A 1,153,433-nucleotide genomic window follows, 5' to 3' on the forward strand; every position below is an offset into this window, starting at 1 on the left:
GAATTGTAGGAATAGTCAATGATAACTTTGATGACATTAACAGATCCTAAACCTCCTACTGTTTGGCTAGTTAAAAAAAACCAGCAGTGCACAAATGGAGCAAGATTAATAACAATTCAGATGGCCGGTCCACACTTGCATAAACATATATAAGTAAATAAATCTAGTAATTACTCAAATGGCATATTAGCCAGCTAACAATTAACTATTTACATGAGCTAGAAATAAAAAAGAAACAAATAAAAGAAGAGCTGCAATAGGGGCGCACTGATTATGACTCAAATAAATAAGTCGACATTCTATACAACCCTGTTTTGGCAGGGCGCAGTGGGGTCGGAAAGATGAAGTAGTGCAGGAATACCTGCACCTGACTGGCCGTTCGGTTGAGTGCGGATTTGGTTCCTCTTTCGGACGCTGCGCCTGCTCTATTAACGAGTAAGATGTCAAGGGAGTCGTACCGAAAGAAACACAAATGGTAGCCTAACTGACAGAGGAATACAGAATTCACTACAGGAATTTGCCCAGGCGTCTTCCCCGGACAGAAAGCCGCCGCAGCACAGTCAAAATTACTGCAACAAGAAAGACAAATAACTAATTTTTCAATGTGTTTCTGGAGTCAAACCAATGAAAATTATAAGGAGGTAAAAATTTGATCACATTTACAGATACTACGTAGAGGATCGACTGCCAGCCGCAAATTGTACCAAACTCGTCCGAATTTGGTGACGGCTAAACAACTAACTGCCACGCGCAGCGGAACACTAAACCCCAAGCTAACGTGTTCCGTTAGTTAACAGTTGGTCTGGTACTTATGGGTCCTCAACAGCACCCTTATCAGCGAGTTGGCTAACGAACTCATGACTAACAGCTCACAGAACGTAACCTTTTGAATAAGATTACAGCCACGTATAACAGAGTAGCAACAAACGCAATATGAAGCCCTCACTGAGACTTAATAATTAAGAAAAAGAGGCCCAACACTAGCAGACAATAAAAAAAACGAATCAAGCTTGTTAGTATAAACACCGAAAAGACAATAAGTGAAATGAGGAGCTCCAGTAATAATAACTACAGGGCGCTGCACATGAAATGACGCCGCCACAAATCCGACACCTTACAGCAGCCAACAAGGAAGTAGCCATCGAACTTCACAAATAACACTCAAATTGGAGCATTAAATAAAGGAAAACATTCAGTAGTTTTATAGGAAGGTACATGCAACTTATCTGCCTAGGACATAAGCGGAATCAGTAACCAGAAGTCTGATAGGAAACCGGACATGAACCCTGAACTAAAGAGTCAAATTACTAGTACAGGAAATGGCAATTATAGCTATGGTTACTGCCGATGCTCTGCTCACTCGCATTCGATAAAAACCAAATTTGAAGCTCACCAGACATATTCATGCAACGATCCAGGAAGGACAGCGTGGAGCCGCCATACACACTATGTGACCAAAAGTATCCAGACACCTGGCTGAAAATGAATTACAAGTTCGTGGCACCCACCATCGGTAATGCTGGAATTCAAAATGGTGTTCGCCTACCCGTAGCGGTGATGACAGCTTCCACTGTCGCAGGCATACGTTCAAGTAGATGATGGAGGGTTTCTTGGGTAATGGGAGCCCATTCTTCACGGAGTGCTGCGTTGAGGAGAGGTATCGCTGTCGATCGGTGAGGCCTGGCACGAAGTCGGCGTTCCAAAACACCCCAAAGGTGTTCTGTAGGATTCAGGTCAGGACTCTGTGCACGCCAGTCCATTACAGGGATGTTATTGTCGTGTAACCACGCCGCCAAAGGCCATGCATTATGAAGAGGTGCTCGGTCCCGTTGAAAGATGCAATCGCCATCTCCGAATTGCTCTTCAACAGTGGAAAGCAAGAAATGCTTAAAACATAAATGTAAGCCTGTGCTGTGATAGTGCCACGCAAAACAAGAGGAGATGCAGACCCCCTCCATAGAAAACAGCACCACAACAAAACACCACAACCTCTGAATTTTACTGTGGGCACTGCACACACTGGCAGATGACGTTCACCGGGCATTGCCATACCCACACCTTGCCTTCGGATAGCCTCATTGTGCACCGCAATTCGCCACTCCACACAACGTTTTCCCGCTGTTCAATCGTCCAATGTTTACGCTCCTTACACCAAGCGAGGCGTCGTTTGACATTTACCGGCTTATGAGCAGCCGCTCGACCATAAAGTCCTATTTTTCTCACCTCCCGCCTAACTGTCATAGTACTTGCAGTGAATCCTGATGCAATTTGGAATTCCTGTCTGGACATATGTCTGCGTATTACACTTTACGACCCTCTTCAACTGTTGGCGGTCTCTGTCAGTCAACAGGCGAGGTCGGCCTGTACGATTTTGTGCTGCACGTTTATGTTCACAATTCCACTTCACTGTCTCATCGGAGACAGTTGGACCAGGGATGCTTAGGAGTGTGGAGATCTCGCGGACAGACGTATGAAACAAGTGACACCCAATCACCCGACAACGTTCAAAGTCCTTGAGTCCCGCGGAGCGCCACATTCTGCTCTCTCACGATGTGTAAATGTTTACTGAGTTCGCTAATATGGAGTACCTGGCAGTTGCTGGCAGAACAATGCACCTAACATGAGAAACGTGTGTTTTTGTGGGTGTCCCGATACTTTTGATCACATAGTGTAGCGACCGCTACGGTCGCAGGTTCGAATCCTGCCTCGGGCATGGATGTTTGTGATGTCCTTAGGTTAGTTAGGTTTAACTAGTTCTAAGTTCTAGGGGACTAATGACCTCAGCAGTTGAGTCCCATAGTGCTCAGAGCCATTTGAACCATTTTGAACATAGTGTAGCTTCGACACAGAGGGGATCCGCTGCCCGCCTTCACGTCTGGTCGATCGCTAACGCACTCCTTCACTCGGTAGGGGCCCACACGTCCAAAGGTGTGCAGCGGGACGTAGCCGAGGTAATAAGGGTTCCCAATCCTGGAGCACGACTGACTGTCTCTTCCTGGTATCGCCGATCAGAGCCGGTGATTCTGAAGGTGTCGAACGTGACCAACCATCAACTGCCGGCACACTACCCGCCTTGCTGCCATGTTTCAACTAGGCCGCCTCACCCCGAGCAAACAGTTTCATCTTTGTAGTCTCACTGTCACCACCTTCGCGGCTCCGATCTCCTCGCGAACCACATCCTACTAAGGCAACGATGTTCTGGTAGAAACCATGGCGCTACATATCGATCGCGCTGCGATTCACACGTGTATCAACCACCGGCAGTTAAATTTTTATTGATATCAATAGCTGGCCATCTCTATGTTGTGACATCATGCGGATATCGCCAGAGTGCAGAAAGATGATGCCAAATGGGCCACTTGATCCGATGTGGGGGCGTTGTTTCAGATCAGGCTGTAATAAACATGTCACGAGAAAGAACATTACGACGTCCTACTCCAGTATCTCGCTTGACGCGACAACATATTGCAGCTTACTTTCAGTTCTGTCATTCCCATCTCTATCTGAAATTCCGTCACTGTCCTAACGAGCTAATCACAGACGAAACCAGACATCCCCTAACTCAAAGTGATAATCGTGTTCGTGTGCGGAGACCAGCGGTGAGCAGTCCACGAAATCGACTGATTTCCAAGGTTCTGTTATGTTGCGTGGAGGGTCAGTGTCGGCAGACATCAGACCTTGTCGCTGTCCACAGTCGCCTTACCACCACGCATTACCTAACATCCTGTTTTTTATTTCAGTCTTTGATCACAATATCAATTCTTTAGACGATGACCGATTTCAGTCCGTAATGACCATCCTCACATCTTTTTACACCATCTGAGGACGGTCATTACGGACGGAAACGGGTCATCGTCTAAAGAATTGATATTGTGATCAAAGACTGGAATAAAATACATTTGACAATATTGGATCACGGTTTGTATACGCTACCATGTAGCAGTTTGTGAAACCTAACATCCTGTTGGACCATGAGGTGGCTGTTGCATCGGACGGTGTCCTTGAATTCCCTCTAATGCCAGTGCCCATGTGGCGCGTGTCAGCAGGGATGTTTGCGAAGCTTGGACATTGAAGTAAAGGGTCGATCTTTGGGGAGCCCGACCAAAACCCAAAAGTGTTTATGTGGGACATGCTCGACAGACGTATTCGTGGTTGTCCTGTTCTGCCAGAGACTTTCCAAGAACTCTGAACTTCACAATAGGAACTAATACCACAGGGTGTAGACTTACAGGGAGCATGCTGCGTAGGTGGTAGGCAGTGATTAACACTCACTGGGGCATACAGTTCACTGACGGTCTCGAAGTCCAGTGAAAAGCACCCAAGCTGACGAGATGTACGATTGATCCCACTTTGTTTTCGAGACCTGTCAGACCTTTCTTTTTATGTAAGCGACTGAGGATGTAATGTTGTATTGCTGTCTACGTAATTTTTGAAAGACTGCTCAGTGGCCAAACTTATGTTTCCCCTAGTAAATTTCAGCGAAGTATTATACATCACGTTATACTGTCGAGTGCTTTCTCCAACTCAACAAAAGTGTCTTGATTTTTCTTTCATTTGCTTCTGTTATCAAGCACATTACCAGAATGGTCCCAGTGTCATCTTTGACTTTCTTAGAACAATAGTGTTCGTCGATTACAGTAGCATATCTGGCAGACTTTCCTAGACAAATAGGCAATGGATATTCTATCGATACAGAAAATTCAGCGTTCTGTAGTTGGAACAGTATTACAAGGGATACCTGCTGCTGAAGATGAGTAGCGCCTTGGATACGTTGTAATAGTTCGGACGCAAACGGACGCAGACTGGGCGGCTCCGAGCCTACAGAAGCACGGTAGTGTTATCAGGAGGAGCCGGTCAGGCAGTTTGCGCGGCGGGGTCGATAAGCGAGCAGAGCAGCTCTCCCTGTATTACGGCCGCTCGCTGTGGGGCAATAATCGCGAGACGGCAGCAAGTGCTCGTGTAGAGCGGCTGGGTGCGGCTGAATATTGTATCGCACCTGCCCCAGGGGCCAACGAAGGGTTGTGGGTGGGGGTGGGAGGGAGGGGGTAGCGGCGGCTGTGGGAGTGTCTGCAGATTACTGCCCGTAATCCGGGCGCGCCCCAAAACTGCTGACTCCCCAGCCTGCACTTCCGACCCTCCGCAGTTCTCGCTATTATCAGACGGCAAGTGATCAGCTGAGCGTGCGGCATTTGCATGTAACAAGCTTCCCTCGGTACTGTCTTGCCAAGGTACTCGACAATCTGTTCTTCTGAGATCTCTGGTAATACTCTCATAGGAGGTTTGCACGAGATCAAGGCATCAGAAGAGAATGGGAAGGAAATCAGATTACGATTTCCTTCAGAGAACAAGCCTGGGGTAATGTAAGAGAAAGCATGAAAATTCTGAATATAAATGTGTTACCCGTGGGGTAAACTCTAACAGGTATAAGTTGTATCTTGCAGATATCAGATTGTAGAAATACGTCATGAAAACAGAAATTGCTTTTCAGAGTACTGGAAAGTGACTTACCTCAAGGCTCTGTGTAAGGTCCTATGTTATTATCGAGATTTTGTTAAGCGTCACAGTGAAAACGATGTACATCATAAATGTCTGTGACAATATGAGAATCAAAAAAAAAAGAGAAGGAAAGGTATGGATGAATTTTATAAAAATTCGAACCAAGTCCAAATCCAATATAATTCCACAATTACGGGGCAGAGGCACAGAAAAAATATTTTCGTTCGACAGCTCCAAATCTGCGGTGGATTCCATTCTCAATAGACAATTTATGAAAATAAATTTTTAGGATCCACATTCATTTGCCAGAGCAGTTAACAAACAGAAAATTCTTTCGTCAGGTGAAAGTTTCTTCTGATAAACTACAGGATGAAGTTGCTGTAAGAACACTGAATGTTTGGTAACTGACGGAAAGCTAGCTATGGCCCAGAACGGAGAAGACATGATGATTCAACGGTTGTATAGCATCAGGTGAGTCCTCTGTATGAAATCCTTTACAGCAGAGTGGGAGAACCTCAAGTCTCCTTTGCCTTTCTTGTTCAAATTCGCATGAAACAAACCACAACAGAAAACCATTTTCAAAGACCAACAGAGTACAGCAAAGAACTCAGTATTTATTTTAAAAGGAAAAAGTGTTAAATAACATTCAGTGAGAAGGTGACTGAAATAGTACACACAGTTCCCTTCCCCTAACTACTCTAAGGACTCCTTACCCAAAACTCTTTCCTTTCATCAGAATGATTATAGGATGGTAACAAAATCGGTAAATTGTGAAACAGCCCATGATCGATATATGAGAAAAAAGTAACATAGTTCAATGCATTTTTGTCATATGATAACATGGTTGGAGACCGTGGCTGTTATGTTGATGGTGTTGAGACAGCAACCAGCCAGAAATTTATTTTAAGTTCCCTTTTTCAAAAGGTGCCATTACCGGTTTCGGATCATTACAATTCATCATCAGACGGTTTCCATGCCTTCATTAAAACATGTGGTGCGTTTTTTATTCATTAATTGTTCGAAAATATAACTAATACATAATTATGAGCACGCCACACACATGGTTGCGTTACAGTTACCAAAATACTTCTCTGAGAAGTGCTTGTAAGACAACAGGAAGCACCATTTTGAATATGTATCCAACTGTTTAACCTGATCTGACTAAGTCTTCAGACCATTTCTTACAACGGAGCTGGTTTTTACGCATACAGTACTTTTCTTTACATCTTTAGATAAGAAACATAAATAATTTTAATATGACTATGAGTAATAAAATGGTATTAGTGTACTTACACATGATCTGACTGTATGTAGAAACAATATAAATAGTGCTGACTAAGAACTAATAAAATTAATACCAGCAGTTTTACTCGTACTGCATCTCCTGGTGCCGCTGTGACAATAATAATAATAATAATGACAGTGATAGTGGCAAATACGAAAAGTAGTTATGGCTGTACATGAGTTATTTCTGGCAGAGCGAGATCCGAGGGGAAAAAAAATCAGCAAGACTGGACCAGCTAATAGCACTGGAAATTTAGGACTATATGGTTGGAAAGAAAGGTGTGGAGGGGTAACGAGTGCGGACGTAGGGGATGGTGGCCATTATTGCTGCTTCAATATATATGTCTTCAGCTGTACTTTGAGGACGGTATTCAGTTCTCTAACATAATGAGGGAGTTAACCTCAGACCGCGGGATTAGCCGAGCGATCTAAGGGCCTGCAGTCATGGACTGTGCGGCTGATCCCGGCGGAGGTTCGAGTCCTCCCTCGGGCACGGGTGTGAGTGTTTGTCCTTAGGATAGTTTAGATTAAGTAGTGTGTCAGCTTAGGGACTGATGACCTTAGCAGTTAAGTCCCATAAGATTTCACACACATTTGAACGTTTTTTTAATCTCAGACTCTGGTCCTACTACGGAAAAGTTCGAGAAAAAGGTTTAATGGTGGAGTGGTACAGAAAGGATTGCCCTTTTGTGGTTAAGAGAAGAGCGTTTAGTTCGATGATAGATATCAGGGACCGGTTACGTTGATAAGGCAGGATGTATGGGAAACTCTGTGCTTGTCTGCACGTAGCCAATAGCTGTGTGTGAGATGCCGAAATATGATCAATGAATCGAAAGGCACAGATATATCTAACGCAAGCGTTCATCATTAGTTCCAGGCGCCGTCAGCTTTCCTGAGAAAGAGTTTGGAGGGTAACATAGTTGTAATCTACAACTGTAAGTAAAAGAATTTCTTCTGGATTCTTTTTCAGGTGGAATGGGGAGAGCTTTTTATTATTTTGGTGAGCGTGGGCATGGAGAGACTCCGATGCTTTCTAGCACATTGCTGCTGTATGCTCAGCCCAGTTCAGCTTTTTATCTATTAGTACACCTAGATCCTCTGTTGCGGGAGACAATTTGATATTAGTACCACTTAAGATTAAGACTGGTGTGGTTTATCGATATGAGATAATGAGCCTAGTATGGTCTACGATGACCCGCTTGGGTTTTGGTTGGATTCCTTAGCGCTATTTTCCGTGCCAGTTTCAATATTTCACATAGATCACTGTTGAAACTCTCGACACCTGTCTTCAGAATTATTGCTTTTGCACTTCCGAAAAACTAGAGGTCAGCAGCATACCTGTGATATTTTCAGTGGTTCAAAACCGATGACACATCATAGTGATACACAGACCAGACCGCTCGGGGACGTCTGGTGCTATGATGACGCAGATGGATAATTGCAGGCGACACTTCAGAACTCCGCACTACTGCACTGCACCTGGAGAGAAATTTAGGCTAGTAGGCACGCTTCCTTTCTTCTTCTGGGCCGGCCAAGGTTGCCGAGAGGTTCTAGGCGCTACAGTCTGGAACCGTGCGACCGCTACGGTCGCAGGTTTGAATCCTGCCTCCGGCATTGATGTGTGTGATGCCCTTAGGTTAGTTAGGTTTAAGTAGTTCTAAGTTCTAGGGGACTGATGACGTCACAAGTGAGTCCCATAGTGCTCAGAGCCATTTGAACCATCTTCGTCTGGTTAGATACGGCGCACCAGAAATTTCTCTTATGTGTCAACCTTTCATTTCTGAGTAGCACTTGCAACATACTCGTATGTCCTCAATACTTTTCTGGGTGTATACCAGTCACTAAAGTGTAAGCCCACCATTTTCAATTTGTGAATGTTTGCTTAAAGGTTTAATTCTCCCTTAAATATTGTTTTCTTTTATTGCGTTACCAGCTGACCTACTTCTTCAACATGAGCTTTGTCTACCTCTTGTTCCACAAATAAGGGTAGTTATAATCCATCGCGCTCAGGTCTTCGATGTACTCCTGGCAAGAGTTTGATCTTTTTTTAGCATTTAATAAATGTTTTCCATTTTCACCTTGTAGTCTAACACTTTTCCATTGCACTAATACGAAATCACACTAACTCTTGCTGTACGTCTTGTCAACTTATCCAATAACCACCCTCTTGTTCTTCCCATAAAAAGGCATTATTGTTTTGACTGTTTGCTCTTTCTAAGCAATCTAAACTGTTTATATCTCGTACCTAACATTCAGACGTTTTCCAGTTTTATCCATTAGCTCTAGAATTTCGTGCATCCTCCATGCCTGTGTCACCTCCACTATTTGTGTATATTTGTTGCCCTGTCTTGACTTGATTATTTCCTTCTTTATTATATTCCACAAACCATCTACTGAAATACTGTCCACACTATTACTTAGCTCACTGCTCACTGCCTTATTGAATTTTCATTCGTCTCTTTTTTTCCTAAGTTTTCTATATAAAATCTCAACGTAAATCCGTTTTCCTTATTGTATACAGTTTCAGCCCGTTATTCATCGCTACTACGTTGAGGTAGGAATCTACAGTACTTGTATCAGAATAGAAGTCCAGGATTTGACTTCTGAATCCACACAAGAAGGGCCAAAGAAACTGGTATAGACATGCGAATTCAAATACACAGATATGTAATCAGGCAGAATACGGTGCTGCGGTCGGCAACGCCCATATAAGACAACAAGGGTCAGGCGCACTTGTTACATCTGTTACTGTTGCTACAATTGCAGGTTATCAAGATTTAAGTGTGTATGTGGTGTTATAGTTCATGCACGAGTGATGAGACGCAGCATCTCCGAGGCAACGAAGAAGTGGGTGTTATCGCCTGGAGAATAAACTTGGTACAAATGGAACTGCACAAATTGTCATATTGAATGGACTGATTTTTTTCCGTAGATGTCGAGTTAATTTCAGTCTTGACGTTGCCACAGTGAGTAGTGGAAGTGGATGGTTTACTCTTGCTATCGTCCGACGTGAATATGCCTCTCTACCTGGATTGGAATCATTTGCTGACTGAGATGTCATGACTTACAAGACCTGGCATTGTGGAATAGATGCTAAGACCCAATCTAGACCTAGTTATGTATATAGTAATATGCCTTTTGTATTGTATACCCGATCCTGTCATAAAGTTAGTAATGATGAAAAATACATCTATGGATGAAAGGACTTGGCGTACTTACTGAGAATGTACCTGTAACTTGTGATGTAACCCTATACTATAATTATTAATAGATTCTGATCTGTAGCGTCAGCCGCCAATCGCTAGACGCACATCTGGTGAACCGTGTACCGTGAATATCAGAAATCCGGTAAAACATGAAATCTCCGACATCGCTGCGGTCTGGAAAAGATCCTGTAAGAACGTGACCAACGACGACTGAAGAGAATCCTTCAGCGTGATACAAGTACAACCCTTCCGAAAATTGCTACATATTTCAATGCTGGGCCATCAACAAGTATCAGCGAGCGAACAGTTCAACGAAACATTATCGATATTGGCTTTCGGAGCCGACGTGCCACTCTTATACCCTTGATCACTGCACGATACAAAGCTTTACCCCTCGCCTGGGTCCGTCGACAACGACAGTGAACTGTTGATGACTGGAAACATGCTGCCTTGTCGGACGAGTCTCGTTTCAAATTGTATCGAGCGGAGGGACGTGTACGGGTACGGAGGCAACCTCATGAATCCATGGACCCCTGCATCTCAGCAGGCGACTGTACAAGCTGGTTGAGGCTCTGTACTGATGTGCGGCGTGTGCAGATGGGGTGATAGGGGACCCTTGGTACGTCTAGATACGACCCTGCCAGGTGACATGTACGTAAGCTTCCTGTCTGATCACCTGCATCCATTCACGTCCATTTTGCATTCCGACGCAGTTGGGCAATTCCAGCAGGACAGTGTGACACCCCACACATCCGGAATTGCTACAGTGTGGCTCAAGAAACACTCTTCTGAGTTTAAACACCCCCTGGCCACCAAACTCCGCAGATATGAACATTATTGAACATCCAGAATGAGATTTTCACTCTGCAGTGGAGTGTGCGCTGATATGAAACTTCCTGGCAGATTAAAACTGTGTGCCGGACAGAGACTCGAACTCGGGACCTTTGCCTTTCGCACTTGCCCGCGGAAGGCAAAGGTCCCGAGTTCGAGTCTCGGTCCGGCACATAGTTTTAATTTGCCAGGAAGTTTCATTATTGAACATATCTGGGATGCCTTGCAACGTGCTCTTCAGAAGAGATCTCCACCCCCTCGTACACTTACGGATTTATGTCCCTAATCCCTGCAGGGTTCATGGCGAAAATTCCATCCAGCATTACTTCAGACATTATCAGAGTCCATACCAAGTCGTATTGCGGCACTTTTTTCGTGCTGGTGGGACCCTACACGATATTAGGCAAGTGTACTAGTTTCTTTGGCTCTTCAATGTATTTGATACTATGATGTTGTGGAGTTGATGTCTCCCATTCTCTACTAGTCTTTTCCTGGGATACCCTTACTCTTTGCATGAGTATTTTCAGCGGTAACAGGATTGTCAGTGCTCACAACCTAGACGATAAAGAGATGAACACGCAAAAAACAGTGATGAGTGTAATATCGGCGGAACTGTCATCTACGCAATGAGAACAGCCTACCCTGATTTATCTGGCAGGCCGCTTGATTTTGCACGCGTAACGATCTGATTGGCTAATTTCAATTCTATTACCTCTTAAATTACGCAACGGATCGCATTATTATCTTAACGATTACTTCTCAGTACAATCTACCCTGCAACACCCACACATGCTCTTCAGATTCTCTCTGAAAACCCTGTATAGTTCACTACGAGCTAACCCACTATTTATCTACAAGAAATCTTCTAGACAATTACCAGTCAGGTATCCAAAACATCACAGCACAACATGCGCTATTATAACAGAAGTAGTAGACGACTTGAAGCTTGTCGTGAGTAGACAAGAGGCAGCTAGCATGTGCTTTTCATACTTTACGAAAGCCACTGTCAACTTCGACATTTCACCTGCTAAACATGCTGAGAATATAGAGGAAGACAGAGTGAAATACATCCAGAAAATAATTGAGGACGTAGACTGCGAATGTTACTCTGAGATGAAATGGTTACCACAGAAGAGAAATGTGTGGTGTGCCACATCAAATCCGTCAGAAAGTTGACAAAAAACCTCCTTCCCATCCTAATTTTCTCTATAACTGTAGTGTAATAGCGCTGATACCTGAAATGTCACCTGCAACGCTCCATGCCGACACCATAAATCCACTTTAGGAAGGTGGTATCAGGTATCCCCTAGGGCTCGGTGTTAGGTCCTATACTCTCTTCGTTGTATGCCAATGATGTGTCATCAGTTCTGTACTCGTGTAAATCCAAACTTATGGTGATGGCCTACAGTGGTTCGGAAGTTGAAAACGGATACATATGAAGACGACTAACGAGAGTTTCAGTATTGAGGAACAAAATAAATAGGGAATGTAGTGAATTTAAGACGTAATGGCTGCATGAAAAATGTGGAGACATCGAAAGGACTAACTCATCATATAGAAAAGTGAAAACAACCTTTGTTGAATTTGAAAGCAAGGGACGCCGAAAGAGTACATTGAAGGCCTCTATGAGAGGGAGGATTGATGTGACAGAAGCAGAATCAGGAATTGATATAGGAGATACAGAGGGCCCTGTTTTACAATCAGAATTTAAAAGAGTTTTCTAGGACCTAAGATCAAATAACGCAGAAGAGATAAACAACATCCCACCGTAATCTCTATAGTCATTGCGGGAAGTGGCAACAAAACGGCTTTTCACTCTCGTGTGCAGAATGTATGAGTCTGGCGATATACCATCTGACTTTCGAAAGAATGTCATCCACACAATTTCGAAGACTGCAAGATCTGACAGTAGCGACAATTGTTGCACAGTCGCATAACAGCTCACGCATTCAATTTGCTGACAACAATAACATACAGAAGAATGAAAAACTGTAGTAGGTGACGATCAGTTTGGCTTTACGAAAGGTAAAGGCACCAGAGAGGCAGTTCTGACGCTGCGGCTGATAATGGAAGCAAGACTAAAGAAAAATCAATAGACTTTCGTAGGATTTGCCTACCTGGAAAAAGCGTTCGACAATGTCAAATGGTGCGATATGTTAGAAATTCTGAGGAAAATAGGGGTACGCTACCAGGAGAGATGTGTAATATACAACCTGCACATGAGCCAAGAGGGAATAATACGAGTGGAAGACCGAAGTGCTCGGATTAAGAAGGTTGTGAGACACGGATGTAGTCTTCCGCCCCTACTGCTCAATCTTTACATCGAAGAAGCAATGATGGAAATGCAAGACAGGTTCAAGAGCTGAATTAGAATTCCAAGTGATAGGATATCCATTAAGGATAAGATTCGCTTAGGACATTGCTATCCTTAGTGAACGTGAAGAAGAATTGCAGGATCTGCTGAATGTAATGAACGGCCTAACGAGTACAGAATATGGAATGAGAGTGATTCGAAAAAAGATGGAAGTAATGAGAAATAGCAGAAGTGATAACAGCGAGAAACTTAAAATCAGGATTGAAAGTCATGCTGTAGATGATGTCAAGGAATTCTGCTTTGTAGGCAACAAAATAACCAGTGACGGTCGGAGCAAGAGGGACATAAAAAGGAGTCTATCCCTGGCACAAAGCGCATTTCTGGCCAAGAGAAGTCTGCTAATACCAAACATGGGCCTTAATTTGAGGAAGAAATTTCTGAGAATGTTCCTTTGGAGCACAGAATTGTATGACAGTGAAAGACGACTGTGAGAAGACCGGTACAGAGGAGAATCGAAGCATCTGAAATGTGGTACTCCAGATGAATGCCGAAAATTAGCTAGACTTATAAGATAAGGAATGAACAGTTCTCCGCAGAATCGGAGAGGAAAACACAAACAAGAGGAAGGAGCAGCATGATAGGACACGTGTTCAGACATCAGGAATCACTTTTATGGTACTATAGGGAGCTGTAGAGGGTAAAAACTGTAGAGGAAGACAGAGATTGGAATAAATCAAAAAAATTGACGTAGATTGCAATATTTGGGCAGGAGAGGAATTCGTGATGGGCAGTATCAAACTAGTCAGAAGACTGACGACTTGAAAAAATTTATTCAAATTGAAAAAAAAAATTCACAATAGTAAAGTCAAAAGTGAGCCACCTGAAACGATGAGCTCTTTAGCTTTCAGACCGCGCTCAGTTCAGGGGCAGAAGTTCCAAAATTACAACTACCCACAATTTATTAACAAACACTAAGTTCCGTAGAAAGTGCCATGCGGGAATGGACGGAGAACGCGGCCACAACCAAGCCAAATCAGAAAACCGTTACGCCGACATGCTATAGGAGAACCCACTGTATTGCTGGCTGGGCAACTTTAAGAGCAACAACGAACGCTGAGAACCGGAGAATAACTTCCAAACCACAAAGCGTTTCACGAACAAGGACAGTAGCCAGCAGCGCAGCTGACATGGACTCAGTACTGGAAGCAGTTCCGTGACACGGTCCACGGTGCCCAGGCGGAAACCAACTTCTGCCATCCGACGCATTGCTCCTGTGAAGCGTTCCGGCAGCAAGTAGCAGCTCCAAAGTCACCACCCCCGCCAGTCCGCGCTCCTTGACCGCCACGTCATGCCAAGGCACACAGCTGATTCTCATACGCGACCGTTCCGCTGGAAACCGGCATTGCCCTACATGTCGCTTGCTAACACCCGTCGTTCGCCATCTCCCTGTCCCGACTATCCCAACAATTCTGCTAAGTCCCCATAACACCCCACTACACAGACAGCCCCCTGACAGGTATACGACAGAGAGGTAGATCATGTGGTCAGTCATACGAGAACTTCGTGCTCGGAATGCACTTATCGGACACCTGGGACAAACACGCACCCTCGGCTGAAGTCACTTCTTACCATTACGGCCGGATCTACATTTGGTATTTTGAAAGTGAAATACCAGGATTGGTTCTACCTTGATTCTAAGCATCAGGAAACTATCAACTGGCATTCAAACTCCTGTAAAGCTACCTACAGACAACTAAGTAAAGCAAAGGCAATTGTTCACTACACATTCCATAATTGCATTGCCACATACTAGGAGAAACTTTGTACATTATACATTAGTGTGTCGACGCCTGAAACATCGGCGAAGTATATTCGGATATCAAAATTGTCACTGGGATGACTCCTAAAAAAATCACCTAACTTAAGGAGATCGATGGAACAGTCATTACAAATTGTCTTTACGATTGCAACAATGTGTGGAACGCTACTCCAAACTCTACTCACATCCGGTCAACATCATTCCAAAAGAAATAGGGCAAATATCTTAGTTGCCAACTTACCACGAATGGGAGGCGATGCCTACTGAGGTGGAGCTTCGGAGAGCTGTTCTGCAGCTTAAATGTAGGAAATGCATTGGTAAAGACAACATTCACACAGGACATATGGGAATGACTCAGCTTCTCCCAGTGGTTCTGAACGTTTGATTCAAATGTTGGGCTAAGGGTACTGTGCCATAGAATATGAGCAAAGCCATCGTTACTCGGTGCATTATATATATATATATATATATATATATATATATATATATATATATATATATATATATATATATATATATACTGAGGGACCGTAGGCAAATCGTTTACTCGTGTGTTACAGGGCAGACTGGAAGAACCTGACTATGTGTATCGCGAGTCTTAAAGTGAGTTTCCAGCTCAGCGACCTTCAGTTGATGTGATCCTCACACTCTGACCAGGAGTGAGCAGATAACCCCATTGTTCATTGCTTTTGTCTACCTAAATAAGGCTTTTGATACTGTCACTAGGGCAGTCGTACATAATTCTTGAAGTGAACAGGACTTTCCACGAAAATATGGAGGGTGTGGTGATGTTTGGAGGAAGCACACCAGATCCTTTTCTTGTTTGGTATATACTTCTCGTCACTCCTCATTGTTGCTTTCGCTGGCACAGACCTTAGCATCCATCTACACACCAGGGAGGACGGAAACTTTACATCACGTTATCGTGATCCAAACGCTGTCTTCAGGAATTATTGATAAATAACATTTTATTCCCTGACGACGCAACACCCGAGACGACTCCAGAAAGACTTATGGACAAATTTGCTATGGAATGCAAGCTCTTCTTCATGTCTGTTGACGTGAACAAGACTGCACTTTCGGCACAAGGATACACAGTTAGATCTGACTTAATATTAGATGGCTCCTTGTTGAATGTAATCGACAAATCCTGCTATCTTGGTTGGCTGGAGTCAGAACCTCTTTCTCTAGACGCTGAAACAAACTTGAGAATCGTCACAGCAGCGAACACTTCCGGGTAGCTTCACACCAGAATACGGGACAGAAAACACTTTACAGTGACCACAAAAATGCTCGTGTACGAAGCGTGCGTGCTGAGCATCCGCTTGTATGCAGATGAGACCTGGACATCACGTGCCAAACATGAACAGCTTTCATGGGCGGTGCTTACGAAACATTCTAGGCGTAACTTGACGAGCCCATGTTACAAATGAGAAGTTTCTGAATGCTGCGAATCTACCGAGTAACGTCGCCTGCAGAGGCTGAAACACTTACATCGTATGGACCTCTCCCGTGTACACCAATACGCGCTACTTAGTAAGATGACACATGCCAAGAGACCTCCCTGGAAGACCTGAATTGCAATTCAGAGATTGCATCAGGAGCGCAATATTACCGCGTTTAATATCGCCTGTGACAAAGGGAGCGAACTCGCAGAAGACAAAAGCTGATGCAGGGAACTTGTCAAGTAGGGCAGAAAGCTCAGCGTCGGCGTCTTGCGCAGTAACTTAACTGCTGAACGAGCGTGTAGACAAGCGCCTCCGACGAACCACTCTTTATGTTGTGGTATATCCTTGCCCCAACTATGGAACCAAGAGCCTTCTCACATTGGAATCCTCAGCACAAAAAAAAAAGAAAAAAAATAATAATAATAAATAAATAAATAAAAAATATATGAATTGCCTGCGTGATGTTACTTGAATCTTTCTCTAGGAAGTATAGCCCATTGATTGATGCTCGTAACATTGCTTGTATCCCTGTAACAGGGAAACTTAGACAATGTGAAATCCAGACCAATTTTTTTATCGTTGTGAGGCCGCCTAGGCTTGTCAAACTTGCGATGGCGACGATCCACAACTGTTGGAATAACTGATAATTCCTTGGCATCAACTGTGTTAGGTATAGATATACATATCAGTGGCATACAGAAACATAGAGTGATACATAAGGATGTGGACAGTGTGGTACATCGACCCTCTGGAATGACAGGACTCCAACTGACAAAATAGAACAGATATAGCTATTCTTCTTTACTGTTTGTGTTGTGCTCATAATAAATAATAACGGATGGAAATAATGATTGGGTAGCTGAATTATAAGAAGATTTCGGCAGATCATTCAATCCGGAAAATGCGTTTGCTGAAAGTACTTCTTGTTGCTCGACTGAAACACAAAGATGAGCGCTTGAACCAGCAGTCTGTTCCTGTGCTTTTCTGTGACCTGCAGAATTGAACTCATCCCCAAGAGCGGAAGTTAATACATTTGTTTTTAGAAGAGAAAATTAAATTTATGTAGTATAACAGCTCATTATTCAGTCAGTATAACTGTGTATTGTGCTTTGCGGGCAGAAGCATTGCCTGACAAATCCGGGAAGACTCACTCTAGACAAGGTAAAGGTGAACATGGTTTTACCGTGTTGTTAACATGGAGCGATTACTCTCAATCGCATTCTTTTATTTCGCTATTTTAAATTTCCCCAATGAAAATCCTCATGTGAATAAAATTAATGTGTTTTAGTTAGTGCTTCGACATTAATGCACTCAGGAGGTTGATAATGCAGACAGTACCATTGAAAAAGCTACGGTAAAAAAAAAATTCTTCTGCCCTGTTAGATTCTTAAGATTATTGAGAAGTGCTTACCCATAAAGTCCTCTTCAACCGATGTAACTCTGTAATTCAAATTTTTATGACTTACGATAGATACAGAAGGATTTTAATTTTCAGTTTATCCCATTTTCCCAAGTGACATAATTGAAATTTTACTCAAAACAAGGCACATATTTCATACCAAACATCATTCACTCAAAACGCTGCAGGAAGCCACAAAATGAAATCTAGGCCAGGAGCGACACGTTCAAAGGGCAGAACTTTCACTTGTGAAGATAATGAATGTGCAGAAATGAATGAACAGTTAATTCACCAAAAAATTTAATAACATTAAACCATTATTACAGAAGGTAAGAAGAAAGATTTCAGTGACATATTCTGAAGATAATGAATGTAGTGAATTTAATCGACAGTTAATTAAACCAAAACGGCGAATAGTGTTAAATCATTACCAACAGAAGATAAGGAGAGAGATGTCAATGACATGCTTGTCCTGTTCCATTAAACTGAGCGACATTCATTAAACTCATCAGAGGATAAGGACAAAGGTCCATGACTGGAGAAAAATCTCTTAGTGGTACTTCAAGATAGTATTCCTAGATAATGCGAGCATTCGCGTTTGTTTTGCTGTAAGTGTTATTTTACACAGTACACTTGTTTTCCCTACCTTACTTCCACCATTAAAGAAAGGTCACTAACGTCTGAAGAGTTTCCTCTATGTACTATGGATTAATACCCATTCTCAAATCTGCCAAAGTAGTGTTTGAATATTTAAGCAATTTATATTCGTCTGTGTACTGCGACTTGTATTTCCCGCTTTACTCAGCCTGTAATTGCTACAAAGTAATTTCGTTTTCGACTAGCATGTTTATTTTCTTCTGATCAGCAGTGGCTTTGAGCAAACGCAGCGTCATAATCGATTTAGAGATGATGGATTGCTAACTAATATTATTTGCAGTAGGTGGCGTAATAAGCAATAGAAAATTCACGGTTCAGTGACAACGTAACTCAGTTAATATGCGAAACTGTGTGACAGAGGAAACACATTTACTGTGTTCGTTACTGATAATTACTACTCGCAGGAAATTGTTGGGAAATATACAGTACATAGTGAATTAGAAGTACATAATTGACATATTCCTCTCAACTGTATCTGCTTGGCAGTGAATGATGTTTGTATATTTTCTTTTTCCTCCATCGCGTTGAACACGGTGTTTCAACGAAATCGCAACTTTGGTGACTAATAGGAAACAAATCACATCACCAGTAGAAATTTCATTTCCTAATACCATGAGTGATTTCCTTCACCAAGGCCGTTTTCAAGTGTATATAAACGTAGCGTAGTTGGAGTGCACAGATACGCCTGATAAATCCAGAAATTAACTTTACGAGAGAGGGCCAATGTCGAAAATAGCTATGAAGTATTATAAATGTGCACGTACTAAAGGAGACTTATATTTGCTCCGATGAAATTCAAAAATGAAGAAAGTAACAGCAGCTTACATCAGTACTACTTGAACAGTAATGTCGGCCGAAGTGGCCGTGCGGTTAAAGGCGCTGCAGTCTGGAACCGCAAGACCGCTACGGTCGCAGGTTCGAATCCTGCCTCGGGCATGGATGTTTGTGATGTCCTTAGGTTAGTTAGGTTTAACTAGTTCTAAGTTCTAGGGGACTAATGACCTCAGCAGTTGAGTCCCATAGTGCTCAGAGCCATTTGAACCATTTGAACAGTAATTCGGACGTATTCTGTAAAAGAAAGCACTTTAACCGATAACAAAAAAAATATTTTTCCGTAACGTACATAAACTACCGTTGTCAGTGTTTGTTTGTTGTCAATTCTGATGAAAACAGTCCTACGACTGAACTGTTTACAGTAGATCACTCCCTGTCAAACTTTAGTACTGATGACGAATCCGACTCCGGTTATTACATTTGCTACTGCTGCTGATATTATCCTATATTCGACTTGCCAGAAATCCTTATTTTCTTTTCATTTCACTTCACTGACCCCCCAATATGTGTATAGTGACCCTATCTTTCCTGCCACGTTCAAACTTATGAGACTCCATATGCCGGCTCATAATATATCCTTTAGTCGGTTGTGTAATTCTCATTATCACCTCCCATTGGCAGTACCCGCCTGAAGATCCGAATGTGGGATTAATCGGGAATCTTTTGCCAACAGGGAGATAAAAATTAGGTATTTGTGCTCTACTTAATTAATGAAATGTGAATCTTTTTACAAAGAGGCATCGTAAAACTCTATTTCTATGCCACATGTATTATTTTATCTGGAACATGCTCCCTTCTTCTTGTCAGTGATTTCCAAATTTTCCTGTCCTTGTGGTTTCTTTAGCGAGCATCATCATATCCGCATAGGTTTTGTCATCCCTCTATGGTGCTACGTCTGAAATGTTTCCATTCTTTTCTCTTTCGGATTTCCCTCAACTCATGATTAATATCCATACAAGCCCGTGTTCCTAATGTACGTTCTCGGAACTTCCTCCCTCAAATTATGGAATGATTTGAGATCAGTAGTGTTTTTTCATTTATACAGGAATGCATTCTTAACCTTTTGTCAGCTGATTCTTATGTCCTCCTTGCTTCCTCTGTCATGTGTTATCTTACTGCCAGTGTTGCGAAATTCAGTGACTTCTCTACTACGTAGTCCCCTATTTTCATTCTACGTTTAACGCTAATATCATATTGGCTACCCCTTAGTACATCTGTCTTCCGTTGTTTAACTCTCATTCCATGTCTTGAGTTCAAGAGACTATTCGTTCCATTCAGCACTTCTGCAATTAGTCTTCATTTTCACACAGGCTATGAGTCATCGACGGATTGCATTAGACGTACCTCTCCTAATTCTAATTCCACTTCCGAACCATTCTTTTATTATCAGTTATAATAATGCATCTACTCCCTTTCTTTATCCAATTACCTTTACATGAATAGTTATACAGTGAAGCGAACAACTCATACAGTTATAGTTTCTATTGCTTTCACATAGAGCACAACTTAGGTCACATCTGATGGTCACTAATAAAACAAACAAAATACATAACCTTAACCTTCATGTATGTGCTCACTTTTGGCTTAAGTTAGGGTATTACTGATGTGGTACGATATAAGTTTTATGAAAGCATTTATTTCCAATGTAATTTGGATGTGAAAAGTGCTGCCAAGTATCAAATATGAAAATCACTCCAGAGGAATTATCAGGATACTAGCCCACTGCCAGAGGGGATCGTTTCAACATTTTCTGGAGCATTCCACCAGTCTACACATCACATAATGGATGAGATGTTGGAGCTCATCCGGTACATGAAAGAGTTCTCGACGAAACTTAAACCAGAGTTCTGGTAAGTTCTACAATGCAAAGGTAATGAGAATCTTCAAGAAATGCATCTTAGACTTAAAGTTTATTGAAGAAATTAGAAATAATTCATGGTGACTCTCAAGCCACCCGATTTAGTAAGAATATGGAGAAATGAGAATATCTTACCGTAACGAACATTTTTCCGCTACTGTACGTATACTCATCTTATAATTAGATCCATTGATCTCACAATACTCTCCCAAGAGCGTAAAAAATCTCCCCAGTGACTATGGAGGTTGCAAATGTAAAGGTATTTTTTTTCCTTTGTTAAGTATTTCATTTTTTTGGGGGGGGGAGGCAGTGGCGTCATTGTTGTACTACTGTAGAATCATGTGGCAGCTTGGGTTGTGAATGGTCTAGATCTATTATTAAATTAAAACTGCATTCGATCGAATCCTTTATCAAACTGGTGAGGTTATAAGGAACCATTAAAAGGAACGGCGCACAGCGATAGCAGTTACTTAATTTTAAGTTGAATTGAGTTTCCATCATATTTCTAGCAAAGTACTGGGATGTAATAATTAGCTAGAAACAAATAGCGGAAGTCCTGTTTAATTGTTTACTCAATAGAAATGAAAAGACGTGTACAGTTAAAATGTACTGAGCGGATAAGTTTATGAAAGTTTTGAACTAGGCTTCCGTTTTGTTGATAAATAGAAAATACAGAACTAAGTAAAATAAAATTACGTTCTCGATATATTAGCGACGAATTTGAAACAGCTGACCATTCTCACACACATTATACCTCTGACCAAGTTGGTAGATCTTTATTGTCTCACAAGGGGAAGGCCTCAGAGACGGCCAACCGATTCGGCTCAGATTTGGCAGGTCGCTTATGTACAACCTAAAACGAAGGAATCTAAGATATTTTGGGTCAACACCCCCACGTTTTTGAGAAAATCGCCCCTAAAAGTTATGACGAGCGATCGACTCAAAGATGGCGGGATCGATAGATAATTGTAAACAGAGTATTTTTCATCGTTAGGTATGGGGTCCGAAAACGCATACTTTTCCAGAAATCGATGTAAGAAACTTCTACAACTGCCGCGTCTGTATCCACATGGTTAACGCCTGACGCCGACAGCGCCGATAGCGCCGGCACGGTAACTCAGCGTGTTCCGTCAGAGGGTTAGCTGCCCTCTGTAATAAAAAAAATGATTTAATGGGTCAACGACGAACTGAAACTGGCGTATTGCACCGTCCGCACCGAGCAGATGAAACAAACAAAAAAAAAAAAAAGCGCACTGGCCATGGTAACTGGATGGTAATCGGAAAACCCGTGTTCGAATGTTGAAGAAACCTAGCGGATGTTATTATTTTCGTTTGTATTTTTCCACATCTCAATTGATAGGGATAGGAGGGTTAATAAGGTAAGTAAATCGATAAGGATTGATAATAATAAGGTGGGCAAACTAATTTCCTAAACGCCGTGAGTTAGTAAAGTATTAAACTTTTAAGCCTTGTCACATGAAAACAACTCCGAGTAAAAGTGCTGCGACTTCCACACGAGGGATCACAGATAGCCAACCGTGCGACGCTTGTTTACAGCGACGCACGGGATAGGATGCACGCGGGGAGAGTTATGTTGTCCCGGTTGCCTCTTCGTCATATCATAGGGAAGGAACAGTGTACCTTCCGAAAGATTGCATTCATTAGATGCTCTTGCTGTCGTGAGCATATTTGTTTCGAATGTTTATATGACAAGAAACATCCCTCTAGTTGTTCGAAGAAAAGTGAAGACACGTAGCAGTGACTGGAAGAGCCATTGTAAAGTGACCTTGAGTGACATTTTAGTTGTTTACTATCCCAAGAGGTTTGAGAAATTTATTTGCCTACCTTATTATCATTCCTTGTTGATTTACGTACCTTATTAACCCTCCTATCCCTATGAATTGAGATATGGAAAAATACTAACCAAAAGAATAAAATCCAACACGTTTCTTCGAATTTCGCAGCCAGTTACCTTGGCCGTTGCGCTATCGGTGCTGTCGGCGCAAAGCGTTGACCACGTGGTTACAGAAGCGGCAGTTGTAAAAGTTTCTTACCTCGATTTCTGGAAAAGTATGCGTTTTCGGACCCCATACGTGGTGATCAAAAATGCTCTATTTACAGTTATCTATCGATCCCGCCAACTTTGAGTCGATCGCTCGTCATAACCTGTAGGGGTGATTTTCTCAAAAACGCAGAGGTGTTGACCCAAAATACCTTAGATTCCATCGTTTTAGGTTGTACACAAGCGACCTGCCAAATCTGAGCCGAATCGGTTGGCCGTGTCTGAGGCCTTCCCCTTGTCAGTGAATGTGGTAAAATAAAAATGGCAGTCACAGATTTTGAACTGTCAGACATAGATATAAGGAAGATGACTTCGAAGAAAGCTTGGGTAACAGAGCAAGGACTTCAGCTGATCTACGAAAGGAGGATGTGCAAAAATTTTCAGTGGAAGAAGGGAACACTGTTATAGAATCACTTATGAATTAAATAATTAGGATGTGCAGGTTTAAATGGCTGCAGAAAAAATACGAAAGGATCAAAAAAGCTATGATGGTCGGGAGGACTAAGTCAGCGTACAGAAAAGTGAAAATTTAAAGCAAAGGTGGTAACATTAAGAAAGCAACCGAAATTACACTGTTAAGAGCCGAAGAAATACCAGATGGATGGGAAGAGAACACAGGAAGCCTCCATTACGGGAACGACTTGTGTGTTGACTTTATATTTGAGGCATCTGGATAGGAGATCCTGAGTTAGAGTTGGAATTTAAAAGGGCTCATGAAGACTTGGGATCAAATGAGGCAGAGGGGATGGATAACATTTCATCGGAATCTCTAACACTACTGTTCAACTTTGTGTGTAGAATTTGTGAGAGTGGCTACGTAGCACCAGATTTTCGGAATGATATTATCCTCACACTTCCGAAAATAGCAAGGATATACAAGTGCGAGATATACGGCACAGTCAGCTTAATATCTTAGATTCCAAGAACTTAGAAGAATACTGGGCCTTGGAAACCATTTATACTGTTATTTAAAGCCTTACAGCGCATATGTAATTGGTGTATCTTTAAGAGTAATACGTACCAAGAAATAACAGGCGTCAACTTTTATTTTCTTATTTATTTCAGTTCTCAGACAGCTCACATTTTAAAATAATGATGAAATGAAGAATAATTTTCCTTCCAAAAATTACTGGATGAGTTTTTCAGCCATTTCTTCCTCCTGAGTTTCCAAAATTTCTTACTCACTCAACAAACATGGCATATTTGCAGTAGAATTACAGCATACAATGAAATCTAACGGGTACGCGCACTAAATTACGTCAGTGTGATAATATTGGCTTAGCAATTCGTGGCAGCAGCTGTTACGTTTGCTACTGTTTCTTTTGAAATAATTCTAAAAGTTCATAACAGAAGGTACCACGGGGCGAGACGTCTGTGCACTGTTCTCATACGAAATGAGCCTAGTCTTCGAGCGACAAGTGGCACGCGCGTCGAGAAAAACGCGGTCCAGCCTACAGTCGTCCACGGTCTTTTTAACACAGAGTCCGCCCCCGGTTGCTGAGTGGTCAGTGCGACAGAATGTCTGTCGTACGGTCCCGGGTTCGATTCCAGGCTGTGCCGGAGATTTTATCCGCTCAGGGACTGTGTGTATTGTTGTACTAATCATCATCATTTCATTCCCATCGACGCGCGAGTCGCCGAAGTGGCGTCAAATCGAAAGACTTGCACCCGGCGAACGGTCTACCCGACGGAGGGAGGCCCTAGTCACACGACATTTACATTTTTTTAAAGACAAAGTTGTATCCCGGTCTATGCACGGCACTGGCCTCAAACGTATTAACATCTCATGTATCCTAGCTATTGACAAGTATGATTTCCAGAAGAACGGAACAAGAAATTGAAGATCTGTCAGAAGAGGATCAGTTTTGCATTAGGTACAGTGTAGGTAACAGAAAGGTAGTTCAGACTTAGCGCTCCTGAGTGGAAGCGTGGCTGAACAAAATTAAGATACGATCACAGGATACGTCGATCTAGACTAAGCGTTCGACAATGGCGCAAAAGTACAATGTTTTACACATTGACAATGCTGTCACAGGCACAAAAGAATTTTATTGATTGTGAGAATGGTCACGATGCCTTCGCATACCAGGTGCAAGCTCTTTGAAATTCTCAGGAAAATAGGAATGCGCTACAGGAAGAGACGGTATGGAAGAGAATCGTACAGTTAGAGTACAGAACAATGTTTAAATCAAGTGAACTGATAAAATAAGGAATAAGGAGGATTTCCGCAGAATCGGTGAAATAAGGAAAATGTGGAAAGGGACAAGATTAAGGGATAGGTTGGTAGGACATATGTTAAGGCATCAGGGAATAACTTCCGTGGTTTAAAGGTAATTGTAGAGGGTGATACTGTAGAGGAAAACAGCGGTTGGAATGCATAAAGCAAAAGAGGTTGGCGTTGGTGAGGAATTCGTGATGGGCCGCATCAAACTGCCTGAAGGCAGCAGAATCAAAACGAAACAGAAGGTAGATTGCTTATATCACATATACGAAAACTGTGTACAGTTAAGACCAAAAACCTTAAAAAAATGGTTCAAATGGCTCTGAGCACTATGGGACTCAACATCTTAGGTCATAAGTCCCCTAGAACTTAGAACTAATTAAACCTAACTAACCTAAGGACATCACACACACCCATGCCCGAGGCAGGATTCGAACCTGCGACCGTAGCAGTCTCGCGGTTCCGGACTGCAGCGCCAGAACCGCTAGACCACCGCGGCCGGCTCCAAAAACCTTACTAAATTGTGCCGGCACATCCAACGGACCAGTAGAGAAGAGCGGAAGTGGGGTCGTTTATGATCTTTTAATGCTACAACGGCAGCGACGACTAACACTTATTTTTATCATCTGCCACTTGGAATGCCAAATGTGAAATCTGATGTTTATTGTGGAGTCCAAGGTAACGTAGTCATGTAGCATTCATTTCAGTTAACTAAGATGGGCAGTAGTTGGCAGTCAAATGTATCTCACTTCGATTTTGAAAGGTAGTTACTTGTAATATATTTAACATAAATAATGTAGTTATTTTTACACATCACATGATTTATTCCTATTAAAATATTCGTGTTCTTCATAAAATTATATTCCTGATATAGAATTCGAAAATATTTTTCTAAAACTCAGTAGATGTAAGGAAGTCCGACGAACAGAAAATGAAAAATTACGAGGTACCATGTCATCTAAAGTCACTTGCGTAGATGCTGCTTTCTTATGTACAAAAATATATCGACAGTGATTTTGAGGTCTGCTTTCAAATCAAGAAAATTTCTATTCAGTGCAACAAATGTAAGGGCCATAGTGAAATGTAGCAGCGATGAAATACGAAACACTTTAAGATTGAATTTAGCTACGTACATTAGGATTTCCAAACGTAGCACATGAGTTGGGAGCCACGTATAAGAATACCTTTGACTGAGGGATGTATGTCCTGGGTTATTATATCTGAAGTGCAGCTACTCAGGGTCGTCCAATGTGGGCAATAATTATCCTATGGATGCAAAACTTGGTAAATATGCTAATACGTTATTGCGGAAGCGATTTACACCGAAAAAAATATAGTTTCAATTTTGCCCACCAAGAGCAAATATGGCGTTGCAAGGCATCTCGTCCTCGTCTTCGGTTTTCATACTGAAAAAAAAAACTGATAGAACCTGTTAATCATAATATCAATATTATGTCTTCTTCATTTGTCTGACCTATTCTGCCCACGTCCTGTTCCTAATCCATTACATATGGAAAAATTTCTAAACGTCTTCTTCAATTGAGAGGTTCCGATATGCACCCGGTAGCCAATATTGGAAATAATTTTCTTACGGTGCAAATTGATTCTGTATTAGCACACTATAATAGCATCCAAGTTTCGCTGTCATACGATGATAACAATCCACACTGGAGCTCCGTGAGTAGTGCACATTAGTTACAACCACGCAGTACATACATGTATTTATCAGCCAAAGGTGATCATGTACATGGCTCCCAACACAAGGGTATACATAACACTGATCGTACAGTAAAATCTCTTTGTCCCAGGTTCAGCCTAGCGTCACTGGAAACTGTCACTAAATATTCCGTCTATAACAAAAGTTGTACCTCATTTTGTGATCTGTAGCCCTAGACATTTGTAGCTAAAATTTTCTACCGTCACACCATTCTACATATACAGGGTGCTCCATTGATAGTGACCGGGCCAAATATCTCACGAAATAAGCGTGAAACGATAAAACTATAAAGAACAAAACTCGTCTTGCTTGAAGGGGAAAACCAGTTGGCGCTATGGTTGGCCCGCTAGATGGCGCTTCCATAAGTCAAACGGATATCAACTGCGTTTTTTTTTTAAAATAGGAGCCCCCATCTTTTTATTACATATTCGTCATGAATATGAATATGAATGTTTTAGTTGGACCACTTTTTTCGCTTTGTGATAGATGGCGCTGTAATAGTCACAAACGTAAAAGTACGTGGTATCAAGTAACGTTCCGCCAGTGCGGACGGTATTTGCATCGTGATACATTACCCGTGTTAAAATGGACAGTTTAGTAATTGCGGAAAAGGTCGATATCGTGTTGAGCTTTTGCTATTGTGATCAGTATGTCCAACGCGCGTGTGCTATGTATGCTGATCGGTATCCCGGACGACATCATCCAAGTGTCCGGACCGTTCGCCGGATAGTTACGTTATTTAAGGAAGCAGGAAGTGTTCAGCCACATGTGAAACGTCAACCACGACCTGCAACAAATGATGCTGCCCAAGTTGGTGCTTTAGCTGCTATGGAGGATAATCCGCACATCAGTAGCAGACAAATTGCGCGAGAATCGGGAATCTCAAAAACGTCGGTTTTGAGAAAGCTATATCAACATCGATCGCACCCGTACCATATTTCTATGCACCAGGAATTGCATGGCCACTGAGAACAAGAGAAATTACAGGACGATGACAGATTTTTTTTCACGCGTTCTATTTAGCGACCAAGCGTCATTCACCAACAGCGGTAACGTAAACCGGCATAATATGCGCTACTGAGCAACGGAAAATCCACGATGGCTGCGATAAGTGGTACATCAGCGACCTTGGCGGGTTAATGTATGGTGCGGAAATATGGGAGGAAGGATAATTAGCCCCCATTTTGTCGAAGGCAATCCAAATGGCGCAATGAATGCTGATTTTCTAAGTAATGTCCTACCGATGTTACTACAAGATGTTTCACTGCATGACAGAATGGCGATGTACTTCCAACATGATGGATGTCCGGCATGTAGCACGCGTTCGGTTGAAGCGGTATTGAATAGCATATTTTATGACAGGTGGATTGGTAGGATATTTGCTATCGTGATCCACCGACAACGCCTGACAACATGCGTCAGCGCATTGTCAATGCATGTGCCAACATTAGGGAATGCGAACTCCTCGCTGTTGAGAGGAATGTCGTTACACGTATTGCGAAATGTATTGAGGTTGACGGACATCATTTTGAGCATTTATTGCATTAATGTGTTATTTACAGGTAATCACGCTGTAACAGCATGCATTCTCAAAAATGATAAGTTCACAAAGGTACATGTATCACATTGGAACAACCGAAATAAAATGTTCAAACGTACTAAGTTGTATATTTTAATTTAAAAAACCTTCCTGTTACCAACTGTTCGTCTAAAATTGTGAGCCATAAGTTTGTGACTATTACGCCGCCATCTATCACAAAGCGAAAAAAGTGGTCCAATTAAAACATTCATATTTCTTTACGTAATACACGAATGTGTAATAAAAATGGGGGTTCCCATTTAAAAAAAAACGCAGTTACTATCCGTTTGACCTATGGCAGCGCCATCTAGCGGGCCAACCATAGCGCCATCTGGTTTCCCCCTTCAAGCTAGACTAGTTTCGTTATTTGTAGTTTTTTCGTTTGACGCTTATTTCGCGAGATATTTGGCCCGGTCACGATCAATGGAACACCCTGTGTATGATGTTTCATAGTTTTTGTAACAAATGTGTGTAGATGTTGGACGACATTTACACGTGGAGCCTAAGAAACTGTCACACCTGCCTAATATCGTGTAGGGACCTCCGAGCTCGCAGAAGTGCCGCACCACGACTCGGCATGGGCTAAACTAATGTCCGAAGTAGTGCTTGAGGTAACTGACACCATGAATCCTGCAGGGCTGTCCGTAAATCCTTAAGAGTGCGAGGGTTGATGATGTCATTGTACCCCTGAGAGGTAGCAAGGCTGAGGCACTCTGCCCAATTCATATGCAATGGGTGTCATCCTCCATCCAGTCTAGTGAATGAATGTTGATGGATATGGAAATGTGAAATTCCTGATTTACTTTTAAAGCAGCATTTTCCGTTTGTAGACACTCAGTCTTATGTTTTACTTGGTGAAAAACAACCTATCGATCTACAAAGGTAGGTAGACAGGTAGGCAGACTGCCACACACCTGTTTAGCAGACGTTGCTTGTTCAGTAAAATCTTGTCCTGTCAGGTCCAGGATGTCTAGTGTCACTGTAATACGTCACCGAGAAGTCTTTCTTGCAAAAAATCATTAATAATCTGTTTTTTGTTGTTGTTGTTGTGAAACTGAAATTTATTCGAATTGGTCATGAACAATTCCCATATTTCATGTAAAATAATGAATTCTTGTCTTAAACCAGAAAAATTTATTAAATGAATATTAAGAGCCAATGGAATAGTGAATTATATGCAAACTAGCATGGGGCTTTATTCAAAGAGTTTCTAATGAAAGGCCCTTTTGTTTCATAACTATTATATAAACACAATGCACTTATTGTTAACGTCTTCCGCGTCTGCTAATCCCTAGCGTTTGTGAGTCTTTAGCATCTTCGAGTCTTTCTGTTGGAGATTATTGTGTCCGAGCTTTTAGCGTTGTAGTTCTGAATGTTCTCGATCCTTAAGTCGATGCGCGACTGCGTGCAATAGTTAATCTTACTAGAAGCCGGCATAATTAAAAGTAAATTTCTTTGACTTTCAATTGTGAACACTTATTATCAGGCTCAAGGATGAATACCCTTCATAGCAAATCATGTGAAATAAACTGTATTAAATGACTCCTATGACTTTCGAAGGAATTAATTCGGTGTACATGTGCTGCGCAAGATCAAAGATATCATCTCATTTTGAAACACGAATCGACCGACTAGTAACTGTTGATAATGAATACCCTTCGTAGCAGATAATATGAAATAGACTGTTTTAATTGAATCCTGTGACGTTTGGAGGAATTAATTGGGTTTACATATGCTGCGCAAGATCAAAGATATCAATTAATTTTGAAACACGAATCGGACGCCTAGTAACTGTTAATAAGATTCATTGGTGGCAACCGCTAAGCAACGACGCTAGCTGATGCTAATAATTTGGGTCAACTTAAGAACGGGATACAATACGTCGGCTTTAATCAATGACGTCATAGTTTATTCGTAGATATTAATGCCTTTATTTTAGAGGCGTAGACCATAAATCTGTTGTCTACTGTCTCGAGGCGTCAGCGTTGTAAATTGAAATGAATTAATGTGTTTTAAAGGACAGTGCTTGACAATAAAGTGTAGAAATTTTCATTACGTCTGTATTTTCGCCTTCGATGGTACTACTATCAAGTGAAAATCCCTTGTATTAATTTAAATCATTTCTTCATTCCAATTCGTTCGTTATTTATTTTAATTCTTAGTGAGGCTGAGAAATTTTGGAGCATGTGTTTTTCGTTTTGGACAATTTTTATTTTTTTATTTTCGTTTGTAGGTATGGATTTATCTATTTCTATGAACATGTAAGACTTGTAGCCAGATTCGTCAACAATACGGAATACAAACTGTTCAGTTGCAGCTTTTTTCTCCTGCACCAGCGGTAGTATTGCTATGATATGTTTCACTCGATACTAGAACCATCTAAGGCGAAAAGACCGACGCATGAAAATTTTGCATCACGTACTTCAGTTCACCTATATAGGTCAACTGAAATACCGGATACTAGTACTAGCTAGGACGAAAAAAGCGACATACTGTACGTAACATTGGCATCCTGTACCTCAGTTGAAATACGAAGGTAGTATCGTGTTCTTCAGTAGACCTAAATTGGTGAACTGAAGCACGGGATACAGATCATGTGTATGTTGCTACTATTCACCTGCGCTATTGGTAGTATCCTATTCTTCAGTTGACCAATACAGTTCAATTGAAGTACAGGATAAAAAATGATACGCATGTCGAGTTTCTCGCCTTCGTTAACACTAGTATCCTATTCTTCAGCTGACCTACATAGGTCAACCCAAGTTTGGGATACAGATTTTACTGTTGTAGTTTCTTCGCTATCGCTAGTGGTTACTACGATAACTTTCAGTCGATACTACTAGTATCTAAGACGAAAAAAATTGTATCCCATCTTCATTACATTAGTATGCTATTCTTCTTTTGACCTAAATAGGTCATCTAAAGAACGGGATACAAAATGAAATTTTCGCTCTGCACCGGAGAATGCGCTGTTACGAATCTTCCTGGCAGATTAAAACGGTGTTCCGGACCGAGAGTCGAGCTCAGGACCTTTGCAGTTCGCTGGCAAGTGCTCTACCAACTGAGCTTTCTGCAGCTTTCCCATATTCAGCAGAAGAGATACGACTCACGCCCCGTTTTTATGGGATACAAATTTTACGTATACCGTTCTTTTCGCCTTCGCTAGTACTAGTATCAGTTGAAGAATAGGATACTAGCACAAGCGGAAGCGAGAAAAGAAACACCTGTAAAATTTGTATCGTGTACTTCAGTTGGCTTACATTGGTCAACTGAAGAGTAAGATACTAGTGCTGGCGAAGGCGAAAATGTCGACATACGCTCAATTTGTATCGCTTTCACAGTTAACCTATGATCAACTGAAGTTCCGGTTAGAACTCATACATATCAAGTGAGGTATTCAGTTCTAACTCCAATCCCTTTTTTTTTTCCTTCTTTGCACTAGTATCCCATTCTCCACTTGAGCTATACAGGTCAACTGAAGAATAGCATGTTGTTGTTGTTGTGGTCTTCAGTCCTGAGACTGGTTTGATGCAGCTCTCCATGCTACTCTATCCTGTGCAAGCTTCTTCATCTCCCAGTACCTACTGCAGCCTACAACCTTCTGAATCTGTTAAGTGTATTCATCTCTTGGTCTCCCTCTACGATTTTTACCCTCCACGCTGCCCTCCAATACTAAACTGGTGATCCCTCGATGCCTCAGAACATGTCCTACCAACCGATCCCTTCTTATAGTCAAGTTGTGCCACAAGCTCCTCTTCTCCCCAATTCTATTCAATACCTCCTCATTAGTTATGTGATCTACCCATCCAGTCTTCAGCATTCTTCTGTAGCACCACATTTCGAAAGCTTCTGTTCTCTTCCTGTCTAAACTATTTATCATCCACGTTTCACTTCCATACATGGCTACACTCCATACAAATAACTTAAGAAACGACTTCCGGACATTTAAATCTATACTCGATTTTTCTTCTTCAGAAACGCTTTCCTTGCCATTGCCAGTCCACATTTTATATACTCTCTACTTCGACCATCATCAGTTATTTTGCTCCCCAAATAACAAAACTCCTTTACTACTTTAAGTGTCTCATTTCTTAATCTAATTCCCTCAGCATCACCCAACTTAATTCGACTACATTCCATTATCCTCGTTTTGCTTTTGTTGATCTTCATCTTATACCCTCCTTTCAAGACACTGTCCATTCCGTTCAACTGCTCTTCCAAGTCCTTTGCTGTCTCTGGCAGAATTACAATGTCATCGGCGAACATCAAAGTTTTTATTTCTTCTCCATGGATTTTAATACCTACTCAGAACTTTTCTTTTGTTTCCTTTATTGATTGCTCAATATACAGATTGAATAATATCGGGGACAGGCTACAACCCTGTCTCACTCCCTTCCCAACCACTGCTTCCCTTTCATACGCCTCGACTTTTATAACTGCCATCTGGTTTCTGTACAAATTTTAAATAGTATTTTACCCTGAGACATTCAGAATTTGAAAGAGAGTATTCCAATCAACATTGTCTAAAGCTTTCTCTAAGTCTACAAATGCTAGAAACGTAGGTTTGCCTTTCCTTAATCTTTCTTCTAAGATAAGTCGTAGGGTCAGTATTGCGTGTTCCAACATTTCTACGGAATCCAAACTGATCTTCCCCGAGGTCAGCTTTTCCATTCGTCTGTAAAGAATTTGCGTCAGTATTTTGAGGCTGTGACTTATTAAACTGGTAGTTCGGTAATTTTCACATCTGTCAACACCAGCTTTCATTGGGATTGGAATTATTATATTCTTCTGGAAGTCTGAGGGTATTTCGCATGTCTCATACATCTTGCTCACGAGACGGTAGAGTTTTGTCAGGACCGGCTCTCCCACGGCTGTCAGTAGTCCTAATGGAATGTTGTCTACTCCGGGGGCCTTGTTTCGACTCAGGTCTTTCAGTCCTCTGTCAAACTCTTCACGCAGTATCGTATCTCCCATTTCATCTTCATCACATCCTCTTCCATTTCCATAATATTGTCCTCAAGTACATCGCCCTTGTATAAACCCTCTATATACTCCTTCCACCTTTCTGCTTTCCCTTCTTTGCTTAGAACTGGGTTTCCATCTGAGCCCTTAATATTCATACAAGTGGTTCTCTTTACTCAAAAGGTCTCTTAAGTTTTCCTGTAGGCAGTATTATCTTACCCCTAGTGAGATAAGCCTCTACATCCTTACATTTGTCCTCTAGCCATCCCTGCTTAGCCATTTTGAACTTCCTGTCTATCTCATTTTTGAGACGTTTGTATTCCTTTTTGTTTGCTTCATATACTGCATTTTTATATTTTCTCCTTTCGTCAGTTCAATATTTCTTCTGTAACCCAAGGGTTTCTACTAGCCCTTCTCTTTTGTTGAGTGGTACTTAAGTAAATAAATTAGTGAAATTAAAGTGAACTAGAAATTAGAATATAAATGAAAAACTTGGTTTAGTTTAGAGAGTTACATACTCGCAAGCAGCGAGCCGTACAGCAGAACAGAAGAGACAATGACCCTGAAGTCAGCAAATTCCACATAAGCGGGCGCTGTCGATTCAGCCGTCAGGGCATCGCCCGAACGGCTCACGTGTTTCTCAGTTGTCGTATGTGAGCAAAGGCCCTCGCCTACATCCCAAGAGCCAATGACCGACGTTAAGAAGATTCTTCGAGAAGCTATTCAACGTGACAGAAGAGGTAATGACCGGCTCACGTGTTTCTCAGTCGTCACATGTGATCAAAGGCCCTCACCTACATTCCAAGAGCCAGCGACCGACGTTAAGAAGATTCTTCGAGAAGCTTTTCAACGTGACAGACGAGGCAATGACCGTGAAGTCGTTCACCTCCAGTAAACTGAAGTGAATAAATACGCGAGACGCAGTGGGCCAGACAGATGCGGATGAAGTCAGATGGAGACGGAGACGAAGACGAGAGACGAAGGAAGAAAAGAAGAGTAGCAGTAGTTTTCAGTCAGTTTCGGTGCTGAAGACCGTCATGTAAGAAGAGGAATAGCAAACAGCAGCCGCAGCGCCAGAAGACAGAAGTTAAAAGGTATTTGAAGTCTGATTTTTACGTACCCGGGTGACTCGTGAGGACGGGAAGGAGACGGCCTCACGTCAGTAGTCACCTGTGATCTGGGATGAAGATCTGACAGCCGAAGACTGGCAAGCAGGAGTCCGTGGTTCGAGTCCGCCACACTGGCCTTCCCCCGCCGCGCCGCTCCGCTGGCCGACGCAGAACACACGCGGCCGCTTAGAGAAGAGAAACACTGGGACGCGACACCCAAGGTATCATCCGATGCACGATTTCGCTCGCAATAATTAAACGGGCCACCTCGCGCTGCGCTTCTCCAGTCAACTGAGCGAGACAGCGACACGAGATACACACCGCTACGCGTAATCAGACGCCGCCGCCGCCGCCGCCGCCGCCGCCGCCGCCGCTACCGCAGCAGAAGACTTCACAAACGACACAGCTGCCGCTCTCCGAACCAGAACATCCCGTAAGATACAGTTGTACAAATCGTCAATAAAAGTTATCTTATGTAAAAATGATGTTTCATTCGACCTCATACCCGAGCCAAGGAAGAACCCACCCTGCCCACATGTTGTTAAGAGAGAAAAGTTAATTTATTTAATATTTTCACCCTGACAGAATGCTTTAGAATGCTCATCCTGACAATTGACAGCATCCAAAGAGAAAACCCAGTTACATTTAGTAGCAGAAGTGTCACATTTAGTAACACAATTGTTACATTTGATGTCAGAAGCCGTTAAAGTTGTTACATTTGGTGTCAGAGAAAAAACCCTTGGCTCAATATGAGGTGTGAATGACAGTCACTAAAGGTCCACAGTTAGTATCATTTAATGTGTGAAAGAATAGGGGTTTGCATAGCAGTCGTAATATTTTCTTTATTTAGAAGTGTATTTTCTCTCGTGATTTTAAGAGTTTTGTCGAAAATATTTAAACATCTTTTGAATTCAGTGTGGTAATATTGTGTAACTAATAGTTTGCAAAATGATGGCACGAAATCGTACAAAGTCAGAGTCAGCACCACAAGCGGTTTCTACTGAGGAAGCTATTCAGAGCTTAGTTAATCAGATAGAGCAGCTTAAAAGTGATAATAATGCATTATTTAAACAGTTGAGTGAGGTTAGGCAAACCAGTTCAATCCCTCCCACCCTAGATTCCTCAGCAGCAGCCTTAGTAACTCCTTTTTCAGGTAAACCTGGCGAGGACATAACAGCCTTTTTTGATGATTTAGTAGCAGCTGCAAGGTTAGGATCATGGTCAGATGAACAGCTCTTACAAATGACAAAGTTAAGATTGACAGGAGAGGCTAAAGCACACGTCTTATACCATGAAGAATTACGGAATGCTCCAACATTTGAGGAATTGAAGAAAGGATTGCTTAAACGTTTTCAAAAACAGAACAGCTGTAGATTTTATAGGGAACAGTTAAACACTATCACTCAGAGGCAAAACGAGTCGTTAGAAAGTTTTGTAGATAGGATTAGAAAAGTTAATATTAACACATATCAGTTGACAACTAGTGATGAAGCAAATAAAGTTATTTTACAAGAGGCAGAAAATAGAGCTCTGGATACATTTTTACGTGGGTTACCTCTTGAAACGTCCCGTCGTGTCAGGGCAGAGTTCCCTAAAAATTTAGCAGAAGCTGTATCTGTGGCGACAGCTTTCGAAGAAATAGACATTGCCACCAGATACAAGGAGAAGCGAAATGTATTTTCAGCAGGAGTACGATGTTTTAGGTGCGATCGACAGGGACATATAGCAAAAAACTGCAGACAACCTCAATGCACTAATTGTCAAAGAATAGGTCACACATTCAAGGAATGCAGGTCTAAGAAAGTTTTTGGAAATAGAAATCAGTTAAACTCAAACGGGAATGCCGGAGCCGCCGCCAGGCGTTCCCAATAAAATTTCATGCCATTAAGGCGAATGTGAAGGCGGAATGCTGGTTATCTGCTACCATACAGGATAAAGAGGCAAGGATACTAGTGGATACAGGTGCAAACGTATCAATAGTAAGTAATAAATGTATTGGAGAAAAGAAATATGACCCTCCAAGGTATAGATTGAGTGGAGTAGGAGGAGGTACAGTGAAGTCATTAGGATGTACATCATTGATTTTCTATATTCACGGTGTACAATTTCAAGAAGATGTAGAAGTGGTAACAAAGGTAACTGACGGGTACGACGCGATCCTAGGACTGGATTTCCTGAATAAACATCACGCTAAAATTGACCTCAGACAGCAAACTGTGGAACTTAGCGGAATAGTGTTTCAGCTAGGTGACACCGCTGCAAAGGGCCCTCTGCCGCAAGATTTCCCTAACCGGAAGGCGAAATCAACTATACTGCGTGCAACGTCCTTGAAGGTTGATTCGCGGGATCAGATACCATCTGGCTCAGGAAAACTTTTCTGGATGACCGTTGACCCCGAAGTACCTACAGATACAGTGTGTCTAATAGAGCCTTTAGAGGAAAATGAGGAATTAGATGTATCACATTGTTTTGTACGTAGAAGTGTTGTACGGGTTCAAGACGTTGAGGGAGAAAGAAAAGTACCGGTACATATTGACAATTTCGGAGTGGAGGACAAAGAGTTGCATAAGGGAATATTAGTAGCTACAGTGAGTACTTTTGAAGAAGAAGATTTCATTTGGTCAGATATTAATGATGGTCAGAAACCAGACGCCTATAAAACCGCATTACGCCAGAAGATTGAGCATTTGCAAGGAAAGGATAGAGACACGATAGAAGCAGTTTTAGTTGAGTTTCAAGATTTATTTAATGCAGAAGGTCCACTGCCAGCAACAGATATCACACAGCATAGGATCCCAACAGGAAATAGCCCCCCAGTTTATAGGAAGCCTTATAGAGTTCCGCATCACTTACAGCCAGTACTGGATGAATTTATAGAACAGCATCTAAAAGATGGAATTATAGAATATTCTGATTCGCCTTATAATTCAAATATCGTAATTATTCCAAAGAAGTCTCCCGACGGTACGAAACGATATAGATTTTGTTGTGACTACAGACACCTTAACAAACAAACTATCTCAGATGTTTATCCTCTTCCAAACATTACAGATATCATTGACAGTTTGGGTAACAGTAAATACTTTTCAACAATCGATCTACGTAGCGGATATCATCAACTGGAAGTTGCTCCTGAAGATAGGCATAAAACAGCATTTTCTACCCCTGGAGGCCACTGGCAATTTAAAAGAATGCCTTTCGGTTTGAAAAATGCACCAGCAACTTTTCAAAGACTACTCGATGGAGTATTGCGAGGACTCAAAACTCAGCAATGTTGTGTATATCTAGACGATATTATTGTATTCTCCAAAGACATTAATGAACATGCTGTGCGTCTGCGTAATGTTTTTCAGAGACTTAGAAAAGCTAACTTAACATTAAATATGGAAAAATGTACTTTTGCATTGACAGAGGTTACATACCTAGGGCATGTCATTAGTGAAAAAGGAATTAAAACAGATCCTCGATTAATTTCGGCAGTTAAGGACTTCCCAACACCACAACGCGTTAAGGAAGTACAAAGTTTCATTGGTCTTGCATCGTATTACCGAAAATATGTTCAAAATTTCGCTGAAATTGCCCGACCCTTAACCCAATTATTGAAAAAGGGTGCAAAATTTCATTGGTCTGAAGATTGTGAATCAGCGTTTCAAACCCTTAAAGATAAGTTAACACACAGTCCAGTATTAGCCTACCCAGATTATAATAAAGAATTTATTTTATCCTGTGACGCAAGTGGTCATTCAGTAGGAGTTGTTTTGAGTCAGAATATTAATGGCACGGAACACCCCATAGCCTACGCTTCGAGACAACTAACAACAGCAGAAAGAAATTATTCCACAACGGAGAAAGAATTGTTAAGTGTTATTTATGGTATCAAATACTTTAAATGCTACTTGTACGGTAGGAAATTCAAGGTCATTACAGACCACGCAGCTTTAAAATGGTTGCTTGGGTTAAAGGATCCATCTAGTCGTCTCACCCGTTGGGCCCTATGTCTTTCCGAAATGGATTTCGAAGTTATCCATAAACCAGGCAAAAAACACACGAATGCAGATTGCCTAAGTCGGAAAATAGCACTTTTGGAAGCAACAGGCCGAGATACTGAGGACTGGAGAAAGGCACAAGATGAGGATACAGAATGCAAAAAATACGCAACTCAAAAACAATTTTGCTTTGAAGATGGTGTATTATGCCGTAAAACAAAACTTGGACCGCGAATTGTTGTTCCCCTACACCTTAGACAAGAAATAATGGCAGAGGCCCACGATCATATCCTTGCAGGACACGGTGGACAGCGGACAACCGAAAGACGTGTAGCAGAGCGATTTTGGTGGCAAACCAGAAAGCAGGATGTTGCGCAGTACGTTCGTAATTGCATTGCGTGCGCACAACGAGCTGAACTTTCTCGTTCAAAAATACCCTTACAGAGGCTCCCTGAGGCTTCATGTCCATATCAAATCTGTGGAATCGATCTCTACGGGCCATTTCATAAAACACCGGCTGGTAATAAGTATGTTCTTACAATTATAGATCACTTTTCACGCTATCTAGCTATGGTGAGTCTCCCAGATCAGCAAGCAAATACAGTTGCCCAAGCTTTAGTTAACAACTGGATACTTAAATTTGGCGTACCTGAAGCTATTATCACAGATCAGGGATCTAATTTTATGTCTGAACTAATGAAACAGCTATGCCACTTACTAAAAATACGTAAATTACGCACAACTCCGTTACACCCTCAGTGCAACGGCCGCACAGAAAGAGTTCATCGGACAATTGGCAAGATGCTTAGTTATTATATTAACGAACAACATTCTAATTGGGATACGTATTTACCAATAATCGTGTCGGTATACAACGCTAAAACGCATGAAGCAACTGGCATGTCACCTTATGAAGTGGTCTATGGGAGAAAAATGCCGTCCCCTTTCGATGTAATCAGGCAGAAAAACGGAAAAGTCGGAGAAACAGTAAGAGATTTCAGTCGAATGATGAAGGATGTATGGAAAAAGGTTCAAAAATCTAATACAAAGGCTTTGGAACGACAGGAAAGATTAGGTAATACCCAAGCTAAATATCCAAATTACAAAATCGGTCAGTGGGTTATGCTTTTAACTCCTTACATTGCTAAAGGAAAAACGAAGAAATTTGTAACAAACTACAGAGGTCCTTACCAAATTATTGAGATCACGTCACCAGTCAACGTTAAATTGCAACTGCCCACCCGAACTACCATTGTGCATGCAAGTCGTTTAAAACCTTTCAAGGGCGCTCCAGATGTAATTCCTTCAACAATAGTGTCTGCTTTTCCGAAGGGTGGAGGAAGTTCCCGTAAAGGAAAAAGAGTGGCCACGCCAGCACAACATACAGACATGGCACCATACAATCTTCGACCAAGAGTACGAATGTCCTAGTGGAATCTTAGTAGACTGTGGTATACAAATGTAAATAATTAATAAATTATAATGGTTCATTTTTTAAGAAAGAAAAGTTGAACGTAGAAACATGTAGATCTTGTAGTTAACAATGTATTCCTTCTTTCCTTGTTTTGTTTTTACTAGGTTGGTAGATCCATAACCATGTTTTTTGCTTTTCAGAAAACGCCATGCAAGCATTTCCTACACAAAACCTGTCCTACCTCAATGACTCCCTTGACAGTTCCCTTCTGAAGTCATTAGATATGTTCATAAACTCACAGCAAGGCAAAATTGATGGCAATGTTATGATGCTACATGTTTTAATGTTAAAAAGTGAAAACAAAAGTAAAAATATAAATTTAGGAACGGGTATATCTGGAACCTTTGTGTTGGTGTTTCTACTTTGTACAGTTTTCTTTTATCTAAGACGAAAAAAGAGGCCAAATAATAATATACCACTTCATCAAATCCCTGTTAATTGGATACCACACTCTTAACTGGCGTACTTCAGTAGTTACTTTTGAGCATTAGTGTATTAATTTTGTTTATTGTACTTCATTCTTCACTAAACAGTCTTATGTTAAAGTAAAAAATACTGTAGAATAAATATTCTTGCATTCATATAGGGTTAATTAAACAGGTGTTGCTATGTAAATTTCTAAGTGAATAATCTATTTTTTGTTTATTCATTGTCATCAAGATTTGTTACACTTATTATACCCATTTATGTGTGAACTATGTGATTTATGAGCGTACAGTGCTTTAGTGAAGTGATAAAGTATTTTCAACATACTTAATGTGAAGCGTGTGTAATCTTCTAAGTCGAGAGTTTTCATTGCTTATGTTAGTGCTTTTGCCGTGTGAAGAGTGGAGGAATGTTGAGTGGTAAATTCGAGGGCGAATTTCTCCGAAGGGTGGAGGAATGTTGAGTGGTACTTAAGTAAATAAATTAGTGAAATTAAAGTGAACTAGAAATTAGAATATAAATGAAAAACTTGGTTTAGTTTAGAGAGTTACATACTCGCAAGCAGCGAGCCGTACAGCAGAACAGAAGAGACAATGACCCTGAAGTCAGCAAATTCCACATAAGCGGGCGCTGTCGATTCAGCCGTCAGGGCATCGCCCGAACGGCTCACGTGTTTCTCAGTTGTCGTATGTGAGCAAAGGCCCTCGCCTACATCCCAAGAGCCAATGACCGACGTTAAGAAGATTCTTCGAGAAGCTATTCAACGTGACAGAAGAGGTAATGACCGGCTCACGTGTTTCTCAGTCGTCACATGTGATCAAAGGCCCTCACCTACATTCCAAGAGCCAGCGACCGACGTTAAGAAGATTCTTCGAGAAGCTTTTCAACGTGACAGACGAGGCAATGACCGTGAAGTCGTTCACCTCCAGTAAACTGAAGTGAATAAATACGCGAGACGCAGTGGGCCAGACAGATGCGGATGAAGTCAGATGGAGACGGAGACGAAGACGAGAGACGAAGGAAGAAAAGAAGAGTAGCAGTAGTTTTCAGTCAGTTTCGGTGCTGAAGACCGTCATGTAAGAAGAGGAATAGCAAACAGCAGCCGCAGCGCCAGAAGACAGAAGTTAAAAGGTATTTGAAGTCTGATTTTTACGTACCCGGGTGACTCGTGAGGACGGGAAGGAGACGGCCTCACGTCAGTAGTCACCTGTGAGCTGGGATGAAGATCTGACAGCCGAAGACTGGCAAGCAGGAGTCCGTGGTTCGAGTCCGCCACACTGGCCTTCCCCCGCCGCGCCGCTCCGCTGGCCGACGCAGAACACACGCGGCCGCTTAGAGAAGAGAAACACTGGGACGCGACACCCAAGGTATCATCCGATGCACGATTTCGCTCGCAATAATTAAACGGGCCACCTCGCGCTGCGCTTCTCCAGTCAACTGAGCGAGACAGCGACACGAGATACACACCGCTACGCGTAATCAGACGCCGCCGCCGCCGCCGCCGCCGCCGCCGCCGCCGCTACCGCAGCAGAAGACTTCACAAACGACACAGCTGCCGCTCTCCGAACCAGAACATCCCGTAAGATACAGTTGTACAAATCGTCAATAAAAGTTATCTTATGTAAAAATGATGTTTCATTCGACCTCATACCCGAGCCAAGGAAGAACCCACCCTGCCCACATGTTGTTAAGAGAGAAAAGTTAATTTATTTAATATTTTCACCCTGACAGAATGCTTTAGAATGCTCATCCTGACAATTGACAGCATCCAAAGAGAAAACCCAGTTACATTTAGTAGCAGAAGTGTCACATTTAGTAACACAATTGTTACATTTGATGTCAGAAGCCGTTAAAGTTGTTACACTTTTTACCTATTTTATCCTCTGCTGCCTTCACTGTTTCATCCCTCAAAGCTACCCATTCTTCCTCTACTGGATTTCTTTCCCCTAATCGTGTAAATTGTTCCCGTATGGTGTCCCTGAAAGTCTGTACAACCTCTGGTTCTTTCAGTTTATCCTGGTTCCATCTCCTTAAATTCACACCTTTTTGCACTTTCTTCAATTTTAATCTACAGTTCATAACCAATAGATTGTGGTCAGAGTCCACATCTGCACCTGGAAATGACTCACAATTTAAAACCTGGTTTATAAATCTCTGTCTTGCCATTATATAATCTATCTGATACCTTTTAGTTTCTCCAGGGTTCTTCCATGTATACAACCTTCTTTCATGATTCTTGAACCAAGTGTTAGCTATGTTTAAGTTATGCTCAGCACAATATTCTACCTGACAGCTTCCTCTTTCATTTCTAAACCACAATCCATATTCACCTACTATGTTTCCTTCTCTCCCTATTCCTACTCTCGAATTCCAGTCACCAATGACTATTAAATTTTCGTCCCTCTTCACTACCTGAATAATTTCTTTTATCTCATCACACATTTCAACAATTTCTTCAGCATCTGCAGAGCTAGTTGCCATATAAACTTGTACTACTGTAGTAGGCGTGGGCTTCGTGTCTATCTTGGCTACAATAATGCGTTCACTATGCTGTTTGTAGTAGCTTACCCGCACTCCTATTATTTTATTCATTATTAAACCCACTCCTGCACTACCCCTATTTGATTTTGTATTTATAACCCTGTATTCACCTGACCAAAAGTCTTGTTCCTCCTGCCACCGAACTCCACTAATTCCCACTATATCTAACTTTAACCTATACATTTCCCTTTTTAAATTTTCTAACCTACCTGTCCGATTAAGGGATCTGACATTCCACGCTCCGATCCGTAGAACGCTAGTTTTCTTTCTCCTGATAACGACGTCCTCTTGAGTAGTCCCCGCCCGGAGATCCGAATGGGGGACTATTTTACCTCCGGAATATTTTACCCAAGAGGACGCCATCATCATTTAATCATACAGTAAAGCTGCATGCCCTCGGGAAAAATTACGGCTTTAGTTTCCCCCTGCTTTCAGCCGTTCGCAGTACCAGAACAGCAAGGCCATTTATGTTAGTGTTACAAGGCCAGATCAGTCAATCATCCAGACTGTTGCACCTGCAACTACTGAAAAGGCTGCTGCTCCTCTTCTGGAACCACATGTTTGTCTGGCCTCTCAACAGATACCACTCCGTTTTGTTTGCACCTACGGTACAGCTATCTGTATCGTTGAGGTGCGCAAGCCTCCCCACCAACGGCATGGTTCATGACTTAAAGAAGCGATGTGCTTAACACTATATTCCAAATATAAATTTACGTGATGTACGTCTGCTGTCTGTTTTTCTATCCTGCATTACTTTGATTGCTGTTAAATATGTACAGTACATCGTCTCTGGTAACTTCTGTTCCCCTTCTTCAGTAATTCCAGTAGTTGAATTTAAATTTGTTGGTCAACAAACATTAACTGCAATGACAGATAGTGTTGTGTCGCCTCGCTTTCACGTTTCTCGAAGAGCCGTAGAATACTGGCTAGGCATATAAAAAGGACATAACATCTCCGCTGATCGTGGAAGCGGCAGTAGGCATCAATAGGAGATGTCACAGCCAGTAACAAAAGTCATTCCTCACGGTATGATCTGTCACCTCTAGAGACATCTGTATTCAAACACACAAAGACACACATCCACCCACGCTCACACACACACACGAAACAGAGTATGAACCCCGAATTCGGTTGCCGAGCTGGCCGTTGTGGCCGAGCGGTTCTAGGCGCTTAAGTCCGGAACCGCGCTGCTGCTGCGGTCGCAGGTTAGAATCCTGCCTCGGGCAAGGATGTGTGTGATGTCCTTAGGTTTAAGTAATTCTAAGTCTAGGGGACTGATGACCTCAGATGTTAAGTCCCATAGTGCTTAGAGCCATTTGAACATCTTTTTTCGGTTTACGTAATTACACTTCTGTTGTTTGAAATTGATAAACAATATTCTATTCAAAATGATCTCCATTGCTATTTATACATTCCTTCCACCTCTCCGGCAGGCTATGAATGCCACGCCAAAAAATCGGTTATTATTTTCAAGCGAATTAGTCAGCGAGCCATTTTCGTACGAATTGAAGCGTTGTTCGGCGAGAACGTTTCCCAGTGATGCAAAGAGATGACAATCAGATGGAGCCAAGTCTGGAGAATAAGCCGCATGCCCTAGTATTCCCCAACTGAACACCTCTAGCATTTCCTTGACCCGTTTTGCTGTGTGTGATGGGGCGTTATCATGAAGCAATATGACTTTGTGCTGTCTTTTTCCATATTCCAGTCGTTTTTCAAGTAATGCTTGATTTAAATCGATCATTTGCTGTTGGTAGCACTTAGTTTTAACGGTTTCACCAGGTTTCAGCAGCTCATAACAGATAATACCTTTCTGATCCTACCAGAGACATCGCATAGTCTTCTTTCCAAAGCAAATTGGTCTTGCAGAGGATGTCGATGGTTTGCTTGGATTCACCCATGACTCACGACGCTTAGGATCCATTTTCCATTAGATGGAGAAAAGATTTTCTTTTTTATATGGCGGGCACCATTTCACAAGTGGTCTTTCGATTTGCTTGCTGTCTCTCATTTGATTCATACGAAACCCATTTTCCCGCTTTCTGTAGCTTTCCCATAGCTTTCAACCTAAGAGATGTCCGGCCGCGGTAGCTGAGTGGTCAGCGTGACGGAATGTCAATCCTAAGGCCCCGGGTTCGATTCCCGGCCGGGTCGGAGATTTTCTCCGCCCAGGGACTGGATGTTGTGTTGTCCTAATCATCATGATTTCATCCCCATCGACGCGCAGGTCGCCGAAGTGTCATCAACTTGAAAGACCTGCACCAGGCGAACGGTCTACCCGTAAAGCTTTCTGCGTCAAATTCAGTTGTTCCGCGAGTGCCTGTTGAGTGTGAGTATCATCTTCATGCAATAATGCATTCAATTCGTTGTCTTCAAACTTATCGGTGGTTTCCCGCACTCGTCATTTCTCACGTCAGAATTACCACTTTTGAATTTTTTGAACCACTCGAAACACAGTGTTTTCCAAATAACATGCTCGCCGGAAGCTTCGACAAGCATTTGGTACACTTCGGCAGCAGTTTTCTTCAAATGACAGCAGAAAAACCACGCCGTCCGCAAATCGTAGTTCGTAGGCATAACACTCAATATGCTTACGGGTTTGAAACAGATACCGACGTATGGTACTACAGGGAAATTCCGGGTGCGCGCGCGCGCGCGCGCTCCTGTGTGTGTGTGTGTGTGTGTGTGTGTGTGTGTGTGTGTGTGTTGCGTTTCAAAGCCGTATTTCGAATGGCTCAAACTTTTATTAGAGACACAATCTACAATGTCAGTTTGCAGTGGCACTAAGCATCCTTTAGTATTTGCTGGACGTTGAGCGACAAGAGTTTATTGAAATAGCAGGGCCTATTGAACAAGTATATGGCATACTACGTACCCCAGTAAATTGATAGAGCTATTTTCAACAAGAGAAACATAAAAATGACTGTACGAAAATGGTGAAAACTATTTCAGAAGTAAAGCAAGAATTTCACTTTGCCAAGTCTACCAAAATTCATGCAGTAGAGATGAGATGATTGTAGGCAACAAACGTTGACTATGAATGTTGTAGAGTGCCTGTGCCCTGCTACCTCACGGGCATTATCAGTTTTAAATTATCTCCCGTATGTGTAGCAGTCATGTCTTAACATTTTGTTTGTAATATACATATGTATAAAGCAAACTAAAACCGGGAGCGGCTCCGAGGCTCGAATCCGGGACCCTTGCCTTCCACGAACAAGTGCTCTATCAACTGAGCTACCAGAGCACGACTCAGGTCCCGCCCTCACAGCTTCATCTCTACCAGTACCTCGTCTTTTACCTTCCAAACTGAAGTTCTTCTGTGAAATTTGGAAGGTAGGAGACGGGGTACTGGTAGAGATGAAGCTGTGAGGTCAGGTGGTGAGACGTGCGTGGGTAGCTCAGTTCCGTTTCAGCCGCGCTAGCGAGTGGACGTTTTTACTGCTGCGCTGCACTTCCATGTTTACATCACTATACTTGTGCTTCGCCGAGTGCTGTCCATCCGTTAATCTCCATGTTCGTTCATATTCCTTTTGATCTGATCACTCCTTCTGGTCGTGCTGCGGTTCATTGGAATTTCGGTTTTTTAACGGAAATTTCGTCGCTGGAATAAACCATGGCTACAAACTTCAGGAAGAATACTCTGGTATTTGCTTTTGACAAGGAATCCCGTCCTGTTCAGCCGACATCCTTGGAAATAGATGACTGGATTACACAGGTAACTGGTCTCAATTGTGAAACCGTCCATACCTGGTAACTGGATCAGGAAAAATACTGTGTTTTTGTCAAGTTATTGAGTGCTGCGACTGTTGATAAAGTGATACAAAAGTGATACAAAAGTGATACGAAAGTGGGACTATGAAGTCGATTTTGTGCATAGAAATGGTTATAAAAGTAAGGTTTCCATCTATAGATACTGATTACAAAAACGTTCGTGTCTTGAATTTTAACAGTGAAATTGAAAGTGATAAGATTAAGGAAGCTCTTTCAAACTATGTGGACGTTAAATCAATTGCAAATGAAACTTCTGTTACCAAAGTATAGTCCGGAAAACTGGTTGAGGATGTTACAGCAGCGGGCTAAGCTGATGTCCCTCTTCACGATAACAGTCAATTTACCCCTTTAATAAGAAATGGAACCCCTGTTACCTCTACTCGTGAAACTGAAATGTAACCGAAAGAACGACCTCTTGAGACAACTGATGGTTGTTGAGAGGAAGAGGTGTCCTTTACAACTCCTTCAGTTCGCAAGCATTAACAGTGCGATGAGGAGGCAGAGGAACCGGAAGTCAGAATGCGAATGTAAACTGATGAACAGAAAGGTAATAACCATACCGTACCAGAAAATGAAGGGGTTGTGGTCAGTACTAATTTGCAAGGAACGACAGTTGAAGTAGCTGATTGAAATGATCAGCAACTATCTGTTAGGTAGCAAATTCAAGGAGATGGTGCAAAACTGCCATCTCCATTTGTTCCCTCGATCAGGAAGTGAAATGCACAGCTTAAGCAACAGGACAGGACAGATAGAATAAATTGTGGAAAGGGGCCAAAACAAGGGGCTGTCAGTTACACTCTAACATACAACTTTATTATCTGATCAAACATTACAAGAGCCCAAGAACTTTTTCAAACACACAGTTTTAAGGTCTGGGACTTAATTACCGGCTGAAAGCCACTTTAATTTACAAACGGATGAAGGCCAATAACTTACATGCAAGCATAATCAGAAATTTCACAGGCAAGCCTTATCTTAAAACAGTTCTTTAGTTAGGCTGGAGCAAACAAGTTAAATTCAAGTCAGCTGAAGGCCGAACACTTAAAACTCCAAAACATTTTTTTTTTTTTAATACTGAATTCAGTGCGTGAAACAGTTCTTTAATTTAGGCTGAAGGCCTTAAGAACAAACAACTGAAACTCAAACCGGCTGAAGACCGAAGACTTAAAAATTAAATAGGTTGAAGTAAATAAGTTAAATTCAAATCGGCTGAAGGCTGGAGACTTAAAAATTTCAAAATTCTTTAAAATGCCAATGTGTTCCGTGAAACTGTACTTAAAACAAGGCTGAAGGCCTTAAGAATAAAACTAATGTAATTTAAAACATAAAACAGGCTAGAAGCCATACATATACCAACAACAAAAACAAATTAAAAAAGTACACACATTGGTGCCCAGATGTTCGAGAGTCAGCCTGTAAATCAAACACTAACGCTCGCTTAGATGAGACAGGCAGTCAGGCCAACCATTCACGATTCGACAACAACCCAACCGACCGACAGTCAGCTGACCCATCGACAAGACAACTTCCAGTTCACCGGACCAGGGCACAACAGGGAGTTCAACGCAATAGCGTAGAAGATATTGGCGCCATCAACCAATCATACACGGAGCTGTCAAACTACACACGGTGCTGGACAGCAAAAACACGATGAGGAAACTGCACTGCCTGAAATTTACGTCAACGGCCAGGGCAGGTAACCGGAACGTTAACGGACACAAGGCAGAAGATAACGCATGGTGCATTCAATTCAAATAACCAAATACAGTGAAACTCCACCGGAGGGTGGGTAGAGTGTTCCAACTTGAAAACCACGTTGTTGCGCGCGGGAATCTGCTAACAGCCGACAATGAACTCCAAACGACACAAAGTGAGCAGTCTTGACTTGCTCGTAGGTTAAATCAAAACTCAACTTTCGTGCCCAGGGACGGTGAGCCACGGACCTCGTAGCAATGGGAACAGCGCCACACTCTCTGACATCGCGTAGAGACCGCCAGCGAGCCCCGGCCAAACTACGCCCCGCCGAGAATTCCTCACTGCTCCACGCCAACCGCCCGACTCCTCAGAGCCAGTACGCAGACAACATTTAAAATAACTTGTCAATCAAAATAACACAAACTACACCAGTTTCACGAACACTTGCACGAAGAACCAGACAATGCTAACGGTATTGACTGTACAGTAACAGGGACGAATCACGAGTCGGCACACACAGCCGACCCTTAAGTCATCGCCGGCCAGATACATGTCGTCCGGCAAGACGATCGACCGACGACGAACCAAAATCGTCCCGACTCCAATCATGTGTGTCGGGTGAGTCATGGCTGTCCGGACCTCACTGCTGCCGCGCCCCGACTGAACTTGGGCTGCATGCCAACTGAAACACCGGCAGGTCCGAACTAACTGCTGGCACGTTCCAACTGACTCCTCGACACACTACGACCGGGAAGTAATAGCAGTCCAGCAAAGATAATACGGCAGGGTCTATAGCGATAAGCGCTGCTGCTGCCGCTCACGGGGAGGAAAAGCAGCAACTCAGTGACACAAGTAATTGAATCTAACATAGCTAGATGACAGTACAGCAGAAATAGGATGTTACATAAGAGATGACACGATGACGAGCCACGCATGGATCAGGAAGTAAGTGATATTATTAAAGAACAAGGAAGTGGTGACCATAATGAAATTGCGCTCAACACCGCAAGACAGGCGCCAGCAACAGAAATTGCGAAAGCGTCTCGTGCTCTTCCAGATAAGCCACAAAGCAAACTAAAAACGCAACCAAATGTGAATGTAGCCCGTAAACAATGGAAGGGAAAGTCCGGAACGGGCGACCCGCCCCAATATATATATATATATATATATATATATATATATATATATATATATATATATATATATATATATTTTCAGCTTTAACATTAGGTATTTTATCTTACTACCGATACGCTGATGACATTTAGATTATTTTCAAAGGCCCTGAGTCTGGTATTGAACATCTGTTAAAATCTTTACTGAACTGCAAGAAAAAATAGCATTCACATATGAGCGCGGAAATGAACATCGTCAGGCTACTTTAATTTAACATTAACGATATCTTACGATAGAATAGCCTTCAACATTTTTCGCAAAGAAACATACACTGACCAGATTATACAAGCCTCTTCAACGCATCCTGAATCCGATAAAAAAAGCGTTTTTCCACTCAGCCCTCCATAGAGCTGTTTTCACGCCACTGTCACCGAAAATCTTGCATCTGAGATAAACCTGTTAAAAACCATTGCAGTTAATAACGAATATAAACCGACTGTAGCAGATAAAATGTTCAGAAATAAGGCCAAAGCCGGAAGTACAACTCTCAGCACTTCTCTTAACAATGACGTTGACGAGAAGAAAACATATTTTTCCATTCCTTATGTAGGGCCAGTATCTTATAGGATTCAGCGATTACTCAGGAACAAATATAACTCCAATGTAGACTTTTCTACTAACAACAGCTTACATAGTAACCTTATGTGTAATTTAAAATCAGAACGGTCTCCCCTCCCAAATTCAGGAATTCATAAAATCACTTTTGACACATGTAAAGCCTATTACATAGGCCAAACAGGTCGCGCTTTCTCTACCAGATACTAGGAGAATTTTTTAAGGGAAAAATGGTTCTAACATCCATAACTCAACCTTTGCCAACCACCTGTTGACCTCAGGCCACAAACGTATGGAAATTCATGACATCGTAATTTTGCACTGCGAATGAAAAGGTCTTAGACTAAATATTTTGGACGAGTTACAGATCTTCAAACATTTTTCTCTGAAGGATGGCCTCATATTAAATGAACAAATGCAGTCACGTAATACAATTTTTTTCAATTGCTTAAAGCAGCTACTAAAAGATGTTTGTCACCTAAAGTTGATTATCCGTTTCCCTGTAAGCCTTTAAATACTGTTTTTCTCTCCCTTGCCGGTAAATTCACATCTTATTAATCTGTTAATCACTATTATATTAATTTGGTGTTAAGATTTTATAATTTCTGCTATCAGATGGCGCGATCTGTATCGTGTTCACGTCGTTATTTGGCTCGGACTGCTGGCACAGTTGCTGTTACTTACTCTTGACCTACACCACTGTAATGCCCTTAGAGGCATGTTTACATATTGTTTTAAAATTTTGACTATATATGTTTTTAATCCAGAAGGAAAATGTTTTATTTGTGGTTTTAACGTCTTGACTAGAGGGTTTGTCGCTCATAATTTCCTTTTAACCACATGTGAGTATTTTTATGCAATTTAACTTGTAAAATTAAGTATTTGTTCTATGCCAGCTGTTATTAATATGCTTTCCTGTGATATTGTTAGGTTAGGTAATAGTTTCTTGTGAAGAACGTGCCCCTCCTTGGCATTGAAAACGAGTTAAAGAATTTTAAATTCTATTTGCAACCAGTTGGCTGGAAGTTTATAACATTGTAATTAATTACGGTTGCTGAGCACAGCCATGTTCAAAACATTAATCTTTATCGATTGGTTAAAACGATAAGATTTTATCTGATATAACTTAGTATTTCATGGCTGGGAAATTTCCCTGTTCATTTTTGTTCTGTGATGTGTAAGCCAGCTTTCCAGTGAAAGATCTGTTATATAGGTCTGATCACTTGAGATAATTAACATTCCAATAATGTCCAGAAAGTGTAGTTGGAAGACTAGTCAACAGACGTAATTCAAAGTGTGTTTTTTATTTAATCATGTTTGAAGAAGTTTTAATATTTTTTTAAAAACCTATCTTCATGTTCACATTAATTACTTCTTGTTTTTAGTCAGTAACATAAGCTTCTGTTGTATTTCTTTAACATCAGCATAACTGCAATGATCAAACAGTTTTTGCTTAAATAATTTCTTTTATAACATGTGTGCATGGTTAGTACACGTACTTAGTATGTATTTAGAATGTGTAACATTGTTCCTTTTAATATTTTTTTTAAAAAAATGTTGGTAGAGCACTTGCCTATGAAAGGCGAAGGTCCCGAGTTCGAGTATCGGTCCGGGACACAGTTTCAATCTGCCAGGAAGTTTCATATCAGCGCACACTCCGCAGCAGAGTGAAAATTTCTTTATGTATAAAGCAGTTTGCCTGTAGTAAAGCACAGCATCTCCTCCAAAAACAATGGATCGTTTTCAGGCAGATTTCGGATACATCAAAGCATTCTTCACTAGTATTGCGTTGTGCTGGCTAGAACCTCCTAGCTTTCATAAGAGCCGATATACAGGCACAAACTTGTTTCTTCTGTACATGACTTCCAGGCTGCAGCGTGTGATTGGTGTTTGGGAATAGTATTTGCCTGCCTTATTTAAACGCTTATCGGGGCTGCCTACATGTCAGAGACACAAAACTGTTTACTGGACATGACATGTAAGCAACCATGCACGACTGGAGTGTTATTTACTACTAATATTGACATGCTTTAGTGACAGCCTACTTCTTAGGAGCAAGCAATAGTTTTCATGTGTAAGCCTCTCTGTAAGAATGTGCTTAGTGAAAGAAGGCCTCCTTCATCATCCATTTTTGCAAGGGCTGCAATTGTGTATAGACATGGCTGGGAGGAGTTTCTGATGTGTTAATGAGGAAGGGGCAGAGACAGTTAGGTAGGATGTAATTTAGGGTAGGAGGGGACTGGCAGTGAGATGAGTGTGGAGTGGATGAAGGGGAGGTGTGGAAGGAGGAGATGAATGAAAATGGTCGCAGGAAGAAATGGATTGCGAGATGTGGCAGGTGCAGATGGACAAAGATCCTGGGAAGGAGGCAATAGAAAGAGGTCAGGGGAAGGAAGAGATGGGTAGGGAGAAAGAGGAGTTCCAGAAAGTGTTGGGGGAACAGGAGATGAAGACAGAAGATGTTCAGAGGTAAGGAGGAGTAGGGGAAAGTGCGGGAGGCACGTGGAAAATGGAGAGGGATAGTAGGCAGGTTAAGAAGGGACATGATGAGGAAATGCAGGAGGAAGAGATCGAGGGGCTGGCTGCTGTGGCCGAGCGGTTCTAGGCACTTCAGCCCGGAACCGCGCTGCTGCTAAGGTCGCAGGTTCGAATCTTGCCTCGGGCATGGATGTCTGTGATGTCCTTAGTTTAGTTAGGTTTAAGTAGATCTAAGTCTAGGGGACTGATGTTCTCCGATGTTACGTCCCATAGTGCTCAGAGATTTGAAGAGATCGAAGGTTGTGGTGGAAGACAAAGGGTGCTTGGACACAAGGATGGGAGCAGAAGGAGATGAACAGAGGTTGAGGGGAGGATGAGACTGAGAGAGAGACGATTGAGAGGAGGAGATGTGCAGAGAGGCTATGGGCTGGGATGGGGGAGGAAGTGTTGGGCAGAGAGGCAAGTGAGGATGAAAAGGACAATGAGCTAGGGATGGTGCTGTTTGTATTTGAGGTAACTCTTCCATAAATTCTGTACAGAATATGACAGGAATTACATCGGGCCCTAGAACACTGTTTAATTTTATCAATTTTAGCTGCTTGTTAACGTTATTGGCATTAAAGTCTATATCATAAAATACAGATATATCTCTGTTCCCTCCTTAGCAATGTAAGATTTGAAAACGGAATACAGAGTTTATATTTTACTTCCTTTGTCATACATGAGTTTCTGGACACTAAAAATTTCATTAATTTGAATTTCTTTGATTCCTGTGAGAGAGAATTCGCTAATATTTGCGTACGGCAGTCACTGAAAGCTTCATGCATTGCCATTGCCCTACAGACAGCCAAATGCGTTTCATTCAGAATTTCTCTGTCAGCAGCCCTACGAGTTATTTACGACTACTATGCTCGATGCTGTTCAGTTAGCAACATACCTATCCAGTGTGTGGCCAACTATTCTTTTAAACTTCGCCTACAATACTCCTACGGACTTGTGAAGGGATGAAAATGTATTCAGTTCCTCTTTGAGATGTAATTCGACTGCCTCATTGATTAAATCTGTAGTTATTCTTTGTGCTTTAGTAACCACAGTTGCTACAACTGCCTTATTGCTAATGAAACCAATTTCAAAACTGACGGTCTTAGACAGTTCAGACTGCAGAGTTTAAATTACTGGCGTTCACTGCCTCGAACTCTTCTCTGCATTTAAGAGAAAATTCCGTCAACTCCAGTAGATTACTTCTAAGGAAATCGTTTGATACGGCAATATTTAGGCACTATGGTTGCAACTCTTTTCTTCCTCAGTTTCTACAATCAGTCACATTTGTGTCTGCAGTAAGCTGTGCAGCTTCACAAACTGTGTTACTCTTCTTTCACATCACTAGACGGGGAGAGATACTGTACATGGAACAATCCCACACTGTGTGCCTCTACACAATCAGAGGTTGCTCCCCTGACGTACTTTTAGCGTATTACTGAAAATTCTCGTGGTATTCCAGATATCTAACTGTCTGTGTGTAGATGGCCGGATGACGTTACATGGTAGTTCCCAAATTACTGATACGTCTACCAGTTTTAAACATGGCTGCCAGCGGCAACGGCAAATAAATTTTCAATACATAAAGTCAATCGGTTGCATACGTTTAATGAAAAAACTTTCACCAGGTTTTGATACGCTAAAGGTATCTTCTTCAGAATGAAATTGCCTACAACGATAGAGACCTGTGAAAATTACCTCATTATTATAATGATCTTCTTTTAGAAGTCAGACTTCTAAGCATAACAGATCAGGAAACCACTTTGAAGGATGTATTCAGTGAGCGTAGATGTAAAACAAGAAATTAGTAACATTAGGCGGCAAATTGCAACCCCTTTCTGCATTTTGTGTTTGTTGGTTATTTATGCAGCAGTAGTAATTTATGTTCCGTTAATCACCCGCATTCAGTTATCAAGTGCATGGCAACTCATTACGTACTGTGAGATAGCTCGTACAGCGCAAATTGTTTCAAATAACATATTGTAACCCATTAGACACGGTCAGTGTTTCCCAGAGTGTATCTGCAGACTGAAGAGCAACTGTGAAAACATAACGCTGGAAGGTAATCAAGAGAATGTGGATAACTTAGTGTAAAATGTAGAACAAACTGAATAATGTTCACAAAACTATTTTTGTACGCGATATGGGCCTCCTAGAAACGTCGTAAATAATGAATTCTGATGGAACTTACCGTTTTACCAATGATTTTTCATTCTGTCATAGTGCTGTTGTTTCCTAACTTCGTATTATTTTTCTCCAGATTTCATCTTTGATTTTCCCTGCGTGTGTGGACCTAAAACTTTCTCTCGAAATGTATCTCTGTTCAGAATTTTTATGTTCTTCAATCTCTTTCGTGTCATTTCTCATTTCTAGGAGATACTTACACCGAATAGATTTCTTCTGGCTGACACGAGCAGTAATTCTGTTCCGGTTTTTGTTTTGATTCATCCGAACCAGATGGCCGTAAAATAACATTCTGTTTCCTCGTGGCTACATTTTGTTTTTCAGTTTTCAAGTACAGATCTCCATTGCTCCTATTTCTTTATTTACCGTTGTGTTATATTAGTTCCAATATTTTTTTATTATTTTAATCTCTTTCTTTACAATTTTCTCTTTCTCCCGTCTCAGACAAGTAGAGGAATTGGGCTGCATATAAACATTCTGGTCCTTGCCCTAAGTTTATTGGCATCCCCTTCATGGTCACCTACTACACAGTTCCTTTCCTTTCGATCTCAGCTCCTCCTTTTCAACGACAGCATTGGACAAAGTGGGAGATAGATCATGCCCTTGTCTAAGACCTCTCCGCATCTAGAAGGCTTAGGATACCTCTCCTTAAAATTTAACTTTAGGTGTTGTGTTCACCAATATGCGCCCAACTATGTTTTTTTGTTTTATCATTCACACTAATCTCTTCAAATATCGGAAACAGAGAAGTTTTAACAGCGGATTACTATGCCTTTTTGAAGTCCACTTACGCCTTGATAGTGCAAGATCTTGTCTGTTGGCCTTTCTGGCGTAAGGAGTACTGTTTGTGGAAGTATTTTGTGTATAATTGTAAGATGATATTCTTCGATAATTGTTAGCATTCTTTTTAGATCCTTTCTGGGTAAGGAATGAATTAATAGGGGGTGCAATCTCACGTCATTCCTTGACCATATGTCGCGTATTATTCGTTTTAACGCTTACATTTGATTTTCATCAGTCAATTTCCAGAATTCTCTGACGATTTCATCTTCAACTGTTCCTTCGTTGTTTTCATGTCTTCAATGACTTCAAGGGCTGTTTCTGATCCAATGTTAGTGTTTTTGTGCTTATTCCTATTGTATGGAAGATATAACACTTTAAACACAACTTTTCCTGCTCGCACAGTCACAACTTTACACACTGGTAGTTTTACAACACACACACACACACACACACACACACACATATATATATATATATATATATATATATATATATATATATATATATATATATATCCTATGTTTTCCAATGGAAAAATACTCACTAAATTACAACAACATTTCCCACCAAAACTCTCGACACGTTCCAAAAATGTAGGTGTACATACCAATAAATTACGGTACATCACAAAATTTGACATAAGCTAATAAACAATAAACATGCTAATAATCACAGTGAATCCCTAAAACAATAAGTACATACCAGAATAAATAAATTGGGTCAGTATTATGTAACATCATTTATAGTGAAGAGGAAACATATGGAAAAGCATCAGGTTAAGCATAGCATCTTTCTTAACACAATAATGGAATCATTAGTAAATCTTCAAGTATGGAAAATAGCACAACATAGCAAAACATAGAGGTCATTTACTAACATGAAATAGGTATATGGTGTACATATCTGTGTACATTACTGCTGTTTTTTGTCTCTCTCACTAATCCACCCGCTTTTTTACGTTGTCTTAACTAATATGTCCATGTAAAGCAAAGATTTTTCCCTAAGCTACCTCAACGCGTGGTCGTTCACTAACATGGAATAAAGATAAGGTCTAATATCTGTGTACATCACTGTTGTTTTTTATCTCTCTCACTAATTTGCCCGTTTTTTACATTGTCTTAACTAATGTGTCCATGTACAGCAAAGACTTTTCTCTAAGCTACCAACCGTGTGCAGAAGAAACGACTGGGTTCATGTTCAGTTCCCTGACACAGCGAGACTAAGTAAATAAAATGTAATTTACATTTCCAGTCGCTGATTCGGATTGCCCATAAAATAATGAATCGATTGACACAGGGCACTGGTTGATCCGATTACAATTTCGAAAGTCGGTTGAATTTATTTTTAAGTAAATGCTATCAAGGTAGTTTTTCGTGGCAGTTACACATCATCGCAGGCTTGTCTAACTAGGAAACTGTCGTATCGTGGGGTCGAAGTAATTGTGCGTATAGCGGATTTATTATTCTTGATATTTTTCAAGATGACGAAGATTCGCAAAGGCTAGACGAACTATTAGTTAGAAATTCATAGCACGGCTACTTCGTGGCAAACAGACATAATAACCAGCCCATCGGAGAACTGTCACCATCCCAAAACCTGTGAGCTACGAGGTATGACACCGCTGGCCGAAGTAAATCTTAATGGCGCACCTGCGTTGGTTCGCCGCGGGGACCCCTTGCAGCTGGTGGATGCTTACTGTACTGCGGCGTCCAACTTAACAAAAATTTCGAGATAGGTTCAAATGGTTCAAATGGCTCTGAGCACTATGGGACTTAACATCTGAGGTCATCAGTCCCCTAGAACTTAGAACTACTTAAACCTAACTAACCTAAGGACATCACACACATCCATGCTCGAGGCAGGATTCGAACCTGCGACAGTAGCGGTCGCGTGGTTCCAGACTGAAGTGCCTAGAACCGCTCGTCCACAGCAGCCGGCTCGAGATAGGTAACTGCAGCTGAATAGCAGATCTTTGGGAGCAGTTTGGTACCTTATTAACGTGAGTGTTGCCGCATTTTTCGATCTTGTATTGTAACAGTGTACCAACGTTTTCGTTGTATTTGTGGAACAACATATTTAATTTTTAACAGATTTATCTGTCTTCTGTTATCTAGAATTCTGTAGCTGTTTCCGTAGATGTTCATTTTAGGCATCAGCCACGGTCAAAATAACAGCATATTAAGGTACGACACCATATGTTCCAGCTGTCATGGGCAGGCAGCTTCAATGGTTCTCCATTGTTTTTGCCATGCTCAGCTAACAAACCAGCAGTATCTCTGTTGTGCGACGACACTTTCATCACATTCCATAACTGTACACAATCCATACAATCGTACTGTCTCAGTTTACAGCCAATCACTCTCTTAAATGAAACGCCAAATAAAAATTGCAATATTTTTACGGACATAATTTCCATTTTAGCTTAATCTGACAGGTCGAAATTGAGAATTCTCTCATCTGAATCTAACATTTTAACACCCAGCGACATTTACTACCTTACAACTATGTCCTTTACAGGTAATTTGAAACAGTTTTGAACTATTTTTTGATCCCAGTGTTGAAACCCAATTTGTGTTTAACAACTCAGATGTAACTGTTTCACTTACCTCTGAGAAACAGTGATATTTACAAATAGTAAAGTTTATTATCTGTCCTACAGCATCATCTGGTCCACTCAGAACACTACCGTATTCTACAAATTAATTGAATCACCTATATCGTCATCAATCCAACTACATTAGCTACACCAAGACCTTTAAAATTATCTGTATTTACTTTCGATTTTTGTAACACTTTGATTTACGGCTTTTGGATTTGGTTCATCAATGATTATATATTATTCACAAAATTTATTGTGACAGTTAGTCCATACACACTTCACGCATTGTCAAAATTTGACTGCTCAGTTCGAATTTGATAAGTTTCTTTCCGCACTAACTTCCCGTATATTTTATCTATTTTTCTCTCCAGTTAACACATAAGTTCGTTTTCTGATTCTCCAAGCTTGAAATTTGTTTTTTTCCGCCTTTTCATTTGTTTCAGATGACAACGGAGTTCAAATTACATCTTTATGTGAGTAGATGTTTATACATATTTGGGTCATGAATTTTTTTTCTTATGTTCTTTTGTTTGACAAATCAGTTCACATTTTAGTCTTTTGACAGGTCTAAGTTCTTTACCTTCCACAGCAGAGTTTCAAGAAAATAATTCCTACCCAACAATGAATTTCTTTCACATTGATCTATGCCTGATTCATCACCCATGACTGTTTCCTAGTCAAGTTTTTATTTCTCTATTCCGTCTTACGTATTTTCAGTGTCAAGGATAAAACAACTAGGCAATAATTCCTCAAAATCAAAAATTTACTCAGAACAAAGCAAAAAATATGTAGTACTTATTAAAACTTATATTTTCAGCTTCATGTGTACTGGCATACGGTGCAGTCTTCTACACCGAGCTCAATCAGTAGTAAGTCGTGAATGATGTAGTCTAAAATATTTACGTGAATACATTATTTATTCATTTAAGTGAATGCTTAAAAATTGGACCCAATTACAGGAAATGTATATGAGGTTCCAGTACAGCTACCCTAACTGTAACACTCCTGTCATTATCGTCGAAAACTGACTTCGTTAAGGTGGAGCTGTAGTTACAGTTTACTGGTAAATTACGAGGTAATTGCAATCTGTTAGAAATTATTCACGAGCAGGAAGTGAAAATTAACTAACCTTATATTTCTGTTCTGATGTTATCGATGGTCATTGACTGTATTTATTCCATTACCTTCATAAAAGTCCTAAGGTCCTAGATTATAAGTATTTTGAATACATCGTGTGGAACAGGTGTTGTTAGAACTACGTTGAACACGTGGTGTTAGTTGTTAGTGATTGCTGGGTTTTCCATTGTAAATACAATATTTCAAACACAAATTTCATTTCTGCATGCACAGTCACAACATTAAACACTTCTTGTCTTAACATATATGTCAGTGAACAGATACTTATATTGCTTGTCATGCTTGAACTGAGTTATGTACAACATTATATCAAGGTAAAACCTTCTACACATTCCAAATACATAGGTAAATAATATTTATGTAAGTTTAAAGACAGTAATTATGTTAATTATAATAAATAAAGTTATAAATATTTATCCTGTAATTTGGTTAGGAAAGGTCGATAAAAATTTAATAATATCAGGTTTCGTTGATGAGACAGGATCACATGCACTATTTATATTTGGTCCAAAAGTAAATCTCTAGTGATTTTGTCTACATTTTTGATATGAATACGATAAACTGAAGCTCACCAGTACCAAGAACCGGTAGAGAATGAACAGATCGATGACTATGTAAACAAATTTCCATCCCTTACACATATTACAAAGCCTAATTTTCATTACGCTCCTGCATTATATTATTATTTTCAATTATTTTAATTTTCATTGAATCATCTCGCACCGTCTGTAAGAAATCTCCTGGATTGGTAGTGACTGATCCTAAATAATCACACCAAAAGAGACATTAGTCACCCTACAATTGCAACCTGGTCGACTGGGAGCACTGAAGGGTCTTGTGACCCTACTCCACTCACATAATTGATGTCATTTAGTGGTGTGCAACTGCCAGTCGGTTGTATGGAATCACAACTTTAAGATCAGTCAACGTAGGCGCATGGCAATGGTAGCAAGGTTGTAACGTGTTTGCACATGCACATGAAAGAACCAAGAACGGAGTTCCCCAATCAATTTGAACCATCAATCGTGCCTGCCTGTAATAGCGTTCCATTCGAAGTCATATAAAACGCCTTAGGAAACATGGCCGCCTTAAGATCGTAATTAACAGAGTAATCAGTCATGATTTGTCACTAACAGTCCGTTTGGAGCGTGATAGGAATTTCTTATGTCTGCGAATAGAAGTCTACCGCAAACAATTTCTGTGGGATCTTAGCGAAGAAAGCTGCATGAAATGGATAGTTGCGGTCGGGTATCAACCTAGACGCCATAGCTCACAGCAGCATATAAATCTGCACGTCAGTGGACCAAACCATTCGGACTTATGTAAGTGGAGGAAAATAACTTGTGGAAAGTCCAATTGTGGAGCTGCTAGCAAACCGTTAAACATTTTCTTGAAGATTGGCAGCTTACACTGATAAATCACTCTCAGTTCCTGCACACTACCGAAAAAGCGATAGAGTATATCGACAATTTTGTATATTTGGTGGTGTATATATCTTTTATTTTCTGTATCATTTATTTTCTATATCTGTTATTTTCTTTTCGTATGACCTTTATGTTTTATATGCTTATTGAATATTCGTGTCGTAGACTTTTCGTATTTTATTAATTCTTTTACTGTATAATGGAGACGAAAAAGTCTCCATGTGAGGGCGTTGATGCAGCATTTATGCAGTGTAGGATGACTACGTTGCGGGTGTATAAGCACTGACATGTTATCTAGGGATAAGTTTGGCGTCCGTGTCTTTCCGACATGCATACGGTAAATGAGGAAACGTGAATTAAATTGATGCTTACACCACATGCTTCTGAACAGAACCAAAGTACTGTTATTCTTTCCTTGGCTGCTGAACAGGTAGACATGCATCGGAGAATGAATGAGGTTTATGGGGCAGAAAGTCTATCGAAAATCAACCTTGTGGAATGGTGCGCCAAGTTTTGTGCTATTACCGAATTCATTACAGACGAATGGAAAAACTGATAGAAGCCGACCTCGGGGATGATCAGTTTGGATTCCGTAGAAATGTTGGAACACGCAGTACTGACCCTACGACTTATCTTAGAAGAAATATTAAGGAAAGGCAAACCTACGTTGCTAGCATTTGTAGACTTAGAGAAAGCTTTTGACAATGTTAATTCGAATACTCTCTTTCAAATTCTGAAGGTGGCAGGGGTAAAATACAGGGAGCGAAAGGCTATTTACAATTTGTACAGAAACCAGATGGCAGTTATTAGAGTCGAGGGGTATGAAAGGGAAGCAGTGGTTGGGAAGGGAGTGAGACGGGGTTGTAGCCTGTCCCCATTGTTATTCAATCTGTATATTGAGCAAGCAATAAAGGAAACAAAAGAAAAGTTCGGAGTAGGTATTAAAATCCATGGAGAAGAAATAAAAACTTTGAGGTTCGCCGATGACATTGTAATTCTGCCAGAGACAGCAAAGGACTTGGAAGAGCAGTTGAACGGAATGGACAGTTTCTTGAAAGGAGGGTATAAGATGAAGATCAACAAAAGCAAAACGAGGATAATGGAATGTAGTCGAATTAAGTTGGGTGATGCTGAGGGAATTAGATTAGGAAATGAGACACGTAAAGTAGTAAAGGAGTTTTGTTATTTGGGGAGCAAAATAACTGATGATGGTCGAAGTAGAGAGGATATAAAATGTAGACTGGCAATGGCAAGGGAGGCGTTTCTGAAGAAGAGAAATTTGTTAACATCTAGTATAGATTTAAGTGTCAGGAAGTCGTTTCTGAAAGTATTTGTATGGAGTGTAGCCATGTATGGTAGTGAAACGTGGACGATAAATAGTTTAGACAAAAAGAGAATTGAAGCTTTTGAAATGTGGTGCTACAGAAGAATGCTGAAGATTAGCTGGGTAGATCACATAACTAATGAGGAGGTATTGAATAGAATTGGGGAGGAGCTTGTGGCACAAATTGACTAGAAGAAGGGATCGGTTGGTAGGACATGTTCTGAGGCATCAAGGGATCACCAATTTAGTATTGGAGGGCAGCGTGGAGGGTAAAAATTGTAGAGGGAGACCAAGAGATGAATACACTAAGCACATTTAGAAGGATGTAGGCTGCAGTAGGTACTGGGAGATGAAGAAATTTGCACAGAATAGAGTAGCATGGAGAGCTGCATCAAACCACTCTCAGGACTGAAGACCACAACAACAACAACAACCGATTCGATTCAAGACGCCGGTAGATTACGGAGACCAGCGTCGTCCATAAGGAAAACAAGAAGTGGGCGTTTAATGATACGATTAGGGCCCAGGGGCACACATCGATTCGCGTGCTATCAAAGGGCCAAGACTTAAATCTTCGGTATCGTTCTACATATTTTCGTCAGGACATAGGCTACCGTAAGATCTGCAGTATGTGGTTATACCGGGTGTTGAATGCCGAACGAAGAGCAAAACGGATGGATGTTTGAAGTACCTGATGGATTTCAATGATGAAGGCTACACGTTGCTTGAGCGAATTGTTGCAGGCGAAGAAGGCTGGTACCACCATTACGAACTGGAATCAAAATCACCGACGATACAGTAGCGTCATCCATCGCCCCCTAGTCTCAAGAAGTTTAAAAACCAGGCATCTGCTAAAGGGTGATGCTAGCTCTGTTCTTTGATTACTGAGGGCAGCTGCATATTGATTTCAAAGGAGCTGGCGTATCTGTCGGTGGGGTGCGGTACTGTGCATCGCTGGAAATTGCTGTGAAAAATTAAGGTGAAACATGGGATATATATTAAAATAGTACTTTGAAAAAGTTTTAATAATGGCCTGTTTTTCGGGAAACTTTTTAAAATCAAATTGGTCGTAAGTACCTCTGTAATATAACTAACAACGTAGAACAGTTTACTTCATGCACGTGCACTATGAAAACTGAGTGTTAGAATTACATGGCTCTGGGACAATTGGCTTAAGAAAAATTATACATTAGGTTAGAAAAAGAAACAAAATTTTAGCGAAATTGAGATTGAAGTTTTGTGGCATATACAGTGTCTTCATCACTTCCTGCTCTGCTCTCATAATTTAAATTCGCATCTTCCTACACTGCTTGTGTCATAAATTACTCTGTACTGGTTTTCAAGTACAATTCAGTAAAACAAATACGTTTCTCAACTTTTGTAGGAGACCTTGGTGCGTTCGTAAGGACAGATGAGGTTTTTCCCGCTATTAAACCATTTCCAATAGTACGCATGCTGTGAACCAACCTAATATTGTTTTCATTACGTTCGCAATTTAATTTCTTCCTGGTCCTACAGAATTTAGCTTGACTAGTTTGGAGACCAGTCTGGGCACTTCTTTGCGTTTACGTTATTACTGCAGGAAAAAGCTGACTGCAAGGCAGCAGACTGTTTAGCCAATAGCTGAAAACTCAAATCAACAGAAAAAATGAATTCAAAGAAGAGAAGTCCAGAGCGACAAGTGGGCATGTCTAACACTGGAATCTGCCATTTAAACTGACATTTCGAACATTTAAATAAGGATTTGGTCCAAAATACTTTTACATTAGGATAAAGCTTGCTGCAAACCATCATAATTACAAATAAAAAGAAATTTAATATTTTCTTCCTTTTCAGGGTACCTTCTGATTGATATAATTTAAACAGGGCGGATACTTAGGTGCAACTGATTATCGTTGGTATCTGCGCTCGTGTCACTGCGACTGATTACTTAAGCGCACACTGAAACCAACTAAAATAACCGTGAGTATTTAGGCAGTGTGAGAGAACATTCTTACTTCGTAAGAGCCGCATAAATTGTAGCCTTAGTGTTCAATTCCTGGTAAGACAAAAGACTACGTGCTGAACGCCACCATGTAGAATATAAACATTCGAATATACTAAGTATTTCCTGTTTTACAAATTGCTGAACAGTTACAAAATTCTCGACAAAGAAGCTACCACAGAAAGAGCATCTGAATTCGCACTAAGGAATATGGCAATAAAAACCATGTCTTGATAAAATAATTTCCGAAAGGCTATATGCACAAAACCTATAATAAAACAGCGCAAACCAATGCATTTACGTAACGAATGCACAATGTAGTATTGAAACTGAGTAGCTGGGTGAGGATCACATTGGCTTTGTAGAAGACCCCTCAGGACAAAATTTTATTTATCAGTTTCATGAACGACTTCCGAAATATAACTGAAATAATTAAACATGGAGGACAATAGTAAACCATAGTACTCGAGTAAAGATGGCGGAAAGGTTTATCGCACGCTGAGTCTCCGACAGATCTATTTCTACGACTGTGTCTCTTCTTGACTGTAAGTGCCAGCGGACCTTCGTTCACGCTTTTCGACGATGCCGTTAATCTGAAAAGCTAATGACTCAGTCCAGCAGGCATTTAATTTACTGAATCGCAGTTACGGTGATACCTTTGATCAACACGAAAGCCATAACAGGCGCGAGAACTTCACAGAGAGCTTGGTACTGCTCGCAGGTGCCTCATTCATATGCGACTTGTATTAAAATAGATGCGAACTTTAAATTACCACACATAAATGTAAATAGACATTATAACTGAGTCAGCCTCACGTAACAGGAATGTTGTTGATGTTACTGGAGTCTATAGCTTCAGCATTCTTAATGATTTTTCTTTCATGGACTTTAGGCCATGGTCCAAGGCATATTTCTCAGCTTAACGTTTCGTACTGGACACATCGTCGAAGATTATAAAGACATAGACAGAAGTTGTTGTTGTTGTGGTCTTCAGTCCTGAGACTGGTTTGATGCAGCTCTCCATGCTACTCTATCCTGTGCAAGCTTCTTCATCTCCCAGTACCTACTGCAACCTACATCCTTCTGAATCTGCTTAGTGTATTCATCTCTTGGTCTCCCCCTACGATTTTTACCCTCCACGCTGCCCTCCAATACTAAATTGGTGATCCCTTGATGCCTCAGAACATGTCCTACCAACCGATTCCTTCTTCTGGTCAAGTTGTGCCACAAACTTCTCTTCTCCCCAATCCTATTCAGTACCTCCTCATTAGTTATGTGATCTACCCATCTAATCTTCAGCATTCTTCTATAGCACCACATTTCGAAAGCTTCTATTCTCTTCTTGTCCAAACTATTTACCGTCCATGTTTCACTTCCATACATGGCTACACTCCATACAAATACTTTCAGAAATGACTTCCTGACACTTAAATCTACACTCGATGTTAACAAATTTCTCTTCTTCAGAAACGTTTTCCTTGCCATTGCCAGTCTACATTTTATATCCTCTCTGCTTCCACCATCATCAGTTATTTTGCTCCCCAAATAGCAAAACTCCTTTACTACTTTAAGTGTCTCATTTCCTAATCTAATATCCTCAACATCACCCGACTTAATTCGACTACATTCCATTATCCTCGTTTTGCTTTTGATGTTCATCTTATATCCTCCCTTCAAGACACTGTCCATTCCGTTCAACTGCTCTTCCAAATCCTTTGCTGTCTCTGACAGAATTACAATGTCATCGGCGAACCTCAAAGTTTTTATTTCTTTTCCATGGATTTTAATACCTACTCCGAACATTTCTTTTGTTTCCTTTACTGCTTGCTCAATATACAGATTGAATAACATCGGGGAGAGGCTACAACCCTGTCTTACTCCCTTCCCAACCACTGCTTCCCTTTCATGTCCCTCGACTCTTATAACTGCCATCTGGTTTCTGTACAAATTGTAAATAGCCTGTCGCTCCCTGTATTTTACCCCTGTCACCTTTATAATTTGAAAGAGAGTATTCCAGTCAACATTAGCAAAATCTTTCTCTAAGTCTACAAATGCTAGAAACGTAGATTTGCCTTTCCTTAATCTTTCTTCTAAGATAAGCCGTAAGGTCAGTATTGCCTCACGTGTTCCAGTATTTCTACGGAATCCAAACTGATCTTCCCCGAGGTCGGCTTCTACTAGTTTTTCCATTCGTCTGTAAAGAATTCGTGTTAGTATTTTGCAGCTGTGGCTTATTAAACTGATTGTTCGGTAATTCTCACATCTGTCAACACCTGCTTTCTTTGGGATTGAAATTATTATATTCTTCTTGAAGTCTGAGGGTATTTCGCCTGTTTCGTACATCTTGCTCACCAGATGGTACAGTTTTGTCAGGTCTGGCTCTCCCAAGGCCGTCAGTAGTTCCAATGGATTGTTGTCTACTCCGGGGGCCTTGTTTCGACTCAGGTCTTTCAGTGCTCTGTCAAACTCTTCACGCAGTATCGTATCTCCCATTTCATCTTCATCTACATCCTCTTCCATTTCCATAATATTGTCCTCAAGTACATCGCCCTTGTATAGACCCTCTATATACTCCTTCCACCTTTCTCTTTCTGCCTTCCCTTCTTTGCTTAGAACTGGGTTGCCATCTGAGCTCTCGATATTCATACAAGTGGTTCTCTTCTCTCCAAAGGTCTATTTAATTTTCCTGTAGGCAGTATCTATCTTACCCCTAGTGAGACAAGCCTCTACATCCTTACATTTGTCCTCTAGCCATCCCTGCTTAGCCATTTTGCACTTCCTGTCGATCTCATTTTTGAGACGTTTGTATTCCTTTTTGCCTGCACCATTTACTGCATTTTTATATTTTCTCCTTTCATCAATTAAATTCAATATTTCTTTTGTTACCCAAGGATTACTACTAGCCCTCGTCTTTTTACCTACTTGATCCTCTGCTGCCTTCAGTACTTCATCCCTCAACGCTACCCATTCTTCTTCTACTGTATTTCTTTCCCCCATTCCTGTCAATTGTTCCCTTATGCTCTCCCTGAAACTCTGTACAACCATTGGTTCTTTCAGTTTATCCAGGTCCCATCCCCTTAAATTCCCACCTTTTTGCAGTTTCTTCAGTTTTAATCTACAGGTCATAACCAATAGATTGTGGTCAGAGTCCTCATCTGCCCCTGGAAATGTCTTACAATTTAAAACCTGGTTCCTAAATCTCTGTCTAACCATTATATAATCTATCTGATACCTTTTAGTATCTCTAGGGTTCTTCCATGTATACAACCTTCTATAATGATTCTTAAACCAAGTGTTAGCTATGATTAAGTTGTGCTCTGTGCAAAATTCTACCAGGCGGCTTCCTCTTTCATTTCTTAGCCCCAATCCATATTCACCTACTACGTTTCCGTCTCTCCCTTTTCCTACACTCGAATTCCAGTCACCCATGACTATTAAATTTTCGTCTCCCTTCACTATCTGAATAATTTCTTTTATTTCATCATACATTTCTTCAATTTCTTCGTCATCTGCAGAGCTAGTTGGCATATAAACTTGTACTACTGTAGTAGGTGTGGGCTTCGTATCTATCTTGGCCACAATAATGCGTTCACTATGCTGTTTGTAGTAGCTTACCCGCGTTCCTATTTTCCTATTCATTATTAAACCTACTCCTGCATTACCCCTATTTGACTTTGTGTTTATAACCCTGTGGTCACCTGACCAGAAGTCTTGTTCCTCCTGCCACCGAACTTCACTAATTCCCACTATATCTAACTTTAACCTATCCATTTCCCTTTTCAAATTTTCTAACCTACCTGCCTGATTAGGGGATCTGACATTCCACCCTCCGATCCGTAGAACGCCAGTTTTCTTTCTCCTGATAACGACATCCTCAGGAGTAGTCCCCGCCCGGAGATCCGAATGGGGGACTATTTTACCTCCGGAATATTTTACCCAAGAGGACGCCATCATCATTTAATCATACAGTAAAGCTGCATGCCCTCGGGAAAAATTACGGCCGTAGTTTCCCCTTGCTTTCAGCCGTTCGCAGTACCAAAACAGCCAGGCCATTTTGGCTAGTGTTACAAGGCCAGATCAGTCAATCATCCAGACTGTGGCCGCTGCAACTACAGAAAAGGCTGCTGCCCCTCTTCAGGAACCACACGTTTGTCTGGCCTCTCAACAGATACCCCTCCGTTGTGGTTGTACCTACGGTACGGCTATCTGTATCGCTGAGGCACGCAAGCCTCCCCACCAACGACAAGGTCCATGGGTCATGGGGGGGGGGGGGGGAAGTAGAAACTTAAATAAGCTCTGCAAATCTACCTGATCAGGTACCCACGCAGCAGTGGTTTGTGACCTCACCAGACAATTCTCCAAAATCTCAGAGTCACTCTAACATGTGTTACGGAGCTTGCAGTGGATAACAGTTACCACTGTTTGCTTCATTTAGCACTAGGGCCACCACTTGTCTAATTACAGTCGTCGTTCTTTCCTGTTGAAGATGTTTTTGTGCTTTTGATTTTCTGTGGCTTCCCTCCATATCCTAGTACAGTAGTGATTTCATATTGATAAAACTATAGCACCTGAGAAAATAATTTTGTAATTCCCAATAAATGTTCTGCTATTGCCGAGTTATTCGTGTATTTAGGAATGGGAGGGAATCTTTACCATTAATTGTTTTTTACAGCAGAAATTCCAGATCTTCTGGTGTGTAGTCTCTGATTCATTTCTCTGGCAGTGTAGCCGTTTCAGCTGAAAAAAGTTCTTAAATGATCGACTCTTTATTAAAATTTATTGCATTCCACTGTAGCGCCGTAGTGCAGAAGCCTTATATTGTGATTAACAATAAAAAACAGTCCTAGGTTGCATAATCTTCTTCATTGGTTCAAATACGACGCGTTTTACCCTGGTAGGGCATCATCATTTTGTCTCGTACAATGCAGCCATCAGTCACAGCTGCGTAGAATAACACCACGCTGATAAATTGTAAAGGTGACGCCATCGCTCTGTGGTCATGTTTACGCTTTATCAGTGCCGTCTTATTCTACTCCAAAATAACTGATGACACACATTGCAGGAGATAATATGAAGATGCCCTACCCGTGCGAAACGTGACGTTTTCGAATCGATAAAGAACATTATACAATCTAGAACTGTTTTTAATATTAATCTCATCCTAAAAGTGTTATTGTTCACGAATTCTATAATTTTTTTTTCGAGCAGTGTCTTGATGACTCCTCTTTTGTGCTTGGAGTCTGCCTCCTTAGCTGAATGGTCAGCTGCCAAGCAGTGGGATTGGGTTCAATTACTGTCTGGTCATGGATATTCTGCACTTTTGGACTGGGTGTAATGTTGTGCTCATCATCGTTTCATCATCATCGATACGCAAGTCACTCACTGTAACGTTAACTGAGAAGGCTTGTGACTTTCTTTCTTTTTTTTTTTTTTTTTTGTATCTACTCTGTGCGGACTTCGCAAGACACCCGTTTCAGTTCGTCGTTGATCCATTAACTCAGTTTTTTTTTTATTACAGAGGGCAGCTAACCCTCCGACCGAACACGCTCAGTTACCGTGCCGGCTGCGACTCGGAGGTCGAACTTCTTCAGGTGGGTACACCCAGCCATCAATTCAATACGATTATTTCGTTCTGCTTGGGGTGGTGATTATAAATACTGTGGAGGTAAGTACCTGTCTGTGAATGGGCCTAATACGGACGTTGTGTCCTAAATTTCTGCTGTGTTTTTCAAATACCCGTACGTTGAAAACAGAAATTTAATATTCTTTTTCTTTCCCTTTTACCATAGTAAACCTCATCTGAGAATCATTCAGAAAATTTAAAATTCGGGGAGTTTTCTTTTCTATGTGGCAATATAACAAAAGTATCAATAACATACCGAACCGTACATAAGGGTTTTTTCTTCATCATCTGCATTTGCAGTTTGCTCCATACACAACTTTGTTCCATGGAATTTTTTGCTGAACTGAACGTACGTCAATGTCAGACAATTTTTCAAGATGGTTCGAATATCGGTCGCAAAATTGCTATGGAACTGTAACATCGCCTCACGAGAAACCAAAGTAACGTACAATAAAACATCAAACCTGACAAAAATATTTCTGTGAAACACCTTGAAGTAATTTAATGTTTCGATAAAATGACAAGACTCCATAGGAGAGCGTTTAAGGTTAGACATTGGATAGCGCTGACAGAAGGTTTGGGATCTCCCTCGCTACATCTTCGCAAGTCTGCGTTGTTGGATGGTACTGTTTCAAGATATACAGGGTGTTACAAAAAGGTGCGGCCAAACTTTCAGGAAACATTCCTCACACACAAACAAAGAAAAGACGTTATGTCGACATGTGTCCGGAAACGCTTAATTTCCATGTTAGAGCTCATTTTAGTTTCGTCAGTATGTACTGTACTTCCTCGATTCACCGCCAGATGGCCCAATTGAAGGAAGGTAATGTTGACTTCAGTGCTTGTGTTGACATGCGACTTATTGCTCTACAGTACTAGCATCAAGCACATCAGTACGTAGCATCAACAAGTTAGTGTTCATCACGAACGTGGTTTTGCAGTCAGTGCAATGTTTACAAACGCGGAGTAGGTAGATGCCCATTTGATTTATGGATTAGCACTGGGCAATATCCGTGGCGCGTTACATTTGTATCGAGACAGATTTCCAGCACGAAGGTGTGCCGACAGGAAGACGTTCGAAGCAATTGATCGGCCTCTTAGGGAGCACGGAACATTCCAGCCTATGACTCGCGACTGGGGAACACCTAGAACGACGAGGACACCTGCAATGGACGAGGCAATTGTTGGTGCAGTTGACGATAACCCTAATGTCAGCGTCAGAGAAGTTGCTGCTGTACAAGGTAACGTTGACCACGTCACTGTATGGAGAGTGCCACGGGAGAACCAGTTGTTTCCGTACCATGTACAGCGTGTGCAGGCACTATCAGAAGCTGATTGGCCTCCACGGGTACACTTCTGCGAATGGTTGATCCAACAATGTGTCAATCCTCATTTCAGTGCAAATGTTCTCTTTAAGGATGAGGCTTCATTCCAACGTGATCAAATTGTAAATTTTCACAATCAGCATGTATGGGCTGACAAGAATCCGCACGCAATTGTGCAATCACGTCATCAACACAGATTTTCTGTGAACGTTTGGACAGGCATTGTTGGTGATGTCTCGATTGGGCCCCATGTTCTTCCACCTACGCTCAATGGAGCACGTTATCATGATTTTAGACGGGATACACAACCTGTGCTGCTAGAACATGTGCCTTTAGAAGTACGACACAACATGTGGTTCATGCACGATGGAGCATCTGCACATTTCAGTCGAAGTGTTCATACGCTTCTCAACAACAGATTCGGTGACCGATGGATTGGTAGAGGCGGACCAATTCCATGGCCTCCACGCTCTCCTAACATCAACCCTCTCGACTTTCATTTATGGGGGCATTTGAAAGCTCTTGTCTAGGCAACCCCGGTAGTAAATGTAGAGAATCTTCGTGCTCGTATTGTGGACGGCTGTGATACAATACGCCATTCTCCTGGGCTGCATCAGCGCATCAGGGATTCCATGCGACGGAGGGTGGATGCATGTATTCTCGCTAACGGACGACATTTTGAACATTTCCTGTAACAAAGTGTTTGAAGCCACGCTGGTACGTTCTGTTGCTGTGTGTTTCCATTCCATGATTAATATGATTTGAAGAGAAGTAATAAAATGAGCTCTAACATGGAAGGTAAGTGTTTCCGGACACACGTCCACATAACATTTTTTTTTTCTTTGTGTGTGAGGAATGTTTCCTGAAAGTTTGGCCGTACCTTTTTGTAACACCCTGTAGACATGCTCGTAATGGTTCAATTAAGGAATGGATTGTAGGTGTTAGACACGTATTTCGCTAACTTGTATGTATTTAGCTCAGTGCCTATCGGAACTGCAGTGCCTCCAGCCTGCTTTCAGCCCTGGCGGCCACGACGGTTGTGCCGGCACGCTCCGCCCTGCGCTATGCTCTGCCGAGGGCAGCCGACCGGAGACGGCCGTCTAACGAGATTAGGCCGCTGCCGCTGCTGCCGGACGCTTTGAGGCCCCATCCAGGCCGCCCAGGCGCGCTTTACATATAAAGAGACTGCTTAGCGGGAGCCCTGCCCTGGCCCGCCTTGCCCGCGTGAAAGCAAAGTGTTTTCTAAGTAGCATTCCTCCTCCTTTGCAGCGGCAGCTATTTGCGATAATTCTTGGCCTCGTCGCTGCCCCGCTATATCCGCTGCACGGTGATAATGTTCCGTAATGAAAAGTCAGGGACATTTCAACTCGTCTAACAGGCCAGTTAAATTTTGTTAACCCCTTAGAACAGCCAATTTTATGGCTGTGGCACTACCGAATGCAAACAGCGCAGAATACTCTGGCGACGAGGGTAAAACCAACACCGACTCAAAGGAAGGCCTCGGCGCTTGTTCGTGACGTCACGTCAGGTAGGCACGGCGAACGCCAGGTCTGTTGCAGGCATACTCATAATAGTGGTGTCTCCCTCCCTGACACAGGAAAATGTGAAACTATTGGCGGTAGTTGACCAACACACATTGTTCTGAGAGATTTCTGCAATCAATTAATTGTACAATTCATTACACTTCTTAACAAATAGTGTACTCCTGAACTTAAATATCTACCTGTTTTTAGAATTGACATACAAAAACAACTTAATGGTCCAGCAGCAACAGAATCCGTGCTTCTTTACCTTATTTGTAAATCTGAGGAATTTACGTTTGTACTGGGTTGCTTCTACAAGAAACTGTGAACATATTGGTGCTCTTCTTTAGGTATCTTGGTTGACTATGGGGTGAGGAGCACTGAATGTTAATGAAATTTCTTGCGATTGTACACGTTGACGGACGGGGTGGGGGACAGAAGAAGAGGCAAAAGAGAGATACTTGTTTTATAAAATATTTTTTTTATCTTATAAAGTCTCTCCTTTCAGTTGTAAGAGGGGAATATTTATCTTTTCCAATGTGCATGTTTAAAAAAGTTTAAGCTCAGCAGTATTTTCGATGTATGAAGCTATGTTGTTTCCTGGTTAGAATTCCTTTCGTTGAAAACGACTGTAATCTAATGACTGGCAACGGTTGGACATTTATACATGTAAATTCATTCACATTTCCAGTGACGATGTCAAACGAAAATAAATAAATAAATAAAAGAAACTAGTTATTTGTAAGGGGGTTGGGGTAACAAAATGGATCAAGTAAATATAGTTACTCGAATGTAAAATTTCCGAAGCTTGCAATGGGGCAAAGCATCTTCTCATATTGATCTACGTTTGTTTCGACAGGATTCAGTAATACAGAACTATGATCTTCATTTGTAGGCTTACGATAGTAAGAAAATCTTTCATCTAAATGAAACTGTAGAATCCAAAACAATACCAAACATTCTGTCCAAAAATAAGAGATTTATAGTGAGAAGCACGACCAGTCGTTTCTGCCTGCAACAGACCTGTCGTTCGCCGTGCCTAGCTGACGTGACGTCACGAACAAGCGCCGAGGCCTTCCTTTGAGTCGGTGTTGGTAAAACGCGGCTCCTGTTTTCATTTGGTGCGCCGGACCTTACCGCCTTGCGCAACGTAAATGAAAATGAGAGATCACTGCATCTTGCAGATGGATGTGGGAAAGGTTAAAGATGTAAAACAGATGTGGCACAACAGTTAAAGCATCAAACAATAACTGTAGAGGAGTAATGATATTTCGGGTACACATGTGTCAAGCCTGATATTTAAGTGATAAAAATTGCAAGACCACGGTTTAATGAAAGCGCGAGACAAGCCACTGTAACTGTGAAATCCTCGTACATTAATAACCAGTGTAACCGACGGAAACTTGAAGCAAGCATGCGAACCTGCAAGCACTGTGCCGTACAGGTGCCCGATGTCAGTTTGTGCGATATTTCCATGACTGTTGCACTTGGTCGGTCGCTTCAGGGACGGTTAATGTTGTTCGTGGACGACGCTGGAATTGTCTTCCGATGATGTCTGATATGTGCTCGACGGTAGACAGATCTGCCGATTAAGCAGGAAAGGCAGGATGTCGACACACTGTAGAGCATGCTTGATTACAGTAGCGGTCTGTGGACGAATGTCAGCATTGTGGAAGAGAAGCCGTTGAATACTGTTCATGAATGACCGAGGGTCATTACAGTTTTCTGGCTCCTCCATTCGGGCTACGGACAGGAAAGCTGGGAAAACTGCGCCGGAGCCATGGTCATCTCGCGGGCCGGGGTGGCCGAGCGTTTCTAGGCGCTGCATTCTCGAACCGCGCGATCGCTACGGTCGCAGGTTCAAACCCTGCCTCGGGCATGGATGTGTGTGAAGTCCTTAGGTTAGTTAGGTTTAAGTAGTTCTAAGTTCTAGGGGACTGATGACCTCAGATGTTAAGTCCCATAGTGCTCAGAGCCATTTGAACAATTTGAACCATGGTCATCTCGCGTGGTTTGCAGTAAAACGCAGTCTGATTGTTCATCAAGTAAGATTGGCATTTATCAAATGATCATAGATAAAGTGTCAAAAAAATTTTTCAAATGGCTCTGAGCACTTCTGAGGTCATCAGTCGCCCAGAACTTAGAACTATTTAAACCTAACTAACCTAAGGACATTATACACATCCATACCTGAGGCAGGATTCGAACCTGCGACCGTAGCGGTCGCCCGGTTCCAGACTGTAGCGCCTAGAACCGCTCGGCCACCGCGGCTGGCATAAAGGGTCACACACGAAATTTATTTATGACAAAATGTAAAAATTTTAGTCTCCATGATGAAAATGTACCTTCTACACTCTTCCACATCTGAAGTAATGATTGAGTTTATGTTCAGTGTAACATAGAAAGTCAATCATTAAATAGTTTTACAGTCGTATAATGACTTGTCTCTACAATTATTCAATACAAATGTCCTACCATGGTATGGCATTCATGTCCGTTTGCTTCACTAATGTGAGGAAAACATAAAACATATATCATCTAACAAATTAAAATTTTGTGTTTATACACAGTAAACTGAAGAAAAAATGTTCGTCACGTAATTCCGTCTCCCATAAATCATTTTCATGTTGGTATATTAATAGAGTAGTTAGTTATGTTCGGCAGAATGTCGACAATGTTGTACGGTGTGAGCGGCGCGAAGCAATTGTTGCGTTGCGTCGTCTGGAACGCGGCGTGTCAACGACCGCTGCGCTCGACATCCTGTCCACCGTAACAGCGACGGCGTGTAGGGGTGGCGCCCACGCAGTCGCGAACTGCGCCGAACCATTCACCAAAGTCGGCGTGTTCAAATGGTTCAAATGGCTCTGAGCACTATGGGACTCAACTGCTGCGGTTATCAGTCCCCTAGAACTTAGAACTAATTAAACCTAACTAAGCAAAGGACATCACACACATCCATGCCCGAGGCAGGATTCAAACCTGCTACCGTAGCAGTCCCACGGTTCCGGACTGCGCGCCTAGAACCGCGAGACCACCACGGCCGGCTAAAGTCGGCGTGTTGCAGTTGTTTCCCGCGACCGGCTGGCTGGCGGCACGGCACCCATCTCAGCTTCTCCGCATGGCTCCCCGTCAAAATGCATGAAACAAATATTCCACAACGGTGTACTGTCTTTAAGGGTACAGGTTATTTGCTGTGGAAGAAAATGCAACTTGGTTAAAGGCATTTATTGTTCAGTAAGCCGTCGTTTCGCTTTGGCGTGATAACGGGTTTCTTGTGGTTTCACAATTGAATCGCACTGTGACACTGCTATTTAGGGTTCGTCACACGCACGTTGTACTACACACTTTCATTTGTTCTCACGGTCGATGCGCTCCCAGAGCGTCTCCCAACACGCGAAAACGTTTCGAATCACACACACTAAATTTTTTCCGTCGAGCGATGTTTGTTTTAATCGACTCCTAGCGGATCATTATCCACCGTTTTTATACACAGTTGAACACTGCACCCTGACAGTCACTCAACACTTGACTTTTCCCGACGTATATATTGGTGTAGATGCAACAGTCATTTTCTGTCCCTACTACAGAGATAGACTCATCCCATTCATTTGCCACTGTGGAATATCCTCATTGAGTATTTGATGGGTTGCACGTCGTTCTGTACTTGCCTATTTTCTGCAGTACTGAACGATTCAGAATCTCTATCTGACATGGCTGCTTGTACCTTAGAATCAATATTTTTATCGATCTCGCTCTCCTTCGCTTCTAGCCATGAGTTGAATTCGGCTTCTATTTTAGTTGCTTGTTCGTTCAACTTCTGCTCTGCAAGCTGTGCGGAATCTATTTCTAGCATTTCTAATCGGTTAGCAAAAACACATACCTCGTCTACAGTGTTAGTGTTTGCTACTTGCAGGTTGTTGAACTGTACAGTCAACTACTGCACGGCCTTAGGTATCCTGATAATTCTGTTTCCTAGAGGCAATTTCTAGTTTCATAATTTCTAAAGATTGCAGAAGTTGCGGGTCGGGCTTAGCTTGCTGGCGATCTCGCTCAGCTTGCTGTGCGAAAAAGCTCTCAATTTTTTCGTCGTTTTCAGCTTGTTGTTGCGCAGATTTTGACTGGTAATCCAGCACGCGCTCTAATACTGCGTGAAGGGAACACCCACCAGGGAGATTACCACTCTCTGGTTCCTGCTTTTCTGGGGGTGGTACAATTTCTGTATCTACATCTCCTTGAGCAGTGGTGGGCGGTGGCACCACTTCCTCTGCCCCCGCCCCACATTTTCGCATGGTATATCCTCAAAGAGAGTAATTGTACTGCTTAATGCACCCATTGCTACATTTCCTGCAGTAACTAATGGCTGTCCCTCTGTATCACAACGGATGCCAGGCGAATGGGAAACTGCAAACGCTTTGAATTGAAGAGCGTTTTTAAATCGCTAGGTGACAACGTAATGACAGTAATGAAGGCGTCTTCACATGTTGATGATCGTGGTCACAATTACGTTAGGCAACTGGTTCTTCGCCGCCATCCTTGTTCAACTGCATAACTAACAACCCGTAAATAAGAGTTTCCAGTCACGTTTCTGTTAATTTGTAACGCTTTCGCTCGTCCCATGTTCTAGTGACTCTGATGGTATTATCTCCAAGACGGGTCCTGCCGCCACGATTCATTCGCGCAATAGGAATTACAGTTAGTTTTTTAAGATATCTTTCATCTGTTAGGAATTTAATTTGTCATTAATCTTCTTCATTGTTTCATCTGAATATATAATTTAAATCTGCCAAAATTTGGGGATATTTGGTAACAAACTTGTCTGTGTCCACCCAAATTTTGAGATGGCGATCGTGAGGAAATTTGAAGTTAATCGGGCAAGAACTCTTAGAGATGTTTGGTAACAATTCCCTTTATATGTTACATACACATGTGTTTCAAGTCAGATTAAGAAATCATATGTATCTTGTGTTGAAGGTGAAGTTTGGAAATTTTCATCAAGTCCGGAATAAAACTGTAGATTTGTGTGAATCACGAACAAAAAAAGGAGGATATTGGTGTTTAACGTCTCGTCGACAACGAGGTCATTAGAGACGGAGAGCAAGCTCGGGTTACGGAAGGGTGGGGAAGGAATGCGGCCGTGCCCCTTCAAAGGAACCATCCCGGCATTTGCCTGGAGTGACCTAGGAAAATCACCGAAAACCTAAATCAGGATAGCCGGACGCGGTATTGAACCGTCGTCCTCCCGAATGAGCCGGCCGAAGTGGCCGTGCGGTTAAAGGCGCTGCAGTCTGGAACCGCAAGACCGCTACGGTCGCAGGTTCGAATCCTGCCTCGGGCATGGATGTTTGTGATGTCCTTAGGTTAGTTAGGTTTAACTAGTTCTAAGTTCTAGGGGACTAATGACCTCAGCAGTTGAGTCCCATAGTGCTCAGAGCCATTTTTTTCCTCCCGAATGCGAGTCCAGTGTGCTAACCACTGCGCCACCTCGCTCGGTGAATCACGAATACTCTACAAGCTGTACCAGTTGAGTGTCTGTAATGTGAGAAAGCGCTTACTTATAGTATGCCTAAATGTGTATACACGAGCAGAACACATTCCGTTAACCGCCAAGTAACGTAATCAACATAATATCATCGAAATATACACTTGAAAATGTATACGCGCAGACTGAAGTACTTTAAAAACACTGGCAACCGGAATAAAATAATAACTGGATCCTTTTACCGGCATTTCAATTCGGATGATACAGTTGCTGAAAGGTTAAAAAAAATTGAGTCTGATTTCAAACACATACCCGACTCATGCGATTATAGTTGCTGGCGACTTTAATTTACCCTCGATATGTTGGCGATAATACATGTTTAATTCCGGAGGTGCGCATAAAATATTATCCGAAGTTGTGTTAAACGCATTCTCTGAAAATTATTTCGAGCACGCGAATAGTAAACGGTTGTCAAAACACACTTGACCTCTTGGCAACAAATAATGCTGACAAGGGAACCTCCCCATCGCACCCCCCTCAGATTTAGTTATAAGTTGGCACAGTGGTCAGGCCTTGAAAAACTGAACACAGATCAATCGAGAAAACAGGAAGAAGTTGTCTGGAACTATGAAAAATATAAGCAAAATATACAAACCCATGCGCAAGATACGCAACATCAAGGATAGTAAGAGCTCATGAGCGCCGTGGTCCCGTGCTTAGCATGAGCAGCTGCTGAACGATAGGTTCTTGGTTCTAGTCTTCCTTCGAGTGAAAAGTTTGCGTTCTTTATTTTCGCAAAGTTATGATCTGTCCGTTCGTTCATTGACGTCTCTGTTCACTGTAACAAGTTTCGTGTGTGTGTTTTTCGACAGCACCGCAAAACCATGCGATTAGTAGACGAAAGGACATGCGTCTCCAATGGGAACCGAAAACATTTGATCGCAGGGTCATAGGTCAACCGATTCTTCCACAGGAAAACACGTCTGATGTATTCTATACGACACTGGTGACCAGCATGTGCGTCACATGACAGGAATATGTTGTCGACCCACATAACTTCTACTCTTGGCGAATGGGTAAAGATACTCTTCTACCTGGCCCGATTTAGGTTTTCTTGTGGATGTGATAATCACTCCCAAAAAAGAGATGAAAACATAAGAGTTTGTCACATAAACTGCAACAAATGCATGCAGAAGTTTCACAGTCGCACAGTTTTCCCTGTGCTCTGTCAAAACATATGTTTTTAACGTTTTCAAATTTTTCGGCGTGTATACCGTCAAATCCTGCATATGTCCAAGCAAATCTGAACCTGTCCTGGAATTTTGGAGAGCGAAGTTGATTGTGTGTAAGTGCCTGAACTTTGATAATTTTCTGAAAATAAAAAATTAAAATTCTCACTCGAGGGAAGATTTGAACCACCAAACTCTCGTTACACAGCTGCTCACGCTAACCACGGGACCACGGCGCTCATGAGCTCATACTATCCTTGATGTTGCCTATCTTGCACATGGACTACTCAGTTTCTATATTTTGCTTATTTTTTTCATAGTTCCCCACAACTTCTTCCTGTTTTCTCGATTGATCTGCGTTCAGTTTTTCAAGGTCTATCCACTGTGCCAACTTGTAACTATATCTGAGGGGGGTGCGATGGAGAGGTTCACTTGTGAGTTAACGAACATCATTACGGATACAGGGATTAGTGAACACAGCGAGAGCGAATATTGTAATTCATAAATCCTACAAAAATAAACAAAAATATACCTATTCAAAAAAGCAGATAAAAATTCACCTGACGCCTTCCTGAGACACAATCTCCACTCCTTCCAAAATTAATGATATAAGTGTAGACCAGATGTGGCTTGAATTTAGAGAAATAGTACCGACATCAATTGAGAGATTTATACCAAATTAATTAACAAACGACGGAGCTGATCCTCCTTTGTACACAAAACGGGTCAGAACATTGTTGCAGAAACAACGAAACAAACATGCAATATTTAAACAGACGCAAAATCCCCAACATATGACGATATTTTCCAGAAGTTCGAAATTTAGCGCTGACTTCAAATGCGAGATGCTTGTAACAGTTTCTACAACGAAACTTTGTCTCGGAGCTTGGCACAAAATCCAAAGAGATTCTGGTCTTATGTGAAGTATGATAGCGGCAAGAAATAATCAATACCTTCTCTGCGCCATACCAATGGAGATACTATCGAAGACAGTGCTGCCAAAGCAGAGTTACTAAACACAGCCTTCCGAAATGCTTTCACAAAAGAAGACGAAGTAAATATTCCAGAATTCGAATCGATAACAGCTGTAAGCATGAGTAACGTAGAAGAAAATATCCTCGGAGTAGTGAAACAACTTAAATCACATAATATAAACAAGTCTTATGGTCCAGACCGTATACCAATTAAGTTCCTTTCAGAATGTTCTGATGCGTTAACTCTATACTTCACAATCATATACAATCGTTCACTAGATGAAAGATCCGTACCCAAATACTGGAAAGTTGCACAGGTCACACCAATATTCAAGAAATGTAGTAGGAGTAATCCACTAAATTACAGGCCCATATCATTAACGTCGATATTCAGAAGGATTTTGGAACATATATTGTGTCCAAACATTATAAACTACCTCGAAAAAAACGGTCTATTGACAGACGACAAATGGTTCAAATGGCTCTGAGCACTCAGGTCATCAGTCCCCTAGAACTTTGAACTACTTAAACCTAACTAACCTAAAAACATCACACACATCCATACCCAAGGCAGGATTCGAACCTGCGACCGAAGCGGTAGTGCGGTACCAGACTGAAGCGCCTAGAACCACTCGGCGACACCGGCCGGCATCGTTATAGGCCCTTAGCCGTTCCTTATCTATATAAACGATTTGGGAGACAATCTGAGCAGCCGTCTTACGTTGTTTGCAGATGACCCTGTCGTCTGTCGACTAATGAAGTCATCAGAAGATCAAAACAAATTGCAAAACTGTTTAGATAATATATCTGAATAGTGCGAAAATTGGCAGTAGACCCTAAATGACGATAAGTTTGAGGTCAACGACACGAGTGCTAAAAGGAATCCGTTAAACTTCGCTTACTCGATAAATCACTCAAGTACAAAGGCCGTAAATTCAACTAAATACCTAGGATTTACAATTACGAACAACTCAAATTTGAAGGAACACATAGAAAAATGTTGTGGGGAAGTCTAACCAAAGACTGCGTTTTATTGGCAGGATACTTAGAAAATTCAACAGATGTACTAAGGAGACTGCCAACCCTACGCATGTCCGTCCTCTTCTGGAATAATGCTGCGCGGTGTGGTTCCTTACCCGATAGGACTGACGGAGGACATCGAAAAAATTCAGAGAAGGTCTGCACGTCTTGTATTATCGCGAAATATGGGAGAGAGTGTCACTGAAATGATACATCATTTGGGCTGGACATAATTAGAAGAAAGGGGTTTTTCGTTGGGACGGAATCTTCTCACGAAATTCCAATCACCAACTTTCTTCTCCGAATGCGAAAATATTTTGTTGACACCAGTCTACATGGGAAGAAACGATCACCACCATAAAATGGGGGAAATCAGAACTTTAACGGCAAGATTTAGGTGTTCGTTCTTTCCGCACTATACGGGATTGGAATGTGAATGTGGTTCGATGAACCCTCTGCCAGGCACTTAAATGTGATTTGCAGTGTATACATGTAGATGTAGATCTGGATAACGTCACAGAAGGGGACATTGTCAGTACAACGATATCTGGATACTAGGAAAACTTGTGTAAGTAGGCTGTTTAGGTTTTTATGTTGGTAACGCCACCTAGTGCTCTGTATGAAAATCACTGACTGCTGTGTCCTGTCTGCGGCTGGTTGGACTCATTATTGGAATATTCGCTTGTGTAGTGTTGGGCAGTTGGAAGTGAACAGCGCGTAGCGTTGTGCAGTTGGAGGTGAGCCGCCAGTTGTGGTGAATGTGGAGAGAGAGATGCCAGAGTTTTGAGGGGCTGTATAGGTTTGACAGGTACCGATTCTTGTACAACATGTCTTCAAAATATTTTACAAGACTGGGGAATTCAGATTGTTCAAAGTGTTTCATCATTATGATGCTATGTTTTAAGCGATCTTGAGTAGCTTGAGACCAATATGCTGAGAGGAAGGCATGATGAAATTCTCCTTCACTGTGACAATCGTAAAAGACCGAACGCATATTTACAGCAGGTTCATTCTCTAAGTAGCCACACATAATTTCTAATCTGTGCTCTAATGACCAGTTGGGAGGAAAAAAAATGAGAGAACTGATGAAGCCACGCTTGTGAATGAATGCCGTTGCCAGAATTCTTAAATGTTTTGTATTTACGTTTAGTAATAAACAGCTTATAGTCAAAATCATCATGTCTGTTAGTCGCATATCGGTCATTGTTACGTCGTGTCGGCGGTTCCATCTAAAAATTCGGCGCACCTTGCCGATGTCTTTCATAATTTCCGAAATGCGCTGTTTTGGTACTATGTGGCTTTTCCGTATTTCTGAGTCCCTCTTCCCGTATTGGAGGGCGAGTGTCCTCTGAAATATGTAATTCTTGTATTACTAGTGCCAATCGATCGTGTACTTCCCAGATTTCTCTTTTGTGTTTCGTATTAATTTTATTCTGATTTAATTTGAATTTCCTAATTTTTTCGTACTCCTCTGTGTGAGTTAAGAGATTAAGATTCTCATTTAGATTCTCTTCTACCTTCGTAGATAAATTATTTAGCTGATCCGAAAGTTCGACTACTTTCTCTGATAATGAACTGATTTCCTAAATGCCGGCCGCGGTGGTCTCGCGGTTCTAGGCGCGCAGTCCGGAACCGTGCGACTGCTACGGTCGCAGGTTCGAATCCTGCCTCGGGCATGGATGTGTGTGATGTCCTTAGGTTAGTTAGGTTTAAGTAGTTCTAAGTTCTAGGGGACTGATGACCACAGCAGTTGAGTCCCATAGTGCTCAGAGCCATTTGAACCATTTGATTTCCTAAATGAGTCTTTCTTAACCAAGTTTCAGAGTATCTACTGCGTCCTCTAAGTCTTCCTGAGTTTTTTCAAGTTTCGTAACCGAATCGGTAGATGCAACTGAGTCAATTTTACCTTGCAAGGTGTCGTGATTTTCATGAAGAATTGTTTGCAGTTCTTTTATGGCTGTTTCGTGATTCTGTACTGCATTTTCACACCGCGAAAAAATAGGTTGAAAATGCTCACAAATTTGTGTTTTTACGTCATTACAGACTTTTTGACATTTCTATTTGATTTTAAGTAACTACTGCCCAAAACATTTTGTACATTTTTTGGGGGGAGAATGGGGGCTATGTAAGTAGGCTGTTTAGGTTCCTACGTTGGTAACGCCACGTAGCGATCTGTATGAAAATCACTGACTGTGCTGTGTGCAGTCTGTGCCTGGTTGGACTCACTGTTGGAATATTCACTTGTGTAGTGTTGAGCAGTTGGATCTGAACAACGCGTAGCGTTGTGCAGTTGGAGGTGAGCCGCCAGCACTGGTGGACGTGGAGAGAGAGAGATGCCACAGTTTTGAGAGGACGATCTGGACGTGTGTCCGTAAGAAAAAGGAAATTTGTTTAATTGGATGTCACAGAATTATATATACCTTTTTGTAACACCATATATATATATATATATGGTGTTACAAAAAGGTACGGCCAAACTTTCAGGAAACATTCCTCACACACAAAGAAAGAAAATATGTTATGTGGACATGTGTCCGGAAAAGCTTACTTTCCATGTTAGAGCTCATTTTATTAATTCTCTTCAAATCATATTAATCATGGAATGGAAACACACAGCAACAGAACGTACCAGCGTGGCTTCAAACACTTTGTTACAGGAAATGTTCAAAATGTCGTCCGTTAGCGAGGATACATGCATCCACCCTCCGTCGCATGGAATCGCTGATGCGCTGATGCAGCCCAGGAGAATGGCGAATTGTATCACAGCCGTCCACAATACGAGCACGAAGAGTCTCTACATTTACTACCGGGGTTGCGTAGACAAGAGGTTTCAAATGCCCCCATAAATGAAAGTCAAGAGGGTTGAGGTCAGGAGAGCGTGGAGGCCATGGAATTGGTCCGCCTCTACCAATCCATTGGGCACCGAATCTGTTGTTGAGAAGCGTACGAACACTTCGACTGAAATGTGCAGGTGCTCCATCGTGCATGAACCACATGTTGTGTCGTACTGGTGAAGGCACATGTCCTAGCAGCACAAGTAGAGTATCCCGTATGAAATCATGGCGGTGAATCGAGGACGTACAGTACATACTGACGAAACTAAAATGAGCTCTAACATGGAAATTAAGCGTTTCCGGACACATGTCCACATAACATCTTTTCTTTATTTGTGTGTGAGGAACGTTTCCTGAAAGTTTGGCCGTACCTCTTTGTAACACCATATATATATATATATATATATATATATATATATATATATATATATATATATATATATAACTATTGAACGCTATTAGGGTGAATACATTGTTTGTTCTCTATCAAAATGTTTCATTTGCTAACTATGGCTATCAGTAGTTAGTGCCTTCAGCAGTTAGAATCTTTTGTTTAGCTGGCTGCTGGCGGTATTGGCGCTCCCTGTATTGCAGTAGTTCAAGTAACGAAGATTTTTGAGATGTAAGTGATTCATGAAAGGTACAGGTTATTGTTAGTCAGGGCCACTCTTTTGTAGGGATTACTGAAAGTCAAATTGCGCTACTCTAAAAAAAAAATATATTGTGTGTCAGTTTAGTTATGATCAGAATAAGTAAAGAGAGAACTGTCTGAGTACGTCAGTTTTACTCAGCTGTCTTTGTATCAAATGACGTAGAAGCTTACCAGCACAGTAAGTTTAAATTTTTCTAAGTGAACGTTTCACTTGGTAGGATGCGTGCTACGTCTGATTTGGTAATAGAGAGGGGAGTGAAGTATTAGTGTTTTTGAAAGAGATTAAGGATTGAATACATCAATGAAGTAAAAATGGATTTCGGCTGCAGTACTAATTCACAAACATAGTGACTTGTACATTATCGACGTGTGTGATCACATGAATAAAAACTGTATTCCGACCAAGACTAAAATTTCTTAACCATTAAATGTGAACTTCCACGTATCCTTGAGCATTAACTCCCTCTGACTCGAGTCTTTGCTTCCACATATGCAATAAACAACTAGAAGTCATTTACATTAAGTAAAAATAAGTGCGAAAAAGTAAATATCAATGATCTCAGCCTTCAAAGAATAAGTAAATTTGCTCATGAAAGGGATTCATGCGAAGAAACGCAAAAAAGGTCTAATTGGAACTTCCATTAACCTTCCCAGTCCACTTACCGTCGCCAAGAGCCCACAGACTAATTCATTTTTGTCACACATTCATATCTTCCTTGGCCACCTATTGTCACCCATACGTTGTAACTGGCGGCACCGTGGTAACATCTTCCTGCCAATAATTTCCTTGATGTTCCCTTCCCCTAAGATGTACCCAAGAAGTTAAGATACAGTTTTCCAAAATATGTAATTGATCTAGGATATTACACAAATAGAGTTTAGAGCACAAATAAAGGTTTATTATATGTGCGTGACGGTAACTTTTATTTCTTAATTTTTTCGATAACAACGCAGGTTCATATATGTTAAAAATATAAGGAATTTACCCGTAGCCTCATCCCATTAAACATTCCCTCTCATTTCTGTGCAAAATTATTAGAGTATTCCTAATGCAGCAAGTTAAAAGATTCTTCTCACAATGACGGCCACTCGCAGAAGACTTACTGCTTTCGTTGCCGTTAAGGTGTTCCCTCAATATTATGCTGAAGTCTCACCCCGTATGTCATGTAGCGTTACAGTCAATTTTGTAATCCCCGGCTTGTGTTAACAGTTGGATATTGTCTGTAGTATGTCGTTCCTTCTGTCCTACAATCTTTCAGCCACGGATGGGAAGCGACTATTACGAAACTTTTTGCATTGTGACGAAAAGTTTTGGGAAGCCGCAGTGAACCGACGAAACGAAAGGAAACACCCCTAAAGAGTGACTTCCCGTTATGTTTATACTTTTGGATATAGTCACATGAGCATTTCATGGTGTCATTACCAGTATCGACCAGCCAATGCAAATTTTCAGACAGGCGATAGATGAAAAGAAGATACAAAGAATCATTGTGTAATACACTGAAGCGCCAAAGAAAGTGACACAGGCATGCGGATTGAATTACAGAAAATACGGCGCTGCGGTCGGCAACGCCTATATAAGACAAAAAGTGTCTGGCGCAGTTGTTACATCGGTTACTGCTGCTACAGTGGAAGATTATCAATATTTAAGTGAGTGTGAACGTGGTGTTACAGGCGGCCCACGAGCGGTGGGACACAGCATCTCCGAGGTAGCGATGATGTGATTTTCCCGTGCGACCATTTCATGAGTGTACCAGAATATCAGGAATCCGATAAAACATCAAATCTCCGACATCGCTGCGGTCGGAAATGCAAGAGCAAGACCAACGACGACTGAAGAAAATTGTTCAACGTTACAGAAGTGTAACATTTCCACAAATTACTGCAGATTTCAATGCTGGACCATCAAAAAGTGTCAGCGTTCGAACCATTCAACGAAACATCATCGATATGAGCTTTCGGAGCCGAAGGCCCACTCGTCATTTCTTGATGCCTGTACAACATTTACGCCTCGCCCGGACCCTTAAATACCGACCCTGGACTGTTAATGACTGGAAACTTGTTGTCTAGTTGGACGAGTCTCATTTTAAATTATATCGAGCGAGGTATATTAAAGCTGGTGGAGGTTCTGTAATTAAGTGGGGCGTGTGCAGTTGGAGCGATGTGGGACCCCTGATACGTCTAGATGCGACTCTTTACAGGTTACACGTAGTTAAGCATACTATCTGACCACATGCATACAATCATGTCCACTGTGCATTCCGACAGACACGGGGAATTCCAGCAGGACAGTGCGACACCCCATAAATCTAGAATTGCTGCAGAGTTGCTCCAAGGACACTCTCCTGTGTTTAAACACTTCCGTTCGTCACCAAACTCCCCAGACATAAACATTATTGAGATGCCATGTAAAATGCTCTTCAGAAGAGATCTCTACCCCTATGTACTCTTACGGGTTTATGGACAGCCCTGCAGGAGTCATGGTGTCTATTCACTCCATAACTACTTCTGACATCAATCGAGTCCATGGAACGTCTTGTTGCGGCACTTCTGCGTGCTCGCGGGGCCCTGTACGGTATTAGGCAGGAGTATCGGTTTCTTTGGCCCTTCAGTGAATATATAGAGTCAAGAGTATATACAGAGTCAAGCAGTGATGTGTTTAATGATGATACGGAATAAAATAATTCCGTTCCTATATGCAAACGCTGAAAGCCGCTTCTGTAGCATGATGTTAGGAAGAGCTGGTAAAACTGTTGTTTATTAAAACATAGCAGGTTTCGTGGCTTAAAGCTGCATCATAAGGTGCAATCTAGACGCAGTCAAATTTTAAAGAATGGAGTATCTCCTCTTTACCTTTCGCTCGAAGTAGTATTGACGATAGTCTCTGAACAGTAAATTTTGACAAGGAGCGCAGGATATACCTATGATCTTTTAACATTGTGAGCGTATTTTAGATATTCCTTTATTAATTATTAATCAACAAAATGTAGAATTTATTAATCTACAAAATTTGATGACAATGTATCGCTTTTTATCGTTTAGGCTGTACATGAAGATGCGGCTTTAAGTTGCGAATCAGGCTATTATTTAATAAACAACAATTTTACCAGCTCTAAGCGGAGTTCTTCCTAACGCCATGCCTTTTAACAGCCGCCATTGCCCGGAATATAAAATAGTTTGTTTCTATTGCCTAGTCAACAACACTGAAGGCCTATAGGTAAAGTTCGAGGTTTTATAGGCGGAGCAAAATCTTCCATTTGTCTCCATTCGGAGAAGAAATATCTAATGGCGTCGTTACATTCATTATCCCAGCATCGTACGATTCCTTAAAAACTTTTAAAGACAAAAAAATTGAAAACATTGATTGAATTTCAACGAAGTTATGTAAATAAATAGAAAAGTAATCGGTGGTGTTTTTGTACATTATCCCTTTCAGACCTCAATTTTTTCTGAAGGATGGAATATTTTCATTTATGCTCAACTACTCAGAGGTGATTTTTTACAATGGTCTTAGACGTAAGATTTGTACACACATTTGTATATGTTTGCAAAACATACTTTATACACTTGGCTTCTTTTTTATGGGCTAAAGTAATTGATTTTGAAATATTCACTGACGTAATAAACTGGTGGTTTAATAATTACCATACAAATTAACACTAATAATATTCAGTTATACAGTGGAATATAACTAACCAAAATTTCGGTTTGTTCTGTCGACCACAAGCTTCTACGTAGGACTTCATTCACTTGTTGATATTTTTACAGTTATGCCCAACAGGCGACAGCACTTTTGTGCACGGTAAAAAGACTGAACACTCACAATTGTGTACATGAGGTTTCCATTGAGGAAAAATATTTCTGTTGCAGCTGATACACGTCAAACGGTAATGTAAACAACTGTAGCCAGAGGGTTTGACGGGATTAATAAAAATTAATCTGACGTGCACACCTACGCCTAGTTGGAGGTCCGTTAGGTCATCATTTCTTAGCAGCACCTCGGGCTGCTGAGGATGGTCCACAGCAGTCAGATATTACAACTGAGAACTAGGCACTATAGGGGGGAATTAAAAGAGAATGTCACATTTTGCTATGGCAGGTGGTATTGATAAAAACTAAATAAAAACACTCTACAATAATAAGTCCAGGAAGCAATATCTGATAAGATAGTGGCCAATCTGTCCTTTCATTCACTGCAGAAGTAGGAGCATGTGGTTACCACGGATCCTGACACAACCTTCAGCCCTTCCTCGCAGAGAGTCATGCACTCTTTCGTATATGCCTGCCACCATTCGTCCTGCGTCACAGGCATTGGCCACACGTTCCTGTAACTTCTACATGTTGTGGATAAGCTGGTATGCTCATGTGATTGTGTCCAAAAATGTTAAAATAGGGAACTCACCTCAGAGACACGTTCTTTCGCAAGGAAGGAGAGTTTCCTCTCCAGGTTCCCAGGATGAAGAGGAGGAGATGAAGGAGGAGGAGTAGGACAACCTTGACTTTATAAACATTGTTCTAGGTCGTTGCGTCATTTACACAGGTGGAGATCGATAAAGGGCGACGTTGGTAGCAGCGGGTTGTACGTGGCCGTGCGTGAGTGTGTGTGTGTGTATGTGTGCGTGTGTGTGTGTGTGTGTGTGTGTGTGTGTGTGTGTGTGTGTGTGTGTGCGGGTAGTGTGTCAGTGCATGCACGTGTATCAGTGTCTGCGCAGGCGCCAGGCGAAAGACGTGTCCACGCTGCCCGATGTCCCGGCCATCGGCGGCCGCCTGCGGTTTGTCTCAGTGGTTATCTTCGTCTACATGCGACCAACAACCATCAAGCACATGTCTCACGCAGTAGCGGAGGAGTGGAAAACCCAGCCACAAAAACTACTTACCAACCTTATAGCCAGTATGGGAGCACTTTGCAGAGCATGGATTAACGTCATTACTGATCACACATTTTACTAAAAACACTCCTTTTTTAATGTATATTCAGATAGCCCCCCCCATGAACCATGGACCTTGCCGTTGGTGGGGAGGCTTGCGTGCCTCAGCGATACAGATGGCCGTACCGTAGGTGCAACCACAATGGAGGGGTATCTGTTGAGAGGCCAGACAAACATGTGGTTCCTGAAGAGGGGCAGCAGCCTTTTCAGTAGTTGCAGGGGCAACAGTCTGGATGATTGACTGATCTGGCCTTGTAACATTAACCAAAACGGCCTTGCTGTGCTGGTACTGCGAACGGCTGAAAGCAAGGGGAAACTACAGCCGTAATTTTTCCCGAGGACATGCAGCTCTACTGTATGATTAAATGATGATGGCGTCCTCTTGGGTAAAATATTCCGGAGGTAAAATAGTCCCCCATTCGGATCTCCGGGCGGGGACTACTCAAGAGGACGTCGTTATCAGGAGAAAGAAAACTGGCGTTCTACGGATCGGAGCGTGGAATGTCAGATCACTTAATCGGGCAGGTAGGTTAGAAAATTTGAAAAGGGAAATGGATAGGTTAAAGTTAGATATAGTGGGAATTAGTGAAGTTCGGTGGCAGGAGGAACAAGACTTTTGGTCAGGTGATTACAGGGTTATAAATACAAAATCAAATAGGGGTAATGCAGGAGTAGGTTTAATAATGAATAAAAAAATAGGAGTGCGGGTTAGCTACTACAAACAGCATAGTGAACGCATTATTGTGGCCAAGATAGACACAAAGCCCATGCCTACTACAGTAGTACAAGTTTATATGCCAACTAGCTCTGCAGATGACGAAGAAATAGATGAAATGTATGACGAGATAAAAGAAATTATTCAGGTAGTGAAGGGAGACGAAAATTTAATAGTCATGGGTGACTGGAATTCGTCAGTAGGAAAAGGGAGAGAAGGAAACATAGTAGGTGAATATGGATTGGGGGGAAGGAATGAAAGAGGAAGCCGCCTTGTAGAATTTTGCACAGAGCATAACTTAATCATAGCTAACACTTGGTTCAAGAATCATGAAAGGAGGCTGTATACATGGAAGAAGCCTGGAGATACTGACAGGTTTCAGATAGATTATATAATGGTAAGACAGAGATTTAGGAACCAGGTTTTAAATTGTAAGACATTTCCTGGGGCAGATGTGGATTCTGACCACAATCTATTGGTTATGAACTGCAGATTGAAACTGAAGAAACTGCAAAAAGGTGGGAATTTAAGGAGATGGGACCTGGATAAACTGAAAGAACCAGAGGTTGTAGAGAGTTTCAGGGAGAGCATAAGGGAACAATTGACAGGAATGGGGGAAAGAAATACAGTAGAAGAAGAATGGGTAGCTCTGAGGGATGAAGTGGTGAAGGCAGCAGACGATCAAGTAGGTAAAAAGACGAGGGCTAATAAAAATCCTTGGGTAACAGAAGAAATACTGAATTTAATTGATGAAAGGAGAAAATATAAAAATGCAGTCAATGAAGCAGGCAAAAAGGAATACAAACGTCTCAAAAATGAAATCGACAGGAAGTGCAAAATGGCTAAGCAGTAATGGCTAGAGGACAAATGTAAGGATGTAGAGGCTTGTCTCACTAGGAGTAAGATAGATACTGCCTACAGGAAAATTAAAGAGACCTTTGGAGAGAAGAGAACCACTTGTATGAATATCAAGAGCTCAGATGGCAACCCAGTTCTAAGCAAAGAAGGGAAGGCAGAAAGGTGGAAGGAGTATATAGAGGGTTTATACAAGGGAGATGTACTTGAGGACAATATTATGGAAATGGAAGAGGATGTAGATGAAGACGAAATGGGAGATAAGATACTGCGTGAAGAGTTTGACAGAGCACTGAAAGACCTGAGTCGAAACAAGGCCCCGGGAGTAGACAACATTCCATTAGAACTACTGATGGCCTCGGGAGAGCCAGTCCTCACAAAACTCTACCATCTGGTGAGCACGATGTATGAGACAGGTGAAATACCCTCAGACTTCAAGAAGAATATAATAATTCCAATCCCAAAGAAAGCAGGTGTTGACAGATGTGAAAATTACCGAACTATCACTTTAATAAGTCACAGCTGCAAAATACTAACGCGAATTCTTTACAGACGAATGGAAAAACTGGTAGAAGCCAACCTCGGGGAAGATCAGTTTGGATTCCGTAGAAATGTTGGAACACGCGAGGCAATACTGACCTTACGACTTATCTTGGAAGAAAGATTAAGAAAAGGCAAACCTACATTTCTAGCATTTGTAGACTTAGAGAAAGCTTGTGACAATGTTGACTGGAATACTCTCTTTCAAATTCTGAAGGTGGCAGGGGTAAAATACAGGGAGCGAAAGGCTATTTACAATTTGTACAGAAACCAGATGCCAGTTATAAGAGTCGAGGGGCATGAAAGGGAAGCAGTGGTTGGGAAAGGAGTGAGACAGGGTTGTAGCCTCTCCCCGATGTTATTCAATCTGTATATTGAGCAAGCAGTAAAGGAAACAAAAGAAAAATTCGGATTAGGTATTAAAATTCATGGAGAAGAAGTAAAAACTTTGAGGTTCGCCGATGGCATTGTAATTCTGTCAGAGACAGCAAAGGACTTGGAAGAGCAGTTGAACGGAATGGACAGTGTCTTGAAAGGAGGATATAAGATGAACATCAACAAAAGCAAAACGAGGATAATGGAATGTAGTCAAATTAAGTCGGGTGATGCTGAGGGAATTAGATTAGGAAATGAGACACTTAAAGTAGTAAAGGAGTTTTGCTATTTAGGGAGTAAAATAACCGGTGATGGTCGAAGTAGAGAGGATATAAAATGTAGACTGGCAATGGCAAGGAAAGCGTTTCTCAAGAAGAGAAATTTGTTAACATCGAGTATAGATTTAGGTGTCAGGAAGTCGTTTCTGAAAGTATTTGTATGGGGTGTAGCCATGTATGGAAGAGAGACATGGACGATAACTAGTTTGGACAAGAAGAGAATAGAAGCTTTCGAAATGTGGTTTTACAGAAGAATGCTGAAGATAAGGTGGGTAGATCACGTAACTAATGAGGAGGTATTGAACAGGATTGGGGAGAAGAGAAGTTTGTGGCACAACTTGACTAGAAGAAGGGATCGGTTGGTAGGCCATGTTTTGAGGCATCAAGGGATCACAAATTTAGCATTGGAGGGCAGCGTGGAGGGTAAAAATCGTAGAGGGAGACCAAGAGATGAATACACTAAGCAGATTCAGAAGGATGTAGGTTGCAGTAGGTACTGGGAGATGAAGAAGCTTGCACAGGATAGAGTAGCATGGAGAGCTGCATCAAACCAGTCTCAGGACTGAAGACCACAACAACAACAACAATTCAGATAGCCATCATAGACAGTGGTGTCTTTCATGTGTGTATATTGGTTGAAGGAACGTGTCAGTTGTGTACGTCTCGTTGCGTATCTCCATCGGTTACATTCTCTACTCCACTGTAGCAGCCTCTTCTATACAGGGTGTTACAAAAAGGTACGGCCAAACTTTCAGGAAACATTCCTCACACACAAATAAAGAAAAGATGTTATGTGGACATGTGTCCGGAAACACTTAATTTCCATGTTAGAGCTCATTTTAGTTTGGTCAGTATGTTCTTCCACCTACGCTCAATGGAGCACGTTATCATGATTTCATACGGGATACTCTACCTGTGCTGCTAGAACATGTGTCTTTACAAGTACGACCCAACATATGCTTTATGCACGATGGAGCTCCTGCACATTTCAGTCGAAGTTTTCGTACGCTTCTCAACAACAGATTCGGTGACCGATGGATTGGTAGAAGCGGACCAATTCCATGGCCTCCACGCTCTCCTCACCTCAACCCTCTTGATTTTCATTTATGGGGGCATTTGAAAGCTCTTGTCTACGCAACCCCGGTACCAAATGTAGAGATTCTTCGTGCTCGTATTGTGGACGGCTGTGATACAAGACGCCATTCTCCAGGGCTGCATCAGGGCATCAGGGATTCCATGCGCCAGAGGGTGGATGCATGTATCCTCGCTAACGGAGAACATTTTGAACATTTCCTGTAACAAAGTGTTTGAAGTCACGCTGGTGCGTTCTGTTGCTGTGTGTTTCCATTCTATGATTAATGTGATTTGTAGAGAAGTAATAAAATGAGCTCTAACATGGAAAGTAAGCGTTTCCGGACACATGTCCACATAACATATTTTCTTTCTTTGTGTGTGAGGAATGTTTCCTGAATGTTTGGCCGTACCTTTTTGTAACACCCTGTATATGGTCTCTACCTGCGTCTCTAAGTTTGGAATGCCTGCGTATATCAGAATTTTTCTGTGTGCGAGGCAGTAAATTACGCTCTTGATGTACTTGGTTGGGAAGCTGAATTTAAATAACGTGTTATGGATGGTATAAAATACCTCACGTATTTTCTTTCAAACTTCCTAGTATTTTATTTTGATAAACTTCGAGTATAAGCGTGGACATTGGGTTTTGCGAAAAAAACACGTGCTTACGATAATACCGTGTGAAAAAGAGCCTTAATCAGCTGCTCAACTAAAGTGGATTCGTGTTCTGCGAACTAAATAAAGTAATTACCAAGGTATTCAAATAATAACTGACTTACAACGGTACAGACCAGATACAGCAGCATTAAACCTGTTCAGATCAAGACGCGGAGAAAAATGAATTCAAATTTCGTGAAACCATGTGGTACTCAGTCTCATTACCATGTTGTAAAAATGTCGGTCACAAAACCAATGTATATTAAATCATTGCTAACGCCACTAATGGAAGACAGTAGAGTTGTTGATACTACGGTAACATCGTAGTATGTGTCAGCAAGTATCAGTAAATAATTCTGTTTCAAAGTCACGTCGCTGGAGGTCATGTTAGCATTACAGCACAAAGCTGTTGCTCTCTCTCCTTCGCCGAACACGTATATCTCGTGCTCAGACAGCTGACGCCAATGTGTACATTTCCCGTAAATGAAGCCGCACAGAAAATGTTCTGTAAATACGCTTAGTTCACAGAATGACCTTCAATTAAATCTTGAATGAACTTGCTGCCCTGACTGTGGTACGTCTAGTTGATTGTTTGGGGAGTTAGTACGCCACAGAATTGCTCATCAGTGAAATTGAATCTTATGTGTATCACCTGTGTACATATCCATCGCTGTAAATAGCAGATCAGCGAGAAATCTGTATATGCCTTCTTTCTAGTTCTTAGCAACTCAGTTTGAAAAATACTACTCTACACATGCGATAAGACGTGGATCCCTTTTCTTTTTTTTCGGTAGCATACCCAATGCACTTGAAGCGTCTCGCTCATCTGTTTTATGTACCATTTAAATGAGTTATACCTCCAGGCATTCCTGATATAAAGGTTCTTCAAAAAAGGACGGGGAATAAATGTTGGTAAAACTCGATTTTTCACTTCTAATAGTTCATATCTAATACTAGTGGGGAGCCAATATTTCAGTGCGACAGGAATCCATTTACGAAGATTTACAGTATGACATTAAAAATATGCTAATTCGTAAATAAAGACTTACCATCTACAAAACATTACTGGAGTCTTTCTTACTCTGACAGAAAACTACATCTAACCTTAATACAAAATTACACCTTTCTTTGGAAATATAACAGGATTTTCTAATTTTGAAAACTTTGTTATTAAAATAGATTGTGCAGCTAATAGCGGATTTGAAAACTGATTGTCAATAAATCGTATTGATGGCCTTCTAACACAACCATTTTCAGTACCATCTGTACCAAATTCACTCGAGAACGAGCAATGGTATAGCATAAGCAAACCTGGTTATTAATCGATTTCCATGAAGGTTAATTTGCAGTGTGTGTGTTAAATAGGTCGTAGTAAAAGCTGATGCTATTTTCAAAGTATGGTACCGTAATTACATCTCTCTGCGTTTAACCGATCTGAGCTATACCTGAATGAGAATGACGACGTGGATGACGACTAGCTGCCACACGGCAGAGACCGTAGCATCAATTAATCTCATACAGCACTTGGCAGTGCCTGCTGTTGTGTTCATAGTCACCACATGGTTTTCCTTATTCCGCTGTCACCTACAAAAATATGTTGACAGCAACATTTATTTACATTTTTGTAGTAGCTGTGGTTCGCTTTCGTTGCGTGCTTTGTTCTTATGTTCAGAGTGTTTATTTTACGTACAGAAAATCAAGAAGTTACCACCGATGGTGTTGAGCTTGTTACGATCCTGTAATGTTAACCCACTACTTAAAGGAAAAGTGGAAACTGTCAGTGAATGGAGTACGGATTCCCAAAGCTGTATATGACACCTCTTTATGGTACGCGTTCCCAAACGCTAACCGACAGGTTTACCCCTTCCGTTAAACACTTTGCTTCAAGTTTAGTAGTTTGTAATTAATGATCATGATGCTGATTGAATTGTAATGTTGGCCACGTTTCCTTTCCAATGAAATAAGGTGTGGTGCACTGTCCGAAACACTCTGAACCATTTAACGTCTGGTTCCTGAAGTGCTACTAATATATTTTCTGTGATGCTCCTTGCATCTCTATTGTTACTATTCATGTAACTGAGCCAGTTCTAAATTTTTGATTAATGTAATTGTGTGAATGTACACCGACGGAATGATATCGCAGTACCAAAAAATAGTTGAAGTACAACAATGAAATTTCGGGTATATATTATGAATCATCCCCTTTTGAAAATTATAAATTACTGTGGTGCTAAACCTCTTACGTTATTTGATTTTCAAACAGCTTAGCAAAACTGAACGTGCTCAAACATTTCTCTCTTTCCAGAATGAGATTTTCACTCTGCAGTGGAGTGTGCGCTGATATGAAACTTCCTGGCAGATTAAAACTGTGTGCCCGACCGAGACTCGAATTCGGGACCTTTGCCTTTCGCGGGCAAGTGCTCTACCAACTGAGCTTCCGAAGCACGACTCACGCGCACACTCCGCTGCAGAGTGAAAATCTCATTCTGGAAACATCCCCCAGGCTGTGGCTAAGCCATGTCTCCGTAATATCCTTTCTTTCAGGAGTGCTAGTTCTGCAAGGTTCGCAGGAGAGCTTCTGTAAAGTTTGGAAGGTAGGAGACGAGGTACTGGCAGAAGTAAAGCTGTGAGTACCGGCCGTGAGTCGTGCTTCGGTAGCTCAGTTGGTAGAGCACTTACCCGCGAAAGGCAAAGGTCCCGAGTTCAGGTCTCGGTCGGGCACACAGTTTTAATCTGCCAGGAAGTTTCATTTCTCTCTTTACTTATTCTGATCATCAATAAAACGTCACACAATATTTTTAGCTCGACGCAATCTGACTTTTAGCAATCCCTACAAAAGAATGGCCCTCACTAACAATAACCTATATTTTTCATGAAACACTTACCTCAAAAAAATCTTCGTTACACGAACTACTCCAATACAGCGAGCGCCAATACTATCAGCTAAATAAAAGATTGTAGCTACTGATAGGCATAGTCGGCAAATGAAAGATTTTTATAGAGAACAAACAATGTATTTACCTTAATAGTGTCCAGAAGTCATTTTATATATATATAGGGTGTTACAAAAAGGTACGGCCAAACTTTCAGGAAACATTCCTCACACACAAAGAATGAAAATATGTTATGTGGACATGTGTTCGGAAACACTTACTTTCCATGTTAGAGCGCATTTTATTACTTCTCTTCAAATCACATTAATCATGGAATGGAAACACACAGCAACAGAACGTACCAGCGTGACTTTCAACACTTTGTTACAGGAAACGTCCAAAATGTCCTCCGTTAGCGAGTATACATGCATCCACCCTCCGTCGCATGGAATTCCTGATGCGCTGATGCAGCCCTGGAGAATGGCGTATTGTATCACAGCCGTCCACAATACGAGCATGAAGAGTCTCTACATTTAGTACCGAGGTTGCGTAGACAAGTGCTTTCAAATGCCCCCATAAATGAAAGTCAAGAGGTTTGAGGTCAGGAGAGCGTGGAGACCATGGAATTGGTCCGCCTCTACCAATCCATCGGTCACCGAATCTGTTGTTGAGAAGCGTACGAACACTTCGACTGAAGTGTGCAGGAGCTCCATCGTGCCTGAACAACATGTTGTGTCGTACTTGTAAAGGCATTTGTTCTAGCAGCACAAGTAGAGTATCCCGTATGAAATCATGATAACGTGCTCCATTGAGCGTAGGTGGAAGAAACTAAAATGAGCTCTAACATGGAAATTAAGCGTTTCCGGACACATGTCCACATAACATCTTTTCTTTATTTGTGTGTGAGTAATGTTTCCTGAAAGTTTGGCCGTACCTTTTTGTAACACGACATCCAGTATTACAAATTTCGTTTTTCTGACGGACAGACGTCCAGATCGCCCGCTCTCAAAATTCTGCCATCTCTCTTCCCTCATCCACCACTGCTGGCGGTTCACCTCCAACTGCACAACGGCTCAAATGGCTCTGAGCACTACGGGACTCAACCTCTCAGGTCATTAGTGCCCTAGAACTTAGAACTAGTTAAACCTAACTTACCTAAGGACATCACACACATCCATGCCCGAGGCAGGATTCAAACCTGAGACCGTAGCGGTCTCGCGGTTCCAGACTGCAGCGCCTAGAACCGCACGGCCACTTCGGCCGGCAACTGCACAACGCTCCGCGCCGTTCACATCCAGCTGCCCATTACTACAATAGCAAATATTCCAACAAGGCAAACCAGCCACAGGCTGTGCATAGCACAGTCAGTGATTTTCATACAGAGTGCTACGTGGCGTTACCAACCTAAAAATCTAAGCAGCCTACTTACAGTATTAGCCCACGAGTCATAATTAAGAGATTAAGATTGCAACATCACAGGTTAATTTAAGAGCGAGATAAGTCATTTTTACATTATTAACCCTTGAAAACTCTGTAATGTTGTCTGCAAGCACGTAAACATGCATTCATTGTGTTGTACAGGTGCCAGATATCAGTTTGTAGTATGGATTTCCATGCCTGTTGCGCTCGATCGGTCAATATACGGACGGTTAGTGCTGTTTGTAGGTGACGTTGGAGTTTTCGTCCGATGATGTCCCAAATGTGATCGATTCGAAAGAGATCTGGTGATCGAGCAAACCAAATCGGTATGTGGGCGAGCGTTATCCTGTTGGAAAACACAACCTGCACTGATGTTGGACTGTCAGTATAACAGGTCGAATTACCGCACTGACGTACAATTTGTCAGTTAGGGTGCATGAGACAACCACGGGAGTGCTCCTGCTGTTGTACGAAATCATAAACCAGACCATAACGCCAGGTGTAGGTCCAGTGCGTCCAGCAAGCAGACAGGTGCTTTTCAGGCTCATAACTGGTCCCCCTGTAGCCAATACATGGCCCTCAGTGGCTCCGAAGCAGAACCAGCTTCCATCAGAGAAAACGACATGGCCCTCAGTGGCTCCGAAGCAGAACCAGCTTCCATCAGAGAAAACGACAAACCTCCGCCCTGCTCTCCAACGAATTCTCACTTGACACCACACCACTGAAGTCACAGACTATGGAGGTTTTGAGTCAGTGAAACACTAGCTGCTCGGCGTCTGGCTCGGAGCTGCCCTTGAAGTAACAGATTTGTAACAATGTCTCTGTACTGTATGTAACAGTGTCTCTGTACTGGCAACTGGTCAAATTGCTGTTGTACATGCAGTACGATGCGGCAGAGCCGCACGACGAATACGATAATCTTCTCTGTCGGTAGTGCCACGTGGTCGTCCGGAATCCGGTCTTCTTGCGATAGTACATTCTCGTGACCACCGCTGTCAGCAAACATGTACTGTGGCCACTTTCCTGCCAAGTCTTTCCGCATATCGCAGAAGGACCATCCAGCTTCACGTAGCCGTATTACATGACATCTTAGAAACTCTGTGAGGTGTTGATAATGGTGTCTTCCTTAAGGGGGGATGTAATGGATTGTAGTCCAAAAAATTGATTTTCCCAAAATATTATTTTCTTGATCTACACAGTTTAATCTATGTTGTGTGTGAATTTTATCGTGATACCAGCTTTACAAATGCCTTTGAATTGTTAAACTGATTAAGTATACACTGGCGGCCACTCCCACCTTTACCGACATTTGGGAACCTGCTTCCTTGGGCGGAATTTTTGTCAGTGTGAAGGCTAATTTCTTTCGACATCTTTGGCTGACATCTATATCTCTGGCTGACATCTATATCTTTGCCTGAAAACTTTGTTGCGTGTGGTTTATTTACGTTTTGACAATACTAACACATATTAGTGGGTGGAAGGTTGAATTCGCAAACCTTCACGTGGATGTCAAAATTTATGCGTAATGGATGGTAGAAAAACTGTGTTTAGCAAACGAAAGTTTCCTGGTAATTGATTTACCAAGAAATAAGGGAAGCAGCTCGAAATGAAGAACATTATCTCTCAGCTTCTGCATCGAAACCTGGGACAGGAGAATTGTACAGCTGCGTGAATGATTTTGATATGGATTCTACTTGATTCAGTCTTATTGATTTAGTGCATCTCTGCCAGGCTATAAAGTTTTCATGTTAATGTGTTAGCCTTAAAAATACGGAATGCTTGGTTGTTGTTGAAGAAAGAAGAAAGGAAATAGCTGGCGATTTTAAATTAATTTGTAATCCGTGTGCCGGTGAATTTTCATTTTGATTCTCTTCAGTTATTTTATGGAAGAGCTATCACGAAAACCACGCATAATTTAAAGGGTATGAGGTGTGCTGTGTGGGAATTTTTTTCCACAAACCATCCACTGACCAAACGCCGACGCACAGTCTGTGTCCGAAAGACGTTTCGTGTAAGTTCAACAACAGAAATAAGACGTATTCACATAAACAGTTGCTAATGCACTTAAGCCTACATTCAGGTTTCTTGTAAACCCTGAATTACTGAGAAAGTGTCTTCACGGAAAGACACAAAATGAAAATGAAAGCCTCTATAATGGATTAGATGCTCCAAAAGGATATTATGTGGATTTGAAGTACTCGTACTCAAAGTAGGTGTTTATGAAGCTGTTTTATGTTACAATAACGGAAATAATGGCAGAACGGAAGTACTTAAGAGAGTTGGTAGAGATAAACGCGTGTGTACAACATAAGCATTTCACACCATCGACGAGAACAGGGTCAAGAAAGTTAACAGATCAGTGTCTTACCTGCAAATACAGGCTAGGCAGATGCGTAGGGCAAAGAAGAGAATCCTGAAGGATTAGGAGTATCAGTATGGAGGATTTTAAAATTCAGGTAATCTTATTATATGTAGAAGTTTGAGAAAAAATCTTTGAACCTCATTTTCTCTGTTTTACATTTTTTACGTTATTAGTAGCCTTTTCTCAAAAAGTGTATGCGCTAATGCTATAAAATATTCATCAACTGTTCGCAGCGTGCGTCGCCCTGGAACTAAAAGATTGGAGATCCTGCAATTACATTCGGATTTTTAGATGACTGTATGTAGAAAAAAGTTAGTTTTAAAAACTCTGGTAATGACAATTTGAGCCATAAATAGATAACTGTAGTTCAGTGATCTTACTACCTTCTCAGGACACTACAATAAAATTTTCAGATTAATTGCATGATTAGAATTGAGATATGGCTTTTTATAAAAAAAAAGACAATACAAATTTAAAAATTCAAATTTCTGGAAAAATCCTGCATATTTTATTATATTTCTTTCCGATAAAACACAGCTTTTTTGCTTTACACACGCAATATTTTGGATTTGTATATTCGCAAATAAGGCTGTGATGATTTTTTAAGTAAATGTTTACATTTTCCGTTACATCCCTCCTTAAAGGCATTTCTGGCGAACATCAACTCATCTCGTCCAATCTCAAAGGTAACTAATGCTTACAACCTTTACGGCGTATATTTGAAGCAAACTTCATTTGCGTCCTCATAGTGGTGCCACTAACGTCGCTCCTGAGCGACTGGGGTGAAATCTGAATAGGAATCATCTTTCAGACGCAGAAATGCTCCTACTAACTTTCGTTTACATCGCACAACTCCTTCATGGTGTTTCGATTTTTTTCCCGTCTATGTATTATTTATCTTCGTACACTAGGAATAGTATGTGGAATTACTCCTTGTGGATGAAGAACTTACATGAAGCTCTTTTTTCCACTTTCTCACTATTCTTTGGAGTTTGGATTAGCGTAACTAGTGCCGAATTAGCATTTGCACAAAAGGCTGTCATAAAGTTTAGTTATAATACGTAATAACTAAAGTTTTGCTCAAGCTATGCTAAACAGTTTCGACACAATTAGTTTGCGTCATGTTTAAAACGACCTAAAGTTAATATTTTAGATGATAATTGTTTAGTAGACACCAGTGTTAGTCCGAAAGTTAAATATGATAGAAATTTATCAACCTGGACTTCTGGGACTTTACCCCGGTGAGTAAAGAGGGCTACAAACAGTTCTTGTGAAAATACTTAGGAAAATGTGAAGTGACAGTATAATTGAGTACAAGGTTTCACGGAAATACAGCAGATGTCTTAAAACGCAAAATCAAAGTCATTGCATAAATTCACATTGCTTTGTGTAATGTATATGGTACCACCTACATTACGACTACAGTACAAACGTAGAGTGTACTTAATAGCACCATTTCATAGCGTTTATTAACGGCTTTATGCTGATACTCTGTCCATACTGATTGTACGTGGTTCTTCCTGTCGATAGCTGAAAACACATCTGTTTCAAATAGCGAAAAGATTAACGCTTTCACATTTCATCTGCTACCAATTCTAAAAAATGTACATATTTGTCTATTTGCTATTTAAGAATGATAATGAGTTTTATAGCTGAAAACTGTTCTCATACATACAAGTTTTATATTTTAGGTTTTCCAAGTTTTGATCACACGTTTTGTCCCATTTAGCACAAAGTTTAATTACCAAAACCTGACGACCCTGATTCTTACTTGGTCTGATTAACTTTTATAACTCAATTTCTATTTGTCTGATGTTCCACATTGGCCTCACACATTTAGATATTGCGTATTGATCCGTCTGGGGAAATGAATTCCATACAACTCCTATTTGACTTCACCTTAGATTTTGTGTGCTCCATTATTTTAGCCACACATATGGACATGAAGTAGTGCTTTTATTGACGGTTCTTCTGTATACACTCTCTAAGATACCCTTCATTAAGTTATTGAGTTGAAACACTACATCCCTTGTAACACTATATCCCTTGTACGTTATCTTACATCCATGCTGATATGGCTTCTCAGTAATATAGTGTGGGCCTTAATCTTAATTATTTCTTCCTGTGTCTATGTCTGTTGGGACATGCGATACATTGAATTATAAATTGTATTTAGAGTTTGGGTCTCTTGTTTTACTTATATTTTAACGATTTTTGCCACAGGTTAAACTACTGATACGTAACGCTTATTAAACAGACAGAGAAACGACTGGTTTTTTTAATTGATGCTTGTGATTTTTGTACATTTTTTACTGACGACCGCACTATATTTGTTGCAATTATGGTTGTCTTTTATCTTAAGATTATCTTTGTTCGTTATTATTCATATTGACTTGACATCTTCTTGGTGTCGTCTTTGAGACCACAAGTGCGTTGGGTACTCATGTTATGTTCTGTCTGCATATGCCCAGTCACCTGTTCAGTGTGCGTGAGGAAGATTGCTCATGTGTTAATATTGTATGGTTCAACAGGATTGACATGTGACTAAAAGCAGCCAATCTTCCACAAGTTAAGTTTTGGCATTTCGTATCGTTAAAAGGTTTTGTACATTGAGGTTGTCATTTCCGTTTGTATACTTTCATTCAGGTTGCCAAGATTATGGACGTTGACCGAAACCGGTAGCAAATTAATAAATTGTTCTAATGTAGCTAGATCTCATGAAATTCCTGAAATACGTATCAGCTGCTGACAGTTGCCTGAAGAAAACATTTGACTTTCAAAAGAATTTCAACATCGATTTAGTTCAGATAACATTTTAACATCACACCGCTTCGTCGTAAGTGTTACACTTGAAAGTGACACGGACAAGTGTATCATGTTTTCATTTAAGTTTTTTTTTTAGTTTTCGTTTTTGGTTGGAACAGTGCAGCAAGCAACGTACAGTAGCAGTCATTTCATATTGCCTTTTAACTTCCGTGTTTTTAATAATGTCGCACGGATTCTGTCACTTAGATCGATCCATGGCTCCGCGAAACGAAGCGCTATATTAGAGTATTACCTGTGCGAAATGAGGGGCACATTCTGTTCGACGTTTTTCATATCACGTCTCCCGTCTTTCCCTCTGCTGACTGCGTCCTCTGTGGAGCGGGATCGCCGCCCGCCCATCGCTAGGCTGATCCCCGGAGACGTCAGCGGCTGTCAGTTCGCTTCGCTGCATTACCTGCCGCGACGCTCCTGCGGTCGATGACCCGTGGACACGACTGGGGTCTCGCCGAGTCTTCGCTCTCTCCGGGCTTCAGCCACATTTATTTACTCCCCTCTAATAATGTGCAGTTCATGGAGTAATTTCATGATTTAGTAGCATTTCTCGATAACGATAACAATGATAAGACTAAAAAAATTAAATTAGGCATTTATTATTGTTTGCTCTACTTATGCAAGTAAATGAAATTCAGTTTGTCCTTTGACGCACGCTTTCCGCCTATTTTTATTTGTGAACAACCTTGAGTGGACTCTAATGCATGTTTGAGTTATACGTATGATAAATGTGTTACATAACTTTTCCGCACACGTCATTAGATCACAGTTATTTTTATTCTCTTGTTGCCATGTAAGAAACAACTTTTCAGGGCGCACGCTTTGTGAGACTAATTTATTACTTGGTTCTACTTTTGATTCTGTGGTATCTTTATTTTTTTGTGTGGTACTGGAAGTCTACTTTGCCTGCCTGTGTACACAATTTTCAGCTGGACCTTTCTCGTTCCCTTCGTTGACAGTGTGTGTAGCCAAGTGTCGCTGTGTGTTTTTCGTTCGTCTTTTGTCTGGGCTATTGTTATTAGTTAGCCACTAAAACAATAATAGAAATGTAGAACATAACCAGGCTAAATAATGATTTACTGTCCCACCACATGTACTTAAAACAATTTATTGGCGACTGCCTCCACCCAAAATTCCCCTCTCCCCCAAAGCATGTTCCACCACTTGCAACTGCGCATGCGTATAACAAACTGACAAATATAAACTACATACAGACACCACAACACAAAAATAGACAAACCAAAACTACATAGCGGCGGTTCGTGACAATACTGTACACACAGTAAACACACGCAACCAAAACACAGTGAAAGTTAATAGTCCTCGAAGATCGTGGTGTAAGCAGGCCAACTAAGTACAGAATAATAAGATCACAATCTTGCGAACCGTTACGTCCTCCGGCGCTGGGCAGAAGCTATCTTATGAAACGGTGCGGTGTCCAGAATTGCATAATCAGCAACTGCGATCGTTGGACAAGGCTGATAGCACCGGATGAATTTAGAGGGCATCACAACTGATAGAACTGCATTGATGCGCCATCCATAGACGCCAATCGAGCGCCGGATGATATCTCGCTGCGTGGAGAACAAATGAGCAAACAGCCTTTCATCACCATCTGTTCTAGCTACCACGCAGATCGAATGTACCAATCAGCGTGATAATACGCTGACGCAAAGAAAGTTAGTACAGCTGGAAAGACGAATTCACTTTACATTCGCTGACGGCGTGTGCCACATGGGGGATAGTAGATGTATAAATGTTTTCATTGTCGTCCGATAACAAATAGCGTAGTGGCATAGCTTCCATATTGCCATCTGTGTCTACTTATCAACGGAAAAGACTCAGTGTGAAGTAAATGTTTGAATGAAGGAGGTAACCGTGTCGCGGAGACTCACTCGTGCTTCACACAGTCAAGTGAGTGAGGTTGAAAATGGTCAGATAACGCCCTTTCGACTGCTGGGCTGCTCATTTGAGAGAACTGCCTCACAAGCTGGACGTGATGCATCAGTTCTGCGATGATGCGGGTATCAGTGGTCACGAGAATATTCTCAAAACCGTAGGCGAGGTTCTGAGCGTCCATCAGCAGAGACGCCTGCCAGAATCATCGTATTGTAGAAGCAGCAGTGGCCGATCGAAGATCCCAGACGTTGAAACACGGGCTGATACGAACCGGTTATTGACAGTGAGACTACGGGAACGCACACCTCTTGTCAGTCTACCGCTGACACATCAGTATCGACGAGCACGGCTCGATTGAGGATCAATGGGAAGATGGAATGGCGCCCCATGGTCTTCAGCGATGAAAGCACATTATGCCTGCACGCAAGTGATGGTCATTTGCACGTAAGACTTATATCTGGTGAGTGCTGTCTCGTAGAGTATAGTCGTTCTAGACTCATTGGCCGCATCCCAGGCCTTATAGCGTAAGGTGCCTCTATTCGTAAGTCTTTGCTCCGACCGCAGGGAAGTTCGCGGAAGTCGACTACTGGAACCGTGTACAATGCAATCGTTGTTGACCCTGTCGATGAGTCAGTAAAGCACTCCGTCTTCAGGCCACGAGTGGCTTACCGGGACCATCCGACCGCCGTGTCATCCTCAGCGGAGGATGCCGATACGAAGGGCGTGGGGTCAGCACACCGCTCTCCCGGTCGTTATGATGGTATTCTTGACCGAATAGCTCGTCAATTAGCATCACGAGACTGAGTGCACCCCGAAATTGAGTCAGTATGATAACACTTAAAGGTCATCTACAGCGGAGCTTAGCCGTATGCTCCGAAATACTGGTATCTACAACAACATTAAAATCAGGAAAGATAATCTGCCACAGACAGCCGCAGCCTGTCTTGATGTACAGAGAGCTAAATCACTTGACCTTCACTTCCTACCACGTGGTGTGGACGCCCAACATACTTCCACAAACTCATGGTCTCACTGATCTTCGAACACTATCCATAGATGCTCACGACAGAATCATGCAAACAGTCGGTCAGCTATTCTGTTTCCGTGATGCCCGTTCCCAGCTGCCAGTACATAACAATCCGCCCTTTGTCAAAATGCTCAGTGTTAGCGGATTTCCCCATTTGCAGCTTGTATCTTCACTGGAATTATTCTCCACCCGTCTGTGCTCCGGGAATGTTTATGTATCCAAAAGGTACTGGAAGCTGAAGAACTTGTGCCTTATGACCATTGGTAACGAGCGAAACTGGTCGTTAAGGTTTATAGTACTTAAGTACTCAAATTTTTCCATTTACTGCACATTTATATAGGTAGTTAATAAATCTGATAAATTCCTATGTTAGCAGACATTATGATATTTTTTTCCAATGTTTAATAATCCATCCACGTCGACCCCCCATTCAAGAAATCCTTTTGCAGAAATGCGTTCTAGGATACATCACCTGAGACTCATTGAGTCATAACAATGAAAACTATACTGCAGTCGAATGAGAACAGTTCCGTCGAGGGAGTGGCGTAGAACAGGGAAACAGTTTATCCCCTCCCTCGCTTCCGCCTTGTAGTTGCCCTGTGTCTGTCTTTTTAAGTGACAGAAAAATATTACCATACTGCCAGACGTCATTGTCAGCCTTGTTGTGTTTCGTTGCTCACGGTTTATGATCTCCCAATATCTTTCTAAACCATGTATTGTGAAGGAAAACAACACCTCAGTAGCTCATATATAATGTCAGCGACAAAGAATTTACACTGCATTGCAGCACGTAATGACGAGATGTGTCAAGTAACACAACACATTCACTAGTCTGTGGAAATGAATAAAGTTCTGGAACATTTTGGATAGAGGTGGATCATGCACAGAATGTTGGACGTCACATGATGTGAGGACAGGGTGACTACTCAGAAAAATGGGAGTGGCCCGCGTAACGAGGCAGCTGAAGGAACGGAAAAAGACAGTGTGTGTCGATCAGCGGGCAGTTACGGTGCACTGTGGTGTGTTTCTTCAGTGCAACACTGCCCGCAGACAACACTGGATGACTTCACATGGCGAAAAGTTATCGGAAAGCCGGCCGTAGTGGCCGTGCGGTCCTAGGCGCTGCAGTCTGGAACCGCGAGACCGCTACGGTGGCAGGTTCGAATCCTGCCTCGGGCATGGATGTGTGTGATGTCCTTAGGTTAGTTAGGTTTAACTATTTCTAAGTTCTAGGGGACTAATGACCTGAGAAGTTGAGTCGCATAGTGCTCAGAGCCATTTGAACCAGTTATGGGAAAACTGCAAGAAGAGCGAATTTGGGACCAGATGCGCATTTAAGACGTGATAGACTAGGCGACTGCCTAGGTGGCTGATTTTAAGAGGCGGCTTACAAACCGCTTCCACATCAGCCGACATCGCTGTGGTGCGCCTAGCAAAACCAGGAAATGAACTGCGGCTCAGCGTGGTGTGGCGCCTGAGGACGTCAAAGCGCGCCGCTTTCCGCAACATCGAACAAGGTTCAAATGGCTCTGAGCACTATGGGACTCAACTGCTGAGGTGATAAGTCCCCTAGAACTTAGAACTACTTAAACCTAACTAACCTAAGGACAACACACACATCCATGCCCGAGGCAGGATTCGAACCTGCGACCGTAGCGGTCACATCGAACAAGGTCCGCGCAGTACGGTACATCAAAAGGAAATAGCTGGTTCGTGTGCACCTCCGGACGGCGTTTCTCGTTTCCCGTTTTTATTGATGGGTGTGCGGACACAATGGAGCATTGTTGAGCATCTCCGAACACTCGGCTCCATTTTATGTAGCTCTGCACTCCTGCGCGACGTACTGCGCTGCTTTGCGCTGCGCGGAGCGGTGTGGACGCGGCTTAAGGTGTCACTGTTTTGTAAAGCATTTTGTTCACAGCTCTTCGAAAGAGAATGGTAACTTGTCTCGCGATGAAATGGATATGAATGACAGTGGTAACCATCACCCGAAATTTCATCAACGGTATGGTTTTAGTAATGACGTTAATTCGTGACAGTGTGACCACTATTCACTACATTAAGTATCGCGACATCTAACTTGATATACGATAGGAACCCAAATCTTGATACTCACAATGAAGTTTGTGATGGGAGACCCTGTAAAACTGCCATCAGAGTACCCAGTTTCAACACCCAACAATTCCCCTTAAAAAATTCAAAGGTATACCGCCAGTCATTCGAGGAGAAGGCCGCTTGTCATGTAGTTTAATTTGAAACTGTAGAGAGTGCCAATGGTTCAGATGGCTCTGAGCACTATAGGACTTAACATCTGAGGTCATCAGTCCCCTAGAACTTAGAACTACTTAAACGTAACTAACCTAAGTACATCACACACAGCCATGCCCCAGGCAGGACTCGAACCCGCGACCATGGCGGTCGCACGGTTCCAGACTGAAGCGCCCAGAACCGCTCGGTCACAGCGGCCGGCAAACGAGTGAAGTCCTTCAGTGGTTAGACTGTGATTTATAGTTCAGTATTCATTAAAATGAGGCACAGTTGAAAATAATTAAGTGGATCTCAATAACGGAAGAACAATTACACCATTTGTTGAATGGAATGAGTACAGAATATTGATTGAGAGTAAAGCGAAGAAAGACGAAAGAAATGACAAGTAGCATAAATGAGATCAGCGAGGAAATTAATATCAGAACCATAAAGTAGACAAAGTTAAGGAAATCTGCTACCTTGGCAGCATAATGACCAATTACGGACGGAGCAAGGATGATATAAAAAGCAGACTAGCACTTGCAAGAAGAACATTCCTGGCCAAGAGAAGTCTGTTAGTATCGAACATTGGTATAAATTTGAGGAAGAAATTTCCAAAAATGTACGTTTGGAGCCCAGCATTGTCTGCTGGTGAACCGTGGAGTTCATGAAAACCGAAACAGAACTGAAGCATTTGAGGTGTGGTGCTACAGGAGAATGTTGAAAATTAGGCGGACATATGGTAAGGAGTGAGGAGATTCTTCGCAGAGTCGACAAGGAAAGGAACGAATGAAAAGCAGTGACAAGAAAAAGAGACACGATGATATGACATATGTTAAGCCATCAGGGAGTAACTTCCATCGTACTAGAAAGCGCTATAGAGGTAAAAAGGTTGAGGAAGAAAGGGTTGAAATGCGTCCAGCAAATAATTGAGGCCGTAGGTTCCAATCGTTACTCTGATATGAAAAGTTACGCGCAGGAGAGCAATTCGTGGCGGACCGCATCATACCAATCAGAAGACTGATGACTAAAAAGAAAAGAAAAACACTACCGGAAACTCGCGAAATACAAGGCACTAAAGAAAGAGGAAATGGTGGGTATGAGTGAAAAAATCTATGTGCTGTTTAAAAATCAAATACAGCCAGATAGGGGCAACTCGAGCTCGAGTCTACAAACATCAAAGTGTAAAATGTGGTGAACAGTATCGAAAACAGTGCTTCGCGTGGTATATCTGAGTCCAGCGTTTCCAATATTAAGAAGAACAACAACGGCAAGAAAATAATCATTTCAGTGGACGCAAATTACGCATATAAGTTTACCGATGATAGTGATTAAATTTCTCACGATCCTCTGGACTGGATAGTAAATAATTTCCTTCACGATCATAGTGCTAAACAAGGTGAAGTGGCACAGAACATGAAATGTGATTTCAGTAGCTCGTGCGGGTAATATACTTACTATAAGATGTACTTAAATGAAAATTTGTTTTTCAGAGCGATGAGGAATGGTGAAAAACAACAAGGACTATTTTTAGTATGTTCTCAGAGTAAGTGTGACATATTTTGTGTCTCATGTTTATTGTTTAATGGAATATCAAAGTTCACAAAGCCTAATGAGCTGTTAATGACTGGATTAAATGACGATTAACTGCCCATGCATATTCGGCTGAACATAGGAAGTGTGAGTTAACTTGAAAAGTTAGAGAACAAATCACCGGGAAAATAGATACGAAACTAACGTCTCAGCTTGAGCCACAAGTAAAACGTTGGAGGGCTGATTTAAAACAGGTTGTTGCTGTGGTCGGGAGCTTTACCGCATAAGGCCTATCTTTAAGGGGTCAGAACTATGAGATTGGATCAGCACATTGCGGAAATTTCGAGATAGTACTAAGAAAGATAACAGAATTAATCGTTTACTAACTGAATACACAGAACTCTATGGAAAAGCGAGCCTCTCATACCTTTATTTTCAAACGCGTGAAGAGTTTATATAAATCCCTGCAGAAAGGACAGATGAAGTACAGGAACCTAAATATTTGTCCACCTTATTGGACTCCACTCCACACAGGTGGATCAGCTGTCTTCTGTCGTAAGGTATTTATCAAAAGATGGATTTCCTGTTGAAAGATTTATCTATTTTGCTCCAAATTCGGGGGACAAATCAGACGAATTTGCTGATCTACTAATGAATTTATTACGTATATACGATTTGGACATTCACTTAGGCAGGGGCACTCATACGACAATGAAAGCAATGTGGCTGATTCTTACTCTGGTCTCCAAGATAGAATGAAACAAATCAACTCTCTTGCTGCATGCATTCTGCGTGTACATCACCCCCTCAACTGAGTAGGACGTGTGCAGCATCGTGTTGTTCTCAAGTGGCTTCATTTTAACGTTTGAGCCGGCCGAAGTGGCCGTGCGGTTAAAGGCGCTGCAGTCTGGAACCGCAAGACTGCTACGGTCGCAGGTTCGAATCCTGCCTCGGGCATGGATGTTTGTGATGTCCTTAGGTTAGTTAGGTTTAACTAGTTCTAAGTTCTAGGGGACTAATGACCTCAGAAGTTGAGTCCCATAGTGCTCAGAGCCATTTTTTCCGTTTGTTTGCAACAAACTTACACTTTCTCCTCTGCTTCGACGGGCCATTGGTATATTTCGCAGTCAAAATTAAACAGCCCAATTTCCGCAAGACGATTTTCAGAAACACACTGTTCGGGACGTCATGATGCATGCTGCTATAGACTCAATGATAACTGGGAAGAAAGAATATCAGATTTGGAAGGTATTCAGCATGATGTAACTCGAAAGGCTTCTCTAAAACACGAGACGACTGGAATTCTGAGTAGGCTGTAGAGTCTGGAAATTCTGATAATGACACCTTTTGGTAAGTGATACTGAAGAAATTTAATGCTACATATAAACTGTTGCAAAGTGTAGACTCCAATATTGGGATTGTAAAAAATTGTACGATTCGCAACTTCAATGCATACGAGAATATCATTAGATGTATGACACACTTCAAAATAAAGATAAATATATACAAAATACCACAAAAGGAAACAGTCAAGAAAATGGGAAATGGACGAAACAGCCGACGTGATACTGTCTTTGAAGGGAAGGAAGATTTTCGGGTGGGTACATTTCTAGTTATTACAGACAGATTGATTTCTGAATCAGAGAAAAGAAAAAAATCGTTGGAAGACTTTCATGGGAATTTTGAGTTCTCAAGTAATTTTTGTGGACGAGACAACAATGAACTACTAAAATGTGCTAGAGAACTGTTACATAATTACAAAGAAGAATTGTAAGAATTTTTGAGTGATTAGATTATTCATTTGAAAGCACACGTGAAGAGTAAAGAATTTAAACCCTCCCCCTAAGTACAGGATTCAAGAATTATTATTTTCCAGTCTAGGATGAATATTTTTGCCATCTGCAACCAGTTGTTCGGCGCTCTTTTTCACTCCTCAGAAGACTCAAGAAATATTTGCTGTCATTCATATCGCAGGATCGAATCCTTGTCATCCTCTCCGTCAAGTCTCACAAGTACAGCTACTAGATTTTGAGGATGTAATTGACGAATTTACTACATAGAAACACACCGTAAAAAGTTTTGCCTGATGAGTGTTGTGTGCTATAATAATAATAATAATTGTTATTATTATTACCGCCCTCTACAACAGTCGTACTATTCCGTTGCGCACAGTTGAAAGTTGCTGCGGTACATCTTTGACGAAATGAAGGGCAGAAATATTTTTCTCTGCCCTGGGGAGCAAAACAGTTAAACTCGAGGAGTTTTGTATTGCTCACGGCGTTGTTTCACGTGCATGGCTTGCGTTGCAAACAACAGACAGTGCCGTCCGAAGGACATGAGGTAGCGTAACGCAGTCAAGTACAGCAGCTGATGCCAGGCACGTTGTGTAAATGAATAGCGTCAAGCAGCCGGTGCAATTATAGCTACATTTAATAGGACTGGCAGTGACACAATCTCACGATACACTGTGACACGACGGCAACGTGGGGATGTTTCCTATGCCCAACGACAAGTACGTTGGGTTTGCTTTGACACCTGTACAAAGGCGTGCCAAGGTGTCAAGACCAAAGGGACTGGGTCATCGAGAAGTGGAGGTCACATGCTCTTTTTGGGTGGGAACAGATCCATTGAGAGCAGTGATTCTGGATGTACCCTGATATCGCGACAGATGGGATAATGCGTTACATCCAGTAAAATTGTCGCACATGATCATTTTTGTGTCCAGCTGTTATTGTGCAGAGAGGCATAATGTTATATGGGCTTTCTGCCCTCTAAATCTTTGAGAAGGGACACTCACTAGTCAGCGTCATTGTGATAATGTACCACTTCCTCCTTTCAGGTATGTTCATTTTATGGCTGACTATCCGGGACTGCATCGAACAGTGTAGGTGGAAGAGATTTTGCAACGACAGGATATTTGCTGAACAGATTGACCTGCTCATACCCCCAACTTAAGTCCCTTCACGCACGCATGGGATTTGATGGGGGGACGCATATTAGGATGTTCACAGGTACCAACTACCGTACAGCAATTGTTAACGACGCTTGTTGAGGAATGAAACGCCCTGCTACAAGAACTCCTTACCACCCTTGCGGAATGGATAGGAAAACGTTGTACTACATGCACTGGTGTCCGCAGTGATGGCGCACAGTTAAGAACTATGTGTCTTCTTTTGTAATGTCATCGAAAGTTGCGGTAACTTAAATATAATTATTGCCTTCGAATAAGTCATTTCTATGCATCTCATTTCGTATTTCGTTCACTTACCTTCAGTACTGTACTCTACTGAAATGAACTGCAGGTGTTCTTTCTATAAATGACCCTTGTTTCATAGAACTACACTCCTGGAAATTGAAATAAGAACACCGTGAATTCATTGTCCCAGGAAGGGGAAACTTTATTGACACATTCCTGGGGTCAGATACATCACATGATCACACTGACAGAACCACAGGCACATAGACACAGGCAACAGAGCATGCACAATGTCGGCACTAGTACAGTGTATATCCACCTTTTGCAGCAATGCAGGCTGCTATTCTCCCATGGAGACGATCGTAGAGATGCTGGATGTAGTCCTGTGGAACGGCTTGCCATGCCATTTCCACCTGGCGCCTCAGTTGGACCAGCGTTCGTGCTGGACGTGCAGACCGCGCGTGAGACGACGCTTCATCCAGTCCCAAACATGCTCAATGGGGGACAGATCCGGAGATCTTGCTGGCCAGGGTAGTTGACTTACACCTTCTAGAGCACGTTGGGTGGCACGGGATACATGCGGACGTGCATTGTCCTGTTGGAACAGCAAGTTCCCTTGCCGATCTAGGAATGGTAGAACGATGGGTTCGATGACGGTTTGGATGTACCGTGCACTATTCAGTGTCCCCTCGACGATCACCAGTGGTGTACGGCCAGTGTAGGAGATCGCTCCCCACACCATGATGCCGGGTGTTGGCCCTGTGTGCCTCGGTCGTATGCAGTCCTGATTGTGGCGCTCACCTGCACGGCGCCAAACACGCATACGACCATCATTGGCACCAAGGCAGAAGCGACTCTCATCGCTGAAGACGACACGTCTCCATTCGTCCCTCCATTCACGCCTGTCGCGACACCACTGGAGGCGGGCTGCACGATGTTGGGGCGTGAGCGGAAGACGGCCTAACGGTGTGCGGGACCGTAGCCCAGCTTCATGGAGACGGTTGCGAATGGTCCTCGCCGATACCCCAGGAGCAACAGTATCCCTAATTTGCTGGGAAGTGGCGGTGCGGTCCCCTACGGCACTGCGTAGGATCCTACGGTCTTGGCGTGCATCCGTGCGTCGCTGCGGTCCGGTCCCAGGTCGACGGGCACGTGCACCTTCCGCCGACCACTGGCGACAACATCGATGTACTGTGGAGACCTCACGCCCCACGTGTTGAGCAATTCGACGGTACGTCCCCCCGGCCTCCCGCATGCCCACTATACGCCCTCGCTCAAAGTCCGTCATCTGCACATACGGTTCACGTCCACGCTGTCGCGGCATGCTACCAGTGTTAAAGACTGCGATGGAGCTCCGTATGCCACGGCAAACTGGCTGACACTGACGGCGGCGGTGCACAAATGCTGCGCAGCTAGCGCCATTCGACGGCCAACACCGCGGTTCCTGGTGTGTCCGCTGTGCCGTGCGTGTGATCATTGCTTGTACAGCCCTCTCGCAGTGTCCGGAGCAAGTATGGTGGGTCTGACACACCGGTGTCAATGTGTTCTTTTTTCCATTTCCAGGAGTGTATGTCACTTGGCAGCGGCACATGACGGAAAAGTTACTTTCGTCCTTGAGGTTTGCTCATCATTGTATTTATACAACTGTAGCTGGTTCCATGTACACACTACTGTGGCAGTGGCCCAAAAATTTAAACTCGTCCTTAAATTTTGCAGCCGCACGGGATTACCCGAGCGGTCTAGGTCGCTGCAGTCACGGACTGCGTGGCTGATACCGGTTCGAGCCCTCGCTGGGGCATGGGTGTGGTGTTTGTCCTTAGGATAATTGAGGTTAAGTAGTGTGAAAGCTTAGCAGTTAAGTCCCATAAGATTTCACACACATTTGAACTTTTTTTTTTTTAAATTTTGCACAACAATGTATTTATATAACAGTAACTGATACCATGTGCACACTTTTGTTATCTTGGAGATGTTATTAGTGATGTACAGCAAAAAGCGTAGAACCGGATTAAGACGGGCCTGAGTATAGTGGAATAATCAGGGTGTACTAGGAAGAACAGCCAATGCAACAAATAACGGGGGACACGACTGGGGCATTGCCACACGACATTCGAGCAGAGAGCGCAGATTGCAGCTGCAGCAAAATAATCACGTCATTCCGTCGTACTGACAGCAGTGCAAGGTGCCATAACAATTCATCAATCACATGCAAGAATCACTTTCAGCCCAGTAACACGGTAGAAACTTGAAGAGCTGAAAGCCATATTTGGAACACCGCAACGCAGTGTAAACTTCTGACGTGTGTCCCTCGCTATTACCACAGTTGAATAACATCATCAGCACGACCCGACTAGCATAAACACTGGTACTTCTGAAGTACACATCTATTCTTTTCTGTTCATCACGTTGGGTCTGAGCATGTTTGCTACTTTTCTGTAACTGCAGTAACTGCTAAAGGAACTGCCTTATGTTGCGTAGGAAGTTTTATTCATCCACTGATGACAATTTTCAGGTGCCCCATCCATTTTCAGATCACCCAGAAGAACAAAATACTGCAGATGCTAAAATACATACGATGAAGCAATAAAAAAATTCCGGTGCTGTACGCCGGTAGGTGACAGGCCATGTACATAAGACTTTTATTACAACTGGACGTGCTTTACAGGCCACAAAAAAATCAAAACCTGGCACTACACAACGAATCATCGTACATGTGTGTCACTGAATACCAAGAGGTAAACTTCAGATTTGTTTCCATGAGGAACAGCATGCTTCATGACTGCATTAGTGAGATTCACGATAAGAGGAAGGACAGTATCGGGTGTAAATTTTTAATCTTTTTACTGCGGATTTTTAATCTTTTTATTGCGGATCTATTTCAGCTGCTATGTCGATACCTTCAGCTCTACTTGAATACAAAAATCTAAACCTGGCACTACACAACGAATCATTGTACATGTGTATCACTGAATGGCTCAAATGGTTCAAATGGCTCTGAGCACTATGGGACTTAACATCTATGGTCATCAGTCCCCTAGAACTTAGAACTACTTAAACCTAACTAACCTAAGGACAGCACACAACACCCAGCCATCACGAGGCAGAGAAAATGCCTGACCCCGCCGGGAATCGAACCCGGGAACCCGGGCGTGGGAAGCGAGAACGCTACCGCACGACCACGAGATGCGGGCGTATCACTGAATGCCAAGAGGTAAACTTCAGATTTGTTTCCATGAGGAACAGCATGCTTTATGACTGCATTAGTGAGATTAACGATAAGAGGAAGGACAGTATCGGGTGCAAATTTTTAATCTTTTTACTGCGGATTTTTCATCTTTTTATTGCGGATCTATTTCAGCTGCTATGTCGATACCTTCAGCTCTACTTGAATACAAGAACATAATGGGAATACGGCATCAAATGCAATTGAGTACATATCAGCTTGTAAAACGTAAATATGTATGCCTTATATCCAAGTTATGATGACTCATAGTAAATGTAATAGCACATGGTAGCATTGCACATTGCAGGTAAGGAACATCTGTTATACTGGGCTTGCTGTCGACATATCTATGCAGCTAACACGCCATAAGAAGTCATAATAATTAGCGCCCTCTCTATTGCTGTTATTTGTGTTTTTATAATTTTTGAGAACGTTATTTGTAATGAAAATACATGAAATTACAATATTATTCTTAAACTGTAAATGAAATTCAGTAATACATCAGAAGAAGTACGCATAACACCTTGTAAGCACGCCTCTATATAGTGGGGTACAATGGCTCACTAAGCAAAAACGAAGTTCAAAGCTCATGAACGAAGCCATTTTTCCATTAGCCACAGACAACATATGTGTCTGTGTTGTCTGTACGTTACGTACGTTTCTATAAAAAACAGCGACAGTATTGTACAATTCATCTGGATGTTGTATTTCCTTTGTATTTATGCTTGACAAACATATAAGGTACTTTTCATAATGTAAATATGTTAAGAAGAGGTAATTATGCGCTCAGGGTGCAATATGTATTCATTAAGTGTAAGTTGTTTTTCAATATTTGTATTCGCTATATTTAAAAAAATATTATTATTTTAATTTGCACCATTTACATGTCCAATCCTCCTTTTATAACAGAACTACTGATCGTGAATGTAATATGGTATTTAAGGATACCATTCTAACTTTAAGTATTTTTATTATAATTCTGGTTTTCAATTACTCTGTAAGAATGTCACATATGTTAGTAATGAAGAGGGCGGTAGTTATTATCGACGTGAAATGCCAAGGTTACCTGCATTTAACTGTAAGCAGTATGGTCAGTTCAAGTGATGTTTGTTATTCATGATTTCCAAAATGGTTCAAATGGCTGTAAGCACGATGGGACTTAAGATCTGGGGTCATCAGTCCCGTAGACTTAGAACTTCTTAAACCTAACTAACCTAAGGACATCGCACACATCTATGCCCCGAGGCAGGATTCAAACCTGCGATCGTAGCAGCAGCGCGGTTCCGGACTGAAGCGTCTAGAACCGCTCGGCCACAGCGACCGGCCGTGATTTCCTATCATCCGCAATTATATTTAGGATGAGTCATCACGACTTGGACATAATGTTTTTTTTTAAATTTACGTTTTTCAAGCTGACATATTGGTGATACAGTTGTAATTTGTATTTTAATGCCTGAATCTCATCATTTCCTCATATTCATGTAGCACTCTAAATAGTTACACAATAGCTGAAATCCATCTGCAGTAAACAGATTAAAAATTTACAACCGATGCTGCCCTTCCTCCTACTGCAAAAGCATAAACTGATACTGCAGAGTATCTCCAGTGACCATACGAGCCAGGCCCAGAGGCCACCAGTGGCCACGTGTTTGAAAGCGTCGGGGCTATTTATTTTATGTTGCACACACTCTAGACTGATGCAACGTTATATATAAAAAAAGTGCACCAGGTGTGCTTTAAAATTATCATACCGGGGGCACAAGGAAATGCCATACAGCAGATTATCTACAATTTAAACTGATTAACAAAACATAGCTTGATATAAAGCGTCTGCAAAGTGTGGACATGGTGTCCCATGTTATAAGAAAGGGCATACTGTAGTTGTAGTTATGTATACATGCAAGCGAACCCAAAAACCATTCTAAATCAAAAGTAGACATACAAAATGATAAAACTGAAGGTTTATGGCAACACTTGTACAACTGTGTCTGTTCGTTTGTATGTTTCACAAAGACAACAAGTCACCTTGGTGGAAGTGTTGTGCTAACACTACAAAGCATAAAGATATAAAATTTCCGAACTACTGTTAAAGCAAAACTGCAAAAATTAGAGGGAGTTGCAAAGGAGTACAACCCCAGACTATGACATTTTCACATTTTATAAAACTCTGCATAATGGAATGGTATACGTTATGTTGTATAAAACTTCTGTGCGTGCACTCACATGTAGAGAGGTAACATAATGCAGAAAGGGACATAATGACGATATTCATTAACAACACATATTGTTAAGAAAAAGTGACACTCAGTCATAAAATGGAGCTGCAAATGTGTAACCATAACAATATCCGGGTTTCGAGGTATTTCAACCTTTCAGATAACAATCCATGTACATATCCATGGACTATAATTATTGACAGATACACATTATGTCAAGGAAGCAGCGGTGGAAATAGGAAGAAAGGAGAGTCTCAGTGTTACTTTTGGGAGTACAGTAGATTACTAACCATGTAACATTTATGTCTACATCATATTGGGTCTGTGTAATATTAGGTAAAGTTTAAATATTGAATACACTAGATGGGTTAGGGAAGGGGTAGAGAGGGATAGTGGTCAGGTGAGGTTCAGTTTAGGCGAAGAGTGTGACGCGAGGTGGCAGGTGAAAGGGGGAGCAGGGGCCACATGAAATACATTTATTTCTAGATTTCTAAATGCAACGAGGTGGTCTAAAGATGTGAAGAATTCCATGCCGGACACAAACTGTCTAACGTAAAAGAATGTGAGTTTTTTATACCCAGTTATGAGCACTCTAACATATTCACCAACATCATAGTGGCATAACAAGAGAGTGGATCATTTTTATCGTAGAAACAAGCTAATGTGGATCTGTTATGAAGAAAATTGCTGTGAGAGGGGAGGGAGGTGGACGGTAACGGGGAAGATAGGAAGACAATAGGTGAAGTCTTACCAGCGGAACATGAATGTAGAGGTAGCTAAGGAGATACCCTATACCTAATCCTATACGTGTTAAATAAACTGTCTTTCTACATATGCAAAATGTTAAAGTTACATATGCAGCTCCGCCGCATGTCGGATATCCTACAGTACAATGGGTTTTATGGATTAGAGTTATTGCCTGAACAAAGGAAATACCTGACTGCATCTGAAATCGAATTGTTCTTTAAGTATTTTGTCAGGCCCTTTAACTTTCATTTTAAAAATCTGTAGTTGTTCGAAGATAACAAGTAGTAGTTATTTTGATGCAACGTGTAGTATTTCCTATATTTCATTTATGTTAGCCACCAAATGCCTCTATCTATGCACATGTTGGCTGGAAGCTGTTTTATTTGCCAGGCTTATCTTTTCCTTTGATTGGATGAGAAATGACTTGTCTGTTTGTCCTGTATAATATTTGTCACATGATCTGCATCGCAATTTGTATACACATGAGGTGCCAAACATTTTTGGCTCTTACGCTGTGTCGCCATTCTCAGTCTTTGCCTAAATTAGTACTTAAAGTAGCCTTCTGTACAGAAGTTCATGCAGAATCTTTCCGGAAAGCTTGTCACTAACTTTCTTCACATGCAACCATGATATTGCGAAGTTAAGAATTTTCTGTCATTATCAGTTTGTGTGCGTCTACCCCGTCTGTGTTTTTGGTATATTTGTGAGACCAGACCGCTCTCGTAGCCACTTGCCACCGCACTCTAAGTATATCTAATTCCCTACCAGTTTCCACTTTAACTAAGGGGAGTTTACTTATATCTGTAACCTTAGGGTTCCTATGTTGTACAGGGTGACTGGAGTCTTGCTGATAATGCATGAGTATGTGTTGGTTTGTGAAAGAACGAAAACTTCAGCCTATTCAGTTACATGTCAACAGTTGGTCTACATAGCTTGATTTTCGTTCCTCCTCAAATTCGAGAGTATACTTAATGTTCGAGTGTTGTCGGTTAAACAAACTATATACGCGTACATCATTTACCTGTTCAACTTTTAATTTGACCAATTAAAGAGAATGGTATACATAGCGCTTATAAAAGACAATCGCATCCAGCAATTATGGGCTATTGCTGAAGATCATAGATTCTAAATCATTAATAAAAATGTCAACTAGTAAGCCTGATACTCCGTTTCCCATTGACAACCACTTCGACTGCTGGGTCAATTCTCTTCGAATTCATAATAGGTGTAGCTAACACTGTACCGTAACAGCTCAAGAAGATCCATAAGCTCACGTTTATTTATGTCGTTGCTGTGAATTAGGTTCTTTTTCATGATCTGGAGCACATTCTCAATATGGATTGACGATGTCCAAAGACGCGATCACCACGTTGCCAGTAAGCTGGATTTCTTGGACCTTATTCGTGAATATGACTCTCTTTGCTACACAATAATTTTTGATGTGGCTGAAGAGTCCTCCCCAGTGGACGCAACCGGTGCTGTAGGGCTGAGACAATTTCCGACTGCTGCCATGGGCGACGCTTTGATGCTCGGCACTAACCACAAGCGCGGACCAGCCAGAAACCTCCACACTGCCGCCAATGAGATGGACTTCCGCGCTGTGATAAGCGGCGGCCACAGACAGCAACGGACAGTTCGTGTTCGGCATTTGGATTGCGGCAGTTCTAGTATGGATTTCCAGGACTGCTGTTTGTAGTTACACATCGTAGTAGAGGTCAGCCTATGACATAAAGTCTACAAGTGGGGTCGCCTACGGCCTTCGAACAGGGATAAGTGTTTACTACAGTACTTGACACTGTGTTGCCATTACAGACATAGTCTTGTTGACACTCTGTTCAGTAACGCACTCCCTGACAGGCCAGTGCTTAGTTGTTTCTGTCCACAAGCAAATGCAACGAGTTGCTGTTCAAGTGAAGTTTAATATCGCAGCACAATAAAGTGTTTATTTTCGTGTCACTAATTCGTTTGCACTGTCACACTGGACTCGCATTCGGGAGGACGGTGGTTCAATCCCGCGTCCGGCCATTCTGATTTAGGTTTTCCGTGATTTCCGTAAATCGCTCCAGGCAAATGCCGGGATGGTTCCTTTAAAAGGGAACGGCCGACTTCCTTCCCCGTCCTTCCCTAATCCGATGAGACCGATGACCTCGCAGTTTGGTCTCCTTCCTCAAAACAACACAACCCAACTCACTGTCACACTTCACTCATTCACCTCGAAGCCCCTAAGACTAAGGCGATCTGTGAGAGCCATTCTACCCATATGACCTTTGCACATCAGTGGCAGTATTTTACATCTTACAATAATTATATCTCCAAACCTTGTCACGTGGTCAGTCTGAAATTAGGAAATATTCGACAGTTTCTGTATCGTTAAGATGACATATGAATGTGACTGACATCGCCAGGTACACTTTCTCCACTATTTCTTAACGTTCATTGCGTGATGGATGTTTGATTTTCATTACCAAAGACTATGAACTCTGTTTAATGAGGGACAGAAACGGGATATTGATCTGACGGAGTGTGTGCGGGCAGCCCTCTCCAATCCGGCAGCAGTGATTAGTGTGGGGATTTAGTAGCACAGCTTTAAATGGCGGTTTCCCAGTCCAACTTACAACGCTAGTCCCCAGTGGGACACGGGGGGCAGCTCAGGGTTCTTTCATGTTAGAACAGTCAGCGACCTCACAGACCGTATCGCAAAAGCGCGGACATAGTGTGTTCTCGAAGTCGGTTCGTGCCTTGCAGTCGCATCCGGAATTTTTGTTGAACAGGACAGAGGAAATTTGGAATGTCCTAAGCGACACTGTGGCGCCAGCAGCCATTCGCTCGGCAGTCACATTCGCCAGTCTGCTTTCCGCAAATTTATCAATCAGTGGTCTCCAATAGCTGGAAAGTTGTTTAGACAGCAAAGTAGTGATAAATTCTAGAAGTTTCGATGCCAAAAACGAAACTAAATTTGTTGGCTGGTCGGTGTTCAGAAGAAAGAGCAGAGAATGACCATGTGCAGGGAATTGTGAGAAACTAAGAGAAGGTCTTCCATCTCACCATCCGTCTGGAACCGATGTATTTCGTGTCATTCCTTGTTGGCTAGTGTGGGAGTTATTTTTTGTTCACAGGCAATACTTCATTTTAGCAAGCGATTAGGTCATTGTAATTGTTGTAAAATTAGACGATTCTGAAAAAAGTCTTTCTAGCTGGGAGTTCTCGTCTATTACGTAGCATATGGAGACTCTGAGAGCACTTCTTTTGTTGGACTCTGAAGTCGAGATGTTTCTGAATTTCGCAGGTCAGGCTGGAAGTTCATGGTTCAAATGACTCTCAGCACTATGGGACTTAACATCTGTGGTCATCAGTCCCCTATAACTTAGATCTACTTAAACCTAACTAACCTAAGGACATCACACACATCCATGCCCGAGGCAGGATTCGAACCTGCGACCGTAGCAGTCGCGCGGTTCCAGACTGAGCGCCTAGAACCTAGAGACCACCGCGGCCGGCTGGAAGTTCATGTCTCTCGTCTGTTGTGTGCAGAGGAGCTACAATACCGTATTCAGAGTTAGTAGTTTGTATACCGCAGCCGTTCAAAATCTTTTATTGTAGCATCCAGAATATTCTGAAGGGCTGCATCTTTCCGATGGCGTTGATTTCTTTGAGAATCGTCACTCCATTTCACCACCATGCTCTATTCACCGTGATATTGTGGCTCATATTGACATTTTGGAGCTATAAAAATATATGGCTGTGTTAAAGTATTTTAATCTCCACTGAGGTTCCACACTAATTGTTTTGAAGTAGTTCCTTCTAGATTTTTGTGCTGAGGTATGTCAGCCATTTCACGTTTTATTTCACATAATTAAATGATCGTATGGCATTTATTGGCTGAGCTACCCTCTCTGGAGTTCAGCCACCATATGGAAAGTCTTTTTAGTTGACGCCACTTTGGCGACTTCCCTGCCACTGATGAAGGACACACAACACCCAATCCCCTGTCGGGAATTGAACTCGGGGCCCCTCGCATGGTAGGCGTTAACGCTAGTGCTGCGCTGCGTAGGCGGACTTTATTTCACAAAACACGTATAAAAAAAAAAGAGAGAGCACAACTAGACAGTTGAAGACGGCGTTACGTAGTAAGGCGCATCGGCGCATAGTGGCGGAGCGGAAAGGAAAGCGTGGGGGTGATGGGGGGGGGGGGGGAATAAGAACTGTGCATGCGCGACAGCAGAGTGTGGGCAAACGAAGTCCACATTGCCTAACTGTGTTGCTGCGGTTGCCTACGGTACTTCGTATTATACGTTCGTCATAACAGAAATATGAAAGGGTTAATTTGATGACGTTGCGTCCATTGCTCCACAGATTTACTCTGCGTGACATCGGTAGGCGAGAACAGCTGACACAGCTTTGAGATGACGTGAAGCACAATTTCTCTCATAATGGTAATTGTCTAACGACAAGTTCATTGAAACTGCTTGCAATAATTACCATTTAATGCGATTTTAACTGCATTGTAAGTGAAAATTTGATACACAACAAATTCAACTTCAAGCACAAACCGAAATCATTTTGCTTCTACTCAATAGAATTTTTAAAAATGTGTAGGTGTGTGTGTGTGTGTGTGTATGTGTGTGTGTGTTTGACTATAGTTACATGTAATCACTGGGTGTAAAAAAGAGTTAGTGGTAGAAAAAACTAATCTAAAATACGATCATAAAAATGGTCAGTAAGTTGTCATGTTTTTCGCTGTTAAAAGGGTTTATGAAAGTAAACAAACGCGTTCGACATTACAGTGAGAGACGGCATTTATAATCCATTGAACAAGCAAACAATTAACAATCAGCCTCGAGTAACTGCAGAGAATATTATTACCTTGTTCCAAAGTCTACATCCTAATACCATCGTCACTTCTCTTGAAGTCTGTTTCCGAACAATCGGATTGTAAATTCACGATGATAGGTTCAAGGCTTATATCTATAATCACTTTCCTGTCAAGTTGTTCTTTCTGAAGCTTGTCAGTATGTTGTACAGACTGTGCCCACGCTACAGTTGGTATGTATGTTGCCTCATGCACATACGATTCAGTGTATGTGATGTTGAATGTTTTGTTTCTTTCTCCCACATACCCTCAAAACCATTTGCCCGAATTAATTCCATGGGGCTACACTGACAGTGACAAGTGGGTAAACGCAAAATTGTGTAACCCCATTAACGTGCAATGAAGTCACGTTTGTACGTTCTGTCACGTGACTTGTGGAAATTAACGAACTGCAAGGAAATCGGCAAGCATCTGGATCATACTGTGCTTAATATTTTTATCCATACTCTGTGGAAAAATATCCGTTTTTTGGTGTAACTCTGTAACAGTTGAATTATATCTGGCGATGACCGACTTCGAAGCAAGGTTTGACAAGAATTGTAAATCACCTCACGAAATTGACAGCGTTTATTTTCGAATGGTAGTCATTGGTGTTTTTCTGACACGTAAATACAAGTTTACTCTCAGAAACAAAACCAGAGGAAGAGTCAGCATGCAGAATAATTATCCGAGAACCTATTCCTATGAGAATTTTAAAACCCGCAGTTCCATCACTCATTTTCTAGCAGACTGCCTGGAATTATTCTAAGTGACCCATGTTCATCAAGGTAAAACACCATTGAACCATCACTTCCCATTGTATCGTTAATCTTTATGTGGGATATAGTTCGTGCTGCACCTATGCCACCTCTTTGAACTAAAAACTCTCTTCTTAACGAAGTTCTTTTAATATTCTTTACATTCTCGAAGAGTTTTCCATTGAAGCCTGCATAGCTGCAACGCGTTTTTATGATGTTGGGTATTCGTAATTCACATGGAGCAGTTTAAAACATTGTCGTTAAAACTATACATTTATGTTACAGGTTCCTTGCCATTTCGATGCTTTATAGGCGACACGAAACCAACTTTTCTGTGGTTAATGACAGCTCTGACACTTTTATTTACAGTTCCTTTGCCGACACCACATAGTTCTGGGGACCATTCTGGTGTTTTGATATATCAACAGTTGGAGACCTGCTTTCAAATTCATGTTTGGAAAGTTATAAATGCAATAAATAATCCCCCTCGCCGGCTTGTGAAGCACTTCACATTAATTGCCATCACCTGGCTTTCTTCTTACTTGCACATAAACATTTACTAATACACATTCGCAGCTATACTGCTGCAAGAAAAAAAAAAAAGAACTAATAGTTGAACGAACAATTCGGTTGTCACAGAGTATGGCAACAGTGCAGCACGTAGGAGCGAGATTTTCGCACTCTAGCTGTAACTCTCCGCTAGCCACTCGGAAAGAGAATGAATTTTTTTGGCTTCCAGTGGCTAGTGGAGGGGGACGTGCAGAACTGTTGAAAATTGTGCCGCCTTCTTACATGACGTGAACAATAGTATTAGATTAGAGTGACTTTTATTTTCTTTTGTATGTTAGTTATACGAGTATGTCATTGTTTACTCTCAATTTAAATGGGTGCTGACTTGAAATTGATTTTTGTACTGCATTTGTTCTTTCACAACAGGTTATTTGTCCTTGATCATCGATTATTTAGTTTTTTGTCGCTTTTTTTAATAACGTTCATTTGCAGTAGTTACTTTGGGTAAGCTTGAGAACGAGGATATAGAATGACTATCCTAGAAAATCACTTAACAATTCATATGATATGCTGTAACTATAGGATGTTCATTGTGATGTAACTATATGCTGTTGGTTATGTATTGATTCTGCTCACTACCTACAATAGTTATTTATAAGTGAAGCACACTGCTAATCACATTAGTTAAATCCATTGAGCAGCTTTACGCACTTCAGGTACCATTGATTTGTCTGCCCCCATATGGTACAACAACGACACAGATATTATAGAAAAATTAATTAATGACTACTAACAATTTCATGATCATAGCAAATAAATAGTTCAAGCTACTGTACAAGTTATTGAAGAATAGCTCCCAAGAACAACTGTTCTGGATACAGGAGATATTGTGAATGTCATGTCACCCAGTTTATTTAGCCATACTTGTCACAATATTACCGACGTTTACTGGACAGAACTGTAAGGTTATTGTTGCAAATCAATGTGAAGTCATGAAACGTTAAAATACAGATTCAGCTGGGAGTTGTACTAGGAAGTGGAACTATAAAATGCCAATTCCTAAATGGAAGTGGTTTGTTGTACAATGTATATCGGTACTGAATTCGAAGGGAGAAGGACATAATGATCAACTTCTCCACAAGTAAATGTTTTTTGAACATCAGTGACCAAAATACTGCAATCAACATAGTAAAGACAAGGAAAAAATGTTGGAAAGACATAAAACTGAAGTTACTTAGAACAGAATTTAACAATTCTATAATATGCCTCCTCACTGTAGTTCAGATGAGAATAACAATGATAGACTAATAAAAGGTACAGTTTCAGCCTATGAATATTGACTACTTGCAATATGCAGAATAAAAGGATTAGCTTTTAAGTACAGACATGGTTTTCAGAAACAAAAGTATTATTAGCACATACCAATATCACGTGGACTTTCAGCCCCATGATATTCACTGTCAGAATACATACTCTATTCTATGGAACAAGTGAGTGGTGGTTATTGGCGAACTATGTCAAATGTTCGAGTCTAGCACTAGATGCAAGGGCAGTAAGCAAAATTTTTTCCATGTGAATCAGACCAGATAATTTAGATGCACGGTTGCAGAAGTTTCATGGAATTAAATACCTTATCATCAACGGTTTGAGATATTCATATTGGCAGGTAAGCCTGTCAAAATAATCAAGAAAATATACTTCCATCTTTGGAGGAAGGAGTTACCAATTTCATCTATTACTGTTTCGATTAAATGTAAGTTCATGTGTATTTTATTACCGCTGTGGACACAGAGTTAGAGCCTGATTTACTTTATGATCTATTAACCCGTGTCCCACAATGGTAAGAACATTTAGATTTATTAGAAAGAATATTAAACAAATTTTCAGAAGCAAGATTTACAGCTAATCTACGGAACTCTAAAGATCAAATTGCTAGACTGTATCATTACTTTCACAAAGTTAACACCAGACCCAGAAAAAATCAATGATATAAATAAGTTTCCTTAGCCAAATGGGAATTTAGGCATTTTTAGTGTTAGTCTCATTTTTAAAATGATTTATACGTAATAAAATTTGAATAGTGCAGCCGTGTTGAACATGTTGAAGAAAAATGCACTGTCAGTATGGACACGTGACCTCTACAAATATTTTCATTGAACAATGCTTCCTCCAATTAACTCTGATCTTTTACATTATATAAATATGTCCACAGATGTTTGTGTTGTTACTGATTGGTCATTGGCTGCTTTTGGAGCATGTTTATTTCAAATAATGAAGAAGATGGTAATCTTGATGTTCGTGTTACAAGTGTCGCTATGTGTCAACTGAAGGAATGTGAGTAGGCTCACTCTGCTAATGTTTGGGACCTCTAGCTGTATTTTACGGTCAACAAGTTCTGTTCCTATGTTTTCTGCAAAAATACCAGTGATTCATCAGACATTGATCATCAGACATTGAGCTTTCTTATGCCATGCAAATTACTCCACACACACTTGGTGCACTGGCGACAATTTTTACAGAAGTATAGTTTTGAACCCAGGCATATATCTGGAAAAGATAATATAGTGGCAGATGATCTGTGTTGTCTACCACAAAGTTTACCTAAGCACACAAAAAGTATAGAACTAACCACTGATTACTATGCACAGTTAACGAAGGACCTGTAATTACAGGCAAAGTGTTCAAGGTATTTGTAAAAATATGGCATGTACGCAAAATGCCGATGAGCACTGGTGTAATGTTAAAGCTCTGCTTTCACAAAATCTTACCAAAAAAGTAAAACAATATTACAAAATATCTAATGATGGTCTAATCTGTAGAAATGATGTAGTATCTGACACATGGTGTGTTTGCATTCTAGCTGCATGTTAGGACGCCTTAATTTGGAGCACACACCATACACAGGAGAACTGTGATGCAACAAAACCTAGAAGAAAGTTTAATTCGATCTGCTATTTTCCTAATATGAGGGGACCAATACAACATCTCTTATTTGAGAAAACAAAACCTGGGAACAAAAGTTGGCATATGGAATTACATCCCACAGTACCAACTAAGCTGCTAGAAACCTTTTCAATTGATAGTTCAGGACCTTTGCAGTCGCAGGAGGCAGAGTTAAATATTTAGGTGTGGTTTATGATATTGTAAAGGCGACTTCTGCCATCGAATGTATCAGAATGACCAAATGTATCGGGAAGACACAAAATATAGTGGGTGGGTGCCAGGAGGTGCCGTATTAAAACTCAGCAATAACTTTCCAAGTGATTTGTTGTTTTTTTTTAGCTACAGTGCCCTGTTCACCTTGGTCCAGGTCACAGGGTCCCGCAATGGTGAGGCCACAGCCCCAGCGACCCAGTACAACATGCTGCTGTGTTGAGCCGGCCTTGTACAGCCCGCTGAGTTCCACAGATGTCAGGAGGGCTGCGCCAGCAGCCGACTCAGTGGCCACCGTTCTTGATGTCTCCACACTTCTCCGCCAGGACCCGTCACATGGCCAGATAACAACTGCAAGATGCCCATGCCACATGCCGATGCTGGTGTGGGCCGGGTAGCGGCGCCAACAAGTGCCCGCGTTGCAGCGTGCAAACCTGTGGCCCTTGCCTCGGGATGTCTCCAGCGTGTGTCCGGAGCCGAGAAAACTGCCCACAGTAGTGAGCTGAAAAGTGGCCCACTGCTGGCTGGCTGCAGACCCTGCGTTGGCCTCAGAGGGTCGAACCAAAGACTCGCTGTGGACTGGGACGCTGGCTCCCCATCTGTTGCTGCTTGTAGCCCGGTGGTGTCATACACTCCGCCGTCCAGCAGAGCTGCCACACTTGAATGAATCTCGCTAGAAAACCGCACTTATTTATATATGGCTGTGCACCTCTGATTTGCTAACACGCTGCTCCAAGTCACGTAATCACCACACCCCAGTTGCGCCAGTGAACCCCTTCTGCCTTTATATTGTGCTATGTGAACTGCTGCATTTATGCTTTTCAGTGGTTCGTCGGTTCTGTGGCCTCCATTCTACTTCACAACCGTTGGTATGCTTAACTCACTGCAATCTGGCCCACACCTGGCTGTAACTTGTTCTCAGAATATCGAAGAAAACTATCCTAAACGGTGGTGCTGTTACATTATTTTCTCACGTATGTAAAGTTATACACTGTGATGTTAACCACAGAAGGCCCAGTTACTAAAATAATTTAGGTTGGTTATATACTGGGTGATCAAAAAACTGAATAAATCACGGAATAATGTAGATAGAGAGGTACAAACTGACACACATGCTTGGAATAACACAGGGTCTTATTATAACCAAAAAAATACAAAAGTTCAAAACATGTCCGACAGATGGCGCTTCATCTGATCAGAATAGCAATAATTAGCATAACAAAGTAAAACAAAGCAAAGATGATGTTCTTTACAGGAAATGCTCAATATGTCCACCATTATTCCTCAACAACAGCTGTAGTCTAGGAATAATGTTGTCAACAGCACTGTAAAGCATGTCCAGAGTTATGGTGTGGCATTGGCGTCGGATGTTGACTTTTAGCATCCCTAGAGATGTCGGTCGATCACGAGACACTTGCGACTTCAGGTAACCCCAAAGCCAATAATCGCACGGACTGAGGTCTGTGAACCTGGGAGGACAAGCATGAAGAAAGTGGCGGCTGAGCACACGATCAACACCAAACGACGCGCGCAAGAGATCTTTCATGTGTCTAGCAATATGGGGTGTTTTTTTTGTTCTAATAAAACCCCATGTCATTCCAAGCATGTGTGTCAATTTTTACCTCTCAATCTACATTATTCCATGGTTTTTTAAGTTTTCAAATTAATACTGACTTTTTGATCACCCGGTACCTACAACTAACAAAAATGCTGTAGCCTTGCTCTCTGACAACGCGTCAGCCTTCTCTAGCCAAGAATAGAAAACATTTCTGCATTATCACTGAATTAAAATAAATACTAATATCACCCACAAAGTAATCTCATGGTGAGAATTTTCCATGAATTCAATGCATTCATAGATACATAAATACTAAATCAGGGAACGCAGTGGAAAGAATAACTAGATTAATTTGAACAAATCGTAAATAAATTCCCAGTACATACAACACCATACACTCTATCTGAACTAGTATGCAAGACGAGGGAGAAGCATAAATGAAAAGATGCTATTCCATGTCTCCGGACGGGGGAACGTTCCCAGTAGGAAAAGATAAGGACAACATTATTTTACCGACAGAACAGGACACTGGAGGAAGGTATATTGTGACAAGAAATTTCAGTGGTCACAAGGGTATCAGGTATAAAAACGTATTCTTTTGAAAAACCATCTAAAACCTTCACTACTGTGTTAAAGGAGTTGCAAATGACAGCTACTATGTGCGGGTCTTTTACTATAGACAGGATTCCACATGAGGAATGGTAATTGCTAGCTATCCAAAAATCAACAAAATTCGAGGAGTATATGCGTGCAGTGACCTTAAGAAATATCTTCATAGATGATGTGTTTCATGAAAACTTTCGATACATGGATTATTAATTACTGTGGCTGTGTGCTGGCTTAACAAATAAGGTCTGTAGAAAAGTTTGGCGCCCCATTTGTACACGGTATCTACATGAAATGGAGAAGGCTATTTGATAAGTACTGTTTGTACTTAGACATCTATTACAGGAAGAAAATTAGTATATAGGACAGGAAAACTTTCATACACATTGTAAAAGTTAGATGTATGGTTTACTAGTCACTGCTGTTTGCCATGCCTGCGTTATTAGCACTAGTTGATATGTATGTAAATAGCAGTTATTATAAACGCAGAATCAGAAGACTTTTTACTATTGTTATGTATACTACATGGACAGAACTCTAGCAGTACACAACATATTGCTCCACAAGATCCTTTCAGAGACTCATAAGCTGGAGAATAATGTCCTCTACTTTTGGTAGTCTGGTAAAATATTGTAATATGTTGCAGAGTGGGGCAAATAAAACACAGAAGAGGGCACGAAATGTAGCAATAACCTGACTGTATCACATGTTGAAAGTGAGCACTATTCATCTCATGGCACTTGGAGCCCCTGGTGAGCAAGTTGCTGAAGGTGGGTGGAAGCTGGACTGCTCGAATTGCTACAATCTCATCCGAAATGTTCCACTGCAGTTCTTGAAAACTATGAAAGTTGTTGCAGTACACGTTAGACTTAAGGGCTCTCCACACAGAGTAGTCGCACAATGACAGAGCAGGTGACCTAGGTGGACAGCTAGGCCCGCGACCAGATTGACCTCTGCTAACAACGTTTTCAGGGGAGAAGATTGTGTAAATAAGCTCCAAGATTTGGCCGACTGTATGGGCAGTTGCTCCTTCTGTTGAAAAAGCCTGTAGTCAGGGCCACTAATAAAAGTGGCCTGCACGAATGGATGCGATTGGACGTGAATTTGTTGCATCATTAACGCCCCAACCTGTGTAATATTTAAGGTTACTATGATTGTGTACTATGAAAAACGGGGAAGCAACTATAAAGAGGTGTAAGTACGGACTCTTCACTGTCTGAACGGTTTATTATATCGTTTGAAAACCAGGCATTCAACTATAAAAAAGATTTCTTTCAATATTTCTTCAGTATTCTTGGACCAAATAATATGAAACACTGGAACATGAAGTACATTCCCTCATTATCAACTGTTTGCAATTTCACAACATGTCGCTTTACTATATGTTAAGAATGGAACGTTGATTTAGTATTAACATAACTCAAAGCCATGTAAATATTATTACTAGCAGTATAAACCGGCTTTGAATGATTAAATTTGTTCTGGAACCTCGCAAGTTCTAAATGTATGTTCTGCTCAGATTTGAGTGTGTTTTTTGTTCATTCTGTTTGTTTTGCCCATAAATTGCGTGTGGGTTTGACTTGATCCACATACTAAAAACTTAATTCTGTCTCACCAATAGACGATGTAGCTCTGGACAACATGAATTTTAAGACGTTGAGACTCTCAAGGTTTTTGAAATCAGGCCAGGGTCAAAAAACGAAAACTGTTTTATTGACTGTCATCTTATTTCTGTAGTGGCGTATGGATGTAATTCCTGCAGAAGAATGTGTATAATTTGCTATATAAGCATTTTAACTGTGTTTTGCTTTACTAAAAATGTTGAGATCCTTGGGGGTGACACAAAAGCAGGTACTGTGAATAATATTTACTGATATACTCTGATGTAATTAACTCACTTTCTAAAACTTCATTGCGTTAGAGAGTACGCTACGAAAATATAGAACGCTTATGGACACGTATGGTGTGAAGTTAAGGTAAAGACAAGCTTCCACTGTGTTGGGATGTGTTAAACTGGACAACAAGAACTAAAACGTCGATGTAGCTCTATGATGAATTTGCCTGAGATGAAATCAGCAATCAGCTATTCGCTTCTGGCATAGTGCAAGATGATGTTTACTTTGTGCGATGTGGGCCGACATTACCGGCACTTTCACACCCGTTAAGGAACTCAGGTGCTCGAAGCACAATCAGGATAGCGAATCGTTGGCATGCCTAACTGTTCTGCATACCATGCACCTCTCGATTTGAAATGTTGTGCGTGCCATTGAATTGCATATTAAAAATAGTGATAAACTGCGCTACAGAGACACTTACAAGTGAATGTTATGGACGTTAATTACAAAATTGATTTCGACATTATAAACTCGTTCATTACACACTTTAGAGGTTTACACAACCATGTACTGGACAGTGTGCGATGCTCTATAACTGAAAAAAGTAAATCCTGCCACACAAGCACAGATTCATTTGATGTATTTAGTTTATTCTTAGATATTCCTTTTGCGTAACAATTTTACTTGTAAGTTAACAGCCGGCCGTGGTGGCCAAGCGGTTAAAGGCGCTACAGTCTGGAACCGCGTGGCCGCTACGGTCGCAGGTTCGAATCCTGCCTCCGGTATGGATGGGTGTGATGTCCTTAGATTAGTTACGTTTAAGTAGTTCTAAGTTCTAGGGGACTGATGACCTTAGAAGTTAAGTCCCATAGTGCTCAGAGCCATTTTGTAAGTTAACACAGTATTTTCCTTCAGTAGAATCTATTTAGTTAAAAGCTTAGGTAGTAGTTATTCTGTCGTAAAACTGTTTCACGTAACGTGATAACGATGGACTATCTGATGGCATCAAGAGGTACTGCCCCAGATATGACCGTATTTTACTCTTGACGTTGTCAGCCTGGGGCGATATGCGATTTGTGATAACTGAAGAAAACTTCAAAGGCCAAGCATTTTATTGGATGACCGGCCATAAGAATAATAGCCGATGATGTGGATGTGGATGTGTGTATGTGTGTTATGTCCGGGTGTATGTTAATCAACTGGAGGTTTTTTTCTGACGATTCTGAGTTGTCTGAGCAGAGGTTGTAGATTCATACTAATCGATAATGTTTCCGAACATTACATTCCGATAAAATGCTTTATCAGGAAGCTTTCTTAACTAAATTAGCATCTGTAATTCATTTAAGTTCATTCTTTCATGCAATATGATCTGTAACTTCGCGATGAGTCTACGATTGAAGGACCCGTCGCAGCTTTTTCAGATTTTCTGTTGGCTACGCCCAAATGTGGTGGTGGTGGGGGGGTAGGGGGGAGGAATATTTATTCACATTATTCATATGATGACTGGGTGTTGTGTGACGTCCTTAGGTTAGTTAGGTTTAAGTAGTTCTAAGTTCTAGGGGACTGATGACCATAGATGTTAAGTCCCATAGTGCTCAGAGCCATTTGAACCACATTATTCACATAGTTATATAGTGCTAACTTTTGAGGAATTTGTTATGATGAAACGTATTACCTGAATGTCAAGACTAGGAGATCCATCAGACGCTTGTTTATCTTAGGAACTTCATTGTTCATCAAGTATTACTGTGTAATTTCTACTACTATATCTCACTGATGAGCGTTCAGTGCATCAAGATTTAATCTCATTCCCAAAATTTGTGACCGACACTGTCTCCACCGTTCTAGGGGGCAATATAATAAACTGCTAGATTTCGTCAAAAACAGCTATAAAATTTTGTACTTCAAAGTGATCTTTAGTTGTTAGAGGGCGTATTACGCTCTTCAGTTGTAGGCAACTGCTGTCCACCAGTGTAGTAGAGCATTGTCTCTGTTTACTAATGGAGCGATTCACCTGTAGTAAGTACACTGATGCGGTTGGTGCGTACTATGTAGCGCACCACAATGGACGAACCGCATAGCGGATTGATGAACAACGAGTGCGGTTCTTCGTTAATGTGTGAGTCGGTGTTGTTGGGGACTTTTTAATTGGGCCGTATCTGCTACCTAGGCCATTAAATGGCAAGCACTATTACAATTTTCTCGCCAGATCATTTCCAGATTTGCTTTAAGACGTCCCGTTCCCTACAAGACAACGCATGTGGTTCCAACATGACGGGGCGCCAACATATTTCAGTTGTCGTGTGCGTTGATTCCTGGTCCGACGGTTCCCAAAAACGTGGATTGGCAGTCCTACCTACTCGATCCCCAGATATGTCCCCTCTGGTCTATTTTGTGTGGGGTGAGATGCTTAACCTTGTTTACACAACTCCTGTTGCATCAGAAGAGGATCTGGTAGCCAGGATAATAGCAGCAGCAGGAACAATTCAAGATAGTCCTGGAGTTTTTGCCCGTGTCAGACAGAACATGATCCGACGGTGTAAACTTTGTGTACATGTCAATGGAGGCATTTTCAAAAATCTTCTGTAATTCAAATTGGGTTGTGTTAATGTGTTGTCTCTTGGTCATAAAAAATGGAAAAGTGTTTGTTGGTTTAATTAATTCGCCGCCAGAGAAATCTTTCTTTACCGGTTTAAATATTCCTCATAGGAAAAAGTGACATCAGGGAAAAATATTTGTTTTGATGTCCCCTACCACCTCCCAGAGTTTGTCGGTTTAAATACTTTTCACCCTGTATAATCCTACAATTCTCTAAATGTTTCCTACAATTCTCTAAATATTAAAATCTCTCCTGTAATTTTTCAGAATAATAAACTATTTGGAAGAAATACACTACTGGCCATTAAAATTGCTACACCACGAAGATGACGTGCTACAGACGCGAAATTTAACCGACAGGAAGAAGATGCTGTGATAAGTAAATGATTAGCTTTTCAGAACATTCACACAAGGTTGGCGCTGGTAGCGACACCTACAACGCGCTGACATGAGGAAAGTTTCAAACCGATTTCTCATACAAAAACAGCAGTTGACGGCGTTGCCTGGTGAAACGTTGTTCAAAAATGGCTCTGAGCACTATGGAACTTAACTTCTGAGGTCATCAGTCCCCTAGAACTTAGAACTACTTAAACCTAACTAACCTAAGGACATCACACACATCCATGCCCGAAGCAGGATTCGAACCAGCGACCGTAGCGGTCACGCGGTTCCGGACTGAAGCGCCTAGAACCGCTCGACCACACCGGCCGGCAGGCGAAACGTTGTTGTGATGCCGCGTGTAAGGAGGAGAAATGCGTAGCATCACATTTCTGACTTTGATAAAGGTCGGATTGTAGCCTATTGCTATTGCGGTTCTTCGTATCGCGACATTGCTGCTCGCATTGGTAGAGATCCAGTGACTGTTAGCAGAATATGGAATCGATGGATTCGGGAGGAAATACGGAACGCCGTGCTGGGTCCCAACGGCCTCGTATCACTAGCAGTCGAGATGACTAGCATCTTATCCGCATGGCTGTAGCGGATCGTGCAGCCACGTCTCGTTCCCTGAGTCGACAGATGGGGACGTTTGCAAGACAACAACCGTCTGCAAGAACAGTTTGACGACGTTTGCAGCAGCGTGGACTATCAGCTCGGAGACACGGCTGCGGTTACCCTTGACGCTGAATCACAGAGAGGAGCGCCTGCGATTATGCACTCAACGACGGACCTGGGTGCACGAATGGCAAAAGGTCATTTTCTCGGATGAATCCAGGTTCTGTTTACAGCATCATGATGGTCGCATGCCTGTTTGGCGAATCGCGGTGAACGCACATTAGAAGCGTGTATTCGTCATCGCCATACTGGCGTATCACGCGGCGTGATGGTATGGAGTGTCATTGCTTACACATCTCGGTCACCTCATTTTCGCATTGACGGCACTTTGAACAGTGGACGTTACATTTCAGATGTGTTACGACCCATGGCTCTCCCCTTCGATCGATCCCTGTGAAACCCTTACATTGCAGCAGGATAATGCACGACCGCATGTTGCAGGTCCTGTACGGGCCTTTCTGGATACAGAAAATGTTCGACTGCTGCCCTGGCCAGCACATTCTCCAGATCTCTCACCAATTGAAAACGTCTGGCCAATGGTGGTCGAGCAACTTGCTCGTCACAATACGCCAGTCACTACTCTTGATGAACTGTGGTATCGTGTTGAAGCTGCATGGGCAGCTGTACCTGTACACGCCATCCAAGCTCTGTTTGACTCAATGCCCAGGCCAATCAACTCCGTTATTACGGCCAGAGGTGGTTGTTCTGGGTACTGATTTCTCAGGACCTATGCACCCAAATTTCGTGACAATGTAATCAAACGTCAGTTCTAGTATAATATATTTGTCCAGTGAATACCCGTTTATCATCTGCATTTCTTCTTGGTGTAGCAATTTCAATGGCCAGTAGTGTAGTTTGGCGACGCAACGTATATGCTCCATATCATACACCTCCAGCGGTCGCAGGCCCTGCTTGTACGCACTGCTTCCACAAACTGCTTCTGTTTCTTTTTCTGTTTTGTGCTCGATTCCTACACGTGTGTTCAATCCCCAGGGCTGCCAGGTCCTTCGCCATTTCGTCCATCCATCGCTGTCTTGATCATCTTATGAGGGGGTCTACTGTTTAGTACCTCTAAAGAGCTTTTTTGCCTGTCTTTCTTCTTGTATACGGTTTAAATGGCCCGCCCACTCGATTATTTTGCTCCTTAGGTTTTGTAGGACTTTTTGTTATTACATCAAGTGTTACATTCCCCCGTTCTTCCTCCAGTTCTTTTCACCTTTATCTGTCTTAGCTCTCCATATCTTCCTCATTACTCACTTTTCAAACGTTAAAAGCTCTTCCTTATTTTCTGTAGTCATCCTCCTGGTTCCTGAACCTTACATGACTCATGGGTATTACAACTTTTCATCTTAGTATTCGATGATATTGATTTTGCACTGAGCGTAACCAAAAGGGAATAGACGCATGTCATTCCCACTGCATTTCTTGGTTATCCAGCAGTAAACAAAGTTCGTAAGTATTGAACCGGTGAACTTGCATGAACCTCATGCTATATGTCTCAAGAAATTCCTCCTGCTCTTATCTTCTTCCTAACTGCATGAACTCCATTGTGTCTTGTTTCAACTTTAGCCCAAGCTTCTGCGCATGGCTAGCCATTTTCTGATAATTTTTTTCAACTTAAATCATTGGAGTCTGCAGGTTGCACATTTTAACGAAATGCGATTATTGTTGTTGTTTATATGTAATGATGACTGTACATTAATGCTAGCAATTAACGGTCAGGCGTTACGAACCTTACTATTTGCCAGCTACAACCTACGGCAAATTAAGATATCTCAACGTTCTTACGAGAAAAGGTCGGATGGCACCACAGATAAACTTCTGCCACATCAATAAATTTATTGTTCTTTTCTTGTTGGTTTCCTAAAAGTACACTTCCCTTTTTCACATCTTTTTACCAAATTTGTAGCGTTACACCTAGTACCTAAGGGGTACACACAGTGTTTAGGAGAGGCTAATTCGGTTTGGCCCATAGCTGTACCTGTGAGCAGCTACCGGAATCTTCGACCTTCTTACCGGCAGCCATGAGCATACTTAGGCAAGGATCCTGTCATCGTATGCAGAACTGTTGTCCGCTCATCTGGGAGCGAACCCTGATGTTTTCGAGAGTACTTTGGTAAGGCAGCGCGTCACGCTGCCAGCATCCCGGCTGGGCGAACAACGTGTGCAGACATCCGGTTCCGCATCCTGCACGACGCCACCGCTGCTGGAGGTGCAGATTTCGACCTCCGGCACGCAACGCAGAGCCCTCTGTGCTGAACGGGTAAGCAACTCCTGGCTGCGTGCTCCACTCCGCCACCTTCGATCAACGCCACGAAGTATAAATCCTGAAAATAAATGTATTTAGAGCCAGTACTGTATCACCGACGCCCTCTAGATATTACTGGACCGCGTTTCCGCGTTCCGAGCTCTCTGGGTCACCACAGTACACACAGAAGGTTTTATATAACCTCATTCGCAAGTATGTTTCTAGAGCGGCGCATACTGTTCTGCTCTACAGCATGTCGCAAAGCATACTCAGCTTGCTGCCGTATTCCTGCTGCAAGCCTTCTTCTCAGCTGTAACAACATTATTAGTGGTAATTAAGCATATTTCCTATGTATTTCTACATAATTATAGATTTTAAAAGGGAATTGTATCTTATTCTGTAATCGCAAATTTTCAGAAGAAAATCTGGCAAAGCTCAGTGCCTACATAATGTCAACAAGCAGCAGATACCATCTACAGTTCCCTGAGGAGGCAAACCAAGATTGTAGATCATTGCCGGCCGCGGTGGCCCAGCGGTTCTAGGCGCTTCAGTCCGGAACCGCGCAACTGCTACGGTCGCAGGTTAGAATCCTGCCTCGGGCATGGCTGTGTGTGATGTCCATAGGTTAGTTAGGTTTAAGAAGTTCTAAGTTCTAGGGGACTGATGACCTCAGATGTTAAGTCCCATAGTGCTCAGAGCCATTTGAACCATTAGTAGACCCTTGTCTCCGACAAGTCTTCAGCGTGAGAACGCTCTGCAAGGCAATTAAGAAGAAGGGACGATTTGTACACCAAAATCGATCCAGAAAATCATCAAGCAGGCAGCACGAAGCTCCTGTACTATATGGGAATGAACTGCTTATGGCAACTTAAGACATTTCTGACTGACATATGAAAGTGGGGAACTGATTCTTCAATCAATATGAAAAAGGATTCAAAGACATGCAAGGTAACGGGGGAGGAGGGGGAGAGGAGAGAGTAGGGGTAGCAGATCTGCGACAGGAGAGCACTCCTTTGCGGAATCGCACCCAGGCAGGGAAGCGTATTATGTTCAAGAGCATATTCGAGAAAGGGACTTGCTTCTCTAGCCTGGACGCAACAAAGTCTATACTAACAAACTAGCAACCCTTATTTGTAACAGAGTAGCGCGGAGGGGAATTTAAGCATGGTAACAACCCATGCATTCACTTCAGTCTCAGTTGCCTTAGTTAGTTACAGCTATTTCTTAAGCTTCCTTCCCCAGGTACTATTAAAGAAAACGTGTCGTCTTCACTCATTGTGAGTACGTTTCCTTTGCAGAACCAGTAACAATTTGCGATGCTGATGGCGCTGGCTGTACCAACTCGTGTATTTAATTCACCTTTTGCCTTTATTTAACATGTGTATAGTAATGGATTTGTGCAATTTTCAGCTGATTCAGTCCTACTATGCAGCGATTCGTTGCCAACAGAGGCCTCACAGTTCTGCAGAAGATTAATACACCGAAATATTACTGGTGTCGAACGTGTTGCATATAATTAGCGTCATATTGTTAATCACATATAATAGAGAGATTACACGCAAATACTCCTCCACAATAATAATTAATACAGCAGATTTAGAGTTCGCTCCTGCTCTCTTAGAAACGCATTGTAATTCTGGAACTACGTCCAAATAAGAAAACCACATTGCTGCCGTTTTTCTGAAAAATATTACACATATGCTACTCGTGACTCAAAGAGATAATTTATCAAGAGCCAACTTCAGTAATAAACGTAAATAAGGTTATATTTGGACATCATATAATTACGTGACGGAAACGACTAGAAAGACTTATTTTTTTGTTTAAACGGTGATCAACGTCACTGGCGATGTAGAAGAAATATTAGCTGTAGTCGTGGAGCAGCGCTGTGTACGAAATCGCTCGCAAACGGAAATGTTTACTGTATTCGCTGCTCAGAGCAATTAATAAAAATTATGTACTCTGCCCGTAAAATTGTTTACAGTGGTCGAAAGTGTAGGCACACGTTGCGACCTCGTTTGCTAAAATTTGACAAATTAGGATGGATAGACCAAATAGGCACATGAAATGATGTATCAGGTTATTGATAAATGAATGGCGCTGAGTACCGTTGGTTTTACTGCCGCATTTACTCGTAATTAAACAGGTTCAATAATTTCGTGTTAATATAAATGTGAATCACCATCAGACAAGGTATACGAAGATGTGGGATCACACATAACAGCACTGTAAGAGATACAGGAGAGAAAAACATGCTGAGCAGCTCATAGAAAAATTTGGGAGAATCTCAGCAACCCAGCAGAAAATTACTGTCAGTAATATTTAAGTGCTACAGAATCTTTTCGTTTTGCCTCAAGTGTTTTTTCCTAAAAGCTGCGTGCAGACTGTATCATAATAAAGGAAGAGAAGCTACTCGCAATTGCAATGAACTATAATCGTGACGTCTTAGTACGGGACTGTATGTCAACATCGAATCTCAAGATTCAACAAACCATCCGCGTCAGTAGCAGTGGATAAGCAAACTAGTCATGATGTGATCAGACGCTCAGTAAGTGGAAACACGAAGGAGCTCAATCTTAGGCAAGAACTAATCCAGATGTGTAGATCAAAGGTGTTTCGACTATCAAACTTATTTGGCAAGTACAAAAAAATGGTTCAAATGGTTCTGAGCACTATGCGACTTAACTTCTGAGGTCATCAGTCGCCTAGAACTTAGAACTAATTAAACCTAACTAACCTAAGTACATCACACACATCCATGCCCGAGGCAGGATTCGAACCTGCGACCGTAGCGGTCGCTCGGCTCCAGACTGTAGCGCCTAGAACCGCACGGCCACCCCGGCCGGCTGGCATGTACAAATATTGTGCAGAAATTTTTATATTTGTTAAAACTGAGCATATCCTGAAAGTTATCTCAAAACGCAAATTATACAGGATTTACGGAAATTCGCTCCAAAACCTGTTAGGACTTGTAGAGGAAAGTGAGCACATAAGTTTTTGAATGGGAACCCATCTCCCGAAACGTACCGTTGTGCTACGGTGTCAGTTCAGGTGCATAATTAATCCACTTCTACGTGAGGAACTGAATTAGACATGACGCAATACAGTTGTTAGATGACAGTTCGAAAAAACACAAAGCGAAACATCCGTTTATCACTTGAGCACATTGTTTTTTAGAAACACTTAAATGTAACGTATTTACGTTGATCAGATAAAAAAGAACCCCGGATACTGTCGGTACAGAGTAGTACGGATGCATTACAACAGCAGCGCGTTGTGGCAACCACCAACGAGATTGTACTTAACGGCTGAAGTCACTGTGAAAAAATGTTACATATGTTCTATTCACTAAGCCGAGGCCTTACTTCTGGAATGTTAATGGAGAGAAAATATAGTTCCGGAATATTGTGCTTGGAAAGGGGTCTGGATGAATGACTTGTTTTGTTAGCAGACGCCTTAGAGCCATTTTGTAATTGTCAACGTACTCTCCGAACTGTGGACGAGACTGAGTATTAATGTTACAATTAGCAGTAAGGAAAAGTGTTTTAGACCTAAGAGAATAAAACTTACATGTGTTAAAAGATAATTTCAACGTGTTATTCTTCAATATTCATGATTCTGTATTCGGCCACATCATCGGCGGTTTGTGGATAGAAAGAATCAGTGGACAGTGAACTCCTGGAACGAACCTGCACTTCGGAACTAGCATTTTTTGCAGATATTTTCAGATTAACATTAACGTAGGATACGAGAGCTACGACCTATTAGCTACTGAGATTGCTAGTCTTGCATGACATGTGGATATCCTTCCGTCCATCAATTTTTAAAGAGCCTCCTAAAGTAACATGTACTTAGCTAGAGAAGTGACTTTAACTACGAAATATTGTTACAGCGTAGAAGGAATCCACCTTTACTGATAGCGTTCAGAGAGAACACGTTAGATAACATTTATAATGCTTAGCACGCTTAGTCACATTCAAGCCTTATTAGCAAAGAGCAATAACCTCTATTAAACAGTACTCGTAACTAAATAATTTTGCGCTTTTAAGTTTAATAAAATTCCAATACTAATTCAACAGTACTCAGTTCTCTCTGATTTCTCTATTCACTGATTTTAAAACTGTAAACGTAAAATAATGAAACACTAGTCTCTGATGTGTCCACCATGGAGTTTACTAGTGTTTGCGGTTCATGACCTGGTTCAAATGGCTCTGAGCACTATAGGATTTAACATCTGATGTCATCAGTCCCCTAGAACTTAGAACTACTTAAACGTAACTAACCTAAGGACATCACACACATCCACGCCCGAGGCAGGATTCGAACCTGCGACCGCAGCGTTCGTGCGGTTCCAGACTGAAGCTCCTAGAACCGCTTGGCCACAACGGCCTACCTCACGAAATGGATGATTTAGTATTACTCGCAAAGAGGTACTGCGGGCTTGCGTTTGACGTACGGTGCTGTGGGATTTAGTGCACGGAAAGTCTAACGAATTAACATTGACAAGAAATTTATTGTGTTGGGTGTAGACTAACTAGCCATATATCTCAACAGGAAGAGTGTTCGCAAAACAGGATTTGAGGCGATGAGACAGGATCCTGTGGGAGATGGTTTATCATCAAGCACCTGTCAATTTATCCGTGAAGTGTGTAACACCAAAATACAGTGTCATTGTAATGGTGGGTAGCAATTACATCCCTATCATAGATAATTCACTGGGCACAAAACTCTGAACTCGGTGTTTTCGAAATGAATTATGTGCTAGTGCTTGCAATAAAGTTTGTAGGCAGCTGCTTGGAATGTCTACTTAGGTTAGATTGTTGCTCCAAGGAGCAAATTATTCGTGCCAGTAACTCACTTAACATTTAGTTAATACGACTGGTACTGGATCTCAAGGCAACCGTCCTACAGTGAAATTGTAAGTAGCATGAAACTATTTAATCCTTATCAGCTCCATTTTGATGGAAATGATATTACAAATAAAAATGAAACATAGCTCCAGTTTTTGCTTTACTAAGATTTCCATTCATACACGAAAATAGCAGAATTTTTTTTCCATTGTGGGTTTAATAGTTACATGTGATAAGAATGAAATAATGTAATTTAAGTCGTAGTCTTCGTTCAGATCGTAGCAATACAGAACCTTGATTAAGCATGTGAAGCAGGTGGCAATGTTTGTAACTTCTCCTTATGATTTAATCGAAAGGGATTTTTATATAACTCATAACTTGTGAAGAAAATATCCCTGAAATACATTTCCTTTATACCTATCTGAATTTTGCACCCTGTAAATTGGGGGTCAGCTTTGGAGTAACTAGGGAGAGACTTAATTAAAATATGGCAGCCGTAGAGAAGAGGTCCGCAGGGAAGTTGTCTAGCAATTTGGCTGACTACTGCTGCACTATTGGTACGGATGGTTCAGATGTAGCCTATACACGGACCAGTCACGTTAACGTGATCAGCACCTATGTCCAACATCAACGTGCAGAAGCCACTGACAGACAGCAGGTGGTAGCAGTAGCAGAAGAGGGCATATAAGGCGGTCGGAGAACAGTGCAGCCGCTGTCATAATGTGATAACGGGGCGATTTATTTGCGACCAAAAGGCCAAGATCATTGGCTGTCGGGCCAAGGGTGGAAGGATTTCCGAAACGGCAGTGTCTGTAGGCTGTTCGCAACATGGTACTATCCAAGACTGGCACTGACCAAACTATGGTGTACCACGAACCGTAGATGAAAGGGTGAGCGACGTGTGCGAATACGCGTAGGAGCGAATAGACGTGCAACTGTTGAGCAACTGACCATCCAAATGAACCAAGGGGCTACCACCAGTGTCCCCTCAACGTACGTTCAGTGAACGTTGCCTCGAATGGTCCTCCGCAGCATGTGTGTGTTTTATTCGCCCGTGGTAGCTGCTGTTAGTCGGCGACAAAGGCTTGAATTTATACGCTCCCAACTGGACGTACACCGGGGTGCGACAGATGGTATCTTTAGGTGAGTCATGTTTTTCGCTCAATCGGGCCGGTGGCAGTTTCCATGTATTGCGTGAAACTTCTGAAGGCAATCATCCTGGAAGAATCATCGGAAGTGTGCAAGCTGAAAGAGGAAGCGTTTTGGTCTGGGTTTTTCCTAGGTGATTTCGTTATTCTTAAAGCCACAATCGATCAGCACAAGTATGCATTAACCTTGGGGACCATATGCACTCTTACATGCAATTTTGTTCTTCCTTTGCACGATGATTTGTGTTGATCATGTAATCAAACTATAACATGTCTTCTCGTCCACCGATGAGGAGTAGGTTGAATTTGCTTATCGTGAAGTTCATCTGACATTCCCTTCCTACAAGCATTTAGTTTTAAGTGAAACTGATTCATTGAACCCGAGATTCTTCCAGTGCCTGCAATATTGTTTTACATTTATTTATCGAATTCCCGTGTGAACCGCGCTAATTTTGAAAAGAAAGCCCGTCCTTAGGGTTCCGTACCATAATCTGTGAAAAAAAGAAACCTATAGGATCACTTAGTTGTTCGTCTGTCTGTATAGCTGTCTGTCTGTCCGACTGTTCAAACCAGTTTCCTAAAGAACAGGTAGGCGTCTTAATGATTATGATATAATGGCCGATCAAAGAGTTCCCGTTTCAAAGCCGTTCAGTGCTAATCGGTATCCAGATCAGGCATCCTTGCTGTGAGCATTGAGGAGATCATCCCATTGACGCACCAGGTTAAAGAAAGCCATTTGGGAATACATCGTGTCTGCTGCGTGAAGTCTCCAATTGCCTGATTCTTCTCCTCGTCCGAAGGGCCTTTTTTAAGGGACCGAAGGCGTAATAATCGCTTGGGGAGATACTAGGACTACAGATTGGGTTTGGGCTATCGCCCACAAGGCGCACCATTCACAATGATGGTTATCGACAAACGTGACGCTCCATACACATTCATAATACTCTGATGGATGTCTGAAGGTATTCGTCGTTCGGCATCCAATAAAACAATAACAACGTGTTAGTCCTGTTTAGACTCATACGGTAATAACGTCCCCATAAAACTTCCTGGCAGATTAAAACTGTGTGCCCGACCGAGACTCTAACTCGGAACCTTTGCCTTTCGCGGGCCAGTGCTCTACCATCTCAGCTACCGAAGCACGACTCACGCCCGGTACTCACAGCATTACTTCTGCCAGTATCTCGTCTCCTACCTTGAGTCGTGCTTCGGTAGCTCAGATGGTAGAGCACTTGCCCGCGAAAGGGAAAGTTCCCGAGTTCGAGTCTCGGTCGGGCACACAGTTTTAATCTGCCACGAAGTTTCATATCAGCGCACACTCCGCTGCAGAGTGAAAATCTCATTCTGGAAACATCCCCCAGGCTGTGGCTAAGCCATGTCTCCGCTATATCCTTTATTTTAGGAGTGCTAGTTCTGCAAGGTTCGCAGGAGAGCTTCTGTAAAGTTTGGAAGGTAGGAAACGAGATACTGGCAGAAGTAAAGCTGTGAGTACCAGCCGTGAGTCGTGCTTCGGTAGCTCAGATGGTAGAGCACTTGCCCGCAAAAGGCGAAGATCCCGAGTTCGAGTCACGGTCGGGCACACAGTTTTAATCTGCCAGGAAGTTTCATATCAGCGCACTCTCCGCTGCAGAGTGAAAATCTCATTCTGGAAACGTCGCCATAGTTCACATTTCCGTATTTACAGCAAACTCGTAGAAAATAAACGAATTCTAGACTACTACCTTGCCTACATATCGGTGAGTATATATCCGCATCAGAGTCACGCTAAGTTGCATATCAGCATCAGCGACGCCCTAAAACGGAAACTTTTTGATCACCCCAAATCAAAAAAGTTTTGCATTTCCCCAGTTCCCAGAACTCCTGAAGATAGATGTTGACTGTGAATATTATATGACAGACACAGTCCCTTTGACTGTTCAGGGATGTTACTACACCCGCCCAGAGATGTAAACAACCGTGCATGAGAAGCGCCTATTGTTCGGAGGGGGTCCGACAGCCGATCAGTTCCACCAGGAAGGATTTACACGGCTCGTGTTATATGTAGTGCAACTATGCCTAGACGGTCAATATCGCGGTTCGATGACGTGTGCCAGGAAAGGCTCTCAACAAGGGAAGTGTCCAGGCGTCTCGGAGTGAACCCAAGCGATGTTGTTCTGACATGTGGGAGACACCGAGAGACAGGAACTGTCGACGACATGTCTCGCTCATGCCGCCCAAGGACTACTTACGCTACTCTACTTACGCTACCTATATGACTGGGAGGAACCCTGACAGCAATGGCACAATGTTGAATAATGCTTTTCTTGCAGTCACAGGACGTCGTCTTACGACTCAAACTGTGCGCAATAGGCTGCATGATGCGCAACTTCACTCCCGACCTACATGAGGGGGTCCATTTTTGCAACCACGACACCATGCAGTGCGGTACAAATGGGCCCAACAACATGCCGAATGGACCAATCAGGATTAGCCTCACGTTCTCTTCACCAATGAGTGTCGCATATGGCTTCGACTAAACAATCGTCGGAGACGTGTTTGGACTCAACCAGGTCAGGCTGAACGCCTTAGACACAGTGTCCACAAAGTGTAGCAAGGTGGAGGTTCCCTGCTGTTTTGGGGTGGCATTATGTGGGGCCGACGCTCTTTGCTCTCTATGTTTGAGGAGGAGGGAATATGGACCAAAACAAGAAAAAAATGTTCATTAGGTGTGGGACCTAAAGAGCATGTCTCAACAGCTATGAACACTTTTTCAGTACAAGAGATGTGTTTCGCCGTAGCAAAGACGAAGAAGTGCTCATTGTTCTTAAGGTATGATCTTTACAGACCATTTTTACTTAACAGTTATTCCTGTTTTTGTCGATATTACCTTCTCCCGAAATATGGGACGCAAAGAGCTTGCTTTAGAATGGGTCCACTGTCAGAGGTAGCAGAAAGTTTTAAGCTTAGAACTTTCGACTCTGTCGTTACTGGGCCAAAAGCCGTTAACTCAAATTGATAGATTTACCCTTCTCTATCATCCCTAAAAGTTTCTAACACCATTATGGAATCTTCATGTCTATTTCAGATACTGCTGGACGATTTAGTCTGCGTTTGTGGACGTCTTCAAACCGTTCCCAGGATGCAGGTGGAGGTGTCATGTCGTTTGGCCTATTGTAGGGCAGCGAAGCGATGCTGGATGTATAATAAATAGCGCCATGTGACGCTCTTTCTACCAACAATTATTCGTTTTGTCGAGAGACTAGGGCTTGACTCACCACACTACCAGCACTAAGGGATGGTGAGTAGTTCAGCTTCACACAGCAAACTATGAACATTATCATTTCCTGAAGGATTGTGCAGCAGGTATGTCTAGATTGGATACGAGTATCAGTACTGGTTGGTAATATACTGGGTACTTTCCCCACCACATACATCTCACGGCACTTTCAACGATTAATATCAAATATAATGATAATTTTGTATGTTTCTAACATCCTTCATTCCTTTTTAACTTTTTTGTAGTTAATCGTCAATGAAATTTAATGTACCATACAAGTTTGTTTCAATGTTTCATGTACCTGTAATTACATGTAATTTGTATGTAAAGAATATGCTTTGATCACGTATGCAAAGCTTTAGTTTACGTGGAAGAATGCGAGGAATATGCTTTAATCCGGTAGGGGAAGTTTTATCTGAACTAAATTTAGTTGCCGAGGAAGTGACAAGTGAAAAGAGGTATTTAGTATTGATTTGGGAATGTTATTGATTGACAGACGAGAACAGAGTGGTAGTTACGAGAAAGGGGAGGTAGCTGTTTTTGTGTTGCAAGTCAGAAGGTTGAATGAGCCAGGGGAAACAGTTTGAACACACACAAACGAGAGAAATGCTGCAGCTTCCAACAGACTATTATAGTAGTAATGATGCAGTAAATGGCGAAGTTTGGAGAACGAAAATGATTTTGATACTTTCAACGAATAAGAGGAGGCGCAAAAGGGGAATATTACCAGAAAACAAGACGAAAGAGGCAAAATTACTAGAATGTAAAATATGGTAGTACTTCAGCGCATAAGATCATAAGATTACCATGATTTCGAATGTACGAGAAGAACCAGTCGTTATAAAAAAAAATGGAAGTATACGTCGAATCCTCTGAGATTGTGTTCTGTATATTTACCGGTTTAGGTGTGGTTTAGAAGAGACTGTGAACTACAGCGTTAGCACTGACTGCGACTGCTGTCGACTATTCATTATTAGAAATAGTGGACTGTCAAAAGATTTGCTATCTACGATAATGATAGAATATGAAGAAAAGGGATTAAAATTCATTTCTTCAGCTTCTGTCACTATCGTAGATAGAGACTCGTATGTCTCAGGTAAAATTTAATTATATCAGATGTATAGGGTTGCTGTCGTTAAGATATCTGAAGTGACGCTAAAATAGTGACATATTGGGAACAAGGCAAGACGCCAACTGTATCGTTATGTGGCCAAGTACTGATGTGGGCATAAAACAATGACCATATTTCAATCCCAGCACATCCCTGGCCCACACACTTTCATACAAGAATTTAGAAGGTTTATATTATTGAACTGTACACACCGAGGCGATGCGCCACAGTCTGGAACCGCGCGACCGCTACGGTCGCAGGTTCGAATCCTGCATCGGGCATGGATGTGTGTGATTTCCTTAGGTTGGTTAGGTTTAAGTAATTCTAAGTTACAGGGGTCTGATAACCTGAGAAGTTAAGTCCCATAGTGCTCAGATCTATTTGAGCCATTTTTTGTTATATTCTAAAATATTTCATTCAATGGGACAGCCCACCACCATCTTATCCTTCTCCCGAGCACCGCAGAACGTCTTTTATACAACGATTGTAGGTATGATCAGCTACAGCAGCAGCATTCCAGGTGAGCCGAGAAAAAATTACAGTCACCCCTAGGGACAGATTTCGTTTTCAGAATTTCAATATATTTCTTGTAGAACACTTTTCAAATGTACAGTGCGATACATGTAAACCTAAATTACTTCAATGAGTCATAACATTTGAACCAGAAACAAGCCACATTTGCAATTGGGAAATTACATACATGTATACAAATTTCTCACAAACGTGCCCTCCACCACCATCGATACACAACTGTACTTAATTCACCATATTCTGCAACGTTCTGTGAAGTGTATCCTCGCCAATGTTGCTTATTTCGTATGTAATGGCCTCACGGAGTTTGTCAGTTGTCCTTCGTTTATTCTTGTCCACTCACCTTTTGAAATACTCCCACAAGAAAACATCCGGAGGCTTTTTTGAGATTATTCTGTCCCAGAGGAACTGGTTGCGAGTTACATGGAACCGTTAGACGCGTGACACGTTGCTCCCCCTTGTTGAAACTAACCTTCTGTAAATTCGAAGTGGAATTAAAATTCAGTTCGAAAGGATATAAATTATTAGATATGCTAACGATATTGCTATCCCCAGTGAAAGTGAAGAAGAGTTGCAGGATCTGTTGAGCGGAATGGGCAGTGTAATGAGGACATAATACGGATTGAGAATAAATCGAAGGAAGATGAAAAAGCGGAGACTTAGCATGAATGAGTACAGCGATCAGAATAAACATCAATACTATTTTTTACGAAATAGATAAAGTTATGGAATTCCGTTACCTCAGCAACAAAATAATCCATGAGGGACGCAGGAAGGAGGATACAAAAAGCAGACTGGCACAGGCAAAAAGAGTATTCCGGATCAAGAGATGTCTTATCTAACGTAGGCCTTAATTTGCGAAAGAAATTTCTGAAAATGTACGTTTGGAGCACAGTATTCTATGGAAGTAAAACACGAACAGTGTTAAAACCGTAACAGAAGAGAATCGAAGCCTTTGAGATGTGGTGCTACAGAAAAATGTTGAGATTAGGTGCACTGTTAAGGTACGGTGTGAGAAGAAGGGATAGGCTGCTTGAACACGTGTTGAGACGTCTGGGAATCACTTTCATGGTACTAGAGGGAGCTGTAGAGGGTGAAAACTGTAGAGAATGACAAACACCAGAATACGTCCAGTACATAATCGGGGACATAAGCTGCAAGTGCTACTATGAGATGAAGAGGTTTACACAGGAGAGGAATTCATGGCGGACCACATCAATCAAGTCAGAAGACTGATGATTAAAAAACAATTTCCCCCATAAACTGTAGGTTCTATGGTGGTGTCAGAAAATGGGGCCAACAATCCTGGAAGCCGACGCCGGGCACCAATCTCCAACCTTCTCATCATGCAGTGGTGTTTCTCGGATGAGTTATTTGTTGATGATATGGAATTTACACCAGTGTAGATGTGATGTTTTGTGTGTGTTTATGTAACCTGAGAGACGGAACCATACCCGATATGTAATCCAAGTTACGGAGAGAGTGTCTGGACGTTGAGTGAGAAACCACTGGAGCCATCCTGAGTAGATCGTTCTTTTCCCATGATCTTGTTCTTGCAACACTTCTTCGCAGCTCTGTGACATACGCCATGAGAAATGTCTTTCTCGCGGCTCAATCGATGCAACATTTTACTTGGAGAGTTCTCCAAGCGCCTTCGAACATTATCTGTGTCCTCTGCACTCAGCGATGGTTTATGTTTACCACTGTCACTGTTTACTAAACCAGTGGTCCCCACCTTCTTACAATCAGCCAAATTCTTGCCTTTATTGAAACATCGCGCACATTAAAATCTCTCCGGAATGCCCGTTGTCTTGTAACCAATGGGTCTGTCTTCCAATAAGTTTTCACAATAAAAACGCGCTGTCGATGAATGTACTGCTAGTTTCTGCCAGCTAAAGATTGCGGACGAATCACTAATTTGCTCGTTATTGTCACACAGCCCGAACTACGCAGCCACACAGACTTCACAAACCGCAACCAACGAGCCTACGCACGAACTAATACGAGCCGAGCAAGGGTGGCAGTATAACGAAAAGAAGGACCTCATGCGCAGAAATAACAATTTCTTCCAGAGCTACTGAGATCGTTAAAACAAATTTTCCATTTCTACGAGCTTTCGGAAGGAAATTATGATCTGCTGAAGTAGTACGGCTTTATAGGGATCGCTCTGTACATAAAGTAAAGTTAGATGAATGTAAAGGACTGTAAGGGTCAAAGACAGTTGTCCTAAAAATAATAGTTGGGTTAACATACGGATATCATATTTTCCACTCGAACTTACAGTCTCTCGCACGTAAAAACTGTTGTCAAGATACTTCAGTAAGTCGTGAAAGTACACCTGTTTGACTAAACTAGTGCATCTAACAGCAATATTTACTTTTTTATCAGTGGATAATGAAGGCGTTTCGAAATAGCATTGAGAATGCGCCCAGTTGAAATAGCGGAGATCCAGATATATTTCCTAAATACCAGACAGAAAAAGTCTCCTAACAGACTTGAAGTATTATCTTTCCCTTCCAGGCTGTCAGTTTTTTTCAGAAGTAGGCAGTACTTCAATAATTCATAATAATGTATCCACCGGTAACATTATTCACGGTAATCCACAAATACTGATACACAACAAGCAGTTCGACAGACAGTGCCTGTTATTTACCTCATTAAGACTGCCGCAATGGCATTCAGAGTGATCAGTAAAGGTAAATAAATCACATCGCTTTATAAACCCTAGATCCATACAGTAAAATATGAAGTAAGTATATTGACATAGAATGATTCGGTAGAAACCACAGAAGCAATATATTTATCCGTGTAATTACACTCACATATATTCCAGTGATTTCGTCTTTCTCTCTGTTTCAGTGTGAGTGTGCAAGTGCGTGTCTGACGTCGCCTCTGATTGAGAGAAGCTGGAGTGAGACTAGCGGCTTAAAGACTCAGCAGAAACACTAGTATTCAGTTATTTTACTGCAAGTGTAGTGAGCGACTCTTTCCCCTATAATGACATTCCAATACCCCACGACCGATTTTCATCAGCCTTTTGGATCTCAATTATCTGTTCGATATTCTCATATCCTTTTCTCTTTCTCTCCATCTTCCACTTGCGACATTGGGATGTATATCTCTACTATTGCTGCCGATTGTAGTGACAATAACCATATCGCTGAACACTTCAGTCTCTGACATGCCTTCCTATCATAACGGATACTACTCCCGTTTCACGATTTTCTGCTGCTGTTAATATTTCCCTGTATACGTAAGACCAGAATTCGTTGTCTTCTTTCCATTTCACTGCGCTGACTCCCACTATATCGGGATTCAGCCTTAGTATTTCCCTTTTCTGATTCGAAGCTCCCCTACTACGTTACAGCTTCCGACATTCCACGCTCCGACTCGTAGAATGCTATACTGATCTTCTTCTCATTGCCACCTCCCTGTTGGCATTCCCATCCTGGACATCCGAATGGAGGACTAGTCCGAAGACTTTTGTCCATGGAAAAATCATCATGGCACTTTTTCAATTCCAGATCACATGACCTGTAAATACACGTTATGTATCTTTAATACAGTGGTTTCCATTGCCTTCTGCATCCTCATGCCTCTGATCATTGCTAACTGTTCTACCTTTTACGGAGAGTTTGCAACACCAAGGACAAGAGAGTGCCTGGACCCCCATCCCTTCCTACAACTTTCTGTGCAAAGTTGTTGACAGAATGAGGGTCACTTCTTATGCCGGAAGTCTTTATGAGACAGAAATTAAATGATTCAGTTTGTCTCATATATTCTATCCTCAAAAGATAGGTCTATTTCATAAACAATTTCATATTGCTGTACTTTGGTGATAAATGAATTAATGAAGTTGCAGAGTGCGTAGGTATTTTTTTTTTTTTCGGAGACCTTGTACAGTATTTGTCTCGATGAACAGTGGCTACAGTATCTCCAGTGAAGAAAAATATTAAAGTGAAAAATCTTCGGTAGCTCAACCTGATCAGTCATCCTGCAGCGTCTCTTACATTTTGTATCATCGCGGAAATGTCCTCTGAAGCGGTGTAGCTACGGCAGTGAAACAAGTGTCGGGTACTTCCTCCCGTTAGTGCAAACACAATTTTGGGTTTGTGCCTGTTCTTCTGAGATACGCTTTCCGTATGCAATTATCAAACCAGAGTCACAATAATAATGCACGAAAACAAAGTGACTGCGGTCATTCACATTACTTACAGCGCAGCATGCCGAAGTGTAACGCATGCAAGGATGTTGTACACTTATTCACCATTTAATGATTATATCATCCGTCATCATATTTTCTGCTTGGTTACGGATGATGAAAATAATTTGAATTTTTCGATTATGTGAACATATGTGCTGTAGCAATGCTTCATAAAACGATGTCTTTTTTTTCGAAAATTTTTCAAAGTTAACTGTCTAATAGAACCGTGGCTTATCTTTCAATCTTTTACATATATATGACTTGCTACCCATTTACTCGTATGTACCATTCCGGAGATCTAATAGTCTGAAGAGTCTAGCCACAGTGTTTTTCGTAACAGGTCTGGTTTTTCCTGGTGGCCTTGACCAAATGGTTGTCTACTGTCACCACATGTTTTCCTGAGCTAACAGTTATTTCCTGGCTATTACACTGAGGATGATATTAGGATGGTTACAATAACACTAATGCTAACGGTATATGACATTACAATCCTTAAACAACTATACTGGAGCGGCAAAGAAACTGGTATAGGCATTCGTATTCAAATACAGAGGTATGTAAACAGGCAGAAAACGGTGCTGCAGTCGGCAACGCCTATATAAGACAAGTGTCTGGCGCAGTTGTTAGATGGTTACTGCTGCTGCAGTGGCAGGTTATCAAGTCTTAAGTGCCTTTGAAACTCCTGTTATAGTCAGCACTCGAGCGATGAGAAACAGTACATTATTTTTTCCAAGTCTACCTCATTTGGTTTTAGGGATGACAGGATTATTACTGCCACATGTTGCAGTACATGAAATTTTTTTTCATTCAGTGCCATAATCGCCAGAAAATTTCTTGGGTAATATTGTTTCGAGAAACCGCCTTTAACTATGCGCTGAACCTTTCATTTCAACTCTGTGATTAAATGGACAGAACATCTAAACATTTTGTAAATGATACACATTGCACTGCTCAAAGGTATTCTGCCATACAATGTGACGTCCATGAACTGAATCAGGGGTATTTAAATACGGGATTTAGCAGAAGAACATTTTGTGTGGGTGACGTGCCAATTTGCATGATTTAACACCAAGCGATAGTTTTGCGTTTAGTCCTACACATGGTTATAAAAGAATCGTAGTTATGGCTTTTCAGCGAATCCATTTATCTTCTGCTAAACGTACGTATCCACTATTTTCAACTTTTATTGTACTGCATGGTGCAGGCTGTAATTACTCCACATAATACTCTGTGATCGTTATTGAATGTACTGTCATTTTGATCGTACCTCTGATAGATTTGTATTAAAAGTGAGTTGCTCTGTAGCGATAGCATATTTAACATAATATGTTTGAGGATATATGGAACAGGGTAAGAAGCAAACTAGAATGCGACCAACGGCAATTTGTTTATTAAGTTGTGTACATCTTTCTCTCATTGTTATATATTATCGTGGGAGCCGTACAAGCAATGTCCAATGCCAAAAACTTTCTGATTTTTTAAGCATAGAAAATATCATATACAGGACGGAAGTGTCGTGGATAAACGGGGCATGCGGAATAATTTCATATCTTCGATTCACATAAGCAATGAAGTTTGCAAATCAGTTGCGATTTACTTCGTGACGCCCTGCTAAAAATAATAGACAAAGATTTAAAATAGTCCTACGGCAAAAGGTGGGGAAAAAGCTATGGAAGGTTTAGGTTGTTTGGGAATAAAACAGAAACTAAATGGCGGAAACACGATCCAGAAAATATTTTGGTTGTGAAGTAAGATATAATCTACGAGGCTTTAATATGTTCTCTATGACATTAACTGAAGACAAAATACCATCACGTGCATCGTCTGGATTCAAAACTGAATTTTTAAAAGCAAATAATATTAGATATAAAACTAAAGTGGATATTCCTACATATTTGCGTGAACCACCGCACAAGTTGGAGTTGTTAGATCTGAATATTAGTGGTTGTGTTCGCAAGGCGGCGACACGCTTAGGATAGCCGTCTGCTCATGAGAAACGTTCAAACACCAGACACGTTCCGACCGAGTTTGCAAGTTAGAGTCAGGGGACAATTGATTTTCCGAGCTGCGCAGTCCGCAGGAATTTTGGAATTGGTTGGAAACTTTGAGTCCGTCAGAGGTTAGCAAGAAGACTAGGACGTCTCTCATGGTGTGGGTAGACACTTGAGCAGTTTGTCAGGGCACCAGAGAAAGCCACGTACACGTCACCAGTTTCTGAAACCATCATATTTCACCTTCGGCGGTCTCCAATTGTTGTCCCCATGCGCTAATCTTCGTCGTTCACCTAAGTAGCATAGGAGTGTGTAAAGTTAAATTTGTGTTGACAGCCACGCATTTTGAAATATAGAAATCTTTTATTAGGCAAGTATTTGATATCGGCAAATACACAACATTCGTACATTTGCTAATCTATTTTATGTCAGAAAACGTCACTTAATGACACTCTAGACACAGAAGTGGCAGTTATATAGTGGTATCTTTAGAGAACAGTGACCAAAAGGAAAACTACAAGTTTTCATCAGTTCGCCACTCGACAAAAAGCTGATTCGCTTGTGAATTTCGAATAAGATGCTGTTCCGTAACTACCTTTCCATGTTATTAAGATACCTTGTAACTAAGGAGATACGTGTCTAGGTGCACAAGCAAAAGAACGACTTCATGAGCTCATATGCAGAACATTTTAGCAACGCAAAGTGTTTTATATTAATCTAATTCTTTTCCTATGAAATATATAAAATCACAGGTACTGTATAAAATGTGAAATGGACATAGCAAAAATATAAAATTACAACAAAATAACGTGGTGGAATGAAATGTTATGTGGCGAGGGCCTCCTGACGGGTAGACCAGATGGCCTGGTGCAAGTCTTTTGAGGTGACGCCACTTCGGCGACCTGCGCATCGATAAGGATGAAATGATGATCATAAAGACGATACAAACAGCCAGTCCCTGAGCGGAGAAAATATCCAGCCCAGCCAGGAATCGAACCCGGTTCCCCCGGCGTGACAAGTCGGCGCGCTGTCCACTCAGCTACGGTGGCGGTCAACAACGTGTTGAAACTGGAAATTTATGTATTTATGAAATTTAAATTATAACATGAAAATTTTAACAGTTGTGTTATGTGTTAAAATCGGCTTATCCCGAAATAGATCTCTTTTTAATAACCATTTAACAATTTTTGTATACACTACTAGCCATTAAAATTGCTACTCCAAGAAGAAATGCAGATGATAATCGGGTATTCATTGGACAAATATATTATACTAGAACTGACATGTTATTACATTTTCACGCAATTTGGGTGAATAGATCATGAGAAATCAGTACCCAGAACAACCACCTCGGGCCGTAATCACGGCCTTGATACGCATGGAGTAAAACAGAGCTTGGATGGCGTGTACAGGTCCAGCTGCCCATGCAGCTTCAACACGTTACCACAGTTCCTCAAGAGTACTAACTGGCGTATTGTGACGAGCCAGTTGTTCTGCCATCACTGACCAGTCGTTTTCAATTGGTGAGAGATCTGGAGAATGTCGAACATTATCCGTATCCAGAAACGTCCGTCAGGACCTGCAATATGCGGTCGGGCATTATCCTGCTGCAATTTAGGGTTTCGCATTGATCGAATGAAGCGTAGAGCCACGGGTCGTAACACATCTGAAATCTAACTTCCACTGTTCAAAGTGCCGTCAATGCGAACAAGAGGTGACCGAGACGTGTAACCAATAGCACCCTATACCATCACGCCGGGTGATACGCCGGTTTGGCGATGACCAATACACGCTTCCAATGTGCGTTCAGCGCAATGTCGCCAAACACAGATACGACCATCATGATGCTGTAAACAGAACTTGGATTCATCCGAAAAAATGACGTTTTGCCATTCGTACAGCCAGGTTCGTCGTTGAGTACACCATCGCAGGTGCTCCAGTCAGTGATGCAGCGTCAAGGGTAGACGCAGGCATGACCTCCGAGCTGATAGTCCATGCTGCTGCAAATGTCGTCGAACTGTTCGTACAGACGGTTGTTGTCTTGCAAACGTCCCCATCTGTTGACTCAGGGATCGAGACGTGGCTACACGATCCGTTACAGCCATGCGGATAAGATGCCTGTCATCTCGACTGCTAGTGGTACGAGGCCGTTGGGATCCAGCACGGCGTTCCGTATTACCCTGCTAAAACCACCGATTCCATATTCTGCTAACAGTCATTTGATCTCGACCAACGCGAGCAGCAATGTCGCGAAACGATAAACCGCAATCGCGATAGGCTACAATCCGACCTTTATCAAAGTCGGAAACGGGATGGTACGCATTTCTCCTCCTTACACGAGGCATCACAACAACTCCGGTCAACTCCTGTTTGTGTATGAGCAATCGGTTGGAAACTTTCCTCATGTCAGCACGTTGTTGGTGTCGCCACCAGCGCTAACCTTGTGTGAATGCTCTGAAAAGCTAATCATTTGCATATAACAGCATCTTCTTGCTGTTGGTTAAATTTCGCGTCTGTAGCACGTCATCTTCGTGGTGTAGCAATTTTAATTGCCAGTAGTGTAGTTCGAAACTTTACTTTTTGTGCTTTATTTACTGCAGAAAGTATAAAACAACATTTTGATTTGCAAATAATTTTACTTTTTACACACAAACACCTTAGTTTCTGTCATTTATGTTCGCACATAAACATTACAGATCCTTGTCTAATTCCGGTAGACACCTGAGGTTTAGCCGATCTAAGACACACTTCTTTGTCCACTGAAATATCTTCGGAGTTTCGGAGAAATTTCTTGCACACTGTGAACCGTAAACTTGTGCACAGTTGCTTTAGTATTTCCTAATTGGTATCAACTTTATAAAAACCAACATTCGTCATATCAGCCACGATAGCCAAAATGTTGCGTGAGTCCCCACGATCTTTATCAGTTTCAGGAGCAAGACCACTGAAAATAATTACTTTATCTTCCTTTCATACTTTGTCTTAAATGTAACCGGCATTCTATTCCATGCCTAGGCGAAGTATTAATTGAGACTCATTTCACATACTGTCTAAAGTTTTTTGGTATTCTACTTAATGGCTAGGCTTCTCATAAAATGCTGGTTTGCAAAGTTTGTTGGTAACATATACATATCGAAGCGAAAAGATTCTGCGATGCCAAAGAATTCGACACTGCCATAAATGAAATACGCGCTTTTGAGCTGCAGCCAACCATCTCAGCCGGCCGGTGTGGCCTTGCGGTTGTAGGCGCCTCAGTCTGGAACCGCGTGACCGCTACGGTCGCAGGTTCGAATCCTGCCTCGGGCATGGATGTGTGTGATGTCCTTAGGTTAGTTACGTTTAAGTAGTTTTAAGTTCTAGGGGACTGATGGCCACAGATGTTAAGTCCCATAGTGCTCAGAGCCATTTGAACCATTTTTGAACCAACCATCTCAAATTTTCAACAATACTACGACCTACGATTCAGGTGCAGTCAATCATCTCAAATGTTCAGCGATACCACGTTCTAGGAACATTAAAGTAAGGGACACAGCGCTACTACAGCTGTTCTTCTGAGGACAGTATAATCATGTACAACATCCCTAGGGAGGAAAACATCGGGGCAGGAAGACTTTAACTATTATGTGGGAATTTTACAGTAGCAGTTTATGGTTCGTGGGTGTTATGAACTACTGTTGCGCAGATTACCGGTACAGGTTCGATTTGTACTATCTTGTGTACGACGTTACCTACATCAGCAATCAAATTAGGTATCCAATGGTGAATATTCTGCGTGCGTTGGTTCGTTTCGTGTTGCATGTTGTTTCATAATTTAGATATGCGTAAACATACTATTCCTGAACCATTACGATGTTCGAGTACGACTTCCATGAGCCTAGGAAGGTTCGGCGATCGCTACCAGCATGAGGCAGTTCGACTATCTCAGAGCGACAGAAAACGGGTTAAGATTACCAGCGTTGAGAGAGGAGACGGGGCCTATACCCTTACAACATTCGTGTCCCGTTAATAGTCCTAATTCTCATGTGTTTACTCATGATTTTGTTGGCAGAGCAGACAATCGATGTATTTGTAGAATTTTAAGTCCAAGGGATGTAACGCACAGAAAATATAACGTGGTGCGCAGCAGACCTAACTTTTATTATTATTGCTGTTTACAATTTGAATAGATACAGAAAGAGTCACCAACATACATACGTTTAAACAAACATTAATAGTGTATATTATCTCTTTTTTTCTCTCTACATACTCACACACACTACATATATTTATCAATATAGGTCATGAAAAAGATAAACTGGGGTACTGCAGATGAGGAAGCAAAGTGTGTGCAACAACCATGTCAACAATAAGGATAAATGTGCTATCAGACATCGATTAATGCAGTGCTATAAGCGGTATAATTAACAAAACACTCTGCATGAAATTCACTGATTTGATTTCGAATTCAACTATAGCAAGAAAGCTCTCGGAGAATTCATCTGCTTATCGAATTAGGTTATAACGTGTACTAGAACGAAACAGTGATCTCTGCAAAGGGGGTGGCACAGTAGCGTGGAGAATGTACTAATGTGCAGCGCACGAGGGATTTGAGGCTTAACATGATTTGACACATATTAAGACAACACATGCGTGATGTGTATGAAAATATTTGTAACAGTCCTCGCACAGTTGGCATTCTACTTGAGTAATAAGAAAAAAGTAGTAATTTGTGTGAAGAATTAAAACCTGTAAAACCTGGGAACGATGGCCCTTGTAGTCTGGTCCATTCAACCCACACGAACCTACCAACCAATTAAAAATAGCGAATCAGCAAACGAATGAATGCTACAATAGTACACTCCTGGAAATTGAAATAAGAACACCGTGAATTCATTGTCCCAGGAAGGGGAAACTTTATTGACACATTCCTGGGGTCAGATACATCACATGATCACACTGACAGAACCACAGGCACATAGACACAGGCAACAGAGCATGCACAATGTCGGCACTAGTACAGTGTATATTCACCTTTCGCAGCAATGCAGGCTGCTATTCTCCCATGGAGACGATCGTAGAGATGCTGGATGTAGTCCTGTGGAACGGCTTGCCATGCCATTTCCACCTGGCGCCTCAGTTGGACCGGCGTTCGTGCTGGACGTGCAGACCGCGTGAGACGACGCTTCATCCAGTCCCAAACATGCTCAATGGGGGACAGATCCGGAGATCTTGCTGGCCAGGGTAGTTGACTTACACCTTCTAGAGCACGTTGGGTGGCACGGGATACATGCGGACGTGCATTGTCCTGTTGGAACAGCAAGTTCCCTTGCCGGTCTAGGAATGGTAGAACGATGGGTTCGATGACGGTTTGGATGTACCGTGCACTATTCAGTGTCCCCTCGACGATCACCAGTGGTGTACGGCCAGTGTAGGAGATCGCTCCCCACACCATGATGCCGGGTGTTGGCCCTGTGTGCCTCGGTCGTATGCAGTCCTGATTGTGGCGCTCACCTGCACGGCGCCAAACACGCATACGACCATCATTGGCACCAAGGCAGAAGCGACTCTCATCGCTGAAGACGACACGTCTCCATTCGTCCCTCCATTCACGCGTGTCGCGACACCACTGGAGGCGGGCTGCACGATGTTGGGGCGTGAGCGGAAGACGGCCTAACGGTGTGCGGGACCGTAGCCCAGCTTCATGGAGACGGTTGCGAATGGTCCTCGCCGATACCCCAGGAGCAACAGTGTCCCTAATTTGCTGGGAAGTGGCGGTGCGGTCCCCTACGGCACTGCGTAGGATCCTACGGTCTTGGCGTGCATCCGTGCGTCGCTGCGGTCCGGTCCCAGGTCGACGGGCACGTGCACCTTCCGCCGACCACTGGCGACAACATCGATGTACTGTGGAGACCTCACGCCCCACGTGTTGAGCAATTCGGTGGTACGTCCACCCGGCCTCCCGCATGCCCACTATACGCCCTCGCTCAAAGTCCGTCAACTGCACATACGGTTCACGTCCACGCTGTCGCGGCATGCTACCAGTGTTAAAGACTGCGATGGAGCTCCGTATGCCACGGCAAACTGGCTGACACTGACGGCGGCGGTGCACAAATGCTGCGCAGCTAGCGCCATTCGACGGCCAACACCGCGGTTCCTGGTGTGTCCGCTGTGCCGTGCGTGTGATCATTGCTTGTACAGCCCTCTCGCAGTGTCCGGAGCAAGTATGGTGGGTCTGACACACCGGTGTCAATGTGTTCTTTTTTCCATTTCCAGGAGTGTAGCTATTTAGAAATTTTCCTAATTCTCGGCATACCTGAAATACAGTGGAGCTGCGAACAGCGTTCACTGCATTCGTTTTTGAAACTCTAAAATTTACTCTGCCACTACTTTTCAGTTCTTACATCTTTAAATTTGAAATATCTTTTGCCTATTTAGCTTGTGGTATATGTGGATTACCTAAACATCATTAGCGCTCCCTGGTGTAGGCTGGTGCGGCTATGAGTCAGGATGGTGCGAGGGAGTGGTGGAGGGGAAGTGGGAGCCCACGTGGCTCCAGGGAAAAGCAGCTGCAAATGTTACAGTTTCTTTTACTGACACATCTGCACAGCTTGATACGCTGGGTCAGTGGCCGGCTCGTCACTGAATTCCACTCGGCTGGTTGTGGCTCACACCACCTTGCTGACATGGTACCGCTCACGCCAGCAGCCTCGTTGCGTTCGCCAGCTCTTGGAACTCGACGCTTCTGTGGCCGCTACTGCCCATGGCTTCATCCAGTGCCGCCACAGTGGGGGAAGTCCACCGTGCTCAGATGCCCATCCAGCAGTGGCGCATGGCGGCCAGAGTGCTGCTGGGGATGTACTCGTGTGGCGTGCCACACCATGCCATTAGGTTCAAGCAGGGACTTTGTGTGCAGACCCTTTGCCCTGCCATGACCTCAAATCGGTGACCAATCCTTGCACGTACGAGTACATATGGCGTCCTCGTCTGCCACAGCCTCATCACGCTGGTTGGGCTGCAAGACAAACTATTAAAAAAATGACTGGTACTTACAGTCGGCAGCAGCATGCTTGTCATGCATATACACCACTACCAACCAGGTATGTCAAAAAATGGCACGCAAGTTGCCCAATGTGGCGTCGACTGAAATAAGACTTAGACTCGACAGCCAAACTTCCTCGGAAGGAGCCTCCGGCCAACAATGCCACACGGTCATTTCATTTTTTTATCTTAAAAAACTGCTGTCTCCTACCTTGCCTCATGCTGCACTGGTCAGTTTAATACCGCCAAGTTCTCTGTTTCAGGATGTTAACCCGCCTATCGACATCATGTTGGATTTGCTGGTTACAGAGATATACACCCTGTGCGCGATTGCCATCATCGCTGCTGCAGTATACTGCTCAGGCTCTCACTGCTACGCTCATATACACTCATCAGCAGAAATATTATGACCACTGCCCACGGAGACACTGAATGACGTCTGGTGGCGTTTCAGGCACGTGACGCGGTAGCAAAAATATGTAAGCAGAGTAGGCAAGGGGATCACCATATGAAGATATTGGCTGAAATGGGGAAATACATTCAGATAAGAGAGTTTGACTAAGGGTAGATTATTCCTGCGCAGAGCCTGTGAACGAATACATCGAAAACGGCGAAGCTGGTCGCATGTTCACCTGTTACAGTTGTGAGCGTCGACGGAAAGGGGTAAGAGGACAGTGAAACTACCACTAGGCGCTAAATGGTTGGATTCTTCACAGAATGTGGGATTTAGACACTTGTCTGCTGTTTGATGTAGGATAGACGGTGATTTGTGGCATCTCTGCCGAAAGAGCAGAACGCTGATACAAGCACAGTATTTCGGAGCGCACCGTTCATGGAACATTCTTGAACATTGCCCTCCGCAGCAGACCACCCCTAATTGTTCACATGTCGACCCAGCGATACCAACAATTACGACTGCAGTGGGCATCTAACCATCTGGATTCGAACGTCGATCAATGGAAACATGTCAGCTCTTCGGGCGAACCACATTTTTGTTACACTAGTTCGCTGGTCGTCTTCACAAACTCTGACATCTAGGTTTACGGCGGTTCGAAACGTGCAGCGAACAACGGTCGCAGGTTGGTGAGAGTGATATTGTGCTACGGAAGACATTCACCAGCAGTTGCATGGGACCTATGGTAATAATGGAATACACGCTGACAGTTGCGAACCACCTGCATCCGTTCATACTTCATGTCTTTCACGACGGCGATGTTACCTTTCAGCATTTTAATTGCCCGCGTCTTGAAGCCAGAACCGTGTTGCAGTGGTTTGAGTAGTATTATAGTGAACTCGTGTTGATGTTTCAGTAACCAAATTCACCTGATGTAAATCCTGTGGAACCCATCTTAGTCGCTATCGGATGCTTCACATCGTATTTACGCGAATTACATGACCGTTGCGTAGAGACCTAATGCCACATATCTCCGCAAACCTACCATCGACCTGACGGATCCCTGATACGCGGAATCAGTCATGTATTTCGTTACAAAGCGGACAAACAAGCTGTTAAGCAGGTGGTCACTATGTTTTGGCTCATCATTGAACTATGCAGCCAATGTGTATGCGCTATAACGATTCCAAGTGTCAACTGTATAAATGAATATCTCGTATTCAAATCGTATGATGGAATACGTAACAGTTCATGCAATCGATACTCAACTGACTGATAACGTTAGATATAAAGTCTAAACAAAAATACTTTTTATTTAACCGAAATCCGATGTATAAGTGGTATTTCTTAGAAAACAGACATTTTCAGAAATGTGTCTGTAATACTACAGTGTTTATAATCGAAACAGCAACGAGCCACAAGCATGGTTTAAAACTGTTTGTTTGAATCTTACAACTCCTTTTCCAGATGGTTGTTACAGGTTTCCTTGTTTCCTTGCTGGGGCCTCGTGTTGTATTTGTTATCGATTTGCTGCATCAGAATGGGCAGAAAATCTTCTGCTTGCTATTTGATAAAATTTACTAGAGATTTAGTTCGTTTGAGTCTAATAAAATATTTATGAAATGGTAAGAAAAAAAAAACCAGTAAGGACTATCTGAACAAGGATTAGTCAGGAAGCCGAAACGGGTCATAGCTTGATTCAGCTAAACGTTTTTAAATTTTAACTGTGGCTGGTTTCTGTTTCATTTATAATCCTTAATAAGTCTAAGATTTCAAGATTTATATGCCTACTTACGCATATGCAAAAAACATAAAGTAAACTCAATAACAAAAATAAAAATTAAACACACAGTTAATCAAAAGTCGATTTGTCTCTGTTCATCTCTCATATGTAATTTCAAAACTGTCTGCCTTTAAGTCTCTTTCTTTGCAACTTAAAATAACTTTGTCAGACATCTTCTTTCGTCACATGGTTACGTTACTGGCTAATACGTGTTCTTCACTGTAATAAAACTTTCTTAAATAGGCTCAAGGAACACATGCAAGTGTTTCTGCACTGGCCGTCCCTATCTGTATCCTTAAGGCTCTAGTGGTATAAAGACAAATATTGGCTACATTCCTGTATGTCAGTGCCCTTGGGTTTGATGGGGAAAAGGGAGTCAAGTACCCAACAATTGAGGCCAGGTACTATGTTTAGCTTCGTGACAAATCGTATCTAGACGCAAAGCTTTGTCGACTTTTATCTTATCTGTGACGATTTTCGTGATAATGGACAGATTTTCCTCCGCATACTCCAAATTGTAATCGATTAGTAATTAAAACTTCCGGGCTAAGAGGCCGTGGTCCAATAGTAGAAATACTTCTCCCTGACGTTTCGTTTCCAGCTGCGGGCAACATCATCTGAGATGAGTCTACGACTGGCTGCTAGGCCGTGGAGGTCCTGTTTATATAGAGCACGTAGAGGGCGCCACGACTCGTCACGTGTTGTCAACAGTAAAACTATCTCTGGCTGGCGTCATTACTCTCGATCGAAGGTAAACGATTGTCACATGTTTGGTACAGAGTCGATCGCCATATATCTAGCTTCAAGTACAAGAAAAATTAATCTTGCAACCAACAAAAACAATAGGTCCTCCTAATAACTGTTGCTGAGCAGTATTCTTAGGAGTAAGATTGAACGTATCAACATTCTTGTAGACAGGTAATCTACTTCTTCTTGCATATCTTCTCCTCCGGAACGGCATGGCTGTCTGTTATGTGCGGCTGCCTCGAATGGAATGAGCGTGCAGCTGCCTCTGTAGCGGAAATGCCTACTGATAAGAAGGAGCGGCAGGAAGTAGCGCCCTGATAAATCGCAATGGCGGCGACGGAAGTCGAGCAATAGTGCAGATCGCGCTTGGTTAGAACTATAGCGCGATCCTCCAACTCTAGCGGCAGCTAGGCGAAGCTCGTTCAAGGTCACCCGCCTTACATAGCTGCAGCGGCTAAGTGAGACCACAATAATTTTAACAGGAAAGAAGAAGGTTTGAAGCTAGATAAGATATGGCGATCGACTCTGTACCAAAGATGTGACAATCGATTACCTTCGATCTAGAGTAATGACGCCAGTCAGAGATAGTTTTACTGTTGACAACACGTGACGAGTGGTGGCGCCCTCTACGCGCTCTATATAAACAGGACCTCCACGGCCTAGCAACCAGTCGTAGACTCACCTCAGATGATGTTGCCCGCAGCTGGCAACGAAACGTCAGGGAGAAGTATTTCTACTATTGGACCACGGCCTCTTAGCCCGGAAGTTTTAATTAATGAAGACGCCGGCCGTGAAAGCCTACACGCTATGATTAGACGCCTCTACGGGGAGGATATGTCGGTTATGGTACGACGATTGGAGAGCCTACGCAAGAAAAAGGCCCAGCAGCTTTGTTCGCTCACTTTCTTGCTACGTTGTCGTGACACCGGTACAGTTCCGAAGTTTTTGAAGGTGAGAAGATTGTCTCATTCAGCGCAAGCTAGCCGTATCTATTCACGCATGGAACTGGCAATGCTACGAGAACGGATCCATCAAACACGTCGAGGACTGGCGGTAACATGCAGTCAACTATTAAATCTCCATCTATTTATTAGCAATACACTGCAGGTTTGCGATTGAATAAGGTGGATGGGCTAACATTTAGCTCCATGGAACATAGTGCAGAAGTGTCTTCTAATAGACAGAAGAAGAAGTTTGACCATCTACATAAGAGCAGACAGGAAACACCGGTTATAGAAAATTCTCGAACGGTTATAAATTTGTCCGGAAAAGAGTTATCCAGGGAAGAAACTTCTGTTCTCTCGAAAGGAGGTAATTTTGCAATTACTCCACTGAAGATTCCAACGGAGGATATTGTAGATAATATAGAGGCGGCGATTCGGCTGTTACCATCACACACTGCTGATGAAGTTAGAATGGAAACAGCCAGGATACTGCGTAAAGCTAAGCCACGTAGCAGTAATCTGTCTCAAGGAGAAAAGAAAGCATTACTGGAGATTAATGCGGACAAGAGTATTATTGTACTTTCTGCTGACAAGGGAAATGCTACCGTGGTGATGAAGAGTGAAGACTACCACAAGAAGATCAGTGACCTTTTGGATCTTACCACTTATAAAAAGTAGAAAAAGGATCCCACAACGAAAGTGTTGACAGTTACCAATCAATTAATAAAAAAGTCTTCTATTCTTTCAGAGGATAAAAAAGATCTTTGCAAAACGGAAGCTTATCCTGCTGGATTATATAGGCTACCTAAGGTGCATAAATCTAATGTCCTACTTAGACCGATAGTAAGTGCTATTGGATCCCCTACTCAAGAGCTGGCTAGACATCTTGCCACCTTGTTACAACCGTTCATTGGAAAAACTGATCATCATATTAAAAACTCTATACACTTCATGGAAAAATTGAAGGAGATTACCGTCTGCCCCAGTGATATTCTTGTCAGCTTTGATGTGGCGTCTCTGTTCACCATGGTTCCTGTCAACGAAGCTCTTGCTTGGATATCTGACATATTTCCGACTGATATAGTAGCTTCGTTTAGACATTGCCTTTCCACGACTTATTTTCAGTATAATAATGAGTTCTATGAACAAATTAATGGAGTGGCAATGGGTAGCCCTCTAAATCCAGCCGTTGCTAATATTTTATGGAATTTTTTGAACAGCAAGCACTGCAGTCAGCCAGAAAAAGGCCCTTGAAGTGGTATCGGTATGTGGAGGACACTTTTGTCATATGGAATCACGGTGAAGAAGAACTGAACCGTTTTTTGAAGCATTTGAATAGCATCAATTCAAAAATACAATTCACTATGGAGACAGAAAGTAATGGACAGATATATTTTTTGGACGTCTCAGTAATTAAACGAGCAGATGAGACTCTGGGACTCAAAGTCTACAGAAAAGATACGCATACCGATCGTTATCTTCATAAGGATTCGAACCATCATCCCAGGCAGAAGAGAGGTATTATCAAGACATTGGTGGACAGGGCTAATAAAATCTGTGAGCCAGCTTATTTGCAAGAGGAACTAAACCACTTGCGAACCGCTTTCCAGAAAAATGGGTACGCTGGCAAGGAGATAGATAGAGCACTCCATCCCAGAAGAAAAATGTCCGAAAACGTGCAACAACAACAATCATCGGTGGGGAAAGTTTTTCTTCCATTCATCCACAATATTACGGACCGTATCGGGAAAGTGCTGGCCAAGTTCAGAGTTGAAACAATCTTCAGACCCACCAAGAAGATTAGTGAATGCTTAAGATCGGCGAAGGATGCACGATACCCTCTAGCTACTCCTGGTGTCTATAAGATTCCGTGTAGTTGTGGGAAGGTTTACATTGGAACCACAAAAAGAGGTATCAATACTCGCCTAACTGAACATAAAAGGAACTGTCGACTGGGACACACAGACAAATCGGCTGTAGCGGAACATGTTTTTGAAACGGGTGACCATGAAATAAAATTTAGTGAGACGAGCGTGCTAGCTAAGACATCGCATTATTATGCATGTATGTATAGAGAGGCTGTAGAGATTTTTAAACACCACAATAATTTTAACAGGAAAGAAGAATGGCTTGAAGCTAGATAAGATATGGCGATCGACTCTGTACCAAAGATGTGACAATCGATTACCTTCGATCGAGAGTAATGACGCCAGCCAGAGATAGTTTTACTGTTGACAACATGTGACGAGTGGTGGCGCCCTCTACGCGCTCTATATAAACAGGACCTCCACGGCCTAGCAGCCAGTCGTAGACTCACCTCAGATGATGTTGCCCGCAGCTGGCAACGAAATGTCAGGGAGAAGTATTTCTACTATTGGACCACGGCCTCTAAGCCCGGAAGTTTTAATTAATGAAGACGCCGGCCGTGAAAGCCTACACGCTATGAGTAATCGATTACTTCGATTAATGTATGTCCCCCCCATGAACCATGGACCTTACCGTTGGTAGGGAGGCTTGCGTGCCTCAACGATACAGATAGCCGTACCGTAGGTGCCACCACAACGGAGGGGTATCTGTTCAGAGGCCAGACAAACGTGTGGTTCCTGAAGAGGGGCAGCAGCTTTTTCAGTAGTTGCAGCGGCCACAGTCTGGATGATTATCTGGCCTTGTAAAATTAACCAAAATGGCCTTGCTGTTTTGGTACTGCGAACGGCTGAAAGCAAGGGGAAACTACAGCCGTAATTTTTCCCGAGGGCATACAGCTTTACTCTATGATTAAATGATGATGGCGTCCTCTTGGGTAAAATATTCCGGAAGTAAAATACTCCCCCATTCGTATCTCCGGGCGGGGACTACTCAAGAGGACGCCGTTATCAGTAGAAAGAAAACTGGCGTTCTACGGATCGGAGCGTGGAATGTCAGATCCCTTAATCGGACAGGTAGGTTAGAAAATTTAAAAAGGGAAATGGATACGTTAAAGTTAGATATAGTGGGAGTTAGTGAAGTTCGGTGACAGGAGGAACAAGACTTTCGGTCAGGTGATTACAGATTTATAAATACAAAATCAAATAGGGGTAATGCAGGAGTAGGTTTAATAATGAATAAAAATATAGGAGTACGGGTAAGCTACTACAAACAGCATAGTGAACGCATTATTGTAGCCAAGATAGACACGAAGCCCACGCCTACTGCAGTAGTAAAAGTTTATATGCCAACTAGCTCTGCAGATGACGAAGAAATTGATGAAATGTATGATGAGATAAAAGAAATTATTCAGGTAGTGAAGGGAGACGAAAATTTAATAGTCATGGGTGACTGGAATGCGAGAGTAGGAAAAGGGAGAGAAGGAAACGTAGTAGGTGAATATGGATTGGGGCTAAGAAGTGAAAGAGGAAGTCGCCTGGTAGAATTTTGCGCAGAGCATAACTTGGTTCAAGAATCATAAAAGAAGGTTGTATACATGGAAGAATCCTGGAGATACTAAAAGGTATCAGATAGATTATATAGGAACCAGGTTTTAAATTATAAGACATTTCCAGGGGCAGATGTGTACTCTGACCACAATCTATTGGTTATGAACTGTAGATTAAAATTGAAGAAACTGCAAAAAGGTGGGAATTTAAGGAGATGGGACCTGGACAAACTGAAAGAACCAGAGTTTGTACAGAGTTTCAGGGAGAGCATAAGGGAACAATTTACAGGAATGGGGGAAAGAAATACAGTAGAAGAAGAATGGGTAGCTTTGAGGGATGAAATAGTGAAGGCAGCAGAGGATCAAATCGGTAAAAAGACTAGGGCTAGTAGAAACCCTTGGGGAACAGAAGAAATATTGAATTAAATTGATGAAAGGAAAAAAAACATAAAAATGCAGTAAATGAAGCAGGCGAAATGGAATACAAACGTCTCAAAAATGAGATCGACAGGAAGTGCAAAATGGCTAAGCAGGGATGGCTAGAGGACAAATGTAAGGATGTAGAGGCTTATCTCACTAGGGGTAAGCTAAATACTGCTTACAGGAAAATTAAAGAGACCTTTGGAGAAACGAGAACCACTTGCTTGAATATCAGGAGCTTTGTTGGAAACCCAGTTCTAAGCCAAGAAGGGAAAGCAGAAAGGTGGAAGGAGTATATAGAGGATCTATGCAAGGGCGATGTACTTGAGGACAATATTATGGACATGGAAGAGGATGCAGAGGAAGATGAAATGGGAGATATGATACTGCGTGAAGAGTTTGACAGATCGCTGAAGGACCTGAGTCGAAACAAGGCCCCTGCAGTAGACAACATTCCATTAGAACTACTGACAGCCTTGGGAGAGCCGGTCCTGACTAAACTCTACCATCTGGTGAGCAAGATTTATGAGACAGGTGAAATACCCTCAGACTTCAAGAAGAATATTTTTTTTTTTTTGTCATCAGTCTGCTGACTGGTTTGATGCGGGCCGCCACGAATTCTTCTCCTGTGCTAACCTCTTCACCTCAGAGTAGCACTTGCAACCTACGTCCTCAATTATTTGCTTGACGTATTCCAATCTCTGTCTTCCTCTACAGTTTTTGCCCTCTACAGCTCCCTCTAGTACCATGGAAGTCATTCCTTCATGTCTTAGCAGATGTCCTATCATCGTGTCCCTTCTCCTTATCGCCGGCCGAAGTGGCCGTGCGGTTAAAGGCGCTGCAGTCTGTAACCGCGAGACCGCTACGGTCGCAGGTTCGAATCCTGCCTCGGGCATGGATGTTTGCCATGTCCTTAGGTTAGATAGGTTTAACTAGTTCTAAGTTCTAGGAGACTAATGATCACGGCAGTTGAGTCCCATAGTGCTCAGAGCCATTTGAACCATTTTTTGAACCTTCTCCTTATCAGTGTTTTCCACATATTCCTTTCCTCTCCGATTCTGCGTAGAACCTCCTCATTCCTTACCTTATCAGTCCACCTAATTTTCAACATTCGTCTATGGTTCGATTCTCTTCTGTTCCGGTTTTCCCACAGTCCATGTTTCACTACCATACAATGCTGTACTCCAGACATACATCCTCAGAAATTTGTTCCTCAAATTAAGGCCAGTATTTGATATTAGTAGACTTCTCTTAGCCAGAAATGCCTTTTTTGCCATAGCGAGTCTGCTTTTGATGTCCTCCTTGCTCCGTCCGTCATTGGTTATTTTACTGCCTAGGTAGCAGAATTCCTTAACTTCATTGACTTCGTGACCATCAATCCTGATGTTACGTTTCTCGCTGTTCTCATTTCCACTACTTCTCATTACCTTCGTCTTTCTCCGATTTACTCTCAAACCATACTGTGTACTCATTAGACTGTTCATTCCGTTCAGCAGATCATTTAATGCTTCTTCACTTTCACTCAGGATAGCAATGTCATCAGCGAATCGTATCATTGATATCCTTTCACCTTGTATTTTAAATTCCACTCCTGAACCTTTCTTTTATTTCCATCATTGATTCCTCGATGTACAGATTGAAGAGTGGGGGCCAAAGGCTACAGCCTTGTCTTACACCCTTCTTAATACGAGCACTTCGTTCTTGATCGTCCACTCTTATTATTCCCTATTAGTTGTTGTACATATTGTATATGACCCGTCTCTCCCTATAGCTTACCCCTAATCTGCATTTAACAGTTGAATTCCCATTGCACTCTTAATGTTACCACCGTTGCTTTTAATGTCACCAAAGGTTGTTTTGACTTTCCTGTATACTGGGTCTGTCCTTCCGACAATCATATCTTTTGCGATGTCTTCACATTTTCCCTGCAGCCATTTCGTCTTAGCTTCCCTCCACTTCCTATTTATTTCATTCCTCAGCGACTTGTATTTCTGTATTCCTGATTTTCGCGGAACATGTTTGCACTTCCTCCTTTCATCAATCAACTTAAGTATTTCTTCTGTTACCCATGGTTTCTTCGCAGCTACCTTCTTTGTACCTATGTTTTCCTTCCCAACTTCTGTGATGGCCCTTTTTAGAGATGTCCATTCCTCTTCAACTGTACTGCCTACTGCGGTTTTCCTTATTGCTGTATCTATAGCGTTAGAGAACTTCAAACGTATCTCGTCATTCCTTAGTACTTCCGTATCCCACTTCTTTGCGTATTGATTCTTCCTGACTAATGTCTTGAACTTCAGAATACTCTTCATCACTACTATATTGTGATCTGAGTCTATATCTGCTCCTGGGTACGCCTTACAGTCCAGTATCTGATTTCGGAATCTCTGTCTGACCATGATGTAATCTAATTGAAATCTTCCCGTATCTCCTGGCCTTTTCCAAGTATACCTCCTCCTCTTGTGTTTCTTGAACAGGGTATTCGCTATTACTAGCTGAAACTTGTTACAGAACTCAATTAGTCTTTCTCCTCTTTCATTCCTTGTCCCAAGCCCATATTCTCCTGTAACCTTTTCTTCTACTCCTTCCCCTACAACTGCATTCCAGTCGCCCATGGGTGTTAGATTTTCGTCCCCCTTTACATACTGCATTACCCTTTCAATATCCTCATACACTTTCTCTATCTGTTCATCTTCAGCTTGCGACGTCGGCATGTATACCTGAACTATCGTTGTCGGTGTTGGTCTGCTGTCTATTCTGATTAGAACAACCCGGTCACTGAACTGTTCACAGTAACACACCCTCTGCCCTACCTTCCTATTCATAACGAATCCTACACCTGTTATACCATTCGCGTTATAAGAATATAACAATTCCAATCTCAAAGAAAGCAGGTATTGACAGATGTGAAAAGTACCGAACTATCAGCTGCAAAATACAAACGCGAATTCTTTACAGATGAATGGAAAAACTGATAGAAGCCGACCTCGGGGAAGATCAGTTTGGATTCCGTAGAATTATTGCAACACGTGACGCAATACTGACCCTACGACTTATCTTAGAAGAAAGATTAAGGAAAGGCAAACCTACGCTTCTAGCATTTGTAGACATAGAGAAAGCTTTTGACAATGTTGATTGGAATACTCTCTTTCAAATTCTGAAGGTGGCAGGGGGCGCGACTGCTACGGTCGCAGGTTCGAATCCTGCCTCGAGCATGGATGTGTGTGATGTCCTTAGGTTTGTTAGGTTTAAGTAGTTCTAAGTTCTAGGGGACTGATGACCACAGATGTTTAGACCCATAGTGCTCAGAGCCATTTGAACCATTTGATGGCAGGGGTAAAATACAGGGAGCGAAAGGCTATTTACAATTTGTACAGAAAGCTGATGGCAGTTATTAGAGTCGAGGGGTATGAAAGGAAAGCAGTAGTTGGGAAGGGAGCGAGACAGGGTTGTACCCTATCCCGATGTTATTCAATCTGTATATTGAGCAAGCAATAAAGGAAACAAAAGAAAAGTTCGGAGTAGGTATTAAAATCCATGGCGAAGAAATAAAAACGTTGAGGTTCGCCGATGACATTGTAATTCTGTCAGAGACAGCAAAGGACTTGGAAGAGCAGTTGAACGGAATGGACAGTGTCCTGAAAGTAGGGTATAAAATGAACATCAACAAAAGCAAAACAAGGATAATGGAATGTAGTCGAATTAAGTCGGGTTATGCTGAGGGAATTAGATCAGGAAATGAGACACTTAAATTAGTAAAGGAGTTTTGGTATTTGGGGAGCAAAATAACAGATGATGGTCGAAGTAGAGAGGTTATAAAATGTAGACTGGCAATGGCAAGGGAAGCGTTTCTGAAGAAGAAAAATTTGTTAACATCGAGTATAGATTTAAATGTCAGGAAGTCGTTTCTGAAAGTATTTGTATGGACCGTAGCCATGTATGGAAGTGAAACGTGGACGATAAATAGTTTAGACAAAAAGAGAACACAAGCTATTGAAATGTGGTGCTACAGAGGAATGCTGAAGATTAGATGGGTAGATCACATAACTAATGAGAAAGTATTGAATAGAATTGGGGAAAAGAGGAGCTTGTAGCACAAATTGACTAGAAGAAGGGATCGGTTCGTAGGACATGTTCTGAGACATCGAGGGATCACCAATTTAGTATTGGAGGGCAGCGTGGAGGGTAGAAATCGTAGAGGGAGACCAAGATATGAATACACTAAGCAGATTGAGAGGGATGTAGGCTGCAGTAGGTACCGGGAGATGAAGAAGCTTGCACAGGATAGAGTAGCACGGAGAGCTGCATCAAACCAGTCTCAGGACTGAAGACCACACCAACAACAAAAACAACAACAATATATGTGTTCCATGTTCGGATTAACACTAAACACTTCGTATAAGGCCAAGGGAGCCAGTCAGATTTTGTATTTTATAGCAAGAGTTGGGTAAGTGTGGCTGATACCAGAATGAGGTTTTCACTCTGCAACAGACTGTGCGCTGATTTGAAACTTCCTGTCAGATTAAAACTCTGTGCCGGACCGAGACTCGAACTCAGGACCTTTGCCTTTGGTAGGCAAGTGCTCTACCATCTGAGCTACCCAAGCATGACTACCGATCCATTCTCACAGCTTAAGTTCTGCCAGTACCTCGTCTCCTACACTCCAAACTTGACAGAAGCTCTTCCGCGAACCTTGCAGAACTGCAATTTTCGAGGAACTGCAAGGTTCGCAGAAGAGCTTTTGTGGAGTTTGGAGTGCTGGAGACGAGGTACTGGCAGAATTGAAGCTGTGAGGACGCGACGTGAGTCGTGATTGGGTAGCTCAGATGATAGAGCAAGTGCCCACGAAAGGTAAAGTTCCTGAGGTCGAGTCTCGGTCCGGCACAGAGTTTTAATCTGCCAGGAAGTTTCAAGTTTGGGTGATGACAACTAGCCACATAGCTCTAATACATGGTCCAGTCTCATTAATGTGAACACCGCCGATGTTCGACTGTTCATCCTCAACGCGCAGTAGCCATTCACAGACGGCTGGTTAACACTAGCAATGGAGACTTTGTAAAACATGATGGGTGGTGGAGGGAGGGGGGAAGCGGATAACAGTGGACTCGTTGTCATACCGCGGAGACGGAGTGACTTATCTGAAATCAACACCCATAATAATAATAATAATAATAATAATAACCATGTCACATAACATTGTAGATACAGCTGTATTACTTGAAGTTAATTAACAATTTTTCAATTTCCAAAACGATTACTTTGAAGTTAAACTTCACTTGTCTCTCTATGCTAATCAATCTATGTTATAAAACTACTTTGCGTTATTTCTTTAATTGTGGATTTTCTGGTAAATTCCTTCTGTGTTGGTGTTAAGAACTGTAGCCATTTCAGTCAACAAACTTTTCTTCTTACCTGCATTCCTGTAGTCCAGTAACTGTACATTTCATAACGCAGTACTTTCTTCATACAAACTAATTAAATGCACAAATTCGTCCTGATTCCACTTCCTGGCACCTTCTTTTTGCCGACACATCACTAACATTCCTTCACAGAGCGTATCCAGCACGAGTGTGGTCTGTACTGTACCAAAATTACAGCTACACTTTGTAAGTAGGCTGTTACTGTGTCTGTATGTTGCCAGCGCTATGTAGCGCTCTGCGTTAATAACTCTGACAGCGCTGTGCGCATTCTGTATGAGACTCTGTGGCTGGTCGGACTAGCAGTTGGAAGTTAACAGTCAGCGGTGATGGCATTTGGAGGTGAACAGCCAGTAGTGATGGAGGTTGGAAGTGAGTAGTCAGCAGTGATGGAGGTTAGAGGTTAATAATTAGCAGTGTTGGAAATTTGCAGTATAAGCGCGAGCGGACGGTCTGAATGTGTATCGGTGATGGAGATTTATTACTGATTTTTTTTTTTTTTGAACTGGTTGTCACTTGATTAAGGTAAAATGTGCTAAATACATTGTTTGCTTTGCAACAAAATCTTTCCTTTCCTAACCGTATGCCTATTAGTAGTTAGAGCCTTCAGTAGTTAGAATCTCTTATTTAGCTGGCAGTATTGGCGCTTGTATCGCTGTAGTTCGTGTCATGAAGATTTTCTCTAAGTGACTTATGATATGTGTGGCTTATTATTGTTAGGATTTCTTCTCATTCAGGGCCATCCCTTTGAGTTAATTTTAAAGCAGTCACATCGCGTTATTGTTGAATATTGTGGGTGATTAAAGAATACGAGAAGTTTGAGTTCTGTTAGTCAGGGTAGATTCTGTGGGTCAGAATTGAAACGATAAAATAGCAAAGAGATAGTTTAGTGAATTTCACTCAGCAGCTTAAGAACATTGACTAAGGATTCAGCAGTTTAAGTAGAACTTTTATTAAGGCGTTTCAACTTGTATTGGACGGCTTGTTGCAGGGTTGATGTGACGTTGTAGGTAGCGAGGTACTCTTCATTCATATTAACATGGTATCGAGTTTCTTCAATGACAAATTTTGTTGATTTCACTTTGTTAGTTCTATATAATATGCCTATGACGATTTCACATGTTACTTGCTGCGTAGTACTATTTAAGTGCAGAACTTTCGAAATAGGCTAACCGCGTTATATGTTTATCAGGTAAAACTGGCGATATATTCACTCAGTTACACGCCAGGGCCACATTTTATAGCTAAAAAAGGGCAGATTCATGGGTACGTTGATTTATTTTGTGCATAAGTTTAGCAAAATATATTACCAAATGCGGTAGTGTACAAACTGCGAAATACGGCACATATCTACGACGCAATATGGCCGATAATCACTATCAGGGTGATAATTTATCTGTTATGAGAGCTACGGCAAGCAGCTCTCGAGAGGTGGAGGTTGTCGCCGGAGCACGACTATCGGTGATCTCGTCCCACTCTCGGATAGTGCCGGCGAATTGACTGTCGGGGCTGTTTACACCACACGAATTACTCGCGAAAGCTCTCTGACAGAGCAGAACTCTCACGTGTGTACTTATCTTAAATTTTATTTTTATTCTTTCCTTTACAGTATAAATGTTACCTTTTATTGTTTGTATTTCAACTGTGCTCCGCTTGGTAACTTTCCCAGAGAGCCACTCGAAAGTGGATACAGAACCGAAATTCGCAGTAATGGATGGAAAGTAAAGTAAGTTTTACTGCAAGCAAAGAAATCCCAGTCTTAGTGACATTTTTAATCGGTATCAGCTGAAGCTTAGCGACGTTTTGCAATTTAAACTTAAGTATCTGTACCTGGACACACAGCAGTTGTGTCAGCAAGCCTTGTACTAGCATGACAGGAGAGAGACTGGGGACGGAGAATTACGGCGACAGCTAACGGGGCATGTGGGCCTCCGCGCTCCGGTGCGTGGCATGCGTATTGCGTTCGATACGCGGTGCGAACCGCAAAGCCGACTAATGGCCCAACCCCAAGCGAGGGTCGGCCACTAGTGGCGGAGCCCACTCGCTGCTTCCAGGTACAACTGCAAACACAGCCGCACTGGATCAGGCCGCGGTCCATAGGAAACCGTGACACAAGTTCTGCCATCCGAAATCGTTGAAACGCTGGCCTCGAGTTTAGGTACGAATTACTGAGCATGACCGATTCATAAATTCCCAATTTGTTCCTACTGTTAATTAATCAACGCTTAGACACACACACACACACACACACACATACACACACACACACACACAATATAGGCGTTCGCAAGAGGAGAGGGAGAAGGGCAATGGGAGGGGGCATTTGTCCGTACTGGAATCTGCATCATAAAATCCTTAGTAATCATGTAAATTGAATTTGAGGGGGGGGGGGGGTTACAAAGGGAAGGAGAAGGAAGGGAAGGGAATATTAATGTCAGATGCATCGACATTGAGCGGAATGAATAGCGAAGGGTGAAAACGTAAGGCAGAATGGGATTCGATCTTGGGATCTCCTGTTTACTAGGCAGTTGCGTTAACTTCTCGCCTCAAGGACACAGTATTTACTAGAAATGCCGGCACTCCTCGACACGCTCTCTTCTGACAAACCTTCCTATGTATCGCCACCTACTCGCAGTCCCCCTTCCATATTCTCACAGCTCGTTAATTTTATATTGCCGCCCGAAGTGCACCCACACTGGAGCCTGTGGTTTCTTTGCTCACAGAGGCCAATCAGTTACACGAATATATGGTGTTTCTTCTTTCGCACATGTCTGAGAGAACAGACATCGCACTGAATCGCAGCTGTGATACGTACTGCGTAAAATGAAGGCGGTAGGTCAGAAAGTGTGGGGTGATGCTGTGGATAACGCAACTGACTAGTAAACGTTTGCCGCGCGGGTTTAGCCGAGCGGTCTCGGGCACTGCAGTCATGGACTGTGCGGCTGGTCTCGGTGGAGGTTCGAGTCCCCCCTCGGGCATGGGTGTGTGTGTTTGTCCTTAGCATAATTTAGGTTAATTAGTGTGTAAGCTTCGGGACTGATGACCTCAGCAGTTAAGTCCCACACATTTGAACATTTTTTAAAGTAAACGTTTGCTTTCCGCATTCGCGCGGATCGGACGTCTGTTTACGTCCCTGCTATGGAGCTTCACGCGCACGTGCTTGTTCACTGTGTGTAAGCTTTCGCTAGTGCTGGCACATAGGAACCAAAATGGCTCATTCGCACTGACAGTCTACCATCGAGATCAAGCTTAATAATGAATTTGCATGACCGAAGGCATTTGAAGTCGCACGATCAATACGCGAAGAAATTAAAATTTAACTGCAAGATGTGATCGGAATCCACTTCTGTATCTACGTCAAACTCATCAAACCCAAGAGATTTGACAAGAGGGTCGAGACCACAAAGATGGACTTAAATTTTAACAATCTAGCGGCCATGTTGGAGCGGTGGTTACGGCTGATGTCGGGCTGGGTTTAAGAACTGTCAGATTATTTGAGCTACCATTTGAAGTTCCGGTCGGGCTGAAGTTGTGGTTACCGTGCTACAACCCGCTGGTCGGGCCACATAGCAGAAAAGTGGACAAACTTTCCCACGCATCCGGTCCTTAATGGTATGCTACAAATGCACCCACATTCGGACACAGAAGCGCACACGCGTAAGCAACGCTCCCTGGAACGACATAAGGTACGATGTCTCATCACGTCGAACGACGCTTAAATGTACGCAGGGCGACGATCAATAAACTACCGAGGAAGGCCACCTTACAAAGGGTACCGAGACTTCAGACCCAAAACACCACCGTCTTGACAGCAGCATACGACAAGAGTGTTTTGAAAAGTGTGACAACGCACAGCTACCAGCAGTCCGCTGCCAATCCCAGGCAGTCGAAGAGGCGACACAGAGAGACGGGGCTGGAAAGACCGGGCACACGCAAACTTGTCCCAAGGAAACTATGCTGATGATTGTGAAGGGGAGACACTGGTGGTAGCAACAGGAAACGCGGTGGGGGTGGCGTCGTCCCTCTAAAGTTAGGCTTAAAACCAACGACGGCGTACAGGTAGGAGTAACGTAATGTGTCAGTACAACAACAGACGGCATAATCCCCCATGTCCGATGCACATGCGACGGAAGGAAGACAAGCATATCGGCTTGCCTCTGTCAGTATCAGTATTACACGGTAGCGAATTAAGATATTTTTACTCAAAGATGCAAGTAGCCTGTTTGTATGTTGGCAGCGCTACAGACTTTGTTAATATCGCTGGTTGGGCGAACTAGCAGTTGGGCAGACTGGCAGTTAGCGAGTGGATAGAGAAGTGTATGGAAATGTTTTCTTAGTAGAGACTTTGTTGGTGGGAGCCCTCTGGGGCTACTTAACCAAAGGATCCATAACAATAAAAATCACGCACAACAACATTAACTAAGATGACGATCGACAGCTCAGTGCGACGTGGGACGAAGCGACCGTGAGCTTGAAGCGGGCCAATCGAATGCGGGTCAACATACAGGGTGAAGAGTATTTAAACCGACAAACTCTTGGAGGTTGTAGGGGACATCAGAACAAATATTTTTCCCTAATGTCATTTTTCCCTATGAGGATTATTTAAACCGGTGGAGGGCGTATTACTCTCTTCAGTTGTTAGATGCAGTATTACTATCTTCAGTTGTTAGAGGACGTATTACGATCTTCAGTTGTATGCAACTGCTGTCCACCAGTGTAGTAGTGCATTGTCTCTGTTTACTAATGGAGCGATACACCTGGAGTGAGTACACTGATATGGTTGGTGCGTACTACGTAGCGCACCACAACGGACGAGCAGCACACCGGGTTTATCAACAACAATATCCTAATCACCGTATCCCGCATCATACGAACTTTGCTGCTGTGTACCAACGTCTGCGTGAGACCAGGTCATTTAGCAGATTACCCGGACAGGAACGCCGTCGCACAGTAAGAACGCTGCAATTTGAGGAAGCTGTCTTGCAGCATGTGGGGCGGGATCCTTCAATCAGCACTGGAGCAATTGCACATAACATGAGGACGAATCAGACGAATGTAAGAACAGTCCTTCGAGAGCAATTCTTATGTACATTTCACTTACAGCGTGTCCACAACCTGGAACCAGTTGAACATCCACCCAGAGAACAGTTTTGGCAGTGATACCTGGAACGGTGTGAAATGCATCCTACATTTCAATCCTCTGTGTTTTTTACCGATGAAGCAACGTTCGGGCGTGATGGAGTCTTCAACCTGCACAATTCGCATGTTTGCAGTGAGGATAACCCACATGCCACAGTTACTAGGGCTCATCAGGTGCGGTTCTTCGTTAATGTGTAGGTCGGTGTTGTTGGGGACTGCTTAACTGGACCGTATCTGCTACCTAGGCCATTAAATGGCAGGCACTATTACAATTTTCTCGCCAGAGCATTGCCAGAACTGCTGGAAGTCGTCCCACTCCCTACAAGACAACGCATGTCGTTGCAACATGACGGGGCGCCGGCACATTTGAGTCGTCGTGTGCGTCGATTCCAGACCGATGGTTCCCAGAAACGTTGATAGGCAGAGGTGGTCCTGTACCATGGCCTGCTCGATACCCAGATATGTCCCCTCTGGACATTATTGTGTGGGGAGAGATGCGCAACCTTGTTTACGCAACTCCTGTTCTATCATAAGAGGATCTGGTTGGCCGGATAGTAGCAGCAGCAGGAACAATTCAGGATACTCTTGGGGTTTTTGCCTGTGTCAGACAGAACATGATCCGACGGTGTACCTTTTGTTTAGGTGCCAATGGAGGCATTTTTTAAAATCTACTGTAACTGAAATTGGGTTGTGTTAATGTGTTGTCTCTTGGTAGTAAAAAATGGAAAAGTGTTTGTTGGTTTAATTAATTTGCCGCCAGAGAAATTTACTTCTGTTGTTGTTGTTGTGATCTTCAGTCCTGAGACTGGTTTGATGCAGCTCTCCATGCTACTCTATCCTGTGCAAGCTTCTTCATCTCCCAGTACCTACTGCAACCTACATCCTTCTGAATCTGCTTAGTGTATTGATCTCTTGGTCTCCCTCTACGATTTTTACCCTCCACTCTGCCCTCCAATGCTAAATTTGTGATCCCTTGATGCCTCAAAACATGTCCTACCAACCGATCCCTTCTTCTAGTCAAGTTGTGCTACAAACTTCTCTTCTCCCCAATCCCATTCAATACCTCCTCATTAGTTACGTGATCTACCCACCTTATCTTCAGCATTCTTCTGTAGCACCACATTTCGAAAGCTTCTATTCTCTTCTTGTCCAAACTGGTTACCGTCCATGTTTCACTTCCATACATGGCTACACTCCATACAAATACTTTCAGAAACGACTTCCTGACACTTAAATCTATACTCGATGTTAACAAATTTCTCTTCTTCAGAAACCATTTCCTTCTACCGGTTTAAATACTCCTCATGGGAAAAAATGACATTAGGAAAAAATATTTGTTTTGATGTCCCCTACAAACTCCCAGAGTTTGTCGGTTTAAATACTTTTTACTCTGTATAGCCTGCCCATACACAGCGATGCCGTGAGCACCGGTGACATCACAGCCAGCAGGTTGAGTATACAGAGTGATTCCGCGACAATGTTAGAAACGTTGAGGGATGATGGAGCAGGGTAAATCGTCAACTTGAAGTAAGGGACCCTGATCCAGAAACGAACTCAAAGGCATAAGCGAAAATCATTCCTATACCTCTAACACTGGGCTTATCCTACTGCAGGTTCATTGCTCAGCATAGTTTGAGAGTTGGTAGTATGGACGAAAACAAGCGAAAAGTATCCAATGTGAAGTACATACCGTAAGAGCTATGAACACTTGGTCATCTCTGCTAGTGTGAAACACATGTTGCTCATAGCTGCTAAGGTAAGAATTGTAGGTCGATATTTATTACATACTTTTTCCTATTTTTGTGCCATATTACCTCCTCCCAAAATTTGGAGCGCGGACACCTTTCAGCAGAAGCAGTCAGAGATATCAGAACAAATTTCGACTATAACTTTGCTCCACCGTTTACGGAACAGTGTTCGTGACCTCAAAGTGATACACTTTCCCTTCTCCATTATCGCCGCAAGTTTGCAACATCATTACTGAACCACCCCGTATAAGAGCGTGGCAGAACGCCACCGGAATACATTCCACTACCAATGGCCAAGCAGTGCGTGGTCGGAATCTCGTGCCATTTTAGCCATACGAAGCTGCTGAAAGCCCAAGAACATTTTATTCTATCAAATAAATTCTTCGCTGTATTTTATTTTGTTGGCTGTGCCTCTCAAACATATTTATCAGTAACCAAACACTACTTGATTAATATTGTTAACTGAATCTTCTGTCGCTGCCTCATGGAATAACTCCTCAGTTATAAGTGAAAGTGCAAAATTATTTTATGTTCTACTGATGACCAGTGACATTCTTGAGCATTTAATTCCTCAAATAACCTTTGTAAATTTCATTATCAGATCGATTGTTCAAAGTCTGGTGACTCGTATTTGAACCTCTGCATTGCATGTGTATTTCAGCCCCAATTTGTTCTTCTTTTTTTACTAACGCCAAAAAATTAAACTTTTAGTAGACATTCCTTAAAATCTTATTTTGTACACATCGTAAATGATATAACGATAGATGGAGTAATCTAAAGAGTTTGTATCTTCAAATGAGCGGAAACACTATGATCGTGGGCAGCAGTTCCTAAACTGTATTCCTTCACAGTCACCCTTAGCTGGACACAATCTCATATATACACCGCTTACTGGCAAACTAAGCAGCACTGAAGGGAGAATTGCATCTTGGAGACGGCTGTTTATGCAGCGTTTACGGGATTGGAAGAACACACAGAATTCTAATGTTACGCGCCGAATAGTTAGAAGTTAGTGAACCTCAATACAGCAACATTTACCAGCACAACAACAAAAACCAAGTAATTCTCAGACACATGCGGTTTGAACCTGTAAGATTTATTCCAAGCCAATAAAACAATTTATTTTACAAAAATTATCACAGTTTATGGACTGCGTGGAAACGAAATAAAGGCGACAGTAACAAGCAGTCGCGGAAATGAGATTAGCAATAAACTTAACAGAACTGGGGCCCACGAAGTAAAAGAAGTGAAGGGGTATTGTTACTTTGCAGGGCATTCATCACTAAGAGATGTCGACAACTGTCGAACACATGTCTCGTTTTGAGGAAGGCATTTACAATTATGCATGCCTCGTGAACAGGATTGCACAACAGAAATATCACAAAATAAATATATCACAAATAAAATATATCACAAAATAAAAGAAACGAAGCATTTGAGATGTGATATTTCAGCTCGATCCTAAGAATTAAGTGGACTGACAGAAAATGAGGATGCTCTTCAGAGAGTCGGTGCGAAAATGGATACATGGAAAACACTAACGAGAGGAATGTACACAATGATGGGTCACGCGATAAGGCACCAAGGTTCTTTATTGTTATTTTAAAACCTGTACAACAGGCAGACTGTCAGCAGCATTCTACGCTGCTCTTCAGCCATTGAATAGACAATGAGAAAACAACAGAAAGAATACACATAAGTTACATAACGGTGGATAATAAAAGAGTAGACACATAAATACAAACACGGAGCCGTTCACACTCCACGATAATCCACACTACAAACTGTTGACACGACGCACAAACACTGAAGATGTCGATGGGACAGGTGATCAATGGAGTGTGACGGTGAACACTGAACACTAAACACGACGGCACACACGATACACTAATGGCGATGATCTACGGCGCGCGAATGTCCACGTAGCGTGTGCGAGTCCGGGGACCTGCCAAGAGGGGCGGAAGGGTGAAGGGGGGAGGGGAGAGGGGAGAACAAAGATGCCAATGGCTGACGAGATGGGAGGAGCAGTAGAGGGACAGGGGAGGGGAAGCCGGGGGGAGGAATGGGGAGAAATGGAGGAAGGAGGGAAGGGGGAGACAAGGGAGGGTACCCATAGGAACAAACACAGGAAGAGGGAGGGAGGATCAAAATTGGTAGGAGGGGTATATGGAGGGGAGGAGGACATCATCAAGGAGGGGAAGCTGGCAGAAGCCACCTTGGGAGAGGGTAAGGAGGGTGGAGAGCAGGTGGGGCCGGCCGGAGTGGCCGTGCGGTTCTAGGCACTGCAGTCTGGAACCGAGCGACTCCTGCGGTCGCAGGTTCGAATCCCGCCTCGGGTATGGATGTGTGTGATGTCCTTAGGTCAGTTAGGTTTAATTAGTTCTAAGTTCTAGGCGACTGATGACCTCAGAAGTTAATTCACATAGTGCTCAGAGCCATTTGAACCATTTTTGAGCAGGTGGGACATGGGAATACAGGCACGGCAGCGGGCAGGGATGGGAGAGGATTTGGGAGACAAGCGGGTGAGGAGGATCGAGTTTTCGGGAGGTGTAGAGGATCCGTATTCTTTCAAGGAAAAGGAGGAGGTGGGGGAATGGAATGAGGTTGTACAGGATCCGCGTGGTGGAGGGGAGACAGATGCGATAGGCGAGGTGGAGAGCATGGCGTTCAAGGATCTGAAGGGATTTGTAAAAGGTAGGGGGGGCGGAGATCCAGGCAGGATGGGTGTAGCAGAGGATAGGGCGGATGAGGGATTTATAGGTGTGGAGGATGGTAGAGAGGTCCAGACCCCACGTACAGCCGGAAAGGAGCTTGAGAAGCCGGAGTCCGGAGCGTGCCTTGGCTTGGATTGTCCGGAGATGGGAGGTCCAGGAGAGGCGATGGTGGAGGGTGACGCCAAGTTATTTAAGGGTGAGGGTGAATGCGATAGGACGGCCATAGATGGTTAGATAGAAATCAAGAAGACGGAAGGAAGGGGTGGTTTTACATACAATGATCGTCTGGGTTTTGTTGGGATTCACCTCGAGCAACCACTGGTTGCACCAAGCAGTGAACCAGTCAAGATGGGATGGGAGATGAGAACGCTGCAGGGTGGGGGCGAGGGCAAGGAAGGCAATGTCATCAGCAAACTGGAGAAGGTGGAATGGGGGGTGACGGTGGCCTCATGTCCGCCGTATACAAAAGGTACAGAAGGGGGGAGAGGACGGAGCCTTGGGTGGAGGGGAAAAAGGTGTAGGGATTCGTGTTATGGATGGTGACGTAGGAAGGACGGTGGGAGACAAAGGAGCCGATCAGACGGATGTAGTTAATGGGAAGGGCGAAGGTTTGGAGCTTGAAGAGGAGACCAGAATGCCATACGCAGTCATAGGCACATTCGAGGTCCAGGGAGAGGAAGATTGTGGAGCGACGGGAATTAAGCTGTTCAGAAAGGAGATGGATGAGTTGGAGGAGAAGGTCATCAGAAGAGCAGGACAGCCGAAAGCCACACTGGGTAAAGGGAAGGAGGCGTTGCTGGCGGAGATGCTGGTGGATGCGTCGGGTGAGGATGGATTCCAGGACCTTGCTGAAGACCGAGGTAAGGCTGATGAGATGGTAGGAGGAGACAGCGGATGGCGGTTTACCAGGTTTAAGGAACATCAGGATACGGGAGGTTTTCCACATGTCGGGGTAGTAGCCGGTTGACAGGACTACATCATAGAGCCTGGCCAAGGTGGAGAGGAGACAGGAGCTTCACGAAGGTGGTGGTAGGTGACATGATCGTGACCATGAGCAGTGTTGTGTTTTGTGCGGAGTGTAGCAATGAGATCCTGTGTAGTGTTAGGGGCATTGAGTTCCATGTGTGCAATGTTGTCCAAGTACTGGAAACCAGGTGCAAGAGGAGGGACAGAGGTGTCAGTTCGATTGCGGACATCCGGGAAGAGGGAGTAATCGAAGTGGGTATCGTTGGGGATGGAAAAGACATCAGAAAGGTAGGAGGCAAACTGATTAGCCTTACTAATGGTGTCAGGGAAGGGGTGATCATCATGGAGAAGAGGATAGTAGGGGGAGGGTTTAGTTCTGGTAAGGCGACGGAAGGCTGACCAGACCTTGGACGAGTTTATAGGTAGGGAAGCATTTAAACAGGTGCATGTCTGTCGCCAGTCCTGGCGTTTCTTAGCCGCGAGCAAGTTTCGGATGTGTCGCTGGAGTTGCCGGTGGCGTCGTAGTGTGTACGGGTCACATATGTGGAGGAAGGCACGATAGAGACGGCGGGATTCACGGAGGAGGAGGACGGCCTGTGGGGGTAAGGTAGGACGGTGGGGGTGGATGGCGACAGTAGGGACGTGGGCCTCGTCTCAGAGGAGGTATGCTGGAGAAAGGAGGTGGCATGGGTAACATCGTCAGGGTGGTGGTAGGTGAAGGGGTGGCCTTTGACCTGGGTGGAGGAGGTATCCCAGTAGGCATTCCAGTCAGCACGGGAATATTCATGGACATACTTCGGGGGAGGGTCATTACGAGGGTCGGGGCGGGGGCAACGACCGTCTGAAACTGTGAGGAGGACAGGGAGATGGTCGCTACCAATGGGGTCCAGGACATCCACTGCTATGCAGCCAAGGAGGTTGGGGGAGGAGAGGTGACATTTGGAGTTGGATTCAGGGCAGGTGCGCTGGGGAATGGGGACGAGGCCTTGGAGGGTAGAGAGGAATCGATGCCACCACCATAACTGCGTGGCGAAAAGACTATGGATGTTGAGGCCGGCGGTGTTCATGTAGGAGGAGAAGGTACGATCAATGTGGGAGAGGAAGTCGAAAGGAATAGGGGCGTTAGGGCGGACATAGATGGTGGCGCAGGTGATGGTAAGGCCGGGGAAGAAGAGACTAAGGATCAAGTGTTCGGTGGGGTTGGGAAGGAGAGGTTGGAGCCGAACTGGGATCAGGAGGTGGTGACCAATGGCAACGCGCAATCGGGAGGGGATTATCGGAGCAGTGGAGAAGGTAGGGCGAAGTGTGGATGGTGTGGTGGGGTTGGAGGAAGGTTTCATTGAGGAGGAAGGCATCCACGTGGTGGGTTGCAAGGGTGTGCATGAAGAGGTTCTTGTTGGTGGGAAGGGAACAGATGTTGTTGAACAGGATACGGTGCTGTCGTGCAATGACAGGGATTTAGACAAGGGTGTCGAGACGGGAGAAGGTGAAATGGGCCTGGTTGTGGGAGTAGGTGGCATACATTTATGGGTGAAAGATGGAACAGACAGGGGTATACCTGTTGGAGGGTGTGAGGGCGCTGGAAATGGTGGACGTTTTGCAGGACAATGGTGAGAAACCTGATGATGTCCTCAGCGGTGGGGGAGGGGGGACGAAGCGAATAGCCAGGAGGGGTGGGGGCGTCCAGATGGCAGACAGGGATGGTGAGTTCAGGAGTGGTCGGAGGGGGTCGGGCTTTACATTTTTGGGAGTAGGTAGGATGGGGGAGATTGCAGGTATTACAGGAGGGAGGGGACTGAAGGTTAGGGCAGTGCTGGAGGAAGTGCTCTTGCCTACAATGTGGGCAGGTGGAGGCCTCGCAGCTCTCAGCTGTGGGGTGCACGTTGTAGTGCAGACATCTCTGGCAGTGAAGGGATTGAGGTGGGGAACGGGAGGGGTCATTGGTTGAAGAGGAGGGCACCCTCCTTCAGGAGACGGTCAATGGAGGGGTCATCCTCGGAGAAAACCCGCATAAGGCGGGTGGGGCCGGCTGAGTTAATAATGCGGCGGACGACCCGCACATCCAGCGAGGGATGCGCCTTGAGTTCTGCCAACACCTCCTCCTCCATGATCGGCGGACTGAGCCGAGTGATCACGGCGGTGAGGATTGGCGGGAGATGTAGGGGTTGGGGTTGGCGTGTAGGAGATGGAATGGAGCAGAGGTGAGGGAGGTATTGGGGCCAAACTGGGTGATGGGGAGGCGGGAGTGGATGTCAGTATGGAGGGTGGGGCTGGGGGTGGAGATGAAAACTCAATCCTGTCGGGGAGTGAGGAGTGAGATGGGGGCACCAGGGAAGTGTTGGCGGAGGAGGAGGGAGAGGTTCTGGGCCTCAAGAAGGGAAGGATTGGGATGGGAGAGGAGGTATTTTTATAAAGAGGGGGAGGAGGAGGAGGAGGCAGAGGGAGCAGGGCCAGGCGGGGAGACATCCACGACTTCCTGGGCGGGGCAAGGAGGATGGGGCGGGTCCTTCTTGGGAGTGGAGGTGGTGGTGGTGCCACTAGGGCGTTTAAGGGAGGCGGAAGGGTGGGTGGTGATACGAGGGACAGGAGCTATAGGGAGGTGGCAGGAAGTGGCAGGTCCCGGCGTGGATGCAGTAGTTGGCGCCGGAGATGGTGATGGTAAAGGCGACGGCGACGGCGATGGCGGTGGCGGTGATGGCGAAGGTGATGGGTAGAGCTGGGCATGGGCAGTGGCCCGTCATGCTACCACCCTAGCTGGAGCTGCAGTGACAGGCTGGGGGAGTGGGGGGAGAGGATCAGAGGTAGAGGAGCGGGAGGAAGAAGCTGGGGAGGGGGCGGCAAAGAGCGAGGGAGAAGGGAGAGTTAGAAGAGGAGGGATGGAAAGAGGGGCCGCGACTGGGCACACCATGTAATGGTGGTGGTGGTGGCGGAGGGCGAAGTATACACTATGGCTGTGGTGGTAGTAGGGACAGTGGTGGTGGGGGCTGACATGACGAGAGGGAAGAACTAAAACAGTACAGGACGAAAAAGAGAGGAAGAAACCGGGGACGGACGAACACGGACGAAGACGAGGACCAGAGTCCCACACTGATGGTGCTGGCGATGGCTGGCAGGAAGGCCGCAGCTGCTGCTGCCACGGACGGGGCCGGGGCCGCTGCTGCTGCTGGCTGGACCGCTGCTGCTGGCTGGCTGGCTGGCTGGCTGGACTGCTGCTGCTGCTGCTGCCGCTCCTGGCTGGACTGCTGTTGCTGATGCTTCTGCTGCTGCTGGCTGGACAGCTGCTGCTGGCTGGCTGGCTGGACTGCTGCTGCTGCTGCTGCTGCTGCCGCTGCTGGCTGGACCGCTGTTGCTGATTCTGCTGCTGCTGCTGGCTGGACCGCTGCTGCTGGCTGGCTGGCTGGCTGGCTGGACTGCTGCTGCTGCTGCTGCCGCTCCTGGCTGGACTGCTGTTGCTGATGCTTCTGCTGCTGCTGGCTGGACAGCTGCTGCTGGCTGGCTGGCTGGACTGCTGCTGCTGCTGCTGCTGCTGCCGCTGCCGCTGCTGGCTGGACCGCTGTTGCTGATTCTGCTGCTGCTGCTGGCTGGACCACTGCTATCCTGGACCGCTGCTGGCTGGCTGGCTGGACCGCTGCGACCGCTGCTGCTGCTGCTGCTGCTTCTGCTGCTGCTGCTCAGCTGGACCGCTGCTGCGTGCCTGGACCGCTGCTGCTCTGCTGGCTGGCTGGCTGGCTGGACGGCTGTACGGCTGGACGGCTGGACGGCTGACACCTGCAACCCTAACGCTTCGATTAGTGCTGGAATGGCACAATCGAAGGGCGGTACTCGTAACGAGGTACCGCCAGAGTTCGCTGGCACTGTATTTAGCTTGCATTTATCGCGAATCTATTACCCATTATATAGTCCCAAGCGACTGGAGAAAGGCACAGTTAACCTTCGGTACGTAAGAAGAGCAAAAGGATGAATCGGCAAAATTACAAACTAATAGCCTTAACTTATCTCTTCTGCAGAATTCCTGCGCATATTCCACGATCAAAGTAATATTTACTTCGTACAGTATTTAATGGCTCCATCCCTATAGCTCCTGCAAACTAGCAGTTTAAATGTGTATTGACGTATGGGTGGATGCAGACTATAGTACTATCTACTGCCACAAGATGGTGTTGCTGCTTCTCGTGGGAGGCGCATCGCAGAGGCACTTGTTGCGATTGTCCGGTAGGATATCGATAAGACAACATGGATGCTGACAAGTATGGGAAACGGTGGACAGCGTGGTTTCTCTGGGGAGAAGAGCGGTTGTTTCAGATATCCACAAGAGGTTAGTAAGGTATCTAAGAAAGCAGACCCAAGTCAGAGATCTGTGTTACGTTGGGTATCAGAGTTCAGAGGCAGCAGGGGCTCAACTGAAAATGCAGAAGCACTGGGCGCCCCAAACGAAACTGTACTAACGTGTCAATGACTTAATAATGGGGCAAAGGCGAACCCCGTTTGATGCAGCAAAGAAGGCAAAATGTCTATCACAGGGAACCCTCAACTCCATCGTCCATGAGGATCTGAAGAGTAATGGGCTGTGCACAGAAAGAGTGCCTTGTTCCTGCACCATTGTGCATGAACTGAAGCGTCACGAGATAAGCCCAACGCTTGATGTAAGAGTACAGTGAAGATATAGTTGAGTTCTTTGAGAGTCTTGTCAGGATGGATGACTCATGGTTCTTCCACGACATTCCATACTCCTCGAATCCGGCTCCTAACCAGTGTGTGCTACTTGACTCAATGAAAGAGGTGATAGTAGTAACAAGTTCACCATCAATGACGAGCTTCATGCAGTTGCTCACCACTGGCACTGGAAATCCCCCCAAAGAATTATTTGCTGCGCTAATATGAAAGCTGTCAGAACGTTGCCAAAGGGGATAGATAATGGCAGGAAATATCTGTAATGTAATCTGTATTGCTTAATACGAACTGAAAAAATATAGTGCTAATCATTCTCTAATGCCTCAAGTAAATTTCCCTGATTCAGAAACGCTTCTGGCACACGAATCAGCAAGAATTTAGAAAGCATCGCTCTTGCAAAACGTCGCTTCCCTTCTTCTTGCGTGGTACCCCGAGAACCATGGACAATGGGCAACAGGTAGGTTCCATATTCCCAGATTTTTGGGAAGCATTTGACACAGTGCTCCACCGCAGACTGAGGGTTAGAGTATATGGAATAGGATCTCCGATATGTGAGTGGCTCGAAGACATTCTGAGTAATAGAACCCAGTGCGTTGTCCTGTATGGTGAGTGTTCATCCCCAGAAAAGGGTATCGTCGAATGTCACCCAGCAATCTCCACACATCCAGTAGGCCTACATTACTTGAATTGTTTTCTCGTGACTGAGGAATGAGTCTGTTCCTTAGAATCAGTCGATGCATTTTGTTGACCCTTTTCTTTTCTCATGGGTCTTTCCTTTTGGTTGCAGGTGACATCCGACTGCTTTATCATGCTAATGCAGACCAGTTTGCTTTCTTGCACTGCCTATCTGTATTCTGCTGAAGTCTGAGGTATCACACAAACAAAATAGAAGAAATAAATGGACTCTGATGTTACCATACGATGGATTCGCAACAAATTCCCTCTTCCCCTATGAGCGTTACAGTCGAGGATAGGTTGGCAAAGTCGCAAAAAATCAGCACATTTCATCACGATGTTGTAGAATACTAGAAATTTTTTAATTAACTTCCCGAGTGTACGTTGAACATGCAAGAAAAAATTAGTACACACTTTGGAGGTTTCCAATTCACTCAGTACTTATTGTTGGTGCGATACATATGGAGTACACGAAATGATGACATTTACATTTCAACAGCACAAGTGGTTCTGAGGCAATAGGTATCGACCGATGCTGCAGCTTCTCGAGCGCAATGCAGACGCTGACTTTTGCATCCGGTCGATCATACGGCCGGAGAATACGGTCCTGCGATCCGTTATGTCGCGCCTGATCGAAATGCTCACGTATTTCGATAAGAGATATTGGTTGACGTGTCGTACGAGTCACTTCTCGACCCATCACATCTCACACGTTCTCAACTCTAGACCAACTAAAAGTTCGTGCTGGTCAAGGAAGTTGCTGCACGCCTTACAGAGCACAATGAGTTTCAAGGGCAGTTTGCGGTTTTTCTGTTGGAACAATAAATCATTTTCCGATTGCAATAATAGTAAGGGAACGGGTGTAACAATTTTTTTGCATGTACCGCGCTCTGGTTAGCGTCCCCTCCAGAACCATCAAAGATGTAGTTTCATAACTTATGTTGCACTTGTGTAGCAAATCTCAGAAGTACGACTATCCAGCCACTCGGACGACCATAATTTGATGCCTCTGAAACTCGCTAAGTTGTCTGTACACAGCGCGAATGTATCTCCGTAAATTGCCTGTTTGCTTCACACCTTTGCACTACACTGAATCTTCTGGCTCTGAACATTCACTATTAAAGGGCAGACATACCTGGCCATCTCGTAGCTACGCCACAACGCTATCTATTGGCGGACGAGGCTGAAACCATTTTCACTACATCTACTATGCCTCAGATGCCGTACGCCGTCATCAGGTAAAAATCGAAATGTGTACTAATTTTTTCGGCAATGTATGAAACAAATATTGCATTACAATCATCGGTACTTTCATGCTGCCACAGTATCGCGATGCTAGCATTTGAAGAGGTAGTACGAATGCGTGAGTAATGCCACTTGCCGACTAAAGTTAATGATGATCGGAGGAATCCTTGAGTTAAGAAGAACTCTATGAATACCAAGCCCCATTTCGACTGGAACGGAAGTGGGTTTCTTCCAACGCGTCGGTCAGTGAGCCTGACGATGGCATGACGTAGCGCAGAATCTCGTTGCTCAAATAGAATAAAAACAGGATATTTAGACGGCTGAATATGTTTTGATTCGACCTTTTTTCCTATAGGAGTGTTTGGTTGACAAGTCACACGAGTCACTTATCAACAGATAGACAGTTGTGTAAAGTAAAACGGAAAAGCTGATGTGTGACTTACTAAAAGAGATGCATGGTGAAGAGATGCGTGGGAATAGACTACCAGGGAGAAAGATATCAGGGGAACGTAGCATTTTAAGGATGGTGTTTGTAGACGGATGGTTGAAAAGACGGGGGAGGAGTCGAGACCTATGCGGTTCCGAATCAAGTCTTAGAGAGTGAGTGGAGTGGATTGGAGGGGTAAGGGAACACTCATGAGGGTTGGAAGGTAGGGATCTCTTACATCTGGTAGAACAGGTATATATCTGTACGGATTGCATGGTCGGGTAGGGAAGGCGATTAAAGTTTCGTTGGGAGAGAGTGCGGAGGGTATATTGGTGTAGTGTTGAGGGAATGTGGTGGTAGAGGCGCAGTGGAGTACCAGGAGGAGTGAGCAGTGTGGAGTCATCTGACTGTCAACATTCCCTACTAAAGGATGGACACAGATGGCACTGTGATATCTATACCACTACGCTATCTGTTGACCTACGACATTGAAACCATTACCAGTACTTCTATTATGTTCCAGGTTGCATTCGCCGTCATCGGATGAAAATCGACGTCGTCTTTCCAGGTGTACTAATTTTTGTCCCAACAGTCTATGAAACAAATATAACATTAGAAATTATCCATATTTTCTAGCAGCCATAGTAACACGATGCTAGCATTAGAAGAGATAATACGAATGTGTCAGTAACATCCATTACATTACTAAACTAGTTTAATGGGTGTGGTACGTCCTACATTTTCACATTTTCGACGTTAGTTTATAACGAAAACAGCATGAAACATTATGAGACCTTCCCCCACTGTTGAAATATTTGATCCACAATCACGCGCTTGCCCTTTGTAATGTAGATATTTAAAGCTGTCCGTTAATGGAGTGCACATCACCCCTTTTTGCTACCGTTTGAGCTACACAGAGGGAGAAAGCGACGCATTCAGCGATTACATTGTTCAGCTCGCGCGCGGTGAGCGCTTTGGAAGGCAAGCGCGAGAGATAACTCATCCCTCGCAGGCGCCACGACTAATATTTGAGCGCTCACGCCTGTTGTACTCAAACACGACTTATGCAAACGGACCGGCGCGGGCCGCCCACACTCTCCCGGCAGGTTAATACCTGACGTTCCCCCATTGTCGGCAGCAAACACAATTCACGCAAATGTCGTAGCGTAATGGCGAAGTGGAATACGCGCCTATTGAGCGCGAAACACAATAGGACTGGACTGCGCGGTGCATTGGTATAATGAGTGACCACTACAATTTCGGCGCGAATTTTTCCCACCGAAACAGAACTGTTTACTAACAAGCGGCTGGGCAATTTGTATTAGTAATTACATGGCATTGTATTAGTATTTACATGGCGTAACTTCGCAATTACGTACAGATTATGGACATCATACAGGTATTCTGAGGTAATTGTTTAATACTTCCCTTCGTTTGTACGTCCTCCGTCTGCCTACTGCCATCATCCTTAACTGTACCTACACACACAAACAAATGCATAAACACACATATACACACACACTCACACACACATACACACACGCACACACAAGCACACATATAAAGACATTCTAAATCTTCCACGGACAATTTTAGAGCTTAATGATTGACAGCAGATAGTAGCAGCTGAAACAGACAGTTAATGTTCTAAACAGGATTTTCACTTTCACGCGGAACAATGATAGATTCAAAGTATTATTTATAGAGGGGATTTGTTGTTTTATACTAGGACAAAACTGGATACTATACATAAAAAAATTTTAGGAAATAAGAAAGATTGATAAACCGTGGAACGGAACAGGAGTAATGGAGTGCAACAAGTTATGTAAATCGAAGTGGCAGCTGAGAGAAAGGGAAGGAAAGAGAAGGAAATATTGATGTCAGATGCATCAGGGCCTTATGCGGAATCATCGGTAACGAGAGGAAACGTGTGTTGGACTGGGGTTCGAGTACGTGACCTCCTGCTCATTTCCCAGTTGTTTCAACCACTGTGCCACCTCGACTCTCTGCCGACTGTAATTTCGCGGACTATCTCGGCACACTTCTCAGCTGTCCCACGTTCCTATCCAGTTCCACCTATCCAAAAATGGTTCAAATGGCTCTGAGCACTATGGGAATATCTAAGGTCATCAATCCCCTAGAACTTAGTACTACTTAAACCTAACTAAACTAACGACATCACACATATCCATGCCCGAGGCAGGATTCGAACCTGCGACCGCAGCGGTCGCGAGGTTCCAGACTGGAGTGCCTAGAACAGCTCGGCCACAACGGCCGGCTGCCACCTATCCATAGTCCCTGTCCGTGTCCTCCAAGTTCGCTACTTTGAATTCGTGCAGAGCGTCGAACATAATGGATCTGCATTGAAGGTGGTACTTTGAAAGCGGGAATGTCGTTTAATGTATTTTATCCAGACGTAGTGCATGTTACTCGTATGGATCATGCATTGAAACGAGTGGCAGAGACGTTTGGACATCACCTCCCAGAGTCAAAGAAGAAGATATGCTTGAAATTTCCTTACCGTATACAACGTTATAAGCAGTAGCTACCTGATGTAACTTTATCTCCAGAGCCAGTGATAACGAGGTGGACAGCATGATTTCAAGCTTTATTTTCTACACTAATCAGTTTGACGTTGTGAAGTCAATTATGGTGAACTTTTCTTGTGATCCAGCAGTGTCTGTGAGTTAATCCTTGTCAGCATTCAACTGTTCTAATGTGCTGAGTTCAGTTTCGTACAGCGCAAGTCACTTTAGGTGGATTTCCTACCGTATCAAGTAATTGGAGACTTGAAATATGCCTCTCCAAGAACTTGTGAGAGTAATGGAATATGCAGTTCGGAAGGTCAGTATTTTACTAATGAAATGGGTGGTGTAGTTTCCAGTAAAGTGCAGTCTGTGCTGAATAAGAGCCCTAGCTACTGAGATCTTGTTATTTTATAATGCCTATTTAATTGAGGAATTATAGGCACACTGAGAGTATTGTTACTAGCTCAGTTAATCTGTATAAACATGCACCGTTGACTTTTTCCGAAGATGAACGCTCCGTTTCTAAAAACATCATGTCAGACGGAAGATTGTGTGCGGAAAAAGAACATTAGGAAAAGTATACTATGATTAATTATGCATACCGTTCCGATTTGACTTAAATGCTTGAATAGGAGACAATTATACTTCAAAACTTTGTAGCAGAACTGAACTGATTAAGAATTAACATAGATGTTAGACCGGCCTACCAGTGAACTTAAATTTTCTAAGAAACAAACAAAATTTTGGATTTATGTGTAATTACTTCGTTAAATATTTATTTACGTGTTTCACTAATTTTGGTTACATATTTATTAATTAGGTATTACATAAATTGAGGGCTCACTGAAGAACCGTTATAAAACTACAATGCTAATTACTAGGTTGTTGCGTAAGTTTCTCACCGTTTTTTTTTCGCATGTTGGCATTGTGATTGCTATGGGTTTATTTGTCGACTCTCGGTTTTTATTTGTAATTCACTATTGCTGTTTTGTCGTTTGGAGACGCTAGAAAGTGGAGTGCCAAGTGGAGAAATCGGAACATTTCCGACATATTCTTTTGTTTCAGTTCAACAGAAGGGTGACAGCAGCAGAGGCAGCCAGTAACATTGCACCGCATGTAATTTCCTGGCAGATTAAAACCGTGTGCAAGTATCGAGACTCGAACTCAGAACCTTGGCCTTTCGCGGCCGATTGCTCAATCAACTTACTTACCACAGCACTACACACGACCCGTTCTCACAGGTTTACCTCCGGTAAACATGGTGCAAACTCCAGTCTTTTTGTGTTAACTCGTCTCCTCATTTGTGCCGTGTCTGGAGATAACGCCACTGGATAGAGCACGGCAAGATATTGGTTTTCTCGTTTTAAGGAGAAACATTTTGACGTTAGTGACACTCCATGTTCAGGACGACTTTCTTCGTTTGAGGAAGATCGCTTAAACACATCATCCATAATGATTCAAGTTAGTGTACTCTAGAACCTGCAAATGTCATCATTCCAGAATTGTGTGACATTTGTATGCAATGGGGAAAGTTCAGAAATTGAGTGTAGGTACAGCAAGCTCTAAGCCAAAATCCCAAAAACCAGCGGGCGGTCGTATAAGCAACTTTGCTTGCACGTCATCAAAAATGGTTCTGAACACTATGGGACTTAACATCTGAGGTCATCAGTTCCCTAGAACTTAGAACTACTTAAACCTACCTAACCTAAGGTCATCACACACATCCATGCTCTAGGCAGGATTCGAACAGTTGCGCGGTTCCGGGCTGAAGCGCCTAGAACCGCTCAGCCACCGCGGTAGGCTGCAAATCGTCAATTGGCTCTTGAACAACACTTGTCATTCCTACCATGTACCGTTACTGGTGGAGATCAATGAAGTCTTTATGCTAATATAAGGAAGTGAAAGGAATGGTACAACCCATGCAAAACAGCTGCTCCCCACACAAAGACCTGCACGCATCCAAAAAAGGTAACGTTATATATCTGGTGGAACAGCGCGGTGTCCTGTAGTACCAATGCTTCCTGGAGTTGTAACCATCACTACTGACATTTGTTGTCAACAACTGAGACATCTTGCAGACTCAATCCCAAAATAACGACCAGGAAGACTGTGTGGTACAATGTTACTCTTCTATAACGCCCGCCCGCATTCTGCTAGACCATCAAAAAACACTATTCAGGAGTTGGGAAGTCATTCCGCACCCGTCTCGTTCACCTGATTTTAGGCAGTCATATTTTCACCTTTTCCGCTCTCTATTGAACAGCCTTCAAGGAACTTCTTTACCGGATTAAAATACACTCCGAACATGGCTACAGTAGATCTTCGCCAAAAAACATCGTGATTTCTGCAGCTGCTGATTCGAAAAGTTACCCCAGCGTTGACGGAATGTTATTGATGACTGAAGTCCCTGTTATGTTTCTTTGTTGTGTTTATCAAACCTACGGAGAGAAATGTTAGAACTTATGCATCAACTCAATACATCGGAAACGACACAACGCATCGATTTTTTTTCGTATCAATTTTTTCTCGACACAGCCTCCCTGCAACACTCTTAGAAACTTTTGAGACAGTTTCTGACCATCCTTTATGTTGGTATTTATTGCTCTCTCTAACGATTTCCGTTTCACGCGCAGCAGTGTAGGTTGCCGACTCACTGTTCCATGTAGCAATAATGGGATTGCCATCACAGGGCGCAAACGACGCCCCGCTCCTTTGAGGCTAATAGAACGGGAAGGGCAGTCTGTCGGCCCTCGCGCTGAGCTGCCTGCAGTGGCAGAGCTCCGGCCGGCTGAGCGCCGCTATGAAGATCGATTGCTGATGGCATGACGCGACGTGATGTGACGTGCGGCAGAAGCAGCAGCTGAAGCCGTGACGTGGCGTGAGCCGAGCTCAGGCGATGCGATGCGGGGCAGCCTAATCTCGCGAGGTCACTCAGCCAGATTAAACGGCCCGCGAGGCCGCTTCAGGCCGCTTGCATGCGTTGTTCCCTTCCCCTGAGCCGATGTAATAACCATACCTCTGAGGCACGGGCACGCGAGTACCGAGCTGGAACGACTTCGTGGACACCATAGGAATTCGGCTTCATCCAATTCAGAATTGACTGTTATAACGAGAATTTTCGAAACTGACGTCTTCCCGCGTATTCTAAAATTGGAGATATACTGCAAAGACGCTTCTGTATCAGATAATCGATCAGTACAATATAGAAGTCGTTGACGAATTTAAAGGGATATTTCATGTGAATTACTTTGGCGAGCGACTGATCTAGACAATGCGCAATGTCAGCGACCGCGTCATTGACTCAGACATGGCCCTTTGAACGACAACGTGAGTCGGGTGTATTCTGCTCCTATAATGGTTTCCTGTCGGCGCTTTTCATCTGTAGCCTCTCTGCCATGATTGAGTAATGGACACTGCTTTGCAAAACATTTTTCTTGGGTCATCAGTATTGTGACTAGTTTGATGCGCCCCGCCACGCGTTCCTACCTTGCACCAAACTCTTCCTATCAGAGTAGCAGTTGCAAACTACGTCCTGAATTATTTGCTGGACGTTTTCCAATCTCTGTCTTTCTCTACAGGTTTTACCCTCAACAGCTCCGTCTAGTACTATAGAAGTTATTCCGTGTTCTCTTAAGAAATGTCATACCGTCCTGTCCCTTCTTCTCGTCAGTGGTTTTCCATACATTTCTTTCCCCGGAGAGTCTCCAGTGAACCTGCCCACTCCGTACGTTACCAGTCCAAATAATTTTCAGCATTATTCTATAGTACCACAAGCTGACCGCTGTGGCCGAGTGGTTCTAGGCGCTTCAGTCCGGAACCGCGCTGCTACTACAGTCGCAGGTTCGAATGCTGCCTCGGGCATGGACGTGTATGATATGCTTAGGATAAGTTAGCTTTAAGTAGTTCTAGGTCTAGGGGACTGATGACCTCAGATTTTAAGTCCCATAGTGCTTAGAGCCATTTGAACCATGACACCCACATCAGAAATGCTTCAGTTCTCTTCTGTTCCGGTTTTATTGCACTCCATGTTTCACCACCACACAATTCTGTGCTCCAAACATACACTCTCACAAACTGATTCCTCAAATTAACGCCTGTTTAATGCTAGTACAGTTCTCTTGGTCAGGAATGCTCTTTTCACCTGTGCTAGTCTGCTTTCATGTCGTCCTTGTTCCGTCCGTCAAGGGTTATTTTGCTGCCTTAATAGCATAATTCCATATCTTAATCTGCCTAGTTATCACCAGTCCTGATGCTGTGTTTAACACTTTTCGAATTTCTGCTAGCTCTCATTACTTTCATCTTTCTTCGAATTACTCTCAGTTCATATTCTGTACTCATTAAACTGTTCATTCCATTCAGCGGATCCTGTAATACTTCATTAATATCAATGAGGATAGCAATGTCATCAGCTAGTATTGTCATTGGTACAGTTTGTCTTCGTATTTTAATTCCACTCTTGAATCTTCCTTTCATCTCGAGAATTGCTTCTTTGATGTATAGATTGAACAGGAGGGGCGAAAGACTACATCCCAGCCTTACACCCTTTTTAATGAGAAAACTTCGTTCTTGGTCTACCATTCCTATTGTTACCTTTTGGCTCTTGTACATATTGCATATTACCTGTCGTGCCATATCTTTTTCTCGGAATTTCGTACATCTTACACCATTTTACGTTGTCAAACTCTTTTTCAAGGTTGACAAATCATGTGAACGTGTCTTGATTTTTCTTGAGTCTTGCTTGCACTATCATCCGCACTGTCAGAACTGCCCCTCTGGTGCAAACCTTGAGGATGAGAGAGACAAAGTAACGTAACATATAAACCAGTTGGCGGAAATGAATGAGAGTGCGAGAGTTGTAAGACTATCGCGTGGTGTCAACTTGAGTATAATGCCAAATAGGGCTTGTCTTGGAACCCTAAAAATTTGAAGCAACGGGAACAAGGCAGTGTGTGTGTGTGTGTGTGTATGTGTGTGTGTGTATGTATGTGTTTTGTGTGACGGTGAGTATGTGTGCTGCGTGTGTATGTGTGTTATTGCTGCAGGCTTTACGCTATGTGGATATACACACAAGAAATAAATTTTTATATGCTCTGCACTATATCGTGAACACGAGCAAACTACACTACAACAAAAGAGTTACACGACTGGGTTTTCCATTTCCTATCATTGAGGTCACAGCCCGTAATAACTGACGGAAAGTCGTCGAGTAAAGCTACTGATTTCTGGGGGTCCCCAGGGTAGTGTTATAGGCCCTCTGCTCTTCCTTGTCTATGTAAAAGTTTTAGGAGACAATCTGAGCAGCTGTCTTGTTTGCAGATGATGCAGTACTTTATTGTCTAGTAAAGTCAGCAGAAGATCAAAACAAAAAATGATATGTGTATGGTGCGAAATTTGGCCTTTCGCCCTAAACAATGAAAAGTGTGAGATCATCCATATGAGCGCTAAAAGGAATCCGTTAAACCTGAGTTACACGATAAATCAATCAAATATAAAGGCCATAAATTCAACTAAATACCAAGGAATTACAATTGCGAACAACGTAAATTGGGAAGAACATATAGAAAATGTTGTGTAGAAGGCGAACCAAAGACAGATTTATTGGCAGAGCACTTAGAAGATGCAACAGATCTAATAAAGAGACTCCTTACAATACGCTTGCTTGTCCGTCCTCTTTTGTGTTTTTAATGCTCCGTGATGTGGGATCCTTGCCAGATAGGATTAACAGAGTACATCGAGAAAGTTCAGAGAAGAGCAGAATGTTTAGTATTATCAAGAAATATGGCAGAGAGTATCACGGACATGATACAGGATTTGGGGTAGACATCATTACAACAGGGCTGTTTATCCTTACGGCAGGATCTTCTCACGAAATTCAGTCACCAGCTTTCTCCTCCGAACGCGTTTTGTTGACGCTTACCTACATAAGGAGAAACGATCGTCATATTAAAATAGGGTAAATCAGAGCTCGCACTGAACGATACAGGGGATAGATTTTTCCGTGTGCTGATCGAGAGTGGAATAATAGAGAATTATTGTGAAGGTGGTTGGATGAAACCCCTGTCAGGCACTTAAGTGTGATTTGCAGCGTATCAATGTAGATTTAGATGAAAACGACGCGACATTTTCGACGACCCCGCCACCATAAGTACATACAGCCAAAAAGAAAAATGAAGAGTGAAAAATTTTGTTAATCATCAAAAAAGTTTATTGAGACGTGAACAGCAGTCAGTAAATAAAGGTGTCGGTTTGAAAATTGGTAACGGTGCTATTTGTGTAAATAAACAGCATTATCAGTAGCGACTGGTTGCTGTTTTTTCTTTGAAAGAATCAACATGCAATTTCAGTACTCACTAACTCGATTTAGTACCTATTCATTAATTATCTGTTCTATCCGTGTAATCTTCAGCGCTCTTCTGTAGCACCACATATCAAAAACATTTATGCTGTTCTTGTCTGAATTTTTTAATGACCATGTTTCACTTCTGCTCAAGGCTACATTCCAGAAAAATATCTTCAAAAAAAGATTTTCCAACATTTAATTTTATATTCGCTGTAATTTCTATTGCCACGCTACGTCTTATGTTCACTGTACTTCGGGAAATTTGTTCTGATAGCAAAGTATATTTGCGAATCTAATTCCTTCCTCATCACTTGGTGTAGCGCGACTACATTCTACACTCCTGGAAATTGAAATAAGAACACCGTGAATTCATTGTCCCAGGAAGGGGAAACTTTATTGACACATTCCTGGGGTCAGATACATCACATGATCACACTGACAGAACCACAGGCACATCGACACAGGCAACAGAGCATGCACAATGTCGGCACTAGTACAGTGTATATCCACCTTTCGCAGCAATGCAGGCTGCTATTCTCCCATGGAGACGATCGTAGAGATGCTGGATGTAGTCCTGTGGAACGGCTTGCCATGCCATTTCCACCTGGCGCCTCAGTTGGACCAGCGTTCGTGCTGGACGTGCAGACCGCGTGAGACGACGCTTCATCCAGTCCCAAACATGCTCAATGGGGGACAGATCCGGAGATCTTGCTGGCCAGGGTAGTTGACTTACACCTTCTAGAGCACGTTGGGTGGCACGGGATACATGCGGACGTGCATTGTCCTGTTGGAACAGCAAGTTCCCTTGCCGGTCTAGGAATGGTAGAACGATGGGTTCGATGACGGTTTGGATGTACCGTGCACTATTCAGTGTCCCCTCGACGATCACCAGTGGTGTACGGCCAGGTACGAGATCGCTCCCCACACCATGATGCCGGGTGTTGGCCCTGTGTGCCTCGGTCGTATGCAGTCCTGATTGTGGCGCTCACCTGCACGGCGCCAAACACGCATACGACCATCATTGGCACCAAGGCAGAAGCGACTCTCATCGCTGAAGACGACACGTCTCCATTCGTCCCTCCATTCACGCCTGTCGCGACACCACTGGAGGCGGGCTGCACGATGTTGGGACGTGAGCGGAAGACGGCCTAACGGTGTGCGGGACCGTAGCCCAGCTTCATGGAGACGGTTGTGAATGGTCCTCGCCGATACCCCAGGAGCAACAGTGTCCCTAATTTGCTGGGAAGTGGCGGTGCGGTCCCCTACGGCACTGCGTAGGATCCTACGGTCTTGGCGTGCATCCGTGCGTCGCTGCGGTCCGGTCCCAGGTCGACGGGCACGTGCACCTTTCGCCGACCACTGGCGACAACATCGATGTACTGTGGAGACCTCACGCCCCACGTGTTGAGCAATTCGGCCGTACGTCCACCCGGCCTCCCGCATGCCCACTATACGCCCTCGCTCAAAGTCCGTCAACTGCACATACGGTTCACGTTCACGCTGTCGCGGCATGCTACCAGTGTTAAAGACTGCGATGGAGCTCCGTATGCCACGGCAAACTGGCTGACACTGACGGCGGCGGTGCACAAATGCTGCGCAGCTAGCGCCATTCGACGGCCAACACCGCGGTTCCTGGTGTGTCCGCTGCGCCGTGCGTGTGATCATTGCTTGTACAGCCCTCTCGCAGAGTCCAGAGCAAGTATGGTGGGTCTGACACACCGGTGTCAATGTGTTCTTTTTTCCATTTCCAGGAGTGTATTATCCGTGTTATAATTTCCTTAATATTTTCATCTAATAATTTCTTTTCTAGGCACTGACCATTCTGTGCAAAGGCACTTTCTGATCATTAGTCCTCTCGAAACAACGTTATTGGCAAACGTCAAAGTTTGTATTTTCTTCTGCTGATCATTCATCTTCTTTCCTAATATGTCCTTGGTTTCATTTATTGATTGTTCAATATACAGACTGAATAATATTGTGGCTAGGCTACAAGTTGGACTCAAACTCTTCCTTTGACGTTGCAGTTTTTTCCTGTACGAGTTTTAGGGAAGCTGTCATTCCTTGTATCTAACCCCTGACTGTGTCAGCTTCCCAAATCGCTCCAGGCAAATGCTGGAATGGTTCCTTTGAATGGGGTACGGCCTGTTTCCTTTCCCATCCCTGACAGAATCCAACAATGTACTCCGTTTCTAATGACTTCTATGTCGACGGGACGTTAAACCCATCTTCCTTCGTCCTTCATTCCGAAGTCAACATCTATAAACATGTATACGAATCTAAACTGTTAAATGTCTTCTGGAAACATACGGTTGCTTCGATTATGGGCTTCGATCTTGTAAGATGAGCCTTAGGGTCAGTATTGCTCTCAGATTGTCCGTCCTATTTCTACTTACGATACTGTTTTCCACCGGTGATGTACTCTCTTCTTGAATAAAATCTTAATAATTGGTTGGTTGGTTGTTTTGGGGAAGGAGACCACACAGCGAGGTCATCGGTCTCATCGATTTAGGGAAGGACGGGGAAGGAAGTCGGCCGTGCCTTTTGAAAGGAACCATCCCGGCATTTGCCGGGAGCGATTTAGGGAAATCACGGAAAACCTAAATCAGGATAGTCGGATGCGGGATTGAACCGTCGTCCTCCCGAATGCAAGTCCGGTGTTCTTAATAATTAAATTCCTCTCTGTCTTCAGTTTCTCGCAGATGACATGACGGCATTTTCAGGTTATAGTAAACGTTGCACTCTAATAATTTTGCGGCTTATCTGACGTCTCTCAGTGAGAAAATAGGGCAATTCTGCTCACCAATTTGGAGCACTATACCTCGCCTATTCCTAGGCTTTTCCGGAACCCACACCGATCTAATCTGCGGACAACTTTTACCCGCCTTGCTATCCCTCTACATGTAATCTGTTTTAGTATTTTTCCGCACTGGCATATTATAATACGTAATATTCTATAATATTCTCATCAGTCACCGCCTGCCTTCCATAGCACTGGAATCATTACATTCGTGAATTTTGACTGTATTTTGCCTTTCTTGTCTCGTATTTCTTGCACACTAAGCAGTATAGTTTTTTGTACTATTTCTTCTTAAAGATCTCAGTAATTCTGAAGATTTGTCGTCTACTCAAGGTGCTCTGCTTCGACCAAAGACGTGCAGTGCTCAGTTAATTTCTTCTCGTAGCTATAATTCTGCCATGTAATTTTATTTACTTGCTCTTCATCTCTTCCCATTAGACTACTTGTGGCTCTCAGTTCTAACTTTATTGTCTATTTCTGACTTGTATTTGAATTGTAGCTATTCATACAGCTTGTTGTCTATTCCCTAAATATTTCTATTATTACCTTACAGATAACATAACAATAATGTTCCCAAAGCGTCACGTTGTTATGGCGAAAATTTCTTCCAGAAGCAATCAAAGCGTCATGGATACTGTGTACGAACACGGCTGCTGCTTATGATTTTAATAAAAGATCATGAGCAAAAATATGATGGCTTTGTTGAAGAGAGCGGAGGACTTTTAGGGTATTTGTCCCTAAAACGCGGAAGAATCAACAATGATCACCAACATGAGGATCCAGAAAGCAATGCTAGCCACTATTTAAAACACACGTAATGTGTACATAGTGGACATATGGCATGTATGTTAGAAAAAGTCATGATCATCTCTTTTTTGGAAAAAGATTCCTCTTAACTCCCGTTTCGGATCTGATAAATGAAAGGTGGCCATGAAAAAATGAATTACCAAAGAACGAACTAAGAGCCAAGCTCTGAATGCCACAAATCTGAATGTGGCTGGGATGCCAGAGAATCTGAAGTCCGTAATTAGAAAAGCTCATTCTACATATAGTGGGGTTCAGTGATTTGACATGGAAAGGGCTTAACGTTTTTTGATGAGACTAACACTGGGGAATATCAACAGCAGCAGAAAATGGTGTAATGGTGGAAGGATTCGTGATGAATAGGAAGTTATGACCAACATTCTCATAAGAGTCGATTGCAAACCGACACCAGCGTGAGTAGTTCTGGTACACATGCTGACGTCACATGCAGAAGGTAAACAGACAAAGTGTACCGTTGGGCAGAACCTAGGAACAGAAGTATCTTTCGTTTCATATATCACTGCCAAGTAACACAACTCGATGAAACATGGACCATATATAGAAATAACTGATACAGAATGGTAAGGAAGGTAACTAAAAGAAGTACGCAATGAGACGAACAGAAATGACATTTTTATTCAGAGACACTGCTTAAACTGACGCAACAGGGAATCGTGACGGTTGACTGGTCGTAGGGAAAGGAGGGACACGATTTTTAATAGAGTGGGTGTGATCACCGCGGACGGAAGAGCTTGCTCTGCAACGTGCTTCCAAGCGGGCCATCATGTTGGTAAAGAGTTCCTTTGGTAGAGCGTCCCGTTGGTGCGTTCGACAACTGATGAATGGTCGTTGGTGCATGCGGAAGTGGCGTAACACATGCTTCTGTCACGTGTGTGATGGGACTCAAGTAGGAGGAAGGGGCTTGGCCAGTCCATTATTTCGCCGAATACACATCGGTTCAAGAGCTCTTCTATCTGCGCAGTTTGATGCGGTCCCAAATCACCATCCATAGAAACCAAGTGAGGAAGAACTGCGTCCCTGAAAAGACGAGCATGGCGAAGAAGTACACAATAACGTTGACCAGTGGGTGTACCATGGTCGATGATCTGGAGGTCGACACACGAATGTCACATTATGCCTTCCCAAACCTTATAAATTGCACAACTAGAACGAACACGATCTTCAGTGTTCCAGGGTACATTACGTGTTTCCACCTCTCGTCATATCACGAGAGAAGTACGCAATGAGACTCTCGAAAAAGGGCAATCACAGAAAATGGACTGGCAAAAATCGGTACAATGGAAGCAAATGTGAAGAAACATTTCGTAAGAGAAGAAGGCAACAGATCGACTAAAGATGGATGTACAAAACTATTCGGGGAGACACAACAGTTCAGTAGAATAACTAACTTTGAATGAAATAAATATGAACGGAACGGTGGCCAAGGCGAAATGGCTGCAGGTTAAATATGAAGAAATTGAAAAACAAGTGCGTGTCGTCAAGACTGATTCAGGATATGGAAAAGTCAGAAAAACGATGGAATTAGAAGCAAGGGCGTCATAATGAAGAGTGTGGTCGAAAGTCCACTATTTCGTGCAGGAGGGAGAGTGGATAGAAGTAAAGACTACACAGAAAGACTCTGAGAGGAGAGGACTTATACGATGATACAAAAAAAAAAAATTGAATTCGATGTGGAAGGCAGGTATTCTTTTCAATAAAGACGAGAATAGACAGCTAAGGGACTGCCATATAATCTAAGACAGAACACCTGTGTTTAACGAATTCAGGGGCAGTTAAAAACAACAATAACTGTAGAGTGTGCCAACGTCTCAGTTCTTCTTAAAAGTGAGGTGTCCTTGTAGACTAGTAGATTTTTGCAAGATAATATGGGGAGAGAAATTAATCAACAGAGTAGAGAGTACTCGAGGAGAGAATGGCAATCATACAACTCGATGACAAATACACAATAATGCCACAATTTTTTGGACGGATAAAAGAAAACCTAGGTTGTGCTTTCTCAGCAGGACTTTAGGGACAAGGAGGAGCAATTCACCGCCGGTAGTGAGTTAGTTAAGTGTACAGACCTCACTAAGACGAATTCTAGTAAAATTCGAGAAGCACAAAAAGAAATTAACATGTTCCCATATGAAAAAAGTAAAAGCAGCTTCTCGTTATGAATCAGAAAACGTTTAGACTTCGTCCGAAAGGTAAGCTCCGAAAGCTTGATCAGTTAGGTATCCGAATTGTGGGACGCCCGCAGCTCGTGGTCTTGCGGCAGCGTTCTCGCTTCTCGCACAAGGTGTCCGGGTTCGATTCCCGACAGGGTTAGCGATTTTATCTGCCTCTAGATGAGTGGGTGTTGTGTGTCTTTCATCATCATTTTGTCATAATTGACTCGCACGTCGCCGAAGTGGCGTCAGCTAAAAAGGACTTGCAATTTCGGCGGCCGAACACCCCGGCCAACAATGCCGTACGATCATTTCATTTCAATGCATGGGATGGTGAATGTTATAAACATGGAAAATTAGTTGCAGGCTTCTTAAATAACATTACTATTATAGATAGTCCAGAATGATAAAAAATTGCCTTTATCACATATTGTAAGAAGTAAAAGCCCTCACATGACAACCTTCGATGATTGTTACATGTACACTAATCTACCTACAGATCAAATTGTGACACTGTTCTTGAAAATCTTAGTAGGTACAGTGGTAGGCAACCTAATGAAATTAAGGAGGTTATTAAAATACAGAATTGGGTTTTGGGTTTTAATTATTTTAAATTTTAGGCTCAAGTGCTAGGAAGCGTGAAGTTTGGCTATGCTTCCCTTTATAAAGCATTTTAGCGAACGCTTTCATGTCGCATTTTGAGGACAAATTTCTTAAGAAGCATTTCGATGGGACTATAACAGTGTATGATGAAAACGTTATCCAGATGACGTTATTGTACTCTACGAGGGCAGTAAGAGTGAACGCGACAGTTTGGAAAGACCAGCTGTTCAGTTCAACAGATTAATGGGATTTGTACTTAGATTGGGTGAGCACATTAAATAGCTACGCGCTGGCGCGACAAAAGTTATAGGATACCTCCTAATACCGTGTTGGACCTCGTCCTGCCCGACGTAGTGCAGCAACTCGAAGAGGTGTGGACTCATCAAGTCGTTGGAAGTCCCCTTCAGAAATAGTGAGCCATGCGCGGTCAGGGGCGTTTTTTCACGGTCCTCGCGGCTCCCTCTGTCGGAGGTTCGAGTCCTCACGCGGCCATGGGTGTGTGTGTCGTCGTTAGCGTAAGTAAGGGTAAGTTACATTAAATATTGTGTAATCTCAGGGACCAATGACTTCTGGAGTTTGGTCCCATAAGATCTTACCACAAATTTCGCTTATTCAGAAACCGGCCGTAAAGTGTAAAATATGGTTGGTTCATTGAGTTCTGTGGTTTTCTTCATTTTGTCAAACCAAAAAGCACTGTTTATGGAAGGCATGGGGATCCAGTATTAGAGTCAGAGATTAACGCACCTTTGGAAGAATTGTGATCAAATAAAGCAGGAAGTGTAGAGGGTGTCTAACAACTCAGGTTACACATTTCTAGAGGTTCAATATGGCTCTGAGCACTATGGGACTTAACATCTATGGTCATCAGTCCCCTAGAACTTCGAACTACGTAAACCTAACTAACCTAAGGACATCACGCAACTCCCAGTCATCACGAGGCAGAGAAAATCACTAACCCCGCCGGGAATCGAACCCGGGAACCCGGGCGTGGGAAGCGAAAACGCTACCGCACGACCACGAGCTGCGGACTTTCTAGAGGTAGTTGTGCGGGAGTAGTAGATAAAATTTTACATGGAAACCCATGTAAAACTTGTCCGATGTCTGTAACATCAGCATGGAATCCCTCTGTAAATACATACATTTAGAGGCGCCGGCGCGTATAGCTTTGACGCACTATAGAGTGGTTGGATGATGTTTCCGGATATGAGTTCATACGTAGAACTTCCCTCTACAACATCTAGAAATGGGTAACATGAATTCTGAAACAAGCTTTAGTTAAGGAACTATGTAAGTGTATTGATACAGCAGTAATGAATACCACAAGAGGCAGTTCTGTTCAAAAGGGCAAAAAAAGACGTTTTGCGGACAAATACAAGGACATGGATGGTAACTATGAAGAAACGTTGCGTAACAGAATAAATCATTTCATTGGTAGACGAAAGAAGAAAGCACAAAAATACTTAGAAAAAAAGGGAGTACAGCAATATATATGACTTAGGATTGAAACATACAGGCAGAGCAGGAGAGTCAAGGTAAAATAATTGCATGAATAATATGAAGAACTAGACGAAGCCTTTCCGACTGAAACGAAACAGGAGGACCTCAGAGGATATTCACCGCAGCTGTGGACCAAATTTCAGGAACAAAAAAGTTTCATGGATCACGAACATACAACCCGCAAGATGAACCTCTAATTTATTGAGACAACCGTTCATGACAGCCTGCATACTATGTTTGCGACGTATCAGAAAATTATCGATCAAGCCGCAAGTTTACATATCCCACTGAAACAAAATTTACTAACAAGGGAACCTCCCCATCGCACCCCCCTCAGATTTAGTTATAAATTGGCACAGTGGATAGGCCTTGAACAACTGAACACACATCAATCGAGAAGCCAAGAAGAAGTTGTGTGGAACTATGAAAAAAATAAACAAAATATACAAACTGAGTAGTCCATGAGCAAGATATGCAACATCAAGGACAACATGCGCTCAGGAGTGCCGTGGTCCCGTGGTTAGCGTGAGCACCTGCGGAACGAGAGGTCGTTGGTTCAAGTCTTCCCTCGAGTGTAAATTTTACTTTCTTTATTTTCGCAAAGTTATGATCTGTCGTTCGTTCATTGACGTCTCTGTTCACTGAAATAAGTTTAGTGTCTGTGTTTTGCGACCGCACCGCAAAGCAGTGCGATTAGTAGGCGAAAGGAAGCGCCTCTCCAGTGGGAACCTAAAACATTTGATCGCAAGGTAATAGGTCAACCGATTCCTCCACAGGAAAACACGTCTGATGTATTCTATACGACACTGGTGACGGCATGTGCGTCACATGACAGGAATATTTTGTCGACCCACCTAACTTGTACACTTGGCGAATGGGTAAAAAGATTCTTCTACCTTGCCCGATTTAGGTTTTCTCGTGGATGTGATAATCACTCCCAAAAAAGTGATGAAAATATAAGAGTTTGTGACATAAACTGCAACAAATGGATGCAACAGTTTCACAGTCGCACAGTTTTCTCTGTGCTCTGTCAAAACATGTTTTTAACGTTTTCAAATTTTTCCGTGTGTAGACCGTCAAATCCTGTATATGTCCAAGAAAATCTGAACATGTCCTGGAATTTTGGAGAGCGAAGTTTACTATGTGTGAGTGCCTGAACTTTGATAATTGCCTGAAAATAAAAAAATAAACTTTTCACGCGAGGGAAGACTTGAACCAAGGACCTCTCGTTCCGCAGCTGCTCACGCTAACGACGGGGCCACGGTGCTCCTGAGCTCATACTATCTTTGATGTTGCTTATCTTACACGTGGGTTACTCACTTTGTATATTTTGCTTATTTTTTTCATAGTTCCACACAACTTCTTCCTGTTTTCTCGATTGATGTGTGTTCAGTTTTTCAAGGCCTATAAATTGTGCCAACTTATAACTAAATCTGAGGGGGGTGCGATGGGGAGGTTCCCTTGTAAGAAGAGGTGGAGATGACTGTAAATCGAAAGCTTTTTAAAATCAACAAACAGCGCGTGAGCCTGGCTTCCACTACCAAAGGCATTAAGCTCGAGAGTTCTCTATGTCTCTCTGTTTATCTTTTTTTTTTCAATTTACGGAGCTTATATTCATCTACATGGGGAGGGTTATTTTTTTCGACGTAATTAATTATATCTGAGCTCTGAGTATGTTCGTGTTGTCTTCTACAGATACAAGTGAGCCGAACAGGACGGCATTCATGTTGTTTAATTGCACTTCCGTTTCTCACACTGTTCTGTTTCCAAGTTGACAGACGTTGTCTATTTGTGTATGTAGAGAAGTACTTATTTTTATTTATAAATGTTTCGTATGTATCTAGCACATGCCACCTTCAGCCATAGTTACTTACACTCTGAGATCAGAAATCAGATGTACTCCTAAGCGAAGTAAAGACTGGTCAGCCATAACGTTATGAGCACTACCCACTGCGGCTTTCGATGTCGCTTGGTGGCGTTGCGGGAACGTGATGCGGTAAAAATAGTATGGAAGTTGAATAGACACCGACAGGGGATCACCCTAGCGAAGATATGGGCTGAAAATGAGGAAATCCATTTAGATAAGAGTTTTTGACAAGGGGCGGATTATTATTACGCACACCCTGTTAACGAGTATCTCTAAAACGGCGTAGTTTGTCGAATTTCCATGTGCCATTGTTGTGAGCATCTACCTAAAGAGGTAGAAGGACAGTGAAACTATGGCTTGGTACCAGTGGACGCCAACAACTTTTCACAGGACGTGGGATTCTAAGGCTTCCCTGCTCTGTAAAGGAGAACATATTGGAAACTGTGGCATCTCTGGTGAATCACCGCAATGTCGGTGCACCCACAAGTGTTTTGAAGCAGACCGTTCACTGAACTTTGTTGAACAAAGAGCTTCGCGTGTTTACATTTTGACACAACAACATCGTCAGTTAGGATTACAGTGGACACGGGACCAACGGGATTCGAAGGTCAATCAAAGGAAAAGTGTCGGTGAATAACATAGTTGCTACACTAGATCTGCGGTCGTCTCCACAAACGCTGTCTTCGAGGCGATCAGCTCCTCAGAACGTGCTGCACGCCACGCATGCAAGCTGGTGGGAGCATTATAATGCTATGAGAGAGATCCCCCTGCGCTTGCGTGGGAGCTGTGGTAGTAATCGGAGAGACGCAGACAGCTGCGAACCACCTGCATCGCTTCCTGTTTGATGTTTTCCGCGACGGTGGTGTCATCTTTCAGCAGGGTAATTGTCTGTGTATCGGAGCCAGAAACGTCCTACAGTGGTTTGAGGTGCATAATTGTGAACTCACGTTGATGTCTCGGCGATCAAATTCTCCTGCTGTAAATGCTATGGAACTCATATTGGTCGCTATCGGACGCCATCACCGTCTATACAAATCAGCGGTTCGTTATTTACGCGAATTACATGACCTGGCGTATACATTTAATGCAATACACCTGCACAAACTTACCAAACAAAATGTCGGATCGTTGAAACGCAGAATGAGTGATGTATTTCATTACAAAGACAGACAACACAAGCTATTAAGCAGGCAGTCATAATGATTTAGATCATCAGTGTACATGGTGACTATGCATACAGTGTACGGAGTCAAGGAAGATAGGCCACATTTGGTAAAGCTCTAATAGCAGCGCAAGCTACGGTGAACGCTGTGTCGGCGAAGGGATTCTTTTCCCGGCCACTTACGCCCTCCGCCTCATTCCTATTGCAATCAGCCTTCTCACATCAGATTTGAGAATTGGTTTGCATTTTAGCAACATTTTTTTTCTACATTTACTCCAGCTTTCTTTTTATTTCTCGTCTTTTCAGTGACCTTTAACCGTATTTCTGAACCACTACTGCCCGTGCACCGATTGGCCAACATTTCTCAGGACGCGATCTGTTCCAGCCGAATCTGAGTAAACAGTTTAAAGGATGAAACAAATAAACAGTCAATTGAATAAATAATTCTCTTCGTGTTAGAAGAGCGGGCAGATAAATATCTTACGTCTCTGTAAGAAAATTATTATCTGAAACAAATTCAGAACAGTTGGTGAGACACTTGCTCCTAAACCTTCACGGTTTTCATCATTAATTATTCAATGAGCGGCCTGAGTACATAACAATCCAGAACGTACGAATGGGGCCTGTAATGGTCTCCTCTTATATTTCTTTCAGCTTTCATGTCTTGCTATCGTATTAAAATGGCACAGAAATTCGTTTTTTTCTGATTAAGAAAGTGGGAAAACAACACATTGGATCGACTTTTATATTTCTAGTTTCCCACGTTTTTAGTTAGTGTGGTCCGCTAGGTTCAGCAACGGAAACGATCACTACCACGATAGTAAAACTGGCCTCGGTCTCCAATGGGCGACCGTTGGCCACTTTCTGCGACGCTCTTGTGTGTGTCTAACACCTAAGTGTTACTGTTCTTCGCAGCAGTGCTGTTATGAATTCATGTTGCATTGTGAAGAAAACTGTTGCCCTCTTTTAGCAAATCACTCGTTTGTCCTACTTACGTCCTCAGAAATGTTTCCTGGTTTAAACTGCGCTATTATATGGTTAAATCTCAGTGATGTGTGTCTGTTTGTAATTGCCCTTTGTTTCTGTTTGATACCTGATCATGTGCCTCCCGCCGTTCTGCTTGTTAGCTGTAGTATTTCGCCCAAATGCTAATAATTAATATAAACCGGTACTAAACTCGTTGGAAACAGTGATTCCAATCTAATTCTCGTAACATCATCATATTCCTGTGAATTGAATAACCGTCCCCGGTTCTTTGTTAATATTATAGAAAGCCGTGCTCAGTGGCGTAGTCGCATTCAGCGATTTTCTAGTAGTAATTGTGTGTACCATTCATTCATTTTGCAGCGGTTTCATAGCCATTTTCCCCCTATTTTTCAATCGGCCATTTGTGACGACTAACTACCCTCTTTATCGAAAGCATCTATTTTCTGTTGGAGCTTAATTCAACTCGAAGAGCAAATTGCTCTACTTGAACCAACCATTTTATGTGTGGAGGTCTTTTCAATAATCAGACTCTAACAGACTGAATGTGTTTTCGCCGGCCGAAGTGGCCGTGCGGTTAAAGGCGCTGCAGTCTGGAACCGCAAGACCGCTACGGTCGCATGTTCGAATCCTGCCTCGGGCATGGATGTTTGTGATGTCCTTAGGTTAGTTAGGTTTAACTAGTTCTAAGTTCTAGGGGACTAATGACCTCAGCAGTTGAGTCCCATAGTGCTCAGAGCCATTTGAACCATTTTTTTGAATGTGTTTTCGTTAGAAAGTTTTCAATTGGATCTCTATTCACTATAACTTCCCCCTTTCAAATCATACGGATTTCCTACCTCGTGTATCATCTGATAGTGTTCTTATCCTGCACATGATCCGTCCACCTTCAAAACTCACAAATACATTTAAACCAAAATATTCAAAATCTTAAGGAGATTATTTTTGTCACTCAGTTTTCCAGAAAAGGGAAGACTATTCTGATGTGTAATATAATGATTTCAATGTGTAAATTGTGCATGTTTTAGTTGTAGCGAGGCAATGGCGACACCCTTGCGCAATTGAAAAAGTAAGTTTTATAATATTCTGGGCTACATAAGAAAGAGGTTAACACTGACTTGCGCTGCATCGCATACATTGAGGAGGAATCATAAAAAAAATATGTCAATAATTTTCTCCATTTTTTTGGGGAGCAGTGTATTTATGCTCAAGAAGGTGCATAAATTCGCAGTGTATGTTGCAGGACCGTTCATAACGAATATCGTACCCATATCGCTTCGGGTGTTTTTGCAAAGTCATCAAAATTAGATTGTAATAAAGTTGCACTTGCTCGTAAATAATCTGCTATTATTCTCTCCCTCCGCGAGATCCACCTACCTTTACAACTCTCCCCCTGCTTTAAGTTCACACTGAAAGGAGAAAAGAGGTTACTTAAAACTTTTTAATAGGCATAATAACGAGACAGATTATACTCCATTTGAATAAGGAAGCTTGTACTAAAAAGCCGAAATAACTCCACACTTTTATTTATATGGAACATACAATAAAGTGTCTCGCATCTAGGGCAAGCTTTATGGTGCTTCAAGAAGGAATATGTGGAACAGCTGCTTTCTCTCACACTCAGTTCAACATCCACAGCACACTTTCATCCTGCTGCAGTCTCCCAGCAATAATACCGCATATTTATCTTGCCGGTCATTAAGCACTTTCTGGCAAGCACTATACTATTATGAATGACGTATTACAAAGGACTTTAAGTCGGTCTTCTGTATTTCATGCATGTAACTTCATTTCTATCTACGATGTCAGTTACATGCAAGTGCTCCAAAAGTACTTTATAAGCAAACTGAAAGGATTACAACTGACATTCAATTAAATGGCAACGTTCTTGAACATGAATCACACTCTCATGTGCCACATTGAAGTCAGCGAAATTTACTGTTACTTTCTTCTATTGTTTTATCATTTCATGTTTTCTCAATGAATGCAAATAATGAAATTAGGCTTGTAGCTTTCCGCATCAAGTATTTAAATGAGATTACTTTCTAGTTATCAGACGACCTAAGCAATGAAAACTCGTGTGCGGATTCCAGCAGATGGGTGATTTCTCTAGCGCATTAATATATTTTCGTGGTAGATTGCTTCGTCTTTTCTGTGTTTATTGTTATTATTTGCATTTAGATGAAGTGGGTTGTCGTCTGACATGCAACAGAAGCTGCATGCAGAGAGCGATAATTGTGGAAGTTCGCCTGCAGTTGTGGACATGTGTAAATCTTGGAATTGTTTATTATTAAGTGCATGTAAGTCACTTTTAGAGTTCATCCTAGTATGAATTCCACTATTACATGTGCGACATGTGTTGCTGCAAGTGCTACAACCTAATTTCTGTGATGTAATCATAATTTTCGAGACAATTTTTTAAGACCTGTGTAGGCCAGTACTTACATGAAACTAAAATCCAGTGAAGGATATGATGTCACGCACACTCACCGAGGAAAGTATTTTAAATTTTAGACTTTATTTAGAATAATTAAGCCAGTAGATTTTTATATGTTTTTCTTTCACACGTTTGTGGAACAGAAAAGAACCACAAATCATTTCTATCAATTCCGTCACTAAAGTTTATCACAGGGTCGGCTGGCTTCTTTTAGTCAGGTGGGCTATCTGTATCTTCTGATATTCGTTACAACACATTTTTTTGTATAGGTATAGCACGACACAAATGACCGCGTGTAGGTAACATTAGTATTCAATGTTGGTTATATCTGACAGAAGGATTTCGTTTGGCTTTTTGTTAACTACAGTTTGTAAATAGAATATTTACCAAAGACGGTTCGCTATACTATCATTTATGAGGAAAATACCTGAAAAGAAATCAGGAAAGAAATTCATTCAGTTACCACCTGGGCTTTGAACATTCCGTTAAATAAGCAAATAGGAACATGCAGATTTTCGAAAATTGTAAAAATTGTATTCACAAAATTTTGGATTAAACTTTGTTATCCAGTATTTAATTATCTATGTCTTGCTTCTAATTACATAATTTCTTTTTTAGGAAACATGTAATTAAAGTGTAATTGCAGACAAAAGATATTATGTAAAACTTATACGAAAATGAAAATTGCATGAATTAAGTTTGTCAGACCTTGTTATGATCTTTTAAACAAATGTCTTATTTTCACTGAAAAAGTGTGGTTCTAAAGTTATTGGTAAGCAGTGTTTTTATGTTGTAGAAATTTCTAGTATGAAAACGTTATCTCTTTGACAATTTATGATCACACTTCTGACATCGCTCAGTTTCCTTTTTAAGAAAATATATAAGTATATTAAATTCCAAGTTTCAATTATAAAATTGTTGTAAGTAAAATAGTTTTGTTTCAAGAACATTCATATGATAAAATATGGTTTATAAATACAAGTGATATATACCAACTGGATGTTTAGTACCGTACTTCTTCTAATTAGTCTCAGATAGTCACTTGTTAATACGTAAAAATGAGTTCATTCTTTCAAATGTTATAAACTCTCTTAAATAATTACTAATTAAAATCTTTATTCTTAAGCTGTGATTGTCAATACATCATAATGGAAGATGATAAATAACAAGGGAATGTACAAACGAGTGTTTCAATTTAAAGTGAGAAAACCAGTCCCACAAAGACGCTGATGCCAATGGTCTTCTACTACTGTTTTACCCTACCATGATGAAACGGTAAGTAACCCTATTAGAGTTTGTAAATTATGCTTCCCAGTGCCAACAATATATTACAATAATGGTTGCTTAGGAATGAAATATAAAGAGTTAATGAAGCTTATTTGGGAAGTTGTTTCGCAAAAATTTATGAATTTATGACATTGAACTATGTGATATGATCGTAGCATTATGGAGAGTAATTTGTCATTTTAATCTGAGATAAATAATATTTCTCCCTGGTATCCCGAGACGATTTTATTAAATGTGTGCAAGTGAAACCTGTATGTCAGTCATGAGCACAGGAAGCATTTAAGTGTTACAAGGCTCATGTAATCCATTCATTGCCCTTATTTTGTTATGTTTTTATTATATATATATATATATATATATATATATATATATATATATATATATATATATCCACAAATGGAAATAGGTTTTTGCTTCAACCTTGAGAATTTCTTTGTTCATCAATGCCTGTTCCCTGATGTGCTATGTATGCTATATGTGATAATTTTAACGTGTTTGTGTAGGTGAGAAAAATGTGTTTTTATTTCCATGTTCTTTACTGAGCTAATATGTGTTGAAATCAAAATATCTTACAATTTTTCGTCTCATTTCACCTTTGTGCGCAATTCAATCCTGAGTAATAAAACGAACATTCTCCTTCAAATGTAATTCATGTTTTGCCCAGAGAATTTGCGGTTTTATTGAGACTTATTTTCGAAAGGTTTATTCGGATAATATTCAGACTGATAACTAAAAAATCCTAGAACCTATGTGATAAGGTCTAAGCTAGTACATCGCAGCCTGATACACCTCATCAATTCAGGGAGAAGGAATGGAAGTAAAGGCTTCAGGCTTTACCGATGAGATGAGTAGTCTGTCAATGACGGATGAGGGCTTAGAAGATCAGTTGAGCAGGATGTATAGTGTCTTCTCGAGAAGAGGTTAAAAGTATCAACGAAAGTGAAACAAGTGTAGAGGAGTGTACCTGAAATAAATCATACGATGCTAAAGGAATTAGATTATTATTGTGAGGCAGGTGAGCTTTGCTGCTCGGGCACAAAAATAATGGAAGATTGTTAGAGCCGATCTCAAAAACAGTGCCTCAACAGAAATAAAATAGTTTCTAAAAAATTGGTAATTATGAACACTGAGCATAATTTATGAGCTAGAAAAAATGTTTGAACTTATTCGTCTTGAGTGTACCCTCGTGCACAAGAACAAAGCGCATGCTAAACAGTTCGGACAAGAAGAGAAGCTTTTAAACAGTGGTGCTCAGCAGAATGCTGTATATTAGATATGCAGAAGAACTCTAAACGAAGCCTGGACATCAGTGGCAGATGTTTTAATAGTTTCCACAATGAAAATCAGTCTCAAAATCTGGAAGAAAATCCGTAGAGCTATCTATACCACAGTGAGACACTATCAATATCTCCATCCCGTAACGTTACCACTAACAGCGCCGCTAAAGCGAATTCCCACACATGGTTTTTCGTAAGACATGCAGCAAAGAAGATGCAAAAAATACATCAGAATTTGAATTAAGAACAGCTGGAAACGTGACTAACGTAGAAGCAGATGCGCTTCGTTTAGCGAAGCAGCCAAAAGTCTCTAAATAAGGGCAATCGTTGTGGTTGGTACTGTCCGCCAATTAGGATCCATGCGGAGTATGCTGAATTAGCTCCACTTTCCGCAAAAACATACGACCACCGACGCTGCAAAACATTCGTCTCTAGAGGCTGAAGAGTTGCAGAGGTCTCACCCATACTCCAGAAAGGAATTAGAAGTAATCCGCTGAATTATATACCCATATCTTTGAAGTCGATTTGCAGTAGCATTTCGGAACATATCTAGTGTTCGAACGTTATCATATACCTCGAAAAAAGCGATCTACTGATATAAATGTCCCCCTATTAAACCGAAATAATGAGTGCTAGTGAAAGGGGATCTGACGTTGATTGCATGTTTCTAGATTTTCAGAATATCCCTCACAACATGCATCGAGTCCAATTGTGAATTGTCAGGTTTCGCTGTTTCCTGTCAGAAAGGCAACAATCGTGCTAATGGACGGAAAATCATTAATTGAAAATGGAGTAACATCTGTAATAATTAAGCTCACCGGACATAAATTTCGTAACCCATTGAGATATCATTTAAAGCATCATTTAATACCGTGTTGTTCATCCATTGGACCACATAACCGCCAGTGCTCGGTTTGGTGGCGAGTCCATGTGGTTGTGCAGGTACGTCACACAGAGGGTATGTCATTCACTCAGCTTCTGATCGCGCAGTTCCACCAAATTGAGGGGATTCTGATGTCGGCGTATTAATCACTGTTCCAACATTTCCTATAAAATTTCTTATGCGTTTCAAGTGAATTTATCTTGAAGGCCAATTGAAATGTAAAAGGATAGGAGAACGTTCAGCAAGCCTGTCACATATTCTTCCTGCCCGATGAACTTTGATGTTTTCGTCGTGAAAAAAAAGAAAAGAAAAAGAAGGGTGTGTAAGCTACCTCTTGCGAGGTGGCAAACTCCATATGCCATTGTATGCAGCTCCCGTCGCAATATTCTCTCACTAACGGGTTGGGATGGACGTTAATTCACTGCTTTAAGGAACTCCGGTTGGGTTTGGAAGCCATTTCGATTCACAAGCCACGAAATGTGTCTCTGATCCCTCTGTCAGGACTGTTTCCGTCCAAAATTCTGCCATCGTGTTTCGCTACCACTTGTGTTATACCACTGCTTGTAGGCACGAGCAACAGTCCAACGCAACACATCAACGAATCCGGCAACTTCACACACCGTTTGACCATGGGCACGGCCAAAAATGTTTGCTCCTTTTCTCATTCTGTCACGTCGTCGTTTACCCATGCTTACGTATGATGTCCGTTGGAAACATGAATGTGTCACTTATAGCTACTGCCTTACGCTCACATAGAGGCAGTGCGAGTGCGAATGAATACGTGACTCCTCCACTGCACCATCTGTAAAGGCTTAACGATTCATCTACGTGTGCGCACTGGGGTGACTAATTTAAGTTCTACAAGCTCATTTGCTATACAGTTTGAACAGCACTGTTAGAGTCTTGAATGTGGTGGTATAGTTTACAGTCTGGTAACGTCTGGTAACATCTGAGGTCATCAGTCCCCTAGAACTTAGAACTACTTAAACCCAACTAAGTGAAGGCAATCACACACATCCATGCCCGAAGCAGGATTCGAACCAGCGACCATAGCGGTCTCGCAGTTCCAGACTGAAGTGGCTAGAGCCGTTCGGGCACAGCAGGCGGCCTATCACTCTTCTCCTAGCATTATTCTGTTACTATTTTCTACTGCCACTGTGACCCTCTCTTTCTCTCACATTGCCGTTGACTTCTTCACTCCTTCTATACCACAATCACTATCCACTGTCTTCCAGTATTTCTTTTCCGTCTCCTTCCAATTGCCACTGTCCCCTTCTCCCTTAGCATAAAAAAGGACCCCTAGTTTTCGCCTGCCAACGCTTTTGGGAAAGGTTTTAAAGGTGTTGAGGATGGTAGAATGCAACAGCTGGTACCCTGCTTTTCAGTCAGAGTCTTTCAATGAACAGGCTCGTATGCCTTTTCTGTGCTCTGATAGAAGCATTCTTCCACTGATTCCTTTTACTCATATGACTCATAGGAAAACAACTTTATGGGTCAACAATGTTTAGATATTTCATTTAAGAGAAATTGAAATAACGAAAAACTAAGTGATTTTACGCCTCGTACAGGATCCTATATGCAAAAGGATTTTGCATTTGCTTCGGTACTACTACTACATGCGGTTCTCAGAACTATTCTGATGATAATCATGCTACGTCACTTTCTGAGTTCCTCACACAGAATTTACGTGCATATTTTAGGTGTACAAGTGGGGTAACTTTGAATCTTTGTATCTCGGTAGCGGATGAAGATGTCAAAAACATTTGTGGGTTGTTCAACATAACGATCTTAGGAATATATCGTTAAAATTACAGACGTTTGTTGTGAATATCCGTCTTTTTGGTACTCTGAAAACGTTTTTCTGGTTTTCTCAGGAACCGCCCTTGAACTAAACGGTGCCTCCATTAGCTCCTTAAGCCAAACCGTAGATCGCATCTAATGCAAAAAGAACCAATCGATTTTCTCTATTTGCCTAAGCAGGTGAAGTGTGTAACAGTCGTATTTTTGCCGCCGTACTGTAGGATAATTACAGTAAGCCGGTCCTTCTTCTGGCTATACAAATAGTTCGAAGCGCAACCGCTATGCACAACACTTGATCCCACCTGTCTACCGCAAATAGAACCAGAGGTATGAGTCCTGGAGAAATCGAGTTTTTATGAGGGGCGCTTCGGAACACATTAGGTGGCGCATGCTATCGCATGCGTACCAATGTTTTATCGCGAAACAGGGGAGCAGATGTAACAGATATGGATATTATACTCGGGGTAGCAGTAATTACATCAAAGGCGTTTTTAGTTGAAGAGAGATCCTTTAACGAAATTTCACTCAGCAAATTTCTTCTCCAAATGGGAAAATATTTTGCTGCTTTCTACCTACAAACTGAGAACTGACCGTCGTAATAAAATAAGTAAAATCAGAGGTCCCAATGAAAAATTGGTTATTCGAGAGAGGAATGGTCAGGAAATAGACTGAAAGCGATTCTGTAAATCCTCTAACATACACTTAAAAGTGAGCTGCAGAGTAGTCATTTATATGTGGGTGTAGATGAAGGAAGATGGAGGAGTCCTGAATCTAAATAAGGGTAAAATACTTATGAAACAACTTGATTTATAAACACAGATCACTTGATAACAAACATCCTGAGGCTTCAAGTAATCTTGGCAGTGAAAGGATACCGACGCAATGGCTTGATAACAATAAGGGTGATCGTAAGGATTAGGTTCAGCCTTGTTACGAATGGAAGTAATGTTTGTGTCGCTTCTCCTGTTTTCGTTTGGAATGTTAACTATCTGGATACATTAGGAGCATATTGTGTTTTCTAACAAGACATAGAAAAATTCGCTGATTAACAACGCCTTACTGGAGTGAGGACGATGGTTTTCCACTTCCAAAAGTGCTTTCTATGAGTGATAAATAAGTTACATGAGAGTTGGGACTCCGTAATTCTCCGAGTAACTGGCTGAGCAAATCCGTTAAACAGACGTGTGAGGTCAATGTACACCGCCATGAACTGTGCCGTACACATGACAACACTGTTGTGTTTCTAAACAACAGCGCAGTGAGGAAAGTTTTGCTTTTTCTCTCTAGAGAAGAAATCAGTGTCACCAGTATAAACGACTGGCGCATGGACCCTACCTTCATAAACAACGAAGTAACCCAATTAAAATGAACTTCACCACTTTGGAAACATTGTCCAGAATAATACCAGATTGGCAGCGGGCCTTAATCAAATCGTTAGTACAGAATTGTTATTAAAGTAATACACTGATTTCGTACGCCCGTAAGGATCTGGCTTACATCTGTTTTTACTGTTAATCCATCCACTGGAACATAGCGTGTAGTTTTAAATTGAGTACTAAATAGTAAATATGGCTTAAAGTGTTTTTTTTTTTTTTGCGTAACAATTCAAAGAACTTCATCTGTCAAACTACATATATCGTATGTGAGTAAGTGATTAGAAAAAATGTATCGAAAATAGTTTTTTTGTTTTGGGATATTACGCATAATACTGAAACGGAATGCAGCTGCAGTTCCTCTCAACATTTCCATAACGTCTTGGCCGACAGGCACCATACGATCACTTTACAGGAGTAGAGATGCTTTGCAGAAGCCTTAATAAGAATTGACGTAATGAACTACGTCGTACCTCGACATAAATATTCAGTGTATACCATTGTACATCAGTCTGAATAGGACTTGGAATGCCCAACTGTAGCGACCGGACGCCGTGTCATCTTCAGCCCACAGGCGTCATTGGATACAGATTTGGAGGGGCATATGGTCAGCACACCGCTCTCTGGCCGTATGTGGTTGACATGACCGGAACCGCTGCTTCTCAATCAAGTAGACCCTCAGTTGACCTCACAAGGGCTGAGTGCACCCCGCTTGCCAACAATGCTCGGCAGACCGCATGGTCACCCATCCAAGTGCTAGCCCAGCCCAATAGCGCTTAAAATCGGTGATCTAACAGGAACTTGTGTTACCACTGCAGCAAGGTCACTGTACATAGTAAGACAAATATTGCATCAAGCCTGTCAGAAAAATAAAATATTCCACTTCAAAGTATATTTGCTTCTTTAGTCATTTTATACGAATGCAATAATGTCTTGCCAGTGGACGTAAGAGAAACTTGAGTAGAGATGACAGCTGTGTGAGAGAGCGGTACTGGCGCCAATGTGAAAGGCCTAACTTTGCAGATCATGATACTCGGATTTTGTGAGACCTTACACTGTGCATTAACGTAACAGTCCAGTGTACGACGTGTGAGACTTGTGATACGATGCGTCCCTTAAATAAGAAAAAGCGGCAACCGCCATAGTCACTTGGAGAATGCAACACCGATGAACGGGCCATTGTGTAATCAATCATCTGATAATTCAACATCAGTCAGGAGCCATAAAATTGAGATTTACCAACTCACCATGACGTATAGAAACTGCTTTCCCATACGTGCCCCTCTCTTTACCGAGAGTCACAGGATATTGAAATTAGCATGCCAGTAGGAATACTATCTTGTGCCCTACAAGCGGTGTGGTACGCGCTGAAACACGATGGACATCGGGCACAAGGTTGTCGAAAAATCGTAATACGAATGCATCCCGCCAGGACACTGGTCGGAACGGTGGTGAAGGTAATCTTGTGTGGCGTTACCTGAAATGAACTAGGCCCTTCTCTACTATTGTGTACCGCTAACCAGTCATATGCAGCCATTTGTTGCCAAAGTGTCTCGCAGCTGAGATGTGCTTCTAGCAAGACAATGGATCATCTTGTCAGGACGGTTTGAAGAACAATTCAAAACCTGTAAAGTGATAGGTCTTGTGATGATACGATGGCTACAATATATTAAAGATCATCATATTTTTGGTAAACGGTGTTGCATACTTAATATGTTATCAAAGAATGATATCATGGAACCACTAAAAGCGTTTTAATATATATTCACAGCCTACCAGTTTCAGGAAAACGACCGTTTTCAAGTCATGAATTAACATTACATGAGGATAGATGATGATTTCTTGGTCCAAAATACATAATTATTTTTCGTGTGCTCATATGTGTGATAGGTACTGCAGCTAAAAGCAATTATTTATTTGATATCAAGGAACATGCCTTTAACTTGAAGTTGTGTTATTTTGTGACTTGAATGAAACGCGTTATCTATTTGGCAGTTCTGAGATTTGTTCATTAAATTTTGTTCATGTAATCGTGCAAGTCTAATGCAAGTGGGCTCTCTGTTGCAAGCAGTCTCTTGCTGCAGTGCGCTAGCAGGGGATTGCACTATGGTACCCTGACAGGCGATACCACCAAATCGTACAGTAGCCATTCTGTTACTGAAATGAGGGACATTACAGCACACAGCGCACATTGGCAGCAGCCACACCACAGCAAACCTCGTGTGACACATGTAAGTACTAACCTCCAGAGAGGCACTTCATGGAGTCATCAACCAGCATCTACTCTACTTTTGGCTTTCCCTTGAGGCTACCATTGTTCCACCTCCATCCTCATAGGACTATCTGCCATGAGTGTAAATCCACAGAACTGTTGCCCCGGGAGTCAAACTGGGACCTCCAAGTCACTGGGCCACAGGGCATCCACCGGACTGGGGCTCGCACAGTAGACATCCATCCTCCCGTGAATTGCCACAGCTGAGACATTTTGAGGAAATCCATCATTCTCCCGATCATGAGACAACAGGTGCTGACAACGCGTTGTAGAACATACCCAAGTGACTTAGGGAATCCACGACAGCTACTATTATATGGGCTCCACTATACATGAACCTGAAGATGGCGAAAGGTTCGCGTCGAAACTAGTCGTTTGAAATACATTTCTTTGATAATATGGTAGTGGTGGTTCGTTTTCCTTATTTACGGCTGAGAAATGTTGGCTGTATTTCCTGTACTTGGTCGGTCACGAGAGTGTGTCTCATCAGCTCCTGAGGGAGCTCAGCAGCTCATACAGGAATGCTCGTGTCATGAGAACTAACCACAGCTGTTCTGAGCTGGGCGTAACAGCTACTGACATAGTCCCGGTAGTACTTCTCCGCCATGGTACAATAGTGTAACGTCCACCACCCACTGCTCTCCAGATGTGAGCCAGCGTTATTAATACGATTGGAGAATAATTAAAAGTCTTCTACTGACAACGACCTGCTAGTGTCTCACCCAGATGACCCATCTTCCGTCTGTCACGCTTACACACCCACCATACAGGTACAATAACATTTTGACAACTATAGAGCGTTGATTGAGTCTCCTAGACATACCTCGCCTGTTATGAACAGCAATTTGTTATAGCTGACGTTAGCTCCCGAATGCAGTGTTTCGTGGAATCCTCACTACAATACAGTGCCCCAGTCATGAGAGTGAAATTATGTGAAACACGCTAATGTGTACTCATAATAATATTTCATGGTTTTACATCACATACTGTGTTGTGATTAACAGCCATACAACCACCACTCTTTTCCAGTATTCAGAATTAGAAATTCCTTTCCAGTATTCAGAGTTAGAAGTATTAAAATAGTAAGCAGATCTGTGCTTCTGCATTCTATCATGTGAGCTTAAAAGTACGTCACAGCTACAATAGTAAATGCATAGGTACTCCAGTCACTAATTCTCCACGATGCATCTGAAAGGGATTGTGGTAATACTTCCTTTAGTTGTTTTTTCTTTTCAAATATTATTTTCTCGAATAGATTCTGAACTATGACGAATTCCCTGCAGAATAACATATCAAAATATATTTATTTCACGTAAATACATATATGGAAGATTTACAGAATTTTATGGCTCTTACAGTTTCGAGCAGCTTCTTTTCACACCAAGTATACAATCCATTTTGTTAACGTTAGAATATTATTAGTAACTTCGGAAAAGTAAAAGAGAAGTGTAAACATGTTTTTCGGTATAGTATTGTAGACACACAAATTAAATCTCTTATACATAAAATTACAACGTTATTGCATTGTTAGGAAATCATGACACATACATCAGTGATAACTGCAATTTCATTCAGCTGAGCTAATTTGGGATTACACTTCTGACTAATTAGAGATCTATCTCGACAAATACAAAAATACCAAAATCATAAGACATGTGAAGTTTGGGAAAGAAGTACAAAACTTAATAAACTTTTATCTCACATCTCACAGTCACATCAGTTCCCCAATTTGTATGTAATTTCACATTGGTCTTTAGGATTAGGCATATATAAGCTAAAATGTTGCCGCACAACAGTTCTTCATAGAACGCTTAACAGTATTGAGTAGAATTTGTTATAAAATCTTTTCGCTCGTACATTCGAAGAATAGACATGTCATCGAAATGCATTTTCTTCAGCAAACAGTCTGCATAAATGTTTAACACCCAACGGTTTTTATATAGACATTTATATTCTTTGCGATCAATTTTCCTTCATAAAAATTTTCCAGGCGCATGGTAACACATGTATAAATATCAGTATTCATCAACAATTACATCACAAATAAATACTGAATTTTCAAAACGATCATAGCTTGTACATGAAGATGCACTTATCGAATTATTACATTCTGGCTGTACAACTGATCTCCAGGGTTACTTCAATCCCGTATATTTACTGTACACATATATTAGTGAAACTGAGGAAGTCTCTTAATAATGTATATTTTGAAACAGCATAAAATATACTCAAGTTATTCCATGTGTTACTAGTATGGTGTAGAAAAGATCCTTAGAAGGGAACTTGAGTATTATGTCGGAAACAACGCTATCAACGTACAAAATCGGTGACACACTCTTCTTTTTCTAAGATTTTGTTATTGTATCAAGCGAATGAGATCAACTTAGAAAATTTGGATGTAATTTCGTGGACAAAGAGGATAATTGAAAAATTTTGTAGGTTACAGTTTTACTACTCATTACATATGTAAACGAGTATAGTATCCACTTCAGTAGATAATAACATTCAATGAAACTTTTGATAAATAAGAGAGACTAAAAAGTAAAGGAAAGAACTGTCGCAGTTCCTGAGCACTTATCTTTCCTTTGAACAGGAAAATATGACAAGCTGAGAAATATTTTCTAACGATCAAAGTGTTCAAATTTTTCGGTGAATTTTAATGCAACACCAAGGAATCTCAGTCACATAACGAACCATTTGTGAAGGGCAGGAAGTGAACCATTTTTCAGTGGAGGATAGACGAGACGCACCACAAAGTCAGTAGCATAATGAGACATTTGTAAAGAGGAGAGAGAACACAAGATGCTGCTCTGGTCATTCGAATATATTTACTCATTAAGTGCCAGTGGAAAACCATCCAGCAGTTATGATTAAATATCGAATCAATCTAATACGACTATGATGAATGCCCTATGTTAGTGGTCCATACAGTTGATAATCCTGTTTCAGTGTACTATAATAATGCACCATGTCACGCTGGATTTGGGTACACGCGTAGCAGGTACACATTTTAGCGCTATAGTATCCTCCACTGGAATCTTCTGAGCAAATACGTTCCGTCTTTAACCTTCAGAAGCACAGCAGAACTTAAGCAAATCTGTTGGCGAGTGATGCGAGAGTACGTTTCCACACCATGAGAGGTATGCGTTCGAGGGCCATCAAATTTCACGTCAGTAAACAAAGTCCTGGTACGGAAGCGATACTGAGAAGTAGGAAATGTGTTCCCACAGTTAATAACCCTTCCCCAAAAGGACCTTCCACTTGTATTTGGCAGTATTGTCGCCAGATACTATATGACAAGTTGTGGCAGCTACAGTTGAGCTGATCTCGTGAGAAGCCGATAATGGAACACGAGGTCTATCAGTCTGTAGTCCGTCCCACACGCTAGACGCAGCTCTCCTGGTGGGCGGCGGCCATGAGCGGCGTCCGCACGGTTACGATCTCCCGCAGTGGGTGACCGCAGCCCGTGGGCGTGACAGGCGACGCCAGCACCGACGCGACGGAGGGCGGTGCCTGCACCTGGCGAGGTGGGAGCGCGGGGGCGGGGGCCGGCGGTGACAGCGGGGGCGTCGGCGCGGGGGCAGCGGCGGGCGTGCGCCGCGGCAGCGTGGCGGAGCCCGCCAAGGGCGGCAGTCTGCTAGGCAGCGCCGACGGCCGCTCAGGCGCAAAGGCCGCAACCGGCAACGCAGGCTCTGTGGGGCTGCCTACACTTGGCCCCTGCGACAGCGTCGTCGTTCTCTCAGAATATGATTTAGAATTTTATAGTAATTGTACAGTTGAATTATAACAATAGCGCAGTCATGAGAGTCCGAGAAGAAACATTTGCAATATAAGTAAATAAATGACACTGACAGCAATAATGTATAACACGTTAATGAATTACCAATGAGTCCTTAGAACAAACCCCCGAAATGAGGAGCTTAGAGTGCACGCGGTATATTTCACAAGAAATATCTAATCTAAGTGCATGTTTGGCTTGTGGGGCGCTCAACTGCGCGATTATCAGCGCCCGTACAAATTCCCAATTTTTTCTCAGCCCAATCTCATCACTTTTCATGAATGATGATGAAATGATGAGGACAACACAAACACACAGTCATCTCGAGGGAGGTAAGAATCCCTGAACCCTCCGGGAATCGAACCCAGTACACCGTTCTGAAAAGAGTGCTGTATCCTAATGTGTATTCTTTTAAAACTTCTTATAGCAGTGTTTAATGCATGTTTAAATAGGCATATCTACATAGTGAATGTATATATTGAGGCAAAATCAACATATTCACACAACAGAACACAAGTTCCTTGAATCTCCCCGTACATACATGCAAAGATAACGCAAAGAGTAATATGAAATATATATATGTTCCCTAAGATTAGATGTAAGAAGTGACGGAGGTCAGTCTAAAAGTTTCTGCACTGCAAATAAAGAGAGCCATGGATGGCATAGCAAAGGACAATGTTGCTATAGACACTCAAGGAAACAAAAGATACTAGAAGACTTTTAGTAAGATCACAACATCAAAGAAAATTCTCTACCATTTCAGTTAACGTATTCACTAAAACTTGATCTTAAGTTCACTGGAACTTATTTTAGGATGCACAGTATTGGTCGCCCATCAGCAATCATTCAGCAGAATTTGAATCAAGATGAGTATGAAATAAAAAAAAACCGAATGAGTTCCTCAGGCTATACATGATTTTAAGGCCACCGTCAATGCCCAGGATGTCATTGACTCTTGCCTTATTCCAGAGGTCTATGATACTCTATCCAAGTTAGCGAATGGAAAGATCTTCGCCAAGATTGATCTTTGGGTAGCATACCTTCAGCTGCCAGTCGACGTTCCCTCTAAAGACGTCCTTGTCATCAGTACTTCCTTTGGGCTCTTCCAGTACAACTGCCTGCACTTTGGGATCGCCAGCGCTCCAGGGCATTATGGTGCTAAAGGGCCAATTGGCAATTATTTGTGCGACAGTTGACCTATCTTGGTCATGTCCTGAGCTCCACTCGCATTCGCCCTACGCTGTAATACTTCGAGGCCATTCACTGGTTCCTGACACTGACAAATGTCTCCCAGCTCGAATCCATCTTGAGTCAACTAAACTGTTATCGGTGTTTCATCCCATATGCTGCGGCTCTGGCGGAGCCTCTGCATCGCCTCCTTCACAATAATGTTCCCCAGACCTGGTCGCCAAGATGTGATTGGGCTTTTGAGCATCTTACATCTGCTCTTCTCGCTCCACTGTGCCTTGTCCCAAACGACCACGACAAGACTCTTATTTTGGCCACTGATGCATCGGATAATGGGGGCAGTGTTGCCTCAAATTGTTTATGGTGATTGGCATCCAGTTGCTTTCCTCTCGAAAGCCCCATCACAAACACAGTGCAACTATAACCACATCGAGAGGGAGGCGATAGCCATTGTACTTGGATTCAAGAAGTTCCACATCTTCAACAATGGCTGCTGGTTCACGATCTACATGGACCACAAGCCCTTGGTTTCCATGTTTGAAGCTTCATCCACCATTCCTACCGGCACAGTTCGCCGCCTGCAGCACTGGGCGTTGTTCCTAGCAGGATACATCTATGACATCCATTACCAGGCCATGGCTCTCCACGACAAAGTTGATCTTTCTTGACTTCCTATGGCAGCAGATTCTGACTTCCATGCTGATTCAGTTGCTTGTTTTCATCTGGATGCCATAGTCTCCTCAGCTTTCACTGCATTGTCACTGGACATCTAGCTCATCACACAGCCTCTGGACTACTGCAACACGTTGAACTCAGGTGTTCCTCTGATTGCCATCAGGTGTCGGACCCGGAGGTTTGGGCTAACTGGCCTTTCTGCAATGACTTTTCCATTCACAACAGGGTTCTTCTGCTCTTAGTGGACGCTGATCGTCCTTCCTCCATCAGCGAGTCCTCGCGCTCCTATATGTCAGGGACTGCAGATCATCCTGACAAAGCGCCTCACCTACCAACATATCTATTGGCGGGGAATCGACGGTGACATCACCCACATGGTGGGTTCCTGCAGCTCCTGTCAGTGTCAGCAGTTGGCACTGCCACGACACCTGCTTCCTGTGCTCCCGGCTCCATCTCGTTTTTCGGGCCCATTCCTAGGGTCCTACTGTTTCGTTTTGGTTGATGCCGACAGTAGTTTTCCATATATTGCCACATGGCCTGTGACGACTGCTGCTCACACCATTCGGGCACACTCTCATATATTCGCCATGAGGGTCTACCACAGGCGATTGTGATGGACAACAGCCTGCAGTTCACATTGATATCGTTTACATCCTTCTGTGCTAGGTCGGGCATCCAGCAGCTCCATACCATGATGTTGCATTCTGCGTCTGATTGCTTTGCTGAAAGGTTTTTTTTCACATTTGAATTGCAGTTGGCCAAACTGTGTCAGCATTACTTCCAGGCAACTGGCCTCGACGTCTTCCTCTCATCGTTCTTCTGGTCCCACAGGGTACTCTAAGGTGCATGGCCGCCCTCATTGGACGCCCTGGTCACTCCCGTTTTCTGCTTCCCCTCATACAGCTGCTCCTGCCTCGGTGCAGCTGTGGTTCTCTCTGCAGGATCCAGTCTGGGCGTTGGTGTTTCCCAAGGACCATCCCTGTTGCGTTCCCGCCAAGGTCTCCACGCTTCTCAGCGGTACCATGGCAGCTGTTGTCCTTGATGATGGTTCCATCTGTCAGAAGCATTTAGACCAGCTATGGCACCATCGTGGGCCAGGCTTGCACTGCCATTGACCCTGGCGCCACGCCTTTGGTCAGGGATCCTCCAGGAGGCTGGGGGCTCATTAGACGTCCTCTCGCCGCCGTAGTCGAAGCCGCCACAGTCACAGCCGCTTCCATCGCAGAAGCCGACATTTCAGCCGCGACCGCCGCCGCGCCGCCACCGACGACCCCAGTTTTCGCAGAGACGTATCCTATGGATGTCGATGTGGCGCCCCCACCATCGGCAACAGAGCGGTTCTAGGCGCTACAGTCTGGAACCGCGTGACCGCTACGGTCGTAGGTTCGAATCCGGCCTGAGGCATGGATGTGTGTGATGTCCCATAGTGCTCAGAGCCATTTTTGAACCATCGGCCACTCCAACATCCCCATGATCCCGTTCCACCAGCGGAACCTGGGGCCAACTTGAGATGTACGTTCACTGAGCCCCTGGGTGGGGTAAGGAGGGGGGGGGGGGTGTGTGGAGGACTACTACAGCCACCACAGACGCCTATTTCAGCGTCAACACAGCAGGCAGACAAGCGATGCGGGTTGCCGAATCTGATGCAAAATCTGGCCGACGCAATAGTGTTTACAACCAAGTACCACAGTTGACAACAAACACATAGGTGCGGCCAACGTCCATCAGAAGCCATCAACCAACAGGAAGAGGGCGCGACGATCAACGAACAATTTCCTGGCGATCGCTTTGTGCAAACATACCCGGAAATATCCTTCTGCCTGGACCATCCTCGACCATACACTCTTCTCGTACGATTGTGCTACGTCGCATGCGTCGCGGTACGCTATCGACGTGGAATAGTTGTGCGGGTACAAAGGCGAAGGGCACTCTGATTGTAGGAATTAGTAGTTATAACGGGTCCTAATCTTTTTTTTTTTTTAGAGTATGTTACTGTTGGTAGTTTGTTGTAGTTTTCACAGCAAATAAGTTGGCAAAACAAGTTGGTACCTGCTCTGTAGATTTAGCACAAAGAATGTTGGACACAAAAATAAAAATCACAATTAGTTTTTACTTCATCTCTAATTAAATAATAATCGTTCATGTGACATATATTATGACGCTGTCGACCTTTAATCCAGATTTTGTGTTCAGACATAATGACCTTTCTAGACTCTGAGAAGCTCATCTACAGAATCCAGAACGGTTTTAGGAAACAGCGGCCATGCGAGACACAGTTGGCCCTCTTTGTGCATGATGTACAACAGGCTCTAGACACCGGCTCCCAGACTGATGCACGATTTCTCAACTTTCGAAAGACGTTCGACTCAGTCCACACTGTCGCTTGCTCCAAAAATTGCGCGCTTACGGTCTATCCGATTACATGGATAGAAAGTGTTCTAACAAACATAGAGCAGTATGTCGTCCTGGATGGGGTGACGTCAACAGAAACAAGCGTAACTTCAGGTGTGCCCCAGGGCAACGTAATAGGTCCACTGCTTTTTACGATTTACGTAATCTGACTGATAGTGTTGACAGCGGCATTAGACTATTTGCCGATGATGCTATAGTCTACAGGAAAGTAGTATCACACGAAAGTTGTGAACGAATGAATGAGGATTTGCAGAAAATAAATGCGTGGTGTAATGACTGACAGTTACCCCTCAATATTAGTAAGTGCAGCCTACTGCGTGTAACAAGACGAAAATCCCCATCAATGTACGAGTACAAAATACATGCCCAGTCTTTGGAAGCAGTAACAAATGTCAAGTATCTGGGTGCGACTATTCGAAATGATCTCAAATGGAATGATCAGATTACACAAGTAACAGGCAAGGCGAACTCTAGATTGCGGTTTATTGGCAGAATCCTGAAGCGATGCAGACCTTCATCAAAGGAAATTGCTTACAATACGTTAGTTCATCCAGTCTTAGAGTATTCTTGGTCTGTATGTGACCCTTACCAGATTACCAGATGGGTCTGATTCAAGAGATTGAGAAGGTCCAAAGAAGAGCGGCGAGATTCGTGACTGGTACATATAGCCAACGCGAGAGCATTACAGATCTCATAGAAAGTTTGAAGTGGGACACACTTGCAGATAGACGACGTTTTAAACGGAAGTGGCTGCTCACTAAATTCCGGAAAGAAGGGATGTAGATCAGTGAGTGTGGTTGTTGTGTCATCATTATTACGAGGATTAGTCATTAAGTTGTAATTTTCGCCTCGAAAATCTGAAGTTACATTACAAAATATTTGTTTGATTGTGGGTGTACCGGTATATCAGCAGTCTTGGAATACGTTCGACCCCACGCGCCAAAGTACCGTAGCACGCTGTCAGAGTAGGCATGACTAAATGGTGCAGCTTATCTCCACATTATAAGAGGCCTTCACTTCTCCAGTGGCGGCGTTCTACGGTACATTGAGAATGGATTGGAATTGCTGTCAAGTACCCGCAAACAAGCACAAATTCTAGCTAACTCAGGAATCGCTTACAGGAGACACAGGGACGGTTCAAATTAATTACCGACCATAATCACACGTTGCGAATTATTGAACTTATTTTAAGCTGTTTCGTTCATCAAACAGGAGAACAGGTATTCATCACTCTCGTGCCAGTCCAGTACAAAGTGAAATGTTTTATTACTGGACTTCAATTCCCCCTGCTATACAGACAACTGCTTTTTATATAAACGCGAATCTTTATCAGTCACTTCATGCAATCGTTGGTGGGTACTCTTTGTTCATTTCTTAACCGGCAGGAGAAAAAGTTAAGAACTTATTACTGTGTACGCCCTGACGATGGCACAACAATGCTGATACATGTTGTTTGCGTAACAAGCGGGTCTGAAACCCACGAAATTTTTCTGCAAACACGGAGACTGGAAGAACTTCAATACGAAACAATGAATAAATAAAATCATTTAATTTGTAATGGGTTGCCACTAGGGAAATATATCTGAGGATGCTCGCATTTTACGAGCGAAACAGGTTAAAATCAGTAATGTAACACGTGGGCTTCAACTATGTCTCGTACATTATTAGCGTAATTTTAAATGTTGGAGAACGGAAGTACAAAAATATTCAGAGAAATTCAGGAAAATATACTTTACTTAGGAATGAAATACAGGCAAGCGAATGCTAAATGGATACATGAAAAACGTGAAGAACTCCAAAAAGGGATGATTGTTGGAAGGATAGACTCAAAATACGGAGCAGATTAGTTATAACATCCTCCAATGAAGTTAAAGGCATGGGCGTTAACATAAAGAGTGCAATGCGGATTCCACTGTTAAACGCAGAGGAGACATCGTATAGGTGGAAGGACTACACTGAAGGCATCTATGACGCGATGTCTGATGACGTTACAGAAAAATAAACAGGAGTCGACCGGAGGAGTTACGGGAATCAGTATTAGAATCAGAATTTAAAAGAGCTCTAGGCGACTGAAGATCATATAAAGTTCAAGAGATAGACAACACTCCATCATAATTTCTAAAAACATTGGTGGAAGAGGCAAAAGGCGGCTATTCACGTTGGTGTGTGGAATGTATGGGTCTCGTGTTATACCATCCGACTTTCGGAAAAACATCATCCGTATAATTCGGAAGACAGCAAGAGTGACAAGTGCGGGAATAATCGTACAGTCAGATTAAGTTACAGACAAGAACAGTATATTCGCGTTCCTAGACAGCAAAATAACCCATGACGGACGTAGCAAAGAGGACACAAAGAGCGGGCTACCACAAGTAAAGAAGGCGTTCCTGCCCAAGAGAATTTCGCTAATATCAAACATACTTCTTAATTCGAGGAAGAAATCTTTGAGAACGTACTTTTGGAGCACAACAATGTATGGTAGTGAGACATGGACTACGGGAAAACCGGAAAAGAAGAGATTCGATGCTGTTGATGTGTCGGTAAAGAAGCACGTTGAAAATTAAGTGGAGTGATAAAGTAGAATCTAGAAGATAAGAATGTATGAAAACACTAAAAATAAGCAGGAAATGGATGATAGCACATAGTTAGATAGTTAAGACATCAAGAAATGACTTCCTTCCTTAGTACTACAGTAAGCTCAAGATGGTAAAAACTGTAGAGGAAGACATAGATATGTATACATCGAGAAAATAATTCAGCTTGTAGTTTGCAAATGCTGCTGTGAGATGAAATTTATGGCAAGGGAGAGGATTCGTGGAGGGCCAAATCCATCCGTTCAGAAGCCTCATGACAAAAGAGATAAAAATTTCTTTTAAAGTTGATAATTATTTGTGGACTTGGCAACAGTCTGTATATTGGTATAGGACCAACCCTAAAAAATACGAGTTATCTCATGAGTAGGCTTACCTGACAGTCCCAAACGTCCCTTCTCGTTGGAGGCGGCTGTCCGTTTGAAGTAAGTTGCATCCGCTGCTCTGCAACGAGGGCGGCGTGAGCAACGGGGCCAACAGGGGGCGGCGGTTGACCCGGCGTTGCGGGCACCAGCCCCGCCTCCTCCGTCTCGGCGTCCGCTGCCGGCGTCTGAGCGCACGAGTCCTGTGCCGTCTCTGCCACTATAACAACCGCACACGTTTATCTACCAGCCTGTAGTTCACCTCAAAGCGCCTTACATACCTAAATCACTTCAGGATCAATCTACATATGGCAGTCACGCAGTAACATTTAAAATTTGCAGTTAGTAAATAATAAACAGAAGCAGTTTCATACCCGTTTTCACAGGCGAGTCGGTAACACACATCTATATGGACATAGGCTGTTAGATTTCTAATAGTGGACGAGATACTCACTGGCGGTGTTTACATTGCAAACGTAGAAGATGTAGTGGCGTAAAATTCATTGATTGCCATATTTTGCTCCAAGGGTCTGCATTAAATTCTAAATATATTCTAAGTGTCACTTGGAGTGAATAAATCAGACACAGATGATGACCACCAAAGAAAGAAGCAAAAATGTAGGTCTCAGATGAGAGAAAAAGGTGGATGGAAGAGTGTGATAGAATGATGCAGAATGATAGTGAAGGTTCATATCACGTCGTATTGATACGGTTGGAAGTGAGAGACGATATGGCATGACGGACTATGTTCGCAAGGTGAATAAATGTGACCAATACGTAGATAATGAAGAAGAATTCAAGTTAATGAGTAATCAGTATTTTTAAGTACTTTTAAACCCGGATGGAGACCTGGATATGGAGGAAGAAACCTAGGGGAAAAATGGTTCAAATGGCTCTGAGCACTATGGGACTTAAAATCTAAGGTCATCAGGCCCCTAGAACTTAGAACTACCTAAACCTAACTAACCTAAGGACATCACATACATCCATTCCTGAGGCAGGATTCGGACCTGCGTCCGTAGCGATCACGCAGTTCTAGACTGAAGCGCCTAGAACCGATCGCCCACTGCGGCCGGCCAACCGAGAGGAAGAAGAACAACAAACAGAAAAGGAGGGAAGTGGGAGTAGCGAAAAGAGAGAAGGCACCTAAGAGCAGCAGGACAGGCAGAGGAGCAATGCCCCAATCAAGTGATGAATATGCGTGAGAGAAAAGCACCCCAGAGGAATGGAAGAAAGGAAAACTTGTCCAGATCGTGAAGAAAAGTAATAGAAAAGTGTGCAAACATTATCAGGGGAAAACATAGATCAGTCATTGGGGAAAGGTCTTTCAGAAAGTGCTTGAAACACGAATTCGGGCAAGGAAGGGAAATCAACAACATGGGTTCAGAATAGGACGGTCCAAAGTGGATCTAACTTTCGTCATATAAAGCAACTACAGTAACACCACTATAAATGTGGAATGGATCTAATGATGGCCTATTTGGACACTGGAAAAGCATACGAAGGTATGTGTAAAAATAAGGTATGGAAATCCCTGGGGAACAGAGCAGAAGAAAAGCAGACTACATGAAGGGCTAATGATATATACAATGCGAATTTGAGCTGTGAGGAACTGTAAGGAAATAGGATCACATAGGCTTGAACAGAAGCATCGGCTGAGGCAGGGAAGTGCACTTTCTCCAAATCTCTTCATTGTAGTGATGGATGACATAATGAACAGTGTGGCCAGTAGTTGGTGAAGGAAAGGTGAAAACAATGGTGCCTGCCAACGATTTGATCATTAGAGGAAACAAGGTGGAGTAATTGTTGCGACATTGGACGTATGGTACAGGGACATGGGATGAAATGTGGATCAAAAGCATGAAGACAAAGAGAGCCACACGTAGAATAAGAATTGGTGGGAATCAACTGGACAAAGGAAGCTTCATACACGAGGACTACAGAAACGACAGAGAAACAAATGAGCATGGGAGACAAGCAGAAGCATTGGGGAACGATGCTTAGAAGCTCTATGTAGATCAAAGATGTTAGTCAAAAAATACGTGCTACTGAGATGAGTTTCTTTAGAGACAGAATTCGGGTGATATAGATGAAGAGGTTAAGGAATGAAAGGGTCATAGAGTTAGTGAAGAAGGAACCAGTACGGCATGTGATAGAGGAATTAATGTTTAGGTGGTGTAGACAAGTTAAGCGAATGTTGAAGAAGTGTTGTGTCCTGCGGTCAGCAGGAAAGAATTAACGATCAAGTTTGAACACACTATTATCTAAAACGCCTTCTTGGCGTGCACTAATTTCCAAACTCAAGAACAAAAAGAAATATAATAATACTTGTGGTGGCAAAACTCAGATAACAGTTACAAGACAATGAAAAGAAATTATAGCAATCAAAATACTACGCTACACAATTCGAAAGTGGTGTTACCCAACAAAGTACAGATTTCTACAGAAGACTACGGCGAGTGTGTGCTCGGCTAGTGCTATCATAGCTAATGGTTGGAGCTGTCCTAGCTGTAGGTATACACTGCAGTCTGATTCTGCCGGCATGCATATAAAAACAGTTCTGTGGAGTACTACACTTAGCCACATTAGTTCCAATTGGTGGATCTCTGTCACACGGCTTTTCACGAAGGAGGACTACGTGGGAAACCAAGGGACAGGTGGATAAAAGCACTGAAGGCCTGCATGCAAAAGAACTACAGTTCTTTGTCAAGATGGAGGCTGAGAAGACCCAACCGGCATTTGGAAACTGTGCAAACCGATAGTGATAGCAGTGGTGGTGGTGGTGGTGGTGGTGGTGGTGATGGTGGTGGTGGGGACGGTGGCGGTAATCAAAAATGGTTCAAATGGCTCTGAGCACTATGGGACTCAACTGCTGTGGTCATCAGTCCCCTAGAACTTAGAACTACTTAAACCTAACTAACCTAAGGACATCACACACATCCATGCCCGAAGCAGGATTCGAACCTGCGACCGTAGCAGTCGCACGGTTCCGGACTGCGCGCCTAGAACCGCGAGACCACCGCGGCCGGCGTGGCGGTAATCAGTCGACTGGATGAGAATATTATAACCAATGGCCTCACTGATGTTATTCGAGAGGAGCAAGCCCTTCTGTCATTATAATACAACTTAAACATGACACCATATTATACACCCCCCTACACCTATAACAGTCACCTATACTCATTCCATTGACATCAACATGCAACTCTCACACTTCATGAAAGAAGTGTACTATTGGAAGCATAGGATGAAGATCCTTTTCGGTCAGACATCTGAAATTATCCCTCGGCGTCGCCCAAAGGAAAAGATGTCACACCAACACTTTTAAGACCCAGTAAAAAAAAAAAAAAAGGCTTTCGACGGTTTGAACTGTTATTTTAATAGAATTACAGAGAATGACTCGAGAACCAACCAAACAGTTAATGCTGCAGTTTAAGACAATATTGCAGAAACAATTGATCTGTTCACAACGTAGCTTTGTCAGCAATATCCATGACTCCACACGACTAAGTTTCAATTCAATAAGGAATTCTAAATGATGAATAAATGTATTTCAGGTTCTTTACCACCGGTGAAAGTAGTGCCATTATCTTGGCTGATTTCATTGTTTATTTATTTCTTTATTAATTACAGGTACTAAATAAACAGTCGTAGGAAGGTCACTCGATGTACTGCAAAAAATCGAAACTTTTAGGATAAATAAAAGTTCTCTGGAGACAGCTGACAAGGAGCGAAGTGATATCTATGATAACTATTATTTAAAATACACTTTCTGATTAGAGGTACCAGGACAGATTTTGTGGCCATTAATATGGGGTGCGTCCATCCTTCGCCCGTATGACAACTTGGACTCTGCTCTTGACACCCTCGATGAGGTATCTGTCAGTGGAAGAATGGCAGCCCCCGCAATTTAGCATTTGCTTAAGGGGGGTAGGACGTCAAACGGGCCGACTTGGAGCAGGAGAGGCACCACAGGACATTTTAATTTCCACTGTCTATACTTTTACAAATAAATTCACAAAACTTTGTCAGCATGACCAGGAAGGATTCAGAATTCACACTCATAGCAGTGGAAGTTCCAAAACAAAACGAAGTAATTTTTTTTACATGTGAAATTTCATCATTTTTTTCATTCACTAATGGCAGCATTTGTTGCTATAGGTACACTTTTCTTCATAAGTAAGAGAGATGGTTCCATGAATTTTGCACAGCATACAAACCGTACTTATAGGTGTATGAAACTCTAGAATTTTCCAAATGTATTAAAAACTATGGTAAAAATTGAGGAAATTAACTACAAAATTTGTGTTTTTTCTTAACACGAAGTTTAAAATACAAGAGATCATTAGTTTTTTCATAAATTAAGAAAATTCTCGAGTTTCATACACCTGTAAGTATAGTATGTATGCTGTGCAAAATTCATCGAAGATTCTCTCTAACTTATGAAGAAAAGTGTACCTATAGCAACAAATGCAGCCATTAGTAAGTGAAAAAAATGGTGAAATTTCACACGTAAAAAATTATTTTGTTATGTTTTGGAACTTCCACTGCAATAAGTGTGAATCCTGAATCTTTCTTGGTGATGCTGACAAAGTTTTATGAATTTATTTGTAAAAGTACAGACACTGGAAATTAAAATGTCCTGAGATGCCTCTCCTGCTCCAAGTCGGCAAGTCTGGCGTCCTATCCCTCTTAAGGACAATAAGCATATCACACCCCTATCACAAAAAAGGACCCCATCCAGCAGCACTACCTACTCTGTACTTCACTGTTGGCACAATAAATTATGGCAGGTAACGTTTCCCAGGCGTTCTCCTAGCGGAGACCCTTCCGCCAGGCTTCCACAGGCTATAGCTTGATTAACCGCTCCAAATCAGTATTCTTCAGTGGCCTCGCTCTTTGCACCATCTCAAGGGTAGCATGGTACTGTCTACACGCTGATATCCTCGCCTTTGGGCGCCCATAAGATCCGATCCATCCAACTCTGACCTACAGACACTGTGGCTTATGAGTAGCCGCACAACTACTGTAACTCATCCAGTTTTCCTACCTATGCACAGACATTGTGCTAGTTGGAATGCTGTGAACACTTAGGTACTCACGAGAGATTTCTTCTGCAAATTTAATGCGATTTTATACAACTACTCGGTAACTGTACATAAGCACATGAGTTCTCCAGGTCTTGGTTTACATGTGGTTGTCCCTTCCCATTTGCACTTCACATTAATGTTATCAATAATCGACTTGGGTACCTTTAAAAGGTTTGAAATGTTCCTTATCGATTGGGTACTCTGATGACATTCAATGGCCACTTTCAATGGCCACTCCATATTCGATGTCACTGTGGTCTCCTAACTGACCTTCTGCTCTATTACTGCTCCTCTATGGACAACACAGTACTCGCTGCCTCGTTTTATATTACCCGGTCAGCCTCTTTTGATACGTATTCTGCATTACTATTCATGTCTGGATACGTTTTACCAGATAGTTTACATGCTATTTCTTTTACTAAAAAGACAAATCTATGTTTGTAGTACCATTAACATGTCGATAGACTAAAAAATCAGTCTTGGAAGTGTTCTAGACGCAAGACTGATAACAATGATTCATGGTCATTTGGGCTCATATTGCGACCTCTAGAACGGGAAACTCCCCGTTGCACCCCCTTCATATTTAATAGTAAAATTGCCCAGTGGACAGCCGGTAAAAATCTGAACACAGATCAAGTACGAAAACGGGAAGAAGTTTTATTCAGTTGCATAAAAGGCGCAAAATACAAACAGTGAAAGCTCCAAGCTCTGGATGTGCAACAATGAGTGAATTGCAAGGACCACGGCGTCATGCTTGTGTGGTCACGTCGTTGAACTGCAAACTGGGAGATTCAGGTTGAAACTTCCCCAGTGCTCTTTCTTTTTCACAAAATTATGAACTTTCGGTTCGTTCATTGAGTTGCCTGTACTCCTTCTGTAGTCTTGGTAGTTGTCATACTTCAGCTGTCATTGCGTTCACTGGGCCATCTTACCAACTTACCTGAGTGGGCTGCCATGTGAAGTTTCCCTTGTGAGTACGGCTACATGTCGTGATTGACAACAATTTTAAAATTAGATTCAGGTATTGCCCTTATACGTTCCCATTTATTATAAATGTAGCTATTAGATTCCTTGGTGTTCCTTATGTTGCGGTTTCCACTTTTATACAGTTTGTACAAAATGCTAATCGACCTACCGTTATTTCGTACCTCATAAGAAAGTCCATTAAACTTACTTCACCCATCCCGGTTGTAGATAAAGTAAGATGGGTTCCCTATTGTAAGGTACATGAAATATTTCAGTTTATTTTGCTCACCCTGTACGTCGAGTCTCGTGGATTGCCTATTAGGGGAAAGTGGGGGAATTTTGCGCAGAAGGTAAAATGACCCACGTCAGTGTATCTTTAACTATGAGACTTAGTCTTATCTGATATGTGCTGTTATCTGGTATTAAGCAATACAAACAAGCACGTAGAACGCAGGAACCGTTATTTGCCAGCTGTCGGCGCAAGAAGGAAGAGTGTGTTTTGTCTTTATTTCTCCTAATGCTTGATCTCTAGATTAGGTGTTCCATCTGCAGTTATGTTAAAATACAAGTTTTTGTTGTTGTGACTGTCTCTACACATTAAAACTCAGAATTATATAAGTATTATTTGCAATAAGCAAAGCCTGATAGAGGAACTATAGTTTCATATAAGCCATACCTCTCGGGGTAACACACGGAGGACGAGTGCGTCATTTTAGCCCAGTTTAGTTTCACACTAATGAAAGTAGATAACTAAATGATATATGTTAAGGCATATTTGATGAAAATCAAAACATCATTTGGTTTCATTTTTATAAGGCTGGGCTTCTCTGTTCAGATGTGGAGGACGTACACATATAAAACAGAGAGAGTTTTCGGACGACTTGTGAATTTTAAGATACGGTGCGATAAACACATGTCGCTAACGCTACACAAATATTTGAGCGTCTACGTATTTCAGAATAAAGATTATAGTCAAAATACCTTAGGTGCGGCAAATTCTAACACTTTCGCCTACTATGCAAAGGATACCTGTGATTTGTTACAGCTGTATCTGTTACGGTGCACTCATAACAAGTTGGTGGGGTTTCATAAACAAACACGTTTCCAGAATGAGATTTTCACTCTGCAGCGGAGTGTGCGCTGATATGACGATAGTCACAAAATCCTTGAGACATACATTTGTTAATAAACACGTTCATTGTCTGAGGAGATTGCCGAAATCCAATCTCCATACCTGTGAAGATGGCAAAACTGAGGAAAGGAAAATGTTATAGGTGGGGTTTCCGTTGCGAACGGACCACACACACGAACATTTGCCACTTAGAATTTTTAAGCTAAATGGTGGCGTGTCTACAAGTAATTATTCTAAAAGGTCGAATCAGTACCTCCAAGATTTCAATAAATAAACACTTTTCCAGTATGAAATTTTCACTCTGTAGCGGAGTGTGCGCTCATATGAAACTTTCTGGCAGATTAAAAGGATTTGCATTTCGCGGGTAAGTGCTCTACCATCTGAGCTACCCAAGCACGACTCACGCCCCTTCCTCACAGCTTTACTTCTACCAGTATCTCGTCTTCTACCTTTCAAACTTCAAAGAAGATCTCCTGCGAACCTTGCAAAACAAGTACTCGTGGAAGAAAGGATATTGCGGATACGTGGCTTAGCCACAACCTAGGGGATGTTTCCAGAATGAGAGTTTCACTCTTCAGCGGAGTGTGCGCTGATATGACAATGGACACAAAAGCTTTCAGACATACATATTTTAATAAACAAGTTCATTGAGTAGATTGCCGAAATCGAATCTCTTTACCTGTGAAGATGGCAAAACAGAGAAAAGGAAAATGTTGTAGATGGGGTTTCCGTTGCGAACTGACCTCACACATGAACCTTTCTCTTAGAAGTTTTAAGCTAAAAAATGGCGTGTCCACAAGTAATTATTCTAAGAAGTCGAGTCAGTACTGGCAAGATTTCAATAAATAAACACGTTCATTCTCCGAGTACATTGCCGAAATCCAATTTCATTGCAACAACTGAGGTGGCTACTCCTAATGGAGATGGGCGCACTGCCGATCAAAGTGACGGACCAGCCCAGAAGTCAGGAAGAGAATGCGTCTCCGTGCATTGACTAAATTCTACTGTGTGAGCTGAATACACGATGCGCATTAGAGCGGCTGGCACCCGCACCGGAGTTGGAGGGTATGACGTCCGGGTTGATCTCGTCCTTGTCGTGCCGGTCGTGGCGCGCGGGCGCGAACAGCGCGGCGGCCTTCTCTTTGAAGGCGAGGTCGCCGGGCCGCGGAATGCGCCGCCTGCGGCCGTCGCCGCCCCCGCCGCCGCCGGCGCCGCCGTCGGCCGCGCCCCTGCGAGGGTGCCGCTTGAAGCGCGCTCTCAGCGTGCCCACCACCACGGCCGTCACCACCACCAGCACCAGCATCAAGCCGAGCAGCACGCCCAATAGCGGCGACATCTCCAGCTGGTCGGGCGGGCCTAAAACAGTGTGGCCGAAAGCGCTGTAGTGACGCCAGTGTCATCACAACGCCACTTTGCTTAATAAAGTGAGCCGTACATAGCTGACAGTGAATGCAGTTCCGACAAGCAACAGATTACAGATAATTCTAGGGTGTTAAGCCGCGTCATATATCGACGTTTCGACCACACAACTGATATCTTCAGGATCTCTTGATATTCATGGTGAGCCATGTGCACCAGAATATCATGTAAAATATCCTAGCAGGGGAGAGGGCATCTAATCGTCAGGAGAAATTGAACCTGATGAGGCCTAATAATCTCAAAGATTTTGCCAACAAGGACAATGGTCACAGAGGCCTTAAGACTTACATTATTAACAGTTTGTTTTGGAGAATAATATGGGAAAGACGGTTAGGACATAAACGATAATACAATAAATTACAATAATACTATTGAGCACCAGAGCATCTTCAAGAAAATCCTAGCATGGCTGGGGGGGAGGGGGGAGGGGGGGAGCGGGGAACGGGGGTGGAATCGTTCGTGTAGAAGAATTTGAACATGATGAGGCCTAACAACCTCGAACATTTTAGCTTCATTGACAACAGTTAAAAAGCCCGAGGGCTTGCATTAGGCATTAGCAATAGTTATATTTCGAAAAGTCTGCAATGCATCATACGGTAGGTCCATAAACCCTAACACTACAATGCAGAATTGATAGCTAACCTGACGCTGCGTTGTAAGAAATAACAGGCTTGGGCAGGTTGGGTAGCAGGCCTTTCCGGCAACGAGTTTTATCGGAGAAGATTTCTTTCGAATCTCTGACGCAGGTGACAGAACATATCAGCCCACGGCAGTGTGAACTACGAAGGAACAAGACTACGCGTGCGTTTTTAAATAAAATAACTGTGTTTGACGAGAGCAATCAGTTATCTATTTCTAGTGGGTTTTTCGGCGCACGAAAGTGAGGCTGTAGTGTTGTGTTTCGTTTTCTAGGAAGTAATAGTATATTTTTTATTTTATCTTCAGATGGAATTAATATTATTTCCTGTATTGTAGGATGCGACAAACTTTAGCACTCGTAATAACGATAAGATACCTAGGGATACCTAAAGTACCAAAGTGTTGCTTTTCGGTTGTCTTGGACAAAATAATTTCGTATTGTATTGGACGAAACATATGGGTATAAATACTAAAATTTTAAGGATATTTAGGCAGGACAATAATAAGAAGTCATGATAAAAATGGGATGGAAATAACATCAAGTCGTAGACTAACGTGACTTTTTGAAATTAATACCACGGAAGCAAATGATAAATACTCACTTCCAGGAAGTTCATTGGGTGATTGACAAAGCTTTGTGGGATAATAAAGATGTCATGAAACGTGTTTTAAATAACAAGTATTATCCGAATAATTCAGAGACGAACAGGAAACAATATTGTGGGACCATTTCAAAAATTTAGATGGGAAACTTACGTCCTTGAGGAAAGATAGCTTCTTAAACCCAGTATAGAAACATGCAGTGCAGCTGAAGATAAATAATTATTGTTGGTTGAATAAGACAAGAATGTCAACGGAGAAAGTATTTTCTATGAAGACGCATTAATACCTTCGACTAAGAACAGCTGAATACACGAGTTGAGTCTATTAGCGGCACCCAATCTCTTATAAATCTGTCGACAGGTTTCAGCAAAAAACATGCTGACAGATTTCTAAAGTATTGGGTACTACTCATATACTTTTTTTATACTTACCAGTTTCATGTCCAGCACAATCCTACAAAAAAATTAAAAGAATAAAACTCCATGGGGAAACAAGTAAAACAAACCTCTAAATTGTGCGTTATTATGAAATAGAGGTTACTGGAATTGTAGGCACACAAGTGAGAGGGCCTATTGATCTCCTGATGATAAGAAATACGACACTTGGCCAATCGACTTCACTTAAACAGTCTGGTGTAATAATGACTTTTATGTAAAATGCTGCTCATTTATGATCTTAGTAAGGGGCAGAAAATCCAATTATGGTCAAATGCTTTTAGCCTGATCTTAATTGCCAAATTTATGACCCAAAATGTGTGCCACCTTTCTCCACGTAATGCACTTGCGCTGTTATGTTTATGCCAGTCTACGTTATGACATGCTTTCGGATTTATTTGAATTACAATTGTGTATGACTCAAACTGCCTCTTCTTCCTCTGTCTTTACTCCTCTAGGCCAGTTGAATGATGTATAAATGTCAGATCAGACAGAATTAATGTGAATTACAATCCAAAATTCACGTCAGGCCATATGCACATTATGTGTGACTTTCAAGTGATATTTGCAACTTTGTTTTATGCAGTTTGCAGCAGACTACTGTGCCCAATGGCATTTTCTGCTATGACTCCAGTGTATGACCACCTTGCATTTCTACTTACAGGAATTTGTTCCAACTCTGATGAAATCTTGTTGCATTTCTCCCATTGTTCAAATGGGTCAAATGGCTCTAGGAACTATGGGACTTAACATCGGAGGTCATCAGTCCCCTAGAACTTCGAACTACTTAAACGTAACTAACCTAGGGACATCACACACATCCATGCCCGAGGCAGGATTCGAACCTGCGACCGTAGCGGTCGCGCGGTTCCAGAGTGAAGCACCTAGAACCGCTCGGCCACACCGGCCGGCCCCATTGTTCCAAGTATCCACCTTTAACCTCTTCTCAAGAAGACACACATAGATTAAAATAAGTACAAGAGATCCAATACGTCCAATGTGTAACAATTATTGCAGTGCATTATCGAAACAAAATTATATGTCAATATTTAATGTTTGACAATTAGGTCAGTGCAAGAAATATGCACTTGCTATATACTAGATCTAGATTTCACTGTAAGGAATTCGTCCTTGCATCCTTAATGAGGTAAAAAAGTGGTTGCACTCTATGACTTTAATATCAGGGTGCGTTGGAGAAGTGGTACAATATGACATTACTGTGAAAGAGTACAAGCATCGGAAAGTTCATGTGGAAACATTTATAGAGACATGTATCAACCCACTCAAGATATTGCTAAAGTAGACTATGATCAATTTTTTGCTCGTGTGCAACTATCAATGTATTTTCGTGGTCACGATTACGTGTTTATCTTAAAACATGTAAAATGCAGGATGTCTCCCCCAGGGTATGCACAAAGCCCTCCTTGTCACTGCTTTCAGCCTGGGTCCACCCTGTCTCGGCGCTAGAAATGTCACTGTCCACCACCACCAGCACCCCTGCACCACACTTTCACTCCCACAGCCGATTCTCATCTGAGAGACGTAGGCACTGTCTCTGAGATGAAGTGTAGTATGATTTTACTAGTGCAGTGATGGTAGGGGGACAGGCCAAGTGCTACCAACGGTACGTCTATAAGGAAGCGGCAGTGCAGACAGAGAGACCTTTGTTTTAGAACTCACGCAGGTTCCTGAAGAGGAAGAGACCAGTAGTCTTGAAAGAAGCACTCACTTAACAAATCCGTATCTAAGTAGAAAATTGTAATAGCCTCTATCTTATTAATGTTCAACGTACATTATGCATACACGAGCTGATCAAAACTATCTGACAGCTACGTACATTATTACCATTGTTGTAGCGATTAGAAATGTGGGCTCTCCCTTGTGAGAGTGGTGTGTTAACATTCCATTTCCATGACATATTTTTTTTTCTGTAACAAGTCCTGTACAGTGAACACTCATATTTTGGATGTACTATATTTAGACGAGTAAGGATGGCTATGCCAATGTCGCTGTAGTAGGCACTGCACATAGTTAGCCATCCAGGTCTGTATTCAGTCATTGTCGTGTGTAATTCATCTTTTCTCAACACACCTAGTGTGCAGTACGTATTAAACAGAAAAATATTGCAGAGAACATAAAAAACGTAATACTCACTTGCAGAGGAATTCTACAACTTTACCTTAGCGGAGCGTACTACATAGTAGTTGAATAAAATGTATATACAAACATACAGTTGCAGAATTTTGCACATGATTTATTCACAGTGGCGTCTGTAGCACTTCATGTACACGATTACATAATATAGCTACTGCTCCCAACTCGTTTTTAATGCACAGCTGCATACAGTTTTGGTTCGCCAGTAAAATAATTTTTTTACCTCACCAAATTGCTTCCCAGTACTCCTCTGGCTGCCACATAGTCCTTAGTTCTTTCTTGCTTTATTTGTTATTTTTACTGTGACATATTTGGCCACCAAACCGACTTACAGCTGACTCAGGAACCGACGTTCCAACTATTCACTTTCGTCAACATTCCAAAAAACACATTAGGTTCATCGTAAAATGGAGACTTAGGATTTTGTCAGTGGTAGCAAGTAAGAAAATATTTAGCAGTATATAATTCGCAATATGTCTGATGCTACACTAACAACAGCAGGGACCTTCAATCTTGAAATACGCAAAATTACATGCAGATAACAGCAAATTCTGATTACTTCGACGGTATAGTGCTTTTACTTCGTTTAAAGTACACTACCACGGCGATAGCATATACATACGATGGAGCATCGCAACTAAGAGTATTTCGATATTCATTTACTCGAAATGTAATAACATGTGCGTTAAAACATAAAGAACAGCCAGTACTCCAGCATTGCAAAGTCCAACACATCAATAATGTATCATGTCCGCTAAAAACAAAATGAGGTCGTATGTGCAATATAGAAGCCATCCAGTCCATGAAAAATCACTTTCCCTTATATTCATGCTATTAGAAGTGCTTCAGGGTCCCAGTTTGACACACCATTTACGCCGTCTCCTTAAAATCGTTCACGTGTGTTTGGTGAGGCAGTACGGCTGCCAGCGTGCTGTATGGAGTTTTGGGGTAACAACTACACTCCGACATGTAGAGGATGGGTTCACACTGCCAAATACTGATGTGGCAATTGCCGAAATAGAGATACTGACGTCAATGTGCAAATTGTATTTGAAAATCGGAGTGTCGAAATTCGTGCATATCTCGCAGACAACAGTTCATTGATGGCGAGAATTTAGAGGAAAACAGATTAGTGATTCCCCGGATCTATGATCAAACAAGCCTTGTTATTGCACCCTCTACTGCACATCGCTTAGTTTGCCCTCACTGGCACACATTGTTTATCACATATAGACGATACGTGAGCCTTGTCTGTACATTTTCCACAGCTTCTTGAATTTCGATACATGCCTGTTTTCATATTTCGCTGCTCTTGTGTTCTTTTACGTATGTATAACACATTAACTCGACTTTGGTGTGGAATATCTTTAAAAGGTTATCTTTTAAGTATTTTCGACACATCTCGTCTTATTCTTAAGAACGGTGTGTTAGCACCACTCGCGGGAATCAATTCTAAATCACGAAACTCTATGTTTGACGGTTTTGTATAGAATAATCTCATAGATTGAGAATAGTATGCTTTCTCCACATTTAGTACAAGACTTATGTATAATACTTATTTCGTCCTTCTTAGAGACTGTATTAACAACCTCCACTTAGTTCACAGGGAAAAACTGAACAAGAGGCAGACAAGCCTAATTTATAGTGTTCTGCATTTAATGATTGTCTTTAAGGTTTATTTCCACGCCAGTCAACTTTCGGGCATTTTTGTTGCACAGCACACAAATTTAGGCACACTATTAAATGAAAGACAGCAACTGTTTTGTAAGCTATCCGATATTTAATAGGCATGGAAGTGACTGGCAAGCATAGCGCAAGTACTGTTTGTGATAAACACACATAGACAGCTCTCTACTTGACTGGAAACGCCGTCCGTTCTGTAGGAACAAATTTTGGTTTCATATATGTTTAATGTTCTGTAGCCAAGGAAGATAATGAGATTATCATATACGCATACCACGGCACTTGATGAAATCAGTAAGGTGATTACTGATATCTCTGTTATTGGACTCGTGATCTGACTTATAAATTTATTATGCCACGTTTTCAAAATTAATATTGTGGTTTTTAGGCTTTGCTGTATTTATGCAACTGTTCTGACGCACTGTTTCCTGGGTCTTCCATTAGAATGTTCTATTAGGAAACGAAAAGTTTTTGAATTTTATAGTTTCAAAGGACTGATTCTGTTATTCCAGTGCAATGTACAGTCACTATTAATTTCCACTGTATGTAATCCTTCAAATGATAGTAATATTCGCAGATGGTACCATTGTTTTGAAGACAGCTGCTGTCTTAGCCAAGAGAAGAGTACAGGACGACCAAGAGTGACGTCCGTGTGGAGGCTTTTCGTTCGCAATTTTTACAAGCTCCAACGCGTACAGATTACGGTTTACATATCAACTTTGCAAAAGAAATGTTGCTGCATGACCTGGATCGTGTTGTTTTCAGTGATGAATCGATATTTCACCTGACCGCAGCTCGTGGTCGTGCGGTAGCGTTCTCGCTTCCCGCGCCCGGGTTCCCGTGTTCGATTCCCGGCGGGGTCAGGTATTTTCTCTGCCTCGTGATGACTGGGTGTTGTGTGATGTCCTTAGGTTAGTTAGGTTTAAGTAGTTCTGAGTTCTAGGGGACTGATGACCATAGATGTTCAGTCCGATAGTGCTCAGAGCCATTTGAACCATTTGATATTTCACCTAACTTTAATCGGTCACACACATAATGTTTGCATCTGCGGGTCACCAAATGCATACGGGATGATACAGGTGCCACGAGACTCCCCTGAATTGAAATTATTTGTGCCATGTATCGGACGAAAGATTGTAGGCCTTTTATTCGCTGATACAAATGTAATTGTTGTTCTTATCTTGATGCATTACATCTGTTGCTCTTTCTTCAACTGGAAGAAGCTGAACCACAACACTGTTCTTCGCAACTGCATGGTGCGCCGTCTCACTGGCATAGCTCAGTACACGAACCCTGGATTCGCCGCAATGTGCTAGATGGCAGATCTTCTTTCCCATGGCCTCCAACTTCACCCTGTCTTATGCTATACGATTCTTACCGCTGGGAGTTTAAAAATTATCAGTTGTATGTGTCTCCCCTACCACCTACCTGTGTGACGTACGAGATAGGATATAACTAGCTGATGCAAACTTATGAAGGATTGAGAAGATCTCCCCTTTCGACTCGGTGTGTGCCACATTGTAAGAAAAATTGTTTGGTTGCTCTTTAATTTGGTGTATTATTAATATTGTAAGTTGAATGTAGTAAACACTACAAAGGCTTAAAATCCCGATATTCATTTTGAAAGCCCCAGGATGTTTTTACTCCACAATAGAAGCTCACCCACGTTAAACAGTTAAGCCTAACCGTCTTACCGTTGTTTGCAATCAAATTACTGTTTCCCTGACAGTCTCCTTGCATACATATGTTGTGATTTGATATTAGTCACATCTCCAATTTTAAAAAACATCATATGAAAACCTGGCGTCATACACATGTTTATAATAGTCATCTACGCAAAGGAACTTCACTATCTCAAGCAGATCCACCTTTAGTATGACCACGTCAACATCAGCCAATTCCATGTTACATAGTATAATTGTGTGATGTTTATGCTTCTTTGTAAAGGTTTGTGGCGATTACTTGCCTAATAATTGCAATATATCTCTTCTTGTCACATCGTCACTCCTGTGTAGCTGAAAAAGTAGCACAACCTTGGTGCCATGTTTCAGAGAGGTGAAATAAGACACATTACTATATATTGTTAAGCTACCCCCTGGTTTCTTTCTTTGATATTACAGACAGTTCGTTTTCCAAATGTTCTGGACAGTCGGATTGATCACAGATCTTAACCGCAGTAATGTTGCCAAAAAACGGCTCTGTTGTAGGTGTGTACACATTTGAATTCTTCCAGGGAGCATACCACTTTCTGTGTAATTTACGTGGTCAGTAACAGTCACAAGAGTGACTAGTTTCTCCAGTAATAAGGCTCGTGCTCCTCCAAAATAAATGAGGGATGTTTAGCATTTAAGATGAAGCCACGTTGATACTTTATGCTGTTATAGAGGACTGGGTATCAAGCCTCCCCGAATACTGTATGGATCCAAGACAGTAAAACCTTCAGCTACGTGGTCATGTCAGCACATCCAGTCACATCTTCTAAATTTGACCGTTCTTACAGTACAATTGCGGCTGATTTCGTGATATGATTGCTGTGGCGACTAGAACTGGTACTTCTGGGAATATTTTTATTGATAAACCTCTGTGTGTTCGGATCCATCTCCTGCTTCTCTGAAGTCTGGAAGATAGGAGACGAGGCACGGGTGGAATTAAAGCTGTGTGGACGGGTCGTGAGTCGTGCCTGGGTAGCTCAGTTGGTAGAGCACTTGACCGCGGCCGGCCGAAGTGGCCGTGCGGTTAAAGGCGCTGCAGTCTGGAACCGCAAGACCGCTACGGTCGCAGGTTCGAGTCCTGCCTCGGGCATGGATGTTTGTGATGTCCTTAGGTTAGTTAGGTTTAACTAGTTCCAAGTTCTAGGGGACTAATGACCTCAGCAGTTGAGTCCCATAGTGCTCAGAGCCATTTGAACCAACTTGACCGCGAAAGGCAAATGTCCCGAGTTCGAGTCTCGGTCCAGCACACAGTTTTAATATGCCAGGAAGTTTCGAAACAGGAGTCAATTTAGAAGAGATAGGGGATCCAGTATTAGAATCCCAATTTAAAAGGGCTTTGGAGAACTTAAGATCAAATAAGACACAAGGGATAGATAATATTCCATCATAATTTCTAAAATCATTGGGGAAATGGCAACAAAACTACTATTCACGTTGGTGTTTAGAATGTATGAGTCTGGCGACATGCCATCTGAAAAGCATCATCCACACAATTCCGAAGACGGCAAGAGCTGACTAGTGCGGGAATTAACCCACAATCAGCTCAACAGCTCTTGCATCCTAGTTGCTGACAAGAATAACACAGATTCGAAAAGAAAATCGAGAATGCTGTAGATGGCGATCAGTTTGGCTTTAGGAAAGGTAAAGGCACGAGAGAGGTAATTCTGACGTTGCGGTTAATATTGCAAGCAAAACTAAAGAAAAATCAAGACACGTTCATAGGATTTGTCTACCTGGAAAAAGCGTTCGACAGTGTAAAATGGGGCAAGATGTTCGAAATACTGAAAAAGAAGGGGTAAGCTATAGGAAGAGCCGGGGCATATACAAATATGTAGAACAGCCAAGAGGGAATAATAAGAGTGGACGACCAAGAACGAAGTGGTTAGGACACTGGACTCGCATTCGGGAGGACGTCTGTTCAATCCCTCGTCCAGCCATCCTGATTTAGGTATTCCTTGATTTCCCTAAATCACTCCAGGTAAATGCCGGGATGGTTCCTTTGACAGGACACGGGCCTACTTCCTTCCCCATCCTTTCCTAATCCGATGAGACCGATGACTTCGCTGTTTAGTCTCTTCCCCCAAATCCACCCACCCCACATGGAGTCTAATTCGTCGCTGCTTTTAGGCGTCCGCAGCTATGTCGTAGTGTTAGAGTGCCCTCAGGAATCGTAAGACTGATGTCTTCTAATAAGACAATGATAAGTTCGTTACAGCGAAACGTAAACTTGGTACGTAGGAAGAGCGTATTTGTTGCACTGCGCAAATGTGTAAACATTAAACTAGTTGGATATAAATGTATTTGTTTAAATAATTCACAATGGTAATTTTTAAACATTTAAACTTTTATATTTCCGGTAATGTAAATGTTTTTTCCTGGATGTAGTTCGAAATGGGTATTTGTAATACTTGGAGAAAATCGGAAAGTTTTCCATAAAGTTGTAACAGAAGCCAAAAAACTCTAAATAGTAAAGGAAGGGGTCCATGGAATACGGACATTAAGCCACACCGACCATGAGCTGTATAGGATGGTTGGGGATATAGTGCAAAATGCCGAGAAATTCAACTTTCCGAATATTGAAGCTAAAACGAACACATATTGACAATATGTAGCATGGAGTAATCTTAGAATATGCACAGAGCAGGTTAAAATTTTTAACTTTTACAAATCTGACCACTGTTACAGGAAGAAATGGAAGAAAGGAGACAAGTTTTCAAACTACGAAGTTCGTTTAAGTCCAAAGCCCTGTCATGTAGATCACATACGCTGCTCGAAAATCAAAGCATTGCGGAATCTTTTATTGATCTCAGTACTCTTTTGTACACAAAAAATTGCTGCCAACCGACAACTATACAAAACGGGAAAAATTTAAGCGCCATTATAGTGCGTTTCAGCATACCATGCTGTGTTTTCTGTCATAAACGGGTCAACGATGCCTACGTTGTTACTTGTTGGCTAGAAGGATGGCGAAAATGTAAATTTGGCAGGTAAAGTGGTTTTGTTATTCGAACAAATAACCGCTATCGTGAGATACAGAACACAGAGGATATTATTCGTGCATCAACTAATGGTGGCACATGGTTATCTCGAAACCGTTTGCTTCCGTTTGGAAGAATCTGAGAGAGCTTTTCCAACCCAGACGCCGACTCCTCTGTACGATTGATACGCAACTCTGATCAGCCAATCAGTCAATATTTAGCGACGACGTATCACAGACCCTCACCGAATAAGCAGAAATCAGCATAATGGAATGGTATGCTTAACTACTGCCTTGAATCTGAACCGAGCTTGCTTGGGATCGTTTGAAAGTTAAAGTGTACAGTCGCAGGATGATGATGATGGTGATTGGTTTGGGGGAGCGATCAACTGCGCGGCTATCAACACCTGTACAAATTCCAACCTTCACTCAGTCCAATCTCGCCATATTTATGAATGATGATAAAATGCCGAGGACAGCAAAAATTCCAGCTCATCTCCAGGCAGCTGAAAATCCCTTACCCCGTCGTGAATCGAACCCGGGACCCCGTGCTAGGAAAACGAGAACGCGACCGCGAGACCACGAGCTTCGGACTCGTCGCAGGAACTCTTCTCACACTCTGCAGCGCAGCAATCGTAGAACGGGAAAGATATTAGAGGTGGCTTGTCTTACCGTCTCTGAAACTTCGTAGATAGCGTGGAAGTTAGAAATCAAGTGTGTTACAGTGAAAAGTATGGAAGAAGGCGATACGGAACATTATCCAACATTTTAATTACACAAATGCACAATTACGAAGAAGCTGCTTTCATTTTGGTTCCACGAAGAAAGGGATCAGAATATTCAACTTTAACTTTCCTTCGATCAGTCGATATGGAGATCACTCGGGTTGAAACACAAACTGGGGCTGTAGCAGAACAGTGATATAAACTGCCCGTGTCAGATTCAGAGAAACCATCTGGAAAACATCGAAATGTATAGGGAAATCAGAAAAACATTTGCGGCAAGACGCAACTTATGACTCGTTAAAGGTATTTGCAGTATTTAGTACATCACCAGGTCCTCATGCTCTTTTAGAAAAATGTGTTGCTTCCATTGTTGCAAATGGCCTTCATGAGGATGTTGTATATACATTGACAGAAGCATTAGTCTATAAAGCAAAATGGCAACGAGTTTACAAATCCAGAAACAGATGACTGAAGAGGAAAACAGCCGCGAAAACCTATACTGTTACACGGATTAGCGAACATGGCCTCATGAAATAAAGACCTAAACATTTTTGCAGGTCTTTAATCATCGAGAAATAGAAGTTAACTTCGCTTTTTCGGAGATCTATCATTTTTCCAGTTCGAAACATTACTTGCAAATGACAGTTCAATTTAAAACAATTGCACCTTCACATCAATAATTAATGAAGTCGCCAAAACGTGTTTGTGTCAATTTATGAGACTTTGGTGTCGCAGAAAATGGAACCATAAAGAACACGTATTAGTAATACATAATTTGTGAAGAAAATAGGAAATCAGGTAATGTTTCGTAAACCTTTCCAGTATCATACGATTCTCGTGACTGTTTACCAATGCAACTGTAAAGATTCCAAAGTGACAGCAGTTTCATTGACTTAAATACTGATTTGATTGTACAAACTGCTGAGTGAGTACACAGATCCTGTGGGACACTGTCAAAACATGGTAATTAGGACAGCAAAATTTCTGTTCCACAGAGCGATAAAGTGCAACAAGCAGCGCTCGGACCAAATTACCGCAACACTCTCTCCTGGGACGCATACTGTCTGATCATAACAGTGACTACTGTACACAGACCAGATTATTAATTACTGTCGAATTTCGTGGGTGATTAATAACATAACCGGCCCTGGGCTTTAACTAGAAAATCGTCGTGTTATGTAGTTGCCAGCAATTACGTTTGGTATTGACTGATCACAGGACTTCGTCTTACAGCGCAGAACATTAAATAATTTTAAGTACGCAACTGTTTTATTTACGGAATTATTGTGAAAAAATTCACATGGCGCTGAAGGAAAAAATGAATGCAAACACTTCGCGTCGCGAAATTGTATACCACAACTATAGTGTTATAGATGGCATAATTAATATCCTACCATTTATTTAATGTGTTATAAGCTTTTAGTGTTTCAGCTTGGTGAAAATTCGCTGTTCTGTAGTCACATCATCACTTTTTAAACTAGACGCAAGTGCGACGCTCGCTATCTTTTTAAAACCCTAATAAGCTCTGTTACGGGAAGACCATGGGAATATTGACTTACCAGGAAATGTCTACAGCACTGTTTGTATGTTGTGTGGAGCTGTAGCCAGAGAAAGATAATTTTACAATGTAGCGGACTATCCCAGAAATAAGATACAGGGTCGACGAATTATTCTAAATCATGGTCTTACTGCAGCGCTAAAAATTAATTGTTTTCGAATTCTGATATTATTTTTTGTTTATGGTTAAAGAGACGGAAGCGCCCCAGTACTTTTAAATTATAATATCTATAACGTAGGCTGATGAAATGTTTACTTGTGTGTTTTACCATGGGTTTTATAACTTGTCGAGCATTTTAAAAGTCAGTAAGGTCTTGCTTCCGCAGTGTTGTTTGAGTGGTGTAAAATCCACAGACAAATATCGGGAAATGTCGACAAAGCGTCGATATTAGCAATTTTGCTACATTGGCAACGAAAGAAGAATTTCTGGACGGAACAAGGAGGACATAAGCAGACTATCAATAGAAAATGGGGCATTCATGGCCAGGAGATGCCTACTAATATCAAAAATGGGACTTGACGAAGAAATTTCTGAGAATGTACGTCTGGAGCAAATCACTGTATGGTAGTGAAACATGCATCGTGGGGAAAACGGAACAGAATATAATCGAAGCATTTCAGACGTGGTGCTATAGACGAATGTTGAAAATTACTTTGACTGATAAAGTAAGGAATGCAAGGAATGAGTAGGTTCTCCGCAGAATCAACGAGGAAAGGAATATACGGGAAACACTGACAATAAGAACGGACAGGTTGACAGGACATATTTTAAGACATCATGGATTAACTTCCATAGTACTGGAGGGAGCTGTAGAGGTTAAAAATTATAGAGGAAGACAGAGACTGAAAAAAGAAGGGAACTGGGTATCTCAGTTGGTGCGGCCCTTGACCGCAGGAGGCAAAGGTCCGGTCCCGGTTTCGAGTCCCCACCCGGTACAAAGTTTCAATTTGCCAGAAAGTTTCATATTAGCGTGTATTCTGCTGCAGAGTGAAAATATAATTCTAGAAACCATTCCTCTAGGCCATAGCCAAGCTAAATCCCCGCAATATCCATTCTTGGCGGAGTGCTAGCCCCACAATGACAACTTCTGTGAAGTTTGGAAGGTTATGAGATGAGGTGCCGGCGGAAGTAAAGCTGTGAGGACAGGTAGTGAGTAGTGATCGGGTAGCTCAGATGGTGCAGCATTTGCCGCAATAGACCAAGGTCTTCAGTTCGAATCCCGATCCGGCAAGAAGTTTCATCTGAGAACTAGCGCTTAAAACAGTCTGCATGTAAAGTAGCAGCTATAGTTGGCAGGAAAAAGTATGAAATTATTTTTAACGTTTGTTCGAAGTTAATAAATGCACTTTTTATCGAACACTGGATGACAATAATGTGGATGATTAGAGTTCCATTTTAACAAAATGAACTATATTTCGTACAGGTTTGCAGGTACATTTATGCACACTGTCTTCAAAATGAGTTGCGAATAAAGTTAGTAATAAAGGGGCAATAAATTTTAATCTCAAGCCTTATGCTGGAGATGTTCTACATGAAAATCATCAGTGTAGTAAGCGATCAACTTTCTCCTTTATTTTATGGTTGATATCAGCGAGGAAAAGTTCCGAAAGGTGGGAAATTATGTGTTAAGTTTGTTGGAACTCACTAAGAGGTCTCATGCTTAAATACTCAATCAATATTTATTGAGAAATTTGCATGACGTTAGGCCTCAAGACATATACAAGGTTTCTTTCACTAACACTTCTTATTTTGTTAAACCATGAAGGTTATATCTCTAAATAAGTAGATTTCCAAATAACTTTAAATTTTTAAACTCGATCGATAGCTTTATGAACCTCTGATGAATATATTTTTGTTCCCTCTTGAAGCCGTTACATAATCAAATTTCAACTGAGCCCCGTTAAGTAATAGAGACTGCAGTTTTGACAACGTGTTATAGAGCTAAATTCACCGCTCGGTACAGTACTCAAACACTGACTGTGTTATAGAGCGGTGCTTTTAACACGAAAAAATGTTGCTACCAAGCCAATGGTTACCTAATGACGTTCGTGTCTGGCGACGGAAACAATTAATAGTGAATCAAATCATGCTCGAACTGTCACTCGTTTTTCTGAATATGAAGTTATCTCAGATTCCTCCAGCTTTTATTACGTGAAATTTATATTAGAGGAACTACACACATCAAAACAGTTTAGCATCACCGCGCTTCCCAGAACTCCTGTAGGTAGACGTTTACTGTGGATATTGTATCACAGACACAGTCCCTTTGACTGTTCAGTGTTGTCACTAAACCTGCCTAAGGAAGTATACAACCACGCATGAGCAGCGACAATTAGACGGAGGGGGTCCGACAGTCCATCAGTTACAGTCATTCCACCAGGAAGGAGGTACACGGCTCATGTTGTCCGTCGTTTAACCATGCCTAGACGATCAGTACCGCGGTTCGATGGCGTCCGCATAGTTACTATGTGGTAGGAAGGGGTCTCAACAAGGGAAGTTACCAGGCGTCTCGGAGTGAAAAAATGGTTCAAATGGCTCTGAGCACTATGGGACTCAATTGCTGAGGTCATTAGTCCCCTAGAACTTAGAACTAGTTAAACCTAACTAACCTAAGGACATCACAAACATCCATGCCCGAGGCAGGATTCGAACCTGCGACCGTAGCGGTCTTGCGGTTCCAGACTGCAGCGCCTTTAACCGCACGGCCACTTCGGCCGGCTCTCGGAGTGAACCAAAGCGATGTTGTTCGGACATGGAGCACATACAGACAGACAGGAACTGTCGATGATATGCCTCGTTCAGGGCACCCAAGGTCTACAAATACAATGGATGACCACTACCTACGGATTATGACTTGGAAGTACCCCGACTGCAACGCCAGCATGTTGAACAATGCTTTTCGTGCAGCCAAAGGACGTCGTGTTGCGACTCAAACATTCAATATTTAGCGACGGCGTATCACAGACCCTCTCCTGATATGCAGGAATCACCCGAATGGAATGGTGTGCTGAACTATTGCCTTGAATGTCACCTAGCCTGGGATCGTTTGAATCTTAAAGTGTATCATCGCAGGAACTCTTCTCACACTCTATAGACGAGCAATCGTAGATAGCGTGGAAATAAGAATTCAAATGTGGTCCAGTGAAAAGTGTGGAGGAAGGCGATATGGAATATTATTGATAAAGAAGCAAAACAGCTAGAAAGAAAGGAGGAAACGTAATGAAACTTAACAGCTTGTGAGGATCCCTGATGTTATCTCAGTAATTACAGATCGAGTCAATTTCCCCTGATCTTGGCAGTATGAATCAACTTACCATTAAGACGTTGCAGCTCCTCTGGCTCGGATTGCAATCACTGGAACGATTGGAAAGGGTTTCTAAAGCCGTTTTATCCTCTCCTCACGCAAACTGGCATACTACTGTTTTACACTCCTGGAAATTGAAATAAGAACACCGTGAATTCATTGTCCCAGGAAGGGGAAACTTTATTGACACATTCCTGGGGTCAGATACATCACATGATCACACTGACAGAACCACAGGCACATAGACACAGGCAACAGAGCATGCACAATGTCGGCACTAGTACAGTGTATATCCACCTTTCGCAGCAATGCAGGCTGCTATTCTCCCATGGAGACGATCGTAGAGATGCTGGATGTAGTCCTGTGGAACGGCTTGCCATGCCATTTCAACCTGGCGCCTCAGTTGGACCAGCGTTCGTGCTGGACGTGCAGACCGCGTGAGACGACGCTTCATCCAGTCCCAAACATGCTCAATGGGGGACAGATCCGGAGATCTTGCTGGCCAGGGTAGTTGACTTACACCTTCTAGAGCACGTTGGGTGGCACGGGATACATGCGGACGTGCATTGTCCTGTTGGAACAGCAAGTTCCCTTGCCGGTCTAGGAATGGTAGAACGATGGGTTCGATGACGGTTTGGATGTACCGTGCACTATTCAGTGTCCCCTCGACGATCACCAGTGGTGTACGGCCAGTGTAGGAGATCGCTCCCCACACCATGATGCCGGGTGTTGGCCCTGTGTGCCTCGGTCGTATGCAGTCCTGATTGTGGCGCTCACCTGCACGGCGCCAAACACGCATACGACCATGATTGGCACCAAGGCAGAAGCGACTCTCATCGCTGAAGACGACACGTCTCCATTCGTCCCTCCATTCACGCCTGTCGCGACACCACTGGAGGCGGGCTGCACGATGTTAGGGCGTGAGCGGAAGACGGCCTAACGGTGTGCGGGACCGTAGCCCAGCTTCATGGAGACGGTTGCGAATGGTCCTCGCCGATACCCCAGGAGCAACAGTGTCCCTAATTTGCTGGGAAGTGGCGGTGCGGTCCCCTACGGCACTGCGTAGGATCCTACGGTCTTGGCGTGCATCCGTGCGTCGCTGCGGTCCGGTCCCAGGTCGACGGGCACGTGCACCTTCCGCCGACCACTGGCGACAACATCGATGTACTGTGGAGACCTCACGCCCCACGCGTTGAACAATTCGGCGGTACGTCCACCCGGCCTCCCGCATGCCCACTATACGCCCTCGCTCAAAGTCCGTCAACTGCACATACGGTTCACGTCCACGCTGTCGCGGCATGCTACCAGTGTTAAAGACTGCGATGGAGCTCCGTATGCCACGGCAAACTGGCTGACACTGACGGCGGCGGTGCACAAATGCTGCGCAGCTAGCGCCATTCGACGGCCAACACCGCGGTTCCTGGTGTGTCCGCTGTGCCGTGCGTGTGATCATTGCTTGTACAGCCCTCTCGCAGTGTCCAGAGCAAGTATGGTGGGTCTGACACACCGGTGTCAATGTGTTCTTTTTTCCATTCCCAGGAGTGTAGATGGTCATTGATATCGTGGATATTGCGACTAGGACGTAGTTTACTTCTGAGCTGGTCCCACACATTCTGTCGGGGGCAGATATAGAAATATTCCAGGCCATGGAACTATCTCAGTACCATACAACCAATTACTAAATTAACCATATGTCGATGAGGATATTCCTGTTAGAAAATGGCACAATACCATCGTTGAGAAGTAACACACGAAAACGCAGAATGTCCATGAGGCACCATTCTTGTGGCGCTAGCGTTCCCTCAGTGAGTACTAGCCGCGACCCGAAGTCTGGACGCCAGAAGTAACAGCGCTGTGTTTCTCCATAAAATTGTTAAGAATGTGAATCTCTCCAGGTCGCTGCGATACTCAAGACTATGGTCATCCGGGAGAGTGCGGAACAGTGATTCATAGCTGAACACAATGCAATGCCATTCATCAACAGACCACGCATCCTGATCATAGCACGATTCCAGTCAAAGACTATGTGATAGTCATAAATGACGCATAATTCCCTCATCCAGCTGCTGGTAATCTCCGACCAAAGGTGCGGGATGATACAGAATGTTACAGAGAGTCCCATACTGGTTTTCGGATGACAGTTACAGATGTGAATGCGTTACGATGTGTTTGATACACAATATAGCGACCCTCTCGGGCGGTAGTCATACGTGATCGACAGGAATCTTGTCGGAGATTAGGCTTGCCCTCATTCTCTCAGGCAGGCCATCACTGGCCCACGAACACCACCGAATGATGCGCAGATCAGGAAACTGCACGATTTGACCATATAGTCAAACGGAGACACATTACGTGGCCACTTTATAACTCTGTCAGGTGCTGAGGACGCTATCTCATACGAGTATGTGGCATCCCCGTGTCCTTCAAATTAATCAGTCAGTAACTGACGCTGTTCACAACACTTATTTACTATAGTATACCTGGTAACAACACTAAATACCAAGAAATCTAACGCATTCTGTTTGCTGCGTTGGTTGTCACAGAAAACTGAAGCTCTAATCATTTACCCACAAATGGATGGTGTGGTGTTAACGCCAGACAGCACACTTGCTAGGTGGTAGCCTTTAAATCGGCCGCGGTCCGTTAGTATACGTCGGACCCGCGTATCGCCACTATCAGTGATTGCAGACCGAGCGCCGCCACACGGCAGGTCTAGTCTAGAGAGACTCCCTAGCACTCGCCCCAGTTGTACAGCCGACTTTGCTAGCGAGGGTTCACTGTCTACATACGCTCACATTTGCCGAAACGACAGTAGCATAGCCTTCAGCTACGTCATTTGCTACGACCTAGCAAGGCGCCATATTCAGTTACGATTCTGAACAGATAATATTGTGAATCATTTACCGTCAAGAGCGACGTTCATCATTGATGGATTAAAGTTAAGGATGAAACTAATTGCGTCCACTTTCTGAATTCTCATTCCTTGTCATGTTCCAGACCTCACGTCAGTATAGTTCTTCCTTCTTCACGCCAGCGTGCGTGTGCTAAACGCGTGCATTTCGGCCTCCTCAAGTAACACGGTGTTGGCTCTTCAGCCAACCCAACAGATGGTGTCTACAAACAAGGAGTTACATTGACAACAGACCTTGTCATTTGGGCGCGTAACTTTTTCGCCCGTTAGCGTATATATTTTTCGTTGTTTTTACGGCCCCCAGGACAGTAAGACAGGAATTTCACCGTTGATAAAAACATTTAATCTGATGTGACAGAACCACTTTCAGTAGTTTTACTCCTCCCTGTATACAATTACAATCATGTTCATTCAGTAAAACCTAATGCACCGTAGAGTTCGGTGTAGACTGTGTAGTATAACTACTTCTTTATTTGAAGTGAGAATTTATAGTGTAGTATAACTACTTCTTTATTTGAAGTGAGAATTTATAAATTTTAGTACATTTTGGAATTAAGAAGCTAATGATGTCCTGTGTTTTTTGACCATTATATCTCAAATATTTTAGCTGCAGTTTATTTCTGAACCGACCTCTCAGAGCACACTACCTTTCACGCTATGCTTTTGAAAAGTTCTACTATTTTCAGCTTGATAAATAGTTTGACACTGAATGCGTGCATTTCAGCCTCCTCTAGTAACACGGTGTTGGCTCTTCAGCCAACCCAAAATTGGCGGTGAGAGTTCAAAAAAAATGGTTCAAATGGCTCTGAGCACTATGGGACTCAACTGCTGAGGTCATTAGTCCCCTAGAACTTAGAACTAGTTAAACCTAACTAACCTAAGGACATCACAAACATTCATGCCCGAGGCAGGATTCGAACCTGCGACCGTAGCGGTCTTGCGGTTCCAGACTGCAGCACCTTTAACCGCACGGCCACTTCGGCCGGCAGGCGGTGAGAGTAAAAACGGTGTTCTTATCTATACTGCCCTGATTACATTGTGTCATGGGTCTGCCACAATCTACAGATGTACTGTCCGAAATTTATCGCTTACAGAATCAGCAGACGCAGGCATTACTGGATGCCCTTGGACAGCGTGTCCAGGGTCAACGTGGAATGCAAAACGATATGGCAGCAGCTGCTCCACCGCTAACGCAGCCACAACACGCAGTTGCACCGCCCTTCCGACCTTTTTATGCTGCATTGGAAAGCTGGGCAGAGTGGTCACGCCAATTTGGATTCCATCTCACCGCTTACAGAATTCAAAGTAACGAGCGGCAGCCTTTTCTTTTGTCGCCCGTCGGTGTAGAAACCTACTGTGTGATGGTCAAATTATTTTCCCGACGCGACGTAACAACTCTGTCCTACGAAGAAATTTTGTCAGTGTTAGATGCATATTTCAAACAATCAGTCAATGTAGTTGGGAAACGGTATACCTTCTTTTGTACAAAACGTATGGCAGGTCAGACTAATCGGGAGTGGGTTGCAACCTTGCAGGGCCATACTAGGGATTGTGCTTTTGAGTGTCAATGTGGACTCACATATTCAGATACTATGGTAGGTGATGCAATTGCACAGAACGTTTCTGATGTTCGTATAAGGGAACAGATTTTGAAACTAGTTAGTCCCTCCCTTCAACAAGTGATGGACATATTGGATCGGCAGGACACACTTGACTTTGCTCTAGAATCAGTTGAAACTTCGCCAGCCGTGTGTCAGGTTAACCAGTCCGCCGAGCGAGCTGCACGGAGCAGCAAACAGCCCTCGCGCCCGGTCGCGCCGCTGCCGCCAGTCTCTCATCCACGTGGGCCACGCCGGCAAGAAAATGCAGTGCTCAAATCATGCCCGCGGTGCGCTACTAAACTTTCGCGTGAGAATTGCCCGTCCCGCCAAGCTATTTGCTTTTACTGTAATAAAAAAGGACATGTTCAGAGTGTTTGCCAGAAAAAGGTCAGATTGGAAACCCAAAACCATTCCAGGCCCTTTGCTTCGCGCCGGAATCGGAATCGAACCAAGGATACTCAGGCTCGCGAAACCTCGCCCCTGGAAATTCATGTCGTTCATTCCACTCCGCCCAGTGCCACTCTCTCTAACAGTGACTGTGTTCGTCCCACAAATATTGTGCATCGAAATCGCCGGATCTCTCGTCAAGTCGCAAGTGATTTTGTATCAGTGACAGTTCACGTTATACGAGACAGTCGCTCTTGCCGTCAGCAGGACAATTAACTTTTTGTGGACTTGGACATTAACGGCAAAGTGATACCATTCCAGCTCGATACCGGAGCTGCAGTTTCACTGATCAATCAAGACACGTACAAAAAGCTGGGCACACCTCCGTTGCGTGCCGCAAATGTTAAGTTAACTAGTTATTCAGGTCAAGATATCCCTGTGTTAGGACAGTGCAGCCTTCTTGCAACATACAAAGGACAAACAAAACTTGTGTCATTTTACGTCCTTCGTTCTTCTTCTGCAGTGAACTTGTTTGGTTTAGATTTATTTCAGTTGTTTAAGTTGTCTATAGTAAATCAGGTCCTATCAGTGAACCAGACAGTGCCTTCAGACAGTGTTTCTCGTCCATGTGAAGAATTTGCAGACATTTTGGCACTGGGCCTCGATTGCGCTAAGAACTATGAAGAAAATTTGGAACTGAAAGTAAACACGCAACCGAAATTTTTCAGAGCGCGCAATGTTCCCTACGCATTGCGTGATGAGGTTGCAAAAACATTACACGATTTGTAATCGCAGGGTGTAATTGAACGTGTGCAGGCTTCTCTCTGGGCATCACCCTTAGTAATTTTGCCAAAACCTTCAAGAAAATTGAGACTATGTGTGGACTTCAAGGCAACAGTGAATCCACAACTAGTGATTGCAACTTTTCCTTTACCCCGCCCCGAAGATCATTTTGGCAAACTGTACCCGGGCAAATATTTTTCGAAGTTGGACCTAGCAGATGCGTCCTTGCAAATACCGGTGGACGAAGAATCTCTGTGCGTTTTGGTGGTTAATACGCATCTTGGTTTGTATCAGTTCAAACGAATGCCATTCAGGTGTGCATCTGCCCCTGCATTGTTTCAGCAATATCTACAAACTGTTTGTGCGTCGGTCCCTACTGCAACAAACTATCTGGACGATATTGTGATCTCCGGAAAGACGGAAGAAGAACATTTAGCCAATCTCAGAACGTTATTTCAGGTCTTGCGAGAAAATGGTCTTCGCTTACGGAAGGAAAAATGTGTGTTTTTTGCTAGTGACTTGCCATACCTGCGACATGTACTCAATGCCCAAGGCATACACCCCAGTCCCACGCACCTCCGTACCATACAAGACTTGCCTTCGCCACAGAATTTTAAGCAGCTACAGAGTGTGCTGGGAAAAATCAATTATTATCACCGATATGTACCGCATGCCTCTTGCATTTCAGCTCCGCTTTATCGCTTACGCTGTAATGGTGTTCCGTTCGTCTGGACGACGGAATGCGAACGCGCCTTTCGCCGGTTGAAATCGGCGTTGCTTTCCAATACTTGCCTTACGCCATTCGATCCCCAGAAGCCCCTTCTGTTGATGGTGGATGCATCAGATTTCGGGATCGGTGCAGTGCTCGCGCACAAAGATGGCTCGCACGATCGCCCTATTGCCTTTGCGTCCAAATTGCTCTCGTCTGCGCAAAGTAATTATTCACAGACCGAGAAAGAAGCATTGGCTCTGGTATTTGGTGTTACAAAGTTTCATGACTTCTTGTATCGTTGTCACTTTACCATCATCACTGACCACAAACCTTTGACATCTTTCTTTCATCCGAACAAGCCTGTACCTCCAAGTATAGCGCAGAAATTTATTCGCTGGTCTATATGCCTCTCTCAGTACCGCTACGATATCTTGTATCGGTCCACTGCTAAGCACGGAAAAGCCGATGCGTTGTCCCGTTTGCCTGTTGCTGAGGATAGGGCATTCGATTCCTCCAAACTTGCTTGCACGTTCATTGATTCGGAAACCGATGACGTGGTCGAATCGTTTCCGATTGATTTTCGTCGTGTAGCTACAGACACAACGGCCGACCCTGTCCTTGCTACCGTTCTGCGTTTTGTTGCTATGCAATGGCCCTTGTCAAAGTCACGGATCGGGGACCCGTTGGTTCGCCGATTTTTGGCTCACAAGGAGAGACTTTTTATTCGACGTCGTGTTTTGCTGTTGCGTTCTGATAATGATCAGTCCAGGGTCGTGGTCCCACTTTCGTTACAGTCCTCTGTCTTAAAGCTTCTTCACCAAGGACATTGAGGTATAGTGAGAACGAAACAACTTGCTCGTCAGCACTGTACTTGGTTCGGAATCGATGCCGCGATTACGACAATGTGCTCTTCTTACATGATGTGTGCCGAACAACAATTGGCAGCACCTCGGAAATTCTTTGCATGGCCAAAAGCCACTTCCCCGTGGCAACGCTTACACATCGATTTTGTTGGTACATTCTGGAATGCTTGATGGTTGGTTGTGATAGATTCATTCAGTAATTTTCTTTTTGTTGTCCGGATGTCTTCCACATCACCTGCCACCACCCAAGCGTTATCTACTATCTCTTGCATTGAAGGTTTTCCACAGACAATTTTTTCCGACAATGGCTCACAGTTCATGTCCGCAGAATTTCAGTCATTCTGCAAGGCCAATGGTATTCAACATCTGACGTCCGGGCCGTTTTCGCCACAGTCTAACGGTGCCGCTTAACGATTGGTCAGGACTTTCATTTCTCGGGAGGACGCGTTATTGCTCTTTTTGTCCTCGTATCGCTCTCAGCCCCGAGATGGTGGCTCGCCGGCTGAGTTGCTCCATGGTCATCATCATCGAACCTTGATGTCTTTCCTACATCCGCCGCATCCGGTTCCTGTGCTGCGGCAGACGCCTGCTTTTGCGCCAGGCGACGTTGTCTACTACCGCCACTACCGAGGTTCACGGCGTTGGCTCGAAGGGCGCATTCTTCGCTGCCTCGGACGCGCTATGTATCTGGTTTTGGGGGCTTCTGGTGAGGTGCGCCGCCATCTCACTCAGCCGCGCCTCTGTTGTCGCACGGGATCTGCCGCTCGCCGTCTGCTTTCAGCGACAGTGCCGTCCGGTCAGCGCCCTGAGGACCCATCTACTGGCTCGCCTCAGCCCCAGGTGTTACCGACGCTGCCTTCCATTTTGCCCCATGGCGACGCGCCGCCGCCTCCGCCTGTTCTCCCGCCGGCGACGCCCGCAGTGGACGCGTCGCTGCAGCCGCCGGGCGCCTCCCTGGGTCACGCGCCGCCGATCGGTCCCCGGGACCAGTTGTCCTCCGACATGGTACTTGTCCGCTCCGGACCATATGTCGTCTTCGTCCGTCGGGTGTCCCGGCCCGATGGAGGTCGACCCTTCGGCCCCTCCTGGCTTTCTACGGGCGCATACACCACATGTAGGCGTGCACCCTGGAGCAGGTTTTCAGGCGTTTCCTAGCTCCCCGCGGTCCGAATGGCAGGGTGCGGGTGGCACAGCCTCGCCTGTTGTTGGGATCCCTACCTCGTCGCATACGTCAACATGGGGTCCTCCCAGTGGCGGACGGAGGCCTTATACCACAACCGTACGCCGATTTGCGGGGGAGGAATGTGGTGTTAACGCCAGACATCACACTTGCTAGGTGGTAGCCTTTAAATCGGCCGCGGTCCGTTAGTATACGTCGGACCCGCGTATCGCCACTATCAGTGATTGCAGACCGAGCGCCGCCACACGGCAGGTCTAGTCTAGAGAGACTCCCTAGCACTCGCCCCAGTTGTACAGCCGACTTTGCTAGCGAGGGTTCACTGTCTACATACGCTCACATTTGCCGAAACGACAGTAGCATAGCCTTCAGCTACGTCATTTGCTACGACCTAACAAGGCGCCATATTCAGTTACGGTTCTGAACAGATAATATTGAGAATCATATATCGTCAAGTGCGGCGTTCATCATTAATGAATTAAAGTTAAGTAAGATAACTAATTACGTCCACTTTCTGAATTCTCATTCCTTGTCATGTTCCAGACCTCACGTCAGTGTAGTTCTTCCCTCTTCACGCCAGCGTGCGTGTGCTAAACGCGTGCATTTCGGCCTCCTCAAGTAACACGGTGTTGGCTCTTCAGCCAACCCAACAGATGGTGTCTACAAACAAGGAGTTACATTGACAACAGACCTTGTCATTTGGGCGCGTAACTTTTTCGCCCGTTAGCGTCTATATTTTTCGTTGTTTTTACGGCCCCCAGGACAGTAAGACAGGAATTTCACCGTTGATAAAAACATTTAATCTGATGTGACAGAACCACTTTCAGTAGTTTTACTCCTCCCTGTATACAATTACAATCATGTTCATTCAGTAAAACCTAATGCACCGTAGAGTTCGGTGTAGACTGTGTAGTATAACTACTTCTTCATTTGAAGTGAGAATTTATAAATTTTAGTACATTTTGGAATTAAGAAGCTAATGATGTCCTGTGTTTTTTGACCATTGTATCTCAAATATTTTAGCTACAGTTTATTTCTGAACCGACCTCTCAGAGCACACTATCTTTCACGCTATGCTTTTGAAAAGTTCTACTATTTTCAGCTTGATAAATAGTTTGACACATTTTTTGTCGTGCTTTACTCACGAAAAGATCACCCTTCAGTAAAACACTGCCTGATGTGTGAAATGCAAATGATAATACCAGGATCGATCATAATGATCGGAATGGGTTGAGTGACAGAGATAGCTGCTATAACAAGTTGCTCACGTGTCATTGCAGGGTTATCTAAACGACGTCCATTACGTGTGCTACTGTGGATCGCAGACGACAAGGCGCTCTATCCATGCCTCTCCGCATTCTCCCTCGTATGTGTTACACTTCGATAAATTTTTGAACTGAGTTTTAGGGAATTGCGAAATAACAGCGATGAAGCAGTCTGTGCGTCTTCCGTAATGTATCCCATGTTAAAAAGTGTTTATTAAGTCTTGTTTTGGATGTGCTGACGTGAATTATACTACGATTGTTGATCGATGTTCTCCAATTACGTAGAGCAAATTTACTGACGGCAACCACCCAGCGACTATCCCATGTTACGTTAACAGTAGCAGCAGGTTAAAAATCTCTGAAAGGCAGCAGTAAGGTAGGAAGATTTCTGTCACTGTCGACTACGCTTTTAAGTCACAGAGTGCAGACGAACTGCTCGTACATCCTTGAAATTCATTCAAGACTATAATCTTTTTGTTACAGAAAGTGTTAAAGTGTGACAACCGTTTGCACTCCCACTTTAGAATGGAAAGCAAAGGTATTTCCGTCGAAGGAGAATTGAATAACTACGGAAATCACTAGACGGGAGAATATTACCAATATCAATTCCATAGAAGAAAAGTAAATGTGTAATTACCCCTGCGCATCCTCACATACCAGTGCCGCCAAAAAAAAGTGTGACAAAATATTCAGTTGCTTTCACTCTATCTATATCGTTATTCCAACTCACTGATCAGCGGTATTCAGCAACTCCAAAGAAATTTCTTTTACTAATTTCGTTCGTCGATGAAATGCACTTTCTTGGATCCTTCCGAGGAGCCTCAGTCTTTTATCGATTATTTCTATGACTAAGTTTCTATCGTCGTTCGCCTAGAATTATTCCAGGCAAGCACCTCTGAATACGCATATGAGATAGTGATTCAACGCCGATCCTATTTCTTAATGTAAACTATTAGTTCTCCCGTCTGCCCATCTTTGTGATTATCGTTATAGTTTCCTAAGGATGTATGCTCTTTGTACAAAATTATGTGGTCTCCGGACAGACTCAAAGTGATGGAAGTGTTACGTGCAAGTTCATATACAAGTATCTTGGACTGTAATGGTTTTACATCGCAAAGGAAGGGAGGTGTGTGGCCTCAAACTCTCAGTAACGGACGAGAATGTGCTTAGAATATAAATGGCTCATCTAGAAAACAGTGATATGATTTATTCGTATGCAGAACGGAGCTGTTATCTGCTAGTGCCATTGGACGGTGGCAAAACTGTGTTAAAATCGAACTGTGCAGAAGAAAGTTTCCGGAACAAGGACATTACGCTTAAGATACTGCAAGCGTAGATGACAAAAGTCTATCAACCACGTCATGTGTACTACTTTACATACTATATGCCGTGCACAAGAAGGATCGTTGGTCTTGCAAAACTATAGTGTGAAAAATCACAAGTGGCGTTACACGATCATCATTTCATCATCAGACTCTACTGTGCTATACAAACAATTTTCTGCACCGAGGTACGAGGGGTGTGCAGCAAGAAACGCAACACACTTTCTTCTAAGAGCAGGTCTGTTTTATTCAGCAATCCAATTTTCCATATTATTCCCAACTCTTCTGGCTACAAAAACCGATTTTTCAACATTATCTCCTATCGTCACTATGGCTTCACCCGCTGACGGAGCGGCTTTGCACTGTTTCTTCGGAGGAGATGTGTTGTGGCGCCACTTCATGGACTGCCGTTTTGTTTCTGGTTCGAAGTGATGAACATACTATCGATCGCCTGTGATGATTTACGACAAAAAGCTGTCCACATCAGTCTCGTAACGCGCAATCAATTACGCATAGATGATTCTTCGTTGTTCCTTATGGTCTTTTGTTAGGAGGCGAGGAACTCGGGGGCACACAACTTTGAGTACCCCAACTGGTGGACAGAGGTGTCAGCACTACCAATAGAGTCTTCCAGTTGTGCCGCGAGATGTTTGATTGTGATTCATCGATCACCTCGAACGAGAGTGTCCGCACGTTGCAACATTGCAGGAGTCACAGTTATGTGCGGCCGGCTGGCACTTGTGAGACGGAAGAGGGGAAGACCTTGTTGCGATGATGATAGACGTCTCTCCCAACGACTCGATGTGCCTTTGTTCACTGCCAGGTCCCCATAGACTTCCTGCAAGCGCCTACGAATATCTGTAATACTTTGGTTTTCTACCAAAAGAAACGTATTGACAGCTCTCTGCTTGGAACGAGTAACCATTACAGACGTCACTTTGAACTCTGCGTATTGCACCGCCAGTTCTCAGAATTATATGAAACTAGATGGGATAAAGGGGAAACATACACGATGCTCTACAACAAATTCCGGAATTTCTCAACCTAAACTTACCGACAAAAAAGAATGTCCTCCATTGCGTACTGAATGCCCTCACACAAGCCTATGTTGCAATATGATTGGCAAAAGCAAAGCAGATTATTACGTTGACATATCAATATTAATGTTTGGAAATGCAATTAGTGTGCTTTTTGACATAGTGCTGCTTTAATGCGGAATAAATGTTGCATGCATGTGAAAAAGTGGGTTTCATTAGCTTTGCGTAATGTTCTGTTCCAATTCGCTTTGACCATTCAAAATCCATATGTACTTTGAACAGTTGTGCAATATTGTAAATTCAGCAGACAAAGTTTGTTGTTCAGGCCGTGCAATTATTTTAAGCAGAAGGTAATACACCGTCAAGTCACGACACTGAAGTATTTGTGTTTCTTGGTCCTATTACATCGATATCTTGTTCCTTCGCGTTACCAATATTCCTCACTTACACTATGCGTAGGTTATCATTCATTTGTCTCTCGTGGTAATACGGGGAGTTTTGCATGTGGAATAAATCATACCACTGTTTTTCTGGATGAGCGATTTATATTTTAAACACATGAGCGTACGGTTCGTTCAAGATTACGCCCTTCTCTTGTAATTACATCTGACATTCTCTTCTCACCGTCATGATCGTAATTTGTTATGTCTGCTAGATAAATAATACTGCCTCCATTGCCAGGAAGTGTTTCTATTTAGCAGCCGGCAGAGAGAAACTAGTAATAAAAGTTCCAGATAGCGTTCTACTGAGTACGAAGAACAAATGAGTATTGACATCTTTTTGTCAGGTCGGATTATTTCTGTACTGCAAGATGAACTGGCGATTAGTGACATTTCTTTTTCGTCGTGTTTCTAGAGCAATGATGATGAAATCTGTAAGCAAAGGCCAATGAAATAATTGTATAAATCTTCGTTATGTTTTGTTGCTATGGATTGCTCATTTTAGTTATTGATGACGCTTACACAGCATACTGTAGTCCCAAATGTGGCAACCAAGACAGTACATCGTAATCTCACACAGCAAAAGATCATAACCGGGAACAACAAGATAGAGGAATAAATGAAAAATGCTCTGCTTAGGCGAAGTAAGGAAAATATGAAAAGTAGTGACAGACCACGAACAATTTGTGCAGAGAAAGAGTTCTACTGGCATACCTTCTTATTGAATGGGGAACAGCTTATGAGAAGCGAAGGTTGAAAAATTGGGAGTACAGCGTTATACAGAAGAGAAATTTTCAAGATTCAAAAGTTGAAGAAGAAGAAACGGAAGCATTTCAAATGGTATCCTATCCAAGACCGATACAATTTAGTAGCTAGATGACATATGAAGTGTAGAACAACTAAAATGAATAGATGAAGATATAACTCAGTGAATGACTTTTGCTTAAGGATGCAAATGTTAACGGTGCATATACTACAGCATACAGGTATAATACACCTGATACTGGAAGGAGCGATGGGGAATAAAATGCTAGGGGCAGGTCAGAACTAGAGTTCGTAAAATAGATATTTGGTGTAACACTGTAGATGGAAAGACTAGCTCAAGCCAGGAAAATATGGAGGACAACATCAAGTTAGCTGAAAGATTGAGTTTTTTTGGGTTACCACTCTTCTGAAAAGTGAAAAGGGTCCTTTTTCATCTCAAAGTAGAATACAAACCCATTGTAGATATGTGTACGGTATATATTTATTTCCCCTACAGCTCTTAACCTCCACAGTTTTCCATAATATAATGGAAATTATTCCCCAATGTCTTAACACATGCCGTGTCATCCTCTCATCCATGATTAAAAATGTGATGAATTGGCTGTAGTTTATTGTAGTCTTGGAAGGGAAATTTCGTTATATTTTCAAATACTGAAAATCAGTATATCCTTCATATATATATATATATATATATATATATATATATATATATATATATATATTCCTGGAAATTGAAGTAAGAACACCGTGAATTCATTGTCCCAGGAAGGGGAAACTTTATTGACACATTCCTGGGGTCAGATACATCACATGATCACACTGACAGAACCACAGGCACATAGACACAGGCAACAGAGCATGCACAATGTCGGCACTAGTACAGTGTATATCCACCTTTCGCAGCAATGCAGGCTGCTATTCTCCCATGGAGACGATCGTAGAGATGCTGGATGTAGTCCTGTGGAACGGCTTGCCATGCCATTTCCACCTGGCGCCTCAGTTGGACCAGCGTTCGTGCTGGACGTGCAGACCGCGTGAGACGACGCTTCATCCAGTCCCAAACATGCTCAATGGGGGACAGATCTGGAGATCTTGCTGGCCAGGGTAGTTGACTTACACCTTCTAGAGCACGTTGGGTGGCACGGGATACATGCGGACGTGCATTGTCCTGTTGGAACAGCAAGTTCCCTTGCCGGTCTAGGAATGGTAGAACGATGGGTTCGATGACGGTTTGGATGTACCGTGCACTATTCAGTGTCCCCTCGACGATCACCAGTGGTGTACGGCCAGTGTAGGAGATCGCTCCCCACACCATGATGCCGGGTGTTGGCCCTGTGTGCCTCGCATACGACCATGATTGGCACCAAGGCAGAAGCGACTCTCATCGCTGAAGACGACACGTCTCCATTCGTCCCTCCATTCACGCCTGTCGCGACACCACTGGAGGCGGGCTGCACGATGTTGGGGCGTGAGCGGAAGACGGCCTAACGGTGTGCGGGACCGTAGCCCAGCTTCATGGAGACGGTTGCGAATGGTCCTCGCCGATACCCCAGGAGCAACAGTGTCCCTAATTTGCTGGGAAGTGGCGGTGCGGTCCCCTACGGCACTGCGTAGGATCCTACGGTCTTGGCGTGCATCCGTGCGTCGCTGCGGTCCGGTCCCAGGTCGACGGGCACGTGCACCTTCCGCCGACCACTGGTGACACCATCGATGTACTGTGGAGACCTCACGCCCCACGTGTTGAGCAATTCGGCGGTACGTCCACCCGGCCTCCCGCATGCCCACTATACGCCCTCGCTCAAAGTCCGTCAACTGCACATACGGTTCACGTCCACGCTGTCGCGGCATGCTACCAGTGTTAAAGACTGCGATGGAGCTCCGTATGCCACGGCAAACTGGCTGACACTGACGGCGGCGGTGCACAAATGCTGCGCAGCTAGCGCCATTCGACGGCCAACACCGCGGTTCCTGGTGTGTCCGCTGTGCCGTGCGTGTGATCATTGCTTGTACAGCCCTCTCGCAGTGTCCGGAGCAAGTATGGTGGGTCTGACACACCGGTGTCAATGTGTTATTTTTTCCATTTCCAGGAGTGTATTTTGCGTGTGTGTGTTTTAGTTGAAAAGTCGTTGATTTGAAAGTCACTGTTGGTAAGTTGTTTTCATTTAGTTTGAATTATATGTTTAGTACCAAGGGTAACTATTACTCAACGAACAGTGAATTGCATTTTTTACCAAAAATAACGTAGTTCTGCTTTCAAACATGTAATGTATGTAAATGCAAAGCAAATTGATACAGACATGCGAAATGGGTTATTGTTAAATGAAAGAATTGTGTACATCACAGGCAGTGGTTCACAGGCATTGCGTCGGATATTCGACGAGACGTCGATGAACCACTGAGGCAGTTATTAGCGTGGGAAAACCTCTAACTTCACATCAGTGACGGTCTATTAATCGGATGGTTAACATTTTTTACCAGATCTAAACTGTAAATACTAGAACTTTTATGTGATTAGAAATTTAAAATAAATTAATTTTACTAAGGATTTACGGTTCATTATTGATTACCAGTTATAACTGTTAACAAATGTGCACTTTAAGTGAAATTAAGAAACAGAAACGCAACAACTGTCATTCAGACCAGCAAGTTTCCTATTTTGAGAATTTCGCTCTATGCAGTCAGTTACTGGAAACTGGCTAACGAATTAAAAATTTATTGTAGTTAACAGCACACTTTTTTTTTAAATTTCAAAGGCGATTTATTTCATTTTCTTCTGGGGATTGCATTACAGTGATTCCGAATTCGACTGTGCTTCAAATGTCATTTGAAGAAAACCGACGGTGGTGTGAGTCTGTAAGGTCCCCTATATAGTAGCCCTTTTTAAAAATTCCTTTTTGTGTAAAATATTGTGTAATGTTTCTGGACCAAAGAGTCTATATGTTAACATCTGCATTATCTGTACTCATAAACGGAGGCGCAGCCTTCTTTTTTTTTAATTTTTCTTAGGGCCGCTAGGAGATGCGTGGCTGTTAGCTTTTGTCATTTACCATCCTGCCTTAATCATGTAAGCATCATGCTCTGTAGCTCTGTATAAATTACAATACGTTAAGTTAATTCTCAAATCAAATGTGTTCAAATACCTTCTTGTCACATCAGTCTAGATATTAACACTAACTACCATTGAATTAACCGTTTAATCTGCATCGAATCGCCATAGGCACGACAATGTTACTAATTTTCAATGTCTTTTCTTAGCTTAACGTTCAGCCTGAACCTGGAGTTATTCGGTGAAGAAGTCCGAGAATTTTATCTAATTATCCAGCATAGAGCGATTACCAGATCTTGATATGCAATTTACATTTCAGAATCCTATCAGTTTATATACAGTGTTGCGCTGCTCCCAGTGACAGTCTGGGGCCATTATATCGTCCAGCATTGGGGCATATATATAGTGAGCAGAGGTGGAAGCCAGTTCACTCCATCTTAGACTTGGCGACCGTGCCAGGAAATTATATCTCTAACAATGGATTACAGAAATGATCTTTCAGGCTCTCCGAAAAGCAAGGCAAACATCACATAACTGGTCACCGAAGCCCATTTTATGTTGTAAACCTATAAAAGGAGCAGTGTTTCAGTGCATAAACGTCTGTGGAGGTGGTGTTCAACACCATGTTTCGAGAGATCTGTCGTGTGTTGATCTCTGGACTGCGCTGGTGGGTACCTGTCTGCTTCTCGGCCGCCTTCAGCGTGGCGCCCTCGAAGTGGACGGCATCGCTGCGGCCCTTGGAGTTGGCGGCGTACACGGAGAGCCGCAGCGCCTGCCCCGGCGCCAGCCCGTCCACCGTGAAGAGCGGAGCGCGCGACGACAGGTTGGCCAGCACGAGGCCGCCCGCCGCGTCCGCCACCTCCAGCACGAACAGCTGCGGCTGCCCGCCGTCGAAGCCCTCCAGGCAGCGCACGTGCACCGTCTCGGAAGTCTGGTTCGCCACCGAGCAGTTGAATGGCGGTTCCGGGATGCCTGTGAAGACAGTCAGCTTGGTGAGTAGTACCACACACAGGGAATGGACGAAAATAAGGAAGAGCTGCGAGAAATGCACGCCTGATCAAGCCAGCAGGTTGGACTGTTTTATTTCAGCATGAACGGAACTTGTGCAATTTCCTCAAAACGTTGCAAGTGTCAGTCGCGGCCAGAAAAGTTTTCTGTGTAGTTGTGAGTGCATTTTGTCACAGAGAAGAGTATTCGAACGCGGGCAAATTGTTGGTTTTCGTAAGGTAGCATCATCCGACAAGTCACATCGTTTACGTTGAGTGGAAGTGACACATGGTCATATAAAATTATTGTGACGAAAAGTAACAGGTCGACAGCTTCAGCAGTCACCAGAGATCTAAACGTCACACCCTTGAACCGTGTTAACACCAAACCGATACCAAGGGAACTCCATAAGCAGTGAATTCAGGGCGAGCTAGAATTCCGAAAGTAATTATTATCGATGCAAATGTCTGTAACACGGAAACATGATGCATAAACCATAAAACTTGGAGTGTGGAGCAAAGAAAGTCAGTAGGAAGGTTGTGTCTCGTTTCACACTGTTTCCAAATTCTAACCGACTACACGTCCCAAGAAAGAAGCATGACCAGGATATGGGAATCCATATAGTTGTTTCATGGCCCCATTGTCACTATGAAAGCTTCCGTTACTGCCAAGGAGCATGTGGCCATTTCGGCACATCTGGTCCATCCCATGGAATAGTATTTGGTGCCTGTCTCCACGTTCACAAAGCTTGCATCGTCCAGGACTGGTTTAGTGAGCACGACGACGAATTGTCCCATCTGCGCTGGCCACCACATTCAGCAGGTCCCAGTACTGCTGAGACTTTGTGTTCCGATTTGGTGAGAGTCGGCCGCGGTGGCCGAACGGTTCTAGGGGCTTCAGTCCGGAACCGCGTGACTGCTACGGTCGCAGGTTCGAATCCTACGTCTGGCATGGATGTGTTTGATGTCCTTAGGTTTGGTTTAAGTAGTTCTAAGCTCTAGGGGACTGATGACATCAGAAGTTGAGTCCCATAGTGCTCAGAGCCATTTGAACCACTCTTTTGCACTGTTTTCCAAAACCTTTCCTACATCTCTCAGCTGTTTTTACACAGTTATTACACAATAACGAGATTTGAGAAAAACTTATGCCATCATACTCACTGAGAGCCGCTCTGCTATTGTCACCGCTCCCTTGCTCATCGTTATGGTTCTGTCCAGTGTGACACTAAATATTGATTCTATAGTGAAACATTTTGTGGTTTGTCTACTAGGGTAGAAATTATTGATATGTATGTTTAAAAGCATTGTTTATTATCTCGTTCTATGCATCACTTCCTTCCTTTTCTTTGTGATATGGGGTTGGCTGTCCTCATAACTTGATAAATTTACTTTGTTTTTGTAGCTAGTTGCTACATTCGTCAGTAAATGTAGAATCGCTTCGTGAGGGTTGCCATAGAAAGGAGTATGAATCCCTTCCACCATCAGCCTGTTAACCGTGCAAACTCTTTTTACTACCGTATTTTCACTACGTCACCTTACTGTTTTCTGGGGCGGATATTAGGCGCCAGCAATGCAACTATGCGGTTACTTAAACGGGCGTGGAAAATCGCCAACAAACTACTCTCAGCATGACCGGTGTACCAGACCAGTCGTCGTTGATTTACGAACGTATTCAGTCTGGATGTAGCGCATCTCCTTGTTTCGAATGTTAGCGCGCTGCTTATTGAGCTTTACAAATAGGGTTTTAGATGCGTCTATTCCACTACTAGAAATGTCCTCACATTTCCGTGTACACACTTTTCGAGGGAGTGCACAGTGTGGTGTATACAATGTTCTACATACCATGTGCAATGAACACACTCGTCATTGACCTTACAGCATTAGATTCGCGCTCTTTAAATAATCCGCAATATTGCTGCTAGGAAGAAGCAGGAAATCGAAGCGTATTTGAGTGACAAAGGGTAATGGAATACGAATATATTCTGTCATTCTACTGTACATGTAGTCACATGAACATTTCAGCTACACGATGGTCATCTATGAAAGAAAGAGAAGAGATACGGAAATCTGGACTAACTCGCGAAGTGTCAAACTTTACTAGATGACAATCAATAACTTTGTTTCCTACATTTATTGGAATTATAAATTTATTTCTCATATGTTCTCCTAGCTTTGCATCGTCTTCTAACACTCAGTAAAAGTCATTGTATCCTGGAGTGACAATGTCATGTCAAACACAAGGTGATTTTCATTACGTGAACATGTATTTATGTAGTATACCTCACTTGAACGAAGTCGTAACATTAGATCCATGACGCCACAAGTTGGGATGCAAGTATGACAGAAACTGCTAGCATTATGCACAACTCCCAAAAATTTGCAGCTGCTACTTGTTCTGTGGTTGCCCAGTTATTGAATACCTGAGGGGATTATCCTCTTGTCTGCGTGACAATCAACGTATTTCAATTTATTAACAGTAACTAAGTTAATCTTCACGTATTTTTATGACTGGCTAGTGTAGTGACATTAGAGACTATCGTACCCTGTCTCTGCGCCTAACCACTTCTTTTAATTTATTAATAGTAACAAAATTAATCTTCAGATGTACTCAAAATATCGTGCGAGCCCTGCACAGTTGTTGCTGTTATAACGTATTCAATTTTTTTTTTCCTTATAGAAAGACCTGGAAATAAGTACTGTGGGAGAAAAACAGTCAGTTTCGTACTTGTGATAACGCGAAGAGAAAATGGGGTAGATGAAGTGGTTGGACAGAGGGATAAGGAGATTAATATAAAGGGAAGGAGGAGATGGAAAGGGAGAGTGAGAGGGGGAAGGAGAGAGCGAGAGAGAGAGCGAGAGAGAGAGAATGAGGGAGGAGGAGGAAATGGGCAGTGAATGAGGAGGGCAAAGAGATGGACAGAGAAGTGTGAGAGAAGGAGATTGGCAGAGAAAGGAAAGATGAAGGGGCAGGAAAGGTACAGATTGGCAGAGAGAGAGTTATCAGAACATGGACAGGGCGAGGGGAAGAGGAAATGAACAAAGAGAGGGGAGGAGGAGAAAGGGAGAGAGAGGTGCAGTAGGAGATAAACATGGAGTGGGATTGTGGAGGAAGTGGAGGTAGGGGTGGGGAGAAGATGGATGGAAGGAGGTGAAGGAGACTGAAGGGAGGAGGAGGTGGAAAGAGGGGCAGGAGGAGAAGGACAGAGAGTGGGGCTGGTGGAGTTGGACTGAGAAATGTGGTGGAGGAGTGGGACGGAGGGGGGAGGGGCTGATTGACAGGGGGAGGCGCAGGAATAAATGAACAGTAAGTGGGGGATGGTGGAGGCGATTTCGAGGAGGAAGCAGGAGATGGGCTAAGAGAATACTGGAATAAATACAAATTCGGGTAACACCATGCAAACATGTTGCAAGACCATAAACTGTGAACTTCATTGTTTGGATGGGTAGAGGACATAGCCCATATTACTAAATTCCGCACAATCTCTCCTCAAAAGCAGTGAAGATTTAAGTGCTGGATCTGTGCTGGGGCAACGAAATCACGTGAGGATGTCAGATTAGTGGAGCTATTACAACTTCAGCATCTTGTTCTAACACAGCAGATAAGACTAGGCCGCTTGCACGTTCTACTATCTAAGTAGAAATGAAGACAATGCCCCCTCTGTGTTAACAAAGAGAGAGGATAGCGCACTGCTTCTATTAGGCATACATTAAATCTCTAGGAAAATGAAGTGCTGTGAAGTCGGTGTAGTGTGCAAGCGAAAGAAGGAAGAGGGAAAAGAACTAAACTCTTTATATTTACACTTCTGGCCATTAAATCTGCTACACCTAGAAGAAATGCAGATGATAAACGGGTATACATTGTACAAATATATTACACTAGAACTGCCTTGAGATTACATTTCCACGCAGTTTGGGTGCATAGATCCTGAGAAATCAGTATCCAGAACAACCTCCTCTGGCTGTAATAACGGCCTTGAAACGCAGGGGCATTGAGTCAAACTGAACTTAGATGGCGTGTACAGGTACAGCTGCCCATGCAGCTTCAATGCGATACCACATTCATCTTCGGCCACCACTGACCAGATATTTTCAATTGGTGAGATATCTGGAGAATGTGCTGGCCAGGGCAGCAGTCGAACATTTTCTGTATCCATAAAGGCCCGTACAGGACCTGCAACATGGGGTCTGGCATTATCCTGCTGAAATGTAGGGTTTCGCAGGGATCGAACGAAGGGTAGAGCCACGGGTCGTAACACATCTGAAATGTAGCGTCCACTGTTCAAAGTGCCGTCAATGCGAACAAGAGGTGACAGACGTGTAACCAATGGCACCCCATACCATCACGCCGGGTGATACGCCAGTATGGCAATGACGTATACACGCTTCCAATGTGCGTTCACCGCGACGTCGCCAAACACGGATGCGACCGTCATGATGCTGTAAACAGAACCTGGATTCATCCGAAAAAATTACCCAGGTTCGTCGTTGAGTACACCATCGCAGGCGCTCCTGTCTGTGATGCAGCGTCAAGGGTAACCGCAGCCATGGTCTCCGAGCTGATAGTCCATGGTGCAGCAAACGTAGTCGAACTGTTCGTGCAGAGGGTTGTTGTCTTGCAAACGTCCCAATTTGTTAATTCAGGGATCGAGACGTGGCTGCACGATCCGTTACAGACATGCGGAAACGTGCCTTTCATCTCGACTGCTAGTGATACGAGGCCGTTGGGATGCAGCACGGCGTTCCGTGTCACCCTCCTGAACCCATCGATTCCTGAATCTCGACCAACGTGAGCGGCAATGTCGCGATGCGATAGACTACAATGGCGATAGGCTACAATCCGACCTTTATCAAAGTCCGAAACGTGATAGTACGCATTTCTCCTCCTTACACGAGGCATTACAACAACGTTTCACCAGGCAACGCCGGTCAACTGCTGTTTGTGTATAAGAAATCGGTTGGAAACATTCCTCATGTCAGCACGTTGTAGGTATCGCCATCGGCGCCAACCTTGTGTGAATGCTCTAGAAAGCTAATCATTTGCATATCGCAGCATCTTCTTCCTGTCGGTTTAATTTCGCGTCTGTACACGCCACCTTCGTGGTGTAGCAATTATAATGGCCAGTAGTGTATCTTACTGTAAAGTTTTCAATCTCTGCAGCGAACAGCATGATGAGCTTCCCAATTTTATTTTTAATGTGCTACCCCACATACCCAGGCTCTTTCATCAAAAATGTCACAATCGCATCACAACACAGAACGACTGTTGATACAATCAGCACGGACGGAGCTATCATACACAACTAACCCATTTGTTTTCTTTTTTACATTCTTCTTCTAACAATTTTATCCTCTGTGACAGTCTCGCCATCTCAGATCAGTATCTACGTCCTAAGTTCGGAATTATTTGTTGTATATGTTCGTCGTCCCCTTAAATTAAGCCTTATACTCAATCATCTAATACAATGGAGATTATTCTCTAGTGTTTACCCATATGTCCTGACAATCAGTGCATATGGTGAGTGTTTTACACATGTTCCGCTCCACAACGATTCCTCAGGGATCGCACTCTTACCCTGTTAGATTATTCATATTCCAGTATGCTTCAGTATGATTCTGTAACACCGTATCTCAAACAGTTTGATTCTCTTCTTTTCCGGTGATAGATTCACTTCGATATCATGCTACACCTCAGAAAATTCCTTCTCTAATGAAGGCGTATGCCTGATAAAAGCGGCCTTCTTTTCGCAAACAGTGCAGTCTTTGATTTTGCTGATCTCCTCCGCATGCCCTTCTTGCTTCGTTTGTTATAACTTGCTTCCACGGCAGAAGAAATCATATTTACTACAGTCCCCGATATAACTGTTGGGATTCCCAGCCGTATCTTTCCTGTTGCTTCTCAATACTATCCTCCTTTTGAATATCTCAAGCAACCTCAGTCACTTTCGCCTACCGAACACTGTTTGTAGGCCATCAAATCCCTTGCGAGTTTAGTAGTTCGTGAGTGTTGCTGGACATAACTAAAAGGATAGTCAGAAAAGTTGGACCAGTAGATATGTTCTAGGAATGTAACTGCACAGTACCCTTGCACAAAGGAAGAAACACTTCTATTCATCATCGAAACAAAGAACTACCAATGAACACACGAAAAGACAGGCATACAACAGTAGAACTCAGCGTTAAGAGAGCACAAGAATTTCCGCCTTTTGACGTAGAGGAAAGAGCGGACAGGTGAAAAACAGTACGTGGAAGCCCTGTACGAGGGTAAGAAACCGTCTGCTGACGTGATAGAGGAATGAATGAAAGCCAATTTCGAAGACACAGGGTATCGAATTACAGAGTTTGACAGGTATTTAGGTAACTTTCGATTAGTTATGGCATTAGGTATGAAAAACATTCCTTCGGGGTGAGGTGAGGGGAGGGGGGGGGGGAGGGAATTGCCACTAAGCGACCATGCTGGTGTGTAGAATCTATGGGCCTGGAGTCATGCCCTACTAACTTGTTTTCCGAAAATTACCACGCACACAATACTGCAGGTACTAAAGGCCGATAATTGCGAGAACAATAGCACAATCTACCTACCACCACGCAGTCAAGTTACTGAAGAGCAATGCGGAAGAATGGAAAGAAAACTGAAGATCTTTTTATTTCTTGTGAGTCATCAGTCTCCTGAGTGGTCCGCTGCGGCGCGCCATGAATTCCTCTCCTGTGCCAGTCTTTTCATCTCCAAGTAGCACTTGCAATCTACTTTCACCATTATTTGCTGGATGTATTCCAATCTCTGTCCTTCCTCTACAGTTTTTACTCTCTTCATCTCCCTCTAGTACCACGGAAGTGATTACCTGATGTCTTAACAGATGTCCTACCATCCTGTTCCTTCTTCTTCCCAGTGTTTCCTATACATTCCTTCCATACTAATTCTGGGGAGAACCTCCTTATTCCTCATGTTACCAGTTCACCTTCTGTAGTATTACCTCTCATATGCTTCCATCCATTTCTTTCCCAATTTTCCCACAGTCCTTGTTTCTTAGGAATTTCTTCCTCATCTTAAGACCTATGTTTCATACTAGTTGACTTCTCTTGGCCATGAAATTTCTTTTTGCAGTAGTAGTATACTTTTGATGCCCTCCTTACTTCGTCCGTTTGGGTTATTCTGTTGCCTAGGTAACAGAATTCCTTCACTTCGTCTACTTTGTGACCGTCAAACCTGAAGTTTCTCGCTGTTCGCATTTCTGCTACTTCTCATTACGGTCCTCCTTCGACGATTTACTCTCAGTCCGTATTCTGGACTCATTAGACTGTTACTCTCAATCCTGTTACTCTCAATCCACATTCTGTGAGCATTAGATGCTTCCTTTCATTCAGCAGGTCTTATAATTCTTCTTCACTTTCACTGAGGATAGCAATGTCATCAGCAAATTTTATCATTATATTCTTTCATCTTAGATTTTAATTCCACGCTTGAGTCTTTCTTTTATTTCCGACATCGCTTCTTCAGTATATACACTCCTGGAAACTGAAATAAGAACACCGTGAATTCATTGTCCCAGGATGGGGAAACTTTATTGACACATTCCTGGGGTCAGATACATCACATGATCACACTGACAGAACCACAGGCACATAGACACAGGCAACAGAGCATGCACAATGTCGGCACTAGTACAGTGTATATCCACCTTTCGCAGCAATGCAGGCTGCTATTCTCCCATGGAGACGATCGTAGAGATGCTGGATGTAGTCCTGTGGAACGGCTTGCCATGCCATTTCCACCTGGCGCCTCAGTTGGACCAGCGTTCGTGGTGGACGTGCAGACCGCGTGAGACGACGCTTCATCCAGTCCCAAACATGCTCAATGGGGGACAGATCCGGAGATCTTGCTGGCCAGGGTAGTTGACTTACACCTTCTAGAGCACGTTGAGTGGCACGGGATACATGCGGACGTGCATTGTCCTGTTGGAACAGCAAGTTCCCTTGCCGGTCTAGGAATGGTAGAACGATGGGTTCGATGACGGTTTGGATGTACCGTGCACTATTCAGTGTCCCCTCGACGATCACCAGTGGTGTACGGCCAGTGTAGGAGATCGCTCCCCACACCATGATGCCGGGTGTTGGCCCTGTGTGCCTCGGTCGTATGCAGTCCTGATTGTGGCGTTCACCTGCACGGCGCCAAACACGCATACGACCATCATTGGCACCAAGGCAGAAGCGACTCTCATCGCTGAAAACGACACGTCTCCATTCGTCCCTCCATTCACGCCTGTCGCGACACCACTGGAGGCGGGCTGCACGATGTTGGGGCGTGAGCGGAAGACGGCCTAACGGTGTGCGGGACCGTAGCCCAGCTTCATGGAGACGGTTGCGAATGGTCCTCGCCGATACCCCAGGAGCAACAGTGTTCCTAATTTGCTGGGAAGTGGCGGTGCGGTCCCCTACGGCACTGCGTAGGATCCTACGTTCTTGGCGTGCATCCGTGCGTCGCTGCGGTCCGGTCCCAGGTCGACGGGCACGTGCACCTTCCGCCGACCACCGGCGACAACATCGATGTACTGTGGAGACCTCACGCCCCACGTGTTGAGCAATTCGGCGGTACGTCCACCCGGCCTCCCTCGCTCAAAGTCCGTCAACTGCACATACGGTTCACGTCCACGCTGTCGCGGCATGCTACCAGTGTTAAAGACTGCGATGGAGCTCCGTATGCCACGGCAAACTGGCTGACACTGACGGCGGCGGTGCACAAATGCTGCGCAGCTAGCGCCATTCGACGGCCAACACCGCGGTTCCTGGTGTGTCCGCTGTGCCGTGCGTGTGATCATTGCTTGTACAGCCCTCTCGCAGTGTCCGGAGCAAGTATGGTGGGTCTGACACACCGGTGTCAATGTGTTCTTTTTTCCATTTCCAGGAGTGTATATTGAATAGTGGGGGCAAAAACCTACATACCTGTCTTAATTACTTCTTAATCCGGACGCTTCTTCTTGGTCCTCCATTCTTATTGTGGCCTCTTGGTTCTAGTACAAATTGTATATTACTTGTCTTCCACTGTAGATTATCCCTATATATCTCATAGTTTCGAAGATCTCTTAAATGACATTTAATTTAGATTAGGGAAAGTTAAAGGGAGCAGAGACGCAGTTACGTCGTTGCACTTGATAATGGACGAAAGGCGTATAGAAAAAAAAAAAAAAAAAAAAGACAATCGTTGCCAATCCGGAACACGCGCCTTAAAACTTAAAATGATGCAAGGTGTTAGAAATTCTCAGAAAAATGTGTGTGGCCTGTAGCGAATAACTGGTATTTCACAGTAAGTGCAAAAACCAAGATTAAACAAAAATAATGAAAGGAGAAAGCAAAGTGCTTGGACTAAAAGAGTGTAAGACAAGGATGCATTGCTTTTCACTCCTTGTTCCATCCATACATCGAAAATGCAATAATGGATATAAAAAAACTCAGAGTTGGATTTAAATTCAGGTTGAAAGGATATTAGTGTTAAGATTCGTTGATAGTGCAGTGATCGGTCTAATGATTACAGAATGTGGATTGAGAGTAAAGCGAGGAAAGAGGAAAGTAAGGAGAAAAACCAGTACTGAGAATAGAAAATTAACATCAAATTTTGCGATCATGAAGTAGATGTAGTTAAGAAATTCTGCTGCCCTGAAAGATAAACAAGTAATTAAAAAAAAAAAGAGAAACGCGAATCAAGGAGGAAATTAAAAACAAATTACCACATGCAAAGGGGACAATTCTACCAAAATTTTAGGAGAAATTCCTAAGAATGTACGTCTAAGACTGTCAATAGCAGATTGTGGGAAAACCAGAAAAGAAGAGAATGAGAGTGTCTGAGATCTGCTTTAAACGTTGAAATTTGGGTGAATTTATCAGAACTGAAGAAGCTCTAGTCAGGATGAAGGGAATATGCCGAAAACACTGACAAGACGAATGGGACATGTGTTCTGACATGGCGGAATAACTTTGGTGGTACCCAACAGGCCTATAGAAATTAAAAACTGTAAGGGTAGCAGAGATTGGAATGTATGCAACAAATAATAGACGACGTTGGGTGTAAGTGGTACTCTGAGAGGTATTGCAAAGGAAAAGAAACTGTGGCGCAAAATATGTCAGAGGATCTATGACAAAAAAGGTAGTCATGTTTCCATTAGTAAGTGTTGTTTTTCTATTACGTGCCCCTTTCCATATGTTGCACTAGTGGTCACTTAAAAGCTCCTCGATTTTATTCTCCGTTCTTCAATATATCATTGTTGCCAGAAACTGCATGCATGATTTGTCAAGCTTATGGTGTGACAGTTTTGGTGTATTTGCCTAGCTCCAGCTTGCTGTGTATGGGGGACAGTAACTCATTTTTAGACTGTGATGCGAAAAGAGAAAGCCAGAATTGTAACTAAAATGGATATCATTATATTTACCGAATATAATTATTTTCCAAATATACGGAACGTTCCTAGCCTCAGGTGCTCTTGATAATGCGACCAGATGATACGGATGCGACCTCCCTGTAGGTACATTGAAGCGCTCGGTGGTGTACTTGCCAGCAGGTATGACGTGGAAGACGCAGGGGTGCGGCTGGCGGCCCGCCGTGTTGTCGGCCCAGCAGAGCACGGTGCCGTAGTCCATCTCGGCGACGGGCGTGTAGGCCAGCACGGAGGCGGTGGCGGACGAGTTGAAGCGGTGCGGCGGCACCTCGACGCTCTCCGCCGAGTTGTTGAAGGACCAGCGGAAGGCATCGGGCAGCGGGAAGGCGTCCACGCGGCACAGCACGCGCGCCACTTCGTGCCGCGCCACCGCGTACACGCGCTGCAGCCCGGGCCGGCACACCGGCTTGTCTGCAACGCGGACACACCACTCAGCAAAGGTCCTGTGTCACGACAGACAGTAACACCTACAACACATACTGTAAACCACGCAGCCTGTTAATGCGAAACACGTATGTATAAAAATCTTACGTCTAGATCGCGAATTTTCTTTACTGATTACCGGTTTCGGCTTAATGTCGTTTAGCGTGACAATCATTATAATCACCGTATTCTTAGAGCTAAGTCGCTCTAAAATGAACAACCGTAGTTAGCTGGGTATGTAAAGTGGTAATGTCAATGATAAAATCCTCTAGCGTTGCCAGAACTATTTATTCATTCATATGTCCTGTTTGAGATCATATATCCCCTCTTCAGGAGCATCTTAAAAATTTTTAAATGAATAGTAATACCTATCTACATGGTTAAGATAACCAAAGCTGAAGGGAAGTAACAGAAATTTTTTAGAAAAATAACCTATATGAACACTTGACAGCAAAAAAAGTGGGTCACTGCCGAATACAACCAACATAACGTAGCTGTGTTGCGGGTCCTCTAAACAACAAAACCCCGTGGGATAGTGTCGTTTGACTACACACAATGGGTACCGCAAGAGACTACTAAGAGACCAAAGGTCTTTACAGCAGTCAGTCTAAGCGTCAACTAATATCGTCATACAAAACATATTAGAAAACACGTTCTTAGCGATGATACACCCCATAACACTCATAAACTAACCATAATTACAACAAGTGACACTCCAAAAGTTCTGAGAAAAGGATTATTTTACATATATCGTACAGCAATCCTTAGTCAAAATTAAATACTTGAGACAATATATGGAGTTACAAAGCTCTACGGAAATTGGAAAAAATGTTTTTCGCTCTCTAAATGGTTTTCCATCCACGTGCTGAATGTCGCTCAACGGCGAGTGGCTCTGGAAACTGGATATTGGACGACACACTAGAAAAACGCGATTAACGGCAACAAGCACTCTAAGGAAATCTCAACGTTAACAGCGAATCACCAGTAATATCATTGTTCTCGTAATACATCAACAGCTACGTGTACACAAATTTGAGCTTTATATGACATGACCAACGTCGTCGTTCTGGACCTGGATTCAAACCCAGCACCTATAGCCATTGCCTATAGCCATTGCCAACTAAGCTAAGTTTTGTTTGTGCCTTATTGAGACCGGATCACTAGGCATAAATAGACGTGAAGTATAGACGTCTGCACCAGTATCAGTTATCAATTCAGATCCTGAAAATAAATGACGAAAATGTTTGCACTGAATTGGGAATCCTGTCATAACAATTACTGTCCTGGGGGCTACCCCCAAAAAAGTTTAATATGGTGTCATTCACAAGTAACAAGGTATGCTCATGTTTAAAATTGAAATGCCATCATATAAAGCTTGTGACAGGGATGCGAACCCAGCACATAATCGGATTGTTAACGAAGTACAGTCATGCTCAAAAGTATCCGAACGACCTGGATTGCATTTCGCCTGATTCCCATGCAACCCACATAACGCTGCTGTCTAGCAGTTCCTCTAATCGCTCCTTCGTACAGTCGTTTGACTTTTGAAAATGGTTCCAACAAGTCACCATTAGAAAACAATGCTCTGTATCGCCATAACTCAGGATGTAAAGTAATATTACGATACTAAAAATATCAGGTAACATCTCATCACAGATAAGACTGTCCTTAAGGCTTGTAAGCTCGCATTTATTGCAATAACTGACATACCTGAAATGTTACCACTCTTATTATTACGTCAGATAGGTAATAAACGTAGTAAGTTCGTCGAATTCATTCAAAGTAACACACCATACTTGTTATTTAACACAAAATGCCATTAAAAATTGACATTATTCACGAGCAGGTAGTTGAGAATATGTATGAACTTCAAATGACACGACGAACCGACTCGTTCTGCATATGGATTCAAACCCAGGTCATGCAAACTAAGATTTCGTGTCAGACGGAAATTAACAGTCATTCTTGACTAGGCATAAAGAGTGATATACCTCATTTTTAGACAGTATCAGTTAGCAAATATCAACTATAAATTACATAACGTAACGCTTTTAACGGACTCAAATTCCTGCCCAGCATCTATTGTCCCTGTTAACGAACTACGAGAGATGTTAAATATTGCTACTTCACAAGTAACTTACTTGTAATGCAGTGAGGTAAAGCTTTGCGTTGGTCAGGGATTCGAACCCAGAACTTAATCGGATTGTTATCGAAGCACAATCAACTTTGAGATATCGGATTTTCTCGGCAGTAGGTAGATGTATTAAATGGAATGACGATACGAAACATTAATTTTTCCTTCCCAGGACTCCAACTCGGCACATATCACTGTTATATTCTAGAGAAAAGTATCGTTAAGTATGGGTTTGTCACACCAGCAGCGACATGTGAGCATGTTTGAACTAGAAATAATATCACGAAGTGTTCAGTGCTGACTGAGATTCGAACCCCAAACATATCGTTGTTGGCTACACACAAAAAGACGACACTTACCGAATTTTTCTCCACCAGCAGCTCGGAATAACATCCTTCAACTTACAGTGATCTCGCAAATAGTTCTGTGTCTCAATGGGAGTCAAAAACGTCAGATATCGTTAGTGTTGACAACGAATGAAAATGCATTATAAATAAAAATTATTATCCACCAGCAGATAGGTGTTCTCATGCTAGAGCTTGATAATACATAGTGAAACGTTGAGTACTGGGCCAGGATTCCAACCCATTCATGCGCAATATGTGGAGATGTTGAGGAATCTGCAGTTTTAAACAAACAACAACAGTACATTCATTTACTTGGTTGACCGAATCGCCATGAACTAGCTGCCTTGGCTACCCAGTGCATGCATTCGACACTATTTTGTAATCACCGAAATAAAATAACGTAACTGCCACCTACACAGAACTGCCAACAGTGTAGGAAGCAGAATTTAAATAGGAAGTGTTCCTTTCCATTTGAGCTACTCTATTGCGCTATCTGTTTGTTGAAACCATCGGGCAGTGCAAAAGAAATGCTGTAACTGTCTGTAGTTATCAATTTAATGGAACTTTGAACATAATTCTTTTCACTTCACAACCCAAAATAGTCGCACGTGGAAAAACGGCTAACTTCTGCGTCATTTTGTTCTTTTCAGGTTTAATAGATGGCCAGGCAGCAGATGCGCTCGAAGCTTTTGTATTATGTATGGGGAGAGCGCATTGTGCCAAAATAGTCAGAAAAGTATTTTCTACATTAGCTGTCGTCTGGTAGTGGCATTTTATTCTTCTTCAAACCTTGTTTGTCATCATTAACTCAGAACAAGTTTTCTACATGCATGTAATCAATAAACTGCATGTGCATTGTCAGACGGTTATAGATAACATCAGAGAAATCGCATATATCATTGATGATTAATTTCTCTTTCATGTTTAGTATTGTTTTAACAACTATAAAAGAAACCTTACGAAAACTGTGCACTGTCTTGTAAGAAATGAAATAAAACTACCCAAGATAACCTTACGACGAAAGCAAGTCTGTTTTTACAAAACTGAGTGTCTGTACACAAGCGTGCCTCTATCTGCACGAATTAGTAAAACACTATTTACCTAGATTTCGGTTGGGTCTGTGTTTAAATAGTATTCTGTGTCATACTCAACAGGTATGCAAACGTGGCATTTCACGAATAAAGGTGCGTATTCCTAGAAACCCAAAATTTGCTTGTCAGCAGCGGAAAGAGGCGTTACCTGTTGTGTAGCAGTGTAAGTTTTTCTCTATTGCACTATGAGCTGAAAGTATTTTCTTACGATTTGATTATCGATGTTTGATCTGACTGCTTGCAGCTCTTACACAGAAGGGATGAAAACGTTACATTTAGCGAGGATGGAACCGCGAACCATAACAGTGGCGTTTCCACAGGTCAGCAAGTCAACACATAGCTAGCGGATAGATATGGTTTGCGCCTTCCTCTTACGAGGCCACTAGTGGCTAGAACTCGTAAACCGCTATTTACAGGACGAGATTAGTTGCGATTGCCACGTTCAATGGCTTTGCTGGGCTGAAAACCGTAAATTTGCACCTCAAGCGATAACAACTCAGGTTATTCAATGGAAATGACACGAGAAATCAAGTGAACTTTGAGGCTTAATTTCGTGCACACCAGGAAGTAACTCGTCGATCACAGAGTTGCCAAACATACCTTGCGTTGTTGCCAAATCTCAGTTACATTACCAGCAGGAAGAAGACGAACCGATGTGCTCCTACAGCGGGCTGGGAAGTGACCATAGCAGGCGCCTCAAAGACGCGACTGCTATGGCCTGGAATACGTAATGCGTCTGATTCGCATTTCTCTAACTAGGTTTAGGGACTGGAGCTTAGTTGCTAGTAATATTCAGAACTGACTGCTACCATGCATCATAAATCAGTAACTCTCATAGTTGTTTTTATATTTCTTTCGTAACTGTACTCAAAACTAAGAAACTCATTCACGGACGTTTTCGTGCCTCGCCGATAGTTGAGCACAACAAACAAATAAAAATAAAATGAGAATGTGTGTGTGTGTGTGTGTGTGTGTGTGTGAGAGAGAGAGAGAGAGAGAGAGAGAGAGAGAGGGTAAAAATTGTTGTAAAGAAATTGAATACTGGTATGTAAAGAAATATTTTATTGAAATCACTCGTTCCACATCATTACGAAATGTCGTGTTCATGATCTATGGAACAAGTATTAATCTAATCTAATCTAATCATATCATATTGCTGACTATCCATGAAGAGTCATGAAGTACCGAAATTTTCGCCTATATCAGTAACAAAATCTAAACTTGAAAATAAAAGACGACAGTTTTTGGTAATAAACTGGGACTCCTATCAAGACCCTTTCATCCCTGTTAACTAACCATGAAAGATGTCTGATATACTTCAATTCAGAAGTAACAAAGTGTGTATGAATTTAAAGATGAAGCGCATGATGTGAAGTTCAGCGACGGAGATACGAACCCAAGACGTAATCGGATTGTTAACTAAGTAAAATAAAATGTGACGTATCGGTTTTTCTTGCCAGCTGCTAGGTGTTTAATCTAATATAAGGACACAAATTTTTGTGCCTGAGCGACAATCGAAACGCAATCCTATCGTTCTTCTTTATTGTCCACGAATATTGCTTAAGTATCAATTGCTTACTTACCAACAGTAAGATGTGTGCGTGTTTGTCTAGAAATTATTGGCAACATGAACAGACATTAAAATGCACGTTAATTTTCACTAGCAGGCTGGTGTGCACGTGATAGGGCTTGAAATGAAATTATGAATATTTTTGTACTGGATCAGGATTCGGACCCACATATTTACCTTTGGAGGAGACCTAGAGATGACTGCAGTCTTGGGAAAAGGAATGAAATGATTGAACTATACTGTTCCGAGAGATTCAGATCTTCGAAAGAGGAGATACGAATTCGAATCAAAGTCCAGCACCAAATTTTTCAACGTCTCTAGTTCAATCAAGTACAAGTAAAATAAGAGCCCTGTTTCTTTAGACGGCTATCAGTTCATCAAATAAAATAAAATTTTGTAATGTAAGTTTACTGGTGACAGTATTTCTGTTTACCTTGACCTCCACCTATGTCATTTTCCAACGTAAACCGGCGCTGCCCAGTTTTGAATGAAGGAACGTGATGTTTAATGCGGATTCTGGATTATAGCAGCTTTCTCTTGAGGTTACCAGAGGTAAAGTAAATCTGTTTGTGCCTCTTAAAAGTAAATGCCTGAACCCACGTATTGCACTTGTGATAGTTCGTTCCACCAGACCATTGTGGCCACATTTCCCAGCCCCAGGAGTGTGCTGTAATGGATGATGTGCTTAGCTTACTAAACTACTCACGGTGGAAAAAAACGCGATTCTATTAAATGGTTAAGTAGAAGCAAGCTTCTGACGTGGAGATTATGCTGTTCTCATGCCAGCAGGATGTAAAGACTCTTCTAGGCGTCATAACCTCGATTTGAAGCCATTTTGAAATTTTCACTAATGCAGGAAATTTCTTAGATCCAGAAAATCGACTGTGAAGTGTGAAGTTACCGGATAATTCGATTATCACCGTCGTTATTACTATCATTTTCTTCCTACCGCTGCTGGAACACATGTGCTTGAAGATCATGTAAGTCCTTTTGATCATTATAGAAGTAGTTGCCCAAGAACAAGTTCTTTCCCTGTCTACGAATCCTTTTCATGTTAATATCAAACATCAGCAATTACTCGTAGATCACATTAAAACTAAAGTAATTGATGAAGACGTTACCTGATAACGAAAACGCGCTGCCTTTCTTCACTTACTTGCGCCTAGAAATGGCTGTCGAATACTGCCAAACCGAAAGCCAAGCGATCGTACTGCCTTCCAATATACGTCGCTGTCGGTTCTTCCATATGATTTGGTCGACGTGACCTGTTTCAAGTTGTGTATGACACATAATGTTTTAGAAAATCATTTGTTTTCCTTTGCAATAAATAGAAAGATTTTCATTCTAACAAGGGAACCTCCCCATCGCACCCCCCTGAGATTTAGTTATAAGTTGGCACAGTGGATAGGCCTTGAAAAACCGAACACAGATCAATCGAGAAAACAGGAAGAAGTTGTGTGGAACTGAAAAAAATAAGCCAAATATACACTGAGTAGTCCATGTGCAACATAGGGGACATCAAGGATGTTATCAACTCAGGAGCGCCGTGGTCCAAAGGTTAGCATGAGCAGTTCCGGAAGGAGAGGTCCTTGGTTCAAGTCTTCCCTCGAGTGAATAGTTTAATTTTTTATTTTCAGACAATTATTATCTGTCCGTCCGTCCGTCCGTCCGATGCAAGGTACCTACGCCGTAGTATGGGGACGTTGTATGAAAACGTAAAAATCATATGTTTTGACAGAGCACACGGAAAACTGTGCGACTGTGAAACTGTTGCATTCATTTATTGCTGTTTATATGAAAAAACTCTTATGTTTTCATCACTTTTTTGGGAGTGATTATCACATTAACAAGAAAACCTAAATCGGGCAGGGTAGAAGAATCTTTTTACCCATTCGCCAAGTGTACAAGTTAGGTGGGTCAACAACATATTCCTGCCATGTGACGCACATGCCGTCACCAGTGTCGTATAGAATATCAGACGTGTTTTCCTGTGGAGGAATCGGTTGACCTATGACCTTGCGATCAAATGTTTTCGGTTCCCATGAGGCACGTCCTTTCGTCTACTAATCGCACGGTTTTGCGGTGCGGTTGCAAAACATGGACACTAAACTTATTACAGTGAACAGAGACGTCAATGAACGAACGTACAGATCATAACGTTGCGACAATAAAGAAAGTAAAATTTTCGTCCGAGGGAAGACTTGAACCTAGAACCTCTCGTTCACAGCTGCTCACGCTAACCACGGGACCACAGCGCTCCTGAGCTCAGATTGTACTTGACGTTGCATATCTTGCACATGGACTACTCAATTTGTATATTTTGCTTATTTTTTTCATAGTTCCACACAACTTCTTCCTGTTTTCTCGACTGATCTGTGTTCAGTTTTTCAAGGCCTATCCACTGTGCCAACTTACAACTAAATCTGAGGGGGGTGCGATGGGGAGGTTCCCTTGTAAGCTATCCAAGTCAAAATTTTCGCAATATTAGTTCAAATTTAATATTCGCTTCCATAACGTAAGGAAAGTATTTCACAGTTGCAAAACCCGCATCCGACTCACTGTCCTTACACTTAGTCGCTGGCCATAAATTCTAGCTCAAAGTGACGCCAGTTTAAGTAACCTAATGGAGCGAAGACTGTTTGGCAGTGCTCTTTCTCACCGGAAAATATGCAGTTCACTCATTGGGCTCCATAAGTACACTGTAACAGTAATTTCTGTGTGTATGTAATGCATACGGATTGTGGAATTTAGTGGTGCTCTCTCTTCCACTTCTGTGTACAATATGCTGGACCTAAACGGGCCCTTTGTCATTACAGGCCCTGGGCGGTGCAACACCATATTGACATCCGTAATGTGCTTATACTGACAACCTCATTGTTCGTTTTACCCGATTTTGTAATCATTTAAGTAAAACAACATTACCTTCGAGTGGGAGACATTTCGTCCCCCTTTTCCTTCTGTGAAATTTGTCAGTAAGCTTTTTGCCTTCGAATCAGTGAAATGCGGCAGAGTACGGCTGATAAACGATTTACAAACCACGATTTAGTGCCGTTAACACGATTTCTTTAAACACTGGCGTAGCTGAAGGAATTTAGTTTCTTCTTAAATCGTCTTATGCAGCAACGTTCACAGATATCTCAAATAGGAAAAGCCCTTTATCCAGGTACGTAGGTTGTAAAACAGACTTCCCGCAGTTTGTGTCAGGTTGATCTTTTCGTCCGATAGCACTGCGTAAGTATTTTGTGTAACAAGTATTAAAACCGAGCGAGGTGGCGCAGTGGTTAGACACTGGACTCGCATTCGGGAGGACGACGGTTCAATCCCGCGTCCGGCCATCCTGATTTAGGTTTTCCGCGATTTCCCTACATCGCTCCAGGCAAATGCCGGGATGGTTCCTCTGAAAGGGCACGGCCGACTTCCTTCCCTAATCCGATGAGACCGATGATCTCGCTGTCTGGTCTCCTTCCCCAAACAACCCAACCCAACCCAAGTATTAAAGTAGTGTTCCTGTAGCTGTGGGAATCATTGGTAGAAAACGAGTTTCACACCAATGGGTACAGTACTGATAAATATTCAAAATGATTATCAACCTAAGTCTGCGTTCATCCACAAACAGAGGCGTATTTGTAATATTGAAGCTAGACTAGGTATCCTTGTCTTCCTTGAGTGGGCATTGGAAGGCGTTTACGCACACGTATACGAGGGTAATCCCAAAGGTAAGGTCTCCTAAGGGACACACAAGCGCCAACGCAGGCACAAACGAGAGGTCCTTAATTTTAATGGCAAGCAGAAACCACAGTGTTGGCTGCATGGAGGCAAGGCGATAAAGAGCAAGACTATGGATACGAAGGTCTCAGGTTCGATCAATCACCAGTCCCACGATTTTTATGTGCCGTTTTACACATATTTCCCCTGGGGCATTGTTTGTTGATGTGAAAAATGCCGAGTTGCACTGTGGTCCGAAAGCCACGTAAAACTGTAGGTTCCCCTATTAACTGGCTAGGTAAGTCAACTCAAAAGTCGGGTGAAAGCAACAGCATACCACCTCTAACAAGGCCGTGCCTATTAAAGCACTGTGGTGTTCAAACCACTCTTGCGACTGATGACTGCTTTACTTTCTATGGGTTCAAAAACTAATGATCTTCGGGTTATTAACATTTTTGTGTTTTCATGCTGTAGCTTTGATACCAGTAAACGTAAGTAACCGGCCGAGCACTGTCACCGTTAGAGTTGTCAAGGTGGTAGACGACGATGCTGTCTACCCCAGTTACAATTTTGGTCATGACTATGTTTCAGTCGAATACACCTCTATGGGCCTTTCTGCGTATTTCAATATATACTTTTATACACTTGCTACGCTTCCAAATTGATATCTGATAGAGCTGTATTTAGCAACATGAATCAGATATGTTTTCCGTGCCATATATCGGACAACACGTCAGTGCAGCGAGATTTCCTTTCTGTGATAGGTTTCACCCCACTGAATGCGAGCAAGCTCACGAATAGACTGTCAATAACTGGAATTACGCAATAACACACTTAAGTTTTATTTTTGCATTATGTATCCCGATGAAAATAACTGTAAACAGGTTATATGCCTACTTGCTTATTATCGCGCTTCTAGTTGCTTTCCTCAAAAAATTAAAATAAAAATAAAAAGTGGAGGGCAGAGAGAGAAAACAGAAATGTATTTCAAATATCAGCTCAGTGACGTCATGTTCGTCTCGTGATGAAAAGCAAGGATAGTTGATAGGTAATATCTCGTTGTACTAGCGATATGTATGGCTACAGGGTTCTTTGTTTTCTCTCTGCTAACAACTAGAAGAGAATTCAGTAACAAACTGGTAAGAACACCTACTCAGTGCACCAATTAAACACTCAGCCATTCTTGGTTATTTTGTTAATCGTCTGTAATGCAGTAAAGAGCCTTGATTATTGATTTGTAATTACTACCATTGTTATTGTTATTCGTCACCCCACAACAGCTTTCCTATCACTCATTGGCGCCGATGCACGTAACTAATGGATCAGGATGAATGGAATGTGGGATGTTTCGTCACGGAGAATATTTATCTCGGCGTCTTGTGTCAGGGTAATATAAAAATCTGAATAAGAAAAGACGACAATAACACCCAACTATTTCTGTCCACTTAACACCATGACGACAGACAAATTGGCGTCTCACTGTACTTTGATTATAATTCTTTAGCCTTTTTGCGACCTCATTTTAATACCTCGTGGGAACAGGCACAATATTTTGATTTTTGAACACAGAACAATAACACACAAATATAGTAGATCGAAGGATATAAAGAAAAAATCAGACTCATGGGTGTGGATTCAGTTCATCATAAGAAGACTAAACAAGAGGGAAACATTACGAAAGCAATGAATACGCTGGTTAGTATACATTATTTGTATAGATCTGAAGATGAAAAAGCGCAGATCTGCACAGTGCCCGCATGTGCACTTTAGTTTCTGTCTTAATGGGCATAATTTTCAGTTTCTTCTCTTCTGAATTATCAAATGAATTGATTATTACGTGCTACAGAATAATTAGGTAACTGTGTTTCTTACAGCTTCCATTCGCACCAGCGTTTTTCTACATTCTCGTGCAATTCATGAAATTCTACTTGTATGATCACAAGACTGCACATAGATACAATCGATTTCCAGGTGCAAAGTGTTTGTTATCTTACTTTTCGTGACAGGTTGGCAAAGTTGGTTTCCAAAGACTTTTTATTGTACTGAAATAATCTTTTGTCACAAAGTAACAAGGTAAGTGTTTTATTCGTATATATTTTGTGGGAAACTGTAATCGTGATGGAAGATTACACACCTGAATGTTTGACACAGCTGGTAGGAGAAAACGCTGCATATTAACCAAACCCCGCGCCTCCTCTCCGTATCCTCCTATGACACGAGCACAGGATTCTCCTCCTATAACGCTACAGAGCTGTTCCTACCACAGCTGTGAATTGGCAACATCGTCAGAAACATTTGGCAACATTGTGACAGTGCAATCAGTTCCGCGTATGGTACTGAACTGACTCGCTAAATTCACTTGATATTCCCTTTCCATTTGAATGACTCGTGGTATATAATCCTCACGTAAACTAAGACACTGAGACAGAGATTTCAATTTTTTGGCTAAAGAAATGCTATTCTTCACATAAGTGACAACTTTTAATGTCTTTCACGATGCGTTATGAGCCTGAGCGACCAATACCATGACGAGAGTGGCGTGCTGGCAGCAGTGTGTCCGTAGCCCCGTGGTACCGCCCGTGTCTCGTGTTCCAACTGTTAAAAAAATCGTCAGTTCTAACCTTGGTACGGGCAGCGCGTGCGAGCTTTTTTTGTGTATTATTTCATGGAGCTGCGAATTCTCAGAAAAAATTCTGTAACAAAATCAAAAGAAAACCTTTACACATCAAATCGTCTTGGCAGCTCGACTCAGTAAGTTGTGTTAATTGTCGTAGATCTCTGCTTTCTGACTGCCAAGCTGCTATACAATACAAGCGCCTCTGAAGAAATTCGAATCGACCGTCAACGATACGAAATTCAATAATGTTCTTCACTTAAGACTCCCATGCCAGGGTGATAAGTATGAAGGAAATAAATCGATTATCAAATCGCAAGAAAATACTTTCAGCTCAAAGTGCAATGGTGAAAAACTTACAATGCTGCACAACAGGTAACGCCTCTTTCCGCTGCTGACAAGCAAATTTTGAGTTTCTAGGAATACATAACTTTATTTATGAAATGCTACGTTTGCATGCCTGTTGAGTATGACACAGCATACCATTTAAATACAGACCCAATCGAAATCTAAGTGAGTAGTATTTTACTAATTCGTGCAGATAGAGGCACGCTTGTGTACAGATACTCAGTTTCGTTAAAACAGACTTGCTTTCGTCGTAAGGTTATCTTGGGTAGTTTTATTTCGTTTCTCACAATACAGTGCACAGTTTTCGTAAGGTTTCTTTTATAGTTGTTAAAACAATACTAAACATGAGAGAGAAATTAATCATCAACGATATATACGAATTCTCTGATGTTATCTATAACAGTCTGACAATGCACATGCAAATTATTGATTACATGCATGTAGAACACTAGTTCTGAGTTAAAGCTGTCAAACAAGGTTTGAAGAAGAATAAAATGCCACTACCAGACGACAGCTAATGTAGAAAATACTTTTCTGACTATTTTGGCACGATGCCCTCTCCCCATACATAACACAAAAGCTTCGAGACGCATCTGCTGCCTGGCCATCTATTAAACCTGAAAAGAACAAAATGACGCAGAAGTTAGCCTTTTTTCCACATGCGACTATTTTGGGTTGAGAAGTGAAGAGAATTATATTCAAAGTTCCATTGAATTGATAACTTCAGCAGACAGCATAATTGCGTTTTAAAAATGTAGTAGCGAATGTAATAGAACACGCGACGTCTTATCGACAGTGCACGACGCTTACCGTTACGCTACTAGCGGTGACGAGCTGCAGCACATCTGGAAGTGACCAACAGTTCCTCCAGAGCTTCGGCATTCCACAGTGCTGTGAGATAATGCATATGGCCGGATTTAGACTTCCGAGAGACACAGTGACAGCATTTCTTTTGCACTGCCCGATGGTTTCAACAAACAGATAGCGCAATAGAGTAGCTCAAATGGAAAGGAACACTTCTTATTCATATTTCTGCATCCTACACTGTTGGCAGTCCTGTGTAGGTAGCAGTTACGTTATTTTATTTCGGTGATTACAAAATAGTGTCGAATGTATGCACTGGGTAGTCAAGGCAGCTGGTTCATGGCGATTCGGTCAACCAAGTGAATGAATGTATTGAACATCCTGCGAACCACTACAGGGAGCCTGTGTGTCAGAATTCTCAGCTTGTGTGTCGCAACGGTGTTATGATAGAGAAATGAGTCTTAGAGAAGAGGGTTTGGTGGTCTGTTGGACTGATGATAGTTTCATATGATGATTGTCTCGGTTCGATTCCAACTTCTGCCGATGTATTTTGATAGGGAGAGGCAGATTCTATTCTCTTCTGGCTACCCCAAGTGAAGAAGGTATAATGGCATTGTGGTCTGAAAATCACATTGAACATGATATTCCTTCTCTACCAAGCAGACGTTAGATGGAACCACAGTAAAGAGTGGCGACATGTACAAACTCTATCACCAGTAACCTTTCTTATACCAGTTATTTACTTCTAGTGACGAAATAAACCCTGTGTATTGTCACAGGACACTTATTCCATCTTTTATTTGACCTTCTGTATTACGATAAAATTGATTGTGAACTGGGAATGCAACTCAGACCGCCCTTAACGCGGAATTTGATCCCTTCGTAACAATATAGCTCGACTAAAACTTGTTGTTTGTTCAAAACTGCAGATTCCTCAGCATCTCCACATATTGCGCATGAATGGGTTGGAATCCTGGCCCAGTACTAAAATTTTCACTATGTATTGTCAACCTCTAGCATGAGAACACCTATCTGCTGGTGGATAATAATTTTTATTTTTAATGCATTTTCATTCGTTGTCAACACTAACGATACCTGACGTTTTTGACTCCCAGTGAGACACAGATCTATTTGCGAGATCACTGTAAGTTGAAAAATGTTATTCCGAGCTGCTGGTGGAGAAAAATTCGGTAAGTGTCGTCTCTTTGTGTATAGTCAACAACGATATGTTTGGCGTTCGATTCTCAGTCAGCACTGAACACTTCGTGATATTATTTCTAGTTCGAACATGCTCACATGTCGCTGCTGGTGTAACAAACCCATACTTAACGTTCCTTTTCTCTAGAATATAACAGCGATATGTGCCGGGTTGGAGTCCTGGGAAGGAAAAATTACTGTTTCGCCTCGTCATTTCATTTAATACATCTAGCTACTGCCGAGAAAATCCGATATCTCAAAGTTGATTGTGCTACGATAACAATCCGATTAAGTTCTGGGTTTGAATCCCTGACCAACACAAAGCTTTACCTCACTGCATTTCAAGTAAGTTACTTGTGAAGTAGCAATATTTAACATCTCTCGTAGTTCGTTAACAGGGACAATAGATGCTGTGTAGGAATTCGAGTCCGTTAAAAGTGTTACGTTATGTAATTTAAAGTTGGTATGTGCTAACTGATACTGTCCAAAAATGAGGTATATCACTCTCATTATGCCTAGTCAGGATTGGCTGTTAATTTCCGTCAGCCACGAAATCTTAGCCTGCATGATTGGTTCATATGGCTATGGGACTCAACATCTGAGGTCATCAGTCCCCTACAACCTAGAACTACTTAAACCTAACTAACCTAAGGACATCACACACATCCATGCCCGAGGCATGATTCGAACCTGCGACCGTAGCAGTCACGTGGTTCCGGACTGAAGTGCCTAGAACCGCACGGCCACCGGGGCCTAGCCTGCATGACATGCGTTTGAATCCAAATGCAGAACGAGGCGGTTCGTCGTGTGATTTGAAGTTCATACATATTCTCAACTAACTGCTCGTGAATAATGTCAATTTTTAATGACATTTTGTGTTAAATAACAAGTATGGTATGTTACTTTGAAGAGGAAATCATGAATACGACGAACTTACTACGTGCATTAGCTATCTGACGTAATAATGAGAGTGCTAACATGTCAGGTATGTCATTTATTGCAATAAATGTGAGCTTACAAGCCTTAAGGACAGTCTTACCTGTGCTGAGGTGTTCCCTGATATTTTTTGTATCGTGGTCTTACTTTACATCCTGATTTATTGCGATACAGAGCAGTGTTTTCTAGTGGTGATTTGTTGGAACCATTTTCAATACTCGAACTACTATAGCAAGGAGCGATTAGGGGACCTGCTAGACAGCTGCGTTATGTAGGTCGCACGGGAATCAGGTGAAATGCAATTCAGGTCGTTTGGATACTTTTGAGCAAGGCTGTACATAAAATCAGAAGTTAAATATCAAATGATTTCACCAATAGCGAAATGCTGGAACCTTAATTGACGATAGAATTGTTTTTGCCTGACTGGGGTTCGAAGCCAGCATCCAGCACCGTAGTTTTCTAGCCAGGAACAGACGATAAATAGCTATTGTTGGTTCACCAGTAGGGAGATGGGTTCATGTTTAGCTAGACATCAGGCGACGAAAAGTTCTGTGCTGAATGGAATTCAAACCCCGCACACGTGGTCATGAAGAAACTTTAACTACCAAATTCTTTTTCCAATAATAGCTAGGAATGGCATGTTTGTACTTTCAATGATGTAATGGAAAACACTCTACTGGCTAGAAGTCGTTGGTGATCACAACGAACACAACGTCAAACCCAAATCCGTTTTCACTAGTAGGATGGAGAGGAATGTTTGAACTTGAAAAGATCTAAGGAAACGTTTTATCTTGTAATGTTGTGATAAAAAGCTCATCATGTGGCTGTGAGTTGAATCGAACACGTTACAGCTGACAACGCCCGAAGAGACGTTGGAGATGCAACTATTTTTCACCAGTAGGTCGGAGTGCACATGCTGGGGCTTAAAATGAAATAATGAATATTTTGTGCTGATCAGGATTCGAAACCAGACAGGTGCCTTTCGAGGACGCCTAGAAGAGTTTGCCATCTTCGGGAACACAGTCAAATCGAATTCTAATCCCAGTCCAGCACCACAATTTTCAACGTCTCAGTTTCAAATAAAGTTAGAGCCGCGTGAACTTACATGGCCCTTGGTTCATTAAATGAAATACGTTTTCTAGTTTACGACGGCTTGCTGGTGACAGAGTCTCTGCCTTACGGGGTTTCTCCATCTGTCACAGCTCAAACGAATGCCCAGTCGGCAGCGAAGGGATGTTATCTTTACTGCGGATATTGAACTACGGAGCTTACTGGCGTTCTGCACTTGGCGTTACTAGGGGTGAAGGAGAGCTACCTGTGTGTGTTAAAAATCTACGCCTGACGTGAGATGTGAACCTACACGTTTTACACATCAATACAAGATTAATCCACCAGACCACAGAACCCCCTGCCAAGCACATAATTACGAATTGCAGAGTATTCATTTAGATGTAGATGCAGATGTCAAGGGACGCGTAACAGGAAGGAGGGCGGGATCTGGGAATGGATAGAAGTGCAGAAGTGCAAAATATAAGCGTGAAATGCTTGCAAAGTATTGCTTCCTTAAATGTGTGCCACAGTTCGTTTTATCTTAGGACCGAGAGATAAGGAAGGACTGTTCTCAGAACGAAGAATGGGTTATAGGGAAGGGGAGATCAAAGAATACGGTTTCATAGGTTGTGAGAGGAATGATAGAGAGTAAAGACAGCAGCAATTAAAAGAGAAAATGTAGCGTCATTGGAAACCGCTAGATTTGTTTACAGAGATTTGGGGGAGTGTAATAGAAGGGCACTTGCGGCGTTAATGTCAGAGAGAGTGTGAGAGAGAATAGATGAGATATTAACAACGAGTAAACATAAATGTTCAAATGTGTGTGAAATCTTATGGGACTTAACTGCTTAGGTCATCAGTCCCTAATCTTACACACTAATTGACCTAAATTATCCTAAGGACAAACATACACACCCATGGCCGAGGGAGGTCTCGAACCTCCGCCGGAACCAGCCTCACAGTCCATGACCGCAGCGCCTCAGACCACTCGGCTAATCCCGCGCGGCCAGTAAACGTAATATGAAATCGTTGGCGTATTGTGTGGAGGACGGAGGGTGTATTCATGGATGGAGGGGAAGAGAGAGACGTATTTGAAATAACAAAAACTACTGTGACAGAGTCCATCTACGCTGATTAGTTTCTAAGTATGAAGACAGGGTATAAATGAAATCAAAATAGAATGCTTATCAAACTGTATATAGAAAAGAAACCCACTTGAATTAAAAGGGCAACTTAAACGAAAGCTAACCCATGTTTTATCTTTTCTGTTGCCACGCGATCTTCCATTAGCTCCCAATGAGGAAAAATGACGAAAAAGAACACATAACAAAACATTTTAAGAACTTTAATATTTTATCGAGAATCCTTCATTATTTTGTACTTCAATCACGCGTCTTGGCATATAATGTATAAGCCGTCGGACGTATAAGCAACTTCCTCCCAGGCTTCCACGACGCAGTCCCAAAGAGCGTCCGCAGTAGTTGGTTGGTTTCGTGGCCAGTTGTCTGTTAATGTTCTAGCGACCTCAGCCCACATGTTTTCCATGGAGTTCATATCAGCCGCCCGTGGCGGCCAGTCCATGACGTTAAAGCCAATCGTGGAGAGCCGCTGCTGAACAAATGCAGACTTGTGAATAGGAGAATGGTCCTCTTCCAATGTGACGTCCCCTTCTGCGTACAGCATTCACACTGACGGACGCATCACATTTTCCAATATATGGGCACACAGCGCGCTGTCCAGAGTTCCTTCTATCCTGTGAAGAATTCCTGCCCCTCTCGCAGAATTCCAACCCCAGCAGGTAACAGATAGCCGGCCACTTCTTCTCGTCGTGGTTACATATTCGCGTCGATGGCGAGTCCCTTGCAGCCTGTAAACGATTCGTGGACCGTCGTTATTTGTGGAAAACGCCTTCTCATCAGTGAAAATGAAGTTGTCCCACGACGCTCTCAGATGGAGCTCCGCAAATGCTAGCCGGTATAAAACGTGGTCTTCGCTGAGCTCTTGTTTCACGGCGGAGCGTCGTGCATGCAGTCCAGCGTCCCTCAGCCTTCGGCGAATCGTGTCACTGGAGCCGGGGAAGTTGGTCTCCCGCCGCAACTGCTTCGCGTTCAGAAAGGTATTTTCTCTGCTCCTAGACACTAGGTGCCTGTCTTCCTGCGGTGAGATCACTGTCTTTCTGCCTGAGCCAGGAGCCCTGTTGGTGGTGCCTCTTTCAAGCCAGATTCTCCACCATCTCGTTGCAGTGGTATGTGGTACGCCATACCGTCTGCCAGCTTCTCTGATGGAACATCCTTTATCCTCAATGAGCGCGACGACTCTACCTCGGTCGGCCGGAGTGGCCGAGCGGTTCTAGGCGCAAGTCTGGAACCGCGCGACCGCTACGGTTGCAGGTTCGAATCCTGCCTCGGGCATGGATGTGTGTGATGTCCTTAGGTTACTTAGGTTTAAGTAGTTCTAAGTTCTAGGGGACAAATGACCTCAGATGTTAAGTCCCATAGTGCTCACAGCCATTTGAACCATTTTTTGACTCTACCTCGAATAGACCTCTCCCAGTGAGCCATTACGGCAGACAGCCTGATGTGTATTTCTGCTTGTCGCTCTTATACTGATTCCAGGAGAGGAGGTAAACATATTTACGTCAAACGGAGCGGCAGAGGCATGCGGCGCAGCGATGCTGGCTTGTCCCGGGCTGTTGGCCCACCAACGCCACCGCCAGCTCGCTCACTTGCGTCTCGCCTCGGCCAGCCTGGCTGGCCCGCAGCTGGCGAGCCGCGGCTAGTACAGACCGGGGCCGCATGGCCACGATCACCCCTTGAAGGATCAAAAGTTACACCTAACCTACCCTAGTCTGTAGTACAAACTAACGCAGCTACAGATATTATGCTATAACATGTGCAGGCACACCTACAATTGACGATTTATTCAAATATTTGACGAACATTACTTTCAAAAATACATTGATTTTAAACATAGATAGCCGGCCGGAATGGCCGTGCGGTTCTAAGCGCTTCAGTCTGGAACCGAGCGACCGCTACGGTCGCAGGTTCGAATCCTGCCTCGGGCATGGATGTGTGTGATGTCCTTAGGTTAGTTAGGTTTAATTAGTTCTAAGTTCTAGGCGACTCATGACCTCAGAAGTTAAGTCGCATAGTGCTCAAAGCCATTTGAACCATTTAAACATAGATACCACAAAATATTTCACCTAGCTAGCAATAGCATGTCGCAGGAAACTATACTTTCTTGTAAGCGCTGTGCATTAGATGTAGCCTTAAGAAAACCTGTATTCAACCACGACAACTAAGCGGAATGTAAAAGTAAACAGGTTTGGCGACAGCTTCTCCAAATAATACTATATACTTAGTATATAATACACGTTTTGTGCACTTATAACACGTACTCAGTGTCTCTGAAACAATACGTGCTGCACGACGGAAATTATTTTCTGCTGAGGCACTTCATTTACATCTCAATGATACACGACTGCTAGAGAACATTGCTCTTTACGGCAGTCAATCCACTTGTAAATTAACATCATGATATCGCAGATATTAGGCAACACGTTACTGGGGATGAGTAAGGCCTTAAGGTTTGCAACTAAACATGCTACTCCTAGCTACTACTGAATATGTAGTTGTTTATTAACGGATATTCATAACCATTCTCGACTCTCAATGATACACGACTGCTAGAGAACATTGCTCTTTACGGCAGTCAATCCACTTGTAAATTAACATCATGATATCGCAGATATTAGGCAACACGTTACTGAGGATGAGTAAGGCCTTAAGGTTTGCAACTAAACATGCTACTCCTAGCTACTACTGAATATGTAGTTGTTTATTAACGGGTCTTCATAACCATTCTCGACTCTCAGTCAGCATAGACGTTTTCGTCACCTTATTTCTAGTTAAACGTATGCACATCTCGCTGATGGTGGACAAACATTGGACATTTCACGTCTGTTCCTGGATATACAACGACGGCGGTAGGCGCCGGGTTCGAATCCCGGTCAGGCAATACAACTTCAGTCGTCATTTAAGGTTCCAACCACACTACCGGTGACAAACTGTGATATCTACATTCTGATTTTAAGTACTTATTCAACAATCCGTTTAGGTGCTGGGTTCGCATCCTTGTCCCCAGCATTACATGATGGCATTTCAATTTTAAACATGTGCATCCTTTATTCTTTGACAACGCAACACTATACAACGTCTTTCGAGGTTAATTACCAAGAAGGTAATTGTCATGTTAGGGTTCCTGCTTTCGTACAAACATTATCGTCATTTAGGTTCAAGTTGAGAATTGATAACTGATACTGGTGCAAACGTCAATATTTGACGTCTCTTTCTGCCTAGCGATCGAGTCACGATAAGGCACAAAGCTTTGCTTGGTTAACAATGGCTTTACGTTCTGGGTTTGCATCCGGATCCAGAACGAAGACGTTGGTCATGTCATTTAAAGTACAACTTCGTGTACAAGTAACTGTTGATGAGTATTATGAACAATGATATTACTTGTGATTCGCTGTTAATGTTGGGATTTCCATAGAGTGGTTGCCGCCGTTGATCACGTTTTCTTTTAACTGCTTAGTATTACATAAAGTTGATGCGAAACCACTCCCCGTTGAATGTTGAACGACGTTCAGCATGTGTTGGGTAAACCATTTAGACAGCAAAGAACTTGTTTCCAATTGCCATACGACTTTATGAATCCATATACTGTCTCAAATATTTAATTGTGCCTAAGGATGACTGAACGATTTATGTGGCAAAACTAGTTGACCCATAACATTTGAAATGTCACTTATTCTAATTTAGTTTACAAACGTTAAGGACTGTCTGATATCTTCTGTACTATCGTGGTGTTACTTTACATCTGGACAGACTGTCATAAAGACTGGTGTTCTCTAGTAGTCTCTAGCGGTACCCATTGTGTATCTTACAACGACTGTTCTGTGGAGGGTAGCGACTATGTGCAACACAGATATGCTATGTTGGTTGCATACATTCAGGTGCAGCCTACACGTTGGAATTCAGGGGTGCCCCACTTTTTTTGCTGTCAAGTGTACATTAAAATATGAGATAACGAAGGGTGCATTACTAAGTTTAGAACAGGTTAAAATAATGTATCCCTGGCATATGACACACAAGAGAACAGCCTCTTCAACGCTAGATCTGAAAGCAAGCGTCTCGCAGAAGATCAGCTACATAAAAGGATAAAGATCCTCAATTACGATAGCGGAAATCACCGTTAAATGGAATAAAAATATAAAGAATTAATGGCTCTACAGCTCAAATGCCTCATTACAAAATTTGCAACGGTCCAGGCTTAGTCCGTTTGTAGATAGATGATCGATCTTTCGAACACTAAAAGTCAAAAAAGGGTCATATAGACTGTGCACCTGCGGTTATGTCAAGGAAATAACGTAACCCCCTGAGTAATATTTGCGTCTCACCCATGCTTCATAGATACACAACACATTAGGCGGGTGATGGAGCCCCTTAGGGGAATAGCGGAAAGGTCGGAGAAGAAGGCCAGTGTTCACCCTGTCTGCTTGCCGGGGAGTTTCATGCGAGGTGTGGAGGAGGCCCTGCCGGCGGCGATAGAGAGCACTGGGTGCACCCGACTGCAAATTGTTGCTCATGTCGGCACCAATGACTCCTGCCGTCTGAGTTCAGAGGTCATCCTCAGTTCGTACAGGCGGTTGGCGGAATTGGTGAAGGCGGAAAGCCTCGCTCGTGGGGTGGAATCAGAGCTAACTATTTGTAGTATCGTTCCCAGAACCGATCGCGGTCCTCTGGTTTGGAGCCGAGTATAAGGCTTAAACCAGAGGCTCAGACGATTCTGCGGAGATCTGGGGTGCAAATTTCTCGACCTCCGCTATCGGGTGGAGAAACGTAGGGTCCCCCTGAATAGGTCAGGCGTGCACTACACGCCGGAAGCGGCTAAAAGTGTAGCGGAGTACGTGTGGAGTGCACATGTGGGATTTTAGGTTAGAGAATTCCCTCCCTGGGCCCGAAAAGACGCGTCCTGAGACGCGGCAAGGTAGGAGTAGGCGAAATGCAACAGGGAATAACAATATTAATGTGCTAATAGTAAACTGCAGGAGCGTCTATAGAAAGGCCCCAGAACTGCTCTCATTAATAAACGGTCACAACGTCCATGTAGTACTAGGGACCGAAAGTTGGCTGAAACCAGACGCAAACAGTAATGAAATTCTAAACTTAGATTGGAATGTATACCGCAGAGACAGGCTGGACAGTGAAGGGGGAGGCGTGTTTATAGCGATAAGAAGTGTAATAGTATCGAAGGAAATTGACGGAGATCCGAAATGTGAAATAATTTGGGAGAAGGTCACGGTTACAGCAGGCTCAGACATGGTAATTGGATGTCTCTATAGGCCCCCTGGCTCAGCAGCTGTTGTGCCGGAGCACCTGAAGGATAATGTGGAAAATATTTCGAGTAGATTTCCCCACCGTGTTATAGTTCAGGGTGGAAATTTTTATTTGCCGGATATAGACTGGGAGACTCAAACGTTCATAACGGGTGGCAGGGACAAAGAATCCAGTGAAATTTTTTTGGGTGCTTTATCTGAAAACTACCTTGAGCAGTTTAACAGAGAACGGACTCGTGGCGATAACATATTAGACCTTCTGGTGACAAACACAGCCGAACTATTTGAAACAGTTGACGCAGAAAAGGGAATCAGTGATCATAAAGCGGTTACTGCATCGATGATTTCAGCCGTAAATAGAAATATTAAAAAAGGTAGGAAGGTTTTTCTGTTTAGCAAAAGTGACAAAAAGCAGATTACAGATTACCTGACGGCTCAACACGAAAGTTTTTGCTCAAGTACAGATAGTGTTGAGGATCAGTGAACAAAGTTCAAAACCATCGTACAATATGCGTTAGATGAGTATGTGCCAAGCAAGATCGTAAGAGATGGAAAAGAGCCACCTTGGTACAACAACCGAGTTAGAAAACTGCTGCGGAAGCAAAGGGAACTTCACAGCAAACATAAACATAGCTAAAGCCTTGCAGACAAGCAAAAATTACGCGAAGCGAAATGTAGTGTGAGGAGGGCTGTGCGAGAATAGTTCAATGAATTCTAAAGTGAAGTCCGATGTACTGACTTGGCAGAAAATCGTAAGAAATTTTGGTCTTATTTCAAAGCGGTAAGTGGATTAAACAAAAGGTCCAGACACTGTGGTACTGAAACAGAGGATGACAGACTAAAGGCCGAAATACTAAATGTCTTTTTCCAGAGCTGTTTCACAGAGGAAGTCGCACAGATGACAAAATGGTAGACATCCAAATAGACGACAGAGGGATAGAGAAACAATTAAAATCGCTCAAAAGAGGAAAGGCCGTTGGACCTGATCGGATAACAGTTCGATTTTGCACAGAGTACGCGAAGGAACTTGCCCCCCTTCTTGCAGCGGTGTACCGTTGGTCACTAGAAGAGCGTAGCGTTCCTAAGGATTGGAAACGGGCACAGGTCATCCCCGTTTTCTAGAAGGGACCCGAACAGGTGTGCAGAACTATAGACCTATATATCTAACGTCGATCAGTTGTAGAATTTTGGAACACATATTATGTTCGAGTGTAATTACTTTTCTGGAGAGTAGAAATCTACTCTGTAGGAATCAGCGTGGGTTTCGAAAAAGACGGTCGTGTGAAACTCAGCTCGCTCTATTCTTCCACGAGACTCAGAGGGCCATAGACACGGGTTATGAGGTAGATGCCGTATTTCTTGACTTCCGCAAGGCGTTCGATACAGTTCCCCACAGTCGTTTAATGAACAAAGTAAGAGCATATGGACTATCAGACCAATTGTGTGATTGGGTTGAAGAGTTCCTAGATAACAGAGCACAACATGTCATTCTCAGTAGAGAGAAGTCTTCCTAAGTAAGAGTGATTTCAGGTGTGCCGCAGGGGAGTGTCGTAGGACCGTTGCTATTCACAGTATACATAAATGACCTTGAGGATGACATCGGAAGTTCACTGAGGCTTTTTGTGGATGATGCTGTGGTATATCGAGAGGTTGTAATAATGGAAAATTGTACTGAAAGGCAGGAGGATCTGCAGCGAATTGACGTATGGTGCAGGGAATGGCAATTGAATCTCAATGTAGACAAGTGTAATGTGTTGCGAATACATAGAAAGATAGATCCCTTATTATTTAGCTACAAAATACAGGTCAGCAACTGAAAGCAGTTAATTCCATAAATTATCTGGGAATACGCATTGTGAGTGATTTAAAATGGAATGATCATATTAAGTTGATCGTTGGTAAAGCAGATGCCAGACTGAGATTCATTGGAAGAATCCTAAGGAAATGCAATCCGAAACAAAGGAAGTAGGTTACAGTACGCTTGTTCGCCCACTGCTTGAATACTGCTCAGCAGTGTGGGATCCGTACCAGATTGGGTTGATAGAAGAGATAGAGAAGATCCAACGGAGAACAGCGCGCTTCCTTACAGGAACATTCAGTAATCGGGAAAGCGTTACGGAGATGATAGATAAACTCCAGTGGAAGACTCTGCAGGAGAGACGCTCAGTAGCTCGGTACGGGCTTTTGTTAAAGTTTCGAGAACATACCTTCATCAAAGAGTCAAGCAGTATATTGCTGCCTCCTACGTATATCTCGCGAAGGGACCATGAGGTTAAAATCAGAGAAATTTGAGCCCACACAGAAGCATACCGACAATCCTTCTTTCCACGAACAATACGAGACTGGAATAAGAGAACCGATAGAGGTACTCCGCCACACACCGTCAGGTGGCTTGCGGAGTATGGATGTAGATGTAGATGTAGATACCCATCAGACCATTACGAAACACAACAAACATTTCAAATGCTGGCGAGAGCTCCCGTGAACCCGTGACGTTAGCGAGAGGACTGATAATGTCATCTGACCGTCCAAATTTAGATTAATGTGCCCTCAAACAACAGGCATAAGAAGCCAAAAACTGTCACCCATTGCAATGACAGGTAACTTCTCTCATGTAACAGCGAGGCAGTCATTACAGATTACCACGTTTGAATGTGAATACATTTCAAACCAACCAATAGGGTCAAACCAAATGGAATTTTCATAAGTCCTGTAATGTCACTCGAGAATTCATATAGTACACGAAGAGAGCATATCCTAAAATTGTTACTAATTTGTACATGCACTAGGTTGTGGAACATCTAATAAAAAAGCAACGAAAAGAAACGTATGTTAATTGATAACGTTAATCAATAATCACATATTGTTACAGTGTCTATAATGCAACACATGTATACAAGCGATCGACAGCAATGATGGTGGCACCGTCGGCCGTATATATGATTAGTGATTAACATTATCAATTTAAATATCCAACTACGTTTTTTTTAATTTTAGGGAGACTTAGCTCTAAGAATACGATGATGTGTGAGGATTATCATACACTGAACAAAATTTTAGATTGATCTGAAGATGGCTCGTGAGTGAGTTCAAACCGATAATCAATAAACAAAATTTGCGACCTTGATGTATGATTTTTATCCACACGTGTTTTAAATCAACAGATTGCGTATCTCGCCATTGACAATGTCAAAGAAGGACGTACTATAAAACGGGGTCAGGAACCGTTGCAAGCGATTCCAGGTATGAGACCGTCACTCGCGTTTCCAAGGAGTGGCGTGAAATACACACAGCAGCATCATCCCTTTAAATAGAAATGTATGGAACATAAAGCCAAAATTCTCTCTGAGGCATGCGTATTTATTCATTTGCAATGTGTCCAGATCACAAAAGACATTTTGTAACTACAAAATCGTTTGTTTCAGATGGCTGCAGAAACGACCCCTTTGCTAGGATGCACGCCTAATCAGTTGGGGCATACCATCAATGAAATCATCAACTCAGCCCTGTTTCAAATTGCCACACCAATCAATGGCGATTCTGCGTAACTCGCACAAAGTACTCTGTCGTTTCCGACGTCCAAAAACTGCTCGTTTCACTCGATCCAACACATGCTCGATTGGGTTCATGTCAGAGAACACGCAGGCCGCTCCATTCATGGCATGCTGAAGGGAGCTGTTCGCGAGAATAGCACGATGACCACGCAGGTCACCATCCATCATGTTGGCGATATGTTTGCAGAATCTCGTCCTTGCATTGTAAGGAAGTTGAATTTCCAAAAACAAAAGCGAGATGTAATGTGGCCCATGTAACGCCACCCCAGAACATTAGTCTACAACCACCTTCTTGGTGACGCAGTGTTGGAGGTGTTGGATGTTACTGGTTGGCCTCCAGACGTGTTGTCTCCGATTATCAGGGTATTAGGGTACATACAGACCCGAGTTTCGTCCGTGTACAAAACACGGGGCCAATCCTGGAATATCCAATCTGCGTGATTTCTTCCTATCTGTAACGCAGTCCGCAGTGTAGCGCTGTGTGATGTGGTTCTCACCGTGGTCTTCAGGGGTGGATATTCCTATCGTGCCGCCACCTTCTAGCAAATTGATGCAATACTTGACGGCCTGTAGACACGTAGAATGACGAATTCAGTTCTGGAGCACTCAAACCACGGTTCCTTTGACTTACAAGTCTCAGTTTACGACACCCGTAAGAAGAGCTCATGATTACGGCGGTTATATTTACATATAACATCAGGGGTGATTTTCCGATTAGCACAGGAACATTAACAATAGCAGGACGCCAGTATACACTCCTGGAAATGGAAAAAAGAACACATTGACACCGGTGTGTCAGACCCACCATACTTGCTCCGGACACTGCGAGAGGGCTGTACAAGCAATGATCACACGCACGGCACAGCGGACACACCAGGAACCGCGGTGTTGGCCGTCGAATGGCGCTAGCTGCGCAGCATTTGTGCACCGCCGCCGTCAGTGTCAGCCAGTTTGCCATGGCATACGGAGCTCCATCGCAGTCTTTAACGCTGGTAGCATGCCGCGACAGCGTGGACGTGAACCGTATGTGCAGTTGACGGACTTTGAGCGAGGGCGTATAGTGGGCATGCGGGAGGCCGGGTGGACGTACCGCCGAATTGCTCAACACGTGGGGCGTGAGGTCTCCACAGTACATCGATGTTGTCGCCAGTGGTCGGCGGAAGGTGCACGTGCCCGTCGACCTGGGACCGGACCGCAGCGACGCACGGATGCACGCCAAGACCGTAGGATCCTACGCAATGCCGTAGAGGACCGCACCGCCATTTCCCAGCAAATTAGGGACACTGTTGCTCCTGGGGTATCGGCGAGGACCATTCGCAACCGTCTCCATGAAGCTGGGCTACGGTCCCGCACACCGTTAGGCCGTCTTCCGCTCACGCCCCAACATCGTGCAGCCCGCCTCCAGTGGTGTCGCGACAGGCGTGAATGGAGGGACGAATGGAGACGTGTCGTCTTCAGCGATGAGAGTCGCTTCTGCCTTGGTGCCAACGATGGTCGTATGCGTGTTTGGCGCCGTGCAGGTGAGCGCCACAATCAGGACTGCATACGACCGAGGCACACAGGGCCAACACCCGGCATCATGGTGTGGGGAGCGATCTCCTACACTGGCCGTACACCACTGGTGATCGTCGAGGGGACACTGAATAGTGCACAGTACATCCAAACCGTCATCGAACCCATCGTTCTACCATTCCTAGACCGGCAAGGGAACTTGCTGTTCCAACAGGACAATGCACGTCCGCATGTATCCCGTGCCACCCAACGTGCTCTAGAAGGTGTAAGTCAACTACCCTGGCCAGCAAGATCTCCGGATCTGTCCCCCATTGAGCACGTTTGCGACTGGATGAAGCGTCGTCTCACGCGGTCTGCACGTCCAGCACGAACGCTGGTCCAACTGAGGCGCCAGGTGGAAATGGCATGGCAAGCCGTTCCACAGGACTACATCCAGCATCTCTACGATCGTCTCCATGGGAGAATAGCAGCCTGCATTGCTGCGAAAGGTGGATATACACTGTACTAATGCCGACATTGTGCATGCTCTGTTGCCTGTGTCTATGTGCCTGTGGTTCTGTCAGTGTGATCATGTGATGTATCTGACCCCAGAAATGTGTCAATAAAGTTTCCCCTTCCTGGGACAATGAATTCACGGTGTTCTTATTTCAATTTCCAGGAGTGTATTTAGGTGATGGAACACTTTCTTTTTCACTCTCTAGGTGACCATAACAGTAGACCCATACTGCTGACAAACTGTAGTTAAATGCTGAAATGTTTTTTAATGGGGCGACTGCCGGGAACATGTGACATTCCGCTGGTTGGGTGACATTTCGCTGTTGTGTTACAGAGCTACGCAACTATCCCAGTACAGGTGCCTGGCAGTGAGGGAGTGTAAACTGGGGTTGATGAAGCCAACTATCAAGTAACCCAGACCCAGCTTTAAACAGGACACTGTCACCTAGCATATATCTTCATTCTGTGGCGAGAGGAGGGTACTATGTGTTATGATGAGAGGCAGACGCAAATATAGGTACCCTCTACCCAGGCACTTGAAGAGAGGCAACCCCTAGACACCCCTTCAATTCTACGTGCCTACTAGCCGGCACGAGAGCAGTACTGTAGCCTGTAGACGCTTAGGACTTTCGTCACAGGTACTGCTCAACAACCCCACACAGGTGGCGCCAAGGGCGATGCCAAAATTGGGCATCTTTGCCATTTCATTCAGGCTTGTGTCAATGTCACACACCTATGTGATCACGCCACAGTAGGGCGTGAAGCAGGAGGGCTGAGAACGAATAAGCACCCTTTGCTGAAGTGTACTGCGTTTAGTTTTCGTCTAGAAGCTATGAGTGGTCCCTAGTGATGACACCCTGTATGCCACAGAAAACTGCGGTCATTGCACTGGACCCTAAACGGGGTGCGATAACATTCAGTGGCTGTGCTTCCTCACGATCTCCTTAGAGAAGCTATGAATTATTGGATTGGTGGGAGGGTTTTTATTGGCTCTGAGCACTATGGGAATTACCAGCTGTGGTCATCAGTCCCCTAGAACGTAGAACTACTTAAACCTAACTAACCTAAGGACATCACACACATCCATGCCCGAGGCAGGATTCGAACCTGCGACCGTAGCGGTCTCGCGGTTCCAGACTGAAGCGCCTATAACCGCACGGCCACACCGGCCGGTTTTTATTGGTATCAAAGGTTGTCAAGAATGTCGTTCTGTTGCTCGTAACATTGTGGACTGTCGTTTTGGACCACGAAACGTGTGAGATTTATCGATCCAAGGAATGTGGTGGTTTCATCGGCGCCCTTTGTGGAATCACTAAGGCCTTTTAATGTCGATTCTGGGTGGTGGTGTATCTCAAATGTTTTCCTCTGCCACCATCGGTGAAATTAAAAGCGAGAGTGGTAACAGTAAGAGTAAAATTGGAATTCCACTGCTAAATCCAGAGGTCAGAGGGGATAGATGGAAAGAGTACACTGAAGGCCTCTATGAGGCTAAAGTTTCATTTGATGTAATAGAAGAAGAAACACAAATCAATATAGGAGGGATAGAGAATGCAGTATTAGAATCAGAAATCAAAAGAGCGTTGGAATACTTAAGATGAAATAAGACAGAAGGAATGGATAACGTTTCTTCAGAATTTATAAAATCGCTGGGGGAAGTGGCAACAAAACGATTATTCATGTTGCTGTGTGGAAGTGGCAACAAAACGATTATTCATGTTGCTGTGTGTAAGTGGCAACAAAACGATTATTCATGATGGTGTGTAGTATGTTTGAATCTGACTTCTGGAAAAACGTCATTCTCACGATTTCGAGTGCAGGAGTCAGCAAGTGAGAGAACTAGCGCACAACCGGATTAATACGTCATTCAACCACCTTGCTGACAAGAATAGTACAGAGGAGAATGGAAATAAATGAGGATTTGTTCGATGACGATCAGTTTGCCATTAGGAACGCTAAAGGCACCAGAGAGGCAATTCTGGTAAGGGAAACAAGATTAAAGAAAAATCAAGACACGTTCATAGGATCTCTCGACATGGAAAAGTGTTCGGAAATATCAAATGGTGCAGGATGATCCAAATTCTGAGAAACGTAGGGGTACACAATATGCATTAGAATCGAGAGGGAAAGTGAGAGTTCGAGACGTAGAACTAATTGCTCTTATTAAAAAGGGTGTAAGACATGGATGTAGTCCCATGCCTCTACTGTACGATTTATGCTTCAAAGAAGCAATGAAGAAAATAAAAGAAAACTCAAGAGTGGAATTAAATTGAAGGTGAAAGGATATCAATGATAAGATTCGCTGATCTGACATTCCTATCCTCAGTGAAAGTGAAGAAAAACTACAGGATCTGCTGAATGCTATGAATAGTCTAGTCAGTACAATATATGGATTGACAGTAAATCAAATTAATGAGAAGTAGCAGAAACGGGAAAAGGGATAAACTTATCATACTTGGTGATCACGAAATAAATTAAGTTAAGGAGTTCTTTTAACTAGGCAGCAAAATAACCCGTAACGGCCGGAGCAAGGAGGACGCAAAAAAACTGTCTAGCACTGGCAAAAAGGGCGTTCCTGGCTAAGAGATATCTACTAGTATCAAACATAGGTCTTAACCTGAGGAGGAAATATTTGAGAATGTACGTTTGGAGTAGTGAGACATGGACAGTGGGAAAATCAGAAAAGAAGAGAATGGAATCATTTGAGACGTGGTATTACAGAAAAATGTTGACAATTAGGTGAAATGATATGATAAGAAATGAGGAGGTTCTCCGGAGAATCGGCTAGGAAAGGAATGTATGGAAAACACTGACAAGAAGAAGTGGCAGGATGATAGGACATCCGTTGAGACATCATGGAATAGCCTCCATGGTACTAGGCGAAGCTGCTCAGGGTGAAAGTTGTAGAGGAAGACAAGGATTGAAATACATCCAGAAAATAACTAAGGATGTAGGTTGTGTTACTCTGAGATGAAGAGGTTTGCACAGGAGAGAAATTGATGGAGGGCAGCATCAGAACACACAGAGAAGTGATGACTCAAAAAATAAAGAATGAAACATAAGAAATGCGTGCGATTTGGAAGCTTTGCGTCGCGGAGTAGCCAAAGAAATAGTGAAACGTAGGTAAGCGAAGGTGTGACGACCTTCTAATCATGTGTCATGTCCACGGTGACTTTGAGTGAAATTGTGGTTGAATTTGGTGTCAGTTTATCGCAGAGTGCTTTTCTCGTCCTTTGCATTCTAGCGATCATCCAGCCACTACTTAATAAAATAATATTTTAATTTTTTGCGCTGCTCTTTCTTTTTTACTGTCATTTTATGGTGTCAGTAAATACATGATTTTCGCGTTTCCTTGAGTGTGTGCATCCACACTTACCTCTCATATTCTTAGTATGGGTGCTAAGGACTTTACTGCCGTCCACCCACACCAACGTCAGCACATTATCACGTTTATTGGGAATTTTCTGGGATCGAAAAATCTTCTGCATAGGATTCAACACTCAATTTGCTCTCTTCATCACAGTGTGTTAACGTACCTCTGCAGTGACTAGACGTTTGCGGCATTTTGTGCAAGTGTAGAGGTCACTGAGAGCAATATACATTGACCTCACTGGGCAATTTAATAAGCAGCAGCTTATTGGTGGTCCCATTTGCCTTCGCGGACTTAGAATGCAGTTCACGTGTGATGTTTTAGCAGTTTGGAGGCAGTACAGTGGAGCTGACCTTTGCTGTTGTATGGGAGAACCATGCAGACTACGGTGGCCTTGAAGCATTTCCTCATACTAATATTCTGACCTAGAAGGCGTGGAGTAAGCCACAAGGACCTGCATTCCAGGGCTTAGATACACTAACAAACACCAAGTTTATTCAGCATTGGAAACAGAGCAAAAAGTCTGTCATTCCTAACGGATGGAAAGCTTCAGACGAAATATTTCTGATCCCCAACGAACTGTTGTACAGGGTGGGCAAAATATAATTTGCCAAGAAAACATTTTATGTACATCAAGATAGGTAACCAAGCTTACAACATCTACACTCAGGGCATGTGATGTAAGTGGGGTTGCTTGTTTTGAGGTGCATGAAATATTTTGACAGGCAGTTTTATTTTATCGTATCTAAATAACTACTATTATTTGGAAAATACACTCCTGGAAATTGAAATAAGAAAACCGTGAATTCATTGTCCCAGGAAGGGGAAACTTTATTGACACATTCCTGGGGTCAGATACATCACATGATCACACTGACAGAACCACAGGCACATAGACACAGGCAACAGAGGATGCACAATGTCGGCACTAGTACAGTGTATATCCACCTTTCGCAGCAATGCAGGCTGCTATTCTCCCATGGAGACGATCGTAGAGATGCTGGATGTAGTCCTGTGGAACGGCTTGCCATGCCATTTCCACCTGGCGCCTCAGTTGGACCAGCGTTCGTGCTGCACGTGCAGACCGCGTGAGACGACGCTTCATCCAGTCCCAAACATGCTCAATGGGGGACAGATCCGGAGATCTTGCTGGCCAGGGTAGTTGACTTACACCTTCTAGAGCACGTTGGGTGGCACGGGATACATGCGGACGTGCATTGTCCTGTTGGAACAGCAAGTTCCCTTGCCGGTCTAGGAATGGTAGAACGATGGGTTCGATGACGGTTTGGATGTACTGTGCACTGTTCAGTGTCCCCTCGACGATCACCAGTGGTGTACGGCCAGTGTAGGAGATCGCTCCCCACACCATGATGCCGGGTGTTGGCCCTGTGTGCCTCGGTCGTATGCAGTCCTGATTGTGGCGCTCACCTGCACGGCGCCAAACACGCATACGACCATCATTGGCACCAAGGCAGAAGCGACTCTCATCGCTGAAGACGACACGTCTCCATTCGTCCCTCCATTCATGCCTGTCGCGACACCACTGGAAGCGGGCTGCACGATGTTGGGGCGTGAGCGGAAGACGGCCTAACGGTGTGTGGGACCGTAGCCCAGCTTCATGGAGACGGTTGCGAATGGTCCTCGCCGATACCCCAGGAGCAACAGTGTCCCTAATTTGCTGGGAAGTGGCGGTGCGGTCCCCTACGGCACTGCGTAGGATCCTACGGTCTTGGCGTGCATCCGTGCGTCGCTGCGGTCCGGTCCCAGGTCGACGGGCACGTGCACCTTCCGCCGACCACTGGCGACAACATCGATGTACTGTGGAGACCTCACGCCCCACGTGTTGAGCAATTCGGCGGTACGTCCACCCGGCCTCCCGCATGCCCACTATACGCCCTCGCTCAAAGTCCGTCAACTGCACATACGGTTTACGTCTACGCTGTCGCGGCATGCTACCAGTGTTAAAGACTGCGATGGAGCTCCGTATGCCACGGCAAACTGGCTGACACTGACGGCGGCGGTGCACAAATGCTGCGCAGCTAGCGCCATTCGACGGCCAACACCGCGGTTCCTGGTGTGTCCGCTGTGCCGTGAGTGTGATCATTGTTTGTACAGCCCTCTCGCAGTGTCCGGAGCAAGTATGGTGGGTCTGACACACCGGTGTCAATGTGTTCTTTTTTCCATTTCCAGGAGTGTATATAAATGAGCCAATCAAGGTTGTAAGTTTCATAACGATGACTGTGTGCACAGAATGCCTTAAAACTACAAAACTAGCGTAATACTTGGTCTGAAGATTGGCAGTTGATCATAAGCTAAAACAAATGTAAGTTGTTGCGCTTAAATAGTTGGAAAACAGTAAATTTAGTCATCCAGAGCGTAACGTCTCTTCGTCTTTCCTGCCATGGCAGAACACCTTCCATCCTTGGACCTGCGAAACATAATGTTTTGAATAAATAAATCTCGAGTGAACAGCCTGGTATGAGTGTGCATAGAACACTGTGTTCTATGCACACTCATACCAGGCTGTTCATCCGAGATTTATTTCCTCATAAAATACGCCTGGAGAAATTGAAGAATCACACATAATATTTTATTAAGTATCCAGCAATCAATGTTCTCAAGCTTCAGCAGATCCAAATACATTACTCAGCTCAGTGAGCTATCAGCTTTACTGGAAATATTTGCCATGGTCTCACGGAGCAATAGCCAGTATACTGAATACACTATGTAGTTTATAATCTCCCACTGCACATTACAATTTGGTCATCACAAGTTTCAGATGGCAAGCAGCCATTATCATCTCTTTATTTGCGTTTGAGCTTCAACATATCCATAGAGTGACAGCTTAGTCACAGTTTGAAATTTGAATTAGATCTACCACAGATAACCATTCAAAGGAAAGTCAGGTGCCAGACTGAGATTTATTGGAAGAATGCAAATGTGGTCTTTCCACGGAAGAGAGAGCTTACAAAACCGTTGTTCGACCATTTCAAGGGTATTGCTCCTCAGTCTCGGATATTTACAGATTGGATTAATCGATCAGAAGAAATGAGTTGGAGTAGGGGAAAAAACCTCACACAGCATCTCAAACTGGCCAATTGCCACACGCTACAAGAGTGCCGTTGTCTATTCGAAAGCTTACATCCGTATAACAGTGAACCAATAGATTGCTTCGAACTATATGTAAGTCACTAATTCATCATGAATGTGGAATGGGAAAGACTGGAGCTTACACGGAAGCTTACCAACTGTCCTTTTCGCGTAGCGTCCGCATGAGTGGAACAGGGATGGGGGAAAAGACAGTGGTACATGGATTACTCTCAGGCTCGTACAGTAGGATTCCTTGCGGAATGCCAAAATACGAGGGGCGTTCAGAAAGTAAGCTCCGATCGGTCGCGAAATGGAAACGACTATGAAAATCCGATAAAGCTTTGCACAGATGTGTTGGGTAGTGTCTCTAGTATAACCCCAGTTAGCATCACGTCGCTCTTCTCATTTCTGAGCTCGCAGTGAGTGCGTAAAGATGTCTAGAAAATAGTGTCTGCCGCCAAGTACGAGGGCCTGGTGAGAAATTTCGCCTGAAGCTATGCAGCTAACATTACATAACTGTCGTGCTGTTTCTTCTTCAAGACAATTCTCAGCCGCATTCTGCAGGGGCAATGAAGATGCTCCCGCATCGTTTTCAAATGGAAATGTTAGATTACCCACAATACAGTCCGCAATTGTCTCCCACTGAGTTTCATCTCTGGTCACATGAAGCGCTGTCTTTGAAGACAACATTTTGACACAGACAACGAGGTGTAGGCCAGCGTGGAGAATTGGCGGAAAGCACTGGCGGCTGCCTTCTATGATGAGGCTATTGAAAAGTTGGTACAACGCTATGACAAAAGTCTAAGTCAGAACGGCGACTACGTAGAGAAGTAGCTGAAAGGTGTAGCTAATTGTTACAAGTAAAACATTTCTGATGTTCACTGTGGTTTCAATTTGGCAATCAATCGGAGCTTACTTTCTGAACAGGCCTCGTAGATATTCGCCGCGAGAGTTTCGTCTGTGCCTGCCTCACCTCCAGGTCTAATAAGCTACAGCTCTGTGCGTTAAGTTACATGATCACGACATTTTTATTACTTTCTATGTAACATATTAAGTGCAGTAATTTCATAGACGCCTCTGCAATATCCGTCGAGATTTTCTTCCTGCTATTCGTCGCAAATCCTTGACAAACCTGACGCAGTGAGCTCATGCATGTCGAAAATGTTGTCGATAGTACTTCCATTGTGGAGCGTCATAAGCGCAGATCATCTAGGCGCTCGTCTCATTTGGGACCATTTCTGAACCTCAGTAAACGCCTAGAGTGCCACGTCGCTATCCAAGTGTGCGAAAGCGTTTACTACCGAAAACGGATTGAAATTGTGTATATATCTACGTGGCCTAGGAATTTCAATATTCACTGGTAACCAAAACTTCCTGCCTCTTCGGTCTAACCCAGCCGCTGCTTATGTTCTAAACAAAAATCATTAGCACTGGTGAACGAAGACTTCCGCTAGAAGACGTAACCCCACCCTCTTGCCGTTGGGGTAAGAAAATGACCATAAAAGGCTGAAGAGTCTGCGATGATCAACGTCATGATGCAGAAGGTAATTAACACCACAGTTTAAAAGAAACTTAATGCGTATCCAAGGACATGTGGGCTGTAACAGGAAAGAGTGATGATCTCTTCATCGGCAAAAGATTCCGAATCTCTGCGGGGGCACTGCGAAGGGGGAGGTAACTGTGAGATGCAGATTGAATAAGTAACGAGAAGGTAACGAACTACGACAAGGGGCGTGGAATGTCAGAAGTTTGAAATTGCTAGGATGCTAAAGAAAATAAAATATGAAATTCTACAACCCAGTCCAGATATGTTGATTGTCAGTGAAGTGAAATGGAAAGAAGAAAAGAATCTCAAGACCGGCGATTATTGAGTAATACAACAGCAGGATAAAATAGTATACTGCGAGTGTGATTCCTTATGATTAGGAAGGCAGGGTAGGGAGTGTGTTAGTGTGTGCATTACAGTGATAGGCCGCTTCTCAGTGGAATAGATAAAACGACAATGTCAACATCAATAGTTCTGGTATATACGTTGACTTCACAGGCATAAAATTAATAGATTGAGAAAGTATACGAAAGCACTGGATAGTTTATTTAACACGTAACGTAAAATAATTATCTAATAATCATGCGACACTGAAACGTGCGAGTAGGGGTAGGAATAGAAGCCAGAGTTACCAGAGAATATGTACTCGGTAGTAGGAGTAACAGGAGTGAAAGGTTAACTCAGAATGGTTCAAATGGCTCTAAGCACTATGGGACTTAACATCTGAGGTCATCAGTCCCCTACACTTAGAACTAATTAAACCTAACTAACATAAAGACATCACACACATCCTTGTCCGAGGCAGGATTCGGACCAGCGACCAAAGCAGTAGTGCGGTTCCAAACTGAAGCACCTAGAACCGCTCCAAAGGTTAACTCAGTTCTGCATTATAGCCAGTAATAAACTGTCCAAAAATCTCAAGAGGAGGAGATATACGTGAGAAATGAGACATGTGAAGATTTCAGCTAGCTTACAGCATGGTCAGACAGAGATTCGGAAATCAGTATTTGGATTTGAAGGCTTATACCGGGACGCTAATAGAATCGGATTACAATTCAATGATGGTGAAGAGTAAATTGAATATCATGTGAACTGCACGGAAGAATAAACGTGGAAAGAAGTGGTGTACGGAAGTACCGAGAAATAATGGGTTGTTTTAGAAGTTTCTGAGGTTGTAGATAACTACGGCAACTAATTTACAGGAGGCAGTTGGTGAACAACATTTCACAGGAACTGTACAAATCTTATGGTATTTTAAACCACGGATAGCTCTCCACTCAGCGGTTTTGACAATGAAATAGTAAGCATTTTACACTAGTGCATGCTATATGTGTATATCTATATTATTAATATGAGAATAATATCACAATTTGTAGTCAACGATCTGAAATTACATACTTCTCATGATTAATTACAGGTTATTCCACGAGTTATTCGCAACATATATTTTTAGTCATATAGCAAGAAAGTTGGGTTGTCTCTGTAAATTACAGACCTTAAATAGAAATAAATTTAAAACTGACTAAAAATCCTGTTGCATGCTAACAAAAACTATCAAAAAACTGCAAATAGTCATTTCTCATATGCGCTTAACAGATATATGTAAAATACTCCACTACTTCCCATTCCAAATGACAATCCTAAGTCTGCAATTTCGTAGGATTGATGACAGTCTTTGCTAGAAACGTGATAGAATTTTGTAATGATGTCCACATCTACAAATTCTAGGATGGCTCACAAATGCTCCAGTCCGCAGCTCGCGGTCTAGGGGCTAGTGTGGCTGCCTCAGGAGCACGGGGTCCCGGGTTCGTTTCCCGGCAGGGTCGGGGATTTTTTTGCGCAGGGACTGTCCTCATAATTTCATCATCATCATCATCATCATCATCATCATCATCATCATCACCATTCGTGATATTGGCTCGATTGGACTTTTGTAAGATAGTACCGTGTAACAATTGGGACTTTGTACGGGCGCTGATGACCGCGCTATTGAGCGCCCCACAAACCAAACGTCATCAAACACATGCTCCAGCTGACCTCTCCTTGCGTAATGGTAATAGTCCTTCGACAGATCACTTCTGCAACAACATGAGATACTATTATTCATACTTATAACTGAACAGAAAACTCGAAAAATAGTTCTTCAGAGTTAACAAAAACTATTTTATCTGAAGGTGGCCTAATAAAGAAGTATGGTTCAGACCAAACCAATATTAGTGCAACGTAAAGCCAGTTATTTGCTGTTCAACCTTGTATATGAATTTGAAGATTTAAAGAGTATATTAAACTGTTGAATTGTTTACTCTTTGGAAAGCTACCTCAGTTTCGACCAATTAATTGTTGTTATAGTTGTTGGTAGTACAGGTGCTACTGCCGTTGCGGCAATGGTTCGTCTTCCATATTCAGCCTTTTAGAGGTATCAATATTAGCAGTCCTGCGTTAATAATCAATGACCATCAGAAGGAGGAATGACTCCAGCATCTGAAGAAAGCTAAAACACATTAAGGACAATGTCTTCGTGATATATTCATACGTTGCTCGGTGAACGCATACCAGTTATAAGACGATCAGTTTGAATATTACAATACGGTTTCATATGTTACTCGAGCCATGACAGTGTAATATAGTATAACCCCAGGCAGACCAAAAGTCGCTTCACAGCTTGGAATGAAGTATATTCTACGTAACAGGTGACTAAACGTCAACGGCTCGAAAGAGCAATGGGAAGTCCCCTCGGAGCAGGAAGGAGTCAGTGATTCAGAGGAATATCCTTCCTCCTTTCGTTGTATTTCTAAAGTCCAAAAAGGTGTCCTTGGGGATTACGCCAGCTGCTCCTACAGGATACATGCCTTGAATTGAGTGGAGAGCCCTGGGGGCCCGGAGCAGAGGAAGAACATCGTGCCCATCCCACACCTTATTCGCTCCGCTGCCACTGGAACCATTGAAACACTGAATTCGCACGAGATGTGAATGTCAGAAATAAGACAGAAGAGAAAGAACAACATAATACAACGACGAAGCAGCATAGGAAGTCTGTAGGCCTCTGGGCATTAGTTTTCATCTTTGGTACTATGATAAAAAGCTTTATATTCTCCGGTAAAACTTCATTCAGCGTTTTTTCTTATTATCAGTTTTTTTGGAACAGTTTTGTGATTCTTAGGCGAAAATATCAACTGTATAAAACATCGACACAAAGAAAATGAGGAATTTATAAAGGAAACTACTTTATTCGCCCATATCTGTAGTACAAAAATCATCGAAGGTACATTTTCTACAGAAAAATATGTTGGCTATACTAACTGGACATTTATGTTTTATTTTTACTATTAAAATTTATTTTTTTTTCAGTTTCACCTTATTAGAGCTAATAACCAATAATGTATAAACAACGAATTACGAAATAAAATTACTTCCCCTTTTATTTATGTAATAAACTGTAATATCCAAGTCTATATTTTATTCAGAATAATATTCACGACAGCATTGTGTGTGGAATGTTAATAACATTAATCATATTCTGATGAATAAAAAGGACTGCATCGTTCGTAAAATAATAGATAATTATTGTCAGTGACATAATTTAATATTTTGTAAAAAGTTATACCTCAGACAATACCCGTGGAGAAAGATGAAGAAGATGCCAATCTTTTGTTATTTATGATTCTTCTAGAAAAATCCTAGTTCTTTTTGTTCGAAGTGTTGCATCGATAGTATGTAATTGATATATCGTAACACAGAGATCTGTAAAAAAGCTGTATTATGTTACTAACTTAATATTTACAAAATAGAGTTTATGTGTCACTGAAATGAATCTTCTTTCTTTGGAATTTCATTTCATTGTAATTCACGTCCTATATAAATGTTAAGTTTTCTGCTCAGCTACAAAAGAGCGCAGTCACTAGCGCTATTGATCTACAGCACAGTTTATTGGTAAATGCTGAATAATAAGCGATTAACATTGAGAAATACTTTCAAATGTTAATTCATATAGTGATGATACAAACAAATTTAAAATGTATTATTTGTTGGTAGTAAAACAGGGCCTGAAGCAGAATCGATAAGTGACAGTCTTATCTTAGCCCCCATCTCAGTGCAATATTGCAGTGACAGATTTAAATTGATTTTATATACAGACCTAAATGTTGCTGGTCGTAACTGCGATAATAGTTGTATATTGGTGACCCAGAACCCGATCTGAGGTAATAAATTCCTGTTAGACTGTGAATACAGTGAACTTCTATCAATGCAAACAGCATCTTACGTGACATAAATTCTTAACTGCTGATGTATGAAGACTGGCTATTTCGTAACAAATTTTATGAAATATTTTGGCAGGATAAAATATATTAGTGTTCTGTGCGTGTGATATTGTGTGACAAAACTGTTCATCTTGGTTGAAGAAAAGTGTTGTCACCTCGAATAAAAGTAACGACAAATTCGATAAACGATCTGCAACTAATAAAGAAACTATTATGCAACAGCCCTGAAAATTACTAGAAAGCATTACTCTTGTTTAGTTCAGATTACTTATCGTACATTTTGCTTCTTTTCTGGTTATATATGATTACTTTTATGCATGTACTCAGTGCCATTTACACTGCTTGACAGACAACATTTGTACACTTGCCCAGGTGGAGATTTCTGTAACAAAATAATGATCACTAGCCGGGAAAATCAATTAAATAAAACTTCATGTTACAATAACAATAAGTAACTAGTTCTATTGTAGCCTTGCTGAAACTGTACAACACGCAATCAAACCATACACACCACAAAACACTGAACACTATTCGTTTATCTATATCTTTTTGATTGATGTTACACGTACTTTGGTAAAACATTGACATATCTACAGCTTCCAGTGTTCACTTTGCCAATTATGTACGCCTGTAAATATTTTATTGATTAATTTAAAGCAACTCATGTCAAAACTTTCCAAATCCAGTCGTGCCTGTCATATATAGTTGTAGTTTGTTGACCATTGATTCACGTAACTGTTATTTCGTTCTGCTACTGTACCTGTATCCAGTTCGCTCTTTGTTACTTTCTGTTTCCTTGTCTCCAGAAACAAAAGCTCAATGCACAAAAGCCTCTTCTCGTTTCCATGTTCATTCACGTGTGCCACATACTTTTAACTCTTTCACATTATTACGGCCACGTTTAATCCCCAAAACCATCAAATTCCTTCCATTGAAGTTGAGAGTGTGCTTACTGGAAAAACAATTTTCTATATTTTTTCGAACACCACGACCCCAGAACCCAGTAGCATATAGTCCAGAATACAACGTTACTGTTGCACCTGCATCTGATGGCAAGCCTGCACCGATTAGAAAGCTTGTTAATGGCACAATAAATCTAATTAAATTCTAAAGGCGCTGGTTGCATTTCATACCTACATCTGTCGCCAATTTAAATCACAGTAGCAGTTCATCATCCATAATGAATACGAGTGTACTCTTTATTTAGCCACAGCATATTACCCAGAGAGATCGTATGCACCATGTAAATTATGCTGCTGGTACTTTGGATCTGAATGAGATGAATTAAACCTCTTCTCATTTTGATACATCCGCAAGTAGGAACTACGACATTAAGAATTGAAGATTAATTTGTTTTCAGTGTCGAACCAACTACTGTCTTACTTGCAAAATTTGTATAACGGGCCTCGCCAGCCTAATGTAGCTAAGAGGGTTTGGTTACATGTTCAGAGTAAATGGGAAAATTTAGAAACTAACAACATGTGGCTATTAATTGATACAACAACTAAAAAGCAAAGAATTTTCATTAGTTACATACGGTAACAGATCTGCTATATTTTCAGCTGGACTTAGTACACAAAGGAGAATGCCACAGTCTGAACTCATTTGTAAAACAGGAGATTGAAAAAGCAAGATGGAAACTGGGGTTTAATGTCCAATCGACGATGATGTCATTCGAGAAGAAGCTCTAAATCTTAGATTGGGTGAAAGAATGGGGAAAGAGATCCTCAGTGGCAATTGTACATCCTCTGCAGGGCAGAGAATATCGCACATGTCACACAATGTTCCCCCCAAGACAAAAAAGGTTTTTCTTTCATTTTTTATCAGCTCCCTCACTAATCTAATGGGGCGCTTACCTTAAAGAATGATACTCCTGTGTTGAACTCTTCATTTGTGAGCAGCACATACGCCTACCTCATGTAATTATCAACTACATTCCAGTCCCTATCTCCCCCTATTGTCTTTACCTTCTACATCTCCCTCAATTATCATGGAACTGAACACTTCGGGTCTTTACACATTTCCTATAAAACATGTCCCTCCTTCGTGTCAATGTTTTCTACATGTCCCTCAGGTCGCCAATTCCGCAGACAACCTCCTCACTCATTATCAGCCCTGATACTATTCACATCTTTCCCTAGCACCACATTTCAACAGGTTCAATTCTCTTTCGTGCCGATTCTCCCACAGTGTCACTTCCGTACAGTGCTGTGATGTAGACGTACGTTCTCACAAATTACTGCCTTTGAACCAGGAAATCCCTCTCTACTTCTTTCTGTCCTCCTTGCTTCATGTACCATATGTCACTTTGCTGCCAAGCTAAAGGAATTCCTCTACTCAGTTACTTAGTACTCCCTAATTCTGATGTCAAGTGCATCTTTAATCTCATTTCGGTGGCTCCTCATTAATTTCGCCTTTCTGCAGTTTACTGTCATTTCGTATTCTGCAATCATTACTCTTATCATTTTATTCAATGGCTCCTGCAGCTCTTTCTCATTTTCACTGCAGATAGTAACTTCATCAACAAATGAAACTAATCATATCATAACACGCTGAATTTTAATCCCAATCTTTCAGCGTTCTTTCATTTCCGTTATTACTTTTTCTATGTATAAACTGACTAATAGGCGTGACACTGCACTCCTGTTTCACGCTCTCTTTAATTCGAGCACCTCTTCCCTTGTCTTCCATTCTATTTCTTTTTCTCTCCGTACTCGTGTATAATGTTCTATATTATCCACATTTCCCTGTAGCTTATACAAATTTTAATGAGAATTTAGAAAATCTTGGACCATTTTTCATTGTGAACTATTTTATTAGGTCGACAAATCTTATACGTGTGTCTCGATTCTTCTCAACGTCATTTCACAGTTAACCACTATTCTCCACGTTAGTGTAAGTGCCAGGTGGCTACACATTCTTTCTGTGGTCGTGTCAGATACAATGATACATAGCAACATAAAACGAAATTACAGAATGCATGTAATTTGTATTTAAAGTAAACACAAGTGATCGGAAATTTTCATCATAGATGAGAAAAGCGTGCAGCCTTGAGAGATTTTTCTCTTTTGCCAGACAATTTAAGTGGAGTCAGAAATGAAATTTTTTTCACATTTCCGGATTTATATCTCATTTCCGAATAAAATTATATAAATCGCAATAAAATTTTATATATATATATATATATATATATATATATATATATATATATATATATAATTTTATTGCGATTTATATATATATCACTTATAATCTCACATGGAAAGTACTTTATTTTATATTTTTAAATATAATCTACACCGAGAAAATGTTAAAATTTTTACGTCCGTTACTTGAAGTTCTAATAAAATCGGTAATTTTTTATACAGAGGGCTGTGGATTGCTGTGTTATGTAGGTCATGTCCAGTAGACGATGGGCACCAGGCTGAGGAAGTTGAAACAAAGTTTGAGAGACAAGAAACTTTCTGAAGGTAAAACCATAAGAGGCAGGCTGACAGACAAAATGATGATGAAGCACAGCATTATTATGGGATGGCCATTAGAGATAATACTCTGGATTTGTTGAAAACGGAACAGGCAGTATAGTCTAATTCTTTTACAGACTGTCATCTAATGAAACCTGTACACCACTTTTGCCCTCCTGGAACTGAATCATGGTGCATTTACCGCAATGCCAAGTACACAAACAGTTCATATAGCTATAAACATTTCATCCCAGCAGCAGTCATGGATATCATAAAACCTATTTATAGAGACCTTGCAAATCCTGAATTGCTGAAGAAGTGTCTGCATGGTCACACTCAAAATCCCAATGAGTCGTACAATAATCTTATATGGATTCGCTTACAAAAAAATGTTTTTGTTGGAATGAAGACACTAAAGGGTGGTCAGTGGTGCTATTATTGCTTTTAATGATGGAAACATTGGTAGGGTGAAAGTGCTACGGCATATGGTAATTAATCTTGGAGAAAACTGCATCAGAAAGCTTGAATGGATGGACAAGGTTCGGATTGATAAAGCAGAGTATGCAGCACAGTTGGTCGCTAAGAATTCCAGAAAGAAGAAGAAAAACTTGGAAAAGGATCAAGAGGATGATATACAGAATGGTGCAAGGTCCTTCTGAGTGACTAAAAATAAAAAATAAAAATTAAGCACATATAAAATCAGTTACAGTCATCTGAAATTTTAGAAGCCGTTCCTCAAAATTTACATTTTCTGTTGCATTTTTCCCAAAATCTCAGAAACCACTTCGAGTGGAGTATTCAAATTTTCCGGGAATAATAACATATATGTCCTGAGTCTACTGAACTAAAATAAGAGCATAATGTTTTGTATAGTTAAAATTATTTACGATAACGTACAAAAAGTACACCTAATTTTAACTGAGTAATTAAGAAATTGTATTTCTGAAAGCAGTGGCTGAAATACAAATTATTGTAGTTGAGTAGACTCATAACATGCAGTTTAATGTCCTGTAAAAGTGGTTCCTGAAATACAGGGAAGCCAAATCAGTAAATTTATCATTGTCGGAATAGGACGTTCCAACTCCCTGTAAAAAACATGTAAAATATGGTTCATTACTGTATTTCTACCTAAGCGAACGTTAATATTTAGGGAAACTTCGGAAAACCTGAGGCTGGATTGCCGTGCTCGCAGAATCTTTTATACTCTGTGGTAGCGGGGAAATTAGCTTGCTAACTAACAGTTCACGAGAAGAGAATATTAACATGAAATGGATTTAGAGATGCATTTAAAGAGTAAAACTGAAACGTTTACAAAAGCCACAAGAGGGAATCACATGAGGATCTGATTATAAGTACTTCCATGATAATCTGGGCGCGCTATCTGGACATTTCGAGGAGTATCCCTTATTATCATTCACACGCTGCTTCATTGCAATGTTTTAAATTCTCTCAGTGCTGGGCAACGTCTGCATATACGTACACTTTGAGTTTACCATGGATCTGAGACTATTGCCGTCAAATTAGGCGAACGTAATTGCTGAGTGATAATGATTCGTTGAGCAGCAAAGATCTGTGTGTAACCCTTCCTAGCCATAGTAGAGAAGCGAAACAGGTTTTCAACTTGCGAGGGGTAAGCTGTACGGAGAGACGGCTAATACGCAAAATGTACAAGAGCCAGGAAGGAATAATAAGAGCGCACTACCAAGAATGAAGTGCTCGGATTAATCGGTATAAGACAGGCATGTAGTGAAACTTCCTGGCAGATTAAACTGTGTTCCGGACCGAGACTCGAACTCGGGACCTTTACCTTTCGCGGGCAAGTGGTAGAGCACTTGAGATGTCGTGCAACAGAAAAATGTTGAAAATTAAATGGACTAATAAGATGAGGAATGTGGTGGTTCTTCGCAGAATCGGGGAGGAAAGAAACACGTGGAAAACACTGACAAGAAGAAGGAACAGGATGAGAGGACATCTGTTAAGATATCAGGGAATGGCTTCCATGGTACTAGAGGGAGCTGTAGAGGGCAAAAGCTGTTGAGGAATACAGAAGTCGGAATACATCCAACAAGTAATTGAGGACTTGGGTTGCAAGTGCTATTCGAAGATGAAGAGGTTGGCATAGGAGAGGAATTTGTAGGGTGCTGCATTGAACCAGTCAGAGACTGGTGACTAAAAGAAAAAGAACAGTTCATATCAACATCAGTGGCCCCCACGGCGTGCAAACTTGTCTCGTACACAATTTACTGCCTGCGTGCGATAGGAGTCTCGGCCTGCCTCGACCGAGCGAGTTGGTACACGGGACTCGCATTCGGGAGGATGACTGTTCAATCGGCGCCCGGCCATCCTGATCTAGGTTTTCCGTAATTTCCCTAAATCTCTTCAGGCAAATGTCGGGATGGTTCCTATGAAAAGGGCACGACCAACTTCCTTCCCAATCCTTCCCTAATCCGATGAGACCGATAACTTCACTGTTTGGTATCCTCCCCTAAAACAATTCAACCCTCGGCCTGCCTCGGCTTTTCTCAGCCCTTCTCGGTATAGCGCAACGACTAATTTAGCAGGGCGATGTGACACTTTCTGCCAGAATTTGGTGCGGCTTATCTTGGATCAGCACGACCTTCTGCAGGTCGCCATACTCGTGGAGCGAGCCCTGTTTAATCTCTACTATTTGTCCCTGGTATAATGTAAGTTCACAAATCCAGTAGCTGTTTGCGAAAGAAGTGTCAGTTCAGCGATTGTTCGTCACAATCGTTTAAAAACGAATGGTAATTACAGTGGAGGAGGATGAGAACTCTCTATGTTACTATGTAGCAGCATAATCGATGGTACTGCAAATTAACTATGAAACCGCATTACAACACCATGAAGGAAGATATAAAGATTTAGTTGACCATGAAAGAGCTAAAAATTATAGCGACCGACAGGCGATATGTACGGGATTCATTGTTCTGTACATCAAGAAGCACACTGTGCTAAATTAGCATGCATGGAATACTTGATGGAAATGGTGGTGCGGAATGTAAATTTTCTGTAGTCATACGAATAAGTACATCGTCAATGGTAACTTCTTTTTACAGAAGTGAACAAAGAGTATAGTGACTTCATGTTTCACTGCAAAGTACGTTAGTTACATCAAAGGACATGCCTGGAATGAGTTTTCATTTTAAGAGCATCTGTTGCTGAATTTTCGGAGGAAATAGGAAAGCAAGAACGAAAATTAGAAGTTGTGGAATGGATTGAACACGTTGCATTTTAAACAGGGTTGACTGCAGACTGCCCTCAGTAAGACATTGCAAGTAGAGCAGCAACTTATTTCTAATTTGATGGCGAAAGCGTATGCATTTAAAAAGAAAATGGCATTACGAAGGGAGCACCTCTCACAGCGAACACCGTCCAATTCTCTATGCGAATTCTGAGCAATCCACCGTGACCCTGAAAGAACTGCAGTAACAGCTCTCTAAACTTTGGAGGACACTGCCAGTCTTTAATCTATTTTTGATCTGTGATCGAGACCGTACGCAATTTTAGCTGAAAGTGCTCCTGGGTATTCGCAGATGGTCCTGGTCGATCTGCAACGTACTTCCCGTTTAAAAGGCAAATTTCCTAACTTTAAAACTCTCCAGGAATTCTACTTTGTTGTCCTCACGAACAGTTTCCAATTCTCCATAGTGAGGTTGCAAATGTAACGTGTTTCAGTCTACGTATGTGGACGAAAAGCTGTTTTAGATTATAAAACTGAATAAGTAACGAATATGTGGCAGCCCGAGTGACGAAGAAGACGCAAACCTGTCTTCATCTGGTCGTATCAGGACAGTTTGTGCCAGATACAAGTTCTATTATGTCTTCAGTGCGCGAAAAATAATTAAATAATACAAATAACTAGCTTTGTTTGTGGTCTACGTTGTTGAGACAGCGAGGTTTGGTAGAAGGGGAAGTGTACGCTAGAGTGAGAAAGATTAGCACTTGTGCACGAACACCTCATTTGTGTTGAGTTCTTGGCCATCTCTGTGCTACGTATGTAGGTGATATCGCACTATTAAACCACTCATCGAAATCTGCAGTGCACAGAAACATGCGACCCGAATTACTGTTAACTTCCTGAATATACAGGGTAGGGCAGCGTTCATAGTAGGATGATAAAAACACACCATCAGGCAGTAACTGTAATTTATTTATTGCATCTTATGCCAATTAATAGTTGGAGGTGTGCTATTTACTAATGTGTAATTCATTGCCCATTGCGTGGATTACTTTTTGAATATGAGTCCTGTGAAATGATGCCACCTCTGCACAACACAGTCATCTAGGCGGCGTTGGAAGCTTTGCCTAACTCGGCGTAACGTATTCCCTGGGACATTGCCGATGGCAGCTCTGATGCGATCCTTCAACTCAGGAACGGTGGCACAACGTGTTTCGGAACAATCCTTGCTTCAGGTAGCCTCAAAGGAAAAAGTCTGCACATGAAAGGTCAGGTGAGCGAGGCGACAGGAAATGTCACCAAAACGGGAATTTACCCTACCGCGAAATGTCCGTCGCAAGAAATCCAGGCAAATTCTGGCTGTATGCGAGGTCTTCCGTCTTGTTGAAACTGTAGTGGACTGACAAGGCAGCCAGTCCACAGAGACGGGTAGCCGAAAGGGCACACGTACACACACGCCGACTGGCGCGAAGTCTGGAACAGGATTCGTAATGAATGTGATAAAGAAAAGAAAGTAGCTACTAGAACACTTAACTTTTATATCGTCCTTTGGTATACAGCATTCTTGATGATACAAGTGAGACTATGTTGAGATACATGCAATGGTACAAATGGCGCCTTGCTAGGTCGTAGCCATTAACTTAGCTGAAGGCTATTCTAACTGTCTCTCGGCAAATGAGAGAAAGGCTTCGTCAGTGTAGTCGCTAGCAATGTCATCCGTACAACTGGGCGAGTGCTAGTCCGTCTCTCGAGACCTGCCGTGTGGTGGCGCTCGGTCTGCGATCACTGCCAGTGGCGACACGCGGGTCCGACATGTACTAATGGACCGTGGCCGATTTAAGCTACCACCTAGCAAGTGTGGTGTCTGGCGGTGACACCACAGAAACCATAATTGTTCCACATCCACATCGACCATACCTAACTGGGAAGAACTAAGTCTTGCAGCATCTTTAGGTAGCGTTCACTTGTGACAGTTACAGCCACACCGCTGTTATCCTCAAAGAAGTAAGTGCCAATAATCCCTAAGGAAGCAACTCCACACCACACTGTGACACGAGAACTGTGCAAAGGCTTGATGTGCAGTTCATGCGGGTTTACATCACTCCAATAACGCATATTCTGGTTATTCACTGAACCACATAACTAGAAATGAGCTTCATCTGACATCAGGATTGTGTGCAACATTTGTGGATTTTGGAAAAGGAGATCACGCATGGTTAAGCAGAATGTTTCGCGTGGAACCCAATCGCGAGGCCTAACTTCATAAAAATCTGCAGCATATATTTGTGAAAATGGAAATCTTCGTGCAATATTCTCTTGAATGAGCCATCGGACATGTGCACAGTTTGCGCATGACGACGGGCAGATCTTTCTGGGCTACGTAATAGTGCAGCACGAACATTTTCCACGGCTTCTTGTGTCCGCACAGTTCTTTCACTTCTTCCCGGTTTGCCATTGGAAACAGAACCTGTTGTTCGAAATGCACGTAGCCACCTCACAATGGTCCGTTCATCTTGAACTTTCCCATGACGTCCAAAGTTGAAATAGACGCTGGGCAGCAACAGCAGAGTCATTATTCTCGAAATAACTTTCAACAGCAAAGACACGATGCTGTACCGTCCACCGATCCATATCACTGTCACATTCGAAATGGCAGCTCATTAGGTTAGCACACTGGACTCGCATTCGGGAGGACGACGGTTCAATCCCGTCTCCAGCCATCCTGATTTAGGTTTTCCGTGATTTCCCTAAATCGTTTCAGGCAAATGCCGGGATGGTTCCTTTGAAAGGGCACGGCCGATTTCCTTCCCACTCCTTCCCTAACCCGAGCTTGCGCTCCGTCTCTAATGACCTCGTTGTCGACGGGACGTTAAACACTAACCACCACCACCACCACCAGCTCATTAGTACACGAATGCGGAACGAGCTGGCACGCATTCCTACAGTACGTCATTGGCCCTGTAGTATCCACTTTTCGTTGACCAGTAATGACGTGCTGAGGAACACTTATCCACTAATGAGTGATGTGATGCGTGTCAATATGAGCAGCGCCAGCATAAGGGTGAAGTGGAAGTGGACACTTCATTTGGGGTCCGGAGTATGGATTTTGTCATATCATGGGAACTGGCGCTCTTACAGATTATGCTGCTTCTATGATGATGCTGAAGATTAGATGGGTAGATCACATAACTAATGAGGAGGTATTGAATAGAATTGGGGAGAAGAGGAGTTTGTGGCACAACTTGACTAGAAGAAGGGATCGGTTGGTAGGACATGTTCTAAGGCATCAGGGGATCACAAATTTAGCATTGGAGGGCAGTGTGGAGGGTAAAAATCGTAGAGGGAGACCAACAGATGAATACACTAAGCAGATTCAGAAGAATGTAGGTTGCAGTAAGTACTGGGAGATGAAGAAGCTTGCACAGGATAGCGTAGCATGGAGAGCTGCATCAAACCAGTCTCAGGACTGAAGATCACAACAACAACAACAACATGATGATGCCAAAATACTTCACACTGTAAGGTGTTCCCAAAGGTCCGAGAATGTGGAATAGTTTACCAAATTATGACTGGCTTTAAGTTTTTCCAATGATAGAACCCAGTCCATAGACAGCGAGTGTTAATCATAGAGAAATGTAGGAGATATCGAAGAAAAATGGTTCAAATGTCTCTGAGCACTATGGGACTTAACGTCTGAGGTCATCAGTCCCCTAGAACTTAGAACTACTTAAAGTTAAGTAACTTAAGGACATCACACACATCCATGCCCGAGGCAGGATTCGAAACTGCGACCATAGCGGTAGCGCGGTTCCAGACTGTAGAGCCTAGAACCGCTCGGTACCCCGGCCGGCAGATATCGAAGAATCTTTTAGAATGCGCTTGATCTATATTTGAGGAAGAAAGCTCTCTGTAAATAGGAACGTTCGTCTGCTTTGGTTCGATTGCTGAATGTTTCACTCTTTGGTAGGAAAATGAAAGCTGTCACAAAATTTATCTATTGTTATTTCAAAATGAAACAAACTTCATTGTAAATAATGACATGAAACACTTTTATTTCCTTCTTCACATTACCTAAAATTGATTGCATATTTTTTCAGGAAAAAATCAAAACTATCACACACAATTTGTGCTAAGAGGATCGAAAATATGTCGTCAAAGTTCGAGGACATGTATGTTGATCACAATTTTCCTCAGTGACAGTTACGTTTCTTTAATTTCAATCAGTAAGATATACATTTCGTGAGAACGTTTCCCCTTTTGTAAACAGTAAAAAACTTTGCAAAAATGCTAGTCGTCTCCACGAGCACAGAAACTGACTGTATTCCAAACAAACCCTTAAAACACCTCTCAACCACCACCCCAATTAGCAACAGTTTATCTCCAGAAGCACGGTAAGTTGAGGTAATAGCGGAAACAGGATTATATCGGACAAGATCTGTTTATGAACTCTAGTGCTGGTTGAAGCGCCGAAAGCGCTATTTCAATGTGAGTTACGGAGGAACAAGGACATTCACGCGATTCTAGAACATAACTATTGTTCGTTTAGAGTGGCAGCTCGTTGCTGTTCGTAGCGTGTTTATCTTCTGAGTGTTGCGTTTTGTTTCGAAGTAAGTTACATACATCTTAAATGCATATTTGGACACAACTTGTATTGTTTTCTGGGTTGTAGACTGCGACAGTTTCAGTTCCAGTATTAATGACAGTGGGAATGTTAAACTGTCACAGTGGTACTTTCGGGCCGTAGCGGGCTAAAGTCGTTTCAGGTCAGTCCGGATATATAAGTATATATTTTTTTCCTTTATTTCCTTATCAATCGTATGTGGACAAGTAAGGACATAAATGAGATGAGAATAACATGAAGAAAGCCACAGAAAAAAATTAGGCTTCTTGAAATGACAAGCAAGGAACCGAGTGAGAAATATTCAATCCTAAGGAGTATACTAGGTGGTGGATTTAAAGCTTAATGAGATAAATTTTCATCCAAAGCCATTCAGTTCATGAACAGAAAACAATATTGTATGATAATGTTAAGATTTAGATACTGAGCTTGTTCCTCTGAGTAGAGAAGAGATCTTAAATCCACTGTAGAAAAATGCAGAGCAGCTAAATATAAAGCACTGGTTCAATGAGGCCAAATGAAAGCGCCTAAAGGATTTTACTGTGATTTTATGAAAAGACAAAGATTTATGGCTGAGAATAGTGTCTGCAGGAAGTATCAGGAAAGAAAACGATGAAAAATTCTTTGAGTGACTAGATGACTGAGGGACATTTTCATATTTACATCCATCTACCACATAATTAAAGTCTTTTTGGGACACAAATCATTTCATTAGCCATTACAATTTCTTGTGTAATACAACTTTCCAGAAATTCGAAGGACCAAAACACAGAGACTGGAAAAAAATTAAAAATTAAACGAGGATATAAACAAACATACATTCTTTGAGATCGAGTTTGGTACTTCTGCTAAGTACTTACCATAGTATTGTTTAGCGTACCAATACAATCTTTCGAAAATAATATAGCCGCGAAAGAAAGTACCCGTCCAACGCCACTTCCTTCCTCCTGTTTCTGCTACCTATTTACGTTACAAATTCATGGTTCTTGTGGACACTTTTAGACTGCAGGCCTGGTTGTACAAACAAGTCTCTCTTATTTGCTAATCTTCTACAGATTCCACCTGGTCTGACACGCTCTCATCATCATGAATTTTTTGTACATGGCAAGCATAACGTCCTTAATACTTCTCAAGAACGTATGCTGAACTTGCTTGAAGAAAGTTTGGTCTCTCCTTATGAGATCCCATTTGTCTGTTTTGTAACGTTTCAAGATGCTAGTGGTCAACATTCTTCATACAGCTTTGGCTTGAGGTTGTTGTGTCGTTGTGTCTCCGGTAAGTGGATTAAGAGCTTCAATGGTGAAACTTCGAGGCAGATCAAAATTGTATGCCAGAGCTAGACTCGAACTTGGGACCTTTTTATTTCGCGGCAAGTGTTCTACTGTTTATACTATCGAAGCACGACTCACGCCTCATGCTCACATTTGAACTTCTGCCACAGCTTCGTCTCCAACCTTCTAAACTTTACAGTAGAAGGCATACGACCTTGTTTGGAGTCCCAGTTCGGCAAAAAGGTTTAACCAACCAGTAAGTTTAGAATCACCACACACTCCACTGCGGCGTGAAAAGTCGTTATGGAAACTACACCTTGTTTATATTTACGCTCTCGTGGCTCCCATGCGTTTTTGCCCTGAGAAGGATGAGTGTAACTGTCGGCGATCTGCAGTAGGGTCTTCTCCAAAGGCATAGGATTTAAGATTTGAAGGGAGAGAAATAATGATTGAGACTGCTGCGTTTCGTGCTCACGCTTGGACTTAACCCGTCTTTCTGCCACGGTGGAATCATTTCAGCAAGCACTTTCGAAGAACATGCAAGAATTTGAAATATGATCATGGCCCTTGTGATGTGACACGTAAATGGCGGAGCTTCTATTTGGGATCACTTACTGCAACTTCGATCATAGTCAAATGAATAAAAATGTGATTCCTGTTTGGAGACTCAATTATTAAATCTCTGATTAAATTTGCATACAAATTTTCGGTTGCTGGTACGTCGTTGCCTATCGGTAGGTTTGTGGCGATCGACAGGCAGCGTGTCGTGCATCGCTCGAAGGGCGGCGGAATCAGTGACACCGGTTCTTACAAGGGCCGACATCGAGCAAGTGTAGGCTATATGTGGGGCAGGACAAAATCGAACCTGTATGTAACAAATGGAGCTACAGCCGTCGGTACTCTGTGACTGATGTTGAAACATGCGGTGATTAGTGGTTTAAGTCTTTGGAGACTTTGAGCCACTGCACTCACTGAGGAACGAGGCCCGTACAGGATGGCCATGATGGTATGTTTGTTTTCATGGAACGTGGTAGATGGGAGCAGCTTCCTGTTCTGTAGTACGGATGGGATGAGACGTGGTAGTGTTATGTGGTAGGCCTTCTGAGTAATTCCTTATCGAAGGGAATAAGATGCTCTGAACTGACATCACTCATAGCTTGTTGTCAGTGTGTGTATCTGCAAAATCATGGGCAGTATAGTTGATCTTTGCCTCGTGACGCTGTAAGGAATACAAAACGCACGTAACTGAACAGACGTTGTTATTGGTTGTTTGCTTATCAGGTTGGTGCGTATGCTGTGGTGCGAGTATACAATTCACAGTACGGTAATTTGACGTTGAGTATAGGGCATTTTGGGAACAATTCACTTTCACTCAACTGTGGAGTGCAAAAAGTGTAATCGGACAGCACTTGGACTTTTCGTTGTCATTCTGGGAAGCATAAACTGTGTCGCATAATATCTCGGTTTCAGATGAACCTCAGGCATGATAACTACCTGTTATCTGCGTGGACAGTAAACAGAACGGCCCGAACAAGTAATGGCAGCCAGATGAATGGAAATGTACCATGCTGATGACGGAACATGCAACTGCTTGAGCCACTTCGCCATTTTTTGCTAGTTCTATAAATGTTTTCGCATCTTCATGATCCTTATGTCCTATATAAATGTGCTTATAAGTTTGTTAATGAATAAACTAGGTTGTAATTGTGGATAATAGTAGCACTGTTGTAGGTTTTAGATTTTGATAACGCTATTACTGGTATTAAGTGAAAATTTTCAAATAAGAGCTCATGAGGCCCTCTGTAGAAAGTTATAACATTCAGATGTGTGAATATACATACATCAAAAAAAGTTTTGCATCACCTCGGTTCCTAGAAATCGGGAATCGGTACAGAAACTCGGAATAATGATCAACATAAACATCATTTCCGGCCTTTTTATTGCTCATGAAAGCCATCCATTGCATGTTGTACCACCATACAGCGAGAACTACGTAGGTGGTGATCCAGACTGTTGCACACTCCAGTACCTCTAATACCCAGTAGTACGTCCCCTTTCATTCATGCACGCCTCTATTCGTCGTGGCATATTATTCACAAGTTTATCAAGGCACTGTCCGTCCAGATGGTCCTACTCCTCAACCGCGGTTCGGTGTACATCCATCAGAGTGGTTAGTGGATCACGTCGCCCATAAACAGCCCTTTCTCAATCTATCCCAGTCAAGTTCAATAGCGTTCATGTCTGGAGAATATGCTGGCCACTCTAGTCGAACGATGTCGTTATCGCGAAGGGAGTCATTCACAAGATGTGGAAGATATGGCGCGAATTGTTGTCCTTGAAGACGAATGCCTCGCCAATATGCAGCCGAAATGGTTGCACTATCGGTCGGAGGATGGCATTCACGTATCGTACAGCCGTTACGGCGCCTTCCATGACCACCAGCGGCGTACATAGGCCCCACGTAATGCCACCCCAAAACAACAGGGAACCTCCACCTTGCTCCACTCGCTGGACCGTGGGTTGCCTCCAAACACGTCTCCGACGATTGTCTGGTTGAAGGCATATGCGACACTCATCGGTGAAGAGAACGTGATACAAATCCTGAGCGATCCATTGGTTATGTTGTTGGGCCCATCTGTATCGCGCTGCATGGTGTCGTGGTTCCGAAGATGAACCTCGCCATGAACGTCGTGAGTGAAGTTGTTCATTATGCTGCCTATTGCGCACACTTTTAGTCGTAACACGACGTCCTCTGGCTGCACGAGAAGCATTATTTAACATGGTGATGTTGCTGTCAGGGTTCCTCCGAGTCATAATCCGTAGGTTGCGGTCAACCACTGCATTAGTAGCCCTTGGGTGCCCTGAGCGAAGCTTGTCATAGACTGTTCCTGTCTCTATGTCCGAACAACATCGCTTTGGTTCACTCCGAGACGCCTGGACACTTCCATTGTTAAGAGCCCTTCCTGGCACAAAGTAACAATGAGGACGCGATCGAACCACGGTATTGACCTTTCAGGCGTGGTTGAACTACAGACAACACGAGCAGTGTACTTCCTTCCTGGTGGAATGACTGGAACTGATGGGCTGTCGGACCCCCTCTGTCTAACAGGCGCTGCTCATGCATGGTTGTTTACATCTTTAACAACTCCGAACAGTCAATGGGTCTGTGTCTTGATACAATATCCACTATCAACGCCTATCTTTAGGAGTTCTGGGAACTGGGATGATGCAAAACGTTTTTTGGTGTGTGTAGAACGACTAGTAGATGAAATACTCACACTAAAGTCTGTGTTAGAATAATTCTCGTTTTGGAGCCACATATGTTCTGCTAGTATTTCGAGGTTGTTATCACTTTGAATTGTGGGACAATTTGTATGTAAGGATATAAGTGTTAGGGAAGCCGGGTGGTGTTAGTTTCGAATACAAGTGGAGGTGAAGCATCATGAACTATTTCTTTCTCTAATGTGTTATTGCTCGTTCCTGTTAGCTTTTTTATAAAGATTTTGCTGTGATGTCTTTGGTAACATACTGGATAAATGAAATATGGATATTTTACACGTGTCACTTTGTACTCGCTTTCCGAGTTTCATTTGAATAGGTGAATCTCCGCTGCACACTATATATTTCCGAGGTTAGAGATGAGGAGAAAATGGAAATAAATAATATTATTCATGACATAGAAGATAATATTTATAATTTGGAAAGAGTTACATAAAATTTCACACTATCAATTAACTTCAAACGGAAGGAGATACTCGTTCGTCGTTCGGTTGACTCTCTTTGCTGCTGGTGGGCAGAACTGGAAGAAGAGAGGAAAACGTTGGTTGGTTGCTACTCAGACGTCGGTAGGGTTATTGAACGGGTCAAGAGAGAAGAAAGGGCAAAGTTGTTGTTTGTAACTTGTAACACATTGTTGTGGGGAATAAGAAGTGATATTTGATGTGTTCCATGTCATGATTTGGTTTTACGTCTGGTTATGATTTCTAAGGAAGTTAACTGGAACTGAATATCATTTTCGAACCTTAATTATTGGTACCGTATTTACAAAATTTATTTGTAAACTATTATAGTAACCATTAGGTTTTTAATTTTTTAGATTGCGTTCAAACAAAAATCGTGTTCCTATTTACATACACTCCTGGAAATGGAAAAAAGAACACATTGACACCGGTGTGTCAGACCCACCATACTTGCTCCGGACACTGCGAGAGGGCTGTACAAGCAATGATCAGGGTAGAATTGTTCGGTTATCTACATCTAGAAGTCGAAATCCGTCGTTTTCTAGGTCTTGTTCTGGTGTTATATAAGTGTCAAATTCTACACCAGTTTGCCGTGGCATACGGAGCTCCATCGCAGTCTTTAACACTGGTAGCATGCCGCGACAGCGTGGACGTGAACCGTATGTGCAGTTGACGGACTTTGAGCGAGGGCGTATAGTGGGCATGCGGGAGGCCGGGTGGACGTACCGCCGAATTGCTCAACACGTGGGGCGTGAGGTCTCCACAGTACATCGATCTTGTCGCCAGTGGTCGGCGGAAGGTGCACGTGCCCGTCGACCTGGGACCGGACCGCAGCGACGCACGGATGCACGCCAAGACCGTAGGATCCTACGCAGTGCCGCAGGGGACCGCACCGCCACTTCCCAGCAAATTAGGGACACTGTTGCTCCTGGGGTATCGGCGAGGACCATTCGCAACCGTCTCCATGAAGCTGGGCTACGGTCCCGCACACCGTTAGGCCGTCTTCCGCTCACGCCCCAACATTGTGCAGCCCGCCTCCAGTGGTGTCACGACAGGCGTGAATGGAGGGACGATGAGAGTCGCTCTGCCTTGGTGCCAATGATGGTCGTATGCGTATTTGGCTCCGTGCAGGTGAGCGCCACAATCAGGACTGCATACGACCGAGGCACACAGGGCCAACACCCGGCATCATGGTGTGGGGAGCGATCTCCTACACTGGCCGTACACCACTGGTGATCGTCGTGGGGATACTGAATAGTGCACGGTACATCCAAACCGTCATCGAACCCATCGTTCTACCATTCCTAGACCGGCAAGGGAACTTGCTGTTCCAACAGGACAATGCACGTCCGCATGTATCCCGTGCCACCCAACGTGGTCTAGAAGGTGTAAGTCAACTACCCTGGCCAGCAAGATCTCCGGATCTGTCCCCCATTGAGCATGTTTGGGACTGGATGAAGCGTCGTCTCACGCGGTCTGCACGTCCGGCACGAACGCTGGTCCAACTGAGGCGCCAGGTGGAAACGGCATGGCAAGCCGTTCCACAGGACTACATCCAGCATCTCTACGATCGTCTCCATGGGAGAATAGCAGCCTGCATTGCTGCGAAAGGTGGATATACACTGTACTAGAGCCGACATTGTGCATGCTCTGTTGCCTGTGTCTATGTGCCTGTAGTTCTGTCAGTGTGATCATGTGATGTATCTGACCCCAGGAATGTGTCAATAAAGTTTCCCCTTCCTGGGACAATGAATTCACGGTGTTCTTATTTCAATTTCCAGGAGTGTATTAGTGATTGTTACCCATAATATTTTAATTTTTTTATTATAACAAAATGGATTTCCTTTGCGTTATTATTAACAAAGAGTTAATAATTTCCGATTTAGTAAGTTCATAACGTGCAGTTTATTGTATGTTACAACCTTTTTTACATTTTCGTCAGTCTTTAAAAGCAACTAGTAATTTACTGCTGATAATACACATCAAAAAAGTTTAGCATCACCCCGGTTCTCAGAACTCCTGAAGATAGACGTTGATAGTGGAAATTGTATCACAGATACAATCCATCACTTTGACTAGTCAGAGATTTCACTAAACCTGCCCAAAGATGTAAACAAACTTGCATGAGCAGCGCCTATTAGACAGAGGGGGTCCAACAGCCCATCAGTTCCAGTCATTCCACGAGGAAGGAAGTACACGGCTCGTGTTGTCTGTAGTTCAACCATGCATGAAAGGTCAATACCGCGGTTCGACAGCGTCCTCATTGTTACTTTGTGCCAGGAAGGGATCTCAACAAGGGAAGTGTCCAGGCGTCTCGGAGTGAACCAAAGAGATGTTGTTCGGACATGAAGGAGATACAGAGAGACAGGAACAGTCGATGATATGCCTCGCTCGGGCCGCCCAAGGGTTACTGCTACAGTGGATGACCACTACCTACGGATTATGGCTCTGAAGACCCTGAAAGCAACGCCATCTTGTTGAATAATGCTTTTCGTGCAGCCACAGGACGTCAATATCACGCCGGGTGATACCCCAATATGGCGATGACGAATACACACTTCCAAAGTGCGTTCACCGCGATGTCGCCAAACACGGATGCGACCGTCATGATGCTGTAAACAGAACTTGCATTCATCCGAAAAACAGACGTTTTGCCATTAATGCACCCAGGTTCGTCGTTGTGTACACCATCGCAGGCGCTCCTCTCTGTGATGCAGTGTCAAGGATAACCGCAGCCATGGTCTCCTTGCTGATAGTCCATGCTGCTGAAAACGTCGTCGAACTGTTCGTGCAGATGGTTGTTGTCTTGCAAACGTCCCCGTCTGTTGCCTCAGGGATCGAGACGTGGCTGCACGATCCGTTACAGCCATGCGGATAAGATGCCTGTCATCTCGACTGCTAGTGATACGAGGCTGTTGGGATCCAGCACGGCGTTCCGTATTACCCTCCTGAACCCACTGATTCCATATTCTGCTAACAGCCATTGGATATCGACCAACGCGAGCAGCAATGTCGCGATACGATGAACCGCAATCGCGATAGGCTACAATCCGACCATTATGAAAGTCGGAAACGTGATGGTGTGCATTTCTCATCCGTACACGAGGCATCACAACAACGTTTCACCAAGCAACGCCGGTCAACTGCTGTTTGTGTATGAGAAATCGGTTGGAAACTTTCCTCATGTGAGCACGTTGTAGGTGTCGCCACTGGCACCAACCTTGTATGAATGCTCTGAAAAGCTAATCATTTGCATATCACAGCATCTTCTTCCTGTCGGTTAAATTTCGCGTCTGTAGCACGTCATCTTCGTGGTGTAGCAATTTTAATGGCCAGTAGTGTAATTGCGTCTATGAGGCAGAGAAAGCCACACTGTAATGAGTAGTTATGCTATGTTTCTTCCCATTGTAAAAACAATTTGTTCTAATAATTTGATAATGTTATGTACAGATCATTTTTGATTCATGCCACCGGTCTTCTTAACGATGCTCTCTAGGTTACCCGACTGTCATCAGTTTGGTCTGGCCCTAATCGTTATAGTTCTCCATATCAGGTCCAGGCATCGTCACGCACGGAAGATTAACCTGGAAAGGCCTGGACGCTATTGATATGTCCGTTGTCTGTCTAATGAACGAGACGGCTCACTAATAACACATTGGATTCGTATTTGAGAGAAATTTGAGTCAAATCCTCGTTCGACCAAGATAATTTATGTTTTCCTTAACTACACGGAATCACTTAAGAATAATACACGGACGATTCTTTTAAAATAGTACTTCCGATTTCCTGCCGGATCCCTTCCAAGCCAGAACTAACATTCCGTCTTTAATGACCTTATTAATCCTAAATCTTCCTTTTTCGGTTCTCTTTGTTACCTAATATTACTATCGCCCTTAGGAGGCATGGAAATAGCAATCCATGATCCGTGTATAGGAATATGACGATGGGTAGTACGCACAGTTAATCCCGTTGCGTTACCTATTTGGGGCCAAGGCGTTGAAGGGGCATGCCACTGATGCAGTTTAACAATCCACCAGCAAACGTCATCACACGGCGAATGCGTCGCAATTGTCTTCTGTTAACAGCATCGGACCACCGTCTAACATCATTGTCGTGCGTAACAGCGTCGCAGTACCATGCAACGTAATTGTCTTGCGTGACTGCAACCGATTACCGTGCGACCCGCCTTAGCACTAAGCGACAGCACATGGTTACTCTGGAATCAGCTTTACCATGTTTTGTCGAACTTGAGGTTCCCTGTTTCTAATTTCAGACTTGTTAATCTACGCATTTTCTCGCTATAGTACAGTCGTAGGGAGTAAGTACTTTTACTAGAACATGGAAAGTGACATGATAAATGGTGCAAACACAGTGTTAAAAGATTTTTACATTTTTATAATGACTAAGACGTAATAAAATAGTTCTATCCAAGCACGAAAATTATCAGTGCAAAATCATTTATTCTACAAGTCTGTTACTTTTAGCGGGTTAAGTAGTACTATGTATGTTTCCCACCAAGTCGTGGGGGCTCGTAAAGGTGACGACTTATTCCGAACACAGGTACCAGCGCTTTGTGTAATGTAATCACAGTCTCGCAGACTAAAAGGTCATCTGTTCGTAATCCGATAACCAATGCAACTATCGAGTATCGTTTCAGTAGCGCGACTGGATCCGTGATTTCCCGACCGGGAGTGATGAAGTGAAACAGAAGTGGTATCTAACCTTCTGCTTTCCTAATTTCTATAAATTGTTTAGCAGACCATATGAGCAGCTCTATCAGACTGGCTGCAGTTGATGCTGTCATTTACCATCTAGTAAGGTATCAGAGTATCACGACCAATTGCAAAACGATTTGGACGAGGAAACTGTACGGAGAGAAACGTAGAGTTTAGTCTAGTATATTAAAATGTGTCAGATCATCCGTTAAAATTCGGTTTCACGATACATCGCACATATCTGAATGTCGTCAGTTCGATTTAATACTTAGGGATTACAATTACGAACAACTTAGACAGGAACGATCATATATATAATGTTCGGGCTAAGGCCCATCAAAAAGTGCATCTTTTCGGTAGAACACGTAGAAGATGTAACGAATCCACTAAAGAGGCCGCCTAAACTACCTTTGATCCGTCCTCTACTAGAATATTACTATGGTGGGTGGAATACTTTCTAGATATGATTGATCAAGGATGTCAAAGAAGTTCAGAGAAGGGCAGTTTGTTTTGTATTACCAGGAAATACAGGAGAGAATGTCACGGATATGATAAGCGATCCGGAGTGCAATTGTCAAAACAAAGTCTTTTTCGTTGAGATAAAATCTTTTCACCGAAATTACAATTACCGATTTTTTCCTCAGTATGCGAAAATATTCTGTTGAGAAATGATAATCGTACTAAAATAAAGAACGCAGAGATTGTACGAAAAGATTTAAGTGTTCGCTTTCCCCCGCCCTGTTAGAGAGGGGAACGATAGAGAAATAGCGAGAAAGTGGTTCCATGAACCCTCTGCCAAGCACTTAAGTGCTAATTGCAGAGTAGCCATGTAAATTTAGATGCATATGTAAACATGCATAAGTAGATGTAGATCGATAATTATAGTGTGAAGTAATGAGCGTTAACTATGATTTATACATCCCGCCAGAAATGTTGTCTGGGACGTCCTAGAGAAGCTTCAAATCCATGAAGCTAATGATGGTGTAGGTGATGACCCTAATTATTATTATTCCGAGTAATTTGAATCTACAGACCCACAGTTCTCAGTAATCGTTTTAACGAGGGTTCCATGAGCTAATTCTTTTAAAGGTGAGTTATACACTCCTGTAAATTGAAATAAGAACACCGTGAATTCATTGTCCCAGGAAGGGGAAACTTTATTGACACATTCCTGGGGGCAGATACATCACATGATCACACTGACAGAACCACAGGCACATAGACACAAGCAACAGAGCATGCACAATGTCGGCACTAGTACAGTGTATATCCACCTTTCGCAGCAATGCAGGCTGCTATTCTCCCATGGAGACGATCGTAGAGATGCTGGATGTAGTCCTGTGGAACGGCTTGCCATGCCATTTCCACCTGGCGCCTCAGTTGGACCAGCGTTCGTGCTGGACGTGCAGACCGCGTGAGACGACGCTTCATCCAGTCCCAAACATGCTCAATGGGGGACAGATCCGGAGATTTTGCTGGCCAGGGTAGTTGACTTACACCTTCTAGAGCACATTGGGTGGCACGGGATACATGCGGACGTGCATTGTCCTGTTGGAACAGCAAGTTCCCTTGCCGGTCTAGGAATGGTAGAACGATGGGTTCGATGACGGTTTGGATGTACCGTGCACTATTCAGTGCCCCCTCGACGATCACCAGTGGTGTACGGTCAGTGTAGGAGATCGCTCCCCACACCACGATGCCGGGTGTTGGCCCTGTGTGCCTCGGTCGTATGCAGTCCTGATTGTGGCGCTCACCTGCACGGCGCCAAACACGCATACGACCATCATTGGCACCAAGGCAGAAGCGACTCTCATCGCTGAAGACGACACGTCTCCATTCGTCCCTCCATTCACGCCTGTCGCGACACCACTGGAGGCGGGCTGCACAATGTTGGGGCGTGAGCGGAAGACGGCCTAACGATGTGCGGGACCGTAGCCCAGCTTCATGGAGACTGTTGCGAATGGTCCTCGCCGATACCCCAGGAGCAACAGTGTCCCTAATTTGCTGGGAAGTGGCGGTGCGGTCCCCTACGGCACTGCGTAGGATCCTACGGTCTTGGCGTGCATCCGTGCGTCGCTGCGGTCCGGTCCCAGGTCGACGGGCACGTGCACCTTCCGCCGACCACTGGCGACAAGATCGATGTACTGTGGAGACCTCACGCCCCACGTGTTGAGCAATTCGGCGGTACGTCCACCCGGCCTCCCGCATGCCCACTATACGCCCTCGCTCAAAGTCCGTCAACTGCACATACGTTTCACGTCCACGCTGTCGCGGCATGCTACCAGTGTTAAAGACTGCGATGGAGCTCCGTATGCCACGGCAAACTGGCTGACACTGACGGCGGCGGTGTACAAATGCTGCGCAGCTAGCGCCATTCGACGGCCAACACCGCGGTTCCTGGTGTGTCCGCTGTGCCGTGCGTGTGATCATTGCTTGTACAGCCCTCTCGCAGTGTCCGGAGCAAGTATGGTGGTTCTGACACACCGGTGTCAATGTGTTCTTTTTTCCATTTCCAGGAGTGTATTTCCAAAGGATTCTTCCAATGAATCTGGTGCTTTTCCTACGACTACTATCATATAACCGTTCCAGTTTAAGTATCTTCAGGAAAACACTTGAAAGGTGGCTACACTGAGCCACAGCGCCAGAGATCGCGCCATAGAGGTTTGTTGCGCCGCCTCCACTGGCAGTGATTATTGAGAAGTAGCGGAGTGCAGTGCTTGCTGAGATGTCGTAGTGAAAAGTTCTTGTCGAGAAGTTGTGGTGGCGAGTGATTATTGAGAAGTTGCGGTGGGCAGTGCTTGTCGAGATGTCGTAGGAGTGAGTGCTTGTTCCATGTTTTATGCAGTTGTTTGATGGGCTAGACAGCAGATGTTGTTCGAATGGAGATATTGTAATGATCAGAGTGCTTTTCGTCAATATATATGAAGGTAACAAATTCCCTGTTTTTTCTTTTTATTATTTCAGTGTCTTAAGTAATGCGTCATTACAGGTTCAGTCAACAAAGCATCTGGCTTGTGTTCTTGTATTAGAATGTAATCCTGGTTTTCTTGCGCAATTATAGTATTTCTATTTTCTTTTAATTACTTCAGTATAAATGGTATTCGAAATTTCTTGTCTTATTGAAGAAGAACCGTGCCAGATGCGTACGTTGAATCACACTTCCACACACAGAACAGTTACACTTGTGCTTTGGTTTTGTACGTTTTATAGTTTCTGGGGACTTAATTAATTAATTGTGTTAACGGAAATTTCATTTCATTCTTTGTTGTTATTCTAGGCAGTCAGATTGCGTACAAATACTAGTCAGGGCCAACCGTTTACGTCACTGCGTAATCGGACATACAGCTACTAAAAAATTTAAAATTATTTGCATTCTAAGATAATTAAGCCCCCATGCACACTGTTGCTGTTTATTAATTACCATTTCGTTAAGCCAAAAATAAGTGGTTTTTCTACTCACTGTGGTGCAAAACACCTCAGTGATTTACGATGAAGCTCCACTATTAATCCCTAAATCATGCTTCGGTCGTCTGCTGACCTTCCTACATTCCCCTTTCAACTTTTCTTGTCCTCTGACTTCACTACGTACAACAGCATCGTCTAAAAGTTCTTACAAGATCATACGTTATTCCCTCTCTCATGTGCAAGATGTGCCGCCAGTCTGTGTCACCACATCATCTACACTTTTCCTGGTTATGATATGCACTAGACTGTCCCAGAAAGCGTCAATTTACATCCTGTATCTCTCAAAATGCCATACAACGCCCAGGACAGTGGCCCTGTCATTATTGATTAACTTTCAAAATGATTGAGCTCAGCAATCAGTCGTCCTTTCCTTTCAGGCTTTATTAAAGCAAATCTAGATTTCGGATAATCCCTAGCCGTTGTCAATGCACTATTTCACGGTTTCAATACATTTCCTAGTACGTCAGTCCCCTTTTATTCGGGCTTCTGTCACAGTTCTGTCAAGACTAATAGCTCATCGATAATCGCTATGCACTAGCCGAAATCTATATGTGCTTTGATAAAGCCTGAAACGGGAGGACGACTGATTGATGTGCTCCATCATTTTGAAAGTCGTATGACAGTCTTTGAGTGCATTCCATATTCTTAATGGATGGTAACTTGATGTCAATGAACTTTTCTTCACTGGCGTTACCAGGCATGAATATTTTTAGAGGACATCGTGGTCTCCTTTGGCTGCAAAATTTTTTGTTCATAAATGTCCCCATTGCAGTTTTGGCCCTTTGATATTATCAGATGGAGCATCATTTTTCTCTATTCTGCTTCATAAGTCCTGTATGACGGAAATTCAGTAGTGGATTTTATAAATAAATAATTTCACTGTCAAAGGTGATCATGACGCCCCATAACTGTTAGTAGAATGGTCACATAGTAATTTGTCTTTTTAATCGTAATATGGGATGTAGTGTTTTAACTGCTTCAGAAGAAGTCTTGTAGAGAATAACCATTTTATTGAGAAAAAGATGAATTTAATCAGAATAATAAAAATACACTATAATTAAATTTCTTTTTCTGTCGCAGATAAACCCTATTCATCGATACTAGGCGCAATTGCTGCACAACTGTATATATATATATATATATATATATATATATATATATATATATATATATATATATATATATATATATATAATTTATGAATAAAGATCCGTCAACTGTTTGTGTTTTAGGCAAAGTTTCTTCACAGTCAATCTTGCCTGGAGTTACACCACGAACAGTGGAAAACAATCTCCAAAAAAGCTGATATTTTTTAGTGCCGTTACAAGAAACTTAAACATAATAAGCGTGAAGATGAAGTTACTCACAAAAATTTACAATGACTGCAAAATCATTCAGTTTCCGTAATTTATTTCCTTCAGTAACTTCAGGATAGGTAGTCGAACATCGCTGCGGCGTCATCTCTTATATGAGATCCCTCAGATGACAAGCTACTCCATCATGGATCCATCGTACCCTACAGGGTGTCCCAGGAGGCGTGCCCAACATTCAGAGATGTGACAGGAATGATCATTCGAAGCGAAAAAGTTCAGTAAACTCGCGCTGTAAGGTGCATACCTCAAACGCTATGAGTTGTGCTCGTCTTCGCTACTGCGAAACACATCTCTTCTACTGAACAAGTGTTCATAGCTCTTCTGGTAAACATTTTAGAGCGTATGTTTATTAGACAATTTTTTTTTTGTTTCCGGCCATACTACCTCCTCCCAAAATATTGAATGCAAAGAGCTTGCAGTAGAAGAGATTTCACAGTATTGAAGATAAAAAGTTACTTGTAGCTCTTAAGGTATGCATTTTAGAATCTATGTTTTTACTGTTCTTCGAGTGACCGTCCCTGTCATACACCTGAATATTGATCATTCCTCAGGGAAACTCTGTATATAACGAACCGTACTATTTCGATGAGTATGGTTACCTGAGGGTAAAAGGGCTGTCGTAATCTCCCTACTTGCTGTAGCATTCACAGTAGATCTAATGAGCCATGTCTGTATTATACGAACTATAGTTTTATGTTTGCTGATCTGACATGGATTAAAAGCAGTAAAAATTACGTAATAAATGTTAGGTAGTGAACAGCCATATCTTTGACTGCAGAGCATGAGGGACAGTGAATATTCTGTATCCACGTACCGAGATAATGAAGTGGTTTTTCAGATTCTTAAAAGACCTTATTAAATCTTAAATCTGAATGCTAGTTTTATATAAAAATAACACAGAAGTACTGAGTTTGCTACCAGTTATTTAAATAAATCATTGTTGCTTCCTTTCCCACTTTTTCTGATATCGCCTTATGTCTTTCGTAATGTTTTATTTGCCTCACTCACATTACACAGCCGTCCACTATGTGGATTCTCACTTGCAATACTATAAAAAAAATACTTCGATGGTCCTCTGTGAATATAGTTATTTCGTATCAATAACACACAGAAGACACTGAATAATTTTTCAAATTAAATTCGAGATTTTATTTTTATTGGTTCCGTGCATTATTCCGTATATGCCCTTGCATTTAAGCATATTTCTTCTCTTATCATAATGTCAAGTGCGCCGCTGTTTCTATATCTCGCTCTTGTAATTGCTAGTATCTGAATATGATGGGCCTATTCGAAAACGGATTATTACTTTTAATGACGAACTGGAACTAACTTTTTGACTTAGTCTGCATCTTCTAAAAGAGGGAGACCAAAGAATGCACGGAGAATAATGCGACACTTTGCCCTCTGTAACGTAGTTGGTAAGGTCTATTTAGCATTTAGATTACTGATATGATTTACTTCTACGTTGGAAGCAGGAAGCCTGCACTGTCAACGGAGGGGTATCGCTGTGGGAAGTAATATCTTATTTATAACGTAACAACTTTGTTCATGAGCGAGACCGGATAGTAATTATTAAAACTACTTTGTTACATTTGTTTTGAAGAAGAGTACCTTTACAATAGTATGTGTAGTTGGAGCAGTTGCAAATGTCATTGAAATCTCTGTTTATAACATTTGAGAGGCACTTGTCATCGAATACCTTTGTTGATGTTGTAAGCTATAGGAAATTGGTTAACATATCTTAACAAGAAGTCTATTGGTAAATGTAAAATTATTCAACACAGTTATAACGGAATTTTTTGCTGTCTTACAATAATAACTGTCTAACACTTCATATTGCTACAAAACAGAAGTCCTTCTTAAATATACCAGATTACGCGGTCAGTTGCCTATCCACTCGGCAGTGCACGCTTGGAATTATTCTGCCGCTAATGTACGTCTTTTTTAGCATAAGAGAATAGCGATGGCTGTCCTAAGTATTGATGTCCTTAATTTTATTTTCATATTTATGTTAGTTGTGAGAAAGGGCCTCCCTTTATTACGATACTTTCTTTGTACGCAAGTCAGTATTAATTCCGAGAGAGAAATCATCGGATACCCACACAACATTCGACGTTGTTCAGTTAGTGTAGCTTCTCTCGCTGGTTGATAAATTCCTCACGAACGGTCGCAGTTACCGTAAGTCGAGTCGAGCTACTACTCGGGTGGTTACGTCTATAATGAAATTAATATTTCTAGAAAGCTGTAGCTATCCCTGGGCGTGCTATTACAACTGAAGTTGGTATTTCGGTGGAAAGTTTCGTAATCAACAAGTTAATGTCAGAAATTAAGTGAAACAACAAGTTTACTGTTACTAATCACTGTTTCTTTGCCTCCACGACGCGTTTCAAAGGTTTGAACATTTGAAACGCGTCGTGGAGATAAATAAACAGTGACTGGTAACAGTGAAAGTGTTGTTTCATTTAATGTCAATAACAGTCACGGTAAAGCCTAACCTAAAATGTTCGCATTTAAAGTTAATGTCAGAAAATTTTAAAGAGCAGCTCATCTCTGAGGGTAAGTCTTCGAAAGTTGACTTGTGCTTGTATTTCGTAATTACTTGAACCATTGAACAAAGTTTTTCCCTGTAGTGAAGATCTTTTATTGTGTAGCCTACTGGCATTATTCAAACTCACACGAAGAGTTGTTAATATTAATCATTTACTGAGGGCATAAAATTGCAATTTGACGTAATTAATCGTCCAGTGACGTGCAGGTTGTGCTAGTGCCACTATCAATTGTCTTTGTAATATCATTTAATTCATTGATTTTCAATGTTGTGAGTAAGATGTCAACATACAACTTGAGTTTAATCATTTAGTATACATCTTAAATAATTACGTTCAACGGAAGGAAGTGATGATATCTACTGAAATATTACTGAGGGATAATCAAGTTATTCTTCTGATAGAGCTCACCAGATAAGCGGCTATTACGAGAGCTGATAATGCTTGTGTCACACTGGTTTTGAATAACAAAACGTATTTTGCACCATTGTGCCAGCGAAAAAATCTCAAGGGAAATTAAAAATCCAAACTAAACAATACGCGGAGTGCGTCATTCGTACGTTTATGTGTGACTGTGGGACTGTTTCTCACAGTTGTAAAATATGTCCATTGTCGAAATACATTTTGATGGTAAAGAGCTCTGTTCTGATGTTAAATCCGTTAATAATGTTCCGTGGAAAATCAATGAAACGAAATAAAAGTCTAATACTACGAATTCATAAAAGCGATGTACGGCTCTCACATATTTTACTACCAACAGCTATGAATAAGCACCAACTTTATAGGGAGACTATCAAGATTTAACGCCTGCGCTGCACTGTTAGCTTCCATAACATTCTGGATTCAGCTAATAATTGCTTTCTGTAAGCCACCACCTTAACATTCGCATACTGTTCGCAGAGGCTACTGAGGTTGAACTTCTTTATTCATGAATCCCGTTCTGGAAACGTAATTTATAAGGGGATAGATTTATTACACCATACGGTTTAAGACGCTAATTTGATTTCATTATCTTTACGAAATCTTAAAAGCGTTAGTTTTTAAGAAATATGATTTCACTTGGTACACAATGACACACTGACACACTGAAACGCAGCACCAAGGAGTTGTGTAACATAGAAGAAAATTGGTAGGCGTGTTTCTATATCTGAAAGATGATGGCTGTTCAGATTTCGTTGCAGTCCCATAAAAGTGGCGATGGGAGCGTCACTATGAGTATGCGGATGAATTTTCCTTTAAATACACGCTGCAACGGTCGTGACCGTTAGTTACCTTTGACGCTGGATGTGTTTAGTCGTTTTTAGTCAAGAATGCCTTTAAGGCGACGAGGATGCCATTACCAATACCTCAGTCAGTTTTAATTGTAATCCCACGAGAAGCTGTATGTTTCTTCTGCGATGGCAGCAAGGCTAGGCAGCAGTGTACGCACTGTGCATGATTGCTGGCAGCGGTGGTCGTGAGAACGGGCTGTCACAAGAAGATCGTGCTCCGGGCAGCCACATGGCACCACAAAGAGGCAAGACCTCGTGTTTGGCGTACTGCACCTGCAGCAGCAATATGAGCAGCAGCTGGCACCATAGTAATACAATGAACTGTTACAAAACGATTACTTCACTGACGGCTCCGAGCCAGACGTACTTCATCGTGCATTCCACTGATCCCAAACCACAACCAGTTGCGACTTCAGTAGCATCGATCAAGACTTCACTGGAGCGCCGGTTGGATGTCCGTGGTGTTTAAATACATACACTCCTGGAAACTGAAATAAGAACACCGTGAATTCATTGTCCCAGGAAGGGGAAACTTTATTGACACATTCCTGGGGACAGATACATCACATGATCACACCGATAGAACCACAGGCACATAGACACAGGCAACAGAGCATGCACAATGTCGGCACTAGTACAGTGTATATCCACCTTTCGCAGCAATGCAGGCTGCTATTCTCCCATGGAGACGATCGTAGAGATGCTGGATGTAGTCCTGTGGAACGGCTTGCCATGCCATTTCCACCTGGCGCCTCAGTTGGACCAGCGTTCGTGCTGGACGTGCAGACCGCGTGAGACGACGCTTCATCCAGTCCCAAACATGCTCAATGGGGGACAGATCCGGAGATCTTGCTGGCCAGGGTACTTGACTTACACCTTCTAGAGCACGTTGGGTGGCACGGGATCCATGCGGACGTGCATTGTCCTGTTGGAACAGCAAGTTCCCTTGCCGGTCTAGGAATTGTAGAACGATGGGTTCGATGACGGTTTGGATGTACCGTGCACTATTCAGTGTCCCCTCGACGATCACCAGTGGTGTACAGCCAGTGTAGGAGATCGCTCCCCACACCATGATGCCGGCTGTTGACCCTGTGTGCCTCGGTCGTATGCAGTCCTGATTGTGGCGCTCACCTGCACGGCGCCAAACACGCATACGACCATCATTGGCACCAAGGCAGAAGCGACTCTCATCGCTGAAGACGACACGTCTCCATTCGTCCCTCCATTCACGCCTGTCGCGACACCACTGGAGGCGGGCTGCACGATGTTGGGGCGTGAGCGGAAGACGGCCTAACGGTGTGCGGGACCGTAGCCCAGCTTCATGGAGACTGTTGCGAATGGTCCTCGCCGATACCCCAGGAGCAACAGTGTCCCTAATTTGCTGGGAAGTGGCGGTGCGGTCCCCTACGGCACTGCGTAGGATCCTACGGTCTTGGCGTGCATCCGTGCGTCGCTGCGGTCCGGTCCCAGGTCGACGGGCACGTGCACCTTCCGCCGACCACTGGCGACAACATCGATGTACTGTGGAGACCTCACGCCCCACGTGTTGAGCAATTCGGCGGTACGTCCACCCGGCCTCCCGCATGCCCACTATACGCCCTCGCTCAAAGTCCGTCAACTGCACATACGGTTCACGTCCACGCTGTCGCGGCATGCTACCAGTGTTAAAGACTGCGATGGAGCTCCGAATGCCACGGCAAACTGGCTGACACTGACGGCGGCGGTGCACAAATGCTGCGCAGCTAGCGCCATTCGACGGCCAACACCGCGGTTCCTGGTGTGTCCGCTGTGCCGTGCGTGTGATCATTGCTTGTACAGCCCTCTCGCAGTGTCCGGAGCAAGTATGGTGGGTCTGACACACCGGTGTCAATGTGTTCTTTTTTCCATTTCCAGGAGTGTATATTAAACGATGGAGTACCGTACGTACCACACTGAAATCCGACAGTACCTGGACACGCCATAATTTCACCTAAGGTTCAAATGGTTCAAATGGCTCTGAGCACTATGGGACTCAACTTCTGAGGTCATTAGTCCCCTAGAACTTAGAACTACTTAAACCTAACTAACCTAAGGACATCACACACATCCATGCCCGAGGCAGGATTCGAACCTGCGACCGTAGCGGCCTCGCGGTTTTCACCTAAGGCGTGAAGACTTTGCATGTAGAGTAGACTAGCATGTCACAGGGGATCGGAAACCACTGTAATTTCGAGCAACAGAAGTGGTCAGCAGTAGCCATGATTGTTTCCGACTCTGAGCCCACTCCACCACTTCCTCGACATGTTTCAGAAGCTGGTGGATTGTGGAATATTCTTCGCTGAGTTACCCCTTACGTAATTGGCTGTCTTTTCCCGCTTGTCATGGAGGTATGTGTAGTACAACTTCTGGAAGAGATTCGATTGTGCGGGTTGGCCGATAATGCTTCTTCATGGGCAATGGCAGCCAGCTCAACGAGCTTCCATGCCCTTGGGAAGGTTGAAAGGGCTGTAAACATTCATAACACTAACTTTCATTGTCTTTCTAATATTTCATTTTATTCGTCACACAAAATACCTGCTAGAAGGAAAATACGCTATCAGCCTTCATAAGACGAAGTATCGGCTGTCGGTTTCGATCTTCTTGAGGTGCGAAACTCATCCCATAAAAAAAGAACGTGCATTACTTTGTTTTCTAAAGTTGGCCAGAGAGTTTGACAAGAACTTCCGGTTGCGAGGGAGTGCAGGTAATAATTCTTAGCTTGTGCCACAGTTCCCTGGTCACTGCGAGACAGGCTGACTGCACTGCACGCTATGGGTGACTATAGCTCGCGTCACGTAAGACGACGCTTCCACGCATAGAGGCAGAGTAGTGTAGGGATGAAAACTGCGGCAGCAGAGAGCGGGCTAACAGAGTCCACGTTGCCAAACTGCGTTGCTGCGGACAACAGTTAATCTCATTTGCCTACGGTACATCGTATTATACGTTGAAATCTGTGAGGGGAGTAGTTAATACTAAAACCAAATGTGATCAGTCGACATGCGAGAAATATTAATTCTTGACGACGCTGCGTCCGCTGCTCCACAGATTTACTCTGCGTGACGTCGGGAAGCGAGAACAGCTGACACAGTTTTTTAAAGACGTGAAGTACAATTTTACTCAAAATGACAACTGTCTAACGACGAGATCATTGAAGCTGATTCAATAATGATCATTTATTGTGATTTGAACTGTATTATAAGTAAAAATTTAATACACAACCAAATTAACATAAGTACAAACGAAATCATTTATATTTGCTTGACACCTGCTTCTACTCAATTAATTTTTAAAACTGTGTATAAGGTGCATGTGTTCATGTGTTTGACTGTAGTTAAGTGTAATCACTGTGTGTAAAAAAGAATTTGTGGTAGGAAAGACTAGTGAAAAGCCTGCCGTAAAAATGGTCAGTTAGCTTGTCATGCTTTTCGCTATTAACGCGAATTATGCGTGTAAACTAACTCATTCCATATTACAGTTAGAGACAGCATTTATAATCCATTCAAAAAGCAAACAATTAACCATCATCTGTGAATAACGCCAGGGAATGATGACCGATAACATCGAAAACCACCGATATCTCGACTAGCAACAGTTAAAGTCATTTTAGGGCCTTATCCAGTTCGTGCTTTGAAAATGACATGGGTTTACATGTGAAAATATCGGACTTACGACGAATTTACCCAGCTATATTCTCACCCGTCATTAGACCATACAATATGGTGGGGAAAGCTTAACTTCTCCTTGGGCAATATGTTGAACATTATAGTCTTCATGATTCGAATGATACAACGCCTAATCAAAAAGGCTAGAAAGTTCTCGTTATTATGTATGCAACTGATATGTTGACAAACGTCTTTTTTAAACGACGAGTCTTTGAAACTAAGAAATACTATTACTTTATTCCAAAGTCCGCATCGTATTACCATCGTCACTTCTATCTGAGTCTGTTTCCAAACAATCTGACTGTAAATTTACGATGATAGGTTCAAGGCTTATATCCATCATCACTTCCCTGTCAAATTATTCTTTCTCAAGTTTTTCAGCATGCTGCACAGACTATTCCCACGCTACGGTAGGGATGTAGTCCGTTGCCTCACGCACAAGCCATTCAGTGAATGTTACCTTGAATGCTTTTTTTTCTCTCCTATATTGTCTTATCCTTTGCCCAAATTAATTCCATAGGACTACACTGACAGTGACACATGGGTAGTTGCAATAACACGTGGGTGAATGTAAAACTGTGTTACCACATTCACGTGCGAAGAAGTCATGTTTGTACGTTCTGTCACGTGACTCGTGTAAATTAACATGCAGGATATCGGCTCGAGTCTGGTTTATAGTGTGCTTAATTTCTTTTATTTTTAAGCCAGGGAAAAATATCCGCTTCTCTGGTGTTTATACATGGTGTTCTCTCTGTAACAGTTGAATTATAACTGGCAATGACCAACTTCGAAGCAAGGTATGACAAGAATTGTGACTCACGTCACAAAACTCACAGCATTCATTTCCGAGTGGTAGTCACCTGCTGTTTTACTTAATAGTAAATACAAGTTTACTCTCAGAAACAAAACCAGAAGAAGAGTCGGCACGCAGAATAATTATCCGAGAATCTATTCCTACGAAAACTTAAAAATCACCAGTACTATCACCCATTTTCCAGCAGATCTTCCTGCAATTATTGTAATAGGCCCATGTTTCATCATGGTAGTACACCGTTGAAGTACCTCCTTCTTTTGTATCGTGATTCTTTATATGGGATGTTGTTCGTGCTGTACCTTTTTCACCTCCTTCAACTAAACAATCTCTTCTTAACATATAACGAACTAACGTCTTTTAAAATTATTTTCATTGATGAAGTGTTTACCACACTTTTTGTGATGCCAGGCACTCATCATTCACATGGAGCACTTTAATACATCGCCGTTAAGACCATCCATTTGTATTAAGTGTACCTTGCGATTTCGATGCTTTCCAGACGACACGAAATTAACTCTGACCCTCTCGCTTACAATTCTCTTTACAGTTCCCTTGCTGACACCACATGGTTCTAGAGTCCTTTCTTGTGTCTTCAACTGTCAACAGTAGGAGACTGCCTTCAAAGTCACAATTGACAAAGTTATAAATGCGGTAAATAATTCCTCTCGCCTGCTTGTGAAGGAGTGCAAATTTGTTGCCGCCCCTGGCTTTTTTTCTTTTAATCGCACTTAAACATTCACACCTAAACAGCTACAAGAAAAAAAATAAAGAAAGCAAAATAAAACTGACAGTTGAACGAATAAGTCGGTTGCCGCGAATTGCGGCTACAGTGTAGCATGTAGGAGCGAGATTCTCGCTGTCTAACTGAAACCCGCTGCTAGCCTCTCGAAAAGAGAATGAATGTTATTGGCTGCCAGGGGCTAGCGGAGGGGGATGCGCAGAACGGCTGAAAATTGGGCCGCCCTCTAACATCACGCAGACTTTAAACCTTCATTACTATTATATGTCTTTCGTGAAAGGCGTATGACAATTGGTATAACCTGCGTTATCAATCGCAGCTTGTGGTATTGCGGTAGCGTTCTCGCTTCTTGCGTACGGGGTCCTGGGTTCGATTCCCGGCGGGGTTAGGGATTTTCTCTGCCTCGTGATGACTGAGTGTTGTGTGTCCTTCATCATCATTTCATCGTCATTGGCTCGCAAGTCGCCGAAGTGGCGTGAACTAAAAAGGACTTGCAATACGGCAGCCGAACTTCCCCGCATGGGGCCTCCCGGCCAACAATGCCATACGATCATTTTATTTCATTTCAGTCAAACTTAAAACTAAACTGGTCTAGTTACAGCCGCAGAATCTCGAATAGTGGCTGGGCTGGTTATAGCCGCAGAATCTCGAACAGTGGTTTTCCACGAATCTTAACATGCGTAATCATTTAGCTATCTGTCACGTGCTCTGGTCCTCATTAACGTTCTTGCTTCCCATATTATTTCTTTGTTTTGTCTTATACCAATTCTCAGTGTGTTTTTTAATGTCTTGTTATAAGCATAATTATTTAAAAAGTTCGCGTGGCTAGAACTTTCTGTAAACTTCGTCACTTATTGTGTGAATTTACTAAAGTCCTTTGTATCCCTACACTGTTATTGGAACCCCACTGTTTCAGCTATTTTTGACTTAATACAGATTTAATCGAAATAGTTGTTACTCATTGTACCCTTCCTCTCCATAATCTTACGTATTGCTCTGTCTGTCTTTCCCACGGTCACAATTCCATCTCTGCTACGAGGAATGCACAAAGGTATACAAATTTTCCCTTTCAGCGCATCTGTTTGTCGCAGTGTTTGTCAACGAGATGTGTAACAGATGTACAGTGGGAATCCGTTGTACAAATTATTTGGTGATCGTGTTGACTTCTTCAGGACAATTATTAATAAGACGGACTATCAAAATGTCCACGGGTGTGCTGCCGGTCTATAGTGTCCAACGGGCACAATATTTCGGCGATCATACATGTCGCCATGATGGTTACATGTATGATCGCCGAAATATTGTGCCCGTTGGACACTATAGACCGGCAGCACACCCGTGGATATTTTGATTATCAAATACGCCGGGAGAAACTCAAGAATCACAAATAAGACGGACTGTTAATACGCATTAGTATTGGATCTAACCCTCTGGTGGAGGTAGTGTCCATTATAAGTCAGATGGACTGCCAATCGTTAGTACGAAACTTAGCATGGGATGGAAATGAAGTCCCATGCTTCTTAACAGAGCGTAGGGAAACGATGTGGGAGACCCTCACAGCCGTACTAGGCCAGGTCCTGGTGGAGGTGGTTTGCCGTTGCTTTCCTACGACCGTAATGGCGATGAATGATGACGATGAAGACGACACAACACCCAGTCATCTCGAGGCAGGTGAAAATCTCTGACCACTTCGGAAATCGATCTCGGGACCCCGTGCTTTGGAAGCGAGAACGCTACCGCGAGACTACGAGCTGCGGGCAAACTTAGCGTGAATAAAAAAAAAAGGTTCAAGGTTCCCTTACAAGTGGTGCTGTGGAAATGAGCTTAGAGGTGCACGATGAAAGGAGGTGACATCTGTTGCAGAAATGTATTTTTAATCAGGTCACGGTATATGGTCCCTAAAATTGTTTCTGGCCTTTTTGGTCGTTGTGAGATCGGTGACTTTCTTTCCTCGTTGTGAGACACCAGCTTACTTTGAGGTGCCCAGCTAGCTGCGTGATCGTCCAATGCCTCGGTGGAAACTGTCAGAGATAGCGTAAGTCAGGGCCCTCATATCGGTGTCCAGCTCACCATGTCACCAAGCACAATGACTAGCAGAGAGCCTCTGCATAGGTCGCAGAAACACCTTCGTCGTTTTCCTCACAACGGCTTCATCGTATTGGCGAATGCCAATGAGGCCTGCAGAAGTTTGATTTCTGTGTTCCTGTATTGTTGTGTTACTGTGTTATTCTAACGATTGTTATTCCTCACCAGATGCCTTGTGCTCACATTCCCCGCCAGCAGTTATTCATGACAAAAGCTATTATAGTCAGTTATGATGAAAGTTTTTGTACAACGTTCCAGATAATATTAATTTAATTAATATGGTGTATACCATATCACATAAGTAAAATTATATGTTTTGAGCGCTATGCCCGGAGAGAATAATAGTGTGTCGGAGAAACAGGCAGTTCTTTGACATTTGCTCAGAAAGAGAAAACTAATGCCGTTCGTTGGGCTAGTAAGCGGTACGATGCGCGAGAAACCCAAGAAGATATATAAGGGACACAAAAAATTAATTACTGGTTTGGAAACGCCTGGAAAGTGTGAGTAGACTGTCAGGGGTCAAATTCTAATGTTTGATTGTAACTGTAGGGAGTGTATTTTATGGTGTTCTACATTTATTAAAAAAAAGTTACGTACCTAAATGGTGCAGGCATAGTACGACGAATTACTTGTGGTTAATAATGAATAACGATGGCCCGCTAAAATATAGATTGTGTGATGTTATAGGAAAGTAACCGATCTCTGTGAGCATTTTATCTCCAGTCCCACCATAAGCTATTCTTAAGAAATTTGAATTCAAGACAGTATCATATTACAGCCATCCGTTGCAGTCATTTACCTGCATGAATAATTTCAAGGGTGAATCACGTAGTATTCAATGAGGAGTCGCAATACTGGATATCGCTTCATAGATAGGAGCATTATTCTCCGCCCTCATATTTCAAGAGAGAGACATAACTTGCTTACGTACATTTTTGATCACAGAAAAACGACAGTAGAAGAGAACCAAAAACGAACTGGGTACCAAGAGAATTCAACGTGTAAGAAGAATTTATATTTTGAACCAATGAACAAATAAAAAACTTCCTTTCATTTGTTGAATGTGGAATAATAATGACTGCAGTTATCTAGCAGCAAACTCGCAGCGGAAAAATAATTTCATTTGATATATTTGCTTTGCTTCTTGAACTGCAGGGAAATTTATGTACTTATTTCGTAGCTCTATCGCGTATCGTGGATAGTCGTCGAAGAATTCTCCGTTACGAATACTTTTAATTCGATTGTGAATTATAATCATTATCGTCAAGAACTAAAACTATGTTTCACGAATCGAGTTTAATAGAAATTAATGAATCAGATGTCCTAGTCGAGAATTTTATCTTCAGTGTTTACTTATATGACAAAAAAGAAGGCCTCGAATATTGGGAACTCTTTTTCTAGGAATGGTCGCAAATATATTTTTGGATCACGTTGACAGCAAATTCTTTGAAAAGTCGTACACTATCTCCGTTATGTAGATGATACACTTGTCTTGTTCGATGGCACTGTTGATGACGTTAATAAATGTTACCAACGATTTTATAATTTACAAAAGACTATCATCTTTATGACAGAACACGGAGAAAACGGGAGAGTTTATTTGTTTGGACCTGTACGTCAAAAGAGAGGCGATATCAACCCTTTCAACGTATGTCGGAAACCCACTATGCATAATTCACAACAGCTCGTACCATCCAAAGTCCCATAATAAAGAGGCGTATTTCTGACAGGATAAACAAATACCCATAAATGAGGCGAGTGTTCATACTGAATTACATACACTGAAAAGGCTATCACATAACAATGGATTCGACCTAAGAAAAGTTGTGGAGCTGTGCAAAAGAAAGAACACTGCAAAAACACGAATTCTACATAACACAGGTAAGAGCCAGACATGAAATATGTGAAGAGTATATAAAATAACGTATGGTGAATGCGAAAAATGTTGAGCAAACAGGGAAAAACTTCTAAACCTGATTTTGAAAATGTGTTAATGTTAGTTAAGACAGTCAGTCTGTATTCAGCGCCGTTTCAAGAGAATAAAAACGTTCTGCTAATGGCATCACTAAAAATATCACCATTCTCTCCAAGGGAGAAAGAGGTCGATTATCAAACATCTTAGAAATAACTGAGATACCCCCTAATATGACGAAATACTGTGACCAAATTCTAATGAATTGATCGAGTTGTAGAATATGATGTATATACAGTTCACTTCAGAATTCTCCTCATCTCCAGCAATAACACTGATTGGTTTCACATCAAATGTTTAACTGACCAACTTATTATGTGGTACACACAGACTTTGCATTATAACCATGTTACTCAATATTTGTCAGTGACAGTTAACATCAGATTGTATCTATGAGTGGCAGTCAAATGAAAACCAAGCACCCACAGTAATGGGTCCATGCAATTATGCCATCTAAAAGTAGTAACCATACGCTTTAAGACACTTTTCCCATGGGCGGACGGGACAACGAAATCCTAGTCGGCTGCTACCGGATCCATTACCGCACTCGCTATTGCACTTCCTCGTCTGATTGAAAACATCTTCCGTCCACTTCTTCATGTCTTCGAAGATGTGAAAATCACATAGTGAAAGATTATGACTCTACGGAGAATGTTGCTGTGTCTCCCAACCAAATCGCTGAAGCATAGCCAGCGTCCGATTTACATTATGGTGGCGGGCGCCTTCTTTCCCGACAGCTCGAGAACAAGGAGCAAAGTCAGTTGTGGAAACACCCATCTCCCGCACAGAAGGAATCCATAAGCGTTCACATAAGTTCCAGTAAGGTCGTTATGACCCCCGCAGTCAATGAAGAAGGTCATCTGCTCGTCGTGCTCAATCAATGCGCAGCACTGCGAACAAACTCTCCAGAAACTGTAACGCGCCACCAGGTCAAAACATCTGGGAATGCTGTCGAACGGAATCATCATGTTACACGATAACGCTCGCCCCCACGCTGCCAATCGGATGAATGTTGCGCTTCAGCGATTTGGTTGGGAAACACTGTAAGATCCACCGTACAGCCCAGATCTGTCACCATATCTTTGGTGACCTGACGAAAGACTTGCGTGGACGTTGGTTTTAGTCGGAAGACGTAGCACAAGAGTGAATGCGGTTTTGGTTCAATCAGCAGCCAACCATGATCGGCGGGATAGGAATTGATTATCTCGTCTTCCAGCGGATAAATGTCTTAAGGGATGTGGTGATTACTTTTGAATGGGACCATTCCATAGTCCCGTTGGGTAGGTGTTCGGTTTTCATTTGAATGTGCCTTATATTTTTGATGTAGTTTACACTTTTGTACTTTAAACATTCTATCCTCATGTAATAGCAGTCCAAGTACGATATTTTACGCATGTGAACGCATTTCTCAGCTGTACATAAACATGATCTCAGGAACAACTAGAGGCTTTTAATACAGACTCTTTGGCCTACCTGTCAGCTCCACGATTACACTATATTACAGTTGTCTTCATCTACACTCCTGGAAATAGAAAAAAGGACACATTGACACCGGTGTGTCAGACCCACCATACTTGCTCCGGACACTGCGAGAGGGCTGTACAAGCAATGATCACACGCACGGCACAGCGGACACACCAGGAACCGCGGTGTTGGCCGTCGAATGGCGCTAGCTGCGCAGCATTTGTGCACCGCCGCCGTCAGTGTCAGCCAGTTTGCCGTGGCATACGGAGCTCCATCGCAGTCTTTAACACTGGTAGCATGCCGCGACAGCGTGGACGTGAACCGTATGTGCAGTTGACGGACTTTGAGCGAGGGCGTATAGTGGGCATGCGGGAGGCCGGGTGGACGTACCGCCGAATTGCTCAACACGTGGGGCGTGAGGTCTCCACAGTACATCGATGTTGTCGCCAGTGGTCGGCGGAAGGTGCACGTGCCCGTCGACCTGGGACCGGACCGCAGCGACGCACGGATGCACGCCAAGACCGTAGGATCCTACGCAGTGCCGTAGGGGACCGCACCGCCACTTCCCAGCAAATTAGGGACACTGTTGCTCCTGGGGTATCGGCGAGGACCATTCGCAACCGTCTCCATGAAGCTGGGCTACGGTCCCGCACACCGTTAGGCCGTCTTCCGCTCACGCCCCAACATCGTGCAGCCCGCCTCCAGTGGTGTCGCGACAGGCGTGAATGGAGGGACGAATGGAGACGTGTCGTCTTCAGCGATGAGAGTCGCTTCTGCCTTGGTGCCAATGATGGTCGTATGCGTGTTTGGCGCCGTGCAGGTGAGCGCCACAATCAGGACTGCATACGACCGAGGCACACAGGGCCAACACCCGGCATCATGGAGTGGGGAGCGATCTCCTACACTGGCCGTACACCACTGGTGATCGTCGAGGGGACACTGAATAGTGCACGGTACATCTAAACCGTCATCGAACCCATCGTTCTACCACTCCTAGACCGGCAAGGGAACTTGCTCTTCCAACAGGACAATGCACGTCCGCATGTATCCCGTGCCACCCAACGTGCTCTAGAAGGTGTAAGTCAAGTACCCTGGCCAGCAAGATCTCCGGATCTGTCCCCCATTGAGCATGTTTGGGACTGGATGAAGCGTCGTCTCACGCGGTCTGCACGTCCGGCACGAACGCTGGTCCAACTGAGGCGCCAGGTGGAAATGGCACGGCAAGCCGTTCCACAGGACTACATCCAGCATCTCTACGATCGTCTCCATGGGGGAATAGCAGCCTGCATTGCTGCGAAAGGTGGATATACACTGTACTAGTGCCGACATTGTGCATGCTCTGTTGCCTGTGTCTATGTGCCTGTGGTTCTGTCAGTGCGATCATGTGATGTATCTGACCCCAGGAATGTGTCAATAAAGTTTCCCCTTCCTGGGACAATGAATTCACGGTGTTCTTATTTCAATTTCCAGGAGTGTACATCTACATCTACATCTACATGGTTACTCTGCAATTCACACTTAAGTGCCTGGCAGAGGGTTCGTCGAACCATTTTCGTACTACTTCTTTAGCATTCCACTCTCGAATGGCGCGTGGAAAAAAGGAACTCCTAAATCTTTTAGTTCGAGCTCCGATTTCTCTTATTTTATTATGATGATCATTTCTCCCTAAGTAGGTGGGTGTCAACAAAATATTTATGCATTTGGAAGAGAAAGTTGGTGATTGAAATTTCGTAAATAGATCCCACTGCAAGGAAAACGGCCTTTGTTTCAGTGACTGCCACCCCAACTCGCATATCATATCAGTGGCACTCTCACCCCTATTGCGCGATAACACGAAGCGAGCTGCACTTCTTTGGATTTTTCGATGTCCTCCGTCAATCCTACCTGGTACGGTTCCCATACCGCGCAGCAATATTCCAGCAGAGGATGGACAAGTGTAATGTAGGCTGTCTCTTTAGTGGGTTTGTCGCATCTTCTAAGTGTTCTGCCAACAAAGCGCAGCCTTTGTTTCGTCTTCCCCACAATATTTTCTATGTGGTCTTCCCAATTTAAGTTGCTCGTAATTTTAATTCCTAGGTATTAGCCGAATTGGCAGCCCTTAGATTTGTACGATTTATCGTATACCCAAAATTTATCGGATTTCTTTTGTACCCATGCGGATGACCTCGCACTCTCCTTTGTTTAGTGGCAGCTGCCACTCTTCGCACCATACAGAAATTCTCTCTAGATCATTTTGTAATTGGAATTGATAGTCTGATGATTTTGCTAGACGGTAAATTACAGCATCAACTGCGAACAATCTAAGGGGGCTGCTCAGATTATCACCTAGATCATTTATGTAAATCAGAAACAGCAGAAGGCCTATGACACTACCTTTCGGAACGCCGGATATCACTTCTGTTCTACTCGATGATTTGCCGTTTATCACTACGAACTGTGACCTCTCTGAGAGGAATTCACGAATCCAGTCACACAACTGAGACGATACTCCATTTGCACGCAATTTGATGAATAGTCGCTTGTGAGGAACGGTATCAAAAGCTTTCTGGAAATCTAGGAATATGGAATCGATCTGAGATCCCTTGTCGATAGCACTAATTACTTCATGGGGATAAATAGCTAGCTGTGTTGTACAAGAACGATATTTTCTAAATACGTGATGGTTATGTATCAATATGTCATTTTCTTCGAGGTGATTCATAATGTGCGAGTACAGTATATGCTCCAAAATCGTACGGCAAATTGAGGTCACTGGTCTGGGTCTGTAATTCAATGGGTTACTCCTATTTCCTTTCTTGAATATTGATGTGATCTGCGCTACTTTCCATTCCTTAAGAACAGACCTTTCGTCTAGTGAGCGGTTGTATATGATTGCTAAGAAAGGCGCTATTTTGTCTGCACACTGTGAGAGGAACCTGATTGGTATGCCATCTGGACCGGAAAACTTGCCTTTCCTAAGTGATTTGAGTTGATTGGCAACACCTAAGATATATATTTTTATGTCACGCATGTACCACAGTTTAAGATCTAACAGCAGTAACATATTCGATGACCAAAGTGCTGTGAAGAAGGGCAGATTTCATTTCCTACCACAGTGACATATACATTGGTGTAATAATATATTAACTATCGACATAGTAGTATGCCTTCCATGTGAATATCGATTTTAAGGTCGCAAAGAACATATTACTAACACGCATGTCATTGATGGAGCTGGACACAGTGTGTAAGTAAGCTTACGTTTCTACTATTATGTATACAACTATTACGCTATAGATATTTATATGTATAGTAAAGTTCGATGTTCTCTGTATGAGATGCTACTGACGAAATACCGGTTCGCCTGTTAAACATTTTAAATGCGGTTCACGGTGTTCACAAGAAGTCCGTTAACAAACACTGACGAGCTGCGGTGCACCAAACATTTTAGATTTTTTTTTTTGTTTTTTGTTTTGTTGAAAGGTGCCGGATATGAAAAGCTCGCTGTGCCCCTTCGAGTAAATACTGTAACGTTACAAAATAGATGAGAACAGTTGTTTAAAAGGTAACCATCATAATTCAGAATATACTTGTAGCCAGCTGTTTCTTGAAAGGGAAAGTACACTGCCTGAAAACAAAAGTGAAGCATTCAGAAGAAAGTACATAAATTATTATAGTTGTAATTCTCTGGGACAGGCAAAATGACCACCAGAGTGCATTAGTATAGTTCGTGTTTAGAGGTAGGCTTGGCAAGGCATATAAGAAGTCCGAAATTCGTCAAATTCTGAATGATCAACATGAAGTAGTGTGTGAAGTACAGTATGAAGGGGCCTCCATTTGGCCGGCTGGTCAAATCGTGCATTGGCCAGTTGTGGGGCATTCAGATGTCAGAGTGGTTCAGTGTCAGACGGCATGCGAAAGTGAGGATCAACATATTCGTAGTCAAGATTCCGGTTGACCGCGTCTGACCACCACAAGGGGACACTGGGGTACTGAATATCAAGCACTTCGCAGCCTCTTCACACTTACGCCTTCCATCCAGGAACAAGTAGCGGACTTTCTAAAAAATTTTTTCTTCTCGCATCACTGACCAGAGACTGGCAGCAGCCAGACTACGGACTTACGGTCTCGTGTTATGTCTCCTACAAATACCAGGTGCCCAATTTAATTCATGTCTTTTAGAAATAAATCCGTCGTGGTATTGTATTCTATCTATTATTGAAACACACAAGATCCCCTTATTAATTTTAGTTAGTAATGTGCGAATTACCAGCAAATGGTTTGGAGTAAGAATATAATTGGTCGTCTTCAGTTTCTCTACAAAAGGCCATATGTCTTGTCATTCATGTTTAGAATTCTCTGCGTATAATTTTCACCGTAGTGTCATTGAAGGGGTGGTTCTTTGTCTTGGAGATATTGAGAGTCAGAAGTACGCTAGAAGTATCCACATACGTGACCAACTGAGAGACATATTGTATTTTGTGAATGTAATTTTACCACCGAAATAAAGATACATTGTGGGAGAGCATTAACAAAGAAATAAAAGAAAATTAAATAAAAGAAACAACAGAATTATAAGATATTGTCAGTCTTTCTCCACTCCTTCACCAGCATGAAATACTAATTTAGAAAGAAAATGCACAGAAAATATCTGAAATATTAAGCAGATTATTCGTACTACGCAAAAAGGCAATTTTTTAAAGCTGTGTAGTTTGCATAAAATATTTCGTAAGTAGTCCTGTTTTAAAGATGACGAATGACACTTTTCCGTTTTATGTACACAAGGTGACAATTATTTAAACAGACCAATTCTGGAAGGTAGGATGGGGCTCCGAAAAAAATATTTTTCTCTAATGTCATGTTTTTCTGTGAGGATCCTCTAGTGCGGTACACAGTGTTTTCTCTGGCTGAGAATTACTTAAACTAACAAAGTCTGGGATGTGTAAATGACAATGAAAACACTTTTTTCTCTTATCTGTTTTCCTGTTCAAATGGTTCAAATGGATTTGAGCACTATGGGACTTAACATCTGAGGTCATTAGTTCCCCAGAACTTAGAACTACTTAAACCTAACTAACCTAAGGACAGCACACAAATCCATGCCCGAGGAAGGATTCGAACCTGCGACCGTAGCGGTCGCGCGGTTCTAGACTGAAGCGCCTAGAACCGCTGGCCACAACGGCCGGCTGTTGTCCTGTGATGACAAACAATATCTCAAACTTCTTTGTTACCAAGAGACAACAACAGTAACACAACACAGTTACTTGATTTACATTAGAGCTTCGAGAATGCCTCCAACACTTGTAAACAGAGGTTATACTGATGGGTCATGTTCTTTATAATACTGTCAAAGATAGCAGGCGTGTCCTTCGTTCCTATTGCTGCCGATACTATTCGGGCAAACAAATCCTCTTCTGATTCAACAGGGTTTTTATGTAGAAGGTTGAATACCTCTCGTCACACAAAAAGGTCCAGAGGGATCAGGATCACCACTGCCAATCCACTTTGAGGAAACCGTCGGTTCAAGAGTCGACGCACGAGACCAATGCAATGTGCCGATGCCTTGTCGCACTGGAACCACATGCGCTGTCTTGTAGTGAGTGGTACGTCATATATCAACTTTGGGATTGCTCTAGCGAGGAAACTGCAATAATGACTGTCATTTAATGCCGTAGGTAGGAGACATGGCCCAATTAAAGAGTCACCGACATCATCTGTCCACACGTAGAATAGCAACTAATTAAAGAGGGGAAATATGCATATGGATTAACCTCACTCAAAACATGTGGAATGCCCAAACGTTGCTTCATTTGCAAACAGCACTGAGGACGGATATATAGGATGCAATTGACACTGTTCCAGCTACCACTGCGGAAACTGTACGTGAGCGGATAATCATTTGGTTCCAGGTTGTGGATACGCTGAAACTCAAAATGCGAAATTTCACGATAGGCTTTACCGTGACTGTTATGAAATGTTATGTTATGTTAACTGGGGACCTAGAAACGACGGAGAGTTTCCGTCATCGCCGCAGCCTCAGTGGTCCACAACCCCACGACGACTACCACAGTCCACCCCTCCTAGCTGTTCGGCCCCGGGTGGACCCCCCCAGGGAATGTCTCGCACCACACGAGTGTAACCCCTATGTTTGCGTTGTAGAGTAATGGTGGTGTACGCGTACATGGAGAACTTTTCGGCGCAGCAATCGCCGACATAGTGTAGCTGAGGCGGAATAAGGGGAACCAGCTCGCATTTGCCGAGGTAGATGGAAAACCGCCTAAAAACCATCCACAGACTGGGCGGCTCACCAGAACTCGACACAAATCCGCCGGGCGGATTCGTGCCGGGTACCGGTGCTCCTTCCCGCCCGAAAACCCGTGCGTTAGACCGCACGGCGAACCGGGCGGGCTTAACGTAACTGTTACTGATAACGAATGAAACAACGAGTTTATTGTTACCAGTCACTGGTTATTTATCTCCACGGGGCCGTTCAATGGTTTATACCTCCATTAACAGGTAGATTTACATTTGTTACTTTGACATATTTTCTGAGAATTTGTGGCACTGTCTCCAATGGTCACAGGTTCCCTTCACTGTCATAGCACATCACATGTACAGTCGTGGACAAAACGAGCGAGACCCCTCGCCTTTTCGTTAGGCTGATCCGCACGGCTTTAAAGTCTGCTACACAGCAAACTATCTGAACTTTTATAGACTGTTTTCAATAATTTGTAAGACTATATTAATGCTGATTAGTGTGTTAAATACAACACGTAAATATAAGACAGAACTGAAAGAAGAAACGCTAATTGGTATGAAACGGACCAATAAAAATGAATTTCAACTTGTCCAGATAACATAACTGTTTCAGTAAGACAAATAACCCCAGACCGTTACGAATTAGCAAAATATTATCCTCATTCGGCCGCGAAACGGTCTGTGTCAATGTTCAGACCAGTCATACTGGATTACCGTTGCTGACCTACCATGAAAGTGTGCAAATTTAGCAATGCGTGAAGATTCATAACGAAATTCACTTAAAAATCATTCACTTCCACACTTAAGTCAATTCCATTATTGACAGAAGCGGAAAAAGGAGGCAGTAACATGTATGAAATTCTACAAGAGTGTAATATTGACCTCCACAGGGCGCCAGTACAGAATAAAGGTAGCGATAAAACGTATTGGGGGCGCGATAATTTCTTAAAATTGCTTTACTGATATTCTACCTGCCTACATAGAGATTAGAACCGAAAACAAACCAGACCTTCCTTTCACTATGCTAGCAGACAACCAAGGCAAACAGCCCTCTATTATTACCCCAGACATGAACAAGCCGGCAATTTCGCAATCAAAATCTGCAGTTTATGTTGCATAGAGCTTTCTGGACTCAAAAAACATGAATTTTCTTCCTTTATGTCACCGCTTATGTGACAATCATTCGGGATGTTTATCGAAATAACAAATTACTGTTATTACAGAGTAAATTTTGCAGGATAATTCTGCACCACCCCAGGAAATAAACGGCTACATAGCTGCCAAACATATTCTACACTGTTTCGAATTCGCCACTAGACTCGCCACAGCCAGAAAACGTTCATTAGCTGAAGTGTTTCTAAAGCTAGCTAGCAATCGGAATGTTCGCACTTCTAAAACGCGGTGGCATTAATACTGGGATGTGAATTACCACGTGTATAGGCAAATGGATGCTATTTGCATTCCTGTAAACGTGATTTGGATCGAAAGCGTAGCTACGATTAATATGCTGATGTGTCGATTGCAAGTAGAACATTTCGAATAAAGAGTAGCAGGTGTTATTTTTGCAGCCCCCATCTTCAGTAGCTGCCGTAGCTGTTTTCGTTGTTAGGATTTCGTCACCTAAACCGGAAAAAACGTAAACCTGCTAGTCTCACTCTCTTGACCATCTATCGGTCTACCCAACCCTTAAAACCCGTTTACCTCCAGAACGGGTGGACATAATAAGCGGAAATGTATCGGACTTCTTGCGGTAACCAGTCTCTTGGTGGTGTAAAAAAGTGAGCTTCTATGTCAACGCAATCTAAAGATACGACCGTTTATGTAAAGAAAATTTACGCGAATGGTCAAAAAATGGCTTCAAGAACTATGCGACCTAACAGCTTAGGTCATCAGCCCCTAGACCTAGAACTACTTAAACCTAGCTAGCCTAAGGGCATCACAGACATCTATGCCCGAGATAGGATTCCAACCTGCGACTGAAGTAGCCGTGCGGTTCTTGACTGAAGCTCCTGGACCCGCTCGGCCACCGCACCCGGTGAAACCCTATTCACCTCATGTATAAAGATATACTGTCTAGTGAGGATAAACTGTATTCGCCAGCAACTCAGATCGTTTGATCACGAAACTTTTACGAAGCTACATTCAAACTTTGTTCGAAGTCGTCTGCAATATCCATTTATAATCACCCTAGGAACTTCGTATGCGATATCCACTTCTGAAGACGCTGGCAGATACTGCAGTACTATAACAAGTAGGTTAAGAATTTATTGTTATTGGTCCATGCATGACACTTTATTTCAATATCAATTTATCGCGCCTAGGTTTTCGTATATGGCTGAAATTAATGAACAATAAGTAAATAAACAGCAAACAACTTCGATGTTCCAATCAAATGAAAGTCACATGTCGTAATTACAACATAATTTCGTTGTTACATCTACATGACTACATCAACAGGATTTCTTTGCAATCCGGACTTACGTGCCTGGCAGAAGGTTCGGATTATTTCTCTACCGTCCCACTAATTAACAGTGTGCGAGAAAAAGGACCACTTAAGTCTTATCTTGGGAGCCTTGAATAACTTACACAGGTTTCTACCTGTGTAAGTACCTTAGGAAATAATGTTTTGGCATTCAGAACAGATGGTGGTGATTGAAATTTCGTGAAAAGATCTCGTGGCAATGAAAAACGCTTATGTTTTCATGAATGTTACCCCAACCCGATTACCAAATCTGAGATCCTCTCTCCCCTATTTCGTGACATTACAAATCGTGCTACCGTTCCTTGGACGTTTTTGCGTGCGCAGTCAATCACGTCTGTCAAGGATATTGTAGCAGTGAACGGACAAACGTAGTGTAGGCAGTGTTTTCAGTTGGCCTGTTGCGTATTGTTAGTGTGCGGCCAATAAAACGTAGTCATTCGTTTGCCTTCCCCACAAAAGTATGTTTTCGATCGTTCCAGTTTAAGTTTTACTGGGTACTGAGATGAACTGACAGTGCTTCGACTTGTGTTTTGTCATGTAACCGAAAGTTAATTATTGTTACTGGACGCACTTTCGTGTTTAATGTATTCCTCATTCAACAGAGTACACTCCTCGTACACCACATATAACTGTTTCAAAGTAGTAAATTGTTACTGATGTTACCAAGTTGCAGTGGTCATCTTAACTTGCCGTTTTGAAACAAAGGAAAGTATTTTAGCGAAATGTAGCAACTAAGAAGCGGAGTAACCAAACAAACAAAGATTTCCGGTTTAAGTAGTTGCAGTAGGTCTACTACACAGTAACGTAAATTAGGAGCAAAGTCCATAAGTAGATCGTTATCAGGAAAACCAGCCCTCATAATGCAAAGTGCCACTACAAGAAAGAAAGTTTCCAAACATCTCAATGAGTAGTCGAGGAACGTGGACGCATTCTGTCTACTGAATCCCAACGCACGCCACTTACGAGGGGACACGCCAAATGTCACACCCCGATCATGCTGAAACTTCGCTCAGTGAAAGAGGGGACAAAATAAGCGAACACGTGTCTCGGCTTATCTGCTTACACTCTACCGCTTCTGAGAAAACGACGGTCAAAGTGTTCAATGCGTTGTTGCTATAGTGTAGATACCTCTTAGCGGGTAAGGATTCAACTGAAGCGGTGGCTCTGCGGCTACCATAGCGACTTCGGAACTTTGCGCTGCGAGTTCGAATTTCGGTTTTTCCTTTTTTCCCCCCCTCACTCTCTGAATTATCTACGAATTTTTATTCCAGTTTATGTTGAAACACTGTTGTCGTTATTCGTCAGTTAATTTACTGTGTAAAGAAATAAGTTAAAGCGAACACACAGTGCGTAGTGGGGCGATAACTCTGTTGTAGAAATAATTCAGAAGCCAAGATCGCTTAAATACTGTCTACTGAATAACCGGTTTCAACACACTAAAGGTGCCATTATCGGATCTGAATGTAGATAAACATTTATAAACCATTTGGATATAACGATTCATGAGGCAGACCAGATGATTTTAGATCAGCTTGTCTCATTCGTTTATTATTTTTTTAAATTCATTAATTACACATAAAGTTAATTGGCGAATAATGACAACATTATTTCACCATAAATTAGAATAAAACATTCGTAGATAATTCTGATAGAGAGGTAGGAAAAAAAATAATAAAAAAACCAATATGCTCTCGAACACGGGAATCGAAGTTAAGAAGGAGCGACGGTAGCCACTGAGCCACCGCTTCAATTGCGTTCTCGGCTGCAGAAGGTATCTACACCATAGCAACAGCGCGTTGCTAACTTTGACCGTCATTTTCTCGGAAACAGTCGAGTGTCTGCAGATAAGCCGAAACACATGTTCGCTTATTTTGTCCTCTCCTTCACTGAGCAAAGTTTCCGGGAAATCAGCCTATGACACCTGGCGAGTTCCCCTCGTTAGTCGAGTCGCTTCTTACGTCCGGCTTGAATTATGTATGCCTCAGAGTAAACTGCGCCACTTGGAAACACGGCGAGCGGGGATAAACACGGTTTCCTTCTTATAAGGCAACCTTCTACAGATAAAATTCACGAAGTGTTCTTCAGGTTGCCTTAGATATTTCAGAAATGTTTCTTGCGTTAGGCCTGCCGCATATGCAAAACGTAAACATTTCATTTCATGTAACATTTATCAGGATAAGACATGACAAGAGTGGACCAGTCCCTTCTGAGAAAAATTACAGATTCTAAGTTGCTCCACTATGTAACGACACGGGTACGGGCTTGCGGTCTCTCGTTTATGCAATCGATTTCCGTGTTACACATACTTGGCCACTGCGTTGTGGCTGCCATCGTGGAGGAGGCAATCTGTTTCCTGCTAGCGCTGTTTCCGCAGCAGATGTTAACCGCGACGAATCATTCAGTCAACGCTAAATGGCCCATCTGGCAGAGGCAGACAAGGGCGCTATAATAGCACTTCATGCAGAGGGATTTTCAAATGGCTATATAGCAAGAACTATGGGTCTTCACAAATCGACGGTAGCCAGGTGGATCAGACGAAAGGAAGAGAGTGGTAACCTGAATGGGAGGCCTCATGGCCGTCGCCGCAAAACAACAGCAGCTCAGGATCAGCAGATACCACGTTTCAGTGAGAACCACCCATTTGTCAAGGCACGACAAATTCAGCAAACTTTGGGTCTCTATGTTAGCAGTAAGACCGTCACTCGTCGTGTAAGGGAAGGTGGACTGAGAGCAAGAAGCGCTGCTGTGAAAGAGACATTGACTGTTTCCCAAAGAGAAGCTTGCCTTGCTTTTGCTACTGAAAATGGCGTCAAACCTCTCCAGTTTTGGAGGCGAGTGATTTTCACGCACGAAAAAGTATTCTCTACAGCATCAACCGGAAAAGTACTTGATTACCGGCTTAAAGGTGCTAGGTATAATCGAAAATATATTTACAGTTGCCGAAGGAGTGGCAGGTAGTCGGTAACGGTATGGGCATGGATATCGGCCGAAGGGTGTGGGCTCCTGTGGGAAGTGGAAGAAAGATTCGATGGGCGCAATTACATATCAGTTCTGGAGAACGTGATGTTGCCTGCTGTGGCAGCAAGATTTGGCGATGATCAGATCATGTTCCATCAACATCGCTCCCCTATTCATATGGCACGTGTGGTTAAGAGGTGGTTCGACGACCATAGTAATATTACTGTAATAGAATGGCCACCTAAAGGAGCTGACATGAACCCCATTGAGAATATTTGGGTAGAAATGGTCAGAGTAATACGAGAAAAGGGGCAGTCACCGTCGATTTGCCGAAAGCTTTCTGATGTGATTCATGACGCTTGGATTGAGTTACTTGAATCTCCTAGTTATGTGGCTCGAGTTGTGGGCTCAATGCCCAACAGACTTCGAGCTGTTATGGAAGTCAAAGGAGGATATACGCGATACTAAGCAGCTACAGCAGAGGTGTTTTTTTTCTTCAGCTCTTCACCAATCAGCTGTTTCAAGCTTTTTTTACTTCTTTCCTTTCTTTTTTTTTACTTACAGACGCATATTTTATATAATTTCAAGGAAACGTAGTAAGTGGAATGTGGTCTGATTTTTTAGGCTTCAATTTGTTACGGCTAAACAGTGCTGCATCATGGGACCCGCTATTTGTCCACATGTGGCTGAACATCAGAGGTGTAAAAAAATTTGGGAGGTGCCGAAGTTCTCTGGAAGAGTAATTGTGTTTTAGACAAGGAGATGATTTTTAATTCATTTCATTTTAACCATTCACACTATGCTTTGACATTCTAATCCTTGATTTCATTTTATTATTATGTATCTTTTCTCCAGTGAAAGTCAACGGTAGTAAGTTTCAAGATATGAAGAATAACTGGAAGTTTTTAATTTGTGGAATAGCGTATTTAACACTTAATATTTTAAACAAATCTGTAGTTACAGGACATATTAAGAAGCAAGTCAAAAATGGTATTGTGGAAAGATCAGGTTGGTCTCTAAAGGGTAACGACGGTAAAATAGCAAATACGAAACTATGGGTAACAACTATTGTTGATGGTGAGGAGCCATAAACGATATACCACTTTTCTGTAATTGTATTACTGAAGTTTATCGTCAATCCTAGGACTGAAACCGATACTCTGTTTTACGTAAACAATACAACCTACAAAATTTATTTAGCAGCGCAGAATATTAAATCACAGTTTAGATCAGGAACCTAAACCAACTGCCTTTAATTTTATTCTCACGGATGACATTGACACAGTAAATAACAAGAGAAATAACAAAACTCTCAGAATCAATATAGAGAATTTAAGTATCAAGTGGATTCAAAAGTTTGCTATAATAGCGAATAATTGCTTTTACAGACTCCTTCATGCCTACGTTTTCTGTCAGACAATGTTTGAGACTAGCACTAACAAGGTAAACAATTTTTCCACAAATTGTCAAATTGGAAGTCGGAGAGTCAGTTACATAAATTACGATGACAACAAACGTTTCTCAAGTAACTGATCACAGGAGGCATCCAACGCATTTATTGTGTGTTACATGCACAGTATGTAAACTGGCAACGCCACCAACACACAATACCACTAACAGGGGAACCTCCACATCGCACCGCCCTCAGATTTAGTTATAAGTTGGCACAGTGGATAGGCCTTGAAAAACTGAACACAGATCAATCGAGAAAACAGGAAGAAGTTGTGTGGAACTATGAAAAAATTAAGCAAAATATACAAACTGAGTAGTCCATGCGCAAGATAGGCAACATCAAGGATAGGGTGAGCTCAGGAGCGCCGTGATCCCGTGATTAGCGTGAACAGCTGCGGAACGAGAGGTGCTTCATTCAAATCTTCCCTGGAGTGAAAAGCTTAATTTTTTATTTTCAGACAATTATCATCTGTCCGTCCGTCCTTCCGATACGAGGTAACCGCGCCGTAGTATGATGACGCTACACCTAAACAAACATCGAAACACATGACGTCAGTCGACTACAGCGCACGGAAGAGAGAGTATTCCTGCTAACGAGGCTCCCTGGCTGGCAGTTGACTGTTCGTTACTTTGGACGGGAGTGCATTAAATACGTGAGATGCATTGCGTGGGCAATATGAATCCAGCAAATATAGCTCGTGACTTCAGTAACAATGTCAATGAATACTTTCCGAACTGTAATGCATCGGAAAGTTCCTTAAGGGATCGAACGATTGTCGAACATTTGTATGATTATTTCCTACATTTGTTGATAAACAGTACGTGTGGTGATGATTGTCTGAAAATAAAAAATTAAACAACTCACTCGAGGGAAGACTTGAACCAAGGACCTCTCGTTCGGCAGTTGTTCACTCTAACCACGCGACCACTGTCTTTGATGTTGCTTATTATGCGCATGGACTACTCAGTTTGTATATTTTGCTTATTTTTTTCATAGTTCCACACCACTTCTTCCTGTTTTCTCGATTGATCTGTGTTCAGTTTTTCAAGGCCTATCCACTGTGTCAACTTATAACTAAATCTGAGGAGGGTGCGATGGGGAGGTTCCCTTGTTAGCTATGAAACAACTGTAGCTAAACGGAGCATCCTCGTTATCCATGTGATGGATAAGACGACTAATTCGCAACATAAATGTCAATGTAAGCATCAGTTTCTGTTGGAACATGCTTCCTGGACCAAATAACATACATTTCCTTCGTCTTCAATGCGAATCATGTAGCAAATGTAATTTAAAGGACATAAAAATGTCGAGTGAATTTACTAACATAATTATGAACCACTCACAAACATAAATCGATGGTCACATAGTTGTCAAAAGTAATCTACAGTATTGCCATTGTCCACTAGACTAGCAGCAGGAAGAAAACGTTCGCTCAGATGTCTTGCACTGACGAAGCTTGCGCTTCGAAGACGCCACAGCATCGTCTGCCACCATTTCATGGGAAACGAAATATCTCAAGTGGACAGTCTTAGACATAAAAACTGACCGTCTGCCGGCCGCCATAGAGACTAAGTCCGAGTCGTTTACTTAACGTGGCCAATAAAACTGACCGCCCCTGACAACTCTAAGTCCGGCCATCTGCACAATCTGGCAACACTGTTAGATGCGGAAGTGTTAGGAGGAATTGTTGTTTACTTTCGAGATGTTCTCGGATTGTGTGAGCCCACGGTCTAGTGACATAGTGGTCCCCCTATTTGTGAGCACATTACTCAAACTATGGCACCGCCGTCCGGACAGTCTGACGAGTTTGTTAATAGAAGAACTAGCACCGACCTCCCTGTTGCCACATGTGCCATTACACCACGTCCCCTCCTCGCTCTTCTACATCAGTGTCTTTTACCTCGAACTCAGTTACGTTCGACTTGCCTTACCAGCGACCCAACTGCCGATGGCAAAGACGGTTTATCGGGTCCTGCAACGTGGACGACCCGATAACGTCGTGGAGAGGAAGCACCCGAACGTCAACTGGCGAGTAGTGTGGAGGACAATTCACCACGTAACACTGGACACTGACGTCACGGCGATGTGGTATATCACTGTCAACGGTAAGCAGGTGACCAGATCAAGGCTACATGCGATCCACGTGGTAGACTCACCCACGTGCACGAGCTGTGGCGTTCAAGACGACGATGAACACCGTCTTAGCTGTGGTGAGTCGGCGGCAGTGTGGCACTTAGTGAGGCAAATGTCAGCATACTTCCTTCGAGTAACACCGAATCATATCGACCGCAAGACTATCTTATTCCCGGATAAGACGTATTACCCACGCACTAAATCTAATGACGTGGCTTCGTGGACATGCACTGCATTATTTGTTTCAAGACGGCACTAAGGATACTTTAGACTTTTGGAACTATTTGCAGGAACGACATTGCAAGAACCTTCGTAACCCAAAGTATCGACAATATTTTTCCAATCATTTGTGGAGTGTGTTCCACGACCCTCCACGTAGCTGGAACATCACGGGTAAGAGAAGCTAAAATTACAAGACGATGATAGAACACTACACGGTACAACGTGGGATCTACCTTGGTCGTTACGAGAAGTCATACCTGGATGATACAGCAGATGGAGAGTTTCGTCGTGAACCCTAACACTCTGTAGCAGTATTTGCCCCATTTCCTATTTTTGTCCCCGGTGTGATATAGGTTTTCGCAGTTTTTGTTTCCCATGCGGTGCAAGATGTAGCACTTGTTAATGGTGGTATGGATTCCACCATTCAGTTTTGTTTCATGGTTTCCTTAGCCCCGCACTTTGTTCCCTAACTCTATGCCTTTTTCTCCAACCATTAGCATGTTTTTAGTAATGTGCGTCCCCAACTCGACGCAACGAGTGCCATTACTACTTTGCAGTTCCTTACTGTTAAAAAAAAGTGTTAATCTTCGTGCATTCCAAACTTATGGTCGCCTGTTCGCGTCCAACAGTTTTTTTTTTTTTTTTTACCACACTTCGGTCTTAAGTTATGAGTCTGATTGAGCATCGAAGATAATTCGCGAAACATTCTACCCACCAGCAATAAAAAGTATTCCAGAAACAACTGCAGGACAGCTCGTGGATGCGTCGCGATCATAACAGCTTACGCTCGAGCGTTTCCTCGCGCTGCAGCGGCTACAGGCCACCGGCCAGACACCACCCGCCTCCTGAAATCTGGGGCCGCCCATGTGAACGCGGCGCCACGCTTTCAGTGTATGCACAAATGTCATTTTCGAATTTGAAGTTCTAGTTATCGACTTGCAGTTAAGCACTGGATTTTGCATACCTGACAATCACTTAATACAGTTAAGCATTGTAAAATTGAGTCGCAAGTGGAAGTAGGTGTAACATCTGCAACACAACGTTTACTTTTGGTATAACAGAGGGGTGAATGCAGAGGAGGCAGTTCGATCCCTTAAGGTACTTTCCGATGCCTTACAGTTCGGAAAATATTCATTGACATTGTTATTGAAGTCACGAGCTATATTTGCTGCATTCATATTGCCCACGCAATGCATCTCACGTATTTAATGCACTCTCGTCCAAAGTAGCGAACAGTCAACTGCCAGCCAGGGAGCCTCGTTAGCAGGAATACTCTCTCTTCCGTGCGCTGTAGTCGACTGACGTCATGTGTTTCGATGTTTGTTTAGGTGTAGCGTCATCATACTACGGCGCAGTTACCTCGCATCGGACGGACGGACGGACAGATAATAATTGTCTGAAAATAAAAATTAAACTTTTCACTCGAGGGAAAATTTGAAGGAAGGACCTCTCTTTCCGCAGCTGCTTACGCTAACCAGGGGATGAGGGCGCTCCTGAGCTCACCCTATCCTTGATGTTGCCTATCTTGCGCATGGACTACTCAGTTTGTATATTTTGCTTATTTTTTTCATAATTCCACACAACTTCTTCCTGTTTTCTCGATTGATCTGTGTTCAGTTATTCAAGGCCTATCCACTGTGCCAACTTATAACTAAGTCTGAGAGCGGTGCGATGTGGAGGTTCCCCTGTTAGTGGTATTGTGTGTTGGTGGCGTTGCCAGTTTACATACTGTGCATGTAACACACAATAAATGCGTTGGATGGCTCCTGTGATCAGTTTACTTGAAAAACGTTTGTTGTCATCGTAATTTATGTAACTGACTCTCCGACTTCCAATTTGACAAATTGTGGAAAAATTGTTTACCTTGTTAGTCCTAGTTTCAAACATTGTCTGACAGAAAACGTAGGCATGAAGGAGTCTGTAAAAGCAATTATTCGCTATTATAGCAAACTTTTGAATCCACTGGGCACTTGAATTCTCTATATTGATTCATAGAGTTTTGTTATTTCTATTGTTATTTGCTGTGTCAATGTCATCCGTGAAAATAAAATTAAAGGCAGTTGGTTTAGGTTCCTGATCTATAAACTGTGATTTAATATTCTGCGCTGCTAAATAAATTTTGTAGGTTGTATTCTTTACGTAAAACAGAGTATCGGTTTCAGTCCTAGGATTGACGATAAACTTCAGAAATACAATTACAGAAAAGTGGTATATCGATTATGGCTCCTCACCATCAACAATAGTTGTTACCCATTGTTTCGTATTTGCTATTTTACCGTCGTTACCCTTTAGAGACCAACCTGATCTTTCCACAATGCCATTTTTGACTTGCTTCTTAACATGTCCAATAACTACAGATTTGTTTAAAATATTAAGAGTTAAATACGCTATTCCACAAATTAAAAACTTCCAGTTATTCTTCATATCTTGAAACTTACTACCGTTGACTTTCACTGGAGAAAAGATACATAATAATAAAATGAAATCAAGGATTAGAATGTCAAAGCATAGTGTGAATGGTTAAAATGAAATGAATTAAAAATCATCTCCTTGTCTAAAACACAATTACTCTTCCAGAGAACTTCGGCACCTCCCAAATTTTTATACACCTCTGATGTTCAGCCACATTTGGACAAATAGCGGGTCCCATGATGCAGCACTGTTTATCCGTCACAAAAGTCACAAAATAAAGCCTCAAAAATCAGTAAATAAAACTGTTCATCTACTGTTGCTCCGAATCGCATATACCATCCGCCCTTTGCTGCGACAACAACTCAAAGTCTATTGGGTATTTCATTTTTCTCTGCTTTTTCGCGCCTCCTTACCTCTCCTTCTAGCCCAACCTTTGTTCTCCAATTACGCCTTCATCGGCGAGCTTCACCTCAATATTTTTAATTTGTGCTGAACTGTTTTGTACCCTTCTTGCATATACACGTGTGTCATGTATTTTATAGAGATTGCATGAATATATAATGTGAGTATTTCTCTTCTTATCAAATTAAATATTACATATCTTGCTGTGAATTAATTTGTTTGTCCACATTCCACTTACTGCATTTCCTTGAAATTATATAAAATATACGTCCGTACAAAAAAATTTAATTAAAAACAAAACTTGAAACGGTTTTTGCGGCTGATTGGTGAAGGGCTGAAAAAAAAACACCTCTTCTGATGCTGCTTAGTATCGCGTATAGCCTCCTTTGGCTTCCACAACAGCTGGAAGTCTGTTGGCCATTGAGCCCACAACTCGAGCCACATAACTAGGAGATTCAAGTAACTCATTTCAAGCGTCATGAATTTGCTGAATTTGTCGTGCGTTGACAAATGGGTGGTTCTCACTGAAACGGCGTATCTGCTGATCCTGAGCTGCTGTTGTTTTGCGGCGACGGCCATGAGGCCTCCAATTCAGGTTACCACTCTCTTCTTTTCGTCTGATCCACCTGGCTACCGTCGACTTGCGAAGACCCATAGTTCGTGCTATGTCGGCATTTGAAGATCCCTCTGCATGGAGTTCTATTATAGCGCCCTTGTCTGCCTCAGCCATATTGGCCATTTAGCATTGACTGAATGATTCGTCGCGGTTAATATCGGCTGCGGAAACAGCGCTTGTAGGAAACAGACTGCCTCCTCCACGATGGCAGCCACAACGCAGTGGCCAAGTATGTGTAACACGGAAATCGATAGCATAAACGAGAGATCGCAAGCCCGTACACGTGTCATTACATAGTTTAGCAACTTAGAATCTGCAATTTTTCTCAGAAGGGACTGGTCCACTCTTGTCATGTCTTATCCTGATAAATGTTACATGAAATGAAATGTTTACCTTTTGCATATGCGGCAGGCCTAACGCAAGAAACATTTCTGAAATACCTGAGGCAACCTGAAGAACACTTCGTGAATTTTATCTGTAGAAGGTTGCCTTATAAGAAGGAAAACGTGTTTATCCCCGCTCGCCGAGTTTCCAAGTGGTGCAGTTTACTCTGAGGCATACACAATTCTCGCCGGGCGTAAGAAGCGACTCGACTAACGAGGGGAACTCGCCAAGTGTCGTAGGCTGATTGTCCGGAAACTTTGCTCTGTGAAGGAGAGGACAAAATAAGCGAACATGTGTTTCGACTTGTCGGCAGACACTCTACTGTTTCCGAGAAAACGACGGTCAAAGTTATCAACACGCTGTTGCTATGGTGTAGATATCTTCTGCAGCCGAGAACGCAATTGAAGCGGTGGCTCAGTGGCTACCGTCGTTCCTTCTTAACTTTGATACCCGTGTTCGAGACCATATTGTTTTCTTTACTATTTTTTTTTCCTACCTCTCTGTCAGAATTAACTACGAATGTTTTTTCTAATCTATGGTGAAATAGTGTTGTCATTATTCGCCAATTAACTTTATGTGTAATTAATGAATTAAAAAAATAATAAACGAATGAGACAAGCTGATCTAAAATCATCTGGTCTGCCTCATGTATCGTTATATCCAAATGGTTTATAAATGTTAATCTACATTCAGATCCGATGATGGCACCTTTAGTGTGTTGAAACCGGTTTCCAGTAAACAGTAATTAAGCGATCTTGGCTTCTGAATTATTTCTACAACAGAGTGATCGCCCCACTACGCACTGTGTGTTCCCTTTAACTTATTTCTTTACACAGTAAATTAACTGACAAATAACGACAACAGTGCTTCAACATAAATTGGAATAAACATTCGTAGATAATTCAGAGAGTGAGGGGGAAAAAATGACAAACTGGGTTTCGAACTCGCAGCGCAAAGTCCCGAAGTCGCTATGGTAGCCGCAGAGCCACCGCTTCAGTTGAATGCTTACCCGCTAAGAGGTATCTACACTATAGCAACAGCGCATTGAAAACTTCGACCGTCCATTTCTCAGAAGCGGTAGAGTGAAAGTAGATAAGCCGAGACACGTGTTCGCTTATTTTGTCCCCTCTTTCACTGAGCGAAGTTTCAACAAGATCAGGGTATTTCCTCGGGAACTTACACAGGAAGGAACCATAGTAGTAATGTAATTCAAGGTTCGCAAGAAAAGATTTAAGTGGTCCCTTTTTCCGCACACTGTTAATGAGTGGGACGGTAGAGAAATAACCCGAACCTTCTGCCAGGCACGTAAGTCCGGATTGCAAAGAAATCCTGTTGATGTAGTCATGTAGATGTAACAACGAAATTATGTTGTAATTACGACATGTGACTTTCATTTCATTTGAACATCGAAGTTGTTTGCTGTTTATTTACTTTTTGTACATTAATTTCAGCCATATACGAAAACCTAGGCGCGATAAATTGATATTGAAATAAAGTGTCATGCATGGACCAATAACAATAAATTCTTACCTACTTGTTATAGTACTGCAGTATCTGCCAGCGTCTTCAGAAGTGGATATCGCATACGACGTTCCTAGGGTGTTTATAAATGAATATTGCAGACGACTTCGAACAAAGTTTGAATGAAGCTTCGTAAAAGTTCCGTGATAAAACGATCTGAGTTGCTGGCGAATACAGTTTATCCTCACTAGACAGTATATATTATCATTATACATGAGGTGAATAGGGTTTCGCCGGGTGCGGTGGCCGAGCGGTTCCAGGCGCTTCAGTCACGAACCGCACGGCTGCTTCCGTCGCAGGTTGGAATCCTACCTCGGGCATAGATGTCTGTGATGTCCTTAGGCTAGCTAGGTTTAAGTAGTTCTAGGTCTAGCGGCTGATGACCTAAGCAGTTAGGTCGCATAGTTCTTGAAGCCATTTTTTGACCTTTCGCGTAAATTGTCTTTACATAAACGGTCGTATCTTTAGATTGCGTTGACAATGAAGCTCACTTTTTTACACCACCAAGGGACCGGTTACCGCAAGAAGTGCGATACATTTCCGCTTATTATGACCACCCGTTCTGGAGGTAAACGGGTTTTAAGGGTTGGGTAGACAGATACACGGTCAAGAAAGTGAAACTAGTAGGTTTACGTTTTTTCCGGTTTAGGCGACGAAATCCTAACAACGAAAACAGCTACGACAGCTACTGAAGATGAGGGCCGCATAAATAACACCCGCTACTCTTTATTCGAAATGTTCTAGCTGCAGTCGATACTTCAGCATATTAATCGTAGCAACGTTTTCGATCCAAATCACGTTTACAGGAATGCAAATAGAATCCATTTGCCTACACACGTGGTAATTCGCATCCCAGTATTAATGCCACCGCGTTTTAGAAGTGCGAACATTCCCATTCCTAGCTAGCTTAAGAAGCACTTCAGCTAATGAACGTTTTCTGGCTGTGGCGAGTCTAGTGGAGAATTCGAAACAATGTAGAATACGTTTGGCAGCTATGTAGCCGTTTATGTCTTGGGGTGGTGCAGAATTATCCTACAAAATTTACTCTCTAATAACAGTAATTTGTTATTTCGATAAACATCCCGAATGATTGTCACATAAGCGGTGACATAAAGGAAGAAAATTCATGTTTTTTGAGTCCAGAAAGCTCTATGCAACATAAACTGCAGATTTTGATTGCAAAATTGCCGGCTTGTTCATGTCTGGGGTAATAATAGAGGGCTGTTTGCCAGGGTTATCTGCTAGCGTAGGGAAAGAAAGGTCTGGTTTGTTTTCGGTTCTAATCTCTATGGAGGCAGGTAGAACATCAGTAAAGCAATTTTAAGAAATTATCGCGCCCCCAATACGTTTTATCGCTACCTTTATTCTGTACTGGCGCCCTGTGGAGGTCAATATGACACTCTTGTAAAATTTCATACATGTTACTGCCTCCTTTTTCCGCTTCTGTCAATAATGGAATTGACTTAAGTGTGGCACTGAATGATTTTTAAGTGAATTTCGTTATGAATCTTCACGCATTGCTAAATTTGCACACTTTCACGGTAGGTCAGCAACGGTAATCCAGTATGACTGGTCTGAACGCTGACACAGACCGTTTCGTGGCCGAATGAGGATAATATTTTGCTACTTCGTAACGATCTGGGGTTCTTTGTCTTACTGAAACAGTTAAGTTATCTGGATAAGTTGAAATTAATTTTTATTGGTCCAGTTCATACAAATTAGCGTTTCTTATTGCAGTTCTGTCTTATATTTACGTGTTGTGTTTAACACACTAATCAGCGTTAATATAGTCTTACAAATTATTGAATATAGTCTAAAAAATTTCCGACAGTTTGTCAATTTCACGCCTGTGCATAGTATGTTGGTAGCACTTCGTCGCCTTGCCTGTTATGCTGTGTAGCAGACTTTACAGCCGTGCGGATCAGCATAACGAAAAGGCGAGGGGTCTCGTTCGTTTTGTCCACGACTGTACGCTGTCATTTTGTAAACATAGACGCCATCTTTGTTTAAAAAATATGACAGTGTACATGTGATGTGTTACGACAGTGAAAGGAACCTGTGACCACTGGAGACAGTGCTACACATTCCTCCAAAAATCTTACACCACACACACTTATGTCATACTGACAAATGCAAATCCACATGACGATGGAGACCTAAACTTATGAAACGCATCGTGGAGATGATAAACAGTGAGTGGTAACGGTAAACATGTTGTTTCACATGCTATATGTGAAATGGATTAACAATCGCTCGCCGTCCGTGGTGGTCAAGCAGTTCTAGGCGCTACAGTCAGGAACGGCGTGACCGCTACGGTGGCAGGTTCGAATCCTGCCTCGGGCATGGATGTGTGTGATGTCCTTAGGTTAGTTAGGTTTAAGTAGTTCTAAGTTCTATGGGACTGATGACCTGAGAAGTTAAGTCCCATAGTGCTCAGAGCCATTTTTTGAACAATCGCCCACGACGGACGTTTCTTACATTCACCTGATTCGTCCCCATGTTATGCGCAATTGCACAAGTGCTGAGACCTATTACGTACATCCCCTACCGGATTAAAAAAAAGTTTGCTTTTGTGTCCTGTGCGGTCTTCTGCAGATTGTCGGTTTAAATGATTTTCACCTCATACGCGGATGGTCGGTACACGGTAGTATCCAGTCCGTGGCCAGAAGCAGCTCTCCATGTAACGACCAGTGTAAACGACGCGATCACTGGAGCGAGGACGGAACAGCTGTCGTTGCGGCGGCACGGGGCGTCGGCGCGTGTTGCCCGCCCGCGGCCGCTGATCGGGACGCGTCGGGCTGCGGCTTCCCGCGGTTTGCCAACCGCTGTCACCGCGGACGTCCATGCCGACCGCAGAACGCCGACACGAATAACTGCCGACACGTGCGCTCGCGCTATCCAAATCCGGCGGCTCAAAGCGCGGGCTCCATCCACAATAGAACGCCGTTCCCGTGGGAATTAGCGTGTCGTCCTACGGTCTCGTCCACAGGAATAAACACGAGGAGAGAGAGTTTCAGATGCACCTTCCCGACACTAACATCTCCTACTGACAATGTTGTTCACAACAAAACACTCATTTCCAATAGCAATCGTACACGCACTAAGAGTCCAAAAGCATTTAACCCGTATTGTTGTCTGCGATCCATTCGCTACATCAGTTGGCAGAAGGGATGACTGATATTTAACGAACACGTCCAAAAATACTGTTTCTTAGCCGAATAATAAATAATAAGCTCCATTAAATTTGCATCAGGTTGGCACACAAGTTCATAGCGCATTTTGTTTCGCATGCTAGTATTCCGTTTGCTATGAGTCCATTTACCGATTGTCATTTGTTATTTGTAGCTCACTTTGACACTACTGGCCATAAAAATTGCTACACCAAGAAGAAATGCAGATGATAAACGGGTAATCATTGGACAAATATATTATACTAGAACAGACATGTGATTACATTTTCACGCAGGTCGGGTGCGTAGATCCTGAGAAATCACTACCCAGAACAACCACCTCTGGCCGTAATAACGGCCTTGTTACACCTGGGGATTGAGTCAAACAGAGCTTGGATGGCGTGTACAGGTACAGCTGCCCATGCAGCTTCAACACGATACCACAATTCTTCAAGAGTAGTGACTGGCGTATTGTCACGAGCCAGTTGCTCGGCCACCATTGACAAGACGTTTTCAATTGGCGAGAGATCTGGAGAATGTGGGCAGCGGTCGAACATTTTCTGTATCCAGAAAGGCCCGTACAGGACCTGCAACATGCGGTAGGGCATTATCCTGCTGAAATGTAAGGTTTCGCAGGGATCGAATGAAGGGTAGATCCACGGGTCGTAACACACCTGAAATGTAACGTCCACTGTTCAAAGTGCCGTCAATGCGAACAAGAGGTGACCGAGACGTGTAACCAATGGCACCCCATACCATCACGCCGGGTGATACGCCAGTATGGCGATGACGCTTCCAATGTGCGTTCCACGCGATGTCGCCAAACACGGATGCGATCATTATGATGCTGTAAACAGAATCTGGATTCATCCGAAGAAATGACGTTTTGCCATTCGTGCACCCAGGTTCGTCGTTGAGTACACATCGCAGGCGCTCCTGTCTATGATGCAGCGTCAAGGGTAACCGTAGCCATGGTCTCCGAACTGATAGCCCATTCTGCTGCAAACGTCGTCTAACTGTTCCTGCAGATGGTTGTTGTCTTGCAAACGTCCCCATCTATTGACTCAGGGATCGAGACGTGGCTGCACGATCCGTTACAGCCATGTGGATAAGATGTCAGTCATCTCGACTGCTAGTGATACGAGGTCGTCGGGCTCCAGCCCGGCGTTCCGCATTACCCGCCTGAACCCACCCATTCCAGTCATTGTATTTGACCAACGCGAGCCACAATGTCGCGATACGATAAACCGCAATCGTGACAGGCTACAATTCCGACCTTTATCAAAGTCGGAAACGTGATGGTACGCATTTCTGCTCCTTACACGAGGTATCACAACAACGTTTCACTAGGCAACGCCGGTCAATTGCTGTTTGTGTATGAGAAATCGGTTGGAAACTTTCCTCATGTCACCACGTTGTATGTGTCGCCACCGGCGCCAACTTTGTGTGAATGCTGTGAAAATCTAATCATTTGCATATCAGAGCATCTTCTTCCTGTATGTTAAATTTAGCGTCTGTAGCAAGTCATCTTCGTGGAATAGCAATTTTAATGGCCAGTAGTCTATTATTTGTCTTTCCATATAATGGATTTGTGATATGGGAACAGTGAGGAGAGCTGTAGCTCTATAAAATGGAGTTCCAAATGGAGAAGTCGTATTAATCTGTATGAGTTCTATAGAGTGACTGCAGCGGAGGCAGTCAGAAACATTTGCGCCGAGTGTGGGGGTAATGCCACTGGACAGAGAACCGCACGAAAATGGTTTTCCCTTTTTAAGGGGGTCGGTTTGGCAATAGTTACCGTCCATGTTCAGGTAGACCATCAGGGTTTGATGAGGATAGTTTATATACGTTAATCCACAATGAGCCACGGCAGTGTACTCGAGAATATACAAATATGATGAACTGTGATCATTCCACCATCGTGCGACATTTCCATCCAATGGATAAGTTTAAATAATCGGGTGTACGGCTAAGGCATGCCCTAAGACAAAATCACAAAAATCAGCCGTTCTCCATATACGGATTTCTACTTGCTTGTCATCAATTGGTACTTGAATGACACCGACCACTCCTATCTTGTATCGTTACTGGTGACGAGAAATGGTGTCCTCATGTTAACATACGAAAAAGAAAGGAAAGTTGAGCAGTAACTTCCTGCATCTAGTGGAACAGTGGCGGTGTGATGTACTACGAATTGCTTACCTGAGGTGTAACGATCACTCCTTAGGTTTATTGTCAACAACTGAGATGGAGTCCAAGAACAACGACCACGAAGTCTGCGTGAAGTGATGCAACTCCTCGATAACGCAGGTCCGAATTCTGCTCGACTGAAAAAAGACACTATATAGGAACTGGGTTGGGAAGATGTTCATCATCCACCTCATTCATCTGATCTTGCTTCGTTAGATTTTGACATTTTCCGCTCTCTGTTGAACAACTTTCAAGGAACTTCCTTCCCGGATGAAAATACTCTCCTAACATGATTTCTACAGTCTCTACGTCTACATCTACATTTATACTCCGCAAGCCACCCAACGGTGTGTGGCGGAGGGCCCTTTACGTGCCACTGTCATTAGCTCCCTTTCCTGTCGCGTATGGCTCGCGGGAAGAACGACTGTCTGAAAGCCTCCGTGTGCGCTCTAATCTCTCTAATTTTACATTCGTGATCCCTCGGGAGGTATAAGTAGGGGGAAGCAATATATTCGATACCTCATCCAGAAACGCACCCTCTCGAAACCTGGCGAACAAGCTACACCGCGATGCAGAGCGCCTCTCTTGGAGAGTCTGCCACTTGAGTTTATTAAACATCTCCGTAACGCTATCACGGTTACCAAATAACCCTATGACGAAACGCGCCGCTCTTCTTTGGATCTTCTCTACCTCGTCCGTCAACCCGATCTGGTATGGATCCCACACTGATGAGCAATACTCAAGTATAGGTCGAACGAGTGTTTTGTAAGCCACCTCCTTTGTTGACGGACTACATTTTCTAAGCACTCTCCCAATGAATCTCAACCTGGTACCCGCATTACCAACAATTAATTTTATATGATCATTCCACTTCAAATCGTTCCGCACGCATACTCCCAGATATTTTACAGAAGTAACTGCTACCAGTGTTTGTTCGGCTATCATATAATCATACAATAAAGGATCCTTTTTTCTATGTATTCGCAATACATTACATTTGTCTATGTTAAGGGACAGTTTCCACTCCCTGCAACAAGTGCCTATCCGCTGCAGATCTTCCTGCATTTCGCTACAATTTTCTAATGCTGCAACTTCTCTGTATACTACAGCATCATCCGCGAAAAGCCGCATGGAACTTCCGACACTATCTACTAGGTCATTTATATATATATTGTTAAAAGCAATGGTCCCATAACACTCCCCTGTGGCACGCCAGAGGTTACTTTAACGTCTGTAGACGTCTCTCCATTGATAACAACATGCTGTGTTCTGTTTGCTAAAAACTCTTCAATCCAGCCACACAGCTGCTCTGATATTCCGTAGGCTCTTACTTTGTTTATCAGGCGACAGTGCGGAACTGTATCGAACGCCTTCCGGAAGTCAAGAAAAATAGCATCTACCTAGGAGCCTGTATGTAATATTTTCTGGGTCTCATGAAAGCGAGTTGGGTCTCACACGATCGCTGTTCCCGGAATCCATGTTGATTCCTACATAGTAGATTCTGGGTTTCCAAAAACGACATGTTAGCAGATGTTGTATAAAGTGAAGGAACATATATTTTTGGGATTAAATTCTTTTTTGTGGGTATTTTTGTGTTTATTGAACTTATGAAGAAAGGCTACGAATTTATGCACCAATAAATAATAGGGTAATGTAAGCGACTTGGGTTGCGTATCAGTTTACTTTTTCTAGAATATTCAACTACGTGCTCTCTCCGTACATCCAACGCCACCTAGAAAAAGAGCCTCTACTGTTACACCTGAGATATCTGTGACAACATAGGTATGCGGCTGCAGGTAGCCGAAACATTTGTGTTTAGTCATTGCGCTCGTTACATGTTTTGCGGAAATCTCGCTCTTTTCTGATGTGATATAGACTACAGTGACAGAAAAAAAAGAGAAGCGGGGAATACAGAAGGGAAGGAAGAAAGAAATGAAAGTTCACGGTTGATAGGGTATGTGATGTTATTGCAGTGACTGCTAAATGCAGTAAAAGTCACAAACAACTTGGCAGCGTAAGCAACAGTTCTGGCTTGGATACATGCTCATATTCAGTTGAGAAGAGTCTCATAAAGCGGCTGCTTACTCCCCTGCTACAACATGGCCAAAAATGTTGTAACATCCTCCTTGACATCGGAACTGCCCCCCCCTCCCCCCCTCTCCACACACACTGGTGGCAGTTCTGGGCATCGTGTAAGAAGTTCATAAAGACACGTATCATGTATGTGCAAGCATTGTCCTGTTGAAAAGTGACACCGTGAAACTGTCGCATGAAGGGGTAACACATGAGGAAGGACGATGTCCTTGAACAACTGCTTTGCCCTCGGAGTTCGCTCAGTCTCTAGCAGCGATCACCTGAAGTTCTATACGATGGCTCCCACATCATGACTCCAGGAGTAAAAGCACTGAGAGAATGCGACCTCTCCCCAAACCGTCGCCATACTCACCAACGACCGTGTCCGGGAATGTGAAGAACAATCGTTCACCACTGAGGTTAAAACTGAGTGTGACAGCGAAATTACCTGTTCGCGTATAACAGGTCTAGGTTCAATGAAGGTAACTGTTGAACCCTTTTACCGGTAACCCGATTCCGCCGTGACAGTTACAGAGTCACTCAAAGAAAATCTATGGTTGGTACCACCTAGCTACTCAGATCACGCAGTACTAGTTGGGCGCGACTTCACCCCACCGAGTTTACATTGGGACGTCTATGGATTCGTTGCAAGAGGCGCAGATAGACAGTCTTACGAAGTACTTTTGAATGCGTTTTCCGATAACTGTCTCGGGCAGCTATTTCGGCGGCCCACACGGAATGGCAATTTCTTAGACCTTTTAGCGACAAATAGGCCGGAGCTTGTCGATGGCGTCAGTATAGAGATGGCGATTAGTGATCAGGGTGTCATAATTGCGACTACGGTTACAAAACTTAATAAATCAGTTACGAAAGTTAGAAGGGTATTAATGCTAGAAACTTTAGATACGCAGTTGTTAGCATCCCACATAGACAACGAATTGCAATCATTTAGGTCCAGTACGATGGACGTAGAAGAATTATGGGAAAAGTTTAAACAGAGCGTAAATCGTGCTTTGGAAAAGTATGTGCGTATTTTTGGATTAAGGATGTAAAACATCCACCGTCGTTTTGCAAAGAAATTTGGAAAATTCTGAGGAAGCAAAGGCTGTTGCACTCTCGGTTCACAGAGAACGCGCAAATGGTGAGACGCGAAAGTTTGTAGAGATTCTTGCGTCTGTGATAAGATCTATGCACGAAGGATAGGACAACTAACACTGTCATATACCAGCATAACATCTGGCCGAGAACTAAGGAAATTGTGATGTTATATAAAACTGCTAAGCGGGACTACTATCCGGTCACTTACTGACCAGTCTGATGTGGCAGTGGAATATAACAAAACGAAAGCCGAAGTTTTAGATTCCACGTTTAAGACATAATTTATGCAGTGGATTCGTACAAACATACCGTCGTTTGATCATCGCATAGAATCCCATATGGACGACGATAGTAATAAGCGTTCCAGGCGTACAGAAACAGTTGAAAGAGTTAAAAACAAATAAGTCACCAAATCCAGATGGAATTCCAGTTCGGTTTTACAAAGAGTACTCTACGGCATTGGCCCTTTATTTAGCTTGCATTTATCGCAAATCTCTCGCAAAGTGCAGAGTCCCAAGCAACTGGAAAAAAAAAACACTCAGGTGACACAAATCAGTATCCTTAACATCGATTTGCAGCAAAATTGTATAAGATATTCTGAGATCGAATACGATAAACTTCCTCGAGACCGAAAATTTTTGTGACAAATTAGTAATGTTTCACAAACCATCGCTCGTGTGAAAGTCAGCTTGATTTTTTCCTCACCTGATGTCCTACAAACCATGGACAGATGGCAACAGGCTGAGTCTATATTTCTAGATTTCCGAAAAGCATTTGACACGGTGTCCCACTGCAGACTGGTAACGAAGGTACGAGAATACGGAATGGGTTCTCATAAATGTGAGTGGCTCGAAGACTTCTTATGTAATAGAGCCTAGTATGTTGTCCTCGACGGCGAGCGTTCATTAGAGACAAGGACATCGGAGGAAGAGCCTCAGGAAAATGTGACAGGAGGGCTGTTATTTTCTACATACATAAATGCTCTGGCGGACAGGGTGGGCAGCGATATCTGGTTGTTTAGTGATGGTGTTGGGGGGTACGGGAAAGTGTCGAAGATGAGTAACTCTAAGGTGATACAAGACGACTTACACACACTATCTAGTTGGTGTGATAAATGGCAACTGAGTCTAAATGTAGAAAGATGTAAGCTAATGAGGACGAGTGGAGGAACAAACTCGTACTTTTCGGTAAAGCGTTAGTAGTGTCCTTCTTGATACAGTAGCGCCGTTAAAATATCTATCCCTTTAACTGCCCTGGACGTGTTAACGCGCGCGCCTTTGTACCCGTCCCTGTGTGCTCTGAACGTGTTTTCGTGCGCCACCAGTCCTTCTACCTGGTACTCTGAACGTGTTAGATGCTTAGTACGAGAAAATAATGTCTTCAGTGTGTAGCACAGGAAGAACAGCAGAGACACCAGATGAATTGAGATTACGTGAAACTGTAAAATAAGATGACCCTGCCGCTACTACAGCACAACGGACTTAATAATAAGCCTTCCTCATATGGCATAATATCAGCCAGTGTTTTTGACGTAATGGAGACTTACGTTCAACCTTCTGTCACCCCTTACAACTTGAACGAAAGTTAAGGGTAGAATTGGTAATGCGAACAGTGAATATCTGCCAATGGGGGGAAAGCTTCAATACATGTCACGCCTTTTCTGAGACCTAATATGCACATGTCGAACAATGTCTGATTTTCTTTATGGTACTAATTGATACCATGAGATGTTGAAGTCTCGTATGCCTGGGAGTTATTGAGTTCTCTGTAAGAAAATTTGAGCGGATGTTACATAAAGCTTTAAACTGTATTGTACCACAAATAAAAGTATTGGATTAGAACTGAAGGAAGATCAGATACAAATCAAAGGAGGTGAAGGAAGATTTAGTTCCACTGTTGTAGGAATTCGCAGCCTTGTGGTTTTGTTGGGATCAAAAGGGAGTACTCAATATTCTTATTTTGTGTCTTACTTAAACACTCCTCTGTACGTGGAAGAAACCAGGCAGCATCCATGGTTACTAATGTATATTTTCCATAGTAGTAATTATTCCTGGAAGAATCAGGCACCAGTCTCAAATTTATTGCTAAATTTTCTATTATGGATGGCACATATCAAGTGAAGATGGTTGGCCCTTGCTAGTGATTCAGAGTGGGGTTTCCCATGCATTATGAATATTTTTTATGCTGTTGTTATTACTTTGGAGACCTAGTGTTTTACCTGAGTGATACCTTCTTCTTTGTCTGCATGTGTGACATGGTATGAGGACTGAGTATTGCCTTTCGTATAACAGTTGACATCGACAGTGTAGCACAGGATATAAGTCTGTGTGCCTAATTTTATTAATGCTTCTCATTACATGTTACTGACTGTGCAAGTGATAGGAAATTGTACTGGAGGATGAATTTCGTCACCAGAACCTGAGAGGACAGTTTAATGCATTGGTAATAGAGGTGTGTGAACGTTGGATAACATGTTGAAAAGCAAGACTTCCTTGTGTCACCTTAATTAACTATTATGAGTATACTGTGCAGATGACTGAACCTGATTCGAAATGCGGTTGATAGGAGAGAATTTGTACATCTGAGCTTAAAGAAAATTATTTGGCTATAAAGAATGTTGAATCTTTTAAATTAATTTTATCTTCTGAGGTGTAACTAGAGAAAAATGAATGAATTAATGGATGTGAGTGTTTTGATTAAGTAATAAGTCTTGACTGCAAAATATTTCATTTATGGTAACCGATTTCAGTCTTTGAAGATAATGTTAACATCACTAAGAGTGTCTTCTACTGTTACATGTATATGTCAGGTGGAACCAAACATATGCCAGAAGGCACATTCGTCAACTGCTTCCTCTTCTGACCCATCTCCACAGGTCGCTAAAGGATGCACTAGAATCAAGTCATTGTTCATAAAATATTTTGTAATCAAGACTGTTTAGTTAATTAAAATTGGGTTTAGGTCACTAATTTCCAACCATGGGCTTTGAGTGTGTATGGTTAGTGAAAGTACAATGTTAGTTTTTCACAGTGTGGAATGTTAGAAGTTGTCATGGAATGAAAACTTTTGAACACATTATTAATAGGGTTCCCTCGAGTAAGGTCAATTATGTTTGATGATTAATGATGTATTTAGACTATGATGGCGAATCAGTAATGCGTGAAGTAGATATGTTTACTTGTCTGGTGTCTGCTGAATATGAGGTTAGGTCTAATGAACGTTGCATTGTTACGAATTCCTTCCAAAGCAGAGGCTGATGATGTAGTTGTGTGTGTCTGAGTTGTGGGAAGGAGCGTTTGAGAACTATTGATTCTCCACTGAATGAACGTTGTGTCAATTTATGTGACTTGTTTTTGGTTCTTGCTTGAAGTTGGGCTTGTGGTGAAAAAGCCTATATAGTACTTATCTCTGTTCCTGAGATTATGAGGGAATGAATATAAAGTACATGTTGGTGTCAGGAACATTTCTGCCTACTTGTGAATTAAAATTTTAATGTTTGCTTGTGCCACAATAGAAAAGGGCAAATGCCAGGATTATTAAAGTTCATTGATTGGTTTCAGAGGTTTGGCAGTCTATCATTCGTGTAAGGATAGGATTCAGGGGGAATGGTATTGACCATATGGCGAAGAAATAACCCACTTCATCATTTAAACTGCAACCAGCATATCAACTTTTATGCAACTGTAAGTTTGGTGGTATACTACTTGAGATTTATTTCACGGAGTGAGGCCACATTTTATTTTTTTTGAACAGGGACACAGGACGTTATAGATCGATTGTAATCATCACAGGAATTATCAGCATTTGATCTTTAACGAAATAATACTACTGTTTTGCAAATATAAGAAGGATAATAATGTCAGAACCTTTACTTTTTTAGCCTGTATAACGATGAGTCATTATAACTATTTTGGACTCAAGTATAACCACTCAAGCAGTACCTCGTGGTCTAGGGGTGTACCCTTCCGAGGTCTAAGGGTAGCGTTCTCGATTACTAATCAAAAGTGCCTCGGTCCCAGGTTCGAAACTCGCCACCACTTAACTTGCGTCGGCACGGTATCTCAGCGTGTTGGGTCAGAGAGCTAGTTGGCCTCTGTAATAAAAAACTGAGTGGAACTGTCAACAAACGGATGTCATATGGCGTCCGCAACGACCAAACACTACGATAAACAAAATGGGGTGAGGATAGCGTCTTTGGTTCATAATCTTCGGTCCCAGCTTCGAATCCCGCCGCTGCTTACATTTTTATTAATAATCAGTATTGGCGGCCGAAGACTTTCGGCATAAGGAGCCACCCTCATTATTCCAACGGCCTTGTCAAAGAGGCCGGTGGAGCGGAGAGACTTTCAGGGCAGTCTCTTGTCCTAGAGTTGGGAAACTGCCCTAAAGGCGGAAGAATCAGCAATGATCAACGGTATGACGATGCAGAAGGCAATGCAGCCACTGCATTAAAGACATGTAACATGTAGCCGCAGGACATTAGGCCTGTAATTGAAGAAGTGTCATCATGATATCTCTATTGGCAAAAGATTCCAGAATGGTCCCCCATTCGGATCTCTCGGGGGGGACGGCTGATGGGGAGGTTAGCATGAGAAAAAGAGTGAATAGTCAACGGAAGGATAACGTTCTACATTTGGGGCGTGGAATGTCAGAAGCTTGAAAGTGGTAGGGAAACTAGAAAATCTGAAAAGGTAAATGCAAAGACTCAATCTAGATATAATAGAGGTGAGTGAATTGAAGTTGAAATAAGACAAGGATTCCTGGTCAGATGAGTATAGGGTAATACCAACAGCACCAGGAAATGGTATAACAGGAGTAGGATTCGTTATGAATATGAAGGTAGAGCACAGATAGTGTTACTGTGAACAGTTCATTGACAGGGTTGTTCTTGTCAGGATCGACTCCAAACTAGCACCTACTACGATAGTTCAGGTATACATGCCGACGTCGCCAGCTGAAGGTGAAGACATAGAGGATACTGAAAGGTAATACAGTATTTAAAGGGAGATGAAAATGTAATAGTCATGGGGGAGTAGAATGCAGTTATTGGGGTAACAGTAGAAGAAAAGGTTCCAGGAGAATTTGGGCTTGGGACATCCGCCCCGATAGCTGAGCGGTCTGCGTGAAGGATTGCCCACCTACGGGCCCGGGTTCGATCCCCGGCTAAGTCGGAGATTTTTTTCCGCTCAAGGATTGGGTGTTATGCTGTCTTCATCATCATTTCATCCCCATCCGGCGCGCAGGTCGCCAGATGTGGCGTCGAATGACCCGCACCAAGGTGGCCGGACCTAACACTCAAGGGACCTCCCGGCCAATGTCGCCAAACAGTCCTTTCCATTTCCATGGGCTTGAGACAAGGAATGAGAGAGGAGAAAGATTAATTGATTTCTACAACAAGTTTGAGCTAGTAATAGCGAATACCTTGTTCAAGAATCACAAAAGGACGAGGTATATTGGGAAAAGGCCGGGTGATACGAGAAGATTTAAGTTAGATTAAATCAAGCCCAGACAGATACTGAATTGTAAGGTGTACCCAGGACCAGATATAGACTCATATCACAATATAGTAGTGATGAAAAGTATGCTGAAGTTCAAGACATCAGTCAAGAAGAATCAATACGCAAATAAGTGGGATATGGAAGAACTAAGGAATGACGAGATATGCTTGAAGTTCTTTAAGGCTATAGCTACATCAATAAGGAATAGTTCAGTAAACAGTAAAGTTGAAGAGGAATTGATATCTCTAAAGAGGGCCATCACAGAAGCTGGGAAAGAAAACATAGGTACAAAGAAGATACCTGCGAAGAAACCGTGGGTAACGGAAGAAATAGTTCAGTTCATTGATGTAAGGAGGAAGTACAAAAATGTTCCAGGAACTCAGGAATATAGAAATACAAGTCGCTGAGGGATGAAATAAATAGGAAGTGCACTGAAGCTAAGATGAAATGGCTGCAGGAAAATGTGATGACATAGAAAAAGAAATGCTTGTCGGAAGGACAGACTCAGCATACAGGAAAGTCAAAACAACCTTAGGTGACATTAAAAGCAAGGGCGGCAACATTACGAGTGCAACGGGAATTACACTATGAAAAGCAGAGGAGAGAGCAAATAGATGGAAAGAGTATACTGAAGGCCTCTATGAGGGGTAAGATTTGTCTGCTGTTATAGAAAAATAAAGAGGAGTCGATTTAGAAGAGATAGGGTATCCAGCTTAGAATAAGAATTTAAAAGAAATTTGGAGGACTTTGAAGGTCAAATAAGGCAGAAAGGATAGATAAAATTCCATCAGAATTTCTAAAATCATTGGGGAAGTGGCAAGGAAACAACTATTCACGTTGGTGTGTTGAATGTATGAGTCTGGCGACATACCATCTGACTTTCGGAACAGCATCATCCACACAATTCCGAAGACGGCAAGAGCTGACAAGTGCGAGAATTATCGCACTATCAGCTTAACAGCTCATGCATCGAAGCTGCTTACAAGAATAATATACAGAAGATTGGAAAAGAAAATTGAGAATGCCCTACGTGACGATCAGTTTGGCTTTAGGAAAAGTAAAGGGCCGAGAGAGGCAATTCTGACGTTGCGGTTCATAATGGAAGCAAATCTAAAGAAGAATCAAGACATGTTCATAGGATTTGTCGACCTGGAAAAAGCGTTACACAATGTAAAATGGTGCAAGATGTTCGAAATTCTGAAAAAAGTAGAGGTAAGCTGTAGGGAGACAAGGGTAATATACAATATGTACAATAGCCAACAAGGGAATAACAAGAGTGGACGACCAAGAACGAAGTGCTCGTATTAAAAAGGGTGTACATCGAGGAAGCAATGATGGAAATAAAAGAAAGGTTCAGGAACGGAATTAAAATTCATTGTGAAAGGATATCTGAGTACAGAGTATGGATTGAGAGTAAATCGAAGAAAGACGATGGTGATGAGAAGTAGAATAAATGAGAACAGCGAGAAACTTAACGTCAGGATTGAGGTCACGAAGTATATGAAGTTAAGGAATTCTGTTACCTAGGCAGTAAAATAACCAATGGCGGACGGAGAAAGGAGGACATCAAAAGTAGACTAGGTATGGCAAAAAAGGCATTCCTGGGCAAGAGAAGTCCACTAATATGAAACATCGGCCTTAATATGAGGAAGAAATTTCTGAGAATGTACGTCTGCTATGGGGTGCTACAGACGAATGTTAAAAATTAAGTGGACTGATAAGGTAAGGAATGACTTGGTTCTACGCAGAATCAGAGAGGAAAGGAATATGTTTTAAAACACTGATAAGGAGAAGGGAGAGGATGATAGAGCATCTGTTAAGACATCAGGGAATGACTTCGATGGTATCAGAGAGAGCTTTAGAGCGCAAAAACTGTAGAGGAAGACAGGATTGGAAGACATTGAACAAATAATTGGGGATGTAGGTTGCAAGTGCTACTCTGAGGTGAAGAGGTTAGCATAGGAGAGGAATTCGTGAGAGGGCGCATCAAACCCATCAGATGACTGCTGGAAAAAAAAGAAATAAAAATGACGCCATGGTAAGCACATGGTGAGTGTTAAACTGAATATCTTGAATGAACTTTTATTCTTGTCAAAGTTTTGGCGTAAAGTCAGCGCCCGCATGCCAGTCGCGAACGACAAAGAAGAGAAGGCTGTGAGAAGAAGTCAGCCGACTGCACGCTGACCGACTCCCTTCCAGGATGTCAACGTCACAAAAGTGGCCCCTAGGTGAAGAGGACATAAGCGCCGCGCACGACTGGTGATGGCCCACTTCGATAGTTACTTCAAAGTTACGCACTTCAGCGGCAGTGTCAAAGAAGTCGCTTCGTTAGTAATCTATGTAGCACATACGTTTGCTTGCCTGTTCTCAACAACACTGATTATTTTGTATGTCACCCTTCCTTGTGACACATCCATCAAAGTTTTAAGTATTGTGTTGTTTTGTTGTAATAGAACTCCTTAGTACGAGATGCTTGATTGTTGTCTAGTGAACCAAGTATGCAGGCTTTCTGCTCAAGTATCAAAGTGATATATCATGTTAACATGTGTGAAGTTAATGAATCAGTATGTAAGGCTATGAGTATGTATGTGATATAAGTATGATTTTACGACGGTTATTTATTTATACTTGAGCCAATTACATCATGATGATGATATTTCTTGTTTGAAGTGCTGAGTTGTCCAGTTAGCTGAGTTCTGTACATATATCCTGTCTATAATATTACATTTGGAGTTCTTGTCAGTGGAAATGTTTTATAGTATTGATACAAAGTTAATAATAATTCACATGGCCATATGCTTATCTTTATTATAATATTTTTGTAGTGATCCCATTATACTAAGTTTATGTTACAGATTCATTCATGCTTGTGTACTGGTTATCTTTGGAAGTTACTTTGTACCATTTATTGATCACCCTTTATGCGTATTTCCATTTTTTACTATCAGTGTTTTCTGCACAGGAAGGGAACGCATTACCTGCCTGTTTCACATTGACTGTTTACTGAGTTGATATTTACTCATAAATGCTGGTCTTTCTCCAGCAGTTATCTGAGTTTTCTTCGTAAATGATTGTGACAAGACGGCATATTTGTTATCAGCAAGTATTAGAGAATATGTAGATGCTGTAGGAGTTGTTGTTCAAATGGCTCTGAGCACTATGGGACTTAACTTCTGTGGTCATGAGTCCCCTAGAACTTAGAACTATTTAAACCTAACTAACCTAAGGACATCACACACATCCATGCCCGGGGCAGGATTCGAACCTGCGACCGGAGCAGTCGCGCAGTTCCGGACTGAGCGCCTAGAACTGCGAGACCACCGCGGCCGGCTGTAGGAGTTGTTGTAATTAGTGTAACTGGGTGTAGACTGGTGCAGTGGGTAGTTGTAGATTTGGCTACATTTATGTGAATGTAGTTTAAGTGATAACGAGCTCAGCAGAAAGAGTGCAACCAATGAGTGAAATATATGTGAATGCACAATAATATTTAAGGACCCTATAACAATTGTAAATAAACTGAAGATATTTACTTACATTAGTATTACATCACGGCTAAATTGAAGCCAATTTCTCAAATTCATGTTTCAATCTTTTAATTTAATTATTTATACAGTGTTTCAGAACTGATGATCAGTATTCAGAGATATGACACGAATGATTATTCGAAACATAATAGTCTAGTAAACATGGTCTCTAAAACACATATATTAAGGGCTATGAGCAATTCTTGATCTTCGATACTGCGAGACAAATCTCTTCTACTTGCTGCTGCTGTACTTGCTACTGCTCTTTGCTTCCCAAACATTGGGAAGCGGTAGTATGGACCAAAAAAAGACAAAAATGTCCAGTAGACATTTAAGAACTGTTGTTTACTAGAAGAGTTGTGTTTCAAAGTAGTTCTTAAGGTCTGCATTTTAGAGTACATGTTTAGTGGACTTTTATCTTGTTTTCGTTTATACTGTCACTCACAAAATATGGAAAGCAAAGAGCTTGCTGTAGACGAGATCGGTTTCACACTATCGAAGATCAAGAATTGTTTCTAGCTCCTAAGGTATGCGTTTTAGAACCCGTATTTCTTGACATTTTTGTTTCGAATATCATTCCTGCCACGTCCCTGAAAAAGGACCATCACTTCTGAAACATCCTGTTATGTCTTTTGAACATGACATTCTTCAGTTTAAAACTGTTTTGGATAATTCTGTGTTACATGTTACCAATTCAGGCCACAATATGATCATACTTTCAACAGAAATTACGCTGTTTAATCGTCCTATGCTCAAAAGTGCTTATTAATATTTTCTTTTCATTTGTAGCTTTTGTACGTCCTTTATGGTCCTTTATGGCCAGTTTTCAGATTATGAGCGATCATGGCTCTTTGTTCATGAATCTTAAACTCTGTTATCTCTTATTCGATTTGGAGAATGAGGACCATTTTTCTGGTTAGGGTAATCCTAAAGATCAGATTGGATTATGTTCTGCTAATTATTTCACAGAAACAATTGCCTCAGAGACTGACTAAAGGCGTCCATTATATTCGGTCATCTTCCACGTATTCCGTTTATGTTTTTCTTCTTTCCGTTGCTTCGTGTCAAGAGCAGTCTTTGCTTTTATATCTGTGGCTTATTAGTCGATTTACACATGTTCACGGCTGCTCTGCCTACGCTGAGTGTATGCACCTGATGTCTTTGACGCGGGAGTGGCTTTAGCCAATGTTCAGCGAGGGCGTGGTCGCCACACATGGATTTCCTGTTTAGAAGAAAAACAAAGCGTTCTGCCTCAATCTGTTCCATTTGGGCTGTTCTGGACTGAAGTTGCGTTTTTCTTACTTGTGATATGGTGTGCTAACGAGCGTAGCTGCATTAGCATATACTGAGACACAGAGAACCACGCAGGAAAGCATGAATGCAAAGAGCTTATACTGACTAAGGGGTTATAACAAGCATTAACAGCTTCTTTCTATGTACCTACCATGCACCAGAAAGTAATGTGTGTCTTAGTGTTATGACCAGCCGAGCTATATTAGAACAGTGTTTTTTTCTTAGGCAATGTTTTCGATGAGTACCAGTGTCATCTGTGTAGAATTCTTGTGTTTTGGGATCAAGTAGTAACCCTGAAGTTAAAAAAAATATGTCACATCTGTACTAATGACTCGTTAATTTCATCAATTTAATTAAGGAGTATTAAACTATTAGACTACTAATTATCCAGTAGCCCTGGATGATCAAGAGGAATGCACTGATGCCTTACGCAGAGGTAGGTACAAAAATATTCTCGTTCCTTCATTCGATCGATAGTTCAAATGAAACCACTTCTGTCAGAAATAGTGAATGATTTTCAGATGACGAAAGGTAAGTATGCCTCTCGAGTTTCTGGACAACAGCTGTTCTGTCGTCCAATCATTATTCTCTGTAACAGCGCTACATTACTAAGTCACCACAAATAAGAATAAATTATTTCAGGTGCCAGGAGAATTTATTTTGTATTACTGATGGGTATCTTTGGGGAATTATTTCGGAGGATAGAGAGATTGTGAAATAATGTTATTTCCTTTGGGGTTCATCCAATTGTAAATAAGGCACCTCTGATAGGGGCTATTTCAACTGGAACTCTAACGTCCTCTTTTACTAGCAAAACCTCATCCACTTTAACAGGCATCATACCGTCTTACATATAATAGTAGAAAACAGTCCTCCTACTGACCAAAGAGATTCATTTGAAAACACTTAAGCAATGTTTTAACATTAGAAATAGCCTAGCACTTCTTATGTTTATAGATGTGGCAGACCCTTAATGTTGTCTGTAGCTTTCGCTGGGCCTGAATGGTGACAAGGCAACAATTCTCATTCCAGCATGCTGGGTTAATAACAGGATAGCAACTTGTGTAAAACAGTTTGATGTAGAAAACAGCAAAAGTTTCGTATTTCAATCCATTTTATTTAATTCAAGACCGAATTCGTGTATCAGAACCCATTTCGAAATCATCCAAAGAGAAAAAAAAGGTTTATTCCATGATAAAACGCAAATCATGTTAATATTTTACATACTAGTCTCTAAGCTCTAAATCAAGTTTTAAGTGACCATTAGAAGTACAATCATACAACTCCGTACAGTTTTATGTTATTCCTGCCAATGGTCACTGAAAAACTTGACTTAGACATAGGTACGTATGAGCAGTATTAACATGGTTTGCCTGCTGTCAAGGAATATGCCATTTTTTTCTGTGTGATTGAATTGATAATGGGTTCTGAAACCCAAAACCTGTCATGAATTAAATAAAATGAACAGAATTTCAAATTTGGTTGTGTTGTACTTCAAACTTTAATTGAGTTAAATATATTCATTGTTCGCTCAACAGTTTACTGTTCAATAGAATTTGGACACAGGGACTTCAGCGTAAAGGTGTTACCACTCATAGCAACAGCTTTTTAACTATTACATGCAGTTCCTTCAACGGTGTTACAGAAGTAAGAGCGCCCATTAAGCCATCACTTAAACCAGAAAGATGCAGTTTTTGCTGCTTTCTGTTTAGCTGGTTTTCTGGTTTTCGCAGATGCACTTTACAAAGCGAAGAGAATCCACAGAATGGTGGAGTGGCCAGTCTGTGAAAGACTGCACAGGATTAATTTATTTTTACATAAGGCAGGTCATAAAAGTGTTATATGGCTTTTTCACGAATCGCCTTAAAGTAGGCTCCCAGCCCCACCATCTCCAATCCTATTGTTTCTAGTTTCATTATTGCAAATTTTAACGAATGAAGAAATAATGTCAGCCAGTATAGTGAGAACAGCAAGGCTTTACACATCACCTTCATAGACCGATTTCATGCTCTGGATATGAAAAGATACTCCATGCTTGCATGGGCTACGTTTTCATATCAATGGTAAAAGTACGTCCTACAATGACTGTAATTTTATAATCAATGCAGCAGGTAAGTAATGAGTTCCAGTAGAATTTTTCTGTTATGTTTGGGTTCATGGCAATATTTCACTGAGGGTAGGAGGCTCTGCAGAAGAACACGCTTTGTTCTTAAACATGCTACACCTATCTTGATTCATTTGAATGGCTGTATCAGAAAAAGAGAAAATATTTTCTTCTCAGAAAAAAAGCAGTTTGAAAGACACGTTTGAGAAATATCGCGAACTAAATGGGGTAAATATTGTAACAGAAGGAAAATTACTAAGCTAGATTAGCAAGCGAGACAGAGATCAAATGAAGAGTGGCACAATTAATTATGTAATTACTTAATTAATTCGAAACCTTTGCATAAATGCTCATAAAACTCCAGGGGCAGATGCTGCAAGATGCTTCACACAGTGAACTTTCCTTTTGAAACTTCGAAAGCGTAAGTTCGGAGAAGAATCGTGTAACATATTATTTCCTCCCTCATATGCCTCCCTAAATGATCTCGATGAGAAAAATCTGAAAAATTAAAGTCCCACGGAGATTTATCGATAGTCGTTCACCCCATGCACCGTTTGCGAATGGAAGACGGGAGGAGGGAGCTCCAGTACCACAAGTACCTTCCACCACACTCTGTAAGGAGGCTTGCACAGTGTAGATTTAAGTGCGCCCTGCCGCGTACTCACACATGACCCTGAGCTGGACGGTGTTGCTGGCGCCGTCGCCTTCGATGTTGGAGGCGGAACAGGTGTAGTTGCCAGCCTGGTGCTTGCTCACCATCTGCAGCGCCAGGTTGTGCGTGCTCACGATGATGCCGTCAGACGTGCTGTGATGCAGCGGCGCCCCCTGCAACATGTGCGCCTCACATGAAGCACTATCCTGTATTTGAAACGTCTGGTATCCCTCTCCGTTTGGCTCATCTTAGGGGTGGCAGCTCAACAAGACTGCAGAATCCTCTGCCTGCTCGTCGATAGCATGTACAGTCAGTTCCCTAAGAAAGAGTATACCATAATTGTAAATGTAACGTCCACAGTGACATCTCCGATAGTGATCTCGAATCTGTAATCAATGCACTTTTTGCACAGTGTATAGACAAACAGGCTGAAAGTCGAACGCTTTGTTTTGTCTGTTGCAGTTTAAAATGAGAGCAGAATACCTGAAGCGTCACCAGGCAGTGTTCCACGTAAATCATTCAAAGGAACCAAAGCTTTCATATGAAGCTGCTGCTAAAATTCTTACAAGGGAACCTCCCCATCGCACCCCCTTCAGATTTAGTTACAAGTTGGCGCAGTGGACAGGTCTTGAAAAACTTAACATAGATCAATCGAGAAAACAGGAAGAAGTTGTGTGAAGCTATGACAAAAATAAGCAAAATATACAAACTGAGTAGTCCATGGGCAAGATAAGCAACATCAAGGAGTGTGAGCTGAGGAGCGCCGTGGTCTCGTGGTTAGCGTGAGCAGCTGCGGAACGTGAGGTCCTTGGTTCAAGTCTTTCCTCGCGTGAAAAGTTTACTTTATATTTTCGCAAAGTTATGATCTGTTCGTTCGTTCATTGACGTCTCTGTCCACTGTAATAAGTTTAACGTCTGTGTTTTGCGACCGCACCGCAAAACCGTGCGATTAGTAGACGAAAGGACGCGCCTCTCCAATGGGAACCGAAAACATTTGATCGCAAGTTCATAGGTCAACCGATTCCTCCACAGGAAAACACGTCTAATATATTCCATACGACACTGGTGACGGCATGTGCGTCACATGACAGGAATATTTTATCGACTACCCTTACTTGTACACTTGGCGAATGGGTAAAAAGATTCTTCTACCTTGCCCGACTTAGGGTTTCTTGTGGATGTGATAATCAGTCCCAAAAAGTAATGAAAACATAAGAGTTTGTCACATAAACTGCAACAAATGAATGCAACAGTTTCACAGTCGCACAGTTTTCCCTATGCGCTCTGTGAAAACATATGTTTTTAACGTTTTAAAATTTTTACGTGTGTAGACCATCATATCCTGCATATGTCCTAGCAAATCTGAACATGTCCTGGAATTTTGGAGAGCGAAAATGTTTATGTGTGAGTGCCTGAACTTTGATAATTGTCTGAAAATAAAAAAAAATTAAACTTTTCACTAAAGGGAAGACTTGAACCAAGGACCTCTCGTTCCGTAGCTGCTCACGCTAACTACGGGACCATGGCGCTCTTGAGCTCACACTCTACTTGATGTTGCATATCTTCCGCATGGACTACTCAGTTTGTATATTTTGCTTATTTTTTTTCATAGTTCCACACAACTTCTTCCTGTTTTCTCGATTGATCTGTGTTCAGTTTTTCAAGGCATATCCACTGTGCCAACTTATAACTAAATCTGAGGGGGGTGCGATGGGGAGGTTCCCTTGTTAGAAAGTCAAAGACATTCCTTGCGAAGTAGATCAAACGGTATTTAGAGGTTGGGAACGTGTATAATTTACTGGAGAGAGGGCTAAATTGCCAAGCTATAATCGATAATGGCGGGGATTGGATTAACTATTGGGCTACTGTGCAATTAGTAATAACATGTATTTTCACGTAAACATATATTTATAACAGTGTCTTTTATTTCATAGAGATAACAACATACACTTGCTTGTGGAACTGATTGTATTTTGTTACAGTTGTCCTTTGATTGCTTTATGAAGACACAGTTCTAAAGCAATGCACTACAAAGCATAATGGTTATGTTTCATATGATATATTGGCAAAGGGTGTACATAACAATGGCGGTCATTTTCCAAAAAATTGTTTTTTATACATGAAAAAGTGGAGAACATTTTTTGAACAACTGCTGTTGCTACTGATCATTTGGGCCGGCCGTGGTGGTCGAGCGGTTCTAGGCACTACAGTCTGGAACCATGCGACCGCTACGGTCGCAGGCTCGAATCCTGTCTCGGGCATGGATGTGTGTGATGTCCTTAAATTAGCTAGGTTTAAGTAGTCTAAGTTCTAGGGGACTGATGACCTCAGCAGTTAAGTCCCATAGTGCTCAGAGCCATTTGAACCTACTGATCATTTATCTCTTGAAATACTATGAGAAAACTATGATATGGACTACAACGACTGAAAAATTTGGTTTCTTATGTCTAACACTTCATATGAAAATGTTCTGCGCTTGGCAGAAAAGGAAATTTGAAATTTGTAGCAGACAGTGGCTTAAATTTTAACAACTTTTCAGTTTTAACCCACTCTGTAAGAAGGATTTACTGAGTCAGCAGAAAACACTTTACCTTTGCTTCTTTTATCAGTTTTCGTCCCTCGTCTGGCTTGCATTCCAAATCCTACCCCATTGCCTTTCGTCTTCGTCTCACTGTCTGTGGATGTCATGGGGCTCATCATATATTTTTCAAAGCACCTGACAGTTAACAATACTTTTTTTTAAGATTTTTGCAGTAATATGATATAAACTACAGTGAAGAGCTATTGGAATCTACATGGAGTATAATCAAAGAGATCAGACACTTGGTGTCAGATAATAGATGAAAGAATGGGAGCATGTGTACACATACTCCCTTTCTCAGAAAAGTTCCAGGACAGCTTTTTTTTTTTTAAGTAGAAAATTGCACTTAGCAAGTAATGATCCCAGCTCCTATCGAAGTAGTTTCTATGGCTACCTATACACTAGTGCAACATTGCTAGAGGTCCTGGAAGCAGTCCGGGTACTCAGTAACAGATAAAGCAGTATGGAGTCCTGCATTGTCATGCATTAAGCACCAGACCTGAGCATGCCACAAATCAGGGTTGCGACGTCGAATTGCTTGTCGCAAACGTTTCAAGACTTTGATGTAAGGAGTTAGATACACCGTTCGACCTGGAGGAATATATTCATGGTGAACTAATTCCTTACTATTAAAGAATGCGATCAAGATTGTCTTTGTTCTCAAAGGTTGTCGTTTGACTTTTTCGAGGCTGGTGACCCGGGACTCCGCAATTCAGTACCATGAAGCTCTGTGTGAGGGTCGTACTGATAGCACTAACTTTCATCCCCTGCAAATAATCTTTGTCAGAAATGAGAAATCAGGTCTGGCTTAATCCAGTAGTCCAGCAGAAATTCTTCGTCTTTTCTCTTTCTGTTCGGCTGTTAGTGTGTGATGGAACATCCTGTTTGAACTAACTGCATTACACACTCCACGTTTCCATCGTTATGTGCTCCAGAAGGACGACAAGCTCTGGGATTGTCTCGCACTGAATGTGCCTATCTTCACGTGAACTTTTATGTCACTTGAAAATACGACTTCCTGAATGTGCCTCGCTTGCACACGTTTGCTTTATCGTTGCCCACGTTTCCCTAGAGGTTTTCTCGAGCTTAATACAGAACTTTACGTTTACAGTTTGCTAGCCCCGGGTATACGATATTTCCGAAGAGGGGCAAAAACTTGATTGTGGCGCACCCTCCCGTTCCCACTCGAGCGTTTGAGATAGGAGGACAAAAATAAAAAAAAACATCGATTTTTCTGAAATATGTTGCTTTTGTAGCGCACTTCCTTCTGAATAGTTTGAAGACTGCATAATTCTATGTAATGAGTATGGTAGTAGGCTCCCCATAAATCTGTAAATAGCCAATATAACGAAGTCCTATGCTTTGAACTAGGTACAATTAACCCCAGATTAGCGAGGGAGTACACATGTCTCCAGTGTTTAGATCCCAACATTTTTTCTCTCTAATCTTGCTACAGTTTTACATAGAATGCTTTCCTTTCTGCGAAGAAATCTGTTACCTTATCAAAGTTCGTCAAACGTTTTGCTATATAAAAAACAAAATGTCGTTGTTTAAAATTGAAAACGCTGTTAATACGAATAGTAGCCAAGAGTGCTGTGGTTTCTCGATATTATTACGTCAATTTTGTCACTGCTTGCCTTTCTAATATTGTAGCAATAGTAATTCACCAAATTAGAGAGACTGTTCTGGCATAAATTGTAATTTTTATTTACCTCATTTACGTAAATAGCACGACAGAATATAAATAACGAACTACCATTGTGAGATGCCTATTAGGCTTATCACAAGCAAAAAGTTTTATGTTAGGAAATAGTTTCATATTTCATTCATACGCTCCAGGTTCTCAAGCATTAGAAATAGTACTAGCGCGAAATGTTTACATAAATTTGGGATTGTCACATTCATCCATATAATTTGTGTGATATCCTCGTTTCTTCTGCTTCCCTGTTCTAACATACAACCTTGTCACTAATTCTGTAACTATTCTTGCCATTGTCAAAACCTATTGTCCTGTTAATTTCACTAACGCTGCCAGAATCATGAGTTCAGTTATCGTGCTTTTATTCTCAGCTTAGGCGTTATTACGTGTTCGTACAACGTGTTTTCCACGATATTCAGAGTATAGAACTTTAGTGGCTGCTAACCGGGCCTAAACAACTGACCCTTATTTGTGTAGTGATCTTGCAAAAAAAATTTCTCAAAATTTCATTTTTTTTGGGTACACCGAGAAGGTAATATGTGATCTTGCTCACCTGTTATTCCTGGTAGTGGTTAATTTCCACTCTGGTACTCTGGGTCTGTGGATTCCGCTAATAATTGTAACAAGTCTTATCATTCACACATCCTACCAACCACATAAACTAACAACGATTGGTATTCACCCATTGGGGTTTATTCGGCTCAGCTCGTACAGCCCCGTCCCTTATGTGTGCGGGAAAGTTTTCAATGTCTTGACACCACAGTGCTTCCCTTGGCAGCGATTTCACTTACACTATGCACGCATTCAAAAATCAACTTATGATTCGAGCAGAAATCTACTTATAATGTGTTCAAAAGTTTTCAAAAACCGACAGATGTGTGTTTCAAAATCTCATGAATAATCGATAGGCCAACGTTCGCTAGATGCTAGGTGCTTTGTGAAACAAGGTTTTCTTCCTTCAAGAATATGAATTTGGTGCCCCTTAAATTGCCGCCCGGGGCAGATACCCCGATTTACTCCCTCCCCCAGATGCGGGCCTGCCCTTTGCTCACAGTCAGCATCCTTTAGGTCACCGTCAACAAATGCGCCAAGAATCCAAGTAGTGTATTGCTAACCAAAGACTAGCCTCCTAGTGAGTTTGCGCGGAAACATGGCCGAGGTCATTGTGAGTCTACCAAAAGTGGTCATAGTCATTGTAAAGTCGAATTGTAGAGATCCCCATTTCTAGTTTGTGAAGAAATGTCTTCATTGTCATACAAAAACTTTGAATGAAACGGAAGAATGTATTTTTGACCGCAATTATGATTCTCAAATCAATGATGCTTCTCTGCACTCGATGTAAAGTTGATGTCATTTTACATACAACCCCAGTGCTAATAGTAACAATGCTGTTACTTATAGCAGGTGGAGCAAAACATTGAAACACCATAGACAACACTTTACCGTGCCTAATACAGTACAGGAAAATCGTTAGCATTCAAACTAGCTTACGGTCGTCTCGAAATGGATAAATACTAGTCTCGCATTGTTTGCAAGGAATCTTATACCGTTCTTCCTGAAAATTGGTGCCAATTTCATGCTCGTACACATAACTCAGGTCCTGGACGCGGTGAGCTGGAAAGGGATCTGTCCTCTCGGAACATAGCGTCACCACTGGGGAAGAAACATCAAACCATAAGGTGGACCTGATCAGCCAAAATTGTCACATTATTCTTGGCAGTAATACGACCTTGCATGGCTAACCATGAGCGCATGGAATATGGATGCCCGAATCATCACCAAATCTACAATGTTTTCGATCTTGGCACCAAGAATAGTGCATCATGAACTTCAAATCAAATGGCTCTGAGCACTATGGGACTCAACATCTTAGGTCATAAGTCCCCTAGAACTTAGAACTACTTAAACCTAACTAACCTAAGGACATCACACACACCCATGCCCGAGGCAGGATTCGAACCTGCGACCGTAGCAGTCCCGCGGTTCCGGACTGCAGCGCCAGAACCGCTAGACCACCGCAGCCGGCGCATCATGAACTTGGCGACGCCGTACGCCACAAGTAAATTCGGCAGAAGTTGGAAGGAGTGTGAAACAAGGTTTACCTCAAAAATGAGTTTCTTTCGTTGCACCATAGTCCAGGTTTTATAGCGTAGCCAGCACGTTTTGCTGTTACGTGACTTTTCGTCACCGCTGCGTGATTTTGCAATTCGAGATCGCCCTTGCATTCCCAGCTTATGACTCTCCCTTCGTGTTGTTTTTGTGCTAATTGTGATCAACAATACGACATTCAGTTCTGTAGTTATCTTTGCAGCTAACGACGCCTTAGTTTTCGTCATAATGCTCTTCAATATCACGGTCATTCAACTCCACGTTATGACTTAGCTTATGATGTTTTCTCGCTTTTCCTGTATGCGGTATAAATCGTTGATACTGTGCTACTTGACACACAAAATTCTTCGGCTCCCTTGTTTATGATTGCATCGATCGTACGAGCACCAACAGTTTGCCCACATTCAAATTCACTTAGCAGCGAAATAATTCACGCAAAACTACATAGAATAGTGTTCTGGCCACGACTGCCACTTGCAAGGTATTAAGGGTATTGCGCGGGTGGCGTTCGTGGTCAAAAATAACAGTGCCATCTGAATGCTTAGCTAGCATCTGCACTTATGTTCAAGCATGAATTTTCCGCGGCGTTCGCATTATTTTGACCAACCGCTGTACGTAGCATTCTTTTATGTGCGCTCTCATTTTGTAAAACGCCAGCGCCATGTTTGCATTAGGGCTGGGCAAACGGTGGTCACGTTCGAACGGGCTGGCGATATCCCGATACGTCGCTATGCTGGATATAGTATCGATGCCGTTCGAACAATCATGTGACATTTGGCAAGTGTGGTGCGAGTGAAACGATACGCGAGAAACTATGAAATAGTCACAACAAGAAGTTATATTTCTGCTTAAAATTGAACAATTTCGTGGAACACTGGAAGAAGTAGTTTCAAATCGTACCATTTCACAAACATCTGATGTATCAGAACAAATTTGCTACAGAAGCTCTCGTACTGTACTAGTATATATGGATTTTCTCGCACTGTACAAGTATATATGGATTTAAAAATATTTATACTGGTTTTTAAACAAATGTAACAGTCCTAGGTGAAAATGTCGTCCTCAAAGAAAAAGGTTTATGTAGAGTACAGTGATTTACGATTTACCACTAAGTCAGTTGCAGATGAGAATCTCAATCCCTGATCACATATTACAGTATCAAGCAAAAGAAGATACCAGATTTTAATCACTTTGACAGCAAGATGTCTACTTTCAGGTGAAACAAGGAACTCAGTTAATCAACAATTAAGTATTTTAAAAAAAATTATCGCGATAAAATAACTATAGATGCTATAGAGAAAATAAGACCTGTCTTTGCGATTGTTCCACCAGATCGAGGAACGAACCAATGGTTGAGAACTTGGCAGAACTATTACTGTAATTTTTAATTTATTTACAAGCTGCCGTTGTAATATGTGACTTCCACGCTATGTTTCACAGCTACTGTTACAGTTAAAATCAATAGTGCATTAAAGACCCTAAGGCAGGTCGTCGAGATAGTACTAACAAATGTCACTAATCGCACACACATCCAAAGATCGAGCAGAGCTCGAGATTTCTTGAGCTATGCCGAAAACCGCTCGAGTAGTTCGGTTCGTGCCGAACCACTGCTCTACTTTGCACTAAACTAAGAATGTTATTGATAGAGCAACAACGAGGCATTATACTACTCTTGTGATACGTCATCTGAAAGGTAGACAGCTAGCTATAGTACCATTTTAGCCATTTGTGGGAAAATGTTCCACACTTATATTAGCTGCTGTATTACTAATACATTTTAATGAGAGAATGATTTAGAGGGCATGCGGCGATAGACCTGTGTAATTTGTTGAAGTAATCAACAAACAGACATACAAAAGAAATTTTATTCCTTTATCTTTCAGGAGCCTACGGCTCTTCTTCAGAACATTCTAAGTATCGCTTTATCCACGAGCGTCAAAAATACACCTAGGTAATATTGCGATAATTGTAATGTTCTGAAGAAGGGCAGTAGGCGCCTGAAACCGATAAAGAAGTAAAATTCCTCTTGAGCAACTGCTTGCTGATTATTTTAACAAATAAAAATAGAAATTCGTTACCGTGTATTCCCACGCCGATGGATCGCGTCACATAGTCGTATTTTCAAAGCTCGTGCATATTTGGCAGTTTTCGGTTCCCTTCATCTGCTATAACTAACGTCGCAGCTTCGAACGCTGGTACATAAATTTTCTATCTCCTGAATCAAGATACCATTACATTCCCTCTACCACATTAATATCGCTAATGAATCGCTATACAACCTATCGCTGTATTGGCTCACGGCTGCGAGGACCTGAGTCCTATCAAACCGAATCTGGTGGTGTTCTGCTGCAAACAGGTGTTGCGCAACAGCTTATCTGCGCGTTTCACATTTGTACAGTTGCTCTTACGTTCTTCTGGTATTTTTCTGTTGTTCTTTTCGTAGTACCTACGTAGACGTTTCCACAAGCACGTGAAATACCATTAATTCCAGCTTTTTCCAGCTACTTTCTGCATACCGTGTGCCGCAAGCTACGGTCTTCTTTCTTGTAGACTAGCAAATCCAGGAAATAACAACTAACATTTATTTTCTCCTCCATAGTAAACGAAAGACTTGTTGCAAATATATTTTCTGTTGTGTAAAGTTCGGCTACAACAGCCGAAGAATTATCATCTGCATTTCAGTGTATTATTCCATTACATGTTTTGTGACATGTGTTTGTTATCTGTCAAATGAAATTAAGTTTAAGATTTTTTTTAGTTATTCCACATCCTTGAGGATCTTTCCACTCATAATCTCGGTGGAACACAAGCATATGACTTCTTTTGTAAACGTGTGATAATTATTCAAGTTTTATCACATTTCTTTACTACAGATCGATAGAAAAAAAAACGTTTATCTCAGCTAATCTAATCATTCTCTTAAAACAACTAGTGTGGGCAGGTATCAGTACACCAGGCCTGTGGGTGCAAACGGTGCACAGCGAAGACTATGTCCACTGAATTAGAATATACACCGAAGCGCCAAAGAAACTGGTATAGGCATGCGTATTCAAATACAGAAATATCACTGAAGCACCAAGTAAACTGGTATGGGAAGGTGTATTCAAATTTAGAGATATGTAAAAAGGCAAAATACGCCGCTGCCGTCGGCAACGCCTATGAAGGACAACAAGTGTCTAGTGCATTTGTTATACCGGGTACCGGTTGTACATTTCCAGGTTACCAAGGTTTAATTGAGTTTGAACGTGGTGTTACAGTCGGCGCACGAGCGATGGGGCACAGCATCTCCGAGGTAGCGATGAAGGGAGGATTTTCTCCTACGACAGTTTCAGAAGTGAATATCAAGAATCCGGTAAATCACCATACATCCGATATTGCTGCTGCCGGAAAAAGATGCTGCAAGAACGGGACCAATGACGACTGAAGAGAATCGTTCAGCGTGGCAGAAATGCAGCCCTTCCGCAAACTGCTAGAGATTTGAATGCTGGACCATCAACAAGTGTCAGCGTGAGAAGCATTAAACGAATCATTACCGTTATGGTCTTTCGGAACCGTACGTAAGCATCCTGTCTAACGACCTGCATCCATTCAAGTCCATTGAGCATTCCGACGGATTTGGGCAGTTCCAGCAGGACAATGCCATTCCCAGAGAGTCTAGGATTGCTACATGGTGGCTCCAGGAACACTCTTCTGAGTTTAAACACTTCTTCTGGTCACCAAACTCGCCAGACATGAACATTATTGAGTATATCTGGGATGCATTGCAACGTGCTGTTCAGAAGATATCTTCATCCTTTCGTACAGTTACGTATTTATGGACATCCCTGCAGGATTCGTGGTGTCAGTTGCCTCCAGCATTACTTCAGACATTAGTCGAGTCCACGTAACGTCGTGCTGCGGCACGTCTGCGTGTTCGCAGGTGCCCTACACGGTATTAGCAATGTGTACCAGTTTCTTTGGCTCTTCAGTGTATATGATGCCTATGAGCAAACAGAAATTGACAATGATACTTTTATACATCAAGGTGTAGTCTAATCAACTGCCGTAGCGGGAGAGACGTATCGATATACTAGGAGCAAGTACGAAGCCTTGACGGAAAGTAACAGCCTCCACCAATGGCGGAATAACACAGTACTGCAGACCACTAGTTTAAGAATGAATGAAGTATCGTGTCGAAGGTGGCACAGAAGAAAGACAAATGGACAATTTGAAATGATCTCAAAAGTATACTTCAAAATATACACTGCTGGCCACCGTAAATGCAACACCCTGAAGGAAGCATCCGAATCAAGTGAAATTTACACCATGGGTTTGCAGTGATGAGATATGCAACTGATTAGAATTTCAGCGCAGACGCACATCACGCGCGCCTGTGGCGCCACCTCATAGCGCCATTTAAGGCTTGGCGATTTCGACGAGTGTACGTTCGGCACGTGTGTTTACCTTGTGGTTGTTTCACAAGACGATCAGTTATGCCTCGTAGACAACAGCGAACATCGTTTGATCAAGTATCCGAGTTCGACAGAGGAAGGATAGTGGCTTACCGAGATTGTGGATTATCATACAGAGAAATCGCTAGTCGTGTTGGACGAAACCAAACAACTGTAATGCGGATATGTGACCGTTTGATGCAGGAGGGTACGACGGACCGACGTGGTCGATCGCATTCACCTCGGTGCACCACTGCACGTGCTGATAGGCAAATTGTGCGCATGACAGTGACGGATCGCTCAGTGACATCCCGAACCATAGCACAGCACATTGCGTCTGTAACGCATCATCCAGTGTCTGCGCGTACCATTCAACGCCGTTTACGCAGAGTGGTCTGTCCGCAAGACGTCCATTGCTTCGTCTACCATTGACGCAGAACCACAGACGTCTCCGTCGCCAATGGTGTGATGACAGACGGATGTGGACGGTAGAATGGAATGACGTTGTCTTTACTGACGAGGCACGCTTCTGTCTGCAGCACCACGATGGTCGGATTCGAGTGTGGAGACACCGTGGAGAGAGGATGCTGGACAGCTGCAGTATGCACCACCACACTGGTCTTGCACCGGGTAGTATGGTATGGGGCGGTATTGGATATTACTCTCGCACGCCTCTAGTACGCATTGCCGGTACTTTAAATAGCCGGCGCTACATATCCGAGGTTCTGGAGCCAGTTGTCCTTCCTTACCTTCAGGGCTCGGCCACAGCCATATTTCAACAGGATAATGCGCGACCACACGTGGCACGCATTGTCCAAAGGTTCTTCGTCAATAACCAGATTGAATTGCTTTCCTGGCCGGCTCGCTCTCCGGATCTTTCGCCGATAGAAAACATGTCGTCCATGGTTGCTCAACTAGTGACCCAGATTACATCCCCAGCTGCTACACCAGATCATCTTTGGCAACGTGTGGAAGCTGCTTGGGCTGCTGTACCCCAGGAACACATCCAACGTCTCTGACTCAATGCCGAGACGTGTGGCAGCGGTGATCTCCAACAATGGCGGCTACTCTGGCTACTGATTCTGGCAGGAACCACATGTCACAGACGTCTGTAAACGTAATAATTTGATACTTGGTCAACATGTTATCTACAAAATAAATTTTGTTGTGCTACCTCTTGTCTTTCTTGGTGTTGCATTTACGGTGGCCAGCAGTGTAAATTATTGACGTAATTGTTTTTAGGCTTCCTATTAACCGTTTTTCCCTTTGTGCAATATGTCCCTGATATATCTCATCGTTGCTGCCTCGTGTCCAACAATTATTAAAATACTAAAAAAGCAGAAAGTTTCCAACATGATTGGTGCACAACAGGGGACCAGCATATCACCTCACCACAGACCATGTGCCAAACATTTATCTACCACTACATGATTACTCTGCTATTCACAATTAAGTGCCTGGAAAAGAATTCAGTGTACTACCTTCAAGCTGTCTCTCTACCATCTCCACTCTCTAACGACACGCGGGAAAAACGATCTCTTAAATTTTTCTGTGCGAGCCGTGATTTCTCTTATTTTATCGTGATGATCATTTCTCCCTATGTAGGTGGGTGCCAAAAGAATGTTTCCGAAGTCGGAGGAGAAAACTGGGGATTGAAATTTCATGAGAAGATACCCGTCGCAACGGAAAACGATTTTGTTTTACTGATTATCACTCCAATTCACGTAACATGTATGTGGCACTATCTCCCCTATTTCGCGATAATATAAAACGAGCCACCCTTCTCTTAACTTTTTAGATGTCATCCGACATACCCACCTGATTCAGATCCCACACCGCAGAGCAATTCTCCAGAATAGAGCGGACAAGTGTAATGTATGCAGTCTCTTTAGTAGACCTGTAGCACCTTATAAGTGTTCCTCCAATGAATCGCAGTCTTTCGTTTGCTCTAGCCCAAATATTGCGTATGTGATCGTTCCAATTTAGGATATTTGTAATTGTAATCCCTAATTATTTAGTTGAATTTACAGCCTTCAGATTCGTGTGACTTATCGCGTAATCGAAATTTAGCTAATTTCTTTTAGTGCTCATGTAAATAACTTCACACTTTTCCTTATTCAGGGTAGATTGCCAGTTTTCGAACTATACAGATATCTTATCTAAATCGTTTTGGAAATCGTTTTGGTCACCAGATGACTTTACAAGACGGTAAATGACAGCATCATCCGCAAATAATCTAAGAGGACTTTGCAGACTGACTCCTATGTCGTTAACATGGATCAGGAGCAATAGAGGGCCTATAGCACTTCCTTGGAGAACGCCAGATGATATTTCTGTTTAACTCGATGACTTTCCGTCTATGACAACGAACTGTGACTTCTCTGACAGGAAATCACCAACCGAGTCGCACAACTGAGGTGATATTCCATAGACACGCAGTCTGGTTAGAAGACGCTTGAAAATGAAGATGTCTAAAAATAACCAGAAATGTACTTACGTTGTGCTTCCACATCACTTTGTAGGCACTGGGATTGGCGTTGACTTCGCATTCGAAGTACACATCGTCCCCTTCCTCGATGTCGTTAGGATTCAGGTTTGCTCCTAAGCGAAGCTCAGTCTGAGGAACATCTGTGAAGAAGAGAAAAAAAGCAATGCATTGCAAATCGGGTAGCGAACTATTGCAACACATATTAATAATACAAAAGAACTTCTATAAATTATTACAACATTATATGTATGTTTATATTCTAAACAAGGCAATTATTGCATAGGTTCTTGTGCCTATGTGCCATTCCCCGCCCCGGTATCCATCTTGCCATTCTTATAAACGCAAAAAGTTAAAAATTGTTTAAAAACCTTTACACATGGTATAAACAATCATCTCACATTATTCTAAAGAAAATAACTGTAAAATCTGTAGAAGCAATAATTACCTTCACAAATATAGACACCTATGGTTAGACAAAGATAGAATTTCACTTCCCCTACAAAATCTCGAAATCTGTCAACTGTCATCTTCAGTATTTAAGACGAAACGAAAACCGTTTGCATAACGTACGTTTGGATATGGTTATATTCTTTTCAATCATTTATTAGTTCGCTAGTTTTACAATTTGTGTAGCGATTCTTCGTCTCCTCTGTGTCTGTTGATAGTCTGAATACAACCACCGGCTGGTAGAAGCTGTTGCGACGTTGTGAATTATCGTGTCAGTGTGGCACAAGGAAACAAAAAGAGCCTTTTCAATCAACCACATAATCACCATAAACATTACTTCATTTTCTTTTAAGAACACAAACTTGTCATTATCTATTAGTTAGGATATCAACAGAACAGTATCACACACATCCATGCCCGAGGCAGGATTCGAACCTTCGACGGTAGCGGTCGCGCGGCTCCAGACTGTAGCGCCTAGAACCGCTCGGCCACACTGGCCGGCGACAATGGGTTTGACGAATTATTTATGCTTCATTGTAAGTTGAAGGAGAGGTAGCAGACAAGATTAGCAGGCACATGAGAGTATGGGCCATCATGACTGCCAAACAGGGGAAAAATAGGGTGAGGTTGTACAATACCAACACATAAGTCCTTAATAAAATTTTTGTTGGTGAACAAATTTCAGTGCTAATGTGATTTAAGCTTGATTAGATAAGGACTTTATTAGACCCACAACACAGTGACGTAATATCTAATGCATATATTAATTATTTGATGAAGCGGTTATATCCTGTGACACAATCACGTGTAGGAAATGACACTGCAACAGAAAAAAATTAAACGTTTGTTCTTCAAATGGCTTCCGTAAAATATTGTACCAACACCAAATTCCAAATATTAGTTCAGTCAGACAGAGAATGACATTGCATTGCGACTGGTTGGCTACAAAAGCGGATGTGTAGAATGTTTGTTCTCTAACTTGTGCTGTTTGTGTTTCAGTGAGAGTAGTTTCTACGTAGACTTCATGATTGACGTGAGGTAGAACATCTACAAATTCAGTACGTTTTAAATGAATAAAGTTTCTTTATATGCAAGAAATATGTGAAGGTGCTCTTATGCAGTCATTATTAATTCAGTTCGTTTATCAGTTTGTCTCCATTCCTTCGCAGCTTGTTTCACTTCGTTACATAAGTCTTCGCTGTTGGGGTTCCTGCTTCAATATCTTACTGGCGAAGTTATTGCGACATGCTGCATTTTATAACATGCAGGTACTCAGGTAACACCTGTTCACAACTAAACATAATAATAACCGTGTCATTCCGTTTATCTCTCTCTCTCTTTCTCTCTCTCTCTCTCTCTCTCTCTCTCTCTCTCTCTCTCTGCCGCTACATTTAAAAGAACAGAAATAGCATTTTTTCCTCCGAAGTAAAAGCACTGTTCCTTCTGTCTAAAGGCATTCTTCAGTGACAACATACGACTCTTAATGAAACTGAGATATTTTTTGCAAGCAGAGTGTCGACATCCAAGCGTATCACACGCTGTAGTTGTACTACTGACAGAGAAATTGATCTGATTTTCTGTCTGCCGTTATTCAGAAACAGTGTATTTCACTCACTGTCATCGATGGAAGCAGAAATTTGTGGCTTTCTACGAGATCATGGAGGAGCTTAAGGGGAGTTGGAATGCCGGAAAATGGAAAAAATTCACATTTTCAGTTTTTAACCTTATAACTTAATTTGAAATTTTCTGCTTAAAATGGTGCAAAATTTGTTAAGAAATTCCAATTGGAAGTATTTTTATTTAATTTTTCAAAATTACATGTGCGCCCAGCAAAGTTACCCATCTTGTGATTTGTACACATTTAAATCTTCGCATTTCCGAAAACATTACATATAGAAGGCTGTGGATTTCACTCTTCAGTTGTAGAATCTTTGATCCTTCCATAGGTACCATTGTTTTTACGACTAGCTGTGTTTATTGTTCAGTTTTTGATCTGTGAGTGTTTGTTTTGAGCCTCGAGTTTAGTTTGTCGCTCATTTGGAGTTTGTTATCTGTCTTGTTTTGACTTTCAGTGGTGAGTGCGTAGTTTCTACGATGCCTAGGAGTGCATCATTATTTAAAAAGCGAAAGTTTCGCGGTAATAGATTTACAAATAACGTTTGTTCAAGTGATTCTGCTTCAGCACCTGTTGATGCTGGTGAAAGTTCTGACGTTTGTACAGCTGAGATGTGTGAAGGAGACACGCCCACCAGTGCATCAAAAAAGAAGTTATCAAACTGTGCAAGTGAAATTACAGATGAAGCTTCTAATGAACAATATGTTTTAGTCGACTTTCCTGTTTTTACTGAGTTTATGAAGAAATGTTTGTGTTGTAATCTTTGTGGAGGTTCTTTTGATATGAACATAACAAACTCTATAGGACTTTCCTGCAAAATTGCTATAGTTTGTGCCAGTTGTGAAAATGAGACCTGTTTTTGGAGCTCTAAAACATGCAGTAGCAATTTGTTTGAGAGTAATATCAGGCTAATGTATGCAATGAGAGCAATTGGTAAAGGACATACTGCTGCTCAAACATTTTGTGCCATAATGAATCTTCCACCTCCACCTGCTAAAATTGACAATTACACTGAAGTGATAGGAGATGCTGTTCAGTCTGTAGCAGATTTATCAATGAAAGCTGCTGCCAGTGAAGCAAAATATATAAATGAAGGAAACCCAGATATCCCTGTTGCTTTTGATGGAACCTGGCAGAAAAGGGGTCACACATCCAAAAATGCTGTTGCTACTGTTACTAGTGTGGACAGCGGTAAAGTTTTGGACTATGAAGTGCTCACTAAACATTGTTACCATTGTGCATCTGGTAAGAAAGAAGCAGCTCACATATGTAGCAAGAATTATGAAGGTACGAGTGGAGGCATGGAGGCTGCCGCTGCTGTGAAAATGTTTAGCAGATCAGAAAAAGAACGGGGAGTATTTTACACAAAATTCCTTGGAGATGGGGACTCCAAGGCATACAAAAGTGTTACAGAATCCATGCCATATGTCAATAAGACAATAACTAAACTAGAATGTGTCGGTCATGTTCAGAAACGAATGGGCACTCGTCTAAGGAAACTGAAACAGAATCTGAAGGACAAAATTTTGTCAGATGGTAAAACCATTAGAGGTCGCCTGTCAGATAAAATTATAAATGAATTACAACAATACTATGGTATGGCAATAAGAAATAATGCAAATAATTTGCAGGAAATGAGACAAGCTGTATGGGCCACATATTTACATCGATCATCAACTGATGATAATCCTCAACATTTTGCTTGTCCAGATGGTCCTCAGTCATGGTGCAATTATAGAAAATCTCAAGCTACTGGGGATCCTTATCACCATAAAAATTATATTCCATTGGCTGTTATGGAAGTAATTAAACCAATATATAGAGACTTGGGGCATCCTGATCTTCTGCGAAAATGTCTTCATGGTTGTACCCAGAATCAAAACGAGTCGTTCAACAACCTCATTTGGACTCGTGTACCTAAGAATGTATTTGTTGGGATAAAAACATTGAAATGGGGAGTCAGTGATGCTGTTATTTCATTCAATGATGGTCATATGGGTAGGCTAAAGGTCATGGCAAGGCTCGGCATTGCTCCTGGTATCAACACCATCAGAGGTCTTCAGCTTCTGGACAGCGTGCGAGTAAGGAAGGCTCAGTATGCAGCTGAATTTAATACAAAAAAAGCAAGGGCAGCAAGGAGAAGAAAGCTTCTAGGTGAAGAAGAAGAACTAGAAGATGACCCTGATTACTCTGCTGGACACTTTTGATAATAGAATAAAAGGTATTTGTGAATTTTCATAATAAATTACTTTAATCGCATTTTCTGGCATTTGACATTTTTAGTGTTACATGTACCTTTATCTCATAAACCACTCAACCAACAACATTCAAATTTTCAGAAATGCTGCAAAACAGTTCAAAGAGGCCACTGAACTAGAATCATGACAAGAACTGGCTTATTCTCTGAACTAGGGAAGTTTATGTTATACTTTTTCCAATAAAAAATGGCTTAATGGTAAAAAATTCATAAATACTATACCAACAAAAAGAAAACATTGGTTCTAGTTCAGTGGGCTCACAATATATGCTGAAAACCTCTGCCAGAATTTCAAAGTTCTGAAGATAATAGTTCCAAAGAAAAAGGTACACAAAGTTAGCAAATTTAACATTGGCGAGATAGGGCATTCCAACTCCCCTTAATGTAAATAAATTGTTTCATCTAATAGTAATAACTTTGGTCTTTCCAGTTTGAAATACTTCATACAAATGCCAGGGACCTGCGCCAGAGAGAAAATCCCTAATAAGAGGTTCGAGAGTAATGTGAAAAGGTGGAAAAGTTCTAGGTGCCAGAGGTGACGGCCCATAAATCCATAATTGTTCTGTTATCATGTGTTGTTTTAACTCGTTAACAATGTGACGGGTATACTTTGAGAAGTCAACACTACTATACCTGCATGACAAAGCCATGGTTGTTCGGTGATACTGACTGAAAAATTAGTTTTTTTATTGGCTTACGTAGAGACGACGGTTCATACCTGGTTATATGGTAGGAAAGGATTGGAAACTGAAGTCTGACATCCAGTTGAGCAACAGGTCATTAGAAAAGAAGTTCAAGCATTATTTGACAAGACTGGGGAACTAAATCTCTTGTCGATCACTCTAAGGAAACATCTCTTGACGTTTGCCTATAAAATTTTATCGGATTCACGGGTAACCTAATTCGGATTGGCCCGACGGCAATTTGAATTGTATTTTTCCCTGCTTCTGGAGTTCACAATCAATGGTCGAGACCGCATTTGTACCTTATCAGGCACAGCGAACTGAGAGGCATTACACGATATGTTTGCTACACGCTCGAACGGAGTCTTCAACAAACTGTATCTCGCACACATATGGCTTCAATATGTACTCTCTTACTTCGCTTGTCATACATCTTCATAAACCATTGTTTCCAAATAGTGAACGATATTAAATCTGCACGACGTTGGCTACTAGAACTGCCGATGGCAAGTGATGTGATATACTTCAGGACAGATACCTAAAAAATCATTGTAATACTATAATTTGGCGTAAGTGGAAAAGAAATTGAGTGATGTAGAGCAGAGTATATTTGTGTGTGACAGGTAACTGAGGTGCCGAACAGTCCCGTAACAGTTATGAAGGAATTAAACGGGATTATCAATGAGCATTACGTATTATAGTTACAAGAGCTCTTGTTGAGGGAAACTAGATTACTATACTGAGAAGGTGACACTAGCCTCATCTATTATAAACGGGAAGAGGAGAGGCTTCATCGACGTAAAAATACAGGTGATTTGATTTAGTATGTTTTTCATGCTACTGACGACTGTTTAGCCATCGGTGACCTGTTAAATCATTCTTCTGATGGTGCTGAGGGCTTCCTTGTCCTGAGAAAATCTCTCGTTGAAAACTGTCCTATACACAGTCTCACTAACAAACAATTAACCGCCGGCTGTAGTGGCCGTGCGGTTCTAGGCGCTACAGTCTGGAGCCGAGCGGCCGCTACGGTCGCAGGTTCGAATCCTGCCTCGGGCATGGATGTGTGTGAAGTCCTTAGGTTAGTTAGTTTTAATTAGTTCTAAGTTCTAGGGGACTGATGACCTCAGAAGTTAAGTCGCATAGTGCTCAGAGCCATTTTGAACAATTAACCTTCTTCAACAGGCGTCTCTCTAGGCAAAACATAGATATCAGAGACAAATATGTTACAGCAAAAACTCAGCATTAATGACATAGTTACCATTTTAAGAAATTACGATATGAGTGCAAGGAATCACTGGTGTTTAACATACCAGGATCAGCTCATTTGTGAACTTGTAAATTTTTACTGCTCACAATTTACAATCTAGTTTCAGAAATAGCACAAATTGTTAAATCGAGTCGTGCTCAGTATTTTCTTTTTCTGTAGAGTCCCACCCGTCTCCGTCTTTAGTTTCCTTGCGCATTGTTTCTGGCAAGTTCACGTGTTAAGATGTACAAAAAAAGAAGCTTTCTGATTAATAAAAAGTAAGTGAAGTAGTTCAACTTTGTTACTATTTCCATAATCTCATGGGGATTACTTCTGCCGGGGTCTGATTAATTTGACGGCCACATTTTCTGTAATAAGGGATTGTACCGTCCAATTTATCCTAAAAAAAAGAGAGTGTCGTTCAGAGTGTGTCTTACCACTGAGTAGTCACTTTTGCCACTAAGTATCAAAAGTATTTGATCACAGCCAGATTTCAGTATTTATAGATACTGGCCTTCATGACAGCTACTTTTATATGAGAAGGGCAGATGAGTTGGAAATGCTCTGCTATCATTGCGAAATACTTGCTCTTATGGAATAATTTTACGATCTGGATCCATGCTGTCGAAAAATTTTCACGTTTGACAAGATAAGAAATGCAACAGCGTTATAAATTTAGAATGAAAAACTCAATTTTTGCAACGTTATTAGTCTGCTGAACATTCCCCCTGAGATTCGAAGCTTCTGCCGAGAGAAAGGGGTAATATTACAGGTGTACTTACCTCTTAACAATTACTAGCCTATTCGCAAAAGAAGTTTTACGGTCGATGAGATTCGTCTTGAAGCTTAACTTCAGTTAATTTGTAGAATTAGAACGACATGATTCCTTCATTATACACATAACGATAAACAATTTTCTGGTTTTGCTCTGAAATGAAGACCTTCGTAAACGATATTCTTCTTTGTGCTATTGTCCTACAGGCAACACGTGTCTTCGGCGGCGATTAAAAAGTCTACGTATCATGCTTGTGTTAGAAAAGAATGATATGATTAGGACATAGTCATTGCCGCGATCTCTGTATTGGGGAGGATATTAACGTCTTCAAGCATGCAGCGTATTCAAGTTTAGGTGTTGTAACACATGACCAACGATTACAGACGTCTACGGCTGAGATGTTTATTCAAGAACAATATTTTCTTATTTTTCATTTAGCTCCGGCAGTGCGAAAAAACGTGCTAAGCTGTACTCACCGTCGTGTAATATGTTTTGATGGAAAATATTTTCTCATTTCGTTGTTGGATTTATTTCTCAGCGCTACCACTGCAATATCTACTTCAGGTCCTTTCAGAAGAGGAAATCATAGCGCGTAAGCAGACTGAACAAATTTACGCACCGTGTGGTATATATAAAATTTCAGGCATAGTCCACATTATTAATCTCAAGAAATATTGATCAATGCTTGCAAGCGACTATTTGGGTGTTTAAACTTCATCTCCGTTGAAGGCTACTCGAGTTACACTCCAATGTGTTTCCACTACGTATCTTTCCCTTTTTTCAAATTTCGTAAATATTCTTTCACCTCTTTTTCTCTGGAATGTTTCTAATTTTAACATTTCTATGGTAGGCGATGGAAATGGAAATGCCGTGTGGCTAGGGTCTCCCGTGGGGTAGACCGTTCACCTGATGCAAGTCTTTCGAGTTGACGCCACTTCGGCGACTTGCGTGTCGATGGGGATTAAATGATGATGATAAGGACAACACAACTGACAGTCCCTGAGCAGAGAAAATCTGCGACCCAGCTGGGAATCGAACCCGGGCCGTTAGGTATGACATTCCGTCGCGCTGGCCACTCAGCTACCAGGGGCGGACGGTAGGCGATGGAAACCTCGTAACTCCATTTTGTTAAATTTACACGAGAAGTAAAGACGGTTTCTTAAAAACGTATAAAGTGATACACATAAAGATGCTACATGCGTAACTATGGTGCGTTTAAGCAAAGTTGCGACTTTTGGCGGTTCAGTACGCAGCGAGTGGAGGGTAGCGTAGTTGCCAGTGTATGCCGGACGTGTCAGCCGATGGGGTGGTTAGTGGTGGTTAGTGTTTAACGTCCCGTCGACAACGAGGTCATTAGAGACGGAGCGCAAGCTCAGGTTAGGGAAGGATTGGGAAGGAAATCGGCCGTGCCCTTTCAAAGGAACCATCCCGGCATTTGCCTGAAACGATTTAGGGAAATCACGGAAAACCTAAATCAGGATGGCTGGAGACGGGATTGAACCGTCGTCCTCCCGAAGACGAGTCCAGTGTGCTAACCACTGCGCCACCTCGCTCGGTTGTGTCAGCCGATGGCCACTGTACAATGCCTGGTCTACTCGGCGCGCCGCTTGACTGTGTGAAGAGCAAGTCGATAGATCAGCGATATTTCTCAAACGATTTTAAAGAAACTTTTCGGTAATAAACTGTCCTTCTCTCACATCTTCTAGTTTAATTTGTCAGCTTCATGATGAACCCAATATCATTTCGTTAATGGTCATAGTTATTGTGATATTTCGATAGAAGGTAAACTACTGCAAAAAATTCGTAGCTTGCAGTGAAAGATAGGTATCGACATGCATTTGTGTTTGGTGCGTATTAGGTTGCGTGTTGCTGCGTATTTAATGTAGATAATATATTAAATTATTCTTTTGACCTGGAAGGATATCGCCGTCTGTTTGCAATCTCGAGAATATGTAATGTATTTATTTTGGCAAATGACAGCGCCCAAAGACGATAGTGTTTTGCCATGTGGTTAACATGCAAAACTTCCATATCTATCGCGATATTCAAGCGACTGAAAATTTTTTCCAGTGAAATAATGTAATTATTGATGGCCATCGATAGCTGGTGAAACGAGAACTGCTGTGTGTTTTGTAATATTATAAGTGAAGAAGTTACAAGTTTGTTTTTATACTGCCAATCGACTGTTTCATAAACTATTGACTTGACTTACATTCAGTTGTTGGTTTAATGTTACGCATTTGAGGATTCTGTCGTAATTTAAACTGACTTAGAATGTTAGTAACATGAATATGTCAAACTCTGCTGTGTTTCGACAAAAAAAAGGCAGATTTTAACATGGCAACAAGAGACGTTACATATTCCTCGTTTCGAGGAATATGTCCTTCATGAATCAATGTTTTTATAACTACGTTCTTGGTATGGCTGACACTCAAATGTCGTGTAACATTTACATGGCTTCTTTCGTCGGAGAAAACCTAACTATTTCCTTTGGAATTAGCCAGTTCGTTGACCTGGTAGCGTGAAGTTTTGGCATGCACAGCACTACAGGTTCCATTAACTGGGTCTTAAACGGGTTCAACTTTATCTCATGGAAAATTTCTTTGTACCCAGAGCAAATTTATCTGCTTTCCTAAATTGAATTGTTGAAGCTTTACTCATCACAACAGAATGGTATGACGTTTTGTCTGTAAGTACTGTCGAAATCCGAAGAACGCTTTGCAGCAGAACGTTATCTTCCCAGCCAGTGAATGTGTTCTTGGACGACACTTTTATTACAAATCTTGCATTCAGATGTACTGCACTGTTAATCGGACACCAATACAAAACACTTGTTCATAGTATCTGACTATCACAGAACACTTGAACGCCAGAAAATACTACTTTAAGAGATATGGGGAACTTTGATGGATGTAATGCGTAACACCACATTTTACTGTTTATTCATAATGTTGCAACAGGGGTGCTTTACCAGCCGAACCTCTGGCGGCATGGTAGGGAAAGCCGACTCGCCATTGGTGTTACCTGGGCGATGACGTCACATCTCTCTCCGGTCAGCCAAATGTCAAAAGTTGCTACTAATTTTAAATGCACTATATATATTAGAAGTATAGTTATTGACTATTGACAGACTGAAGAAATTCATGCACTTTCAAATATCGGATAATGGTGTTACTGGTTAATGGACTTAAGAGGTTTTCACAAGCAGGTGGAGTTACGAGGTTTTCATGACCTACCTTCGATTTATATTTCTGAAAAAAAATTTCTACTGCCTTTGTGTCTCCTATTTTTTGGAGTTAACATATGGAATTCGTTGTTACTTTCTTGTGGCAAATGGACTTGGAGATCAATTTGGATACCCATTTTATATTGTTCTCTATAACTGTTCAAACAATATGAGCCTTTTCTCTCTTTCTCCTTGGTTAAACTTTTTTCTGTGTTTCTCTGTGTAATTTTCACTTCAAATGCCTTTATGGCTGAAACTGCAATTGTTGGCATCGGAGAAGGATTAAAATATTGTCCTTCAAAGAATAAAGAGTGCTGAACACAGACGCAGTTATTTCCGTAAATACCTCAAGCAATATAATTTGATTTACTTGAATTACGAAAGTCGATGCTCTTGGTAGGGAGCTTACGTGAGCACCAGCTGAAGACGCTAAACGACGCGCCACGTAAGGAAGAAGCCACAGCTGCGAGCGCGGGACTTCCCCGGAGGCTGTTCCGCGACAGTGCTGCTGCCTGCAGGAGGGTGGTGGGGAGGAGCTTCCGGCGGCCGGCATTTGTTCCAGGCGGGAGACCCGTCGCGCCTTTGTTCCGCCGGCTTCTTCACGCCGGGGACCTCTCTCACTTCAGACCTCTTTGCAGGGCTTTGTGTCGTTCTTTGCTTATACACGGCTCTAAGTCGGGACATCCTGCGCACCGCGCCGCGACTTCTGTCTATTTACCAGAAGTTCCGCTTAGTGCCGCTGCGTGCGCCGGGGTTTATTTTGGCTCCCGCAGAAGGCCGCGGAATGGCAGTATGCAGACGCCACAGTCACCGTAGACAGAAGATACGGGGAGCGAAACACAAACTGCGCCGATTCAGATTGCAGGGCACTGAACAATTCCTCACCTCGGAGTTTACCTGGACAGCTACTGGCGACCACTTAACGGTAACATTTACATTTATTCTTGCCCTTCATTGTACATCTTCATTGACACACCACACAAAGAAAAATATTACCTATGAATGCATTGTTAGTTACGTTATGTTACAAGGAAAATAAATTTAGAGCGATTACAGAGCGAAGTTACATTATCATTTTAGTGATTAAACTAATGTAAGCTATCAGATTTACTTTAAAAAGTCTCTTATAGGTCGCTTTTTCCACTACCTATCTGTTCGGTACAAAATTTACAGTTGATTGTAAATTAACTTTCCCAGGAACTAGATATTTCTAATTTAAACATAGTTTAGAACAGGATGATTGTGTAATAAAGAAGAGGTGGGGCTGAAAACAGGTTATCAAAGAAGCATAACACAGAACACCACCTCTTCAATTGGAGTTTGTGCTCGATGACTGCTTGGAAGATAGTGTCAAAGCCCCCACTGGAGCAAAGACCGTAATTACCTGTTGCAGAAGTCCTGTGCAACAACTTATTCGACTTATATGTGCACCTGTGTAAGGCCTGAAGTTGTTTCTACGCAGGTGAAAACACAAACCAGCTGCAACGTGGAAAAAAGTTATTGTGACAGTATAGCCCCTTAGAACCCGTAGAGCTGAGAGGAAGGGTGACAGGAGGTAAGATAAAAACATACCTGGGGGACACCTGGAACAATTTTGACCAAATGTGGTATATACATGACTTATTTCATTACGTTTTCATTATCCGGCGCTGTTGTCATTCTGTTTAGCGGCTTGGCAGACGTTGCACGAATTATATTAAACAACTTACTAATGTGCTCGCTTTCTTGTTTGGTGTGTGCTAGAGAGTAATTCTTATTTACCACAATTGTTTCCCGATGAGCTGCAGACTTAAAATTTTCAGTGGCGCTCAGAACCAGATGGCAATGCAATATTAACTTGCTTTCTTGTGCGCTGTGTATTGGAGGGTACTTTGTATACCGTTACTATTTCGCCCTTTTACATTTAGGGTCATAAATGATACTTGCTGCTAAGCCTCTAAATCTGCTTGAATATCTTCAATATTAATGTTCACCACCTTTATGCAAGGTATACGTTGGATGAAAGAGTATATTGGTGAGTCAGAGGAAGATAAAATGAAATAAACCTGACATTTTCATGTTTCTTGTATAATCTGATCAGGACATTTGAATTCGAATCAAAAATTTCCATAAATGAGACAAAATATCAGAAAATTCTTACCTGAATAAAAACAACTTTAAATATACTGGTAACACATTTTATTTTATACTGGAAAGTATAAATTGATTTCTCCTAGTCTAATAGAAATTCCCAAGCCATTAAGTATAGCTCTGAAAATTTGTGATTGTGTGTTTGTAATATACACAAAATACTTACAAGATTCATAATGAAAAACTTGAGGGCTGTGCAGTAAATAATTAATGCAGGTGTATTTCGCCTCTTAACCCTTAACTTCTGTAGGCACCCCATGTCTTACATTGTAAGTCTTACAGTTACTTTCATAGCTATTAAAAGTTCACAATCACAAACTGTCAGAAGTATCTGTATGGGAGGCTTAGAGAAATTATTTTATACGGTTTAGTCTGCTGTACATGCCGTCACCACAAGCAGAAGATGAATACACAGAGAAAGTATACAATATTACGGAATGGGTAATTATTTATGTAAATTTAGATTAACCTCTAACAGTCTTGGGAGATGGGAATGCGGCTATAGGGGAAGGAGTTAAGGATACTCTGTTCAAGAATCATAAGAGGAGCAGGTGTAACTGGAAAAGGCCAGAAGATACTGAAGATTCCATTTAGATTACATTTTCGTCAGGCAGTGATTCTGAAACCAGATACAGAATTGTAAGCCATATCCAGGAGTAGCTGTATACTCAGATCACAATTTAGAAATGACGAAGAGTAGGCTGAAATTTGAGACTAGTCAGAAAGAATCAATGCGCAAAGGAGTGGGATACGTAACTGCTAAGGACTGAAGAGACATGGTTGAAGTTATCTGAGGTTATAGATACTGCTACGAGGAATGGATCAGTAGGCATTTCATTTGAAGAGAAGTGGACATCTCAAAAAAGAGCAATCACCGAAATTGGCATTCAAAATATATGTACAAGGAACGTAACAGCAAGGAAACCATAGGTAAGAAAAGAAATGTTTCAGTTGATCAATGTGAGAAGGTAGTACTAAAACGTTCAGGGAAATTCAGGATTACAGAAGTACAAATCACTTCGGAATGAAATAAATAGAAAGCCAGGAAAGCGAAGGTCGAATGGCTGCATGACCTATGTGGAGGAATCTAAAGAGAAATGACTGATGGACTACCTCAGCAAACAGAAAAGTTCAAACAACCATTGGGGATGTAAAAAGTAATGGTGGTAACATTAAGAGTCCATTGGGAATTCCACTGTTTAATGCAGAGGAGAAATCAGACAGCTTCACATTGGTGTGTAGAATGTATGAGTCTGGCGATGTACCACTGGAGTTTCGGAAAAACATCATCCACACATTTTCGAAGATTGCAGGAGCCCACAAGTGTGAGAACTATCGCATAATCAGCCTAACAGATGCAACGTCCAAGTTACTGACAAGAATAATATACAGAAGAATGGAAAAGAAAGTTGAGGTTGTCCGACAACGATCAATTTGGCTTTGTGAGCCGTAAAAGCAACAGAGAGACAGTCCCATGTTGAGTCGATAATGAAGCAAGACTAAAGAAAAATTAAGCGTATTCATGGGATTTGTCGGCCTGGGAAGAGCGTTCGACAGTATCAGATGGTGCAAGACGTTCGAAATTCTAGTAAAAACAGGGGTAAGCTACAGGGAAAGACGGGTAATATACAATATGCACAAGGGACAAGGGGAACAATAAGAGTAAAAGACCAAGAACGAAGTGCTCGGATTAAAAAGATAGTAAGATAGGGATGTAGTTTTTCACCTCTATTGTTCAATTTATACATCGAAGAAGCACTGACGGAAGCAAAGGGAAAGTTCAAGAATGGAATTAAAATTCAAGGTGAAAGGATATCAGTATTAACAATCGCTGATGACATTGCTATCCTCAGTGAAAGTGAAGAAGAATTACACGATCTGGTAAATGGAATGAACAGTCTTAAGAGTACAGAACACGATTGAGAGTGAACTGAAGACAGATGAAGTGACGTCAAGTAACAAAAATAAGAACAATAAAAAATCATCATTGGTCATCACCAATAAACGATGTTATGGAACTTTGTTACCTAGGCAAGAAAATAAACCGGGAGAGAGAGACGAAGTATGACATAAGAAGTACAATAGCTCTACCAAAAGGGCATTCCCGGCCAAGAGAAATCTATTATTATCAAACATACGCCTTGTTATGAGGAAAAAATTTCTGAGGACGTTTGTTTGGAACACATTATTGGACGGTTGCTGGATGGTTGGTTGGTTTATTCGGGGGAAGGGGCCAAACAGCTATGTCATCGGTCCCATCGGATTAGGGCAGGGTTGGATAGGAATGCGGCCGGCCCTTTCAAAGGAACCATCTCGGCATCTGCCTGAAACAATTTAGGGAAATCACGGAAAACCTAAATCAGGATAGCCGGACGCAAGTTTGAGCCGTCATCCTCCCGAATGCGAGTCCAGTGTGCTAACCACTGCGCCACCTCGCTCGGTGTATGGTTGTGAAACGTGAACGTTAGAAAAACTGGAAAAGAGGAGAATCAAATCATTTCAGATATGGTGTTACAGAAGCATGTAGAAAACTAGAGAGACAGACGAGGTAAGGGATGAGGAGCCTCCCCAAAAAATCGGCGATGAAAGGAATATACGGAAAACAATGACAAGGGGAAGGGACAAGATGGTAGGACATCTGTATAGAGCAAAAACTGTGGCGGAAAACATAGTAGAATACAGCCAAGAAATAATTGAGCACGTAGGTTGCAAGTGTTACTTTGAGATGAAGAGATTCGCACAAATGGAATATGTGGTGGGCCACATCAAACCAATCAGAAGACTGATGACTTAAATAATTTAATATATATATTTGAAATATTAAAAATTTACTTTTATTTCATTAAGTTTTTAGTTCTGTTTTGCATTTGGTCTGCAAAGTTTTGTGATAGTTGCATCCGACAAATGAGTAACTTCCGTGGTCATAGTAGTCTCAGTAACAAAAATGCTTTGGCTCTTCAATTGGTATCACCTCTAGGCATTCAGTGTTTGCTTCCGTCCTTGATCAGATATAGTATAACGATTACCCAGACATAGTACTATTTAGATATATTGTTTATTGTACATACTGAGAACGTGACAATTTTACGTGTTGTCATGTGATTTGCTGTACATCTTTTCTAAAAACATTATGAAAAGTGCTGTTACTGATAGCTGAAAGTGAAGGTGTTCAGCAGCGTCAAGTGTATCACCTGGACACTGACTTTTATGTATCTATTTTATTGTATTTGTTGAAATGTTATGTAATTGTTGATTTCTGGTTTATGAACAAGTATGCCAGATACTTTATCTTCAACTAATGCCTACTGTCACATTATGGATCTCTCCCACATTCAGCCTATTGGCCAAACTATCAAGAGAGAGATTTTAATTATATTTTACGAGGTAAAGAAGGGTATTGATATTTCCAAATTTAATCTAATATGCTTAGCACAGCTCTGAAATTTTCTGTTATACTTTGTCAATAATCTATATGCCGTAGAATGCTCGAAAATACTTCCTTAATACTGATAGCCAGTTGTGATGAACATAACCAGTCCGACGCTACTATTGATAGTGGAAGTAAGACTGCACAAAATTCAAGACACGTTCTTAGGATTTGTCGAACTGTAAAAAGCATTCGAAAATATGAGGCAAGATGTCCGAAACACTTGTAAGGTTCCTCCTATGTAAAAATAGATGCTATCCGCGGTTTTTCTACTAAGAGAAAAGTTCACCGTATCAAGCATCATAGAATAAGCATGTGAATGTTTGAAGGCTTTGTGTCAGGCGATAGCTCTGCCAAAAGGAAGCAACGAAAATGACAGTTGGAAGGGCGTAAGTTTCAAATGATGGAAAGATAGAACCAAAATCATGGCAAAATAAGCAATGTTCCCACAAACGAGAATGAAAGACACGGCGGCGGTTTCCCGAGGAAAGATATGGGTGGGGAATAAATGGGTTCACATTTGCCTGGCTGTAAACAAAGTAATAACCGTGGCAGAAGAAACATTGTGAGGCTTTACATTTGCATGATAAGAGACAATATGTCGATTTTGACAGAAAGGAACTTGATAGGTGTTCTAATATTCACTGTAAAACAAGATGTAATGATCTTGGCAGAAAAAGTATGGGTAAAAGAAAAGAAGTAAAGAATAGACTAAAGAGAATTAACAGTTTAGTATGAGGGTTGAAGTTGATGATACTGAAACATTATTGTCACTGATCAGTTGCGATGGTCCCATATCAACATATAAATGCTGTAGTAGTGAAGAGTCTGTGTTCACACCAAGCTGACGTCTTAAATTTTGAGAAGGGCAGCATGATCGTTAAGGTAAACGGTATGGAAAATAATATAAAGTTTGGAAAAATAAATGATCACTTTAGAAAAGCGGTAAATTGATGAAACGTGACGCCAATGAGAGAATGCCGTAAGGGGGAAACAACCACGCAGAAAGAAAAGACAGCTCTGAGCAATAACAAAACACAACTAGAAACTTTGAAATAAGTGTTAAATTAAAGAAAATTAAAATGAGTAACGAATGTGTGAAAAATGGGTTAATGAACTTATTTTTGAAGTAGTAGAAAGTGTTTTCAAACAATGAAAACATAATGAAAAGTGATGAAAAGCCATACAAGATTACTGACAACGTAGAAGTACCCTACAAACCTGTAATAGGAGGGTTAAAGAACTGATTTTGGAACGCCAGAAAGTGTTTTAGAACAGTAAACATTTGACGAAAACTGAAGGACAATCGTTCGGTTTTAAGGACAAAGTAAATACATATTAAAAGAATTTTGAAAAAAAGTGCATTATGAGCACAGTATCTAATCAGAATCCAGTAAAAGTGGGACATCCTGAAAGCCAGAAAAAAAAAGAAAAAAAAGAACAGTTTCGCACTTCCTTTAAGAATAAATGGAGGATGGTTAAGGAACTAAGTATTAAATGGATTTGAATGTGTATTGTAGAACGGCCAGACATGCAGAAGAGACAATGTTAAGAAATGGTGCACAGATTGTTTTATCAAATGTTTGTCAATATACACGAGGTCGCCAAAGCTGAATGGCTTTGTAGGTTAGGAAGCAGGCGGAAGATAATAACTGGTGTGACATTTAAACTGAGTGGACAGACGTCCGATGCTAATGGCCTCTCAGAGATTGGCGTCCAGATGTGAAGGCCAGCAAGCAGAGGAATGCTAAGATGACATAACCAGGGACGCGCCTTTGTACAAGATGTTTGTAAACAGGAACTGGAAACGATAGTACTGCCAAATGATGTTTATAATCACGTATTCCAAGTAAGTTTTACAACGTTTCCTGCTTTCTTATCAATTACGAGGCGTGGTTTTTTTTAAAGTAAGTACCATTCCGAACTAAAAAAGTAGACTTTTCTTAGAAGTACTTTAACTTACTTTTCTACATCATTCCCAGCATTAGTCAGCGTTTTTACGTTGTTTGTGAGTATCTGAAAAACCCCCTCCAATTGTGAATCCCACTGACTGTGAAATATGCCCTGCGATTCGTTTCCTTAGTGCTAAACGCGTGAAGCGGAGGAAATCCGTCGCCACATCAGTGAAGTGTATAAAGAAACCGTTATGACGGATGGGATGATCCGGGAATGGCTGTGCAAATGTGCATGATGAGGAACAGAGTGGGCAACCTTCAGTCATTAGTCACAATTTGATGCAGAAAGTTGACGAAACAGTGAGAGAAAACATAATCTTTGCGATTTAGACGTTATGTGATGAGTTTCCGCAAATTTCAAGAACAGTTCTTTATGCAATGGTTCCCTAATCAGGTGTACTACTGATGCGAGGATGGTATTCAAATGGTGGTCGTTCGATAGGGTAAGTGCTGCAGTGTTGGTGGGAATTATACAGAAAAGTAGCTTAAAATACAGGTTTCCATGTGAAAATAAAATTGCCAAGAAAAGTTTAAATGTTTCATTTTTGTTTAAAAACAATATTTATCTTATGTGAAGAGTATGATTTAATCTAATAAAATAATAACCAACCATCGGCATAGAAGACATTTAATTTCTTTAACGGTTTAGAGCTCTTAGAGCCCTTCTTGAGAATGTTATGCCTACCCCATAACCTTCTGAACAAGAGCACTAAGTATCCGAAACTGTTAAAGGAATTAAATATCCTTTATGCAACTGGTTGCTTATTACTTCATTGTATATGACTACAGTTGCTAACGACGGATAAAATACTAAACATGGTTTAATGTCTAAAGAGACGTTATTCATTAATTAATTATTTGGTAAGTTGGTAAACATTTGTATGCCATAAGGGCAGACACAGTGAGTATAGAGTGCGTAAGACCTTATTAGTATGTGGTTTCATAAATACATTTCCTTGCTACATGTCACTGTAGTAAAATTCATGATGCCTGCAATTACGGGAAATTTGGAGTCATGATAGCAACATGACAGGAGCTGAACAATATGACAGAGCCCCAGTCACTAAGAAAAAAGACGTCGTTGGAACGAGGATCGGTAGATTTGATAAAGGTGTGATACATATTTGAACTAATGATATTGTCTCACTTGTGTGTGCTACAAAATAACTACAGTCGGGTCGTATGAGCTTGTTAGGAATGTTGTGACGGAAGCCCCGGTGCTGTTAAAGTGTACAAGGAGGATAAATACATATCCTGTGTGCAACGTAATTAAATAAATGTGCGTTAATCATTCGCTGATAAAGGCATGTACCTTTACAATCGTGTTTACGCAAAGCTAAATTGTTAAAGAAAGAAGCCCTTATGGACTTGTATCGAATGGTGAACAAGCTGCCGAAAAATGAGTGCATATTAAGAAACGAAAAAATAGTATGCTTTTGATGTTTGCATAAACTTGTAGAATCTGTAAGTTTATTGGTAAATCTACAACGAGATTACTTAATGAAAAAATTGTTTAAGGGAAGTCATGATGAGATTCGATTTTTTTTAAGTTTGAAAATAAACTAAGTTTACGGCTTAGGGAGACCTTAGGACCAATTGTACAGGCTACATCTATAAACCATAAAACCGCCAATCTCATATTTTCAAAATTAGACTTTTGTCTCGAAAAACATCAGTTCTGAAAAGAAATCTCCGAAAGAGATTTTTGAAGTTCTTCCGTTTTGGAATGTATTTTATTTCCCAAATTTTACGTTTACCTGACCACGGCAGAGAGCAGTAGTAATTCTCTGTCTTGAGCAGCACTGCGGAATACGATGGCAGCGAGAAGGAAGCTGGTTTCCATGGAAGAGATGGTGACGGATGGAACATACGGCGCTTAAGTGATTCTCAGGAGGGGGGAGAAATACGCAAGCCTTGAGAGTGACTATTGTTACTAACTTTTTATGTTTGCAAAAAAACGCTTCGTTATATCATTCCTCAACTCATTTCAAGGAATCTGCGTATCTGTATGTCCACTTATAATCAAAGTAAACTGCTTATATCTTCTGACAAACCCTATGCACTACGAGAACTTCTTCGAGGGACAACATCTACAAGTGACTGATAGAAAAGCGGTGAAAGGAAATCCTACCCGCTGACCTATCAAGATAAACCATGAAAGGATTAGCTCAACTAGGTCAGTTTGGAATGTGAACGTATTGCCAGCTATACTGTACGTCACTTCCTATGGAATCTTGGCTAAAGTGAGAAACTTTTAAATTTGTTTGATACAACGAGGGGATTTTGCATAATGAGAAAAATAAAAGAGGCGGTAGTAAAAGACGAGTAATATAGTATATGTACAATAGTCACGAGAGGCCAGTGTGATTGGAAGACAAAGTACGACGTGCAAGGATTAAAACGGAGGTAAGAAAAGGACGCAGTCTTTTGCCTCTCTTTTTCAATCTATACATCGAACAAGCAATGATGGAAATAAAAGAAACGTTCAAGAGTGGGAATAAAATTCATGGTGAGAGGATATCAATTATCAGTGTTTTTAATGTGTTACGATACTTTATATATTTTGTCTTTAAGTTTTGCAGAACAGTGTATTCATATGTAGACGTGGTAGTAGAGTGGATATCAATATCGGGCTAAGTGCCAAAAGACTGATTCCGATTTATTCACTTTTTTTTCCAAAAATGTTTTAAGGAAAATGCTTCAACAATATATTTAATTTGTTTTATAGTTTTTTTACGCTCCTTTCCTTTTATAAGTGACATAAATATAATATTCTGGAAACCGCAGAACGAGCTAAATGCCGTACAGGTATCGACAGAAACGAGATAAGCACCAATGAAAGAAATTTCAAGCATTAATCACTTTAGTTAATGATAAACATTTTACAGACATGTTTTACAGATACACTTTCCTGCGAATAAATTATTTTTAATCCTTCTTTTAATTTGGTAGAGCACAAAGCATTTTTAAGTGAATAAGTATTCGAAAAATGTTCTTTTAGTTACTTTCAAGTACGGCATCATCTGTTGTAAATCCCTTTTCTTTTCAAGTGACAAGTCATTTTTGCATTGGTGTGACAGAAAAACAAAGTTCTTTATTAACTCAGCGGTAGTCCCTTGCGTGAAAATCTCCAGTTTTCAAGTTCGTTAAACATTGTTCTCATCTTGACGACACCAGATGCATTTTTTTCACCAAAATGCAATTACATTTGGAAATATTTATTTTCATTGTGTTATTATGTGTATCGGCTGCTTGTTTAAAACAAAAATGTCCTCATGCTGGAGATAGTGACCACAAATGAATTGTTAGGTGTCGTGTTCTGCATAAATTTAGAAGGCTACTAGTTACTTCAAGTTGATCCATCCTCTTATGTTTTTCACTCTGGGCAATATCTCTCTGTCACACGCTGGAAACAGTTACAAAGCTTTGCGGCACTTAGCCTTCTTTAGCCTCAACAACAGGCCAGCACATACCGCTCATGCTATCTTTCGGGCCTTACTGCTCACTTTCCAGGTTGTTGACAACGGCAATTGCCTTGTTTTTTCGCGTCTAACGAAAAAGAAAAATACTTTTTGTCACTTAGGCCGTTATTGATTCCCACTCTGCAGTGGTACAGTGATCCTTAGGTCTGTGATTCGCACAAAGTGCCTAATGGAAAACGAGATTTAGTAGAGGAAAGTGGAGAGTGTAATGGTACTTGAATTACGTAACCATTACGGCATCTCATCTGAACCTCTCGATACCAGCAATATTTTACTGTGTATCTGTAAAGTAGTTAACATATTTCTGAGACAACATTCAGATTTGATTTCATTTGTGATACATCGATATTTTTATATTGCAATGATATTATTCTTATGTGTATTCTTTCTTTTGTCACTATGATCTCTGACGTACTTGTAACTCTGATTTTTGGACGCGTAAGCCATTATTAGTTAGTTGTTAGAGAGTCGGACTTTAATAAAGTCAAGTCTTGGACGTCATGTCGGAAAGACGCATATTGTAGTCAGCTTATAAAATGTGAACTTTAACAGTGACTGAGAGGAAGATGTTTTCATGTATGTTTTGTATTGTGAAGTGATGTGTTACGTGAGACTGCAATAAAAGCAATAAAAATGAAGTGTAACTTAAATTCGGAGTGCTGATTACTTTTTTTACATCACCACTGTCCTGAAAAAGTGTAATCTTCAAGAATGGTTTGTGAAGCGCATCTACAAAACTTTTGAATATCGCAGAATAAAACCTAGGCCTCCTTGCATCCGAGCTTGGAATCATTACCACCCAGATTTTTGACGATTGAGCAATGATTTTACGAGACCAGCGTGGGAAACACGAAAAGATGAGTGCCTCGTTTATTTATTATTAAATGAAATGACTTTATTAACTGTGCTCTAATGACACCTGCCACATAATAACTTTGTTGTTGCCCGAAAATGCACTATTTAGCAGCGTGAGCAACACCACAATCATTATTAAATTTTGACCTTTGTTGTGGTAGGATTGTTAGAAGAGACAATGCGAGGTGACTCACAGAAGATGTTAAGGCGCCAGGAGTCCTCCTCGACGGCGGCGGGCAGCTGCGGGTTCTCCGCGCGGCAGGTGAGCATCTTGTCGTGGTCAGCCGGCGCCGGCGTCAGCTGCAGCCGGGAGATGGTCTCGTTGCCGTCGGACGTCACCTGCAACGACAGGAAAACGTATCTCACAGCGTCTTGCTGTGGCCTGGGTCGTGATTACACCAAGGGGATACGACATCTGGGGAAGCCTTGTGCTGTGACACAGTTCATACTTTATTTTATGGTGTTTTCTAGAGAGTGCACCAGTTAGTATCATACCGCCTACCAATACTTTCGCCGATGCGCGATAATTTGAAATGATGTTGTTGTGATCTTCTGTTTGAACAATAAAGCAGCTCTTCAAGCTTGTCCATCCTGTGCAAGACACTTCGTCTATGTGTAACTGCTAAAGCGTAGATCCATCCGAACCTGCTTATTGTGATAAAGAATTCGTCATTCATTCCAGTTACACCATCCCTACCCCGCACATACACACACTACCTTCCATACCCAACTGACGTTTACCTGATGTCTCGTGATGTGCTCTGTCAACCGAATTCTGATTTAAAAATTCCCAAACAATACCAGATGCCAATAGCTTTGTGTATGATATGAATTATCTCTACCTGAAGGAAATATCTTACCTACTTATCACAAAAAATTAAAAAACCTAATCTTACAATTAATTATCTATAAAAACATTTTCTTACTACAACCAGTTCAGAAAAATTAAACACCGACAAACGTGATCTGAAAAAAAAAAAAATAGATGGAAAACTGTGACACTTTACTGAGGCACTTCTTACCATATCATCTTATCTTTCGATGTAGCAAATCGAAATGCTTTAAGTAGGATGAAATTATTTTACATGTACTATGAAAGATGTCGAATTAGATGGGAACTATTAGAAACCACCAGAGACAAAGTTGTTAAGAAACTGATGAAACTAATTTCGGTAATATGTGGTAACTCATTATTTCATAGCACCATCTGATAGCTCTATTTACATCACATAGACTCTCAGACACTATTCTCAGTAACTCACTCTCTGCCCTACCTATCTATTCATAACGAATCCTACTCCCGTTACACCATTTTTGCATCTGTTGCTATCATCATATACTCATCTGATCACAAAGTCTTGTCTTTTCTATTTCACTTCATTTACTCCCACTTCTTCTATATTTAGACTTTACAGTTCCCTTTTCAGATTTTCGTACTTCCCTATCATGTTCAAACCTCTGACATTCCTCTCCCCGACTTATAGAACGTTATCCTTTCGTTAGTTATTCAATCTTTTCCTTATTTTCACCACCCCATTGGGAGTCGTTTCCCAAGACTGAAATGTGGGCTAGTGTGTCACCTTTTCTGAATGAAGATATCATCAACACCTTTTTCAGTACTGTGTAACATTACTAGTCACTTCCTTTCGTATTCCACCCGCACACAGAACGAAAGAAGTCACTGTACGAGTCATCATATCCCACATCTTATCTCGTGGTCCATGCGCGAAGTGTACGTTGGCCTCAGTAGAGCCGATCTACAGTGATCGAACCTATCGGTAACAAATCTAGCAACGCGGCTCTGAATAGCTTCGATGTCTTCCTTTACTCTGACTTTGTGGGGACCCCGAACACTCGAGCAGTACTCAATAAAGTGTTGCCCTATCGTCCTATACACCGTGTAACAAAACAGGTGAAACGGTGTACCTAAAACGGAGGTATCCACAAATATATAAAGCTATTAGCCTAAGCTAGGGTAATTTATACTGATATTAACTTTCTTGTTTATTTAATAATAAATATATGTATTAAAAACTGAAGAGAAATTTAATTAATGTAATGCGGAACGGGCAAGAAAGAACAAAGTAGTTGTTTTGACGAGCGATTGCTGTTCCAGTTTGTACAATTTGTTAAAATAAAAATAATTGTGACAAGCAAATGTAATAGTATGCGATAGAATTGTGTAATGTGTTTCGTAGACGTACTTGAATATCATGAAGAGTGTTTTTAAACGAATGGTGGTCAGGTATAGCGATATTAATTTGCCTATACAAGTGTGTCACGTGACAGAACGTTGGACAGAGATGCAAGGCAGATAGTCGCGGTCTTTTTGCTAGAGGGAGCCGCGCGGGTAATGTTGGCTGGAACAGTCTGGGGTCCGCACTCGTTTGGATTTCGAGGTAGCAATATTCCTATAGCATTATTCAGAAGTTAGTCTTCGGTTTGTCAGCTTGCGAGCTGAGAATTTGAACTGTGAACGTAGTGCAACTTACAGCGACCGTGATGTAGTGAACTCTTTATTCGCTTGCAACTGCTCTGCTAGAACTACCCCTTTCAGATGCTGATTGTACCATTGTGTATATTATGTGTAGGACCCCATTCACAGCAAAGCAATTTTCTAATAATAAAGCAACAGTATAATTCAAACGATTGCTAAGCGTACATTAATAGCACGAAGGATCATAGCCTTAATTCCCGATTTCATTACTCAGTTTACTTTTGTCTTGTGTATCATTACTTCCATAACAGACCTCTTAGGCCACCTTAATAATCGTTATTCGCTTATGTAACAGCATAAAGCAACGGTGTGCAACGAAAGCCCTATGCAACCCAGCCTTTTAATACCTTCTGCACTCTCCCCCTGCTGGATTAGTAGCAGAAGAAGATACCGCTAGGCAATAGTTGAGTTGCCGTCGTTTTCTCTATAGATGAGTTTCACTTCCACAAAATTTTCCTCCACCCTCACAAAAAGATTCTTCCTGTTTATCAACTAGACGTGTTCACTCGATTTCATATCGCTTCGCAAAGTTATTCCTCGATATTTAATCCAACTGTGTCAAGCAGTACATTATTTGTACTGTATTCGACCATTAAAGGATTGTTTCTCCTAAATTTCCTTTCATTTCTCTAAATTTGGAACAAGCTGGTACTCACCACACCACCTAGAAACTTTGTCTAAATCACCCTACAGTCTCTCAAGCACGACACCTCCTCGTGCACTGCAGCTTCATCAGCAAACAGCCGCAAATTACTGGTTACCCTTTCGGCCAGATGATTTATGTGTATAGCGAAAAAGAATTGTTTCATCACACTTTTGTACTGAACTCCTGATGGATCCCCTTGTCTCTGTTGAACGTACATCTATTACTTAAGAAGTCTTCGAGCCTCTGACATGTCTGGGAACGTATTCCGCGTGCTCGGATCTTCATGAAGAGTCTGCCTGTTACCCTTCCACCCATCGTTTATAGGATATCTTGTGAAGAAAAAGCAAGTTACTTCCGCACGAGTGGTGCTTTCTAAATCCTAGCTGATTTGTGGACATTAGCTTTTCTGTCAAGGAAATTTATTGTATTCGTTCTCAGAATGTGTTCAATAATTCTTCAGCAAACCGATATTACGGACATTGGTCTGTAATTTGGCAGGTCCGTGATTTTGCCCTTCTTGTATACAGGAGGCATCAGCGCTTTTTGTAGTCGCTTGCGACTCTGCACTAGTCGAAAGATTAGCGAAGAAAACCAGCTATGTAAGGGGCCAATGCCACAGAGTACTTCCTGTAAAACCGAAGTGGGATTCCATCGCGGTATGGATACTTATCTTTTTGTTTTCAACTCTTTGAGCTGCTTTCGTATGCTAATGGTGACTATTTCTATGTAAGTCCTCCATGCAAGAGTTTGTTTCCGCACTACACGGGTCAACAAGTGACTGTATAGAAGGCTTTAACAAGTTTAGCAATTTTTCGTACGACCAGAACTGATCAGGTTCTCAGCAAGATCTTTCACAAAAGTATGACAGTGGAACTTGTATACTTCGCGCATTGAGGGTCTACGCACGCATGAATTTCTAGTAACGTTTGCCTGTCGACATTTGCGCGTTCTTATCTCAATCGACAACACAACAAAATCTGTTTCCTCATCACTTGTCGAATCTGTTTATGAAACCACCGGCGGTTTTTTCCGTACTTAATCCACTTACTAGAAACATACGTCTCCATAGTACGATTGAAAATTAGTTTAAGCTTGCCAATAATTTCTGTGCGTCCGTCGTACTGGAACTAAATTTTATTTTATTTTATAGTATGGCTAGGGCCCCTCGTCGGGCAGACCGTTCGTCGGGTGTCGGTCTTTCAATTTGACGCCACTTCGGCGACCTGCAGTCGATGACAGGATGATAAGATGATGATGAGGATAGCCTAACAGCCAGTCCCTGGGCGGAGAAAATTCCCCTGCCGGGAATCGAACCCAGACTTAGAGGATTGACAACCCGTCACGCTGACCATTCAGCTAACGGGGGCGGTCACTGGAACTAAATGATGTCTTTTTATTGTCTAAATGATATTCTAATAATTGCTTCTCTGCGATTTTTAGCATAAATACTGTACTAGCCTGGGTTTATAAACATCAGTAACAATCGTCGCTTTGTTGATAGCATGATCGCTAACACCTGTCACTATTCTAAAACAAGAAATGTACCACCTGCACAGAATCCATAGACGTCCTAGACTGTACTAGTAAAGTCACCTTCAACCAACGCTGCATGACCTGGGTATTTTCGCAGTACTGAGCGTATACTCTCTTTGAATGATTATAAAAGTGTTACGGTGGAATCAAGTGGCCAGGAAAAATATCAGATAATTAATTTAAGTTCACCTAAGGCCTCCTAACCGTGTTCAGATAAATTCACAGTCAGACCCAATTTAGATTTCGGTACAAACATTGTCTGTGAGTGAGAACTGATTGAAGTCAATGGGGGAAGCTGAAAATTTGTGCCGGACCGGGACTAACACCGGCCTCGTGCATCCTAGGCAGATTGTGTGACCACTGCGGTATCGCAACTGTTCAGACTACTCTAGCAAGCCTACCGTGAGACCCATATTCGCAACTTGCTCGCACACTTCTAACGTGGTGCCATTGTCCGTTATCCTCTTTACTCGCGGCATTTCGCCAATTCCAGTAAGAGTAAAAGCCTGGTGTGCTTCGGGACTGAAGAGATCATTGGCCGTCCTCGTCTTAATTATGTATATGTGGTGTCTGTTCCTCCGAACATGTCCGAAAGAACTGACATGTGGCACATATGTATATAATTATTTCGCTGCTTTCTCCTTCGGATTTCAACCAGTTCTCGCTCGGTTCAGAGGATAATTTGAGCGCGATATCCGACCCGGTGGACAGTGAGTGTGGGCGCCTGTAAACGAAGGCTACGGCGAATGAGGAACTTTACTTGCTGGCTAAAATCATCTCGACCGAATCCCTCCCCCACCCCCCCCAACCCGCCACCCCAACCACCACCCTTCTTTTTCCCTCTCTCACTGCGCGACCGGTACCTAGAAACAGCGCGCCTGTTTTATCAACAAACAGCGCACTGCGGCAACGTAAACATCAAGAAGTTGGGGCACAACAGCAACGAGGTATCTACGCTGGTTCGACTAATTGCATGGGAAAACTGGCACAGTAATGCAGCAATTTTAAAAAGAAAAAACATGCACCACTTCGTTAGCAGATAGTAAGAGGCAATGACTTCAACCAGGAACAACCATATGTACGTTTCTTCAAATGATATGGGAGGCCTTCTGTGGAAGCTGGATGTGGGGAAGATACAGAAAAGAATCTTGTACGAAGACCGCCTCGTTGGTGGCATCAGTATCTCTTGCTAACTTCGTCAGTTAATCATTGAAATGTGCAAAATCCATGTTTCTAAGCTTTGGGTTAATTTCGCAAACATCGCTTCCCATCCTAATGTATGTACAGTTTATTTCAACGTAAACATGACCTTTTTCTGGGGGCCACAGAACGGCGTCTTGCGACTGTCCATATTTTCCAGTTCGTGGCTTAAATACACTACTGGCCATTAAAATTGCTACACCAAGAAGAAATGCAGATGATAAACGGGTATTCATTGGACAAATATATTATACTAGAACTGATATGTGATTACAGTTTCACGCAATTTGGGATCACAGATCCTGAGAAATCAGTATCCAGAACAACCACCTCTGGCCGTAATAACGGCCTTGATACGCCTAGGCATTGGTTCAAACAGAGCTTGGATGGCGTGCACAGGTACAGCTGCCGATGCAGTTTCAACACGATACCACAGTTCATCAAGAGTAGTGACTGGCGCATTGTGACGAGACACTTGCTCGGCCACTATTGACCAGCCGTTTTCAATTGGTGAGAGATCTGGAGAATGTGCTGGCCAGGGCAGCAGTCGAATATTTTCTGTATCCAGAAAGGCCCGTACAGGATCTGCAACATGCGGTCGTGCATTATCCTGCTGAAATGTAGGGTTCCGCAGGGATCGAATGAAGGCTAGAGCCACGGGTCGTAACTTATCTGAAATGTAACGTCCACTATTCAAAGTGCCGTCAATGCGAACAAGAGGTGACCGAGACGTGTAACCAATGGCACCCCATACAATCACGCCGGGTGATACGCCAGTATGTCGATGACGAATACACGCTTCCAACGTGCGTTCACCGCGATGTCGCCAAACACGGATGCGACCATCATGATACTGCAAATAGATCCCGGTTTCATCCGAAAGAATGACGTTTTGCCATTCGTGCACCCAGGTTCGTCGTTGAGAACACCATCGCAGGCGCTCCTGTCTGTGATGCAGCGTCAAGGGTAACCGCAGCCATGGTCTCCGAGCTGATATTCCATGCCGCTGCAAACGTCGTCGAACTATTCGTGCAGATTGTTGTCTTGCAAACGTCCCCATCTGTTGACTCAGAGATCGAGACGTGGCTGCACGATCCCTTACAGCCATGCGGATAAGATGCGTGTCATCTCGACTGCTAGTGATACGAGGCCGTTGGGATCCAGCGTTCCGTATTGCCGTCCTGAACCCACCGATTCCATGTTCTGCTAACAGTCATTGGATCTCGACCAACGCGAGTAGTAATGTCGCGATACGATAAACCGCAATCGCGATAGGCTACAATCCGACCTTTATCAATGTCGGAAACGTGATGGTACGCATTTCTCCTCCTTACACGAGGCATCACAACAACGTTTCACCAGCCAGCACCGGTCAACTCCTGTTTTTGTATGAGAAATCGGTTAGAAACTTTCCTCATGTCAGCACGTTGTAGGTGTCGCCACCGGCGCAAACCTTGTCTGAATGCTTTGAAAAGCTAATCATTTGCATATCATAGCATCTTCTTCCGGTCGGTTAAATTTCGCATCCTTAGCACGTCATCTTCGTGGTGTAGCAATTTAAATGCCAGTAGTGTAAAAGGCAGATTATGTAAAATTACCTAACCACGCACTCACGGCTAATTTATGCTACGTATTTCGACTACTACAGAAGCGTCTTACCCAGTTACTATGCTGATACTTGGCATTCGCTGTCAACGCAGTACTTCCGCTGGAGGAAGTAAGAATTTCTCCGAATGCATAGCCTCCCAGCACACACCAGGACAAGTAAGTGATAGGTCGACTTTTAATGTTGTTTAATAGATTATCTTATGTTTCCCACACCTATATTTTGTAGATATAGACTTATTCAAGGCATATTGTTACCTGTCCATATTTCACGGCAATGCAAAGTAAAAACTTATTCTTACTGTTCATAATGCTCAAACAGGCTTTGTCAAAGTGGTGACAAATGCAACTGTTCGGCATGTTTCCATGTCATTGTATCAGCTGTTACGTCACTTCATGAAGTTTGTTATTTTCGTATAGCTAGTAATGCGGAACCAAGGAAAAATCACAATTTTAAGATAAGTTTATTTGAATGCTCTTGCGATCACTGCACATGCCTCAGCTTGGGAGTGCATTCTACTGAGGTCATTACTTGTCCTTTGAAAAGCAAGTGTTTAGTTGGGAGAGGTGTTTCGAATTTAAACTGGAACACCCCACAAGAACGGTTGTGAAAAATAGCTAACACCGAAGATGTTTGCAAGATCTGTAGATCTAGTAATGAAACACTTGTTTAACTTGATCCTCCAGTCGATCCCCATCCTTGCGGCAAAAGTAGACTGTGTAGTTGTGTCCTTATCCAGTCCATTTAACTCTACTTCCTACGACTAAAGAATCAGTACAGGTGAACAAACAGTTTACCACGTGGCGTTTTTCGTGGACCCTAGAAAATATAGTTTACCATTTACTAAAATACAGTGCGGTCGGTTTGAGATATCAGAAAAGTGTAACGTTATACTCATTAAACTAATGTACATACCTCTGAGCCATTTTCTGTAATATACGTGAAAATGATGGCAGTTAACAATGAGTGAGGCAATCCAACAGCGCTTAGTTAGTAGTTAGAAACACACTGTACGGCAGTGGAAGAAGCTAGCCTACGTTCAGTGTGTCTCTACTCTTACGTGAAAATGGTCGTTACGCCACAACAACGCGTTCAACGTGCAGTATGGTATCCATCACGTATCCACACCGTATTCAGAGCACGAAAGCACTGGCGCAGTTGAATTACGCAGCTCGAGTCCAATTTCTTATGAAGATATGTGAGAGGCAGCACGATTACGATCAATTGTTAACTCTATGGATTTTCACAGTACAAGCCACATTTTATGTGAGTGGCCAAGACAAGACGAATAACTGCATCATTTTTGGAAACGAGAATTCACATGCCTCATACAAACTAGTAAGTGCCTGACCGGAAGTGAATGTATAGTGCGGAGTGCCCCTTTGGGAAGCCTTCAACCCATTGTTACACGCGGAGGAGACTCTTTCTGCCGTCAGTAGGTGGTAGTCCCTCAGTTATAGCACGATAGGATGCTGGACACTATTTTCTGTCAATAAGACGACGTTCCACCGCACCGGGCTCTCACAGCATGGTAAGGATATTCAAGGATATTCAACGATAGCTGATGTGATCGTGGTAGACCTACCCCACTGTCTTCTAACAGCCTAAACCTAACGTCTGTGTGTGTGTGTGGGGGGGAGGGAGGGGGTGTTGACTACGTCAGGTCAACAGTGTACGCACAAAGACCACACAGTTCGCCAGATATATGGAGGCAGACGTCCGCCCCCGGTAGCTGAGTGGTCAGCGCGACAGAATGTCACTCCTAAGGGCCCGGGTTCGATTAACGGCGGGGTATTGTATTGTCCTCATCATCATCATTTCATCACCATCGACGCTCAAGTCGCCGAAGTGGCGTCAAATCGAAAGTCTTGCACCCGGCGAACGGTCTACTCGACGGAAGGCCCTAGTCACACGACACTTCCATGGAGGCAGACTACAGCCGCCTTTCAGCAAATCACTACAGTAATTCTAAACACCACTGGCGCAACACAGACACTGATCGTGAATGATATGTGCCGCATTGGCAATGTCTGACATGTTGAAACACAAATTTCAAGTTCGAGTCACGGTCCGGCTCACAGTTTTGATCTGCCAGCAATTTTCATATCAGCGCACACTCCGCTGCAGAGTGAAAATCTCATTCTGGAAACATCCCCCAGGCTGTGGCTAAGCCATGTCTCCGCAATATCCTTTCCTTCAGGAGTGCTAATTCTGCAAGGTTCGCAGGAGAGCTTCTGTGAAGTTAGGAAAGTAGGAGACGAGATACTGAAAGAAGTAAGACTGTGATTACGGGGCGTGAGTCGTGCTTGGGTAGCTTAGTTGGTAGAGCGCTTGCCCGCGAAAGGCAAAGGTCCCGAGTTCGAGTCTCGGTCCGGCACACAGTGTTCATCTGCCAAGATGTTTTAGTACGATTCATTTGCTGTGTCGGCAAACGGCGATTTGTTGAGTCGCCCGTTGTTTACGACTGGTCCTTATGGCAGCTACATCTCGTGTGCGCCATGCCACATGAACAGTTCTCTGCACAGGTGAACAGAATTAAGTTATGCACTCTGTGCTATTCACGGCACTAAAGCCAAGAGTGCCTTCGCAACAAGCACAGTGTTATGCTTGTGGCAAGAAAGGTCACGTACAAACCGTATGTTTGCAACGGATCAAACATAGGAATTCTGCCCACTCTCATAATTCTCGTCACAATGCCCATGTAACAGATGCAGTGTTGTTAAAGCCGGCCGCAGGCATTAGGAAAGCTCGCAAGTGAACAGTTTGTTCAGTGCTACACCAGTACAAAAAACGTTTTGTTCATTTTCATAATAGTGGAAAATGTATGCAATTTCGCTAGGACACGGGTGCCTCTGTTACATTGGTGAACCATAACACGTATGTACTAATAAGCTTCCCACACCTGTCTAAAACTAGCATGCATGTGACAGCTTATAATGGACAATACATTCCCATTCCCTGCTACCCTGCACGGTTCAGTCAAAGCACAAACTGTGATCTCATGTACAGATTACGCGCTGGTCACTACTTTTCGAAAATTGGTTTGTGCAACGTGTATCTTCAAATACCACTAGATGAAGAATCTTAAAACGTGTGAGTTGTGAACACTCACTTGGGCTTGTTTAGATATTAGTGTTTGCATTCACCCGCCATTTTCCAACGGTATTTGGAACAGACCGATCCTTCACCTCCTCTGCCTCCTACGTCGTCTTGATGGAGCTGGGCACACCCACGCCGCAGCAGCGGACGCCTGCTACACCTTCCAGTTGGCCTCAGGCGGTGGAGGGGTACCCTTCTGGGCGTTTACCGGCGGACGTTTCCAGCAGAGCAAAGGCGGGATGCCGGTGTGCGACTGGAAGTCTGACGTCACCTGCAGCCACAACTTCCAGTCCATCAGAGAGTCCAGCCGCCTGACTTCCCTCTCCCCCCCCCCCCCCCGCCCCCCACCGTCGTCGTGCTCCATATACGAAGACAGTCCGTCACTTTGGGAGAGAGGAATGTTGCGGCGTAAAGTCAGCACCAGCACACCAGTCGGAAACGCCACAAAAGAGACGTCTGTGAGAATAAGTCCTCCAGTCGCATGCTGACCGACCTCTCTCCAGGACGACATCACGACAGTAGTGGCCCCTAAGTTAATAGGACATCAGCGACGCGCCCGACTGGCCGTGGCCCAGCTGAAGAGTAGCTTCAAGACGTACGACTTGCATAGAAGCGTCAACTCTAGTTAATTCGCTTCTACTTTTTTATACTGAAGAACGTTGCATATTTTGGATGTGGCCCTTTGCTTGTGACACTTCTGTGTAATAGTCGAAGTTAAGTATTGTAATCTTTACCTTTTGTAATAAAACTCATTAATGCGATTTGTTTGAATGTTGTCTAGCGATCCGAGAAAGCAGGTTTCCTGTATAGCCCAGATTTGACGACTAGGCTGGATTTATCAATAGCTATTATCTGCGCCGGAAATTAATGATACGTAAGACAAAAGTAAAATATACACTTACTACACACAATGGTACAATCAGCATCTGGAGTAGTTCTAGCACGGTAGTTAGGGGCAAATAAACAGCTCACTACACCACAGTCACTGTAAGTTACACTACGTTCACAGTTCAAATTCTCAACTCGCAAACTGATAAACCGAAGTCTAACTGCCAAATAATTTTGAAGGCATATTGTTACCTAGGAGCTGAAACGCGTGAGGACTCCAGACCATTCCAGCCTACCCTACACGCACAGCTTCCACCACTAAAAAGGCACCGATTATGTGCCTTGGATCTATTTCCAGGGTTTTGTCACGTGACAGTTATTCCTATCACATAATGTTATATTTTTTGTTACAATTATTTAATATTTTAACACATTGCACGACCGGAACAGCAATCGCTCGTCTGTCTTTTCTTGTCCGTTTTTCATTCCGTTAATCAAGTTTCCCTATAATTATAATTACATAAATTTGTTATTAAATAAACATAAAAATTTTAATACCAGTAAGCTTTACGTATTTCACTGATTATGTTACAAGTCGCATAAAACGCTAGGGCGATTGATTATTGAGTAATGCTCGAGTGTTCGGGATCGCCTCGAGGTCGGATTAAAGGAAGACATCGAAGCTATTCACAGGCGAGCTGTAGATTTGTTAACTGTGGATTCGATCGCTGTAAATCGTTTCTACCGACGCCAGCGTACATATCGCTCAGGGACGACTACATAAGATGAGATGTATGGGTGCTCGTACTGAGGCTTCTCTCGTTCTATTTGCGAGTGGAAAGGGGAAGGAAGTGACTAGTAGTGGTACACAGTACTGAAAAAGGTGTTGATATTTTCATTTAGGAAAGGTGTCCGACTAGCCCACATTTGACTCTTGCGAAGGCGACTCCCAATGTGGAGGTGAGCTTAAGGAAAAGACTGAATAACCAACGAACGGATAACGTTCTATGAATCGGGGAGTGGGATGTGAGAGGTTTGAACATGGTAGGGATGTAAGAAAATCTGGAAAAGGAAATGTCGTCCAATTGTGTATGTAGTGGGAGTCAGGGAAGTGAAAGGGAAAGAACATAAGAATTCCGGGTCAGATGAGTGTAAGAAACATCAGCAGTAGCAGAAAATAGTGTAATGGGAGTAAGATGCGTTATGAATAGAAAGGTATGGCAGGGAGTGAGTAACTGTGAATAGTTCAGTGGTAGGTTTGGTCTCAACAGAATCAACAGCAAACCAACATGGACAGCCATAGTTCAGGTAAATACTGATCAGTCAGAATGTTATGACCACCTGCCTAGTAGCCGATGTCTCAACCTTTGGCACGGATAACAGCGGTAACGCGTTCTGGCATGGAAATAATGAGGTCTTAGTAGGTAACTGGAGGGAGTTTGCACCACATTTTCGCACACGATTCGCCTAATTCCCGTAAATGCAGGGAAGCGGGCAATGAGCTGTCCCATCACTTTCAGTCATAACACAGATGTATTCGACTGGGTTCAGATCTAGCGAGCTGGGAACCCAGCACATCAACTAGAACTCGTCACTGGGTTCCGCGAACAATTCAGTCACATTTCTAGCTTTGTGACATGGAGCATTATCTTATCGAAAATGTCACTGCTGTCGGGAAACATGTTTGTCAAGAAGGGGTTCAAGTGGTCTGCGACCAGTGTACAATATTCCTTGACCGTTATGGTGCCCTGCAGGATCTTCTACTGGCCCACGGATGACATGTGCTTCTTCCCCGGAGCATAGTGGAAAAGCCACCAACTTTTCTCCCTCCTGCATTACAGGGCTAGGGAGCTATTCCCTGGAAGACGACGGATTCGCTACCTCCGATCGGCTTGATGAAGAAGTTATCGGGACTCTTCAGATCGGGCAACTTCCTGCCACCACGCGAACGTACAGTACCGGTGGTCACGTGCCCATTCCAGGGTCAATTGCCGATGTCGTGGTGTCAACAATGCCACATGAATGGGAATTTTCAGTGCACTGTGTGATCAGACACACTTGTTCTCTGCCCAGCATTAAAGCTGATGTTAGTTACCCCAGATTTCATCACTTTTCTTCTTTTACCAGCCTGTCCAGCCAACGTCGTTCTATGTCTGTAGTGAGGGGTGCCGCCCAACCCCACGACATCAGGACGTGTTTCGCCTTTGTTTCACTACAAGTTGAATGTTCTCACCACAGCACTTCTCCAAAAAGCGAAAAGTCGTGTAGTTTCTGAAATGCTCATGCCGAGGCTCTGGACCATCAAAATCTACCCTTGTTCAAACACAGATAGCTCGCACACCTTTCCCATTCTACATATAGAAAACACTCTCACTGGGTTGGGGATTTTCTCTGCCCAGGGACTGGGTGTTTGTGTAATCGTCATCATTTCATCATCGTCATTCATGACAGTGGATAGATTGGACCGTGTAAAAATTTGGATTGTGTAAAAATTGAGACTTTTGCGGGTGCTGATGACCGCGCAATTGAGCACCCCACAAACCAAACATCATCATCAATAACACCCCTACTGATACTATATGCACCGTGCACTTTTTTGACTAGTAGCCATTCCTCGCCCGGTTAGGGTGCTATCGCCTGGATTGGTTTATATCGACAGCAGGATGGTGGTCACAATATTCTGGATGATCAGTTTATATGTTGCCAGAATGAGATTTTCACTCTGCAGCGGAGTGTGCACTGATATGAAACTTCCTGGCAGATTAAAACTGTTTGCCGGACCGAGACTCGAACTCTGGACCTTTGCCTTTCGCGGGCAAGTACTCTACCACTGAGCTACCCAAGCACGACTCACACCCGTCCTCGCAGCTTTACTTCTGCCAGTATCTCGTCTCCTACCTTCCAAACTTTACAGAAGCCCTCCTGCGAACCCTGCAGAACTAGCACTCCTGAAAGAAAGGATATTGCGGAGAGATGGCTTAGCCACAGCCTGGGGGATATTTCCAGAATGAGATTTTCACTCTGCAGCGGAGTGTGCACTGATATGAAACTTTCTGGCAGATTAAAACTGTTTGCCGGACCGAGACTCGAACTCGGGACCGTTGCCTTTCGCGGGCAAGGGCTCTATCACTCACGCCCCGTCCTCACAGCTTTACTTCTACCAGTATCTCGTCTCCTACCTTCCAAACTTTACAGAAGCTCTCCTGCGAACCCTGCAGAACTAGCACTCCTGAAAGAAAGGTTGAAAGGTAGGAGACGAGATACTGGAAGAAGTAAAGCTGTGAGGACAGGGCGTGAGTCGTGCTTGGATAACTCAGTGGTAGAGCACTTGCCCGCGAAAGGCAAAGGTCCAGAGTTCGAGTCTCGGTCCAGCACACAGTTTTAATCTGCCAGGAAGTTTCATATCAGCGCACACTTCGCTGCAGAGTGAAAATCTCATTCTGGAAACATCCCCCAGGCTGTGGCTAAGCCATGTCTCCGCAATATCTTTTCTTTCAGGAGTGCTAGTTCTGCAGGGTTCGCAGGAGAGCTTCTGTAAGGTTTGGAAGGTAGGAGACGAGATACTGACAGAAGTGAGACTGTGAGGACCGGGCGTGAGTCGTGCTTGGGTAGCTCAGTGGTAGAGCACTAGCCCGCGAAAGGCAAAGGTTTCGGGTTCGAGTCTCGGTCCGGCACACAGTTTTATTCTGCCAGGAAGTTTCCGTTTATATGTTGACGTCGCAAGCACAAGAGGCAGACAAACTATTGAGGATGATGAATGAGTTGTTCAGCAAGTAAAGAGAAAAGGAAGAGTCGTCAGGTATTAGAATTATATTAAGGGGAAGGAGTAGAAGAAAGGTTTACGGAACAATATGGGCCGGGCAGTAAAAATGAGAGGGAAGAAAGACTAGTTAAGTTTTGCAATAAATTACAGCTAGTAATAGCGAATGCTGTGTTCTAGAACGTATGAAGAGGCACTATACTTGGAAAAGGGAGGGAGATATGGGAAGATTACAATTAGATTACATCATGGTCAGGCAGATATCCCGAAAATATAATTGATTGTAGGGCATACTCAGAAGCAGATACAGACTCAGATCACAATTTAGTACTGATGAAGAGTAGGCTGAATTTTAAGACAGCAGTCAGGAAGAAACAATGCGCAAAGTAGTGAGATACTGAAGTAATAAGGAATGAAATAGGCTTGAAGTTCTCGGAGATTGTAGATATTACGGTAAGGAAAAGCTCAGTAGGATCTTTAGTTGAAGAGGGATGGACATCTCTAAAATGAGCAGTCAACAAAGTTGGAAAGAAAAACGTAAGTACAAAGAGGCAACTGCGAAGGAGCTATGGAGACTGAGGAACAAAATAGATAGAACGTGCAGGAAAACTAAGGTGATATGGCTACATGAAAAATGTGAAGACATCGAAAAAATAATGATTCTCGGAAGGATTGATTCAGCATATAGGAACGTCGAAACAGCCTTCGGTTACATTAAAAGCAGAAGTTTTAACATTAAGAGCGCAATGGGAATTCATTATTAAGTACAGAGGATAGAGGAAACAGGTGGAAAGAGTACACTGAAGGACCCTATAATTGGAAGACTTGGCTGATGGATAATATTCCGTCTGAATTTGTAACCTCTTTAGGGGGCGGGGGGACAACTAAACGACTATTTACGATGGTCTGTAAATTGTATGATTGTTGCTATATACCATCTGACTTCCGGAAAACAACATCATCCGCAGACTTCTGAAGATTGTAAGAATCGATAAGTGCGAGAAATTCACACATAGCCAGCTTAACATCTCACGCATCAAAATTCCTGACAAAAATAATATGTAAAAGAAAACTGAGGTTGTGTTAGACGATGATCAGCTTAGCTTTAGGAAAAAAAAAGACACCAGAGAGTCAATTCTGACGTCGTGGTTGATAATGGAAGCAAGACTAAAGAAAAGTCAAGGCACGTTGATAGGTGTTGTTGAAATGGAAAAAAACGTTCGACAATGTAGAATGAGGCGCGGTGTTTGAAATTCTCAGAAAAATATGGCTAAGCTACAGGAAAAACCGTTTTTCGTATAATATGTACATTAGCCAAGAGGGAACAGTAAGAGCGGATAAACAAGAACGAAGTACACTGATTAAGTAGGTAGTGATGTTCTCTTTCGCCCCTGCTGTTTAATCTATACATCGAAGAAGCAAGGACGGATATAAAAGACTGTTTCAAGGGTGGAAAGGATATCTATGATGAGATTCGCTGATAACATTGCTATCCTCAGTGAAAGTGCTTAAGAATTACGGGATCTGCTCAATATAATGACCAGTCTAATGAGCACAGAACGTGGACAGAGTAAATCGAAAAGAGATGAAAGTAATGAGAAGTAACAGAAATAAGAACAACGAAAGATTTAACAGCATAATCCGTGATCACAAAGTAAATGAAGTTAAGGTATTTTGCTACCTAGGCAACAAAATAACCCGTGACGGAGATAGTATGACTAAAAAGGAAGCCTAGCAACGGCAAAAAGAGCATTCCTGGCCAAGAGAAGTCTACTAGCATCAATCATAAACCTTAACTAGAGGGCCGGCCGCGGTGGTCTTGCGGTTCTAGGCGCTTCAGTCCGGAACCGCGCGACTGCTACGGTCGCAGTTTCGAATCCTGCCTCGGGCATGGATGTGTGTGATGTCCTTAGGTTAGTTAGGTTTAACTAGTTCTGTTCTAGGGGACTGATGACCACGGATGTTAAGTCCCATAGTGCCCAGAGCCATTTGAGGCTTAACTTGAAACAAATTCTGAGAATGGACGTTCAGAGCACAGCTTTGTTCGGCAGTGAAACGTTGACTGTAGGAAAACCGGAAAAAAAGACAATCGAAGAATATGAAGTGTGATGCTACAGAAGAATGTTCTAAATTAGGTTGACTGATAAGTTAAGAAATGAGGAGGTTCTCCGTAGACTCGGCGAGGAAAGGAATATATGGAAAACACTGACAAGAAGAAATGACGTGTCATCACTGAATAACGTGCAAGTTATTAGAGGAAGCTGTGGCGGGTAAAACCTGTAGAGGAAAAGAAGGAGGAGACCTGTTGCAAGTGTTAATCCGAGATGAAGAAGTTGGCATCGAACCAGTCAGAAGTCTGTCCACTTTTGTTGGGCCTTTCTACTGACCTGCCACCTCCGATCTGTACCGCCTGGTGCTCTGTCCAAGAGCTGTTTTCTCGGTCTCCACTCCCATTTATGTTTCTCGCGGAATCTCGATGTTTTCACCGTTGTGTTTTCAGAAAAACAAGTGCTAGATTCTGGGCGATGCTGAGCTGGTATCTATTGTCGCAGTTGATGGGATTCACCGTGATCTTGATCTCGAAGGAATCACTTATCATACTGTCCCAATATCTCATAGTGTCATTGAAGTTCATCGAGTAAACGATTTCTAGACAGTGCTCCACTATTATTGATTTTGTTGGCTGTCTAAGTATGGTATGCCTCTGTGTTCTTTACACCTGATGTCCACCATCCTAGTGTCCTGGCCGATGTATGACACCCCACACTGGTATAGTAATTCGTAAATACCTGGCTTCTGTAATCCCATATCATCCCAGCAGTGCCCCAATTTTAGTGGGTGGGCAAAACACACCTTTGATGCTGTGTTTCAAGAGCATTCTGCTGATTTTGGCCGAGATCGGTACAGCAAATGCCAGATATGCCATCTTCCTTGTCTCCTTTTAGTCCTTTTCTAGTCGCTCTGGATAACTAGCAAGGAAAAGTACCTTCTGAATATCTCTGGAAGAGTATTCATTATCGCAGAACAGCGATTGTAAGTGTTCCATTCCCGCCGCCCAACAGGGTCTGTGCCTGACGGATTAGTGTTTTGATTACTCCGTTCCTCTATAGCAGATGGTGGCAACTATTAGCTTGCAGATATAAGTCGGTGTGTGCAGGTTTGCGGTGCACACTAGGTCGAAAAGGGCCATCTGCATTCGTCTTCACTAGTGCACTCAGGGATGTGAATGGTCTATCCTTATCCATTTCCACGGAGAATTTTGTATAATGGTGGCATGAATTCAGATTTTCCACGCCTTGGGCCAGATGACAAATGTGTCATCCACGTACCTAAATATGTGTTTAGACTGAAATGTCACTGATGTAAGTGCCTCCTTCTCAAATCTTTCCGAAATAGGTTGCCCATCTCCACACTTTCTGTTTACTCCAAATGTTAACCCCACAAAGGAAGTACATGGAAGTAAATATGTGCCTGACAGAGTTTGGGAGATAGAATGAGTCATTCAGTGCAACCCAAGTGTATGGGAAGACTACCTCAAACTTGACTATAATGTCAGATTTCGTGATTGTCGAAGGGGTTGTAAGAAGTCTTCTGAGTTCCTTATATAGTGTACACATTTACTCACATATGATGAAAGCATCTTCTTCGGATAAGCAGCTGTGAGGTAGGTAGTTGTGCACATGTTGCTGACAATGCATAGCAGAGGTACCTCATCCTTGTAAACTTTGGCCGTCCATACGGTGTGGATAGCACTGACACTTTTGACCGCTGCTTCCATAGGAATTTTTCACGAAGGCCAGTCTCCTTGAGAGAAGCACTGGTCTTTGGTCCACTTTGTCCATGGGGTCGGTCCTTATTGGTCCATATGCTGGATCTTCCACAAGTTGTCGCGCTCTTCTGTCATAGACTGCCTTCTGCAGGATGACTGGAGAGTTCCCCTATCTGCCAGCATCATCACAATGCTGTTATTGTCGCGAAGTTGCTTAATGACCTAAGTCGTTGGATTTGGGCAGCTTGGTCCTGGTTAATATGCTGCTGAGGTCCGACGAGAGCTCTTCGGCCATTAGAAGAGTGTTGACAGCTTGCTCGACTGAAATGATGAAGGCGGCACGTGCATGTTTCTGAAGGTCACTGCGAAGTGGTGAATCTTGCTGAATACATTTTGTACTTGTGTTGTATGTGACATACAACTGTCGATCTTATCATTGTAATTAACTGATGTACAAACTATGAATTATGACCTCCTGTGAATAAAGTATGGAGTACTAAAATTTATGATGGTTTAGTAACACTGTAACATTTTGCTCCTTTAGTGTTCCAAAGTTAAATCTAAAATGCTATACACGTAGGTTTGCCTTTCTTCGACACAAGACAAGCTACAGGGTCTTGCGATATCATACACTTCTCCACAGATTTACGTAGCAAAGTAAGGAATTTCCTTGTTGAAAGCTCCGTGTTTCGCATGGAGATAAAACACGTGTAGGTGGGACGCACCCTTGCACCCCCACCAGCCACTTAATAACGCGGTGCGCTGGCGGTGTTGTAGTGCGCTGTTTTACAGCGGGCATTCCTCGGATGTTCCGCGCGCGCAGTAGAAGGAAAATTTAGCACCTTCAGCGCTAAAATTACAAGTGCCGAATTGCCAAGAACAAACAAGCGCATTAATAACGCCCGCGGAACAGGGTGCTGCGCAATGTCCCGTGGCCGCATTAATTTATTTTTTTTATTTCCGCCGCGCCGTGGTCATTTGTCTGGAATGGGAACGGCTTGCTAAAAATCCGGAATTTTTCCGCTGAAGTGACTGAATTATTTATTCTACCGCGGGGAGCTTCTCCCAGCAGGTCCGCAAAACAAAAGCCGCGCGAGGCGCGCTGCAAAATTTAGGGGCGGTGCATAATGCACGTGCGCCGTGGGGAGCCACGCCGCTAATGCCACCACCGGACACGTGGCCACCACGTGTGTAAGCAGGCGAGCGACAGCCTGCCTCCTGCATTATGTAGCGGCTAGGTGCCGCCTACCTGCTCAGTGGCATAACTCTTTCTACAGCTAAGAGGCTTCGTCCAGTACCGTAAGTGTTCTTCCAAGCATGGAAAACACACTTCGATAGAGCACAAATACTCAAGCACATTGTCGTGAGCGTACGCTAGCTGATCAGAAGTACCTGAACACTCCTACGCAATGCAGAACTGACCACCAGAAGCCACTACAAAAATAGTGGTGAGTAACGTGTTGTCTCTAGAGAAATAATAGCATACTGGGCTTGCCAGTGACTTTGAATGTGGACTTGTCGCTGAATATCATCCGAGTAACAGATCAGTCAGGGGCATTTCAACCCTTCTAAATCTGTCCGTCTGTTGATGCTGAGATTTCAAAGTGGAATCGGAAGGAACAATGACAGCTAAACCAAACCTGGCAGATCTTAAGTACTAACGGACAGTGGCGGTCAAGCACTGCGGAGAGTGGCTGTGAAAAATCGCATTAAAGCATCGGGAGGAATGTGTGGTGAGTTACCAAGTTCTACCTACAGTCCAAGTACCACAATGACTGTGCGTAATAGTTCCAAAGAATGGAACACACAGCCCGAAAGCAGTGCTAAGCGATACATGAGGTGGTGTAAACGAGTCATTTGGAGTGATGAATCTTGTCACAGCCTGTGGTTATCGGATGGAAGGCTTTAGATTTGGCAGCTGTGAAGTACCTGCAGAGTATGTATCGTCACAGTATGAGGGAGTGGGAAAGGTACGATCTCCCTATGGCAATTAAGAAAACGATAAATGCTGGATATGAACATACATTTTACATCGTTGTGCCTACTTCTTACAGTAAAGGAACAATTCGGAGACGATCATTGTATCAGCTAGATAAGTACTCTGTCGTAAAGCAGCGTCTGTGACGCAATAGTTAGTGGGAAACACCATTTCAATAGACTAGCCTAGCCAGAATCCCGACTTGCATCCAGCAGGACACCTTTCACATGATTAGAACATCAACATCGCTCCAGACCCAGCGTCCAACATCATTACCCTCTCTGGTTACAGCACTAATGGGCTGCTATCTCTGGTTCAAAGGGTTCAAATGGCTCTGAGCACTATGGGACTCAACTGCTGTGGTCATCAGTCCCCTAGAACTTAGAACTACTTAAACCTAACTAACCTAAGGACATTACACACATCCATGCCCGAGGCAGGATTCGAACCTGCGACCGTAGCAGTCGCACGGTTCCGGACTGCGCGCCTAGAACCGCGAGACCACCGCGGCCGGCGGCTGCTATCTCTCCAATGACTTTCACACACTTCATTGGAAGTGTCCCCAGAGGGGATCAAGTCTTCAGAATGGTGGACTTATTCCTTAGAACTGCCAACTGATAGAGATCCAGGTACCTTTGATCGGGCCGGCCGAAGTGGCCGTGCGGTTAAAGGCGCTGCAGTCTGGAACCGCAAGACCGCTACGGTCGCAGGTTCGAATCCTGCCTTGGGCATGGATGTTTGTGATGTCCTTAGGTTAGTTAGGTTTAACTAGTTCTAAGTTCTAGGGGACTAATAACCTCAGCAGTTGAGTCCCATAGTGCTCAGAGCCATTTGAACCATTTTGAACCTTTGATCGGGCCGACCAGAGTGGCCGAGCAGTTCTAAGCGCTACAGTCTGGAACCGCGCGACCACTACTGTCGCTGGTTCCAATCCTGCCTCGGTCATGGATGTGTGTGATGTCCTTAGGTTAGTTAGGTTTAAGTAGTTCTAAGTTCTAGGGGACTGATGACCTCAGAAGTTAAGTCCGATAGTGCTCAGAGCCATTTGAACCTTTGATCGGATTGTGTAAGGGCGAGAGATGTTATCAGTGGAAAGAGGGTAAGTGAGAGGGAAGATGCAACTGACGGTGGAGGATTGAATATAAGTCCGTAGTGCTGGTGGTCTGTGTGTTTCTTGGGACTTAAGGCCGTAAAACAGTTAAGGTCATAAGCGCCGAAATGATCACGTAAAGTGGACCGTTTCCAAGAGAAGGACTTACTACGCTGGAAAAACTGTAATGGATACTGAGAATGAACCACGCACGCTTTTTAAAAACAAGGTGAGGGAAAGATTAAATGAACAAGAATGAACCAGCAAATTGTGATTATGGTTCCTTATCAGCTGTATAATGTTTCAGAACGAATAAAAAAATATGCTGGACTGGGACTCGAACAAAGTTTCATACGTTCTGATATATACTACAGTTGATGCGGAGCCGTATTCGCAATTTGTGAGTTCATAGTAATTGATTCCAGCTGCTGATCGTCAAAGCAGCGTCTCGCACACTGCACTGCAGTATACAGGGTGTTCCGAAGCTATTAGTTCAGATTAATACTGGAGAAAAATACATATTTAGTTTAGTTATGGCACATAACGTCTCTGACGCCAATTTATGGTGCTAGGAACGATTTTCATATGATGCGTCTACCATGCTAATTAGAGCAGTGGCTTTCACAGGAACCGATCCATTGCGTGACCATTGGCCTGTATGAGGTCATTACTTGTCCTTTGAAAAGCAAGTGTACGGAGGTACATCGTCGAACAGTTGATTGTCTTGTCCGTTCGAACATTCCTGGCATGTCCGCAGCGGTACCGCCAGTAACGACAGTTGTAGCGATGAGGTGGTCTCCGTTTCCCCAACGGTTTCTTACACCAGCGGTTTCATATGACCTCAGAGGAAGAAATCCATACACGTGAGGCCAGGTGTATTGTGTGGCCAAGCCACAGGGCCAACTCGACCGACCTATCGTTTCCCAAAGACGGCTCTCAGATGATTCCTCGCAGAATTTCAGAAATGCGCCGTCGCCCCATCTTGCTGGAAGTACGTCCTTTGTCTAAAATTCAGAGGTACATCCTCCAGCAGTTCTGCCAACTCATGTTACACGAAGGTGCGATATGTTTATCATTAATATCAACCAGCTACAGTGCTCTTTAATATACTGATTTTACTGAGGTCTGAAGGTCCTCTTGATGTTCTTCGGTGTTTGCGATTTAAAATTGGGTTGTTTTGAAAATCAGCCAAACGCAAACACAACTTGTTTATTTTTATATTTACCCAGACATGTTTCGACACCTGTATGTCACTTTCTGTAAAATTTTTATTTCTGTAAAGTAAAATATGAAATTTATAATAATTTAACTGTTGTAGGCCTAAGAAATACTATATGTGCAATTTGCTTTGTTTTGTTACACGCTCACCTTAAAATGTTTTTATTTTATAAATCACTCACGATGAGCTCTGCGACATACTGCTATCATCAGGTGCTCATACATGAAATATCGTTGCTGCCATGTCCGGCCTTTTTGGAATAATTAGTTTCTCCTTAGATGTACGTCAAACCGACCGTAGCCACACATATGTCTCCAACGTATAAAAAGACGGGACATCGCAGCAACGATACTTCAAGTAGGAGCACCAGATGATGGGAATATACCGAAATGGGCTCATCGCAAGTGATTTATAAAATAAAAACATTTAAAGTGCAGTGTGACTGGCTGCTATTCATAATAATCATGTCATTGGATGACATATTTTTCACTGCGGATTACAAAGAACAGTAGTTAAGGTGCTATATCTTCGTCAGTTGAGGTGGTATGAAAGAATTTATAACCGAGAACGCCGGCGTACAGGTCAACAGCGAATGAATGTTGATGAACTCCAGGTCGAATACCTCATGGATTCGCAAGTGGTCGAAAATGAGAATTGTGGATATTGACCTACTTTTACGACTAAATACTGCCTCGTCGTTGTACAGGGTTTCGGCCGGAAATAAGAGTTGTAGCGCGGTCTGTTGTGAGACTCTTGGTGCGAACTGCACGAGTTGGGAAAAAAATATTCAAGTGCTGATGCTGCCACGCGCTGGAGTTGGAGAAGATGAAGCTGCTGGTCATGTAACACATTCCACACAAAGCTATGTCTGATGCCAAGAGTGCGTGCAATGCGTCGTGTACTTGTTGATGGAACGTCTTCATCACGTCGCAGAATGTCTTCAGTTACGCGAGTTATTACTATTCGATGCCGACCTGTATCATGCGTGCTTACACGGGAAGTACATGTTCCACATAGAAGCTGATGCTGCCGACCGAATGTCTGATTCTGTGGAACCCGTTGCTTTGGAAAGCGCTGTCGAGACTTTTACACTGCAGCTCGTCCATTCCAGTTCATGCAAGCCATATCAGTATACGTGAAATGCTTCGTGTTTATTGTTGTTATTAACTAGCGGTCATGGTTGGGCTCGAGTCGGTGTATTTACAATTAAGTCACCGTTGTTGTCAGAAGGCGGTGATGCACGCAGATGAATCCGAGTGTTTCCAAGCAGACCTTAGAGCCAACCATTCGTACGCAGAGTAGTCTGAACGTTGGTACACATTCCCACTCTGCGACACCGACGCATCAGCATACGGCAGCACTAGTAAGAAAAATGTGGGTGAAATCTTATGGGACTTGACTGCTAAGGCCATCAAAGCTTACACTCTACTTAACCTAAACTATCCCAAGGATAAACATACACACCCATGCCCGAGGGAGGACTCTAACCTCCGGCGGGACCAGCCGCACAGTCCATGACTGCAGCGCCCTAGACCGCTCGGCTAATCCCGCGCGGCAGCACTAATAACAAAATGACTACTAACATTACAAGTTGACTTCAGTGATCATCATGTTCCTTATCGAAATTCGTTTTAAGTTGAACTAACGGTTTTGGAACGCCCTGTAATATGAACAAACACAACAACGTTCGGTAACAATCAAATACGAGGGGTCGAAAATTAAATTTTCTTCGTCATGTTGTTATTTTGCAGAGGACCGCACGGAGTTCCAAAGCTCCTCTTCCACTGGATTCTATTTTGTGTCTTCTGTCGCGCAGCACCCTCTAAGCCGCTCGCTGCCAGTCGGTGTTGTTGCGGCGAGTAAAGACTACAACGCGTTCTACAGCCCGTCTTGTTGTTGTTGTTGTGGTCTTCAGTCCTGAGACTGGTTTGATGCAGCTCTCCATGCTACTCTATCCTGTGCAAGCTTCTTCATCTCCCAGTACCTACTGCAACCTACATCCTTCTGAATCTGCTTAGTGTATTCATCTCTTGGTCTCCCTCTACGATTTTTACCCTCCACGCTGCCCTCCAATGCTAAATTTGTGATCCCTTGATGCCTCAAAACATGTCCTACCAACCGATCCCTTCTTCTAGTCCAGTTGTGCCACAAACTTCTCTTCTCCCCAATCCTATTCAATACCTCCTCATTAGTTACGTGATCTACCCACCTTATCTTCAGCATTCTTCTGTAGCACCGCATTTCGAAAGCTTCTATTCTCTTCTTGTCCAAACTGGTTATCGTCCATGTTTCACTTCCATACATGGCTACACTCCATACAAATACTTTCAGAAACGACTTCCTGACACTTAAATCTATACTCGATGTTAACAAATTTCTCTTCTTCAGAAACGCTTTCCTTGCCATTGCCAGTCTACATTTTATATCCTCTCTACTTCGACCATCATCAGTTATTTTACTCCCTAAATAGCAAAACTCCTTTACTACTTTAAGTGTCTCATTTCCTAATCTAATCCCCTCAGCATCACCAGATTTAATTTGACTACATTCCATTATCCTCGTTTTGTTTTTGTTGATGTTCATCTTATATCCTCCTTTCAAGACACTGTCCATTCCGTTCAACTGCTCTTCCAAGTCCTTTGCTGTCTCTGACAGAATTACAATGTCATCGGCGAACCTCAAAGTTTTTACTTCTTCTCCATGAATTTTAATACCTACTCCGAATTTTTCTTTTGTTTCCTTTACCGCTTGCTCAATATACAGATTGAATAACATCGGGGAGAGGCTACAACCCTGTCCCACTCGTTTCCCAACCAGTGCTTCCCTTTAATCATACAGTAAAGCTGCATGTCCTCGGGAAAAATTACGGCTGTAGTTTCCCCTTGCTTTCAGCCGTTCGCAGTACCAGCACAGCAAGGCCGTTTTGGTTAATGTTACAAGGCCAGATCAGTCAATCATCCAGACTGTTGCCCCTGCAACTACTGAAAAGGCTGCTGCCCCTCTTCAGGATGTAAATTGGGCGCCGTGTGGTGTACTACTATTGTAGACCTAGCAACCATGACAGGCCCTAATAATGCCTGCAAAAAAAATGCTGCCAAAAAATAGTGTAGCTCAGATGATAAACACACGCTACAGCAAAATATATTACAAAATAAAACTCCATTTTAAAAGTGCCGCAGCGTCAGTTGTCTGTTACAGTGAAACAAAACTGATACAAAGTCGCCGGTTTACAGACGACAATGGCTGAAAATACAGTGCCCTACACACAGTCTAGCTGAAATTATCTCTTCACGAGGAAATGGGTGACGGAAAGTCGCCCACCTAGCAGCGAGGAGTTTAATCCCCTGTACCTCTTCCCACAGGCAGACGCTCACTGCTTGTCTAGAGAGACACCATGTTACTAAGTGTAGCAGCGCTGAGATCATCCGAGGGGGCAGAACTACAGAAAGTCCTGAGTAGAGGTGTTGCACGATTGGTAGATGCTTCACCGCTCTCGTTCCCAGTTCAACAGAAACCGATTCATCCAGAAACCAATTCATCCAGAAGCTCTGTGCGAACGACACACTGGTGACAACAACAGCCAGTGAGTGATAGAGCTTCCAGACCCATTCTAATGAAGGGTGGTACACGTATAACGCATAGATGCTATGGAGAGTATTGAGGGAATCGGAGCATGCGCTAGATTGAGAGATACAACGTCACCAGGCCTACGAGTTGGCCTATTGAACGGCAAATAACTCTATAACAAGAAACAAGCCCTGTTCTGAAAGAGATTAACGAAAAACGTCTGCAACTAAGACAACTGCGCATCCCGTACCGCGGTCATCTGTAGAGCCATTGATGTAAATGAAGGTGCTCTCCCGAAACTGCGGGCAATACTCCAGAAGTGTCGAGTAAATGTTAGTGGTCGAATTAGTGTTCTCCAAAATGACGTAAATTCAAGGAGTAAAACAATGTCGTGATGCGATACGGACATGAAAGTGATTGCGACTAAATACATGAATATATGCTCACAAGCGTTGAAAAACACTGTGTGATCAGTGAAGTATGTATTGTACAGTATTATGTACACATTACAGCATTATGTAGACAGTTTAATGTAAATACACTAACGACAAGCAACAGAATAGTAGGTTCCTCTACAAAGAATTGTGATGGCTCAATGTTTTACAGCGTCACTCAGTAACCGGACAATTTATCATAATAGCAATGTTAAACGTAAATTTCGTTTAGTAGTAACAAATAAACTGTTTATGGAAACCATACTCCTTGCTTAACATTGTCTGTCCTATGTAGTAACCGGAGAGCTACTCCCACTGTAGAATACATATAGCCTTTGTAGGGCAGAAACTCCACAGATATCTATAAGGGTAGGTTATTCACTAGCTCAGTGCAGGCGAATCGCGAAGACGTATCGAGGTAACCCCAAACGGAAGGGTAGAAAGAGAAATCCACATAGTTCAAAACATTGAGAGCAAGTGAATAAACAGATTCATTGTCATGAACTACACTAATTTGTATGTCACATTATTTTTAATTATGATTTTATACATGTAATTACTGTCGGATAGCATTGTAAAATTTGACATCTTTACTAGCGTTATTAGGGCCAAGAATAAAAGGAAAAACATTCTTTTTACAAAATATATTACCCGATTTAGACACACAGGAGTGTTGGTTTTCAGAAATTAATAAACAAATAACAAGTACGGCGATAGGGTACAGTTATGTGAGCAGCCACCGAATATGACGCAGACACAGTCTGTACCGATAAAGGTGGAGTCGTCCTGTACAACTAAGTACAATGTTAGTTCAGCTACATTCACTGAAATTCAGTGAACAAAATGGACAGCTGGTGTGATAGAAGATGCAATAACATGAAATAAGAACAGCGAAAACCAGGCTGATAGCCTACGTGGAACCTACGAGTAATTTATATATTGTATAAATTGGAATTTTTTTGAAAAAAGATCTCTAAGCCAAATTTGTCCGCTTTGGGCAAATACCCTTTGGGAGTAGCCCTGAGAGTAGGCCTAATGTTCCGAAATCGTTGCTGGAACCATCGGTGCCATAGAGGGTTTCAGTCAGGCGCGGAGGCGTCGTCACGTGACCTATTAGTCCTGTAGCGTAGGTTGCGGGGAAGATGATTGAAAATTCGCACACTTGCGTCTCTCTGTAGAGCGCGGAGATGTAGATGCAAGTGGCGGAGTAATTTTCTTTGAACATACGTGTACATTCTGGGAAAACAAAACAGCGAACTCAAACCTGAGAAATTCGAGGATCTTGGGCAAAACACTGAACTTTCTTACGTGAAAATTCGGGGATGGTGGAAAGGCTTACTGGAAGACCATCGAAGTGGTTGAAGGGTCCAAACAGATATGCGAGAACTCCACGTATGGGGGCGCATCAGAGTCTGAAAAACACGTAGTTAGAATGTCAGATGCAAATAGATGGGATTACAGACATCAAAGACATTTTATTTGCACATTTTGCCACATTGTGAATATAAACTTGGATATAATATAAAATGGGCTTCAACATGTATGATCTAGATGGGAATCGGTACGTTTCCAGACGAGAAAATGTTAGAACTTTGTGACAGCAGTCAGTGTAATGTCGAAAATATTTAAAGACGGGTCAACACCGAAAGCTAAACACGCAAGATATTCTGCCAAACGGATAAAAATAAATTTGTTGAACTTTGGTTAGATGAATTCGGTGAGCGGAAGAAAGTGAGTCGTTCATTGCCTTACTGCGGCATTGTGATTCAAAGCGTAGTGGAAGAATAAGTAGACGGTAACAGAAATTACAAAACTTGTATCAAAAGATTTGTGCTTGTTCTTTTGCAGATTCAAAGCAGACTGAATTCACCAGGGAAGAGAACGCAAAACAGTTCCATTGTTGAACCACGTCACACTTGAAAACGACAAAGAGCTTCTAACTTCAAACATATAAAATTTGCTACTGAAGAAGAAGCTACATATGCCGGTGAACTGTCTTAGTGTGATTTTGAAAACTGTTGGCAATGGGTGGGTAACAATATCTTATTTAATTGGGCAATGCAGTGTACGGCGGATATATTGTGTCAGTTCCCTCTTCATTCTAATTTCGGTTGAATATGTGAAAGGCACAAAAAGCAGGCATATTTCGTGAACCCACGCAACAAACATGTAATGAGTGCAAAAACTTTCTCACGTCTACCATGTAGTGACGAGCTGTAGATCTTCTACCACGCCTGCACCAAAAAAGTTAAAAAAAAAACAGACTAATCAGGACAGTAAAAAGCGAAAATCAAAATAAGCAATAAATAATACGAAAATCAGAAATATTACATGCTAGAATATTTTAAAAGGTAAATTCTGTTTCTACACACCAAAATACAGTGTGTCCGAGCTAGAGGTACACAAAACATTTGTTTTATTTCGGTACTTACAAACGTTTACAACTTTTTATGTGTGCAACATTTCTATGGTGGTTCTGGAAGGTGCCGACAGGTATATGGAGCGATGTCGACTCCAGTGCGGTGGTCGGCTGTGCTAGGTTTCTGGGCTGCGGATCCCTGGAGCGAACAGCCCGATCGAGGTGCTCCCACAAAATTCAGATTGTGTTTAAAACCGAGAAATTTGGTAGCCCGGGAAGTACGATGAACTCATACTGGTGCTTTTTGAACAACGCACGAACACTGTGAAATGTGTGGCGATTTGCATCGCCTTGCTGGTAGATGCCATCGTGCCGAGGATAAACAAACGGCATGTAGGGGTGAACATGGTCTCCAAGAATAGATACATACCTTTGTTGATCCATTGTGCCTTGCAGAAGGACAAGATCACTGAGGCAATACCACGAAAATGCCTGGGCAATGCTTTCAGCCGTTTAACACCGCACAAATCAAACCTTGATTTCTCTGAATAGGCCTCCCGTTGCTATTCAGTCGACGTCCAGTTACATTATTGGCATGCAAATTTCAACTTTCGTCGGCGATGAACCGCAGTAAGCTTGGGTGCATTAACAAGGTGCTTGCTGCGAAGTACCATAAACAGCAAACTCGCTGAACGGTCGTCGAGGAGACACTGTTGGCCCCTTGTTTCAGCTGGGCTGTCAGTTCCTCAACAGCCACACGTCTGCGCGCCCGTACACATCTGCGCAGCTGTCGTTCACCCCTGTCATTTACGGTGTGAAGGTGAACCACAGTTGCCTTGGCGCCGATTTTGGATAGCGCCGTTTTGTCAAGCACGATATATTTAACCATGGTGACACGCGAACGGATTACAGACTCAGTCGTTCCGGAAATTCTTTCCTCCTTGGCCCAAAGCTAACGACTATGCCAATTTGCACGTGTGATAAATCGCTTCGATTCCGCATTACGACAGTGACCGCACTGTTTTCGCATCCCATGACACGCTTTATGTACCACCGTTGCTGGTGCTAACATCAGCGCCCTCTGCTTTACTGGGAATAAAGAAACACTACAATACAATGCTGGCCGTCGTCAAGAGAATAATGAAACCGATGAATTCCAGAGGGCCATTCTCATCGCCATCTGAAGGACAGAAATACTGTTCGTCGACCGTGCAGCACTATGCAGCCACATACCATTGAGTACACTTACTTGCAGCAAGGCAAGTGTGACGTCAGCAGAAGCACGACCATAGTTGTGGCTTCCCCTAACGTCACAGAAGAGAGAGGTGCGCCTACAGTAGTGCACCAAATAACACAGGACGCACTGTCCTCACCTTGTCCTTTCAGACGAATTATAAATCTGCTTACAGCATCAAAGCAGAAGTATCATTGTGTTAAGCCGCGGAAGAGAATGTGATTAGACAGTCTATATTCGTCGTCTTCCTACGAGCCCAGCAATTGGTGTAGAAGTATGAGGTGAAATAGCATACAGCGTACAGAAAAGGAACACCTGGTATTCTCACAGCCGGTAATTTTGACAGATGGTGTTAAACCTCCTGACGTGCCAAGGCTGGTGACTCTGCCATCCGTGTACTGAATTTTGTACCTTGCGTACCGCAAATCATTTACAACTTTAACCATCCAAGCAAATTTCGTTGCTTGCTTTCATTTCTGGAAAATCTAACCGTGAAACATGTGACATTTTTGGCTGTGATATCCCGCGGGGTAGATCCAGCCGCCTCTCAGAAAGGGTGTTCCTCCTCTGCACTCTTTCGCTCCTTAGATTACGGGCACGTGATTATTGGGTTGTTTGTGTATTTGCAGGGTGTACGTGGTTACATTTACCAAGGCCGTGATGAAGGTTGGTGTTTAGAGTGTATGAGACTGGCTTGATGCTTACGATGTATGAGACTGGAGACGTACAGTACCATTAGACGTTCGGAAAAAATATCATCCGCACAATTCCAAAGATGAAGTCAGTAAGTGCGAGAACTATAGCACACTCATAACAGAGCATGCATCTAAGCTGCTGATAACAATGACATACAGAAGAATCAAAGAGAAAACTGAGGATCTATCACTTTCACTTTAGGAAAGATAATCTCACCAGAAAGACAATTCTGAAGACGCGCTTGTTAATGGGAATAAGACTGAAGAAAAATAAGTCCCGTTTAAACGATCTGTCGAGCTGGAAAAAGCGTTCAGCAATGTAAAAAGGTGCCGCATTTTCTAAATTCTGAGAAAAATAGGATTAAGCTATAGGGAAAGAAGGGCAATATGCAATATGTACAAGGACCAAGATGAAGAAGTAAATCGGAACGGCCGAGATAGAAGTGCTAAAATTCAGAAGGGTGTAAGCAGTCTAGTTTTCAATCTACACATCGAAGAAAGCAATGAAGGAAATAAAACAGATTAAGAGTGAGATAAAAAAAAATAAACGGTAAGATTTTCTGATGGCACTGCTATCCTCAGTGAGACAAAAAACTTACAGGATCTGTTGAATGTAATGAACAGTATAAAGAGTACAGAAAATTGATTGAGAGTAAACTGAAGGTTGAAGAAAGTTACGAGAAGTAGCTGAAATAGAAGCAGTGAGAGAGCATTAGAGCTGGTGATCACAAAATGGAAGGAGTTAAGGAATTCTGCTACCTTGGAAGCAATATAATTTTTGACAGACAAAACAAGAACGACGTAAAAAGCAGACTAATAGAGGCAAAGAGGACATTCATGGCCATGAAACGTTTTCTAGTACCAAATATAGTCTTTAATTTGAGGAATAAATTTCTGAGAATGTACGTTTGAAGCACAGCATTGTATAGTAATGAATTATAACCAGTGGGAAAACCGGAACATAAGAAACTTGTTTGAGATTTTTAGGTGTATCAGTTGAAGGCACAGTCTGAAAATGAGTCCATGACCATGTTTTGGCACTGTATTTTACAAAATGGCTCTGAGCACTATGCGACTTAACTTCTGAGGTCATCAGTCGCCTAGAACTTAGAACTAATTAAACCTAACTAACCTAAGGACATCACACACAGATCCATGCCCAAGGCAGGGTTCGAACCTGCGACCGTAGCGGTCGCTCGGCTCCAGACTGTAGCGCCTAGAACCGTACGGCCACTCCGGCCGGCTGTATTTTACAAGTCAGTGTTGATCAAGAGAGAGGATGAGTGCTCCCACTACTTTTCATATTCAAGGTTGCTCTTTAATGTTGTTATATGGCACCCCAGGAAACGTTTTTGTGAGACAACAGGAATTTATCATTATGAGCAGACATTAACAGGAGAATGTACGTTGTTAACGCATGCAGGATCTCTATGGTGGCTCTCGTTCGAGTAGTATTTTCTGGTGGTCAGGACAAGTAGGCTGTTTGGTAATTCAGCCAAAATTCTGGCAGTGGACGTGTGGGGCTTGGAAGCCATGTGCAGTTATTAGGGAAAGGAAAATCTCAAAATACTTACCGGAGACAGAATGTTGGTTCCAAGAATTTCTTCCATCGGTGTGCAGACAATGCTTTCAGCCGAAATGGTGAAAAACTGCCTACCTGGGTCTACCTGTTATATGCCTCTAGCAGTGACAGGATCAGAGACCAAAGGATTAGGCCGTCCAGCCAAGGTGTTTCGACAATGTCGCAAACAACCATTGTGCAAAGGGATGGCGGCCATGAAAATTCATGAGTTCCCATGTTCACCTTGGACCAGGCACTATTGAGGAGCCATCAGGTGGTGTCGTCCCTCTGCCTGCTCAGTTTTTTGAGAAGCATCAGACCTTCAGAAGATTCTTTGAATGAAATGCAACATTTATGGTGGGTTTTGATATGGTCCATTAGCTTAGCTGAGGCCCGTCGTCGGACACACTCTAATGTTCAGCCCACCCAGATGATAAACTTGTTGTTCTCTTTAGGGCTACAAAGAAACTCAAAATATGCCACCTAAGATGGCCATAGGAAAAAACAATTTGGGAGCATAATGTCCTCTTCTTCCTGCGTGGACTTTTAAGAGTCTGTGTTTGGCTGCCTCTCCAGAAAAAAATAATATTATAAACTTTGGTTAGAACTGGTCTGTGGATAGAGCAAACAAGTTAGAGGGGAGACATGGAGCTCATGGAGTCTTTTCATTGGTGTGAAACCCTTGTGGGAGCTGTGTTTACTGAGATGTGATGGAAAGGGAGGAGTGGGAAAATTTCTTCTTCCGATTGAGACTCCAGTCTGCAGATAATTCTGGTCTTGACTCTTGTTATGAGTTTGTTGCACGTGAGACAATCGTCCTGAGTATGATTTTGCACTGGCGCAGTCTTGAGTGGGCAGTCTGTCGTGAAGTCTTAGTTGTGCCGACGGTTTAGACCTCAGTCATGTCAGGCAACTCACAGTGCTGAGGGCTATCTTATTCACGTCAGGTCTGCCACCATGATATTTGATCTCCATAAGTGCACTGCGGTATAGGTCAGTCAGACTGGTCCATAGTATGACTGGCGAACGGGAGTGTCGCACGCTGGAATCTTACAAGATTCCAGGGCACCATCAAAGTAATTGCAATCTGTCTAACAGATTGCTAGCCTGCAACTTTGTATATTTCCTGCTCGCGATAACGAATTACAGGCGCAGCATATCGATACTCTACAGACACTTGCACAACGACCGTCACCGCAGACAGCAATACACATCGAGAAAGGGGTATGACATTGCCGTTCCGAGCTTGTCTGGAGAAACAGAATCACAGTCTTGCCACTTGTTCACACCTGCTCCAACGCAGTATAACGTATGTGCAGAATAAATCTATCAAAGTTTATTCAGCGTCAGGTAATTTCAGATTGCACTATCCATCTATTGAGCCAGAGTAAGTAGATTAATCAGGCAAACTCTGCCCTTTGCCAAGCAATAGCCACACAGTTCCGTGGTATTTATCTGTTGTATCTACTTCTTTCGCCAACAGTTCATGATTTATTTGTCATGCAGCTTGCCGTGTGGGGTGGCCGAGTGGCTCTAGGCGCTACAGTCTGGAATCGCGCGACCGCTACGGTCGCAGGTTCGAATCCTGCCTCGGGCATGGATGTGTGTGATGTCCTTAGGTTAGTTAGGTTTAAATAGTTCTAAGTTCTAGGGGACTGATGACCTCAGAAGTTAAGTCGCATAGTGCTCAGAGCCATTTGAACCATTTTGTCACCCAGCTTAACTTGTTTATCGTGTTATATGAGCAATAAATTTCTGCCATAATATTTTATAAAGGATTAATCCCATGTGATATTTTACTCATCCATCAATCATTAATTATAACAATGACAAGCCACGATTTCAGTAAATTATTTCAGAATTCAAGTTTTATTCATATTTTGGTAAAAATGACAATCGTCAATGCAGACTAGCAGGAACAACCACTGTCAAAGGGCAGAAACAATTCAGCTGACGCATGGACCAGATAGACAGATCAAAGGCTTACAAATTAAAGAGATTGCTGTCATGGGGTAAATCCTTAGTCGCCTGTAACCTTCCAAATCATAGCGCAAGAGAAGTGTAGCCTTGCATTCACACAAACTTTCACACTCTACTATTACAGGTTTTGGCTACTGTCATCTTCAGATCGTAAAATATTCTCATGTAGGTATCAAAGTCAAATTATACCGTAGGTACAAAGTAAGTAGGTGGACTGATAATGAATGTGGAATTTCTCCACACAACCGATGAAGGAAGGAAGAGATGAAATATCCTTACAAGAAAAAGGGACTGGATGATAGCACATGTGTTAAAACATCTGGGAGTAATCTCCTTGGTACTAGAGAGAGCTGTAGAGGGTGAAACTGTAGAGGAAGAGAGACACTGGAACACATGCAACAAATTTTTGGGGACGTAAAGTGAAGGAACTAGCGATGTTCTGGGATGAAGTGGTCAGTGCAGGAGAAGAATTCGTGGCGGACCGCGTCATACCTGTCAAAAGTCCGACAACTAAAAACAAAGTGAGTTTAATGGATGCGTGTACATTGCAGTGTCGCTCTTGTGTTGTATGATGATGATGATGGCACAAGGTAGAGATTGTAAGCCGGTGCCATCACGTAGTGCACTCCTCTCAAACAGAACCATGGATGACGTCGAACTTATCTTTCCCATCTGGTAGACAGATCATCATCAACAGTGACACATACCCTCATCTCATTACACACTGCGGATAAGTTTGTAATTTGATACCAGATACTGACGCAAAGACTGATGATCAAAAAGTTAAAGCCACTATCTCTCCTCCCCTAGCCGCCCAAACACCTGCAGGCGAAAACTTCCAACATCAAACGATTCTAACCGGCTTAATTCCCAGTCGAGAGTCACTGCACAGTTGTGCGTTACAGACCTCGGTTACGAGGAGGCTGGTATTCTTCATGGTATTGCTTGCAATGTTAATAACGAGCGGGGTATATTGACAATTCTCTTCCATGAATGCTTTTTTGGTCGTTACAGATTTGTAATATAGATTAAAGATTCGCAGAGTGCTGATTCGGTCCTCTTTCAATCTCTTTTTTATCAGTCTTCGTATTCTTTTGGGCGCTCTCTCTCGATGCAAACTACTTTTATGACACGATATGTTCGTCACCTATTCTTTTTCCGATCTTTACAGACCCAGACAGATAATTCACATCAAATACTTTTTTACCCTCACTCCGCGCACTAAGTAACTGCACGCATAAAACACGGCAGATACACGGAGGCGATACGCTGTCGAAAGCATCACTTCGGAACACACTGCGCCACTTTAACGGCAAGTTATGGAAGCTACAAATATTCTGTTTTATCGGCCGAAATTTTCTCTGGCCGTCTCCGCGTGATATGCACCAGGTACGCGCACGGAGGCTGCAGTTTCTGAGCGTTATTACGTTTCAGCGCGAGGCGCGGGCGCGCCAGATACTGCTGCCAGATTGTAATCCCGGGACCGTTCCGGACGCACACTCACTGGCCGGTGACAAAGGACAGGCGCGTCGCGTCGCTTCGTGACGCGTCGGGACGCCATTTGCGAGGGAACAGAGGTGGCGTCCGTCCGACGAGTCGGCAGAGATGCGCATTCTGCGCTGCGCCCTTATCTTCCCTCCGCTCCAGTCCACGAGAGCATATGAGCGCCGCTGCGTAACGCACAAAAAATTAATGAAAGGAGTGAGAGGGAAAAAGGGAGAAAAGAAAGGGACCGCCACCGGACAGCGCGGAATTCAACTACCCCTTCCGGAAATTCTGAACTGCCGCTCCCGCGCGCATACGCACAGTGCAAGTACCGTACGGGAATTGCTTTCTGTAGCGAACCGACATACTCACAGACACACACACACACACACACACACACACACACACCCATATCCCACTGATGACACGGATTTACAAGGCCCGCCTGTGCAAGCGTGGTCTAATTAGCTGACGCTTGGTCCAATTTTGCTTTTTGTAATAGTATACTCAATAACCGTACTGAGAGCTGCTTTTCCTGTTGTGTGTACGGTCTCAATTGCGATTCTCGGAAATACATAAATAAAAAAGCGAAATAAACATCCAGAGTATATACAGCATTAATTCTGCGTTCTAAAAATGCGGCAGATGTAATTTCGTTACATGAAAGCGGCTACATGAGAAAATTATCTCGCGTCCTTTGCTTAGATACACGCTGTGCCCGTGGGTAGCTTCCCAATAAAATTTCGTTAACATATCCGGAAATTCTATTTAAAACCTGCAAGCTTAAATTGAAATTTTGCAAGCAATTTTACAAGTGGCTACTCACCATAAATACCTAGCCACCTTGTAAAACTATTAACTAAATACGAAATGAGTTCACCAGCAACAAAGACCTGACCGCTAGTAATTTAATGCATCACTGCAGCGAAATGCAATAAACGAAGCTATGGTGATTGCGTGTCGTCTGTTCTTTCAGAGACAAACACGGACGCAGATGTTAGATAAATGACACTTAGCAGGCTGTAAAAAATTCCTAAATTCACGTATAAGCAGTACGCTGCATCAGAATAATGGTTCGTGCTTAGGGTGCTAAACTTCAAGATTATTAGCGTCCAGCTGAGCATTAGAATCTTATATCTTCTGGAAAGGTGTTGTAATTAAGTGATGGTAGGAGGATACACGATGGCTTAGACAAAATTAGTAGTTAGTCCGATGAATGGCAGGTAGCTCCAAATGAAGAAGAATATAAGTTTACGCAGATGAGTAGCAAACACAAACCCATGACATTCGAGTACAGCACTACTAGTGTTCTCCTTGACACAGCAACGTAGATTAAATATTTAAGAGTAACGCTGCAAAGCAATGGGAAATGAGACGACCATGTAATTATTGTAGTAGGGAAGGCAAATGGTCAACTTTGGTTTATTACGAGAATTTTAGGAAACTATGGTTCATCTGTAAAGGAGACTTCATATAAGCCACTAGTGTTACCCATTATAGAGTACTCTTCGGGTTTTTGGAATCCGAGCCAGGTAGGATTAAAATAGCACCTCGAAGCAATACAGAGGCGAGCTGATAGGTTTTTTACCGTCAGGTTCGAGTAACACCCAAATATTGCGGAAATGCTTCAGGAATTCACATGGGAATCAATGGAGGGAAGGCGATACTCTGCTCGAGGAGCACTATTGCGGAAATTTGGAGAACCGGCGTTTGAGGCTGAGTGCAGAACTATTCCACTGACGCCAACATACGTTGCTCGTAAGGATGACAACGATACGATTAAGGACATTAGGATTCGTATGGAGGCAAACAGACAGTGGAACAGGAAAGGAAATGGCTAGTAGTGGTACAGGGACCCTACACCAAGCATCATACGGTGCCTTTCGGAACATATATGCAAATGTTTATATGTCTATGTCCCCTGGACGATGACATTCTTTTCGTTTATTATTTATACATCGCACCAATTAATGGAAGAGTGGCACTTACCAATAACTGACCTGAAACATTTGTTTCAAAGAATGAAAAGGATTATAAAATAACTTTTAATAGGGTAAACAGTAACTATTAACATGACGTAATGTTGGTGAAATTATATAGGTTTTCCTACGCAATGTGGTCTCTGATGGTACTAATCCATAAGTAAACGACCTGAGCGAACAGATCAGGAAAGGCCACATAAGAGGAGCTATAGAAAGGCAAATACTATGATGAGGTTCATTCAAAGAATGGCCAGGAGATATGATAGATCAATAAAAGAAGTGGATCACTATAAAGTCTATAAGCGATCCTTGAGTACTGCTCGACAATCTGCGCTCTTACCAGGTTTGATTAACAGAAAGGTAGAGGCCATCTGACTTGAGGGGCCGTTTTCTCCTGTTTCGTTAGGTGCACTCGAGAGCATTACGGGGTTGTTCAAAATATTCTAGTGGCAGAGTCTACAATGATAGCGGTGTGGACCGCGGAGAATATCACCGTGAAATTTCGAGACCTTGCTTTCCATGAAAAGTCGGACTACGTATTACCTACACTCACGTATATGAACCGAAAATACAAGAAGAATTTGAGTTCACTTCTAGCTTCAGCTATAGTTTTTTCCTCTCAGGATTCGTGAATTACTCAGGCAAGCAAGAAATGATAGTGACACTAAGAGTACCTTCAACCACACAGCATATAGTGGCTAGTGAGTTGTCGAAATATATGAATGATAGCTGAGTACCTGGCGTTTCCTTGGTGTTTATTTATTCAGTCTTCCACTAGTCCATATCATCCTTCCCTGCCCTCAGTCCAACCCGTTCTACCCCTCCGTTTGTCCACTTACTTCTCCTCCCACTCCCTGTTCATCTGCTCTTCTCCCATTGTGTGCCCAGCTCCTCCTCCCTCTCTCTGTTAATTCCCTCCAACCCCACTCTCTCTATCAATCTACTACTCCCGCCATTCTCTGTCCATCTGCTCCTCCCCCACTGTCTGCATCTCCTCCACCTCCCTCACCCTGTCCGTCTCCTCCTGCTCTACCCAACTCTTCCATCCTTCTTTCTGTCCATCTAACTCTCTCCCCACTCCCTGTCCATCTGCTCCTCCCCGAATCTGTGCCCACGTTCACCTTCCCCCTTTCTCTGCCTACCTCCATTTGCTATCCCTCTTATGGTCCATTTCGTCCTCCCACCTCTCTCTGTCCCTCTCTCTCTTCTTCCTTCCCTCTGTTTTACTCCTCCGTGCTGTCCATCACTACCTCATACCTTTCTCTACCCATCTCGTCCTCTCCAATTCCTGCCTTCTTGCTGTTTCCTCCCTCCTCTCTCTCCATCTCCTCTTTCATTTCTCTGTACATCTCTTCCTCTCCACTCTGTTGGTCCATCCACCTCCCCTCTGCCCTTCTCTTCTTCCTCCATGTCCATTTTGTCCTCCTTCCTTCCTCTATGCATCTCCTTCTCTCCCTCTCTCTCTCCATTTTATCCTTCTATATCTCTGCTCATCTTCTCCTCCCCCTACATGTGTCCATCTCCTCCTTACCAGTTTCTCTCCATCTTCTCCTTCCTTCTTGTCTCTCCACATTATAATCTCCGCCACAACAGGGAGCTGTGGTTCTTGCTGCTACAGCACCTCTTCCCAAATCTTAATCGATGTGTGTACCAAATGTGGTTGAAATCGTTCCAGGGATTTAGGATGAGCTTGCTGGGCACGCCTTTCCCGTTTACGCACGTGTAAAATATATTTCATACATATTTAAAGTATTTTACCCATAACTGTACACATATTTCATCTGTATCACTATCGAATTTGTTCCTTCAGTTCCACTCTCATGCAGCTCAACCTCTATTATGTCGTATCTTCTGAACTCTTTGTCGTACAATGAATTAATTTTTCAGTGACACCTAGTGATGTACGTGAATATTCTCTGCAAAATGTGTATCGAATACAATTAGAAGTGAAGAAGTAATACATTTAAACGCCATGCCTGATGCGACAGGTTTTCTGTGTGAACAGCAAAGATGTAGCGAGCGATAAACTCTTTTCCTGCCATCATTTTTAGGGATTGTCAGCAAATGTTTCGTAAGGTACTTTGTGTAAATTTTTTTGCAAGTCATAAAGTGCTCTCACTAAATAAAGTCAGGGTATTACTACCCCTATCCCTCTGATATGCAGCTGATTCTTACCCCCACATTGATTCCTTCTAAATATTAAGTGATATGTGTACCGAGAGTGACTAGTCGGTCCAGTACCCTTGGAGGAGATGTTGAAAATCCATCCATCCATCCATCCATCCATCCATCCATCCATACATGTACATTTTTATAATACTTATGGATATGGATACGAAGAAGCGGTTATTGGAAGGGCTCATGGCGACGGATTTTGTATGTGGGAATTGTGTAAGATTTATATGGAACGTAATATAAGCAATTAATACTTCAGGTTCAAAAATAAAGAAACGCGTAGAATGTTAGTATCGTAGGAAGACGGTGGACTGTGGTTTTCATTTGTACTACAACAGGCAGTATTGCATACAGTTATCGAGATGCAATAGGAAACACTACCGCCATGCCAACAAGATTCATTGACAGAACAGTAAAATTACACTGCCTGACAGAAAGTTGAAGCATCCAGAAGACATTCTACTGTGACAAAATGTATGTGTATGTCCACAGTATCAGCAGGTATGTAAATGATTAGAGCTGAAGTTCTCTTTGGCATTTAGAATGATCACAAGCTTATGTTAGTATTACGGTGTTGTTACCAGGCCTCGTAGGGTATATAAGTAGTGTAGAGAGCATCAGATTTTGATTGATCACTGCAAAAGGCATAGAGCTGCAGCGTATTCTAGTAAGAAGCGTTATAGGCTCCTGACAAAGTTTGAAAGGAGCGTAATTGTGTTCTCTGTTTGGCTGGCTGATCGAATGGTGCAATATCCTGATTTTCATGGTATTGGGATTTGATATTGCCCCGATGTTGAACGCTGCGGAACGTGACAGCAGGTATACTCGTCGTCAAGGTCGACCGCGTCAGACCACCGCAAGGCAGGAGCACTGTGTAGTACAGAAAGCGTATCGTGACCTACGACATTTTGTGCCATCCCACATCTTTAGTTGGAGACTGGGGCATTACTGTTCCTGGCACAGGATGCATTTGGAGTGCTGCTAAGACCAGAATGCATGGACTACGGATGAGGGGTGTCGTACTGTGTTGAGTGATGAATCGTGGTTTTGCACGACACCGGATGACCAACGTCGGCGAGAATGGTGGCGACCAGGGTAGATGCACTGATTCCATTGGAAAGGGTATTACATAACCGTTATATCCTTTGTCGTGGCAAGCTGGCCTACAACTGTTGTAACAGGTTCTTGTTATACCCGTTACTTGTTTTGAAGAAGAAGAGCAGTGGCGTCATGGTAAGGGGATCCAATCGGATGTGACTACAGATCACAGATCCTTGTGGTTGAGGGATCTCTGATGGCAGAACAGTACGTCTCTGTCATCGTGCGTCCTCGTGTATAACCTCTCATGCGACAGTATCATGGTGCCAGTTCTCAAATGGACAATGCCCGGCTACCATGCCACGTGCGTCTATAACGTGCTTGCCTGATGTTGAGGTGGTCTTCAGACCAACAAGGTCCCCAGATGTGTCCTCAATAAAATATATGTGGCAGCACCTCGGATGTCAGCTCTGGTCCACTGCCAAGTAACGGGTATAACAAGAACCTGTTACAACAGTTGTAGACCAGCTTGCCACGACAAAGGATATAACGGTTATGTAATACCCTTTCCAATGGAATCAGTGCATCTACCCAGGCCGGAGCGTGTGATAAAGGTCCCATATTTCCAAGTTTTTATAAATTTAACTCAATTTTGCAATTACTGAAATATCATCATATACCCTCTCATCCCGTGAACTTTCCTTTCGTTTCCTCCTTCCCTTCTCGATGCTTCACGTTTTGTCAGCAGTCCACTCTGATCAGCCAGGACATTACGACCACCGACCTGCTATCGATATAAACCTGTCCAGGAGATAGGAGCGTCACCCGGAGAGGGTGACTGCTAGTCGGACACACGCACGGTGCATGTAGTGCCAGTGAGTGTGGTTTCCATGTGAAGAATGGGGAAGTCACTCGATCTATCTGAGTCTGACGGAGAGCGGATTGTGTTTGACCAGAGGCTCGGCACGAGCATATCGGAAACTGCACGATTTGCCAGGTGTTCGATGAGTGCTGGGGTGAGTGCCTTCAACACGTGGCGAAACGAAGGTGAAACAAGTCCGGACGTCGAGGGCTTGGGCGGGCACCCCTCATCACAGATGTCCGACATCGTAGGGTCGGCAGACTGGTCAAACACGACAGGCGCCGAACTATTGCGGAACTAACATCAGACTTTAATGCTGGGTAGAGTACAAGCGTGTCTGAACACACAGTGCACCAAACACTCTCATGATGCGCCTCTGCAGCCGACGACCTATGCACGTGCCAATGTTTAGAACACGATATCAGCAATACGGCTGAAATGGGCACATGACCACTGGCACTGGACGTTGGTGTAGTGGCAATGCGTTGGGTGCTCTGATGAATCTCGGAAACTTCTTCGTCATGCCGTTGGGAGGGCACGAATCCATTGTCTTCCAGTACGTATGAAAACAGATTTCGCACTACCCGTGACTGCTTAATGTTATTCCTAAATCGGTAGAAGTTCCAAACTAACAAATTTAATTTTGGCTGACCTGACTATAATACAGAGACGGAAAAAAATCGCAGCACCATGGAAGAGTAGTGCGACATAAACGAAAGTTGTAGAACTGTTTCTACGTCTGACTGATAAAGTCTATTCACATTTGACGCCAGTCGTATAAGAATGGCGCTAGTAGCACCACTATGAGGATGCAAATACGGTTTGCTTTAAATACACGATCTACCTCTAGTGAGCGTTATTTACCTTTCAGATTGGATGTGGTGAGTTGATGTTAGTCAAGCATCTCTCTAAGGCGACGAAGACACCATTATCAACACCTCACTATGTTAGAAAGAGATCGTGTAATACGGCGGCGAGAAGGTGGATGTTTCCTCATCTGTACTGCTGAAACACTAGGCAGGAATGTAGCCACTGTAAATGAATCTAGGTAGCAATGGTGACGAAACTGTACGGTCGCTGGAAGACTGAGGTACGGACGGCCACGTGGTACAACCTTTTGTAACAAGTGCGCCTTTTTCTCCTTGAATATCCGTCTTATATTTCCTGCACCACATGATAATGCCTGCAGACTTATTCTAAATCTGTTCATAATTGTTTTTTACTGCGCTGCGGATGATCTTCCATGTTCGTAATTCTGTTTAGTGACCGCTCTTTCGACAACGATTGTCTCTTACTATGATTCACTGGGGACGGAATTTATGACTCCATGTCGGATAAGGATGATTAACTACATCGCTCAATACTTGTTTCAGTAACACTTCCTCTTGTTAACCACGTATAGTCATCGTGGTTTGCACAGTCGAGCGTATACACCATACGTTGCACTGAGTCATCTTGCAGAAACACTAACATTTCATCTGCGACTTCTTTCTCACTCTGCGAAGTTCCTTGGGTTGCTTCTGACGAAATGTCAACTTCGGCAACTGCTGTTATAGATATAATGCAGTGTTTGCTTTGTATATCGTTGCCATTATTCTGCTTTGCATCAGCACCACTAGAACTGTTGTGAGTTAACAAAGCAGTTCAACTAAACTTCGTAACCTCACGCTGTGCTCGCCATTGGATGCCCCCAGTTCCGCCCAATGTTGGCATTAGCAGCCAATATTATGGCTGCGTGGCAGATAGTACCTGTGGCGTTCAATGCTGTAAATATTATTATCCTTTTGCGACCTTGCACTAGGGAGGTTCCTTGTAAGTTATCAGTGATGGTTCGTCACTGATATCAGAGGGTAGGACCAAACACACTTAATCCTACCCTTATTTCTAGCACTATTCGCGTGTAGTCTCCAAATTAACGTTAATGGGATATATACCGAAAAAAATAGACGTCTACATTTAAATGTAGATAACAGAGTGTGCAGATAACAGAGTGTGCATAGTTTAAAACAATACTGCCCAGTTAATGTTATTAATTACACTTATCTGCAATACGTTAAGTAGTAGTTTGATCAGACAATGTCATACTCCCTGAGCACAATTTGACTGTGATTTATACTACAAAAAAATCCACATTTTGTATGAAACTGTTGCTGATTTCTAGAACATCTATCTAGATGATTTAAATTACTGACCAGCTCATTGACTGCTGCTGGCAAAACCTCGTACAGATCTGTTGCCAGAGTTACCACGAAGACTACTACAGTTTTTGAGGCGTGTGAGACAAGGCAATAAGCAATAAGACTCACAGGGTGGAATCGATAGCCCGTTCTATTGGAGTCCATACACAAGTTTCGTGCTAGTGAACGGCAGTAGTTAATCCAGCAGCCATTCTAGTTTCCCACACTGTCTGTGTAGTATCATTAGAAGTGTACAGTCTAATTAGCAGGGTCTTTTCGTCTGATACAGCCTCCCGAGACTGTTGCCAAGAGATGAAACGTGGCAGCTCTATTACCTCAAGAATATTTTACATAGACGCAAGTCATTTCGCGAAGCTTTCATATCGGAGTACGGCAGCCGTCAAAATATTCCTTGCAATGACTGTAGGCAGCGTTACATTAGCCGTACCAATGTCACAGATTTCTATCAACTGTGACAACTGGAGGAACGACTACTTTTGCCTAGGATGAAGCTTCACATTAATATGGCCACTAGGAATGTTCGACGTCGACGTGCAGTAGGCACTCACGGACAGCAAGTGGCAACACTAACAGTCAGTGGTAGAAGAACAGTGCAGTTGTCTTCGTAGTGCGGAAACGGAGCAATTTATCTGACGGTCAAAATAGCATGATCATTGGGTTTCCGGCCAAGCATTTCCGAAACGACTAACTTAGTAAACTCTTCACGTGACGTTGGGGATAAAGTACACCACGCATGGCAAAACAGCAATATACAAAGCCCGCTCCGAAGCAACTGAAGTGCACCATGGGCCATATGTCACAGGGGTGAACCATGGCTATGGAGATGTGTACTGGCGAACTGACGTGCAACTGCTGAGCAACTGAACGCCCAGTTGAACCAACAGCCTACCAACAGTGTCATCTCAACGCCCTTTCACCGAACATTGCCGCACCAGGCGCCTGTTTCTTGAAGCCATTCTGACTGCTATTCATCAGCGACGAAGGCAGGAATTTGCGTGCCAATACCGAAAATGGGGTGACAGATGGTTCTTCCAGATTAATCAAGTTTGACACTCCATCAGACAGATGGCCGTTAGCACGTACGACGTGAAACGTCTGAAATCAAACACCGTGCTACAATCGTGGTAAGTGTCCAAGCTCTAGGGCATTCCCTGGGTGATCTCGTTATCCTGGATGGCGCAATGGATCACTACTAGTATGCATCTATGCCTATGCACCATTTCTACCAGTACACGGAGTTTGGTTTTCCTCGGCATGGTGGCGTGTACCAGCAGTACAATGCAAAAGTCACACAGCTCTCAATGTACATGTGTGGTACGAAGAAGCCAGGATGAGTTTACCGTACTCTTCCGTACACCAGACTCCCCGGATTTAAATCCAGTCGACAATCTATGGGACAAAATAATTAGGGCTGTAGGTGCCATGGATCCTCGACGGAGAAAGCTTGCCGCTGCTGGCCACGGTAGGGGAACTGGCATAACTGAACATCCCTGTCGATACCTTCCACAAACTCAATGACTCTTTTCCTGTACCTCTCGTAGCAGTCAGCGCTGCAGAAGGTGGTTATTCAAGTTTTTGATAGCAGGTCACTTCAATGTTACTGGAAAGTTCTTTTTTTGTGAGTCATCAGGCTTCTGAGTGGTTTGATGCGGTCCGCCACGAATTCTACTGTGCCAACCTCTTCATCTCAGAGTAGCACTTGCAATGTACGTCCTCAATTATTTGCAGGAGGTATTCCAATATTTGTCTCTCCAGTTTTTCCCTCTATAGCTCCTTCTAGCATCAAAGAAGTCATTACCTGATGTATTAACAGAAGTCCAATCATGAATTTGCGTGCCAATACCGAAAATGGACGTCCACTGAGGGGTGACAGATGGTTCTTCCAGATTAGTCAAGTCTGACACTCCATCAGACAGATGGCCGTTAGCACGTACGACGTGAAACGTCTGAAAGCAAACACCGTGCAACAATCGTGGTAAGTAACCAAGCTCTAGGGCATTCCCTGGGTGATCTCCTTATCCTGGAAGGCGCAATGGGTCACTACTAGTATGCATCTATGCCTATGCACTATTTATACCAGTACATGCAGTTTGGTTTTCCTCGGCATGGTGGCGTGTACCAGCAGTACAATGCAAAAGTCACACAGCTCTCAATGCACATGTGTGGTACGAAGAAGCCAGGATGAGTTTACCGTACTCTTCCGTACACCACACTCCCCGGATTTAAATCCAGTCGACAATCTATGGGACAAAATAATTAGGGCTGTAGGTGCCATGGATCCTCGACGGAGAAAGCTTGCCGCTGCTGGCCACGGTAGGGGAACTGGCATAACTGAACATCCCTGTCGATACCTTCCACAAACTCACTGACTCTTTTCCTGTACCTCTCGTAGCAGTCAGCGCTGCAGAAGGTGGTTATTCAAGTTTTTGATAGCCGGTCACTTCAATGTTACTGGACAGTTCTTTTTTTGTGAGTCATCAGGCTTCTGAGTGGTTTGATGCGGTCCGCCACGAATTCTACTGTGCCAACCTCTTCATCTCAGAGTAGCACTTGCAATGTACGTCCTCAATTATTTGCAGGAGGTATTCCAATATTTGTCTCTACAGTTTTTCCCTCTATAGCTCCTTCTAGCATCAAAGAAGTCATCACCTGATGTATTAACAGAAGTCCAATCATCCAGTCCCTTCTTCTTGTCAGTGGTTTCCACATATTTCTTTCTTCTCCGATTGCGCGCTAAATCACCTCATTCCTTACCTTCTCAGTCCCTTCCATTTTCAACATTCGTCAGTAGCGCCACATCTCCAGTGCTTCGATTCTCTTCTGTGTAGTGTTACCCACACTCCTTGTTTCACTGCCTTAAAACGCTGTGCTCCAAACGTACAGTCTCAGGAATTTCTTCCTCAAATTAAGGCCTATGTTTGATACTACTAGACTGCCCTTGGCCATGAATGGCTTTTTGCCAGTGCTAGCCAGCTATTCATGTCCTCCTTGGCCTGTCCGTCATTGGTTATTTTGTTGCGTAGATAGCAGAATTCCTTAACTTCATCTACTTCGTGATCATCAATCCTCATCTTAAGTCTCACGCTGTTCTCAGTTCTGCCACTTCTCATTACTTTCTTCTTCCTTCGATCTTACTCCCATTTAACGTTATGTCCAGGAAATTCAGTAGCTCAAGTAATTCTTCACTTTCACTCAGGATAGCAATGCCAGCAGCGAATCTTATCGCTGATATCCTTTCTCCTTCAATTTTAATCACACTCCTGAACCTTTGTTTTATTTCCATCATTGCTTCTTCGATATACAGATGGAATAGTAGGGGTGAAAGACGACATCCCTGTCTTAGACACTTTTAATCCGAGCACTTCGTTCTTGGTCGTCCACTCATACTATTCCCTCTTGGCTCCTGTATATATGTAGTGTCTCATCCGTCTGTCCTAACAGCATACTCTTATTTTTCTCAGAATTCCGAGCATCTTCAACCATTTTACAGTGTAGAACGCTTTTTCCAGGTAGGCAAATCCTGTGAACGTGTCTTGATGTTTCTTTAGTTTTGCTTCCATTATGAACCGCAACGTCAGAATTACCTATCTGGCGTTTTTACATTTCCTAAAGCCAAACTAATCGTGAACCAACACATCCTCTATTTTCTGTTCCATTCTTCTGTATACTATTTTTGTCAGAAACTTGGAATGATTGAGCTGTTAATAATAATCCTCGCACTTGACAGCTCTTGCAGTCTTCAGAATTGTGTCGATTATTTTCCAGAAGTGAGATGGTATGTCGCCAGACTCATACATTCTACACACCAACGTGAATAGCCGTTTTGTTGCCACTTCCCCAAATTATTTTAGAAATTCTGGTGTACTATTCTATCCCGTCTGCCTTATTTGATATTTTGTCCTCCAAAACTCTTTTAAATTCTGATTCTAATGCTGGATCCCCCATCCCTTCTTAATCGCTTCCTGTTTCTTTCTCTATCACATCAGAAAAATTTAAGCCTCATAGCTGCCTTCACTGTACGTTTTCCACATATCCACTCTCTCCTCTGCATTTAACAGTGTAATTGCAGTAGCACCCTTAATGTTATCACCCTTGTTTTTAATTTCACCGGAGGTTGTTTTGACTTTCCTATATGCTAAGTCAATCCTTCCAACAATCATTTCTTTTTGGATTTCTTCACAATTTTCATGCAGGCATTTTCTTAGCTACTATTTATTTGATTCATCAGCAACTTGTATTCTTGAATTCCGCTTAACATTTTTGTACTTCATTCCTTCATCGATCAACTGAAGTATTTTCTTTTATTACCCATGGTTTTTTGGCCGTTACCTTCTTTTTGCCCATGTTTTTCTTTAAATTTTCTGTGATTGCCCTTTTCAGAGATGTCGATTCCCCTTCAACTGTTCTACCTACCAGGCTATTCCTTATAGAGATCATCAAACGTATCTCGTGATTCCTTAGTACTTCTATATACCACATCCTTGCATATTCAACTGTTCTGCCTACGAGGCTATTCCCTATAGAGAACTTCAAACGTATCTCGTGATTCCTAAGTACTTCCATATACCACAGCCTTGCGTATTGATTCTTCCTGACTAATGTCTTGAACGTCAGCCTACTCTTCACCACCACTATATTTTGTTTTGAGTCTATATCTGCTCCTGGGTACGCCTTACAATCCAGTATCTAATTTCGGAATATCTGCCTGGCCATAACGTAATCTAACTGAAATCTCCCTCTCTCCTGGCCTTTTCCAGACATGGCTCCTCTTCTTTTGACTTTTGAACAGAGTATTTACTATTACTAGCTGAAATTTATTACGGAACTCAATTAGTCTTTTTCCTCTCTGATTCCTTGTCCCAAGTCCATATTCTCCTGTAACCTTTTCTTCTACTCTTTCCCCTACAGCAGCATTCCAGTCCCCCATGAATATTAGATTTTCGTCTCCCTTTAGGTACTGTAATACCCTTTCAATATCATCGTATTCTTTATCTCTTCATCATCAGCTTGCAACGTCGGCATGTATACAGTACCTGAACTACCGTTGTCGGTAATGGTTTGTTGTCGATTCTGATAAGAACAAACCTATCGCTGAACTGTTCACAGTAACACACTCTCTGCCCTACCTTCCTACTCACAACGAATCCTACTCATTTTATACCGTTTTCTGTTGCTGTTGATATCATCCTATAGTCATCTGACCAAAAAGTTTTGTCTTCCTTCCATTTCACTTCACTGACCCCTACTATATCTAGATTGAGTCGTTGCATTTCCTTTTTCAGATTTTTTAGTCTTCCTGGCACGTTCTAGCTTCTTACTCTCCAAGCCTCGTCTCGTAGAACGTTATCCTTTCGTTGAGTACTTAGTCTATCTCTCACGATCACATCCCCCTTGGCAAACACCTTCCAGAGATCCTAATGGGGCACTATTCCGGAATTTCTTACCAATTGAGAGATCATCATGATACTTTTTCAATTACAAGCCACATCCTGTGGATACAAGTTATGTGTCTTTAATGCTGTGGTTTTCATTGCCTTCTGCATCGTCATGCTGCTGTCAAGGCTGATTCTTCGGCCTTTGTAGTCAGTTTCCCACCCCAAGGACAACACAGTGCCCTGGAACTGCGTCCGCTCCCCCGCCCTCTTTGACAAGGCAGTTGGCAGAGTGAGAGTGACTTCTTATGCCGGAAGCCATCCTCTGCCGATGCTGACTATTAATCACAATTTAAGCAGTATCGGGCGTCGAACCCAGAAGAGAAGACTTTATTTTATTGCTAATGGAAGGCGGTACTTCTAGACCACGGGTGCACACTGGACAGTTGGTACGGCTATATTCAGTAACGTCGAAGCAAGTAACTCTCCTAGTCGTATTTATATAGCTATGCATGCACTTATGTGAATTGCAGAACATTAATTAGTGTGCAGAAATAGTTTTCGAATACTGTGTAAGTTACACAGGTGTATCGTGTAGAATAATTTGCCCTCAGAAAAACTTGTCGAAGACGTGGAACGGGTCCGCAGTTCTGCACTCGCAAAATGCACCCGGCAACGACCCGGCATCTGGACGGGTGACACAGTGTCTGATAGACGCCGGGGGCACGCACAGCGCGCGCCCGGATCACCCCCGACTCGGAATCAATCCTGTAATGCGTTACAGCATCTAGGCAGATTAGCCAGAACAGCTACGTCTCTGAGCTCAGGACCCTAATCAGTCCATCGCTCACGTGTCACGCTAACTCTGGCGGAATATCCCCAGCCAAACCCAGGACAGATGTCGTCAGAGTAATGCCTCAGATACCTGTTCAGGACTCCGATAATGTTGTTTGATACACAGTTGTGGGTTCCTGCGAACATTCCCCGTTCCGTGTCGTGCATTGCCGCAGACTAAGTGAAGCGGTCATGAAATGGCAAAGGTATCACAGTAACGTCTATTAAGGAAGTAATCAGCCATCTCATGGTTCATGGAGTCTGACTCTCGTTGGAAACACTGCGTATTCGATATAGCATAAGTGCCTTGCCGACCAATGTTATGTGAAGTCTGAGTTTCTTCTAGTTAGGTCCCAGTTGACTTCCGCGTTTTACTGTAGTATTCCATACCGTAAAAAACTTTGGTTGACGCTACTACTTTGTGAACATGCTTATCCGTTGCTAAGCATTTCATAGGTCATTTATCTGCTGATATACTACACGTTTCCGTCCTGTAAAATATGATTCTAAGTCTACCTATCCCTAATAGGTATTTTAAACACTTGATTATTTTCCACAACCCACAGTGCGGTGCGTCATTGAGAATGTATACTACTCGAATCATTCCTCCGCTTTCCTGACAGATTTCTTCGACGTAGGAACGGATGATGAACTTGAAAATGATTTAAATTTTGAAATTTCGAATGAAAGTTGGCTGATAAAAGGCCACTACCAATTTTTCATTGACATGCCTTCATTAACTTGCATACTTCCCTTTCATTGATGTTCCTGTAATCGGTATCGATATAATCTGTCTAGATCCCTGAGTTGTCTCTCAGAAATGGTAGGCGGAAGCTTTCGGTAGGAGTTTCCGGGCCACTCGTCAGCCAGCATGCGAGTGACTGTGACATCAGGCCTATAAAAGCTTCATAATACGCTTATTTGCGGGCGCGTGATATGGCTAGACGGCCTGACTGGAGTTTCAGCGGGTCTGCAGTACTAGCGAGAAATTTTCATTAGCTGCGGTTATTCGAAGTGGTTGTTGTAAGCAAGGTTGCCTATTAAACCATTCGTGTGATGTTCGTATCCTTCAGTTACATTCCACTATCTTTGTTTGCTAAACTTACTGTGAATTACGGAAGTGAATTGGAGCAGGTGTGCACAGGGCTACGAAAGCTTCGTGTCTTTGTGGGTTCAGTAGACCCCAATCTGATTACAGAATCGTATCCTTGGTGTTTAATCCGAAATGTTACGCAGCCATTTCAATGACTCTGCCCTTCAACGTAGTTTTTTCTGTTGTTTTCAGGAAGTCTACCACCATTTCGTGATAGCTTGTCATGAGGTGTCACCTTTTTTTCATCCATCTCTAATCGAACAATGCTAAATTAGGAATCGTACGATACCAGGGGTAGCGATATCTTCGTTCACAGAAAGAAGAACTCACTTGGAAGCTATGTTCACAGAAATTAATTGTTTCACACCTAAATAATAATTTAAAATTAAGTTATAACATACATTTAATAAATTCGTTTATATTAATTTTACGAAACATGCACCGCGATTCTCTCTGACAGAGATGTAACAGTTTTGCTTTCTATAAAACCTCTGTTCTTCTTCATTGTGCAGAAACACGGCGGGCGGTGACAGTAAATGGAATTCGATTTATCACGTGAGGCGGCAGAAAGCAGATGTAACTTTCTCTTTGTTTGTTCAATTTGTACCATCAGAATATGTGAAACGTTGCAGAATACAAACGTTTAAAAGTTTAGATAGTCTACTTCATTTATATATGGAGAATTACCCGATTTTCACAATCCTCTCATCAGGTAACTTTCTCCGTTGTAGATGAGAGCTTGCGGACGTTACATACAACTACAGAACACAACGAAAACAACATGAAATAAGCAGAACTTCATGTTTTTTTATATGTAAGTCTCCTTTGATTCAGCTTACTTCAAAATAATGAATAACACCGAGTCTAAGGACAAACAACTATTGAAGATGCACATTACACCATCATACAATTGGTCAAATATCTAACATCTCAGATAGTTTCCCCTATTTATAAGGACATGTACGCTAACCTTAGCCTTAAGGGAATCTGTACGTCACGGCTTATAGGTTTTACTAATATTTTGAAATTCAATAACTCAAAACGTAATTGGACACTGGAATGAAACTTTAACGATATAACAGGTATTATGCGATGTAAAATGTTTGAAACATGCAGTCACAAGAATACGTTTACGGCATGAAAGCACGCGGGATACGTAAGTAAACTCAAATAATTAATAATTTACTTGTATTGACAGAAAGATCGATTCCAATAAATCGATACAGTTCAGTGGATATGCTCTTCAAGGATATTAACTCCAACGAGATGCTATGGAAATAGTGGCGCCAAAATTGAATAAGGCGACATTGTAGGCAAAGTTTTGTTTCTCACTAGTGCAACATGTAGGCATTTACGCGCCGCATCTGCTTTAGAAAAGCATTTAAACACGAAAATACTGTGATACTGGGCATAAATTATATATTATAGAATAAGGAGGAATCACAAAATTTTATTAAATGAAAATAATTTCCGTTTTATGGGCCCTCATTACCTCCAGGTCCCCCTACCGGCGGTCGCTGAGAGGAGAATTTCTGTGGCCGATTCTGTTTCTTAACTACAACAACAGCTGTTACTCCCAGTTCACTAATTCTGTTGTTATTCCAGAATCATCTGAACAGGTTCTTTTTTTTGTCATCAGTCTTCTGACTGGTTTGATGCGCACCGCCACGAATTCCTCTCCTGTGCTAACTTCTTCATCTCAGAGCAGGACTTGCAACCTACGACCTTAATTATTTGCTGGATGTATTCCCATCTCTGTCTTCCTCTACAGTTTTAGCTCTCTACAGCTCCCTCTAGTACCGTGGAAACCATTCCCTCATGTCTTCACAGATGTCCTATCATCCTGTCCCTATTCCTCATCATTGTTTTCCACATATTCCTTTCCTCTGCGATTCTGCGTGGAACCTCCTCATTCCTTAACTTATCAGCCTATCTAATTTTCAACATTCGTCTGTTAGCAGCGCATCTCCAGTGCTTAGATTCTCTTCTGTTCCGGTTTTCCCAATGTCCAGGTTTCACTACCATACAATTCTGTACTCCAGACGTATATTCGCAGAAATTTCTTCCTCAAATTAAGACCGATATTTGATATTAGTAGATTTCTCTTCGGCAGTAATGCTTGATTTGTCATAGCCAGTCTGGTTTTGATGTCCTCCTTGCTCCATCCGTCATTGGTTATTTTACTGCCTAGGTAGCAGAACTCCTGAACCTTAGGTATCCCTGTTAAATGTGGCTTACTCTTCTCCCTTTTCAGACTCTCCAGTTTCACAATCAAATTCAGACATTTATTTTCTGTAAATCTGAATTTTAGTCGCGAAGTCAATCTTTAAGACAAATCATTCTTATCAACATTACACAAATCAGAGAAGTAACTCTCTTGCTCTACATCTGTAATCTGAATCAATCAATTTCGTCAAAAAGTACGAACTGTAACAGTATATATAGGAATAAATTAGTTATTAATGTGTCTTCTCCAGCTTATGAGATTCTTAAAACAGAAAGCACTTTCTTTCAAGAAACATCGTAATTCACTGTACCATTTTGATTATAATAGCATGCTCTTGTTGAAATTTAGCTAACTAAGACGTTAGCTTCATTACCTCCTACTTTGTAAACCGGCGGATAATGCATGAGATAATTTATTACGAGTAAATAATCGAAATACATTTTGCGTACGATATCCTTATGTACTACTCAATATACTCCAAATTTATATCATAGTACAATACAGTGTTCAGGGTACACGACGTCGTAAGGATTGAAATAGGTGACAACTAAATTGGAGGGCAAAGTTCGATAGAGGTACAAATACGTGTGAAATACGTTAAATAAACGTGAAACATACGTGGCATGTGCTTACTTTGGGAAAAGCACGGGTAAAAACCTCGTCCTAAGCCCGTAGAGCGATTTCGACCAAATTTGGTACATTATATATACACATCAAAAAAAGTTTTGCATCATCTCCGTTCCGAGAGTTCCGGAAACTGAACATAAAATTGTAATAGAGATCATCATAAACATCAAAGTTTCCATTTTTACTGCTCATGAAAACCACACACTGCATGTTGTACCACCAAACAGCGAGACCTTCAGAGGTGGTGGTCCAGATTGCTGCACACACTGGTGCCTCTAATACCCAGTAGCACGTTCTCTTGCATTGATGCGTGGCTGTACTCCTCGTGGCATAATATCCACAAGTTCATCAAGGTACTGTTGGAGCAGATTGTCACAATCCTCAACGGCGGTTCGGCGTAGATCCCTCAGAGTGTTTGGTCGGTCACGGCGTCCATAAACAGCTATTTTCAATCTATCCCAGGCGTATTCGACATTGTTCATGTTTGGAGAACATGTTGGCCACTCTATTCGAGCGATGTCGTTATCCTGAAGGAAGTCATTCACAAGATGTACACGGACGGGGCACGAATAGTCGTCCATGAAGACGAATGCCAATGCTGCCGATATGGTTACACTATCGGTCGGAGGACAGCATTCACATTCCGTACAGCCGTTACGGTGCCTTCCATGACCACCATCGGTGAACGTCGGCCCCACATAATGCCACCCCAAAACAGTAGGGAACCTCCACCTTGCTACACTTGCTGGACAGTGTGTCTAAGGCGTTCAGCCTGACTGGGTTGCCTCCAAACACGTCTCCGATGATTGTCTGGTTGAAGGCTTATGCGAGACTCATCGATGAAGAGAACTTGATGCCAATCCTGAGTGGTCCATTCGGCATGTTGTTGGGTCCATCTGTACCGCGCTGCATGGTGCCGTGGTTGCAAAGACAGACCTCGCCCCGGACGTCTGGAGTGAAGTGGCGCATCATTCAGCCTATTGCGCAGAGCTTGAGTCGTAACACGATGTCCTGTGGCTGTACGAAAAGAATTATTCAACATGGTGGAGTTGCTGCCAGGGTTCCTCCGAGCCAGAATCCGTCGGTAGCCGTCATCCACTGCGGTAGTGGCCCTTGGGCGGCCTGAGCGAGGCATGTCATCGACAGTTCCTGTCTCTCTGTATCTCCTCTATGTCCGACCAACATCGCTTTGGTTCACTCCAACATCCCTGGACACTTCCCTGGTACAAAGTAACAATGCGGACGCGATAGAACTGCGACATTGACCGTCTAGGCATGGTTCAACTACAGACAACACAAGCTGTGTACTTCCTTCCTGGTGGAATGACTGGAGCTGATCGACTGTCGGACGCCCTACGTCTAATGAGCGCTGGTCTTGCACGGTTGTTTACATTTTTGGGCAGGGTTAGCGACATCTCTGAGCAGTCAAAGGAACTGTGTCTGTGATACAGTATCCACAGTCAACGTCTAATTTCAGAAGTTCTGGGAAACGGGGTGTGTATTAGTTATTATCTGGAAAGAAATACTATTGGAGTAACAAACGCCGGCCTGCTATTGGGGCAGGGAGGGTGGTGGGATAACTTGTTGATTCAGCGAGCAGGTTTCAAGGCGAAGATGGACAAAGAGGAGGAAGAAGGAGATAGAAGGAGGTGGCGACAGGTAAGGCAGAGGGCAGGTGGACATAGAAAGGAAAGAGAGCGAGATAGAGAGAGGGGAAGAAGGAGGTTGGGAAGAAGGGGAGGAGGAGATGTACAAGAGAATGGGAAGATGATATTGACAATGAGATGGAGAGGAGGAGATGGACAGAGAGAGAGAGAGGGATAGAGTGAGGGGGAGGAGACAGTGTGTTTTGAGGTGAAGAAAGACGAGGAAGGGAAACGAAAGGGAGAGGAAAAGGAGGGGAAGGATGTGATGGACAGTAAGAGAGGGAGGAGCAGATGGGAAAGGAGAAAACAGGGAAGAAGTAATGAACAGATGGGGAAATGGACGAGAGAGAGGAGGAGGAGATTAGTGTTTAACGTCCCGTCGACATCGAGGTCATTAGAGACGGAGCGCGCAAGCTCGGGTGAAGGAAGGATGGGGAAGGAAATCGGCCGTGCCCTTTCAAAGGAACCATCCCGGCATTTGCCTGAAGCGATTTAGGGAAATCACGGAAAACCTAAATCAGGATGGCCGGAGGCGTGGTTGAACCGTCGTCCTCCCGAATGCGAGTCCAGTGTGCTAACCACTGCGCCACCTCGCTCGGCAGAAAAGGACGAGTTTGACTAGCAGAAGATGAAATAAATACATATCCTGGCAACAACGAGTGCTAGCCTAGTTAATTAAATAAAAGTAAAAGAAGAACAGAAGACAAGACAGTCGTTTGTTGTCAGTATGGTTAGCCTGCTGAAATGCAAGCTATGTAACTAACACTTTTAATGTGGTTGAGTCCCACATACTTTCCCTCATAGCTATTAATCCAACATGGTGTACTCGCGAATACAGTATAAGGGTTGTGGTGTTATAAGACGCAAGATTGGCGCGTGTGAAATGTTTCGAAAGTTGGCAGGACAATTTACAATAGAAGGAAAAAGCCTACGGCGGATTCACATTTCAGTTTCTGGCAGAAAGACTTGGGTTCGTGGTACCTGACGGAAAGTCGTTAGTGGAATCGAAATGATATCTCTGGTTCCTCAAGCAAGTGTAATATGCCCGCCACTGTTCTAAACATATGCAGTGTGTTCGGAGAACCATTTTAGAAGTCCTTTTATGTTGTAGATGATACTGTCGTTTACCATCTACTAAAGGTATCAGAAGACCAAAACGTATTGCAAAATGGTTTATGCAAGATATCTACATTGGACGAAAAGTTGCAATTGACCCTAAACAGTAAAAAGTTTGAGATCTTCCACATGTATACAGAATAATTCCACTACATTTCCGTTACGCCAGGAATAACACAAATTTGAAGGTTTTAGATTGAGCTAATTACCTAGGGGTTACGATTACAAACAAAGGGAACGATCATGCAGAAAACGTAGACGGAAAGGTGAACCAAAGACTGCGTTTTATTGGCAGAACACTTAGGAGATGCATCAGATCTGCTAAAGAGACTGCCTGCACTACGCTTGTCCGTTCTCTTCTTGATTATTGCTGCGCGCTGTGAGATCCTTAGCACATACGATTGACGGAGGACACCGAAAAAAATTAAGTAATGGCAGCACTTTTGTATTAATGTGAAATAGTCTCAAGGTGATGAGAAGTTCTTAGGGGTGGAAATCATTACAAGGGAGGATTATCCTCTTTCTTCTCCAAATGCCGAAATATTTGTTTGGCTTCCACCTACTACAGAGAAATAAGACCTCGTACGGGAATATTAAGGTGTTATTTCCTTTCCACGTGCCGATGGGGAATGGAACGGTCGAGAAATAGTCCTAAAATGATTCGATGAACGCTCTGCTAACCACTTAAAGGTTAATTGAAAAGTAATCATGGAGATGTGGATTACCAAGTTCCTATATGTCGGAAAATTATAACGTGTATTTTCGTAAAACGTTTATCCACAGGAGAGTTATCACTCTGGTTTTCCGAGAAATACACAGCAATAAGCACTTTTCATGTAAACCTCCATGAGGGACTGATTTTGAACGGCTCTAAGCGCGACACTGGCTCCGAAGCCGAGACCACAACATGCTCATCAGTGCCCTGACACACTACGCCGATGATTAGGGTTGTTATTCCGATGTTGAGGAAAATTTCCCCTGGCATTTGTTTTACCATAAAAGGTGAGTAGCAAGGAGGAGTAAAAATTAAATTCGTCTTTTATTTTCCTTTTATGACTGGTTTATTTATACCACCAGTCTGTCCTCTAGAAGCACAATGAACTGACGTCTTCAATTAGTTGTTGTCGGATCTTATCATTACCTCCTATTGACCTGGGTTGAATTCTAGACCTCTCCGCAGTGTCCCATTGCATGAGAACTTGATACCATGAACTGTGATCCGACCGCTGGATTGCGACTCAGAACTCTGCGGCATACTGTTACTTGTCAAGAGGAATTGTCTGTCTGGCAACACCGGATCCCTGTCACTTTTCCCTCTCATCAGTATCAACAGCTCGTTCACACTACACTCTAAACGTACTTATCATAATCAGTCACACTGAATCGTTATGCATAGCATAAACTAGATGCGAAAACCGCTGAATTTGCGTCCTGCAGGAAATGAGCTACAGAAAAAGTAGTCTAATTCTTTACTAGAATGATTCCAAAACGTATTTTACGTGCTTGTTCATTATTTTCCCTCATTTGTTCTTGTCGGATTTTGACTTTGTACAAGAACTGAATAAATATAGCCGGTCACTGCTATCGAGTAATTACATACAAAAACGTTGCAATGTGCTAGTTAAATACACAGAAAAGTATTCACCTGAAATGGTCTAACTGACAGAAAACGGATTGTGTTCACCTTGCTATCACCTTCCCTTATATCAACTTCTAAATGAATTTTCCCATAGTGCTGAATCTTCTAAGACTCACTTGGCCGTTGAACTGGCTTCGAAACACGCTTTCTATCATGGAGGTCAGTTTTCCACACGTGTTGGTACACTATGTAAGTTCGGTTGTTGATTTCTGCAAAGAGCATTCTTGAGTTGCATATTCCCATCGGCTCAAGCGATTCTTTTTCCTTTATTTCATTTGCTTTATTCGGGACGATCATAGTGATAGTTATTTTGTAAAGGACGTGGATGAAGTCCTTCATTATTTTTAAATATTTCGAATTTTTTCCGTGTACGATTTTATCCTGGTAAGGATAGTAAATTTCAATCTTATTAACTTCTTTGTGCAGCATGCGGTTGAACAGTAGTACGATCTGAAGCACCGAAATGCCATAGCAAGAACTCTGAAGGAAGCCTGTCCAAGTACAAAGAAAAGGATTCCCTGCCCATTTTAATTACCATTGTCATCGAAGTATCTTAGAGAGCTAATTTTCTATCGTTTCCACCTAAGTCCAAGAAACATTACCATTATTTCTACTAATGAGAAAAGATACTACAGTAACATTGCTGTTTAAGCGATTCAGTTGCTAAATTTTATCTTAAATAGCTGGGGTACCTGGCTTCGCTCAGGCAGCTGATAGTAGACTGTGTGGTAGTTGGAATAAAAGGACAGACTTTAAACTATAGGAGGTAAAAAATTTCATTGAAAACATATTCTAACTATTTACTGTAATTGTTCATAAACAACATTTTTCATTTTGTTATCCATGGTATAGATATACAAATTTTTGAAAATCCAACTCGACAGCAAGCTCCCTATGTTTGATCGTGAGAGAAGCAAGTGTCTTTGCGACTGATGCCGTAATATTTTAAAGTATGTCCTTGCGATTTGTTAATTGTAGAACTTTAGGCTAATTTCATTGGAAATTGCCGTGTCTTAAATTGGAATGGCACTTCAGTAGGGTTCAATTGTACTTTCCAGTCATATTTTCGGCTTTTATGATGTTATTCGACATGTTTATTTTATTATTATTTTTATTATTATTATTATTAAATGATAAGTTTGTGTTGTAATTCTTGATTCATCAAACCGTTCATTTCTTCGGTTTCTCTGCTTCTCACGGAGCTCATCCTCGTTAGCGGGGAATTTAAACGTGCTTCGAACTCTTGGTGTGTTTCGTTTTTCCGTTGTCCTTTTTTCTTTTACCGGTTTGCTTCAGAACTGACAAGATCTCTTCTTTTACGTTTGGTCGTTTTCTAAAATATAAACCAAATCAACTTTTTACTAAGAAATGCACTAACTACATTTTTTTTACACTTTTCATACATAATTTTCGATTTATATTCAGTCGTGTATCACTTTGACCACTCACACTTCACTGCTTGTTTTTATTCATTCATTGCACAACTTTTTCGGCTCCTCTCTTCGTCAGTGGTAAGAAAGTAGCGTTCTAACCCAAGAAGGGTATTGCTTTATATACAACCACCAATGGGTTGCCTTACCAGTGGCTATTTCCAGAACATACCAAAAAGGTTTCGAAAGGCCCACAGTGTTCCAGAACATTCAAGGTTATTCTAAAACATTCCACAATGATTTTGCATGTTCCGTCGAAGTTGCCGAAATTTCTGGAGTTTTCATGAATGTTTCAGACTATTCCTGAACATGCTAAAACTTACCGAATATTGTGGAACATTCCGGAACATTGTGGGAGGTTTTCGAATGTTTTCGAATATTCTCGAATTTCTATAAATTTCTAGAGGGTGAAAATTCCAAGTCTTTAAATCTTCAAAAGCATGTCTCAGGTGAAAATGGAAACCTTCTTCATGGATGGGGGCTGGAGAATCCACACCATGTAACTCCGTTGATCATACCCGGACTCGTTTCTGAGTGTTAGCGGTTGGTTCGCTCGTTCGTTGGTTTAAAAGAAGGTGGAAAGGACCAACCTGCTAGGTCATCAGTCCCTTGTTCCGAATAAAACAATGCCACAAGGATGAGAATAAAACGAGCGAGACCGACAATATAACGGAGAGAAAGAAAAACCCCAGAACAACGACGGAAGGGCGACAAACAGTTACATGGACAAAAGGTGGGAAAAAACCACAGAAAAGCAAGAAACAGGTAGAAGAGATTAAAACGAAAAAATAGATCACCATGGCTGGCTGACCATGAGAATAAGAAAGGATAAGCCAGCCACTCTGCAACCCATTAAAACCTCAACCCTAAAAAGACTAGGGTGGAGGACACAGAGGGACAAAGGACATTCGCTAACAATTTGATCAAATCATGAAACCCACCCTCACGAATGAAACGTAAAACTAAATTAGCCCATGAGGCGTTGTCAGACAAAATTAGCGGCAACGAGTCCAGTAACCGAAGATTTTATCGCATGGGAGTCAAAGCGGGGCAGTGCAACAGAATATGGTCCACTGTGAACCGGCCGTCGCACCGACACAGAGGGGGGTCTTCACGGCGCAGGAGGTATCCATGGGTCGCCCAAGCGTGACAAATGCGGAGGCGGCAGAGAACCACAGAGTCCCTGAGAGAGTCCCACATGGAGGACTGCCACACATTCGTAGTCTCCTTAGTAGCACGTAGTCTGCTGTGCGTACTGAGACTGTGCCATTCCGCCTCCCAAAACTGAAAAACGTGGCAGCGTAAAAACAAATGCAGGTCAGTTATTGGAATGCCGATCTCCATAAGCGGTTTCCGTGTAGCCTGTCAGCAAGTTCGTTGCCTGGCATTCCGACGTGTCCTGGGGTCCACACAAACACCACTGAACGGATCATTCCAGGGCATAGGTGGACACCTAGATGGTCGCTACCAAGGATGACGAGGGTAGTACTGGCCGATAGCTTGTAGGCTGCTCAAGGAGTCAGTACACAGCAGAAACGACTCCCCAAGGCGTGAAAGGATGTGCATAAGCGCATGAGATATAGCCACCAGTTCCGCAGAGAAAACACTGCTGCCATCAGGCAAGGAATGCTGTTCGATATGTCCTCCATGGACATACGTGAAGCCGAGGTGACCATCAGCAACCGAGCCGTCGGTGTAAACCACTTTATGGCCTCGGTATATGTCAAGAATAGAGAGGAAGTGACAGCGGACAGCCGCGGGGTGAACTGAGTCCTTTGAGCCATGCGAAAGGTCGAGGCGTAGCCGCGGCCTAGGTGTACACCATAGAGGTGTACGCGAATGGACTTCGAGTGTAGGTGGTAAAGGCAAGGACTCCAGTTCAGACAGAATGGATCGGACGCGAACTGTAGTCGGGAGCCCTGACCTGGGCCGCCAATGCATGAGATGAACTGCCGTGGGTGGGAAAAGGAGATGGTAATTCGGACGCGCAGGAGATCTACGAACGTGTGCAACGTAACTGGCGAGCAGTTGTGCACGCCTGACCTGCGATAGAGGGACTCCAGCCTCTGCCAGGACGCTGGTCACCAGACTCATCCTAAAAGCTTCCATCGCTAGTCGAACGCCACAATGGTGCACTGGGTCGAGTAAATCCATCGCTGAGGGCGCCACCGAACCGTAAAACAGACTCCCATAGTCAAGACGGGATAGAACAAGGGCTGTGTAGAGTTGCAGCAGCGTAGAGCGATCTCCACCCCAATTGGTGTTGCTCAGACAGCAGAAGCCATTGAGGTGTTGCCAGCACTTCCGCCTAAGCTGGCGAAGGTGAGGAAGCCAAGTCAATCGGGCGTCGAAAAACAGTCCCTAAAAATCGATATGTCTCTACTACAGTGAGGGGATCGTCAAAAAGGTATAGTTCTGGTTCCGAATGAACGGTAATATGCCGACAGAAGTGCATAACACATGACTTTGTGTCCAAAAACTGGAAGCCGTCGCCTAGAGCCCATGACTGTACCTTGTAGATGGCTCTCTGTAGGCGCCGCTCAGCAACACCAATACCGGTGGAGCAATACGAAATGCAGAAGTCGCCTGCATACTGAGAAGGTGAAATGGGTAGCCCTACAGCTACTACTAGACCGTTAATGGCCACTACAAATATACACTCAATACACAGCCCTGGGGGATCCCGTTCTCTTGGATATGGGGGAACTATTGGAGGCACCAACTCTGATACAGAAAGTACGAAGCGACAGGAAATTCTGGGTAAAATTCGGGAGCAGGCCTCGGAGATCCCAGAAAGGCTGTTCGGATGGCAGATTCGAGGGACACAAGATTATCAGCAGTAGAGCGACCCAGGCGGAAACCACACTGGCACGGAGCAGGTAGGCCACGCGAATCCACGACCCAACCCAACCATACGTTCCAGCAGCTTACAAAGGACATTCGTGAGCACTGGTATGACGATACTCTCCCGTCAGTACGATGGAAAGACGCCATCGCAGCAGATCCTGTTGAAGAACATGAGGAGATGTCGCTTGTAGTCAGACGAGAGATGTTTAATCATCTGACTGTGGATCCGATATGGCCTAGGAGCTGTGTCACGCCAATGTGCGAGGACACTGAGGAGATCTCACTCTATAAATGGGGCGTTATAGGGTTCACTGTGGCGTGTAGTGAACGAGAGGACTATCCCTTCCATCCGCCGTTTGAGAGTGCGAAAGGCTGGAGGGGTAGCTCTCCGACACAGAGGTGCGAGCGTATTGCTCAGCAAAGAGCTCGGCAATCGTGATTGCGTCGGTAGATAACACGCCAATTATGTTAACACCAGGAACAGCTGTTGGGGTCTGGTACCAAATAACTCGTTTGGTCTTTGCCCAGAATTGGGCAGGTGACCTATGGCACCCAATGGTCGAGGCTCGTCTCTCCCAACAATACTGTTTCCATCGTTTGATAACGCAGACGCGGAGCCGTTTAAAGGCTATTAGGTGCTCCATGGGAGGGTGCTCGCCGACGCTCCTTAATTGCCTCAGCGACTTCCGGCGACCGCCAAGGGACTGTCTTTGGCCGGGGACGCTCTAAAGAACGAGGGACCGCTTTTTCCGCCACAGAAACATCGATGTTACCATGCGGGGGAGATTCAGTGGTGCCAGAACAGGTGAAGGCTTCCCAGTCTGCCCTGTTAAAACTCCATATGTGCAGGCATCCATGGACCTGACCCCGTGGCAGCGATAGGAAGGTGGGGAAGTGGTCACTACCACAGGTCATCATGTGCTCTTCAGTGGATAGATGGGAGAAGGCTAGAACTGCAAACCGAGTGATCAATGGCCGAATGTGTACCATGTGCCACACTGAAATGTTTTGGGGCACCTGTATTTAAGAGGCAGAGGATCAGTTGTGACAGTAAATTTTCGACATGTCTGCCTGAGCCAGTAAGTATGGTGGCACGCCGCAAGGGATTATAAGCGTTGAAATCTCCCAAAATCAGGAAAGGTTTAGGGAGTTGATCAATCAGTGCAGCCAATGCGTTCAGGGGAACTGCACCATCTGGAGGAAAATATACGTTGCAGACAGTTATTGCCTGCATCGTCCTTATCCTGACAGCCACAGCTTCAAGAGGGGTTTGAAAGAGCACAGCTTCACTGCATACTTAGTTGAGGACGGACGCCTGACACTCCATTATAGTCACTTAAGTTGTTCTAATATCCAATTTATCCATGAAGGGCAGGGGTACGCATTTCTGGAAACCAGGTTTCCTGAAGGGCAATCTAGAAATCAGGTGTAAAGCTCAGCAGGGTGGTGTAAAAATCCGCCGAATTTCCACTGGACGATGACGTTATCGTGAGGCTAGGAAGGCATGAAGCGCGCAAGGAGTCAGGTTACGGTGGACGAGGCATCAGTGAGATCCAAGTCCACAGGGGATGCTAAGATCTCCGCCACATCCTCAGATGCAGAACTGATAGATAGTGGTGGTGCTGGGGCCACCAGAGGGTAATGTTTCTTAGCTGACTACTTCTCAGTTTGCTCGTTCTCTCGCTTCTCTTTAGGGGCTTCCTGGGAAGATTTCTCCAAAGCAGCTTCAGACACAGAAGAAGACGATGTGGCTCTTCGCCCAGCAGCGTTTTGCTCCTTGAGCCACTGGCGAGTGGCCACCATGGCATTAGTGGAGACCTTGGGAGAGAGGGACCCAAGGAACCCCTTCAGCATGGGAGGAGCCAGAGGAGGCTGTTGTTTTTCCGGTAGAGGGGACGGGATCCATATTGCACGCGTTTGGGGGGACCTTACTCCCGAAGTTGGTATTTTTGGAGCAATGGAGGAACATCTGCCCCTATCACGAAGGGGGCTGATGTATTCTGGTGGCTTGGAGGGCCTGTTGTTCTTGGCCCGGAGTTAGGACCCACTGGCACTTGGGAGGGTGATGGTAATCTAACTGCAGCACATGTCGACTTCAACACAAGGGAGTGCAAATTTTCAAATTTATGTTTGGCCTCTGTGTAAGTCAACCTGTCCAGGGACTTGTACTCCATGATTTTCCGCTCCTTGTCGAGTAATGGGCTGACTGGCGAGCAGAAGGAGTGGTACTCTCGCCAGCTGATGGAAGTGGGAGGTGGCGCACGTGGAGTATCTGCAATGGACGTCCACAGTCTCGACATGTGGCGCTGTAAGTGCAGCGGGAAGACATGTGCCTGAGCTTCCAGCACTTAAAGCACTGCATAGGGAGAGAGACGTATGGTTTGAAGTCGCAACGGTAAACCATCACCTTCACCTTTTCAGGTAATGAATCACCCTCAAAGGCCAAGATGAAGGCATCGGTAGCAACCCAGTTGTCTTTGGGTACCCTGTAAACGCGCCTGATGAAATGAAACCCCGCCATTCTAAATTGGCGCGTAGCTCGTCAGACTGCAAGGGAAGGTCGCGATGGAAAATGATGCCCTGGATCATGTAGAGGCTTTTATGGGGAGTGACGGGAACAGGAATATCACCCAGCTTGTCACAGGCGACTAACACTCGGAATTGGGCCAGGGATGCTGTCTGAATCAAGACAAAGCCGTTTCGCATCTTTGACAGCGCTGTCACTTCTCAAAACTTATCCTCAAAGTGTTCAACGAAAACTTGAGGCTTCGTAGGTAGAAAGGAGTCCCCATCAGTTCTGCTACAGGCTAAAAACACAGGCGAATATGGCTCCCACCATTCTGTAGCCCTATGTTCCTCCCATGGTGTAGTTAGGGAGGGAAACGATTTAGGGTCATACCTGTCGGCATTGTATTCGAGCTTGCCCTTCTTAGAAACTGCTGATGTCGTACAATCACCAGCAAGAGATGACTTAGTCCGCTTCATTGCGGGTTCTCCGCCCTGACTCCACCCACTCTGATCACTCCCAACGGGTGCCACCCAGCCACAGTAAAAGCCAACTGGCATGACTGCCCTTTCCGGGAGTCCTGATGCCTCAGGTACACAAGCATCTACTCCTTGGCATACGTGGGGATTTTTCGGCTCAGGCATTAGCAGTGCGATCCCTATATTATCAGGAGGCTATCACCAAATGGGTACATGACGCACGAAGGACTGGCTACCATGCTGGATATTGGACGCAGAGAAATCCAATATTGTCATGGGGGTGAAAGAGAACAAGCTACAACGGATGAAGATGACATACCCAGGAATGTGTTCTCTCCCAAATAGTCTAATCGCAGGTGGAGATGTAAAGGCATGACAAGAGATTCAGGAGATCGAATCTAAGGGCACTACAGGTAAAACTCGTGCACCACGTAAGGCGTCCTTCCACATAGGGCCCGCACTTCTGTAGAATTATGAAAGTTGCAGGTCAAACCACAGAATTGGACCTGAACTCACAGGGCCGCCAAATGTTAGACTCCTTTTAGTCGCCTCTTACGATAGGCAGGATTACCTCGGGGCTATTCTAACCCACAGACCCACAGGGCGAAGTCTTAGTGGAACGCACGTTCTACACTTGTTTTATAATATGTATTGATATCCCGTTTCTTTTCCATGGCGCTCTATTTAAGTTGCTTTTTCTTGTTACAATCACGTTTTTATTTTGTTATGTGATCGTAAGTTTTCACAACCGTCACTGAGCAAATATCTCCATTTATCTTTTCTGGACTTTCTGTCCTAAATTTCTCTCAAAACATCGCCCTAATCCTGTACGTCCCTCATTGAATGCTTTAGCCTAAGGCGCATGTAAAATTCCTTACAAAAGTATAACAGGAATAAGAGCATTCGAAGAAATTTTGAGCTTGCAGCTGGTCGTTAAACAAATGCATTCCACAGTATTCGACTGAGCAATCGAACACTTCGACAAGCCAGAAATTTCTTCGTACATTCAATTCGTAGGGGCATTATAAAAATCACGTAAGAAACCACACTATCTTTATCTTCTCTATCATAATTTGAAGGCTTTAGAAAGTTTGTAGAGCACTTGAGTAGAATGAAATCAGTCTCGAGACCACGAACAGCGGTTATTAACTATATGTGGTACAAACTAGCTGAAATAGAAAGGGAAAATAATTATAGCTTACTGTCCCACCCTCAACTAGTTCATTAAAGCTGGGTTTCCCAGATGTGTTCTGTGGAACACTAGTACTCCTCGGGAAGTGAAAAAGTGCTCCTCAAGAATCTATTAGTAATACGGTGTACTGCCGATATTTTTAGAATAATAATTATTTATTAAATATTATTATAATTTCTGTTTTATTAGTTATGATTTTTTGTGTTGTCCGTCACCTGACTGGTTTGATGCCGCTCGCCACGAACCTCTTCATCTGAGAGCAGTACTTGCAACCTACGTCTTCAATTATTTGCTGCATGTATTTAATCTCTGTCTTCCTCTACTTTTTTACCCTCTGTAGCTCCTTCTAGTACCCTGGAAGTTACTCTCTGATTACTTAACAAATGCCCTATCACGCTGTACTTTCTTATGGTCACAGTTTTCCATATATTCCTTTCCTAGCCGATTCTGCCGGGTGCCTTCGCATTTCACACCCTATCAGTTAATTTAATTTTCGACATTCTTCAATAGCACCACATCTGAGATACTTTCATTCTCTTCTGTTCCAATTATCCCACAGTCCATAATTCACTACCAAACAGTCCTATGCACCAAACGTACATTCTCAGTAATGTTGTTGTTGTGGTGTTCAGTCCTGAGACTGGTTTGATGCAGCTCTCCTGTGCAAGCTTCACCATCTCCCAGTACTTACTGCAACCTACATCCTTCTGAATCTGCTTAGTGTTTTCATCTCTTGATCTCCCTCTACGACTTTTACCCTCCATCCGACCCTCCAATACTAAACTGGTGATCCCTTGAAGCCTCAGAACATGTCCTACCAACCGATCCCTTCTTCTTGTCAAGTTGTGCAACAAACTCCTCTTCTCCCCAGTGCTACTCAGTACATCCTCATTAGTTATGTGGTCTACCCATCTAATCTTCAGCATTCTTCTGTAGCACCACATTTCGAAAGCTTCTATTCTCTTCTTGTCCAAACTATTTATCGTCCAGGTTTCACTTCCATACATGGCTACACTCCATACAAATACTTTCCGAAACGACTTCCTGACACTAAAATCTATACTCGATGTCAACAAATTTCTCTTCTTCAGAAACGCTTTCCTTGCCATTGCCAGTCTACATTTTATGTCCTCTCTACTTCGACCACGATCAGTTATTTTGCTCCACAAATAGCAAAACTCCTTTACTACTTCAAGTGTCTCACTTCCTAATCTAATTCCCTCCGTGTCACCCGACTTAATGCGACTGCATTCCATTATCGTCGTTTTGCTTTTGTTGATGTTCATCTTATAGCCTCCCTTCAAGACACTATTCATTCCGTTCAACTGCTCTTCCAAGTCCTTTGCTGTCTCTGACAGAATTACTATGTCATAGGTGAACTTCAAAGTTTTTATTTCTTCTCCATGGATTTTAATACCTACTCCGAACTTTTCTTTTGTTTCATTTACAGCTTGCTCAATAAACAGATTGAATAACATCGGAGAGAGGCTACAAACTTGTCTCAATCCCTTCACAACCACTGCTTCCCTTTCATGCCCCTCGACTCTTATAACTGCCACATGGTTTCTGTACAAATTGTAAATTGTCTTTCGCTCCCTGCATTTTACCCCTCCCAACTTTAGAATTTGAAAGAGAGTATTCCAGTCAACAATGTCAAAAGCTTTCTCTAAGTCTACAGATGCTAGGAACACACGTTTGCCTTTCCTTAATCTTTCTTCTAAGATAAGTCGAAGGGCCAGTATCGCCCCAGGTGTTCCATATTTCTACGGAATCCAAACTGATCCTGTCCGAGGTCAGCTTCTACCAGTTTTTCTATTCGTCTGTAAAGAATTCGCGTTAGTATTTTTCACCTGTGACTGATAGTTCGGTAATTTTCACATTTGTCAACGCCTGTTTTCTTTGGGATTGGAATTATTATATTCTTCTTGACGTCTGAGGGTATTTCGCCCGTTTCATACATCTTGCTCACCAGATGGTAGAGTTTTGCCAGGACTGGCTCCCCCAAGGCTGTCAGTAGGTCTAAAGGAATGTCGTGTACTCCCAGGGCCTTGTTTCGACTCAGGTCTTTCAGTGCTCTGTTAAACTCTTCACGCAGTATCCTATCTACCATTTCATCTTCAGCCTCTTCATTTCCATAATATTGTCCACCTTCCTGCTTTCCCTTCTTTGCTTAGATGTGGGTTTCCATCTGAGCTCTTGATATTCATACAAGTGGTTCTCTTTTCTCCAAAGGTCTCTTTTAATTTTCCTATAGGAAGTATCTATCTTACCCCTAGTGAGATAAGTCTCTACATCCTTACATTTGTGTTCTAGCCATCCCTGCTTAGCCATTTTGCACTTCCTGCCGATCTCATTTTTGAGACGTTTGTATTCCTTTTTTCCTGCTTCATTTACTGCATTTTTATATTTTCTCATTTCATCAATTGAATTCAATATTTCTTCTGTTACCCAAGGATTTCTACTAGCCCTCAACTTTTTACCTACTTGATCCTCTGCTGCATCGGCCTTGTATAGACCCTCTATATACTCCTTCAACCTTTCTGCTTTCATACAAGTGGTTCTGTTTCACCCCCCAAATCTACTCATTCTTCTTCTACTGTATTTCTTTCCCCCATTCCTGTCCAGTGTTCACTTATGCTCTCCCTGAATCTCTGTACAACCTCTGGTTTACTCAATTAATCCAGGTCCCATATCCTTAAATTCCCACCTTTTTACAGTTTCTTTAGTTTTAATCTACAGTTCATTACCAGTAGATTACGGTAAGAGTCCACATCTGCGCGTGGAAATGTCTTACAATTTAAAACCTGGTTCCTAAATCTCTGTCTTACCATTATATAATCTATCTGATACCTTCTAGTATCTCCAGGCTTCTTTCATGTAAACAACCTTCTTTTATGATTCTTGAACCAAGTGTTAGCTATGATTAAGTGATACTCTGTGCAAAATTCTACCAGGCAGCTTCCTTTTTCATTTCTTACCTCCAATCCATATTCACCTACTATGTTTCCTTCCCTCCATTTTCCTACTATCGAATTCCAGCCACCCATGACTATTAAATTTTCGTCTCCCTTCACTACCTGAATGATTTCGTTTATCTCATCATACATTTCCTCAATTTCTTCATCATCTGCATAGCTCGTTGGCATATAAACTTGTACTACTGTAGTAGGCGTGGGCTTCGTGTCTATCTTGGCCACAATAATGTGTTCACTATGTTGTTTGTAGAAGCTTACCCGCATCCCTATTTCTCTATTCATTATTAAACCTACTCCTGCATTACCCCTATTTTATTTTGTGTTTATAACCCTGTTTTCACCTGACCAAAAGTCTTGTTCCTCCTGCCACCTAACTTCACCAATTCCCACTATATTTAACTTTAACCTATCCATTTCTCTTTTTAAATTTTCTAACAGCCCGAATAAGGGATCTGACATTCCACGCTCCGGTCTGTAGAACGCCAGTTTTCTTTCTCCTGATAACGACGTCTTCGTGAGTAGTCCCCGCCCAGATATCCGAATAGGGGACTATTTTACCTCCGGAATATTTTACCCAAGAGGACGCTATCATCATTTAACCCAACAGTAAAGCTGCATGCCCTCTGGATAAATTACGGCTGTAGTTCCCCCTTGCTTTCAGCCGTTCGCTGTACTAGCACAGCAAGGCCGTTTAGGTTAGTGTTACAAGGCCAGATCAGTCAATCATCCAGACTGTTGTCCCTGCAACTACTGAAAAGGCTGCTGCCCCTCTTCAGGAACCACACGTTTGTCTAGCCTCTCAACAGGTACCCCTTCATTGTGGTTTCTCCTACGGTACGTCTATCTGTATCGCTGAGGCACGCAAGCTTCCCCACCAACGGCAAGGTCCGTTATTCATGGAAATATCTCATAAATATCTTCCTCAAATTAATGCCTATGTTTGATACTAGTAGATTGCTCTTGGACAGGAATGTCGTTTTTGCCAGCACTAGTCTGCTTTTGATGTCCTCCTTCCTCCGTCTGTATTTTGTTATTTTGATGCCTACATATCAGAATTCATTAACATCATCTACTTCATGCCCATCAATGCTTTTGCTAAGTTCCTCGCAGCTCTCATTTCTGCAACTTATCAATGTCGTCATTATTCCATTTACTCTCAATCCACATTCTGTACTCATTAGACTGTTCATTCGATTCAACAATATCATCAGCAAATCCCATCCCTGATATCCTTGCACCTTGAACTTTAATCGCAATCATTTATTTTCTCGTTTCTTCTTCAAAGTTCAGACTGAACAGCTCGGGCGAGAAACTATATCCCTGCCTTCCATCCACTTTATTCCGAACACCTCGTTCTTGGTCGTCCACTCTAATTGTTCCCTCCTGTTTCTTCTATATGCTGCATATTACCTGTCTTTGCCCATAGCTTACCCCTATTTTTCTCGGAATTTCGAACATATAGCACCATTTGACATTGTCAAACGCTTCTCCCAGGTTGTCATATCCTAAGAGTGTTTTTTGATTGTTCCTCAGTCTTGTTTCCGTTAACAACCGCAATGACAGAACTGCCTCTGTGCTACCTTTACATTCCCCGGAGACTAAGTAAATGTCGCCTAACACAACCTCAATTATCTTTCCATTCGTCTTTATAATATACTTGTTTGCAACTTCAGTGCGTGAGGTGTTAAACTGATATTGCGGTAACGCTCGTAATTATCGGTTCTTGCTATCTTCGGAATTGTGTGGATGATATTTTTCCGAAAGTCAGGTGGTATATCGCCAGTATCATACATTCTACACGCAAACGTGAAAAGTCGTTTTGTTGTCACTTCCCCGAATGATTTTAGACATTGTTATGGAATGTAATCTATCCCTTCTGCCTTGTTTGGTTTTAAGTTGTCAGGAGCTCTTTTATATTCTACTTCTAACACTGGATAACCTATCTCGTCCACATCGACTCCTGTTTCTTCTTCTATCACATCTTCAGACATGTCCTCCCACTCCGTCTATTGGTTCTCTCCTCTATATTTAACAGTGGTATTCCATTGCGCTCTTAATGTTATCGCCCTTGCTTTTAGTTTCAGCGAAGGTTGTTTTTGACTTTGCTATATGCTGAGTCAATCCTTCCTACAATCATTTCGTTTTTGATTTCTTCACATTTTCCATGAAGCCATTTCACTTTAGCTTCCCTGAACTTCCTATGTATTTCATTCCTAAGCGACTTGTGTTTCAATATTTCTGAATATTCCTGAATACATTCGTGCTTCCCTCTTTCATCGATCGGTTGAACTGTTTATTTTTTTTTTACCCGTGGGTTCTTCGCAGCTATTTTCTTTGTACCAGCGGTATTGTGTGTATTGTGTATTAAACCAGGGACCTAGAAAGACGGAGAGGCTTCGTCCCGCAGTAGTACTCAGTGCTTCATAACCCCACAACAGGCCACAGCAGTCCACCAACCCACCGCCGCCTCAAACTGAACCCCCGGGTTGTTGGGCAGTTATCAGGGTGTACACCAAGTGTTTGCGTGGTACACTAATTATGGTGCACACATACATGGAGACAATGATTGCGCAGCAATCGCCGGCATAGTGTAACTGAGTCGGAATAAGGATAACCACCCCGAATTCGCCGAAGCAGATGGAAAACCGTCTTAAAAACCATCAACAGGCTGACCGGCACACTTCGAGACTAATCCGCTGGGCGGATTCGTGCTGTGGACCGGCACGCCTTCCCTCTCGGGAAGCAGCGTGTTAGACCTCGCGGCCAGGCGGGCGGGCACTGGCGGTATACTTTAATACTACTTTGGTTGCCCTATTCAGAGATTATTCCTCTTCAATTGCGCTGTTAGCTGAGCTATTCGGCATCGGAGTATCTACAGTCTCAGAGAACTTCAAGTTTGCCTCTTCATTTCTTAGTACTTTCGTATTTCACTTCTTTGATCATTGATTCTTCTTCACTAGTTGTTGAACTTCAGCCTACTCTTCAACACTACTAAATTTTGATCTGAATCTATTTCTGACCCTGTGTACATTTTATAATCCAATACCTGATTTTGGAATCTCTGCGTGGCCATAATGTAATTTAACTGAAGTCTTCCTGTGACTCTTCCTCTCGTTATTGTTGAACATAGTATTCGCTATTACTAGCTGAAAATCTTTCCCTTTGTCATTCCTTGTACCAAGCTAATATTATACCATAACTCTTTCTTCTACCCCTTCCCCTACATCTGAATTCCAATCCTCTATGACAAGTAGATTTTCATCTTCCGAGTTACGTGGTGAATTACCTATCAGTATGCTCATATATTTCCTGTATCTATGGTTCACTGTCGATTCTGATGAGAACAACGCTGTCACTGAACTGTTCACAGTAACTCACACGCTGCCCTACCTTCCTATTCATAATGAATCCTACTCCCGTTTTATCATTTTCTGCTGCTGCTGATATTACCCTGTACTCATCTGATCAGAAATCGTTGTCTTTCTTCCATTTCGCTTCACAAACCTCCACTCTGTCTCGACTAAGCCTTAGCATATGTCTTTTCTGATTTTCTACCTTCCCTACCGCTTTCAGACTTCTGACTTTCCACACTTCAACTCGTAGAAAGTTATCCTTTCGTTGGTTAATTAATCTTTTTCTCATGGTCCGAATGGGTTCCTACTCCGAAATCTCTTTCCAATGGAGAGATCATCACGACACTTTTCAATTACAGGCCTCATGTCCTGTGGATACACGTTATGCGCCGGCCGAAGTGGCCGTGCGGTTAAAGGCGCTGCAGTCTGGAACCGCGAGACCGCTACGGTCGCAGGTTCGAATCCTGCCTCGGGCATGGATGTGTGTGATGTCCTTAGGTTAGTTAGGTTTAACTAGTTCTAAGTTCTAGGGGACTAATGACCTCAGCAGTTGAGTCCCATAGTGCTCAGAGCCATTTGAACCATTTGAACCATACACGTTATGTGTCTTTAATGCAGTGGTTTTGATTACCATCTGCAGTCTCATGCCGTTGATCATTGCTGATTCTTCTGCCTTATTGGCAGTTTCCCACCTCAAGGGCAAGAGGATGCCCTGAGCCTCTGCCCCGCTCTTCCACCCTTTTTGGCAAGGGCGTTGACTGAGTGAGGAATGATTTGTTATTCTAGAAGTCTTCGGCCGCCACTGTTGATAGTTTTTATTTAAATATTAAGTAGTGGTGGGGTTCGAACTGTAGCCGAGTGCTCTCTGATTACTGATCAAAGGCGGTACGCCTAACCTGTATGCAGATATACGCACATACAGAGAAAAAGAAAAGAAGTAATAAAACTGTATTGGTGATGTTGGCTTCACTTAATCACCTACAGAAAAAATTACCCACTAGACACCATAAATAGAAGTTTAATTAAGTTAACGTTAGGAAATTACAGTGACTCTAATCGAAGAAGGATGACTTTCATGTGGGTTGCCGCATGTGGAGAAACTGTATGTTGTACTGTAACTTCTCTTTTTAATAGAAATATATCCATCTACTACTTTAAATCTAAAAACCAATATGCGAAAACGAAAGATCATCTCGTATTCCAGTGCACCCACTAACGACATAATGTTAAAAAGACGAAATCCAGCTGCATCTATGTGAAGCAATCAGAAATATATTTTTATTAACTGTTACAATTTACGTTAATTTTTATGGACAACGTTGACAATAAAATACTATTTATGTATAATTTAATTTGCTCATCTCTCTATATAAAAATGAATATCCTGTCTGATTCAGTGACTCAACACCACTCACGTCAAACCGCTAAGTACAGCAACCTGATATTTATCTTGTACTGTAGGTATCGTTAAAGAAGGTATTTTCGAAATTCCACCCCTAAAGGGGTGAAATTGGGAATGAAAAGTTTTTTGAAGCTAGAACAATGAATATTAGTATATGATTTCTCTGTAAGAAACAAAAGAAATTGTTGTTCAACATTTTTGGCAATGAAAGACATAAGGAGGTGAAATAGAGGGTGAAATGTTTGAAAATAAATCATAGTTAAAGAGCTACTAAAGCATTTTAAAATTAAAATTGGCAATTAACTTCTGGATTAGAAATAAAAAATTCGTGTTCTGCTGTTTTTCGAAAAGTCAACCCCCTAAGCGGGTGAACTAAGCGACGAAACGTTGAATCCACAAAAATTTGCATTTGGCTTCTCGATTGGAAATGAAAAAAATAGATGTTCCAACATTTTTGGAAATTCAATCACCAAGAGAATGAAATAGGGAAGAAAGTTTTCATGGAAATATTTCATACGTCTTTGATAGGTTTTGGGAATACAGCCACTAAGGGGGTGGGGGGATGGGGGAATGAGGGAGGAACAGGGGATGAAAATTTTTATGAAATTATTTTGTTCTATTGAAACACAGAGGGTATTGTGGTCATAATACAGGCGTCGTTCAAGCGATTTTTCGAAATTCCGTCAATAAGGGAGTGAAATAGAGGGTGAAAAGTTTTTTGAAAATGTGCCGGTATTAAAGCGATTTTGAAGTCAAAACTACGAAAACTGGTATTTATTCTCTTGGTCATGAATAAAAAACTACATGTTTGAGAGTTTTTGGAAATAAATCTCCTACTGGGGTAAAACAACGGCTGAAAGTTCTTTTTATCATAAATTATTAAAGAACTACTAGCGCATTTTTAAAATAAAACTTGGTGTTTGAGTTCTCTGTTGGAAATGAAAGATACGTGTTTCATTCTTTCTGGGTATTCAATCCTGAAGAGGGTCAAAAGGGGAATGAAACGTTTTATGAAAATATTTGATTATAAAAGCAGAATCATTTCTTGGTCAGAAATGCATTCGGAAAAGATCGTGCTTCTATGATTCATTAGTATGAAAAGTTTCTAACGTGTGGAAATTGGTAAGCTAAATGATAGAAAGCTACTGAACAGTTACCACGAGAATTAGTCTTTGTTAGAAATTGCTATAAAAAGATTTTTCACTACTTTAATTTTTCAGCAGGCATAATATAGGTTTATAAAACTATTCTTGTGGTAATTACGAAGCAGACTGGTCACTACTGGTGACTGTACAGGAATATCCGTTTGAAATGAGAGAATTCTGCGCTGCGTGTAATATTGATGTTAATAAGTACAGAACCAATTAACCGATTTGCTTGTTCATTTTTTTAATTCAGTACATGAAGTTAAATTAAACCCGTTGGAACATTTTAGTTACGCGAAGATCAGCAGCCATATAAACGGTCACTAACTCTTATGGCGTGTAAATTTACACACTAGCAGTGGGCGGGAAAATATACCAACTCGATTAAAGAAAAACAAAAAGAAGTACAAAATCTGTGAAGGCCATACCTCCTAAGCGAATGACGCAGTGGGCGCTTAGCTAGTATCGTAAAAAACGGAGTAGCTGAATGATACACGAACATTTTCGGAATTTGATGATGTTTTACGAACTCCTCCATCTCGGCACGACGGACTTCGAGCAGGCAGTCAGTGATACGCCTCGTAACATTTCATATCCCAGAAGGAACTGCAGACGTTCTATTAATGTTTGTACCAAAGTATTTTCTAAATGATAATTCCATTAATTGAAATTTTTTTTTTGTTTTCTGAATGTCGCGACTGTCGGTTTACAGATTACTCATGATCTTTGTGAAGAGTTTTATTCTGTGATATCGACAAGCATGTTATCAGCAATCGGCCGGCCGGTGTGGCCGTGCGGTCTAGGCGCTTCAGTCTGGAACCGCGTGACCGCTCCGGTCGCAGGTTCGAATCCTGCCTCGGGCATGGATGTGTGTGATGTCCTTAGGTTAGTTAGGTTTAAGTAGTTCTAAGTTCTAGGGGACTAATGACCACAGATGTTAAGTCCCATAGTGCTCAGAGCCATTTGAACCATTTGTTATCAGCAATCATTATTTTTGCTTAGAATATTCAATAATAGAACAAAAACTTCCAGTGAATATTATTTAATGCATTTACGGCGCCACTGGCTTGACCCCTGCAGTAATTGGCTTTGTTGCTGTGGTGGCCCCTTGCCCTAACGAAATGAATCAGGTTTCTAACTCGAGGTAAAATCTGTAGATTGAAACATTTAAATAGCATCACTCGGGTGAACCACCCCTATTAGAGAACTAATCAACCAGCATGAAGATTGTGAAAGGTCATAGAACAAGATTCTGTCTGAATAATGTTTCGCACTCTGTGCTAGCTCAACTCTGAAGAATACTAACAGACAAAATGTACCATTAACGACTGCTTCACATGATATCCCTTGAGCGCGATGTTGCAAAGCACCAATAATATGTATAATATGCGACACCTTGCATATTGCCCATCATGCAACCACAACATTGGCTACTAGTGGCAACAGGGTTCGAGACTGGTGGTATCCAGTGGCGAGGACAGTATAAGACTACAGTACATAGCTGAACTGTTAGTCGACTGGTTACTCATAACGTTGCTTAAGTGCTAGTGTTGCTGATACAAAGCAGAGCAATGGAGACGATAAACAAAGGAAACAAAGCGTTATACCTACAGCAGTTGACATTTCGTCAGGAATGAACCTAAGGAATTTATCAGAGTGAGAAAGAACTGGCATATGGAGTATTAGCATTTCTGCAAGGCGAGTCAGTGAAATATCTGGTGTCGTATACGTTCGGCTGTGCGCACAATGTACATTAAGTGTACAATGATGATGATACGTGTTGAACAAGTGAAAGGAATTTTAAAACAGGTGTCGGGTTATGTTGTTCATCAACCATGTCGGACAGAGGTAAATAAATCTCTTCTCCAGTGAAACACAGTAAACGAAAGCCGTTGTCCAATGGGCTGGTGTTACACTTAATCATACGCTTAATCACGTACATAGCAAATAAAAGGAGAAAAAGAACAGCTTTTGAATAAGTCAGCAGCAACATGACCGTGGAGAGCTGCAGAAAAACCGTAGATATTCAAGGGAGGACAAGGCACACTTGTTACAAAAACTGGTGTTTGAGCGTTTCAGGTATGTTTGATACAATGTACAAAATGTGGATGAAAGTGACCTACTACATTATGCAAATCAGATTGAGCACGACATAGATTACAGTGGTTTCAAAGGAAGTAACGAAAGCTTGTGTAACTTCAAACAGTGCTAGAGATTTAGAAAACCTAAGGTAACGAAATTTCAAACAAAGCGACCATGCACAGCAAACTGCGGAATCAGCCCGAAAATTTGTAGATAAAATAAAGAATTTTCCTATCGTTCAGTAAGGAGTTTGTCTTCAATTCCAACCAATTTGGATTTGAAGAGGAAATGCATACGAGGAAACACTAGAAATTAAGAGATACCAATAGAGTTGCATCAACATCGACTAAAATTAATGCCTTAACGCAGTCGTATATAATTATGATGACTGTTAATCTGGATGGTAAATTGCCTGGAAATTTATTTATTGTACTGCGAGGAGTTTGAGGTGGAAATGACTATGGGAAAAACTGACTCAGTTTACAGAAAAGTCTAAACAACCTTTGGCGAATTTAAAAGCGAGAGTGGTATCTTTAAGTGTGCAACGGTAATGCCAGTGTTAAAAGTAGAGGAGAGAGAGCGGATGCATGGAAATTCTACGTTGAAGGCCTCTGTGAAGGAGAGGACTTGTTTAATGACGTCATGTGCGAAACAGGAGGTAACAGGGAAGAAACAGGGCATCCAGTATTAGAATCAGAATTTAAAAGAGCTTTGGACAACTTAATATCAAATAAGTCACAAGACACAGACAATATTCCATCGAGATTTCTAAAATCATTGAGAAATGGATACAAAACGACTATTCATTTTGGTGTGTAAAATGTATGAGACTGGCCATATACCATCAGAGATTCGGAGGAGCATCATCCACACAATTCCGAATACAGCGAAAGGCGAAAAGTGCGATAATAATCGCCCAAACATCTTAACAGCTCATTTATCCAAGTTGTTGACAAGAATAATACAGAATAATGGAAAATAAAATTGAGGTTCTGTTACAAGATGATCTGTTTGGCTTTAGGGAAGGCAGAGGCACCGGAGAGGCAATTCTGATTTTACATTTTGTGGTGTGACGTATGTACGGACAATATGAGACGATAATTTTTTATTACAGATGGTAAGAAGACAGACGATTAAAACAAACTTTGTTGATAGTTTACAATCACGTTTTCTAAAGATATACGGTAATTAAGAAATAACATGACTGAAGAAGTAAAAGGGGTATTAATTTAAATGAACATTTCTTAACATCTTATATCTTCTGCACGTATTCTGTTTTCTTTCGTAAACTGCAGGTTATATAGAGTTTGTTTTAATTAGTCATGACAAAATTTTTATATTTTACTGAAATGTACTTCAAGAAGTCAAATATTGTCTTCTTGAATTGTTTGAAAATCAGAATACAAATACTAATCAGTAACGGAATAGAAGAAAACAAGTCAGAAAAGTCCGATCGCCCACCATTAGAATTGCTTATGGCATAGAATCATGAGTATACACTATGAAACTGAGAATAAATCGAAGAAAGGCTACAGCAATAAGAAGTACCAGAAACGACAACAGCCACAAGCTAACCATCACAACTGGGGATCACTGGCACGCAACATTTGTCTCAGGCTGTATGTGGCAGCAAGGATGAGGCCAAAGAGACTGAACATCATTCGTGTTGTGAACTTTATTTTGGCAGAACACACGAAGTTATATTCACTAAACAGCTCTTTGAAGAAAACCACCTGTGGTGCTGACTACTAAGAAACAGAATAATTTACAATCACAAAACTATGCCAGACTGTCTAATAGCAAACAGATTAAGTACAATAACAAAAATTGTAGCCATACAGTGAAAGAGCTGAAAATTCTTTCTCGAAAGAAAGTTAGATTTACAGTCTAAAGTAGAAGCATACTCCACAAATAAGCTCCATTTGTGAAAATAACTATACCGCCGGATAGCAAAGGTGCGCAAGGCACACAAGAAAAATATCCAGGCAAAATTGTTGTTAAATATTACGTCTTGAATGATACAAAGAGTCAGTGAGAACCTTCATGACATTAACAGATGTTTGGCCAGTTCAAAAACATTACATACAAGCAATAAGATTAACAACCATTCACTTGGCCTAGCCACACTTAAATAAACACCTTTAAGTGAATAAATCTAGTAATTACTCAATCGGTCAATTAGTCAATTAACACTTCAACAATTTATATGAGCTAGAAATTAAAAAAATCAAGGAGAGTTCACTTAGGCGCGCATTGATTAAGATACAAATAAATACATCAACGTGCTACACAACCTTGGCTTGGCAAGGTGTAGTGGACCCGGAGGCATGAACTGATGCAGAACCATCTGCTCCCGGTTGGCCGTGTGCTCGAGCGCGGACTTTGCTCCGCATTTGGACGTTGCGCCTGCTCTATGAGACAGGCAAATTTCACCCAAGTCCCACCAAAAGAAACACAAATTGTAGCCTAATCAACAGAGGAGTATGGAATTTAACCCAGCAATTTTGCCGGGCGTCTAATATAGACCGAACGCCACGCACGACAGTCAAAATTACGAGAAAAGTAAGTACATAATTTTTCAATAAGTTAATGGAGTCAAATCAGTGAAACTTGTAAAGCGGACAAGATATAAACACAGTTCCAAGTACGGCTACCGAACAAGATGTTCGACTTCTAACCACAAATTCTACCACACTCGCGCCACGTGGGCGGGGGGTAAAGAAGTAACTGCCACACGGCGCGGAATGCTAAACCCCTGACTAACAGCCAACAGATGATATCCTTTTGAATAACATTACAACCACGTATAACATACTAATAACAAAAGCAAAATAGAGTCCTCACTGAGGAAAAAGAATGTTCCGTGAAACTTGGTAGCGCAAACAGTCAATAAGACAATAAATTAAACTGTGTTCTCCAATAATAGTACATGCAGGTTGTGGCACATGACATGAAACTACTTAATATACTATATGCGTTCCGCCACAATTCCGACGCCTTACAGCAGCCAACTAGGAAATTCAGACCGAACTTCGTAATTGACACTCATATTGGAGAATTAAAGAAACAAATTCAGTAGTTTTGTAGGAGTGCATGGGAAACTTTTCCGCCAAGAGACAGAAGCTGGATCACTAAGCAGAAGTTCGATACGGAACCGGACGTGAACCTCGAATAAGCAACCTTAAAACTACCGAACTAAATCGCCAAAATACTGGTACAAGAAATGGAAATTACACGTGAGGCTACTGCCGATGCCCGACTCGCTTGCATGCCATAAACGAAATAGGAAGCTCACGAAACATATCCGTGCAACGGTACAGAAAGGACAGCGTGGAGCCTACACACAACTTCAACACAGCGGCGGTCCTCCGACCGCCTCCAGATGCGACCGGTCGCTGAAGCACACAACATTCTGCTTTCCTCAGCACACGCCCTACACGTCCAAAGGTCTGCAGCCAACCGCAACCGAGGTAGTAATGGTTCGCAGTACAGGAACCCGCCTGAGTGTCTCTTCGTGGTATCGCTGCTACACCCAGAGCTTGTAACTGCTAACTGCCGGAACCTGACTCAGCCCGCCGTCAGGTTCCAGCTCAGCCACCTCACTCCGAGCCAACTGTTTCACATTACCTGTCTCACGGTAACTGCCCTCGAACCTCCAATCTCCGAGTGAACCACGCCCTCCCAAGACAAAGATGTTCTACTAGAGACAGTGGTGCGACCTATCGATCTCTCATTTACATGAAGTTAATGAATTTTTCTACCTAGATAACAATACAACCCAAGTCTGACGGAGCAAGAGGGACGTAAAAAGCAGACACAGGTCTTAATTTGAAGAAGGAATTTCTGATAATATACGTTTGCAGCACAGCACTGTACGGTAGTGATACAGAGACTGTGGGGATAGCCGGAACATGAGAGAATCGAAGAATTTTAGGTGTACTACTAAGGAAGAATTTTGGAAATTAGATGGACTGATAAGGTAATGAATGAGGTTCTTTGCAGAATAGAGAAGGGAAGGAGCGTAATGAAAACGCTGACAGGAAGAAGGGACAGGATGATAGGACATCTTTTAAGACATCGGATAATAACTTCAGTGGTACTGGACGGTGCTGTAAAGGTTAGAAGAGAAACACAGAGATTTTATACGTCCGTCAAATAATTGAGGAAATAGTCACAGCGGCTACTCTGAGACGAAAACGTTGGCACAGGAGAGGCATTCTTGGAGGGCCGCATCAAACCAGTCAGAAGACGGTTGATTCAAAAACAGAAAGTGTGATCTCAATACAGCACCGCTTCTGCAACTGACATTGTAGGTTTCAGGTACACACAACTGTACCACAGGCCGCGAGACTCCAGACTTTGTGGCATGGAAACCAAGAGGACATGGATATGCTGCTGGGAACATTTGCAGGTACATCCACAAACAGTCGACAGTGGTTGCAGGAGGAACAAAACAACTTGCCGACGTATTACATTCCGGATATGTGTCATGGGCTTGTTAGGCGAACGTGCAAGCCAGGGAGGTGGAGACACCTGAATTTCTTCGAAGAAGTTTTTCACGTCTCTCGTCGCATGTGGTCCACTGTTCAGCCGAAATCGGGCATGTGGAATTGCCTGCAGGAGCAGTGATGTCACGGGCTGTAAAACGTCGATCACATAGCGGCTGCTATTCAGATTGGCCTTAATACCTAGGAGGCGAGGTCGCATATTATAGACGGCCCCCACGCATCAAATCTGACGTTTTCTCGCTATGCCGCTCGACGATGCAATGTGCACATCTGCATTCGTCATTGTAGCGTCTAACATATGTGCGACCATCGCTGTAGTATAAATTTAAGCAGACCTCGTCCGGAAACAGGATATTTTGCCACTCGGGACCCTAGCAATTGAGTTCATCCGCTCATTGTAGTCTGATACGTAGGCGGTTTCATGTGAATGGAAGTCGAATCAATCGCGTCCGTGGCACAAGACCAGCCTTCAGTATGTGACGTTCAATCGTCGATGCAGATATGTCTTCAGTCAACTGAGTGCTCCAATGTCGAGTTAACACTGTGATCAGAGTTTTCCTGCCTTTTACGTCCATTCAGACAAAGTGACGATCACGCAGCTGTGTGGTCCAATACCTGCTCATGGCAGTGTATGACAGTCTCCCCTCCACCGGTTACATAAACGTACCACTGTCGTCGTTCCACGCCATGTGTAAACAGCAGTGTCTCGGTCGAACAAATACGATTCCCAGATACTAATCATTGTGTGTACCCGCCAGGGTAGCCGAGAGCGCTAATACTCTGCTTCCTGGACTCGGGTAGACGCATCAGCCCCGAATCGCATCCGCCCAGTGGATTAACGACGAAGTCCAGTTTGCCGCCCGCCTGGGTGTGGTTTTTAGATGGTTTTCCACATCCCGCTGGGTGAATACCGGGCTGGTTTCCACGTTCCGCCTGTTACACAACTCACAGACGTTATAACACTTTCGCACTATTTCATGACTTACACTAGATGCAGACAGATGGGGTACACTACTTCCGTCCCGGGGTTTTGGGAGGGGCGGCAGGAAGGGCATCTGGCCACCCTCTGTCACTAACACTACCAAATCCTTCATAACAAGGCCGACCCCGCGTTGGAGTGGGACAAGGCCCAAAGAAAGAAAGAAAGAAAGAAAGAAGATACTAAGCATTCTGCCTGTTCGAACTCACTAACATGCTGATATTGCGCCCTTTGACGTAGATGGAGCACGCTGGCACTTGCTTGCACGTTTCGCCCGCATCTCGTGGTCGTGCGGTAGCGTTCTCGCTTCCCACGCCCGGGTTCCCGGGTTCGATTCCCGGCGGGGTCAGGGATTTTCTCTGCCTCGTGATGGCTGGGTGTTGTGTGCTGTCCTTAGGTTAGTTAGGTTTACGTAGTTCTAAGTTCTAGGGGACTTATGACCACAGCAGTTGAGTCCCATAGTGCTCAGAGCCATTTGAACCATTTTTGCACGTTTGCACTTTGTCTGGCAGTTCGATGGCGACTGAGTGTGCCGTAACACTTACCTGCCTGGTCACAGAGAAGAGGGTGCTGTTTGGTCTACATTAACACTACTTGTCTGCGGTCTTATACATTTATTATACCAGGTGACTATAATATTCTGAGTGTTCCAGTGTAGGCTGTATACATTGCAGGACGCTGAAACATCGCGGAAATGTTCATTGTTGGTTGTGCTTGCAAAGTATGCTGAAAAAATAATAGATCCACTGTCTGCCACCAGGTGAAAATACGGCGCTGTTAGCAGTCAGGAAGTGGGTATAGTAAGAGGGTAAGAACGATCGAACACATGATAACGGTGGATCTGGTACGTTTATTAAGACACGGTCACAAGTTACAACATGTGCTCAGTATGGTCTCCCGACTGAGCAGCAATCTGCATCTATAACGTGGCATGGTCGACACTCGATCAGAGCATATCCAGTGTAAGCAAAGTGATGTGTCATCGTATGCCATCCTTCAGGTCAAGAAGACTCCCAACATATCCGTGATAGATGTGATCTTTCAGATACCCCCCCCCCCCCCCAACAAGCAGAAGTTACATGGAGCTAATCATTCAGTCGGGCCGGCCGAAGTGGCCGTGCGGTTAAAGGCGCTGCAGTCTGGAACCGCAAGACCGCTCCGGTCGCAGGTTCGAATCCTGCCTCGGGCATGGATGGCTGTGATGTCCTTAGGTTAGTTAGGTTTAACTAGTTCTAAGTTCTAGGGGACTAATGACCTCAGCAGTTGAGTCCCATAGTGCTCAGAGCCATTTGAACCATTTGAACCATTCAGTCGGTGCACCTCGAACGTCACACATTTTGAAACTCCCTAGAGATGGTGTGGTCGTTACCGAAGGTTTCTTGATGCAAAGTGACATGTGGTATCACACCTCGTTGCATGAAAATAGTGGTAAGGACACAGTTGCGTTGTTGCGAAGCTGGAATCACGTGTTGCACAAGGAGGTCCTTCAAACGTGCAGATGTTACTGAGCACGTAACAGGCACATGACGTTTCATCTTCTCGAAGAAAAATGAGTTTTTGGAAAAAACACACAGTCACACATGCTGAGTGCGTTCGATGTTTCTGCACAAGATTAGCGGAGTAGAACACCATATATAGCAAGCAGGTCTGTGCATTCACTGTACTGCGCAGAGTAAGGCGTGCCTCGTCGATCGACAGAATTTTCCCCAGCCACATGTCATCCATTTACATACCCGTGAAAGAAGGGCTATTTAGGTTAGTTTGGTCCTTCGTTTGGTACACATTTTGAATCTTGTGGAGTGACCAGCGTAAAAAGGAGTGCAAAACCTTTTCAACTGTTGGCCAGGAAACAGACAGTTCCCACAACACCACCTAACTCAAAACGATTCTTCAAATTTCTGGGTCATATTCTTCATCCCATTTATTGAGATGAGGCTTCTTTCACTGATACTCCCGTAAGGCAGCGCTGTTGTTGTTGCCAAGCTGGTAAATCAACTTCATCATCAGGGCACAGAGTTTCTTGTGCGCAGACATTGAATATCGTACATAAAACTTCAACCTTCTGAAAGCTTATGTCAACAGTCACGTCACAAACTAAATCAACATCTGTCGCCAAGTGATAAACAGCTTACAAACATAAAAACAGGGAACATTTCACGCACTGACTGTTGACAATGCCATATTTTCAGTTGGTGGCACAAAGCGGAATTATCTTTTCAGTATACTACGCACGTGGACCAATTAATGAAGATACCTACGATGTTTCAGCATCCTGCAGCGTATACAGCCCGTAATGCATCCTTCACAACACCATCAGTTTGAATATTTTACCAGCCAGTAGTTCCACTATTGTAAACGTTGTCCCATTCATTTTGCGTGTTCCAATTTTCACAGACAGTGGTGTTGTTTACGAGTGAAGTAAACGTCTGTATATATGTGTTGTGTTACCTGTGCTTAAAGCGTATTACTGTGATATATCGAACATCATTATAACAGTGGTTCAAATGGCTCTGAGCACTATGGGACCTAACATCTATGGTCATCAGTCCCCTAGAACTTAGAACTACTTAAACCTAACTAACCTAAGGACAGCACACAACACCCAGTCATCACGAGGCAGTGAAAATCCCTGACCCCGCCGGGAATCGAGCCCGGGAACCCGGGCGTGGGAAGCGAGAACGCTACCGCCCGACCACGAGCTGCGGACATTGTAACAGTGATCTACCGCCGAATAAATGTATTACAGCTACTACTATTCTGTGTCAGGAGCACTCACCGACTCGACGGCGCCCTGCAGCATGGTGCTGTCCAGCCACCAGGAGATGCGGGCTGGCGGCCGCGACCCCACGGAGCGGCAGGTGAGCTCGTAGCTGCGGCCGGCCGACAGCGGCTGCTCGCTGCTCAGGATGCTCGCCGACAGCGGCCTGACTGCAACACCACGCGTGCCGCGTACAGGCACCGTACCCACACTACGCCGGCACCGTGCGCGACGCAGAAAGTACACCCGCGTCACATTTCCCGATGGTTTAGCACAACAATCCATACTAAAATTTTTGGACAGATCTTCAATGCAGGATGTCATTGAAACTGCATATTTTCGTAATAAGCCGATACACTATACAAACAAACAAACAAACACATACTCACACAAACAAACACACACACACACACACGCACACATTAAAGAGGGAGAGAGACAGTAATACCACGCACCACGAAGAAGTTATCCGAATGTGACGGAAATCAATAGATATCATATGCAAGCAGAGACAAACAAATTATTACAATCTCAGAAAAAAATACGAAGAATTATACAGAAGAAAGAGCTCCATAGAGTGGGAAAGTCAATAACACCTTGGTGCATCTCTGGCTCTCATGCAAGCAATTACTCCAATTACAAAATGATCTAGAGAGATTTTCTCTATGGTGCGAAAAGTGGCAATTAGCACTAAACAAACAAAAGTGCGTGGTCATCCACATGGGTACTAAAAGAAATCAGATTAATTTTGGGTATACCATAAATCGCACAAATGTAAGGGCTGTCAGTTCGACTAAATACCTAGGAATTACAATTACGAGCAATTTAAATTGGAAAGACCACATAGATAATATTGTGGGGAAGACGAAACTAAGACTGCGCTTTGTTGGCAGATCACTTAGAAGATGCGATAAACCCACTAAAGAGACATCTTACATTACAATTGTCCGTCCTCTGCTGGAATATTGCTGCGCGGTATGGGATCCTTACCAGGTAGGATTGACGGAGGACATCGAAAAAGTGCAAAGAAGGGCAGCTCGTTTCGTGTTATAGCGCAATAGGGGTGAAAGTTTCACTGATCTGATACGCGAGTTGGGGTGGCAGTCACTGAAACAAAGGCGGTTTTCTTTGCGGCGAGATCTGTATACGAAATTTCAATCACCAACTTTCTCTTCCAAATGCGTAAATATTTTGTTGACACCCACCTACGTAGGGAGAAATGATCATCATAATAAAATAAGAGATATCAGAGCACGAACGGAAAGAGATAGGTGCTCCTTTTTCCCACGCGCCATCCGAGAGTGGAATGGTAGAGAAATAGTATGAAAATGGTTCGATGAACCGTCTGCCAGGCACTTAAGTGTGAATTGCAGAGGAACCATGTACATGTAGATGTTGATTCGGTTTGGCACTGACTGACTGAATGGTTAGATGTCCACCTGATAGATACCTTGTCAAAATATGTCCAGTTATCACCTTTGATTCTCAAATTTCCCCGATGATTGGAGAGCCCTGGCCGTAATGCTCCGAACTTCCACAGTTGGCTTGAGATCCGCTGACCTTGCTGACCTTGCTGTTTGGCGAGCACGAAGACAAGCAGTAGAAACGCTCGCCTTTATCTTGCTGAAATGTAAGCCCAGGATTGCTTGCCATGAAGGGCAACAAACCGGGGTCTAGAATATCGCTGACGTACCGCTCTGCTGCAAGGCTGCTGCGGATGACAGTCAAAGGGTATCTTACCGTCTGATGAAATACCACCTAGACCATCACTCCCAGGTGTGCTGCGTGGTGGGTGAAGTCAGTTTGGTGTCCCACTGCGGTCTGGGGTGTCTCTAGACATGTCTTCGGTGGTCATCAGGTCTCATTTCGAAGCAGGACTCATCACTGAAGGGAATTGTATTTCAGTTCATGAGATTACAAGCTGAATGTACCCGAAGCCACTGTAGAGGTGTTGACAGTAGTCGGCGTAAGGGGCACCGTGAGCTCAACCCACTTTCTGTGAGTCAACTATTGACATTGTTGTGGTCACTGACACGCAAGTTGCACGTCGGATTGCTGATAATGATGAATCCGGTGCTCTGAGCGCCTATTTGACGGCTGCTCAGTCTTCACGTTCGCTCGTCTCTCTAGGTCGATCGCTCCTTTCTTGACGCTAAGCTCGACCATAGTCCACCAGTTCCTGCCAACATCGCTGAGTACTGACATCGCTCCTATAACATCGATTCACCCGATATCTCCTACCGGCTTTTTTGAGCAGAACTACTACGGCATAGCTACTGTCCAACTGACAAAATGTAATGAAAATCGCGATGTCCTTATGCCCTGGTATGGATATGTCCCCTGTTCACTATCTTTGCAGCTGCACGATCAAACTGCGATGCAGCGTCACTCATTCATCCATCCGTCGATATCTGTATCAAAATCGTGATCGGTTTCCATAGGTCCTTAATGGTGCGTCGTTCTTTTATTTAAGAGTGTATTAACACGAAATACACTGAACAAGGCTTGTAAGCTACACAACCACTGAAATCATCCAGGCGACTGCTCGGTTTGCTCCTGTTAGCCATTCAGAGCACCAGACATGTTACCTCATCAGCCAACTACAACACAGCAGACATGACTGAGGTTGTTGTTAGGTTGGGACCAAATGGCAGAACTTAAAATGTTGCTGGTTTAACTTAGAAAAATTAAGAACATTAGTTGTCACAAATATTTGCCTATAAATGGCTACGAGTGAATCGAGCTACAGTTAAATTAAATCTTTAGTATGTGACAGTTGATGGAAAGCCATTGGGAGTGTGGGAAAGATCTGGTGATGACATTTCTCGACGTAGTGAAAGCATATGACAGTATAGCCAGGGAAAAGGTATGGGCTACCATGAAGAGAAAGGGAATCAGAAAGCAAACACTTGAAGTCATCCAGGCAAAGTATCAAAAAAGCTCTAGTTGTGTGCAACCAGCAGTTTTTGGAAGAACTGAATGGTTTAAGAATGTTACGGGGCAAAGACAAGGAAGTGTGATATCACCACTACTATTTATAATGGTGATGGATGAAAAGCCGGCCGAAGTGGCCGTGCGGTTAAAGGCGCTGCAGTCTGGAACCGCAAGATCGCTACGGTCGCAGGTTCGAATCCTGCCTCGGGCATGGATGTTTGTGATGTCCTTAGGTTAGTTAGGTTTAACTAGTTCTAAGTTTTAGGGGACTAATGACCTCAGCAGTTGAGTCCCATAGCGCTCAGAGCCATTTGAACCATTTGATGGATGAAATGGTCAAAGAGACGAAAGAAGCCCATACAGGAAGAGGGATGAAGCTGTTACTATTTACTGATGATATTGTGGTGTGGGGAAGCATTAAGGAGGTACAAAAACAAATACACATAAGAAATGATAAGATCGAAGAATATGGAATGAAACTTAGGGTGGAGAAAAGCAAGACCATGGTGGTAGCCGGAGGGGATAGAGAGGGCAAGGGACAAATTCATATTAAGGGACGGGATATTGAAATAGTGGACAACTTTAAATATTTGGGAAGTGTATTAATGAGGAATGCTTGTCTGCAGACAGAAATCAGCAAACGAATCCTACAGAGTAGCACATTTTACCAGTGTCTGAGGGGCTTTGTTTGGGGGAAGGGAAGTGCCAATGAGGTTCAGGCTGATGCTATACAAGACCTACTTCACACCCCTACTAATTTACGGCGAAGAGACTAGGACTATAAAAGGAGAGAGTAGGATACAATCCAGTGAAACGAAGTTTCTGAGAAGTATGCTAGAGAGCACGAGGACAGAGAGAGTGAAAAATGAAGGTGTTAGGAAGGAAATTGGAGTGGAGAAGTTGACTGAGAAAATTAAAAAGAATAGATTAAAATGGTTTGGGCATATGAAGAGAATGGGAGAGGGAATAATACCAAAAGAATGATGGAGTGCAGGATTAAGGGCAAGAGGCCGAGACGAAGACGGAGAACAAGATGGGTTGATACCATAAAGAAGAGTTTAAGGAGGGGAAACCTGCTATGGAACCAAATTTTCGGAGAAGAACGGTGGAAAGACAGAGTAACGTGAGGAAGTACCATTCATACCCCAACCCATCCAGATGTTGGATAGAGGGGAAACAAAGATGATGAGATGATCACATTAGTGTCATCATAAATGTTCGTAAATGACCGAATTCCTCCTGAGGGAATGGTTTATCTAACAACTTTATGCATACGACCTTCAACCACACAAGCAGGGGATGTCAGTTTGACCCCTTTGTTCTTCCCTTGGAACACACAGATTAATGAGGCTTGCAGACAATAAAAGTCAGACGTAGTTAGAGGGTGATGCAGTGCAGATGACGGCTAGTGTATATCAAAAATGGTTCAAATGGCTCTGAGCACTATGGGACTCAACATCTTAGGTCATAAGTCCCCTAGAACTTAGAACTACTTAAACCTAACTAACCTAAGGACATCACACACACCCATGCCCGAGGCAGGATTCGAACCTGCGACCGTAGCAGCCCCTCGGTTCCGGACTGCAGCGCCAGAACCGCACGGCCACCGCGGCCGGCGCTAGTGTATATCACAAGCAATTAACTTTGTGCAGTTAAATATTGTACAATGATGAATGGATATGGAACGTGTCGGTTTGGTGCATTTACAGTAGAAAGTCGTCTCAGCTGAGTAACTGCTACGGATGCAAGTGTTTTTCTAGACTAGATGTATGTCGTAATAGCTCACACGACGATTCCAGCAAGTGCTGTGGACAAGGAATGCTATATGGCCAACAGCAGCTACCTGTTTAATAGGAGACGTGAAGATATCATAGCTTGTAGGCTGGTCACCGCTTACACGTCTTTTCTTGTGTTTAATACACAGGAGGTCTTCGTTTTCGTCTTACAGCCGTGGAGTGAGGATGTATTGTCTTTGGAAATGTTAATATTCATTACTTCTGGACAATTCATCGACAAGAGTTGTAATAACATGTGTTCTTCGAAAGTTCATTATTTATACATCCCATGCTGTGTTCTATAGTCACTGTAATGATAATATGATCTAACAGCACTATACGTGAAACACTTTCAGCAATAAAAAAAAAATGAACGTTTAATTTCTTATTGTTAATTCGGTATTTCGCTTCGAAAAATAACTAAAAGAGTTACACTTGAATATTAAACGAAAGTTTTGCTCATTTATTGAAATGGTAGCTTCGTCATAGCTCATGATTAATTTTCCTTGTAGGATGTCACATAATTACGAAAAACAACAAAATTAACGAATCTTTTCATTCTATTTTGAATAATTCACTAATCTTCAGGACTGCTAACCATCTTCTTTAGCGATTAGTATTTTTCCAGGAGTAAAAATCAGGAAGTATGTTTGCACTCTTACTCATCCCATTGTTGAATACAAGCACTTTAGTGTAATGGGTGTCTGTCAGCCATTAAATTAATGAGTGTGGTGAGAAGTGTAGAGACAAATGATTGTGGAAAGGCCCAATTTAGCACCCACTGAACCTTTAGGGTAATACGATTGCTTTAACAGTAATCCAAACAGTTGTATTCACAGTTTGAGAATACATAACCTAAACCACTAAATGTTTATTATAAATCACCTATTTAAATGTCTAGCTGTCGTAACATTAACTACTTTTTAAGCAGAACTAATGAGCATGTATCATTACATAAATGTAACTAGTTCACATGAGTGTAAAGGCGCTAGTCACTGTAAACTCAAAGTATCATTATAAATCACAACAGTTCACAAACACAAAGCTAAACTGGATAACATTATCATTGATTATATAATTAATTTAGTGTCTTGCTACAACTGTCTTGTTCATTAAGTATTTACGTATTAGTACAGTAAGCTGCTACTGCAATTGTGCAGTTAGCAGCGTTATTATCGTACTTTCGTGCCGCATTTGGCTTTGATTATAACAATTCCTCAGCAGAAACTCTTTGTCTCTGTGTATGGGTTTCTGTTAACAACAATATCTTTGTACAAAGTAAACCTGTGGCCAGCATAGTGATGAAAAATAATAACGCCAAAACATTACGACCACATTCTTAATAGCATGTTTGTCCGTCAATAGAACGAAATAAATTACTGATTCTGCTTATCAGGGATCGACAGTTTGTTGGTAGGTTTGTGGAGCTTTATGGCCTTAGATGTTTACGCGCAGGTCATGTAAATAAAGGGTCGCTGATCTGTGTTGATGGCGCCCGATAGCGACCCAGAAGGAATCCATAGGACTTACATCAGGCGACTTTGGTCGTCGAGATATACAAATGCAGATAACTGCTCCCACCAGCCAGCGTCCGTGGCACGCTTCACGTTTGTAGCCGCCGTTCATCGCGATGACGGCGTTTATGGCGACGACCATCGACCTAGTGTAGCAAAAATGTGATTCATCTGAAGAGGCGACAGGTGCCCATCGATCGACGGTCAAATCCCGATGGTCCCCTGCCCATTGCAATCGTAATTAAGGATGTCGTTTGGTCAATTTTCGAACACGTCGGGGTGGTCTGCTGCGGACCTCCATGTTCAACAATGTACGATGAGCGATGTGCTCCGATAGACTTGGGCGTGCACCAGCATTCTGCTCTTTCAGTAGAGATGCCGCAGATCACCATCTGTACTACTATTTTACAGAGCAGATAAGCCTCCGAATCCCACGGTCTGTGAAGAGTCGTGGACGCCCAACCGATTAGCGCCTCGTTGTAGTTTCACAGTCCTATCTCTTTCCGTAGATGTTCATGATAATAGCACGTGAACATTCGACCAGTTTCGCCATCTTCGAGATACTCGTTCACAGGCCCTGCGTAATAATAATCTGTCCTTTATCAAAGTCGTTCATGTAAATGGATTTCCCCATTTTCATCACAAGCTTCGCTAGGGCGATCCCTTTTCCGTGTCTGCTCCGCTTACATTCTTTCGTTACCGCGTCAGATGACTGCAAAGCCACCACGCGGCATCCAACGTCGCGGTGAGCAGTGTACATAATGTCTTGGATTATCGGTGTAGTTTTATCTCTCCTTGATAACACCTCCAATTACTGTCCCGACTAGTGCAGTATTTGGCCGATTGCAAGGTGACCCAAAAATTTGTGCATTCCTACGTTGTGGAAAAAGTCTCTGTTTATATCTTGTAAACGCCTTCATTAATGCAACGCTTTGAAGCTCTACATGGACTTTTTGAAAGGTATTTACAAAACACTTTGCATCCATGAAGTTTAGGGGATCATGGAAATACTGGTATGAACACTGAGGAATCACAGAAGGTGTTCCTCACTAAGGTCAGCTGCTTTTAGTTAGTAGAAGGGACAAATGAGAGCACTGACTGTTAGCCAGGACTCTGGACACACTCAAGAGTATTGCAAAAGATTGAGCTGTGAGCACATGCTGAATTCGGTTCATTTGCTTGTGTAATTTCTTTGAGTCCCGTTACCAAGCTATGGCTTTCCTCCAGTCTCGATAGGTGGCCGTTTTAGTGCCTTACGGCGATTTAAGATTATGCGTAGTTCACACTCCGGTCTTTAATGGGTTCTCTGTCAGAGAAAGAATCTATTTGGATCGTAAACTCAAATGGTTAGGCGTGCAGCTCTGCACGCTACGTGTGGATGGCGGATGTCTACTTTGAGGAGAGAGCCTTCAAATACAGTGGAGTCGACGCTTCCCTCTGTCTTGGCGGTAATGAGCAGTACGCAAAAGTTCGACTACGCCTATTTCCTTTCGCCTTGGTTTGTGGGCGAACCTGAATACATCGTCCATAATTCTCAAAGGCCCAACCCAGGAATAAAGGTGACTACATTATCTTGCCACGGGTAGTAAAAACCACTGTGCATTGCTGGAGAGTTCGTTGGGTGTCCTTCCAGTATGCCTGATTCTGTAAGATGGTTTGCATTTTACGTAGTCCTGTTTTGTGAGTACCTGATCTAGAATGATTATCCTTTGCTAGCATTACTGGTATGTTCTAATTTCTGTGTCTAATTCAAGATATAATCATACATACTGTCACCAGACGTCCGTACGCTCGTGCTCTACACGGAAGATGGCACTCTTGTCAACGGACAACCACACCAACAATGAAGTCATGGCACCTGTGAGAAGCTGTAGTGTATGACAGGTAGTCCCACATCCACAGCCGCTGTGTGCATAGACACTGACGGTGCAGTATGGCACAGAGAAGACACATACCAGACTCCTCCGGCAGAGGGTCGTACGAAGAATGGAAGCAGGAGAGTCGCAAACTGATGTTATAGAGACCGTAACTGTAGCTCAAAGACCGGGCCAGGGCCACGTGTGGCACCAGAAAGAGAGGACCTTATCTGGCTGTAAGGGCACGGTGGTACCACCTTAGTACTGCACGGCAACTGGCATCTGACCTCGCAGCGGTTCTAGGCGCTTCAGTCGGGAACCGCGCTGCTGCTTCGGTCGCAGATTAGAATCCTGTTCGGGCATGGATGTATGTGATGTTCTTAGGTTAGTTAGGTTCAAGTAGTTCTAAGTTATAGGGGACTGATGACCTCAGATGTTGAGCCCCATAGTGCAAAGAGCAATCTTTTTGAACCTCGCAGCATCCACTGGACGTGTTTTATCGATGTGGACGGTGTACAGAAGGCTTCAACGAAGTGGCATTTACTGTCGTAAAACTGCTGTATATGTACCTCTGACGCTTCTTCTCAGGAGAAAACGTATACCGTGAAGACATCCACATGCCACCTAGATGGTCGAACAGTGGGCTATTGTTCTTTTCACAGATGAGTCACGATTTGGTTTGGATAATGATTCTCGGCGGGTCCCTGTCTGGTAGTAACGTGGAGAACTATTTGTGGCGGTTCCTGGAACTTTATCGTCCGACAGTTTATGATAAACTTGGCCTCGGAGGATAAAACATTATGTTGAAAAGGAATATCTATCTAATTCCTAGAACCTTACTACCCTCAGATAAAAGTTACTTGCCATTTCATAAATGAAAGTTTGAGGATTTCTCAACTTGTAAATACTAGTATCCTACGACTGAAATGTCAACGAATTACAGCTGGAATCAGTCAACTCCCAAGAATACTCAAGTGAATCAAATTGTTGGGATGTTAAATGGAATGAACACCTCGGTTAAGCAAAGCAGATGGTAGAGTTAGATTAATTATTAGTGTACTGGGAGTGTGCAGTCAGGCTACTATGGCAACTACTGAAATGTGATGTCGTGTGGCGAGGGCCTGCCGGCGGGTAGATTTCATCACCTGCTGCAAGTCTTTTGATGTGATGCCACTTCGGCGACTTGCACGTCGAAGGCAACCGCTTGCATAACAACGGTACGACTCATCCTTGAATATTACCCAGGAGTGCTGGATGTATAAATAGAATTTCAATGGTTTGAAGACAGATTTCCATCCCGCGAAAACTCACGTGTCAAATCTCAAGAACCGGTATTGAGGAGTATAGGAATATTCTACTGGCTGCTGCTAAGTGTCGCTCTTGTGAGACCACAATGGCTAGATTAAATTGATTAGTGCGCACAAAGAGGCATTGTAAAGTTATTATGCCCGCACTTCATACGAGAATAAAACGGGAAGAAACTCTAAAACATGGTACAGTGGGAGTTACCAACAGTTATGCTCTTGAAATAGCACAAAAGTGCATGAATGTGGATGCAGAATAGCACGGGGAGAGGCAAATCGTCATTGTACGCTGTAAGTATTTGAAAAGTGGCCGTGAAGTACTCAGTAGTGACTGTGGTGGATGAATTAGCTGGAATGGTCAAATAAGTTGATAACAAAATGAGGCAACACATGTCACCAACCAACAGGAAAATGTTTCGGCAAGGTAGACTTGTAATAGTGTGTGGTTCGAATGCATAGGACGTCCATGATCGTCTCCCACGTCAGCCATCTACTAAACCACATAGGAACGTTTTGTCCAAACATGCACATCACTTTGTTCTAGTACCGTTTTCCACCGTCTAATTGTCAGGTGCCCAACCGATGTATCACTTTCTAGTGAATATCCCTCCACTGCAAGACTAAGGACTTGATAGACAAAGTAAGATTGCATATTAATCACTCTGTCAAAATGAATGAAAGTGCGTGAACATGGTTACAGAAGTTTCCTACTTGTTCACAGAAAGCTGGCAGTCACATGGCGTGAGGTCAGCGTGACTATAGCGCCAAATGGGGATGTCATTGCAACAAGAGGCGGCTGAGGAAACCGGTAGTCATGGTTCACTGTGGGAGTGTTCTTCATCACACCACTGCTTGGTGACAACATCTAGATGACATCACACGAGGAAGAATCATCTGGAAACTTCATAAGGGTGAAGTGTGACAGGTGTAACCCAGGCGTTTGGTATTGCTCACAGCATTGTTACACTTGTACAGAAGCGTTCAGAAACACAGACGCTGCTACCCGAAGCAGGTACAGAAGCGGATAACTGCTGCAGTGTGCAATAGGCAAGAACCACTTCAGGCACTGGGTGCAGTTACTACACATTTAACAGCACTGCATGTCACCGGTATGTTGTGTTCTGTTGGCACCTGGACGTCGGCGGCACCAGCTAGGGGTGGTGTCTCGCTCTCTTCTCGGATGAGAGCAATTTCAGTCTGAGTAGTGATCCTGCACTTAGCCCTCGTATGGCGAGACGTGAGAACACGTAATGCATCCAGGGAGTTAGTCTAGCATGATCGTTTTGGTGGTCCTGGTATTACTGTGTATGGAAGCTTGATTCTGCATGGTCGTACTTACCTCCAAATTCTTGAACTATATACACACACATGGTGAGACTGTTCTCCTTGCCTATGTGCGGATTTTCACGGTTGCATTCGGCCCTGACTTCATTTTTATGACAATGCTCGACCACATCGAACAGCACTGGTGGAGGAGCTGTTGGAACGAGAGGATGTTTGGTGACTGGAGTGGCCTGTCTCTTCATCGGACTCGCATAGCATCTAACACTTTTGGGATGCGTTGGGAAGACGGACTGCAGCACGTCCACATACACCAAAGACCGCCCATCAGCTGTCAGCCGCACTGGTGAGTGAATGGAACCGTCTGCCCTCCTTACTAATCTCGCTGGCAGCATTGGAGCACGTTGCGTGGCATTCAGTACTGTCTGTGGTGATTACGCGCCCTATTAAGTAAGAAGTCCCGCCTTTTGCAATGTCCGGGGGACCATCATAAATCGCAGTGACTTCAATGTAACTACTGTCTTGGCATGATAGGGTCACTTCTGTCTGTGTCATTGCGTATATCTTTTATTTACCTTTTGTGGAGCTTTATAGCAGTTCTTTCTACGTATCATTCAAGTATCATCGATCTATGTTAGTTGCTGGTTAATAAACGTGCGAAGATTACTTTCCGCCTCAAATTTTACACAAAAAGTACAGTTTAAGTACCACTGTACGAAGGTTAGGGTGATCTCCTGGTCCCACAGGTCACCTAGGTTCAAACACTATGAGTACTTCTGAGATGCCATTAAGAGAGATGTACGCGCCTTGGACTCACCTACGCCAATTCTCATTGAATTGTGGGTGGCGGTTGAGGGCTCTGGGAACAGGAAGGATCCCAATGTTTATGACATTCCATGGCGCCCGTACCATGATACGTCTCGTGTGTCATCAAGAAGAAAAGGAGAGCCACATACACCTAGGCAGTGGCATATATTTCACTTGATCATGGGTAGAGTTTTCATTCACTATGTCTTATTTACAAATCCACGAGAAGCAGGAAGTTCAGTTCCTAATTAAAACACGACACCTCAGTCACGTGACTCTATACTATAATATTTTGAGTAGGTGGTGTCGCAAAGCTTGTAGTACTTATCTACAATGATATTCTATTTCAAACATCTGCTATGGAAACCATCATTGCTACTGGTGTTAACAGTCTCATTCATCATGGAACAAAAATTTTTCATTAATACTGATATTGTGACTGAAAAACTTCCTGTCTATGTTGATGATATGTGACAATCGAAACTGGTGGCTATAGTAGAGGAGCAATATGATATACAGCAGTACCCAAAATAGTTTTGGTTATGCTTGCTTCGTTTAATGGAAGAGTTAAACATGCAGAAAGGTTGCCTGAATTTCGGACACCTTTGTGAAAGCGGAAAGGCGGAAAGCTCAAAAAACATTGTAGAAAACGATGCACGTAATTGTTAGTCTAGCAGGGGTTGGACAATGTGCTGTCTAATTTTCATGAAAAGTATCCGCATTATTTCATCCAATGCAGAATCATCTTTCCGCGAAATGTTTTCTTTGTCGTTTCTAAATTTAAATCCTGTAAAGGCGGTCTTCATATAGTTTTCTGCACTGATAAAGCAATAGAGACAACATATTTAAATACAAACAATGTTAGAAAACAGAATATTACTACAGAAATGACCGAATTGTTACTTGAGCAGTATTAAATTCGCGTCACGTGACTGCACTTGAAACCGAAATGTTGTTTTCCCCTACTGAGCATCCAAACATAGCTCAAAATGTTGTTCAGTACTGTGCTGTCCTCCACACATTTTGTAAGATATTTCTTAAGCATCGATGTTGGGTTATTGGCAATCCACTATTAATATCAATTGCCACTCCGTGGCCCCTTCATGAACAAAATGTATATCTAAGTTCTGACCTGTCTTTCGACGTCTGAGACAGTGAAAATGACTTATTTGTGGTGGACTCTCGACCTATGCCCGTATTATCTTTGGCAAGACCCCCACAAAACACGCCTGGGATAAGGACTACGCGATATAGTCCTAACAGTATGCTTCCTCTATCCTTGAATATAGACCTTCTGAGAATTAACTGTTTGGGGTTAATGACACAGTCCCACGTAATGATGTCCAAGATAATATCGAAAGTTATTCGACGATTACCTCGGCACAGTATCTAAACCTTGTAGGTAACTTATGTCAGTATATAATGAACGGAAATGGTCCAGTCATAGATCGTCACGAAAGTCCAACTTTACATTCACTCATGGGTTCATCGATTAATGCCACAGATCCATGAATCTTCATGATTCTAATGAAGAGTGCGCCACTTCCGAGCCGTAGTTTTCACATGTAGCCCATGTGTCACGATTTCCACACTCTTCCGCGATAATATAGCCACTAAATTGCAGTTAACTGGTTATCATAAACTAAGGAGAATTTTGCGCTAACAGTAGTGACAGTGGAAATATGCTGCTCGCAACATGGGAATTACTTTAAGAAAATACTTAAAACTGAGAAACAAATAACTAAGAGCGTCAGAGAACATGAATACACTGTGTAAAAGAATTAACAGATCACTTCTTTGAAACCCCATAATTTTCCCTTTTTGAGGGGCAGCAGTTTGAAATTTGACTCGAAGGTGTCAATGTGACTAAAACGTTCCCTTGCAAGGGTCAAAGGCGTGGCGTTCTGAAACGTCAGCTCGCGCTCGGAGACACTTCAAAACAGCAAGGAGTCGCCACTCTCGGAGAAAAAGGCCAAAGCTCAGTAGCTAATGTGGGGTACAAAGTGGGTTACTGATGTCACGTTGCTACATAACTCTGCCCAACGCTACCATGGAGGTATCACACTAGGAGGGCTCAAAAAGCATAAACAGCCTTTGCAGCTTTGGATAATCTTCAAACTGCCATTGTGTGACATATCCAGGGTGGCGATGGCCTCAGTTGTGGGGAAGCTTGGTGTCATTGCGACATCGTTAACCAACCTTACACCGCGCATCATCTTCTGAGCAGTGGCCATTTTTCCGCATGAGCGGACACCTTGCTGAGAGACACATTTCACACTTCTGAGTCGCAACGGGGAAAGAAGTATCTTTTTTTTTAAAGTTCATTCTTTAGTTATCTCGTGCAGTATATAGAATGTATTCAATGTGTAAGTGTCTTCCAACCCTCCCCCCCCCCCTCCCCCTCCCTTCTCTCCCTCTTTCTCACACACACATAAACACACACACACACAGACACACACACACACACACACACACACACACAAACACACACACCACACACCACATTGTGGGTCATATTTTCACCGAATCATGGTACACTTGATGCAGTCATGCTTTAGCTACCCCCCCCCCCCCCGACCCCTCTCGTATAGCACAAATACACAGTTGCGTGGCTACACATGAAAGTTTATGTTCTATTGTCAATAAAATGGACAAGAATATATCTATGAATACATTTATATGGAATGTTATACAACTAGGGACAATCAGTGATTTTCTTCTTATTACATATCTGCTTGCAATACTGAGAAACGGCATAACATCTATGATGAGCCAGTAATCGTGCTGGACTGAGATGCAACTACGTGTAGCCACTAATACGAGTCGAGCTCCGCGTCGGAGGTGCGATCCCAGAGCGTGTCGAACAGTACAGGGCTGCAGCGTCCTGCATTACATCAAAGGAAATCGATTCCGATCGGTCTTGGCCGCGCTCTGTCCTTCTAAGTGGTAATGAAAAGTGGAATCATGACATAGAATTTTGGATACGAGGGAGTGTGTATTAGAAATAGAGGGAATCTATGAGTTGTTATTTTGTAGAATAATAGTAAATTCATTTACACTGAAGATCCAAAGAAATTCCTATAGGCATACGTATTCAAATACAAAGGCATTTAAAGAGGCAGAATACGGTGCTATGGTCGGCAACGCCTATATACGACAACAAGAGAATTTTACAGTTGTTAGATCGGTTACTGCTGCTACAATGACAGGTTATCAAGATTTAAGTGAGTTTGAACATGGTGTTATAGGCGGCGCACGAGCGATGGCACTCAGAATCTCAGAGGTAGCGAAAAAGCGGGGATTTTCCCGTACGACCATTTCGCGAGTGTACCGTGAATATCAGGATTCCGGTAAAACATCAAATCCCCGACATCGCTGGGGCCAGACGAAGATCCTGCAGGAACGGGATCAACGGCGACTGAAGAGAATCGTTCAATGTGATAGAAGTGAAACCCTTCCGCAAATTTCTGCATATTTCAGTGCTGGGCAATAAACAAGCCGCAGCGTGCGAACCATTCAACGAAAAATCATCGATATGGGCTTTCGGAGTCTAAGGCCCATTCGTGTCCCCTTAATGACTGCACGACACAAGACCTTACGCCTCGCCGTGGCTCGTCAATACCGACATTGTAATGTTGGTGACTGGAAACAGTTTCGTTTCAAATTGTATCGAGCTGACAGACATCTACAGGTATGGAGACAACATCATGAATCCATGGACTTGCATGTCAGCAGGCTCTGTAATGGTACGGGTCGTTTGCAGTTGGAGTGATATTTGACCCCTGATACGTCTAGATGCGACTCTGACAGGTAACACGTACGTAAGCGTCCTATCTGAACACCTACATCCATTCATGTTCATTATGCAGTCCAACGGGCTTGGGCAATTCCAACAGTATATTGCGACACCCCAAATTTCCATAATTGCTACAGAGTGGCTCCAGGAACTCTCTTCTCATTTTAAACACTTCCGATGGCCACCAAACTGCCCGGACATGAACATTATTGAGCATTTCTGGGTTGTCTTGCAACGTGGTGTTTAGAAGAGATCTTCACTGCCTCGTATTCTTACGGATTTATGGACAGTCCTGCGGGATCCATGGTGTCGGTTCCCTCCAGCGCTACTTCAGACATTAGTCGAGTCCATGACACGTCGTGTTGCTCGTGTGGGCCCTATACGATATTAGGCAGGTGTACTAGTGTCTTTGGCTCGTCAGTGTAACACTTAGTGACACCCCTCATACATAAGGGCATTTTTCTTCTTTCATATAATAATTATTTCGGTGATTCTACGCGTTATGAAGAGTGACTTCAACTGTTTAAAGACCTGGGAAAAATGAATATCGTCAAATTCTGATAAATAATTTTGTGGGAGTATGGCAACTTTTATTAAAGAAGAGCAAGTCACAATTTCGAAGTAAGAAATAAGAAAACCAGAAAAATCCATGAAAGCCAAAATCCGCCATAGTACCTGACGCGGATATATCGTAATATAACAGAATTTAAATGTGTACGAATATTCATTCTCAAATAAATCTGGATCGATGTGGTCTATTAATAGTGTATGGGGAAGGTTATTCATTGTAACGTTTAAGTTTTTCTACATGTACGCTAGGAACTTCGCAATGCAGTGGCAAGTAACTACTCATTCGAATAAGTGCCTTCACCTATTATAGCACCCATGTTCCAATTGCTGGTTGAAATCAGGTATGCCAAAAATGATATACCGGTTCTCCGTCGTTACGAATCTGAGTGTACTGACATTCATTCTGAGTCTAAACATTCCACAGCAATACGACAAAATGCTCTTGACGTGTTACGATAGAAGCGGAACGACATTTACTTACCGTCTTCTGCTACAAAGTATTGACTATATCAGTGGTATGCGAACTGAAGGAGTGGGGAGTGGAGGGTGGAAAGGAAAGGGAAGGAACTAATGATAATAGCTTCATCGGGAGTTCATTCCGAATGAGCAGCGATCGCCTGATTAATAGGCAATTGCGGTACACATTGCGCCATCTGGACACAACATCTCTGCACACCTCCTAGACGACCCACATCCGACCTAGTAGCACTTACTCGTAGTCCCTGTCCTTGTACTCCATTCCCGGCAACGTTGCACGTAGATGTGAAACTGCACTGAAGGTTGTGGATTCATTGCCCACCGAGGCGAATGAATTATACAAGTGTGTGCTATGTACTTTGTATTCAGGCGCTTGTGTATTACTGCGCCTGAGGACACCTGGTACGGTAGCTCAGTGTGTTCTGTCAGAGGGTTAGCTGCCGTCTGTAATAAAAAGAAATTGAGTTTGTGAATCAACGACGAATTTGAACGAGTGTCATGAGACGTCCGCCCCGAACAAATTGAACGAACAGTAAAAAACAAAATGAATGAACAAAAAAAGAAGAAGGAAATGAATACGTGGTGTGTACTCTTTTCGACGTTTCCGAGAGTACAGACACCACACGTTTGAATAACTGATTTGCTTCGATGGGCAATGAATCCAAAGCTATCAATGCAGATGCCCATTTGCGCTCAACCTCCATCGTCAATCTAAAATTAGCGGCACTGGAGAACATGGTCGTCGGGGACTGTGGATAGTTGGCAGTTGTGGATCAGTGCAAAGCGAGCTGAGATAGGCCACGCATTTGCAATAAACAGTGTGTCTGGGTGGCGCAATTATTTTAACAAGCTCCTAATAAGTAGGAGAATCTGGGTTCTTGGTCTAGCACACATTCACATTCGTCACCACTGTATCTGCACCGCATACAGTCGACGCGGCTGACGTGATTAATTCCTTCTCTTTCCTTTCCCTTCACCCCTGGACCTCTCTAGTACCAAAACGCTATACCTCTCTAGTGCAGCACCACTGGATCTGTCTGGTGCTTCACCACTGGTCCTACATAGTGCGACACCATTGGACCTCTCTGCTCCACTGGACCCCTCTAGAGCTGCAACAATGGATCTCACAAGTGCCATACCACTGGATCTCCATAGTGCCAAAGCACTGATTCTCTCTAATTCCCGCAGCTCATGGTCTAATGGTTAGCGTTGTTACCTCTGGATCGCAAGGTCACATGTTCGATTCCCAGCTGAACTGAAGATCTTCTTTGTCTGATGGAAGAATATTTGTGTTTCTCATCGTTTCATGTTATCTTCAACAACACACAAGTCGCTGTAGTGGCGTCAAGTAAAAAGTCTTGCACCAGCGATCCGTATATCCCAGATGTTGACTTCTGGTCTAAAATCCATACGATCATTTCCTTTCATTTATCTCTCCAGTAGGACGCCTGTTACGTCCTGGTCTGGTGGCGGCCCTATCCATCTGTCGCTTCGCAGATGTTCTGTGGAGGTTTCCACTGACACTGATCATAGCCCAGGATATGCGCACGCCTTCGACGTCGGTCCCGCTGCATGCTACATTTAGAGTACAGGTGCTCCCTGTACTGAATGTTGCTGCCCACAGGCGCTACATCAGTCTGGTCGTGGCTGTCGTATGTCGTCGGTGACGTGCGGTCGCTGTCATCTACAGGTTGCGCTAGTTACGCACGCCGCTGCCCAGTGTACCTGGCGACAGCGGCTTACCGAACTCTATAGCCCACTGCGTCATCCTTAGGTTGATAACTTCTCTTCCGGTCGCAACCATATCTTTTTACTTAACATGAATAAAAGACTAATTCAAACAGATATATCTCGCAAGCGGTCCACTGCCAGATTCCAGTAAGATACACCTCTCTCAACCCAGGTCCCATCAAAGAAAGGTGAGTTAATTCCCGAGCTTTGAACAGCTGTTTCCTCCGGCACGGTAGAGGTCCAATCTCCAGCCTCTACGAAACGCACAAGTTTCGATATATCAAATTATGATCTTGATTTTTTCAAAAGATATAACCAAATGAATAAACATGTTAATCACAAAAAAATGGTTCAAATGGCTCTGAGCACTATGGGACTTACATCTGTGGTCATCAGTCCCTAGAGCTTAGAACTAATTAAACCTAACTAACCTAAGGACATCACACACATCCATGCCCGAGGCAGGATTCGAACCTGCGAACGGATATCAATGATATGAAACTTCCTGGCAGATTAAAACTGTGTGCCGGACCGAGACTCGAAATCGGGACCTTTGCCTTTCGCGGGCAACAAGGGCTCTACCACTCACGCCCCGTCCTCACAGCTTTACTTCTGCCAGTATCTCGTCTCCTACCTTCCAAACTTTACAGAAGCTCTCCTGCGAACCCTGCAGAACTAGCACTCCTGAAAGAAAGTTTGAAAGGTAGGAGACGAGATACTGGCCGGCCGAAGTGGCCGTGCGGTTAAAGGCGCTGCAGTCTGGAACCGCAAGACCGCTACGGTCGCAGGTTCGAATCCTGCCTCGGGCATGGATGTTTGTGATGTCCTTAGGTTAGTTCTCAGTTCTAGGGGACTAATGACCTCAGCAGTTGAGTCCCATAGTGCTCAGAGCCATTTGCACCATTTTTTTGAACCTGCGACCGTAGCGGTCACGCGGTTCCAGACTGAAGCGCGTAGAACCGCACGGGCGCATCGGCCGGCTGTTAATCACATCATCCCATTTCAGGTATGGAAAATGATGTCTGACTTGTATTAACATGTTCATAACTCTGTTCGTGACATTTACTGCATCTTCCTGAGAACACTCGACTTGCATTTCTCCAAAAATACGTCGAATTTCTCTCATTATCTCGTGGATATTTCGGTGTTTATGAAAAACAAAAATGATTTCCATGCATTCCGAATTACCATCACGACTGAATTGTTTCTTCTTTTCACATTCAGAATAATAATTCTTCAAGATTAATCTTTTATCTGCGCTTCTTCTCGTAAGTGCTCGACATTACACGACATTCTCCAACTTTTATAAGAAAATGAGACACCTGCAGCAGTACGTATGATCTCATTTACTGTATGTCTACCAGTTTTGGTGCTTCAGGGCACCATCTTGAGGCCTTAGCTGTTGTAGATAGTGTTACCACCATCCATACACACCATGTATATGGGTGGACCCTTTCGACATCAGCAAAGGCCTGAAGACGGTGCCCTGAAGCACCGAAACTGATAGACATACGATAAATGACTTCAGAAGGACGGCTGTAGGCGGTTAATTTTCTTACATAAGACAACGGCCGAAGTCCCTCAGACCTCCGATCAGAAGGACAGAAATACAGCGCGACCGCTACGGTCGCAGGTTCGAATCCTGCCTCGGGCATGTATGTGTGATGCCCGTAGGTTAGTTAGGTTTAAGTAGTTCTAAGTTCTATGGGACTGATGACCTCAGAAGTTAAATCCCATAGTGCTCAGAGCCATTTGAACCATTTTTGATAAACATACAAAATTTCCCAGCTTTGGCGCGAAATCTCTAGCTATTCAACCACCAGAAACGAATTTCTGATATCGGTCGTCTTTAGCAGGGTTATCGATAACATGAAACATTACATCCTCTTTCTTCTTTTATCACCTTTATGGATGGGTTCAAATGGCTCTGAGCACTATGGGACTTAACATCTGAGGTCATCAGTCCCCTAGAGCTTAGAACTACTTAAACCTAACTAACCTAAGGACAACACACACATCCATGCCCGAGGCGGGATTCGAACCTGCGACCGTAGCGGTCACGCGGTTCCAGACTGAAGCGCCTAGAACCGCTCGGCCACACGGGTCGGCCCATTATGGATGTAAGGATGAGATGTACCCTCGTGAAAATTTCACGTAATTGTGAGCCTACGCTCGTAATACGCTTCATTAATCCAGCACATTCCTCGGCAGCGTCTGACGAAGAGATACGCAACGTATCATAGAAGATATAAGCGAAAAAACGAACGTGTAGTGTCTGCTGCAGCGTCCTACCGCTGAGAAGGTGTCCGTGCCACCGATAACGCCTGAGTGAGACGCGGAACAGCGCTGACGGAGGCTAGGGAGGGGTAGCGAGGGCTGCTGTTTGAAGAGCGGCGCAGACAGAGTACCACTTCTACGCGGCACTAGAGAATGCGCAAACTTCGGCAAGAGTTCGCCCGCTGTAGAAATTTGGAGAGGCGGCGAACAACTTGCCAACGGGTTGCGCGGACGTCTTGCCCCGAATAGACGCCGACATCCACGCAGACCATCTCAGAGGCAGCCTCCGACCAGAGTCGGGGGCGCAGAGGAGGAAAAGGAATGAGGCCGAATTTCTCAGCCATTCTGATATTAGATGTAGCATCTTCCTTCAACTTTTTAGCTCTTCTCGAAGCAAGAAGTCGAGAAACGCACTCACCTCTTCTGTGTACCAAATTATGGTGCGAGTTCTAAGAGGTTCCTGAAATTGTTATTCATGATTTTTGAAGTGATCCTGCTGTCCTGCGTTCTAATCCCACACTTATCTAAGGATTATTTAACCTGATTCTTAAAACTATGATACCTTCAACAGTATTAGCTGAAAACAGTCTTGGTTGCAATTTTACTTTTTTTAATTATCAACTGAAATTGCAACCAAAGCTGTTTTCAACTAATACTATTAAACACTGGTTTGCTGTGTCATGCCACAGATGTATTGGAAGAAGTCCTATACAAGTAATTGATGGGAGTGAATCATACGGGGTCAACCAGAACTCTAGTGACAATCATTCAAAGTGATAGTATGGACCAAAACAAGAAAGAAAGGTGGGGTAAACATGAGCCCCACAATGCATACCTTGACAGCTATGAGCACGTGTTCATCTTTCCTACTGTGGGAAATATCTCTTTAACTGCAAGCTCCTTCTTTTCCGTATTTTGCGCTGTTGTAGCATGGACCAAAACATTGACCAAAACATCGACTGTACAGAGCACTTGTTCATCTTCGGTGGCGAGATAAATATCTCCTCTATGTACTCTTAGCTCTCATGGCATGAATTTTAAAGCGCATGTTTACTGATATTCTTTCTTGTTTTGGCCCATACTACCTCCTCCCAAAACCGGGAAATCAAAGATCTTGCTATAGAATAGGCGTGATTCAAAGTGAAGCTGAACAAGCGCTCACAGATCTTAGGAATGTGTTTTAGTGACCAAGTTTATTAGCAATATTTTACTTGTTTGGTACATATTACCTCCTGTGAGAGCTTGTGGGTGCTGTCTTGGATCATCCTGCATAAGGAAAGAAAACGTAAATTTATTTCGTAATATTTTTTAATAAATACCTGAACGTAGCACCCCCTAGCGAGTCATTCAAAACTTCCACAAGCGTTAAACGAAATTGATCTCTAGACGTCACCAGCCAACATAAAACGAGACACAGGTATAAAATTATGAATAGAGAAGAGAAACAATAATAGCAGACTTGGTTCTTTAGGAAAGCTCAGTGACTTTGAAAGTGGACTCTTCATTGGACGTCAACTAAGAACCGAATACACCAAAGACATTCCAGCCCTTCTAAAGCTCCCGAAGTCGAGGGTTGTTCACGTAACTGTGAGGTAAAAACGCGAAGGAACAAAAAAGTGGCTCTGAGCACTATGGTACTTAACTTTTGAGGTCATCAGTCCCCTAGAACGTAGAACTAGTTAAACCTTACTAACCTAAGGACATCACACACATCCATGCACAAGGCAGGATTCGAACCTGCGACCGTAACGGTCGCGCGGTTCCAGACTGTAGCGCCTAGAGCCGCACGGCCACTTTGGCCGGCGCGAAGGAACAACTGCAGCTTAAACACTACCTGGCAGACCTCATGATAGGTTGGACAGGGACCGTCGAGCTTTGCGGAGGGTGATTATGAAAAATTGCATGCAATCAGCCGAAGGAATCATACGTGATTTCCAAACTACTAACAGAATTCCAGCAAGTACAGTGATTGTGGTAGAGAATAATGAACAACGGGTTACAACGGGGGAGCAGCTCCTCATGAGCCCGCAATTTCGGTAGTCAGTGCTAAGTGGTGCTTGAGGTGGTGTAGAGCGACGGCACTGGACTGTGGATGACAGGAAAAAGTGATTTAGAGTGATGAATCACGCATGATCTTGTGACAATCCGATGGAAGGGTTTGCCTGGATAACGGTTACATGCCGTCATCTATAACGTTAACAGAGAAGTACGGAGATGGTGGACCGTTATCGGAGTGTTTTTCATGGTTAGGATGTCGTCCCCATATTGCACTTAGTAAAAGGTTTAATGCTTAAGGATATGGACACATTTCAAGCACTCATTGTGTTTTGCTCAGGATTTCCAACACCTTGCATCATTTAATATTGTCGAACACTTTTTCCTGGCCCACAAATATAATGAACATGTCTCGATTTTTATTCAGTCTTGTTTCCGTTATTAATCGCAACCTCAGAACTGCCTCTATGTGGCCTTTATGTTTCCTAAAGCAGAAAAAGAACGTCATCTAACACATCCTCAGTTCTTTCTTCCGTTTTTCTCCGTATTGTTCTTGTCAGCAACTTGGATGCATCAGCTGTTACGCTGGCTGTGCGATAATTCCCGCACTTGTTGACTCTATATTATCAAAATTGTGTAGATGATGTTTTCCCGAAAGTCTAACGGTATATCACCAGAATAATACATTCTACACACCAACGAGAATAGTCTTTTTCTGCCACTACCCCCAGTGATTTTAGAAATTCCGATAAATTTTATCTATTCCTTTTTCCTTATTTTATCTTAAGTCTTCTAACGTTCCTTTGATACGCAGAAAAACGGAAGAAAGAACTGAGGTTGTGTTATATGTTGATCATTTTTGCTTTAGGAAAGATAAAGGCATCATAGCAGCAGTTCTGAGGTTGCGATTGATAATGGAAACAAGACTGAAGAAAAATCGAGACATGTTCTAACACTGGATCCCCTGTCTCCCCTGTTTCCCAACTCACAGACGGCCTCAATATACTCTTTCCTCTTTTTCCGTTCACTCCTATGCATTTAACAGTGGAATTTTGACTGTACTCTTAAAGTTACCGCATCTGGTTTAATTTCACCGAAGGTTGTTTGGACTTTTTCTACACTGACATAGGAAAATTCGCAACGCCGAAAAGGAGTAGACGAATGTTGATAGGTATGTTTCCACAACTGCAAGGCGTTGACTGTACGTATTTCGCGTATAAGAGTGGCGCTAGAGGCGCAAGTTTGTTTGATTTAAATACATGCTGGAACTGTCGTGAGCGTTAGTTACCTTTGAGAATGGATGTGATGAATGATGTTAGTCAAGAATCCCTTTAAGGTGACGAAGTCGACATTACTACGAGGGTCACTCCAAAAGAAATGCACACTATTTTTTTTTTAAATCCATCTTTTATTCAACATGTCTGAAAGTTTCACAGTGTGTAGATACATCCTTTAGGAACAATATTTTCATTTCTCCATATAATTTCCATCCCTTTCAACTGCCTTACGCCATCTTGGAACCAGCGTCTGTATACTCGCACGGTATTTTACACGCAGTAAGTGGCTCGAAACAGCATATCCAGACACTCCGGGATGATGATGGCATTGAAACAGAGGATGACACGCGTAAAGCTGAAATACTAAACACCTTTTTCCAAAGCTGTTTCACAGAGGAAGACCGCACTGCAGTTCCTTCTCTAAATCCTCGCACAAACGAAATAATGGCTGACATCGAAATAAGTGTCCAAGGAATAGAAAAGCAACTGGAATCTCTCAACAGAGGAAAGTCCACTGGACCTGACGGGATACCAATTCGATTCTACACAGAGTACGCGAAAGAACTTGCCCCCCTTCTAACAGCCGCGTACCGCAAGTCTCTAGAGGAACGGAGGGTTCCAAATGATTGGAAAAGAGTGCAGGTAGTCCCAGTCTTCAAGAAGGGTCGTCGAGCAGATGCGCAAAACTATAGACCTATATCTCTGACGTCGATCTGTTGTAGAATTTCAGAACATATTTTTTGCTCGAGTATCATGTCGTTTTTGGAAACCCAGAATCTACTCTGTAGGAATCAACATGGATTCCGGAAACAGCGATCGTTTGAGACCCAACTCGCTTTATTTGTTCATGAGACCCAGAAAATATTAGATACAGTCTCCCAGGTAGATGCTATTTTTCTTGACTTCCGGAAGGCGTTCGATATAGTTCCGCACTGTCGCCTGATAAACAAAGTAAGAGCCTACGGAATATCAGACCAGCTGGATTGAAGAGTTTTTAGCAAACAGAACACAGCATGTTGTTATCAATGGAGAGACGTCTACAGACGTTAAAGTAACCTCTGGCGTGCCACAGGACCATTGCTTTTCACAATATATATAAATGACCTAGTAGATAGTGTCGGAAGTTCCATCCGGCTTTTCGCGGATGATGCTGTAGTATACAGAGAAGTTGCAGCGTTTGAGAATTGTAGCGAAATGCAGGAAGATCTGCAGCGGATAGGCACTTGGTGCAGGGAGTGGCAACTGTCCCTTAACATAGACAAATGTAATGTATTGCGAATACATAGAAAGAAGGATCCTTTATTGTATGATTATATGATAGCGGAACAAACACTGGTAGCAGTTACTTCTGTAAAATATCTGGGAGTATGCGTGCGGAACGATTTCAAGTGGAATGATCATATAAAATTAATTGCTGGTAAGGCGGGTACCAGGTTGAGATTCATTGGGAGAGTGCTTAGAAAATGTAGTCCATCAACAAAGGAGGTGGCTTACAAAACACTCGCTCGACCTATACTTGAGTATTGCTCATCAGTGTGGGATCCGTACCAGATCGGGTTGACGGAAGAGATAGAGAAGATCCAAAGAAGAGCGGCGCGTTTCGTCACAGGGTTATTTGGTAACCGTGATAGCGTTACGGAGATGTTTAGCAAACTCAAGTGGCAGACTCTGCAAGAGAGGCACTCTGCATCGCGGTGTAGCTTGCTCGCCAGGTTTCGAGAGGGTGCGTTTCTGGATGAGGTATCGAATATATTGCTTCCCCCTACTTATACCTCCCGAGGAGATCACGAATGTAAAATTAGAGAGATTAGAGCGCGCACGGAGGCTTTCAGACAGTCGTTCTTCCCGCGAACCATACGCGACTGGAACAGGAAAGGGAGGTAATGACAGTGGCACGTAAAGTGCCCTCCGCCACACACCGTTGGGTGGCTTGCGGAGTATAAATGTAGATGTAGATGTAAAATTCTGGACCAACCTGTTGGAGCCACTGTTTGGCAGCGTGTACAAGGTAGTCATCATATTCAAACCTTGTTCCACGAAGATAGTCTTTCACTTTCCCAAAGAGATGATAGTCACATGGAGCCAGGTCAGGACTGTAAGGCGGGTGTTTCAGAGTTGTCCATCCGAGTTTGTGAGCCACTGTCAACGTCCTGGGAACTCACCTGGCACAAACCAGTATTCTGCAAACACTTCCTTCCCCTATCCCAACGTAGCGTGACAATTCGTTCACTGTGATGCGTGTGTCAGCAGTCACCAATTCGTTAACTCTCTGCACATTGTCTAGAGTGTGTGCAGTACGAGGCCTGCCGCTGCGAGGACAATCCTCAATATTGCTGTGCCCGCTTTCATCACGTAACCTGCTTGCCCACCGACTAACTGTACTGCAATCGACAGCAGCATCTCCATACACCTTTTTCAACCACTTGTGGATGTTTCCCACTGTCCCGTTTTCACAGCACAGGAATTCTATGACAGCACATTGCTTCTGACGAGCGTCAAGTGTAGCAGCCATCTTGAAGACATGCTGTGACGGCGCCACACACGGAAACAGGTTGAACTAAGTTTGAAAACAAGCGGGAAGGTTGTATCTACACACTGTAAAACTTTCACATATGCAGAATTGAAACTGCATTTTTCCAAAAATAGTGTGCATTTCTTTTGGACTCACCCTCGTAACACCTCACTGAATTTTAACGAGGTCGTGTAGCAGGGCTACGAGACACTAGAAGTCCCTTGTGCCGTACTACAGAAAGACTTGCGAGAAATGTAGCGACTGTATATGACTGAAGGTAACGGCGGTCAAGAGAATGTTCGGTCGTAACAAGACCGGGCTCTGCTTGGCTACGAATTGGTTACTTCAAGGGCTGCTCCGTGTCAGATGCACTGTGCATTCCATTGACCGCAAAGTACGAACATCGCCGGCCGCGGTGGTCTAGCGGTTCTAGGCGCTCAGTCAGGAACCGCGTGACTGCTACGGTCGCAGGTTCGAATCCTGTCTCGGGCATGGATGTGTGTGATGTCCTTAGGTTAGTTATGTTTAAGTAGTTCTAAGTTCTAGGGGACTTATGACCACAGGTGTTGAGTCCCATAGTGCTCAGAGCCCAAAGTACGAACATCAGCGTCTTCAGTGGTGTCAAGCGAGAGCTCATTGGAGAGCATTGTGGAGGGATGGGCTGTTCTCTGAAGGAAGCTGGTTCTCCCTCGGTGCCAGTGACAGCCGTTTGTCGGATAGAAGGGACCCATCTGAGGACCTACACTCGACCTTCTTACGTGCTAGGGACACTAGGCCTACTCCTAGAGCTATGGCCTGGCGGGAGCGCTTCGTATGTCAGCAGGAGCACGCTTGTGGTTATCCTATGCAACCTGACTGCGAGATTGTTCTCAAACTGCTGATTCGATCTGTTGTGCTGCCATTCATCAACAGTAATCCAGGGGGTGTTTTCCAACAGGATAACGCTCGGTCACATACCGCTGTTGAAACCTAGCTTGCTCTACAGAGTATGTACATGTTACTTTGGCCTGCTCGATTACCAGGTCTGTGTCTAAACGAGTACGTACGGGACATCATCCGACGACCAGCACCAACCTCGGACAGCATTAACAGTCCGTGTATTGACCGAACAAGTGTAACAGGCATGGAACTCCATCCCACAATCTGACATACGGCACCTGTAGAACACAATACATGCGTGTTTGCACGCTAGCATTCAACATTCTGGCGGTTACACTGTTGTTAATGTACCAGCATTGCATATTTGCAGTGGCTTATTTCATGCTTAACTATCCTATTATATTGCAGTGTTAATCACTCAATTATGTTACCTAGGCAAATATGTTCTCAAAATTTCATTACTCTAAATTAATTATTTTATGGTTAGGATTTTTTTACATCAGTAAATATGCTGAGTTCGTCCTTCCGACAATCATTCCTTTACGATTTCTTCAGATTTTTCATGCAGCCATTTAGCCATAGCTTCCTTGTACTTCCTCTTTATTTCGCTCCTAAGTATTTCTATACACCTGAATTTCGCTGAACATTTTTGTACTTCCTTCTTTCGTCGGTCAGCTTAAGTATTTCATATGTTATCCACGGTTTCTTTACAGTTGTCTTAATTGACCTCCCTACAGTTTTCTTTCCAACTTCTGTGATTTCCCAAGATGCCAATTTCTCTTCAAATGACTGCCTACTGAGCTGTCCATAATCGCCTCACAGAACTTAAAAGCGTCTCTCTTCATTCTTTAGAAACCTCCACATCCTACTTCTTTGCGCACTGATTTGTCCTGAATAGTCTCATAAACCTCAGCCTCCTCTTCATTACTAAATTCTGAGCTGGGTCGCTATCTGCCCTGGTACCCCTTACAGTCCGGTATCTGCCTGACCATGGTCTAATCTAACTCAAATATTCCTGTATTTCCAGACATTTTCCAAGTATACCCCTTCCTCTTGAGATTCTCGAACAGACTATTCGCTGTTATTAACTGAAATGAAATGAGCATTTGGCGTCATTGGCCGGGAGGCCCCTCGCGGAACAGGTGCGGTCACCTTGCTGCAGGTCTTATTACATTCGACGTCACATTGGGAGTCCGGCGCACCGGATGGGAATGAAATGATGATGAAGACAACACAACACCCAGACCCCGAGCGGAGAAAATCTCCGACCCAGCTGGGAATCTAACCCGGGCCCGTAGGACGGCAATGTGTCACGCTGACCATTCAGCTGTCGGGTCGGACGTTATTAAGTGATATTTATGGCAGAACTTAATTAGTTTTTCTCCTCTGTAGTTTCTACAACCTAACTCATATTCTTCCGTAACGTTTTTCATCTACTCCTTCCCTACAACAGCATTCGAATCCCCCACGACTCTTAGATTTTGATCTCCCTTTGCATACAGAATTACCGGTTCAGTCTCCTCATATACTTTCTCTATTTCTTCATCTTCTTATTGGGAAATCAGCATTTATACTTGAACTACTGTTGCCTGTGTTGGTTTGCTGTCGATTCTGACGAAAACAAGTCTATCACTAAACTGTTCACAATAGCTCACTCTATGCCCTGCATTCCTATTCATAATGTATTCTACTCCCGTATCACCATTTCCTGCTGCTACTTATATTACCGTATACTCGTCTGACAAGAAATCCTTGTCTTATTCCCATTTCACTTCACTGTCCGCTACTGGATAGTGTGGACAGAAATCCCAGACTCTTTAACGCAGTATCCTGGCTGTATGGATACTATCTATAAACAAAGTTCCAATAATCTCAACGGAAGCATTCATCATCCCTGGGAACGAAACAAGCAAGGTAGGTCTACAGCAATGTGAAAGTCATCCTGACTGTCATTCTCAATTCGAATGACGTGGTCCATCCTCAAAAGGTACTAACGTCAGTAAGGAGTATTACAAAAACGTTGTGCATCGCCTTCGCGAAGCAGTGAAACTCAAACAGCCGGTTTTGTGGACAGCATGCAGTTGGAACCTTCAACGCTCCCGCTCATTTTCCTTCGTAAATTGAGAGACTTTTGGCAAAACGCAACAAGACTGTGTTTCTTGAGCCTCCCTATTCGCCTGACCTACCACCGTTTGGTTGGTGGCTTTTCTCTAAACTTAAAAGGACTTTGAAACGGACCGATTTGGACGGAGCAGCTGCGAACCGTACCAAAAGAGGCTTTCCAGTGATGCTTCCTCCAATGCCGCCAGCGTTAGGAGAGGTGTGTAGAAGGTGAAGGGGACCTCTTTGAATGTGACTAATGTCACAGAATTGTATCTGAGTAAAAACTGACTTTATAAATAAAAATTGTGTACTTCTTGGAGAGCCCTTGTATTACACTATTGGCCATTAAAATTGCTACACCACGAAGATGACGTGCTACAGACGCGAAATTTAACCGACAGGAAGAAGATGCTGTAATATGCAAATAATTAGCTTATCAAAGCATTCACACAAGGTTGCCCCCGGTGGCGCCGCCTACAGCGTGCTGACATGAGGAAAGTTTCCAACTGATTTCTCATACAGAAGCAGCAGTTGACCGGCGTTGCCTGGTGAAACGTTGTTGTGATGTCTCGTGTAAGGAGGAGAAATGTGTACCATCACGTTTCCGACTTAGATAAAGGTCAGATTGTAGCCTATCGCGATTGCGGCTTATTCTGTCGCGACATTGCTACTCGCGTTGTTCGAGACACAATGACTGTTTGCAGAATGTGGAATCGGTGGGTTGAGGAGGGTAATACGGAAGGCCGTGCTGGATCCCAACGGCTTCGTATCACTAGCAGTCGAGATGACAGGCATCTTATCCGCATGGCTGTAACGGATCGTGCAGCCACGTCTCGATCCCTGAGTCAACAGATGGGGACGTTTGCAAGACAACAACCATCTGCACGAACAGTTCGACGACATTTGCAGCATCACGGACTATCAGCTCGGAGAACATGGCTGCGGTTACCCTTTACGCTGCATCACAGACAGGAGCGCCTGCGATGGTGTACTCAACGACGAACCTGGGTGCACGAATGGCAAAACGTCATTTTTTCGCATGAATCCAGGTTCTGTTTGCAGCATCATGATGGTCTCATCTGTGTTTGGCGACATCGCGGTGAACGCACATTGGAAGCGTGTATTCGTCATCGCCATAGTGGCGTATCACCCGCCGTGATGGTAAGGGGTGCCATTGGTTACACGTCTCGGTTACCTCTTGTTCGCATTGACGGCACTTTCAACAGTGGACGTTACATATGAAATGTGTTACAACCCGTGGCTCTACCCTTCATTCGATCCCTACGAAACCCTACATTTCAGCAGTATAATGCACTACCGCATGTTGCAGGTCCTGTACGGGCCTTTCTGGATACAGGAAATGTTCCACTGCTGCCCTGGCCAACACATTCACCAGATCTCTCACCAACTGAAAACGGCTGGTCAATGGTGGCCGAGCAACTGGCTCGTCACAATACGCCAGTCACTACTCTTGATGAACTGTAGTATCGTGTTGAAGTTGCATGGGCAGCTGTACCTGTACACGCCATCCAAGCTCTGTTTGACTCAATGCCCAGGCGTATCAAGGCCCTTATTACGGCCAGAGGTGGTTGTTCTGGGTACTGATTTCTCAGGATCTATGAACCCAACCTGCGTGAAAATGTAATGACATGTCAGTTCTAGTATAATGTATTTGTGCAATGAATACCCGTTTATCATCTGCATTTCGTCTTGGTGTAGCAATTTTAATGGCGAGTAGTGTAGTTTGAATGTTAGCAGAAGATGCCAACATTGCGCAGGCAACGGCAAGATCAGAACATTATTCCCGAGAAACCACTCCGTCGACGGCTTGAGTGAACGTCTCCGTCTCACATCCATTGTGGAAAATATGACGTTCCGCTTTCTAGTAGTCGACCGTAAATACGGAAAGAACTGTTGCGCTGGCTGTTCAGTGAGAGGCACGTCCAACGTTCCGCGCTCGGCCGAGGTTCTAAGCCCTCGGCTTCTTCGCGGTTACACCCCAGCAGCAGCGGCAACACGAGGAGGTATAGAGGCTACACAGCACAGCACGGCAGGATGCGGAGCAAAGCCGTGCGCCCGGCGAGCGCTTTCAGCTTGTCGGCGACCCTGCAGCAGAATTCCTGTGCCGCGCACAGGCTGTGGCCGCAAAGAGGCGGGGAGGCGCGGGAGGAGCACCGCACAGTAGTGCGAGCTGCCCGGGGCGCCACAATGCAGCGCGTAGCACGGCCCCGGGCCTGTGTGCGCCTCTGAGGCCGGCGGCCGCTCTGATGGCCTCCCAGGAAGCGGGCTCCTCCGCCGTCCGCCCGCAGCGCGTAATTGGCTCCTTCATCTTGAAGCAAGTCGCCCAGGGCACAGGACGCCTTCGCGAGACAGGGCTCGGACCGATAGAGGGGCTGGGTGTACACTGTCTAGGTCCTAACCAGCTGACGCGGATCCCCAACTCAAAGCGACAGCGTCAACACTGTACTGCGTTCTCAGCTCCTGCCCTTAGCTCTTGACAAGCAAGCCGTCGATTCACGTGAGTCTTACGTGTCACTTATTAGCTTCCGTATTACTATCTCCTGTACTATGCTGACACTTCTAATTCTTCTGTACACTGTCCCACAGCTTGATAAATTGTGGATTAAATGCAATTTAAGTAGCGTAAAAAGAATTCTCCTATGGGTGCAAAAAAGTGATTATATGACGTCAAACGGGCCGACTTGGAGCAGGAGAGGCACCACAGAACATTTTAATTTCCACTGTCTATACTTTTACAAATAAATTCATAAAACTTTAACAGCATGCCCAGGAAGGATTCAGGATTCATACTCATAGCAGTGGAAGCTCAAAAACGTTACAAAACACTTTTTCTTATATGTGAAATTTCATCATTTTTTTCACTTACTACTGGTTGCATTTGTTGCTATAGGTACACTTTTCTTCCTAAGTAAGAAAGATTCTTTGATGACTTTTGCACAGCATACAAACCATAGTTACAGGTGTATGAAACTCTAGAAGTTATTTAATTTATGAGAAAATGAATGAACTGTTAGATTTTAAACTTCATGTTCAGAAAATATTCAAGTTTTATAGTTAATTATCTCAATTTTTTCCACAGTTTTTCAATAGATATGGAAAATTCTAGAGTTTCATACACCTGTAACTACTGTTTGTATTCGATGAAAAATTCATGGAAGAATCTCTCTTACTTAGGAAGAAAAGTGTACATATAGTAACAAATGCAGCCAGAAATAAGTGAAAAAATGATGAAATTTCTTATGTAAAAAAAGATATTTTGCTACGTTTTTGAACTTCCACTGCGATGAGTGTGAGTTCTCAATCCTTCCTGGTCATGGTGACAACACTTTATGAATTTATTTCGAAAAGTATAGACAGTAGAAAATAAAATGTCCTGTGGTGACTCTCCTGCTCCAAGTCGGCCCGTTTGACGTCCTACCCCCCTTAAAAGACTTGTACTGAGAAGTTCTGTACCAGCTGTTTCATTCTATATTTCTCAGCACCTTTAACAATGTACCCAAAATTTTTGAGATGTAAACCTATTCACACTTTTTTCGACATGCAACTCACTTCAAACTCCCGTAAGCTCCCTAAATTATAACTCACTCACACTCACTTGTCCATTGCTGTAAGTCGCTCACACCCATCCATTGCCGGTTGAGCTTTCTCACTTACTCATTCAGCCCACTCGTCCTCCTTATCTCTTTGTATCCCTTTCTAACTGTCCCCTATATCACAGCCATAGTCCCCTCCTCTCTGTCCTATCACCAGCACTGTCTCCTCTCACTGTCACTGTCTCCCTATTGCTCTCTCTTACTGCTAATAGCTCATTCCTTCTTCCCTGCTGCTGCTGTCTGTTCTCACTGTCACCATTACTCTCTTCTTCGTTGTCATTGTCGAATACTGTGTCTGTCATTATCACTGGCTCTCACCCCTTGCTCTTTCTCTTTATTCTCACCCCACCCAACCCCCTTGGCACTGTCTCCTTCACACTTTTCCTACTACTGTCACTCTCACTATGTTCCACTGCCACTGTGTTCCTCTCTTTGTCTCACAACTACATTGTCTCCTTCGCTCTTTCTATAAAACAAACACTGTCTACTGTTTTCCGTCTCTTTGCTACTGCCACTGTCTCCTTCTCTCTCAGCATAAGAAAGCGCGAATGTGGTATCATGCCAAATTTTTTCCGAAAATTTTTAAAGGTGCTGACGGAGGTAGGATGAGGCAGCTAGTACTCCACTTTTTAGTCAGAGTCTTTTAAGTAAACAGGAACATATACTATCTTTTTGCTCCGATATAAGCATTTTTCGGTGGTTCTCTTCTTTTTTGTACTGCAGCAGGGCATGCAACTGATGTGAAATAAAATGTAGTGGTTAGTAAAATTTAGATAGTTTACCTATATGAAACTAAGAATTCATCTAATGAGTAGAAGGTGTTGTCATTCTGAAATTCTTTTAATTAGCTTTTAAATATTGATCAGACTTTTCATACTATTTGGCAAATGACCCAAGATTTTTGAGACAGTATATTTCACCCCTTCTGTGTCAAAGTGAGATTTAATCAAGAATAGTGAAGATCATCCTTTCTTCTAGTGTTGTAGCTATGCACTTAGCTGTTATTTTTTAATTAAGATGGGTTATTAATGCCAAATTTCGTAATTTTTTTTATTAATCTAAGAGTAAGTCTAGGGCCCCCTGCCGGGCAGACCGTTTACTAGGTTCCAGTCTTTCATTTTGACGCCACTTCGGTGACCTGCAGTCGGTGAGGATGATAGGATGATGATTACAGCACAACACCCAGTCCCTGGGCGGAGAAAATTCCCCGACCCAGCTGGGAATCGAACCCAGACCCAGAGGATTGACAATCCTTCACGCTGACCATTCAGCTACCGGGGGCGGACATTTCGTAAAGTGAATATATGTATTGCGAAGGTACTGTGAATTTCCCGAGTTCTTTAAACAAATGTCTGCAATGTGATCTTTGGTGTGCTCCAGCAATTATTCTGATTAAAGCTTTTGTGCAATGAATACTTTCTCTCTTAGTGACGAATTGCCCCAAAATGTGATGACACATGAAAGCAGTGTATGAACATAGGCATAGTAGGCTAATTTACTGATACGTTTATCACCAAAATTTGCAATAGCCCTAATGGCATAAGTATCTGAACCCACCCGTTTCAGCAGATCATCGATGTGTCTCTTTCAATTCAAATTTCTCATCAGTGCACACACCCAAAAATTTTGAGTATTCTGCGTTAGCAACAGACTTCTGTTCATAGTCTATACTTATCAATGGTATAATGCCATTTACTGCACTGAATTGTATAAAATGTGTTTCCTCAAAATTTTATGAGAGTCCTTTTGCAGAGAACCACTTAATAGTTTCCCGAAAGACATTATTTACAATTTCCTCAGCTGATTTTTGCTTGTTGGGTGTGATTACTATACTTGTATCATCAGCAAAGAGAACTAGCTTCGCATCTTCATGAATATAGAGTGGCAAGTCGCTAATATATATTAAGAACAATAATCAACCCAAGACTGAACCCTGCAGGACACCATTCTTGATACCTCCCCAGTTAGAGGACTCTGTGGTTTTGCAGGCTATCTGTACTGTTAATTTTAACCTTCTGCATTCGTCCAGTTAAGTATCAATTAAACCGTTTGTGCACTGTCCCACTCACACCACAGTACTGAAGCTTATCTAGAAGAATTTCATGATTCTTCATGTCTTCATTTCCTTACAAATTCTGCAGAGAAGCTCCTCATTTCTTGTGTTAGCTGTCCATCTAATGACTGTCCTCCTTCAGTGACATGATGCCTAAAGCCTTTCTATTCTCTTCTTTTCCGCAGTTCTACAGACATTCACGCAGTGCTGTACCCAAATCCTGAATTCGCGGAATTCTTTTCTTAAATTAAGGTCTGTGTCTGATACTAATACACTGTTCTTTCCCGTGGAATGTTCTCTTTCCAGTTGGTAGTCTGCTTCGCGCAGTCTCCATGTTTCCTACGCTATGCTTTATTTTGTGTCCAAGCTTCCCTTCGTGTACCACGTGGCACCAAATTCTGAGTTTAATCTACAGGTAACTGAATCCGTTGCCTCCTCTATACTTTCGAGATGCAGAGGAAAAACTAAGGTTGTCAGCGGGGGTCGCCAGTTGTTTAGTTGGTAGGGGCATTGCCTGTGAATGGCAGAGTTATGGGTTCGAGTTCTGATTGTACACACCTTTTTATTCTGGCTGCAAGTTTCGTGAATCGTTCATTAGCTACCCAAGCAGAACTTCATTTTTAACTTCATTGCTGCACTCGAAGGTGTCGCCAGAAGACGAATAGTTATTTACAAAGAAATCTTAGTGCCCAAACTCATTAACCATGCGGATGCGCCATCACAAATGTTACCTCTTGAATGTACTGAGGCGCGACCAACTTGCGGCCCATGAAACCGAGCGACATCAGGGGAAAACGTCCCATGAGACGAAGGTAGAAGTTGACAGTGTATTATGTCGCTCACAACTCACTTGTTTACTTGAGGAAATAAAACTTACGCGACCGAGTAGCGAGTTATAAAATGTGTCATCAAAGGGACATGATTAACTCGGAAAAGATCATAATTCTCTTGGTGTACATGGAGAGGCAAAAACGTACTGTAATACGGCTGTGTAAGCAACTTTCCGAAATTTGTTGTTCTCTGCGTATAAGATTATGTAGAGATTTCTGGCTCTCGATACACACGAGCAGCCAACGTAGCGTGGTCCGTGCATAAAATTTGGCGTTCCCAGATGACCGCCTGACACTTATAACGTTTGACCTTGACTCTTATTTATAATGAACCAGAAGGTCACTTTCAATGGGAGCAGCAAGCGTTTGAATTGGAAAGGCAAGTTTCATGGGGCGATAAGGATTCGTGGTACCAGGACCGTCTCACTTCTGGCTCCGCCGATGATGATGGCGGTTTGTAACCTGGTGTCATGGCACAATATTAGTGTATCAAGGTTAACTAATATCCAAAGAGAAAACTTAATCAACGTTCAAAAATTTCACGATCAATGCCCTTCCAGTTTCCAAGCTCTCAACATTAATTCTTCTGAATTATAGATACGCTATAAGCAAACGATATCTACTAACAAATGGTAAATAATTCAAATCCAAACAGAAGAGTCAAGTCATTGTTAAGAACTCGATAATATCACATCCAATACACATCCAAAATACTCTAAATGGTGCACAACATTTTCAAGAACATACGTCGTTACAAAGTTTAGTGATTTTCTTCTACAGGATTATAACTGGGGGGCTTAGACTTATGTACGTATCTATTTCATTTGTCGAGACAGTTAAAAACTAGTCCCAACGCCAAACTTAATGCATTCATTTGATGGTTAATTTTCCTGGATGACTTTTTAGTCACGTTGTCCATCCCACGGGATAAGCAGTCACATTGACCATCCCGTAATTTTTTTCGGGTTAAAGGTAGCCTACGACTTAGTTCGAGGTGTAGGCTCTCTTCATTCCGAACCTCATCCAAAGCTGTCCAGCTGATTAAGTGTGAAGGAGTAACAATCGTATTAACTCGACGAGGAAAAGAGAATAAGCAATTTCTAGTCCTGTGCAGTGCAGGTTTTATAATATTTGTACGAGCGACACGTCATCTGCCCTCACGTGCGTGTCTGTTATCAGCGGATACACTTGAATATCGTTTTAAAATCCAGCCTCACGACAAGCCTACCACGTTCTACATGTAAATGTAAATGTCACTGTCTTTGTGAAACTTCCAGCGTCCAAATAGCTATAAGATACTCCTGAGGGCCACGGTGTGAAAGGCAACGTGTTTGTATGGAAGCCATTGCGGAAGACATTGTTTTCGTATTACTACGTCTGCTGTCGTGGCGTATTGCACCTAACGTACGGCATTTACGAAGGGAAACTGATGTTCTAAAGATTACACAGTGCTTCTATATTTCAAGTAAACAAAAACACTGCGACACATTAACAGCACTTTTACATTTAAAAAAATACTGCTCCTTAATCACTAATTAACATTTAAGTAACGTTCAGGTGTTATCAGCTGTTCATACGTCTGTGGCTCTAGGATGAGATTACGACCATTTGGGTGACGGGGAACTTCACAGTCTGCACCAACCCATTCAAGCTGCTTCACGTAGTGCTTCGCTAATTGCTTCGTTACTCGCTCTTCAAATTACAATATCACTTACACTGTGGGTATTGCGTGCTGTAAGCCGGTTATTCAGACCTCTCTGACGCTTGTAGTATTCATATAACAGCACAAAAGGAAATGCGTAACCTCACATCACTCTGTCTCTTCAAACAATAGCGTTTACTTGGTTTTCATCCAACATCTCACGTCTCTGTAGGATGTGAAGTGGGAATTGGATTATACTGTTTTCTGCGAAACAAAGCTGCTCGTAATCGCATGCTCCTGTCTGTCGCAATTGGAATCTCCAAAGAAATTCTGGTCCAATGTAAATACCATTGAAAAGACACAATAAGTACTTTCACTGTGTGATTGTTACGGTAATATTAACCGTCGACAGCGCCTCTAAAGCAGCGTTAAAAACACTGATTTCTGAAATTCCTTTATGAAGGAAGATGCAGTAAATGTTCCAGAATTCAAATCAAGAACAGCTACCAACCTAATTAATTTGGAACTTGACACCCGTGGCATGGAGAAGCAAAGTAATTTGATAAAGACAAATTATCCTCTCTGGACTACCACATGGTGGTTAGTTTCCTGTCGGAGTATGCTTATGAAATGTCTTTTATTTTAACGTTCATATATAACCACTCGCTTGACGGAAGATTCCTACGTGAGAGTGGAAAGGTGCACAGGTCACATCAACACACAAGAAAGGAAACAGAAGTAATCCACTAAATTACAGAGCTATATCTCTGACATCGATTATTAGCATGATTCTGGGAGATATACTGTCTTCCAAACACTATGAAATACCTCGAAGAAAATGGTTCATTCACAGATCAATGACGCAGAATCAGGAAACACAAGTGGCTCTTTATTCCCACGAAGTAATGAGAGCTGTCACTGGATGTTCTTTCCGAGGAGCAATGTAGAGACAATTTAGAGAACCGGTATTTGAAGCTGACTGCAGAAAGATTCTACAGCCGACAGCATACGTTTCGCGTAAGAACCATGAAGGTAAGAGAAATCGGGATTTGAACTGAGAAATATAGGCAGTTGTTTCCCCCACGCTGTATTTGCGAGTGAAACAGGAAAGGAAATGACTGGTGTCGGAACAGGGTACCCGCCGCCATGCACTGCGGGTATTGCGTGCTGTAAGCACTGTTATTCAGATCTCTCTGACGCTTGTAGTATTCATATTACAGCTCAAAAGGAAATGCATACTGTTCACAACCTCTTATTTCTAGAGATCTTGAAAGCTTTTGTCACCCTTTCTAAGAAGCGTGCCCTCAGATTACCGTCTCAGTCGTGATTTCCTGTCAGAAAGGTCACAATTGGTAGTAATTGGCAGACAATCACCTAGTGAAAGCGAAATGGTATCTCGGGTGGACTAAGTACCCTCTGCTGGTCTCAATGTACGTAAAGGATTTAGAAGACAATCTGAGCAGTTTTGTTAAGCTGTTTGCAGATGATGCTATCGCTTATCACCTGGTAATGTCATCAGTAGTTCAATCAATTGCAAAATAATTTATACAGGACATCTTCATGGTGAGAAAAGTAGCAATTGGTGCTAAAAAATACAGAGCTTGAGATCCTCTACATGATTACTAAGACGGTGCCGTTCAATTTCAGTTGCAGTGTAAATAACACAAATTCGAAGTTGTAGTTTTCAACTAATTACTTAGGAAATAAAATGACAAACAACTGAAATGGAATCCATGGCTTGGAAAATTTTGCGAGGTAGCCAAACCAAGAATGTGTCTTACTGATATGCCAGCCGGTGTGGCCATTCGGTTCTAGGCGCTTCAGTCTGGAACCGCGAGACCGCTACGGTCGCAGGTTCGAATCCTGCCTCGGGCATAGATGGGTGTGACGTCCTTAGGTTAGTTAGGTTTAAATAGTTCTAAGTTCTAGGAGACTGATGACCTAAGATGTTAAGTCCCATAGTGCTCAGAGCCATTTGCACCTTTTTTTGTCTTACTGGTATAACATTTATATAATGCAACGGCTCTACTAAAGAGATTGCCTACGTCACACTTTCCGTTGTCTTCGGCGCAGAATGGGATCGTTGCCAAACAGGATTGACGGAGGATATCGAAAAATTTGAAAGGTCACTTCGATTTGTAATATCAATAAATAGGGAAGACAGCGCCATGGACTTGATAGTCGTGTTGGAATAGCAGCAGTTAAAAAAAGAAAAAAAAAGCATTTTTTCTTGAGCGACGTCTTTTCATGATATTTCAGTCACCAACCGTCTCATCAAATCCTGAAATATTTGTTGTGTACCTCCTTCGTAAGGAGAGACGCCATCGTATCAAAATACATATTCATTTTCATCATGTGCTATTCGAGAGCGAAAAGATCGAGAAACAGTCTGAAATGCATCTAAGGACCCATTGCCAAACACGTACGTATGAAATGCAGAGCAATTATATACAGAAGTTGGATAAAAATATTAAACCACCGCCAGAAATGTATACTAAACCTAAGTCCATATGGTGCTGCAGGTGATGCTGTTGTACGAGCATTTGATTACAGACGGTAACTGTGCAATACCCTTAATACATTTCAAGTGTATGGAGCGATCAGAACGGGTCCCTGTTACTTGTTCGTGCATTAGCTCGTTGGTAACTGAATTCGAACGAGGGTAAATTGTTGTCACTCGTATGGTGGGTGTTTCCTTAAACAAGGTAACCGTCTGGGAATTCGAAAGATTTATGCCGCATACAGGGAAAGCGGTGAAACATCATCCACTCATTCACTACGCAGATAAAAGTGTGTGTTGATTGATCGAGACAGATGATCAGTGGATTATGAGGAAAAACAAGAGAACAACAGTAACAAGAATCACTGCAGAACTGAATGTCGAACTCGCAAACCCTGTTATCACCAAACCAACACGCAGGGAGATTGCAGATTGAGACGGAATTTCAGAGCAGTACATTAGAAATGGAAATACCCGTAAGAGGAAAACGGGGTGCCGTAGTCTTAAAATCTGGATTTTGGAACAAAGGAAGAAAATCTTTTGGTTCGATGAATCTTGTCTCACACAGCTGTCTCACTTCGAGCTGAGTTGATGTCTAGCATACGCCGTTCCAAGCCCTTGGTGCAAACTATTTGCTTCCAAGAGTGAAACATGGCATGGGTTTGGTGATGTCGTGTGACTAGAGTAGACATTTCGCCGGGTGCAAGTCTTTCTATTTGACGCCACTTCGATGACTTGCGCGTCGTTGGAGATGAAATGATGATCATGAGGACAACACAACACCCAGTCCCTGAGAAGAGATCTCTGGCCCAGCCAGGAATCGAACCATGGCCCTTAGGATTGACGTTCTGTCGCGCTGACCACTCAGCTACCGGGGCCGGACCGGTTCGGTGATGACTTTGGCTGTCATATCGTGGTATTCCTTGAGCCCCTTTCCAGGGTCACATTTCTGCCAAGAATTATGTGACCCGTTTTGATTGATCAGGTCCTCATCATGGTAGTGTTTCAAGGCGACAGGGGCCCTGTTCTCACAGCTCGCATCGTCCAGGTCTGGTTTTGTGAGCGCACCTTAGTCACCAGATCTCCATATTATTGACCTTTTGTGGTCTACTTTGGAGAGAAGGTTGTGTGATCGCTGTCCCCTTTCATGATTATTACCTGAACTGTCCAACAGGACACTCGTTTACCCATTCCGATTTGACTGGAAAATGTTTGGAATGCGAACGGCTAGGGATGGTAATGTGCTGTGTTTTTGGTGTTCCCATATTTTTCTCCACGCCCTGTATATGTAGACAGGTGCTCCGGGTAAGGGCCGCGCACAACCAGCTGGTGAACATTACTTCGACTGGCTAAGATAGGACGTAAATTTAGTCCGCCCCAAGTGTTTGAGAATATTTGGAAGACCCACCGACCCTTATTACATGATGAGGTAGTGCATCTAACTCGTAAACCTGTGAGACACTGTGAACACAAGAGAGATAGAGACCTCTTAATCTCCAGGTGCTTTAGAGTTTGCTGTTCTGCCATTAAACAGCGACGAGCATATTCTTTCTTTTTACTTCTGGGGGCGAGCCTGTTGCTGCCTCTCAGACGGTCTGAATGCTCTGCCTTACCCATTGCGGCAGTCTGCTGAGAGATGGGAGGAGGGAGGGCTCCACTCCACCTGGCGGAGGAGAGCGAGAGACGCCCGCCGGAGACGCGTTGCAGTCGCCTCTGCGCTAATTGCGGATTCTGGGCTGCGACGCTTTCAGTCGAAGCGCCGGCGAAGCGCGTCCACTCAAAAGTGCCCGCCGCCGTCGCTAGTCTTATTTAGCAAGTTTCGGGTTAATTGGATTCTCCCTACCAACTTAGTGTGAAACTAATTACACGCTGTTCCAGTGCAATTCCCCGCAGCGGCGCCAGCAAAGCCGCGCTTTTCTTTGATAGCTGCAAAGATATTTAGTTAATTAAACGCTTTTGTAGGGAACTTTGCTCATCTATTAAGGGAAATCCTCTCCAATCGCGTACGCAATTTATTTCATTCTCTGTCTGAAACAGATTCGGTTTAGGTTTAACATCCGGACGAGATATCCCCACTGCCAGGGAGCAACTGCGGGATGATGAACTCTTCATTTACCGGGGCTAAACGGGTTTCGAGCCCGAAGTTTTGACATATTCGCCGAGAGAAATTTCTCAGCAGAGTGTTATCTCATTCATCGATCGGTGCAAATAGCACACACCAAACCTAAGTCTCGATTTCTGGACCTTTGCTCTCCTAACTTAGTGTTCACAAACTTCTGTGGGCGTTTTGAACGTATCTTTTTTTTTTTTTTACGCGTGCTTGTGAAAGTGCACTGATGACTGATTTATCGTTACGGAAGCTGGAGCTGAAAAAGACTACGTTCAGTCACAAATTACATGAGGAGCATGGTCGACCATACTTTCCAACACAACTGTGACCAAATTACCTTTTCCATACCTGTACTTGCTATACTAGTTATTTTGAAGATTCCATACCTCAGTTGATAAAAACAGAACCCGTATAGGTTCTCCTCGTTATCCGTCTGTCTTTCTATCTGTCAGACTCTTCAAAACCTTCTTGTCAGGAACAGATTGACGTATCAACTTGTATTTTGTGCCACATACACTGATCAGTTTAAATCTTATGTTCACCGACCTACTATCGGTATACATTGTCTAGGCGGTAGCAGCGTCATCTGGCGAGGAATGACTGCCAGTCAGACACATGCACAGTGCATGCAGCATCAGGGAGCCTGCTGACCGTGTGTACGAGAATGAGGAAGGCGTGCGATCTATCTGCGTCTGTCCGAGGGCAGACTGTGATGGCTCACAGTCTCAGCACGAGCGTTTCGGAAACTGCAAAACTTGTCGGGCGTGCGAGGAGCGCTGTGGTCAGTGTCTTCAACACGTGGCGAAACCAGAGTGAAACACGTCCAGATGTTGTGGAATTTGTCGGCCAGCCCTCATTACAAGTGTCGGACGTCGTAAGCTGGGCAGACTGATTTAACAGGACAGGTGGCGAACTACGGCGGAGCTAACATCAGACTTTAACGACGGGCAGAGTAGAGGTATGTCTGAATACACAGTGCTCCGAACACTCCTAGCGATGGACCTCTGCAGTCGGGGTCCCATGCGTGAGCAACGTTAACACTACGACCGGTAACTACGACTGAAATGAGCACGTGAGCGTCGGCACTGGACGTTGGCACCGTGGCAGACCGTTCCTTTGTGTGATGAATCTGGATACCTTTTTCATCATAGCGAAGGAAGGGCACGAATCCGACGTCTTCCAGGGGAAGAGCTCTTTGTCACCCGTACTCCGCGACGGAGACAAGTATTGGGCGGCTCCGTTATGCTCTGGGACACATTCACGTGGTCTCCTACGGGTCCAGAGGAACTCACACAAGGCACCATGAGGGCCACGGAATGTCATAAACTGGCTGGAGACCACGTACACCCCTTCATGTTGATCATTCTTCCCGACGGCAGTGTCATTTTTCAACAAGATCATGCGGCATGTCACAAGGCCAGGAGTGTGACGGAATGACGAGTTCCAATTGACGTGCTGGCCCCACAACTGCCGGACACTAACCCCATTGAGCACATCAGGAATGTGATTGAATGTGGCGTCAGAGCTCATCACCTCCCTCCAAATAATTTATAGGAATTAGGTGAGTTGTGTTTGCAGTTGTTGTGCCTGCTGCTCCAGAGACCTACCAAGGCACATTACTTCCATGTCATGATGCATCGCTGCCGTTATCCGTGCCAATGGTGGACATACCAGTTATTGGGTAGGTGACCATAATGTTCTGGCTGATCAGTGTTCTAAGGAATGCTGTCCCCTGGCAGTGTAAGAAATATGAGCTTCTAACTCAATGCAACGAAATTATGCAGCCTTTTATATCGCATATTTTGATACTGACACACTCATTCATCAAACCTTTAGGGTACTTTCTGTTGATCTAGAATCAAGACATTTCGCAAGAAACCATATTGCAGAGTGTAACTAAAGGAAAAAATCCGATAACTCATAGTCTGCAATTATCTCACACTCATTTTCGTTCATTTGTTATCTGACTACTGTCTGTCTGTCCATTTGTTGAAACCTCTATTTATCAGGAACGGATCTATAGTCATTGGGCGATATAGTAAATGTAGTAAATTGGCCACTTACGTCACGTATTTCGATACTCGCAAATTGAATTATCAATATCCACAGCACTCCTGGTTAAAAACACGCTCCGCGATCGTCAGCACTCCGACAGCGCTCCTGGCAATCGCTCCAAGTGCAGCGGCAAACGGGAAAGAGGGGGCGGGAAGGAACGGGAAGATGCCGCAACTTTACACCGTCAGAGGAAAGCAGTCACCTTGTCAGACAGCAAGTAGTTTGCTGAGAATACTACTTATATTATGTTGGGTTTACGTGTGCATCAGAAATGCTACGGCATCTACACACTTGTCCGAAAAAGGAGAGGGGAGAACGAAGTGTTCAATCTCGAATGGGAATGCTCGTACTCTTCATATCGTTTCAAGGCCATGTAAAATGCTTAGTATGCCATCACACCCCTATGAGCCGGAAAAGCACTGATTGGGACGTTACTACAACGCCAGCCACAGGCTATGTAATGCTCTTGTCTCCTGACGAACGACATTAAATGCCTTCTGAACAGAAGGTGACCACTAGGCGAAAACTGAGTTGAGGGTTGATAGAGGTCTGTCAGTTTGTAATTATAACACAATTTTTTTATATATATGTTATATGTCTGTTTGTCTGTCTGTCAGTTTGAGAGTTGACAACGCTTTTCTCAGGAGCGGGTGGACATATGAATCTGAAATTTATATCACATACTTTGACCTACTTTCCCTTCACACTGCAAAACACTGAAGCCTCTAAGTCAATCCAGTCAACAGATAGGGCCATTTCTGTCACATATTTCGATGTCTTGCCAGTGTCGATATCGATAACAGGTAAAAATCATCGAAATTTTCGATTCCCGGGAGGGATGGACTACCTATATACTCTATTAGGTTTTTACGAAACTTCGATGTGCGAGTCCCACTCACATGTATGTGGATTTTATGGGTTGACGCGGCAATGCGGTAATTTACGCCTTTACACGCATAAATTCTCCTTCACTGGGCACAGATAAAACAGAAAATAATGGGGTAAGCATAGTAGAAAACGGGGATTTAATCACAACATAAAAACACGAATTCCACAAAGCAGATGTATCATATCTACGTCTATAAAAGGAAATGTCTTATATACTCAGCATAATTCGAATACTTCGTTATATCCATCATTATAAGGATAACACGAAAAAACGAACGGAATAACTCATGAATTCTGATGTCACCTCTCACCCCAGAGTGACGAAAACACATCTCATCAGGGAAGTGGCCTCGTATTTGGAAACTCCATGTCGACTCAACCATATACAGGTTTTTTTTTTTTTTTTTTTTTTTTTTTTTGAGTCACCCATCGGGCGCCTCCCCAGGTGGCGGAAAGAGGAAAGTCTTCCAGATGTGTGTAGTACTGGGGAAATAAAATACCCAGGGTGGACCAAATATTAATAATAATGGCGTGTGACGAGGGCTTCCCGTCGGGTAGACCGCTCGCCTAGTGCAAGTCTTTCGATTTGACGCCACTTCGGCGACTTGCGCGTAGATGGGGATGAAATGATGAGGATTAGGACAACACAACACCCAGTCCCTGAGCGGAGAAAATCTCCGACCCAGCCGGGAATCGAACCCGAGCCCTGAGGATTGACAGTCCATCGCGCTGACCACTTTTTTTCCCCTAAGAGAAGAAAATCTCTGACCCAGCCGGGAATCGAATCTTTTTTCTTTTTTTTGCGGTGCTTAGGGAAATGTAGACACAGGAATCAACAGTAGTGGAAGGCGTTGTTATTTATTTATTCGCATGTGTTTTTGTAATATTCACTAATATCATGAAAATATGTGAACACATCGGCGAAAGAGAAAAGAAATATAAATTCTGGTTAAAGAAAAAGAAAGGAAAAAGGAAACGCAAAAAGAAATAAAATCCGCGCAATCTGCGACGCGCTCTCCCATCCGCGGAGGTCAATCACTCAGCTACCGGAGGCAGACAGGACCAAATATTAACTGATGCCTTCACTCATTAGTTTGTGTTCCGGCATCCAGCGGCCAGTGATCAGCGTCTGTTCACCAAGGTGGAGCGGCTGCTACAGATAGTTCTTGATCTCAACAGTCTCAAAAGTCTTTAACATTACTGTTCTCTTATAGGGTTTACCACAACCTCTTGAGAAAATCTTGATGGAACAACAGGAAAAAAATCAACTACCCCATCCCCAGTTAATACACTGGACTTGCCTCGTCATCGGATTCTGGGGGACAAGGGACATCATGAGAAGGAGGAGAGTCGTTAGCTTCTCGAAACCGCTTCACAAACACTATATTGACACCCTCAACACAAATACGCTGGTCAAGATAGGCAAACTGAAAAAGCTTACGGATGTTCTGGAAAAATTTCACTTCAGAATCCTTGCAATACCAAAGACACTTTTCACAGACCAAAACAATTTCAACACATAAAACTAAAGGTTACATAAAAGAAAACCACCTGTCAGAAGAGGAACACCGACAATGTTTGGCACAAGATCTATGGTTCACAAATCAGTCATAAGCAACATCCTAGAATTCATATCAGTATTAGAAAGAATCACTATAATAACCGTCAAATCAGGAAACAAAAGATACACCATTATCAATGCACAGGCACTGACAAATGATCACAACAGAAACAAACCACAAGAAGTCAAAGACTTTTGGAAAGACATGAAAGAAATAGCAAATAAAGTACCAGAAAGACATGTTAAAACTGTAGGTAAGCGGAAGAAGGACAAGCAAATCACAAGCCCATACGCGCCAACAGCAATGGGGACCATCTCATACCTTACTATCGTAATTTTACCTTAAAGGTTATGTCAACGCAATTTCGAAACCCAAAACGAAAAGTCACAACATGGAAAACACCCAATACATATGGGGAGAACTGCAGACAGATAACGTAGCCACAACAGGCAAAAATACAAGTGAAATTCTGAATATAAGAACGCGCCACGGATTCTTCGAGTGCGACCTTCAGTTGCTAACAGTAAAAATTAGGCCAAACCTAAGAAACAGAAAGACCTCACAGAGAAAAGATATAAGACCTGACCCAGAATACTAAACTATTAACAAAGACAAAATTACAGTATAAATTAATCAAAATTCAACAGGAAATAGGACATACCATGCTAAGACAATTCAGAAAGCAATGCATTGTTGTCAACCTCCTAGGGAACGAAAACATAGGTGGTGGAACAGAACTTGTGACCAGAAATCCGTGTCTTCTTCACATTTCACTTCACTGGCTCACACCGTATCTAGATGGAGCCTCAGCATTTCCGTTTTTCAGATTTTCTACCTTCCCTGTCACGTTAAGACTTCTGATATTCCACGGCCCGATTTGTCAAACGTTACACTTTCGTTGGTTATTCAGTGTTTTTCTCATGGTCACCTTCCCTTTTGCAGTGCCTCCCGGAGATCTGATTGGTGGACTATTTCTGAATCTTTTACCAATGGAGAGATCATAATGATACTTTTTCAGTTACGTGCCACATGTGCTGTGGATACACGTTGTCTTTAATGCAGTGGTTTCCAATTCCTGCTGCAGTCTCACACTGTTGTTCATTGTAAATTCCTCCTCCTTTTAGGAAAATTTTCAGATCAAAATGACAAGAAAGTGCCCTCAACATGTGTTCGCCTCCTCCCTCTTTCACAAGGCAGTTGGCAAAACGAGGATGAGTTTTTATGTCGGAAGCCATGGGCAGTTACTGCTGTCGATTTTTATTCAAAATTCAAGCGGTGGCGATATTCTAACCCGGAAATGAGGACGTTTTGATTACAAGTTCTACACTGTCACCCTTGCTTTCTAAAGGCATTTTTTTGACGTCAAAAGAAAGGGGCTGGTGCGAAGTGGTCAGGCGTGACAACCCGAGGTTTGGTCACCATGTCCCGTTCCTTCCATCAGTAACCAAGAAAAGCATAGGGAACGCGGAGTAGAGGTACGAAACACATAAATGATTTCTTTATTTCTTTGCTTTTTTTTTTGATCCACTCTTTATTTATTTACTTAGTTTGTAATTCTACCAGCTTTTTGGAGAAGAACATTCCAATCATTAGAGGGCAATAGGTACTAAGAGGCGGGGTGGGGGCGGCGGTGGGGGGGTTGGAAGGAGGACAGACTCCTCATTGCACTACCACCCCAATTCAATGGTGGGTTAAGAAAGAAACGACTAAGAAAGATGGAGGATAACTGTATGTCATTCGGGATTGTGGACATCAGCACATTGTCATTCATTAACGAAGGGCCAAAAATCAAGGACACCTCCTCGTCGTCAGCGAACAAGAGGTGAACTGCGTGTCCTTAAATCTACTTCACGGAGTTCGCCTTCATTTACGGGAAGCATCCCAGGTATGGAAAGAGCAGCAGGTGAGGAGGTATCTGATGAGTTGTTTGGATAATAAACGCCATCATCTGTCGCAGCAAGAATCCGACACCTAACGCCGATCTAAACACCAGACGACGCTTGTCTATGTCAGTAACATCACAGGTGGCTTACAGCTGGGTGTCTGCAAGGAGAATTCCGTGAAGACGTGGCTGGCATATTTTCGTCCCATTGACCATAAGGTACCATGTAGACTGGACATCAGTGGCAAGATGAGCAGCACAAAACGAACGCCAGACAGCACGCCGGTCGATGTGGGGACACTTCCCTCTAACCACATTCTGTGACCCGTTCTGCTAAAGTAAGTCATTGATCGCCTTCGTGGACATCAAGAGCACATGCATTACAGCAGGATGGACACAGATCAGTTCGACGAAAACAGGTGGAAGTAAAAGAAGGGCGCCAGGAAGTTCGAAAGCCGGATAGAGGCTGAGCGAGAGAGCGTGATGCAAGCGAGGACCTCCAGCAAGAGGCCGGTAAGGCATGTGAGACAGCGATGCCACAGCAGCATTTGAGAGCTGACGAAAAGGGCTACTGACCTGTCAATGACGTGATATAGGTCTCAACCGCTGATGCACCGTGGAAGGTTGAGGGTTTCGGTCCGTATTATGAACAGCTAGCATGTGGCGGGCCATGGGCAGTGGAATGGGCAGTGTCTGTGTCATGTGAGGGATACATGACATGAAATATAAATTTACATATTGTGTCCCTTGCAGAAGATAGAGAGCTCGTAAACGATGATCCAGGAGCCCAGCTCGTAGTGGGGCAACAGGCGCCAGCCACTGAGGGCAATCGTGCGCCACAGATCGCTTGCGAAATTGAGTCCTAAGCATCTGACAGCAACAGCTACATGCAGTGGAGTAGCGCTGTCCGCAAGACGCCCCATATCTATAGCTACAGCGCTCGATTTTTGGACGTTACGGCAGTTACCATAAGCCTCGCCATACGTGGTCTCCCTTGCCAATGACTTTCTGGCCTCAGCTCCGGTAGGAAGAATAAGGACGAGATCGTCTGCATAAGCAATGCAGCTGAATATATAGCCTCTGAGAGACATTCCAGGCAAGCGCTGACAGGGTCATAAATCAGTGGTTCCTTGGCGAAAACATACAGCTGTGCAATGAGCAGATAGCCTTCATGCACCGAATAATGGATCAAAATCAGAGACTGGACGGGGCATTGTCGAGTATGTGGGACATCGCTCCAAGAAGGAGATGCATTACTATGTCGATGGTAGTATTAGGATAATATTGTGGAGCACCCCTTCCCGATATTCATGATCGACCCAATCGAACGCCTGGCTGAAGTCAAGCGAGGCCAGAAGCCCAAGACCAAGAGCGATTTTGTCTCGATAGTGCCAGAAGCAATTCCGGATATACTCGCTTCTCCTAGTGAGGTTTGATCACGGGAAACCACTTACCAGGCCATCCGCGCAAGCCGTGTAGCCAACAGCTGGGTAAAGATCTTCGTACAGCTGTTGAACAACGTCATGGGGCCTTAACCACATATCCTTAGCGTACCCCGAGGCTTGCGAATGTGAATGGATAGACCGTCAAGGAAACCAACTGCGATCTTCACGATACGCTGTGTAAAGCCCTGTCCGCCCCAGCGCCAGTAGGGGTCTAAATATCTGATAAAATCTAGCAGGGGGCCGTCATGACCGAGCGACTTGTTCATAGAACCCGCCTGATTAGCATCATAGACTTCGTCCTCCATGATGTCGGCAAGCAGATCAGTCGTTGGATCCCCAGGAACCGTGCCAAAAGAGAGTCAGCAGACTGCCGTAATGTTCGCATGCTGGTTACGTTGTACAGAGTGTAGTGAGCTATCAGCAGTCGGGTGATGAAATAGGGACAGTTTCCATGGTCCCTGGCTGTGCTACATCCATTAGCAGGAGAGACTGATGGCACAGATATATGCATCTGGTGACACAACGCAAAGTGGTGAACTTCAGGTGCCTGCCATGATTAAGGCATCCTGCTGATCCAGGAAGAGAGGCATGACTGCCTCGAAGACAAAAGGTGAACGGCCATGGCGGTGACCTGAACCATTTGGTGCAGTAGACGCTGATGGTCCTGGCACTACTAAACGTGAGAACCACACCTCTGGAACCAGGAAGTTAGGCGACAGTATCAGCAAGGATACCATCACATTAGAGGATCGCCACCACACTGCCAGTAGCAGAAGCATGGGAGACTTGTGCTGTAAAGTCATGGCAAGAAGGAAAGGTTGCCTACCTTCTAAATGAGGGCAACGTCAACTTCTGCAGTACACAGCTTTTCATGGAGTAATGACGGGAGGTCGACAAATCAAACACAGAGGAAGCACAGGGTCTAGGTCCCCATGAAAGGGCATGTTACTGTGATGGGGAGGGAGCTCATGCCACGTAGGGGATTTGATTGTTCTGTACATCTCCAGGACGTCCATCCCCAGCATCGATATTATCTGCTCAGGAGACGACATCTTACTGGGCCACTGCAGGGGCACGGGTGGTGGAAGATCGGTGTCCATGGATGGATCCTGATCAGAGATGGAGGCGCGGAGTGATGTCACTTCATCCGGTCACAAAGTGCGGAGGACAGCGCGTGATTAGTATGAAGGTCTTCATCCTGTGCACATGTCCCATGGAGACAGTCATCAGAAATGGTACGGTGCTGTCTCTTCCGCTTCCTTGGCAAGTTTGGCTCCCTAACAAGTTTTTCGGATGGTGAATGGCTATCCTCTGACATGCGACCAGATGACAGAAAAGCAGAGAAAAGTACATTTGCATCGTCCGGCATGTGGTCAGAGAACAGAAAAGCAGAGGTCGGTACAGCTACATGATCAACAATTTTGTACTCGGGACATATGGCTTGCGTCGCATCGTCGACGCCAGTGCTAATTGATTCAGAGTGGGTGAAGCACGAAGCCTTGCTGCAGAGTTGTAAGATAGACGTAACACACTGGGCACCACAGGAAGAACGTGGACATGGCCTTCATCGCCACAACTTGAACATGTGTGTGGCTCGCCATCGTACATGACGACAGCCCTGCAGCTGGTAATAAGGAAGTAAGAAGGCATGTGTTTCCTCAATTCAGCTGATGTCTGACAGACGTCATTGAGGAAACAGTAGGTTTCGAACGTCTTCCACGTTTCTGCAATGTGAGTGATGATGTTGCCATAAAATTTAAAGTGGGCCACTTCATCGTCCGACAGCACCTGAAATGTGAGTTCGAAAACCGTCAAAGTTCAGACACGAAAACCAGCTTGATCAACCATGACAGTCACCATATGGCCGTAAGAGTATCCTAACTTGAGATCGATATCATGGAACCACACAATGTCGATGCACAGCTCTTCATTGGTTCAAAGGGTTCAAATGGCTCTGAGCACCATGGGACTTAACATCTGAGGTCATCAGTCCCATAGAACTTAGAACTACGTAAACCTAACTAACCTAAGGACAGCACACACATCCATGCCCGAGGCAGGATTCGAACCTGTGACCGTATTGGTTGCACGGTTCCAGATTGAAGCGCGTAGAAACGCTCGGCCACACCAGCCGGTAGCTCTTCATTCGCCAGCTGTATGTACATAGTGGTGTATTGTGTGTTGTGCGTGTTGAACCAGGGACCTAGAAACGATGGAGAGACTTCGTCCCCACTGTAGACCTTAGCCGTTCACAACCGCACAACAGACTACAGCAGTCCACACATCCCACCACCTCCCCACACTGAACCCAGGGTTATTGTGCGGTTCGGCCCCCAGTGGAACCCCCCCTCTCCCCCCCCTACCCATGGGAACGTCATGTATCAAAGGAGTGTAGCGCCAAATGTTTGCATGGAGGGGTAATTATAGTGAATGGGTACGTGGAGACAATGTGTGCGCATCAATCGCTGACATAGTGTAACTCAGGTGGAATAAGGGGAACCAGCCCGTATTCGCCCAGGCAGATGGAAAACTGCTTTGAAAATCATCCACAGGCTGGCGAGCACACTGGACCTCGACGCTAATCCGCCAGGTGGATTCATGCCAAGGACCAGCATGCCTTCCCGCTAGTGAAGCACTGGGCTTACATAGTGCTACTAAGAATCAAAAAAGACCCCAGAGGGCATCTTGCAACGGCAGACGCATTAAGTCCTGTGTAAATTGTTCCACTTCATATGATTTTGGTTATTCAACATCCAAATAAAACGTTAATGTAACTGTGGCGATAGGAAAACGCCATGATTGTCGATAAATTAGACATGAAGACAAGCCACTACGTGGAAGTAAAGAACTCATGCTTGCTAACAAACAGCACAACACGTGAGATGCGAACGAAGTGTGCTTACCTCACCACTGCCAGAGGCAGACTGACCCTAGACCAAGCTTTGTATCCACCATAAACGACTTCGCCATCGAAAAGATATTTTACCTTTATTTTCTGAAGTATTCCATCTGTGTGTGTCTAGTGATACCCAGTGGTTCCTCCCACTGGAGAAGATATCCATGTGTCCTCAGATACTATGTCAGTGAGTGGAATAAATTATGCCACAATAGGATTGTCAGTTCCATAACAAACAGTTTATTAACCATCTGTCTTACTTATAATTACATATCAATTGAGATATAAAGGAAGAATTATTTTCGACATCATTGAGGAACCACGACGATCGAATTTCATCTTTTAACGATAAAAACAATTCTTATCAATACGGAACAGTTTATAATTAAATAATTTACGTTGATCTAAATTGGTTTTATCGCCTCCACACCTCAAGCAGCAAAGACGGCAACCATATAGAGCCGTTTTGTTGTCCATCCGTCAGCTGGTCACTGTCTGTTCAACTGTTAAGACCTCTTTTTCACCAGGAACTGAGGTTTACAGTCCCTTGCCGACGTAATTAATTTAAGCTTCTAAGCGAATGTAGATATGTTACTCATTTAGATACCGCAAAATGACGCATTAAAAACTATATATGAAATATGTATACACATGCCAGCGCCGAGAGTCTAGCGGAAAATGCCGTCCCTGGAAATCTAGAGGTCGCTGTATAGAATCTCGGTCAGAGCACCGCTGTGAACAAAGAAGCAACACGTTCCAATCTGTGAACATACTTACTTCAATTTCAATCTGTGAACTGGTGATTACAAAGATCAGGACCATTCAAATTCTGTAGTTGCCTTCAAAACGTAAACCCATAAGCCAGAAATACAACATTTCTTTGTTAAAAATCGACTGTGAGGAAGAAAACGCCAGAGAGACAGTATCGATTTACAGAATGACCTGCAGAAGATTGATGAATGGTGCAGGCTCTGGCAGTTGACGCTGAACTTAAATAAATGTAGCATATTGCACATACATAGATAAGAAATCCCCTACTGCATAATCAAGTTATTGGTAACAAATTGCTGGAAACAGTATCTGCCGGAAAATATCTAAAAGGAACTATTCAGAGCGACCTCACTTGGAATGAGCACATAAAACAAATAGTAGGAAAAGTAGATGCCAGACTGAGATTCATAGGAAGAATATTCAGGAAATTAACTCATCCGAGAAGGAAGCGGAAAACAAGGCGCTTGTTCTACCAGTTCTTGTCTGTTGTTGATCAGTCTCGGATCCTCACGAGGTAGGGCCAATTGAAGGGATAGATAAGGTCCAACGAAGAGCTCTGCGTTTCGTCATGGTATCGTTTGGTAGGCGCGAGAACGTTACAGAGATGCTCAAAAAACTCCACTGGCAGACGTTACGAGAGAGACGTTGTGTATCATACAGAAGTTTACTGTTGAAATTTCGACAGAGCACTTTCCGGGGTGAGTCGAACAACATATTACTCGATGTAGAAACGAAAAAGCACGTTGTTGTATGTGTTATTTTCTATCTGCGAGAAAGAAAACAAAACAGCACACATTCACAGTAAATTACTGCACAGTATATACTTTCTCGCAGCACGTATGTGACTATGAATGCTTATTACAGTATTCGTACACTCAGATTGATTTTGCTGGAGTTTTATCGTTGAGGTTTAGAATCGAGTTATACATAACGTTGTACTGTTCAAAAGGCTCATTGGTTCCCTAGGCAGAACTACTTAAACTCAACTAAGCAAAGGATAGCACACACATGCATGCCCGAGGCAGGATTCGAACCTGCGACCGTAGCAGCTGCGCGGTTCCGGACTGAAGCGCCTAGAACCGCTGGGCCACAACGGCCTGCTGTACTGTTCACTAATCAGCTAGAGCATTCTGACCACATACCCAATCGATAGTACGTTGATCTCCGTCACGAATAACAACGGGGACACGTCGTGGCATGGAAGCAATGAAGCCCTTGTACGTCGCTAGAAGTCACCAAATTGCGGTGAGGGTGATGAGCTCTTACGCCACGCTTAATCACATTCCAGATATGTTCGATCGGGATCAGATCCTGAGAATTGCATGGCCAGCACATCAGTCAGAACTAGCCACTTTATTCCTCGAATCTCACCATCACACTCCTGGCCGTGCCTTATGACGCATTATCTTTCTGAAAAATGCCACTGCTGTAGGGAAACATGATCGTCATGAAGGGCTGTACATGATCTGCAACCAGTGTACGATCCTTCTTGGCCGTCATGTTGCCTTCCACAAGCTCTATTGGACGGAAGGATGCCCTTGTGAATGTTCTTCGAGGCTAATCGAGCTACCGCCAGCTTGTCTCTGGCCCGCAGTACTGGTATCAAGCAGCTGTTCCGCTGGGAGACGACGGATTCGCGCCCACTCACCGGCGTGATGAAGGAAGTTCGGGATTCATCACACCATGCAGCGCTTTGCCATTGCGCCGAATTCCAATGCCGATGGTCACACGCCATTTTGAGTCGCAGTTGCTGATGTTGTGGTTTTAACACTGGCACATGTATGAGGCAGAGGCTGTGTTCGCTACACTGTGAGCTCAGACGCATCGATACCTTACTCTGCCCAGAATTGAAGTCTGATGTTTTGTTATGGCTTAGCTCGCGCCTGTCCTATTTTACGATTATATGACGCAAGACATGTGAAATGAGGGGTGGCCACCCAATTCCCAACGTCTGGACGTGGTTTTACCTTGGATCCGCAGTGTGTTGAAGACACACACCACAGCATTCCTCAAACTCCCTTCAAGTCGTGCAATTTCCAAAATGCTCGTGCCGAGCCTGCGGGCCACCACAGTCTGCCCTCGGTCAAAGTCGTTCTCTAATAAACGTTCGGATTGGCAGAGGCGTCATATTTTTTAATGCACATGGATAACAAATACGTATCATGTACTACTGGTTCAAATGGCTCTGAGCACTATGGGACTTCACATCTGAGGTCATCAGTCCCTTAGGACTTAGAACTACTTAAACCTAACTAACCTAAGGACGACACACACATCCATGCCCGAGGCGGGATTCGAACCTGCGACCGTAGCTGTCGCGCGGTTCCAGGCTGAAGCGTCTAGAACCGCTCGGCCACTCCGGCCGGCTCCCTGTAGTACTAGATAAAGACACGTCCGTGTTTAACATTGTTACCATACAACTCGACAAGTAACTGGCCGATTTACGTCAAACTTCCAGAAGACACTCTAATGAACATTCGACCCGATATAGGCCCTACGTTCTTTTACATATATGTAATATATAAAACATGTTCAACAAAGAAAGAGGAAACGTTGCTACCAAAAATCACGAAAAGTACTTGACCAATTTACTTCAATTTCTTTTCGATACTCTGATGAACATTTGGACAGATATAGGCTATACATCTTTTAGTATACACTGACCATCCAGAACATAATGACCACTGACCTAATGTCGATACAAACGCGTCCAGGGGACAGCAGCGTCACCTAGCGACGAGTAACTGCTAGTCAGACACACGCACGTTGCATGGGGTATCAGTAAACGTGCTGCTCGTCTGTACAATGGAGAAGACATTTAAAATTTAAAGAAGTCTGTATTATGAAAACACAACTGCAAATGTTAATTCTTATAAGTTTATTTTCGATCAAAAGAACTTTTCCTGCCGATCTAAACATAAACATAACACATGAGTTAAGGTGATTAAAAATATTGGACAATAAGTTCTCGATGTTAAGGGTAGCTACAAGAGTGATCACTGCAAGAAACGCATTCAAAGAATTGTAATTGTAATGGAAAGAAAAAGTAGAAAACCTTGCTGTTTCGAGAATTAAACCTTCTCACGCCCGTGTTCTTAAACATTCGCGTCTCAGTGTCTCCTGGTTCCATGTGGCCTCACGACCACAGTAGAACACCGGCCACTGACGCAAAGAAAGAAACAGCTGGATAAGCTGATGTCAGAAATTAACATTCTAGAATGTCAAATACATTCAGGTAATCCATCATGCTGTGAAAGCCCGTCAAAGATACATACAAAGGAAAGTGTCCGAATATCTGAGGTTCGCGTAATTGCGGAACGTTCTCATTGTCTGTGTTTAATAAACTCCCTTCCTCCCACCATTTCATCCAACCTCTCTCTCCCTCCCTCCCCCTCCCCCCACTTTCTTACAAACACACACACACACACACACGCACACACACATACATACATACACACGCACACCTTCAAAGATACATACAAGGAAATTTTCCGAATGTCTGAGGTTCGTGTTTTCTCTTTCTTTGTATTTAATAAACTCTGTTAATCCCACCCTTTCATCCACGCCACGCAAACGCTCTTGCTGACAGGAGTATAGGATGCTGACGATGAAGCGCACTTGCGGACTCGTTGTGGCAGAGGGATGCGACTGGCAAAGGCGTTCTGTTTGTTATTGTAACTGTTCACCGGTGGCGGGCCCATGTGCGGAGACGTCTCGTATAAACAAGTCACTACTCCAGAAGAAGGAGCCAGGTTGGAAAGCAGCCGGTACCCTGGTAGAGACGGCCTGTTTGCACTCGCTTGTCTGTGCTCCCTGCCCGATGTGACAGAATCAGTCGATGAGTGCATCACTGTATCCCTACCACAGCTTCGAAAGACACAGTTTGATCGTAAATCTGCTCGTAAAAATGTGTGACTGGTCACTTATGATTTCGTTAGGTACCAATAAATACGTAGTACAAAACGTAAATTAAGCATATCTGGAACACAAGTGAAAGAAATTCAAAAGAAGTTTTCAGTGTGCCTTAGACGGGTGGGCTCCGAGAGATGTTCTACGGGGTGGAAGAGACTCACGTAATTTAACAGCAGTGTTAGAAAACTGCTACTCAAATAAAGAGAGCTTCAACACAGATTGAAGATACGTTAAAACCAAGCAGACAAACAATAGCGGAACTGCCGGCCGAAGTGGCCGTGCGGTTAAAGGCGCTGCAGTCTGGAACCGCAAGACCGCTACGGTCGCCGGTTCGAATCCTGCCTCGGGCATGGATGTTTGTGATGTCCTTAGGTTAGTTAGGTTTAACTAGTTCTAAGTTCTAGGGGACTAATGACCTCAGCAGTTGCGTCCCATAGTGCTCAGAACCATTTTTGAATAGCGGAACTAAGTGAAAATGAGCGTAAGGAGAGCAATGAAAGTAGCATTCTATGACTCTGAAAGTAAAATTCTGTCGACCTATCTGACTAAAAGCCCTAAGAGATCTTAAGTAAAATCAATACTCCGTTCGAAATCATCTATTCAGTTACTCAGTGACCACACACGAACTGGAACGGAAGATAGCAGAAAGAAAACCGAAACATCGAATTCGGTCACACGGAAACGTTTCACCGCGGAAGATCGTAATACGGTCCCTCCGTTCAAACATCATACGAACTTTGAAATGACAGGTATTCAGATAACCGTTCGCGTAATACAAAATAAACTACAATCGCTTATTAGTGGAGAGGCATCAGGACCATATGAGGTACCTAACATTCTACAAAGGATTCGGGAAAGATCTGGCTCCGTTTCTGGCAGCAGTTTCAGATAGTTCGCTGGAGCGGCGAAGGGTACCTAGCCACTGGAAAAAAGCTTAGATCATTCTCGTTTTCAAGAAGGGTTGCAGGAGACAAGCACATAATTATAGAACTGTATTGTTGAAGTGAATTATGGTTATGGTATAAATTATATGCTTAAGAAGTATGACGTCTTTGGAGAAATAAAATCTCCCCTATAAAAATCAAGCCGGCCGAAGTGGCCGTGCGGTTAAAGGCGCTGCAGTCTGGAACCGCAAGACCGCTACGGTCGCAGGTTCGAATCCTGCCTCGGGCATGGCTGTTTGTGATGTCCTTAGGTTAGTTAGGTTTAACTAGTTCTAAGTTCTAGGGGACTAATGACCTCAGCAGTTAAGTCCCATAGTGCTCAGAGCCACTTTTTATAAAAATCAACATGGATTCCTCAAACGGACATCTTACGAAACTGAACTCGCTCTGTTCCTCCATGAGGTGAATACCTCCGTAGGTGTCATCGCTCAGGTTGATGCTGTGTTACTTGACTTCTGGAACGCATTTGAAACCGTCCCGCATTACCGGTTTGTGAAACGAATACGAGCTTAGCTAGTATCGGACCAGATTTTCGAGTTGATTCAAGACTTTCTTGCAGACAGAACTCAACATGTCACTCTTAACGGAATAAAATCGACACATGTAAAGGTTATTTCCTGTAAACTCCAAGAAAGTGAAATAAAACCGTTACTTTTTACAGTGTATATTAATGATCTAGCAAAAAGCGTGAGAAGCTCTTAAAGATTTTCGCAGATGATGCGGTTGTCTTTAAGAAATTGGCAAAGCCAGAAAACAGCTTCAATTTCCAAAATTACCTGCACAGGACCGACGAATGTTGTCGATTCTAGCAGCTGATCCCTGAACGTAAATAAATGTAAAATTGGGCATACACAGGACGAGAAATGCACTACTCTACAACTACACTATTGACGACAAATGCTGGAAAAGGTATCTACCGTAAAATATCGTGGAGTAACTACCCATGGCACGCTTAGTGAAATGATCACCTAAAACAAATAGCAGGAACAGCAGATGTCATACTTAGATCAGCAGGAAGAGTGTTAAGGAAATGCAACTCACTCGCGAAAGAATTGGCTTATAAGGCGCTAGTTCGATTTTTGAGTACTGTTCATCGATTTGAGACCCTTACCGAGGACTGATAGAGGAACAGAGAAGATCCAACGAAGAGCAATGTGTTTCGTACGGGATCATTCAGTCGGTGCGAGAGCGTTGCAGAAACGCCCAAAATACGTCAGTAGCAGAAGCTACATGACAGGCGTTGTGCGTCACACAGATGTTTACTACTAAAATTTCTAGACAGTCCTTTCTGGGCAGCATCGGTCAAGGTATTACTTCCTCCGACACAGTTTTCGCATAATGTCTACTACCAGAAAATTGGAGTCATTATTCCTACGCACGAATCGCGAGTGGCATAATTCTTAACATTTTTATGGAACAGGGAAGGGGAGATCAGTTACTGGTACCAGAAGTACCCTCCGCCACTCACCATCCGATGGCTTGCAGAGCTATGAGGTAGATGTAAATGTTCTTAGAATAAGGAAAAAAATTGAAATTAAGGACGTTAGTGTGCAAATTCTACTATGTTTGGACCACATGCTATGGCTTCATGACTTCCTTTTTCCTGTCATTCCCGTAGCTTCACAGGGTCGATTTGTTAGTCTGGTTTCTGGCAATGATAGTGTTGAAGGGAGGACCGGATGCCATTTCTGTCGTCATCTTTTCCATCCTGGTGTAATTTTAGTGTACTTCCAGTATTATCTCACATGAGAAGGTGAGAAAGTTTCCGCAATGTATATCTGGAGCGGGACTTGGGTACCACACCGGTATTCACCTAGCCGAACGAAGCAAATCGCTTGAAAGTGCATCTGGGCTGGCCGGCCCAGCGGCTTTCGCTGTTAACCCTTCGGTAAGGTTCGATTCGAGGCTGGCGCGCTCCTTGAAACCCGGGAATGATGTGTTAACATGCGCGACAACCCGGGTGGGTTATTTGTGCCGTGACAATAGGGCATAATATGTCAGCGTACGATTCCGCGGTCGGGGACAACGCACCAGGTCAGCGGTGGCGGGACACCTGTGCGATAAGGAGATAATACTGCGTGAAACCCGCGTACTGGCGAACAGCCATTAACATTGAGGAGGAAGATTAGAGAGGCGATAGAAACAGCCAAGCTACCCGCCATCACGAATACAGAGGATGGGTGTAGGCTTCCGGCGTTCTGGCTGCCAGCTGTGACAACGCTATGGGAGGACAACTCACACTGGCACGAGGGAGGGGAGACCGCGGTGACGTATTTCCGCCGAGCGCAGGCACCTCGCAGCGCGCACCTGGCGACAAGTAAACAGCGCTACGTAACAGCCACCGCCCGTTTCTCATTCGCCTGTTTCCACCAATGGCAAGACATAATGCAAACAACAGTGAATCAAGTGTTTGTCCAACAATGACAAGGAATAATATACAGAACAATAAGGAACGCCTAACACCCGCCCTCCTACCCTAAAGTACACTATCAGATTACGTAAACAACTTCCTCCCTTACTATACAAGACCTGAAGTCTGTCTCGTTCCGCAGTCAGCCCAGCGTAAAGCCCTGAGGAAGGAAACTTCCGATAGTGGCCGAAAAGTCGGACTAATTTATTGACATCGACGACAGGTCTTATATTGCTCTCATCACTATTGTTATCTATAATCAGTATCAAATGGTTCAAATGGCTCTGAGCGCTATGGGACTTAACATCTGAGGTCATCAGTCCCATAGACTTAGAACTACTTAAACCTAACTAACGTAAAGACATCACACACATCCATGTCTGAGGCAGAATTCGAACGTGCGACCGTAGCAGCAGCGCGGTTCCGGACTGAAGCGCCTAGACCCGCTCGGCCACAGCGGCCGGCTTAATCAGTTCCACTGTCTATTTTGTAATCAGTAATTATACAGTCCATCCACATAAAAGCAGTATTCAATGATCCAAATGATAAGCGCAATATTGCACAGAATTGATATTCTCATAGGCTTATCTCACCTAGCGAAATACTGGGTATCACTGATGGTGATTTGTAGTTATACTCTATTACAGAATGCGAATTAAGTAAGATAACCGAACAGTTTTGAGTTATATTATTCATGAAGAATTAAGAGATATTTATATTAAGGGAGTTGTTATTTCATCCGAACTAAGAAACGAATAAGAACTGTTCTGAGTTACAAAATTCACAAATAATTTACGTGTTACGTTAAGAGTGTAGCACAGGAAAGACTGATATAAATAAATAGTTGTGAGTCGAAAATTTATAATAAATGTAAGTGTAAAGGAAATACAAAAGATAAATACACTCCTGGAAATGGAAAAAAGAACACATTGACACCGGTGTGTCAGACCCACCATACTTGCTCCGGACACTGCGAGAGGGCTGTACAAGCAATGATCACACGCACGGCACAACGGACACACCAGGACCCGCGGTGTTGGCCGTCGAATGGTGCTAGCTGCGCAGCATTTGTGCACCGCCGCCGTCAGTGTCAGCCAGTTTGCCGTGGCATACGGAGCTCCATCGCAGTCTTTAACACTGGTAGCATGCCGCGACAGCGTGGACGTGAACCGTATGTGCAGTTGACGGACTTTGAGCGAGGGCGTATAGTGGGCATGCGGGAGGCCGGGTGGACGTAACGCCGAATTGCTCAACACGTGGGGCGTGAGGTCTCCACAGTACATCGATGTTGTCGCCAGTGGTCGGCGGAAGGTGCACGTGCCCGTCGACCTGGGACCGGACCGCAGCGACGCACGGATGCACGCCAAGACCGTAGGATCCTACGCAGTGCCGTAGGGGACCGCACCGCCACTTCCCAGCAAATTAGGGACACTGTTGCTCCTGGGGTATCGGCGAGGACCATTCGCAACCGTCTCCATGAAGCTGGGCTACGGTCCCGCACACCGTTAGGCCGTCTTCCGCTCACGCCCCAACATCGTGCAGCCCGCCTCCAGTGGTGTCGCGACAGGCGTGAATGGAGGGACGAATGGAGACGTGTCGTCTTCAGCGATGAGAGTCGCTTCTGCCTTGGTGCCAATGATGGTCGTATGCATGTTTGGCGCCGTGCAGGTGAGCGCCACAATCAGGACTGCATACGACCGAGGCACACAGGGCCAACACCCGGCATCATGGTGTAGGGAGCGATCTCCTACACTGGCCGTACACCACTGGTGATCGTCGAGGGGACACTGAATAGTGCACGGTACATCCAAACCGTCGTCGAACCCATCGTTCTACCATTCCTATACCGGCAAGGGAACTTGCTGTTCCAACAGGACAATGCACGTCCACATGTATCCCGTGCCACCCAACGTGCTCTAGAAGGTGTAAGTCAACTACCCTGGCCAGCAAGATCTCCGGATCTGTCCCCCATTGAGCATGTTTGGGACTGGATGAAGCGTCGTCTCACGCGGTCTGCACGTCCAGCACGAACGCTGGTCCAACTGAGGCGCCGGGTGGAAATAGCATGGCAAGCCGTTCCACAGGACTACATCCAGCATCTCTACGATCGTCTCCATGGGAGAATAGCAGCCTGCATTGCTGCGAAAGGTGGATATACACTGTACTAGTGCCGACATTGTGCATGCTCTGTTGCCTGTGTCTATGTGCCTGTGGTTCTGTCAGTGTGATCATGTGATGTATCTGACCCCAGGAATGTGTCAATAAAGTTTCCCCTTCCTGGGACAATGAATTCACGGTGTTCTTATTTCAATTTCCAGGAGTGTATGATAACAACCCACCCTTACGACGGTCATATACATTTACAGACAGACAGCATGGACATGAATCATCATTGAAATTGATCGAGGGCATGCAAAGTGACAGAGAACGTATGCCCTCATTTCATAATGGCTCAAGCTCCAAATCCTGTGCACCCATTTGAAAACATTTTCAATTGTATCCATAATTATTGAGGGCGTTGAAAACTAAGAACAAGCCACATCGAGCTACTTATAAGTGGGAACACAGAATACGTACCCAACTGGTAAATCAGAATGCATTCATCCTGGTTAAGTGTAATCATGAATCATAACCGTGAATCATACGTTCGAAAACATTGTTCGTGGTGGTACGGATTGCTTTCCATCAAAAGCAGATTTCGTATTGCTAGTTACTGAAAAGCGTTGAACGTTATATTTCATTAGTAACACGAAAACGCACAATTTTTGGATCTGTTACCAATTAAATTTTTTCCAGCTTTGATGTAAGGAATACGCTCTCGAAATGTGTACCAGTATTTGTGAGACCTTGTACATGATGTTTCACAGTGTTTTAACGACTTCAGATTTGAATAAAACACAAAATAATAGCGAAATAAAGTTGATCATTTTACACAGGGTACAAGATTTAATCAAGTTTACTTATGAAATGCTGCATCGGCCAAATGACCACAATTCTCGACTACACAATACCCGGACCGTTTCGTCCAGTTTTTGACACATCTTTCGTAACTGGTGGAGCAATTCTGGAAATCGCACCGAGAATTCGACCTTTTACCTGTCTCAAGCTTCTGTGCCGGACGGAGTACGCTCTCGCCTTCAAATAACACCATAGGTAAAAGTATTGAAACGTGTATGTACTCGGTAGCAGCGGTGGTGAGGCATGATAAAATCTTTGACCAGAGTTCATAGTCTGCGCTTGACCGCGCGAGAGAGCAGTTCTGTTGCAGTCGAGTTACGAGACAGTTCAGTTGCGAGTTAGTAGTTGGAGAGTAGTAGCACATGCGAGATGACGTTGTCTGTGGTAGTAGCGCGCGAGAGATAGTTTAGTTGTGTGCGAGGAGTCGGCGGGCGTCTACATCGCACTCTGGTCAAGATTCAGGACAAGATTGGTTGGTTGGTTGTTTCGGGGAAGGAGACCAGACAGCGAGGTCATCGGTCTCTTCGGATTAGGGAAGGACGGGGAAGGAAGTCGGCCGTGCCCTTTTTGAAAGGAACCATCCCGGCATTTGCCTGGAGCGATTTAGGGAAATCACGGAAAACCTAAATCAGGATGGCCGGACGCGGGATTGAACCGTCGTCCTCCCGAATGCGAGTCCAGTGTCTAACCACTGCGCCACCTCGCTCGGTCTCAGGACAAGGTATATTATTTATAAATAAGGTAATGAAGCAGCATTGCGCTCAGCTAATAATGTAAATTAACTGTAACTAATTTGTGAAAGAATCGCCCCAATAATAATTTTGTTTTCAAAGCAATTTTTTAATAAAGAATCCTTTAATGAAAGAAATATTTATCTTGCTATTCCTTAAAGAAAAGTTTCCTTTAAATTCAAAATTTTTGCAATGAATTTCCTCCAAGCTATGGCGAAAAATAAGAGCAGATGCAGTTTTATTAAGGTAAGAATTTCAGTTTAATTAATGAACAGGGCCTAAAGGTCGACATTTCGGTCTATTTGCGTTTTCATTGTGACTGAGATTTCATTATCATTCATTTGACTTACATTTTTGTGGGGAGCTTACACTAGGGTCAGATTGCGATTTTTCATTTAATTGTCATTGTCATTAAATTTCTCTAGGGAAGTTACACTTAGCTCTAGGTCCATTTGCATTTGAGTAATAACTTTTAAAATTTATTTGTGGGGAGGTTATAGTATGACAATGTTAAATCAGACGAGCGAGCCGGCCATTCGACACAAGCGTGTTCGGAAATCATGCGGTTGCGAAACGCTTCACGGAGAACTTCCTCAAGGTCTTGCTGGATGTGTGGCACGTCGCGCCGTCATGTTGGAACCAAGTTTTCGTATCGAACGACGTCGCCTTGACTGTAAACCGCTATGCACACCTTTCATGTTCTCGGGAGTTCGGCTGGTTTTCCGAGGAATGATTGACTTTCGATTCGATATACAGGCAGTTGCACGAAAGTTTGTTACCCAACTCAATATTGTTCCACGAGCAGGAACCGGATGTCGACCAATACGACATGATTACTAACCTGTAGATGGGATGAAACTTGACACTCCGCACTGCTAACAAATGACTCCACTGTCGCTGTGCCTTGATTTTAGTGCCTGTTATTCAAATTTGAAATTTTCGAACTCTGTGAAACACCCTGTACTCGTGTTACGCAAGGATCAGTACGGCACGCCAGATTTACTACCCACTACACTTCCACCATTTTGTAAATAACTTAGGATTGTATATAGTGTGCAAATAGGAGAATTGTTGAAAACCATTACAAAGTTACTTTGTTTTCCGCCTGCCCGTCCGTCAATTAAGATCCTCCATTTTCTCAGTAACAGGTAGAAGTATCACGTTGTTATGAGAAATACTAAAGCCTACGGTCTTTTGGTGGCATAAAATATTTAAGCTTCTAAGTCAGTGCTGTCAAAAGATATGCCCATTCATATACATATTTTGATATTCGAAAAGTCACTCATTTGAACCTCTAGATTAACTGCATACTCACGTAATTAGGTTTGTACGAAACCCTCTAGCAAAGACCCGTTTATTTCTTTTCTTTTTTCTTTTAAAAAAAGGAAAGAAGAGGTTGGAGAGTACCTGCTTTCCGTCTCCACAACGGCCACACCAGTTCCGAGTAACCAAAATTACAATAAAGATTAGGGTTTAGCATCCCGTCGGAGACTAGGTGATTGCGCAAGCTCGGATAGGGAAAGGATGGGGAAGGGAATCATCAGTGTTGTTTTACATGTAACCATCTCGACATTCGTGGAGGGCTATCGTTCTCGTCGACGTGGAACTGCGGCTGATGATGTAAATAAAGAAATCGAACTACGAAAGAATTTTATTTCAAACGACTAGTTTCGGCGCAAGCACTATAAACCAGAATAGGAATGAAAATACTCTTTTGGTTTATAGTGCACCTGAAGATGACGTAGGTGTTGTTTGGAATAAATTTCTTTGATGATACGGCTATGGTGGTTCGTTTTCTTTAGTTATCCCAACATTTGTGGTAATTGATTTATGGAAATGACCTAAAATTTCGGAAAACGTAACTTCTCACAATGGCAAATCATCACAGACACTATTCAAGTAACTCACGGGAATACAGTTAGGTGACTTCTTCGACAGTCGCCTGTGGATGCAGCTTCTTGAAATGGCCTGAGATGATGAGTTTAATTTAAAATATGATGGCTGTGATTAAATTGGCAGTCAGTGTTCCTGGTTCTCCTAATGAGCTGGCGATGTGAAATCTAATTTGCGGCTCTGCCGATGTCCCGACGGCGCCCGGGACGTGCTGGGGTTTGTGAGCTACCCCTTCTCTTCAACAAACATATTATTTCCTTATACGCCAGTTTTACAATTTTGTATTGCGTCTGCGGATATCAGTTAGTACAGGGGTGCTGCACAAGGCACAAGGTTGGGAGTAAAATTTCAGTTCCCACGCTGGATGCAGGAGCAGGCAGACCATATGGCGTTCCCAGTGGACGGTGGTCCGATGCGCTGCGGCTAGACAGAAAGCCCGTTACGTTAGCAGCGAGGAACGAAGGGAAAGCGCAGTTATTCTTGCGCGAAGCAAGTAATGTAACTAATCTGGTTTAATAAATAGTTGCTAATAAAGCCCCTTTTTCCAATACAAATATTAGGAGAGCCTGCGAATCATAATTACTTTTTTAATACATGTTGCAATGCCAGAAATCGATCATCTGCATAAATAATTGAATAATATTCAAGCTAAGGAAAATGTAGAAACGGCTACGAAATATCACGAGTGGAAGTACGAGATAGAGGCTGAGCTCCGTAATCGCAAGATGTCGACAGAATACCTTCCGATCTAGCATAGACTCTCACGAAATTTTCAGATTTCAGTTAATTACTACTAACTGTGTCTATATTATCAGTTTATGGCGTTTAGTCAATAAAAACATCATAATGGCATCCCTTTTGAACGTTATTTTCAATAATATAGCTTCCTGCTTCATCACTCAAGGTCACATGAAGTAGAACTGCAGTATGGAGGGAACCCGATGGCGCCGATATTGCTTCTACAAGGGACATGAACTTTGACAGACAGTTATATTGGCCTCTGCAGACTCAATGATTATAGTGAGACATTTCTGGAGGTTTACTACAAGTTAGGGGTTCTTGTTGGTTTCACTATTCGAACTGATAATAAAAATGGACAACAGGGGGAAGCCACAGGCCAAGGAAAAAAAGAAAGATCTGGTAAAATCTAGCATATATTATCCCAGAAGAAAACATAAAATGAGAGGTACCCTGTTACAAGTGATTACTGCACAAAATTAAGCTAAGAAACTGAGGAATAGTTTGTTGCAGGTTAAGTCACAAGAACAACTAACCAGGAAACAAATTACGGAGAAATCGATGAATGGTCTAACCCCTGAATTACGAGAGAGTGCACCGAGAAGTACATTAAGTACTAATAGTCACGAGAATTGTGGAGAAGGGTCCAGGTTTAGTTTATTGCTATTCTGGAAACATGCCTCTCGGCGTCTACGGTTGGGTAAGTACCCTATTGCGTCGCTTCTTTGTTATTACCGATTAGCACGCGGAAACTGATTGCTGGCAATACTATAGCCAATTCGCGATAAATGACCGCTAACGAAGCAACAAGCATACATAACAGTGCATAATGGTGGCAACTCACCGACTGACGTTGGTCACGAACCTGCTCCAACGGAGAACTGCCGTCGATGGTGTCTCTCGTCACTTTTGTTTACAAAGACGCAACGACACTATGTTTCCACCGGCAACAAGAGGGCCCCGAGACCAACCTAACAAGTGGGCCTCTTGTGAATTTGTTCCGTCCTGTGAAGGCACTGCCTGTGGTCCACAAGTTTGGAGACCTGCAGTAGTGGGTTTCCTACGAAAACGGCAGACGAGGTGTATCCCTCCATCGCTGATGAAGAAGGACTGAAATTCAAACTGACGGCTACCTTGGCATTTCAGGACTACGCCATATTGTACAAATTCATTTTTAATTAAACTAGTCGTCAGAAATTTATAATATCTTCACGTGTCAGGAGTCCCGTGGTTAGGCAGGCTTACAGATGTCCCTGATTACCAGGGAATATTTGTTTGATATCATTTAATCAGCATTTAATCAAATTGATTTTGAAACTAGTGGGCCGATTCACCCGTGACCTATATCGGTCGGATCGTAACTTGATGGCGAGACTGAATCTTTAATCGAAAGTATTAATTAAATTTTTTTTTGGCAGTCTCCCTTTGCCAGATGGTTAAACCAGCTTTTGCCGTGCATCCCCACGAATGTCATTTCCAAGGGACAAATGCATCAGGGAAGCACTGGGCAAGAGAAATTATTTTGTACAGAAGTCTTTTGCTGCATTTACGCCTTTAAAACGACATGGTTAGCACCTGTAGAAGTATCAGCTGTTGCCGAAGACGTCAGTCGGTTAAATTTCCGTATTGATATTTGAATGTTTTACACACCGGGAGAAATTTAAGTTTCACAAACTGTGCAGTAACTCACTAGAGTGTGCAAGTTGGTCAGAAGGATCGCTGTTTTCCATCTTTTCATTGATGGCAGTTGACGCATGCAAAACAGTCCAACCATCAGCGCGTGAGAGGAGTATTTCAGGCCAGAGGTGATTTTCTGATCTTTTGGGGATGTTTTCCATACCTTGAATTTGGTTCACTCATCAAATCACTCTGAATATGAACTTCGAAGTGTTTCTCAATATGACGAAGTACGAGTGTTGTCTTTTTCTGCGTCTTTATGATGAGTTGCCTCTGAACTATTCTGTCTTCGAAGATGACAGCCGTTTTCACATGGCTACACACATAATTTGGTGATCTGACGAACGCTCAGGAATCCTGTCCGACATTGATTGGCCTGCTAAATCGCTCGATCTTTATCCCTTGTTAATATATAGAACTATTGGGAACAGCCGGTGAAACATAGCAATCAGTCTGTTTGGAATATGATCGCGTCTCTCTATGAATATGATATTTCATTCTTGATTTTATTAGGAGCACAATTACATAAGTTTTTTGAAACTCATTAAATTTTTCCGTTCGAGAAACAATATGAAATTTATCACGTCACACGTCAAGAACACTGTTGATAACCGAAATAACTTACTTAGGAGCGGATATTTTTGAAGCTTCGTATCACATTGTGTGTATGATCTACTGAAGATGGCATTTTGTGGCAAGATCGGTAACATAAAATATGTAGAAGAAGCAAGAGGGAAAAATAGGAATGGAAGACGAAGTACGAAGTGCTCGGATTAAAAAGGGTGTAGGTCATGGATGTAATAATTCACAAGTACTGTTGAATCTACACATCAAAGGATCAATGACGGGAAAAGAGAAAGGTCCATGAGTGGGATGAAAATTCAGGGTGAAAGAATGTCAGTCATGAGGTTCGTTTGTGACACTACCAGCCTCAGTAAAACTGAAGAAAATTTACGGGACGTGTTGAAAGAAAGAACCAGTCAAGTAGTACAGAAAATGGATTGAGAGTAATTCAAAGAATCACGAAAATAATAAGGAGTAGCAGAAATGATGTTAGCGATAAACTTCACATCAAAGTAGGTGACAACGAAGTAGTTAAAGAAATCTGTTACCTTTGAAGCAAAATAACCCATGACGTTTCCGTGATTTCGCTAACGCGTTCCCGGCTTTTGCCGGGATGGTTCCTTTGAAAGGGTACGGCCGACTTCCTTCCTTGTTCGTCCCTAGTACGATGAGACCGATGACCTCGTTGTTTGGTCTCCTCCCCTCCTAACAACCAACCAACCAACTGACAGAAGTTACATTCCTCGGCAAGAGAAGTCTACTGCTATCAAACTCTCAATATGAGGAAGAAATTTCTGAGAATGAATGTTTGTAGCACAGCATTGTATCGTTGTGGAACGTGGGTAGTGGGAAAACCGGAACAGGAGAAAATCGAATCATTTGAGATGTGGTGCTACAAAACAATGTTGAAAAAGATGCGATCTGATAAAGAGGGAAATGAAAAAGTTATCCTCAGAATCGGCGAATAAAGGAACATATGGAAAACACTGACAAGAGGAGAGGCAGGATGGTAGGAAATCTTTTAAGACGTCACGAAATAACAGGAATAAGTTCCAATGTACTAGAGGGAGCTGTAGGAGGTGAAAATTGCAGATGAAGACAGAGATTTGAGTACATCTAACAAATGACTGAGGACGTAGGCTGCAAGAGCTACTCTGACATGAAGAAGTTGTTACACGAGAGAAACACTGAACCAGTCAGAAGACTGATGGCTCAAGAATAAGCTCTATAGAGCAAGCAATAGTACTAACTATGAGTAGCTAAACAATTGGTGTTGCAAGGTGCACGAAGCATCGTAATGCAGAGAGTAAAAACCACCAAGAGCGAGAGAGGGAGAGAGGAAGAGAGAGACAGAGAGAGAGACGGAGAGAGAGACGGAGAAAGAGATGGATAAAGACAGAGAGAGAGAGACAGAGAGAGAGAGACAGAGAGAGAGACGCGACAAGAACGGAGTGGAGGCTGAGAGTGACGGAAACAGCTGCCTCCTCCGTCGGCGAGACACTCGGGACGGGACGTAGGGTGCTCGGGAAGTGCGAAGAAACGGCGAAACGCTGGTGGGAGGGGGCTCAGGCAGTTTGGCGGCGGCGGCGGTCTCGTTAGCGATTTCTGGCGCTCCCTGAGTCAAACTGTTTCACAGCCGACCGGTCGCCGACGCGCCCCCAGTCACCCAGTAATGAGCAGAGACTCTGGCTGGCGTCGGGAGCCGTGGCAGTAGGAGCAGACATGACGCAGACGTCGACGCCGCCGCTGACGCCTCTAGCGGCTGCTCCACCGTCGATTACCACACATAACCTACGATACCAAAGTTTCTAATTAGCCAGTGCGACGCAGTGCTGTGTTTCGCCGTTATTACTACCAGTACAATAAAGCTCTTGTTGGGACACCTTTAAGCAGCAGCCTCGGTGCTAGCACCTCGTTTCTCGCTTTTGGAACATCATAGCTCGCTTTTGAAACATCGTTGCTCTCTCGGAGCCTACAGTTTTCGCGTCGTTATGGATACTGCCCACAGGAAAATTAAAGAGACCTTTGGAGAAAGGAGAACCACTTGCATGAATATCAAGAGCTTTGATGGAAACCCAGTTCTAAGTAAAGGTGGGAAAGCAGAAAGGTGGAAGGAGTATATAGAGGGTCTATACAAGGGAGATGTACTTGAGGACAATATTACGGAAATGGAAGAGGATGTAGATGAAGATGAAATGGGAGATATGATAATGCGTGAAGAGTTTGACAGAGCACTGGAAGACCTGAGTCGAAACAAGGCACCCGGAGTAGACAACATTCCATTAGAAGTACTGACAGCCTTGGGAGAGCCAGTCCTGACAAAACTCTACCATCTGGTGAGGAAGATGTATGAGACAGGCGAAATACCCTCAGACTTAAAGACGAATATAATAATTCCAATCTCAAAGAAAACAGGTGTTGATAGATGCAAAAATTGCCGAACTATCAGTTTAATAAGTCACAGCTGCAAAATACTAACGCGAATTGTTTACGGACGAATGGAAAAACTGGTAGAAGCCGACCTCGGAGAAGATCAGTTTGGATTCCGTGGAAATGTTGGAACACGTGAGGCAATACTGACCCTACGACCTATCTTAGAAGAAAGATTAAGGAAAGGCAAACCTACGTTTCTAGCATTTGTAGACTTAGAGAAAGCTTTTGACAATGTTGATTGGAATACTCTCTTTCAAACTCTGAAGGTGGCAGGGGTAAAATACAGGGAGCGAAAGGCTATTTACAATTTGTACAGAAAGCAGATGGCAGTTATAAGAGTCGAGGGGTATGAAAGGGAAGCAGTGGTTAGGAAGGGAGTGAGACAGGGTTGTAGCCTATCCCCGATGTTATTCAATCTGTATATTGAGCAAGCAATAAAGGAAACAAAAGAAAAGTTCGGAGTAGGTATTAAAATACATGGAGAAGAAATAAAAACTTTGAGGTTCGCCGATGATATTGTAATTCAGTCAGGGACAGCAAAGAACCTGGAAGAGCAGTTGAACGGAATGGACAGTGTCTGTAAAGGAGCGTATAAGATGAACATCAACAAAAGCAACACGAGGATAATGGAATGTAGTCGAATTAAGTCGGGTGATGCTGAGGGAATTAGATTAGGAAATGAGACACTTAAAGTAGAAAAGGAGTTTTGCTATTTGGGGAGCAAAATAACTGATGATGGTCGAAGTAGAGACGATATAAAATGTAGACTGGCAATGCCAAGGAAAGCGTTTCTGAAGAAGAAAAATCGAGTATAGTTTTAAGTGTCAGGAAGTCGTCTCTGAAAGTATTTGTATGGAATGTAGCCATGTATGGAAGTGAAACGTGGACGATAAATACACTCCTGGAAATTGAAATAAGAACACCGTGAATTCATTGTCCCAGGAAGGGGAAACTTTATTGACACATTCCTGGGGTCAGATACATCACATGATCACACTGACAGAACCACAGGCACATAGACACAGGCAACAGAGCATGCACAATGTCGGCACTAGTACAGTGTATATCCACCTTTCGCAGCAATGCAGGCTGCTATTCTCCCATGGAGACGATCGTAGAGATGCTGGATGTAGTCCTGTGGAACGGCTTGCCATGCAATTTCCACCTGGCGCCTCAGTTGGACCAGCGTTCGTGCTGGACGTGCAGACCGCGTGAGACGACGCTTCATCCAGTCCCAAACATGCTCAATGGGGGACAGATCCGGAGATCTTGCTGGCCAGGGTAGTTGACTTACACCTTCTAGAGCACGTTGGGTGGCACGGGATACACGCGGACGTGCATTGTCCTGATGGAACAGCAAGTTCCCTTGCCGGTCTAGGAATGGTAGAAAGATGGGTTCGATGACGGTTTGGATGTACCGTGCACTATTCAGTGTCCCCTCGACGATCACCAGTGGTGTACGGCCAGTGTAGGAGATCGCTCCCCACACCATGATGCCGGGTGTTGGCCCTGTGTGCCTCGGTCGTATGCAGTCCTGATTGTGGCGCTCACCTGCACGGCGCCAAACACGCATACGACCATCATTGGCACCAAGGCAGAAGCGACTCCCATCGCTGAAGACGACACGTCTCCATTCGTCCCTCCATTCACGCCTGTCGCGACACCACTGGAGGCGGGCTGCACGATGTTGGGGCGTGAGCGGAAGACGGCCTAACGGTGTGCGGGACCGTAGCCCAGCTTCATGGAGATGGTTGCGAATGGTCCTCGCCGATATCCCAGGAGCAACAGTGTCCCTAATTTGCTGAGAAGTGGCGGTGCGGTCCCCTACGGCACTGCGTAGGATCCTACGGTCTTGGCGTGCATCCGTGCGTCGCTGCGGTCCGGTCCCAGGTCGACGGGCACGTGCACCTTCCGCCGACCACTGGCGACAACATCGATGTACTGTGGAGACCTCACGCCCCACGTGTTGAGCAATTCGGCAGTACGTCCACCCGGCCTCCCGCATGCCCACTATACGCCCTCGCTCAAAGTCCGTCAACTGCACATACGGTTCACGTCCACGCTGTCGCGGCATGCTACCAGTGTTAAAGACTGCGATGGAGCTCCGTATGCCACGGCAAACTGGCTGACACTGACGGCGGCGGTGCACAAATGCTGCGCAGCTAGCGCCATTCGACGGCCAACACCGCGGTTCCTGGTGTGTCCGCTGTGCCGTGCGTGTGATCATTGCTTGTACAGCCCTCTCGCAGTGTCCGGAGCAAGTATGGTGGGTCTGACACACCGGTGTCAATGTGTTCTTTTTTCCATTTCCAGGAGTGTAGTTTAGATAAGAAGAGAATAGAAGCTTTCGAAATGTGGTGCTACAGAAGAATGCTGAAGATTAGATGGGTAGATCACATAACTAATGAGGAGATATTGAACAGAATTGGGGAGAAGCGGAGCTTGTGGCACAACTTGACTAGAAGTGGGGATCGGTTGGTAGGACATGTTCTGAGACATCGAGGGATCACCAATTTAGTATTGGAGGGCAGCGTGGATGGTAAAAATCGTAGGGAGACCAAGAGATGAATACACTAAGCAGATTCAGAAGGATGTAGGCTGCAGTATGTGCTGGGAGATGAAGAAGCTTGCACAGGATAGAGTAGCATGGAGAGCTGCATCAAACCAGTGTGAGGACTGAAGACCACAACAACAACAACAACAGCTGAGTGGATTACTTGCACTGCGAATCGTAAACGATGTTCTCTACATCCTCTGACGACAAAACAGTGGTTCGCCTCCACCAAAAACTGTTAGTATTGTCTATAATAAGGGAAAGGAGGTACAGGGATACTCTTTGAATACAGATTATCTATACTGAATATAATTTCACCAGCTGTAACAATACCTGAAAAATGCTCCAGTATAACTTTAGTTACAAATGCCGTAACCCCTTCTCCAGTTTATTTTAAACATTACAGAAACGTAAATAAAGTTGTGAATATTCGACCCGGAACATTACTGTGCAAAGTCTGTGGAACTGCGCTTGGTAGGACTATCCATTCTGAGGTGATATTTCGTGACTATTCATCCACATCTACCTCATATATCACATAGTCACATGCACATGTGGAAGAGCTTCAACCCTAGCTCAAGGTGATCAGAGGAACAAATAACCGTAACACAGGGCAAAAGCGGGAATACTTCGTTCACATCACAATACAAACATTTACAGTTCAGATGAGCAATTAAGTAATATTTTTGTAATATTCCGGCTGCGAGTACCAGCGATGTTGCGCTATCGTGATTGAGACGACACCGCCCTAACAGTTAATTGAGGACCTTTGGTTAGAATTCTACTCTGTGATTAAGAGGTTGGTAAAGAACAGGAAATCGTGCTTGGCCGCATCGAATCAGCGGAGAGACCGGTGATTCGAGAAAAAAAAATTGCACCAGTCCTGCAAAATACAATTTCTTTTTCGATTCTTTTTTACTTTTTTCCTAGAGCTACTTCGCTTTTGATTCCCTGTAGTTCCTAATAATTTCATTCGTAAGTGACTAACACTGCGGTATTTCCCACTCTCTCTCCTGTGCAACTTTCTTTTACATTCTTTTTTTGTCGATCAACTGAATCATATTTTCGGTTTTACACAACTACTTTCGGTGTACCTGTGTCTGTCTGTCCAACTTCTCTGTTGACCTTTTTGAAGATGTCCATACCTCTTCAACTGAATTGCTTATTGCGTCATTCATTGTCTTTCTATCTATGACAAACTTCAAACGGAACGCATTATTCCTTAGTACTTCATCATCTCGCTTCTTTCCAGGTTGATCCTTCTGGACATTTCTCTTAAACAATTCACTCTTCAACAGCACTAAATCTGGTTGGTTCGTTGGTTTGGGGGAAGGAACCAAACAGGGATGTCATCGGTCCCATCGAAGGAAATCGGCCGTGCCATTTCAAAGGAATTATGCCCGTATTTGCCTGAGGCGATTTAGGGAAATCACAGAAAACATAAATCAAGATGACCGGCGCTGGTTTGAACCGCCGTTCTCCCGTATGCGAGTCCAGTGTGCTGACCACTGCGCCATTTTGCTCAGTACTAAATTTAAGAAAAAACTGAGAATGTTGAGTGGAAGTGCTTTGAAATGCAGAGGTCTTTGTACAAGAGATAACAATGCGGTGCCGCCTCGAAGCGGTCAGAGGACTGATTGCCTAAATTAAAGGCTAGGTGAAACACAGGAGAAAAGTTGCCCCCTTCACATTTATTTTCTGTCCAACGTATTATCTTTTTATCTGCATTAGCACTACGCTGTCAAAGATGACATTTACTGTTTGTTCGAGCTTCAGTCTAGATGACTAATATCTTTTCCAATGCTCTTTACGAATAGTATAATTCTTATACAACTATTAATATGTTGTGCTCAGATATATCTGTAGTTTCAATGAGTCTCTAAGTGTTTTGTACGTAATTTGAAAAACGACACTGTTCGCAAACGCTAAACATCGACGCGAAAGTTCTTTGTGCGGGCTGCGTGATATGTTTACAAAATAGCGTTCTGTAAGCAACAGCCTTAGTAAAAAAATACATGCAAATATCACGTTTGGTACGGCTACAGCTACGGAATGCATTTTACGTTGGATTTTTAATGATGTAAATGTCTTACTGTCGAAAGAATGACAGTGAAAGCAATATCATATTTTGATATGGTATGGGGTATAACCATTTTCAGAAACTGACAATTACATAAAACAAATGATATTGAGAGCACATCACGATACTTAAAAATATCGTTTCAGTTAGAAGCCTGAGTTTCGAAACACATGAGGCTAGTTCAGATACAGATAAAGCAAGTTCCAGGTCAGCATGTGGGTACTTCAAGTGAAGGACATCAAATACACACAAGGTTGATCTTGGGGGCGCATCGATTATAAGAGGAGAAGCTAGATAAATTCCAGGTTGTTGCCACTTTTGGTTCTATACGTAAAAGAGATACTAACAATTTTTTACTAGAAGCTTGATGAACGAGGGCTATTACCACCTGAAAATTATTGTAGAGTATTTGCAGACGTCACTTTCCGACAAAAGTCACAGAATATCCTGAAATTCCCTGTACAATGCTCCCAGTTAGGATGGTGATGTCAGTGTTAGTATAGTATCAGCTGACACTCAGGTTCTAAAGCTACCAGATTTCCCAGCTTAAGATATAGCACAATAATAATGAAAGTATGCTATGGTCGTCGCAGTACGTGTAGATGGAACGTTGTGTATGAGCCTACTATCAAAGGAAATGTTATTGGAGGTCAAATCGAACAAAACGTACGGAAAATGTAAATCTGTATTGAATTTGGTAAAGGATAGGGTGGTAGTTTGAATTATGATCCTCGCAACTCGAGTATAATCCCTCAACCAAAGAGCTGTTTCGCTTGCTGACCATATGCAGACTTCAAACGTTGACATCAAAACTACCTCTGGAATGATTTCCGAAACGAAATTTATATAAAGACAGGAAAGGAACTGATGAAGCGAAACGTTAACATAATCCAGCTACATAAGATCATAAAATCTACCTAATCGCGTTTAACTTGATGGAAGTGATTTTTGAACATGACGTGACGCAACTACTTCTTTACAATGAACTTTAGATAATACTGTAAAACAATGTAAAATCGGCCTACAACTTTGTATAAGGTTCGTCTGTAAAATAAATTATAATTAACTCTGCATAACGTTACTCTCATTCATATTCTGATTATCCCTAATGAAGCAAGTATTATTAATAGATTCATAATAATATTTTAGCTCTTCAGTGACTCATTAAAAGTTTTAGGGAAATAAAACAAGTGTTCTCTGAAATGATTTATCTAAAACTGAAAGTAAAATAGATTAGAGAAACATTTGCTTCATCTTTGAATCATGTACAGCAAATTAGGTACCGATTGGGAATACACCTTCCTCTTTCCTGATATTTCTATGAAACTCTAACGAAGAACTTTTAAACTGAAGAACAGATGGAACTGTTTTACACCAGCGGGCATAGAGGACAGAATTATGTCAAGATCACACACCAGTACATTGCATGGTCTACATAATCCACCTGATAAATATCCTCCTGAACTCTTTAAAAACCGAGCGAGGTTGGCGTAGTGGTTAGCACACTGGACTGGCATTTGGAAGGACGACGGTTCTATCCCGCGTCCGGCCTTTCTGATTCACGTTTTCTTTGATTTCCCTAAATCGCTCCAGGCAAATACCGGGATGGTTCCTTTGAAAGGGCCCGTCCCGCTTCCTTCCACGTCCTTCCCTAATCCGCTGAGACCGATGACCTCGCTTTCCGGTCTCTTTCCCCAAACAACCCAACCCCAATCCCAACTCTTTAAAATTGTAAGTTGAACATTGAACTTTAAGTTCTCAGTCGGCACCTCATTTGCTTTACATGCTTTCAAGCATCACTGAGAGCAGTACCAAATTTTTTTCTAAACTCTTTTATTTCTTATCTTCAGATAAATAATTTTACAAAACTTTTGAAATATTTTCAATTTATTTTTTCAGCTGTTGGTAAGAAAGCATAATCTTTATAATCTCCCTGGTGTCTTCTGTTCTCGAAGTGGCCAGAAATCTTAATACCCTTATTCCTTAGTTAGATAACATAGTCAGTACCTTCACGGAAACATTTTTTCTTTTGCCTACGGAACCCAGATTATATCCAGGGGTGCACCTCTTCGTCCACCCACACGTTCCCAAGGCTGTATCGACCCTACTGCAGAAGTTTCGCTGGGAAACACACATCCTCCATACAGTCGCGATATGTTTCCATGTGATTTACACGTTGTGGGAGCGCTTAAGAAAGACGTTCCAGGCCGTCGATTTGCTTCGTACGAAGAAGTGCACGTCTGCGTAGAATCGTGGTTCCATAGACAACTGCATTTTTCTGTGAAGGCATTTACCGTCTTATCTAACAGTTATAGCGAATACTCTTTTTTTCTTTCTGTTCCTACAAGCAGGATAAAACCAACTCCACTAGAGCAAAGCAATCTGTGACCCATTCCCCTTTTGTTTTGTTATTTGCCTCCTGACAGAAATTTGTTTTTGATTTCTTAATTAGAGTTGGTGTTAGCAAGAGATGTGCCAAATGATAGAGCTGACACTCTGTAATTCCGAGTATAAGGTCATTACATTAGTCAGAATAAGTTTATAATTAATTTGAACAATTTAAAGTAACTAGTTTTGTTAAAGCTCAGTTCAATTAAGTAACAGTAATTATTTCCTATTCCAGTAACATTGTAGACATGTAAACGGGTGTAAATACTATAATACTGGTAAAGTTAAAAAAAGCAGCCTAGAGAAGTGCTCAAATAATGCATGAAGCTAATTTCCAAAACATGGTAGAAACATCAGCTCTTAATTAGTTTCAAATTAGTCAACATTCTTATGTTTGTTATTGTTTATTTACCTATTTTAACAGTTTTTGTCATTAAGAAGGTTTACTTCAGTTAAGATTCTTATTGTAACGTAGAGTTTAGACCAAAACCAACTTTTCTGCACTATTCAATTAATTTGAGATGTAAAATTCTAATTGTAAATTCTCGAAATTTCGTATTTAACAATGTGATACTTCAGTAGTCATTTTTGCAAAGCTATAAAAGCACTGGACCTGAATCAATTTTCAAGTCAGTCTGTTCCGAGATTTCGAGGATGGAACCCTTTCCAGTCAAAACAGCAATAATGCAATGGTGCAATGATGTGTTAGCGTGAATATGAAGACGGACAGTGAAGTTAGACAATTATCAATGATTACTGATTAATACAAACGTGCAACACTATTGTTCATGTTTGTAAGACTACTATCTGCTTCTACATCTACATTTACGTGATTACGCTGCTATACACAATAAAGTGCCTGGCAGAGCGTTCAATGAACCACCTTCAACCTGTCTCTCTAACGTTCCACTCTCGAACGGCACGCGGGAAAAAGGATCATTTAAGTTTTTCTGTACGAGCCCTGATTTCTCTTATTTTATCGTTGATTAGGTTATACCGCACAGTGACTATTAACGTACAGTTAGAAGGTGCAGTGTGTATATACCTGGTAAATGAGACGTAATTACGTAATTAAGACATTGGCTGGCCACAAATGGCTCAGTGAAAGGAGTTTGATGTTTCTGGAAGTAAAACTTGTGAAACCAAATGCGTGTGAGTCTACTACATAACCGAATGTAGATAGTGCTACCTATCCATATTTACAGCCAATCTGTCGCCGTGATTGCTGTCACCGAGGAACTACAACCTGATGTATGATCAGCTGTTCACTTCTGACCCGAGTAAAGTTTTATATTAACTGTGGGAAACGAGGGGAATTTCATAATTTCTTTCGTATTTAGACTCGAATGAAACACTACAGGACGTGCAAGAAGCAGTTCCTCCTACATTTTTAATCTGCACTCAGTATCAGATACGTTACTACATGTCGTGCGTATTATCCAGTCGAATTTTCCACTTCGCTCACGCACTTCGCTCCGCCGTTAGAGGGCTCCGTATTGTAGCGTGTAACACGGCGGTGAGTTACGTAAGTACGTCGACACGTGAGAAACAGTGCTGAAATCTCTTTCCAGACACGGAAAACGTGCCACCAAATAAAATCCATCGGAGAATGAAAGCTGTGTACGGTGATGATTGTATTGACTTCAGTAAACTGCGACGGTGGTTTGTTTGACACATGTTTAGATTAGCAAGACGGTCTCCTACATTACGAGCGTGAACAACACAACATCGCGCATTCCTGATGCCGATGCAATCATCACGGAGCACGGATTTCAATGGAAGGCATCATTTCTACTGTTGCGAACTAGACTGCAGCAAGCTCTTTCTCACGCAGCGTCGCAGTTACGTGAAAACCTATATACAATGAAGAGCCAAAGGAACTGTTACATTTGCCTAATATGTGTAGGGCACACGCGAACCCACAGAAGTGCCACAACACGACGTAGCATGGACTCGACTAATATCTGAAGTAGTGCTGGAGGGAAGTGACACCGTGAATCCTACAGGGCTGTCCATAAATTCGTAAGAGTACGAGGGCTGGAGATCTCTTCTGAAAAGCACGTTGCGAAGCATCCGAGATATGCTCAATGAAGTTCATGTCTGGGGATTTTGGTAGACAGTGGAAGTGCTTAAACCAGAAGAGTGTTCTTGGAGCCACTATGTAGCAATTCTAGACGCGTGGGGTGTCGCATTGTCCTGCTGGAATCGTCCAAGTCGGCTGGAATGCACAATAGACATGAATGGATGCAGGTGATCAGACCGGATGCTGAAGTACATGTTACCTGTCATAGTCGTATATAGAAGTATCAGGGGTCCATATCACTCCAGCTGCACCCGGCCCACACCATCACAGACCCCCACCAGCCTGAACAGTCTCCCTGTTGACATGCAGGGTCCATGGATTCATGAGGTTCTCTCCATACCCGTACACGTCCATCCGCTCGATACGATCTGAAACGATACTCGTCCGATCAGGGAACGTGTTTCCAGTCATCAACTATCCAATATCGGTGTTGACGGGCCCAGGAGAGGCTTAAGGCTTTGCGTCGCGCAATCATCAAGGATACACGTTCGGCCCTCGGCTCCGGAAGCAAATATCGATGATGTTTCTTTGAATGGTTCGTCCACTGACACACGATGATGGCCCGGCATTGAAATCTGGCTGTTTGAGGGAGGGTTGCACTTCAGTCATATTGAACGATTCTCTTCAGTCGTCGTTTGTCCCGTTCTTAAGGATCTTTTTCCGGCGATGTCGGAGATTTGATGTTTTACCATATTTCTGATATTCACGGTACTCTTGTCAAATGGTCGAACGGAAAAATCCCCACTTCCTCGCTACCTCAGAGATGCTGTGACCCATCATTCGTGAACCGACTATAACAACACATTCAAAATAACTTAAATATTTGTAACCTGCCCTTGTAGCTGCATTAACTTATCAAACAACTACGCCAGACACTTGTCTTATACAGGCGTTGCCGACCGCAGCGCCGTATTCTTCCTGTTTACATGTCTCGGTATTTGAATACGCATACCTATACCAGTTTTATGGCGTTTGAGTGTATTACACGCTACAATTCCGAACCTTCTATCAGCAGAAGGTTGCAACGGCGTCGACGGAGCGTGAATGTAATCCGCTTAGTATGCGCGATATGTAATACCTGAGCCGATATTGAGAACAGCACGCTCTCGCGTGTTTACTATTCTCATTGATGTATGCTGGTCGTACAGGAAATAGGTTCAATGAGCTGTTACTTTTTTTTCGTACATGACTTCCATGAAACGTATTTACAGAAATGGCTCGAGGACATGTGCTTTATGTTAAGGCCAAGGGGCTATTTAGCGTGTTATTTTAAAATTAATTCATATGTTACTGATGTTGCCATCGTGCAGGGAATTAAAGTATACAGAAGTGAGGTCAGGAAAGGTAGAGGGGAAAATTAGTGCTTTACGTTCTACGGGCGGCGAGACTGACAAAGGTGGACAGTGATGTTAGGGAGAGGCAGACGTAGTTTGTAAAACTAGACATTTAATGTCGAGGCGTAGAAAGGCTTCAATTTGCACTCGCGTAAACTACTACGGCTTGCCAATGGCTGCACAAAATATGAACGCGTCTGCTGGCGGATGAGCGTTATTGTATCTCGCAGAGCGAGACATCATCTGGCGTAGGTTCAGAGACCTTTATGCGGGTTAACAATGTGTCGTTCTATCAAGAATAAAGGCTGCTTTCCAATTGTCTGGCAGCTGAATTAGGCAGACTGCGGTTTTCTTTACGAGCATTGCCCTATACAACCTTTTGTTACAAAAAGCCACATTGTCCACGTGAAAGAGATATCCCACTTGTTGCTGGATTTTATTGTTCTCTTGAAATACATCTGTGGCTGCTGCAGCATACAATGGCTTTAAACGTTAGAACAGACACGCAGCCTCGGCTCTCGCTGGGAGGCTTTTAACACATGGCTTTTCCATACGCGTTCCCCCAACAACCAGAGGTCAGACTTTTTCTTAGGTTACAATCAACTTATTTACGAATGTCAGGCTCGCATTCTGACTTGTCTATTTTTTAAATAATAGCAAGCTAGAATCAAATAAGAAACACCTTCCTAATAGTCTGCAGTCGGAAGGCCATCAGAAACATTAATTTGTGCAGTGTCAACGGTATTGCAACATAGCAAGATCCTATAATCACAAATTAGTGGAAATAAACGTCAGCACAGCTACGCAAAAACACTTTTCGGCAGATGAAAACAAACTTGTCACAGATCTGGACTTGTCAAACACTATAATGATGATGTGGTGTACTAATTTAGACATGTGGCTGATTTCGGTTGGCTGCCACAGAACACATAAAATCTAAAATAATGGGAAATGTAAAACGAAAAACTCACTGAGGATGCCACAGCTGTGGTGAAAGATGTTTGGGTGTTAATATAAATCAATAAATACAGTACTGGGAAAAAGGCGGACCTAGCCATAATTCATTATTATAAGTGAATTTTTTCGGTCTTTAACTTGCTTTCGGCTACGTAGGTCATCGTCAAATGACAACAGAATGCCGCAAACACAGATAAAATGACGCGCGTCATAGAGAGATATTATTATATACAGAAGAAACGAGATATAACACGTGGAGTGTTTACGTAGAAAAACACTAAGTTTCCACGTCAAGCAGAAACGGTTTCATTTAACCAAAAGAAGAAATTAAAGTTTTGTTTCCGTTATTCTTTTAATATGGAGTTACATTTAAGGTGAAAATTAAAGTTCAATTTACAATTGTAATCTACTGTCTGTATAAATTAAACTTTATTGAACAGAGGGGAAAAGGGGAAGCTGACGATGGTCATTAAATACTAAGGTGGAATTCTGCGTCAGATTTGCAGTATTTCCTATAGCGTCATCTTTCTGCTTTTTTTAACAGAATGTGAAACTTCACACTCTACATGATACGGGTGATTTCTGTTAAAAGATGCTTGTCAAGGGTATATCTGTGTCTCCTTATCTCCAGCTTCTCTCATGTTCAGACGCGCTAACTGCCTAAAACCAGCCTACTTTATCGGAGAGTTTGCGTATGATCTGATACACACTACTCCGTCAATTATTTTATATGCTACTAACTGCTTAGTAAGGGTTGTACAGAAGGTAAATTGAAAGAAGTGCGCAGTGACATGAACAGAAATGACACTTTTTTTTTCAAATACAGTAATTACACTGAAGTCGACGCGATTTATGATCGTCCCCTGGACATTACATAATGCAGAACAGTGTTCTTAATAGGAGTGTGATCGTCACGGGCGGAAATTAATGCTCTACAACGTGCTGCCATGCAGGCTACAAGGTTGCTAAGGAGTTGTTGAGGTCAACAGTTCCATTCCTTAAACAATGCGGTTGCCTACTGCTGGACGGTTGTTGACATGTAAGACGAAAGAAGGGGCAGACCAGACCATTCGCCAAATATCCTCTCGTTCTAAGCGTGGATTGCATTTCCGTAAGACAGTCTAGCTTTACCGCAGAAATCACATTTTCATTTATGCGAAGTTTCCCATGTCTCTACGAAGTTTCACATATCTCTACCGCAAAATATGAGAAATTACGACTGCAACAGCTTACTTTCAAAAATGGCAGTGCAGCACACTGCTTGCCCCGGTGAAACACTTGTCGTATAGAGTGGGATAAGCTAGAAACGATATGTAATTCTTTTCACGTACTCCAGTAACGATAGTTCACCATGCTGATATTTGTCCCACAATTCAATAGTAACACGATAATTTTTACGGTCACGTCTATTTATTTTTCTTTTATAATGTACTGTGCTAAGGCACAGGTAAGATTCACTTCGAAATTGATTTCAGGCCTCCGTGAACTTGGGTTTGAAAAATACTTGTTTTAAATTTCGATGAAACGACTCCTCACTATTTGTAGTTCCGATTTCATCTGATAGTATACTGGGCCTTAAATGGGGGGGGGGGGGAAATTTAACATCTCCACTTACACAGTTTTCAAGTAAGTAGGCCGGCCGAAGTGGCCGTGCGGTTAAAGGCGCTGCAGTCTGGAACCGCAAGACCGCTACGGTCGCAGGTTCGAATCCTGCCTCGGGCATGGATGTTTGTGATGTCCTTAGGTTAGTTAGGTTTAACTAGTTCTACGTTCTAGGGGACTAATGACCTCAGCAGTTGAGTCCCATAGTGCTCAGAGCCATTTGAACCAAGTAAGTAGCCTAGAAAATAATTTAACTGATTGTCATTTGGAGCAGCAATATGCAACTCTAAGAACGCATCCCCGACTGTGATTTGGGGTGGAAATCTGAGACCAAACATATTTCACTAAGTATCCGACTTCTGATTCAGGATTGGTATACTCAGAACGAAGTATAAATTCGAGTATCTGTCGATACCACCCCCGACCTAATTCAAAATTGCAGGCTTTAATGTTAACACTTGAGAGCAATTTCTGTGCCACCACACGTCTCAGGATTAAATTTTTAGAGCATAAACTATGAATACTTTTCCAATAGCGTTACAGGCTGATACAGATTTTGATAACGTTCAACAAAAGCCTACAGGGACACACGCCGAGGCAGCATCTGTATGTAACGTGTAAGGCTGATGGAACTATTTTGGTAAGACGCAAAATGTCCCATCTTCAAATGCAGTACGTACATTATTCATAGAAATGCAGATTTTGTTCAAAATTGATAAATACTATGTTACTTTCCAGGCGTATGAAGCAGAAACTTTCGCTTCGATTTGTTAAAATATCTAAGGTGTTTGACTATTTTAATTCCTCCTATGCAGTACAAGAATGTGGGGGAAGCTGTTTTCTATGTGTTCTATACAGATACAAACGAAAATTTGCTATCTCATTTTTCTGTATTTCATTGCTAGCTGACATGGATAATTTTGCTCGTATTGTTTTACTAGGTTGTAACGTTAGTTTTGCACACGCTTTGCTTTTGCAGTTATTCTGCGTAACATTTGATTCAAATATGCTTTTTTAAAGGGCTACCACATTCGTCTACGACTGTGGAATTTATTTATTTTAGAACTGCAATTAATGTGATTCAATAATGCTTTTTTAAAAGACTACACATTCGCTGTTGACTGTGAAAACTATTTATTTTAGAACTGCAATTTCGGATTTTGGATCGTTCTCAAGTGTTATTGCAAAAGGTTTAGCTTCAGAACATGTCAGACTTGACAATCGTCGAGCATGCATAAATATACTGATGCTAAATCTTTTGCAGCACCACTTGAAAATAACCCAACGGCCGAAATTCAAATTGTGAAATAAATAATTTCTACAAACAATGGCGAATACGATGTCCTTTAAAAAACTCTACGTGAATATGAACCCCGACCGTGAAAAGTCAATCAGCCTAACGCTTTTGTTTCCATGAATATGGCTGTCTGTTAAGTACTCTATTTCACTCAATTCCACGTTAATCCGACAGAATTCTTCTCCGTGCACCTCCACTAAGTCTCACATGACCTCATTTTACGCTGCTTTCAACATTTGGATTTGTCCTTACCAATAATACAATCAACTGCACATTTCGAAACATATATATGACGTCGATTGTTTAATCACTTCAAACGACAAGGGACAGATAAAAGCACTTCGCTACAACAGTCGAGATTTCGTTCCCACTGCCCACGTAACGCAATAACTTCTGATTGTGTACTTGGAGGTACCCAGCACAGTACCGAACACAGCATACCCTATCTTGGTCAACACCATCTACAGTAACTTCCACCTGCAACCATAGAGTAAGGAAACAGTCTTCAATCTAGCGTCATCTACAAACCGTAATAGTTATGTGCACAGGATGGGATAGAATGAACGCGGATTTACAAAATTTATATAATCTGCAAATATCAATTTAATTTAGCGATACTGAAAATTTATCTTTTGCGGTAGTGGAAAATTACGTCTTGCATTAATAGAAAATAATTTTTGAGGAGTTTATTTTACGTTTCTGTGCTCTTGTTATCCAACTGCTCTAAAAGCTCCTCTACCTCCGTCGATCCCCGCGATCGCAGATTGTCATCCATAAAAATTAAGTCAGGGGCGAATGCACCCCTGAAACGACGCACATGAGGGCGGAGTACAATGTCACATTAACGATGACGGATGAGTAAACCGTGTTGAACGATTTGGAGGTCAGTACGCCAATGAAGTATTATGCACGCCGACACAGTAACATTTGTACCACCGAAAAGATCATGTGTGTTCCTGGATGCATTATGTGTTCCCACCTCTCGCCATATCAGGGTACATCTAGAATATTCATATGTAACTTCAGAATGGATACCAGAAATGTTGTATTAGTTTTCATACTCCAAGCGTAGACACTTGAAATGGCTCTGAGCACTATGGGACTTAACATCTATGGTCATCAGTCCCCTAGAACTTAGAACTACTTGAACCTAACTAACCTAAGGACAGCACACAACACCCAGCCATCACGAGGCAGAGAAAATCCCTGACCCCGCGGGGAATCGAACCCGGGAACCCGGGCGTGGGAAGCGAGAACGCTACCGCACGACCACGAGATGCGGGCGTAGACACTTGAACAATGAGTAGCGGTTTCACGTTGAAAGAGCCGGATGCAAACGCCTCTGCCACAACCTAGGGACCAAATAGATTCGACGTACATATTTGTTTGGTTTGCATGCTGATAAAACGTTCATTACTATTCACGGTGAAACATCATAATGTCTTTCGCTGAGGGAAAAGATACTTTCCCATAACGTTGCGATGGGGAAACCTTTGGTCACATGCTTCGAACTAGTTCACCCCTGTCTCTCATCTATGTTCATCCCTCTACTTTCTGCAGCATTATGCGAAGCTAAAGAACTTTTTTTGAAAGAATACACCGAAATTAGACTCTATTACTATATTTTTCTCCTCTACAATCTAGATTTTGGCCTTCACGGCACTTTGGAGTACAATGTTCTTAGATATTTGTATACTTCGTACTGTGGAGGATGACAATACACAGTCCAACACGTCTGATTAACAGTGATATAAATGATACCAAATTCTTACCTCAGTCATAAAAAAATGTTTTTAAATATGTATTCCGCATCCTGCACAATACACAGCAAAATGATATAATGGTCTAAGAACATTGTACTCGATAATGATTATAAGTAGGCTGTCTAGGTTTTTTTAATGGTAACGCCACGTAGCGCTCTGTATGAAAATCACTGGCTGTGCTGTGTGCAGTCTGTGGCTGGGTGGCATTGTTGGAATTTGCCATTGTAGTGTTGGGCAGTTGGCTGTTAACAGCGCGTAGCGTTGCGCAGTTGGAGGTGAACCGCCAGCAGTGGTGGATGTGGGGAGAGAAATGGCGGAGTTTTGAAATTTGTAAGACTGGATGTCATGAACTGCTATATATATATATATATATATATATATATATATATATATATATATATATATATATATATAATATTTGCGTCCCCACCGTTTTCTCAAATAAGTCAAGATACATTTTCTGCTTTTCTAAATGCGAATATTGTCGGTTCAAATGCACTGCCGAATAGCACTGAGGAACATGTTTCACACACCAGTACATTGTTATTACAGTTAATGCAACAAATGGCACAAAGGCTACAAAAGTTAGACACAATGGAACAAAATCTTCAATAGTTAGACACGATGGAACAAAATCAGAGACAAACACAGCAAAAGCTTCAAAAGTTAGACAAAATGGAACAAAATCTTCAAAAGTTAGACACAATGGAACAACACCAGAGACAAACACAGCAAAAGCTGCAAAAGTTAGACACAATGGAACAAAATCTTCGGAAGTTAGATACCACGCTTGAACAAACACGTGAAGATTTAACTAATGAGTTATATAACATTGAATCGAAATGTCAAAAAGTCTGTAATGACGTAAAAACACAAATTTGTGAGCATTTTCAACCTATTTTTTCGCGGCATGAAAATGCATTACAGAATCAGAAGCAGCCATAAAAGAACTGCAAACTATTGCTCATGAAAATCATGAGACTTTGCAAGCTAAAATTGACTCAGTTGCATCTACCAATTCGGTTATGCAACTTGCAAAAACTCAGGAAAACTTAAAGGACACAGTAGATACGATTTCAACACATATGGACACTCTGAAACTTGGTTCAGAAAAACACACAGAGGAAATAATTTCACTATCGGATAAAGTAGCCGAACTTTCAAATCAGTTCACTAACTCATCTACGAAGGTAGATGATGATCTGAATGACACAAGACCTGTAGCCTTCACTGACACTGAAGAGTATGAACAAATTAGAAAATTCAAGCAAAATCAAAATCAAATCAATACACAGTACAAAAGGGAAATCCAGGAAGTACAAGATCAGTTGGCACAAGTAATACAAGAATTACATATTTCAGAGGACAGTCGCGCTCCAGTACGGGAAGAGGGACATTGAAATACGGAACAACCACAAATAAATAACACAGGACATTTTGGAAATTATGAAAAAAATTGGCAGGGCGCATTGAATTTTGAGATGGAACCGCCGAAACGAAGTAACAATGAGCGATGTGCGACTCCCCGACACGATTATTTTGACTATAAGCTGTTCATTACTACACGTAAATTCAAAACATTTAAGAATTCTGGCAACGACATTCATCCACGAGAATGGCTTCATCAATTCTCTCATTGAAGCACAGATTAGAATTTATGTGTGGCTACTTAGAGAATGAACCAGCTGTAAGAACGCGATCGGTCATTCACGATTGTCACAGTGAAGGAGAATTTTATCATGCCTTCCTTTCAGCATATTGGTCTCAAGCTACACAAGACCGAGTAAAACATAGCATCATAATGATGAAACATTTCGAACAATCTGAATTCTCCAGTCTTGTGAAATATTTTGAAGACATGTTGCACAAGAATCAGTACCTGTCAAACCCATACAGCCCCTCAGAACTCTTCCGCATGCTTAATCAAATTACCTGAACATTTACGACATATTATTTTGGTAGCACGTTGCAAAGACGACATTGAAGCTTTTCAGGAACTCTTACAAGAATTAGAAATTGACACTGACAATCGCGGAACGCGAAAACAGGAACACAACAATTACAGGTCACATCCGTCGCAATTCCACGATGAAAGAAATAATAACTGGACACGACAATGCTATTGTCACAAGACAAATCGTGACCAAAACAGACCACCCGTATGACAACCATTGGCAGAGTAGTAATAATTACAGGGAAAGATCACCTCTCCGCAATAATGACTATCACAGAGACAATCAGAGAAACAGACAATATGGGAACCATAATAATAATTATCAAAGGAGACAGAATAACTTTTGACGTAACGGTCCAGCGCGCAGTTACGATTCAGGAGAAATTCTCCACCACGTGACCGACAAGAAAGAAACTATGGAATCTACCGACATGACGACAGACGATATGATCGTAACGACAGACCTGAATTGCATCATAACTGGCGGGATTCAAACAGGGCAGGGCCCTCTCGACAAGGTGAATTTGTAGAAGTTGGGTCTCCAAATCCCAATAATGTTGCGCGCCAACAAAGAGACCATAGGCAATGACTCACATCGCTGGCAGCCACAAAACATACTTACGAAACTGACGACGCAGCTGCCGTAGCTAGTAATTACGTAAAAATGGAAGACATTAGGGACATCTTACTCCAGGAACACGACGTAAAACATAACAACATTAAATATCCTGTGATTCACATTACAGTAAATGACGTAAAATTTATGGCAGTACTTGACTCTGGCAGTCCCATTTCAGTAATTACTGAAACAGCCTTTAGCAAATGCAACAAATCGAACGATTGCCCCACACTTCCGTTACGTAAGATTAAATTACAAGGTGCAATCTTTGGAAAAAGTGTAGATGTACGCCAACAAACCAACTTAGAATTCTTTTGCCAAAGCCACAGCTTCTCTATGAACTTTCTTATTGTTCCATTATTGTCGACGGAAATTATATTGGGAGTAGACTTTTTGAATGAATACAAAGCAATCTTAAACTTTCACGATGCTGAAATAAGTTTAGAGAAAGAAGGTAAGTCAATAGCTTTGAAATTTGAAGATTGGCTCTTAAACCATGACGGAGAATTTAATCGGCTTTACCTCCTGTTAGACAACAGTTCGGAATTTTCGATGGAACTTGACACTAACAATCACTCTGCAAGTACTGACAGGGATGATATCGACGGCGCATTTGATACTAATGAGTTAATTCAGAATAAAATTCAAACAATTGAGAATTGTAATGATACTGATAGGCAAGACCTTTTTGAGATTTTACAAGCACATTACACAGTTTTTACTCACAAAACAGCAACAATCAAGGGATTTCAATACCAATTTCGTGTTCGTGAGCATACTAAATTTTGTGTTAGACCATACATAATTCCGGCACATTATAGGGACCGTGTTAGAACAGAAATACCATCTATGCTTGGCGAGGGCATTATTGAGCCTGCAGTAAGCTCATACAACAATCCATTACATGTTGTTGAGAAGAAAAATGGATCGATCAGGCTTGTCTTAGATTCGAAACAAATCAATACTATCATCATTCCCGAAACACACAGGCCGCAAACGTTGGAAGAACTTCTTCAAAATTTTAATGGTGTAAAAGTGTTGTCTTCTATTGATCTCAGATCCAGCTTTTATCAGATCGAACTTCATCCAGAATGTAGAAAATACACATCTTTCCTTTGTTTCGGCGTTTGTTATCAATTTCGGAAACTTCCTTTTGGTTTGAACATTTCTTCGGCAGCGCTCATTCGCGGGCTAAATTCCATATTACCTGGATTCTTAAAACGTCACCTCACCTTGTATGTGGATGATATTCTAATAGCAGAAGCCTCATGGGAACAACATAATCGCATCATCAACAGTTTATTGCGTATTTTTGCAGAATCTGGAATTACAGTTACAGTTAACTTGGAAAAGTCTGAATTCGGTAGGACAAAGGTGAAGTTTTTGGGACATATTATTTCTTCTGAAGGCATTCAGCCGGATCCTGAAAAGTTAGAAGCAATCAGAGCCATTCCAGTTCCATCCACAAAAAAACAAGTCCGCAGTTTTCTAGGTCTCGTAAATTTTTACCGTCGTTTTCTGAATATGCAAATTCTAGTTACACCAAAACTTTGTTCTCTCACTGGAAAAAATACTATTTGGAACTGGGACGAACAAGCACAGTTGGAATTCAATTCTTTGAAAGAATCGCTACTTAACGCGCCAATACTAGCTCATCCAGATCTATCACAAGAATTCTGCCTTAGCACGGATTCTTCTAAAGTCGGTCTTGGTGCCCATTTATTTCAAGAACCCACAGAAAATGACACTACTGTTCAGGAAACCATTGCTTTTGCTAGCCGAGTGCTAACAAAATCTGAAAAAAATTATTCCGTTACTGAATTAGAAGCTTTAGCTATCGTTTGGACATTTAACAAATTCCGTTTCTTTCTTTCTGGTAAGCACGTAAAAGTATACAGTGATCATCGTGCATTACAATTTCTTATGTCTTCAAAATTAAATCATCAGAGGTTAAAACGTTGGGCATTGTTTCTGCAAGAATTCCACTTCACAATAATCTAGATTCCCGGCAAGGAGAACATTGTTGCCGACGCACTGTCACGCGCACTGGCTGGGCTTGAGAAAAGTAACACAGAAGGCAACCTCGAGAAAAATTTCAGTGTTCCTTACATTCAGAAAGTCGCCTTTGAAAACTTCATCACCACATCTTTAAAGGACATTGCTCATGAACAAGATAAATATCCGATTTGGAAAGACATCAAAAGTAAATGGCATGAAAAGACACACACTTAGATTCGGCATTATTATCTGGTTAGAAACAACATACTCTTTAAATGCTGCACTATTGATGACAAGCCATGGGTACTTTGCATTCCAGACGATTTCGTTAATAAGCTCATCTGGTACATTCATTTCAGCTATGCACATTTTGTTCCACGAAAATGTTATCATATTCTTCGAACGACTTGTTATTTTAACAATATGGAAAAGAGATTTCGAAGAGTCTTGTCTATTTGTAAACTTTGTCAAAAAGCTAAACCATCTACTATCTCACATCGTGCTCTGTTGTTTCCTATCATTCCTTCTAAATTAAAAGAATTTGCTGCTGTTGATCTCTTGGGACCGCTTGTCAGAACATCGAATGGATTTTCGTACTTTCTAGTCGCTGTTGAACATACTTCAGAATATGTTTCCTTCACTCCGTTACGTAAAGCCACTGGACGGTCTGTATCCAACGCCTTTGTTAAAAATTTCTTACGTGAAGCTGGACACATTAGTAAAGTCATTTCAGATAACGGACCGAAATTCAGATTTGCTGTTTGGTCACGCATGCTTCGGAACCATTAAATCAAACCTGTTTTTATTTCATTGTACTCACCACATTGTAACCCGTCTGAACGGATTATGAAAGAAATCAATAAGCTTTGCAGACTTTATTGTCACAGAAAGCATCAGCATTGGCGCAGATATTTACACTTATTTCAAAACGTGCTGAATGAAATGCCTCATGACTCCACTGCTTTACCACCTATTCTTGTACTAAAGAATGAACCACCGAACAGAATCCGAGAGCTTGTACCTTTTCCGAATACACGTAAACTTCGACACAAAGACATAATTGATTTAGCTATTAGAAATATAAAATCTGCAGCAGACAAAAGGAGAAAACTACACGATAAAGCAAATGCAAAGAAATTATACATTGGTCAGAAAGTTCTCATTAAAGCTCATTCATTGTCACATAGGAAGAAACACTTGAGTCGCAAATTCTTTCTAGTTTACAATGGACCTTACAGAATCCGACGTATACTACATGATAATTGCGTTGATGTTGAAACTCCGCGTACTAGGAAGAGTAAAGGATTGCACCACATTTCACATGTAAAACCGTTTATTTAAAGATAATCTGCTTTATAACTTTGTCTTTGCCATAAAATTTTTCACTTCACGTTACTAATATGCTTTGTCAGACTTAGAAACTGTTAACATGCAACAATGTTTTGAAGTTCACTAGCCAGTCTAGAACCTAGGGAACATATTTAGACAATATTTACGAGTGCATTGTTATAGTGAACAGACGACACAGTGTTATTGTGTGTATACATTTTTGCTTGTTAGTTGCATGATTACGTAACGACTATAAGGCTGACATACTTAGAACATGTACCGGTACTGCTAATAAGATTTTAATGCAACATTTTGGTTTACTTGAAAATACATTCTGGATTTAAAGTACTTTCTGAGAGATACCAGATGACACAGTGGTTAGTTTATTTGACAGCTACACGGTTATATCACGATGCTACTAATATGTGACACAATTTACATTGTTACTTTTGCGGTGTATCTGTTTTATATCTCCACAGTTTTTCTGTATTATTCTGGAAAGTATAACATGTTTTAGTAGTAACTTTTGTGGTATAGCTACAATGAGATAGACTTTTCCGTAGCACAACAATATCTTACATTATAGTACTTTCTTGATCAGGGTAAGGTACGTAATAACTACGATATCTATATGCAAAGCATTTCACTTTCGTTTATGATGAGGTAAGTAGATTGACTTCAGCAGAACTTTGCTTACAGAGGACGATAACTACGACACATCCACAGAATTATCTTACAGCAAGATGCACATTTAGTGCTACAGGACACGCATTTGAGTGATTAATTTTGTACTTAAACCATTTATTTTTCAAGATTTTTCAATTACAAAGAAAGTTTTCCGTGATACATTTCATTCCATTGCTGTAATCTGTAACACCTGAGGGTATAATTACATTAATCCTCAGGAGGGTACACGCTTTCTTTGTGAACCATGTGTGTGGCAAGCACAAGGAGCCCTAGCTAATATGATATTTGCTTATACAACTTTAAACATCGGTACCATATTTCTCTAACACAGAATTACACAGCTATCTGATCATTTAACTGACAGAGACAAATATTTATTTTACTATATCAGTGACAGATGTTTACGTAATTAGACAGTAGGATAATTTCACACTTATGAAATTGTATTTTGTCTGTACTTTGTGAAATGTTCATATTTTTTCCGAACCATTGTGATACTATGAGAGCTTTGAATGATGTATTTGGTATGGGATCATGATTTTTAAAGTACGTTTGAGGTAGATGAAACTTTTGACATGAGTAGAGAATTTTTTTTTAGGTTTTGAAATTATTGGAGGAAGCTACGACGATTTTGAGATTTGGCTGAGGTTTCATGATGTTATGACGACGATGTCTATTACGCTGTTGCGGTATGTTTATGATCAATAAGCTGATGCTGTATGAGGCATTTGATTATGCTATGTATTTATTATGATGAAATATTGAAGAAGTGTCTACGAATATGTATACGTGTAATAAAATAAGGAATAATGAGTAGTGGTTAGGGACTCTGGTTTGTGAAAAAGGATGTTGTAAACCGAGAATCATACTTTAGGAGTTATGAAATGTGTGTATATGCGTGAATGTATCACTATGCTGGCGAAAATTTTTTGGACACTGTTATATTTACAGGATTTTGTTTCTACAGATTTGAAACGCAAATTCTCGACCTGTGAAATTTTTATATGAGACTGTCACTGTAGTGCAAACTGGTGACGTAAATATTTTGGTAAGAAAGTTAAGTGATCACCTGCACATAATGCGTCGTGGGCACCCAGCTGCGTGACAGTCACCTGGAAAAAAGCATTAGTGTGTGCCTTTCAGAGGCACAGGTGAAGAAAAAAAAGAGAGGACATTATCCTCGCTTCCTTTGTAGAAAGCATCGCAAATACAACACGCTCAAACTTGAAAACATATGATTATACTGTGGAGCTCTTAATTTATGATGTTTACTAAAATGCCTAATGAAATCATGAGAAACATTTTACATCTATTGTTGAGAGATTGCTCATTCTGTTTAATATCTAGTTTCTAGCTGCACTGCAGCATTGGTTAAAATAAAATTTAATAGATGTACTAATATAGATATTTTATGCCCACAGATCCAGTAAACAGTAATTTTATGATCTACTTCCAAAAAAAACGAGGGAGCACAAAAACACATTTCCCTTCACAGGAATTGCATACATAATTTTTGTCAATGACGTAACTTTTTAGTAGTGTAAATTAAGGTGATGCATCCCTCTAGTATTAAGTTGTGACATAGGTATTAAACATGGCCATTTTTACTGTCATTTTTATCTGCTTGAGCTTTGTCATGTTTAGGTATAAGTTATTGCATTTGCTGCTGCTGTGTGCCAGGCATAGTGTTACTGAATTTCACTTTGTATTGCTCTGTTAAGCCAGCTTTACTACTGCTTTATTTTTCTTCTTGCTGCACATTGGCTCATATTAGTGATAATGTTGCATTTTCTTTGCTAACTTATATATAACTTACATATATTGCTGCTTGCTTTGCCAATTTGCATTTTTTTGTCATTGCTGTTTGTGTTAATGGTTTTGTGCTGCTACATTGCGTCGTCCCTTAGTTTAGCATCTGAGCTCAGTAGGTTTAAGTTAGCTTAAGAGGGGGTAGACTATATAAGAAACTAACTATGATGAATTGGGAGAAATGCATTGAGAAGCTATAAGAAAATGGTTTGGCCACAAAGTAGTGTACAGTGGAGAAAAACTATTTTTGAAAGAGGATGTGAACAGAATAGGATAGGATTTTTTTTGGCTGGAGCAAATGTTGAAATAAGAGGGACGATCTATGGAATTAAGTTTTGGGTTGGACTGCAGTACCAAATGTTACACTGAAAACAAACCCTGTCCTTTCCTTTTGTGTTATCCCACTATGTGTTTGTGTACCCTTGTATTTGTTTTCTTCCTGTCTCTGTGTACAGTTTCATAGAATTTTTTCTCTTGTAATACTAAGCTACATTCACCATGATGAGGTATACTGTTATCCTCAAATATAATTTGCTTTAATAATATGTTATTTACTTCGTAAAGATGTTTAGACATTATTTATTCTTTTTTGTTTTAATGCTCATGTGTGAAGTTGGTGTTCAAAAGTTATTCTCATCTTTTATGTATGAACTTATGTCATAATTCCTGTAACACTGATGTATATGTATATTTTTATTCTTTTGTAAAGCCTGTATTACTACAAATGTTATCTGTGTTGTTATGTTCTTTAATGATGTATTTTGTATCTTTGTTATTGTATTCTCATGTTATAATATTGTAATTGACACCAGTTCATCAAATTAAGTAACTTGTAAGCATTAATTTCACTGCACGTATTTCTGTTGGTCATAGTATATGCACAATATGTGAAAAAAAAGAGGACTGTTAGTGTTTGGACGTGTGTTGATAATTCAGCAAGGGAATGGTTAACAGCATTGCTGGTTCTAAGGACAATTCAAAAACTTTGTGAGATGCTCAAGTGGTGGTTTATGGACTTGCTATATTCTCCGCAAGACTCTTCGATGGTGATTGTGCACCTGCACAGTCGCAACAGATGGCTGTTGGCCGTCTCTACAAGGTCTACAGCGGGTCTGCACCTCTGGTGGCCCACTAATACCATACTCTCTACCAGGACTACAGTGCATCTGCTCTGTGATGACCTACCTACCAATATTCTTCAAAACTTCGACTGACTCTGCGGTGGGTTTGCTCTGTTGTGGCCCATTACCTGTCTGCATGTCAAGAGTCAGCACTGTCTTTCCGTTGGAAGGACAACACTACTTCTTCAAGACTGCATGGAAATCCGCTACTTCTGTGTGCATTTTGTTTTAATGCTCAGACTTTGAGAAAAACACTGCTATTTTACTGTGATGAACGATCAGGACTGTCTTTATGGAGAGTGAGAAAGTTTTAGCTTTTGACCAACATTGTATCAATATGTGTGAACATTTGATTTCTTTGTTATTGTAATTGTGAAAAAATTTTAACAAATTTGTATTGGCCAGTGCCCAAAACAATATGTAAAATTTTTTTTGGGGAGCATGGGGGCTATGTAAGTAGGCTGTTTAGGTTTTTTTGATGGTAACGCCACGTAGCGCTCTGTATGAAAATCACTGGCTGTGCTGTGTGCAGTCTGTGGCTGGATGGCATTGTTGGAATTTGCCATTGTAGTGTTGGGCAGTTGGCTGTTAACAGCGCGTAGCGTTGCGAAGTTGGAGGTGAACCGCCAGCAGTGGTGGATGTGGGGAGAGAAATGGCGGAGTTTTGAAATTTGTAAGACTGGATGTCATGAACTGCTATATATATAATGACTTTTGAACACTATTAAGGTAAATACATTGTTTGTTCTCTATCAAAATCTTTCATTTGCTAACTATGCCTATCAGTAGTTAGTGCCTTTAGTAGTTTGAATATTTTATTTAGCTGGCAGTAGTGGCGCTCGGTGTATTGCAGTAGTTCGAGTAACGAAGATTTTTGTGAGGTAAATGGCTCTGAGCACTATGGGACTCAACTGCTGAGGTCATTAGTCCCCTAGAACTTAGAACTAGTTAAACCTAACTAACCTAAGGACATCACAAACATCCATGCCCGAGGCAGGATTCGAACCTGCGACCGTAGCGGTCTTGCGGTTCCAGACTGCAGCGCCTTTAACCACACGGCCACTTCGGCCGGCTTTTTGTGAGGTAAGTTATTTGTGAAACGTATAGGTTAATGTTAGTCAGGGCCATTCTTTTGTAGGGATTTTTGAAAGTCTGATTGCGTTGCGCCAAAAATATTGTGTGTCAGTTTAAGCACAGTCATGTATAATTTTTCTAAGGGGACGTTTCATGGTGTGGAAGCCGAAAATCTGGTCGTACGGTAGGAAAATATGGTAATATACAGGGTGTTACAAAAAGGTACGGCCAAGCTTTCAGGAAACATTCCTCACACACAAAGAAAGAAAATATGTTATGTGGACATGTGTCCAGAAACGCCTACTTTCCATGTTAGAGCTCATTTTATTACTTCTCTTCAAATCACATTAATCATGGAACGGAAACACACAGCAACAGAATGTACCAGCGTGACTTCAAACACTTTGTTACAGGAAATGTTCAAAATGTCCTCCGTTAGTTAGGATACATGCATCCACCCTCCGTCGCATGGAATCCCTGATGCGCTGATGCAGCCCTGGAGAATGGCGTATTGTATCACAGCCGTCCACAATACGAGCACAAAGAGTCTCTACATTTGGTACCGGGGTTGCGTAGACAAGAGCTTTCAAATGCCCCCATAAATGAAAGTCAAGGGGGTTGAGGTCAGGAGAGCGTGGAGGCCATGGAATTGGTCCGCATCTACCAATCCATCGGTCACCGGATCAGTCGTTGAGAAGCGTACGAGCACTTCGACTGAAATGTGCAGGAGCTCCATCGTGCATGAAGCACATGTTGTGTCGTACTTGTTCTAGCAGCACAGGTAGAGTATCCCGTATGAAATCATGATAACGTGCTCCATTGAGCGTAGGTGGAAGAACATTGGGCCCAATCAAGACATCACCAACAATGCCTGCCCAAACGTTCACAGAAAATCTGTGTTGATGACGTGATTGCACAATTGCGTGCGAATTCTCGTCAGCCCACACATGTTGATTGTGAAAATTTACAATTTGATCACGTTGGAATGAAGCCTCATCCGTAAAGAGAACATTTGCATTGAAATGAGGATTGACATATTGTTGGATGAACCATTCGCAGAAGTGTACCTGTGGAGGTCAATCAGCTGCTGATAGTGCCAGCACACGCTGTACATGGTACGGAAACAACTGGTTCTCCCGTAGCACTCTCCATACAGTGACGTGATCAACGTTACCTTGTGCAGCAGCAACTCCTCTGACGCTGACATCTGGGTTACCGCCAACTACACGAAGAATTGCCTCGTCCATTGCAGGTGTCCTCGTCGTTCTAGGTCTTCCCCAGTCGCGAGTCATAGGCTGGAATGTTCCGTGATCCCTAAGACGCCGATCAATTGCTTCGAACGTCTTCCTATCGGGACACCTTCGTTCTGGAAATCTGTCTCGATACAAACGTACTGCGCCACGGCTATTGCCCCGTGCTAATCCATACATCAAATGGGCATCTGCCAACTCCGCATTTGTAAACATTGCACTGTCTGCAAAACCACGTTCGTGATGAACACTAACCTGTTCATGCTACGTACTGATGTGCTTGATGCTAGTACTGTAGAGCAATGAGTCGCATGTCTACACAAGCACCGAAGTCAACATTGTCTTCCTTCAATTGGGCCAACTGGCGGTGAATCGAGGAAGTACAGTAAATACTGACGAAACTAAAATGGGCTCTAACATGGAAATTAAGCGTTTCCGGACACATGTCCACATAACATCTTTTCTTTATTTCTGTGTGAGGAATGTTTCCTGAAAGTTTGGCCATACCTTTTTGTAACACCCTGTATAGTCAAACAGTCATATTCTTTCAAAAAAAAAATTATATGGCTGAGACTCAGCACCATCCAAAACTTTTTACAGAATCCGTGTTTGTCAACGAGACTCATTAAATTTTGTACTTACTTGGTGAAATGTGACTATATTGAGGACAAAAACTGAACTTAGGAGGGAAAACTCATTTACAGGCTAAAATATCCTCAATGCCTCCACCGTATCTTCTCATCCCATCTCCCGCAACTTTTCGATAAGTCAGAGTCCATAAAATATTACATCTTCAAACGTTTCTGTTTATTAGCAACCTTTTGTGTGAAACGATATTTCCTGGCATATGTGTAATTCAGCTGAAATATAGCTATGTTGCTATTATTCATAGCAATCTTCCTCTATCTGAGTTAATGTGTATAAATATTTGTGCCATCTTCGCCCTTCGCGGTCGTTGTCGTTTTCAATAAAAGAATCTCCACCAAGCCTTATAGACCGGGGTCACACAAAAACGTCAGACGAGATAACTGTCAGCAGGGACAGGAGAGAAAACTTGGTCTGTTTAACAAAATGGCGACGTCAACAGAAAAATGTTGTTAAATGTTTGTAATATTGATTGTGGCCCGTGAAAAGAAAAAAATGCATAAGGGTTTTTCATAAATGTGTCGAATTTTTATTTTTTTAAATTATACTTTTAGTGACTGTTAAAGTGATATAATAAAGCATAACTAATTGAAGGATAATTTGATAATACCTATACGGATCGTTCAAAAAGAAATACTTTTAGTGACTGTTAAAGTGATATAATAAAGCATAACTAATTGAAGGACATCAGAGATCAGATCGGTCTCTTAATAGTCATTGTTACGAAATTAGTCACAGTATATTAAAATCGTCTGGGAAAGAAAGGCAAACAAACAAATTCTATAGCGTCCAATCCGAATTTGAAGGTCCACTTTGGGGAGTTTCAGAAATCTCAAGAGTTAAAAAAAATAATGCACTTCATCTAAATCTGAATGGCGCATATTCTTAACAACGACGTCGTTTTCGCAGCACTATTACTTTCCTTTCGAAGAGCCTTCGATAGTTCATGAGCATAACTATGTATTTCGGCAAAGTACAATTTAGTTTGCCTTCCAAGCTTCATAATACTTTTTGAGCGTTGTGTTCTTGACACAATATCTTTTAGTTGATGGCAACTGCGTTAATCTACAAGGTACGATAAACGTTTTGAGGACTGCGTCCCTCCTGTTATTCACTGACGAAAACGCTATATAATATGGACTCGCTGAAAAAAGCTTTCACTTGCTGAAGCTTCCGCACGGTTTAATCTGACTTGCGCTATTGCATATCAGGCACATGATAAGAACGACCTTATTTATCTTCTTCCTAGACGTCTCTGTATTTAATTAAGCACGAAACAATGGTTGTGTTAAACGCAAACTACCAGTCCTGTTTCTTTTCAACTAAATTTTAGGCAGGTTTATTAGCTATAGGTCAGGACTGCATTAATTTGTTAAATGACTGGTATCGGTTCTACATGTACCACCCTCAGAACTGAAGACATCAGTAAGATAACTAATTAGCGAACATTCTACTATCAAGTAGAACAGTAGTATGCCAACGTGAAACATCAAATGCAGCTGGAATTGCCTGAATGTATGCGTTAGAGGTGTATACCGTCCAACTATCAGCAAATTTAGAGAACGTTTCACATAATAAATTATTGGTTAGGTACAATCCAAGTCATTAATGTAGCCCGTAAGCTTACTGCCGACATGTGACGTCTGGTACGTTTGTGACATCTTAATAAAACATATATACCCACACTGAATTATTAATTACTTTTGTGTCATACGTGCTTTGGCAAGGTTAAAAAACATATCAAAATACGAGGGTTGGAACTTTAATAGTGGCAACTATTTATTTACAGCTCGTACAAAATAGATACGTGTTTTAAAGTTTTAGTGATCTTCAAAGTAATCACCAGCATTGTGTATAACCAGTTGCCAGCGATGTGAAAGTCCTAGGATACTTTTAGCAGTGCCAGTTGTGTTGACAGTTTGAGCGACGCGGTCTATTGCCCGACGAATTTGTAGCAGTTCGAAGCGAATGCCGTGAAGTGTTTCCTTTAGTTTAGAAATCGAATTGAACTATCGAGTGCTTAAGTCAGGGGAGTGCAGTCCCAAGAGTCAAGCAGATCAGTAACATCTTGCGCTGTATGTGCTTAAGCATTCTCCTGCAAAATCATGGTCAGGTCCTGCAGGAGGTGTCATCACTTCTGTCACTAAGCTGGCAGTAGGTTGTGTTCCAAAAATGAACAGCATAGAGATAGAAGTGATGACACATTCTGTTAAACCTGACCATCATTTTGCAGGACAATGCTCAAGCACGTACAGTGCAAGCTGTTACTGATTTGTTTGACTGATGGAGCTGCTAAGTGCTATACCACATACTGCACTCCCATGACTTAAGCCCTCGTGAGATCAACTCCATGTTTAAACTGAAGAAAACACTTGACGGCATTTGCTTCAAAACTGCCACAAATTCGTCGAGCAATAGACCGCACCGATCGAACTGTCAACACAACTGGCACTGCTAAGAATATCTTACGAGTTCCACATCGCTGGCAACGGGTTATACACAATGCTGGTGACTACTTTGAAGATCAATAAAACTTTGAATCATGTATCTATTTTGTACGAGCTGTAAATAAATAGTTTCCACTATTAAAGTTCCAACCCTCGTATTATACTTGTAAAATGTTTCTGTCGTTGTCACGGCTGCGTCTTCATGTGACGACTGGTTTGATTTTGTGCCGGGAGCCGATGACATGAGGAAGCAACCATGATGCTTACAGGCCTACACCAACACTATTGATATGGACACCGTCCTTCTTTCCGATCACAAGTAATTTATAATTTTTGTAATGTCGTTTAAAATTGACAAAGCACAGATTTTAATCAAGTACCCCCATATAAACAAACAAGAACTTTTACTAGTTCAATGTGGCCGAATACGTTTTATTAAAATGTAACGTATGTAAGAGACGCCATTTGTCGGTAGCAGCCATATGGATTACATTAATGACGTAAATTCGAGCAAACCACTGTTTTATTCTGTGACGTATCATATAAATTTCCTGATAGTTAGATGGCTTACTTTTGTCAACGGTTCAGGTTAGCTGCATCTGACGTTTGACGTTGTCATGAAATGATGACACTTTGAGCTTCGTAGAGTGTTTGCGAATTAGTTACTTTACCGTTGTCTGCAGATCTGAGGATGGTTCATTTTGAATCGAAACAGTCATTTAAAAATTAGTGCAGTCAAGAAGGATAATAACTCAGATTGAACACCAGTGAATGTAGATTTGTTCTCAAAGGGATTGTCAGATTTTCTCCAAAAGTGACTTGGCTCAAATGGCTCTGAGCACTATGGGAATTAACATCTGAGGTCATCAGTCCCCTATAACGCAGAACTACTTAAACCTAACTAACCTAAGGACATCACACACATCCATGCCCGAGGCAGGATTCCAACCTGCGACCGTAGCGGTCGCGGGGTTCCAGACTGAAGCGCCTAGAACCGCTCGGCCACACCGTCCGGCCCAAAAGTGAGTTGCTTCATACTTTGTCCTGAAGCTCTCATGTCATCGTATAAACTAAATTTTCCAGCATATGTTGAATGGGGAATCATAATGAATATTAATGAGAGTTTCGGCGTGATGGAATGGCAACCATTAATTGCCGATCTGTCACTGGATGCTGCCAATATAGTACGCAATTTGCTGTTTAAATGAAGCCAATCGAAACACGTAACAGGAATCATGACACAAATATTTTAGAAATTTATTTCTACTCATAGGATCCGGGATACGTATAACAAAAATATGGGTGGGGTATTACAGCTTTCGTTCATTCAATTTCAGCAGCAAATGCAATCTTACAAGATACACATTTTAATTTTTATTGGCAAGATTAGGTAACAAACGTAAAAGATCGAAACGTACCTATAACATGAGGTGCACATGTAAACTGCATCGAGATTGTTGGAGATGATGTGTTTTACTAAATTCATGATTTCCTCATGGCACGGATTATTCTACACATTATGTAGCATCTGAAGCCTAAATTTCCTAAAAATATCCTATCACATACTCGTCTTGTGCAAATTACCTTCTGTATTTGGTGTTCCCATTTCCAGTAGTATATATGTTCACCAAATTACGTTGCAGTTTTGAACCAGCGCAATAAATACCCGTCTGTAGGGATTTACCTAAAAATCGTCATTACAGACATTAAGAACAATTCTGTCGATGTCATACTACTACTTTTAGCTGACGCAACATGCGAAGACGTTCATAAATTTCGCCCTTTAATAGAAAATAATGTAATAATTAATCTCCAAGTTGCAAATTCTCTCGTAGAGGTTAATTTTTGCTCGTGACATTTTTTTTACATAAACAACAACATAGCTGTGATATATTTTTGTTTTGATCCTAGTTATTACCTGAAGATGTTTCTGACGGATGTACTAAAGTGAGACTCAAATCAAGGTCCAGAGTAGAAGAAACAAGCATCCTACTCTTAAATGATATCAAAAAGCAAAGTAGTTCCTCATGTTATGAAGGCATTCAATAAGGGGAGTACCAAAAAAATCATGAGCTACACTAGAATGAGATTTTCACTCTGCGGCGGAGTGTGCGCTGATACGAAACTTCCTGGCAGATTAAAACTGTATGCCGGACCGTGACTCGAACTCAGGACCTTTGCCATTCGCCGGCATGTGCTCCACCATCTTTTTTATTTTTTAATTTATTTTTTATTTTACAAGATTACATTTAGGAAACGTGTACAAATGATAGTTCTAGTAACTGAGTGTTACAACAACAAAGGTGGCATTGAAAGAGTAAACAAAGAATAAATAAAAACGTAAATCACTAACGCAATTCCAGATAAAAAAGTTCTTCCAAAAACGTTAATGGTTCGATTTGGTATTCCGCCATCGTTATCTGATATTTACAACAGCGCCTTTGAAGGGTATCTGCAACGGAGGCATTCTGCATCGCTAGTGCCGCAAGGAAAACAGCAATCCTTGAAGTAGCCTGTCTCTTCCTTCTATCATCGCTGACAAGGCAGCACGTTCAGCCGTAAGTATGATGCGGCACAGAACATTAACCGCAGCTTGGCATTCCCCAGCTGAGTGGGGGGTTAACGAAAACACTGCGTAAATAATTTGCGAACAGCGTACGGTATCCTGATGTGCTACCCAAGCACGACTCTCGGCGTGTCCTCACAGCCTTACATTTAGTCCGCGAAAGGCAAAGGTCCCGAGTTCGAGTCTCGGTCGGCTCAGAGCTTTCATAAACTAGACTAGTTTACATGATACGCAGTAGTTACCATGAGCATATGCTGACTCCAGAGTCAAAATCATTAAAAAGATGTTTCATCCTTTTTTATGAATACAGACAACAGTAACACACTCATTGAAGAAACTGTGAGATATGGCGTCGGAAGGAGTGGTGTTAAGGTCCTATTCAGATCTACAGGCGTTAACTTCTCCCAAGCATCCTACTCTTAAATCACTGGATCAAAAGGTTCCTCTTCTATAAATTTCGGACTGCTTGTCTGATTCTTCGATGATTTTAACTTCTGCAGCTGCAATTTCAGCTACAGAAGATTACTGAAGTCAGTTGTCAGACGGATCAAGAGCCATAGAAAGATGAAGGCTGTTTCATGATGCCATAAACATTCAAACTGACAGTAAACTTTAACTTTGTTTCCCATTGGAAACGAACACTCAGTAACAATCAACAGATCATATTTTCTTCTGACAAATGATTCGAGCACGTAATACGGACGAAATGACCAGCTCCTCCCAAAAAGCTAAATCTTACCACGAAGTTGCTCATGACAATTGTGACATGAGAAAGTGACACCTTGTATGTAAGTCTGCAAGCTGTCGTGACCGTTTTCACTGAAATTAAAATTTTCTGGGCTAATAGGCTGCGTCAAATTTCCTCTAAAATAATCGACGTTTCGATTCCTGTGCTGGGGTCTTCCTCAGGATCTTCCGGTGTTCACTACTGTTAGAACACTAGCAGTAATGAACACCGGAAGATCCTGAGGAAGATCCTAGCAGAGGGATCGAAAAGTCGATTATTTTAGAGGAAATATGAAGCTCCCTAATAAGTCAGAAGATTTTAACTTCAACTGACCTTGTTTATTTAATATTTTAGCGCATAAGAGTAATGTAAGACTTATGATCGCAAAAAGTAAGTAAAATTTCCCTCAAGCTGAATGTTGCTTTCAGCAAGGCAGTGCTCCTACTGTAGATGGTGTGCACTTGTTTTCTTAAGTCTATGATTTGCTTACGCAGTCAGTTATAGTGTGACATAAGATTTAGTGTAAGTAAATTTTCGCGTTATCAAATCCCTGTCACAGATGGAAAATGTGATAAGTGAAACGAAAAGCGATTCCTACAACCAATCTCATATTCTCCCTTAGCTAATTCATCTATTTCTCCCCCAATAATCACATTCAGATCCGCCATACCTTTTAGATTTTCATCTCCCTTTACATACTGAATTGCCCGTTCAATACCCTCATATCCTTTCTCTGTCTCTTAGTGTTCTGCGAGGGACTTGCGCATGTTTTCCTGAACTAATGGGTCAAATGGCTCTGAGCACTGTGGGAGTTAACTTCTGAGGTCATCAGTCCCCTAGAACTTAGAACTACTTAAACCTAAGTAACCTAAGGACATCACAAACATCCGTACCCGAGGCAGGATTCGAACCTGAGACCGTAGGGGTGGCGCGATTCCAGACTGTAGCGCCTAGAACCGCTCGGTCACTCTGGCCGGCTTGTCGGTGTTGTTTTGCTGTCAACTCCGAAGAGAACAAACGCAGCAGTCAACTGTTCACAGAAACTTACTCTCTGTCCTACCTCCAGATTCATAACGAATCCTACTCCCATTATACCATTTTTCGATGATGTTGATTTTTTACTATACTCATCTAACCAAAAATTCTTGTCTTCTTTACATTTCACTTCACTGACTCCCAGTATATCTACTTTAAGGCTTGTCATTTCCGTTTCCAGATTTTACAAGTTAAGTGTCTTTAATGTAGTGGTTTCCATTGCCTTCTGCATTCTCATACCGTTGATCACTTCTTACTCTTCCAACATTAATGGGCAGTTCCCCACCCTAAGAGGCACAAAGTGCCTGAACCTCTGTCCGTTCCTGCGCCATTTTGACAACACCATTGGCAAATGAGTGTGACTACTTACGACGGAAGTCTTCTGCCCCCACTTCGTCTAGTAATGGCGAATACTCTGTTCAAGGGTCACGAGAAGGTGTACTTCTAAAAGACAGGAAGATTCGGGAATATTTCAGTTATATTACACCATGTTTAGGCAGACTCCCAAATCAGGTACTGGATTGCAAGGCGTACCCATGAGCAGATATAGACACAGGTCATAATTTACTTGTGATGAAGTGTAGGCTGAAGTTTAAGTGACACGGCACGGACAATCAATGCACAAAGAATTTGGATACGGAAGTGCTAATGAATGAAGACGTACGCTTGAAGTTCACTGAGACTATAGATACTGTGATAATGAATAGCTCACTAGGCAGTTTAGTCAGAGAGGAACGGACGTCACTAACAAGAGCAGTCACAGAGGTTCGAAAGAATGAAACAGGTACAATGAATGTAACTGCGGAGATACCATGGCTAACAGAAGTAATGCTTCAGTTGATCTATGAAAGAAAGAAGAACAAAAATGTTAAGGGAAATACAGGAATACAGAAATATACGTCACTTAGAACTGAAATAAATTCGAAGTCCAGGGAAGGTAAGGCGAAGTCGATGCATGAAAAATGTGAAGAAATAGGAAATGAAATGACCGTCGGGAGGACTGACAGAGCATTTACAGGGTGTTTCACAGTTCATGTCACTAACTTAGATTGTAGAGAGGACTTAGTTTATCAATTTTTACTTAGGAACCCATTTTCGTAAACGATTCGTTTCCATGTTACAAAGAAATCAAGTTGTGCAGGTTTCACTCCTATTTACTTCGATATTACAACAGCTGTTCGGTATGACGACCGCCAAGTTCGATGCACAATGTGTATGTACGCAGTAAATTTGCCTAAACTCTTTCCAATATGCGTATTTTATGCTTAATCACCTCTTACACAGCAGCGATCCGTGCAACAGATGTCCCTCCGACTTGACAGAGTCTCGTAAACAAGACTCTTCAAAAAAATGTTCAAATGTGTGTGAATTCTTATGGGGCTTAACTGATAAGGTCATCAGTCCCTAAGCTTACACACTACTTAACCTAAATTATCCTAAGGACAAAAACATACATACCTATGCGCGAGGGAGGAGTCGAACCTCCGCCAGGAGCAGCCGCATAGTCCATGACTGCAGCACCTCAGACCGCTCGGCTAATAATGGCGCGGCCAAGACCCTTCAAGTATACTCATATGTAGAAGTCCCCAGGACTTAAATTTTGTCTACCTTTGTGACAAATCATGTGATCCACGTTGATGGATCCCCCTGTCCCTGCCGACTCCATTCGGATTGCTTCTGACGCGAACTGCAAAACGTACTGCCGCTCCGTTGGAAACACAATTCTTGGCTAATGTCCAGTGGCACATCTTCTAAAAACTCCGACAGCTCTTGTTGCAGGAATGTCACGTACCTGGCACCCGTTTGGTGAGGAGAAAGTATGTACGATCCAACCACATGACCCTCGCCTGTACCTTTCCAGCTATTAACACCGAATCTGTGCTGAAATTTTAGTGTACAAATGGCTTTCAGGTTTTCTTGATCCCAAATGTGGCTATTTCAGTGCCGATACACGCCTCGTCGGTGAACCATATTCTCCATGGAAGCTGAGGAAAATGCACCCGACTTTGTAAAAACCAAATACAGCAATTGACACATGGCACAGAAAATGTCTGCCGGGAACATGGTGAGTGCCATCTGAGGGTGACACGTGTGGAGTTGCTGTTCATGCAGAACACGTCAGACAGACGAGTGAGACACATGCAAGGGACGTACAGTGGCTCAATTACTCGTCGCTCGGTTCTCTTCAACTTCATGAAGCACTTTCTCTTCCAATACGACAGTGCGCCGCCTCTTTGGAGCACCACAGCTTCCTCTATCGCTTGTGACTTTCCCACTTTTCCGCAACCTTTGTTCTACTCTGGCAGACACGAGATGAGATGGAGTCACACGATTTGGAAAGAAATCATCGTACAGACGTTGAGGTTCTTTGCGATTACGGCGACCTTCACCGTAAATTAACAGCATATCGGTGTACTCTGCGAACGTAAAGGCAGGCATCCTGTTATTGCAGTATTGCAGTGTTAGTCACCGTAACGTCAAATGACACATCACCAAGAAGCTTGAAAGCAAGGCAGTTGGACAACGTGTCATCGTACCATTCGTTAATGTGGGTAGCCCATCATAAAAGGCGAAGTGAATAAGAAACTAGTAGTGCGCGACTTATTAGCTATTGTTTTTCTTGTAACATACGAGGGCTATTCGGAAAGTAAGGAACGACAGGTTGCGAAATGGAAACCACAGTGAAAATCAAAAGTGTTTTATTAGCAACAGTTAGCTACAACTTCCAGCTACTTATCTCCACAGTCGCCGATCCAACTTAAACGTTTATAGTAGCGTTCCAATACTCTCTTTATAGAAGGCAGCCGCCATTGCTTTCCGCCAATTCTCTACGCTCGCCTACAGCTCGTTGTCTGTGCCAAAATGTTGTCTTCATATTCAGCGGTTCAAGTGAGCAGAGATGAAACTCAGAGGGAGACAATTACGGGCTGTATTGTGGGTAATCAAACATTTCCCATTGAAAACGATACAGGAGCACCTTCATTGTCCCTGCAGAATGCGGCTGAGAAATGCCTTGAAGAAGAAAACGCACAATTATTATGTAATATCGGCTGCATACCTTGAGGCGAAATTTCTCACCAGGCCATCGTACTTGGTGGAAGACACTATTGTTGTAGATATCTTTATGTGCTGCTTGTGTGCTCAGAACTGAAAAGAATGACGTAACGCTATCGACGGGCATACAGAGACACTGCCCAACACACCTGTTTAAAACTTCATCGGATTTTCACTGTGGTTTCCATTTCGTGACCGATCGTTCCTTAATTTCCGAATAACCTTCGTAGAAACTAACCATTTCCGGACATGGGCTCCTATGTAAAACTCAATCCCTACGTCCCCTCTACAACCTCTAGAAGTACGTAACAAGAATTCGGAAACACCGTGTAGAAAATTCAAAACAACCTTCGGTGAAATTAAAAGCAAGGGTGGTAACATCAAGAGTGCAATGGGAACTCCTCTGTTAAATACAGAGGATAGAGCACATAGGGGGAAAGAGCACACAGAAGGCGTCTACTAGGGTCAAGACGTCTGATGACGCGATAGAAGCAGAAACAGGAGTCGACATAGAAGACACAGGGGATGCGGTAATAGAATCGGAATTTAAAAGAAGTTTGTAGCACTTAAAACCGAATAAGACAGAGGGGATATACGACACTCCATTATAATCTCTAAAATCATTGGTGGAAGTAGCAAGAAAATGGCTTTTCACCAAGGTGTGTTGAATGTATGAGTCTGGCGATATACCATATGACTTTCGGAAAAACATCTTCCACATAATTCTTAAGGTTGCAAGATCCGACAAGTGCGAGAAGTATTGCGCAATGAGTTTATCAGCTCATGCATCGAAGCTACTGACAAGGATAATATACAGATGAATGGATAAGAAAACTGAGGACGTGTTAGATGGGCGTCAGTTTGGCTTTGGGCAAGATAAAGGCACGAGAGAGGCAGATCTGACGTTGCTGTTGATAACGGAAGGAAGGCTAAAAATCAAGACATGTCCATAGGATTTGTCGACCTGGAAAAACCGTTCAACAATACAAAATGATGCAGCATGTTCGATATCTTGCGAAAAGCTGGGGTAAGTGTTATGACGACTACGAACGAGTCGTCGCCAATGTTGACTGGTGGCGAATGCTAAATAGAAACATATAAATCACAGCAGGTTTTTTCAGTAACGTCGATAAGGTGGTGGCTGCATGGTCTGGATCTGCAACGACTAAAATAATTAGAAATCCTTGGTAAAAATTGATATATATATTGTACTTAACTGGTTGTAAGGGATCCTTCTTGGCTGCATACATATAATTATAAACTGATAGCGCCTTGTTAGTGGTTGCTTCCTATTAGCTGAAGGCTATGCTGCTTTACTACTAGACGTACCGAGCAAGAGTGGCCGAGAGCTCGCTAGAAACTTGGTAGAAGCCCCAGAGCGGCGCTAGCGGTGCTGGTCCCGACTCACGGGTCCAACGATACTAAAACGGACCGTGGTCGATAACTGCAACCCCTAAAAAGTGCAGTATCGTACGTTGATACCACAGTAAGCTATAGGAAAGGCGATTATATACAACACGAAAAAGAGCCAAGAGGGAACAATAAGAGTGGGAGACCAAGAACAAAGTGCACGGTCTAATAAATGGAATTAACAGTCCAATGAGTACAGAATTTGGATTGGGAGTAAATCGAAGAAAGACGAAAGTAATAAGAAGTTTCAGAAATAAGAAAAGCGAGAACTTAACATCAGGATCGGTGATCATTAAGTAGATGAAGTTAAGGAATTCTGCAACTTAAACAGCAAAATAACCCTAGACGGACGGAGCAAGCAGAACATCAAAAGGAGACTAGCACTGGCAAAAGTGCATTTCAGGCAAGATAAGTCTACTAATACCAAACGTAGGCTTTAATTTTAGGAATAAATTTATGAGAATGTACGTGTGGAAAACAGCGTTTTATGGTAGTGAAAAATGGACTTTTGGAAACAGCCGGCCCCGGTGGCCGTGCAGTTCTAGGCGCTTCAGTCCGGCACCGCGGGACTGCTACGGTCGCAGGTTCGAATCCTACCTCGGGCATGGATGTGTGTGATGTCCTTAGGTTAGTTAGGTTTAAGTAGTTCTAAGTTCTAGAGACTGATGACCTAAGATGTTAAGTCCCATAGTGCTCATAGCCATTTGAACCATTTTTTTGGAAACAGAACATAAAAGAATGAAAGCATTGCAGACATGGTGCTACAGAAGAATACTGAACCTTAGAAGGACTGATGAGTTATGCAATGAGGAGTTTATCTGAAGAATCGTCGAGGAAAAGAATATATGGAAAACACTGACAAGAAGAAGGTCTAGAATACGAAGACATGTGTTAAGACATCACGGAAAACGTTCAGTGGCACTAGAAGGAGCTGTGGAGTGTAGAAACTTTAGGGGAAGTTTTGGAATACGTTCAGCAAATAATTGAGGACGTATGTTGCAAGTGCTATTCCGAGAAAAAGAGGTTAGCACGGCAGAGGAATTCGCGGCGGGCGGCATCAAACTAGTCAGAAGACCGAAGAATCAAAAAAACAATGCAAGATCCGCTTCAGTTGCCAGCAATTTTAAAATTGTTGTCCGATCGGTTTCGAAGCCAAAACCTTCTTCTTTAGGTGCCACAAAACAAATATGGAAACGGGTCAGTCAGTTTGCTGTGGGTGTGACTCTACGTTTGACTGGCTCTAGCGCAACACATTTAATTTTCTGAAACTATTATTGGCACTTGATGCTAAAGCTTTATGCTTCGAAAGCGATCGTGCAATAATAAGAAATTACTGGTAATTGAAGCATTTTTATTTTTATTCATAGTAATTTCCTCAGTTGCGGATGTTCACCTGGTGAAATATTTTGCTTAATCCTGATTTATTATGATGTACAAGTATGTAATTTTGCTACTACTTTGAGTGGTATATGAGAACAATGTTAGCAAAATGCATCGCGAAAACTATTAGTAGTAATGAAGAAGTAAAGTAGAATGTTATGTTTCATGGATGAACGGCGTAAATATCGTAAGCGATAAATTGTTTTCCTTTCATCATTTTGTGGGGTTGTCGGAGCGATATTTTTGCAAAGTTATGAAATTTTGTGTAACGTTTGCTGCAAGTCGCTCAGTGCTCTTCTTTTGAGATACCAGATGAAATGAATTGAGCGTATGACATTACAGGCCGGGAGACCCCAGCTAGTTTTGCTCGGCTGCCTCGTGCAAGTCATTTTATTTGAGCCACTTCTGTGACTTGTGTGTCAATGACGATGAAATGATGATGAGAAGAACACAATCCAAGCCCAGTGGTACGTAGGTCTTTCTTATCCCAACAGCGATTCTTTCCAGACAGTGATACCTGTACCCAGTTTGGTTGAAATCAGTCCAGTATATATCGGTTTATGAAAACTTACGTCGATTAATACATGGAAACGCTGCGTTCTGTGTTCAAGGTGGTCGTATTGGTATACCCAGAGGCTCGAGAGTGAAAACGCTGCGAACTTTCGCAAAACACTAGGGTCCTTCAGCAACCGCCACACGCCATTCTGTCAAGTCATCTCTCTTCATTTGAATGCACTTGACTCGACCCTTTTGCTTCGAGGCAGATAGAGCACGTCAGAGGGGCCCGCGCTTCTGACACCACAGAGGGGCAGACTGCAAGCCCCGGAGGGTGACCCCCACCGCAGCAGCTGCACGCTGCACTGCCTGCTGCACCAACAGCGCTGCCTCTATCTGTGCGCCAGGGAAGGCGGCGGCGGCTGCGGCGGCGGCGGACAAAGGCAGCCTCTAAGGGCACACGAGCGGCGCCAGCTCCCATCTCTGCTGTCCACAACCAAGGCACCGCATCCACTACTTTGACAGTTGAACCCGCACACTTGCCCAGAGCGTTCGTCCTCCGACTGTGAGCCAATATGTGTACCGCTGAGTGAAACAAATGTGGCTCCTGTTTGCCTTGGTACATTCTTTGTGGCTCATACGTTCTGTACCTACATACTACGTCTACATGGCTACCTTGTAATTCTCATTTAAGTCTTTCACAGAAACACTTTACAACATTGTTTCGACCGTTACAATTTCGAAGGGCACGTTTGAAAAATGAACACCCTGATCTTCCCGTGTGATCTGTGATTTAGTTTATTCCAATGGTCATTTCTCGCTCTGTCCATTGGGTCATTATTACACTACTAGCCATTAAGATTGCTACACCACGAAGATGACGTGCAACAGACTCGACATTTAACCGACAGGAAGAAGACGCTTTGATATGCAAATGATTAGCTTTTTCAGAGCATTCACACAAGGATGGCGCCGGTGGCGACACCTACAACGTGCTTACATGAGGAAAGTTTCCAACCGATTTCTCATAGACAAACAGCAGTTGATCGGCGTTGCCTGGTGAAACGTTGTTGTGATGCCTCGTGTAAGGAGGAGAAAAGCATATCATCACGTTTCCGACTTTGATAAAGGTCGTATTGAAGCCTATCGCGATTGTGGTTTACCGTATCGCGACATTGCTGCTCGCGTTGGTCGAGATCCAATGACTGTTAGCAGAATATGGAATCGGTGGGTTCAGGAGGGTAATACGGAACGCCGTGCTGGATCCCAACGGCCTCGTATCACTAGCAGTCGAGATGACAGGCATCTTATCCGCATGGCTGTAACGGATCGTGTAGCCACGTCTCGATCCCTGAGTCAACAGAAGAGGGACGTTTGCAAGACAACAACAATCTGTACGAACACTTCGACGACGTTTGCAGCAGCATGGACTATCAGGTCGGAGACCTTGGCTACGGTTACCCTTGACGCTGCATCACAGACAGGAGCGCCTGCGATAGTGTACTCAACGACGAACCTGGGTGCACGAATGGCAAAACGTCATTTTTTCGCATGAATCCAGGTTCTGTTTACAGCATCATGGTGGTCGCATCCGTGTTTGGTGACATCGCGGTGAACGCACATTGGAAGTGTGTATTCGTCATCGCTATACTGGTGTATCACCCGGCGTGATGGTATGGGGTGCCATTGGTTACACGTCTCGGTCACCTCTTGTTCGCAGTGACAGCACTTTGAGCAGTGGCCGTTACAATTCAGATGTGTTACGACCCGTGGTTCTACCCTTCATTCGATCCCTGCGAAACCTTACATTTCAGCAGGATAATGCACGACCGCATGTTGTAGGTGCTGTACGGGCCTTTCTGGATACAGAAAATGTTCGACTGTTGCCCTGGCCAGCACATTCTCCAGGTCTCTCACCAATTGAAAACGTCTGGTCAATGGTGGCCGAGCAAATGGCTCGTCTCAATACGCCAGTCACTACTCTTGATGAACTGTGGTATCGTGTTGAAGCTGCATGGACATCTGTACCTATACACGCCATCCAAGCTCTGTTTGACACAATGCCCAGGAGTATCAAGGCCGCTATTACGGCCAGAGGTGGTTGTTCGGGGTACTGATTTCTCAGGATCTATGCACCCAAATTGCGTGAAAATGTAATCACATGTCAGTTCCAGTATAATATATTTGTCCAATGAATACCCGTTTATCATCTGCATGTCTTCTTGATGTAGCAATTTTAATGGCCAGTAGTGTATATTTTCGGATTCGGAGGAAAAGCTGCTGACTGAAATTTCGTGACTTGATTTCGCCGCAACGAAAACCCCATTTGTTTTAATGACTGTCACCCCAGCTTTGCGTATTATATCCGTGGCACTCTGTCCCCTAATACCCGTTAATACTAAACGATCTGCCCTTTTTTTCAGCTTTTCCGACGTCCTCCGTCAGTTCTGCCTGTTAATTATCCCATTCGTCCCAGCGATACTCCAGAAGAGAACGGACAAGCTTAGTGTAGCCATTCTCTTTAGTAGATTTCTGCATCTTATAAGTTTTCTACCGACCAAGACCGATAGCCTAAGGTTCGCCTACCCCACAAAGTTTTCTGTGTGACATTTCCAGTTTCAATTATTCGTTTTCGTAATCTCAAGGTAATCAGTTGAATCCACAACGGCCAATCTGTCTTATTTATAGTGGACCACAAATTTAACGGAATCCTTTTTGGTACTCATGTGGAGGACGTCACACTTTATATTGTTTAGGATCAATTGTCACTTTTGCACCATACAAATGTCTTCTCAAAAGCATTGGGTGATTCTTATTGATGGGCTGACGATTTTACTAGACGGTAAACGACAGCACCATCTACATAAAACGTAATACAGGTGGTCAGACTCTCAATACACCTTTTATGTAGACAGGATTAGCAGTGGACCTATGACATTTCGTTGAGGACAGCCACTCTCTGACATGCTGTCAGTTACTACAAATTCTGACATTTCCGACAGCAAGTTACGAGTCGAGTCGCACATCTGACACGATATTCCATTCACACACAATTTGATTAGAGAGGATTTGGAAAAAATCTACATACAATTGATGCATTAAATCAGGTGTTGCTGGAATCGTTAGATTAATAAACGAGACACAAAATTAGGCGGAAAAATTCTAAGATTTGAGCAGCAAAATACCTGACGTCGACAGAAGTGAAAGGAATACATTTTTCATACTGGTAAGGAATGTTTATATCGAAAATAGGCGTTAACTCGAATACTGATGGAAGTGTTATTCTATAGTGAAGACGGAGATGGAAACAGGAAGAGCACGATATAGAATACAGACAAGAACGGAATAGAAGCCATGGGAACGTATTGTTACAGATGAACTATGAAGATTAGATGGACGGCTTCGATAATTAATGAAGAGGAACACAATTAAAACGTGGAATGATTGATATTATGGTACAACTAGGTGAAAAGAAGTGTTGCGTTGATAGAAAACATCGAGAGGTCTTAAGGAATAGTTAACTCGAAGAGTTAGATGTGTGCACAAATATACGCAGACTGTAATGTAAAGTTTGTAAGTCCTGCTTTGTGCTACAGACTGCCCTCGAAGAAAGAGATCCGCGCGGAGTGGCCGCGCGGTTTGAGGCGCAATGTCGCGGATTGCGCGGCCCCTCCCGCCGGAGGTTCGAGTCCTCCCTCGGGCATGGGCGTGTGTGTCGTTTTTATTATAAGTTAGTTTAAGTAGTGTGTACGTCTAGGGGTCGATGACAGCAGTGTGGTTCTTTAGGAATTCACACACATTTGAACATTTTGAAGAAAGAGATGCATCCCACATCTGAGAAAATGCAAATATTACTCATTTTGTTTATCAGAATTATGTGTCTTCTTGATGCATACTGACCTTTTCTCGACATTGTAAGCCTCTACGAATGGCTGTCCACAGTAACGATAAAGCAGCTAATTGTGATTAGAAGGCTATGTAATTACGTACATTGCTGTGTCAACAACAAATCAGCAAGTTATGCTATCGCTGTCTCAAACGTGGTAGATTTCGCTTTCTAAACAGGCTGTCTGCATCACATACTGAGAATAATAAAGTACAATTTATGTAAATATACGTTAAAAGCTTTTTCCTTTATATTTCTGCCTGGTGACGTCATACTTCCCAAAATTTTGCAGAAATAAAATAACTTAATGAAATACGTGGAATAGGGAATGACAGCCATCTCTACTAAACCTAATCCATTAAAATGCAAAATTAAGTCGTAATAAAACTTTACCTGCCATTAAAACTTCGGCTGTAAACCGTTCAGCCATCATCGGAGATGCCCGAACGGTTAACGGGCGAAATATTTGCAGCAGACGATGTTTGGTTGTTGCTGAGTATCCACAATTTTATGGATCAGGTATTATGCCGTCACAACATTAAGTTTCTCTGAAAAACCTGTTTAATAATAAAACACTCACAATAGCATAACGCCCAATACGACTGTACATTATTAGTCTGTGTTCAAATTTCTTTGTGTGTCAGTTTTTGAACGGATCGCTTGTATTCCATAATGTTGAAACTTGGGTTCACGAATCGATATCGTCAGGTGTTATATGAAAAGTTAAAGTAGTTTCCTGTCTACTACAAACACACTGGTCTTTGAATTAAGGGCCGAATATGATATTACGTATTATTAAAAAGGCGCCTCTTGTCATTTACATGACTGTGGATGATGACATTTTTAACGGAAGTCACGAGGGCTTAAAGAACCCTCGTAGTGATGTGAACAATTCAGTTCCATATACGAAAGAGATTCATTTTTCAGAGGAAGCCATTAACGTAAAAGCAGCTAAATGGAGGTTTTTATGAAGTACAGAGTCCGAGAAAACGTTATCGTTTCGATTCGCAGTAAAAGCTTTCCATAAAAATTCTCCAGCTGCCTGCCAGTACAGTCACAATACACACTGCAATACGTACATTGCTCGTAAACGCGATAAAAAAAAAAAACGCTTTCGTAGTGAAACTTCACGTGCATTCTAAAAATAGAGAAAAGCACTTCATAAGAGCTGTTAAAGGAATGCACTAGAACAAAACGCAACCGTTGATGTAGTCTCGCTGTATTTTCTGCTCGCTGAGCTATAAATACAGACTATTTCAGCCGATGTATTCTCCTTCGTATATCAAATGTTTAGATGATTCTGAGGAGTACATTCTAGGTTGTGTGAAGTACTATTACTTTGGAGACTACGCGTGGAACTCAGTAAAGAATAATCGACTGAAATTTTCTGGAGCCTACACAAATATAATCCTGTAAGAAGAGTTTCCGGGATGCTACGATTAAATCTACTTATTAATCCCCAGGCCAATGTATGTGGCGTAGTGGAGAGTATTTCATAGCAGTATCAGCAACTTCCTGTAGTATTTCGTCGGATACCCAGAAAGCAGAAAGGGAATGTCAATTTGTCTCTGCAGGCTCTCTAATCTCTTATCGTATTTTCATGACAACTATGTGATATATAGGACAGCAACAGAAGACTCTTTCACATGTTCTTCTTCCAATATCGGTTCTCTAAGTACTCAACACGATTTAGCGACTACGATGCTGCCTTTCTCCTAAGGATTCTCGTTTTCATTTCTGGAGCACTTCTTTTTTTGTTTTTGTGTGGATAATACCGATCTATACGATCCTAGTGGTATTCCTCTGAATTTGATTTACGTTATCATGTCTCCGTAACAAGAATTCCGAAAGCTTGAACAATACTCTAACATTGTTCATTGTAGCGTTTTCTGTGGGACTAGGTTATTATAAATGGTCGAAGCAGTGTCATAAATTCATTGTAGCAACATTAAATTACATATTGTCATAAAACTCAACACACATGTAAAAATGACCAAAAAATGTTTTGGTTTGCAGCCGCACTCCGTCACAAGAGTGCAGCAGTGAGATATTAGCCAAGATGGCGACAGGCTTCAGGAAAGCCTATGTTACGTGCTTGTACTGCTTTTGCATCAGTCTGTCACCAACGGGACTTCAGAACGGAATTGAACTAATATCCATCAGCTGCCAACTCCATTAGGCGATGTTATTCCCAGGTCAAGATTTCAAGACGCCTCCCCAAGGCATGTCGGCCGGTCAACCGGCAATGAGTGAAGAAGCGGTTGACCGAATACATGCTCGTTTTGTACGTAACATGCAGAAGTCGACTAACACAGTAAGTAGAGAACTGAACATACCACATCAGAACGTTAGGAAGATTTTAATGCAACGACTGAAGCAGAAATATTATCGCTTGAAATTGCTAAAAGTCTAGATTCCAATGTTAAAGTCAGACGCTTTGAATTTTTGGTAGAGTTGCAACAGCTTATTCGAGTAATAGGTTTTTTGAGAAATTCACCTTCAGTGATGATGCAACTTTTTTTGTGAAAGGCGCAGTGAAAAACGCACAACGTGCGAATCCGGGCGACAGAGAATTCCCATGGTATCCTGCAGCACCAGAAGATAATGTGTAGTTTGCAGTCTAACGATTTGAAGTTTGCGATGCTTTTATTTTCTGCTAAAAGACCATTACAGAACACATGTGTCTGGATATGTTAAAAAATCGGCATATGTCACATCTGAAGACCGCAGTGTGGACTCTATCTACCAACAGGATGGCGCTCCACCACATTTACATTATGATGTTTGCGATTTCATAAACAGAGAATTAAGAAACTGGTGGATTGGTCATGGTGGGGTTGATGATCATCAATACATGTCATAGCCTCCAGACTCTCCCGATCCTACCCCACGATATTTTTTGTGCTTGGAGTTATGTGAAAAACTCAGTGTTTACGCCTCGTATGGCAACAAACCTACCGGAACTACGAGGACTCATTACCACTACACACGTCAGTTCGCTGTTGACATACAACAAAGTGGAAAGCAGAGGTATTGAAACTTATTATTTCATTCTCGAACATATTCTCAGTTCAAATATTTCTTTGAGACAGAGAAGTTGCTATCCATGCATCACCATGGCTTTAGAAAGCATCGCTCCTGCGAAACGCTACTCGCTCTCTTTTCACATAATATCTTGCGAACCATGGATGAAGGGTATCAGACGGATACCATATTCCTTGACTTCCGGAAAGCGTTTGACTCGGTGCCCCACTGCAGACTCCTAACTAAGGTACGAGCATATGGGACTGGTTCCCAAATATGTGAGTGGCTGGAAGACTTCTTAAGTAATAGAACCCAGTACATTGTCCTCGGTGGGGAGCGTTCATCGGAGGTGAGGGTATTATCTGGTGTGCCCCAGGGAAGTGTGGTGGGTCCGCTGTTGTTTTCTATCTACATAAATGATCTTTTGAATAGTTGGTGTTGTAGTCTTCAGTCCTGAGACTGGTTTGATGCAGCTCTCCATGCTACTCTATCCTGTGCAAGCTTCTTCATCTCCCAGTACTTACTGCAACCTACATCCTTCTTAATCTGCCTAGTGTACTCATCTCTTGGTCTCCCTCTACGATTTTTACCCTCCTCGCTGCCCTCCAATGCTAAATTTGTGATCCCTTGATGCCTCAGAATATGTCCTACCAACCGGTCCCTTCTTCTTGTCAAGTTGTGCCACAAACTCCTCTTCTCCCCAATTCTATTCAATACCTCTTCATTAGTTATGTGGTCTACCCATCTAATCTTCAGCAATCTTCTGTAGCACCACATTTCGAAAGCTTCTATTCTCTTCTTGTCCAAACTATATATCGTCCATGTTTCACTTCCATACATGGCTACACTCCATACAAATACTTTCAGAAACGACTTCCTGACACTTATGGTGGATAGCAATGTGCGGATGTTTGCTGATGATTCTGTGGTGTAGGTGAAGGTGTCGTCGTTGAGTTACTAAAGGAGGATACGGGATGACTTGGACAGGATTTGTGATTGGTGTAAGGAATGACAGCTAACTCTAAATAATAGATAAATGTAAATTTATGCAGATGAGTAGGAAAAAGAATCCCGTAATGTTTGAATACTGCATTTAGAGAACCAACATTTGAGGCTGACTGCAGTACAATTTTACTGCCGCCAACTTATATTTCACGGAAAGACCACAACGATAAGAAAAGAGAGATTAGGGCTCGTACAGAGGCAAATAGGCAGTCATTTTTCCCTCGTTCTGTATGCGAGTGGAACAGGGAGAGAAGATGCTAGTTGTGGTACGAGGTACCGTCCGCCACACACCGTATGGTGAATTGTGGAGTATGTATGTAGATGTAGACGTAGATCCCAGGGACAGCGCTGATAACTTGGACGCAAAATATGGTAATGATTACACTCTGATTCCGTCTTATTTGATATTAGCCACTTGGCTCTTCTGTGTTGGCACAGTGGGTGTCAGGTGCGCCTCAGCTAAGATGTCTGCGGAATCTGTAGGTGTCCACAACAGAGCACTTCTAAATAAAATAGCTACAATAAATCTATGAAATCGCTTCAATCATTAATAATCACCTTGTATTTTATCCTGTGTAAATGTTTTGCCTGAGTCATTTTTCAGTTCATTATGGTCGTTAAGCGACAATACATTTCCGTGGTCAACAGCCAAGTAAGCGAGCAGTGTTATGATGTGGCTGTATCTTGAGAGAATTTAATGTCATATTTCGCTTCATTGGGCCCAGTTTGTCGAACAGTCGCCATCAAAATAAGGTACTCGGTACTATTAATTCCAAATTCGCTGAACTACTCATAAATCTGTGTAGATAAAGCGCATCCGTCGGAGCTTATTAACAGCCGCCATACTAGTAGAGCATCGACGTCCTTGTGTAAGCTAGGAAGGCTCATTTTGTTCCCAATTACGTCACAGACTCGTCAGTATAAAGTACCGTGGCGCCAAAGATCAGACTGAATAACTTAACATTTTAATATGTTAGCAAAACCTTAAGTTCCGCTAATTACTTGTGTAACGGTCATGAACTCGTTTTTTAGTACCTATATGTAATGCTTCAAAAGTAAGTTGACTGAAAAGCGGATTCAGCTATTTTTCCGTGGCCAGCAAGGACAATGAACACAGTAATATTTAATAACTATATCGTTTCACATGTCTTCATATTATTCCTTTTTCTTCAACTCAACTGGAGAACGCCTAGGAAATAAATCCTCTTATTGCTAACCGAAAATATACTCAACAATGTTGTAATCATCATCGCTTTGTTGCGGTCATTTCTGATTTCACTGGGCTTAGATGGGTCCCAACGATTTTGGCTCCCGTCACAATGTCATCTCTTCTGAATATCACTTGCACACTCAATCATCAATTATTTGTTGAATCGGGTGGTTGTAATTAAAGAGTATCTACTCACAGATGTGCAGTTTGGGCTGCAGTTATCGTATGTCAGCGAAATGTGGTAGATAATCTAATGCGTTAATAACACGGAACCGATTTACACGGAAAAAGAAATTACTTGCAATTTTGGCTACCAGGTGCAAATCCGACGGTTTGAATGCGAGGAAGACATATATAAATGTTTCAATATCTAATGAATTAGAAAGAGGACGCTGGTATAAAAGGTCAGACAAGAGAGAAAGGAATAACGTTGATTTTATTATTAACTGCCGCTTACACATTTTGAGAACCGGAGAGGTCGATGAGATGCTCTACAGTGCCAGGTTTGCACCTGGTGGCCAAATTACAATTTCTTTTTTCCAGCGTATTTCAGTTCCGAATGAACTCATTTGCTTATTCACCAAGTTTCGCTGCTGTACGTTAACTATAGTCCTCGCTGGACTTCTGTGAGAAGCTGTACTTTAATTACAAGCACCTGCGACATGTATTAAGCTCCCTCTTCTCCTACAGTATTTCCCTCAACAAGTTCCTCAGGTACCATGGAAGTTACTCCTTGGCGTCTTATCATGATTTTCAACATTCTTCTTTTGGATTGTGCTTACTTTATTGTCCTTTCCTCTCCGATAACGAGGGGAACACAGTTTCTTGTTTTAATTTTCGGCATTCTTGTGTAACAACGTATCTCAATAGGTGGGCTTCTGTTCTTTTCTAAGTTTCCGTTATTCACAGTCACTCAATTCACTTTAACAAGCTGTAAACACTGTCTTATATGTCTATGAACGTGAGATACAGTATAGCTAGTGTGGCGCTCAGAGTTGGTACAAGCCCCCTGTAGCAACAAATTACTGCGCGGATGTAGCTGCGAAAGGCAAAATACTTGTGAGCGAAATACTGGAACTCCTTTTAGAATCGTAATGATTGTCCGAAAAAAACCCAACGTCAATAATTAAACAACAATATGGTGATTAACGGTAGACGTTATCAATGCTTCTTGGTTGTTGTCCACAAAGGAGCCTACCCTGAGGAGCTTACTATGGTGACTTCTCAAAAGGAAGAGCATATGTGGAAAGCTCTACATTTACATATCTACATATACACTCAGCAAGTGGCAGTACAGTGCATTATGGAGGGAGGGTACACTGTACTAATATTATCACTCTGCTAACAAAAGGGCCTCCATTTCCATATCTGTGTCCTGTGGGCGATTAGACAATGGTGTCAATATCGTGGGTGAAACTAAGTGGATGAGGGTGCTTTATCACAATTATATATACACTACATAGACTACAGGGACTTTTCACCACTATCCACATTGGTACACTGTTGACACGCCATAAGGAAGAGGAAAGCATAGGTACTGCAACTTACTAGTGCATAATATCCCACAGGCAACCTTCATAATGTGGCCGCAAATTTTGGGAATTATGACACTCTGACTACTTCTTATTTGACGTTTGTCACTTGGCACATCAGTGTTGGCAGGTGTCAGTTGCGCCTCAGCTATGATTAAGAGAAGAGTGGGAGGAATGCCACCACAGGTAGTGTGTGTTTATGTTCGCAGTGGTTAGCCACATTCAAATAGTTTACGACAGTATCAAATTACAGATTTTTTTCAACTGACATAACAATGAGAGACACTTGAGGTGTGACTTTGAGCGCTGTCATGCTGATAAAAATATTAGTAATTTAATTTCTGTTTTTATATTTCTTGCCAAGTACATCTGATTTCTAAAGAATAAAGTTGAACAAAGATGAACCGCTAGCAGAGGTCACGAACGTTAGCGGTGTAGTACTGCCACCACAAGTGGCAGTAGTGACACCACGTGACCACTGGACTTGCATGCCGGTCGTCTAGAGGACTATGACGATGGCAGTCAGTATAATGAGCTACGGAGTAGGTGGAAATCGTTTTCGAGAGATCATCACCAGCTTTACTACACCACCTTCTAACCGACACTGACGTTGAATGCTCAGAAGAACACCATCGCTCTGCCGCACTGCCGAACTGACATCTTCCCCTGCTGTTGTGATGTGAGGCTTTGTCAGTATTGCTTGGACAGAAACATTTTCACTGTATATCTGTGCGTTATGGCCTCCGCATTTGCTGATGTTACTATAGGATGACACAACTTACATACTGTGATAAAACCTGATATTCTATTTTGTTTATTTTACTGTAGATCTTTGTTTTCCCCGGGTACAAAGATCTAGCAATTCAAGATCGAATAATTTTTGATGGTTAGTAAATACTGTAAATGCTAGATTACTTAGTTAGGTTATAACAGAGGACCGGAATTACAAGGTATGAAATCACAACTAATAAATAATTCCATTGAGACTACAGAGAGGCAGATGCGCTGTCGCTACTCACAGTTGAGGTCCAGGGAGACGCTGGCCTGTGCGGGCTGGCTGATGTTGTTGTTGGCCGCTTGGCAGGTGAAGATGGCGCCTAGGTCTGCACGCCGCAACCTCGGTACCACTAGCTGGCTCTTGCGGACGTTTGGGAAGGACGAAGAGCTGGGCAGCTCCAGCGCATCCAGCAGCCGCTCTCCTCGCCACCACAGCACCGTGGGTGGTGGCCGCCCTATGGAACAACAAAGCTGGCTCACTAGAGGTGCCCAGTAGCAGAAGGATGATGATGATGATGATGATGTTCGGTTTGTGGAGCGCTCAACTGCATGGTTATCGGAGCCTGTACAAATTCCCGACCTTTGCTCAGTCCAATCTCGCCACTTTCATAAATGAAGATGAAATGATGAGGACAACACAAACACCCAGTCATCTCGAGGCAGCTGAAAATGCCTGACCCCGCCGGGAATCGCACCCGGGTCCCCGTGCTCGGGAAGCCAGAACGCGATCGTGAGACCACGAGCTGCGGACTAGTAGCAACAAGAGAACAAATATCAATCAAATGGTGGAAGGAGGAAGACAGGGAGTTGGGTACATCCAGTGTGCCAGAAGCCACACACACGCCACACCACCACAAAAAATGGTTCAAATGGCTCTGAGCACTATGGGACTCAACTGCTGAGGTCATTAGTCCCCTAGAACTTAGAACTAGTTAAACCTAACTAACCTAAGGACATCACAAACATCCATGCCCGAGGCAGGATTCGAACCTGCGACCGTAGCGGTCTTGCGGTTCCAGACTGCAGCGCCTTTAAACGCACGGCCACTTCGGCCGGCACACCACCACAAGACTGTCCAGTTCCCGGTCTGTGGATAACAGAGCCGACTGACGACAGGTGTCTAGTAGCAAGAAGAAAGCTCCTGTCATTCAAATGGCGTGAGGAGCATTAGGTGGGCAGATACAGGGTGCCCATCAGCCGTTCGCTGCACCACCATAGCACCTTTGGTGGTGGTCAGCCTGTGGGACAACAAACCTGGCTCGTAGCAACAGAAAAGCAGCTATCATTAAAATGTTCAGAGGAGGACGAACTGGTCTCATCCAAGGCGTCGAGCAGCCTCTCACCACACCACTACAGCACCTTGAATGATGGCTGCTCTATGGAACGACGAAGGCAGAACACGACAGGTATCCAGTAGCAAGATGATAGCAGCTGTGGTTCAAAGGGTGGGACGGGCAGGGTTGGTATATCAAGGGCTTCCAGTAGCTGCTGTGTGTGTCACCACGGCTATGGGTGATGGTTGGACTGTGGAACAAAAAAGCTGGCTCACCACAATTTGTCCAGTGGCGGAAGTAAAGCAGATGTCATTCAAACAGTGGTACGAGGGAAAGACAGACAGATCCATGGTGCCCAGCAGCAGTTCACTGTGCTACCATAGCACCTTTTGTGATGGCCAACCTGTGGAACAACAAACCTAGCTCACGACAGATGTCCAGTAGCAAGAATAAAGCAGCTATCATTCAAATGTCGAGAGAAGGACGAACTGGGCTGCACCACAGCAGCACTATGGGTGGTGGCCGACCTATGGAACAAGATATCTGGTTAATGATAGTGCCCGACAGGAACGCAGCTGTAATTCAAACACTGGGAGGATGGTGGATGGGTAGGTCCATGGTGCCCATCAGCCGCCAATTTTGCAACCAAAGACTGTGGGTGGTGTCTGACCAGTGACACAAGAAAGACGGCTCATGACAGGTGTCCACAAGCAAGAAGAAAGTAGGTGTCATTCAGTTGGGAGAAGGAGGAGGAGCTGGGCAAAACCACGGTGTGTAGCACCCACTCATCGTGCCATCACAGAACCGTGGACGACAGCTGGTCTGCAATATCACACAGCACATCACCAGCCGCCTCTTGATCCCTCTTTAGTGGCAATGGGGGGGAGGGGGGGGGGGAGCAGCTCCCACCACTTCATCCCAAAAAACCTCTTAAAGCAGCTGAGTACCAAAATCGTTACTACTAATAGCCTGTGGGCATCACATTTTCATTCTTGCGTCTGTATAGTGTTAACCACTGTTAAATGGTAGAGGGTAAAGAAACTTCCTGGCAGATTAAAACTGTGCGCCGGAACGAGACTCGAACTTGGGACCTCTGCCTCTCGCGGGCAAGTGCCCTGCCATCTGAGTCACTCAAGCACGACTCACGCCCCGTCCTCACAGCCTTACTTCTGCCAGTACCTCGTCTCCTACCTTCCAAACTTTACAGAAGCTATCCTACGAACCTTGCAGAACTAGCACTCCTGAAAGAAAGGATATTGCGGAGACATGGCTTAGCCACAGCCTGGGGGATGTTTCCAGAATGAGATTTTCACTCTGCAGCGGAGTGTGCGCTGATATGAAATTTTCTGGCAGATTAAAACTGTGTGCATTCTCATTACGGCAGAGGGTACTTCTCAATGAACCATCTGTTAGGGCGCCTTTCGCATTCCACTCGCATATAACATCTGGAAGTAATGCTTACTGAAATGCCACTGCGCATGTTGTAATTATTCTAATCTTGTATTTACAGCCCATATAAGAGTGATACGTAGGGATTGTTGTGTATTAATTTCGACTCTTCAAACATTTAATTTAGTCTTTCTTTAGATAGTTGACATCTAGCTTGAAGTTCCTGCCAAGCCAGGAATATCAGCTTCTCTGTGACGCTCTCCCAAGAGGCAAAGCCGTAAATATTCATGCCACCGTTATTTGTAGATGGTCAGGTTCCCCTAATAGATATCAGATCTACAGGTGAGCAATCTTCTAGGAGTCTGGACAGTCTCTATTGTAGACTGATGGTGTTTTCTCTGGTTGCTGACAATCAAAAGTCTGCTTACAACTGAGCCAATGTGATCATTCCACTTCATGTTATTACGAAATGTTATGGTTGGGTTATTTTATGTGGTGACTAACTTCAGTTATGAGTCGCTGATGGTATCATAGGATGTTATGTTTGTTCGTTTTTTATGTTTTAGGTTTCTAGGCATCGTAAGGGAATTGCTCACCAACTAACATTTCTGTACTGCAGGTATTTATTATGTAGTCTGTCAGCTCATAGCCATTAGTGGCATTATTTTGAGCTATAGAGAATGCCATGCTGTACAGTGATATACCAACTTTCGGCCAATGTTTCAACTCGTCTTCATCAAGATATGTAAGATGGACTCATTCAACAGTAGCCAAATGTTTTTGTTTCATTTGAAGGAAGTAAACAGTCTATAGCTGTGAGAAATTTATGATTTTTTTCTCTATGTTTATGTATAATACACACAGTACACGCACGTTTATTATTATTATTATCCTCCTTCAACGATTTATTATTCTGATCTTTGTTTAAAAATATCTGGTTATATTTTGAGACAGATATCAAACTTAACAGAAATTATACAAAAGAAAAACCATAAATATTTAATAGTTCATTGTGACAAAGTTATTTATACATACTATGACACACGGATGCCCCATATAACCATTGGTATATAAAGTAATAAAATTCTAATAATATTAGAAAAGCAAGATAGGACGTTGAAGAGACCAGATCCGAAGCGCTTCGACCAGTGAGTGAAGACACATTGGGATAGGACAAACACCATATGGGAAAACAAAGGTTGAAGTTCATACAACAAAAAAATAATATTGAATTCAGTGAGTAGTTGCTACTCTGAGACGAAGATAGGCAGACTGACACAGGAGAGGAAGCGCAGGACTTGGACATAGCGTGCAATTTAGGATTACTGCAGAGTACATCTCCACAAGTCTAGCAATATGTTTGCAGCCCTTACGGGCGCTGCCGAACTGGTGGTTGTCCACGAACTGAACGATAGACGGTCGCCACTAGTATGAATGATCAACACGGCTAACGAGATGCTACGTAAATAGCTATGAAAATTGTAACAACGTCCAGAATTAGGTGTATCACATTACGTCTAATGTATCATCTCCAAAGTAGTCATACACGTCCCAGGCTGGACTGAGATGTGCCGTTCTCTAATCAGGGGAGGAAGTGCGGCTCTGTGACGCTTCAGATGACGGCTGACTGCTGAAAACGTGCAATAGTGCATTATCGTAAGCAGAGTGTTGTGGTATTATCAAAGAAAGCAGAAAGGCATCGTAACATGAATTAATGAACTGCAAAAAATACTTATCTCAAATTATTATTATTATTATTATTATTATTATTATTATTATTATGAGAAACCTTCAAGACAACTTGCAGCAGATGTTGGAGATTCCTGATAACTAATGTAAAGAGAAACAGTGGTCTCTATATCGGACAATGTCTGCAGGGGCCATGGAGAGACAGTTGAGTGAAATGGCAGCCATCGCCAACCAGAGTCCGTCTTTCTGGCAGTGCGAAGCCGTCGCTGAGAATGACAATTTCGACTTTCGATTCAACAAAGAGGAACTCTCCAAGGGGCCCTTCGCAACACGGGAGCCGCAGTAGGCCTTATCTACTCATCCTACATTTTACCAGGTGGTTGTAAGGCGAATTACATCATACTGCGACACCTCACAATGGCAGCAAGAGAAATCTTTCTCTCATATTTCAACTGGATCAGGAATCCACTCATACCAGCAAGCTATGGACACCTCTCATCTGAAGCTAAGGAAATACCGTACTTGACCAAACATATTAGAGCACTGCCCTAGAGGGCCAAATAAAAAAGATCATTAAATGGCTCTGAGCACTATGGGACTCAACATCTTAGGTCATAAGCCCCCTAGAACTTAGAACTACTTAAACCTAACTAACCTAAGGACATCACACACACCCATGCCCGAGGCAGGATTCGAACCTGCGACCGTAGCAGTCCCGCGGTTCCGGACTGCAGCGCCAGAACCGCTAGACCACCGCGGCCGGCCGATCATTAAATAAATAGTGAATTATTGTATGGCATTTTTAATCCTGACTGCATTTAATAGATAGTAGTGCCACTTCAAGGCATATCATTAATTTTTTTTCTAACCTTATCTTGCTGGAACATACGGCACAAAAGGTAGGCGCATTTTTCGTCAATCTTAAAATGACATTTTATTGGCATAATAATTTCCGAAGCTCCACCAGTAGAGTTGCAGCAGAGGTCGGTAGAGGAAGTTCTAGGGGACTGACTCGAACAGAAGAAAGAAATGTCCCAAGGAAGTGCTGTGAATTTCACTTTCTTTGCCACTGACATCAATAGCATAACTTTCATAGTAAGGAAACCGGTACACTGCTCCTCATTTGTCAGCAGTCGATTTACTCCTCCTGAAAAGCCAACGCAAATTGCAACGTGTAAGATGCGTGTGAAAATGTCTGAACGGGACTCCATTTTGTGCAAGAGCCCAACTTACAACTGAATGGAGCTACACAGAAAAATTATTTCTATTGTGGTCCCTGACGTACTAGAACAGTGGATCGGCCCTCGTGGATATTCACTTAATTCATTAGCATAACTTATGGAAGTGGAACATTAGCACTAATCTTTGATTAAAGGAATGGAGGTGAAATCATGTTAAAAGGTATTCATATAAGTAACGTACACATTAATCTTATTCAAAGAATCATAGTTCTTAAACCTTTTCTTCCCGAATACAAGGGAACATAGCTTTATAATGACTCAAGCGTATCGCTTCTGCGGCGACGGGGGAATCGGATGATAAAATAATCGATGCATGCCCAGCAGTGTAACGTATTTGTGGAGAAATGACTGATTTTATTGGACTACGTGGATAAGGGCAACACGCAAGAGAAATGGGAGTGCGGTAAAAGTATAGGATTTACTACTAACTTGTAGGAATGTCTCCACGTGGGTGAACTAACAAAGAAACGCCAGATGAAGCGTGTCAGTTCTGGTACCGAAAGGTCAGCACTGATATTACAGCACTATCGAAACAAATCTCAGCAAAAATTGAGCACCGTAACCCATATTTTCAAAAGCCACGTGGCAATGAAAAGTCTACCTAGCACCACTCCCGTCAGTTGCAAAGAAATCTTGATAAAGATTGACGAATTACAACAGAACTTGACGGTAATGATTTTAGATCAATATCGAACCAATCTACACTGAGGAGAAACACTGTGGTAACTAAAATACCTTGAGAATCATGGAATATTGTAGCGTACCACGTGCAGGCAATAACAAGGAAACGTTCGTTTGGCTATGAAAATTACAGTCTTGAATTATCGGTAAAGATGGAGAAACATTATTTAACGAGATATATCGAAGAAAACTCAGACCCGACCGGTTAGCCGAGAGCTCTAATGCACTGATTTCTATACTCAGGTAGGCCCCCAGGCCCTGGATCGAATCCGCCAGCCTGGATGTCATTTTTAGGCGGTTTTCCACATCCCAATAGGCGAATACAGGGCTGTTCCCCACGTTCTGCCTCAGCTACACGACCTGCAGACATCTGAACACGTTAGCACTATTCCATGGATTACACTAGTCTCAGACACCTGGGATACACTAATTCCATCCTCGGGAGAAGGGCTTCTGGCCACCCCTTAAGAATTAACCTTGCCAAATCCGTTCTAACCTTGCCGACCCTGTGAAACTGCGAGACAAGACATCAGCAAAAGAAGAAAGAAGAATATCGAAGAAAAATCAGTCTGAAACCAGAGGACATAAGAAAAATCCATCTCGCTACACATGATCGGAGCCGGACAGAGACTACTACTAATTTAAGGAATTGTAAATCGCGGCACAAGGGAAATTACGTAAAGTACTATTTAAAAAAATCTGTCTCAGAGAAGAATGGCCAGTCATCCACTACTCCCAATTACAGGTGTCATTTGTGTCATTATCTCTCATATTTTACTCTTTTAAAGCAAATGGTGATTTAATATCTCTCATCTTATGAAACAGTTCGTTCCAGCAGTCGACGGATATTTTTCAAACTGACATCAAAGGAGCAGCTTGCTGTATGTAATGTCTTTAAATTGTCCTCATAGCAGGTGGTGTGTTTGTGTGTGTGTGTGTGTGTGTGTGTGTGTGTGTCTACGTATCCCACACAAAAACCATTCCAGTGCGTGCCAGAAACTCTCATCTAGCCAAAGTGCTGAGTTTCTCCCGACCACCATGCCACTGCAGGTCATGTTTGAATTATTTTTTGCAGTGAAAGTGCACACGTGACATAAATGATTGCCTACACACTGCCTACTGTCGCAAAATATGAAGCCATTCTATATGTGGTAAGGTCACTGCACACGGAAGTTTTCTGCAAACAGTGCAGTGCAGCTTCAAGAATGGAAACATGGAACCACCAAAAGCTGCTGCAATGTATATTTATTTACAGACAAGCAGTTTCGGACAAACGGCCATTTTCAAGTCACTGATTAACATTAGTTGAAGTGTAGGAATGTTACTTGGCGTGAGTGCGTTGTTATTTGCACCGTGTATACGTGACAGATGTTGCAACCAAAGACAGTTAATCATTTGACGCCAAAGAACCTTACTGTTACTTGACGTAAATTTAATCCGAGACGAGGATGGTCCTTTGGCCAAACCTATTCATGTGAATAAAAATACAGTATTGAACCGTATTATAGACAAGGCCAATTAATTTTGTTATATTCGAGGAACTTGTGTGTGTTTCCAAGGACATTTACTGTTGTAAGCGTGATGTTATTGTTTTGTTGAGATTCGGAATGAAAGAGACAACAGTCGGCATTGGTTGGAGAGTGGCCTCTGTTCATCGTACGTGAGTACCGCTGCGCGCCCAGCGGGAGAAGAGACATGCAGACGAGGTGGTCAAAACAGTGTCTGGACTCCGTGCGGGTGTCGACAGCAGGTGCATGGTGTGCAAATCGAGGCAAATGGATTTAGTGTCGGCATCATGAATGTAAAGATGGGAGGTGGTTGTCGGCTATGGTGGACTGATGAACGGTATGTGTTAGTTTTAGGCTTGTGGCCATTCGAACTGCTGGCTTCGCCAAAGGAAGCGGTCATGTTGAAGAGCACGGTAGAAATGTGTTACGAAAGTGATTCTTTTAGAAGCGTGATGGGATACTGAGAACACTATTGACCGAAGGCTTTCAAGGAATAAGTGAGTTTTTTCCACAGCTTTTAGTTTAATGACACTTTGAGATACAGTGAGGTTTTGTATTGCTAAATTGACGTTGAGACCAAGCAGAAGTAATTTTTTGTAATGTACAGTTCAATAAATTTTGAAAAGTATTCAGAAATCACGTTCATGAAACAGATTTTTTTTCTAAGTTTTGATTATCAGTGATTGTGATAGAGCACGTTGTCACTGTTCAAGCAATGCTGTTTTGCGTGTAGGGTTACTGAATGTCAACAAAGTGTTAAAGTTCCTTTTCAGCTTTCAGTATACCACTTTATCGCTGCGCTCCGCACAAGTCTGTGTCTCTACCTCATCGACTACAACAGGTTCTCATGCTAAAATGATGCGGTTCATCAAACGGAAAGAGAATTAGTTAGAAGTGACGGCCAGATACAGTTTATACAATCTACTACTCAGCTGGGGCGCATTTGCTTCCTGATATAAGACGAAACGAAGCCCTGCTCGCTAGCCTCCGACTAGGGTATTTCTGCGTAATGTATGGATTCCTACTTTGGTCAAAGTATCAGTCAGTTGACGTTGTTGGCCATAGCATTGTCAATATTTCATATTTTGGAATTAGCCTGAGCTTGCTAATGAGACAACTGTCCGCAATTTAGCACGGGACTTCCCGTGTATTATATGCACTGTTCGTGAAATGGAAAAGATCCAATTACTAGCCGGAAGACTCCTGTGGGATTGTTTGCCTGCCTAGAGCTAATTTTTACGTCACGCTGGCGAGTTTCCCGTCTTTGTGATCAAGACGAGAATAAATGATCATAACAATATAAACACGCAGTGCCTGAGTGAAGGAAACTTCCAATCCAGCCAGGAATCGAACTTTTGACCCCGTAATCTAGAGGAAGCGATGCTAACTACTATAACAGAGGTGTTCTATCCCAAAGCAAGTATCAGATCGGCCCAGTAAGTGAGCACCTATTATGTAGATGGCATTTCCGCCATTTGACTGTACAAACAATTTTATTTTACATTACTATGAGATTTCGGCCTTAAGCCATTATCAAGTACAATTAGGCTCCGTTAAGTGAAGCCATCACGATGATCTATTGAACCGAGTGTCCAGCGTGTAGATAAGTATGAAACCACCGAAATGTATGACAGACAGGCAGCAAACATGTTTTCCAGCCATAAAATAATCGAACCACAGAATGAACAGCAATACAGTTGCTACATGTGCAGTGAACATGGTGTGAAAATTTACTGCGCAAGTTACTGATTGACCAGTAACTTCCAGACAGGTACCAAACATGTTTTCCAGTCAAAAATCAATTGAGCTACAATGTGGCTGGAAAACATGTTTGATACCTCCACTTCGGTGTGTACTTATCTACACGCTGGGACGCCCAGTTAAATAGATCTTGACAATGACTTCACTTAACAGAATGTAATTGTACCTCATGATGGTTTAAGGCCGAAACCATGATGATAACAGAAAATAAAAAAGAGCTTCTACTTTTAAATGGCGGAAAACTCATTAAAACATTAATTCATGACTGAGGCGAGAAAATATAAAAAGGTTGAGTGACAGCGTGTATCACACGACTGATTTAAAAACAAATTTCAAAAAAAAGTTTCGAGAAGTTCCTTTAATATGAACTTATGATATATTGAAGGTATTCAATATGAAACTCACGCCAAACGATGCTACTCTCATTGGTACACCCCGACCGATTGTTTTAAGTATATTATGTGTGGTACAAAAATACTCGTCTTCTACCAGTGTGCCCCAAGTAAGCTAAGACATTGGGTACACTTATACTAAACTATGACTTTATCTGAGTGACACATATGCAGTAAATGTTTGGTTATCAATGGCTTATTCGTATGGGCTAGTGGGTGACAATTCTTATCTCTCTGAATCTGGTTTTAACCAAATAAACTTTCTTGTTTGGAAGATATTTCGAAGTTACTAAAACTTGAACGCTTCGACGTACACTTTGCACTTTTTGACGTTATCCTACATTTGAACAACAGCTCTTGAGGATTAATGTTTTTTGTATATGGACCTATTTATCTGAATCCTTATTTTTTATCGTTGGTGTACCGTGCCACAAATATAATACTAATACTAATAGTTCATCCGTTTATTTTGAGGTACTTAGCGGACAAAGTACAACTGGCTTCGAACCTACTAACATCATCCACCCAAAATATGGAAGATACAAGTTGGGTTGCTGTCTTAAGGTGCACGAAATATTTTCTAGCCAATTTTTATTTTTCCCTCTCTGTATATCAGCACTTCTGTAATTAGATACGTAATGGAAGACCTCTATGATAGTAGCCGTCATTGTGACAGCCGTAACTAACATACATCATCTGAAATAGATACAGATAAATGTGAAGAATTACAGTTATATGTTTCTGTCAAAGCTATTTAATAATTTCGCATCTTCTCTAAAACTGAATTTGAAATTGTCGTATCTATGTGTAGTTTTCGTAAACCTTTACATCCGATAAATTATCTCATGATGCTTAAAATGAAAATCACTGCTATCACAAACAACTTTTTGTGCTGTACGGTGTAGTGCACCTTTAATTTCCTTTTAGTTGTGTGTTCTGCTTTGCGAAGCAGAAGTCTGTTCTATAGTTTATTTCTTATACTTGCCAGTACAGTATTTTACGAGCACAGATGCAACTTATGCGGGGCTGCCCTGGCATTCTTGCCCGAGACTCTACGACGCACTTGAAGCGCTCGCATGTTATATGGCAGGTGTCAGCTGGGGTCTCCATTCACGGCGCTGGTTTATTTCGCAAGAGCCGTCCCTCTCGACTCCATATTCGTCTTGGTTGTTCCACAGCACCACACGCTTCCCTCCATCGGGTTACTCGTCGGAAAATGGCGCTCCTCTCCAGAGAAGATTGCTTCTCTTTACTGCCCACATAGTGCAGATTCCGGTGCGAATGCATTTCCCTTGCTCTGCACAGTTTTAGAGTCCATAAAACATGAGGGCCATGTCACATTACATCATAATAATTAATTACTGCAGGGCTTGGCTGTGTCGTGGTTTAAACATAGGCGCAATATTGATAGATTAGTATTCTTGTGGGATACTGTACTGAATACGGATGAAACATGACTGCATGTTCAGCGTATATATGGTACCTTGTTAGTGTTACAAACAGTGTGCAATATTTAGCAACGCTGGGTAGAGTACGAGGGTTGTTTATGATTCTGAAATACTGAGAAAATAGTCGTATCAGAACATGTTTTACAAAATAAAAGCCTAATTATGTTCTGATGTTCACGTATGTAGATGTGTAGGATATTCCTGAAAATTTTTCAGCTTCCTCCTTTTGTCGATAAATTGAAGTATTTCTCCTATCAAGGTTTCCTCGCATCTATATTTGGCTGTCCAACTTCTGTGAATGCCCCTCGTAAAGACGATCATTCCATTTCAACTGAACAGCCTGCAGTGGTATTCATAATCTCAATATCTACTGCCTTAGAGAAATTCAAACGTACATCATTCCTCATCGTTGCTGACGATTCTCTTAAACTTCAGCCTGTTGTTCGTCACTACTAAATTGGTGTCTGAATCTATATCTGCTACTGGGTACGTCTTACAATTAGAATTGAATATCTGACTTTGTAATCTAGCTCGGATCATAATGTAATCCAGCTGGAATCTTCCTGTGTCTCTAGGCCGTTACCAAGAATAATTACACACCTTCTCTTATTGTGATTTGTGAACTGTGCAAGTTTAATGCAGAGCTATATTAGCCGTTTTCCTCTCTCATTCCTACAACCTAGCCCAATTCTCTCTCAATCATGTCTTCTATTCCTTCCCATACTACTGCGTTTTCAAATCACCCATAGTAATTGTAATTTCGTCTTCTTTGACCTACTGAGTTTCCCTTACAACGTCCTAATATACTTTCTCTAACTATAATTACGAATTTTTGCTGTCAAGATCGCACGATGAAATATTTTTATTTTTTCAGTGACCGGTTTCAACAAGCCTAGGAGTCTATATGGGATCTTCTGCAAATATATCCAGAAGATCGGAAGATGACAGTTACACCTATCGAAACGGCTAACAGAGGAAATAAAAGTCTTTCAAGAAGCGATCTTGGCTGCAAAAATTCGTATTTATCACTAAAGATCAGATCGCGTCCAGCAACATTTGCGATATTCTTTTGATCATCTTCTGCTTTTGACGTTGGTATACAGTATATACTTGTGCTCTTATTTTTAGTATTAATTTGCCGTCGAATCTGATGAGAATGGACCTAGTCACTGATTTTTTCGAAGTAACTAACTCTCTGTCCAGACTTCTTGTTTGTACTGAATCCTGTTCCAGTTACATCTTATCCAGTGGCTGCAGTTTTCACTGTACAGTCATCAGACAAGGACATTGTTTTCTTTTTATTCCACTTCACTGTACCTACCATCTGTATTCATTACACTATATCTAGATTGAGCCTTGCATTTGAGATTTTTGTCTTTCCCTACGACGTTTAAATACGATATTGCGTGCTGTGACTCGTAGAATGGTAGGCCTTTGTTGATTACTGAATACTTTTCTGGTTGTCACTCACTCTTGACAGTACCCTCCTAGGTATCTGAATAGGGTATTAGTTCAGAATCTTTTGTAAACGGAGCGAACTTCAGTACGCTTCTTGAATTACAGGCACTACGTTCTGTGGCTTCACGTTAAGGGGCCTGGAAGTGAACGGGCTGCATTTTTATACCTCGCTCTCAGTGCACATTACTCTTGATCTACAATGCGGAGGAAGTTGTGGTTTTTTACCAACAATAAATGCCATTAACTGAAGCTCTAATATCTGTTACAGTTTAAGAATTACAGTATTTTGCCTAACAGATGTTTTTGTAATACAAGTTCCCATTCTGGTACCACTTCCTGGTCCATCATCAGTCTAATAGCATTAAAACTGTGGCAGGCTGCTGTCAACATTCATAGGAACACATTATGCCTCTCGGTTTGCAGTTTGAGTGTATCTGAGAAAACAGAAGAAAACCCTATTATAGCAAATTAGTAATTTGTCTAAAAATACTGCTACGATTATATACAGAGTAACAAACATAGATAATTTCTGCGATGTATTAGGCATAATACAAAGATATTATACCATTCTTCACTTGAAAGAAATTTGGTGAACATGGATAAAACGATTGTGAAGTTATGTGCACATAATGTTCTGAAAATGTAGTTTCGAGAAAATGAGAAAAGAATGTTCACTGTTTTTGACTCACCGTATGCCTCTTTCAGAACATTCCAGCAGCATAATCTTGCTGGCCAGCTGCTTCTTTATCCTCTGTAGACTTCTTTAGGAGCCTTTTCCTTACTCTTGACTCTTTAGTGGTGGCCTCCACAGCCCTTTCAGCTTCAACTAGTCGCTGACGATCTATGGCAGTCAGAGCAGCTATCATATTATTTCCTGGCTGGATGCCTAATTTGTCCATTACTTTTGTCCTGCTGATTACACCAGCACTGAAACAGATGACAGCATCCATCACACCCATTTTGAATACTGTCCATCCAGCAAACACTGTTTTTGCTGCTCGCAGCTGCTGAAACTCTCTTTAGGGATTTGTATACGGCCATGTAGACATTTGCTACGTAATTTTTAATCTGCAAGGTCCCTGTGTATTGGCTTTATTGTTTCCATGACTCTGGTAGGCATGAAATGTTTATGGTGAAATTCCTTGCCTGAAGCCAGTGTTCAGACATTTGTTCAACGAGCGTTTAGGAATATAATATCAATTTAAAAGTTAATGAACCACACATTTTTGGAAACAGGAGAAATTTGTCTTTAGATGGCGGCAAATTTTTTTTTTTTTCGATTTTCAGTCATTTTAACGTCCAGGTCCGCTTAAGTGCATTTAATGGAGTAGTTTCCATTGCATACTGCATCTTCATACCATTGATCATTGCTCTTTCATCTGCTTTTTAGGGGCAGTTCCCGATCCTGATTGGCAAGTTGACGCCTTGAACCTATTTAGCATCTTCATCCTCTTTGACAAGATCGTTATGAGAATGTTGGTCACATCTTATCTCAGACGTCTTTGGCCATCATTGCGACTAGGACAGAGTCCTGGACCGAAACTTTAGTGAAATACTCTACCCCGAGACCACGGTGTCTGAAGGAGATCACCTGCCGCTACTGATCTTGGTTACCACAGAAAGTTCGATATTTCCTTTTTGTGGTGGGGTGATCGGATGTATTCGAATATGTGACTCAGAATATTCAGAGACAACACGTCAGGTAACGGGTGGGACGTGAATGGATTTCCCTCCCCACGCCATGCGCAGTGGCCAAGGGTGTCGGGACCGGTTGCGACATAGCGCTGGCCGCAGAATGTCAATATTTTATCTGGAAAGAGGTGGCGGCCTCGCCGCAGGCACGGAAACGTAAGGACGGAAGGAGATATGAGGGAGGGAGGGAGGGAGAGAGGGAGAGAGAGAGACGGACAAGACAGACGAAAAGGTGGAGGGAAGCAGTGGTAGGGACCTGGAGGCGGTTCTGGATTTGCATGGACTGATAAGACCCTGGGGGCAGCAGCCGCCCCACCTCCCCTATCTTCCCTCGCTATTAGGTGAGGCGCGATATCGCAGGGCGCAGTCGTGAACTCTGACTCTGATAGCTGTACCTGTCTTTCTTGGAAACGCTAAGGATTTTCCCTTCCTTCGTGCAAATGATATAAGGTCTTGGATATCTCGTATACCGTTGGCTTTTCGTTGGTCAACGGATTTATTTTTCTTCTTAACCGTCTCCGGACGTTCGATGTGGCCTGCAACGAATTTTTCTCCTGTGCCAATCTCTTCCTCGCACAAGGAAACATCACCAAATCGTCATCATATTTTACGGAGGCGAGAGAGCACATTCAAGTCATCAGACCCAGTAACCGATCCCGCTCGAAAATTTGGGCCATAATTCAGGTAGTAGGCAATCATGAATTTCTGAAAGTAAAGCTTTCAAACCTCACGGGCTCCGGTTGATTGTCGCTCTTTCCGTCCCACTCAGCAGGGATGGGTTGTTTGGGGGAAGAGACCAAACAGCGAGGTCATCGGTCTCATCGGATTAGGGAAGGACAGTGAAGGAAGTCGGCCGTACTCTTTCAAAGGAGCCATCCCGGCATTTGCCTGGAGCGATTTAGGGAAATCACGGAAAACCTAAATCACGATGGCCGGACGCGGGATTGAACCGTCGTCCTCCCGAATGCGAGTCCAGTGTGCTAAACACTGCGCCACCTCGCTCGGTCCACTCAGCAGGAAAATGGCCGGTGTGAAATACTGTCCAGCACAGTGACAATCCGAGCCCTCCTATTCGCGGGATACTGAAGGCTGCCCAATGTGTACTGAAAACTGTTTCGAGATCGGTGAGTTCATATTACGATAGAAATAGTAAGTAATACATCTATCGAAGTTAAGCACTGCTTGACTTGGCTAGCACTTGAATAGATGACTGTCCTAGTCTGCTGAGCGCTGTACACAAGCAGTGCACCCTCTTAGAGGCAAATAGAGGAGCTACTTGATAGAGAAGTAGCGCCTCCGGACACAAAAACTGACAATGGACGGGAGAGCAGTGTTCTGACCACATACCCCTCCACATTCATATCCAGTAACATCCGTCGCCTGAGGATGACACAGTGATCGGAAGCTACTGTTGGGCCTTCCGGGGCCTGTTCGGACAGATTTACGTTTAGCTGATATAAGTCTGTAATAGATCAACTTCGTACGTACATACATTTAATATTAATTTAATGATATTCCGGTACCGGCATTCTGCAGCCATATATGTAAGCCTCAAATCAAAATTAATAAATGCAATCACCTGAAGAGTAATTATGAAATGAAATTATTGATTTTCGATTTACAATTTAATCATGCCAGTGACATTGATGAATGGCATATCTCCTGTACATCTCTTTAATAGGACACTGTGTAAAATCCAAAGAAAATAACGTTCAGTGTGTGTTAGTAATTTAAGTCTGCTGCGCTACTTCTTTAACCTCTTACTCACTCCGCCGTACAGTGCCTGGCGCTCGGACATGGCAGCTGCAGTGGGGTGGGCTGAGTGCGAACAAGCGGTGCGTGACAAAGTTGAAAAGCTGTATTTGCAGAAAGCTGTAACTGAGTCCTATAAGATTTACCCCCCCCCCCCCCCAAATTCTCGTGAGGGAGCGTTTGCTGATGCTGTTACGTCGCAAATGGCTTTTTCTCCCAGCGGGTCAATTCGCCTTATTACAAGCACTTTGGGTATCTGAGCTCACTGTTCATTAAAAACGTGATTGACGTTATTTATTCGGTCCTAAGTGCCAAATCGTCTGGAATCCCATGAATTTTGATTTTATTATTAGCTCTAATTTCTGCCATAGAGACAAACCTGTACAACCGACTATAATTGCTGAACTTCAGAACGACCGATAAGGTATCACTGATTTCTAACATACACATCTACATAGTTACTCTGCAAATCATACTTAAGTGTCTGGCAGAGGGTTCACCGAACCACCTTGACAATCCTCTGTTACTCCAATATCGTATAGCGCGCGAGAGGAACGAACACGTATATCATCCGTACGGGCTCTAATTTCCCTTATTTTATCATGGTGATCGTTTCTCCCCATGTAGGTCAGCGACAACAAAATATTTTCACATTCGGAGGAGAAAGTTGGTGATTGTAATTTCGTGAGAAGAGTCCTCCGCAACGAAAACCGCCTTTCTTTTAATTATGCCCATCCCAAATCCTGTATCATTTCAGTGACGCTCTCCCCACTGTTTCGCGATAATAGAAAAAGTATTGTCCTTCTTTGAGCTTTTTCTATGTACTCCGTTAATCCTATCAGGTAAGGAACCCACACCGCGCAGCAATATTCTAAAAGAGGACGGCCATTTGTAGTGGAAGCAGTCTCTTTAGTAGACCTGTCACATTTTCTAAGTGTCCAGCCAATAATACGCAGTCTTTGGTTAGACTTCCCCACAACATTTTCTAAGCGTTCCTTCCAATTTAAGTTTTTCATAGTGTAATTCCCAGGTATTTAGTTGATTTTATGGCCTTTATATTTGACTGATTTATCGTGTAAGCCAAGTTTAACGGATTCCTTTTAGCACTCATGTGGATGACCTCACACTTTTCGTTATTTAGGGCCAATTACCATTTTTCGCACCATACAGATATCTTTCCTTAACCGTTTTGCAATTTATTTTGATCTTCTGATGACTTTACTAGTCGATAAGCGACAGCGTCATCTTCAAACAACCAAAAAACGGCTGCTCATATTGTCTCCAAAATAGTTTGTGTAGGTATGGAACAGCAAAGGGCCTATAATAATCGATTTAGCAATTTTCTCTCACAGAGCTGAGGACCTTAATGAGTACAGGTCATAACGGCATGTGCTGGCGTACAATTCAGCGACAACTTCAACATCTAAGTAATTTAATTTCCATTATTTATTCGTTATATTTTAATCTATCTAATTGCGTAATCAATCTCAAATATGTTAATGCAATGAGTTAAATTTAACAGGTGACAGAAACAATTAAAGACTGGCATTATTTGTAACATGTTGAGGGAAGCCCGGGGCTGAGCCAAGAAACTGGAACATTTCAGTGGCATCAGATATCACAGCACATGATATCGCAAGTCAATTTCTTTAAATGTTTGACCGCTCAGCTGTGGCAGGTTAAATATCGAAAGGAAGGCAATGAATACTGCTTGACGTGGGTCGGTTCTCTAATTGAATGTTGCCCGATATATATAAACTGAAATCCGTCTCTATGTCTTCGGGTGCGCACCTACTGTTCCGCATTTAGCTGATCTTACCGTTGGTTCGCGGTAGGCTTCGGGGTGCGGCCACATCTCTACGCCCGTCGTCTGTCTTCGTCGGCCAGCGACAGTCTCCACATCAAGTTGCACCGACAATCAACCACTGTCTCCGATGCCTACCAAATGGTTACCACTTCCAGACACCTACTCTTTACCTAGCCTAGAAGCAGTACTCCTCACTTAGCCCTCTCCTAAGCGTTGAGCACATTCGAGACACATCTTCCAGTCAGAAAAGCTTGCAATAAATTTAAGTTCTGACTCGCCTGATTAAGAGGGAAGAGCCTGTCAGAAAGCCCCGCCTAATGCAGAAAGCGTGCCCAAACCCACCCCTCCAACAACACGCCGTTGGGGGTTTCCTCTCCTAAATAATTTACAGAAACACCATTCATGTTATTAAGTAGCCGGCCGAAGTGGCCGTGCGGTTAAAGGCGCTGCAGTCTGGAACCGCAAGACCGCTACGGTCGCAGGTTCGAATCCTGCCTCGGGCATGGATGTTTGTGATGTCCTTAGGTTAGTTAGGTTTAAGTAGTTCTAAGTTCTAGGGGACTAATGACCTCAGCAGTTGTGTCCCATAGTTCTCAGAGCCATTGAACCATTGTTATTAAGTTGCTTATCTAATCGTTCGAGTCCCGCAAAGACGCTATTAGGCCCGGAAAGTCCTGTTGCTCGCATTCCTCGGATGCGGATGAGACAGACATGAGGTGACTGCTGCGACTGAAGCTAAAGTTAATGCCATATCTCCGTCCCTGAGTATTGTTCGCTCTTTGGTCTCTGAGTAGGGCTAAACTGCCAGTGCGGCGACTTCCATACAGGAAAAACACTTCCTGCAGTCACCAAGAGCTCTTTGGCGGCCGCTGCACATTAGCCAGCAGGCGTGTGGCTGGGTGGTGTCACCCAGCCGCCCTCCTGCGAGACATAAGAATATTTCCCAATTCGTACCGCAGAGCAGAGTCGAGGTAACGAAAACGCTGCCCCAGGAATCTATACCTGCGTAAACATACATTGTAAGAGTCTTAAATAGATAAAAACGTGTGAAAAGAAATCACTGAAGAAATATTACCCATGAACCTTGTCCCACACTAAGTGATGGAAAACAAAATTATAGCTAACACGGAAACAAAATCGCATAAACTCGAATGTGATTAACGTCACAACGGAATGTGAGAGGGAAGGCGATTAGGCTGTCACCTCACATAATAGTGTGGAAACTATCGCTGATGCTTTAATATATGTCCCTCTTTCTTGTTAGTGTTCTTCTCTTCGCCGATTTGGCGGAGAGCGTCCTCATTTCTCATCCTGTTAGTCCATTTAGTTTTCAACATCCTCCTACAGCACTACATCGTTCCTACCCTGTCCTTGATTCTCTTCCCTCCATTGATGTGCTCTAAACGTATATTCTGAATAATTTTCTTCTTCAAATTAAGGCCAGTGCTTGACAATATCCGACTTAATTTTCACGGAGTGCTTTCTTTGCTAGGTTGCGTTTTATATTGTTTCTTGCATGAGCTGTTAATCTGACTGATAGTTCTAACGCCTATATGCCTTACCTGTCGTCGGAATTGTGTGGATGGAATTTTTCCAAAAACCGAATCATATGTTTCCTGTCGCATATATTCTACATACCAATCTGAACAGTCGTTCGGTTGCCACTACCTTCAACGGTTTCAGAAATTCCCAACTAATGTTATGTATGCCCTAAGTACGAACTTGTTACATTTCTGTTGACAGCAGATTCTATTATTACGCCATTGCCAAGCGGGACTAAAGGTCCATCAGGTCAGGTCGACAAGATGTCTAGCCAGCAGCATTTGAATCGCAAACATGAAACTTGTGACAAGCAATCTTACGTAAAATTGGTCTAAAACTCCGAGTGTCTTAACAACTGTGGACTCGCTTTTATGGAAGGCGGGGTGTTTTCGTTTCTAGTACAGCTTCCAAGCTATATTTTCTCTCAGATGCTTGGTGGCAAACGCCTACGCGTGTTATAACACGTGATGAGGAAGAACTGACAGTTTCCTGTGACACTAGGCGACCTTAAATTTCAAAGGTAGTGGATGATAACAATTTCTCCGACCTAGCAATGTCTACTAACCAAGTGTGCAGCATGTTGCCTACGCTAGTAAACTGAAAAAGTGATTTTCAACCAGGAAACCCTATCAATAGGTGCCTAAAATCGAGAAAAGATCATTTAAAAGGGGTCAGGAACTTTAATTTGGCCCGGCCTACTGCCTATGACGCGCAGCAGATGACTGAATGATAGGCAGCACATGTTGCATACGAACGCCGCAGAGCACCCATTGTTGCTCCGCCTCTTCAAATGGTTCAAATCCCTCTGAGCTCTATGTGACTTAACATCAGAAGTCATCAGTTACCTACACCTTAGAACTACTTAAACCTAGCTAACCTAAGGACATCACAAACATCCATGCCCGAGGCAGGATTCGAACCTGCGACCGTAGGGTCGTGCGGTTCCAGACTGATGCGCCTAGAACAGCTCGGCCACAACGGCCGGACCTCCGCCTCTCAGGTGCACAACCCGTCATAAGTTACCCTATCGTCACCTGGAAGCACCAGCAAACATTTTGTCTCTAAGAAAAGTTCTTTCCCATGACGTGCTTTATTACTCCTAGACTTTTATCACCAACACTTTGAAACAGTTGGTCACAAACTTTTATGAAATTTTTTGTCATATTTCCCTATCTCATTTTTTATATCTTGGCCTTTCATTGCGACAACTCGGATGATACGTGTACATGTATGTGTGTGTGTGTGTGTGTGTGTGTGTGTGTGTGTGTGTGTGTGTGTGTGTGTGTGCGTGTGTGTGTGTGTGTGTGTTACAGAGAGAGAGAGAGAGAGAGAGAGAAAGAGAGAGAGAGAAAGAGACTGCGTGAGTGATCGATTACACACCAGTGCTACGTTTTTAACATTTGTATTAGTATTTGATTTAAAATTATAAAGAATGTAGCAACCATTCGCGGATACATAATTTAATTATCTTGTTGCAAATCGATTTAGAGTGATATCAGTCATCATCAGTGCATTTTTCTAACCGACACATGCCATAAGTAGAAGAACTGTTCTTGGCAGATTTCTATCAAGATAGAAATCTGTCATAAGTAGAACTGTCCTTGGCAGGTTTATATCATGGTATAAATCTGCCAAGGACAGTTCTTCTGCTTATGGAATGTGTCGGTTAGAAAAATGCACTGATGATTACTGATATCAGTCGAAATCGATTTGCAACAAAACAAATAAATCATGTATCTGCCACGGTCGCTGCACAGAAAGGGAACCTTATGGAGCCCAACATTCACAAGTTTATGATTTATTTCAAACCTTTTCTTTTTGGTCAGTCAGTAATAGTTTTACGAATTTTTCTTTATAATGCGATTTTTATTGACTATTATTTCATCGTAGAGCTTAGTACCAATTCATGAGATAGGGCTTGTTAATATTTCAGCTCATTAGTCGCTCATAACCTTCATTTCTATCAGTCCAATGGAAGCAACAATAACTCAAAAAATAATGTAAAGTTCTTTACCGATGTCATACTACACCGTACGTGATTCACTATTAAGGAGTTGTTTTCAAATGGACTGAAGCACGATTCTTTGTTTGTGTGGTTATGTTACCCAAGCTAACTAATTCAGATATGGTATCTGAGTTCGTAAACAAGTTACGTATTTAACTTCCAGTCACTTTTGGTAAATATGTATTATAAATTATAGTATTACTGAACTTGAAGGGCCGGTGGTGGGGCTATAACCTCCAGTCAGCATTATAAGAAAAGATCCTGGCAGTGAAACGTGACTCAACTTGACGATGTTGCGGAAGGCAGATGCCCAAACGGCAACTTGGCGTTGCCGCTCCTGGTAAGGCAGCTACACCCACACCGCTTCACCAGTCTGCTTCAGTTACTAATAAAGCACGGTATGACTATGATCAGAGGGCAGCCTACAACGCCCACCTTCGGCAGAAACTTATAACAGGTCCTATTCCACATATTCCCATTAATACAAACCACACACACTACCAACTGAGCCGGAAACGTTAGTCTGTATCCACACACACCCTTTTCCAAAGGAATCCTTTCGCCCCACCCCAACACCTCCATTACTCTACTACTGTACCCAACAAGATGTACACTGAGGTGATAAAAGTCATGGTATACCTGTTAGTATTGTGTCGGGCCTCTTTCTTTACGGCGTAGTGCAGCAACTTGACGTGGCGTTGACTCAACAGGTCTTTGGAAGCACTCTGCAGAAATATTGAGCCATGGTGCCTCTACAGCCGTCCATAATTAGGGAAGTGTTGCCGGTGCAGGATTTTGTGCACGAACTCTCGTCCGGATTATGTCCCACAAATGGTCGGTGGCATTAAGTTCGTGAATAATTGTGGCCAGGTGAGATGGCGCATTGTCATCCATAAAAATTCCATAGTTGTTTGGGAACATGAGGTACAGGAATGGCTACAAGTCGTCTCCAAGTAACGAAACATCCAGAGGATCCCATCCATTCCAACACAGCCCACCCCATTATGGAGGCACCACCGGCTTGCATAGCTCCTTGTTCACATCCAACTTCAGTCCATGGCTTCGGTGGTCTGCACCATACTCGAACCCTACCGTCAGTTCTTACCAACTGAAATCGGGAATCATTTGACCAGGACACGGATCCAGTCGTATAGGGTCCAACCGACATGGTCACGAGGCCAGGAAAGGCTCTGCACGCGATATCACGCCGTTAGAGAAAGTACTTGCGTCGGTCATCTGCAACCATAGCCCTTTTACAGCATATATCGCCGCACTGTCCTAACAGATACGTTCCACACTGATTTCTGCGCTTATTTGACGCAGTGTTGCTTGTCTGTTAGCAATGACAACAATGACAGACACCGCTGCTCTCGTGTCGTTTAGTGAAGGCCATCGTCCACTGTACTGTCCGTGGTGAGACGTACTGCCTGAAACGTGGTATTGGCTTGGCTCTGTGCACTATGGGACTTAACAGCTGAGGTCATCAGTCCCCTAGAACTTGGAACTACTTAAACCTAACTAACCTAAGGACATCACGCACATCCATGTCCGAGGCAGGATTCGTACCTGCGACCGTAGCGGTCGCGCGGTTCCAGACTGAAGCGCCTAGAGCCACTCGGCCACACCGGCCGGCGAAATGTGGTATTCTTGGCACGTTCTTGATACTGTGGATCGCGGAATAGTCAATTCCCTAACGATTTCCGAAATGGAATGTCCCACGCCTCTAGCTACAGCTTCCATTCCACGTTCAAAGTCTGTTTACTCCCGTCGTGCGGCATAATCACGTCGGAAATCTGTTCACGTGAATCACCCCAGTACAAATGAGAGGTCCGCCAACGCACTGCTTATGTATATCTGGTTTACGCTATACTACTGCCATCTCTGTGAGTGCATATCGCTACCAAATGACATCTGTCACCTCAATATATCTCTCTTTAAAGTTCTTTTATCCTCCAACCCTAGTTGCCTGACGTGCCTTCACATCAACGTCCACATCGCCTACTCATTTTTAACTACCTTTACTAACCGCTTGCCATCATTCGTCATGGCACCACAGGAGCGCAAAATTCTATCCCGTCATATGTGTTTCCCTTAGTTCTAACCATTTTTTCACCCTCACCCTTACCCACCTGAACGTTAACGCCTTTATCCTCCACTTAACCACATAATAAAACTGTCCTCTATACAATCATTCTGTTGTGCTTCTCATCCTTAACATTTACCTTCATAATCTAAATGTAATCCCTGCCAACATTTAACTGTCCCCACCGTCTGCTTTTGAAATTCCATTTCAATTAAGCGGACAGTGTGCATCTACATTAATGCTGCAGTCCTCTGTCTCCTTAGCCACTCCCAAACTGGAGCAGTTGCATCATTTCATCACTGGTCGCATGGTTGTCCATCCCCCAGAATAATTCATTATCACTCGTATCACACCCGACGGAAGAAATACACTTCACCCCATACAAATACACGCAAGACTACCTCCGCACTAACGGGGATGCAAATCGTAAGTTGGAAGCCACCCTGCAAAACCACTTTAACGTTCCATTCACTTCATCCTTTTGGGCCCACCATCCCCAACTCCTCAGATTATCCTTAAAATCCCACACTCCTGTTTTGTTCTCAAACTATTCTCAGAGTGCCCTGTTCAATGAATCGATCCTTCTTCTGCCTCAGTTCCAAGAACAATCGCATACGCTATTGATAATTAGAGCTATACAATTGAAACTTTATGCTGGAAGAGCACAAAACGTCAATCGTCTATTCGATTGCATATTATAGTCCACTTGTCGAACGATTTCAGCAGTCTGAATAATGGGTCTGCTTCTCATCATCATTCACATTTAAGGACTCCGCCCCAACGTGTAGCTTTTCCTTGACGAATCCCTGTGAACTCATAAATTAGGCATAAATCCTGCAGAATGTTAGAAGTCGTAATTCACATAAAAGTCAAATTACAAAACGCACTTCACAAATTGCGAAGTCAACGACTTTCGAAACAGTTGTTCTTTTCTTGAAGTCTTAAAACTATTGATTCAAACCAGTTACTTTCATTGCAGAACACAGATATCCAACAGCCATAAATTTATTGAATAATTCTTTAAAGCGATTGATAGTTCTACAAAGTCACAACATAACTAGTCTCCCTGTCTAGGACGCAGAGAATCAAATGACTAAATAGTTTTCGTTAATAAAGGGCCAGAGGAATAAACACTACTGTATGACTGTTCAGTATCAAGACATCCAAAGGGTCTTTTATCAACTCATAGCAGTATTGGAGAGTAGCGGTTGCGAGGGATTTGGGTATTATTTGCTGTTACCCACAGCTGATCAGTTTGGCTTTAGGAAAGGTAAAGTCTCGAGAGGGCAATTCTGACGTTGGGGTTAATAATGGAAGCAGGAGTAAAGAAAAACCAAGACACGTTTATAGGATTTGTCGACCTGGAAAAAGCGTTCCACAATATAAAATGGTTCAAGATGTTCGAAATTCTGAAAAAAGTTGGGGTAAGGTACAGGGAGAGACGGGTCATACACAATATGTACAACAGCCAAGAGGGAATAATGAGAGTGGACGACCAAGAATGAAGTGCTTGCATTAAAAAGGATGTAAAACAAGGATGTAACCTTTCGCCCCTACTGTTCAATCTGTACATCGAGGAATCAATGACGGAAATAAAAGAAAGGTTCAGGAGTGTAATTAAAATTCAAGGTTAAAGGATATCAATTACACGTTTCTCTGATGACATTGCTATCTTGAGTGAAAGTGAAGAAGAATTACATTATCTTCTCAACGGAATGAACAATCTGATGAGTACAGAGTATGGATTGAGAGTAAATCGAAGGAAGACGAAGATAATGAGAAATAGTAGAAATGAGAACAGCGAGAAACTTAACATCAGGATTGGTGGTCACGAAGTAGATGAAATGAAGGAAGTCTGTTACCTAGACAGTAAAATAACCAAGGACGGAGCAATGAGGTCATTAAAAGTAGACTAGCAATGGAAAAAAGTGCATTCCTGGTCAAGAGAAGTCTATTAATATCAAATACCGGCCTTAATTTGAGGAAGACATTTCTGAGAATGTACGTTTGGAGCACAGCATTGTATGGTGGTGAAACATGGACTGAGGGAAAATCGGAACAGAAGATAATGGAAGCGTTTGAGATGTGGTGCTACAGACGTATGTTGAAAATTAGGTGGACTGATAAGGTAATGAATGCAGAGGTTCAGCGCAGAATGTGATAGGAAAGGAATATGTGGAAAACGCTGACAAGGAGAAGGGACAGGATGATATTACATCTGTTAAGACGTGAGGGAATGACTTCCATGGTACTAGAGCGAGCTGTAGAGAGCAAAAACTGTATACGAAGACAGAGATTGGAATACATCCTGCAAATAATTGAGGACGTAGGTTCCAAGTGCTACTCTGAGATGAAGAGGTTAGCACTGAAGACTACTGACCAAAAAAAAAAAATTACAGCGTCGCGTGCATATCAGTAGTTTTGATACGATGAGTGATGGCGGGTAAGTAGGCCAGCAATTTTACGAAGTTTTCTGTGTTTATAATTTAGAGACGTATGTATAAAATTCATGCAGTGCCGATATGTGGGTACATGATGAATGTGTTTCTACTATTTTGATGTATGTAGAATCTGGGAACACGCATTATACGAGGGCTATTCCGAAAGTAAGGTCCGATAGGTCGCGAAATGGAAACCACGGTAAAAATCAAAAATGTTTTATTTGCAACAGTTAGATACACCTTGCAGCTACTTATCTCCATAGTCGCCGACCCGACTTAGACGTGTATCGTAGCGTTGTACCAACTTTCCCATACCCTCGCTATAGAAGGCAGCCGCCAGTGCTCTCCGCCAATTCTCTACGCTGGCCTACGGCTCGTTGTCTTGTGCCGAAATGTTGTCTTCATAACCAGCGGTTCATGTGACCTGAGCTGAAACTCAGAGGGAGACAATTACGGGCTGTATTGTGGGTAATCTCACATTTCCATTTGAAAACGATGCAGGAGCATCTTCATTGCCCCTGCAGAATGCGGCTGAGAATTGTCTTGAAGACGAAACAGCACGACAGTTATGTAATGTTAGCTGCATAGCTTCAGGGGACATTTCTCACCAGGCCCCCGTACTTGGCGGCAGACACTATTTTCTAGACATCTTTACGCACTCACTGCGAGCTCAGAAATGAGAAGAGCGACGTGATGCTAACTGGGGTTATACTAGAGACACTACCCAACACATCTGTGCAAAGCTTTATCGGATTTTCATAGTCGTTTCCATTTCGTGACCGATCGGACCTTACTTTCGGAATAGCCCTCGTACTTTGTAATTATATTTAAAAATGCTTCGATCATTACATTCGTGGATAAGTAGAGCTTTTAGGGGTTCCTTTGGCTGACCTAGTACTGGATGTGAGATTTTGCCTCCAGAGCGACTCTTACTAGCCGTTTCTCCCTTCCATTCTAATGTGTTGTAGTGCCTTCATTTTTCGTTCTTCCCCCCCTCCCTCCACCGTGATGAAAAATTTAAGATTAACACAGGCAGTTGACAGACCAATTAAAATATAGCCTCACCAAGACACTCCTACGTTCCACATGTAAAGAAAGGTATAACTCGATATGCTTGTCGTACAGCCGTCGCGGTGAGTCTTCAGTCGCTTCGGGAGCTCTAAAAGACGCTCAGCGCTTAAAATGCAACAGGATTGTGCCGGTTCTACAGTCTCTGACGTTCTGCATCGAACTCCCACCGGACATGATATTGAGATTTCCAGCTTAAGTCCTCTTAGAACTACATGTTGATTCAGACTTAAAGTTTGTGAGGCTTATAGCAATAGTTTTAAATATGGTCCTCTGTCTTACCTTCGGATTTTATTGTTGTATCTCCTTCAAAACTCGCCAGCTATGCCAGGTGGTGTAGTAACACAATGTCACAAACCACGCTCGCTTAACATTGGATTTGCACTCTCATGGAATAATCTACAGACACCTAGACTCTCCAACCATCACGCCAGCGTCGTCTGCATGCCTGTCACGTATTCCATATTTAGAAATGTTAATAATACTCAAAAAGATACAACTTTCTAAGGTATCCAGTCGACAGCACTGAAGATCTCTCCATACCAAACACGAAAGTAAACGGTTCAGCGGTAGAGTCGTGAAGATGTAACAGAGTAAGCTGCTTTCGCAATTAATAATTCTTGTATTGGTATTGATTGAACACGTTGAGAATTGAATAAACATTGTATTGATTATCTTGACTCATAGTAGGTAGGGAAAAATCTCATCAATACGATAAATTTCTAAAGTGAGGGTAAATAGCTTCTTCAAAGAGTAAATACATTTCCTTAATTTGCGTAATATTCTTCACATAAATAAATATCTTGTACTATATACTTGGCAGAGTATCCTACCTTCTTCATCAGGGTCCAAGCTATCTCAGGACAAGTTTCATAGAGTCCGCAGCTCGTGGTCAAGTGGCTAGCGTTGCTGCCTCTGGATCATCGGGTCCTGGGTTCAATTGCTGGTCGGGTTGGAGATTTTCTCTGCCCGGGGACTGGGTTTTTGTGCTGTCCTCAACATTTTATCATCATCATTTGAAATAATGACTAGACTGCACTGTGTGGAAAAACAGTGTGGTGTCACCGCCAGACACCACACTTGCTAGGTGGTAGCTTAAATCGGCCGCGGTCCATTAGTACATGTCGGACCCGCGTGTCGCCACTGGCAGTGATCGCAGACCGAGCGCCACCACACGGCAGGTCTCGAGAGACGGACTAGCACTCGCCCCAGTTGTACGGACGACATTGCTAGCGACTACACGTACGAAGTCTTTCTCTCATTTGCCGAGAGACAGAATAGCCTTCAGCTAAGTCCATGGCTACGATCTAGCAAGGCGCCATTAGTTACTTCATGAATCTAAAGAGTCTCACTTGTATCATCAAGAATGCTGTATACCAAAGGACGATATAAAAGTTAAGTGTTCTAGTAGCTACGTTCTTTTCTTTATCACATTCATCACGTATCCTGTTCCAGACTTCGCGCCAGTCGGCGTGTGTGTACGTGTGCCCTTTCGGCTACCCGTCACTGTGGACTGGCTGCCTTGTCAGTCCACTACAAACAGGACTGTGTAATAATTGGGACTTTGTACGGGCGCTGATGACCGCGCACTTGAGTGCCAAACAAACCGAACATCATCACAAGTTTCATGGATATATGTTCAGCCGTTTAGTCATGAAAACGTATCACACAGAGTTAATATCGCATTTATAATTTCAGTATGAAAATATGGATTGCCATGGATTAAACACGTTGAGGACTGGATAAACATTGTATTCTGGGTGTTACACACGGTTGCTCTTGGGTATCAGTAAAATGAAATGAAATGTGCATATGGCTTCGCTGGCCGCGAGACGCCAATTTGGAATGCTCGGAAGCTTGGTGCAAGTCTTTTTATTTGACGACATATCGGTGACTTGCACGTCGATAATGATAAAAAGCTGACGAAGACGACATAGATATCCATACGCCAGCAGAGAGAAATCGACCTGAGCAGGAATAGAAGCCGGGAATGCATAATCGTGAAACCCATGACCACGAGCTGTTTACGCAAGTCTGAACGCAGCAAAGAAGTTGTAAGAGACTCAAGACGCTCTGATGCTAAATTGTGACGGGTTTGTAACTGATTTGACTGGAAGTATTGCTAAACATATGGAGGATTTCATGTAAATAAGTTATACAGAACTGCGACCAGTCACTTTTTTTAATAATAATGCTTTATTCCATGAACCTGTTTTCGAACCTTTTCACGTTCATCTTCAGATGGTTTCAGGAGGATCCGGGAAGTTACATCATTACTGGTAGTAGCATAATGCTGGGTGCTGGTTCTATGGCAGGAAGATGGGTCACACTTTAATGTATCGCCATGACTATAGCTTATCTGTCGGTATGGATGTAAATTTAGTTTTTACTTACTGCGACAGTATAGGCAGCTTTTTTCGGTCAGTGTCCATCTGTCTGCCTTCATTTTGATGTCAAGAACACTTTCACACAAACTGTATTTATTTATACTTTGACACTGACACTTTTCCAGCATACAGCATGCGCTTTACAACTGTTGCTTGTAACAAAGATCTTGACAGAAAGATATGGCATAGGCCTACTTTGTACAGAGATGTAATTTGTTGTTCTTTACATGTATTAAAGTTGATATAAGGGCAAGTATTTTAATCAGAATGGCGATAACATGAGAACACAAGATAAAATAAATAAATAAATTACTACGAGAACAAACTTCGGGTGATCTGATATCTTATTTCTACCTGTATATTACAGGCAGTTTATAGTAATTTTTTTTAATAGCGATTACCATGTTTGGCATTAACATGAATCCCAAGGAATCAATAATACAGAGTTATTGTATCTGCAGTGAGATGCAGCTGTCTGTATGACTAGGACCTGTATATTTAAATTAATAACAAATCTTCAGATGAATTGTTGGCTTATTTCTGTTGTTACGTTAACATGATCTGGGGTATTATCAAGAGCAGATTCTGTTTATTTTACCTAAAGGTATATGTAATGGACTAAAGCTGTTTGTATGGCTGTACAGTTAATATTTAAAAAATCATGAACAAAAATTCTTGAACTGTTGACTTATTTTTATTCCAACATTAGAGTGATCTGGGATATTGGTAAAGACTGCTTCTGTTTGTTCCAGCTAGAATTAATATGTATAAAGTACTGATTTATGTTAGCAATGGAGGGCTTTAACAAGATAAAATAAATAAATAAATTACTACAAAAACAAACTTAAGGTAATCTGATATCTTATTTCTACTTGTTTATTAAAGGCAGTTTATAGGAATGTTTTTTTTTTTTAAATCAATTGCCTCCACCAATGGGTACAGCCCTGCAATAATAGATAAACTAATCCATACAGCAAAACTAAATCAACCAACTACTGAACAACCACCCACAAAACAGAAAACCACATTTGTTAGCCTGCCTTTCCTAGGTAAGATTTCTCACCAAATTGCCAACCTCTTCAAGAGATACAACATAAAAATAAGTTTCTTCACCAACAACAAAATACAAAATAAAATCATACACAGCACCAAAACCACTATACGACAGTATCATAAGTAAGGTGTGTACAAGCTCACTTGCAACTCATGCCCAAGCTTCTACATTGGACAAACTGGTAGAAGCTTCACAACAAGATTTAAAGAACACATAGATGCACTCCGTCTTAACAACCTAAACAAGTTCAGCTTTGCCTCACATCTTGCCCAACGCAATCATTCCGCAAACAAGATAGAACAGAATCTCCGAATACTACATTTTGCCAACAAAGGCACAATACTTGACCATCTTGAAGAAATTGAAATATTTATCTACACAAATACAGCAACTGAGTACCTACTCAATGATCGAACTGACCTGAGAAACAAATTTTTCCTTCAGAACTTTGAAGAGCTACTAGTTCAAAACAGGTTATCACCCAACGAACCCTACACCGGCTCCCCAAACCCCTCCCCCACCGATTGACCCACCCCCTCCCTGTCCTTACATCCTAACCACAACGGTGTCAATGTAATATACTACTACAGAATAAAACCTGTACCATATCTCTAAATATTAAAGCCCTCCATTGCTAACATAAATCAGTACTTTATACATATTAATTCTAGCAGGAACAAACAGAAGCTGCCTTTACCAATATCCCAGATCACTCTAATGATAGAATAAAAATAAATCAACAGTTAAAGAATTTTTCTTCATGATTTTTTTAAATATTAAATGCACAGCCATACAAACAACTTTAGTCAATTACAATCACTATAACTCTTATACATACACCTTTAGCTAAAATAAACAGAATCTGCTCTTTATAATACCCCAGATCATGTTAACGTAACAACAGAAATAAGCCAACAGTTCATCTGAAGATTTGTTATTAATTTAAATATACAGGTCCTAGTCGTACAGACAGCTGCATCTCACTGCAGATACAATAACTCTGTATTATTGATTCCTTAGGATTCATGTTAATGCCAAACATGATAATCGCTATTAAAAAAAATTTAAAAATTTACTATGAACTGCCTGTAATATAAAAGTAGAAATAAGATATCAGATCACCTGAAGTTTGTTCTTGTAGTAATTTATTTATTTATTTTATCTTGTGCTCTCATGTTATCGCCATTCTGATTAAAATACTTGCCCTTATATCGACTTTAATGCATGTAAAGAACAACAAATTACATCTCTGTACAAAGTAGGCCTATGCCATATCTTTCTGTCAAGATCTTTGTTACAAGCAACAGTTGTAAAGCGCATGCTGGATGCTGGAAAAGTGTCACTGCCAAAGTATAAATAAGTATAGTTTGTGTGAAAGTGTTCTGGATATCAAAACGGAGGCAGAGAGATGGACACTAACCGAAAGAAGCCTCCCATAGTGTCGCAGTAAGTAAAAATTAAATTTACATCCATATCGACAGATAAGCTATAGTCATGGCGATACATTAAAGTGTGACCCATCTTTCTGCCATAGAACCAGCACCCAGCATTATGCTACTACCAGTAATGATGTAACTTCCCCGATCCTCCCGAAACCATCTGAAGATGAACCTGAAAAGGTTCGAAAACCGGTTCATGGAATAAAGCATTATTATTCAAAAAAAGTGAGTGGTTGCAGTTCTGTATAACTTATTTACATTCAATATACAGTCACGGTTCTAAAATATCCGTAATGGATAAGCATAATATAGATGATTGTATGAAAGTTGCATTCCATTACGTTGAATCGTATTATGTAGAACCTATCAAACAATAAAAGCATATGCACAAACATGATGAAGTTCATAAGTTGAAGAGCAACTTTTTGAAAGAGTAACTATTGTTCCATACTTTACGTTATACTCTTCAGATCAATAAACATGTTGTACTATACACTTTCCAAGGTAAACTATGTTCTTCCTCAACGTTGAAGCTATTTCCACACAAAAATTTTTCAAAATTTATTCAGCCTTTCACGTGTATAATATTAGTAGGGATATATGTGATATTCTTCAGCTTCATGTTATTTTTAATGTCCAACAGAGCAATAATCGAATAAAAAGATGATCTCAGAGAACTTACCGTAGGAACAAATATAATGCAGTATCCATTGAGGGAATTCTAGTGATTGCCAAATACCGCAACTAACGAAGCGTACAAAGTATCAGTAAATGAACGTCACTGATAGGCACGGTCACGATGCGTACACAGTTTCAGTTATGGGAAAGCCATTGACAAGCCCGTACCTACCACCATGATGCATCACATTTTTAGATAAGAAACAAAGGCGATAGCCATGAACATCTAGTCATAATGCGTAAACAGTTTTTGTTAAGGAATCATCACTGATAAACAGGTACCTCCAGTCACGATGCAAGTGAGCCGCATCTGGCCCCCCTCTTCGTAAGGTCCTGCGCGGTCCACCAGCTCACGGCCCAGTTCGTCGAAGATGGTCGGCCTCTGCGGAGGAACTGTAACAGGAGAAAGTCGTGTCAAAAATGCAGCAGGTATAAGGAAGGCACGCCACTACAAAGACCCCACGTGATTCTGTTCATGTATAGCACCTATTGTCCTAAGGACTTCATCATAATTAGTCGGCTACACACCATTGCACACTCTAGGAGAACAGTTTTATTATATTATATACTAAACATATTTCTGTACTCCTGTCCGAATAATCACAGACTGTAAGAGTGTCATTTTGGAGGTTCATGTGCCAACTAACGTCCTGAATTTTAATTCTCTTAAAGGATACTTGTCTTATCGACTGGCACAGAAGCCATCCCAGCAAATCGTTTCATTACACATGACCTACCCAGTGTTCCCGTTACACGCAGACCGCAAAGAAGGGAATAGAGTCATACCACAGCCCAAATCGTATTCTCGTAATACCTAGTCCCTTCTTTACAAAATTAGACAGCAAATGCTGTGAAACAGAACTAAATAGTCGTGCGAGTAAGCAAAAACAAGTGATCGCTCCGCTGGCTGTCGTGACAGAAAAATGATTAGCAAGTAACTTTGTTTGACTGTCTTTCTGACAGTCCCTCTCCCATTCGTAAGCAATTTCAGATTATGATAGAATAACTGCTCTGCATCAAGGTTATTTTCGTGGTGATCTCCCATTCATTTGAGCATTATCAAATAGTAGAAAACTTTGCGGTTTTCTGTAGTTCTGGTTTTAATGCATAAGTCTCAATGCATAAGTTATACATGTGGAGAACTCATTAGTCGTACGGGTACAACTTAGACGTTGATGGGAAATACATACCAACTGAAAACTGTTACAGCTAACGAATCAGACGAAAAGAGTGTACTCCAAGTGGAAGGAGGGGGATGAGGACGAAGCTTTACAGAAATATCGGAATGGTGAAATTGGACTTAATGAAGCATGTAGGAGATATAGTATACCAACACCTAAGGATCTGAAGGATTTAAATAAAAAAATCAAAGTTTTAAATACCTAATGATACAACAGCAAAGATGGAAGGTGAATTAGCACAGCATATAATTAACTTATGGTCTTGTTTCTTCGGAGTAGCTATTGCTGACTTAAGGAAACTTGCCTACCAACTTGCTGAGAAATAACACCTAGCGTATTGCTTCAATAAAGAAATAGTGATAGCTGGTAAAACTGGTATTACAAGTTTATGAAAGATCATCCCACTTTGTCCTTGGGAGTTACAGAAACAATATCGGTGGCACAAAAGCAATGGGTTTAATAAAGAGAAAGTTAATGAGTTTTTTGATAAATATGGGGAAATACTATATGAACATTAGTTTACTGGAGACCAAGTATATAACGTGGACTAAATCGCAATATACACATTTCACAAACCGTTTCAAGTAAATGCCCGAAAAGGCAAAACCAAGTGGGTGCAATCACAAGCGGAGGAAGGGGCCTTAACACGACATGTGTATGTGCAATGATGCCAGCAGGCAAATTTATACCTCCGACGTTAATATTTAAGCGCAGCTTAAAAAGGGGAGCTCCACCAGTCACGGGATGGATAACATCAGAACCGTTTTCCGATGGTTAGAACACTGCATAAAATGTACAGAAGGAGAAAAAAGGGACCAGAAACAAATTTTGCTTTTACTGTTGGATATAGAGCACTCGCCAACAATTTAGAGGTATTTCAGCTAACTCGTGGTTGTGTTTTAAGCACGCTATCGTTTCATACTATCACGGCTCATCATCTACAGCCACTGGACAGACAGTTCTTTAAAACACAAAAAAGTATCTACGATGAATCTGCATCTTCTTAACTACCGTGGCAGTGTCATAAAACAAACTAACATTGTAGAACCCTTGGGTAATACATACCCAAGATCAAATTGTATGGTGATAGCTCTAAACAGTTTTAAGCCAACAGACGTGTGGCCAGGTGATAGAAATGTCATTAGAGAAGAGGACTTTGTTGCTACTACTGTATATAATATATATGGTTCATCAGTCACACAAAGAATGAGCTGATGGAATTAAAGTAACAACGCGAAAGTCTGGCAGGCCGCCTAGCGTTGCCACACAGTACGGTGATCAGTCCTGATCTTCTACAATGTCTCAAGAACGTGAACCCGAAAACAATATTTGCAACAGCAGCCGAAATTAACCGTCAACAAATAAAATCTTTATCTCTTAACTCGTGTACAACAACATTTGTTAAGATAAGACGAAATTCCCTGGTTAACAATTATTTAACATCAAGTCCTTACAGAAAGGAAATAGAAGCCTGAGAAAAGACGATTAAAAAGAAGAAACCTGAGCACAAACCTATAAAAGAGAGACAGACAGATGGAAACTTTAACAAGAATATAAAGTTAAGGACAAAGTGAATTGGTTATGTCAAGTGTGTAATATTAAGTCTGGGTACAGCGCGCTGGCTGGAATGTAACATTGAGAAATATCACTCCGATTAATGTGTTAAAACCCACAGATTCTCGATATGACAATTTAAGCTATTTAATTTGTTTAGAATTTATATTTTGTTTCCTATGTGTAATTTCATTATGTGTATCTAAGGAAGTAACGTTAACTTTATGGTTTGTAATTTGTTATTGTGACGGTTTGCTAGATTATTCCTTGGGTTTAATACCTCATCGCAGACTTCTTATCATAAGTATGACCTTGGGGTGTAGGGAGTACCGATTTGAAAAAGAATGAAAATTAATTTTAGTTTTAATAGTTTTGTGGAAGTTGGTTGAAGGTTTGAAAAATAAAGATTCGGTGTGCACTTAGCAAAACGTGTTATTTACATTACCCTAACACAATAGTTCTCCCTTAAGAATCACGACTTGAGCAACATTACCCTACCCGCCAATGTGGCATGGAAGAATCATACGGTCTAAGGCGCTGTAGTCATGGACTGTGCGGCTGGTCCCGGCGGAGGTTCGAGTCCTCCCTCGGGCATGGGTGTTGTGTTTGTCCTTAGGATAATTTAGGTTAAGTAGTGTGTAGGCTTAGGGGCTGATGACTTTAGCAGTTATGTCCCATAAGATTTCACACACATTTGAACGTTTGTGAAGAATCATAGTCGATCCCACACACAGGTGCGAGTCAGGTAACCATTTCTGACACTGATTACTCATCGGAAGCGTCGGAGATAACGGCAAGAGTCGAAATTCCATTTGATAACTGAAACGTAATATAGATCTTAATTTTACTTTTACCCAAGCAAACTAATATTTTGCACTGAGAATAGAGGGAGTAGGGTGCACAAGTATTTCGAGAACATTTATCGGAGAGAACAACAGCGGCTGGGATTAAAATGTTTATTTACAGTGATTATAGTCGTGACCATCTCCATACCATTCATGACCTAACCCGTTCACAGCCAGCACTACCATCATGGCATAACTGATGTGAAATAAATATTTAATTCGAGTCAAGGCTGTTATAATCCATTTTAAAAGTTTTCAGTCTAGAAAAAAAATTACGGAACAAATATATTCTGAATTTTATAAAGACAGGGAAGGGCAATAACAAGGAAGACTATTAGTATAGTAAATTAAGAGATGTTACCGAGCTTATGTGCACACATCTCTGGCGGATTTGCGTATCTAAGTATCTGATCAGTTTAAAACGGTCAGCTGGTCACCGAGTCTCTGTGAAATGCTGTCTGTCTAGCGGCTTCCAGCAAAAGAAAAAGTTGACATTCAGTGTTTCACATGACTATCAACGACACTCAGAAATTTAGAATTCTGTAATTGCCTACTCATTAATAATTTAGAATGTTGATTTGAAGGTTTAGCGCAATACGTCAACTGTAAAAGCTAAATGCTGTGTATATACTTTGAAGTAGTGTTACTCACAGCATGCAGATTATCCAGGCTACATTCAGCCAGTAGTTGAGAAGGGGAGCAATTATTGACTTCCAACGAATTCCACACTTACGCTTTGTGACAAAAATGTGAAGCACGCACATGTATACAGAAAAAACGAAATGAAAGTTTACGGATTCAGAAGGTATGTTTTGTTGTTTCAGTGAATATGGTGTATGAGATCACTTACCCATAAGATGTTGCTCCACGTCTGGCCTGGATGTGTGTGCTTATTCACTTGTGAAAGGTATCATAAACTAGTTGAACCCACTCCTGGGAAAAGTAAGCCCACAACAGAAATGACGTCCGACTGGTCCAATATGTGTTCAATCGGAGACAGATCTGGGGAACTTTCTGGCCACGGCTGTACCTCGGCATCACGAGCACAGTTCGTAGAGACACCTCCTTTTCAGGAATATTGTCCTGCTGAAAAATGGCACAACAACACTCTCATATGACAGGTAAACACATTAGGTCACAGGCTCTCCGTGAAGTACCATTCTAATGGCAAAGTTCCGTTAATCACTACTAGCGGTGATCTCATGGCTGTTCCTTCCATGACGTCACGTGTATCACCGCTGTGCCTTTCCAAAACATTGTAAGAGTAGGACCTCTCCCCAAGTCACCAACATACTTGTCAGTGAAGGACACCCGAATAACGCAGAACTTCGATTCATCGCTGAACATAGTGCAACACCATTCATCAGCAGAGTATGCTTCCCAGCCACAGCACAACTACAAACGCAGTCGTTCGTGTCGTGGTGGTAATGGGAGCCAGTAGTTGGGGCAGCAATTCCGTAGACTGCTGGTCTCTGACCAATGATACAGGATGGCGTATAATGTGGTAGACAGTCCATTCCTTTTTATCGTATGGCAGATACGGATATAATTGAGTTACAAGCTTTGTTAGTGGTGGTCAGACATGGTCGACATTAACCCAGATGTCAAGTTAGTCTGTCTGCCCCTAGGTTCCCATAAAGTACAACATCGCGTCGTTTCCATATCCTGTAGATTTCCCGATTCTACCAGCCAGTTAATGCGGCTGTCGCAGTGACATCCCCTTTTATATCACAGCGATAGCTCAAAATCTGATGCTGCTAGTGCCTCAACACAAGAGAACAACACAGACCATGAATGCTGTATCTCACAGAATTGCAATATCCATCATTTAAACCTCCGCCGATGGTGTTTAGGTGTACTAAATTTCATTCAAAACTGATAGCGTCTTCTGGGTGCTTAACTTCTCTTTTCATGTAGTTTATTTCCACAACTTTTCGAAGTTGTTTCATGTTGAGGACCCCAGAAAAATAATGAAATGGAAATGTTAGTCACTGTTCATGAAATGTCTTCACCAACAGGCATGAAGTTTTAACTTTTTACTTGTTTTCTACTTTTCGCAGGACATGTTGCACACGAAAGCCACATTCCAAATGAAAGCACCTGCAGAAAAAAAAGTAATGGTCCTGTGGCATTGTTGGCTGGGAGGCGCCATCAGGGGAACTATGGCCGCCGGGTTGTACCTCGTATTTCAGGAGACGCTACATTGGGCGACTTGCGCGTCGATGATGAGGGGGACAAAACAACACTGAGTCCACGAACGGAGAAAATCTGCAACCCAGCCGGGAATCGAACACGAGCCCGCAGCATGGGAGGCAAACACGTTACCACTCAGCTAAGCAGGCGCACAATATACCTGCAAAACTGTATTGTATCGTTGTGCAGCACATAGTTCGGAATGTATCTCGTCATAAACACTGAAGTGAATGAAAATTAGCTTTTCTTAAAATGAAGCAAAAATTACCCACAATACACGTATCCAGTGTTGAACGTAGGGAAACTCGCTTTAACATTAAAGATATGTCAGTATCAACGTTAGGGCAAGGTGGAATCTTTAATTTTCTGTCATTTCATACTTACTAGGGAAACTTCCCATCGCACCTCCTTGCCCCCCCTCCCCCCCCACCCCCGCAGATTTAGTGGTAAGACGGCCCAGTGGATAGTCTGTCAAAAACTGAACTCAGATCAAGCATGAAAACAGGAAGAAGGTGTACCGAACTACTAAATGAGAAGCAAAATAGAAACAGTGAACGCCGGTCGGTGTGGCCAAGCGGTTAAAGGCGCTTCAGTCTGGAACCGCGCGACCGCTACGGTCGCAGGTTCGAATCCTGCCTCGGGCATGGATGTGTGTGATGTCATCAGGTTAGTTAGGTTTAAGTAGTTCTAAGTTCTAGGGGACTGATGACCTCAGATGTTAAGTCCCATTGTGCTCAGAGCCATTTGAACCATTTTTTTAGAAACAGTGAACGGCCCAAGTTTAAGAAGTAACACATCGATCGAATCTGAAAAGTCACGGCGACATGTTGTCAATGTGTTGGATTGCGATATGGGAGATCCTTGTTGAAATGTCCATAGTGCCACATTTTTTTCACAAAACTGTGAACTGTCCGCCTGGTCATTGACGCGTCTGTTCGCCGCATTCAAATTTGTGTCTGTGTAGTGATGTAACGCTCGTTTGTAACAGCGAGGTGCAATAAAGGAACTTCCAGACGTACATAAATCGTCTTTTTTCTATACAAGTAGCTTATTTTATAACTCTTCCATTCCGTTTTGAAAGTTTTGACTCTTGAATTGCTTTGATGTAACATAGTTCACACCCATCCATTTGTTGTTTTCATTTCTGTGAGAGGTCTATGCGGCACCACGCCTTCTATTACTATACGTCACTTTTACTTGCGACGATAATATGTTCTTAGCACGTGACTCACATTCTATAACCATTCTATAGTATGAGAATTGCCAAGACTACAGAAGGAGAACAGATAAGTCACTGACCAGACGGCAAGTTCATAATTTTGTGAAAAAAAAAAAGTGGCACGAAGGAAGTCTGAAATAGGATCGTTCAGTGTTTCTACTTTGCTTCTATCTTAACAATTCAGAACACTTTCTTTCTATTTTCATGCTTCATCTGTGTTCAGTTTTTTGGTGGAGTATCCACAGAGTCAGTTTACTACTAAATGTGAGGGGGGTACGATGGGTAATTTCTCTTATTAGGTGAAGTGAAATAACCATGCAGGCTGAATAAGTGCTCTAAGAAACATATGAATAATGCAGTCTGTACCGGTATCTACAGAGCGATTATTTTAGATTCTAAACTTGGCACAGGTGATCTGAGAAACACGCACACTGCATCAGTATTGGCTGTCTCATCATCTTGTGTTGTGACGTTATAGACTTGGGAAAAGCCAAGCCTGTTAGCAACCTTGTTAGCTGTGCCAGTACTCTCAGGTACACCGTCTTCGATCCTGTTGTAATAGAGCTGAGGACAACCCAGGAAATTTGGCAACCATGCCGTCTGTGCTAGTATCCCCAAGTTCGCAGTTTTCTATTTCCGGCTAATAGGGCGACACCCACCTTGTAGGTTTGAATTTCCCAGTATTTTATAAATAGCATAACAGTTATTGGTGTTATAGTGATAGAGAAACACTTGTGGCACAGTTATGCTAGTTTGAATCGTCCAATAGTTTTTAATATCACGCCATTTTATACCTAGGGCTATTGGCCTTGCACCACTGTGACTTCAGACGGTTGGGGGGGGGGGGGAGGAGTAGGGGTAGAAATCTGGCATCAGTTCACAATGGTATCTTAGATGAGGTCATCAGAAATCTCTGAACAATGCAAACTGTGTCAGAACTGGATTAGCTCCTGTTGTCTAATATATCTAGATATATGAGATTTCTTGCTACATAGGTGTAAACTACATTAGTTCAGTAACAATTTGACAGCAATCTCTCCATGAATGATATGAATGCCTTCCAAACGTAAATATGACGATATACAAGTTTCTGATGCGAGAGTATGCATTTCTTCCATACTTTTTACGCTGGATCCTTGTGCTATGCAAAATACGAAGTACAAGAAAGTTTTTCTGAATGTAGCCGTAAATGACTTGATAGTAGAATAAATATGAAATCAGACAAGACAAAAAAAAGTGAAAGCGGAACGGCGTGAAAGCAGTAACTTGCTACTGGCTTACACAGATAATGAAAATTGATAACACTAGACTTCCCAGATTACCATGAGATTGTAAACTAGGTGATAATAGTCATGAAAGGTGTTCCCAGAGGAGGAGGGGAGACATTTTGCGAATATGGAATAGATTTAAAGGGATATATATTTAATGCAACAGATACAGAATTAGAATTGACCAATAAGAGCAGCTGCAATGGAAAAGAAACAGAAAACATTTACATTGTAGCAGAGCCCATACATTGTCACTCTTTCCTTTGTAAACAGATAGCACGGGCCTGAGCTGTATATGATAAACTGCATGCTGGCTTGGAATTGCTGCACATACTTTCGCTTGTGTGAATCCGCCGAGAATGCTTCTTCAGAGGGGTAACTAGATGAGGAAATTCAGTTGCTGATTGATTGCGATATAGCTCGCAGTTCAGGTAAGTCCTCTCCCTATGCAGTTTTCAAAAGGTTCCATTACTTCTAATCACACAGGTAGGCTTTTCGGTGGCACAGTTCTTTCACGTTGGTAAATGACAAGTGTTTGCTGTTTGTGTACAACCGCCCAAGGGCACGTGAGGCCCAAGTGAGACTCGTGTTTATACGACTGCTTTCATTACTCTGCAATTACTTTCCGTTCTACATGGACCCACTGTTCTCGTTTCGTGGAGGCAGTTTTAATAATCCTGCTGCGTAATACCTGACGAAAAGCCTCCGATCGCCTGGACCTCTCTTTCAAATGGACAGGTGGCGTCTCTGTCCCGTCCTCTCTTTCCGGCAGGCTGTGCGTTTCAGACGAATACTGCCTCTGACAACGTGCGTCAGCTGTACGCCTCCCCCTCCCCCTCCGCCCTTCCACGCAGCTGCCACTGACGCCAGCTGCGGATTTCGATGGTCGCGTCAGCCGAAAGAAAGACGAGGAAAAAAGAGGGGTAGGCGATTTATCTTTTTCCTTTTTTTTTAATTCCTTTTTCAGCGGAGCAACTGTTCTTTTGTCGGGGAGTAAACGCGCACCGGTGCTGAATACCCAGTTAAATTGCAATCACATAACGGCCAGTCCATCGCTTAGGGCTGTGCGTGTGCCGGTCCCGCTCGGGACACATTTGGGACCGCGCGCACGTGTTCGCTCACCTTAATGACGTCATTTCGGCGCCATGTTGCGCGCCGCTGGGACATTTCAATGGCCGACGGGAGAGTCGATCCGGGACACGCGACAACTCTCTCCACACCGTCGACTCACAGCGCCCCCCCCCCCCCCATCCACCCCCTCCCACCAGCCCAACACACACACACACACGCACACACAGACACAGACACGAACACATTTCCGCAGATTCAGCATTCAGGAGCAGGTGGCTGGAAGTGGGACATCTCATCCCAAGTCGGTGTTCCCTTCCTCAGTGCGGTCGTTCCACACGCTTCCGGTGGAGTACAAAGAGCTACTTTCAGGTAATTGTTCGCCTTATTTCGGTGTAGTACTGACTGCGTAGATCTGCCCTGAAGTGGAGGTAATTATCTCCTGCTTTTGGTATTGGGAGCGGGGATGATTTGGGGCGGAGGGGGGAGGTGGAATGACAGGTGTGACAAAATCAACTTCAGTTGTATGAAAAACGCTAGAACTGCGAAACGTGAAGAAAAGTAAAAAAATTAAATAAAATATAAAAAGTAGATACAGTAAACCATAAAAATTTCACATTACATAGCACTTTATACGAAGGAATGCAAATTATGATAGTTTCACATCATTTATAACATACGGCAGTAAAGGTGTAAGTAGCTTAGAATATATTTTACTTTACTTGAATTCCGACAGTAAGTTTTTATGCAACATATAGTAGCGTACTGTAACTTGCAGCTGTGAACACAGTGTTTAATAAGAAATTATGTTTATTCTGTATTTCATCCCAATTAGTATTTTTTGTGTATCGTCTGCTCCAAATTATGTTATGCTTAAATCATGTGAAACGTTTTTCATTGTAACAATAAAATTAAATTGCTGTATTTGCACTTGGAGCACAGTCATACATCCGGCCCCCGAACCTGTCCTAGTTCTCAGCAGTCTTGCTGACTGTTATATGCAATATGACGAGCGGAATATTCGTTTGGATCTGTAATACTCAGCCATCCTGAGACGATTAATCTTAACGAGATCCGATATCAGTGAGCACCCCAACAAAAATCAGCACCTAACTAAAAACTGAACTGAAAAAATTAGCTCCTGCGTATCAAATGGTCAGCAGTATCCGGGTCAGGATTTTTGCTAAGACAATTTATAATGAGTCAGCAAAATGTATTCTACATCTTTCTTCAAGCAGTATTTTTATAGCCGGCCGGAGTGGCCGTGTGGTTCTAGGCGCTACTGTCTGGAACCGCGAGACCGCTACTGTCGCAGGTTCGAATCCTGCCTCGGGCATGGATGTGTGTGGTGTCCTTAGGTTAGTTAGGCTTAAATAGTTCTAAGTTCTCTGGGACTGATGACCCCAGATGTTGAGTCCCATAGTGCTCAGAGCCATTTGAAGCATTTTTGAAGTATTTTTATATTCGATTTCACATCGACAAATAGTTGTATACATGTCTTTCCATCACTTATGTATCCATTGGTAGAATACTCCAAAATATGTCTTGAAATATACAAGTTCAGGCACGCGAAAATTTCTTTTTCAGCGATTATTCTGATGATGGATATTCGCCATCAACTTTCCGTGAAAATATTGCTACATACGTGTTATCGAAATATAATTATAGAGCGTTGTGTTTGACAACTGGAAGAACTGTTACTTGTAATTTTATTTTCTGCAAAGATTCCTTCATTCATTGCAAACTGTATTAGAACAACAATCACATACTTATGAGTTCAACTTACTACAAAAATGGTTGCTAACATAATTATTTAGTTAGACCGAGATCAAGTTACTATGACTCGATACACTGCAAGACTTCACTGTACGTGGAGTAGGATTTGAAAGGCTACAGGTGATACGAGTTTACGGCCTGAAAGCAGTCACTTTAACTGACGGGTTAAAGTTTAACTAGTAAGCCTTCCACTTGACTACCTGGCCCATGTGTCTGTTAAATTCGATTTTGCTCTGTAACTGTGGTTGTTGTTGTAAGTCTGCATTAGAGGTTGTCACTTTCATCAGAATCTAGATGAACTTGAACGACGAAATAAGTTAATGAAATGCTGGTCCTGTCAGTATTGTACTCAATGGTTGATGGGTGATTATTATATCATCATGAGATTGAGCTTTCATAAAAATTATGGCACCGGTACATTCATCATAAAATAGGAACAAAAATAGAAGTTAAGCGTGATGACAAATAAATCATGAGATGTCAGCAACACAACTAGAAGCAACAAGTAGTAAACAGTCCACTGGGTGGTGACTGGTTGACAAAGACTAAGGTTTGTCTTATTAAACTGTTTACTGTGGCTCAATACATGGATAACGCTATCTGAAATTGTCTAACGCCGAATAGACTTTTTTGGATTTATTCCACACACAAGTCATATAACGTTGGTGCAGCGGAGAACAAGTGGCGGGACTGTGATTCCGTTTCCCCTAACAATCAGGAGCAGCAATACAGACCTTTCTCCTTTTGTAGCGCCGTCTAAGGTGACGATCATTGTTCAAGTGTCTGCAGACACTATCGTGGGCACAAAATACGCAAAGTCGCGTCTGTTAGACAGCTCGCCATTACTCTCCAATGAAGGCTTGAAATATCAGTAGATTCTAGCTTGTACACTCATGTTCGCCGATCATACCATGGACCAATTTGACTCATAAGGCAGAGTGCACAACGAGATCAAATGTCAAGGCGGCAGACCTGACGCGAATAAGATTGCCATCTACACAGCGAGTTGTCCGAGATGACTGAGGTCTAAACTGTGGGTACAGATAGACCTCACCACAGCCTCCCCAGTTAAGACCACTGCTAGTGAAATGTTACTCTGAATCTGTCTCGAAGGCCTAGGGCTTCCCAAAAACTCGGCAGGCAATTGGATGAAACCACTTGACGGCTACCTCGATAGCGTCCGGTCCACGGTAAACATGGAATATCTACGGCAGCCGTCCTGGTTCAACAGAGTGTCGGAACGCGTTGGCTTAGAGACTTCAATTTCTCGTCTTTCTCCTTCAGCTAGAACCACTGGAACAGTCTAAAATATGCGCGTAACTACACATACATTCGGAAATAAGTTTGAAATTTTAAGCTCATGCATTTTATTCAAAAGGTCTAATGATTAAGAAATAATTTATTCGAACTTTGAAGTGTGAATTGTTTTCAAATATTTAATTTCTTCTTTTAAATTGGTTGACATCATAATTGTATTCACTTATAATAATTTGCATTCCTCAGCGATCTGATTATCATTGATCTTTGAGCAGTTGCGTAATAACCCAAATATCACTTGCAAAATATTCACTACTTCGGATTGGGCTTTCAAATTTGACACTAGATTTCAGTAATGAGGCAAAAATACCTACCCTGACTAAATTTTCCGAACTCACATTTCTCACTTAATTTCCAGTTTCGCTATGAGCTGATCTCCTGTTCTTACTACGCACCTCAGGAAATACACGATGTATATTCATTGCACTGGAAACACATTAAGATTCAGGATGAATTGAGTTTCAGTTTTTGTGAAGATTATTAATAATCTCACAAAGTCTTACCTCAACATCAATGCAGTAATTTGCTTTGTTAGACAAGTTGTATCGACATCTTTAGCCAAACTGATGCCATGATCAAACATTTGAAAGACGTCACGTAATCCAGAACACGCCATACCACGAAACACCTTTTAGCTGATAAATTTAACTTACTGAGAATTTCAACAGCTATGGCTACCTTATTCGAGACCGTCGTAATTGGCCTTACAGCTTCAACCCGAGTACCCCAATAGACATCATCCATGGAAATTTCAACACGCTGTTTCATAATAGTCCATCATTGCTGACTGCAACTGAACAGGTTCTAATAATCATTCCATGTAGGCTTTCACGGCCGGCGTCTTCATCAATAAACACTTCCGGGCTAAGTTGCCGTGGTCGATCTGTAGAACTTCTTCTCCCTGACGTTTCGTTCTCAGCTACGGAGAACATCTTCGGAGGTGAGTCAACGACTCACCTCCGAAGATGTTCTCCGTAGTTGAGAACGAAACGTCAGGGAGAAGAAGTTCTACAGATCGACCACGGCAACTTAGCCCGGAAGTGTTTATTGATGAGGTTCTAATAAATTGGAATCACTCCCAAAAAAGTGTCTGTTTCATGACAGCTCTTACTTCGTGTACTTCACATGAGGGTATGACAGGCACACACAGAAAAGTTTTGAGGAGCTTTCCATGAAAAAAATAAATAAATGTGTCTGAGGTCCTTTATAAGACATTCCCAATATCGTAACTTTGTCCGCAGCATTCCCTGACAGGAATTGAAGGTTTTACAACTATTGATCGAATTAAATATGCCGTACGTATTCCAGTTTTCCGATTACGGTCTATAAATCTCACATTTAGTAATCCCAGCCTTCCCATGTAAGTTGGCTGTTCTATGGACGACAAAGGAAGAACATTTTCACTTTATTTCCGAGCATGTAAAATATTTTCTGTATATTTCGTGTAAAAAAACCTTGAGGTGGAATCAGAAGTGTCATATCTTTGAATGTTGTTGCAAAACCTACCAAATTATAAAAACGTTTCACAACTGATGTTGTGTACAAATGTTGGGGACATTTTTTGTTAAGATTCCTCACAAAAGATAAGGAAATCGCATTTTCGACTCCATCAAAAGGTAGTATTAGTGCGTGATGTCCAAAGAAAGTATTTAAGATTAAACATGAAACCTGTATGCAACTGGCCTTTAAGAATAACGAAAGTGATGAAATGAAGTGGAAAGCAAGAGCTAGATTGACTATGCTGGTACCTTAGTAATGTTGCTGATTTCTTACATGAAACAATAGTTATTTTAAAATGGCAATTTCATATTTGCCAACTGGGCACCCTGGGCCACCGGAACTCTTGAGAGGCTAGGGCACCGCGGATTTTGCCATTCCTGTCACCGCCACCAGCTCCCCTCCGCTGGGCCTCCCAGGCAGTAGCATACACACAGAGAGTAATATTGGTCCCCTTCAAATCAACAGACAGTGGCCACCTTCCAGAACGACTTAGTTATTTATCATTGGATATATGTATTAATGTGTGTAACATATAAAGCTGATATTTCTTATCTCACACTTAATATATAGAAATATATTTTCATTTTTTACTCAAGCTAATATTTCTACGACCAAATCGTTAGACATCTTCAACAGTCCGCATCAGAATCAGTAGCAAACGTGATAGTCTCGTGCTAAAATAGTGCAACGATGTGCATGCTCACCATCAAAGAAGAGAATTTCGTACAGAGTTCAATAACTAGAAACGAAAATATGTTAAATAAACGAAAACATCACAAATAAGAGAATGATATTCTCACTGACACATTTCCGAGTTTGAAAAATTAATATACGAGCGTATGAACGCATTTATAAATCAAGAAATGTAGTAGATAAACATAGAACTAAATAACAATTACACAGACACACACACACACACACACACACACACACACACACATCTCCTCCTCCTAGAATCTCCATTAAACGTAGCGGCAGGCTGAAATGCAGTACGATGACAGTGGTACCATGAAATTCACTTGAGTGCTCAATTACGTACAATGTAGTATGAGTCTAAAAGTGTGGACAGGAAGGTTAATGATCATTTTTAAAACACAGAAGCGATAGAAGTAACTTTTAAGTTCATACACTACTTTGTTTTTTGATTAATATATATATAATAAGCCTCTCACTTCAACTTTGTAGCTTCAAGAGTCAAAATTCTAGTGATTCAAGCCAAATAATTTTTATAATTAAACAAATAACAATTATAAAAATGATTTGCTATGGTGAGCACTGAAGAACCGCTGCGTGCTACGGGCCGAAGATAGCTTGCGGAGTAGTTTTGTGCTGTGGCCGCGGCGAGGAACAAATTGTCGTTTGTTGTTCTCACAACGGAAGCAGATTGTGTTCTCCGCGCCACAGCAAAGGAAAGAAGATTGCTCAGAAGAAATCTGCTGCCACGAGTGACCATCGGTCATGCGACTCACTGAGTCTGCCGACCAGGGAAAGAATAATCGGGAAGGCGAGCCGCAGCCTGTCCTCCCTTTGTACAAGAGCAGAGACGGGTGGGCAGCGCTGTACGACTAAATGACGAGCTGCGCCAACAACAAGGTAGTCTACGAGTCTACCGATTCAGACTCGTTGATCTGCGTTCTGGCAGCGAACATGGGGACCACATGGTGATCAAAGCGCTGTTGCCGCCCATATAGTCGAAGCGTCACAGGAGCGTAACCCCCTGAGAAGACACATCTCCCCGGAAGAATGAGAACGACCACTGCATTCCTAAGGGGGCTGCCTTCGTGCTGTGAGGAGGCGGCGGTCCGAGAAGGGCTGCTGTGTGCCGGTTTTAGTAACGCGGCCGCAAAGTTGCATAACCGGACGAATTAGAGGAGGCAGCCGCTCTATTCCGTGACCGTGCAAACGAAAGACGCCGTGGGCGACATTTTCGCGTTGCGGAAGCTGCTGGGCACGGCAGATGCTTTCCCGTCTGGCAAGGACCGTGAGCCTCAGTGCTCCAAGTGCCAGGACGTGGGCCATTTCGCCATGTCCTGCCGCAACGCGGCGCAGTGCGTCAAGTGCTCTGGCGAGCACGACAGCCACGCCTGCGACCGCGTCAGAGGAGTTCTGCCGAACCTGCGCCCGGCGTGACGGACCGCACGTCGCCAGCTAGCGAGGCAGCCCAGCGTTTTAAGCCACAGCAGGGCCGAAGAAGGCGAGGTGGTGGCGGCCGCACGGACGCAGCGAAGACGAAAACTGCGACGACGTCGGGCACAGACCAGCGCGGCACAGTTGAGGGACAGCGCAGAAGCAGCTCCACTCGCCAACCGCTGCGACGACCGCACAGCGGCGGACCGCCAAGGTGTATCTCGAGCCACTGAGAAGAACAGCGGCGTCTACTTCTGCACCGGCGTGGAGGAAGCCACAGCGACCCTCAAAGCTGTCATGGAGGCAGAGACGATAGCCTTCACAGACGCCCTGGCTACAGAGAAAGAGGAGGCTTTGAGGCAGCTGCGAACAGTGTTCTTCCAAGGCCTACGCCCAGCAACAGGGGAGCCACTCCCGACGACCGCTTTTGTACCTAAGAACAGCGCCACCGAGAAGTAGAAGATTCCCAGGATGCTTTCTCCTGCGACCGCCCCAGCAACGCCACGGGAGAACAACGCAAGGAAGACGTCTGTCGTCCCCGCAGCAACGCCGGCGACGCCGAAAGCTACAGGTGTAGCCAGCGCCAAGGCTGAAGGCTGCACTCATCGCCAATGCGCGAAAGGCTGGCTTAAACATCCTCGCTGATACCGACGAACAGGCGGCTCTACTCGAGCAACAAGTGCAGCAGAAGTGCGCCAAGCAGACAACAGAAGTCGCGCAAAATCAGTGAGCAGCCACCGGCCAACAACAGCCAGATGCTACGCGAAATCACCAATGACACGGCGCAGCAAATGGCTCACAGCAGCGCAATGCGCTATCGCACTGGATTGCTTTTACGACCTTCAGATCTGGCACGGTATCGATGCATGACACCCACAACTAACATAACCAACCCTTGCATGAACTGTCGCAGGTAGCAATTAACCCACTACTGCTCTTACTACCCCATCCAGACTATCGTAGAAACCTTTTTCCCTTGGCACTTACCTCGTCACTTCTTTCCCTCTGCCCTTAAAACTGCTACCTTTCTTTCATTATTCGTTCACTTCTATAACCTTGATGCGACTGTGTTAGAGGGAAACCGTACCCAGAAGCACAGATATATCACGGCTCCACATCCCATGATGTCCTCGATTAGCAACTAACAAATATGAAGGTGGTTGCAGATCTTTAGAGATGGTCACCACGTTTGTGTGGGCTGGAGGAGCTCCACCGTTAATAATGACCACTGAAGACTCCTAAAACCAATAGGTACAAATAAAATCAAATTGCAAAAGAAAAATACAAGCACTGAAGTAACAACACAGGAAGAGACGCTGACAATATTAATAACGAACTTGATGAATAGAGGGCAGTGCATTTAGTGTGAAGGGTCTTAAAAAGTTTTACACAGATACTATACACTGGCGTAGCTTACTGTTGTTCCGAGTTCAATTAATAAATGAATTTGGAGTTACTTTTAGGAATGGGAAGTCAGCTACCAGACATTACAACAATTTCATAACACAGATCTTCGCCTGACAACAGAAACAATACTGACTTCAGTTACATTGCATTTCCTTACATTGATATACGTTGTGCAGTAACGTAATGTAACCGGTCCCCCTAAGCAAATTCAAGTCATGCCACAGACAGAAGCAGAAAGCAGGAAGCCGTCCGTAGTCGCTTGTGGATCAGGTCGATCACACTGGCTGTCGAGTTAGAATATACATTCAGCAGAAAATTGACTGTGGCAGAAAACCAGAGGAGTTGAGACGAGTATATTCATCAGCGCGTGAGACATGTAGTGAAAGAGACTACCTCTTTCATAAGCGAAAGACCGACACAGCACAATAAGGAGGACACATTCGGTCATTCTAGAGAGACCTTTGTGTCAAAACTTCACGCTAGCTCTCTTCAAATACACTAGCTCTCTAGCTATCGTAATGATGACATTCACAGAAATAGCACCGATTCCACGAATATGAGCTATATTGAATCTATGTCCTAGATACCCCAGCACAGTCTATGAACTAGCCGAAAATGTTTTCCAGATGGTCGCCTTCGTCTGGAGGACTGTTTCCCACCTGTCATTTGCTGATGAAGAAAGTATCTTCTGACAATACTAGATCACAGAGTGCTGCCAATACACGACTTCAACACGGAAGCCAGTAAGAGATCCTCTAGGTCCCACGTTGCTGATCAACAGTCAGTTGACTTCGGATGCTGACACTTACCATGGGTAGGGAGGAGATCAACTAACCGCGCAAATACCAACAACAGGTACATCATGAATGGGTAATGATGAGTCGTTGTAGAATTCAGAGTGGGACCGATTACACTACAGCAGCCTGCTCGAAACAGTCTCTGCGGTTCGCTGGGAGTTCGCAGCGGCGTCAATTCAAATGGCTGAAATGGGACTGAAATGGGGGACTTAACATCTGAGGTCATCAGTCCCCTAGACGTAGAACTACTTAAACCTAACTACCGAAGGGCATCACACACATCCATGCCCGAGGCAGGATTCGAACCTGCGACCGTAGCAGCAGCGTGGTTCTGGACTGAAGCGCCTACAAGCGCTCGGTCACAGCGGCCGGCTGCGGCGCCAGTGTCGGTGTCGACTCTTCCTGGGCTTGCAAACGCTGAGCTCTCCCGACGGACGTCAGCTATAATCCAGATCTCATCTGAATGACGAACACCAGAGGCTGCTGCGAAAGAACGGCGAGTTGTAAACATTGTGAACAAACAACTCAATTCTGATAATGTTTTACTTGAGTCATTGACTTTCGCTGAGGCTTCTCCGATCGTATCTCTGTATAAAACATAACATGTTCGGTGGAGTATAAGGGTTTAAGGGTTTAAAAGTAGTGCTGTGTGTACTGTAACAACGTGTAGTCTTAAGTCTCTTTTTCTCCAGAGAGTTTTCAATGAAGTCCATGAAAAATTAGTGAAAGATTTTATTGAGATAATTTCCGACAGTTAAAAAGTTAGTGTCAGAATTTATATGTGGCTATAGTTATTAATACCTTCTCTGGTGAAAAGGCATGTCGATCGGTTTATACAGGGTGTAACGGATGTAATATCAGAAATTTTTATATGTGTTACCTTAAAATGTACACATTTCTTTGAGTCTAAGTCTTCGCAGAAACACGTCACCTCTGTTTTCTGCATGGTGGTAACTGTATAACTACGTGGACTACACCTGTCACTATAAGGTTGACTATTTTGCGACTGTGTGTCTACATTTTAACACAGTATCAGCTGCCCAGGCAAAAATAAGCATTACTGGTTGCTCTTGCCAGATTTTCTTGGAGCTAATAACAAAGCTAAAAATATACTACTCCAAGCAGCTACAATGATTAACCTCAAAAGAAGTAATGTTCTCAGTAAACGGTTCTAAGTCCCCGTTAAAAATATCTGCAGTTCTACGCATTAGAGGCTGTGTTCGGACAACTTTTCCACCTTATAACGCTCAACCAGTAAGCAGAGTCTGCGCAGGTTACGATGGCCGATGCACAGTGATCAGTTTTCGTCCAGAGTACTGGGCGAGTTCATTTGTTCAGAAAGGGAGACCGACAGTGTTTACCGCTTTCCGGCCGGTCGATGATGGCGAAATCGCGGCATACGCCTTGCCAACTTTCTCAAAAAAATTTTTGAAAACTCCTCTGTAAATGAAGTTCATTCTTGCATTACTTATAGCTTCGTATGTCAGGTTCATGATGATGTAACCATGGTCAAAGTTATTGCGATATTTACATGGAAGTAAGACACTCCGCGAAATTCGAAAATGTTCGCATTGTAAAATAGGGGTCACTATGTTTTGCGTTTGGTGCATATTACATACGTTCCTTCATATGATATTTAGTTAAAATATCAAATTTTTATTTAGACTTGGGTAACGGTCTCAATCTGTCACCAATATCGAGAAAATTGACTTGATGTAGCACACTCACTTGCGATCGCGCCGCGCCAGTGATAAAACCAGAGTAAAAACCCACAACATTACACATATTTCATAAAGGGTTTGAGATATCGAAAAGAGTTTTAGGCAAATCATAGCACAGAAAAAGGAGAGTATTTTGCCATATGTTTATTATTCAAAACTTCATTATTTACAATGTTACTCCACTAACTACAGACTTTTTTAATGAAAGAATTTAATTTTTAAGGGCCACCGATAGCTGGTGAAACTAGAAATGGTATGACCTTCGGAACGACAGAAAGGAAGACATTACACGTTTATTTTGCGCCAAGGATGTGCTTTCTCATAAGCTACTGACCTTACCTTCAGTCAGTTCCTCAATAAACTTAATAAACCACTGTTTCAGAATTCATTCGCAATAGTGTCTGCACAACATGTTAGTGAGCCGACATTTCGTAAATAGCACTGTGTTTTGACAAAGGAAGTACATTTTAACATGGGAACAAGATAAAACTGTATGTTTTACTAATAATTGGCCAGTCAAGACGCTTCTAAAGTTACAAACGATTAAACAGCCGAGCGGACATAAATCGCTGCATTTTCAACACAATTCTTTTTGGATACTGTCCAAAGCGGAGATGACTTTTTTTTTTTTTTTGATTGGTCACCATGCAAATGTGGGAATGGAGGGGCTCCACTTAATATTTACAAAAACTGTCATCTTCGTTTTAGAACGGCACTTGCTCTCCAGTACTCGGCATTTCCCCTACAGCGCCTGTCCGTAACACCCTCCGCTTATTACTCTCCCCAAACGTGGCTTGACGACTGCGCATCTGCTGGCCACGCTATTTTGCGTGGCCTCTACCACGTCGGCGTTGACAACGTTCTCATTATGCCGTGCTGTGGGCGGTGGCATCACTTGCGCTCTGTACATCGCCAGATGAGGCAGTATTTACGCGTCGCGTCTGCAGAGGCCGGATACCAGCTGTATCGAGCTGCAGGCCGCCGCCTGTAGTAGTTCTTCTGAGGCTCTGATGTCAATGAATCTCGCTTTCTGCGGTGTGCTGTGGTTGTCCAGCGTAATGGTGGCCACACCCGAATCGTATTTTATGCACGTCGTGCACTCAGAGTCATAATAAATCGTCCTTCCGAGACTTGACGAGTTGCAGTTGTGACTATCGTTATCTTGAAAATGATTACCTTGGTGGAGTTCTAAAGGTGAAAGCAGTAGTGAGTGGTCTGTGACTGAAGGTATATGAAGAGGTTAATGTCCAAAACATAGGAACAATGTGTAACACAGTAAAATTGACAAGCACGTCACACACGTGGCCAGGCCATCGCGTCTGTCCAGATCAATTCCAACCACAAAGGGAGAGGGAGTAGTAAGGTTAATCCTGATCACAGTTCCAATCTCTCAATACAATTCTTACTAAATCTGTAACAAGATCAGAATGGTCGGTTAATTAATTGACAAGTCATTAATCTCAGTTACGCATTTAATACTACTAGAGTAATTTTCCTAGATCCATAGAGACTCCCGAAATTTTGTGTACATAGAGGATCATCGGTTGAAGGCGATAGGATAATTTTCGCTTTTCCCGTGAGTGTAATACAGAAAACACTCAAGACGGCAAATCTAGCTTGGTACAATGGGCGTTTTTCTGAATCGTCATTAAACCCAGTCTGTGGCGGAGACATACACATTTCTGGCACTTTGTGTAAATCAGCAGCAGTTAGGGTCACCCAACATGAAGGCTGCATCTTGGCCGCTCCAATCGGCCAGATCAGCAAGAACGGCTACACCTGTTCGCTACAAGATACTTTTATTTTACCGCTGAGTACACTGTGTTCATCTACCAAATCTTTAACGCGTCCCAACAACAGCTCTCTGCTGACATTCCGTTGCATTTTCTAAACGTGTTGACATCGCGAAGAGTGGTGCAGCAGTTATCGACGACTTCTGTTACTTTGATCGAATTCATGACTCTTGGGTAACGTATTTCGCAATGCTGATTCATAATAATTCATTTCTGCGCTGTCTCCAGACTGGTATTTATTTTGGAGACGTTATTGTGAATGTTATCACTTGTTCTTTTGACTTGTCCTACAGCAGCTCCATTGCTCTCCCAATGGCTGAATTCTGTGAGTGACAGTTTAGGGAACTTATCATAGTGCTACCTCTCATTTATTACTCCGCTTCTAAATTGATACATTGTCAGACTATACTGACTTTCATTCGTCTGTAGCTTACATGCTGTCCCTTTCTTACATTGTCAGACTATTTCATTCGTCTGTAGCTTACATGCTGTACCTTTCTTATATATGTGGTTTCTTTTCTTTCGAACAGGTCTAAAGAACAGACACCACTTGTATCCTAAAACAGCTGTGAATCAAAGCAAAAAGTAGGCAATGTTGTGCTGCGCCAGGATTCGAACCCAGGTCTTCTGCTTACTAGGCAGATCTGCTGATCACTGCACCATCGCCGGCCTTGGTGGCCATGCGGTCCTAGGCGCTCCAGTCCGGAGCCGCGCTGCTGCTACGGTCGCAGGTTCGAATCCTGCCTCGGGCATGGATGTGTGTGATGTCCTTAGGTTAGTTAGGTTTAAGTAGTTCTAAGTTCTAGGGGACTGATGACCACAGCAGTTGAGTCCCATAGTGCTCAGAGCCATTTTGAACTGCACCATCCAGACACAGTAGTCATCGCAACTGCACGAACGACACAAACAAGCCTCCCATCGGACACAAGTTATTAACTTATCCACACACTACTGATGTAATGCACCTTGCCAGATATGCTCGTTACTCGAGGATTTTCACTGACTCCCACAAGAGTTTGTGTCTGGTGTCTAGTGTGCCTGTACTAAAGTGATCACTGGATATTCTCACCTGTCTGGACGGCGCAGTGGATACTCGGGTTCAGATCCTGGTCTAGCCCAAGTATTCAACTATCGCCACTGATTTAGTTCAGTTCTCGCTGGCAGCTAATATCATTAATTCCTTTGTATCTGTCCGTTTTTGTTGATCAGACCTTCACTAGGCGACGAAATCATTGCTATAACAAATTAGTCCTACACTTGGGACAGATGATCAGTAGGTGGGTGACCCGCCCAGAATCAGTGGTAGTTGCTACATATCAGAAGGGCATTTCTTCCACCTTTCTATAATCTGTATTAATTCGGAATCTTAAAAGAAGAGACGAGACGTTAGCCACTCCAACAGATATTCTCTCAATAAACGAGCTACAGAAGGGTACGATACAAGCGCAACCTCATGGCCTTGCTTTTTACCAGTGCAAGTGTTTCTGTCAGCTCTCTTTCCTGCATGGCCACTGGGTTTTCTACATTGCAGTTCTTCCTAGCTCTACTTTTCTTCCTTCTTGGATGTCTCGCTGCCTAAATTTCCAGTACATACTATCGCCACCCATCACATCCTTACACTATTCTAGTAGTTTTCCTTGTACACACTGTATGACTATTGACACTATTTCCATTATTCGCTTGATTTCTCCACTGCTCACCCTATCCATTGTTGTGCATTTACAATCCCTTTTCAAAAACTTCATTTCATTTCGCTGAACAGTGTCTTTCATTGTCTTTGTCAGTGTTTAACCTTCTGCCCCTCATTCTACGAGCACATATATGAGAAATTCAGGTAAGGAACTCAGTAATCAAGAAACGCTCTGAAAATGGGGCTACAGGCAACAGCGCCGGCCGGTGTGGCCGAGCGGTTCTAGGCGCTACAGTCTGGAATCGCGCGACCGCTACGGTCGCAGGTTCGAATCCTGCTTCGGGCATGGGTGTGTGTGATGTCCTTAGGTTAGTTAGGTTTACGTAGTTCTAAGTTCTAGAGGACTGATGACCTCAGAAGTTAAGTCCCATAGTGCTCAGAGCCATTTGAACCATTTGAACCAACAGGCAACAGGCGGAACCTCAGTGGCCTTGAAGCTTCATCAGGTTCATTCTGCGGATTTTCAGCCCTGCTATAAAGGTGATACGACAGGCGAAGTAGAAGAGTTTCTCTACTGGAGAGTAGGTCATCGAGAAGAAAAACACTGTGCGATAGAAAAGTGAAGAGCGTGGAAGCGGAGGAGTAAACGTTATAAAATATCAAGGGTTGAGAGGGTATGTGATGTCACTGCAGCGATTGCAAAATCAACATTTCAAAAAACTCGACAGATTGGGCGAACTTTACAGTGTCATGTTTGCACAGGCTCTGGCCTGGACGCATGCGCTGATTGCGTTAGAAGGGTGCGACAATGTCACTCTATCCCACCCTGAGGCAAGCTGGCCCCCAGCTGTTGTAAGAGGTTCTTGATATCCCGGATATTAACACTCGGAGGAATTTCGCTTTCGAGATGGTTACACACATATTCTATAGGGAACAGCTCTGAAGATCTTGATGGACACAAAAATACCTCAACATCACACAGACAGTTCACAGATACAAGTTCTGCGTGTGGACGAGCATTATACCGCTGAAGAAGTACGACGATTGTGTTGCATGAGGTAATACATGAGGGCTATGTATGTGGTGCACCGTTGTGCTGTCAGAGCTCCCTCAATTATTACCAGCTGTGACCAGCGGTTATACACGATGGCTGCCCACACCATGAGGCCCGGAGTAACAACGCTGTGCCTTTCCAAAACAGTGGAAGAATGGAATCTCTCCCAAGATCGCCGCCAAACTTGTCATACTCGCCGACCTTAGTCATCCGTAGCAGTGTAGGACAGAGATTCATCACTGAACTCAGCGTAACGCCATTTATCAGCAGTCCGTCATTTCCGGTCACGGCACCACTCCAAACGCAGACGTTTTTGGTGTGATATTAACGTCAATCTATGCGTGGGACAGTAATTCTCTAGCCTGGCTGCTACTAGTCTCCGACCAGACTGTTGCAGGGAGCCAGTTACCTGTTGTCGGGTGGCAGGCGTAGATATGAATGGATTCCCACGTTATTGGTGCACAATACGACGATCCTCCCTTCTAGCGGTCACACGTGGACGTGTGAACCTGCTCACGTGTTTCCATGGGGCCCAACGTCAGATCACTTTCTCACCCGAATGCCCTACTAATATGGATATTAAACAATGCCACAAATTGGCCAAGTGGACACCACAATGGGGCCGCTATGAAACTGTCAAATGCTGATAAGGCTGCGTCACAAGCTTCCACGGTACCCCCATGTCTATCCCAGCGATCACTCAGCGTCTCACGCAGTTCGCTTCACTTACACACCCTACCACGCCTGGTAAGGATGATAAATATGCAATGGCACAAATACACTCTGGTGGCTGTTTATCGGTCACAGAGAATTGCAACTCTAAAAATTTACATACATGCTGATGATGTGTATGCGAACGAAGTTACAGTGACATTCGACGTCTCCTGAGAACATCGTATTTTTTGTCAGGAACTGTAGTCTTAAGCTTCACACGAATACACTTCTCCATTTTCAGATACCTCTGTTCTTTGTCAGCCATTGCTCTGACGTAAAATTCTGAGATATCAAACATGACAGATGAGTCCACACAATAGCAACAGCACTGTGAAGGTTAATACGACTGTTTACCTCAGTAAGTACTGCATTCTAGTAAGGAACGTGTCTTTCCGTTTTTCACGTAAATCAGTAGGATTGTAGTCTGTTTTACGAGCATATTTTCATTAGTCACCAAATAACAGCATTCATCATTCGATATCTCATTGACTAGCAGTTTACTCTGACAGACAATTAGATTAACAACGTAACTGTATGAATAAGATTGGCGTTTCCGCTCGCCGACGACTAGACCACTAGAGACAGAGCACAAACTTGAATTGGGGAGGGATGCAGAAGGAAACTGGCCGTGCCCTTTAAAGGAGACATATCAGTACTCATGGAAACCGTGATTAACAAAACTGAATGGCTTGACAGAGACTTGAAACGTCGCCCTCCCGAACACAAATCCAGTGGCTTACCACTGGAAACACTTCAAATGAAGTCACCATATGGTTATTGCGGTCACAAATTCAACAATATAATGAAGTACATAACTCAAGTATTGTTTTCGTTTTGCCACGCCAACGAATGTTTTACTCCTCTTTCTGTGATCCATATTAATCAGTTCGAATCTGATTGTAATCTAAAGGGGAATCATATTTAAGAATTGACTCTCCTGGGAATAAGGTGTTACGGCAGAATCAGAACACTTTATACGTGCGCTGCAGTCGTGCGGTGTAGCCGCGCGTTCTGTTTCGCCTTGCCACTGGTCTCTGGGCTCCCCCCGTCGGAGGTTTGAGTCCTCCCTCGGGCATAGGTGTGTGTTGTCCTTAACGTAATTTAGTTTAAGTAAGACTAAGTAGTTCGTAAGCCTAGGGACCGACGACCTCAGCAGTTTTATCCCATAAGAACTTAACACAAATTTCCACTACCATGCACTCCACACGCACCGCACTATTATTAGTGTCATTAAGCTTTCAATCAAATTACCTCCAACAACGTTTGCAACTCTTTTTTTCACATACACGCAGGTTACATCAGTATGTTTCTGACAGTATACTGATTCACTTACATCAGTTACACTGAAATATGTTAAACACATATTACAAAAGCTGTATCTAAATTTCAGTGGTGCATCTTGGTAGGAATTCATTCTGAGGAATGCGGAGCATATCTTATCAGTAATAAAGCTGTATTTTCCAGAAATACATGGTTTCTCAGTGCTTTCACTTGGGGAACCTTTGTCTTTGATACATTTTCCATACACCAACTGACGACCCCGATTTTCATACAGTATTACACTTCTATATCTTGGGACTAAAACCCATCGAGAGATGTGATTTCTATACCTGCTCTGTTTTGTTTCTGTTACTCTAATTTAGCCGGCCGGTGTGGCCGTGCGGTTCTTAGGCGCTTCAGTCAGGAACTTCGTGACTGCTACGGTCGCAGGTTCGAATCCTGCCTCGTGCAAGGATGTGTGTGATGTCCTTAGGTTAGTTAGGTTTAAGTAGTTCTAAGTTCTAGGTGACTGATGACCACAGATGTTAAGTCTCATAGTGCTCAGAGCCATTTGTACCATTTTTGTACTCTAATTAATTGTCTCTGGAATTCCTACAGATGGGAAAGAAGCAATTTACACCTGTTGACAAGTACAATGACAAGATAAGAAAAATCACAACGGTAACAAAAGCAACGGAAGTTGGTAGGCGTCTTTGTACATCAGAAAGGTAATGTTTTTTCTAATTTCCGCGAGTCGCATCACGGTGGCATTAGTAACGCCCATTATTCACGGAGTGCTGCACTCAAGAGAAGTATCGATGTCGGTTGGTGAGGCCTGGCATGAAGTCTGCGTTGCAAAACATCCAAAGGGTGTTCTATAGGATTGAGGTCAGGACTCTGTGCAGTCCAGTCCATCACACGGATATTATTGTCGTGTAACCACTCCGCCACAAGCCGTGTATTGTGAACACGTGATCGATAGTGTTGAAAGATACAATCGGCCTCTCCGAATTGTTCTTAAACAGTGGGAAGTAAGAAGGTGCTGAAAACATCAATATAGGCCTGTGCTGTGATAGTGCCACGCAGAACCACAAGGGGTGCAAGCCCCTCCATGAAAAACACGACCACACCACAACACCATAACCTCCGAATTTATGTTGGCACTACACACTCTGGCAGATGTCGTTGACAGGGCATTCGCCATACCCACAACCTGACATCGGATCGCCACATTGTGTACCGTGATTTGTCACTCGACTCAGCGTTTTTCCACTGTTCAGTCGTCCAATGTTTACGCTCCTTACACCAAGCGAGTCGTCGTTTGGCATTTACCGGCATGATGTGTCGTTTATGAGAAGCCGCTCGACCATGAAACCCAAAATGGTTCAAATGGCTCTGAGCACTATGAGACTCAACATCTTAGGTCATAAGTCCCCTAGAACTTAGAACTACTTAAACCTAACTAAGCTAAGGACATCACACACACCCATGCCCGAGGCAGGATTCGAACCTGCGACCGTAGCAGTCCCGCGGTTCCGGACTGCAGCGCCAGAACCGCTAGACCACCGCGGCCGGCCATGAAACCCAAGTTTTTTCACTTCCCACCAAACTGTCATTGTACTTGCAATGGATCCTGATACAGTTTGGAATTCCTGTGTGATGGTCTGGACAGATGTCTACCTATTACACATTACGAACCTCTTAAACTGCCGGCGGTTATTGTCAGTCAACAGACGAGGTCCGCCTGTACCCTTCCGTGCTCTAGGTGTCCATTTCACTGTCACATCGGAAACAGTGGACCTAGGGATGTTTAGGAGTGTGGAAATCTCACATACCGGTGTATGACACTAGTGGCACCCAATCACCTGACCACGTTCGGAGTGAGTGAGTTCTACGGAGCGCCACACTCGGCTCTCTCACGATTCCTATTGACTACTGCTGTTGCTTATATGAAGTACATGGCAATAGGGGGCAGCACAATGCACCTAATATGAGAAACGTATGTATCTTGGAGTGTCCGGATACGTTTGATCACATAGTATAGCTTATTAACGGACCAGCAGTTCACATTTGCAATGGCGTGTCTCTCGCTTTCAAAAATGGTTCAAATGGCTCTGAGCACTATGGGACTCAACTGCTGAGGTCATTAGTCCCCTAGAACTTAGAACTAGTTAAACCTAACTAACCTAAGGACATCACAAACATCCATGCCCGAGGCAGGATTCGAACCTGCGACCGTAGCGGTCTTGCGGTTCCAAACTGCAGCGCCTTTAACCGCACGGCCACTTCGGCCGGCCTCTCGCTTTCATTAACCTGTGATCTCGCAGAGTTAATCACTTATATGTGTTACCTGTACAAGTGTATTCGAGAAATTTCGTTACCCTGCATTAATTATTTTCTGGTGTTGGGATTCTTTTTCTAGTATTTCATATTTGACGGACACTCTTTAGCCTTCCAGAAAGAACCATCCTGATGAGCAATTAATATATTAAAACAAAGCAATGGAACGATGAGAGAACATTGTTCGCGCCATATACCTAACGATCGCAGAGGAATTCTAAAAAAAGTAGCCACCATAAACATTACCCATCGATGTCTTCAGTTGGAGGAGAGACAATGGCGGCCGACAGTAAAGGCCTGTGGAAACGACCGCAGCGTTCCGCAAAGTGGACGTCACTCAAGGCGGCCTTCACGAACGCAATGGCGCTCCAGCACGAACTGTCGCGTGGACAGCCTGGAATGTTCCCACGGCCCACGCCTTGGCTAAAGTAGCAGGCGCCATAGTCGAAGATAAGCAGTCACTGTTCGCAAGTAACTGCGTGATCGTTCTAAGTATAGCGTTGAAGCTAGGCATCTCAGATAATGTGTCGCCAGATTACCGAATAGCATTACTTTTGTTTTCGACTCTCCGTTCACATCATGCAGAATATAAAAACAAGTGTGTGCCAAATTATGTAATAGGAATGAAATAAAAAGGGCTTATTATATTTTTGATTGTCAAACGACGAAATATGTCAGCATCTCTGTGCTTGTCCCGTCTTTCGGTCCATAACGATGGGATTCTCAGGGCACGATATCTGCATGCATTTGTGCTGCCTGCTGCTAAGCGAAGTACGCCTACACGGAAGGCTAACATGTCTCCGCCAATCATTGGAAGACGCGTTGAAATGAGAGCTAAGTAATTGTTCATTTCTTACTACTTTCGACAAACAGTCTCTAAGGAGATCTGCGACCATATTGGCACTAAATGGTATAATACCTTCGTCGCCTAATTAATTTTATTCATTATCATATGGAAAGGTTAGGAAAAGCCCTCTCGTAATATCTGTTGCATGTAATATGAGATATTGAAGTAGATATTTAATAAATTAAATTGCAGTAACGTAGTAAGAGCTGACAACATACCAGTGCAGCGTAATCTATCACTTACTACCCCATAATAATACCAGTACTCAACTATCACTGCCATTTCGACAATGTATAAGGAAACAATGTCAGCAGCAGGTGCCTTTAGTGAAAGTAATGGCTTTGACTTCAGGCATAATAGTTGTACGAGAATACTTATCAAATTACACATATGATTCACAATATTTACGAAAAGTATTTGTTAGCAATTATTTTGATTGTATGTGTAAAAAAATGTAATGAGCTAACATTTTCTATATTTTCTGTTGTTCTTTGAGGTGGGGTATTTCTTTGGTGGATAAGTAAATAAATGGTTTATTTTCTATGAGAAATGTTTCGATTCTTTTTTCTTAATCTGTCCACACAGCTAACCCCTCTATAGCTTTATGAGAGTAATGTTGGCATGTGGCACTAAGTGCTTGCAACTCTATTTGTGTTTAATATGATTTACTTACTTAATTAACGTTTCTGGATGGTTAGACACATTCCATTCTCTACCAGTCGTTGCACTTTCTTTTATTTGAGTCCTACGTCCAAGATTCTGTTAAAAGGGTGTTCACTGTGTGTAACCTACATTTTTCAACCGAAACATATCTACATTGTTCCAAATTACTTCATTTTAAATCATATTTGCGTGGGTCTGTAGATTACTCCCCTTAAGGATTTTCATAAAAAATTATCTTTGTGGCTTAACGTTGCTTGGTACGTTATTGGAACATATTATCTGTCTTCGGTGTTGTCATATTTCTGCCTTAAACCTTTCCCAGCATTTCTAGAACTCCAATAGAATGTGTCCTCTAGATGAGTAATTCGACGAATTTATACCTTTATTTATAACAGTGAATGTGGAGAGACATTCGACCTTCGCCGCTTTGGTCTGTTGTGTACTATGATTTTTAGACAATGCATTAGGATTTTTGCTTCTGCATGTTGTTCCTATAATTACCATGAGAATGCTGCTCTTTTCTCTTTCACGCTTCTTCAGATTGTACTTGTACCGATTTCTTATCTGAACCACACATTCTTTTTTCCGTGTCGTGATTCGTATATTCAGTCAGAACATCAATGACAACTTTAAAGCTTAAAATTTTTGTGATTTCGCATCCTATTCCTCCTACACTGTAGACCTTCCCTTCTGTGTCAAAATTATCTCACAATTATACGTATTTAAGTCAGGAGGGGAATACGAAAGGTTTTTCCTAAAATATGAAAATTCGACGTCAGTGTGTACTTTAGAGTTGTTTCCCTCAATACTCATAACGCTCTTTCGTGAACCACATTTGCAAAATCTTTTGTGAGACTTGCGAATGTCATGATGAGTTCCTAATTGTATTTAAAAAGATTTATCAAACATTACGTTCAAATTATTATTTCAATTTTCTTCTTCTTTTCTGGATTAAACTTTTAATAGTCCAATATGACCATTCCTTAAGTGAGATATTTGGTTTGTAGTGTTAATCGGGTTTGGGTCTCCTATTTATGTGTTTACAAAATTTTGGGGGTTCCGTAGATAAACGAATAGGAGAATGGATTTAAATTGATGTGTAATATAATTTATTCATTAATCACAGTCGAGAATCTTACTGCATAAAATCTTACTACCGAAGTATTCAGATATGCTTGGAATAAGGGTCAGAACATTTAATACGTAGTCTGACCTTGAATTAGACTTAATAGCTTCTGATATGCAATCTAACATTGAAGGGATAAAGATTCCCACAGTGCAATCTGACTTCAAAGTAGAGGAAATACTTAAAAACGCCATGTAACTGTAAAGTTAAAACTGGCACCTGTGATTGATTGTGAAAACAGTGGGAAGCAACTTATTCGGTCCAATGCACAACTCACAAATGAAAATTCATCGAACGAACTGTAGCTGAAATCAAGGTATTAGCAAATGCAAGCCTGAATCTGGATCACCCTGAGTCTGGATTCTAAACAGGAACAAGTAAAACCTACTGACAAGGGAACCTCCGCATCGCACCCCCCTCAGATTTAGTTATAAGTTGGCACAGTGGATAGACCTTGAAAAACTGAACACAGATCAATCGAGAAAACAGGAAGAAGTTGTGTGGAACTATGATAAAACTAAGCAAAATATACAAACTGAGTAGTCCATATGCAAGATAGGCAACGTCTAGGAGAGTCCGAGTTCAGGAGCGCCGTGGTCCCGTGGTTAGCGTGAGCAACTGCGGAATGAGAGGATCTTGGTTCAAATCTTCCCTAGAATGAAAAGTTTACTTTCTTTATTTTTGCAAAGTTATGATCTGTCCGTTCGTTCACTGACGTCTCTGTTAAGTGTAATAAGTTTAGTGTCTGTGTTTTGCGACCGCACCGCAAAACCGTGCGAATAGTAGCCGAAAGGACGTGCCTGTCCAATGGAAACCGAAAACATTTGATTGCAAGGTCATAGGTCAACCGATTCCTCCACAGGAAAACACGTCTGATATATTCTATACGACACTGGTGACGGCATGTGCGTCACATGACAGGAATATGTTGTCGACCCACCTAACTTGTACACTTGGTGAATAGGTAAAAAGATTCTTCTACCTTGCCCAATTTAGGGTTTCTTGTGGATGTGATAATCACTCTTAAAAAAGTGTGAAAACATAAGAGTTTGTCACATAAACTGCAACAAATGAATGCAACAGTTTCACAGTCGCACAGTTTTGTCTGTGTTCTGTCAAAACATATGTTTTTAACGTTTTCAAATTTTTCCGTATGTAGACCGTCAAATCCTGCATATGTCCAAGCAAATCTGAACATGTCCTGGAATTTTGGAGAGCGAAGTTGATTATATGTGAGTGCCTGAACTTTGATCATTGTCTGAAAATAAAAAATTAAATTTTTCTCCCGAGAGAAGCCTTAAACCAAGCACCCATCGTTCCGCAGCTGCACACGCTAACCACGAGACCACGGCGCTCATAGCTTTACACCCACCTGGATGTTGCCTATCTTGCACATGGACTACTCAGTTTGGATATTTGGCTTATTTTTTCATAGTTCCACACAACTTCTTCCTGTTTTCTCGATTGATCTGTGTTCAGTTTTTCAAGGCCTATCCACTGTACCAACTTATAACTAATTCTGAGGGGGGTGCGATGGGGAGGTTCCCTTGTGAGTACCTCTCATCCAATAAAATTCCCTACACCGTGACTTCTGCTTGTTCGGTCTCACAAAGTTATCTACTGGGTTGAAGAAGACGCTGAAAGGCCCCCTGTTGTGAACTTAACAGTCTTACGAGGACTGCACTGCATTATATCGGCAGACAGCTACCGCAGATGTCGCGAAGCGCCGCTTCTCGGACGAGGTCAGCGAGAACAGTCTTATTCCACGGCAGCAAAAAGAGTCATTTCTGAAGTTATGAGATTTATCTTTTCGGTTCAGTTTATGTGGGGCGAGTTGCCTCTAAGGTAAGGTGCGGAGGACTTTGGCGAATCACAACTGTTATTACTTTTATAAACTTCTCCATCTTATAATATAGTTTACTGTGGTTAGCCAATAGTTTTTCAGGGGGCAGAAATGAGCTCTCGATAACCACTTCGCTCTCTGCAGACAGTGGTGGGGTTTCATTTCAAGTTGTAACATTTAGTTTCCACCACCAGTCCTCTCGGTTACAACTATTTTCCGCCTCCCTCTGATTATCTCCATCGCTCTCTATTCAACAGTTTTCTTGCTATTAGCAATTGGGAAGGTTGCAAGTCATGTGGAAAAGATCCCCTGATACATGTTTGCTTTTCTCGTGGCTGAAAGTTGGAAAATTCTAGTCTTTGAGGTCAACCTGCTCTATAAAAAGGCGTCAGGCGTATAAGTCTGACAGTCTCTCGCCTTCGGAATTTGGTTTCAGTAATCTGGGAATGCAAGATTCACTTCAGTTCAGAGTGGTTCCCCTCGTCTTCCGGAGCGCGCATTGAGTCTAAAGGCACTGGGATGGACCGGCTAGTTTCGCGCTTCCGACTTGAACGCGAGGGATGTGAACGTCCACGGCTGCACATCCTAACTGGGATTTCCGACGTGAATTCACAGGCTACTACTAATTGGAACTTCAAGTAAAATAAATGAATCGTAACATTCTGTACAGTTGCTCGGAACAGACCCCTTATAGAGCGAAATCGCTTATGAGTCATATCAGTTTCATGTAACCATAGCAAAGGGGCAGAATAACAATCTGTGATTGACATATCCTGAGGGATTTATACGTGCAGCTACTATTAAGAATAGTCATGACTCTACAACATTCTTCGAGGATGTAAAGAAATTAAAGTATGCTCTTTTACGTGTTTTGGTTTTCATACTTATGAAGAGATTACTTTGTACATATTCGCATTTCGGTTTTTATATCCGCATTTGTGAAACTCTGACGCAGGAACACCGACTACAAATAGAATTCAGATCGGAATTTGCGAGGATTTCAAAGGGTATAAACGCTGTAGTGCACTCTGGACGAAAATGTTGGAGTTATCTGCAGATTGTATTGGATTATTGAAGAGCTGTGCTGTAATGTGTTTACGACTGTCTATTACCTGTATTATCCTAGTGATAGTATTTTGTGCAGCTTAGCCACAAAGCACGAACAGGATGAGTGCTACTTCTAGCAGACAAATACTGTTTTCACGCAAAAAATCCGCTTTTCAGCTTAGTTTATGACTGTTCCCAGTGCGTACATCTGTATGGATTTTGCGATCAAACAACTTTTATTTTTTTTTTATTTTACAGCTATCGTTTCGCGTGTTTTTTTCATTTAGTTCTTCCAGAAAGCTGACGAACTATTTGGGATTTATGGTTTTAACGTTTGGGAGTTAGTAAAAAATAGTATATTTCCATTCTAGAAAAATGTGTATAACCCTTTCGGTAGATGAAACTGATTACAACTTTTTGGTGCAGCACAACTAGCTTCCATCGACTACTTTGACCAATATTTGGTTGGGAGAGACTCTCATCTCAACAAAAAGACAACTGGCAGTGAAAAACTGTACTCACTATAATCCAGTCTAGTTGATGCTGAGAAACTCGTCATCGCCATGATATTCTACAGCATCAATAAGCGCGAAGTCCATGTTGTACGAATGTTTCGAAAGAATGGTTCTTCAATTAAAATTCTCTTTAGTCTCTCCTTTGTACGGAATTGGACCTCAGCTATTTTCCTGAACTATTGGGATTGAAAAACGTCTGACAAGATTCATTAGCAGGTGTACAGGGCCCCTGAGTGTATAAATTGCGTGTTGGCTAAGGTAGTCAAAGTACACCTCGGACATACATATGTGGCAAATTTGCTACCGTTACCTGTCATCGTTCCATTAACCCAGATTAAATCACAGGTGTGGTAACTGTTCACAGATCTATCCCTTTTGCACGCCCAATATCCCCAGTTTAGGCACACTCTGCAAAAAAGTCATCGATTGTAACGCACTTTGGAGTGACGAAACATCTCACCTTTTAAACAAGACAGGAGTTATTCGTCACGTAGTGTACTCTTGTCGACTGTTCAAATCACGGTTGATGAAAGATCTAAGGATTAGAGGTGATATCTTGGAGGCAGGAATAATACTGTTGTAGACATTAGAGCTCCCAGAATTGTTCCGTAACTACACTTTCAGTAATAACCGGACGCCAGGAATCACTGGTTTTTCAGAGTTACTTTTACTAGTACTGATGGAAAAGAGAAGTACAGGAAATATCGGATTTATGCCCTCAAGGGCGCTTCGACAACATTCATTGATGACTGAGAGGATTATGACATCCGTTTCACCTGCTGCTGCAAATAGTCGTCGACATTTTCTACAGGATTAAGATCAAGTGAAGTAGTGGGCCAATGGAGGTGCGATAAGATGTCCGAATTTTAATCGTACTATGAAAATATGCGTACAGCCTTCTTAACAAGGCTGCTGTCACCTTAAAAGGCAGGAATAATCACAGTACACACGTCATGAAGATACAAGAGAAACGGCGACAGTTGCACAACGGGAATTATGTAATTAATTTCCTAATCAATTATTTTTTTCGGTCATTAAGCGCATATCGTAGGCAAAAAGGAAATATCGATAATAATTTCGTGTGACGTAACGGCCTGATACAAAGATTTTCAATTCGACGCCACTTGAACACTTTGTGTGTCACTATTCTAACCCATTTATTCGCCCAGGGAAAGCAGACCTACTGTTTAACGTGGAATCCGAATCAACTGTTGTTCCTGACGAACACCTACATTATAAAAATGTGAACGCATGGTTCAAACGCAGATTGGAAAAACTGTGGTCGAGCTGTAATTCGGTCCAATGCGCTTTCGGCTTTCAGAAAAGTATTTTGCCGCTACACTAGCTGTCCCTACGGTCATATTTCTTAAAGGATGGAAATAAGATATCAAGCACCTAACAGATACATTCAACAAACTACATCCAGCAATCAGCTTCGCAGCTAAAAGTGAAGATAATACAGCTATAACCTATCAGAAGTTACCATCTCATAAAATATTGGAGGACACATATTCAAAATGAACAGATATTTTTTGATAACATGAGCGAGAGTTCTTAGCACACTACACAACAGAAAAAACAGCCCTTGACCGAATACACATTCTCAAGCAAGTGACAGTAGCAAATGCCTTTAAAACACGGCTTACTTGTAGAGGAAACGTATCGGAAGAAAATCGCAAGATATTTTCCTGAAACAGTCACCATAGCGTTTTGAACATGTTACAAACGCGACGCCTTCGTGTGCGACAACCCTCCGCCCATCACAGTGCCACATGCAGCCTACATTGCAGGCGTAGCCATTCAGAAAGGCAGGCATGGTAGGACAGCCGGATAACCTGCTTTTCCTCACCACCTTTAGAGGCGAAAGAAACGTTGAATGATATCTCGCCAATTAGGAAGCAGTTTCGTCATCACGAACGGTGTCAGTCAATCTCCGTGATATTACAACAGGCCCCGAAGCGCCTACGCAGCAGTCTTCAGCGAGCCTGTAGCCAGAGTTCAATAACAGTCAACGCCGAGGTTTCTGGACAACTGCCCGGAAATCTGCTTGTAACTTTCTTTGTAACAGATTGTTACGAGCTCGAGTGTTCGAATTGTTGTTGTTGTGGTATTCAGTCCAGAGAATTGTTTGATGCAGCTCTCCATGCTACTCTATCCTGTGCAAGGTTCTTCATCTCCCAGTACCTACGAGGGGCGTTCAGAAAGTAAGCTCCGATCGGTCGCGAAATGGAAACGACTATGAAAATCCGATAAAGCTTTGCACAGATGTGTTGGGTAGTGTCTCTAGTATAACCCCAGTTAGCATCACGTCGCTCTTCTCATTTCTGAGCTCGCAGTGAGTGCGTAAAGATGTCTAGAAAATAGTGTCTGCCGCCAAGTACGAGTGCCTGGTGAGAAATTTCGCCTGAAGCTATGCAGCTAACATTACATAACTGTCGTGCTGTTTCTTCTTCAAGACAATTCTCAGCCGCATTCTGCAGGGGCAATGAAGATGCTCCTGCATCGTTTTCAAATGGAAATGTGAGATTACCCACAATACAGTCCGCAATTATCTCCCCCTGAGTTTCATCTCTGGTCACATGAACCGCTGTCTTTGAAGACAACATTTTGACACAGACAACGAGGTGTAGGCCAGCGTGGAGAATTGGCGGAAAGCACTGGCGGCTGCCGTCTATGATGAGGCTATTGAAAAGTTGGTACAACGCTATGACAAAAGTCTAGGTCAGAACGGCGACTACGTAGAGAAGTAGCTGAAAGGTGTAGCTAATTGTTACAAGTAAAACATTTCTGATGTTCACTGTGGTTTCAATTTGGCAATCAATCGGAGCTTACTTTCTGAACAGGCCTCGTATTACAACATACATCATTCTGAATCTGTTTAGTGTATTCATCTCTTGGCCTCCCTCTACTACTTTTACACTCCACGCTGCCCTCCGATACTAAATTGGTAATCCCTTGAAGCCTCAGAATATGCCCTACCAACCGATCCCTTCTTTTAGTCAAGTGGTGCCACAAATTTCTCTTCTCTCCTATTCAATACGTCCTCATTAGTTATGTGATCTGCCCATCTAATCTTCAGCATTCTTCTGTAGCACCAGATTTCAAAAGCTTCTATTCTGTTCTTGTCTAAACTATTTATTGTCCACGTTTCTCTTCCAAACATGGCTACACTCCATACAAATACTTTCAGAAACTCCTTCTTGACACTTAAATCTATACTCGATGTTAACAAATTTCTCTTCTTCAGAAACGCTTTCCTTGCCATTGCCAGTCTACATTTTATATCCTCTCTACTTCGACCATCATCAGTTATTTTGCTCCCTAAATAGCAAAACTCATTTACTACTTTAAGCGTCTCATTTCCTAATCTAATTCCCTCAGCATCTCCCGAGTTAATTCGACTACATTCCATTATCCTCGTATTGCTTTTATCATCTTATATCCTCCTTTCAAGACACTGTCCATTCCGTTCAGCTGCTCTTCCAGGTCCTTTGCTGTCTCCGACAGAACTAAAATGTCATCAGCGAACCTCAAAGTTTTTATTTCTTCTCCATGGATTTTAATTCCTACTCCGAATTTTTCTTCTTTTTTCCATTACTGCTTGCTCAATAAACAGACTGAATAACATGGGGGGTAGAGTACAACCCTGTCTCACTCCCTTCGCAACTACTGCTTCCCTTTCATGCCCCTCGACTCTTATGACTGCCATCTGGTTTTTGTACAAATTGTAAATAGTCTTTCGCTCCCTGTATTTTACGCCTGCCACCTTCAGAATTTGAAACAGAGTATTCCAGTCAACATTGTCAAAAGCTTTCTCTAAGTCTAAGTCTCTAATGCTAGAAACGTAGGTTTGCCTTTTCTTAATCTATTTCCTAAGACAAGTCGTAGGGTCGGTATTGCCTCACGTGTTCCAACAGTTCTATGGAATCCAAACTGATCTTCCCCGAGGTCGGCTTCTACCAGTTTTTCCATTCGTCTGTAAATAATTTGTGTTAGTATTTTGCAGCCGTGACTTATGAAACTCATATTTCAGTAATTTTCACATCTGTCAACACGTGCCTTCTTTGGGATTGGAATTATTATATACCTTCTTGAAGTCTGAGGGTATTTCGCCTGTCTCATTCGTCTTGCTCATTAGATGGTAGAGTTTTGTTAGACATGGCTCTGCCAAGGCTGTCAGTAGTTCTAATGGAATGTTGTCTAATCCTGGGACCTTGTTTCGACTTAGGTGTTTCAGTGCTCTGTCAAACTCTTCACGCAGTATCATATCTCCTATTTCATCTTCATCTACATTCTCTTCCATTTCCACCATACTGTCCTGAAGTACATCGCCTTTGTATAGACCCTCTATATACTCCTTCCACTTTTCTGCTTTCCGTTCTTTGCTTAGAACTGGGATCCAATCTGAGCTCTTGATTTTTCATGGAAGTGGTTCTCTTTTCTCCAAAAGTCTCTTTAATTTTCCTGTAGGCAGTATCTATCTTTAGTGATATGGGCCTCTACATCCTAACATTGTCCTCTAGCCATCCATGCTTAGCCAACTTGCACTTTCTGTCGATCTCATTTTTAAGTCGTTTGTATTCCTTTTTGCCTGATCCATTTACTGCATTTTTATACACTCCTGGAAATTGAAATAAGAACACCGTGAATTCATTGTCCCAGGAAGGGGAAACTTTATTGACACATTCCTGGGGTCAGATACATCACATGATCACACTGACAGAACCACAGGCACATAGACACAGGCAACAGGGCATGCACAATGTCGGCACTAGTACAGTGTATATCCACCTTTCGCAGCAATGCAGGCTGCTATTCTCCCATGGAGACGATCGTAGAGATGCTGGATGTAGTCCTATGGAACGGCTTGCCATGCCATTTCCACCTGGCGCCTCAGTTGAACCAGCGTTCGTGCTGGACGTGCAGACCGCGTGGGACGACGCTTCATCCAGTCCCAAACATGCTCAATGGGGGACAGATCCGGAGATCTTGCTGGCCAGGGTAGTTGACTTACACCTTCTAGAGCACGTTGGGTGGCACGGGATACATGCGGACGTGCATTGTCCTGTTGGAACAGCAAGTTCCCTTGCCGGTCTAGGAATGGTAGAACGATGGGTTCGATGACGGTTTGGATGTACCGTGCACTATTCAGTGTCCCCTCGACGATCACCAGTGGTGTACGGCCAGTGTAGAGATCGCTCCCCACACCATGATGCCGGGTGTCGGCCCTGTGTGCCTCGGTCGTATGCAGTCCTGATTGTGGCGCTCACCTGCACGGCGCCAAACACGCATACGACCATCATTGGCACCAAGGCAGAAGCGACTCTCATCGCTGAAGACGACACGTCTCCATTCGTCCCTCCATTCACGCCTGTCGCGACACCACTGGAGGCGGGCTGCACGATGTTGGGGCGTGAGCGGAAGACGGCCTAACGGTGTGCGGGACCGTAGCCCAGCTTCATGGAGACGGTTGCGAATGGTCCTCGCCGATACCCCAGGAGCAACAGTGTCCCTAATTTACTGGGAAGTGGCGGTGCGGTCCCCTACGGCACTGCGTAGGATCCTACGGTCTTGGCGTGCATCCGTGCGTCGCTGCGGTCCGGTCCCAGGTTGACGGGCACGTGCACCTTCCGCCGACCACTGGCGACAACATCGATGTACTGTGGAGACCTCACGCCCCACGTGTTGAGCAATTCGGCGGTACGTCCACCCGGCCTCCCGCATGCCCACTATACGCCCTCGCTCAAAGTCCGTCAACTGCACATACGGTTCACGTCCACGCTGTCGCGGCATGCTACCAGTGTTAAAGACTGCGATGGAGCTCCGTATGCCACGGCAAACTGGCTGACACTGACGGCGGCGGTGCACAAATGCTGCGCAGCTAGCGCAATTCGACGGCCAACACCGCGGTTCCTGGTGTGTCCGCTGTGCCGTGCGTGTGATCATTGCTTGTACAGCCCTCTCGCAGTGTCCGGAGCAAGTATGGTGGGTCTGACACACCGGTGTCAATGTGTTCTTTTTTCCATTTCCAGGAGTGTATTTTCTCCTTTCGTCAGTTAAAATCAATATCTCTTCTGTTACCCAAGGATTTCTATTAGCCCTCGTCTTTTTACCTACTTGATCCTCTGCTACCTTCACTATTTCGTGTCTCAAAGATACCCATTCTTGTACTACCGTATTTCTTTCCCCCATTCTTGCCAATCGATCACTAATGTTCTCCCTGAAGCTGTTTACAGCCTCTGTATCAGTTTATCCAGGTCCCATCTTCTGTAATTACCACCTTTTTGAAGTTTCTCCAGTTTTAATCTAGAGCTCATAAGCAATAGATTGTGGTCAGAGTCCACATCTGCTCCTGGAAATGTCTTACAATTTAAAACCTAGTTCCTGAATCTCTGTCTTACCATTATATAATCTATCTGAGACCTTCCAGAATCTCCAGGAATTTTCCATCTATCCAACATTCTTTTATGATTCTTGAAACAAGTGTTAGCTATGATTAAGTTACGCTCTGTGCAAAATTCTCCCAGGCGGCTTCCTCTTTGATTCCTTACTCCCATTTCGTATTCACCTACTACGTTTTCTTGTCTTCCTCTTCCTACTATCGTGTTCGAATTAGTGTGTCATAATTTCGACTCCTTTTCGTCGTTGTTTCTGACACTACAGTGGCGCAGTCATATTGAGGTGATGGGTTACTTGTCACCTAGCCAGGCCACAACAGTAATCCAGGTTCCATTTAAATGCGACTAAAATATGAGATAGACGACTGCATGGGAAAACTGGTGCCCCTACATTTGCCCGCATCTCGTGGTCGTGCGGTAGCGTTCTTGATTCCCACGCCCGGGTTCCCGGGTTCGATTCCCGGCGGGGTCAGGGATTTTCTCTGCCTCGTGATGGCTGGGTGTTGTGTGCTGTCCTTAGGTTAGTTAGGTTTAAGTAGTTCTAAGTTCTAGGGGACTTGTGACCAGCAGTTGAGTCCCATAGTGCTCAGAGCCATTTGAACCAACCTACATTTTCACAAACTACTAAGAAAAGCCGAAACTTTGACATTTCCGTATCCAAACTACGAAAACTTCAGCTGCGTCACATATCAATATCTACACACATCAAAAAAAGTTTTGTATCACCCCGGTTCCTAGAACTCCTGAATATAGAATCTGACTGTGGATATTGTGTCACACACAATTCCTTTGACTGTTCAGAGATGTCACTACAGAGATGTCACTAAGCCGCCCAAAGATGTAAACAACCATGCATGAGCAGCTCTTATTGGACGGAGGGGGTCCGACAGCCGATCAGTTCCAGTCATTCCACCAGGAAGGAGGTACACGGCTCGCGTTATCTGTAGTTCAACTATGCCTAAACGGTCAATACCGTGGTTCAATCGCATCCGCATTGTTACTTTGTGCCAGGAGGGGTTCTCAACAAGGGAAGTGTCAAGGCGTCTCGGAGTGAACCAAAGTGATGTTGTTCGAACGTGGAGCAGATATAGAGAGACAGGAACTGTCGATGACATGCCTCTCCCAGGTCGCCCAAGAGCTATTATTGCACTGGATGACCGCTACCTGCTAACGCCACCATATTGAATAATGCTTTTCGAGCAGCGAGAGAATGTCGTGTTACCATTCAAATTGTGCGCAACAGACTGCATGATGCGCAACTTCACTCCCAACGTCCATGGCGAGGTCCATCTTTACAACCACGACACCATGCAACGTGGGTGCAGATGGGCCCCACAACATGCCGAATAAACCGCTCAGGATAGGCATCACGTTCTCTTCACCGATGAGTGTCGCATATCCCTTCAACCAGAAAATCGTCGAAGATGTGTTTGGAGGCAACCCGGTCAGGCTGAACTCACTGTCCATTGAATACAGCAAGTTGCAGGTTCCCTGCTGTTTTGGGGTGGCATTATGCGGGTCCGACGTACGCCAGTGGTGGTCATGGAAGGCGCCGTAACGGCTTTACGATACGTGAATGTTATACTCCTATCGGTAGTGCAATCATATCGGTAGTACACTGGCGAGGTATTCGTCTTCATGGATGACAATTTGCGTCCCCATCGTGCACATCTTGTGACTGACTTCCTTCAGGACAACGACATCGCTTGATTGGAGTGACCAGCATGTTCTCCAGACGTGAAACCTATCGAACATTACTGCGATAGACTTAAAAGGGCTGCTTACGGACGATGAGACCACCAACCACTCTGAGGGATTTACACCGAATCGCCGTTGAGGAGTGGGACACTGTGGACCAATAGTGCCTTGACGAACTTGTGGACACTATGCCACGACGAATACATACATCCATCAATGCAAGGGGACGTGTTACTGGATATCAGAGGCACCGGTGTGTACAGCAATGTGGACCACCACCTGTGAAGTTCTCTCTGTATGGTGGAACAACGTGTAATGTGTGGTTTTCATGAGCAATGAAATCTCTATTCCAGTTTTATGTACAGGTTCCCGAACGCTCGGAACCGAGGTAATGGAAAACTTTTTTTATGTGTGTAAAAGGAATATCATGGGAATTATGGATGTAACAGTAATTATAAATGAGGAATTTGGTCCCGATCATTGTTCTTGTATGATTAACCTACGATTTCTCCCAACTAAATAAAAAAAGGAAACGGAGAACATAATGAGACGTAACTCCACTGCAGCTAATATTACAATAAACAGAGCTGAAAGAGCAGAAAAAAGAGGCTAGGGTGAACTCCACGCATAAATTACTGAAGCAGCAGAGAAAATTTTAGGATTGGCGAAGAATAAAAACAAGACAAAAAAATGGTTCAAATGGCTCTGAGCACTATGGGACTCAACTGCTGTGGTCATCAGTCCCCTAGAACTTAGAACTACTTAAACCTAACTAACCTACGGACATCACACACATCCATGCCCGAGGCAGGATTCGAACCTGCGACCGTAGCAGTCGCACGGTTCCGGACTGCGCGCCTAGAACCGCGAGACCACCGCGGCCGGCAAAAACAAGACACGGTGGAATGAAAGCTGTGACGAAGCTCTAGAACATAGAGAAATGGAGACATGGAGTAAACAGAGATTTTCGAAAAAAGAAGAACTCTTAAAACAGTTCAGACAACAAACAAAAGTAACAACGGAAATGGTCAAGTAAATCAAAAGAACATTTGAAAAATTTCATCTTGTGTACATATAAGAAAATTTCACAAGAAAATAATACAAGAACTTTTTTTATCAGTGTTTAAACTTTGTACTTAAGGGGTCTGAAGCATTTGTCTGCGAGATGAAAATGGCAAAACTGGATTACACACCAATATTAGTAAAAAAATTTGGCAAGCTCTTAAACTGCTTGATTACAACACTTATTTTGGAAATTCCAGCAATACCGTAAAATCTGTAGGAAGATTTCTCACCAACAAAGCTAGAAATTCAAGAATCCATCAAAACACTCATCAACAAAAAAGTAGGGGAAAATGTAAATGATCTATAACTGCTTTATGAGAACATTTGCAAAACTGAAAAGACTCCAGAAGAGTGTAAAATAGCATTAATGGACCTCATACATATAAAGGGAGACATACCAGTGTCAAAAGTTAGAGCAAAGTGTCAAAATGCAGGCCAGCAGCATACAAAGTACTACCAAAAATTCTCCTGGACAGAGTTATGGAGTATCAGGGTGGTTTTCAAAAGGGAAGAGCCTTCACGTTACAGGTTTTGACTTAAAATAAATATTTCATCATAGCATGTTAACTAGCTAACGTATAATAGTATGATTTATTGACATCAGGGAAGCATTTGATTCAGTAGACTGAGAAACTATAGATAAATCATTATAAACTTTAGTGTTAACACATTATAAAATTGAGTGTTAACACATAATTCATTGAACTGCAACAAAAGTTAAATTTCTGGGAGAAGTATTTCAGTCACTTGGAAAAAAACTACTGTTAGACAAGGGGATTATTTACAACCTGTACTGTTTCGCTGACTTCAGTAAAAAATTGAAATGATCTGGAATTTGGAGCCAAAAAATCAAAATATTGAACCAATAATTTTGAGAAGGAAAAGATATGAAATTAAGGTAACTACCAAGTCTTTGCAGATGATTTTACAATTCTTTCAGAAGACCTAACGGTAACAGTTATGCAAACAGATGTTCTGCGAAAAACACTAATGGAACTGGTCTCAAAACTTCAGTTGAAAAAAGTTCATGACAATTATAAAAAAATGATTCATATTTCATAGAAACGCGAATAGGTAAAATTAAGCGAGGACGTAACTTTAAAGATTTTGGAGAAGATAGACAGCCATTTGGACTAGAAAAAATTTGCAGTCATGGAATAGTTAATAAAATGGATAGAGCATATGGTTTGACAAAGAATATACAAGCACATATAGAAAAACAGAGCTAAAACACTATACCAGAACGTTTCCATTGACGTGAATGCCTAGTGATGAACTATAAGCTGCGCAGATTAGAGGTACTTGAAAGATGGACTATTATACTGTGTGGAAGTGCTTAAACTAAACACTCTCACATGTAATCCAACTCACTTTTTTAGTCGAAAAACTATTCGTAGTGCGTGGTCACAGAAAACAATATTTTGCGTTAGCAGATAAGGTGAGTCACTTCGATAGCTTTAAGACGGCAACTAAATGACATTTCATTCAATTGTTTTGTGGTGTTGTCGCGTTTCGAGGTCATTTCGACAACATATAACAGCTTTACATATGAAAGCTAAAATCTGAGTGTTTGCTAATCTAGAAAATATAAAACGAAATAAAACTTTCCGTTGTGCTCAATAGGTACGAGTGTCTTTAGAACTTTTGGAGAAAGATTTACATGTGAGGGGCGAACAAAAAGCTTCCGTTCGAGGGCTTTGCTGTAGCGTATATGCAACCCAGCTTGACTACTTTGAAGGTATATAAGCACCAATATCGACGGAAGGGATCAATGTGTCATTCAACGTGCGTAAGCGGGATAAATGTGGAAGCGTGAACAAAAGCATTACGAAATGCGTCCAGACTGGGGCGACATGCTTTTATTCTTTTCTTGGCTGTCGAAGAACAGACACCGGTAGGAATCAATTGGAAAATGAAGACTGTGTGGGGCTGTATGTCTGCCGAAAACCAGCACTGTGAAGTGGTGCGGCAAGTTCCGTGACGGTCGCGATTCCACATAAGACGCCATTGCTTTTGGTATTGCAGCCTTATTAATTACACTTACGCCACAGTCTGCAGCATGATTATATGTTACAAAACGCATTTTAATTTTGTAATACTGAATTTTACACATTTATATCAATCGGTTTCGGTTTTCAGCGATCATACACGGACTATACTAAATAGTTAGAAATAAACAATACTCCCGACTGACGAAAAATACACGTCCCATAGTAGTGATGTACTGAACATGTTGCATAAAGATAACTGAAAGAAGTACTTAAAAAGCAAAAAATAATACAACTTTTAAATTTCGTATATCATGCTACAGACGAATACCATATAGCAGGCCATGTTATGATACACGTCAACAGTTATCGGTGAAATATCGTGACTCATTCAACTTAGATATAAAGTCTGAACGTCGAGGCTACTTGTAGATCCACAGGAAATATATGGTCCCACGCCAAAGAGTCTATCCGTCAAAGATATTACTATCAAAGTAGCGAACATGATTTACAGTCGTACATTATGAAAATATCCGATATATAATGGAACATTTTTTGATACAATATATTGAGAATTTCACATGTTCTTGGTGTCGGAATATAAAGTAACATCAGTAACTTTAGGTCAGTATCAGCACCTACGTCCTAGCAATTACTACATCTACATGTGAAACACCTAATTATATTGAGTAAGGAACTGAAGTAAAAGTCTGAAGATCACATAATTACTTAATGAGCGAAGTATCCTAGTATGGTATGAAAACATTAATTGTTTTTTTCTTGTATATGGTACAATCTCTAAAGTCGATGAAGAAAAACGTCTTCGAATGTCACATGAAGAAAACTATTGAGAAATGTAAGTTACAAAAAAATCGCGTCTCACGTAAAATCTGTACATGTGTTGTTGGGATGCTTAATACACAAACAAGGGATGACTTCTACTTCATCTTATAATTGAATTTTCCAGGAGACATTTAAGCCTCAAAAAAATTCAAATGGCTCTGAGCACTATGGGACTTAACATCTTAGGTCATAAGTCCCCTAGAACTTAGAACTACTTAAACCTAACTAACCTAAGGACATCACACACTTCCATGCCCGAGGCAGGATTCGACCTGGGACCGTAGCGATGGCGCGGTTCCAGAGTGTAGCGCCTAGAACCACTCGGCCACTCCGGTCAGCTTTAAGCCTCATGTTGATCTACGATAATGATGGAAGCTGAAGAAATGAATCAGAATTTATGCCACAGGCGGGACCCGGACCCGGGTCTTTTTGCTCCCTAGATAGAAATGCTGGCCATTACATCACCGCAGATCACGCATGGCACAAGTCTTCCGTAGTACGTCCACCGCTGGGGTGCTATTCCAATGTCGGAGAGCCCTGGCAGTGGTGACAATTTAAGGAGAAAAGAAGCTGAAGATATGAAATGAGGTTTGTGTTGGTGAGGGCACTCGACATGGGAAGTTCGTGCAGCAGTGTTGACCAAAGTGCTGTGGTGGTGTAGTGGTAAACCGGCACCGTAGCTCAGCGTGTTCGGCCAGAGAGCTGGCTGGTCTCGGTAAAAATAAAAATAAAAGGAAAACATGAGTGAACAGGTCATAAACGAACTACAACGGATGTCATGTGACGTAACGAACAATGACGAACAAAATGCAAAAAAAAAAAAGAAAAAATGAGAAGGTTAGAACTTCTGCGTAGTAGCAGGAAGACCAGAGTTCAATTGCAGGTCATGACACAAATTTTAGTTACTTTCTTCAGCGTCCATCATTTCTTCTGCTTCAGTTTTGTGCTCAATATAACGTGGTATTTCACATGTATATGTGGTAATTTCTTGGACATAGGTGCTTATATTAACCACATATTACTGATGTTATTTGACATCCTGGTAACACAATATTACAAAGTAAATTTAATTCATGTTCAGAACAGAAAAAAGGGGAAAGAAATAATTATTTTATCGTGAGGATTGACGAACACATAATTCTATATGTAAGTCCACTGGCGTAACGAAGGAAGTGAATGAAGAAAGTGGTGTTTGATAGATAAATAAATAAATACAGAAATTCCTAAACAACTACATAAATAAATGAAAAGAACTGAGTAGTCACCTTTTTTTTCTAATTAATTTCTACTGATGTTGTTTCACATGCCCCCGAAGTGTTGGGTGCGTCTTTTGTGTGACGGGGTACAGAGGTGAGGGTATAAGTAATGATGTATTATGCTTCAGCACACAAAGCGTATGTCAGTCCGCTGGCTTCTGCGGACTGAAGAGCAAGACAGCAGCAGCATTTTAAATCCCACATGCCAATGCTTATATCATCGAAACTGATTGAACAGACTGAACCCATGTGGTTCGTCCACTTGCTGTCGCATTAATCGGTGTTATTTGTCGTATATTTTGGTCACTGAACCTTTTAGTATCTTTTATACTGTTTGTGAAAGTACCTCCTCAGAAAAAAAATAACTACGGCAGTAAATAAAAGAAATATGTATTACACTATTAATCTGTAATGAGGCGCAGGATGCTACTAGTCCCATTTAAAAATTGTTAGAAAATATCCTTCAAATTCCCGAACAACCTTGGAAATTTTGTCGGATTAGTTGAAGTTAAAAGTGTTTATTCATTTAGCAGTAACAAGTAATTAATTTACATATGACGCTAGATATAGTACCCTATCCCTGTTTTCCTTTATCTCGTACATAAAGCGCAAGTGGTGCGGTATACAGCATCAGTCGAGACAAGTGTGGTGCTGAATTACAGTAAATGTGTCATACCTATGGTCGTTAATGTTACAAAACGTAAACTGAAAACGCATAGACTGTCATGTGTACGTCGGCCCGTTTTCCCTAGGGATCGTATTTAGGGCTGGAGCGTCAGACGTCTCAGGGAACTGACTCGCTGCCGGATCTGGTGAGGCTGCGCGCCGTTCTCCCTGCTAGGGCCCCCGGGTCGTCTTTTATAGGCATAAAACTTCCATCTTCGACACGGCACCTTCCTGACAGCATTTCCGCTAACTTCTTTTCCCTGGCGCGCTGAAACTTTCATCGTCCTCGACGTGAAGTTAGCTTCCCGCTTTAAGAACTGAACTCAGCTGGCTATATTTTATTCAGGCTGCAAAAGACGGGAGGTGCAGTCGGTATCTCGAGATGACGCTACTGCTCGGTGTGCCGTGGATTATTTAGCGACTGTACCGAGGCGATCCAGCGGTAAATATCGAGAGTAGAGCCAGAGGCGTTTGTGACTGGTCGCCACTGCTGATTTCAGAGGCAGGGCGTTATGCTCCCAGTAGGTCAACGAACGAAATGGAGCTCTATAAACAAGAAGACATTGTAATAGTGATATTAATTTCAGTCCTGCACAGTCTGCACCTGTTGTATTTTTCCCAATTCACATGAAGCACCACATGAGAAATTTTCCCTTAGAAACAGTGGCACTATCATCATGTAGTGACATCTCAAATTGGCCTACGTTTAATCATCTTTCATTTATTAACAAATCACAGTCTACATCACAGATCTTTTACTGGAGTTGTGGCTTTGTTGACAAATTAGGCCAGCTCTTCGTCTAGCAGAAGGACTGTTTAGTACTTACTTCACTTAACGATAACGCGCTTCAGTTGATACCGCAGACAGCTGCAATCTCTCACCGTATTTTAGATATGATTATGGTGTATTTCGGGGTAAATCGGTGCCTTGGTCATAAAATTGCTGAGTTCTCTTGGCGACTCTATGTAGTCGTAAAGTACTTTTCATATAAATTCTGCTTTGTGTTTCGGAATGCATTTCATCTGAATTTGCTTGTTTACGACAGACATCTTTATTTTTTAGAGCATCAAGTTTATTTCAGAAGTAAATGTACAACTTTGCTTGTATAGTTTTCGCGTCTTGCTAAACTTTAGATCTCTTCACGAAAAGATTCAGAAGACGAGAGACTTATAATATTCATATTCATTACAGCAACACATGTCATCTCTCGAAATCAGTACCCTTCTTTCAGTTTAAGTTTGCTGCCATCGGGTATTGTTATTTTTACTTTCTGCTTCTTCGTTTGCTTTTACGGCCTCTTTGGATCACTTCAGTCAGTTATTTTCTGGTCATCTTCTTCCGAATTGTCCACTACATTTCATTTATTCTGATCTCTTTTGTCGTTCCTAATCTGTAAATAGCTTTTTTATTCTATGTCGTTGTCTATTTTTGGTTTAAATGTTATTTAAATGTTTTTCGGTTTCTTTACACTTCCTATTTTGTTCTGCAAATCGTCCAGCGTTTATTCTAGCTGCTTGAAAATCACCATGATTTTTCTTTACCCATCCTAATTGTTTCACGTTCCAAAATTTCTCGATAAATTTTTCTTGATAATCCTGTTTATTGTTTATACACAATGTGACCGAGAGAAGATATCCTTTTCTTCCGTACAGTTTCTGTAACGAGCTGCAATTCACTGTGCACCACTTCATTTGAGACTATCCGCACATTGTCCAAGTTTTTCATATTTCTTATTAATGCGTGTTCTAGCCATTCTCATCTCTATTTTTAGGATTTTGTCGATTATTTTTTTACTGGATGACCTTGAATAGAGCTTCACTTCCGTATGTCACCTCTGGTTGAAACTCCGTCTTGTAACGTTTTAATTTAGATTATTATTGACAGACTTTCTTATTGAACGTAGTCGTGACGATTTTTTATCTTTTATAATTTTTTAGCTTTTGACAATTTTTATTAGTCCCTCTTGCCATGCATGTTCCTGTTCAAGTTGAATGTTTTTATTTTCTTGTTATTTACTGCTAAGCGAGTAATTATCAGTGGATCTGCTATCATTATTTCAGTCTTTGCGAATGATATCTAGAGTAATATTTTTCAGTCCGTATTTTGTAGCCTTGTTATTTGATTTCTGGCTTCTGCGAGTTCCAAACAATTTAAATGAGCTATCTTGGTTCTAATTATTATTTCTTTAGGATTTGCTGTGCCATTCCATCATAATGTTACTCCAGATATCTTCACTGGTTTTGCTGCATATTTCCAAAGTTCCGCAAATGTTTGATTTATCCTCTCTCTTTATAGTGTTTGAGCCCTTTCAAAGCTTTTTAGTCTAAATGAGTTGCGGATAGGTTTATATTTTCTGCTGGCGTTTTAATAGGGGTATCTGCTTTTATTTGAAATAGTGATGGGGGATCTTCACAATCTCGTAATCTGTTAAATTTTTCTGCTAAATTTTCTGTATTTCTCTGTTGCTATGGGTGATCTTATTATTTTTATTCACTCACATTAAAGTTATAGGGCCATGTCTTGGTAGCCGTCTGCAAAATATTCTGTAGTAATTCGTGGTGTTTTCCTCGCTGATTGTTTCTATCATCAGAAGCATATGTTTTTGGTATTGGCGTTTAGCCCTACTTATTACGTATTAATAAACACTGTGAGTAACGTAATATATGTCGTCTATAAATTCAGCGAACAATGCAAAACGAGTATGTACTTTGATCTACGATGTCCTACAGTTAGTTAATCGCTGGATATAAATACTTAGAGATGTATAGGCACTGTAGAGGCTGATCAGATAGTAATTTGCCGAGAAATTATCTGCAAGGATGTGATCATAATACGAAAAACATTAAATTTTTTGTTTGTTTGTGTTGCGTTAATACGCGTGTCTCACCCTCCTTTCTCTCTCTCTCTCTCTCTCTCTCTCTCTCTCTCTCTCTCTCTCTCTCTCTCCGTCTCTCTCTCTCTCTCTCCCTATCCTCATGTGTGTGTGTGTGTGTGTGTGTGTGTGTGTGTGTGTGTGTGTGAGAGAGAGAGAGAGAGAGAGAGAGAGAGAGAGACAGAGACAGAGAGAGAGAGTGAGAGCAGAGAGAGAGGAAGGGCGGAGAAAGACGCACAGAGGTAGGAGGCAGACAGAAAGACTGAGTTCACTCACTGCATGTGAGGTGCACAGGTAGAAACAGGAAGGACTGACTAGAGCTTAAACAAAGCATGAAAAAACTGCGTAGACCTATTGTGGACGAAGTCAATGTTCTACAGGTACCACTTTACAAATGTTTATCTTGCATCTCTACAACGTGTGTATCAACACCTTAGAATCAGCATCGCATAAAAACCTGTTAGAGCATCCTAAACTTAGCATCATTCAAAAATCCTGAAGACGGTGCAAGGAGCATGTGACAATATGATTCGGAAACAGAGAGCTGTCATATGTTTCTCCGAAAATGCGGAGACAGTGATCCAAGATTCTGTGAAATGTTACATCAGTTTCGATGACCTGAAATTAGGTGCGTTCGTGACTACTTTTATACTTTTCGAAGGAGAGATAGATAGAATGAGAGAGGGAGAGAGAGAATGAGAGAGAGAGAGAGAGAGAGAGAGAGGTATTCGGTTGAATGCATTTTTAATGAATCTAAAGAATTTTTAATGAAGCTACAGAATTTCACCACTCTTTCAGATTTTCGAGTACCTGCTTCATTACTATTCTTATTATTGTTATTATTTGAGTCTTTCCATCACGTCTCAGGGTGTCGATATCAGATAGCATTACCGCGAGTGCGCTTTGGGGCTTGTTACCTGTGGTAGAGGCGGAAATGCAGCCGCATTGGCTGGTGCGGGGTCTCGATCTAGAGTCTGCCTACAAAGAGGAAACAGGAAACGAAAACATGGTCCGCTGGTGCGCCTTGGGTAGCAGCTAGCTTGTGTACTGGAGCTGTGGCCGCGATCATGAGCGATGAGAGAAGCCCCGGGTCGTCCTACAGAGTGCAGGCCGTTTGTTTGTTTGCTGCTTCGCGGCTCCCAATTAGCGTTGTGGCGTAACCAGCAATGAATGCAGGCAGTCTGCCTGTCATTACTTCGGTGCCATGTAGCGAATATGACGCTGGGATGGACGCCGCGGGTTCACCTCCAACGAGTGTAAGGGGTCGGCATGCCATTTTATCTCTCCTATGTGTCGAGTTCGGCGCCCGGTTACGTGTTACGCCTGTCACGACTCTTTTGGTGTAGATGCAAAAGTAATACAATCAGAACACCAAAGTGCCCAGATGATGCTATAATAGGTCGACCATGTCTGTGAACGATGTGGTTTTGTCGTCCAGCCGCGCGGGATTAGTCGAGCGGTCTAAGGCGCTACAGTCATGGACTGTGCGACTGGTCCCGGCGGAGGTTCGAGTCCTCCCTCTGGCATGGGTGTGTGTGTGTTTGTCCTTAGGATAATTTAGGTTCAGTAGTGTGTAAACTTAGGGACTGATGACCTTAACCGAATCCTGCCTCGGGCATGGATGTGTGTGATGTTTTTAGGTTAGTTAGGTTTAAGTAGTTCTAAGTTCTAGGGGACTGATGACCTCAGCAGTTAAGTCCCATAGTGCTCAGAGCCATTTGAACCATTTTTTTTGTCGTCCATTTTGGTTCATTCGGTGCTATGTTTTCTCGCGTATTCGTGACGTCACTTCCGTCTATTTCAGTGAGTTGTTTTAGTGTTGCCTGTTGTGCTTGTGCTAGTGTACTGACTGAGCTGCGTTTCAATGTGTGGACTGTTTTCGAATGTGAAGCTTCTTCTCAGGTTGCTCCTGTCGGTTGAGCTTGGTGTTTGGGGTTTTGCTTGTCGTTTTTGTATCACTGTCTGTATCAGTGTGTGTTACTTTCTGCGAAGGACAGTCATCTTTTATTGCGAAGTTCCCCGCCATTCCAGTAGCATTACATATTTATTGCTCTGGTAGTGCTGAGGTCTTGTATAAGCTGGTTCCACGTATGTGAAGCTACTGATATAAGGTTGCTATCGTTGGATTCAGTAATGTTTAATCCAACATTTGCGCTAAGGACAATGTAACTGATGTACGTGAGTTTGAATTTGATGATTCCTAGTAAACGTCTTTCACTATTCACAAGCAGAAAATATCACTAGTTGCGAAGTTACAGTAACTGTAGATTTAAATATTTAACATGGTGGTCCTTGTTTTCATTTTAATCATTTGCATTCAGTTTTTCATCAGCTTTGGTAAATTAACGCGCCTGAAGAGCATCGTTTTTTGTTTCGTTATGTTAGCTATATAGCGTACATCAGACATTACAGCCAGACATATTTTGGTTCCATCTATAAGGCCAAATATTCATTTCCTTGCAGTTAAATCTCATTAAGTATATTTCAACTTGAAGCTGTGAACATTCTTTGTTCTATGGCCAAATGTGGTAAACTGTACTTAGAGATCAAAATCTTGTGATTATCCAGGGTGAAGTCACTCTAATAGGTGTAATGTGTATATTTGGTCTCTTGCTAATAAATGATAAACTGAGATTCATCCCCCCCTCCCCCATTCCCACACTCTCTGCCGTTTCATTATTATTATTGTTACTGTTGTTGTAAGCAACAGGAAACATTCACCAATTACAAATTTCTTTTAGTGTGGAAACAGAGGAAATTTATTTTTACTGGTGTGTTATTTGTCAATTGTAATATACAACAATCTTTACTAATTTCGTCACTCTTTTCTAAAAAAAATTTCAAATATGTGTGAAATCTTATAGGACTTAACTGCTAAGGTCATCAGTCTTTAAGCTAACACAATACTTAACCTAAGTTATCCTAAGGACACCCATGCCCGAGGGAGGACTCTAACCTCCGCCGGGACACTCTTTTCGAATTCTGAACTCTTTTCTAATTCTGAACGATTCATTCGCTTTGGATATCACTTGACATTAACGTAACATAGCATAATACTACCTTCTGTGCATCCGAAAACAGAAACATATACAACAGAGCATTTTACCCTTTCATTCATTCTTGAAATCTTCTGCTCTCACTTGATACTTACTTCTGTATTTGTTATTTATTGTTGGGTAATGCTAATGTATACTGAAACGCATTGTAATTTTTAGAACACAGTACAGAATATTTTCAACAACAGAACATTGGAATAAAATCACGAAAATTTTGGATTACTTACTGGAAACTGCAAAACATTCGTAAAATTTCACAAAAAATCCCTGAAACTTCTAACGTATGTAGAGAAAGTCTGCTATTGCAGACGCTTGTCTAGATACCGACCATCCTCTGGTAGACAGAGGTTCTGGCGTGCCCTTCCAGCTATTGGAATAGTGTTATTAATTAAGCTGTTGAGATTAAATTGGCATGTTAGCTAACAAACAGAGACAGAGATATTTGCTTTAATTTAGCTTTCAATCCTGCTTCTCCATCGTCAAAAAATAGAGTAACAGTGTTAATGCTACTTGCTTATCCGTTGGTAATCATTGTTCACCATGACAAAATTAAATGATTGTACATTACTGGTGGCCGGAAGGCCCCATCCGGGGCAGTTCAGCCACAGGGTGCAAGTCTTACTTCAGGTGACGGAACATTAGGCAACTTGCGCGTCGGTGATGATGAGTTGATAATGAGGACAACACAACACCCAATCCACGAGCTGAAGAGAATCTCCAGCCCGGCCGGGCCCGCTGCATGGTAGGCAAACACTTTACCCTACAACTAAGCAGGTGGACAATGTTCACCATCACTAACTTACGACGGTCGGCTTTGGTGGTGTGATGGCGCTGTTTGTTTACGGCGTGTGTATTGTCTATCTATACACGCCACACGTAACGAGGCATTAAACGTTATCGCAAAACCGTTCTCTCCCTGCATTAGTACCTTGAAAATCACAGGACGTGCATCTGTCGAAACAGCGGGAACTGTCGAACCTGGTTTCATTCTCGTACACTGTTTGAGTATTTTATACGCTGGGAGAAAGGTATCTCATACCTTTGTGCTTCCGAGCCATATCACAAAGGAATCACTTCCATGTGTAAGCAAATTGCAACCAAGTAGCTCACATAAATATGCGTTTAAGAATCAGAATGATTCCCCATATATAAAAGAAAAGGTCCTGACTGACACCTCATCGCCCAGCCCAAACCACAAAGGAAACAATCTTGAAATCTGGAGAGAGTGTTAATCTTATACTATAGGCGTCGTTTAAGATGGAATTTTTCGAAATAGTAGGGGTTGAAATGTTTTTCGATAATAAGTCACTGTTAAGGCAAATTTGAAGCCAGAGATACGAAAATTGGTACTTGGTTTCTTGGTCAGATATAAAGAAACAAAATTTTGCAGCATTTTTGGAAATTCAACACCTATGGGGGTGAAATAGTGGATGAAATGTTCTACGAAAATAGTTCATTGTGATAGATCTTTAAAACTAAATCAATGAAAATATGTATTTAGCTTCTCACTTGAAAATAAAAAAGTATGTCATTTTTATCTGTCTTCCTTCTTTCCCTTAGATGCTCAAAATTTGTGGAGGTATGTACCGTGTATACAACTAAATGAAGGCAGTTTGTTTGTTGCCACGCGTTTCACTTCTTTTATTATGGGAAGCATCATCAGTGGCCGGAAATACATGTTTCTTTTTATACATACAATAAACGTGTTATGTAATAGATATAATACGCTGCTATACTACATTCTGTTGTGTTTTTTCTTGCTTTTTAAGTTAGAAGCAACTTTTGTAGCACAAGTTACGTATTGCGAATGTATCGTTCGGTGTTAGCGCTGGAAATCGTAACAACGAACGATACATTCACAATACGTAACTTGTGCTACAAAAGTTGCCTCTAACATAAAAAGCAAGAGAAAAAAAAACAAATTGTAATATAGCAGCATATCATATCTATCTCATAATACGTTTGATTTGTGTATTAAAAGATACATGTATTTCAGGCCACTGAGGATGCTTCCCATAATAGAAGATGCGAAGCGCTTATGGCAACAAACAAACTGCTTTCATTTAGTTGCATAGACCGTACATACCTCCACGTAAAATTATACGTGTCTTTATTTTTGAAAATTCAAGCCCTATGGGGATGAAGTAGAGCCTTACTGATTCACTAACTCATCATCGCCCAGCCCAAACCTCTAAGGACACTAACGTGAAATTTGGAGAGAGTGCTGATCTTAGCCTGTAGGCATCATTTAGTACGGGATATTTAGACATTCCATCCCTAAGCGAGTGGAAGAGGGGATGAAAGATTTTTTGAAAGCGTGTTGCTACTAAGGCAGTGTTCATATAAATCTATTGGTATTGATATTTTCTTCTCGAACGAAAATAAAACGAATGCATACATCAATTTTGGAAATTCAACTGGTAAGGTGGTGCAATAAGGGATGAAATTTTCTAAGAAAATATTTCGTTACATGAAAAGGTATTTAACGCTTAATCTAAGAAAATCGGTATTTGACTTATAAAGAAACGTGTATTAGGGGATGAAACTTTTTATAGAAATAGCACCCCAGGAACGCAAAAAGCAGGACTAACAAAGAGCACCGACTCAAGCTACTAGAAGTACATTCGTACAAGACCATGCTTCTATGGCCTCGACTAGAGCAAAAAGCTTCATGAAGTTACATAACTTTGAAGTGGTAGATCGCTTTCTGTCATAATACTGCTCAACGAACTATGACAGAAACCCGAAGAACAGGGGACTGACGTAATAGGACATGCTTTGATACTATGAAATAGTGCGTTGATAATGGCTAGGCACTAGCCGAAATCTAGATTTTTCCCATTAAAACCTGAAAGAAAAGAGAGACTAATCGCTGTGCTCTATGATTTTATCGAGCAAAAGGTGTAGAAGATGTTGCAATTTGTGAAGAACATAAAAATTCGATTAAAATACAACAAAAATCCTGCCTCGGGCATGGATGTGTGTTATGTCCTTAGGTTAGTTAGGTTTAAGTAGTTCTAAGTTCTAGAGGACTGATGACCTCAGAAGTTAAGTCCCATGGTGGTCAGAGCCATTTGAACCATTTGAACCAACAAAAATCTGTGCAGACTATACAGTCTACACTAGCAAAGTAGACATGGGCTCTAAAAATGCAATCGTTAAGTGCTACGAGCACTTGTTCATCGTCACTACCCTGACACACATCTGTTCTATTTCAAGCTGTTTACTATTACGAACGATCGACAGAGTCCAGTAAACAAATGTGAACATATTCCTCAGTTATTGTTCACGGACACAGTATCCAAGAAACATCGGTTACTGTCGTTACTGTGAACTGTATTCTAAGCTCCGGATAATTGCATTACATGCATTAGTTCTGATGGAACCAGTTTGAGAAAGGCATTTACATTTCAGTTTTTCTCTTTGCACCTGCAAGCCTAATAGAAGCCTATTATGCCGTGCCTTACTAAGGACGGACACCATATCGAAGACCTCTTTTAGGGAGTTCTCACGATTGCAGGTCATATGTAACAACTAGAGGATTACTTTAGAAGCTCTTCAGCTTCACAGTGACAGAACAATGTGTTTTCATTTGTTTATTCATTTATTTACTGCATTCTGGGGGTCGTTAACAACAGCGAGACCTTACAGGAGAAGAGATGTCTTTTGAATTAGCAAATATGAGCAACTGGTCACAGCTCTTACGGCTTAAGGTGTACATTTCAGGTCCAATGTTTATTGAACCTGTTCCTTTTTTGGGACCATATTATCACCTCTCAAAAAATAACACCCTCTATTTGTAAGATACTGTTAAAAATGTGACGCATGCTGAAGCTCCAACTTTGCCTTGAAAAATGCCAAGTGACCGAAAATGCTATAGTGAATTTCTTGTAGAAGGGCGACTCAGAGTACTCTGAAAATGTTTTGCATCGCTGTTAATCCCAGATGAGGAAAATTATTCACTGTTTACTATGAAAGTCATTCCAATACAGGATTTATTTTTGTTTCTCACTCACAAAATTTTCGAAATATTGTTATCCATTACTTCATATCAGAAGTTAGAGCCATACCACAGGAGTATCGCTTCATCGTATTATAAATAACAAAAGTTTGTCGCCTATTAGCTACGTTTAATAAAACAGTCTTTGTGATAAGTTGAAAAATATGCATGTTCTCATCTGGAGTAAGTGGAGATCATATGGCCGTGCGGTTAAAGGCGCTGCAGTCTGGAACCGCAGGACCGCTACGGTCGCAGGTTCGAATCCTGCCTCGGGCATGGATGTTTGTGATGTCCTTAGGTTAGTTAGGTTTAACTAGTTCTAAGTTCTAGGGGACTAATGACCTCAGAAGTTGAGTCCCATAGTGCTCAGAGCCATTTTTTTGGAGATCATACCAGTACTTACGTTTCCAACTATGTTTGTATACGACGAGCGTTCAGTAAGTAATGCCACACTTTTTTTCATAAATAAGTTTGGTTTCACTCAATATTCCAATACACTATCTTACTTACTACTCTTATGGCTAAAAAAAACTTGTTTTCTAACGTAAACTGCGAATAATGCGACGGCCTCGTATCGTCTTCTGTTAGGAGGCGAGGAACCCAGTGCGAACACAACTTTGAGTACCCCAACTGGTGGACGAGTGTGTGAGAGCTACCAAAAGAGACGTCCAGTTGAACAGCGAGGTGATGGACTGGGATCCGTAGACGACTTCGAATAATAGTTTCCGCTCTTTCCAACGCTGCATGAGTCGCATCTGCGTGCGGTCGGCAGTCAGGCGGGAGACCGGACAGGTTTGCGCGACCTTGTTGCAATGGTGGCAGAAGCATCGTCCAACGGCTCACCGTGCTTTTCTTCACTGACAGGTCTCCGTAGACCTTCTGCAGGTGCCTCTGAATATCTGAGATACTCTGGTTTTACGCCAAAAGAAACTCAATAATAGCTCTCTGCTTTGTATTCACCTCCATTATAGACGCCATTTTGAAGGCTATGTATAGCGCTGCCACCTGTAGGAACTTCAAGAAGCTATATAGGTTCAATCGGGAATATTCCACAACGTCCCACAACAAATTCCGCATTTTTTTTCAACCGAAATTGGCCGAGAAAAAAAGTTTTGCATTACCTATTGGGCGTCAATCGTAAGAATGTGAGAAGGCGTTGTGATCATTGCCACGAAGATCCATTTTGCTCTAAGCGAATTTAGGCACACCTTCTTCCAGTTGAGTTTCCTGTGAAATAACTACAATGCTACCATTACAGAGGCATCCGAATGTTGTCGTTGCATGCGTTCCACCTGCAGCTCACGCATTCCGAGTTGATGCTGTTCCCCAGTAGTGCAGAGGAATGCAGGGACAAGCCCTTTGACAGTACAGCATTCAGTTGCAAAATTACATCACTGAGCGGACTGAATGGATACCATACGGCAATAAAGCGAACAGGCACAATAAAAAGAGAATCCCTTTGATTGTTAAATTAATTGTGGTCCTTCACGGAGATAATTAATAAACGCAACGACGCTTTCACCTCGTCGGCGGACTGCTAAAGGTACGCGGCGAGTTTTATTCAAATGCTGGGAGCCTCTACGGACACTGACAGTGACGGAAAATTAATTCCCGCCCGAAACAGAGTTATTATGTAAATCGCGCTGTAATCGCCGCTGTTAACTTTAACATTAACATAATTTAATTACCTAAACTTACCATTAATTTCGTAGCTGCCTGGCGGCGTCAGTCTTCATTACCGGGCCGGGGCAAGGTTTTCTGAGCCGACGCTCATCCTGAAAGGACACGCCATTTACCGCAGTTGCCGAAGGCGCCACCTGCCACCGACCAGATTTTCCCCGGCTTTCTCCGCAATGCGTGGGTCCTCCTGTGCCGCGTCGGGGCGTCTATTACGGATTATTGCTTCAATTACCGCTAATTAACGTGAATGATAACGAGCACGACTCCACGTAATGCAGGCGCGTGCGACATTCCCCGAGTCGTTACAGGGACAGCGACGCGTACACCGATTCCATTTCCTGGCACTGGCATAAATATCTACGAGTTGATAAAGCTCAAAAGGAAATCTCTCGCAGATTAACACGACTGTGTCAGGCGCGAAATGACTATCTTTCGCGAAAGAGGTGGCATTCCAGAGAGTAATATCTTAATTTCAACTGAATGAACCTGCGTAACTGCTCGTGTAGATTTCTCAACAACTGTTTATGGACGTGTTCAGACACAGCACTTGGTAACAAAAGTTTGACTTGTGAAAATAGACACACTTTCAGTGAATCTGTTTCCCTAGAGAAAGCGTAGAATAGTGTTCGAGGTTCTCACAAAAAAAGTCTAAGTTATAGGGAAAGACAGGTAAAATGCAGGATGAACAAGAAACAGAAAAATAAGTATGAGAGACAACGAAATGTCTGGGAACAAAACGGACATAAGCCAAGGACACAATTTCTTCTCTGTTGCTCCACCAGTTTATCATGGAAAAACCGAGCTATTAAAGGTAAATATTGAGTGTTGCGTTCTCTGGAGCTTGTATGTATTTCAAAAAGGACATCTTGTTGCACACTATGACAGGCATTTACTTGCTAGAGAAATGTTCGGTCATACAGTCCGTCATAATGGTCTTTGATTTATCCTGTCTATCAGGTGCCTGGAAGACAAATAGCAAAAACAAAGCAAGGAGGATCTAAGAGGAAAACTAGAACAATGTAACAGGGCATTCTACGCTGGAAGATGTCCACTAATATCAAAGATGTGCTTTAATTTTGGGAAGCAATTTCTGAAAATATAAGCTTAGGCCACAACATTGTATGGAAGTTACTCGTGGGGTGTTTGGAAACAGTAAAAGGAGGAATCTAAGTGTCTAAAGTTTAGTACCATAGAAGGATGTTGAAAATTAGCTATATTCATTAGAAATAGGTTTCTTCGAGCACCAACGAGGAAAGGGATTCGTGGAAAACACTTACGGAAAGATGTACAAAATGGATATGTGCCTGTTAAGACACCGGGGAATAACTTCCATACCGCCGGGAGAGCAAAAGCTCTAGATTAAGACAGTCATTCAGATGTATGCGACAGATAACTGTGGACGCTGCGTGCAACTGCTACTATGAGGTGAGGAGGCTCGCATGGAAGAAGATGTTTTAGAAATCAGATCACCCAAAAAAATGCCAGATCCATCTTAAGCAAGCCGTAAGTAATCTGAACCTACATCAACATCATAACGTTCTGGAAAAGCTTGTAAGGCCAGGCATAATATCTATAAGAGATAAAGTAACTTACGGGTTATGACTGCTCGTTACACACAATCACATTTGCTAAACAGTCTTCGGTCTTCATTGGAACTATAAATTATTATGTAGTATGTGTATCAAGACGGCATCTACATAATGAAAGTCGTTGTAGCATCTACATCACATTGCAGTTGTGACAGAAATACCAACAGTTTTGAACAAAGCAAGATGATAGCTTTTTGTGGAATAGTGTGCTACGACTGGACACGTGGTTCCGAATTAACATCGTTATGCAGTCATATAGTCAAACGAAGTCACTTTGTCAGCAAAAAACGTAGAATTCTGCGCGTTGCATACTCTTTGGTCGATTTAACCAACCGAACTGCTGATAAAATATAAATAAACAAATAAATAAAAACAGAGAAATTTCCCGGCACGTTAAAACTGGGGGCCAGCCTGACACTAGAACTCGGGACCTCTGCTTTTCGCGAGAAAGTGCTATATCAGTTGAGCTACCAAAGTACTAGTCATACTTCGTCGTCACAGCTTTACTTCAACCAGTAAGACGTCTTCTATCATCCGCACAACACAGCAGTTCTCCTTGGAAACTTAAAAGACTAGCACTCCCGGAAGAAAGGAAATTGAGGAGAAATGGCTTATCTACAGCCTGAGGGATGGTTTTAGAATGAAATTGTCACCCTCATGCGGAGAATTGTGTTGAAATGTAACTTTCTGACAGTTTAAAATTACGTGCTCGACCGACACTCATACTCCGGACTCCGCCCGGCACAGTTGTAATCTGCGAGAGAGCTTCTTATCATCGCACATTTCGCAGCAGAGCTAAAATCTCGTTATACAAGCAGAGAAGTCTGTAGTCCATATAGATATACACTACTGGCCATTTAAATTGCTACACCAAGAAGAAACGCAGATGATAAACGGGTATTAGTTCAAATGATTCAAATGGCTCTGAGCACTATGGGACTTAACTTCTGAGATCATCAGTCCCCTAGAACTTAGAACTACTTAAACCTAACTAACCTAAGGACATCACACACACCCATGCCCGAGGCAGGATTCGAACCTGCGACCGTAGCGGTCGCGCGGTTCCAGACTGTAGCGCCTATAATTGCTCGGCCACCACGGCCGACATAACGGGTATTCATTGGACAAATATATTATACTAGAACTGATATGTGATTACATTTTCACGCAATACATCCTGAGAAATCAGTACCCAGAACAACCACGTCTGGCCTCAATAACGGCCTTGAAAGACCTGGGCATTGAGTCAAACAGAGCTTGGATGGCGTGTACAGGTACAGCTGCCACTGCAGCTTCAACACGATACCACAGTTCATCAAGAGTAGTGACTGGCGTATTGTGACGAGCCAGTTGCTCGGCCACCATTAACCAGATATTTTCAATTGGTGAGAGATGTGGAGAATGTGCTGGCCAGGGCAGCAGTCGAACATCTTCTGTATCCAGAAAGGCCCGTACAGGACCTGCAACATGCGGTCGTGCATTCTCCTGCTGAAATGAGGGGTAAAACCACGGGTCGTAACACATCTGAAATGTAACGTATACTGTTCAAAGTGCCGTCAATGCGAACAAGAGGTGACCGAGACCTGTAACCAATGGCACTCAGTACCATCACACAGGTTGATACGCCAGTATGGCGATGACGAATACACGCTTCCAATGAGCATTCACCGCAATGTCTCCAAACACGGATGCGACCATGATGATACTGTAAACAGAACCTGGATTCATCCGAAGAAATGACGTTTTGCCATTCGTGCACCCAGATTCGTCGTTGAGTACACCATCGCAGGCGCTCCTGTCTGTGATGCAGCGTCAAGTGTAACCGCAGCCATGGTCTCCGAGCTGATAGTCCATGCTGCTGCAAGCGTCGTCGAACAGTTCGTGCAGATGGTTGTTGTCTTGCAAACGTCACCGTCGGTTGATTCAGGGATCGAGACGTGGCTGCACGATCCGTTACAGCCCTGTGGATAAGATGCCTGTTATCTGGACTGGTAGTAATACGCGGCCGTTGGGATCCAGCACAGCGTTCCGTATTACCCTCCTGAACCCACCGATTCCATATTCTGCAACAGTCATTGGATCTCAACCAGCGCGAGCAGCAATGTCGCGATACGATAAACCACAATCGTGATAGGCTATAATCCGAAACGCATTTCTCCTCCTTACACGAGGCATCACAACAACGTTTCACCAGGCAACGCTGTTCAACTGCTGTTTGTGTGTGAGATATCGGTTGGAAACTTCCCTATGTCAGCACGCTGTAGGTGTCGCCACTGGCGCCAACCTTGTGAGAATGCTCTGAAAAGCTAATCATTTGCATATCGCAGTATCTTCTTCCAGTCGGTTAAATTTCGCGTATGTAGCACGTCATCTTCGTGGTGTAGCAATTTTAATGGCCAGTAGTGTACATGACAGAAGAAAATCGCAACACCAGAAAATAATTAATGTAGACTAATCAAAGTTCGAGAACAGATATGTTAAGTAACATATGTAAGTATTAACATTGCAAGGTCACACGTTAAAGTAAGCGCGTCATAAGCTATTTCAAATGTGAAATGCTGGTACGTTAACAACCAACGTGACTGTCAGGATGTTGAAAGCAAGTATGCACTGTGTTATTCAGGTGACGGATATCTGTTTGTGGACTGGAGTTACATACCTGTTGTACTTGTTCGGTCAATACAGGCACGGTTTTTGCTGATCGAGGAGGCCAACAGCGGTATGTGGGCGAGAGTTAGCCTGTTGAGAAACACCCCCCTAGAATGCTGTTTCATCAGAAAATGCAACAGACCTCAAGCCTGCCCTCCCATGAGCTCTCGTTTGACAACACTGAATTCAAAAAAATAGTTCAAATGGCTCTGAGCACTATGGGACTCAACATCTATGGTCATCAGTTCCCTAGAACTTAGAACTAATTAAACCTAACTAACCTAAGGACACCACACAACACCCAGCCATCACGAGGCAGAGAAAATCCCTGACCCCCCCGGGAATCGAACCCGGGAACCCGGGCGTGGGAAGCGAGAACGCTACCGCACGACCACGAGATTCGGGCAAACACTGAATTCGCAAATTGCGGTTGTTTGGGGTCAGTTGAATGCATTCCACAGGGTCTGAGCTGTCCTTGAAGTAACCGATTTGCAAAAGCTCGTTGTCACAGTGGTTCCATTTACTGCCCATATAGCTGCCGCAAATGCAGTACGATGCATCAGAGCCATACGCCGAACGCCATTGGCCGCCAGCGGGCCAGACTTATTGCGACAGTACATTCTCGTGAGCATCTCTGTCAGCAGTTGTGTACAGTGGCTACATCCCTGTCAAGTCTTTGTGCTGTATCGCAGAAGGAACCTCCACCTTCTCGTAGCCCTATAACACGAACTCGTTGGAACTCAGTGAGATGATGATAATGACTTCTTTGTTGCCTTAAAGGCATTCTCTGCTAACATACACTCCTGGAAATTGAAATAAGAACACCATGAATTCATTGTCCCAGGAAGGGGAAACTTTATTGACACATTCCTGGGGTCAGATACATCACATGATCACACTGACAGAACCACAGGCACATAGACACAGGCGACAGAGCATGCACAATGTCGGCACTAGTACAGTGTATATCCACCTTTCGCAGCAATGCAGGCTGCTATTCTCCCATGGAGACGATCGTAGAGATGCTGGATGTAGTCCTGTGGAACGGCTTGCCATGCCATTTCCACCTGGCGCCTCAGTTGGACCAGCGTTCGTGCTGGACGTGTAGACCGCGTGAGACGACGCTTCATCCAGTCCCAAACATGCTCAATGGGGGACAGATCCGGAGATCTTGCTGGCCAGGGTAGTTGACTTACACCTTCTAGAGCACGTTGGGTGGCACGGGATACATGCGGACGTGCATTGTCCTGTTGGAACAGCAAGTTCCCTTGCCGGCCTAGGAATGGTAGAACGATGGGTTCGATGACGGTTTGGATGTACCGTGCACTATTCAGTGTCCCCTCGACGATCACCAGTGGTGTACGGCCAGTGTAGGAGATCGCTCCCCACACCATGATGCCGGGTGTTGGCCCTGTGTGCCTCGGTCGTATGCAGTCCTGATTGTGGCGCTCACCTGCACGGCGCCAAACACGCATACGACCATCATTGGCACCAAGGCAGAAGCGACTCTCATCGCTGAAGACGACACGTCTCCATTCGTCCCTCCATTCACGCCTGTCGCGACACCACTGGAGGCGGGCTGCACGATGTTGGGGCGTGAGCGGAAGACGGCCTAACGGTGTGCGGGACCGTAGCCCAGCTTCATGGAGACGGTTGCGAATGGTCCTCGCCGATACCCCAGGAGCAACAGTGTCCCTAATTTGCTGGGAAGTGGCGGTGCGGTCCCCTACGGCACTGCGTAGGATCCTACGGTCTTGGCGTGCATCCGTGCGTCGCTGCGGTCCGGTCCCAGGTTGACGGGCACGTGCACCTTCCGCCGACCACTGGCGACAACATCGATGTACTGTGGAGACCTCACGCCCCACGTGTTGAGCAATTCGGCGGTACGTCCACCCGGCCTCCCGCATGCCCACTATACGCCCTCGTTCAAAGTTCGTCAACTCCACATACGGTTCACGTCCACGCTGTCGCGGCATGCTACCAGTGTTAAAGACTGCGATGGAGCTCCGTATGCCACGGCAAACTGGCTGACACTGACGGCGGCGGTGCACAAATGCTGCGCAGTTAGCGCCATTCGACGGCCAACACCGCGGTTCCTGGTGTGTCCGCTGTGCCGTGCGTGTGATCATTGCTTGTACAGCCCTCTCGCAGTGTCTGGAGCAAGTATGGTGGGTCTGACACACCGGTGTCAATGTGTTCTTTTTTCCATTTCCAGGAGTGTACATCCAGCACGTCCAATCACCAAGGTAACTAACGCTCTCGACCACTACAACATGTGTTTAAAGTAAAGTAACTATCGCCACTTTTGCCGGCCGGAGTGGCCGCGCGGTTCTGGCGCTGCAGTCTGGAACCGCGGGACCGCTACAGTCGCAGGTTCGAATCCTGCCTCAGGCATGGATGTGTGTGATGTTCTTAGGTTAGTTAGGTTTAACTAGTTCTAAGTTCTAGGGGACTAATGACCTCAGCAGTTGTGTCCCATAGTGCTCAGAGCCATTTGAACCATTTTTGAACTATCGCCACTTTTACGTGACTGGCGCGAAAACTGAATTGGCATCATATTTTAGACGTGGAATATGCATACCAGCTTTCGTTTAAATCGCACAACTTCTTGGTCGTGCGGTTTTTTTTTTTTTTTTTTTTTTTTTGCCGTCAGCACATATTTTCTGATGAATATGTTTTCTGAAAACATAAAAAGCTCAAAACGAACGCTTCCGTTGTCCATTAGAAGCTGAGTGAAGGGAGACAAGGAAAGCAAAAGCAGGAATGCGCTTGAAGTAACCCGAGACACGAACAGCTGCCCACAGTCTTATGTTGCCGCAACGACCGTAGAATCGATCACTGTGACAAGCGAGCCACGCTGACAGCAGGCTTGTAAATGGGGGGAGTATTACGTAAGCTTGTGATAGCACCCTTACGTCAGCAGCTCAGGTGCCAACTAGTGGGGAAAAAAAGGAACACTGTTTGGGCAGCAATTAACAAGGCAGCTGCAGTGCCTTCCCACGAGGGTAGACCTTCCTCCGCCCCCCCCCCCCGCCCCACTCCTCTTCTTATAGTTGTGGTCGGTCGTGGTGGTAGACGGGGGTGGAGGGGGTGGAGGAGACTGTGCCCAGCACCTGGCGGACGCTCACCGCAACATGGGCTCCGCATGGGTGCGCACAAGCCAACAGGGGTTCCCAGGAGGATGGAACGATACGAATGTAGGGCGCCTCTCCAACAGGCTGAAGAATGAGTAAGACAAGTAGAACAGAGCACAACGTTGTTCATCAGTCGTTGGTGAGGATGTTTTCTGAATAACGTACGAAACATACCATGTAAGCAAGGTGAAGGTGAGGAACAGTAGTAACAGTAACAGTCGTTCCACTCAAACGTCGCTCCCTTGTACAAGAATACTGGTCATGTATTGGTATTTGACACCTACATCTTCACGAATACTTCGCAAGCCACCTTTCTGAGTGTACAGTAGTGTATGCTGTGTACCACTGTCACATTTCACCTCTCCTGTTCCATTCGCGAATGGTTTGCGGGAAAAAAAATTCTCAGGAAGATTCCACGTGAGCTATGGATGGCACTTTTGCTACGAATAGCGATTACCGCTGAAACGGCAATTTTTTCGCTATATCTGATTTCTTTAACGTCAGTTTAACCTCAGATTTAAAACCGCTCAAAACAACTGTTCATTGAAACAACCGATTTTAGGTGTTTTATTCCTATTCTTTCCTGTAATAAATGTAGAAATCGATTAATGACTAAAAAAATGTGACTTCCTTAGTTTCAAGGTACACAGAACCAAAATACTAAATTAAACAGACAAACAAAAGAAAACTTAGTCAGTCTACAGTTGGCTGCTTTTCTCTTCCGATATTGTCTGCAAGAAAATTCACATAAATGGTTAAAACTAATAGTTGAACCCCTTATATAAAAAAATACTAGTAGTCAGTGATTCCAATTTTCTGTAACTCTGCTCAAAAATCATGTTGCAATTGAGGATCATACCGCTATTTAGGGTTTAGTAATAGCCGGTGTAAGGCTAGGCGCAAATTAGGACGCGTATAGCGCGTGTGGCGCGACGCAGCGCAGCGCGTGTTTTTGTAACATCACAGGTTCAAATGGGAACGCGCAAATTGCGACGCGACGCGACTGGGACGTGACACGCGCCTGCGCCAGGTCGCGCGGCGTTGTGGTTGAGGCACAGTTTCTCGCACCGCGCGTCGCGCTTGCCTCGCTAGCACCGTGAGAAATTTGAGGCGGGGAGCGGAAAAGTAGCCCGGCCATATGCTCACATCGGAACGGCGCATATGAGCAGTGGTAATATTGCCCATACGATAAATTTTGCCTTACTGTGTACTGAATTTTATTACCTTTGGGTAGTATTTCGTTTTTCGCCATTTAAACGCTCCAGCTTTCTTCGTTAGCACGTTATACTTTTCTGTTACTTATATGTGCATAGTTTTGTTTTGTTTTTCTTCTGTCAAGAAAAATGTATAATTCAGTAACTGATGAGCCATTGGCCACTGGAATTGCACCATATTGCCGCCGCGATTTTTTCAGATCGCAAGAAGAGACAGAGGGTAGTGAATAAGGAAGCAAGGAATATTATAAAATCATCTGATTAAGAATCAAGGCAGGAAAGTAAAGCAAGATTATCTTCTCGCTGCCTAGTAAGATAGCGTATCTGTACGATCTGTTACAAAAATTTAGAAAGGGATAATCTCCACAGGCGTGATCCCTTTGTGCTCCTGGTAAAAGAACGTCCAAGATCTGAAGTATACAAGTCTCACTGTGATTACTCTGATATGGATGTAATAATGTAATACGACACACTGTACTACATGCATGTAAACAACATATTTCCACTGCAAGCTAGAAACAGTAGAAAAGCAGTCACAAATAACAATGTTTTAATTGGTTTGCCGTGATGAGAAAAAGCATTTCAATTGTTGCATGGGCATTATCAGCATTAATAAACTAATTATACAACAACAGCCGGCCGAAGTGGCCGTGCGGTTAAAGGCGCTGCAGCCTGGAACCGCAAGACCGCTACGGTCGCAGGTTCGAATCCTGCCTCGGGCATGGATGTTTGTGATGTCCTTAGGTTAGTTAGGTTTAACTAGTTCTAAGTTCTAGGGGACTAATGACCTCAGCAGTTGCGTCCCATAGTGCTCAGAGCCATTTGAACCATTTTTTTTTTTATACAACAACAGGCTACACAAATGAAGAAAATGGTCGGTATTATTACGAAAGTAGGAATATCCTAAAAGAGTGTTATGATTAGATATATTTAATTTGTTGAAATGTGCTGCTGACAAAGGCAGATCTACTTTCATGACAATCTTTTTCTAACTCCATCTCACAAGGCACACATGGCTAGCTTGTGCATTCCTGTCGCGCGCATTATCCTTCGCTGCTGACAATACACTCACCATTGTGTTGTGCGACAGATCAATTATTTATTTTTCTCAGTAACAACTATTTTATTCGCGATCACGCATTGTCAGTTTGGCAAGCCCTAGGTGAGTAAACAGTATCTGGCATGTGCCTATCATTCCGCCTGAAGGAACGCTCGTCATTATTTTAATACTGCTCAGATCAAGAGAAGGAATAAAATCCTTTGGTAAATTTCCATTCCAGTCGCTCAGTGTTAAAAATACGATGGGTTATGGGGATTCCACCAAAATTCCAACAGAATTGCCAATCTGTTTTTGTGTGAGTTGTTAACTTTTTCTCATTCGAAGAAGCATCACCATTTATGAGTAAAGGCCACATTTCTCTTGGTGGCTGGTTTAATTGTACTTCCTTTGTCACAATGTAATTTGCCAAACTCATCTCACATCAGCTATTGAGACAGAATTCCGAAACGGAGGGCCTCATTAAACAAGTAATTGGCAATCACAGAGCTCAATAGCTTACGAAAAACCTCGTAGTATCGGTTTGCAGTAACATAAAAAAAGAAATTTCATGTTTATTTTCATACTAGGAAGCTCTTGTTTCGCTAGCTGTCGATAACTCTTAAAAAATTACAGTCACTGGAGTGAAATAAATAAAAAAAAGAAGTACAAGTAGTGATATATCGCCATAGATAAGAAAGTTCCGTGTGTTTAATAATTTGCAAAACACTCTCCTCCTTGTGTGCTATCTTTCGCCAAACATTCGTTTCGATGTCTCGAGCGGTTTAGGACATACGAGAGATGTTGCGAGTATTCATTCTTGTGGGCGTGAGATCGGAAGTGAGCGCGCTACATGGGATCCATTTTCTTGAGATCGGAGGCAGATAGAGATCTCCTCCCAAGTCTAAACAAAAATTCAGCATGTTAGCTGAATTTCATACGCAGCAACATATGGTGTAACACGCACCAAACGAAAATCATAGCGACCCCTAATTTTCGTTGCAAACTTTTTGAGTTTTGCGTAGTGTCTCACTAAAATGTGTACATCATAATAAGAATGGTCATTAGCGAGGTGATCGGCACTTCGTCACGAAGCTGACACATAACGCTACAAGTAAGACAAAAATCATATATTTTCAGAGAATAGTTTCTGTAAAGTCGTTTGAGAAAGATAAGAGGTTTGCGCGCGCTTCAGTTCAGTCAGCGCAGAGCGTCGCCAGTCGGCGCGTGCGAAGTATGGTGTACGCGTCGCAATATGCGGTGGACCCGCACGACCCGTGCGGCACGTGCGTGTCGCGCTGTAGTCTAGTGTCACGTCACATGTGCTATACGCTTCTCAATTTGTGCCTAGCCTTAGGCTAGGCGCAAATTGAGACGCGTATAGCGCGTGTGGCGCGACGTAGCGCAGCGCAGTGCGTGTTTTTGTAACATCACAGGTTCAAATGGGACCGCGCTAATTGCGACGCGACGCGACTGAGACGCGACACGCGCCTGCGCCAGGTCGCGCGGCGTTGTGGTTGAGGCACAGTTTCTCGCGCCTTGCTAGCACCGTGGGAAATCTGAGGCGGGGAGCGGAAAAGTAGCCCGGCCATATGCTCACATCGGAACGGCGCATATGAGCAGTGGTAATATTGCCCATACGATAAATTGCCTAGTAAGCTAGCGTATCTGTACGATCTGTTACAAAAATTTAGAAAGAGATAATCTCCACAGGTGTCATCCCTTTGTGCATCTGGTAAAAAGCGTCCAAGATCTGAAGTATAGAAGTTTCACAGTGATTACTCTGATGTGGGTGTAATAATGTAATACGACACACTGTACTACATGCATGTAAACAACATATTTCCACTGCAAGCTAGAAACAATCGAAATGCAGTCACAAATAACAATGTTTTAATTGGTTCACCGTGATGAGAAAAAGCATTTCAATTGTTGCATGGGCATTATCAGCATTAATAAACTAATTATACAACAACAGGCTACACAAATGAAGAAAATGGTCGGTATTATTACGAAAGTAGGAATATCCTAAAAGAGTGTTATGATTACATATATTTAATTTGTTGAAATGTGCTGCTGACGAAGGCAGATCTACTTTCATGACAATGTTTCTCGAACTCCATCTCACAAGGCACACATGGCTAGCTTGTGCATTCCTGTCACGCGCGTTATCCTTCGCTGCTGACAATACACTGACCATTGTGTTGTGAGACATATCAATTGTTTATTTTTCTCAATAACAACTATTTTATTCGCGATCACGCATTGTCAGTTTGGCAAGCCCTAGGTGAGTAAACAGTATCTGGCATGTGCCTATCATTCCGCCTGAAGGAACGCTCGTCATTATTTTAATACTGCTCAGATCAAGAGAAGGAATGAAATCCTTTGGTAAGTTTCCATTCCAGTCGCTCAGTGTTAAAAATACGATGGGTTACGGGGATTCCACCAAAATTCCAACAGAATTGCCAGTCTGTTTTTGTGTGAGTTGTTAACCTTTTCTCATTCGAAGAAGCATCACCATTTATGAGTAAAGGCCACATTTCTCTTGGGTGACTGGTTTAATTCTGCTTCCTTTGTCACAATGTAATTTGCCAAACTCATCTCACATCAGCTATTGAGACAGAATTCCGAAACGGAGGGCCTCATTAAACAAGTAATTGGCAATCACAGAGCTCAATAGCTTACGAAAAACCTCGTAGTATCGGTTTGCAGTAACATAAAAGAAGAAATTTCATGTTTATTTTCATACTAGGAAGCTCATGTTTCGCTAGCTCTCGATAACTCTTAAAAAATTAGTCACTGGAGTGAGATAAATAAAAAAAGAAGTATAAGTAGTGATAAATCGCCATAGATAGGAAAGTTCCGTGTGTTTAATAATTGGCAAAACACTCTCCTCCTTGTGTGCTATCATTCGCCAAACATTCGTTTCGATGTCTCGAGCGGTTTAGGAGATACGAGAGATGCGAGTATTTCATTCCCGCGGGCGTGAGATCGGAAGTGAGCGCGCTACATGGGATCCATTTTCTCGAGATCGGAGGCAGATAGAGATCTCCTCCCACGTCTAAACAAAAATTCAGCATGTTAGCTGAATTTCATACGCAACAACATATGGTGTAACACGCACCAAACGCAAAATCTTAGCGACCCCTAATTTTCGTAGTGTCTTACTAAAATGTGTACATCACAATAAGAATGTTCATTAGCGAGGTGATGGGCAGTTCATCACGAAGCTGACATATAACGCTACAAGTAAGGCAAAAAATATTTTCAGAGAATAGTTTCTGTAAAATCGTTTGAGAAAGATAAGAGGTTGCGCGCGCTTCGGTTCAGTCAGCGCAGAGCGTCCCCAGTTGGCGCGTGCGAAGTATGGTGTACGCGTCGCAATATGCGCTAGACCCGCGCGACCCGTGCGGCACGTGCGTGTCGCGCTGTAGTGTCGTGTCACGTTACACGTGCTATACGCGTCTCAATTTGCGCCTAGCCTTAAAGGGTGGCCATGTCCTTAGCTGACGTATCACGGCGTCTGACTGCCATGCAGCAGGACGGCATTCGATTTCCGGCCGGATGGGAAATTTTCACCTCTCGAGGATTGGGTGTTGTGTTGTCCTCATCATTCCATTATCACCGACACGCCAGTCGTCAATGTGATTTCCACTGAAAAGAGTTGCTACTTGGTGGCCGAAATTCCCCAGTTTGGGACTCCCGGCCATCAATGCCATTCGATCATTTCATTTCAGGGCTAAAGGGTGTAAAGTGACATACTCTAGTTTTCTTGTTAATTTGTCTGGTTTTGAGGGCTACGAGCAGATAAGGTGTATTCCATGGTCACAGGGAAGAAATCAACTACGTCCAGTTTTTACTGTAAACCACGAACGAACTGTAAAGTTCTAAGTGTTGTCCTTTCATGAAGTTGAAAGTTTGTTGTGCATTCTCCCGTTCTTAACCTTTTTAAAAAATGTGGACTTGTACTTCACTGGTGCTGCACTTCGTTAAATCTTCCAGACAAGGGATGGTGTTATTTTGTAATACGACTAATGTCCCATGACGACAGTGAGTGAAACTTCCATGTCGAGCAGATGAGGCAAGTCTCACACATTGCAAGTACACGCCTACCATTCAATAGCCCCATGCCGCATGGTAACAGGTTCATTATTGTCTCAGGTATTCTGTACAAATTCTTGTGCCATGAGTTTGTTACTCGTTTCTGGCGGTATTGTTATCAAAATAGTACTGATCGCTTTTCCCATTTTCTACAGTAACGCAGTAATTCCTAGGAATGTAAATTTTACGAATAAAAGTTACTTTCTTTTTAAAAAGGTTAATTTTAAAACCAAAAATTTTATCACTGCTGCTACGGCTAATTTCTGTTATTTTCAGGTTATTAATAAAAAATTAAGAAAAAGTCTGTTATAACAGAGACCAAACAAACTCCGAAAATACCTATTGAGTTAGGGAAAAACCGAACGTTAAACCCGATACCGGTATTTTAGTCTAAGTACACATAAATACCAGTATCGATTTTACTCTTTCTCTAAAGTTGGCACGAATCTCTCAAATTATGTCTGCACTGTCCTTTCCCGAGATATACGTAGGAGAAAGCAATGTGTCTGACTCCTCTAGAACGCTGTGATGCACGACGCCTCTCTTACAGCGTCTGCCACTAATGGACCTTAGCATCTCCGTGACGATTTTGTGCTTGCTAAACGAAACTTTGCCGAAGCGCGCTGCTCTTAGTTGAATCTCTTATTTTTTCTATCTATACTATCAGGTAAGTATTCTGCACTAACGAGCAGTACTCATGTTTTGGTTGAACGAAGGTTTTGTAAGCTACCTCATTCGTTGACGAACTACATTTCTGAGGATTCTTCCAATGAATGTGTCTGCCAACTGCCTTACACCTGTTTCATTTTATATGATCGTTCCACGTCAAATCGTTCCGCACGCATACTTCTGGATGTTCTATGGACGTACCACTTGTAGTGAGTGCCCTGCAATTGTGTAATCATACAATAATTGGTCTTTCTGTCTTATTATGCGCAATACGCTACATTTGTTTATTCTGAGGCTCAACTGCCACTCTCTGCACCGAGCATCGATCTTCTGCAAGTCTTTCTGCATTTCGCGACAATTTTCTAGCCTGGCGACCTCTATATATACAACAGCATCATCCGTGAAACGCCTCATGGGATTTCTGACGTTACCTACTATCTCGTTTACATATTCTGTGAAAAGTAAGTGGTGCTATGGCACTCCCCTCCGGCACACTCAAAGCTACTATAATGCCTCATGACTTGCTGTGCTGTGTTTGCTTGAAACTCTTCAGTCCAGTCACACAACTGATCTGATATTCCGGAAGTTCGTGTTTTGTTCCTTAGGCGGTAGTACGGAAGTATATCGAATGTCTTCTGGAAGTCAAGGAAAACGACATCTACCTGGGCGTCTGTCCCTACCCCTTTCCGGGCTTCTTTAACTAATAGAATGTCTGGGTTTCACATGATCGTTGTTTTCAGAACCCATGGCGATTCCTAAACAGTAGATATTCGGTTTCCAGGAATGTCATTATACTCGAACATGAAACCTGTTCCAAAATTCTGTTACAGACCGACGTCGGAGATAAAGGCTTACAGCTGTGAGTCTTTTCGACGAGCCCGGGTTCCCGGGTTCGATTCCCGGCGGGGTCAGGGATTTTCTCTGCCTCGTGATGACTGGGTGTCGTGTGATGTCCTTACTTTAGTTAGGTTTAAGTAGTTCTAAGTTCTAGGGGACTGATGACCATAGATGTTAAGTCCCATAATGCTCAGAGCCATTTGAACCATTTGAACCATCTTTTCGACGATTCCTTTTGGAAAAGGAAATGACCTGTGCATTTTCGTAATCATAAGGAACACTTCGCTGCTTCAGGGACCTATTGTACACTGCTGCTAGGTGATGGCATGTTCTTCCGCTTACTCTAGGTGGAATATTATTGGTACCCCGTCTGGTGCAGTCGCTTTCCTCTCTTGGTGTGTTTTCAGTTGCTTTTCTATCCCAATGTCACAATTCGAGATTGGCCATTTCGCCGTTTGCGCGACTATTTAAAGCAGGTACAAAGATGCGATCTTCCCCCTTGAAACAGTTTTGGAAAACTATTCTTAGTACTGCGACCTTTCATCTTTCGTTTGTATGTCATTACTGTCGTGGAGTGTCTGAGTCGATTGCTTCTATCAGTTCACCGATTCTACATAAGACCAAAACTTCTTACGATTTCCTGGCAAGGTAGTAAACAGAATTTTACTTTAGAGTTCGTTGTACGCTTACACATGGGCTATTTACACTAATTTTGGCTTCGTTTAAATTTTGTTTGTCTGTGAAACTGCAGTTAATTTTGCAGTGAATATCCCTTTGCTTCCGTTGCAGCTGTATAACACGACTGTTGAACTACGGCGGACTTTCTCCATCCGTCACAACTCTGCTAGGTTCATACCAGTCTAAAGCCGGTCTGGGTGGCCGAGCGGTTCTAGTCCTATCAATTTACCGGAATTCCTGAGTTTAAAACATATTTCTTGGTGGAACATAACATACCTTTGCGCTCAGCTGTCTGCTGTTTCAAATTAAACTGCGTAGTGAGGTTCTTAATTTTATACAAGTATTTGTCTGTTTTACGAATCATTTAATTCCTGTTAAGGTTTATGTTGCTACATACTTCCAAACCAAGAGGCAATTAAACCACTACTAATCTCATTAAAAATGTTCATTTTTTATTTCTACAAACGTTTTGCAAGTTGCACAGGGTCAATGACTGATAAATGGTTTGGATGCTTACGACATGAATGTGCTAACATACGTCAGGAAATACAAACGTTCTGTTCACTTACTCTCTGAACAACATTTACCTAAAACGTATTTGCATTAACTGTCCACACATGGACATAGGTAGCTAACAGTTACATAAAAAATTGTCACAACTTCAGCAGAATTTACAGGAGAAGCGTAGTTATATCTAGTTCGATACATAAATGTATGCAATGGTTGTATGTGTGACTGTGGCAGAGTCAATGTGTCGCATGGATCAGTACAGTCAGGTATTAGGAGAAAAGCAAGCTGCCAGATACTGGGATATGTACATCCGCACAGGTTGGAAGCTTCATGCGCTTAAATGATTTTGGCAGAAGGGGGGTCTGATAACTCAAGAAATATTTAGTTACCCTAGTGTTGTGCTGTATACATTCTGTGGTGAGCTGCTATATGTTTGTGCAGTGTAGTGTACTCTGGGAATCCAAATTTATATTTAGTATTGGAAGAGTACAGGCAACGTACACGTTCCTTGATTACAATGGGAAGATATTGTAAATGACATAACTCTTTATAAGCTCCAGAAAGTTTTATAAAACTGTTCCTCAGAGAGCATCTCCACTGCTTCCAAATTAACAATGTAAGTGTAGACCAGATGTGTCTTGTATTCAAATAAAAAGTATCGACAGCAATTGAGAGACTTTTACCAAATGAATTAACAAACGACGGAGCTGATGCCCCTTGGTGTACAAAACAGGTCCGAACAGTGCTGCAGGAACAACAAAGAAAGCATGCCGCATCCCCAAGATTGGTGACAGCCTCGGAGCAGTGAAGCAGCTTATCTTGCTCAATAGGAGCAAGTCTTCCGGTCCAGATTGTAAACCAGTGACGTTGCTTTAAGCGCACGCTGTCGCAATAGCTCCATATATAACAATCATATACAACCGCTCGCTCAACGTAATATCTGTACCCAATGGCTGGAACGTTGCACAGGTCACACCAATATTCAAGAAAAGCAATAGGAAAAATCCGCGTATTTGCAGGTCCTTATATTGACGTCATTATGCAGCAGGATTTTCGAACATATATTCTGTTCGAACATTATGAATTTCCTCGAAAAGAACGATCTACTGACACACAGTCAACACGGATTTAGAAAACATTGTTCTTGTTAAGCACAGGTAGCTCTTTACTCACACTAAGTGCTGAGTGCTATCGACAAGTTATTTCAAATTGATTCCTTATTCCTAGATTTACAGAAGGCTTTTGACACCATAACTCACAAGTGGCTTGAAATCTCATCGCGTGCTTATGGAATATCATTTTAGTTATGCTACTGAAGTCGTGATTTCCTGTCAGATGTGTGACAGGTCGTAGTAATTAACTGGAAGTCATCGAATAAAAGAGAAAAGATTTATGGTGTTCTCCAAGGTAGTGTTATAGGCCCTCTGATGTTGCTTAGCTCTATAAACGACTTAGGAGAAAATCTGAGCAGCTATCTCATATTATTTCAGATGATTCTGTTGTTCATCGTCCCGTAAAGTCATCAGAAAACCAAAAACATCTGCAAAACTAGCTAGATAAGATATGTGTATGGTGCGAAAATTGCCAATTGATCCTTAATGATGAAAAGTGTGAGGTCATCCACATGCCTGCTAAAAGGAATCTGTTAAACTTCGCTTTCTCGTTAAATCAATCAAATCTAGAGGCCGTAAATTCAACTAAATACCTAGCGAGCCGTGGGTGGCTCGTGTTAGTGCCATCTCTTATCTAACACCCTGTTTCTACCGTACTGCCGCCTCGTTATATTACTTTTCAATTACTGGTGTCACTGAGTTTCTGCCTTGCCAACCCGTGAGCGGCAGCAGCAGCGCTTCTAAATACCTACTGAGCCGTGAGTGGCTCGTGTTAGTGCCATCTCTTATTTACCACCCTGTTTCTACCGTACTGCCGCCTCGTTATATTACTTTTCAATTACTGGTGTCACTGAGTTTCTGCCTTGCCTGCCCGTGAGCGGCAGCAGCAGCGCTTCTAAATACCTAGTGAGCCGTGGATGGCTCGTGTTAGTGCCATCTCTTATTTACCACCCTGTTTCTACCGTACTGCCGCCTCGTTATATTACTTTTCAATTACTGGTGTCACTGAGTTTCCGCCTTGCCTGCCCGTGAGCGGCAGCAGCAGCGCTTCTAAATACCTAGTGAGCCGTGGGTGGCTCGTGTTAGTGCCATCTCTTATTTACCACCCTGTTTCTACCGTACTGCCGCCTCGTTATATTACTTTTCAATTACTGGTGTCACTGAGTTTCTGCCTTGCCTGCCCGTGAGCGGCAGCAGTAGCGCTTCTAAATACCTAGTGAACCGTGGGTTGCTCGTGTTAGTGCCATCTCTTATTTACCACCCTGTTTCTACCGTACTGCCGCCTCGTTATATTACTTTTCAATTACTGGTGTCACTGAGTTTCTGCCTTGCCTGCCCGTGAACGGCAGCAGCAGCGCTTCTAAATACCTAGTGAGTCGTGGGTGGCTCGTGTTAGTGCCATCTCTTATTTACCACCCTGTTTCTACCGTACTGCCGCCTCGTTATATTACTTTTCAATTACTGGTGTCACTGAGTTTCTACCTTGCCTGCCCGTGAGCGGCAGCAGCAGCGCTTCTAAATACCTAGTGAGCCGTGGGTGGCTCGTGGGTGCCATCTCTTGTGTAACACCCTGTTTCTACCGTACTGCCGCCTCGTTATATTACTTTTCACTTACTGGTGTCACTGAGTTTCTGCCTTGCCTGCCCGTGAGCGGCAGCATCAGCGCTTCTAAATACCTAGTGAGCCGTGGGTGGCTCGTGTTAGTGCCATCTCTTATTTACCACCCTGTTTCTACCGTACTGCCGCCTCGTTATATTACTTTTCAATTACTGGTGTCACTGAGTTTCTGCCTTGCCTGCCCGTGAGCGGCAGCAGCAGCCCTTCTAAATACCTAGTGAGCCGTGGGTGGCTCGTGTTAGTGCCATCTCTTATTTACCACCCTGTTTCTACCGTTCTGCCGCCTCGTTATATTACTTTTCAATTACTGGTGTCACTGAGTTTCTGCCTTGCCTGCCCGTGAGCGGCTGCAGCAGCGCTTATCGATATTGGCCCTGCCGTATTATGTTTTCTGGACTGCTATTACTTCCTGGTCGTCGTGTCTCGTCCAAGAAGTTGGAACGCGCCAGCAGTGCAGTTTGGACCGGCCGAGGAAGTGAGCTGGAACGCGCTAGCAGTGGAGTTCGGACTCGGCAGTCGGACAGTTGGGACGCGGCAGGAGTTCGATCGAGTTGGAGTGGCAGTGAGGTTCGGATATCCATGACTCGCCCGACCGTTGCCGGCACACAAGGCTTCACTGGGGACGGTCTTGGTTGATCGTCGGTTCGTCGTCTTACCGGACGACGTGTAGTTGCTCGCCGATCGCTTATGGATCGGCAATGCTTGTCTCAACTCGTGGTTCGTCCTTGTGGTTGCACAGACACTGCTTTAGCATTGGTCGTGTTCTTCGTCCAAGTGTTTGTGACATTGTGTGTAGCCTGTGATGTCGACTGCCCAGTTATTTTTGTGCTGTCTCCGTGCTGTCCTTAGGTTAGTTAGGTTTAAGTAGTTCTAAGTTCTACGGGACTGATGACCATAGATGTTAAGTGCCATAGTGCTCAGAGCCATCTCCGTGCTGATGTGTAGCAGTTGGTCCGTTGACGCAGTCGCGTCGTAGCACCAGTGGGGCATGCAGCGTCAGGGAGGCGCGGATAGCCATCACTCGCCGATGATTGCCGACACACGTTTGAGTGGCAACGATCATGCTTGGCCGTTTGGTTGGTCGTCTGATTAGACGACGTGTATTTGGGTCGTTCACCTCTTATGGGTTTTCTGTGATCCGTTCTCGTTGTTGTTCCAGTCTCCGCTGTTGGCGTCGTTTGAATTCTGGTGCAAATGTGGGGCGGAACTGATCTTGATCATTGGTCTGTTGACTGTCCGTCGGTTGGGTTCCCAGCTGATTGAAAATGGTTGCGCCGACTGCCTGTCTCACCTAAGCGAGAATTACTCTTTGAATTCCAGGCCGAACCTCGAACTTCTGAGCGCCCTTTGGTGTACTACGCTAATTTTTGAAGTTGTTCTGTTTGTTTGTACTTGTATGGCTCCTAGCCGATTTTTGTTTTAAATTAGAGTGGTTTTGTTCTTAGGGCCTTCAGCCTGGTTCAAATAACTGTGTCACGTAAGGCCTTTGGCATTTTAAAAATTTTAATGTTGTTGAGTTTTAAGTCTTGGGCCTTTAGCCGATTTTGAGTTTGAATTGTTTGCTCGTTAGGCCTTAAGCCTAAATTAAAGAACTGTTTCACACAAAGCCTTTGGTATTTAAAAAAAATTAATTTTATGGATTTTTAAGTGTTAGGACTTTAGCCGATTTGAATTTAACTTGTTTACTTCAGCCTAACTAAAGAACTGTTTTAAGATAAGGCTTGCCTTTTAAATCTCTGATTATGCTTGTTTTTTTAAGTTATTGACCTTCAGCCGTTTTACATTAAACTGGCTTTCAGCCGGTCCCAAAGATTAAAGATGTGTGTTGAAAAATAATTTTTCTTGGGGCTCTTCTAGTGTTGTATGTTCGAGTGTAACTGACAGCCCCTTATTTTGGCCCGGTTCCACAATTTATAGCATCTGTCCTATCCTGCGGGTTTAGTGGGGCGTCTGACCTAGGAATTAGAATTACGACCGAGTTAAATTGCGAGGACCACCTAGAAAATGTTGTGTGGTAGGGGAAATAAAGACTGAGTGCGTTTCACTGGCAGAACACTTAGAAAATGCATCAGATCTACTACATAGACTGCTTACACTACGCTTTTTCGTCCTCTTTTGGAGTGCTGCTACAGATATGATTAACGGAGTACAGCACCTTCTGTGTTATCAAGAAACAGAGGGGAGAGTTCCACGGATATGATACTGGATCTGCGGCGGAAATTATTAAAACAAAGGCGTTTATCGTTGACCTTCTCCTATGAATGCGGAAACATGTGGTTGACTCTGACGTACGTAGCGAGAAACGATCATCACAATAAAATATGGGAGATCAGAGCTCACACGGAAAGACATAGATGTTCTTTCTCTCAGCGTTGTGTTCAAGATTGGAATAACAGAAAATTAGTATGAAGGAGGTTTGCTGAACCGTCTGCCAAGCACCTAAGAGTGATTTGCAGAGTGGCCATGTAGATGTAGAAGTAGATGTAACTAGAGCCATGATAATTAAACAATTAGCAGCCGGAATAGTAAAAGAAAATTATGACGTTTATATAAACATCCGATTGACCTAAGATGGAATAACTACATAAAGAAAATAGAAAAACGTGCCCCATCTCAAATATTAGATTCACTGGAGGAGTATCTGTAATCTCATTGATGACACAAGTGGCTAAAAACCACCTGTTCGACCGATTCTTGAATTTTTTTCTTTTTAGTGTTTCTCGTCAGCTTGGAACGCTTATCAGATCACACTAATCCAAGCGACTAACAAGACCGATGAAATGTGGAATGAGCGCGATTGTTTACTCTTCTTAAGGACATAACAGAGAAGCTTGACAAACGCTTGCAACAGATTACACAATGAAGGCATTGTGAATCCGAGAGAGTACGTTCTGGGCAGCATATTACTTCCTCAAACATACGTCTTATGAAATGAACACAGTGCGATTTAGAACCAACACCAAGGCTTGTCGACAATCATTCATTCCACACTCAATTCACGAATGAAATAAGGATGGGAAACTTAAATGATGGACCTACCCTCCACCACAAATCATACGATGGTGAGTGGGAGTACAGCATTTGATTTTTGGGTCAGTTGCAAATAGTGCATCGTTATCTATGGTCCTTGACATGAGGATGTCTTAAGTACACAGGCAGCCATCTTGGTAGCGACGAAGAGAATTAATTCGATAATAAATTAAATCGTAACTAAATAATAGTCTGCCCTCTATCCATTGTCATAAATAATGTAAATTAAATGAATTCCGACATCTACCCTCAAACAACTGGGATAACACCTAGTGTCATAAATTAGGTCCTAAAAAAACCGAATAACACCCAAGTGGTGTAGTGGGAAAGGTGAGAGGGAGATGTGGGAGGGGGGATGTAACAGGTGCGATTAGCTTACATAAGGGTCCTATATTGTATAGCGCATGCTGCCTGTTCTTCCACTGCTTGGCCTAAAAAGCATTCCGCCCCACTACTCCCGATTGATCTGTAACTGAGGTTACATGATTATTCCGTTTTACATTCCCTCAAATTGGTACAGTTCGGTTTGTGCATTTATTCGCAGGTTTTTGTATGTATTCACAGTATACAAATATATGATTTGTCTTACATGTAAAGACACTGTCAATCTTGGTAGCTTTCCAAGAACTGGCTGGATATTTTTGCAGTTTTTTTTTCAGACAGCACTTCTTGCAGATAACAATCATCTGTTTCAACTCGACGCTCCAGCTCGACGCTCTAAAAATAGGATTCCTGTTAAGCTGTGTCTTCTTATAACAAGATTTTTCCGAAATGCACAGAAAGCACGCATCTACAGAGACTTGGCTCCACTATGAAAGTGGTTTATAGATTTACTGACACTGAAGAACACCACCAAGTTCCTGAGTAACTGAGATATTTAAAGGGACTTAAATGGTTGTATATAAGACACCTGCTGCTAAGATCCAGTCTTCTTGACAGATCAGAAATGCTGAGAACTGACATCTCAAGAAAAAACCCCGAGGAAGTTCCCACTGACAGTGAGTGACAATGTGACTCGAGAAGCCATGAGACTGCTGTGTGCACGCTGGCTCAGTTTAGACCAGCTGCCATAGCCGTTTTGAAACGATATCGAAAAGTTCGCACCTTACAACAAAGTCTTGGAGAATGGAGTTACTCAACATCGATCGTTCATTTGGGAGACATTGCAAATTGAATCCACTAGTCACAAGACAACAGAACAGGAAATTCAATGTTCTGAAGGACAAGAATTCGGGGAGAGCAGGAGCATTCTGGGAATTCGATAAGAAGATTCATTCAATGGGTTCGACTCATTTGACCTTATTCCGATCTGCACGCTGTTTCGCAAAGAGCAATCTGATTTCATATTGTGGTCGCATAGCAGGCTGTTTTTGTTAGTTTTCAGATTTTGAGTCTGACTCCTGTATTGATCCCAGTGTCTATGGTCATTTTGTTACATCCTCAACTTCCATTCCGTCTCGGATGGATTTTCCTTTTGGTCCATTGGTCACATCGATTAGTATTCCACTGTGTCACCACTACCAGACATACACCTCGATGCCTTGAACAATAATGCAGTTTACTTACAGTAGACAAAAGACGCCTCATGAGCACTGGACTATTTCCCTGCTCTGTCCAGCGGGTTGCTTTTGGCGAGCTAATAAGAACAAAGCAGTGGATATGGTGTAGTTAAGTTGCTCTGAGGATCGCCTTTAAACCTGGTAGGACATGGAGACATATGATAAAAAGCCACTAGTTGTCAAACAACAGCCACTCGACACAATGAAATCCGTTACGCACTGCATTTCAGTCTTGTGGTGATATACAATTGTTAATTACTCCATAAGTGAAAAATTTCTGAGTTGTGCATACGCCGAGTCAAGACGGCTCTGATAAATTTTACTTTATATTTTATGCATTGTATGGAAATAATGGAAATAATTATAGTTACACCATTTTTTTGTTTCAATAATTTTGTTTGCTCCATTTTTTGGCGTCCAACATAAGGCCATTCCATTTGATTTTCATACTCTATGTAATTAGTACATAGCATGAACTCCTATGGTCCCTGCACACTTCTGTTAGGCACTCCTGCAGTCTTTATTGGGAGTTTCACATCTCCTATTACAGGCTTCTAGGTGCTGCAGAGGGAGTTAGCAGAGAATGTTTTGGTAAGGAACCCAAATCTAGAAATATAATGTTCGGATCAGTTTCAGATCTTCAGCTTCATAGTGTGCAGACAAACACAGAAAAAGCTCCATTGCCAGTTCCTGAAGTTACATACCATTTTCATCCGATTATAAGTGTTCACAAGTAGGAGGATTGACTGCCTTCCACAAACACAGGAGATCTCAATGTTATCTGACCATTACAATTTATTTTACTCCCAAATGTCGCAGTGCTGGACTTGGGTTTCTTACAGAAACTTTATCTACTAAGGCCCGTTTACAGCCACGACAAGCATGTTATAGGAATCGTGAATAACTCAATGTATGTCGATGTCTCTCCATCCAAGATTACATGCTTTGTACTTCCTACCAAGAAATCGTCAATGCAGGAACAAATTTCAATTGACGCCCAATAGCGCTGTTGTAGTATCACCAAGGTCTGTTACATACGCTCATGACATTCATGCTCATTTCTGATATACAACGCGACAGGAACGCTACACGCGGACAGAAAGCTACACTTCTTAATACGATATCGGATAGCAGCGAAAGGTATCGTTTATTTGTAACATAGTTTTTAGAGTATGAAGCGTAGGTAGTACCATTTAAATCGGCAGCAACTAAAAAATTACACCATATTTGTGGACCCAGGGATGAATTAAACGGTGCGTTATAGACCGTGAAATGTACTCGCAGTTACGAATACGAACGGCCGTCAGCTGTACAAGGGAATGGCGACAGAAAAAATACGTGCTGTGCCAGAATTCGAAACCGGATATCTCACCTTACGTGAGCGGTCGTCTTAACTGCATTGTTTCTCCGTTAACTATTCGTGGCCAGGCCCAAAATTCCGTATTTCGTCCTTCCTGCGTCACAACCTGTAGTCTTGCACACATGTGATTCCTGTACACAGGAGAATGTTTTTAGTAGAAAGTCGCTGCATGGTATCGGTCGATAAATACAATGTTGTAGTGCCTGTGTTGTTAAGCATAACGGTGCAGTATTCGTTCGGACATGCATACTTGTCCGAAGGAACTCTGCATCGTTCTTAACAAACAGGCACTGCAAAATCTCACAACAGACCAGTTTGTTTACGACTCTCTCGTAACTATCAGCATTTAATGAAGAATGTCGTAATATCATTTTATTTTTGCAACAAAAAGTGGTTATTTAACAGCAGTGGACCTGGAATTTTGGCAGAGAAATGTATGTCTACTCAGCAGTGTGAGATGCTCTTCACTACATTGCCTGTCAAACCAGTAAATGCGGAACATGGGTAACTCGCATGGAATTGAGTGCCTACATTACCTAAGGAATTGGCAAAATCAGACAGACTATTTAATAAAACATCAAAAGCAATAAAACTGTTTCTTATCACAGAAGCGAGCAGTTCTACAGTTGTTGCTACATCTCAGACACAAACGACAGAAATCTCGAACACATTCACTTTTGAAGCAGAAATAATTTTATTTACAAAAATATTCATGCATTGGAAATTCGATTGACGTGTACATATGAGGTGATTATTAGATCGCATACCAAATTGTTACATGTCAAGGAAAATACCTATCATTATAAAAATGGACAACACCAGAAGTAAGTGTTTCTCATGAATGAAATATTTGTTTATGTTGTGGTGTCGTCCAGAGATGGCGGCGATACACCAAAGGCGGCAACAAGAATCGACACCACAGATATTAGCAAGGGTTCACCGCAATCGGCAACAACGTGTGACAGCAACCCACACACCTCCCTTTCAGCAACAGCAGCACCATCGCACTGAGACCAATATAGTGTCGAGCATGCAAAATCTCAGCCCCAATTCGTGATCTCATCTACAGAAGACAGCATCATCGTATGGAACAAAAGAGTTGTTAAAGTTTCAGATGAACGTTTACTGTCGTAAACGTCGTTCATTGCACCTCGAGAGAAAAGACTGTTTATTAGTGCATCCAGTGATGCATTGCTAGAACATGATGTAAATTATCCAGTGCCCTTCTGGCAAAGAAGTGTGTAAAAGTTAAATAAATAAAGAGCTTGCTGGGTTTCGATGGAATTACATTTTCCTGGAGACATATGGGTCTCAACTTTATCTTCAATAAAAGTATAAGCTGAAGTATTCAATTAAAATTTGTGCAGCAGCTGGGACTTGAACCGTGGTCTCCTGGTTAGTAAGCAATGGTGCTAACCTCCACACGACCGGATCACTGTGAGTGCCCCATCTCCATCTGCCGTAGTCCATTTCCTTTCCTAACACAAACTTCCGTTCATGGCTTCAGTAGTGGTTAGCACATCTGCCTGGTAATGAGGAGAGCTGGGGCACATCCCAGCTGTGGCGTAGATATTAATTCATTACATCAGCTTCTATTCTTATCGAATATTTCATGTGGTCCAATTTGATGAACCTTCTCTCAGAGCAATCAAAGAACACACGGTTGTGGCCAGACGAAAGCAGTTCTATCTAGACACCACTTATATTGTCTTGCTTTCTGTAGAGAAAGGTATAAATATATGCATATTCGGAAGCCACGTGAATACGATGTAGGTTTTGTCACTGAATCTGTGAGATTCTGCTGTTTTTACGTTTCTTGATCATACGTGTCTCTTGATAATTCAATAATTATTTGAACAGAAAAGTATAGTAACTATTTTGACAATAAAGCAAAAAAATGAATTAAAAATAAACATTAATCTTATGGGTTGCTTTATTGCTGCTGGGGTGCTGTTGTCGTTCCAGCTGTCAGACGATGACAACTTTCACAGCAGTGAGTGTCACAAGTTTTATTACAACACCGCTGTAAAACAACGATCTTATTGTCATAAAATTATATACGTAAAAACAGTCTTTATCGCAGTCACTGTAACTGATCACTGAGTGACTGAGGACCCCACTGCAGGTCAGGGGCCATCGCCGTTATCCAGATGGTGCAAACTCTGATGATGACCCGTAATTAAAAGGCCAAAACGCGTCAGAAGTTGACATAGGCTGTGATCAAGACCGTTTTTCAAATAATTTCATGTTTTAGTTGTTGACTGGTTGACCTGAATCAGCACGGATCTGACTGACGGAATAGGGGTCTTAGGGATACCTTGCAGCAGCGGCGAGGGTTTTAGAAGCGGGTGGTGAAGCAGGGCTTTGCTTGCCGCATAGGCGGGCAGGCAGCTAGCCGGCTGTGGTGTGTACGCACCTACGACGGTGAGGTTGAGGCGGGTGTTGCGGGACGGCGACTGTCGGAAGTCGACGCGGCAGCGGTAGACGCCCTCGTCGCGCTCCGAGATCTCGCTGAGCGACAGCGTGGCCGGCGTGGTGACGGTGCGGAAGTAGCCACGCTCGCCCAGGATCGCCTTGTCGCGCCAGTGCGACGCCGACTCCGAGGCGCGGCCGCGCGCGTCGTAGCTGCCAACAGCACCGGCGTCTGTCTACAGATACCTCTACGGCACTCGCATCGTGTTGTTATGCACATTCCACATGTCAAATCCTATGCAAGAGGGGAGGAGGTATTTTAAAGCTGTTATCGGGGAGAAATGGACACTTGAATACTTCTAATTAGTCTACTTTATAATTATTTGTGTTAAACTACTACCAGTCACACTTATAGTTATTTGGACTCAACGTAACACTGCTCGTTTCGATTGCGTTCTGCCCATCTTCAGGAGAGCATAAATGGAGGGTGATTCACCTGCCCCTACCTGTAAGTTTTATGCAACCCGTAACACCGTCAAAAATCACACAAGAAATTTTCACATTCTTCCTCTTGTTAAGTGCAAACTATCAGCCCTACAAAATAATATGGACAGGACCTTTGTGTAGAAAGTTTATGTAGTTTTATTCTGTACCAGAATACGTTTCCGCTGGAGACCACAGTTTTCAGGTATTTCAAGAAAAATATGTTTTTAGGTGAGTTTTGTACGATTTTGTTGACTAATTCGAAAACCGCAGCCTCTAGCGAAAACGTACTACAGTACTAAATTTAACTACAATAAATTACATACAACAAGGTCCTGTTCAATTTTCTGAAGGTTTCATGGTTTGTGGGTAGCGAGATAGAAATTACCAAAATTTTGCACTTGGTATTTGAAGATACTGCGGATTGCATAAGACCCATAGGTAAGGGAAATCGCTCTGTATAGACAAACGTATAACAAATGATAAAATATCTTAACTAATACGTATAAAGGCAAAAAAACTAAAACCACTTTTCTACTGATGGCGATGCTTTTGCGATGTAGGGAGTGCTTGCGGACACCTCTCGCCCTGGTGAAATTCGACAGCACGTCCGTTTCTTGACTTGAAGGTATCGAAACAGAACAGCAGGTGTCTGTCTATGTTCACAGGAAACATACTGATACAGACAAAACTGTACCAATCTCTTCCATGCTTACCATCAATCTCAGGAAATCAGTGTTATACACATCCCACAAATTTCGACTCAAGCTCCCAGATCTAGGAAAAGAGCCACAAAAACTATAAAATTTACAGAAATTTTTCTACATACCTCCAATGCAAGCAGAATTGTTCAGCTCAATGTAGAAGAGATAGCTTGCAAAGTCCTCGACATACTTCACAACATATCAGACCAACGCTTACATTTTGCAAAATAAATAAATAAATAAGATATTTTGTGTTAGATCACCATTTTTTTGAAAAATTACGTATTATTTAACTGTTGAAAATACGAGGATGTAACACAATGGTGTTTTCTTTGCATGACTTACACGTTTATTAACGATTCAGTTTAATTGGCATGCTTGCTATTAGAAGTGGGTTGACATTTTCGCATTCTTCAGCAGAAGTCCATATGTCTGTAAGTTTCTTGATGAGTTGTACCAGCCCAGTAAGTGTGGTTTTATTAAAAACTTGCATCACAATGTCCCATAAATACTGTACTTCGTTCATCTGTAGACTGATTATAGCTCTTGACAAGAGAACCACCGCCTTGAAACCCCTCCTTTAACCGTGGTGGAAAATTTTATTTCTGGATCATATTTTTTATTTTTCAGACGATACATATAAACGTCATTCAACAATGCAGACATTACAAGTGCTGTGCAAGCAAATGAAGCCTCACACGACTTGCTTCACAGTCTGAGCCACAGTTAATATACAGAATTCATTCTAAGCTCCTATGAAATATTGGCTGCTTTCTTCATACATGGAGGAAACGGATTCATCTACAATGCCAAACAGTAAGGATAAAACGACTGACTGGTAAAGAAACAAACATTTCAGAGTTTCGATGACTGTTTGAACAGAAACCGGAAATCGCACCTTCTTTAGTGGGTTGTCTTCAAGAAACCACTTATTTGTTTAACATTTATTTAGAGCGTGTTAAGAAGTTGTAAACTAGGTTCTTGTGCCATGCTCCAGTCACTCTCAAATTGATTTTAAGTATCACTGGTCCAGTCGCGCTGTAACAAATCGTCGCACATCAAACAAAAGCGAATGTTTTAATATTTTAAAATCTGTGCTATGTGTGCATAAGGTTCTACGAGAACGTTGTAAAACTGATCCTGAATTCAAATCATACTACACTGCCAATGGGTAAAATGTATTTGTTAAAATTGTTTAAATCATTGGAGGACAGAACTGTAAATGGTAACTGTTAGAAGTGCGTGGTCTTCCAGAGTTCCTTGTAAACGGATATAAAGAGTTCCTCAGTACCCGCTCTGACACCCGTCCCTTATGAGAAGTTGTCTGGACACACAAAGTGCTCAGTACTGGACGAGAAGCACGCTGCAACACTTGTGAATCGGGCAGTGGTCTCGTAATAAGGCATCATGCCCTTGGTAAAGAAGTACGACTCGAGAAAAAACAAAACAACTTCATAGGATTTGTCAAGCAAGAAAAGCGTTCTACAGTATAAATATGCACAATATGTTCGAAATTTTCAGAGAAGTAGAAGTAACCTGTTGAGAAATACGGGTAATATAAAAAACGTACAAGAACTAAAAGGGAACAACAACAACGGAACACAAAGCACGATGCTCGGGTGTAAGAGAGAGATGATGTATTTTTCCTCCACTGTTGAATCTGTACGTCGATGAAGTAACGATGGAAACAAACAGAGAATTCGTCAGTAGGATTTAAATTCAAGATGAAACGGCATCACTGATAAGATTCGAAGGTGACATTGCTGTCTTCAGTGAAAATGAAGAGGAATTACATGTCCTCTGGAATGGAATAAACAGTCTCATAAGTAGAGAATATGGACTGAATGTAAATCGAAGCAAGATGAAAGAAAAGCAGAGCAGCAGAAAGGAAATTGTACACTTAATATCAACTGGCGACCCTGACGTAAACCGCAATTTCTCTAGGAAATCTGCTGCCTTGGGAACAAAATAGCACATGACAGACGAAGTTGAATTGTACCGAAAAAAAAGAGATCGAAGTACACTCCTGGAAATGGAAAAAAGAACACATTGACACCGGTGTGTCAGACCCACCATACTTGCTCCGGACACTGCGAGAGGGCTGTACAAGCAATGATCACACGCACGGCACAGCGGACACACCAGGAACCGCGGTGTTGGCCGTCGAATGGCGCTAGCTGCGCAGCATTTGTGCACCGCCGCCGTCAGTGTCAGCCACTTTGCCGTGGCATACGGAGCTCCATCGCAGTCTTTAACACTGGTAGCATGCCGCGACAGCGTGGACGTGAACCGTATCTGCAGTTGACGGACTTTGAGCGAGGGCGTATAGTGGACATGTGGGAGGCCGGGTGGACGTACCGCCGAATTGCTCAACACGTGGGGCGTGAGGTCTCCACAGTACATCGATGTTGTCGCCAGTGGTCGGCGGAAGGTGCACGTGCCCGTCGACCTGGGACCGGACCGCAGCGACGCACGGATGCACGCCAAGACCGTAGGATCCTACGCATTGCCGTAGGGGACCGCACCGCCACTTCCCAGCAAATTAGGGACACTGTTGCTCCTGGGGTATCGGCGAGGACCATTCGCAACCGTCTCCATGAAGCTGGGCTACGGTCCCGCACACCGTTAGGCCGTCTTCCGCTCACGCCCCAACATCGTGCAGCCCGCCTCCAGTGGTGTCGCGACAGGCGTGAATGGAGGGACGAATGGAGACGTGTCGTCTTCAGCGATGAGAGTCGCTTCTGCCTTGGTGCCAATGATGGTCGTATGCGTGTTTGGCGCCGTGCAGGTGAGCGCCACAATCAGGACTGCATACGACCGAGGCACACAGGGCCAACACCCGGCATCATGGTGTGGGGAGCGATCTCCTACACTGGCCGTACACCACTGGTGATCGTCGAGGGGACACTGAATAGTGCACGGTACATCCAAACCGTCATCGAACCTATCGTTCCTAGACCGGCAAGGGAACTTGCTGTTCCAACAGGACAATGCACGTCCGCATGTATCCCGTGCCACCCAACGTGCTCTAGAAGGTGTAAGTCAACTACCCTTGCCAGCAAGATCTCCGGATCTGTCCCCCATTGAGCATGTTTGGGACTGGATGGAGCGTCGTCTCACGCGGTCTGCACGTCCAGCACGAACGCTGGTCCAACTGAGGCGCCAGGTGGAAATGGCATGGCAAGCCGTTCCACAGGACTACATCCAGCATCTCTACGATCGTCTCCATGGGAGAATAGCAGCCTGCATTGCTGCGAAAGGTGGATATACACTGTACTAGTGCCGACATTGTGCATGCTCTGTTGCCTGTGTCTATGTGCCTGTGGTTCTGTCAGTGTGATCATGTGATGTATCTGACCCCAGGAATGTGTCAATAAAGTTTCTCCTTCCTGGGACAATGAATTCACGGTGTTCTTATTTCAATTTCCAGGAGTGTATTTGAGATGATGTGTTACCGAAGGACGTTGAAAATTAGGTGGACTGATAGGGAATGTGGAGGTTCTCCTCAGAATCAGCCAGGAAAGTAACGTATGGAGAGCAGTGACGAGAAAATGGGACAGGTTAACAGGGTATGTTTAAGACATCAGGTACGAGAGCAAGGAGTAGTAAGTAAGAACTGTAAGGGCATACAGGATCGAAATGAAAAAATGGGGTCCCGGCGGAGGTTCGATTCCTCCCTCTGGCATGGGTTTGTGTTTGTCCTTAGGATAATTTCGGTTAAGTAGTGTGTAAGCTTAGGGACTGATGACCTTAGCAGTTAAGTCCCATAAGATTTCACACATATTTGAACATTTTGAAAAAAAGGAAAAGAAATAACCACCTACGAGAGCTGCAGCTAGCCTGGTTGTATCTGGCATAACTTCCTGGATACGAGCTTGGCGGATGTAAGCACAATACCGGTGAATTGTAGCATCCCAAAACGATCGTGACAACGATAAATATTGGTTAAGTAAAAGGCAGTCTCAGCGTGTGTTTTTTCTACTCAAACAATAAAGGCATATCGATGTTGTTCCAGTTAACATCTAGTAGGTAATTTCTGTCACTATTCACTTGTCATTATCAACTGGGATAATACCCAACACCCATACACTTTTTAAAACTGGTTTCACTGGGTTAATGTATTAACCTGCATGTATAAGTATATATGTTATATAAATGAGCCCCAACATTTATCAGGTCCTAAACATATATTATGCGTCAGTAAAATAAATTACTCTCTTGGGAATTAATCTGGCAAAAATTATGTAATGCTTTTAAACTGATTAATGCGTCAGGGCTTTAACTGCATTTACCTTGTTAAGGGTTGTCATATGAAGTACATAATACCTACTGGACATTCAAATTGCTACACCACGGAGATGACGTACTACAGACGCGAAATTTAACCGACAGGAAGACGATGCTGTGATATGCAAATGATTAGCTTTTCAGAGCATTTACACAAGGTTGGCGCCGGTGGCGACACCTACAACGTGCTGACATGAGGAAAGCTTCCAACCGATTTCTCATACACAAACAGCAGTTGACCGGCGTTGCCTGCTGAAACGTTGTTTTGATGCCTCGTGTAAGGAGGAGAAATGCGTACCAACACGTTTCCTACTTTGATAAAGGTCGGATTGTAGCCCATCGCGATTGCGGTTTATCGTATCGCGACATTGCTGTTCGCGTTGGTCGAGATCCAATGACTGTTAGCAGAATGTGGAGTCGGTGGGTTCAGGAGGGTAATACGCAACGCCGTGCTGGATCCCAACGGCCTCGTATCACTAGCAGTCGAGATGACAGGCATCTTATCCGCATGGTTGTAACGGATCGTGCAGCCACGTCTCGATCCCTGAGTCAACAGATGGGGACGTTTGCAAGACAACAGCCATCTGCACGAACAGTTCGACGACGTTTGCAGCAGCATGGAGCTCGGAGACCATGGCTGCGGCTACCCTTGACGCTGAATCACAGACAGGAGCGCCTACGATGGTGTACTCAATGACGAACCTGGGTGCACGAATGGCAAAGCGTCATTTTTTCGGATGAGTCCAGGTTCCGCTTACAGCATCATGATGGTCGCATCCGTGTTTGGCGACATCACGGTCAACGCACATTGGAAGAGTGTATTCGTCATCACCATACTGGCGTATCACCGGCGTGATGGGTATAGGGTGCCACTGGCCACACGTCTCGGTCACCTCTTGTTCGCAATGACAGCACTTTGAACAGTGGATGTTCTGGGTACTGATTTCTGAGGATCTATGCACCCAAATTTCGTGAAAATGTAATCACATGTCAGTTCTAGTATAATATATTTGTCCAATGAATACCCGTTTATCATCTGCATTTCTTCTTGGTGTAGCAATTTTAATGTCCAGTAGTGTATTTTATGTGTCATTCAGAAAATGTATGTGATCAGTTTAGACACTGTAACTGTGTTATTTACAAAATTAGAGTGACGTAATTTGTCAAAACGATCAGGAAAGTCAGTATCAGTAAGCGGTAGTGCGTGCTACGCAGTTCCAGTGTTGTCTAGTTTTTATTTGAGTAACAGTAATTCCAGTAAAAATTTTGGTATTAGCCTTTCTTCAAAATTTGGTAGCAAGCTACTCTGCTTAAATTAGGGTACACTGATTGTGAATCGAAAAGGGCGCATTTAGTTTAGTGTCGTGTATGTACAAATTACGATGTCAGTGTTGCGATAACTAAGAGTAACTAAGCAGTGAAACTGTTCATAGTCGCCTATATAGTTCTTTAATATTTTTCTGTTCTACTCTGGTGATTAGTGACAACTTAACCGATTCACACTAACTCCGATTTCCGCGGCCTTTGTCAAAATTGTATGAAATTGAGTACAAGAGGGGACTGTCATTTTAGGGAGTTTATGTACTGTTTTCTATCTCGTTTCTGTTGTGCTTCGGAACCGATATCTTTGTTTCTGTACTGTCACACTTACCATCATACGGTCCTTGCGTTTTACCGGATATAGGTGTATGGGTGTTACAGCTTCTCTTTTGAGCCACTGCAGAAGTTAATTCGGGTCTCTTTCATGTCTGGAGTTGTAGAGGATCTAGAGTAATTTCTTTTGTTTCTGGAAGAACAAATTCATAATTTTTCCTCTCCCAAGGGCTTCTTTTGTTAACTGGTAACCCCCCTTTTGGCTTTAGCGACTTGGGTAGGTTTGCGTTAATTTCTGTGATCCTACGTAGACTGTCGTACGCATCTTCCTTGTCGATGCCAGTATTTAATTCTTGAATTATTCAGATTACGGATTGTTGTACAGTTTTTAGTAATGTATGTATTTTATTGTGTATATATTTCTTACAGTAGGACCCTTCTGATAGCACATTTTAAAGAAGAAACGACACTTTATCTGCAATAACTTCAAAACTGTAAATCAATCATAAATAGTCCATAAAATTATAATATCTGTATAACATAAAGACATCAACATTTTTAATTGTTGACGAAGCGCACGTCACTCTTAAAACGTATCCAGATAACATTTTCGTTCACGGAATTTGTTCGAGAAGTTGTTTAAATCAGCCAGAGGTTACATGGTTAACAATTGTTAAAGCAGTGTTACCGATCCTGTTTCAATACAGAGATAATAAATTCATTAAAGCCGTAAAGCTGAAACATGTGATAAAAATTTTTCTTTGGAAAATCTGTTTAATACCTTCTTTAGATCGGGAGTGAAGGAAAGTAGCAGTTACTAAAAGTTTTGCTACAGTAATAATTTTCACACTTTTGAACGTCTTCACACATTCATATGTAAGATGTAAAGGTAACGTGAAACTACAGAGAGTAAATGCCAAATCTGACTGCAAATCTAGATAAGTCAGGAGGTATTTTGTTCGGTAGGCATTCTCAATATTCCCACAACTTCTTTAGAGTTGAATATTCGCTGTTTCCACAAATTTAATCGATATCAACGGGCTTACTTGCAAGTATCTTGCCTAATTTTGTGAGTGGAGTTAATCCTGAATAGAGTATGTTATATAAAGTATGTACTGAACGCTTTCAAATTTGAACATTCCAGTATAACGTAATAGACAACCATGGGTTTTTCTAGGTGAGTATCGTAGCACATAGGAGACTGATTATATTTCTGTGTCAGTGCGATGGTTTTATTGTAAGTGCATGGCTTTTGGCTAATACAGACAGAACCATAGTGCCATAGTTCTGTGAGGTTGTACTTTTGCGTATTGTGATCCTGTGCCGATTGAGAGAGAGTGCCACATTGCTTCTTCAAGACAAAGATAAATTTTGTCTGAGGCGATCCTGTACAGTTACACTATACTTCGTCAGTTTATCTAAAACTACATTTGTTTCTGAGGCTGAGCAGATGACTTTCAAATAGTGTCGATGGTGATGGACGATGACTAAAAGAAACTTACGCAAATTGCTGCCCACCATCTAGTAAGAAAATATACTTGCATACTTGAACAGAAGTCGGGAGAGCAACATTTCCGAATTTGTCTTGATTCGATAAAGGTAGAATACCTATAAAAATCGACCCTGTAATCGTAAACGGAATATCCAATAATTTTATGATGTACAAAAATTATAATAAAAAATTCGTAAATCATGAGATATTTAAAAAACAGAACGTGTCGAAGATAGAGGTTTCTTGATATGGGCAACGAATATGATATTTTGATGCTTAAAGTAAAGAAAAACAATTATGGAGTATCAGTATTTATTCCTGCAGCTACCAACTTCATCCCATTTAAATATTCCATTGAAACTGCCACACTGTGTGCCACACATTCGATTAAAAATTAATTAATTTACATTTCATTTCAATTTCTGGTGTTTATCCCACAAAACACAGAAGTGGACACATCTGCGTTAATACAGGACAGCGAATATTCCATTGAAGAGTCAACCATGGAGAGCGCGCGTCTCCCACAGAGTATTATCGCAGTATTACTGTTGCGAACATTACTCCCCATGTACAGTCGTCACACTACAAAAGAAAAATGACTGATAGAAATCATAAAACCCCCTTGTTGTTTGGTGCGTTTCGTCTTAGCAACCATTCTGTTCAAAATGGTTCAAATTGCTCTGAGCACTATGGAACTTAACATTTGAGGTCATCAGACCCCTAGAACTTAGAACTACTTAAACCTAACTAACCTAAGGACATCACACACATCTATGCCCGAGGCAGGATTCGAACCTGCGACCGTAGCAGTCGCGCGGTTATAGACTGAAGCGCCTAGAATCGCTCGGCCACACCGGCCGGCGACAACCACTCTGTGCATTGAGTGTCCATATCGGTATTCCACGATGTAAACTTCCACCGCACTCCGACTATAACTTTCACTCTTCTGAAATATCCTACTGTATTACGTCGGATTTTCGTTCCATTTTAGCGCAGGCGTTTTTCTTGTTGTGTACTAGCTTCTGCTATGTCACATTATATCAATGTTGTCACTGTGGTGACTACACGTTGAGTATATGAAAATCCGATGAATAGAGATCCTCAGCACCTAGTTACTTCATGGGTCCTATGACACATGAGCCAATGACAGGACATATTTACTTTGTTAACAGCAGAACTCCGTAGAAATGTTGGAACACGTGAGGCAATACTAACCTTACGACTTATCTTAGGAGAAAGATTAAGAAAAGGCAAACCTACGTTTCTAGCATTTGTAGACTTAGAGAAAGCTTTTGACAAGGAATACTCTCTTTCAAATTCTGAAGGTGGCAGGGATAAAATACAGGGAGCGACAGGCTATTTACAATTTGTACAGAAACCAGATGGCAGTTGTAAGAGTCGAGGGGCATGAAATGGAAGCAGTGGTTTGGAAAGGAGTGAGACAGGATTGTAGGCTCTCCCCGATGTTATTCAATCTGTATATTGAGCAAGCAGTAAAGGAAACAAAAGAAAAATTCGGAGTAGGCATTAAAATTCATGGAGAAGAAGTAAAAACTTTGAGGTTCGCCGATGACATTGTAATTCTGTCAGAGACAGCAAAAGACTTGGAAGAGCAGTTGAACGGAATGGACAGTGTCTTGAAAGGAGGATATAAGATGAACATCAACAAAAGCAAAAGGAGGATAATGGAATGTAGTCAAATTAAATCGGGTGATGCTGAGGGAATTAGATTAGGAAATGAGACACTTATAGTAGTAAAAGAGTTTTGCTATTTAGGGAGTAAAATAACTGATGATGGTCGAAGTAGAGAGGATATAAAATGTAGACTGGCAATCGCAAGGAAATCGTTTCTGAAGAAGAGAAATTTGTTAACATCGAGTATAGATTTAAGTGTCAGGAAGTCGTTTCTGAAAGTATTTGTATGGAGTGTAGCCATGTATGTTGTATCTGTGGTGAGGTAATTTTGAGATCGTAAAAACGAAAACTTAATCTTCTTGTAAGAAAAACACTATGAACTTTATTTAAGTGGCAAATTTGGCGACCAAAAAAAAAAAAAATATGCGCCCCACGCATGCTGTTTGACATATGTTACACTCCAGAGAGGCTGGTCAAAACAGTAGCTTCACGTGTCCTCTGGTGTTCTCATGATGCGGAGGGAACCAACAGATCACACAACGGACTGTTTTTCTGTGTGAGAAAAATTGCTGGCAGCCCTATAGAAACAAATAAAACTGTGGAATATCCTAAATTATCATCTCCTATAAGATGTATATGTCACGGCGACGAATTATGGGTACCAGTGCGTCCTGAGAATGTGGCAATGAGTGAAGATGAATGCAGAAATGAACGCTTAGAAGACAGAGAAAGAGATATGCATGCCTACACGTAGGTCATGCCCCTGTAAATCAAATAAGCCATGTTTTTCTCGAGGGGATTATATCCGTGATTTAAACTTGTTGAAGTAACAGTCTGAGCCTCGTCACTTTGAAAAGAAATGCACATTTTTCTCCCTGATACGAAAGTGAGTGTTTATCGCGACTGCCGTGCACTTTTTTTCTGAATATTTCTTCAATAGAGGGGATTTGGTTTTCTATAAACACACAGAAACCGTTTGGAAGACTATGGGTGAGGACGAGTCATTCTCTCACTTATTTTCATATTCAGTGCTACCCTTAAATGTTATTATTACATCCTAGTCATCATTTTTGTGAGTCGACAGGAAGTTATCAACATGAGTAGGCATTGATGGGAACATATGTGTTATTAATGCATGCAGGACCTTTATGGTGGCTCTCCATCGAACAGTAATTTCTTGAGCTGAAAACAAGCAGGCACTTTGGTCATTTATCAGTATATCTTGCAGTGGATGTTTGAGTCTTGGAAGCCATGTGCAGCTGTTAACGAAAGTAACATCCAAAAGTACTTATCAGGTACAGAGTTCTACTAACAACAATTTCTCGCAACATTGTGCACACAACGCTTTCGAGAGAAGAGGAAGAAAAACTGCCATCCTAGATCTACCTGCCAGGCGCCCTTAGGCATAGCAGGAGTAAGGATGCAAGAGAGAGTTAGGTCGCCCGGCCAAGGCGTTTCGACATTGTTGTAAGCGCCCATTATGTGAAGGGGTGACTGCCATTAAAAATCTTGAGTTTCCTTGTTCACTCTGGGAAGAGCACTATTGAGGGAGCAGTCAGGTGGTTTCGTCCCCCTGTCTGCCGAGTATTTTGGGAAGCCTCCAGCCTTTAGAAGCATTTTAGAATGGAACGCAACATTTATGGCGGCTCTCAAATGGCCTATGTTGGGACACAAAAGCTCTTCTTTTAGTTTAGCTAAAGTCCCTGTTCGGACACGTAATGTTTGTCCGAATTCAGGTATCTACTACGCAAGCCACCTGACGGTGTGTGGCGGAGGGTACTTTGAGTACCTCTATCGGTTCTCCCTTTTATTCCAGTCTCGTATTGTTCGTGGAAAGAAAGATTGTTGGTATGCCTCTGTGTGGGCTCTAATCTCTCTGATTTTATCCTCGCGAGATATACGTAGGAGGGAGAAATATACTACTAGACTCCTCGATGAAGGTATGTTCTGGAAACTTTAACAAAATCCCGTACCGAGCTACTGAGCGTCGCTCCTGCAGAGTCTTCCACTGGAGTTCATCTATCATCTCCGTAACGCTTTCGCGATTACTAAATGATCCTGCACGAAGCGCGCTGCTCTCCGTTGGATCTCCTCTATCTCCTCTATTAACCTCACCTGGTACGGATCCCACACTGGTGAGCAATATTCAAGCAGTGGGCGAACAATTATATTGTAACCTACTTCCCTTGTTTTCGGACTGCATTTCCTTAGGATTCTTCCAATGAATCTCAGTCTGGCATGTGCTTTACCGACGATCAACTTTATATGATCATTCCGCTTTAAATCACTCTTAACGTGTACTCCCAGATAATTTATGGAATTAACTGCTTCCAGTTGCTGACCTGCTATATTGTAGCTAAATGTTAAAGGATCTTTCTTTTATGTATTCGCAGCACATTACAAAAAAATGGCTCTGAGCACTATGGGACTCAACTGCTGAGGTCATTAGTCCCCTAGAACTTAGAACTAGTTAAACCTAACTAACCTAAGGACATCACAAACATCCGTGCCATAGGCAGGATTCGAACCTGCGACCGTAGCGGTCTCGCGGTTCCAGACTGCAGCGCCTTTAACCGCACGGCCACTTCGGCCGGCAGCACATTACACTTGTCGTTGCAGATCCTCCTGCATTCCAGTACAATTTTCCATTGTTACAACCTCTCGATATACTACAGCATCATCCGCAAAGGGCCTCAGTGAACTTCCGATGTTACAATGTCATTTTTATATATTGTGAATAGAAACGGTCCAACGACACTCCCCTGCGGCACACCTGAAATCACTCTCATTTCTCGCCATTGAGAATGACATGCTGCGTTCTGTTATCTAGGAACTCTTCAATCCAATCACACAATTGGTCTGATAGTCCATATGCTCTTACTTTGTTCATTAAACGACTATGGGGAACTGTATCGAACGCTTTGCGGAAGTCAAGAAACACGGAACCCGTGTCTATGGCCCTCTGAGTCTCGTGGACGAATAGCGCTAGCTGGGTTTCACACGATCGTCTTTTTCGAAACCCATGCTTATTCCTACAGAGTAGATTTCTAGTCTCCATAAAAGTCTTTATACTCGAACATAATACGTGTTCCAAAATTCTACAACTGATCGATGTTAGAGATATAGGTCCTGCACATCTGTTCGACGTCCCTCCTTGAAAACGGGGATGACCTGTGCCCTTTTACAATCCTTTGGAACACTACGCTCTTCTAGAGACCTAAGGTACACCGCTGCAAGAAGGGGGGCAAGTTCCTTCACGTACTCTGTGTAAAATCGAACTTGTATCCCGTTAGGTCCTGCGGCCTTTCCTCTTTTGAGCGGTTTTAATTGTTTTTCTATCCCTCTGTCATCTATTTGGATATCTACCATTTTGTCATCTGTGCGACAATCTACAGAAGGAACTACAGCGCAGTCTTCCTCTGTGAAACAGCTGTGGAAAAAGACATTTAGTATTTCGGTCTTTAGTCTGTCATCCTCTGTTTCAGTACCATTTTGGTCACAGACTGTCTGGACATTTTGTTTTGATCCACTTACCGCTTTGAGATAATGATCTCTGTGATAAATGTGTTGCTCGCTTTGGACCTAAATGGAAACTCAAAATATACTGCCTTAAGTTGCTGTGGGAAAAAAATGTCGGGAGTGTGAACATCCCGCTGTATCGTAATTTACGAGCCAGGGATTCGCTGCATCTCCAGAAGAGAGAAAAATATTATTGACTTTGATTACGATTGGCCGGTGGATAGAGCAGACGAGTTAGAGAGGGCACATTGAACTTGTGGTGTCCTGTGACTGGTATAAAAGCCTTGTGAGGGCAGTTGGGTAAGTGCTTTTGGCACGTTTACTGAGGGAAGAGTGGAGAAACTTGGTCTTCTGATTCGGACTGGTCTAAAGAGGATTCTGGTCTTGACTCTTGTCATGAGTGAGTTGCTCTTGGGAAACTTTCACTGAGCGTGACTTCGCATTGCCATTGGTCTTGACTGGGCAGTGTGTGGTGAAGTCTTTGCCGTACCAACAGTTTATACCTCAGACATCTTGGACAGTTGTCTATGCCGAGGGCAATCTTATTCTTATAAGGTTTGCAGCCTTGACGTTTGATCTCCTTGCGCACAGACTGGTGCACGATATGACGGGCAAACGGGAGTGTCACTCACTGCAATCTGCTAAGATTTCAGTGCTCCATTACAGAGTAATTGCGATCCATCTACTAGATCAACAGCGCACGACCTTGCACATTTCGTGGCCTCGGAAACGAATTACAGGTGCCGCACATCGCTACAGATATTTGCACAATGACCGTCACCTGAGACAGTGCTACACCTCTTGCCACTCCGACTCGTTGCGGCAAACAGAATCACAGCCTTGCCACTTTTTCTCAGTTGCAGTGACGTAGTATAACTTCCGTGTGAAATAAATCGATCACAGTCTATTCAGCGTTGGATTATTCCAGATTGCGTTATCCACGTTTTTAGCCAGAGTAAATAGATTAATCACATGAACATTAGTCTTTGCCAACGGATCGCCACCCAGTGGAGTGTTAACTGTTCGTTGTGTCTATTTGTGTTCTCAATAGTTCATGGTTTATTTGTCACCTCGCTTAAGTTGTGTTCTTTGTCCTATTTTATAATCAATAAACTTTGGCGTTATCTTTTATAAAGGATTAATCCCATGTTTATGTATTATTCACCCATCAATAATTGACTACAATAATGATAACGCCATCATTTCATTAATTTATTTCAGCAATCCAGCTTACTTAGATTCTAATAAAATGGGACAGATTAATGTGATCGCTGTCAGGGCGTGAACTCATAATAGGCTGTTGCCTTTCAAATGAAACTGCAAGGCCAATGTAGTCTTGCATCTCTTCACAATGAAATGAGTGCATGTTGTTGGCGTTTGTTAACAGATTCTAGCGAACTTAGTCAGCAACCACCACGGCAAAAAAAAAAAAATAATAATAATAATAAAAAAATAAATAAAAATAAAAATAAATAAATAAAAAAAATGTTCCGATTTCTCATGCAGTTAACATTAAGCTCCATTACTCTTAGTTCTGCTGCTTAATATTCGAGTAGTACAGGAGAGAGAGGAAAAGAAACCTCTATTCTGGGAGAAAAATGACTGCTCGGAAACAACAGCCGCCTGAAGAGAATGATGTAGTGGAGACTCCTTCTCGTTGACCCAAGAAATATGTATCTTTCTCTGCCGCATATTCAGTCTTACCAAAGACTTAATGAAAGCCCTAGACAAAACTTGACATGGATTCATGTACGAGTATTTGCGAGATATGTTCCCAAGGACCAATGAATCAAAAATTACAGAGAGAATATTTGTAGGACCACAAATAATGCATTTAATGGTTGATGAACATTTCCTTGATTTGTTGAACGATGTTAAAAAAATGGGATGGCTGTCTTCCATTAGTGTTAGTAAGCACTATTAGTCAGCCATAAGGCAGAATAATGTTGCTATATTGTATAAAAATTTGTGACACCAAAAGCACCATAGTAGATTTGAATATGTCACTTAAAGTACTGTTCTTGAACGACCATTTGGACTTCTTCCCAGACAACCTCTGTGTGGTTAGTGACGAACGTGGAGAACGTTTCTACCGCAACATTTCTCAACTGCAAAAGCATTATGAAGGCAATTGGATTACTGCAGTGTTTTCCGACTAATGTTGGATCTTACAAAGAGACATTCCTCAGGAAAAGTATCGGAGGAAATCGGGAAGAAGTTTTAATTCGGTCTCTTTATTTACTTTTCTTTCATCTGAAGTTGCTCATTTCTGTTGTGTATTGAGACAGATTTTTTTCCTCCTTTTGCACGAGACATATAGAGCTATGATACACAAACTGACGTAGCCCTTTACAGAAACCAGCACAGTATCACATGGAAACTAAGACTGACACATCGATTCTGAAATTAGATACGGATTCAGGGACGAATTCTTTCATAATAAACAGCGTGATTCTCTGTGATCGATTTCTTGCTTTTTTACTAGTATGATTGGCAAACTATATTGATAAAATAGATATCTGAAACATGTTAATGGTGATCTGTCAGTCGGAGCACTGGACTCCAACCAGGGACGTAAAGGGTTCAATCCCGGATAGGGGCGAGGATTTTGCCTAGGTTCCGTCACTCCAGGCCTGCACAGATCCATTCAGCCTTCTGTCATATGACTACTGGGAATTTTTCCTGGTCGGATAATGCGTCTGGGGCGATGCGCTCGCCACCCACCCCCTCCTAGTGCCGCGGTGAAGGAAGGCGATATTCTTCCTACATCAGAACTAGGCCTATAGCTCTATCGCTAGCTTGAGCCACTGACTTCAGCAATTTTCATTTTCATATTTATTGTATCTAAAACGTGCTCCTTCTGGAGTTGTGCTCCTTACTTAACAGTGCCAAGAAAACATGTCCTTTCTATGGCTTGGGATGTAGACATATTCATGCTCCATCCTTTATTATAGTAACTTCAACTCCTATAATTAATTCTGTAGTCGTAAATTAGGAAGTGAATATTGGGAAAAACAAGAAGTGAACATGCGAGGGAAGAACGAAACGACATCACCTGCTTGAAATTTGCACAGATCATAGTATAATAATTGCAAGCATTTGGTATGAGACTAGTAAGTGGAGCAAATTTATGTGGTCCTGACCTATTTGTCTCACACCTATAATACACAATAAAATTATTCGTAAGTGACTGTCTGTGACTATTAAATATTTTTAAAGTAGGCATATTTGTCCCACCAGCTGAACTACTGTATGTTCGTCAAATATGATCCAGCAAAGTGTAGAACATACATAACTCTCATAAGAGTTGGGTCATATGTGATGTAAACATATTTTTGATCCATTGATGTGCACTGTTTTCCTCTTGTGAAGATTACTGTTGAAACTGAAACAATTAAAAGGAATAAAAATAAAGAAGTTATATCATTGCAACAAAGATATTTCTAAACTAGATTTTAAATTGGAAAACGTGTGCAGGAGCTCTGATGAAACCCAGTCATAATTAATTAATTATATAATACGGACAAGACCTGGGCTGTCTTCAATAACACACTAAACACGTAAATGATGACAGAAGAGAAATAACGCAGCAGACAGTGGAGGGATAGGAAATGGTGACGTTTAGAAACACGGTAACTATAACGTACAAAGTGACACAGAATTAGCGCCTAGATGAGAAACGGAAATCTATAGAGTCATGCAATCGCTATGGGATGACCCTTTACATTTGGGAGTTAAAGAAATATCTACAGAACTGAAGTGCAGCTATATCTACACCAAAAGTTCAGATAGCCAGGCAATAATAAACATATTCGGTAAGACTGAAAGCTATAAAATGAGAGGAACTAGGGTATGGCTTAAAATCTCGTCAACAACAAGGCAAGGCAAGAAGGAAATCCAGCTATTTTCCCTATTATTGATATCATGGGGTTAGATCCATCGTCGTCTCGAAAGTGAGGTCTGTGTGTTGACCACTGCACCATCACTGCGCCACGGCGTTCTACGATTCACCAAAGGCATCCTTCTGCAACGCATCTCAAACCCGTCTTCTTCGGTTTTCCCATAGTCTAAGATCCACTACCACACAGTTCTGTCCTGCAAGCGTGCATTCTCAGGAATTTCTTCCTCAAATTTATATGTTAAGGGTTGAATATACTCAAAGTATTTTTATTTTCATTACTAGTTTCAGCTACGCACGATCCATCTTTAGAACATAAAAACATTCTTGGTCAATGTAGCTGCCATGACGGCTCACGTATCGTCAAAATCTTTCTTAAAACTAATAACACCCACACAGAACGTATAAGTAAAATAATTTTACGTTGTTCATAACCAATCAAGAATCGAGGTAAAAAACTGAGGCGTTATGATCTTAAATCTTAGTAACTGATACAATTTATCAACTTTTAACTGCTATATGACCGTCGTTTTACTTGATTGCTTATGAAGGACGTGAAGGTACTTTATCTATACGGTCTGCATGATTCTGGTCACTTTGAAGGAAGATTTTAATCATGAAGTAGAAGGTATGTAAGCACCTGCAGGTATATTTAATCTCCGCGACAGCATCACCGAAAGTCTTAACAATCTCCAGTCACACAGGTACCAGGAATTATTTTAGATGTGGCTTAGATGTGCGGTATGGTAATTCTAAAGTGCGCTCTGGAAAAAAAGTACAGAGACAAATTAATCCCTCTCATGTCCGTCTTTTGTGATGAATGTTGCAGTAAATTGGTGGCTATGGCGGATGTCGAGCCTGTGGTTCTTTAATCATTTACTTTCATAGGCTTCCACGGCCAGCGTCAACATGTATAAAAACATTTCGTGTATTAGGCTGTGTCATCAGGAAATACTAAAACCCGATTAGCGTTCACGTAAACGGTTCGGGTACCATTCGGGTCGACAAGTCTCAAAACTAAAAGTTCAGTTGACCTGAAATGGACCGATGGCAGTACTATATAAACGTCGGTATTGAATTATGTGTTTAGTGTTTCATTATGACGCTGCCTAATTCCCAAAAGGACTTTATAGGAATTATCCTTACATATCCGTTTGTGGGACAAGAAACTGTATGAGGATATTTCAATTTTCCAGTTTGCATGGTTAAAGTTGAAAACCTTTTAGTGGTGTCTGTGATGAAACTTTCTGCAGAAGCGTTTGTCATCGAATGTTATAACACTGTCGAACGCATAAAGCATAGCCAGAACGAGCAATTGTCTGTCATTCCCAGCTTCTGCGGGCAAGATTTTTATACAGTTACACACATTACTTCTCGAGGCTTTTTTAAATGAATTTATCTACAGCCATTTTGCTCAATAATCTTTCCATGTGTCTCTGCAGTTTCTAGTTCCTCAACAATAATATCTTTGTTGTTAGAAATTTTTAGGTTTGGAAACAAACTGGTCGAAGGTAATTATTATTTTAGATTGTCTGACGTGTAACTTACAAAAGTTGTCCATCTGAAGGCTCTTATAGTGGCATAAATTAAGTAAAAACTAATTTGTGGATTTGAGGATTCATAGAAACAATGAGAAAATGACGGACAGAAGTTTATATTCCAAGAGGTAAAATTTAATGTAATAGACAATAACAATAGGTATTCATTACTGATTACTTTTTAACCATTCGTTTCTAGTTGCGGATTGAAAGTTCTTCCCTCTTTTTCCTTTACATGGTTGAATTACTCCATAGACCGTATACAGGGCGTAACAAAGGTGTACGGCACGGATTGCGAGACATATTCTTCATACGTAAACGAAGAGATGTTATATGAACATGGGTCGGGAAATGCTTAGTTTCCAGACTACAACTCATTTCCTCCAACTCATTAATCATGGGAAAGGCACATTGACAGAGCAGTAAAATCATGGGGAACATACACTCTTGGTAACGTCTGGTTATATTGTGCACCGCCAATGTTATTTTGTACATATCCTTGTTGACATGCTACGTACGTCACTGATTGTTTATAGGTAACATCAACTGACCCAGCGATCAGTGAGACCGATGCAAACACAACGGTTACTACGTAGAGTTAATCACAGACTTGGCTTGTGCAATGCCAGGGTACACAAATGCAGATGCCCAATTGATGTATGGATTAGCTGACCGCAGTGGTGCTCACGCTCAGCGTTTGGATAGGTACAGATGGAACAATTGCCTGGCGTCCACGTTCGCAGGCCCTAAACCCATTCGGCTTTTACTTGTGGGAACATTTGAAAACTCTTTGGCATGGAACCCCAGTACAAGATGTTAAGGGTTTCCGTGCCCGTATTATGGAAGCCTACGAAACCATACGCAATACTACAGGGATACATCAGCGCGTTCGAGATTCACTGTGAGGGCTGTTGCACGTATCATTGCCCACGGATGGCGTGTTGAACACCTCATGTGGGAAATAGTTGAAAGTCGTATGCTGGTGCGATCTGTTCGTGTGTTTCCCATGATTAATGACTTGGAGGAAATGAGCAGTAACATGGAAACAAAGAGTTTTCAGACCCTTGTTCATATACGAAGATTTTTTTCGTCTACGTGTGAGGAATTTGTCCTGCAGCTTATGCCGTTCATTTTTCTTACTTCCTATATACAGGGTGTTTCAAAAATGACCGGTATATTTGAAACGGCAATAAAAACTAAACGAGCAGCGATAGAAATACACCGTTTGTTGCAATATGCTTGGGGCAACAGTACATTTTCAGGCGGACAAACTTTCGAAATTACAGTAGTTACAATTTTCAACAACAGATGGCGCTGCAAGTGATGTGAAAGATATAGTAGACAACGCAGTTTGTGGGTGCGCCATTCTGTACGTCGTCTTTCTGCTGTAAGCGTGTGCTGTTCACAACGTGCAAGTGTGCTGTGGACAACATGGTTTATTCCTTAGAACAGAGGATTTTTCTGGTGTTGGAATTCCACCGCCTAGAACACAGTGTTGTTGCAACAAGACGAAGTTTTCAACGGAGGTTTAATGTAACCAAAGGACCGAAAAGCGATACAATAAAGGATCTGGAAAGGTAGGGCGACCGCGTACGGCAACCACAGAGGGCAACGCGCAGCTAGTGCAGCAGGTGATCCAACAGCGGCCTCGGGTTTCCGTTCGCCGTGTTGCAGCTGCGGTCCAAATGACGCCAACGTCCACGTATCGTCTCATGCGCCAGAGTATACACCTCTATCCATACAAAATGCAAACGCGGCAACCCCTCAGCGCCGCTACCATTGCTGCACGAGAGACATTCGCTAACGATATAGTGCACAGGATTGATGACGGCGATATGCATGTGGGCAGCATTTGGTTTACTGACGAAGCGTATTTTTACCTGGACGGCTTCGTCAATAAACAGAACTGGCGCATATGGGGAACCGAAAAGCCCCATGTTGCAGTCCCATCGTCCCTGCATCCTCAAAAAGTACTGGTCTGGGCCGCCATTTCTTCCAAAGGAATCATTGGCCCATTTTTCAGATCCGAAACGATTACTGCACCACGCTATCTGGATATTCTTCGTGAATTTGTGGCGGTACAAACTGCCTTAGACGACACTGCGAACACCTCGTGGTTTATGCAAGATGGTGCCCGGCCACATCGCACGGCCGACGTCTTTAATTTCCTGAATGAATATTTCGATGATCGTGTGATTGCTTTGGGCTGTCCGAAACATACTGGAGGCGGCGTGGATTGGCCTCCCTATTCGCCAGACATGAACCCCTGTGACTTCTTTCTGTGGGGACACTTGAAAGACCAGGTGTACCGCCAGAATCCAGAAACAATTGAACAGCTGAAGCAGTACATCTCATCTGCATGTGAAGCCATTCCGCCAGACACGTTGTCAAAGGTTTCGGGTAATTTAATTCAGAGACTACGCCATATTATTGCTACGCATGGTGGATATGTGGAAAATATCGTACTATAGATTTTCCCAGACCGCAGCGCCATCTGTTGTTGACAATTGTAACTACTGTAATTTCGAAAGTTTGTCTGCCTGAAAATGTACTGTTGTCCCAAGCATATTGCAACAAACGGTGTATTTCTATCGCTGCTCGTTTAGTTTGTATTGCCGTTTCAAATATTCCGGTCATTTTTGAAACACCCTGTAGATAGACAGGGTGAACATTAATAACACTGAAAAACTACAGGGACGGAATCCTGACTGGAAGAGGAGGATAAAAGGTCCTACGAGCATGTGTCCGGACATAGACGGTGTGCGTGCAACGACAATAAATCGGCCCATAAATCAGTACAGAGCAGCATCACATCAACGTCAGAACACATGTTCAAAGTGTTCTCCGTAGCATACAGCGCACGCGTTCACATGTCGCATCATGGACTGCCACACTCTTTCACATGTTCCGGCCTTTCTCTGAACAACACAGACGTCGTAAACATTATGCTGAAGGATGTGCACACCAGGAACTGGTTCAGCATGGTTACCGCTCCTCAGACGCCCACAGAGGTAAAACGAATTGTAATGCGGAAGTGAGTTGGTTCTGCGTCATGCTGACCCACATAGCGTGTCGTATTGCCAAAGGCACTGGGCCGTGTGCGGCTTGAGTTCCTGCCGTTTATTGCTTGACATCTTGTTGGTTGGTTTTGGGGAAGGAGACCAGACAGCGTGGTCATCGGTCTCATCGGATTAGGGAAGGATGGGGAAGGAAATCGGCCGTGCCCTTTCAGAGGAACCATCCCGGCATTTGCCTGGAGTGATTTAGGGAAATCACGGAAAACCTAAATCAGGATGGCCGGACGCGGGATTGAACCGTCGTCCTCCCGAATGCGAGTCCAGTGCCTAACCACTGCGCCACCTCGCTCGGTTGACATCTTGTCTTTGCGGTACTGTCGCCCCGTTACTTATTCAATTTACTGGCGTCACTAGGTTTCTGGCTTGCTTGCCCTTTAGTGGCACCAGCAACGTTTATCTATAAGAGCACTGTCATGCTATATTTGGGGCGACTGCTGGTATTTCCGGGTCGTCGTGTGTCGGGAGTTGAGTCGGGACGGAGCAGCAGTGAGGTCCGGACAGCCATGATTCGCCTGACCGCTGCCAACACACATCACTTGAGTGGGGACGACTTTGATTGGTCGTTCGGTCGGTCGTCTCATCGGCCGACGTGCGTTTGGTCGCCGAACACTTATGGTTTGTCCGTGTGTGTCATCTTGTGATTTGTCCTTGTTGTTCCCCAGTCACTGGTTTCGGTATTGTTCGTGGAAGTGTTTTCGTGTGTTGCTTGTGTGCTTTTGACTGAGCAGTTATTTTAATGCTGTCTGTGTGGTAGACTTTGTCGGTCATTTGGGACAGAGCAGCAAGGAAGGCTCCAGAGCTCGTGATCTGGCCGGGACCGCTGGTGGTGTGCATGCGCAGTCGGATTGTGAGGCGCTTACTGTGAGAGCTACAAAACTCGTTGCCCATCGAACCTGGACACTGAAGTTGGGGGATCAGCTAACCTGTTATGAAACCTTAACTGCTGTGACCTCTCCATTCAGTGCCGGTGGTTGAATCCTGGGCCGTTCCTACTAGCAGCAAGATATGGTGTGTTGCAGTCATCGAAATTTTGGAGCCATTTTCCTGTATGATCTTTAACTATTAAATTGGTTGATGCTTATCACTGAAATGGACCAGTGGTATTTTCTCCCTTGTGGCCGTTAACGCACCTGTTATCTGCCTGGTCGTTAGCATTTGTGTGTTTTTCCTCGCTATGATGATGCTGTCCGGTGCGGCATGTAGTTTGACAGCCTTTTAGTTGTTTGTTCATATTCCTTTAGAGTGGTTATTACGCCTTGGCTGTTTTTAGACACCAGTTTTGAAGATGTAGTGTGTCCGGTACCTTCGTACTTCGCTGATATTTTCTGTTGTCAGCCGGCCGCGATGGCCGAGCTGTTTTAGGCGCTTCAGTCTGGAACCACGCGACTGCTACGGTCGCAGGTTCGAATACTGCCTCGGGCATGGATGTGTGTGATGTCCTCAGGTTAGTTAGGTTTATGTAGTTCTAAGTCTAGGGGACTGATGACCTCAGATGTTAAGTACCATAGTTCTCAGCCATTTGAACCATTTGAAGAGAAACATTCAAGATCAGTTAATGAGCCTAACAGGTAAGTATATTCTTTTTAAGGTACTGCGTATATTAAAATATGTTTGTCACATGGACACAATATGGTAACTACTGCATGTAGTGTAAAACAATATTAACTACAAAGAATACGTATAAATTTGAGACTTGTTATCACTGAATTTTGAATGCCAACATTTTGTTTTACTGATCACAATCCTCATAGCTTTTTTCGTAACGTAAGATACTGCCCTCAAATAATTCAGGTCCATCCACCGGCTCTGTGGCTAAGTATTCAGTCAGCGATAAATAATATGCGTTATGCACCGCCGGTATATAAAGGGAAGCATGCAATTGATACTACATAGTTTCTTATGTTGTACAGGAATAGGGTTAAGAGTTTGGGTTGTAAGGTCTCAGTCCATGTTGTCTTTGTAGGACGGCATTAATTTTACGGAAACTTTCGTGAAGAGCTTGCTTCAGAAAATTTGTATCACTAAACGAGGTCAAAAACACTGTAGCTCCTGGGAAATTAATGGGATAGCCAATCGTCGCTGTATTTCTTTTCGCTGTGTTATTGGTCAATTCTTTCTCCTTAAAGAAGAAAAAAGTGCTAAAATGACTGATAGTATGAACTGATGAAACTTCAGTGAGCAACACAGAAATTTAACAGCTAAGTAATGGAAAGCCACCATAACTCTTAGAGTTAGGCGATCAGTAATATCTATCGAAGGACAACAGACGTATATGGTTAACGGCTCCAGATATTAATCTTAGAGCCGGCCGTGGTGGCCAAGCGGTTAAAGGCGCTACAGTCTGGAACCGCGCGGCCGCTACGGTCGCAGGTTCGAATCCTGCCTCGGGCATGGATGTGTGTGATGTCCTTAGGTTAGTTAGGTTTAATTAGTTCTAAGTTCTAGGCGACTCATGACCGCAGAAGTTCAGTCGCATAGTGCTCAGAGCCATTTGAACCATATTAATCTTAGAAATGAATTGATAATTAAAATCAAGACCGTAAGCTGTCGACAGGTGTTGATATACATCAACGGGGACACTTGAAAATGTGTGCCCCAACGGGGACTCGAACCCGGGATCTCCTGCTTACATGGTAGGCGCTCTATCCATCTGAGCCACCGAGGAAACAGAGAACAGTGCGACTGCAGAGATTTATCCCTTGCAGGCTCCCTGTAGACCCACATTCCGAACTTAATGTCCACACACTGCTCATTACACTCATTCCTCGCGGCAGACAATCTTACCGAGTCCCGTAATAGTTCGGGCAATGCGTGTGCATCCAGCACATAAGAAGGCCAATGGCCGGTTAGCCTTAACTATATATAAAGATAGTATATGTTCTTTCGGACATATTCATTTAATACCATGTTCATATAATCTCAGAAATTGTCTCATAGTTCAAGATTCCATTAAATATCAATACCATTCAAGAGTACTACTTGTACCACAAAGTCGTGATAAGCTGCCTAGTCACATGCTTGAAGGTCTCTCGGGCATGCAGCCGGGTTGACTGGTCGTTGTAGAACAAATTTTCGTCGGCGTAACGTGCCATCATCATCAGGTTACTCCTGTTGACTGACGTCCTAGGCCGGCGGGTGGTGTGGTTTATATACCTGTCGCATCTCCCCTCCACTGACTCCGCGTATGGACCGAGGGATGTGCAGGCCGCGGTGGTGGGGTACCTTGCGCTGACGAGATGACTGATGGGCGTCAGTACGCATGCCGCCTTCGGCGTGTGTGGTGCCCCGTTTCCGCTGCTCCTGCAGAACTTTTATTGATGGATTCCACGCTTGGCTGAGTTGAAATTCGTTGTCCTTGTTAATAAGGTTCTCGGGCAGCCGGATTTCAATTGCTTCCTTGTATACACTGCGGGATGTGTTGTGCAGGACTTCTGTGTTCTCGTATTTCATACGATGATTTGTCTGGATGCAATGTTCTGCGATTGCAGATTTTGTAGGCTGTTGGAGATCGGTGTGCCTTTTGTGTTCAGTACACCTTTCCTCGATCGAGCGAATGGTTTGCCCCACATATGCTTTCCCACACTCGCACGGTATGGAATAAACTCCATATTTCCGGATTCCTAAATCGTCCTTCACTGTCCCTAGAAGGGAATTGATCTTTGGCGGCGGGCGGTAAGCGCATCTGATGTTATAACGTCCTAGAATCCTGCCTATTTTTCCAGATACGTTGTCCGCGTATGGTATGTAGGCTTCAAATGGCTCAAATGGCTCTGAGCACTATGGGACTCAACTGCTGAGGTCATTAGTCCCCTAGAACTTAGAACTAGTTAAACCTAACTAACCTAAGGACATCACAAACATCCATGCCCGAGGCAGGATTCGAACCTGCAACCGTAGCGGTCTTGCGGTTCCAGACTGCAGCGCCTTTAACCGCACGGCCACTTCGGCCGGCGTATGTAGGCTCTCGCTTTCGGTGGATCATCATCAGGTGTCAGCTGTGGTGTGGTCTTCTGCTTGAAGGCGCGTCAAATTTGGCGGTCACTATAGCAGTTCTTCTGGAACACATCCTTGAGGTGGTATAGTTCCGGTTTTAAGCTTTCTTCGTCGGAGATCACACGAGCTCTGTGAACCAATGTATTTAGTACTCCTTCCCTTTGTGACGGGTGATGACAGCTGGAGGCGTGAAGGTACAGATCCGTGTGGGTTGTCTTCCGGTAGACGCTGTGTCCCAGTGTTCCATCAGGCTTTTTCCGTACCAGAACAGCCTAGTCACATAGTGTAACGTGGCATGCCATGTAATCTAATTTCGTTGGTACATATCTCTGTTGAAGATGTAGTATCACATGGATTTCTCTGATAATACAGATCTTCACATTATCAAATGGCTCTGAGCACTATGGGACTTAACATCTGAGGTCATCAGTCTCTTAGAACTACTTAAACCTAACTAACCTAAGGACATCACACACATCCATGCCAGAGGCAGGATTCGAACCTGCGACCGTAGCGGTCGCGCGGTTCCAGACTGAAGCGCCTAGAACCGTTCGGCCACAACGCCCGGCTTCACATTATCATAGCTCGAGGAATCACTCTCAAAACAATCAGCTTCTGTATCGGTTCCACAAAGCATTTTTTCTTCACCCGCATAACCTACGCTATTTCCTCAGCAAGACCCCGTCTTGTGCAGTGTACAAATCTCAGAATTGTTAAGTCTGTGGCTTACCATTACCTACTCCCAAGCTGCCCTTACTACGTGCCTGGAATGAGAAAATATTCCCTTCAAAATTAAACCATCGAATTATAATGTGTAAAGGGCAAAGGTCGGCTGTACATGTTTAAGAACCTTTATGCAACCTCCAACCACGGGAACCGGCGAACGAGTTGAGCGCCACTTCATTATTCTCCACGCTTCCACTAATGAACTGATTAACCGTGAATACTTTAATAATAGATTACGTGGTACAGAAACACAATACGTTCGTAATTAGGTATGAATGGGTATGTTGTTGACATTACGCTATATTAACCCGCACGACTGGCGCTAGGGAGCTGTTCTGCTTCATTATGCGGAAAGCCCTGGAGGGCCGTGGGAAACACGCTATAGGCAGAGCGGCAGTGCGTTGACACGAATGGAACTTCAGGCCTACGGCTCATGGCTTAAGAATGTATTCCAGTGCTTGAGAGTTTATTACAATTAATCGAGAAGCTGCAAATTTGTTTCTAGCGCGAGTACAGTGCATGGAAAAGTGAGTTGCTTTGCTTGAAGTAGCTCCAAATAAAAACATAACACGACGTCTTCAAAATACAAAAGTATTTATCGTAATAATTAAGAGTCAGTCTGACTCGTGAAGATAGAAATACTTTCGAAATAGTAGAATCTTGGATATACCTTTGATAAATGAAGCAGTTCGAGGTTTCTTTCTATGCAGTATGGATCAGTGGCACCTAGCATTTCTGCGTTGCTGCACTACATTTCAGAACGATTTTTGCTAACTGATGTTGTAAATTATGAAAGGACCATGCTTGCATCGTTGCTTTACTACAGCATGAGATTCGGAGAACGCTTCAAAAGACAGGCGTGTAACGTTTTTTCCACTTGTTACATTTATTTCATTTTATTGTACTGGTATCATGGCTTATATTGTACTTCCATAGGATAAAGTAACCAGTGGACGAGAGTGTAATGATCTTAATTCAGTCTCTGTGCTAAATCCAGAATATGTAGATTTTCTTTTTCTTTTCACAGTTTACGGGAAGTATAAAAACGTAAGACATTAATTAAGAAACCTGGAAGAAGACAAAACAAACTTAAATCTTTTTCCATTTTTCTGAATATAAATTTTAAGCTTTGGTGCATTTTGTATGAATATTTCGTTACTACAAAACCAAACAACTACATTTAATCTTACAAAATGAGATCACAAAAAGTACAAAGGATAAAGAAAACTAAACAGCGTTCAACTTATTTTTTTAACATGTTGTATACTGTCAACCACCATATCAGTGTATTTATTCTTAATAATCAACATGGCGAATGCGAATAAAATGTGCTCTTTAGACTACCATGTGTGCAAGACACGCAATATTTTCTTCATAGGCTGGAATTGATATTTTAAGCTGCTTTTGACCTGTATTAAAGGTACAGACATACTTTTTTCTTGGCAGTAAATCTACATATATTACTAACACAAGACAAACCTCGTTGGGCCGGCCGGTGTGGCCGAGCGGTTCTAAGCGCTACAGTCTGGACCGCGCGACCGCTACGATCGCAGGTTTGAATTCTGCCTCGTGCATGGATGTGTGTGATGTCCTTAGGGCACTTAGGGGTAAGTAGTTCTAAGGGCTAGGGGACTGATGACCTCAATAGTTAAGTCCCATAGTGCTCAGAGCTATTTGAACCATTTGAACAAACCACGTTGTTCATTAAAACGAAGACCACATGTATTCCTGTATTATTAAATCGATAATCGATTTCCACTGGAGATTGGAAGGCACTTTTTGAAATCCAATGAAGCCAAAAGTATATTTTTAAACATAAATGCTTGGTTCAGTGACCGTTTATAAATTAAAGTTGAAACAAATGAGCCCTCAGTCACAATTTTTAGTTTTATTAACCAAGTTTCAACACTCTTAAACGTGCTTCATCAGAATTTAAATGTTTAAAGTGGCCTATAATATAATCACAAATTTATGGAAAAAGAAATGTACTGACTAACAATACAAGACAGAAACAGTACTTACATGTCACGCATAAAATAAATAACATGCCAAAAGGTCTTTAGTCTCAATTTTTTTAAAAAGAATGCATGAAGGCGAGCCACTATGTGCTGCTCATATCCGTAAAGCCACAGGTAGCAACGGTCTGAGGCGCCCGCGTTAACAAGTGCGAGCAGGTGAACATGACACCAAGAGTGCCATCTGGTAACCGTAAATATAAGTAGGCTACTTAACACTTAAAATGTATACATCTCAATGTTGAAATGAACAGTATTTAGGAGTTGAGCTAACAGGCAAAGTTTTATGTGACAACAGCAGACATGGTCACATTTTGCTTTTGTAAAAGCATAGAAATACAGTTTGAAAACTGATTAACAGTACAAAAAGAAGCAGTACTTACACGTCACTTATAAAATAAATATAGAGCGAAAAGCATAGGACGGACGCCTTCACCTTAATATCGGGAAGACCTAATCTTCCAAGCTTGCGGGGTCGAGCCTCTACTTCATACTGAACTCGACAGGTGTGTCCTCGTCGCTAGGATAATTCAAAAAATGTGTGTGAAATCTTATGGGACTTAACTGTTAAGGTCATCGTTCCCTAAGATTGCACACTACTTAACCTAAATTATCCTGAGGACAAACACACACACACCCATGCCCGAGGGAGGACTCGAACCTCCGCCGGGACCAGTCGCTGGGATAAATGTTTGAGTCAACAGGCCACCATCGCTGGAAGCAGGAATACGTTTGCAATGTAACACGATTTCCTGAAACTGTAGGTGGGTAAGAACCGCACACGGGGAAGGACTCTAGGGGAATGGCGTTCGTGTTCAAGAATAGCTAAATGAACACGACTTTTACCCTCTTGCCAGTTAAGTGCCGTCATTTTGATCGGGACTCGATCTCCAATTGTCCTTAAGGTCTTCTGGCGATTGACTACCGTCGTTTAAGGACTTACCACTTGGTTAAAGCCCAGTAATGATGAGCACATGCATTTGCGATCATTAATGTGGGCACCAGCAAGGAGTCAAAAGGAATCCATGTTATCCCTAGGCACTGAAACGTCGTCGGCATTTCGTACTAAAACGAAGACATGTTAGGCGTAAGCGCGTACCAAAAATCGTTTAACTGGTACAGTCGAGGCAAGTAGCTGCATGGCAAAACGCAGAAGCAAGGGTTCTAATAACAAAGCAAAATGTGACATTGCGGTAGACCATGTCGGATCGAAATCCGGAGTAACGTGACGGTGCACGGCCACTGAGGCATGGATACCAGTGAAAAGAATGGCTAGGACCTGGCATGAGTAAAGCCCGAAGCAGTTAATACACTCCTTCTTTGAGGAATTTATGGAAAGGCAAGGTCGCTGTTGCTGCAGCCATCGAAACGACATCACGAAGTTCGATAACGGAAGTCAGTATTGTGCGTCCAGACAAACAATTCTGGTGAACAACAAAATTTTATCGAGCAACTTACAGGGACCGGACGAAGCGAGTCAAGGTCAGGTCAACCCTTGGTTTTCCGGCCGAGGACCATTTTACGTCTTTTAAAAGGAGCCGATAGCGAGACCCACCATATCATTTTACTGAGCATCAACCTACAAGAAGCCAAAAATGATCATAGAATTCTTTAGGAATACTATCCAATCCAGGTGACTTGCGTAGTTAAGAACGGATTAAAAAATCGTATCGTCACTAAAAAAAAAAGTCATAGGCTTCACGGTTGATGACACAGTCCAGCAAAGGTGAAAAGTCTACAGGAAAATTTTAAGCTGGAACGAGGGGATCATACGGTTCAGTAAGGCAGTTAAAAATTAAACTGAAAATGTCACAGCGAGACATTTAAACTCGACTATCAGCGTTAGCGAGGGATGCAATGCAAACGCGTCTCCGGCGCGACAGCATCGGATAATAGATATAGTGAAGTCAGTTCACCTTGTAATATAGAACGTGGTTGAGATTTTGTCAGAAATCCTTCCATCTGAAATTGTTTTAACTGTAGTGGCTTGGCTTTAATTCGCAGTACATCCCTGATCTGCAAAGGAGCTTGCCTAGCGCTGTCGTTAGGTTGACATAAGATGATGATGGGGTTTCATACTCCGAGGAGCGTAGGGGACGATGCGGGAGATCCGCACCGCCGTACTAGGCAAGGTCCTAGCGGAGTTGGTTTGCTGTTGCCTTCCTCCGACCGTAATGAGGATGAATGAAGATGATGAGGAAGACGACACAACAACACCCAATGATCTCGAGGCAGAAAAATCACTGACGCCACCAGTAATCGAACCCGGGACCCCGTGTGCGGGAAGCGAGAACGCTACCGCAAGGCCTAGAACTGCAGGCAAACTCGACGTAATACGGAGTGAAAAAATTCTTGTAAACTCCGGACGTCCGCCGCCCTTAGGGAACCAAAACGCATGAGGTGTAAGCGTAGGCTTACGCGGCCGTTGTCTTCTTCAATAAAATTCTTAAGGGTATCAGACCGCATCGTCATAATTTAAAATGCGCCAACGTTTCGGCCAGCGTTGCAGCTAGCCTTCATCAGGGCCTTACGTTAACTCCGCATGAGATCTTTACGAATTTTTGGTTTGGTATGCAACGTCCACCATTCCACAATAGCCTGGTACAGTTCTATAGCATGCAAGCAAGGAACTTCCTGAATGACAACACCAAAGTAATGGTCTAGTAGATAACCTATATTGAGCATCCAGGGACGACGATACAATTTTACTGGGTGCTGCACATAATTAAATGTGAGTGATACGGCGGAATGATCAGCAAAACCGATGGTTGTCAGGACAATGTCCGAAAGCTACCCGTACAAGGTATCGGAAACGTAAAAAAATCGAGTGCTAGAGATGGCAGTGAAATAGGTACATCGGACAAGTTTAGAATACCGACAAACCCATGCGTGACGTTCTTGCCATGAGCGTACCATTTTTCTAATTCTTTACTAAAACTAAAATTAGGAGGTTGATCCAATGGTCGGAAAACAAAACTGCAGTCAACATCCAAAAGAATCTTTGAAATGGATTTCCGAAGTAGGTAAATGATTTCCTCTTTGTAGAAGCGCGAACGTTCCACAGCCAGAAGCGGCATGGGGAAGAAAGGTGAAACCGCAAAAGGTAAATTCTATACCTCTACCATCGTCGAGAATTTAGAAATCTCGTAAGGGAATTCCTTCCCTATAAAACAAGGAAGTACCCGTAGATAGTTCGGAAGCCACATTAAAAAAGTCGACAAACCAGGAATTGAAAACTGGTCGAATAATACTTTCTGTAAAAAATTACGTCTGCTGCAGAGTCATATATATACCGTCGCAAAGTGGCGAGCAGGAGTCCAGACCAATCCTGTTGCTATTCAAAGTGGGGAAGTTGGACAGACAATTGAACTGGAACAAAAGTACAAAGTTACAACACCATCATCGAACGGAGCTATCTGCCAGTGACCATGGGAAGAATCAGTGGACGAAACGGAGGGAGAAGATGTGTGAACATCTCCCCCATCTAACTGTTTTTCCTTCGTCCGTGATGCGTCTCTCTCAGGCTGGATACGTTGTTTACTGCGGCTCCTGACAATTGTCGCTACCTCATTAGGTTCTGTAGGTGAATCAAGTAGAAAATCTGTGTGAGACTGAGAGGGAAAGACCTCCACACGCCACTCGCTGACAGAGAGGGGCTCGCGTATGGAAATTGGTTTACTAACGACAGGGTCTTCCTGCCCTTCAGAATCAATCAAGTTATGTTCATCAAGAAGCTCTAACGTTCAGGCCACTCCAGAAGGCGAAGAAGTACTTTGGAAAGCGGAGTCCATTGCAGAGGTACCCAATAGAGTGAAGGGAGACAGGTGGGGTCTTGAAACAGATTCCTCAACAGGCGGCGCCGAGGAGGCAGCCCGTGTGATGGGAGAATCGTCAGTGGACATATGGGTAACGACCTGATCTGATGCAGAAGCACTCATGGGCTCCTCGTCCACAAACTCAGCCCAGAGAAGAGGGTACTTCAATGGAGTGGTATCTGAAGAGCGAACCAAAGTAAAAGGCTTCTCAACTGCATCATCCTCTTGTGCTCTATGACGTTTGTTTCGAATAACCGTGGCTGGCAACGCGGGAATGACGGCGTTAATGTCCTTACCCGTGGAAAGCGGGGAGAAATCGCGAATATTGTCGCTCAAAGATCCACTTTGATTCCTAACAACCGGTGCTGGCTTAGCTGCATAAACTTGTGGGAAGAGATAAGAAAAAAATAAATTTTTTAATGCTGTTCGTAAGCTGGTTTTAATACCACCACACGGCGCGGACAGTTGGTACGGAGGTGACCAGTCTGATTACAAAAATGCAGGTTCCTTTCTGACCGGTATGAGTAGTAACCACATACGTGCAACTAAGAGGGAACATTTTTTTAATCAGCGCTTGTATCGACCGAAACCACTATAGACCTGTTAAGTGTTGCTGAGCTGATTAGCGTCCTCTTCGAATGTGTAGTACAACCCCATAAGCGAGCAGGATGGATACGAATAAACAGTTATCTACTTCGGGAGGAAGATTAAAAATCCCATTATTTGTGTAGAACACTACTGCATTCGCCAAGTAGGTAAACCTTCATGATGAGTTAAGAGGACCTGCTGAGTAGCTTGAGGTGATAATATCTTGTTAACTTGAAGTGGATAAAGAAGTTTCACACAAAATGCCTATAATTCCGAATTAAAATACTCAGAATGCATTTGATCTGTTTTCATTTTGATCTTGGCCACCATCCAGTCGTCTATCTCTACTTGTCGCGTGGATTTATCGAAACTGAAGCAGACGAAACCTGTACGTGGAATACAAATACACTCCTGGAAATGGAAAAAAGAACTCATTGACACCGGTGTGTCAGACCCACCATACTTGCTCCGGACACTGCGAGAGGGCTGTACAAGCAATCATCACATGCACGGCACAGCGGACACACCAGGAACCGCGGTGTTGGCCGTCGAATGGCGCTAGCTGCGCAGCATTTGTGCACCGCCGCCGTCAGTGTCAGCCAGTTTGCCGTGGCATACGGAGCTCCATCGCAGTCTTTAACACTGGTAGCATGCTGCGACATCGTGGACGTGAATCGTATGTGCAGTTGACGGACTTTGAGCGAGGGCGTATAGTGGGCATGCGGGAGGCCGGTGGACGTACCGCCGAATTGCTCAACACGTGGGGCGTGAGGTCTCCACAGTACATCGATGTTGTCGCCAGTGGTCGGCGGAAAGTGCACGTGCCCGTCGACCTGGGACCGGACCGCAGCGACGCACGGATGCACGCCAAGACCGTAGGATCCTACGCAATGCCGTAGGGGACCGCACCGCCACTTCCCAGCAAATTAGGGACACTGTTGCTCCTGGGGTATCGGCGAGGACCATTCGCAACCGTCTCCATGAAGCTGGGCTACGGTCCCGCACACCGTTAGGCTGTCTTCCGCTCACGCCCCAACATCGTGCAACCCGCCTCCAGTGGTGTCGCGACAGGCGTGAATGGAGGGACGAATGGAGACGTGTCGTCTTCAGCGATGAGAGTCGCTTCTGCCTTGGTGCCAATGATGGTCGTATGCGTGTTTGGCGCCGTGCAGGTGAGCGCCACAATCAGGACTGCATACGACCGAGGCACACAGGGCCAACACCCGGCATCATGGTGTGGGGAGCGATCTCCTACACTGGCCGTACACCACTGGTGATCGTCGAGGGGACACTGAATAGTGCACGGTACATCCAAACCGTCATCGAACCCATCGTTCTACCATTCCTAGACCGGCAAGGGAACCTGCTGTTCCAACAGGACAATGCACGTCCGCATGTATCCCGTGCCACCCAACGTGCTCTAGAAGGTGTAAGTCAACTACCCTGGCCAGCAAGATCTCCGGATCTGTTCCCCATTGAGCATGTTTGGGACTGGATGAAGCGTCGTCTCACGCGGTCTGCACGTCCAGCACGAACGCTGGTCCAACTGAGGCGCCAGGTGGAAATGGCATGGCAAGCCGTTCCACAGGACTACATCCAGCATCTCTACGATCGTCTCCATGGGAGAATAGCAGCCTGCATTGCTGCGAAAGGTGGATATACACTGTACTAGTGCCGACATTGTGCATGCTCTGTTGCCTGTGTCTATGTGCCTGTGGTTCTGTCAGTGTGATCATGTGATGTATCTGACCCCAGGAATGTGTCAATAAAGTTTCCCCTTCCTGGGACAATGAATTCACGGTGTTCTTATTTCAATTTCCAGGAGTGTAGTAACCATGAAGGACATCACGGTGGGAGAAAACGCCGCATCAGGAAAGGCTGCGCAAACAGTAGAGACTAGATGACAAACAGCGACAAGAGGCGCACGATAACTAACACGTCACTGAGTGTAAATAAGTAAGACACGCGGCGCTAACAATAAGAGGCGGAACTAGAACGGCCTGCTACCCAGGCGCGCGAAGACCAACATCCACTGAGCTACAGAGGTGGACGGTACCATAAATGGGGAGTGCTAGTATTTCACAATCCTCGTGAATCAAACTGCCGTATAGTTAATGTCAAATTCTTGTTATCATGTCTCATCTAGTGGTGAGAAAACACGTCTGCAATAGTGTTCCTGAAGCTAATTCGTCTGAAACACGTATTAACAGCTACTGTTACGATTCGTAAAAGTTTCCCTCTTCACATATTAAAATAAAGTTCACAGTCTTAATAAACGCCAATAACTTGTTTGTTTACAACGTACATGCAATGAATTAACACCACGAAGTCATGCTCTTGTCTAATTCCTTAAGTTGTCGGCGTAATTGTTTTTCTTCATTAATGTTCTATATTAGTGTTACAATTTAATTCTACTTGTTAGTTTCCGTTATTCAATGTTAAATTTCTTTCGTGTGTAATAAGCTTATTATTTGGCGCTCGTAGTCACAGATATATATATATGTCTCTAACGGCTGCCTCATATTCACTGACTATCTTCCCCACTGTCGCAATGTGCACATCTGTCTCATATGGAGAAAGTTAACATCCAGGATCTCACGGATACACTAGAAGACATTCTGGACTACATAGCTAAGAAGATATTTTCATTTTTGATCACTCACCACCTTCACAAAAGGTAGCACACTGTTGACTGCTGCAGTATCTGTGTCCTACAAATTATGTCCTACCTATCTTTCGACCTCTTTTTATTGGTCGTCATTGATCTGTATATCAGTTTTGGATTACATTGTTAGGTCAGGAACATTGTCTGCCATTTTTCAAGTTCACGTGTTACAACCACACTTAACGTGAATGATTGAGTTTTTCTACATTGGATAGTGGTACATTCGGCGTGCAAATGTCTTATTCTAGTGTCCCATCTAATGGCACGTCTGTGTATGAAATTGCCACCATGTTTCTATATTTTGAGCATGTACCAATTTCATGTGCACGTTCTTAAAATTGAAACAGATCTTCTAATTGATTCAAATGTGCGTTCTTGGTGAACAATGTATATTGTATAAACTAAACGAAACACTTTTTAGCCTTGTACAACGTACTTTATTATTAGGGTACACCCATTTCTTAGTACACAACTGACCCCAAAAATGGGAACCAAGCAAAGATAAACGCGCCAACCTCTTAATGTAGCAATTCTTGACTTAGGCTATAAAAGTTATCTCTGTTAGCAATTATGACATGGCTACTTACGTATCTAAAAAAAATCATTAGGCCAGTGCTTAAAGTAACTGTGACTAAACATACACTGGAGTAGAGTTATTTGGATGGGAATGATAATTTGTAGGTTGTATTATTACTTTTTTTTGTCATCACAGTCACCAGTATTCTGACTGGTTTGATGCGGTCTGCCACGAATTCCTCCCCTGTGACAAATTCTTCACGTCAGTGTAGTACTTGTGAACTTTGTCATCAGTTATTTGATAGATGTATCCCAACCTCAGTCTATTGCTATACTTTTTATGCTTTATAGTTTCCTCTAGATCCACGGAAGTTATTCCCTCATGTCTTAACAGATAGCCTAGAATCCTGTACCGCCTTCTTGTTAGTGTTTTCCATACATTCCATTCCACTTCGATTATGTGCAGCGCCTCTTCATTCCTTACGTTATCAGTCCATCTAATTTTAAACTTTCGTCTGTAGCAACACAACTCAAACTTCGATTCCCTTCTCTTTCAGTTTCCCAACAGTCCATGTTTCACAACCGTCCAATGCTGTGATCCAAACTAACGTTCTCATAAATTTCTTCCTCAAGTTGTAGCGTATGTTTGATACTGGTAAACTTCTTTCGGGCAGGAATCACATTTTTGTCTCTGCTAGTCTGCTTTTGATGTCTTCCTTGACCCGACGGTCATTCATCATTTTGCTGAGTAGGTAGTAGAATTCAAAACTCCATCCACGTCGTGACTATCAATCATGACGTTAAATTTCTCGCAGTTCTCATTTCTGCTACTTTCATTACTTTGGTCTTTCTTCGGTTTACCCTTAATCCACGTAATGCACACGTTAGGCAGTTCATTCCATTTAGCAGCTTCTGTAATTCTTCTTCATTGTTACTGTGGGTAGTAACGTCAACAACGAATCGTATAATCGATATACTTCACCTTGAATTTTAATTCAACTCGTGAACCTATCCGTTATTTCCGTCATTGTTTCCTCGATGTACAGATTGAACAATACAGGCGAAAGATTACTTCCCTGACCTCCACCCTTTTTAATCCGTACTTCGCACTTGGTCTTCCACTCTTATTGTTCCTCCTTCGTTCTTGTTCATATTGTATATTAGCCGTCTTTCCCAATAGCTCACTCCTATTTTTCTCGTAATTTCTCAGAATGATGTATCGCTGGACTCACATATTCTCAACACCAACGTGAATACGCCTTTTGTTGCCACTTCCCTCAACGATTTTAGGAATTCTTATGGAATGTTATCTGTACCTTCTATCTTATTTGATTTTAAGTCTTCCGAAGCTCTTCTAAATCCTGATTCTAATACTAGATCCCCCATCTCTTCTACATAGGCTCCTGTTTCTTCTTCTGTAACATCATCAGAGAAGTCTTCTCCTCATAGAGGGCTACAGGGTACTCCTTCCACCTGCCTGTTCTCTCCTCTGCATTTAACACTGGAATTCCATTACATCCTTGTTTTTTATTTTACCGGTCGTTGCTTTGGCTTTTGTGTATTCTGAGACAGCATTTCCGACTGTCATTCCTTTTTTGATTTCTTGGCGTTTTTCATGCAGCAATTTCACCTTAGAATCCCTCAACCTCATAATTATCTGATTCCTAAGCGAGTTGTTCTTCTGTATTCCCGCGTCTGCCTGAACATTTTTGTGCTTCCTTCATTATCATTATGTGTTTGTGAATGAAAGCACCAACTTTCTTCTCCTTTGTAGAGATTGTAATACTGCCTGAAAGGGTTGAATAATTGAACAAACACTGCTCATGCAACAGTAAATGAAGGGCTACAACATTCGTGTTTTTAATCTCAGACATTTCTGAGTAAGTTTTGCACCCTTTTCTTATGTATTAGGCATTTTTGTCTATTATGTACTTCTGGTTTTCATTTATGCCATGTTGACAAAAGATTAATCATTCGCCTTTAATCTCCAGCTTCTATGGTGTTCTCTGAGCCTAGTACACATTGACCTCTGAGTCTGACCAATATACGGGCAGGACTGACACTCTTCACAGATGATCTTATAAAATCCACTTTTTAGTATTGCTGATTGCTTCTCTTTTGAACTGAATAAACATCTACCTCACCCCTGTGAGACATCTTTAAAATTTTGATTCCTATTTGACATTTCACCTATAAAAAGTAAGCTACACTATCTCCGTTGTAAACTGAGCATAGTAGTTTCTTAATGGGAATTTTAGCAGTAATGTTGGAGTCAAATTTATTATTTGTGGGTACTAATTTTAGGGTATAAGTGTCTTGGTCATAGTGCTCTTGGGACACAGGAATACCAACGATACGGTGCGTCGTGTAATACAGTGAAGAGCCAAAGAAACTGGTACACCTGCCTAATATCGTGCAGGGCCCCCTCGAACACGCAGAAGTACCGCAACACGACGAGGCATGGACTCGAGTAATGTCTGAAGTGCTGCTGGAGGGAACTGACACCATGAATCCTGCCTGGCTGTCCATAAATCGATAAGAGTACGAGAGGGTGGAGATCTCAGCTCAGCAGCAGGTTGCAAGGAATCCACGATATGCTCAATAATGTTCTTATTGTATCGGGACATCCTCCTCTAGCACTAATTTTCATCAACAATAGTTATCGAAGCCAGTATCATTTTTCGATTTTTCGACACGTCATTATTATCTCAGTTGTTTTTCTGAAAACTTTCATATAATTTTATGTATAGTATATTATACCTCAAGCTAAAATTTATGAAAAGGAATTACTTTATAAAATATTTTAGCTTAGATGTTATAATCCATAAGCACTCTTTCTAAATATACAGATAATTTTTTTTACAAACATCTGAAATTACAAACTAATTGCACACTTAAAAGTTCTATTATTAATTACGCAATCCTGTATTGTATACTATGTTTATTTCTGGATTCATTTATGAAATATTAATCGAAATTAATAATGTAACGAAAGCGAGTGGGAATTTATTTATTCAGAAAAATTGTAAATCCTTTGGAATATTGTCATTTCCGCAGAGTGAGAGAGTCGTACACTTGCGTCTGATGTTATCAGACGTCTTTTTCTATAATAGCTGCGAACAATTAATTTCGGCTTTGTTAATGTGAAAAATCAAAACACTGTAAGATATTGTATTGTATTGAACTGGGGACCTGGAAACGACGGGGAGGCTTCGTCCCCGATTTAGCCCTCAATGGTTCACAACTCCACAAGAGGCTACAGCAGTCCACTCACCCCACCGCCGCCCCACATCTAACCCAGGGTTACTGAGCGGTTTGGCCCCCAGTGGACACCCCAGGGAACGTCTCACACGAGACGAGTGTAACACCGTCCGTATTTGCTCCGCTTACATACCTCTGTTACCAAGTCGCTCGCCCGAAAAGCCACCATGCGGCATCCAACGTCACTGTTGTCAGTGGTCATAATGTTTTGGCTGATCATTTTATAAGCGGCGCAGAGACAAATAGCGAATCACTCTTTTTAAAAATAGATAAATCAGCTCATATCAGTGAAATGTGATAAGGGACGATGGTTATGGATCGACGTCTGGAAATGGGGATTCTTGAACGTCGAAACTAGTGGGCTTTTCGCATCTGACCATCGTGAGCATCTATGGAAAGTAATTAGCAATGAAATTCACCAACAGCCGTGTAGTTGAGATGTTATTTTATTTTATTTTAACTGGCATTCCACTATGCCATCTTCTGGCCCCACATGCATCTTTCAAAAATATACGACACTGTCATACAGTGTCATATATTCCCGGGTGTCGTAAAATCAAAACCGTATCCCAAGTGCTACATTCGGAGATTTAGTTGCAACCAAGTGTTTGAATGAAGTGCTTGGGGTAAGGTTTTGGCCGCGCGGAGTGGCCACGCGGTTTAGGGCGCCGTGTCAAGGACTGGGTGGCCCTCCCGCCGGAGGTTCAAGTCCTCCCTCGGCCATGGGTGTGTGTTTGTTGTGCATAGCATAATTTAGTTTAAGTACTGTGTAAGTCTAGGGACCGATGACTCTAGCAGTTTGGTCCCTTAGGAATTCACACACATTAGGACATAAGATTTTGAATTCACGACATTTAGGAAATATGGCAATGAATGACAATATCGTTTATTTTAAAAGATGCAAATAGTTCCTGCAGAGGGCACAGTGGAATGCTTAACTGGTAGTCAAAACAAACTAAAATAACATCTCAATCACATGACTGTTGGCAAATTTAATTGATAATTACTTGACCAGCAGATGTCCCATGTCAATGATGGATCAACGGAGACTCTATGGTAAGTCGATAAAGAACGGTGAAACCAAGAGTAGGCCACAAGGCGTTGCACGTCCACGCTTCATCGCAGATGGAGGTCAGAGGCATGCTCGCTCTGTAAAACAGGATAAGTGGTGGTCCGTTGCATATCTGACGACAGAGTACAGTGCTCCTGCAGGTGTAAGTGTTTTGGAACACACCATTCAGCGTAAATAGTTGAACAAGCTTGACCTCAGCAAACATATTTAATCCCATGTTGACCCAACTGCATTGTTGTTTACGATTGCAATGGAGAGATGATCAAGCCTGCACCGTGGATCAATGAAAATGTTTCGCTTAGACGAATGATTAACGTTTCCTATTAATGTCCGGTTACGCAGTTACCCAGGAAAACGGCTGAACAAAACAATGATTGCTTCACGGTCACATGCCGGTTGCGGCATTATTACACTATGAGGGATGTTCTTCTGAATTTGCCATGGCACCTGTGATAGCGATTCAAGGCGCTATGAAAGCTGAGCATAACGCGAACATTACTGCAAGCCATTTGCATACTTTCATGTTTCATCTAGTTCCCGACTGCGACGGCACGTTCCACCTGTGTGTAACCTCCCCACAAAATAAAATAATATAAATAATATTCACATTTAGTGTAACCTCCCAACAGAAAAATTCCTAAACCTCCCAACAGTAAAAAATATAATTATGTCGTTCACATTCAGTATAACCTACCAACAGAAAAATTGCGTAACCTATCAATAATAAAATGTGACTAATCTCTCAATAATAAAAAATGTGACTCAAATATAACCTTTCAATAATTGACTGTCAATTTAATCTGGTAAATTTTGGACGTCAGCAGTGCTGCGTCATAGCCCTGAAAGATCATACTGAATAAATTGAAAATTCTTACCTCAGTCTAGTCGCCGGATAACGCATATATATCTGCTCCTATATGAAACTAAACTTTTCTGGCACAGCCCATTGCAATGCTGGCCGATAGATTTGTCATGTATAAAAAGAAACAACTGATTTTTCTTTACAATAATCGGGATGACCATGATGGATTGGAGAAATTAGTGAATTCTTTAAATTGAGATGAATGATTGTCAAAAGTTACTTTTTATGAGAAAGATTACTATTAACAGATTTTTTTTAAAACATTTACATGGGACTTGATATAACAATACTACATATGCGCGACGCTGCTTTTACCTTATACTATAACGCTCAGGCTCCGCCATCGCTCCACACGACCAGCCCAGCCAACTTCACACACCAGACTGCTAGCTACTACTTACTGCTACTAACACACAGTTCCTACTGCAGTCAAAACTGCTCTTTGGTCTGAGATTCTGTTATAGCTAACATATCGCAGGCAGCTCGTGAGCAATCCATCGAAATTACATCTGCTCGAGTGCGCTAGCAACAAATTCCTTAATCATGGACCTCTTACATGTGTCAGGCCGTAATAGTCACACAGTGGTGATTAAAATTCTTCTGGGTATTATGCCGCGTCATTGCTAAAAACTAACAACAATAATAAACTAAAACCGACGTTTCGGCCGAATTGCGACGGCCTTCCTCAGGGCAAGACTGGTTTTGCATGGGGATAAATGCTTCTATTTATTACAGACTATCGATGTCTGACCTCACTGTTGTAAAACTTTTCATTGGCCCTCTAATATGATTGGCTAGTCATGACGTAAGGGAAGATGGAAAGAAAGAGGCTATTCGTGGATGTCCATGTCGTCAACGATTGGTAGCTGTCCGCCAATCAGCGTTCGGCTTCTGGTCGGCAAGTTTTCCTCCTGGTGTGCGCGGAAGTGGACTGACAGTTGCTCTACAGCTGTTTGTGCAGATACGTCCGTGTCCCGTGTAGCTTCTGCCCCGCGACCGCTCACGGCCCGTTGGACTGGGATGGCCGGCAGCCAGGACGCCTGAAGTTTGTAGCCATCTTCTCCGTTGATGTTGTCAGGCTGTTTAATAATTTCGATAGCATCCCGTATTTTGCGTTCTCGCATCCACGATTCTTTCGCCAGTACTCGGGCCTCCTGGAACCTGATAGGTTGTCCACAGTCACGGTGGTGGTCCGCTTTCGCCGATTTGTTATGTTGCTGTAATCGTACATAGTGTTCGTGTTCTGCTACTCGTAAGCTGACAGGTCTCCCTGTTTCTCCTATGTAGGCAGCTCCGCATTCACACCGTAGTTCGTAAACGCCTGCAGTGTTAAGACTGTTGATCACAGCCCGCATCTCGTGGTCGTGGGGTAGCGTTCTCGCTTCCCACGCCCGGGTTCCCGGGTTCGATTCCCGGCGGGGTCAGGGATTTTCTCTGCCTCGTGATGGCTGGGTGTTGTGTGCTGTCCTTAGGTTAGTTAGGTTTAAGTAGTTCTAAGTTCTAGGGGACTTATGGCCACAGCAGTTGAGTCCCATAGTGCTCAGAGCCATTTGAACCATATTTTTGTTGATCACATCCTTGGTAGAACCTATCATTTCGTGGATCCTGTGATTGCTTCGAAAAATCGGTTTGAAACCTCGTCGGCGGAGGGCGTTGCCTAGCCGTTTACTGACGCCTTTTCATATGGTATGTGTATCAGTGGAAGTTTCTCTTCTTTGCCTTCTTCTCGTGTTCTGCTCCCTTCGGTTTTAGCTAACTTGCTTGTGATTCTGTCATCATAGTCGTTGGCACGAAACGTATGTTGTAGCTCCTTTAATTCTTCTTTGATGTTATTTTCATCGCTTATCCGGTAGGCTCGGGCAGTTAACGTATGCAGGACAGAATACTTTTGAGCTGGTTGGTGGTGGCCCTCCGCGTGCATGTAGCGATTAGTGTGCGTTGGTTTCCGGTACACTTTTGGTCTCAGTTTACCTTCGGCAGCTCTGTATCGAAAAGGTAAGTTTAAAGTCGGTGGAACAGGTATATTTATAGCCGTATTAATGAGAAATCATTCCAAGTGCCTTATCCGAAAGTTACTTAACATTATCGTTGTGGAGGGCACTGCTAATTATGAGTGATGTTTTTATCTCCTCTCTCAGTCCTAACCGCCTTTTTTCGCTCTATACATATATCTTTCATGGTTTACATCAGTGGTAGTCAGGTAAGTACCGCCTACCAGAAGTTTTCTCGACAGCTATTAATGCTGTAGACGTAGGTTTGCCTTACTTCAGTCTATCAGATACTAAATCGTTCTTTTTATACGATACTGCCCATTAAAATTGCTACACCACGAAGATGACGTGCTACAGACGCGAAATTTAACCGACAGGAAGACGATGCTGTGATATGCAAATGATTAGCTTTTCAGAGCATTTACACAAGGTTGGCGGCGGTGGCGACCCCTACAACGTGCTGACATGAGGAAAGTTTCCAACCGATTTCTCATACGCAAACAACAGTTGACCGGCGTTGCCTGCTGAAACGTTGTTGTGATGCCTCGTGTAAGGAGGAGAAATGCGTACCATCACGTTTCCGACTTTGATAATGGTCGGATTGTAGCCTATCGCGATTGCGGTTTATCGTATCGCGACATTGCTGCTTGCGTTGGTGAGATCCAATGAGTGTTAGCAGAAGATGGAATCGGTAGGTTCAGGTGGGTAATACGGAACGCCCTGCTGGATCCCAACGGCCTCGTGTCACTAGCAGTCGAGATGACAGGCATCTTATCCGCTTGGCTGTAACGGATCGTGCAGCCACGTCTCGATCTCTGAGTCAACAGATGGGGTCGTTTGCAAGACAACAACCATCTGCACGAACAGTTCGTCGACGTTTGCAGCAGCATGGACTATCAGCTCGGAGACCATGGCTGCGGTCACCCTTGACGCTGCATCACAGACAGGAGCGCCTGCGATGGTGTACTCAACGATGAACCTGGGTGCACGAATGACAAAACGTCAGTTTTTCGGATGAATCCTGGTTCTGTTTACAGCATCATGATGGTCGCATCCTTGTTAAGCGACATCACGGTGAACGCACATTTCTTTTTTACTTTCGTAGTAATGCTATTGATAAATGCGACATTTAAAACTAAATGCAATTCCACAGCTATTTATCAGCTGCGATACGCGAGTGATATCGATAGCTTTAGTCGAATAGAGAAAGTGTGTGTGTGCGCGTGCGCAATGACGTGTACGCGTGTATGTTGCGTAACGCGCTGGTACGGCGCCGGCTAGAAGCACGTGGAAAATTTACGGTCGGAATCTTACGTTTTGGAAATGGATTGGACTAGATATTTACGTGACCGTGCTTTGAAGGTTATTATTTTGTTTGCGACTTACTGAACTGCTGTGCGTGTTAAAACATTAACCGTCGCTATGGAAATATTTAAACTGTTTACTACCTGTGCAACAGGTTTGCCAAAATCGTGAATTCGCGGTCGTGATACCTATGCTGAAAGTGGCCGGACTGTATCTTAGCGAACGTTGAGTTAAACTGAATTTTGCGCCTTTTCGGAAACCTGTACAGGATGTTAATACCAGCGTATTTCGTGCAAGAGATGTTAAAATAGTGTACTTACTAACGTCGATCTATGTAGCAACAACTGCATTCGATTAATTTGTGATTAAATTAATGCTACGAGGTGTCATCGCCAGGAAAATCATATAAAAGAAGGAGTATGTCACCACAGCAATAAACAACTGATGATGCTGCTTCAATAATGCCACCACCAAGGAGAGCAGCCATCTACGTCGCTTAACATGGACCTCACCAACAGATAACCTGCAACAGAAAACTCTCACTCTCTCTCTCTCTTCTCTCTCTCTCTCTCTTTCACTCGATCAAGTCTCTTAAAACAGTTTAACATTTTCAGATGTAATTTCTTTCTACTTTTATAACTAAATTAGGCAATCGCTGCTTTTTCTGTGAAGAAATGTATTTTTTTCAGTGAGAGAAACGTAGTGTTCACATTCTTAACATATCTATTACATGTAGTCATTGCTGTTTACCACCTTCATCTTTCTCTTTCATTCTGCTGTAGTTGTGTTGCAGTTGTCTTTGTGTATCTTTTAGAAAGGTGCGTCTTTACCTAACAGTGCAGTGTCTACGTTGGGAGAATTTACATATTTTGCTGTAGTAGTTGGTAGATTGCATCTTCTGTGGGGTCCACCAATCGTTTCCGTGCACCGACCAATAGAAGCAGGGCTTCTTGGTTTCTGTTGGAGCAAGGCATAAAATCTGTGGAAAATCTTAAGTTTGACAGCTACCCAAGTATGCAGATTATGTATGAATGCTTACGTCCCAACGGTATGGATGAATAAAATCTTCTGCAATCTCCAGCCGCGTCAGGTGGTTAAAATCGCACGAGCTTTGGAATGACCTCTACTTGGTCATCGTCAAGTGGGAAAGGACTCCCGTTTCACCGTAGCCTCACCGTTGTATAACCGCGCTGCTGGCTATGACTTCACTGGTGCTCTCCTCCAACTGTGGTAATGTTTTTGTCCCCCGTCTATCACGCCTACTTCAGGCGGGCCATGGCCTAGTTCCAAGCTGTGCTGAGCGGGAAACGGCTGTCCTCACTGATGATGTACTGAAACATGTTAATTTCTATGCTTCCACACCTATGGCCTAGGGCTAGCATCATTGATTACTCATCAAAACATCCTCATTCCCGAGTTCGAACCCGGCCACTACCACGATTTTGAATAAAAGTCATCAGCAGTGGAGGCCAAAGACTTCTGGGATAAGAATTCTCATTCATTCTGTCAACAGCCATGTCACGCAAAGCGGAATAACGCGCAGAAGTTCAGGGCAGTCTCACGCATTTGCGATGAGGAACTGCCCCTATAGTGAGAAGAATCATCAGTGATCAACGGTATGAGGATGCCGAAGCAATGGAAACAAATGAATTAAGCATACATACTGTCTATCCACTGGACTTGTAGCTTGTACTGACAACGTCTCCCATTTGTATCTCTAGGAGGGAACTGAAAAACACCACTGAAGATTAGTGCAAAATCCGTGAGTTTCTGTCTTTATGCCTCGTAGTGTCGATAAAGATTAGCCAGCTGCTGAGGAAACACAACATTTCATCGGTGTTCAGGCCTCCAGAAAATGTCATTCAACTGATGGAGCCTACGAAAAGTGATCTAGTTCTCAGAACGCCTAGAGTATACACGATACAATGTTAGTGTTGCTGCTACTAGGTTGGCCAAACGGAACGCAGTGTGAAGTAACATTAAGTGCTTATGCTCATTTTATACTGAAGAATCAGCTACGGCAGAACGGGCTTTAGAGAATCGACACCGAACTGTGTTCGAGGAAACATTTGTCGTTACGAGGATAAAGAGATTTTGGGACCGCGCTATAAAAGAAACTATAGAAATAAAAATACATGAAAACACCATCGACAGGGCGACTCAGCACAGCCTCTGACCCGACCATTGCGAGGGTAAAGCGGGAGCGAGGGACGCAGGACGAAAATACCACCACACTTGGCGAAAAAAAGAGAGCACCAGTGACGTCACAGCCAGTAGCGCGGCTACGTAACGGCGAGGCTACGGCGACATGGCAGCCATTTACCACTTGACAATGGTTGAGGAGAGCTCGGTCAAACGTTCGTGGGGTTTTAGCCACCTGATGTGGCTCAGAGCCCAATAAGATTTTATAATGCGGATTATGAAACTCCCTGGCAGATTAAAACTTTGAGATCGGTACAGCACTTGCCGGTGAAAGGCGAAAGTCCCGAGTTCTAGTCTCGATCCGGCACACAGTTTTAATCGGGCAGGAAGTTTCATATCAGCGCACTCTATGCTGCAGAGTGAAAATTGCATTTTGGGAAAGCGGATTATGTTTACATTCATTAGATCACCATTTAACAGCATATTCATCACGAAATGTGAATTTACTTGGTTGTCTTCGTTTTAATTAAGCAACATTGCAGACTGTTCTGCTATTGTTTACGAGGTTTGCTTTCTAAATTCTGATACAGAATACATTACTTTTCCAGCTTACATGTTCATATTAATTCACAGTCAAAATTTCGCGAAGTAGATCTCTTAGAACACATTTCTTCACAACGGTCAACATGAAACATTAATAATGTGCCAAACATTTCTGAGGGTTGTGTCAGAAAGCTGCTTCGAATGCTAGGTGAACTTCACAGCAAATTTGAACGTAGCCAGATCCTCACCTACAAACTAAAAGTGAACGAAGTCAGTCTTAAGGCGAGGGTAGATATGCATGAAGCGTTCAAATAACTCGAAAGTAAAATTCTGTCTACTGATCTAATAGAAAATTCTAAGAAGATGTGAGCTTCTGTTGAACTGAAGCCATCTGCCATATGCTCGGAGACTGTGATCATAATGGCATCGAAATAGGTCATGGCAAAGAAAAAGCCGAGATTCTCATTTTTCGAAAACTGTTTTACTGAGGAAGATCGTACAGGGCTTCCTTGTATAAACATGCGCGAAAAAAATTAAAATGAAGATGACAACGGAACAGAAATTCAAATGAATCAGGTGAAAGTCATTGGACATGTTGGAATACAAGTACGATTGTACATAGAGTATACGAAAGAACTCGCTGTCCTTCCAACAACAGTGTTCCATATATTGCTGGAGGAGCAAACTGTTCCTAATGATTAAGGAAATTACCGTCGAGCAGAAGCACTAAACTATAGGCTTATATCTCTGGCGTCGATTCGCTGTAGAGTTCTGGAAAATGTTTTTTACTCGCAATTTATGAGATTTCTGTACACCTAACATTTATTTTGTAGGAATCAACATGGATTCAGAAAACAACGATCGTGTGAAACCCTGCTTCTTTTGTTCGTCACCGAGATCCAGACAGTAACAGATACAGCCACTCATGCTGAAGCCGTGATCCTTGACTTCTGGAAGGGGTTTGACACAGTTCCGCACAGCTGCCGAATGAACAAAATGCGAGCGTCCAGAATATTTCGACTGTGTTAATGCACCGAAGAGTTTCTATCAAACAGGACACAACGCATCATTGTCAACGGAGACTCCAGACGTAAAAGTAACTCCCGGTAAGGTAGTATTATAGGGTTATTACTTTACACAATGCACATAAGTGATCTAGCGTTTAACGGCTAAAATTCATAAGTGATACTGTTTCCTACAGAGACTTTGCAACGCTTGAAAACTGCAGCGAAATGCAGGAAGATTGTAGAGGATGTATGCCTGGAGCATGGATTGAGAGTTTGGAGTTAATCATTAACACAAGTAACTGTGGCGTATCGAACATGAACAGGTAGAAAAACCTTTACTCAATGATTACGCCACTGCATAAGAATCACTGGAAGCAGTCACATCCATATTGCCTATGGAGCGACTTAAACTGTAAAACCCAGCTAAAACTAGTCACCCGTAAGCCAGATGCCAGAGATTCACTGGTAAAATCTACAGGAGGTGTAGTCTGTGTGAAAAAGAAGGTAGCACGTAAACCTTTCACCGGTGCTTAATTACATGTCAGTCGCAGCCGGGTAGGATTGATAGAAGAAATAGAGAAGAGCCAACGAAGAGGAGCAGGTTTCGCTACACGTTCATTTAGTAAGAGCGAAAACGTCACGGATATGCTCAGACAAATCCAGCGGCAGAAGCTACGGGAATGACACCTTGCATCACGGTGCGGCTTACTGTAAAAACTGAGAGAGTGTAAGTTTCTGAGAGAATCGATCAATATATCGTTTCGTCCAACGTACTGAAACTTTCTGAGGCCTTGCCCTTTAGTGCATGAAGATAAGAACAACTTTATTTTCAAAGATTCAGATGATAAATAATGCTTAGGTGTTTTATGGTTCAAAAAAATGGTTCAAATGGCTCTGAGCACTATGGGACTCAACTGCTGTGGTCATAAGTCCCCTAGAACTTAGAACTACTTAAACCTAACTAACCTAAGGACAGCACACAACACCCAGCCATCACGAGGCAGAGAAAATCCCTGACCCCGCCGGGAATCGAACCCGGGAACCCGGGCGCGGGAAGCGAGAACGCTACCGCACGACCACGAGATGCGGGCAGTGTTTTATGAAACCACAAATTAATGTGCAATGAGAAAACTGGTACCGATTATCTCTAATAAATTTGATTTATGGATTGATCCTAATCTTCAGAAACGAAAGCTAACTGTGCGCACGGATGGTAGACGCTTGTTACAAAACATGTTTCCTCTGTCGTACTTCCTCTCCATAGACGCCTCACCCATATCCTTCACTTCTATTTAATATAAAACAAATATCATGCATGGAAAAACGACGCTAGCCAAACCGGTGCTAAAGCAAATTTGGTGCCCCACGAGCTGTAGATGACCGAGGTTAATAACTGTTATTGAGATGCTTTTGGGCGAATAGGCATGCAGCGGCTGTGTAACTAACCAGAGGAACGAAGGGGCTAGCAATAGTGTCTTCTCAACGACCGTTCATACCAGTACCGAACTGGAGGTCCACTGACTGGAGGCAGGTGGTCTGTTCAGATTCATGTTTCATGCTCCATCGGACAGAAGACCGTTCCATGTACGATGTGAAACGTCTGAAATCAGACACCCTGTGATAATCGTCGGAAGGGTCCAGGACGTATGAGAGAGCGTTATTTTACGGGGAATTCTTTCGTGAAACTCCCTGCGTGATGTCGTCTTTCTGGAAGACACAATGAATCAACAGAATGTTGCATCTATTCTCGATGGTCATGTCCACCCTTCTGACACATTGAAGTGACTGGACGTTGTAGATGACGATTCAACAGATTAAAACTAGTAGGTCAGTAATTTCGGGTATCATTTGTCAGTGTGGTTTCCGATATAAATTTCATGGAATTTTTATCTCGCCTCTTTCTTCTACAGCTGCGGCCTCTTAGCGCAAGCGAGGTTTCGATTCCTGTCTCTGAGGTTCGGGACTCCGGTAATGAAGTAAAACATCTAACAGCATGTGGAAAGTGGTATGAGCACGGCTCATATTCCTATACAACAGAACCTCTCGCAATCCGATCAGTCGATATCAAATATACGATGTTGTTGCCATAATTGTTGATTTAATTAACTTGAAAATGTCATCTACCATGACCCTACTTGAGATCTCTGTCCTTAGTGAAGTAATACCACAACCCCTTGGGTCAGTAAACAACCTGCCGTTCCAGTAATGACCTCAACTGTTACTGGACATACTCGTCGACGAGAAAGCTTTGTCAACGCGTAATTTGCCCCGCAGCCTGCACTTGCTCTTCCGCACAGTTTATCGGCAGCTGTCTCCACAGTGCCTGAGTGCTGCCAAGTGGGACACGCTTCTCCACCAGAGCGACCGTCCGGACCAGCCATCCAAAGCGTCCACACACTCGCGTCCAAGTCGTACACGCCAATTGACCCCTCCCCTATATTTACACTTCTGACACTCAACGACACGTAACCAAACAATGGGAAAAATCCAGTGTACCCATAAACCGGTGTAGTGGTGTTTCTGAAGTTTCTGCTAACGAATATAATTGAGTCGTGTTGCGGCTCGCTTTGGTGCCGTTGGTAGGTTGGCATCGTGTAATAGGGATAGTGGCGTCTCGTTTTCTTCTCGTGTTTACTGGCACCACTACTTTGCTAGCGTTGTCTGTCCACGAGTGGCAGCAGCAACGGTTATCTATATCTAGTACTTTAGTACTAACTCTGGAAGGGCGTCAGGTGTTTTCCGGATCGGAGTGTGTTGGGTAGATCGGTTGGGACGGAGCAGCAGTGCGGACATGCCAGGACCACTGGCGGCAAGCAGGCACTGCAGGATCGAGGGGCTGTAGTCGCGAGGGCGACAACCTCGTTCTCCACTGGACCGAGGACATTTGAGTTGAGTGAACATTAATCCAGTAGTGAAACCTCCACTATTTTGAGATCACGCCATATGTTTGTGCGTTGCTGCTTGCAGGGTCGCCGAGACGAAGAGCAACGAGTGGGATGTTTGGAGTTGGTGAAATTAATTAGCCATCCTCCACCTCTTATAATTAATCATTAAATTCCTTGTATTTCTTGATGAAGGTATTTTTCTGCCAAGTGGTCGCTAGCGCCCCAGTTACCTGCCCTTGAGTTTAGCGTATTTTCGCAGCAGTGTACCTTTTCTCACCTTGCCGATGCTGTCCGGTAAGGCGTGCAGTTCGACAGCCTCCTTGATTGTGGTTCGGATATTTGTTTCTTTTGGACTACTTTAGTCGTAGTGGGTCCTTCTGTTTCTGGATCTTCTAAACACCTGATTCTGAAGAAGCAGTGCTGTCTGCTGGTTCTGCCTTGCCTGGGTTATTCCATTGCTGCGTTGGTTATCAGACGTTAGGTAGACGTTGCAAGAGTGTTGGCATGCGTTTAAACTGTCACTAGTTTGAGTTGCCATCCGGTTAAGTGAATACAACTCTTGGCTGCCTGCCTCATCTTTTACGAAGTTGAGCGACTTTCCCAGGTCTATCCTTGGAGCTCTTTCTGAGGCCCACTTCTCTCTTGATTTGGCCATATTATGATAATTGTTAATGAGGCCTTCAGCCGTGAATGCAATTACTCTTAAGAAATTTTAATTATATATTGTCTCTTAATAGTGAAAATTTGATGATTGTCCTTGTTGTAATAATTTAGTATCTCTTGGAGAAGTTCAATTCGTTCTTAAGAATATTCTATCCAATCTTTCAGTCATCAAATTGTTTTTTTAGTTATTACAATTGGGGGCCTTCAGCCAACAAATAAGTAGAATTTCTGGTCAATAAGGCCTTCAGCCGTGGGTGCAACTTGCTTAAGGAATTTTTTATTAGACATTGTGTCTTAGCAGTCAAATTTGATAATTGTTCCTTATTGTCAACTTATTTGCAATTGTTTTCAAATGAAGTGTACGTGATTAAAAAAAAAACTGAGGAACCAACGGTAACTGAGTACTGCGCTGTCCACACTGAATCCTGCCTTTCCTAAGTACCACGTTTCAATAATATCACTACTGACAAATTGAATATGGTTATTTGGACCAAGGCAGATGTTTCGGAATTTTTGATATCGCCAGTTTCGAACTGGATAAAAAAATTGAAACATAAGATAAAAATTAGTAGTCCAAATGGCAAAAAATTAAAAAAAAGATTACGATTTATTTAGTATTAGAAGAATTTCTCAATAGTTGATTTTTTCATTAATAATCCACTGCAAAAATAGCAACTACACATTCATTTCTCAAGTTTTTTCTCAACTGCTGAATTTAGCCTAGTCAGTCTTACTTTTCTAGGATGTACAGCTGGACTTAACGTCACACACAATCTGTCAAGAGTGCAACCCTCCGAATGCTCATGGACTCATTTACGTGGTATCTGAGAGTTAGAATGGACTGTAGTTCGTCGAAGATCTTTGACTCTCTGATTTGACCTATGGAAATTTCTTACAATTATTTGTTTACACAACAAGAGGTGATATACCACTATTCTGCAAAATTATTTTAAGAAGAATCGTACTGATTCACTACCCCCTCCTAGTTAGCCGTTTGCTTGCTAGATAAATCTGGAATATATTATCTCGTATTTTCTGGCATTGTAATGGAAACTATAGCCTTTTTGTCAGGGACTGTTGCTAACAAATATTTGAAATTTACTTTACTGGTGGCTTTTCAGCAACACAAAAGTCAACCCCATAATAACGGCGACTGTGACATTAGAGAAACCAGAGAAACAGTAGTGTACAGTAATTATTTCGCGTAATATATGAGATTTAAAAATTATCGTTTTATTATTGTGTGTGCTTGTGTGCGTGTGTGTGTGTTTTACATAAAAATTTAGAACAGGTCCTAAAGTCACCGCTGACGTGTTCTCACACCGAAGTGTCATTAACATATCAACAGCATCCCATATAGTCAACGATATAAATGCCGGCCGGAGTGGCCGAGCGGTTCTAGGCGCTACAGTCTGGAACCGGGCGACCGCTACAGTCGCAGGTTCGAATCCTGCTTCGGGCATGGATGTGTGTGATGTCCTTAGGTTAGTTAGGTTTAAGTAGTTCTAAGTTCTGGGGGACTGATGACCACAGCAGTTGAGTCCCATAGTGCTCAGAGCCATTTGAACCATTTTTTTGTCCTTAGGTTAGTTAGGTTTAAGTAGTTCTAAGTTCTAGGCTACTGATGACCTCAGAAGTTAAGTCCCATAGTGCTCAGAGCCAACGATATACACTCCTGGAAATGGAAAAAAAGAACACATTGACACCGGTGTGTCAGACCCACCATACTTGCTCCGGACACTGCGAGAGGGCTGTACAAGCAATGATCACACGCACGGCACAGCTGACACACCAGGAACCGCGGTGTTGGCCGTCGAATGGCGCTAGCTGCGCAGCATTTGTGCACCGCCGCCGTCAGTGTCAGCCAGTTTGCCGTGGCATACGGAGCTCCATCGCAGTCTTTAACACTGGTAGCATGCCGCGACAGCGTGGACGTGAACCGTATGTGCAGTTGACGGACTTTGAGCGAGGGCGTATAGTGGGCATGCGGGAGGCCGGGTGGACGTACCGCCGAATTGCTCAACACGTGGGGCGTGAGGTCTCCACAGTACATCGATGTTGTCGCCAGTGGTCGGCGGAAGGTGCACGTGCCCGTCGACCTGGGACCGGACCGCAGCGACGCACGGATGCACGCCAAGACCGTAGGATCCTACGCAGTGCCGTAGGGGACCGCACCGCCACTTCCCAGCAAATTAGGGTCACTGTTGCTCCTGGGGTATCGGCGAGGACCATTCGCAACCGTCTCCATGAAGCTGGGCTACGGTCCCGCACACCGTTAGGCCGTCTTCCGCTCACGCCCCAACATCGTGCAGCCCGCCTCCAGTGGTGTCGCGACAGGCGTGAATGGAGGGACGAATGGAAACGTGTCGTCTTCAGCGATGAGAGTCGCTTCTGCCTTGGTGCCAATGATGGTCGTATGCGTGTTTGGCGCCGTGCAGGTGAGCGCCACAATCAGGACTGCATACGACCGAGGCACACAGGGCCAACACCCGGCATCATGGTGTGGGGAGCGATCTCCTACACTGGCCGTACACCACTGGTGATCGTCGAGGGGACACTGAATAGTGCACGGTACATCCAAACTGTCATCGAACCCATCGTTCTACCATTCCTAGACCGGCAAGGGAACTTGCTGTTCCAACAGGACAATGCACGTCTGCATGTATCCCGTGCCACCCAACGTGCTCTAGAAGGTGTAAGTCAACTACCCTGGTCAGCAAGATCTCCGGATCTGTCCCCCATTGAACATGTTTGGGACTGGATGAAGCGTCGTCTCACGCGGTCTGCACGTCCAGCACGAACGCTGGTCCAACTGAGGCGCCAGGTGGAAATGGCATGGCAAGCCGTTCCACAGGACTACATCCAGCATCTCTACGATCGTCTCCATGGGAGAATAGCAGCCTGCATTGCTGCGAAATGTGGATATACACTGTACTAGTGCCGACATTGTGCATGCTCTGTTGCCTGTGTATATGTGCCTGTGGTTCTGTCAGTGTGATCATGTGATGTATCTGACCCCAGGAATGTGTCAATAAAGTTTCCCCTTCCTGGGACAATGAATTCACGGTGTTCTTATTTCAATTTCCAGGAGTGTAAATAGTCCTATTCGTTTCTAGGCTTGCTACCGTTACAATGTTCCTTCCAAATCCCGTCGCCTAGAGCATTCAACAACGACTTGTGTTGTAAGCTGTGTCCAACTATTCTATCTCTTATAGTCAATCTGAATTTCTTTCTTGTGGATTCGTTGTAGGATACCATCACTGCCCATTCCATGAATCCTTCTCATTTTCAACGGTCTTCACATCAGTACTTAGTTGCGTTTCAAACGTAGCTTTTCAGAATTTTTTTCTAGTCTCATCGTGGATTTTTAGGATACTTAGGTACTGGCCAAATTAATTGTTTTTAAATATGGTACAAGCGTACAATTTTGTCGTTGCGTAGAAGAATGACCACTCCAACGAACTAAGCAATTGAGAACCATCATTACTATAAGTAAGAGCATCTGCGAATGGTACATCCGTATGTAGTTGTTTCCTAGGATGATCTCGTCGTGGACAGAGTAATACATGACAGAGCAATAGATGGATCGTCCTTTGGAAGCAGAATGTTCAACTACAGTTGACATACTGATAGGGAAAACCATGGAAAAAAAGGAGGAACACTTGCAGTCTATGATCAAGAAAAATGAACAGTTATCACGGATGCTCTTTAAAGATTCAGTGAGGAATATACACATCCAGTGAGATGATAAACAGCGTAAGAAGCTGTTCACGTCCTGTGTGTAAGAAATAATATGGGTTAGCTGTTGGTTGCGGTCTACAGAGTACCACGACACTGGGCAAAGCCTACATTGACCAGACCACACGCTCAATGTATGAAAACTGTGTGGAACTTCATCGCCGAACCCACATGTCGCTTGCCAAATATTCGGCCATAACTGAGTTCTGCATCTCCACAGTACGTTGCATGGATAACAGAGACACGAAAGGCCTGATTATGACATGAATTTAAATAAATATGCAGAAATATGTTGACAGATGAACTCATTACTTATGATGACGACTTTCATCTGAATAAGCCTTGGGATGCTGTGATTTCTGTTTCACAAGGGAAAAATTTTACGCCTAATGGCACATCCAACTCGTTGCGATCTCCGTGCTTTAAATAACACCTTTAAGCATGGACCTGCGTGCCCCAGCTGGAGTAATACCCAATAGCGGGCGTTAAGCACGAAAGAGGGCGCTCAGGCAGTCAAGTTCTATGCCCGTGCGCCACCGCGCCAGTTTTTGGATTGCAGATGCAATTTGCTGTTGTCAAGCTCAAGCGAAGATGGCTTCAATTCCGAAAGCTCATAAAAACATTTTATAATTATTTTAAAATACCTAGTTTACCATCGTACGGAGCCTGTAAAATTTTGGCTCCGTATGTTTGAGACACGCTGCAAAAATACACACCAATAAATCGCTGAAAACAATGGTGATATTATCTCTGTACCACTTACACTTCACGTTGTAGAAAACCGAACGTCACGACATTTTGTACTCAAAATTGTTCATTGAAATTATAGAAATGAAATTGGTGAGAATAACTAAAAGGAGTTTAATTTTCTCAGTTAGTCCAAGTAATGTCCATGGAGAGCAGAATGAGCGTTCCGTCTTCCACAGTGGTTTAAACAAATGAAAAGAAAAAGACTAGCTATATTTACTTCGAAGATTTTAACACACACACCTGTTTTACAATTTTGGTTGATATATTAATATTTCTGGGTAACATCAAACAAAGATGACATAAAAGGACGAGTAGCACAGGGGAAGAGAGCATTCATGGCCAAAAGCGGTCGCGGTCTCCTACTGTTAAATATTAGGCTTAATTCGAGGAAGAAATCTGAAACTGTGCTTTAGGAGCACAGAATTGCGTGGAAGTGAATTACGGCCTATTGTAAAAACAGAAAATAAGAGAATCGATGTAGTTGGAATGTGGTGCTATAGAAGGACTTAGAAAAATAGACGGATGGGTGAAGAATGAGCTGGTTCTCCACAGAACCGATGACGAAAGCAACATTTGGAGAACACCGAGATGAAGAAAGGATGATAATAGACCTAAATCTGTTACAAATCAGGGAATAACTTTCTTGGTACTAGAGGGAGATGTAGAGGGTAAAAGCTGTAGGGGAAGACGGAGACTGGAATATGTGAAGGAAAAAAAACTGCTGCTGCTGTGGAGTAAAGAGGTTGGTAGACGACAGCAAATCGAGGAAAACCGTATAAAGCCAGTTAAATCACTATTCACCGCAAAAAATAGGAACATCATTCCATTATGGAATCGAGGAAAAATTTTGGAAATTTTCGTTATCCAACGTGTAGTTACTTGCAACAGAAATTTCTAGTGAAAACTTTGAGTAACGCAATTACGCTATTCTCAACTAATAACCATTGTCCATAAGACGATAATGCTGTTATATCCGCCTCTCTTTCGTGCAGATAGATACTACTATGATAGCAGTTTGCTAGAATTTCTCTAAAGCTGGTCCCAGTACGTAAGGGAAAAGGGCACGGCGTAATGGGCTGCAAACGTCGAAGAACACTTTACTTAAAACTTCGAACTGGGAGGCTTTGGTGACTTATAGTATCACTCAGCCAAGTTTCGACCCCATCTGTGGCAGACATCTTCGGCGATAAATCGGTTCAAAAATGGCTCTGAGCACTATGGGACTTAACAGCTATGGTCATCAGTCCCCTAGAACTTAGAACTACTTAAACCTAACTAACCCTAAGGACATCTCACAACGCCGGCCGAAGTGGCCGCGCGGTTCTGGCGCTGCAGTCTGGAACCGCGAGACCGCTACGGTCGCAGGTTCGAATCCTGCCTCGGGCATGGGTGTGTGTGATGTCCTTAGGTTAGTTAGGTTTAACTAGTTCTAAGTTCTAGGGGACTAATGACCTCAGCAGTTGAGTCCCATAGTGCTCAGAGCCATTTGAACCATTTTTGAACATCTCACAACACCCAGTCATCACCGATAAATCGGCAAGTGCATCGAAAACTCAAGTGCACCCGAATTTATAGGCGCGATCTGAGCTGTGTTGAGGGCACTACGAATCATATTGTCGATTAGAAGCAATCGTTCGTTATTCTCTTGTAGCAAAGTCGAACACGGTATTTTATGTCACTTTTTTTCTTTTAAAATAATCATGATGTTCATAAATTTATATTACTTCTCTGTGCAAGTGCTCATAATAATAGGTTGTCTAGGTTAAAACACTAGTGACACTAAATTTTATTTCATGGTCTCCAATTTGAAAAAGCGTGTTCCTCAACGGCCAACCCACCTGTGCGTCCAAATCGATAGTTTCTTTGTCGTTCGACTAAGCGAGTCTTAATACTACTTCTCGTGGTCTGACCGTCGTAAAAACAGGTTAAATAAAATAAAATATGCATGCTGACTTTGCGCCCAGACAGCAACGATCGATCGTTTTTAATCGAGAGTGATGTTACCAGCCAGAAGCGCTTCAGCATGTAGCAGCACCCGATATGGTCTTTAACTTAGGGTTGCCCTCAAGCTTTTCAGTTGTGTTGGCAATTAATCTCTGAAGATGTCTTTCGCAGATGGAGACTAATCGTCAGTGAATAGACATCCCTCATAACAATTAGGGCACAAGTTTCAACTGAAGTAAACAGCGGTCGTTGAAACCTTCATTGTGCAAATGCTCTGCTGAGACCCTTAATTGTAGAGGTTATCGACAAGCAGGTTTTCACGTTTCCTGACTGAAATTTTCCTGCTGACTTCCCCATGTAGAAATGTCTGTGGCGACCTCATATGGTGTGGACAGAATATGGCGAAAAAATCCGTGTGGGTCAACAGGCTGGAATGTCAAATGTCGATCTCTCAATGAGTTTAACAAAGTGATTTCGATAAATAATTTGTGAAAGTAATTCGGTATTTAAGTAGATGTCGAATGTTAATTCTTATAATGGGAATGTACGCTTTTCGTACTATTTCTCTTGGTACCTGAAGGTCCGGTGCCATGAAGCACTTTCACTTGAGTTTGTTACGAAATACAGGAGACCAAATTTGAATTGCTTTAATGAAATTCACCCTTACTTATCTGAACGTAGCTTGATACCTAATTTTTGGTGAAGGGTTGAAGAAGGGATTAGTAGATAGATGAGTTTGAGTATGTAGCACGAGCGCTGAAACTTGTGAGCTAATATCCCGATGAGGATACGTTTTTACTTCAAGGCGCTGAACGATGTCTTTTCTGTTCACGTATGCACAGGGTGACAACTATTAAGCTATATGAAAAAAAAAACGTAAATCAGTTACAAACTACGGCGTTCACGCACGTTATTCAACGTGTAAACGTCACTACAGATATTTCAGTGTATGTTATGTAATGTTGTATATTCTAGCCTTTATCGCAATGATATGGCGCAGCCGAAAAGCGAAAATATGCATGACCCGCTAAAGTGTTGCAACATCGATGCTGTCGATGACCTCCTGAATGGATGTTTTTAGCTCAGAAATGGTTTTGGTGTTATTGGTGTAAATCTTGTCTTTACATATAGTCCCACAGAAAGGAGTCGCATGTGTTCAGATCCAGGGAATATGACGACCAATTGAGGCCCATACCAGTGGCCTATGGGTACCCCCCAGAGCCAGAATGCGGGACCGAAAGTGCTCCTCCAGGACGGCAAACTCTCACGTGCTTCATGGAATCGAGCTCCGTCTTGTGTGTAGCACATCTTGTCGAAAACAGGATCACTCTGGATAACGGAGCTGAAATCATCCTCCAAAACCTTCAAGCACCGTTCGGTAGTCACCATGCCATCAAAGAATATCGCACCGATTATTCCGTGACTGAACAGTGCACATTATACAGTCACCAGCTGAGAGTGAAGAGACTTCTCGATCGGGAAATGCGGATTCTCAGTCCCCCAAAATGGTTCAAATGGCTCTGAGCACTATGGAACTTAACATCTGAGGTCGTCAGTCACCTAGACTTAGAACCACTTAAACCTAACTAACCTAAGGATATCACACACATCCATGCCGGAGGAAGGATTCGTACCAGCAACCGTAGCGGTCGCGCGGTTCCAGATTGAAGCACCTAGAACCGCTCGGCCACACCGTCCGGCTCAGTCCCCCAAATGTTCCACTTCTGTTCATTGACGAACACATCCAAATGAAACTGGGCTTTGTCTCTAAACCAAATGCGCATACGCATACTAATTCCCATGACTCCCCGCGGCCAGCCAGTAGTTTGAACGTCCTAACGCAAACCGCCCAGAAGTTAGTACGATTTTTTTCATATAGTTCAATAAGCGTCAGTCTGTAAAAGAAAAACGTGCTGCCTCACAATGTTGGTCAGTAAATTCACGGGAACTTTCCAACCTGCAGCAGCGAAAAGCCGTATAATAATGCCAATGCAATGTTGCTTTTCTCAACTTCGCAAGTTAACGTCATTACTCTGCACTTACCCTTCATATAATCGTATTTTTTTTTATTTCGCGATGCATGGTAACACCCATCGTCATTCAGAGTTATGTGTGATGGATCGAGTGTTCCGCTTACAAATTATTACTGGCCAATGAATTTATTTGCAGCGTCAGTGTAAATATCTCGTTGGTTTCATGGTAATGCGTATCATAATTACATCAACTCAGCATGTAAATTTTGCTGAAGTATACGTTATCGTGATGCATTATCGCTTGCTGTAGCTCTGTGCCAAGTGTGGAAACATATGAGCCAACGAATGTTTGACCTACATTGACGTTTTGTGTGCCTGATCAGACAGTTCAGTTAGTAACTAAGCGCTAAGACGCTACTGACACTTTAATTATCTACAGGATATTTGTCCTATCGCTTATGACGCAATGGACCAACAAATCTGATGTCAAAGTTAGCTCGTCGATTACTACAATAGCGCGTTAATGGGACACTGATTGTCGTGTTATGCCTGTGAGTGCACATCGAATAACTCAGATCTACTGAAATGTTCTGTACTTGTGATTAACCGTAGAAGTATGTCCGACGTAAATTAAAACTAAGAACTGCCACTTATATTCCTTTTAATTCAGATACGAATCCATTGAAGGTCGGTCGAAGTGTTTGTGCAGACTGCAGGAAGACTACGCTTGGAGCAAGTGCTTCAAGATTATTCTGCAGTTTCAACGAAAGTTAGTTTCATGTGAGCAGTCGCTGCGTTCTAGGAGACCGTCTGCCTTCTGAGCACTTCAGTCCATACGGACGCATTCATATTGTGTATTTTCTGAGTAATCAACAATCGGGAGACCGTTGTGTACCACTGTAATACACTCCTGGAAATTGAAATAAGAACACCGTGAATTCATTGTCCCAGGAAGGGGAAACTTTATTGACACATTCCTGGGGTCAGATACATCACATGATCACACTGACAGAACCACAGGCACATATACACAGGCAACAGAGCATGCACAATGTCGGCACTAGTACAGTGTATATCCACATTTCGCAGCAATGCAGGCTGCTATTCTCCCATGGAGACGATCGTAGAGATGCTGGATGTAGTCCTGTGGAACGGCTTGCCATGCCATTTCCACCTGGCGCCTCAGTTGGACCAGCGTTCGTGCTGGACGTGCAGACCGCGTGAGACGACGCTTCATCCAGTCCCAAACATGCTCAATGGGGGACAGATCCGGAGATCTTGCTGGCCAGGGTAGTTGACTTACACCTTCTAGAGCACGTTGGGTGGCACGGGATACATGCGGACGTGCATTGTCCTGTTGGAACAGCAAGTTCCCTTGCCGGTCTAGGAATGGTAGAACGATGGGTTCGATGACGGTTTGGATGTACCGTGCACTATTCAGTGTCCCCTCGACGATCACCAGTGGTGTACGGCCAGTGTAGGAGATCGCTCCCCACACCATGATGCCAGGTGTTGGTACTGTGTGCTTCGGTCGTATGCAGTCCTGATTGTGGCGCTCACCTGCACGGCGCCAAACACGCATACGACCATCATTGGCACCAAGGCAGAAGCGACTCTCATCGCTGAAGGCGACACATCTCCATTCGTCCCTCCATTCACGCCTGTCGCGACACCACTGGAGGCGGGCTGCACGATGTTGGGGCGTGAGCGGAAGACGGCCTAACGGTGTGCGGGACCGTAGCCCAGCTTCATGGAGACGGTTGCGAATGGTCCTCGCCGATACCCCAGGAGCAACAGTGACCCTAATTTGCTGGGAAGTGGCGGTGCGGTCCCCTACGGCACTGCGTAGGATCCTACGGTCTTGGCGTGCATCCGTGCGTCGCTGCGGTCCGGTCCCAGGTCGACGGGCACGTGCACCTTCCGCCGACCACTGGCGACAACATCGATGTACTGTGGAGACCTCACGCCCCACGTGTTGAGCAATTCGGCGGTACGTCCACCCGGCCTCCCGCATGCCCACTATACGCCCTCGCTCAAAGTCCGTCAACTGCACATACGGTTCACGTCCACGCTGTCGCGGCATGCTACCAGTGTTAAAGACTGCGATGGAGCTCCGTATGCCACGGCAAACTGGCTGACACTGACGGCGGCGGTGCACAAATGATGCGCAGCTAGCGCCATTCGACGGCCAACACCGCGGTTCCTGGTGTGTCCGCTGTGCCGTGCGTGTGATCATTGCTTGTACAGCCCTCTCGCAGTGTCCGGAGCAAGTATGGTGGGTCTGACACACCGGTGTCAATGTGTTCTTTTTTCCATTTCCAGGAGTGTATATTAACACACCCGCAAAATGTGAAAAATGAAGATTGGTCCTTCTTTCAGTGAGCGCCATCAGATGACGTGCAGCGAATGCTAACCATTGCTTTTGTCCTACGAGGGATGAATAATGTGTCATTTGCAACATTAAGGTAATTTGAGACGAAGCACAAGGAAGGTAAAAAATTCACAAGTGCCCAATCAATCCTGGTATTTATCTGGAGCTGTTAAGAGAAATCTCGGAAAACCTAATTTTGTATGGCAGGACGGGTATGTCAACCGTAATCCTTCCGACTGCGATTCAAGTGTGCTGACCACTGCGCCATCTCTCTCGTTACTGCAACACAACGGAAATAACAATATCTCACTACCGCTTCTGTCAATAGACAAGAGCTGATGTTGGGCAACTGCACTTTCCTCTACTTCCAGTTTTTAGCAGAAGTTATATCGAAGAGTGAATAAAATAATGTTGCGACACTGCAGTGCTAACGCCTGCAGATCACATGGGTCACAAAAGCAGCTATCCGCGACTCCCGTTGGAGGATTGTTCTGTGCTACTCCTCATCCTAATCACCACCTTACTGAATCACCTCATACTCTCCTTGTGGTATCATTGTCAGTGCGAAGCTACCCGCACGCTGCGTAGGGCGCCTCCGGTGCGACTTTTATGCCACTACTAGCACATTACCCGTCTCGTGTAGCTATGACCTGTAGATAAATAGACCGGTACTGCAGCTTCAGGTCGTGAATACGGTCGTAATGTGTAATAGCAGACATCTATCCAGACCATCACAGAGGAATTCCAAACTGCGCCAGGATCCACTGCAAGTACTATGACAGATAGGCGGGAGGTGAGAAAACTTGGATTTCATGGTCGAGCGGCTGCTCACAAGCCACAAATCACGCCGATAATGCCAAACGACGTCTCGCTTGGCGTAAGGAGCGTAATCACTGGACGATTGAACCGTGTAAAAACGTTGTGTGCAGTAACGAATCACGGTATACGATGTGGTTATTCAATGGCAGGATGTGGGTATGGCGAATTCCCGGTGAACGTCATCTTCCAGCGTCTGTAGTGCCAACAGTAAAATTCGGACGCGGTGGTGATACGGTGTGGTAGTATTTCCCATGGAGGGGGGCTTTCACCCCTTGTTGTTTGGCGTGACACAATCACAGCACAGCCCTACATTGATGTTTTAAGCACCTTCCTCCTTCCCAGTGTTGAGAGCAATTCGGGGATGGCGTTTGCATCTTTTAACAGATCGAGCACCTGTTCATAATGCACGGCCTGTGGTGGAGTGGTTACACGACAATAACATCCCTGTAATGGGCTTGCCTGGACAGGGTCCTGACCTGAATCCTACAGAACACCTTTAGGATATTTTGGAAGACCGACTTCGTGCCAGCAGTCATCGCCCGACATCGATACCTCTCCTCAGTGCTGCACTCCGTGAAGAATGGGCTGCCATTCCCGAATAAACCTTCCAGCACCTGATTGATCGTATCCTGGCGAGAGTGGAAGCTGTCATCAAGGCTAATGGTTGGCCAACAGCATATTGAATTCTAGCGTTACCGATAGAGGGCGCCACTAACTTTTAAGTCATTTTCAGGCACGTGTCCGGATACTTTTGATCACATAGTGTATGTCGCATTTGCCGTTCGCGAGATGCACGCCGGGTCGATTTCGTAGGGCTGCCTACAAAACGTTGTTTCACTAACTCACCGTCGTATTCAGATGTGTTTGGACTACCTGACGATTTTACATATCTTACCGAACACCCTGTTTCTACAAAACAATAACACCACTCATACGAGGTGCATTCAAGTTCTAAGGCCTCCGATTTTTTTCCTCTCGACTGGAAAGAGATAGAAGCATGCGCATTGTTTTAAAATGAGGCCGCGTTCATTGGCAATACGTCGCAGAGATGGCAGCACCGTACGGCAGATGGAATTTTACCGCCAGTGGCGAGAATGAGAACTGTTTTAAATACTTAAAATGGCGACGTTTTCCTTACATGAACAGCGTGCAATCATTCGTTTTCTGAATTTGCGTGGTGTGAAACCAATTGAAACTCATCGACAGTTGAAGGAGACATGTGGTGATGAAGTTATGGATTTGACGAAAGTGTGTTCGTGGGTGCGACAGTTTAATGAAGGCAGAACATCGTGTGACAACAAACCGAAATAACCTCAGGCTCGCACAAGCCAGTCTGACGACATGATCGAGAAAGTGGAGAGAATTGTTTTGGGGGATCGCCGAATGACTGTTGAACAGATCGCCTCCAGAGTTGGCACTTCTGTGGGTTCTGTGCACACAATCCTGCATGACAACCTGAAAATGCGAAAAGTGTCATCCAAGTGGGTGCCACGAATGCTGACAGACGACCACATGGCTGCCCGTGTGGCATGTTGCCAAGCAACGTTGACGCGCAACGACAGCATCAATGGGACTTTCTTTTCGTCGGTTGTGACAACGGATGAGACGTGGATGCCATTTTTAATCCAGAAACAAAGCGCCAGTCAGCTCAATGGAAGCACACAGATTCACCGCCACCAAAAAAATTTCGGGTAACCGCCAGTGCTGAAAAAATGATGGTGTCCATGTTCTGGGACAGCGGGGCGTAATCCTTACCCATTGCGTTCCAAAGGGCACTACGGTAACAGGTGCATCCTACGAAAATGTTTTGAAGAACAAATTCCTTCCTGCACTGCAACAAAAACGTCATGGAAGGGCTGCGCGTGTGCTGTTTCACCAAGACAACGCACCCGCACATCGAGCTAACGTTACGCAACAGTTTCTTCGTGATAACTTTGAAGTGATTCCTCATGTTCCCTACTCACCTGACCTGGCTCCTAGTAACTTTTGGCTTCTTCCAACAATGAAAGACACTCTCCGTGGCCGCACATTCACCAGCCGTGCTGGTATTGCCTCAGCGATTTTCCAGTGGTCAAAACAGACTCCTAAAGAAGCCTTCGCCGCTGCCATGGAATCATGGCGTCAGCATTGTGAAAAATGTGTACGTCTGCAGGGCGATTACGTCGAGAAGTAACGCCAGTTTCATCGATTTCGGGTGAGTAGTTAATTAGAAAAAAAAAATCGGAGGCCTTAGAACTTGAATGCACCTCGTAAATTTTAGGCCTACCTTGAGGTTATTTAGCGTACTTGGCAAGGAAATTGCGATGAACTGTTGCCGACCACTTCGATTCTTCAAACCAAAACACAGAGCTAGCACTTTCGGGTTCAGTGATGGCAACCATCTTTAATGCAACTGCCGCTAGCACTCCTTACGGTGCGATTCGGCACTAGCAAACTACGCTAGACGAATCTTGATGTGCTTCCTCAAAAACTGACGCTGCACTCAGCTCTGTAGGTACTATGAACTAATTTATATGACTTTTCAAAATTGTAATGACCTTTCTGGAAGACCCTGTTCTATTTTCCATCTGATTCATCATTCTAAGATAGTCCTTTAACACTTCCTGAATCGTTCAGTTGTTTCCAAAATTTCATTATTATGTAACTATTGTAAAAGGAAGTTGCTTCATTGTGGATTAAATGATGGGAGACAATCTTCTTACCGCATATCGTATAAATTGTCGCACCAGCGTTCGGTCGTTCATAAAACTACATTACTTCTTCCAGCACTATGCCTTTGTCAAAAGCTGAAACATTAGCATCATTATCACGGTCATTGTTAGTTTCAAAATACTTCCTGTATTAGAAATTACGATATATTTTACAAAGCTCACAACGACTAGTTTACGTACTTTACTGACAACAGTGTAGTTCGTATGACATAAATGCTATCAGATAAGAACACTATTATTACTATTGTTGATATGGTGAACATGGAAATTCACAGTAATTATGTTGCTTATTAGAAACAAATTAGTAGGATGGAAGAAATGGAAGAAAGAAAATACGAAACATATGCACCATGTAAGTATGACTCGGTTGGCAAATGTGTAAGCTTGAGACTACAACGCAATCATTAGTAGAATTTACTTTTCTCTCACATAGGGTGGCCGAGCGGTTCTAGGCGCTACAGTCTGGAACTGCTCGACTGGTATGGTCGCATGTTCGAATCCTGCCTCGGGCATGGGTGTGTGTGATGTCCTTAGGTTTGTTAGGTTTAAGTAGTTCTAAGTTCTAGGGGACTGATGACCTCCGAAGTTAAGTCCCATAGTGTTCAGAGCCATTTTCTCTCACATACCACTTCATTCCAGGCCGCACGGTGTAGCTGCGGTCTAGGCGCCTTGCCATAGTTCGCGCGGCTCCCCCTTAGGATGTTCGAGTCCTCTCTCGGGCATGGATGGGTGTGTTGTCCTTAGCGTAAGTTAAAGTTAGATTAAGAAGTGTGTAAGCATAGGACCTGATGACCTCAGCAGTTTGGTCCCACTGGAACTTATCACAAATTTCCTAATTTTCATTCTAGAATGATAATAATTAACGTATGAAAAAAATACAAATGCAGACCATCGTTCGGAATCTACTCTAAACACGAAGTCTCTCCATTATTATGCGAGAAAGTCAAATCACAAGGTGGAAGGAAGGCAAGGCCTATCACCTCCAACAGGGCCAAGACAGTGATGTTCAAGGCATCATTTGGCTTGATGGTAGCGTTACCCGTTTAAGCAATGCAGTAAGGTTTTTCCTCGCCTGTTATTTCCTATTCATTACAGTATGGGAGCTGGTACAGAACTTCGTTCGCTTAAGCCAAGGGTTCCAAACCGAGAACATCTATGAGGGGAACCGCGGTTCCGGCGTTTGCCTTGATAGCTAAGGTAAACCACACGAATGTATTGTACGTAACAGGGGAAGTGGAACTATTTTTCAAATGTTTGTGAGATCATGTCATTCATAGTTCTAGAAAAATTCTTATATGTATTTACCTAGAGTGCCTCCTAAGAAATGGCTCTGAGCACTATGGGACTCAACATCTTAGGTCATAAGTCCCCTAGAACTTAGAACTACTTAAACCTAACTAACCTAAGGACATCACACACACACCCATGCCCGAGGCAGGATTCGAACCTGCGACCGTAGCAGTCCCGCGGTTCCAGACTGCAGCGCCAGAACCGCTAGACCACCGCGGCCGGCAATGCCTCCTAAGAGACATAGTTAACATTTTCTCTGCTGTTTCGACGAAAGTTAGTAATTTTGTTATTATGCCGTGTAGCTGGAGTAACCAAAGAATATACTGCTAATCACGTCATTAATGCGCTGCCAGGTGTTGAGTTAGAGCATCGGTATTTATCCCGTTACAAGCAGAAAAAAATTTTACAGTAAATTTTTACGTGTCCATTAGATGGAACGGTCCGAAATTAGTCTAGTCCTGCATTTGTGTTATTGATATGTAGTAACAGGAACATTAAAACACAAAGAAAATCGAGTTGCGACAACATCTCACGTCTCGCGGTGATTTCTCCCGCCAAGAGCACTGGTGCTCAGTCGCTGCTATAGTGTTGTTATTACATATCTATAAAAGTAATTGTGGTGTCACCGCCAGACACCACACTTGCTAGGTGGTAGCCTTTAAATCGGCCGCGGTCCGTTAGTATACGTCGGACCCGCGTGTCGCCACTATCAGTGATTGCAGACCGAGCGCCGCCACACGGCAGGTCTAGAGAGACTTCCTAGCACTCGCCCCAGTTGTACAAACGACTTTGCTAGCGATGGTTCACTGACAAAATACGCTCTCATTTGCCGAGACGATAGTTCAGCATAGCCTTCATCTACGTCATTTGCTATGACCTAGCAAGGTGCCATTATCAGTTACTATTGATATTGATTCATGTACCGTCAAGACCGACGTTCACCATTAATGGATTAAAGTTAATTATTCCACCAGCTACGTCCGTTTTTCTAAATTCTAATTTCCTTGTCCTGTTCCAGACCTCACGCCAGCCTGCGTGAGCCATAACGCGTGCCTTTCGGCCTACTTCTAGTAACACGGTGTTGGCTCTCCTGCCAACCCAAAACAATGGCGACGAGGCAAATCCGCGTCCTTCTTTAAACTGCCCTTTTTTACTTGTGTAATGGCTTCGCCGCAATCTCCAGATGTACTGTCCGAATTTTATCCCTTACACAATCAGCAGATGCAGGCCTTACTGGATGCCCTTGGACATCTCGTCCAGGGTCAACGGGCAAAGCAAAACGATGCGGCAGCCGCCGCTCCACCGCTAACGCAGCCACAACACACAGTTGCACCAACTTTTCGTACTTTTGATGCTGCACTTGAAAGCTGGATGGAGTGGTCACGCCAATTTGGATTCGATCTAGCCGCCTACAAAATTCAAGGTGACGAGCGGCAGCCTTTTTTGTTATAATCGGTCAGCGTTCAAACGTATTGTGTGATAGTCAAATTATTTCCCCGACGCGACGTACCAACTCTGTCCTACGACGAAATTTTGTCTGCATTAGATGCATATATCAAAGAATCAGACAATGTAGTTGCGAAAAGGTATACCGTCTTTCGTACAAAACGTACGGCAGGTCAGACTAATTGGGAGTGTGTTGCAACCTTGCAAGGCCTTACTAGGGATTGTGCTTTTGAGTGTCAATGTGGACTCCCTTATTCAGATACAATGGTACGTGATGCAATTGCACAGAACGTTTCTGATGTTCGTATAAGGGAACAGATTTTGAAACTAGTCAATTCCTCACTTCAAAAAGTGATGGACATATTGGATCGGTTGGACACACTTGACTTTGCTCAGGAATCATTTGAAACTTCACCAGCCGTGTGTCAGGTTAACCGGCCCGCCGGGCGAGCTGCACGGAGCAATAAACAGCCCTCGCGGCCAGTCGCGCGGCTGCCGCCAGGCTCTCAGCCACGTGTGCCGCGCAGGCAAGCAAATGCAGTGCTAAAACCACGCCCGCGGTGTGCTACTAGACATTCGCATGAGAATTGCCCGTCACGCCAGGCTATTTGCTTTTATGTAATAAAAAAGGACATGTTCAGAGTGTTTGCCAGAAAAAGCTCGGATCGGACACTCACAACCATTCCAGGCCCTTTTCTTCGCGCCGAATTCGAACCAAGGATACTCAGGCTCGTGAAACTTCACCCATGGAAATTCATGTACTTCATTTCACTCCGCCCAGTGCCACTCTCTCTAACAGTGACTGTGTTCGTCCCACAAATAGTGTTAGTTGACATCGCCGGAAATCCCGTCAAGTCGCAAGTGATTATGTACCAGTGTCAGTTCACGTTGCACGAGACAGTCACTCTTGTCGTCAGCAGGACAATAAACTTTTTGTAGACTTGGACATTAACGGCAAAGTGATACTGGAGCTGCCATTTTACTGATCAATCAAGACGCGTACAAACAGCTGGGCACACCTCCGTTGCGTGCCACAAATGTTGAGTTACCTAGTTATTCAGGTCAAGATATCCCTGTGTTAGGACAGTGTAGCCTTCTTGCAACATAAAAAGGACACACAAAACTTGTGTCATTTTACGTCCTTCGTTCTTCTTCTGCAGTGAACTTGTTTGGTTTCGATTTATTTCAGTTGTTGTCTATAGTAAATCAGGTCCTATCAGTGAACCAGACTGTGCCTTCAGACAGTGTTTCTCGTCTATGTGAAGAATTTGCAGACATTTTTGCACTGGGCCGTGGTTGCGCTAAGAACTATAAAGCACATTTGGAACTGAAAGTAAACGCGCAACCGAAATTTTTCAGAGCGCGCAATGTTCCCCACGCATTGCGTGTTGAGGTCGCAAAAACATTACACTATTTGGAATCACAAGGTGTAATTGAACGTGTGCAGGCTTCTCTCTGGGTATAACCCTTAGTAATTTTGCCAAAAACCTTCGGGAAAATTGAGACTTTGTGTGGACTTCAAGGTAACAGTGAATCCACAACTAGTGATTGCAACTTTTCCTTCACCCCACCCAGAAGATCTTTTTTACATACTGTGCCCGGGTAAATATTTTTCGAAGTTGGACCTAGCAGATGCGTACTTGCAAATACTGGTGGACGAAGATTCCCAGCTCGTTTTGGTGGTTAACACGCATCTTGGTTTGCATCGATTCAACCGACTGGCATTCGGGTGTGCATCCGCCCCTGCATTGTTTCAGCAATATCTCCAAACTGTTTGTGCGTTGGTCCCTACTGCAGTAAACTATCTGGACGATATTGTGATCTCCGGAAAGACGGAATAAGAACATTTGGCCAATCTCAGAACATTATTTCATGTCTTGCGACAAAATGGTCTTCGCTTATGGAAGGACAAATGTGTGTTTTTTGCTCGTGACTTCCCTACCTGGGACATGTACTCAATGCCCAAGGCAAGCATCCTAGTCCCGAGCACCTCCGTGCCATACAAGACTTGCCTTCGCCGCAGAATTTGAAGCAGCTACTGAGTGTGCTGGGAAAAATTAATTATCATCACCGTTATATCCCACACGCCTCTTCCATTTCAGCTCCGCTTCATCGCTTACGCCGTAACGGTGTTCCGTTCGCCTGGACGACGGAATGCGAACGCGCCTTTCGCCAGTTGAAATCGGCGTTGCTTTCCAATACTTGCCTTACGCCATTCGATCCCCAGAATCCCCTTTTGTTGATGGTGGATGCATCGGATTTTGGGATCGATGCTGTGCTTGCGCACGAAGATGGATCGCACGATCGACCTATTGCTTTTGCGTCCAAATTGATCTCGTCTGCGCAAAGAAATTATTCACAGACCGAGAAAGAAGCATTGGCTCTCGTATTTGGTGTTACAAAGTTTCATGATTTCTTGTGTGGGCGTCACTTTACCATCATCACAAACCAAAAACCTTTGACATCGCTTTTTCATCCGAACAAGCCTGTACCTCCACGTACAGCGCAGAAATTCATTCGCTGATCTATTTTACTCTCGCAGTACCGCTACGATATCTTGTATCGGTCCACTGCTAAGCACAGAAACGCCGATGCGTTTTCGCGCTTGCTGTTGCTGAGGATAGGGCATTCGATTCCTCCGAACTTGCATGCATGTTCATTGATGCAGAAGCCGATGACGTGGTCGAATCGTTTAAGATTGATTTTCGTCGTGTAGCTACAGCCACAGCTGCCGACCCTGTCCTTGCTACCGTTCTGCGTTTTATTGCTACCCAGGTTCCCGGGTTCGATTCCCGGCGGGGTCAGGGATTTTCTCTGCCTCGTGATGGCTGGGTGTTGTGTGCTGTCCTTACGTTAGTTAGGTTTAAGTATTTCTGAGTTCTAGGGGACTTATGACCACAGCAGTTGAGTCCCATAGTGCTCAGAGCCATTTGAACCATTTTTATTGCTACGCAATGGCCGTTGTCAAAGTCACGGATCGGGGATCCGTTGGTTCGCCGATTTTTTGCTCACCAGGAGAGACTTTTTGTACGACGTGGTGTTTTGCTGTTGCGTTCTGATAATGATCAGTCTAGGGTCGTGGTCCCACTTTCGTTACAGTCCTCTGTCTTACAGCTTCTCCACCAAGGACATTGGGGTATAGTCAGAACGAAACAACTTGCTCGTCAGCACTGTACTTGGTTCGGAATCGATGCCGCGATTACGAATATGTGCTCTTCTTGCATGGTGTGTGCCGAATAACAATCAGCCCCACCGCGGAAATTCTTTGCATGGCCAAAAGCCACTTCCCTTAGGCAACGCTTACACATCGATTTTGGTGGTCCATTCTGGAATGCTCGATGGTTGGTTGTGGTAGATTCATTCAGTAATTTTACTTTTGTTGTCCGGATGTCTTCCACGACGTCATCTGCCACCATCCAAGCGTTATCTGCTATCTTTTGCATTGAAGGTCATCCACAGACTATTGTTTCCGACAATGGCCCACAATTCATGTCCGCAGAATTTCAGTCATTCTGCAAGGCCAATGGTATTCAACATCTGACATCCGCGACGTTTTCGCCACAGTCAAACGGTGCCGCTGAACGATTGGTCAGGACTTTCAAGTCACAGATGTTGAAGTTAAAAGAGTCGCATTCTCGGGAGGACGCGTTATTGCTCTTTTTGTCCTCGTATCGCTCTCAGCCCCGAGATGGTCGCTCGCCGCCTGAGTTGCTCCACGGTCATCATCATTGAACCTTGATGTCTTTGCTACATCCGCCGCATCAGGTTCCTGTGCAACGGCAGAAACCTGCTTTTGCTCCAGGCGACGTTGTCTACTATCGTCACTCCCGAGTTTCACGGCGTTGGCTCGAAGGGCGCATTCTTCGCCTTCTCGGACGCGCTATGTATCTGGTTATAGGGGCCTCTGGTGAGGTGCGCCGGCATCTCAACCAGCTGTGCCTCTGTCGTCGCATGGGATCTGCCGCTCGCCGTCTGCTTTCAGCGAAGGCGCCGTCCGTTCAGCGCCCTGGGGACCCATCTACTGGCTTGTCTCAGCCCCAGGTGTTACCGACGCTGCCTTCCATTTTGCCCCATGGCGACGCGCCGCCGCCACCGCCGCCGCCGCCTGTTCTCCCGCTAGCGGCGCCCGGGACGCGTCGCTGCAACCACCGGGCGCCTCCCTGGGTCACGCGCTGCCGATCGCTTCCCGTGACCAGTTGTCCTCCGACATGGAACTCTTGCCCGCTCGGGATCATATGTCGTCTTCGCCCGTCGGGTGGCCCGGCCCGATGGAGGTCGACCCTTCGGCCCCTCCTGTCTCTCTGCGGGCGCATACACCGCATGTTGGCGTGCACCCTGGAGAAGGTTTTCAGGCGTTTCCTAGCTCCCCGCGGTCCGAGTAGCAGGTAGCGGGTGGCACAGCCTCGCCTGTTGTTAGGCTTCCCACCTCGTCGCGTACGTCAACATGGAGTCCTCCCCACGGCGGGCGGAAGCCTTATGCCACAACCGTACGCCGATTTGCGGGGGAGGAATGTGGTGTCACCGCCAGACACCACACTTGCTAGGTGGTAGCCTTTAAATCGGCCGCGGTCCGTTAGTATACGTCGGGCCCGCGTGTCGCCACCATCAGTGATTGCAGACCGAGTGCTGCCACACGGCAGGTCTAGAGAGACTTCCTAGCACTCGCCCCAGTTGTACAACCGACTTTGCTAGCGATGGTTCACTGATAAAATACGCTCTCATTTGCCGAGACGATAGTTTAGCATAGCCTTCAGCTACGTCATTTGCTACGACCTAGCAAGGCGCCATTATCAGTTACTATTGATATTGATTCATGTACCGTCAAGACCTACGTTCACCATGAATGGATTAAAGTTAAGTATTCCACCAGCTACGTCCGTTTTTCTAAATTCTAATTTTCTTGTCCTGTTCCAGACCTCACGCCAGCCTGCGTGAGCTATAACGCGTGCCTTTCGGCCTCATTCTAGTAACACGGTGTAGGCTCTCCTGCCAAACCAAAACAGAAATATCGCACTAGACTAATCTGGGTCTGCTCTATCTACTGGGCACGTAAAAATACAACTTTAAAATTAATTTTTTTCGTAACGGGAAATAAAACGATACTTTCCATAGATATTGCGCATCGCATGAAAGGGTCTAGCTCCACATCGTGGAAACGAAATTTGCCAGCATACCAGAGAAAATACGTCTGACTGGTTTTGGGAGGGACGCCTTGTGTGTGTGTGTGTGTGTGTGTGTGTGTGTGTGTGTGTGTGTGTGTAATGCACAGAATCACCGATTTCCTGTATATGACTGTTGAACTTTCCAAGCAACGATCATTCCGAAAGATATGAACTAATCTTTTCAAAAGAAAATACATCATTTACGCATATTTTGGGCTAAAAACTTTCATTTCGGCCACACTTGGGCACATTGCTTAACTTTCTGTCCCGTGTCCTAAAATATTGGGTTACATGATGTATGAAGTTCCCGACGAACTCCTACGTTATCGTCAGGAACTGAATGATTCTACACCGTTTGACAAGACGACAGAGTAAGTTGTCAAATGTTGAACATATGATCTGCACGTAAATTGGCAAGAAGAACGAGAGACTTACATCCCAGAATGCCGTCCGGAAATGTACATTACTAGAAACCTTCCATAGTTGTCTCCAAGAGGTGCATTAATAAACAATGGTGGAGAAGGAATTGGAAAAATCCTGTACAAAAAAGACTGCATTCTCTAGCATTGTTACCTATCGCGCCATGCAGTCCTCGGAGCTACTTTTTACTGTCTCTTCTCATTCAAGCGTCGTTAACAAGTCGTCTAAAAATTCATCGCGTGTACAACAGAATAAATTAAGATAGTTTATACAATAAATTATACCCTGTCTCACTTTATTAAACAGTAATGTGACACATTATTTCCCCACGCACGTCACTAGCTTACGGCTTGAACCATATGACGTAGTCCGAAGTCAGCTGTTACTGTCAATTCCACTGAAGCACAGTTCAGGTATTTTACAGAAAGAATTTACAAGCACATTTACGGTGAATTACTTTCGACGTGAAATGGATCTACTGTCCGAGGGAAAAAATTGTGAAAATGACTCGGTCGCAGAGCTTACGGTGCACATCAGACAGTGTAGCGAGTGGCGTGATAGCAGACCATTAGGCCGGAATTGGATGTAGGGGGACCGTAGAGAAAGGAAAACGCCGCCGTATAAATGGCAAGGAACATAATGCGCGAGAGCCGCTGCCAGAGTGAATCAGCCTCAACCGATGTGAAGCGAATCCAAAAATATTGCAGTCGGCTATTCTGAAGTCTTTCAATATGTAGCACAAGTGATTCCCGTCTTTCACTATTGGAGTAGTTGCAGACACCAACTAATTTTTAATAGTTTCACAGAAATACGTTACTTTTTATCTTTCCGTGCTGCAATCATTCCTAAAGCGGTGAACTAATGGTTTTAAAGGATAATACATCAGTTATGCGTGATGATTTGTTTAAGGATTTACTGACAAAGTTGTTAGTTTACATTCATCCATCGAGAGATTCTTAGAAAGTCTGTGAATATGCCAATATTGATTTATAGTGTTTTCTGTAATCGGGTCCACAGCGTCGACATATTTTTCAAAAGAAAACATTGTCCGATAAAGGCTTAAAAGTATTTCCGTTTATTTGCTATTGGCCAATTTCGACTGTACAGCATACAGAATATCTCTAAGCAACATGTCGCAACGGATGTGACATACAAATTAGCCCATCAGTCCAGTTGTGAAACAACACGTAAACATTAACAAGATTCGTATTGTATTTTATCAGAAAGCTAATAATACTGTTGTGAGAACCCACGAGCCATGCAGCTTAAGAACGAAGGGCGAATGAAGTTCTTCTGTGAATGGATGTCAAATTCGGACATGTCTGACTGGATTTGACTGATGACGTAATTGAAGAAGTAAGGGATGACAACATAGAACACGTAAGCGATCCAGTATTAGAGTGTGAGTTCAACAGTGCTTTATAAGTACTGATGTCAAAAAAGGTAAAAGGGACAGATAACATTTCTTTGGAATTTCTAAAATCGTTGGAGAAACTAGTAGCCAAACGACTATTCAAGTCGGCGTGTAGAATCTATGAGTCTGGAGGCATCCCATGAGCCTCTCGAAGAAATGCCATCCACACTGTTCTGAAGATGGCAAGGGCAGATATGTGGGAGAAATACCACAAAATCAGCTTAATAGCTCATCCAACCATGCTACTGACAGGAATGATATACAGAAGGATCGAAAAGACAGTTGACGATCTCTTAGATGGTGATAAGTTAAAGGCACCAGAAAGGCTGTTCTGACACTTTACTTAGTATTGGAAATATGAATTAAGAAAAATGGCGACAGGTACGTAGGATCTGTCAGCCTGAGAATAGCGTTTGAGAATAGATAATGGTGTAAGATCTTAGTAATTATTAGAAAAAAATAGGAGTAAACTGTAGGGAAAGACGGGTAATGTACAATATGAATAACACCCGAGAGGGAACTATCTGACTTTTGCCGCTAATTTTGATCCATACATCGAAGGCTCTGAGCACTATGCGACTTAACTTCTGAGGTCATCAGTCGCCTCCATGCCCGAGGCAGGATTCGAACCTGCGACCGTAGCGGTCACGCGGTTCCAGACTGAAGCGCCTAGAGTCGCACGGCCACGGCGGCCGGCCCATACATCGAAGAAACAGTAACGGGAAGAAGCAGAGATTGGGCTGAAATTCAGAGAAAAATTTATCAATGATAACATTCCCCGTGGTGTTGCTAATCACCGTGAAAGTGAGTAAGAATTGTAGGACATCTTGAATGAAAAGAACAGTCTAACGAGTACCCACAATGTTATGATGGTAAACTGAAGTAGGATGAAAGTAATAAAGAGCGGCAGAAATGAGATTAGCCTCAAAATTAAAATGAAGGTATTAGACGAAGAAGTAGACGACGTTAAGAAATTCTGGTACCTTGGAAGCAAAATAATTCATGATGAATGAAGCAAGAAGGAACTAAAAACCAGACTACCACACGAAAAGAAGGCATTCCTGGGTAAAGTAAGTCCTTAGAAGTATCAAACATAATTCATAACTTGAGGAAGAAATTTCTGAGAATATACGTTTCCAGCGCACCATTGGACTGTGAAAAATCAGAAAAGAGGAGAATCGAAGAGTTTGGAATGTGGTGTAGTAGAATGACAGTGAAAATAAGCTGGACTGGGAGGATCAGAAGTGAGGAGATGCTCCGCAGATTAGGGACGGAAAGGAGTATATGTAAAACAGTGGCAACAAGATTGAAGGGGTATGATGGGATATGCAAAAGACATCATGGAGTAGTTCCAGTGTAGCAGAGGAAGTTGTAGAGGATAAAAACTGTAGGCGAATGGCAGAGATTAGAATATATCAAACAAATAACTGAGGAGCTTTCCAGTGACTCTCTGTGATGAAGAGATTGGCGCAGGAGATAATGCTGAGCATACGACGTGATGTGTGTGTGTGTGTATGTACGTGTGTGTGTGTGTGTGTGTGTGTTTGTGTGTGTTTGGTCCGCCGGAAGGTATTTGAACGAAACTCGCTATTACTCCCTACAAATATTTTTTATGAGACTGGCACCTACTTCCTTGCGGAGTAATAATGATAAAAACGGCAAATATTAGCATCGAACCATTGATTTCAGTGTTTATCCAGTAATTATCAGCGACAGCTCTAATGACATTAAGCGAATTAAAATGATTCTTCTATTAGGAACGGACAACATGGAAAGATTACCTCTGGAGATTGGTACACATACAAGTGTTATCTCGAAATAAAGAACTGTGGTATTGTAACACTCCAAATACTCCTAAGATGGTAGTAGGAGCATTGCAGGGAACTGCTTTCTAACAACGACAAAATACTGAGCATCTAAGACCCCTAGGAGACGCAGTCAGCGTGGGACAGAGGTAATATCGAAAAGTAATCGGAAGTTTCGGGATCGCTACGCATTTTGACACGCTTATGATGACGTAGAACTGCTATGATTATTTTGTGAAGTTTCTGAGTTAAAATAATTCAGAAAGACGAACGTTTAAGTTGATTATGTAGCCTTCAAATGAAAACATCCCCTTCATTTTTTAAATTAGATTTAATCTTACGTATTGATACTATTGAAAGTGTCATTCTGTTCAATTCTGAACTTCAGCACTACTGAAAATATGGGATTTATATGATGCCATATGCAATGAACTTTGGGAAGACACTGTTCTTTCTATCAGGAGACACAATGCCTCTGTCAGTAAATTCCATTGAGTGGAATGTCGCCTTAAGTAGGTTAGAGAAGATGGTGACATTTGAAATTATAATTTATCGAGAACGCGCAACGTAATCTCGCTAAGCGACTATAACACGACTTATCAGGGAACGAATTTTAATGATAATTTTAAAAGACATTTCTCAAGCAAGAAAGCTATTGTCATTCATGTCAAGGAGTGGAATGGGAGCGGTGGAATGCACAACTGCGAAAAGACTAGCGAGCTACACTGCACGAAAAAACGACACTTATTAACACGAAGTACTCTCCTCGAGTTTAAGTAATAATTTAACAAAGCAAAAATCATCTTAATATTACGGTTCCTTGTGGAGGTTGATTTCTTAACTAATCCCATGGTTATTATCGTGTCAGCCAGGAGGTGGCGTGCCAACAGAGAGATAGGACTAGGTTACTCTTTGGAATTCATTAAAACTCAAGCATTCATCACATCACAGAAAGGAAGGCACTGAAAGACAAGTTCACTAATAATTGCTACGGAACGCTAGCAGATGCCTGAAAAGCTGGCTGGAGGAAAATCTATATTGCGCTACAGGCGTGGATAGTGAAATTACGCTGCTCTTCCAAAAGCTAAGTTGAAAACCGATAAAATTTAAACATGCAATATTTAGCTACATACCTGAAGCGAATTTCGTTACTGCATGGATTACTCGCACTACGAAACGAATCGACAAACTGAATTCCCAACCAAAATGTTTCATTCTAAGTTCACTCGAAAGGAGCACGTCTTACTCACCATCATCAGCATTAGGCCATGAGTGATTGTCGCTGAAATTTTGCTAGAACTTACCAGATGCTGCGCTGTTGTGCAGCTTCCCAGATTTGGCGATTCTGATGGTCATTCGTCACGAGAAACGACCTCACGGCGCCAAGCGCTTCGTCCACTAAAATGTATGTTAAAGATGCCGTCGCCCGTTACTCACTCTCCCTAAAGTTCACGGAACGTAGATTAGAGAAAATGTTCGCTGGAAAATTCCACAGCTTGCGCATTCGTTTCATTTATAGAGACCAAGGCGAAGTTTTAAAAAGTTTGGGACAAACTGTTGATTCCAGACCTGTCACGCAACAAGCCACGTTTGACAACTAAACATTCTTGGGACATCCCCATGCTTCTACAACGAGAACTGAGAAACCTGCTTGCACAACACACATTTCCCCCAATTAACTACACATTCACACACCACAGAGGTAACACTGATTAATTTATGGACAAACTGTAACATAGGATGATCATGTGAAAGATAAAGAAATTGCCGGCCGCGGTGGCCGTGCGGTTCTAGGCGCTCCAGTCCGGAGCCGCGCTGCTGCTACGGTCGCAGGTTCGAATCCTGCCTCGGGCATGGGTGTGTGTGATGTCCTTAGGTTAGTTAGGTTTAAGTAGTTCTAAGTTCTAGGGGATTGATGACCACAGCAGTCGAGTCCCATAGTGCTCAGAGCCATTTGAACCATTTTTGATAACGAAATTCGCTCTAACAGAAAGAACGGTGCACCACGAAGGAATTATCCGAATGGGACCAAAATGAGGTAGATGTGACGTATGTGTGCAGCAAAAAAGTTACAGTTTCAGAACAACTGGATGATTTATTCCAGAGAAAGGGCTTCACGATTGAGCAACTCGGTAATACGTTGGTCCACATCTGACCCTTATGCAAGCAGTTATTTGGGTTGACATTGAGCATAGAGTGGTTAGATGTCCTGAGGCATATAGAGCCAATTGGTGCTTTAGATCTTCAGAGTCCCGAGCTGCTTGAGGACCTTGCCGACAATGCCCCATAGGTTATGAGTTGTAGAGAGATCCAGCGACCTCTACGGCAAAGGCAAGGTTTGACAAGCACAAAGACAAGCGGTAGAAAACCTTCGCTGATCATTGAGGCTCAGCACTACGTTCTCCATCAATCATCTTCTCATCTTCTCATCTTCTTCCCATGACTCGTTTTTTTTTCAACACTTCTCTCTTCACTGTGCTATTTAGTCACCTAACTGTATTTTGACAGCCATTCAGGTTCAGAAACGTCAAATAAGCACTTTTCTTACTTCTCATGTTCTTGCCATTTGCACACACCGCCAAACGTGTTATCTGGTCTTCATTCGCTGATTAACCTTTGGCTTTCAGCACTTCTATTTTTACTTTGCTATGTAGTCAACTACCTCTATCTCTATTTTGGCAGTCATTCGGATTCAAAAACGTCAAATAAGCACCTTTTTTCCTTCTCATGAACACTGCTATTTCTACATCCCGCTAAACTGGTTTTATTTGCTCTTCATATTCTGCAAGGGCTTCTTCCGCTGATTGATTTGAGGCCTCCTTTATATCCTCAGGTTTCTACTAGTCATTCTGAACTTTCCAATGTCTTTGCCAGTCGCTGTTGGTATAAGTACCTACCATCTTCCAAGTTACATCTTAAGATCTCGTTCTCTTTCATTTTCCACTAGTCCAGAAAGTATGGGAGATATAAATTTTATATTAACCAGATGATGGTCACTTCCACAGTCTGCCCCCTTTTGACACTGACACCCTGAATTTTTAAAAATGCTTTTTTCCTCGAGTTTAGATAGTCAATAATTGATTTCTACTGTCTTTTACTGTTTTACCAAGTGAAATTTTATATATCCTGGTGTTCAAGGAACGTGCTTTCTACTCTTAATTCACACTACTGTAATACATCCACCAAAATGTTCCCCTGCTCACTCCTTTCTTTCCATACTCTGTTATTAAAATCTCCTGCCAGTATGGCCAATTGGAACTGCTTCTACTGTCTGTATCAGCATCTGTTCAAAATGTTGTTTACCTTCAATGACAAGTCTTCAAAAGGGGCATATACTCCCACTGTTAGTATATTCATCGTCAACTGATTTAATAAAACTATATATCCTTATGTTCCTTTACTTTTGTTGATTTTTCATCTAATAGCCTGTTATCAGCACACTATGCATTCCATTCAATTGCTATTCCAAATCCTGTATCATCTCTGACAGAATTACGATTTTATCACCAAGCTGCAAAGACTTTTTTCTTGAAGGTAAGAGCTTCTAGGCTGCTTGGCTGCTAGATCTTCCATTCTTCAATTTCTTATAAAAATATTCAGTCGTTCTGACAATGGGGACACTCGCCCCAAAATATTTTTGTCCACAAGCCAGCGCCACCTGTGCTGACCGTGACCGTCCGGTGTCGATGTGCGACACAAATCGGTGAAGGTCTCGGCTCCCCGCGGAACTGCTTACTTTGGAGTCTGTTCAGCAATGAATGTCCAAGCACGAGCCGCCACATCCAGCCGCACCCCTCGGTAAACGTCGACGGCGCGCCGCCAGAACCTCCGGCGCCCGCTTCCGCGAGATGCGTCCATTCCACTTGAGTCCACCTGACTGCCCGTACCGCCCTCACCTCTCCCCAGCGCGGCAACGCCGGCGCTTCCGTCCGTCGCATTTCTCTCAGTGACCAAACTCTGGAGGGACCAGTACCACGCAGTCAACAACAAGATCGGCAGCGTCGTGGAACACAGCTATGACGTTTGACGCTGCACAACTGATTCTCTTCCATGCCTTTCGACTCTTATAACTGCGCCTTGTTTCTGTACAAGCTGTACGTAACTTGTAGCTCCCTGTACTTAACCCCTGCTACCTTCAGAATGTGAAAGAGGGTGCTCCAATCAAAAGTTTTCTCGACGCCTGTTAATGATGTAGACGTAGGTTTGCCCTACTTCCGTCTATCAGATACTAAATCGTTCTTTTATGGATTATATTAAAATTTTCCACATTTCCAGTCGAAAAAGCGGGACAATGTGATATGTAAAGCACAACCGGAGGAACCTGCAGCAATTTTAATCCAACATTTAAATTCACAGGTATAACTGCAATATTTTTTATATGTGTTACTATAATATAGTGGACTGGTTGAAACTCTCTGGCAGATTAAAACTGTGTGCCGGGCCGAGACTCGAACTCGGGACCTTGCTTTTCGCGGGCAAGTGCTCTACCAACTGAGCTACCCAAGCACGACTCACGCCCCGTCCTCACAGCTTTACTTCTGCCAGTACCTCGTCCCCTATCTTCCAAACTTTAAAGATGCTCTCCTGCGAACCTTGCAGAACTAGCACTCCTGAAAGATAGTATATTGCGGAGACATGGCTTAGCCAAGGAGAGCTTCTGTAAAGTTTGGAAGGTAAGAGACGAGATACTGGAAGAAGTAAAGCTGTGAGGACGGGGCGTGAGTCGTGCTTGGGTAGCTCAGTTGGTAGAGCACTTGCCCGCGAAAGGCAAAGGTCCCGAGTTCGAGTCTCGGCCCGGCACACAGTTTTAATCTGCCAGAAAGTTTCATATCAGCGCACACTCCGTTGCAGAGTGAAAATCTCAACTAGTGTACTGGTTGTTTTTCTTCTGCATCGAACCCTCTCCCCACGATAATGTTACAAACTTCACAACATGATGTTTTCTGCATGGTCGTAAGTGATCGCTAAGAGGACGAAGCCTTGAGAGTATACACTACTCACGCATCCAACATCTGACCTTCTCAAGGGAAAATAACCATTAATGGCATGTTCTTGCCACAGGTACTTGAAGATACTATCTAACCTAAAAGCAGTGTCATGCAATAGCTACTGCAATTGACCAAAATATTTATATAATGTTACTCATTACACCGTTCTCAGTCATTGACAGAAATACCTGCACTCTCACCCATTATACCGGGTGATCAAAAAATCAGTATAAATTTGAAAACTTAATAAACCACGGATTAATGTAGATAGAGAGGTAAAAATTGACACACCTGTTTGGAATGACATGGGGTTTTATTAGACCAAAAAAAAAAAAAACACCCCATATTGCTAGACGCGTGAAAGATCTCTTGCGCGCGTCGTTTAGTGATGATCGTGTGCTCAACCGCCACTTTCGTCATGCTTGGCCTCGCAGGTCCCCAGACCTCAGTCCGTGCGATTATTGGCTTTGGTGTTACCTGAAGTCGCAAGTGTATCGTGATCGACCGGCATCTCTAGGGATGCTAAAAGACAACATCCGACGCCAATGCCTCACAATAACTCCCGACATGCTTTACAGTGCTGATCACAACATTATTCGTCGACTACAGCTATTGTTGATGAATGATGGTGGACATATTCATCATTTCCTGGAAAGAACATCATGTTGCTTTGTCTTACTTCGTTATGCTAATTATTGCTATTCTGATCAGATGAAGCGCGATCTGTCGGATATTTTTTTAACTTTTGTCTTTCTAATAAAATCCCGTTTCATTCCAAGCATGTGTGTCAATTTGTACCTCTCTATCTACATTATTCCGTGATTTATTCAGTTTTCAAATTTATACCGACTTTTTGATCACCCATTAGTTTCTATAAGTAATCCGATTGCAAATACAGCTACAAAGGGTTGGTACATCGAAAATCGCTGCAAAATAGCGGATAATCACTCTGTACATAACCAGTAAAATGAGGTACATGATTTATATCTGAAAACAGATATAGGCATTTGATTAAAAATGCGTTGGTAAATTAGTCCTGTCTCTGATGGAAAATAGTGAGTATGACTAAAACGAAAGGGGCTATGTCTGTGTATAGTCGAGAACGTCCCAATATTGCTCCCTAATTACGTCGGTAATTACCAGTTCCACTCTGCCTGAAATGAGACTACTCCCACATTATCCTACAGAATGAGCTTATATGCATTGCTCCCACCTTGGTAAGGGGCACGGACGCGCTGACAGGAATTCATTAACGTGTTCGCCTCGCATGTCGTGGTAATCGTTCTACGATCCGAAATGCTGCGAGGCTCTGAATTCGCGATCAAATTTTTCATTGTGAATGACTAACGTGCGATGCTGGCTGCTTTTTAATCGACAGGAGTCTAGCGGAGACAACGTGCTTAGTACAGATAGAAATGATTGTTATCTTATGGAGTGTAAAAAAAAATCACCAAACTAAGGTGTCTATTTCATTATTCGGAAACGGATTACGTAAAGCAGCAGCGTGACAGGAGTCTACTGGGGTACACTTACATGTGGCACCTTAATATTGTAATGATATTAATGTAAACTAAATTGAAACTACTATATTGTAAACGATGTCTCTGATGGGCTCTGTAAAGTGGTTCGCTGACTTTGCACGACAGAGCGAAGTGGAGCAGTGGCTACCAGAATAGACTCGTATTCGGGAGGATGACGGTTCAATCCCGCACCTGGCAATCCTGATTTAGGTTTCCCGTAATTTCCCTAAATCGCTCGAGTCAAATTCCGGGATGGTTCCTTTGAAAGGGCACGGCTGACGTCCTTCCCCGTCCTTCCCTAATCCGATGAGACCGATGACCTCACTGCCTGGTTTCCTTCCCCAAACAACCCAACCCAACTTTGTACGACAGAGGATGCAGTAGGCAGTTTTTGTTGTGTTCTCTGTATAGGAGTCTTCTCGTACCAAATTTTGCGTTACACCGCACGTTAAAAACGATGCGTTAGTTTACAATGGAATTCAAAGTGAAATGATGAAATGTAAATTTAATTGAGAGAAAAAAGGATTACCGGATTGATATTACAAAGAAGTTTACGAGTACATGTATTACTGGGTAAAGAGCTTAATTGTTATTAGTTTCCTTTTGCCAGCGCGTAAGTGTAAATGAGTTGGCTGACAATTGGTAACACTGAGTTCTGTGTTGAGTGACCCCAGAATGTATGTAAACAGATTTGATGTATAGGCTAGTTAGATATTTCCCTTTTGTAATGTTTCTAAGGTTTGTAAACACAGGTATACGTAATCTGAAGATTTCTCTTTATGCTCTTTAGTGCTGATAGATAATACTTGTTGTACAAATCTCATTGTTTGTGACTACTTCAGCAAAGAAAAGGTTTCATTTAGTAAATCGGATGTAATTTTTCTGAGTAATGTAATTTCAATTATTGAATAGAAATTCACTGTTGAAAAAGTCAGTGTTAGTAATTCACCCTAATCACTACTGCTTCCCCGCCCATGTCATATCCCACGCCCGGGTTCCCGGATTCGATTCCCGAAGGGGTCAGGGATTTTCTCTGCCTCGTGATGACTGGGTGTTGTGTGATGTCCTTAGGTTAGTTAGGTTTAAGCAGTTCTAAGTTCTAGGGGACTGATGACCATAGATGTTAAGTCCCATAGTGCTCAGAGCCATTTGAACCATTTGATCCCATGTCATATGTTTTTCGAAGACATTCAGTTTTTTTTAAATATTCCCATTTATCAGCCAAAAGAATTTCATGTGTATTTCAAAATATTATCAGCAGCACTGCACATCTCTGAGTCGGTAGCTAGCATATTTTATTCTTCTTCATGAGAGAGCAGAATGTAACGCGATCCAGCGTTGCTGCTTTACAGGTAAGACAACTTTACTTATTTGTTACATGCACAGGAACCAAAGTTATCAGTTTTGAACAGGGATGGAGGATTCAGTACCTAATAGCCTGAATCTGTTTCGCAGTGACTCTATTTTTGTATTGGTATTGGGAGTTGCATTGCCCAATCAGTTCTTATAAATATTTGCTAACAATAACACAGAGTAAGTACCCCACTTGCTGTTACAACACCCTACACGATAACTCCAGTTTTGTATGCATTCCCAGTTCAGGCATTCATTTAAGTATTTCAGTAATTTTAAAGAAAGCTAGAAACGTACTATACGAACTGTTGTCATACAGACCCATAGTGTCGCCTGGTACACACTTGCAGAGCGGCAAGTTACATACTTAGATACGACAAAAAATACCATCACACTTGTAGCTTGTCTCATACGAGTAGTTGCGGCTGCACATTACCGCTATCCTCAGGCCCCCGCCGGCCGCGGTGGCCGTGCGGTTCTGGCGCTGCAGTCCGGAACAGCGGGGCTGCTACGGTCGCAGGTTCGAATCCTGCCTCGGGCATGGGTGTGTGTGATGACCTTAGGTTAGTTAGGTTTAAGTAGTTCTAAGTTCTAGGGGACTTATGACCTAAGATGTTGAGTCCCATAGTGCTCAGAGCCATTTGAACCTCAGGCCCCACAAATAACAAAAGAGTGTTAGATTTCCCTCGGCTAGCTTGCATCCGGAGTCTCTACTCGGTGCCGTGTTGAGGAAATCGAGCCTACGTGTACTAGTAATAAGGACTCCACAATAAATGCACCAACGAAATCTAATACTCTTTTGGCAGTGCTGGGGCTTGAGGATAGTGGTAATGTGTCGCCGAAATTAGTCGTGTGAGACAATAAAGACACTTTCAAGTTAAAGCCGTGATGGAACTTTTTCTCATATATATCATCAGCTGAAGCCCTCGTCCATGTAATAGGATGGACATCCACATATTTTACATTAGCTTTTCCTCCATTTTGCTGGTAGTATATTTCTTACATCCCGTGCGCGTTGTTCTGCTGAACTGGCGTAGTCTCGCGTCTTTTGACTGTAAATGTGTACAGTCAAGCAGCTTCTGAACAGCTACTACACAGCTCATAAGGTATTAATCTTTTTGGGGGCACGTCAGGAGGATAGCAAGTTCCATATCTGGGTTCCTGTTTGTGCTTTTACAGTCAATTCTAAAGTTAGTAATGCTGGAATGTGTGCTTACTGTCGGCGCAAGCTGGAGGAGCTGGCCGCAGTTTGCGAAGAGCTGAATGTGTTTTGGCGATGGTCAGTCACCTTCAGGCTGCTGCCTCGGGTTGTGGTGGTGGCGAAACATCTGGCGTGTCACACGTGGTACCTCAGGAGTCGCTTGTTTAGCTCGCGGGCTCTGCTTCTACGGCAGCGCCTTGTCTGCCTAATGCGGGGGATGTGCCCTCATAGTACAGTGAGCGTCGAGTTGTAAGACGTTAGCGTCGCTCGAGGCAGAGGACCAATGTGTTGACTGGCCGTCTGGCATTGCCTATCCACCCTGTGAGTGGGCAGGTGGTGGTTCCTTCAGCAGTCATACGAGGGTAGATATCTACAGATCCAACGTTAGCACTTTTTGGTGCCGTTTAGGGATACAGTGCGCATAGGCGGAAAGAGAGCCAGGGTGCACTCGGTATTTCGGCCTGGGAGCCTCATCCGAGACGTAGAGGAGGTCTTTCCTGCGTCTATCTTGCATGCGGGGTGCATTCGTCTGCAAATTGTGCATCTCTTTGACACCTAGTAAATATCCTATGGCTTGGATTCTAAGCTTTCTTCAGTTCGTAAGGGCAGTTGGCGGAAGGGGTGTAGACTGCTGGTCTTGCATGCTGGATGCTAGAAGATGTAGTAATATGCAAAATTTTCTCCATAGTTGAACGGGACAATTTCGTATTCCAACCAAAGGCTTCGTCGACTCTGTGATTGTCTTGGCTGCAGTTTTCTGGATCTCCATTATCGGGTAGGAATGTGGGTCCCCATTGGTAGGTCAGGGTTGCACTAGACAAAGGAAACTCGGGTAGCAGAGTACCTGTGGAGTGCACGTAGTGGGCATTAGGTTTTTAGGCAGTCCGATATATTCTGACGAATAGTCACCAGACGACAGGTAAAACCAGACCTGCGTTCAGAACATGACTCTTCGACCGTCACCATCATCAATAATTTGTCGAAGTACACGTAAGAAATTCCCCGAATTTACTGCTATTCAGGAAATTTCTCGTGCTCAAATTATTCTCCATGCTGAGAGCCGGCTGAAACACGAAGTAGAAGACTCTGAGTCGTTTGTGGTATGGAGAAGACAGATTAGACGCCTTGGATGGCAGACAAAAATATGGCCTACAATGAGTTCAAATTTGAGTGTGAAAGTCAGGTTATACGGTATCTTTTTACAGATCTAGGTGAAATCAAATTAATTATTGGATGTTTTCACGGGACACATGACTCCGCTGTGACACGTTTGGAGTCGTTCAATTAAAGTCTGCTGTCAGCAGCGTGGAAAAACCCAGATCACGTAATATAAGTTGGATGTGACTTTAACCAACCGATTATCGACTCTGACGTCTTTGGATTCATTCCATGGGATGCATACAACAAACAGTCTAGAGCAGCTAGTTATATAGCCCATACGAAATGAAAATATTTTAGATGTTGTAGCTACAAACAGGGCTGGCTTATCGACGGCGTGAATATAGAGACAGGCATTACTGCCCTTGACGTCATCGTGGAAACTATGGTTACTGAAGTTAATAAGTTAATCATGTGTGGGTGGGTGAATTCCTAAGGGACCAAACTGCTAAGGTTATCTGTCCCTAGACTTACACACTACTTAAACTAACTTATACTAACTTATGCTAAGAAGAACTCACACGCGCACACACCCGTACCCGAGGGAGCACTCGAATTTCCTGCAGGAGGGGCCGCGCAGTCCGTTACATGGCGCCTCTAACCGCGCGGCCATAACGCACGGCAATTAATCAATAGATTAGATTACATTAATTATTAATTTCATAGACCCACAAAAGAGGGGATCCTCCTGGGTGTGGAACATGTCAGATAAACACATTACAAACATGTAATTAAAAAAAACTTGATTTTCATTAATTTTAGTGTCCTCAGTTAATAAATAGAAAAATTATGTACATGAATGAAAATTAAATTTCTAATATTTACAGGTTTAATACTTACATATGCTTTCATTAAATCCTTAATTCACACAGTAGTGAGTTACTTGGCTGTTTCAACCAAGTATTGTCAAAAAGTGAATTATTCATTTCAGTGATCCTCAGTTAAGAACAGTCAAACTATGTACAAGATTTAAAATCAAACTTCCACTATTTACAGACCTACGACCTACATCTGCTTTCCATACATCCATCATTCACACATTAGGTAGTTACTTGGCTGTTACAACCAAGTATTGACAAAAATTGAAGTATAATAAATTTTCATTAAAATGGTCTACTGCACCTGTTGCGAAATTCATGGATGGAATAGAAGGAGTGTGCCACCAAAAGGTCTTGTAAATTATGTTTAAGTTGTGCCTTGTCTGAAACTAAACTCTTAATCGTTACTGGTGACTTATTGAAAATATGCGTTGCTGAATACTGGACTCCTTTCTGGGCAAGAGTAAGTGATTTTAAATCTTTATGTATATTGTTCTTATTCCTAGTATTGATACTGTGTACTAAGCAGTTAGATTGGGAAAAGAGATGTATTATTTACAACAAACTTCATTAAGGAATAAATATACTGAGAAGATGTGGTTAGTAAGCCCAATTCTTTGAATAGGTTTTGACATGATGTTCTTGGATTTACACTACAGATTACTCTTATTATACGCTTCTGTACTCTAAAAATTTTTTCTCGGTTTGTGGAGCTACCCCAAAATATGATACCATATGACATAATGGAATGAAAATAAGCAAAATATGCCAGTTTATATTTATATCTCCTATTTCTGACATCATTCGCATTGCATCCACAGACTTGTTTAGGTGCTTTACCAGTTCGTTAGTATGTCTTTTCCAATTGAAATTTTTCTCAAGTCGTAATCGCAGGAATTTTACACTCTCAACTTCTGCTCTTTTCATGTCATCATATTTTATACACACACAGTGTCAACCCTCTCCGCGATGCACAACGCCTCTTGCAGCACGTGATGCCATTGGGGTTTGTTGAGAATCTCTGTAATTCTCTCGCGACTAAACGATCCTGTGGCGAAACGCGACACTCTTCGTCGCATCTTCTGTATCTGCTCCATCAGTCCTGCCTGCTAAGGATCTCATATTGATGAACAGCGCTAAGGAATCGGTAGAACAAGCGCTTCATAAGCCACTTCCTTCGCGGATAAGTTATATTTCCTTAAGATTCTTTCTATGAATCTCAGTCTGACATCTGATTTTCCTAGTATTTGTTTTGTGCTGTCATTCCACTTAAGGTCGCTGTGATAGTTACTCATAGATATTTTACGACAGAAACGCCAGCGGTTTGTCATCAATAGTGTAGTTGTAGGCCAGCAATGTTTTTTCCTATGTATGCGCAGTATATTACATTTATTTATGTTCAGGGTCAATTTCCAGGCCCTGCGCCATTCATACATCATCTCCATGTCATTGTGAAAATCGATATTACCTTCTGGCGTTGATATTTACGTATAGATAACCTCATCGTCTGCGAACAGTGTTAAAGAGCTTCGACGCTTTATTTCATTTATGTACAGCAACGGTCCTGTCACATTTCCTTGGGGTGCTCGGTAAATTACTTTTACATCTCTCGATTTTGTTGCGACTTGTTGAGTAATTTCTGAAAAGAAGCCCCGTCCGTCACTCGATTAGCGCGTATTTTTCTTGTGCACTAAACGGCAACGCAGGACGGTGTAAAATGCCTTCCTGAAGTCAAAGAACACGGCATCTGACTGAGCTTTGTTGTGTACAGCGCTATGGATCTCATGGAGGAACAGAGCTACTTGAGTTCTGTTTGCGGAATCCATGTTGATTTTTATAGAGGAGACTTCAGTTTTTGAAAAACGTCGTAATTTTTGAACATAAAACAAGTTCCATAATCCTATAATAAATTAAACGTCAACGACATAGGCCCATCATTACGTGCATATTACCGGCGACACTTCTTGAGAACGCTGCAAAGCAGGTCATCATTAGTGTTTGTCTCATTAATGTTAATATTCTTCACACTTCCGTCTTTTGTAAGTATTTTTATAATGACAGAAAAATCACATCGTGAGCCCTTCTCATGCTCTGACAGTGTTATAATATTCGCCATAGAAGCAAACCTTATCCACTTTTACAACTGACGTATACACTGTAAATCTCTGGTTATCTTCACGAGCAAACTATCTGATAACTTCAACAACTGGGTACAGAATGGTGGACCTCAAGCCCGCAGATAAACACACGAACCGTATATCATTTACGTGTTTGTTTGCATTTAGCACACTGACTGCCGAAATGTGGCTTTCTGTCCGTTATCTTGTTACTTAGAGTGATTCTAAAAATAAAGAAATTTTTAATCTGTCGAGCAGCGAAATAGCCCAAGTAATTTTCTTTCCACCGTCACCGCTATGTCATAGAGCTTCCTAGTCCTTGGCGCTAGTGAAACTGTAACAACGAGCTGGAAAGGTCATATACTGTGTATTTGCGCCATTTCAAAAGTGTGACAACATTAAAGATCTCTCGAAGTGTGATACTGTTCCTAAGTGCAAAAAACACCAAATTAGCAAACTGTATATATATAGGTCCAGAGTTCGAGTCTCGGTCCGGCACACAGTTTTAATCTGCCAGGGAGTTTCAACTGTATATGTAATCTAAGTCCTGAATGAAGCTTCAAACGTTCATATGTGTGTTAATTTATAAGGGACCTAACTGCTGAGGCCATCTGTCCCTGGACTTACACACTACTTAAATTACCCCTCCCACCGGAGGTTTTAGTCCTCCCTCGGGCATGGGTGTGTGTGTTGTTCTTAGCATAGGTTAGTTTAAGTTAGTTTATGTAGTGTGTAAGTGTAGGGACTGATGAGCTCTGCAGTTTGGTCCCTTAAGAACTCACACACATTTGAACATTTGAACTTGAACTAACTTAGGCTAAGAACAGCACACACACACGTACACACACACACACACACACACACACACACACACACACACACACATGCCAGAGGGAGGACTCTAACCTCCGGCTGGAGGGGCCGAATGAAGCTTCAGATCGAAAATTGTACATTGTGTTCCATAGTTTTAATGCCAGACGAAACAGTGTTCAAGATGAAGAACGATCCGGCGATCTACGATCGTGACTGAACAATTCAAGGATGGAGGAAAAAATTCAAGAGGATAGAACTTTCGCTATCAAACGGCCGTACATGTGCTGTTCTGAAATTCCACTATCACTTCTTTGCCAAACTGGTAGTGTGTCTGCTGGGTTCTTCGAGTTTCGACCGATGAAAACAAGCAACAACGAATGGGAGTTACCCAAACTTGTTTCCCTCGACGAGCATGACGGGGAGCTTTTGAGACACACTGTGGTTGGCGACGAGACCTGGGTTTCGCATAAAAGTCTAGAAACAAGCGGCCAGTTAACGGAATGGCATCTGCAAGAAAACAAAGAAGCCAAACAAAATACTAATGGCAACTGTATTTCGGAACGGAAAGTGCGACCTACTCATCAACGTTTTGCCTAGAGGAGGGACTATAAACGAAGCGACCTAATATCAGGCCCTTCTCTGAATTCGCTGCCTCGTTCATAACCAAGTGTTTATTCTTTTAGAGTGACAATGTGATTCTTCACGATAATTCTCGCCTGAAGTGTGCTGTGATGACGACGGACTTCCTTCGTCAGTCTAATTGGGAAGCCAGTACTTGGACATGTCTCATTACCATTTCTTTTCTGAAAGACGAAGATGCAAAGCTCTATGGAAATGAGAATGAACAGAAAGAGGTCGTTAGTGACTCGTGCAAAAACTTGGCAGCAGCTGAGTATGCAAATCGTATATGTTAACTTTTGGAGCGCTACAGCAAATACTTTAGTCTCCACAGTGACTACGTATAAAAATATATAAAGTAGCAAAATAAGTTTTCTGTAAACATCATCACCATACTCTATTCAGGAATGTTAATAAATAATCTTCCTTCCTTTTAATCATTTTGAATTAGACATGAAATGGAAGTATGCATTACTAATGCACTTAGAACCCATAATTCAGCGAATGGGAAGCAAATCCGTCAGCACTACCTTGCTTCACGTCAACGCAGCCCAAATGCATCGACGCTATCAACTAAAATAATTAAAAAATTCGAATGCACAGGTTCAGATCGCATTACAATCTGAGGGTCAGCCAGAGTAACAACGTGATCGTGTGTGTGTGTGTGTGTGTGTGTGTGTGTGTGTGTGTGTGTAAGGTTGTGCGTGCGTACTTGCGCGTGCGTGTTTTGTATGTACCTCTTTACTTACCGAAATGAGCAGGTCTGTGCGTTTCTATGTGTATGTATTTGCGTGTCTGTGTGTGTGTGTGTGTGTGTGTGTGAGAGAGAGAGAGAGAGAGAGAGAGAGGGAGGGAGGGAGAGAGAGAGAGGGGGGAGGGGGGGGTACAGAGAGAGAGTCAACTGTAGAGTGGCACATTTGTGGTTCTGGACGTTTGGCTATCTGACCTGCCAGTTCATCGTTGAATTGAATGAGTGGCTGGCATGTTATACACAATAGATCATAAACACCATCCTCCAAAATTATTGCTGTGTTGCAGTTATAGTTCACAATAAACTCGTGACTGCTTTATGCAGTTGTTCACTGAGTCCCACAAATTGAGCTATTAACAAAAATTAACGTGTGAAAGCGTAAAAATACATCAGTACACCGTTTCGATAAATTTCCGTTCGTGCTAAGATAACTTTTTGTAAGCTCATGGTAAACGTAGTTCGTTGGGTACTTTCAAAAATGTCTTGCTATTTGCTGGTTCCTTGAGATGAAAGTAACGCAACAACCATATTCAGTTGGTATTCTCGAAACCTACTGCTCAATTTAACAAGGTCTGTACTATTTATTGCCATTCTTTCAATACCTCGCAACATTTTCACTTATATCCGTTCAGCGTCCAATTGTCATTTCCTTCATTATCAGGGCTATTTTTTTCAAACTCCGATCGGTAACGAAATTTAAACAATATTGAAAAACCGATGAGATTTACCACAGATGTGTTGCGTAGCATCTGATGTGCCCATCGATTGAACCCCGACGCACTTTTTAGCCCTGATCACACGGTGACCAAATAAAGCTTCCTGCAGAAAAGAGTCTTCCTCCAAGTGTGAAGTACTTGCTGTCATTCGCTTAAGATTTCCGCATGTTGCAGGAACACACTCCAGCTGCAACGAAAATTCAGCTGCAGCTTTATCGAAGAGGAGTGTTCGATCCACCATACGTACCAGATAGGGTTCCCTCGGATTCTCAACTCTCGTTCACATGAACCTTAGGTTTTGAAGCAAGCATTTTGGCACAGACAACGATTGAAACACCTGCTTAGAGAATCGGTCGAAAGCCTACGAGGCTGCCTTCTATAACGAGGGAACTGGAAAGTTGCTGCGACACTACGGAAAATGTCTAAGTGAGATCGGCGACTATCTGGAGAAGAAAGTGAAAGGTGTAGATAAATGCTGCAAAATAAAACATTTTTTACAATTTTCTCCTTGGTTTACATTTCGCAACCGATCAGTGCTTCAAGAAAACACAGCCCTCGTAACTACTTAATGCTGCTCTTCCGTCAACATAGCTCCTTAACGGCCAGTCTCTTAAAGAGCAGTGATTAAACTTTAACTCAGGCATACTCTTTTTGTTAACTACCTTCACGGACTTCGCCGTAAAGTGAAGGTGATAACTCAATATACGCTGAAGAAATGTAGCGAATCCAGACACACTCGAATAAAAAAGAAAACATCACCGTATCATTATTTCGACCTCAAGATTGCAGAACAAATTGTGTCACAATACAAATAATATGTGCAGAGAACCGATGACGAAACTAATCAGTAAAAACTTCTTTAAGAATGAAATATTCATTCTGCAGAGGAGTGCGCACTGATATGGAACTTCCTGGCAGATGAAAACTGTGTGCCGCACCGGGACTCGAACTCGGGACCTTTGCCTTTCGCAGGCAAGTGCTCTACCGACTCAGTTACCCAAGCACGACTCACAACCCTTCCTCACAGCTTCAATTCCGGATTTTGGAAGGTAGGAGACAAGGTACTGGAGGAACTGATGCTACATCTACATCTACATGGATACTCTGAAAATCACATTCAACTGCCTGGCAGAGGGTTCATCGAACCACCTTCACAATTGTCCATTATTCCAATCTCGTATAGCGCGAGGAAAGAATGAACACCTATATCTTTCCGTAAGAGCTCTGATTTCGCTTATTTTATCGTGCTGGTCGTTCCTCACTATGTAGGTCGGTGTCAACAAAATATTTTCGCATTCGGAGGAGGAAGTAGGTGATTGGAATTTCATGAGAAGATTCCGTCGCAACGAAAAACGCCTTTCTTTTAAACATTTCCAGCCCAAATCCTGTATCATTTCTGTGACACACTCTGCTTGGATAGCTAAATCAGAGCTTGCACGGTAGCTCAGCGTCTTCGGTTAGAGGGATAGCTGCCCTCTGTAATAAAAAAAAAAACTGAGTGAATCTAGAACAAGCTTCGTGGGACGTCCAACCTGAACAAATGCAACGAACTAAATGAGAGTACAAAAAAAAAAGAAAAAAAAAACATGTCGGTGGAGCACTTGCCCGCGAAAGGCAAAGATCCCGAGTTCGAATCTCGGTCCGCCACACAGTTTTAATCTGCCAGTAAATTTCTCTTTAAGAATGCTCATGCCAGAATGAAAGATGCATTACGTCGATCGTAATTCGCGATGGGTGATATTGTGCTCCGAAAACTGGAATGGTTTTTATTCCCTCGGAATTACAGTGCATTAAACTTTTTAATCATTTGTTCCGGAAACCTTTCTAAGCCGGCATTCAATACACTCAACAACCGAAATGACATCGGAACATCCAACGCGACATATACCTTTTTCACTAATAAACCTATAAAAAGAGGGCAGGCAGAACAAATAAGTCTATTCGTTTCTAATGCTAACAGTGAAGGCCAACGTGAGACATCATAAATATATTTTGAAGGATTTAAAAATGAAAGTGGGTGATTTTCACTAAACAAATGGGTGGAAGAATAAGACCTCGTATGAAAGAATATCTCTTGCAAGTTTAGTACGAGAGTTTGAATTTCAGATAATTAATGGACGACAACTGAAATGAAATTACTGTATGATTTGAAGTCATTGGAAACCGAGTCAATGCAACAGAATATGTGATATCAGGATGCATTTACCAGATATGTGCGAATTCAAGTAATCAATCATGCACATTAAGATCACAAATAAGAAAAAACGCGTGTCATTAGGAACAATGGTTTATCATGGACAATGGAGGCCTGTCATAAGGGAGACGGTCGGACAGCATTATCGGTCGTAAATGCAGGCAAGCGGATCCTAAGTAAACATCGTTTCCACTTGTGCAGTGCGATGACTGTCAGTTCTCTTTCCCTCCTCCGCAATGGATGAGCTGGCAGGCTATACGTTTTCCTTGCCAGACAGGGTTCCACGTTCGATGACAGTAGAGTAAACACGGTGACGATCCCAATACCTATTCTCCGCTAGGTACGGCAGCGTTTGGTAGGAAAATAATTGTCTACGAGAGCTAATGCAAACCATTCCAGAGCGGCAATTCCAGTCGAATCTTTGTAGTTGACTGTAATGTAGTTTAACATTTCTGAGGCTGGAACGCTATTCCGCAGGACGATAACTAGACAAGTGATTCCGACTCACCTAGTGTAACTGCAATACCATGCCTCCGTAGATACTATAAATTAACGTCTCCCGAAGAGTTTTCCTGTACGTAGGTGAATGCAAATACCAGAAATTACTGTCGGGCTTTTTAAACTGCTGTATCTAATAGATGTAGTGATTTACTTCTTAAAATGTCCAACACCAGAAGGAATAACGTACGCGTAGTAGTGACAAAAGGAAACTAACACAAATTATTCAAAACTGCATCTTCAAATGACGTTTAAAGAATATTTCGGTGTTGGTAGATAAGAGAATACTTTATCCACAGTAAGTAGAAGTAGCATATAATCTTCTTGATGTTTGACGACGGAGAAATGGTAATTTGTGCTAACTTCCACGGTCACTAAGTAATTATTTTTATTTGTCTTCGTGTTGGATGCTTGGTGCGAACTGCACGCCGGAGTCAGCTGATAACGCACAAGCTAATGACGAAACAAGTAAGATTAATTTTACAAGTTTCAGGAAGGAAAATATGGCGTTGTGGACCACAAAACATTTACTGCAACTTCGGCGACTGCTGCATATCGCCTCCCTCAGGGTGTATTGCTAACTGCAGTTACCAATACACCCTGAGGAAGGCGTCTTTCAACAGTCACCGAAACGTCAGAATTTTACAGATGACAATGCGGCTCAAACCCAGAAGAATTTTATTGACTATACCTTATCACTTCAATTGCAAGCGGGAAAAATTTCGTTATCAGTCAAAAGTCTATTGCATTCTCATGAAATGGGCACGAAGTAGAGTAACAACGACCAGTAGATAAGCTTGTCAGCTGAAACCAGAAAACTTTTACAGTTACCCTCCTTCTATACATTTAACGTACACGGATAGAAGGTATATTAAAAGATATACAAAATTTAAGAAACTGGAAGTTAATATAGATTAATGGTACGGCTCTCACGAAAGTTGAGCGATTGTAGGTCTATAACTCGTACTATTTAGAATTCTGTTTTTCGACAGACATATAATGGAAATGAGGGGAAAAAAAGCTGAAGACACTACTGATGTAACATTTAGCTACAGTACTTAACAATGACTGGAAAAGAGAAACAAGATATGTGGAAAATTTAAGCGTCTGTATTCCAAAAGAGATTGCACAGCGTGTGGCGGACTGTTCTCCCCTCACAGCCCCTCCTGCACCTTCCTATTCAGTTCACGAGTGGAATGGGGGATGAAAGGTTATTCTCACCCTTCTAAAAGAGCCCAAATTTCACTTAAAGCTTGGGTCACTGCGAAATACGTCTACTGGACCCAGTGGTATGTTCATTGACTCATTTTCAACATCGAATTATTGTAATTTTGTAAGGGTCTCCGTAGTTCACTGAGTGGTGTCTCCCAGCACAGTTTGTTTTTGCATTTCTATTACGATTTCTCACACTCTCTTATTTCCTAAACCAGTGTGAGATGAATGCTTCAGCCTGTCATTCTATTTTTCCTCTCTTCCATTGAAACCAGGCACACGACCAATACGTGGATTTCTTGCAAGCGATCTCTTCCGAGAGTAATTTTCGTAGGCTCCGTTGAATAAGTCAGACATGTGCTGCTTCATGACTCTGCTCAAGATAGATTTGTATTGGGTAGGGAGAATGAAACCAACCCTGAATAAATGCACCTTAAGATAGGCAACTCGACTTACATCATCTGACCCTGTTGCTGCTTTATGTTGGATTGCCTACTTTAAGGTGTATAGATATTTTCTGGGCAAGTTTTAGTTTGTCCACTCTGTATTTTTAAGTGTTGCTATAACTGAACGTTTGGTGAAACGACATTCTCATATATGATGCGTATTGCGCTGTCTTTAGGAAAACTCTCTACTTTGAATACGAAGACCCCGCTAGGTGGATCAAGTTTTAGAGCACTTAACAAGCACTTGGGATGAACACTTCTCAGAGCGTCATCCCCCAGTAAGATTTAAGTTTCAGAGTTCCCATTAAGTCGCTTACGACACATCTGGGGCACACTGTGGAGGCTCTTCTGGTATACAAAAGCTAAATTTTCTAAAGATGATTTCTTTGGTACCACTGCATGCGCCGTATATCTTGTAAGACGCAGTCCAATAATGACGAGAGGGATGGAAAAAAGTAAGTTAACCGTTTATTATTCCAAAAGTAATTGACATAACGATAAATATATTTATCTCAGTGTGAGACAAGACAATCAGTGAATAATCGAAAACAAGGTTTCGAATACCTGCGTAGCCACGATTGCACTCAAGCACTCACCTGTTCGTCCGAAGTAAATCGATGGCCACGAATATCTTTCTTCAGGGGTCTAAAATTTTGGAAATCTCATGGGAGGAGACTGTTATAGTGTGGATGATTACTAAGAGCTTTCCGGCGAGATTTCTGCGGCGTAGTCGAAACAACCTACCAACAAAATGTCCGCCAACACGTTGCCAAGTTTGTTTCGAGTACGCTGCAGAAGACCTGCATATCCCTTATACACGTTCACATCCACTCCCTACGATTTAGATATCACTGGAGCCCTGAAAATCATATGTACGTCACGGGAATAATAAGAGAGGATGACCAAGAACGAATCGCTCGGATTAAAATGGGTCTAACACAGGGATGTAGATGTTTGCCCTTACTGTTTAATTTGTACATCGAAGAAGCAATGAAGGAATCAAAAGAAATGTTCAACAGTGGGATTAAAATTGAAGGTGAAAGGATATCAGTGATACGATTCGCTGATGACATTGCTATCCTGAGCGAAAATCAAGAGGAATTACATGATCTGCTGAATGGAATGAACACTGAATTGAGCACAGAATATGGAATGAGAGCAAATCGAAGAAAGACGAATGTAATAAGAAGTGGCAGAAATGAGAACAGCGAGAAACTTAACATTAGGATTGATGGTCACGATGTAGACGAAGTTACGGAATTCTACTATCTAGTCAGAAAAATAAACATTGGCGGACGGAGCAAGGAGGACATCAAAAGAAGATCAGCGCTTGCAAAAAGGGCATTACTGGCTAAGAGAAGTGTGCCAGTATCTAACATAGCCCTTAATTTGAGGAAGAAATGTCTGAGAATGTACGTTTGGAGCAGAGCATTGAAAGGTAGTGATACGTGGACTGTGGGAAGATCGGAACTGAAGAGAATCGAAGAATTTGAGATGTGGTGCTACAGACGAATGTTGAAAATTAGGTCGACTGATAAGGCGAGGAATGAGGTGGTTCTGCGCAGAATCGGAGAGGAAAGGAAGATGTGGAATACACAGACAAGGAGAAGGAACAGCATCATAGGACATCTGTTAAGGTATCATGGAATAAATTTCATGGTACCAGAGGGAGCCATGGAGGGTAAAGCTTAGAGGAAGAAAGAGATTGGATTAAATCCAGAAAATAATTGATGACGCACGTTGCAAGTGTTACTCTGGGATGAAGAGTTTGGCACAGGAGAGAAATCCGTGGCGGGCCGCATCAAACCAGTCAGAAGACTGATTACTCAAAAACAAAAAACAAAAAAAAAACAAAACAAAAAAAGTACCGTTTATTTGCTTTGGACGAAGAAGTGGACACCTGGGTATAATCATGGTTCCGTAAGCAACCGAAAACATTTTTCCATGAGGGCATTGACCATCTTGTCTCACAGTGTTATACATGTATCAACAGTTCAGGCGATTGCCTTTGAAATAATAAACAGTTTACCTAAATTTTTCGATCTGTCTCGTTTTCATTTGATCGCTAAAAGTCTTCCTCTTACAATTAAGAGACTGATACAAGACTGCCCCTAATCAGACTACAAAATAACATCTACAACAATAAAACGCTACCTTCATCTAGAAGAAATGGGCACGACAACCGCTTGTTAAGTTGATCACTGAACTCATACTTGCTACTCCTTACTATTTTCGTCTTCCTTCGGTTTACTTTCAACCCACATAGTGTTTTAATTGAACCATTCCATTCAACACGTCTTATAATTCTTCTACACGTTCATTGAGGATAGCAATATTGTAATTAAATCTTATCATTGATATCCGTTCGCAGGTTCGAATCCTGCCTCGGGCATGGATGTGTATGATGTCCATAGGTTAGTTAGGTTTAAGTAGTCCTAAGTTCTAGGGGACTGATGACATCAGATGTTAAGTCCCACAGTGCTCAGAGCCATTTGAACCATTGATATCCTTTCACTCTGAATTTTGACCCCATTCTTGTTCCTTTGGTCTGATCATTAGTTCTTCGATGCATATATTGAACACTGGGCGTGAAAGACTACATCCATGCCTTACACCCTTTTTGTACCGAGCACTGCACCCTAGATCATCCCTTTAGCTTTTGTACATATTGCACGTTACCCATTTTTCTCCATAGTTTACTCAAAATTCGCTCAGAATTTCGAACTTGTACTACCATTTTGCACTGTTGGGCGCTTTTCGGCTTCTATGAATCCTACGAACGTATCTCAGTTTTTCAAAATGTCTTTTTCCCTTTATCCATCGCAACGTCTGACAGCCTCTATGGCGCCCTTTACTTTCCGGAAGCAAAACTGGTCATCACGTAAGAAATCCTCAATTTTATTTTCCAGTCACTACAACTGTGAGGCATTTTCTAAGGATATCTGTGGTACTTGGTCTATGTCGTGTGGAAACGTTATTACCAAGTGTCATATATCGGCTGAATTTCTTGAATTCCATGTATCCCTCCCTTCTACTTTAATTTTTTTATAGTTTTTGTCGGATGCTGTTCTCCGAGCTACCTGATCCTGTGCAAGCCTCTTTACCTCCAAATATGTACAGCAAGCAACATTCATTTGGCCCTGTTTACAGTATTAGTAGGCTTTCAATGAAAATTTTTTCTTAATCACAATTCCCATCTCATCTTCGTCTATTTCCTCATCTCTTGTGATAATATCACTTTCGTTTCTCTTGTATAGCCCCTCCAAATGTTTTTTCTGCTTTTCGGCTTTCCCTTGTTTGCTTAGTATTGGTTTTCTGCCTGAGCTCTTGATATTCAGATAGCGGCATCCGTTTTCTCCAAAGGCCTATTTAAATTTTCCCTACGTGGTATACCCCGAGTCATACTTGCTGCTATACCTATTTGTCATCTAGCTATTCCCGCTAAGCCATTTTGTACTTTATCTCAGTCTCATTTTTAGAGGTTTATATTCCATTTCGATTGCTTGATTTGTTACACTTTTAAATCTTTTCGTTTCATCAATAAAGTCAATATATTTCGTGATATCCAGGGATTTTTAATAGGACGTGTCTTCTTAGTTATTTGATCATCTGCTACCTTCTTTATTTCACATCTCAAAGTCACCCATTCATCTTTTAGGGTTTCTTTACTCTGTTTCACTCAATCCTTGCCTCACGCTCGCTTTGAAATTGTCAATATCATCTGTTTGTTTCAATTTATCCAAGACCTACGTGTTTAATTTAGTACCTTTTCGCAATTTCTTGAGTTGTAATCTACAGTTCATAACCAATAACTTATAGTTAACGCCCGATTAAACCCTCGAAATATCTTACAGTTTTAAATCTGTTTCCGATGTCTGTGTCTTAGCGTTACTGAATCATTCTGAAACCTTCCATTCACGTATACAACTTTCTTTCGTAATTCTGAAACCAAGTGTTAGCGACGATGAAATTATAATCTCTGCAAAATTCTTCCAGGGGGCTATCTTTTTCATTCGTTGCCCCCAGTCCATACTTACTATTATTTTTCCATCTATTCCTCTTCCTACTACCGAATTCTAGTCACCCAGCACAATTAAATTCGTATCTCTGTTATGTATGTGAATAATTTCTTTAGCTGCATCATACATTCTTTCTATCTCATCATCATTTGTGGCGCTGTTCTGCATATAAACTTAAACTATTTCGGAGAGTGTTGGCTTTCTGTCTAATTTGGCAACGATAGTGGATCCACTATGACGTTCATAGTACCTTACCTGTATTCCTATGTTCTTATTCTATATTACCCTACTCCTACTTTACCTCTACCTGATTTTGTATTTATAATCGTGTACTCACATGAGCAGAAGCCCTTGTGATCCTGCCATCTTACTTCGCTAAGTCCCTACTATACATAACTTCATCTTATCTATTCATCTTTCTAAATTCTCTAACTTCACATACGGCATCTAACATTACACACACACTGACCCGCACAATACCAGTTTTATTTTTCTTGTTGCAGATATCCTCCTGTGTACTTCCAGCTTGGAGATCCAAGTGGGAGACTATTTCATTTCCGCAATATTTTACCGTAGAGGATTCCATCGCCATTTAACCGTACAATAAAATCTGCATGTCCTCGGGTAAAATAGCGGCTATAGTTTGCCCTTAATTTCCGGCGTTTGCAATACCAGGATAGCAAGGGCATTTTGGCTGATGTAACTTGATCAGTTATGCAAACGGCTGCCGCTCCAAGTGCTGAAAAGCCTTCTGCCCTCTGCTAGAACCACATGTGTCCTCTGCCCTCTCCACTACGATACCGTTGTATAGGCGGTATGGCTATTGGTCGTTGAGACACACGAGGCACCCCATCAGTGCAATCTGACATTGATGGGGCATTATTTTCTTACGCTCTTTTTTCCCAGACGACTACCTGTCTATTTATATTTAGCGATTTTTGATATTCAGTGAATACCGTAACAGTGAAAGCATTTATTTATTTATTTGCTCTAGATTACAGCAGAGCTACAGCTATTGCTTAGTGGATTTTATCATTTCTTTGTGTCGCTGCTTGTGGTACTTTCGGACGATTTCCGCACAATTTCACAATTTTTGCACGGGTACATGGCAATGTGGCACGCGCCGCGTGTGGCGTCCTCACCTGTAGAAGGGCGTCATCTCGTTCTTGAACCAGATGGCGAGGATGACGCTGTCGTTGGGCGCGGGCGGCTCGATGTCGCAGGGCAGCAGCGCCGTGCCGCGCACAATCGCCTGCACCTCCACCAGCGGGCCTGCAACACGCGCACAGACCACGCACCGTCAGAACCCGCGGTCGCAGGTCAGGCAGCCGCAGACTGATTACAATTGGATGTTTGCCTCGTCCTTTTTGGGAGTAATTCATGAACCAGAATTTAAAAAAATGCATCAGTTTACAAGTAACGCGCTTATGCATGCTGCTATTTATTAGCTAAGAAAGCTGGCGTTTCTGGGCATGTGTTTTTTCCAGTCATGTATTATGCCATCTCCTATTCTTTCTGTCCATCTCCTCTTGCCAAATCTCTCTAGCCATTTCCTACTTCCCCTCTCTACCTCTCTAGGTACTCCCTGTGACATTATCTGCTCTCTTTCCTCCTCTCTCTATCCACCTGAAAGCCCCTGTCCACCACCTCCACCCCTCCCTCTCTCTATCCAACACTCCCCACTTTCTGTCTATCTCTTCATCCCAACCTGTCTTTGTTCATATGCTCCTCCCCACTGCCTCTGCCAATCTGCTCCCTTTCTTTTATCCATCTCCTCCTCTTTCCTTTCTTTGTGATCTCCTACTCTTCTCTCACTCTGTCCTTATTCCCTCTCCTACCTCTGTCTATCTCCCTCTCGCAGTCACCTCCTCCTCCCCTGTCTCTCCATGTTATCACCGTCTCTAGTAGAGGAAGCAGGTGCTTCTTACCACTACAGTTTTCCAGATTATAACTACACCAAATCTGACTGAAATCTTTTCAGAGGTTCAGGATGATATTTTACGCATGTTTTGCTCGCATATCCGCTTTAATATCCAAGCACATATTTTGTCAGAAAAATATTTACGACATCATTGTGTGTGAAATCTGAATGAACATTCTTGTTACATTAATAAAAAGGACTTCATCGTTACTAAAATGGTAAATACTTGTTGTCAATGACATAATTAAATATTGTCTAATAAATCCGTATCTCAAACAATATTTATGGGAAAAGATAATGAAAATCTCCATCTTTTGCTGTCTACAATTCTTCTATAATAATCCATCTTCTTGTTCGAACTATTGTACTGATCGGATGCGATTGATGTCCCATATCACAGAGGTCTGTGAAAAACTGTATAATTTTGTTAAGTAATATTTGAAAAATCGAGTTTCTGTGTCATTGAAATTAACCCTTTTGTTTGAACTTTTATTTCAATATTAATCTCATCCTAAATTAATGTTATGTTTTCTTATCAGCAACAATGGCGCGCAGATATTTGCACTATTGATCTACGGTGCGGTTTATAGGTAAATGCTGAATAATAAGTGAGTAACATTGAGAATTACTTTTAAATGTTAATGCATATTGTAAAGGGGCCGAAAATATCATGTATATATTAGTTGTTAGTAGTAAAACAGTGCCTGAAGGAGATTCGGTGAGTGATTGTCTTATGTTAGCCGCCATCTTAGTGAAATATTGCAGCGGCAGTTTAAAATTGAATTTTTAAACAGACATAAATCTTGATGGTCATTACTGCAATAATAGCTGTGTATTGGTCGCCCAGAACCCACTTACAGGTATTAAATTCCACTTAGTTTGTGAACAGTCCTTAACTATAGTGCAAAGCGCATCTTACGTGATAAAAATTGTTCTCTGCTGATGTATGAAGCCTGGTTATTTCATAACAGCTTGGTGATGGAAATTTGTGGTAAGGTCTTATGGTACCAAATTGCTGAGGTCATCGGTCCCTAAGCTTACACACTACTTAATCTAACTTAAACTAACTGACGGGAAGGACAACGCAGACACCCATGCCCGAGGGAGGACTCGAACCTCCTACTGGGGAAGCCGCACGGACCGTGACAAGGAACCTCAGACCGCGCGGCTACCCTGCGCGGCAACCAATTTATGAAATTTTTTTAACAGGAAACAATACATTAGTGTTGTGAACGTGTGGTATTGGGTGTCAAAACTGTTCATTTTCCTTAAAGAAAAGTGGTGCCACATCGAATAAGAGTAGCGGTAAACTGGATAGACGATCTGCAACTAGTAATGACACTATTATGCATCAGCATTGAAGAATACTAAAAATCCTTACTCTTGTATAGTTGAGATTACTCAACATGCATTTAGCTTGTTTTCTGGTTGTATCAAATTACTTTTGAGCATGAGATTAGTGTCATTTATACTGTTTGACAGACAACACTGCTACCCGTTCCCAGGTGGAGAATCATTTAACAAAATAACGATCCTTAGACGGGAGAAGCAGTGATTAAATAGAACCTCATGTTACGCTAATAATTAGTAACTGGTTTTAAAGTAGTCCTGCCCAAAACTCTACAACAGCAATCTACCATGCACGCCAAACCACATGCCAAACACGTTTAACACATATTTAGTATAATTTAGCTGGTCGTCTACCGAGTTTCAATTCAAACTGCGAGTTGAAAATTGTACGGAACTTAATGTTTATGGTGTTGTGTTTCCTGAGACATGTGCTGTACAGTGATATAATTTTGCAGGCACATGCAGTGGTACACGTGGCTATTGTCTGCTAAATGTGTTGTGAATAGATTTAGTACTGAAGAAGTAATAAATTAAAATGTCACGCATGAAGGGGCAGTATCTCACGCAACTATGTGTTTATTACGCCATATGTCCTAAGCTATGTGTTGTGTACATAGTTCCACGTAGTCAGTGCGTACATAACGTTCACACTAGAGCGCACCCCGCTAAGCACATAAGCACAACAGCGCAGGCGTAGCGCTCGTCCGTCTCCGCACTACGAGATGGCGCTGCTTTAGAGATGGACCAAATTCTGCTTCCGCCGATCCGCATATTAATATGTAACGCATCCAATGAGATTGCTGCTAACGTAGAACCTTTTCTCCTCGCGGATCACACTCGCACAGTGATACCTGAACGTGCGAGGTATTATGACGAGTGTACAGACCTCCGATTAGTCAGTCTGCATTTGTCTGCACCAGTCTGTACCATTAGTCGGTACCAGTCTATAGTCAATTTTTAGTCTGCGCCTAACAAGATTACCATATTCCTGTACATAGCCATGAAGACAAATGAATAGACACTTTGTCAAGTATCAGAGATATGTGAGAATAAGATTAACGTACCAAGACCAAAGGAACTTCAGATTGTCAATTGTAAACAGCATCCAGAATCAAGTTACGTAATGTCTATGCTTTTTATTATTTTAATAAATGTGTGTGAAAATTAATCAAGTTCTTTTTAAAGTTGGTCACCGTCAATCTGCTACTCTAAGCGTGCAAGTGGCATTTCTATCGTCTGACCTAACGGCAGAAGATAAACACGCCACGATAAGACCACGAGACATATTGCTGACACTCGCCTACTTCGTTAGAGCGACAAGTGAAATAATCTGATGGTGTGTGTACCGAAGGTCTTACAGTACGCACACCACTCTATGTGTCATAAAATGATACATTTTCCTAGGTACAGTCAGGGGAAGTATTTTGATGCTGTGTGTGAAATGTGTTGCTAATAGAGTTACTAACAAGGAAGTAATAAGTAAAACTTCATGCCTGATGTGGAGGATTTTTGGGCATCTCAGTATCTGACATCATATTTCCTGAACTATGTGTTGTACAATGTTATGTGATTGTAGGTACATTCAGCGGAAAATGTGGATACTGTCTGCCAAAATTTTTACAAACAGAGTTAGTAGCAACAAAATTATGAATATAAACATCTTGCATGATGCGGTAATGTTCCACGCATTCAGTGTTTATGACGTATCTCCTGAGCTAAGACTTGTACAGTCATGTAACTTTTCTGGTATATTCAGTGGTGTATGTGAATACTGTCTATATAATGTGTCACGAATGCAGTTGGTAGTAAAGGAGTAATAAACTCAACCGTCACGCTTCATGTGGCAGTTCTACTGCATGAAGAGCAAAAATGTAGTGACTTACAAGGTCTTCCTCTCTGACCATTTTGTGAAATTCGTCAGCGACAAAGAATTTGGTAAAGATTTTAAATTATGTGCAAAGTTTGTTGCAAGTCTTTTAAGTGCCTTCATTCTGAAATACTAGGTAACTGAAGTATGGATATTCTGACGTCTTGGGCTATACAGCTTTTTCACCACCACCCCGACCTTCTGACAGACGGGTGGTTGTTACATCTCCAGTGATTAATTCCAGGCAGTAAATAATACGTGTACCACGTTTGGTTAAAGTCGGTCCAGTACTTCAGGAGGAGATACGGAACATAAATAGATATGTACATCTGTTTTTACTGTTTGTATGGGTACGGCGAGACCCATTTCGCCTTTTTAACAAGGCCACTTCAGCGTGTGTCGTGGAATATATCATTTTTTCTTTTTCATGTATTCGATTTCAGACTGAAAAAACTTGAAATATTAGCCCTCCATTACGAAATTAGAGACAGTACATGGAGACAGAAACTGTGAACCGATCTTCTACATGAGGCAGAAGTGAATTATTTTCAAGTAACGATTTAATGTTTTACTGTAACCACTTTTCATTGTATTATAAAACATTCCAGAACAGCCACTGACAATGTCTTGTTAAAATAGAGAAGCACATGTGATCGAATTAATGAAATAAAAAGTTAAAGTTCATCTGTAGTGTGGAAAATATTTGTACACTGTTTTAAAAAATGTGAAGAACCCTGAGGGCACGATCGGATTTTAGTGATGCGCTGCTACTCCAGATTTGCGATTATTTCCGTATGACTCGCTTCTGGAGATAATTCCATTGTCAAGTGCATGTTTCGTGTATTATTATTTTTTAGGTGTGATGCTCGTGAAGTGTGGATTGCTTCATTATTCTGATGCATTTATGATTTAATCCTGTCCTCTAATGGACAAACTGGTGCGTATTTACACCAGATATACAAGAACCAGTCTACAGTGCACTCCTTTAACGCGTACAGTGGACTGTCTACAGTGTACGTGGTGCACAGCATGTGGGATTTTCCATAAGTGATCAACCAGAATACTAGAGCAGCTCTCATATCGCTAACACCATGAATAATATGTGAAAAACCCTCTTGATGGGAGAATTATATCTCTTAAAAAAAAAAAAAATCATTGTTTCTAAAGTCTCAGGGTTTCGATAGTAATTTCCAATGGATAATCAAAAAATAAAAGAAAAATCACACTCAAGCTACAACGAAGTCGAATCTTCATGACACCAACTGTGTGACCCTAGGCTGAAAAACTGAATAGGTCAACTTTTTCACAAGAAGATCTATGTTTTATCTTTAGGCAGTATACCTAGTCAATATATTGTACGTCTTCTTAGAGAAGTGTGTACTATATTCAGTTCAATTAATCATTGATAAAAGTGGTGAGACATTAAAAGTATGCAGTATACGAGACGAAATTTACCATAGCAATGAGAAATACTGAACTTTTTTTCAAATCTATCTTTACGGAGGAAATTACAGGAGCATTTTCCTGGAATAATTCTCTCACCGCTGCAGAGATGAGTGATGCAGATACTAGTGCCTGCGGCGTTGAGAAACAGTCTTTAAAACTGGACAAAGCTCAAGAGATCGATAGAATCCCGTTCACTGCCTACACGATGTGGAGATCTGGGTGTGTCCAACCTCCGCCTATATGACGGCTTCAACTCCGCTGAGAATGGTTTCAGTGAGATGTCTGAATGTCCGTGGATGGATAACAGCCTATTTTTAACCGATCCGATACCAGGAAAGGTTGCGACGTTGGACGCTGAGGCGAAGTCTGCGTTCCAACTCATCGCACAGGTTTCCTTTGGCGTGAGGTCAGGACTCCAGCAGGCTAGACAAGGAATGTTATTGTCCACAAACCACTGCGTCGCAGATGTTTCTTCATGACAAGGTACACTGTCATTCTGGTATAATCAACGTCTTCGAACTGGTTCTCTATTGTACGCAGCACAAAATGCTGTTAAACGCGTTCGTATCCTTCGGCGTTCAACATTTTCTTAAGCACGCAAAAGGGACCACGCTCCAACTACGAGAAATCGCTCCAAAACCGTAACACAGTCTCCTGCGTGCATCATTGTTGGCACTCCAGGAAATCGCCAGAACATTATGATTTAGCGTCATTCATCACCCAGCATCACTCGTTTCATTAATTCATTCTGCAATGCCGTCGCCCTACTTCAAGCTTGACTTTGCATTGACAGCAGAAATATGTGGATTAAGCTTAGATGCTCAACTATTGCTCATCATTCTTTCCAACTCCCTACGCACAGTCGTTGAACTACACTGGAGAACCAAAGAAACTGGTACACCTGCCTAATATCGTGTAGGGCTCCCGAGAGCACGCAGAAGTGCCGCAACGACGTGGCGTGGACTCGACAACTTCCTCAAGTAGTACTGGAGGGAATTGACACCATGGATACTGCAGGGCTGTCCGTAAATCCGCAGGAGCACTATGGGGTGGAGACCACCTCTGAACAGCATGTTGAAAGTAATCCCAGATATGCTCCATAAAGCTCATGTCTGGGGGTCTTGGTGGCCCGTGAACACCGACATTGGACTATTGATGACTGGAAACATGTTGCCTGTCAGACGAGTCTCGTTTCAAATTGTATCGAGCGGGTGGACGTGTACGGGTATGGAGACATCCTCGTGAATCCATATACCCTTGATGTCAGCAGGAGCCTATCAAGCTGGTGGAGGATCTGTAATGGTATGAGCGTGTGCAGTTGGAGTGATATGGGACCTCTGTTATCTATAGATACGACTCTGATTGGTGACACGTCCATTTAGCATTCTGCCAGACTTGGGAAATTCCAGAAAAATAATGCTACACCCCATACGTACAGAATTGCTATATAGTGGCTCCAGGAACACACTTCTGTGTTTAAATACTCTCCGGCAACGCGCCGGACATATTGTAGCTTGTATTTTCGGCCTCTAGGATTACTGTTCTGTTGGTGACACACGTACGTAACCGTGTCGACTTCCGGTACGTTTGACCTTCAGCACAATCTTCTTCCTTGCGTTCACTGGTGCCCCCGAAACATGTTAAAAATAATTTATTCAGTTTATTTTATAGATTAATTTTACTACTTTTCGCCATCAATGTTATTTACTTTTTTATTCTTAAAGCATTCCACACCCCAACATTTTACCGGATAACATTCACGGAGGATCTCCGCCGAACCGCCTTCTGATGACCTCATCCTCCGTGCCCAGTGACTAACTGAACTTCAGTCGAAGGCAGATGCTCCACAGACTTTGCACAAGCGTTTGTTAATGTTCCCCGCAGTTTCTTTCTCTGCAGTGAGCAATTCAATGACGACTCGTTGCTTGTAACGTACATCACCTACAGACGCCATTTTGAAACTGTCCTGCAGCTACGCTATCTGTGAGAAGTGTCGGAAACCTAGGAGATTCAAATGGTTCAAATGGCTCTGAGCACTATGGGACTTAACATCGATGGTCATCAGTCCCCTAGAACTTAGAACTACTTAAACCTAACTAACCTAGGGACAGCACACAACACCCAGCCATCACGAGGCAGAGAAAATCCCTGACCCCGCCGGGAATCGAACCCGGGAACCCGGGGGTGGGAAGCGAGAACGCTACCGCACGACCACGAGATGCGGGCACCTAGGAGACTTCAGACAATACATACGTAACATTTCGAATTTTTAGCATTGTTTTTGGCTGAGAAAAAAAATGCGGTGCACTACTTTCTAGGAACCGTGGTATATACATTTCTGTATAGGTATACACCAGAAGATGCAACTTAAAGTTGCGAAATGGGTTGTGTGACTCTCTCTAATCGACTTCAATAAATACAGCTGTTGCGGACTATTATACTTTTTATTTAGTTTCCTGTTTTTACAAATTTTAACATCTGTATGTAAACAACTGTCTGGCTGTGGCTGCCCCGATTTGAAAATTATCTTTATGTGCGAGGTCTAGAAGTTTACTGTAGGTCCCTACGTAACGCTACGCTCCCGTAACCATCGCAGCTGCAAGTTCAGACTAATTACACCGCCCACAGAGGCGCTTAAAAGATCACTCTTCCCGTGCACCCTATGCGACTGGAACGAGAAGAAAGCTTAACTAGTGCTACAATGGGAAGAACTCTGTGCCGCGCTCTGCACAGTGGTTTGTGGTGTGCAGAACAGAGCTGTATACGTAGGGTCTCTCGCCTGTGTAAAACGCCCCGTACCTTGTGTCGTGTTCGCGCTGCCGGAGCAAGCGACACGGAGAACTGGGTTCCCCACCGCCGGCAGCGCTCATTCCGCATTCTGCCACCCACGCCGCTGTGTACACGTCGCACAGTGGCTTGTTTTGCGAGCTCCTCCAGACAGCCCCGGGCAGCACAGAACCTCCGCACGAGCGTTCTTGTCTGCCCGCCGCGACCGATACGCCCCCCTGCCGTGTTCTGCGCGGCAGCGCTCGCTATTAATGTCATTATTAGTGGCGCTGCCTGGCACCCCCATTTTTTGTTATGCAAATTGCGGCTCGTATATCAGCAGGTGCGGCGTCTCACGCCTCCCACGGAGCATTCTCCCCTGCTCGCAGGTAGGCTGGAGCCCATCACTTACAGGAAGCGACCGGGCCAGCGCTAGTGTCTAACTTGCCATTGGGGCAGCGAGACTTGCCGCGCCGTGATTTACACGAATTTTCCGCCGGAGCGCTACGTACAGCAATAAACTGATCTTCTCTAAGGGCTACTGTTTTCCAGCATACAGATCACAACGCATATCATGAAATTTACGGTAACATAAAATAGGCTATCAGGGTCTCGGAGCAATTGAATCCATCTTTGTAGAAACCACCTACGTCTGGAATTTTCACGACAAGTGTCATGGTGAAACTTCCTGGCAGATTAAAGATGTGTGCCCGACCGAGACTCGAACTCGGGACCTTTGCCTTTCGCGGGCAAGTGCTCTACCATCTGAGCTACCGAAGCACAACTCACGTCCGGTCCTCACAGCTTTACTTCTGCCAGTATCTCGTCTCCTACCTTCCAAACTTTACAGAAGCTCTCCTGCGAAGCAAGGTTCCCAGGAGAGCTTCTGTTGGTTCGCAGGAGAGCTTCTGTAAAGTTTGGAAGGTAAGAGACGAGATACTGGCAGAAGTAAAGCTGTGAGGAACGGGCGTGAGTCGTCCTTCGGTAGCTCAGATGGTAGAGCACTTGCCCGCGAAAGGCAAAGGTCCCGAGTTCGAGTCTCGATCGGGCACAGAGTTTTAATCTGCCAGAAAGTTTCATATCAGCGCACACTCCGCTGCAGAGTGAAAACCTCATTCTGGAAGTGTCATGGTGTTAATGGACTTGTCGCAGTCCAAGTTTGCAAAAGGTACGCTAGCCAGGGGTCTCGTAACGAAAATACAGTATAAACTATACGTTGTCGTGTTGGAAGTCAGATATAGAAGCTGGAAAGACCTGTAGAGATTGAATAAGAGTGCCTAACCATTCTTCACACCGACCTGTCGCCTTCTAATGTTGTGTCCCCAGGGCAGAAGACAGTTCGTCAGTCGTGGGATCTTCCTCGGCGGAGGCTGCTATGTTGTCATCTCGAACTTGAACCTGTGTTTGTGATTTTTTTTTTTTTTTTGGGGATGCCACTTGCGCGGGTTAGTTCTATATCTACAGAGGGCAAGATTTGGAGTACAATGATGGTAATCGACACCTCTCATTAATGTATCATGTTTGTTTATATTTTAAAATATCACTTTTTACACTGTCTTTTACATCACTCGACATAGTTTCCTTAAAAGTGCAGTAACTTTTCTGGCAACTTCCGATATGGAGTTCGACATGTCCGTCCGAGGAAGAGATACACGTCCGGCTCTGAAGAACACCCGAAACATGTTGCGTGAACGGACCTTCAGAACGCCTGAAACAGAGTAACTAACGTAGCCAAAGTACTTCGTCTCCCAGGTGCGCCAAAGCTACTCGAAAGTGTCCGAAGCACTTCGGTTGTAATATCATTACTCTTATGTTTATCAAAGCTAGTAAAATGTAATAAACAAAAACGGTAGACTCGTAGCGAAATCATGAGAGACTATTATACTGAAAACTGGCCCACCAATAAGAAGCAAGTTCAGTACAATTGGCGGAATCGCCAACGGGTATGGTACATACTGTACTGTCTGCTGCTTGTAAGTCACTTCACTTTTGTACCATGTGCTTCTTTACGTGTATCGAGCTACATCAAGGCGAGCTTCTTCCATCCTTTCTTTCTTTCGCTTATGCTATAGTCCCGCAGCGATCGCAGGGTCGGCGTCGTTACAACGGATTTGGCAGTCTTAGTGTTAGGGATGGCCGGGTGCCCTTCGTGCCGCCACCCCGTATCCCCCACGACCGAATCAGTGTACCCAACTGTCTGCATCTAGTGTTAATCGTGAAATTGTGAGGACGTGTGCCAAATGTTTGCGACGCGTGGAACTGAGGTGGAACGTGGGGACCAGCCCGGTATTCACCTGACTGTATGTCGAAAACACGTCAAGGCGAGCTTCTACCAAGATAAAATACTGACGCCCAAAGCCAGGAATATCACAAGAGACTTATAGGGTCTTTTCAATTTTTGCTCTAACATAATTGTTTTGTTTATCTGACTTACTCTTGTAAATTTTCGGTATACTGCATTATACACTCCTGGAAATTGAAATAAGAACACCGTGAATTCATTGTCCCAGGAAGGGGAAACTTTATTGACACATTCCTGGGGTCAGATACATCACATGATCACACTGACAGAACCACAGGCACATAGACACAGGCAACAGAGCATGTACAATGTCGGCACTAGTACAGTGTATATCCACCTTTCGCAGCAATGCAGGCTGCTATTCTCCCATGGAGACGATCGTAGAGATGCTGGATGTAGTCCTGTGGAACGGCTTGCCATGCCATTTCCACCTGGCGCCTCAGTTGGACCAGCGTTCGTGCTGGACGTGCAGACCGCGTGAGACGACGCTTCATCCAGTCCCAAACATGCTCAATGGGGGACAGATCCGGAGATCTTGCTGGCCAGGGTAGTTGACTTACACCTTCTAGAGCACGTTGGGTGGCACGGGATACATGCGGACGTGCATTGTCCTGTTGGAACAGCAAGTTCCCTTGCCGGTCTAGGAATGGTAGAACGATGGGTTCGATGACGGTTTGGATGTACCGTGCACTATTCAGTGTCCCCTCGACGATCACCAGTGGTGTACGGCCAGTGTAGGAGATCGCTCCCCACACCATGATGCCGGGTGTTGGCCCTGTGTGCCTCGGTCGTATGCAGTCCTGATTGTGGCGCTCACCTGCACGGCGCCAAACACGCATACGACCATCATTGGCACCAAGGCAGAAGCGACTCTCATCGCTGAAGACGACACGTCTCCATTCGTCCCTCCATTCACGCCTGTCGCGACACCACTGGAGGCGGGCTGCACGATGTTGGGGCGTGAGCGGAAGGCGGCCTAACGGTGTGCGGGACCGTAGCCCAGCTTCATGGAGACGGTTGCGAATGGTCCTCGCCGATACCCCAGGAGCAACAGTGTCCCTAATTTGCTGGGAAGTGGCGGTGCGGTCCCCTACGGCACTGCGTAGGATCCTACGGTCTTGGCGTGCATCCGTGCGTCGCTGCGGTCCGGTCCCAGGTCGACGGGCACGTGCACCTTCCGCCGACCACTGGCGACAACATCGATGTACTGTGGAGACCTCACGCCCCACGTGTTGAGCAATTCGGCGGTACGTCCACCCGGCCTCCCGCATGCCCACTATACGCCCTCGCTCAAAGTCCGTCAACTGCACATACGGTTCACGTCCACGCTGTCGCGGCATGCTACCAGTGTTAAAGACTGCGATGGAGCTCCGTATGCCACGGCAAACTGGCTGACACTGACGGCGGCGGTGCACAAATGCTGCGCAGCTAGCGCCATTCGACGGCCAACACCGCGGGTCCTGGTGTGTCCGCTGTGCCGTGCGTGTGATCATTGCTTGTACAGCTCTCTCGCAGTGTCCGGAGCAAGTATGGTGGGTCTGACACACCGGTGTCAATGTGTTCTTTTTTCCATTTCCAGGAGTGTATGATATCTCTTTTATATGAAGCGTTTTAGTAAAAATGTTGATATAGGCGGGTGCTTTGTAGTACTTCCAGTTCTTATTTTTCATCTGCTGTTCCATCTATGTTGATTAATCACTGAAGTGCCAAAGAAACTAGTATAGGCATGCGTATTCAAATACAGACATACAGGGTGTTTCGAAAATGACCGGTATATTTGAAACGGCAATAAAAACTAAACGAGCAGCGATAGAAATACACCGTCTGTTGCAATATGCTTGGGACAACAGTACATTTTCAGGCAGACAAACTTTCGAAATTACAGTAGTTACAATTTTCAACAACAGATGGCGCTGCGGTCTGGGAAACTCTATAGTACGATATTTTCCACATATCCACCATGCGTAGCAATAATATGGCGTAGTCTCTGAATGAAATTACCCGAAACCTTTGACAACGTGTCTGGCGGAATGGCTTCACATGCAGATGAGATGTACTGCTTCAGCTGTTCAATTGTTTCTGGATTCTGGCGGTACACCTGGTCTTTCAAGTGTCCCCACAGAAAGAAGTCACAGGGGTTCATGTCTGGCGAATAGGGAGGCCAATCCACGCCGCCTCCTGTATGTTTCGGATAGCCCAAAGCAATCACACGATCATCGAAATATTCATTCAGGAAATTAAAGACGTCGGCCGTGCGATGTGGCCGGGCACCATCTTGCATAAACCACGAGGTGTTCGCAGTGTCGTCTAAGGCAGTTTGTACCGCCACAAATTCACGAAGAATGTCCAGATAGCGTGATGCAGTAATCGTTTCGGATCTGAAAAATGGGCCAATGATTCCTTTGGAAGAAATGGCGGCCCAGACCAGTACTTTTTGAGGATGCAGGGAGGATGGGACTGCAACATGGGGCTTTTCGGTTCCCCATATGCGCCAGTTCTGTATATTGACGAAGCCGTCCAGGTAAAAATAAGCTTCGTCAGTAAACCAAATGCTGCCCACATGCATATCGCCGTCATCAATCCTGTGCACTATATCGTTAGCGAATGTCTCTCGTGCAGCAATGGTAGCGGCGCTGAGGGATTGCCGCGTTTGAATTTTGTATGGATAGAGGTGTAAACTCTGGCGCATGAGACGATACGTGGACGTTGGCGTCATTTGGACCGCAGCTGCAACACGGCGAACGGAAACCCGAGGCCGCTGTTGGATCACCTGCTGCACTAGCTGCGCGTTGCCCTCTGTGGTTGCCGTACGCGGTCGCCCTACCTTTCCGGCACGTTCATCCGTCACGTTTCCAGTCCGTTGAAATTTTTCAAACAGATCCTTTATTGTATCGCATTTCGGTCCTTTGGTTACATTAAACCTTTCTTTGAAAACTTCGTCTTGTTGCAACAACACTGTGTTCTAGGCGGTGGAATTCCAACACCAGAAAAATCCTCTGTTCTAAGGAATAAACCATGTTGTCTACAGCACACTTGCACGTTGTGAACAGCACACGCTTACAGCAGAAAGACGACGTACAGAATGGCGCACCCACAGACTGCGTTGTCTTCTATATCTTTCACATCCCTTGCAGCGCCATCTGTTGTTGAAAATTGTAACTACTGTAATTTCGACAGTTTGTCCGCCTGAAAATGTACTGTTGTCCCAAGCATATTGCAACAAACGGTGTATTTCTATCGCTGCTCGTTTAGTTTTTATTGCCGTTTCAAATATACCGGTCATTTTTGAAACACCCTATATGTAAACAAGTAGAATATGGCACTGCCGTTGGCAACGCCTGTATCAGATAGCAAGTGTCTGGCGCAGTTGTTAGATCGGTTACTGCTGCTACAAGACAGGTTATCAATTTAAATGAGTTTGAATAAGGTGTTATAATCGGCGCTCGAGCGATGGGACACGGCATCTCCGAGGTAGCGATGGAGTGGGGATTTTCCCGTATTACCGTTTCACGAGTGTACCGAATATCATGAACCCGGTATAACATCAAATCTCTGACTTCACTGCGGCCGGAAAAGGATCCTGCAAGAACGGGACCAACAACGAGAATCGTTCAACTCGACAGAAGTGAAATGCTTCCGCCGGTTGCTGCAGATTTCAATGCTGAGCCATCAACAGGTGTCAGCGTGCAAACAATTCAACGAAACATCATCGATATGGACCTCCGGAGCCGAAGGCTCACTCGTGTACCCTTGATGACTGTACGACACAAAGCTTTACGCCATTCCAGGGCCCGTCAACACCACCAGTGGACATGTTGCCTAGTGGGACGAGCCTCGTTTGAAACTCTATCGAGCGGATGGACGTGCATGGGTATGGAGACGACGTCATAAATCCATGAACCCTGCATGTCAGCAGGGGACAGTTCAAGCTGGTAGAGCCTCTGTAATGGCGTGGAGCGTGTGCAGTTCCGAAAACATCCTGTCTGAAGACCTACATCCATTCATATCCACTATGAATTCTGACGGACTTGGTCAATTTGAGTAAGACAATGCGACAGCTCAGACGTCCAGAATTGCTATGCTACACAATGGCTTCAGGAACACTCTTCTGAGTTTAAACACTTACGCTTGCCACCTAACTCACCAGACATGAACATTACTGGGCATATTTGAGATGTCTTGCAACGTGCCTTTGAGAACAGGTATCCAGCCCCTCGTACTCTTACTGATTTATGGACAGGCCTACAGGATTATGGTGTCAGTTTCCTCCAGCACTACTTCTGATATTAGTCGAGTCTATGCCGCGTTGTGATGCGGCACTTCGGCGTGCTCTCGGCGGCCCTACACGTTATTAGGCAGGTGTACCAGTTTCTTTGGCTTTTCAGTGTAAAACACCTGCCTTTTGTAAGTGTTTATTGCTTTCGTCATCCAAGTTTTATTCTTTTATTGCGGAGCCAACTTAGATTTTTCGTTTTTAGAAACTGCTATATAAGCCTTGTTCTGAAGCCGATGTTCTGGATACCTAAAACTTTTCAAATGTGTGTGAATTACTAAGGGACCAAACTACTGAAGTCATCGGTGCCTAGACTTACACACTACTTAAACTAACTTAAACTAACTTCTGCTAAGGACAACAGACACAACCATGTCTGAGGGAGGACTCGAACCTCCGGCTGGAGGGGATAAAAGTTTTCATGTGTGAGATTTGTGTATATGAAAAAGTAGGATTGTGATCTCACTTTTCAAATGATATATAGTTTTGGTCATTCTCCCATGAAATTAGGAGAAACTAACTGACGTGTTTTCTAAAGCCACCGATTCCTTGAGATGCTAAATGCTAATCTTATGCAAAGACTGGGGTGTACACAATGTCGAGTACTTGGACCTCCGACTGTGGTGCACTGAAAGACAGTATCGGTGGTATTTTTCAGCCGTACAAAATTTGTCAACATATTACAGGATCTTTAAAAATGGTTGAAATGGCTCTGAGCACTATGGGACTTAACATCTTTGGTCATCAGTCCCCTAGAACTTCCGTAGCGGTCACGCACGGGATCTTTAAATTATAATCTAGTTTTCTATTGCATTCTGTAGTTATACATTCGTTTTGCAGGAATTACACTTTGACTATAGTCTTTTGTTGACTGACGAATAGACAACAAGGCGTAGTAGCTGCTGTAAGTTTATCTTTACTTTACTTACCTTCAGTTCGCATTCCATGATGACAGAAAACAAGTGTGATTTTCTCTAGGACAATTTCGGATGAAAAATGTGGTACTTTTTGTTTTACGTAGCAGAATATTCCATCTTTAGCGCCTGTAGTTTCACGATGTTTCGGCAGGCGGAGCGCTATGTGTAGCGATTGTCACGAAGGTGCGTTCCAAGCAGAGAGCTGTCATCGAGATTCTTTTGGTGAGAAAGCAGATCGTCGCAGATATTCATAGGTGCTTGCAGAATGTCTACGAAGACCTGGCAGCGAACAAAAGCGCTGTGAGTCGTTGGCCGAGGCGTCTATCATCATCGCAACAACGACGCACAAACCTGTCCTATCTCCTGAGTGCCGCACGGCTGCACACACACGTGACCCAGCCAACTGAAGAACTAACTTCAGCGTATTCGTCGCTAAAAAAAATGCAGACGAACTTCTCGTTTCCCATGAGAAAACAGGGCCTCACACAAGTCTGCGTACTCGAGAGGAGCTTACGAAATTTCAGTGGACTGTTTTTCCTTATCCTTCCAAGAGCCCGGATCTCGCACCTTCTGACTTCCATCTGTTTCGACTATTGATGGATGTACTCTGTGGGAAGTAATACGTGGATGATGGAGAGATTATTTGGCAGCAAGATGTTGGATCCGACGTTGACCAGTAGAGTGGTACCATGCGGGCATACAGAACCTTCCAGTAAGGCTGCATGAAATCGTCGCAATGGTTGGAGATTATGCTTAATATCTGTAGCCAAAGGAGTGAGGCAATAATTTGGAGTATTGGAATCCTGAATAAAACCTACCTACTTTCATAACAGAAATGTGTTGCATTATTTATTCAACGCCCCTCGTATATTTGATTGTTTAAGATGACTATGGTCAAAAAATGACTCTGAGCACTATGGGACTCAACATCTTAGGTCATAAGTCCCCTATAACTTAGAACTACTTAAACCTAACTAACCTAAGGACATCACACACACCCATGCCCGAGGCAGGATTCGAACCTGCGACCGTAGCAGTCCCGCGGTTCCGGACTGCAGCGCCAGAACCGCTAGACCACCGCGGCCGGCCTATGGTCAAAGATGTTGAAGCTATGTGCGTAGCAATGACGGATACAGACACATCGCGTATGTAAACTGCGTCTCATTTTGCACAGGAGTATTTGTCGAAGTGTATAAATGGAAGTTTGTAACGAATTTTAAAGTCTCGTAACACTGTCTCCAAGTTGCCGCACCGAGCGAGTGGTTCTGTGACAACAAACTGTACTCCATTCCAGAGGACGGCTCTTCAAATTCACCTCCCGTCACCCTTTCAAAAGGACTTAGTCAATGTCTTTCCGCATCTTTCCCGAAAGTGATGTTGCACGACACCTCTTAATAATCTCATCCTTGAAGGCATGTTGAACCATAATCTTACTCTTCCTGCAACGGTCCTGATTTATGTTTTCTGTGGCCTTCATTAGTCACTTAATGCAAACAAGGGATGGTTCCTTTGAAAAAGTCAATATACTTCCTCATCTTTCCCAGAATTGAAGCTGCGATACACTTCTAACAGTCTCATCCATGAAGCCACGTTAAACCGTAATCTTATATTTCCTGCAACTGTTGTAAATGGAATAAAGCGATCGAATCCGCCAGCATATCAACGATCGAGACCGCCGAGGGACATTACAACCAGTACATCAACTCGAACCACATCGTAGTCAGGTCATACATGCAACGCATGCAAGCCTCTTCTTGTCCCTTTAGTTACGAACGAAGTCTGCTGTCTACATCGGTACGTACTAAAGACACACTTCCACTATAGACACATGTGGTACAGACCAGAATCAGACAGCACACTTCAAAGACAAGAAACATGCAATACAAAACCTTGCTTGTAATTACTGGGTAGTTCATGGCAAAACCAAGCAAGGCATTACAGGTTAAAACGAATGAAACACCATTACAGTTGCGACGAATATTACTCTGCAGGAAATTACTCTGGCGGCTCTATTTCGACGAAAAAATTCGGGAATTAATAGCCTATCGTGTGTGCGGAAGATATTGGATAAATAAGCAACTTCCACCCAGCCGGGCTAAATATATTATGATAAAGGTATTAAGGCACAAGGTGCGGAAATGTCCTCTACTATCACAATATATCAGTCCATACGATGCCGGGACCAGTTTAACATTTCAAAACCAGGTAGCTACTAACGCAACGGTAATGGAATTCCTGTCGTATGTGGAGTATACATATGAGTCTAAGTCTAGTGACGGCTCTGGCAGTATCCTTAGAGTGCACTGAAGCAAAGTTCAAGGCCTATACAAGCTGGATTCACACTCAACTATTACGGCAGCCTAGGTGATTATCATTCTGGAAGCCTTGCTATTCGTACAGACGACCACAGCAGACACAATATTAATCACATATGTTAGCATGCCTGTCCTACAACTGATTAAAAACCAACATATTAGTTGTACCAGCCCAACAATGGTTGGAGGGTCTCGGGAGCAGAGAGACAATCGCAACATCGTAATGATGTGGATGAAAAGCCGTTCCAAGATGCCTGAACATGAACTAGTGGATGTCCTAGCAATGCAATCCGCGTTACACGGAGTTGTTACATATGATAAACTCCCTCTCATAGATATGACACCCATGCTCAGAAAGGGGTTGTCACCGGACTGGCCAGAGAAATGGTCGAGGACATCTGAAATCAAAGGTTGCGACTACGAATTAATTCATCCCACGATCCATGAGTGGCATCGTATAGCAAGAAACAAACATCGCGCAGCTTCACAACACTATCGTCTCGACATAAGCGCCAACTCTCTCTCTGTGTTAGCGACGAGGAAGAAGATCCAAACCATATATTTCTGCAGCATCGTCGAACCCATATAAGCTGAACTTCTTTGCAAGTAACTTCGGGTTCTAGGCCAATAGTCTCCAAACCTTTTTTAGCATCAGAAGAAATAGCAATGTACCAAATCCTATGCGAGTTCGTCAATAGTGGCGATATCCCGATATGCTGCTAATCCAATGCTCTTGGTAATCAGAAACTCAGGGAAAGACTAAAGCACAATTAACTGACTATGCTACTCAGCAAGATGATGAACGCTCAGGCTATAACTGTAATTTCACTACGTACCTCCTACATGCAGTTGCACATACCTGAATACTGGTGTATCCACAGGTATGACTGTAATACCCAAACGTGGTTCTTGTATACTGTTGTGTCTATATGGTACTTTTTGACCGGCACAAATATTGAAGACTCTACACGCAGCTTCCTAAGTTCTTACAGGGCATGGAAGTTATTACCGGGCGTAGAAAAGAAAATTTTACTTTAATTTATATACATACTCACAAAAGTGAGTTGGACCAGACAACACGTATCCAGTTATCAACAGTGCAATGGCGGTGTTGACGGGCCCAGGCGAGGCGTAAAGCTTTGTGTAATGCGGTTATCAAGGGTACAGGAGCGGGCCTTCGGCTCCGAAAGCCCATATCGATGATGTTTCGTTGAATGGTTCGCACGCTAACACTTGTTGATGGCCTAGCTTTGAAATCTGCAGCAACTTGCGGAAGGGTTGCACTTCTGTCACCTTGAACGACTCTGTTAAGTCGTCGTTAGTCCCGTTCTTGCAGGATTTTTTTTTTCCGGCCGCAGCAATGTCGCGGATTTGATGTTTTACCTGATTCCTGATATTCGAGGTACACTCGTAAAGCCGGCCGCTGTGGCCGAGTGGTTCTAGGCCCTTCAGTCTGGAACCACGCGACTGCTATGGTCGCAGGCTCGAATCCTGCCTCGGACATGGATGTGTGTGTGTCCCTAGGTTAGTTAGGTTTAAGTAGTTCTAAGTTCTAGGGGACTGATGACCACAGATGTTAAGTCCCCTAGTGCTCAGAGCCATTTTTTTGAACTGTATTTGAATACGCATTCCTATACCAAATGGTTCAAATGGCTCTGAGCACAATTCGACTTAACTTCTGCGGTCATCAATCGCCTAGAACTTAGAGCTAATTAAACCTAACTAACCTAAGGACATCACACACATCCATGCCCGAGGCAGGATTCGAACCTGCGACCGTAGCGGTTGCTCGGTTCCAGACTGCAGCGCCTAGAACCGCACGGCCACTCCGGCCGGCTCCTATACCAGTTTCTTTAGCCCTTCAGAGTATTATTTCAATGTATGACTACAAGATTCTTTAAGTAGGTTCTTCTCAAGTACTGCGTTTTTTGAGCTATGTCACTGTTCTTTCTGCTATGTGATATGTGTACATGGCCGTGGCGGGACTGGCGCCAGTAGTATCTCTGACAGGAGTGCGATTGATTTCCTAGTGCAAGGGTTTGTCATTGGGCTTTACCCGACTCGGTATATAAGGGAGTGCCGACAGCGGATATGCAGTGGAGGACAACGTTGTGAGAACGGAATGCGGCGGAGCGTGAGTCTGCGATTGGCGGGCGGGCAGAAGCGAAGACGGCGTGCCTCAGGCCGGGCGGCGGTTGTCACGTGGCTGTACTGGAGTCGGCGGGAGTTGGCCGGCGCTGGGCATTCTGCGGCAACCTCACCAGCTGTGGATGTACCCGCTTCATTGGAGGGACACGCTGGTATGGTGTTGCGAAGTGATGGTCTGGCATCTTCGCAAAATCGTCCCAGCATCAATACACCCAGTTAAGTACGCTAATTACCAAGAGCGTTTAGTTAACAGAGGTTGTGATCGCTCTTGGTATAGTAAGACGCTGCACGACCTGTGATGTTATGTTTGTTCTATTCCATTTGAGGCCTCCTACTAAGCGTGTGTTCTATTTCCGCACAATATTGATGTATTTTCAGTTGTGTGTCATTAAGTTCTAGTGAGTGCCGGTTCTCGTGTGCCAGTTCATTTCCCACTCGTAGAATTTGTTTATCAAGTACTGTTTCAGTTAAAGGAAGCACTTCCTAGTCAAATTGGTTGTTGTTTAGCTTTAATTTTATAGAGTTCATTCACTGGTCAATCTTAAATGTTAAGGCTAAGAACGGTCGGAGGAAGGCAGTGGCAAACCACCTCCACTAGGACCTTCACTACTGCGGCGGTGCGGGTCTCTAGCATTGTTCCCCTACGCTCTCTAAAGGAGTATTGGACTTAATCATCATCGTCATCATGGTTAAGAAAGGTTTTCCTGCCTTCTGTTGTCGGGTATGGTCTGTGTTTCAGTGAGCTGAGGCAGCGGGCAGCCGAAGATCAGGGCTTGCCTCTAGATTACAAGTTTGGCTTACGGGGGGTCGACTTAGCCTAAGCCCATGAGTTCCTATTTGGTGGCATTTGCTTGGTTTACATTTTGGTGGCCTACTCGACGTAGGGCTGCAAACGGAGCCACGTCTTGGTTCGAGGTTAAGTATTACTTCTCTCATTCAGTTCCAACGTTCGTGTTTAAACTTCGGCCTTACAAGCCTGGACTTCGCTTCTGTTGTTACACACTTATCATTGTACAAAGTTGTAGCTTTCTATGCCCAAAAAGTCCATCTTACAAGTTAATGGACATTTGAACAATTTACCAGCCGTCGTGGCCGAGCGGTTCTAGGCACTACAGTCTGGAACCGCACGACCGCTACGGTCGCCGGTTCGAATCCTGCCTCGGGCATGGATGTGTGTGATGTCCTTAGGTTAGTTAGGTTTAAGTAGTTCTAAGTTCTAGGATACTGATGAACTCAGAAGTTATGTCCCATAGTGCTCAGAGCCATTTGAACTATTTTTTTAACAATTTCGGGGTTGCTCTGTAAGATTTACCAAGTTATAAATATGTTTTAAGTATTTGTGTTAAAGTTGAGGTTGTGTGTCAAATGTTATTTTACATGTAATGCAAGGTTTTAATTCAAAGGGTCTTAAATAATTTGTCTTAATTAGGATTGCTTGTTATAGTTATAGTTAAATTCAGCCTCAGTGCCTTCTCTCAATTTTGTCGGAAAATCGTGCGCTACATGTAATATTAATTGAAAAGTTCTTAAACAATGTGTCTTAACTAGAATTTTTTGTTAAAGTCATGGTTAAATTCAGCCTCAGTGGCTACTGTCAATCTTGGTGGGAAATCGCGGGCTACATGAAACGTGAATTAAAAGGGTCTTAAATAATGTATCTTACCTAGAGTTGTTTGTTAAAGTTATTTATTAACTTGCTCATGATTTACGTAATTAATTTCTCTTAAATAATATTGCCTGAGTGGCGCTTGTCAAATTTTCAGTAAGATTGTTTTGATTAATTCAAAAATATGTTCAAATGTGTGTGAAATCTTATGGGACTTAACTGCTAAGGTCATCAGTCCCTAAGCTTACACACTACTTAACCTAAACTATCCTAAGGACAAAAACACACACCCATGCCCGAGGGAAGACTCGAATCTCCACCGGGACCAGCCGCACAGTCCATGACTGCAGCGCCCTAGACCGCTCGGCTAATCCTGCGCGGTAACATTTGGTTAACTAATAATCCCATTCGAATTGAAATGTTCACTTTACTGGGTGAGCCCTTCCACCAACTTTAGATTTAAAAGTTAAACAGCTGTTAAGTAGGACGTACCACACAGTATCACGGGAAATAGAGAGGTGTCACTACCTTCTTTCTCCCTGTCAGTCCTAGGAAGAAGAGAAGGAGCAGCTAGACGTTGTTTGCATAAATTCGCCATTTGGAGGGGAAGAGCTGCGGCAGTGTGCAAAACAAGCATTAGTGCGCTGCTGATGCAGTCGGGCAGCGAGGTGGGCGGCCACGCGTGAATAACACCGAGTGTCGCGCACTGAGTGGGGTTCGCCACTTGTTATTCGGGGCAGCCCGCGAGGTCGGGACGCCCCCTCGGTATTTACGGCGGCCCGGAGAGAGCCACTCCCAGCGGCAGCGCGCCTCACTGCCACAATGGGACAGCCGGCGCGTCTATTAGCATGCGAGTGGGCACGAGCACCGTCTTACTTACATCGTGCACCAGCTAACGAGGGGATAACTCGCCGCCTCCCGTTTCTCCAGCACCGTGCTGTGTTATGTAGCTCAACGGAGAGCTGCGTGGACTGTCTTCCCCGGAATTTATTCCGTCACTGCGACTGGCGTTTCCATGATGAAGAACGTTTTTATCTTAATTTTGTAGCTGGAACTGCCATCTGTCTTCGGGAACAAGAGGAATGTAAAACGAAGAAGACAGTGCTTAGATTAAAAAGGATGTAAGATTGGAATGCAGTCTCAACCACTGTTCAAAACAGACATCGAAGAAGTAACGGAAACAAAAGAAAGGTTCATGAATAAGACTGAGATTCGTAGTGACTAGATAGACAATGTAGCACACTGGAAGGTCTTAAAAACAATTTTGGAAAACTGCAGACAATCTTACTGGTCGGCAAACCACAGCTATGAGTATTCATCTAACATCCGCTTCAAGTGTGAAACTGCCTGGCAGATTAAAACTGTGTGGCCGACCGAGACTCGAACTCGAGACCTTTGCCTTTCGTGGGCAAGTGCTCTACCAACTGAGCTACCGAAGCACGACTCACGCCCGGTACTCACAGCTTTACTTCTGCCAGTATCTCGTCTCCTACCTTACAAACATGGTAGAGCACTTGCCCGCGAAAGGCAAAGGTCCCGAGTTCGAGTCTCGGTCTGGCACACAGTTTTAATCTGCCAGGAAGTTTCATATCAGTGCACACTCCGCTGCAGAGTTAAAATCTCATTCTCGCTTCAAGTGTATTTGGCCTTTATTACTTTACCACTACCGGTTTTCTGCCGCTGAAAGCCACATCTTCAGGTGACATATGATTAGAGCGGGAGAGCTTGGAATCTTTTTTCCAAACATTCGTTGTCCGTCGAAACAGAACATCGCTAAAATACGGTACGCCATAGATTAAAAACTGCCAGATTCCAACTATTCGAAAATGTAGGTGTTCTTTATGTATTTCAACTTCCTGAATTCGAAAATGGTACTCGAAATATATCGCGCAGTTTTTGCACAAATCGCATGCATTTCCAGCAATGGTAATGTACACGAAAACACCAAATGAAGCTCAGAATCGGTGCATCCTTTTCTAGGTGTAATACTTTCATCCCTAGGAGCGTACAGCGAGCAAATTGCGTTGCCTGTCCGTCATTATGTTGCGTATATGGAAAGAGGAACAAGTTAAGGCTAGCGTGCTATGTGTACCCGAGGCTGTGAACACCCTCCAGTTTTTGTTATTTTGCGGTGGACTTTTGTAGACAAAAGACAGAAGAAACATTCCCCATTTCGTGAGGATGGTCTACCACGTCTATTTTGGAGAGAAGATGCGCTCCACATATCGTGTGTCTAGTAAGATTTACGACTGTGGGCGGTAGGCAAGAAGAAATAGCTACGATTTAACATCCCTATGGTCTGGCAGGAGCAACAGAACTATACCAACGCTTGTTGCTTCTGCTCTGGTTAGATTTCTTGCTTTCAAAATAAATTAATAATAAATAAATAAATACATAAAAGATTACTGAGTGTACGAACGACATTCGCTCAGCGATTCACCCTGTTCCACATGGTCAGGATGTATCGATGCCACAGCCTCCTCAGTCATTAGATACGAGCGACAATGATGACAGAGAAAATACCGTGCAGGTGATGGACGATACTGACTTCGAAGTAGGCGTAGACGAGGGTCCTCTTCTCCCCACTCAACCAGATCTAAATGATTTAATCCGTGATCTGGGACTGCCAAAAGATAAAGCGTAGCTCCTATGGTCGAGACTGTATGCATGAAATTTGTTAGCAGCTCACACGTCCTTTATATTTTAGAAGTTACGCAACCTGTCAAATGCTAAGCTGAAAAGGGATGTATTCACTAGCCCCGTTATTCGGAAACCAATGCTAGATGAAGATTTCCTTAATGCAATGAACGACGTGGAGAAAAAAGTCTCGACTGCCTATAAGCGTGTGATTGAAAACTTCATTGAAAACAATCGTAGCACAGAGTGCATCGACACAGTTGAGAATATGCTGACGAAATTCAAAATATTTGTATGTTCAATGAGTTTGAAATTACACTTCTTTTTTTTTCTTCTTCTAAGTTCGCATCTTGACTTTTCTCCTGCAAACATACAGTGAGGAACAGAAAAAGATTCCATAGGATATCAAGGATGTGGAACGACAATACCAAAGAACTTGGCATATTCGGTTGATGGGTGGCAACTGCTGGAGGCTTCACCGAGAGCGCACTGAAATGCCCCGTAAGAGAAAAAGTAGTGGCTACACCATGACGACTAAGAAAACACGGAATGAACAAGAACATTGCATTTTTTGTACCACATTATCTGCGGGCGTCTCTTCATTGTGTGCATATCTTAGTATGTGATTTTTTTACTTACATTCTACTGCAGCGTAATTCGTGTACTGTATGTGCGTACTACTTCAATATGTAATATCAGTATTGGCAAAATCCCGGATTGGTGCCAAAACTGTGGGTGATGTGATGTTTTCAGTACTACTTTATAATTTAGGAGGCATAAATACATAAAGAACACCCACATTTGCGAAACATGTTTTCTCACCGACGCACTGCGATATTAGTAATAAGGTTTCAATTTGACGTTTGTATCATAAGGTTTTAAAAGGAATGCACAGATTAATTACCAGAAAATATGAACTTAGAGTAAACTGAAGAAAGGCAGAAGTAATGACGAACAGCGGACATGAGGTTAGCAATAATTTTTACATAACAATTAGTGATCACTAAGTAGAAGAAGGTAAGGAATTGCGTTATTCTGGAAGAAAAATTACTCAAGAAAGGAGGGCGTGAGAAACTGACTAGCTCAACCAGAATGGGATTTTCTCTACAAAAGAAGTCTGTCAATACCAAACCTAGACCCAAATATGAGGAAGAAATTTCTGAGAATCTACACCTGAAATACTGCATCATGGAATCTGGATGTGGTGCAACAGGGTATAAAAAATAGGTTTTAAGTTAAGAAATAGATGGTTCTTAGCAGAATTGGTGGGTAAAGCTTTATGTGGACAACACAGAGAGAAACTGGAGGATAATAGGACACGTGTTAAGACATCAGGAAATAACTTCCATGTTATTTCAGGGAGCTTTGTAGTGTAAAAACTGTAGGTGAAGATAGAGATTGAAGTATGCTATATCCAACAAATAACTGAGATCGTTGAGTGCAAGTGTCGCTCTGGGAAGAGGGGGTTAGTACAGAGAGGAAGTCATTGTGAGCCGCATCAAACGGTCAGAATATTGATGACAAAAAAAAGTGTGAATTGTGATACATTTACACCGTCTATTATCGTATTTCCAAGATTTGTGTATCCTAAACATACTGAGGCGGAGCAAAGAAAGAGGCCCAACAGTTTTCCTAAATGGGCGTGGAAAACCACCTGAAAAGCACTAGTTGGCTGACCGTTATGTCCTGAAATGAGGTCAGTGCAAGAGAGGAATTCGTGGTTCACCGCATCAAAACAGCTATCAGACTCACAGTAAACATATCTGCGTTGCACATCGCTTCTCGTGCACTGACACTGAAGTTTGATGAACATCTCCCAAACAGCCGGCCGCGGTGGTCTAGCGGTTGTAGGCGCTCAGTCCGGAACCGCGCGACTGCTACGGTCGCAGGTTCGAATCTTGCCTCGGGCATGGATGTGTGTGATGTCCTTAGGTTAGTTAGGTTTAAGTAGTTCTAAGTTCTAGGGGACTGATGACCACAGATGTTAAGTCCCATATTGCTCAGAGCCATTTGAAACATCTCCCAAACATTCTTGGACCTATTATACGAATCCCTGATTAAAGACATTTCTCTTCTTTGGATCTTTTCTCCATCCTTCATTAATCGTACATGGCAAGGATCCCTGATTGACTGGAAATACTCAAGCCACTTCTTTCGATGATGAACTGCAGTTCTTCTGGATCCTCACATCTCAGTTTGGAACTTCCTTTGTCTACGACTAGTTTTATATGGTCACTCCTCTTTGTTGCTGTTATTATTCCTATTATTAAAATAGACGAAGATACTTATGGCCAATTTTTGTACTACGTAAAGTAATGTAAAACACAAATGGAATTAACACTCAGTTTCACACGATACCTCAATTCATGAAACTTGAAAACATCTGTAGCACTTCGTTTCCTAAACGGGAGCAGCTGCCCTCCTCTCTTAAAAAAGACATAACATAAATATAGAAACTATTAGCTTATTGCTGCTTGAATGGGTGCCGCATAACTAATTCATTCGTGTGAAATAATTACTTACTTATTTTTGAAGTACCAAAGAGTAATTGTCCAATTACACGTATTAACTGTAAATATCACCACAACTAGTCATCTCACTACACTGTCACCTTTCGTCTCGCAACATCGATAATGATACATTTAAGTCAACAGCTATGTTTCAAATAGATGCAGGATCGCTGCAACTAAAATCTTGGTCACAGAAAAAGAACATCAGTAGTGGACGTTAGACAAATAGATGAAGACTTCCATGTATGCTTTCAGAAGCTTTATATAGTTTGCATGAGGATTAAGGCTAATTACTTCGTATCTGACATTTTCTATAATTGTTTTAGTGTTTGTGTATATGTTTCTATCTTTCACTTGGCACCTCACTTGACACCATTACTGTTACTCAAAATTTACTCAAAAATTGTTCCTGCCTATGTGAAAGTAAGTATGTCCTGTGTTGGTTTGCGCGGACGAGGAGGACGTTTTAGATTTCACTGTTACTGGAACTCACTTTCAGCGTACGCAGAGTTGTCCTCAAACGGAAAGTTGATTCGAACACATAAGAGTAATGCAAATGCACTATTTGTGGATGTGGATGTACGCCTTGCCTTATACAAATTTCTGAACTGACTTCCATTTATGGGGAAACCTGAAAGTTATATTGTAGATCAGGGTTCAGATTTGCAACTTTCGCTATCTTCAATAATTTCCAAACGTGAAAGGAACATTCAGTAAAAAATACAGGGTGAACATTAAAAAAACTGCCAAACTGCAGAGACAGATTCCTGATTGTAAATAGAGGAAAGAACGTCATATGAACATGTGCCTGAAAATGGACGGTGCGTGCACCGACAAGACATCGCGGAAAACAGTACAGAGCTGCATCGCTTCCACGTCACAACATGTTGTTCAAAGTGGCTTTCATGGGATGCATTGCACGCGCTCACACGTCGTATCACGGGTTACCGCACTTTTTGGAACTTTCCGGCCACTATCCGAATAGCGTCACACGAATCGTGAACAAGCTGTTGAGGAGTAAGCGCATCACGAACAGGTGTAGCAAACACAACGCTTTTCAGATGCCCCCAGAGGTAAAAATCCAGTTACAGGACCTCCGCGTCCTATCCAACATCTGTGGAAGATGTTGTTGAGGTGTTTGCGAACTGTAATGGGGTCGTGCTCCGTCATGCAGAAACCACATAACCTGTAGTAATGATAAAGGTACATCTGAAGCAGCCTAGGCAGAGTATTCCGCAGTAAATCCAGGTACGTTCCTCCGTCGAACCAAGAATCCCTGTCCACAAATCGATTCTTAACCGATAGTGAAGAGGTGCCTCAACCATTCGCCGTTGGTTGTCTGTAGACCACAGATGACGTTTATGCAGATAGCTAATGCCAGTACTAGTAAAGGCTGCTTCGTCGGTAAAGAGGACTGGTGACAGAAGTGCCATAGTTGTGAAGGGCTGGTGCTAAAACCAGAGACAAAATCCTTCCTGTAGAGGGAAATCCGCTGCTGAAAATCCTTGCACTTGTTGCAGGAGGTAGGGGTAGTAGCGGTTGTCATCCCACGTTGCACATAATCTTACTTTGGCTTACACCATGTCGGCGGGCTACTTGCCTGGAACTTGTGCTAGGGTTCGTCTCAATATCATGTGGAACCCTGTCCTCCAAATATGGCGTACGCACAGTCAGCCACCTTCCTCCACGTTCTGAAGACACAGATGCCCAAAACGGGGTTGAAAGTTGTGTCATGTAGTTGATCTGTGAGAGGGTAATGTTTTTGGTGCAACCGTGCAGCCTCCCATCTGCTCCAATCTGCTTGGCCTTCGCAAAAACCTTCTCGGCTAGTTCCCGTCATGAATGCAGGACAATTCTGCTGCAAGGAACACACGGTAAGCGATCAGAAGAATTTTCATTCATCAGCGCCATCTACCTTGGCAACGATGCATTTCCAGACACAAGTTCACAGCGCCTTTTTTCCTTCATTTCCAGTCAGTGTAATTTGTCGGTTTCATTAATGTTCTCTCTCTATAAACCTCAAGTCCGACAGGACATGGAACTGAGGATTCTCTGGTTAGCAGTCTGAAACGTACTCAGTAAAAACCCTGGTTACTTGTTATGATATAGTTCGGTCTCATTTTTATCAATTCTGGGCTACCATAACAAATTTCGCAATTGAAGTGGAAACCAGCAGCTGCGTGACATTTTGCAGAGGAATACGTTTTGTCAACATGATGCACTGTGCAGGATCCCCTATTTAGCGAGAGCTCTTCTGTGTACTTCCATAACGGCGCTTTTCATCACCTGCTTTGTCCACTCCGCTCTTTATATTCCATAGCACTGTTCGTTTTTTCGTAACACTGTTCGTTTTCGTGCTTTGCTGTTTACCGGCAGAACACACCTGATTTGCGTCCTTCGCACTATGTAGCGCTATCTGAAATAAAATTCTTGCCGAGTTCACCCATGCAAAGTTAGCGACGCTCGTTAACACATTTCAGGCGCGCTTCACAGACGCGGTGTTCTCGTTAACTGCTCATTTGTACTGAAAGGTAGCGTGTATTTTAGATGCAACAGACACGCGACAAACTATACTGACGCCAAAGAGTTCGACGCAACACTATGTTGCGCATGAGAGCATATGAAAACCTGGTATTTACCAAAAATCAAGTCACAATTGACGGTGTGGCGTATTCCGGAAAGAAATGTGGTCAAAGGGAGGCTTAGGTATCTATGTTACAGTATGAGCAATGTGTTCTGGGCATCTGTCCGCAACACTTTTTTTAAGCATACCCTGCCACAATAACGGGAAGGAAACACAAGAAATTTCTACATTGTGATGATTCGTTTACGTCCGTGGTACAGTATGTAACTAGTTCTTGAGTTATCATCACACAGTCTTTGGTCAAGTAATGCAGATGTGACATAAAGACAGAGAGGAGGCATGTGACCACAGTTATAATAATCAAAAATTCTGCATTCAGGCTGACTGGCCGGCAATGGTTAAAATCATATATTAGGCAAGGAATGACTTTAATGTTCTCACGACGCGTTTCGTAACTTATCCATCGTCAGATATCCACGAGCGGTTTATTAAGGCATTCCTACTTCAATGTGAAACAAAGATTCGCAGACTGCGAATATTTGTTCAACTGTTTGAACGGTGTAATGAAATGACCAAACTGTATTTTTGTGAAAGAAGGTTTTCTGGAGAATAAATAAAATAAAAATTCCAGTTTTGCAACCAGGAGTCTTTGTTCTTTCATAGTTCAAAAAAATGTTCAAATGCTTGTGAAATCTTATGGGACTTAATTTCTAAGGTCACCAGTCCCTAAGCTTACACACTAATTAACCTAAATTATCCTAATGACAAACACACACACCCATGCCCGAGGGAGGACTCGATCCTCGGCCGGGACCAGCCACACAGTCTTTCATAGTGTCAGCATTAGTTTCTCTATCACTCCGTCATGAATTGGAAAATGTTCTACAATGGACTTTTGTTCGAATTTCGTAACAAAACAAAGAGTGAGAAATGGGAAAACTGAATATCAGTTTGTCCAACGGGAGCGGTAGTTCTGAAAAATGATTTAATTGCTTGAAAGTAATCAACGTTGTTTGAGGGAAAATAATAAGTGAATAAAGATCGATAATTAAGAATTATTTCATGCTTCCTGAAGAAACCCGAAAATAAAAATAATTGAGACAAAAACGGTCAAACTTTTGTAAATGATTGTTTGAGAGTCAGAAAGAAAGTACGTAATTATGTTTTTCTGGAGACATACCGAGTGTCAACTTCATCTTCGATAATAGTAGAATCTGATGTAAGCTTAAGCATGTCTCCAGGAAAACGTACTACGTTGGACAATAGATCACCTATGCCTGAGGTACAGGTAGAATTTCCTCGTTACATGCGAAGCTTGGGTGCTATTTCACTATCGGGAGGCCTCAGTAATACTGCCTATTTAAGAAGGGGAAAATTAACATGGGCTGAGATACGAACTGAAGTATGTGTTAGGAACGGCATTCGACTAGAGTATTACGAGCAGCAATGTTATCAAATGGTTGAAATGGTTCTGAGCACTATGGGACTTAACATCAGTGGTCATGAGTCCCCTAGAACTTAGAACTACTTAAACCTAACTAATCTAAGGACATCACACACATCCATGCCCGAGGCAGGATTCGAACCTGCGACCGTAGCGGTCACGCGATTCCAGACTGAAGCGCCTAGAACCGCATAGCAACACCGCCCGGCAGCAACGTTATGCACAGTGCCAGGGTTGTGTAGTAGAAAGCACATCTGCCTAGTAAACTGGAGAATCGGGTACAAGCCGTGGCCATGTCATGGATTTTAAAACATTACTTCAGCTTATATCCTTATCGAAAATATAAAATAGATTGTAGAAATATCTGGCGCGCCTTAGAATGATGACCGAGATCATTTACAGCTGATCGATAGTTTAAAGTTCAGTATTCAACTTAATACCTTGAAATTTAAAAGGGAGCTAGAGAATATTGGTCCTGTGGAATTTCACACAATGGTCTTTGTATACGTACGAGCATATCAGCCACTGTACATGATATCGAGCACCAATCCATTGAGAGTTAAACGTTTCTTTGTTTTATTCCATACTTTTAGATAGTTTGTATTTCTGCGGTATTGGTCTAATAGATTCTATGATTCGGTATTGCCGTTGGTGGCAATGTGGGTTCCACAGAGCCCGTCTATTTGCCTAAAAACTGCTTCTGAATACGATCTTTATGCTGGTTTAATGGTACGATATTTCCCATTACAAAAAATGCACTAAGAATTAGGCACTAATTGTTTTATAGAACGAACGTCCTGTCCTTTAAGTTGTGAAAATTTGTGATCACGATTCGGACCCAAAGTATGCGGAAAAACTGGTGTCGACTTAAGACTTTGAGTCGATCCGTGGCGTGAGCTCGGTTAGTACAGTTGGTAGGGCACTTCCATGGTAAGACGGTGTTACAGTATGATACTGGATCTGAAAAACTGTTTTGTCTTATTTGTTCAATTAGGAAATTACCAGTAACGTAGTCTCCTCCGTAGGCTGGTCTCGGAGTTAACTGGTTCGAATCCGAGTGTGGAGGAAATTTTTCGTCACCTGTATCCGTCTGGGTGGGAAGGAGCATAAAGTTTCTGATGATCAGACTTTACATCGTTAACTTGGATTAAATTCCAAACCTCTTCGCCAAGTCTCATGCAGCGAGGCATTGTGATACTGTTGATTGTGAAACGTCCGTCTGCAGCCGGCCGCGGTGGCCGAGCGGTTCTAGGCGCTTCAGTCCGGATCCGCGCGACTGCTACGGTCGCAGGTTCGAATTCTGCCTCGGGCATGGATGTGTATGATGTCCTTAGGTTAGTTAGGTTTAAGTAGTTCAAGGGAACTGATGACCTCAGATGTTAAGTCCCATAATGCTCAGAGCCATTTGACCCAATTCGTCCAACTGCCGGCAACCCGCATCGGAGCTTTTCGTAAGAAGTGAGGTGTTTGTTGACATCGGATTTCGCTCTCTGCCTCCCATAACTCGTCTCTATACAACACAAATGTAATACCACACTGTATATTCATTAGAGACACATGCGCTCCTCACACACACCGCGGATAATGGGCTCGATGTACGTCTGCAAAGTTTGAAATTCGTATCTTCAGTGTCATTGTCGTCCAGCTTTTGTAATCGTAACTATTGCGTCTACTATTTGGGCTTTGAACCTACTCCTAGGGGTCTCGTAGCCAATGATACCGGATAACTCTTTCTTTCTAGAATGAGATTTTCACTCTGCAGCGGAGTGTGCGCTGATATGAAACTTCCTGGCAGATTAAAACTGTGTGCTGGACCAAGACTCGAACTCGGGACCTTCGCCTTTCGCGAGCAAGTGCTCTACCACTGAGCTACCCAAGCACGACTCACGCTCCGTCCTCACATACTTCCACCAGTACCTCGTCTCCTACTTTCCAAACTTCACAGAAGCTCTTCTGCGAACCCGGCAGTTTGGAAAGTAGGAGACGAGGTACTGGCGGAAGTAAAGCTGTGAGGACGGAACGAGAGTCGCGCTTGGGTAGCTCAGTGGTGGAGCACTTGCCCGCGAAAGGCGAAGGTCACGAGTTCGCGTCTTGGTCCAGCACACAGTTTTAATCTGCCAGGAAATTTCAACTCTTTCTTTACCAGTAATTGTTTACGTGGACTTTGTTTACGTCTAAGTAGACGGATTTTCAAAACTCGTGATGTCGGAGACCCTAGTCCTCCACGAGCCTCGGTCGACTGTGACGCACGGGGTACTCCTTCATAGGTGGACTGCAGATAAAGTTCATAATAAGAGGAGCGCTGAGTAAGTAATGCGAAACTTTTTCTCTCGGTCAGTATCACTTGTTGTAGGACGGTGTGGCATATTCTCGATTCGGCTTCTGTAGTTTCATGAAGTTCCGATAAGTGGCGGCAGTCACGTAGGCTTCAAAATGGCGTCTGTAACGAGGTGCGATCCAAGCAGAGAGATGTCATTGAGTTTCCTTTGGTGGAAAGCCAGAGCATCTCAGATATTCAAAGGCACATGCAGAATGTCTAAGGAAACCTGGCAGCGAATAAAAGCAAGAAGAGTTGTTTTTAGAGGCATCTATCAACATGCGAAGAAGGTCGCGCAAACCGGCGATCTCCCGCGTGCTGGCTGGCCGCATACAGCTGTAACTCCTGCAAAGTCGAAACACGCCAGCTCTTTCGTTCGGGGGGATCGGCTGACCGCAATCAGACATCTCGCTACACAACTGGACGTCTCTGTTGGTAGTGCTGACCCACTCCTCTATCAGCTGACGTACTTAAAGATGTGTGCGTGATGGGTTCCTCGCCACATTACAGAAGACCATAACGAGCAACCAAGGACCATGCTGCCGAGTTGCTTGCGCGTTACGAGGTTAATCGGGACAATTTTTTATCAAACATCGTCACAGGCGATGAAACATGGGTTCATTGCTTGGAACTGGAAACAAAACGGCAATCTATGGAATGGCGCCGCACGACCTCTACTCCGAAGGAAAAGTTCATAGCCGCAACCTCAGTCGGTCTTCTGGGACTCTGAAGGGATTATTCTGTGTGATGTCCTGTCTCATGGTGCAACGATCATCTCTGGAGAGTGCGGTGCTATACTCATAAAACTGAAGAATTGACTTCAGCGCGTTCGTCGCCACAAAGATGCAAACGAATTGCTCCTCCTCCACGACAACGCAAGCAAAAATTCGGTAGGTTGTGGCATCTTCTTATGGGACCAAACTGCTGAGGTCATCAGTCCCTAGACTTACACACTACTCAATCTAACTTAAAGTAACTTACGCTAATGACAACATACACACCCTTGCCCGGCGGATGACTCGAACCTCCGACGGGGTGAAGCAGCGCGAACCTGGTAAGGTGCCCGAGACCACGCAGCTAGCACGCGTGGCAAACAATGCAAGGCGTCACTAAGTCTGTGTACCCGAGAGGAGCTCACAGAACGTCGTTGGACTGGTCTTCCTCACCCACTCTGTAGCCAGTTTTTCGCACCTTCCGACCTCTCATCTGTTTGCCCCAGTGAAGGATGCATCATGCTTTCAGTTGGAAGCTGTAAGTGGACGATGGGTGGGTTATTGAAGCAACAAGACGTTGGTTCCGACGTCGACGAACAGAGTCGTATCATGCAGGCATAACAGTCCCCCAAATGAGGTGGCGTAAGGCCGTTGTATTGAACAGAGATTATGCTGAAAAATTAAATTTTGTTTTCAAAGGACCTTGGAATATATTGATGTCGTAAATACAATGAACCGACTTTCAGGGGAAAAAAACTGTTGCAAAACTTACTGAAGTCCTTCGTATCATCTTTTGCCATGCTAACGTATAGGAAAATACTACATAAAATATCTCTTGTGCTGCGGAATAAATTGTGGAAAGAGACAACGGAAGGAAACCATTGTTTAATGTATCATTGACCAGTAAGTCAATGTGGAAAGAGCCCAGTGAAATATAGGATAAGGATAGCAGGAGGAACCATACCGGCATTCACCATACTCTTGATCACCAGACGGGGATTCGAATACCACTCCTTTTGTACGATAGGCCTGTGGCTCAACCATTGTGCCAGTCTCGCTTGGTAAGAGAAAAATAGTTCCTATTATATCATTTCATTACTGAGAGTGACCTATTCATCAGGACGGTTTGCGCCTTTGGCTGATTGGTTTCTGTAAGCTACTAAAGTGTGACAAAAGAATATATTGAAGCCCTTATAATGGTGCGTCAATGCTTGTTGAAAGCAATTTGATGTTTGAAGGGAAAGTCCATCAAGGGCTTGAGACACATGTTTTACTAGTATTCCACCAGTGACAGAATTTGCGGCACTTACTGTAAGAATGAGGCGAAGAAAACAAAAAAGGCTCTGAGCACTATGGGACTTAACTTCTGAGGTCATCAGACCCCTAGAACTTAGAACTACTTAAACCTAACTAACCTAGGGACACACACACATCCATGTCCGAGGCAGGATTCGAGCCTGCGACCATAGCGGTCGCGCGGTTCCAGACTGTAGCGCCTATAACCGCTCGGCCACCCCGGCCGGCTCGAAGAAAACAATTGCGTAATTATTCAAGTGGTAAAATGTGAATTAATTGGCGATTATTGTTGATTACAATACTGATTCTACCTTAAGACGACAATGTGGCAGTGGTAGCCGATGTGTTTCACGGAATGGGGGTATACTGTGGAATAAATTCTGTTTTTACCAAAATGTTGGATCTGCGGAAGATGAGAAACCTTATCAGATTGGAATAGGGTACTTTTAACCCTAAATGTCATTTATTTTGGCTAAAAATATTTCATAGAAAATGAAAACGCTAGCCTTAAACTTAAAAAACCTCACACTCGAATTACAAAGGACTGTCAAAAACATTTTCCCTAAATTTCAACTTCTAGTGGACTGTATTTCATTTCCTCGTTTAATTTGCTCTCAGTATGATCCTTTTATTATTACTTTGTCGACTGGTTTATGTTCAGTAATTCACAAGTAATCCCAGAATATTCAAATTCGTTTATCATTGCGTAGCATGTCGTCAGTGAATTCATACGTACGAGTACCCTTATTTTAGCTTTCAGCTTGTGGCACGCTGTTGGCGGATGGAACATTTGCTCGTTTCATTTTGGTTTAATCACTGTGTATCGCTTTGCATACGAGCGTTACGCACATTGGAAAACGCAGGATGGCCAGCTGAAAGCGTACGGCTGAAAGCGTATTCCAAAATGAAGTGTCACAAGCGCTTGATTAGTGTATGTGTAGAAACTGTCGATGACAACAGTGCATAATGGCTTAAAAGGTAATTACATTATTTTCAAGAGAACATTTTATTGCAAAGGTACAAATTAGAGAGATGTAAGTCACAGATAATACTTTCTATTTCTCAACCCTCCACTTTGACCAGGTCGATAGGAATGACGATCTGTATGGGCCGGTTGGTTGAGTTAGCTCTGGAGTGTGGTATTTGTTTACATCAGTCTTGTGGTAATTCTTCGTTACGGGCTCGCTGGCGCATGTGTCCTGGACGTACGTCTTCTTGTAGGAGAAACTACGTTTCTGTCTCTTGAAACAGTGGAGATCTCCGTCTGTCGAACATCGTGGCAAGTAGTACTCATTTCTCATTGCTTACCTACGTTCTTGGCTAGTTCCTGTTTATGCTGGTACACCTTTTTCAAGACTGTAGTCGTCACATATGCTGGTCGAGTCGAATACGTGGTATGTAATCTCAAACAAGGAATGGAAATTTGTGGTAAGGACTATGGGACCAAACTGCTGAGGTCATCGGTCCATAGTCTTACACACTACTTAATCTAACTTGAACTAACTTACGCTAAGGACAACACATACACCAATTCCCGAGGGAGGATTCGATCCTCCGACGGGGGGAAGGCGCGAGAAACGTGACAAGGCCCCTGAGACTTCATGGTTACCCCGCGTGGTTCCAACAAGGTAATGAACCAGAGTTAAGATATCGTAAGTGATCCTACTGCCCTGCGAACGGCGTTGACAGTTGTTTACAGCATCAGTGCTAACAGGAGTAGTAATAAGAGAGTCTTGCGTGATCTGAACTCGTCTCCGGTTATTTTCAGAGGCAGATTTTAACGATATCGTTCTCTCCCACTGTACTTCCCGCTATACTGCCAGATTAGAAAGGAATTTTTATGTCTGAGTAGTGTCGGAATATGTTTATTGTTGCGTGGCCGAACATCAGAACTGAGAGTCCACAAATTAAAACCTGTCTTTATTTACATCACTCATGCCACTAGTTTGAAGAGGCCCGCCACGAATTCCTCTCCTTTGTCAATCTCTTCATCTCAGAGTATCACTTGCAGGGATCACTTGCAGCCAAGTTCCTCAGTCAATTATTTGTTGGATATATTCCACTCACCTTCTTGTACTACACATTTTACCTGCTAGTGAAGTACAATGGACACCTTGTTGTCTTAATACGTGTCCTATAATCCTGCCATTTCTTCTTGTCAGTGTTTTTCACATATTTCTTTTTTCGCCGATTCTGCAGGGAACCTCGTCGTATTCTTATCAGTTCACCTAATTTCCGTTGTTCACAAAAGTTTGTTCCTTCAAGATAACTTAGCGAAATAAAGCAGCAATGATATCGTGTTCGGGAAGACGGCGGTACATATTCTCGCCCAGACTTCTAAATTTAGTTTCTCCGTGTACAGTTGAAGGCATGTGCCAGGATGACTCCCTTAGAAGGGCACAGCTGATTCCCCTCACCATCTTTGGGCAAGAAGAATTGCTGGTCTGTCTCTAAAGACCTCATCATCGACGGAATTTTATACCCTAAATTTCTTTCTTTTTCTTGCAAGAGAATTAAATTCGCTGGCCTTAGAACATAACCATTGTTACAGTTTGGAATAATGGTTAATGAAGCGCTGCTTACATTTGTTGATGTACTCATGACCTGGTAGATGTTAAGATTCTTGGCAACATTAAATGTTACTTGAAATTAATTGGATATAATATGTAGAAATATTTATCAGAGAATCGTTAAGAAAATAACTTTTGAGACAATTTTAACACCAATAGGATACTTTTGATGGTGACGCACTCTACGCGAAGTGTTGAGATGATGACAATACACGATGGAATTATATTTCTGAACTGTAGCTGACTCAGAGACTGTGTTGCTGGGAATTTCCCTATGAACACCTTACTGTCAACAGTGGAATGTGGGTACCGTGATGAAGAAATTGTCAGTCACTATACTCATCTGCCTCCTTGTTCAATACGCGATGGGAGTGAGCTACTGACACACGGCGTTAGTAATTGATTGGAAAACAACTGAACGTTTCTCAGAGTGTAACGCCGCACATTGTAATATTTAATACAATGTGTACTATGTCTGAAGAAGAATTAGCATATAGTGCTGGTGGAGCACATGCTTGTCAGGTTCTGTTCAGTGTATAGGTGCAGATCGCTCCAAGCAATTACACTTGTCTTCAGTCGAAGTTTCCTGGTTTTGTAACCACGTCGTCATATTCGTGTACAGATCAACATGTCGGCTTCTATTAGGTGTGGCCTTGATTAGGGTGATGTACTCGTATTTATTGCACTTGACAAGGGCCACAGAAGCCTTCTTCGGCATATCAAAAGTGGTGTTTTTCCAGTCTTCCACTAAAATATTACATTGTCAGACTGTGTTCCTTACAGTAGCGTAAGAGACAGTATTGTACGTTGGAACACGTTTCAGACCTTTGCCTCTAGCCAGTCCTGTGGTGAAATTTTAATACATTTCTTTACTACGATTTGAAATGGTGCCAGTTGACTTTATGTACGCTGCAGTCTTTCTCCGTTATCATACCATTCAAATTTGGATGTGTTGCAACCAAGATAATCTTGTCATGGCTGTATTTTAGCCCCTGCGTTACGTTATTACCCAACTACGCACCAGTACTCAGCAAGTGGATAAAATTTAGAAAAAATACTATCGAAATTTAGAAAAAATACTATCGAAATTTAGAAAAAATACTATCGAAATTTAGAAGAAATACTATCGAAAACGAGTTATAAGTTAAAAATACTTTGAAGCTCAATTTCTTGGAAACAAATATAAATTTCCAATTTCTAGGCAGGAAAAATTGTTAGACATTAAATAAACTCAGTTCATTTGCTAATAACACGTGTTCGACGGCAGAGGTCGTTGTTCCGTTCCAAGGCACAGGACCGCGCACGACCGACGAAATACAGCTTAGACCTTCACACGATTAAGTAACTGATTTTAAAAAATATACATAATTTTACACACCATATAATTCTGTAACTCAAGAATTTACAGTAACCTTCAAATCAATTTAATATATGTCACTTACATATGTAAAACTCGTACTATTTATAAATACTGCAAAAAACACAACTTCATGTCTCACAACAACAGAAACATTAGAAAATGCCTGAATCTGCTTATGGTGGTTTATACTGCCCATTCCTTCATATGTCTCCAAAATCAGTCACGAGATTGAAACACTGTCCAAGATACACCATGTCTTCTCAGGTAAACTGTCCTCCAGGTTCAAAACTGTGCCACACACCAAGTTTGGCCCAGTAGTTACATCCACTATGCCGGTAATCATGGTGATCTTGCATCTTCCGTTGCTAGAAATACATACTTCTTGGAAGGACATAACTGTATTACTTGTTTATCGATTGCCCGTTGTGACACACGCACTATGTCACTCCTACGGAACAAACTATGTCCATAACACGTACGGGCGAATAAAACGAGTAAGAAGGTGACTGTAAGGCGTCCGTCTGAACTACGAGGACGCGAGATGTGTCCCAGCCCTCTTACCCTCACTGGCCAGGTTCACAAATTCAAACCGTGATATGAAACTTTTGCCTACAGTTACTTCCTATTTTTCTACGCCTGTTGCTTCAGCACCGGAAAATTACCTGAAACATCAGATGACACAAGCGCTACAATAATGGGGTCTGCCAAATTCTCACGAATGTATACAAGATGTAAATTTTAAGTTGACAAACGAGAATAACTCGAGAAATAAGCTTCATACGAAAATATGTATAGAATACGCAGTTGATTATTTTCGAGGGTGACATCTGCTGGTGCTAAAATCATCCCACCACCCGAGCCCCATGGGGGTTGCGTGGGAGGCAACTTTAAAATTTCAAATAGGAACCCCCATTTATTGTTTCAGAATCAGATTATACATGAAAAACGTCGTACATTTTGTCTTAAAAACTTGTTTTCAATCTTGGTAGTTGGCGTTGTAATTCAAGAAAATCTATGTTCTTATTTTCGCGTGGGAAATGGTTACGGATAAATGAATATAACTAATTTACTTCTTAAATTTGATTCGATAAAAATAAATGTCTCCCTCTTTTCCCACATGGTGAGGTTCGAGAGAGAAGAATTAGAATTTTACAAATGTTGACCCAAATATTAATTTTTCCGCAGATTCGGATAAGTTTGTTTCGTGGTCGTGAGGCCGCACAAGCTTTAATGGGGAGAGAGGGAGAGTTTTAGTTTTAGCGAATCAAATTTTAAGAAATAAATAAGTGTTTTTTATTCATCCGTAACCATTTTAGAAAAATTGGTTCAAATGGCTCTGAGCACTATGGGACTCAACTGCTGTGGTCATGAGTCCCCTAGAACTTAGAACTACGTAAACCTAACTAACCTAAGGACATCACACACATTCATGCCCGAGGCAGGATTCGAACCTGCGACCGTAGCAGTCGCACGGTTCCGGACCGCGCGCCTAGAACCGCGAGACCACCGCAGCCGGCTAACCATTTTAAAACACAAAAATGAGGACATGGATTTTCTTGAATTATAGCGCCAACTACCAAGAATCAAAAGAAATGTTTAAGACAAAATGTGCGTACTTTTTATGTAGAATCTGATTCTGCAATAAAAATGGGGGTTCCCATTTGAAATTTTAAAGCTGCCCCCTGCCCCACCCTCAGGGGGCTTTGGTGGCGGGCTAATTTTAGCACCAGCAGCTGTCCCGCTCGAAAATAATCAACGTTGGATTCTACACATTTTTTCGTGTAAAGCTTATTTTTCGAGTTATTCTCGTTTGTCAACTTAAAATTTACACCCTGTATATTTACATTCAACATTCAAGCAATTAGGTACAAATATATGGTTGATATGTACTGTAATCACACTCGGCAGTAGAGATACAGGATATTGACGAAGTCTCATTAACTCAGTTGTCTATCCTGTACGACAATTTTTTATTGAATTCATACCATAGGAGTTCATTTTTAGTGACACTTGCACGCTTGTGACAGCACCATACAGATGCAGTATGAGTGACAAACAGTTACAGCATTCGTTGACAAGCGTCTTGCCTAGAATTTCCACTGTATAACTCAAGCAGTGGAAGCACATATTTGCCGATTGAATTATCTATGATGTAAAACATTTTCGCGCTTGGTAAAAAGTGTTTACAATACCGACCTACTGGAAGCGCTGCATCCTGTTTGCAGACAAACAGGGAACCAGAATATTTGTGAAGGGGGGCAGTCGCCTCTTCACCGCTGCCGTTCCCGTTAGCCTTTCAGCCATTTAAAGCGCGGCGGTCAATGCAATTGGCGGCGGTAATCGCCGGCAAGGGCCGGCGGCGCTGGAAGCGTGCGTCGAGTATGCAACGGGTAGGCCGCCCGTGCTACAGCGCTGCCTGGTGGGTGGCAGGCACAAAGGCGCGCCCGCCGGCGCTGGAGGCGGCGTGATGGATGAAGCGGCGCAGTGCAGCGACGGCCTCCCGTCCCGGCCGCCTCCGATGCCGCCCCCATGCCCCTCCGTCCCCATCGCTGTTTTCTTCGGCGCGTGGCTGGTAGCAACGCTTCGCCATTAGCCGGGCGGCGCGGGCATAAAGGACAGCTGGCCGTGCCCCGGGGACACGGCGAAGGGCGCACACGGGTCGCCAAGCCCCTCCGCCCCGCACTGCAAAAACGGCGGCTAATTAATGCACGAGCAGCCGGCAGCCGGAAGAAGGAGGCGCCGACCCCTTCTTGCCGCCTCCGGGGACTTGGCCCTCGCGTCCAGGCGCCCTGGGCTTGTTTCTTTGTGTCCAGGCAGCACGTTGTGTAGAATTCTCTGACAGCCTGACTGTCACAATACGTTTGTGGTAACTAGCAACCTTCTTCCGCAGAGTACTGCCAAATGAGGAAAGTTGATAAATCTGCATGGGTAAGATCAAACACAACAATACACTTCTCCTCTCTGTCGATCGCTGTCGTCTCAGCCAAATTAGAAATTCCGGGGCGTGTCACGTATATTCAAGTCTTTTAAAAACGAAGTAAATAATAGTAGGCTTACAATCCTGTGTTTACATTATTAGAGGGAGAAGAAAAGACAATTTTCGTAGTTACAGCGTAACCGGTCATAAAGAATGACTATCTGTTTCACTGCCCCATATTAAAGCTTATTTTGTACACAGTCACACTATATTAAGATTTCAAATAATTTGAAGGGGTAAAAAGCCTACTGAGGGCCACCACAAAGTAAAAAATAAAGAAGCTTAGGACCAGATTCAAAAATAAAATATTTTAATAATTTGCACATTAAATATTACAGAGCATTAATAGAAAAACCTTATAGACGGATTCCTAGCATAACAAACATATGTTGTTAAAGAGAAAACTAAAAATTATTTACGATGCATCCTCTCTTATTTAAGATTAAAGTTTAGAAGAGGGAAGTTCGTACAACCCACACGTTTTTTTCTATCTTGGCAACTTTGTTGCTGCCACTGCACCATTGGCAGCCATACAAGAAGAGTGGTAGAGTGTCCCATACCATCACAACACTATGCGCTGATGAAGGTTAAATCATATCTTCAAAAATTTAGTAATAGCTACAATGTGGAAAATAATCTTTTTCGGTCAATAGTCCTGGGAGTTTTAAACGATTGGCGATCAGTAGTTGTTCTAGACAGAGCTTCTCGTAAAGCACTGAAGGCCCGATGGATGTCGTCCGACCGCCTTGTCATCCTCTGCCATTCGGCGCCATGCGGATACGGCACGGAGGCCATACAGTCAGCACACCACTCTCCCACTTACCAGAATGTGAAACCGCTAGTACTAATTCAAGCAGCTTCTCAGTTAATGTCACGAGGCTGCATCTCGTACCAGTCCTCCAAAGAGGGAAAAATTTGCGACAGTACCAGGAATCGAACGTGGGTCCTCCGCATGTTAGCCATCTACGCTGACCTCACAGCTATGGAGGATGACTTCTAGCACTTTAGTATTTATCAGCCCCTTTCATAAACCAAATGTTACTGCCCGAAACTTGATTTTCAGACAGTAAAACACAGACTACAAATTTAAAAGACGTGCGGATCTCTACCTATTTCTAAACGTGTACACTTTTGGTAAATACTGTACAGCAATGGAAAAGGTTACAGTATCAAGCACCTTCCCATTCTTACCCTACTTTGCCAAGACGTTTATAACATACTAAGAAGTAAATGATTAAACTCTCATTCCATTAACAACTGACGTCTGTTCTAAACACCTTTTGAGGACTAATCTGACACGGTCACGGTTTTCCAGTCATCCAGGGTCCAAGCGATATAATCACGATGTAATGTCCCCACAGCAAATACCCTCTACCACGCACCAATTAATCGTTCAATCAAACCATCCACATTCATTCACTTTGGAAAAGTTATCTGATCCGATTTTCTCGTAATATATGCGGCGACGGCTCGTCGACGCCAAAGTATTTTCTAGTGCATTTATTCTTTGAAATAACAGAGACGCATATATGCATTCTCCATGGTTGTTAGAGTGGTAACTAGGACAGCTTCTAGAGTATCTGTTGAGGGATTGACGTGTTTCTGAGAGATACATATTCTGCTTTTCTTCTCGTTAAAGGGAGCCAATTAACATTTGTGCCGCTAGTGGTTTGTTTTGAAGAGATAGAGATTGTAAAAGGAAAATAATTAAGGCGTGGAATCACCGGAGATATGGACATGTAATGGAGATGGATTTAATACACGATTTCCTCCATAAATAAGGTTTGTGACTTTTTTGTTCTGGAGTGAATGAATGAATGAGTTTTTTCTGAATCATTTGTTGATCACGTTGGCCCTGTAATTAGTGGGGAAGTTTCAGCTGTGTCGAAGAGAGCCTGCAATCACTGAGTCTGTGTCAAATCGTCCAAAAAGGCTTCGCACACATCTGGAATTCGCAATCTTTCGTAAAAGGAACAAATTGACCAAACGATTGATTCTCCCGACTGACTGCAGTGTTTAACAGTAATAATAAATGTGAAGATCTCTTACAGCAAGCCAGCCGCTGATTACCAAGACGAAGGACTCCACCAAAGATTCTATTTGGCTGATTCTTTTTATCACTATACACGTAACGAAATCTTATATTAAAAACTATTCATAGATAAAGGAGAGAAAGAGAGAGAGCGAATGAAAATAGCGATGACACTAATAATCCTCCATCAGTCTAATTTTTCGCCTGTCTTACCACAGATCAGCCAAGAACTGGGAGGCCTTACTTTACTGTATAGACTTATGTGTGAAGGTGAAGGGATCTTAAAGACAACAGATACACGTCTATACAGACAAGACATTACACAGAGATAGCGGCTAGCTGCATTGATCATCTATTCTTAGATTAAAGAGACGGCAACTTATTATCCGAACATTAAAGTGTTAAAACGAGCCCAGAAGAGACGTTACAGGCGATGTCGTTCTGTTGGCAAACGCACTCGCGTCTGTCACCTGCTGCTATAGCCAGTTAACGTCAAATTTCGCCGCACTGTCCTAATGGACACGTTCGTCGTACTTTTTTCAATGATTCCTGTGGTTATTTCAAGCAAACGACGCTGCCCTCCGTTCTTATGTGAAGGTCGTCGACCACTGGGTTGTCTGCGGTGACAGGTAATGCCTGAAATTTAGTATTCTCGGCACACTCTTTGTACTGTGGAACTCGTAATGCTGCATATCCCAACGGTTTACTGCCTGAGATATACCATGCGTCTAGCTGCAACTACCATTCCGCGGTCAAGTTCTTTTAATTTCTCCCGTGTGGCCATAATCACTGGCCGGCCGGAGTGGCCGAGTGGTTCTAGGCGCTACAGACTGGAACCGCGGGACCGCTACGGTAGCAGGTTCGAATCCTGCCTCGGGCATGGATGTTTGTGATGTCCTTAGGTTACATAGGTTTAAGTAGTTCTAAGTTCTAGGGGACCGATGACCTCAGCTGTTAAGTCCCATAGTGCTCAGAGCCATTTGAACCATTTGAACCACAATCGAGTCGGAAACTTTTTCAGTTAATGATCTGAATATGACTAACAACCCCGTTTTTCCGACGTACCAGACTGTGGAGCCGCTAGTTATAATTCAAGTAACTTCTCGGTTGATGTCACGAGGCTACATCTCGCTCCAGTACTCCAAACAATGAAAAATCCTTGGCAGTACCGGCAACCTGCCGCCATATGAATAGGTGCCTATAGCTGTACCATAAGACAACGTGAAACTTGTGCAAAGCATGATTAATCTGATGATTATGTATAAATCGGAAAGCGTGCTTAAAAAAAGTACTCACCATACAACCTGTTGCTTCCATATATTTTTATAGCGTCCACAATAGCACTAATACAACCTTCCAATCATGTAAATGTGGGCGCATTCCTCTTGCGTGACTTAACACAAAAGACAAGTACACACATCAAAAAAAGTTTTGCATCACCCGAGTTCCTGGAACTACTGAAGATAGACGTTGACTGCGGATATTGTAACACACACACACACATACACACACACACAGTCCCTTTGACTGTTCAGAGATGTCTCTAAATCCATCCAAAGAAGTAAACAACCATACATGAGCAGCGCCTATTAGACGGAGGGGGTTCGACAGCCGACCAGTTGCAGTCACTCCACCAGGAAGTTGGTACACTGCTCGTGTTCTGCAGTTCCACCATGTCTAGACGGTCAGTACCGCAGTTCGATAGCGTCCGCATTGTTACTTTGTGCCATGAAGGGCTCTCAACAAGGGAAGTGTCCAGACGTCTCGGAGTGAACCAAAGCGATGTTCTTCGGACATTGAGAAGGTACACAGAGACAGTAATTATCGATGACATGCCTCGCTCAGGCCGCCCAAGGGCTATTACTGCAGTGGATGGCCGGCAGTTGTGGACGAGCGGTTCTAGGCGCTTCAGTCCGGAACCGCGCTGCTTCTACAGTCGCAGGTTCGAATCCTGCCTCGGGCATGGATGTGTGTGGTGTAGTTACGTTAGGTTTAAGTATTTCTAAGTCTAGGGGACTGATGACCTCAGATGTTATGTCCTATAATGCTCAGAGTCATTTGATTTGCCGTGGATGACCGCTACCTACGGATTAGGGCTCGGAGCAACGCGACCATATTGAGTAATGCTTTTCGTGCAGCCACAGGACGTCGTGTTACGGCTCAATCTGTGCGCAATAGGCTGCATGATGCGCAACTTCACTCTCGACGTCCGTGGTGATGTCTATCTTTGCAACCACGACACCTTGTAGCGTGGTAGAGATGGGCCCAACAACATGGTGAATGGACCACTCAAGATTGGTATCACGTTCTGTTCACCGATGAGTATCGAATATGCCTTCAGTCATACGATTGTAGGAGACGTGTTTGAAGGCATCCGGTGAGGCTGAACGCCTTACACACACTGTCCAGCGAGTGCAGAAAGAGCAATGTGGAGTTTCAATGCTGCTCTGGGTTGGTATTACGTGGGGCTGACGTACGCCGCTGGTGGTCATGGAAGGCACCGTACCTGCTGTATGTTACTTGAATGCCATCCTCCGACCGATAGTGCAACCATATCGGTGGCATATTGACGAGGCATTCGTCTTTATTGACGACAATTCGCGTCCCCATCGTGCACAGATCGTGAATGAATTCTTTCAGGATTAAGACATCGCTTTACTAGAGTGGCCAGCACGTTCTCCAGACATGAACCGTATTGAATATGCCTGAAATAGATTGAAAAGGGCTGTTTATGGACGTCGTGACCCACCAACCACTCTGAGGCATCTACGCCGAATCGACGTTGAGGAGTGGGACAATCTGGACCAACAATGCCTTGATAAACTTGTGGATAGTACGCCACGACGAATGCAAGGATTCATTAGTGTAAGAGGACGTGCTACTGGGTATTAGAGGTACTGGTGTGTGCAGCAAACTGGAGTACCACCCCTGAAAGTCTCGCTGTATGATGGTACAACATGGAATGTGTGGTTTTCATGAGCAATAAAAAGGACGGAAATTATATTTATGTTGATCTCTCTATCCCAGTTTTCTGTACCGATTCCGGAACTCTCAGAACCGAGATGATGCAAAACCTTTTTTATGTGTGTACCTTCAGGAAATACTTCCCAACACTTCAGTTAATATTCGGTGCTAAGAAATTCTTTTTTTTCTGAAATGTACTTCCTACATTTCCTGTTTACATTTTGTATCCTCTCTGCTTCGGCCATCATCAGTTATTTTGTTGACCTAACAGCAAAACCCATCTGCTACTCTTCAATATGCCATTTCGTACTCATATTCCCTCAGCATCACGTGTTTTAATTCGACTACATTCCTTTACTCTTGCATTACTTTTGTTGATATGCGTCTAATAGCCTCTTTTCGGTTCAACTGATCTTCCATGTCCTTTGCCGTATGCGACAGAATTACGACCACAATGTCATCGGCCACCATCAAAGAATTTATGTATTCTCCTTGAACTGTAATTCCATTTCCCAAGTTCTTCTGGGTTTCCTTCAGCGCGTACGATGTACAAACTGAATAAAGTACTGTAAAGGCTACAACACTGCCTCACTTCCTTTTTTAGCTTCTTCCCTTACATATCCTTCGACAACTACAGTCAGGTTTCCATACTAGGGATGAGAGAGGAGGAAGATTAACTGAGTTCTGTAATAAATTTCAGCTTTTAATAGCGAATCATTTTTTCAAGAATCGCAAGAGGAAAAGGTATACATGAAAAAGGCCCAGAGATATGGGAAGATTTCAGTTAAATTACATCATAGACAGAGATTTCGAAATCAGGTACTGGATTGTGAGGTATACCTAGAAGCAGACGCAGACTAGGAGCACAATGTAGTAGTGATGAAAACTATGCTGAAGTTTAAGACATTAGTCAGGAGGGATCATGAGGCAAAGAAGAGGGATACGGAAATACTCAGGGATGAAGAGATATTCTCTAAGTTCTCTAAGACTACAGATAATGCAATAAGGAATAGTTCAGTAGGCAGTGCAGTTGAAGAGGAATGGACATCTCTAAAAAGGGCAATCACCGAAGTTGGAAAGAAAAACAAAGGTACAAAGAAGGTTACTGTGAAGGAACCACGGGTAACGGAGGTAATGCATGAGCTTATCGATGAAAGAAAGAAGTACAAAAATGTTTAGGGAAATTCAGGAATATAGAAATACAAGTCAGTTAGAAATGAAATAAACAGGAAGTACATGTAAGCTAAGATCAAATATCTACATGAAAAATGTGAAGATATCGAAAAAGAAATTATTGACCGAAGGACCCACTCAGAATATAGGAAAGTCCAAACAACCATCTGTATAATTAAAGCAAGGGTGGTATCATTAAGAGAGCAACGTGAATTCTACTGTTTAATGTAGGCGAGAGAGCGTGTAGGTGGAAAGGGTACACTGAAGACCTCTATGAGTTGGACGACTTGTCTGACGCGAAAGAAGAAGAAACAAGAATCGATTTAGAGATTTAGAAGAGACAGGGTAACCAGTATTATGACCAAAATTTAAAATGAACTTTGGAAGACTTACGATCAAGTACGACAGAATGGATGGATGACATTCGATCAGAATCTTTGAGATCATTGAGGGAGGTGACAAAACGACTATTCACTTTAGGGTGTAGTTTGTATGAGTCTTGCGATATACCATCTGACTTTCGGAAAAACGTTATCCACACAATTCCCAATATTTCAAGAACTGACCAGTGAGAGATTCACCACACATTCAACTTAAAAGCATCCACATTGTTGACCAGAATAGTGTACAGAAGAATGGAAAAGAAAAATGATAATATGTTAGACGATGATTAGTTTGGCTTTAGGAAAAGTAAAGGCACCAGAGAGGCAATTATAACGTTACGGTTGATAATGGAAGCAAGACAAAACAAAAATCAAGACACGTTCATCTGTATTTGTCGACCTGCAGAATGCGTTCGACTGCGTAAAATGGTGCAAGATGTTCGAAAGTCTGAGTGAAGTGGGGTAAGATGTAGGTAGAGATTGATCATATATAACGTGTACAAGAGCCGCGAGAGAATAATAATAATGGAAGGCAAAGAACAAAGTGCTCGGATTGAACAGGATGTAAGACAGGCCTGAGTTTTTCACCTCTACTGTTCAATCTGTACATCGAAGAAACAATGACGGGAATTAAGGATAGTTTCTGGAGTGGAATTAAAATTCAGGGTGAACGGGTATCTATAACACTATTCGCTGATGATATTGCTATCCTTAATGAAAGTGAAGAAGAATGGTATTATCTGCTGAATGGAACTGTGTAATGTGTATAGAACGTGGATTGTGAGTAAATCGAAGAAAGATGAAAGTAGTGAGAAGTAGCATACATGAAAACAACGAGGTAATTAACATGAGGATTGATGCTGAATAAGTAGATGAAGTTAAAAAATTCTGCTACCCAGGCAGCAAAGATCCAAGAGAAGTCTATTAGTATCATAGGCCTTAATTTGAGGAAGACATTCTGAGAATGTACGTTTGGAGCAAAGCATTGTCTGATAGTGAAATACGGAGCTTGGTAAAACCGGAAAAAAGAAGAGAATCGAGGCATTTGAGATGTGATACTACGAATGATTTTTGAGCATTAGGTGGACTGATAAGGTAAGGAACGTGGAGGTTCTGTGCAGAATCGGAGAAGCAAGGAATATGCGGAAAACACTGATAAGAAGAAGGTACAGGAAGACAGGATGTCTGTTAAGACATCAAGGAATAAATCCATGTTTGCAGAGGATACAAGAGTACATCCAGCAAATAATTGAGGTCGTAGGTTGCAGGTGCCACTCTGAGATGAAGGAGTTTGCACAGGAGAGGAATTCGTAATAGACAGAAAGAAGGTCCACATTTACCAATCCATTGCCTATCTCACCAAAACTAACGATAATCAATTTCCACTCTAGCACTGTAATATTGTGTCCAGTTATTTTTTTTTTTAATCTGTCCATATACACTTCTTGCGTTACTAAAATCAGTAACTTTTATATCTATTCCATGTAATGTTAACGTATTTTGTGGAAAACACACACCCCATGAGCGTGTGTACGCGCTGCGTCGTCAGTGATTGATAAAGCTCGCGTGCAGCTGTGGAAGAGTCGTATTATCTTTGTTGGACACTTTGCATTCGCTTCTCGTGACGTAGTGGGGAAGAGAGGGTAGGAACCGTTGGCTTGCTCTGCTAGTGCTTACACACATACGTCAACTAACTACTCTCCACCCATGTCTACTAAAGCCCATCACACCGATAGAACGCAATTCGTCCCATACTACGATTCTAACGCACTTGGATGTGGCTCACTTCTTACATTAAATTTGTTGACATTAAATGTATTTCCAATTTCGAATAAGTACACCCATCAACTATAGAATGGAATGATGACAGTTAAAATTTGTGCCGGTCCGGTACTCGAACCCGGATTTCCCGCTTATCGCGAGTATTCGGCTTATCATTCGGTTATCAGTGCAGGACTCACGGGCAGACCCAAATTTCCATATGTCGTCAGCCCTGTTTCTAGAACCAGTACATGTACATCCAATACGTATATTCCGGTGCAGGTGGGACATTTTACTTGAAAGACGCTTGACCAGTGTCGGCAGATACATACGATTTTTTTGTGAAATCCATTAAATATAACCATCATCTGTGGAATGTCAGAAATGAATATTTGTGCCGGACCGGGACTCGAACTCCGATATCCCGCTAGCGATAAGCGGGATATCCGAGTTCAAGTTTCATTGCAGCCATTCTATTCTACAGCTGATCGTTGTCCGTATTCGCAATTGCGAATATGTTTAACATATTTCATAATGCCAAAAGCCGCATTGCACCACCATTTGGAATACTACAGGCACTGCAATATGGTATTTAATATTCGTTCGTAACACACTTAATTTAGCAATAACAATTAATTTAACGTAGTTTAATTTTGTCTAGAAAACATTTTCTCTATAAGTCACGGTTTTCGAGATATTCAAGGGAAAAAAAACAATAAGAACTGACTTTTAAGTGAATCGCCCATCCTCCCTTTCAGACCCCATCGGTCAGGATGTTCGGTTTATTGTTCGTGACACTCCCTTCTACCACTGTACAAAAATTTGCTGCTAAACGACTTTTTTTCCTCTAATAGACCTGTTTTGGTCTTCATTGACTGGGTTGTATAGTCTGTCGATAAAACGAAGAGCGAGCAGGCTGGTCCGCATCTCTCCACCAAACTACGTCTCAGAAAGCTGCTATAGGCTGTTTCACAACGCTCATACATCCCTTCCGCAGAGCCTTTTATAAAGAGTGGTTACGCAGTTTTCAGACGCTGAGAGAGTTTTTCACTGAATGTGATAACGCTATACCGATACGAGTATCTAATACAACTAACGGAATAAACTTACATCAAGAAAATCTACGCAAATCACCTAACCCTGGATTGCACTACTAGACGGTAAATCGGTTAATCGTTCTGTTCGGTACGGTGGGGCGGGGGGGGGGGGGGTGTATTCTCCCTCGACGCGCTAATCGCTCATGAGTTTACCGGCAGACTATAGTTCCCTAGGTGGTATCAGTATCAGGGTATCAGGACGCTAAATGCATTTCACGCACGGAAAAGTCCTTGACATTACCGGTAATCGAACTGGGAAGTCCTTATGGTTATGAGACGCACCGAGCTACGTTGGTAGACTGTATGTCTTGGTGGCCTGATTAATTACTTTCATGCTACAAGTAGGCTGCAACGTAACCATACCATCAAGTATGTTGGCACTGTCAACCAGGAGGTACGCAGTCTCTATTACGAAACTATGTAACTACTGACTGTGTCAGTTACTAAGTTGTGAGGGCAGAGCGCTTTTTTTTCGACCACCGTTTAATTACACTGTCCACGAACGATCAAGACCTCTTTTTCATTATGTCATGTACGTATGCTGTCGATTTAAGAAGGATTTTAATCGTGTGTCGCCCGCATCTCGTGGTCGTGCGGTAGCGTTCTCGCTTCCCACGCCCGGGTTCCCGGGTTCGATTCCCGGCGGGGTCAGGGATTTTCTCTGCCTCGTGATGGCTGGGTGTTGTGTGCTGTCCTTAGGTTAGTTAGGTTTAAGTAGTTCTAAGTTCTAGGGGACTTATGACCACAGCAGTTGAGTCCCATAGTGCTCAGAGCCATTTGAACCATTTGAGCCAATCGTGTGTGAAGCCATAATGGCAGCAACACTAATCAGGAACGTCTTATCGTCTGAAGATGGCTAGATTGTTAGCAAGTACAAGTAAGTAAGCAACCCATATAGTAAGCAATCCAAATAAAGTAAGCAATCCAAATAAAGAATATTTCATGTGCGATCTGGCCTTTATGGGTTTTCACTTCCTAACGAAGAGGAAAAACTAAGCATAATACCTATACCATTTCCAGTACACATCGTCATGTTTTTGTATTATGAGCGTGCGTATGTTAACTATTGAGATTATGGTGCCACGTGTACTTCCATTTTTCAGGCCGAAGCCGAATTCCAACGCATATTCCATCCAGAAGAAATATTTTTTTTTTTAAAGCGAGAGACAAATACTCTCACTGTATATCTGTTTCAATAAATGATACTTGCCACTGATGTTTTATTTACACAGCATACAATAAGAGCAGAAAAGGGGTGCTGGAGGGAAGGAAAAATTAGCTGCCCATCACAGAGTACATTTGGAGCCTCCGTATCGGTACAACGCTTTCGCTTTTCAGTGGCTGATAGAATCAAATAACTTAATATGGCAAGCGGATTGCGTGGTTACGTATTATCCGTAATTTGCCATCGAAAATGGATTTAAATTACATTCCTCCGCACCCACGAACCAGGCGAATTATCTCAATTTTGTCCAGTAATTATGTTTGGAGGCTTTTCAGGTGAAAACGAAAAAAAAAGAAATGAGTGAGAGGAATACTTTGGCTTTATTCGAGCACCCCGCAGCTCTTAATATTGTTTTGCGTAGTACTACACAACCATTTGGAGTGTAAATCGGCAATTTGTACGAGCTTGTTTGTGACACTGAGTGCTGAATATGCTATAACCGAATCATTTCATTATAGCTGCACGTGGAAGCCACTAGTACGTTACTGGTAGGCTAAATTCAAAATTGTGGTTGGTGAACGAAACCATTCAATAAGGAAAAAAATGAGTGTTACTTATGCAAGTTTGACAGAATCTTATACTTTCAAAGGGATTAATGACAATAACATATAATACATATCGAAATGATCTCCGTAGGAGAGTTTCTTTTCCTCCTTGTTCTTACGCTCTGTTGCCCTCTGTAGTAACATGGATGTTATTCACTGATTTACCAACATACGCCTTTCATTCTTGCCCTTCTTACTATCAATGTTTTCCATCCCTCTCTTTGCTGTTTCCGAATCTGCGCCGATTCTCCCATTCCTTAACAGTCCACCAAATTTTCCACGTCGTTCCATAGCACCAAGCCTCCGATCCCGCGGTTTTCTTCTTTATCGATTTCTCCGTGGTCCGTGACTCTCTTCCATACACTGCTGTGTTCCTGATGTACATTCTCAGAAATTGCTTCCTGTAGTTACGGCCAAGGTTTGATGTCTTACTCAACGACGGTGGCTGAAAAGGGGAAAAACATCCTCCCGTTTGCTGTTCGCTATGAAGTATGGCAGCGGAAACAACGAGAAAAATTCAGCTAGTACTTCACGCAGAAGGTTTTGAACAAAGCAGCAACTAACCAAGAGTTAACTATCACGTGTTATACACAATAACGATATCCATGAATTAGTCACGATTTCCATGTGTCAGTCGTTTCAAAATGGTATGATTCTTAATATAATTCTCGGTTCCTATTTTTCTGTGTGGTCTGCAAAGTCTCTGTAGGTCCCCAACGCGGCACGCTTTAGTACACCAACTTCGTCGATTAAGACAATGAACTCGTATTTAAATTTTCGTTCTACCATCGCAGTTTGGGTTTATGTGGTTCTGTAAAACCATTTACGGAAAATAGTGAGATGGTACCTTCCATAATCCCAACGAGTTCTCCATCTCGTCTTCTATCAGACGTTAAACCTTGTTACACTCCATTTTAGAAACATGAACTAGCTCCGCACTGGTGCATCTCGCTAAAAGATGATAATCTATACTGTCGTGCCAGCATATTAAATTCTTACTTTTCTGCTCAATAGTAATGTGGGTGTTTTCGTTATTTACTTGTGTAAAATGGTTCAAATGGCTCTGAGCACTATGGGACTTAACATCTGTAGTCATCAGCCCCCTAGAACTTAGAACTACTTAAACCTAACTAAGGACATCACACACATCCATGCCCGAGGCAGGATTCGAACCTGCGACCGTAGCGGTCACGCGGTCCCAGACTGAAGCGCCTAGAACCGCACGGCCACACCGGCCGGCGTGGGACTTAAGAGCTGAGGTCATTAGTCCCCTAGAACTTAGAACTACTTAAATCTAACTAACCATAGGACATCACACACATCCATGCCCGAGGCAGGATTCGAACCTGCGACCGTAGCAGTCGCGCGGTTCCGGACTGAAGCGCCTAGAACCGCTCGGTTTACTTGTGTAATAAGACTTGTTTGTTTCATATGTTGCGCGGCAGATGGGTTATATGTATATACTGAAAGAAAATTGCAACAGCAATTAATAATTAATGTAGACTAGAGAAATTTCGGGAATACATTTGTCTAGAAAACATGCGTACATGATTAACGTTGCAAGATCATAGGTTAATGCAAGCGAGAGATAAGCCATATGTGAAGTATTGGTTGGTCAATAACCGGTGTAACCGACAGAATTTTGAATGCAAGCATGTAAAAGTGCATCCATTGTTTTGTACTGTTTTGTACAGGTGCCGGATGTCAGTTTGTGCGGTGTAGTTCCTTGCCTATAGCACTCGGTCGGTCAATACAAGGACGGTTTCGCCAGGTATGCCCTTGTTGACTACGCTAGTTGGCTTTCAGTCTACTCCTTCCCTTGTCATTGGTATATTATTTTCTTTCATATTTTTGACAAAAGTTAACTAACAATTACTTTTACAATATTGACAGCAATGAAGGTAATTTCACATGACCAATTGCACCCAACTTCGACAGTACAGTTACCCATCGACATAATCGGGTATGAGCGAGTAAAAAATTTTCTTGCTTGTAAAAATGTGACATAAGTGCACACCGGATTATCCTCGTTGCCCTCGTAACATTATTATGTACCAGGTAGCACTTAACAACGCATATCAGTGACCTGACAGAACAATTACGGTACTGAAATGAACCTGTTAAGCAGATGTAGCAGGCCTGGGACTGTCGGCCACTCGTTTCAGTCGTTATGAAGGAAGTCCCACAGGAAAGCGTCTCCTCAGATCAATACAAATACTCTGAGCAGCAGACTTAGATTCAGTTCGTCAGTAGAGGTGAATGGTATCCAAGTCGTTCGCATTCCATTCGCTAATTCTATTGTAACATCTTGAGTGAGCTAGTTCCAGTATTGTTTCACTGTCCCAGTCAGACTCTCACAGCCTGGTATAATGACAGCAGTTTCGTAACTGCAGGTGAGTGACACGAGAGTCAAGGACTGCAGCTGCTACTGATGTGGCATCTGTGTGTCTACCATCACCGTTCCAGTTCAGGGCAACAACTGCTCTGATATTTCAGCTTCATATGGATCAGAGGGCCTGCCTAAGCAATGGGCCAGGATCAGCACACACCTTGACATCAGACTTCACAGGATCTGAATCACAGTCCATCTGAAGGGACAATACAGGAAGTGATCAGAGACGGACCGAGATTCAATTACAGATACACCACATTCACGCCCTCTTCGCAGTAATCTGCTGGGAAGCGCCAACAGATTTGCATATGGGCAGCCCACCAGATCACTAGTCGCTAGCCGATGCTTCGGCTGACACAGCGACCTCCAACAGCCTTCAGATTCCACTTCAGCCTATGTCGCCGCTGAAGCTACAGCTACGAGAGTAATAATTCATCTGATTCTACTAGCGCCTCACGGCACCCACGGATCATCAGACTACATAGCGTGACCAAACATTAGGAGTTCCAGCCCAGAAGTGCGTGATATATTAAAATAATCATGTTATACCGCAATATTTAAATGTACAGGGTGATTATAATTAAAGATAAACTTTCAAACCGCTGTAGAAATAACACCACTGGTCAGAATGGCGTCAAATTTGACTGGAATATTAGCGGAGAAGGGGGAAAACGTGGTGCACAATAAAAATAAGTAGTTATAAAATGTAGCAATAGATGGCGCTGTAAGTATCACAATTTAATGGTGGTCGACTACAAATGACAAATGAATCATTCAACATTGCCTAAGGTGTACGTTTGGCGTAAAACAAACTGTAAATACTCACTGTGCATGAGTGTACAGGTGTGATACTGTTAGTTACGTAAACCCATCCACCACGGTTAGGTCGTACCACATCGGATGGAAAAAGTCGGTTTTTAATTGTCCTGAGGCCAAAAATAGCTTAAAGAGCACAAAAAAATCAAATCGGATTATTAATTTCCGTGTGACTGGTGCAAAACATGTCTAATATGCTGCCCAACGTTTTCTGGAACAAGTTAAAACCGAGGAACATCATGTTCCACAAATGATGGAATTGTTTCCGGGGTCACGTTCAGAATGTGATGCGCAATGCGTGCCTTTAATGCAGCTAAGTTTGCAGTCAGAACACCGAACACAACATATTTCAGATAACCCCACAGCCAGAAGTCACACGGATTAAGATCAGCTGATCGGGACGGCCAGGCTGTAGGGGAAATGGCGGCTAATAGTTCTAGCATTTCCGAAATGACCCTTCAGCAGCTGTTTAACTGGATTTTCAATGTGCGGAGGTGCGCCACCTTGCATAAAAATGATCCCATCCACACATTCACGCTGTTGGAGAGCTGGAATTACGTGGTTGCACAAAAGACACTCATAGCGCTTACCAGTGACGGTACAGGTAATAGGAAAGGAGGCCACTGTCTTTTCGAAAAAAATATGGCCCTTTAATGAATGATGCCGTTAACCGACACCACACAGTGACCTTTTCAGGATGAAGTGGTACTGTTTGATTTGCGTGTGGATTTCCGTTGCCCGTATGCGACAATTCTGTGAATTGACATGTAATGTCAGATGGGATTGGGCTGCGCCTGTTCACAATATCTTCCACGGCCAATCACTGTCCAATTCAATGCGAGCAAGAAATTCTAAAGCAATGGTCTCTCTTGCTGGCAGGTCAACAGGAAGCAAATCGTGTACATGGGTAATTTAGAATGGATAGCAAATAAGGATGTTTCGTAGGATTTTACGCACCGTGCTCACGGGTATGTCCAAAGTTCGAGCAATACTCCGTGCACTACACCGTTTGCACACCACCACTCGACTCCTCCTGCTCTGCGATGGCCACTGCTTTCCCTGACGTCGAATCAATTCGTTTATTCCCTCTACCAGGTTACACACTAACAGAATCTGTCGTTTCGAATTTCCGAATCATTTTCTCCAGATATACGGCAGTCATCGGACCAACGCCTTTTCTCAAACCCTGCCGTGCCCGGAGCTTCCGCAGAGCGACGTGTGCACAGTCATCATTCTTGTAACACAGCTTTACAAGCAGAGCGCGATCCTTCATTGAGACAGTCGTGGCGAAGTCGCAGACGTAAAAGGAGGAAAATCCGTATACCCGGGCTTGTTTATACCAACTTGAATGGGTCGTGCGCATGACAGATGTTTTCATTTACGTATTCTGACACATACAGCGCCGTCTATTGATCAATTTTCACACTATCTTTTCTTCTGCTGTACGTTTTCCCCCTTCTCCGACAGTATTCCGTTCGAATTTGACGTCATTCTGACCAGTGACGATACTTCCACAGCATTTTGAAACTTTAATTATAATCACCCTGTAATTATGTTAATTGACATTTAGGCTCTTTGATGGAGAATTTGGTGATGGAAACATATTAGTTGACGGACAACGGGGCCAAACTAGCAAACTGGCATAGTTTTTACTGCGATGTTGCCTAAAAACGAATGTGTAAGTATCTACAAATAACAGTCTGTACATCTTGTCTTTTTTACATAAGGTTTTGCGTTGCAGCCAAGTTTTTTGCAGTAGTACTAACTTTACAGCTATGAATTCTCACATTGTTGTCTGATAATCGCCGGTCGCTTAAGTCATCGTTTTCTCCAATAAGTATATGCTATCTGCATTTTCCTCTGTTTTAGCAGAGAGAACAGTCTCGCAGACATTACTGACCTTGTTCCCATTTTCTCGTGCCGTAAGATTAATGTTTGTTTTCAAGTCCAATTATACTTAATTTTCGGATTATTTATTATGTTTTTTCCTTCGAGGCTTTAGTAAAATATCAAGATAGCTAAATGGTCACGGAATAAATGTAAACATGTTAAACTCCTGGATGAAAAGGTATAAGAAACATTGGAGAAACATCTTATAATTGCAAGTCACCCCAATGAAGGAGCCGGCCGAAGTGGCCGTGCGGTTAAAGGCGCTGCAGTCTGGAACCGCAAGACCGCTACGGTCGCAGGTTCGAATCCTGCCTCGGGCATGGATGTTTGTGATGTCTTTAGGTTAGTTAGGTTTAACTAGTTCTAAGTTCTAGGGGACTAATGACCTCAGCAGTTGAGTCCCATAGTGCTCAGAGCCATTTGAACCATTTTGAACCCAATGAAGGTAAGGAAAATAAATACCATGTTTCCTGCATAAGGAGAAATTATTTCTTTTGCTGAAAGATTTTATTGTGATAAGCACTTCCTTTGGCACGCAATAATTTTGCACTTCCTAGGACTAGACTCGACTTTCTAGTAGACTAATATTTCTTTAATATAATTACTTCTTTTTCAAAGGACGGCTGTGTTGAATAATACTGATGTTTGTGGCTCTGATATAGCAACAACTCTAGAATTGGTTTCATCTGAGTCAGAAAGCGGTATTATCGCTTTCGGCATTTTATCACTGGACTCGCATTCGGGAGGACGACGGTTCAATCCCGCGTCCGACAATCCTGATTTAGGTTTTCCGTGATTTCCCTAAATCGCTCCAGGCAAATAAGGGCACGGCCGACTTCCTTCCCCGTCCTTCCCTAATCTGATAAGACCGATGACCTCGCTGTCTGGTCTCCTTCCCCAAAACAACCCAACCCAACCCGGCATTTTATTATAACTCGTGTGTCGTAGCGTTCTCTTCATTTATAACCATGGTGACTTATTTAATACCTTAAATCATTTTTGTACTGCATTCCATGCCAGTTTCCTTTTTACGCGTTCATAATCTGATTTGTCTCGAAGTGCAGTGAACAGAACTTTACCGAATTGTATTGACATTTGACGTCTTTCTGCAATACGTCATAGTGTCTGTAATTTTGTTTCCGTTCCTTATTATTGGAAAGAAAATTTGTACTTCAGTCAGTGCTGCTTAGAAGAGAATCGTAAACAAGCAGTCTACCTCTCATGGCCGTTAGGGAAGCTGAAAAATGATCAATGTCTTGTCTTACCATTGTTGCTACTGCAACTTTTTGCGCTTTGTACGCTCCCTTTCGAAAAAAAATATGTTTCAAATCAAATAAACTGTACTATTCCCGCTCAACAGATATTCATCGGTGAATCTTTCTAGTCACCTGGTGCACTGCTGTCGCACTGTGTAACAAACGATCAACAGTTCTTAACTGTGTGTGTGCGTTGAAATTTGATCATTTCAAGTGTGACCATTGGCTATCAAAGGATATTCCTGGACGTAATACTAGCCGACCGCTCTTCCATGCGTGCTTAATATTGGCAGGTACTATGGTCACACTGGCGACGGAACGTGACGGATATAAGGACAGCGTGCTGTGCCCTCCAAGAACTTCTTGCGTGCTTGGTTCCCAATCTTTCTTACACCGCTTAAGTGTAATCATATGTTAACCAGCAACCTCTTCCTCCCTCCCTGCCGTCTGTTAACCTCACTTCCTCACATTAGCACGCAATTTAGCAAAAAATGGTACAAATGTCTCTGAGCATTATGGGACTTAACATCTGAGGTCATCATTCCCCGAGACTTAGAACTACTTAAACCTAACTAACCTAAGGACATCACACATATCCATGCCCGAGGCAGGATTCGAATCTGCGACTGCAGCAGGCCCGCGGTTCCGGACTGAAGCCAAATTTAGCACTTAAATAATATGTAGAATGAAGGACTTCTCTTGGAATACTTTCACTTTTAAAATGATGAAATATATCTAGCTCGCACGCCGCACGCGATTGTCCATGCATACATGTGTGTGTGTGTGTGTGTGTGTGTGTGTGTGTGTGTTTGAAGGAAATCGTGGCGCATCGCAAGTGCTCCCAACAACTCCTTCTCAGATAAGAAAGCCCACTATCCATAAAGAGGGTAGACACTAGTTACAAAATGTACTCCCCCTGCATTACTCCTCTCCGTTGCTGCACTTGATAAAACTACACGCTGCAACCCCATTTAAAATCAACCAAGTAAACATGTGTGCACTATAGTTACTGTTCGTAAATCATTTTATTGCAGCACTCCTTACTTCTGAAGTGGCAGAAGTTGAACGATTTCAGGCTGATAATGCTTTGTGTCTGACAACAACCACTAACAGTAACATCAATAATAATAATAATAATAATAATAATAATAATAATAATGCGCAAAACACTACGTAGCTAATGCTTTGTTGTGTTCTCAATTAATTCATTTATCTGTTTCAAAGCGAATAATGAATCAATTTATGGACTGCTGCAGGTAGCATCTACGACCTGAGAACACATTTTCTTGAAATATTTAGCATCTGTCACTTTAATGATCAGCAATATACGAGACAAAGCACAACATATGTGTGCAGCTGGTGGGGTACACCTGCGTAATATCGTGTAGGGCCACCGCGAGTACACAGAAGTGCCGCAATACCACGTGGCATTCACTCGACTAATATGTGAAGTAGTGCTGGAGGGAACTGACACCATGAATCCTACAGTGCTGTCCATAAGTTCGGAAGAGTTCGAGGAGGTGGAGATCTCTTCTGAACAGCACGTTGAAGGCATCACAAATATGCTCAATAATGTTCATGTCTGTGGAGTCGGCGGCCAGCAGAAGTGTTTAAACTAAAAAGAGTGCTCCTGGAACAACTCTGTAGCAATTCTGGACGTGTGGGGTATCGCATTGTCTTGTTGTAATTGCCCAAGTCCGTTGGAATACACAATGGACATGAATGGATGCAAGTGATAAGACAGGATGCTTGCGTAAGTGACATATGTCAGAGTCATATCTAGAAGTACCTGCGGTCCCATGCCACTCCAACTGCACACGCCCCACACCGTTACAGTGCCCCCACCATGTAACGCCGCTTCCTTTGGACGCAAAGATTAAAATATAAAAATAGTACCCAAAACCCAATACAAGCCCCAAACCCAAGATCCAAATTTCATAATAAAACAAAACAAAGTCCCACTGTGACAGCATCACTTGAATAGTAGCAAGTATACTGAACAGAAACAACGTAAAATGAAATAGAAAAGAATTCCAGTATAAAGTAACTTAGTATTTTTGCAAAAGAAAAGAAAATAGAATCCCTTCTGTATCAAATTAAAGTAAAAGTAGATCGCAAATTAGTGTACTTACAGATAACGGAGTAGAAAAAGTGACCGCAAAGAATATTCCTCGTGAGTACTCTTTGAGGACACCGCGAAATACAAAAGATAAACTTATACACTGTTAATGTACTCCTAGCGCTTGCTTCATCGTGTAGTAACTTAACGTATGCTCTTGTACGTAGTCGATTCGAAATTGTTTTTAAATTTTGGAGATTCGCGATCTGCTAGAAATCATTAAGCTTGCAATAGTAGATCAGAAACTTTGAGTATATCACTAGGGAAAGTCAAGATAGCAAAACAACCGAAATTTGTCTTAAATTGATTATTATCAATGGAAGACTGAACTTTGTCCCAAAATGATAGACTGATAGTAATTTAACGAAAAAGAAAGTCAATATTAGTATCGAATTGAAGGAAAATTGATTTCGTTAAAGCAACTGGTGAAACCTGGGTCTTATTGCAAACTCTTGGACTGAAATTTACGTTACACCACGAAGATGACGTCCTACAGCTGCGAAATTTAACCGACAGGAAGAAGATGCTGTGATATGCAAATGGTTAGCTTTCCAGAGCATTCACACAAGTTTGGCGCCGGTGACGACACCTACAACGTGCTGACATGAGGAAAGTTTCCAACCGATTTCTCATACACAAACAGCACTTGACCGGCGTTGCCTGGTGAAACGTTGTTGTGATGCCTCGTTTAAGGAGGAGAAACGCGTACCATCACGTTTCCGACTTTGATAAAGGTCGGATTGTAGCCTATCGCGATTGCAGTTTATCGTATCATGACATTGCTGCTCGCGTTGGTCGAGATCCAATGACTGTTAGCATAATATGGAATCGGTGGGTTCGGGAGGGTAATACGGAACGCCGTGCTGGATCCCAACAGCCTCGTATCACTAACAGTCGACAGGCATCTTATCCGCATGGCTGTAATGGATCTTGCTGGCACGTGTCGATCCCTGAGTCCACAGATGGGGACGTTTGCAAGACATCAACCATCTGCACGAACAGTTCGACGACGTTTGAAGAAGCATGAACTATCAGCTCGGAGACCATGGCTGCGATTACCCTTGACGCTGCATCTCAGACAGGAGCGCCTGCGATGGTGTACTCAACGACAAACCTGGGTGCACGAATGGCAAAACGTCATTTTTTCGGATGAATCCAGGTTCTGTTTACAGCATCATGATGGTCGCATCCGTGTTTGGCGACATCACGGTGAACGCACACTGGAAGCATGTATTCATCATTGCCGTACTGGCGTATCACCTGATGTGATGGTATGGGGTGCCTTTGGTTACACGTCTCGGTCACCTCTGGTTCGCATTGACGGCACTTTGAACAGTGGACGATACATTTCAGATGTGCTACGACCAGTGGCTCTACCATTCATTCGATCACTGCAAAACCCTACATTTCAGCAGGATAATGCACCACTGCATGTTGCAGGTCCTGTACGGTCCTTTGTGGATCCAGAAAATGTTCGAGTGCAGTCCTGGCCAGCACAATCTCCAGATCTCTCACCAACTGAAAACGTCTGGACAATGGTGGCCGAGCAACTGGCTCGTCACAATACGCCAGTCGCTACTCTTGATGAACTGTGGTATCGTGTTGAAGCTGCATGGGCAGGTGTACCTGTACACGCCATCCAAGCTCTGTTTGACTCAATGCCCAGGCGTATCAAGGCCGTTATGACGGTGGTTGTTCTGGGTACTGATTTCTCAGGATCTATGCACCCAAATTGCATGAAAATGTAATCACATAGTATAATATATTTGTCCAATGGATACCCGTTTATGATCTGCATTTCTTCTTGGTGTAGCAATTTTAATGTCCAGTAGTGTATATATATATATATATTACCGCTCTAAAAAAAGTTATCTTACTGCTTCAGACTATTTTAGCTCACATAAACTGAAAACTTTAGTGGATAGATTATTGCTGTATATAGACTGTAGCCATGATTAGTGCAATAATAGCAGTTTGTATGCAGCTGCGGGTAGCTGTGCTCGTACAAGTCGGGGAACATATGATTATTTGAGCTGGCCGGTACAATTAATACGCATTCGGCGTGAATATTATGCAGCAGGGCAGACTTCTTTTGTAACGTTCCTTATCAGACAGTATACAGACATACTACCGCTTGCTGGTTGGAGCATGAACTTCATCAACGAACATTTTCAATACAAGGAGCAGTTACAAAGAACTGTCGCCCAACGGGGTGCCCGATTCCATTTAAAAACTAGTATACCACTTTTAGGACACAAGTTACAAAACGTGTGCCCTTAAAGCGGGTTCAGATTCCATTAGGACTTCAAGTAGGCGCCACCTTGCGCCACACACACACACACACACACACACACACACACACACACACGACAACGCAGAGCTTTGAGTCGATGTCGGGGACCGCAGGGGTGAGAGAGCTATTTCGACGCACTGACTTCGCGCATGCCGCCGACTGTTGGGAGCGACGACTTCCGTCGCCGTGAGTACTGGGGGCCACTGTTGTTGCAAAGCTGACTGCGCATCCACCGCTTCAACCCAATGAAACACAAGCAAGTAATAAAATGAACAACTCAGGTTAGTGAGTTCTAGTTAAATTTTCTGCATTGTGGTGCAACACCGAAAAACTTGTACCATTATTTGCGTATATGTTTAACATTGTGTGTATAACCAGAAAGACCGTACTGAGTGTGCAGAGAAATTTATTAAATTGTTAACTGGTAAGACGTTTAAAAATGTCAAAGAGGACAAGAAAGGTTAAATTAGAACACGAAAATCACGAATCTGAAATCAGAGAAGAATCGGTAGACGAAATGAGTCGCCGGCCGCTGGTGGCCGAGCGGTTCTGGCGTTACAGTCTGGAACCGCGCCACCGCTACGGTCGCAGGTTCAAATCCTGCCTCGGGCATGGATGTGTGTGTTGCCCTTAGGTTAGTTAGGTTTAAGTAGTTCTAAGTTCTAGGGGACTTATGACCTCAGCAGTTGAGTCCCATAGTGCTCAGAGCCATTTTGAACGAAATGAGTCAAACTGTAGAGAAGATTCTTTCTCTGCCACAGATAATGAGCCAAGAGAAAGAATGGATAACCCGAAAGTGTTCGCGACTTCCGAATATGAGATAGAAAAAATTCCGGATGTCGTGGAGGCTCAAGTGACAGTAATTAAAGTTCAAAGACAAACTTCTGGGTTGACGAATGTTTCTTCAATGCAGCGCCTTGATATGAACGTGTTGTTCAATTTTATGTCCCAAGAACGTGATTCACTTCAAGCAGAAAGAAATAAGGCATTTAGACTTGAAATAGTGAAACGTGATAAAGGGAGAGATAAATATCTGACACAGAAAGCGTTAGAAAGAAAGTAAAATTTTAGAAATAGGGAAGAGGAAAATAGGAAATTTAAACAGGAAATGTTAGAATTACAAGCAGCTTGAACAGTCCCCAGCTGACATGCTGGGTACATCGACTCATGGGGTTGTCCCCATACCCGTACTCGTCCATCCGCTCGATACAATTTGAAACGAGAGTTGTCCGACCAGGCAACATGTTTCCAGTCATCAGCAGTCCAATGTCGGTGTCGACGGGAACAGGCGAGGCGTAAAGCTTTGTGTCGTGAAGTCATCAAGGGTACACGATTGGGCCTCCGGCTCCGAAAGCCCATATAGTTGTGTCTTGTTGAATGGTTCGGACGCCGACACTTGTTGATGACCTAGCATTGAAATCTGCAGCAATTTGCGGATGGGTTGCACTCCTGTTGCGTTGAACTATTATCTTCAGTCGTCGTTGGCGCACTGTTGCAGGATCTTTTCCGGTCGCGGCGATGTCGGAGACTTGATGTATTGCCAGATATCTGATATGCACTATACACTCGTGAAATGATCGTACTCGAACATCCTCACTTCATCGCTATCTCGGAGATGCTGTGTCCGGTCTCTCGTGCGCCGTCTATAACACCACGTTCAAACTCAGCTAAATGCTGAGAATTTGACGTTGTAGCAGCACTAACCGATCTAACAACTGCGCCAGACACTTGTTGTCTTACATAGGCGTTGCCGACTTCAACGCCGTTCTGCCTGTTGTAAACACTGTATTTCAAACACTGTATTTCAATAAGCATGGCCATACCAGTTTCTTTGGCACTTCAGAATACAAACACATACCTATAATTTAGCTTTCAACACATCAAAGATAATTATGTTGAAGACGTAAAGCTCTTCGCTCTGAAAGGGTATAGGAACGACAAGATGGTATAGTATTTGCTGTGAATTATTTATATTTATCTGATGAAGAACAGAAAGGAAATATCTCGTGGAAATCTGGCTTTCTCCGGATATCAGCGTCTTCCAAACACGATATTTCGACGTCATTACTTGACGTCTTCATCAGGTGTTCCCTGAGACTGTTTGGAAGACGCTGATATCCGGCAGAAAACCAGATTTCCACGAGATTTCATCAAATCGCCGGGAAAGTCTAAGAAATTACAGACAGGAAATACCTAGATTTTAGTCGGAGCTTCTCATTATTAAAAATAGGGTGGGTTATATGATTCTGCCCCAACTGCAAAAGAATTGGCGTTTTATTTTTGTCTGAGGTGTTAACCTTTTCTTATCTGAAGAAGCGTCATCAGTTATGACTGGCAGGTTAAAATTTGCTTCTTTTGCCAAAACACAGAATAATTAGCAACTTCCTGGCAGATTAAAACTGTGTGCCGGACCGAGACTCGAACTCGAGACCTTTGCCTTTTCGTGGGCAAGTGCTCTACCAACTGAGCTACCCCAGCACTACTAACGCCCGCTCCTCACAGCTTTACTTCTGCCAGTACCTCGTCTCCTACTTTCCAAACTTTACAGAAGCTCTCCTGTGCACCAGAAGGTACGAGTCTTGGTCCGGCACACAGTTTTAATCTGCCAGGAAGTTTCATACTCTCGCACACTCCTCTGCAGAGTGAAATCTCATTCTGGACAGAATAATTTGCATAAAATAACCTTGCAGCTATTACTGTGACAAAATCTTGAAATAGTATGTCTTATGAAACAAGAAATTATTGACAAAACCTCTTTGTATCTGTTGACAGTAAGATAAGAGAGCGCGCCGCGGCCTTCTGTTTAGTGGTGGTGGATACTCCCGAGTGGTTACCCGTCCAAATACTAGCCAAGCGCGGCGTTTCATAGCTCTGATGATCTGACGTGAACCACTGTATTCGACAACACAATACCGTCAGGGGATGGTGGATGGCAGAGGGGGCTGAGGGGCCAGAGGAGCAGTGATGCACATACAACGTCAACTAGCTTGAGGAAAGAAATGTGTTGATGTAAATGTATGAAACAGACGTCAGTCGGCCACTTTTCTAACATGCATCCGGATGAAAGTGTAGGCGGAAGGCCACATTACAGTTAGCAACAAACGTTCCCACACACAATGTTACAACAAAATTCGCTGCAGGAAAATGTAGATCGATGGGCAGGTAGCTGAATAACTCAGCAGTAAGAAACTGATACCAATTTCGTCAATATTGGTCTGATTGTATCCATATTAAGCGTGTTATATGACTTGCTGTTTTCACTAAAATTTCAAAATCTCACAAAGAACTTAGTAATACGTAAATGACTGCGGAGCCAAACGTAATTGTCAAAACCGATTCGTATCTACAGAGTGTTTCAAAAATGACCGGTATATTTGAAACGGCAATAAAAACTAAACGAGCAGCGATAGAAATACACCGTTTGTTGCAATATGCTTGGGAAAACAGTACATTTTCAGGCGGACAAACTTTCGAAATTACAGTAGTTACAATTTTCAACAACAGATGGCGCTGCAAGTGATGTGAAAGATATAGAAGACAACGCAGTCTGTGGGTGCGCCACTCTGTACGTCGTCTTTCTGCTGTAAGCGTGTGCTGTTCACAACGTGCAAGTGTGCTGTAGACAACATGGTTTATTCCTTAGAACAGAGGATTTTTCTGGTGTTGGAATTCCACCGCCTAGAACACAGTGTTGTTGCAACAAGACGAAGTTTTCAACGGAGGTTTAATATAACCAAAGGACCGAAAAGCGATACAATAAAGGATCTGTTCGAAAAATTTCAACGGACTGGGAACGTGACGGATGAACGTGCTGGAAAGGTAGGGCGACCGCGTACGGCAACCACAGAGGGCAACGCGCAGCTAGTGCAGCAGGTGATCCAACAGCGGCCTCGGGTTTCCGTTCGCCGTGTTGCAGCTGCGGTCCAAATGACGCCAACGTCCACGTATCGTCTCATGCGCCAGAGTTTACACCTCTATCCATACAAAATTCAAACGCGGCAACCCCTCAGCGCCGCTACCATTGCTGCACGAGAGACATTCGCTAACGATATAGTGCACAGGATTGATGACGGCGATATGCATGTGGGCAGCATTTGGTTTACTGACGAAGCTTATTTTTACCTGGACGGCTTCGTCAATAAACAGAACTGGCGCATATGGGGAACCGAAAAGCCCCATGTTGCAGTCCCATCGTCCCTGCATCCTCAAAAAGTACTGGTCTGGGCCGCCATGTCTTCCAAAGGAATCATTGGCCCATTTTTCAGATCCGAAACGATTACTGCATCACGCTATCTGGACATTCTTCGTGAATTTGTGGCAGTACAAACTGCCTTAGACGACACTGCGAACACCTCGTGGTTTATGCAAGATGGTGCCCGGCCACATCGCACGGCCGACGTCTTTAATTTGCTGAATGAATATTTCGATGATCGTGTGATTGCTTTGGGCTATCCGAAACATACAGGAGGCGGCGTGGATTGGCCTCCCTATTCGCCAGACATGAACCCCTGTGACTTCTTTCTGTGGGGACACTTGAAAGACCAGGTGTACCGCCAGAATCCAGAAACAATTGAACAGCTGAAGCAGTACATCTCATCTGCATGTGAAGCCATTCCGCCAGACACGTTGTCAAAGGTTTCGGGTAATTTCATTCAGAGACTACGCCATATTATTGCTACGCATGGTGGATATGTGGAAAATATCGTACTATAGAGTTTCCCAGACCGCAGCGCCATCTGTTGTTGAAAATTGTAACTACTGTAATTTCGAAAGTTTGTCTGCCTGAAAATGTACTGTTGTCCCAAGCATATTGCAACAAACGGTGTATTTCTATCGCTGCTCGTTTAGTTTTTATTGCCGTTTCAAATATACCGGTCACTTTTGAAACACCCTGTATATGTGGTAACAGAAACCAAGAGCGCTGAAAAAACATTTTGTTTGATGAGCAGTTTCGAAACAGCTGTGCTGACATCATCGGATTCACAAGAGAATGAACAGATCTTAATAGGAAAATATTTTACTACCATGATATTACAGCCTCATAAAATGCCTTGTTCATAACCTATGGAATTGTAACCTACATTATTCTTTAAAATTGTTACAGTATACTGACCATAAATGTGGCAAGTCTCTTCACAATTCTTATGCACTAGTCACTGTAATAAAGATCACTACACATTGGTATGTGAAATGTGAAAGTGCTATGTACAAAGCTTAATAAAACTATAAGCGCCGATTACAAGTGTTTATGTTCACCACCAGGTGGCAACTGTCACAACTGTTGTGAATACAACGACCATCATGTACTTCCAAGACGTGGCACTATTGCGGTTGTCTGGATTATCATGTTGTATATGGTATACAACACAAGTACATAATTGCAAATTAGTGGCAATACGTTATTATGGACCATTTTTGTTCACGCTATTGTACAATCCAAACCGGAGAAATATAGAAATTTTCATGAATACAGGGTGCACCAAAATAATGTATACATTTTTTTAAAGTGAATATCTCTTTAATTAAATGAAATAGAAATACTGTACAATATTTGTGATGTATTTTAAGGACCAACTAAAGGTGCCAAATATTCAACGTGGCCTCCTTCAGCTGCAATTCACCATTGACAATGACTTAGAACAGAGTGACATGCCAACTGTATTGTTCCTAATGGAATAGCATCACAGGCCTCCTCAATTTTCTCTGTAAGATCATCCAGTATTTGTGGTCTTGCAGTGTAAACTGTGTTCTTTAGAGCACCCCACAAACAGAAGTCTAGAGGAATTAAATTAGGGGCTCAAGCTGGAAACTCTGCTCTCTCCCTTTGTCCTATCTACTTTGCAGGGAATGTACAACTGACCAATACCCTCACACCAGTGTGAAAGCAATGTGGTGCACCACGCTGCTGAAAGCAATAATGTTCATTTTCAAAACAGTCATTAAGACCAGGAGTTATCATACGCAACATTTCTAAGTAAGAGTCACCTGTGACCGTGTTTTCAAAGTAGTACAGCCCAATTAACCTTCCAGAAGACAGACCACGCTAGACTCATTCTCCTGGTAGATTAACTGGCCCAGTACATGCACTTATGGCAGTTAATTGTTTCATTAAGTTTACAGGTCACTTCATCTGACAAAAGAATTAGATCATGGAAATGTTGCTCTTCTTCGCATCTGTTAATGAATCACTCACCAAATTCACTCTTTAAGAGCATGGAAAAGTCTTTGAATTTAAGGCTTCAATTTCTGAGTCCACTGAATGCTATGAACACTGCGTTTGCAGGTCCAAATCTCATGAGAGCACTGCCTTGCCGATTTATTCGGGATTTTGTGTATGCCTGGATCACTGAGTCAACCCTTTCATTGTCTGCTGAACATCTCTTCTTTCCTCAATGTCCCTTCTTCAAATCTTTGTACTGTTTCTCTGATGTCAAACTTATCTCAGATTCTTGCAGTTGTTACCCTTGGTGATGATGGTGTTCAAAATTCAGCCCTCCATCATCATACCTCACTCACACTCTCTGTTTTCCAGTAACATTTTAGCACTCAATTCCGTTGAGCTAATAATAACAATACGTTTACTATCCTGGAACAAACGATAGTTTTGTTATGTTTTCCATTTCCTTCTGAATAATTATCCACAAAAATGGCATTTCTGCCTCCTTTAATTAAATAGATATTCAGTTTCAGAAAGTGTACACATTATTCTGGGACACCCTGTATATGTACCTTTGGTAATTTTGTAGGACAAAGTGTGTATGGCATACGTCAGGGAACAAGAGTTAGATTCGCAATATTCTAAATGTAGACAAGAATTTCAAACGAAATGATATTTAACTACGTGTGCTTTTTTAGCAATCTTGGCTTGTGAAGTTGTCAGCATTACGTGTCTGTACACACCGACACGTAATAACAATGAGAGGTGGCTATGTTTTCTCGAATGGATATCTTGAAATAGACAGCAACGGTACGCATGCGATAAAAAGAGAATACAGCCTCGCATCACGTCCAGGAGGAAGAATTACTACCCACACACAGCCATATATTTTCGACCGGGCGAACGTGCATTACGGCAGCCCTTGTGTTTACGCAGTGGGGGTGTTCTGTGCAGGCGCTGGAGATTACATTGTAATTTAATATCCCCCATGTTTATGCCGGCGTGCCGTATTTCACGTTCTGGGTAATTATTGACACCTGGTTGTTGCGCCAGCAGTGGGCCACGACCGCTACGCTGAGCCTTTTAGGGTCGAATGTCGACCGGAAACAGCTTCGAGTCCAGACGCACAAACTCACACGCACTCTCTCTTACACACACATGAGCGATGGCGGAGTAATTCACCGCCAGTGGCCGCCTGGGACGAAATTCGTTAATGGCGACTAAGTGGCTGAAATAATCACCGTACAGAAATTCCACACTCTGTAATGGACGAACAAATTACAGACGGCACTATTGTTCTACCCCGACATTTATTTCGACGAAACGCTAGAGCAAGCCCATCCGTTCGTCGGTTTCATTCGTACATACGCTCGTCATACTAATTATTACTTTTCGCTTTCCTCAGACGAACCGAGGGAAGTTTCTGTAATTCGTGTGGCAACTAACTCCAATTACCTTTTGTGTCAGTTATGAGCAATCAATGCCGCTAATTAGCCGGAAGGTTTTCTTTTCGTTCTTCACGTCACAACGGTCTACTGTTCTTAAAATGAGGCCTAATGTCACAAAAAATCCGTAACATCTAAGTCAATTAGTATACTTCGTAGGATATATAATAGAAAATCAAAAGCCACATGGAGGCGAAACTTGCTGCCTCGAGATGTCCTTTCCGCCTCAATAAAATGTAGTTTTTAGGAAACTGGAGTAACTTTTTTTTACCAAAAGATGAGTGCGAATCTCACATAAGAATGTTAACAATAGTATTTGTGAAAAATTCATTGTGAACGCCGTTTCACGTCTCTCTTAAAAAAACTACTATAGCTGTTGCCGACTGCCCTTTCGTTAATTGTTGCTTTTATAAAAATTGTTTTTGCTCCTTCTGGTTTATTTAATTATTTTTAATTATTATTGGCGTAACAACGCATATATGGAAAGAGTGACGTGAAATTCTTTTAACAATGCTGTGCTTTTAATTGCTTTATCATCGTTACCTTTTTTTAGCAAAATAAAATGATGGAAGTATTATTGTTCTGAATCTGGCCTACAATTTAAAGAACGATTTTTAGTAACTGCAACTCATGCTAAGTATCAATATATCTTTCCTACTTCATAATTATTCAAAGTTGAAATTAATGTCCTATGATCACTGATGTTACAGTTCGTACGATCGTTCACAAATACAAGTTTGCAGTGGATTTTATTTCTTACTAAATGCTATTTCATACCACGGCTAGCCCAAGAACATGAGACTCTCATTAAAGAAAATTACGTATTCACTATAAAATTTAGCCAGATCAGAACGGAGCACAGCAAGTTTCCTATCAGATTCTTTAGGTACATAAAGTTATTTGCACTGAAAATTATATCCTATCAGCAGCCCGCGTCAACCTGCAACACATCATAAAATCTGCTGATCTTCACTGCCAGCCTGGGAGCTAAAAGAAATAATATTATTTTTTACTATTATTTTACCGCTTCCTTGCGGTATACTCGACTATATTGTAAGTCGTTTAAATACGCCGCGGCAGCGGCTCTTCTTTCTCCACACAGCTCAGCTCCACAGATAATATTTTTATATGGCTGAAAAATATCTTAACAGGATGGGATAATAGGCAGGCACACTTTAACATTTAAGTAATACAAGTTTTCATTTAAACAACTCTATTTAAACATTTAAATATCTTAATAATTACAGACCTGTGTACATTCACGCGCAATGGCGTCCAATTCACAATCTCGACAAAAGAATGCTACCTTCGCGCTCTCGACAATAACAGGAGATCTTTCTCTCACAGCTTTCAGATTAAGAAGACAAAGACATTGCTTTACATCATGCCTTATATACAAATTCATTTGGTGATCTTTGTACAACATTTATCTTCTGTGTCGGTCTTATTACTCGCCGACACAGACGTTCTCAAAAATAAAAAATAAAGAAAATAATACATAATTTTACATAATGACACAATGTGACACATCTAATATTTTAATTATTACATAATATATTGTCTTTGTTTATTACAAGACGTTACACTGCCCCCTGGCAGCATTTGACTAACGATGAAAATGTTCGGCAATATGCTGCCACTAACGTCTGTCTTGTTTATGGTTTATTACTTTGGTTGGAACATTCACTTTACACTACTCAGTTCTTTTACACTGTAGGTTTAATTACACTTCGTATACTGTTCTTACACTTTGCGAGGTGACCGTCAACCTAGTCCCAGGGTCATTACATTTATTTGGCTCCCCCATTCGGGCTACGTGCGATCAGAAAACCTGGGAAAACTGCGCCGGAGCCATGGTCATCTCACGAAAAGTTTAGACTCTATTCAATGTCCACTTATAACAAAGGCTATTTGTGATAGCATGCTACACTTTTAGTCTCTTTGTTATCAATATACTACTTGTATTTTGGATTGTTATGAAAGTCACTTATTACGCATTTTTACAATAGTATAATGAACCGTCTTTGCACTTACTCGCGACAGTTGGTTTAAAATGTCTAGCATTCGTGCGAGTACCTTTCATTAACATGACGCAAACATATTAGATCGATACATCACTAAATCCATGAATATTGTGAGTTCGTGTTGGATAACAACAAAAAAAATGTTTATCACGTCATTGCGTGTCCATTAAACACCATTCATGTTAGCACATTATACATATAGTTAATAGTTCATTTGAATGACAACAATGTGGTATGGAGCTGGCGGCGCGAAGCAATTGTTGAGTAGCGTCGTCTGGAACGCCGCGTACCGACGGCCGCTGGGTTCGACGACCGGCTCTCAATAACAGTGAGGTCGTGCTAGCGTGGCGTCCAAGCAGTCGCGAACCGCGCTGAACCATTCGCTGTTGTCGGCGAGTGGCAGTGGTTTACTGCAACCGGCTGGATGGCGGCACGGCACTCGTCTCTGCTTCTCCGCATGGCTCCCCGTCGTGGCGCATGAAACAAACATTCCACACGGTGTACTGTCTTTAAGGACACAGATTACTAGCTGTGGAAGAAGAGGCAATTTGTTAAAAGCGTTTATTGTTCAGTAAGCCGTCGCTTCACTGGTATGCACAGGATGTTTTGGCGTGATAACAGGTTTTTTGTGGCATCGTGACACTGGTATTCAGAGTTCGTCACACGCACATTGTACTACACGTTTTCACTCACTTCCACGGTTGATGCACTGCCAGAGCGTCTTTCAACACGCGAAAATGGTTCGTTACACTCATACTACATGTCTCCGTTGAGCGATGTTTGTGTAAATCGTCTCCGAACGGATCAATAACTACTGTTTTTATACACTGTCTATTGTTCGTTGAGCGCTGCACTAGGACAGTCTATCACTCAACACTAGATTTATCGACGTATATATTGGTGCAGATACAACAGTCATTTTCTGTCCCTACTACACACAATATTCCGTCCTGTCCTTAAGTGTTTATGCACACAGTTTATTTTTTAACACCTTTTAACTGTTCTTTGCATAGTCACTCTGATTTACATAGCATTTATTTGTTTTCACTTTATCACACCATACTCTTCATATTGTTGCTAGGCGTATTTGGCCCTTTTGTAAATTTTTTTTTTTTTTTATACATATTTTTTTTTTCTTAGTGTAGCTTGCCTGATTATCACCCATCTATCAAACAGATTTTACCATGTGCATGACAGCTTGACTCGGGCATATTGTTCAATAAATACTTCGTTCAGCAATAACATTATTTTTAATGATTTTTCCTATATGACTACAGTGTAGGTTCTGCATTGTCTGACTTAACTCGCGTATCGCGTAATGAATATTCAAGGTCGTGTACCAAGTACACAGGCTTCAATTGAAGCATTGCTACATACAGAACGGAGTTTCCACGGAACGGGCTCGTTTTTAATTAGGTTCTGCTCCAGTGTCGTTCTCAAATCACTACTGGCAGCCAACATCACATTACATCATTGTTGCATATTGCAAAGTCAATGTCTGGCTAGTAAAGACTCTCTCTCTCAGGGTTTCTTATCCTAATACAATTACAGCAATTCCCTTACTCTATAAGATTGCATCATTAATTGCACTTACACACTACACATAGAAAATGGTTCAAGAAATTAATCCTTTATACAACAAGAAAATTGTTCATTTTTTAATAAGCACATAATATCTTAATGACTAATTGTCTGTAAACAAAATCTGTCCTGTGTAAGCTATTGCTCACTTTCTGGTTCCACTTCCTCCCAACTTCATTACACACAAATTTCTTTCTAAATACTAACACACTTATATTCTAAAACACAATTAAAATCTTTTTACACCTATTACTCTTTATATATTATGTGTCACTGAATAAATAACTTCACGTCTTTACGTGGATATAATCCTTTGATCTTCCCCGTATGGGGATGTGCTAACAAATAGCTACATTCATGTGGCACGCCTATTACTTTAAAGGGTCCTGAATATAGCAATTGCCACTTACTATTTTGTTTTAAGGTGGCTGAGGATTTAGGGTGGTTACGAATGAGTACTAGGTCTCCTACATTATATTTCTGTTCGTTTGTTACTCCTCGGTCGTACTTCCTTTTCCTCTTTGCTGCACAGTTGGTTAGTCTGTTCCATATCTTTTTCATCTTTTCTTCCACTAATATTTTTGAACTACAGGGGTTTGCTGCTGGGACATATGCTGGGTGCTCCGAACCGGAGCTACAGCTCTTCGCATTATCGACTACAGATTCCCCATTGTTGTATCGCATATAAGCTTGTGCGTTGCCAAAACCATGGGCTGTTGGCGACAGAGGTTCCTGTTCCACTTGTTTCCTGCTTTGTGCTAAACCCTTCTCCAGATCGGATATCCGTTTGTTAACATTCACTTGCCACTGCGGAATATCCTCACTGAGTATTTGTTTAATGGTTTGCACATCGTTCTGTACCTGACTATTTACGGCGGTACTGAACGATTCTGAATCTCTATTTGCTATTGCTGCTTCTACTTTAGAATTAATATTCGTGTCAATCTCAGTCTCCTTCACTTCTATCCATGATTTAAATTCTGTTTCAATTTTATTTGCCTGTTCATTCCACTTCTGCTCTACAAGCTGTGTGGAATCTATTTCTAGCTTTTCTACTCTGTTGGCTAAGACACCTATTTCATCTGCCATGTTAGTGTTTGCTACTTGCAGGTGGGTGACCTGTTCAGTCAGCTCCTGCACGGCCTTAGGTATCGACTCGTAATTCTTTTTCATATCTGCTATCTCTTTTTTCATATTTTCTAACGATTGCACAAGTTGCTGGTCCCGCTCGGCTTGCTGGCGATCTCGCTCGGCTTGCTGGCGATCTCGCTCGGCTTGCTGGCGATCTCGCTCGGCTTGCTGGGCAAGTAAATTTTCTTCTAGCCTGCGATCTCGCTCAGCTTGCTGACGATCTCGTTCAGCTTGCTGGCGATCTCGCTCGGCTTGCTGTTGCGCAAATTTTGCCTGGTAATTTAGCACACGCTCTAATATAGCCTGAATTGCATACCCACCAGGCAGATTACCACTCTCTGGTTCCTGCTTTTCTGGTGGTGGTACAATTTCTTTATCAACATCGACTTGATGACTAGTGGGCGGTGGCACTACTTCCTGTGGCCCTGCCCCCACATTTTCGCCAGTTATATCTTCAAAGAGAGTACTAGTACTACTTGAGGCACCCGGTTCCACATTTCCTTCACTAGCTAATTGTTGTTCTTCAGTATCCATATTGCTTGGACGTTGACTACGCAACTTAACCATATTCCTAAATTGCTTACTAAAACACAAAATCTAACAGTTTTTCCCCTTGCACACAAAATACATCACTTTATATACACTACACTGCACACTAAAAATTACTATCTACATCAACTTTGTCCTGTCACAATTACTAACATCAAACTACGTACAATATACACACCACTAGCGATATGAGATTACTTCACTGGAGCTCAACTTCTACAAACAGGACAACTACACTGTAGTCTTACCTTTAGTTTCTATTATCTCGGGGTTCGGCTGCCCCCGGATTACGTAGTCGTTAGAGCTTCTCAGTACAATCAGGATCGTCTTCTCAAACTCGCTTGCAGTAGTACGTTTTGTCATGAAAGAGTGTTTGAACATTCATTAATACATAGCATAGATCATGATATACATACATTTAACACTAAATACATATACATATACACCTACATAACAATAGACACTGAAAGAAAATACATAAAATTTTATAATTGTGGCCACTGCAAATTCGGGCCCCGCGTTTTTGGGCGCCAGTTTCACGTCTCTCTTAAAAAAACTACTATAGCTGTTGCCGACTGCCCTTTCGTTAATTGTTGCTTTTATAAAAATTGTTTTTGCTCCTTCTGGTTTATTTAATTATTTTTAATTATTATTGGCGTAACAACGCATATATGGAAAGAGTGACGTGAAATTCTTTTAACAATGCTGTGCTTTTAATTGCTTTATCATCGTTACCTTTTTTTAGCAAAATAAAATGATGGAAGTATTATTGTTCTGAATCTGGCCTACAATTTAAAGAACGATTTTTAGTAACTGCAACTCATGCTAAGTATCAATATATCTTTCCTACTTCATAATTATTCAAAGTTGAAATTAATGTCCTATGATCACTGATGTTACAGTTCGTACGATCGTTCACAAATACAAGTTTGCAGTGGATTTTATTTCTTACTAAATGCTATTTCATACCACGGCTAGCCCAAGAACATGAGACTCTCATTAAAGAAAATTACGTATTCACTATAAAATTTAGCCAGATCAGAACGGAGCACAGCAAGTTTCCTATCAGATTCTTTAGGTACATAAAGTTATTTGCACTGAAAATTATATCCTATCAGCAGCCCGCGTCAACCTGCAACACATCATAAAATCTGCTGATCTTCACTGCCAGCCTGGGAGCTAAAAGAAATAATATTATTTTTTACTATTATTTTACCGCTTCCTTGCGGTATACTCGACTATATTGTAAGTCGTTTAAATACGCCGCGGCAGCGGCTCTTCTTTCTCCACACAGCTCAGCTCCACAGATAATATTTTTATATGGCTGAAAAATATCTTAACAGGATGGGATAATAGGCAGGCACACTTTAACATTTAAGTAATACAAGTTTTCATTTAAACAACTCTATTTAAACATTTAAATATCTTAATAATTACAGACCTGTGTACATTCACGCGCAATGGCGTCCAATTCACAATCTCGACAAAAGAATGCTACCTTCGCGCTCTCGACAATAACAGGAGATCTTTCTCTCACAGCTTTCAGATTAAGAAGACAAAGACATTGCTTTACATCATGCCTTATATACAAATTCATTTGGTGATCTTTGTACAACATTTATCTTCTGTGTCGGTCTTATTACTCGCCGACACAGACGTTCTCAAAAATAAAAAATAAAGAAAATAATACATAATTTTACATAATGACACAATGTGACACATCTAATATTTTAATTATTACATAATATATTGTCTTTGTTTATTACAAGACGTTACAGCCGCAAAAGGATGATATACCAACTTATATCTTAAAACTTCAAAAAATATATTTGGTTTATGAAGTTTTTGGACTGGTTTCATATGATACCCAAAACCAATGACATGAGGCACTTATCGACGATAACATTTAATATTTCCAAATCAGCTGCGTTAGGGTAGAAATGCATGGAATTTTAGGATGAACAGCGTTACTCTCATAAGCGACACATCCGCTTTAAAAGAAACAATGATTCCTTAGTTAACTGTGAGCAGTAGCAGTTATTAGTCGGCTATCTTTTCATTGGGTTTTGATTTCGGCTTCCTAACAACTTTTTTAGTTCAGGGTTACAACGTTCTAATCGTATTAAGGTTCAGACACAGTTTAATGTATGTATAGGTGCAGGGACCGTATTGATTAGTTGAGCGGTAACGTCGTAACCTCATTTTATATGCGATAATAGTAGATATACCTTAACATTTCGATAGGGAAAGCGGTCTGCTGACCACACGCCCCTCCTATCCGCATCCTAAGCTGAGGATGACACGGCGGTCTGACGGTCCCGATGAGTTAAAATGATGAGAGAAATCATGCTTCTCTGCCTCGTTTAAACAATATTGCCCGACTCTTGATACTGCTGTGAATTTTCCGAAATCACATACGTCCAGGACATGTATCATTGCTCGATTAAATATTTTGATGACAACTATATGAACCATTGCGCTGTTCACAATGGTTTCCCACTGAAGGTTAGGTGCTATCGTAATTGCTCTTCGAGGAAGAGCATGTTTTTCTGGATGCTGAAGTTAAGAAAATGAAAAAGAGGGCAGAAGAAAGTGGAGCATGAGCGTGATAAATTAAAGAGAGCTCGAGTTAAAGGCTTACAGTATGAAAATTGCAAAGGAAAAACCGAGGCAGAAAGACAATCTGGAGAAGAACACAAGAAAGTATTTTCGACATGACCCGTAAAACTAACTTCGTTGAACGACTTCCTCCACGTATAGTTGTTGGTTTTAACATTTGCTTTCTTATGTATTTATAGTCGTGGCGAATAAAGCTACATAAGTATAATTATATGAAAAATTAATTTAGAAGGAATAAAGCATAACTGTTACGAAGAATCATCTTAATTCACTACATAAACATTACGTCAAAAGACCAAATGCCATAAGGTATAGACAGTTTCTTTCCAGTTCTTTCAAAAACTGTTGGTAGTGGACAGACGTGGTTTCTCAAATAACCGATTCACTTACTTCAATCAAGAGATGTAGAGAGGTCATATTAGCATATAATAAAGAAACACACTCTACACGTAATTGAATTCGATCGATTTTATCGTTCATTAACCGCGAATGATGCACCTCACGTTTAAAACACCCGCCCCTTGCCCGAGTCGGAATTTATGTCCCGAATTCGATCTTACGAGGCAAAATCTTTCAGTAAGGAAAGCTTAAAAGTATGAAGTTCACCTCAGTATATAGTAAATAACCAGTATCTCTCAGAAGAGATAATTTCATAAATATTTTGTTGTAATAATTGTGGTTGATGTTATTGTGATCGAGAAGCTCTTCACGCGTTATCATCCTGGAATGCTGCAATAACTTTTCCGTTGAACTGCATACATCGAAATGGAAAGTGTGGCATTCTTCTGATTCAGCATGGTAATATTAGCTTGACTGCAGCTGCAAGGTTTTGCCAGTGAGGTAATTATCAAAAATATTCGACGTTCGAAACTATGAAAATCATTGTTTCTGATGTTTGTCCGCTCCGACACTTCCACAATGAAATCTGTGTAAGTCCCATTGCTACCTCAACATTTTAACATACGTCTTGCAGCCATTTACTACCTTCTTCCACTCTCACTGATTGAGTGGCAAATCTGTCGAGCAACGATCATTTTTGCAAAACTACTAAAATGTTTACAACATACATGATAACATACGAGGGCTATTCAGAAAGTAGGGAGCGATTCCGACTGATGCCGCTAGGTGCGCGCTGTTCGCGTATATTTTGGTATGCTCGTGCTCGGAGCTCAGTCGGCATCCATCCGTGACAGCGGGGAAGTCTCTGCGCGTCTGGTTTCTTCGATATTCGAATTTGAAATGTGCGCTAAAATCTTAAATCCCGCCAGTTGCGAGGTGCGGTCTGTGGTACGGTTTTTGTTGGCAAAAAACCTAAAACCTATAGAAATTTATTACGAACTGTGCTAAGTGTGTAAGTAGGCTGTTTAGGTTTTTTTATTGGTAACGCCACCTCTGTATGAAAATCACTGGCTGTGCTGTGTGCAGTCTGTGGCTGGTTTGCATTGTTGTCTGCCATTGTAGTGTTGGGCAGATGGATGTCAGCAGCGCGTAGCGTTGCACAGTTGGAGGTGAGCCGCCAGCAGTGGTGGATGTGGGGAGAGAGATGACGGAGTTTTGAAATTTGTAAGACTGGATGTCATGAACTGCTATATATATTATGACTATTAAGTTAATACATTGTTTGTTCTCTATTAAAATCTTTCATTTGCTAACTATACCTATCAGTCGTCAGTGCCTTCTGTAGTTTGAATCTTTTATTTAGCTGGCAGTGGTGGCGCTCGCTGTATTGCAGTAGTTCGAGTAACGAAGATTTTTGTGAGGTATCCTCGGCTAAGGGTCGACATATGAAACGTCCCCTTAGAAAAATTATACTTGACTGTGTTTAAAGTAACACACAATATTTTTTTTAGCGAAACGCAATCTGACTTTCAATAATCCCTACAAAAGAATGGCCCTGACTAACATTAACCTATACTTTTCACAAATCACTTACCTCACAAAAATCTTCGTTACTCGAACTACTGCAATACAGCGAGCGCCACTACTGCTAGCTAAATAAAAGATTCAAACTACGGAAGGCACTAACTACTGATAGGCATAGTTAGCAAATGAAAGATTTTAATAGAGAACAAACAATGTATTTACCTTAATAGTGTTGAAAAATCATAATATACATAGCAGTTCATGACATCCAGTCTTACAAATTTCAAAACTCCGCCATTTCTCTCCCCACATCCACCACTGCTGGCGGCTCACCTCCATCTGCGCCACGCTACGCGCTGTTAACATCCAGCTGCCCAACACTACAATGGCAGACAACAATGCCACCCAGCCACAGACTGCACACAGCACAGCCAGTGATTTTCATACAGAGCGCTACGTGGCGTTACCAAAATAAAATCCTAAACAGCCTACTTACAAGTGTACGGAAACAACGTAATGAGTGATTGTTCCGTCCGGAAATGGTACATTCAGTTTAAAAATGGCCGAACCAACGTTAATGACGAAGAGAAGAGTAAACGCCCGAGCATTGTGACTGACGATCTTGTTAAAGTTGATGAAACGATTCGTGAAAACCGTCGCTTCACAATAAAGGAGCTTTAGCTTGCTTTCCCACAAGTTTCACGAACTTTGTTGTTTGAAACTGTCAATCAAAAGCTAGGTTACCACAAATTGTGTGCACGATGGGTGCCCAAAACGCTTGCAGAACACCATAAAGAACAGCGAATGGGGGAAACGTTGACATTTCTGGAGGCCTGCCACAAGCATGGTGATTCATTACTGGATCAAATCGTAACCGGTGACGAGACTTGGGTGAAACACGTCGACTGCGAGACAAAATTACAGTCCATAGAGTGGGGAAGCACAAGTTCCCCCAATAAACAAAGAAAATTTTTGCAAACCTTGCCATCAAGGAAGTTGATGGCGACAGTGTTTTGGGATAAGCACGGTGTGCTTCTTATTGGTTATCTCGAAAGTAGAGCAACCACGAATTTTGTCCGGTACTGACAAACATTGCACAACCTTAAAAGAGCAGTTCAGAACAAACGCAGAGGAAAGCTGACGTCCAAAATTTTATTTTTGCACGCAATGCCCGGACTCACACGGCAAACCGCACTTCTTAATTCGTTCAAATGGGAAATTTTCCCTCATCCGCCCTACAACTCCGATCTTGCACCAAGCGATTTCCACTTGTTTCCCAAGATGAAGAACTGGCTTCCAACGTAGCGCTTTGATGACAACGCGGAACTCCATACGGGCGTGACTCACTGGCTGAAGTCCCAAGTGGCAGAATTTTACGACGAATGTCTTTCAAATCTTGTCCATCTCTATGATAAGTGCATCAATGTGTTTGGTGACTATGTGGAAAAGTAGTATGACAGTCGCTCTTTCAGATGTATAAAATAAAATGTATGTTTGTACTTAGCGTATTTAATGCCAAAACGTCCCCTACTTTCTGAATAGTGAAAGGTGGCTACACTGAGCCACAGCGCCAGAGATCGCTAGAGAGCATTGTTCGCCCGCCTCCACTGGCAAAGTGATTGTTCAGATGTCGTAGTCAGTGCTTGTCCAGGACTCGTAGTAGTCAGTTGGTGTTCAGATGTGCTAGTAGGGAGTGCTTGCTGAGATGTGATACTGAAAGGTTCTTGTTCAGATGTGGTAATAGCGAGGCGGTGTGGAGATATATTGTAATTATGAGAGTGATTTTGGTCAATATATGAAGGTAACGAAACTTGATTTATTTTTCATTATTTCCATGTTTTAAATAATGTGTCATTACAGGTTCAGTCAACAAAGCATCTGGCTTGTGTTCTTGGATTAGAGTGTAATTGTGGTTCTCTTGAGTAATTATGGTATTTGTATTTTCTTTAATTAATTCAGTATAATGTTATTTAAAAATTGTTGTGTTGTTGAAGAAGTACCGTGCCAGATGCGTACGTTGAGTCACACTCCCACACACAGAACAGTTACTCTTGTGCTTGTTGTTGCGTTGGTTTTATAGTTGCTGGGGGCTTAATTAATTAACTGTGTTAATGAAAATTTCCATTTCATTCTTTGTTATTGTTCTAAGCAGTCAGATAGCGTAATAATACTAGTCAGGGCCAACCGTTACGAGACTTCGTAATCGGACAAACAGCTACGAAAAATTACAATTATTTGCATTAAAATTTAATTAAGCCCCCATGCACGTGGCGACCGCTGCTTCGGATCGTCCCTTGGAATTCTTCTGATTGTAAAAATAGTAGACAGTAGTATTGTTGTAGTAATTTGTAGTCTAGTAATTGTAGTCTATATTGCATGTGTAGATTTGGTAATTGGCATTCTTCTGATGGTATTTTTCAAAATTTATTTTTTTTTGTTGCCTTGTATACGCGTTTGACGATTTAGTGCAATTATTTCAATTGTTCGTTAATCGCGTTTGAGGGGAGCATTCTGTGTGAATGGTATTGTTGGTGATAACGTGTTATATTCTCTGTAATTTTCGTACAGTGACGAGTTTTGTATGTTTTGTAAATGATTACGCGATCGATGAAAAAGGCAAAAATGATGGATAGTCAGAATGACGAAATTGTTGACATGGCGAACTCGCCAACACAGGGGAACAGTATGATGAATAATGAAGTGGAAAACAATTTAATAAGCAGGGAAAGTAGTCCAGAACCATTTCAAAATTTTTCTCAATCAGAAAGTTTTCAGAATTCGAGATTAACGACAGAAGATTCTGAAATAGTATCGAACACAAATAGCTTTACAGCCATGACGAAGGAAACTGGTTTTGCGGGAAATGTTAGGGGCGAAAAGAATTTTGAACCATTTAATATGGAGCAGTTGATGGGTGCAATATTAAATTTGGGATCACAAATAGGAACAATTACAACTGATATGGGAACAATTAAAACAGAGATAGGAACTTTGGCAACACGGTTAGACTCACAGGGATCACAAATAGGAACAATTACAACTGGTATGGGAACAATGGAGCAGTTTCGATCTGAATTTAAAACAGAGATAGGAACAATTAAAATAGAGATAGGAACAATTACAACTGAGATGGGAACAATGGAAACACGGTTAGATTCACGACTAGGGGCATGTTTCAAAAACATGAAAGATGAATTAAAGAAAGAAATTAGAGAAGAAGTACAACCGATTTTGAATGCTCACAATAATAGTTTAATTTCAACAGGGATTAGACAAGAGGAACAGGACAGAGAACGGGAAGAAAAAGATCGCGTGATAGTACAAAATTTTTCAGAGTTAAATTTACAACGTGCACACGATAAGGAAGAAGTATTTGAAAGAATCGAGGAATCCGTACGAAATGACTTAACGCAACAGTGTGAACAATCAACTACTAAATGTGACAACACTGAAACCCGAGTCGCGACACTTACGGAAGACGTAGGTAAACAGAAAGAAAAAATAGGTGACTTATCGGAAAGAGTTGAGGAGATTTCAGATAAATTGACAAATCTTAGTTTACATGGGGACAGAGATTCAGATGATACAGCTCCATTACCATTTGCAGAAACCGAAGAGTACCAGGACATAAATAAGCATGTTGAAAATCAGGCAAAATTTAATGAACGCGTTAAAAAGGAATTTGAGGCATTACGAATGCAAGTCAAACAAATCGAAGGCGAAATCGTAGGAAAAGACAGCAGGAGAAAATTAGAATCACAGATAGCAGAGGGCTTTGAAGAAAGTAATTTGCTTCATTTACGGGATGTAACAAGAGAGCGCCAGGCGCGGGAACTTGACAATAATCGACATTGGGACTGGGACAGACGCGGTAGGTCTTTGTCGCCGCGAGGCGGAAGCTTTGACTGTAAACACTTCTTGACTGTTCGGAAATTTAAGATCTTTTGCAATTCTAGGAATGACATACGTCCATGTTCGTGGTTAGATCAATTTATGTATGCACGTCCGCCAGATTTGCCACTGAGTCACAAACTGAAATTTATGTGCAGCTATTAAAGTCCTCAGGGGATTCACTATACTAAGTGAATATGTGCCGTAGCGATCATAGGGCCCCGAGCTGTAGTGGTGCTATTTCCCTTTTAGTTTTCTGCACCGCTGCCTACTCTTTCACTATTCTTTGCATCTATAAAAACAACTCTTTTACTATCCATCTATCTAGACAGTAGGTAAAGAATAAGCGGATTTGACTGTTTTACCCAAAAGTGACTTCGGAAATTACTATTTGGACTTACTGTATCTTCAGCAGCATTCATTCGTAGCTTAAACGAAATTTTACCTGTTTATATTCGTGACAATATTACTTCTTATGTTGACGACATTCTTATTGCTAAACGTTCTTGGAGTGAGCACAACAAAAATTTGGATTCATTATTACGTATTTTTGCACGAGTTGGCATGACAGTGAACTTGGAAAAATCAGAATTTGGTCGTTCTCAGGTGAAATTTCTCGGTCACATTGTTTCTACAGAAGGTATTCTCCCTGATCCAGAGAAACTAGACGCTATTCGTAATTATGCTGTTCCTTCCACAAAACGTGATGTTCGTAGTTTCCTTGGTGTCTGTAATTTTCTTAGACGCTTTGTTAGATTGGACAATTTGGCCACACCTCGTTTATGTGAATTATCTGAAAAAAAATTCTAATTGGTGTTGGGATGAGGAAGCTCAATCAGAATTTGAACAACTTCGTGATGCTTTAGTTGCTGCTCCACTTCTTTCACATCCGGATTTATCTAAAGATTTTTGTTTGGCGACGGACTCATCATACAAAGGCCTAGGTGCACATTTATTCCAAGAGACAGAAGAAGATGGCGTTGTAGTACAGAAAACTGTTGCCTTTGGAAGCCGTGTTCTCTCTAAATCAGAGAAGAATTATTCGATTACGGAACTTGAAGCTTTGGCTGTTGTATGGGCCTTCACAAAATTTCGCACATTTTTGTTTGGCAGACATACTAAGGTTTACACCGATCATCGAGCTCTGGAATTTCTTATGTCAACAAAATTAACTCACGGCAGATTGTCACGATGGGCGTTGTACCTACAGGAATTTGATTTTAGTATTGTTTACATACAGGGATCTTCAAATGTTATTGCTGATGCTTTATCACGTGCACCTATGAGTTTGAAACAAAGTGCTGAAGAGGACTGCAAGGAAAACCATTATTGTTTGATGTACATTCAAGGTGTTGCGTTTGAGAACTTTATTTCGTCTTCGCTCCAGGACATCGCTAAGGAGCAAAATAAGGATCCAATCTGGAAGGACATTAAGGAGAAGTGGAGGAGAAAGGAAAGCGTAGCGATTAGACAGCATTATTTAGTTCGCAATGACATTCTTTTTAAACGGAAATCGGTCGACAACTCTGTTTGGTTAGTTTGTATTCCTGATGAGTGGGTCAATAAATTGATTTGGTACACACATTTCAGTTATGCGCATTTTGGTCCCAGAAAATGCTTTCATAAATTACGAGAAAATTGCTACTTCAGTAATATGGAAAAACGTATTCGATCTGTTCTTGCCAAATGCAAATTATGTCAAAAGGCTAAGCCGCCAACAGTTTCTCACAGAGCACCGTTGTTTCCTATAATTCCAGTGAAATTAAAGGACATATCTGCAGTCGATTTGTTTGGTCCAGTGGTTCGTTCTACTAATGGTTTTGCGTACATTTTCGTAGCAGTGGAATTGACATCAAAATATGTGTGTTTTACACCTTTACGCAAAGCAACAGCTCGTTCAGCATCTAATGCTTTCATCAAACATTTTCTTAAAGAAGTTGGTCATGTTGATAAGGTTATATCAGATAATGGATCACAGTTTCGCTCAAAAATTTGGCTTCGTACTCTACGGCGTCGGAAGATTAAACCAATTTTCATTTCACTTTTTCACCCTCAATCTAATGCTTCAGAGAGATGGATGAAGGAAATCAATAAATTGTGCCGTCTTTATTGTCATCAGAATCACAGAACTTGGGATCAGTATCTTCATATTTTTCAAAACATTCTGAATGAACTTCCTAATGACTCAACTTCTTTACCGCCTCTATTGATATTAAAAAATAAAGTACCAACAAATCGCATTTCTGAAATCGTTCCTTTTCCGCCTTCACGGAAACTGCGGCATTCTGAAGTTGTCAACCTGGCTCTACAAAATATTGCATCGGCGGCTGCTAGAAGAGAGAAATCAGCTAAGCGTCCTGGTCGTTTAAAAATCTTGTCAGTTGGCCAGAAGGTGTTAATTAAGTCTCATCGTTTGTCTCACAAAGGAAAGGGATTGTGTCGCAAATTTTTTCTGCTTTATAACGGTCCATTTAGAGTTCGCAAAATTATTCATGATTACACTGTTGAAGTAGAAACTCTTAAATCACGACGCTCTAAAGGAATACATCATATATCAAACGTAAAAATTTTTGTGGAATGACCTACTTGTGAGAAACCAACAGTTTACGTAAACATGGAGAGAGTACAAGGATACCGCGCTGTGTTTTGGCGGCGGCACATACTCAAAGCAACAGTCAGTCTGCGCGCCGCACAAGGCAGTCGTTAACCGCAAACAATCACTTTGTACGTCACGCGCCTACAGCTGATCGAGCGCTCAGTGCGAATGCACTGACAGACGTAAACAAATACACAGTTTAATTTCTCCGAATAAATTCTGTATAAAGCTATAAGGACTTCATAAATTATGTTATTAACGTTCAGTATTTTTCAGGATACGGTTGTATAAAGTATTTAAGACCTTCAGGTAAATTCTGTGCGTGTCCGACGTTAAGACGACTTGCTTTGGAGAAAATTTTCAGGAAGAAGGTCATTTCGAAGAAGAAAGTAATAAGCAAAAAAAGGTAACGGTTAATTGAGTTTATTTTTCAGGTAACATAATTCCACTTAGGTACGTACTTTAGACGTAATTTGCTGCTTGCGATTACGTGATTCATACTTTGTGCTAATTTCATGTTCTATGAATTTACTTGTGAAGCGACGTGCTTGCGCACATTAACTGATTTTGACAATGATTGACTAATGAACAGGGTTGTTATTTGTATATATTATGCATCGCTTGGCTGCTATGCTTTTTCACTGATGTCATATTTTTCTATTATGTGCCTGCTGTGCTTATTTATTTAAATTATAATTGTCACCTGATTAATTGTGCTGATGTGGTTAGATATGTAAGTTATACTTTGTGATTTATCTGCTTGCGCCTTCATGTGTACTTATTAAGATTACATATGAACATTTATTTGCTTATGTCGATGTGATGCTAATGACCTGTTTATTGTGTAAGGCATGTTTGCTGCTGTGCGTATGGATTGCATATTTACACATTTCTGTTTTGTTGTCATAACTACTCTTCAATTTAGTATATAGAAATGCTGATATACTGTGTACGAACATAGAGTTTAGGTTACACTGTGGTATTAATTATAGATTGTTCGCTTGGCAGAGCCTCGTTGTAAGAATTGTGCTGCATCCACTTGTTGACATTCTGTTCTCTACTGGTATATTTACTCGCTATTGCATGTTTTGCTTACGCTCAGTGCCTTATATTTTTAAGATAAGAAAATGAACTGCAGTAATTCGACATAAACGACATTAGTACAAGAAACTTCATAGAAGTCACATGAGCTGGAGGTTTTATGAAAGCTGTATAAATGTATGCTAATAGGAAGGAAGCTAACGACATGACATACCAAAACTAGGTTTAGACCATTGACAGTTATTACACTGCGTTTTCCGTGAGCAATTGAAATAGGAAGTGCCACTTGACACAAAAATACTCCACATGTTTGCTTCTGCTATGATTCTTGAAGTGGTGTACACACTGTGAAATGTTATGATCATTCACACTCCGTAATCGTACTTAATTACTGAGAGTTATTCGAACTAAGGTCTGTTAGAGGTCATGTATGCATTTCTTTTATTTAATGATGGACAAGGAACCAAAATGTATCTTATAATTTATAATGAGTAGAAAATTTGGGTCAGATGGATTACACAGAGGTTGTGTGTGGACACTGTGTCTTCGGATTGTATGGGATGATGAATTGAAGTTTGCACTAGGATTTTGTCTGTACTTGTTCGAGGACACTGACTAGAGGAAAGAGTTGTTATGGAAGTGAAATGATATTGGTGCTGAGGTTTATATATATCGACGTATTGAAGAGGTATGATTGAGGTATTGAGATTATGTGAAGTTGATGATTATTGGAGTTTTCGTGGACAAGAGGTAAGGTAAATGATATTGATGATCGACGTATTGAAGAGGTATTATTGAAGTATTGAGATTATGTGATGCTGATGATTATTGGAGTTTTGGTGGATAAGAGGTGAAGTAAGTGAGGAGCATATTTTTTTTTTGTTGGTCTATATGGAACAAGGAGGATAAAGATGGCAGACTAGAACACTCAAGTAGAAGGAAGATTGTCTACACACACACTTTGTTAAATCACTAAGCAGTATATACTTTTTTTGAAGAGAGGAAGTATTTGCATATCTTGGCTCACTGACAGTTGTTCAGCAACCGTACATTTTGATCTGGCTTGGCAAACATTGGTCTTGACATGATGACTATGACGTTGACTAACTATTATTGACTGTTATACATTGCTGCCACTACTACTTGATACACATGATGAACTTAAAATTTCGACAGAATTGCATTTACACAGTTAACACTATTCAACTACACAGTAGCACTAAATGAGGATGAAAGATGAGTGAGTGTGTTTTGTGTGTTTTCCTTTTATAATCCCAGAGAAGTGATCCCAACCTATCTCCTAAATATTATTTTACTTGTTGTTGTGGCTTGCACTGACACCCATAAATATTATAGGTTTACTGTTATTTGTGTATTGTAATAGTTAATAGGACAATTATCTGATATCATTTGTGTGTTTGTTATGATTTGTATGTTTAGTGTAAAAGCATTGTATGTGTATTCAAACTATTGTTCATGCCTGAACTGTCTGATTAGTGATGGTGCTGCACTTTTCAACATGGTGGATGCCACCTGGACATGTTTAATTTCTGCTGATGAACTGTGTGATTAGTGATAGGGAATATTATGGACTGTTACTTGCACTTTTTCTACATGATTGGTGCCACTAGGACATGTTTAATTTCTGCTGATGAACAGTGTGATTAGTGATAGTGAATTTTATGGACTGCGGTCAGCACCTGCTCAACATTGCTGGGTGCCACTGATGGACTGCTTCTACTGAAAAGATGTCACCTGTTGCTGTGTGCCCCTGCTCAACATTGCTGGTGCCACTAATGGAACTGCTTATACTGAAATGGTGTTACTTGTTGGTGTCTGCACCTATTCAACATTACTGGGTGCCACTGATGGACTGCTTCTACTGAAAAGATGTCACCTGTTGATACCTGCACCTGTTCAACATTGCTGGTGCCACTAATGGAACTGCTTATACTGAAATGGTGTTACCTGTTGATGTCTGCACCTGCTCAACATTGCTAGGTGCCACTGATGGACTGCTTCTACTGAAAAGATGTCATCTGTAGATGTCTGCACCTGCTCAACATTGCTAGGTGCCACTGATGGACTGCTTCTACTGAAAAGATGTCATCTGTAGATGTCTGCACCTGCTCAACATTGCTGGGTGCCACTGATGGACTGCTTCTACCGAAATGATGTCACTTGTTGGTGTCGGCACCTGCTCAACATTGCTGGGTGCCACTGATGGACTGTTTCTACTGAAATAATGTTACTTGTTGGTATTTGCACCTGTTGACCATTGCTGGGTGCTATTGCTGGAAGTGTCAACTGCTTATTCTTGAGCTATGGAAAGCGTTTATGTGAATATTTGTATAAACTGATTTATTGTGTATTACTGTTTGTGGAAAGTTATGAGACTCTTACCTGCACATATTCGTCATTGCTGACGCTATTGATTGAACTGTTTAACCACATAATACTTGTATAAACTGTTATGTAAAGTCACATGTATGAAAGAATTTGTATTGCTTACTGTATTCTATATAATAGGTTATTGAAAGGTCAGTGCAAAGCCAAAATTTTATCTAGTTATATGGTATTTACGTATTAATATTATCTTTTATTTTTGTCTGTATTTTTTTGACGAATTTGGTGGTATTTTCACCACCAATGCTGGCAAAAATACCATCAAATTCTAGCCGTGGAGGAAGGGCATATGAAAGGTGGCTACACTGAGCCACAGCGCCAGAGATCGCTAGAGAGCATTGTTCGCCCGCCTCCACTGGCAAAGTGATTGTTCAGATGTCGTAGTCAGTGCTTGTCCAGGACTCGTAGTAGTCAGTTGGTGTTCAGATGTGCTAGTAGGGAGTGCTTGCTGAGATGTGATACTGAAAGGTTCTTGTTCAGATGTGGTAATAGCGAGGCGGTGTGGAGATATATTGTAATTATGAGAGTGATTTTGGTCAATATATGAAGGTAACGAAACTTGATTTATTTTTCATTATTTCCATGTTTTAAATAATGTGTCATTACAGGTTCAGTCAACAAAGCATCTGGCTTGTGTTCTTGGATTAGAGTGTAATTGTGGTTCTCTTGAGTAATTATGGTATTTGTATTTTCTTTAATTAATTCAGTATAATGTTATTTAAAAATTGTTGTGTTGTTGAAGAAGAACCGTGCCAGATGCGTACGTTGAGTCACACTCCCACACACAGAACAGTTACTCTTGTGCTTGTTGTTGCGTTGGTTTTATAGTTGCTGGGGGCTTAATTAATTAACTGTGTTAATGAAAATTTCCATTTCATTCTTTGTTATTGTTCTAAGCAGTCAGATAGCGTAATAATACTAGTCAGGGCCAACCGTTACGAGACTTCGTAATCGGACAAACAGCTACGAAAAATTACAATTATTTGCATTAAAATTTAATTAAGCCCCCATGCAATAGCCCTCGTATAAAATGCTTAAACGGAATAGCATGGTGTAACATGTCATACTTTTGGAAATACGCTAAAGGTACTTAATAAAATTAGTTACAATATTTGTTCAGTTTTACAATTTTTTGATACAATTACACTACTGGCCTTAAAATTACTACACCACGAAGATGACGTGCTACAGACGCGAAATTTAACCGACAGGAAGAAGATGCTGTGATATGCAAATGATTAGCTTTTCAGAGCATTCACATAAGGTTGGCGCTGGTGGCGACACCTACAACGTGCTAACATGAGGAAAGTTTCCAACCAATTTCTCATACACAATCAGCAGCTGACGGGAGTTGCCTGGTGAAACGTTGTTGTGATGCCTCGTTTAAGGAGGAGTAATGCGTACCATCACGTTTCCGACTTTGATAAAGGTCGGATTGTAACCTATCACAATTGCGGTTTATCGTATAGCCACATTGCTGTTCGCGATGGTCGAGATCCAATGACTGATAGTAGAATATGGAATCGGTGGGTTCAGAAGGGTAATACGGAACGCCGTGCTGGATCCCAACGGCCTCGTATCACTTGCAGTCGAGATGACGGGCATCTTATCCGCATGGCTGTAACGGATCGTGCAGCCACGTCTCGATCCCTGTCAATACATGGCGACGTTTGCAAGACAACAACCATCTGCACGAACATTTCGACGACGTTTGCAGCAGCATGGACTATCTGATCGAAGTCCATGGCTGCAGTTACCCTTGACGCTGCATCACAGACAGGAGCGCCTGCGATGGTGTACTCAACGACGAACCTGGGTGCACGAATGGCAAAACATCTTTTCGGATGAATCCAGGTTCTGCTTACAGCATGATGATGGTCGCATTCGTGTTTGGCGACATCGTGGTGAACGCACATTGACGGCACTTTGAACAGTGGACGTTACATTTCAGATGCGTTACGACCCGTGGCTCTACCCTTCATTCGATCCCTGTGAAACCCTACATTTCAGCAGGATAATGCACGACCGCATGTTGCAGGTCCTGTACGGGCCTTTCTGGATACAGAAAATGTTCGACTGCTGTTTTGTTGAGACTGTTGTCTCTTGTTATCATGAGCAAGTAAACATCTAAATACATTGTAATAGACTTTTTTAAATAAAAAATGGCTACACGAGAACGTCCGATGGCCTGTGACAGCACAATTTAAATTGCTGCTTTACTTAGCGACTTACGTTCACAAAGGCGATTCCTTGATAATCATTATCTACACAGAATTTCTTCTTACTTTATTCATCACCCCTACCGGTCCTGCAACACCATTATTCTTAGCCGGCCGTGGTGGTCTAGCGGTTCTAGGCGCTCAGTCAGGAACCGCGCGACTGCTACGGTCGCAGGTTCGAATCCTGCCTCGGGCATGGATGTGTGTGAAGTCCTTAGGTTAGGTTTAAGTAGTTCTAAGTTCTAGGGGACTTTTGACCACAGCTGTTGAGTCCCATAGTGCTCAGAGCCATTTGAACCAATTTGAACCATTATTCTTAGAATAGTGAATCTACGTACAGTGACATGTGAAGTATAACGTCGACGTACAGATACAAGATCTAAGATTTTAATGCGGCGGAACGTCTTTTGCGAGAGAAAATGCAGAAGTACAACGATGGTATGTATCTGCGTGAGAAGAGTAATCGAAGCTAAATATCTGAAATTGTTACGTAAAGTACGTAAAATACAGGGTCTTTCTACACCCGAGTGTTCCATATTAAGTCTCTGAAAAAGCTTCAATAAGTTTCAGCAACAGTAGCGCTTTCAAAAAGTTGTCGTACCACTGTGACCATTCCGCGATACTACCCGGTTTCGGCGATATCGGATTTACATTTATTCAGACGGATGAAGGATTGTCTCATGTGGAGAGGTTTCCGGACTGTATTTCCGATATGAAGGCCGACCCAGGGCACGCACGGACGACTGCCTACAAAGTACCCTTCTGTGGTCTTCACTGAAAGGTGTACACGACCTGCAGTAACATTATTTCACCGAAAAGAAATGCGACGTTAGGGAGCTGTGTAAAGTTTTCCAACCGGAAGCACAGAGCGTAGTCGTTTCACCGATACTTTTTTTTTATCTTTCTAAGTGAAATTACATAAATATGGAAGCAACCGGAGAGAGTGACCGATACCACACATTCAGGTGAAGGAAATTTGCGATATGCTTAAAGCATTATTTATCTTTCATTTCATCTGAAACGTTTCAGCACACCACTAAAACCCTTAATGAGAATATTCAGACGCTAATCTGAAATGTGTCTCCACTCTTAACTGCTGCACAGTTATCGCTTCATTATTCCCCTTCAGCCACATTAGGTATATATATTTTTTTGTCATTGAGTAAACTCCGCATGAAGAGGCCAATAAAGACCTTAACGGTACTGACCGACCACCGCGTCACCCTTAGCCTACAGGCATCACTAGATGCGGATACGGAGAAGTGTGTAGTCACCACACCTCTCTCCCGGCCTATGCCAGTTTTCCAGACCGGAGCCGCTACTTCTCAATCAAGTAGCTCCTCAATTTGACTCACAAAGGCTGAGTGCACCTCGCTTGCCAATAGCTTCGGTGATCTGTCGGGAACCGGTGTTACCACTGCAGCAAGGCTGTTGGCTATTGAGTAAATACAGCTGTTAAAGAATAACATATTATGATGGTGCAAGTAACCAGCCGCTCTAACTATTGGAACCGACAAAAGAGATTTCGTTCCGTATCATCCGGGAAGTGTGGGACCAAAGCAGTCACGTAGCACAGCAGTCACATAGTACATTGAATAATCATAGGGTTGTATGTCACATCACAGTCACAGCGCGGGGAAAAGCCTGAACGTGATTCGATAATTGAAATGTATCTGTACATAACGTTGGACTGTATTTAAGAAAAGTAATAATTTAATCTGGCATCGAAGTAAGAAATGTATGTGTTACCACTTTATTTTTCTTCCTGCAACATATTTATGAATCAACTTTGAAAGAAAGTTTTTCCAAAATAGGAAACAACGCGGAAGGCTCTAGTACGCCGTGTAAACAGGTAACATACGTTCACCTAATCGGCCGACAGTAGACGTCTTTTTTTATCAGTTTTCTGACAGGTTTGATTCAGCCTGCCACGATTTCCGCTCTCGCGCTAATCTTTTCATCTCAGCGTTGGAGTTTCACTCTACACCACACTCTACGTCGTCAGCCATTTGTTACATGTATTCCAATCTCTATATTCCTCTACAGATTTTACCCTCTACAGTTCCCTCTAGTTTGCTCTAGTACCATGGAAGTTATTCCCTGATGTCTTAATCCTGTCCCTTCTTCTTGTCTGTGTTTTCGATATGTTTTTTTCTTCGCCAGTTCTGTTGAGAATTTGCTCATTCCTTTAAATCTCTACTCCAACCAATTTTCAGCTTCTCTTGGTTTAGAATGCACTCTTTGCCTGTGTTAGTCTACTCATTATGCCCTTCTGGTATCGACTGTCATCGGTTATTTTGCCTCTAAAGTAGCGCCAATCATTAATTTTGTGACCATCATTTTTTCATATGAGGCTTCACGCTACTCTTATTTACGTTTCTTCTCATCATATTACACTTTTTTCAGTTAGACTGTTCATTCCATTCAACACACACTGTAATTGCTCACTTTCACTGTCGAAAGGAATGTCAGCAGCGAATCATTTATATCCTATCACCCCAATTTTTTTCCCGTTCTTGAGCCTTTCTTTTATCTCCGTCATCGCTCCTTCAAGGTGCAGATTGAACTGTAGGGGTGAAAAACTGTATTCTGTCTTACACTCTTTAATACAAGAACTTCGTTATTGGTCTTCCTATCTTATTATTCTCTCTAGATTCTTGTGCGTAATATATATTTCACGTCTTTCCCTAGAGTTGACTCGTATTTTCTCAAAACTTCTCAAATCTTGCATCATTTTACATTGTCGAATGAATTTTCTTGATAGACTTCCAATGAATGTGTCTCAATTTTTCTTCACTCTTGATTCCCTCATCAAGCACGAGGTCTGAACTGCCTCTGTTATTAGCTTACCCTTCTTGAAACCAAACTGATTGTCATCACACAAATCCTCAGTTTTCTGTATATCGTCCTACTCAGCAGCATGCATGCATATGCTGTTCAGCTGATTGGGCCGTTGTTCTCACAATATCTGCCCTTGCTATCTTTGCAATTTTTTCAATGAGTTTTTTTTCGAAAGAATGATGGTACGTTGCCATTCTCATAGATTCTACGCACCAACTTCAATAGTTGTTATGGTGCCAGTCCTCAAAATGATTTTAGGAATTCCGCTGGAATGAAGTCTGTACCTTCTGACCTCAAGCCTTCCAGAGACCTTTTAAATTATCGCAAATACTAGATACACTACGTCGTCTATGTGACTGCAGTTTCTTCTTCTGTCGCGTCTTCAGACAAGCCCTCCTCTTACAGACCTGCAATGTACTCTTTCTAGCTATTCGCGTTTCCTCTGCATCGATATTCCCAGCCGACTCTTAAAGTTATCGCCCTTGCTTTTAATTTCAGCGAAGGTTGTTTAGACTTTTCTGTCTAATGAGTCAGAACGCCCGACGATCATTTACGTTTTGATTTTTTCGAATTTTCCCTGCTGCCATTTCGACTTAGCTGTTCTATACTTATTGTTTATTTAATCCCTTATTTGTCTAATCCTAATTTATTTTGCTGTGTTTCTATATTTCCCAGAACCTTTCTGTATTTCCTTGTTGCGTCGATCAATTTACTTTTGTCTTCTCGCAGGTACCTTCCTTTTACTTATGTCTGCCTGTCCAATATATGTGATAGTCCTTTTTGGAGATATCCATTCCCCTTCAACTGCCTGCTCTGGTAATCCTTAACGCAGTGTCCAGATTGTTGGCGAACTTTAAACGCTCTCATCATTCCTCAGTACTTCAGCATCCCATTTCCTTACGACTGATTCCTCTGGGCGATTCTCTTATACAGTAGTCTACTCCTCGCCATTATAAATTTTGATCTGAGCTTACATCTGCTCCTGGTGTTTCTTACAACTAAATATCTGATTTCTGAATGTCTGTCTGACCACTATGTAATTCATCTGGAATATCCCCATGCCTCAATACACTTTTCCAAATATACCTCAACCCCTTACAATTCTTAAACCGGTACTCGCTGTTACCACGTGAAATTTATGGCAGAACTCGTCTTTCTCCTCTGTTGTTCCCAGTACCAAGCTCATATTTTCCTGTAACCCTTTCCCCTACTTCATCTTCTGTAACCACGTTCCATTCACCATGACTACTGGATCATCTCTCTTTACATGCTGCATTACGCAGTCAGTATTATCATATACTTTCTCTATCTCGTCATCTTCAGCTTGCTACGTTGGTACGTAAACCTGAACGACAGTTGTGTGGTTTGGTTTGTTGTCTAATCTGATGAGAACAACCCTATCACCGAACAGTTCACAGCACCTACACTTTCCTATTCATAACGATTCCTACTCTCGTTACACCATTTCTCGCTACGGTTGACATTACTCTATGATCGTTCGGCCAGATATCCTTGTATTCCTTCCATTTCACTTCAGTGATTATCACCGCCCACCCACCTCCCCTCCTCCTCGTCACTCCCTCCCCCTCCCCCCCCCCCCGTATCTCGATTAACCCTTCGCATTTCACTTCTCAGGTTTTCTAGATTCCCTACTATTTTCAGATTTCGACATTCCACACCCCGGCTCCCAAAAGTGTATCCCGTGGTTGGTAATTTCATCATTTTCTCTTGGTGACCTTCCTCGTAGAAACCCCGTCCGGGAAATCTGGAATCTTTTGCCAATTGAAAGACTGTCATGGCGCTTTTTCAGCTCTGGACCACATGTCCTGCAGACATGACGTGTCCTTAGTACAGTAGTTTCCATTACCTTCTGGGCTATCCGGCCTTTGATTATTGCCGATTTTTGCACCTTTTAGGATCAGTTCACCACCTCAAGGGCAGGAGAGTGCCCTGAACCTGTTCCTACGACCTCTTATACAATGCAGAACAAGGGTGACTTCTTCTGCAAGAAGTCTTCGGTCCCCAGAGCTGATGAATTTTATTCAAAATTTAAGAGTGCTCACGTTCTAACCCGAGACGCAGGACCTTTTGATTCCTGCTCGAGGTTACACACCGCTTTTTTAAAAATTGAGGCTACCGAATGCTATTCTACACTTTTAGTCTCAGTTTCTTTTACATATAATAAATTACATAGTTACAAACATACATTCGAAGAATCAAAACGGTGAGGAAACGAGGCATCCTTTGATTTCTTAAGTCGGAATGCACACGGCCCTGCACCGAGCCCGTGGATCAATCCACACTGTCTTCTTGATAAACAATAACATCGTCCCCTGATTCCCTCATGCGTGAATGTAGTCTTCTGACTGAACATTATCTTCATACTCCTCGTCTCCACCTACAACACTCCATCTAACCGGAGGGCCAGTGAGTAACGTTTTTAAATGATTACCGAAACTTGTTCTGTATTGTTCGTGTCGCTGTAGGATCGTAGGTCCCTATTGTAGTATATACCAAAATTATAAGGCAACATTATGACCTTCTCGATAAAGATAAGGTGTTGCCGTGCCTTTTATCCAATTCACTGCGTATGTCCTGGTAGAGGGGAGATAGCTTTTTTCCACGAAGAGTAGCGCGGCGGCAGTAATTGCTGTGTGCGCAGTAGTTAACAACAGGGCTAAGACTTTTCTCGTTAAAAGCCAACACTCAGTCGCTGTGACACAAACCAAACGATATTCGGCGAAGGCGGTGACCGCAGAGTGGGGACATAGCGCGTTTCTACCAGATGAATGGCCTGCATTCGTTAACGGTTGCGAGGTGCCGGGGCTAGCAGTGTATTTGACACTAAATTCTTCTTGAATCTACATATGTAAACGATGCTCTAAGTCCCCCCTATTCTAACTCCGACTTTTGCTGTTGCACAAGGATAAAAAAAAAAACACGCGAACTGACTCTAATCAACCCTGCCAGTGGAGTAGAAGAGAGTTTGGCACCTGCAATAATTTAAATTGATAAATAAGTTAAATAAACGAAGGTTTCATTAACATAGTGGGAAATGATGGGTTGCTCTACCGATTAACAGAATGAAAGTTCTGTCCAAAATAACAATATGATTTATTAAGACTAAACACAAAAAATGGCTCTGAGCACTATGGGACTCAACTGCTGTGGTCATCAGTCCCCTAGAACTTAGAACTACTTAAACCTAACTAACTTAAGGACAGCACACACATCCATGCCCGAGGCAGGATTCGAACCTGCAACCGTAACAGTCGCACGGTTCCGGACTGCGCGCCTAGAACCGCGAGACCACCGCGGCCGGCAACTAAACACAAAATAATAAAAAAAAACACATGAAATATTTATAATACATCAAATTGGCTCAAATTGGAGACTCATACAAACACTGTAAAGGTGAAGTTGTCCCTAAACTAGATCGTGAGGTTTAAGACGAAGTGGTATGTGGAGCCAATTCCTTGCCATTCAAATCTCAAGAGAGACACACAGCTAACCCAACAGTAATTGCTGCTACTCAAGACAGAACAAAGTTAGAAAAAGACGAACAGGCGCGCTCTGCTGAGCTCTGATTGACTAGGAAAATCCCTATCTGCCGGTGCTGCGGACATACATTACCAAACTGTCTTCTTGACTGCCAGAACACGATCTGGCGTATCGGCGGCGATGGCTGGTTGCCTCGACGTCCTCGACCGAAAGGCGAGAGCCGACTACCTAGAGCACCCGTACAGGCCGAACACACAACATTCCCGCCCCCACGACAGTGGCCGTGGTTAAACATTCCAATCAGCAACTCGAAAACCGGCGGAAAATTCCACTCCATTGCCGGAGCACTACCATTCCACCAATGGAGATTCTTGGCGCCAATTTCTGTGCTGATTTTCCTACGTCACGGAGCTATGCCCTGAGCAAGCCAATCACAGTTACTATTTTGCAGAAAGCACGGGAATTTTCCCGCCACAACTGCCTGGGTACACAAGTCATTCCCACGCCTCGCTGGTAGCCCGCCAGAAAGTGTTTTCGCTAAGATTCTGCGAAGTAACGGAACCTCTAGCCCAGCCGCTACTTCAAACCCCTCCGGGCGTGTCTTTTGACAATGTCGGCGTCTGCAAAGCATTCACTCGACTTCCTCACACCCGTCGGCTTAACCCTCTCCAGTTCAACAGAGCCCGCCTGTCACCGGACCACCCGGGTGACGAGAGACGCTGCGTGGGAAGTCCGCGTGTGAAGGAATGGCAACTTTCTACCGCATGCAATTAGAGAGGAGAATCGTAAGATAGGAATATGAGAGGGGGCTCATGCCACCTCTCACGGTTTGGGAATTTGCCGTTCACCACGATGTACCACAGAGTCTGAACCGCCATAGGAAGAGACGTTCCTCCGCCTCATCGCCTGGTATTTCTGTTCAACCACGTTACGTGAGTGGTGTCGTAGAAAGCAGTGGTGAACATCCTTCGTTCTGAGCTGCCTGTTCACTGGCAGCTCTTCCCATACGTGCCTATAGTCAACAAAGAAGGCCCGGACTTGAGCGAGCGGCTGCGTAATGTGGCCGACGTTAACCGGTGGGCCAATCGGTGGGGGCGACTTCGTCTGTCACTATACCCATTAAAGTGACGGACTCACTCCTCCAAAATTAACGCGTTATACTAAGACATACCGCCCATGCCCTGTTCCTCACAAGGACGCGGCAGTGTCAATGCATAGTATCGGATTTTGAAGAGGTTAGACCCCACTAAATGTCCTAAATCTGTCTGTAACATCGACACATACCTGGAGAGGTGGGGCGGTGGTTAGTACACTGGACTGGCACTCGGAGGGAGGACGGCTCAAACCCGCGTCCGGCAACCCTGAATTAGGTCTTATGTGATTTCCCTAAATCTCTTCGGTCAAACCCCGAGATGGTTCCGTTGAATGGGCACGGCCGACATCCTTCTGCATCCTTCCCTAATCCGATGGACCGACGACCGCGCTGTTTGGTCCCCTCCCCCAAAACAACCAGCCAACATCGAGACAAGCACAATAAGTGTACCAGGTAATGTACCTCTGATGTCAAATAGACATTAACGTGCGGCAGTGTCTGTAGCATGTCCGTGGCACGCAGGACATGTTTCAGTACTAAAGCACGATAATTATTTGCCACTGTACATTTCTCGTATTCCCTAAAAAAAAAACACTCCAAAATGTTTAAGATGGAGAACCAGGTCGTAGCCCCATAACCACATCCACGTAACGGGTCTTCCGTAAGTTAATGACGCTTTCTGTCGCTGCCCTCTACTGCTGAAACCATCACAGCGGCTCGCAGATTTCGTCTCCGAATTTAGCGAGGAGAACGACGCTGTCGGCGTATGCACGACATCAAAATGAGGCGCCGTCGGTGTCCATTTAGTACTGGCTCGAGAGTGCTTGCAGACAGAATTGGAGACAGGGGGCAATTCTGCCTCACCTAACGCCGAATTGGACCTGTTCAAGGGTAGCACCAAAAACAAAAACATGAAAGTACTTCAGTGAACTGGGGATTTCCATCCGTTCCTTGACGACAACAAGAAAAACGTGGTCCATCCGGTCGAAGGCTTGGTAGAAATATATTGCCACCATAGCGCCTCGCAATCTGCAGGCTAACATCAGTGTTATGCCATTCTTATAGGCCCCCAACACTGTGTGTACGTTGTTGCTTCAGCCGCGAACGTTTGACCGAAATACATCTTGTTCATCTTGTCCGGTATTACAGAGTGGACGCGGAACCGAAGGATCCGTGTAAGTTTTTGTAATCGGCGTTAAACATAGTCAATGGTCGTTTTGTCGTTGCGTCCATCATATATATCACATTACATACTCTCTGTGAAGTCGGACACAGAGTAGGCGTCAGCAGTTCGTTGTATATCCGTTGTATATCGTCGGTGCCATGAGAGGAGGAGGCTCGGTGGAAGTCAATCGGGAACCCATCTCGTCCGAGTGACTTGTTGGAAGCACCGCACTTCTGGTCAGCTCCAAATATTCATGCTTAATTTCTACCAACAGATCATCCGCTTCAGTGAACGGTCAACCGCTGGCATGTTGCGGAGTACGTGCGCCTCCTCCTTTTCTGATCAATAGGCCCTCCGCACCGAAACTATGATTGTTGTTGTTGTGGTCTTCAGTACTGAGACTGGTTTGATGCAGCTCTCCATGCTAATCTATCCTGTGCAAGCTCTTTCATCTCCCAGTACCTACTGCAACCTACATCCTTCTGAATCTGCTTAGTGCATTCATCTCTTGGTCTCCCTCTACGATTTTTACCCTTCACGCTGCCCTCAAATGCTAAATTTGTGATCCCTTGATGCCTCAGGACATGTCCTACCAACCGATCCCTTCTTCTAGTCAAGTTGTGCCACAAACTTCTCTTCTCCCCAATCCTATTCAACCAGATTATGTTCGGTAAAAGCACATGCAATGTCTGTCTGTGAATTGATCCTTATAGCTTCGTCCGTTTGCTTCCCTAACGAGTACTCGACGACAGTTCCGCGTTTTTCTGACGACGTAGTCTAACATGGTCGTTCGTTGAGTAACCCATCGATCATTCTCTCAAATACCTTGACTCCTACCAGCTTGTTAGTCCCGAGTCGCAGCAGTTGATTCTTTATACGGTGAACAGCTGTCTGACGTTCCAGCTGCTGCAGAGCCGTGAAGTAAAATTCGAAAATTCGGCAGTCGTCCGGTGACATTCTAACTTTTCGCGGCCTTATCTGAGGAAAGCCCGTCGTTTAGCTTGCTTAGCACAGCGGAGCCACAGCATACGTGTCGAATCGTATACTCTGTGATGTCGTGGGCATTGATACCACTGTTGGGAACAGTCGTCCTCCCATAATTGTGCGACAGTAAACTTCCGAGGGCCTCTGCTGCGTCGTGTCCTCTATTTTAGTACAGGGGTGGTGCGCATGTAAGCTCGGTGGACTGTAATGGCCACTGGTCACACCTCAGCACCAAACGTTTCTGCACGTAGCCCACGCATCAAATAGATTCTCTCTAAGCCACTAGACGAATGGCTCGTGATGTACGTGTTTCAGTTCTCAGGTGTGAAGAGCAAAGTCCGGGACCAGTACGTGTAGCACCGGTCAAAGAACCAAGACTGAATTCACCACCAACAACGTAATGCTCCATACGTCCTCCAAAGTGATTTGTTACATCTGTCGTATAAAAGGCTTCCCTCTCACGTCTCTTCATAGACCCAGAAGGCACCTTCATCAAGCGGACGTCCCGTGCAGTAAGTGCAAAACTGAGGGTGGATGGTAAGTAGCTCACACCTTCTGCCGCTACTCTCTGCCCTAACGCAATGGCTGTGCCGCCATCAGCTTCGTCACCAGCGGAACTATAACTGTCGTACCCCACAAAGCTCTCTGCCTCCTGTAGGAACAAAAGTGTCCTCGTCCGTTGCCTGCAATATCTATCTAACCACTTGTAATCTTATTTAGTTGCTAATATCAAAGGCTTTTACGGTACTCAAGCGATAAGCCTGCAACATCAGATTCAGGTGGATCTGTTGGTGATCCTAACAACATCGATACGCATGACTTCAGAGCTTCCTCTATGGCTGACTACTGTCCTATTATACTAGCTGCTGCAGTCATGGCTTCCTATCGACTCTGTGTTGGTGCTAACCAGTGACATAACATCAGCATCTTGCATCTCTGGACACTGCTCCATTTCCTGATCCCGGTCCCCGGCGGAGCGACGGCGGCGCTCTCTGGTGAGGGTGGCGGGAGAGTAGGAGGTTTTGTCGCCATGTCAGACAGGAGGACATTTCAGCTGAATAACTACCATGACCATGAAGTCGTTACTCCATTGTTGTCTGTGGTATTCTCTCTTTGGTTATAGCTCTGAACATGTCTGTTGTTTTATCCAGATATCGTACATTCCTACTGTTAAGGCGTAAAGTCAAGCGCCGGCCAACAGTCGGGAACGAGAGGGCTGTGAAGAAGACGTCAGCCAATCGCTCGCTGACCGACCCTTCTCCAGGACGACAACGCGACAGCAGCAGCCTCTGCGCGAAGAGAACATAAGCGCCGCGCGCGACTGGCCGCGTCCCAGTTCTATAGACGCCTCAAGACTAGCGACCTGAATACAAGTGTCAACTGTATTACTTCACTTGTATTAGAATTGTTAATATACTGAAGAAGCTTGTTTATTTAGGATGTTGCCCTTTGCTTGCGACACAGTAATGTCATTAATTTTTCCTAATAAAACTCATTAATACGATTTGCTTGAATTGTTGTCTAACGATCCGAGAAATAAGGATTCCTAGACACCACATATTCGACGACTACATCTACATACATACTCCGCAATCCACCATACGGTGCGTGGCGGAGGGTACCTCGTACCACAACTAGCATCTTCTTTCCCTGTTCCACTCCCAAACAGAACGAGGGAAAAATGACTGCCTATATGCCTCTGTACGAGCCCTAATCTCTCTTATCTTGGTGGTCTCTCCGCGAAATGTAACTTGGCGGCAGTAGAATTCTACTGCAGTCAGCCTCAAATGCTGGTTCTCTAAATTTCCTCAGTAGCGATTCACGAAAAGAACGCCTCCTTTCCTCTAGAGACTCCCACCCGAGCTCCTGAAGCATTTCCGTAACACTCGCGTGATGATCAAACCTACCAGTAACAAATCTAGCAGCCCGTCTCTGAATTTATTCTATGTCCTCCATCAATCCGACCTGATAGGGATCCTAAACGCTCGAGCAGTACTCAAGAATAGGTCGTATTAGTGTTTTACAAGCGGTCTCCTTTACAGATGAACCACATCTTCCCAAAATTCTACCAATGAACCGAAGACTAGGCAGGATTCAATAACTATCAGTTATTTATAGTACAAAAAATAATACTTTTTTCTAAAAAAGTAACAGTAGTTCGAGGTTGAAATATAAACAAAAATTTTGATGTTTCTTAGAAGAATGTAGAAAGGTAATAGGACAGAAGAGAGATTTCTTAGTGTTGTCACCGACTGTGACTGTCGATGAAAACCTCGGAACGGTTTCTTCGAGCTGTTGACAACCAGTCACAACAAAATAGTTTATACCTAGTAGTACTACAATGGAACTTCAGATAACTGTCCGCGTACGACATTGGGTGCTTTACTGGTTAGATCGCTAGCACTTCACACTACATTATACTCTGATATTCGCTACCCTTAACTATCATTTGATTGGTACAAACAATTTGTCAGTGTATTTTGGCGTGTTGTTTCTGGTTCATAATTGTAGCTGTCTTACTTACTGTTACATCTCATCTTCCTCCTCATCACTATCCTCTTCACTATCCTGGCTTGTACATGCAAGTGTCTGTCTCAAACTCATTCGGTTAAAATTCACTCGGTAAGGTCCGCGTCCAGCTAAGAAAGGTACCGTACCGCGCCTGCGATCGGCATGTTACCTTCTCTACCACTCCTTTCAGTAACTTTGTTAGGATCGGGGTGATTTGTGGTGCTGAGTTTTTCAATGTTTCCTAGTGGATACCATCTTGTCCAGGTGCTTTTTGATTTTTAGCTCTGAACTTGCTAGCGCAATTCCTTCTGGCGCAAAGGAACAGGTGACAGTGGCAGTGTTGTACGGCGTTTGTAGATCTTCTCTTAGTGTTGGGTCTCTATCGATGACGTTGGTAGGGAGCAGTTTACACAGCAGAAATTCCTCTATATTTCTCCATCCTTTCGTCATCGTGTTGTCTTCATGCCTTATCGTTCCCAGAATTAGTGTGGTTATTATCTTCACTGTCAGTAATTTGAATGATTCTCCTCAGAGATTTTGATCTGTTTGGGTTGCTACAAATCATTCCCAACGTTACTTGCGCTTGTTGTATAGAATTTGTCTGTGTAAGTCTCGAGGATGCCTGTATGCCTCTGTATTCTATCGCTTTTGACAAAATTTTCGTTCGCGTCTAGCATCTTATTTGAGTTTCGTGAGTTCGTTGGTTCATGGTATTGATAAGCGTTTTGTGTTCTTTGGCGTTGGTATTGATGTGTTTTGTGCATGTTGCATTACCTGTATTAGTTTGTGTGCTCTGTAATCGATACCGTCATTCAAGGTGTCTAGCTCGTGCTGTTGGATAATTTCCGTTAATTTATTCCAATCTGCTTTGTGGACCAATGAGTGTCTGGTGTGTGTTCTAGTGGTTGTGTTAAGAGTGTGTGTTAGTGCATATGTACGACATTGTAGTCAGTATTGTAGTCAGGACTGGTCATATTGTCGTGTACGGTCGACTTAGGTATGGATGGAATTGCTGTATTATTTGCTAGCGTTAAGTCGATATTACTTGTCTTACCATTGAACCCTGCTTGTGTAGCTATAGATCCTTCGGTGGTGATTACATGTCATTGTGATTCTTGTATTAGGTCAGTAATTATGCGTCCTCTGTCATCTGTTATGTCTGTGTAGCAGAACATGGATCTTGAATTGATGTCAGCACTTACCACTAATATTTTGCCTCTGGCATGCAGTTCTAGTTCTATGATGTGGTCTGTGTAAGGTTGTATTTGATGGCTGTATTGACCGTACGTGGATACGGACACCCAAATAACGTTCCCATTCGTTATCTCAAGGGTAACGAAATGTTGTTCGCATAACTGTGTTATCCTAATTATGTGTAGTTTCCGTTAGAAATTACTATAGCAGCCTTACAATTGTTGCTGCCTGTTATTATGGTAGCATGTTTTGGTGGGCGTATTAGTTGCCAATTCCTATTACAAGGTTCTTGTAAGCACATGAAGTCAGCCTTCAGGCCTTGTGCTCCTTTCGGAATTTCCGCAGCAATTGTATTACTGTTTCGTGTTGACAAACTGTCTATTGGCTTCCGTCTCGGGTTCTTCGGTCGACGTTCATCTAATGTTTTTACTGACGTTTCGCCAGAACGAGTAGCTGGCATTAGCAAAGCTTCACCCTCCATTGCCGGAGGGTGAAGCTTTGACAAGGTAATGGGCAGTTTGTCAACAAGTGGCCACGAAAGCCTTAACAATTTTGTACTGTTTCTTGTATTACGCTGCAATGCTTACATTTTCTGTCTGTGTGGTTGTTTTTGATCCACGTCGACTTCGCAGAAAATGTCACATGTGTCTCCCTTAAATCTGTCGTCATCTAATTTGTCTACTTTAACATGTCTTGCCTCGGTAGTTCTGGGTTTTGCATTGGTTTGTGGTGTGATTGTCTCGTCGTATATTGATTCAGACTCTATGTAAGTCTGGGTGAAAGGTGACCGCCGAGGCAGATGTGACTGGTTTGATGTATTGTATGTATTTACGTGTGTCTCAGAGTATTCCATGTGATGATGATTCCGGATTGTGTGAATCTTGTGTATGTATGTGATTTAATTCAATCGGGTGAAGCTGCGTTTGTGTGTATCGCTTTTCTTTGCAGGTTTTTTGGGATGCATTATATGTAACCTCATCTTCCAAGTCTATCCTCCGCGATAATGTTATTTGGAGGTTTATTCAGCGGTGTATTTCTCTTTTCATTTGCTTTGCCACCTCATAGTGGATGGAGCCACCGACTGTGATGTTGCTATATATTCTATCGTATTAGGACAGCTATCGCATAACGTCGTTGAGTGTGTTAGGGGCGGGATGAGTTCATTTTCGTCGTAATCCTCTGGGAGAAGACTCATTAACTTATTACAGGAAACTCTTCTTTGGTTGCTTCTCTGCATTGTTGAAACAAATGTATTTTGGATGACTTGCTTTGGGTGCTCATGTTTGTTGTGTGTGTGTGTGTGTGTGTGTGTGTGTGTGTGTGTGTGTGTGTGTGTGTGTGTGTGTAGTTTAGTTTTCTTAGTCTATGCTGTCCAGGAGTTGGTCGTGCGGTTGTTTGTAGGCTTGACAATCACCTCCTTTCGTGTCTTTGCGGACACAGCGTCTGTATTTGCAGGGTATGCAGACGTAAACCGCGGTGAACATGCACTCATTGCGCTTGTGTACTTGGTTACCACATTCGTACACATAACGTAGGCCTATCTGCGGGTGTTAGTCGTATTTAGTAGGCCACAATATGTAAAACACTGATTTACTATTGTTTAGTATTTTACAGTTTGTGACTGGAAGTCTATGTAGACTCACTGTCTTTGTGTTAGGACTCTGTACAGTTGGCGATTGATCTCAAGTACCTGATGATCGAAAGCCCTCTCCTCTGGTCCTTTTTTAAATACTCTTCTCTGTCGGGGTCTCCTTTCGTGTTGTCACCACTTACATTCTGCTTATAAAGGCTTTCTAGAAATTCCTCGTCAGTAAGTGTATTGGGCACATGATATACTGTCGCTAGTTGCTCACCTCTTCACGGCCCCTCCCAGAAAATGGTGCGTAGGTCTTTCGTTTTCTCTATTGTTTTTCGATTATCCTCCAGTGTTGCCGTTTATGGTACAACTGCAGCCTGAGTAGTTCTCATTAACTTGGTATGTAGATTCTCTTTCTGGGGTTTACATTCTTGGTGACAGTCTGTCGTACAGCTTTGGCGTCTTGGTTTACTGTCGATTTGATATATAGTGTTGTGGCCAGTTGCGTTTAAGCCTTTTCTAATTTGTTTTTGCAAGTCATGGGGATCGCTACATTAAGTTCCCTATTTTCATCCTCTAATTTCTCAGCCTTCTTTTGCAGAATTTTTATTTCTAACCCTTTAACTGCATTAGATTCTGTCTGTATTTCACACCCTAATAGCCTGTTTTCATCATTTAGGACGATCAGTTTAGTAGCTTCATGGGTAGTTAAAAGGCCTCATGGTTGTCATCCGTAACATATAGTTCGTCGTCTTATGTATGCCTAAAGACAATATACTGTAAATGACTGATACGATATTATTTTGTTACAGGTCCAGTACGAGAGTTTCGCGAATTCTCGCCGATGGACTATGTTCCAGCTGCACGAGGTTCTTAGACCTCGTGCAGCGGTTACAGGGAGTGTCCAACGTCTAAACAAAAATTATTTCTTAACGTTACAGTGTAATTTTTCGAAATACTTATTCTTGATGAATCCTGCAACTGTTCACTGCGTTGCCATTTCTTTAAGTACACACGTAGCCCATTCGTCCACCAAAGCAGTGTCACATAGCTCTGCACAGTAGAGAAAATCTAATATGTTGATCTCGTTATTGTGTAGTTTCGAGTACATTTTGCTTGTCAGAGTAATAGTAGCAGAGAAAAACTCATAGATTCTTAAGTAGTTATCCGGAGAAAATCTCATCGATTCTTACGTAATTATCCAGTCGCATGCTATAAAACTGTGACATTTCTTTCCCAAAACTGCACAGATCATTGACCACTTCAGAGAAAATAAAGTGTAAGGGTAAATAAATCAATTCATTTATGTTTCAAGTATTCTTAGTAACCTGTAATAAACACCTTGTGCTTCCTACACGTGTTCATTATAGCAAGTACTTCGTACTACCGTTATGAAGATGTTTCTCTCCTGTTGTTTTTCAGTTGGTGTCTATTTGGTAACTTTGAAATAACGTACTAACCTACAAGTTACCCTACGTATGAAAATTTTTCTTTAAATATTCTCAAAATTACGAGAATAATTTCCATTACGCCACGACAGTAAACTGTCAAATGTAAAGTTAGATTGGGAAGTTGGGATGTTTCAGTGGACTGCGTCACACAATTCCAATATGATGGGTGATTGTCGTAATCAATGCTGGAATTTGTAAGGATTCCTAACTGAATGTCACTGCACAGTGGTACGGTATTTGCAGTTCTTTGCAAACAAAAAGTCTTCTTTCCCTAGTAAATTTCACTTTAAAACAATAGCTTGCATCCCTTTTTTCAACTGCCTTTTGATTGGTTTGAAGCGGCCACTCCACGATTTCCTCTGCTGTGCTACCCTATTCATCTCAGAGTAGCACTTGCCACCAATGTCCTAAGTTATTTGGTGGATTTATTCCAACCCCTCTCTTACTCTACAGGTTTCACCCTCCACAGATCCTCCTAATACCTTGGATATTATTGCCAAATAACTTAACAGATTGACCTGTCTGCCTGTCCCTCCTTCTTGTCAATGTTTTCCATACATACCTTTAATTTCCCATTATACGGAGAAGTTCCTCATACCTTATTTTATCAGACCACCTAATTTTCAACATTCGTCTGTAGCATCGCATCTGAAACTCTTCGATTCTCTTGTGTTCAGGTTTTCGCAGAGTCCATGTTTCACAACCATGCAATGCTGTGCACCAAACGTGCATTCCCAGAAATTTATTTCCTCTTGAACGTAATAAAATGTAATGTGCTGGTAGCAATATCTGTAACAGTGTCGTTATATAACTAGTAATAAAATACGGGTGTAGTGAGCAGAGACTTTCTTCCCCGTCAACCGCGCGTGCGAAGCTGTATCCCCCGTGCTATCAACGGAGACCCATAAGCGCAGTCTGTAAAGTTGTTACAGATTTTCATCCAGCCCAGTTTGCAGTTCGAAGGCCGTCAGTTTTCGAGTCTAGCAACAAACAGTTGTTGTTCACAACACCTAACCGACAACGCAATTCATATACCCTATGCACTCATTTCTTGGAGTATTTCCAATTCATCCCCCTACCATTTAGTTTTGTGACATAAATGCATCATCAATGAACTTTTACATCAGATTATACACGTATAATTCATATTTTATACAGGTCACAGCAGAGATCAATTACGCTTTTTCATCGCACAGCACTAAACAGCATTTACATAGCCACTACGGAGAACTACATAGCTGTTTCATAAGAGTGGTTCTAAAACAGCTGCTGCGTAAGTAGAAGGGGGTTTGTACTGTTGCATTTGCTGAGAATGCCAATCAAAAAACCTAGTTCACATAGTACAAAAATATTTCTCATTTTTACTTTTGTACCATGTTCACTGTAGAGTTTGTGGCGAAAAATGCCAAATCTGTTCTTGTGTCTTTTTCCACGGCTGGGATTTGCTTGACTGAATAGTCCTCGCCGAAGCACAACAAATCGACAAATTTCATTCACGCTGCTGTCATAGGATCGTCCTAGAAGGTCGGAGTTTCCTGGAATTCTGTCACGTCTTCACGTAGTGACATCTTAGTTCACTGATGCCATACAGCTGACTGGTACGTATACAGGTCAGATACCAGCTCTACACCAACTATTCTCTCGGAGAAGACCATTGTTCTCTTTCGGGGGGTATTTATTTACTACTGCTTGAGATCTCGATGCTACGGCACGGAACATAATAGGGGTCATAAATCTTCAAATCTACTGAAAGTTGTATGCGACTATAATTAAACATTTGCTTCATTATAGGTGATGAAGTAAATGCATTTTCAATAATTGGTGACATTATGTAGATCCTTAAACCACAGTAGTATACTAGTATTTGAGTTTCGCCTACACTATCTCCTGTGACGAATCGTTTACTGATAGTTCCTAATCTTAACCACCGGGGCACGTCAATGCATTGTTCAGGCAGCCCCGGCTACGGAATTCTACGTCTATCACCTACGATAATATTACTTACATCTAGGTGAACCCACGGCTGCTGGGGACAACATGATAAATTACTAATATTAAAATTTCTAGGAAATCCAGGACCCGTGATCTCCTCTTTGACTACTAATCAGAACTTCTTGCGTACCGCGTTAAAACGCACCCACTGATTAAATTCTCAATAAAAATCATCATTAATGGCAGCCGGAAAATTCCAGCATAAGAAGACACCTTCTCAAAGAGGACGGAGCAGCGGGCAGATGTTCTGGACACAGTCTTATCCTTGGAGTGGAAACTGCCGTTAAAAGGTCGAGCAATCAATAATAATCAACGGCGCGAAGATGCAGAAGGCACTGGAACTCGGCATTAAAAATAATAATGCATGTACACAGGGGATGAGACCTGAAACTAAAAAATTATCGTGATGACCTCTTCTTTCTTAACTTAATCCGGATTAATCCTCCATTCCTATCCGGGGCAGGGGACTGCCAGTGGGAAGGGAAGCACAAGATGAAGATGGAATAACCAACGACGGGATAATATTCTACAGTCCGGACGTGGTATGTCAGAAGTTTGAACGTAGTAGGAAAGTTATAAAATCCGAAAAAGAAAATGCTAAGTCTCAATCTAGATGTAGTGGGTCTCAGTGAAGTGAAGTGTAAAGAAAATTAGGTTTTCTTATCAGATGAATACAGCAACAGAAACCGGTATAACGGGAACAGGACTCTTTAGCAACAGGATGTGTGGTGTGCGTACTGTAAGACCTTCGGTACACACACCATCAGATTATTTGAATTGTCGCTCTAACGAAGTAGGCGAGTGTCAGCAATATGTGTCGTGATCTTATCGTGGCGTGTTTATCTTCTGCCGGTAGGTCAGACGATAGAAATGCCACTTGCACGCTTAGAGTAGCAGATTGACCATGACCAACTTTAAACAGGACTTAATTAATTTTCGAACACACTTATTAAAATAATAACAAGCATAAAAATAACTTAACTTGATTTGGATGCTATTTACAATTGACAATCTGAAGTTCCTTTGGTCTCGGTACGTTAATCTTATTCTCACATATCTCTGATACTTGACAAAGTGTCTATACATTTCTCTTCATGGCTATGTACAGGAATATGATAATCTTATTAGGCGCAGACTGAAATTTGACTACAGACTAATGCAGACTGATGCAGACTAAGGCAGACTAATGCAGACTGACTAATCGGAGGTCTGTACACTCGTTATATTACCTCGAGCGTTTAGGTATCAGTGCGCAAGTGTGATCCGCGAGGAGAAAAGGTTCTACGTTAGCAGCAATCTCATTGGCTGCGTTACATATTAATACGCGGATCGGCGGAAGCAGAATTTGGTCCGTCTCTATGACAGCGCCATCTCGTAATGCGGAGACGGACGAGCGCTGCGCCTGCGCTGTTGTGCTTAGCAGGGCGCGCTCTAGTGGGAAAGTTGTTTACGCGCTAACTACGCGGAACTGTGTACACAACAGGAAGGCAGGTGGTGGTAAATTTGTGATAAGTTCGTATTGGACCAAACTGTTGAGATCATCGGTCCCTATGGTTACACACTGCTTAATATAAATAAGAAAGTAGGATACTGAAGTACTGAGACATAACGAGACGCCTTTGAAGTTCACTAATGATATGCAGACTGCGATAAGGCATCGGTTTGGCGTTCAACGCACCAGGAAGTCACTTCTCAAGTGAGCTTGATAATGGAAGCAAAGCTGAAGAAAACTCAAGACCTAGAAAAAGTTTTCGACAGTACAGAATGATGCAATACCTTCGAATATCTGAGAAAAATAGGTGTAAGTTGTAGGGAAAGAAGAGTAACATAGACAATGTGGGATTAAAAAGGGAACATTATGTCTGGAAGACCAAGAAGAGATTCTCATATCTCTAGCCAGTACTATTCAATGTATACATTGAAGAAGCAATGACGAAAACAAAAGTAAGGCTGAAGGCCGAGATTAATATGTAAGGTGAATGAATACCAATGATAAAAATTTAATGCTATCAAACAGAGGCCTTAATTTGAGGTAGAAATTTGTGAAAGAGTGCGTTTCCAGCACTCGTAGTGAATCGTGGACGGTGGAGAACAGAGGATATTCGAAGGGTTTTAGATGTGGTGCTTGCTACAGAAGATTGTTGAAAATTAGGTGGACTCTTAAGGTAAGGATTGAGGATGTTCTCCACAGACTCGGCGAAGAAAGGAACATGTGGGAAACACTGACACGAAGAAGGCACAAGTCGACAGAACTCGTGATACACCATTAGGGAATGACCTCTATGGTACTAGAGGGATCTGTAGAGCATATAAGTGCAAAATAAGAGAGAGATTTGATTGTAAACAAAATGAAATTGAGGCCTTAGGGTACAAGTGCTACTTTTAGGTGCAGAGGTTATTGCAGCAGAATAATTCACGGCGGGCCACCTCAAACCAGTCAGATAGCTGAAAAAGAAGAAAGATACCCATACCATACCCAAACAATACCGAACCCACTGTGCGTGAGCCCTAAGATGGCACCTCACATGGGTTAATGCCTTCGTTCACTGTCCCAGCGGTGTCATCCACTGGGACAGAAATAGGTGCTCCACACCAACTCCAGCAGCCTTTTCTTTGTGGCGGAACCGCATAGGTCACGTACAAGTTCTCATTCGGTCTGCTGATTCTCCCAAAGCTGCCAAGATGTTGCCCACATATCCACTCAAAAACACAGAACTAATATTCTGACGTGGGTGAGATCGACAGATCTCTCACAAATTTATTGCCATTCTAGAAGAGAACTGCAATTCCCGTTACCTTCTGTAAACGTAAAATAACTCATTATGTTTGGCCACTGTGAGCAATACATTAGTTGCCACAATGACAACAACGACTTACGTATGCTGTAAGTTATGTTTGTCATTCGTGGGTAACCTACTCATGGAAATGCTGAGGGTTAAGTAACAGATTTCAAAATGTACGTCAAGACAGAGTGCAATAAAATTTTATTTGGTTTGTGGAATGGACAGAATTCACATAAAATTGAGAGAGAGCAAAATTCTAGCAAATGTCAATTAGAAGTTACAATAAAATAACGCTAACACTGTGAGGGCAAAGAGGTGGGGGGGTGGTCAAATAATATGGGAGAAACACAACTAGGTATCGTAATAAAGACATCTCGAAAATTCATGCTTAAAGAAAGAAAAAATGTTATAATTAATTAGACAAGTTGCGCAGCAGAGCAAGTTAGTTGTGAGCTGCTGAGATCATGGATTACGCTACCACAATTGCGATACATTTTCTCAAAATAAATTAGTGTGCACCAGTCAGTACAAGATAGCGGCCGGAAGACGGAAGTCCTCCAATATTAGTTCAAAAGTTTCCACTGCCTAACTTTCGGAAAACTCCACATGAAGGTGAGTGGTGACTCATTGTTGTTGCCAATGTGACAAACGAAAACATTGCTTATTTCACGTACTGCAAGGGGAACACAGCAGAAACGTACCACTATAGGCATGCAAAACGCATATTAACGAACAAGAAGTTGGCATGGAGCAGCATCTCAGGGGTTGGTCAGCCTTGACACACCAAGCACAGTAGCACGAGCAACTCACTCGATTGGATACATCAAAAACTTATGACTGACAGCAAGCGATAATCTCACACTGGTCTGGCAGGCGCCAAGACAGTTTGTCTTTCGATGCCCGTACAGTAAAGGCAAAATATCGTGTTCAATTACTCTCTCAGACAGCAGTGACGGATCGCCAGTCCTTGACCCGCTTGAGGACAGCTTTCGGCTCTAACCAACAAAAGCATAGAACAGACTTTGAAACTGCCTCACTCCCTGGGGACGCTCCTGCCTGCTGTTGCGTCTAACTGACTGCCTTTTCGTGACAAGCACGAACTTGAGACAATCCCGTATGCTTACCTTCCCATCGAGAAACACGCAAAAACAGTATTCCCAGCGACTAAGACGGAAAACCTCATCCCAAGCACATATGCCCAGTCCTCTCAATAAAATAACCATGAAGTAGCGTCAGAAATGAAACAGTATCGCCTAGTCATATGCGATAGTCCTGTCACACCTTAAATTTCGTTCGTTGAACTTACTGGCTCGAAAGAGGAAATAATAATGTCGTAAGCTTCAAGCGGTACTAGAAAGTACCATTCGCTGCAGTTAAAAAGATTTCTTGTAGTGTTGGTCTTTATATGTAGATACAGACCAGTGTATTCAGTGGTCTGTACGTGTACAAAATGGCGCATTCCCAAAAGAAAGCCCAGGAAGCCGTGTTTACGAGGAGACAGTTGGCGTTCGACACCTCTCCCTGTTTCTGGAAAGGAGCGTTAATTAACAAAATACGTGAGCTGGCCAGGCCGCTGGGGAGTCGCTCCGTTCGGGAGCAATTAGAGAACACGTCGGCGAGGGCGGAGGAGGCGGCAGCAATTAACGTCAAGAAGCAACGCAGGCGCACTGTGAATGCGAGCCGGGCAGCGCCGCGAAGCCTCGTGACGTCAGCTGGGTCTCCTGCCAGCGGGTCGCCAGCGTCCGTGCGTGCTAGAGGCGCTGGTGGCTGGGCACCTATAAACCTGCCGGTGCTGGACGTCAGCGTTTACCCGTCACAGAATGACGATGTGTCGGGGTACCGAGACATACGGCCTTGTGGCATGTCACAGCACGTGACACTACAGGTCTTACGAGATGCAGCTACCGTCTCCGGAGGAGAACGAGTTATTATTTTAGACCAGTCTTATATTTCGTAACTGTGCGTTTATATACATACACGTTCTTGATAAACCATGATAACTTCGAGGATTTTAGACGGTACATTTCCATTAAAATACTCATTTCGGGCCAGGCTCACCACACAACTGGGTGTTCGCGATAAATGTCGGACAAGGCAAATTCATTGCGGGGCTCGTATTTTCCGTTGACCACGCGTTGTGGCACATGACACCGTACGTGCGTATTCAAAAACTAAACACTCAAATTATTTCGTACTGAAGACATGGTCAATGAATCAAAGTCGCTAGACACGGCTTTCCGAGGAGCGTTCAATAAGTATGTATCACTTTTTTTGAAAGAAGGTTGATTTTACTCGGGGTTCCAATATATCGTATTAGTTCCCGCTCTTCTTAGCTACGAAATCCAATTTTTAAACGTAATCTTCGTTCATAGCGCCGGCCATACGCTACCTTACTGTGAGGACCAATATGCCCGGATTGTACTACTCCACTGGTCGATGTCGAAGTCAACATCTTGCTGCATCAATAACTTCCTCATCATCCACGTACCGCTTCCGGCGCAGAGCATCCTTTTTTGGGCCAGATAGAAGTCCGAAGATGCGAGATCCAGGCTGTGGGGTGGATGAGGTAGAACAGTCCACCAACTTCTGTAAGCTCCTCTCGGGGGCGCTGACTTACACGAGGACCTGGGTGTCATGGAGAAGGAGAAGTTCGTTTGCTTTCTTATTGTGACCAACACGATGCAGTCTTTTCCTCATTTCCCACCTTGCAGGGTTTTAAGTTCTTATTTTTATTTTCTCTATTATTTAATGAGTATTTTATTATTACGATTGCGTATTATTTTTAATTGATTTTTATTTATGGTTCGGTTTAGCGTTTCCTTTTTAGTGTTTACTCCTTCTATTAAAGTTGAGTCATTTTAATTATGTTTGCGGTAGTTACGAAGTTCTCCGTTAAGTTAAAGACTACGGGAATACCATATGCGTTTCGCAGCAGCAGATTTCGCTGAGTCTCCTTGCTGGAACTTCTCCACCTGAAATCGCTAAAGATAATTGATCGCTCTACGGAGATCGATGAGTACAGCCCAGTACTGTGAATGTCATGTGTGTGGATTGTGACGTCAAACTTTATTTCGTGATATTGTTTAGGTCTTCGGAGAAATGTTCTCGACGAATCCCAAAACTTTGTGAAACAGCATCCGAATGATTTGCGTCTTTATAATCATTGAATATTTCTTTTGAAATGATTAAGAGTTATGAACTCTACACAACTGATACTCCTTTTGCGCTTTTATATGTAGGTATTTATTTTCTTCAGTACCGTAAAACATAGAGTACTGCCTTAATAGCGGCTTCCAGCAATCTCCTCTCAATCCGACATAGAACATCTCTCTTCCAATGTCCAACATGGACTAATTATCTCTTTGCCGTAGCTTAACACAGTCTGTTTATCTTTGTTATCGAGTTCGCACGGAGATGCTTAAATTCCATAGAGTATTTATCTTTTGCGCAGGTATTTTACATTCATCGTCATATTAAATCTCCGTCCCACTTTACATTTTGCAATGTTTCATCATGTAACGCTATCACCGTTGTTGGAAGACGGCCGGTACGTAGGAAATCGGGCTGGTTTGTGCCACTTTGTTGCAATGGTGTCAGACTCCTTGTGTAACGACTCACCACGTTCTTTTTCACTGTCAGATCACCGTAGGCGTTCTACAAACGCCCATGAATAGCTACGATGCTCTGGTTTTCCGCGGAAATAATATCTATGACGGCTCTTTTCTTGGAACGAACCTCAGTTACAGACGCCATTTCTAAGGATATGTATAGCGCTGGTGCCCATAAGAAATTCATGAAAGCGTAGGGGCTGAAGAGGGAATATTCCACGATGTCCCACAAAAAATTTCGCAATTTCTCGGCCGAAATCGACCAAGAGGGGAAGCTGTTGCATTACTTATTGAACGCCTCTCGTGAGATGCACTAATATTCACGACTGCCAATCAAGAACAGCTGACAGCATGAGTAATTTGGAAGCAGACATCCTCGATACAGCGAAGCAGCTTAGGACATAGGCAAGTCCTACAGGCGAGACTGTACGACAGGTCGGTAGTGGGATGAATTTCAGAATGTTGTCTGCCGCTGCAATTAAACATTAGACAATTTCAATGAATGGTTTATTTCACTCCTTTCAAAGAACGTTCCGTCACCGGTTACACAAAGCAAATACTAAGGATCGTCCGTAACCACTCACAAAATAGAATGTAATATATAACGGATGCTCTGCCGATCTGCAAAATACATCGCATTACGATTTGGATAAGCCTTCACACGTATGACAAGAAAATTCCTTCTAACTATATTATTAAAATAGTTCGTATCTTCATACAATACTCCAGACTCTGACTTTTATGGAAAGCGAGTACGCTAGTGAAAAGCCAAATTAATACTTCATAAAATGATTAGCATGTGTGGAGAACATCTCTATAAACAGTACTATCGTAGCTCAGAACTTAAAATTTAATGGGCACAGGCAAGTGAAACAATTCAAAATTACAAGAAATAAGTAACTTATGGAGCTCAATTAACTTTCAATTCCTCAAGAAATCATACCGAGCGAGGTGGCGCAGTGGTTAGCACACTGGACTCGCATTCGGTAGGACGACGGTTCAATCCCGCGTCCGGCCATCCTGATTTAGGTTTTCCGTGATTTCCCTAAATCGCTTCAGGCAAATGCCGGGATGGTTCCTTTGAAAGGGCACGGCCGACTTCCTTCCCCATCCTTCCCTAATCCGATGAGACCGATGACCTCGCTGTTTGGTCTCTTCCCCCAAACAACCCCCCAACCTCCCCTCAAGAAATCATAAATTACACTACCTGTCAGATACATTAAAATCTAATCACTTCGGGCTTTCTGTATGTTTCATGATTATAGTTACGTTTAATACACGAAGAATCAAACTGAATGTCTTTCGAGTGTGCCTAGTCCCATTCACGAACTACACACACAGCATCGACATGCTGCATCAGCACTGACACTTCATGTACTTGATTGCGTCGTTAATGGCTAAAATGAAGTCGGATTTGCGCCGACTGCGATCCGATCTAGCTCACTTGCCCAAGACATAACATAAGGAGTCTATAAATCAACCCTTGGAATTCCCTGTCACTTCCAAGTCCACAAACTATGGGGAGGTGACCCACCCGAAACGCAGTCTACAATTATGGCTTGAGTTAAATGTTTTCACAGTTGCGAATAATGTTAGACATCCTCTGCACAACGGATTAGTGACAATGAAAATTTGTTCCAGAGTGGCACTCGAATCTGGATTTCTGTAACCGTAACTACTTAGGATATTCAAGCGTGCCTCTAGGGCCGACCCAAACTTCAATTTGTCACTTTGTGTCTACATCCTGCATTTCCACAATTGCTCTGATTCCTGCCAGGAAGAGGCTATCGTTATTACTGTCGCGATCTTATCTAGGTATGAAATAATATTCCCAGTGTTTATATTGTACGAGGGTTGGAATTTAAATAATGGCAACTATTTACTCACAACCGATACAGAAGACATACCTGTTTGAATCTGTCACTGTCTTTCAAAGTAGACACCAGCGTTGTGTGGAACCAGTTGCCAGCGATGTGGAAGGCGTAGTATGCCGTTGGCAGAGCCTGTTATGTTGATGGTGTGAATAGAGCGGTCTAGAGTAATCGTGATCCTCGTGTACGACTGTGATGGTGTTATCCTAACGCATTACGTTCCTCCACGGCAGACCGTCAATGCATAGTATTGCTGTTAGTTTTTGGAGCATCACCTGCAACCAGCTTTGCGAAAGAAGCGGCAAGACCTTCTGCGCAGCCCACCCATAATTTTGCACGACAATGCGCGGGCGCATACAGCGCAAGCTGTGGCTGCTCTGTTCGGTCGATGGGACTGGGAAGTACTGTACCATCCACCACACTCCCTGGACTTAAGTCCTTGTGACTTTGATGTGATTCCGCAGATGAAGGAACCACTTGGTGGCATTCGCTTCAGAACTGTTCCAGAGATTCGAGAGGCAGTAGACCGCTCCATTCGCACCATCAACAGAAGAGGCACTGCTAACGGTATACTACGCCTTCCACATCACTGCCAACGGGTTCCGCGCACCGCTGGTGACTACTTTGAAGGACAGTAACACAAGCAAACACGTAACTCTTTTGTATCGGTTGTGAATAAGTAGTTGACACTATTTAAGTTCAAACCCTCGTACTTTGCGTAGTACACTTTACAGCTGACACTGCAAATACTACGATTAATGAGTCCACAGATAACAGTGAGAACGTACGCTTGCTTTCTATATTTCACTGACAAGGGAACCTCCCCATCGCACCCCACTCAGATTTAGTTATAATGTGGCACAGTGGATAGGCCTTGAAAAACTGAACACAGATCGATCGAGAAAACAGGAAGAAGTTGTGTGGAACTATGAAGAAAATAAGCAAAATATACAAACTGAGTATCCATGTGCAAGATAGGCAACAACAAGGAGAGCACGAGACTAGGAGCTCCATGGTCACGTGGTCAGCGTGAGCAACTGCGGAACGTGAGGTCCTTCGTTCAAATCTTCCCTCGAGTGAAAATTTTAATTTCTTTATTTTCGCACAGTTATGATCTGTCCGTTCGTTCATTGACGACTCTGTTCACTGTAGTAAGTTTCCTGTCTCTGTTTTGTGACCGCACCGCAAAACTGTGTGATTAGTAGACGAAAGGATGTGCCTCTCCAATGGGAACCGAAAACATTTGATCGCAAGGCCATAGGTCAACCGATTCCTCCACAGGAATACACGTCTGATGTATTCTATACTACACTGGTGACAGATAATAACTGCCTGAAAATAAAAAATTTAATTCTTCACTCAATGGAAGACTAGAAACGAGGACCTCTCGTTCCACAGCTGCTCAAGCTAACCACGGGACCACGGCGTTCCTCAACTCATACTTTCCTTGATGCTGCCTATCTTGCACATGGACTACTCAGTTTGTATATTTTGCTTATTTTTTTCGTAGTTCCACACAACTTCTTCCTGTTTTCTCGATAGATCTGTGTTCAGTTTTTCAAGGCCTATCCACTGTGCCAACTTATAACTAAATCTGAGGGGGGTGCGATGGGGAGGTTCCCTTGTGAGTAGAGTGCATCTGTCCACAGCATAAACCCTGCCGGAAATTCATTTACTTGCGAGCTGACGCGCTAGGGTTCCGTTGAGAAGCTTGATATGGAACATCCACAGCGCTGACCGCCGTCCGAAATTCCAGGACAGATGTAAACCAAAGGTTTCCCAAGTAACATTGTAAACTATCACACTATTACGCCACCCCACTTCAGTACAGTACAGTAACGCTCAGATCCAAAACTGCCAATTCCCGTAGTCAGTTACTATCACCACAGGACCCTTTTGTCTCCACTCGCAGCCACTCATGCCTATCTCCTCAGCTTCAGCACACAGCTGGCGCCATCGCACGGAACCAGTGTTCGAACGGTAGGCGTCAACGACACTGTGTCGCGAAGTGGAAAAACACTGTATAACAGTCAGGTTCCTCTCGGATTATGTTGACAATAGTAATAATTTAGTGGGTCTCGATGATAGGGTAGAACTGTTTCAATTGTAGAGCACTTCAGCGTGTCCCTAACTACAGTTAATCAACCGGCGGAAGAGGAACAGAGTTTAACGTGGAATATGAATCACGGCGCCCTCCTGATGACTCTTCACATCGTTGAGAGGTGAAGATTAGATTAAGGACACACTGAAAATTACCGTGGTTCAGCTGCGACCCCATCCCACGACCAGTCGCGTTTCCAATCCAGCGCTTTGCCTCTAAATCACCACCCCCGACGGGAAACTGATGAAATGATTCCCGTTTTAACAGTCACATACAACAGATCGCTAGCCGAAAGGTCATACCTAAAGATTGCTAAGCTGCACTGGTGATACCAATACGCAGCACAGAATATGGAAGTTATACGTCGAACTGTAGCCTCATATCATTCATATCTATTTGTAATATGATACTGGAACATGTATCATGTTCCAATATAATAAAATACATCGACGAAAATGTTGTATTAACACGTAACCAGCATACATTTACAAATAATTTTTTTTTTTTTGTGAATCTCAACTTGCTCTTCATTCACGAGAAATAACGAATATCGTCATCAGGAAACGTCACGTTGATTTCATATTTCAAAATTTGGCAAAGGCTTTTGAAACCGCTCTTCAGAAGCAGCTTTTTATCAAAATGGTTCAAATGGCTCTGAGCACTATGGGACTTGACATCTGAGGTCATCAGTCCCCTAGAAACTAGAACTACGTAAACCTAACTAACCTATGGACGTCACATACATCCATGCCCGAGGCAGGATTCGAACCTGCGAGCGTAGTGGTCACGCGGTTCCAGACTGAAGCTCCTAGAACCGCTCGGCTGTGGCACTTCCATCAAACTGTGTGCATGCAGAGTATCGTGATTTCTAATGGGAAAGGACACAGCTCTTATTAATTTACGAGAAGTCGCCTAGTGAAGAAAAGAAAAATTAATGTTTAACGTCCCGTCTACATCGGAATCATTTGAGACAGAACACAAACTCATATTGTTTCAAGGAATGGGAAGAGAATCGGCCGTGTCCTTTCAAATGAAGCACTCCAGCATTTCCCTGGAGCGATTTAAGGTAATCACAGAAAACATAAATTAGAGTGGACGCGGATAAGAGCCGTAGTACTCCCTAATACGAGTCCAGTGTGCTACCACGGCGCCACATTGCTCTGTACTCCATCCAGTAAAACTAACAGGCTATCTTGGGCTCCCCAAGCAACTGTTACTAGCACTCTGTTGTTTTAAGACTATCTGAGCATCCCTTGACGATTTTACGCGGACGATGCTGCCGCTTACCCTCAAGTACAGCTAAAATATTAAATCGAACCGCAAGATCGTTTGTACAATATATCAACGTGGTAAAAAGATTGAGATCTAGCACTAGAATACGAAAACTACCTATAATTTTGGATTACACAATAAATCACCATTTTTAAGCTCTTCAGTTAAATGCCTTGCGGTTTCAATAATGAATAACGTAATTTCAAAAAAATACATAGAAATAATACTGCATTTCGTTGAGAGAACACTTACAAGGTGACACAAACTTACTCAAGGGAATGCTACCACCACACTGGTCCATTCTCTTGTGCTGTATTGCAACGCGGTATGGGATCCTTCTAGACACGACTGATACAGGTCATCGAAAAGGACCCAATAAGGGCATCTCGTTTCGTATTTTCGAATGACAGTGCTCCGTACATGGAAACCCAATTGTGGAGGCAATCCTTAAAACAAAAGTGTTTTACACTGAGACATTTTCATGAAATTTCAATCAAGTACTTTTTCCTCCAAATGCGAAGATATTTTTTTGATTCTTGCCTACTTAGGGAGAAATGATTATTACGAAAATATGGGAACTCAAAGATCGCAGGGGAATATTTATATGTAAGTGTTCATTTCTGCCACATGCTATTCGAGAGTGGGACGGTGGTGAAATAGTCTGAAAGATGTAGTATGAACTCTCTGCTAAACTCTTAAATGTAAATTGCGAAGTGGTCATGTATAAGTAGATACATATGAAACTCTAACCTATGGTAAAATAGCTAGTGGAACATGTTTGTTTTGAAGATAGCCGTTTCATTACGACAAATCATGAGAATAGTTATAATGCTTCTTTTGGCGCTCAGTGGCACAGTGGCTCTGAGCACTATGGGACTCAACTGCTGAGGTCATTAGTCCCCTATAACTTAGAACTAGTTAAACCTATCTAACCTAAGGACATCACAAACATCCATGCCCGAGGCAGGATTCGAACCTGCGACCGTAGCGGTCTCGCGGTTCCAGACTGCAGCGCCTTTAACCGCACGGCCACTTCGGCCGGCTTTTGGCGCTCATTGTACGTCTTTTTGGAAAACGTCTTGACGTGAGAGTAGGAATTAGCGAGAAGTACTGGTGGCATACAGTACTAAAATACTTATTTTGCATTAATACTAATTTTTAGAATGTGTATAGTTGTGATTGATCTATAGCGACTTTCGTGGTTTAGGCTATGTTTGGCAGTTGAAGGAGTCAACAAACATGAGCACAAAGTAAATTGAACGATTTGGTGACAGGTCGTTCTGTGGCGTAGACGAGGTTTCAGCTTAGGCTAGTAGGCTATAGTTTCATTGAGATATGGCGAAACCAAGGGATGTGATACCGTGACGTTAAAATGTTACTGAATCTTATGGGTTATATGGTCGTGGACCTTGAAATATTTAATAATAATATTATTATGTCACGTAGTTTTCTCGCACTGGATTTCGATAAATGGCTTTGAACGCCATTTTGATGATAACATGGTGTGTATGTGTGCGTGTTTGCGTGTCTGCAAATATGTATACGTATGTTTGTAAGAGAGTGAGCACAATTTTATGACGACGGAACAGTGGGTTGTTAAGCATTTGATGACTAACAGCAATTTAAAAAAAAGGAAAAGACGTCTGTAACCATTCTATCTTCGTCTTTACCAGATGTACAGACACACACACACACACACACACACACACACACACACACACACACACGAAAAATGCAATATAAAGACAGCCATTTAAATGTTGTATAAAATGTATCACAGTTGGCAACATCATTATTTATATGATTTTGCACTTGCTAGTTCCATCTTTGCTAAGTTCAGTTTATAAAAAGCGCAGGTGTTGTTAATACGACTGCAAAAGAAGCGTGTGGTCACAGTGAGAGGTATTCACATTCATAAATTTGTTTAGCTATACCATCAAAACGTAGACACAACTTTTATCTTTGTTCTAAAACCGTTTTCTCGTGTTCTGCTCACAGTCAGTACCAAAAATTACCCGTAAGTAGTACATGCAATACATCCGTGCGTCACTGAATTAATTCACTTGATGATACCGGTAAAGTCCTCCGAACCTTTTCGTGAAAATCATAACAGATATGCCTGGTTACATTCATTTGCAACGCCTGCTGGTATTCACAACAGTTTCTGTTAGTCTTAGATTAAAATGTTCTCGTTTGAATGAAAATGAATGAAACAGAGAGAAGGAAAAGTAGATGTGTGTGTGTGTGTGTGTGTGTGTGTGTGTGTGTGTGTGTAGGGGGAACATTTGAGGCATTTACACCTACACGTTCATCCATAGTCTGCACGGCTCTGTGAAAAGCATGCCAGACTACGCTTCCTATTATACCACTCAATGCATTTCTTTCCGTTCCATACACGTATAGCTACCATGGAGAGTGACTGCTTGAACTGCCCCGTGCGCGCAGTAATTACTCTAATCTAGTCTTCCAGATCTCTGCCGGACCGATACACGTCGGTCATGGGATACCCCGGATTTTGCACTTAATGTTAGTTCTTTAACTTTTCTAAAACGTCTTTCACACTGTAGCTTGTGTCTGTCTTCGAATTTTTGTCTGTTTAGTTTTTAGCAGCGCCTGCGTGATACTCTCCCATGGATCAAACAAACCTGTGACCTTTCGTGCTACCTTTCTTCGTGTACTTCTTTCTATTACCCGACCACGATCTTTCTTACTGGCTTTCGGGACGTGGTGCCCATGTAGATATCTCAAAAGTGGAATGTCAATTATGACGATACGAAAATAAGGACAACAAGCGCACCTAGTTCACGAGTGAAGAAAATCACCGTCCGGGAATCGAGCCCAGGCCCCTTCGGTTAGCCATCCACCGCACTGACCGCGCGGCCACCAACGCGGACAGACCACGACATTACTGCACTCGGCCTCCCGTAGCCGTTATCGGAAACGCGTGGTGACGTTATAGTATATAATTACGTTTGTGAATAAGGAAAGCATATCGTACTGTGAATGTTTTAAAGACATTTGTGCCTATACTATCGAACGGTTCAGCATGTCTCCATGAAATACCACGATAAAAACTCACCATAATTCGGCCAAAGCACCCTTAATTCCAGATGCAATAATATTGTGGTCGAATAACACGAGTGCTGTACGGAGAGTAACAAACTATCGGTCGCGAATTGGAAATCACTGTGAAAATCAAAACTGTTTTGTTGGCAACAGTTGGCTACACCTCCCCGCTGCTTCTCTAGATAGTCGCCTCTTTCACTGTTCTTACTTTCTAAATTCCCGTTGGTCTTATTCAGGGTTCCAATACACCATATTACTCCCCACTATTTTGTTTACAAAACCCTACTGTTCAACTTATTCTCTATGCAATGTAACGACCTTACGCTACCTTTCTGGGAGGGCTTAAATGACTGCATGGTACCACTGTACTCGCTGACGTTGGAGTCGTCGTCTTAGCTGAATGAATAACTTCGTCATCATCGACTTACTGCTTCCCGCAGAGCCCAAAGAGATGGACGCCGGGAGGTGCGAGATACGGGTTGTAAGGTGCGTGGGGGCGGACAGTCAGATGAAGCTTTTTGCGTTCCTCTCAGCGGCTCGAACTTGCTGAGGTCTTGATTCGTCATGGAGAAGAAGAAGTTCGTTCCCATTTTTGTGGCGGAGAGCACACTGAAGTTGTTTCTTCAGTTTCCTGAGCGCTGTACGCTTCAGAGTTGATCGTTTACCATGATGGAGGACACGTTTACGTAACTTTCCTGCGATGATAACAGACTCCTCACCCAACGACCCACGGTGCTTTTGTTCACTGTCGGGTCTCCTTAGATATTCTCCAAGCCTCGATGAATACTAGCAATGCTCCGGTTTTCCGCAAAAGAAGCTCAATTTCAGCTGTCTTCTTGCAGCGCACGAACGCTACAAACGCCATTCTGAAGCCTACGTAAAGTGCCTCCACTTACCGGAAGTTTAGAGAGGTTGAAGCGGGAATATTCCAAAATGTACTACAACAAATTCCGCATTTTTTCAATCAAAGCTGGCCGAGAAAATAATATGCCACGTAACTACTGTATATACTGCTGAATAAATATAAAACTATTACGCCGAGTGAAAACTTACGTGAATTTGCGTCTGTCACAACTGTTGGAAAAGAAAAAAACATTTATGGGCATTGGACAGGTAACCTTAGGTGTGTCTTCCGAGAACTGCTACAATAAAATAAACATTTCCGTTTACTGTCATAACACTACGGTCTCCAGATTTTTGCCGCTATTGTGGACAATGAGGTAACTGGTGTTTCCTGTCCAAGCAAGAACTGAACTTGTGACCACAGCTCAATTCTTGATCTTTTATCATTTATTTTTTCAGTTCTTTGTGGCAGTTCTTTCCGAGCGAATTGAATTCCTTTCGCCATCGGCAGGAATTTACCGGTATTGTGTAATATCGCCCTTACGGGCACAAAATAATATATGAGAGTCAATAACTTTGAAATTCAGCTATCTTCTTCAATGTATTACGTAAACTGTCAGTATTGATCTTGTAACACTAACACCAATAGGACAACCACGTGGCCAGACATGCGCATAGCTAACCCCAAAAAGTAGGGTCCATAAGAACTTAATAGATAATTAGTCACTTTGGTAAAGAACAACCCACTCGTATGTCCAAAATTCTTCCATTCACTTCAGTTCCTTGAAAATTCAGTCGCGGTTTAAACAACAAACAAAATTTCTGAGGGAAACGAAAGATCGTTTTAATCAGTCTTAAAACACTGAGGAACCAAAATCTAGTTCGTCTGCCGTGTTTATAAGAGAAATTAATGATTTGCTGAAAATGGTGGCAACCATTAAAAACCACTCAAGTTTTAAACTGTCTTTCCTCCTCCTTCTTCTTCTTCGTGGAGGCATACCGACACAGTGAGACCCCTCTTCTGGGGGTTAGGTCTGAGGCCGAGAAGGAATGCTCTGTCGGCAAAATGAGAGGGTCAGTTCCTGAGCAGGGCCCTCTCTTCACATATAATTGGCAACAGATTTGGTTTTTGAGGCTGGAAGCTTAGAACAGCGTCGCCGCAAAAGCTATGGCCGTCGCAATGTCTAGCCTTTCCAGTTTCAGCTTCGAGGTCGACCAGCAGCTGCAGCTTCTTCGGCGTAGTGCATGCGTCTTGTTGCAAGTATTTGCAGCCTTTCAGTTAGTAAAAATTTAGCTCTTCACCACCCAGAATGAAGCACAGCGACGTTGCTCTAATACGCTCGCCGTTTCTTTCGCTCAGCGAGCGCAAATACTCGCGCCACGACCACGAAACCCCTTACTTAGCATACGTTTGTTGCGAGTCTCTCGCGCAGGCTAAGTTCCAACAGACTGGTGGAAAATCAGGCGACTCCTACACACTATGCGATCAGAAGTGTTCGAACATAGCGCTGAAAGTGACCTACAAATTCGTGGCGACCTCCATCGGTGATGCTGGAATTCAGTATGGTGTCGGCCTTGAGGATAGCTTCCACTCTCGCAGACATACATTCAATCAGTTGCTGAAAGGTTTCTTGGGAAATGGCAGCCCATTATTCACGGAGTGCTGCACTGAGGAGAGGTATCGATGTCGGTCAGTGAGGCCTGGCAAATAGTCGGCGTTCCAAAACATCCCAAAGGTGTTCTGTAGGATGCAGGTCAGGACTCAGTGAAGGCCAGTCAATTACAGGGATTTCACTGTCGTGTAACCACTCCGCCACAGGCCGTGCATTATGAACAGGTGCTCGACAGTGTTGAAAGATGCATTCGCCATCCCCGAATTGCTCTTCAACAGTGGGAAAGAAGAAGGTGCTTAAAACATCAATGTAGGCCTTCTCTGTGATAGTGCCACGCAGAACAACAAGGGTTCAAGCCCCGTCTATGAAAAACACGACCACACTATACCACCACCGCCTCCGAATTTTACTACTGGCACTACACACGCTGGCAGATGACGTTCACAGGTCATTCACCATACCCACAACCTGCCATCGTATTGCCACATTGTGTACCGTGATTTGTCAGTCCATCCAACGTTTTCACACTGTCCAATCGTCCAATGTTTACGCTCCTTACACCAAGCGTGGTGTCGTTTTTCATTTACCAGCGTGGTGTGCGGTTTACGAGCAGCCGCTCGACCATGAAATGCAAGTTTTCTCACCTCCCGCCTAACTGTCATAGTACTTCCGCTGGATCCTGATGCCGTCTGGAATTCCTGTGTGATGGTCTGGAGAGATGTCTGCCTGTTACACATTACGACCGTCTTCAACAGTAAGCGGTCTCTCTGTCAGTGAACAAACGAGGTCGGCTTGTACGCTTTTGTACTGTATGTGTCTCTTCACGTTTCCACTTCACTATCACATCGAAAGCAATAGAGCTAGGGACGTTTAGGTGTGTCGAAATTTTGCGTACACACGTATGACACAGGTGACACCCAATAACTGACCACGTTCGAAGCCCGTGAGTTCCACCGAGCCTCACCTTCTGCTTTCTCAAGATGTCTCATGACTACTGAGGCCGCCGATATGGAATACCTGGCAGTAGGTGGCAGCACAATGCTCCTACTACAAAAAACGTATGTTTTGGGGGTGTCCGGATACTTTTGATCACATAGTGTATATAAAAAGTGTAAAAGAATGGACCACAACATACTACAGATCGATATGCTGAATATCGGTTTGCAGCAGAATCCTGGAACATAATCTGACTTCGAATGCATAAAGCTACCTTGAGAAAGAAAAGATTTTGCCAGCACATCAGCACGGAATTAGAAATCGGCGCTCGTGCGAAACTCGGCTTGATCTTTAGTCGTGTGGTAGTCCACGCTTCATAGATGAAGGCCAACAAGTAGACTGCATATTCTTAGATTTGGGGAAAGCGTTTCATACCCTGCCTCACAACAGACTTAACGAAGGTGCGAGCATAGGGAATAGGTTCCCAGATATGTTACGTGGTTCGACAACTTGTTGGGTAATAGACTCCAGTAATTCGTCCTCGACAGCGAGAGTTCGTGAGACAAGGGTATTTTCAGAAGTGCTGCAGCATGGGAGTGTGATAAAAGCGCTATCATTCTCTATTTATGTAAATGATCTGACGGAGAGAGTAACCAGCAGTCTTGTGAGTCTTGGCTGAAGGCACTGTGGTGTACGGGAGGATGTCGCCGTTGAGTGATCGTAGCAACACACAATATGACGCAGACAAAATTTGTAGTTGGTGTAATAAATGGCAGCTTGCTCTAAATGTGTGAAAAATACAAGTTACTGCAGATGACTAGTCCAAAACAATCCTGTAACGTTCGAATAGAGCAGACACAACACGTCTATTAAATATTAGGTGTAACGTTGCAAAGCGATATGAAATGTAACGAGCACAGGAGAACGGTAGCAGGGAAGACGTGCGGTTGACTTTTGTTTATTTGAGAAAGGAGACCACGAAAAGAACGCTTCTGTGACCCGTTCTTGAGCACTGCTCCAGAGTTTGGGACTCCACTAGGTCAGACTAAAAGAAAATATTGAATCAATTCAGTGGCATGCTGCTAGATTCATTACCGGCAGAGTGGATCAGAAGGAGATTGTTACGGAGGTGAACTGTGAACGCAAACGGCAACCGCTGGAGGGGGGACGACGTACTTCTCGCGAAACCTTTTGAGAAATTATATAGAGCCGGCATTTGAAACTGATTGCACAGCGTTTCTAGTGCCGCCAATAAGCATTCCGCGTAAGGACCACGAAGGAAAGCTGCCAGAAATTACAGCTTCTGCGGAGGCATACAGATGCACGATACAGTGATTTGTGGAGCATGAATGTGAATGTTGATGTAACATTGGCACTAACCATGTGTTAAGAGCCACTGTAACCTCCCCCTTTTCACTTTCTTCTATTTTCTTGATCCAGTACTCTCTTCCTGCTTGTTCGTAATCCTGAGTAAGTTTTCAGTACATGTTCTGTATGTCATTTACCATCAGGCAACGTCATGGAAGGCTGGCCTTGATTAAAAATTCGGTTTCGCTTACTTCAAGTTTAAGAATATACAAAATATTTTTGTTTCTGCTGATTTCTTATTAAATTTTTGATATCTTCCCACCGTCTACAGTATGCAACAAAGCAGGTACATCCTGCTAGGAGAAACGTTACCGACATCTTACACGGTCGAGTACTGGATATGTAATTAATTTGAAATCTGGATGACCTGTCAACATTTGCCATGTCCACAAACTGAGGCAAGCTCCTTCCATTTTCGCCGCTTGGGACTGCAAGATCTGTTGCAGGGAGCCGGGTGAGGTAACCACAACCTCACACGGTCAATACTGGTGTCAATTATTGTACACAGTGTGTCCATATTTGAAGATCGAGATTTGAAACGCTGTAGAAAGAGAACCAATTCTCAGAATTTGTGCGATTTCTGGCTGTGGGGTTATCTCACACATGTTGTATTTAGTTCTCCAATTACGAACGTTGATGATTTGAAGGCACGCATTGTGCAACGCTGTCCGAATTTGACCCCCAAAACATTCCTATATGTTGTGGAAAAAGCTGTTTCTCGATACAAAGAAGAGGCATAAAATGTTGGGCAGCATGTTAAATATTTCTTACACAAGTATCACGACAATTACAAACCGCTGTCATTTTACTTTTTATGTCGTGTTTGGCCCCCAGAAGAGTTAAAAAACTGATGCCATTTTGCTTTTTATGCGATTTTTTTGCCCCAGGAGAAACAAAAAACGACGGCATCCAGCTTTTCTTGCCGTTTTTGGACACAGGACATTTAAAAACCATTCGATGTGGTAGGACCCTGTCATGGAAAAAGAGCTTCCTTAACAAATGGTGCCAAAACTGTTGACTACCGAAAACATGCCACCACACACATTAAATAGTATAGATGTTCCAAAGTACAAATCAACCATAGCTATCATACTGTGATTCATCTGTCATTTGTAGCCAGCCCATTTACGTTAAGACGCTTATGGCGCCATCTGGGGTCCAATTTTCATAACATACTTTTCTTGTTATATGACAGTTCCTTCTGCATCAATAATAATCCTCTCAGATTTAACGTCATTCTGAGTAGTGGTTCTCTTTCTACAGCATAACTGGAACTGCAATTGAGGACCCCACTCACTCTCTCTCTCTCTCTCTCTCTCTCTCTCTCTCTCTCTCACACACACACACACACACACACACACACACACACACACACACACACACACCTAGACCAATTTCAACCCAGTCTAGCACAAAAACAGCAGGCCTTACGAATATTATCAGCAGTGTTGTGTTTATAGCCTCCGACCTCCAATACGAGCAAGATACAAAGAGAAACATTTTTTTTTTCCTGTAGCTGGCGTATAGCCGGCCTGTGTGGCCGTGCGGTTAAAGGCGCTTCAGTCTGGAACCGCGTGACCGCTACGGTCGCAGGTTCTAATCCTGCCTCGGGCATGGATGTGTGTGCTGTCCTTAGGTTAGTTAGGTTTAAGTAGTTCTAAGTTCTAGGGGACTTATGACCACAGATGTTGAGTCCCATAGTGTTCAGAGCCATTTGAACCATTTGAACCTGGCGTATAGGCTCCTCTGCACGACAGGCACGCTGTGTCAGAGTAGTATCGGCCTGCCTTATCGACCTACTTTGCTTCGCGGCCTATACATCAGGGTCAAGAACGGCTTTCCAGCCCCCAACAAGCAGGTTGTTGTTTCTGCAGTTTTTACTCGCTACAGCTCCCTCTAGTACCTTGGAGTTATTCCATGATGTCTTAACAGATCTCCTACTATCCTCTCCCTTCCTTTTGTCAGTGTTTTCCATAGATCCCTCATTGCCTTACTAGTCCACCTAATTTTTAACATTTAACTCCAGCACCACATCTCAAATGTTTCGTATCTCTTCTTTGCCGGTTATCCCATAGTCCATGTTTCATAACCATACAATGCTGTGCTCCAAACGCACGGTCTCAGAAATTCAGAACTTTATTCCTCAGATTAAGGCCTTTGTTTGATACCACTTGACTTCTCATGGCCAAGAATGGCTTTTTTGACAGTGTGAGTCCGGTTTCACGTTCTCCTCGCTCCATCCGTCATGTGTTATTTTATTGCCTAGGTAGAAAAACTCCTTACCTTCGCCTATTTCGTAAGCACCAACAGAGATGTTAAGTTTCTCGCTGTTCTCATTTCTGCTACTAGTCATTACCTTCGTCTTTTTTCTATTTTCCCTTAAAACATATTTTGTATTCATTAGATTGTTCATTCCATTTAGTAGATCCTGTAATTGTTCTTGTCTTTCATTCAGGATAGCAATGTCATCAGCAAATCGTATCATTGAACCTGTCCTTTGTTTCTGACATTTATACTTCGCTGTATTAAGATTCAACAGTAGTATCGAAAGACTACATCGTTGTTTACACCCTTTTTAATACGAGCACTTCGCTTTTGGTCTTCCACATTCATTGTTTCGTCTTGGTCCTTGTACACATTGTGTGTTACCCATCTTTTCCTATAGCTTACCCTTATTCTTCTCAGAATTTCGAAGAACTTGCATCATTTGACATTTTCCACCGCTTTTTCCTGGTCGTCAAATCCAATGAATGTGTCTTGATTTTTCTGTAGATTGCTTCCATTGACAACTGCAATGTCAGAACTGTCTCTCTGGTGCATTTACCTCTTCTAAAGCCAAGTTGTTCGCCATCCAACACGTCCTCAATTTTTTTCCTTGCTTCTATGTAATAATCTTCTCAGAAACTTGGGTACATAAGCTGTTAAGGTTATTGTGTGGTGATTTCTCACTTGTCGGCTCTTTCAATATTCGGAATTGTATGGATGATATTTTTCCGTAAGTCACATGGTATGTCGCCAGTCACATCCACTCTACACACCAAAACGAATAGTGGTTTTCTTGCTACTTCCCTCAATTATTTCAGAAATTCCGATGAAATGTTACATATCCCTTCTACTTATTTGATCTTAAATAAATCTTCCAAAGTTCTTTTAAATTCTGAATCTAACACTGGATCCCGTATCTCTTCTACATCGACTACTGTTTCATCTCCTATCACGTTATCGTTCAGTTTTATCCCTGATGGAGGCCTTCAATGTATCTTTCCAAATATCCACTCTCTCATCTGCATATTTACACTCTCTCTATAATTAACCATCATATACAACCGTTTGGTAGACGAAAGGTCCGTATCCAAAGACTGAAATGTTGCACAGGTCACACCAGTATTCAAGAAAGCTGGTAGGAGTAATCCACTATATTACATGCCCATATCATTAACGTCGATATGCAACAGGACTCTGGAACATATTTGTGTTCGCAGATTTTGAATTACCTCGAAGAAAGCGGTCTACTGACACACAGTCAATACGAGTTTACAACACATCGTTCTTGTGAACCTCAACTAACTCTTTACTCGTGCGAAGTTTTGAGTGCTACTGACAAGGGAAAGCAAATTGATTCCGTATTTCTGGCTTTAGACACTGTACCACACAAACAGCTTGTAGTGAAATTGCGTGCATATGTAATATCGTCTCAGTTATGTGATTGGATTCCTGATCTCCTGTCAGAGAGGTCACATCTCGCAGTAACTGACGAAAAGTCATCGAGTAAAAGAGAAGTGATATCTGGCGTTCTCCCAGGTGGTGTTATATGGCTTTTGCTGTTCCTTATACACTACTGGCCATTAAAATTGCTACACCACGAAGATGACGTGCTACAGACGCGAAATTTAACCGACAGGAAGAAGATGCTGTGATATGCAAATGATTAGCTTTTCAGAGAATTCACACAAGGTTGCCGCCGGTGGTGACACCTACAACGTGCTAACATGAGGAAAATTTCCAACCGATTTCTCAGACACAGACAGCACTTGACCGGCGTTGCCTGGTGAAACGTTGTTGTGATGCCTCGTGTAGGGTGGAGAAATGCGTACCATCACGTTTCCGACTCTGATAAAGGTCGGATTGTAGGCTATCGCGATTGCGGTTTATCGTATCTACATCTACATCTACATCTATACTCCGCGAGCCACCTTACGGTGTGTGGCGGAAGGTACTTATTGTACCACTATCTGATCCCCCCTTCCCTGTTCCATTCACGAATTGTGCGTGGGAAGAACGACTGCTTGTAAGTCTCCGTATTTGCTCTAATTTCTCGGATCTTTTCGTTGTGATCATTACGCGAGATATATGTGGGCGGTAGTAATATGTTGCCCGTCTCTTCCCGGAATGTGCTCTCTCGTAATTTCCATAATAAACCTCTCCGTATTGCGTAACGCCTTTCTTGAAGTGTCCGCCACTGGAGCTTGTTCGGCATCTCCGTAACGCTCTCGCGCTGACTAAATGTCCCCATGACGAATCGCGCTGCTTTTCGCTGGATCATGTCTATCTCTTCTATCAATCCAACCTGGTAAGGTTGCTGCTCGCGTTGGTCGCGTTGGTCGAGATCCAATGACTGTTAGCAGAATATGGAATCGGTGGGTTCAGGAGGGTAATACGGAACGCCGTGCTGGATCCCAACGGCCTCGTATCACTAGCAGTCGAGATGGCAGGCATCTTACCCGCACGGCTGTAATGGATCGTGCAGCCACGTCTCGATCCCTGAGTCAACAGATGGGGATGTTTGCAAGACAACAACCATCTGCACGAACAGTTCGACGACGTTTGCAGCAGCATGGACTATCAGCTCGGAGACCATGGTTGCAGTTACCCTTGATGCTGCATCACAGACAGGAACGCCTGCGATGGTGTACTCAACGACGAACCTGGGTGCACGAATGGCAAAATGTCATTTTTTGTGATAAATCCAGGTTCTGTTTACAGCATCATGATGGTCGCATCCGTGTTTGGCGACATCGCGCTGAACGCACATTGGAAGCGTGTATTCGTCATCGCCATACTGGCGTATTACCCGGCGTGATGGTATGAGGTGCCATTGGTTACACGTCTCGGTCACCTCTTGTTCGCATTGACGCCACTTGGAAGAGTGGTCGTTACATTTCAGATGTGTTACTGTACATTTCAGCAGAATAATGCACGACCGCATGTTGCAGTTCCTGCACGGGTCTTTCTGGATACAGAAAACGTTCGACTGCTGCCCTGGCCAGCACATTCTCCAGATCTCTCACCAACTGAAGACGAATGGTCAATGGTGGCCGAATGGTTCAAATGGCTCTAAGCACTATGGGACTCAACATCTTAGGTCATAAGTTCCCTAGAACTTAGAACTACTTAAACCTAACTAACCTAAGGACATCACACACACCCATGCCCGAGGCAGGATTCGAACCTGCGACCGTAGCAGTCCCGCGGTTACGGACTGCAGCGCCAGAACCGCTAGACCACCGCGGCCGGCAATGGTGGCCGAGCAACTGGCTCGTCACAATGCGCTAGTCACTACTCTTAATGAACTTTGGTATCGTGTTGAAGCTGCATGGGCAGCTGTACCTGTACACGCCATCCAAGCTCTGTTTGACTCCACGCCCAGGTGTATCAAGGCCGTTATTTCGGCCAGAGGTGGTTATTCTGGGTACGCACCCAAATTGCGTGCAAATGTAATCACATATCAGTTCTAGTATAATGTATTTGTCCAATGACTACCACTTTATCATCTGCATTTCTTCTTGGTGTAGCGATATTAATGGCCAATTGTGTATATTTAAATGATTTGGGAGACAATCTTTACAGCCGTCTTCGCATGTTCGCAGATGACGCTATAATTCATCGATTAGTAAAGTCATCAGAAGATTAAAATAAACTGCAAAACGATATAGGAAAGAAATGTGTATGTTACAAAAATCGGCAATTGACCCTACATAATGAAAAGTGTGAGGTCATCGACATGAGTGCCGAAGAAATCTGTTAAATTTCGGTTACACGATAAATCGACCAAATGTAAAGGAAGTAAATTCAACTAAATACCTAGGAATTACATTTACGAACAACTGAAATTGGTATGAACACATAGAAAATCTTGTGGGCAAGGCTACCAATGACTGCGTTTTTCTGGCAGCACATTTAGAAAATGTAACGGATCTACTAAAGAGACTTCCTACACTACTCCTGACCGTCCTTTTTTGGAATACTGCTGTGTGTTGTGGGATCCTTACCAGATAGGATTGAAAGAAGAGCAGCACGTTTTGCATTATCGCGAAGTAGGGGAGAGAGTGTAATTGAAAGGATACAGGATTTGGGATGAACATCATTAAGACAAATACGTTTCTCGTTGCGGCCGAATATTCTCACAAAATTTCTGTCACCAACTTTGTCTTCCGAATGGGAGATTTTTTTGCTGACCCCGACCTACGTAGGAAGAAACGATCACCATAATAAAGTAAGAGAAATCAGAGCTCGCACGGAAAGATGAAGGTGTTCTTTTTTCCACGGACTATACGAGATTGGAATAACAGAGAATTGTGAAGGTTGTTCGATGAACCTTCTACCAGGCATTTAAATGTGTTTTGCAGAGTATCCATGTAGTTTCAGATGTATTTAAAAGTGGTATTTCCCTTGCGCTCTTAATGTTGGCACCCTTTCTTTTAATTTAACGGAGGGTTGATCTTACTTTCCTGTATGCTGTGTCAATCTTTCCGACCATCATTTCTTTTTCGATGTCTTCACATTTTTCATGTAGCCATTTCACCTTGTTTCTTTCTTTCACTGAGCAATTTTGTACTTATTTCTTTCATGGATCAACTGAAGTACTTCTTGTGTTACCCGTGGTTTCTTTGCACTTACCGTCTCTGTCCGCGTGACTGCTACGTTCGCAGGTTCGAATCCTGCCTCGGTCATGGATGTGTGTGATGTCCTTAGGTTAGTTAGGTTTAAGTATTTCTAACTTCTAGGGGACTGATGATCTCAGATGCTAAGTCCCATAGTGCAAAGAGCCATTTGAACCATTTGAACCTTCTCTGTACTTATGTATTTCTTTCCGACTTCGGTGACTGCCTCTTCAACGGAACTGCCGTTTGAGCTATTCCTTATCCGTTATCTATGGCCTCAGTGAATTTCAGGCTTATGTTTTCATTCGTTAGTAATTCTGCATCCTATTTCTTTACACTATGACTAGTCTCGTAAAATTCAGCCTTCTCTACATCACTACTAAATTGTGATCTGAATCTGTATCTACTTCTTGGTACACTTTAAAGTCCAGTATCTCATTTTGAAATCTCTGCCTGACCATAATGTAATCCAAGTGAAATCATCCCGTATCTCCCAGTCCTTTCCACTTCTTTTGTGAGTTGGAAAGAGTATTCGCTATTACTTGCTGAAATTTATTGTATGACTCAGTCAGTCTTTCTCCGATTGTGAGTGCCCAGCCCATATTATCATGTAACATTTTCCTGTACTTCTTCCCCTACAACTGCATTCCAGTCTTCCAAGGCTATTAGATTTTAATTTCTGTTTACATATTGAATTGTCCCTTCAATATCTTCATATGCTGTCTCTCCAACCTCTGCGTGTGACATCAGCATGTATACCTCAACTATCGTTATCGATGTTGTTTCCTTATCAAATGAGACGACAACAATCCTAAAACTGAACTTCTCACAATAACTCAGTGTTTGCCTACCTTCCTATTCATAACGAATGCTACTCCTGTTGCATAGTTTTCTCATACATTTATATAATTTACTCGTCTGACCACGAACCCTTATCTTCTTTGCGTTTCATTTCACTGAGCCCCACTAATTCGAGACTGATCCTTTGGATTTCGCTTTTCAGATCTTCTAGCTCCAATACCACGTTCAAACTTCGGACATTTTTGACTCAAACTCACAGAACATTATCTGTTTGTGGATTGTTTGTCAGCGTGCATAGAGAAATTGATAGAGTGAGAGAGAGGATGTACGGTTATAGAGAAGGTGGATGAGGATAAGGACAGAGGCATAGCGAGAAGGACAAAGTGTGTGGGGGAGGAGACAGAGTATGGAAGAGGAGAAGGTAGCGACCACAGACAGAGAGCATAGGAGATGGAGAGAGAGAGAGAGAGAGAGAGAGAGAGAGAGAGAGAGATAGGAATGGGATGGATAGATAGGGGAGGAGAAAATGTGGTGAGGCAGGGGGATGAGGAAATGATTGAAGAGAAGAGGAGGAGGAGGATGAGACAGTCAGGGTGGTGAGGCGTGGATGGACCGAGAGAGGAGGAGGACAAGGAAGGGGGATGGAGATGGAGTGGTGAAGAAGATGGTGGAGGGAGGATAAAGAGATGCAGTGGGGAGGAGGAGATAGACAGTGATTGAAGGATGAGGTGGTCAGAGTGATGGAGGGAGAGGTGGTGTGTAGGAACAGTGTGAAAGACCCCCCGGATATGGTAAAGTTAAAAATTATTAAGAAAATGAAGCAGTGATAGTGACAGAATCAAAGACTGACCAAAAGCGTCGGCAAGGGCATTAATTATGAATGCGCAGTAAGGCGCAGAGAAATGAACAAAAAACATGATTCACTTTTTTGTACATAATTTTATTTCACTCTCTCGTATATAGAAGGACGGTTAACATGTATTGCTCGGAGTATTACGTGCTACGAGTATTCTGTATTACAGGCTGTTTCAGAATGAATATTCGAGTTTTAAGATTTTGTAGAATTTATTCCATTTAACTTAGAGGTTCAAATAAAACGTCAAATGAAAAACCACCTCAAACAGTTTTTTTGACGTGTTCACTGTGAGCACATACTTCTCAATATGGAGCCGATAGGCGAATTTTTTCCAAACCTTGATCAATGTGTCTGGAGCAATTCTTGCAACAATGCTGTTTCTAAAAGATAATTAAATCTGAACCCTTAGATACCGACAGGTGTGGTTGATATACATCAATGGGGACAGCTGAAAATGTGTGCCCCGGCCGGGACTCGAACCCGGGATCTCCTGCTTACATCTCAGACGCTATATCCATCTGAGCCACCGAGGAGACACAGGATAGTGCTACTAGAGGGACTTATCCCTTGCACACTTCCCGTGAGACCCACATTTCCAAATGTCCACAACCTATATTCGTAGTGTTCCTAATAGATATTGAAACACGTATGTATTCATTGCCAGCGATGGCGAGGCATGACAGAATCTCTGACCAGAGAGTTATTTATCGTTGCTAGTCAGCGCTTGACCGCGCGAGAGTTCAGTTGCACTCTGTCGGCAGCACTAGTAGCGAGTGGACGGTTGTACTGAGCGGGCGTCGACATGGGTCGGCGGCGTGCTCTCCTTGCATCTCTGGTCACGGTTCTGGACGAGGTATATTGTTATCGAAGGTAATGAAGCAGCATTGCGCTCAGATAATGACATATGTTAATTGTAATTAATTTGTTCAAGAATTGCCCCAGTAATAATTTTCTTTTAAAGTAACTGTTTTAAACAAAAAGATTCATTTCAAGTTAAATAATGTTTCTCATGCATTCCCTCAAAGAATCAAAATTAAAGATGGGCCAGCACTGCACGGAGCTGTGCCGAAAAATAAGAGCAGATATTGATGCAGTTTTACTGAGGTAAGAATTTTGGTTTCTCTATTCAGGTTTAATTATTTCACAGGGCCGAAGGTCAGCGCAGCTGCCCTTATAAAATTTATCAGGTTCATCTTAACGTTAATTTAGTGGGGACTTAACATTTTTTGCACATTTTTATTATCATTGAGTTTTATTTTGTGGGAAGCTAACATTTGGCTCTATTTGCATTTTCATTCAATTCATTTCATTTTAAAATTTTTGCGGGGAGGTTACAATATTCACTCATTACTCGCGCCGGACTAAGCTGACGAGTCCCGCAAGAGTTCGGGCAAAGCGTGGGCATTCGCACAGAAGAAGGTCAATGGCCGGGTAGCCTTTAATTATATGAAGCTGATATCTGTTCCCGAAAGAACACATACCATTGTTGACCGTGCAGATTCTCTAGAATGAAATGATAATTAATTCGAAGCCCTTAGCTGCCGACAGGTGTCGTTGATATACATCGATGGGGACAGCTGAAAATGTGTGTCCCGACCGGGACCCGAACCCGGGAACTCCTGCTTAACTCTGTTTCTAAAGTCGTGTAGGTTAACTGGTAGCGGAGACACATGCACACGATCCTTAATAAATCCCCGAAGGTGAAAACTGGGTAGCGTCAGACCGTATGTGAAAGCCCAATCCAGTGGTCGGTTACAGCGTCATTTAACCAATCGCGTACTATGTTATGCCAATGAGGTGGGGCACCATCTTGCTGCTAAATAAAGTTCCGTTGATCAGCTTCTTCCAGTTGAGGAGGTAAGAAAAGAAAGGTCCACAAACTTTTCGCCGGGATATGACACACAAAACATTCAATTCACATTATCTCTGTACAAATTTCAACTTTGGTGAAATGTGAAATGTCGATTCATCACTCAAGACGACACGATCCAAAAAATCTTTATGGTCTTGCAGCAACGCTTCGTTTGCTAAGTTGGCACGTAAACTGTAGTCTATAGGCTTTAGAGTTTGTAACAGCTGCAAACGATGAGGACGTAGCTGTAAGCGTCTCCTTATAAGTCTCCACACAGACGTCCCTGGGACTGCTCACTCACGTCTAGCCTTCCGAACGGATTTCTGGCGGCTACTCGTGGAAGATTCTCACTGATCAAGACGTTCTTCAGTCAAATGTTCAAATGTGTGTGAAATCTTATGAGACTTAACTGCTAAGGTCATCAGTCCCTAAGCTTACACACTACTTAACCTAAATTATCCTAAGGACAAACACACACACCCATGCCCGTGGGAGGACTCGAACCTCCGCCGGGACTAGCCGCACAGTCCATGACTGCAGCGCCCTAGGCCGCTCGGCTAATCCCGCGCGGCTTCTTCAGTCACTCTTGGTCGTTTCATACTGTTCCCTTTGCTCACAGCTGTTAAAACGAGACTGTTTTGAGTTGCTCTTTTATTTTATGTGTTACTTATAATGGTAAGTTGAATGTAATAAATGCTACGAAACCTTAAAAACCATGCATTCATTTTGAAACACCTCGTATATGTGATTCTGAATAAGAGAACACTTAATAAGTGTATTAAGTATTTTTATTGCAGTGGAGCCAAGTTGGGAGGATTTTCCTTCATTTTCATCATCTTGAGAGGCACAGGTGTTCCCTGGAGTCGGCTGCCTGCATCTACCAAGTGATCAAAAAGTCGGCATAAATTTGAAAACTGAATAAATCTCGGAATATTGTATATAGAGAGGTACAAATTGACACACATGCTTGGAATGACATGGGGTTTTATTAGAACCATAAAAATACAAAATTTTAAAAAAATGTCCTACAGATGGCGCTTCATCTGATCAGAATAGTAATAATTAGCATAACAAAGTAAGAGAAAGCAAAGGTGATATTCTTTACAGGAAATTCTCAATATGTCCACCATCATTCCTCAACAACAGCTGTAGTCGAGGAACAATGTTGTGAACAGCACCGTAAAGGATGTCTGGAGTTATGGTGAGGCATTGGCGTCGGATGTTGTCTTTCAGCATCGCTAGAGATGTCGGTCGATCACGATACTCTAGCGACTTCAGATAACGCCAAAGCCAATAATCGCACGGACTGAGGTCTGGGGACCCGGGAGGCCAAGCATGACGAAAGTGGCGGCTGAGCAGACGATTATCACCAAACGACGCGCGCAATAGATCTTTCACGTGCCTAGCAATATGGGATGGTTTTTTTTGTTCTAATAAAACCCCATGTCATTCCAAGCATGTGTGTCAATTTTTACCTCTCTGTATACATTATTCCGTGGTTTAATAAGTTTTCAAATTTATACTGACTTTTTGATCACCCAGTACAATTTAAATGTAGGAAAGGAAGTCCACGGTCATGTCTACGCAATATTAACAAGAAGAAGCTTTAAAAACGACAAATATAATCAAAATATGGATAGAGATGGACACAAAAAAGGAGAAACGCAAGGTAGAGTGAATGAACAATAGCACAATTTCGTATATGCAGGACATTTAATAATAATGCAATTGTACAATCCTTTAATTTTTCCGTATCAATTTTGTATCTATTTTTCTTATTATTATAATACAGTGGCAACAGAGAGTGGGGAGGAGTTGTGTGCACTATTGTGTCCTACGTGTATGCAGGCGAGGCAACGGAGAAACGGCTGCTTCTCTATATTGCGCAGTAGATATTGAGTGTGTAGGTAGCCCATACGGCCGTCGGCGTACGCTAAAAATAACGTATCCGTACACTAAAAGCAGAGAGCTTGCATGATGCTGACTGACTGGAGATCACGTGTGAATTGAGATATTCGTGGACGCACGACGACAGCGCCGGGGCAGCGCCTGGCACGCGCGGCCGCCCTCTGGGAGCGGTGCCAGGCGCGGCTCGATGGCCGTACAATTGGCAGGCGGGACGGGCAGACCTCGCCAGGTGCCGGAGTGCCGGCCTAATTGCGTTACGACGGTGCTGCGCTCTGCCGGCTGCAGCCTGCACCCGTCCGTCGCGGCGGCTCTGCTCCGCCCGTAACCCGATTACTGTAGCGTGCAGCGCGCTGTCACGGCTGCGATCGTAATTGTGTGTGCGTGCGCGTGTGTGTTTGGGTTCCTGCCAGCTCGGCGCCCGGCTGGTGTACTCCCGCCGTATCAGTTCCCGTCTTAATTAAATATCTTCCAGTCGACAGAGCAGCGCACGCCGAATTGGAGATTAAGCGATAGATCACGGTCTTGTGCAGGGGGACGAAAACAGGGCGCGGATTTCTCGCTTTGACTGACCACTTGCTGCCGTGTTCGCCGGACCGGATTGTGAATTTCTTAACCACTCTACCTGCCATATTCGGAAAGCCGAAAAACAAATACGGAGAAAACTTACCACACTGAAAAATTGAAATTTGTGGTATCGTCCAAGAAAACAAATCGCCGCAACAACGCACATCGGTTCCACTGACACTTGAAATGTCTCTCTGCAATCCGCAACGACGAATGGGAGAAGCTCAAGAAGACGCGGCCTCTGAGCACAGCAGTGCACACGCACGGTCAATAAAGGGCAAGGCATGGAAATGCTCTGCCCCAGTTCATGACCTAATCTGAAGCAGTCAACATCATCGAGTGGGATTAAAGAGTTACTCAAGTACTTTTGTAAATGTTCAACAAGAGAACAGTCTTTCAATTAGTGTATCAAGTGATGGAAAGACAAAGACAGTTGTAAATTATCAACAACTGCTGCAGCAAAGGATTGTATGAAGTTAAGTAAAAGTTTTTATCATTGTTATAATGAATGAACTAATATTTCATGTGTTGTAGTTCCAAAGAGCCATCTCCCAGACCAGTCAAAGAACCCACCGTCATGGCCAGACGACTAAAACTTCATCTGGTCATAACATAGTTATGTAATAAATTTTTTTTTGTTCCCAGAAACATGTCTACTGTCGTCGTACACTCTGCAATCCCCGCTCCACAGAACTGTATCATGCTGCTAGAGAAGCCAAAACAACATTACGCGGCGCATAGGTAAAGTTGATCTGTTGACAATTAATGCTCCGTGACTAAACTTGTAGATACTGCGACTTATCAATGGACTGTCTTCCCTCTTCTTGCTCCGAGCTTCGATGTTGTGGAATGGGGCTTTCAGTGTGTACCACATTGAACATTAGAGGTGTTCATACGACCAGTTCCCATTGACCACTACCATCTTCTGACAGTTTATTTCGTATAATCACTATCCCACCAAAATTTTAACCACAGCCCTCAATTCCGCCCCCCCCCCCATCCTCGCAGCCTCCATCCACTTACATCTCTGTTGAACATGTCAGACATTCGCACAAATTTACACTAGGTCACAGTCACTAACAAACACACACACACACACACACACACACACACACACACATACACGAATTATATGTTATTTCTTTTTAAAAAAAGGAGAAATGCACATGTTGGCAACACTCACAACATACACGAAAAACAAATGATGAACATAAGCACTGGAATACTGTTCTGAGCGCAAACACATGTATAACAGCAGTTCTATTTCCGAAAGTGAGATGAAGCGCAAATAACGCCAATGCAGTGTAATATAAAGTGAAAAAAGACAAAATACTGCTGAGTGCATACGTATAATGAAGTTTCTTTCGACTTCGACTCCGCTAACAAAGAAGATAAAAGCATTGGTTTGAGCAATATGTGAACAAAAGACTGAAACAGCCCTAAGTAAACTGCACGCCAACTTTCTAAGAAAATACTGTTTTAAGGTTTAGCAATCAAACTGCACAAATACAAAAATATATGTATCCATATATCCAGAGTGACCACAGAACATTCTTTGTAAATAAAAGCGAAACTTGTCTGGCATAAAATTTTCTTTAATTAATTGCAGTAAGCTTAAGACGGAGGAATCAGTAATTTTTGGCTTAATTTAGTTTTTTAGACGTGATAATTAAAATTAATGACCAATCTGCGCATAATCACTTGATACAATAATGTTACTAAAATTTTTCTACACATTAATGCAATTCTGTCGTCGTTAATTATGTGAGTGGCCTACCTTATAAATTCAACAAAGTGGCATTCATCAAATCGATATCTTTTACAAGTGAACCATCGAAATTAGCCCCTACTATGTTATGAGCACGTTGATAATAAATTACTCACGATATCAGTGTAAATGTACAAAGACAACCGAAACTGGACTTAAAATCCCAAATGAAAGTACTCCAACTCCAAAAACGAGTATTATTAAAAATGCTGTAGTAAAGTCAAAGAAGACCACAAAAACAGTCTTTCTAAATGTTAATCTCTCTGCAGAAGACTCTTCAGCGACAGTGACAGAAATGCATATCTTACCATAGCAAGAGCCCTGACAAGAATGACTTAACCTGAATCCTCAGGGTCACCAGCCGTAACCCTTCTCCCCAGAACTGTTTATTGTCTATATTATTTGCCTATATCAAAACTTAGTTTACCCCACATGTATCGCACAGCCTGTCTCACCATGCAGTTTGCTTTCTCCTCTTAAATTCAATTACTAAACCCAAAAATCAAAATTTCGGTCTTATCATACGCTTAATTCTCACGACCCCTTGTAAGCCTGCCAAAGTTGTTCCCCATCCACTGAAAATTTACAACCATTCGTAGATTTAGCGAGCAGTGAACTGTACCCGAAACTTCCTACATACAGGTTAAACGTCTTCATATGACCATTCGCATACAGTCACTACTACCATCTTATCTTCACCACTATTAACGTTAAAATAAAATAACTGCTCTGCCATAATGTCACAAGGCTAAATAAACAGTGTATCACATGCAGATTGCTGGAAAAGTAGTTGAACTTTTCGGGAAAACATGTTAATCGTGAAATCAACCCTCGTTACGTGATCCACATTGTTGAATAAGAAGACGTTTACTCTTAAACAGATGTTCTGACGTTTGATATGGAACTGTGGGGATGCGTCCTTCAAATTACTTTTACTATTTAGAAGTAATGTTATGGTTAGTTTCGTAAGCTATGAAACTTATAAGGTGTTAAAAAAAAACACAGAGGAACCAAAAACTCTTTCTTAATCACTTGTCTACGAAAAAAATGACACCATATCATCATGGTGCTACTGATTTTCGCGTTGTGGCACTGTTTCGCCGAAATAATTTGTAACGTTGTTGCTCTTCAGGTATGGTATTTACCGTTCAAAATGGCTCTGAGCACTATGGGACTCAACTGCTGTGGTCATAAGTCCCCTAGAACTTAGAACTACTTAAACCTAACTAACCTAAGGACAGCACACAACACCCAGCCACGAGGCAGAGAAAATCCCTGACCCCGCCGGGAATCGAACCCGGGAACCCGGGCGTGGGAAGCGAGAACGCTACCGCACGACCACGAGATGCGGGCATGGTATTTACCGATTGTCCCTCACTCTGTTTGTTACGTACATTGTCGGCTATGTCATGGCAGAATGCGATCAAGATTCGCCATAGTGGTAGTACACACCAACGCCCACTTTAGTGCGTGAAGAGGGCACTGTCGAAGTTGTTGAGCAATTTTCGTAGCTCAAATGCATGACTTTTTTGCATTCACGAATCAGACCAAAACTTATCATTGCTGTGCGGCCCATCTGACGTCAAAGGTAACATTAACCGAGCCGTGGTGGCTAGTATCGTTTCTAGTTTTGATAGGAGTCGATGTCTTTGATTTGCGGCTGTTCGAGTCGGCACGGTGGCGCGCGGTGACGGCAGGAGTGTTGTGACGAGTACAAACGGCCAGTGAGAGGGTGGACATGAAGTGCATAGAGGCAAGCAGTGCCTCTCCGTATGGACTGGCAGTGTTATTTGGTATATGCCTGATCGTAATGTACCCCGACTCGGTGTGGTCCCTCAATAGCACCTCCCTGAACGTTGCCATGTTGTTTAAGGTGTTTTGGTTCCGCCTTCGTCTTGGTAAATGACTTATTCTTGCCTAGTGGAAAGTCATGTGTTTCGTACTGGGAAGTTGTTGGATTACATGTCAGTAATCTCTGCTTTTACTTGAGGTACCGTTCATTTTTTATAAAAAAAGGAAAAGGAAAGGAAAAAAATTACCTGTTTTCCTTCTGTTATCTAAGCTTACTGTGAAGCTGGCGTAAACTTGATTTTAATAAGAATGTTGCTCTTTCTATGACATTGGGAGTAAGTAATTTGTCTGCTACAATTTTCCTTTTTGCTAATATTAAAATTTCAGTTTGTCTTAGTTGTTCTCTTTCGGGCACCGCTAAGAGTCGTTGTGTACATGGGTAGGTCGGATTACGGCGTTCGACGCTTAAAGCATGCATTTGTCCGTACCCTTCCGTGTGTTGGGTGACGGAAGGCACACTGAAAACTGTGCGCAATTTTCGTGCCGAAAGTAGCACTCCCGTAGAGCCTATGGCTATTTAAATACTACTTATTTCGGTTTTGATATATGAACTCATCTGGAGGCTAATGTTAGTTCGTAGATGTATGACGACCTTCCTCACAGGGAGCATAGTAATCTATTAAATGAAACTGCTCTCATTTGTTTACTGTACTGCCAAGGCAACATATTTTTAAAGTGCAATACATTTATGTAAAAAAAAAAATGGCTCAAATGGCTCTGAGCACTATGGGACTCAACTTCTGAGGTCATCAGTCCCCTAGAACTTAGAACTACTTAAACCTAACTAACCTAAGGACATCACACACATGCATGTCCGAAGCAGGATTCGAACCTGCGACCGTAGCGACCTCGCGGTTCCAGACAGTAGCGCCTAGAACCGCACGGCCACTGCGGCCGGCTATTTATGTATATTGCCTGCTGATAAGATCATTATTATCTGATTCAAGATGCAGCTTCTACTTAGGCCAGCCACGATTGCCCTAATTGTTCATTAACCTCTGACAGAAAGCTACAGGAGGTTGGGGCAGAAGGCACAGCCAAATCCTAGCTGTCACCATCGTGAGTGTGTCGTCGCTTGCTTGTCACTTTTACAGGTTCTATCCAGGGGGCCGTAGTATTCTGAACCTGTTACAGATGGAAAGGCGGATATTCATTTACATGATTATCAGAACTGAGTTTTTGTTCATTATGATCCGAAGCACATGTCGGGAGTGGAAGGGACAAGATCAGCAACTGAAAATTGGCGAAGCTGCAGTAATGACGGCTTTAATATAAAAACCCTCCGCAGTCAATTATACCGAACGTGTCCAATTTCATTACATAGGAAGCAGGTACCTTCTTCTCCAGTATATATGACACGAGTGCGGCAACTACACAGTTGTAAATGTAATGAAATATTGTGTTTGAGATGCATTTCCAGATAAAGAATTCCATAGTAACATGTAATTTGTGTTGAGTAGACAAACGTTCACGAAGGACGTTTTGAAGTTGAACACTCCAGCAAAGGTATAGTCAATCTCAGCATCTGCGAGTGACATCATATTAAACGAATTATCGCGATGCTTAAACACGACCTGAGAACCATGCCACTACAGTAATCTTTCAACGTCAAGGGAGTCTATGAATTTCAAGTGAAACACGCACTCGTCTGCGTCAAAATAAGTTATGTGGACCTGATCAGAGTACACGTGGATTGTATCGACTAGCCGTGCTGCACGTGTCGCATTGTTGTATCGAACGTAGAGCTCACAGTACTTTTTCGTGGAATATACGTGGGAGCCATTGTAGTCACAGCGGAAAGCCCGAAGCTGCTGCAAGTAGATAAACACAAACAGACAGTAACGCGGAGAGGAGGCGCTACGACTCTCTCAGTAGACAGAACAACACTAACGAGGAAAACACACAAGCTCCTGCCTGGAAAGCAGGAGATCCCGGGTTCGAAACCCGTCTCGGAACACATTTTCGCTCGTCACCCCCGATTCCTCTTAATATCGCTTTGCAGCTGACAGCAGCGATCCCCCTTTAATTTACATAAAATGTTTCCTAGTTGCGGATTCTGCGTGGTGTCTGTGCTAGAGTTCCCATACACCCTCAATTTACTCACCAGTAAGGATAATAAAGTGAGCACCAAGACTATAGCGGCAGGGGTAAATGTAGTGCAGAACAGCAGGCTTTCGGTTGCACGTGAATGAATAGGTATGAAAAACCTTTCGGTCCACAGTAAGAGCCAGTGAACAAACATTAAATATGTGTCAATAAATTTACTAAACTGCAGTTCATCATTAGCATCTAACTAAAATATTTAGGTAACACCAAAGTGCTGTCATTAAACATTTTTTCCCGGTCTTCCTGGCTTCATGCTAAACACGGAAATGCCGGCCGGTGTGACCGAGCGGTTCTAGCTGCTTCAGTCTGGAACCGCGCGACCACTGCGGTTGCAGGTTCGAATCCTGCCTCGGGCATGGATGTGTGTGACGTGCTTAGGTTAGTTAGGTTTAAGTAGTTTTAAGTTCTAGGGGACTGATGACCTCAGATGTTAAGTCCCATAGTGCTCAGAGCCATTTGAACCATTTTTTGAATCAAGGAATTCCTCCATATTTTGATTGATATACTCCAATATAGGTCTTCCCCTACACATTTGACCATCTACAGCTCCTTCAAGTAACACGGAAGTCATTTCATGATGTGATCATCACGTGGGACAAACGAAAACTTAAATCTTTCTGTGCAAGCTCTGACTTCCCTATTTCATTACGATGGTCATTTTTTCTTATTGAGGTGTGAGTCAAATAAATAATTTCAAGTTCTCAGAAGGAGGTCTGGGATAGAAATTCCATGAAAAGATCTGAACGAAACGAAAAACGCCTTTGTCTTAATGATTACCAACTTAACTCTGTGAAACATCCTTCCCTTTCTCGTACGCATTCGAAACGAGTTGGCTTTCTTCGAACTTTCTTGATGTCCTCGTTCAAAGCTCCTATATCATAGTGAAATACACTGAGATAACAAAAATTGTGGAGTACCACATATATCGTGTCGGACTTCATTGCTCCCGGCTTAGTGCAGCAGCCCGACGTCGCATGGACTCTGGAAAGAAATATTGAGCCATTCTGCCTCTATAGCCATTCATAATTGTGAAAGTGTTTCAGGTGCAGGATTTTGTACAGGAGCTGATCTCTCGATTATGTCCAGTAAACGTTCGTTGTTATACATGCAGGGCGGTGTGGGTAGCCAAATCACAACCATTTTCAGTCAATGATCGATCCAGTGGAACCAGAAGACACAGTCGATTACATGTAAACACAGCTAACACAGTTGTGTAGCCACCAACAACTTGCACAGAGTCTTGTTCACAAACTGAATCCATCGATTCGTGGGGTCTGCGTCACACTCAAATATTTTCATTAGTTCTAACCAACTGTAATCGGGAGTCATCTGGCCAGACCATGGTTTTCCAGTCGTCTAGGGTCTAACCGATACGGTCGCGAGCTCAGGAGAGGCGCAGCAGGCAACGCCGTGCTGTTTTCAAAGGCACTCACATTGGTGGTCTGCTGCCACAGCCCATTAACGCTATATCGTACCACAATGTCCGAACAGATACGTTCGTCATACGTCAAGTATAGATTTCTGAGGATATTTCACACAATGTTGTCGTCTGTTAACACTGACCACTGTACACAAATGACGCTGCTCTCGGTCGTTAAGTGAAGGTCATCAGCCCCTACGTTGTCTGTGGTGAGAGGTAAAGCATGAAGTTTGGTATTCTCGGGACACTCTTGACATTGTGAATCTCAGAATACTGAATTCGCTAACGGTATCCGGAATGGAAGGCCCAATGCGTCTAGCTCCAACTAGTATTCCTCGTTCAGAGTCTGCTAATTTCTGTAGTGCGGCCAAAATCACGTCGGAATTCTTTTCATATGAATCACCTGAGCACAAGTCACTGTTCCACATTTGTGCTTCCTTTTATACATTTTTTACGCGATATTACTGCCTTCTGTATATGTGCATATCGCTATGACTTTTATCAGCTGAGTACACCATAGAGGAGGACGGACAAACACAACGCATTCAGTTTGTTTAGTAGATTTGTTGCATCTTCTACCAGTAACGCTAATAAAACGCAGTGTTTGGTTGGCCCCCCGACAACATTTTCTATGGGACCGTTTCAATTTAAAGTCTTCGTATTGTTAACATCTAGGCGCTTGAGTCTGGAACCGCTGTTCTAGGCGCTTGAGTCCGGAACCGCGTGACCGCTACAGTCACAGGTTCGAATCCTGCCTCGGGTATGGATGTGTGTAATGTCCTTAGGTTAGTTAGGTTTAAGTAGTTCTACGTTCTAGGGGACTGATGACCACAGATGTTAAGTCCCATAGTGCTCACAGCCATTTGAACCATTTTTTGTTAACATCTGTGTATTTAGTTGAATTCACAACCATTAAATTTGTGTGATTCGTCGTACAACCAAAATTTAACAGGTTCCTTTTAGTACTCATGTTGATGGAAAGCAAACTTTTTATTGTTTAGAGAAAATTGACAGTTTTCATATGACACAGACATGTTGTATAAGTCAGTTTTCATTTGATTTTGATCTTCTTATGACTTTCCTAGACAGCAAACAATAGCGTCATCTGCAAACAATGTAATGGGCTGCGCAGACATTCTTCTAAATCGATGCTGTAAATTAGGAACAGCGGAGGGTCTATAACACGTCGCTGGGAGGCACCAGTTGTCACTGCTATTTTACGCCATTACTTTCTGTTAATTACGATGAACTGTGCCCTTTCTGACAGGAAATCACGAATTCAGTCACAGCGACGATACTCCGCCGACACGCAATTTTATTGGAAGTTTCTTACGAGGGACGGAGTTATAGGTCCTCTGGAAATCCAGATATATGGAAGCAATTAGATATCCCCAATCAGTAGCACTGATGTCTTCGTGTGGCTGAAGAGCCGGTTATGTTTCATAAGAATGATATTTTCCGATTCCGTGCTGCGTGTCAACAGATCGTTTTCTTCGAGGTGATTCATAATGTTCGAACGCAGTATATGTTCCAGTCGTGCTGCATATCGACATTAGTGATACAGGTCTGTACTTTAGTGGGGTACTGCTTTTTCCTTTCTTGGGTTTCCTGTAAGGTGTGCAACGTTCCAGTCCTTACATACGGATCTTTCATCGAATGAACTGTTTTATATGATTGCGAAATATAGACCTGCTGCATCAACACAATCCAGTAGGTACCTACATGGTATACAGTCTAGAAGAGAAGCACTCCGTCTTCAGGCCACTAGTGGCCTAGCGGGACCATCCGACCGCCGTGTCTTCCTTCGAGGACGATGCGGATATAAGGGGCGTGGGGCCAGCACGCTGCTCTCCCGGTCGTTATGATGGTATTCTTGACCGAAGCCGCTAATATTCGATCGAGTATCCTCATTTGACATCACGAGGCTTAGTGAACCCCGAAAAATGGCCACAGCGCATGGTCACCCATCCAACTGCCGGCCACGCCCGACAGCGCTTAACTTCGGTGATCTCACGGGAACCGGTGTATCCACTGCGGCAAGGCCGTTGCCCCCTAGAAGAGAAGACTTTCCTTTATTAAGTAATGTAAGCTGCTTCGCTACACAGGGAGTATGTATTTCTTATTTAATCATGTTCGCAGCTGTTCTTGATTCTGATTCTGATACATTTACGTTGGTCTCTTTGATGATGCAGGTTTGAAAAAAACCGTTCTTGGTAACTGAGCTTTATTGGGACTTTCATCGGTAACATTACCACTGATGTCGTACAGTTGAAGGTATTGATTCATATACGATCTGAATCTCTTCGGATTTTCTGCCACACGTTCACAGATCTACAATGGAAATATTAGTTCAGGGTCAAAGGGTCAATTTGACTGGGCGTAGACACGAACCGGCAATTTAATGTGTTCCATGGTGGCGGTGAATTGGGGGCGGGATGGGGTAATAACCCACTTCATCTCACTAATGACTACTCGACCATGTCAGCTTTATTTGCTGGCGTGTGCGGGTGATGGATGTCGTTGTCATGTGTTTATCTTCTCTCATGTCGTCTGGCTGCTCGTTGACAGCTAGCCCTCTTTACGTTGCACGTTCCACGGCACGGAGGCAATACTCTGGCAGTTTATCTCCAGGCTTCCTCCCTAATCCCTCTACAGGTAGAGAGCGGACCGGCGGCTGACGTGGTGTTTATTGTCCTCGTACACAGCGACCTTCGCCGGCCGTGATTATCTCATAGAGTCGGTATGGAACTGGAAATGCCGTATAGCTAGGGCCTCACGTCGGGTAGACCGTTCGCCTGGTGCAAGTCTTTCGAGTTGACGCCACTTCGGCGTCTTGCGTGTCGATGGGTATGAAACGATGATGATAAGGACAACACAGCATACTGTCCCTGAGCGGAGAAAATCAGTCTGTAGCGCTGACCACAAAGCTACCAGGGGCGGACACAGAGTCGGTGTCAGCGTATTATTTAAACGCTAAGGTCAGCTGATGGGTACACAGGCAGACACTTAAAGATAAAAGCTTCGAACCATAAGTAAATCCGTTCAACATTAAATAGGAAATGTGTGTATAAGAAACTGACGCTAGACAGTTAGTTACTTACACAGATCATCTGATTGATTCTTTCATTGAAACGATGTGAAAGCAGTCAGTTTACAGGACATGCATTTGTGATTAGCGTTGGGATTAACGAACACATTTTTTTAATTCCTACCCAAGAAACTATACTTAAAAATTAAGTTCTTTTTCTAATGAAAAGGCTACCAGTTTTTAAATAGAAATTCATGGTTGTAATAATAGGTCATGTTCAGGAGAAGTGATTTTAGGTTACATTTAAAACTTGCTTTGCTACTTGTCACACATTTTATGGAGTTACTAAATAATCAAACATTTTTCGTTGCTGCAACTTGAATTTCTTCCTGAGTCAAAAATATTCAAATTTGTGTGCAATCTTATGGGACTTAACTGCTAAGGTCATCAGTCCCGAAGCTTACACATTACTTAATCTAAATTATCCTAAGGACGAACATACACACCCATGCCCGAGGGAGGACTCGAACATCCGCCGGGATCAACCACACAGTCCGTGACTGCAGCGCCTTAGAACGCTCGCTTCCTGAGTCGCTGATAGCTTTAGTACCAATTAATGAAGGGCATCTTTTCCTCTGGAGTTATAAATGTCGACATTACTATTCATCTCAAATTGGTCTGGACTGTTTATGACGAATTTTGACAGGAAATATGTGTTCTGTGAAGACGCAGTTAAAATGCCTGTCAACTTGAAGAGGTGCCTACATGATGACCGTTGATAACATCAAATATATTCCTACTGATCGCATTTTTCACAGTTTCTTTCTACACTACTGGCCATTAAAATTGCTACTCCAAGAAGAAATGCAGATGATAAACGGGTAGTCATTGGACAAATATATTATACTAGAACTGATATATGATTACATTTTTACGCAATTTGGCTGCATAGATCCTGAGAAATCAGTACCCAGAACAACCACCTCTAGCCGTAATAACGGCCTTGATACGCCTGGGCATTGAGTCAAACACAGCTTGGATGGCGTGTACAGGTACAGCTGCCGATGCAGCATCAACATGATACCATAGTTCATCAAGAGTAGTGACTGGCGTATTGTGACGAGCCAGTTGCTCGGCCACCATTGACCAGACGTTTTCAGTTCGTGAGAGATCTGAAGAATGTGCTGGCCAAGGCAGCAGTCGAACATTTTCTGAATCCAGAAAGGCCCGTACAGGACCTGCAACATGCGGTCGTGCATTATCCTGCTGAAATGTAGGATTTCGCTCTGATAGAATGAAGGGTAGAGCTACGGCTCGTAACACATCTCAAATGTAACGTCCACTGTTGAAAGTACCGTCAATGCGAACAAGAGATAACCGAGACGCATAACCAATGGCACCCCATACCATCACGCCGGGTGATACGCCAGTATGGCGATGACGAATACACGATTCCACTGTGCGTTCACCGCGTTGTCACCAAACGCGGTTGCGATCATGCAGATGGTTGTTGTCTTGCAAACGTCCCCATCTGTTGACTCACGGATCGACACGTGGTTGCACGATCCGTTACAGCCATGCGAATAAGATCTCGACTGCTAGTGATACGAGGCCGTTGGGACCCAGCAAGGCGTTCCGTATTACCCTCCTGAACCCACCGATTCCATATTCTGCTAACAGCCATTGGATCTCGACCAACGCGAGCAGCCATGTCGCGATACGATAAACCGCAATCGTGATAGGTTACAATCCGATCTTCATCAAAGTCGGAAACGTGATGGTACGCATTTATCCTCCTTACACGAGGCATCACAACAACGTTTCACCAGACAACGCCGGTCAACTGCTGTTTGTGTACGAGAAATCGGCTGGAAACTTTCCTCATGTCAGCACGTTGTAGGAGTCGCCACCGGCGCCAAACTTGTGTGAATGCTCTGAAAAGTTAATCATTTGCATATGACAGCATCTTCTTCCTGTCGGTTAAATTTCGCGTCTGTAGCACGTCATCGTCTTGGTGTAGCAGTTTTAATGTCCAGTAGTGTAGTTATAGGAAGATCAAAAGCAGCTGCTCTTAATTGCCTCTGCAGCTCAGTAATATGCTTATTCTAATTGAACTTTTCATCATTATCGACATCCAAAGATTTGGAGTATTCTGTCGTGTTTTCTGTCTCCTGTTCATGTGCTACATCAATCATACAGAAGTGAATAAAGTATGTTTTCTGAAAAATATTGTAGAGTTCGTTTTAAGTGAACCAGTTAATATTTATTTGAAAACCATCATCAGATCTTCCGTTGCTTTCACTCGAATGGGATATATTATGACACTAGTAAAAATGGCTCTGAGCACTATGGGACTTAACATCTGAGATCATCAGTCCTCTAGAACTTAGAACTACTTAAACCTAACTAACCTGAGGACATCACACACATCCATGCCCGAGGCAGGATTCGAACCTGCGACCGTAGCAGTCGCGCGGTTTCAGACTGAAGCGCCTATATCCGCTCGGCCACTCCGGCCGGCTATGACTAGTATAGTCGGCAAAAGTACCTTGTGCTTGATGCATATTAACTGCAAAATCATTGGCATATATAATGCATATGAATGGAATCGAAATTCAACTACGTGGAACTTCCTTCGAGATATCTCTCCAGGCACTAAAATATACTCTCGTTTCTACACTGTTTGTTATTCAGCATTTTTTTTTATTTTGGTTTTTCAGTGAGAATCAGACGTGTCGTGTGTAAAACCATCGGTTTTCTACGACAGTAACATGATGTACACAGTCAAAAGCCTTGGAAAGGCCACAATAAATACCAGCTTGTGACATTTTATTATTTGTGGTTTGTAATATATTGTGAGTCAGTGATTAAACAGTATTCCCAGTCGAGCAAACTATGGTGGACTAAGCTGTTTCTACTTAAATGCGGCGGCTGTGGCCGAGCGGTTCCAGGCGCTTTAGTCTGGAACCGCAGGATCGCTACGGTCGCAGGTTCGAGTTCTGCCTCGGGCATGGATGTGTGTCGTGTCCGTAAGTTAGTTAGGCTGTTTAAGTAGTTCTAAGTTCTAGGCGACTGATGGCCTCAGATGTTAAGTCCCACAGCGCTCAGAGCCATTTGAACCATTTTATACTTAAATGTGAGACCACTCTTCAGTACATCGCTTTTTTTTTAATATTTGGTAAAGTCATCAGTATGGTAACTGAATCATATTTATTTAAGTCTTCATTGTCGTCTTTTTTGTGATGAGGTTTAACAAATGCATTCTTTAATACGGTAAAATAATCTGGTAAAATTCACTGCACAGGGGATGCATTATATCCTGCAACTAAGAACATTACATATTAAGTTAGAGTAACTACTTCGAATTTTGTTTGAAATTGCACTAACACTGTATGAGTTTTTGTATTTTAGAATTTATAATTCTATTAATTTCGGCGAAGGATGTAGTGCGTCGCCTAGCTGTTTGATGTTTTCTGAAAAAACGTTTTATATGCACTAACTTCTTCAGCTGAACCATTTGAACCCATTTTTTCTGCCAAATTTATAAAATCACCATTAAAAATTATTGAGATTCGTGTATCATCAGTCACAACATTATCATAAGGTTTTTGTCGTGGCATCTCGTGCACTAACTGGTCGTCCTGTATCCTGTTGCACGATATCCCATATGGGTTTCATCCAATTATCTGCATTGTTCGTTTCAATCAGGACGTTCTTATTTCTGGACACCTGAATGACTTTCCTTAAAACTTTACAGAGCTCTTTGTAGAATGCAAGTAATGCAGGATGTTGAGCTATTTGTGTCTCTACATAAATTTCCCTATTTCTCTTACATGAAATTTTTATCCCTTAAATTATTCTTGGCTTACCCGTTTAGTAAATGGACTTTCTGGATTCACCCAGCACAGAAACAAACCGCATAGGTGGAGTAGGCAGAAACGTAGTTGAAGCGAATTAACTGGTTAACACTGAGATGACAGCCGTATGATTCTCTGTTGTATTGTACGGCACAACACGTAGTGCTGATTGTTCGTCGAAACTGAGTCGTACCACACATGTGAAGGGAAATATCATCTCACATGCCTCGAACACATAGTTTTATGTAGATGAAGCAGTTCAACATTTTTCACTGTAGTTAGCTTCTCCATGAAACTAATTCTTCTCCATGTCAAATATTAAAAAAACACTGTATTGGGATTTAGGCATGTTCTCCACTACGTGATCTTTCTTATTCGATTTTGACTAACGAATTCGGTAAAAAAATTGACTTGTTTGTATCACATAGTCTGATACGATACCTTGATAATGAACTGGTTTTCTTTTTCACTACTGCCCATAACTATTGTGATAATTCTAAATTAAGTAGCGCACTGTACATATTTAGAAAATTCTGCAATAAAAAACTGCACCTGCTGGCCTGCTAGTATCCGTTGATTTTTGAGTTTGCGATCACTTCAAACATCACTTGTGATGTTTGAAGTGGCGCTATCTCAGAAGTCGACGGATACCAGGCATTGACTACTGGCTCCTGTTCTGACTGGACCAAAGGTGGGAATCCTCCTACACGCCGGCGAGGGGGCCTCAATGATGGCGTAATGTATCACCGACATTGGTAGCCCAATAAAATAACAATTTATAAGGCTGAAAGGTGTGTCATTTGACATTCTGTACTGAAGAGGTCCCGCAAACGTCTGTGAAAAGGTGGACATTCAGAGTATATTTCAGCGTAGCATATCGCCTATCGTATTGCAATGTATCCTATCGCGTACCGCATTGCATCATTGAGATTCGGGCATTACTGTCTTCCGGATCTTGTATCGCCGACTTGATGCTGCACTTATTTGGCGCGTTCTAACTATATATGTCTTTAAAGGCATCCTGAGCGCGTAATAACTGTGACTTCTACCATGCTGACTCACAATGAATGTCCTGTGCTGTAATGACTAAGATATATGTTTCCTCAGTTAACTAAGTACCGGGTGATCAAAAAGTCAGTATAAATTTGAAAACTGAATAAATCACGGAATAATGTAGATAGAGAGGTAAAAATTAACACACATGCTTGGAATGACATGGGGTTTTATTAGAACCGAAAAAATACAAACGTTCAAAAAATGTCCGACAGATGGCGCTTCATCTGATCAGAATAGTAATAATTAGCATAAGAAAGTAAGACGAAGCAAAAATGATGTTCTTTACAGGAAATACTGAATATGTCCACCATCATTCCTCAACAATAGCTGTAGTCCAGGAATAATGTTGTGAACAGCACTATAAAGCATGTCCGCAGTTGTGGTGAGGCATTGACGTCGGATGTTGTCTTTCAGCATCCCTAGAGATGTCGGACGGTCACGATACATTTGCGACTTCAGGTAACCCCAAAGCCAATAATAATCGCGCGGACTGAGGGTTTGGGGCCTGGGAGGCCAAGCATGACGAAAGTGGCGGCTGAGCACACGATCATCACCAAACGACGCGCGCAAGAGACCTTTCACGCGTCTAGCAATACTTTTTTTTGTTCTATTAAACCCCATGTCATTACAAGCATTTTTGTCAATTTTTACTTCTCTATCTACAGTATTCCGTGGTTTATTAAGTATTCCAATTTACACTGACGTTTCGGTCACCCGATATCATACCCGAAAGAAAAATGAACACTCTTGCACAGATTTTAGTTGCTCTTCGAACACCCTGTAGTTTTCTTTTTACAGTTGAGAGGTGCGATTATTTGTACAGCGGTGTAATCGCCTTACGTGGGAAGATGAGGTAGCACCAGAAGTTGCAGCGTCGGGTGCACACGTCGCGACAGCAGTAATGGCGCCGGCGCCGAGTTTAAGGCCTGATAAACGTCCCAGGCTTGGTGGTCGCCGCGCTAGGCCGATAACAGTGCGCGGCGAGGGCGCCGGAGCGTGAAGCGCCGCGACGCCCGCGGCGACGGCAGCGACGGCGGAGGCGGCGGCCGAAACGGCGCCGGCGCTCCGCACCACTGGCGTTCGGCGCTGATTTAGCGCGCGGCGCCGCCACTCGGAAAATGCGACGGCATCCGTCACGCGGCACCAGGCGGCGAGCGGCGGGCCTGCGAACCACTGTGCGCTACTGCCGTCCGTGAAACAAAGTACCGAGCGTTGCAGTACGAGGGCGGTTCGCCGAGTGTCCGTGTTTCAATAAAGAGGTCGCCACCGGTACAAGATGACGTTACCACCGTTCCGAAGTCTGTTCCAACAGGCCCATGCTATGAAGAAAGAAACTAATGTGTATGGCTGTATTACACTCCTGGAAATGGAAAAAAGAACACATTGACACCGGTGTGTCAGACCCACCATACTTGCTCCGGACACTGCGAGAGGGCTGTACAAGCAATGATCACACGCACTGCACAGCGGACACACCAGGAACCGCGGTGTTGGCCGTCGAATGGCGCTAGCTGCGCAGCATTTGTGCACCGCCGCCGTCAGTGTCAGCCAGTTTGCCGTGGCACACGGAGCTCCATCGCAGTCTTTAACACTGGTAGCATGCCGCGACAGCGTGGACGTGAACCGTATGTGCAGTTGACGGACTTTGAGCGAGGGCGTATAGTGGGCATGCGGGAGGCCGGGTGGACGTACCGCCGAATTGCTCAACACGTGGGGCGTGAGGTCTCCACAGTACATCGATGTTGTCGCCAGTGGTCGGCGGAAGGTGCACGTGCCCGTCGACCTGGGACCGGACCGCAGCGACGCACGGATGCACGCCAAGACCGTAGGATCCTACGCAGTGCCGTAGGGGACCGCACCGCCACGTCCCAGCAAATTAGGGACACTGTTGCTCCTGGGGTATCGGCGAGGACCATTCGCAACCATGAAGCTGGGCTACGGTCCCGCACACCGTTAGGCCGTCTTCCGCTCACGCCCCAACATCGTGCAGCCCGCCTCCAGTGGTGTCGCGACAGGCGTGAATGGAGGGACGAATGGAGACGTGTCGTCTTCAGCGATGAGAGTCGCTTCTGCCTTGGTGCCAATGATGTTCGTATGCGTGTTTGGCGCCGTGCAGGTGAGCGCCACAATCAGGACTGAATACGACCGAGGCACACAGGGCCAACACCCGGCATCATGGTGTGGGGAGCGATCTCCTACACTGGCCGTACACCACTGGTGATCGTCGAGGGGACACTGAATAGTGCACGGTACATCCAAACCCTCATCGAACCCATCGTTCTACCATTCCTAGACCGGCAAGGGAACTTGCTGTTCCAACAGGACAATGCACGTCCGCATGTATCCCGTGCCACCCAACGTGCTCTAGAAGATGTAAGTCAACTACCCTGGCCAGCAAGATCTCCGGATCTGTCCCCCATTGAGCATGTTTGGGAGTGGATGAAGCGTCGTCTCACGCGGTCTGCACTTCCAGCACGAACGCTGGTCCAAATGAGGCGCCAGGTGGAAATGGCATGGCAAGCCGTTCCACAGGACTACATCCAGCATCTCTACGATCGTCTCCATGGGAGAATAGCAGCCTGCATTGCTGCGAAAGGTGGATATACACTGTACTAGTGCCGACATTGTGCATGCTCTGTTGCCTGTGTCTATGTGCCTGTGGTTCTGTCAGTGTGATCATGTGATGTATCTGACCCCAGGAATGTGTCAATAAAGTTTCCCCTTCCTGGGACAATGAATTCACGGTGTTCTTATTTCAATTTCCAGGAGTGTATTTTATTGTTTTTAAACAATTTTCTTAATGGGGGTCACACACGCTGAATATTTATTGCGCAGAATTGAGTATTGGACAGTAATACTGACCCTCTCAGAGCGGTATTGACGTTATGGAAGGAGACTTAAAAAAATGTTCAAATGTGTGTGAAATCTTATGGGACTTAACTGCTAAGGTAATCAGTCCCTAAGCTTACCCACTACTTAACCTAAATTATCCTAAGGACAAAAACATGCACCTCCGCCGGGACCAGCCGCACAGTCCATGACTGCAGCGCCTTAGACCGCTCCGCGAAACCCACACGGCGAAGCAGACCTCAGTGCCTTAAAATTGGTGAAGCTCGATCTATATATTGTACGGTCTACGGGCGATATTACGGCATTTTCTGCCGAGATATCGTGATTCGTGGTTGAGGAAACAAATGATACATATAATCATACAATGTAGGCTTTCACGGCCGGTGTTGTCTTCAGTTAAAACTTCCGGGCTGTGAGGCCGTGGTCGATGTATAAAATTTCCACCTAACGTTTCGTTTCCATCTGCGGGAGACAACTTCTGAGGTCGTCCGGCTACTGCCACTGAGGCTCCAGTGGCATTTATAGAGCGCATAGAGGGCACCACCATGCCGACAGTATGCCTATCTTTGGAAGGCGTCATCATTCTCGATTAAGAGTAATCGATTGTCATTCTGCCGGCGCAAAGTCGACATCCACATTTTGTCTAACTTTAAGACTTCATCTTTTCTATTAAAACTGCTGTGGTGTTTGTGAATCTCTATTGCTTCTCTATATATGCGCGCATGATAATTGGATGTTCGTGCTAGAACGCTTATCTCATTAATTTTAATTTCGTGGTTCCCATCTCGAAAAACATGCTCAGCTATGGCAGATTTTTCGATGTGTCCTAAGCGACAGTTTCTTTTATGTTCGGCTGAGCGGGTGTTTACACTTCTTTTCGTTGTTCCAATATATACTTGTCCACATACGAAATGCATTCAAGTTCTAAGGACTCCGATTTTTTTTCTAATTAACTACTCACCCGAAATCGATGTAACTGGCGTTACTTCTCGACGTAATCGCCCTGCAGACGTACACATTTTTCACAACGCTGACGCCATGATTCCATGGCAGCGGCGAAGGCTTCTTTAGGAGTCTGTTTTGACCACAGGAAAATCGCTGAGGCAATAGCAGCACGGCTGGTGAATGTGCGGCCACGGAGACTGTCTTTCATTGTTGGAAAAAGCCAAAAGTCACTAGGAGCCAGGTCAGGTGAGTAGGGAGCATGAGGAATCACTTCAAAGTTGTTATCACGAAGAAACTGTTGCGTAACGTTAGCTCGATGTGCGGGTGCGTTGTCTTGGTGAAACAGCATACGCGCAGCCCTTCCCGGACGTTTTTGTTGCAGTGCAGGAAGGAATTTGTTCTTCAAAACATTTTCGTAGGATGCACCTCTTACCATAGTGCCCTTTGGAACGCAATGGGTAAGGATTACGCCATCGCTTTCCCAGAACATGGACACCATCATTTTTTCAGCACAGGCGGTTAGCCGAAATATTTTTGGTGGCGGTGAATCTGTGTGCTTCCATTGAGCTGAATGGCGCTTTGTTTCTGGATTGAAAAATGGCATCCACGTCTCATCCATTGTCACAACTGACGAAAAGAAAGTCCCATTCATGCTGTCGTTGCGCGTCAACATTGCTTGGCAACATGCCACACGGGCAGCCATGTGGTCATCTGTCAGCATTCGTGGCACCCACCTGGATAACACTTTTCGTATTTTCAGGACGTATTGCAGGATTGTGTGCACAGAACCCACAGAAATGCCAATTCTGGAGGCGATCTGTTCAACAGTCATTCAGCGATCCCCCAAAACAATTCTCTCCACTTTCTCGATCATGTCGTCAGACCGGCTTGTGCGAGCCCGAGGTTGTTTGTTGTCACATGATGTTCTGCCTTCATTAAACTGTCGCACCCATGAACGCACTTTCGACACATCCATAACTCCATCACCACATGTCTCCTTCAACTGTCGATGAATTTCAATTGGTTTCACACCACGCAAATTCAGAAAACGAATGATTGCACGCTGTTCAAGTAAGGAAAACATCGCCATTTTAAGTATTTAAAACAGTTCTCATTCTCGCCACTGGCGGTAAAATTCCATCTGCCGTACGGTGCTGCCATCTCTGGGACGTATTGACAATGAACGCGGCCTCATTTTAAAACGATGTGCATGTTTCTATCTCTTTCCAGTCCGGAGAAAAAAAATCGGAGGCCTTAGAACTTGAATGCACCTCGTAGAAGCCATATGCATGTGAATACCTTAGGAAAATCAGATGTAAACGGATCGTCTGCTGAAGTGCATTCCGTAGAGTCGTTTCATGACATATTTAATACTTATTCAACAATTAGCAGCAGTACTAACTCCAGTCCGAAGATGCCTCAGAAGGCATAGCGCTACCGGCCGACCGCCGTGTTATCCTTAGCCGACAGACGTCACTGGATACTGGTATGGAGGGGCATGTAGTCAGCACACCGCTCTCCCGTCCTTTGGCAGCTTTCGTGACTGGAGCTGCTACTTTCCTATGAAGTAGCTCCTCAGTTTGCCTTACAAGCGCTAAGTGCATCCCGCTGGCGAACGGCGCTCGGCAGACTCTGACGGTCACTTATCCGAGAGCTAGCAAAGCCGGACAGCGATTAACTTCGGGACCAGGCGTTGACAGTTAGCTGTAGAAACATTCCATAAAAGAGTGTTAGTGCTGGAAAATAACACTGCAGCTCTCTCTTCGTTCGTTTCAGAAGCCTGAATTATTTATTGCAAAAATGCATAACTGCACTATCTACCGATCCTGTACAATAATGTCTCTTATTATTTCCAGATTCACAGATCACTTCGGCATTGTGAAAACTGAAATCCGAAGAGTATATGGACAGTATCTTTTTTGTGTCCATAAGTTGTAGCAAGATAATTCATTGAAACTTTTCTCATCGTCCTTAAAATCCTCCCATAGTTATATGACTTTGCTGAAAGTTCTCCTAGCATGTTAATGTCTTCGCGTGTAGAGCATATTCTATGCAACTTTTGGCCATTTCCGCTTACTCTTGTTGCAGTCGCAATACATGGAAGTTTTTCAACATCGAATGCCGACAGTTTCGCTACGAAAACAGAGTCTTAACTGGCGCGTCCTGAGCATAAATATTGATCTATGATATTACACTTTCCTTGACGTCGCACTTTCACGCAAACTATTCAATTATTGCGCGATAAATACTGACGGTGTGAGGGGCCTTTCACTCTGTATTCGTAACGGCACAGCAAACGCTTCTGTATCCGCTCAATTGTAGGGTACAAAAAGTATCACTAGGGCAGACACTGGCTTTTTCAATCATTGATCCGAGGGGAACCAAGAGTCTAAAATCGTCATTTTGAGTAATGTAATCAGTCTGAGACTTTTTGATGGTCCTAACTCTAAATTTGATAATAAGTACGAAATAATTATTATGTCTTAACATAAATTCGTAGAGTTGTACGCCAGTGTTGATGTGAACAAGTTGAATTAGGGTAATGGAGTGCGCCATTATGGAACATTAAAGCAGCTAAAATGCCGACGTTTCGGCCGATATTATAGCTGTGCTCTTCAAGGCGACTAATTGCTGGATTCTGATGAAGGTAATCCCATAAATTCTCTTTGTTTCCTTGTCAAGTGGCTAGCAAAGTCATATTCTTGGATGACATTGAATAGTTGAAATAAAAGATAGCTATGGACGGTTGGCTGTACCGTAGGCGACTGCCTGTGCTTCTCTGGTAGGTGACTGGTGGGCAATATCACTCGAATGCATTACCCTTTTGTCCACGCTGATGATTCGCTGTTGTCTACCACTAACTTGCCATATTAGCACAGTCAATAGCCTACCGGGCAGCCATTCTTCCATAGCAATATTTATTTCAAATTTTCCGATGGCATTCCAGAATATGACGTCAACAGAAACCTGACAATCGAAATACAGAGAAACACATTCACCAGAATCCTGAAGTGAACAACAACTAAAATGACATCGTTCCGACCGACTCCGGAGCGATCTTCACGGCGTAATGACGTGGCGTATAGATTATTTTATTCGGTTTATCGTTTATTGTATCTAATTTAACTGTTAACCACGCGAAGATTTTACATCTAAAAGGTAAACATATTTCAATAGTATACTGCATTACAATATTAATGTGAGTTAACTGATTTAATAATCTGATGTTGCATCCATAAATAATCAAATTAAGCGTTACAACGGATTAGGAAACAAAGATAGGCAATTAAAAATGTTTTTTATTCACATACCCTAGCAATAACGTTACGTCCATGTTGAAAATTAAAAATATGAACTAGAAATAAATCAGATCGACTCATAAAATCCTGTTGATACAAACAAAAATAGTTCGCAAAAAATGCAACTTAGTAATATTCATTAGACTGAAGAAATCGGAAACAGAATCCACAATCCCTTATTCAAATTTGTTGCAGTCTACAGTAACTACGGTCTCTTACGCCGGAGAAGCTAAGATGACAAATTTTTTTAAATGCCAAAGCATACTTCTCTAAGACTTCATTGAACAGAAAGCCAGATCAGTGGGCATATTGAACTAATTAGACAAGAAACTGAAGACAAAGCAATACAGTATGAAGAAGAGAAAAGGATCCACAGCGACACTGGACCAGCACGTTCATCTCTATTTATCAGTTCAGAACGACATGAATTGTGTTACGATTCGCTGCCACGCCCATAGATTCCGTCATATTTCTTCTTTTTCCAGTATTTTCAGCTGGATTGTCCTGACAGGAACCGCCTGAGTCCATGTCATGTGAAAATTCCATTTTAACCAGGAAATCTTTGAGATTATCTGGCTGCCTCTTCTTCTTGACTGTAGACATGAAGTGACTCTTCTTTAGCACAATCTAGAGGACAAGTGTGATTTCTGGAACGTCGTGGACGCGAACAGTCATTACTGCAGCCCTTCAAAGTCTAAAACCTGGATAGGCACAGGTAAACGATTTCTTCTGCATAGTGGGAACAACGGAAAAAAATATCTGACGGATTTCTTCTCTGACATTATGATATCTGGTTCAGTATCACAAAAAAGCAGGCAATCAAAAATCGTAACACTAATATCTGGCAAGGCATAAGACGAGCGTTAGAACTATCGCCCAGTCACACTACTGAGAACTAGTTATAAGTTTCTTGAAAGAATTCTATAGAATCAGATTATTCCGCGATATCTCAGAACCTTGCTAGTGAGCAAACTGGTTTCCGTGTAGGACGTAGCTGCTGATCAAGTCATATCTTTAACAATATTTATTGAAGCAGGATACCAAATGAAGCAGAAAATAGCTTTCGTTAACGTAAGTGCAGCACATGACACTGTTTGGAGGCGCGAAATGCTTTATAAATCACTGCAACTTAACCCATGCTGACAAATAACAAAACTAATTGACAACTTCTTATCGGGAAGGACTTTTATAGAAACTACAGGAAGAGCCACTAGTTCTCCAAAAGTACTGAATAATGGCTTACCACAGGGGTCCGTCCTTGCTCCTCTCTTGTTTAATTTATGTATCTCTGATATTCCCCCAACATGTCCAGAAAGTTTGGCTATACGGACGACTGGTCAATAGGTACTCAGCACAAAACGTTTGAGGCAACTGAGGAAATCCTAACTTCTGATCTAAATATCTGAAGTCAATATTTCCGTAAATGGAGGTTACAACCAATAACGGAAGTTTCGTCATTCATTTGTCGAATAGACTGGCACGCAGAGCCCTCAATGTATTTTGAGGAAGACAATCTTCATCATAATATGCACCCAGAATCCCATGGGACTACGAGAGATAGGAAAGTTTCTCTTAAGCAGTAATTGAGACTGAAACGTCCCCTTTGAACAATTATACATGACTGTGCTTAAACTGACACACAATATTTTTAGCGCAACGCAATCTGACTTTCAAAAATCCCTACAAGAGAATGGCCCTGACTAACATTAACCTACACGTTTCACAAATCACTTACCTCACAAAAATCTTCGTTACTCGAACTACTACAATACAGGGAGCGCCACTACTGCCAGCTAAATAAAAGATCCAAACTACTGAAGGCACTAACTACTGATGGGCACAGTTAGCAAAAGAAAGATTTTGATAGAGAGCAAACAATGTATTTACTTTAATAGTGTTCAAAAGTCATATTATAAATATCAGTTCATGACATCCAGTCTTACGAATGTACTCTCTCTGATGGACACACGTCCAGATCATCCGCTCTCACAACTCCGCCATCTCTCTCCCCACATCCACCACTGCTGGCGGCTCACCTCCAACTGCGCAACGCTACGCGCTGTTCGCAGCCAGCTGCCTAACACTACAGTGGCAGACCACAATGCTAACTAGCCACAGACTGTACACAGCACAGCCAGTGATTTTCATACAGAGCGCTACGTGGCGTTACCAATATAAAAGCCTAAACAGCCTACTTACGAGACGAACGTTTTCTAAACTCAAAAGCAGAAACAACGTTCTCCATAAATTCTGCGGCGCTCGTTGCCGATCGTCAGCACACACTCTTCGGGTATCGGCCCTCGTAATGATATACGTACTTAGCGGAACAGTACAGTGTTCCGGTCTGGCTTAGTAGTCTACATGTAAAAAAAGATAGAAGTACAAATTAACGACGCCATGCGCATTGTTAGTGAGTCGATTCGATGAATGGTTATCTGTCTTGAGCCACATTACACCTCTTGATATCAGAAGGAAGAGGACACTACGTGTGAATGCCAGAAGATTGCAGATAACACTTCCATTCCTATACGTTTTTCGAGGAACGCTACCTATAAATATTACTAAACTGTCTCGATAATGTGCGTGGCGTAAACAGCAGCTTCGGAGATGGATGAACGTGCGAAAGGCTAGAGGCAGTTCGAAACTCAATGTATTGTAAAATATTTTTTGTTCGGTTTGGATGCCTAAATCATTTAAACATGAAACTCATCAAACATATGTTAACTAACTGATACTGAACTATCATTTTTCTTGAGAAATGCACATCTCCTAGTTTCTAATTATGTATTGCACGCAAAATTCTGGTTTGCATTGCAAACATACATTCTTAACTATAGATATTTTATAAAAGAATGTTAAAGATTGTTGAAGTTAAGAAAACATTGTATAACTATATTTTTTGGAGAAAAATTAAAAATCAAATACTCTTTATTTGAATATGTCCATTGTCTTGTAGGACGGATGTGGTTTCACACAAGCCAGAGCGATAAGCGTCGTAGAAACATGGAAAACAGTAATTTTCACGGCGTCGAGTACACTGTACAAGAGTTGCATTTTTACACTTATCACCGTAACACTGCAATATGAACCCAATAGAATTCATCTCGTTATTTCGCGAGAAATAACAAGACATTCCGGGTGGAGTCATTCCTGATGTGGAAAGGGTCCTTCGGATGCCATGAACAACACAGGGTGCAGCCAGCTGCAGGTGGTGGCACATGTCGGCACTAATGACGTGTGTCGCTTTGGATCTGAGGAAATTCTTTCTGGATTCCAGCGGCTATCTGATTTGGTGAAGGCTGCCGGTCTTGCTTACGAGATGAAGGCAGAGCTCACCATCTGCAGCATCGTTGACAGAACCGACTGCGGACCTTTGGTGCAGAGCCGGGTGGAGGGTCTGAATCAGAGGCTCAGACGGTTTTGCGACCGTGTTGGCTGCAGATTCCTTGACTTGCGCCATAGGGTGGTGGGGTTTCGGGTTCCGCTGAATAGGTCAGGAGTTAACTACACTCAGCTGGCGGCTACACGGGTAGCGGAGGCTGTGTGGCGTGGACTGGGCGGTTTTTTAGGTTCCAGCAGTGGCGGGCGAATATATATAGTGTAATGTTAACATGAGGTCTATTCTTACGATGAACGGAGTATAAATACGTTACTTAGCGGCCACGACCGCCGTCTTCCGGCATAAGTAACAGGCTCCGTTCAGCGAACTCGGAGACTACATGCGCGAAGCGTCGACATCGAACTGCCACCAACGGGCGGTCACGTTCGCAAGAAACAGAGACACTAATATGGCCTGCGATAAAACCACGATTTTTGAAATTATACCCGTAACGTAATTCATAAATAAAATAAGAAAGCGACAAATGTTTTAAAAAATGAATCAAGTGGCTCTAAGAAATTTGGGACTTAACATCTGAGGTCATCAGTCCCCTAGAACTTAGAACTACTTAAACCTAACCAACCTAAGGACATCACACACATCCATGCCCAAGGCAGGATTCGAACCTGCGACCGTAGCGGTCGCGCGGTTCCGGACAGAAGAATTTGTCTATTCAACAAAAGCACATTATGTACCGATATAGTGGTAACTTGTATACCGGTGTAGATTTGGTAAGAAAGCTCAATATGCATTTGTTTGGTACCCTTTCACTAAATCGCAATGGAATTCCAAAAAGAAAAAGTAACGTCCGGTGTGACTGCAAAAGAGACTAGCCAGGGACTTGCAGTGCTGAAATGCGAGATGTGCAGTAAGAGAGTCATTGTGGTTATGGAAGGTACCAATATGTATGTGGAATCGTGCCTACTGTAGTGCCGTGGCCAGATCACCGGTCAAAGACGGATCCATTTCGGTAACCGACAAGTTAATAAACTGTTCCCGGGCCACCGTGGTTAAAGTACACCGTGCGTGGCAAAATGGCGCTATCCAAAACTGCCGCCGAAACAACTGTTGTAGACGACAAGAGTGGACGACGGGTGCAGTTATGTGTAAGGTGTAAGAGCGAATAGAGCTGAAAATATTGAACAGACCGCCCAGATGAAATAAAGGGCTACCAGCAGTGTCTCCTCAACTACTGTTCAGATCAATCACGTTTTATGCTCCAGCGGACAGATGGCCGTTGGCGGGTAAGACGTGAAACATCTGAAAGCAAGCACCCTGTGATAGACATCTCGAGGTTCCAGGCCGGAGAGCATTCCCTGGATGATTTCGTCATTCTGGAAGGCACAATGGATCAACAGAAGTATGCATTTATTCTTGGGGGCCATGTCTGCCACCAAATGCAGTTTGTTTGTCGTCCACGCGATGGAAATCTTCCAACAGGACAATGCAACGTGTCACGCAGCTTGCAGTGTTGGTGCGTGGTAGGAAGAGCGCCACGATGAGGCTACCGTACCCCTGGGCCCCCAAATCACCCGAATTCAAACCCAATCGGAACTGCGGGACCACCTCGATGGGGCTCTTCGTCTCATAGACCCTCAACTTTGAAAGCAAGCGCCGCTGGCCAGGGTGCTGGAATCAGCATGGTTTCACATCCATGTCGGTACCATCCATAACCTCAATGACTGTCTTCCTGCACGTCTCGCAGTGACCCACGCTGCAAAAAGTGATTATTCCATCTACCGACAGGTGGTCGCATTAATGTGAATGGACAGCGTATAACAAGCAAATCTCATCACCTGAAGTTTCAAATTACGCTTGGAATGACTACAAAGCCGAAAACATTTGTGTGTAAATTTTTTTTCTAGAAATACAGTCATCTGACCGTGGGTTACTCCGGAAATTCCAGTCGAGACACGCACTTTACCACTATTCCAACAGACTTGACCTTGTCTACTGTAATTAAGGACACGAGACACCTAAAATTTTCTAACAATTTCTCCCTTGTTTCTCTTACTATTGATGTCAGGTGCTCTTGAAATTTTCTATTTACTTACTACAATTATTCGTCTTCTTTTTAATATTAATTCAAGTTGTTAAATTTTTCATAATTTTTGCAAATCTACGCACGCATAGCAGTAAGGATCTGCGATTGATGTTTGCTGGAGTGGTGATATATTATACATAATCTTTTAGCATAAATTAGTGCTTCTGTTAGTGAAAACCGCATCAATACCCCTACAGACGTACCTGAGATAAGCCTTCACGTACAGAGAGGAAAAAGCGGCGGTGGTCCTTCATTTATAATATGTGTACATATAGATATTCTGCATAAGCAATTTATGACCATGATACGAAATTTATAAACAGACACTATAGGGGACAAACGCAGAAAACAACATCGGGAATTTTAATCTCACACGGCGGGGAGAGAGGCGTGGAAACAATCCACTTCTTTATGCAAGTGCGCTATTAACGACAGCGCATCCCGCGATATATGGTTAACGGCATACAGTGGCCCGGACGTTGTCGGGGTGGCATCTCGTGAAACATGCAGCGGCGCGGCAGGCCGGCAAATGTTGGCCCCGGCGCTCGGGCAGGTGTGCTACGTCATCGCAAGTACCGGCGCTGCAGGCAGTAAAAAGGCGCGCTCGGCTGAGCGATGGGCGGCACCGCCCCCAGCCGCCCCCGCAGTGGCGGGCGCACGCGCGCTCCGAAATACGGCACCGCCAGCGCCGCGCCGCGGCCGGCGTCGTAAAGCTGTCAGGAGACGCGCCGCCGCGATTCCGTCAGGAGGGAGGCGGCGTCTGTGGCCCAGGGGAGCTCGCCGGAAGAGGGAGTGCTCACCTGACGCCGAGACTTGCTGTGGGCGTTTGTCGAGAAGACGGTCATTCACGCCCACAGTTTTAGCTGTGGTTTTTAACTTACTGTCTGAACAGTTACGATCGCACTGCGAATAATACTTATATGAATGGTTCAAATGGCTCTGAGCACTATGGGACTTAACATCTGAGGTCATCAGTCCCCTAGAACTTAGAACTACTTAAACCTAACTAACCTCAGGACATCACACAGATCCATGCCCGAGGCAGGATTCGAACCTGCGACCGTAGCGGTCGCACTGTTCCAGACTGAAGCGCCGAGAACCGCTCAGCCACACCGGTCGGCAATACTTATATGAGATTCGATCGAATAAGACTGACACGTTCGTAAGGATAAGAATGCTTGAATTCGTAATCACAAAGCTGGTCACGTGATACCGAGTAAATGATAGTATTTTTGGGGGGTCATCAGTCTTATGATTAGTTTGATGCGGCCTGCCACAAATTCCTCTCCTCTTGAACTTTCCATCTGATTTGTGCACAGTTCAGTGTGTTGTTTTTTCACTGCATCTAACAGACTATCAGCAAATACACTGCTGTCCATTAAAATTGCTGCACCAAAAGGAAATGCAGATGATAAACGGGTATTCGTTGGACAAATATATTATACTACAATTGACATGTGATTACATTTCCACGCAATTTTGGTGCCTGGATCCTGAGAAATCAGTACCCAGAGCAACCACCTCTGGTCGCAATAACGGCCTTGATACGCCTGGGCATTGAGTCAAACAGAGCTTGGATGGCGTGCACAGGTACAGCTGCCCATGCAGCTTCAACACGATACCACAGTTCATCAAGAGTAGTGACTGGTGTATTGTGACGAGCGAGTTGCTCCGCCACCATCGACCAGACGTTTTCAATTGGTGAGAGATCTGGAGAATGTGCTAGCCATGGCAGCAGTTGAACATTTTCTGTATCCAGAAAGGCCCGTACAGGACCTGCAACATGCGGTCGTGCATTATCCTGCCGAAATGTAGGATTTCGCTCTGTTAAAATGAAGGGTAGAGCCACGTGTCGTAACACATCAGAAATGTATCGTACACGGATCAAAGTGCCATCAATGCGAACAAGAGGTGACCGAGACGTGTAACTAATGGCACCCCATACCATCACGCCGGGTGATACGCCAGTATGGCGATGACGAATACACGCTTCCAATGTGCGTTCACCACGATGTCGCCAAACACGGATGCGACCATCACGATGCTGCAAACAGAAACTGGATTCATCCGAAAAAATGACGTTTTGCCATTCGCGCACCCAGGTTCGTCGTTGAGTACACCATCGCAGGCGCTCCTGTCTGTGATGCAGTTTCAAGGGTAACTGCAGCCATAGTCTCCGAGCTGATAGTCCATGCTGCTGCAAACGGCGTCCAACTGTTCGTGTAGATGGTTATTGTCTTGCAAACATCCCCATCTGTTGACTCGGGGATTGATACGTGGCTGCACGATCCGTTACAGCCACGCGGATAAGATGCCTGTCGTCTCCACTGCTGGTGATACGAGGCCGTTGGGATCCTGCACGGCGTTCCGTATTACCCTCCTGAACCCACCGATTCCATATCCTACTAACAGTCATTGGATCTCGACCAACGCGAGCAGCAATGTCGCTAAACGATAAACCGCAATCGCGATAGGCTACAATCCGACCTTTATCAAAGTCGGAAACGTGATGGTACGCATTTCTCCTCCTTACACGAGGCATCCCAACAACGTTTCACCAGGCAACCCCGGTCAGCTGCTGTTTGTCTATGAGAAATCGGTTGGAAACTTTCCTGATGCCAGCACGTTGTAGGTGTCACCACCCGTGCCAACCTTGTGTGAATGCTCTGAAAAGATAATCATTTTCATGTCTCAGCATCTTCTTTCTGCCGGTTAAATTTGGCGTTTGTAGCACGTCATCTTCGTGGTGTAGCCATTTTAATGGCCAGTAGTGTACATATACATAATTTTCTACCTGATGTTTTCTGCACGGTTGTCACTGCACATCTAAGTGGACTGCCTGCCAGAATAGACTAAGCGTTTTTCGTCTGACAGTCCATGCTTCAACACATGACCTGCTGCCCAGGGGAAAATAAGGATTGTGATGTAATGTTACTCATTATACTGTCCTCATTAATCAATAAGAAAAACGTGTACTTATACTGATGGAAAAAAGTTGAGCAACATAAATGTAAGTTGGTAGGTGTGCTACTACATAGAGTCACGTCCGCACCGATCGTGTAAGAGTGGCTTAGCACCACTCGCTATGAGAATGTAAATCAGGTTTACTTTAAATACATGCTGTAGCGTTCGGAGCTTTATTTCCTTTTGACACTGCACCTGGTGAGTTGGTGTTGGTCAAGAAGATCTTTAAGGTGACAAAGACGCCATTGTCAATACGGCACTGAGTTTGAACGAGGTCTGCTTGTAGGGCTACGGGATGCTGCAGAATGGATTGACAGTAGTGTAGCCACAGCACATTATTTCTGCCAGCGATAGTCATAAAAATATTCGGTCGCAAGAAAGTCGGGATCCAGATGGCCACGTTGCATTACCGAGAGCGAAGACCATCGTGTTCAGCATACGTCTCTGGCACATCCTGCACCATCTACAGCAACAATGTGAGCAACACTTGCCATCACAATACACAACGAAATATTTTTATTTGAGTCATCAGTCTTCTGAACTTATCATCCCAAATAATTTTTAACGCTCTTTTATAGCACCACATCTCAAACGCTTCGATTCTCTTCCCTTACGTTTTTCCTACTGACCATGTCCCACTTCCATACAATGCTGTACTCCAAATGTGCAATCTCAAATTTTTCTTCTTCAAATTAAGACTTATCTTTGATATCAACAGACTTCTCTTCGCCAGGAATGCCCTTTCTGCCAACTGGTAGTCTGCTTCTTATGTCCTACTTGCTCTGTTCGTCATGGATTATTTTGTTTCCTAGGTGGCAGAATTCTGTAACTTGATCTATTTAGTGATCGCCAATTATGGTGTTAAGTTTCTCGCTGTTCTCCTTTCTGCTACTTTTCGTTATTTTCGCCTTTCTTCGATTTACTCTCAATCCATATTCTATACTCATTGGACTGTTCTTTCCATTCAACAGATTCTTTAATTCTTCTTCATATTCACAGGGGATAGGAATGTCGTCATCGAATCTTAAAATTGATACACTGTCCCCTCGAATTTTATTGCACTCCTGAATGTTCCTCTTGTTTCCGTCATTGCTTCTTCGACGTATTGATTGAACAGCGGGGACGAGAAACTGCATCCCTGCTTTACACCCTTTTTAATCCGAGGCCTCGTTCTCGGTCATCCACTCTCTTTGTTCCTTCTAGGTTCATGTGCGTATTGCATAATACCGATATTTCCCTTTACCTTACCCCTATTTTTAATCAGAATTTCGAACACCTTGCACCATTTTGCTTTGTCGGACTCTTTTTTCCGCAAAGACAAATCCTATGAACGTATCTTGATTGTTCTTCAGTCAAGCTTTCATTAGTAACCCCAACGTCCGAATTGCCCCCTCCCCCACTGCCTTTACATTTCATAAAGCTAAACTGACAGATTCTAAAGTTTCTTTTCCATTCTACTGTATATTATTCTTATCGGCAACTTGGATGCATGAGCAGTTAAGATGATTGTGATGTAATTCTCCCAAGTGTCGGCTCTTGCAGTCTGGGGAACCGTATGGATGATGTTTACTCGAAAGTCTATGGTGTATTTCCAGTCTCATGCGCTCTACATACCGTCGTGAATAATCATTTTGTTGCCAGCTCCGCGAATGATTTTAGAAATTTCGATGGAATGCTATCCATTTCATCTGCTTTATTTGATTTTTAAGTCTTCCAAGCCCTTCTGAATTCTGATTCTAATACTGGATCCCTTATGTCTTCCCTGTCGACTCCTACTTCTTTTTCTATCACTTCATCAGATAAGCCTTCTCCTCGTAAAGGGTATCGGTATGCTCATTCCACCTATCCTCTCTCTCCTCTGCGTTTAACAGCGGAAGTCACATTGCGCTTTTAATGTTACTGCCCTTACTTGTAATTTCACCAAAGACTTTCCGACTTTTCTGCATGCCGGGTCAGTACTTCCGACAATCATCCATTATTCCATTTCTTAATATTTGCATGTATCTATTTCGCCTTAGCTCCCATGCACTTTGTTTCTTTTATTCCTAAGTATCTTGTATTTCCATATTCTTTAATTGTTCTGAAAATTTTTGTACTGTTCTTTTTTTTGTCGATCACATAAAGTATTTCTTCTGTTACCCATGGTTTCTGCACAGTTGCCTTCCTTGTGGTTATGTTTGTCTTACTAACTTCCGTGGTTGCCTTTTTAGAAATATCAATTCCTTTTCATCTGAACTGCCTACTGAGCTATACGTTATCGCAGCATACACAGCGTGAGTGAGCTAGATGCGTATTTCTTCATTCATTAGGCTTAAGTATCCAACTTCTTTGCTAACCGATTCGTCTTGACTGGTCTATTGAACTTCAGGGTATTCTTCATCGTTCTCAAATTGTGACCTGAGTCTTTATCTCCCCTGAGTACATCTTACAATTCGATGTCTCATTTCGGAATCTCTGCCTCAGCACGATGTATTCGAAATGAAATCTTCCTTTTTGCGACTATACTTCCTCCTCTTGTGATTCTGAGACGAGTATTCGCTACGACCATCTGAAATTTATTACAGAATTCAATTATTCTTTCTCCTACCTCACACCATATCTTTCTTCCACTCCGTACCCTACAACCGTTATCCAATCCCCCATGACTATTAGATTTTCTTCTGCTTTTTCGTACTTAATCACTTGTTTAATATTCTCATATACATTCTCTATATTTTGGTATTCTGCTTGCGACGTTGGCATGTATATCTGTACTATCGTTGGTTTGCTGTCGATTCTGATTAGAACAACCCTATGACTGAAATGTTCATACCAACACACTCGCTGTCCTAAATCCTGTTCATAACGATTCCTACTCCCGTTATACCATTTTCTGCTGAGGCTGATATTACCCTATAGTCATCTGACCATATATCCTTGTCTTCCTTCCATTTCATTCCACTGACGCCCATTATATCTAGACTGAGTCTTAGCATTTCGCTTTACTTATCTGCAGCTTCCCAAACACGTTCAAACGTCTGACAGTTTACTCCCCGACTCGTTGAACGTTATCCTTTCGTTAGTCATTTAGCCTTCTCTCATGGTCACCTTCCCGTTGCCAGTCGGCTTCCGGAGTTGGCGGATATGGGACTTATCCGGAATATCTTGTCAGTTGAGAGATCATCATGACACTTTTCCAATTACAGGCCACATACCCTGAGGATACACGTTATATGTATTTAATGCAGTGCTTTCCACTACCTTCTGCATCCTTATGCTGTTGGTCACTGCTGATTCTGCCGGCCGGTGTGGCCGAGCGTTTCTAGGCGCTACAGTCTGGAACCACGCGACCGCTACGGTCGCAGGTTCGAATCCTGCCTCGGTCATGGATGTGTGTGATGTCCTTACGTTAGTTAGGTTTAAGTAGTTCTAAGTTCTAGGGGACTGATGACCTCAGAAGTTAAGTCCCATAGTGATCAGAGCCATTTGAACCATTGCTGATTCTTCGGGCTTTTAGAGGCAGTTTCACACCCTAAGGAAAAGAGTGCTCCGAACTTCGGTTCGCTCCTCCGCCGCCTGTGACAAGGCTGTTGCGAGAATAAGGGTGACTTCTTAAGCTGAATAACTTCTGCCATCTTTGCTACTGATTTTTAATAGAAATTTTATCTGTGCTTTGGTTCGAACCCGAGACCGAGGACGTTTTGATTGTTAATCAACGTTGTTAGTCTTAGCTCACTCTTGCTGCACAGCTACTTTGAAGAGAGCTCCGAGCCAGACGCCTTGTTAGCGAGTATTCCACTGACCCGAAACTACCGTCACCGTCACTTGCGACTTTAGTGGTGCCAGGTGAGAGCTCATTGGAGTGCACGGTGATGATCTAATGTGTTTTATCACGAAAGCTGGCTCTGACTCGCTGCCAATTGAGATGCTGCAGCCATCCTGTCTTCATGGTAGACACACTGGACCTACACCTGGAGTTATGGTCTGGGGTGTGATTTTGTATGACAGAAGGAGCACTCTCGTGGTTATCCTACGCACCCTGACTCTGTACGTTAGTCTGGTGATTCGACCTGTTATGCTGCTAGGGTGTTTTCCAACAGGATAACTCTAGCACACATACCGCTGTCGTAACCACGCATGCTGTAGAGAGTATCAAAATTTGCCTTGGCCTGCTCGATCACCAGATCTGCCTTCAGTAGAGCACTGTGGGACAACATCTGACAAGAAACTTCTGCCAGACTAAAACTGTGTGCCGCACCGGGACTCGAACTCGGGAAATTGCCTTTCGCGGGCAAGTGCTCTACCAAATGAGCTACCCAAGCACGACTCACGCCCCGTCCTCACAGCTTTGGAAGGTAGGAGACGAGGTACTGGCAGAAGTCCGGCACACCGATTTAATCTGCCAGGAAGTTTCATATCAGTGCACACTCCGCTGCAGAGTGAAAATCTTATTCTGGGAACATCTGACAACTCCAGCGTCATCCACAACCGGGATTAACCGTTCCTGCATTGGCCAACCAAGTGCAACAGGAATGGAACTCCATCCCACGAGCTGACGTCCGGCACCTGTGAAACACAGTTCATGAACGTTTGCGTTGTTGCATTCAAAATTGTAGCGATTACGCTGGTTATTAAATGTACCGTCATCTCACATTTGTAACTGCTTATCTTGCGGTTACATTAAACTGTGATTTTGCAATGTTAATCTCTTAACTATGTTAACCAGACGAATGTATTTCTGATATTACATTAGTATATGTTAACTGTCTTTTGAAGGTGATGATGTTTGGTTTGTGGGGCGCTCAACTGCGCGGTTAGCAACGCCCGCACAAAGTCCCAATCTTTACACAGTCAAATGTCGCCACGTTCACGAATGATGATGAAATAATGAGGGCAAAACAAACACCCAGTCCTCGGGCAGAGAAAATCCCCAAACCGGCCGTGAATCGAACCCGGGAACCTGTGATCTAGAGGCAGCAACCCTAGCCACTAGACGACGAGCTGCGGACCTGTCTCTTGGTGTTGCGATTTTTTCCGTGAATATGTCCATTATAATTATCCGGGCTGTTATGCCGTGGTCGGTTGATGAATTTTGTCTCAATTCCCAACGTTTCGTCTCCGACTGCGGGAGACATCTTCAAGGGGGTCCGTAGGTCGATGGAAGGTCCAACACACCCACTGGCTCGCTACTGACTAGCGAGTCAGTAGCGAGCCAGTGGGTGTGTTGGACCTTCCATCGACCTACGGACCCCCCTTGAGGATGTCTCCCACAGTCGGAGACGAAACGTTGGGAATTGAGACAAAATTCATCAACCGACCACGGCATAACAGCCCAGATAATTATAATGGACATGATATTTCCGGCCGTGAAAGTCTACATCTTAGTTTCCGTGAATATGTAAGACGCAGCTACAAAAATTCATCAAAGCCCCTAAAACAGCATCACGCGGGTTGTACCTGCAGTGGCAGCCCAATGCACACTACTATTGTAGCTGCTGTAGCCATCACAGTAACTGCGAAGTAAACCTATTTGTGTAATAAGACGTCTTTACAATACTCCGTTAAATATTTTATTATTAGTTGTAATCTCCCCCATAAAGATCCTTTGCAGAATCTTAACTCCCCTGTACTCTAATAAACAGTTTCACACATCTGATTACTGTAAAAATGAGTTCATGTGTTACAAATGTGACGTTAGGTTTGTAAATTGACAATTGCTCCGTTTTGAGAGAAGCTAGTGTTTCACGCATTTTACTGTTTATGAAGATATGTCTCCTGTACTGTGTGTTGTACAACGTATAACTCTGCAGATACATTCATTGGTATATATGGACAGCGTCTGTAAAATCTACTTAGCAGCAAAAAAGTAATAATTTTAACCCTCATGCTTCATACCTTCATTTCTTGAGTTATTGTCTTAACCTCTTAACATCAGCTCATTTTAGATTTACAAATTCGGTCAACAATTTTTTTTTATCACTGAAAGCCGTTACATATGGTACTTGCAACTGAAATTACAGGACTTCAATAAAATATGAACTAATTGTCATGAAACAAGGACGAAATTAAAAATTAGAATCGTCAAACAAAAACTGAATTCATCTTTTTTATATTATCAGTTACTTAAGTGTTAATTTGCACAGTAAAATTGCGCATAATTAATTACTAATCTTTAGATCCTGTATTATTCCCTTATAATTTTGACTAAGATTCTGTTTTTATGGGTTCATTATCAGAAAATTACACCAACTAAACCAGCATTACAGTTCTTGCCTAAACATCCTAAACGCAGACCTGGTACAAGGCATTCTTCCTTGAAAAGTTCGAACATATGACTGATCGAGGGGGCTCAGTGGTTAACACACTAAGCCACACTGGACTTGCATTCGGGGGACGACGGTTCAGACCCGTGTCCGGCCATCCGGACTTAGGTTTTCCGTGATTTCCTAAATCGCTCCAGGCAAATGCCGGGATGGTTCTGTCGTAAGGGCACAACCAATTTCCTTCCCTACCCTTGACACAACCCGAGCTTGTGTCCGTCTCCAGTGACCCCTATCTCGACGGTACGTTAAACCAAATCTTCCTTCCTTCCTTCGAGCATAGCCAGCCGCGGTGGCCGAGCGGCTCTAGGCGCTTCAGTCCGGAACTGCGCGACTGCCACGGTCACCGGTTCGAGTCCTGCCTCGGGCATGGATGTGTGTGATGTCCTTAGGTTTGTTAGGTTTAAGAAGTTTTAAGTTCTACGGGACTGTTGACCTCAGATGTTAAGTCCCATAGAGCTCAGAGCCATTTGAACCATTTTTTCCTTCGGGCATATGCTCCGTGTCTAACAACTTCGTTTTCAACTCACTTAAAACACGAATCTTCCTCTCTTCTTACTAGATCGGTGACGATATGTAATCTTTTTCAAGTATCAATCGCTGTCCCGAAAATGTATTTCACCACCATTGCAAGATATTTAAAACAATAACAACATTAAACCATTACAGCCTGAAAGAGACTATAGACTCAAAACAGCTCTTGAAGTTTACATTAGACCCTCCTACAAAAGACTTTTTCCTTCCGTTTGGTCCAATAAGTTTTAGATACGGCAGACCAATATCCTTAACATCGGTTTGTTGAAGGATTCTCGAACATATTCTTAATTCGAATATAATGAATTTCCTTGAGACAGAGAAGTTGCTGTCCATACATCAGCAAGGCTCTAGAAAGCATCGCTCCTGCGAAACGCAACTCGCCCTTTTTTCACATGATGTCTTGCGAACCATGGATGAAGGGTATAAGACGGATGCCATATTCCTTGACTTCAGGAAAGCGTTTGACTCGGTGCCCCACTGCAGACTCCTAACTAAGGTACGAGCATATGGGTTTGGTTCCCAAGTATGTGAGTGCCTCGAAGACGTCTCAAGTAACAGAACCCAGTACGTTGTCCTCGATGGTGAGTGTTCATCGGAGGTGAGGATATCGTCTGGAGTGCCCCAGGTAAGTGTGGTAGATCCGTTGTTGTTTTCTATCTACATAAATCATCTTTTGGATAGGGTGGATAGCAATGTGCGGCTGTTTGCTGATGATGCTGTGGTGTATTGGAAGGTGTCGCTGAGTGACTGTAGGAGGATACAAGATGACTTGGACAGGATTTGTGATTGGTGTAAAGAATGGCAGCTAACTCTAAATATAGATAAATGTAAATTAATGCAGATGAATAGGAAAAAGAAGTCTAGTGTTTGAATACTCCATTAGTAGTGTAGTGCTTGACACAGTCACGTCGATTAAAGATTTGGGCGTAACACTGCAAAGCGATATGGAGTGGGACAAGCATGTAATGGCAGTTGTGGGGAAGGCGGATAGTCGTCTTCGGTTCATTGGTAGAATTTTGGGAAGATGTGGTTCATCTGTAAAGGAGACCGCTTATAAAACATTAATACGACCTATTTTTGGGTACTGCTCGAGCGTTTGCGATCCCTATCAGGTCGGATTGAGGGAGGACATAGAAGCAATTCAGAGGCGGGCTCCTAGATTTGTTACTGGTAGGTTTGATCATCACGCGAGTGTTACGGAAATGCTTCAGGAACTCGGGTGGGAGTGTCTGGAGGAAAGGAGGCGTTCTTTTCGTGAATCGCTACTGAGGAAATTTAGAGAACCAGCATTTGAGGCTGACTGCAGTACAATTTCACTGCCGCCAACTTACATTTCGGGGAAAGACCACAAATATAAGAGAGATTAGGGCTCGTACAGAGGCATATAGGCAGTCATTTTTCCCTCGTTGTTTGGGAGTGGAACAGGGAGAGAGGATGCTAGTTGTGGTACGAGGTACCCTCCGCCACGCACCGTATGGTGGATTGCGGAGTATGTATGTAGATGTAGAAGGTAATGTACTAGAAAACTGCTGAGCTACCTGTAAAAACCCTGATCCTATTGGTAACTATTCACTTTTAGAAACCTAAATAACCTGTTATTATTTCTTATGTACTAGAGACTGTTGATAACTTTCAGTAGCAGCACTTTGTTTCTGAATTCCATCGAGAATCAAAAGACGAGTTAATAAAATCTATTTTCAGCACAAAACCATCGTATTCGAGAAATTATTAAGTTTTTCAAGCATCCGTTACTTCTGAATCGAACGTTCAGATGAAATTCTTTTCACAGAATCCTTTAAATCAAACGTTGCCAGTGAAAGGCTTTCAAAGATTATGAATGGCTCTATATCTATTCATGAGGCGGTCGTACTTTCCGTTCGCTGCAGCTTTGGTCACGGATCCGATAATTCATCCCGCTAAATGGAATACTCTCTCGATTCTAACGACAGCAAAGAGTTAACGCCAACTTTAGTGAACTACGTCTGCTGGGCAAACCTACATTTCTCTAAGTTTTAGAAGATTTTAAATATTTTATTTAGCGAATGCGTTCTCATTTCATCGAATCCGATTATTTTTGTGAAAACTGATTCTGAAGAAAACTAATTCAGTTATACTTAACGGTAAACCAATTAGTGGCTGAAATTCGTCATATAAAGTCTATTTATTAGAAATTGTGTAAAAGTAGCTAAACTAAAGTCCGTGGCTGTGTGCTTTTACTAACTCAATGGTTTACTTTTAATATATCTGCTTCCACGAATCACATTTATCAATCTGGTCAAACGTATAGGAACATAACGATCGGGTTCCCTCCTCCCGCATATGGCAATCTAATGACGACGTTGACAGAGAACGACGCTTGGTCGGTAGTTTGAGATGGTTTCTGTTCGATGTTAGTTTATTACGAAACAGTTTCGGTTTATTAGTCTATTATCAGGATAGAATATTTATCAGTGGAAAATAATACAGTTCTTTTATTTTTCAACTTTCAAAAATCTTCAGTTAAGACTTTTCTCAATGATTTGAATTTTTTACTACTTTGAATTTGAAATTTGAAATTCAATTCTTCTTTTCTTTTGTTTTTTAACAGTTCCCAGGCAGTGTAAGGTTCTCCATTCTCTTCGCCCTTATAGGACTACGTGAAACGCATTTTGATTGAATAATATCAGATGCACTTTTCAGAAGAAAAATTGCTTAACAGTTGTTCTGAAGCACCGTGTGTATTACACGAGCTTTTTCAGCTCAGTTTGCAAACACAACTCAGTTCTGAATAGAGTCAGCAGTTGGCGCTTCGATTTACCGTTAAATGTTAGTTGGGTCAGTTCCATAATTTGTTGTTGTGCCACGGAGATCGAAATATAAAATGAAATGAAAATTCCACCTCGGTATATTGGCGTAATTACCTGAGAGCGATCACCCACTGTAACACTGCCTGCCAATACCAGAACTACAGTGCATAAACGAGAATTAATGAGATTCCATATAACAGGGAAATGTGGAAACCCTGTCCTAAACTGTCTTCTTTCGCATTATAGTGATACTTCGTGGCCGCCGTACTCTACTCAGGCGTGAGACGAGATACGAGGACCACAGTGATCTGTGAACGGTACGGTACCTTGTAATATTTAATTCACAGCATCGAAGTTGTGTTTATTGCCACAAGCCTATATAAGTTAATAATGTTTGAATTATCGTGTATTTGCCACATGCTAACACTGTCTTGCGAAGTTTTTCGTTACAGCGGCGGATACGCAGAACAAATGGTTAATATAGAGAACTCATTTGGATAGTAATAATTTTTTCTCATGTTCTCATTTTACATTAAGAAACTGAGTTCGTTCTCTCCATTTTACAGCATTTCCCGGACAATTTAAAGTTCACTATTCTACTCGCCGCTATTGTTTTACCTAAGATTCATTTTAACCGAAAACATCCCGACGAAAATTTTTACGAAAAAAGTATCAACACTGTAGGTCCAAAGTACGTTATACAAGTGTTATTCACAGTTTAAACTCCAAATAGCCATTAAAAATAAAGAAATTTTTTGAAGATTATGGTGCTTGTGTGGATTGAGAAGGAGGCTTTAAGAGTCACGTTGAACAATTACCTCTGTGTTGCGTTCGCCAGTGTGTAAGCAGCAAGCGATTAAAAAGGACGGAGTCAGAGCGTGTCCCGCCAGTTCTGAGGTACATTCATTCAGTCGCTTCCTGCAAACGGGAGACGATGCCACTGAGATTATCAACGGTTGTGTCATGTGTACAAGGGTGATGTTGTGAATGATGCTGTGGCGAGGGAGTGGCGCAGGAAGTTCAAGGCTGATCATCACGTGTATATTTGACGGGCAGTGCCATTTACTTTGCTCTACCATACCCTTCCGGGTAAAGTCAGCAGTTAGGTTTGTCAGCAGTCAGCTCAAGGATTTCCTGTTAAAAAACAACTGGGGCTTTCCTGTGGTTTGCTAAAGGGAGACAGCAAGTTTTTATACTGGTCATGAACTATAATGCATTTATACAAAAACTAGAGAGGAAGTTCTTATATGGATCGATAACCATAATGCCTTTATACAAAAAATATCTGTCTGTATCATAATTTATTTCTTCAATGATGACACATTTCGGCAGACTGTGTACCATAGTACTTCGAAAATGTCTGTACAATGTCGCGTCCGCTGAACGGACTTCCCTCATTAGTCTGAACGTAGAGTCATTGAAGGGCAATTCCGTTTTACTATTTCATCATTTAGCTAACTGATTGCCCATTTATGAAGAATACGACTATGGCCATGAGTCTTGATTATTCAAAGAACATAAATTGTTTCCAGAATCATGACTGTCTGACAGATCACTGATTGCTGAATCAAATAAAATATCCCCAGTTTCAGTTTTTGTTCTTTAAACTCTTCGTACATGTGGTCGAAAAAATTTATCAACCATAGCTCCCAAGAGCTAGAATTTCCAGCTAAACATGTCTGCTTTCTACAAAATCACAATCACTTCTTGATTCCATTACAGCAAAACTTCCCGTCAAGTGGGAATCACAAGAAGGAAGATGATCACACTTGGTGCTGGAAATTTAAATAATTTATATCGTTGTCAAAGACATTGTTTCATTTAATCGATACATATTTAGCAACACTTAGTACAGATAAATTTACATGTTTCATGTAAAACTTCTAAACCATTCTAATCACATCCAAGAAATAATGAATTTTTGTTAGTTTTATACGAACGTATCTCCTTATACATGAAATTACCGATACCTATTCTTATCGAAGGGTTGAAAGTGTGTATCAAACTTGATTACCAGTACCATCATCAGCTGAAATCACTCGCTGTATGAAACGAGTGTTGGCACAATTTCTGGGCCATTCTTATTTCTTTTTCATTTCCTTATTCTAAGTATTTACGTTTTACACATTTCAGAACCTACACAGATGAGCCAAGACATTGTGGCCACCGTTTTAATAACTTGTTTCTCCGTCTTTGGAATGAAATGCGTCCCTGATTCTGCATATCAAAGATCCGACAGTTTGTTTGTAGGTTTGTGGAGGTATGTGGCATGAGATGTCTCGTCACGAGTCATGTAATTCGCGTAAATAACGGCCGCTGATCTGCATACACGGTGAGGGTACCCGATAGCGACTCAGATAGGTTCCATAGGCAATTTAGTCCTCAAGGCACTGTAGCACAGTTGTGCCTCCGAGACACAGACACTTATGTTGCAGACAGATGACGTCACCGTCGGGGAAGACATGAACCATGAAGGGATATACAGGTGGTTCCCAGCTGTCAGCATGTCTTCGATTACTGTCACAGGTCCCATGCAAGCGTAGGAGAACGTCTCACACCGCATAATACTGCTCCCACCAGTTTGGGTCTCTGGGGCACTGCACGTTTCGAACCACTGTTCACCTGGACGATGGCTTTTGTGGAGACGACAGTAGACCTAGCGTAGCCAAAATGTGATTCACCAGAAGAACGACACTTTTCCGTTGATCGACGGTCAAATCCCTATGGTCCTGTGCGCACAGCAATCGTAACTGACGATGTCGTTGGATCGGCATGTGAACACGTACTGGTGGTCTCCAGTGGGGTTCCATGTTCAACAATGTACGATGAACGGTGTGCTCCGAAACACAAGCCCGAGCTTCACAATTGTGCCCTGCTGGCGACGATGCCACAGATCTGTACTACTTTACAGAGCAGACAAGCCTCCAAACTCCACATTGTCTGAAGAGTCGAGGACGTCCAAACATTTAGCGCCTAATGATAGTTTCACTGTCCTTATACCCCTTTCCTCAGATGCTCATGACACTAGCACGTGAACATGCAACCAGCTTCGCCGTTTTCGAGATATTCGTTTACAGTCCATGCGTTATAATAATCTACTCTTTGTACAGTCGTTTATCTCCATGGATTTCGCTATTTGCAGACTGGAATACTCTCAAATTCTGAAGGTGGCAGCGGTAAAATACAGGGAGCGAAAGGCTTTTTACAATTTCTACAGAAACCAGATGGCAGTTATAAGAGTCGAGGGGCATGAAAGGGAAGCAGTGGTTGGGAATGGAGTGAAACAGGGTTGTAGCCTATCCCCGATGTTATTCAGTCTGTATATTCAGCAAGCAGTAAAGGAAACAAAACGAAGTTCGGATAGGAATTAAAATCCATGGACAAGAAATAAAAACTTTGAGGTTCGCCGATGACATTGTAATTCTGTCAGAGACAGCAAAGCGTCTGGAAGACCAGTTGAACGGAATGGACAGTGTCTTGAAAGGAGGATATAAGATGGACATCAACAAAAGTAAAGCGAGGATAATGTAATTTAGTCGAATTAAATCGGGTGATGATGAGGGAATTAGATTAGGAAATGAGACGCTGAAAGTAGTAAGTGAGTTTTGCTATTTGGGAAGCAAACTAAATGATAATGGTCGCAGTAGAGAGGATATAAAACGTAGACTGGCAATGGCAAGGAAATCGTTTCTGAAGAAGATAAATTTGTTAATATCGAGTATAGATTTAATTGTCAGGAAGTCGATTCTCATAGTATTTGTATGGAGTTTAGCCATGTATGGAAGTCAAACATGAACGATAAATAGATTAGACAAGAAGAGAATGGAAGACCTCGAAATGTGGTGCTACAGAAGAATGCTGGAGATTAGATGGGTAGATCACATAACTAATGAGAAGGTACTGAATGGAATTTGGGAGAAGAGAAATTTGTGGCATAACTTGACCAGAAGAAGTGATCGGCTGGTAGGACATATTCTGAGGCATCAACGGATCACCAATTTAGTATTGGAGGGCAGCGTGGAGGGTAGAAATCGTAGAGGGAGACAAAGAGATGAATGTACTAAACAGATTCAGAAGGATGTAGGTTGCAGTAGGTACTGGGAGATGAAGAAGATTGCACAGGATAGAGTAGCATGGAGAGCTGCATCAAACCAGTCTCTGGACTGAAGATCACAAGAATCTTTGTTAGGTCTGCTCAGCTTACACACTTTTGTTGCCGCCTCATGTGCACGGAGCACCACCAGGTGGCATCCAGCGTCGCGGTGAGCAGTTGTCATGATGTCTTGGCTTATCAGCTGTTAGATTACACTTCCTAACTTTATACGGGGTTTGAGTTCTTTGCCCCACGAATGAATTTTTTGCCACAAAATTATGATTCTGTCAAACGTGGCAGATCAAAAAATAGACTGTAAAGAAATCTATATATTGTAAATTTCGTTTCCTTAGAGGCTGAGCGAACTTATATGGGACCAACTACACAACGGAATATCGTCTGTCAGTACTAGATCCGGATGTGAAAGAAAGTAGAGAGAGCGAAAGTACGAATTAAAAGATGATCGCTAAAAATTAGTGTGACTAGTACGGTACTGTTATCAGAAACGGTTACACGACTGCAAGAAACGCTTTCTTCGTCCCAAAATGGATTTGCATTTTGAATAAGGAAGCACTAACATGAAGGAGGTTACCTATCCGCTCTCGAGTTACAAAGATCATTCACTGGGAACCGAGACGGGAGGTGGAATTACAGAGCGAGTTTGAAGTAAGCAACAGCATTTACGAGACGAGGAACGTAGTCGGTTTCGCGTTTCTGTCGACGGGAGAACAGGAAAGGGAAGCGGAAAGAGAATTGTAGAGCTCGGTGACGAAGGATACCACCATCTCGCTACAGTCGAGTGGAAAAAGAGAACGGGGAAGAATATATCGCACGCAGAAGTGTATTTCTGGTGGCGTGGGACGTGTGGGGCCGTAAAGGATGGTCGCCGGATTATGTGGGGCTGCGGTTCCTCCAAGCTGTTTGCCGGGGCGACGCGGCCAGAGACCAATAGTTCCCCCGGGAGCCGTAAACATAATTCCGCATTCAAATTGGGAGCACGTAGGGCTCGCTGTGCAGCTAAACGCGAGCCCTGCGCTCGGGCGGGAGGAGGCAGCCACAAGATGGCGCTTTGCGGCCGCTCACGGAAGAACTGTGGAAGTCCGCAGGAGGAGTGCACTCACAGTGCTGTTTGTGCTACCAACGAACACCATGAATACTTTCTGACGTGTCATTCCTGTCCACTTCCGTCGGCGCATCCGTTGGATATTATGGACACCAGAGCTCGTTTCCATTACCCGGGGAAAGTGGGAATGTCCAGCGGATCGGGTATTCCGTAATTCCTGTTATTGGTTCATGGTCTGGGCCTTTTATGCCATGGCCAGTGTTTATTCCTATGTGGGCAGGTGCCTTTTCTGGGGCCTGCTAGAAGTCCTAGCAGAAGGGCTCCTTAGCTAAGGAGCACTATTGGAAATGCCAGATCTGACGGCCGATTAGATGACAGACCTGAATGTTGAGCGAGGCTTGGATATTATGGAGACCAGAGTTGGTAGCTATGGGAAAGTGAGTATGTGCAGCGGATCGGGTATTCCGTAATCCCTGTCCATAGTTTGTGGTCTGGGCCTATTATGCCATTACTGGTGGTTAAACCTATGGCGGCGGGTGTGTTGTAGTGCCTGTTAGAGGTACCACTAGGAGAAGGCAATGGAGTGAGGAGCGCTATTTCCCGACCTGGAGGTCAGTTGGCCGATTGTTGTCGACCAAGAGTGCGCGTGCGAACGAGAGTGAATCTGAGGCTCTTACAAGTGCACAAGGATGACGTTATCGTATCCGTCGTTTCCGCATTGTGGCGGTTATCACGTCTGCTCCCCCGGTTCGATCCCGAAAGGAAACACTATTTTCCTCCCTTTGACTGTTCTACTCCAGTGAGCCACCTCATGTGCTGCATATAACTTCGTTTTACATGTACCGCATTTTTTTTATTTTTAAGCTAAAATGACGACCTGCAAACAAGATGGACAGTAGCAGTAGCAGTAGCGGTTATCCCTCTGCCTAACACGTAGAAAATGCACGATTCGATTCTGGGCGGAAACAGTTTTTCACCCTCAAACAAGACATATTCATAAGCAACGTTTGTACCGCACGACAAAACAACAAGTAAGCGTAGTTTCTGCCAGACGCACGGACGAGTGGTCGTGGTCGGCGCAGACAGGCCCCGAAGAGTTTCCATACGGTACAGCATCAGTATGCTTGTTTACGTCTGAGCGAACTGCCGCTCCGCCCATCTGCAGTCATCGCCGAAGACAACAGAATCTCTCTGACCAAGCGACAGTTATAATGGACAGAACTCTGCATGAATGTCTACAATTAATTGTCCTCTGTGAGAAGGTGTGTGTGTGTGTGTGTGTGTGTTCCTAATGGACCAAACTGCTGAGGTCATCGGTCCCGAGACTTAAACACTACTTAAACTAACTTATGCTAAGAACAATACACACACACGCATGCCCGAGGGAGGACTCGAAACTCCGGCTGGAGGGGCCGCGATATCCGTGACATTGCGCCCCAAACCAAGCGGCCACTCCGCGCGTATGTGAGAAGGAACTAGTATCTTGTTCTGTATCAAGTGATGCGTAGTTGTTTAGTGACATTAATTAATACTCATGACAGTCTGTGGAAGTGAATTGTTGCAAATGTAAGTATTTATTTTTTGTCAGGTTTTAATAAAGTGATCTAATATTTTATAAGTTGCAGGATCAACTCGGCCTGGTCCAGGAGCAAAGCTAGGAACCCAACACTGAAAAAACTTCGTCCGGTGCAAAAGAGGTAACCTTACAGAGTTATTAAGAATGTCAAGCCGCTAGTGGGGGATCCCTGGGTTATCAAAAAATTACACTGGTGTGCTAAACTTAAGGATGATAGTAACGTTTGCATGACCTTGAAAGTGTCTTCGGGTTTGATGAGTCAAGTTGATTTTAGGATCCGGCAGTCAACCCGAAGAGACTTACAAGACTTATTACGACGGGAAATCCTACGTAGTCACAACGTTTGCATGATGTTTCACTGAAAAGTAACATAGCTCGATGAAACTGGGACCTTAATTGGAGAGAAATGCTACATCGAGTACAGAACGTTACTTAAAGCAACATGCAATGAGACGAACAGAAATGACACTTTCATTCATACAAAACAATTACATTAAAGACACCGTGATTGGTGATGGTTCTATGGACGTTACAAAAACGGGAAATGATTCTTAATATGGTGTGTGATCAACACGGACGGCAGGCCACGCTCTGCAGCGTGCTCCCATGATGGATACGATGTTGGCTAGAAGTTCTTGTGGTAAGGCGTTCCGGTCTTCCGCCAGCGCTGTCGGCAACTGCTGGGACTCCTGGACGGTTGGTGTTGCATGTGGATGTGCTGCAGTAGCTCTCACCAACGCGTCCCACGTGTGCTCGTTAGGTTGTAAATCGGGAGAACGGGTAAGCCAGTCCATTCGGCGGATATCTTCTCGTTCCAAGAGGTTCTCCATATCCGCAGTTCGACGCGGTAGCACATTGTCATCCTTTAATCATGAAGAAATGACCGAATGCACCTCTGAGTAGTACGATGTAGCAATAACATTGACCGCTGAGTCTGCCGTGTTCAAAGATCTGGAGACCAGTACACAAGTACAACAATATGCTTCCCACCACCCTTAATATCTAGACCACCAAAAACGTTAATGTTCTACAATTTTCCTGTCTGCAAGAAGTGTTTCCACCTCTCGTCATATGAGACTGCGTCGAACACTGCCGAACGTGAGCATTTCTGTGGTGCAGATGCTACGCAGTGGAGAGCATTATTTTGCATGTGAGTACTGACCTCCATACTTCAACGGTCAACATTATTGTGACGCTCTACTGTTTCCCGATCTTCGTCTTACCTAAATTCATTTTTACGCATGACAATGCAAGACCGGATCAACAAGTGCACATGCAGAAGCTTTTGGGACGCGAAAGTACTCGAAAATGGATTGGCCTCCATTGTTCCCTGTTCCCGCCTCCACTCTCCCCCCTCCAGCCCCATCCCCATTTAAATTTGGGATGTGTTGTGGAGAAGTGCTGCAACACTTCAACATGTTCCGATAACCATCCAGCAGTTGGTGGAAGCACCGGTGGAGGAATATAACGTTCTGTGACAAAGAACGCCGTACCCACCATGCTGCCAGCATGTGGGCACATTTGAGAGAATGCACTGCTGTCAATGGTAATGCATTTTGTAACTCCCACGCGAACATCAAGAATCACAGCGACCGCAGTATAACTATTTATTGTCTTCAAATAAAAGTGTCATTTCTGTTCGTCTCACTGCGAATTTCTTATGGTTACCTTCTGCACAATACTGTGGCAATTCTCTCTATGTATGGTCCAAGGCTCGTCGAGTAATATTACTTGGCAATGACACATCATTCGAAAGTTAGTTTCATCCTGAAATTTTGCACACAAGTAGATCTCTGACAGTAAGAAAGCTTTAAGTTAGCAACTGCGCCACAGACGATGGAGCCGTCAGACAGCTGCATGGGTCTTTGCGACGGCTAACAGAAGACAAATACCGTTTATTCACGTGGGAACAGGAAGTGGGATGTTTCTGTACGTTCTTACCCATTTTGAATTCTAACATACAACCTATTACGTTAATACAGTAGATTACCTACGAGAGTTGTTAGAAAACGCAATAGAGACGGTGCTCGACCTCCAAACTAGTGGTCCGATCTGATCTTTGAAAGTGACATAGGAGTGGTACCAATTTTAACCCTATCGCGACGGTAAAAGTGAGGCTGATGATCTTATATAGATAGATGCAATAGCCTTTCAGTGCTGGAGATTTAATCTGGGGGGGGGGGGGGGGGCAATACGCCGCCCAATTTGCCTCGCCCACTGGACAACGATAAGGTTTAAAAATTTGTGATAATGTCCTGTGGGACCAAACTGCTGACGTCATCGGTTCCTAAGCTTACACACTATTTAACCTAACGTAAACTAACCTACGCTAAGGACGATTCACACACCCATGCCCGAGGGAGGACTCGAACCTCCGACGGGGGCAGCCGCGCGGACCGTGACAAGACGCCATAGACCTCACAGGTACCCCGCGCGGCACAACGATGTGAGCGAGGATTATGGTCGTGTCAGTGAATAGGCCCTCGTGCGACGACGCATCAGCTCAGAGGTTGGGACGGAAGTACTGCTTCTGTGTCTCATAGGCTTCAGACAATAAACACCGACAAAGGGCTGTGAGACATACAAAACAGGTGAAGATTACACGGTCCAGTAACAGTAATGTAAGCACCGTGACTGATCTATGCCATTAGAAATCACAGACTGCATGTGACAGCGCTGGAATTTCAGGGTATATTAGTCTGGGATTCAGTGCAGTGCAGTGCAGTCATTATCGTGATGCAGAAACGGACCAATTTTTCTGGGGACCAAAGGGCGTGATCATTCGTTTTCGCGTCAATGTTAGAAGCAGTTCCGAAACGGAAATTGGTAGTTACGTTGTTCTGTTTATAGTCCACATAAATAAAAACTTCATGAGCATGTTATAAGGCAAAAGGAGAAGTGCCATGTCCACTCAATGACACAGGCTTATAATAATTTCAATATAAATATTGCGATGAAGAATTATGATAGTTTTCCATATTAGGTAAATATTATTTCAATATTCTTTACTTTTCAGTAAAACCCTAAGGTTGTCTCACTTGATTACTATCCCGTAAAAGTAGCAGATTCTTTACAACCTACGAAATCCAAAACGTAAAACAAGGAAGTTCAAATTATCTCGCTGCAAGTAGTACAAGCTCTCTTGTAGATTAAGCCAATACAAGGTCACTTCTCAGAACCGCGTTTTTATATTTACAGAACACCGAATATTACAGAATATACTTTCACTGAACTAACAAGAAAGCATTAGAACCTACTGGAAAACGCTAAGGTTAGTAAAGAAAATTTGGATCCAGTGAGATGCGTGCCGGCAACGTGTCAACTTATATATCTCAATTTTGTGGCTCAGCACACTAGCACATAAGTACTAAGTCAACACCAAGACTTAAGCTCTGGCGTGCGACTCGTCTCCATGGAGACGAGGCTCATGCCGGAGCTTAAGTCTTGCTGATGACTTAGTACTTTTTTGTACCGCATTTTTAAAATGTGACTACGCCTGTTTAGGCTGTTTTAGTTTTTTATTTCTAGACCATGCCCTCTTAGACAAATTATAGAGTCAGGTATATCTTTTGAAGAAGGCTCAATTATTTGTGCTCAAACCTAGGTAAAAGTTGGTTTCATTACCGTAATCGAGCCCGATAGTTTCTTATAAATTTGATTATCATGACCGCTGGCTGGACTGCAGTGTTGAAAGTACAGATATTGTATATCGTGTTCAGGAGAACTACGTGTCTAGTAAAGTGATAAATGACGGAAAAGACCCATCTTGGTTTAACAACGAATTTCGGAAAATGCTGAGGACGCAAAGGCTGTTGTGCTGTCGGTTCAAAAGCGAACGTGCAAATGACGATAGGCAAAGATTAGTACAGATATGTGCGTCTGTGAAAAGATCTATGCGCGAAGCATACAACAACTACTTTCTCAAAAGATCTGGCCGATAACACGAGAAAAATATTGTCCTATGCAAAATCACTAAGCAGTTCTAAGGCTTACATCCACTCCCTTGTTGACCAGTCAGATGTGCCAGGTGAAGATAGAAAAATGGAAGTCGAAGTTTTAAATGTCGCGTTTAAGAAATCGTTCACACAGGAGATCTGTACCAACACACTGTCGTTTGGCAATCAAACAGACTCCCGTACGGGAGACATAGTAATAAGAATATCTGGTGTAGAGAATCAACTGAAAAAGTTAAAAACAAGTAAGAAGCCACTTTGGTGTGGAACCGCAGTTCGGTTTTACAAAGATTACTTAGTCTACGACATTGGTCCCTTACTCAGCGTGCATGCATGGCCAATCTCTCGCACTGAGCAACGTCCCTAGCGAACAGAAAAAAGCGCAAGTGACTCTTTATATAAGAAGGGTAAAAGAACGGACGAGCTAAATTACAGAGTACTATCCTTTACATCGTTTTGGTGCAAACTCTTTGAACACATTCTCAGTTGGAATACAATAAATACTCTTGAGATCGAGAAGCATGTGTCCACGAATCAGCACCGTTTTAGACAGGATCACTTGCACGAAAATCCGCTTCCGCTTTTCTCGCAGTATGTATTACGGACCATGAATGAAGGGCAACATGGAGATTCCATATTTGTATGTTTATGGAGAGAATTTGACAAGATGCCCCTCTGGAAACTATTAAAGAAGATACGGGAATATTGAATAGATTTCCAGAGTGGCCCAAAGACGTCAAAAGTATCGGAACACAGTATGCTGTCCTCGACGACGATTATTCATCAGAAGCGTTTCGTCAGGAGTGCACAAGGGAAGAGTGTTAGGACCGCTGTCATTTTCTGTACACATAAATGATTTGGCGGACGGGATGGGCAGAAACCTACCGTTGTTTTCTGATGATGCAGTTTTGTAAGGGAAGGTGTTAACGTTAGCTGACTGTAGGAAAATACAAGATGGCTTAGACAATAGTTCCTCTTAGTGTGACGAATTTCAGCTGGTTCTAAATGTAGAAAAATGTAAATTAACGAAGATGAATAGGAAAAACAAACCCATAATGTTCGGGTACATTATTAGTAGTGTTCTGCTTGAAACAGTAACGCCATTTAACTGTCTGGGAGTAACGTGGCAAAGTGATAAATGAAATGATCAGTGTGAAATGAGGTAGGGAAGGCGACTGGTCGACTTCGTTTTATTTGGAGAATTTGGGGAAAGTTCATCTGTAAAGGAGACAGCACATTGGACGTTACTGCGATCTATTCTTGAGTACTGGAATGTTTTGCACCCGTACCATGTAATATTTAAGGAAGGCGTCAAAATAGTTCTGAGGCGGGCTGCTAGATTTCTTGCCGTTAGGTTCGAACAGCACCCAAAAGTTACGGAGACGCTTTGGGAACTTAAATGGGGTCTCTAGAGGGAAAGTGACGATCTTTTCGAGGAGCCTCTTGAGAAAATTTAGAGAACCGACGTATGAGGCTGAGTGCAGAGGGATTCTACAGCCGCCAGCGCACATTTCGCTCAAGGACCACGAACATAGGACAAGAGAAAGTTTTGCCAATACGGAGGCATTAAGTCGTTTTTCCTTGGCTGCATTTGCGAGTGGAGCAGGAAAGGCAATGACTAGTAGTGGTACGGGGAACTCTCTGTCACGCAGCGTGCGGTGGCGTGCGGGGCATACATGCAGAAGTAGGTGTAGATACCGTCCAAATATTTTGGAATAGGAGGCCAAGAGTCTCCAGCGGCTCGTCGCAGACCTACTGCATTTCTTTCGGTGTTTTGTCCCTATTAGATTTGAGTCTTTATTGCACTGAAAATAGTGTAAAAGTCACGATATGATCTGTCTGTCTTGTTTCCATTCGCTCACTTTATCTGCTGTTGACCACATTAGTACCCATTTTATTAATACTCTTCGCCTTCAAATGGCTCTGAGGACTATGGGACTTAACTTCGGGGGTCATCAGTCCCCTAGAACTGAGAACTACTTAAGCTTAAATAACCTAAGGACATCACAGGATTCGAACCTGCGACATTAGCGTTCAGGCGGTTCCAGACTGTAGCGTCTACAACCGCTCGGCCACCCCGGCCGGCTCTTCGCCTTCATGCTTGCGTTCAATACTACGTGGTTCTGTCTTGTGTTATAAACACACACATACACAGACACCACGCCCCCCCCCCCCCCCGCCCTCCACACACACAGAGACCAATAGCATAGACTCTCACTTCGGGACATAAAGCAAAAACGAACGAATCCAGCAATGGACGTGCACAACATAAAAACGTAAACAGAGAATAGTCAGCAACAGTCTGAAAAGCTTCAGAGCGTGTTGCGGACAAGGTTGTGCTGAGTAATACTCGCTAAGAAAAAAATTTGATACGTTGCGCAGTTTATGAGTTAGTTAGTATTGAATTCTGCCAACCACGCCGCTGCGCGGGAAAATTCAAGCGGCCCGCTGGGTATAAGTGTCAGTTATTTTAATAGCGTAGAGGACAGCGCACAGCACTTTCCAGCAGTTAGCTCGAGTTCAGTCCTTATTACCGTCCAATTATTGTATCGTTCTTCTGGTCGGTTTTAGGAAGCAAAAGCGGGATCACTTTTGGCGACACCCTCTCTGTCGCGGAGCTTCAGTTTGCGTGAGGAACGGTCTGATTGTGTAACTTCAGTGCTATTTAACTCGAAAACGACGCAAAGTACTGAATTTTTTTCATAACAATTATTTCTCAGCACAACCTATCCTGCAACATCCTTATAAGTTTTCTGAGCAGTTTCCGACCAATCTGGATATTTCACATTAATAAAGATACTGTGTACAAGAATGTAGAAGACAGTTAAGAATGTTGTAAAAATAGTAATCTAGATAATTTATTTCTGTTTGTAGTAGTTAGCTAAGCATGAGCACTGTTGATAATCCTAGCAAGCGGTGCTGTAAGAAAATCCATTTTGTTTCGGTGACCACAGAGGATGCTTGAAAACAGAGCGGAAGGCATGTGGTCTTACGATTTTCTTACAGTCGTAAATGATGGTATTAACATAAAGTATACGAGGGATTTTAAGAAATGCAAAATTTTTTTTCTCGGCCAATTTCGATTGAAACAATGTGGACTGTGTTGTGAGACATCGTGGAATATTGCCGCTTCAGCCCCTATAGCTTCAAACAGTACCGAAAGGTGTCGGCGCTACAAGTAGCCTTCAAAATGGCGTCTTGGAGGTGTATTCCGAGCATGGAGTTTCTTTTGGTGGAGAACCAGAGCATTGCAGTTAAACGTAGGCGCTTGCAGAATGTCTACGGAGACTTGGCGGTGAAAAAAAGCACGGTGAGTCGTTCTGCGAGGTATCTCTCACCATCGCAACAACACCGCGCAAATGTCTCTCATATGTCGACTGCTCGCCGACCGCACACAGCTGTGACTCCTAAAATGTTGGAAGGTGGGGACTCTCTCATACGAGCTGATCGACAGATCACCTCGCTGCACAATTGGACGTCTCTATTACTTGCGCTGACAAACTCGTCCACCAGTGGGAGTACTCAAGGGTGTGTGCTACCCTCCGAAAATTGAAGAAACGATTTCAGCATGTTCGTCGCCACAAAAATGTGGATGATGGGGAGGTATTGATGCAGCCAGACGTTGGCTCCAACCTCAACCACTAGTGTTGTGCCATGCGGTTATACAGGCGCTGCCAGTCAGATGGTGTATGTAGCCAAAATAGTGGGGGAATAATGTGGTGTACTGGAATCCTGAATAAAACCAGCATGGTTTCAGAATGGCAGTGTCGCATTACTTATTGAACGCGCCTCACATAACATGTATATCTGCGACTGCGGAAAAAGAGACCGTAAAATCAAGACGATAACTAGTGTTTGTTTAGGAATATCTTTAGGAATATCTGCTTCTGTTTCGTATATACAGCCATGCCGACCGCAGTCGTCTCGATCGAGACGGCAGTGACCTATCTCATTAAGTGGGCGAAGCACCACCGTTAGGTCAGACGTGAGGCCTAAAGGCGTCCATGGGAATCGAGCTGAGGTGAGACAACAATTTCCGACTCACATCTTGACGTGCAACGACACGGGACTCCACTCGGGCGACACGGATGATGACGCAGAGTGCCAGGTGTTTGTGTGTGTGTGTGTGTGTGTGTGTGTGTGTGTGTGCCGGGGCGAGAGCAGATCAAACAGTCACGTCACGCGGCGGCGCGAGTGTAACTTGAGAGCGGGGACCGGCCTCATCGGTTCTCACGCGACACAGGCGGCAGTCTGCGCCGGTGGCTCATTTAAATTCCGGGCGAGGCCCGCCCCACACAGCGCGGCCTCCGGTGGCCGTGCGTCACGCGGGGGCGGAGGGAGCGGTCCGGAACTGACGGAAGGGGACGCGAGCACCTCTGGGGCGGCTCTCTGGTGATTACCTGCCGGAGCAAGCATTTACCGTGTGCAAGTGGGCGCGCCACCATTTACCGCGAAGGCTCATGCCGGGACGACCTGACGCGCGTCGGACCGGGTACGCATATATTGAAAGTCCTTGCATCACGTCCGCGAAAAGTGACGAGATGTGACACTTCTCGTATGAGGTTCGAAAATCTGGACGACCTGTTGCCAATACGCCGCTGTACGTTTGAAATTTCTTGCCCCAGACACATTAGCGGAAAAAATGACAATTAATCGAAACCCTCAGCTGCCATAGGTATTGTTGATATACGCCAATGGGAAGAGCTGAAAATGTGTGCCCCGACCGCGACTCGAACCTAGGATCTCTTGCTTACATGGCAGACGCTCCATCCATCTTTTTTTATCTTTTTTTTATTTTTAATCTCATTTTGTTCGTCTTCGTTCTTTGTATCTGCTCGGGGTGGACGTCGCATGACACCCATTTCAGTTCGTCGTTGATCCATTAACTCAGTTTTTTTGTTACAGATGGCAGCTAACCCTCTGACCGAACACACTGAGTTACTGTGCCGGCTTTTTTAAAAAAAAAACTGACGAGCAGGACTCGATCCAGCAATTACAGGGCTTGAACGCTAATCTCCTTTCTTTTTTAATTGTTCGTTCCAATTGCTCGGCGCGGACGTCCCATCACACTCGTCCTAGTTCGTCGTCGATCCACTCACTCAGTTTTATTTTTTTTTTTTATTATTATTATTACAAGGGGCAGTTAACCCTCTGACCGAACACGCCCATGGCCGAGCAGTTCCAGGCGCTTCATTCTGGAACCGCGCGACCGCTACGGTCGCAGGTTCGAATCCTGCCTCGGTCATGGATGTGTGTGATGTCCTTAGGTTAGTTAGGTTTAAGTAGTTCCAAGTTCTAGGGGACTGATGACCTCAGATGTTAAGTCCCATAGTGGTCAGAGCCATTTTGTGAACACGCTGAGCTACCGCGCCGGCGTCCATATGAGCCACCGAGGGCACAGAGGATAGCGCGACTGCAGGGACTTACCCCTTGCACGTTTCCCATGAGACCCACATCCCCAACTGTCCACAACTTACATTCGTAATGTTTCTAAAGAGTATTTGCCCATTCACTCATTACTCGCGCCAACTAAGGTGACGATTCCTGTAAGAATTCGGGCGAAGTGTGCGCATTCGCACAGAAGAAGGTCAATGGCCGGCTAGCCTTTAACTATATGAAGGGCACACATTTTCAGCTGTCCTCATTTAGGTACATCAACAACTCCTGTTGGCAGCTGAGGGTTTCGAATAATTATCATTTCTTTGTAGAGAAGCTGCATGGTCATCATTGGTATCTGTTCTTTCGGAACAGTTACTATCTTCATACATTAGCTTAGCGGAAGTGTCTAACGCTGGTCACACACTCCTTTGGTGGAAAACCATATGAAAATTAGAGTAATTAGAGCTTTAATCAACTTTGAACCAATAGGGAACCGATGTGCACAGCGACACTAGATTAATTAAGGGACAGGAACACCGGTTTTTATTATGCTTGCATACTTAGATATCGTCTATGAGGTGCCAAAACGCGAGGGAATTACAGAATCAGAACTGGTTTACATAAAAAAAATAGGTAAAACATTGTATTATCCAATAGCAATGATCCATTTTAGTCAACTTACGTTTGAGTGAGTTGCCATCCAGTAAACTTACAAAAGTACAAGTCACGATATGACTTTACTGATGTATAGGCAGAACGAAACTAAGGTGGTTGTTTACAACACGTACAGCGGCTTCAGTCCGCATCACGCTGTATAAGAAACGCCCTGTATATTACAAAGTAACTAACCCAGTTTTATTCCAATAGAGTGTTTTAAAACCCTTTTCTTCAAGCAACACGTTTGCACATTCGCATTTAAATACGTCAAGAAATACCGGTTCATAACGTGTTAATTCATATACTGCTGGTGAAACGATCCACGAAATCTTATGAAACACATAATTAATAGGTTAATAAAATTGTCCTAGTCTCTAGAAATAAAAAATTAAAATCTTTTTAAAATCGCCCCATTAAAATGTAATTACATTTCAGTGTGAAATTCGTCACAAGCTAAACTCATTCGTAATCACTCACATCATAGTTGCTAGGTTCAAATGTTTCAAATGGCTCTGAGCACTATGGGACTCAACTTCGGAGGTCATTAGTCCCCTACAACTTAGAACTACTTAAACCTAACTAATCTAAGGACATCACAAACATCCATGCCCGAGGCAGGATTCGAACCTGCGACCGTAGCGGTCTTGCGGTTCCAGACTGCAGTGCCTTTAACCGCACGGCCACTTCGGCCGGCGTTATAGTTGCTAGGTGATCGACTAAATAATTAATATCAAAGAAACACAAAAAAGTTTATATAAATTGTTTCTATGAATATCTGTTAACATCATAGCAAAATGGTGAAAATCAGCATGACAAGACTGATTTAACCGGGTACATTTAATAAAAACATTAACACGTCTTCCAGTGAGGTAAATTTCTTGCGTAAGGTATGCTGTTTCCTAAGAACAATATAACCAACTGTCTTATATCAAACCACTAACGCTAACAATTGAATATTTTTTTACTTGTTTGTAGGTAAAACCGATATAACACTGGAGGGGATTAACAAGACTTTGAGGCTAGCAATAGTATTCCTTTGGCTTAAATTTGATTCTTGATTCGTGTGTGGCGAGGGTGGACGGAAGATACCAAATTGACAGAGGTGATGAAACCGTTATAGAGGTGATATCCATAAGTCTGCTAGTCGCAATTGCAATTAATTGAGGAATTCCGCTAAGTTTGGGCGGTGTTTTGCGTGGGAAGCGTCAACAAAGGAGCGTCAGTATCCGCCAACAGAACATTACAAGATTGCTTGAGTGAGCTCCGGTAGGGCGGTTATGAAATTTGGAGGACCCTGTCCAGTCGGACGTTTTCTCGAGACCACAAAGTCAGAACTCTGCCTCACTGAGATCTCAATTCTGTCGTCAAGAATCGGTGGCTGGTACAGTTAGTTTCAAGACCACACGATCCTACCGTTGAGGTGCCATCTGGACACAGTTAAACTACAGGCACCAGACGGCAGACTGATTGTTACAGGACGAACATTGAATGATCGTGTTGCTCGTTAGTTGCGACAAACGGATCATCCAGTATTAGGACATAAACTAGTAACTACAGTCATATCTAGATCAACGACGCCTCCAAGCCAATAATAAGGTAATCTGTCACATTTTATTACCAGCATTAGACAATATATCTCTTTTTCACCTTCAACTACGTTTTTTACTTGTTAATTTACTACGTATCCTGTATACTGCATATATGTAGGTTTTCTTCATTGACTGACTGTGGGCCGGCCGTTGTGGCCGAGTGGTTCTAGGCGCTTCAGTCCGGAAATGCGCGGCTGCTACGATCGCAGGTTCGAATCCTGCCTAGGGCATGGAAGTATGTGATGTCCTTAGGTTGGTTAGGTTTAAGTAGTTTTAAGTCTAGGGGACTGATGACCTCAGATGTTAAGTCTCACAGTGCTCAGAGCCATTTGAACCATTTCACTGACAGTGTGTGCTGTCTTTCTGTCCAGCTGTCTATTTCAGTGAATATACCTTCTTCAGTCCTGTGAGACTATTTTAACAGGATGTCCAAAATAAACACTGACGTCCCTTAGTATGTTGTGCGGGGAGACACAATAATCCGTTTTTAAGAGGGAACCCATATACGGAAATGCACGGCTTGGGTGCTGGAGTGTGTCAAATTCTGAAATGCTAGAGAATTCCACAGTACATCTATAAACCCAAGATGAGTAGCATGTCATGCTGTCTACGTTGCAAACGGGCCTCGAACGGCGTACCTCCTACGTCAATGCAGATACTACATCGGTGGTGCTGAGCGTCACCACATGAGCCGTTGTGTTTGAGGAATATCAATTGTTCTGTGCACTCGAGCAATGAGGTCTCTGCTCACGTTATAGGTGTGCCATATACCATACTCTTCGTACTAACCCACACCAAATAGTCTAGAGGTGTCAGATCTGGCGACCGTGCTCGCTATTGAATTGGTCGATCTCTGACAACCCATATATTGGGAAATCCGACGTTGAGTTGATTCCGCACGTCACCATCCCGGCCCAGATGCTATTACCAACGATGTGCTGATCATTTTGAATCACCTGCGTACGCGGATTTTCATCTGTCGAAACATGAATCTTGTACAGGTTTAATATGCCGTCTCCAGTAAACATGAACTGATACGCGAATAGCACTAAACTCGGGAATCGTAGCTGGAGAATGCATTGTTGTAAATACCACTGCATATACTGTACCCATCGTGGGTAGTCCTCTTCCCGTAGCCCCTGGACTTCCTGCAGATGGTATTAACGGAGCATGTGTTCTTGGACAACATGCCACAGAGTTCTCCACCTGTTCGCAGCGCCTCGAGTGCTGGTGGATGGGTCCTCTTTGAAAATTGTCAGCACGTCCACCTACTGTAATGTTCGAGCCGAGTGTGGACGACCGACATTGCGTTTCGAAATCTACCAGAGGACACACTATAGACTGGGGATAGTAGTCGCAAGTACCAAGCAAAAAGTGCTACTACTTTACTGTACTATGGACACGCCTCAGGCAGCAAATACCTACGTACAGTTTTACGGCTTCTCTGAGGCATCTCTCGGTATCCTCGAACGTGAAATGTTGTTGAGTAAGTATGTTTGGAAAACTTTCCGCGTAGAATCTTTCAGCAGAGCCCCCCACTGAAATCCACCATACGCTATGCGACCACCATATCGATCATTATACTAAAGGTTGTAGCGAGACACGTTCAATGCTTTTACTCGCAACAACTCGTCGTATTACCTATTGACTCTACCCTTCATACATGTACTGTTGAAAGTGTGTCTTCTACGAACGTTGGCGATCTGTGCGGTGCGACACTCAAAAAATGGTACACCATGTACAGTGCTGGTAAACGATAAACAGGATTGTGCCGCACATAAAACTGACAGTTACTCTGTTATATTAACCTTTATTTTTACAATTACATCTTATTATCAAATGCTTGCTGAAACCGCCCTCACGTGGAATGTGTTTCTCATGGCGACACACGCCACACCTGGTGCCTGTCGTGCCTGCTACGCACTCTGAAACTGCCATCTGCACTTCACGGAACTGCGACCGCAGTGCCCTCCAGCGGCAATTCTTAGCTCCATCTTGCGCCCAAAGCATAAGTTTTGTTACGAAAACGGATGCGCTTAAAATACCTACGTTCACTCTGTGAGCGATTGTCAAGGTAAAGCGGAGGCAACCGCTAAGAAGATTTTGGACTTGAAATGGTTCAAATGGCTGTGAGCACTATGGGACTTAACATCTATGGTCATCAGTCCCCTAGAACTTAGAACCACTTAAACCTAACTAACCTAAGGACATCACACAACACCCAGTCATCACGAGGCAGAGAAAATCCCTGACCCCGCCGAGAATCGAACCCGGGAACCCGGGCGCGGGAAGCTAGAACGCTACCGCACGACCATGAGCTGCGGACAATATTTTGGACTCTTTGATGGTATGAACAGCACGTTGTTGGTAAAGGATCACTACATACTGCCATGTAACGGTCTGAGATCCATACTAGTAGAAATTATTCATTAACGCACATGACCTTCCGTCACATTTTCGGTTTCCAATTGAATACAGTTAAAGCACAGAGTCTAATGTTGGTGCGTCGACGCTGTATTGACTACCATCAGCCTGAAGTAACGTACGAGTACTTCACAAACGTTTCAAGACAGGGATTCGTTTCGTAATTGCATTCGAATAGAACCAGTGATTCTTTTCGAAGCTACTCACCATAATTGAAAAAGATATTTACCAGCAATAAACAAGCATGAAGCAGTCCATAAAACGAAGACAGGATCGTATATACGAGGTTTGGATCTTTAATAGTGGCAACTGTTTATTTACAGCTCGTACAAAATAGATAGGTGTTTCAAAGTTTTATTGACCTTCAAAGTAGTCACCAGCATTGTGTATAACCCGTTGCCACGAAGTGAAAGTCGTAGGATACTCTTAGCAGTGCCAGTTGTGTTGACAGTTTGAACGGCGCGGTCTATTTCCCGACAAATTTGTAGCAGTCCTGAAGCGAATACCGTGAAGTGTTTCCTTCAGTTTAGAAATCGAGTTGAACTCACGAGGGCTTAAGTAAGTTGAGTGCAGTAGATGGTATAGCAGTTAGCAGCCCCACCAGTCTCTAAGCTGGTCGTAGGTTGTGTTTCAAAAATGAACAGCACAGAGACAGAAGTGATGACACCTTCTGCAGGACCTGACCATCATTTTGCAGGAAAATGCTCGAGCACGTACAATGCAAGCTGTTACTGATTTGTCTGACTTACGGGGCAGCTAAGTGATATACCACCTGCTGCACTCCCCTGACTTAAGCCCTCGTGAGTTCAACTCGATTTCTAAACTGAAGGAAACACTTCGCGGTATTCGCTTCAGAACTGCTACGAATTTCGTCGCAATAGACCGCGCCGCTCGAACTGTCAACACAACCGGCACTGCTAAGAGTATCCTACGACTTCCACATCTCTGGCCACGGGTTATACACAATTCTGGTGACTACTTTGAAGGTCAGTAAAACTTTGAAAAAAATAGCTAGTTTGTACGAGCTGTAAATAAATAGTTGCCACTATTAAAGTTCCAACCCTTGTACATTTTACATAAAGTTTCATAACAGCAAATACTTCTAGTGTGTAGCTTGTGTTTACTTTCCGACATAGTCACATTAAGATTTCTGGCAACTGGGGAAACAATCCAGTCGATGGTCTATGCAACACGATTTGCAGCAAGTACATTATTTATAGTAAATAACATCGGGCACTGCAGATAATAGATACACTGAATTACTAACGAAGGCCAAGCATCTTTTGGCAGTAGTTAGACACGAGCCTGCTACTTTTCTCTTTAATGTTCACGACACTACGGCTTCGATATGTCTGTGGTAACTTGGTTGTGAGGTATGGCTTGTGTCTCTACAAATATCATTATTTGATATTTAACTATGTCTAATTTTACTTATTTCGACGCGCTTTTGATGGATCGTCGTTGTGCCGTCATAGCATACAAGCTACACCACTAGAAGAACCAACACGCGAACCTTTAACTACCAATACGTAGTTTCCTGTCACTTTATTATAGCAAATCATACCTGAAACTATGGCTTTTCGAGAGATTCTCGGTGTCCTGATGCTTTTTAACAGATTATATTCATATTGTGTTCTCTATAATACAAAGGTCCCACAAATAAATAGTTTAACTCCGTACAGTATATCGCCTCCGAAGTTCTGCTTGTGACGTAAAACCGATACCGCGTCTAATTGGCCACGTTCATGTCAGATTTTTCATTTCACGCTTCTAAATGTAGTGGCGCGTGGAATACCACGCTGCAGCATCACAGGCTCCTCTAACATGTACTTTTTCACACTCGTGAGAGAATAAAATTCGTGGTAAGGAATAAAGACGACTCGAAATTTAGAGAGAATAAATTATAATGATACATATTCATTGCCTCAGCAGAAAAGGATATGCTTGCTATTTCAACAACTGCCACTGTGTTCCGCTGACTTCGCGGAAGTCCCCCCAGGACACATTTCTGGCAGGGAAGTTCCTCAGGCGACACGCCTTACGACTCTTCTGCGAGAAGGTTCAATGCGGCAGCCACCCGACGTTACGTGCACCGTGGCAGCACGCGAACAGTCAGCTTCGATCCGCCAGCTGACACGTGGCCGGCACGTGTGGAGAACTGTAGACCAAACTGAGATTCTGGTCACGCGTTGGTGATGGTGACAAAGTTGTGAAGCCGTTGCTCAGAAAAATTACCATCATACGCCCCTATTACGAAGGTTACGAGTTCAACATTAGGTGGCGCTTCCTCATCAGACGACTAAAAGTCGGGAGTCGATCTATCCTCGTCAAAGACATGATTCACGTTCTTATTGCGTACGTCCACAACAAATTTGGTGATAAGGAAAAGTCACAGAAAAACTTTTAACAGATTTTCCCCATCCTGTTATGATGAAGTGGTGGATGGAGAATGCTCCTTTCTTAAAGACCAATATTTTAACTTGTACTACAGTGCAGTTATCTTCCATTGTGTGCATCACTCTCAGCAATGTTCGTAACAGCCGTTACTTTGTGGTGGCGCCATTCAGAGAAACGTTCCTAACCTCGCTGAAGGGAAATTTGGACCACTTGATAATCAGACTTCTAAATAATAAATATTTATAGATAGACTCACTGTTTTCCGTTGGCTTTGCCTGCATGTGTATTCGACACAATTCTAATTAGACCTCCTCTGCCTTCTCTGTTTTCACCTCTTCCTCTGTCACTCTATCTACCTCATCCATCCACATCTACCTCCTTCTCTATACTCTCTTCATCTCCTCCTCAACCTTCAAACTTCTCTTTCCCTCTCTCTCACCACCTCTTCCTCCCCTCTATAACGGCTCTTCTTCTTGATGATTTGGTTTGATTTGTACTTGGCCTCGGCTGAAACTCGGCGACAGTCGGTAGAGTGTTGAGATCGTTATCAAGTTACGAAGACGACGTTACACAAAATAACAGTGCTGAACCGAAATGACGACGTGCGTGAGATATTTACTTCACCAAGAATCGTAATTAATCGTTCGTAATCGATGTTCAACTGATAAATAATGAAATATTAATGATGAAACCAATACAGTCACATCCACAATAGCCGGCCGAAGTGGCCGTGCGGTTAAAGGCGCTGCAGTCTGGAACCGCAAGACCGCTACGGTCGCAGGTTCGAATCCTGCCTCGGGCATGGATGTTTGTGATGTTCTTAGGTTAGTTAGGTTTAACTAGTTCTACGTTCTAGGGGACTAATGACCTCAGCAGTTGAGTCCCATAGTGCTCAGAGCCATTTGAACATCCACAATAAATTCCCTAAAAGCTGGTCGTAATTTCAAGTATCTAAGAAATCGTAACAATGGGCTTGTTATTTGAGTCAAAGATTCTACACAAGCGCCGAGTGCTACAGTCAAATATTATCGCTGCGCGTAATTATTATTCGGGAGTTTTATGTCAATAATTTGATAGAATTTTAAATCACAAATGCACGACTTGGCACGAGAGGGTATTTTATTGCACAATATCAGTCACTTCCTAACCGAGCCTTTAGAAGAAAACTTTCCCACGTGTTGGGGGAATTTAAATAATGTTTCGGACCTATCACTGAAGTTCCATAAACCACTGGCTATTATGAATGAAAATTGTCTATCAGCATTCGTTGCCTAAATCACTGTCTAAGTAATGATTAGTTCAATTATCTAGTTAAAAGTTCACTTTATTGTAGTAGGTAAAAGTCCTCCGTTCGAATTCTAATGCCGTGATATTTGAAGTCAGATGATCGTATTCCTGTGTCATAATAGATCGCAATTATTCAATCTCAAAAACAGTTTAAGCGTTCCTACATGTACGAGCATTCAAATGTATGACCTCCTTCGTCTAACTCTCGTAACGTAGTGACAATGCATTGAATTATACTTAGTCATTACTCACGACTCCCAAAGAGTACTCACACGGAGTATTCTTTGAGATCGTTGGTTCTACTTTGCGAATTTTAATTTATGCTAATTTTGCAATTTATTATGGTTTTCATTTTAATTTTACTGAAATTTAATCTTTGTTTCGCAGATTGCTAAATTGTCAAGTCGTAGATTCCTGATTTAATTACTTGCTATTGTCCTAATAATAGTGATAAATGGAACTTAGTTCGCTTATTCACTTTTCTGGGAATTTGGGACTTGGGAGGAAATCTTTGGGATATTGAGAACTAATTTTTGATTTTTATTTCTCGTCCGAGGAAGTGGCATTACACCTCTCTCTGACACCCCTTTCCCTCTCTCTGTCGCTCCCTTCCTCACGCTTCTCACTCTGCCTCTGTATGTACATCTCCTCCTACAAGTCTCTCTGTCTGTCCTCTGTCTTTCTTGCCGGCCGGTGTGGCCGAGCGGTTCTAGGCGCTTCAGTCTGGAACCGTGCGACCGCTACGGTCGCTGATTCGAATCCTGCATCGGGAATGGATGTGTGTGATGCCCTTAGGTTAGTTAGGTTACAGTAGTTCTATTAGGGGACTGATGACCTCAGATGTTAAGTCGCATAGTGCTCAGAGTCACTTTTTCCTGTCCTTCTTCATGGTGTCCAGCTTCTCCTTTTCCACTCTTTGCTCCTCCTTTTTCATTCTCTGTTATTCTCTTCCTCCTCCTGTGTCTGTCCTTATCCTCCTTTCCCTTACCTTTATCCACCCCTCTAACTTCCCTCTCTTTCTCTCTATCCATGCTGATAGTACTACAACACTCTTGTAATGCACGGCAGCCTATCTGTCAGTGGCTTTGTTTCTTCCCCTTATGTATAGGCTGCCAAACGAAGCATGAGAAACGTACACTACTCCAACATTTCATGCCTGTCATGCGTGGCAGCCTACATGTCGGACACTGAAAAACTGTTTCTTGCCTCTGATTTGTAGGCTGCACAGCAAAGAAGGTCAATCAGGCAGCCTATGCACTTCCTGTGCAATATGCCTGCCATGCAAGGCAGACAATGAAATAGCAGCTGGAAAATAGGTTTTTTTCCCGTATTTCCGCTCCTATTTGAGCTAGGAGTTTACAAACCCCACAGTGCTGATACTTGTGAGGACTGCTGTTTCTGTGCAAAACTTCGTTTCAATCGATCCAAGTGTTTGGAGGAGATCCCAGCCGTACCCACATATATACACTCTACTATATATACATAACAGGTCATGAGAAAGAACTTATAAGCTCAGAACCAAACTAAAAATATCCTCTGATTTTGATTAAAGATATTAAGAGATGTGCTTTAGCTGTAGCACGAACACAGGAACTGGAAATCCATTCCCAAATATTCATAACTAGGATCAAGTTATCCGTGGCTCACCCAATATTTAGCAGTAAAGTCTCTGATTCCATGCAGCTCACTCTACATAGAGAAATTTAAATAAAAGGAAAAAGTAACAAAAACCCAAGAAGCAGAAAAACTTACATCCATGAGATAGTGTTGTCAGAAATTGAAAAGAGACGTAGTCCCACGCTCCAGTTCCTTTCCCTCTCTGTATGTAGACACAGAAATATTTGGCTGGAACAGTTATCACCAGTAGTCTAAATAAATTAAAATGCTTCCAAGATATTTCCCTTAGCCACATTTGCAGCCACCTAACACAACTGGTTGAGGAGAAAAGGGCCAAACTATCGTGAGTAAGTAATGAAAAATCCATGTTTTATAAATCTGGATTTCGTTTAACAATAAAATTTTTATTCTCCAAGTATTGGGTGGTTTCAGTTTCTTCTCAAATAACTTACGACTGTATACTTTCAGATGCCTTAGGGCACTTTAATTCAGAAACATTTATCTCATCTTTTCCAATCTGCTTCTCACATATTCCATGCTTCGACTCCTAGATCGATGTAAAATTTGATTTCTTCCACTACTTCCTTGTTTACAGTTTTGATGTTAAGCAGATCGTTATTTTCCAGTCTTTCAGGCTTCATCACGTTCTGTGTATTCGTTTCATAAGATTTTCTCTATGTTCAGCCAGAACAGTAGTTTTCTCTATGCTTAGCCAGAATGCAAGACGCTCAATACCTTCGTGGCGAAATGTTTGCAATTGCCTAGGGAACTATGATTGTAGCCACACTTGCATCTCTTTGTGCGAAGCAAATCGACAGCCACTAACGTCTTTTTTCAGGATTCGAGAAGTATGGAAATCGCGCGGGAAGGACTCGGGACTGTATGGAGGTTGTGTGACAGCTTCCCAGCGAAACTTTCTGGGGCGAAGTCGAAATAACGTTGGCTACATAAAGACGGACATTACTATGCAACAGAATAAGGCTGACAACATTAGTGGACGTTTCAACTTGACAGAATGCTTCAGTGCTTTCCGAAGTGTGCCATGTACAGCTCTGCGTTCATTGTGGCGCTGTGTTCCGAAAGTCAGTGCGCAGTAGGCCCTTGTCGCCAAAGAAAGTCGTCATGACTTTTCTGGGGCTGACGTGCAGAGCTCTCTATTTTTTTCAGTGCTTGTGAATCCATATGTTTCTATTGCTGGCTATGATGTTCAAAATGATGATATCATGTTTAATCTCCCGGGACAGTACGGAACAGAAGACGATATTTTTCATCATGACACCTTTACAGGTACTGCAGTTATATCAAAATTCTGTTCAACTTCTTCTCCTCCGTAGGATGGAGGGGAGGGGGGGGGGGCGGACCACTGCGCACAGGTATTCTGGAACTTCAGATATTCTGTCATGAGTGGTACCATGACTGATTCACAACATGAGCCAAATATCTTCCACCATCCACTATAATTTCTGACAGTAGCAGCCACCACTGCAATGTCAAAGAGGTAATGACACGATGGGGCTGTCATGTCCGACTTCCATCTGTCAGTAACAGTTGACCTTGAAATCACATGCATGAATTTCACTTCCTGATACTCTTTCAGCTCTCAGAAACATTATGACACTTCGGTATTCCTCTTTTCTTACCCCCATAGCAACGTCGAACATACCTACATGACTTGCTGATCTCACGTCGGGCATGTTTAACAGACAAATGGCACAGCGGTCAACGTTAGAGCTGTTTATTCCTAATTGCCAATAGGTAGTACTTCCATACACACATCTACCCACATTCCGAACGTCCGCATCACGCTCGTTATAGAGGATGGTCCAGAACGAGTCTGAAAAGCTTGTAAGCATGTCACATATTAGATTTGGGTCAGAAATAACTGTTAAGGAAAAAATTCAATACGTTGTGTCAGTTCCAAGTTAATTAGCATTGAAGGTAGTTTATCAGGTCGTTGGGCTCGCAATATTCAAATGGCCCACTAGATACAGTGAGTGTCAGTTTTTCTTGTAGCCTAAATTACAGCACATGAGACTGCTCAGTCTTTGGGTCGGGTTCAATCCTCACTACCGACTCTTGTCCGATTTTTGTATCGCTCCCCAGTTCGGTATTAGGAAACCAAACAAACCACACATTTGGCGACACCGTCTCTAGCAGGCTGCATGAATCTGCGCGCGCAAGGGCCTGATGAACTAACTCAAATCCTCAGTAGCTCGCGAACAACGCAACATATTTAATATTTTTCTTAACAACTATTTCTCAACACAATCTACCATGCAACAGGGTTACAAGCATTTAAGTCTGTTTCGCACCAAGCTGTACAGTGCTTCTCCTTTCCATTTGCCTGCCCCCCTTATATTTCACAGTTTTCGGATGTCATCTAATTGACGCCATCGAACCGAATCCGTTTTTTTTTCTTTGGTTTCTGATTTTATCTTTTCTTAATCAGGAATTCTCACTCGTTCTGTTTACTCACTCTTTTTTGTGAACGAACTCTCATACTCGAGATGTCATAGCAAATTTTTAACTATACTTTCGACCCAGGCTCTACTGGAAGCATATGTAACTTTGACACAATATCCCGTATGTACCTGCTGCACAGATCTCAGCAAATTTTTCTGAAGTAATAAAAATGTAGCCACAATAACAACAAAAAACACGCATATTTGTTACGAAACCTTAAGACATGCGACCCAATCAATCACGTTCTCTCAGGTGCCAGGATTGATCTCTAAAGCGGCTGACAGAATTATGTTCCAAATGGAACAAAGGCTACCAGAAATAGCTATCTGCATCACAACAGACAGTGTCGAGATAAATAAATAAATAAATAAATAAAAAGCTGGACTCTGTGTCCTAACAATTGTTCCAAGGAAATGGGTGCTAACAATGTTCCCTAGACGATGGACAGACACACAATATTCTTTCAACAATGTCTTGCCAGTTATTAGGACAAATACTTCATCATCCACACTGGATAACTTTCTTCCTCTTTGTAATAAAAGAAATATACAGAGCAGAAATGATCGGCGTCACCATAAGTCCATAATGTAGTATTCTGGAATATACTTTGCGATCCGCTGTTGGTCGTCTACATACTTTTGCAGCTGTTGCGCACTTGTTCACCCTTCATATCCTGGCTGACTGCCAAAGAAGCTGACAAATAGACGACATGTGGCTGTCTCCTATTAACTAAGGGATCCCATGGTGGTAAAATAGTTTGATCTAGTATAGGCCTGTTGTGTTGCAGACAAATAGACTTTTATTCTAAAGCGTAGCTGGATTAGTTGTGGTATAATTATGTTTTGTTTATTTTACTAAGCAGGTGATGCACTTTCATTGCGGGCAGGCGTTATGATCACAAAATGAGTCACTAAAGTGTTCTTGGGTATATATATATATATATATATATATATATATATATATATATATATATGGGTACATGAAAATTCTAAATTATATGTATATATCATTTAGAATATTCATGTACCCAAAAGAGCTATTTTTCACATTTTGGAGAAATTCTAGATTTATACTCACACGGACGAATATTAAGACGAAATCCTTATTGAGCAAACGGAACTACCAAAACTATAAACAATATTTAGAAACCCTGATGGTTACCTAAATAAAAAAAAAAATTAATTTTAGCGCCTCGCTAGGAAACAAATTAAAAACATGGGAATTCTCAACACAATTTATAGCTCTGCACAATACACTGAAAGACATAATAATATGATCGTTGTAACGTAAGCTTAATTTAATCATATATACTTCATTGGAGTGGATCTTGAATGAAATAAGTTTCCTGTCACATAAATATAGGTGACAATAGAAAGTGAGCACTTTACATAAAGTATTAAAAAATTACAACTGCACAAAATCTGTGAAAACCTCTTAGAAAAACACTGCGGAGCCCTGTATTGTGACAACTAAAACGTAAAGAAAATACTACATTGACGTAAGCCATAGTATTGTAAGTTGAGGGAAAAACGGTATATTCATTAATATTGCATGAACACATGAAAGTGGCATAACAGCCCAAAATAGACTCGTCATATTTAAATAACGAGTTAATAAAACCAGTGCGCAGCAGAAAATGGACAAATACGTGTATGTCATTCACTGACTTAATGCATATTGGGGGCAAACGGAAAAAAAATGTTTTTTAAAACGGAAATGAAGTTTCTTAGATTTAGAAGACAGAAGAAGATATGAAGAAATGAGGGAAGAACGGGGGGGTACATCTATCAAATGAAGAAGTAATCCTACAAAAGCAGTATATATTGCGAAAGTCACGCCAGTCACGACAAGCAATGGATTACAATCGTATAGGGAGAAGGAGTGTGGGAAGACCGAGGAAGAGATGGAGAGCCTGAAACAGGACATACGGCCTATTCCTAGATTGGTAGAAGACGAAGAGTGTGGAATTTTACTCATACATTCGATAGAGGGGTCACCGATTGGTCTACTTCTTTGGTCGTTTTATCGATGTGTTTTAATAGGTGATGTGAAAATACGAAGAATAACCATTACTTCAGCATCAACAGTGTGTAGTTCGCAGGCCCGAGCTGACTGCTACTGCCACGCATCAACGTTACTTAGCCGTCTTTGACTGTTATTCAGGTTTAACTCTCCGTGTAAATACATATCGGTAAAACGAAGAGCACCCTACATTAAAATGGGACCGCTTTAAGAATCATTTTGCATTCCAGCGACATTGAAAGTGCTTCACCTACTTAGTAGATTCTTTAAAGTATATTCCACCACAACGGTTTCTGCTATATTGTTGTTCCCTACAAGATAAAAGATATTTCAACCAAGGTATTCGACTCTGTAAATCACATTGTTCCCCTAGGTAAAATGGTGTTTTATGTGACTGATGGAACATTCAACCAACGGATAACGTCGTATCTGACCAAAAACATTCACGATACTGTACTTAGTAATTCAACCATTATAGCCCGGGGACGTAATTCTGACTGGGTAGAAATCACTTTTGGGGTTCCCCAGAGCACAGTCTCACGGAATGACAATTATTGAACTATATGAGACAAACCTAATTAGTTATAAAGTACGGTGTGAACACATTTTATTCAACGTAAGAACGTTACTACAGTATTCGGATTCAGGTTATGAGATGTTCGCCATCATTGGAGATAGTGTGGAAAAGATGAATAGCGAAATTTTACATGACGATCTGAATTGTCGGAACATCGATGCTGTCGATGACCTCCGGAATGGCTGTTTTCACCTTGTCACCATTTTGGAGAAACTCTAATTTTATACTCACACGGACGCATATTAAGACGAAATCCTTAATGAGCAAACGGAACTACCAAAACTTTAAACAATACTTAGAAACCCTGTTGGTTACCTAAATTAAAAGAATAAGAATTTTAGCGCCTCGCTAGGAAACAAAAACGTGGGAATTCTCAACACAATTTATAGCTCTGCACGATATACTGAAAGATATAATAATATGATCGTTGTAACGTAAGCTGTACACCTTGTCTTTAATACAGCCCTACTAAAAGGAGTCGCATGTGTTCAAATCCAGAGAATATGACGGTCAATCGAAGCCCTTGCCAGTGGCCTCTGGGCACCCCAGAGCCAGAATGCGGTCCCCAAAGTGCTCCTCCTCAGACCCTCTCCTGCTTCGATAGAGTAGCTCCGTCTTGCATGAATTACGTCTTGTCGAAATTAAGACCAACTTGGATAACGGAGACGAAATCATCTTCCAAAATCTTCACGAACCGATCGATAGTCACATTCCCATCAAGGAATATCGCACCGAATATTCCGAGACTGGACGTTGCATACCACACCGTGACGCGTTGAGGGGGAAGAGACTTCTCGATCGCAAAATGAGGGTTCCTGGTCCCTCAAACTGGCCAATATTGCTTATTGACGAACTCATCCAAGTAAGAGTGGGCTTTCTCGCTATACCACACCCTGCATGCCCATGCTAATTCCCATCGTATCCCGCGGCCACCCATGCAGTTTGAACGTCCTAACGCAAACTGTGCTGAAGTTAGGACGAATTGTTTCATATAGTTCGGTCACCATGTGTATCTGCTATTTTTACTATTTGAACTACTAAAACAACTTAGTTCAATCACATTTGCACTTAGAATCATTTAAAATCCTCGGGAGAGACAAATCAGTAGACGGATATATTTTGCATATTTTTATTCAATAACGTCATGTAGAATAATGTTCTGGGGTAACTCATTTTTAAGAAAGGAAGCCTTCATTGCTCAAGAACTTGCTGTAAGAACAACATGTGGTGCTCATCCAAGATTACCTTTTAGATATCTGTTTCAGGAGTTCAACATTAATATTACTGCTTCAAAGTGTATTTATTCGCTCATGAAACGTGTTATAAGCAATTTACTAGTGTTCAAAGGATTTGAGGTACAAAAATGTAAATGAATTCTATGTATCCCCTAAGAGCCATTGCTTTCGTCTGTGGCTCCTGTGCATGCATTGTGAATATTTTCCATATCGGTCTCATCCTACCTTGGAGCTATTTAAAAGGAATGTGCAGGCCGATCGTCATGTCATCCACGACAGATGGGGGCATATAGATGCTGTATACTGATGTGGTTACAATCACAGAGCCTATGTAGGTGAAAAGAAAGTCAACTTTTCCTTTTAACTTTTGTCTTCCGTCTGTAATTACTTATTTTATTTCAAGCTATACTTAGTAAAACGGAATTTCACTCTACACACTTACTAGATGACAAACCCTACATTGCCCGGGTATTCATTTTGCTGATTTTCCGTCAGAGACACACAGTTTCCGTACGCTGTGCGCAGCTGCTCCATGTATCTACAACATAATGTTGTAAACGCCTCTACGGCAACGTCTCTTTTTAACTCTACAGACAGCGACTGTTTTCGCCAACAGCCGTTTCCGCTTCAGAGTTCAAAGCTGTCAAAAGGGCTGCCAGGTGTCAGGGATTTTCCTTAAGTTGACGCGACTATAGGAGCGTGTTAGTAGTAAAGAATAAAATTACTAAAACTTGTTGCATGGTGCAGCATTTTTTCATGCATCTGAGTATTTATGACGTCGTATCTCCTGAACTGAGTGTCGTACAGTGGAATGTTTGTATGGGTACATTCAGTAGCAGATGTGGACACTGTCTGTGAAATAAGTTGCGAATACAGTTCCTAGGAAATAAGCAACAAATTTAAAAATATGCACAAAGAGGAAGATTTTCACGCATCTTAGTGTTTATGTCGTCATATAAACGAAGAGTGGTATGATGATATAGTTTTGTAGACGCATTTAGTGGCATATATGGATATCATCTGCAAAATGTATTGCGAATACAGTTAGTGGCACGGAAATAATAAATTGGAACGTAATGCATACTGCTACAGTTTTTTACGCAGCTAATTATTTATGACGTCACATCTCCTGAACTGTGATGGGTAGGTGTTTATTACTCCCACAGCGCTTGTTGCCTGATAGTAAAGGATATTTGTACCAAATTTGGTGGAAATCGGCCCACACACACACACACACACACACACACACACACACACACACATACACGCGTTTTCATACAAACATCCAGTTTTATAATACGTGAGGATTGTTAAGCTACACAATATAACGGCGTATGTTGGATCACGTTCTTAGAGCAAGGTAAAAAGATAATAGCGATGTGTATTGGTACTCAATGCACTCAAAGCATCATAGGACCTGCTTTAAAAGTGCAAGACTACAAGTTTTCAGAAGTCAGCGAAAATAAGTCTTCTTACTTCTCAAAACCTTTAAAGGGTTAAAACGGCAATTGCTATTTAAGTGTCAGCTAATGATATTTTCATTACGTTTCGGGTCTCACGCAGTCACACGACTTCATTTTACGTATGCATACCTGTCCTTGTCCAGCAACATTCCAGCGTGGTGTAAGCATATCGTCTGAGCGTATTCTCCTCTGTGTACACTGGACTTCTCTGTTTTTTCGGTGAGAGCTTCGTCGTTAAGTTGCGTGACTCTTGTGGAATGCGTCGGGGATTGGAATCAACCAAGATAGCTAAGCTGAAAATGATGCAGGATAAATTGAGCCATTATGGAACCGAGGAACTTCATGTCAGCTACAATCTAACAGAAATAAGCCACGACACTTCAAGGCCGTTAGCGAGACGTTTTACGCAATCTGGCGTCGGCAGCGGTAAGAGAGACCTACCATGACTTGCGTAGTGAATGTCCCAACCGCCGCATCACAAGTATGCCAGCCACCTCAAAGAATAATTTTACTAACTGTCTTGCTGAAGAATGAGCCGAAAAGGATGTGGTTTCGATCTAGTACGAGTAGGTCAATCAGTCGCATTAATAGAGTCGAAACACAAATACGGTTGACAAATTGGACAGCAATTGGTATATTAAATCAGAAAGATCTATAAGAATGTGCTAATCACATAGCAAGATTCATTGACGTTAGATGGATAGAGGAAACTGCATAGGATATTCACAGTTAATACGTTTCCTTTAATTTACGTCTATGGTCACAAACTTTTTATTAACAGATTACCGGTTTCGGTGTACAATAAGCATCATCAGATCTGCAGCAAAAAATGAGAAAAACATATATACACTCGCAGATTGTCTGCAGCTTTAAAACAATAATTAGACCACAATGAAAAGTACTACTGACAAATATATGCATTTGTGCTCTGTAAGTATGAACAGGCATACCTGTTTTGTAAAGACAAAGTCCTAATGTACTGCAGTCATAGTGCCATCGTCAAATGTTAAATGCAAAATCAGCACCAGCATCGTCAGATATATAATCATACGCACGAGTCATGTTGTCAGTAGCACTACTGTTCAAAACAAGCCGCCGTACAGTAGCCACAAGATGTTTGTGTTGTAAGTTCACCAGATATCGCTATTGTCGGCATACACTAGTTTTCAATAATTAATTGAACAGCGTAATGAGCTTATAACGTATAAAAGGCATTACAGTAACAAAAAGCGATGAAATAGAACACGCCAAAAGTCAGATTGTTAAAAAGAGGAAGAGTTAAGAGACAGTAGTTGACATATGCTCAAGTGCCAATATTCTATACAATGACGTAAGTAGTAAACACCTTTGATAGTGAACAGGATGATATTAAAAACCATATAACAAATCGCTAAAGAAGCCACTATGAAAGAAAACATAGTGCTGCACATAATCAGCGCCCTCTGTTATCTCTAACGCATAGGCGAGAAGTGGTTGGAGGAACGTGACCGCCAGAGGGCCCTCCTATCCTGGGGCACTCCGTTGCAAGAAAAGAATGATAAAATTCCGTAACAGTGCATGACACACATTATCTAGTTAATGCAGTCTAAGAAATGAACAGAGAAGGAATAAGAAAATACTAGAGTAATGTGTAAAACGTACGAAAACGAAGTAAGTAGGTGAAATTATCAACAAATATATATAACAGAGGCTTTTGGTAATTAAAGTAAAACATTTCCTAACAAAGTTAGTTGGCACGGTAGCTTGGCTTGTTTGGTCAAAGCGTTAGTTGCCCTCTATGATACAGAAACTGAGTTAATGGACCAACGACGAACTGAAACGGGTGGCTTGCGACTTCCGCACCGAGCAGATGCAGCCAACTAATCGAACAAAATGAAATAAAAAAAGCAATGTAGACATTGGGCGCAAAGTCGCTCTACGAGTTAAGCTGTTTTGTTGGTTCTTTCTTTTTGATTTATAAATTTCAAGCTCCTCTAACAAATTAAGGGCACGGCCTTTTTGCACTCTGTGGAATGACCAGTTTCAGATAAATGCCGACCCAAAGCAGTTTTGTTCGTGACTGTGAATGTTCTTTAAACCTCAATTTAAAAGAGCGGCCTGTTTAACCTATATAATATTTGTCACAGTTACTGCAGTCAATCCTGTATACTCCAGAGCCATCAAATTTGTCATACTTCCCTTTCAGTTAAATGACAGAATGTAATGAATAGGTTGTCTCAGTTCACGCTGGAGTAATCCATATCCGGTATTGAATTCTGTGTGTAAATAGTGGTATTTTTCTCCATCAGAAACATCTCCTCCATATATTTCGTGATAGCGGGAAATGGATGTTATGACGCTTTATTCTATTACAAAGCACAGATTCGGGCAGTAATGTGTGCCATGATGTCATAATGTATCACAGTGAAAGGAAGTTAGCCCCTTCATGGACTGGGATTTTCGGTTCAGTGATTGTGATCTGGTTATTTCGTAATTATTGTTTAATCTGTCTCTAAGTAAGATACCCAGTTCCCACTCGGTCTTAACCCGAACAACTGAAGGTCATCCCATCTGGAGTATTCGCAATCCTCCTCGTGCCTCTGGGTCAGCGTGCACGAGTACGTGTCACACGTAATTCCCTGTCGACTCGCGCTACTCACACTTTTGGACCAGTCCATGCCCTCCGAGGCAATGTATTTCTCTAACGGCTGTCGGAAGTGGACATTCTATAGGAAGAGACAAGATCAGACAGTGAGACATACGGTGACAAGCCAGTTTTCCTTGTAATACGGAGACGGTCTAGCTTTTAGGATAATTATTTGCCCAGAGAATGAGAAACTGTTTCTCTAATGAGCCGTTCGACGTGGGATTTATCAACAGTTATCTTTCATTCAGCTGAAGTTTAACATCCCACTAATTTTCACAGGTATTCATCATAGCGTATACCCGGTAAGGAGTAAAAAAATTAGCGTCAACACAACCAAGAGCTTTAAAGTGTGGCTCTAAATGCCTGCCCGAATTAGTTCTTCAGCGGGACGCAGCTGATCTCGTCGCTATGCTTTGAAAACTTATGTTGTGGTCCCTTTCTCTTTGTCATAATGCTAGCCTGACATTAACCTTCCTACCATCCTTTAGACGGTATTTTAATGTCGTTGCTACTTTGGGTTGTGTTAACGGTTTGTGTTTAGTTGTCCATTATGACTACAGCTGATGTGCGAGATGGTATATCGTCGGACGCTCGTAACAATATAATCGACGTTTCACGACCCCGATATAGCATTGCTTACGTCCATTCCAGGAAATCCTCGTGCAGTTCTCTAGCTCCAATTCTGCCTCCAGTAGCGCGCTGAAAGGGAATGCACCGTAAACAATGCCACGCACTGCGTTGTTAAGCTGGTATAGCAAGAGTGTCACCGTAATGATCTTACTATTTTCATCAACTACAAGCAAAATCCAAATGCAGAAGAGCTGTTGAGCATTTTTTTCTGAGTGGCGACCATAGCTTCGATAAATTTGAGGAAAGACATCACTCCATTGGGCTGTGTTTTAAAACTGTACTTTATGGAAGCACTGCTACTTTAGGATATGGACTATTTTCGAGTGTGTCCGGAATAGTTGTCGATATACAGCTATCGTTCCAGTCGTATCATACAGAACTGTTTGCTGCGGGTAACTGTGCATAGCACGTGAAGAGTTGCGCGGTCGACAGCTCGCGCTACGTCTCCTGGAACCTGATCTTGGGCTGGAAGGGAGTCTGGCACGTTTGATGCGAGTGGCGTTGAGGCCGTTTATCCAGGAGAAGCAGTGAGTGAGGCAGCACGGACAACGCAGTTCTGCTGTGCAACGGGCTGGCTGTTTGTTCTACCACCCATGTGACTTCCAAAGTTGCCTGGTTGAGCATCTTCTGGACACAAGGGACCTGAACCGGAAACGGGAGTGGGCACATTAATTCGTTGGTCGATGAGGTTTGCAGGCGACTCCAAGTTTTGGATGTTCGGAGAGCTACTTTTAGTTTTCTGCTTTGGTGCCGAGACCACACGGCATTAGTAGGGACTGGTCGAGTTCCCCGCTGTGAGCGTGATAATTGACTGGTTCCAACAAGGGTTTATGTCTCTCTGCTTCTATATCGCACTCGGTTCAGCCCCTGTTGTTGTTCCTTCTTCCGGTGTCTGCCCTGATGATTTGAGGAGCGTGTCGCTCGTCTGAAAAGATAATACCTCCAATTTCATAAGTCATAGTTATGTAATTTGATTGTATTTTTTAAGTTTTCGAGACTTCGAACTACTCGGAGTTATGTAAACTTTTCAGCGTTCGATATGTCATTAATCGTGATCACTTTTCTTTTTCCTTTTTCTTCTTTTTTCCTGGTACGTGATGTACCAAATCACCAGGTTTCTTTCTTCATTTATTTTGAATCCGCATAGTTACGCATCTTACGGGGCAGATTTTGTTGCATGTATTTCGATGGGCTTTTGTTTAATGTAGGTGACTTATCACAACTGTTTTGTCTGTGCTACCAGCATGTAATCTGATGACCCTAAGTTTTTACTCGTTCTAGTTAAAAGTTTCTTTTCTTTTCATCAGGCTATCATTTATGTTCTGCATTGGGGAATGTACCCTCTGGTTCCTTAAGAGCAGCGTATCGGGCCTGCCCTGAGTAATTTCGGAGACGTTCGTCCGGACAGCATTGCCCGATGCGTTGTGGTTTCATATGAAGGACCTTTAATTGTTTGTATTTCCTTTTAGTGAACTCCTTTATGGCAGACCTGAATTATTGGTTGTATTTTATTCAAACACTGCCTGCCTCTCTTGAAGACTGTTTTTCCTATCGTGTTACATTGTCATAAGACACTGTTATTTGGGGCTTTCGTGAGTTTTGTACTTAAACAGGTTGTTTTATAGATTATCAGTAATAATTCTTAAATTGTTTCATTTAATTGATGGTTTTGCCTTAGTATGTCAGGGTCCTATTGACGTAATCGGTAAAGTTACTGGCCCCCCGCTGTAGCCCAGCGGTTCTAAGCACTTCAGTCTGAAACTGCGCGACTGCTACGGTCGCAGGTTCGAATCCTGCCTCGGGCATGTATGTGTGTGATGTCCTCAGGTTGGTTACGTTTAAGTAGTTCTACGTTCTAGGGGACTGATGACCTCAGATTTTAAGTCCCATAGTGCTCAGAGCCATTTGTTAAAGTTAGTTATCCTGAGGAGTGTGAACAAAATTCTTGATACAAAAAAAATGTTCAAATGTGTGTGAAATCTTTTGGGACTTAACTGCTAAGGTCATCAGTCCCTAAGCTCACACACTATTTAACCTAAGTTATCCTTAGGACAAACACACACACCCCTGCCCGAGGGAGGACTCGAACCTCCGCCGGGACCAGCCGAATCTTGATACGAATGATGTTCAGTCCTTATTTTTTCCGGTCCTTCCACAAAATAACGCCAGTGGTGCGTATCAGGACGACCTCAGAGTGCATTATGTCATGATGGATAGTTACAAAGCGCATCTACACACAGCGGTATATTAGCCCGCTGGATTGATGCGACAATAGCACTTGCACCTAAATCCTCAATTTTGTGTTGTATGTGATTCAGTTTCTTTCTCCCCTGCAATTTCTACCCCGTACAGTTCTCCATCATCTTAACAAATGCTCTGTCACTCTGTCCCTTTTACTTGTTAGTTTTTTTTCTATATGTTTCTTTTACCACCGGTTCTGCTGATAACCTCCTCATTCCTTATCATATCAGTTAAACTAATTTCAATACCCTTCCTTAGAACCACATCTAAAACGCTTCAGTTCTCATCTTTTCCAGTTTTGCCACTTATTTTCCCCTTGATTTTGTCAGGAATGCCCTGTTAGCCTGTGATAATGTGCTTTTATGTCTTTCTTGCTTGTTCTGTCGTATGTTAATTCGCTCCTTAAACAGCCAAATACATTAACTTCGTGTATTTGTTGGTCACAAGTTTTGATATTTATGTTATCACTATTACTATTCCGATTCTTCCTGATTGCTTTTTTTCCTAATCCCATTCTTGCACCTTTCTTTTTCTGCTGTCATCGTTTCTTTGGTGTGTAGCTGGACTAGAACGGCAAAAATGCGCAACCCAGCTGCTGTGTGTACACGGACAGCAGGCGCCAACAGCTACCCGCACAACCGTTTCACGGCGGTAGTACCACCACGCCCAGTGCGCCGACAGAGCAGCAGCCGCAGCAACTCAAACCAGGCAGCCGCGCCGCCAGACCAACAGAGGGCGCCGCCGACTACCGGGAGACGTGCGAGCAGCTATGATCGGTGTGAAAAGGCCGAACTACTTCCTGCTTCCGCGGATATGGACTGGAACCAATCACACGTACGAAATCACGCGGCTGGCCAATCATTTAGGCGCGCGCTCTGGTTCCAGAAATTATTTCCAGCGCTTCCAGAAGCCCCAGAAAGACTTCGCCACTACGTCACTCGCTGCAACGAGGACGCCCCTCCACTTTGCACCTCACCGTGGCAGCGGACTTCTTAACAGTGGCCTCGTTATAATCTGCTTGAATACTGCTTCACCGCTTTGATAATTTCAGACTTAGTGCTGGTAGTATTCGTACAAACTTAGTAGCTTCACGTCGGTACATCATCAGTGAAGTTAGATCCAAAGTGCTATGATTCCATAACAACTTTTGTACATTAACATGTGTCTAAGATTTAAGACTTCAGCTTTTGCTTCCTATTTCAGAACATAACTTGTTCAAGTAATTGGGAAACTTTGTGTTACACTTCAGACTTTAATTAGGTCTGAAGTTGTTTTTGTTGTTGATGAATCGCCTCAATAAGACCCAAGTTTCGTTCTATCGAAGTTATTAATTGTAATATGATAGAGCCAGTGGCATTACCTGTGTGGTATATACTTTGTTACAATAAAATATTTCATTGGAACCTCTGATGTGTTTCCGTGTCATATTACCTTTGGAACAGGATTATTAACAGTCTTACACCCATTTGGATCTGAGAACTTCTTACTACCGCTCTTACAGTTGCATCTGGATTCTTGTAAATACGGTATATTACCCATCTTTCACTATAAGTCACACCTATTTCTCTCAGAATTTCGAACAACTTGTACATTTAATATTGTCAAATGCTTTTCATAGGTCGACAAACATATCTTGATTCCAACTCTTGCTTTCATTAAGAAGGTGACGTCCGGAACACTTGTTTGTTGCCTTTCTTTTTCCGAAACTAAAACTCGTCGTCAGTTAACAGCTCAAAACTTTGCTTTTCCGTTCTTCTTGTCACAACTTTAGGAGTGGTGGTACTGGGATCAAGAGGTGTGCGTACCAGTTTGATCACAATTTAGCACATTTTCACCGGCCGGAGTGGCCGAGCGGTTCTAGGCGCTACAGTCCGGAACCGGGCGACCGCTACGATCGCAGGTTCGAATCCTGCCTCGGGCATGGATGTGTGTGACGCCCTTAGGTTAGTTAGGTTTAAGTAGTTCTAAGTTCTAGGGGACTGATGACCTCAGACGTTAAGTCCCATAGTGATCAGAGCCATTAGAACCATTTTTAACAAATCTTCATTCCTCAAAACAATCGGAAACAAGTTCTCTACCAGGGGAGGCGAACCCCAGCTACATACTTCCTTATTAATTAAGAAACAATAAGCCAAAATCACTAATATTAAAGAATCCGCTGTAGGCGAACTAAAGTTTTTAATTTTCTAGAAACATAGTTTATTGGGAAAAAATAGTATGCTTGTCTGCTCCAACGAAACGAAGAGAATCAACTTCGAAACGTGACTGACTTAAAGTCTCGTACTTGGTCGAGTTTTCCACAGACTAATATTTACAAAGTTCTACTGCCGCACATGAAAACCAATTTCCACAAGCACGTGCACAGTGATGTAGTTCCTCGGAAACACAGAATACTATGAGTGTTCTACCACAATTTGTTAACGAGTTTGCAGCATCCATCCACAGAGACTGGAACCGCCGGCTACGCTGCAGAGGCCAGGCAGTATCCACCGAGGAGGCAGCTGGTCGGCAGCAGCGTCGTAGTGGAATGGATGTCCGCCTGTAGTTCCGGCTCGGCGTGAACATGCTCTGCACGGTGTTGTGCGGGCCTACATACTGTCGCATGGCTGGATATCGCAGGAAATATTTGAAGTCGTGTCACGTGGGTCGCGGATCCTAATATGTTGCTCCCCTGCCCCCCTCCCCCTCCCCCCCACAGGACTGCGATCCCTGCTGGCATTGTAAGGGCCACCTGTGGAACTGCTGCGAAACTGTTATCTGGTGCAGAGCGGTTGCATGGTATTTGGGCAATCCGTGAAGTTGTTGTTCCAAAATGTTCTTGGCCGTACAGGCGAAAGACTACAACATGTCAAAAACTGTATCAAACTACTCTCTTAATAGTTGGCCAACTGTGAAATAGAGATTGATAAAGAAATTTCTAATTATAAACGGAGCAGTTTTACAACACTAAATCCTATTAGAAATAAATAAACTATAGTCAGGTCTGCGCCTGCAGAATATCGATTGAACACAGCCGAACAAGACCCTGAATAAGGGAAAGTGTGAAGTTATTCACATGAGTACTAAAAGAAATCAGCTAAATTTCTATCACGCGATAAGTCACAGAAATCTGAAGGCTGTAAATTCAACTAAATACTTAGGGATTACAATTACAAATAACCTAAACTGGAACGATCACATAAATAATATTGTGGGTAGAGCAAACCGAAGACTGCAATTCATTGGCTGAACACTTAGAAGGTGCTACAGGTCTACTAAAGAGAGAGCTTACACCGAGATTCTACGCTCTATTCTGGAGTTTTGCTGTGCGGTGTGGGATCCACATCAGGTGGGACTGACGGATGACATCGAAAAAGTACAAAGAAGGGCAGCTCGTTTTGTACTATCGCGAAATAGGGAAGATAGTGTCACAAACATGATACGTGAATTGGAGTAGCAATCATTAAAACAAAGGTGCTTTTCGTTGCGACGGGATCATTTTATGAAGTTTTAATCACCAGTTTTCTGCTCCGATTGCGAAAACATTCTGTTGGCACCCACTTACATAGGGAGAAATGATCATAAAATAAGAGAAATCAGGGCTCGCACACAAAAATTTAAATACTCGTTTTACCCGCGTGCCCATTCGAGAGTGGAACGGTATAGAGACAGCTTGAAGGTGGTTCATAGAAGCCTCTTCCAGGCACTTTATTGTGAACAGCAGAGTAATCACGTAGACGTAGATGTAGAGACTCAGGAAGCAATATCTTTTAGCTAATAAGTGGGCAGATGAGACTAAAACACCTGGAGATCCCTTAAACAGATGATTTCTACAAGAATAGATAAGGCTTTCTTAAATTAAGCACGGGCCTCACTAGTTAGATTACAAAAATATTGCAACTTTACTTGCACACCAGTCCCGAAACATAGAAAATGGTACATTCAATTTCTGATTCAGTACAATGTCCGTTACTTAGAATGGTATGGGCAACGGCCTTGTCGCAGTGGATACACCGGTTCCCATCAGATCACCGAAGTTAAGCGCTATCGGGCGTGGCCGGCACTTGGATGAGTGTCCATCCGGGCCGCCATGTGCTGTGGCCATTTTTCGGGGTGCACTCAGCTTCGTGATGCAAATTGAGGAGCTACTCGACCGAATAGTAGCGGCTCCGGTGAAAGAAAACGATCGTAACGACCGGGAGAGCGGTGTGCTGACCACACGCCCCTCCTATCCGCATCCTCATCTGAGAATGACACGGCGGTCGGATGGTCCCGATGGGCCACTTAATCCTGAAGACGGAGTGCTTTAGAATGGTATAGTGAAAATGCTTTCAAGCCATGCAAGAACAGCTTTCTCTTGATACACGGTGCAGTTGCTTCTCAATAAGATGTGCCTTATAAACTCAGTAGGCGGCCTCATTAGCCATTGGAACCCGATGCACAGCCAGGTGTGGCCGCACCATCGTCCTCGTTCGAGCGATCTGATCAGTGCTGCCCGTCCAGTCCGCGAAGCGCCCTCCCAGCACCTGTGGCCGCCGTGTGTATTATTACAGCGGCGCGAATGTGCTGAGCGGGAATTCAAATCCGCGGGTACTGGTGAAGTGAATGTGCCATCATAGCCTCTGTAACCACTCCTTACATGGAAAGGCGAGGGAGGAAAAGAAGGAACGCTGAAATTCCCACTAAGTGTAACAGTCCATGGGTTACATCACTGTGTCATTCTATAAATACTATCACAATCTGCCTCCATATGCAACATTTCGTAGTCATTCCATTCCTTGGAAGAGCACTCAATTTTGCGCACAAGGTTAGCTAGATGCCTTGAAGTACTTACGAGACTAGCTCGCTAATCTTTACACACAACACTTCATAGATATGCACTGACTCAACAGACGTAAACAACTTATGTTCATTCGGTTGTACCCCGCTCGTGCAAAGGTTTGTCTTGTGAAACATGTACCCGCTTGGTCTGCGGATTCCTGACGAGCGTGGTTACCGGTGTCAGGATCTGAACGGTGCCCAAAAATCTGGGCAAGAGTTCCTCATTAGTTTGTCCTCCATGTGGCTTTCTGCTGACAAATTTTTAAACTACACACTATACTTGGCTTCAACGAGATCGAGTACGTTCCACCATTCTAGAGCCGCTCTAGTTTCTCTTGAGCGAGTTTAAAATTGCTCCACACTGGCGAAATTTGCATGGAATCAGTTTTCTCAACTAGTGAATAGCTCAACATCCATAAATTGGGCAATGGGTAATTCGGTCTAAAGACATTAAAGCAGCTGAAAGTAGGCAACGGACCTCCTGCGAGGCGGCCTTAAAGCCCCGGCCGGGAGCTATCCTAACGCGTGTGGGGCGCACTATTGAAGACAATGAGCGCAATACGCAGGAGACGGATTAGGAGATTAAGTCATAGTCGTGTTATGGCTAATACCTGCATTGAAGCAGAAGTTCAAAAGTACCCGAGGTGAAGTTCAGGTTCGGGACATTACCCCTATCCAATACGGTAGAAAGACCAAGCTTGAAAAAAAATTAACTGTAAACATATGTTGGTAGTGCTGGAGGTAGTGCCTCGCGTAGTCGTTAACCAACAAAAACGCCTAAATGCGTCTACGCACATGAGCGTGTACCTGTTCTTCCCTCGCGGACGTGGAAAAGGGCCCACATAATCAACATACATTTTTTCCATAGGCAGATCAGCAACCACAGATGACAGAAGGGCACTACCGTGTGTTAAGCATTGATTTACTTAAGGCATAATTCTTACATTGGCCACGTGGGGGTTTCATGATAACATAGTGGCATCTCGCATAGCGAGCATAATTAGTTCCAGAATCTTGCTCGTAGTGCAAAACAAAACACACGTTCAGCGAAACGGTTTATCCGATAGAGTAAAATGCTATAATGCGTTCCATGCAGAAAGAGTACTAAAAGATTTATTTTATTCATGCAATTTATTCAAAGAAAATTATACTTACAGTGTTATGTACTTTATTATTCACGATACATAACTACTTCAATTTTCTAGGAAGCTATCTATAGTCATTTGTTTCTGCCGACGCTTCACCACTTGGAGGAAATGCGACACAGCATTATCGTCAAATAAATTTGTAGTGCGCGTAGCCACTGCTTTATTAGGGTGATGATTTTCAATTTACGATTCAACTGTTTCGTACCCTTTCAGCATTTATCTTATTGCGTCAGAAGATTGTTGCTTGGCTGCTACCACCTCCTCCTCCTACTACTACTACTACTACTCCCTCCTCTTCCTCCTCCTCTCCCTTCCTTGAAGATCACCTCTCCACAGATATCTTCTGTAAAACACATTGCAATTCCATAAGATCTTCAGTGGTCATTTCTTGGCTGTGAACTTCCACAAGCTCATAGATATTACTGGTATCCACTTCCATTCCCACGTTCTTGGACAAAGACACAAAACAATCTCGTTGTCTACAGACTTCACAGGTTGTTGTTGTTGTGGTCTTCAGTCCTGAGACTGGTTTGATGCAGCTCTCCATGCTACTCTATCCTGTGCAAGCTTCTTCATCTCCCAGTACCTACTGCAACCTACATCCTTCTGAATCTGCTTAGTGTATTGATCTCTTGGTCTCCCTCTACGATTTTTACCCTCCACGCTGCCCTCAAATGCTAAATTCGTGATCCCTTGATGCCTCAAAACATGTCCTACCAACTGATCCCTTCTTCTACTCAAGTTGTGCCACAAACTTCTCTTCTCCCCAATCCTATTCAATACCTCCTCATTAGTTACGTGATCTACCCACCTCATCTTCAGCATTCTTCTGTAGCACCACATTTCGAAAGCTTCTATTCTCTTCTTGTCCAAACTGGTTATCGTCCATGTTTCACTTCCATACATGGCTACACTCCATACAAATACTTTCAGAAACGACTTCCTGACACTTAAATCTATACTTGATGTTAACAAATTTCTCTTCTTCAGAAACTATTTCCTTGCTATTCCCAGTCTACATTTTATATCCTCTCTACTTCGACCATCATCAGTTATTTCACTCCCTAAATAGCAAACCTCCTTTACTACTTTAAGTGTCTCATTTCCTAATCTAATCCCCTCAGCATCACCCGATTTAATTTGACTACATTCCATTATCCTCGTTTTGCTTTTGTTGATGTTCATTTTATATCCTCCTTTCAAGACACTGTCCATTCCGTTCAACTGCTCTTCCAAGTCCTTTGCTGTCTCTGACAGAATTACAATGTCATCGGCGAACCTCAAAGTTTTTACTTCTTCTCCATGAATTTTAATACCTACTCCGAATTTTTCTTTTGTTTCCTTAACTGCTTGCTCAATATACAGATTGAATAACATCGGGGAGAGGCTACAACCCTGTCTCACTCCTTTCCCAACCACTGCTTCCCTTTCATGCCCCTCGACTCTTATAACTGCCATCTGGTTTCTCTACAACTTGTAAATAGCCTTTCGCTCCCTGTATTTTACCCCTGCCACCTTCAGAATTTGAAAGAGAGTATTCCAGTTAACGTTGTCAAAAGCTTTCTCTAAGTCTACAAATGCTAGAAACGTAGGTTTGCCTTTTCTTAATCTTTCTTCTAAGATAAGTCGCAAGGTTAGTATTGCCTCACGTGTTCCAACATTTCTACGGAATCCAAACTGATCTTCCCCGAGGTCGGCTTCCACCAGTTTTTCCATTCGTCTGTACAGAATTCGCGTTAGTATTTTGCAGCTGTGACTTATTAAACTGATAGTTCGGTAATTTTCACATCTGTCAACACCTGCTTTCTTTGGTATTGGAATTATTATATTCTTCTTGAAGTCTGTGGGTATTTCGCCTGTCTCATACATCTTGCTCACCAGATGGTAGAGTTTTGTCATGACTGGCTCTCCCAAGGCCATCAGTAGTTCTAATGGAATGTTGTCTACTCCCGGGGCCTTGTTTCGACCCAGGTCTTTCAGTGCTCTGTCAAACTCTTCACGCAGTATCTTATCTCCCATTTCATCTTCATCTACATCCTCTTCCATTTCCATAATATTGTCCTCAAGTACATCGTCCTTGTATAGACGCTCTATATACTCCTTCCACCTTTCTGCTTTCCCTTCTTTGCTTAGTACTGGGTTTCCATCTGAGCTCTTGATATTCATGCAAGTGGTTCTCTTTTGACCAAAGGTCTCTTTAATTTTCCTGTAGGCAGTATCTATCTTACCCCTAGTGAGATAAGCCTCTACATCCCTACATTTGTCCTCTAGCCATCCCTGCTTCGCCATTTTGCACTTTCTGTCGATCTCGTTTTTGAGACGTTTGTATTCCCTTTTGCCTGCTTCATTTACTGCATTTTTATATTTTCTCCTTTCATCAATTAAATTCAATATTTCTTCTGTTACCCAAGGACTTCTATTAGCCCTCGTCTTTTTACCTACTTGATCCTCTGCTGCCTTCACTACTTCATCCCTCCACAGGTACTGAGTCAAATGCCTCAGAGTCACATTTGACAACGCACTCCGGCCAAAGCTTCTTCCATGCAAACGTTCTCTTGGTAATCCCTTCCCACGCCTTTTAGATCATCCTGACTCAGGCACCGATGCTGAAGTGATATTTCCAAAAATCTCTGAGAGGGAGAGTGGTAGCTACAGTCAATTCAAAAAGCAATGCTCGAAGAGTGCAAAGTATAGAGTTTCTTAAAGTTAGAAATAATCTGCTGGTCCATAGGCTGGAGCAAAGGGTGGTGTTGGAAGGGAGAAATTTGTCCTAATGGCTTGTTGAGAATAATCATTCTTGCGGTAAGATGGCTAAAGTTATATGTGATAGACTGTAAATCTACTTATGAGGTATTTTCTCTCTTAACATTACTGGTCTTTTAATCAGTTATGATTCTAGACTGCAGTCCTATCTTTATGGACTAGAATTCTTCAAGGAGGTGGTGTTGTAGGCCTCGAGAATGGGCAGGAGCGTCGTCCATAACAAGATAGACCTGGAGTCTGGTCACAATTAAAAGCCTGTTGCGGCAGATATCCCTCAGAATCTACGAGCATCTTGAAGTTGCTGATGAAGGTGTCTGCTGCCTTTGTGTCGGAGCTGGCTGCTTCACCGTCCCTCACAACGCTGTGGATGCCGTTTCTTCTCTTAAAATTCTCGAGCCACCTACAGGTTCCCTTAAACACTTCCTTGGCCTCTGATGATGATGGCTTCTTCTTAACGAGGTCGGCGAAAATCATTCTCGCCTTGTCAAAAATGATGTTCCCATTAATAGTGTCCCTTTGAAGTCGCTTTTCATTTATCCATATAAGGAGGAAACTTTCGACCTCGTCCACACTACGAACCCGTTGTTTTAATACTCTTGTCGCCCCCTTTGAAGCATCTGTCTCCTTAATCGTGTCCTTGTGCTTGAGGATACTGCAAATAGTTGATATAGACCGACTGTATGTGCGTACTAAATCAGCTACGTTCACAACACGTTCCCATTTTTAGTGATTTTACTTTTAATCTCTAAGGTCATTTTCTTTCTTTTATGGTCGTCTTCTTGCTACTTTATCTTCGGGGACATTTCTACGAAGTGTAAGTAGGCTGTTTATGTTTTCTTATTGGCAACGTTACGTAGCGCTCTGTATGAAAATCACTGGCTGTGCTGTGTGCAGTCTGTGGCTGGTTTGCATTATTGCCTGCCATTGTAGTGTTGGGCAGCGGCAGCTGGATGTTAACAGCGCGTAGCGTTGCGCAGTTGGAGGTGAGCCGCCAGCAGTGGTGGATGTGGGGAGAGAGATGGCGGAGTTGTGAAATTTTTAAAACTGTATGTCATGAACTGCTATGCATATTATGAGTTTTCAACATTATTAAGGTAAATACATTGTTTGTTCTCTATTAAAATCTTTCATTTGCTAACTATGCCTATCAGTAGTTAGTGCCTTCCGTAGTTTGAATCTTTTATTTAGCTGCCAGTAGTGGCGCTCGCTGTATTGCAGTAGTTCGAGTAACGAAGATTTTTGGTGAGGTAAGTGATTTGTGAAAGGTATAGGTTAATGTTAGTCAGGGCCATTCTTTTGTAGAGATTTCTGAAAGTCAGATTGCGTTGCGCTAAAAATATTGTATGTCAGTTTAAGCACAGTCCTGTATAACTGTTCAAAGGGAACGTTTCAGAAGATTATTAAAATCTGCACACAAAATAACACTGAGTGAACTCAAGTTTAGGAAAATGTGTGATCACAAGCTGCACCACGATGGCACCAGAAAGAGCGCTAAATCCAGACTGTAGTACGTACTAAAGACATTGTTGATGTACCGCTGCCAACAAAGAAAGTTGTTCTTATTGTGGAACGTTACCGCCGCGTGCATGCGCTGGTGACGTCACACTAAATCGTCGTCACTTGTTATACGAAACATCACTACTTATGTGAGTCATTTTTTTACTATTTGCTTTGCTAGTTATGCGAATTACGAGTTATGGGAGACGATCTTTAAGAGAAGTTATTCTGCCTTTAATGACAGGTACTGCATCTTCACGCAGAACTACTTTATCCCCGTGTCTACCCCACGCTGTACAACACATTGCATTTCCTTTTAGAAAATACGGATAAAAAATTTCCCCTTTCTTGATTTTCCCCTTTAGATGACCAAACACCGGATCATCATCCTGCTGCTCGCAAAGATCCTTAAAATGTATTCACTTAGAATCGGACAAGCTGTATGATCTAACATTCCAAACGTAAATTTTCCGAAATTTCTTCCTCAATTTAAGGCCGATGTTTGATGCCAAAACGTATATTTTGGCCAGGAATTCCCTCATCGCCACTACTTGTTTCGACCGTCACTCATTTTCTGCTTCCAAGAAAAAACATGGTCAGCAGTTGGGATCTTAAATTCACCGCTAATATTTCTGCTACTGCTCATTACTCTCGTAATTCTTCTCTGCTCCGTCTCTAATGACCTCGTCGTCGACTGGACGTTAAAAATTAATGTCTTCCATTTACTCTCATTCACAGTGTGTGCTCATTACTGCCATTTGCGTCTTACAGTCGCTGCAGTTCCTCCTCACTCTCATTGCGGATAGCTGTCTCATTCGCGAAATATCACATAAAGGGGCACGTGCGGCGACACGAGACACAGCAGACGCCGCAGACGCCGCTGTGTAGGCGGTGTGGGGGCGGATGCGCCCGCAAAGTGCACAGTTGCTCAGGCGGAGGTGCTCGCCCGCCCGCAACGCTGGTTGCCCCGGTAACGCTCCTACCTGCCGCCGCGGATGAGAACAGACGGCGGCCGCATTTATCACAAGCCGCTCCGGCTTGCTGGGTAGGGGAAGGCACCCGTAATTCCCGTCACAGCTGCTCTCTGCTCTGCCTCTCTCTGAGCACTCCGCACAGGTGTACTGGCTGCGTAGCCGGCCCCGTCTCAGAACAAACTACACAGCGGATCCCTAATGGTGTGACGCTCTCACGACGTGTCTGTCTACTCTGCTCCACCAGTACCTTTCCCCTATAGTACAGACTTCGAGGACGATGACTGCGGTACAATCGTCTGTCGTGATTACAAATCGATCCTGGGCCAGAGCAAACGATTGCCAACCAGATGGGTGTTCCTCCTTGAAATCGTCGACAGTCCAAGAACTTTGTAATCCGTGTCCAGTAATTACAACGCGCTGCAGTCTGCTAGAAAAATAACACACCTATGCGAATGACGTGGAGAAAATGAATCCCTTTAGAGTTTCATACTTTCACTTCATCTAATAGGCAGCCGAGATGAAAATTATGTCTAATAATTCTCAACTATATTCACCTACTCATAAAAACAAATTAAAGTTATATTAACTGTTAAACGACCGTGACTGTTTGACTGCTCCAGAAATGTAAAAAAATTTCTCAGAGACCACTATAGAGCACAAATTTTGTTGACTTATTTCAGTAATCTAATAAAGCATCATTTTTGAGGTACAGACCTCACCTTCAGACTGCAAAGGCAATACCAAACAAAAAAATTACATAAGCACAGGTATATACACTCCTGGAAATTGAAATAAGAACACCGTGAATTCATTGTCCCAGGAAGGGGAAACTTTATTGACACATTCCTGGGGTCAGATACATCACATGATCACACTGACAGAACCACAGGCACATAGACACAGGCAACAGAGCATGCACAATGTCGGCACTAGTACAGTGTATATCCACCTTTCGCAGCAATGCAGGCTGCTATTCTCCCATGGAGACGATCGTAGAGATGCTGGATGTAGTCCTGTGGAACGGCTTGCCATGCCATTTCCACCTGGCGCCTCAGTTGGACCAGCGTTCGTGCTGGACGTGCAGACCACGTGAGACGACGCTTCATCCAGTCCCAAACATGCTCAATGGGGGACAGATCCGGAGATCTTGCTGGCCAGGGTAGTTGACTTACACCTTCTAGAGCACGTTGGGTGGCACGGGATACATGCGGACGTGCATTGTCCTGTTGGAACAGCAAGTTCCCTTGCCGGTCTAGGAATGGTAGAACGATGGGTTCGATGACGGTTTGGATGTACCGTGCACTATTCAGTGTCCCCTCGACGATCACCAGTGATGTACGGCCAGTGTAGGAGATCGCTCCCCACACCATGATGCCGGGTGTTGGCCCTGTGTGCCTCGGTCGTATGCAGTCCTGATTGTGGCGCTCACCTGCACGGCGCCAAACACGCATACGACCATCATTGGCACCAAGGCAGAAGCGACTCTCATCGCTGAAGACGACACGTCTCCATTCGTCCCTCCATTCACGCCTGTCGCGACACCACTGGAGGCGGGCTGCACGATGTTGGGGCGTGAGCGGAAGACGGCCTAACGGTGTGCGGGCCCGTAGCCCAGCTTCACGGAGACGGTTGCGAATGGTCCTCGCCGATACCCCAGGAGCAACAGTGTTCCTAATTTGCTGGGAAGTGGCGGTGCGGTCCCCTACGGCACTGCGTAGGATCCTACGGTCTTGGCGTGCATCCGTGCGTCGCTGCGGTCCGGTCCCAGGTCGACGGGCACGTGCACCTTCCGCCGACCACTGGCGACAACATCGATGAACTGTGGAGACCTCACGCCCCACGTGTTGAGCAATTCGGCGGTACGTCCACCCGGCCTCCCGCATGCCCACTATACGCCCCCGCTCAAAGTCCGTCAACTGCACATACGGTTCACGTCCACGCTGTCGCGGCATGCTACCAGTGTTAAAGACTGCGATGGAGCTCCGTATGCCACGGCAAACTGGCTGACACTGACGGCGGCGGTGCACAAATGCTGCGCAGCTAGCGCCATTCGACGGCCAACACCGCGGTTCCTGGTGTGTCCGCTGTGCCGTGCGTGTGATCATTGCTTGTACAGCCCTCTCGCAGTGTCCGGAGCAAGTATGGTTGGTCTGACACACCGGTGTCAATGTGTTCTTTTTTCCATTTCCAGGAGTGTATTAATGTCGTCCCTATAGTAATGGCACGTGCTGCACCCATCCTGAAGAGAGGGAAGAGGATGATGTAATATGAGGGAATATTCAACTTCCTCATTCGCGAATTTGTGACATAGTTCTGTAAATATCCACTTCGTTTGTTGATTTGCTGTTCTCATAATTAAAAAGAATTATTACTCACTTTGTCCATATGAAATGGCTTTCTTATTGCTATGGCTCCCTGGATCTTGTCAACCTCTGTTTATAAAGTTGCAAATGATTCTTAAAACACAGCACCTTAATCAACTCTACTGTGTAGGACAAACAAAGCTAGTTCCGATTTAACGATCGCTGTGTCGATCGTTGTGGTTTCCACCACTTGCAATGTCTTCTACAGATCTTGATGCCCCATCTCTGACGCATCTGAAGGAAATATATTACAGTATGAGAGACTGTGACTGTTTAATGTTTACAATGACTGTATAAAGTTTACTTTAAACAATTACAAAGATACTGCTGTTGGAAGCAAGATTGTTACAGACCCATAATCATTAGGTATTTTCCATTTTAAAAGTACTGAACTAAAGTTGGTGAAGAAATGTGAGTTCCTGAGATCTGTAGCTTCGTTTTGGATCTCGTTTTTCCACTTTTCGCCATACGTGTTTGCATTTCTTCCTACATACATCTTGTTACTAATGAAAATTACACTTGATTTTGATGACGTGTCTGAACCGACCTTTGCAAGTTTATAAACAGTGGTTAGCAAGATCCAAGGAGTCTTGGGAATGTAGATAACAGAACACACCACAAGAACACAACCGTTTCAAAGAAACAAAGTGAATGATTATTTTAAAAAAATGTGAACAGCAAATCAGCAAACAATGTGAATATGTTCTCCTGTTAGATAATCCTCCTCTCTTTCCGCACAATAGCTAAAGCACACGCCAAGGCCGCAGAGAACTACATTTTGTTATATGTGTGCCTTTTAAAATGTTTTTTGTATTTCCGTTGATGCCTAATGATAGGATGTGTACCTCGAGAAATGTTGCTTTGTTAAGTACTTTAAGTCAGCAAAATTTATGATCGTTAGCGGTCTGTGAGAAAACTTTTTAGACTTACTAAACGCAACGTTGTTTAACATAACCTGGCACTCCAGCGATACGTAGACATGGTTGGGGAGTGACGGTAATATAATTTAAACGGTTCATACTTCCGTTTTCGACAGTTGTGAATCCAGAGTTCGTGGTACACACGATACGTGGAGAAGAGCGAAAGCCTTCTAAGGGAAATAGGTAACGATCAAGCGGACAGAACGCCAGTTCTTATCTCATCATTGATGTCCTCATTAAATCATTGAACTTTTCTGAAACTGAAAATTGGTTTGGAATTCTACTGTAGTGTAAAACGATTCTGGCTTGCTTCATCGGTTCTGATATGGGCTCGAAGTACCTCCAGCCCTACTCTTCGTCCTTTCCAGAATTTTCTGCTATCAGCTAGGCATCGATACTGGTTTCCATACGTTGCATGGTTCTCGGCGCTTTACTGTCTAATGAATATCAGGCAACGACTCAGAAAGTGGCCAGAATATGTTACGATAAGTGTCTTCACCATTCTGAACGACAGAACTAAACCGAAGACATTTCTGCATCTCCTGTAAAAGCGTAGCCACTTCTCCATATTATAAAAAGACCTGTGTTGCTATTCATTTGCATAACTGTCGTGGTCAAAAGTATAAAAAAAACTTCTGATTACGCTTTTGTTTTAACCAGTATAAAGCAACTTCTGCAGAGGGATGCTTTGTGTTTGCCCTAAAAATCTAACACTGCTATTAATCCATCGTGGTAAGGGTCCAGAATGATCAGCAATGCTTAAGAATCGGTCTTAAAAATGTTTCAAAAGTCATTTCTTTTGTGGATGAATCGCAATTTCTTAAGGTTTTTCCCCTTGTGGTTCCTCCAAAGTAACTCAGCCTAGAATCTGATCTTCTTTTCCTCAGTCTTACTGAACGATGCTTTGATGAAATGTACACGCATCCGGAAGGACGACTGTTTAAACTGGGGCCTGGCCATCCCGATTTAGGTTTTCAGTGAATTCCCTAAATCGCTTCAGGCTGTTGGCAGGATAGTTCTTTTGAAAGGGCACGGCCGATTTCTTTTCCCATCCTTGACACAATCCGAGCTTGCGCTCCGTCTCAAATGACCTCAATGTCGACGTGACGTTGAACCCAATCTTCCTTTCTTCCTTGTTAAGTGCCCGACGTTGTTCATCAACAAACAAGAATCGATACTAGAAAATATAGTTTTCTAAGAGAACTGGAGGATTAATTACATTTCCTTAAGATTTCTTCAAAAAATTACACCCTGGATGGTGATTTTTCTATAATTATTGTTATGGGTTTATTCACTCTTTATGGTTACTTCTATTTGTTTTGTAGTTATTGCTATATCCCGTGATTTTATCTCTTATAATTTTTTACTTACCAGGCTCCTCCATAATATAATGACTGCAATTTTATTTAAGAAAAACATTCTTACAGCCAAATCGTAAGAGACATGTAGTGGAGAAGGGGCTAAATTGAGCAGTGGGACAATATTGGTAATCACTTGGTTTAATCACGTTGGTAGACCATCATACGGATGCTATCAACGAAACACTAAACCTCGCATAGTGAAGCAGCTGCCGCCAATAAAGAGTGAATTATATTAACGTCCAATTCGTTATCTGCCATCTTACAATTTTCAACATAAGCTCTTGTGGAATAAGACATGACAATTTGTTGTTGTTGTTGTTGCTGCTGCTGCTGTTGTTGTTGTGGTTGTAGTTACGGAATTCACTTTGAAAATGGACTTTGTGCAGCTTTTTTAGTCTATACTGTTGTAACATTTCTGACTCTTGCAGCCGTGATTGCTTTTTTGTCATCCGAAGCATCTAAGTGTTAGAGCAGGATGTTGACAGATTGATTCAGGACGATCGTCGTATCAGTCAGACAGAAACTGCAAGCACAATCGGCATTTCACAAGAACGTGTGGGTCACAATATTGCTTTGCTTGGCTATCGGAAGATCTGTGCACGATGGGTACCCTCGATGCTGACTCCTGAAATGAAAGCGCACAGGCGTGAAATTTTCCAGGAACCCCTCTCACGTTATGACAATGAATGTGACGCCTTTCTCCATTCAGTTGTGACAGGAGACGAAACATGGGTACACCATTACAACCCGGAGACGAAGCGTCAGTCTATGGAATATCGATACAAATACTCGCCCCAGAAAATGAAATTCAAGACGCAGCCCTCAGCTGCAAAAATCATGGCCAAAGTGTTCTGCGACGCAGATGGTGTTACCCATGTTGATTTCCTTGATCGTGCAACAGCAATAAATTCAGAGCGTTGTACCACAACGTTGCGAACTCTGAAAAGACAGCTAACAAGGGTCCGACAGGAAAAGGGGAATTTTTTCCTGCAGCATAACAATGCCAAGCCAAACACTTCACGTGCCACCACAGCAGAACTTCAGAGACTGAATCTCACAACCGTACAACATCCTCCATACAATCCAGATTTAGCACCGTCTCACTTCCATCCGTTCTCGATAATGAAAGACGACCTGTGGGGACATAATTTTGCTTCTGATGAAGAGAACTGTGAGACTGTGGTGTCGAGTTCTTCCACGACGGCTTCACAAAACGTGGTCATCGTTGATTGAAATGTATCAATTGGCTGGTATTATGTGGAAAAGTGAGTAATGGTAATTAAAGATCACATTCTAAGGATTATTTTTACGTTTGATGTATTAAAATATTCCCATACAAATCCAATTAACTAAGGTGGAGGTGCCGGCCGCGGTGGTCTAGCGGTTTTAGGCGCTGAGGCCGGAACAGCGCGACTGCTACGGTCGCAGGTTCGAATCCTGCCTCGGGCATGGATGTGTGTGATGTCCTTAGGTTAGTTAGGTTTAAGTAGTTCTAAGTTCTAGGGGACTGATGACCACAGATGTTAAGTCCCATAATGCTCAGAGCCATTTGAACCATTTTGAACTAAGGTGGAGGCATTACTTTTCATTCAACCCTCGTAATATAGCTAGACATTGATATTTTTGACAAATAAGCTACTCGTGTTGTAACGTAGCTTTCTGACTGTCCTGAGTCCCGAAACCAAACAAAATGCCTGATTTCGATGGCCGCCCTGAACCCCGCCATCAGGTGTGTGTTACTATTCAACCGCCATAACTCTTGCACTGGTCGCTAAGCACCTACCGGTGGAACACAGATCAAAACCATTGCAATAAGGTAAAATGGCCCTAAAGCGATCGTGACAGGCGCACCTGCCACGGATATTCAAAGAAATCAAACAACCCAGTTGTGAGAAGCAATGGGAACAGAAGTGTACAAATTCTTCTTCCAACTTGCCTGCCCCTATCTCCACCGCAACCATGAAAGCAGCTGAACCGGCAGCAACTAAGACACAAGAGTGCGTGTGTACTGCAGCACAGTGACTGAAACAGGACGACGTGGCTTTCAGCAAGCCTGGCAAAGCTTCACCGTTCCTGTTCAGCCTGCTGCACCCGATAACCGATTGCTCTGTCAACCCAGCATTACTACCATAGGGTTGGTAGTTTCACTGCAGCTCAGCTATCTCAACGATGGCTGCAGCAAAATGAACGAACCAGACTTAAATGAGAATGAGAAGAAATTAAGTCACAGAATAGTGCCCAAGTCCAGCACGGGAAAAGTTTTTGTGTGTTTATTAGGCAGCTTCAGATAAATCGGTAGATGTCTCGCAATGTGGATTATGTAAAGCGTTACTAAAGGAGCATTCATGTTACGACATGTAAATTTGTCCACCGCTTTCATCAATTCATCTTTTTTTTCGACAAAGTCTAGGTAGCTGAAAGTGTGTGGAAATGCGTGATTAGGACTTGAGTCCATTTAGCGGTATATTGGATTTCTAAATGTAGGGCAAACATTGATTGAAACAGGAAAAGTATTTGGCTCAGTGTATATTAAAATTTACATTCTGGCGGTATGCAACATAGTACGAAGAAAGTGTAGTATGAAAGAAAAGCTTCTTGCAGACATGTATTCTATTAGATTAACGCCGGCCGCGGTGGTCTCGCGGTTAAGGCGCTCGGTCCGGAACCGCGTGACTGCTACGGTCGCAGGTTCGAATCCTGCCTCGGGCATGGATGTGTGTGATGTCCTTAGGTTAGTTAGGTTTAAGTAGTTCTAAGTTCTAGGGGACTGATGACCACAGAAGTTAAGTCCCATAGTGCTCAGAGCCATTTTTTATTAGATTAACGTAATATGTAGCATTAACTTTGTGTTTGATAAAATGCATTTGAGGAATTCAGGAAAATCTATTTGGGCAATCTAGAAAAAGTTCATTGAACCTGCACATCTGGAAAAAAGTAATTAAAATTGTTAGTAATAGTAGTAGCTTTATTCATCCATAGATCTCTTTTTACAAGGATATAGGTATTGTCAAAGTATTTACAAGTTGACACCAATTTAAAATAAGCTAATTTGTATGCGCATACATTTATGGACTTCTAGTTAGACACAGTCAATAGATTTACTCCTGGTATACAATACCTTTTATTTTACAAATAACTTATTAAATAATGTAATGCCACACTGTTCAGTCATATCTCACTATCAGTCACTGCACACACTATACACATATTGTTTCATACCACTTCACTCACTACACACACAAACACACACGCACTGGTGATCTCTGGGCCATTTTCTGTACCGCAATCTCCCATTTGCTATCCTGAAAATCTGAGTCAGCGTCCCTCTATAACGTGTGAGACGTTAAGCTCAGAAAGAGAAAGAGGTGTTAGTATTGTGCTATGCATAGCTTGGAGGTAAGTATTTCCAGAAAAGGGAAAAATATAGTGTGGGTGTGTTATGTGGAATGTTGGATGTTTTATAACCTTTATTATTATTTATTTGTATAATTTTTTTTACCAAACCTCTACTCTGTTTTATCTAAGTAACCCTTCAATGTATAAAATGTATTGCATCACAGGTACTTTTGAGCTGTCTCTTTGAATAAGGGTAGTTTTGTAATTTCTTTAATCCTCGTTTGGTAATTTATTGTACAGTTTTATTCGTTGGTAGGAAATGCTGTTTTGCGTTTTATGTTTATTTTTTCTTGATAAATGTAAGTTGACCCTAAGTCTTGTACCATGGTCATGGACAGACGTCATGTTTTCACATTTAGCTGAAACATAATAAGGTTACAGAAACTAGATTTCCAAAACCTTACTTTCGCTGGCGTAGCAGTATATGAGTCATCTTAAGGTCAGTAATTGCAAAGAAGCTCGACATTCAGAGATGGTTCTATTTACTACAGAAAACATGTATTAGAGGCGACTTGACGATGTCTCGAATTGAGAATAGCCGTTAGTAGCAGAAAGTGAGCGAAGTCGCAGAGGAAAGTAAATAAGTATGCCCGAAATACTACGAAAAGGAAGAAACAGGACAAATAAAATTCACAATTTTCCGAGCTGCAATCATGCAAAATGAATATATACAGGGTGGTCCATTGATAGTGACCGGGCCAAATATCTCACGAATTTTATTTCTCGTTCGATCTGCCAGATACATTTTACAAAGAACAGATAAGACTAATATAAATCACAATAAACGTTTGGAACTTACAATGTGGAAACAAATTCATGGCATTGTCCGTCAACTTGTGGAGCGACATCAGAGAGCCGTCTCAGAAACCATGAATGTTACAAACCAGAAGATGGTCCATTGTTTGTACCTCGCCACAGTCACAACACGAATCGTCTGTATAGGACCATTTGGTTGTTTGCTGTCTGCATCGTCCAACTCCCGTGCTAAACCTGTTTAGAGCCGACCGGTGTTTCCTGTTGAGACTGAAGCCTTCAACCCTTTTGGTTGGGCCGTGGATTAGGTGATAGTTTTCCACGACGCCTCTTCTCAGACCCTGCCATGCATTCTTCCATTCAGCAAAAGACCCTCTGTGCCCAATGTTCTGCTCCAGACGATAGGTTTCCTGGACTTGGGTTTCTTGGGTCCTCCCATGTCGGCATGTATGGGTAGCCTTGGGTTTGCTTCAATTTTTTCTACTATGTCCTGGGTTGCTTACTCTCAACGTATGGAAGCAGAGCGATGTTTGCCAGCACCGGAAGCCACTCAAGCTCACGAAATAAGCATCAAACGAAAAAACTACAAAGAGCGAAATTCGTCTAGCTTGAAGGGGGAAACCATATGGCTCAGTGGTTGGCCCGCTAGATGGCGCTGCCATAGGGCAGACGGATATCAACTGCGTTTTTTTTTAAATAGGAACCCCCATTTTGTATTACATATTCGTGTAGAACGTAAAGAATATGAGTGTTTTAGTTGGACCACTTTTTTCGCTTTGTGATAGATGGCGCTGCAATAGTCACAAACATGGTATCACGTAACATTCCGCCAGTGCGGACAGTATTTGCTTCGTGATACATTACCCGTATTAAAATGGACCGATTACCAATTGCGGAAAAGGTCGACATCGTGTTCATGTATGACTATTGTGATCAAAATGCCAACGGGCGTGTGCTATGTAAGCTGCTCGATATCCTGGACGACAACATCCAAGAGTCCGGACCGTTCGCCGGATAGTTACATTATTTAAGGAAACAGGAAGTGTACAGTCACATGTGAAACGTCAGTCACGACCTGCAAGTGTTTTAGCTGCTGTCGAGCTAATCCGTACATCAGTAGCACACAAATTGCGGGAGAATCGGGAATCTTGAAAACGTCGGTGTTGAGAATGTTACATCGACATCGGTAGCACCCGTACCATATTTCTATGCACCAGGAATTGCATGGCGACGACTTTGAACGCCGTGTACAGTTCTGCTACTTGGTAAAAGAGAAATTATGGGACGATGACAGATTTTTTGCACGCGTTCTGTTTAGCGACGAAGCGTCATTCACCAACAGCGGTAACGTCAACCAGCATAACATGCTTTACTGGCCAACGGAAAACCCACGATGGCTGCGAAAATTGGAACATCAGCAACCTTGGCGGGTTAATGTATGGTGCGGCATTATGGGAGTAAGGATAATTGGCCCCCATTTTATCGATGGCAATCTAAATGGTGCAATGTATGCTAATTTCTTACGTAATGTTCTACCGATGTTACTACAAGATGTTTCACTGTGTGACAGAATGGCGATGTACTTCCAACATGATGGATGTTCGGCACGTAGTTCGCGTGCGGTTAAAGCGGTTTTGAATAGCGTATTTCATGACAGATGGATTGGTTGTCAAAGCACCATACCATGGCCCGCGCGTTCACCGGATCTGACGTCCCCGGATTTCTTTTTGTGGGGAAAGTTGAAGGATATTTGCTATCGTGATCCACCGACAACGCCTGACAACATGTGTCAGCGCATTGGCAATGCATGTGCGAATATTACTGAAGGCGAAGTAGTCGCTATTGAGAGGAATGTCGTTACACGTATTGGCAAAAGCACTGAGGTTGACGGACATCATTTTGCGAATTTTTGCATTAATGTGGTATTTATAGGTAATCACGCTGTAACAACATGCGTTCTTAGAAATGATAAGTTCAGAAAGGTACATGTGTCACATTGGAACAACCGAAATAAAATTTTCAAACTTACCTACGTTCTTTATTTTAATTTAAAAAACCTGCCTTTTACCAACTGTTCGTCTAAAATTGTGAGCCATATGTTTGTGAGTATTACAGCGCCATCTGTCACAAAGCGAAAAAAGTGGTACAACTAAAACATTCATATTTCTTTATGTACTACACGAATATGTAATAAAAAATGGGGGTTCCTATTTAAAAAAAACAAACGCGGTTGATATCCGTTTAGCCAGCCGGTGTGCCAAGCGGTTCTAGGCGCTTCAGTTTGGAACGACGTGGCCGCTACGGTCATCGATTCGAGTCCTGCCTCGGGCATAGATGTGTGTGGTGTCCTTAGGTTAGTTAGGTTTAAGTAGTTCTAAGTTCTAGGGTACTGATGACCTCAGCTGTTAACTCACATGGTGCTTAGAGCCATTTGAACCATATCCGTTTGACCTACGGCAGCTAACTGGCTAACATAAAAGTATGGGCGGGTTAAAAGCCGAATGTGTACACCTCACTCCAATGATAAGGGGTACGGGGCTCGCCGAAATAAAGCATACCGAAGGAACAGAAAACTATTACATCCATGTTGTTGTTCCTGGATCACTCCAAACGTAGCTTCTAACCAGACAGGAAAGCGGCTAACCATACTGTTCTGTAAAATCATGTTTGCAACACTGAAGAAAGTTTAGAACGTATCAGCCTTAGAATAAAAAAAGTTTTACATATACATTGCACATTAAATGTACACTACTGGCCATTAAATTTGCTACACCAAGAACAAATGCAGATGGTGAACGGGTATTCATTCGACAAATATATTATACTAGAACTGCCATGTGATTACATTTTCACGCAATTTGGGTGGATAGATCCTGAGAAATCAGTACCCAGAACAGCACCTCCGGCCGTAATAATGGCTTTGATACGCAATGAGTCAAACAGAGCTTGGATGGCGTGTACAGGTACAGCTGCCCATGCAGTTTCAGTACGATACCACAGTTCATCAAGAGTAGTGACTGGCGTATTGTGACGGGCCAGTTGCTCGGCCACCATTGACCAGACGTTTTCAATTGGTGAGATATATGGAGAATGTGCTGGCCAGGGCAGCTGTCGAACATTTTCTGTTTCCAGAAAGGCCCGTACAGGAACTGCAACATGCGATCGAACATTATCCTGCTGAAATGTAGGGTTTCGCAGGGATAGAATGAAGGGTAGAGCCACTGGTTGTAACACATCTGAAATATATGGTCCACTGTTCAAAGTGCTGTCAATGCGACCAAGAGGTGACCGAGACGTGTAACCAATGGCACCCCATACCATCACGCCGGGTGACACACCAGTATGGCAATGACGAATACTCGCTTCCAATGTGCGTTCACCGCGATGTCGACAAACACGTATGCGACCATCATGATGCTGTAAACAGAACCTGGATTCATCCGAAAAAAGGACCTTTTGACATTCGTGCACCCAGGTTCGTCGTTGAGTACACGATCGCAAGCGCTCCTATCTGTGATGCAGCGTCAAGGGTAACCGCAGCCACGGTCTCCGAGCTGACAGTCCATGCTGCTGCAACCGTCATCGAACTGTTCGTGCAGATGGTTGTTGTCTTGCAAACGTCCCCATCTGTTGACTCAGGGATCGAGACGTGGCTGCACGTTCCGTTACAGCCATGCGGATAAGATGCCTGTCATCTCGACTACTAGTGATACGAGGCCGCTGGGAACCAGCACGGCGTTCCGTATTACCTTCCTGAACCCACCGATTCCATATTCTGCTAACAGTCATTGGATCTGGACCAACGCGAGCAGCAATGTCGCGATACTATATACCGCAAGCGAGATAGGCTACAATCCGACCTCTATCAAAGTCGGTACGCATTTCTCCTCCTTGCACGAGGCATCACAACAACGTTTCACCAGGCAACGTCGGTCAACTGCTGTTTGTATATGAGAAATCGGTGTGAATGCTCTGAAAAGCTAATCATTTGCATATCACAGCATCTTCTTCCTGTAGGTTAAATTTCGCGTCTGTAGCACGTCATCTTCGTGGTGTAGTAATTTTAATGGCCAGTAGTGTAAAATAAAATGCCTCGATTCTTTGTTGCCAAAACAGGCACACATTACAGTGCTATCTTCCGTGATTGATAAATAAGGTCAGAGTTAACCGCAAGTATTTTTTGCCATATAATCCGAATATGCCACAAAAATTGGGCGTTACCATTTGAAAATAGAGCAATAGCAATCCAGGAGATGGACAGCACACCTTATTTCTTATCCACGTTTGGCGTCCAATGGAAATCTCTTTGCTGCTCTGCTTCGATGCTCGTCTGACCTTATTAACGAACACAGATAATGTTAAGTAGTTTCCCCGGAACGAGTGACAGGTTGATTGGGGACGCCAATCAGAGGCGGCGACGGCGTGGGAGCGCCTTATCCGGTGGGAGTGCGTGAGGCACGCAGCGTGCGACGTGACGGACGGGAAGCCCCAGCCCACCCCCGCCCGGCCTGAGCCACCCCCGCGCGCTGGGAGCCCACCTGGCGCGCGGAATGAGGAAATACGGCCTGGCGTCGCATTTATCACGGCGGCGAGCAGGGAGCGGGAGCGCGCCACCTATAATTCCTGCGCTACGCCGCGCCGCACCGCGAGCCTGCACTATTTTTCCACCGGGTGAGCCCTTGGGTTAATTTTCACTTTGCAGCACCGCCCCAGAGCCGCACCTCTCCGCTCGCATCGCACCGTCAGTAGCGGCGACCTCCTCTGCGTTATTAACACAATGTGCTTTCCTTTGCCGGCCGGGGTAGCCGAGCGGTTCTAGGCGCTACAGTCTCGAACCGCGCGACCGCAACGGTCGCAGGTTCGAATCCTGCCTCGATCATGGATGTGTGTGATGTCCTTAGATCAGTTAGGTTTAAGTGGTTGTAAGTTCTAGGGGACTGATGACGTCAGCAGTTAAGTCCCATACTACTCAGAGCCATCTGAACCATTTTTTGCTTTCCTTTGCAGCAGGCTGAGTTGCAGGTCACGAATCGAAGACAGTTTCTTCTTCCTCTCTGTCTTCTGCCGGGCAGTTTCTGACGAGCTCTCGATCTCCTTCCACAAACATGAATTAGCAAAGCCGATAAATTTGTTTATGGTTCAAATGGCTGGTTCAAATGGCTCTGAGCACTATGGATTAACATCTGAGGTCATCAGTCCCCTAGAAATTTGTACTTAAACCTAACTAACCTAAGGACATCACACACATCCATGCCCGAGGCATGATTCAAACCTGCGACCGCAGCGGTGGCGCAGGTCCAGACTGAAGTACCTAGAGGCACTCGGCCACACCGGCAGGCGGTTCTTAGGACCTGTACGAAGCGTTGGCTCTGAGCACTATGGGACTTAACTTCTGAGGTCATCACTCCCCTAGAACTTAGAACTACTTATACCTAACTAACCTAAGGACATCACGCACATCCATGCCCGAGGCAGGATTCGAACCTGCGAACGTAGCTGTCGCGTAGTTCCTGACTGTAGCGCCTAGAACCGCTCGGCCACTCCGCTCGGCACGAAGCGTTGGAAGTACCGTATAAGGACTTTCTGAAAAGTAATGCATCCGAATTTTTTACGTGAAAACTGTTGAATCTTTTTAAATAATACAAACTGTAACTGAATTTTGGTCGGTGCTTGTCACAACATGATAGTAACAATAAAAAGGAAAACATTTCCCAGAGCTCTGAAAAACTGTATTTGTTTGTTCACTAACAGGCTTTCGGTTTCTCAAGCCGTTTTCAGGTGCCACCTGAAGATGATCTGAGAAACAAAGAACCAACACGTGACCCATCATATACAGTTTCTCCGAACATTAGGTAATGTTTTCCTTATTAACATTAACACAAATGTTATTAACATTCTACATCTTTATTTCAGCTTTACATATGCGCAGCCCTCTGCCGCTAGATGTTTCCCACTTGTAGCGTATGACAAGGTGATGTGTAAAGTAACAATGTCGGATCGTGAGAGACAGCGTGCTGTAATCCAATTTCGAATTCTAATAGTTCGTCCACACTGGAGCACCCTCTCTTCCAGCATGACAATGCGCAAGCCACACACGAGCCCTGCGACATCCGCAATAATCGAACAATCAGAACATCATCGAGAACTTTACTTTGATTGAATTTTTTCATGTTGAGAAATGAGAAGCAGCGATCTGGAAAAAAAAAAAAACAACTTTTTATAACGAAGATAGCACAAATACTTCTTTATTTTTGACAGCCAGTTTCGACGGTCTTTGCTGCCACTTCGATAGTGACTGAGGTGCTGCAAGCAGAGGTGAGGTTGTGTCTCCATTAACAAAGTCAAATATTCTACAGAGACGCTTGAACAAACCGGTTTCTCACTGACAGGAAAGTGTTCGTCGCCAGGGTGATTATGTTGGGACATAAATATGTAGACAAGAAAAATAAAGACGCGTAACGTTAATAAAAATTTTTTATTAAAGAATCTTTAAGAGCTTTCAAGATAAAATTAAAAGAATTACTTTTCAGTTTCCACTCCTATTTCGTACACAGCTCAAAGGAAGTCGGAAATGTAAACGTAGAATGACACTTGCACGTTGTGAACAGCACACGCTTACAGCAGAAAGACGACGTACAGAATGGCGCACCCACAGACTGCGTTGTCGTCTATATCTTTCACATCACTTGCAGCGCCATCTGTTGTTGAAAATTGTAACTACTGTAATTTAGAAAGTTTGTCCGCCTGAAAATGTACTGTTGTCCCAAGCATATTGCAACAAACGGTGTATTTCTATCGCTGCTCCTTTAGTTTTTATTGCCGTTTCAAATATACCGGTCATTTTTGAAACACCCTGTATATATATATATATATATATATATATATATATATATATATATATATATATATATATGCACGTTATATCGCTCCTTACTGCTCCAACTCTATGCTCCACTTCATATATATAGTGTGTTTCAAAAAGGTACGGCCGGCATTCGAGGGTTGGATTCCCTCTCGTCTTCATCGAAGAGTTTCACTGCCTGGGCTACTCTCAGGGTGCGACTTCGACGTGGAAGATTCTCGCCATTTTCCTTGCCGTGTCGTCTGCTCGCCGTCACTACTGCTCGCCGTCCGGTCCTCCTCGCCGCCGCCGCCTGGTCGCCGCCAGCCGGTGCTCGCCGCCGCCTGGTCGCCGCCGTTTGGTCGCCGCCTGCCGGTCCTCGCCGCCGCCGCCGCCGCCGCCGACGCCTGCCGCCTGCCGGTGCTCGCCGCCGACGCCTGCCGCCTGCCGGTGCTCGCCGCCGCCGTCGCCGCCTGCCGGGGCTCGCCGCCGCCGCCTGGTCGCCGCCTGCCGCCTGCCGGTGCTCGCCGCCGCCTACCGGTCGCCGCCGTCGCCGTCGCCGTCGCCGTCGCCGTCTGGTCGCCGCCGCCGCCCTTCTCGCGCGCCGTCACCATGTCCCAACCCACCACCACCACCACCACTATCATTTTCACCTCTCCCTCCGCTGCTCCAACCACCATCACATGGAGCTCCTCCTCCACCCCACTTCCCGTCCTTCCTTCTCTCCCTGTCCACCCCACCCCTGCGCCACTTTCGGCTGTCACCACCCCCAACTCCTCCTCCCCTATCACTGTCGCCCCATCGACAGCTACTGACTTTCCGCCGCTCCCCGCACCGCCTCCGACAGGCTCCAAGCCCGCACGGATCTCTGCTCGCCGTTCCACAGTCTCAGTGACACCCACGCCCCCTCCATGTGCGTCATCCGCTGCTCAGGGTGGTCCTGCCCCCCGCCATCTCCCCCTGCAACCCGTACCCCTGCCCCCTCTCCACCCGGTCGTGCCCACGAAACCTTCAAAGCGCCCAAATGTTGACCCTTCCCCCGCAGTCTCCTCCAAAAAAACCCCCAACCCCCGTGACCCACCCACCCCCATGGACGCGGCTCCGACCCCCGCCCCCGCCACACCTGCCACCCACACATTTGTCCTCTCCAATCCTGACCCTCAATTCCTTGATGCCCGCACCCTCACCCTCGCCATCCGGAAATACTACCCCCATGCTCCCATCTCCCAACTGATTCCTCGCAAGGACTCGGTCCTCATAAAATCCCCCAGTGCTTCCCTCCACACCGATCTCCTCTCCCGCATCCCCCGTATCCAATTTGGCCAACGTGCAACCCTCACCCCCTATCACACCCCGTCCTCTCCCCGTCAGCCTCAACCTCCCCGGCGTCCGCCAACCTTCACCGCTGTGATCACGAAGCTTAGCCCCGTGATCACGGAGGCTGAGGTGTTGGCGGAACTCAATTCCCGGCCCGACATTGAAATCCGCTCGGCCCGTCGCATCTTCAATGATGCCGGGCCGACTTTTCTCATGCGGATATTCACCGAATCCTCCTCCTCCATTGACCGCCTCCTCACCGAGGGAGCCCTCATCTACAATCAGCGCCATAAGGTGGACCCCTCCCGTTCCCCAGTCCAATCCTACCGCTGTCAACGCTGTCTCACCTACAACGACCACATTACCTCTGCCTGCAAAAACCCCCCTACTTGTCCCCACTGCAAAGCTTCCCACTTCCTCAAGCATTGCCCCAACCTCACCGCTCCCCCCTCCTGCAACACTTGCAACGAACCACATCCTACCTACTCCTCGAAGTGTAAAGCAAAACCTCCACCAGTAACCCCTGAGCTCACCGTGCCTGTCCGTCCTGTTGATGACCCCATCCACCCCAACAACTCGCTCCGCCCTCCCCCTACTGCTGAGGACATCATCCGCTTCACCACCATAGTGCTCCAAAACATCCACCCCTTCCAGCGCTCACACACTCTTTCCCAAATCGCCCTCGCTGCCCGTTCCATCTTCCATCTTACCACCTATGCCACATACTCCCACAACCAGGCCCACTTCACCTTCACCCCCCTCACCACCCTTGTCTAACTCTCCACTCCCATGGTACAACAACCGTACCGTATCCTGTACCACAACATTCGCTCCCTGCCGACCCACAAACTCCTCTTCCTCCACACCCTACATCAGCACCGCGTGGATGCCTTCATCCTAAATGAAACCTTCCTTCAACCCCGTATCTCCGTCTCCACGGCTCCTTACACTCTACACCGCACCGATAACCCGTACCCTCTCGCGCGTGGCGGAGTTGCTATAGGCCACCTAAAGCACCTCCCTGTCCGGCCCCAACCTCTCCTTAACATTCCTGCTGAGCATCTCACCCTCAGCCTCTTCTTCCCCACCCTTACCATCACCTGTGCCACCATTTATGTCCGCCCTCGCACCCCCATCCCGTACGATTTCCTGGCCCACATTGAACGCACCTTCTCCACCTACGTGATTGCCACCGACCTCAATATCCACAGCCGTGATCCTGCCGACCTCCGGCGGTGGCATCAGTTTCTCACCACTCTCCAGGGAGACCTGGTTCCCCTGCCTCAGCACTCCCGGCCCGAATCCAACACCACTCCTGATGTGGTCCTTGCCTCTCCAAACCTCCTTGGGCGCATCACCGCGGATGTCCTTGACCTCATTGGCAGTGACCATGCTCCTGTCCTCCTCACTATCTCTAACGGTCGTCATCCCCGCCACGCTCCTCGCCCTGCCGTCCCTCCTAAACTTGTCCATGATTACTCCCGTGCCAACTGGGATGCCTACTGGGATTCCATTCACACCCAGGTTGACGGCCACGACCTTACCCTCCAGTCTCCTGATGACATCACTCGCACTGCTGCCTTCCTGCACCAGACCTTGTCTGACGCCGTCGCCACCCATATCCCCACCAAAGCCATCCACCCTCACCGCCCCACCCTGCCTCCACAGGCCGTCCTTCTCCTTCGAGAGTCCCGCCGCCTCTACCGCTCTTTTCTCCGCACTCGTGACCGGGATACACTTACCCGCCACCGGCAATTACAGCGACACATCCGCAACCTGCTTGTTGCGAAGAAACGCCGAGCCTGGCGCCAGACATGTACACAACTCAACACCACGCTCCCCATCAACTCTTCCAAGTATTGGTCTGCTTTCCACCGCCTTACTGGGAACCGCCCCACCCCCCAGTACCCTCTCCTCCTTAATGACTGTCCCTTTCCTGACAACCTCAGTAAGGCCACCCACTTTGCCTCCCACCTCTCTGATGTTTTTTCCATCCCAGACGATCCCCACTTTGATTATTCCCTCTTCCCTGATGTCATGGACCGTACGGATACCTCTGTTCCTCCCCTTGCTCCTAGCTTCCAGTACTTGGGCCACACCCCACCTTCTGCACTTAACACTCCCATCACTACACAGGACATCAGCCTCACACTCCGCACTAAACGCAACACTGCTCCCGGCCACGACTGCGTTACCTACCGCCACCTCAAACACTGCCCTCCCTCCTTCCTTTCCCTCCTTGCCACCCTCTACAATGTCATCCTTGCCACTGGCTTCTATCCCGACCTGTGGAAAACCTCCCGTATCCTGATGTTCTCCAAACCCAATAAGCCTCCGTCTGATGCCTCTTCCTATCGTCCTATCTGTCTCACATCGGTGTTCAGCAAGCTCTTGGAATCCATCCTTTCCCGGCGCATCCATCTCCACCTCCACCAAAACCACCTCCTCCCAAACACCCAATGTGGCTTTCGACCTTCCTTCTCTGCTGATGACCAACTCCTCCGCCTCACTCATCTCCTCTCCCTCCAGCTTAACTACCGTCGCTCCGCCATTTTTGTCTCACTTGACCTCGACAAGGCCTACGACCGTGTCTGGCATCCCGGTCTCCTGTTTAAACTCCAAACCTACGCCCTTCCTATCAACTACATCCGTCTGGTGGCCTCCTTCCTCTCCCACCGCCCCTCCTATGTTACCATCCATAATGCCAATTCCCCCACCTTCTACCCCTCTGCCGGTGTGCCCCAGGGCTCTGTCCTCTCCCCTCTCCTCTACCTCCTGTACACGGCAGATATGCCCCAACCCCCCCCTCCAGTACACCTCTTGCAATATGCTGATGACACCGCATTCCTCGCCCTCGCTCCTACGCTCCAACGGTCCCAACGCCTTCTCCAGAATCACCTTGACCTTTTTGCTGCATGGTGTAACCAGTGGCTCCTGAAACTCAATCCTTCCAAGACCCAGGCAATCATCGTAGGTCGTACCACTCGCTCCTTCCGGCTCCTGGATTTCTCCCTTACTGTCTGCGCACGTCCTGTCCGCCTCGCCCCCACCCTCACCTACCTTGGCCTCACCATTGACCGTCACCTCACCTGGATACCTCATCTCCGCTCCATCCAATCCAAAGCCCGCAACCGCCTCCGACTCCTCAAACTCCTCTCTGGCCGGACATGGGGGTTGCACCCCTCTACCATCCTCCACACCTACAAATCCTTAATCCGTCCCATCCTCTGTTATGCCAGTCCTGCCTGGATATCTGCCCCCCCCAAATTCTATCAGTCCCTCCAGATCCTTGAGCGTCATGCACTCCGCCTCGCCTTCCGTATCCGCCTCCCGTCCCCCACGCGGATCCTCTATGATCTCATTCCTTTCCCCCATCTCCTCCTATTCCTCGAACATATCCGCATCCTCTACACCTCCCGCCGTCTTGAACCCCCTCACCCCCTGGTTGCTCCTCTCCTCTCCCATCCCCGCCCCCTGCCACGTCTTCACCGTTGTGTCCCCCCTACCCTCCATCTCTACACCCTCCATCTCCTTTCCCAAGGTGGCTTCCGTCAACTCCCCCTCCCGGATGATGCCCTCTCTCCCTCCATTTATCCTTCCTATCAACTCTGATCCTCACTCCCCCTCCTTTCCTCTGTCCTTTCCCTGGGCTCCCTCTTCCTACCCCCCTTCCCTCCTGTGTTTTCTCCCCGCCCATCCTCCCCCTAGGTCCCTTCTCCCCCCCCCGAGTCCTTTTGCATTCCCCTCCTCTGCCTTCCCCACTCCCTGGCCCGTCTGCTCAGCACCCCCCACCCCTCTTATGGGTCCTCATTCTCCACTGGCTTCTTTCCCCCCTCCCACCCTTCCCTTTTCCACTCCTTCCCCCCCTTTTTTATTTCTCCGTCATCTGTCCTGTTTCCCCCCCACCCGCTCTCGGCTGTGGTATGTCATGTTTGTGCCCACTTTTTAGTGCCGTGTTTAAGTGAGTGTTCAGTGTTGTGCGTCTTTCCACAGTGATGCGAACAGAAATCATGCTGTCGCTGGGTGTGCATTTTATATTTTGCGAACAGAAACCAGACTGTCGCCGTGTTTTTTAACTGTCTGTCTGCTATTTTTCTGCTTCTTGTATCATCAACCCTGTGTTTTATGTTTTAAGTTCTAGAATTTTCTGCCATTTTACCTTTAAGTCACCGATTTTCTCGCCAACTGTTGTTTTTTCTTATCTTCATCTGTTTAACACAAATTCTGTAGGCTGAAGAGCGGCGTAGTAAGCTGCTGCCAGCCCGCCCCCTTCGGGGGGAATTGAAATTTTGAAATTCAATAAAGAAAAAAAAAAAAAAACAAAAGGTACGGCCAAACTCTCAGGAAACATTCCTCACACACAAAGGAAGAAAATATGTTATGTGGACATGTGTCCGGAAACGCTTACTTTCCATGTTAGAGCTCATTTTATTACTTCTCTTCAAATCACATTAATCATGGAATGGAAACACATAGCAACAGAACGTACCAGCGTGACTTCAAACACTTTGTTACAGGAAATGTTCAAAATGTTCTCCGTTAGCGAGGATACATGCATCCACCCTCTGGCGCATGGAATCCCTGATGCGCTGATGCAGCCCTGGAGAATGGCGTATTGTATCACAACCGTCCACAATACGAGCACGAAGAGTCTCTACATTTGGTACCGGGGTTGCGTAGACAAGAGCTTTCAAATGCCCCCATAAATGAAAGTCAAGAGGGTTGAGTTCAGCAGAGCGTGGAGGCCATGGACTTGGTCCGCCTCTACCAATCCATCGGTCACCGAATCTGTTGTTGAGAAGCGTACGAACACTTCGACTGAAATGTGCAGGAGCTCCATCGTGCATGAACCACATGTTGTGTCGTACTTGTAAAGGCACATGTTCTCGCATCACAGGTAGAGTATCCCGTATGAAATAATGATAACGTGCTCAATTGAGCGTAGGTGGACGAAACTAAAATGAGCTCTAACATGGAAATTAAGCGTTTCCGGACACTTGTCCACATAACATATTTTCCTTATTTGTGTGTGAGGAATGTTTCCTGAAAGTTTGGCCGTACCTTTTTGTAACACCCTGTATATTTTCAATAAATATTTTGGCTGAGCTCACGTCTCAAACCTCTCGAAACACACAAAACGTTTACCATCAGTTGTTGTTATCATTATTATTCCAAATAATTAAAATGACCACTTACTACAGTATGATCACATATGAACTGCCTTCTACGTAACTTTAAAAAGCATTATATAGCAAATTCCATCTGGAAAAATGGTATGTAACTGCAACATTTAGGTTTACTCTACGCGATTTCTGTACGACTTTGTTCGAATATTCTTCTCCATCAGAGCAAGAAATCCTCCATGCCCCTGAACATTACTATCTTTAAAAAGCTGTAGTGGTACAACGAATCATCCATTATTTGTTTAGCTTGGATCTTATTTAGCTATCTGCAGAGATCTGGCATTGATTGTTTTGGAATACTCTCTTTAACCTTTATATCTTTATTCTTCGCACGTACAAGCTCACTTTTATCACGTTTTATGGTGAGTGAATGATATCTGTAGCTCGTGCCGTATTAAAGTCACGAAATTTAAATGGTCGCTATTCAGAAGCAACAGATGGAAACGATAGAGTTTTAAACTGTGGCTGAAAAACACGGGCTTTATTCGCGCTCTGCTTGTACGCGGAGTTTAAAAATTTTAGGATCCTCTGTTTTATTTATCATTTCAGAAACTCTACCAACGGGCCATTATTTTTTATTTCTGCTCACAAAGCTGTAAACATTTATTTTTTTATATGTTCTACATGAGGCTGCGTTATCCGGTAGCAGACAGAAATGTCAGATGTGATTTTTATGCACTGCTTGATACACTGTCTACTTGTAATTAAAAGCTGCTAACGTCTATTTTTTAGAATTCTGTTCCCAATACGCAACTTACTATCAGAGAGCTGAGCATCGCAGGGAAACAGTATTTGCATTTTTAACCTATAACATCACGTCTTGTGAAACTGTACCAAGAGTAACTCCTATAGGCTTAAATGCTCATACAATTTAAAAGTCCAGGAAGAATGGAAACATTAACATTTTTCAGCATTACACTTTCGCAACATGATACCATTCGCAAAACACCATTCTGTAATTCTGTTTCATTCTGTACACGAGTAAAATTAGTTGGATATACTGACATTATAAGGCTATTCATAAGTAATATGTTGTTTCAGGAAGTATTGACTTGGCAGATATTACCTAGAGCAGTTGTTCCTAAACCGTTCTCATGTATGATCACTTTGAAAATCCTGGTACTTTGATGGCACACCTTATTTATTTTGGACGTTAATAAAATTTAAACAAAAGACAAAAGTTAGTTTTTCTCTTTGATTACTTCAATTTTAAATCATAATTAGTATCACAGAATTCATAACAAAATGTTTAAAAACGATTACTGTTCCCAAAATATTGGAAAAGAACGTAAGAGTATTAATAGTTTTTGCGGAGCACTTGCTCACTTCCCGCGATACACAAGTGTTCCGCGGAACACAGCTTGGGAAACTCAGCTGTGTCTCTTCTCTTCACAGTCTTTAATATGTGTAAGAGAACGTCTTTTTACGTGCTCGAAATATCGTACTGCTCCTACAAGTGTACGAAGTGTCAAAAATTTCCGACAAATGTCATTGCCGTAGTGAACTATCCAAGAGGCATGTATGCAGCACACTTGTTACGAACAATGTGCTGTTAATGAATTCTTCGCTACAAAAAAGAAATCATCGGGGACAATCGCAAACATATGTGTGCAGTGTGTGGTAATGATGCAGTACGTAGGAAACAGGAATTCGCCTGCGGACTAGGGGTAACGAACTATGCCCCACGTCCGTACTCAACCACCGCTTAAATCTTGATTAAAAATCATCAGCAACAGATTATCAGGGCAGTCTCTATTCCATGCAGTGGTAAGCAACCCCTGGAAACTGGAGAATCAGCAATGATCATCGTAGTGGGTATGCAAAAGGCAATGGAAACCACAGCATTAAGGATACATAACGAGTATCCACAGGTCACGCGCTCTGCTATAGAAAATGTGCTGGGTTAGTCCCAAACTTGGATCAGCTTTAAGGAACTAAAAAGCAGAAAGTCACCATGGAAAAAGATCTAATAAACAATGAATCGTGTTGTGTCAGAAGCATCAACTTGATAAGAAGCTAGCCGGCCGGTTGGCCGTGCGGTTCTGGGTGCTTCAGTCTGGAACCGCGTGACCGCTACGGTCGCAGGTTCGAATCCTGCCTCGGGCATGGATGTGTGTGATGGTCTTAGGTTAGTTAGGTTTAAGTAGTTCTAAGTTCTAGGGGACTGATGTCTTCAGATGTTAAGTCCCAAAGTGCTCAGGGCCATTTGAGCCATTTGATAAGAAGCTAGAAAATATGAAGAGGCGAATGAAAATGTTTGGTCGAGATAGAGCGCGATCAGTGGACTGAAACACAAATAAAATAAACTTTTCTGATCAGACGAATGCAGCTAATAGGAACAGCAGCAGAAAATGATGCAACTGTAGAACGATTCGTTATGAATAAGAAGACAAGGCAGAGAGTAATTAAACTGTTCCATGACAAGATTATTCACTTCAGGAGGGACAGCAAACTAAAGCCAACACCGACAGCTCACATATATAAGGCGACACCACAAGCAGAAGATGGAAAGTATATGACTATACTGATCGGGTAATTCAGTATGTAAAGGGAGATAATAATCTGTCATGGCGTAGTGGTCATAGTGTATCAACATGCGCTAATAGGGGAAGGAAGAGGAGCAATAGTTGCTAGAGAATTTGTGCCTGATAATATAGATGATAGAGGGGAAGACAAACTGAGTTCTGCAATAGATCTCAACTAATGACAGTGAATACACGGTTCAAAAATTACAAGAGATGGAGGGATAATTGTAAAAGGACCGTTACCCAATAACAGATGACTCATATCATAATTTAGTAATGATGAAGAGAAGACTGCTGTATAATGGAAGAAATGTGTACGCAGTGGTGAATATGATTAGGCCACATTGCTCAGTTCATTTAACACACGTGTAAATTTGTGCCTCATCGGGTCCCTAACCATGCCACTTAACCAAATAGGCTATCCGAGAACGCTTCCTACACTGTCGCAAACCCCCATGTTGCACCGTACATTGATGTCCTGTACTCGTACATTTGCTGTGATTCCCACACAGGGAGGGACTTATTTACATTGTCCCGGACTAGCTAGGCATTAATACTATAGTATTTTGTAGTGTGTGTATTTTACGGTGTACTATGCAGTGTTCTTCAGAGAAGAACGCATGTGTCAAGGACATCGCATGCCACTCTGTAAATCACAGACACAGCAAAACAGCATGAAATTTAATAGAATTCCGGAATAAACAGTATAGAAGCAAGTGGGACACTAAAGTTACGAGGAACGATGAGATGCGTTGAAAGTCTCTAAGGCTGTAGATATTGCAATAATGAATACCACAGCTGACACAGTTCATTTGAAGGCCAAAGGAAATCTCTAACAAGGGCAATCACAGAAATTAGACAGATGTACAACAAATGTACAAGGATGGTAACAGCGAAGAGGTACTTCACCTAATGAACGAGAGGAGAAAGTATATAAATATTCAGGAGAGGACAGGAATACAGCAAAAAATTCGCTTAAGATTGAAGTGCATGGAAGCCAAAGCGAAATGGCTGCAGGAAAAACGTGAGGAAATCAAGAGAGAAATGGTCGTCTAATGGTTCGACACAGCGTATAGAAAATTCAAGTCAAACTTCGGTGAAATTAAATGCGAGATGAAAAATAGTAATTTCACTGAGAGGAGAGGCCGGATGGGTGTAGAGAGAATATTTAAGAAAAATACTTGTCTGATGATGCGATAGAAAAAATGGAAGTTGGTATGGAAGACACAGGGGATCCGATATTACAGTCGGAAGTTCGTAGAGTTTTGGATGACATATGGTCAAATAACACAGAAAGGGTACATAAAATTCAATTCTAAAAGCGGCAACGAAATGACTATTCAGATTGGTGTGTAGAATCTATGAGACTTCAGGCATACCATCAGACCTTCGCAAAATTTCATCCACATAATCACGAAGGCAGCAAAGGTTCACAACTGTGTATGTATCGCACTATTAGCTTAACAGCTCATGCACCGAATCTGCTCTCATGAGTAATATATACATGAATCGAAAAGAAAATTTAGTCTCTATTACATGAGAATCAGTTTGGCTTTCGGACTAAGCTTAAGAAACGTCAATACACGTACGTATGGTCTGGAGACTCAGAAATTGCTTTCGACAATGTAAAATGGCGCAAGATAGTCGAGGTTTGAAGAAAAAAGGGAGAAAACTGTAGGGAAAGACGGGTGACATATATAATGTTTAAGAACCAAGACGGAACAATAAGAATGGACGTCTAAGAACTAAAAAGGGTGTAATGCGACGATACAGTCTTTCTCCTTGACTGTTCAATCTGTACATCTATAAATCAATAACGTAAATAAGAGATAGGTTTAAAAGTAGTATTGGAATTCAGAGTACGTGGATACCAATGAAAAGATTCGCTGGTGAGTTTGCTACTCCCAGTAGAAGTTAAGAAGAATTACAAGATATGGTGAATGTAATGTACAAACTAGTGAGAAAAGAATATGGATTTGGAATAAGGAAAAGATAATCGAAAGCAATGAAGAGCATCAGAAGTGAAATCAGCGATAAACATAACACCAAAATTGTGACTACCTTGCTACCTTGGAAGCTACCTTGGAAGCCAGGTTACTAATGGTCGGTTAAGCAATGAAGACATAAATGGCAGACTAGCACAGACAAATAGAGCATTCGTGACCAAAAGAAGTCTGTTGTTATCAAACATAGAATTTAATCTCAGGAAGAAATTTCTGAGAGTGTGCGTTTGGAGTACAGCATTGTATGATAGTGAAACATGGCCTCTGGGAAAAAGGAAAAGAAGAGTAAACCAGCGTCTGGGGTATAATGGTTGCTACGACATCAAGGAATAGCTTCTGTAGTATCAGAGGGAGCTGCGGGAATGCAAAGGCGGGAATAAATCATACACAAAACAGAGGGTGTAGGATGTTACAATGGGATAAACAGGTTGGCAAAAGAGATCAATTCGAAAAGAAAATTTAAAACTGGATGACGGACAAAGAGACTTAAAGCGTCAGGAAATGCAGACACTAGCTGCATGGTCGCCAACGTTCCCGACGTATCGCCTCAGCCGTACCTCCCGTTATAATGAATGGCGCAAACGCCGTTATTCGCGTAGAACGGCGCCCCACAAATCGAAAATTAGCTCTATTGCTATCACTGAGAATAGTGTGTGTGTGTGTGTGTGTGTGTGTGTGTGTGTGTGTGTGTGTGTGTGTATGTATGTGTGCTTGCGTGTGTGTACGATGAGTGAGACACTTTGATAGTGAAATACATGCTCAGGGTGGACTGCACGAATGCTCTCATTAGACAATGACTTTAAAGAAACGCCAATGGAGGTGTCCTGTAGTCACCGGTCCAGTGAAAATAGGTCAACGAGCACAGGACAAGAGATTTTACCCAAAGGGAATACATACACTTACACAGCAGAGGCGTAAAGCCAATGAACGTGATGTCAAAACGTTTGCTACCTGATTATGATGGGATGACAGGAATTAACAGACTTTGAATGCGGAGCTAGACGCAGGAACATCCCATAAAATATTCCGAGATCCACAATGTCAATAGTGTGCCGACACGCCAGATTTCAGGCGTGGGCAATACAGTAGCTGACGGCCTTGACTTAACTACCCAGAGAAGCGGCGTTTGCGCAGAGTTGTCAGTCCAAACAGAAAGCAACCCTGCGCGAATTAAAAGTAGAAATCAATGTGGTACGTACGGCGAACGTGTCCTTATGACTGTGTGTCGGAATTTGGCGTTAATGGGCTATTGTAGCAGACGACCAACGCTAGTCCCTTTGTAAAATGGTGGCCTGGTCAGATGAGCATCGATTTCAGTTCGTAGCGGCTGATGGTGGGGTTCGACTGTGGCGCGGACACCACGAACCCGTGCAAAAAGATGGTTCAAATGGCTCTGAGCACTATAGGACTTACCTTCTGAGGTCACCAGTCCCCTACAACTTTGAACTACATAAACCTAACTAACCTAAGGACAACACACAGATCCATGCACGAGGCAGTATTCGAACCTGCGACAGTAGTGGTCGCGCGGTTCCAGACTGCAGCGCCTAGAACCGCTCGGCCACTCTGGCTGGCGAACCCATGCACCCTGGTTGTCAACAATGCAGTGTTACATAATTGTTGATTGTGTTTACATGGAGTGAACTGGGTCCTCTGGTCTAGATGAGCGGGATTGACTGGAACTGATTATGTTCTTTGACTTGGGGACCATCTGTAGTGATCTATGGATTTCATGTTCCTAAACAACTATGCACCAACCGTTCACTACTGCTTTGATCATTCTAGACAGTTCAAGCGAAATGATCGCCTGACATGAATTCCATCAAAATTTATGAGACATAATCAGACGGTCAGTTCGTACAAAAGGATCCTACAATGGCAACACTTTCTCGACTGTGGATAGCTATAGAGGCGGCATTTTCTCATTATTTCTGCAGAGAATTTCCAAAGATTTGTTCAGTCCTTGTCGCGTCGAGTTGCTGGAGTATGCGGGCAAAAGGGGATCCGACACGATATTCGGAGGTATGTATGGTGTCAGGCAAATCCAACACCTTCCATGAAAACCCTGACATGATAGCAAATCCGGCAGTATGTCACATAGCTCCGAATAAACCCTGACATTAAATTAACCAAAGTAATACGATCAACGAGTGAGCAAATGGAATACCACATACTAACACAAGAACGCCTAAATGCATGTCATACCTTCCCACCGTGAAACAGACGCAGTTCTCCGAGGGGAGAAACGAGAACAGAAGCCGAGAGCAGAACCGTGTTAAGCTAGAAGGCCCTAAGATAAGGGACGGACACTCACATCTCCTGCCGACCGCAACGATCACACCCCAGCCCATGTAAAAGCTAGAGCACTCCAGAAGAACAGTATACATCTTACGATAAGGCTAAAAGGGCCACACCAGCTGCAAGTTTTAGCGTGAGACTATGGTCGTCTCTGTTACGTTGCAAACGTTAAAAACATTGTCCCACTACGAAATGTATAATGTTTCTCATTGGATAGACAGAAGTTTTGTAGGCAGAGCTTAGGGTTAACATTGAGACCCTGATTGGTCGGTTGAAAACACAGCCAGATAGCTTTTCTAAAACCAACTTCGGTAGGTTGTAGTAAGGAGAAGTTAGAAAGAGTTGCTTCTGAGACGGCAAGGTGTGTGGAGCTGCGCCGCTCGCCGCCCCCTGACGCTGCCTAACCAACGACAACGTAATGAACGCATGCGATGCCGCATATGAACTGCAGAAGTCTCATCTGTTACACCCCAATTTTACGTAATACTAGTGTCGATCGTCAATTAAACTTCATGGTATTCGCATTTGCTATTAGAAGTTAAAATCTGAAACGTGATAATTTTTCTGTTATATAATTATTGAGAAGCCACATCAGCCACTGCAATTTACGACAAGTTAAATAAGTAATTAAAGATAATTGAGGGTCACTGTAGACCATTTTGATACTTTTCTCTTTTATGAAACTTAACGTAAACCTAGATTATAGATATGATATGGCATAGGTCATCCTTCGATCCATTCTAGAACTTGGAAACCCATTCAGGGAATATTCGTTAACATTTTTGTTGAACGCAGTTGGTTTTTATCATCCTGTATTAAAATATTTCGTTTTGTCAATAGTGCAATTTATAATCAATGTTTTGTGAGTGGAATAAAAATTCCAATGGTAAACTTAACTCCCTTTTCGACGTTATTTTACCAGCTAACTAAAAATAGGAAAGCCTTGAACCCATTCCACCAAATTTAGTTAGTATTAAGATTCTTTTACAGGGAGTGCAGTGGAGCTGACGCTGAAATCATTAATTAATTGATTATATCATCGCTAGTCTCACTGGACTCTTCTGAACTCTACATGTCATGTGTGGTCTGGCGTCTCCTTACCAGCAACAGGTCCCATGTTCAAACTAGTCAATTCCCTAAAAAACACGCTCAGAGTGTCGTTGCGCGAATGTGGTAGGGAGACACGAATTAGAACAAACATCCACCACGCAGAATGTTAGAGGTATCCCATGACTTCTGTCATCTCAGTGCATGTGAGCCGTGTGCGGAACGACAGACCCAAAGATCATTAATAAAAATTGTAAAAAAAAAGAATGAGAGCCTGTCTTTCACATGCTCTATCATTTGGGAGTTTATTGTTTCCCATTTATCTGTACCGATTTCTTTGAAGTGTTTGACGGTCTTAACAATTATCTTATATTAACCCATAAACGGAAAATTTTGAGTAATCTCTGTATGAGAGATGACACAGAATTTCCATAGAGCGCATGTCCCTTCTAACGCCCGCGAAATGGTGAGCGAGAAAGTATCGTTAAAAAGAGAACTGGCAAAATAGCCGTGCAGAGAGGGAAATATTTCTTCGGGGCAAAATTGTTTTCCATTACATCTCACAAATTTATGGGGACAGTCTGAGCCGCGGAGCGGAACAATATTACATTTTAAATGAAGCACAAGTCTGTGCGTGCCCGGCGTCATCAATCATGCCGTGCAGGAGCGCCCGCTGCCGCCAGCGCCACGTAACGAGCAGCACGGGCGGTCGTTCTGTTCCAGACCCCCGTCCATCTCATCAACTGATGACGCGTCACTAATCAGCATCCTCGGACGCTTGCGCGTCGAGGATTGTTCGGCTGTTCTCCTCCGTCCAGTACAAGTTAGGACTGTCACGATCGCAGTAAGCTAGCTGTGGTCATCCAAGATCGGCTTTTACGCCCGTCGAACATTCGTCATATGCTTAGCATTATTGTATGTAGTCTGAAAGACAGAAAAAATTATTGAATTCATTTTCGTCATCTGACCGTCATTTTCGTATTGGAATTGGATGTGAGGCCTCCACATCGTCATAGTCTGAGGGTGTGTAAACGAGCTATCGAAGATTGCGGAAATGAGACATCTTCACAGCTAGTTGTAATTTGAAAATTCACTGACGGAAAAATTGCGCCACATGAAGAAGGAGTTCTGCGACATAAACGGAAGTTGGTAGGGATGATTCTACATACTGAGATGATGTCTATTCACCTTCCGCGCCAATCGAGTCAAGGTGGCGCTAGTAGCGCCATTATGAGGATGCAAATCAGATTTGTTTTGAAATCACGTCGTAACGGTAGTAAGCGTTAGTTGCCTTTGAGAATGCACGTGGTTAGTTGATGGCAATAAAGCATGTCTTTAAAGCGACAAAGATGCCATTTCGACACCTCACTCCGTAGGTTCTCCGTTACGGCTACGAGATGGTGGATGTTCCTTCTGCGACACTGAAGGAAGACTTGTCAGAAATATAGCTGCATGATTGCTGGCAGCGGTGGAGAATGTACTGTCGCAAGGAGACTGGGCTCCAGACGGTCACGTCGTCCTAGCGCGACGAAAGTTCATCGTGTCCGGCATATGGTTCAAATGCTATGGGACTTAACATCTGAGGTCATCAGTCCCCTAGAACTTCGAACTACTTAAACCTAACTAACCTAAGGACATTACACACATCCTAGCTCGAGGCAGGATTCGAACCTGCGACCGTAGCAGTCGCGCGGTTCTGGACTGAAGTGCCTAGAACCGCTCGGCCACGGCCGTCGGCTCCAGCATATGGCTCTGGAGCATCGAGCTACATCTGCAACAGCCATCTGAACAACAGTTGTCACTGTCACAAATCTGTTACTTCAAGGGCACCTCCGAGCCAGACACACTGGACCTAAACATGGAGCTATTGTCTAGTGTGCGACCCCGTATGGCAACAGGAGCAGTCTCGCGGGTATCCCACGCATCCTCACTGCAAATATGTACGTCATTCTAGTAAATCGAGCTGTTTGTGCTGCCATTCATGAACATCATCTCAGCGTGTGTTTTCCAACAGGATAACGCTCGCCCACGTGCCGCTTTTGTAACCGAGCATGTTCTACAGGGTGTCGACATGTTACCTTGGACTGCTGGATCACCGGATGTGTCTCCAATCGAGCACATATGGAACATCATCGGACGAAAATTCCAGCGTCATTGCCGGCCGGTGTGGCAGAGCGGTTCTAGGTGCTTCAAAACGGAACCGCGCAGCTGCTACGGTTGCAGAATCGAATCCTGCCTCGGGCATGAATGTGTATGATGTCCTCAGGTTAGTTAGGTTTAAGTCGTTCTAAGTCTAGGGGATTGATGACCTCAGATGTTAAGTCCCAAAGTGCTTAGAGCCAATTGAACCAGCGTCATTCACAAACAGCGTTAAGCGTGCCTGTATTAAATGTCCAAGTGCGTCATAGAAGTCTATCCGACGAAATGACATCCGCCACCTGGACAACACAATGCATGCACGTTTTCATGCTTGCATTAAGCATTATTGCGGGTACTCCGGTTGCTAACGTACCAGCAGTCGACATTTGCAAAGGCTTACCTCGCGTACATTAATCTGTGATCTTGCAATGTTAATCTCTTAAATTTGTTGCCTAGACAGATGTATCCCAGAAATTTCATTACCCTACATCAACTATGTTCTACTGCTGCGAATTTTTCCTTAATGTAGATGCTTGAATTTGAAATGGACAAAATAAATTCAACTTTTCATAAGAATTTAAATACTGCGTTACCAGAAATGTAATTGAGTCTATATTTTCCTTCAGTATCCGTCACAGTTCCTATAGTAGTTATTTCTTTGGGATGACTACTTTCGGACCATCGTCTTCATTTTCACACTGTGGCCTAGAATTTCAGATGAATATAGCACGCGGTAGGGCTTAAAAGTTTTAATATTTTAATATTTTACGGTATGAGCTGACCGCGGCATACGATATGGTTCAAGCACGAGAAATGTGTAGTTAAAAGGAAAGGACTACCAGTCAACTAACCCCTTACCGCGTGTATGAAACGTTATTTTTGAATTGTGTCAATCTTAACAATTTAGCTTAATGATTATTTTAATAAAATTTAAAAGGAAAAAGGAAAATAATTGTAATTGTAACTGTTCATGTACGTCAAGACTGACTGATGTTACTTTCTGGCACACTGTTTTCTGGTGCTGCTTTGGTTCTTTGTAATGTGTGATGTATCACAATTACATATGTAAAAGATATATATACAACTGTAATCAATTGGAACAATAATAGCGAAGATTTGTTCTGTTAAGTGTAGTCTGTTAGCTAAGATTAAATGTGTAAGTACTGTGTCTTATTGTTAGCAACCTCTACCGAGTTTACATGGCGACTAGAGAAGCGCAGCGTTTTAGTTTTCGCGTTCGAGTGGATAAAAGAAATATAGTGTGATAAGAAGGAAAGAAATGTCGTGTGGGCAGGACCTCCCTTCGGGTAGACCGGCCGTCTGGTGCAAGTCTTTCGAGTTGACGCCACTTCGGTGACTTGCGCTTCGAAACATTGTATGATCATACGAAGTTTGTCATTCTGTCTCTATATAAAGATTATTGGTGACAAAAATTGAATATTTTGTTACTCACTACACAATGGTGGGAACTGTAAGATTACACTTAGATCCAAGGCATGTAAAAGGCATGTATTGCGCAGATGAGAAATGGTGTAATGCCTTATGGAACGCTCATCATGTACGAGCAAGTACAAGCACACTGCAAATTTTACCTTTCTTTGCAAAGAAAACGAACGAGCGACGAGAGCGGACGAAGCAGTTACACTGACGCCACCACAGACGCCGACGCCAGCCTCTCAGCGACCGGCGACGCGCGGCCGCGGCCACGGACCGCGGAGAGAACGCCTCGCGGGGGAAGGGGATTTAGGACGGCCGCCCGCCCTCAGGAGCTCACTTCGTCAGCGCACCTGACGATGGCGACATGTCTGATCGCCGAAATATTGTGTCCGTTGGACACTATGGACCGGCAGTACACCCGCTGACTTTCCGAGCAGTATGCCCACTGTCCACCGCGAGACTGAATGGCAGCTGGTGGCAATGCGAGCAGCTAACGCGGGAAGAAAGTGCAGGGCGAATCATTCTAGCAACGGTACAGAGCACAAACGTGGCAATTCATGTGACATAACAGATTCTGACAAAGTACAGATTGTTATGGCCTGGTGTCTGGACACGACCATGTTCCAAACAGCGAATAGGGTTGTCTGTTCGCTGACGGCTGAGGTAAGCATTGATGGAAAGTGGTCGAGGTTGGCGAAGCCACAAGTAGGTGACAATACGTTGGACGTCCACGTCTCACCACACAGTAGTGAGAACAGAAGCTGTCGCTCTCTGTAAAGCAGGAGCGGCGGATCGGACGGCAGAGCACAATCTGCTGCAGGTGCAAGTGTCGTGGAGCACAGTGTTCAGTGTAGACAGCTAGACACGGGGCGCTGCATCAGACGTATTCTACGTGTTCCCATATTGACGCAATGACACTGTCAATTATGACTTATAGGCACGGTACCTTGGAGACTGCACCTTGCATCAATGGAAACGTGTCGCCTAGTAGAATGGATCACGTACCTTGTTACACTACTTGACATTTACGTCCAGATACGCCGTCTTCC

The 1,153,433-nt window shown here is 42.9% G+C and overlaps 1 protein-coding gene and 2 non-coding genes across 3 annotated transcripts; 2 read left to right on the top strand and 1 right to left on the bottom strand.

The window, feature by feature from the left end:
- Positions 1-229,444: 229,444 nt before the first annotated feature.
- LOC126260341 (nephrin-like) lies at positions 229,445-780,644 on the bottom strand. Its single transcript, XM_049957665.1, has 14 exons — positions 780,634-780,644; positions 780,185-780,393; positions 692,628-692,738; positions 659,799-660,011; positions 534,887-535,038; positions 448,058-448,202; positions 425,775-425,905; positions 412,472-412,631; positions 289,299-289,592; positions 278,447-278,743; positions 245,496-245,610; positions 245,308-245,432; positions 237,081-237,286; positions 229,445-229,579 (listed from the first exon to the last, which is right to left on the bottom strand). The coding sequence occupies exons 1-14, from the start codon at positions 780,642-780,644 to the stop codon at positions 229,445-229,447; spliced, it is 2,304 nt and encodes a 767-aa protein (XP_049813622.1).
- Trnar-gcg (transfer RNA arginine (anticodon GCG)) lies at positions 253,865-253,988 on the top strand. Its single transcript has 2 exons — positions 253,865-253,901; positions 253,946-253,988. It is a non-coding gene; the product is annotated as a tRNA-Arg (tRNA).
- An 82,380-nt stretch (positions 780,645-863,024) lies between the features above and the next one.
- On the top strand, positions 863,025-863,099 carry Trnas-cga (transfer RNA serine (anticodon CGA)). The gene has a single exon. It is a non-coding gene; the product is annotated as a tRNA-Ser (tRNA).
- The last annotated feature ends 290,334 nt before the right edge of the window (positions 863,100-1,153,433 follow it).

The sequence above is a fragment of the Schistocerca nitens genome, chromosome 5 (genome assembly GCF_023898315.1).
Source record: "Schistocerca nitens isolate TAMUIC-IGC-003100 chromosome 5, iqSchNite1.1, whole genome shotgun sequence".
NCBI classification, from domain to species: domain Eukaryota; kingdom Metazoa; phylum Arthropoda; class Insecta; order Orthoptera; family Acrididae; genus Schistocerca; species Schistocerca nitens.

Coding starts and splice junctions, on each gene's coding strand:
- LOC126260341 (XM_049957665.1), bottom strand. Junction 660,012..692,627: donor CACTTGCATCGTGACTGGAG/GTACCTGTTTAT, acceptor GTTGTTCCATAG/GGCGGCCACCACCCACGGTG. Junction 229,580..237,080: donor GGGACGTTTGGGACTGTCAG/GTAAGCCTACTC, acceptor CCACCTCGCCAG/GTGCAGGCACCGCCCTCCGT.